We start from the raw sequence: 1,101,445 nt of genomic DNA on the forward strand, positions 1-1,101,445 counted from the left end.
CACACCCACACCCACACACCCACACACACCCACACACACCCACACCCCACCCACACACCCACTTAGTCACCAATTCGACTCCCCACCTTCACACAAATATTATAACCCGAATACTTCATCATCCGACCAATTTATTTATCCGAATATTACAACCCGAACACTTCATAATCCGACCAATTTATTTATCCGAATATTATAATCCGAATACTTCACAATCCGAGTCAAATATTTATCCGAATATTATAACCCGAATACTTTGTAATCCGACCGAATTATTTATCCGAATATTATACTCCGAATACTTCACAATCCGACCAATTTATTTATCCGAATATTATAATCCGAATACTTCATCATCCGACCAATTTATTTATCCGAATATTATACTCCGAATACTTCACAATCCGATCGATTTATTTATCCGAATATTATACTCCGAATACTTCACAATCCGATCGATTTATTTATCCGAATATTATAACCCGAATACTTCATCATCCGACCAATTTATTTATCCGAGTGTATATAACCCGACTATTGTGTAAGCCGACTCAATTATTTATCCGAATACATATAACCCGAGTAATGGCTAATCCGACTATATTTATATTCACCATATCGTAATTATCCCAATATATTTCTACCACAAATGCTTTCTAATCTCGTCAATATATATTTATACCCACACCCAATCTCTTTTAACCCTGTCCATATATTTCTAATCCAAACTCATTATACTCTCACCAATATATTTATCCCACATCCATTATAATCAAAATGTACAAATTATCCCCAATATCTTCTAATTCCATCTCAATTATTCATCCAAATATACTCCCACTTATACCACCTTGCTAATCCCAATCATTTTCCACTTCTAATCTCATTAATCATCTTTATATTAAATATGTACTACATATATGAACTAACATATTAATAACTACAATAATATTATTATACTACATATATGAATTAATATATTTATAATCTCAACATTATTATAATACCACATATATTCATAACTACAATAATATTATTATACTACATATATGAACTAATATATTAGTAACTACAATAATATTATTATACTACATATATTTATATTCTCAACATTATTATTATACTACATATATAACAATCATCTTACTCTCATATTCATAATAATCATATTAATACTAATCCATATATAATAATAATATCTTTATAATAATCATCTTGTTCTAGTATTCATAATACCAACACTATTATTATACTACATATATTTATAAGCTCAACAGTATTCTAATATTAAATATATAATAATTAGCTTACTCTCATATTCATACTAATCATCTTAATTCCATATTCATACTAATCATCTTACTCTCATATTCATAATAATCATCTTACTCTCATATGCATAATCTCAACATTATTATTATACTGCATATATAATAATCATTTTACCCTCATATTCATAATAATAATATCTTTATAATAATCATCTTGTTCTAGTATTCATAATACCAACACTATTATTATACTACATATATTTATAAGCTCAACAGTATTCTAATATTAAATATATAATAATCATCTTACTCTCATATTCATAATTATCATCTTAATTCCATATTCATAATCTCAATAATAATCTTATACTAAAGATATAATTATAATCTTAATTCCATATTCATAATAGTAATAATAATCATCTTATCCTCATATTTATACTAATTATATCTTTATAATAATATTATTCCAATATCCATAATCCCTCCAATATTCTTATAATATTAATAATACCATTATAATAATCATCTTACCCTCATATTCATAATAATAACAATATCTTTATAACTATAATCTTCTTTTAATATTCATACTACCAACAATATTCCAATAATGACAGTAATCCATATATCATTATCATCTTAATTCCATATTATCATTATAATTATAATAGCAATCCATATATAATAATAATCTTACCCTCATATTCATAATTACCCCAATAACATTATTATAATAATATCCTTCTTCTAGTTATAATACCAACAATATTATTATAATAATCTTACTCTCACATTCATAATAGCAATCCATATACAATAATAATCTTACCCTCATATTCATAATAATAATAATATCTTTGTAATAATATTCTTCTTCTATTTATAATACCAACAATATTATTATATTAATACTAATCCATATATAATAATCATCTTACTCTCTTGTTCATAATAATAGTAATATCTTTATAATAATAATCTTAATTTCATATCTATACTATTAATAATACCATTATACTAATAATCTTAATTCCATATTAATAATACCAACAATATTATTATAATCATCCTCCTCTTATATTTATACTCATAACTATATCCTTATAATAATTCACATACTAATTCTAATCCATATATAATACTCATCTTATTCTTATAGTTATAATCTCAATAATATTCTTGTACTCATTATATAATAATTATTCATAATATATTTATAATAATAATAATATCTTTATAATTATAATCTTCTTCCAATATCCATAATCACAATAATACTAATCCATATCTAACCATCTTATTCTAATATTTGTAATCCCAACAATATTCTTATACTATATATATTCTTCCAATATCATTATAGTAATAATATCCTATATATAATACTTATCAATCAACTGTTATTATCCATACATCATAATTATTAATTCATACTTATACTCTCAATAATATTTCCAATTTCAATATTATAAATATCTTATTATACTTATAATCTTAAAAAGTTATTTATATTATATCTATAATAGTTATCCCTACTATATTTATAATTTATATATAATAATTATTCAATTATACTACTTATATATTATGATTATAATATACTTATACTACTTATATATAATAATTATTCAATTATACCACTTATATATTTATAACTATAATATACTTATATTACTTATATATTTATAATTATAATATACTTATACTACTTATATATAATAATTATTCAATTATACTACTTATATATTTATAACTATAATTATAATATACTACTTATATATTTATATCTATAATATACTAATAATACATATATTATAATTATAATATACTTATACAACTCATATATTTATTATCTTACTATACTTTGATTATAATATTTCTATACTATATATATTTATAATTCATATGTACTTACATTACTTGGTTATTTATAATATAAATACATAATTATAATATACCTACTCTCATAATATAATAATTATTCCCACTATACTTATAATTCATATATACTTATACCACTCATCATATAATAATTATTCCTAATATATTCATATTCCACATATATTTATAATCTAAATCAACTAATAACTTATCAACATCCATCCATTCATAATAATTATCCCACTAATCTTATAATAATAATATGTTTGTTATATTCATATCCTTATACTATATATATATATAAATTGATAATCTCAATCAAATAATCCTCCATTTATATTTATAATAATCATCCATTCATATTCATATTCATATCCTCCATTAATATTTATAATAATGTCATAATAACTATCCATCCATCTTTATAATCAAAATAAATCCTCATAACTATAATACTCTGAATGTCTCAATATAGTTATCCTCCATATATATTTATTGTCTCACTCCAATAATTATTCTACTATATTTATAATACCAATATCATACTCCCAATAACATCTACAATCATATCATAATAACTATCCATCCATCTTTATAACCAAAATAAATCCTCATAACTATAATACTCTGAATGTCTCAGTATAATTATCCTCCATATATATTTATTGTCTCACTCTAATAATCATTCTCCTATATTTATCATGCCAATATCATAATTATTCTACTAATCGTATCCCCAATTCATATTTATAATTATCATCCATTCATATTCATATTCACATCCCCCATTAATATTCATAATAATGTCATAATAACTTTCCATCCATCTTTATAATCAAAATAAATTCTCATAACTATAATACTCTGAATGTCTCACTATAATTATCCTCCATATATATTTATTGTATCACTCCAATAATCATTCTACTAATCGTATCTCCAATTCATATTTATAATTATCATCCATTCATATTCATATTCATATCCTCCATTAATATTCATAATAATGTCATAATAACTATCCATTCATCTTTATAATCAAAATAAATTCTCATAACTATAATACTCTAGATATCTCAATATAATTATCCTCCATATATATTTATTGTCTCACTCCAATAATTATTCTACTATATTTATAATAACAATATCATACTCCCAATAGCATTTATAATCATATCATAATAACGATCCATCCATCCTTATAACCAAAATAAATCCTCATAACTATAATACTCTGAATGTCTCAGTATAGTTATCCTCCATATATATTATTGGGAAAAATCGGGGTCACCGATTAAACCCGCTTTATTATTCAAGTTACTAGACATCTTAATATCTAATAGTTACTCTTTTATAATAATTGTTCGCTCTCTCCTTTATATAATTCATAACTATATAATTATATAAAGGAATAATTTTAATTAATATATTCTTAATTCTTAGTTTTGTGTCCTTTATATACCTTGATTTCCCTGTTTCAATCAAGGTACACCAGTTCGGGTATATCGTCATAAATAGGGGCTTGAGTGTGTAATATGACGTCATCAATTTATTACCGATATAATTTCGGGAATATTACCCCTAATTATTCGATAGTCCATATTAAACATTTATAATATTCTTTGCCGATAATCCATCGGGAAATAAACGGTTCAATTATTGGACAGACAATGTCAAATGTCCAACATATATTTATTGTATCACTCCAATAATCATTCTACTAATCATATCCCCAATTTGTATTTATAATAATCATTCATATTCATATTCATATTCATAATTTCAATAACATTTATACTCATGCCTCACCACTCTTATACTCTATATCCTAGTCGTCTCATTCTACATTTATAATCATATCCAATACTTATCCTCCAAATATCTTTATTGTCTAACTCCACTTCTATTCCATCTATATCAATAGTTATACCAATCTACTTGTCACCTTAATATACTAATTATTCAAATATATTCATAATCCCAATCTAATAATTATCTCATTAGAATAACTATTCTAATATACTTATACTATCCGTATAATAATTATCCAAATTTATCAATAATCCTTGTATCATGGTCAATATGTTTTTATAATCTCAATATCCAATAACTCCACACTATCTATAATCCAATTCCAATTATACTAATAATATATCAATAACTCAAACATACTTCTAATCATACTCCATCTAGAATCCCTCATCATATTCAAGCCAAATATCTCCAATATATAATTTTTATTTCATTCATAATCCTAACATACCCACATCTCCCAATACACAATCCCAACTCACTTATCATCTAAATACATTTCTAATTCAAATGTATAAATCTTCACAACTCACTTGTAATCTAAGTACAGTAGTAATCATAATATAACTAATAATCTCACCCTATCTATAATTCAATAAATAAATAATCCCAATACTCTAGTAATTCCATCTCAATTCTGATCCTATTATACTAATCTCGTCTTCATATCTATAAATATACTAATACTCCCATCATAATTATAATCCTAACTCTAATCCCATCATACTTTTGATACTATTTCTAATCCCAGCATTCATAATAATTGCATCTATTAAATATATCATCTATCAAAATAACTCTTTCAAAATATCTCATCACCTAACAAAATAAAAAGAATAATAATAATAAATCCTACTTTCTCCACAACTCAACTCAATTATCCACCACTATAACTCCAACCTGTTTGTCAAACACTCCACTTATCCTCTCAATATAACTATCACTAATAATATTATCATATCCTTGTCTCTTTGTTTGTTTTTTTTACCCAATGTGTTCTTGTATCTTGTATATTATCCAATTCATTCCTCATATCATATGACTTTTAATTAAAGAATCAGCCATATCAATGATAATCACTAGCTCTAATATAAACCTGTAAATTTATATTGCAAGCATAATCCATACAACTCAACTCATCATTTCTTAACAACTCTACTAACTTATCAACCAAAGAAAAAAAAATTATTTTTTTTAACAAATCTTACACGTGCAAAAAAACATAACTTGTTATCCGACAAAAAAAAAAAAATTTTTTTTAACAAATCTGATCCGCGCAAAAAGCACAACGTGATCAAAGAATAACACACACGAACTAAGCTACAACAGTCACATGATTATTTTCATAAATTATCGACGAACAGAGAGAAAAAAAAAAAAAAGAAAAAAAGAAAAAAGAAAAAAAGAAAAAAAGAAAAAAAGAAAAAAATTTTTTTTTAAGAAATCACACCCGCACAGAAAACCATTAAACATAATCAACCAAATACAACCCAACTCAAAACTCAAATATCCTAATAATTCCTACAAATAAAATAAAATCTAAAACAAAATATCTACTACAATCACTCACTTACTCACTTATTCGAATAAATCCTGACTAAATTTAAAAAAAAAAATAAAAAAAAAATGTGATCTTTCCTTCTTCTTTCAAACACTATCCATAATGTAATCCACCTATCAATCCTGTCTTTTTTATTTTAAATTGTTGTAAACTCTAATAATCTTCTTGGTTCATGTTAATTTACTTGTTATTCTGTGTATTTTACTTGTTTCTTATTACATATACACTTTGTATAATGAATATAATCAATGTAATCAAGTTGTGTAATGTGCTAATTGAAATACAACTTTTTCTTTATTTGCCACCCGCTTCTTTTACATCGTGAAAATATTTGGTGCCCAATCCAATCTCGTATAAATAACTCGCTTTTTTTTTTATTTGGTAGTTGTACGCCTTCTCAATGCGTCGCTTTCTGTGAGATCAATTAATATTTTTTTTCGCGTTTATTACTGTGTCGTATATTTTCTTCTTGATTGTATTTGTTTGCTTGTTATACGTTCATTATGCAGCAGTAGCAATCTAATCCCATCGCGTGTATCTCCCAATAAATAATTTCAAAAAGTAAATATTAATTTTTAATGAAACAAAATTTCTTTTTTTGTATAATCCACGTGATCCTATTTTCCCAATCTATAAATTACTAAACGAGAAATAAAAACAAAAATATTATTTTTTTTTAACAAATCCGATCAGCGCGGTAAACACAACTAACTAAGAAGAAGGAACACTGCTACAGCTCTAACACACAAATAACCCCCATTAATAATTTAATAAATCCTACTCGCCCAAAAAAAAAAGTTACGTTCTTGAATAAAAATAATCATACACTGTGTCCAACAATAACTCACTCACATAAATTTTAATTAAATAATTTGTTTTTATTTTTTTACCAAATAGATTGTATTTAGTGCATATATGTGTAACAACTATCGTAATATAATTTTATTTGTCTTTTTTTTTTTTGTTCAATTTATTTATCCAATTTACAATCCAACCTCTCCTTGTACAACTAAAATATCAGTCACACTAATATGAAGCGCTCGCTTTTTTTTTTTTTTTTTTTTTTTGACATCAAATATATCACGTGGTTAAAAAAGACGATTTGCTTTCATTTCTAGTTTATATTTTTTTTTTTTCCTTTTTTTTTTTTTTTAAATCTTCGCCCGAGACAAAACACGCCTCGATTTCTTATCATGTGCGACTCGACGCGTTACATTCTGATATATTCGTCATCTCGTTTATTTCTATTTTCCTTTTTTTTATCCTAAATTCTATACGCGCAAAAAAATAAAATAAAAAAAAATATATCACAATTAAGTACAAATCTTATCTTTAGCAATAAACCATTTACATAATTGTTTTTTATTTTTTTTATTTTTTTTATTTTTTTTTTACTTAATTATTATGTATAAAATAGCAAATAAACACTATAAGACACAGAGTTATTCCCAATAATGCCTAAACCATCAATTGGGATGTAAGTAACACTAGTACATGTTTTTTCTTGTAATTAATTTAAAGCATGTTTTATAATAATGACTCCTACTGATAAAAAGTCCTACGTTTTCCAATGCAAAATTAACGAAAAACCTGCTCAATCTATAGCCGGTAAAGGCACTCGTATCACCATTGAAAAGGATGGTAAAATATATAGTGATATTATTGATGCCGTTACTGGTGCTGCTGTTGGTGCTTTGGGATGGGGTGATGAAGACATCGTCGATATTATCACTGAAGCAGCCAAGACCTCTACCTATTCTTTCCCATCTTTGATTGGTAACAAACAATCCGAAGAACTGGCTAAATTTTACATCGACAATTCCCCAAAGGATGCATTTGCTTCTGCTTTATGGTGTTGCTCTGGTTCGGAAGCTAATGAAAGTTGTATGAAAATCATGTACCAGTACTGGTTAGAACGTGGCAAGACAAAAAAAACAAAATTTATTTCTAGAAAGAGCTCTTATCATGGATTTACTATTGGTTCTCTATCTATTGCTGACAATGCTCGTGTGGTTGCCTTTAAGGATATCTTATTGCCAGAAACTCAATGTCTAAAGATGCCGGTTTGCTACCCATACAGATTCCAAAAAAAGGGCCAAACCGAAGCTGAATATGTCCAAGAATTACTAGGTAACTTGGAAAAGTTGATTGTTGATAATGATCCCGAAACTATTATTTCTGTTACTGTTGAGACTTTGCCGGGCTCATCCATAGGCACTGTTCCGCCACCAAACGGATACCTACCAGGTATTCGTGCCTTGTGCAACAAATACGATATCTTGATGCACTTGGATGAAGTCATGTGTGGCACTGGTAGATCGAATCCAAACGGTGGATTGAATTGCTGGGAAAACTTCATGCCATTGAACCAAGGTCCAGATTTGCAATCAGTTGGTAAGGCTTTGGGATCTGGCTATGTCACTATTGCTGGTGTTTTGATCAGTCCAAAGGTTAAAGATGCATATGTTAATGGCAGTAACAGCGTCGTTGGTTCACACACCTATGCCTCCCATGCATTTAACTGTAGTGTTGCGTTAGGTATCCAAAAAAAAATCATTGAAAAAGGTTTGACTAAGAACATCTTCAAAATGGGCAACTTGATGGGTGAAACTTTGAAGAAGAAGTTACTAGCTAACGATAACATTGTTGGTGATGTCAGAGGTATTGGTGGGTTTTGGTCGTTGGAATTTGTTAGGGACAGAAAGGGAAAGATTAGCTTTGCTCCCAAATTAGATGTTGGCCACAGATTTCAAGCTGTGTGTTTTGAAAATGGCATAAATGTCATGGGTATGACTGGCACCTATGATTATACTACAGGGGAAGGTGATGTTGCACTGTTGGCGCCATCATTTATCATTACTGAGAACGATGTCGAGGAAATTGTTGAGAGAGTTGTTAAATCAGTCGATGAGTTGACTGCTGTTTTGAAAAGGGAAGGTGAATTTTAAGAAATAAGATCTGAATGTTTGTTTTTTTTGTTATTTTTTTTTTTTGGAATTATTATTTTTAGCTTGTTCTAAGCTGATATTTATTGGCATCTTGGCTTATTTTTTGTTGGAACTAAATCTGTTGGAACCATATTCCAATGGAAAGTAAATCAAGCAATGAATTTTGAAACATGTTTCATATTTTAGGAGGCGCAGTCAAATTTTGGTGGCGCGATTCAGGATTTAAGGTGACAATAAAGATAGAGCGAACAACGAATTGGAAAATATAATTTATGATATATAAAGGACACAAAAAATGAAGATTGAAAATAGAACAAATAAAATACATCTTATATATTTTATATAATTATAAATAATAGAAGAGAACACTCAGTAATAATACTATAATCAATTATATACATTTACTACAACATAACAGTTTCACAATTAATCTACAAAGAATGTCCCATCCCTACAATTCCAACAATAATAATACTTCAGATCAGGTTTCATCTGAACATGGCACTCACACTGGGGGGAATTCAGTTATGCTTTCTAAGGACGATGTACTCGACAAGTTCAATAATTTGATACTCTCTTTTGATAATAAGGGTATGGACAAGAGTAACTTCGTTCCTGGTATGAAAATGTTTATATTTAGAATGAAACGTGATGGTTTAGGTTGTTTGCTTGAAAATGATGCTGTATCCGTCCTTGGTCCGGAGACGTTAAAAATGGCAGGTGAATTTTTTTTGTATTTTAAAAAATATTTTCCAGATGGATTTGATTCAAGCAATGGTTTGCAAATTCTGATTGATATCAATGCTGGTATTTATGATAAAACAAAAACATCAATTGTGAGAGAAATTTTGCAGGAATGGTCCAACTTGTATTATGATGGTAACGTTAGTGCAGCAAACTACATAACTAAGGTGAAAAATTTGATAGCTAAAACTAAGAATTACCATTGTGAAATGAGTGAATACGAGATGAAAAGGAGAATTATCGCATCTGTTAATGAGCATGTTGGAACCAAATTCCAATAGGGAATTAAATTAAGCAATTAAGTTTGAAACATGTTTCATATTTTAGGAGGCGCAGTCAAATTTTGGTGGCGCGTTTCAGGATTTAAGGTGACAATAAAAATAGAGCGAACAACGAATTGGAAAATATAATTTATGATATATAAAGGACACAAAAAATGAAGATTGAAAATAGAACAAATAAAATACATCTTATATATTTTGTATAATTATAAGTAATAGAAGAGAACACTCAGTAATAATACTATAATCAAGTATATACATTTACTAAACACACAGTTTCACAATTAATCTACAAAGAATGTCCCATCCCTACAATTCCAACAATAATAATACTTCAGATCAGGTTTCATCTGAACAGAGCATTATCCCGATTTTAAAAACATTATTTTGTACCAAAACAGTGGTAAGTTAAATGTTGACTTCGAAAAAATCTATGAAGTTATCATAAATTTATATGAAGAAAAAGAATGGAAACCAATCAAGGCAAAATTGGTACCGGGTATTAAACAGTACAAAGAATTTAAGTTTGAATATGGGGGTACCAAGTACATGCTCGTCAATAAACGAACAATCAGTGATGAAGAAATCCAAATGAACTCATTAACTGATTCGACTACGTTAAAACAACAAGTTTTGAAAAATGAAAATTTTAAAAATTTTGCTGTTGATGTTTTGAAGTTTGTCACAGTTTCTACCTCCTCTAGAGTCAAAAATGAATTTGTTGAGACTTTTTCAAAAACTCTTGACAATATCCATCAGGTATCAAGATTTATTTATGAACATAAAGACAAGAAAACTGTTGCTGTTTCTTTTGAAGAATCCAAATTACGTCACTATCTTTCTGAATGGAAATTAGATTTATTAAGAAGCCATAAAAATAAGGATGGTTATGTTCAAATCGGCTATGATCAACTGATTGCTCTTTTGCGTGCTACAGTTAAGTCTGTTAGTAAACAACGTCAACAGAAAGAAGAGGCCGCTCGTAAGTTAATGGAAGAAACAGTTTCAGCTGCTGTTACAGAACATGAACAATTGGTTTCAGATCTTGCTCCTTTTCATACTATTCTACAATTGAATGGATCTTACCTCAAACAATCTAGCGTCGTTCAAGCTAAAGCGAAAGACGAATGGCTCAAGCAACCTAGAGATGCGAGAAAAGGAAAATTTGATGCATGGGCTCAGGCATGGTGGTGTAAAAATAAAGCAGATGCTATTATGATCGAGTTCGACAAATTAGCTAAAGATTCGACATTAGGTGCGTTTCTTGCAAAACAAAATGCGTTTCAAGAGTAACCATCTATTGTGGTTTTTTAAATATAAACCAGCAATTGCTTGTTATGGTTGTAGTTTCAATAAAGAAAAGAAAAAAAATATAAAAAATTAAAAATAATACAAAAAAAAATAAAACATACTCCTGTTGGAACCATATTTCAATAGGGAATTTAATTAAGCAACTAAGTTTTTCAGGCACGCTTCATGTTTTGAGGCGCGTTTTTAGGAGGCACAGTCAAGTTTGGTGGAGCATTTCAGGATTTAAGATGGCAATAAAAAGAGAGCGAACAATAAATTGGAACATATAATTTGTGATATGTAAATGAAAATTAAGAAGAAAATGAAAAAAGAATAGTTCTTATATAATTATGTAGCTATAAATAAGAGAAGAGATTACTCAGTAAAAATACTATAATCAAGTATATAAATTTACTAAACACACAGTTTTATAGTTGATATACAAAGATTGTCCCATCCCTACAATTCCAATAATAATAATAATAACACTTCAGATCCGGTTTTACCTGAATACAAATATTTGTTATTTTTGACTTCAAGAGATGATTGGATTGTACGAGTATAGAAAGCAAGACGTATCTAAAAACCAACATATATAAAAACACTATTAAGTACCTATATAATAATAATAAAAAAATGAAAGGTTGACTTTTTATAAATTCTAGATTAAAATATGTTTATGTAAATATGGTAGTTATTAGTTTTGTGCTGGTTCGATTTATACAAGCACAATGTTAAAATCTTATAACTGAAAATAAATAAACAAATTTACTCATTTTATACGATTTGTTATTAAAAAAAGTGAAGCCCTAAAACGTAAAAGTCATAGAAAAACAGAGTCAAACAATTGGAGGTTAAGAAATGGGATCAAAAAAATAGTGTCCAGATGTTAGGGTCAAACATTTAAAGCCCTAAAAAAATAAAATCCAAAAAATAAAATCCAAAACATATAATCCAAAAAATATAATCCAAAACATATAATCCAAAACATATAATCCAAAACATATATAATCCAAAAAATAAAGCCCTAAAAAAAACATCAGAAAAAGTGATAATCATGCAGTCCGAAAATAACATATATCCCGATATGCCATCACTGCCATTCGAAGCTTAACCCGAGTTTCATTCTTATCTTATCTCAAAAAAAAATTAAAAAAAAAAAATCTAATCTTTCATTCAATCTTTTCCATCCCCACTTTCAACAACAACAACAACAACAACCAAGATAAACTACAATAACACTGCGAAACAACTTTTAACTTTTGTACAATCTTATATTCTGTATGTCTTGTCTATATAAATTACAGTTCCAATTTAATATTTAATCAGAATAACACAAATCTATATACACTTTGCCATGTCTATACAACCTTATCGATAAACAATTTACTCCTTTTTTTTTATTTTTATCTAGAGCACGTGATTGACAACGTAACTACTTTTTTTTTATTTTTTTTTTTTTGGTTGCATAAACGCATCTTCCATTTCGAGTTGCTACTACAACTACTACTACAAAAAAAGAAACAGTATCAATCATTTGAACAGAAAAAAAAAAAAAAAAAAAAAAACCCTTTACACAATTACTTTAATTCATACACACATACTTTTTATATCGAATAACCTATACAAAAAAAAAAATATACAAAGTGCCTGTGCAACAAATTCCAAATTCTTTGATGGAGATTTATGGCGGTCTGCCAATTTTGTGAACACATAGTTGATCTGAGTATTCTGTATTTTGTGAGCGTATGCATATTAAATCCATTCCAATTCTCAATATCACACACCAAATTTACTTCCAGCATCAGAATGTAGAAATATAAATTGATAATACAAGCAGTTAACCAATAGAAATTTTCACAAGTTTTTTAATGGAATTTACGTTTCTAGCTTGTGTTTAGATTAATACAAAGAAAATTATATTCCTCATGCTACAGGAGTAATACCATAGTTATATCTAGGTTTGTGTTATATATACAAGTCTCTTTAGGGGGAAAAAAGTTATTTGTTCATGGCTTTGGCATAACAGTAATTGTACTCAAAATAATAAAATTAGCTGCATTTGAACAGTCTGAAAAGTGTTCTACCGAAATATCAAATAAACTGGGCTATACACTTAAGTGCTGTGTATATTATCACAAAATATGTTGTTTTTTTTTACGGAATATGGAGCTTTTTTTTTTAATACATTGTCTCAAAGTCTTTTATTAGCCCACTGAACAATCATATAAATATTGCCATATTACTATACTGTTTTTGGATCACTAATATGCCCCAATCTCAATTATTTACTCTACAGGTTCGGATAGTTTTCAAGTTGGTAAAAATGTTACCAAGCAAGATTTACATTTCACCCAAGAATTTGTAATCCAAGAGCGTAAAATAGATTGTACATTACACATTATTGGCCTACACTTTGTAGGATCTTATTTCACCTAAAGTTTTATTTTTTACTTGTCTGTTCAAACCATCACAAAAGAGATTATTCTTATGGCATCAACAAATAAGTGGTAACTTATGCCTCCTCGTATCAAGGCAATTGTTCACAAACTATTCTATATAGCACATCTTTCTTTTGTTGTTTCCTTATTTCAGATGTTTTGATGTTATGATAAGTGATAAAATATCTTACAGTATGAAACACAGAAATGTGAATGTTGTAATTGGCCAAAAGCTATGGCAATTGAATGATCTATTATTTATGATTTATACTTGTAGTAATGATGATGTGTTTCGTAAAGAGATATGAAACAAAACTCTCTGTCTCTTTTCATGTGATAAGTTCTCAAAAACAATCTCTAAATCAGTATTGTTATCTCCAGTAACAATTTAAAAATTTTGACAATGACCCTGTCTAGCTTATAAAGCATGTGTGTGTAAAAATTACAGGAAATACTAAAAAGATACGTCAAGGTTCCTGTTTTACCAACAAATATAAAATGTTACTACACTTGATCTGTTTACAAAAATCATCTACCTTGATCTCAGTTCAAAATGTCATTAAAAACTAGAACCAAGTAGTAGTCAAGTGTCTTGCTGATTTGGATTGATTGCTGTTATTCCACGAAATTACATTTAGAATATTGATCAATAGCATTAATAATCGTGCTCCAAATACAATCTTCTTTTATTTTCCTGTAAATATTATTCACAAAATAATGTACGTGGTGCCAAAAAGAAAATGAAGGGAATTGGTATCACAAATACACATCCCAGTTTTGTATAAGTTTTTCAACAACTGCTATGTAACAAGATCACTACTGCGTTTCCACAATTGGATGATCTTATTAATTTCAAATGATTGAATTGGTAACATATAAAACAAAATAGACTGTAATTATTAATTAAGATTCAGTACTGTGAAGTGCCTAAAAGTGTAACAAAATATATGTTTCATTATATTATTTGCAATGTCCTTGCTTTTAATCAAAATAAATATCCTTCTCTTTCTAATAGCAAGCCATTTCTTACCAACTCATGTTAGTCACACAATAAATCACAAATAAACTTGTTATCTACTCACTTGTCCATGTAAACATATCTCCCAATATATTGATACAATATTCCATAGTAATACTTGTGTTACTCCTGTAATTAGGGGGAAAAAAAAAAAAAAGTCCATTTCAAACTAAATCAGAATTTCAAATTCCACACTAATCATATAATGTCATTTTGTAATAAACCTTTTTTTGATGAATATAATATCTAAATTGACATGCACATTTAGATTTTATGTATGCAATAGCTGGTCTTCATAAATATCATTGAATCTTTGAATAATCTTAAATATAGTAATGTTTGGTCTACACTTAGTAGATATAAACCGAGCATGTGTGTTGTCAGTTCTAGATCTAGTAGGATATTAGAATAAAAAGAAAAGCCTTATTACTAACCCACTTTTTTAAAATAATAATTAGAAACGAAGTTATAAGTGGTAATACCAATGGTTTACATGTCCACAGTATTAGAATGAAAAACTAAATATAACAAAAGTACTCGGGTATCAGATCGCAGAGTATAACCTTATTTGTTATTTGATTGATTTGTGAATTGATACTTTAATAAATAGGCACTTTTTGTGTTTTCAGTGTATCTTTTCTTTTTAAACTTTTATCATGCTTAATCAGTTATACACCACTTATATTTTGGATGACATGTGAATATTGATGTGTGCTTATTAGTAGCAATATGGTCCTTCACTCCAGTACAGTCATTATGATTCCAACAAACACGCAATGGTTATCCACTAGAATAACAAAATAATAATAAACAGCCCCTTTATAGTGTTGTTTTTCTTCACTCCAATCAGTATATATCCAGTTGAAACATTCTTTAAAAGTGTAAATCTGATTTCGTATTTTGATATGTTTTATAAATACTACCTGAATATCTGTTTTTTGATCAAAAACTTTTCTAATTTCTTGTAAGTTGTTGTACATTGTGTAAAATACTTGTTTTGTTTTGTTTTGTTATTTCTGATAATCAACAAACTGTTTTTTTTTAACTTTGTTGGTAATTCACAGCTTAAAAATATTTAGCATTTTTTACGAAAAAAATCTTTTTTTTTTTTTTTGCAGCCAAAGAAACAATTTTTTTTTTCGTTCGCTCAAAAATATCCTCTAAATTCACAATGTTATTTTATCAATAAAACTTTAATAAATGTTGTCTAATATGAAATATAGAAAGTGAAATTGCATTTGAACACCAGTTATTTCAAGAGTTATGGAGAGTTAGAAATGCACCAAGTTTTCACCCAATATATTTTATAAATTCACCAGAGAAACTATGCCATTGTAACTATCAAGACCATAAATAATTTCAAGCATTCAGATAACATATGAAGCAACAAGAATTAAAAACTAAGTGGTTTAATATTACATATTGCAACAAGAACAGTAGATCTGATAAAACCCAATGAATAAACTTAAGACTAGTTTTCAATAACAAGTTTGTTTTGTTTTATGGATTGTGTTACAATTCATTATATGTAAAGAATAAAGTTTATTTTTGTTAATTAACACCAAATAGCAGCAAACTTAAAATGAATGAATCACAACATCTCAATTGAACATACACAATGAATCAAATACCATTCAATATTGTTTCCAAATTTCTATCTATATTACAAGATCTCTACTTGTATGTTTTTTCTTTTAATATACGCTAAAGTTGATGAAATATGACAAGTACTCCGTTGACAAGGAATGCATATTGCTGCATATTCACACTCGTCTTTCGATATAAGCTTATGATTATACATTGTGATAAAGCAAGCACTTATATGAACTAATTATTAACAAACACTTGACTTATGGAATAATAAAAAAATAGAGCTTGTTAACTAAAGAATAATATATATGAAGGGAAACTTGATCACCAATCATGTTACAAATAAACATCGATTTTATAGAATCTGGGCAGACTTATAAGCTTGGAATTATTGGTTCAAAAAACACAACATAAATTATCTCATTGATCGAGTATTTACTTCCAAAAAAATAGATCTATCTTATTCTTTATAGTTTAAGACACTTTTCTTCACTATTATTATTACACTTTTGAACTCAGCGATAGAAGAAGAATTAAAATAAAAAATTCAGTATGAGAAACAAGAAAGAAAATAATATTCCAATGTTATCAATAAATAATCAGAAAAAAAAAATTTATTAGAAATAAAAACAACTTACAGTATGAAAACTAAATTGATTTAATGGTATTAAAATAACGAACTATAAAATAATACAAAAAAACAGACAATATCAAAGTTGAATGAAATAAAGACAAAAAAACATTATGAACTCAAAAAAATAACCGACGAACTTAAAAAAAAAATAAACTAAACATATCAGATACGATTGGAAACAAATATTTGTTTACAAAAGTGAGTTTAAAATAAATTGAAAAATAAAACAAATAAAGTAAAGGACATCTTGAAAGTCGATATTCTGTTTGAAACAGCACCAGCTTGGTAAATAGAAATTAATCCACTAGATCCTGGTTGAGATTGAATACTTTGAACTTCAATACCAGTTGTACTAGAAACAGTTTCTGATTGAATAGTAGTAGTAATAACTTTGCTACCAGATGTGGTCTTGGTAATAACATTGTCGGAATTACCAGAGTTACCATTGGCACTCTTGGTAACAGTGGTATAAACAGAACCAGAAGAAATAGTCTCGAAATATTCACTAGCATTGCCTGGAGAACCTGATCCGTTTTCATTATTATTGTTTGGAACAATAGTAGATGTAATAACAGATGTGATGGTACTACCTGATGTAGTGTACACGCTAGTCTTGGTAACAGTAACTGGTGTATTACCAGTTTCGGAACTACCAGATCCACCATTGTTGTTGTTGTTATTTGGAACAATAGTAGAGGTGATAGTAGCAGTAATGGTGCTACCAGATGTAGTGTACACACTAGTCTTAGTAACAGTAACTGGTGTATTAGCAGTTTCGGAACTACCAGATCCACCGTTGTTGTTGTTGTTGTTTGGAACAATAGTAGAGGTGATAGTGGCAGTAATGGTACTACCAGATGTGGTAAACACACTAGTCTTAGTAACAGTAACTGGTGTATTACCAGTTTCGGAACTACCAGATCCACCATTGTTGTTGTTGTTATTTGGAACAATAGTAGAGGTGATAGTAGCAGTAATGGTGCTACCAGATGTAGTGTACACGCTAGTCTTGGTAACAGTAACTGGTGTATTACCAGTTTCGGAACTACCAGATCCACCATTGTTGTTGTTGTTATTTGGAACAATAGTAGAGGTGATAGTAGCAGTAATGGTGCTACCAGATGTAGTGTACACACTAGTCTTAGTAACAGTAACTGGTGTATTAGCAGTTTCGGAACTACCAGATCCACCATTGTTGTTGTTGTTATTTGGAACAATAGTAGAGGTGATAGTAGCAGTAATGGTGCTACCAGATGTAGTGTACACGCTAGTCTTGGTAACAGTAACTGGTGTATTACCAGTTTCGGAACTACCAGATCCACCATTGTTGTTGTTGTTATTTGGAACAATAGTAGAGGTGATAGTAGCAGTAATGGTACTTCCAGATGTAGTGAATACACTAGTCTTAGTAACAGTAACTGGTGTATTGGAAGTCTCAGAACTAACGGAATAAACCTCGGAACCGGAATTGTTAGAACCACCATTATTGTTGTTGCTATTGTTTGGAACAGTGGTGGTAGTAGCATCGCATGTGACAATAGTCGAGGTTATGGTTCTGCCAGATGTAACAATCACAGTAGTTCTTGTAACACTAGAAGGCAATCCAGGTGTCTCAGTAGTTGGATTAACTGGAGAAACAGTTTCAGAAGTAAAGGTAGTACCTGGAATAGTAGTCAATGGAGATGATTTAGAGCTAGTAGTATTGAAATAACCAAATCCTGGTGTTTCAACGTAAATGATAGTGGAAGTGGTAGACAATCCATTAGAGCCAGTGGTAGTAAATATAGTAATTAAATAAGTTGAGGTAAATGAACCAGTCCAAAAAGTATAAGTGGTACTAACACCATTAAATTCTGGAGTCTCAACTGTGTAGGTGGTAGAGGTGGTTGGTTTGCCATCAGTACCAGTAGTTGTAACTACAGTAGTACCAATAGTGGAAGTGTATGTACCAGTCCATGGTGTGTACGTAGTTGTAACACCGTTGGTTTCTGGAGTCTCAACTGTGTAGGTGGTAGAGGTGGTTGGTTTGCCATCAGTACCAGTAGTTGTAACTACAGTAGTGCCAATAGTGGAAGTAATTGTACCAGTCCATGGAACATAAGTGGTGGTAACACCGTTGGTTTCTGGAGTCTCAACTGTGTAAGTGGTAGAGGTGGTTGGCTTACCATCAGTACCAGTAGTTGTAACTACAGTAGTGCCAATAGTGGAAGTAATTGTACCAGTCCATGGAACATAAGTGGTGGTAACACCGTTGGTTTCTGGAGTCTCAACTGTGTAGGTGGTAGAGGTGGTTGGTTTGCCATCAGTACCAGTAGTTGTAACTACAGTAGTGCCAATAGTAGATGTGTAGGTACCAGTCCATGGAGTATAGGTAGTTCTGACACCGTTGGTTTCTGGAGTCTCAACTGTGTAGGTGGTAGAGGTGGTTGGTTTGCCATCAGTACCAGTAGTAGTAACTACAGTAGTGCCAATAGTGGAAGTGTATGTACCAGTCCATGGTGTGTACGTAGTTGTAACACCGTTGGTTTCTGGAGTCTCAACTGTGTAGGTGGTAGAGGTGGTTGGTTTGCCATCAGTACCAGTAGTTGTAACTACAGTAGTGCCAATAGTGGAAGTAATTGTACCAGTCCATGGAGTATAGGTAGTTGTGACACCGTTGGTTTCTGGAGTCTCAACTGTGTAGGTGGTAGAGGTGGTTGGTTTGCCATCAGTACCAGTAGTAGTAACTACAGTAGTGCCAATAGTGGAAGTGTATGTACCAGTCCATGGTGTGTACGTAGTTGTAACACCGTTGGTTTCTGGAGTCTCAACTGTGTAGGTGGTAGATGTGGTTGGTTTGCCATCAGTACCAGTAGTTGTAACTACAGTAGTGCCAATAGTGGAAGTGTATGTACCGGTCCATGGTGTGTAGGTAGTAGTAGTACCTTCAACTTCTGGAGTCTCAACTGTGTAGATAGTAGAGGTGGTTGTAATACCATCTGCACCAACACTGGTGGTAACACTGGTACCAATAGTGGAAGTGTATGTACCGGTCCATGGTGTGTAAGTGGTAGTAGTACCTTCAACTTCTGGAGTCTCAACTGTGTAGATGGTGGAAGTAGTTGGAATACCATCTGATCCAACACTGGTGGTAACACTGGTACCAATAGTGGAAGTGTATGTACCAGTCCATGGTGTGTACGTAGTTGTAACACCGTTGGTTTCTGGAGTCTCAACTGTGTAGGTGGTAGAGGTGGTTGGTTTGCCATCAGTACCAGTAGTTGTAACTACAGTAGTGCCAATAGTGGAAGTAATTGTACCAGTCCATGGAGTATAGGTAGTTGTGACACCGTTGGTTTCTGGAGTCTCAACTGTGTAGGTGGTAGAGGTGGTTGGTTTGCCATCAGTACCAGTAGTAGTAACTACAGTAGTGCCAATAGTGGAAGTGTATGTACCAGTCCATGGTGTGTACGTAGTTGTAACACCGTTGGTTTCTGGAGTCTCAACTGTGTAGGTGGTAGATGTGGTTGGTTTGCCATCAGTACCAGTAGTTGTAACTACAGTAGTGCCAATAGTGGAAGTGTATGTACCGGTCCATGGTGTGTAGGTAGTAGTAGTACCTTCAACTTCTGGAGTCTCAACTGTGTAGATAGTAGAGGTGGTTGTAATACCATCTGCACCAACACTGGTGGTAACACTGGTACCAATAGTGGAAGTGTATGTACCGGTCCATGGTGTGTAAGTGGTAGTAGTACCTTCAACTTCTGGAGTCTCAACTGTGTAGATGGTGGAAGTAGTTGGAATACCATCTGATCCAACACTGGTGGTAACACTGGTACCAATAGTGGAAGTGTATGTACCAGTCCATGGTGTGTAAGTGGTAGTAGTACCTTCAACTTCTGGAGTCTCAACTGTGTAGATAGTAGAGGTGGTTGTAATACCATCTGCACCAACACTGGTGGTAACACTGGTACCAATAGTAGATGTGTATGTACCGGTCCATGGTGTGTAAGTGGTAGTAGTACCTTCAACTTCTGGAGTCTCAACTGTGTAGATGGTGGAAGTAGTTGGAATACCATCTGAACCAACACTGGTGGTAACACTGGTACCAATAGTGGAAGTGTATGTACCGGTCCATGGTGTGTAAGTGGTAGTAGTACCTTCAACTTCTGGAGTCTCAACTGTGTAGATAGTAGAGGTTGTTGGAATACCATCTGAACCAACACTGGTGGTAACACTGGTACCAATAGTGGAAGTGTATGTACCGGTCCATGGTGTGTAAGTGGTAGTAGTACCTTCAACTTCTGGAGTCTCAACTGTGTAGATGGTGGAAGTAGTTGGAATACCATCTGAACCAACACTGGTGGTAACACTGGTACCAATAGTGGAAGTGTATGTACCGGTCCATGGTGTGTAGGTAGTAGTAGTACCTTCAACTTCTGGAGTCTCAACTGTGTAGATAGTGGAGGTAGTTGGAATACCATCTGAACCAACACTGGTGGTAACACTGGTACCAATAGTGGATGTGTATGTACCGGTCCATGGTGTGTAAGTGGTAGTAGTACCTTCAACTTCTGGAGTCTCAACTGTGTAGATAGTAGAGGTGGTTGTAATACCATCTGCACCAACACTGGTGGTAACATTAGTACCAATAGTAGATGTGTATGTACCGGTCCATGGTGTGTAAGTAGTAGTAGTACCTTCAACTTCTGGAGTCTCAACTGTGTAGATGGTGGAAGTGGTTGTAATACCATCTGCACCAACACTGGTGGTAACACTGGTACCAATAGTAGATGTGTATGTACCGGTCCATGGTGTGTAAGTAGTAGTAGTACCTTCAACTTCTGGAGTCTCAACTGTGTAGATAGTAGAGGTTGTTGGAATACCATCTGATCCAATACTGGTGGTTAAACTAGTACCAATAGTAGATGTATATGTGCCAGTCCATGGTGTGTATGTGGTGGTAACATCTTCAGCAGCTGGACAATATGACTCTTCTTCATCAAAGGTAAATATATAATTGGTCATATCATCAAGAAGAGTTCCATCGGGCAAACTTATTGTAAAAAACAAACTTGCTTTAGTAATTGCGTTTGAAAATACAATTCTTATTGGATAGTATGACCCAGCGTTCATTGTTATTTTAGCCACAGCATAATTTTGTATTCCCACATGCCAATTTTTAATTGCATCCACCAAAAAATTAGTTGTTGATGCAGTAATATCATTTTGCTGACAACATCCAAATGCATTTTCGCCGAACAACAAGCCAGCAGAATCATCAACATATCCTAATGTAAAGGTGTAAGAACCAGTTTGTGGTGCTAAAAAGTAACCAGTAAGTTCCATTGTAAAATTAGTGAATGTTGTATTGTAATCAAAAATTACTGGTAAAGTGTAAGGAAGTTGGTTATCATTATAACAAAGTGTAGCATCATGTCCATATTGATATGGACAATGCCAATTTGTTCCTTGTTGATCAGGTTCACCGTTACAGAGGTAGTACTGAGATGGATCATTTTCATTATATTGACAAGGAAATCCTGACTGAATTATGACGGAGGTAATACCATTTTGCTCGTGATAAGGTTTTGAATTTTGATAATAGCCATATGCCATATATTCTCTACTTGTATAAGTTGTTGTATCGTAAATATTATAGGGAAACCATCTCACCTTAAACCCATTACTAGGTTTTGAAATCGGATTACAACCACCATTGGAATCAACCGCTGCTTGGACATAAATGTTTTTTGACCATTGTAATAAAAAAAGGACTAATATTAAAACCCCTTGTTTATAATTACTAGTTAACATTCCCGTTAATTACCAAAAGTTGTTTTTCTTTTTGAATTTTTTTGATTTAATTTATACTTGGAAAATTTGAATTATTAAATGTTGAAAATAGAAATTAAAAAAACTAAATACTCAAAAATGTTTCTATTTATATAATAATTTTCTTTTTTATATCTATTAAAAATTTAAAATCAATTTGTATCTTAATTTTAGTTTTATTTTTTTAAACGCAAAAAAAATAATTTCCATTGTGTTTTAAGATAAAAAAAAAATTCAGATACAATTGATTTTATTTCAATTGTCTGTTTTCACTTACAAAAATCATACAGTAAAATAAATATCATAATGTAATATTTATATTTTCAATTTTGTATACATTTTTCGATTTTTTAACCAGAACGAATGTAGAATACTTTAATTGTTTTCACTTAAAAAAAATTTTTTTTTATTAGGGTTAAATTATTTAGTGTTAATTAAAAAAGGCTTTCAACATGAATAAAAGAATTAAATTGTGTGAGTAAATTTCAATAAAAATCACATATTTACTATATATATAATCACTTTGCGGCTTTAATTGTTATTTTACAGTTTATTTTCTTTTTGTTTCTGAAATACCCCAACTTTCTTTTGTGAAAATAGTGTGGTTTTGACCAATTCGAGAAACATGAAAAGAAAAGTGTTCCATTATATTTATATTGTTAATAATTTTTCAACAAACTTTTTTGTTTTTTTTCTTTTTTGATGATGTGCCGTTCGTCATTTTCCAAAAATGAAAAAAAAAAATTTTTTTTGTTTTTAAGCGTGAACATTTTATATACGACATAATTTTTTTTTCCTTTTCCATTTTTCTGTTCTGCATGAAGGAAAAAAAAAAATATTAGACAGACTAAGAAATTAACACACACGGAGATATTTATTTGCGCGCGTAAATTAAATGAAAAAGAAAAAAAAATCGGATATTATATAGATGAGTATTATGCAAAGAATCGGAATAACTACTAAATTCCCCATCAAACAGTTTAGTGGATTATATCAGAATATAACCAAACACTGCTGACAAATAAAAGTTAGACAAGTTCCTATTAAATTATCCCTCTTTAAAAAATTCAGATTTTACAATTATATTATAATTTGTGATAGTAACATAGCATCTAATAAGTGGCCATGTTGATATTTATTTATAAGTTATTAACGTTCTAAAAACTTGGCAAAAAGAAAATATTGGGGAAAATTGAACTCATATAACTAAACATATCTTTTCTATTTAGTTTATCATGCATTATATGTGTTTTTAGTACTCTATACTAATTCTTCTTTCCCCTTCTATAATATTTAAATACTTAATATTATATATAGAACATTTTGATTGATATATTTTTAATCTCAATGATTCGTCTTTTAGGTAACAATCATACACTTCTTTCTGTTAAACTAAGTTTAATAACCTCTATTTTTATTAAAAATAAAAAAGTTTTAAAAAAAAACTTGCTATTAAAACAATACTGAGCAAAAATATAAATGCTCATTTAATATATATTTATATTTACCTATGACTAAGATAATATATATATCATTCCTCGTCGAGATTTTTTTATGATTGTTATTTTTTTATTTAAAAAGACCTAATATATTTCGTTATTATCAGAGCTTTGAATATTTATAATGATAAATATTTGTTTATAACAATAATAATAATAGCGATTGTATCTATATAAAGCTTATAATTAAAAATAATACTACAAGTCTTTTTTTTTAAAGCACTGATTTAAAAATAGCAATATAAAATTTGATGTAATGTAACAAAAAACGTTAACTCTTCAACTATTTCCACGGAATTTAAAAATGGGTCATCTTGAAAATACATAAAAATTTTACAATAAAAAAAAAAAGAAAAAAAAAAAAAAAAAAAAGGAATTTTTGGATAAAAATTTATATTTCCTAACTCTTTTTTTACCATATTCAAAGACTTCTTGGTGCTCAAAGTTTTTTTGTTTTGTGATAAAAACCCTAATAAAAATACTTGCAGCTAATTAGCCTTATTCAAAAAATGTGCATTAAATGCTACGTAATGGTCATCAGTCCTTAAAGTCCAATAATCATGGATTGTTTGAATAGAATTGTCTTCCATAACCTTCGTGGTAAATCATTGAATAAACTGATCAACATTAAAGTCAATATTTCAATAATTGAGAACAATATTAAATTCCTTATTCATAGGTGTGAATAATTTTAAAACCGTCCTTTTTTCATACTTTTCATTCATTTGTGCTACTAGAGTATGAAATTATGTATATTTACGCGAATACAAAATGGACAAATCGTTACAGCTTTTAGCAAGTTCCTCAAGTGTTAATTTGCCTGTTCGTCCACTATTTTCAAAAATAGCAACTGGTGAATTTGTATTAACTAGTAATGTTGTTAATTTTTGCGATATAGATTTATCCCTTATTTCTTATTTTTTGGCCAGATAAGATGCTGGGTATTTTTTATTATTAACTAAATGCACAAATTTAAGATGGTTTGTTAAGGCGGAATTTGATGGTCCTTTTCTTTTTAATGAACGTTTAGTATTAAACCCAGGATGTTTACAAGTGAAATAAAATAGATCCTTATTACCAATTAACAATTCAGTTGCCAATTCTTTTTTTAATGTTGGCTTGAAATCCTGATATGTCCATGTTTCCCATTTACTGTTTAGTGCCGAATGTTTTGGATAACATCTCAAAGCTAGTACTTGTGATTCAGTTAACCCAGTATATTCAAATTCAGTGGTATTTTTTTTTCCCTCTTGTTACTGCTAACCAAGGCAGTACTAGTGATGGCAGTGGTGTGAATAGTATCAGTGTTGTTAACAGAATTATCAACAATGGTTTCTTCCAAATCATTCAAAGGAGCGGTACTAGCATTTGTAATAGCGATTGTTGTCTCAGATACACCTTCGTTGGTGGCATCAATGTCTTGAAGTGTTTCATAATCTTTCTTAGACTGTGTAACGTTATTTTGTGACATTTCTATCATATACTTTTTCTCTGGACATGATACGTGTTGTATTAATGAAGCTTTCATTCCAATTTATTTAAAAATTAGTATAGGGAAAAGATTTGGCGTTAAAACAAAAAAAAGGTATTGATAAACCTTGATATTAATTTTTTTTTTTTTTTAGTGATAAAGCTTTTAACCTATTAATAATGTGAACGAATTTATATAGAGAAAATGAGAAAATGCAAGGTTTTATGACAAAAAATGAGGAAATACAAAGTTTTTTCATATATTTTGGCAAGGTTATCGTATTTTGTCCGACAAGGGATTAGAAAGGATTACGGAATAAAGAATTGATCATGTTTTGCCTACACTTTTTATCCGCCCTAAATATTGTTTTATATATTCGCGTGGACGCACTCTTGGTCCACCGGTTTACAAAATTACGTACAATCGGACTATCGCTTCCACTTGAGAATTTAAAATGAGAAATTGTCTTCCCATTCTTTTTTGAAAACCCTAAGAATGCCTAAATGTAGATGAAGATAAGGATTATATATATATAATCAAAAAATTGAATAAACCTTTTAATAAGACGGTTGAAGACATCACGATCGATGTCATATCAAGACATTTAGAAACATTAGATACTACATTTAGTATCGATCATGGTCCCCATAAAATGCATGCTAAAAAGACTAAAAATCTACCCACCAGCTTCCTATATGGTAGTGGGAAAGTGGATAACATAAAGTATGGTGGTGAACAGTAACAAGACATTTCAATGATGTCCCAATACAATGACCCACCATCTGCAAGGACAAGAAGCCAATTATCACAAAAAAAAAGAGCAGCAGGGCCAAAGTGATAGTGGTTCAAATAAAAATTGTAGTCATCACCATAGTACTCGAAGTGACAGGACCAAGTGTTAGTGTCAGTTTTCAGATATGTCTAGTGGATTAGAAATATGGAATAAATACAGATACCTTGTGTTGCGTGGCGCCGTCAGGTTACCTAAAAGGAAATATCTCATCAGTGGTTCAACCAAATCAAATTAGAGCAATCATAAATTTAAGAAAACCTTTTCCTATTATTAATTTTCTTTCTTTTTTTCTTTCTTCCCCCTCAGATAAAATTTAGTCCTTCACGTGGTGTTTATAATCTTAGGAAATTAAATAAATTATTTATTTTATTATCATTATTATTGTTATTATTATTCTTGGTTCTATTTGTTTCTTTTGATTTTATTTTTCGACAAAAAAGGAAAAAAAGGGTAGTTGTTTTGTGGTAGGGGTAAAAAAAAAAAAAACACTTTATAAAAATAGTCGAGCCCTAATTGCTGTTGCTGTTTTAATCATATGCAATTTTTGTTTGTCAGATTAAAGCGTAGTGATTATTACTAATGCAGGATATTGAGCCTAAATCATTAAAGCGTAAAAAAATTATTCTAGACTTTTTTTTTTTTGTTATCTCTTCAAAAGCAAGTTCCGTATGATATTCAATATGGAAAGAAACCACATAGTAATAAATGCTTGAGGCATATTAGCTGTATTTTATATTTCTTCTCTTAAGATCATATCCTTGTTTATAATCCTATTACTAATACTATTTCTTTTCTTCTTTCAATTTCTAAAAAAAAAGCGGTTTTCTTAAGATCACAGCTTTGTTTATAATCCTATTTCTTTTTATCATTTTTTTTTCGTTATATAAATAGTACAATACAAAAAATTAATTTAATAGTAGCTCCTTCTGGATTTGCCTTTTTCAATACTTAGCAATGCATACTAGAATTAAAAGCTGGTAATAAATAAAACAAAATCAAATAACCATACAAATATATAGTAATAATGTGCGCTAGTAAATGTTGTAATACTGAAAAAAATATAAAGACATGTGAATGTTCAAACAAGATAAGCAAAGGTCCTGGATGCGTCTCTGAAGGTAACAAATTCGCTGACTGTGTCTGCGAAAGTGGTAAATTCGGTTGTGAAGATGGTAAATGTGTCTGCAAATGTGTTTGTAAGAATGGCAAATGTGTTTGTGAAGGTGGTGAATGTGTCTGCAAATGTGTCTGTAAGGATGGCAAATGTGTTTGTGAAGGTGGTGAATGTGTTTGTGAAGATGGAAAATGTGTCTGCAAATGTGTTTGTGAAGGTGGTGAATGTGTTTGTGAAGATGGAAAATGTGTCTGCAAATGTGTTTGTAAGGATGGTAAATGTGTTTGTAAGGATGGTAAATGTGTTTGTGAAGATAAAAAATGTGTCTGCAAATGTGTTTGTGAAGATAAAAAATGTGTCTGCAAATGTGTTTGTGAAGATGGCAAATGTGTTTGTAAGGATGGAAAATGCGTCTGTAAATGTGTTTGTGAAGGTGGTGAATGTGTCTGCAAATGTGTCTGTAAGGATGGCAAATGTGTTTGTGAAGATGGAAAATGTGTCTGCAAATGTGTTTGTGAAGGTGGTGAATGTGTTTGCAAATGTGTTTGTGAAGGTGGTGAATGTGTCTGCAAATGTGTTTGCTAATTTGCAAAAAAAGGTTCAAGGTGGATTTTTTCCCTCCATATCCAGCTTTATTTCAATATTTTCTTTGTACCCATTTTCTTTGATTTTGCCATTTTGCTTTAAATATAAATCAGTTTTATTTATTAATATAATTTGATCGTTAATGTCACATGTTGCTCTTATTTTATGGTTCTGCCGTTAGTCAATGAGTCAGCAACGTTTAATATTATTATTTTCTGCTAATAATTATTAATGGTGGTATTACCTTTTTTTTTTTTTTTTTTCTCGTCTCTAAAAAATATAAAATAATAATAAGTTTATACCTATGTCTTTATATATCATGGAAAGTGATTTACTCAAATTATTATTTGCTCAAATAATCAGTTCTTTATATAAGAGCAGTTTGAAAATATTTTAATATATTTTATTACACCTCAAAGGTATAACCCTAAATAATATATTTGATTTACACCCCATTTTGCCTTTGTCTTTTTAAAAAAGCTTTTATTTGTTTCCATGAAATATTGAGTCTATAAAGGAAGTCCGTGATAAAGACGGAAATAATATCAAATGGAGTTAGGGTGTAGACCGTGCTGTGTTGACCGCAGTTGTGCGCGAGCTAGCAGGCATTCTTAAGAATACGTGGGAAACTCATGACGCGAAAAAAAAATACCTTTAAAAAATATTAGTAACGAGCAAAAAAATATTAGTAACGAGCAAAACAATACTATAACAACAACAAATCTTGTGTACAATATATATCAAAGTTATTACTATACAGATAAAGTTGAAATAATAATTTTTCTTAATCTATCAAAAAAAAAATGACTTTATTTGAAATACTAATATTATTATAGCTAATGGCAGCTTTGTTTTTACTATTAGTGGAAATGGGCAGATTAGTGTTACTAGGAGAAGAGTAAGTCAAATCAGAATTGGAGGTAGAATTAGAAGTTGAATTAGAAGTAGAATTAGAAGTGGATTCAGAAGTGGAATTGGAAGTATAAGTACATCCAGATATAGAATTTGAAGTCATAAAACTATAATTATTGCCTGTTCCATAAAAAAATTCTTTATAAATCGTTTCAAAATTTGAATTTATCGCAGGCAAATTTTCACAGGTATTATTATTCATATCAACAATGTTATTATTAACAAGTGCCGTACTATTAAAATTGGTATTATTATTACCATCATCATCGTTACTATTAAATATTGCGACATGGTCCTCCAAATTTGAATTTATTTCACCCATTTCAGCAATCTTAAAAAAATCATTTAGTAATTTTACAATTATTTCCGATTCATTATCAGAATTACCAAATTCCAGATCAATAAATTTATAACTCGTCGATCCAAGTAAGGAAGTGGCAACTCTTAGCAAGTCATTGTTATTATACTTACTAGAATATTTCCCAAACTGCGCTTTGAAATCTTTTTCTCAATTACTATGTAAAACTTGAATCTTTATTAATCTATCAGTGATAGGTTGTAAAAACTTTAGCGAATTCATGAGCGAAACCATAACCAGAGGATAATGAGGTTCATTTTGAGAATAAAATAAAACTAAGTTTTGCAATATACTGGTTATTTTAAGCAATTCTTTCATAATTTGAAAATCTTTTTCTGTAAAAGCATCAGCCTTAATATCAATCGCTTTATATTCTGGGAGTACCAAAAACTCCTTTAATCCAAGGGCTCCATTTAAGGCATCATGCAATGAATTCCATCAAACATGGATATCCACTCTTTAGGTAATATCTCCCTCTTTAATTTTTGTAGAACAATATTTCTAAACATGTGGGTATGTTTAGGTGATCTTTTAAAACAAGTGTGGTGTATATTTATTTGGTTTAAAACATCTAAAATATCATCTTTATCATATTCTTCATCATCAAAAGTACATTCCACTTCACCATTTGCTAATATTTCAGGATCAATGCTCTCATATTCTTCCCTTTCGTCACCTCCAATATTATCTTGATAATATTTGTTTTCTGGCCTTTTTTTCTCTCTCTTTAAAGTTAAACCAAAAAATGATTTTGCAAAATAAAGAAGTACAATATAAAAAACATCCATTATAGTTAGTTTTGATATCTACAAAGGCATCATCTAAATGAGTGCAAATAAATTTACTTGATTTTATCGCAACCGCAGCATTATCAGATGTAAAATAAAGAGAATTCTTGGATAAAAAGCTATATTTCTTGACTATCTGTTTCCAACATTCAAAAGCCTCTTGATGATCAAATTTTTTCTGTGGTCAAAACCCTACTAAAAATACCTTCATTTCATTAGCCTTGTTTAAAAAATGTGCATTAAATGCAATATAATGATTACCAGCCTTTGAGATCCAAAAATCATGACATATTCCAATAAAATTATCTTCCACGGTGTTCCTAATAAAGTGTTGAATAAATCGTTACAGCTTTTAGCAAGTTCCTCAAGTGTTAATTTGCCTGTTCATCCACTATTTTCAAAAATAGCAACTGGTGAATTTGTATTAACTAGTAATGTTGTTAATTTTTGCGATATAGATTTATCTCTTATTTCTTATTTTTTGGCCAGATAAGATGCTGGGTATTTTTTATTATTAACTAAATGCCCAAATTTAAGATGGTTTGTTAAGGCGGAATTTGATGGTCCTTTTCTTTTTAATGAACGTTTAGTATTAAACCCAGGATGTTTACAAGTGAAATAAAACAGATCCTCATTACCAATTAACAATTCAGTTGCCAATTCTTTTTTTAATGTTGGCTTGAAATCCTGATATGTCCATGTTTCCCATTTACTGTTTAGTGCCGAATGTTTTGGATAACATCTCAAAGCTAGTACTTGTGATTCAGTTAACCCAGTATATTCAAATTCAGTGGTATTTTTTTTTCCCTCTTGTTACTGCTAACCAAGGCAGTACTAGTGATGGCAGTGGTGTGAATAGTATCAGTGTTGTTAACAGAATTATCAACAATGGTTTCTTTTAAATGAGTCAAAAAAATAGTATTAACACTTACAACAATGTTTGTTGCTTTAAACAAAATATCATTTGTGGTATTAGTGTTCTAAATTATTTCATAGTTTCTCTTGGTCTGTAAAATGTTGTTTTACGACATTTTTATTTACTTTTTTGTTTTTTTTTTGTTTTTTTTTTGTTTTTTTTTTTGTTTTTTTTTTTTTTTTTCCAAATATGGTTTGTTTTGTGTTAAGGAAATTACTAAAAGAAGAGAGAAAAAATTTAACGCTGAGATGCTAATTTAATAAAAGCAAAACCAAAAAAAAAAAAAAAAAAAAAAAAAAAAATGTTATTAATAATACAGATGGATTCGTATGGAGAACATGAGGAAATACGAGATTATCGTAGTTTGTCCGACAAGCAACCATAAAAAACACGGAACAAATAATTAATGTCCATATTTCCGTACACACCTTGGATCCACGTGATCATATTATTAATTTACCAGCTTGCAAAGACACACGTAATTGAACCACTTTTTACACATTTCATTCTTTTCATCTGAAAATTTAAACTGGGAATTTTTGTTTTTTTCTTCTGTTTTCCAAAAAAATATTAAAATCAATTCATTACACACAAAAAAAAAAAAAAAAAAAAAAAGGATATAAATATAAACGTAAATCTGAAACACAGATCACAAACCACTTTTACTTTCTAGCCAAAATATAAAAAGTTCCCCATTCAACTCTTAACTTAGTATCATCAGTCCAACCAAATTCTTCTTTCAACTCGCCAACAAACATATCAGCAATATTTTTCCCTTCTCCTCCATATTTTTGTTGCCAATTGTGGTAGGCACTCCAACTATACAAATATTTTCTAAAATCAGCCATGGTATAGTCATCTCTAGCAATTTGGAAAGCAGTCTTTTTGTTACTTTTCATTGGAACATAGTCAATTTTAATCACGTCTGAGAAAAGATCAGTTGGTAACTTAATATCCCTGCAAAAATTCCTCAAATATGATTTACCAGGCTGTTGCCAGCATGGGCCCATGTACCTATCATCGTCAAAAACAAATTTCTCATAAATTTCGTTTGCCTTTGGATAATCAAGAAATCTTGGTTCGACATAAGCCCAAATAGCCAACGTACCATTAGTTTTCAAAACTTTATAAGCTTCCTTGAAGAACTTGTCTGTATCAAACCAATGAATGGCTTCTGCACAAGTGATTAAATCAACTGAATCTGGTGGAAGAACAGAGCTCAGGTTTTCAGCTTTACAACACAAAAATTTTATAGTTTTGTCAGTGTTTTTTTGTTCAAATTCTTTTTTTAGTTCGTTAGCTGGTTCTAACATCTTACTTGAAGGATCGGTACCGACAACATGATGGAAGTATTTCAATAAAGGGAAAGTTCCAATACCAGTACCACAACCAACGTCAACTGCAGTTTCTCTTTCACCCTTATGATATGAAAGAATGGCGTTATATAAAGATTCAGGGTATGTTGGTCTGTTATCCTTGTAATGTTTTGAATCAAACTTTTGGTCTGCAAATGTAGACATTTTCTTTTTTTATTTTTTTTTTGAGGTTTTGTTAATATAGTGACAACTATGTAGTTTTTTTTCCTTAACAAAAGTGTAGGGTTTCAAAGTAGGGGATACATTTCATCAACAATAATCCACAGTAGATATCTTTTGGCCTTACTCCTTTTATATAATTAAATTACGAGGAATGGTCTTAAGATACAAAACAAATCTTAAAGTTTAGGAGCGATTATTTTTTTATTTTTAAGGGGTAAGATCAGATTTTCCTTGGCAGTTTTCGCCGGTACCGGCAGAACAAAAAGGTTCCGTTTGTTTACATAGATATATACCGTTTTATTATCTCAGTAATTCACAATTGTTTGTATAGTTTATATGATTTGTTGCCGCGCCACCATGTGATTTGTAGTAGATTTACACTCTAAACAAATAAGCTTGTACCTCTCTCCCCTTTTTAATGTTCATGTACGTCGTTTATTTTAGAATAAACACACAAGACGAGTACCCCTATATCGGTTGCTATCCGAACAACGCATATCCGTACATTTCGTACTTTTGCTTTTAAAAAGTATATTAAAAAAAAATATGATTCTTTCACGTTACTCACATTTTAATACTATTATTTTTTTCATAACAAACGAGGTTATATAAAAAAAGAGGTAATAAATCTAATTTAATCATAAAAAACAAAAGACTAACAAATTTCTTTTTTTTTTAATATTTTTTTTAGATAAGTGATTTGAAGTGCAAAAAAGAATACACTAGAAATCATTTCACCGCATTAAAAATCTTGCACAATACTTATTAAGAATGGCAGTTCATTAACACACACGTACATAATATTATATATACCAGTATATAAATCTATATTTCAATGTTTCAATGGAACAACTAATCTCTTGAAAGACCCCTCTTCTCTGCATTTTTCTTGGTGAATACCCATCAATCTTTGGGCTTCTAATGGGTCTTCCACTTCGTTGGGTTCTGGCCATGACAAATATTCATTGGTGTAATTGGACTTGTAATCCAATGGCAAAATCTCCAATCTCTTACCGTACCCAGTAACTTTTTTCCAATCACGATGCACATTGTACAAAGAACTGGAAAAGTAAGCAAAACATCTTTGGTATTGTTTGTAAGCCAAATCAGTATTCAATTGTGGCTTCAAATCTGTATATGTAGCCCAAGATTGTTCTGGGTGGTTCAAAACATCATCAGTGGCCTTTTTAATGGCAATCAAAAACTTTCTAACTTTGTCTCCATTCTTGGCCAAAAATTCATCATTACAAATGTACAAAATAGTACAGAAACAGCAACAACCCAAACAAGCCAACTTGTCAATTCTCAACATTTGAACATCAGTAACTGGTCTGCCCTGCTTTTTGCAGTATTCTTCCAATTCCACTTGTTGAATACATTCAATACCAATACCAGCATGAATCTTGCCCTCGATGATATATTTGGCAACATTCATACCACATCTAACAGCAGTGTAGTCGTTTGGTGTCATACCATAATGCTTGGTCAATTCGTCCAATTGGATCTTACCAAATTCACCAACATAACCAATCTTTTTACCCTTCAAAGATTGGAAATCTTCAGTGATACCGCTGCCTTTCAAGTACAATAACCCAGTGAATGGTTCGTCTAACAAAGAGGCAACAGAAGTAACAGGGAACCCTCTAGCTTTAGCGGCCAAAGTGTGAATCATAGCTTTCAAACCCATGTCGACTTTACCAGACCCAATTAATTCAGTTACATCGGATGGATTGCTTGGTTCCAAAATAGCAATATCTAAGCCTTGCTCTTTGAAGTATCCCTTGGTTTGAGCCAAATAAATTGGAATGTGGTATGCAGCAGCTTGCCAGTTAAGTAAAAAGGTGATTTTATCAGTGGACATTTTGTTCTTGTTTGTTCTTGTTTGTTGATCTTTGTGTTTTTAGAAAGGAAAGGAAAGGAAAGCAAATATCTTGATGATAATTATCCATGGCCTTTATATACGTTTCATTTTACATTTTTATTTGTTCATTTCCTCCCCTGTTGAGTAGAAGTATTCAAAAAAAAATAAAAGAACGTGGATTATAAATCTTTGTATTTTGAATTTATAAGCTATGCCTTAGAGGTATGTGTGCCTTATTACTGGATTTTATTTTTTGTTAGCATGTTTGTAAAGATGTCTAGTTTATTATTCAAATGTTTAAGGCAATTTTTTTTCTTATATTTTTTTTTTTTATTAGGCGCAGAAAAAAAAAATATAAAATTGTGTTGCATAATATTTTGATGTTGTAGGAAAAACCTAAATATACAAAGGAGAATGAATATTTTTTCTTCAAAGTATTTGAAAAAGGTTAATAACAGAGCATAAGAGAATATACATGATATACTTTAATATATTGACAAAGTTAGTTGTTTTTTAGTCACTTTTTATATGTAAAGATACACTTGTTTGAATATTATTATAAGGCTATAAGAATAAAATAAACTATTAGCAGATTCAAACCTTTTTCATCAATCTCTTAACAAAAAAAAAGGGGTTTGATACATTGCGGTTCGTTAGAATCATAATGCTGTACCAAAATCTTATTCTTAATATTTAAAATAAGATTTATTGGATTAAATTGGATATAGATTTTTATTCACTTGTTTATTTATAAAAATAATAACAAACACCCTAAAAAAGGGCAAAGTAAATGTCATCTTTTACAAGCGATAACCCCGTTAAGCACATGCTTAAAATATATTAAATTCTTATTTTTTTTTATTCATTATTACTAAATTTCCAAAAGAATTTTAGTGATAAACCGATTAAGATACCATGTCACATCTTTTGAGACATTTCTTTATGGAAAATAATAGATATATTAAAAAAAAAATCATTTACTTTTATTATCAACTCATATCATACATATAAGCACTTATACACCCATTGTTATGCAAATATATACATAATGCCTGCCTTACGTTCACTTGCTTATTCATGAAACCAAGTTTGCAAATCTTGTTGTCAATGGGTTATTTGATATGATAGTCAACATTTTGAAAGTTGGATCATCATTCAACATTAAAGTTAAGTCATCCCTAAAACACACTTGTTTGTTTTTTTGTTTTGCCTCTCTCTCTTCCTCCGCAAGTGTTCTATTATTATTAGTATTTATACAAATATCTCTAATTCTAGGCGAAAGCATTTTTATCTTGTGGAAATTTTCTTTTAATTTATATTTCAGATTTAATAATAAAAAATGGTTTAACCTTGTGTCATAATTTTCTTTATCTTGATATATTTCATCTTTGTAAGCCACGTTTTGTACCAAGTTATTTGCGGATTTTGATTTCAAGGCCTTCATTGTTTCATCTATTACCTCGCTATTCCAAAAATTAGCTTCATATATCGATGTATCTTCCTTATCATAAGGTGTTATACTTTGATTATTTTCTAAGGACAAAGTATCGCTATAATGTTGGTAGTAATAATAATTTAAATCAGAACATTCTTCTTCCTCGTCCTCTATTTTCAGGACTCTTAGAGTAATAATATTTTTTGGATGACAATCTTTTGTGAAATCTATCAAATTGGGATCAAAATCATTGTTACATATAAAATGATGCATTCTTATATTCCATCTTTTAAGCTTATAAAATAATCTGTTAAAATACAACTGTAACTCTGTGTACGTATATTGGTCTAATAATACTTTTTTAATTATTTTTTCCCTTCTTTTCCACATAATAGACCAAAATAGTTCTATTTTACCTTCAGTTAATCAGTAGTTGATCCTTTTTTTATTATATATAATTTAATTATCAAGTATAGGCTATTTTATTGACTTTTTTTTTTTTTTTTTTTTTTTTTTTGATATAATTCCTGATATGATCGTTATTATGTGTCGTTTCATATTAAACAGTCTTTATTATTTTTTATTTTATAATATGATTGGCATGAAGAAATATTTTTTGATTTGTACTGACACAGGAAAATGATAACGCATTGGCACAAAAACAAGAAAAACGCTAAAATAAATCAAGACTTTTTTTTTTTAAAAAAGGAAAAAAAGCATGAAAACTTATAAACTATGAATTGAACCTTTTTTTAATATTATGTGCTTACTTTTGTTCTTGACATACCACAAAATTGATAGTAGTATTGATATTTTTTTTTTTTTTTTTTTTTTTTTTTTAATTAGAAATATAAATAATTAAATTAGACTTCTAAAAGTAGTATCTATTAGGTGCTTCAATTCTTTATAAGTGATAACAATACAATTCATTTCATCAGGGGTTACCAATAAAACTTTCTCTTCACTACCTGCATCTAATTTATTCAAACAACGCAACACATGTGTCAAGTCCATAATTTTCTTACCTCGTTCATCAGTTTGATGGAAAACAAAATGATAAAACAATTTGATGGGGAACTTCGAGCCATTATCAGACCATGTTAAATCATTCGCAAATTCAGGTCGGTGTAATATAAAATTTAATTTACAGATCAACCTAAATAAACGATCATTTTCTAATTCCTTTGATAGCAATGATTCTAAATATTCAGTATTTGTCTGTAGAAAATCAACAACATCTAGCATTTTGTACCCTAATAACTTACTTAAATCTTTAACATTTTTACTGGTAATATCTTTAGAAAATAGATACTGGAAAATAGATTGAAATTCTGGATCATCTTCCTTAATATCAAATTTTTGCAAAAAATGTCCCAATTTTATAAAATCTTCTTGCTGGTGTTTAAAAATTCTTTCCTTTATGTTTTCGTTTCCATTCTTAACATTGTCAGTTATGCTTTCATTCATTAAATATGTAACACCGCATCCAAATAACTTTATTTTTCCTGGCACGCTAGTCATCAATATCGAGGACAAGTTAAAAGTACCCACATACAAGTCTTGAGCATGTATATCTTTAATTGCATTCACTATTTGAATCAAATAAGCCCACACGTAATCTTTAGTGACACTGGATTTTTTTAAAACTAAGTCATCGTCATTTCCCTCTTCTGTTTTATTGTTCTTTGTAATTTTATGCATAAAATAGTAATCTTTCAAAGTTATACTCAGGGGATAGTAGTCATAAACAAAGCACAAAGAAGTATCATTAAATGCTGTGGTAGTAAATAAATTTTTCAACGTTAATATGTTGCTATTTTTTTTCAAACCCAACGACCATTTGGAAAATGTTGATGCAATAAGTTTAGGATTTGCTATTTCAATGGGGGCATTTGGTATTCTATACAATAAACAAACAGTTCCATCCTCGTTCGAAAACACTTTATAACATTTACAACTGGGTGAAGTCACATAGTTTAATGGAACCAAACCAAAATATTCGTTTACAATAGAAGGAATAAATTCTTGTGGGTTAGGAATCGTGTAATTCAATAGATCTTTATTTTTTTCAACCAATTCAATACGAACATTATTTGGAATGAACAACATCTGAGGTGTCCTTTGGTGTGGCTCAATGGGAACCTGTAAATGTGGTGGAGGGTCTGGCGCATACAAATGATGTTGTAAATAGGATGATGTTAGGGGAAGACCAGATGCAGTGGATGGCACGGATGGGAATCCATTTTGAAATGTAGTAACTGCACCGATACCATTCGATGTTAGATGTAATGATGAAGCTGAGGTAGATAAAGGTAAAGATCCTTCTTCTTTGCTCATAATTATTGAGTTATTTGCATTCAGCATTGCCGTCGCCGTTGCCGAAGAATTAATATCTTGGGTTTTAGGCGATAGTAATCTAGTGAATACGCCTCCATTTCCAGCTATTCCAGTAGTATTAATGGTGGCAACAGGGGATGTTGGTGAGGGTAAGTTATTAGTATTTTTATCTTTGGCAATAATAGAGGGCTTAATATTACTTACCAATTTATTGTTACTGGAAACTTTTTTTTTCATAAAAGTTGAAGATGGAACATCATTGAGGTTTTTAGCGTTGTTATTATTTAATGTAATATTATTTCCTGCACTATGAGGTGTAAATGTTTGGGCATACGGATTAAATTTGGAAGAGGAAGAAGAAGAAGCAGAAGCAGGAATAACAGCGATATTCTCTGTTGTTAATTTTGTATTGTTCAATGATAATGATGACTCCATATCATCAGCCTTTGGAGCTATTATTTTCGAAAAAGGCGTAAAGGGCAACGTCCTATTAGGGTTAAATTTTGAGGGTGTTCTTTTTTCTTTTGGAACCATTTCTTCATTTTTGTCTTCTTGGTCTGCATTATCCTCCCCATTATTATTTTCTTGCTGTTGCTGTTGCTTGTGTTTTTGACTTTTTTGGTCCTTTATTTGCTCACTATCATTATCATTCGCTTCTCCTTCTTCTTCTTCTTCTTCTCCTTCTTCTTCTTCTCTTTTAGATTCATCATGCACTTTTACCGCTTGGATGTCTTTTTTTTTTATATCATGATTGTAACAACATCCATTGTTTTCATTTTTACAAAACCCATATAAGGAAATATATCTACAGGGAATGTCTTTTGCCCATTCCATGTTATTGTTAAGAGCAGAATCTATTTGAATAGTGTTAGTGTTTTTATTACAATTGATAATAATATAAATGTTAATAGTATTATCAATATAACTATTATTAATTGTTATCACCTTTAATTCAACTTCCGACTAATTTTAAAAAAAAAAAAAATAAAAAAAAGCTTTAGGGTTGACAAGTGAGAGAAAGATACCGCATAGGAATTTATTGTAGGTTTCAAATAAAAGTTGAAAAATAAAAAACAAGAAAAAGTTATTTATATTTACCCGGATAAATACAAGATTGATGACTTTTTTTGATACAAAAAAAAAAAAAAAAGAGATAGAAAAGAAATATATATATATATATATTTTAATTGTATTGGAATTATCAAAAGGACAGTTATCCGTACATTATTTTGTGCTAACATATAATTAAGAATAAACCAAAGTTATTATTTTACATAAGAAAAACACACAAACACTGTTTCATCATCTATGTCTAACGTTATTATTGTTACTGGCTGCTCCAAAGGTTTAGGTAAGGCAATTGTTGAAAAATTATTATCGTTATCTTCCTCAAGACATAACGATGTTTTGGTGATAGGTTTGGCAAGATCTAAAGAAAAATTAATTTGTTTGCAAGAAAAATTTGGTTCAGCTCGCTTTCAATACATTTGTGGTGATATAACTAGTGTTGAAACCATCACTAAATTATTGAAATTTTTACAGGAGAATAAAATTCATCATATTCAAGGTTTAATTTGTAATGCTGGAGTATTACAACCAGTTGGAAACGTTAATACTATAAATGTTGCGGAATGGAAAAACTTATTTGATGTCAATTTTTTCAGTATTGTTGATCTTGTAAGTAAATTATTGCCATTTTTGAAGCAAGCGCCAGGTCCTATTAACACTGCGGGCAACATTATATTTGTTAGTAGTGGTGCCAGCGTAAAGAACTATGATGGCTGGGGCGCTTACGGATCTTCCAAGGCTGCACTAAATCACTTTTGTGGTACTTTAGCCAGGGAAGAGCCATTGATTAGAGCGGTTTCTGTAGCACCAGGTGTTGTTGACACGGACATGCAAGTTGAAATCAGGAAAAATGAAAATAAAGGTATGAGTCAAGAAGCTTTGCAAAGATTTATAGACCTAAAAAAAAAAGGACAATTATTGTCACCAGAAGTACCAGGTGTTATATATGCTAATTTGGCTTTGAAGGGGATTGAAAATGAAATCAATGGTAAATACATAAGATATAATGATCCTTTGTTACAGGAATACTCTGTCAATGTATAGTCTGATTTTTTATTTTTTTTATATTCTTTTGTTTGTCACATGTTATGTCATTGTGAACGAAATGTCCTGTGATTATTATGTTATTTTTTTTTTTAATTATTTTTTTTCGTATTTTTTTTTTTTTCCTATGAAAGAATTGAAAATATCTTGACGAAATTATAACTTGGTAGATATTTTGTAGTAGAAGCACTCAATTGCTTGGTTCAAAAACAAAGCAAAACAAACCCCACTTTCTTTTTACTTTTTTTTCTTTCCACATTGGCTATCAACAACCGTGATCATTAAAACCATGTTTAAATCAGTTGCAAAGTATAGTAACATTCGTCCTTTATTATTGTTCAAAAGATCATCACTTCCATCAAAATCATTTCACTTCGTCTATTTCGCAGGAAGCACTAATAATACTAAATCACTTCATACGACACGTTTTCTGGGATCTGACATTAAAAACAGTAACAATGATAAAAAAATAAGAAAAACTTTTCATAATAAAAACAGCAACGCGATTCCGAATCTTTCAACAAATTCCAATCCTAACAAAAACACGTCTAATAAAAGAAAATCCAGAATTCTTTTAGTTTTAGGTTTATTGGCTGTTGGTTCCAGTTTATTTTCAATTAGTTACCAAAAATCTCCACCACAAGCATTTTTAGAAGAAGTCGACATTATGAGCAAAGAAGAATCTCTTCCAAAAAATTTAAATATTATTTTTGTTTTAGGTGGTCCCGGTGTAGGTAAAGGTACTCAATGTGACAAAATCGTAAAAGACTATGGGTTTGTTCACCTGAGTGCCGGTGATTTGTTAAGAGCCGAACAAAGCAGACCAAACTCTGAATATGGCGAATTAATTAAAGATTATATCAAAGAAGGGTTAATTGTGCCACAAGAAGTTACTATTCAATTATTGAAAAATGCCATTTTAGAAAACTATAATAAAAGCCATCAACTCAATTTTCTGATCGATGGTTTCCCAAGAAAAATGGATCAAGCCATAACTTTTGAAAAGACTGTACATCCATGCAAATTTGTTTTATTTTTCGATTGTTCCGAAAAAGTTATGCTGGAAAGACTGTTGAAAAGATCAAAAACCAGCGGTAGAGATGATGATAATATGGAGAGTATTAAGAAAAGATTTAAAACTTTTGTGGAAACTAGTATGCCAGTTATTCAATATTTTGAACAACAGCATAAAGTTGTTAAAATAAACTGTGAAAAATCTGTCGAAGAGGTGTACAAAGATGTTCAAAATGCTATTAAAGACCATGAATGAATTGTGTATAGTTTTTGTCTACATATTTACTTAATTGTACTTTAATTAACTTGACAATATTTTTTTTTTTTTTTTTTTTTTTTTTGAAAGTACCTCATTTCTTTTTTAATATTTTTCCACATTAAATGTTAAGACGCTCTTAGTTATATTGCATTTACTAAGCTTGAATTAGAAAAGAGAGAGAGATAAAAAAAAAAAAAAAACTGTATCATTAAACTGTACATAGAAAAGTTTTTTTTTTTTTCTCGCCTCCTTTTTTGTTAAATTTTTTTTTTTTTTTTTGAGTCTACCAAATGAGAACTCCTTACTTATATATTTATGTTGCTTTTTACCTTCTCTATTAGATTTATCGAGCAAATATATTGGGGGGGTTTAGATCCTCAAGAGATTAATTACAATGGAAACATCAGTAATAAATGAAAGATTGCTACTTGATTTTTTATTGAGTGATGATGAAAATAATAACCAGGAACCTGAGCCATCATATTCGTATGATTTATCTTTAAAAGCTTCATCCCTGATAGTAACCGAAGTAACATCAACGCAGAAATCACAATCTTGTAGTGAAACTGAGGAACCTAATGTTGTTACTTTCATCCCCGATCATGAAGATAATTTGCATGATAAAAGTAATACAATAGAAGAAGAAGATTTTTTGGATGGGTTAGAAGACATGATTGGCGGCAGTTTTACTTTGACAAACAAACCCAACAAGGTTAACGACAATCCGAAGAAAAAAAATAAAAAGATTAATAATGGTTCTAAAACAGATGATACTGATTCAGGGACTATAACTGAAAACGATCATATTACTGTAAAAGTAGAACCGTTCGACTCTGATGAATCCATAAAAAACAACAACGAGAAGAAGAAGAAGAAGGAGGAGAAGAAGAAGAAGAAGAGGAAGGAGGAGAGAAAGAAGAGGAAGGAAGAGAGAAAGAAGGAGGAGGAGGAGGAGAAGGAGAAGAAGAAGAAGGAGGAGAAGGAGGAGAAGGAGAGGAGGAAGAAGGAGAAGGAGAAGAAGGAGAAGAAGGAGAAGGAGAAGGAGGAGAGGGAGAAGGAGAAAGAGAAGAGGAAGAAGAAAAAGAAGAAGGAAAAACACACAAAAAATAAACCTCAAAAAGAAAATAAGGATACAAGCACTAAAGACATAGAGACTGAAGTCAGCACAGATGTGATTACAATTAGTGCACAAAACTTAGGGGCTATAGAGGATACAATTTGTGATTTAGATGAAAAAGTTGGGAATTTTAATAATGGTAAGGAAATTAATGCTAACATACCTGACGGCAAGAATGCGGATGGTAAAGGGTCTTGTTCTCCTAGACAAGGAAAAAGTGATAAAGATCATTATAATGTTTTAAATGAAACAATAAGACAAAGGAAGAGGAGGGAAAAAAAAACAAAGAATAAAGTTAGTACCAAATCTACCATTGAAAAAGGTTTGCAAGCTCCTGATGGAATAAGGGAAAAAGACAAAGATAATGCCGAAAACAAAACGTTCAAATTTAAAAAGTATCAATCCAAACCATCAAAAACTGCTGATAAAGTTACTAGACTTTCTGAAGATTACAATAGCGATGTTGATAACAAGGAAGAGGTCTCTGAGAGGCCAAACAACAAAAGATTTAAAAAAAATAAAAACTTAAAAAGTAAAAGAAATAAGAGACTTTTAAGGAAAGACAAAGAAATTAATGATGGTGATATTAATCACAAAATCCTCAAATCTATAATAGAAAAAGAAGGCAACCAATCTACTACAGAACAGAACATAATTTTAGATAAAGAGCTTAAAAAAGTTAATCTTTCTGAAAACGACTCTGACAAAAGCAAACCTGATAAAAATAAGACTGTCAAAAATAAGACTGTCAAAAATAAGACTATCAAAAATAGGACTACCAAAAAAAAAGGACTGTCAAAAATAAGTAAAATTGGAAGAGAAAAAGAGCACAGTATTGTATAAAGACGAGCAAAGAATAAAAGAAAATAAAAGTGCTGAGAAAATGTTAAAAATAAAAAGTGATTACAAGTGTATTGATTCGGTCAATTACGAGTGGTAGAAATTCCTTTTTTCCTATTTTTTTCCTATTTTTTTTTTTTTTTTTTTTTTACTACTACATGAGTTTATGCATGAAATACATTATGAATATTTTGATATAGCACACATATTTAAAATTAACATGAAGAACAATAGTTTTAATAACAAGCTATATCCATTTGCTATCTTTATTCAACCTCCATGTCGCTGTCCGAATCGGAATCATAATTCATTTTAATTTTGTTTGCAATTTCAGTGGCAGACATTTTATTAAATGAATTTCGTTTCTCATTGATCCCCTCCTCACTACTATCACTACTTGGATATTTTGTAAATTTAGATGATACAACTAATGGATGTGACTTATCTATATCGGTAAACAAATTGACCTCCATGGCCTTATCGAGTAGTTCTTGCGCAATTTGGCTAGATGGTTGCAAAGCTAAAGATTTATGTAAAACATCAATAGATTTTTCTAACTTGTTCATTTTCAAATATATTAATCCCAATGATGAGTAAACGTTTTCGTCCTTTTTAGATACTTCAAATACCAACTTGAAACATTCCACCGCTTTCTCCAATTCATTCAATTTTCTGTAGGTATGTCCCAAGTTAACATGAATACTGAGCCAAGATTTAGAATTCGATCCCACTTTATTTATCAAATCCCATGCTTTCTTGAAATACTTTTTCGCTTTAATAAAATTTGATTTTTGATAAAACACAACACCTATTTCGTTTAATAACAAGGGGTCATAAGGACATATGTCATACGCTAACATCAAATATTCTTCTGCCAAAACAAAAGAATCCATTAAAATATATTGAATGCCTAGGAAAAGATTAGGCAAGTGGGAACCAGGAAAAAATCTTGCTGCGGTTGAATATGCGGCTATAGCTTGCTCATGTTCTCCCTCTGCTGCATAGGTGTGGCCAAAACCAATCCATGAACAACACAAGTTAGGATCCAATATGGAACTTTTGGAAAAATATTTGCGAGCCTCTGTTATTTTATTTGTACTTAAGTAATAAACACCAACGCTATACCATGAAACCCCATTTTTAGAACAGTCTTCAGCTAACTTATGGGATATTTGAAATAGTTTATTCTTCCCGCCCAATTCGTATAGACATGAAATGTATATCGGTAAAATCTTAAAATTGTACGGATCTTTAGCAATGACTTTCTCGCAAGTCTTTAAACATTCCTGGTAGTTGCAAGCCAGTATTAATTCCTCTGCTTCGCTAGTTAGATAATCGCCATTTTCTAATTCATCAAAATTATAATTACGGTCTAAAACATTTCTAGCCGCATTTATTGTATCCATGTTTAAATATTTTGATAATTTTATAGTATATAAAGATTTTATTAGCTCTATATCCTCTGCTGAACATAATTGCGACTCAAAATCTAAGGATTGGAAAAAGGACCATTGTTCAGCTGGACTTAAAAAATAATTGGAGATTAAAGTGTCAAACGCCTCAAAATTCTTAACGTCAACAAACACAGCCTCCTTAAAACATTCTTTAGCAAACTCCAAATTATTCAACGCCGTATAGATTTTGCCCCTCAAAAAACATAAAGATGATTCAAGTTTAATCCCCCCATCTTCAGATTGTTGGGCGTTTTGAAAAAACTGAGTACTATCCAAATCTTGTTGCTGGCGGAAAGGATTTGTTTCGCCAATTAATTCTAAAGCTTCATCGTATTTTTCTAAATTAACTAGGCATAACGCACATAAATATTGGCAAATAATGCTTGTGGAGTATAAATTATCACGCGACAAAAAGTTAATTGCTTTGATATACATCCTATCATTATAATAAACTTGTGCCAACCAGAACGCATCGTTTGGATCTTTGGTAATTGAATAAACTTTGTCTCCTACAAACTCTGCGGTTTTATAATGGTGTTGCATAAGGGCATCGTGTCTCCAAAGCCTTAGTCTTTCGGCTGAGGATAATTTTTCCATACTTTTGTTGTTTTCGTTGATTATCTCATCTGACAGTTTTTTTTCCATATTTAAGTTGTAGTTTTGTGCTGTAGTAGTGTTTGCATTCAGCAAATTAGAAAATTCTTCTGGATTAACATGGGGTGTTCCAAATGGCGATTTATTTACAAGCAATGGGTTGGCAGTATTTGTTGTGGGCTCGTTGTTAGTGTTATTCTGCAAAATGGGTTTAAACGGTGTCTGTAAGTTAGCTGACAGGTTATTGGATGTAAGGTGGTTATTATTTGCAAACACTCGATTTCTACGATTATATCCACCAATATCGGTTCTTGTTACTAAAGGTGATATTGCCAAGGTGGACGTATTATGGGATGGCGTTTGCCCTGTATTGTTGTTGTTATGCATTTCTTTTTCTCTTTTTTCTTTGCTGTAGTTAAATTTATCTCAAAAAAAAAAAAGACCTGAAAAATAATATAAAATATTTTATTTTCAAATATCTTTATATTGCTTTGCTCCGTTCCAAATAATGGTTTAATTTTATTTTATTTTATTTTTTTTTTGTAATATTTTAGTAAAAAAAACTAACCGCTGAGGATGTTTGTGGTTTATAATCTTTATAAACATTTTACAATATACATACTTTTTTTTTTTTTTTTTTTTTTATTTTATTTTTTTGTTAATGAAAAGCATTGGCATTTGTATATTATTTTTTTTTCCTTAATAGATAATAACAATTGAACCGGGATTGTCCGAAAACATAAAATAAAGCTATTACCGAGGGCTTAATTTTGGATAATATTTCAGTGTTCTACTGATGGAATTATAATTTTGAGCCCCAAAATATTTATAACCATAATTTAGTCCAAGCTGTAATTACAACTCTCAACAAAACCTTTTTTTTTTTTTTTATACTGAGTAATATGGTTTTTTTTTCCTGCGGAATTTTATTTTTGGTGCTCCAAAAAAAATAAAAAAAAAAAGGTTACCATAAAAACCATTTTTGATCCTAAAAAACCTTTAAATTTTTTGGGGCAAAAGGAAATTCCAGTGGAATTTAGATTGTAATCTTTAGTCATCTTTTTATTTAATTTTTTTTTTTTTTTTTTTTTTTTTATGGTTATATTTCCACCAATTTGTTTTTCCCTTTATCTTACTAAACAATTTTAAAGTTATGTAAAAAAAAATTTAGTATATAAAAGAGCATCAATTATTATTTTAAGTTCCGACTTGTATTCTCATTCTTTCTCTTCTCTTTTTTTCCTTTTTTTCTTTGCTTTTTTTGTTTTTCTTTTTTGGCACTAAAAATGTAAAAATAAAACAAAAAAATAAAAAGAAAACGATACTGTTAACTAACACAAATAGTTAAACACACACACACACACACAAATGAAACCTGTTACTTTACATTTGAGAGCTGAAACTAAACCATTGGAAGCACGTGCTGCTTTAACACCTTCTACTGTCAAGAGTTTGATTTCTGCAGGCTTTAAGATTTACGTTGAACAAAGCCCACAATCCACTTTTAACATCGATGAATATAAAAAGGCTGGTGCTATCATTGTTCCTGCTGGTTCATGGAAAACTGCACCAAAAGATAGAATTATTATTGGTTTGAAAGAAATGCCAGAAACAGACACTTTCCCATTGCACCATGAACATATTCAATTTGCCCATTGTTACAAGAACCAAGCAGGCTGGCAAGACGTTTTGGGTCGTTTCAAAAGAGGTAACGGTTTATTATACGACCTAGAATTTTTAGAAAATGACAAGGGTAGAAGAGTTGCTGCTTTCGGATTTTATGCCGGTTTTGCAGGTGCTGCTTTAGGTTTGAAGGACTGGTGTTTTAAGCAAACCCACTCTGATAGTAAAGATTTACCAGGGGTTAAACCATATCCAAACGAAAACTGTCTAATTACTGACGTTTCCAAAGATTATCAACTTGCCTTGAAAACCGGTGCCAAGCCACCAAAGGTTTTAATTATTGGTGCCTTGGGTAGATGTGGTAGTGGTGCTATTGAATTGTTACACAAAGTTGGGATCCCAGACAAAAATATTATAAAATGGGATATTAAAGAGACATCTAGGGGTGGTCCATTTACTGAAATTGCCAACTCTGATATTTTTATTAACTGCATTTACTTATCCAAGCCAATTCCACCATTTATCAATTATGAATTGTTAAACAAGCCAACAAGAAGATTAAGAACTGTTGTTGATGTTTCTGCCGATACCACAAATCCTCATAACCCAATACCTATTTACAATGTAGCCACAGTTTTTGATAAGCCAACTGTTCCTGTCCCAACCACTCAAGGTCCAAAATTATCTGTTATATCTATAGATCATTTGCCATCTCTACTTCCAAGAGAGTCTTCTGAATTTTTTGCAAGAGATTTATTACCTTCTTTAAAGGAATTGCCAAACAGAGACACTGCTCCTGTTTGGGTCAGAGCTAAGAACTTGTATGAAAAACATTGCGGCCGTTTGGATAGACAATCTAAATTATGAAATGGGTTTTTTTTTTTTTTTTTTTTTTGTAATTATTATTTTGTGTTAATTTACATATATATGAGGGTTCTATTCATTTGTATATTTATTTAAAATTATTTCTTTATATATATATATTTACAACCAACCTTTACTTATTCTAGTTCAACAGTAACTTTCTTGGCTTTTTTACCCATGGAACCCTTCTTCTTTCTTTTGTTTTTCCCACCCAACATTATTTTCTTCAATTCTTCTGGATCTGCTTCAACTTCACTTTGTTCACCCTCCAAATCCGCCTCAGTTAAAGTACGTTTCTTCATGCTATCAAATTTTTCGACATCCTCACTTATTAAACTTAAACAATTTAACCTTTCGCCACAATCATAGACAGCTATTTGATCTCTCGAATGTAGATTCCAAACAACAATTCTACCATCAGACCCGATGGTCACCAAGTACAGACCAAATGGGTTTTCATAAATTTTAAAATCTTTGACACGATTGCTATGGCCTAGTAGGGAAAAGTCGGCTTTCGTGCCCTGGAAATCATTTATATCATCCAATTCCTCTTCATCCAACTGTTTTTGGGCTGTTTCTTCCTTCAAAAAATTGGTATTGAAAAACGAGACATTCCCATCATTCAAAGCAACAACTACATATTCTACCCCTTCAATTTTGACAACTTCTAAATGCATAATTGTTTTTCCAGCACTTAATTCAATTTCATGGAAAACTTTGGCATCTGAGGTTTTATAGAACAGAATTAGATTAGTTAGAGCAACTACAAAAAATTCGGAGTTTTCGCCACACCATCTAACAAATTGGCCATTTTGATTATACTTTCTCAATTTTAAAATACCTGCTTTTTTAATGGTCATTAGATTCCATAGCCTTATAGTATGATCATCACTCACACTAATTGCAATTCTATTACTTGGATGAATGTCTATATCGTTGATTCTGGCTGTATGGCCTTTTAAAACACCAAACTTTTCCCAGTCTTTTACTCTCCATATAGATATGGTTTTATCCTCACTCGCGGATAGCAACCATTTCCCCTTGCTTCTTGGATCAGACTCTTTTGTTTCAAAATTGACTGTCTCACCAGAAAATTTTAGCGCCGTAATTGAACCTTGATGGCTTAACAAAGTACCCAACTCTTTTCTTTTTTGTAAATCATAAATTCTAATATGCTCATCATTGCTACCTGAAACCAAATATCTTTTGCAACTAGCTAAACATTTAACACTAAGAGCATGTGCCTGAAAATGAAATATTGCTGAAAATAACGGTTCGGATAATGATAAATCTAGGGACACACATAAAATGTTGTGCTCATAAGATCCAACGATTATTCTAAATTGATTCTTTCCAGTATTTGCGGCAGAACTTGAATTTTTCTCCTGTGATAAAGACATACTCAGGTTAATGATAAATTTATGTGACTTTTTATCAATGATATTTATCTTCTAAATTTTCAATGTTAGGTTTCAAATTCATTCTTTCAAGAATTGAGCAAATATTTTAGATTAATAGGAAGAGTTCTACTGAAAGGTGAAAATATAATGAGAAGAACTTCTGTTATGTGACTTACTCGTGCTAAACCAAAAAAAAAAAAAAAAAAAGAAAAAGAAAAGAGAGTTTTTTTTTTTTATGTAAAACATTTTGTTAATTGAGTTTGTTACCCGGAGTGTATCTGTTAGTTTTTTTTTTTTCCTAGAATTTCTGTATTTATATTTTTCATTCATTATGACGAGGATTTATCTTTCAGTTTGTCACTGACGTATTCGATCATGTATATGGATATAATCGTATATTTATTATTATTATTTGACCTTTAATATATATATATATTAGTTCATTCGTTGTTAACTTTTCTCGCTATCCATATCTTTTTTATATAAACTAAGCTAATAATTATATAGGGATAATGAATTACCTAAAAAACTAATGCCTTGTGAAAGGTTAAAAATTAATCCTTTATGTGCATATTTTGATTTTCTCAATAATCGAACTTGATCTTTTATTAGCATTGATATATTGATTCCTCTGTTATCGATGACTCATATTCGGTCCTATGCGATTACGTCTTTAGTACTTTGCAAACTGTATCAATGTTCTAAGCTTATCACTAATTTAATGGTTGACAATCTCTATAATACTCTTATTGTGATTATATTTCTCATATTATTAAAGTTTATTTTATGATGTCGCTTGCAAAATGTTGGAATAATTCGTCGTTCGGGTTGTTACCCGAAGTTAGATTATTTCTCTGTTCCGCAGGAACTTCCATATTAGATTCTTCACTCATTATTATAAGATGTTTACTTTCTAGTTTTGTATTATTGGGCCCTTGATCATATGTATATATGATCGTATATTTATTATATCTATATTTCTCTGTCTATGTCTATTTCTATATTATTATATCTATATGGTTCTTCTTCCCCTTTCTATATAAGCTAAACTAATAGTTATATAGGGATAACGAATTACCTGACAAACTAATGTCTTGTTGTGAAAGGTTGGAAACTAATCCTTTATATACCTTTCTGGTTTTATCAATGATCGAACTTAATCTATTATTATCATTGATATAATTTATTTGTTGTTTCATGTTATTTATCTTGAGGTTATTACCCCTCTTGGTCGAGTAGTTAATCTCTACCTTTCTATTACTATAACTTGTTTATTGTTGTTTCATCTTAGTAGTGTTATCATGATCTGCTTTGTATGAGCGTAGCACTTTTTGTGGTTGACTCATTTATTACTTTACTTCTTGAGGTAGACATTCTTTATATGTCCTTTCTATGGGTTGTGCTTGGTGTTTCATATATATTTATATAGATGTTATTTATATTTCATTCTTATCTTCGATATTATTAATATGCGCATCGCTAGCAATTGTCTTGCAGCGAGTTCGCATTTTATACGGTGGGCGTATGCCCCAACACAAAATGACTTTGCAGCGAGTTTGCATTTCATACGGTGGGTCGTATGCCCCAACACAAATCAACTATATGACAAAAAAGATATCATTTTAAACGGTAAAATAAAGGTGAAAAGAAAAGACGGAAAAAAAAAAAAAAAAAAAAAAAAAATCAAAATCAAAAAAATATCAAAAAAATATCAAAAAAATAAACGTACAAAAAAATTATGATGCCGTCTGTATTCCACTAACAGCATCTCTTATCCCTTGTTGAAAAGCTTCCTTAAAGTTACTCCCCTGTTGAAAAGCATCCTTGAAAACGCTTTGCATTCTTTTATTACCTAACATCAACTTAGCCAACCAAACCCTAACTATCTCACTGCCTTTATTGGAAGCATAGTGAATCATACTATCATCAGAACTTAACTTAAAAGCAATGAATCCCGATAGCAATACCAACATCAAAGGAAGCCAGAAGAAAATTAACATCTTATCGTTTTTAAATTTTTGGCGTTGTTTATCCAAACCATATTTCATCACCTCATAATCTTCATCAGATGATTCCGAAACTTCTGAACTCATCGGTCTTACACAATTAGTAGTGTTTTGATTGATTATATCCAAAGTAGAAGACACATTAGATGCTTCAGCAGATCTTATTGCCAGCATTGATGTTGTTGAGGATAATAACTGTTGTCCCTGTTGCTTTCCAGCACCTTCTTGCTTCTGGTGTGGATATAGATCATCGTACTGAGGCGGCAACAAATCATCGTGTAATGAGCCAGATCCCGCTTCTTCAGCTACCTGAGTTGAAATTGGAAATTCAGTGTTGCTTTCGTCATCACCAGCAAGCAAACTTTCATCACCATTTTCCTCAAAATCAGACTCGACACCATCATCATCATCAGTAAAAGAATCATTAACAATTCTTGAAATATGGATTTTGAAGTCGCTATTATTTAAATCCTCGTTATCCAACACAGAAGAATCAAAACTAGACACAGAAGACGTCCTACTCAGATTATTGTCTAGTATTAGTAAACCTTCTTCATAAAACTCGCTTTCCATGCTATTGTTAGATATACTACCGCCATGATTAATTATGTAAAGGTCTCTCGGAGTATATCCGTTGACGGTTTCTAATTTTACATCTGCTCTGCAAATCTTAAAAATCTTTAATAATCTAGAGTCGCCATTAATGCAGGCAAAATGGAAAGGAGTAAACCCAAACCTGTCCTTGGTATCTGTACGTGCACCTTTCTTAATTAACAAAGAAACTAATTCCACGTATCCTTTCAAACACGATAAATGCAATAAGGTTTGTCCGTTGGAGTTACACAACGAGATGTTCGAGCTGGAATTCAACAATTTTATTACTTTTAAAATCAAACTTTCATCTGAATACAATAACTGCGAAGTGCATTTGAAATTTGAAACTGAACCACCAAAATAACCTGGGTTATTTTCCGGAGTGGACCCATTTGAGCTGTGATCACTTTCATTACCAACAATCCTTTTTGCAATATTACGTGCATCCTCCAATTTACCATTCATTTTTAAACCAACAATCTGTAGAGCCAATTCAATCAATTGTCTATCAGTATCATCAACATAGGTGAATATCGCATTAGAATTCGACATGTTTCCTAGGATGTTATACTGTTGATTCTGCCCTTCTTCAAATGGCTCAAAAACAGTGACCAAAACCTGTCCTGCTTGAGTAGATGGCGGTAGGTATGTAACTATCGTAGAGCTACTCCAACAATTTGTGGATATAGCCTTATTTGGACCAAACTTGACTGTCATTCCCGGTTTGAAATTGGAACCCAATATTGTAACCTCTATACCACCATTAATGGGACCCTGGGCAGGAATAACACGCTGGATTAAAGGTCTCTTAGGATCGTTCAGATAGGTATTCATGTCATTTTTATTTGCACTATTATTCGTGGTATTATTGAGAAAAACGTTACCCGCTAGGGAGTTTGAGATTAATGTAATCGCGTCATGATCCAAATTCATAAGGTTAATATTGTTAGTGTTTGCAGGCTGTTCCATTTGGTGTGGATTTGTGGCAGACAAAAAATCATAGGACAATAGTGGATTATTGCTGCTAATGTCTTTGTTATACATGCTTATGTTGTTATTGCTCTTACTGCGGTTGACATCTTGTGTTTGTTGGTGGGTTTGTTGAGTGGCACTGTAACGATGGTTGTGAATATTACCATGTCCGTCAGATAGATATTGGCTGTTGTAGAGCGTATTCGTGTTGGTTGTAAATTGCGGATTGTGTAATTGTTGTGAACTAGCATTACTTGAGAGACTATGACAACGAGAGTCAGCGAAATCATCGGGTTTTCTCCTTTTTAATTGACTAGAAGTTCTTCTACTATTAGGAACTGAACTTAGCATCGAGTTATTTTCAAAGTTTGTATGAGGTTCAGAGCTGTCATCTCCCATAGATGTGGGACTTAACATGGGTACCTTAGGAACTGAGAGTTTAAAGTTGTTGTTGATATGTGCGGCAGTATCGGCAACACAAGTGTTATCAATAGTATTATTAATTAGTGGCATAGATGAAACAAAATTTGATACATCCGCAGTATTTAATTCCTCTGTAACACCAACGTTGTCCCTAACATTGACAGTATCAACAACATTATTTTTGTCTGAATACGCCCTTCTCGATAAAACATCCAAATCATTCAATTCTATAATATTCTCTATATCTTTAGTTTTATTCTCGGTAGCAATCTTATCTTTGTTATCAATTTTCGGGTCAAGTTGGATGGGAGCATTCTTGTCGTACACAACAGTTTTTCTCTCAGAAGCATCTTCTAATTCATTGTTTAACATTACAATATCATTATCTTTATTATGTTCCTTTCTCCTTTTTATTGTTTCTCCTTTTTCTTTTTCTTTTTCTTCTTCCTCTTCTTTCTCCTCTTCCTCTTCCTCTTCCTCTTCCTCTTCCTCCTCCTCCTCCTTTTCTTGTTGTGAGTTTCCAATAGATATCAAATCTTCACTATTACTATTAACACTGCTATTACTCTTCTGTTCACTATTCTTCTTTTTAACGCTGGGTTTTTTATCAATAAGCTTAATATTAGAGGTGACAGTTTGTGCCAAAACAGTACCTTGGTAATCCTTGACGACAACAATAATTTTAAACCCTTCTGGCTCTTTATGGTGCCTGCAGTAACAGACCATTCGGGTTTGTAATTCAAAGACTTTGCAATTATCTTCGTCGTCTTCGTAAGCTGAATTAAACATAACTAGTTGTTTGTTGTTAAATACAACAACCTGTCTGTTTTCATTATTGCACCAAAATATAATATCGCTTGCTCCAGACTTCCTTCTACAAGCCCTTCTCTGTTCTCTTTTAATACACCTATTACAAACAAAGGCTGGCTTATTGGTAGAAGAACAAGTAACAAAAGCTTCCATGTAAAGCAAATTTTTTTGTAATTCCATGGGGTATGCAGTAATATCGGCAGATAGGTAGTTTTTTTGTTTAATAACACATTCATTGGATAAATGCATGATATTGTGTTTTGGTGGCGGTGAAATCTTGAAGCTCAATTTCATTTGGTTTTCTACACGAGATTGTTCAGGTAGATTTAGAATTTCTAGCTTATAAGGGTATTGGGAACAATCAGTACTTAATAGTTTTAATGGATCTACGTACACAGAAGGAATTGCGATAGGGGTAGTGGCTGTAGCAGTGTTGGCATCTGCATTGCCATCCAGAGTTCTACCAAATGGGAGAGTTGATAAAATATCGACACATTGTTCGCGGTATAACTCTGGCGAATCACTAAAACCTTTTTCCATTATATACTGGTAAGTGCTACTATAATCTGTGCCCTTTGTCGTGGTAGATTCATTTGGTGCAGTTTGTTTTTTCCTTGGTTTTTTACTTGGCTTAGTCACGATGTGGCTACTAGTTGCGTAATCATAATTATTTGTTAAAAATTGATCAAATAACAATTCATCTTCAGTCTTTACAATGTTATTGTTGGAGGTACTATTAGCGAAATCTTCAGTAAATAAAGTACTTGAAGCACCAGTCGCATCTGTATTAGTAGTGTTATTACTATCAGTACTACTGTTACTGTTAGCATTTGCAAATATATTTGCGAATGATGTCGTGCTATTGTTGATGTTATTATCGTTAATTTCACCACCATCTTCTTCTTCCATGGCGGCAGAATGGTCAGTGGAAAGCTCCAAAACCTGTTTTCCAAAACTAATCATTTGCTGAAATTTATTTTGTTGTTGTTGGCTTTTTTTTCTTTTTTTTTTTTTTTTTTTTTTTGTTTCTCTTTTCTCTTTTTTCTATATCATGGAATGATAAAGATAGCAATTAGTAATAGATAGATAAAAATATATAAAATTTTTTTTTCTTCTTTCTTTTTTCTTCTTTCTTTTTTCTTTTCAAAATTTTACCTTGTACAATTTTATAAATCTATAATTTTTTGTCTCAGTATTTAATTTTTTAAAAAGGATAAAATAAGGAAATTACTAAGTAGAAATTCCACTAAAAAACTAAAAAAAAAAAAAAAAACGAGCAAATTTAATTTACTTTTTCTTTCTCTCTTCTAAAAGCTTCTTTTGTTTATTTATTTTACAGTTCTGTGCGTTGTTTTCTAAGCTATCTCAAATAGTTTTTGTATTTTTTTTTTTTTTTTTTTTTTTTGTCTCTTTTCCTGTTTGTGGTTCACTCGCTGCGTTTCTTTAAAAGGGGAAGAATCTTCGTATAAAATAAAAAACTAAAATAAGGAACGGTAACAGTTCTTGACCGATTTTTAACGGACAAAACAGAACAAAAATAAAAATAAAATATAAACTTGCTTTGCTGTTCTTCATGCGGGGTTTGTCGTATACTGATTTTTGTTTTACCCGGATGTATTATACACACAGTAATAATCATAAATAACTTTTCTCTTTTATATTTTACCGCAGATAACAAATCAGTTTGACTGGTTTGAAAAACATCGTCATATTTTATATTCAATGCCATATCTGTGGTGCACGGATTTACTATTATACTTTTTTTTTTACCTCTTTTCTCCCCCTTGAGCCCTTATTGCAATTGATTAAAAGGGAAATAAATAATAAAAAAAAATCACCATCATCAGAAATACTAGTAATAATAATAATTGTCTTTGCTCCATTTATCACATCAACAACTTTTAATTCCCTTATAAATATAAAACAGCAAAAGTTTTAAAGAGGGGAAACAAAAAAAAAAATATATATATAAAAGGAACCTTCAACTATACCATATATGTCAATTCAACAAGAACAATACACATTTGATGATTTAGATTTATCCAATGTACCACCAATACAAGATAATAGTAATCACAAACTTGATCATCATCATCCCAGAGAACTATGTAAAATTTTATACTCCAAAGACTATCTCCATACCCTAAAAATATTTAATGCTTTACTAAATTCAAATGAATACTCTAAAAGGTCTTTGTACATCACTAAACAGGTTATTCAGTTAGTTCCAGCCTATTATACTGCTTGGAATTTCCGTTTCCATATTTTACAAAAGTTAATGGCATTATCGGATACAGAAAATGAAATCACTTTGGATAAAGAGTTGGATTGGTTGGATGAATTTACCTTAAACAATCCTAAAAACTACCAAATATGGTCCTATAGAGAATCTTTAATTAAGGATACTGTATCTTTTCCCAATCAACATAGCTTAAAAAGAGAATTGCCCATTATTGAATTAATGATTGATGATGATACCAAGAATTATCATGTATGGTCTTATAGAAAATGGTGTGTTAAATATTACCAGGACTATACTAACGAATGGAAATTCTGTGACAAATATATAGATAGAGATGTTTACAATAACAGTAGTTGGTGTCACAGAATGTTTATCCTAGAAAATATGATCTTGGTTTCCACGCCCATTGATCGTTTGTCATTAATTGAAAAAGAAACCAAGTATACTATGGAAAAGATAGACTTGGCCCCACAAAATATTAGTTCATGGAACTACTACCGTAGATTACAACTATTACTATTAAATAACGGTACCGACAACCATAAAAAAAATATTAATTTACAAAACTCTATTGAATTTGCAAACAGATTTAACACTACGAGCTCTTATGCACTAGAATATTTGGCCTTTGCTTATTCAGCTTTAGATTCACAAAAATATAGAACACAAATATTAGAAATATATCAGTGTTTAGTTACAAAATATGATCCTATTAGAGCAAATTATTGGAAGTATAAGATAAGTGAATTAGAGTAGAAAATATGGTCAATGACTTGTATATTTATATATTTACATTTGTAATATTAATCTACACCAAGCATATGTGGTATTTTATTTAAAAAATCGTTTTTTACCGGTCATTGGTCATTCTTTGTATTACAAAAAAATGTTTTGCTTCTAAACGTTTCTTTTTTTTTTTTTTTTTTTCGCTTTTTTTTTTTTTTTTTTGGCTTTTTTTTTTTCAACTTCATTGAAGAAATGCTCTTCATTCAAACAATAAATACTCATTTTTTTTTTTTTTTTTTTTTTTTTTTTAATAATTCAGCTGTTCATCTTTTTTAGTCACCTCTATTGTATTAAGACACTAACATATATACATATATATAGCATTAATAATGGACAGAATTTTAGGTGGTATATACGTAGGTTCAGTTCAACCAATTATTGATCATACACCACTAAAGTCTCAATACAACATCACACATGTATTATCGATAATAAAATTTAAAGTTTTACCAGAATACCTGGTACGGAAAAGTTACGCTTTGAAAAACGTTCCAATAGATGATTCTGATACTGTAGATATTTTACAATACATAAACGAATGCAATAGATTTATAGATCAATGTTTGTATCCAAACGAGCCTGAATATGATCCGAGAAAAGTCAATTTCAAGAAGATCCCACAAAGTGGTAATGCTGTTTTCATTCATTGCCATGCCGGTATGTCAAGATCCGTAACTTTTGCTGTATCTTATTTGATGTATAGATTTGGATTGAGCTTAACCACCGCTTTACATGCCGTTAAACGGAAGAGACCTCAAGCCCAACCAAATGATAATTTTATGGACCAATTAGGAATATTTGAAAAAATGGGTGGCCAATACGTAGATGATAATCACATACTCTATAAACAATGGAAATTAAAGAATGCTGTTAAAATTAATCCAGATTCAACTGAGATATTAACAACTAATGATGAATTGTTTACCAATAATGAGAATTGTATTGTTACGCCTAATAATATGCAAGAAGATATGAGCTTGATAAGGTGTAAAAAATGTAGGCAAAGATTAGCATTGTCATCTTCATTTATAAAACATGAGCCTCCAAGCGAAGAGTCTTCTGAAAGTCACTTTATCAGAAGAGCAGCTGGTTCCCGAAGAGTTGTTGACATCGAAAAGTCACAAGATCAATGTTCACACTATTTTGTTGAGCCATTGAATTGGATGAAAGAGGAATTACAAGGTAAACAACAATTAGAAGGAAAATTTAATTGTCCTAATTGTGAAAGTAAAATTGGTGGGTATAATTGGAAAGGTTCAAGATGCAGTTGCGGAAAATGGATGGTTCCTGCTATTCATTTATTAGCTGCAAAAGTTGATAAAGTACCTGCAAAGGGTAAAATTTTAACCAATGCTGTTAATTTTACTGGAGAAACTAAGAATGCCAATGTTTAAAATGTTTTATCTTTTTTTTTTTTTTTTTTTTTTTGTATTAGTTTGATTATTTTTGCACATCTTTTGCCATCATTTGTATATATAAGTTAATGTATTATACATTTATATCTTCAAGTTTCACTAACATCTTTTAAAATATTCAAAGAAATGAAATAATTTTTTTTTTCGCAAACAGATGATACAACGTTATTTTCTTAATGTTGCTATTTTCATATTACCAACCCTCATTGTGACCTTGTTCCCCCAATTCCTCATTGTATAAGTAAGAATTATGTTCATACTGGCCATGTTCTTCATATTCATACTCATCTTCCTCTACCATAGCATAATCTTGACCCATATCATAAGAATCCGTTATATCCCCATCTAAATTAATGTCCATATTTACACTATGCACCGAAGTATCATGGTTATTATTAGTGTTATTATTATTTTCGTACAGGGATCTACGAAGAACTCTATTAGAATAATCTAATTCTTTTATTTGTAGTGTATTTCTCTCTTCTTCTTTTAAATAATGTTCTAATTCAGCCATAGTTTTATCACACCCAATTGGAACAAAAGTGTTCCAACCTAAATATTTAATATCTTTTCTCAGGCTATTCATATATCTGTAGTTTTCCTCAAACATCATGTTACAAGCTACATCATTCTCATTAAAAGTGAAAAACGGAATGTCAGTGCTAGGGGTATATGCATTCAAAGGTATGAACCTGTCCATAAACCTTCTTCTCCTCTTATGAAATCCATTTTTAGAATTTTGCTTTCGATATACTTGAGTTCTTTCTTCGATGTTGCTGTTATTTCCTGAAATTCTATTCAGATTAGCAGCACCCCTTGCATTGTAAGTGGCATTGTTATTGCCATTCCCATTTAATTCTTCTTGAATATGTCTAAAAAAAGTTGTATCAAATAAAGTTTTCTTGGTATAAGTTAAACATTCGATATTATTATTATTATTATTTTTTTCATTGTTTTGATTATCGTTATAATTAATGTCAGCCAGATTTGAATCTGATATATTTTCTAAAATAGAGCTAGAAAACATTGATCTGGGTATATTTCTGGGAATCTTGCTTTACTTCTTACTTTTATAACTTGATAATGATCTATAATGAGAATGTAAACAAGATTACACTTGAGTGACTATGTCGTATAAGTAAATTATGAGTGTGTTTAGAGTTGAAAATTTATAAAACTACTAAAAAAAAAAAAAAAAAAAAATATAAAAAAATAAAAAAAAAAAAAAAACTTAACAATCTGCACACAAAAAAAAAAAATATATATATATATATCTAGTTTTAATCCTAAAGTCATTTCTAGAATACACCTAAACAACATCACAAGACTTTTCACTTCCTCAGAATTTCACAGGTACCAAATTTTTAAAAAAAAAATAAAAATATGAAAAATATGTTTCAGATATTATCAACTCTACTTCAATAAATAAGATATCTTATTATATATTATGAGTTTGATAAGAAATAAAAATAAACAATCTGAGTATCTACAATAATTGGTTAGTTTTTATTGATTTAGTCATTAGGTTTATAATAAACTATAAACAAATGATACCAATATTATTTAATCCAAATTTTGTTGACTTAATGTTGGTCCTGCACTAGCCCTTGAATTTTTTTGTATGTCTTTAGCGGTTCTGGTAACTTGGGTAGAAACATCATTACCTAAATTATTCAAAGTTTGGCTCACACCATCAACAAACGTATTTAATGGGTTGATAGACTTGAAATATGAACTGTTCTTTGCGTATGAAATTAACTTGTGGTATAAATATTGACCAAAAGAAGTATAAGCTTTGGCAATACCAGATAAATTACTATCTTGAAAATTTAAAATAAAGCCAGCATTTTCACGGACAGCTGCTAATACGATAGCAACTAACGCCAAGTCAACAGAAATATGTATCAACTTTATTTTAATTTTATTTTAATTTTTTTTTTTTTTTTTTACAGTACAAAAATTAAATCAATTAATTATAAAAGCACTAGTTAGTAATATAATTCTTATTTTCGTTTCGTTTTATCTTTTTTTTTTCTTTTTGTTACGATCTAATGAAAATAGAACTATCAAAACACAAAATAGCACCTAAAGAATTGAATTTTGAAAAAGTATTGGGTTTTATAATACATACTGATCCCATTTTAATCAACAATAAGCAATATTTTTTTTTTTATATTTGGTAAAAACTTGTTATGAACCTGATCCAAGTTTTTCTTCTTATTCTTCCTATAAACCTTTTTTTATTTTTATTTCCCTGAGAAATAACCTGAATAATTCTAAAATAGTTATTAAGAAAATAAAAAAAATATTAGTTAAAGTAAAAATGAATACAAGAAAAATGTAAACTGGCGTTTATTTATGTAATTATTTTTTTTTTTTTTTTTTTTTTTTTCTTTCTTTCTGTTCGCTTATTTTTTGTATGATGAATTTTACATTTTGCTCAACAAGAAAATTCCCTTCCTGGTCGCATTCAGCATGTACTTATCTTATTTCCTCTTTTTGTTGACTTTGTTTCTTATAACAGAACCTCGTGTTTAAATCACAAAGAATTATCATCAAACAAGGAGTTATAATGAACCTGGATATCAACAAAAATTCATTAAAAAACTTTCAAGTCATCAAATCGTTTAAGTTGCCTGAAAAGGATACAAGTCCAGTAACTTCTTTAAGTTTTGATGACCATGGTCAATACTTATTGGCTGCTTATGCCAACAATAACATGCAATTGTTTGACTCAGTAAGTTGCAGATTTCTAAATACAATAGCGTCTAAAAAATATGGTTGTCATGCTGCTCAATTCACACATTCACAGGCAGAGTGTATCTATTCGAGTACAATGAAAAGTTTTGATATAAGACTTTTAAATATGGAAACAAATCAATACCTAAGATATTTTATTGGACATGGTGCATTAGTTAGTGATTTAGAGATGAGCCCGCTGCACGATGTTTTTTTATCTGCTTCATATGATGAATCAGTAAGATTATGGGATCTTCGCGCTTCTAAAGCACAAGCTATCATTCCAAGTTTAGTACCCACCTGTATTGCTTATGATCCAAGCGGCCTGGTCTTTGCAGTGGGAAATCCAGAGAACTCGGAAATCGGTTTATATAATGTTAAAATGTTACAAGGGGGTCCATTCTTGGTTATTAAAGTAAATACACAGTTTGCAGGGAAATGGAATAAATTGGAGTTTTCTAATGATGGGAGGTACCTTTTAGTTTCTTCTTCAGCTGGGAAACAGCTCATCTTGGATGCATTTACAGGTCAACAATTGTTTGAATTAGTCGGTACCAAGCCCTTCCCCCTGAGAGAATTCATGGATACAGGCTCTGCATGTTTTACTCCAGACGGCTCATTTTGTTTGGGTTCAAGTTACGATGGAAGGGTAGCTGTTTGGGATGTAGGCAATTCTATAAGTGGTAGGCCCTTAAACCCATTCACATACATAGAAGGTGCACCGAATTCTTCAACGAGAACAATAAAATTTAATCCGAAATACGGTATGTTTGTCACATCGGATGAAAATATAGATTTTTATGTATATACAAATGATGATTAATAATATATAAAGATTTCTAATATGTAACAATAGCAAAATAGAATTGGAATTTAGAAACGTCATTTTTTTTTTTATTGTTACCTTCAGTTATCTTGCAAAAGCTCACTAATATCTGGATATCTAATTTCCATGTTTTCTTCAGCCCAAGAAACCCAATCTTTTAAAAATTTAATATTTGATCTCTCTAGTGTTTCCATATTACCAATTACACATAATTGTCTTCTTGGACGAGTCATTGCAACGTTTAATCTTCTGTCGTCTCTTAAAAACCCAACATCATACGTATCATTACTTCTTACTAAAGATAAGATAATAACTTCTTTTTCTCTCCCTTGGAACCCATCAACAGTGGATATTTCCACTTGGCTATACTTAGAATGAACCAAGCTTTTCAACAAGGATACTTGAGCACTATAAGGAGAAATTATACCAATGTGATCTTGCAAAACATTGCTATTGAGTAAATCCTTCACATGTTTTAATACTAAATAGGCCTCATTTTCATTATACTTGGAAGAAATCAATATGCCATCACTATCGTCTCGTTCTTGTCCTTCCAAAAAATCATCTCCTTGTGTATCATACCAAATCAGTGGGATTTCTGTGTTTTCGTCTACATCAACACCAGGCAAATCACTTAATAGTCTGTTAGCAACAGAATCTGCCGCCAAAAGCTTGTTTTCATACATCTCTTTGGACGAAAATTCCATAATTTTTTTATTCATACGGTATTGTACATTTAATAAAAGCTTGAATGAATCACCATAATGATCTTCCAACCTGTCAAAAATAGTTTTGCTCAATGTATTCTTGATAGCATCGTTGTCTTCCGTCTTCACTGTAGGTGGCAATTGTTTGTTGTCGCCTGCCAAGACTAACCTTTTCATGTTTGATCTGTAATGGCTAATTAGTGGAATCCAGCATTGTGGTTCTAAGCTTTGAGAGACTTCATCAATAATTAATGTACTAAATAATTTGGGGTCTATATCATAAGCTTGCAATAAAACTTTTGAACTTGATCCATGGAGAGTACAAACCACAACTTTACTTTGAATAATTAAATCATTAGTTACTTTTATTTCTCTTCTTTTCAAATCTTTTCTTAATTCTTTAACCATTTTCCAACCTTCTCTCAAATCTTTGTATGATTTATACTTTTTAATTTTTAAAATTGTATCATCGATTTCTTTACGTAAATCCTTTAAAATTGACCCATTCTCTCCAGTTTTAGCCAAAACATCTAATGAATGGGATAAATTGGCTTCCAATAATCTAGCTGGATGACCGATCCTCAATAATTCGTTTCCCGGAATAACTTTGCCTAATCTTTCCAAAATGGTATCTACTGATATATTAGAAGGGCCACAAACCAAGATTCTTTCCCCCCTGTCATACAGTTGTGCAATCAATTCGACCAATGTATAAGTTTTGCCAGTTCCAGGTGGGCCATGAATAATGCTGATCGTGTTATTTAGGGCAAAATCAATAGCTTTTTTTTGAGAAGTGTTCAATTGGTCGTTATGAAACTGACTGCTACAATCACTAGAACCATCATTGGCATTTTTTCGAGCAACAAATTCCCTCTCGCATAATAAATATTGCATGATTTCATTATTAGGCAAATTTTCATACTCATTCAACCTTCTCATCGTAGAACACATCCGTGTATAAGTAATTTGATTCGTAGTTTTAATTATATGCAATTTTTTAGAGGAATATAAGTCAGAAATAGTAGTGGGCTCAGCTTTGGCTTCATCAATTGAGATGGTGATTAAACTGTCTTTAATTTTAAAAATTACGCCCTCTTCAATTATATCACCATTTTTGTTCTTACTGGTACCATTATTGTTGTGATTATTGGATGAAGTTTTCTGTGCAGTCTTTTTAAGTTTATTGCTACGTGAAGAAGAAGAGGAAGAAGTTATAATGACTATATCACCAACCTTAAAGTCACCTGTATTGGTAATTTCTTGAGATATAGCAGAGTCTGGGGCTAATTCCACATATAGTTTTCCACCCAACCCTGTTCTTATATTTTCTACAACTAAATTATTAAGTGCATAACCATTGGAAACCAATTTCTTCAAGGGTAGGTTGTTTAAAAGTTTAGTGGTTAATTCAACGTCCTGTGCTTGTTCATGAACGATTGCGTTTAGAAACCTTTCTGAAATAAGTTTATTGGAAGCAGAGTCAGTAGCAACCGACATTTTTTTTTTTTTTCTGTTTTGTTATTTATATTGATTATTTAACCTAAACAAACTGCAAAATAGTAAAAGCTTCAATATATGTGTATATATTTTTTCCGCCAATACAAGATGAATTTTTTTACCATCTTTACAAAAGCAAAAGCAAAAACAAAAACAAAAAAAAAAATAACCAAAATATTAATTATCATTGATATATATATATATATATGTATGTATATATCAAAAAAAAAAAAAAAAAAAAAAAAAAAACCATATTCTCCTTAAGTTATAACTCATTAAATTGATAATAATAAAATCATTACTACTATTATTGTTGTTCTTGTTATTATATATATATTAATATATAATTAAATGGATGAAAAATATTGAATATAAAATATAAACAAAAAAAAAAAAGAAAAAAAAATTCTTATTCTGTGGATCAATTACTTATTATTCCTTTTTTCTCACATAGCATTCAAATCACCAAATTTGGAAGCATAACCTGGAACCTCCCATTTACCCTTTTTGACCATTTCTTCAACCTTGGCCTCAATTTCTGGTTTAGATTTGGCTAATTCGTCAACAGTTAATTCATCAAATGGTCTTGCACTTTCGATGTTCCTCAAGGTTTCTTGCAAATCCTTTAATTCCTTAGCAACAACCTTTTCAGTTTCTTGGGCATTTTCAATGGCCTTGCTCTGGAAAGCCTCAATAACAGAGATTTGGCCGGCGGTTTCGATAGTAACTGGCTTATAAGAGTTAAAGTAGGATTCAATCTTGGAAACAACATCACCATTCTTCAAGACTGAACGGTAATGACTGAAATCAACATCAGTTGGTTGTTGTTTTAATTCAAATAACTTTCTACGGGCTTCTTCATTTCTCTTTCTAAAAGAAGCCAATTCTGTGGCTGTCTTACCGGTCAATTTCAAAGAGGATATAACCTTGGCCCATTCAATTTTATTGGCAGCAGATTTAGCTAATGAAGACATGTTTAATGCGATATATGTAATAGTTGGTAGGTTTTCTTTATTTTTTTTTTTTTTTTTTTAGAAAAAAATAGGATAAAAAGAGGGGAGTGGGAGTGGACAGGGGAAATAAATCTTAAAGAATAAAAATTGAAATGAAAGAAAAAAAAACACTTTTGTTAGGTTTCTTACCCAAATATAAACTTTACAGTGGAAATGTGTTTAAAATAACGTACGTAGAAAGTTCAACAAGTATTAAAAACTAAAGAAGTTACTTTGAATGTTACAAATCGTTCACAAACGCTCACTTTTAAAAATAAATACAAAAGAAAAAAAAAAAAAAAAAAAAAAAAAAATAATGCTAATATTTCCTGAGTACTGCCGGTTTTCTGACCTCAAGAACTGTAGTGTCTCAGAAATGCACGTATTCATCTGACACAGCCAATGAAATTCCATGAAATTCAAAATAAAATAAAATAAAATAAAATAAAATAAAGTATTACCCTATCTTAGGGCATAGTCATTTAATTCACTTGCCCTGTTATAGGGCAAGTTTATGGTTATAGGATTTTTGTTATAAGATTTTGAAAGGTATCGGGAATAGAATCCCTTCAATGCATAATTATATTTCTTTTCATCGTTTGATAATAAGAGATAATGATTCATATTTTAGAAATAATTTATTTTTTTACTACATAACAACATTCTAGAAGAGTTCCACAACGTCAGGTTATATTAAAATCACAAAAGAAAGAGTGAAATACCTTATTGTTTGGCATTTATTATACTCTTAGATATTTATCACAATATATGACTCTATACATGATTTTCTCTTAAAGATAAAAAGGTTATCTTTATCTGTTTTCTTGTTTTTTTTTTTTTTTTTTTGTTTTTTTTTTTCTCTTTGGTGTCTCTATTTCTTTTTTTTTTTTTTACTTTTTTACTTGTTCCTCTTTTCTCTTAAAAGCTTCTAAACGAGCACTCTAATTACTAGAAGAATCTTAAACATGGATGTTCCTGGACTGTTATCTGAAGATGCTACTTACGATCGCCATAGTACTTGTGAAAAAATTCAGCAGGATAGTACTTCTATCAAGAAAAATATTGTTAAGTATACTAAAATGAAAAAAACAGAAACGGGACCCGTAGAAACCATTTCCACAAATAAAAAACAAAAAAGATCCTCTTTAGCCTGTATCAGATGTAGAAAAAGACACATGAAATGTCCCACAGGGAACCCATGTGCTAACTGTGCTAAAGTGGGAATTGCATGTGAATATATGGTTCCAGATAAAAAGTTAAACGTTTCAATGACTTATTTGCAAAAATTACAAAAAGACTTAATTGATTTGAAAAAACAAAATATTCAATTGAAATCTGATTTGGACTCACATTCAAAAAATACATCTACAGTTCTTAATAACACAGTTCTTAACTCTTCCGCTACCGATACTGTCACTAAAAAAGGCTCTTCCATAACAAATCCATCTGTATCAGATCACACTATCAATGAAGAATGTGTTCCCAATTTTGCTGATAGAAGAGGCAGATTAGTAGGTTCAAGAACAGGTCAAAAATATTTTGTAGGTTCCTCTTCTATGACCTTGTTTGGAATGGAAATCCAGTCTTTGGTTCAATCAGCTAAAAATAATAGACAAAAGCATTTAAATGAAAGATCAAACAGTAATGACAATATTGGTACAACTGATAATAATAGTAATAATAATAATGATAATACATTAAATCAAATTTTTGCTTCAAAAAACACAAATACGTTGCCCGAGGTTGTGGATACCAGTGCTAAACTACCGGAACCAATAGATAGAGTCTTGGAAGAGGAAGGTAATGCTTATAAAATCGTGTTGTCTGATACAGCAATCGGTAATAATAATACACTCAGCGTTAATTTTACATTACCATCGTATTCCTACGCCGTATTACTAGTCGATACGTTTGTAACATATAACGACGGTTGCTTTTATTTTTTCAACGAAGGGTTTGTAAAAGAAGGTTTGAGATTAACATACAACGGTGAAAATGTCTATCAAGATCAAACACTACAAACAATCTGGTTTTGTAAAGTGTTATTAATATTTAGTATTGGCGAAATGTATTTGGGTAGATCTAATGATCAAGACGGTCTCAAACTAACGAGCAGCAAAGGTGGTCCTAGATTACCTGGATCAGGTTTTTTTGAACAAGCTTCTGAAATTTTCGACTGTTTATTTAGTAGTGGAAGAATTGAAAACTTGACCAAGAAAGGCGGAATTGAGGTTATGCTACTTTATGCCTTTTATTTACAAGTTGCCGATTGTACTATTGCATCTTATTTCTATTTTGGTCAGGCCTTGAGGGCATGTCTAATCCTTGGGTGGCACGTAGATGCTGAAAGAGATACATTGACTAGATTTGAATTGGAACATAGAAGGAGGATATGGTGGACTGTTTATATGTTTGAAAGGATGTTAAGTTCCAAGGCTGGGCTACCACTAAGCTTTATGGATAATACCATTTCCACTGAATTCCCCAGTGATTTCGATATGAGTAACCCACCTTCTCATTGTGAACACTATGTTTTCCCTGAGTCTGATTACATTGTAAATTGTATCAAAATAACACAGATAAATGCAAAGATTTTAAGCAAGTTGTATCAAAGACAACCAACTTCCAATATCTTGCCCATTTTGAAAGGAATTATTTTTGATTTACTACAATGGAGATCAAACTTGCCGGATTTTCTACAAGTTAATTTTGATGCCGAATCTTTCCATATTTCCAGGCTTTGTACTAATATGTTTAGCGAGTATTTCCAAGGTCTAAATTTAGCCATAAGACCATTACTATACCATTTCACATCTATACTACTCCGGGAAATTGGAGAATTGGCTAAAGATCAGCCTGTACCCTACATAAATTTACAAAAATATTCTAGAAATATATCGATGTTTTTAAACTGTTCATTGCAAGCATCGATAAATCTTATTAAATCTATGAGAGATGTAAGCCAGCAAAACATGGTTGCATTATTCGGTTATATGGATAGAGAATATTTGTTCACCTCTGCCTCTACCCTAATACTCTTTATTTCAACATTTGGCGTATATGAGCAAACTAAAGTTTATTTAGATAGTGCACTACAAATATTTACAAAGATGCGGAACTTGGGTAATAATCCAGCCGGGTTAAGAAGAAAACAGTTATTGAAATTAATGTCAGATTTGGATTTTCATCACGTTATGACAGACTTAATTGAAAAGCACAATGACAATTTGGAAGCCAACTTCAAGTACGATGAACACTATGGTTCAGAAGTCAAAATAGTTTCTATTCCATCCTCGGTTTCTACTACATCGAATATATCACCAAGTATGATGCCTTCCTCTTCTTTGTTTTCTAATAATAATGATTCTCTTCCTGACACACATATTATGCAAAAGAATTTTTTTATCTTAACCGAAAATGTGTTGGGGCATGACGCAAATATCAGCTTTGAAAACCTTTTGGAAGATTCTAATGATTGTGTTCATGATACACAGCTATGGAAAGATATTTCAGATCAAGCAATGTGGCTAGGGCACACAAAATTATAACATATATACATAAATATAAATATACTGAAAAGTTAAAAAAAAAAAAAAAAAAAAAAAAAAAAGGAAAGAAATAAATTATAAACATATTCTTTTAATCAAATTTTCTGCATCATCATTAGACCATTCTCTTAGTCTTTTGGTAGAACTCAATAATACACTGTAACCATAAGCAAGCTCCTTATTGGTAATAGCATCTTGTTTTAAATTTAAATAATTTGTATAATTCTTTACACTTTTCCGACCATTGTGTAACTCTTGCCATTTTCCCCTTTTTTCAAGCAAAGTGATGTATTGACTAGATTCTAGTTGTGAAATAGCAGCATTTCTAGTGACCATAATACTATTATCATCTGTTTGTTGAATTCTACATATAATAGAATTTATAATAAAGTTCATTCTATTGTTCAAATATGGATTATTTTGTAAATTTAACAACCATTCAAACAAATTGTTTCTTTTAATAAAATCGATATCCTCTGTAGTCTTGATACCATTGTATAAAGTATCTAAAAACCATGACAAAAATTTAAAATAATTTTCATAATTACGAGTATTTCCAACCTTATAGTTTTTCAGCTCTAATAATAATGGGAAATCGTGACTCCTAATCAATGGAGCATTTAATACCCAACGGAAAGCAATTTCATACATAAAAGACTTGGGTTCCAATAGGGACCTAGCTATCCGACAAATAGCAAACCAGAATAATGGACATATAATTTCAGCACTACTTTTATTTTTATTTTTGAAAAAAGTATAGTTAATTTTGGTCAAAAGAAGCTTAAAGATATGTTCTTCTTTAATATTACTGCTGTGCTTTTCCATACTAAAGAGCATCTGCTGAACCATAATAGAAGCAATTTTACAAGTCTCGGCACAATGGCTGCAAAGAGATAGCAAAATGAAAAAAAATAAGCCCGAGTTTAAAAGCCTTTTGATCTCAAACTTGTAAAAAACATCACCATCATCCGCCTCGATTTTTTTAACCAATTCTCTATTGTTCAAAATGAGCAACATAATAAATTTGGGATCATATATTTCAGAGAGCATATTTGAAGAACCATTCAAAATATTAATTTCATCATAGTATGATTCCAATTTGTCCCACGAATTCAAGTCATTTAAAGTAGGAACTTGGGGTAATGTTGGAATATAATTCTTAATGCTTTTTTCAACAACGCTTTTACTTAACGAAATAATGTAGCCCTCCGCTTGTGAGGTAATCAATCTAACAGACCCGATTAATTCTAGTTCTTCATCTGATAAAGAGTCCAAGAATTCCCAGGAATAAATATTTTTTGTCCATATAATCGAACTTTTAGATTCAATTTCTTCTAATATCTCATAAAGTATTCTATCCTCCAAAGAGCAAGTACCTTGATAAAAACTTAAAATCGATTTTTGCACTGTTAAACTTGAATTTTTGGCAACATCTTTAAAAAATAAGCCTTTAAGGATCAGCGCGTTGTAAAAACGTATTTTTGGCAAATAATTAAATGGCTTCAATAACGGATTTGACACATTATTAACAAAAATTTGCAATAATTTGCTTCCGTCAAACAAATTGGATGGGGCAGTTGTAATCAACTTTAATATATATCTAACAACTGATTCCCTTTCTCCAAAATTTTTCGTTAAAAATATTTCCAATTGGGAATTTAGCACTGCAGCAGGAACTAGTTCCCAAACGTTTTGTACACACAAAAGATCTTCCAAAGAGACCAACAAATCATTTAATTCAATGGTAATTAATCTAATATCGGACAAAAAGGAAATGTGTTTGTTTACAAATAACATTGTTTTATGAATCCAAATAATAATATCTTTATTATGGAAATCGTTAATTAATAGAACAAATTTAACGGTTTGGCTTGAATATTTGTCTTTACAGTCATTTAATATGTATTTCAAAATATCACCCTTGGCTGTATCAGTTAAAACTTCAAAATTGTTGGTGAATAGCATCAATAAACTGTTGAAATCGACAAATTGATTGTTCCGGAATGATTCCAATGATTCCAAAACAGTATCACTTAAAAACTCTTTCACTCCTGGTCTGGCGGAATATTTTTTGGGAATATTGCTAGCAAAAAATATACGAATAGACTCATTCTTAATTTGAGCTTGCAACGTATTCAATAATCCAGCATAATCTATATTTTTTAAACATTCTTTGACGATAGGTTCATTATCAAAATTCAAAGCTAAACTTAGTGCATCTGCAACAACAATATTTTTTACCAAATTCCACCTAATAAAATCACACAAAACCACAGACAAACTGGATATTGGTATGACTTTAATAAACAAAGCATGAGAAATGGGCACGTTATCCTTACTCAATTTACTTAACGCAATAAATAAGTCATCGGGATTTAAAACTTCCATATATTTTGGCAAAATCTCCGTTGATATTAGCTCAGATGGTAAATATCCCAAACTCAATTGAAAGATTTTACCAGCATATTTATTTTGAGATAATGTAACGTAATTTTCGAATAACCCACATAAAATAGTGTTAAACTCTGTAGAATACGTATCTAATTGTTGGAAAACTTCAACTAAATCGCAAGTAATATATGCCTTCTTATCCAAGCTATTTCCATTTTCAACACTATCTTTTGTCAAACAAAACTTGTTGTAAAATTTTGGGGCTACTATTTCTTTTTTACAACATTCATCTGTTAACGCGTAGCCACCAATTTTTTCAAATAGCATGTCAATTGCCGAAGCAATTCCTTTCTCGTTAATAAACAGCTTTTCATTTGTTGCAATATTTTCAATTCTGACAAATATGGCAGCAACATCCAACATGTTAACTGGGAATCTGGTCGGTAGAGAAGAAATTCTTTTCAAAGGTAAAATACTAACGTAATTATAAAAGGATGTCCCCAAATTCACAAAGTATTCATCTAATTCGTATAATTTGTTAATACTTTCCTCAGATGAAGATAGATACAAGTTAACCAAATTTTCGTCAATATCTGTACGGTTTCTGACGAGTTCTAAAATGCCCTCTTTTGATTCGCCAATAAAAGTTAAATTTCTGAAAAAAATGCAAAGCCATTTACAAATAATGTCATAGTTAGTGGACTTGTCAACAAACTCCCATTGTTCCATAAGAGCGAGTATAAAGGGGGAAATACGTTTATAATCATTTGATAAATCGATATATTTAAACGGTGTTTTAACACATCTGGATACAGATTCATCAATTAATTTCCACAACTTGGGCCATTGCTCTGTATCCTTTGCATTAAAAACTAATTTCAAACTATTTGTTAAAGCTGCTATTGGAGAAGCCAACAATCTCTCGTAATCAAACAATTGCGTATCTTGAATTAAATTGTCAAGCAAATTTGAGATTTTAAAAGATATCTTATCGCTTGTATTAGTGTACGAGCTTAATTTTAGAAAAATAGAAAACGGAGTTCTCCCACTTTTAGCAATAGTGTTCCACCATCTTGTAGAATCGTTCAATCTCTGGAATTCTAAATAATTATCCAAAATAGCAACTTCGATTCCTTTCAAATTTCCGTCTTCGTTCATTAAATCATTGAATGGATTTTTATCGTTTGGCAAAGTGATATTAAAGAATGTTGGGAATAACTTACTATAATATTTTAGAGTGACGGTATATGAAAGTAACAATATCTTGTTTTTTTTATATTTTGAATACGAGTCAGCAAGACTGGATACAATGACTGATAATTCAGGTAACCTTGTATATATCGAATTTAAAATCTGTGATTTATGCATGCTCCAATTTTTCTTGTCAAATAATTCCACCACTTTTGTTAATTTCTGTAAAACAAACACGATTAATTGTGTACCCAACTGTTTAATTAAGGGAATCTCATTTTGTAAACATCTGGTTAAGGAACCCTTTGTTAAGGATAAAGGCATGATATTATCCAGCACTATATCTGCATTGGGTAGCAATTCAGTCTCCACATTTTTAACTTTATCTGGTATGGGCAAAGATATGATTTTCCCCAAAAGTAGAGTCATACCAAACCAAAAGGACGTCATTTTTGGAGCATGAACACCACATTGAGAGATTAAATGATTCGTGTATGGAGCCACCAATTCTGGAACATAAAGCAAAATATTGATGACTAAGTTACATTGATTGTCATCTTCCCACGGTTTAAAACTGCACAACATAGAATACAAAATCTTGTTATAAAGTTTAAAAGTTTTCCCATTGATTTCTAATGAGGCCCCTAATTGGGCCCTTGAACCTGTTGAGGATAAAGTATTTGAAAACCAAACTTTGTTGTCATTGAATGCAACACCAAACCTTTCATTGGTTGCATAAATGTCATAAAAGCTAGTAATTTTTTTAACAATCTCATTATTTGTAGAATAAAAAAATGGTTGTAACTTGGATACTGTATATTCGTTTAAAATTTTGCACTTTGTGGATTTTTTAAACAGCTTTTCCTTTAAAATTTTTTCAATAAGTAAATCTATTGTAGATATAATCAATTGATCATTATCAACTTTAGCCATGTATTTAAACCAAACACTCATTATTTTTGAATTATCTATCAAGATATCTTTTCTTAGCAAAGGTGGAGAATTATCTAACAAAGAAATCCAAAATAAAATAAAATTATATCTTAAAGTGAATTTATATTGTTTCTCTTTAATTACTGAAGAATCAGAAAGTTCATTTTTTGAGGGTGTCAAAATTTTTGGTAAAGTGGGCAATGAAAAATCAAAATGAGATAAAAAATCATCAACAAATTTACCATCTTGGAAAGTAACAATATTTTTCAACAAGTTTAAGCATGGGTTTGTTAATGACGCTCTCATATTGTTAATACCTCTGTATAAATTCTTCATATACTCTGTTAATATTAATTGAATGAGTTGTTCACCATATATGAATAAAGCAGGATGAAGGTTTAAAATTTCTAGTAATTTATTTAATTTATTTAAATGGTCAATAACTTTCTTGTGATCGTTAATAGTTGCATAATAAGACCATGATTGTACAAGTTGTGTATGTAACTTTTTAGAACAAAACTCAATTAATGGAGTAAAATCATTTCCAATTGATGAATCACTTTTATTGGTAACACGGATACTTTTCAAAATACTTTCTAACGACTTTAATTGTTCATCACCCAAAGATAGGAAAGATGTAGACGAAGAATTGGATATTTTCTGTTTCCATTTCCTTTTATTAGGATTAGAAAATGGAATATCATCTTCTATACTTTTGGTTTCACTCATGGTATCCCTTCAGTATGTATATATATATATATGTGTGTGTGTGTGTGTTTGTATGTGTAAAGGATATTCAATTTCCTATTTTTTTTTAAAATAAATAATATTTTATTTTGGTGGGAAATTACTAACAAGAAAACATAATATCTAAATTATACACACTAAGCAACAACATTTATATGTATGTAAATATTATGTATTTTTCTGTCAATTGAATAAATTTTTTTTTCAAGCGTGAAAAAAAAAAGAAAAAAAAGAAAAAAAGAAAAAAAGAAAAAAAAAAAAGAAATGTGCGTTTTCACGTGATCACAAAAAGCATGTTCTGCACCCGTACATCTTTGTATGTTTAATAAGGGGATATCTCCGTTAGTTGAAAAAGTGAAAGGTTTAAGAAAAAATAAATTGTTCAATTGTAATAATAAGCGAAAGTAAAATCACATTTATATATTTTATATTGGTCAAGACTAATTCCTGAAAACAGAAACCAAAACAAGTAAGACACAAATAGCGCATAAACGTGTTTTAAACCTACATCTATGTTTCGTTTATCTTTCTTTAAAAGACCAGTCACAAACGGTTCAAAATTGTTAATTAATACCAATACTTTAAAATGTGCTTTCTCCTATTCAACAGCGGCAAGTGAAGCAAAAAAATCATCTAGAAAGATTGATAGCTCTATGTTAAAGCCATTGTTTTATGTAATTTTAGTAGTATCTGCTTTAAATAAGGTTAGTGAACAACAAAAACAAAATGCAGAGTTAGAACGTAGGTATAGAATGAAACTACAAATATTACAAGATCTAATTACCAGATTAGAAAAGAACAGAAAAGTTGATTTTGATATCAACCAAGAGCTAAAGTTGGTTCACAAATTATTTGATAAATATGATAACAAGTATGATGACACTTCAATTATAAAGCACAATTATACTGAAAAAGAAATCGTTGATAGTTTAAATGGTATCAATAATAGAGATTATAACAATAAAACTGATGATGACGAAGATTTAAATAAACTATTCAACGATATCTTAAAAGATATGGACAAGGACCCTGAGCAAATTAAGAGGGAAAATATCGAAAAAGAAATTGAGTTTAAGGAGAATGATGTTAATCAAGATGGTATCATTGTTAATAAAGCCTTGCTAGAAGCTGAAAAGCAAAAGGAAAAATCAACTTGGACCGACTACAAAGCTGATATTGACCAGCATATTGTGGTGGAAAAAGCTGGTGATTTTGCTACTGCTGCAGAAGACACTAAGGTTTCTAAATTTTTATAAACTGTTTTATGCATGTATTATTATTATTACTATTATTGTTAATATTTTATTTATGTTTTTTATGTTAAAATAAAAGATATCCCTGTAAAATAAATCTAAATTAAATGGTGCAACCCGTGTGAGGCTTTGCTGATATTATTTTAGGTCCATGTATTTCGCATTAAAAAAAAAAAAAAAAAAAAAAAAAAAAAAAAATATGATAAAAAATAAATATTAACCATCACACATAACTTTATTCATATATGTATATATGTAGTATGAAATAGTATAAATATTTAGAAAATAAAATTCAGTCATCAATAGGATTAGTTACGTCCTTCGATTTGCCTTCAGGGGTTGAATTAGAATTAGAAATAGTTGGTGTGGGTATCGATGCTTGGTTAGAATCACCGGATTTTTGGAATTCATTGCTAGAACTAGCATTGCTATTTTTAGAGATGCCACTATCGCTATGTCTATCAGTATCCTTTTTATCACAACTAATGTTATCATTATTATTATTATCTTCATTAACCTTATCGTTTATGTTAGTAGAATCACTTGTCGAAGTAGGTGTTTTTGAAACTTCATTCATCAGAATGTTAGTATTTTTATCGCTATTTTTATTAGTAACATCATTGGTTTTATTTAGATGATTATCAGTAGTACTGGTAATAGAGGCAGCAGTGTTTTTGTTGTCACTATCATTAATGTTATTGTTGTCATTTTTAGTGCTACTGTTATTATTATTGTTGTTGTTGTTGTTGTTGTCATTGTTGTTGTCATTGTTGTTAATATCATTGCTATCATTGTTGTCCGTATCATTGCTATTATTACTATTGGTGATATTAGTATTAATATTATTATGGTTACTATTTTTTTTTGGACTTAAAGCAGAAAAATTAGAAATATTCGACCCTGAACGAATATTATCCTGTGTCTTACAATTATTAACCATAGCACTATCGTTATTTGTAATGTTGCTAGTGGTAGTGGCAGTGGTAGTGGCAGCAGTAGTGGCAGCAGCAATAAAATCACTTAAACCGGGAACGTTATCTTGTAAACTTCTCAAAGTCTCCAAAACTTCAGGAGACAAATTTTTTAATTTATCCATAGATATTTTATCAGGTGCAGATTTTGCTGTATGAGTACTGTTATCGTAATTGTTTGGGTCATATGTAATATTATCATTGTCAGTAAAATTAATTTTAGTTTTATTGTTATTATTAATGGCCGTGTTGGTATTCGTATTATTGGCAACAGTTGCAAAAGCATTTTTCGTTTTATACTGCGATTGTTGTTGTTCAACCAACATTGGAGAATTAAGTTGCTGTTGTGGCAAAACAGAAGGTGCTGATATTGGCATATTCATATTAGATGATGAGGATAATAACACATTATTCAATTGGTTATCATTATTAATAGTAGAAGAAACACGATTAGGAATATTGCTATGTGCACGCGTACTTGGAGTTTGAACACGAGAAGGTGGCAGCGGCACAAAATTGTTTTGATTTGTGGATTGCGGAGAACCAGCAACCGATGAGGCAGGAACTGCTCCACCCACTGTCAAAGGCTCATCCGTCAATAAACCTGGAATTTGTATCAACAACATTAATATTCTATCCAATGCAAATTTAGCTTTTTCAAAACTTTTCGAAGTGATTCTTAAAACCCAAACGTATTTTCTCAAATAATCTCTAAATTCCAAAGCTTCCTCTTTGGTGGTGGATGTAACATATAGTAATGCGGCAAAAGTGCCCATCAAAGCCAAATTACCCGTGGAACTTGAATACCAAAATGCATTGGTATGTTCGCTTTTTAATTCACAAATAAACTCAATTGCTGCAGCTAGTCTTGTCTTAGCAGCTTGTCTACAAACATGCGTTAATTCCTTGGGTGTGTTAGAATCTAAAGTACTAATGATTTTCCTGTGTAGAGTTATTTCAGCAGCAAAATAGGCTAACGTTAAAGACGCATTGCTGTTGAATTTTTTGGCTTGAAAATTGTTGATAGACAGTTGAGGGGGTAATGAATGGTACCATTCTCTTAACTTTAATTGTAAGGGTTTGGCCAATTTCAATACATATTCCACCCTATTCGTTGTGGCTAAGGCACCTAAAGTGTAAAAAGTGTCTAGAATCTCACCCAAAATGATACTTAATGAAACATATTGCTGAAATAAAAGCTTACCATTATTGATATCATCGGCTGTGGGTGTCAAGTCCATCAATGATGCAAAACTGGGGGATTGTGCGCTGAATATAGATTTTTGATTATTGCTACTATTTCCCTGGTTTACAGAATCCATGGTGGGTGAATCTTCTGGGAAATCTTCCTCTCCCAACATTTTAACTAGCCAGTTTCTCCCCAATATCAAATGTGAGTAACGTCCCTCTAGTAAAGAAATCCACTTATCCATAGCCCATACAGCCCATGCCAATCTACGTCTTAATCCTCTTTCCCATCTGGGTAGTCTCCAATCTTGACAATCTACACCCAACCCCAATTCCTCCGCAAGGGCAACAACTTCTGATACAATAACCCAATTATTGGTGGAGTCTGCCCTGCACATTAAAATCAATAGCCCAGTTTGAACAATACTCAATTTAGGTCTCTCTATAACATCAAAAAACATCCTCAGTGAAATCGAATTTAGCTCATCTTGCACATTTGGCCTGGGAAAGCCTACTAGCTGCGGATGGAAGTCCCACCACTGTAATGCCAAAGAATATATCGATGCTAGTAGAGGAGCTGTTAGTTCCCTATATGACCTGGAATATTTTTCCATAAAAACTCTTTCGTGTAGTATTGGAAAATATGGATGTATTATTTTGAAAAAAATGTCAACCAAGACTTTACCGTGAGGATGTACTAATTTTTCCACGTAGTCAATTTCCTGTGCTTGTTTCAAATACAGAGATTCGTTAAAATCATCTCTCAATACAAATTGAACAGTTGATGCAACTTTACGTAAAGTTAAAGTTTTTGATATCTGAATTTGATCAATTTTGTCTAGTTTAACATGGTTCACAAGGTTAATGTCGAACAACGAAGTTGGGCCAACATAAAAAGAAGATCTAGGGTATTGGATAGGAACAGCAGGGGTCATAATTTGTTGTTGGTTCATCTGGCCGTTGTAATAGTTTTGTTTAACTAAGTTGCTTCCTGATAAGGTAAATTTTCCAATACTACTGTTGCCACTATTACGATGGTTTCGTGTGGTAGGAGTCGTGTTGCTTTGGTTGCTGTTATTAATCATAAACTGTAAATTTGAAGGACTCGAAGAAGATGACGTAGTCATATTTGTGTTGTTGGTGATACTACCACTGTTTAAACTTAAATTATTTAAATATTGTCGTTGTTGCGAGGGAGGTGCTATACTTTGTAACATTTCTGAATAATATTGTAACGAAGATGAATTATTGTTACCATTATTGTTGTTGTTGTTGTTATTATTATTATTATTATTATTATTATTATTATTATTATTATTATTATTATCGAGTTTGGTTCTTTTTAATAATTCATGAACATTAACATTTTCATCAACCCTTGAACGTTTCAGTTGATCTAATTCTGTGGCAGTCTTAGTAGCTGGAATCTCAGAATAAGTACATTTGATACCTTTTGTTTCGCATTGAACACAACTTTGTAAATTAGGCACTACAACACATTTGGTTTGCCTTCTTCTACAGTGATCACAAATTTTAGTTTCTTGAATAATGGACTTATAAGCTTTAAATCCGTTACCATTAGCGGTAGCGGTGGTGGTTGTAGGAGGACTGTTAACATTGGTTGTTGGTTGTTTAATCAAACCTTGATAATGTTGAATTAACATATCCAGATTCTCTCTATCGCTGTTGTTACCAGTTGCCCTTGTAATTAAATCATTGTTAGTTTTATTGTTATTATTGTCAGGAGAAGCAGCATTTGAATTGTTTAATAATTTACTCTGAGTTGAATTTGCCAAATTATTTAAGATACTGGCATAATCGTCATTAAAGCCTAGCATGGAGCTGTTGTTGAAATTTGTATTATTATTAGTTTTCATATTGCCATTATTTCTAGGAGAATTCATTGAAGTTAATTTATTATTGTTGTTATTGTTTGGCATAAATTGATCGAAATTCCATGGAGAAGTTGGTTGCGACATGGTTTTTTTTTTTTTTTATTGCTCCTAGAATAACAAACTGTTTTGATAAAGATTGTTTTATTATTAAGAAAGAACGAAGAAGAAGAAAAAAAAAAAAAAAAAAAAAAAGGATTCTTCTATTATTGAAAAAAAGAAAAAAAGAAAATTGAATAAGAAAAAAAGAAAAGAAAAGAAAAGAAAAGAAAAAAGAATTCAGTATAAAACAAAACAAAAAAAACCCCCCTTAAACTTTTTAAAGCTGAGATGATAGAAACAGATGATATTATTTAAAATGTTTTCTTTCTTTCTTTCTTTCTTTGTTATATCATATTTTTTTATTATTGTAATATATTAAAAAGTATTGCTAACTGTTGTTATGCTATATATTTAAGAAAGCAAGAGGGGAAAAGACGGCAAGAAAAAGTTAGCGTGTAAGAGGGGAAATAAAACAGAAAAAAAAAGAAAGTAGGCAACACGTACATGCAAATCTTATTCAATATCTTTTTTGCTCTACTAATATAAACTCATCGCCATCTTTCCCTACAAATTTACCCAACAATTTCAACTAAGCTTTTTATTCTTTTTATAAAGAAAGCAAAATGTAACATAATAAATAATTCCATTTTTTTTTTGTATCTGCCGGCTTCTTCCACCAACGCACGTGATGAACTCGCCCCCCCCCCAAAAATAAGATAAGAAGCACAATCACTTCATACGAAAAATACTTTAAGAAAAAGGAAAAAAAAAAAAAAAAAAAAAAAAAAAGGATCAGTGCGTTAATGGTAATGAATCAAAACCGTACTAGTAGGTCTATTACTATAATAAATATACGTTATATAGCTACGTCTAATAAACAAACTCACTTAAATAAGCTTCAGCCACAAATCTTGCTCTTGCATTTAAAAATAATTTCATCTCACTAATCTCCTTATCTACATCTTCCATAAACTCAATAATAAAGTCAACCAACTTGTTGGTTTTCATAGATTCAGTATGTTTATTAGTAATTAAAAATGAAATGCTGTAATCATTATTTATTGGCACTCTTCTTAATATGTAAAAGTTTTCTGCACGTTGTTCCAAAAATCTCGTAAACTTATGAACCAAGATTGTTTCAATTTCATCAGCCTGCTTAACTTTAATACTAACACGAACACTATTAACACTTGGTTCAATTAACACTTGCTCATGTTCATTACGTGATATGTACATGGGCTGCAATAGCAATTCCGCACTTGGATGTGGGACTTCTATTTCTGGTCTATTATGTCTTTCAACTTCTTGCGAAGAAAAATTGGACAAGTTTAAGGCAGCTTGTAGAGAATAACGAACAGCAGTCAAATATGGGCGCAGAGATTGAGACATTGAAAAGTTTTTGGGTGATTTGAATGCTTTTAGCGATATTGCTGTTAATATACCTGACTGGACAATAAATTTTTAAAAAAAATTAAAATTCCCATGTGCACAATAAGGTAAGGAAATCTGGAAAATAGAGGTAAAAAATAAAAATTGAAGTAAAATTAAAAAAAAAAAAAAAAAAAAAAAAAAAAAAAAGGAGAGGGTATGAAATTCAATAATAGTAAAAGGGAGGGTAAGTGAAGCAAAAAAAAAGAGTGAGGGTAAGCAGAAACTATTAAAAATAATAACCAAATAAATTCATCAAAATTACTACCCAAAAAAAGTTGTCATTATGAACTAAGCAATCAGTTCATTTTTAAGGTTAAAATATCTGTCTACACAAATATATATATATATAACTAAGGCGACACTAACTAAATAATAACGTAAACTTTTTTTTTCTTCCCCCCCCCCGTTAGAGGTACTCAAAATCTCAAAGTTTTCTAGTTTTTGACTTGATATGTTGTATTCATATGCTAAGAAAATATCAGATTGCAGAAGAACTATCACTAATAATAAAGGTATTATAAACAATGTTAGGAACAAAATCTTTGGCTCTTAAATAAAACTCAGCTAGAGTTGGATCAGTAGATGTATTTGACCATATGGAATAAAGAGTGAAATTCCCGTTGGCAATTTTGTAAAGATCTAACAAAAAGTCTGGAAAATCTGTATAGTTATAATTCTGGCCATTGTAGTAAATGAAATTTTGGAAAAAAAGTGCGTCACCCCATTTTTCATCATCCACGGCATATTGATACAATTTTGTAGCATCCTCAACCACATCATGATTATCCAAGGAAAGCATTGAGATATTAAGGGTCGCTCCGTATGGAGCCTCTGTATAATATTCTATATTACCAGAACTACCATCGTTAACAGTTATATTGCCAACTAACATATTGTGCAAGACATCTCTATATTCTATTTCTTCAGCTTTCACAAAAAATTTTATTAAAACAAATAAACATAAGCTAATGTAATAAGGCAGTAACATGGTCGTGTAGTTAATATTATTTATTTATCTTCTGATGTATCTATGTATAAAGAGGATAACACAGGTTATGCTGAAATAATACAAGCTATAGGAATATATGTTATAACGAAAAACTCTTCATAGGTTCCTACTTTATCATTTGAACGTCTTATTTATATACTTTCATTTCATCGTAAAAAAATGATTCTTAGGTATTCTTTTTTCATGTAAATAAGGCGTTTAATTCATTCTCTAAGATTAATGCAGACGTTTGTTTATTCCCTTTTTTTTTTTTTTTTTTTTTTCTTTCTTTTCCAGTATCAGGAAAAAGTAGAAAAATAACAGAAGAGGATGTTGCTCTGCGAGAGGGGGACTAAGGCTCGTATGAAGTAAAAATACAAAAAAAAAATAACTTAACTTTTAATAAGTCATTGAGATTATCCTGTTGAGGATGTTCAATACGATACGTTTTTGTTTTACATACTCAACATTCATAGTAAGCGTAATTTAGGATCACTTCTAGTAATTAGCCATTCGATTTGGCAATTAATTTACTATTCTATTTCAGTCTTTTTTTTTTTTAATAATAATATAATTATAAAGATTATTTAAAACAATAGCTCAATCAATAAGAATATCCTGAAAAGTGTTCATTCTTTCATATTCTAACTTGTTCTATCCCTCATTCATATTTTTACTAATTTGGTTAATGTGTTTGGTTTATGCGGCTCCATTTTTATCTACCTGTCCTTTTACAACAAAAATTATCGTAAGCGTAACTCAACATTAGTTGTAGTAATTACGGGTTCGGATTATGGTAATTAATTTCTTGTTCTATTTAGGTCTTTACATATAATAAAGATTATTTAAAACTATAACTTAAATACTTTTGATGAGTAACTTGATAATAAATCATCTCTTTATATATGATTTATTTTCACATTTATATTTGATATTAATCTTTTCCAACATTTCGTTGTTATTCTATAAACGGCATCTTTGTTACAAAGATTTCCTATTAAGGTAATTTCCATTACGGAGACTTCCTGTATGTTGGTTGTAATATATGTTTACTTGGTTTCATATTACGACATCCTCCTCCTCCGAAACTGAGTGCTTCCAGAGTTGTTTAAAGTTTGCCAATAAGGCTGTCTTCCTGTAGTCAGGTAATTTGTTAAAAATCCTAAGTGGTATTTCTACAGATAGAGTTGGATCAACATCGCTGAACTTTGCATACAGCTTAGTCTTATCCTCTGTGATTCCAATTACACTAACTATTTCGGTTAATCTAAATTCCATCTCTTTTTCAGTTCTTGGCGGATGTTTTGGGTACCTGTCTGGGTCATGTTTGAATTCTTTCAACCATTCAATGTTAATTACTCTATGTGTCTTTTTAGTACTTGGTAAATCTATTTCATAGGCGTTATCATTAATTTTCTTTACTACCTTGAAAGGTCCTAAATATATCGGTTGTATCTTCCAGTATTTGCCTTTAACGAAGTATGCGTCTCTGTGTACTAATACATGTTGTCCTGGTTCTAATATAATTTGTATTCTCTTATTGTTCTTGGCTGCTTCATTGTTTTCAGCGTTTGCAGCTAAAAAATCTTTTGTTCGCAATTCTATTGCTTTCAATTTCTTGGCTAATTCGACTGCGGAGTCATTTTGTGCTGAACTCTCCCTCTCCGTAAATATTTGTGGTTTATTAGGAATATAACCCAAATCAACTTCAAACGGAGCAGCTCGAATACTAGATAAATAAGTCGGATTGTAACAAAATTCTAAAATGGGCAAAAAATTATCCCATTGTTGGTGATGTACGGAGCAATAGCTTTTTAACATACGACCTAAGATTTGAATAACTCTTTCAGTTTGTCCATCTGTTTGAGGATGGTTACTACTTGACATTTTTAATTGAATTCCTAATCGTTTCACTAATTCTTTGTATGCAGTGCTCATCATTCTAATATCCTTGTCTGAGGTAATAAATCGGGGAAATCCGTGGTAAGCAAAAACGTGTTTAAATAGTAAATTAATAAGTTCAATGGAACCTGTAGTGGACTTGCATGGTATAAAGTTGCATCGTTTCGAGAATCTGTCTACGACAATTAAAATAAAGTCGTTCTGACGAAATGTAAGTGGTAGTCCTGAAGCAAAGTCAATAGTAATATGTGACCATCGTCCTTTTGGAACATCTAAAGATTGTAGTAAACCTTGTGAGGCTCGTCGGTGTTGCTTCATAACTTGACAGTTGTAACAATGTGCTACGTAATCTTGTATATTCGAATATAAACTAGGCCAATAATAGTCTTTTGCAATTTTATGAAAAGTGATATCGGCACCAAAGTGTCCTCCTAATATAGCATTGTCATGATAGTACTCTAACACTGAATTTCTTGCTTTTTGTGGTACACATAGTCTGTCTTTGTAATATAAGAAATTGTCTTTGTCTATTGTATATGCTTCTTGAAATTGTCTTGATGAAGTCCATTTTTTCTGATATTTCTTGAATAAATGTAAATCCATTCCTTCTGTGTTCACATTATCTATATGTTTCATTCCGTGCAAAACTGCAGCACACCAGGGGTCATTCTCATAAAGTTCAAGCCATGATTTTGCATCAATGGTATCTACTTCTAAGCTTTTACTGTCTCGCGATAGTGTGTCAGCAATATGATTCATTGTACCTTTTAGGTATGTCAAAGTGAAGTCGTATTCACTTAGCGGGTCTAACCAGCGGGAAATTCTTCTTGACGGTTCTTTCTTATTTTGTAATGATAAAAGTGAAATATGGTCTGTTCTTAATTCAAAATGGTTTCCATGTAGTAAATATCGGAAATGATTTAGTGCTTCAATTATTGCTAATAATTCTAATTCTCCAGGTGGGTAATTCTTTTGTGCACCTTGTAAGCTTTTACTGAAGTATCCAATAACTCCAATTAGCTTGTTGTTTTCTAATTTTTCTAATACAGCTCCAAGTCCATCATACGAGGCATCGGTAGTTAGTCTCATGTAACATTTGGGTGTATACGGGACTAATATTGGTGGTGAGCCTAGTGCTTTCTTTAAAGTTTCAACGCTTTGTGTTTGTTCGTCTGACCATTCAGTCTTCTTTGCTGTAAATTCAACTAGTGGCTTAGCTATATGACTACATCGTGGTATAAACCTTCTGTAAAAATTAATCATTCCTAAGAATCTCTGAACACTCTTAATATCTTGGGTAACTATTAAGTTCTTAATAGCATCGGTTTTTCCTTGTAATGGTCTGATACCATCACTACTAATTTCGTGTCCTAAAAATACTACTTTTCTTTGTGCAAAATAACATTTTGATCTTTTTGCAACTAAACCATGATCTTTTAGTCTTTGTAATACTGTTTCTAAGTGTTTCCAATGTTCTTCTGTATTATCACTGTGTATTAGAATATCATCTAAATAAATACAAACAAATTTTAAATCTCTGAATATGTCACTCATTAATCTTGCAAATGTTGAAGGTGCATTTCGTAAACCAAAAGGCATAACAGTAAATTGATACTTTCCAAATGGGGTGACAAAACTAGTCAAGGGTTTGTGTTCCTTTTTCATTGGAATTTGGTAATATCCATTTAATAGATCTAAGGTTGTGAATATTTTTGAAGATCCTAGTTTGGCAAATATAGTGTCTAATAATGGTAGGGGAAACAAGTCTGGTTCTGTATTTTTATTCAACATTCTGTAGTCAACACATAATCTGTAATCTCCAGATTTCTTCTTTACCATGATTATGGGTGAAGCTATTGGGGCTTTGGATTCTTCTATGTATCCATCTGACAATAAGCTATCAACCATTTTCCTTGCTTCTTCTTCAAGCTTGGGTGTACTTCTGTAAGGTTGCATTTTTGGAAGTCTCTCGGGATCCTTTAGTATTATTTCATGGTGTACATTTACCAATTTATGTGTTTCAGGTAATAATTTAGTACCTACAATATCTCTAAACTTGTTCCTGAGCCATTCTGGAATAAAGTTCCATGTTTTATTTTCCTTTGTTTCAATCGTTACCTCTAATAACTCGTTCAACTGTTCTTTGTCCTCGGTTTCTATGTTCAACAGTTCAGGGTTTGTTTCAAGTATGGGGTTTCCGACAATAACCTTGTTGTTAATTGTGTCTAAAATATACGCATCTATTTTATATTCTTTGTCGTTAATTGTAAAACGTACTGTTGTAGCTTTGTTCGTACCTTCTTTGGTTCCTTTAATCGCTCCACTTATACTCTGAAAGGGCGCTTTGGAAACTTCTAATCCAATTATCTCTACTAGATTTCGGCTAATTACACTTGTTGGGGCTCCTGTATCCATCAGGACCGTTGCTAGTGTTGCATCGTTCAATAACAATTCTACTTCCCTCCTCCTTCCAATTTTAGGAGTTTTCATAATTAAGGGGTATATACGAGAGTTTTTTCTTTCTTTGAGTCTTTCTCTCATTCTGTCCATAACTTCATCCCTATCGTCTATTTCTACGATTGGATTCGTGTCTTTTTCTATTCCTGCCGTACTGAGTTGTTCATCTGTACCGGTTTCTATTCCTTCAGCTTTTGTGTCGTTTGTAGCTGGTAATTGCGAGTTAGCATCGTAAAACACTTCTTCCTCGTCTTCGTTATAATATTGTTCAAATTTTCCTAATTCTTCAGGATCAGCGTAGGCAAATTCTACGTGACCTTGGTATAAACTTTTTATACTATTTGGTTCTGGTCTTTGCAACGGTTGGTTGTAATTATTATTATTTTTTTTCTTTTTTTGTAGTAATTTTTTATTGTTTTTGTAGTTTTCTTGTTGTTTTTTCTCTTTTTTTGTAAATCTAGCGATGGTTTTTCTATTTTTCTGTGTGTTTAAACAGTTTTAGTTCAATATCTCTGAGGCGTGGGAGAACTCGCGTTTCTCTTTTGACTCTTCGGACATTTAGAAGCGTAGTGTCCTGAATCACCACATTCATAACATAATCCTTTATCTCTACATAAGCTTTCGAGGCGATTTTTCCAATAATCGTTATTTGAGTTGGACTTGTTGAAATTACGACGTTTGCTGTTATTGTAATCCCAACGTTCTGAGTTGTTGTAATTACGACGTCCTGAACTACTATTACGGTTCATATATTTGGATTGCATGGCATCGATTTCCATGGCATCCGAATCATTGCTTGTTGACGTTGGTGTATCATACCAATTTACATTATTCGTTTTAGATCCTAAGTTGTCAGCTCTCCAGGCCATCTCTTCGGCTTCTCTCAAGGTTTGCGGGTCACGAATTCTCAATTCTCTGCAAATGTCCTTTTTTAACCCAGCGATGAAAGTTACAATTAGGGCTTTTTCTGAGACAAAGTCGGTAGGCAACAACAATCTAGTTTTCTCGAACTTGTCAGTGTATTCCATAACACTCTTGGTTTGTCTCATTTTATTTAAATCAAGGTACATTTGGTAAGGGTCGATAGCGGCGCTACCAGATATCGTAAGCATAACTCAGGATTAGGCGTAGTAATTACGGGTTCAGATTTTGGTAATTAATTTCTTGTTTCGTTTAGGTCTTTACATATAATAATAATATATATAATAAAGATTATTTAAAACTATAAATCAATCATAAAGAATATCATGAAGATATTCCTCTCTTTTATACTTTTATTATTCATTCTCGTTCTTATTCTTATTTCCCGATTACGCGGTCGGATCTTATTATTCGGGGCTACATTGTATTACTAATCATGCTTACTAATTGTGTTTACTAATTGCTAGTTATCATATGCGTTTGATTGATCTCATATTACACAAAAAATGTTGTAAGGTGAAGTGGGCTAAAGATGTTACTTGGTTAGACTCGTTCTAAATCGATCTTTTCTCGTTATTATATTTCTTCTATATATAATATCTAATTACATAAGTCTAAACTAACTTATACAAACAAGGACAATATATCTACGAAACCCAAAACTCTTTAGTGAGATGTTGGCTTTATATACTCCTGTTTTCGGTTGTCGACACGACAACTTTTACAACAATTATGACAGCGCATAGCCTTAGCTTTTCGATGCGTTGTTCTCAACTTCGGTACTGCGGTGTTATAGTAGTATTTGCTTTGCTGGCATAATCACTACTAAGCGTAACATCCACGTACAAGTCTCTTTACGGATAAATCATAATAACATAGTATCTCACTATTTACGGTTATTAACACGTGATTTATCTTGTTATAAGGTTTACCTTATAACATCTTCCCCCCTCTCGTCAGATACGGACTGCTTATACAACTGTTCAAAATTATTTATCAGAGAGCGGCGTCTCAGCAGTGGAAGCGACTTAAACATTTTTAACGGAACAGCGGCAGTCAGACGAGGGTCTACGTGGGCAAATTTACAATAGACTATACCTTCAGACGGTGCAAAACCTATTACACTAGAGATATTTTCGAGCCTATTCCTTAACTCAGTTTCAGAACGAGGTAGTTCCTTTACATACCTTTCTGAGTCGAACTGATATTTCTTTATCCATCTTACGTTGATCACTCTATGCTTTTTGGAAGTCTTCGGTAAGTCGACCTCATATGCATTTTCATTTATTACCTTAACAATCTTAAACGGGCCTAAGAATATCGGTTGTAATTTAATGTAACGGCCTCCAGTGAAATAAGCGTCTCTATGTACCAGAACATAGTCACCTACAGCGAACTTCTCTTCCCTTCTCCCAGGATTAACGGCAACTTCCATGTTGACCTGGTTTTCTTTGAGGAAATCTTTTGTACGGAGCGTGATAGCTCTAAGCGACTGGATCAAATCTACAGCCGAGAAGTTCCTTGCGGCTGTTAACGAGGTACTATCTAATAACGGTTCATTTGGTACATAGCCCAAATCCACTAAAAACGGGGCGGCTTTGACGGCAGAGTGATATGTAGAATTATATACAAATTCTACTTGGGGTAACAATACATCCCAACGGCCCTGCTCTAGCCCGGCATATGATCGTAACAGTTGTGTCAATGTTTTAATAGTTCTTTCACTCTGTCCATCGGACTCAGGGTGATTCGAAGAACTCATACACAGTTTAATACCTAGTCGTTCTGTAAGTTCTCTGTATGCGTTACCAGTAAATCTAACATCTCTATCACTAACGATCCTCTTCGGGAAACCGTGATAACAAAATACAAATTGAAATAACAAATTAATAGTGTATTCTTGAGATAACTCTTTATTACATGCAACAAAGTGAGCACGTTTACTGAAACGGTCCACTACAACCAGTATCATGTCTTTACCACTTACTGTCGGTGGTAAACCGGACACAAAATCAATGGATATATCTGTCCATCTTCCTTCAGGGACCTCTAACGGTTTCAGTAAACCATATTGTCTATTACGGTGAAACTTAAACACTTGACAATTCGGGCAACTTGCGACATACTTTTGAACTTCATGATCTTGACGTGGCCAATAATACGATTCGGTGACTTTCTGCAACGTGACATTATAACCAAAATGTCCACCAAATAGACCATGATCATGGTAGGTATTCAACACCAACTGTACCTTACTACGAGGGACTATGTATCTATCTTTCCAATACAACAAATCCTCCTCTAGACGGATCATTTTTCGAAACGCATTTGACAATCTATAGCGTTTAATGATCTTATTAAAATAACTTGTATCCGCTTTGCTAACTCGTATCTTCCCAAGATACTCATCTGGATTCAGAGATACTAACAGAGCAGCACAATACGGATCTTCCTCATAATCATTCTTCCATTCACACGGATCAATGGATACGAGCTCATCAATAACATTGATTTCATACGGAGCTCTTGATATTGCATCAGCAACGACATTGTCATGACCTTTAACATACTGTAATTCGAAATCATATTCGGACAATGTATCTAACCAACGGGCAATTCTTGTGCCTGGTTCTTTTGTTGTTTTCAACGACAGTAAACTTATATGATCGGTTCTCAACACGAATCGTTTACCATGCAACAAGTACTTAAAATGTTCTAGTGCCGAAATAATTCCTAATAATTCTAGTTCTCCGGCGGGGTATCTCTGTTGAGCACCTTGTAGAGATTTAGAGAAATAGGATACGGTACCAACTGGGTTCTTATTTTCGTCCAGTTCTTCTAACACAGCACCAACACCATATTTACAAGCATCTGTAGTTAATCTGTAACTAGCTGTAACGTCAAATGGTATCAACACGGGCTGTTCCTGTAACGCTCTTTTTAATGACTTCAGTGCTTTATCTTGTGTTACTCCCCACGTTGCTTCTCCGGAAATAAACGTATTAATCGGGCGTGCAATAATGGAGCAACCTTTTATAAATCTTCTGTAATAATTTACCATGCCTAAAAAACGTTGTGCTTCCTTAACGGACCTTGGGGTCGGAAACGCACAAATGGCATCAGTTTTACCTTGTAATGGTTCAATCTTACCAGCACTAATTTGGTACCCTAGAAACTCAACGGACGATTGAAGGAAATGACACTTCTTCAATTTAGCTATTAAGCCTTCAGACTTCAGGCGATCTAGAACAACGTCTAGATGATTTAGATGTTCTTCTTTTGACTTTGAGAACACTAGAATGTCATCTAAATAGACACCAACAAATACTAGATCACGGAACAACTCAGCCATATAACGTGCAAATGTGCTCGGAGCGTTCACCAGACCGAATGGCATCACTTTATATTCATATTTTGCAGTGGGTGTCACAAACGCGGTCTTATATTGGTCTTCGGATCTAACCGGTATTTGATGATAACCTGAGTGCAAGTCTAACGTCGAGAATATGGTAGCTTTACCAATTCTACTCAACAAGCTATCTATACGGGGTAACGGGAATGGATCTTTGACGGTGATCGCATTCAACTTTCTGTAATCAACACACATCCTGTAGCTATTATCTTTCTTCTTAACCAATACAATTGGCGAGCTACACGGGGATTTTGACGGTGTGATGAAGTTCTTTTCTAACAAGTCATTAATCAAGTCGTTAACAATACTTTCATTTTTCGGTGTCAACCTATACGGACTTATTCGAGGAAGTCTACCATCAGGCGCCAGAACAATCTCATGTTCAACCTTCCTATCCTGTATTTTCGAGGGACACAATTCATTGGATACAGTACTCTTGTACTTCAATCTCAAGGATTTCGGCAACAGTTCAAACGTGTTACAATCCTTTTTCGGAGATTCACTAACGGAAATAACAAATATTTCATCTTCTTCTTTAAAATACCTAGACGGATTATCTACGTAATCAATAGGTAATATACTGTCATACGGAACCAATACATTTTCGGGTTCGACAGTTTCTCCCAGGTGTAGTAACTTCGGGTAAGACCTTAAAACAGGGTCACCAATAATAATCTTCTGCGAGACGGCAGCAGTAACGTAAGCATCAAACTTATACTTTATATTTTCAATCGACATAACAATACTAGTCGCAACACTTGATGTGGCTGTTTCAGCGGAGACAGCGCCATAAAAAGTGAACGGCGGAGCTGAATACGTTTCTAATTTCAACTCTGAGACCACTGAACGATTCACAAATGTAGTCGGTGAACCAGTGTCTAACAATACTAGCATTTCTTTATTATTTACTACACCCTTAACTTCTCTTTTACAACCAACCAATGGTTTCTTTTCAATTAACGGATAAATTTCGAATTTCGGTAACTTTACAAATTCGCGTTTATCATCACTCACAGATACTTCTGGACACTTTTTTTTCTTTTTTTCTGTTTTTTCCTCTTTTTTCTCTTTTTTCTCATTTTTCTCTTTTTTTCTATTTTTATGTTTTTTATACTTATATTCACTATAACTATTCATACTCTCAGTAGTTCTTCTGGGAACATTCCTTGGAGCTATGTCCGCCTTTCTTGCATCTAAAGCACAAACCCAACCTAAGACAATCTGATCTAGACATGGTTTTACGTGCCATCGGCCTAAATCTATTATTGTTAGCGTTATTCGGGGTATAGTTATATTGACGAGATCTCCGGCTATCACTTATAGCGTCGAGTTCCATGGCGTCTGGGTCCATTATCCGGGAACTATTGAGATCAGGAAACGGTTCCTTATACGACTTCATGTTGATCATCACATGCTTCCAAGCCGTCTCCATCGCTTCCTGCAACGAGTCGGGTTTGACCACTCGTACATATTGTACGACATTCGGTGGTAAACCATATAAGTACTGATCGATTTTGGCATTTTCGGACCAATACGCATCAGGTAGCAAATCCACCAATCGAAAGTAACGGTCGCTATACTCTTCAATTGGTACCTGGCGGGTCATGCGTAACTCTCGAATCTTCTGTACGAGGTAGAACGAGTCAGCTGCGCCTTGAAAATGGTTCTTGAAATCCACTACAAAGTTGTCATAGGTAAGGCCTTCAAAGCCATTATTCGTACCATACGAGACAAACCAACGTGCAGCAGGTCCTGTCAAGGAACGTCCAAGCGTTGCGATCTTCGTAGCTTCATTTTCAATGTTCCTAGTGGCAATCTGGATGTGAACTGTAGCTAGAAAATCTGATATTTCATAGATATCTTTCCTTCCATCGAAAGAACGTGGTGTATTCAACTTGATATCGTTATCTAAATTATCTAAATACATAGCGGCGCTACCAGATGTTGTAAGGTGAAGTGGGCTAAAGATGTTACTTGGTTAGACTCGTTCTAAATCGATCTTTTCTCGTTATTATATTTCTTCTATATATAATATCTAATTACATAAGTCTAAACTAACTTATACAAACAAGGACAATATATCTACGAAACCCAAAACTCTTTAGTGAGATGTTGGCTTTATATACTCCTGTTTTCGGTTGTCGACACGACAACTTTTACAACAATTATGACAGCGCATAGCCTTAGCTTTTCGATGCGTTGTTCTCAACTTCGGTACTGCGGTGTTATAGTAGTATTTGCTTTGCTGGCATAATCACTACTAAGCGTAACATCCACGTACAAGTCTCTTTACGGATAAATCATAATAACATAGTATCTCACTATTTACGGTTATTAACACGTGATTTATCTTGTTATAAGGTTTACCTTATAACAAAAAATGTGTAATCGGTTCTATAGTGTAGTGGTTATCACTTTCGGTTTTGATCCGAACAACCCCAGTTCGAGTCCGGGTAGGACCTTTCTTTTTTTTTGTTTTTTTTTTTTCCTTTCGTTTCTTTTCAGAATAAAATAACTTAAATTCCATATAATTTATAAATTTTTTTAGAAATTTCACTGCATAAACTTTCACTAAACAACTTAAATAAATACACCCTAAACTTTTAAAGGTATGAGTGTATGGAAGACTGCCACAGATGGTAAAAGGCCATACTATTATCGTACGGATACTGGTGAAACAACTTGGATTAAACCAGTTGACCTTTATCTTACGGAAGAAGAAAAATTATTGTTAAAACATGGGTGGAGGATTTTTACTACAAAAGAGGGGAAAGTCTATTATTCTAATTCGAAAACAAATAAGTCAAGCTGGACCATACCGAATTTAGACATTGCTACTGGTCATACTAGAATTGAAAAGAAATCACAACCTATTAAAGCAACCCTTGATACAAATCTTCAATTGAAAACAAATATCCAAGAGTTTAAAAATAACTCGAAATTGCTTAATTTAGAGAAAAATAAATCAATAGATGAGGCAGAAAGGTTATTTATGGAAATGTTAAAGGAAAATGACGTAGATTCAACATGGTCTTTTAAAAAAATCATTACGGATCTGAGTTGTTCAGATCCAAGATATTGGGTCGTTGATGATGATCCATTATGGAAGAAAGCTATTTTTGAAAAGTATCTAAACACTAGAACAGAAGACCAACTACTAGAGGAGCACAATGCCATATCAAAATTCAAACCAGCCTTTATTGCAATGTTAGAATCCTACGGAGATAACGATAAGAAAAAAATCAAATACTATTCCAGTTGGAGAACTGTGAAAAGATTAATTGCAAATGAGCCAATATATAAACATTCTGTAGTCAGTGAAAAGATTAAAAGGGAAACTTTTAATGAATACATAGCAACTTTAAAATCTAACCATGATACAGAAATGGAAAATAAAAGGGAAAGAGCCATTAAAGAATTGACCAATTATTTGAGCAAAATCATCAAAGATAAAGGAATATTAGATTGGAAAATATTAGAGTCCCAATATTTGTTTGAAAATAATCAGAGATATTTACAAAACAAAAATTTTTCAAACTTGACTAAACTTGATGTTTTAACTCTATACCTAAATTTGATTGAAGACGAGAACCATAGCAAATTACAAAAATTAAATGAATTAAAAAAAAAAAACTTTACGCAGGATAGAGTGGCTAGGGATAATTTTAAAAAGGCACTATCTGAATTAGAAATATACTCAAACACAAGATGGCAAGATATTTATCCATTGATACAAAATGATTACAGATTTAAGGATTTGATAGGCAGAGCTGGTTCTTCTCCGCTAGATTTGTTTTTAGATTTGGTGCAGGAAAAGAAAATTGTAATGCAAGGTCTGGCAAACACTGCAAAACAAATACTTATAACCAGCGATTATAATTGGGATGACACAAACGCTAACGTTAAAGAAGAAATTTTGAGTCTTTTAACTAAAAATAAATCTAAATTAAAAAACGAGATTCATAATAAGGAACTTAATATAATAACTGATATGATTGTACAAGATCACGAAAGTGAAATGGAACGTGAACTAAGAGAGAAAGAACAATTTTACAATAGGGAGTTGAACATTTTTGAAAATTTATTAAAAAGGCTTATGTTACGTTCTCCATCAGAACTTATCGGTAATTGGAATAGAGATAGACAAGATATTTTAAGTAAATATCCAGAATACCAAAAGTTGCTAGAATATAAAAAGGGTAACGATGACATGCAAAACATTTATGAAAGGGTAATAAATTTAAAGCTCGTTGGACAAACTATACCTCCCAAAATTATTGGTGGTAATACTAATAACAGCAAAAAAAGGACATTGTCCCTTGATTATTGAAATCACAGCATTTTTTTTTTTTTTTTTTTTTTTTTTTTTTTTTTTTTCCTTTCCCTTCGTTTTAATATTAAGTAAAAAAATAAAAATAAAAATAAAAATAAAAATAAAAATAAAAATAAAAATAAAAATAAAAATAAAAATAAAAGCTAAAATTAAAATCAGTTTGCAAATACGTACAGTCATATATGAATAACCTCAATTATTAAAAAATAATGCTGCAATTGCCATAAGTCCGTAGAATAAATAGGCATTGTTTTTGTTTTCACTTACCCAAATAGTTACATATCCAACTTGCGGTAAAAATCCTTTAACAGTACCTAAAATGTCAGTTGACTTTTGTAAATATTTCTTGCCTGGTGCATATAAGGGTATATCGTTGCCGTTATTGTTATCACCTTTCGTTAACAAAAATTGTTCGCCCTTTCGATTTTTATGTTCTCTTAAAACTCTATGTACAATTGGGATTTGTCTATGTTCTACTTCATAAACAACTATATCGCCTATATTATTATATTTATTTTTGTTCCATAGAAATAAAACATCGCCTCTATGGAAAGCAGGCTCCATAGATCCTGACAAAACAACAACTATAGGAGATTCAGAGTTTGTGATGATACTCAACCCTTTCCAAAACATAAAGGCACCGGAAAAGATGAAACATAGGTTTAAAAAATTGGTTAATTCTTTTCTCAAATTCATTGTGATTTACTTATGCTACAGTGATGAACAGTGTATATGAGCTATGTGAATTTTTTTTTTTTTTTTTTTTTTTTTTTGCTTTTTATTATTTACGATCTGAACCAAAAAAAAAAAATTTAATAATAAAGTTTTATGAAAAGCCTGGTAAAAATACCAACTTGGATGGAAAAAGAACCCAAAAAAAAAAAAAAAATTCAATATATAAAAACATTCAATGGCTGAAATATTTTTGTTTGTTTTTCGGATCCTTAATTTCGGATTTTTAAGCGATCGGATTTAACTGATAAATTAGAAAACAACAGTTAACAAAAGTAGACTTTAACAATTAATTTATACACTTGTTCATTCTTCATGTTCCCTTAACTTTTTAAATTAATCAATTCTATCTTTTTTTTAACCCTTTTTCATTCAATGTCATTGTTTTTTCTTTTTTTTTTTTTTTTTTAAAAGTAAAATCAGTAAAGAACAAAATAAACAAACAAACTGGAAACAATGTTAAAAGTCGTAATTGTAGGTGCCAATGGCAAAGTTGGTCGTTTACTATTAAACAAAATAATTTCTGCCTCTCCAACTCATTTTGATAAACCATTAGCCATAGTTAGAACAAAAGACCAAGTTGATTATTTTACTGAACAATTTCAAGATAAAATCAATGTTTCCTTAACATCAATTGAAGATTCCACGGTTGATGATATCGCTAAAAAAATATCTGGATATGATGCAGTAGTTTTCACTGCTGGTGCAGGTGGTAAAGGGGTGGAAAGAATTTTCACTGTTGATTTAGACGGTTGCTGTAAAACAATCGAGGCCTGTGGAAAAGCAGGGGTGCAGAGATTTATTCTAGTAAGTGCAATTCATGCAGAAGATCGTGAAAAATGGTATCATACTGCGTTGAGGAACTATTATATTGCTAAAAGAGCCGCAGAACATGAATTGAAATGGTCAAACTTGGATTATACAATATTACAACCTGGATCTTTAGGTTTAGAAAAGGGAACTGGCAAATTATGCCCTGCTATTGATATTGAATCGAAAAAAGACTCATATTATCAAATCCAAAGGGAAGATTTAGCCACATTTATCGTAGCTAGTTTGTTAAACCCATCAAAAACCATTAGAAAAACCATTCCTTTGGCCAATGGCGACGAACCAATTTCTGAATTCATTGATAAGTTATAATAGTAGTATATACCTATATATTTATATGGATCTAGTAGATATATTTACATGGGTTCTGTTTATGTGAGTGATATAGATAGTTTTGTTGAAAAGCAATTCTTTTTTAATATTAGTTTTTAGCCTTTCCAAGCTTTTTTTTTTTTTTTTTTTTTTAACTTGAATTTTCCTTTTTTATTTTTTTGCTTAAAGGAACCATATCTTTGGAATATTCCAAAAAGCAATTGAAATTATCAATTAACAATTTTTCTAAATCATCGATTTCCTTTTGTACTAAGAAAGATTTCCCTACAATGGTAATAGCTAGCAAACGGTAAGTCCTGAACCATTGGGACCATGCCAAGCAATGCAATAAAGAGTCTGCTAAATCATCATCTTTGCGTGTGCCGGCAGTTGGTATATCCAATTTCAATAAATCAAAGAGACTTTTTCTTGCTTTAACAGCCACGTTTCCAAAGCTTTCCACATCATTATCAAACATTTGGTCTCTTAATTGCTCAGATATATTTAGAAATGGCAAAATTACATCATCAGGTACACTAAAAGAGACTTTATTTTCTTCTAGTACAGATTTTTTCAAAATATTCCAAACAAAAGTTTTCCTCTTTAATTTAGATGATATTTCCTCCGATTTAAGATCTTCTTCAGTGGTAAAATGTTTTTGTGCTGGGGATTGATCAACAGATAAGGTGTTACCAGTGCAAATTTTAAGCCAATAATTAACCATTTTTTGAGCATTAGAACCATGTACTATACTATTTTTATTTGTATATTCCCAATGGTTAGGAACTGAGATTGTTGGCTTAAATCTATTTTCCAAAGTACTGGTTAAAACATATTCGAAAACACTATTTCTATAGACGGGCTGTAAAACTTGACTTGAACCTCCTGTTCTTATTCTTTGAGATTCAACAACAATACCTGTATGTGCATATTCACTTTCGTTTGGAACCAAAAAATCAGCCAAATCATTACAAACGGAAGTTATGATGGATGGATTAAATTTGGGCGCTAATTTTGAATTTCTATATTTTCGAAGTGTTTTTTCTTTTAATTTTGATTTTCTTTTAGGATTTTTTTTGTCAAGATTATCGAGCAAATTTGCCCCTTCTCCTTCTTCTGTTTTTCCCGAGTGTTGTTCATTTTCACATAACTCATTATCCTTCACTCCATTTTCAGTGTTTTTTATTTTCTCTAAAACATCTTCAGAATAATACATTGATTCAAACATTTCTCTGCTTAGTTTTGGATAAAAGTGTTTTCTATACTTGGCAAATAGATCTAGCTTCCCCCACATTGTTAACGTTGGCGGGATTTTTGGATTATTTAAATCGATTTGAATTTTGGCATATGAGAAGTTGGATAAGCCAATGTCGATGGCAATTATATTAAAAGGATTAGGTGGTAGAATGGGAATTCCGTGTATGGATTTGTCATTACACTTTGATTTCGCGTTCAATACAATGTTTCTAAAGTGGTTTATTTCATTTTTATCATTAAAGTTGTTGTTTGTCCACTTTTCATACAAAAAACATTGGTTTAGTGTGTAATCTCTTAATAAAGTTTTGGTAGGTCCTAGATTAGAACCTAATAAAAACGATAGTTTTTTTATAGGCTTTACATTACATTTCTTGCAAAACCTTTCAATTAAATCAACACTGTTTGTTAATTTTTTTGGAACACCCATCTGACAAAGTGATTTTTGTCTTTTTTTTTTTTTTTTTTTTTTTTTTTTTTTTTTTTGTTTAAGTGTACTACTTGATCATTTTTGGAGTGGATGGTAGGAATAATAAAGGATAAAAAATCATAGATAAAAAATCATAGAAAAAAAAAGAAAAAAAAAAAAAGAAAAAAAAAAAAAAGCTTTAAAATTTAGAGCCATTAAGTATATACATGTTTGGACATTTTAAAATATTATATAATAATAAAAGGACAAATAAAAAATAAATGTTTTTTTTTTAAATAGTAATTACACCCAAGAATATATGACGCAATTCCTTGTTATAAAATCATTATAATTCATTATACATCGACCATTTTTGTCTTTCGTTTCCATTCCATATGCAGTTACCTACTTTACTGGCGGGAAAAACATATTACTGAAACGATTGATATATAGCTAAAAGGAATGGCTTTTTTTCAATGAAAACGATTCTAAAATCTAAGGAAATGGATTATATAGACAAAACCGAATAAAAAGAAAACACTTGCACCAATTAAAGAAACAGTTTTCATGCTAACCTTGGAAGCCAATAGGCTGCCACCAATGACAGCTATACTGGAACATAATATGTTTCCAATACAAGCAGCTAATATACAAAGCCAATATTTGTCAGTAAATCCCATAATAATAATACTAATTTGAGAACGATCGCCGATTTCACCCAAAAATACCATAACGAAAACTTGTAAAAAAATTGGAGAGAACATGTATGATAAAAACTTTGTAAATCTTCTGATAACATTATTAAACGAATAAGAACGGGAGCTATTAATACCAGATTTACGTGCATCACCACCCTTCTCTGCGTTATTTAAAGCTTTGTTTAAATTTTTAACGGACATTTCTTCCTTAACTTCAGCCATGGTTTCTTCAACACCAGTACTACTTGACATTTGTAAAGCTTCCTTTAAGGTTGCATAACCAAACAAAAAGAAACATAACGCACCAAGTAAAGTAACTGGTTTTTCTGAAATCAGTGTTGTTATAGAATGACCTAAGATGCCAGACAAAATAGTCATGATAACCAAAGAAGATGCAGATCCAAAAAAAACAGTCCATTTCGAGTTACGCATAGCCATTAAAACTGCAATTATAAATGTTTTGTCACCAATTTCAGAGACAATAATCATGGAAATGGCCAAAAAAAAAGACTTTACCGGGTTATCTACATATAGATCATCATCGTTGTTTTCAGCAGCAATTGTAATATTAGGCTGACTGATGTCTACTATACCATTTGCCAAACACGCTTGTAAGAAGAATGCTAATAATAAGGATGTAACAAACAAAATGTTCTTTTGATGCATTTTTGTTTAGTGATTTTTTTTTTTTCTTTTTTTTTTCTTTTTTTTTTTCTTTTTTTTTTTCTTTTTTTTTTTTCTCTTGAAAATATAGAAAATGATACACTTAAGTTATATATAGTTAAAAATGGACAAACATAACTAATAACTCGGTTCAACTACATGACACTGACGACAAAGAAAAAGAAGCAGGAAAGTTTAAAAACTGGTAATAATAATAAATGACATTGATGATTTTAAATTATACATTTTGGTGCAATTTTTATAAGGGAAAATCTTTTTTAATTTTATGCTCTGAAAAGGAAGTAGTAGATATTTAAAGAGTAAGAGATTTCTGCACTTTGTTTCCTATTCATGAAATTCCAAAGATGATTATGAGTAAATACATAAATATTAATTTCTCATTTGGTTTAGTTGATTGGTGAAGTGGTTAAGCGCAGGAAGGGATTGTTTTTAATAATAAAATGAACTGTCACAATTAGACAGTTAAAATAGGTTGATATAAAACGGAAAAAGAGAACGGTAAAACACTCTGTAAATCTAGCAAAAAAGTAAAAAAAAAACACTGAGCAAATTTGCTTAGAGTGAAATGCAAAAGGAAAAGGGAGTATTTTTCTGTACGCTGTGTAAAATATAAGAAAAACAAGGGGACAGTTTTGGTATTTATCAGTACATTCAACCAACGCTTGAAATTAAAACAAATACCAAAAAAAAAAAAAAAAAAAATCTAGTAAAAATAAAATCTAAAAATAGAAATACAAAAATTATTAACTTTTTTCTTTTAAAAACAAACGCTTCGTTTTATAATCCAACTAAAAAAAGAAAAATAGTTCATTCTTTTTTATATAAATACATTTTGCTTATAATCCAAACACATTTTATTCCAATTTGTTTAAAGCTCTTTCGTTTTTGTCATCGTCTTCAATTCTTATATCTCTTTACGAATTTTATTTTTTTTTTTTTCTAGAGAAAGAGGAAAAAAGAAAAAAAAAGTCTTGCAAACACTATTAATACATGATATTCCAATCTTCGGCATCAAATCCCCAGCCACCAAAGTTAGATACTTTATGGGGAAAACTTAAGAATAATGTTTCTACTAAGACAACAGAGGTATCTGCTGATGGAAACCTTGGAAGCAGCAACGGTAATAACAGCGGTGTCCAGCCTAGTAACGACAATCATTTCAATGGTCGCCCTGGTTTTTTTACAAGAGCAAAATTAATTGTAATGAAGTATGCCAAATTCATTGGCCCAGGGTTAATGGTTAGTGTTGCATATATGGATCCAGGTAATTACTCCACTGCTATTTCAGCTGGTGCTACCAATCAATTCTCATTGTTATTTGTTATTCTATTATCGTTAGCCTTTGCTTGTCTTTTGCAGTCGCTATGTATTAAATTAGGTTCTGTAACGGGACTAGACTTGAGTAGAGCCTGCAAACAATTTCTACCAAACTGGTTAAATATCTTACTGTATTTTTTTGCTGAATGTGCAATTATTGCGACTGATGTGGCAGAAGTTATTGGTACAGCCATATCTTTAAATATTTTAATGCATATTCCATTACCTGCTGGTGTTATAATTACAATCATTGATGTACTATTTGTCTTAATGGCCTATAAACCAGGGAGTGGTATGAGATTTGTTAGACTATTTGAGTACGTGGTTGCTGTTTTGGTATTTGGTGTTTGTATTTGTTTGTGTATTGAATTAGCTTTTCTTCCAAAAAATAATAATGCTTACACTGTGGCAAAAATATTACGTGGTTATGTTCCATCTCATCAAATGATAGAAAATAATGGTATTGTTCAAGCAGTTGGTATTTTAGGTGCTACAGTTATGCCACACTCCTTATTTTTGGGTTCTGCATTGGTTCAACCTAGGCTACTAGAATACGATGTGCAAAAAGGAAATTATTCAATGCCAAATGAAGGGAACGATGGCGAAAAAAAGGTTGATAAAGATGTTGTTGAATCAGAAGCTTATTTTAATTATAGGCCAACAAAAAAGGCAATACAGTATGCTTTGAAATATTCCATTGTAGAATTAGTGGTAACACTTTGTACCTTTGCTCTTTTTATCAACAGTGCTATATTGGTTATATCCGGTGCTATACTATATGGCAGTCCCTCTGCTGCAGATGCAGACTTGTACACTATTTATGATTTATTAACTACTTCGTTAGCACCTGCTGCAGGTAAGATTTTAATGGTGGCCCTTTTATTCAGTGGGCAATCTGCGGGGATTGTTTGCACCATGGCTGGTCAAATTGTTAGTGAAGGACATTTGAATTGGAAAATCAAGCCTTGGAAAAGAAGAATAGTAACACGTTCAATTGCTATTATTCCATGCTTAGTAGTTTCTTTGTGTATTGGTAAGGATGCCTTAAACAAAGCCTTGAATGCATCGCAAGTGGTTTTATCTATTTTGCTACCCTTTTTAAGTGCACCTCTAATTTTTTTTACTTGCAAAAAATCTATAATGAGAGTTAAAGTACCATCCGAAAACACATCAACAAATATGTCACTAGAAGGTGGTGATGAACTAGACGAAGGTGAATATTGGGATATGTCTAATAATTGGCTAACTACTATCTGTTCTTTTGTGGTGTGGATATTTATTTCGTTTTTAAATATTTATATGATTGTTCAGCTAGGTATTAGTCATGGTGATATTTCCTGAAAAAAAAATATATATATATATATTAAAAATGCGACGCGTCAGATAAGTTTGTGTCAGTGCGATTTTTTTTTTTTTTTTTTTTTTTTTTAATTTATTTTACATTATAGCCAGTACTAAATTAAAATAATTATACATAAGATGCATCAATGAATTAATTTGTACATCTTAAAATATCTATCTATACATATATATATATTTAAAAAAAAAGACAAGTTCAATAAGGTAATATATCTATTAATAAAAACATAAAAAAATTGCTAATATCAGATATAATGAAAAATTATAACAAAATAGAACGAATATGCTCCTGGCATCAAAATCAAATATATTCTGAGACTACTTTCAAAGATTCGTCTCAAAATAGTGGGATTAGTTGCGTAGAAAAAGAAAAGAACCATGTCAAACCTTCTCACTACAAAACTTTTAAAAAAGCTTTAACGAGTAGAAGAAGACAATACAAAAGAGATGAGCATACTACTTATTATTGTTTGAAGAGCAAAAAACTTACCAACAAGAACAACAACGACAACAACAACAACAACAACAATACTTCCGACATATTGCTGGACGTAAAATTAATAGCAGGGAATGAAAATACTAGTTTTAAAGAGAGTTTAAAGATATTATCCGCAAATAAGTTATTCACTAAATTTTTTTCAAATAGAAACCATATTACAAAGGCGAATGATGATAATATCAATAGTAACGACAACAATGAAGATAGAAATGAAGAAGCTTCAGATTATAATAATTATGATAATGATAATTTTTCAATCTGCCCCAGTATATATGAATATAGAACCAACAATAGTCTTATTAAAACCTCCAATAGTAATAAAAACGATAAAAATAGTGCCAATGATAGCGGTAATTTGACATTAACACAACTCTACATGGGAAACTCTGCTAATGTGAATAGATGTTTAAAAGATATGGATTCTAATAGATATTCACAAAGAGTACTAAGCATTGAAAAGAAAAGACAAGAACAAGAACAAGAACAATATACAGGTATAGATAATCTAAATAAAAATAAGTTATCATTAAGAAAAATTTTTACCACATTATCTACTAGACGCCATAATTTTACAGGCACTAGTAATAGATATAAAAATGGTAGCGATCTAGAAAATAATGGTGCAAACTTTTTGTCAGATTATGCTAAAGAACAAAATGAAAATTTAGTAAGGTTTTTATATGGACAACGAGAAAGTTATAATAATGACAATGGAAACAATAGTAATTTATTAGTAGATGAGTGGTTTTTAGGTAGGATGGATTTAGGACCTAACTACAATATTGCAAATTCTTATGCGGGAACCCAACAAGCTAATACTAGAATTGATACTAATAAAGGGATTGTTATTACTGACACAACTCTGTATTTGCAAGAAACCGATTATTATGCGGATGATGAAAGAGAGGAATTGGAAGAGGAAGAAAAGAGAGACGCAATGTCGACAAATGAGTTTGTTGTGTGTGATATTTCACTTACTAAAAGTGATGACTCAGGTATGAATACGGATATATCTATTAAATTACAGGAGTGTGGTTTACTAAGTAATTTGGAAACAACCACTAAAATTGAAGAATGTATTGACTTGGAAAATATTAGTAAGTGTAATGCGGACAGTAATTCTAAATCATTTTTAGAATCAAAAGGAGCAAAACGAGTTACTTGACAGTACTAATGCCAAGATGGTATTTTAATAAATGAATTAATACAAAAAAAGAAAAAGAATAAAAGATACTTTGTAATTAGGATGTAATATTTAATTTTAAATAGAAAGGAATGTCTTTTATTAAGTCAAAATGATCTATTTTTTTTTTTTCTCTTTTTTTTTTTTTACTAGTATTATATGGTGATCTTGAAATCACTTAGTACGAAGAGTCTGATGTGATGCATTTATATTTTTTTGTAACCCGGACCGAGTTTAATTTATTTCATCCAATAAAAATAACAGCAACAACAATAATTTGTGACCTTTCCCCCGTGCGGTGTTGTCTATGACAAGTAAACGGTCACTTTTAAAAGTGCAATCAAATTGAAAAATAAAATTAAAAAAAAAAATGCGTACCTTTTTCTTCTTCTTCTTTTTTCTTTTTTATTTTATTTTATTACCAAGAAAGAAAAAAAGAAAAAAAAAAGAAAAGATAATTTTTTATTTTGGAAAAAAGGAAAAAAAAAAAAAAATTAAAAGGCTTAAAAAAAATAATAAACAACAAACATTAAACAACTTCGTCATCATCACCATCAGAACCATCACCATCATCACCACCACCACCACTACCGCCATTTTTTTATTTTTTTTATTTCTTTTTCTTTTTCTTTTTCCCTTCTCTTTTCCTTTTTTTTTTTTTTGGATTCTATCTTAACAACGTTCTTTACCAACTTAAAAATATATTCTTCTATATTTATAAATACAAATAGAACTATAAAGTAATAATATATATAGTAAATCATAGAAGGGGAAAATAAAATATTAATAAACAAGTAACAAGAAGCTATATATCTAATAATAATAAAAAAAAAAAGTAGAAACGTAACAAACGAACAAATAACTGATACCGTTTTTATTGTATTATTGGTAACACTTTGAACAAAATTATACAAAACACCCTACAGCGCAAAAATATCAGATGATTAAAAAGCAAACTGATACTACTACCACCAAAATACCGGCCAAAAAAAAAGAAACTACTCCTAACTCATACAATGATACTATCAAGCAAAACAATTTAAGTGAAATTAAACCAGTCTCTATTTTAACAAACGGAAATGCAATGAGAAAAAAGAGTGGTGTCAATATAGTTGATCTGAGTGGCGGCATTTCAAAAGATAACAACAATAACTTAAACACTAACGTTAGGTCCGTTTCTTCAAACAGTGTGACAAGTAATTCAAGTACTTCTTCCACCTCCAGCATATATCATTTTAATAATAACAATATTAAAAATAGTGGAAATAATAAGAACATAGTCAATAATATATCACATCCATGTTTAAAAGTTAGAACAGCATCCAATGATAACAACACGAAGGCTTCTCTCCCCAATGGCATCACGCCCACCAACATACTCACAGTGACCCCTGCGGAATTTATTTCAGCCACTAGCACATCGTCTTCTGAACTAAAGACTCCCTTAACTGCCGTTCAATTTAGTTTAGACGAAAATAGTGTAAAAAAATTAACTCATCATAGAGGCTCTATTTCCACCATACCTATGGCAGGATCAAGTGCAAATAGTTCCTTTTCTATTACCAGTAATACACCTAATTCTGTCACTTCATTATCATCCGCTAATCGTAGTCCATCCTCTCACAATTTGTCTAAGCTGTTTTCGACGAAGCAACAAGATATTGCAATGAGTGATAGCACTGCCGCTGGAAATACCTCAACGTACAGCGATATTGGTTATAATAACACAAGGAAGAGCACCAATGGAGCTTTATTTGTATTATCTAAAACACCTTCCCCTAAAGGAACCAAAAACAACAATGCCAGCTTGTCGAAAACTCTTTTACCTGCAAGCCCACAAATTTCTATAGATGATTCTAAAGATAACAATGATACTAATAGAAAGAATTCTATGTTTCAGATGCCAGGCGATTTTACCGTACCTAGCAAGGACAACACTAATAAAAAAGAAGGGGGGAAAATAGTTTCACATTCACAAGAACTGAAGCAGAAACCCAGCGGCAATAATACCAATAGTAGTGCCTCAAAAACAATCATTGGTGATCCAAACACGCCTCATTTACCGTTTACTGATTTCTTTCAGAAAAAAGTGGATGATGCGAAGATACATATTTTAATAGGTGCAACAGGCTCGGTAGCCACCATTAAAATTCCACTGATTATTAACAAATTTTTTAAGAAATATACCCCGGAAAAAGTATCGATTCAATTAATTTTGACAAAATCTGCAGAAAGGTTTTTAAAGGGGGCTAAGATTAGTAGCAACGTGAAAATATGGACAGATGAAGATGAATGGTTTGGTTTTAAAAAAATTGGAGACCCTATTTTTCATACAGAACTAAGAAAATGGGCGGATATTTTTCTTATTGTTCCATTAAGTGCAAACACTTTGGCCAAGATTTCTAATGGTATTTGCGACAATTTATTAACTTGTATAGTCAGAGAATGGAATAGCAATGTTCCAATATATGTGGCGCCGGCCATGAATACCTTTATGTATATTAATCCAATGACTAAAAAACATCTAAAATTATTACAGGAAGATTTCCCACATGTGGAGGTGTTGAAGCCGGTAGAGAAGGTGCTAGTTTGTGGTGACATAGGTATGGGTGGGATGAGAGAATGGACTGATATTGTTGAAATTGTAGTTCGAAGATTAAAACTCATAAGAGGCACTGAGATAGGTACACCTAACAATAATTTTATTACAGAAAATAATAATAATGGTGACCATGGCCTAACTAAACGTACTGATAGTATATCCAGTCTGAACTTAATTAATAATATGAATAGAAATACCGAATTAGTGGCGGAAGGGGAAAGAAAAGATAGTGTTACCAGCAATAGTAGTTATAATGATAAAAATAATATTAATGGAAAAAGTACGGAATGTCAGAAACTGAATGCTGGAAATAAAATACAAACTGGCCAAATGCAAGATGATAAGAATATTAGAATTGGAAAAGAGGAAGAAGATGGAAATGAATTAAGAAAGAAAGTACTGCTTCAAAACAAAAGTAGTTTAGAAGAAAGCAGGGATGAAGAGGCAGAAAATAATGACGATTCAGAAGAAGAAGAAGAAGGAGATGATGATTCAGAAGAGGATGATGATTCAGAGGATGATGATTCAGAAGATGACGATTCAGAAGATGATGATTCGGAAGATGAAAATGATGACGATTCCGATGATGACCCAGTTGTTATTATAGATAATTAAGTACTTATAAGGATGATAATTGTTTTATTATATAAATGTAACACCTAAATGATGAAAGTAAATGTGCTTGCATATCTGCATTTTTATAACCTTACAACCGGTTACGAGACTGCTATGTATTAAATATTTACATTGGTGAGAATTTTGTTTCATTGGCCAATTTTTTCTTTTCTTGATATTAATTTCAAAATAAGCCGGGTAATAGTAGTTTTTTTTTTTTTTTTTTTTTTTTTTTTTTTCGAGTAAAAATAAGTTAGGAAATTTCAAAGCGTGTATGTTAATATAGGAAAACGAAAGAAAAAAAATTTGAAAATTCATGTCTTTTCTTTCTTTTCTTTTCTTTTCTTTTTTTTTTTCTTTTTACTTTATTAGAAACTAGTCAACATTTACTTATAGAGGCAAACTAAATACACACATACACAAACAACAACAAATAAAATGTCATTTTTAGGTTTCGGTGGCGGTGCTCCACAACTTTCCTCTACTCAAAAAATCCAAGCTGCTGAAGCTGAATTAGATTTGGTTACCGATATGTTTAACAAATTGATTGGTAATTGTCACAAGAAATGTATTGATACTAATTACTCAGATGGTGATTTGACTAAAACTGAAGGTAACTGCATAGATAGATGTGTTGCCAAATATTTCGAAACTAATGTTAAAGTTGGTGAAAATATGCAAAAAGCAGGCCAAAACTTTACTCCAGGTGGTAGATTATAATTGAAATGACCTGGAAAATGTAAGGAATAAGATAATGTAACAAATATTTCAAAAAAAAACAAAGAAAGAAGAAGATAAATTTATTTTACTGGACCAAGTTACTCAGATTAGAAAGGTCTATATTTTTATGGCATAAGAAAGAGCAATTTCCAAAAAAAAAAAAAAAAAATTCTTTTCCTTTAAAACATATATTTCTTTGATCTGTACGATTAATTGTCTATCTATTTTTTTTTTCTCTCTCCCTCTTTTTTTTTTTTTTTTTGTTTTCCCTAAATATTGCCAACTGTATATATTTTGTTATAAGATTAGCTTAATGTAAATAGGTTTTTTCTTTTTTTTCCTTTTCCTTTTCGTAAATGTTAAAACTTCAAAAGTGTTGACCCATATATTTACACAATAAGGTTAATTGAAAACTGAATACTAGTTTATATATATATATTTACATGTAAAAGAAAGGTGTCTGGAATAAGTAATTTGACACTATGGAATGGAAGAGAGTTATTTAATCCAGACCAAAAGCCTTGTATAATCTCATTTTAATACCCTCAAAACTATTTAATTTAGGTCTAACATCCAAAAAAATTTCTGGGTTACCAAGCCTATCTTCTTCATTATAAAAATCAATAACATAATCAATTTCTTTACCACATCTATTAACAGTCCAATCGTGTCTATCAAAAGGTTTTGAATATCCCAAAATAGAGCTCCTAATCCAGGCTCTAGGGGTTAATTTTTTAGCATCACCTTTAAAACTGGTTAACTCAATACCACCACATTTATCACCGCCTTGGTTTTTTTCCCACATTTGAATAAAATTCCAGACACGTTCATTAATATTATTGTGAATTGGGATGACTGTCTTCATATCGTCAGTATTTGGCTTCCAATTTTTTCTCAGCATTGCCTCATAAAATTGTTTTTGAGATGGATAAATCCAGTTATCATGTTTCCCAGTTCTTGGTATAGAACTGATTTCACGTTCTTCTGATAAGTTAACATTGGTTTTATACTCAAGCACTTCAGGTAGGTCTGTACTAGAGCATTCGATATCTTGTGTGGTAGTGTTTGGAACGGTAGCATCCTTTGGAGATTGTGAATTTTTTAGCCAAACTTGGCGAGCTTCATGGTTAACTGGGCATTTAGATTCTTCTTCACCTTTAGAATTTTCGACATTTGGGTGGTTAGGGGGTAAAGCTCTTATGGAATCGTTGACGTTATTTACCGCTGAAGAAGTTGGTTTTGGTGTAGGACCCCACAATGCATCCATCCATTTGTTTCTAGCTTCAGGGGCAACTGGACAAGAGGCAGCAGAATCAGCTTCTGGACTGGTATTTTTAGAAGGTGTACTCATTATAATATTTTCGTTATGTTCGATGATTTTATTTAGGTGTTATATGAGGGGGGAATAGATTAATTATATTAAATTTTTTTTTTTTTTTTTTTTTTTTGGTTCCTTTAATACACCGAAACATCCTAAACTTGTCTCTTCCCTCGCTCTCCTAAAACTTTTCACTTTTTCTACTTCAAGATAAATATAAAGTCCGTAAATGCGCAAAATACGAAGTTCCGAGTGGCAAAAGTTTAGTATATGAAAACTATTTCTAAAGAATCACGAAATTGCAAGCTATCAACAAACCAAAAGAAATTAAACAACATTAATAAAAGTTTATTATATTTATTTTTACATTGCATAAGAACATTATTTGTTAAAATCTTGTCATTATAAATATATTTATCAATATTGTTTTTATATTTTTTTTATTCCAAAGTAAGTAAAAGACCATGTTAAAAATTACATCAACCTTTTCTTTTTTAAATGTCACATATATATATATCTTGGTATAATACGTTCTTCGATGTAGCAAGATAATAACAATACATTTACGACTAAGAAAAATATTATACCTCAAAAAGTTTTCTTTTTTTATTTTCTTTTTTTTTTTTTTTTTTTTTTTTAAAAGAAAATAAAAATTAAAGTTTAAATTTAAAAACAATCCTGTATTAACCTCAAAAACTTGTATACTTAGAATTGAGAACAAACTCCAACAAAATATAACTGTACAGGCTTTTGGGAATGTTTTGCTGGAAAATTTTTTTAATTATATAGAACAAACGATGTTTATTCATTCCAACTTGATTTTATGAATGGAAATAGCATTTTTCTTTTACACACATATATATATATATATATATATATATAACATAAAATAGGTCTTAGAATAAGTATTTCGGTAAAAAAACTATTAACATTTTATTTTGTTTTATACTTTGCCATAATAATAATAATAATAATAATAATACTAATAATACTAATAATAATAAAGTTAGAATGGGTTGTATACTTAGTACCTCAGCAAATACTACAGAAAATCACGATAAATATTATCAAAATAATGAGCCAACCGATCCTTTTTTGGAAAATAAAAAGGCCAACGATTTAATTGAACAAACATTAAAAAATAATCAAAAAAAGGATAGAAAAGAAGTCAAATTGTTATTATTAGGAGCAGGAGAAAGCGGTAAAAGTACCGTTTTAAAACAACTAAAATTATTGCATTTAGGTGGGTTTAATCACCAAGAAAGATTGCAATACGTAAATGTGATAAGAGCTGATGCCATACAAAGCATGAAGATGTTGATAATAGAAGCTAGAAAATTGGGAATTCCATTGGATTGTGATGATCCTCATGGGTATCGCGAATTGTTCCAATGCAAACGGCTACTATTAAAAGTAAAGCCATTAGATTTGATTGACACCAATGCAGCTGGTGGATCCAATTTTTTAAATGACTATGTTTTAAAATATAGTGAGCGTAGTATTAAAAAGAGACGCGCTGAAAGTACGGGACAAAAGGAATCATTGAGCTTGGACACCGGCAATGGGATTTATGATAAAGAAAATGAGGAAAACAGCGATAAAAAGTATCAGGTAATATTAGAAGGAATGCATAGCAATAACAATAATAACAACGAGGATGATGATTTGTTTGTTAAAAGTTCAAAAAACCAAACTTTATTTAACAACTTGGACAATCATCAACAACAAATACAAATAGATCAAATTGCGTATTCTATCAAACAATTATGGAAGAAAGATAAGGGCATACAACAATGCTTTATGCGTTCCAACGAATTTCAATTAGAAGGCTCAGCCAATTATTATTTTGATAATATTGAAAGATTTTCTCAACCAGATTACATTTGCACAGACGAAGATATTTTAAAAGGTCGTATTAAAACAACAGGTATAACGGAAACCAATTTTAACATCAATTCCACAAATTTTAAAGTACTAGATGCTGGTGGCCAGCGTTCCGAAAGAAGAAAATGGATTCACTGTTTTGATAAGATTACATGTGTACTATTTGTTGTTGCGGTTAGTGAATATGATCAAATGTTATTTGAAGACGAAAGAGTTAATAGAATGCATGAAGCTTTGATGTTATTTGACACGTTATGTAACAGTAAATGGTTTATCAATACTCCATTTGTACTATTTATGAATAAAGTAGATTTATTCCAGGAAAAGATTAAAAGATCACCAATAAGAAAACATTTTCCTAACTATCAAGGACGTGTGAATGACGTGGATGCTGGATTGAAGTATTTTGAAAAGTTATTTTTAAGCTTGAATAGGACTAACAAACCTATATACATTCATAGAACATGTGCTACGGACAAGCAAAGCATGAAATTTATATTAAGTGCAGTCACAGATTTAATAATTCAACAAAATTTAAAAAAAAGTGGATTGTTATGAAATGGCTTTTGTATTAGTAATTATAATTTATGAAGGGATTATCGTCAAAAGAATGAAAGTATACGGCTATTCTTCAAAGAATATCATTTTCTTTATCGGGATTGGCATCAAGGTGTGTGTGTATTTGTAATAAAAAAAAAAAAAAAAAAAAAAAAAAAAAAAAAAATTCCAGAACAAATATTTGATTATTAAGCCGCCCCCTCGCAAAAAAAAAAAAAAAAAAAAAAAAAAATTGATAATTAAAAATAAAAAATTGTTTAGAAAGATGAAATTTTATTTTTGAATTTATCAATATATATATATATATATATATGTGTGTGTGTAAGATATTATTATGATTGACAACTAAATAGAAATCAAAAAAATAAAATAAAAAGAAACAAAAAAGACAATATTTACCCATAAATTTACTGGCAACAATGTCAATTCAATCGAGAAATATTCACAATATTCAATATATTCCTTTATCTGATATAAAAAGACCAATACCACCTGTTCTAGATTACGATAAAATAGATGCTATGGTGTCTACATTGAAGGGTACTCCGAAAGAGAGTAAGACATGCAGTTTAGAAGAAGCACAGAACTTGAATGGAGAATTACCGCCAATAGATGTTTTGTGTTTGAGAGAAAATAACAAGAATAATTATTTTGCTTTCGGTGGATGTCATAGATTCCAAGCATATGATAAATTACAAAAAGAGGAAGATGGAAAACAGGTTAAAGTGCGTTGTAAAGTGTTGCCAATAACTAGGTCACAATTAGGGTTATATTTAGGGTCATCTTCAACAATGACAATATAAAAAAAAAAAAAAAGAGGAAAAAGATAAATAAGTTTTGTTAGTAAAGCATTGTTTAATTTAATTTGTTTATAAATTAGTGAGTATAACCGAAATCGGATCCGAAACAATTAATTTGTATTAGATGGTCGTAAATAATGACATGAGCGTGAGAAGGGAATATCACAAAAGGTTTTTTTTAATGTGTGGGTGTTAAAAGAAGGATGATTTTAATATGCGTGATTTTTAAAAAAAAAAAATTAAATTATTTTAGAAATTTGTCACACTTTTTCGTGTTCAGCCTATTAAAATCTTATTTTCCTTTTGCCCCATGCTTTGTTATTGGCCGCGTGTCTCTTTGTATTCTTTCTCTTTTTGTCTTCTCTTCTTGTTCTTTCTCTTTCTTTCTCTTTCTTGCCCCTTTTTTTTTTTTTTTTTTTTTTTTTTTCATTTTTAATTAGCTAAATATTACAAGAAAAGCAAGCTAACTCGAATATTTTCAATCATTTGTCGCTTCCGGATAAAGCAAATCAAAACAATACATTGATAAACTATTATACCTTTTATTTTATTTTTCGACCATTTCATATTAAAATTTAGTTTTTTTTTTCCCTTTTTCCTTTTTCCTTTTTCCTTTTTCCTTTTTTTTGAACAAATCATTCAAAACTAAAATGTATATATATACAATCATAAAAGAACGATCTAATCAATTAAATCTATTCCATGTACTTACTTTTCTCTTTTAATTTTCTTAATTTTCAAAATACATCTCTGCTTTGATCTTATAATTTACCTACACAATTAATCTTTTTTTTCTTTCTTTTTTTTCTATTTCCAAAAAGATGGAAAAAAACCAAGGATAATTCTCTTTTTCTAAAGTTCCAAATATCCCATTTCTCAACCAACTGATAATTTAAAAAAAAAAAAAAAACATAAAAACAATGTTTTCCAGATCTATTGCTAGACGTGCTTTTTCCTCTACTGCTGCTAACCCATACAAAGTTACTGTTATCGGTGCTGGTGGTGGTATTGGTCAACCATTATCTCTATTATTGAAATTGAATCACAAAGTTACTGATTTGAGATTATACGATATCAAAGGTGCACATGGTGTTGCTACTGATTTGAGCCACATTCCAACCAATTCTACCGTCAAAGGTTTTGGTCCAGATCAAGCCGATGGTTTGAAAAATGCATTGACCGGTACTGACGTTATTTTAATCCCAGCCGGTGTTCCAAGAAAACCAGGTATGACCAGAGATGACTTGTTTTCTATCAATGCCGGTATTGTTCGTGACTTGGCCAAATCTATTGCTGATGCTGCTCCAAAGGCTAAGATTTGTGTCATTTCTAACCCAGTGAATTCTACTGTTCCAATTGTTGCTGAAGTTTTAAAGGAAAAGGGTGTTTTCGATCCAAAAAAACTTTTCGGTGTTACCACTCTAGATACAATCAGAGCTTCCAGATTTATTTCTGAAGTTGCCGGTACTAATCCAACCCAAGAAAAGGTTCCAGTCGTTGGTGGTCATTCAGGTATTACCATTATTCCATTGATCTCTCAAACTACTCATAAATTATTGCCAAAGGAAAAGAGAGATGCTTTGATTCACAGAATCCAATTTGGTGGTGACGAAGTCGTTAAAGCTAAGAACGGTGCTGGTTCTGCCACTTTGTCAATGGCCCAAGCTGGTGCCACTTTTGCCAACTTTGTTTTATCTGGTTTGGATGGCGAGAAGGATGTCATTTCTCCAAGTTATGTCTATTCTCCATTGTACAAGAGTGAAGGTATTGACTTTTTCTCTTCTCCAATTACTTTCGGACCAGAAGGTGCTGCAAAGGTTAACCCAATTGGTGAAATTTCTGCTGAAGAAGAAGAATTATTGGCCAAGGCTAAGGAAACTTTGAAGAAGAACATTGAAAAGGGTATTAACTTTGTCAAACAATCTAAATTGTAAGTTAATAATATTACGGGTTGATATGTAAAAAGAAAAAAAAAAAAGAAAAAAATTTTATTTAACCTTTTATTATTGATTTTTTTCCCTCTCTCCATTATATTTAATTCAATTGATTTCATGACCATCTTTATTATTTATTTATAATTATTATATTCTATTTATTTATTATATAATATTTGCTTACATAATCGATATGTATATAGCTTATTTTTTTCTCTTTCTTTTTTCTCTTTCTTTTTTTCTCTTGTTATTCCGAGGCTATCGGTATACAGGTTGTGGAAGAGCTCCGCATAACTTACAATTATATTGCTTTTACTATTTAAAAAAAAAAAAAAAAAAAAAAAAAAAAAATAAAAGCTTGTTTGTCGTGAATTGATGTAATATATTCCCTTCTATCGAACTCAGCAATGTCCAAATTAATATCAGGTAAATTAGTAGATGAAAAAAGTAGATGTATCCATTGGCATGGTGATTTAGATATCATAGCTTTAAAATTCAAATGCTGTCCCAACACATATTATAGTTGTTATACGTGTCATCAAGAATTATGTAATCACAAAGTGGAAAAATATAACAGACTTGACAACAAAGTGAATCTAATAATATGTGGAAATTGCCGTAAAGAATTTACCTTCCAGGAATATGTAACTTCGGATTATAAATGCTTAAATTGTAAACAAAAATTTAATCCCGGGTGTAAACTTCATTATGACATGTATTTTAAATAAATAATACAGAGACGCAATCATTATCAACCACGTGTTTTAATATCATGTTCTTCTAAAAGTTTATTCGGATGAAGATGTTGTTGTTCTTCTAATTCTATTGATGGGTATATTTAGTAAAGATGGTTTCTTAAATTTATAAGCATCTTCAGAAACAGAAATATCAGGTGTATAGGTACCATGGGTGGTATTATAAGTATTAATTTCATGTGTATAGTTTTGTTGTTGATCATTTACAGCTAGATGTATTTGACTGACATTATTGTTATCAATACTAGTGTTGTGTTGTTCGTTATTTGACGGAAGAGTCGTCATATTCTGGAAATCCATACTTTTGGAGGAAGTCGTTGATGAAGAAAATTTTCGACGCGAGTTATTAATACGAGTATTAAGATGAGACTCGTCAGCGTCATTCGGTGGTACTGAAGAAATAGATAATCGTGTATTGGAATCGGATTTAGTTTGATTAGTTCTTAATAAAGGCAATGTTGCCACGGATAAATCATATTTTTTAAAATTGCCACTATTAATACTACCGTTCGATATAACAGCCCCGGATATTCCATTTGGAGTACCGTTGTTTATAATCGCTTGAGGGGAACTCAATAAATTGGATCCTTCAGCTCCCGAAACAGGAACAATATTAAAGGTTGTATTTATAGGAGTAACAGCAAAATTCAAATTTGTATCAAATGTAGGTTTCTGCAGCGCTAATGGGGTAGTTAGTCTAAAATTGTTGCTCTTGCTGATGTTATTATTGGCACGATTAGAAACTAAACTAATTGGAGAATATAATAGACTCCCGTTGCTTGCAGGTGAATTAATTTCCCCTTTCATAGAAAATGTACTAGATGGTGGTGGCAACAGTATATTATTATTATTGTTGTTGTTGTTGTTGTTGTTGATGGTATTATCAGTGCTGTTGGCCATATTAATTGTAATACCAGTGTTGTTATCTTCATCAATATTATTCTGTAATTGCTGCTTGTTATGCACATTTAAAGTCATCATATTTTTGTATTCTTTTAATAGCTTTTGATAACTTTTCAAAAACTCAAAACTATAAACCACATCACTTGGCTTCCAACTTAAATCATTGTATAGTTTATCATTTGCACCTTGTTCAATTAGTAACTTAGTACATTCCAAACTTCCATATTTAACAGCTACATGTAATGGAAAATCACCATTAACATCATCTCTAATGTCAAGACTTGCACCAACATTAATTAACAATTCCAAACATTTATGATAATTATATCTACATGCTAAATGAACTGGTGTCCAACCGTGATCGCCCTTCATATCAATGCATGAAGGAAATCTTTGTAATAATAAATGTGTATTTTGTTCATCTCCATTAACAATAGATAAATGAACCGCTGTGTTCCCCTTAAAAGTCTTTAAAATCTCTTGACTATCGTGTCCTAACTGTATTAAATGAACACAAACTAAATATCTCCCATGAAACGCTGCGTAATGGAGAGAAGACCATCCGTTTTCACTATCTATGTTTTCTAGCAAATCAGGAAATCTTCTTAACAATCTTTTAACTATAAGTAGATTACCATCAATGATGTTTTTTCTCAAGCGAATCGCTGGATCTAACATTTATTACTGCCAATTCTATTTTTAGTTATTTATTTATCTATTTTTATTTTCAAATATTATGTTTATTCCTCATTCCTTTTTTTTGCAGCATAAGCTGAGTTTCAATATTTCAGGAAATCAAAAGTTCCGAAAAATGGGGGTTTCCTTTTTTTTTTTTTTTTTTCTATTTATTTATTTATTTTTTTTTCTTGCAAGAGAAAAACAAACATTGTTAGATGTACCATATATGTATTAAAATAAAACAAAGCATAATCAAAAGAGGAGTAATAAAAGTAGATTTACGTACATTATAACACTACAAGCTTATATATATATATTCTCAATACCCTAAAAATGTAGATAATAAACTATCAAAATCTGTTGGATTATCCAAATAAACGTGATGACCTGCGTTTTTAACAATTTTAAACTCAGCTCTAGTATTATCACTATCACTATTTTGAGGACTTGCATTGATTTTATTTACTATAATTTCACCAGCTTCTTTACTCATCCAATCATGATCACCATATATCCACAATGATGGACATTGTATTTTTCCTGGCACCCTGCTTAATAGAGGGTGATAAGCTAATGCACCGGGCCCCAATAATCTAGTTAAAGCATATTCACCACTCCCATTTAACCTAAAAGTGCCATATGTATACTCATGCATAGCCATAACTTTATCTGGGTCACCTAAATGGTCAAATCTACGAAATGACCATCTGCCCGAAACTAGGGGACCTATTGGACCCATACATCTTAATAGTGTGAATGGCGATATTTCCTGTTTCCAAATAAAATCCAAGACTTTGGGAACATTGGGTATTTTTTCCACATGGCCATTAGAATCGGGAACATGGAATGAAGATGACGCCCTGGTGTTCTCACCTCCTTGAGCTATTTTGTCAGTATTAGCTGGCTTATCAGTATCAATATCAATCTCTTGCTTAACATCAGGACCTAATATCTTAACAGTCTTACTATTACTATTATTATTATTGTCATTTCTGGTTAAATCAAACATAGAGGTTTCTACGCCAACAGGACTTATTAAAACTAATTTTGAAACATGTTGCGGATATTTTAGAGCATAACAACAACTTAAATAACCACCAAGTGAATGACCAACCAAAATAAATTTATTGACATTTCTTTCCCTTCTCCATGCTTCTAGACTATCAATAAAAAAGGATTCTGCATTATCCACATCCTTCATAGTAGGTAAGATAGAGCCTTGTTGTAAAGAATCCTCTTTGCCTTTGCCTTTGCCCGAATTCCAAAATGTGTACCAACTTCTAGAATTCTCCTTTTTAGGAAAGGGTGGTCTTGAAGATAAACCAAAACCCAGTAAGTCCAAAGCGTGCAGTTTGATACCGGGCAAATTACTTAGTTGTTCAAAATTAAAAAGAAACAAACCTAAAGCAGCACCATACCCATGAACCATTACAACGTCTTCTCCGTTCATTTCTGCTTTGTCGGACTGTATCCGAGGCAAAGTGTTCTCAATATAAAATTCATGAATATAATTGTTTTTGCCTTGCTTACCAGTCAATTGGTTGAAATTTTCATCTATTGGCACATCTAAAATCTGTGCCTTTTTAAACGAATTTTTGGATTTATTGGGTGGATAGAAAGAAAGAAAAGATAGTATACGCTCTTCTAGTTTAACAGGTGGTTTCAGATTCCTCCAAGTTTTAAATGCTGATTTGTAACCATAATTTTCTAAGTCTTCGACCTGAAGCTTGCTGTTGCTGGTAGGCTGTTGCTGTGGTGGATTATTAACTGTAGTGGCGGATCCTGCTGACATTTTTTTTTTTTAATTTTACTTTACCTCTAGAACTTTGCCCATTTATTCTGTTTTAAATGTTTAAATGTCTATTCTTCTTTTTAATCTTGCGTAACAAATTAGAGACAAAAAAAAAAAAAAAAAAAAAAGAAGGGAAGGGAAGGAATAACTTTTTACAAAAAGTGGCAAAATATGCAAAATATGACAGCAGATGGCTGTAAAGTAAGCTTTTATTTATCAATTAGTAATACAAAGATACACATATTATAGACAAAGTCCGAAGACTAAATTTACGGATTATGGATTGTACACGTACATTTGTTATCGGAGATTTCCCCCCACTCATTAGCAACCGCCACCACGGTGTTATTTTCTTTTAATTAATAAATCTTTACTTTGGTCGTTTCTTAGATCAAACTTTTATATATTTAAAGGCTGAGATGTAAATAGAACCCCCCATATTAAATATGTTATAAAATTTTTTTTTTAATACAATTACTTGATGAAAAAACCTTACTATATAACCAATTAAACAACAACTTAAAAGACAAACGGAAATGTCAATTAGCGTTGAATACCAATTTAGGACATTTAAACCTACTATTACTCCAGGATCCACATTAAATGATGTCTTAAGACAAACTTTGAACCATTTCAAATTGTCATCCTCGATCAAAGGAGACCAAGAGGAATGGGCTTTATCAACACAACAACAGAAAGATAACGTTAAACCTTTGGATTTGAATATTCCCTTGAGATATTTAAATTTGCCACAAGGTTGTAAACTACTTTTACATAAGGTTGAAAAACCATCAACAAAGAATGGTGATTATAACACTTTTTTCAAGTTGAAATTTCAAATCATAACAACTAGCATTGGTGGTGGTGCCAATAATTCTACTAAAACCAAAATTTTAAAGACAAATAAAAATGAAAAAGTTTTAGATGTTTTAATAAAACATATAGATAATGATCTATTGCACAAGGAAAATTTTAAATTGCAAGTTTTCAACAAAGTATTTGAAAAGAATGATATAACTAATATGACTACTTTTGAAGATATCAATGTTATGGAAGATATGATGATTCGTTTGTCTATTATTGGGAAAGATAATAAAACTGAGGACACGACAATCAACGCCACCACTAATAATATCAGGGACCCAACACCCAATGCTACTACTAATACTATAGACAATAAGCATAATAAAATAGAAAAAAAACATGTTGTACAGGAAAAGGGCAAGGAAGAAAAAAATATGGTACAATTGCATCAACCTGTTTTGTATGAACCTTCTGAACATCCGCAAGTTGAAATTTCAAAAATTATTGAGGAAAATGATAATGCAATGGACTATACTTTGGATGTGGACGATGTTAAAAAATACCAAAAAATGCTAAACAAGATGGCTAACAGTAATAGAACTTCCCATGATTTAAAGAACTCAGTAAAAAAAATCACCACTTGCGAAGTTAGAGTTAGATTTCCTGATAGATCATTCTTAAGTTCTTTTTTTAAACCGGATGAAAGTGCACATGAATTATATGAATTTGTACGTAAAACTTTATTATCTTTTGAATTAGAATTTGAATTGTATTTATCGCATCCATATACAAAGATCCCTGATGATTTTAACTTGAAATTAGTTGACGATTTGAAATTTGAATCCAAAACCATGGTTGTTTTATTATCTAAGTCATCAGGGCCCTATTTTAAATCTGATATTGAAGTTAAATCCTTGAATATTCAAGATAATAATAATGGTTACTCAAAGCATGAAGATACAAAAACCTCTAATGTGCCTTTACTTGGAAAAAATGCGCAACATGCCGAACCAATTATTGGCGATACTAAGGAGCCTAACAACAACAACAACAACAACAATAATAATAAGAAGGATATTGCTAAGAATAAACATGATATACAAAAAAAAATGTCAAAATTTTTAAGATTAAGCAAAAAATAATCTATCTATTTATATAAAATGCCTAATGTATATACAAGATAATGAATTATAACATGCAATATTTTATCAAAAATCAACAGTACATCAAAATCCACTTTTTTTTTTTTTTTTTTTGTTTGAGGGGGTGAAAAAAGGTACATCATCTAGCAATTAGTATACTGATCAATAACTGCTAAAATTTTAGTCGAATCAAAGCCAAATCTGTGGAAAATTTCCCTTAAGTTCTGTTTGTTATTGATATTAAATGAAGAATTGTTTCCCCTGCCTTTATAATATAAATACTCAACAACTATTTCATTTAACATCTGGATAGTGATGCCGCCCGATGACGATGCATCTGCCAATTTGGACATTATATCACCTCTCTTAATTTTATCCTTGACTATTTTCAATGCTTTCAAATAGCTATCTTTATGTATAAATATCAAATCTGTTGAATTATCTTTATTCTTTTCCTTTTCTAATATCTTACCTCTTTCATCGTAAACATAGGATTGCTTTAACGCATCCAATATAACGCTAATGTTTTTTTGGTTCAATACTGTGACTCCCAATTTTTGATCTAGGAGGTTCAAAAACAACAAAAGCATATTATAGTCATCTTTTACCACTAGAGTCTGAATAATTTTACCTATAACCGCATCATTGGGCAGAATATTTCTTTTTATTAAAAATTTGTGTAAAATGTCTTCTAATGGTATTTTAATAATGCAATTAACAAGGCTATTTTTATTAGGAAATTTTTTGATTGAGTATTTATAATAAGTGTCATATTTTAGAGAATAATAATATCTGTAATAGACACATAATATTGAGTAATATAAAGCAGGATTACTTTCTAATTCGCTGCTTGTCCTTTCAAATTCATCTTCAGCATACAAATTTAAGCCTTGAATGGCTATGTCATTAACTAAATCAATGCTTTTACCTAACTGATCTGAAATAATATAGTATTTCAATGATGCACTCAAAAATTCAGCAGATACAGGAATATCTTGGTCTTCAATATGTTTCATAAGCACCAACTCAACTTCGTTTTTGTATTTTTCAAAAAGATCTTTGTCGCAGATTTTATTTTTGTTGCTGATAGTAACTGTTCTTTTACGAGTAACATGTTTTGATTTCAAAAGATTACCAATCTCACTGGCATAATACATAACAAATTCCGAGTAATAAATTGTAATTGTAGGATCATCGTTTTTTGATAATTTTTCAGTTGCCTCTAAAATTTGCTTGGCCAAAGTAATCTTTTTATCATTTAGTAAAACTCTTATTATTGCTCTGATTTTATACGGTTGATCCATAATATTATCCTTGAGTAAATTGTCCATGATAAATTTAACAATTAAATCATTATATTTTGAGTTTTTGGATAATTTGATCAAGTTTTTTAAAAAAATAGAATTAAATGAATTTAGATGCACCTCTTGGAGATATTTAATGTTGTGAAGATAATGCTTGGTAAAGTGTTGGTCAAATCTGTTAGAATTAGGTTCCGTATGTTTTAAAAGCTCATTAACATTAGTAGCCAAATAAAGCGCGGTAGATGTGATTAGAAAGTTGTTTTTCTCTTTAATAGTGTTATTCATTTTTTTAGTCAAAAGGGTTAGAAGTTGTTTAGCTCTTTGGTATTGGCCATTGCTTAAAAATGAGCTTATCACACTATAAAAGTCTTTGTCAGTTGGTTTAATGGGTCTATTTAAAAAAAGATTGCCCTCTTCTTGAGATCGAAAGAAAATGGATGTAGTATTTTGCATAATTTGTTGTTCTGGGTTATATTCTTCACAGCCATACCGTTCCACAATTTTAATAAAGAGATCGCAATAATAATTAGCTTCTTGGATATTGTTGCAAAATGACAAATTTTTCCAAATGGCTTTTTTCAAAATTCTAATATCTATATAATCATCACCGAATTTATTTATTGTTTCTTTAAACATTTTTTTAAATTTCTTTAATTGATTAGTGGATAAATAACACATTAATCCAACTTCATTCCACCAACGCTGGTGTATTCTTTCCGTACTGTTTCTTACTAATAGAATTGCCTTTTTGGCAGAACCATAATTCATTAAACTTTCAATATAAAACGATTCATTAATAGGATCCATTCTTAATTTTGGGTTATTTCTATATATTAAATTACCGGATATGCATAGCCCTTTCAATTTTAAACTTTTGACAGGTATTTTTTTACAAAACTCAAAAATTGATACAAACTCTTCGAGTTTAAAAGATTCATATAGTGCTACATTTTTTTGATCTCTATCTATCAATTCCAAAACGTTAAAAAGATTTTTAGTCATTTTCCAATAATTTTCTGTGGTGGATTGGAGCTTACCTGGGTTCCCGGTATCTTTGAAAAGATCGTATTTTAGTCGGTCAAATAATAGTTGTTCATCCATTTCATTATTCTGCAAAGCAGCAAACTTGGCAGTTTTAACAAAATCATCTGATTCAACAATTTGAGATATTTTCTCAGGACCCAAAGTATTGAATCTGGTGATTTCTAAATATGACTCGTTAACAAGATAATGGAAAATAGAGTTAATAATGCTTATATATTTTTGCTGGTCATTTTCATTTTCATTTTCATTTTCAGGACGTGGAGTTTTAGTAGGTCCAGAAAGCTGCTTCATCTTTTCTTTCAAGACATTTAGGTTTTTGGATGATTTTTTAAATGCAGTGTTATTAACCTGTAAATAATCCAGATAAGTTTTACTCAATGATTCTGGTACATTAACTTTGGAGAACCCTCTTTCTAATAAATCTTTTTCTACAAAATGCTCGGTATCGATACTAGTATTTTGGGAAATAGGATCACTTTCCAGTTTGTTGGAAGATTTTTGTTGATTTAATTTTCTTAAATGGGACTGGGCATGATGTCTTAGCAACAGTTGATTATTATTACATGTAAAATTTCTAGCATTGGCTTTTATTATTTTAACAATCAAATGTTTATTTCTTGATCTTATAGAATTAGAGATCATCAGAAGTTCTTTGAATATAACTTTGTTTTATTTCTCTATTTTTTTTTTTTTTTTAAAAAATTTATACAATGATATAAGATATAGTTATTTGTCTCTGTTGTAAGTTCATTGAAAAATAAAAGCTTTTTTTCCGCAAAAAAAAAAAAATAATAATAATAATAATAATAATGATAATAACACGCATATAAATAAATACATATACATTTTTCTTTTTCTTTTTTTTTTTAGCCTATATAATAATAAAAAATATTATTCATTTTAATATAATTAAAGATACCGTTTTATCATCAATAATAATGATATAAACTCATAAACATATTAATAATACAGTTTTAAAACAGATATGTGCCTAAAAAAAAAAAAAGAAAAAACAGGTACGATACCTACCTTTTCAAACGACCTTCAAAACCAGCCCTTTTGCTATGTCCATTAGCATTGTTACTACCGTTACGATACCCAGTTTCTTTGCCCCTATTACCATTGGTATTATTATTCTTTTTCTTTTTAATAATTAAGTTTTTGTTCGATTTTAAACCATTTAGAGACTTTTTCATTTTAACCCTTTTATTTTGTTTTCTGTTCTTGTTTTCTTTCCTTATTTGCAAATTTTCTTCTCTTCTTTTTTGCTTTTCTGCAATATTAGAAACGATTTGTTGTTTCCGATCGTTCCATTGAAAAGCAGATTTTCTTTTTTGCTGTTCCTTTCTCTTTAAGGCCTTACGCAATAGGCTCTCGTTATCTTTTAATTTAATACCCTGAGTTTTCAATTGAGCTCTTTGCCACTTTTCTTTTTCTTTAATCTGAATCAATTCTAACTCATTTTTATTTTGTAATTTTTCCTTCTTTTTCTCTAATATTTTTAAATGTGCCTTTAAATCTTTGTTATTGGGTCCATGTTTCTTTGTTCCTGTATTGGTACCTCTTAGCTTTTGGAGATCTGAAGTAATTTTCGTGCCGTCATTAAACTGAATATTTTGAAATATAACCTCATTTGGTTGAAGTTCAGAATCATCATCACTGTCGCTTTCTTCGCTTGGATCATCATCCTCATCATCGTCGTCGCTTTCAACAGCATCTATAGTTCTTTTTCTTTCAAGTGTTTTCAGTTTTCTTTGTTGCAATAAAGATTCTCTAGATAGTGGGGCACCAGTAACTTTAGTACCAGGGGCTTTTCTTTTTTCCTTCATGCTCTGAATCTTTTGTTGTAATTTGAGCCTTAAAGTTTCTAAATTTTCGGTTTTCTTTTTTTCATTTTTTTCATTTTTTTCATTTTTTTATTTTTCTCATTTTTCTCATTTTTCTCATTTTTCTCATTTTTTTCAATTTTTTCATTTTTTTCAGAACCATTTGATGCATTTGGTGTAGTCTCTTTTTGAATGTTGATTTCTTCTATGTTGGAAATATCTTTTTTAATTTCATTACCTTCGTCATCAAAAATAACTTGTATTTCCTCATCATCTTCATCCTGAAAATCATGGTCTTTATTTTTTTTACTCCCCGGTATAGTAACAGGGTCGGCATCTTGGTTATCTTTAATTAACATAATATCCAATACTGAGCCATTTTTCAATAAACTTTTATTAGGTTGATCTTCTTCATCCTTGTTGTTTTTATCGACAGATTCTTTATCTTCTATAGTATTATGAGAAGGATTGCCGTACAATTTTCTTTTTTTTAGTTGTTTATGTTCTTGATTAGACTTTTTCTTAGCTTTCCATTGGTTATCGTTATCTTCATCATCATAGTAGTACTTGGCTGGTATCAAGGAAAGTAAGCCTTCAAATGCACTAGAACTAGATTTCAATCTTTCTTCTAAAGAATTGGACATTTCTTGAGGAGGGAAGTATCAAATAAAATCACTTTATTAGTTTACACCAAGTTTCTTATTTATTATTTTTTATTTAATAATTTAATAAGAGCTTATTATGATTACAGAATGATTTAACATGTCTCTTTTTTTTGTAGGAATAAAAGAAAGAAAGAAAAGACAAAAAAAAGGAAAAAAAAAAAAAAGACAAAAAAAAAAGAAAAAGAAACGTTAAGCAGTTATTGTTAGTATTTTTCATTATGCAAAATATTTTCTTGTCGTTGGTAATAAAAAAAAAAAAACAAGCTGTGTCAGTTACAGCAAATAGTCATTACAAACGAAGGTGTGGGTGTGTGGGTGTGTGTGTGTGGGTGTGTGTGGGTGTGGGTGTGGGTGTTGATGAATTTTTTCAATTTTTTATATTTTTTATATTTTTTATATTTTCAGAATTCATCAAAAAACAAAAACAAAAAAAAAAAAAAGCCCTAAATAATAAGAACGTTGACTTTGCCTGTATTACTAATATAAAAAAAAAAACGCTTGTTAAATTATTGGAAATCGGCTTCGAGTAAATCTAACAGCGCATTTCCAATTTTATTCTTTTACAATCTCAAACTGTGCTTATTTAAACCTTGTTTTCTTTTTTAATATTTTTAACCGCTTATGTTCTCATTTAAGTAAAAAATTTAGAATGAAATTAATAAAAAATTTTTTTTTCTTTCTTTCTTTTTTGTGTATCTTATATAATGTATAAAACTTTTATTATCTTTTGCTGTTTGCTTTGATTCAAATCTTACCTCTCGCCTTTAACTTTCTCTTTACATTCTAATTGTTTGTTAGTTCCCTTCTTTAATTCAAATTAATTAAAAATGTTTATAATCTTCATATTTATTTCTCCCAAAGACAAAAGATCAAAGTAACATTCAACCAGAGCGATGTCCCAAGGTACTTTGTATATCTTTCCACAATCCCCAAGAGGTAGTTTCCCAGCTGCTTTAGCTAAATATTTTAACTTGGATGTTCAAGTCAAATATATTTCTGAATGTGGTGAAGAATTTGCTGCCAAATTCCCTTTGAAGAAAATTCCAGCTTTTGCTGGTAAGAATGGTTTTAAATTAACTGAAGTTATTGCCATTTCCTATTACTGTATGTTTTTGCCTTCATTTTTTTAAAACAGTTTTTTTTTTTTTTTTTTTTTTTGTTTATTTTCTCAATTCTAATTGCCTTTCAACCCCTTTTGTCTCTTCAGATATTATCTCTCCCAAATGTTTATATGTATTATGATGAGAAAAAATTTTATAGTTATCCCTGTCTGAATGGGTTAAATAGATTTAATTATCATGGTAACCAATCCGCATGTCGATAATCTTTATGGTACTTTCTGAAATACATATATACAACAGGTGTTAGATGGAAGAAGAAGAAGAAGCTATTGGGTTGTAAAAGAGCCTAACAACACGCTTTTATTAGAATATTTCAACAGAGTTGTAACAAAAAAAGAAAAGTGAATTATATGTATCGATTTACTAACATTTATTATTATGAAAACAAAATTATGTGCAATATAATTTTACACATGGGTTCATTTTTACGTACAGTTATTAACTCAATCAAAGATGAAAAGGTTAAGAGATCTTTATTGGGAAGTACCAATGAAGAACAAGCTTCTGTTTTGAAATGGTTGTCTTTTACCAATTCTGACTTTATAAGTTCTGTTGCTAACATTTTTCGTATAGTCACCGGTAAGGTTTCATTTAACAAAAAGGCTTTGGATGCTGCCTATGTTGCTTTGGATACCCAAGCCAGTATTTTTGAAACCAGATTAACCGACTACACATACTTGGTTAATGAACACATCACTTTGGCTGATATTTTTACTGCTGCTGCTTTCACATTCCCATTTTCCACTGTTATTGGTGCTGAATGGAGAAAATCACATCCAGCCATTGTTAGATGGTTCAATACTGTTATTGAATCACCTATTTTGAAGGGTGCTTATGGTTCTTTTGAACCAATTGTTAAGCCATTGGAATGGGTTCCACCAAAGAAGGAAAAGAAGGAACAAAAACCAAAGCAAGAAAAGAAGAAGGCTGAAGCTAAACCAAAAGCAACTGAAGAACCAGCTGCTGAACCAAAAAAACCAAAGCATCCTTTGTCATTATTACCTAAGGCCACTTCCTTGGACTTGGAAGAATGGAAGAGAAAATATTCCAACGAAGATACTAGACCAGTTGCTTTACCATGGTTCTGGGAACATTATAACCCAGAAGAATACTCTATCTGGAAAGTTGCTTACAAGTATAACGATGAATTGACCATGACATTTATGTCTAACAACTTGGTTGGTGGTTTTTTCAACAGATTGAGTGGTTCTGTTAAATACATGTTTGGTTGTTTAGTTGTTTACGGTGAAAACAACAACAATGGTATTATTGGTGCTATTTTAATCAGAGGCCAAGATTTCAAACCAGCTTTTGATGTTGCTCCAGATTGGGAATCCTACTCTTATGAAAATTTGGACCCAGTGAACAAACCAGAAGACAAGGAATTTGTCAATGACATGTGGGCTTGGGACAAACCAGTTGTTATTAATGGTGAAACCAGAGAAATTGCTGATGGTAAAGTTTTGAAATGATTTAATTTTTCTTTTTTTTTTTTTTTTTTTTTTTTCCCTTGTAACAATTTTAGTTTAACTTATATAATTTTTTTTTATGATATTTTAAGATGGCTTTTTCTCTCTTTATAACTTAATTGAACAAGAACTGCTATATTGTAGATTTAGGTGATTTTTTTTTTTAAGAATAAATTGTTGATATGTATTCATCGTACAAAGTGTTGCTTTACTTCAGGTCGCACACAGAGACAATAACATGACGACTACCATGGGAAATAGATAAGAATTGTTACGATAATAAATAGATAATTATGGAACACACATATATGTATATCAATTAGTAGTTGACTTATTAAGATGAATCTTGACTACAAAAGATAACAATGACATACTATTATCTGACGAACTGTAATACAACAATCAAACTAAATATAAACAATAAGATAACATTTAACCCCCAGACTTCACCATGATAGTAATATTAAATAATAAAACACCTCAATAAAAATAAAAAGGGATAAATAATGGATCGGTTTACAATTTTTTCTATATAATTTTTGAACACTAATCTAAAACTTAGAGGGCATAGTGGACTCTATATATAATATTTACGATAAAAAATATTAGCTAAAGTTGAGAGTGCCAAAAAAAAATTAATAAAGAAAAAGATATCAGAATGGAACTTATTTCCATTGCTGTATGTCATCCTTAACATATAAATAATCACTAAACACTAGTTCTACTTCATCAGTTTTGGAGTCGTACCCACCTATGGAAACACTTTCTAGATTTTTAACAACAATATCACATCCCTTTTCTTTCAAAAATTCTAAATCAAAAGTGGAAGCAATACCAATAATCTTACAGTTAGCAGCTTTGCCGGCAATAATACCAGCTGGAGCATCCTCAAAAACAACAACCTTAGATAATTCTGGGTGTTCCTTGTTCGGAGGATATCCCAATCCTGTTCTACCTTTTAAGTATGGTTCTGGATGAGGTTTACCTTGAGTGACATCATTGGCAGTAATGAAATGAGTAGGTTTCTTGATATGTAAGTATTTAAACCATTTTGTGGCCAAGTCTCTGGTACCAGAAGTTGCAACGGCCCATTTTTCCTTTGGCAGCTCGTTGAAGGAATTACATAATTTAACGGCACCTGGAACTTCAACGGAATATTCCCCATACTTTTCTGGAATAGTACTTTCTAATTTATTGACATATTCTTCAGTGGCGTAATCTGGAGCGTATTTTGCCATTATATCATAAGTTCTACAACCATGTGAAATATTTACGACATGTTCCGTGTCAAAATATGGCTTGTCTTTACCAAAATCTCTCCAGAAAGCAGCAATAGCTGGCTGGGAAATAATGATTGTGCCGTCAACATCAAATAAACAGGCATTAACCTTTAAGGAAAGTTTTTTCGTAGCCATTTTTATTTTAGCAGTTTGTTTTCTCGTTTGTTTTAATTAGCTGTTGATCCAATAAATCGATCTTTGATGTTTTATTCTATATTTTCACTGAGATTATGAAGCAATATTAAGAAAAAGTAATTAAACGAATTGAACAAAGGGAAAAAAAAAGAAAAAGAAAAACAACGCTAGATTATAAAAGTAATATGTGTTAAATAAGTTATTTTTATATATCTATTGAATATAGCTTCTTGTTTGTTATTTTTGTTTTATTTTATTTAATGACACGAATTCCATCAGCATTACGATAATTTGCTAATATATATATAAAAAAAAAGGCACCAATTTATTTTGTTATAGAATCTTTGCGTTTTATATGGTTGTTTTTTTATCTTCTTTTAATTGGTTTATATCACCACCACCAGACATTTTTTAAGGTTTGCAAGGGGGAAAAAATATATATATAAAAAAAAAAAAAAAGGGAAAGACAAAAAAAGAGCGTGGGTGTGTCTATTATAATTATTATAAGTCACTAATCTAATAATAGCCTTGTATCCATATCAAGTAGATCGTTTATATATTTATTAACCCAAGGCTGAATTCTAAGTAAATATTTTGTGACATATTCCCTATCATACAACAAGCCAAATCTATTACTCCATCACAAACAATCATTGCAATGTGGCATATGCTTAGCTAAACACATATAATTATTAAAATTATAGATCATCAACTATATAACATTATATACAAGTAAAAAGGAAAAAAAAAACTATCATTGTGATTCTGAATAAATACTATATTCATTTAAAATTCATATTTCACAAAAGAAACTTTGGACATCGTTGTCTAAAAAGCGTGTTAGGAATAGTCATCTCAACTTTATTTTTTGCTTTGTGTTTATACGCCTATTAATAATATATAATAATAAATTATTTATGGTAACAAAAACATAGCAGGTCGATCTTTTTCAGTTTATTACACATGCCTACCTTTTGAAAAAAATATCTCCCAAAAAAAAAAAAGTCAACAATGAGTCACTCAAGGGATTAAAGTTATTACTCATGTTGCCAATCAAAAATATAGCTTTGTATAAATACCAAAAAAGCTATGAAAAAAAGAAAAAAAGGAAAAAGATAAAAAAAAATTTTCTTTATACACTCTTTTTACCTCTGTATTTACGTGTCTTCACTTCAGAGAAATCCATTATTCAACCAACACAATGTCCCAAGGTACTTTGTATATCATTCCAGAATACCCAAGAGGCAGTTTTCCAGCTGCTTTAGCCAAATATCTTAACTTGGATGTTCAAGTTGATTATATTTCTGAATGTCGTGAAGAATTTGAAGCCAAATTCCCATTGAAGAAAATTCCAGCTTTTGCTGGTAAGAATGGTTTTAAATTAACTGAAGTTATTGCCATTTCCTATTACTGTATGTTTTTGCCTTCATTTTTTTAAAACAGTTTTTTTTTTTTTTTTTTTTTGTTTATTTTCTCAATTCTAATTGCCTTTCAACCCCTTTTGTCTCTTCAGATATTATCTCTCCCAAATGTTTATATGTATTATGATGAGAAAAAATTTTATAGTTATCCCTGTCTGAATGGGTTAAATAGATTTAATTATCATGGTAACCAATCCGCATGTCGATAATCTTTATGGTACTTTCTGAAATACATATATACAACAGGTGTTAGATAGAGGAAGAAGGAGAAGCTATTGGGTTGTAAAAGAGCCTAACAACACGCTTTTATTAGAATATTTCAACAGAGTTGTAACAAAAAAAGAAAAGTGAATTATATGTATCGATTTACTAACATTTATTATTATGAAAACAAAATTATGTGCAATATAATTTTACACATGGGTTCATTTTTACGTACAGTTATTAACTCAATCAAAGATGAAAAGGTTAAGAGATCTTTATTGGGAAGTACCAATGAAGAACAAGCTTCTGTTTTGAAATGGTTGTCTTTTACCAATTCCGACTTTTTGGACTCTGTTACAAAAGTTTTTTGTATAGTTACCTGTCAGGTTCCATTTAACAAAAAGGCTTTGGATGCTGCCTATGCTGCTTTGGATACCCAAGCCAGTATTTTTGAAACCAGATTAACCGACTACACATACTTGGTTAATGAACACATCACTTTGGCTGATATTTTTACTGCTGCTGCTTTCACATTCCCATTTTCCACTGTTATTGGTGCTGAATGGAGAAAATCACATCCAGCCATTGTTAAATGGTTTAATACTGTTATTCAAGAACCAATTTTTAAAGATAGTTTTTATTATGATTATCCAATTGTTAAACCATTTGAATCGAAGCTAGGACGTTCTTTGTCATTATTACTTAAAGCCACTTTTTTGTATTTGAAAAAATGGAAGAGAAAATATTCCAATGAAGATACTAGACCAGTTGCTTTACCATGGTTCTGGGAACATTATAACCCAGAAGAATACTCTATCTGGAAAGTTGCTTACAAGTATAACGATGAATTGACCATGACATTTATGTCTAACAACTTGGTTGGTGGTTTTTTCAACAGATTGAGTGGTTCTGTTAAATACATGTTTGGTTGTTTAGTTGTTTACGGTGAAAACAACAACAATGGTATTATTGGTGCTATTTTAATCAAGGGTCAAAATTTCAAACCAGCTTTTGATGTTGCTCCAGATTGGGAATCCTACTCTTATGAAAAGTTGGACCCAGTGAACAAACCAGAAGACAAGGAATTTGTCAATGACATGTGGGCTTGGGACAAACCAGTTGTTATTAATGGTGAAACCAGAGAAATTGCTGATGGTAAAGTTTTGAAATGATTTAATTTTTTTGCATTTGCATTTGTAAATATATAACTGTAGTATATCATTTTACACGACATATTTAATTAACAGCCTTTTTTTTTTAATATTATTTTTTTTCTACGAGCGTTTTTTACCATTTACGAAAATTTGATTCATTTTTTAAAAATGGCACTTCCGAAAAATTAAAACTAAATTAAAAGATTCAAAAATCCATTTTTATTTATTTATTTATTTAATTTTTTTTTTTTTTTTTTTCTTTCTGGCTGCAAAAAAATAAAATAAAAAATATAAACTTATAAAACCTTAAATAAGGAAACAAAAAAAAAAAAAAAAAAAAGAAAAAATTAAAAAAATAAAAAAATAATCAAGAAAAAGACAGAAAAGTATACAACCAACCATATGTCTAACACAGCATTATACACATCAAATGATTTTATATTGATTTCTTTACCTCAATCGGCACAGCCATCTACCTCGAACATCAAGGCTGACGATTGGTTAAATAGAGAACTATTGGAAGGCAAAGTTTATGTTTCTGATTTTGATATCCCTGAATTTCAAATTGGTTCCTTAGACTCATTGGTTGTTGAGAGTGAGGAATTATCTAAAATTGATAATCAGTTAGAACAATCAATCACTAAAATTGTTGATATTTTAGGTGGATTAAGTGAAGCCAACTCTAATAATTACAAAACTTTACCCATTAACAGTGTTCCATTACCTGAATATTTAGAACATTTCCACTGGAACACAAGAAAATTTAAATTAGATAAATCTATTAAAACTCTAATTAACGACATTACGAACGAATCTTTGCAATTAGACTCAGATGTTAAAGCCACCTCCAGTAACTATAACAATGCTAGACAACAGTTAGTTGCTGCCGACAGAAAAAAAACAGGTGATTTATCAGTCAGATCTTTACATGATATAGTTAAGCCAAGTGACTTTATTCTTAATTCTGAATATCTAACAACTATTTTGGTCGCTGTTCCCAAATCTTTGGAAAAAAATTTTGTTAATAGCTATGAAACTTTAGCTGATAATGTGGTTCCCCGTTCCGCAAGTTGTTTGGCTACTGATTCAGAATATTGTTTATACAATGTCCATTTATTTAAAAAATCAGTCAATAAGTTTTGTCAAGCATGTCGAGAAAATAAGTTTATTCCACGTGATTTCCAATACTCTGAGGAGTTGATCGAAAGTTTAAAGAAGGAACACGATGAGGCTGCAAGTTTGGAAAATTCATTGCGTATAGAGTTGGTTAGATTGGCTAAAACCGCTTATTCAGACATTTTTATGAATTGGTTTCATATCAAAGCCTTGAGGGTCTATGTGGAGAGTGTGTTACGTTATGGGTTACCACCTCAGTTTATAACTAAGATTATTGCAGTTCCACCTAAGTTATTGAGCAAATGTAAACAAGAGTTGACCAAAAATTTTGGTTATTTGGGTGGAAACGCTTTTGTTAAAGATAAAAAGGGTAACATTAAACATAACGATTCATCCTTACATGAATATGCTTCTTTGGTTGATACAGATTACCAACCATTTGTTATGTACACAATCAATCTATAGTATCTTTTTTGTTAAATTGTATTTGCAATTTTAATAAATTATTTTTATTTTAATAAATCTTTTTTAAATTTTTTTTTTTTTTTATGGTTTAACAGTGACAAAAAAAAAAAAATTAAAAAGAAATTTTTTTTTTAAATTCCCGCTGTATCAAAGCAATAGCCTTGCCATTTTGTGTCACGCTGACACCCACTGCTGAAAATAGTAACAAATAATATACATAATCTTACTAAAACTATAAATCTCAATGTTAATATATATATATATATATATATATTTATAATTCTGCCAACTTTCTATACCAAGTCGTCTTTTCTTTTCTTTTCTTTTTGAGTTTTATTTCCCATCTCTCCTTTTTGGAACAAATGTAATCCAAAAATACTTGTTAAGCCACAATGCCAGAACATGCTAAAGCAATTAATAAGCTAAAACCCTTAATCACAATTGTAAAGCCCAAGAACAACAGTAATTTATACACAGAATCTGAAAACTTCGAAGACACTGAAAACAACAAAGAACAAACGAACAAAAGAAAAGATCAAAGCCAGATTTCTCTTAGAATTAATTACCAAATAGTAAATAATGGACAAACGTTAAAAATTTATAACTATTTGAAAAATATTTGGGAGACTTTTCAATTTGATTTAATTTTGGATTTTGACGTAGATCAACAGCAATTATACAAAAAACTTTTTCAAAAAAATAAGGTATTAGAAAATTTTATTACCCGAGGTAAAAATTTGACAATTCTAACTTATGGTCAAACAGGATCTGGAAAAACTTGCACAATGTTTGGAAATGAAAAATCAGGAGGTATTATTTCGAACGTCACTGATGAATTATTTTCCAAAATTAAAGCATATTCACCAAATAAAAAATTTAAAGTAACTGTTTCAATGTTTGAATTATACAATGACCAGATCAAGGATCTATTAAACATAGAAAACAAAAGAGAAATTTTAGTTTCCCAAGTAAATAAAAAACATATAATTTTGAAAAATTTAAGTGAGCACAAAGTTGAAACTTCTCAAAAGGCCATAGCCTTCATTAGATGTGGTCAGAAAAATAAAACAATAAAAAATGAAACCGGTTCAAAATTACACACTTTGGTCAAGCTAAATTGTTATGTTTCAAGTAAAAATAGTAGGTCCAATAATAAATTCATATTAGCTAACTATATATATTTAGTGGACTTGGCTGGATCAGAAGAATTGTTACTGAAGTCGGACAATAGCGAAAAACAAGACAAGGAAACAAATAATATTAACAAATCCTTATCCTCTTTAGGTTTAATGATAAAATCTTTGACGGGATCACTAAATAGTGAAACAACCAATAAAAAAAGCCTTCCCGCATGTAAGAACGCAAAATTAACTAGAATATTACAGCACTCCTTGGAACTGAAAAACGAAACAATTTTAATTTTAACCTGTTCCACAGTGTCTAAAAATTATTGGGACACTTTATCAACTTTAAAATTTGGAGAACGAGCAAAATTGCTTAACAAAATTGACAAAGACGATCATATTTCCAATAATTCATCAATTGGTCCAGATTCGCAATATAATACTGACATGTTAGAAAAAGTATCATTTTTAGAAAAAGAAGTAGATAAATATAGGCTAAAAGAATTGGAATTTCTGAAAAGGCAAAAACAACTACAAACAGTTTGTAAAAATAAAAACCAAGCTCAACTAGTTAAATACCTTGCTGAAACTCACCATTTATTTATTTCATGTTTTTTCAACTGTGCACAGGGGAAAATGGCATTCGGAAACATAGGAAGAGGTCTAATTTCTTTTAATAACGTTTCCCCCATTACACAAGCTGTAAATCGTAATCCAAACATGAAAATAGCGACTTTAATGACCAAATGTGAAGAAAATGAAAAAAAAAAAAAAAAAGAAAAAAAAACTAAATTAAATAACATTGTACAATAAACAGAAGCATCAAAAATTTTTTAATTTAAAAATTTCTTAATATAAAATTTTGTATACAACAAAATTTCTTGAAAAATAATAAAAAATTCCAATTTAGTTATTAGAATTCCTACAAGTGCCCCTAAACTCATGGCCATTATAACTAAAACGAAAATTAAACTTTCACTGCTTAGTTGGATTTTGGAAGTAGTTATAAGGCCTCGTTTAATAAATTTTTGGAGTAATAAATAAAGCAAATAATAATAAGCAATTTTAAACAATAATATGTGGAAAAATTTAAAATTAAATATGCTTGTAAAAAAAGATATAAATTTCCAATCAATTTTTGACAGTTGTTGATTGATTTTATCAATTTCAAAAATAGTCTTCTCCAAAGTAATGTTTATTTTCTGCCCACCTTTTTCCAGACTGGTATCAATATGTTTCATAGTTTCTGAAAAAGTTTGATTTAATTCTAAAATATTAGATAAAGATACGTTGGCCAATGTTTCTACAATTAGTACTAGTTGGTTACCTAAATCATTTTCCATTATTGAGTTCAAATAATTTTGAAATTCACTAAATAATTGGTTATTATATATTTTTATCTTGTATAAATCATCTTCAAAATTCCCTAAAATATCTGAACTTTGTATAGTTAATGCGTTTTGTACTTTTTCTAAATTTTCCACATTGACGATTTGAGTTACTAGTATATTATTAATATTTTCTACAAAATTTTGAAAATTTGTATCCAAATTAGATTGCATAATTGAAAGGTTGTTTATTATTTTGTGGTCTGTTTCCCATAACACGCTTAAATCCTTGTGCACTTTGCCATTTTCTTTAAAGATATCGCTAAAATATTCTTTTTGTTTGAGCAAAAGATCATCAAAGGTGCTACTGAATTCGTCAGTAGCAGAACTCTTGATATCATCAAAGACTTCATTGAACTCAGCAGCTTGTTTGCGAAAATTTTCGGACAAATTTATCATATGTTCCTCATAAAAATCATGCAAGTTTTGAAAGTCCTTGGCATTTGCTTTAAAAAAGGCGTCTCTTAAATCCTTAAAATTAACGGTAATATCTTTATTGAACTTGGAATAAAAATCTGTAATTTTTAAAAATAAATTCAATATTTGTTGTTTTTCATACGGCAAAGAATTTTCAAAACAGATTGAAGATAGTTTTTGATAATAACCATTGTATGTGGTCCATAAAGATGGGTCCAGTTTTAAATAATTCATACATTGAGATAATGGGTTGTGAGCTGAACATATTTCTCTTAAATCTAGTGTCAACTTAGAGGATTCAAACTGGCAAATAGACAACGATAGTGCTGTATTAACACGTATATCTGTGTCAACAGCTTCCATTCCCTTTTCTAAGCAGATAGGAAGAAAGGTTTCCAACGCCTGGGAAACACAATCTCTGGATAACAAAGAATTTGAAAATTCTGGAAAGTTTTCTGCAATGATCGATTTAGTAAGATCATCATAACTATTGACAGATATTTCATTTAAATGCTTTTCTAAGTGGTCCAATCCTGAAAAGCTTAATATTTGATGTGGTAGGCTCGTTAAAAGTATGATAATGTAAGGATAAAACATTTTTTTATTTATGTATATATATATATATATATATATTTTAACTACTTTTTTATCGAGAAAGACGTTTCTAGAGTTAATAGTAAAATAAAAAAAAGGAATATATTTTTACATTTGCGATACGTAAATATACACATATATGTATATATATATCTAACTTTTTAATAAGATATAACAAGTTTCCCTTAAGGTCAAAAAGTGTTTTAGATTGGTTTCAGAAAAAAAAAAAAAAAAAAAAAAAAAAAAAAAATTGTAAATTGGCGCAATATATATATATTTTTTTAAGCTGTCACTTGAATTGAAAGATGTTGATAAAGACGCGATCAAAGCACAGTATAAAATTGTAAAATGCCAACATCAACCGTTGTGGTAATTTTTGACATTTTATATATTTATATGTATATATACAGAATTAGTTAAATATTTTGGTTATATAAGCTATTTTAACAACCCCATATTAATGGCAAAGATAAAAGGATATAAAATCTAACTTTTTTGTTTTTTTATTTTTTTTATTTTGATATATTTATTCTCTCTTTCTCATTCTCGTTAGTATAAGAATGCAACCACCAATAATTATTTTCGGTTACTTTTATAAAATTCAATTAATTTGGAATATTTAACATAAGTTTCTTTTAATAATCCTGGTAATATATTTTCATGTCCCTTAGCAATGATATATTTAAACAACATGTTTTTTTCATTTTTTGTTTTCAAATTATGCCATATAGCGTCTTGTATTTTTGAACTCATTTTAAAAAATTTAGGAAGAACACTATCTTTAAAAAATGCTTCTCTCCATAATTTAAAAAAATCAGTTAAGGAGGAGGGGGTATGAGTTGAGGGTGTTAAAAACAATTCCCCTACGAAATTAGGATCCACTTGTAATTTGGGCAATATTTGGGAAACTACAAGATAGTTTTGATTCTTTGCGCAAGTAAATGCATAATTTTTCAAAAACGATTGAGAAAGCGTAAGCTCATTAGAATGTTTTAATAAAAAATGATACAATGTTTTTAAATTTTTACAATTTTCCAAAGCATTAGGGGTTAATATACCAACTAAATTGAACAGGGACTGACCTACAGCATTACTTTTTAATATTGCCACTGCAGAGTTAGAGTTTAATATCATAAGTAACAAATATTTCAATTGGTTAAAATGTACAATGTATCCACTATTCAACAATATATTTGTAATATTTGGCGTTAATATTTTAACAAAAGCAGGCTTCAAGTCATTAATATAAAAATTTTTCAAAGCAAAGGATAACTTTAGTTCATTAAGTAATAGCAAATATTGCTCTACAATTTCGGAAGAAGGCAGTTTCCCCATTTGAAAATATCTAGGCAACAAAGACTTTACGTCATTAACTCTCTTAGCCATAATTTGTAATTTGCAAACTTCTTGTAACAAAGATGCTTCAAAAGGTTGTTTTTTTTTAGATGCATAGTTAAGTGAAACATAATCTATAGATTTCAATAGACAATCCAACAATTCGTTGTCAATTTTAACTTTATTTATATGAATGGAATGAAAAATTTGTGCCAATAGTGTATTAATTTCATTAATATCATCAATTGTGTTTTCAATATGATAGCAACAGCATTTAATAACATTTTCACAATTTTTGGAAAAAAATACTTGGTCTTGTAGTAAAAACAACAAAATATCTTCAACAAAAGAACATGAATCATTCTTCAAAATATCATCTATAATAATATTTAAACTATTAACGTTTTCATATTTTACATTGAAATTAAAAACATTGCCATTTAAATTATCAAATTTATTTTGTCTCAATAAATCCAACAACTCACTATTTTTTATCGGATCCAACTCTTTATTTGTTAAATTTTCTTGTAAATCTTGCAATTCTAAGATCCACTCATCTTGCTTTTCGATCCCATTAGCTTTAATCCAAATCTTGGATCTTTCCAGTGAAAGATTATCCGTGACGGGATTTCTCTTGAAAACGGTGAATCCATTTTCTCCATCTAATAGTGTTCTGACTGTAACACTATTTAAAAACCTTAATCCATCAATATTAGTCGGCGTGTAGAAAGGGGATATAATGGTGGTAGGTGCTGTCAATGTCCCTCGAAAATGTTTGTTGGTTGTGCGTGAATAATTTGGAACAGATTCAGGTAACACAATTTTGTTTAACTTTGGGTTAGTTGTACATAATTGTCTTTTTAAAATCATTTTTGTTTAATTAACTAGGTTATTCTGGACAGGTTTGTTTTATTTACTCCTAATTTAATTTTGGTGTAGGTACTTAAAAAGTTGACTTTTTACTGAACGAAATTTTTTTTTAATTTAGTACATAATTTTTTAATTTCGGAGCTACATAAAAAAAAAAAAAAAAAAAAAAAAAAAAAATTAGTCCGAAAAGCATAACCAAGGATAACCGGAAATTAAAGACTAAGCACTTGCGGTAAATAGTCGCAACAAAAAATTTTCTTCCCGAAGTGACTGATAATCCGAACCATTTTATTAAAAAAGATAACAAACTTTGGATATGTTTCATCACAATCTATCATATCTTTAAAGAGTGATAGCTATAAATAAATGGTTCATTTAGCAAACTATCTTCCTTTGCTTCCATCTTTTACATATATATATATATATATACTTCAAGTTATATATGTAAAAATACATATGCTGAGGAAAAAAAATATAGATGAAGTTTACAAATCTCATTGTAAATGTCCTAATTTTATTCAACAACCGGATATATCAAATCATATAGTATATTCATTAACAATTATTTCTATTTATAAATATGATTATTTCTTTCTTTTTATTTTAATTTGTATATTATTTTCTTTTCTTTTCTATAATTACCGTCCATTTAATCTATATGCCTGGTATGTTCATCGATATGATACAACATAAATTCATTTGGGTGATTATTATCAGACTCAACTATATCGTCGTTTTCAATATAAATGTTATTATCACTGTATAAAGATTGATATTCTTTTAAAAAAGCTGTTCGTCTTAAAACACATAAAAAAGACGAAGTGAAAACTATAAGTATTGTGGAAACCAAATTTAACCAACCCAATAAACATAAATTAGGTATAAATAACATTAGATTAACCAAAAATCCCAATAAACATAAGATAAAACAAATCCAAGATAACAATAACAGGCCCATGATATAGTTTTTAGAATATAAAAAACGTTCGTTATAAAGCAAAATCCCAAGACAGATTACCAATATCGAATTGAAAACAAATCCAATCGGATGCACTACTAATATGGTAGTTATTGAATGTTTGGCCAATGAGGGTAACGTGAAAGCGTAATCATTGGAATCAGATGTTATTGTTTGATATCCAATTTTAATGTTAGTACAAAAATTAGTTGTTTTATTACAATATCCAAACACTCCGAAGGAATAATTATCATTTTGAGCTAATTTCAAAGTGTGTGTAACTGGTACAGTTAAAATGGATAATAATTGTATAATTGAGGAAATAGTCATTGCCAGCATTAAAAGTTTGAGTAACATCCTGTGTTTGAGATATTTTCAAGGTTAAACTTGCAATTTTTTTTTTTTTTCCTTTTTAATCGAATGTTATTTTTATAAATAATTTAAGGGGAATGGGGGAGAAAAAAGTTATTTATTTATTTATTTTTTTTGTTCTTGAACTTTATAAAACATCATATTAATGAACTCTTGATCACAGAACAAATTTTTGCTATGATGTTATCATAAAATAAGTTGGATTTGCTTTTCTTTTTTTTTTTTTTTTTTGAATCAGGTTTATAATTTAGTAGATGGTATGAAAACAAAAAAAGAAAGAACGGTCTTATATTTATTTGTAATTACGTGACAAAGAATGCGCGTTTCTTTTTTTTTTTTTTTTGTTTTTTTTTAATTATATTTTTTTGTCAGCTTTAATTCAAATTTTCAAAAGTTTTTAAAAATTAAAAAAATTAATGAATCTCATAAAAATAACATCTGAAAAATTCCAAAAAAAAAAAAAAAAAAAAAAAAAAAAAAAAAAAAGAAATATATAAATACATACAGGTATTAACAATAAGCAGATAGTAGCCATAGCATGAAAAGTAAATCCATAATTGATCACTCAAAAAAAAAGAAAAAGAAATTTAATCCTTTAGCACCAATACAATCCAAGAAATTGGAACCTAAAGTAATTAATTTTCATGGTAACGGGATTAATACAGAATATGACGACGATGATTATGAAAATTACACTTATAATTTATCCAAAAAACAATTAAAAGAAGAAGCAAAAAAATTATTAATTCAAAGAAAGAGTTTACCCGTTTACCAAAATAAAGACGAGATTTTGAAATATATCAGTGAAAATACTGTAGTTGTGTTAATTGGTGAAACTGGTTCAGGGAAATCTACACAAATTCCACAATTTTTAATGGATTTACCTTTTTCTGAAAATAATAACCGCAATGCCGTCAGCAAGCCTAAAATAGCAGTTACACAACCTAGAAGAGTCGCTGCCATAAATTTAGCCACTCGTGTTAGCAAAGAATATGGTTGCCGAGTGGGGGAAGAAGTTGGTTACAGTGTTCGATTTGACAATAAATCATCTAATAACAAAACTAGATTAAAATATCTAACGGATGGTATGTTATTGAGAGAACTTATGCTGGATTCCAAATTGTCACATTACAATTATATAATTATCGATGAAGCGCACGAAAGGACCATTTTAACGGATTTGCTGTTAGGATTCTTGAAACAATTAATCACTTGCGAAAGAAAAAATAATTTAAAAATTATTGTGATGAGTGCCACCTTACAAGCTGAAAAGTTTAGTGATTTTTTTAATAAAGCACCCATATTATTTGTTCAGGGTAGAACTTATCCCGTAGAAAAATATTATATTGCTAATAGCAATAATAACAGCAGGGATAATCATAGTGACGTTGTAGAAAGTATGATTCGAAGTATTGTACAAATAAATAATGGTGAGCCATTGGGGGGTGATATTTTGTGTTTTTTGCCTGGCCAAGAAGAAATTGATAAAGCTTGTAATTTGTTGAATAAAATTTCTCCATTGATACATAAATATAGCAAAACACCACAAATTGTGGCATTGCCTTTGTATGCAGCATTACCACCCAACAAACAAACGCAAGTTTTTCTTCCATTGAGTGAAAAAAAACAATTCAAACGGAAAGTTATATTAGCAACAAATATTGCGGAAACATCTGTTACGATACCAGGAATCAAGTACGTTATAGACTCCGGATTAAGAAAAGTTAAAGTTTGGAGACACCAATTGGGATTATCTACCTTGTTAACAGTACCAATTTCAAAAGCAAGTTGTTCTCAAAGGGCAGGTCGTGCAGGTAGAGAAAGTGCTGGTAAATGTTTCAGATTATTTAATGAGCAGGATTATGGTAAGTTGCCAATACAAAACGAACCTGAAATTATTAGGTGCGATATTACTAATCCCATACTAATGCTAAAAAAAATAGGTGTTAAAGATGTTGTTAATTGGACATGGTTAGAAAACCCTGGTAAATCGTCTATTATATATGGCTTACAAGAATTGTATGAGTTGGGCGGGTTAAATGAAAATGGAGAAATAACGAAAAAAGGTAGTGAAATGGCGTTGTTACCTTTGTCCCCACATTTAAGCAATGTTATATTAGAAGCTTGTGTGTCCCATTGCTTGGATAGTGTATTAGACATTGTTGCCTGTTTAAGTGTGGAAAATTTAATGCTAAACCCTGCAGTTGAACGAAGAGATGAAATTAACGAAAAAAGATTGTCTTTATGTCATAGAGGTTCTCAATATGGTGATTTAATAATGATGAAAGAGTTATACGATATGTACAATTCTTTAAAAACGTCCGCAGAAAAAGACCAGTGGTGTCAAGAATTGTGCATCAGTTCAAGAGGGTTTAAAAATGTTTTAAAAATTAGAGAGCAGTTAAAGGGCTATATGCGTAAAATAGGTTATAAGTTAGATGGAGAAGAGGAAAAGCAACAACAAAATTTATCAGATACAAAGAGAATATTGAAATGTTTCTTACATGGATATATTAAAAACACAGCTATTGGAATGCCTGACAGATCATACAGAACAACAGCTACTGGTGAAACAATCTCCATTCATCCATCATCTTTATTGTTTTTAAATAAAAACTGTCCGGCTATATTATATACTGAGTATGTTTTTACTACAAAAGGATACGCTAGAAACGTGAGTAGGATAGAATTATCCTGGCTACAAGATGTAGCACTTGTAGCTAGAAAGTCTAAATAACATTTTTACTTGTGCGATATGCACAAGCATATCGTATTTTATTTGATATGCAGCTACTTCCAGTTATTAGTCTTAAATTATGTCATCGGTCTAAGTATTGATAATACAATATCATTTTATACGAGTTAATAAATATAATTAATAAAGAACATTTTGTAATGGTAGTAATATTTGTAACGCAAATGTAATTAAGGGGGGGGGGGGAAGGGAGTAGAAATTGCTGTAAGGCATCAGTTTTTTATGTACAGTCAACGTGCGGTTGTAACAATTTATATATATATTTTTTTTATTTTTTTTTTTTCCATATAGATTACATAAGAAGCCAAGATTTTATATGTATTATTTTGTACCGAATTTTGGGACAACGTATAAATAAATGAATTATCATATAGGTAAAAAATAAATTTGTTAATTTAATAATAATTACCCCGATTTCGTCATAATAATTTTCATTTGCTTCGCCGCTTCTCCGCTTCTCCGCTTCTCAAGGACAAATTTATTACCTCGTTTTGTAGTGTATGTCCCTGCCCCCCTCCCCGCGTCTATGTTTTTTTTCCTTTTTTTTTTTTTTTTTTCTTTTTTCTTTTTTTAAAAAAAAAAAAAATGTATCGCCGGGCTACATGTAATAAATGGATAAATCAGTGGTATATTTCTCAATTTACAAGTGGTACAAAAAAACGGACAAAATAAAAATAGTCCCCTCTTACTTTTTTCCTTCAAATGTAAAACATAAAACAATAGACGATAATGACCCATTTCTAACATTTTTCCGGAGAAATTATTGCTATTTGTTGTATTATTACACACAGGTTCCCAATAATGCCATCAGTAATAATAAAATTGCTGTTTTCTAAGCTTAACCAAAAATATGTACATATTCTGCATTATTATTGGTAGACTATGTATTAATCATTTACAAATCATAGAAAAACTAAAAAAAAAAAAACAAAGCTCCAAAAACATCATATCTAATGATAATATTAAAAAAAAAATTACCTAATGACCTAATGCATTACGTTTATTCTTATTGTTGTTAATATACTATTTCTTTTTATTGAATATACTATCAAAATCTTTAATAAAATAAGTTGATTTTTCCTTTTTTTTTTCTTTTTTTTTTTCTTTTTGGATAAAGTATATAAACACAACAAGATTCTAATGTCAATAAAAGTTTTATATTTTTATTAATTTATTTTCTTTATATTAATGTATAAATATATAAAGATATATACCAAAAAAAAAAAAAAAAACAGCAAGAAAAAATAAATATCATACGCACAAATATGAATAAAATGTTAGGTATATTTTCAAGAACAAATACTCTGGGTTTTAAAGGAAGGAAATTACGTTTTGCTGTTACAATTACAGCATGTCTGGCTTTTTCGCTTTTCGGATACGACCAAGGTTTAATGGGGTCTCTTATTACTGGTACTCAATTTAATGATGAATTTCCAGCCACTAGAAAAAACGGAGATGATGACCAACATGCAACTGTAATTCAAGGTGCTGTTACCAGTTGTTTTGAGTTAGGTTGTTTTGCTGGTTCTTTGTGGGTCATGTTTTTCGGAGAACGTGTGGGTAGAAAACCATTAATTACTTTTGGTACATTTGTTGTCATTATTGGTGTTTTGATATCAGTAACTTCTTATAGAGAACATTGGGGATTGGGTCAGTTTGTTATCGGTAGGGTGACTACTGGTTTTGGAGTTGGGTTTTGCACAAGTCAAGTTCCTATTTGGCAAAGTGAAATGTCAAAGCCAGAAAATAGAGGCTTGTTAGTTAATTTAGAAGGCAGTACCATTGCTGTAGGAACCATGATTGCTTATTGGGTAACTTTTGGCCTATCCTATGTTGACAGTTCAGCACAATGGCGTTTCCCTGTTTCTTTACAAATTTTATTTGCTTTGTTTGTCTTGTTTGGTATTTTAAATTTACCGGAATCGCCTCGTTGGTTAATGGCACACAATCGTGAAAATGCCGCTTTGGAGATATTAGGTAAATTGGATGATTTACCAATCGACGATGATCAGATTATTGCTGAAGCCTCTGTTATCCAAGATGCGGTTAATAGATTCAAACATCAAAAGACAAGTGTTAAAGATTTATTTTCAAAAGGTAAGTCGCAAAATCTGCATAGAGCCCTAGTTGCATCATCTACACAATTTTTCCAACAATTTACTGGTTGTAATGCTGCCATCTATTATGCTACAGTTTTGTTTAATGAGTCAATTGGGTTAGAAAAAAGATTAAGTATGATCTTGGGTGGTGTTTTTGCCACGATTTATGCGCTATCTACAATTCCATCATTTTTTTTAATTGAAAGTTTAGGGAGAAGAAAACTATTTTTAATTGGGGCTTCAGGCCAAGCTATTTCATTTACTATTACGTTTGCCTGTTTAATCGACAATAATACAAACAACTCAAAGGGTGCTGCTGTTGGACTATTTCTATTCATTGTCTTTTTTGGTATGAGTATGCTATCTCTTCCATGGATTTATCCACCTGAAATTGCATCCATGAGAGTTAGGTCTATGACTAATGCCATGTCTACCTGCACCAATTGGTTATGTAATTTTGCTGTGGTTATGTTTACCCCAATTTTTATTCAAAATTCTGACTCTTGGGGTTGTTACCTATTTTTCGCTATTATTAATTATCTTTACATTCCTGTTATTTTCTTTTTCTATCCAGAAACCGCCGGCAGATCGTTGGAAGAAATCGATATTATTTATGCCAAAGCTTTTACCGATGGTACTCAACCATGGAGGGTTGCTGCTACATTACCAAAATTGTCATTAACTGAAGTGGAAGATTACGGTAACAGTCTAGGTTTGTATGATGATGATAATGATAAGGAGGAGGAAGAGGAAAAAGAAGAAGATGGTGTTTCCAATAATGAACCTACTGGCGTTAACGGTTACAACTTATTTGTACCGAACGAAGAAGCTGACGAATCAAGTTATAGCTCTACTTCTCGTGTAGATTCTATTAATCAGGGAAAACAAGATGAGAAAATAAGTAACTCCAACAATGCCACCTTTGATGTCGATGCTAGCAAAAAATAAATTCATTTATAAATAAAGATTCACGTTCAACAAGCTCAGTCATATTAATAATAATATTTCAGTTCATAATTTATATATACATATATTTCACTTTTTACAACTTTTTTAATAATAATTTAACTGTATTCGTTTTATACTAACGATTAATTTTGTTTAGTTTGTAGCATTGATGAGAACTTGAATCTCTAACAATTTTTTTAAAATGATAATATAAAACAAACGTATGATTATGTTTTTCGGTAAATTGAGAGTTTGCATAGTTTTTTTTTATGCGGAAATTGTTAAGAAAAGTGTGTAAAGGTTTCGCTTTCAAAATAAAACGCAATGCAACGACTGGACGCGGAAAGTCGGTTCATAAATTGAAAAGAAGACGCGGAAACTGTGAATTTTCTTAAAAAATAAGACGCGTTTTCAATTGTATAGGATTACAGTAATGTATGCATAACAAAACAAAAAAACTCATATTTTGAATTAGAACTGTTCTAAAACCTTAAGTATAACATTTCTTGAAGCAAAACAAATGACTTTATAGTTCACAATGTTTTTAAATAAACTTCACCTCCATTGAATAAATAATAATGAAGACCAAGAAGATCGAGAGAAACAGAAATGAGATAAATACTTTTATTGAAAAAGTTTTAGCCAAACGTATCATTAAACGTGCTGCAAATATAGGAAAAAATGAATTTTTAGATAGGTTTAGTGAGAGAGAATTCTATAATTTATTCAGATTTACTAAGAGACAAATTATAAAATTAACCAAATTATTGAATATTCCAGAAAATATCACCCAACCTAATTATAAATATAAAGTTTCCCCAATAGAAGCACTGTCTATTTTCCTGTGTAGATTTTCGGTGCCAAAAAGGTTATTTGATATAAAAAAATCTGGGATCGGGTTGTCTGAAAGTAGAATTTGCAGAATTGCTCTGTTTACTGCCCAGTATATTGTGGATAATTTTGGTAATTTATTAATAATTGGTAAGAATAGCATACCATCAACCTTTTATGATGATTTACAAACGAATTGCGAACTCGTAGGTATGCCTATTGATAATGTGGTAGCCTATATAGATTGTTCTCATATTGTGTGCTGTAAACCAACAAAAATAAAGGATGATATTTGTTATACTGGATATAAAGATGCAAGGACTTTAAAAATTCAAGTGGTCTTATCATGCAGTGGATTAGTGTTAGATTTGCATGGACCTATAGCAGGTAGTATTAACGATGCAACGCAATTTAGCATGAGTGCGGTTGAAAAAAGATTTAGTAAAACATTTTATTCTAGCAAGGGTGAAGAATTATTTTGTTATGGTGATGGTGCATATTCTTTTGCCAACCATATGGTAACTCCTTTTCCAAAATTTTTAGAGCTTAATAACAATGACCAACAAGACTTAGTTTTAATCAACAAGGTCATGTCTAAACATAGAGTTGCGATCGAAAATTTTTTCAACTTTTATAAAACAACATTTGCATATTTTGATTCTAAAAAGAAGGTTAAACCAATTTTAACTTATATTGGGACGATTATTAGAGCTACAATATTTATGATGAATTTAAAGACGATATTACAGGGCTCACAGGTTTCAAAAAAATTTAAGTGTAAAATGCCCACTTTAGAGGAATATATTAGTTGGAATAATGTAAATTCCATTGAATAGCTAATATTTTAGCAACAACGACTTATAAATTAATTAAATATGGAATTTGTATTCAATTTACAAATATTTCTAAATAAAGTTTTTCTTTTTTTGATCTAGTTTTTTCCTGCTTTGTCATTTGAATTTTGTAATAAATCGATAATTTGTTTCTGGAAGATATCAGAGCTGTTCTTAATTGTTTGTACATTATCTTTCAATTCTTTTATATCATTCTTTACTACTTTCAATTCTTCTATATCATTCTTTACTACTTTCAATTCTTCTATATCATTCTTTACTACTTTTAAATCTTCTATATCATTCTTTAATACTTTTAAATCTTCTATATCATTCTTTACTACTTTTAAATCTTCTATATCATTCTTTAATACTTTTAAATTCTTTTCTAATTTATGTCTACGTTTTCTTTGTTTAATTCTATCTTTCTTACTAGTTTTATTATCAGTATAAGATACCAATAACCTAAAGACTCTATCGTCCTGTGTTTTATCATTAATTTTCAATTCATCAGGCGTTGATTCAGAAAAAGTAATACTTTCAGAACTAGCTGGACTATTGAGAATGTTAGGTTGCATTTTGACTTTCCTAAGAGCTCTTTCCATTAATTTATTTTTATTTTTTTCCCTTTCTTCTTGTTCATTTCTTTCTCTTTCCTCTATTTTATCTAGTTCATCAAGCATATTTTCAATTTGGTGAATGATATATGCTTCAGCTGTGGGACCGTCTTCGGTGCCTTTGCCCGTTTTAGTTTTATTTTCAGAATCTTTACGATCACATTCCTCTTTAAACTGATAAAATTTTGTTTTTAAAGTACGAACCTGTTTGTAATTCAAGCCCGTTTCCTTATTGAATTGTTTCAATAAGTTTTTCCAGGTGGTATCTCTCACCTTTTTTCTAGAACAAAAAGCAGGCTTTGCAACATCCATTAAACTTGTTAAAAAAAATAACCAATCTGAGTGTGTTGCTCTTTTTTTTCCGGGTTTCAAATCCTTAACATTGTTCTTGCTTGAATCTATTTCAATATCTGATGCATTTTCCTCTACTGAATACTCGTTTTGACTTAAATTCTGTGGTTCTTCAAGTATTTCACCACTCTGATGCAAATCACTCATTTGTATGATGAATTATATCACCTGTTAGGTTACGTAAAAAGTTGTATGTTGATACATAACAATGTTAATATAATTAAAGGTAACGTTATTTATGTAAAGTAAGAATTACTCACAAATTCGATTTCGACTGAATTTCTTTGTTGGACGCGATTTAATCGCGTCCAACAGAGAAATTATATCGTTTTTTACGAATGCGGCGATTTTGAAAATGCGTCCATTTAAAAAATCGCTTCTAAATTTCCGCAATGCAAACTCTCAAATCTACCGAAAAAAAAAAAAGTTTCGCAGTAGGGATGATTTATTTTCTGGTGTTTAGCAAGCTTTTTATTTTTTTTTTTTTTTTTTTTTTTTTTTTTTTTATTTTTTTTTCTTTTCTGTATAATTCTTTTAATGATAAAAATAGTCATATAATAACAGAGGAATGATTCAGTTCTTCATTTTTTTTTTTTTCCTTTCTTGCAAGCTCGATTTAATTGATCATCTATTCAATTTTAGTTGCTTGTCCAGTTGAAAAAAAAAAAAAATCAAAATAAAATAAAAAACGAAATATGAAACAATCATTAAGATTATTGAAAGAAAAAATCCCTATAAATAAATACTCCTTATACGTTCCCAAATGTGGAGTTTTCCCCAAGGGATTTAAGGTGGGATCTATTGCGTCTGGTGTTAAAAAAAATGGTAATTTGGATCTTGGCATAATTGTTAATACAAATACCAAAACACCATCTAGTGCAAGTGCAGTTTTCACTACCAACAGATTTAAAGCAGCACCTGTTTTACAATCACAACGAGTCTTGCAAGAAACTAAGGGCTCGAACATTAACTCCATTGTAGTTAATTCTGGATGTGCTAATTCTATTACTGGTGAAATTGGCTTAAAAGACGCAAAAAGTATGTGCGATATCGTCAACAAACAGTTAAAGTCTGATAAACCTTCTACTTTGGTTATGTCCACGGGTGTTATTGGACAAAAGTTACAAATGGATAAAATAGAAAAGGGGCTTGTTGAAATTTTTGAAAATAAAAAAATTCTAGGTGACGATTTTGAACATTGGTTAAATGTTGCTAAATCCATTTGTACCACAGACACTTTTCCTAAATTGGTTACTAATAAATTTAGATTATCTTCTACTGGTCAAGAATATACATTAACTGGAATTGCTAAGGGAGCAGGAATGATTTGTCCCAATATGGCAACTTTATTGGGGTTTATCTTGACCGACTTGCAAATAACACCAAGGGCTTTGAAGAAAATGCTATCCAATGCCACCATGAGATCCTTTAATTGTATTTCTGTGGATGGTGATATGAGTACTAATGATACTATTACCATGATCGCTAATGGGGCTGTAGAAACCAATAAACCTGTTGATATTGAGAATGCTCAAGTATTTAATGAAGTTCAGGAAAACGTTACCTCATTTGCACAACAATTGGCTCAATTAGTGGTTAGAGATGGCGAAGGATCTACAAAATTTGTCACTGTCAAAGTTTTAAATAGTTTAAATTTTAATGACGCAAAAACTATTGCAGAAACCATTTCCAATTCCAACTTAGTTAAAACTGCTCTATATGGAGAGGATGCTAATTGGGGTAGAATTTTGTGTGCCATTGGATATTCTAAACTAAATGACATCAAATCATTAAAACCAGAAAAATTAAATGTTAGTTTTGTTGCTACCGATGGTTCAGAACCAAAGGAATTGAAATTGTTAATTAACGGTGTTCCAAATTTGGATCTTGATGAGAAAAGAGCTTCTCAAATTTTGGCATTACCAGATTTGGAAATTTTGGTTGATTTAGGTACTGGTTCTGAAAAATGTCAATTCTGGACTTGCGATTTGTCACACGAATATGTTACCATAAATGGTGATTACCGTTCGTAGAAGGTGTACCTGGATGTATATCGATATTAAAAGAATACTTTTATAATATGTAACAGTGTATACTAGTAATAACTCGGTATTTTTTTTTTTTTTTGCATTGATTGTATTAACAAGTTCTTTTTTTCCTTAATTACGAAAAAAAAAAAAAAATTTAGAGTCCGAAAATAAGTTTTCCGAGATAATTGGAAGCAGGTGTTAAGTAAAATAAAACAGCGTGGAAAAATATTTTTTTTTTTGCATATGAAAAAAATAAACATAAAAAAAGCAAAAAAGGTCCAAACAAAACTACCCGGATAAAATACATATATAATTTTTTTTTTTTTTTAGATTTAAAAAAAAAAAAAAAAAAATATGGAAGAAAAAAAAAAAAAAAAAAAAAACACCTAAACTCTGAATAACAACATATAACACGTAAATGCACTTCTCATCAAAAACAATAACTTGAATGCTTGATAAATAAACAAACAAATAAAAAAAAAAAAAAAAAAAAAAAAAAGAGATTAACCTTTAACAAATATATTGAAATTAAAAATAAAAGTATAAAGAAAACAAGTAGCTAACTAAAGACTTATGAATAATAATAATAATAATAATAATAACGGTATACCACCACCAAGTAACAATGGATCGCAAAGTAATTTGACTCCCTCACAACAATCCGTTTTTAGTGTACTAGGTAACATTGGTACACCAGGATTTAGTATGTCTCAATTACCCCTCCAAATTCTTCAGAATTTAACACCGGTTCAATATCAGATGATACAGCAAAAACATCAACAATTATTAATGCAGCGTCAAAACATGTTTCAACAACAACAATCAAATGTTTCTGCTCCAGCTTCGGTTGCCACACCTATTAATGATATTAAAACGAATGCTCAACAATCTCCAAGGGCATCTACAGGAGGCGCACAACAATCAACATCATGGATTGGTAACAGAACAACACCTGTTTCTACTATGAGCAATGACGTTCCGCAACAACAGCAACAACCGTTTTCTATCACCACACCCAGTGTTAATGATAATAACAACAACATATTAATTAGCAATCTTCCACCAAACCTACAAGCTCAATTGGGACAATTGCCACCTCATTTACAACAACAAGTCATAGAAACTTTAAGACAAAAACAATTGCAGCAACAAAAGCAACAACAAGAACAACTGAATGTGGGGAATGCAACATTGAAAAACAATCAATACATTGAACCGCATAGTAGTAATCTTGCTACATCTGGCAATTTTGTCTCTGATAATAACTCTGCTCTTAGCACGAAAAACAATAAAAGTAGCAACAAGAATAATAAGAATAAGAATAAGAACAATAAGAATGCTAAAAATAATTACCAGAATACCTTACCACAAAAGCATAACATTGTTACCAATGCTGCGGCTATTAAAAAAACCAAGATTAAAAACCCAGCCTCCAATAATGTTATTCCCAATGCTTTTGTTCCTACCAACAATGTCGAATCAGTTCTATCACAACCACCAAAAAAAAGTAAGGCAAAACAACAATCACAAGCAGGAAATTATATGGATATTGATATGAAGGCTCTAAGGGCAAAATTACCTAAGTTGGCGCCTTTGCCGAAATATCAAGTTGTTACTCAAGATCCGCCAGAAATTCACTTACCTGATTCATCTTCCTTTTGGTCCTCTAAACTTAAAAGTGGATTAGATGAAGAACCTAACACGGACTTGTTACTTTATGAGCAAATAGTTAGGAGAGATAAAGATAATATGCTGCAGATGATTAAAGAAAGAGATGGAATTCAACCTATGAGTAAATATGGTTCTTCTAATAAGGAATATATTAATAGATTAGCCAATGATTTGAATTATTACAAAAATTTAAAAGACAGCAGAATAAAATGCATTACCAATTCGAATGCAAATATACCAACAAAAAGCATATGGGGCGATGGGTTTCAAGGCTATGGGAACGGTATAAGTAATACAATAACGAATATTATTCCGGGAGACTCTTTTAAAATTAGAAATAGGAAAATACTTTATGATGATATTAATAAAGTACACCAGCAGGCAATGTCTGAATTTCGAGAACAGCTAGTACCAATTAGGTTAGAATTTGATGCTGAAAGAGATAAATTACAATTAAGAGATACCTTTTTAATAAATAAATATGATGGGATAACTTCTTTAAAAGAGTTAATCGATGAAACTTTAGACGACTATAGATTTCGTCCTAATGAATATTATTCCACCATGTTATTAAATAGTATCAAAGAACAAATCCAAGAATTCCAAGAGGACCCATTTTTAATTGATCCAAGAGTGGGAGGTGATGATCTTAGAATTCGCATTAAATTGGATATTATAGTTGGGCAAGCTGAATTGATTGACGCCTTTGAGTGGGACATATCGAACCCGGATAATAACCCGGAGGAATTTGCCATAGAGATGTGCAAAGAACTAAAGTTACCTAATGAATTTGTGACAGAAATTTCCCATTCGATTAGAGAGCAAGTTCAGATGTATCATAAAGCATTATTTTTAACTGGTTATAAATTCAATGGAAATGTAGTGGAAGATGATGAAATAAGAAGCCGTTTGCAACCATTTGTAACTTTAGATTCTGTTTTGAGACCTGTGAATGATATTAAAATTTTTACACCAAATCTTTTACAGATTACAGCGGCAGAATTAGATAGATTGGATAAAGACAAGGACAGGGATACTAGAAGGAAAAGAAGACAAGGTGGTAGATCTAAAAGAAGTGGTATGGAAATATTGAGTAATAATATAGACAACGCTACTGCTGCTAATAGCATGGGCAATAATACACATGATGCACAACTATTAGTTGGGAATAAGATTAAAGTTAACGATAACGATGATGTGTATCAAATAACTGCAGCCTCTATTCCTAGCTTTATGCCAATTAATATTTTTTTCAATCCTACAGATACCAATATGACTAGAAATGGAAATTTATCGAACGAGCACGAAGATAGTATTTCTACACCCACCAGTAATAACATCAATTTAAACAATGAAATATTAGATAATATTGAGAATATAGATGGTTTAATGCCTGACTTGGGTGAGATACCAAAGACTTTTCGTACGCCATTTCCAAGTACCATATTGCCAGGTGGTTATGATTTAGGACCGAATGTTTTATCGTACAAATCATTTTTTGAGGAAGTTGTTAAACAAAGGCCTGATTCTAAATGTAAAATTATATCGAGTACAGATGACGAATTAATTATAAGGATCAAGCTGAGCAGTGAAATATTATGCAAGATGAATACTGTGGTTAAGTATCCTATGCTTGACACACCTCTCGTTGGTAACTGTATGAAAAGCAGTGAAGAAAATAGTAGAAGTAACAGCACTATTAATAATTCAAGTAAAATTGAAAATAAACCGATGGAAGAAGACGGCGATGCGAATTCTGTTTTAGTTTCAACATCATGTGATACCACGACACATGAATTGGTTTCTAATCCTGGTAATATTACAATAAAAAAACCAGATTCTAGCAACACATCAGTAGTTGGACAAGATGTGAGTCAAATGGATAATATGGGTACTCAAAATACTGATACTAACGGTATAGTTGAAGATATGAGCTCAACAGTGAGTTTCTCTGCATCTCATTAACAGTTGGCTGTTTGGTAATATTATAGTAGTGTATAATAATAATATTTTTTTTTTTTTGGTACGAAAGAGCGCGCGGGCGAGAAAGAGCGCGCGGGAGAGAAAGAGCGCGCGGGAGAGAAAGAAAAGGCGCTTGGATAAACTTGTGGGTGGAAAAAGATAAAAAAAAAAAAATACCGCAAAGAAAAAAAAAACGTTTTCTCTCACAACGTATTTTTAAATTAGTTTATTAGTAATAAAAATGATATTTACCATTTGGTGCAAAAAGTACTTCTAATAACTTATTTCATGATTAATAACTTATAATTTAATCTCGGTTTCAAACTTTTATTTTATTTTTGTTTTTCTTGAACCCTTTTTGTAAAACTTTTTCCATTTGTTACTTAATAACTCAACAAACATCCAACAAAAAATATTCACATAACAATATCTACTACAATAATCTGAAAACTTTGTTGTTGTCAGGATTATAAAAAAAAGAAAAGCAACAACACTTTTTTATTTTGAACTTTAGCCTCCATTTTTTTTTTATTTTTATTTTTGTTGATTCTTTTTCATTTCTTTCCAACTTTTCATTTTTGTTTTCAATTTATCTATCTAAAAAAAAAAAAAAAAAAAAAAAAAAACATACCTTTCGAAATAATAAGTTAAACCAAAAGCAAAAGAAGAGAAAAAATAACCAGAGAAAATGATAGTTGAAAATTGTGATCATAATATTAGATCAGTAGAACCGCTTGTACAATCATCGGTAGACCCACAACTTCCAACCGCAAATACTTTACATACTATACAAGAAGAACAAACAGATATAGGAGGAGAAGAAGAAGAAGAAGGAGAAAACAGTGATGCTAATGAAAATACTAATTTTCTGTTATCAAACCATCCCAGAGTAACAGACGGATTTAGGAGGATGAGCGGTTATTTTAATATTTTAGATAGGGTATTCCATCCAAAGAGGTTGCAAAACGTTACTACCGTTAATGGTGGTGTAAATAATGATGCTAGCATAGCTGGAAGTAGTAGTAGCGACGGTAACGGTCAACGTATAGATACAGAAGCAAGGAACGAGACACCAGCCAATAATATCATAGCTCAACGCAATACTCAAAACTTAGAAATGCAAACATTACCAAGAACAGGCCATCAACCGCCGCTAGTTTTAGGTCGGGGAAATGATGGTGTTTTTAGTAATCTATCAGCTAAACCAGATGTAAGCAATAATGATGGAGGCCGGATCTACGATGGCGAAATTACAAGTCAAGATAAGCCACCTACCTATGAGGAGGCGGCAGCTGATGCAGTACCACCATACTGGGATTTATCACCTGAAGGTGCAATGTATTATGATGAGATTTGTGTTGATGGATTACCAGCTGGAAATTTGGTAAATTTTATTTGGAATGCCATAGTAAGTGCTAGTTTCCAATTTTTCGGGTTTTTGATTACATATATTTTGCATACGTCACATGCAGCTAAAGAAGGTTCTCGCTGTGGTTTAGGTATTACTTTTATTGGATATGGATGGACCATGTTGCCTAATAATGTCAGCGGAAAAGTAGGGAAAGATCATATTTTGAACAGGTTGGAGTTAAACGATCCTAACGAACATAATGGTGATATAAATTTATATTCTTCAGATTTGGTTACAGAGGATTCCTTTCATAGTGGGTTAAATCATGGGTATGAAGAGGATAATAGTGTTAATGGAAATAAAAAATTAACAATAATTTCGGTTTTATTATTCATTTTAGGTGGCATTATTATCGTTAAATGCATTTATGGGTATTTTAGAATTAAAAGAATAGAAAAATCAATCATTAGACAACAAGAAGAACATAGTAATGGAGACTGATGATATATATAAATTTTTGAGTTGTTTTTTATTATTATTATTATTATTATCATACATAATTATACACTAGTATGTAAATAAATCACACATTTTTCTTTTTCTATAATACATCCATGATTTTTTCATAAATTGTGAAAACTATACCACCACTTAGTACTAATCTACCCAATCTTGGTGTGGCACCCTTCCAAAATGCTAAAATACCCTCATCCTTAAAAACTTTAACAAAACAATTTAATGTTCCGCTATATTTCAAATTAGCGTTTAAACTTTGCATTCTAGTTTTAACAGTATCGATTGGCATTGTAGCATAAACAGTTATCATACCACTTAAGGAACCAACCAAAAAAGTTAAACCACTATTCAATGGTTTGTCTTTTGGTGTGTTTGTGTAATCTTGCACTAAAGTTTTGATTTTGTTATAACACCCCATTCTAACGGCTTGATTAGAAGCCTGTCTTAACGCAACAGGAATCAAGCCCCTATATATACCAGACACTCCCTCGTCTTTACATAATTGGATAACATTGACTAAACCAGATTTCCCATTATAATGATATTTGCTTTTACCAGGACCACGATTTTTATCATCGATTAACCCGATCTTAATAGCTTCTGATGGGGTAACTGCAACAATACTTTCTAACAAACCAGCACCCAACCCTGCAATAACACCTCTTGGACCACTTAGCTCGCCTGTTTTAGGATCTTTTAATAAGTTTTTAATGGTATCGTACCCCAAAAATCTTACACCAGCTTTAACTGTATTTCCGACAATAAAAGCTGGACAACCTGTATAAACTGATGAGAGACCTTGAACTTTAGCGGTTCTATAAATTAATACAAGTGGATTACGTGATACAGTCGAGCTAGTGGTACTGTCCATTAATTGTAATCTTGTTTTAGCAAATTCAAATGGATAGGTTATCATTGCTTCCATTGCACCTGCAGCGGAGCCAGCCACAAATGATTTCCATGGTTCAGTCTTTTTCTTTTGTTCTTGGGACATAATAAAATTTTTATTTTATGTTTGGTTTTAGTTTTATTCTATTATTTTTTTTTTGTTTTAAAAATGTTTTAAAAATGTTTTGAAAATGTTTGAAAATGTTTGAAAATGTTTGAAAATGTTCGGGGGAAAAAAAAAAAAAAAAAATATTTTTTAGTAATTTATATTCAATTTTTTATATTTTCTTATTATATATATATATATATATATATATAATTTTTCAAGAAATAATTAATCTTTTATTCTTTTCTTTTTTTGCAGTATATATTATTGATGATGCTAGGATGTAACTGGAATATAGAACATGTATGAAATTTATAAGAAGTTACTCCATAATAAAATAATATTGCTTGGATTTCATTAAATTGAATCAAAGTTAATGAACTTAATTTAGTAATAGTTTTAATTTTTTTTTTTTTGATATTTAACATTTGAAATATTCCGATGGAATTATTTTTTTTTTTTTTTGTTTAAATAATAAAACTTTTGCATTAAAATCACATGTTTTTTTTTTTTTTTATTGTAAACTTTATTGCAATCATTTTGTACGACACACCGGCCAAAATGAAGTATTGATTCCATTTTATTTTCGCATTTTCGGACATTTCAACTGCATCGGAAATGCAATATTTTCTTTTTTTTTTTCCAAAAAATTAAAAAAAATAAAAAAATAAATAAATCACAATGCGCTTGTTTGTTTGGTTCCGCACACGCAGAAAAAATGGTTTATTTTCTCTGAATTTTGATGGAAATTGAACTACTTTTCTTTCTATGCTTTTCCTTTCATCTCTTCCCCCTTTTTCGCTTTCTTTTCCTTTTCCTAACTAAAAAACCTACTCTGTTCTATCCATCAATACATCTTTATGTTATTTCCCATTACCCAATCAAATAATAAAAGTAAAATAGAAAAAATATATTAAATCATACGGTGATCCCACTGTCCTCTTTATCACCTACACCCATAATAAGTATGAAAGATAAAAAATATATACCAGATGATGTAAGTGCAATACTAGAGGCACCTATTCCGGAAGGTACCTTGCTTAAAGCAAATACAACCAATGATATTACTTCCTCTAGTGGGAAAGTACCAATTACAACCTTTTATAACGATAAACAATCTATGGATTACATTATACGATCAGGTATAGCTGGTGGTATTGCAGGAAGTTGCGCAAAAACTTTAATCGCCCCATTGGATAGGATTAAAATTTTGTTTCAAACGGGAAATCCACATTATAAGCAATTTGCAGGGTCAATGAAAGGATTAATTAAGGCAATTCGTCATATCTATAAAATAGATGGTTTACTTGGTTTTTATCAAGGGCATTCTGCAACGTTGTTAAGAATCTTCCCCTATGCTGCAGTCAAATTTATCACTTACGAACAATTCAGAAATATTTTTATTCCAAGTGTGGAATACGAGACACACCTTCGAAGACTGATGAGTGGGTCTTGTGCTGGTCTATGTTCTGTATTTTTAACATATCCGCTCGACCTGATTCGTGTTAGAATGGCTTATATAACACACAGACATGAAGCTAAATTAACCACTGTTTTGAAAAATCTGTATAACCAAAATAATCGTGCAGGATTTAAAAATTTTTATCGTGGTTTCATGCCTACCATGTATGGTATGGTCCCATATGCCGGTGTAGCTTTTTTTGCACACGATTTGTTCCATGATCTTTTTAAATCAAAATATTTAAAACAATATTCTATAAATCATACCACCGGAGATAGTCATAATATTAAGCATAAAGAATACTTACGGACATGGGCAGAACTAATAAGTGGTGGGTTAGCTGGTGTGTTATCTCAGACAGCCGCTTATCCCTTTGAAATTATTAGAAGAAGGTTACAGGTTACTAAAAATTTTAATTTGAATTCGTGGGGGATGGCAAAATTGGTTTTTAAAGAAAAAGGTTGGAAAGGCTTTTATGTTGGGTTAAGTATTGGTTACATTAAAGTAACACCAATGGTTGCATGCAGTTTTTATGTTTACGAATCAATGAAGTTATATTTGCATATTGAATAAAGAACTTCATTTTATCATCATTATTTATTTATTTATTGAACATCATTTCCTTTACGTAAATAACAAAAAAACATTGACAATATTCTTTATATTATTTATTTATTTATATATTTATTTTTTATTTTTTTACCTGAATTTAGAATAATAGGCTTCTTCACTAAACCTTTTAGCCACCAAGTCTAAAACTTCTTTAGAATAAACATCTTCAAATTTCTCATTACCATTTAATATTCTATTTTCATGCTCCTTCTGTTCCTCTTTTGTTAAAATAACCACATTTTGTAGACTAATAGGTTTGGATGGATCCCATTTACTCAAAGTTAATCTAGTGCTAAATCCACTGACTGGTGATCTCCCCCTCCAAACTTCTTCCACTAGATATCCAATGTCACTTAATGCAATTGGAATCCTTTGATCCTGTTTTCCAATACGGGTCGTTTGACCAGCCAAAGATTGATAAATTCCGTCATAAACTTTGATTCTGTTTTTACCCACTATTGGATCTAGTGGATATCCAGCTATCTTTGTTAATAGCCAAGTAACTATACTTAAACCAAAAACACCCGGCATTGTTCCTAGAACAGGTAAAATACGAACTCTAAAATCTTGTAAACTGCTTAATTGATCAACATTCCCCTTTTGAAATTCTTCTTCCGGTAATGGCAACAATTTAGCCTTTCTTGGATCTGGTTTTTCAGCACTAAAAACAACTGGTATCCCAGTAGTAATACCCCTTTTCTTCAATCTCCTTCTGACAATTCTAGCCAAAGAATCCTCTTCAGTATTACTGATATCACCCACATTGATTCTAGACGGATCACTTTTAGTTGCAGCACCCATTGATGCAATAACATTTGTCCCATTTTTATAAACATATTCCAATAAATCAATCTTAGTATCAATATTATCTATACAATCAATGACCCATGTTGGTTTAGTACCATCTTCAAATTGTAACAATTTTTCTGCAGAGTTTAGAGCCCATAATTCATTAGCAGCCTCTATTTTACACCAAGGGGCAATTTCCAACATGTGTGCCTTTAAAACTTCAACTTTTGGTAATCCAACATCTTTCAATGTTGCACATGAGTGTCTGTTTAGTGAGGATAATGAAACTTGGTCAAAATCGATAACTTTAATATGGGTACATCCAGATCTAATTAACATGGTAACTACCCATGATCCAACCCCACCTGCACCAACAACTATAAAATATTGTTTCTTTAAAGCCTCCATCCCTTCTTCCCCTAAAAATGCATAGTTTCTTGCTAATTGCTCTCTAAATAATTCATCATCATATTTCATCCCACCTTTCATAGCCGACTTGTTATCATTACTGTTATCATTGTTTCTTTTATATAATGAAATCCCCTTTTCAATACACTTTATTGCCAATATTGTCGTCAATATTGTACTAGAAATAAGCTTCCAATTATTATTAGAAAAGTCGCCCATGTTGTTTATTACTTTTGATAAGTTTCACTTTTAGCTGACATGTTTCTTTATAAGAAAAATAGAGTTGTTAAATGAATACTACATTGCCAATTAATTGATATTAAAAATAAAAATAAAAATAAAAATGTTATATATATAACTTTATTCAAATTCTTTTTATTGAAAAAAAGAAAAAAAAAAAAAAAAAAAAAAAAAAAAATTAAAAAAAGAAACGTTTAAAAATAACATTTTATTTATTTATTTTATTATTTTCCTTTTTTTTTTTTTTTTGTTAGCCCGTTCGTTAGGGATAGTTTTTATAAATTGAAAAAAAAATTAAAATTAAAATTAAAATAAAAGCTAAAAGACATGACTTAGTTTGGAATATGATGGTGACAAATTAAAATATCATACCTTGTCCTAAAGGAATAACTAATAGCCTGGGTAACTTCCCTACCAAATGGCTCCATTTTGGAAAATAATCTTTCAGAAATAATAAATAAGCTCTCATCAATATTGTTAATCTCATCATGAGATAATCCTTGTTCCATTACTAGTGCAATAAATGGCTTATTTGTTTTATCATAATCACGGCTTGTAACCGCATCCTTCGCATCTATCTGCACAACAGTAATGTCAGTGGATTGAAACCAAGCTTCTTGGCCATAGGCTTGATACAAATCTTCCTCAAATCCTGCGTTATCTTTATTAATGAAAATACTAAATTTTAAACTATCTGCATTCTTGTTACTGGAATTATAACATAATAAAATGAAAACATATATAGACAAATAATCTGTTGATGAAAAATTCGCATTTGGCAATAACAAATAAAAATATCTTTTATTTAATGTTGGCCTTTCAAATTTGTTTCTGGAGTTGTGAATTAATATCCCCAAGTTGGATGTCATACCTTTCGCTAAAACCTGAAAATAATTAACAGGTAATTCGTTAATGTTGGTCAAATGAGAAAAAACAGCTTCGTTGTCGGATACTTCATCAGTAAACATTTCGGAAACCCGATAAGAATTGTCCCTTATGCCTTGTAGCGGTATTAGTACAAAGTCTGTGTGTAATGCTTTTATGGAAATAATATTGCTTGCCTTTTCAGACACGGTGGAAAAAATTACATCAGACCTAAATGGAACTTGATTTAATTCCGAAAAAATGTTAAATATTTGAAACAATGAGTCATTGCTAGAATCAAAATTAAATGTCTTGCTATTATGCATCGAGGAACTATAAAGCAAATCAGCCGTACGCTCTGTCAATCTCCTTAGGTGTACTAATCTTAAAGAAACTTTCTCATCCAAAACAATACAGTCGCCATTCACACCTGTTGGTGCTCTATCAATTGTATTCATGTTAACTTCAAAATTATCGCCATCACAGTTGGAAGCATCATCAATTCTAGACCTCTTGTCACCCTTCTTCATAGCCTGCAATGTTGAAGAAGTTGTATGACCAATGTATTTTTTCAGTCTATTCCTCAGATTTCTGTGTGGTCTATGTTCATTTGCAATTGTATTTGTTTTTTTCATACCTCCATTGAATAACATGTAATTTAATAACGATAAAACACAAGATATAGAGTCTGTATTTTCTATTACACATATAATGTTTGTAAAATGGAATTGAGATAAGTCATCTAGGCTCATAAATCTGCTACTATTCAAATTTTCAGTAAGTACAGGGGCTAAAAGTGACTCTTTAGCACTCATTGTATCTAAGTCATAAGTTTCTATATTGGTAGTAACGGTACCCTCATTTTCAACTTCAGATATTCCCTCTTCCTTGTTTTCAGCATCTTTTTGTTCTTTAATTAATTTCTCTCTGTAAGAGTTTGGATATTGCCATATGGTCATGGGCGTGGTGATAAAAGTGGACACCAAAGCCATTAGTATAAACATGGCATAAATTTTTTTGGAAATAATACCTGCATTTAACCCAGTAGTTAAAACAACTATTTCCACAATACCCTTACAAGACATTAAGATGCCAACTGCAAAAGATTCTCTCCAACGTAAGCCATTTAATTTCGCCATGATGGAGCTTGATATGATTTTTGATGCTAGTGCAACACCAATTGAAGCAAATATAAATCCCCAATCTCTTTTTTCGTTCAACAATGTCAAATTAACATTTAACCCTGCGACTGCAAAATAAATGGGGATCAAAATAATGTTTGGAATATCTTCCATCCTTTCAATAAGTTTAATTGAATAATCATTTTCACGTGGGATGACTAAGCCAGCAATAAAACCTCCAAAAATAGGATGCACTCCTATAATATCAGTAAAATATGCTGAAATAAAAAGGATAAGTAAAATAATAACTGTTGCAATAGTTGAAGGTTGTTTTTTTTGCAATTCATCCATTCTGTTTAGTATTTTTTTTAAAATGTATTTTAATGGGTAAACACAAAGAAAAAACCATCCGATTGTACAGAGTAGAATATAAACTGTGTTGACTGGATTGGACTGGGAATTTGATAAAATAACACTCAATGCCAATAAGATCCAGCCTAAAACATCGTTTGTTATACCAGCAGCCAATGTCACGATACCAACACGCTCCTTAATCAAGCGTAAAGCAGTTAAAATACGACAAAGAACTGGGAAAGCAGTAACACTAATAGATACAGCGATAAAAACCATGAAAACGGAAAATTTAACTTGAGTTTCACCTTCTAATTTACCGTAATTATTGAAAAGTGGCACTGCTAATGCGCACCCGCATCCAAATGGAACAGCCAAACTGGTTAGTCCAATGGTAATAGCTGGCCTGACATTTTTCTTTATAAATTCAATGTCAACTTCCAAGCCCAAGAAAAACATAAATAGGATAATACCGAGATTTGCAGTTAAATTTAATCCAGAAATGGAAGCTGTGGGAAAAACCGTTGATGTGAAATGTGGTATCTGTCCCAAAACCGTGGGTCCCAAAATCACGCCTGCTATGACTTCTGATATAACCCTTGGTTGTCTTATTTTCGCAAAAGGGATGTTGACTAAATTGCAGATGGCTATTATTAAAACTGTCTGAAAAAGAAAAAGGGTTATAGGCGTTGAGGAATCATAAATGAATGGGTTACCACCTGAAATAACGCCACCTACACCCATACTATTGTTATTATTTAGTTAATATGCGTGTCTATGTGATCTAAGTGTTTAATTATTTACAATTTTTGGATAGAATTTCTGAATGAACGGTGTAATTTGCTGAAAAGTATAGTAATATTAACGCTAATAAATTTTAAAGGTTGTTATTAGATTTGTTTTTTTTTTTTTATTTATTTTTCTTAGAAAACTGAAAAAAAGGAAAAAAAAAAAAAAAAGTCAATTAACTAAATAGCTAAACCTCCGTGTAATATACAGACACAATTAAAAAATTAATAATTACCTTTTATATAAGCTATAAAAAGCAGTATTAAAATGTCTATATAAGGTGATCCTTGAATTAGATACTTATATATATATATATATGTATATGTATATGTATGTTATAATTACATTCCAAAAAAAGAAGAAAAAAAAAAGAAAGAAAAAACCTAAACATCTTCAAATTCACCATCCATCTCTTCGTCTTCTTCACTCTCTTGTTCTTCTTTTTTTAAGGAATTTTCCTTAGTCAAATTCTGATCTTTCGTACCATCTGTATTGTCATCAGTACTTTCTTTATTTTTGAGCTTCTTGGTCTCATCCCCCTCATTGTTATTATTTTCCACATCTTCAAACCCATCAGCATCCTCAACTTCATCAGAATCAACCTCTTCATCCATATCTTCATCGTTGATATCATCATCCTCGTCTTCATCTTCTTGTTGTCTTTTTTTAGCCAAGTTAGCATAATACTCAGCTAATGCCTTTTCTGCTTCCCTTTGTTCAATTTCTTCTCTTGAATATGACGCATCATTATTATTACCACCATTATTGTAACCATCATAATTACCATAAGTAGCGGCATTACCATTTAATCTTTTCAGACGATCAACGTCATCTTCATCTTCTGCACCAAATAACCCTAATGTCTCACCAATAGTACTTTGTTCATGCCAAGTGGGCAATGCATTTTGTATTCTTTTTTCTTCGGCTTTACGTTCTTGCAACTCTCTTTGAGCTTGTTCATCGCTAGCTGTGGTAATATTAACATGTAATGTAGCTTGCGATTTAATACCAGCACGTCTACTGCTAGCATTACTTAAAACACCGTTAACACTAGTTGATATAACATTTGAACCCTGAGAAGCAGCAAGCATAGCAGCAGCAGAACCCGGGACCGGTTGGATAGGAGTGCCGCCGGCAAGCGCAATAGCCATTTCTTGCCTTCTTCTGTGCTTAGGGTTAACGGTATAAGCAGCTACGCTGTTATTCTGAGGTGGAATTAGCTTGGTTAGGGACAAATCAAAGGAGTTCTCCTCAATTCTAACATCATCAATTTTTTTCAAATAATTAATAATTGGCTCCACTTGAGCCATTAATCTGGTTAATTTGATCTGTTTTTCTTTGGTTTTTTTCCCAGAATCATCTTCAATTAATGGCTCTTCACACAAGCTACATAAAAACTGAGTTCTATCGTAATTCAACAATGCAACAGCTTCAATTTGGGAATATTTAGTTAAACAAACTGGGCAAACATAACCTTGAGGATGTGAATTTTTCTCCAAATCTTCTTTAAGCGCACTAACAATTCTATGAACTTTCCATTTGATGGCATCGACTGCTTCAGGGAATTTAATAAAATAGTAGTATCTTCTAACACTTCTACTTCCCTGTTGGTATTCTGGTTGAGAATAGGAAGATAACATTCTATCTTCAATTAATTTGGTACATAAAGCTCTGACCTCTGGCCTCTTGATCCCTAATAAATGAGCTAAATCTTCTTCGCATAAAACACTATGAAATAAAATTGCATCTATTAGCAAAACAAACTGAATTGAATAAAATCCACGCAAAACAAACTGAAGTAAATGTTTAACAATATCATCGATGTCTCTATTGTCGATATTCATTGCTTTTGTTTGTCTAAGATGACCAAAAAAAAAAAATATTATGGTTTTTTGTCTTTTTTATTTCTTTTTATTATTATTGATATGCTTATTAATTGTGAAAAGTAACAAAGTTTTTTTTTTTCTCTCTTTTTATTTTTCAGTTAAAGGAAAAAAAAAAAAAAAAAAAAAAAAAAAAAAAAGTAAAAAATGGCCAAAATTTTATAACTAGTCAATAGAAAGAGTAAATTTTGACACTAATCGCTTCATATAATTCCATCCATATTGAACCCTTCTTTTATCCCTCATCGTAAAAAGAAAGAGTAAGAAGGGAAAGGGAAGAAACTTGTTATAAATAAAAATTAACAAAATACCAAGTTTAATTTATAGACAAACAGACATATATAGATCACTAAGAACAAAAAATTAAAAAATAGCATACATTCATTGCTTATAATCAAAATAAATCAACTCTTGTTTGCGCCTTCTCTTGCTAATTTATCAGCAATTTCATTTCCTATGGTACCATTATGACCTCTAACCCAGTTGACATTAATATCACCTGCTTCTTTCACTTGTTTGTATTTGTTAACTAATGGAATAACGAGATCAGGATTGGCCATAGATTTCATTTTGGAGTCAGAATAGTTTTGATGTCTTTCATTTAATAATTTAGAAACGTATTCTGAATCCGTATGGATATTATATTCTTTATTGTTATTGTTATTTTTACGGATATCATCATGGATAACATCTAGAGCAGCATGAACAGCCTTTAATTCTGCACGATTGTTGGTTTGTGCACCTTGTTTTAATGGATTAGATATATCCTTGTGTAGACCAGATTCGAAATGGACACCATAGCCAGCAAGAGCACCACCCATACCATTTCCTAAAGACGATCCATCACAATAAATGTTTTCTTTAACCTTTCCACCATAGCCGTTAGAATTTGTAGAATTGTCAAAAGGATGATGATAGCTGCTACTATAATTATTATTAGTAGAACGGTTATTACTGTGACCACTGTTACCGTAGCTGTGATTATTATTAGTACTACTATTGTGGCTGGCATTGCTGTAACCACCACTGCTGTAACCACCACTGCTGTAACCACCACTGCTGTAACCACCACTGCTGTAACCACCGCTGCTGTAACCACCGCTGCTGTAACCACCACTTCTGCAACCACCACTACTGTTGGCATCACCTCCTGAAATGAAATTATTAGCTTCATCTAAAGTTTTAAAACTTTTAAACTTTGCACCGGAATACCCATCCACTTGCTTTCTGCAACTATCCCAGTCCCCATAGACACCATTATTTCTACCAGACCTAACAGCATAATATTTACCCATTTTAGTTATAATTAGTTTATTTAGCTTAATTGTGAATGTTTATTTTATTATATTTTTATTTTCTTTCCCTCGCCCTATGCTAAGAATCTAGTTGAGACATATGGATTTATATATATATATATATATATATTGATACAATTAGAAAGAGATTAACAAAAAAGAATGTGTATTTTATAATTTTTTGTTTATCTGAAACGAATTCACGTGACTTCTGACATTTTCCTGTTTAGGGAATTCTTCTTGCAGCAAACTTTGTCCAGTCATTTTATACGAGCATTTACTAAATAATAATAATGATTTTCTTTCATTTTCTTTCAAATAACATACAAAATTTGCAAATTTGAATAAATGGAAAAATAATAATAATAATTTTGTTTTTTCTTTTTCCTTTTTCTTGTTTTTCTTCCCCCGTTTACATTTTTTCTTGTATATTAAATATTCTTCAATTAGCTAATTACTAAAACATTCAATTCAGTAACTTACCTCTTCTTGCAATTCCGTATACAGATTCGTATCACACTTTTAAAGTTAACTTTAAGAAACATAATAAATAATAATCACAAATACAATATAAGGGTACAAACAATCATGACCTTTTTAAAATCATTCCTTACAAAGTTACCTTACTCTACAAATACAAAACTGGGTAAATTTATTACTACTGATCCCAGAAAAAAATCAATCAAAATATTAAAAGGTGCTCCAACAATTTATAATCCAACTTCTTCTGCTAGTAATCCAAAGGGTTACTTAAAGGCTAAAATACCAAGTGGTATATATTTTACACCAGCTCAATCATCCCCCACAGGTTCTATTAACAGTGAAACTATCCCAGTTTCCTTTATGAGTAAAGATGATCCTAGAAAATCACTATACCATGTTTACTATAATAAAGGGAAAAAAAACCCCAAATTTGTTCAAAAATTTGCTCCACCAATTTTACAAAAAAAAAATATTGCGCAAGAAAAGAAATATCATTTAACGCCTAAAGATGTTGAAGAAATCCAAAGATTAAGGAATTCAAATCCAGATAAATACACCAGAAAGGCTTTAGCTGAAGCATTCAATGTTTCCCCACTAGTTATCTCTTTGGTAAGTTCTGCTAAACCCGAAAGATTACAAGAAATGGAAGAAAGATTGAAGTATATTACCTCCAGGTGGAATGAAAAGAGAAGATTAGCAAGGCAAGATAGAGCCAAGAGAAATAAATTATGGTATAAAGCATGATATGTATATATTTGACAACCAAAATACCAATGAAAATAGTTTTTTTTTGCCTTTTCCTTTTTCTTCATGTATATATATGTATATATTTAATAAAAATAAAAATAAATGTTATATCAAAATAAAAAAAAAAAAAAAAAAAAAAAAAAAAAAAAAAAATATTGTTTACACTAATAATGTTACAAATCTACTAGGAATTAATACATACATATGGGAAATAAAAAAAAAAAAAAAAATGGAATATAAATACAGCACTTGATATACCACGTTTCTACGTATAATACATTTCTTCTATTAATTCAAACTCATCACGTATCCTCGAAAACAAATCGGCCAATTTAGTTTGTTGTGTTTGATCACCAACTCTTAGTTCCAACGGTATTCTCATGTACATTTGTGTATTATTATTAGTTTTATTTGAAAAGATCAACTTATTTTCACTCTTTGATTTTATTGTGGTCATAATAATCTTATACTTTCTTTTATCATTAACAAAAGGCACAATAGTTTCATCAAATTTTGCTAGATTGTCTATTTTACTTGTTCGACAAAAAATATGTGGAATAGTGTCAATATTGTTAAATGTGTGTATAAATTCCAATATAAGCGAACATTTCGGTACACTATTACTACTAGATAGTTCGAAATCTTCAAAAATTAAAAGATCACCCTGAAATAATACTACTTGTTTGTTTTTTTTTAGTGAAATAATGCTAGGAGGTTGTATATTGTAGAGTGTTACAGAATGTATTATATGTTTTATCTTGGGCATCTTAATATAGGTTGAATATCTAATATTGTTCCAAACTTGAGTATTTTTTTTTTTTTTTTTTTTTTTTTTAATTAGAATATACAAATACATATATTTATCTAATACTTGGATATTAATAAAAAAAAATTTTTTAATTTAAAAAGTATAAGATTTTTAATGTATTTTAATTACTAGGTATTTTTTTTTTTTTTGTAAGTTACTTCTAACCATTTGTGTTAAGTCGAATATTTATATATATATATCTGTATTTTCCCTCTGTAAAAAGTAAATATAAGCTAAAATACATTATGATTGTTACATCTTGTTAAATTATAAGATAAAAAAATCTTCACGAAATTACTTCGATTATGAAATTAAAAAAAGAAAAAAAAAAAAAAAAAGAAAAAAAAAAACTGATATCGGGGTTTCTTACCGAACATTTCGGGTTTGGCAATATTTTAAGCAGATCACGTGTAATCACGTGCAATCACGTGCCGTTTTAAACTTTTTTCTTTCCATTTTTCATATATTTTATCCCTTAATAACATCCTTTTACATTTTTCAGTTTTTTTTTTTTCTTTTTTTGTTTCTTTCTTTTATCTTGCCACTAAGAAAGAAAAAAAAAAAATAATAATAATAATAATAATAATATACTCATAAAGACCACAAAGTATGCCTTCATATGTAGATGACGATGATTATTATTGCTACTCCGACGATAATAATCAGAATGATAATGGAATTCCAGATTTTGTTGACGAACAAGATTTCGACGATTATTTGACTGATGAGGAGTACAATTTAATGGGTGATTTGTTTCCTAAAATTGTTAAAGAATTAAAAGACTATAAGGGTTGGGATAACCTAATGGTCAAACTAATTATATTTAAAAACAATTTTGATTTTAATAAATCTATTCTGGAATTGAAAAAAAAGTGTAAAAAAAAAAAGTTAATAAGTACATATAACGATACTGTTAAACCACAATACGTAGAGAAATCAAATAAAGAGATTGCCAGTAATTTAAAAAAAGGTATGTTACTTTTATTATGAGTTTTTTTTTTGTTTTTTTTTTTGTTTAATTTTTTTTTTTTTTAATTTGTTGTTCAGGAATTTGATGATCTATTCTCTATTATTTTCGCCAAAGCATAATTTATTTTATAAATAACTACGTGAGTGATCCTTTACATTTTAGTGATTTTTTTGCAATATCATTAGAATATTTTGTATTAAAGAAGAAAAAAAATTGCGATTTATTAACTTTTTTGACTAACTATTTACACATTTCCTTTTTTTTTTAAAAAAAAAAAAAAAAAAAAAATGAAAAAGAAAAATAATAATAAATTTATTATTTTATTGTATTATGTAACGTGCAGAAAAAAATACTCCCAATATTAAAAAAACTAATACATCCAGCATTGAATTATTGGCAAGAAAAAAAGCTGCTCAAAGTAAATCTATTTTAACGGGGAAATTAAATTCTGGCATGAATAACCATGAAAATGCTACATCTGAAACCAATGAAGGATCTACATTTGCTGAGAAACTTAGAAAATTAAGACTTACCAAAATAGAACCCCCTTTTGAATTGAATCCTACTATAACTCAAGAACGCTTTATTCAACAAGAAGATCATACTAAGAATATCAATAAATTGATAAATACAACCAATGTTAAACCTTCTACATTAGCAGATAGATGGAAAAGTTTAAAATCTCCTAAAAACGTTACGCCTGAATCAGACACACATATTAATAGGAATCATCTTGAAAATGGTGCTACATCAACAAAATCCTTGGCTGAAAGATTAGCAGCAAAAAGAAAACAGGAAAACATTTTTAAATTGCAAAAAAAGGACGCAAAAGCTATCCAAAATATTGACGGGAAAATTACAAATCTACGAAACTCTTCCAATGTTATGAATGCTAAAGAATTACAATGGTTTAAACAATTGCAAAAAGCAATCATTAGCAGCAAACCAATCATGAGGAAAATACCCAATCATTCTTTATCTAAAGTGGCTAGTATTCTTGTTTATAAAGAGCATCTCAATATTCCTGAGAAACTAAACAATGAATCGAAAAAAAGAAAATTTGAACAAATATTTACGATACATTATCCTAATACTAACATTAAAAAACGAGCTTTGGAAAGCTTCAACAAATTATCTCCTGATGATATAGTTTTGAGGGCTCAACAAAATGCCTTTGCTTCAGTAACCGACAAAGTTCAAAACTTGAAGATTTCGGAGTCAACATCAAACCCAACCGAGCAATCTAAAAAAAAAAATGTGTTTGAGGAGGAAGATGAACCCAGAAAAGATAATGCGCCGTTTGTTCACAAATACAAGCAGATTACTGTCCCAACCAAGCCTCGTAAACCTGTAGACTTAAAAGAAAAAATAGCTGAATACATTGTAAATCCACACATCAGTTTTGTTGTCTTGGGTCACGTTGATGCGGGGAAATCTACTCTAATGGGCCGTTTGTTATACGATGTGGGTGCAGTTGACTCAAAATTAATTCGTAAATTGAAAAAGGAAAGTAATTTATTGGGTAAGGGCTCCTTCCATTTGGCTTGGGTCATGGATCAAACTTCCGAGGAAAGAGAACGTGGTGTTACAGTTGATATCTGCACCAGCGATTTCCAAACGGAAAATGCAAAGTTTACAATTGTTGATGCACCAGGTCATCGAGACTTTATCAATAATGCAATCAGTGGTATTGTTCAATCAGATGTAGCTGTTTTGTGCGTAGATTGTTCAGCCGATGCGTTTGAAAGTGGGTTTAATCTGGATGGACAAACGAAAGAGCATTCTATATTAGCAAGAAGCCTCGGGATCCGTCATATGGTTGTAGCAATGAACAAGCTAGATTGCGTAGACTGGGATAAAACTAGATTTGATGAGATTAAGGATCAATTATCTGCATTTTTTGAGTTGATTGGATTTGATGTTACAAAACAAATAAGTTGGGTTCCGGTCAGTGGGCTTTTAGGTGATGGAGTAGTCAAGCCTATATGGTCCTCTTCGACAAAGCAAAATTGGTATAAGGGCCCTTCTTTAGTCGGTACATTGGAAAAGGTGGCACACGAGTTTGTAGAAACAGATGAAAACTTAAATTTTTTGACAAACTCTCCATTTTTATTTGATATATTGGAAGTTTCTGCGTCCAATAAGGCTAACGAATGTGTTGTGAGTGGTAAAATTGAACAAGGGTCTATTCAACCTGGTGAAACCATAACCATATACCCAAGCGAACAAAGTTGTCTGGTGGACCAAATTTTCTATCAAGGTTCACCAATGGAACATTTAACCGTAGCATTGCCGGGGGAATTTGTTTCTATGAAATTGCTCAATTCTAATTCTGAAGATATTAACTCAGGTGATCTTTGTGCCATTGTCGGGATTGATTTACACAATTCTAAATCCTTTGAAACGCAATTGTTAACCTTGGACATTGCTAGACCTTTATTACCAGGTACACCGTTTATTTTATATAGGGGCAGTTGTGAACAACCAGCAGTAATTAAAAGGTTAATCAAAGTCCTAGATAAGCGTGACCCAACTAAAGTTTTGAAGAATAAAGTCAGACATTTGGGTGCCAACCAATTGGCAATCGTGGAGATCGAGTTTACCGCCTCCAAAAAAACCGTCGATTTGCCAATGTTGACAGCGTCAGAAAATAAACAATTAAGTAGAATTGTTTTAAGAAAAGAAGGCAGAACAATTGGTGCTGGTGTAATTACCAAGTTAACGGACTGAATTATGTAAATATGTTTAAATATATATATATATATATATATATATATATATATAGTAATTATTAATTTATACGATCTAATAACAATATTATCACTCCAAAAACAATGGCTAACAATGAAATCATGTTAGCTGTGTTTCCACCACGTTTACTTGCACCTTTTAATTGTTTGTTTGCCTGTTGAATATCAAGATTTATGGTTTCATGATTATCCAAAATTCTGTTTATGGTATCATTTTGAGATTGCAAATGCATTGCGAGCTCGTTCTGTAGGGCAGCAATCTCCACAACCGTTTGATTTATATTTTCTGAATCGTGTAGTTGCTGATTTTTATAATTAATTAAATCTTCGTGTTCACTCTCCAATATTTGTAACTGCTTTTGATTTAGGCTTTTAACAACAGTTTCGTATTCCTGGACCTCATCTTTAGTTGTTTCCACAATTGGGGAAACATGTATTTCGATAGAATGATCAGATTCTAAACTTTCCCCCGACTTAACTATATCCATATTAGTATTACTATTTGTAGACAATATACGTTTTCTAGCCTCCTGAAAATCAACAGATTTCAATTCACGCTGTCTAACAATCCTTGCTTCTTGTAGATTACTAAAACGTTTGCTCAAGTCGCTTAGTTGTATATTTAGAAATTGCAACATTCCAGACCTATGTTGAATAATTGTAATTTGAGCTTCCGGTGGCAAACGTACACTTGATTCTTTTGCTTGGGTACTATTAGTTAGATTAGAGATAATGTTCAACAAGGGATTGTGCGTACTATTTATTGAGGATAAAACCTGCGCAGATCTATTATTTTCGTATTTTTCCAAAAATTTGAGTTTTTCCAAATATTGTTGCAATTGAAATCTAAAGTCATTGTCAAATTGATCTTTTTCTTCTAAAGACATTTCTATATTAGACTCATCGAAATATAATGGTTTGATTTCTTTAACCAATATTCGCATTTCAGCAATATGTTTCCAAAGTTCCAAGCATTCTTTTTTAAAAGTATCCGTAACTTGATATTTTTCCAAATTTGAGATAGTTGATGTGCGAAAGCCAGCATCTATATTCGATTTAATTTCTATATCATTGACAATAGTTTTAAATTGCACAGTTATATCGGACATGTTTATAGTGAAGCCTGCTCCCCTCTTTATTACTATTATTATTTGCCACCAACGTAGGATAATCAAGGAAATAGGATGAATTATCCAGAAAAAGTTGACTTTTTGAAAAGTATATTTTTTTATAATAGTTTGAATTAAAAATTTAAAAAAAAAAAAAAAAAAAATTTAGTCCATTGATCGACATTGTCCGAATGGTTCAATGAGAGTTAATATTTTTCAATAAAAACACGTAAAAAAAAAACACGTAAAAAATACGTAAAAAATACGTAAAAAACACGTAAAAAACACGTAAAAAACATGTAAAAAATTATACGTATACCTTTTTTTTTCATTCTAAGTAGATAACCTTTTAATTACAAATATTTCAATTATAACAGAAAAATAAAAAAAATAGCTAATTAATATACTATAGTGAACAATAACATTTGAACCATTGAACATGACCACCACTACAGATTTTGTTAATAAAGAAGAACAACAGTATTTAGATCTATGTAAACGTATCATAGAAGAAGGAGAATTTAGACCTGATCGTACAGGTACAGGCACTTATAGTATATTTGCACCACCCCAACTTCGTTTCAATCTAAAGGATAATACTTTCCCCCTTTTAACAACCAAAAAAGTGTTTAGTAGAAGTGTCATATTAGAATTACTTTGGTTTGTCAAAGGGTGTACTGATGCCAAGGAATTAACAAGACAAGGCGTCAGGATTTGGGAAGGTAATGGGTCAAGAGAATATCTAGATAGTTTGGGACTAACTGATAGAAATGAAGGTGACCTAGGTCCGATTTATGGATTTCAATGGAGACACTTTGGTGCTGAATATAAAACCTGCTATGATGATTATACAGGTCAAGGTGTTGATCAACTAGCCTCGGTTATTGACAAATTAAAGAATAGTCCATATGATCGTAGAATCATCATGAGTGCTTGGAATCCATCAGATTTTCCTAAAATGGCTTTACCACCATGCCATGTTTTTTCTCAATTTTATGTGAGTTTTCCTAAAGATGGAGGGAAACCAAAACTCTCTTGTTTATTATATCAAAGATCATGTGATATGGGTTTAGGTGTCCCATTTAATATTGCTTCTTATGCACTTCTAACTAAAATGATCGCTCAAGTTTGTAATATGGAACCTGGTGAATTTATTCATACCATGGGGGATGCACATGTTTATACAGACCATATTGATGCTTTAAAACAGCAACTCGAAAGAAACCCGCGAAAGTTCCCTAAATTAACAATTAAAAGAGATGTTAAAGATATCGATGATTTTAAATATGAAGATTTTGAAATAACTGAATATGACCCACATCCAAAGATTACTATGAAAATGAGCGTTTAGAAAAATTATATAAGCTCAATATATCCTGTTTATTACTTTATTTTTTTTTTTTTTTTGTTATTATGTTCTTAACCATTATATTTTTAATCATTATATGCATATACAAAATTACAATTTATATAAATACAAATAGATTTTAGTATGTAAGTGAAAGAAGAAAAAATGTTACCTATGCTTAAAATATTTTCTATTGCGATTTTTAGAGACTGAATTTAAATGCAAATCATCTAGTATATCAAAAACAGATAAATCGTTCTCGCTCATCCGCAGTTTGTCGATTTCTAAAGAGGAAATAGAATAATTTTTTTTATACACCTTACCATTTCCATCATTTTTAGCTTGAGCTACCGTTTCATCCTCCAGGAAATTAACAACAGGCCTATTTAGTAGTTTCTTGGTTTTATTAACACTCGTAATACCACTATTTTTTGTGCCTTTTTTTGCTTTTGAGGTTGTGTTTAATAATGATTTTATCAAATTCGTATTTTCAAGGGGAGAAGCATGCATATTTTTTTTTAAACTTTTCTTGTCATTCACAATTGATTTTTTGTTTGGGGAAACCTCCTTCAGAGGAATTCTCGTCTTATTTTGATGGACCTCGCTTAATGCGATTCTCTCCATTGCATTTGTCTGAACATCTAAACCTACGTAACTTGAGTCAATGTTAGTGCCTTCAGACTGTGGGGGTATCTTGTCAGGCAAAGAAAGCTTCGCCAATATATCACTCAACTTTAAGTTTGTAAATTTTATATCAACTAATTCTCTATTTTTCGCTGTTATCCTTAAAGTAAATGAAGGATTTGGGTTTTCATAGGAGACAGAAGCAAAAAAATCATTGGTTTGTTCTGTTTTTTTTTTCCCCGTCTTTTTAAAGTTTTTTTTGACTTCAAGTTCATGTATGTCTATAACTGTCGTAGCATCAACTAATTTTTCCGTAGGCCTTCTCATTTTCGCTCTTAATGAAGGCAACTTATAATCGACAGTCTTTCCTCTAGTCCTCCTTGGTCCTATATGGTCACCATTTGTTAACACATTGGAATTTGCCAAACTTGGCATCGCATCATCAGATTTGGCATTTTTCTTGCTTGGACGAGATTTCATTGAGTGCAATATTTTGGATTCAAGTGACCTATGGTTTTTATTAGTGTTGATATCTGTGTCGTTAGAAATGTCATTTTTCATATTTTTTCCAAAAAGTTCTTCTGTTCCATGTGTTTTTGAATTTTTAGAAGTCGTATTCTGACTGCCATGATCACTAGATACCATACTATCTTCTGGAATAGACGAATCCATAAAAGAAAAATTACAAGTAATTGATTCTCCATCCTTATTACCGTTACCATCGTTGCCGTTAATGGTATTTTCGTAATTTTTATCAATTGGCAAAGCATTTGATTTTACAAGATTGTATTCCTCTGAACTAGTCACTTTTCCAAAATATTCCTTTTCGTTACTTAATACTTCAGTATCGTTATATGCTCTGTCAACATGGTTATCTTTTTTTTCTTCGTTGATATTCTTTTCATCACCTTTGTTAAAATCTTTAATATCTTTTTGTTCAACATGTTTATTTTTATCTACGCTGTTGTCATCATCAAACTCAAAATCTGACGGTATAAATAAAGAATCTCTTCTGGAACTTTTCCTTCTTTTTCTACGAATATTATCATCTGGTGGTTCCTTCTCCGGTACCTCGTGTATTTGAGCATGTTGAATATTGCTGGATGTTGTTAAAGTATTAGTATCATTAATTGTTTCATTAGAGGTATCTTTATCATCAAACAAAAGTTCATCTTCAAATGTTATGCTATGCTTTTTGCTAGTACGACGATTTGGTGACATAAATGAATCCGGTGATAAAGAAGCTGGGGATTCGCTGGATTTTAAAATACCCCTTAAAGTTCCCTTATTACTTGTAGAGGTAGATTGATGTAGATCAACACATTTAAACATTGGTGGATTGGTTAGTCCTTCTCTTTGTTTGACCCTATTAAACATAAGAAATATTTCGTCTATCCTTTGTATTATCCCTGACTCTATAATATTTAAATTCGTTTCTAATTTTTTTTTATATTCTATAGTACCCAAAGTTAATTTAGAACACAATTGCATATTTTGATTAATCAAAGTACTTATTTTTTTTTCCATATCTGTACATTTCATCATTAATAAAGAAACATGTTTAGCCAATTGTTTGTTTTTGTTTATATAATTTTGTTTTTCTCTTTGAAATTCAATTTTTGCTTGATCCATTATATTTTGGAAATGTTGAATTTCAAAGATGTCATTTTCCTTGGGATATTGTACGGGGTCAGAGGCTATAGAGTTGTTAGTTTTCTTAGTTCTCTTTAAGGGTTTTTTCTTGGTTGAGAAATTGGTGTTCATGATTTATAACTAAATCTTATTTTTCTACTCTGCTAAGTCGTTCAATAAAGTAAGTGGAGACAAGGGGTATTTATCTTTTTTTCAAAAAAAAAAAAAAAAAAAAAAAGAAAAAAAAAGAGAAAAAAGCTATTATAATGGCTTTCGATATTTCTACTAATGTACAAATTAAGAACAGATATCAATGACAGTAAATATGGGGGAATCCATTAATAGAGTTCTTAATCTTTAATTGAGGGTATAATTGGACTGTTTAGCCTGTTCTTTAACAAAGCTTATAAAGAATAAACATAATTTTTATTGAAGTAAAAAGTTAATTAAAAATAAAGTAAAATAAAATATTAAATAAAAAATAAACAAATAAAAAAAAAGTAGAAATGAAGTAAAGATAAACAGTAAATAAACATCAAGATGCCACAAAAGCAAACGCATCAAAAATTAAAAACTATTTTTTTTTTTTTTCGCTTTTGAAAAATAAAAAATAAAAACCCTGGCCGAAAATCAATATCCGAAAAATATTTCGGTCATATTTTTTTATATTTTCTTTTATATCTTTTTTATATCTTTTTTCTATAATGATTCAATAACATTATATCAAACTCATTGTAAGAGAAAATAAAAAAATATGAACAACCAAATGCAACCATATGTCTGATATTGACCAATTATTACAAAATAAATTAAAAGAACTAAACTACATTAAACAAATTAGAATACAATCAGATGAACTATTAAAAGCACTTAACGGAATTACTAATAATCTAGATAGTGTAAGTCATAATGTTGAAGATGTTGTTAAAATAATGAATAATTGGGATGCCATAATTAAATCTGTTTCAGCCAGTAGTATTAGCTTATTACAATACCAAGAAAAAGATTACGAGGTTAATCATTGGAAACCAAAAGATACAAAAAATATAAATAACAATCAAAATGGTGAGGATAAAAATGAACAAGCAGAGGATCCAAATAATGATGATATTCCATTACCTGAAACTATGGTTAGAATAAGAGTTTTAAAAGATGAAGACGCTACTGAGGGGGGGTCAAGATAATGAGAATTAAAAATAACAGTTTCATCAGAATGGAATTTATTAAATATAGCAACAACAAAAATAATAATAATAATAATAATAGGTATTGGTATTGGTATTGGTATACACAATGCACAACATGTCTAATATACAAAATATAATAGAAATAGAAAAATAAAATATATTTATCAAAAATTTGATTTTCAGTGTAAAACCGTTCTTTTACATTAACATTAAAGGATCTATGGTATATAATCCAATTTACCAGATTTGTAATCAATAATGACTCGATTGCCATTTTGACTGTTAGCTTTACCAACTAAGGTTGGTAATTCTGTTTGAATAAATATTTCCAGCTGATTATCATTCGCACGTTTATAGAATTCTTGCAATAACTTTGAACCATCAATGTTCAATTTTTCAGCTGACGTGTTTTGTAAACATGCTACAACACAATCTGTGCTGTATCCCTTAAAGGTGTTGGTTGATAAAGGTAAAGGAATGTGATGATATAATTCATCTTCAAAATATTTATTTAAAGTTTCATTTATGATCCTTAAATTTTCATCATTGTGGTCAGTAGTATGTTTTAGGTACTTTGAAAAGCATTCGATCCAAACAAAGTCGACCATAAACTTGAAACTTTCGTGGGTAAACTGGTTATGACTTTCCGACAACAACTTTAAAGCAATATATGTATTATTGGTAATATATTTATCGCCAACCATACTGATAATAAATACCAATTGGCCTGGAGTCAATATTTTACAATTATCGGTGCCTTGTTTGTTCTTTTTGAAATTTGCATTGTCTACAAATGTTTTATTATCAAAGCTTTCAATTAATTCTTTGTAAATTTCATTAAAAGCCTTTTCAAATTCATTAGAAGTATTGATATTCTTTAAATTATCTTGGAAACTTTCAGATAATAATAATTTGTTTACAACATCTTGTGTCTCAATGATTTTTAACTGGGTCTCAATATCGTTTAAAAATATGCATTTCTTTTCCTGGGTCTGAGTAGCTTCAGTATCTTCATTTAAAGAAATATCCAAAAGTAATGATAATTTGGCCACACTCAAATCAAAATTTTTAACTCTTAAAGTTTGACCACTAGCGATATTTCTAACATCGCCGTTACCATTGGATTTATTCTCGTTGGTTGTATTGGCCACGGTAAACAAAATCTCACTAGCATCTTTGTATTTAGCAGATAAGATTTTTTCGATCCAAGTAACATCTCCATACTCTTCCTTGTTATCCTCTAAAAATAGTGCTAGTAAATCTGTATAATTAGGCTTTAAGTTAAAAATGTGAAATAATTTTTCCAAATTGCCCTTATTTATCAGAAACTTACAAATTTCAATAGTTAAATGGTAACCATATTTGTCCAAATAGTATTCATAATAAGATGTTGGTATTTCATCTTCTAAATAATCAAAAACAAAAATTAAACCTTGTAAGTCATGGTAGAAATCTAACATTGAAATGCATTCATCTTTAAAACCAAGTTCAATTAGCTTTAAAACCCATTTCAAATGGTTATCTGAAAAAACCTGACACACTTTATTTTTTCCGTTGTTATCTTTATTAAATAATTCATATTGAGCACACTGGTAATATAAAATTTTGATTAAAACTAGTATGTCCCTTTTTTCATCTTGCAATTTAGCTATGGATAGAACGTTTAGTAAATCATTGATGTTGGATATTAGTTTAACATCAGTGAACCATGGAGCCTCTCCAAACTGTGAGGTTGGTACATAGGAGGAATCTAACCCAAAAATTTGATATCTGTACTTTAGTTCAGAATTTTCAAAAACGGCGTCATTGATGGATTCAATTATTTGATGTAAAATTTCCTTTTGTAAAATCAAATTGGATGGGCTGCAAGCAATTTTAACGTTAAATTCGTGAATTGTGCCAGAAAATCTGTCCAAAAATTCGTCCAAGGGGTTATTTACGCCTTCAATTATCTGATACAAAATTTCATCTTGATCATAATAGTTGGTTGAATTGGTAACTACTAGAGATGATAGTGACGATGATAAAAATTTGTAGCAGCAAGCCATAATTTCGTATTTGTTTAATAAGGCTAGTTTCAAAGCATCCTCGACGACAGCACCAAAGTTTGTTTGCATATAGTTTAATAATTTCTCAAAGTATTCTAATCTTATTTTCAAGTGTTGAGTGTAAACAGCAATATTGGATCTTTTATCAAATTCTGAATCTGTACGACTTACTGGATGTATTGGTGGAATGTAAGGTGACTTGCTTGTCCATATTTCCTCAGCAACAACTTTTAAATCGTTTTCAATATCAGTTTTATTGATTTCTATGTTTGAAGGTATATTGAATTCGACTGGGTTACCATCATCTTTACAAGTTGTCATACGATGGAAATAAATATCTTGGTCAATGTGTGATTTAATGAATGTTTCTACGTTGCAAGGGGGCTCTCGAGGAAATGGTTGTAAGTCAAGTTTTAAAACTTGATCAATCCCAGAGTTTATAAACAAAACTGAAGAATCGTGATTTCCAACATAACTTAAATTCATAGTTCCATTTTTGAAACTGATAATATCTTCCCATTTTCTTTTAAATGGATAATTAAAATCTAATTGAGAGTCAACTTGGAGTAAAACTATAGCATCATCTAATAAAACATATATGGATATGTACGGGTCAGGATTTCCACCTCTTTCCATGTTAAAACTTACTTTAGCAACATGCAATTTAGTAGTGAATGAATTAGTGAAGTAAGTATTCAACCTATAGGTTGAAAAAATATCAAAGGAATTGGATTCTTCGCCAATAATAATTGTACTCAAAATATAATTGAACTTAGATTTATCGTAAACATCTGCTTGTATACGTGAAAGAATAACATATGCACATTTGTTGTCATTGTTAGCTAATTTGTGGCAATCCAAAAATTCCAAAGTATTTAGTGTGTAGGGATAAATTTCCTTTAGATATTCGATTAAAGGAGAATAAATGTTCAAACTAAAATTTTTAATACTTTTCATATTGGATTGAATTTTCCAATTAATTAATTCACCATTTGAAGATAAACTTGTTACCAATTTCTGGCCTTTTAAAATGGATTCTTCAACAAAAATAGAAGAAATCTGAGTCACCAGAGCCTGTGATGGTAAAATTTTGTTCAACCAAGAAGTATTAATTAAGTATTCTTTTAAAGATAATAAGGGTTTCCCATAAAAATCTTTTAATCCAACCAAAATCAACTTACCCAAAGATGTGGATACCAATACACCACAAGGTTCTATGTTAACTATATTTGTAACGTATTCGGAGTTGCTATTGTTACCATGATATTTTTTTTTCAATTTCAAATCTAATTTTTGAACAAAATTTATTTTAGCGTTATTATTATCTAAATCAACTGCAGAAGATGATAGCAACTCATCAAAGTAGTATAGTATCCCGGTATGTTTATTAACAACACACAATCCAGGCTGTTCTTTGTCTTCCATTGAAGTGGGCCATGTGAAAATGACCATCAAGGAATTCAAAGTGGTGGTGATTCCATTACCGTACTTTTCTTCTTCTTTTTCTTCTTCTTCTTCTTCTTCCTGTAAGAAAGGTACGGAAGTAATTGATGTATTTTTATGTAAACTCCTGTAATTCCAAAAGTGTAGCATAAATTTATTGTTAGCAGTTTGTGTAATTGCAATACCATAATCTGTATTGTCATCTAATAAAACAATTTTATCTTGTTTATAATGACCATCAGCTAAAAATTTCAAAATGGGTGGCAAAGTGACAAGCTTATATCTATTATTTTCAGTTAAAATACGATCATTATCGGAATGATTATTTTTAAAGTTTGAAATTTCTTGCGGTAAATCTTGTAAGCTATCATCCAATGAAGTATTAATATCTTGCTGTTGGGATGGTGCTAGCAATGTTTGACTGGTGGAATTATAAGAGGGTATAGAAATTTTGTTATTATTTTCATTTTCCAATAGCTCCTTTCTTGGTTTAAACATAATTGGCATTTTGTTATTTGTTCTTGTTTTCGTTATTTTAGTGTTTTATATTTCTTGTGTTTTTTTTTTTTTTCCTTTTTTTTTTTTTTTTAGTGTTTGTTGATTTTTTTTTTTTTTCTTTTTTTTTTTCTTTTTCATTTCTTTTTCATTTCTTTTTCTAATTTAATGTCCTTCGGTATTTAGGATACTTCAGGTAACCGGACAGCACCAATTTTTGAACTATGCACAACTTTTAATATTTTAATCGTTTCTTTTTCATTTTTGTTTATTTTTGAAATAGAAAAAAAGAACAGCAAATGACATCAAATTAATATCTGTTTTTTTTGTTTTCTTCCTTTCTTTTCTTTCCATTTTTGTTATTATTACTATTTTTACTTTTTATTTTTTTTTTTTTCAGATTTATTATTTATTGATGTGATATGTTATAATATAACTAGTAGTAGCTCAATCTAAAGACATAAACCCAAGAAAAAAAGGAAAAAAATAAAATAAAAATCGGGATAATAATGATTAGAACAATTAACCCTAAGAATGCTAGAGCTAAAAGAGCTTTGGACAAAAAAGACTCCAAATTGGTCGAAAATGTTAAAAGAGCTCTATTTATCCCAGGTCAAACTAGCAACAAATTATTACATGATGTTCTAGTTGATTTAAGTAATTTGAAAAAACCTGATATTAAGAGGTTCACCAAAAAGAATCAAATTCTACCATTTGAAGATTCCTCAACTTTGGAATTTTTCAGTGAGAAAAATGATTGTTCCTTACTGGTTTTGAGCACTAACTCTAAGAAAAGACCAAATAACTTAACATTTGTTAGGACTTTTGGTTATAAGATATATGATATGATTGAATTGCAATTAGTCAATAATTATAAATTATTAGAAGATTTTAAAAAAGCTACATTTAATATTGGTTTAAAACCAATGTTCTCCTTCCAAGGTGCTTGTTTCGATGTTCATCCGGTTTATAAACATATTAAATCTTTGTTTTTGGATTTTTACAGAGGTGAAGTCACTGACTTACAGGATGTTGCTGGTTTGCAACACGTTATTTCCATATCTGTCGAACATGATTTTGATGAAACTGTTAATTCTGAATTGCCAAACATTCTATTCCGTGTTTACAAACTCAAAACCTATAAGAGTGAGGTTGGAGGCCGCAAATTACCACGTGTGGAATTAGAAGAAGTCGGGCCAAGGTTTGACTTTAAAATTGGTAGAATACACACTCCATCCCAAGATTTGGTTAAAGAAGCTCATAAAAAACCAAAACAACCTGCTGGTCATAATGCCACTTTAGATTTAGGAAAGAATATTGAATTGGATGTCATGGGCGATAAAGTTGGTAGAATCCATATGGGTAAGCAAGACTTGAACAAATTACAAACAAGAAAAATGAAAGGTCTTAAGTCTAGATTTGACCAAAATGAGAGCGAAGAAGATATGGAAGATTATTTGAATGAAGATGAACGTGATTTGATTGAGGAGGAAAATTTCGTAACCGCTGAGGATATACAAGATGAGGGTCCAATGCTAAAGAAAATAAAAAAATAAGGATAATTAACTTATACTTTTATATAAATAAAAAAAAAAAAAAAGTAAATAAATTAAAATGTATATTATTACTATTATTAAATTTTTTTTTTTCCCCCTAAAGTCGAGGCCTTGATTAAACATAGTTAACTTGCCTAATATGTGTATTGTATTACTTAAATAGTAGTTTAAGATAGAACTTAAGAATAAATCAATAAATAATAATAATAATAACATAATGCCTAGAAACAATGAGATTGCCTTTTATAATATTTGTTGCTTTAATTTTTCTCTGTTTTCCACTAATCTTAACATATTTCTTAACAGCATACAAATTGTAACTTTCCCCGTACTTGGAACGTACAAGGAAGCTTTTTCTTTAACATCGTCATTCAAATTTTTATGGAAAGAAAAATTTATGACAACAGCACCTTCCTTGATATATTCGGTAGGAAACTTGTAATTAGGACTTGGAACACCAGTAATTATGACATCAGCATCTTTGCACACTTTTTCTAGTAAAACAGGTTCATTATCACCCAAATCTTGCACTTGATGCTTACTAAATTTTAAACCTTCACCTCTAGTAAATTTTTGAATATTATCAATATCAACACTATATACAGTAGCACCATCATTAGCTAGTAATGCAGCTAAAGGTCTCCCCACAATTTCAGATCTATTTATAACAGCAACTTTTTTGCCATATAATCTGTTGCCCTCTGGTAATAAAACGTTGTAGACCTTTAAAAATTCCAAGATTTTAACTAAAGCCAAAGGGGTACAAGGCAAAATACTTTTCAAAGTTTTGTTTTCATCTAAATATCTAATATTATGGTACATGTTTTGATAATAAACATGATTTAAGCCTTCGACGTCCTTTTCCATACTAACAACTTGCTGTAAGTATTGATCTTGGGCATTACCAAAAACTGGGAAATAGACCATTATACCATCAACGGCATCATCTCTATTAGCTTCGATGATAGATTCTTCCAAAAAATCTTTATTTGCGATTCTTCTTAATTCATAGTTGAAACCCATTGATTTGCAAGTTTTTTCAGTCCATTTAGCATAAGATTCTGCAGCTGGATCGTCGTTAGCCAAAAATCCGACTAATAAAGGTGCAGCATGATTTTCTCTTCTTTGAATAATCTCTTTAACTTTTTCTTCGATTTCTTGATTATAACATTTAGCAATAGTGGATGCTAAAATGGTACGACCTGCAACTGTAGATGACATTTTACTATTTTGTTTTGTTTGGTTTGGTTTTGTTTTGTTCGATTTGGTTTTCTCAGTTAAGTGGAACGTGTAAAGAAATATATTATGGTTTGTGACCTTATATATATATATTTGTATATTTGTTTAGTTAATTATTACAACACGATTGTCTTTATTTTTAATTAAAATTATTTAAAATTAAATTAATTAAAATTGAATTAAATTAAATTAAATTAAATTAAATTAAATTAAATTAAATTAAATTAAACTTTTTATTTTTATTTTAAACAAGGTTGACTTATTTTCTTAGGATTAGAAATGGTCCATAAGCTTTAAGAAAAAGTGCGGTTTGATTTCAAAATAAGTACAATCAGCTTGCTGACTAGCAAAAATAGTATTTTGTATGTGTTTTTCTGTCTCATCACTAAAAAAAAAAAAATGTATATGTACAATATATAAATATATTAGCAATCAGAGTCAAAACAGGAAAAGAAAAGAAAAAAAAAAAAAAAGAAAAATAGAAGTCAATAAATTCTAGTTTGTATTCGGACTTTCGGACTATCCCCTTTTTTGTTGCCATTCGTTTATAAGAAATGTTTATGTAAATCATTATCTTGCTTTGTTGTTATTTTTAGTTTGTTTCCTTTTCCTACTTTTCTTGCCTTTGTTTATACAAATAATAATATCTTTGTTGCAAAGTTAATCAATCAAATAATCAACAGCCACTCACAACATCAAGTATCTGTTTTATATATTTCCACATTTCTTCTTTTTTTTTTTTTTTTTTTTTTCTGAAAAAAATGGGACTAAAGAAATCATCCTCTAGTAGAGATATAAACCAAAAAACAAGTTCTCCATCCTTGTTTTCCTCCCTAATGAAATCATGGAGTCACTCGGGTCATAGCCCGACCAGATCTAATAGTAAAGCCTATTCAAGTAGTACCACTGATAATAATAATCTAGGTTATGCAAGTGACACAAGCAGTAATGATGGTACTGCAAATCAATTAACAAGAAAGAACTCTAGTCGTAGTGGTAGTAACTCCTTTACTAATGTTAATGATATCTATAGAATGACAAAACCTATAATGCCAACAAATCACCATCATAGCAATAATCATAGTAGTAGTAGTAGTATTTTATTAAACAATAATAACACCAATACTGGTAATATCAATAGCTCTACCATTAAAAAGTCGCATCATAAATTTAGCGATTCCAATGAGGATTGGAGTGCAGTTGTTGATGACTATAATATGCCACCTTCAATGGATTTTTTTACAGACTATTTATCGAAAAATTCTAATACTAATATGATGTTAGGGCCTTCTCCCGTCTTATCAAAAAAAAACAGTGGACATAATAATAATAATAATAATTACACCAGTGGCAGCAGTAGCAGTAGTAATAATAGTAACAATAAAAATTCTGGTACAATTACATATCCAAAATTGACTGAGCATAACTACCACCTAGAACTAGAAAATGAAAGGGAGCTGCAAGAACTAAATTCTAAATTAACAAGAATTAATAAATTTGACCAAATTTTATCGTCCTCCTCTATCATAAACTTAGCTGAATTGAAAAAATTGAGTTGGAACGGAATTCCAATGGGTCACAGACCTTTAGTTTGGAAACTATTAATTGGTTACCTACCAGCCAATAAAAAAAGACATGAGATTTTAATACAGCGAAAACGTAAGGAATATAAAACAGGAATATATCATATATTTTCACCCCAGCATACAAGAGATCAACCCACATGGCATCAAATAGAAATTGATATACCAAGAACCAATCCGCATATAAAATTGTATCAGTTTCCAAGTGTTCAAAAAAGTTTACAAAAAATTTTATATTTCTGGGCGATAAGACATCCAGCAAGTGGGTATGTTCAAGGTATTAATGATTTGGTTACTCCGTTTTTCCAAATTTTCCTAACTTCCTATTTGCCAGAACACCAAAAGGCCAAAGTCTGCGATATCGATCCCGAAACATATTTGACCGAAGAAAATTTTGCTGAAGTTGAAGCAGATTCATTTTGGTGCTTGTCTAAGTTCTTAGACACCATTATTGATAATTACATTCATGGACAACCAGGTATTATGAAACAAGTCAGTAATTTGGAATCTTTGTGCAAGAGGATAGATGGCCAACTATATAAACATTTGAAAAAGGAAAACGTAGAATTTGTGCAATTTGCCTTTAGGTGGATGAATTGTTTATTAATGAGGGAAGTTCCCATAGATATTGTTATCAGAATGTGGGACACTTATTTGTCAGAAACTTCATCTGATGATAACGATGGTGGTGTAGATAGTGCTGGTGCACGCAAGGGAAGCGGGTCTTCAAATATGAAAATGATGATGAATAACAATAATACATTAAGCGACGGCACTGTTACTCCCAATGGTGTCGCTCAGAATGCCAATGATCTTATTAATATTCCAACACATGCAAATGAAAGTGTTAACAATAATAATAATACTAATAATAACAGTGGTAGTAATAAAAGAAAGACATCATTAAGTGAATTTCACGTATTTGTTTGTGCTGCATTTTTGGAAACGTGGAGTAATTCACTATTAGATATGGATTTTCAAGGTATAATAACATTTTTACAAAACGTACCCACTGCTAACTGGGGGGAAAAAGATATTGAAATATTATTAAGTGAAGCATACATGTGGCAGACCTTATATAAAGATGCCACTTCACATTGGTTATAGTTGTTATGAATGCAGTACTTTATCGTGTTTCTTTTTAATGCTCCCTTATTTTACTTTCAATAATCAACTATACAAAGAATAGACGTGTAAACTCACAATAACATATGCCATTTCGATTGAATTTTAAATGTTAAAATCAAAAATGACAATGAATGTGAATAACAAAATAGAAATGGATATGCAATGGCTTTTTCCTAGAAAAAAAATAAATAAATAAATAAAACTTTCCTTTTTTTTTTTTTTTTTTTTTTCTTTTCTTTTTTTTTTTTCTTTTTTTTCTTTTTTTTCTTTTTCTTTTTTTTCTTTTTTTCTTCAAATAACTTCAAAATATTCAAGCTCTTCGTAAGTTAAATCATAATTCATACAAATCTTGCTAAATGATTTTTAAACCATTTTTAATTCGGCGATAAAGGACATATGTTACGTTATTATTAAACACTTTTATAAAATATATATATATATATATATAGTATCCACCACTCTCTAGGGTTATTATTCCAATTTAGCTGTTCTATTCCGTTTTGTTAGACCTCATTCACAAGGAAACAAAAGGGAAAGAGAAAATAAAAAAAAGAAAGAAAAAATTGATTAACATTGATTTTAAAATCATTAAAAACTAGGTTCGTTAATACCTGGCAATTGAAGCAATATTGGCCCCATAAAATTATTTATATTAACAATACCAGGCCAATTCATTTGATTACTTTAAAGAAAAGGTTAAAAGATTTAAAAAGGAAAAAGATAGTTCGGCAACAACAGCATCAATCACAACAACAATCTGTTAAAAAAAATCAAAAGCCTTCCTATTGTAACTCACACGAAAATATTATTATGAATAACAAGATTGGAAATCAAAGACAAAATAGTATGTTTGAAATAAGCACAATTACACACCCAACTTTAGACACCAAACATCCATTGTTATTATTACGTTCAGAACATGGTGATCGCTATTTATTTGGTAAAGTTCCAGAGGGTTCACAAAGGGTTTTTTTAGAGCATAAGTTTAAAATGCAAAATGTTAAAACAATTTATTTGACGGGTGAATTAGATTGGGCTAGTATTGGTGGATTGCCCGGTATGATTTTAACAGCCGCTGACCAAGGGAAAACAGATTTAAATATAGTATATCCCAATAAGATTATGAATTATATTATAAGTACTTGGAGGTATTTTGTGTTTAGATTCGGTATAAAATTAAATGTATTTACACGTGAAGAAGAGGTTGTTACAGAGTCATGCATAAAAGTTAAACCGAATATTATAAAATTAAGCCAAAGCCCTACTGATCAAATAAACAACGTATGTAATGATACTTTATCCAGAATAATCGGTAAAATGTTCCCAATAAAATCACCAACTGCAAAATATGATCCATCAGCAGATCCAAATATAAATGTTGAACTACCCTTAAATTATAGAATTCCTAAAGAATCTGTTTCTTATGAAATTGAATTTGCTCCAGTTAGAGGTAAGTTCGATATTAATGAAGCTAGACGTTTAAATATTCCACCAGGACCATTATACAGTGCACTAACAAAGGGACAAAGTGTTACTTTGACAGATGGTACTATTATCAAGCCGGAACAAGTTGTGGGCAAATCTAGATCCTATCCGAAAATTTTAATCTTGGACATTCCCAATAATGAATATCTTATTAAATTTAAAGAGTATTATGAAAGTTATAAGGGAGCCGATGAACTGGCCTGTGTTTACTATTTTCTAGGTGAAGACTTGGAAATTAACCAAGAACTATGCTCATTTATGGAATTTTTTAACTCACCCAACACTAAACACATTGTTTCACATCCCAAAGTGTGTTCTAATAGTCTAGTCTTTGTAGGTTCTGCTCTATCTATTTTAAAATTGAAAATGGTGAACAACGAAAACTATAACTTGCCCATTGAGGACCGTATTTATTCTAAAGATTTCTATGACACTTTTAACCATCGATTACCATTAAAAAACAGTACTTTAAGCCAAACTAATGAGATTTTACCTCTAAGCACAAGTTTAATTAAGGAAAACGTGCTTGTTTTAAATAAGCAAGACTCTATTTTATTGGAGCCTTTTATTGAAGGTGAAGAACAGATTAAGTTAGCTGTTACTAAACAACATAATTTAAAATTAAAAGGTATATTTAAAAACATGGTGGATTGCATCCTCCCAGAGGAACTAAAGGCTGATTTTGCTCCAAACTTTGAAAAAAATATTGAAAATGAAATACTAAAACCGCATTTCAACACCAAAGAAACTGAAGGTCAGGTCGAAGTTGTTACATTTGGCACAGGTAGCTCATTACCTTCGAAATATAGAAATGTTATTTCTACCTTGGTTAAAATACCGTATAGCTTGAATGGTAAGTATCATAATAGAAATATTATTCTAGATGCTGGTGAAAACACTTTGGGTTTCATACATAGACATTTTAGTAGTGCAAAAGTTGGTGAATTGTTTAAAGATTTGAAAATGATTTATTTAAGTCATTTGCATGCAGATCATCATTTAGGTATCATCAGTATATTGCAAGAATGGTATAAGCATAACAAAGACGACAAAAATGCTATATTATATTTAATTTCACCATGGCAATACAACAAATTTGTTTCAGAGTGGTTAAGTTTACAGAATGCAGATTTGTTAACTAGAATACATTATATCAGCTGTGAACATTTGATTGATGGTAATTTTGTTAGAAAGGAAACAAAGCCGATACCATTTGTTCAGCTAGAATCATTTTTGGAAACTTTTAGGAAAGATTCAGCAGGTAATGATGAAAATAATAAATATAAAAAAAGAAAATTTGACCTCCTGGAAGGTTCTTCTTTTAGGGATATTGCAATGATTAAAAAAATGTGTAAAGATTTGTCGATCAAAGAATTCAAAACTTGTAAAGCGAAACATTGTGAGTGGGCTTATTCAAATAGTATAACATTTTATACTAGCTCTGAAAACAATGCTACCTTTAAAGTTTCTTATTCTGGCGACACTAGACCTAATATTGAACATTTTAGCTCAAAAATTGGTTATAATTCAGATTTATTGATTCATGAAGCGACATTTGATGACACTATGCAAGAAGATGCTTATAAAAAAAGGCATTCTACCTTTAGTGAAGTTGTCAGTGTTGCAAAAGCCATGAAGGCAAAGAAGTTGTTGTTTACACATTTTTCCCAAAGATATCCGCATTTCCCTGATATTAAAAATATGAATGATATGCCAGTGGCAGAATACTGTTTTGCTTTTGATGGCACCATTTTATCCTGGAACAATTTTGGAAAACAAATGGCTTCAATTCCAACCTTGAAAAAGCTATTTCCAATTAATGCTACAGAAGAAGACGAAGAAAATGAAGAAAAGAAAGCTGAACAAATTGTTCAAGATGATGAATGATACCTTTTTTTCCCCCTATTTTGTTTTTACTATGTATGTACAATATAGAAAAGTACTTGTAAAAAAAAAAAAAAAAAAAAAAAAATGAATCATATTAAATTTGGTATATGTGTATTACAAAGAGTTTTGGTAGAATGTTTCCCATATTTCTATAACTTCTTTTTGTGTTTCAATGGCGGATTCCAAATAAATTTCAATGCTGTTTCTAAATTCTTCAATCCTTGACTTGTCAAAATTTGACATTTCCTTTCTAATTAATTTTCCAACAGATTTCCAATGGGCCTGGGTTAGAGAATATCTTTTTTGCAAAAGAGATAATTCCTCTTGCTGTTTGGCAATTTTGTCTGGTTTAGATCTAGATAATGAATTTTTGGACTCGTTGATCAAATGTTCGAAAAAAACCAAAATGCTACCCAATTTATGTCTTTGGTTTAAAATTGCCCTGCAACTATAAACCACCCTTAAGTATTCTTCTAAGGTTGATGCAAGAATCAACTCCTCCATCTGTGAACTTCTACATAAGGAAGACTTAATTTGTAGTTGCACATCAGAAAAATTTTTAAAAACATTTGTTAATTTGCTTGTTACATTTAATTCAATCAACTGTTGCATCGATTTAGAAAATTCTTCTGTCACGTTAGCCAAGTCCTTCCTTTGTTCATTAACCAATTCCAAACTTTTGTAAATATTTTTCAATTGATCTTCTAAATTTTTTAAAGACTCGGTTTCTTGGGCAAAAAATTCATCCGTTTCAACATATTTTGGCACAGGTGCAGAGGAGAACCCTAAAAAGCTACCACCTTTACACTTTTTTTTCAAATAACTTTCAATTTCAGAACCGCCACTTTCTTTATAAAATTTGGCGCCGTCCTCCGGCCCTAGCAAAACCAACTCACTTAAGCTAATTTCAGCTAAATCATTAGAATCATTGCTTGCATGCGAAAATGATATATGGTCTCTTTTTTTGGCATAATTAGAAAATTTATCCCCAACAAAAGTTAAAAACTGGAAAAAATCTTCGTCTTTTTGTAGCTGTGAATTATTAGCAATCTTGTCCAACATTTTGTTCATTTGTAATCTCCTTCCTTCAATAAAATCATTGTTGAAACGAACAATCATTTGTTTATCAGGTGGTGGCGGGATAATATGACCCCAATGGTTATTCTGTAATTGTCTATACAACCACCTAAAATCATTATATCTTCTTTTAACAGAAACAATTGTATTTGGAGAAGAGGGTAACTTGGTTTCAACTGTGTATTCAATATGTGAATTGGTTATATCTCCAACTTTGGTTGGATTTTTTACAGAAATTTCAAAATGTTTAATAGGCTGTTCTGATTCAACGACAGATTGTTCTTGTCCTTGGCTTGTTGCATCTTCCCCTTTTTGCTTTTCTTCTTCCTCTTCCTCTTCTTCTTCTTCTTGTTCCTCATTATTATCAGCATCGCCTTTTTCCCTCTCCCTTTGCTGTTGCTGCGGGGAAGTAATTGAAGATATGGACGTCCTAGTTTTAGAAAACAATGGCTCGTGCATTTGGTCAAATATAGAAGAAGCATCGTTACTTTTTTTTTGCTTCAAGCTTTTGCCGATATACACGTCATCTAGTGGTTCGTCAACAAATTCACTTTCTGATGCTAATTTAGCTAAGGGATCTGTAAATACATTTTGACTTGGTACTTTAAACATTTTTTCATTCCCATTTTTAGCCGATGAATGACGACGACGAAGTTGTTTCCCACTAAATAGCTTTTTGGGTTTATTATTAGAGACAGGTGGTAAAGATGAGTTTCTTTCTGCAGATTTCAAATCGTGCGATGTGGTTATTGGATCTACTGGTAATATATTATCATTATTTTCAAATAAATTGTCTTTATCCGTAGGAACAACGGTTCTTTTTGATAAATAATTCAACGGATCTTCTTCTGGAGCCAATGAATTCAATAAAGATTCCTTATTGTTTTCAGTGGTTAATTTAGAAGTTTGTAAAATGTTTTGGTCTCGTTCATCAGACCCATTTTCTAATAAAACCCCTTTTTGGTTTAAAGCACTTTCTGTGTTAAAAATGGAATCATACTTAGCGTTCCAAGTATTTTTATCAGTTGCAAAATCCTTATCATAAAAATTATCGTCATTTTCTTGCTGTTCATCGTGTATTTGTTCCTCTGCATTTATTTCTGACCTTTCTTCCTGATCCAATTTTGCAAATGTGTTGCTTAGTTCATTTATTACACTAGGGCTTGGCGCATTTTCATCCCATACAGGTGCATCTAATGCTTCTTCTTGTTGAGTGGAACTCATTTTCCTTTTTTTTTTTTTTTTTTTTTTTTTTTGTTTTGTTTTAATTATTTATTTATTTATATATATAGGTATTGATAATGGAAGTTAGTCAGCCAAAAAAATTAAAAAATATGGAAAAATGTTTATATGTATAAAAAACAAAACCATGATAATAATATTTTCTTATATTTTTTTTTTTTTCTATCAATAATTTTTATACAATTTAACAACCATTTGAATTAACCTTTGAAAGAAAAGAGAAAAAAATTTTTTTTCTATTTATTTTTTTTTTTGAGGGAGGCCAACGCTGCTATTTTCGGTCAATGAGGTTTTTCTGCAAAGACAAATGTAAATTATCCGCAGTCCGCAGTCCGCAGTCCGCAGTCCGCAGTCCGCAGCCATGCCTAATCCGAAATATTATCCTTAATGACCATTTAAACAAAATAGCAGCAAATTTTAATTGTACGTTTTTTTTTTACATACAACCGATTGTTAAATACTTGTTTTCTTTTCTCTTTTTTTCTTCTGTTTGGTTTAGCTTGAATTCCACCCTCTTTGCAATTGTTCAACTCAAAAAAGGATAATCTCTTATCTTGATACTCGGAAATATCAATTCAAGTGTTAGGAACATTAAAATCCTTTAGATCAAGCCCCATATGACCACAGCTGGAAAAAAAGAAAATCTAAAACAATTGCAAGAAAGGGGAAAAGCTACTATTCCAACAAATAATGTTGAATCTAGAAATTATTCATTATGGAATTTTTGGGTCGCGTTAACTGTTCTTAAAATATTATTGTTTCCCGGGTATTATAGTACGGATTTCGATGTCCATCGTAACTGGATGGCTATTACGAATAAATTACCACTTACAGAATGGTATTTTGAAGCAACTAATCAATGGACTTTAGATTATCCCCCATTTTTCGCATATTTCGAATATATTTTATCAAAATTCGTTCCCAAATATGTAATTGATGATGGATGTTTGGATATTGTGGAGGTTGGTCATTTTTCCTTTCCAACAATTTTTTTCCAAAGGTCTACTGTTATTATTAGCGAAATTTTATTATTTGTTGTTTTGCAAATATTTATTAATAAAAGCAAAATAAATGAAAGGGCTGCAAATTTTATTGTTGCTAGTAGCATCGTTTTGTCACCAGGGTTTTTAATTATTGATCATATACATTTCCAATATAATGGGTTTCTATTTAGTATACTAATAGCCTCTATCATAAGTGCCAAATTTGAACATTACTTAACGTGTGCATTTTTCTTTACCGTGGCACTATGCTTTAAACATATTTATTTGTATTTGGCTCCAAGTTTTTTCGTATTTTTACTAAGGGTTTACGTTTTAAACATTCACAAAAATTTTGAATTTAAATCATACAAAAGTTTATTTGGTCTGATCAGGTGGTATAATCTGGTCAAGTTAAGCTTTGTGGTCCTCTCTGTTTTACTGGTATGTTTTGCACCATTTATCGGATCCTACAAACAACTATTGGTAAGGTTATTCCCATTTAGTAGGGGATTGACTCACTCCTATTGGGCCCCTAATTTCTGGGCTGTATATTCCTTTTTAGATAAAGTTTTAGCCATGATTTTAAAAACTTCCCCTAAAAAGGATATTGGTGTTCCAAATATAAATACTGGCACCAGGGGTTTGGTCCAAGATGTTGAATTCCTCGTGTTGCCTCAAATTGAGCCCAAGATAACGTTTATTTTAACACTCTTTTATCAAATGATAGCCACTTTCCCAGTTCTATTTTGTCCTAATTTCAAAAGGTTTCTGGGTTCTCTAACATTATGTGGATATGCTTCATTTTTATTTGGTTGGCATGTCCATGAAAAGGCGATTCTATTGGTAATTATACCGTTTAGTTTCTTGGTGATTAGCGATAGAAGACTATTAACACCATTTAGATTAGTTACCAGTGCTAGTTACGTATCTCTCTTCCCATTATTGTTTACTTCTCAAGATTTCTTGTTAAAAATTTTGTATGTAAGCGTTTGGTGTTTGATTTTCTTTTTCTCATTAAGAGATGTTACTAAAATAAGTAGTAGTGTAGAAAGAAGGGTTTGGTTTTTCGATAGAATTGCATTGGTCTATATTATCGGTTTGTTATTTATGGTTTTAGCATGTGGATTTTTGGATGCTTTTGTAGCTAACCATCAAGAAAATTATAAATTTCTGGCAAAATATGAATTTTTAAGTCTAATGATTTATAGTGTTTATTGTTCAATGGGTATTATCGGAAGTTGGTTGGGATTGTCATGGCTATACAATTTTGATGAACCTTTATGGGAATAAGTCAAGTCGTCTGAACATATGAGATGTATATAATATATGTAATATACTATGTGGATTATTATTACCTAAATTAATTATTACATAAAAATAAAAAAAATAAAATAAAAAAAAAAAGAGTTCCTAGTGTTATTAAATAGCTATGAAAAGTACAATATATTATTATATTGACAAAAAAGATAAGGGAAAAATTAAAATAATTAATTTGAAAATAATCCCTAGAAAAAAAGAAAAAAACCCCCCAATTTCAAACAGAAAATAAATAAAAACAAATCTGTGATAAAAAAAAAAAATTTTTACCAAGACTTTTTTGGACTGGATAATAGCTCCAGATCGTAAATTGAAGAAGGATTATTATTGTTATTGTTAGTATTATCATTGTTGTCGTCGTTAGAACTATCATTATTGTTGTTATTATGAATAATATTAATAGTGTTGGGATTTTCATCATAGTTTCTGATATGCTGGTTTGTAGAAGATGGTGGTAACATTGTAGAAAAATTGTTTGAATATAGATTATTACTATTACTATTCATGGTAGTATTTAGAGCATTTGGTGAATTCAAAACGCAATTATTTATAAACACGCTGCTAGCGCTACTATTTCTCTTATGAGATCCGGTGTTATGCTGTCTACCAAAGTATATCGGTGACCCTGTGATATTATTACCAGCTGTATTAATAGAACTATTCGTCATTGCATTGTTTATGTTCCTCATTATAATATTCGTTATCGGCGAAGATAATAAATCTTTGGCAGAATCCATATTCAATGGTTGGTGCTGTTCATAAACAACTGGGCTTGTGTTTATAAACTTTTTGTATTCGTCATCGCTATCGACTCCACTGTTGTTGTTGGTAGTGGTAGCAGTACTATTTATCCCTGACGAAAAAGTGTTTGATAAATTACTAGTAGTTGCAGTCGTATCCACCAAAATATTGGTTGTTTTAGCACTAGCAGTCCAGGATTGTTGCTGTCGTAATAAATCCAGCTTAATACTCCTTGGACTATATCTTGCAGCTGTAGGGGGTGGAGTTAAAATTAATTTTGTAAACATAGGAGATTTTTCTGAATCAATTGTATTATATGTATTATTATTATTATTATTATGACCATCCCTCGTATTCTCTGTGCTAGTATCTTGGTCATCGGAAGATGTAACATTATTGTTTTTCCTTTTCATTTTACTCAATAGGGAAAGAATTCTCTTCTTGTTGATGGTAGGAGATGAGGTTTCTGGATTGGAAGGTATAGTCTCTATCAATGGTTCTATTGTAGTAGAAGCTGCATTGTCCTTTGCACCTGTTTTCCTTTCTGTATCAATAACATTTTTGCTATTGTCAACTGTATTCAAATATGATCCCTTTAAAGAGATTGTGGAGTTTTTGGTATCATTTGGTGAATCAATAAACGCTTTTCCAGAAGAAGGATCAATTTTCAAAGAAAATGCAAATTTGTTTACATTAGGTGTAGAAATAATGGCAGAACTATCATCCGATATAACACTTGGTACATTTGATGATGTAATGAGAGAGGTATTACATGTGGCATCTGTGCTAATATCAGATGATACTGTGTTTGAAATGGATCTCTTGTTTTCGGTAATGCTATTTTTCCTAATTTTTTTTGTTTTTTTCCCCGATAACCGATTAGCTGTGAAATTGGGACTATTTTTATTGTTATTTAATATAACCCCACCAAACTTTCCTCTTTTCTTTCCAAGAGGCGAATTCATTTCTATTTGACTGATGGAATTTTGGTATTTGTTTCTTTTCTTTTCACTAGATATATTAACGTGATTATTACTACTACTATTGTCATTATTATTATTATTATTATCAGGACTTTCTAAGTTATTCGGGCTCCTGTCGTTAATGAGGCTATTAAATGGAGACGAGGTCGCTATACTAGCCCTATTACTATTGTTATTACTATGAGTAGTACCGGGCGTGAATGATGGGGTAGTATTATTGGAAGAAGAAGAATTTGAATTGTTATTATTGGCACTAGAAATAGTACTAGAATTAGAAGGTGAGCTATGTGCTACTTTCATTACTGGTTTCATTTCATTATATCCCAATTTTTGTACTTTTAACGAAGTGTTTGCCATTGGAGATTTCATTGGATTCATATAGTCTTTTAATATTCTTGGTCTTCCTCTTCTTTTATGTTTGGGTGTAACTTCACCAGCATTTTTTGATGATGTCAGTAAATTCTCATAGTTAAGTCTACTAGGCGTTTTAATATTCCTAGTATTGGTATTGGTATTATTTTTATCCATGTTTTATTTGTAAAACCGGTAAAGTGGTATCCATATATTCCTACGTTCTTCCCTTCTTATACAGTTCACAATTATTTCATTGGATTGCTCTAAAGAGGGAATTAAAAGAAAAAGAAAAATAAAATAAAAAAAGAAAAAGAGAGAGAGAGAGAGAGAGATGTATAAAAAGAAAAGGAGAAAAAAAGAAAAAAGAAAAAATCAGAAAAAGAAGAAGGAATGGGTCGTCTTCTCTAAGAGCATTTTAGTAAACAAGAATTTATTTTTTTTTTTTTTCTTGTGAAGATACCTAAAAAAAAAAAAAAAATTTAGTAGATTAGCCGAGAAAAAAAAAAAAAAAATAATTTAAATTAGACAAATCTGTTTCAAAGTCAATCAAAGTGTCGATTGTTTGATTTATCAATAATTTATATATATATATATATATATATATATATATATAGCATTTCGTGTAAAATGATACCATAAAGGATGAGGGACCATCTATCAATTAATAATAACATTTCTAGTCACCTTCTTGATAAGATTCAATATTTGGAATGGGACCTAATGGGGTGATTCCAAATTTATTAATACTCTTATGAGATTTAGTGTAATGCCATTTAATATGTTTAAAACCTGTTGTTTCATTAAACGCCGCATTGTTCCAATACAAATTCTTTAACCATAAATTAATCATTGGATAACCATCCCTAATGGTACGGAAGTTACATTTAAAATGTTGGACATAGACAGGGTCAAATCTAACAATCGTAACATATAATCTAATGTCAGCTTCAGTCAAGTGTTCGCCAACTAAATAAAAATTGGTTAGATCGCCGTTAACTTTCTCATATTGTTCACTCAAAATATCTTCGACTTTATCTAGATGTTCAAAAACATTTCTCACTTCCTCCTCATAAATCTTTGAATTTTCAGCGAAGCCCGTCTTATACACTCCATTGTTGATGTTATCATAAACCCAGGAGTTAACTTCGTCGATTGCAGATCTATATTTTTCGGGGTACAAGTCAGGAACATTGTTCAGTTCAAATATGTTGGAACTTAGCATTCTTAAAATCTCGCTGCTTTCATTGTTAACAATGGTTTGAGTCTTGGTATCATATAAAACTGGAACAGTAAACCTAGCTTTATATTCAGGCTGGCTCTTAAAATAAACTTCACTTAACCTTTCAAAACCGTTGATGTGATCTACAGTAGAATCGGTACCATGTACAAACCTTTCGGGCTTTGCAGCAAAATTAGAAAAATTGTACCAATCTTTTTCACCAATAGTAATTTCGCCGGTTGGCAAGTAACACTTCTCATTGATACTAGTGGTGCTAGAAGTATCATTTGAAGGTGTAAATTTCCAGCCCTTTTCATCCAAGTGCCAGTGTACTACACTGACACCTATAATAGATGTCAATTTCATCAAATGGCGAGCAATTAATGTACGATGTGTCCATGGACACGCTAATGAAACATATAGCCAATATCTATTTGGTTCTGGTTTATAAATTGGATGGGAATTGCTTATAATTTCTCTAAAAGATGAAACCTGCCTTTTGAAAGATCCATCCTTACTATTTTCTGTGAATGAAGTAGTAGAAGGCATAATTGTTGGAAGAAAAAGAGGGCACGCAAAAGGTAATTGCACAAAAATTGAAAAAATTAAAAGAAAAAAAAAAACGCAGAAAAAGGATAGACTTATAGAACAGAAAAATATGTATAGTTTTTTTTTTTTTTTTTTTTTGTAAAATGTTTTCTTGAAGTAATTTGTAAATGGAATAGTAACCTTACACAGTATATATATATATATATGTATGTATATATATGGAATTGATTAAAATAAAATTTAAAATTAGTAGTCAGTTAAATATTTTAAGGGTATTAAGGCTAAAGGTAATACAACTAAGAATATTAAGGGGAAGGGGTGAGAAACTAAGAGTAATTATTTCTTGTTCTATCGTCGTCTTCTTCTTCTTTTTCTTCTACTTTTTCCTTAACTAAATTCTTTTGCTGAGGGGAGAAGGTCACAAATACTACAAAAAAAAAAAAAAAAAAAAAAAAAATTGATATAAATCCAATAAATATATTATAGAACAAAAAGTTACTACAAGCTAAGCTCTTAATAACAATATAGTCCTGTGCCAACAACCATTAGTAATGATTTGTAATGGAACTACGCTTTATGCGCATATAATACAATACGAGGATATTATCGTTAGTAATGTATATGTTATTATAGGTAACCTTTCAGACCTTCGGGCTACATGCTTGTCGGAATCGTTTTCCATGCGTTATTCTTCCCCTCGAAAATGAAAGATATATCATAAAAAAAAAAAAAAAGGGTCAGCATAAAGTAAGTTTGTGTGGGCCTACAATTTTGCAGGTTCCTTTTAAAAAAACAGGAATTGTTATTGACGCGAAAAGGAAATATGTTAGGAAAAGGCTAACATTCTAACTTGATACTTTGTTGCTTGTCTTTTTATACACTTTTAACTGTAAACGTATAACTTATACCTTGCCAATTAAATTCACAATAAATCATCATTTTAAATATCATGTATTCTCACACATTTTTTTTTTTAGTGTAACATTATTCTTTTTCAACGTTCAGTTATTGTCTGTTAAGGAGGTATCCGTACTTTCAAATGTTACTACAAAATACGTGAATATTCTTCTCCTAATAATAAAAATTATATCTTGGTTCCTTGGCCCAGTTGGTTAAGGCACCGTGCTAATAACGCGGGGATCAGCAGTTCGATCCTGCTAGGAACCATTTTTTTTGTATATTTGAAATATATTTTCAACACATATAATATAATCAAATGGGCAACAAAAGTTATTAACCTTAGAAATTTCCACTTTACCTTTTGGTAATAATATGTTTAACCATAAAATAAACAGCCCAAGACTGCCGTTAGAAATCATCACTTTTTTTTTTTTTTTTTTTTAATAATTAAAGAAAAAGGAAAAGGGTTTTATTTATATATATATATATATATATATATATATATTAGTAGTGCAACAATTGAATAGATTTTCCTTTTTTTTTTTTTGTTATTATTATTAAAATAAATAAATACAAAATAAATAAATATAAAATAAATATAAAATGAATTGATAAATATAAATAAATAGCATGTAACACAAACTAACAAGTTAGCATGAATATTAGTTTTTTTCCCACTTTTCCATTTTCTTCGTCATTCTTAACCAAAATTTCAATTATTTCTTTGGTGGATTGAAAACAAATTTTCTAGTCTTGATATTAGCCCACTTAATTCTCTTTTGAGCCACACTCAAACCGTACAAAACGGACAAAATAATCAAAGTCTTTAATCCCAATCTCTTTCTTTCATCGTGTTCTGGTTCAGAAGCCCAGTTCAAAAATGTAACAACATCCTTGGCCATTTGGGAAGTGGTAGCTGGGGTACCATCTTCATATTCAACTAAGTCATCAAACAAAATTCTGCCCATTGCAATGGAACCACCTGGGAAGTATGGATTGTAGTTGGCACCTTCTGGCAAAACGACACCAGCTGGAGGTTCTTCTGGATAACCAGTCAATAAAGCAAAAATATAATCGGCACCACCATGTCTAGCTTTAACGATCAAAGACAAATCGGGTGGTAAGGCACCTTGATTACCAGCTCTAGCAGCTTGCTCATTTGGATATGGGCTTGGCATCAAATCACTCAACTTACCCTTTCTCTTTCTTGGGTTACCTTGATCATCCGGTTCATCATCATATTCGAATTCTTCAGCAAATTCTCTAACCTCAGAATTGGTATGAGAAACACCGACCATTGTTCTCCAATGGACTCTGCTCAAGGAGTGACAAGAGGCACAAACTTCACGATAAACCTGGTAACCTCTTCTAATAGAAGCATGATCAAAAGTATCGAACATACCATTATGACTCCAGCCGAAATGTGGAGGATGTAAACCGTGTTCGGCAGCAGTTAAAGCTTCAGCAGACAAACTATCGGCGTATAGCATAGCGGAAGCACTTAAACCAGTAGCGGCAACAATAGAACCAACCACTTTGGTATTCTTGGCGATGGAAGCTGTTTGCTTCAAAACAGATCTAAAAGACATTATACGTGTATATATTATTTATTTTTCTTGTTCTTTTTTTATATGCGTTGAATGTATGTTTTTCTTTGCAAATATGTGGATGATAATTACAAATGCCTATTAAAAATTTTCCAAAGTCTTTATGGGGGGGGAAAAAAAAAAAATTTAAAAAATAATCTAAAACAAAACTATCCTAGCTTTTGAAGGGTGTGTGGGGGAGGGGTAGGATTATTTGAAAGTAAGAAAAAAAAAGAGAAGAATGATAAGTGAGAATGAAGAGTAATAAAAATTGAAAGAAAGAAAAGGAGAATTTTACAGTCTAAAAAAAAATCAGTTAATGCAAGTACAGTAATTAAAAACAATTCACTTAACAACCAAAACACCGAGTGATCCACTGTGAATTAAATAAATAAATAAATAAATAGAAAGTCAGGAAAAAGAAAAAAAAAGGAAAACAAAATCTTGTTTATACAATTCAGAATGAAAATTAATGCATGCTTTATATTTAATGTTATGTATGATATTTTATTTTATTTTATTTTTTGGGTTTTAATTTTCGGTAATATCGCTAAATCATGTTGTACGAGAAAATAAACAACGATAAAAATTGCTAGGGAAGTATCCGTAGCTAAGGCCTAAAAATACTTGAATTTAATTGGTTGAGTTTAAAAATGTTTCTTTTATTTTTCTTATTTCTATTTCTATTTTTTTTTCTATTTTTTTTTTTCTATTTTTTTTTCTGTTGATGATGTATCTTGGTGTTACCCCGCCTTATCGTGTACGTAAACAAAATAGCACAAGCTTTACTAATGATAATTAATTAATATCCGCTGCAGTTCATTTCGCCTCTATACAATCCCAAACACAAAGTCCGAGAGCCGATAGTCGTATAAAATGGTACTAAAAAATGTTTTTCCACTTTTTACCCCCTTCTTTTCGTTTGAATTTGAATTTTTTTTTTTTTTAATTTGTTTCCCTCCCCCCCAATAACTGCAGTAACTTTCAGCAGTGATGCACAATCCTATCACAAGACCTATATCACAAGGGTAAAGCCACTTTTTACTGAATGTGATAATGCAAACCGTATTTGAATGTGATAGCGATAATATTAATCATACCGATAATCAGGAAACTATAGAGACTACAATAGTTCAATCCTCATCGTCAAATGATATTAGAAATCAGTTTATCTCTACGTTGGATCATTTTGTATGCAAATTAATTAGGTCTTTATGGATAATTCAGCGTTTGAATATTGAAAGCAGAAATGACATTAATAACAAAAATAATACCGCTTGTCTAAAAGAACAACAAGCTTAAAACGAAAGTTTGCAATTGCAACAAATTGTTCAAAGGGAATATCAAGCTGTTCAAAACCGATTAACGGAGATTAAACAATATGAAAAGGTATTGAAAAAGTATAACAAAATTAAAGATGATGAATCAGAAAATGATACTGGTCATAAAACCAATCGGAAAAGAAGGAGGGATAGTAAGCCGGTCGATATCACGGTGGAACTAAAATCTACGATGGGTGGGAACAATCATTCAAATAAGAAGAAATATAAACCAAATAGCGTTAATTCGCTAGTTACCCATAAAAAATATATTACTGTCTCCCATATCGCAGATAAGAATAACTTTAATAAGAAACAAATAAACAAGATTATTAAAAACACAATAAATTCCAGTACCTCAAGGGAAGACGATGATAACAGGTTGTATTGTATTTGTAAGAAACCTTCGGAGGGTAGAATGATTGCCTGTGATAATCAAAATTGTAAAATAGAATGGTTTCATTATAAATGTGTAAAAATAAGTAGGGCACCTCGAACACAGTGGTTCTGTTCTAAAAAATGTAAGGATGAATATAAATCCAAAAAAAAGTGAATGTTACTACTAAGTATATATATATATATATATATATGGAACATAAACCCCTAGAGTATTATAACCCTGATTGTCACCTATATAATATAAAAGTAGGTCAGGGTTAAATTCGTGGATAAAAAATGAACACAACTCTTCTAAAAAAATAAAATTTATTGCGCAATAGAGAAGCATACAAGAAAAAAAAATTTTTTTTTTTTTTTTTAAAATAAAAGTCTTAACATAAATTAATGGCACATATACACATATAGATATATATATATATATATAACATACAAATTATAAAGCTACATTTATTCCAAGTCTTTTTTCAAAGTACCCAAAAAGGCATGCTTTTCAGCTGGTGTTTGGAATCTACCCTTACCAAATTTAGAAGCAGTATCAATCCATTTCAAGGTAACTTCTTCCAAAGCCTTTCTAGAAGTATGAGTGTACAAAGACTTTCTCAAAGTGACAACTCTCTTCTTGGAACCTGGAATACAACCCTTAAGCATGACATAATCGTTGTTAACGTTACCGTAATGAACGAAACCACCTAATGGAGTAATAGCCTTCTTGGTTCTGTCAAAGTTGGTAGAAGCGTTGGCTTCGTCATCACCCTTACCGATTCTGTAAACTTTGTGGTTAACAGAAGTTCTGTGGTGGTAACCTCTTTGACCAGCTCTAGCAACAGACCACATAACGTGGGCTGGATGCCAAGCACCAATACAAGCAACCTTTCTCAAACCTCTATGGGTCTTTCTTGGTAATCTCTTGGTACCCCATCTGTGGGTAACACCTTCGAAACCGTGACCCTTGGTGACAGCAATAACATCAATCATTTCGTTTTGTTCAAAAACGGAGTCAATGGAAACAGTCTTTTCAAAGTGTTCCTTAGCCCAGTTTACCTTGTCTTCAATAGAACCACCGTTAATTTGAATTTCAGCCAAATGAGCTTTCTTTTGAGCCAAAGGAGTCTTTCTAACTTGTGTGTGGACCAAAACTCTAACAACAGAACAGTACTTCTTGATTCTAGCTAATTCTCTGTCAATAGCAGCACCATCTTGTTGGGCGTATTTGGCAGCATACTTGGTGAAAGCCTTCTTCTTAGACTTGTACCAGTTCTTGTAGAATCTTCTCTTGACTTCGTCAGACAAATGTTCAGCCCAAACAGTGGTCAAAGATCTCAAACCTCTTGGGGTTTCAACGTAACCAACAACACCGACAACAACAATTGGTGGAGTATCAACAATAGAGACAGCTTCAACAACTTCTCTCTTGTGGAACTTGGAACCTGGTCTGTCCAAATCTCTGACAATAGTAGACATACCAGCCTTGTAACCCAAGAAAGAGGTTAAGGCAACAGCCTTGCTTTTGTCATCCTTTGGGAAAGATTTAACTCTACCTCTAACAGAGGCAGCTCTCTTTCTTGGCAAGAAACCTAAATGACCGTGACGTGGAGCTTCGTACTTTCTGTGAGACATATTTGGAATATAGTTTATATGTTTTGATGGGGGGTGTTTTTCCTTTTTTTTTTTAATGCTAAATTTTAAATAACAATATAATAATAATTTATAATATAGTAGTGGGTTTAAATGAAACGAGTATGAAAGAGATGAGCTGTAAAAGGTAAAGAAGAAAAAAAAAGAAGAAAAAAAAGAAAAACTTTATAGAATTTTATATGTTAATTAAAAAATATCATAAAGTTACGAAAAAAAATTTTTTTTTTTTTTTTCAACAAAAATATTTTTCAAAGTTGAATGAGCATATGTCATCCGAATTAGGCATTTTATCAAAAACATAACTGTATTCGTTTAGTACGTCTGTTTCTATTGACTTAAAAAAAATACTTTGTTTACTTTTAATTTTTATTATGTTTGTCTCCAACATTTTCTTATAGCGGATCGAGAGACCACATACAAAAATAACGTTTTTCTTTTCTTTTTTTTTTTCCACAACGCTTGATATTGAAAATAAAAATAAAAATTATAATGAGCTATATAAAGAGGTACGGTTGTTGTAAATGATTCTGTCACAACTAATTATTTTTTTTGAACATCTATTATTATGGTGTATATATATATATATATAATATGGGGTTACGTATTAGGGCATACTAAAAAGAAACAAGCACACACAGTAACACAGATTAGAAAACTTATCTGCCACTGGAAGGTAAAAAGATCATCACTACTATTTGACCTTGTTTACTGTTATGCCTAGTCTAACAAAAGAAATCTTTAAAATTAAAAAGAAAAGAGGTTATTTTCAACGCTATCGAAAGATGTTAAATACCGATTGAAAAATATCACATATCGGCTATGAGGAAAAAAAAAAAAAAAAATTTAAATGAGATTTGGGCTACACAAATTGTAATAGCTCTCTATAAGTTAGCCGATTGGGGGGAAAAGAAAAGAAAAGAAAAGAAAAAGAAAACAACTTTATAACACATTAATATAATTATGGGGGTTTGGGGGTTCGTTTGATCCTTCAATTTTGGTTTTTTTTTTTTAATTCAATTGGCACGGAATAACTTGTTTTTTTATATAATTGGAGATTTCAGTTTTTCCGGAATAATGTGATAGTAATGCCCTACGCCTTTCTCTGGCATCAGCTTAACACGTCATATTCGGTTTTTCCTTTGGGCAATCACTCCACCTTTATTTATTTTATTTTTTTTTTTGTTTTTTAAGAACCATGTTGTTACTGCAACTTTATACTGGGAGAATTAAGGTGGTGTTGTTTGTTTCCCCTCCCTATTCTTGGGGGGGTCTTTCCCTTCCTCCCCTTCCCCCTCCAAATTAACAATTGATATTAACAAAATATAACAATCAAATTAAACAAAATGTTTATTATCAATATTTAATAAGTTTTTCCGGCCACTTTACTATGACTTTTTATTTATCAAAAAAGAAAGTTATCGTGTCCCAAAAAAATAATTAGATTATTATGATACAGTGAAAAGCACGTTATTTATATTAGATTTAAACGCACACAAAATAATTTGACTTCATTTCCAAAGAATGAGAAGCAGAAGGTAAAAGTTATCAATTATTAACTATCCAACGTAATTTGCTACCATTAAAACGTAAGTCCAGTTTAAACTTTGTCGGTGGCAAATTTTGCATAATGTAAATTCAACGAATGTGTGGGCGGATTGAATGGTGTTAAAAAAAAGAAAAGAAAAAAAAGAAAAAAAAAAAAAGCTTGATATAATTTCTTTTTTTCTGGTTTTTCCATAACAATACAAATAAAAATATAATGCAAATACACCAAAAAAAAAAAAAAAAAAAAGTGGGGTTCGTAGATTGTTTTTTTTTTTGTTGAAAGGGTGAAAAAGAAAAAATTATTATGATAAAATGTTGTCGAGGTAGAAAGTTTATCAGTATACAAATTTGAGATGGAATAATAAATATATTAGTGTGATTTTTTTTTTTTTTTTTTTTCATGAATCACACGGATTATAATTTTTGAAAATTACTATTAACGTCATTATTGTTATTTTCACTGTTATATAAATAAAACAAGTTTTATAAAATATCAGATTTTATTTTTTTCTTAATTTATCTTTTTTAACCCTTTTCCTATACCACTAAATAGAAATAACCAAGTAACCCAGTTTTTATAATACTAACACTATTTATAAACACTAATAAATTTATCAAAGAGAGTATTATCCTAAATATAACATATTCTTTTCACTCTACCACTATAATAGTTATTACAAAGAAACAAAATCAATGATATTTCCATATTCTCTAGACGACTCTATTATAACAAAACAAAATATCTTGTTGCTGGACAATGTGACAAACTATAACCAAACAGCAGTAGATTATTTCCATTATGATTTTTCAAAATTGTCTTTGCTAACGACATCATGGCATATTTTAACACATATGGGTAAATATAATATAATGAGATTACCCAGTTGTTCCAACGAAATACCTGATGATTATTATGTTTATTTGAAAAGATTGCATCATTGTCTATGGAGAAGGTGGTCTATTTTACAGTTAAATTTACCTAAAGTAGATCCACTAAGTTTAAATTGGAATAAAGAATGTGATGTTACCGTTTTGTATGGTCCTTATTTAAATACCGATGTAGATGACACTTGCACCACTGACGTTAAAGCTGAGCATAATGTGTACAAAGATGGTGATAATTTGAAATATGCTTCTTATTCCAAAGCTTTGAGCATGAATAAAGAATTGAATGTCAGTACTGGTAGTATTAATACTACCAATAGTACGACATTGTCCACTTCTCCTTCTTCCCTTAACGACTCTATATTTAGTAATAATGCCACTGCTTCTTCTGCAGATGGCATGTATAATGACGCTGATATAAGTATGGATGACTACGACGAGGAAGAATATATAAAACCCATTTTGAAAAAAGTTGCATCAAGCAATAGTAATAATAATGTTCATTTTGATGATATAGTTTTACAAAGGGATGTAGATAGACATGGTATATACCACGAACATTTTATTAATATAAACGATAAAGAGAATGAGTATTACTACAGTTGAACAACATATGTGTATAGATTATTTTTATTAAGAATTTAAGTCCCGGATATTTCTTTTCATTTCAAGTTATTGATTAGCCTATATAATTTTTTTTTTTTATATTATTATTATTATTATTATTTATTATTGTTTTACTTTAGATATCATATATATATATATATATATATATATACGGTACAGGTGCTAATAGACACTTTTACTTTCAAAATTTAATGACCGTTTATGATTTAAAAGCTTTTTTCTTTTAGTTTTTCGTTCCTTCTTTTTTTTTTTTTTTTTTTTTTCTAAAATTTTTTTTGAAAAAAAGGATGATTCATGGCTTCTTGTGCTGTTAACCTTTGTTGGTGATCATACCTCAACAAATTGTCAATTAAATCTATAACTTCAACACAACACATATTTTTATTTCTATCATTAATAAAAGATTCCCAAGGTTTGCGTACATAATTACCCAAAATTTCATCATACTCCGTAGGTAATGGTAAATTGTAATGATTTAAATATTGCAATAACTCACTTGTGCCTAGAACATTTGCGATTTTAACAAGCTGGTCTGCATTGCTACTTCCTTTAAAAAACGGTTCCTTTTGGAAAATTATTGCGGCTATCATACAGCCCACACTCCACAAATCTAAACTGTAATCATACTGTTTTAGATTAACTAGTAATTCAGGGCCTTTATGGTATCTGCTTGCTACTCTAACATTATAATCAACACCCGGGTGATAAAATTCAGCTAAGCCCCAATCGATTAATCTCAATTTACGCTCTTTAGGTGAAATCATTACATTTTGTGGTTTAACATCTCTATGCATAATTCCCATAGAATGGCAATAATCTAAAGCAGTCAATAACTGAGAAAAATAAAATTGTATATCCGATAGGGTGAAAGTAGGATATAGTTTTCTAAAGTCTACATTATCAACATTTTCGAAGATTAAAGCTGGTATCTTAGAATCAGGATCTTGTACTATATCATATAGAGTAATAATATTAGCACCGCCAGTTAAATGAGTCAAAATTTTCAATTCTCTGTAAATTTTCTTCATTTTAACAGGTTTTAAAACTTTTATAACACAGGATGCATTTTCTTTGACAGTCAACCCTCTGAAAACTTCACTATATTTACCTCTCCCAATTTTACTAACAACTTCATAGTTGCTGATTCTACCCCAGTTGAAATCAGTGCATTGCTCATAATCCCAATAATCACGGGGCATCGAACTGCAACTATTTCTATAGACTTTAGCTACTGAGTATACTCTCTCACTTGGTTTATTTAATATTGTAGGTTGCAATGTGCTCATATTGTTTCTTTGTTTGTTTTTTTTTTGGGTGGGGGTATTTTTACCTTCTTTTTATTTCTTCTTTCTATTTTCTTTTCTTTTTTTTATTTTTTTTTTAATATATATACATATATATATAGACTTTGTATGGCTAAATCTTATCTTAGAGTTATTCTCTTAATCTAAGTTAAAATAAACAAATGAAGATAAAAAATCTTGAAGAGGGTGTAATGGAGGGGGAGAATGGAAGGGAAAAAAAAATAAAATAAAATAAAGTGTAAAAAAAAAAAGTTTTATTTTTTTTTCTCACAAGGAAAAAATAATTGGACTATAAAAAAAAAAAAAAAAAAAAAAAAATGTTACGAAAAAGGTAAAAAGAAAAAGAAAAAAGAAAAAAAAAAAGCTAGAATTTTAAACATAAAATTAAGATAGATGCTAAAAGAAACGTCTTTTTTTTGATAATAAATTATTGGGAATTTTGTTTGTAAAATGATACCCAATTGACAAAATAAGTTCTCATTCTTATATCTTAAACTCTATTATGAATATTACACATCATTTTTAGTTTTCCCTTTTCCACTTTAACTCATACAAAATTTTTATAATACACAAAGAAAAAAAAAACCCTTTTTCTTGTTTAATAATCCGAATGGAACCTCGGATAACACAGAATACAAAACACTTTTTTATTGGCTGTACAAACGAGCAAACTTTAATTTTAACAAATTTTTTAAATTTCTCTTCTTTATTGTTTGATGTGTTTTTATTATCGGAAATAAAATCACTGGTTAACAAGAACTACCTTATATTATCTCACTATCCTTTACCTAACTCTATAAAACTACAAATAATACTTGAGCGTTGCATTCCTTATCACATCATCAAACATACTTTGCTTCTTTTTTTGAAAAAAATTTTTTTTTTTTTTTTTCTCCCATTGTTATATGTCTTCTAAAAAATTATTCAAAACGTTGACATTAAAGTATGGCTCAAGTATCGAATTAAAGGATATACAGTTGTGGTCAGACAAAAGGGCAACTTCCATTAATAGCAATAGTGTCACAAATAATACCAGATTTCTTGAGTATATAGATATTAAAAAACTACCTCTGCATTCAATAAATTCAGTATTTGAGATTAGTACAACAAGCAAACAAACAGCATATTTTTTTATTGAAAAGTTATGCAAGTATTCAAATAGATGCATGTTGGTTCGTACAAGCGGTACGTCTACAACTACAAACAGTTCATCATTTAATGGAACTGAATATTACCTGTTCGTCCCAACAGTATCATATGGAGATCAACCTATTTTCCAGCTCACATGTGTTCAATTAGATTTATTAGAGTTGTACAACATTATGAAAACACCCAGTGCGTCAACTGTTAATGGTTCTCTGGCTCAAAAAATTAGCATTGCAAATCCTTCAATAATGATAGATTCGATGATAAATGATTGCATAAACAGCGGCCTAAGATTACGCGGAATTGTTTTTCAGACAAAAACAACGCAAGATAAACAATTACACGATATAACTTTTAAAGCAACCAAATTTGCACTACAACAAAAAAAACTCTACACCAACACCAAAAACGTTGCGACACACAATTTATTTGAGGAGTGCCAACACATTGTAGAAACTCTACTAGAGCTTTTCTCCAAATCATAATGAAACAAAATAACAACAATACCAAACATTTATATATATTGTTTCATGGGCTATGGGGTAATCATAAGCATATGCACGCCATAAGAGATTATTTGCTGGAGTATAATGAAACAACACAAAGGGACAGTAGTGCACATGAAATCGTAGTCTTTATACCTTGCAAAAGTGGTTATTTTAAAACATTTGATGGAATTGATATCGTCGGTGATAGAACTTTTATTGAAATTATGGAATTTTTAAAAGAAAACGATTATGCTTTCCAATATATAAGCTGTATTGGCTATTCTATGGGTGGACTGGTTGCTCGTTATTGTATGGGCAAATTATATGCGGCAAACGTTTTCTCGAGGATGAAGCCTAAATCATTTATTACATTTGCCACTCCGCATATAGGTGTTGAATTTTTCAATAAACAAAATTATTTTTATAACTTGTTGAGACTGTTGGGTTGTACATTTTTGGGTAGAAGTGGTAGACAATTATTTATTAAAGATAGTTACAGAAAATTGTTAGTCGAATTAGTTACCAAGGATATCTTTGTTAAAGGCTTGGAAGTTTTTGAAAATAAATTAGTTTTTTGTAACGTTGAGAATGATAGGGTTGTTTCATTCTATACTTCTTTCATTACAAATAAATGTGAGAAATGCGACTATAGTGTTAGAGAAAATGATTTTGAGCATATTATACCAAGAGAAACGTTTATTGTGGATGTAACTGTACCACCCAAGACAAATTTAATTGCAAGTGCTAATTCAGATTATAATGTGCTAAATATTGTTAAGCTTGTCTCCAAATTTAGTATTCTAACGCTTCTTGGTGTTTTGTTGTCTCCGTTTATTTTATTATTGAATTTGGGGGGGACTTTGTACAGTTATTACAGTGTATCTGTATTTAAATTAGCGGCAAAAAATTTTGAAAACTACCAGTTAATATCTGATGATGATATTTCATCTGATTGGGAGGAGGTCCGTTCAGTTGCCTACCCAAAAGATACTACAACCGGTGAATCTAAAGAATGGAGCTCTTTTATCCTTAAGTACTCACAAAATGATGATAATTTCAACCAACCAAATTCTAAACCCCTGGATCTGGATCAAGATAGATCTATAATTTACAAAAACTTAAGCAACATCAAGTGGATAAGGATACCATATTATTTAAAAACTTTCAACTCACATAGAACGATTGTAGCAAGGGATGGAATTGAGCATGTAAACGATCAAGGTAGAAAAACGTTGAAATTTTCTATAAAGTTGATTATCTTTCTACAAAACAATACTAATATTGATAATAAGATTCAATAAGTAATTCTTTTATCTACATATTATTACCATTTTTCTTCTGGATTTTCTTTATACGCTAAGTAATCATTCAATACATACAATGATATTTCTGTTTCGTTTTGAATATCATAATCAACCAACTTCTTGTTATCTTCGTTAACATCCAGGACCCACTTAGGATCATTATCATGATCAAAATTGATGACCAAATTGACTGTTTTAGAACCATGGGCATGGGTGTAAACTTTCATTGTATCATATTTCACAGTTCTAAATGGTCTAAATCCTGCAGTAGTTTGAATATATTTGAGTGCATCTTCGTATAACTGCTTGGGTGTTTTAGTGTCTAGATTGTATTCTTTTAAAATAATGTTTTTCACATTTCTATATGGGAAAGATTTGATGACTCTAATGGTCAAAGTACAGCTGGATAAAGGAGTGGTTGTAGTAAGCAATGGTTCATTATTATCATAATCTATTGAAGTTGAAACCGACATTTCGTGCTAAAGAGTTATTACTATTATTATATATGTACGTGTATTTTATTTTTTTTTTTTTTTTTTTTTTTTCTTGTTTAACCAGAAGAACGACGAGTCAATTCAAATAAAATTTTGTTAAAAGAAGAGATTCTACATAGTTAATAAAAAAAGCCTGTAATTTCATATAAAGTTTTACTTGAATTTTTTTTTTTTTCTTTTTTCAAAATTTTTTTTCCCCCGTTGTTTCTGAAGGGTTAAAATAATAAAATAATAAAATGTGTCTAACAATTAATCGTATGTATTTTTATTTTGTAAAATGCATTGTTACTCAGTAAACAATACAAAGCAGGAAAAGAAAAAAAAAAAATTATATAATACCACAAATTATAAAATTATTTAGCAAAATGTTTCAAAATTTCTTCACCAGCTTTGATACCAGAAACAAACATGGCACCGAAAGTAGGACCCATACGACTTAAGCCATAAATTTCTGCCTCTTCCATACCACAGAAAAAGATGCTGTCAACACCACCCTTGTGGCTACCAGCATGTTTAACAACTTCATCTTCAGATTTATTCATATCTAAACCTTTCATTGACTTAAATTCGGTTGTTTCAGGTTCTAAAGCTGCAATTCTCTTGGCGCAGAATGCACCAAATGGGCCATCGTGACCAGTAGCAGATAAAATAACACCATGTTTCTTGCTATAATCTCTTGTACCATCTTCATTATAACCAGATAACTCAATAACATTAGGATCCATACAAGATTGGGTGTCATGGGCCATAGTAACTAAAGTCCAATTAATAACAACACCTGAAACAGTTAATTTACTGTTTTTGTCATTTTCTTCACAAGGTTTAGTGACTAAATCTTCCACGGTAACAGCATTGAAAAATTTGACATTTGGCAAACTTAAAACCTTACTGGTAATGGTAGAAGTAAACAAAGCAGCATGTTTAACAACAACATAATCACCTTCATCTTCATAAGGAACTTCTAACTCATCCAAAAATAAATGAGCTGGTTTTCTAACGACTTGGGCACTATACAACATGCCGCTAACCCAACACCCACCACCTGGTGCTAATGAACTTTCAATAATAACAACTTTTAAGTCAGGTCTAGCTTTAGCAATGACATAAGCAGCAGATAACCCACTACTTCCTGCACCTACAATAATAACATCAGCAATGGCGTAGTCATAAACGTCTTTGAAATATCTACTAGTCATTGCACGCGAAACAGTAGATTCTGTGATTTTGGTAAAGTGGAAATCACTCCAATCTTCGGTCTTAACGACATCAGTTAAACAATGGCGAGTGTTGGCAGTGTTGACTTTTAATACGGATGAGTTGTTTAAAACAGTTTTAGTTAAAGACATTTTTTATTTTGGTTTTGTTTGTTTGTTTGTTTTTTTTAATATTATTCCTGTTGGATGATTCTTGTTTGATACTTTTATTGTATTTTTACTAATCTAAAAGAATTATAAAAGAGAAGGAAATGGGAAGGAAAAAAAGAAAATTGAATGGTTATTTATCTACCTTTCCAAAAATATTATAATCTCTTTTTATATCTTTTTTTTTTTTTTTTTTTTTTTAGATGATGATGATGATTATTATTAAAGGTTGCTCGATAGCAATTTTTACAGTTACTTCTTTAAGGCTTTGTTATGGAAGTTCACAAGGGTAAATAGATAAAAAGTATACGGTAAAGGTATGAATAATTTATTTTTAGTTAACATTAATAGAAATAATTGAAAAGGTTAGTATTTATTATTCATATTTTTTTTTAATATTTTATCTTTAAATTGTATTAGTATTATAAGCGAGTATTAACAGTATATTCTTGCCTATATTCCAGAATATAATTCTTTTTAATTTGAGTGGCACTGGCATTCTCATTTTTTTTTTTTTTTTTTTTTGTCGTTAAATTTAATCTTTCATAGTAGTACAGTAGTGTTAGGCTATCGGCCGATATGCAAAGGTTAAAAGGGCCAAACTTTTAAATTTTTATTCTTTTTATTTTTTGATTTTTTACAATTAAAAGAATGAAAACATTATTCAATCCTTACACTCTACGCTTTTTTATTTTATTTTATTTTATTTTTTATTTTTTAGATAATAAATAAATAATTGGGTAATTAATTACAAATATAATAATAGTAATAAATAGAAACTAAACTTATACGATGTTAAAAGGGAAAAGAAAAGGATAAAAATCAGTACCATTTATTAATCTTATACGGTAAACATTTTTTATGAATGCATTTTAGTTGAATTAAGCTTCATAAAATCGCAATCTCAATGAACTATCAAGAATAAAATTCAAGTGACATTTGTTAAAAACTTAAATTTTTAATTCATCCACTTTTTCTTTTATTTATTTATGTTTTGTATTTTTTTTTTAAGACAAATTATTCACTTGATGTCTTATGTTTAAAATTATATATTTTTTTCAAGTATTTAACAATTGACATTATAACCATTTGTGACTAATCAATCTAATTTTCAAATTCTGTTTATTAAAAATAAACATAAATAATAAAAAGACATGTATTTTACCCGGACCGACAATCCTCCCCTCCTCATCGCTCATTGTTTTTGTAAACGCTTGCAAATTTTACTTTTTTCCATTAAAAGAAAAAAAAAAAACAAAAAGCATGTTTTTTTTTTTTTTTTTTTTTTTTTTTTCTTATTGTGGTTTGTTTATTGTTTATATTTTTTTATTTTTTATTTTTTTTTTATAAAAATATATCATATACAAATTGTACATTCCAGGAAAACATATTAACATATTTTAAATATTAAAGCAAATATTATGAAAATGCAAAATACATTGATATAGGAAAAAAGAAAGGTAAATAAATGAAAACGCCTAATAAACTAGAAGCAACTAGCAGCAGTAGCAGTAGAAGTAGCACAGGTAATTTCTTTAATGATAACCGAAGTAAAATTATTAGTAACAATTACGATCAAATAACAACAAACATGACTGGTTTTTTTACAACTACAACTTCCGCGCTCAGTAGTTACTCTTCACAGGATATAATGGATGAAAATTTTTTTAAATTAACTCCCGTGAAAATAAAAAAACCTATTATTTTTTCTGACACCACTAGTAACACTAATGATACAACTAGCAGCTCAATAAAAAGAACACCTTCATCCATACATAGGATTGGTAATACAGGTGTCAGTATTTATAAGTTAAACAACAACAACCATTACAATGAAAATTTTCTAAAGATATCTAAAGAATTGGAAACCTTATTAAACAATATAAATGTTATATATAACGAAATTGGGTACCCTTTACATGAAATTAATGAAAGAGAAACTTCAATTTTTAACGAATTGTCCCAAAAAATACATCAATTTTTTACCAAAGCAAATACGGAGAAATTAAATATATCCATTGAAAATGAAAATATTTTGCAAATATTGAGATTAATTTTGAAAAGTATGGGTGATCAAAGAGGTATTAACACAATACCGGACTTATATATCAGAAATATGATTGTGTTATCGCAACAGGATTTGTCTCCAAGTAAAAGGGAGATATCTTTACTAAATAAAAGAAAAATATTGAGTGATGGTTTAAATTTTGTTTTTCAGAAATTTTTAGTTGCATTAAAACATTATTTACAATTATGCCTAGACTATAATCAAATTATGAAACTATTAGGTGAAACACAGGATTCCAATTGTAATAACTTAAACGATAATAGCATATTTATCTTGGATGAAAGTAAATGTCAAGATATTAATCAATTATTGTTAGCATCACAAGTCTCTATGGACTCGATATCGCAATTTTTTATACAGGACTTTCAGAATCACAAAACGACTTCAATACTTAACCAAGCAAACTTTTCAACTGAAGGATTGGATAAAATAAGAAATAAAATAGTTTTATTGAGACAGAAATATGACGACAGAATGTTTAAATTGAAAAATTCTATTCAAGATATTTTAGACTTAGCCTTATATTTAGAGATAGATTTGCAAGCCTTTATGCTGAAGAACGATATAAATGATGAGAGGGTTATAAAATTGATATTATTCAACACCAAATCAGATTATAAAGCAATGGACTCTAAATTGATAATACCGACAAGTTTATTAGACACTTTACAGACGATAATTAAAACTTTTCTGAAAATAAAGGAGAACAGAGAATCTGAGAGAGATTCTTTGCATGAAAAATGTGTCGAACTTTGGAGTAAATTGAAAATATCCAAAGAAGAAATTACCAACTTTATGAACGATAAAATAGAAATATACAAGGGAATGTTACCCCCTGTTGTAATAATGAATTATCAACAACAACATGAAGCTTTATTGAAACTGAAACGGGAATCTATAAAGCAACTGATAGAGACTACTATGGTTAAAATCATGGATTTATGGGATTCTATGGGGTTTTCAGCTATAGAAAGGGAACCATTTCTAACATTTTACAACGAAAACTTTGCTCAAAGCAATAAAAATACTAACGCCGACGACGAAAATGGAAATGATTTAGTTCTAAATAGATGTGAACGGGAGCTATCTATATTGGAAGAAAAATACAAGCTTTATGAACCTATTTTGAAAAACATTGCACTTTTTGAAACTTATCAAGAGGATAAAAAAAAGCTAGAAAAAAGTAGCAAAGATCCTTCGAGATTGTTATGCAAAAATTCCAACAAGATTTTGTTATATGAAGAAAGAACTAGAAAAAAAATTTCTAGACATTTCCCTCTGATTATTCAGAGCTTAAAGGAGAAATTAATTAACTTTGAATCTCAATTTAATAGACCATTTATAAATTATAGGAAGGGTGATATGCCCTATTTGGATATAGTTTTGGAACAAGAAAAAGAAATTTTAACTAAATATCCCAAAAGCAGAATGTCTATTGTACCAAAAGTGACTTCTAACAGGGATGTGTCCGTTTTTGGTACCACCAACAATGGTACTATTAACACTACTAGGATGAATGCTTATAACCAACATCAACACTTTCCGTCAACGAAGAGACAGAAAATAGGAGAACATATTAACAACAATTATAACAAGCTTACTCCATCTCCTTATACTAAAAACAAAATCGGTAAAAGTCCGCAGAAGGTAAGTCTATCAGGTAAAAATATTTCTGGTACAGTATATAATCATAATACCAGTAGCAGCAGTAGAACAGTTAGATTCCGAAATCCATTGACTACTGATATTTACAAACATAACGAAAACACACCTATTAATACTCCAAAAACTAATAGAAGATTATTAATACAATTATCTCCCAGCTTATTAAATCGAACTACTGCACGAAGACCGAACCTGGGGAAAACACACATACCTTTGCCTAAATCCTTTTCTAATTTAGAATCTGGCAAAGATAAGGAAAATTACACTATAAAAAAAAATACTGACATTATAAACAAGGACAATAACAATTTAGCTATAAGTACTCGCCATATTAATAATACTACTTCAGAAATAGTAACAAAACAAGATACTACGAACAAAACTGACAGTAATGATGTTATTAACAGCAATTCCTTTACTATGGGGGTGGAAGTAAGTCTATTAGATGATGAAGATGATGATTTGAATTTTAATATATGGCAAAAAGAACAGATGGTTAAAATAAGCAACAATAAATAAGAGAAATATGTAGATACTGAAGAGTAAAATTATATACTTATTTATTCAATTTTTTACCCGCATGAGTTTATATATTATCAATATTCTGCAATATTATCATTTTTTTAAAGTTAAAAAAAAAAAAAAAAAAAAAAAAAAAGAAAAAGATGAAGCCGTATATATTTTTTTTTTTATATGAGTTAGTCCCATTTTTTTGCTTCCAATCCATCTGGTGGTACAGTTTCTACTGTTTCAGATTTAACTTCGTTCCAATTAGTATTTAAAGCAGTACCGTTACTTTCAATAAATGATTTCATCATAGCACGCTGAGTATCGGCATCAGAATTCTTATACAATTCTTGAAAAAATTTGTTTGCATCACCTGCATTTTCATCATTTTCATATTCATCCGAATCCAAATCGAATTTGGACCAGTCTATATGTTTTTTAGAAGAGGATGGATACTCCAATACAGAATTGGTTTTAGAGGTACTATTAGTAGTTGATATTGGTTGAATAGACGATTTTTGTTGTTCCTGGTCTTTTTGTAATTCCAAAGTTTTCCAGGTAACACCAGCTTTATTTTTGGTTAAAGTAATTTCTAACTTTTTGGAGCCGATAAAAATATCTTTAGCAGGATCAAATGATCCTACATCAATTGGATTACTCAAATTTGCAGTATATTGAAATTCTGATGATGTATTGGATGGATTTTTGTAGCTCAAAGTTAGGTGGGCGCTGTTATTCTTATTTTTCAAATCTATCGTAATTTCGTCTTTAGTTTTTGGCGGGTTAGCGGTAAATAATGAAATAGTAACTGTTTTGGGAGACTGGTACCAATCAGTCCTAAATTTTGAAGTTTGTTGTTGCTGTTCAGTTCCTTGTGGTACTTCCTCTTTGATGATATCCTTTGATATTTGTCCCTCTTTCACAATACCCGTCCGTTTCTCTTTTAAGTTAGCCTCCCATAGTGGCAAAGTTTGATCATTGTATCCATATTTCTTGGCGTTTTCTAGATATCTATTAGCACTGTCGTAATCTTTCAAATGATAGTATAGTAAAAACCATCTGTAATAAACTAATCCAATTTTTTCTCTGATACATCTTTTTTTTGCAATTTCCAGCGCTTTGGTTAAATTCTCTTTCAAAGCAGTCAAAACCTCTTCAGTGTGCCAATTTTTAGAACCGTAATATAATTTGTGCAATGCTATACATTTGTAGTAATGTGCATTAAAATTTTCAGGTTCTTTGAGCAAAACTGAATCATATATTTCAAGAGCTTCCTTTGGTTTATTTTGTTCAAATATCAACTTACAGCCGTTTGCTATATCAGTTTCTACAGGCATTTTGTTTTTCTGTTTTTCTGTTTTTTTTTTTTTTTTTTTTTTTTTTTCTATTTAGTATTTTTTTATTTAAAGGGTTTATAAAATATTTGAGCGTTTAGTTTATTATTTTGTAAAATTTATTTTTATCAGTGAGATTCTACCCGGCTTCAAAAAAAAAAAACAAAAAAAAAAACAATTTCTTTCAAACAGCTTCTGTGTTACCCGAACATTGTAAATAGTCGTTTCTTTTTTTATTTTTATTTTTATTTTTTATTTTTATTTTTGTTTAGCTTTGTATCTATTATTATTATTATTATTATTATTATTATTATCACTACTACCACTACTACTGTTATTATTATTAGAATCAATAAATGTAAAAGACTTTTAGTCACATTTTCTTTTACTCTCTTAAAAATACCATTTATAACGTACAATAATCTTTTGGAAAATTAAAATTAAGAATAAAAACTAATTTAAAAATTAACATCTGTATAAATTCTAACCTGCTGGCATAATGTTCAACGCTAACCACACTACTTCCATCCCTGACGAGGACAAAAAAATTGACTCGTTGGTATTGGATGCTACTCCATTAATTACTCAATCGTACCAACATCTAAAACAGTATGCTTCAAAATTCTATACGACTCCAACTGTTTATAATGAAATTAGAGATGCTAATGCACGTAAAAATTTAGAAGTTTGGGACACCTTGGGCGTATTGCATAAAAGGCATCCTAAAGAAAGCAGCATTAAATATGTATCTAATTTTTCTAAGTTGACTGGTGATTATCAAGTACTAAGTGCAAATGATATACATATTATTGCATTAACTTACGAATTAGAAGTTGAATTAAATGGAACTGATAAGAATGTTAGGAAAAGACCAGGTGAGATTTTGCCCATTGATTTGAAAAGACAAGAACTTGAAGAGAAAAGGGGGAAGGAATTGAAAAAAGAAGAACAAATGAAAAAAAAAACACAGCAACAGGAAGAAAGAGAAAAAAAGCAAAAAAATGGTGATACTACTAGAGAAGAAAAAGAAGAAGAAAAGAATGGAGAGGGGAAAAAGAAGAGAACAAGAAGAGGTGGTAAAAAGCAAAGGATTAAAAAAGAACTAGCTGCAGCCATTGCTTCCAATGAGGCTGATAATAACAATACAGCTCAAGAAACAGGGATTAAAGATAAAAGCTTGCCCAATGAATCTAATGCTATCACAAACTCTTCATTAGATTTTGAAAATGGGGAATATTTTGCAGATGAAGATGAAGATGGCGACTGGATTACACCTTTAAATATAGCTACGCAATTGATGAAAGATAACGGTGAAGATACAGTTGGTGGCACAGCATTAAACAATGAAATGTACGACGATGACGAGGAAAAGGTAGTTGCTTTGTGTAGTGGTGATTTTGCTGTACAAAATGTTGTATTACAAATGAACCTAAAACTAATGAATTTTATGAATGGTCTAAGGATCAAAAAATTGCGTAACTATATGTTAAGATGCCATGCATGCTTTAAAATGGTTCCACTGCCTAAATCTGAAAAGCAGGTACATTTTTGTCCGTCTTGCGGTGGATACAATACTGTTTTAAGATGTGCTGTATCCATTGACACTTCTGGTAAGATTATTCCTCATTTAAAAAAAAACTTTCAATGGAGTAATAGAGGTAATAGATATTCGTTAGCCAGCCCATTGTCTAAAAACAGTGTTAAAAAATATGGTAAAAAAGGGTACGATCATGGTAACCCAGTAGATGTGGTTATATTAAGAGAAGATCAAAAGGAATATGAACAATCTATTAAACAAGAAGAATGGACCAGAAAACATAATGAGAAAGTATTAAATGATTATTTGGGAGGTAGTTCAAGTGGTTCTGCTGATAATATTATATCTCCTTTTGTAGATATCGATGGATTGAAGCATCACAAGACCAGGATCGGCAAAGGAAGATATGTAAACAGAGGACGCAATAGTAAGAAATGAATCTGTAGTTTATATTTGTATATTTGTATGTATGTATGTAATTTTTTTGTTTGTTTGTTTGTTTGTTTTTCTTTTATAATAATCATTGTACAGTATTGAGACTATCCGATGGAATAGTTAGAATAGATGTAATAAATAAAATAAAAAAAAACCCCCCGCACGTACTAAAACTTTTCCCATGAAAAATACACGTGACTGGAAATGGTGGGAGAAAGAGAGAGAAAAGAATAGATTATCGTTTTGCACGGAAGAGTGCGACACTTTTGCTAATTTAGTAAGAAATAACACCACAGAACCCTTTTTTACACACCCACACACCACAATACACTGGAAGTTATAAGGATATATTTTTTTTTATTTTTATTTTTATTTTTTTAATTTTTTTTTTTCTTTTTCTTTTTCTTTCCTCTTTTCTTCCTTTCTTCCTTTTTTTTTTTTTTTTTTTTCTTGTTCTTTTATTGCTATGTTGCTATGGCACATCATTATCATCGCTTATTCCTCTTCTTCTTTTTACTTCATAAAGCATAAGTAGATAAGCTACTTTTTCATGTTCTTACGGAAAGCATCACTTTATTTATACAACACACCGCAAAATATAGAAGGATAAAATAATAAAGCTAAGTTTATAGACAAAATAATTAGTCAAATAAGCAAAGCAAAACTAATTAAAAAAATAAGAAAAAAAAAAAAATACGAAAAGAAATGGAACAACCTAAACCCATTATCGTTCAAAAAGATTTGCAAAGTTCTATAATGAAAAAGGACACCAATACAAATTCTGCTTCTAATAATAATGTCATTTCCTCCTCTACCCAGACAGATCAGGCTACTAAAAGTATTATGAATGTTAGCGGCACTTCCGGCGCTGTTGTTAATAATACACCCGAACCTGGCTTGAAAAGAATACCCACTGTCACCTTTAGTGATACTCCGTTAACATCAACTAGTAATCCCACTGCTGCCAACACCGATAATTTAAAAGCTATTTTTACTTCTGCTTCCCCAATTACAAGTAATACTGAAAATGAGAACGGCAGTAATGGTAATATACTTAGAAGACAAACACCAATACAACAGCAAGGTAACCATGAGTTTGGACATAATTTATCTCCCAAATCAGATTCTTCTGTTACTACTAACTCTTCTGCAACCAGTGAGTCCCATAATAACAATATAATCAATATGATTGCTTCCAAATTACATAATTTAACCACAGTGACATCACCTATACATGTTCTGAACAATTCTAATTCTGGTATCAATACGCCTACCAATGCCACCATAAATTCTACGGAAAGCTATGGCAATGACAATGATAATGGCAATAGTTTTAAAACCCAAAGCATAAATAATAAGATATCAAAGGATGTTACTAGCAGTACCCCAACTAATAGCACGAAGGATATTAACGGAAACATTAACAATGAGCATGCCCATTTTTTTGTGGGTGACTCTTTACATTCACCACCAATACGATCCGAGACAGGTAGCCCCATTTATACGAATGTCAAAAAGAAGCTTGGTGCATTAAATGAGAATAACGAGGTTGATAGCACTAATATAGATAATGAGCTTAATAAGTCGGTTAAAAACAGTACAGAAATAAGTGTAAAACTTCGTGACCCGGTTACTTCTTCTAATATTACAAAAGTTCCAGAAACAAATGATAAAAATATAGAAAACGGGGCTACGACACCTACTTCTGGTATTAACAGTAATATAATTCCTAAAAGGGAGAACGCCAAAAACCTAGAGCCTAGGCTACCTCAAAATGACGGTAAATTACATATTTTATTTGGAGCTTGCGGTTCATTGAGTGTTATGAAAATTAAAGGTATGATCAAGAAATTGGAAGATATATATGGGGGTAAGGATAAGATATCTATCCAAATCATATTAACTGAGGCTGCTGAGAAATTTCTATTGAAAAAAAAGTCGTATGCGATGCAAAGTGCCACGATCCCGGCACATACGCCTACAAGAAACGCTGCCGCTAGCACACCAATTTCTGCTTCTGTTCTTTCTAATACTGTTTGTAATACTTTAAATTTTGATTTCCCCCCGCACATCCAAGTTTGGAGAGATAATGATGAATGGGAAGTTTGGAAACAAAGAACGGATCCGGTGTTGCATATTGAATTAAGAAGATGGGCGGATATTTTAGTTGTTGCACCATTGACGGCTAACACGTTATCTAAAATTGCCATTGGTTTGTGTGACAATCTATTGACCAATGTAATTAGAGCTTGGAATCCGATTTATCCTATTTTTTTGGCCCCATCTATGGTGAGCAATAGTTTTAATTCACCGATCACTAGAAGACATTTAAAAACTATTAAGGAGGAAATGGATTGGATTACTGTGTTTAAACCAAGTGAAAAGATTTTTGGGATTAATGGCGACATTGGGTTGGGTGGTATGATGGATGGAAACGAAATTGTGGATAAGATTGTAATGCAGCTTGGTGGTTATCCTAAAACAGATGAGGACGAAGAAGAAGATGAGGATGAGGACGAAGAAGAAGATGAGGATGAAGATGAGGATGATACTAGCAATGGTGATTCCAAAAAGGCCAATAATGGGGGTGAAGATGAAGACGACGAAGATGATGATGAAGATGATGATGATGATGAAGACGATGATGATGAAGAAGATGATGATGAAGATGATGATGAAGGAAACCAAATAGAGATAACAGAGGATAAGAATAATATTACTGCTGGCTGATATATATAACTTGTTTATAATATCATAGATACTAATTTTTTTAAAGTATTGTAATAGAAATGGGTTTATATCATTATATTTTTTTTTTTTTTTTTTGTGAACGCTGCGCGTGGAAGAATAGATTATTTTAATTGTGTAAAAGATTACTCTTTTTTTTGCTTATTAATATGATTTTTTTTGCTTATTAATACAAAATTTTTTGTTTCTTTTTTTTTTTTCATTCTTATTTCCGAACAATAATGATAATAATAATAATAATAGATGAGTAATCTCAAAAAAGAAAATTATTATTATAAACTTTAAACACGGACAATACTTTATAAAAACAAATAATTTACAATACCTTACTATTCATAATATTCCCTAACCCTCAAAGAAATACAACCATGCCTGATAATAATAATAATAATAATAATAATAATAACACCATCGAAAATATTTTAATATTGATTCATCCAGGTGTGTCAAACCAGCCCGAATTACTAACAAACTATTTAGAAACAAAAGTCAAAAATAACAGTGATTGTCGTGGTATAAACAAAGACCAATATTTAATCAATTTGATAAATGATGGAACTGTTGTATTAAATGATGATTATTATAAGGAAATCCATTATATTACTATGGAGACCGAAGAAGATATGCTTTTTCCATGCGAAAAATTAATCCCAGTATTATATAATAGTCTAACTAGTAAAGATGATGGCAAACTATATGGTTTACCTGATAAGTTTAAATTATATGCTTTAATTAATGACTTTGAAATTATCGATGACATTCCTAACGGAAAATATTATTGGCTAAAAAGATCAAAAAAAAATAACAATAATACCAGAGTCTTAAGCCTTAAATCTGGTACAGTTTTGTTAAACAAACATAAGAAGGGGAATAGTAGTAATAGTGCTACCACCTTGCCTGTTTTTAAAAGAAAAAACGATGCTAAAATTGTTCCTAATGTATATTCAGAGAATTCGAGCGATGAAAGCGAGAGTGAGAGCGAAGCTCTAAGCGAAGATAAATTAAAATACTTCGACCAAGGAATTAGTAATGAGGAAAGAAGCAATGATAGTAGCAGCAATGACACAAGTATTATCGATGAAGACGAATTAATTGATGAAGATGATGAGTCAAATATAACTACAGTTACTTGCAAGAAAACTTCGCAAAGAAGACGTAAGGCATGTAAGGATTGTACCTGTGGGTTAAAGGAAGCGGAAGATGAGGAAATAAAAGGAATAGAATTGAAAAGGAATGAGGTAATTAAGAGTCCTAGTATTAATAAGCCGGATACCGTTTTTAAACTAAATAATGATGAATTGACTGAAATTGATTTCACTATAAAGGGCAAGAAGGTTGGAGGATGCGGTTCATGTGCCTTAGGTGATGCATTCAGGTGTTCTGGTTGCCCATATTTAGGTTTACCTGCTTTTAAGCCTGGTCAGCCAATAAATCTAGATAGTATATCAGATGATTTGTGAACATATAGATATAAAGTCCAATTATAGTTATATATGGAATGGGTTACAACATATTGGAGATGTTTTCTTGGTTATTTTTTTTTTTCAAGATATGTGTATAATTGAACAGTATATAACTTAAAAAATGAGTAATAATTGATAGTTTTTAGCATCAAGATTTTATTTATAGCGGGGGGGAGGGGGGAAAGAGAGGGTGGCGAAAGCAAGGCGGGATATTCAAGTGGCAAAAAAAAGTATTAAAAAAGTATTAAAAAAGTATTAAAAAAAAAGGAGGCGAGGAAATGAAAATTTCTGGTAAAAAAGCAAAAGATAAGACTAAAAAATTATAGTAATTATCGTTCTTATATAAAAAGATAACAAATTATAATCTTTTCCTTTTCTTTTCTATTCTTTTTCTTTCTTTTCCTTTCTTTAATTTCCAATTCATAACACTTTCTTATTTTACTTCAAATAAAAAAAAAAAAAAAAAAAAAAAAAAAAATATTCCCCAACGAATAGAAAAGAAAAGAAACTCTCTTTTTCACTCTACTATATATATCTGCATATATATATAAACTCAACTAAATATTTTAGCAACAAAAGAAAATATATATATATATATACATACGTATAAATAAACAACTAAACTAACATCTTCCCCCCCATCCATTTCTATAAAAATTTTAAAAACTATGAGCGACATTCAAAATATTAGAACTAATGCCAACGAAGGTAACAACAAAAACAGTAAAGACAACACAGACACTGCTACCACTACCACCGAAGGCATTTTGGCTGAGCAACAAGAATTACAAGAAGAACAAGATGATGAGGCTTCATCCAACTTTAAGCCCACCAAATTAAATAAAGTTGCTAAAAAAACTAAAGTGAAGCCAACGTCAGCTAACGCTTCAAACAATATACCCTCAAACCCTGCTGATAATAGTGGTGATGATATTTCTGGTACAAATACAAGCACCTATTCAAAGGGTAAAAAAATCAAGAAGAAGACAAATAAGAAACAGCGCTGTAATTTATCTGGCTGCAATTCTCCAGTGGTTAAGATTGTTGGTGACTGCCAGTTTTGTGATGGCCATTTCTGTTCCTCCCATAGACTATTAGAAAAACATAATTGCAAAGGCTTGAGCACTTGTAAGCAGGAAATGCATAAGAAAAACGCTGATAGGTTGGCTAAGGAACAAACGATAGTGGATAAGATACAATTTTGATATCCGGAAATGAAAATATCCGTCTTTTCTCATCTTTTTTCTGCTTATGTATATATATATGTATGTATGTATGTATTTCAGTATAGTAGGTTATTATAAACTTTTTATTAATATCTTTTTTTTTTTTATTAGTGTAGTAATTTCATAGTATCATTTCTGCACAATCTTTTTTTAAGAAAGGAAGGAAAAAGTGAGCTCAAAGTTTTTCAGATCAATATCATCTCTACACTTATTTCCCCTCCTTTCTTAGAGCCTGTTGAACAGCTTGCCAAACATCATCTACAATCATTGTAGGTTGACAAGGTAACGGATCGCCATCTTTATAAACACCTGTTCTAACTAAACAGCTGGACCATCCGTAATTATAAGCACCGATAATATCACTTGCAGGATTGTCCCCCACCATATATACCTTTGAAAAAACATTATTTTTTGCCATAGTATTATTTGATACGGTTTGTGGGTTAATTTCAAAATTGTCACAGTCTTCTGGATGGGATTTTCCATTATGCTTCACTCGATGTAACCTATTTAACACATGCATTGCGTATTCGTAACTAATTGAAGTGGGTTTCCCCATAACAGTGTCTTTTAAAACTGCATTATTATTCATTAATGTATAAAGTCTATGAATAATTTCCCTATAGGCACCCAAACCAAATCTGTTTAAAGTATAATTATTGGCCCATAAAAAATCTTTTTGAGAAAAAAAAATTGGTATTGATGGTTTGTCACTTTTATAGTTTCTTTTAGTGTTTAATATCCCTTTCTCGCTGTTTAACAAATCCAATACAATCTGTACATCTGCACCCCAATCTCTTGGATCGGAAAAAACAAATATACCGTCAAACGGTTTAGTTGTTAAGTCTAGCAAAGTATCGGCATTATTATCTGTATAATATCTCTTTAGTGTTGGATTGAAAACCTTGTTACTCAATGCAGAAAAAGGGGCAATGTTACGATTATATTCAACAATGTCGCCAACTTCATAAACTTCTTTAAACCCGTATTCACGAGCAACTTGTTTAGTAGATACTGGTGGTCCAACCGCCAAAATTTTTTCATAATCGGACGATATACTCTTGAATGGAGTATGGCTTAAAACTATCTGATTGGGATGTAACTTGGTATTTAAAATAGAATTAATCTGTTCTACCCTTTGCGTTTCTGTATATCCACCACCGTTGGTTAACAATATAAACGGAACATTCTCTTTTGTCAAATAATTTAAAGTTTTCGAAGCATTGGGAATTGGATTGCGACTACGCACCAATACACCATCAATATCAAATGCAAATGCAATTGGTGAAGAAGAGGTATGAATATTACGGTATGATAACCGTTTTACTTTGATGGTAATTGTACTAATATAATTGAATGTAGATCTTAATCTCAGCATAAGTCGTGGTGTATGGTATTTATCTTTTTTATTTTGTTCATATGAAGTAGCACGTAAGTGATAAAAGTAAAAAAAAATTTTTTTACAAGATAAAAGGCCGAAGGAGGGTGAAAAAAAAAAATATATATATATATACATATATATTAATTAATTAATGTAACAAGTTGAATATTATGTATATTTCAAAATATTTAAAGTGACAACAGATCCAATTACAAGGATAGTTTAGCTATTATTGTATCTAAGGCAGGATACAATTCGTTATATCCTTCATTGATAGTATACAACTGATCTTCATTCACTTTTTCTCTCCCTTCCAAGTTATCATTATTGTTGATTAAGGCGTTTACGGAATCACCTATAACAATCAACCCGGGTGGTCTAGAGCCTATTTCCTTAACTACATCTGCCAAATCACCTAGTTTAGTCCTTGTAACACGTTGATCAGGACAAGATGCTCTTTCTATTATAGCGGTTGGCGCATTAAAGTCCCAATTTCGTTTATTAACCAATTCATCAACTAAGAGTTCCGCCCTATGCAATGCCATTAAAAATATGGTAGTCCTTGTTGGTAAATATTCTGGAAAGTTTTCAGGTAACGACCCTCTCCTACCAGTACCGGTACAAATTAACACTTGGTCTGCAATATCTCTCTGAGTTGCAGGTATACCAGCAACAACAGTACTACTTAGGGCGGAACTTATACCGGGCAAAACAAGAGGATTGTAACCCTTTGCTTGAAAGTATAAATATTCTTCGCCACCACGTCCAAAAATATAAGGATCACCTTGTTTTAATCTGACAACTTTCAAATTTTTCTTTAATCCATCAATGGCTAATTCCAATAATTCTTGCTGTGCCCTTTCCGCATTCCCTGGGAACTTTCTGGCAATGAATAATTGTGTTTTTTCAGGAATTAATTTTAACACCTGTTCTGGTACTAACTTATCAGCCAAGACTAGATCAGCAGTTTTAATTTCATGTAAGGCTCCTAAAGTTAACATAGATATTGATCCGGGTCCACTACCAACTAAGGAAATAGAACCCCTTCCAGTTTTCTGTTTGGTTGCATTGCTTAAGTTGGAAAGATCTAATATCTTTGAAAGTTGTTGATTAGAGTCATCCTTGGTGCTCTTATTTTTAGTAGTATCAGTGGTATTAAGTTCCGTATTGTTCTTTTCCGTTCCAAAATTTGCACTTAGTTGATCCAAAGTTATATCTGCCAAAGCCTCCAATGGGTAATAGGCTAAAACTTGTGATAGCCACCTACTTCTTTGTAATTTTAAAAACTTTTCGTCCTTATTAAATTCAGAAACAAAATCGTTCAATTTGTGACTATCCCACGAATCCTCATCAATGCCAAACCCTAAACTATTGATATAATTTGTTTCACTCAATTTGTTCAAGTCTTTTATCAGTAATTGCGATCTAATATTCCCCATATTACTAACAACTTCAGAAATTCTGTAAGGTTTCAAAAATTTTAGCTCAAGTTCTCGTTTTAATCTATTGCTTAACAAGCACCCATTTCTATTGGTAGTTATTGCAATTTGCAATCCGCTTTTGTCATCATGATAGGTTGACACTAGATTAAAAGTTGAAAAATCCGGTTGTTGATAAGTATTCAATGGAATACGTAATTTAACACATTGTTTGAAAATTTCCTTTTGTACCAAGGCATCGCAACTTTCTAAATTAACAAAGACTCTATCAACAACAAAACTGGTCATGCTTCTTCCTAAAGTAGTTAAATCACTTAATTTGAAGTCTCTAATAAATATTTGTATTGAATTGTTGGCAATATTTTCCGAAAAAATATCGTGTATTCTTTTAATTTGATTGTTGTTGTTGAGAAAGGTGGTATTATTAGTAAAAATTGGGGGAATGATAATCTTAACTTTTGCCCCACTTTTTAGACAAGCATCGATTCTAGAAAGAGCTGTCTTGATTGAAGAAACACCGACTAAAAGATGCACTTCATCTACAGTATTTAGTGAGGTAATAAGCGGTATAGGATCATGAATCATTTCTCTGGTTAATTATTTTTATCTTGATTTTTCTCAGTCGTCAAGCTTTTGTGTTCTGAGAAGAAGGTAGATATAAAATTTACAAAATTATTAGCTGTATCACTTTGTATGTATATATATATATATATATATATGTACATGGAAAATTGTAATTGCTGTTCTCAAGAGATGGAAACACAGTTTATTATTATTGTCATTAATGATTGGAAAAGGATTGGTTAAATGAATGAATAAAATGAGAATTTTTTTTTCTCTTCACATAGTAAAACATAGTAAAAAGAAAAGGGAAAAAGAAAAACTGTGGTGGGTGTGTCTTATCGGATTTCGGTGTGTGTGTGTGTGTGGTGTGTGGGTTTTTTGAGAACAAGTTTTCCAGGTAAATAAAATAAATAAAATAAAATAAAAAAATAAAAAATCATTAATAGCACGTGACATAAGACGGAATAATAAATAATTTGTGGATAATTTCACTTTTATTTTTTATTTGGAATTACCATACAATCAAACCTGTTACAACCCGGACTAAGAAGGATTGGCACGTGACAAGAAAGCTAACACTATGTTTTATCTTTCTGGTCTTTCTGAATCAAATTGATCAATGGGCAAATCGACTCTCGGACAAATTAATAAAATATTAACATGAAATAAGGAAAGAAAGCCCACGTTTTGTTTTACTCTCGTTTACTTTTTCTTTTTTTCTTGACAAATTCATAAACGAAGGATTGCTGTATCATCAGATTTCCAAAAATAAATTGGTTATTATTTGCCATTGTTAAACGACAAATATTTCTTTCTTTTTATTCTTGTTTTACATTCCAAAAAAAAAAAAAAAAAAAAAGAAGAAGCTCAAATATATTTATATATATAACTTTTTTCCTTTTTTCTTTTTTTTTTTTTTTTTTTTTTTTTTCTACTCTAATTATCCATTTGCCTTTTTAAATAAGTATAACATACAGTTCTAAGATGTTTGTTGGAAATAGTTCGTTTTGACCATCAAAGAAAATAGGTCCAGAGACAAGTAAAAACAAATTACAAGGCATTATGGCTAAAAGACCATTGGGTTTAGGTAAATCAGCACAACAAAAAATAAAAAAACAAAAAGCGCAAGCTACCAATGACAATACTTCAACAGCAGATGAACCTACTCAGATTCAAATCCAATTAGATTCAAATGCAGATTTAGATGATGAATTAACACAACTAAATGGGTTGTGGAATTCTTATGTTGATTCCGAAAGAGACGACGAATTAATTTTAAATGGTATTATCCATGAATGTGATAGATTATTACGTTCTGAACAACAAAAGGAAAAAAAGAGCGATACTAAGCCTATAGTATTAACCGATATCTTTCATTCTATATACGCATTGGCCTTGAGTGAATTGACTATCTTCAAGTCCGAAGAAGACGACGAAAAGAAAAGATTCAAATTAATTGCTGATTTCTTTGATTCAGCTCTAGAAAGAGTTCAATTAGGTTTAGAAAAATATCCCGATTCATCATTGTTGAGATTGACGGAAAGTAAAATTATTTTCCAAAGAATACCATTAGAATACATTGCTCAGCTGAACACCGGTTCCAAAAATAAAAAAACTATTCCAGACATAAAAAAGCTTTTAAAACGTGGGGAACAGGTATTCGATATTGATAATATTGAACCAAAATACTTTGATCTTGCCTTTCAAATCTTGCAAAGTTTTAATGATTGTTTGGACATTATTGAGAATTTCGGTCACGAATCTGAAATAGAGGAAGGTTTGGATAGTGATGTGGATGAAGATTTAGAAGAGATTGAATTGGATGAATCACATCCTTTGTATGAGGTTAAGAAACAACTGGATGAACACTATCAATGGTTGCGTGAAAAACTGGAACAATTATTTTTGAAAATAGAAAAAGAACTTGAAAAGGAAACAGAAGAAAAGGATGATAGAGAAAAAATTACATCTTTATACGCCTCTGTTGCCAAGACCATCGGTGAATTATATTTGAAAGCTGCAGAAATTTACTCTCACATCTTTACTGCATTGGCATATGAAGATGATGCACCAAAGGATATTGATGGTTTTGACTTGAAAACTTCTCAAAAAAAGGCTTTGGAACTTACCAGTAAAGCAGTGAATTACTTTGAAAAGGCTGTTAAAAAGGATGATCCGCAAACTTGGGTTGATCACGCTGAAGCTATAATTGACTTGGGTAATTTATATGATTACAAATCTGAAGACCAAGAAAGTTCATACGCTAAGGCTGAAAGTTTGTTGGAAAAAGCTAACAAAGCTACGAACGGCAAATATAAAGACGTTTTAGATAAGTTGTTGAGTAACGATGATGATGAGTGAATAAGTGAGACATGGATATTTAGATTAATCATTATTTACGTAACTAATCATCAGTTTATACGTGTATGAATTTTTTTATTTATTTATTTTTTTATTTATTTTTTTTTTTTTTTTGTTTTTTTTTAGTTTAAACTTGGAATTGTAAATAAAATTCATACTTGATTTTAATCAAAGTCTTTCAATCTTTAAAGTCTATGAATTATATGTAATATTTTATCATATTGTTGGGGAAATAATTCCAAATAACACTTTGAATATAAAGAAAAAGTGCTAAGCTCAAAGGAAAATTATATATATATATTTTTTTTTTCAAACGTGCGCAATTTCTTTATAAAAACAAATTGAATTTTTTTTTTTTTTTTTTTTTTTTCTTTCTTCCCCTCCTTCTCATAACAAGCATTTTAATCTTTTATTTAACAAGGAATGTAAAATGAAGAGCCATAAAAAAAGGCAAAGAAATTGACCAAATAGGTACTAATTAAAAAGGTATAATTACAAAAATGTCAAATCCAACAGCAGCGGCAGCAGTTTCTTCTGCATCAGCATCTTCCGCTTCTTTTAATATTCCACAAATTAATAAACCATTAAAAGCACTAGGTGATGACATATGGACTAATAAAACGGCAAAAATTAATGCAGAATTATTTACTTTAACTTATGGCTCAATTGTAGCACAATTATGTCATGATTACAAACGTGATTTTAAAAGAGTAAATGAAAAATTATTTCAAATGGGATACAATATTGGGAACAGAATAATTGAAGATTTCTTGGCTAGAACTGCATTACCAAGGTGTTATACTTTAGAGACTATGGGTGAAGTTCTAAGTAAAGTGGCATTTAAAATTTTTTTAAACATTACACCCAAATATAAAATATCCAATAATAATAATGACTTAATTCTAACATTGGGGGAAAATCCCTTAAGTGATTTTGTAGAATTACCTTCAGATGCAATGAAAGATTTATGGTATTCTAACATTTTATGTGGTGTTCTAAAAGGTGCTTTGGAAATGGTTCAGTTAGATTGTCAAGTTGAATTCCTAAGTGATATGCTGAGAGGAGATTCAAGCACAGAAATTAGAATATTTTCATTGAAATTGTTAAAGGATGAAATACCTGCTGGTGAAGATTAAAAATTGTGAAGGATAAAAATAAGAATAAATAAAGATATTATATTATATAATGCATGTTTTTTTTTTTTTTTTTGTACTTTAAAAAGAAAACGTGGAGGGAAGGGATACCTTTTAATTATTTACAGAATACATGACATGTTTTTATTTTTTATAAAAAATAAAAAAGAAAAAAAAAAAAAAAATTCTATTTAATAGACACAACAAATTAACGCAACCTTATATATTTATTTCTTGTCTCTTTTACGTGATTCTCTAACAATGTCTGAGATTTTTGAAACACCAGATGACTTACCTTCATTGACATCATCGACGGACATATTTTCTACTTCAAATTTTTCATTATGAGCAACATCAAGAACATCATCCAAGCTATCATCTTTGTATGATTTTTCGCTATGAATAGAACTGACACAGGAATTGCTTCTACTGTGCGGATTAGATAAAATACTTGAGTTGATACTAGAAGAACGACTTCTACCTCTTAAACGATGATGCTCTTCCAAGTGCTTTTCCAATTCGGTAGTCATTTTTTCATAATTAGGAAACACTGTAGGGCCTAAAGTGTCACAAACTGTACGCATTTCTTTACTTAAATTATCACGGAAAGATTTCAAATGTTGCAATTTCCAATTAGGATAAACTAAACAAACCAATAGAGGTGGCAATGATTTAAAGACATCCATACCTCTTTCCCCAGTTCGGAAACTAACCCATGTAGTGAAAACTAATACAATATAAGCAAAAATAAAATTCAAAACAGAGCAGCTACCAAAAGGTTTCATCGATTCAGGTCCAAATTTAATAAATAAAACTGAATAAGTTATGTATAAAATGGGAGCCATAGCTAAAGCAACAACCAATTTCCAAGTGGCTAATAAATCAGTACCTTTGATTTTAACGACACTCTTTTTTAGACCCTCTAGTGCCTTTTTTTTGGAATAAATACTAGCGGTGAGGAAAATTGGAGAAAATAAGATACTTCCCGGTAGAGCTAATGCGACCATAATAAACAAAATGGCTAGTCTAGTCACCAACTTAAAAAGAGATTGAACAGCACTTAATTCAGTAATGATATCGATTTGGTAGTCCTTCAAGCCTGCCTGTGATAATTCCTTATTATATTCCTTGACTTGTTCTTTTAATCGAATAATCCTTTCATCATCTTTGTATTTGGTATATCCCTTCATCAATCTTCTATTAATCTCAACATTTAAACTAATATCATCGGTGGTGTTCCTAAAAAGTAACCTTCTAGCAGTTTGGATGACCATTAAAGTATCAAAATCTGGCGCATTAACCGTAACTGAATATAATGCAGTTTCTAGTATTTTCAATAGTTCTGAAACAGTATCATAGGGGTTCGCAACGTATTTTGTACCCCAATTATCATGGTCTACAACAATTGGTTTACCAAATTCTAAAACGGCTCTTGATCTAAATTTGTCTCTGTGAAAATAGTTTAGCCCACATGGAACAACATGCACTTTCATGGTAGGATCCGCAGCGCTAGCACCTAATGCCATAATAGACACACCAGCCTTAACTGGCAACAAAGAGGGACGGTCATGAGAGCCCCCCTCCGGGAAAATACCTATGCAACCTTTAGAATCTAAATGGTTAAACACGTTTTGGAAAACCTTGCTATTATTAATTTTTGGGGCATATTTGAAACTTGTTGGTTCCATTATTGGAGATTTAAATTGCTTGGCCAAAATTAAAGTAGATTTGTCTACAATTTCCTTAATTTGACAATTACCCTTCATACTGATACCAAGTAGCCCTTTAACCATAAAATGTTTAAAACAATCGAAATCTTCATTGCTGTCGTCGCTAATTATTTTAAATTTTGCTACTGGATCATCTTCATTCAATACCTGGACAATCTTGACATTTGGTACAACCTTTAAATAGTCTTGGGCTCTTGGAACTGGAATTCCACCAGTCATTTTGCTAAATAAAGAAATAAATCTTCTTTTAAAGCTACTAGCAGCAATGACAAAGCAAGTTTGTCTACCACTAACATTGCGGACTCTAGACATAACTATACCACCATCAATAAATTGGTTAGCGTGTGGAGCACACATAATAATGGTGGGAACACCCTTGGGTGGTATGTATTGTTCGCCTCTGATGAAAATTTCCCTGAAAAATATGGCAAATAAAATATTAAAGCAAAAAATGGCTACATCATAAAGCCAAGTCTTTATGGTGAATGTGTACCCGTTATAATCATTAAGATAACTTTTATCTATCTTTGGAATATGTTCTGATTTTTTCAAAGGCGGAGTAGGTCTTGAATCTGGTAGTGATTCTTTTTGTTTTTTTTCAGAAGATACAGACGACATTTTTGATATGTTTTAAGTGATTAGTAAATTTTTTTTTTTTTTTTAAGTTGAAAGATAATGTTTTATCGGGCTGAGCAAGAAGTGTAAGAAAAATAAGAACCAAATATGTGGTTTATTTGCGCTTCAAATTTAAAAGATGAAGTTTTCTCCTGTTTTTTTTTTTTTTTTGTTTTTAGTACAAAAAGGAATTGAAAACTAAGGGGCGAAAAAAAGAAAAAAAGAGGGATGGGTTTCGGAGTCCGGGGGTTTAAAATCTCAGTGGCTAAAAAAAATAAAGAATAATCGGGGCTTTGCGCATAGTACTGGCCAGCAGAGAGTTTACTGGGTCATGTTGCAATAGTATGAAATTTGCACCTAACTTAAAAACTTTTGTCTTATAAATTGCGCAAAGTGGACAAATAGATGAGTTTATTTGTTTTCCATTACGCAATTTTTAATATTTCTTTAGATCCAGTTTGTAAAGTTACCGTCAAATAACCCAAACACCGTAACAAACAATTTTTGTATAAAATATTGGAAAAATTACAGCACCGCTTTGAACGGCTTTTATTCCAATTTAGATCCTGATAATTAATTAATATTATTAATTAATAACGAAAATCATTATATACGCCTTATTCAACTTTTTTAAATAATCTTTTTTTTTCCTTTCATATAAATAAAAAGAAAAAATTCAATAAAAATAGGAAAAAAAAAAAAAAAAAAAAAAAAAAATTCTACATCATAGAATTTAAAACCCTTTGTTTCTCTCCTTCTTTTTCCTTCTTTTTCCTATTTTTTTTTTAATTAAAAAGAATATAATCGAGTTGAAAATGTAAATTACTAACAAAAAAAAAAAAAAAAAAAAAAAAATTCAGTAAAAAAAAAGAAAAAAAAAAACCAATAATAAAAATACCTCTTGATGATATTACCCCCAACTATTACATCCTTGCATGTACCAACCATCCAAGATGTGCAGCTAAAATTAAACCAGCATTTAATTCCTGCAGAAGACTCTCTATATGGTGGTATGGTTCCGAATTTGCCATACAATATCACGATGGCAGTTGTGTTTGGTATACTATTTTTTTATCATACGGGTGTAGGTATTTACACAAAACAGTGGTGGTTCTTAGTTGCCTTTTTCTGCACCTGTATACTAGAATTATTAGGGTATTGTGGTAGAGCTAAGGGCTATTCTGATGTCATTGATATAGATATGTTTTTACTTCAGTTTATTTGTTTAACTATTGGTCCAGTTTTCACTATGGGTGGTATATACTACCAATTAGCCAAAATTATCAAAATTTATGGTAGGAGGTTTTCTAAAAAAATCAGTCCAATGATGTACTCTTATATTTTCATTTTCTCTGATATCGTCTCTCTAGTCATTCAAGCTGTTGGTGGTGGTATGGACGGTGAGGCTGTTACTAATAATACTTCTACGGTTGAAGGTACTCATGTATTTGTTGGAGGGTTGGCTGTTCAAGTTGCCTCAATGACCATTTTCCAGTTTTTTTGGTACAGATTATTATATTTCATCTTCATCAAGACTAGAATCAGATATGCTAAGGAGAAATTTGGTGCTGAAAGTGAAAAATTAGTTAAACCATGGAATTGGTTTAAATTAATTAGACGGATTCCTTTACGGGAACTGGAGCCATACTTTGATTCTGAATATGCTGCATTGAGAACCAGATCTGACCATAGAAGATGGGCTTTAGACTATTTCCCACTTGCTGTGTCTTTTGCTGTTATCTTTGTATACGTTCGTTGTATTTATAGAGTTGTTGAATTAGCTGAAGGTTGGAGCGGATACTTAATTACTCATGAATTTTACTTTATATTTTTAGATGGGTTAATGATGTCTTTGGCCACTGTTTTATTATGTGTCTTCCATCCTGGATTTGCCTTTGATGGTAAAAATGTCTCTGTTCCTATCAAGCAAATTAAATGGAAGAAAATGAGTTTCAGAAGGAAATCTAAAAAAAATGATACTGTCACTGACACAGATTCGGTTATTATAGAAAGAGAAACTACTAGTACTAGTAATGAGAGTAACAATTTTACCAACTCTAAAGCTGAAATGCAACCAACCGATGAGACAAAAGACATGCTTGAGGAAAGTGTGCAATACCATAATGTTAGTATTGTTGGTAATAAAGATATGGACAGTGATAAAGATAATATCAATAGTAAGGAATTTACTAGTGGTTTATAAAACAGTCCAAAGAAATGATGGTGTCCATTAAGGTCTAGCTTTTCTCCCTTTCTTTTTTTTCCCTCTTTTAAGTTTAAATGTACGCAAACTTATACATACATGACATTCGAAAATATATACACATGCAACTTTTAAGTACTGTGTTAATTGAAAACAAAAAAGGTACTTTTTTCTTACTTACTGTTATATTTGTTTTTATTTTATTTTATTTTTTTTTTTATTTTTTAAATAGATTATTGATAAAGATAAGGCTTAACTAAAATAAGTATTTACATTTTAAAAAGTTGTCAGAAGAAAAAAAAAAAGAAAAAAAGTTTTTTTCTTGTTAGTTTTTTGTGGTATTCATAGTAATAAGCTTAAACACATTTGTTAATTTAGGTTACTTGTTAATTAGTGCTTAAATATGAACAAAAACTTAATACAGAGTGCTTATTAAATGAGTATTGCTTATACCGTATATTAAAAGTTGGCTGTTAAAATTTAAGTTTAGTTAGAATATTTTAAAAGCCTATCTATTTTATGTACGGCATGTAACATGCGGCCTTCTGCTCTGCCTTGTTTTTCCTTTTTTACTCTCTGAAAAACTTTTATTGTTGTTTTAATTTTAATTCTAAGACAAATTATGCGAGACGCTTTTAAATTATCACATGCTTCTCAGAAAACCTTGTACCAATTAGATTACTATACGGCTAAAAATAAACGACAACGAAAAGTTACGATAAACACATTTTTTTCCCCCTTTCTTTTTTATTTCCTCTTATAAATCAGGCCTAGCTAAGATTATCGTATGGGTATATATGTATAATGGACATCTAAATATAACATTTATCCTTCATAAATAAATATATATATATATATATATACATACATATTTATGTGCATAAGAAAAAGGTAAAAAAAAAAAAAATTAACTAATAAATGGGAGATATTTGAGTATAAGAGAATTTTACAAAACCAAAATAAAAATACATCAACATTAAACCTAAAAAGATGATGAGTAATCAATATTTGCCATAACTTTGTGATCTGGATAATAAATAACAAGAGAAAAAAAAAAGATTAACTTCATTTAGAAATTATTTAATGACCCCCCCATCCATCATGTTTGTATAAAAGTGAGATTCGAGTATTGGTACATTTATGTGTAGCAGAAAGGTGATTGTTTTTACCCATTACACTATCATCAATTTTTTTTTTTTTTCTTTTTTTTTACTCTTCAATTTTAAAGTTCTTCCCTCTCCTTTCTAAAGAATCAGCATTCGGTCAGCACGGTACACATACACGATATGTGTTCGGACTATAATACTTTTATTTACGCCTTTTTTTTTTTCCGCTCCACTAAGAGGCTTCGGCTTCGGCATTTTTATTTTACTCTTTATTTGCTCTCATTCCTAGCGCGCACTACCAAAATTTAAAAAATTAAAATAACCAGATATATATATATATATATATTGGTTATTTCTGTGTGCACTGATACACAATGACAAGCAAACAAGTCAGAATAAAAAAAAAAAAAAAGGGGGATCTGATTAGTTTTACGCGGAAGAGTTTTTTTTTTTAATATTTGTTTATTTTTTTTGACAGGAAAATACACGCTCGGTAGGAAAAGTCGACAAAAATATGCCATTAAGAAAATTATGCAGAACAGTTAACCATAATATTTTCATAATGCGTGATTTTTTTTTTTTTTTTCTCAGGTATAATTTTTCATAAAATATGGCACACACTAAACAACGTAATTTATGTCTAAAATAGGGATCTCGATAACACTAAAAATTACATTACTAGTTTCATTATTCATTTATTTATCTGGATAAAAAAAAATGAACCTCTGTCATTTCATCAACTGTTTATATTTTAAAAAATGGGTACCAAACACGCTTATAAAGGAGTTATTGGTATTATATTGAAAGAAATTATCTAGTTTCATAAAGAAAAAAAACCCCCCAAAAACAAAATGAAAATTTCCGATAACTAAAGTATTATCATTTTTTCTCCTCAATATTTTACAAAAAACTATTCTGGTTATAGTAATTCAATATGTGATTATATATATACACACATATATTATCGATACTTTATTATTTTTAGAATTACTTCGGATATTACAACAATTTTCATAAAAAGACATAAAAGAGCTACAACATAAATATAATTAGTTGCTGTTTTTTTTTATTCCTTTTTTTTTTTTTTGAATTTACTCCTTTGCATTCTTCAAAAGTTTTTTTCTTTTCTTTTTTCTCTATTTTTTTCAAAATTTTAATTCCAGTAGAAGTAGAATTTTTTTTGGTTTCCAGGGGAGAGAATAAACTGTTCAAAAATAACAAGAAATAACAGTTAGAAGTCTAAAGTATTTTCGATAATAGCAATATAGTTAGTTGATAACTACAATAATAATAAAAAATAATAAAATGTTACTGGATCTGGATTCGATACAGGCTAGGAGCCATATACCACAATACTTAATTCCAGCCGCGGATTCATATTACAATGGTATGGTCCCTAGTTTAAGATTTAACACCACTATGGTTGTTATTTTTGGTATATTTATTATATATCACACAGCAGTGGGGATCTATACCAAGCAATGGTGGTTTATGGTTGCATTCTTTTGTGCAGCTGCATTAGAATTTATGGGTTATATAGGTAGAATCCTTAGTCACTCAGATGTTCAAAATGAAAATGATTTTTTGATGCAAATTATTTGTTTGACCATTGCACCTGTTTTCACTATGGGTGGTATATATTACCAGCTGGCAAAAATCATCAAGATTTATGGTAGAAGGTTTTCTAAAAAAATCGGTCCAATGATGTACTCTTATATTTTCATTTTCTCTGATATTGCTTCATTAGTCATACAGGCCGTCGGTGGTGGTATCGCTGGTGAGGCTGTTGATTTGAATGAATCTACTGCACAAGGTGATCATATCTTTGTTGCAGGGTTGGCCGTTCAAGTTGCTTCAATGTCTGTTTTCCAATTTTTTTGGTACAGATTGGTATATTTTATGTTCATCAAGACTAGAATCAGATATGCTAAGGAGAAATTTGGTGCAGAAGGTGAAAAATTAGCTAAGCCATTGAATTGGTTTAAATTAATTAAACGGATTCCTCTACGGGAGTTGGAGCCATACTTTGATTCTGAATATGCTGCATTAAGAACCAGATCTGGCGACAGGAGATGGGCTTTAGACTATTTCCCATTTGCTTTGTCTTTTGCTGTTATCTTTGTATACGTTCGTTGTATTTATAGAGTTGTTGAGTTGGCCGAAGGTTGGGAAGGGTATTTAATTACCCACGAAATGTATTTTGTGTTTTTAGATGGGTTGATGATGACGTTGTGTAATTTGGTTTTGGCTGTTGCCCACCCAGGATTTGCATTTGATGGTGTTCATACCTCTATTAAGATTAAGAGCTTTTCGTTTAAGAAAAACAAGAAAAACAATAACGATGTTGATGAACAAGATTATGAAGATGGGCTTCCAAATGAATACGACGAGAACACGGATTACGTTAATGACAGTAATAACAACAATATTCCTAACAATATGAATAGCAGTAGTGGGGGTGAGGAAGATGAAAAAAATTACTTAAACACGGAGCCAGTTACCTCTTTGGAGAATTCAAAAAATAAACAGAGTTTGAAAGATAAAATGAAGTTCTGGTGATACTCATCGAAATAATAATGATGTTATATGAATATTTTGGAGATTTTCCCACCATAGTACTTGTAATTTTTTTTTCTCACCCCCCACTTTCCTTCTTTTTATTTGGGTGATAATTGCTCTACATTTTCCTTCCTTGAGCAAATTTAATGTTTAATTTATCTATTCAGCAACATTTTTTTTTTGTGCTTTATTAGGTTTGATTTCATTTTTTTTTTCATTTTTTTTTCAATTTTTCTTCTTCCTCTTTATCCATTTTACAAAGTGAATGGACAATATTGTATTGTTATTCAAGAAGTAGAAGAAATTTAGTCTTTTGCTGCTGCCAAATTCAATATAAGCTATTATTTTTCTTTTATTTCCGCTGCGGTTAGGAGCAAATCATGTGACACAGAATAAACCAAAGCATTGTATATCACACTATATTATACTATCGATTTTGTCATTAACGATTTTAACGCACACTTTTAATTTTTTTTTTTATTTATTTATTTTTCAATTGAAATATATACATGGTATATATATATATATATATATATATATGCATATATATGTTTTCTAATGAGTGTTATATATATCTAGTTAATTGCTTGGTTGTGAGCAACTATTAATTTTTTTTTTTTTTTTTGTCAAAGAGGGTATTTTGAGTTAATGATGATGTAAATTCTTTTCTTTTTTAAAATTTGTTTTGATTACAAAATTCATACATAAACGAAAGTAAACCACGTTTCTTTTTTTTTTTTTTTTTTTTATCTTTTTTTCTCTCTTTTTTCTTTCTCTTTTTTTATTTTATTTTATTATGCCTAATTACATATATATATATATTATTTTTTTTCTCCCTATTCTTTCTTTAGGTTTCCACTATTTCTTCTTGCAACTTCTCTTCGAACTTAATAGTTGTTTAATCTTGCCCCCCTCAACCACTTGCTTTATTTCGCAGTCTTTTTGTTATCCACATAAAAAGTTGGAAAACGAGTATATTAATTAAAATATATATACACACATACCTATATATATATATATATATATATATTTATTTATCTGTGTAAGGAAATAAAACAGGTCTTATTCTATTAGTGTTATCCGCATGAAGCGTGGAGCATAAATCAGACAAATAATAACAAAACTTTATCAACTAAAAATCACGCAACTATGGGTGTTCCTTCATTTTTCAGATGGCTATCTAGAAAATATCCTAAAATCATTTCACCGGTGATTGAACAAGATAGTACAACTGTTGATGATGGAAATGTTTATTCTTCAGAAAATCCTAATGGAGAACTAGATAACTTATACTTGGATATGAATGGTATTGTGCATCCATGTTCCCATCCAGAAAATAAACCACCACCAGAAAATGAAGACGAAATGTTGGTGGCTGTTTTTGAATATACAAACAGAGTATTGAACATGGCCAGACCAAGACGAATCTTAATGATTGCAGTTGATGGTGTTGCTCCTCGTGCTAAAATGAATCAACAACGTGCAAGAAGGTTTAGAAGTGCTAAAGATGCTGCATTAGAAAGAGAAAAATTAGAAATGGATTATATCAAAGAGGGCAAGAATTTAGATGATGCACTTCTGAAAAAAAAAAGTTGGGATAGCAATGCAATTACTCCTGGTACACCATTTATGGATAAGTTGGCACAAGGCTTGAGATATTGGATTAGTTTTAAATTAAGTACTGATCCTGGTTGGGAGAATTTACAGGTTATTATTAGCGATGCTACAGTTCCAGGGGAAGGGGAGCATAAAATCATGAATTTTATTAGGTCGCAGAGACAAGATCCAGAATATAATCCTAATACTACACATTGTATTTATGGCTTAGATGCAGATTTAATTTTTTTGGGATTGGCCACCCATGAACCACATTTTAAAATTTTAAGGGAAGATGTATTTGAACAGACCATTAATAGAAAACACGGTAGCAATAATAGCAGGTACGATAAGCGTAGAGAACTGACTGAGGAAGAAAAGAAGGAGTTACAAGAAAAGGACAAAAAAAAACCTTTTTTATGGTTACATATATCTGTATTAAGAGAATATTTGAAAGAAGAGCTATTTGTACCTGGTTTAAGTATAGAATTTGATTTAGAAAGGTCTATTGATGATTGGGTTTTCATGTGTTTTTTCTGTGGTAACGATTTTTTACCCCATTTACCAAGTTTAGATGTTAGGGAAAGTTCAATTGATTTATTGGTAGAAATTTGGAAAACGGTATTACCCCAAACTAAGGGTTATATGTCTCTAGACGGAAGATTAAATTTATCCGGGGTAGAATTGTTGTTAAAAGGCTTGGGGACTAGAGAACCTGGTATATTTGTAGAAAAACGCCAACAGGAGTTAAGAAAATTGGAAAATGAACAGAGGAGGAAATTGTTGAACTTAAGGAGACAAGAGCAAAACAACTTAGGCTCCTTTGCCGACAACGGTGCTGTTAATCATGTGCGTAGCGAAACACCAATTAGTTCTGCGGGCAGTATTCACCTTACTGAGGAAAAAGAAGAAGAAAAGAAAAAAGAAGAAGAAGAAGAAGAAGAAGAACAAGAAGAAGAAGAACAAGAAGAAGAAGAACAAGAAGAAGAAGAACAAGAAGAAGAACAACAAGAAGAACAACAACAAGAAGAACAACAACAACAAGAAGAAGAAGATTCATATGATCCTACTCCGTCATCTAACATCAATGATATTAATAAGACCAATTTAACTGTAGCATCTAAATTCAAGGAGAAATTATTATTGAAACGTAAAAGATTAGTTATAGAAAAAGAATCTATCGCTACTACCACCGCTGGGAATTCGCACAAGATTATTAAGTTGGATAAATCACAAGAAGTATCATTAAATACATCTTCATCGGGACCTACAAGCGGTACTTATGATAGCAATTTAGCCGTCAAACTATACGAACCTGGGTATCATGATCGGTATTATATTACTAAATTTGGTTGCCCAAATAATAAAGAAGAAATTGCTGCATTAAGTAAAAAGGTAGTCAAAGCCTATGTTGAAGGGATTTCTTGGGTTCTCTTGTACTATTATCAAGGATGTGCATCATGGAACTGGTATTATCCATACCACTATGCACCATTTGCTAGTGATTTTATGAACATTGCTGGACTAGACATCAAATTTGAAAAGGGTGAACCATTTGCGCCCTTTGAACAGTTGATGAGTGTTTTGCCAGCTTCTTCGGGACACACGTTACCAAAAATTTTTAGACCCTTAATGAGTGAGTTAACTAGTCCTATAATTGATTTTTATCCCACCGAATTTCCAATTGATATGAATGGGAAAAAAATGTCATGGCAAGGAATTGCTTTATTACCATTCATTGAGGAGAAAAGATTACTGGAAACAGTCAGAAAAAAATATGCAGAATTGAGTAAGGAGGACTTGGCTAGAAATTCAAGAAAAAATGATATTTTGTTAATTAGTCACAAAAACATCAATTATAAAAAATTTGTTAAAACTTTATACCAAACTGAGTCTTCAGACAACGTCCGATTAAAAGTCACTGCATTTAAAAATAGAATCAGTGGAGAAGTTTCTGTTGTTGCGAATGATGGCGACGATGTAGGTAGATTCGACTTAAAGGGAGAGTTGACATGTCCAGTGAGTGGGGGATACCCCAATTTGAACAATTCAAAGTATTTAAAATTGACATACAAGATGCTAAATATTTATGATGATAAAAATAAGGCAGTAATATTGAATGGTTATATTCCACACAAACAGGTGTTGAATATACAGGATAAAAATAATATCAGATATGGGCAAGGCCATTCGCAGGGGAATAATAACAAGAGGAATAATGGATATTACAATTTCCAACGTAATTTCCACTTTACTATGCAGAACAATTTTGTTGAAACTGGACCATTTGGGAGCACTCAATACAAACCCCGTTTTGGAGGTTATAAATCCTTTGTAAGTAGTGAATTGGAGAAAAAATCTAACCAAGCCAATTTTCAAAACTATTATTACAATGATAACTACGATAACTATGGGAACAATAATGATACTTATTATGGGCGCAATTACAATAATAATTATAACAGCCATGGTGCGCGTAATTACGGTTACAATAATTACGGCAGTAATAATTACAATAATGGTTATAATAATAGTAAGGGCAGTAACCGAGGCATTAGACCTAACAGACAAGGTACGTTATGAATTAGCTGAGAGAGAATGTGTATATGGATGTTCTTTTCATATTAATATATATATATATTTTTCTTTTAATTTTTTTTATTTATTGATTCTTTTAATTTTTTTTTTTTCCTTTTGTAAAACATGAATTGAAGGAGTTTAAGAGAAGAAAAAAAAAAAAAAAAATTAACAATAGTAGTGATATTTTTTTTTTTGTTGTACAATGTTTTTCCTGACCTCACGCCACATATTTTCTCACCCCCACACTTTTTTTTTTTTTTTTTTTTTCTTTTTTTTTTTTTCGTTTTACGATTAAAATCACATTACACGGAGAAAACCTCCATAGAACAAAACATTCTATATAGAACCGAATTAGTCCGGGTTTTCTGCGTTTTTTTTATTATTAAAGAATTTAAAAAAAAAAAAAAAATATTTATCCGTAGGGAAAAAAATAAAAGATTTTCCTTTTTTTTTTTTTTTTTTTTTTTTTCTCTCGTTACTTTGAGTTTTTAATCTATTTTTGCTAACTATAAATTATTATAATCTCCTAGATGCGTGTATTTTATTTATTTAATCTTTTTTTTTTTTTTTTGATTATCTTTTAATTTTTAACAGTTTGTTTATTGTATTAGAGAAAAGAGAGGGGTGAGAATAAGACGTATAATTGGTATCTTATTTTATTTTTTCTCATCTAGTACGTAGGTCTCTTTACCATGCCTATGTTAATTATAATATACATATATTTTGTTCAAATTACATGATTTCATTGGACAGAATGAAAAAAGGTTAAGTGAGGATCAGTAATATACGTATACAATACTTTTATAAAGGCTAACAAGGATATCTAACTCAAACCATAATTTTTGGAATAGATAAACGGACACAATAATTTTAATTGGGTATTTAAAGAGCTGTGAGCAATAACGATCTACTAGATATATATCTTTTTTAAAACAGAATTAATTGTTAATGAACGGAATTAAATTATATTAAAAAAAAAAAAAAAAAAAGAAAAAAAAAAAAAAGTTTTTTCTCATAAAGAAGATAAATTAATTACTACAGTTGTTTATTTTTGATGAATATATTTATGCCGTAGTGTGACGCCTTTCTTAGTTATTCTTATTCTTTTTTATCACTGGCTTAACACAATTTAAGTAGTGAATAACTTATAATTTATCCGGGGGGTGGGTGTGCTGGTGGGGAGGAAAGAACAGGTGGTATTATAATTTAGTTATCGATACAAAAAAAAAAATGAATTTAAATTGCGTGACCTGAATAAACTAACAGTAATTCTACCAATAAAATATGAATATATGAATATATAAATATTTCATTATATAAAATTAGTATGTGGTGTACAGGTGCCTTGTATATGTATTATATGTAACTGTTACTAAAATAATAATAAAAAAAAAATATTTGGCAGAAATTTTGAAATTTGAACGATTAATTTTTTTTTTTTGTGTGGGTCAAAAATATAAAAAAAATAAAAAGTTTCTCCAGGTTTTTTTTTATTCCTTTGTTTTATTAATTAATTGAGTTGTTTTTGTTTTTATTATTTTTTTTTTTTCCTTCTTTTTCTTTCCCTAAGTTATTTTTTGTTTAATTTTTCCATTTTTTCAGTATTCCTTCTTGAATTTTTTTTTTTTTTTTTTTTTTTTTTTTTTTTCTTTCTTTTTCTTCTTGAAAGTTTTTTAAAGAAAAATTTTCTTAATACCTTCATAAATACTATTTACTACATTTTTTTCTCTCTCCTTTCTTTCTTAATTTGGTTGCTTTCGTTTTTTCCTTTAAAACAAGAGATATTAAAAAGGACTAAAGGATAAACCACAAGCAAGGAAAAACAAAACCAAAGATAGACCAATTAATACAAACACACACACACATATATATATATATGAATATATTTATCTAGAAAGCAACAAAAAGACAAATAATAAAAACATTAGTGTGTTGCTAGATTAAAAGCACATCATTCAATATATAAAATCAACAATGTTTGTTTCACCACCACCAGCAACTTCTTCTTCAAGACTATTTAGTAGTAGTGAAGGTTTAATAGCTAAAAAGAAATCGAATAATAACAATAACATAGTCAATAATATTGGACAACAAAGACAACAACGTTTAGATTCTATTTCTGAGAATAGTGTATTGGATAAATGGGATCAGAACAGTGGATGTGCCAGTAGTATCAATGGTTCTATTGGCTCCACTAATAGCAATGGAAGTGCCAAAGAAAAAGATTTCATCAATGCTCCACCAGAATATGCTAGTAGGGCTAGGGATGAAATTAGGAAAAGATTGTCTTCTCCTAATTTAAGTAATAATGGTGGTACTGATAATAATAGCAATCTACGGCGCATGAATAGCCATAGGAGTAGCAGAAGCACGAATAGCAGCAATCATAGCATGTTAAGTGATCAATCTAATATAGTGGCACCCAGTATTAAAAGTAATGCTTCTTCTAGTTTATTTTCTGTGGCACAATCAAGTATTTTATCGAGTGTGGATTCCTCGTCTTCAATTATTGGGTATAATAAACCACCCTTACTTATTTCATTACAGGAAGCATTACCTCAATCTTTTGTTGATATGTATTTTCCTGAGGTATTAATGGATCCATCCAACTTATTAAGCAATGGTAGACCCAAATTTACCAAAAGGGAATTATTGGATTGGGACTTAAATGATATAAGGAGCTTGTTAATAGTTGATAAATTACGTCCTGAATGGGGGAACCAAAAACCAATAATAGATTTCCCTGTGGGAAGTAACGGTGTCGCAGCAAACAAGCAATTCCCTAATTTTAGTATAACGGTGTTGCCTTTAGACAGTCCTGATGAGGTTATTATATCTACATTGGTTCAATCTGATTTATATATTGAACATAATTTAGATATAGAGTTTAAATTAATGAGTGCAAAGTACACTGTGCAAGCGGCAAGAAAAAGACACGAAAGTTTGCGCAATGGTGTAAAGGAGCCTATAATGTATTTGAGTAAGCCTGAATGGAGGAATATCATTGAGAACTATTTATTGAACATAGCTGTTGAAGCCCAATGCAGATTTGATTTTAAGAAGACATGCAATGAATATAAAAAATGGAAGATTGAGAGGAATAATAGTGTATTACACCGACCAGATATGCCGCCTCCATCGTTTATACCGCAAGCTGGTAATAAAAAGTCTGCTGGTAGTAATAACGGGACTTGTAGTTTGTTGAAAAGGGCATTGTTAAAAAACTCATTAAAATGTGGTAGCATGGACCTACCGCAAACTAATACCAATAATAATATGAATATGAATGTTAACAAGGTTTCACTAACCAAAGAGGAGAAGGGTATGATATGGCATCAAGTGCAAACTGATGTCTACCAAAGGTTAGGTTTGGATTGGAAACCAGATAATATGATCTAATGACTTTTAAAAAAAAAAATTTTTTTTTATTTTATTTTGCAGACACTTTTATTTCTTTTAATTTAATTTAATTTTTATTTCTTTTTCCCTTTTTCCCTTTTCCCTTTTTACTTTTTACTTTTTTTTTTTTTTTGATAGATATTATGTAATATAAATGATGTTTTTAATTTGACCTTATCTAATTTATTAATGATTTTTAACTAATGTATTTTTTTTTTTTTTGTAAATAACTTTTAGATGTCACTTGCTGTAATATGTCTCGAATGGTGCTTGTAAGAAAGAAATAAAACATAGCTCAAATTAAATGGCTAAATTTGTCTGTTGAAGAAAATTACCCGGTTATAACTTTATACTCAACAACAAAAAAAAAATATATATATATAAATGGCAAAACAATACAAAAGAAAAATTATGATGGAAAATCTTACTTTTTTTTCTTCATTTCTTTTGTTTTTAATTTGAAAAAAAAAAAAAAGAAAAAAAAAAAAATTACCATATTTTCATATATATATATATATATATATACACATATTCTTGGTATTATTGATAATATCAGTAGTAAATATAATAAAGAAAATACATAAACCAAAATGGCCACTATAGAAAAGGATACTCCAACTAAAAGTAACATTGATAAAAAAGATGCTGCGGATTTGTTAGCAGGACTAAATATTAACAAGGCCAAAACAGAAGAATCTAGCAGTACTAAACCTCCTGAAGAACAGCAGGATAAACAAGATACTCCAGTTGTAGATTCGAGCTTGGTTAAATCTGAGTACGAGGTTAAAGTCAAATTGGCCGATTTACAAGCAGACCCAAATTCTCCATTATACAGTGTTAAGAGTTTTGAAGAATTGGGGTTAAAGGCAGAATTACTAAAGGGGTTGTATGCTATGAAGTTTTCCAAGCCAAGTAAAATCCAAGAGAAAGCATTGCCATTGTTATTATCTACACCAAGTAAAAATATGATTGCTCAATCCCAAAGTGGTACTGGTAAAACAGCAGCTTTTTCATTGACCATGTTGAGTAAAGTTGATGAGTCTATTAAGCAACCACAATGTATATGTTTGGCACCATCCAGAGAGTTGGCTAGACAGACTTTGGAAGTGATTGTAGAAATGGGGAAATTTACCAAGATTAGTACGCAATTGATTGTTCCTGATTCTTACACTAAGAACAAGCATATTACTGAGCAAATAATAGTTGGTACCCCTGGGACTATTTTGGATTTGATTAGAAGAAAAATGATTTCTTTGAAAAACATAAAAGTTTTTGTTTTGGATGAGGCTGACAATATGTTGGAATTATCGAATTTAGGGGACCAATGTGTTAGGATTAAGAAATTGTTGCCTTCCAGTACTCAGTTGATTTTGTTTTCTGCAACATTTGATGACAAGGTTAGAGCATATGCGCATAAGGTAGTACCCAACGCTAACTCTTTAGAATTACAAAAAAATGAGGTTAACGTTAGTGCAATTAAACAATTGTACATTAAGTGTGGGAACGCTGAGGAAAAATTTGAAAAATTGAGTGAGTTGTACGGCTTATTGACTATTGGTTCATCGATTATTTTTGTAGCACAGAAGAAGACAGCAAATGAGCTATATTACAAGTTGAAAAACGAGGGCCACCAAGTTTCGATATTGCACGGTGACTTAGTTAGTACTGATAGAGACCAGTTGATCGATGACTTTAGAAATGGACGGAGTAAAGTGTTAATAACCACCAATGTGTTATCAAGAGGGATTGACATTCCAACGGTTTCTATGGTGGTTAATTACGATTTACCAACAATAACCACAACGACTAGGAATGGTGGTAAACAACAAAAGTGTGATCCGTCTACCTATATTCATAGGATTGGTAGAACTGGTAGATTTGGCAGAAAGGGGGTTGCTATATCGTTTGTTGTTGAGAACACAAAGGACATGGAAATATTGGGAAATATTCAGAAATATTTTGGCAACATTGAGATGACCGAATTGCCCACCGATGATTGGGATGAAGTTGAAAAGATAGTTAAAAAAGTGTTAAAGGAGTGAAAAGGCTATTTGTTTGTAGATGCTGGTTAGAATGGACCGCAGTGCTGTAGTTATTGTATATTTTATTTAATTAGTAAATAAAAATTGAGTAAATTTCGCCTGCGTGCGCGTTCAAAAAGGTTAACGTTTTTATTTTATTATTTTTTTAAATGAAATCCGAAAAAAAAAAAAAAAAAAAATATAAGTTATTTATTTGTTTATTGTTGGGTGTGCGATGTTTTCTGTGGGCGAGGAAGAGGGGAAGGGGTTGCAATAATAAAAAGAAACGCTGTGCTGACAATAAAAAAAAAAAGAATAAAAAAAAAAAAACACTCACAGTAAAAATAAAGAGGCGAAAACCCTATTTATTATTATTAGATAAACTTTGATTTGCTTTTAGTTTTGTTTTTACATTCTTATATAATCTCGTTGCTTCTTTCATCATTACACCTGTCTTATAATTTATTAATCTTTCCTATCCAGTATATATATACATCCGTTGTTGATTATATTCCAAGTTACTGATCTGTCAAACCAAAAACAAAAAAAAAAAAGGGCCAACTAAACTAAATAACAATCAACAATATGGATAGCACTAAAATATTTCAATTGATCATTGCCTTTTTTATTCCTCCTTTAGCTGTTTACATGGCTCGTGGTTGGGGTCAAGAATGTAAACTAAACCTTATTTTGACTATTTTGATTTTTATTCCAGGTATGTTACACGCTTTCTGGATCGTTATGAAAGATTAGGTTGTATAAATACTAAAGTAAGGCTTTGATTATAATAATAAATAATAATAATAATAATAACAACAACAATAATAACCATATTTACAAGAGAACAAAATAAATGTCAGAGATAATATGTATGATTTTTTATCTTTTTAATCGAATTGAAGTCACTTTAACCTAAATTTACATAATAGGTTTAAGATTTATATTCTAATACTGTACGCTTTATAATATCTGCTTTTGCTTTATTTTTATTTATTTATTTACTTTTATTTTTATTTTTATTTTTATCCATTTGTTTATTTTTATTTTTTTGTTTTTGATTTGTGTGTGCTTTTTTTGGAGTTTAGTTACAACAGTAATGATTGATACTTCCGGTTATAATATATAAGTTTAACCTTCGTATCTATCTTTTTTTTTATATTTATATATTTTAAAAATTAATTAACTGTTTATTTGTTTTATTTTATAATTTTACATGAGCACTGTTGTCATTTTTTTTTTTTTTTTTTTTTTTTTTTTTTTTTTTTTTTTTTAAGACACATTTGGCTGTTGTATAATAAAAATCAAAGTCATAATGCCCTCTACATGTCCATTCAAAATGATGAATTTTTTCTTTCTTTCTTTATTTAAAAAAGAGGAAATAAAATAATATAATTTACTTGTTAAATACTATTTAGATACACAACATTTTATATAAACAAGAGGATGAATCAATAACTAATAGTAGTAGGAGAATAGTTGATTCTAATTTCCATGATATATTCTATGACTAAAAAAAAACCTCCCCTGCTATTATAATAATTAAATCGAGCAGGTTCTACAACTGTGGAGCCATCATATCCATTAATGGACTTTGAATAAAAGCAACACCAGCACCGAAAAGGGCAACATTTACTAACACCGTCCAAGCTGGAGATTCTCTAAATAATTGAAATCTTGATTTGTTAGAATCGTTTTGTTTCTCTGAAGCAGAAGCATCTAAACCTGGGATCATAAATTGGGCAGCTGACATTGTGATTAATATATATTTATTTCTTTTTACTTCGATTTTTTCTTTACAAAAGGGAGAATTCTAAGATATTACAAGCATTGGTATAAATGGGATGTGTAATAACGTTGATAATAATAAAAAAAAAAGACAAGAAAAAAGACAAGAAAAGAAAAGAAAAAAAAAAAAGAAAAAAAAAAAAAAAAAAAAAAAAAGTTGGGAAAAAGTAGCCCGTTTCATTACCCGGTTACGAACAACTGGATACAAAGGCTACCACGTGATAAAAGTATCAGGAAAGGGGAAATAAAAAAGCAGATTAAAAAAGTTCTTTTGAATGCTGTGATTTGTAGCATCCGGATGTCCGAGTCCATGTAGCAAGAATAGCGACAATATATAGAAAGAAAGATAGATAGATACCGAAAAAGGGAAAGAGAAATAAAGGGGTAAATAAATAGATAACAATTATCGGTATATATAAATTCTATTTATACTATTTGATTTTTAATTTTGTTGTAGCGGCCTTTTTCCTTCTTTTTTTAGAAATGCTATTGAAGATCACTCTTTTAAAATATACCAATAAATCAAAAATATACAGTCCAACAAGCACATGTAAACTTATCTTCAAAATCGTATGAATTATTTTATGATAATAGCAATAGATTTGGTTCAACTGTAGGTATGTACAATATATCAGGTTTGATATTACATTAAATATTGCGTTTATCATTGTTGCACATATCCTTTATTTTATTTTTTATTTTTTCTTTTTCTTTTTTTTTATATTTATTATTTATTAATTCTACCGTTTTATATATATCCTTGTAATCTTCCCCTTTTATCGTTTTTTTTATTTTCCTTTTTCCTTTCCCTCAAGCCTATTCCATGTTATTTTATAAACGAGCAGGAAGGAAAGAAGGAAAAAAGAAAAGAAGAAAATAAAATAAAATAAAAATTAGTTAGACCCTATTATTCTTTAAGATTTAGATTAAAATTATATTAAAATTATAAAATTGTATTAAAACTATAGTAATATTATAGAAAAAAAAAAGAAAAAAAAGAAAAAAAAAAAGAAAAAAGTCATACGATATTATACTGGTATCAATTCATACACCAACAATACTAACTTCCAAAGTCCACACCCTACGAATATGTATTCTAACGGGTACTTTAACCTTAACGATGTTAATGCCATCCCCTCCATCAACTACTAATACGCCCCCTCCATCTTTCTTATAATATGAGCCAATGGGCAATTCAATTTCCAAATCATCTATTTCTATATTACCCCACCAGCACTTTCTAGCCGGCTTCTTCCAAAATAACAACAACTTGGGATTGATATCTGGCTTAGGCACTAAATCATATAAACTACGAATCTTGTAATGTGACCCACTATTGTTCCCCAATCTGGATTTAGATTTATTCCTAGATTGAGAACGTGATCTTACATTACTCAACTTATCAGCCCATCTACTCCTTCTCTTATTATTATTATTAGTACTGACACTAACATTACTTGTCGAGGGTGATAGATCTAACGACGAATTAGAAGTGGCCTGCGGACTCAGTAAAAACATACCACTTGTGTTTTGGATACTCGAAATCCTTTCTCGATAAGCCTTTTCTAATAAATCCCTATAATATTGAGTAGTCTCGTTTTTCAACCTAATCAAGGATAATGAAGAGATCACTGTTTTGCCCAGCTCTTGGGTTCTATTACCCCAATCGCAATGACGTTCCAACCCGCTACTACATAACATATCCATCAAATGCTGTTCAGCTACACCCAATTTACCACTTTTAACTCTATTACTACAATACAATCCGTCAAAAATAGATTGCTGTTTACTTAAATAACTGCCTGCAGCTATCTTCACTTGTTGCATAACTATATCCAACCCGCCCTTGATCTCTTTAATCAATGGAATACAGTAATAATCCAAATCTTCTCTTAAAAGTATAATACTGGGATTAAGGTGTAAAACATCCGTATTATCATTACTACTGTGCGGATGTTGATTATGTATGAGGCTACTGCCACTAATAGTCGAAGCCAAATGATGAAAAAAGCCCGTACTACCATTGCTGGTATTTGACGCACTAGGGTTACTTATGATATCAGGGTTATTAACAGCAGCTATTGCATTATTAATCCCATTAGAATATTTGTCGTAAATGCCAGGAACTGGATGTAGAACTAAATCTTCGGTAGCTTGGGTGTAGATGTCCATGATATATTCAAAACAAACATGGCTAAAATTGTACACATATACTTCATCGTTGGAAGTCAAGGAAGTAATAACCTGCCCATCCCTAGTCATAAATACACCGTTTGGAAATAAACATAATAGCAAAGACTCTGGTAACGCTAACAATTGTTCTCTAGTTATGTAATAGTGATGCTCTTCAATATTTAAATGTACAATAAGCTCGTCAACTGTGCTTGTGCTGTTACTGTGAGCAGCACGATTCATATGTATATCACCATCTTGATCGGCCATCTGTTGCAAATTATTTACTAGTGAAGTTGCGTTGTTGCCATCAGTACTAGCGTTTGCATTTGCATTTGCATTTGCATTTGAAGGTACTTGGGTTAAAATACTTTGTGCTTGTTGACTATTAACAGTATTAGTGCCGCCGCTACTGCTAGTCATATTGATATTTTTTTTTTTTTTTTTAATTCTTATTTCTGTTCTCTTTTTTTATGTTTTTTTATGTTTTCTTAATTTTTTGAATAAATAAAAGTATCAGATATGTGCTTTTTATTTTTAACTTTATTTTTATTTCTTTAATTATACATTGTATTAGTTAAGCTATTAAAAGTGCTTAGGACAATTTGCAACAGCAATTATCAAATTTATAATAAGTTTTTATTACGTTATATTTTTTTTTTTTTTTGAGTAAATTTCAAAACAAAAAAGGAAAAAAAAAAAAAAAAAAAAAGAAAAATTTTTTTTATCTATTTTTAAAAGGCTCAAAGGGGGTAGGTGGGTTGTGTACTGCAGCGGTTACTGACACAGGTTGCCTAGCACCACTTTGTAATTTTTTTGTTTTAAAAGGAAGGCAATCCCGTGCCATGAGCTATTTTCCATACCAGTTACAACTCCGTCTTGCACAAATCCGAAAAAGGAATCAACACCAACAAATCCGAACAAAAAAAACAAAAAAAATGCCCTAAAAACTTTGGTCAATAACAATTAAAAAAAAAAAAATAAGAATTTCCGTTTATATCAATCTCACTCTTTCAATCCCAAAAAAGAAAAAAAAATACTAATTACTTTCTTTATGGAAACCTTTTTTTTCTTCTCTTATTCACTCTTGGCTAAAGAGAAAGGTAAAAAGGGGCAAAATAACAGAGAAGCTTAAGACCTTACACAAAAATGTACAGCAATCAGTATTTCTTTACTGAAAGTCTCCTTTTGTCAAAGCCATGTAATTAATAACAATCAGACAATCAAAAAAAAATAAAAAAAATATCTTTGAGTCTCTGCTGACCGATACCATTCCCATTTTTTAAGTTTAATGATTCTAGGTGGAATTTTATACTTATTGATCTTGAAAAAAAAAATTCAAAAATTATTATTATATGATGAGATTTATAAAAAATTTACACTTATCTACATTATCTGATTCTATTTATATATTCTCTCTCATATAGAGAATATTGAAAAGAAGATACAAAAGTGATCTGAACTAATAATAATAATAATAATAGTAAATAACGACAGTAATAATAACAACAATCCGTTAGATGAAGGTCGTACACATGTGTACAAACATAAAAATCAATCACTTAATTCTAAATCATCTTCAATCTCGGAAACGGTCTCTTTCCCACTATTATCGTCTTTTGAAACAGGTTTGATATTCTTGGTTGGAGTTTTTGGCAAGCCGGCTGCAATATCTTCATTGCTACTTGGCTCAGGTTCTATGATTCTTAAACTGTGTTGGGCCAGTCTATTGTTGGCTTTTTTAGTTTTGTCTTCAGTGGATGGCGAGTCAATTAAGACGGTCTCAACTTTTAAAGATTTATTATTGTTATCATTAACACTGGTGCCAGTAGCTATAGCACCATCCTTTTCTTGGATTGGCGTCCTTGGTGGTAATTTAGGTGTTTTTTCATCTTCATCTCCCTCCTTAATACCAATATCTGCAATGGTTGATGCAGTATTTTTAATCACACTTTGTTCATTCTCGTGATCTTTTATTGTTGGCGATTCCATTAAAATCTTAGTTCTGGCTGTAGCATTAGATCCATCCGTAGAAATACCAAACGAATTAAATCTTGTTCTGCCGCTAGCAGGTCTTTCAGCCAAATACGGTTTATTATTAATTACATCAGTGCTAGTGGGCTTAACTTTTTTAACATAGTCATTAATATAAATCTCATCATCTAAATCATTGTTGTTATAATTATTGCTATCATTTTCAAAATTTTGTTCAAATTTATCCTCCAAGGAAGAGTTGTTATAGTTCGAACTACCATTGGTAGCAGCGCCATTGTTTCCATCTTCATACCACGATTGTTTAACAGAATTAAACCACTGGCCAATTTTATTGGATGTTTCCTTAATATTCTTGTTTACATTATCTTTAATCACGGGCAAATCTTTTTCAACAAAATTAGTAATAAAATCTTCGTCTTCGTCATCTCCATCCCCTTCATCCCCTTCATCATAGTTTCTTAATTGTCTACGTGGATGTTGACGTGGACGTGAGCGTGCACTAGTATCGGTGGTTCTCCTTCTATTAGTACCAACTTTCCCAGAGGTATTATTATATCTTTCATTTAATTGACGTGCCAACAACTCATCCTGTTCAATCTGCGACAATGGTGTGGCAGAAGTGATGCTACTGGTGTTTGCAAGTTTATTCTCTAGTTCATGAGGAATAGTAGTGTCTGCACTAGCACCATTTATACCTGTCACGACAGGCTTTGTAGGAATAACAACTTCTTTGGCAAATTCTGGATCAACAATATATAACAATGCATTATAAGCATTAGATAAATTCCCTTGTGAAGCCAAAATAATTGCATTTATATATTTTTCTTGCACATTTGGAAATGCTTCTCTAAGTTGAACCAATAAGGGGTTCATTTTAGGAATTTCAATTTCTTCTTCTTTTTTCACATGTTTCGATTCCTCTTGAGAACGTCTAGGTGGTAGCTGTGGTGTATCATCGTCATCGTCATCTTGTTTTTCGTTGTTTTCCTCTTCATTTAAAGAAATTTCATCTAATTTCTTGACGTCTTGCTCTTTTTGTTCTTCCTTTTGTTCTTCTTTTTGTTCTTCTTTTTGTTCTTCTTTTTGTTCTTCTTTTTGTTCTTCTTTTTGTTCTTCTTTTTGTTCTTCTTTTTGTTCTTCTTCCTTTTGTTCTTCTTTTTGTTCTTCCTTTTGCTCTTCCTTTTGCTCTTCCTTTTGCTCTTCTTCCTTTTGCTCTTCTTCCTTTTGTTCTGATTTCTCGGATTCCACTTCCCTTTGTTCCGTCTCCTTAGGTTCTACTTTATCTTTCACGATTGCATCAATACTTGGTTCAATAATTGTCATATTTTGCTTTTCAGGAATCGTAGGCTCAGTTGGATCAGTGCCAACAATTTCTTTACTCATCACGATCTATTCTATCTTTCCTATAATTTTTTTTTTTTTTTTTTTTTTTGTAACTATGTATTAACAGCAATGACCGCTATTAACATTCATTAAAGTTTCAAATTTTTTGCCACAAGAAATATTTTTTTTTGGTTTTAAAAAAAAGACAAAAGAAAAATCATAAAATAACAGATACAAGTAGATTTAATATCATTGACTAGAAATATACGGCTATTTCTTAGCACAGAAATTTGAACGAATAAATTTACTTTTCTCCCTTTTTTTTCTCATTTTTACTGGCTGTATCACACCTTTCTTACCAATCATCCGCTATTTCTTCATCACGTGATAATAACAAAAAAAATAAACTGTTGTCCTAAAACAAAATCAAACATACATATTATCATTAACGACTATAAAAGTTTCTCCCCACATCCCCCTCTAAATATATTACATAAGTAAATATACATCAAGCTTGTAATGCTGCTTTAATGGCCTTATTAAAAACAGTTTTTAATTCCTCTCTATTTTCCATGCCAATACTTATCCTTATTAACGTTTTATCCAAACCATGTTCAGCAGCTTCTTCCAAATCAAAATAATGGGCTAAAAGAGTATATGGACAAGACAGGGTAAAATTTGTACCCAAAGAAGGCCCCTTGCAAACTTTCAAATTATCATAAAAGGCTTTGGCCTTTTCCAGATCGTAAAATGTTACTGAGCATAGAGTACCATATCCTCCATCAACTGGATTTTTGATGGCAGTATAATTTTTTAAAGTTTCATTATCATCATCGTCTTTCGTGGTTATATAATTAACACCCTTAAAAAGTTTCCCCTTATATGGCATTAATACCTCATTAACACACCATTCGGCATTTGCATTGGTTTGATGCACTCTGTCGACATAATCCTCAGAATTTTTAGCCAATACAATTGCATCTTCCTCCCACAACAAATCTTCATAATATTTAGGGAAATACTCATTAACCGCAAAATCATACAAAGCTTTCTTCTGGGTTGTAGTATTATCACCAACCCCTGGATTTAAAATTAATGAACCAGCCAATAAATTTGAGGCACCACTAAATAATTTGGTCAAGGAAGAAACTACAATATCGGCGTAGGGTAAAACATTTAAATTCACGAAACCGGAAACGGTATTATCTACAACAAGATAAAATCCATATTTGATTGACAACTCGTGCAATTTAATCAAATCCGCCATTTTTACCAATGGATTCGATGGTGTTTCCAAAAAAACAGCCAAGACGGGATCATTCTCTTGTTTAGATTTAATTAAAATTTCATTTTCTAGATAGGTTAAAGCAGTAGAACTTTTATCATATGGCAAAAAATAATTATTACTAAATCTTTCTAATAGAGTTATAGTATCACTAAAACCAACACCAAACATAACAGTTTTTTTTTTGCCAATAAAGCTTGTACTACCTTCATTATCAAAACTTAAAATCAATTTTAGTGCTGAAAAAATGGAGGCCATACCGCTAGAATATAAGGAAATATCTTTATTTGCATCTAATTTTGCATTGCTACAATCGGTGCCACATTTATTCATAGTATCAGTGATTTCATCGGAAATCCTCCTTTTAACTACCGATTTGGCATTGGAACCAGCTAAAGCAAGTTCATCAGGGTCACAACCATCATCACCATTAAGTAGGTAATTACCTAGTCTGCTACTTATACCTTCACCAGCAATTTGGTAGTACTCTTTCAAGTGAGGATAATTTTCTGCATCGACTATAACAGCATAAACCTGTGGTGTGCTTTTTTTGCCAATACCTGAAACTTTTACAATTCTAACTTTGGCCAAATTATTTGAAAGTTTTGTAACAAAATCAACGCAAATTTTAGCCACTTGCAATGAGGGGAAAATTAAACATTTTTCTTCAATTGCTTCACCGTTTTCTGATGACGATGGTTTAGAATATTTATCAAGTACTTTATTGCAAAAATCTTGATTTACCAGTGGAACGAAGACTCTTGGGTATCCACAAACAAACTTTTCCATTACAACAGGATTCAGTTCCCTATATCCAATATTACTTTCCCAAGTAGGTAAAGAAACTGAAACTGCATGCTGGGTGTCTGGTGGGACACTTTCACCGACTCTTGTTGCTACTTTAAACATTTATTTATAACTTAATCTTGCTTTTTGCCCGATGGGTGCTTTATCTAATATTATTTCAAAACTGTCAGCAATGTATTTTATTGTTACTAGTAAAGAAAGAAATTGGGCAAGAAAATTTGATTTCATTTTATTAATGAAGAGTAGTTTTTTTTATCGTTTATATACAATTTTTTTTTTTTAATTTTTTAATTTTTTAATTTTTTAAATTTTTAGTTTCTTATTTTTTTTTTTCCAGCTAGAATCCAACCGTACATCTAAATTAGATTCTTAAATCCATTTATATTCCATAAAAATATAATTTACTCGGTACTATTATTACAGGAATCTAATAATCTTGCTAAGAAAAAAAAATAAAAATTTTTTTTTTTAAAAGGAACTTTAAAAAAGTGAAAAAGAGTAATAATAAAACCTTCACCATTTTATTGTATTAAAACTGATAACGTTATTTGTAAATCGGTTTTTTACAAAAGATAATAATGTCGTTAGTTATTAGTACCGATTGCCACACCTAGTTCTTATTTTTAAAAAGTCAAACTTAGGATATATTTTTTTTTTGTTATACGGCAAAATTTTAATAAGATGAGTCAAAATATACAAAACGAAAAAACAAAATTTGGGTTAACTGTGTCAGCAGCTCGTTTATAAAAACAAGTACATTTATACGCACGGTACATAAAAAAAAATCAGACGTTTTCTGAAATTGTCACATAGTAGAACTTTTTGATCGGGCTTATAAAAAAAAAGAAAAAAAAAGCTATATTACTTGGAATTCTTAAATTGTTTACCTCCGACATTTTTTTACACATCGAAAGAGCAAAGTTTAATGTGTATGAGCTTCAATGTAATATTGAAAATTTTTGATTTTCATATCCTTATCAATCATCGAACTAAAATACTACCAAGAAAACAAACAAACTTTTACTCATTATTAAGTTTTTTTTAGATCGTTACTAGTTAACTAACAATCATACTTTTTAAAAAAAAAAAAAAATTTTTTTTACTTGGATAATAGAAAATTAAGACTCTATTTTCAAAAAATACAGTTTTGAGAAAACAAAATAAAATAAAATATATATAAAATATTTTTTATCCATTAATCGTAAACCCGAGATTAAGAAAATTTAATAAATATTTACCATTTTGTTTTATTCAAAACACAATATATGTAAAATAATTGGAAAAAAAGGCACTTTTGATTAAGTAAATCCCCTTTGTAGCAATGATAACTCAATAATTGAAAGTCCAAAATTACAAAGTCAACAGAAAAAAAAAAAAAAAAAAAAAAAAAAAAAATTAATATCTCTTTTTCCTCCATTTCATTCATTCATTCATTATTTTATTTTATTCTATTTTTCTTTTTCAAAACCAAGTCCTTAAAAAACATCCTTTAATTTTCTCAAATTTTCCATAACTTTGCCTGTTGGCCATTCATTTTTCAAGTCACCAACTGCTTTTCTAACCAATGGATCATTTAACCTCATAAATGGATTAAAATTCAACTCATCTTGCAAGGTATAAACCCCTGTTGTCATCTCATGTGTATTACTATAGTTTTCCAATTCATCAAACGCTTTATTTTTTTCGTTTAATTGATTATAAACTTTAGCTCTAACAAATTTTACATTTGATCTTGTATATTCATGTCCAGGAAAGACAAAAGTTTTGTTCAAGTTGTTTTTAACATCAACGTCCTTGCATAATTTGACGTTTAAACTATTGTCCATTTGAAATCCATCACCTTCAAAAAATCTACCACAACCACAAGTAAATAATGTATCACCAGTGAAAATGGCATGTTGGTCTTCCACCTTATCCCAAAAATAATAACAAACCGAATCTTGTGTATGACATGGTGTTCTGATTGCTTTAATCATTATATTTTCACCCAAGGTAAACCACTCCTTATCTTTGGGTACAATAACTTTAACTTTTGAGGGAACAGGATTAATGGGAACATTATGCTTACTACCAACTATAACATTGATAGGTGTATTAACATTGCCATGAGTACTTAAGTATTCCAATAATGGAATATTCCCGTCTGAATGGTCATAATGGTGGTGAGTATTTACTATACTAGTTATACTGGCGATCTCCTCTTTGTTTAAATTAGGTAAAACATCAGCCATTTCAGCAGGATCGATAATCCAGGATTTCATAGCGCTGACATTATTGCCAATGGTAGGTGTTGTTGTGGATATTAAATAACTATAGTTTACACCACCAGTTAACCATCTCATCTTAATCGGCTTAATCTTCATTTTTACTATTTTCAAAATTAACCTGTGTCTATTATGTTGTATTTTTCTTTTGTTGACTATTTTTATACTCTAAACGATTGATTAAAGCTAGTTATTGTGGAAAACAAAATTGTTAAACAAGCTTAATTGAAAATTAGATAGAAAAACATTGCTAATAATTGACCTTAAAAAAAAAAAAAAAACAATTACCCGCCACCACCACCTTTTTTTTTACGCATTTAAATTATACAAAAAAAAAAGATTTTAAGCGGAAATAACAAATTGTGATAAATTTCAAATATTAACTTTTTGATTTTTTTTTTCCCTTTTCCCCCCCCTTTCTTTTATATATATATATATAGAAAAAATAAAACATCCATATAAATGAGCTGATTATATATGCCCCCCATAAATAGCATCTAAAGAGGTCAAATCAGGTCATTTATTCAACAAAGAATCACGTGTAATATCACTGTCATTATCATGACGAGCCATCTCAATATCCTGATTATTTGCAATCCTAAAAATGCTTAAAAACCTTTTCCACAAACGTAACCAAAATCTATGTGACCCATCGCCGTAATTTCTGTTATTTCTTAAACTATCTACATAATCTTCATGTAAATCAGGAGGTGTCCATCTGTTTAACATTAAAGAATTGGTAACAACACTTATAGAACTGAAAGCCATGGCTAGACCGGCAATCATAGGGTGTAAAGTTATACCCCAGGGGATTAAAACACCAATAGCAATAGGTAACATAAGCATATTGTATAACATTGCCCAGAAAAAATTGAGTTTAATTCTTTGGAAAGTTTTAGTAGAGATGTCCAACCCATAGATCAATCCCTTTATGGAATCATTTTTAGCATCGTCCAAAATAACTATATTACTTGCTTCGATGGCAATATCGGTACCTGAAGAGATCGACACACCCAAATCGCTTGTAACTAAAGCTAAGGAATCGTTAACACCATCACCTATAAAGCAAACCACTTCTTTATTATGTTCTTGCGAATACCTAACAATTTCATTTTTTTTTGAGGGAGAAACCTCACTATAAACATTTTCTAGTGGAATACCCAAATGATTGGCTACCTCATTTGCAACTTTATGGTTATCACCAGTAACCATACCGACTTTATAGTTTTTAGAAAGTAAATATTGAACCACTGCAATTGAATCAGACTTGTAATTATCTGATATAACAAATTTACCAATCAATTTACCATCAATGCTCAAATATGCAACTGTTTTATTTTCAATGTTTTCGAATGTATCTCTATATTTTTTACCTAAAAGTTTAGTATTGCCAGCTGAATCTTGGGGGTCAAACATCGATTTATTACCAATAGCAACTCTGTGAGTTTGTTGATTTTGATTAACACTTATTTCGGCTTCTACACCCTTGCCTAATATGATATTACTTGATAAAATTTCAAGTTTATTTGACGCATTAATATTTTTACATATATTAGCAGTTGTAGCTGCCTGTAACCTAGCATATGACACAATAGCCTTAGCAACGGGATGCTCACTTATGGATTCAACAACATCAACAATGTTCCATAATGTAGAATCATCCAAGTTGCACGCCTTTTCTCGTTCAGTATCATCAGTATCATTATCATTATCAAACCTTTCAAAGAATTCAATAGTCATTTTACCCGTTGTTAGGGTTCCTGTCTTATCAAATAAAAACGTGGTGATTTTTCCGACTTTTTGCAAAACATCACCCCCTTTAATCAATACACCATTTTTGGCGCCCAAACCAGTCCCAACCATAATTGCAGTAGGTGCAGCTAACCCTAAAGCACATGGGCATGCTACCACAATAACACTAATGCAGACTTGGAAACACATATATACCGCACCATACTCACTTTCTTTAAAAATTTTCGGTGGATTATTACATATACAACTAACAACAAACCAGGTTATAAAAGTGAATAATGCTAAAAGTAAAACAAAGGGAACAAATTTGGAGGCGATATAATCTGCATACTTTTGCATAGGAGCCTTGGCTAATTGAGCTTGTCTCATAATTTTGATAATATTGGATAACTTGGTTGTATCTCCGACTTGAGTGGCTTTAAAATAAAAATGACCTGAGCCGTTAATAGACCCACCAATTACCAGGTCATTCAAAGACTTATAAACTAGTAATGATTCACCATTAATTAAACTTTCATCAATCTCTGATTCGCCTCTAACAATAATTCCATCACATGGAATTTTCATACCTGGTTTAATCTCCACAATATCGCCAACTTCCAATAGATCAACACTGATTTCTTTACTGTTGTTGGTCGATGCTTCATATAACAAACACGTTGAAGGTGTCAATGTCATAAACTTACTTAGGGCAGTTGATGTTTGGGACTTGGCCTTATTTTCTAAATATTTACCCAAGGAAATAAATGTTATTAACATCGTGGATGTATCAAAACACACTTTAGGCATCTCAGAATAGTTATTACTATTATTATTATTATTGCCATTGTATTGCATCATTGGATAAGACATCATCGGCATGTTGTTGTTGCGACCTGAATCAAGCCTATTGGCCACATAGATATTTCTTAAAATAGAACCAACACTAAACAAATAAGCTGAGGTGGTGGAAATGCAGACCAATGTGTCCATAGTTCCAGTTAAATGCTTTAAAGAATTGTAAGTTGCTTTGTAGAAAAATCCACCCAAATAAAACTGAACATATGAGGCTAAAAGTAAACCAATTAAATCCCTACTGTAAAATCCATTGACTAAAAATTCGGTATAGGGGAAAATACCCTTACACGATTTATTGGGGAAAAACATTGGTATAAAAGTGTAAATGGCCATAATTAAAAAGGAACAAATACCTGCATGTATTAATTTATGACGCCAAAATTGGATCTCCTTTACCCTTGATAAAATCTTTAGCTGCGAAGAATTGTCTAAGGAAGACGAAACACAACTGTCAAACCCTAGATCCGAAAGTTCAGCAATGATTTGTCTGATATTAATAATTGTTGGGTTATAAGTTACAGCACAATTTTCCGTAGCTAGTTTGACCGTACAGTCACTTATTCCTTGAATGTTTTTTAAACCACTTTCTATTGTGGTAACACAGACATCGCCAGACATACCAAATACCTTTAAGTTTATACATTTCTCAGAAACCAAAGAAGCAGAAGTATCTGAATTTTCGTCTAAACCTATTAAACTAGCATCAAACCCGCAATCTTCTATTATAGTTTGTAGCTCCTGATAGTTTTTAATTATGGCAGGGTCATAATTTATAGTACATTCTTCTGTAACCAAGGATACGTTAACCGATTCTACACCGTTTAAATCTTCTAATTGTTTGGTGATTGTAGCCACACATGCACTACAAGTCATACCTTGAACGTTGAAATGGATTCTGTTAGTCTCAGAATCATTATTGAGTGTACTTATATTACCATTTATGTTACTGCCATTGCTAGCTTTAATCGTTTGTTTCACTTCTTCTTGCTTATTCCCCCCGTCCTTTTCCTCTAAAGATATTAAATTTGCATCAAACCCACAATCTTCTATTACTTCTATTAAATCTTCATGGCTTTTAATAAGAGTTGAATCATAATCTACGTTACATTCTTCAGTAACTAAAGATACATTAACCGATTCTACACCCTTTAGGTTTTCTAGTTGCTTGGTGATTGTAGCCACACAGGCGCTACAAGTCATACCTTGTACACTTATTAACGCTCTAGTCATAATATATATATAAATTTAAAAGTTTTATTCTTTTTCCTATTCTTTTTCTTTTTTTTACGATAATTTAATCTCGTTTTATATTATATATAACAACTTGAAATGAAAAAAAAAAATAATGACAAGCAAATTGAGCTTGGTTCAGTAAATATAATCTCTTTTATATTCAAATGTATATATATATATATATATATATATATATATGTATGCTTTTAGAAGATGTTTTTTTTTTGTTTTTTTTTTTTTTTTTGGCTACTTTTGCTACTTTTGCTACTTTTGATTTTTTATAAGAAGTTTAAGTTAGCAAGATGCGTAAAAACTTCAAGGATGCATATGTATATATATATATATATTAAAAAAAAAAAAATAAAAAAAAAAGAAAGAAAAACAGAAAAATATAGATATTTTATCATTCCTTATAATAGTTTATATATTACCAAATACAGTTCTATACCTGTATTATTGACCCCCCATTGAAAAGAGTGAAAAATTGCATTGTTAATATTATTTTGAATGTTAAATGACAATTGCAAGAAATGTCTATGATTAAACCAAAAGTTAATGACTGTTTTGTGGGTGCAACACTCTTAAAAAATAATTGGTATAATACAAAAATGCTCATTTTTTTTGTGAAAAGCTGCACAAGTTTTTAGCTGCATTTTATTTCATTTTTCATTAAAAGGTGTAAAAAAAAAAAGATTAAAAGGGTGTAAAAAGTAACCATTATACGATAATTCATATTCGGTACTCTACGGAATACTTCGGTATACATGCTTATACAATTATATAAATAAAAAAAAAAAAAAAAAAAAAAAAAGAGAATAAAAAAGAATTAAAAAATAACTAAAGGATAAATTGAAGAAAAATAATATATATATATATTAAAAACAAAAGGGAAAAAAAAAAAAAAAAAAAAAGACACGTCTGTACAATTAAAGCTTTATCTCCTCTTATTGCCATCATTATTATTGCTGTTCCCATTTTCATAATATTTGACCGGCTTGTATTTCTGCAGCTTGTAACCACCGTAACAACGATCATCAGTAACATTTATATTCAAATCATTTTCCAAGTGGCTTATATGCTTTAACCTTTGAAGTTCCTGCCAACGCGCCAACTGAGCGTGTTTATGCAATTCAAATCCAAAAATCTTGGGCACATAATTGTCAATTGGATGTTTAGGAACCAATTGTGGATATTGTTGTAAAAACATCCCAGGAAAACTAGTACCAAAAAAGGCACCGTCTATAGTACTGTGTCTTGAGGATTTGGGGGTGTACAAATCCTCGCAGCTGGGACAATATAACTTAACATAATCCATATCCGGCTGGTCATGTAATCCTATAGGTAGCAAAGGTTGATAGTTACAAAACACACGTGGACATCTGCCGAAATCTGCATCCTTGTATTTAGTATACATTTTCTCTAAACCTTTTATAGTAATCACGTAACGGGCATGTATCAAACCATACAGCTTGTTTGCATCTGCTTCTAATAGTTCCAATTCTTTGGTGCTCATGCGCTCTAAAGTAGACTCACCTAACTCATCAATAATATATTGTATTACCGTAGAGAACCTACAAGATACGAATTTATGTAGATTGATTAAATTGAAACGATCTGTTATATAATCTGTATCGATATCACAAAAATATTCATGGCTTTTCTTACCTAAAAATGTATCAATCCATTGTTCAACATAATCACTTTCATCATCGTCATCATTATCATCATCGTCATCATCATCATCATCATCATCTTCTTCGTCATTCATACGAATATCTTCTTGAGTAACATTTTTTTTGGATGATATGGAAGAGGCTTTGTTCTTGGCGATAACTTTAGTATTGTTAGATTCCTTAACTAATGAATTATCTTGGTTTTTTGTCTGACTTGCCATGATTTCTTTTTTAGGATGACCGTTTCCTTATTTACAACTTAAAAGTTTTATTTAACTTTGAGCGAAATACAGGAACGAATATATGTTTCTTTTTCTTTTTCTTTTTATTTTCCCCTTTCCTTTTTGTTCTATAATAAAATGAATACTGACAGAAAACTTTTGAAGAAGAAGGGTTGTGTGAGTGCGGCGGCGGCGGAGAAAAGGAATTAAAAGTTTGCTTTCTCTGTTTTTCTTTATTATATTTTACTCTGTCTAAGCTATTTAATCCTTTTAGTTTAGTTGTAATGCTGAATTAAAAGTCTATATCTTTTTTTTTGGAAATTAAGAAAAAAGAAAAAAAAAAAAAAACAAAAAAAAAATTTCAACTAAAAGCTTCCAACTAACAAATAGTAACAACAACAAAAAGAGATTGCTAAAGCTTGCTGAGAGCTTATTACAAAGCGTATGTTACATGTAAATATAACAAGGAAAAAAAAAAAAAAAAAAAAAAAAAAAAAATATTGAATGAATTCTTGATTATGTCCGAATAGCATATCCAATAATATTCGGTAATCTGCAACAAAAATATTATTTTTTATTATAATAATTGACCCACGCAATAGATATAAAGTGATAAATAATGAACAATTGCTTGAATCAAAACTGCTTCCACATAATTATTTAATGTATCAATATGTACAATTTTATCAATAAACTTCCTAGAGGAGACAGAAAAGAGAAAAAGGGAGAATTATCATGAAATTATTAAGATTCCCATATCCTTACCATAATGGAACAATTACAGCCATTGCATGTTTATATTACTATGATGACAATTCTGACGAAAATAACCATAATAACAAAGATTTCTTATTTACCTGCGGCGGTGATAACAAAATTCTAATATGGGATGTACAAGAACTAATAGATACAACCATTGGTAAAAATCAATCAATACCTCAACCTATAGAGGAAGTGTTATATCCTGAAATCAAAGATAGCGATGGTATCAGTCCTACTGCACCATTTAAGCTACAATTCACCAGCATGCAAAACAAAAGTTTATTTATGGCCTTTGATAGCCAAACTTATGTTTTGGTAAACTATTCTCCTAATAATGCTACTACCAATACTAGTAACACTAATAACAAAATCATTTCTTTATTTGAACCAAAAACCGTGACTGTTATAGATATAGGCTGTATCGGTGGTTATGGATTTGTATTGTTACAACAATTATATAAAAATGAAAATGATACCAAGGTTGGTATCGACACAACTGCTGGCATGTATTTAGTTAGAGTCTTCAATAGTGATGGGAAGTATATATTTGATATACCCTTAATGGAAAACACTGATAGAAAAATAGCTCCAGTAACTTTAATACCGGACCCAACAGAACAATTTTTAGTCATTTATAACAATAATAAATCTGTATTTGTAATCCAATACGATATAAAATTGAAAACTTTTAAAAAGCTATATAGGCTACCTCAATACACTAATGTTGAACCGATTCATTATAAAATAGATATGCCACCGCAGGGTAATTTTATTCCATTAGCTAATGTGGTCAACTCGACGAAGCAACCAACAATTTCCTTGGTGGATATGCCAGGCGCTCCACTAGCTCATAATACCACTAATGGTATCATACCCGCTATTCAGACAAAGCAAAGCCAATTTAAGACTATTGTTTCATTAGTTGGCCAATCGGAACCAGATTGTAATATAATCAAATTTTCACCAAGAGTGTACTGTAAACATAGTAAAAAAACAAAAGAAGTTTTCCATTACAATTTGTTGGCAACTGCAACCACCAACTCTGACAATATTGTTGTTTGGAATACTAAAAGAAAAAAGCCTTTATTTAATGCGGCTCAAATATCAAATTCTCCAGATGGGGGTAACAATAACACTACTAGCAAAGATTTTACAAATAAAAAAAATATTTCTGATATATGCTGGTCTTCAGATGGGAAAACTTTGATTGTTACTTCATTTAATGGGTTTATTTCAATTTTTTCATTCAAAATAGAGGAATTAGGCGACATAATGACTTTTCAAGATATGGAAAAATTAAAGCTATTAAAGTTACCACCGCTATCTCCTCCGGTAATTGATAAAAACATGGAATCCACCACTGTGCAAGGTACTGTTAAAAATAAAAAAACCAGCACAGTAATTAAGGGCAAGGACTCCCAAGATGTTGCCATTAACCTACCAACAAAGGAACCCCAAAAGATTATTTCATCAAACATTATGAAATTTACTCTGCCCTCATCCGCGGTACCAAAAGATTTAAAAAGGGTTAAATCATCTGCAAATCATACTACCCATTCTGCCGCTAAGAAAGTTAAAAAAGAATTGAAAGAATTGGATTTTATAGACACTTCATTGCTATTACCCTTGGTAGCTTTTTCAAAAATAAGGTTGGCTATTCCAAAAGTCAGATTGAAGTTTAGTTATTCCACTAAAAACTATAAAATAAGTGTGATTAATGGTAACAGTACAGAGGCAATTCCGACTAAATTAATACTAGACTCTTTGAAGACAAACAACGGCATAACTACCGATGATAATGTGCTGGAAAAACCCATTTTCACTTCAACTCATTATTTGCCTAAATTGATCAATTTGTGTACCGGAACAGAATATTTTTGGGCGATTGCTACTGAACAGGGTCAAATTCATATACATTCAGTGGCTGGAGGTTCACATTTGGTGCCTCCAATTATATTAGGTGTGCCCGTTAGTTTTTTAGAGAGTTGTGGTGTATATTTAATGTGTATTACTTCAATTGGTCAGCTATACTGCTGGGATATAGCCAAGTTAAAATTAAAGTTTCCTATGTGTGATATTTATCCTCTTTTGTCACCAACTCTAAGATACTCTGATGAGATTTTGAGCAGAGCAGAAAACTTGACCTCGTGCAGTATAAGTAGTAATGGTGTACCCATAATCACTACTAGTAATGGTGATGGGTACATGTATGACTGTGATATGCAAAATTGGCTATTGGTAAGTGATTCATGGTGGGCCTACGGTTCTCAGTATTGGGATCTAACCAACACTATCAATGGTGATTCATCCGTGGTTTCAACTGTACAAAGGGAGCAAAATAATGATAATAAGGGCTCTTATAGAGACGAGCTTGGAACAAATACACCTACGTCTAGCATAGTCAGTTATTTAGAGAGCAGAACAAATGATGAACTATACAGACGTGGCAGTGTGAAATTAATTCAGAAATTTGCTAAAACTATGCTAATGAAAGAGGGTTTTGAAAACTTAGAAGAAATTGTGTCTTTAGCACATCTAGAAAATAGAATTTTGTGTTGTTTAAAATTAAAAATGTATTCTGAATTTGAACATTTATTGATCACCTATTGTGTGAGATTAGCTGAGATGGATTATGCTGATAGGTTAAATGAAGTTTTCCAATTTTTATACGGTGATGATGGACAAGATTCTAACTTGTGCGAAGATATAGGTGCTGACAGTGCAAACGTCAAATTAAAAACCAAGCACCAACTTTTACATTCCGTATTAGTGGCATGCACGTCAATCAGGCAAGTCCAAAGGTTAACCTTATCATATTTTACAGCATTGGAAAACTCAAACTTGTAATTAAAAAAAAAAAAAAAAAAAAAAAAGCTCCATTCTATTTATCTATTTACAGGTTCTACATTATTAAATATCATATGAATTAAGCACTGTATATTGTTACTGACAAAGTTATTTAATACTGATACGTACTTCTTCGTCTTGTCTACAAAAATCCCATTGTTTTTTTAATTTCTTGAATATTCTTTTCTGCAATTTCAGATGCAGCTTCCACACCATTTTTGATAACAGATTCTAAAAAATCTGGGTTTCCAACTAACTTATTAAAGTTTTCTCTTGGTTCACGCAAATGTTCAATTAAAATATCAGCAATATAAGATTTGAGGTCCCTATAATTGTTGAATCGGGAAAAATCCTTTTCTACATCCTGTATGGATTTACGTTGCACACCACTAATCATATTAGTTAGATTACTCAAACCTGGTCTTTCTATTGGATCGTAATTAAAATGGTCCGTTATAGAATCAGTTACAGCTTTCTTGATTTTACGTTGAATACTTTCTGGAGGATCGTTTAAATATATTAAACTATTTTGATTGGGATCAGATTTCGACATCTTCTTTTCGACATTTGACAAACTTAAGATTTTTTTGGTTGGAGCCAACATAGTTTTGGGTAATGGGAACAAATTTGTTTTATAACAATTATTAAAAAGCCCTGCTAGTGTTCTTGTGCACTCTAAATGCTGAGCTTGATCGTCTCCCACAGGGACATGCGTGGCTTTATAAATTAAGATATCTGCTGCCTGTAAGACAGGGTATGAAAACAAACCCAATTTAACATTATTCAGATCATTTGTGGCTGCTTTAGACTTCCATTGTGTCATTCTATTTAGAGTTCCCATCGAGGCAAATGTCGATAGTATCCAATGCAATTCTGCATGCTGCTTGATACCTGATTGAGTAAAAATAATGGCCTTTTTGGGGTCAATACCAATAGACAATAAACTTGCAATAGCCTCTAATCGGGTTTTTTTAAAAGATTTAGCATCAGGCTTAGGTATAGTGATCGCATGCAGATCAGCAGCACCAAATAATAATTTCACATCATTCTTATTATTAGATGATTTCAAATCACATAAATCCTTCCAAACCCTCACTGCACCTAGATAATTACCCAGGTGAAATTGACCCGTGGGTTGGATCATACTAAATATTGTAGCATTTGAGGGAATATCATCTGTATGTAATTTGTAATCTGTTGTTTTGATAGTTCCCTTTGAATTTGCTATAGTATGTGAAGTTAAAAAACGTTGCGCTTTTGAAAACAAGGGTGATCTTAATTCAGGTACAATACTGTTTAATTGTCGACAAGTGAACATATTACCCTTTTTTTTTAATTCTAAAATATTTATTATTTCTGATATTTTTATATTTGCTAAACAAAGCCTTATATGTTGTTGGTTGTGAAAAATAAATTAAAAATGTGTCCATATCCAAAAATCTAAACGTAATTACAGTAAAAAAAAAAAAAACCAAAAAAAAAAAAAAAAAAAAGCTTTTCTTGTATTTTATTGTATTTTATTTTTTTTTCTTAATAATGCAGTCGCGTTTAGAAATCTTTTGTCATACAAAAAGTTGAGGAAAAAGGATCTAAAATTATAAATATATACAAAATTCTTTTAAGCTTATACACGTTTTCAAGATAACTTATAAACATTATCATTACTCCAACCTTTAGCGCCTAATAAACCGGATATGGGACCTTGATATGGGGTCAACTTAGTGCCAGCAACAGAAGTAATAAATCCCTCTGGACCAACAACTAAGCTTAAAACAGGCCTAATGATTTGTTTGGGATCATTATTACCATCTACTTGGAAAACCCTTTGGCCTTCATATCCGTAAGGCTTTGGGATTAGCTTAAAAATTGATTTTAAATTTGAACTAAAATTTTCGTACAAGTTTAAATCTATTCTGTCATGTTTGTCTAGCTTTTTCATTAGAGGATACAGCGGTCCTAATTCTTTCCTATCATGACATCCATGAAATAATTTAATACGGCCTCTGAAAGGATTTTCTGTCAAAACCAATTGTAAACAAGCCACTATCCCAGTCCCACCAGTAAACATACAGATATCAAATGGCTGATACTTAAATCGTTCTTTTTCTGACTTTTCTGGCGCTCCATTCCATAAAAACGACCTGTCTCTGATTATCTCATCTTTCGGATATTCTGGAAACTCATATTCAAGAAATGGACCTCGCAATTCAATAACATGGCCCTGTGGCAAATTATGTAACCACCTAGCAACTTCACCATTAGAATACTGCTTTATATAAAACATCAAGATCCCATCTGCATTGCATCCATCCTTTAAAACATCAACTATGTTCGTATCTTCATCTTTAACGACGGCATTTTTGCTATGCACCAACGGCAATGGCGTGTAGTTTCTAACCACTGATATTTCAGGTTGCTTAACTTCCACGCTCCATAATTTATTATACCCCATGTCCTTCCAAATATTTTTCTTTTGTGGGATTAGTGGTTTTAGTTCCAGTAAGTAATGATCTTTATCTATATCATGTCTCCAATTGATTTTATATTTCACGAAAAAGTCTGGATTCAGTTCTATTGATGGTTTATTTAAAACAAAACTTTTTTTATAGAAATAATATCCACCTGTTGAAAGTGCAATTATTGAGGACCCAATATATAGTGACCTTTTAAATAAAGGTTTCATATACATTTATAGAATGATAATCTTTGTAAAAATGCTTTTTTTTTTTTTTTTTTCTATATGCTATGTTACTACTATTTTTTTAAATTTTACGTATTGCTCATAACAGAAATTAAAAACAAGCAAACAAATTTTATTTTTTATTTTTTATTTTTTTATTCTCGGTCCAAAGCAAGTATTGCGGACATTCGGGATATATTAGCTTGCAATTAGCGAGTTTTATATATTAACATTCTTAAGGGAAAGGCAATGTTTTTTCTTCTATTATCAAAGAGGTGCATTTATAATCTTTTTCTCTTTTAATTATAATGAAAGAAATGAAAAAAAAAAGAAAAGAAAAAAAAGAAAAGAAAAGATATCCACAACCATGGAGTTACTAAAATCTCTACCTATACATACAGATAAAATCTGGTCTTTAGCAATCAATAAACCACATCAATTATTAGCAACTGCTTCAAGCGATCGCAAGATAAAATTCATAAAAGTTGGGGAGGCCCACGATAAAAACAGTTATAACGTTGTGGATGAGTTAGATGACTCAATACACAAGAAATCAATACGTACTGTTGCTTGGAGACCCTCTGAATATACACATATGCCCGTTTTAGCGGCTGGTTCTTTTGACACCACCGTTTCTATTTGGGGGAAGGAAAACGATGAGTCCATATTATCCGAAAATAATAATGGCACAATAGAATTATTGGCATTAATCGAAGGACATGAAAATGAAGTCAAATGTTGTAACTGGAGTCATAATAGTCAATATTTAGCTTCTTGTTCCAGAGACAAGACTGTTTGGATTTGGGAAGCAGATGATTATAGCGAAGATTTTGAATGTGTTGCTGTTTTACAAGAACATTCACAAGATGTTAAACACTGTGTTTGGCATCCACATAAATTGTTATTGGCATCCAGCTCTTATGATGATTCTATAAGAATATGGAGAGAGTTTGATGATGGCGACGATTGGGAATGCGCTGCAGTTTTGGAAGGACACGAGGGCACGGTTTGGTGCTCCAGTTTTGAGCCAAACAGTGCCACTGAAAATATTAGATTATGCAGTAGCAGTGACGATGGTACTGTAAGAATTTGGAAATTAATAGAAGATCACGATGATGATGATGAACAAAAGTGGAATCAAGAATCAGTTTTACCCCAGGCACATTCTAGACAAGTATATCACTGTGATTGGAACACAAATGGCTACATTGCTTCCTGTGGTGCAGACGGTAAAATAGTTGTATACAAGGAAGAAGAAAAATTTTCTGGGAAATGGTCAATTTTATTTGAAAAAAACGATGCCCATGGTTGTTACGAGATAAATACAGTCAAATGGATAGATGATAATAGACTTGCCACTGCGGACGACAATGGTACTGTAAATATATGGAAAATCTAATGTTATATATAATATTATTAATTATTTATAAAGCCAAAATCACTACAAGTAGAAACAGTAATAAAAACGTGAACAAGTATATACATACTCTTCCTCTTCTTTTTTGAGATATCATGGCTCTATGTAACTGTTGCGAAGCCTGTTGTGTATTATTGGCAGTTGAATATATATTAGCTTCTATATTATCAACCATCTGCCCTTGCTCCTGAATTATAGCGCTCAAATCTTGAAAAATGGTATTTAGTTCAACAATACCATGTTGGATGTTGTTGATTTCTTGGTCTCGTTCCCTAATTAAATTTTGATGATATGCCAACTCCTCATTGTTTAGATCTTCTCTTTGAATGATATATTGTTTATTCTGTAGGAGTGTCTGAGACGCTTTAACGTGTTCTTGTTGTTGATGACCTTCATCTGCTTCTGCTTCTGCCTCTTCCTGGTTCAACGCTGCCTTCACTTCATCATTTAATCTTTGACTTATACGACTAAATTGTGTTTGAATGTTTTGAAACTCTTGAATAGAAGACTTAACATCTCTCAATAGCTTTTCTCTAGAAATTAGTTGCTGTTTGTCTAAAGTTATATTTTCAAATGTATTTATTTTGTGAACCAATTCATCAATATTTTTTATACTTTTTGTGACTTTTTCTATGTTAGAATAGGCCTTTTTAGAAATCTTGTCAAAAGAAATGCTATTATAATTTTCAGTATTCTGTAAAGCATTAATAAATTGTTGCAACGTACTTATTTGACCATTAACTTCAAATAAACAGTTACTTATTTGAGCGGATACTTGATCATACTCAGGCGAATCTGAATATGGAACTATAGAGGTCATTTGTCTGTTTGGTGACTAGATAGAGAGTTTTTTTTGTTTTTGAATTTACCTAGTTGAACATTCATATCATTGTAATTGAGGTTTATTTCGGATTTAGTTGATTGCACATTTTTTGTACAGAAATGGCGACAAAGGGGCAAAGGCAATCCATTTTGAGTATTTTAATAGATATCAAACGTTACCCGAATATAAAGATTCTCTAAAAGGAATAAAAAGAAAAATGCGGGTAAAAATGCGAGTAAAAACGCGTTTTTAACATTGTGGAAAGCAAAGAGGATTTTGGGCAAGAATCCAATCCTTTCTCATCTTGTAATCGTCACACAGATAATAAAGAATTGAACGAATAGAATAGTAATTTTTTTTTTTTTTTTTTTTTTACCTTTTTAACTATCGATTTATATGCTACAAGTATACAACTGATCTTTTTCTTTTTAAAGAACTTTGTATATAATTTTTGTTTTAGGTTTATCATAGCTTTTCTTTATTTCGACAAGTATAATGAAAAAAAAAAATTAATTCATACCTTCCGTAGTTAATATAAAATCATCACATTCAATATCTTTCCTGTTCCTTATTATTCAGTTTATACGCATCCCTTCAGTTTAAATTATTCACTCCTCTTGGTTGCTTCAGCTTGAGTTTTTATATTTTTTTTTTTTTGTATCCAATTTCTTTATTTTATTAGTAACAATACCCTTTTTCTTATTTCTTAAAGAGAAAAAATAATAGTAAAATGCAATAAAACAGGCCAAAGTAGAAATAATCAATTGAAGCAATTCCTTATTTTCCGTTATGTAAGTTTTGTCAAATATGGTTGTAGGATACATGGAATAATCGTATTTTTCTTTAAATTTAGGCTCATACTTTCTAAACCCTGAATTAACGCCCTCTAAAATCTTATTATTTCTTTCGTATTCAATTTTTCTTGATGGATCATCAAATATACTGGAAAAGATCTCTATAGGAACTATTTCATAATTTGGTGGATTTTTCCTATTATCATCCATACTACTGGTATAAATAATTGTTCTGTATGGTGTGGGCAATTGAGCAATAACATACTTGATAAACTTATCAAAATCCTCAATATATTTCATCCTTAAAATACTGTCGTTATAAGGTAAATCTGGAAAATCTATTCTAAAAATACGTGTACCAATATCGTAGACTGGTTGATATGAGTCTGTATCATTTCCTTTAATACAAAATACTTGATCTATCGAACATGTTTCAATGGCAAATTGAATTAATTCTTCAAAAATATCTTGATTTTCAATTGTTTCCTGTATTTTTTCAAATTTGGCAATGCTTGAACTTCCTTCAAAATACCCCATTAAGTTTTCCATTTTATCTCCATATTTAAAAAAATCATCTTTCCTTATATTAGGTTGATTGATAAAAACATATGCATCAGAATTACAAAAAGAAATGGATTTTTTAACAATATCCAAAAATTCAGATTGCGGTAATTCTTTTATAGGGTCGTGTGCCTTAGAATGCAATTGCAAACCAGGTGACAACTGAAAGGTGGCAATTAACCCTGGCTTTGACGCCTGTGATGAAAGTGAATATGCTAAAAAAAATAGAAGAATATTAAAAATGTTATTAGACATTAGATATCTAAAATGAAGACCTACAGTTAAATTCGACAAGTGTTTTTAATTGATTTTTTTTTTTTATTTTTTTTTGTGAAATGTAACGCCTACATACACACGTTAACACAACTATATATTTTAAAAATAATAAAGTTGAGTATAAGATTATTTACGATTTTTACCTAATTTTTTTTATTTTTTTTTTTTTTTTTTTTTTATTTTTTTTTTAATTCTTTGTCACGGACGATCTCCTTTCTAATAAAAAAGAAATATATATATATATATATATATATTTAAGTTGGGTGGAATATATGTAGTAACTATATACAAATTCATTAAAACTTATAAAGTTTACGAATTATAAAGATTCTTGAATAGCTTTAAACAAGATAATGCGTTTTTCATATCGTATTCCGTTAAATCTTGTATTTCTTCCTCTTCTTCTTGTTGCTCCACAACTTGTTCGCATTCCTCTTCAAGTAAATTTTCCACATTTTCTTGCTGTTCTTTTATCTCTTTTTCTGATGCACTTTCGCCTAGTGTTATGATAATTTCCTTGTCTTCTCTTACTATCTGTATCATATTTCTATAGTCAGCAAAATTTTCAATTTTACGATCTGGTATAGCTATAGTAACATTTGTAGGCAATTTCCATTGATTTTTATAAGCAATTACAATCACTCTTTTATCACATATCAGGAACCCACCTTTCAATAAAATATTATACCACTTTTCAGCTTCTTGTAAATCTTTCATTTGTTCATATCTTATAATCATACCACTAATTACTTTAAATGTCAATGAACAATTTAATTTTTGCATTAAAACCAATAATTGGTTGATTTGCGAACTTGATAAAGTTTTATTCTTATAAAAAACAATATCAAAGGGGGTAGTGTGTGAGGTGTTGATCTTGAATTTTTCCAAATTAGGTATCCTCGAAATAAAATTATTTAAAATTTCAAACGCCAAGGTTTCTTGAAACAATAGATTTTTGATACAAAATAAAAAACAATTAATAACACCCTGATTGAACTCTATGTTTTTCAGATATTGGTTCACATAACAAACATATTTCTCGTACATGTTATAGTATTCAGATTTATTTTCCAAAATGTATGGATTAACAAATTTTTGATATATAATCGTTAAAAAAGAATCATGCATCAAAGATGAAGACATCACTTTTCCACTAGAAATATTTTGTGCGCAGTAACTGTTCTCATCAGCATTTGTGTAACTGTACTTGAATAAGTCCAATACACCCAATTTTTTTAATTGTATCATATATGATGGGAAATATTTAGCAAAAAATTTAAATAAAATTGTGATATCATTGAAACTACTAATAACATTAGTTAAAAAAAGATTCATCAAAATCTCTTTTGATTTTCTACTAAGTTTGTTGTTTTTATTTGTAATTAAGTCTGCCTGAAAATTTAATAACTCCTCAATATTTAACGATGGTGTTTTGGAACAAATATGTATTAATTTAACAAAAATAGCTTCTAACAATCGAAGTGTTTCTTGCCTTTTTTTTTTAGACATCTTTGTTTTATTTGAAGTCAAATTTAAATCATTAAATTGCTCTAAAAACGAACTCAAAGTCTTTAAAAAAGTTTTATATTGTTTATTTTTCAATAAATAATCTAGCAGAATTTTGTGGAAAAGTAAGAAAACACCTGGATCATTATGTTTTTTAACAATATTGTCAGTCTCAATTTTTTTCACTAAAATATCAAAATACAGTTTATAATCCTCAATTACAAATTTGTGGTTTTCTGATAACATAAATTCTGTTATTAATGCCAAATCTGTAGAGCTATACAAATTAATCAATTTATATCTATACTCATCAAACTTTGGTATAATACATGTGTCATTGTTATATTTTTTAAGGAATAATTGAAAGGTAACTAATTGCCTTTCTAATTCTGATCCGTATTTTAACATTTGATTCCTTATTTTATTCATACCATAACCAGATAAATAGACGTTATTTTCTATTAGGGTAGAATAAAATTGATAATATTTTTGTCTAGGCACATTTTCAAACAACCACTTATGCATTGTAAAGGGCAAATGAATGATTGATTTATCCAAGTTTTTTTTCCCGACAGTATATTTCAATATTTCATGCTGATATTTTATTAATTTTAAAGTCAGGTTTATTTTTTTTTCCAATGTGAAAATTTCCAATTTATTGTCTATGATCCTTTGGAATAAAGTTAAAATGTTTTCGCCCTTAAAATTTAGATTAAAAATGATTGCAATCTCAGGGAAATCTTGTTCAAGGATGGGGAAGTTTACTAAAATTTTTTTATCCCCCCATTTTTTGAAAAATAAATGTGTATTTAATTCTCCGCCGTATTTAGTTAGGAATCTCCTTTTGATTTTAACCAATTGAAAAATATCCTTCTGCTGAAGACATTCTATTATTTTGGTTTGATTTTCCTCCAGATATATTTTTGCTGGTTTTCTTTGTATGTTATGTATTGAAGTGGTATTATTAGTAACTGGTTTTAAAGTAACTGTTGGCATGGTACCAACGGAAGCAATGTCAGTATTAATCGGATAATTGGGGTTTATATCACAAAGCGTTGATGTTCTTGTTGTTATTTTTGGTATGGATGATAAATGTCGTATTAATCGAGAATATGATGTTTTTTTCTTAAATGAAATGCTAATTAAAAGACTACACATTTTACAATTATTGTATATGAGTAATTTTTTTTTTTTTTTTTTTTTTTGTTCTGTCTCTTTTTTAGTGTAAACTGTTGTATAAGCTGAAACAACTGGCAAATTCTTAAGACCACTAAAAAGACAATGTGTTTTTACAGGTATTATATAGAGTTATTGACTAAAGGTTTCAAATATTTTGAATATATTTTTCATGAACAATTAGCAAAAAAAAATATATAGCGAATTGTAAATACCGAAAATATATTATATCCGTTAAATCGGTGATACAACAAATAATTTTTACCCTTTTTATAAGTAATCCGAAATAAATAGGATTAAGTAACAGGAATCATTTGATTAGACTTTTTATCATTAAATACGATTTATTTGCTATTTTGCCACTAGAATTTTTTTTTTTTTTTTTTTTCGTATTATTGAAATATTATTTTTAAAACTGTTCAATTTCACTTCATTAATGAATGATATAGGTTTTATAAATCAGTTAGTTTTGTTTATTTACCCAGTCATTTATTTAGTTTTTTTTTTTTTTTTTAACCTAGAACAATCATATTATAACTCTAAAAAATATTGTAAAAAAAAAGGAAAAGAAGGAACAATATATAGATATATATATATATATATATCTACCTAATGAGCCCAGAAAAAATCAATAACATTTCCACCTTTCTCAAGAGAACCGAAGTTATCGGAAGGGGTAAGTTTGGAATTGTTTACAAAGGTTATCATGTTAAAACTAAACAAATATACGCTATCAAGGTTTTAAATTTGGATACTCATGAGGAAGAGGTTAAAGATGTTCAAATGGAAATTCAGTTTTTAAGTAGTTTGAAAACTGTGCCTAATATTACACATTATTATGGTTCATTTTTAAAGGAAACCAAGTTATGGGTCATTATGGAGTATTGTGCTGGTGGCTCACTTCGAACCTTGCTGAGACCTGGAAAAATTGATGAAAAATACATTGGTGTTATTTTACGAGAACTGTTAGTCGCATTATGCCATATACATGCAGATAATGTTATTCATAGGGATATTAAAGCTGCAAATGTCTTGATTACCAACGAGGGAAATATAAAACTATGCGATTTTGGTGTTGCTGCTCGATTGACACAAACTCGATCCAGAAGACAGACTATAGCCGGTACTCCCTATTGGATGGCCCCCGAAGTTATTATGGAAGGTGTTTTCTATGATACTAAGGCGGATATATGGTCATTAGGTATAACTGCTTATGAAGTGTCCACTGGTAACCCACCATATTGTGAGATTGAAGCTTTAAGAGCAATGCAGCTAATTGCTAAATCTAAACCACCCAGATTGGAAGGAAGACAATATTCACCATTGTTAAAGGAGTTCATAGCATTATGTTTAGATGAAGATCCTCAAGAAAGGTTGTCAGCAGAAGATTTGTTGAAGAGCAAATTTATCAAACAACATAAAAGTTCACCAACTTCTATTTTAAAAGAATTGATTTCCAGGTATTTGTTTTATAGAGATAAACATCGAAACACAAGCCATAGAGAAAGTATTATGCTAGATGATAATGATAGTGTTGTATCGATAATTACTAAAAATGAAAATTTAAACAACAACAAGAACAACAACAGTGATGCTACTAACATCACTACCAACAATGATAAAAGAAAAAAGAAGCATAATAATAGTAATCAAAATATCGATGATAGGGATCAGAAGGGTAATAATGAGTTGCGACAAAAAAATCATTCAGCTTCCTCCTCTTACAAAAACAATGATGAGCAAGCCACAGAAAACAATAACAAGAACGACACAGAGATAGATATTAAATGGGATTTTGATTCATTGAGTTCTAGGGAATATGTCATTGAAAATGCTATTCCAATGGATAGCATACCAAAAGAGACTGGGTGGGATAATGACCTTGAGAAATTAAATTTTGCGTATCCAGATGAAGAGTTTAATTATGCAAACAATGTTTATCATCCTAGCACGATGAAAAAAACATTTCCTAATGGCGTGACCACATTTACTACCATTACCAACAGCAACAACACTGGTAATATCAATAATAGTAATATGCATACACAGAAACCAGGCACTTTATATTCCAAGCAAATCACCATGCCATACTCCTCAAGCACCATTAACAATACCAATCAACCCATTTCAAGCACGGCGGGTGCAACCCCCAGTGTTGATAAGATGAATTTATATGAATCGCATAAAAATAATATGAACAATAATACTAGTACACACACAGGAACTTTTAATGTCAATACAACTACTACCAAGGCACCTAGGCAATTGATGATGTTATTTGATAATGATGATGTTGAAGAGGTGAACAATGGTATTAATGATGGAATTATTCAGGATAGACATACGGAAAACCTTAACACTAACATCATGAACAACAATACTAATACTCCCGTTACTTCAACTAACGGCCAATCCATTTCTCATGCTAACGATAATATATATAACAGTAATCTTTCAAGCATTTATGATAATTCCCATCTAGTTTCGCCGCCTAATAAACTTGGCAATGAGGTGACAAATAAACCATTTAATGCGTTACTGGCATCTCATAGTAAGAGTACGCCTATATTACCTACTTTAATTACTAAGGATTTAGATAACAATAATCATCAACACAATCCTAATGTCGCGACTAATACAGAAACTGGAATTGTTGAAATTGAAATACCAGAGGAACTACCATTGTGTACTACTCCCGCTTTATTACGAGCATCCACACCAGTGACCACCAGCAGTGTTATAAGTTCTAGCAACAAGATAGCAGAAATATCGAATGTATCTAATTCTAGTAAACGACAACAACCGTCAATATCATTGCCACAGTCTACTACCTCTTTATCTAGTACTGATCATGCTATTATGACTAAGCCAAGGTCCTCAACTATCTCCGGAATAAATCCTATCAATCAACACAATAATTCCAATTTTGGCAGTTTCCCCAGTATATCCACTGCTAAAGCAGCAGCTCTTCATAGAAGGCCTACGTTTTCTGGATTATCCAGTAATAATGGTAACAGTGGGTTTAATACTCCAACTATAACGTCTCCACCCAACATGAACATCAACTTAAAACCTTTAACTAGCATAACATCTGCCACCACGGGAACATCAACCAGCTTTACCAGTAATTCTACCCACAAAATATCTCCTAATAGACTACAGCCTACTACGCCTGTCGATAGGTCGTTGTCAGTCAATCAGTTACATCGTATTTCTCCATCACATGATACCACTGTCAACACTAATGGTACCTCCTTGACTGGCTCACCATCTGCACCTCAACATATGAAAGCAGTTAAATCATTAAAAACCAATTTGGAAAATTCACACATAAATTACGGAGCTGGTAGCCCAATGATTGCTACAGGTTTAGCTGGCAATACTGTTGTTGGTAGAGATGATAAAAACTCGAGTGCATCCGTTGTTGTTGAAGATAACAACAACAACAACAACAACAACAACAACAACAATAACAACAACAACAATAACAATAATAACCATGCAAATACTAGTAATTCTGTTAACGATATATTAAATTCATTATTGCAGCCGATGAACGATATAAAGAATAAATGTGAACAAGCACAACAACAGCCCGAATATGATGCTAACAACCCTGCAGTTGCGCTTGAAGATGATAATAAAAAGACCGGTGTTAATTTGAAGATTAACAACAGTCACACTGGTAGCAACCTTGACCAAGGCACTAGTAGGATGAACAATGATTTTCGCAAAAATTTTCCCGATTTGAAATTGCAAATGCCATCGCCCACAATTCCGTTAACCTCCAATAAACTATTATTACAGCAGCATCAAGGAGATAATAATATTAGTACTGGGATGAATACAAATGTTAATCAATTTGGATTTAATGTTAGTGATACAAATAATTTACCCATTGCAATGACACCATTGGGTGATAAGGCTAATATTCCATTAAATGTATGGTACGACGGTAATTGTGCTAATAGCAATACAGATACTAATAATATAACTGGTGCCCCTGCAGTTCTATCAGATAATAAAGAAGTTTTGGTAAATGCCAATGCTGCGAGTAACAATAACTCAACAATTGATGCAAACACTATGCCTGTTACAAACGGCCATGCAGCTGATGTTGGTGACAATACCGTCATTACTAATAACTATGGCAACACAAAAAATAAGATGAAAGATATCGGTAATAATGGCCATAATCATTTCTTTAATATGATGGTAAATAATGAGAACGTTAGTAGTAGCACTGGCCATGGTGGCATGAATACAAATAATATTCCTTCCAATATACTAGACATACAGAAATTAAGGATAAATATGAGTGGGAATAATAGTGTTTCAAGTAATGCTGTTACCAACTGTAGTAGTATAAACTTGGATAGCAATAGCGTTAATAATGCTAATGTTAATGGTTCAACTAATTCTAATTTATTGCACGGCTTCAATATATCTGTTGATTCGATATTACAAAATAATAATATTGGTACACCAACAGCCATAGCTACTGGCAAAAATATTGGAGATGAACATATTACCAATACTAGCAACAACAATAACATAAATAATACTGCAGATTTGCAACAGAAATCGTTGAATGATAAATCTTCAATAGAATATAATCCTAGTTCAACTACTATAAATACTATGAATACAGATAATAACACTAATGATGCTAGTAATATCACACCACTGGACCAAATGGGATACTGCAGCGAAGAGATTTTTTATGCCCCAAATGGTATATTAAATATGGACGAATTGTATGTTGAACATCCCAACGGGTATTTTCATAATGAATATAACATGGCTGATGCATTTATTGATCCTGATAGTAATATTGACACGGAAGATTATAGAGATTACAATGATACCACGCTGAAATTTTTGGGTGAAAAAAGAAGGAGAAGAAGAAGGAGAAGAAGCAGAAGTAGTAGCAACAGTAGTAGCAGTGGTGGTAATAACAATGGTACTAATATTAAAAGTAATGAAGATATGTTTTATTACTATTATTATTATCACGACGAGCAAAGACAAAAGGGGTTAGTGTTAAATGAGTTGAATATACTGTTGCAAAACTTTGAAAATTCATTGAATGTTTTAGATAATGAATTGAAAGATTTTACTGAACATTATGACAAAGTTGATAACGATGAAAATGAAGGTACACCAACTGAAAAAGAAAAAGGTGGGTGTGCTGATGAAGTAAATAATAATATCGAGTCTGGGCAGAATTCTATTACAGGCTATAATAACAATGGCGATGATCATGATTATAGTACTGGAATGGGAAAAGAGGATCATGAACATAAAGTTAAAGACTCTGCCAATAATGGTATTGGGACGTCGGTAACAAATATGACTGATAGACATAATAATAATTACGGTATTAAGAATATTGAAGGACAGGAAATTAGTTACAATATTAAAAGTGGCAATAAAAACAACAGTACTAGTATTCACAATAATAGCACTACTATTACTGGTAATAATCATGTTATTAACAGTAACAAAAGTACTATATCTTCTGCCATTCCACATTTAATTTTAGAAGAAGACATAAATAAGAAATGAACTGTTTTTATATTGATTATGAACCAATATTATGAAGATATTAATGGACATCTTGCATTATGGGACTGATAATTGGTTACATATTATCAATTTAACATATTGAATTTACTAGGTTTACATACTTTTGTATATTTGATATATAATTATACATGTGCATATTATAATATCGTGCATCATTTTTTACGGATAATTTTTTTTTTTTTTTTTTTTTTTTTTGGCAAACTAAAAATATGCTTACCAACAGCAAAAAAAGAAAAAAAGAAAATAAAATAAAACTGGAAATAATAAAACAGCAATAATGTAACTTACGCGGAAAAAAAAAAACACAGCATTTTTTATAGAATTTTTAAAATTATTATTTTGTTAGCGAGACGGACAGACAGACAGACGGACAGACAGACAGACAAACGGACAGACAGACAAACGGACAGACGGACAGATAAACAAAGAAAACAGGCAGGGTGATATTTACTAAGAAAACTACACAGGAATAAAAGTAAAATCTGATACATTCGCGTAATATAATTAACAATGCAAATGAAAAGCTTACGAGAGGAACAAATAAGTAACAAATAATAAAAAATAAAAATAACTCAGCCCAGCAAATAAGTAAAAAAAAAAAAAAAAAAAAGAAAACCCAGCTTAAAACTATAAGAAACCATCATTAAAAAAAACTAAACACTTTTCCATTTATTTCTCTTTTTTTTTTTTTTTTTTTTTTTTGATTAACAAATCAAGTCTTTAAACCATATTTTATCGTACTTAAAACAATAAAGAAAGAGATCTACCCACTAAATTTGTCGCTGTAATAATTTTGCTACAAACTTTTTATTAGATCTGTTTTTATTCTTATTTCATTTTTTTTTTTTTTTTTTTTTTTTGTTTTTATTTTATTTTATTTTATTTTATATTATTTTATTTTATATTTTCATCCTCGTTTGACTTTCCATCATTGCTAGAATAGAAAAGGAAAAAGAATCATTGAAGGAAAAAAAAATAAGCCAAATAACTATTACAGATACTACTAGAAGAGAGTAAAGCACCTTTAAAGCCTAAAAAAAATAAAAAAACTACGTGAAAATGACTACTCTTAGTGGCAAAAACAATACAATTATGAATGGTTTATTAGTTAAAAAAAGAAGTGACAAGACACATACATTTCCGAAACCACCTCCAGGGTTGAATATTGTTTCAGGGACTAGGACTGCTTCTAGTGGTTCTTTAAATTCAGTGTCTAGCAAAATAAAGATTACTACAGCCATCACTAATAATAATAACAAAACCATAAGCTCTATAAGAAGACCTTCTGATAATTTACTGCAACAAATGTTAAATGAAGCGGATGTAGAAGATGAAGTGGAAGTAGAAGAAGAAAAAGAAGAAGAGGGAAAAAGAATAAACGAAACACCCTCTGATTCAAGCACTATCCGTACTATTACTATTAACAATACGGCAGGAAAAGGACAATCTGGAACTATTACTAGCGACAATACTAAGAGGAACACGCAATCAAGCAACGGCACAACAAATACTACTACCAGTGAAGAAGATACTGATGTTATTGATGATGACGATGATGTGGATGTTGATGTATTAAAAGCTCGTGCTAATGAAAATGGGTCTCCTTTATCTAGTAACATATCAGATACAGATTTTGATAGTAACACTAAAGATATAACAAGTGTTGTGTCCTCACATCAATTGACATTTGGTTCTACTATCAAAGCTGCTACTATTAACACTACTGAAAAATATACAAAAGATCGGGAAAATGAAGAAGAAACAGAAGAAGAAGAAGAAGAAGAAGTACAAGAAATGGACGAGATTATTAATAGTTTGGAGGATGTTAGTAGTGGTATTGAAAGACAAAGATCCTTTATTTCCTCGTCTGGCTCATCTTCCAGAAGTAACAGTATTTCAAGCGCCAATAATGCATTTATCACCAGGGGTATCATTAAAGGAAGTATACAAGAAGAAGAAGAAGAAGAAATGCTATACAATGGCGGCAGCAATCCGATATCACAGAAGTATATTTTTAAAAATGCTACCACTATTGGACTAAATAAAGTGTTTAATAATGGCAATGTTAATAATATCAGTAACGTTTTAACTAGTCCACTTAAATCACACGGTGCTAGCAAAAATACTGACAATAGTAATAGCACTTTGACATTTCTTAACGGCGGTGGCACTGGTAAGTATAAGAATGGTAATGCATCCTACTATTATGCAAATGGCACAGTTAGCGGTGGCACGCCGATTCACACTACCGATATAGGTAATGCTGTTGCTGGTATTACCAATACTTCGAATGCCAACATTACATTAACGAGAAATATGATGATTAGTTCGTCGCCTGGAATTTCCAATACTTCTGTAGGACATCGTAACAAATTAGCGTATGCTAATAAATTTGCCTCAAAAAGTACTCCAGCGATTTTAAATTTAAATGCTGAAGAGCCTAATAACAGTGTCTCATATACAAACAATGACATGCCATTTTCGAACCATACTCAATTTTTAACCCCATCACAAAGATTGAGGATGAGAAGACAGAAATCGGTTAAAAGTACTATAAGGTATAGAGAAAGATATTACGAGCATCAAGAAAAACTGGACATTATGAACAACTATGAAAATTCAAGTGAATATATGCATTTTACTCCTAACCCAAGAGCCAATAAAATCAAGAGCACGGCTACTACTACTACTACTACTACTAACAATAATGGTAATACCAATACGACTAGCACCAAAAATTCAAAAACACATAATATAATGAAATTAAGTAATAATTCTACGACTACTGATTTTGAAATTTGGAATGTTCCAATAGCTGCATCTAGTACAAGCACTTTTTTAACTACCATGAATACAAGTATCAATGGTAAGAATAACAGTGCAAGCAATAATAGGAAAACAAAAAGTTTATCTTCTTCCTCAAATGCTACAACTTCTATTAGCGGTTTTCCCGCAACTACTGCTACTACTACTAGTAGTAGTAGTAAGAATTTATCATCTACTCACATTCAAACGTCACCATTGGCAACACCGCAGTTACCGGTATCACAAAATTTGGATTATAATTGCATGCAACCATCCCCTATACCTGGTGTAACTAAGAAGGGAAGAGAACTAAATGATTTTTTCCAAAAAACCACAAATAATTTAACGCAAATATATGAAGCATCAAGTAAAAATTATGGTGCTTCGCAATTACAAAAAAGGAAAATTTTTGCTGAATCATTACCATTGTCGTTAAAAAATGCCAGCGATGAGGGATTTGAGGACTTGACCTTAGTTAGTGAAGATAAATTGCAATATATAAGTAATTCTAGGCCTATGTGGCTACCACCCAAGGATGTAAGTGAAAAAACCAAGCATGATAGATTCATTGGTGATGCTATAAATACAGCAAGTGTTGAGCAAATGAATCGCTCTAATAACTTACAGAAACAGTTAATTATGTTGGGTAAAAATCAGAAAAGGCTAGATGATATATTGTCCAAGGGTATCTTAACCAAGCAACACTATTTGGTTGAGTTAAGAAGTATGTGTTGGGAGAGCCGCGGCTTATTTTTTTCAAATAAGGGCAAAAAAAACAATATGTTGAAGACATATAATACTTTGTTATTGAATGATGTTATCCAACTTTTGGAGAGATATCAACCTTTTGAAAAATTTACTAATAATGATGATCCACAAATGTTGAAAGATTATCCACCGACTAAAACTAGTGAAATTATAAGATTAATTCAAAACAACATACCCAAGTATAATAACAGCAATGGTAACACTTCGATTCCACGAAATCTATTGAAATTGTTGCAATATAAAAGTTTTACTATAGAAGGGATTTTACCTGGTGATATTGTATTGTTTAATCATTTTCTTTATTTATTTGATGATGGTGATAGTGGTACTGCTGATAATACTGCTCAAGAAAAGAACAACTTGGCTACGATTTGGAATATAACATGTTTATTGCAATCCACTGTGTTTAACAATAGTAATGTTAAATTAAAATTTGAAGAGAAGATAGTTGCACCTTCAACTAGTGGGAATGTGATTTATAGGTATTTATCGAAGGAAGCAAGTTTTTCCAAAGAGTTCAATTCGAATGTCTTAAACTGGGACAATTTGTGGGTTATATTTGGTAGGATTTCGCATGATTTGTTACAATGGTGTCTAGATATAATTGTTGTTAATAATACGGCTGTTTTCTATAAGGCTGATCATTCGTATTATGTTGATAAATTGCGTAAGAAATTAGAAAGTAGCACGCATGGATATAATAAGTACGAAAAATTGTGGGAATATTGGAATACTAAATATATGGTTAATAATTATAAAATTTTGTTGAGTTTGGTTTTAAATGTTTTATTGAATTATCATTTTGGATTCAATGATTTTAATGATTTGAGGGAAAACATGGATAGTAAATTTATGATTATTGGTGGTAGTAATGGTAATCTTGGCTTTGACGATGATGAACTTTTATTAGAAGCTGGGTTTATTAAGAAATGGTTGTATTATTATAAAAAATTTTAAAAGCGTGTAGTAATTGGATGTGTATCATTTTTTTATTTTTATTTTTATTTTTATTTTTATTTATGTATTTATTTGCTTTTTATGGTTGTATTTAATTATCCTCTAGTCTAACTTATATATTTGTTTATATGTAGATATGTTTATTTTTTTTTTTTTTTTTTTTTTTCACATTATTTCCGGTATTTATTGTTATGTATATTTACATCTTGTTATATAATGGGATATTATCTTTCTAGAATACTTTTATTTAATTGTTTCCTTTTCTGGAACAATATCATTTCCTTGTTTTTATTTTCCCGCAAAGGGCATAATATACATTTTTATAGGGCTCGTGTGACTAATACGAAGTTTTTAATGTTTTTTTTTTTTTTTCGTTTCTTTTTTTTTTTTTTTTTTTTTTTTTTATTTTGTGTTTTTTTTTTTTTTAATTTTGTTGGTCGATAAAAATACCGAAAAGAAAAACAAAAAAAAAATGTTACTACGTCCAAAAAGCTTTTATGAAAATCATTTGGATTATTTCAAAATTTATATTAAGATTAGATAACGCATAATAAACCAAACTTATTTTCTTGTTTTTCTTTTTTTTTTTATCTTTCTTGTTTCTCTTTCTCTCTCTCTCTCTCTCTCTTTCCTTTTCTTCTTCTCTTGTAATCTTATATCTTATTTAATACTTGCTATTTTTTTTTTTTCTTTCCTTTTTAGTTTTCACAAATTTATAAATACAACAAAACAAGGAAGAATTAATTAAAAGTTAATATCAAGGCAGAACAAAAAACAAAAGAAAGAAAGAGAATGTCGTCGCTCATACCAAATACAATAAGCATGATGTCTAATTCTACCACAACACCAGATAAATGCTTACATCCAATTTTTTCAAGTTTTAGTAACTTTTCCGGGTCTGTATCTTTTCTATGTTCTTTAATTTCGCAAATTCCACAACTAATTGAAACTTACAATGATAAAACAGTTGAGGGTATTTCTCCAATATTATTATTAGGTTGGTTGATGGGTGATATAACTTCATTAACAGGTGCTATAATTACTGGACAGTTGGCTTTTCAAATTATGCTAGCTATATATTTTTTAATAAATGATCTTTTCATTTGTTCACAATATTATTATTATGGTATTCTATACGATAATAAATTAGCAACAGTTGGTCATGAGCATAAAGATATTAGTGCGATTAATAGTCATAATACGCTAGGTAGTGGTCATAGTACTAGTAATAACATTATCACCACCAGTGCCTCTGCGAAAAAAAAGGGCAAAGGAAAATTATTTTTGGGCATATTTTCCAGTTTTTTCACTAAATCGAACGGTATGCCTATATTAATAGGTGCCTCTAATATTACCAAGAATAATAGTAATAATACTGTCAAGACTATAGGTCTTATATGTTCTTGGTTAGGCGGACTTTTTTATTTATCAGCAAGAATACCACAACTAATCAAAAATTATAGACGTAAAAGTACTGATGGCTTATCTCCATTTTTATTTATGAGTACAATAGTTCATAACCTTACTTATACGTTGAGCATTTTCACTAGTTGTGAGTTTATTCAATCTGTAAGTAAATGTGCGTTTGTAATGAATGAATTACCGTTTATTTTAGGTAGTGCCGGAACGTTGCTTTTTGATTTTATTTATATTTACCAACATTTTGTATTATACGCTGAAGATAATAGAATTAGACACGAGGAAGAGGAAGAAGAGGAGGAAAGATTATTAAGGCAGGAATATGATAGTAGTGAAAATACTCCTTTATTAAATTGATATATTTATTTATATTTTTATTCCAGAGTTGTTATTATTATTATAGTTGATATATTTATTTAACATTCACTGTGTATTATAAGATGAAATAAATAATTTGTTTATTGTAACTTTATTACTTTTAGTGTTATTGAGGGAGTAAATGACTAAAATGCCAGGTACAAATAGTAATTTTTTTTTTTTTTTTATTTGTGAAAGTGAAAGATAACTTGGAAAATTTGCTCGTATATAAAAAAACAAATAAAAAAAGAAGGAAAAAGTTCATTGTTGCGTGTTATTACCCGGACCGTGTTATATTAAATATTAAAAAGTTTGATTTATTTATTTATTTATATTTTATATATAAATATATTTATTTTTTTTTCCCCCTTAATACTTATTATTTATATTTACCACTGTTGTAAGAATTACCACTGTTGTAAGAATTACCAAGGTTGGTGAATTCGTAAAGATTATTCATTTTAACTCTGAAATAATTCAGATCATAAGCGGCAAAAAAAAAAAAAAAAAAGGGAAAGAAAACTCATAACTGTATATAATGTCCAATACAACCAAAGATAACCCGACAGCAGCTACATTATTACCAAATACTAATAGCACACAACCCCTTAATCAAAATAAACACCATAGCGATGATAATGATAGCTTATCACATCACCATTCCAATATGGATAATACCAGGTTAAGTTTTATAGAACCGATAAGTATAAATGAAGAGATCCAACAACAACAACAACAAGATAAGGGTACGAATAATAAAAACAAATCAAACAATGATAATAACAATGATCCATTTGTAAATGTTGAGATATTGGAAGGCAATATAATAAACGGAACCTTATTACAAACAAATACAAATAACATGAGTATGAGAAGTGTTAATAACCTAATACCAACTAAAAGTAAGACTAGCATTGGTGGTAATAACAATATTCTGCCAGTAAGTACGTATGACGGGAAGAAATTTATGGTGTGGACAATGAGGATAACTTTGACATATGGGAATCAACAATTGTATTGTTACAAACGGTACAGTGAATTTGTAGTTTTTAGAAATAAAATATTACACAAATTAAATATGTATTACAAAGAAAAACAAAGACAAGGCAACAATAGCATTAACAGATATACAAAAATCGTAATACCTGAATTACCCCCGCCTGTGAGTTGGTGGAAATGTTGGGAATATGATAGGGTTAATTTTGATAGACATTGGTTACAACATAGACAAGCAGGGTTAGAGTTTTTTATGTGTAGTGTGTTATTGGATAAAGATATTGTTAATCTGTGTTTTGATATTATACAAAAGTTCATATTAAATAAACCAATATATGCTTAAAATATGATATGTAGTTGTTGGTAGCATTGAAGCACAAGTAAGCTTTGTTTATATATGTAATAAATATATATAGAAAAAAAAAACAACGATTTATTGTTATAGAGTTCACGTGACGTGATTTTAATTATATTTTTATTTAGTGCGAGAGGAGAGAATAATATTCCCCCCCTTTAAATTTAGTGGGTGTGAGGTAGCTAAGAAAATACCGTGGCAGTTTACCGATTTATTTTATTTTATATTTTATATTTTATATTTTATATTTTTAAATTCACGTTCCGAAAGAATAAAAAAAAGAATAAAAAAGTTCTCGAAGATTTATTCAGATTATTAATCAAAAAGATTTGAATTAGAAAAATTATGATTCTTTTCTTGTTTTTGTTAATCACTTACTAATAACAATCCTTATAATAATCAAAAATCTACTATCTTGTTTTAATCTAAAAAGAAAGAATTTCGTATAAATACAAACATTAATTTATTGTTTTATATCTTTCACCTTTTTTTTTTTTTTTTTTTTTTTTTTTCTCTCTCCTTCTTCTTCTTAAAATACTCGACTACAATCATATGCTATCAAGTTTATTCTCTTCAACAATAACTCTAAAAACAAAAAGTAAATTATTTTCAAACACATCATTAACTTTAAAATTAGCAAGAATGGTTCATCACAGAGTAACTATCATTGGTTCCGGTCCAGCAGCTCATACTGCTGCAATTTATTTAGCAAGAGCAGAAATTAAACCCACTTTATATGAAGGTATGTTTGCCAACGGCGTCGCTGCCGGTGGCCAATTGACTACTACTACCGAGATTGAGAACTTTCCAGGATTCCCAGAAGCATTAACCGGTAGTGAATTGATGGACAGAATGAAGCAACAAAGTGTCAAGTTTGGTACTGAAATTATTACGGAAACAGTATCTAAAGTTGATTTAAGTAGTAAACCATTCAAATTCTGGACTGAATTCAATGAAGATGCAGAACCTCAAACTACAGATGCCATTGTTTTGTCTACCGGTGCCTCCGCCAAGAGATTACATTTACCAGGTGAGGAAACTTACTGGCAAAAGGGTATTTCTGCCTGTGCTGTTTGTGATGGTGCTGTTCCAATTTTCAGAAATAAGCCATTAGCTGTTGTTGGTGGAGGTGACAGTGCCTGTGAAGAGGCCACCTTCTTAACAAAATACGCATCAAAAGTTTATTTGTTAGTTAGAAAAGATCACTTAAGAGCTTCGCAAATCATGGCCAGAAGAGCTGAAAAAAATCCAAAGATTGAGATCAAGTACAACACAGTTACTTTGGAGGCTAAAGGTGATGGTAAATTGTTAAACGCTTTAAAAATTAAAAATGTTAAAACTAATGAAGAAAGTGATTTGCCGGTAAATGGTTTATTCTATGCCATTGGTCACACTCCAGCAACTAAAATTGTGGAAGGTCAATTAGATTTATATGAAAACGGATATGTTAAAACTGTTCCAGGTACCTCCTTGACGAGTGTTCCAGGTGTTTTTGCTGCTGGTGACGTTCAAGATTCGAAATATAGACAGGCTATTACTTCTGCTGGTTCCGGTTGCATGGCTGGTTTAGATGCTGAAAAATATCTATCCGAATTGGACTGAAAACATTATATAGAATCAAAGACTGTTTATATATATATATGCATTTGTATGAATGTCAGTCAATATTTGTATAAATTTTAATAATAAAAGAGACTTGAACTGGTTTGATTTTAAATGTGTGCCTTATATTAAAAGGTATAAAAGAAAGGATAATTAGTAACAATATTAATAATAATAGATATGTAAACGAAATTATAAAAATTATAATCTAAAGGATTAAGAGTTTTTTTTTATTTTTTACTAATATATATATATATATATATATTTAACAAATAATTAACAAAATATAGTAATAATAACATTTTTTTTTTTTTTTTTTTTTTTTTTGGTGCTTTTAACATCAATATATATTAGATCTTTTTCATTTGCATAGTTTTAATTTGTTCTTCCAACTTTTTAACTTTATTCTGGACTTCCTCCAAATCATTATTCAATCTAATTCTTTCATTAACGATGTTCTGTTCCCATTGCCTGAATCTTTGCTCCTCAGCTTTAACTTGATCAGTAAAATATTTCTTTAATGCTATTTCTTCTTCCTTAAATTTAGGATTATGTGATAACTTTCTGGCTGGTATAGGAGGCGGAATAGACCCATCCACTATATCTTTATCTGATGACGTAGAAGAAGAATTTACATCAGCATTTTCTAGACGTAATTTTCTATAAGTTTCATAATGTACTTCTTCTGTAGTTAGAATCAAATCTAATAGATTGGTTCTTAATAATAAACTTCTCAATTTTCTGAAATCGCAATGATCATCATTTTCTACTTCAACTACCCCCCATGGGTATTGCCTACCTAAAACAGCAGTATTTCCATTACCCAAATCGTACCTAGTTTCAGAACCAATAACTGCAAATGGCATCGCTTCAATTAATTGTTTTGAATGCTCCATAGCGGCTTGGCTATCTTCTATATCATCATTGTTGGAACTAGTCGAACCTAGATCATCAGAGGTGTTGGAATTATATAAGGGTGGTGTGAATATACGTATATTTTGTGCTTCAATAACCTGTCTGATTCTTAATTTAAAAACGTTCAATTCTTCTTTGGTCAAAGTATCACTCTTAGAAATAACAGGAATTAAATTAGCTCTTGTTGATATACTCTTCATAGTAGCTACATCTAAAGGTTTTAAACCATGTCCAGTAGGTTTGATAAAATATAATACCGCGTGAACTCTCAAATCAAATTTAGTTTTTCGAAAGGGTTGTTGTTCTTGACGCATAAAAGAATCGTGTTGATCATCAATAAAATCAATAATAGTATTCCAGCATTTGTTATTATTAACATTATCACCAAATCCAGGGGTATCAATAACATTAACTTTTAATTCAAAATTTTTCTCTTCTAAAATACAACGAGTTATGTTTATCTCTGTGGTTTTTTTAATGCTACCACGGTGCTGCATACGCGATGTTTCGGTAGTATTTGCAGGCAATGAAACTGGTTTTAAAGTGGTTTGGAATAAAGTGTTCACAAAAGTAGTTTTACCTAAACCGGACTCACCACAAACCATTAAGTTGAATTGTCCACCCCTTTTACTAACAATTTTGTAACATTGGTTTGGTAAATTGGATATTCCAATATCAATAGGCTGTTGTTGATGTACTGCAGTGGTGCTCATAGCTGATCAATATTTTGAAATAATTTTTTTATTTACTTTGTTTATTTTTTAGAATAAGTTGGGGAAGGGGAAGTGGAAGGGGGAGAGAGGGAGTTATGATAATAATAATATGGTATAAATATTTTTAATTTATTACTAATTTTTTTTTTTTTTAAGTACATTATTTTGAAAAAGTTTTGATAATAAACAACAACAACAACAAATGAAAATTTAGTTAAAATTAGCAATTTATGATACATTTTTTTTTTTTTTTATTTTTTTTTTTCTGTTCACGTGAACAAAAACTCTGTGGGAAAAGAGTTTGTTATAGAAAACGTTGCAGACCAGAAAAGAGAGGGAAAGAAAAGGTCGATAGTTTTCCATTTCCAATAACAAATAAAAATAAAAATAAAAATTCTGTTCGGACAAAACAATTTGTTATTTATATCCGATATTTTTATTAAGGGAATGTCGGACACGAGCATTTACTGGTTTTGAAAGATTTGGATCATTAAAAATATATAATAATAATAATACGTATGTAACAACTGCTTAAATATATAATTATATCACACATCTTTTTTCTTTCTCTTTTTTTTTTTTTCTATTTTCCTCTCACCTAACACAATTCAACAGCATTTTAACATAAACATACAACAAAGATCCAATAATGTCACATTCTATCAAAAATGTCGGTGATTATACCAAAAAAATACTGTGTGATACTTTTAAACCACAAGATCTATTTGACTCGTTAACTTTAATTATTCAAACTTTAGAAACAATCGATAAAAACCAGGGTAGTAAATTGTCTTTATATGTAAATATATCCAGCTTTTTAACTGCACTAAGAACAAAAGGATTAGATCACAAAGCTGATTATATCGCAGCCGCTGCAAAGGCAATTTTACAATTCTCTGACGTGATTAAATATCCAGTAGATACCACACATAATAAAAATGAACAAGCGCTCGTTGTAGCCGATATTGTTGGGACAGGAGGTGATGGACAAAACACTTTTAACGTTTCCACTTCATCTGCAATTGTTGTATCTGGAATTAAAGGAATTAAAATTGTTAAGCATGGTGGTAAAGCCTCTACCTCAAATAGCGGTGCCGGTGATTTAATCAATGTGTTGGGCGTGGATTCTACAAAAGTTAATGCTGGTTCTGTGGAAAAATTATATGCTTCCAACGATTTCATGTTTTTATTAGCTTCCCAGTTTCATAAGGGGATGTTTCACGTGGCTGAAATTCGTAAAATGATGAAAATACCAACTATTTTTAATGTTTTAGGTCCTTTATTACACCCTATGTCCATTGTTAACAAAAGAATATTGGGTGTTTATTCCAAAGATCTAGGATTAGAATATTTAAAAGCTGCCAGATTAGTATATCCTAACAATGATATCTTTGTTGTTTGGGGACACGTTGGATTGGACGAAATTAGTCCTATTGGTAAAACAACAGTTTGGTGTTCACAAGCTAATAATGATTTGAATACTGAAATTAAAGTTTTGGAGATATCACCTTTGGATTTTGGTTTGATGGAACATCCTTTAGCAGATTGTCAAAGCTTAGGTCCTGCTAAAAATGCAGATATTTTAGCTAATCATATTTTACAAGGTGAATACAGGAGAGGAGAAAATGCTATTTATGATTATATCCTATTGAATAGTGCTATGTTATATTGTTTGTGTTTCAATTCCAAAGATTATAAAAAAGCAGTTGATATTGTAGAAGAATCTATACATAACGGGTCTGCTTTGAAAAGTTTACAGAAATTTGTTAAAGATGTTGAACAATTGTAAAAGAAAAAAAAAAAAAAAAAAAAAGAAAATAGCTTATTTATATTTTTTTTTTACATATTACACTGTTTATTGAATTTTTTTTTTTCTTTTTTTTTTTTTTAATTTTAATTTTAATTTTGAAAGAAAAATGATTTAGTTTGATTCTTGTATGGAACAACGACATTATCATTTGATAGTGGTTTAATTTATTATTATTATTATTATTTCTTTCTTTTTTTCTTGTTTTGTGTTCTTGGAAAATCAAAATTTGGCTTTTCTAATCTTTTTCGTGTCATTTTCATTTTTCTTTTTTTTCGTGTAAATTTTTTTATTTTTTTTTTTTTGTTTTTATTTTTTTTTCTTTCTTGCTTCGTTTTTCTTTTTTTCTTTTTTTTTTTTTAATATCAAAAAGATAATCATATATATATTATTTTACCAATATATGGTAGAGTTTTTATAATGGTACGTTTATAAGATTAAAGAAAAAAAAATAATTAGGTATTTTGTACCGCTTACAAACATTACAGAAGTAAATACCAATATTACAGTACTAAAAACAAAAATCATGTCTCCCTCTGGCACAACTTTTGTTACTCAGACTCCTGGTGACTCAAAAAGGAAATCTTTAAACAATTTTGAATTTACTCCAATTGGTTTTAAGAAGAACACACCAACTTCTCAAGGTAAAGAACAAAACAATAACGATGACCATTCGGATAAAAATAAGACTAATATTGACGATATCACAAAATCCCCCCCAAGATTTAGAATCACGGAACAAAATAAAAGATTTAAATTAGGTAAAGCAAGGAGAACAACCAGATCGGATATTGATAGTGAATTTGATGAAATAGAAGAAGAAAAAGAAGATGAAGACAATTATGCTAGGAATGGTATTAACAATGATGAAAGCAAAAATAATACCGAACAATTATTTCAGGACTCATCTTTTGAACAAGAAAAGACTAACCTTAATATATCCATGAATAACCTGAAAATACCCAGTAATACAAAAAATAGTACGAATACCCACTCAAACATATTTTTATCAAATAACAAGGAAAACGAAAATGATGAAGAAACCAGCCCCCATTTACACAAGGATAATACTAAACTATCTAACCCTTTAAGAGAACAAGAAAATAAATTGCGCTCATTGGAGTTGGAAAACTATACATTAAGAGTTAAAGTTAATTCTTTATTGAAATTTTTAAACAATGTTGATGATAAGGGGAATATATCTAAGCAGTTATCGATTTTAGATGAATTAAATGATTGGAAATCGAAATATTTTTTAGTTCATAGAGATTTGAAAGATTTAAGATTAGAACACGATAGTTTTACCAAAAAATTTGAAAACAATACTGCCAAGGAGAAACAAGAACAAAAAGAAGACGAACTCAAGTTGCAAAAAGAATTGGATAAACTAAAACAAAGCCATACTGAACAACTTAGTACTCTAGAAAAAACAATAAAAGAGTTAAATGATAAAATAAAGCTTTTATCAAGTGAATTACAAAATAAGAATGGCACAATTAAAGAACTAAACACTCAATTGGAGACGGTTTCAAAAGAAGATTTTAATAAATTAACCAAGTCACAAGATTTAAATGTCAAGAAACTAAAACTAAAACAAAATGAAATAGATTCTTTGTTAAATGAATTAGAAATTATGAAAAATAAATCTGAAAGGGAACAGAACGATCAGTTGACGGCTTTGGAAAATGATAAAAAAAAGTTGCAGCGCAAAATTGAACAATTGATTGAAAAGATAGCTATGTTAGAAAATACCAACACAGATTTGGAAAAATCAGGTAAAAGTACAGCATCTGAATTACAGCAAAAAATGTTAGAAAATGAAAAGTTATTAAAAATTCAGTTTGAAAAAAAAATAGATGTATTGAAAGAATCTAAAAATAAAGAAATGGCAAGTTTGCAAGGGAAAGTAGACGAACTGCAGACTCAGTTACAAGATCAAGTTTCAAAAAATTTAGAGCTAAACACCAAACTACGATCATTAAAAGAAACAATAGAAAGGGGGAAAAATGATTTGGAGAAATTAGGCCGATTGGAGAATGATTTGATAAATGCAAATTCAAATGTTTCAAAACTAAAAACTGAATTGAAGGATACTAAATCGAAATTCCAACAGTTATTAGATAATAAAATAGAAGAACTAACTGATTTGAAGTTTGAAAATAAACAAAATTTGTCGGACAAAGTATTTTATCAAAATGAATTAGAAGATAAAAGCAAAGAAGTGAAAATTTTGCAAGAAAAATTGGCAAATGTATCCAAGTTTCAGGATAATAATAAAGAGTTGGAAAGTTATAAAAAAAAAATACATTCGCTAACGTTGGAAGCCGATGCTATAAAAGATGACTTGAACCTGGAAAGGGAATCTACAAATAGATTACAAAGATACTGGGAAAACAAATATAATATTTTAAAGGAAGAAAATGATGCCTTGACTAGGGACAATACCGAGTCGAATAAACAAAGGTTGAACGATTTGAATGATTTACAGAATGACTTGGAAAAATTGCGTCAAAGATGTAATGACATGGCTATGGAAAAATTAACTTTGTCACAAACTTTAAGAGATACCACTAAGGAAAATACTCGTTTGAGACAAGATATTAAGGATGTCAATCAAAAATTGAACTATGTAACATCTGAATTTGTGAAATTGCAAGATTCTTTTGCTGCAGCCAGTAATAATGTTGATAGTCAGGCTAGTTTGGATAATTTAAAACTAATAGAAAAGTATAAGAAAATGAAAACCAACTTTTTACAAGAAATCAAAAGTTTACAAGATGAAAATTTAGCCCTAGAAAAGGAACTTATCATGTTACAACAGAACCAACAGAATATGCCGTCTATGGATAATACCTATGGGTATGGTAATGATAATAACATTTTAAAAGATACATTAGATTATTATAAACTAAAATACCATAAAGAGGTGAATTCAAATAATGATCTACGAGTTATGAACGATTACTTAAATAATGTTTTAAAAGCAAGCACTACCAAAGTGAGGATGGATTTGCTAAAGGCAGAAAACCAAATGGATACCGATGATGATATAAATCAACGCGAGGCATATTCTGAAAATTATTATGAGCGTAATTACGGTGATAACACTTTATACAATCAACCAGAAACTTATCTAAAACGAACAACACCCATTAATTACAATAATTCTTATCCATATGGTGCGAATAATCTTTTTAATACAAAAATTAACAACAAAAGGCAATATTTAAGAAGAAAATTAAAGATACCATTTTTAGTTGCATTGGCCTGTATTAGGTTTAAGAATGTAGCCATGAAGAAAAAATACGATGATCAAAGAATTTTCAACCTAAAAGCAAAAATTGAGAATAGTAGAATGACTTGGTAAAAAATATATATATATATATATATATATTATAGCATTTTTATATTTAACATATCTGTGTATGTATTATATGTATATATGTGTGTAATCAAAGGGAAGGGAAGTATAGAATTATATCACTTTGGTAGTTTCTGTATTATATTTCTAAGTCTAATAAAAAATTCATCTATTATGGAGTCAATATTTTCCAACATGTCACATGCATCCTCTAGATCATGGCATTTGCTTAAGACCCCTTTGCAATTTTCTATAGTTTGATCGATTTGAGTATTTATAATGCCTTTGGTTATCAAGTCAGATTGTTGTCTAACAATATCTGTTGTTTGTTGGTGTATTGCAGAAATATAATCAGATATTTTATACATTAAATAATCATAATCAAGAGATAGTTTATTGATATCTAAAGGATCTAGACTATCGCCATTTTGATCTTGATCATCTATATTTTCATTTATTACTGTCTGTTCTTGGTCTTGGGGTAATCTGTTTGTATCATCAGACATGTTATGAGCATATGTACACAGTAATTAAATTGAAAGGAAAAGAGTGAAATTTTTGAGGTAGGACACGTTATCAGATATGGTTAATCTAACAAAGTTTATTAAAAACGCATTTAATCGATTAAAAGTCGGGAAAAAAGAAAAAAAAAAAAAAGAGGGGATAAATTTCTAAGTTTGCGGGTTTTAAAATGGAAACTTTTTAATTATCAAATATAGCACGTGACCGGGTAAATACAGATTTGTAAACAACGCAACTGCAATAAAAATCAAATTGGTAAATAAAAATCGACAATTTGTTGCTGGACGGGGGGTGTTTTTCATTTTCTTGTTTATTTTTTTTCCTTTTTTTTTTTTTTTGTTTTTGGTCAGAATAAAATCTTTTAATTACATAAAAAAACAAAATTTAAAAGAAAAAGGAAAAAAAAAAAAAAAAAAAAAAAAAAAAAACAACAAACGAACAATGTCAGGAATTATGCTAACGGATGAGCCCGTTAGAAGACCACGTCCTTTAGGAAGCCCATTATTAAGAAAGATCCAAAGGGCTTGTAGATTATCCTTGCCAGAACCAGATTTAGGTTTGAATCTAGATGTTGCCGACTATATAAATGATAAACAGGGGGCCGCTCCAAGAGAAGCAGCTTTAACCATTGTAAGATTAATTAACAGTAAAGATATTCATACTGCTATTTTTGCATTGTCTTTGTTAGATGTTTTAGTGAAAAACTGTGGGTATCCTATACACTTGCAAATTTCAAGAAAAGAATTTTTAAATGAATTAGTGAGAAGTTTTCCTGAAAGACCACTTCCAAGGCCTACTAAAGTTCAAAAACTAATTTTGACTGCTATTGAAGAGTGGTATCAGACGATTTGTAAGCATTCAGCTTATAAAGAGGATATGGGTTATATTAGAGATATGCATAGGTTATTAAAGTATAAAGGTTATTCTTTCCCTCACATCAAAGAAGAAGATTTGGCAGTGTTGAGACCAAGTGAACATTTGAAAACATCTAGCGAAATTCAAAAAGAACAAGAAATTGCCCAAGCTGCCAAATTAGAAGAACTAATTAGGCGTGGTAGACCAGAGGATTTAAAGGAAGCAAACAAGCTAATGAAAGTTATGGCAGGTTTTAAAGAAGACAATGCTATCCAGGCCAAACAATCTATATCTGATGAGTTGAGTAAGTTAAAAAGAAAAGCAGACTTGTTCAATGAAATGTTAACTTCTAATCCAGACTTGAATGATGATGCATTGGTGGAATTATATAGTGCATTGAAGGTATCACAACCAAAGTTTCAAAAAATTATTGAAGAGGAACAGGATGATGATCAATTGGTTCAGGATTTATTGGGTTTTAATGATACTGTCAATCAATTGTTGGAAAAGTATAATTTGTTAAAAACTGGCCATAGTAGTGAAGCTAATCAAATTACAGTTTCTCATATTTCTTCATCAATTAAAACTAATGAAGGCACTGGTGGTGCTTTGGCTAATGAGTTGAATTTAATTGATTTTGATGATGAAACGCCACATTCAGAAGCCACCGATAATGCCCCCACTCATAATATTAATGGTGGCAATGATATTGATGACTTATTAGGTGATTTGGGCAACTTAAATTTTAATCAACCTGCACAAGATTTTGGATTGGGTGGCAGTATTTCTTTAACTGGTCCTTCTCCTGTCTCACCAATTGTTAGCACACCATCTGTTACTGCTCCTACCAATACTTCAAGTGCATTTGATTTATTGAGTGATATTTCTTCTACAGTACCACAGTCTAACAATAAACCTGCTACAACTACCAATAATAGCAATAGTTTAGATTTATTGGGTGGTTTTGATTCACCTTCTTCCAACAATAACCTAAGCAGACCAGCTACAACCACACCAAGATTGTTAGTCCATGAATCCACACATTTGAAGATTGAGTTTGCCTTGACACGCCAATCACCAAACAGTATTGAAATTCATAGTTATTTTTCAAACATCGGTCCATCTCCAATTGCTGAATTCACCTTTTTAATAGCCGTTCCAAAAACTGTTCAATTAAGATTGAACCCACAAAGTGGGAGCTTTTTACCTGCTGAAACTGCGGATGCTGTAAGCCAGTTAGGATTCATTGACAATGTTACTACTAACATGGCCAAACCATTAAAAGTCAAATGGAAATGTGATTATACTGTAAATGGTACTAATGTTGAAGAAACTGCTGTTACCGTTTTACCAAGTATATAGAGAAAAAGATAATGCGACAATTAATTAAAATTTTATGTTTATTTGTATCAGCAATAGTTATCTTTTTTTTGTAAGTAATTTTTTCTGTTTTCTTTTTTTTTTTCTTCCAGGAAATTTGTTAAATTTTTATTCTGTTTTTTTTTGTTAATATATTTGTTATTTATCGAATCATTAAAATTTTTTTTTTTTATTTTTTTTTTTTTTTTTTTTTTTTCCTTTTCTTTTTTTTTTTTTTTTTTTTGTTTGTGAAATTCTCTATATATATTTATATATATATTATATTTTTAAAGAAGGTATTTTAACTATGACCGACCTTGTTGTGATTTCTGAATAATTTCTTGCGATGTAGGCTTTCTATCAGCGATTATTTGTTGTTGTTGTTGAGATCTTTGGATAATTTCCTGTGACGTAGGTGTTGTTACAGGGCCGATAAATTGTTGTTGATGTGATTGACTTTGTTGTAAAATTTCTTGTGGTGTAGGTGTTCTATATTTGGAAACATTGAAACCATCCTTAAAAGTGTCAGTATTTTTATTATTATTAGTAGAAATATTATTATTAGTAGAAATATTATTATTAGTAGAAATATTATTATTAGCAGAAATATTATTATCATAATTAGTTATAGATTTTGCATTGACAATATTAGGTAATATATGGCCATTGTTATCGTTATTAACAGAGCCGAGGTGATTTTCACCATTAGCAATTTGCTGTTGTCTGAATATTTGGATGTAATAATTCTCTGCGGCTTTTAGCGCAATTTCTGGAGATAAATCCAGCTTTTGTTGCATGAGCTTTTTTGCATAAGTTTCAATGATAATACGAGGAGATAAATGTTGTTTAAAACTAGCCTCTGCTTCAATAGGTGTTTGCCTTGGTGACTGTGACAGTGATAGACGTGCAGACGAAACCCTTTTCTGATGAGAACTACTAGAGGGTGACTGGGTATCTCCAGTATGAGAAACTGTCGGTGGTGTTTGTTGAGATTGATACTGCTGCTGTTTCTGCTGCTGTTTCTGCTGCTGTTGTTGTTGTTGTTTTTGCTTTTGTTGTTGCTGTTGTTGTTGTTGTTGCTGTAATATTTGACGTTGCAATACTTTTTGCTTATTATATTTCCTCATCAACAAATCCTTCTTCAATGCCTCATCTCTTTGTGCCTTCAATTCGGACATTTCTCGTGGTGTTGGAATTTTTGTATTAGATAAGTCCATGGGTTTCCTTGATTGCTGTGGATTTGGTTTAGGAACATTTTCCCTTTTCTTAATAACTTTTCTCATTGCCTCAAACATACTTGCCCATCTTAATCGTCTGTGGCCTCTTTGAATACTATCTTCCGTGACACCTAATGGTGATATTCTTCTTTTCAATTTTAGTTGCAGCTTATGGGCCTGCACCAACCAATAATAGGTCATATGTGCACGTGTTCCTCTTAAATCATTGATATCAAACTTAACATTTAACTGAACATATCTTTCAAAACATTGCCAAGGAGTTCTTCTTTCTGTATTAGATAAGTATCCATTTGTAGTATTAACAGACATATGAGAGCTAACAATGTCCCAGTTAAATTTAAACTGATTTATTAAAGAAACCAATAATTGATCATCTTGAGGTAACCATAAAGTTGGGGTCCTAAATGGTAACAATTCTAAGGGTGGCGGTACTGGGGGTCTTAAATAATGGCCTCTTCTATTACTGTTACTTCCAAATAACCCTCTTCTTTTGCTTAACGCTTCCAAGGAAGTATCCAAATCTATAACTTCTTTTTCTACTAGCTTCATAAACTTATCATCATCTAAAGTTATAGTTGTTTTGGATATTGGAACAAACTCTATATTTTGCTCTTTAATGTTTTCATCAAAAGGTTCATATAGTGGTAGGTTATCAACAACTGCTTTTTCTAACTCACTTAGATCATCATCAAAAATTTGGTATTTGAAGATATTAATTTGACTGGAATCAGCTTTAGATTTATCATTAATTTGTTCTTCATTTCTTTTAAGTCTTTTAACACAGCATTTTTCCTTGCCCATTAGCCAGTACTCCTTTATAGAATCGGCAATAAAAACACATTTAGCCATTTTTAATTTGTGTAATTCTTTAAAGTCCATTTGACACCATTTACCCTCCTGTAACAATCTCTGTCTATGTGTAACAATATTTCTTACACCGAAAAAGGGCAAATTATCTATAAATTTTTTAGGTTGTCTTAAGGACCACATATTATTTCTTCTCAATTCTTCAATACGAGAACTTACCACCGAAATTCTACTTTCATTTAAAGTTGTATTCCAAATGTCCGTAGTTAAGGTTTTATGCGACTTTGGTAATAGTTTTGATAGCGGTAATGTTGAAGTTAAATATCTTAACTCTGCTAGTGGAATAGACCTTGGTACTTTTGAAGGTATTTCGTTTTTCATTAATAAAATAATAGACTCTTTTGTGTTTAGCTCATCTCGTGTAAATCTCTTGTAAGTTAATCTAGTAGTATTATTTGTTTTATTTTTTTTAAAGTTATTCTTGGAAAGTTGAATTATACTTTTCTCTAATAGACGTTTCTTATACAAATCATCATCTGAAAATATGTTGGTTTTTCTTTTCTTAGTTGTAATTTCTAAAGGTTTCTGGTTTTCATCTTCGATAGGTAATTTTCTTTTCAAAAAGTTTATATCAAAACTGTTAAAGTCGGAAATATTTTTAATATTATAATGGGAAATGTATTGATCTAAAGTGATAATTTTACCTATATCAATGCTCGGATGTTGATCTTGTTGTTCTTTATAATATTGAATTAATAATTCTTTTCTTTTTTCTATCAAATCATTTAGTTTTAACTCTTGAATATGTAACTCTTTAAAAGAAGACATAATAATCTTTGGTTATTTACTTTTTTTTTTTTTTTTTTTTTTTTTTTTTTTTCTTGTTGTTGATTAAGAGCATTAATTATATTGACTTGAACGCATGAATTATGTGAACGAAATGTTATGTGGATTAACCTTTTAAAAAAAAAAAAAACTTTGAATTATATTTTTATTACTGTTTTATACATCCGTACATCACATTCTCTCTTTTCTCATTTTCGTATTGATGATTAAATTAATAAAGTTACAATTCTTGAAAAGAAATATTAATAAATAAAGCCGTTATTTATTCCACTTTGATCAAACAATTTTATATAAAATAAATAATCAAAAAAAAAAAAAAAAAAATACTTAGTTGTAAATCACCTTGTTGTGAATTACTCTCATTAGCTCCTTCTCTTTTTTTTTTTTTTTTTTTGTTTTCCCCTTACAAATAGTTCTTACCACTTGGAAACTTCATTTTCAAATTCTTCAATTGCTTTAACTAAATTGCTATGGTCAATAATATTATAACTATTTATTATACCCTTCCTAGGAACCGAATCATATTTTACAGAAGCATACTTTTCAATAAATTGATCTTCTGGATGAAAATAATCAATTTCATATGCCGGTTTGGTTCTTTTGTTACTACTTAATTTTTTAATATTATTACCAGCATCCTCATCGTTATCAAAATTTACTTCATATTTTCTACTGACAATAAAATACAAATCATAATGCTTGTCATTTCCTAAGTTGTTGTAGGCATCTTCCAAAGTTATCTTAAATAATGGAGAAACAACTTCTGGTGGCATGTTAATTAATCTTTCAGACAATAACAAGGCTAAAGTTTTGTTGGATTTATCTAAAGTGTTGAAAAATGTTGTTATTTTGGTATCGACTTTGTTTTTCAAATACGACACATAATCACTAGATTTATTCTCCTTGTAATCAAGTAAAGTTAAAAAGCAATATGGATCTGATTCATTACCATCACATTTGATTGTAGTGGTGGCTGGTGCATCTAGTATTAAATCAACCAAGCTACTTAAATGTATTTTATTGGATTCTGTTTGGCCGAATAATTGGCGTAATAAGTTTTTTAAGGCATGAAAATCAACATCTTTATTGACATTATAAAAATCAAAATCAATATTGACTATTTCTTGATCATCTCCAGATTCTGAATCAGTATCTTCAACTTCAGAGTCGGTACTACTGATATCAATATCTGATTCTTCTTCATCTAATTCCCGTTTTTTCTTTTTATTATTGGCATTCGAAATTTCACTTAGTTTAGAGAGAGTTGTAACTTCAACCATAGTAAATAGATATTTTGTTATATATTTGAGTTTTTGTTGTTGGAATGAAAAAAAAGTCGCTGAAAATAATCGATGCTATTAATTTTACTACTAAAATTTTAATAGAAATGAATTAATTAATTAAAGGATTAAAATATTTCAATATAAAAAGAAAAGCCCGAAGAAAGAAAGAAAAAAAAAAGAAAGAAAGAAAGAAAGAATGGAAAAAAGAAAAAGAAAAGCTACTTTTTACGTACGTTTTTTCTTTTTTTTTTTTTCTCTTTATGGAAATCTTTTTCTGTAATTATCAACCATAGCTGAATAAATATTTAAATACGTAAAAAAGAAAAAAAGTATATACTATTGCAATATAATGGATTTTGTTAATTGGATCAAATATACAAATAATAACATTATCTTAAATCCAAACTTAGTCATAAAAGATACAGGTTATGGGGGATTAGGTGTTTTTTATCAAAATAATAATTCTTGTACTACCACTTCCATAAATACACATACCAACAACAATGCTAATATCGAGTTGATGAGAATTCCTAAAAAGTTCACTTTTTCCTTGGACACTTTAAAACCCTATGTGAATGAGTTACCCTTTATTAAAGGTGCCTTGATGCAATTGAATATAGATGCAGAGTTTAATTTTGTTAATAAATATCTCTCGGAAACAACTTTATTGGTATATTATATGTGTTTATTTTTCAGTATGAGCAAATTGGGCCATCAAGATTTGCCACAGTTTCTAATAAGATATATAAAACAAGTTTTATTAAAAACTAATATTTGCAAACCAATAATGTACGAGGATGAAGAAGATTTAGAGGATTATTGGAATCTATCGTATTCTGCTCAAAAAAGACTCTCAAAAGAATATGGATTTGTTACGCAATTATACACTTTTTTAACTGAGAGCTTGAATCTATCCATTGAATTGGATGAATGTAAACAGATTTATGCCGCTGTTACAAGCAGAGTCCTGGAAATCCCAGAAGAAGTCAACCGAAATAACGATGATTTTACAATAAATACTACATTAGTCCCCATGCTAGACTTTGTTAATCATGACAATGATCAAAAAAATGCTTATTTTGATGTAGATAGAAACACAAATGATGTTTTATTGCTTTTAGAAAATAAAAATCAACAAGAATCTGTTTTTGAGATATTTATTAGTTACGATCCAGTGGAGGAATTGGCAAAATTTGATTTTACTTATGGTTTTATTCCAAAAAATTTACATCATGAGCAAATTTTTAAATTAGAATTATCACCTTCGTTAGTACCCAAAGAACATAGAATTTTATATAAATGGTTTAAGATCCCATTATATGTTAACTTAAAGGTATTGCCATATTCAACATCACCAATTCCTATCGTTGAAATTGAAGACAGTGATCAACTGGTTTTATTATCTTTGCCCTATGTTAATGATTTAATTTATGATACTGAATTAGAAGAAAAACTGATAAAGGACTTGAATACTTTGAAACATCCAAATCCTAGAGTATACGCACTAACAGTTATTGATATAATGGAAGCTGGTAATACCGATGAGAATGAAGAAGACGCATTGTTGAATTATATCGATTTCCCTCAGTTAAGATATTCGTATGAAGATAGTACTGGAAGGAATAATAAATTGGAAAAGCAAGACGTTTTGAATCTTGTTAACGTATGTGCAGAGATTAAAAAAAAATTTATTAATGATTTTTTACTAAAATATTGTAAAAAAAGACTAGAATACTTGGAAAATGAGGTTGATACTAAAAATATTGCAATTGCTAATTTGGAAATGGATATTTTAAAAAGTTTGACAATGAACAACAGTACTGCTAAGATGGATTATATTCAAGACTATTATTGTTCATCATCCTCGACAAACAGCGAGAATGAAGATTATACTGTGGAAACGTACGGTAAGAGCCAACATGATAAATTAGAGGATTGGGTAAAAGAACATAATGATAGTTGGATATGGAAGAACATTCCACCTGTGTAATTTATAAGCAATTTAAACATCTTGCAAAATAATTTTTAACATTACAATCACAAATTTTATTATTATTATTATTGTTTTTTTTTTTTTGGTTACATGCCGAAAAAAAAAGGACTTTCGGACTATGAGCATTTTATTAAAGAAGTTACAACTTGCTTAGTTCTTTAATTATTTTCAAATTATTGTGAAATTGTAACTTTAAACTGGTAATTCAAACAAATAACCAAAAAACTAAAAACAAAAAGTACTCAAAATATCAACCATATACAATGGTTAAATTATTCCCTGGTGCATTAGTGTTGTCAATAATAGTGATCTTACTATCTATTAACATCACCTCTGCTTTATATGTTTATATTCCTCGTGGCGAATCCAAATGTTTTTTTGAAGAATTGGCCAAAGACTCATTAATTTCAGGTGCATTGAAAGCACAAATTGGTGTGGAAGATACTGGCAATATACAAGGTAAGTTAAAATACATCGATACTCAAGATATAAGCATAGAAATTACTGTTGATGAAACTTTTGATAATAATCAAAGAGTTTTCAGCCAAAAAATCTCTAATATTGGTGAATTTACATTCACCGCTTTAGATACTGGTGAACATGAAATATGTATAAAACCTATAATCAATTCTAAAGAACCAATCATAAACAGTAACACAAATTCAAATATCAGATTATTTGTTGACTTTTCATTGGGTAACGTTCAAAGCTTGGACAGTAGGAAAAAAAAAACTTTAAGCAATTTAAAAGATCGTGTTGATCAATTGACGGCTAGATTACAAAATATTAAATCAGAACAAACCATTATAAGGGATAGAGAGACTAAATTTAGAGACGAAAGTGAAGCAGTTAATTCTAAGATTGTATTTTGGTCTATTATACAGATTTTTATTTTGATTTCCATGTGTATTTTTCAATTAAGATATTTAAGGAGTTTCTTTGTAAAACAAAAAATTGTTTAAAATATGTCCAAAACAATTGATATCATTGTAGTTATTTGATTGTGGTTTTTTATCAATTATTGGCTGGCGATTATCGTTTTTAAACGGACTTTTTTTTTTTTTTTTTTTTTTTTTTTTTTTTTCTTTTCTTTTTTTTTTTTTTAATATAATTTTGCTCAACTTTTTAAAGTAATATTTATGTGTTAGATGCTTTTAAATCCAACTGCCTTGTTTTATTATTCAAAAAATAAATATATATATATATATAAATTTTACACATCTGAATATTAGAAATATAACTGAAAAAAAAAAAAGAAAATATGGCAGTAAACAGCGACATTGATGAATTAAAAAAAGAAATAGAAAAACTAAAATTGGAAAATGCCAACTTGAGGAAAAACGCCACATTATCTGCTAATACTCATTTACCAATAAGCATAGCTGAATATAGTCGGTATGGAAGACAAATGATTTGTGAAGAATCTAATGGCATTGAGGGCCAATTAAAATTAAAAAACAGTAAAGTTTTGTTTATTGGTGCTGGTGGATTAGCATGTCCTGCTTTAGCCTACTTAGCAGGCGCTGGTATTGGTCATATTGGTATTGTTGATGATGATGTGGTGGAAAACTCCAACTTGCATCGTCAAATTTTGCATGACTCCACCAAAGTTGGAATGTTAAAATGTGAAAGTGCTAAAGAATATATAACCAAATTAAATCCACACATTAATGTTACCACCCATCCAGTTAGGTTGGACAATTACAACGCATTTAACATTTTCAAGCAATATGACATAATTTTGGATTGTACGGATACTCCAATAACAAGGTATTTGATATCTGATGTGTCTGTTAACTGTGGTAAAGTTGTAGTATCTGCATCAGGAGTAGGTACAGAAGGTCAATTGTGCATTTTAAATTTTGCCGACGTTGGACCTTGTTATAGGTGTTTCTATCCAACGCCACCGCCCCCAAATACAGTATCTTCTTGTTCGGATGGTGGCGTTATAGGCCCATGTATTGGTTTGGTTGGTGTAATGATGGCTGTGGAAACTATGAAATTAATATTGGGGGTTTATACTGTTGAAAATTTTAAACCGTTTTTATTACAATATTGCGGTTTCCCAAACCAAACTTTAAGAAGTTTTAAAATGAGGTACAGACAGGCAACTTGTGCATGTTGTGGAGATGCCGCACATCGCAAAATTTCTCAGGAAAATATAGAATCTGGTGAGATAAACTATGGTATTTTTTGCGGATCCAAGAATTATGATGTTTGTCAATCATCGGAAAGACTGAATATTCAAGATTTTTATAATGATTATTACAGAAAAGATCAAAAGGCAAATGGTCATTTGTTATTAGACGTCAGGCCCCGTCATCACTACCAAATTTCACATCTACCAAACAGTTATAATGTTACTGTTAAAGAGTTGAAACAAATGAATGGTGATCTAACTCTTTTGAAAAGGGAAATCCCAGAAGTGAATAAAGATTCTGAGATCATTGTTATATGTAGACGTGGAAATGACTCACGGTTAGCTACAAGGTTGTTAAAAGACCAATTTGAAATACCTAATGTGAAAGATGTAATCGGCGGGTTTTTTAGATACATTGATGAGATAGATCCTCAAATACCAAAATATTAAAACTTATATATATATAGATGTAGACTTTTTATCACTCTAATTTTTCTATCACAAGTAAACCTGCACTATTAGTAAATGCATACACCTTAGCACCACTTAAAGATTCATTCCATTTAATACACGATATATTTATTCCAGGTGGTTCCATTTTCAATTTTGTAATGTCAATTGCACTAAAATCTTTAATGTGGTAATTCCCATCCAATCTATAAGTATCTAGTTCCTTATTATACTTCCAATCCCATAACCTAATATATTTATAGCCCAGGTTTAACAATTTTGCACTGCTAAATATTCTTCTTTGTAAGTTGTGCATGTAGACTGCACCATCAGCTGAACCTGATAATATCATGGGATGTAACTTGGACGAAGCTAGAGAACTAACACTATTTTCATGAAGTGCTAAACAGTGAGAGGCAAAAATGGCGTGTGGTGCGACATATTTCACAGAATTGATTCCATCAGTGAAAATTACGCATAATAGTTGTGGGGAGTAGCACATGGGTGCAAAATTAGCACCCCTAAATTTACCAACTACCTCTTTAGATGTGAATAAACAGGTTGGATCAAGCATGACAATACATCCATCATAGGAATTAGTGCAAATAATTGGATTTTCAAAATCAGAATATGATACCACAATAGAAGTAATGTAGGACTCGTGTATTCTGTGATAATACGATGGCACCAACTCTGGATCTGTCAAATCAAATTCTGCAATATGCCCTGACTGAAATCCAGCTATAATCGTTGTTGAGTTTATAAAATCAAAACAAGTAATTGGTGACCTAGATAGTTTTATAGTAATGGGTATGTTTTTTAAGGATAATATAGTCACATCGTTGTTCCCAACACTATCCTCATCATGGGCTTGTTGTAGATGAAGATCGCATTTTATGTCAATACCATTTATTGAACCTTGTTGACAACAAAATAATAGGACTGTCTTGACTTTGGTAATGATACCATCTCCATTTTCTTCCGTTTCAGTTAATTTATTCACACATTTCATATTCCATATTTCGCCCAAATTGTGAACTATCGTTTGTATTTTTTTTATCTTGACGTGATCAGCAATTTCCACTTGAAAAACATCCAAAACACTAGTATGTGTTTCCGTACCGAATAATTTCAACTTTGGATCATCTTGTTTGGAAGCATGAGCTGACTTGGCAACAACCAACAGTTGTGTAGTAGCATTTATTCCAGAAATCGGTATCCATTCTAAGTCTGTAATTAAGTACGAGGTATTATAAATTAAACCATTGCGCGTACCAAACTTGAAAACCGGGAAATCCAAATAATTGTCTTTTGGAATGGAAAATTGGGTAGCAGACGGTAAAAGATCAATTTCCGATTCGTTATTTTCAAATATTATTTTTTGTGCTTTATTATTACCATTGAAGTCAAAATTATTTTGCAATTGTTCCATACTCTGTCTTTCATATTCGTTCGCATTTTTTTGTTCAAAAATTTCTCTAATTTTTTGTAAATCTTGGGAATTATCAAAACGGGCAAGATAATCTTTTTCAACAAGTATATCTTGTGGGAAAGTGAAAATATGGTTTTTAAATAAATCGCAAAACTTGCCTATTTCAGTTAATTTTTTTTTATTTTTGAAACCATACATTCTTTCAATTTTGACAACACCAGAAGATAAATCCCTGATTGAACGCAATTCTTTGTAATTGGAGGATAACTTTTTCATGCCTGAATTATAAAACTCAGATATTTGTTCTAATGAACTAATTTTTTTACCCAACGGTTTTTTTTTTGGTGTTTTATTGGTGGTGGAAGAAGGATTTGTACCTTTAGAAGAATTTTTAGGTGTTTTCCTTTGCTTCTTCGGTAACGGTTCTTCATTATAAATTTCAATATTTTCCTCACAAGTTATATTTGTTCTTTTCGGTGATTCTATAAGCTTATTATTTGTATTTTTATTAGATGCAGATTCCTTTTCATTATCTTTTCTGGAAGTAGTATTTTCATGTATTGTTGTTTGTGTAATATTATCAACGGAAAGTTCTGGCTCGATATTTATAAGTGAACCAGCATTATAAATATTGTTATTATTATGACTATCAATTGTCCTTTTCATTTTAGCCATTCTCAGATATTAAAGTTCATAGTCGACTTATGTATTTGATTAGTCAATTATTTTACTATTGTTATTTTTTTTTTTATTTTGTTCTGTTTTAGAGAAAATTGAAAAAACTTTTAGTTTAGTTTAGTTTAGTTTATTTTTTTTTTTTTTTTTATTATTTTGGCAGTCTTTATAGTCCGAACATCTCGGGGTAGAAGAGATACCGGATATCACAATGAATTATTTTTCGTGTTTCGTGTATTAATTTTTTTTTTTTTTTTTTTTAAATTGCTGCTTTGCCCATTTATTCGTACTAGCCGATATTTCTAGAATAGGCAAAACATTTCCCACACAAATTACGCAGAAAGAATATATTTTAAAATTTAACGCACAAAAAAAATAAATAAAAACTAACACATTAAAAATTTTCCTGTCTAATTAAAAAAAAAAAAAGAAAAATGATCAAAAGACAGAAAAGGCATACGTGGACTTTTGAACTACAAAGGAAAAAAAAAAAATAAAAATAAAAATTAAAACAAACAAATAGCAAATATTACTTTTCATTTCCAAGTTTTATTCTTCTTATTATTCTTTTTTTTTTTTTTTTTTTTTTTCATTTTTAATGGGTACACTACTTTATTTCTTACACATAATTTTTCGTTACATATTATCTTTCTTATTCATTCATCAGCATTGTGAAAAGACATCACCGTATTGTAAAGAAAAAAGAGACTTATTTTCGAGATATCCTCAACTTATAAGTGATAAAATCAAACGATCATGAAGTTTCGTGGCCAGCAACAAGAACGTATTTATAAATTTTTTGGTGTGATTACAGCTTTATTACTCACTTTATGGTTATTACTACCCTCTAATGTGTCCACTACCAAGCTATCAGCAAAAGCCGGTATATCACTACCTTTAGAAACTTATGTTTCTCAAAACAATTTAGGATTTAAATATAATCGTGTTAAACAAGCACCATACCCTGGTCCAAGGGTCAAGGCAGCCTTTGTTACTTTGGCTCGTAATCGTGATTTATGGGGATTAATTAAATCCATCAAAAGTGTTGAAGATCGTTTTAATTATAAATTCCAATATAATTGGATTTTCTTAAACGATGACGAATTTACTGATGAATTTAAAAGACTAACGACTGCCGTCGTTAGTGGCGAAACATTTTATGGTAAAGTTCCTAAGGAGCAATGGAGTGTTCCAGACTGGATCGATAAGGAAAAAGCTGCTAAAGGTAGAACCGAAATGAGAGAGAAGGGTGTTTTATACGGTGATAGTGTTCCATATAGATTTATGTGTAGATATGAGAGTGGGTTATTTTTCAAACATCCACTATTGGATGATTATGAATATTACTGGCGTGTTGAACCAGATGTGGAATTTTTCTGTGATATCGACTATGATGTTTTCAAATTCATGAAAGATAACAATAAAATGTATGGTTTTACTATTAGTTTGCATGAATATGAAGAAACTGTCAAAACCTTATGGAATACTACAAAATCATTTTTGGAGGAACATCCTCAATATTTGCATGAGAACAATATGATGGATTTCATTAGTGATGATGAAGGTTTCTCTTATAACATGTGCCATTTTTGGTCTAATTTTGAAGTTGCCTCCTTAGATTTTTGGAGAGGTCCTGCTTATACTGACTATTTCAACTATTTGGATAAAGCAGGTGGGTTCTTTTATGAAAGATGGGGTGATGCACCAGTTCATTCTATTGCTGCTGCTTTGTTTCTAGACAGAAATCAAATACATCACTTTGATGATATCTCTTATTATCATCCACCATTTGTTCAATGTTCTGTTGATGAAAATGTCAGATTGAATGGTCGTTGCACATGCGATCCAAAGGAAGATTTCACTTGGAATGATTATTCATGCACTTCCAAGTATTATTATATTAATAATTTGGAAAAACCAAAAAACTGGCAAATGAATATGTAATATAAAAAAAAAAGGAAAAGGTCGAAATAAAATAAAATAAAATAAAATTCAATTCACATGCTTATTTTCTTTAGTATTTATCTAATTATTTGATTCATTTTTTATTTATAAATATATAATTGTCACTTATATAAAATAAAGTATTTTTTTGGTCAATTTTTTGTCTTTCTTATTAATGTTTTATTTGATCAAGAGATTGCATTATCTCCTTAGAATTTTTACCATTAGAAAATCAAACGCCTATGAGGCCCCATCGTTTAATTGTTTTAAGGCACAACCCAAATCATTAATTAAATCTTCAACATTTTCGCAACCGACAGATATTCTGATCAATTTTTGATCAATTTCTGGATCTGTTAATGCTCTCCATTCAATTAAAGATTCAACACCACCCAACGAAGTGGCATGATGGAAGTATTTAACCAAAGTTGGTAATTTTTTACACTGTTCAGTATTTTGTAAAATAATGGAGAAAACTGGACCAAAGCCACCCTTTAGCTGTTTAGTAACAAATGGTTCTTTAGTTTGTAATGATGAATGATAAATATTTTTCAAAACATTAGGAAATTTAACATCTTTATTATCAGACAAATATTTTACCAACTTTTCAGCATTTTCACTTTGCTTCTTGATTCTTAGTTCATAAGTTCTTAAAGATCTCAACAGTAAAAAACTTTCCAAATTTCCAATATTGGTACCTAAATAAATACGATCTTCCTTTAATTTTTTACTTGTTTCTAAAGCTTTAACGACTAACACACCACTTAATAAATCAGAATGACCACCAAAATATTTTGTGGCCGAATGCATGACAATATCAGCACCAAAATCCCAAACATTTTGCAAAGGTGGTGGAGCAAAAGTAGAATCAACTAGCAACAAAGCTCCCTTAGCATGAGTTCTATCAGCCAACTTTTGAATATCATAACTGGTACCGAATGGATTAACTGGTGATTCTAAATGAACAATGTCACCTGGCTGAGCAAATTTTTCTATATCAGCAAAGGTGTATTGTTTTAATCCATAGTTTCTTGTAAAGATATTGGCAATTGAATGACACCCATGATAACTTTGTTCGATAAATAATCTTTTAGGGTTAAAGTAAGTCAAAGCAGCGTAATAGGCAGCCAACCCAGAAGAATAGATTACAGAATTGCCATCTAAAATTTCATTGAAAATAGATTCTAATCTGGTACTATTTGGATGGCCTAGACGAGAATAAATTGGAGTTGTTTCCAAAAACGTGAAATCTTCTCTCTGGTTCCATGGAATTAAGTTTTCATTATCGTATCTGAAAGTAGTAGAAACATTAATTGGTGGAGCAACATCCGTTACTCTATTATCTTTATCATCCGCATGAATTAAAGTGGTAGATAATCTAGTTGTTTTACCTACATGATGCAAAGCAACGGATCTCGTAGAAAAGTTTTTTATTATAGATCTCGATATTGATACACGTGAAGGTATCTTCAAAGTATTTTGAAAAGTAGTAAAAGATTTCATTCTTGGAGACGTAGGTTTATCAGAACAAAGCAGTGAAAATTATTTAAGGGAAAGGGGGAAAGAGGGAAAAGAAAAAAAAAAAAAAGAAGGAAATAAATAAGAAAATGAATAACTAAACAAAAATAATTTGATCAAATTTCAAAGTAATTTATATGAAATAAATTTACTAGGCTAGTTTGATTGTATATTATACAATTTTACTGATTTGAAAACATAATAGACGGAAAACTTACACAGTTTTTTTTTTTTTTTTTTTTTTTTTTTAATTTTTCTCGTAATTTTTTAATTAAAGTATACGAATGATAATTTTATAAACGAAAAAAAAAAAAAAAAACGTAATTAATCCGAAACAATGTGTCCGAAATAGCTCTGGACTTTGTACTATTTCGGAGGATGATTAAAAGTGAAGTTATCCGGACGAAATCCGAGCCATACGATTTTCTCCGCTAGCAGAAAGAAAACAAAAAAAAAGAGCCATTTTGTATTTTGTATGTTGTATAAAAATATCGATTTAGATAAAAATACTGCTTTCATTTCCTTTTTTTTTTTCCTTTGTAGAATTCAATATGCGAAATCTTTCCTAAATCCTTTTACTGTCTTCCTTAAAAAACACATATATACATAATAAAATTGCATATTAAGTAAACAAGTGAAAGAAAATAATACTACACTTCCAATCATTAAACTGACCTAACTATTTTTCAACCTCTAACATAAACATCCTCTATATGCTTAGACTGCACGTAAGAAAAATGAGTAGTACAGTAACAGCAACAAAAAGAAATTATCCTGAAGAATTTATTAAATTCCTAAATTCCTCTCCAACTCCATTCCATGCTGTTTACAACATTAAAAAAAAATTAGAAGCCAAAGGCTATAAAGAATTAAGTGAACGTGAAACTTGGAATGGCTCTGTTAAAAAATCAGGGAAATATTATGTCACTAGAAACAATTCCTCTATTATTGCATTTCAAATAGGTGAAAATTGGATCCCAGGTAATCCTATTGCTATAACTGGTGCTCACACAGATTCGCCCGTTTTGAAAATCAAACCCATCAGTAAACGTAAAAGTGAAGGTTATTTACAAGTTGGTGTAGAGTGCTACGGTGGCGGAATATGGCACTCTTGGTTTGATTCAGATTTATCGATTGCTGGTAGAGTTATGTGCAAAGAACAAGATGGGGTAACGGTTTCTAAATTAATTGATTTGAAAAGACCCCTCTTAAAGATTCCTACTTTAGCAATCCATTTGGATAGAACCGTTAACACTAAATTCGAGTTTAACAAAGAAACTAAGCTATTGCCTATTATAGGCTTAGAAAATGAAGAAGAGAAGTCTAGCGCCGATAGTTCCAATAATAATGGTTGTTGTAACAGTGATACAAAATTAGAATCCTCCCAATTTAGCTCATTACAAAACATTATTGAAAGACACCATAAGGGTTTATTAGATTTACTGGTACAAGAACTGCAATTGCCAAATGTTGATTCGATTGAAGATTTTGAATTGATTTTGTATGATCACAAACCATCTTGTTTAGGTGGTATCAATAATGAATTTGTTTTTTCCGCTCGATTAGATAACCTTACTTCTTGTTTCACCTCCTTGTGCGCATTGCTAGAGGCTTCGGATGTTGATATTGAGAATGAATCTGGAATCAGACTTATGGCTTGTTTTGATCACGAAGAAATTGGTTCTTCTTCAGCGCAAGGTGCCGACTCCAACTTTTTACCAAATATTTTAGAAAGATTAACTTTGTTAAAATGTGATGACACTGATGTAACTTGTCCATTGAATAGATCGTTGATATTAGAATCTTCTGCTAAATCTTTTTTTCTGTCATCTGATGTATCTCACGGTGTACATCCAAATTATTCAAGTAATTACGAATCTAAACATAAACCGGCATTAGGTGGTGGTCCAGTTATAAAGATAAATGCTAATCAGCGTTATATGACTAATTCTCCGGGATTAGCACTAGTTAAGAAATTAGCTGATGATGTTGAAGTTCCTTTACAATTATTTGTTGTAGCCAATGATTCTCCGTGCGGTTCGACTATTGGACCTATTTTAGCTTCCAAAACTGGTATTAGAACGTTGGATTTGGGTAATCCCATTTTAAGTATGCACAGTATTAGAGAAACTGGTTGTGCTTATGATTTAGAATATCAAGTTAAATTATTCAAATCATTTTTCGAAAAATATTCTACTTTAGAAAATAAAATTATTGTTTAAATATTTTTTTTTTTTTCTAGTGTATTTATCGGTATCATTGCTACTTTTAAATTGTTTATTTATTTATTTTATTTTTCTTTCTGCAAAAATTGTTTCGAGTATAAGATATAATTGATTTGAATGGCTTGTCTTTAAGGACAGAATTGCTAAAAAAAAAAATATGAAAGTGTTTGTCTTGTTTGAATCGATAAAAATTATAGTAATAGAAAGATCAATATCGCTTTTTTATTTTTTTTTTTTTTTTTTTTTTTTTTTAATAATTCAACATAGATAAACATACCACCTTTTTTTTTTTTTTGTTTTTCTTATTACATTTCCCTTTAATTATAATACTAAAAAATTAAATTTTGACTTTTTTTTTTTTTTTTTTTTTTTTTAAAAGAAAATTATTTTATTATAACTCTTAAAAACAAATTTTATCACTGAAAAGAAACCAAAAGAAATCACTTTATAGCCTACCCCATGACCTTTTCAACACCACCACAAAAGAATATAAAAGGTGCCAAAAACTTATCATCACCTTTCACTGAAAATAATAGTACTACCCATAAAATAGAAGAACCCCATCAAATTATTTCGCAGAATAATAGCTTAGGCCCAGATCTCAAATCTAATGAATATTCTGTATCTATATCTTCTTCCTCAGACGAAAGCGATTATGCAACCGCGAATAAAACTATTGGTGGCTATTTAGATGACAGTGAAAATGATGCTAGTGATTTAGATGTGATTGATAATAATGGTAATCCAATTATAACAAATAAAAAACTAACTTTGGAGAATGTCTCATTACCTAGGTTTTCTTCAAACTTGGATGTCTCTAAAACACCGTCTTCAATACCATCCGTGACAAGAAGTAATAATAATTTATTCAAAGAGATGATCCAAAAAAATCAACTAGAAAATCATCAAAACAATAAAATGACTGATTTTAATACAGCTAAAAATGATAGCGGTAATCTATCTTTTTCAGAATCCAACACAGATTTCAAAAAAAACAAAGAGAGCAAATATTGTGATAATCAGGACAAAGAAAAAAATAGTATTAATCAACTTGAAAATATTGAAATTTTAGAGGTCAGTGATGTAAGTTCACTTTCAAACGAACATGAGACAGATAAAAATTATCTGGAAAAAAAATATGGAACAACTCAATTGGCTATGAATCAATCTCAATTAAATGAAGATCATGATACAAAAATCAAATCTTTACAAACAGCAGATGATAGAAAAGGCTATTGCAATAATGCTAGAAACATAACCTCCAATGATGATAGACTCAAAGAAACTACTAGCAAAAGCAATAATATAATACTTGAACATTTAGATGATTCTGTATCAGCTGATGATGAAAAGAGAACAATCTTAACCCTTAAAAAAGAAGGTGAGAACAATAAAACTCATGTTGATGAAAAACATAAATATGAAAGCGAGTTTCATGGAGTAAAAAATAATAGCAACGTTGATCTTGAAAATGAAAATAATAAAATCATTTTTAAAGAACCTTTAAACAATAGTAATAATGAAATTGCAAACAAAATGGACCAAAACACAACTGATAGCGATGATGATGATGATGATGATGATTTTTTTTATGGTCATTATATTTCAGGCCCTAATTTGGAAGAAGAAAAAGATTCAAGAGAAAATAAAATTCTAAAGGGTAAAGATAAACAATCACTTTCGAAAATACTGACACCGGATGTTGCTGAAACAGTGAATAATAAAAATGAACCTAATAGTAACATAACTGTTAATAACAATTCATTGTCTTCAAAGAAACGTAGTTCGAGCAGGATAGCCTTGCGTAACTCAAAATCAGATGTTGCCACGACTGATATTACATTAAACAAATATAAAGATATAACAACAGATAGTGATTCTGATAACGAATTAATTTTAAGAAAAAAACCAAAGAAAAACATAGCAAAGCCCAAAAATCCTGAACTGGAGAATGATGAATTATTATACGCTTTGAATTCAATCAAGGAAAACATCAATATTTCAACTTCAAGGGCAGCTATCGATCAAAATATTAGTGAAAAAAACAGAGTATTTCTACTTACCGTGGAGTCTCTATTGCCAGAATTATCCAACGTCAAGTTGTCAGTTAAAGCGCTTGGCGTACAGCCGTTTAAGTTTATTATACCGATTATTTTAAAATCCATGTTTAAATTCTATAATAAGTCGCATTTACTAACGTTGTACAATGAACAGAACGTCTCCTTTTATAAGGACAATGTTAAACTATTGAATTTTATGAATTTAAATTCATTAAATATCCCAGAGGCGTATGAGGGTGAAGTTACGGAACTAAATTTGACACTAGTGTCTAAGGCACACGAAATTGATTTTGAAAATAGAATTATTAATGATATCACCAACTTAAAAAATGCTAGCACTTTATCGAAATCCGCTTCAATGCCTAATAGTGCAAATATAACTGATAAGACAATTGAAGAGTATGAAGAAGCTTTGAAAGATGCCCCTAGCTTAGAAAACAAATTGTTAGAAAATTATGGCATGATGTTAACGGAAAAATCACAAGATTCATTTCCGATCATATTACTGGGCTCTGATAATAAAAAGATAGAAGCACACGTTAAAGATTTCACCAAGTTAGAATCTATTGCAGCATATTTTAGAAGAATGAAAAATTTATCACCAAATCTCAAGGTGCAATTTATTTTCGACCATGAAAAAGTGAACATGAAAGGTACAGTAAAGGATATAGGCTTAGAGGAAAACGATTTAATAGAAGTTGTAGCAGATTTAACAAGGATCAATTTAAATCCCAAAAAGGATCAATCAAATATATATAAGGAAGATAGCGGAAATTTAATAAAGCTTGGTTTACTTGGTGACGATAATAAAAAAATATATATTAATGCTAGGCCTTCCACAACTATTAAAAAGATTGCTAATTATTTTATAGAACAAAAAGGATATGCAACTAACACGAAAGTTAAGCTTTTTTTTGATCATGATATTATGGCGCTAAACAAAAAAGTGGGTGATTTTGATTTAGAAAATGATGATTTGATAGAAATTAAAAAGGTCTGACCTCTTTTTTTTTTTTTTTTTTTTTTTAATTACATGTTTATATAGTTTCTGATAAATTCAAAAGATAACATTTTCATACAAATATAAATGACAATTACCGAATAGACAACACAATTGTTGTTTTAATGAGCTTTTAGAACACTTTCGTCACAAAATTTTTCAAATAAAGTGGTTCTAGGTTTTATCTGTTCTTTCGACAAATCAGTCTTCTTCACAATTTCAAATGATCCAGTACCAATAGACATTGTCTGACCCAAAATAATACATTCAGAAACACCCTCTATAGCATCCTTCTTCATATAAAAAGCTGCATCAAACAAATGATCAGTAGTTTTTTCAAAAGAAGCCAATTGCAAAACAGAGTCTCTCATCTTACTCAAACCAAATCTTGTAATACCCAATACCTCACCCTTATAAGTCATAACATCACCTAGCAATTGAATGTGACGAGGATCCACACTCATACCATGATTACTCATGGTGTAATCAATTTCATTTACAATACTATATCTGGCAGCTTCAATGCCTAAAACTTGAAACACTTCTAAAACATGATTAGTGGTTGTTTTAGAACCAATAACACCATCCGTAGCCATGACCTCCCTTAGACCATATCCTTCTACCAACAATTCCCTTTTTCCCCGATCGTTGATGTTGATAACAGCTCTAGAAATTTCCGGTAACCCTTTAACAACAATATCTGGCAAAGAGCGACGTAAATGTTGCATTCGATAAAAAGTAGAGTTTTCGCTGGGTTCTTTTAATGCGGAAGATGTTGTTTTAAATGCAAGCTTGCCTTCATTAACGCTAATGTTGATCTTATTATTACCAACGATTGAAATATCACATGCGTTGATTTTCAATTTGGGAGCATTGGAAATAGCGGTGGCAATATCTTCAATAGTTAATTCTAATTGTAATTTTTCTATTGTTTCCTGATCCACCTTCACTTGTATATATGACATGTGATCTCTGTACACGTCTTGTATATAGAAAACAACATCTTTTAATAAGGTTTTTTCCACCCTACCTTTAACCACTCTTGCAGCTCTTTCGTCCTCATTGTTAACCAATACCGCATTGATAATTGGCGTGGAAATGACTTTGGAGGCATTAATAATTTCTTTGATACGAGGGACACCTAATGTAACATTCATAGAAGCGACACCAGCAAAATGAAAAGTTTTCAAAGTCATTTGTGTACCAGGTTCACCGATCGATTGGGCACCAATAGCACCAACTGCTGTGCCCGGCTCAACTTTAGCCTTGTGGTATTTGAAAATAGCAATGGTTAAAAACTTTCTAACTAGTTGTTCACTAATTTTGCACAATTGATTAACAGCATTGAGCGAAACCTCAGGAGATAGTTCATCAATATCCATTTCTTGGAATTCATCACCCGGTTCATCTAGCATTTGTTTTAAACCTTTTGTCTTTCTAACGTGCGCTACAAATTCAGCCTTTTCAGTCATGTATTGTCTTAATGACTTATAAAAATTTCTTTCAGCATCGTGTTGATCAATAAATTCAATATTATTCTGCTCGTGTTCGGAAACAATTACACCTACATTATCGTATCTAATTAATTTTTTTTCCAAGGGGTTCAATATAGAATTTGTCAACTTTATAATTTCATAAGGCAAAAGTTGTCTGTCATCTTTGTTAAAAGAAATGTTATAGGAATGATCCCATGTTCTTTTAAAGTTAACTGGTTGCGCATTACCTTCCATATCTAATGGATCTAGACCATCACCACCATAAGTAAATTGAACAATACCATTGGATGAAGTTCTAATAGTATTATCATATCGGCATGATAAATCTTCTAGCGATTTCATCAACCTACGAGACATATAACCAGTTTCCGCAGTTTTAACAGCTGTATCAACCAACCCTTCACGTCCAGAAATAGCATGAAATAAAAATTCTGGTGGAGATAGCCCAGAAAAAAAAGAGTTTCTGACAAACCCTTTAGATTGAGGGGTTTTAGAATTCTTGGGGAAATGTGGTAAGGAACGATCCTGAAAACCATCAGGAACACGATTACCAGAAATAATTTGCTGACCAACAACAGCAACCATTTGAGAGACATTTAATGTAGAACCTTTAGAACCACAAGTGGCCATAATTAAAGGAGCATTCATGTTATCCAGTTCCCTAATACAAACTTCACCAACTTCTTCTCTAACTTTAGACAACAATCCACCAATTTTCGCTTCCAAAGTTTCTTCTTCATTGCACCCTGGTTGCGTTTCCAACTTGCCTTTATTAAATAAATCAATTAATTCATCACACTTGGCATACGCAATTTCAACCATATCTTCCTTTTTTTTCTTTAAATCATCAGCTGGTGTAACATCCTCAATACCAATAGAGAACCCACGATTACCCAAAAATCTGGCACACAATTTAGCCATCCTATTCATTGCATTTGCTGCTTCCTTTGGGCCATAATCTCTCAATATTGTATAAAATACAGAATGTTTTTTACCATCACCTAAAACAGACTTATCCATAACTCCACTTAAAATTTGGGAGCCTCTGATAATAACAAACCCATCGTTAGAGGACAACTCGTTAGGCCAATCTTTATTTTTTGGTGGAATGTATACTTTATTTTTGGCATCCAAATTAATAGTAACTGGAGAGTTATGATTAGGTCTAATTAATAAAGAAAAAACCTGTTTACCCGTCCACAAATAACATGGTTTTTGAATGGCTGGCGGAGGAATATCAAAGTGAAGTTTTGCGTCACACATCATGGCTAATAATTGAACCAATTGAGAACGATCAAAAAACGCATCTTTATGTGAAATTAAATAGGAGCCGGTAATAAAATCTTGTGTGGCTGCAATAATAGGTTCACCAGATTTCGGAGTTAGCAAATTGTTTTTAACACCCATCAAGTTGATGGCTTCAGCCCGAGCTTCTTCTGTTTGGGGAACATGTAAATTCATCTCATCACCATCAAAATCTGCATTATACGGAGTACAAACACATTCGTTTAATCTAAAAGTTCTCCAAGGTCTAATCTTAGCATAGTGAGACAAAATAGATAATCTATGCAAAGAAGGCTGTCTGTTAAATAAGACGATATCACCATCCTCAATATGTCTTTCAACAACATCACCAAATTGCAAGTTTTTGGCTAGCTTATAACGGTCACCAAAACGTAAATTACGTCTAGCTTCTTCATTTTTTTTTAAGACATAGTTTGCACCAGGGTGAAGGTCCGGACCATTAACAACCAATTGTTGTAATTTTCTTTTATTATATCTAGTAACCTTTTCAGGGTAAGTTAAAACTTTGGCAACACGGTCTGGAACCGCAACCTCATCGACAGATAAATTAGGATCCGGGGAAATAACAGTTCTACCAGAGAAATCTACACGCTTACCTGACAAGTTACCTCTGAATCTACCTTGTTTACCCTTTAATCTTTGGCACAACGCTCTAATTGGTTTTGGTTTGGGTCCACCTAGTGATCCATTACCTGGCATAGCTGCCGGATTGACTGAATCAGAATTAATATACATTGCAACAGACATTTGCAAATAATCCCATTGTTCCATCATATTATTAATTGAAATACCCTTTTCAATACCTGCCTTAATTAAAGAAGAAGTCCATACAATTTCTGTAAGTTTAACCGTTAAATCGTCTTCATTGGAAGAGGGGGAATCTTGCATTAAAACACTGGGACGTATGCAGACAGGAGGAGCTGGTAAATATCTCCATATATAGGTTTCCGGTCTACCACTTTTAACAGAAGTATCAATGCCCAGTAATTCACAATCTTCTGGAGTAACTTGTTTGAATAAATTTAAAGTTTTCAAAGGGTTTAAATCGTCCATACAACGTTTTAAATATTTTTGCAATTCTGGATTATTTCTGAAAATTTGATCCCAGTCACCGATCCATTGGTCTCTTTCTGGAGTAGACTTTTTACCAACCCAACGGAAAGTGTCATGAATAATCTTTAACGCTGCAGAAGTACCACCCGCTGCTGCCTTTTTAACCACACCATTCAAACAGCCACATTTTAAGCATCTTCTTTGCTTTTTACATTGATCCAAAAGTTTCTTTATAATATTCATTCTTCTTAAATTATCAATCCCAGGTCTACGTAATTCGCTTAGAAATTTTCGTTTGTCCTCCTCGCTTAGTAAAATTGCAGCACAATTTTTACAAATACATTGAAGGATTTGGATAGTTGCTTTAAAATATCCGATATGGAAAACAGGTAAGGCTAATTTAATGTGGCCAAAGTGGCCATGACAGGAAGCCAAATTACCATGGCAAGTAGAACATTCGGCGCTTGATTGAGATACACCCATTCTGGTATCTAAAGCACCGTTATTTTTAGGTTTACGTCCATTTTCTAGATCAAACAAATCTCTTGTAGTAATCTCTACTTCTGATTGAGCAACAATGTCGCTTGCACTTAAGGCTGAAAACTCTAGCCCTTTGATCTTTTTAGGGACAATATCTATAACCACTTCCTTAGCCATGCTACGTATAATTTTCTTTCTTTTCCAAAAAAAAAAAAAAAAAAAATAAAAAAATAAAAAAAAAAAATAAAAGATAAAAGATAAAACAATTTATTATTTAATTATTCATGTTTAAATTATCCTGTCTTGATATACAAGAATCTAAACAAAAAAAAAAAAAAAAAAAAAAAAGAAAAGAAAAAGAAACAGGAAAAGTAAAAAAGAAAAAAAAAAAAAAATGAAATTTTTATGATCTTTAAATAAATATTTAACGACAAGCAATATTTCGTATTATCGGAAAACTGAAATAGCGGACTTTTTTTTTTTTTTGATTTTCCTTCAAGCAAATTAAAAAAAATTTTGGAAAAGTGGAAATAATTTTCCGTGTGATAGGCATTTTTTTTTTTTTAACTGTTTATTCGTTTCATTTTCTTTTATTCAAATTTTTTTTTTTTTTTTTTTTTTTGCCACATAATTTAAATAGCCTGTGTTATTATTACACCGCTATTGATTATTCCATGTTGTTATTTAAATGGACTTGTGTAGTAGATTAAAACGACTAAGCTAATAGCTGATATTAATCCCATATACAATATAAATAATTATATCCAGAAATGAGTTCTTTGAACCAGAAAGAAGCTGAAAAAGTACTAGTTAAAAAAACATTGGAAGAAACAGATGAATTCGAAGACTTTCCAGTAGATTCATGGCCTGATAACGAAACTGTAAAGGAAGTCATCTTCAATGCTAGTAATAACACTAATTCTTTGTGGGAGGAAGACTGGGATGATGTAGAAGTGGATGATGATTTTACCCGTAAGTTAAAAGAAGAGTTGGTCCAATTTAAGGAATCTCGGAAATAAATTATTAGGAATATTTTTAATTTTACTGTTTTGCAATTAATCTGGGCTAATATTTATAGTTCAGCAATATAATGTATAATATATCCATCTATAGGTATATATATAAGTGGCTTCATTACTAACAATGGCCAATTTGTTCAATATAATTGAGTTTTTTTTTTATTATATCACATTTCAGATTTCCCCTTGATTTGTTAATATCATAAATGAACAGTCTTACATGCATGTTGACCGGGTAACAACTGGTAGTATTAATATGAAACGAAGGGGGAAAAAATAATATATATATTATTTTTTGTTCTTTAAAAAATCTTTACTATTGATTTTTGCCACCTTTTTTTTTTCAAAAAAATAAAATAGCTATTATAAACTAAAGGTCTTATTCACACAAACCTTAACTAAAAAGTAAAAAAAAAAAAAAAAAAAAAAAAATACTAAAAGGAAAAGTTCAAAATATAGATATATAAACCTTTAACATGACTAGTCTTTTGGAAAATCAACAGCCTATATCACCTGAAACAACCAGAGAAGAAGAATTAGATGAGGAAATTCTAAATTCATCTGCTCAAGACTTAAGTACAAGGACTAAGTTGTTAGAAAATGAAATTAGGATTTTTAGATCGGAACTTCAAAGATTGTACCATGAACAGAATACCATGATGGCCAAAATTAAAGATAACAAAGAAAAAATTAAAAACAATAAACAACTACCCTATCTAGTCTCCAATATCGTAGAAATCATGGATTTAAATGATACTGAATCCACTACACAAGGTGGAAATGTTAATTTAGATAACGCCGTTACAGGTAAAGCCGCTGTTGTCAAAACTAGTAGCAGACAAACTGTTTTTTTGCCAATGGTTGGCCTAGTTGATCCAAAATTGTTGAAGCCAAACGATCTAGTCGGTGTTAATAAAGACTCCTATTTAATACTAGACACTTTACCTTCAGAATATGATAGCAGAGTGAAAGCTATGGAGGTTGATGAAAAACCAACTGAAACTTATTCTGACGTTGGCGGCCTAGACAAACAAATTGAAGAATTAGTGGAAGCTGTAGTTTTACCATTGAAACAAGCTAATAAATTTAAAGAAATGGGAATCAAGCCACCAAAAGGTGCATTGATGTATGGGCCACCTGGTACTGGTAAAACTTTATTAGCCCGTGCTTGTGCCGCCCAAACTAATGCAACTTTCTTAAAATTGGCTGCTCCGCAGTTGGTTCAAATGTTTATTGGTGAAGGTGCAAAGTTGGTTCGTGACGCCTTTGCCCTTGCGAAGGAAAAGGCACCTACTATTATTTTTATCGATGAACTAGATGCTATTGGTACCAAACGTTTTGATTCCGAAAAATCTGGTGACAGAGAAGTCCAAAGAACTATGTTAGAATTGTTGAACCAGTTGGATGGTTTTGGTTCCGATGATAGAGTCAAAGTTTTAGCAGCTACAAATAGAGTCGATGTTTTAGACCCTGCTTTGTTGAGATCGGGTAGATTAGATAGGAAAATTGAATTTCCTCTTCCCTCAGAGGAAGCCAGAGCTCAAATTTTACAAATACATTCAAGAAAAATGACTACCGACGATTCCATAAATTGGCAAGAGCTAGCAAGATCTACCGATGAATTCAACGGTGCTCAATTAAAAGCTGTCGCTGTAGAAGCAGGCATGATTGCTCTAAGAAATGCTGCGTCTAAAATTACACATGAGGATTTTGTAGAAGCCATAGGCGAAGTTCAAGCAAGGAAATCAAAATCTGTTTCATTTTATGCATGATTTTCCCTTTTTCTTCTTTCTTAATCTATTATTAGAATATATATCTATTTATATATATGCGTGTGTGTGTGTAAATTTGTGTATTTTATTAAAGCTTTAGTGCTATGTTCGTTTATCACGATTATGTTTCTTTTCAATATATATATATATATATATATATATACGCGTTTTTGTTATCAATCTAACAAATAAATTGGTCCCTCGTTGCCTGCAAATATAACCTTACTTGTTTCTCTTGGCGACCAGTCAACTGTAGTAATTGGTTTTCGAACATTTGTTCGTATGTTTTTAAGTATTTTTGTACTATTCCAATCCCAGATGAAAACGCTACCTCTAGAGTCACCCGAAATTAGATATTGGCCATCTGGCGATATACTAAATTCAATATTAAACCCTGCACATCGATGTCCTTTAAATGTTTTCTTTTGTTTTTGATATTTGGGTTTCAGTTGATAGGTGTAGATTATATTGTCCATACTTTGTGTTACAAAATATTTTTTTTTTGGGTGAACCTTAACACATGGCATGGCATACTGTGTGGTGTCACTTATTTGTTTAATAGGTATATTAATTCCATTATTCCAAATCTTAATGGTTTTATCTTCGGAAGATGATATAAATTTATCTCCTTGAGGAAAATATGCCAAGTCTAATATAGATGATAAGTGACTATCATAGTTTTGAATTAGACCGTCTTGTCTTTTATCGTAATGTAAAATTGTAGAGTTAGATAAGCCAACTATAAATTCATTATTGTTTTGAGGATTGATTTTACAGCACGTTGGCAATGCTGGTAGTTTAATTCTTTTATCAACTTTGCCTGTTTCCGTATCCCATATTTTTAAAATATTTTCAAATGATATACTAATAAATTTTTCACCGCCGTTATCAAATTCTAAACTTTTAATAGGCATACTATGGCCCCTATAATCTTTTACAAGTTTCCCTTTATTTTTGCAATCCCAGAGTTTAATAATTTTATCATTTCCACCTGATATGAAAAAGTTTCCTGTATTGGGTATATACTTAACGGTATTTGTACCTCCTTCATGACCTTCATATTTATGAATAATTTTCTTTGGCATATAACACCTGTTAGGTATGGCACTGTTTTCATTTAAATGTTGAATAATGTTTTTTTTATATTTATAGTAAGTGTTTGATGTCTCATTTTCTTGTACAAAAAATTCATTATTAGAATCTATTACATTAAATAATGATTTAGAATTTTTTGATGTATCATTTATTTCATTTGAACTTTGTTTATTAGTGTTCTCCTGTAGCTCAGCTGAAACATTATTTGTTTCCCATTCAGACCATGGATCATTCCCTTTGCGTTTTTTTTTTAAAGCTTTCAATTCTGCTTTAGTAAAGCAACCTGTTCTTTTCTTTTTGTCTTCGTTGATTACAATATTATTTTGAGTATCATCAGAATCACTATCAGATGATGAATATCCCGGAGCTAGTAAGGCACCCATCACTTGTATTCTATTTAGTTTTTATTATTTTAAGTTTTTATCCATATAAGATATTTTTTTTTTTTTTTTTTAATCTCTCTTTCTTTTCCTCTTTTTTTCTTTTTTTTTTTTTTTTTTTTTTTTTTTTTTTTCTTATAAAAAATTAATACAAGCTTTATATGGCAAAAATATTTAAAATGTAAATCAATACAAAAATCAAAGTAAAAAATAATATACAATAAACTATTCCAATATAATATATAAAAATATTCGTTCATAGAATCAAAAATAAGACATAAAAAATTACATTAGTTACTTTTCTCTCAAATTACTATTTCTTTTGATATTTTTGTTTAACTTTATTAACCAAATCAGTCAAACCACTACTAGATTCATTAATTTTTCTTTTTTTATTCCTATTTTTATAATCCTTGGGTTTATCTTTATTATCACCATTGACTTTCATTTTATAATTTTTAGAACTATTTTTCATGGAATTTTTCTTATTTTTGCTCGTATTTTTATTAGTACGATTAGAGCGTTCTTCTAAAATAGTTTTCATGGCTTTAGTTCCTTTGAACTCAGGTTGTGTTGGATCAATGGCAAAATCATGATCTTCAAAAATTTCCTTAAATCTAGGATCATTCAAATCTGGTTTGAAATCGTCTTCAATTATTTTATCTTTCTTTTGGTATTTTGATTTTTTACCCTTTTCCTTTTCGCTCTTAATAATTTCATTCATATGGAAATGCGCCTTTTTATTGGGGTTTTTGTCGATCGTATCATTAGCCTCCAACATCAATAACTCTAATTCAGCAGCGTTCTTCTTTTGCTGATTATCATCTGAAACCTCATCTTTTGTTTTAAGAAGTGATTTCTTCTTTTCATGATCCTGTTTTTTCAATTCCTTAATTTTGTTTTTTCTAAGTTTACGACGCTCCTTTTCTCTACGTTTGAATTTCTCAATGGTACTTTCCTCTTCTTCTTCATGATCAACATCTTTTTCCTTTTTATCACCATTATTATTTGCTTCACCACCTAATGCGGGCTCAAAGGTGATTTCCATGTCAACGTCGTCATCTTTTTCAGAGTCTTTGTTGTTTTTATTTTCAAATATATTTTTGTCCCCAACTTTAGCAACGGACGAAACCAAACTTTTCAACTTGTTTTTGGCTTCTTCATCAATCTTAGTTGATTCTCCATCGCTGCTATCTGTATCAGAAGCCAAATAAGCTTTAAAATCCATATCTTCAATTTCCCTCTGAGTAAATGCTCTTTTAGCCAATTCAACCCTTGCTGCTGGTGTTTCATCCCATGTTAGCTTAACTTTCGAGTGTTGCAAAGCATCAGTTGTAAAGTCCAAAGGTTTATAGTTTTTTGTAATCTCACTACATTCATCTTTTGCAGTGTCATTGTCAAATACCATATCATCTGGAACATACCTTAGGTCAAACATATTGGAACTGGCCTCATATTCTGTATGATCGCAATTGTCACATATAGCTTTGGCGGTGGCAACATTGTTGCAATAAACAATTGCATAGTAATAACGCAGTCTTTCTAATTGATAACGACGTAAAGTTTTAATATCATAATCTTCATCTGCATCCCCTTCATCATACAAGTCTTTAATGTCGATGTCTTCATTATCTTCCCGGTCTTTCTTTGAATGATTTTTTTTTTTTTTAAATAGTTCCCTTGGTGGACCCTCAACTTCTTCTCTTTGCATCCTTTCTCTACCAAACTCACTTGGATAAATAACTACTTTTATAATTTTACCACCTTTAGGAACAAATGAGTTGAAAGTGATCATTAAATCTGCTGCTCTAATATGATCCCAATCCATATTGACACATGCAATTGTTTTTGTTGGTTCACATTCATCTGGTTTGCTTTCCTCTAGTTCTATCTCGGATTCATCATCATCATCATCATCCATAAAACTATCAGCATCATCGTCACTTTCTGAAGATGATACTTCATCTGATGAAGACATGTAGTCAGAGGGCACCTCACCACGAGCTCTATCAACAGTATTAATTTGATCTCCAATTTTTTCACTATCGTCATCACGCTTGTCATCATCTTTTTCAAAGTATTTATCAAAATCTTTCTTTTCAACTAAATTATCGTCCTCGATTCTTCTACCGTATTTGTCAAATCTTTTTCCCTTTTTGTGGGATAGGTTCAAATCTTCTTTACTAAAACGATCATCAAGTTTAATTTTAAATTTAGAAAGCTTGGTTTTCCTAAATTTTGGATCGTTTTGGATATTTGCAAATCTAGGATCAGACGACACTTTATCCTTCTTATCAGATGATGGAGCCATTATATGTAAATTATGCTTTTGTTATTTTATTTTATAGATAATATTACAATTTATATATAAATTGATTAAAGGATACTCATTATATATATTACTCGGAAGGAAGAAACTTAAAGGCATTATTAAACTACTGAAACGCAATTATTCATAATAATAATAATAAAAAAAAAATTAAAAAAAAAAAAAAAAAAAAAAAAAAAAAGAAACGAAAAAATGAAAAAAAAAAAAGGAAAAAGAAAAGAAAAATAAAATATATATTCATTGAAATTATACGAAGGTTTTCGGACTTGAGTTTGTTTTTTTTTAAAAAAAAAAAAAATAAAATAAAGGAATTCATTTTCCATATAAAGCAAATTAACTTTCCAGTATCTAATAACTAATACACTTTCAATTTTCAACTCTCAATTTTTCTCATTAAAACATTTAAATAAAAAAAAAATATCGTAAAGTACTACAATAAAGGGGGAAGTCATTATTACGCTAGTCTTATATATTTGATTTAATAATGGGACAAACTCCTAGTGCTTCTTTACCAAGTTACCACTCTGGCACCACGGATAGTGATATTTCTGAGGTTGATGCCGGCTTTTATACGGTTATTCAAACTGAAAAGGATTTGATATTGTATTTTTCCAAAAGAATAAATAACCTACTTAAACCAGTGGAGCTATTTTCTTTTAATCAGAAATTTCTAAAGCTAAAAGAAACCAAAGATATAGATTGTAAACAAATTTTTACTGATATTTTTTGCTTTCCTGAGAATATCGATTCAAGATTAATAAATTTATTCAATAGAGGTTTGCGTAGACTTTCCATTTTTCCATTATTAAATGATAAACATGATGCTTTAAGCTCAAAACTAACACTTTTGGGATGTCTAATGTCATGTTTTATACTTTCTTCCCCTGAAAATGCTAAACGACTAGTAAATAATCCACATTACAACTATATAAAACTAATATTTATTTTTTTGTCAACACCTTCAAAAAAAAACAATACTAGTGACAAAGAAAAAGGGGAAGAAGAAAATACTGAAACTTCTAAAAATACTGTGAAAGATTTGCTTGCTACATTTGATGGTGTGACTTTGCAAGACCGTTACTTAGTTAGCGGAACAGACATGTTGTTGTTTTTGACGTTAGTAACTTCTATTTCGCATTATACTTTATTGAAACATAAGCTTAATCCACAGTACATAGCAAATAAATGGAACAGTTATCAAAGGAAACCTGCGTTAAACTTGTTAAGAACAATGAATAATGAAATTGATGTTACCAATATAAGAGATATGTATATAACTTATGAGCAATTTGAAACAGCAATATCGACAACAATGCCAAATTTATTGAAACCCTTGAATAATTTATTTTTAAGTCTATTTGAAGATTGGGAAGTAGATGACCCTAATCATACGTTTGCTGAGTCTAAGTTGATGACTTTGGAATTGAGATCGCAAATAGCTACATATGTTCCACCAGAAAGTATATATGCATCATTACAAAAATTATACGTAGGTAGGGAGGTTGGGTTTTCCATGAGGTCCTTTCAATCCAAGGTTTTTAATTGGAACGCACCCACAGTAATTTTAATTCATGGTTCTGTACTAAACAATTCCGAGAATGATGACGTAAAAAATGATAAACCAGCTAATGGTTTTACTGCTAATAAAGCAAGATATGTCAAATTTTTGGAATCATATCCCAAGTTAAAAGCTAATGTGGACTACAAAGGTAATGGATTATACGTCAAAGGCACACAAGTTACCTTAGCAGTTTATGTAAATGAACCTTGGAAAGTTACAAATAAAACCCTATTTGGTGATGGCCAAAGTAAAATCACAGAGTTGGCACCAATCCAATTAATACATAAATCTGTTACCGTAAAAAATAGTAGTACTGATTCAAAAAGTGTGAGTGGAAATATTTATTTTAATACTGTTGGTGGGGGTATTGGGATAGGTAACAAACTACAGCCACATTTAAAGGGCACCACTTATAAGAAATATCACCCAGGTAATGTTTCCTTAACTATAGATTCAGCACTAGAATTTGGGGCCTTTAGAAATGTGGGCTATGGTGGTCTATTTGCGCCAGGCGACAGTTATGACAACGATTATGAATATGTTTTTATCATTAAAGATTTAGAAGTGTGGGGATGTGGTGGTAAAGAACAATTACAAGAACAATTACAAGAATGGGAATGGGAAGAAAGGGAAGCAAAAAGAAGGCAGAGAATTAATTTAAAAAGTATGGGCGAAGATAGAGCCTTATTGGAAATGGCTGGTTTAATTGGTCAGCATAATCAAAGCGGTGGTTCCATTTAATTAAAGTAAAAAAAGAAATTGTATTTTGTAAAAAAAAATAATATAACATAGACACTTTAAATTTTATTAAATTAAAAAAGGAAAATATATATATATATATATATATATAAAAAGTTTATTTTTTCGATTTGGTTTTTTTGACCAATTTTTTTTTCACACTTTTCTTTATCTTGGTTTTTCTTTTTTCTCTTTTAGCTAACTTGGTAGCTTCTTTCCTTTCACGTTTGGAATCTTTATCTTCGTGTTTTTTCCCTTTTAAATCAACTACTTTTTCTATCCATTTTTTTTCATCATCAAGATCACCATCTTCATCTTCATCATAATCATATTCCTCTTCTTCTTCTTCTTCTTCTTCTTCTTCTTCTCCTTCTTCTTCATAATTACTATCATAGTCGTCATCTGAGTCATCATCTTCATTTTCAATAAATTCACATTGCTCGGAGGCGTTAACCAAATCAGTGGCATTTCTTTTATTATCAGAAGCAATTAAAGATTTTAATAAATCAAATTTACCATTGGTAAACCGATCAAAATCACGTTCTTCTAATCCATTTAAATTTCGTATTAAATATAAAGATCTGAAAACTTGATCTTCTTCATAATCTTCGTCTGTTAATTTTAACGGAATATTTTTTGAAGCGTATTTAATTAATTCTTCTATGCTTGAATCATCACAATTTTCAATATTTTCTTGAATAACAAATTGAAAAATCAATCTTTCACAACAAATTTGGATGCCTAATTTACTAAAAAAGGCATTAACGTTTTTAATATCCATTCTTAAAAAGTCTAAGCTCATTAGATGTTCTGGTTGGACACTTTGGGAAACATCGATGATGTATAATTTACCATTGTGAACTATAGAGTTGTATTCACTTAAATCTGCATGGACTAATCTACATTTTTGATATAAAAGTCGAATATAAACTAACATTGTGTAATAAAAGTGTTTAATATCTTGTTCGTCCTTAAATTCATAATCTCGTAATTTGGGAGATGGGCGATTATTCTCGTCACCACAGGCTCCATCGGTTAAAAATTCCATAACCAATACGTTGGATTTAACTTCAATAGGCTCTGGACAAGGTATGATCCCACTCGTATAAATTCTTTTCAAATTCCGAAACTCCTTTTCTGCCCAAACTTTAATCATTTTTCTGGGATTATGTTGAGATCTAGCATTTCTAAATCTAAATTCACCTTCTACGTATTTTTCACGATTTTTGAAAATCAAAATAGAAGTTTTGTAAATCTTTACAGCATATTCTTTTTTTGGACATTGGAGTTGTTGTTGTTCTTCTTGTTGTTGTTGCTGTTGTTTCGGTATGCCTTTGAATGCATGATATACGTTGGCTTCTTTACCTGTACTTAAACAGCCATTAATACCAGATATGATACCTCGATTGACCAAACTTTTCAAGAATCTCATAGTTCTTGGATCCAAAACATTTTCCACTGTTGCTCTATTAGATTTATCTTTTAGAGTTTTTTTTTGAGTAATAGTTAATTCATCAGATTTGATCTTGCCTGCAAATTTGTTCATAATTCTAGCATTTTCGTGTTCTCGATGATCCTCGGCATTATGGAAATTTAGAGTATTTGAAAACCGTTCCTCTAAAGACATTTTTTTTCTTTTAATTTTTTTTTATCTTGGTTTTGTACGTTTGTTAAAGAAATGTGATTAAATTGTTTATCATCTGATAATCTTAAGACTAGTTATATTGAAGAAAGAAACTTTTTAATAAGAAATTAGTTAAATTTCTCAAATTTCGTTTCTTTTTTTTTTTTTTTTCTTTTTTTTTTTTCTTTTCCTTTTTTAATGAAAAAAAATCTACAAAAATACCTTCGGACAAATTGCATGATAATGTCGGATACGATTTTCATTTTTATTTTTTTTTTTTTTCATTTTTGGAATTTAAATCGTACCACCATAAATTATTTGACTTGTTTATAATAGTCAAATTACATTTAAAATCAAATAAACTAAACATTGGAAACAAGAAACAAGAAAAAAAGAGAAAATCGAGCAGATCCCCTTCTATAAACATTTACTACTTAACGTATTAAAAACTGTTTGTATTTTTTATCTAATTTTGATTTATCAATTCAATATTTTTCTTTTTTCCTTTTTTTTTTTGTTTTGTTTTGTTTTGTTTTGCTTTTGTCATCCTTTTTAATTATTTTTAGTTATTGAACAAGATGTTTTATTTACAGTCATTTCTAGGGATCTATCCTTTGTATGTTGGTGTTGAATTAGGTTTAGGTGTAACAATAATCAATAAATTTAGTGGATTATATGGTATCCTAGCTTTATTCACCGGTCATTCGTTGAGCTTTGTACAATGGTCATTTTATTTATTTTCTTTTTTTGCTTTAATTGTTTATAGTCAAGGGCTTTATACCATACATACACCAAAACTGAAATATTTTTCTTTGTTATTATGTGTTTACACTTTAGACACATTAACAAATTTTTTCTATATACTATGGTTTGGTGTGGAATGGTATACTTCAAATATAGCTGCTGCAAATTCAAATCCAAGTCCAAATTCAAGTCCAGATCCAAATCTAAATGTTGCTGAAAAGATAACAAAAAGAGGGGCTAGTCTTCAATCACAAAGTGCTAGTCTTAGTTATGAATTTATTTTTACAGCCACTATGACTTTAATAGCTTTAGTAGCTAGGCTATATATCAATTTGATGATCATTGCATTTGTTCAAAAGATGATGCATCACTCAAAATATATTGTCGAAGATGAAAATGATGATGTAGATTTAAACTTGAAAAATCACAACATTTGTTTTAAAATGTGGTTCAAATTGGAAAAGTTTTGTTATAGATTATGTAAATTCTTTTTTGAGTAAATTAATTAAAATTAAAGTGTATACAATTTCAAATCTAGTTTAAGAAAAACTAATATGACTTCATAAAATAAAGTCCCCTTTTGCATTACAATAAATCATTTTACCTATTTTGTTTCTAGACAATCATTCATGAGTGTTTCTCTTTTATCCAATGGCTTGGTTCAATGATTGTTTGAAAAAGAAAAGAAAAGAAACGAAAAAAAAGAAAGAATTTTATTTTTATTTTTATTTATATATTAACCATATTAGAAATCATACGGAGTATTTGTGTGGTAGATAGGAAATGTTCTTAGTCTAGGATAGATAAAATATGTTTCTTATTTTCAATGTGTCTTTAACGATTAATTCTAAACAATAAGTTGTTTAATTTCACCTAAACAAGAACGTAAGTTTAAAACAAAGCACCTTTTTATTAAATGATTTATTTCCACTTGTTTTATTTATGTCTTTATTATTGTCTTGTGGTATATTACCACCATAAGAAAAAAATCTTAGTTAGTTGTTAGTACAACATTTCTTATATACATTGCATGTAAAATAGGTATTTTCAAAAGTTTTGTCGTAATATGAAACCAAGTAAACATATATTACAACCAACATACAGGAAATCTCCGTAATGGAAATTACCTTAATAGGAAGTCTCCGTAATGGAAATTACCTTAATAGGAAGTCTCCGCAATGGAAATTACCTTAATAGGAAGTCTCCGTAATGGAAATCACTTTTACAGGAAAACACCGTAACCAAGATGCCGCCTAAGGAACAACAACGAAATGTTGGAAAAGATTAATATGAACGTCAAATATAAATGTGAAAATAAATCATATATAAAGAGATGATTTATTATCAAGTTATTCATCAAAAGTATTTAAGTTATAGTTTTGAATAAATCTTTATTATATATTATTATTATATGTAAAGACCGAAATAGAACAAGAAATTAATTACCATAATCCGAACCCGTAATTATTACGACTAATCCTGAGTTACGCTTACGATAAGTTTTGTCGTAATATGAAACCAAGTAAACATATATTACAACCAACATACAGGAAATCTCCGTAATGGAAATTACCTTAATAGGAAGTCTCCGTAATGGAAATTACCTTAATAGGAAGTCTCCGCAATGGAAATTACCTTAATAGGAAGTCTCCGTAATGGAAATCACTTTTACAGGAAAACACCGTAACCAAGATGCCGCCTAAGGAACAACAACGAAATGTTGGAAAAGATTAATATGAACGTCAAATATAAATGTGAAAATAAATCATATATAAAGAGATGATTTATTATCAAGTTATTCATCAAAAGTATTTAAGTTATAGTTTTGAATAAATCTTTATTATATATTATTATTATATGTAAAGACCGAAATAGAACAAGAAATTAATTACCATAATCCGAACCCGTAATTATTACGACTAATCCTGAGTTACGCTTACGATAAGTTTTGTCGTAATATGAAACCAAGTAAACATATATTACAACCAACATACAGGAAATCTCCGTAATGGAAATTACCTTAATAGGAAGTCTCCGTAATGGAAATTACCTTAATAGGAAGTCTCCGCAATGGAAATTACCTTAATAGGAAGTCTCCGTAATGGAAATCACTTACAGGAAAACACCGTAACCAAGATGCCGCCTAAGGAACAACAACGAAATGTTGGAAAAGATTAATATGAACGTCAAATATAAATGTGAAAATAAATCATATATAAAGAGATGATTTATTATCAAGTTATTCATCAAAAGTATTTAAGTTATAGTTTTAAATAATCTTTATTATATATTATTATTATAATATGTAAAGACCTAAATAGAACAAGAAATTAATTACCATAATCCGAACCCGTAATTATTACGACTAATCCTGAGTTACGCTTACGATATCTGGTAGCGCCGCTAAAATAGAAAACGATCAAAAGAAATAAGATTAACGATGAGTAACAATACTGATGGTGTTAGGTTAAACCCTTTCGCAGGAAGCCGTGATGTTCACACATTACTCCAATTCTTAGATGCTGTTGAAATTCGTTTTGTAACTAGGCGTATTTCTTCAAATCAGGAGAAAATTTGTTTTTTAGCTGAAAACTTGGATGGTGATGCTGCCTCGTGGTTTAGAAACGCATACCGAAGAGCAGACTTAACAGACGTACCCTACGAAACTGTTGTTGCTAAGTTGAAAGAACATTTTTTTGTCGCTATTGACCCTTACCAAATGTACCTTGATTTAAATAAAATGAGACAGACCAAGAGTGTTATGGAATACACTGACAAGTTCGAGAAAACTAGATTGTTATTGCCTATCGACTTTGTCTCAGAAAAAGCCCTAATTGTAACTTTCATCGCTGGGTTAAAAAAGGACATTTGTAGAGAATTGAGAATTCGTGACCCGCAAACCTTGAGAGAAGCCGAAGAGATGGCCTGGAGAGCTGACAACTTAGGATCTAAAACGAATAATGTAAATTGGTATGATACACCAACATCAACAAGCAATGATCCGGATGCCATGGAAATCGATGCCATGCAATCCAAATATATGAACCGTAATAGTAGTTCAGGACGTCGTAATAACAACAACTCAGAACGTTGGGATTACAATAACAGAAACCGTCGTAATTTCAACAAGTCCAACTCGAATAACGATTATTGGAAAAATCGCCTCGAAAGCTTATGTAGAAATAAAGGATTATGTTATGAATGTGGTGATTCAGGACACTACGCTTCTAAATGTCCAAAGAGTCAAAAGAGAAACGCGAGTTCTCCCACGCCTCAGAGATATTGAACTAAACTGTTTAAACACACAGAAAAATAGAAAAACCATCGCTAGATTTACAAAAAAAGAGAAAAAACAACAAGAAAACTACAAAAACAATAAAAAATTACTACAAAAAAAGAAAAAAAATAATAATAATAATTACAACCAATCGTTGCAAAGACCAGAACCAAATAGTATAAAAAGTCTATACCAAGGTCACGTAGAATTTGCCTACGCTGATCCTGAAGAATTAGGAAAATTTGAACAATATTATAACGAAGACGAGGAAGAAGTGTTTTACGATGCTAACTCGCAATTACCAGCTACAAACGACACAAAAGCTGAAGGAATAGAAACCGGTACAGATGAACAACTCAGTACGGCAGGAATAGAAAAAGACACGAATCCGATCGTAGAAATAGACGATAGGGATGAAGTTATGGACAGAATGAGAGAAAGACTCAAAGAAAGAAAAAACTCTCGTATATACCCCTTAATTATGAAAACTCCTAAAATTGGAAGGAGGAGGGAAGTAGAATTGTTATTGAACGATGCAACACTAGCAACGGTCCTGATGGATACAGGAGCCCCAACAAGTGTAATTAGCCGAAATCTAGTAGAGATAATTGGATTAGAAGTTTCCAAAGCGCCCTTTCAGAGTATAAGTGGAGCGATTAAAGGAACCAAAGAAGGTACGAACAAAGCTACAACGGTACGTTTTACAATTAACGACAAAGAATATAAAATAGATGCGTATATTTTAGACACAATTAACAACAAGGTTATTGTCGGAAACCCCATACTTGAAACAAACCCTGAACTGTTGAACATAGAAACCGAGAACAAAGAACAGTTGAACGAGTTATTAGAGGTGACGATTGAAACAAAGGAAAATAAAACATGGAACTTTATTCCAGAATGGCTTAGGAAAAAGTTTAGAGATATTGTAGGTACTAAATTATTACCTGAAACACATAAATTGGTAAATGTACACCATGAAATAATACTAAAGGATCCCGAGAGACTTCCAAAAATGCAACCTTACAGAAGTACACCCAAGCTTGAAGAAGAAGCAAGGAAAATGGTTGATAGCTTATTGTCAGATGGATACATAGAAGAATCCAAAGCCCCAATAGCTTCACCCATAATCATGGTAAAGAAGAAATCTGGAGATTACAGATTATGTGTTGACTACAGAATGTTGAATAAAAATACAGAACCAGACTTGTTTCCCCTACCATTATTAGACACTATATTTGCCAAACTAGGATCTTCAAAAATATTCACAACCTTAGATCTATTAAATGGATATTACCAAATTCCAATGAAAAAGGAACACAAACCCTTGACTAGTTTTGTCACCCCATTTGGAAAGTATCAATTTACTGTTATGCCTTTTGGTTTACGAAATGCACCTTCAACATTTGCAAGACTAATGAGTGACATATTCAGAGATTTAAAATTCGTTTGTATTTATTTAGATGATATTCTAATACACAGTGATAATACAGAAGAACATTGGAAACACTTAGAAACAGTATTACAAAGACTAAAAGATCATGGTTTAGTTGCAAAAAGATCAAAATGTTATTTTGCACAAAGAAAAGTAGTATTTTTAGGACACGAAATTAGTAGTGATGGTATCAGACCATTACAAGGAAAAACCGATGCTATTAAGAACTTAATAGTCACCCAAGATATTAAGAGTGTTCAGAGATTCTTAGGAATGATTAATTTTTACAGAAGGTTTATACCACGATGTAGTCATATAGCTAAGCCACTAGTTGAATTTACAGCAAAGAAGACTGAATGGTCAGACGAACAAACACAAAGCGTTGAAACTTTAAAGAAAGCACTAGGCTCACCACCAATATTAGTCCCGTATACACCCAAATGTTACATGAGACTAACTACCGATGCCTCGTATGATGGACTTGGAGCTGTATTAGAAAAGTTAGAAAACAACAAGCTAATTGGAGTTATTGGATACTTCAGTAAAAGCTTACAAGGTGCACAAAAGAATTACCCACCTGGAGAATTAGAATTATTAGCAATAATTGAAGCACTAAATCATTTCCGATATTTACTACATGGAAACCATTTTGAATTAAGAACAGACCATATTTCACTTTTATCATTACAAAATAAGAAAGAACCGTCAAGAAGAATTTCCCGCTGGTTAGACATGCTAAGAGAATACGACTTCACTTTGACATACTTAAAAGGTACAATGAACCATATTGCTGACACACTATCACGAGACAGTAAAAGCTTAGAAGTAGATACCATTGATGCAAAATCATGGCTTGAACTTTATGAGAATGACCCCTGGTGTGCTGCAGTTTTGCACGGAATGAAACATATAGATAATGTGAGCACAGAAGGAATGGATTTACATTTATTTAAGAAATATCAGAAAAAATGGACTTCATCAAGACAATTTCAAGAAGCATATACAATAGACAAAGACAATTTCTTATATTACAAAGACAGACTATGTGTACCACAAAAAGCAAGAAATTCAGTGTTAGAGTACTATCATGACAATGCTATATTAGGAGGACACTTTGGAGCCGATATCACTTTTCATAAAATTGCAAAAGACTATTATTGGCCTAGTTTATATTCGAATATACAAGATTACGTAGCACATTGTTACAACTGTCAAGTTATGAAGCAACACCGACGAGCCTCACAAGGTTTACTACAATCTTTAGATGTTCCAAAAGGACGATGGTCACATATTACTATCGACTTTGCTTCAGGACTACCACTTACATTTCGTCAGAATGACTTTATTTTAATTGTCGTAGACAGATTCTCGAAACGATGCCACTTTATACCATGCAAGTCCACTACAGGTTCCATTGAACTTATTAATTTACTATTTAAACACGTTTTTGCTTACCACGGATTTCCCCGATTTATTACCTCAGACAAGGATATTAGAATGATGAGCACTGCATACAAAGAATTAGTGAAACGATTAGGAATTCAATTAAAAATGTCGAGTAGTAACCATCCTCAAACAGATGGACAAACTGAAAGAGTTATTCAAGTCTTAGGTCGTATGTTAAAAAGCTATTGCTCCGTACATCACCAACAATGGGATAACTTTTTGCCCATTTTAGAATTTTGTTACAATTCGACTTATTTATCTAGTATTCGAGCTGCTCCGTTTGAAGTTGATTTGGGTTATATTCCTAATAAACCACAAATATTTACGGAGGGGGAGAGTTCAGCACAAAATGACTCCGCAGTTGAATTAGCCAAGAAATTGAAAGCAATAGAATTGCGAACAAAAGATTTTTTAGCTGCAAACGCTGAAAACAATGAAGTAGCCAAGAACAACAAGAGAATACAAATTATATTAGAACCAGGACAACATGTATTAGTACACAGAGACGCATACTTCGTTAAAGGCAAATACTGGAAGATACAACCGATATATTTAGGACCTTTCAAGGTAGTAAAGAAAATTAATGATAACGCCTATGAAATAGATTTACCAAGTACTAAAAAGACACATAGAGTAATTAACATTGAATGGTTGAAAGAATTCAAACATGACCCAGACAGGTACCCAAAACATCCGCCAAGAACTGAAAAAGAGATGGAATTTAGATTAACCGAAATAGTTAGTGTAATTGGAATCACAGAGGATAAGACTAAGCTGTATGCAAAGTTCAGCGATGTTGATCCAACTCTATCTGTAGAAATACCACTTAGGATTTTTAACAAATTACCTGACTACAGGAAGACAGCCTTATTGGCAAACTTTAAACAACTCTGGAAGCACTCAGTTTCGGAGGAGGAGGATGTCGTAATATGAAACCAAGTAAACATATATTACAACCAACATACAGGAAATCTCCGTAATGGAAATTACCTTAATAGGAAGTCTCCGTAATGGAAATTACCTTAATAGGAAGTCTCCGCAATGGAAATTACCTTAATAGGAAGTCTCCGTAATGGAAATCACTTTTACAGGAAAACACCGTAACCAAGATGCCGCCTAAGGAACAACAACGAAATGTTGGAAAAGATTAATATGAACGTCAAATATAAATGTGAAAATAAATCATATATAAAGAGATGATTTATTATCAAGTTATTCATCAAAAGTATTTAAGTTATAGTTTTAAATAAATCTTTATTATATATTATTATTATATGTAAAGACCGAAATAGAACAAGAAATTAATTACCATAATCCGAACCCGTAATTATTACGACTAATCCTGAGTTACGCTTACGATAAGTTTATGTAATTGGAGGGTTGGCCGAGTGGTCTAAGGCGGCAGACTTAAGATCTGTTGGACGGTGTCCGCGCGAGTTCGAACCTCGCATCCTTCATTAATTTTTTTTTTCCCCTTCTTAGAAGTTTGTTTCCCCTTATTTTTTTTATTTCCGTTTAAGGTTTAAGCAGCACCTTGACAAGGGTTACAGGCATCCGGTGCGTGTTTTGAAAAAAAAAAAAAAAAAAAAAAAAAAAAGTTAAAAGATCAGAAGATGTATCGAGGGTAGTTATTTTAAATAATTACTAACCTCGAATAAATTTAGATTCTAGTTTAATTAAATTATTCGAAAACCAATTTATATTTAAGCATTGTTTGAATTTTAAAAATTAAAAAATTAAGAAAAAATAAGATAAAATAAAATAAAATAAAATAAAATAAAATAAAATAAAAAAAAAACAAATCTTTACAAAATTAATAATAGACAATGACTGATAAATTAATCAAACTAAACACTGGTGCCGAAATTCATGCTGTTGGTTTAGGTACCTGGAGATCAACCGAACAAGAGGCTTATAATGCTGTTTTAAGCGCATTGAAAGCTGGGTATAGACACATTGATTGTGCTGCTATTTATGGAAATGAAGCTCCAGTTGGTAAAGCTGTTAGAGACAGCGGAGTTCCAAGAAATGAAATTTTTTTTACCACCAAGTTATGGTGTACTCAACAAAGAACCCCAGAAAAGGCTTTAAGAGAAAGTTTAGAAAGATTGGGATTTGATTACGTTGATTTGTACTTGATGCACTGGCCAGTTGCCCTAAAAACTTCCAATATCCCAAAAGGTTCCAGTGTTTTGTGTATGCCTAAGAACCCAGACAATCCAGATGCTCGTGATGTTGACTTAAATGATTGGGACTTTAGAAAGACTTGGGAATTAATGCAAAAATTACCAGAAACTGGTTTAACAAAAGCTATTGGTGTTTCCAACTTTAGTATTAAAAATTTGGAGGCTTTGTTTGCATCACCTTCCTTTAAAATTGTTCCAGCTTGTAATCAAGTGGAATTACATCCTTTGTTGCCACAAAACGAATTAATTGAATTTTGTGAAAAAAAGGGTATTGTTATCGAAGCTTACTCTCCATTGGGCTCAATTGGTTCTCCAGTTTTGAAGGATAAAACTATCATCGATTTGGCGCATAAATATAATGTAGAACCAGCACAGATTTGTATTTCCTGGGGTTTTTCAAGGGGTTACGTTGTTTTACCCAAATCTATTCATGAAAAGAGGATTATTTCTAATACTAAAATCGTCAAGTTGGAAAAGGAAGATTTAGACAAAATTGCTCAATTGCCTAAAATTGTAGGCGAAAGAAGATATGTTCAACCAAATTTTGTACCATTCCCAACATTTGAATAGAGACTTCCCTGTTGATTTTTTTATTTTTTTTTTTTAATGTATTTGCTATGTTGTAAAGGATCAATCGTTTGTTTAGTAACATATTTGGTTTTCTATGTGTAAATATATACATATATATATATATGTATATACTATAAAATAATATACATTTATGACTTAGATTTGAATTTAAAACTCGGTTCGTCGTCGTCATCGTCATCATCCTCGTATTTGTGATATTCTCTTTTTTTAGCGATTCTTCTTACTTTATGATCTTTTATCCCATTCTCCCCATTAATGCTACCATCGACACAGTTTTTATTCTCTGATTCCAATATTAGTTCATTACTTGTTCTATTCCTGTAACAATGTGTATACGCTGGTAACACCGTAGGTGTTGGTGTGCGTGACAAAACATCAGGATTTCTAACGGTAGTAATGTTTCTTTGTAGGGTAAAGGAAAACTTATTTTCATCTTGTGAGTTAAAATATTCTAAATCTTGACTAGACTCTTGTGGTTCTGTAACAAAGAGACCGTTTTCTTTGTTGTTGTTGTTATTATCATCATCATGATTAATATGATTGTTGTAATTTGCAGATTCAATAAAATTTTCTTTCTCAATAACTATATTACCACTAAAATTGCTACTGGCGTTCCCATTTTCTAAAAATTCGTCATCAGAATCTGGTATGTGTGTTCTTGAGTTCCTATCGTAATTTTTTAGCGGTATAAAATTTCTGGTGATTAAATATGCCTTATTTTTAACAATTGATGCAGCTTGGTTGGATGGCGGTTCATCGTCACTTTTTTTTGGCCACACTTTGACAAACTTTTTAAAGTTCTTTCTTTTTTGTGGTGAAGCATGGTTCTGTTTTTTGAATGCTGGTGAATTATTGGTTTTCCTCATTATATTTTTAGCAGGTGCAACCACGATTGCCATTGCTGCAAAGTTAGTGATAGCTTCTTCTGTCAACTCAGCTTCATCTACTGTCGCATATGTTGTCGATCGGGTTATTTTATCGATTTCTTTACTTTTAACTTCATCGATTACACTCTTCATTCTTTTCGCTGATAGTTCATTACTTCTTTTACCTTTGTCGGTATTGTTGTTATTTAATATATACTCCTTTTTCCGTGAATTCAAGTCATTAGGAGGTATTACATTCTTAGATTGAGTAATATCATAATTATTTATTGGTTTTTGTTCCTTTTGTTCCTGTTGTTCTGAAATCGAAAAAGAGTTGTGTCTTTTCAATGGAATAACTTTGGATTTATTAGTACTGGTAATGCGCTTGGTAATTCTGTTATTTTTAACATTTATCATGTTGTTTTTATCATTATTCTTAATGCTGGATACACCATTTCGATTGCGATCAGTCACGCCATTATTATCACTGGAATCCAGGTTTCCATTAAATATTACCATATCATCAATGCCTTGCAAAACTTTTTTTTTCTTTCTTTTGTTTTCAACGCTACTATTTCCACGCGTATTAGTATTATTAGTTCCATTGATATGAATTGTCTCATTCATTGCTACCACAGGTTCCACTTCTTTTTCCTCCTTGTAATTTTCTCTTAACATCATATTCTCTAACTTTTCAATTGGTCTTCTTCTCTTCCTTTTGTTGTCGTTGTCAGTACGATTAATTGTAGTGTCTTGATCTTGCATCGTAATAATTGCGCTAAAATCATTTATTAATATACATTCAACTATTTCCTTAATATCTTGAAGTGTACTTATATTAACAAGTTTACCAGAATAATTAATACTCGTTGTATCTTGCTTCATTGCAGGTATATATTTTTCTACATATCTTTTTAAAGCATTGTTGCCAAAGTTAAAAGTCATTGTTTGTAACTTGTCAATTGCAGCATCCAATTTTGAATCATATGTAAGTATTTTGCATTGGTTTATTAAAGAGCTTAATTGTAGTGGATTGAACTGGGTTATATCCAAAAACTTTTTTACAAATGTTTCATCCACAATATTTATTCTGTTGGTTAATGCGTATAGGTAGTTCAAATAATAAGAATGTATATTAGTATTATTTTTAATATCAGGATCGTAGTCACTTGGTGTTTTGGTTATAATCATTAAATCAGGTTTAAATTTGATTGGAATATCTGAAACCGCAAATACGCCAACATTATTCAAAGCCTCAATATATTGATGAATCTTCCTAGAAGTGTCAGTATTTGTTATAAGCCAAACAGTTGGAGAAAATGTAAACTCGATAAAAGTATCATTACCCAATTCAAACCCATATTTTGTTGTCGAGTTTGGCGGATCTATTGTAATAATATCTTTACTGTCAATATCTTTAAACAGTTTGTTACCGTCCCTATGGATATCAGAACTATCTGTATTCGTGGTCATATTAACCCCAGTATCATGACCAGTTATAAGTCTTGTTTTTTTCCCCATGTTATGTACCACCAAAGCATATTCTTGTTTAATTAATGCATCATCTTTACAATTATTGGTCATATTGTGCATATCATTTTTTTCAATCATTTTAAAACTTAAGTGTTGTCTAGATAGGGATTTGTCATCTTTGAAACAGAAAGTACACTTACTTGACCTCCCAATACTGTGTTCTTTGTATAATTCTAATATTCGGGTACCAACTAAGTTAGATGGGTTTGTGCCTGAAGACAGACATGATTCATCTTTACGAGTATGAATGTACTCATAAATCCACATTCCTTTATGGTTATGATATTAAAAAAGTGGTGTTAAGTAGTATGATGCTTAATGAGTGGAAAGTACTTTTGCTTCAAACGAATGTATAGATGATATTTTTTAGTATTAGTATCACCATTATTATACAAATAGATCTGAAGATTTGTTTTTAACCGCTTTCAAGCTAGAATAATAGCAATACTAAGAAAAATAATATTTTTTTTTCCCTCGTTTTTTTTTTCTTTTTTCTTTTTTCTTTTTTCTTTTTGAACTAAAAAAACATAAATCGAGAAATATGTAATTGACTACTGGATAAAATGAAAGAATAAAAATAGAATATGGTTATTAAAAAAACTTATAGACAAAAAATTATTTCCAAATATTTATTTTGTGTGATAGTATTCACATTATCCAAAAAAAAAACAAAAAAAAACAAAAAAAGTCTAAATGTTATAATATTTAGAAGAATGATAATGCACATCCAAAAGAAAACCCAGGTTCGGCGATATCTTGGGGCCTATTAGATAATGGAATGGAATAAGATAAGTCTAAAGCAGCAATAGATGATTGATAAATTAAACTAAAACCGGCTGAAAAAGCAGGCAGTTGGGTTGCATCATGCCAGTTATTGAAAACATTACCTACATGACCAAATACTTGAAATCTTAAAGGAGAGGTTATTTTGGTGTATGGAAATTTATAAGAGAGCAACCCTTTTAAGGAATACAAGCCATATTTGCTCTGTAAATTTGGTTTGAAGCCTTTTAATCCGTTCAAGTATAGCATATCCATATTATGAATACAATCGATTGAAGGAATATCGGTACCATCGCTGTTTGGATCATGTAAGACGTGAATTAGATCAAATTGTCCTAGTAAAGACGCAGTAATTCGGTTTTGTGAAGTGATAATTGGAGAGTGAATTTCAGCTTGAAAATTCAATTTATTAAAATTGTTCAATTTTTTAAAAGTATTCTTATCTGATTGACTCAAAGTTAATTCGTTGTTAATTTCCAATTTAAAACCATTGGTTGGGAAGGAATTAAAGAATTTCCTATTATCAAGGATCAAAGATGATACAAAGGCAGTTTTCAAAAAAGCATTGGAACTTTTATCATCTCTTCTAACAAAACTTAAGCCGTTATACAAAACTGGACATACATTGTTGGCCCAATTTTTTTGGACACCAATCGAAGTACTAAATTGGTTGTGTGTTGCTGGTTGAAAATTTTTATTTTTTTTAATATCAGTAAAATTTGAAGCTAAAACGCTTTTAAAAGATGGATTGGAAGGCAATGGATATATAATAGATAATCCCGCTTGTTTTTCATCAAGTTTGTAATCATTGTTCAGATTAACACCAGCATTGAAACCAATATTTTCAGCTTGACCTAAAGAATTAAATATGTTGTATTGAGTTAATAAAGAATTATCAGAACTAGAGGTGGAACTGGTTGATTGAAATTTGTTATGAGGGAATGGAGTTAATGAAATCATAGCAGTTAAAGGCAATGGTTTGATCGAGGAACCAAAACTATTGTTTGGAACATTCTTGGTTTTTTCTGACAAGTCCAAATCAATGGTAATACTGGAAAATAGTCCCGTATAGAGTAATTTTTGTTTAATGCTAGCTAAAGTATCAACTAAATTAGAAACATTTTGTAAAGGGTTGGATAACACCGAGTCCAATAATTGTCTGTAAAAACTTTCACTCAAACCGAAATATGGGTTTATATTTGTTAATGACTTAATCTTACTGTTACTTTTGTCGATACCTAACTCATTAATCTTAATATCGGTTACGTACAATAAGATATTGGAATTATGATCTATGTTAGATAGCTGTATTTGTTTTGCTAGTTGCTCTGACATTTAAAAATGGTAGGATATATGACTATAAAGGTGATATTTTGTTATTATTGATATTATTAATATTATTAATAGTGGTAGTGTGTAATATTTTTTGTCTTTATTATAAAGTATTTATATTGAATAGAGGACAATTGCAGGTTAATCAGTTTGGATAAGAATAAATATGTACTTTTGAACAATTAATTATTATTATTTATTTATTTATTTTTTTGTTTTTTTTTTTTTTTGTTTGGCAGGCAATTTTTCTCCTTAAAAACATTTTTTTTATAAACCAATTAAAATTAACTTTTATTTTTTTTTATTTTTTGTGTGGAAAAAAAAAAAAAAATATTGTTCACGTCGATATCCGTAGTATCCATAGTATCCGAGGCTAGTCCGGTGTTAGTCCAAGGTCAGTCCGGAGTTGTTTAAAATAAATAAATAAATAAATAAAAAAGTATTAAATTCCTGTAAAATATTATTAACTTTAAACTTGACTTAAATTAAAAAATTAAAAAAAAAAAAAAATAAAAATAAAACCCAAACAAGTAACTTCTACTTTCTCACCTTTCTTATAATTACTACTGCAATATGGCTATTGAATGGATTGCTATTATCTATGACAAACCAGGTTCTGACAGAACACCTTATAGACCACAACATTTAAAAGATATTCCACCAAATGTGGAAAATGGCAAAATTGTTAGCGCTGGTGCTATCTATAAAGACGTTATCGATGGCAAACCAACCAATTTTGCCGGATCCATGCTAAATTTAGTTGCTGATACCAAAGAAGAAGCATTGGACATTATTAGAAATGACGTTTTTGCTAAAAACGGTGTTTGGGATGTTGAAAATGTTTTAATTTATCCATTTGGTTGTGCTGTTAGAAAAGAAAAGAAATAATGGTAATCTTTTATTTTGATACATATATATTAGTCAGGTAGGTATCTCTTTTTAACATTTTAAATAAATAATTATATATATATACATATGTGCCTATATATAATTAAAAGGAAATTGATCTACTTTATATATTTTGTGATTTTTCTTCGTATATATGCCTTCTTAATATTGAGCGTTGATCAAATAGTCAGCTAATTGTTCAACAACAGTAGTAGCAGTACCAGCTTGAACACCACTTGGGTAGTGGGCAACTAAGATAGTTTGTTTTGTTCTAACACAAATAACACCTTCAGCGTCATGTCTACCATAAATACTCCTGTCATCAGCTCTGATCAACATATACTTCTGACCATTTACATGCAAACCATTACTTTGTAAACCAGATGGATTATCAAAACCAGTTACAATATCTTTAATTTCATTTGGTTGTAAAGCCAATCCATTGGAAGAAGCCCAAACAGAATCACCTGCTCTAGAGTAAATAGCTGCTTTATCCAAGTTACCAGTAGCAACTAAGTTGTCAGTATAAGCTTGCCAGGACATTGTGTTTATATTTTTTTTTTTTTATTTTTAATTAATTATTTTTGTTTTATTTTAATAATATATTTTTTTTTCCCCCTTAATAGAAAAAAGACAGGTATATAAAAGAAAAAAGAATTAAACAAATAAAGGTGATATGATATGAATTACATGGCATAGCTTGCAATATGATAAAAAATTAATTAGTTAAAAAAAAAAAAGATTTGAAATAAAACAAGAAAAAAAGAAGAAGCTTTGTTGAATCTGCAAAAGGAATAAAATAACAAAAACAAAAATAAAAAAAAGGAGTGTTAAAATCATCAATAGAATATTCTTTCCTTTTCTTTCTTTCTTTTTTGTTTTGTTTTGTTTTGTTTTGTTTCTGCGGTGTTTTATTACTATTATTGTTATTCTGTGCCATTACAAATCAATATTTTCTCTGCTCAAAAGGTACAGATGTTTGTTATTTCAATGTTTTATATCATTCTTCGTCATCTTCAATTGTTATTTTCCTTCTTTTATTAATAACTCTGGTACCATCCGATTCTTCGTCTTCCTCTATTACTTTCTCCTCTCCTTCTTCATCTTCACCTAATTCTTCAACGCTAGCCTTCACACCTCTTTTAGCCTGTTTTAATCTCTCGTTTGCCAAATCATCTTCACTATCATCATCATCATCATACTCTTCTTCCTCTTCTTCTTCTTCTTCGTCTCCACTCTCATCATTATCTTCTTCTTCTTCTTCTTCCATGTCACTACCAGCATCATCAATAAATCCAGTGTCATCATCATATTCATCCTGTCTACCCCCACGGACGGCGTTTCCTCCTGTATGCTTGCTACTACTTCCATTTCTAAACTTAACACTCCCAGGTGGATTATTTGAATTTTCCTTCTGCTCCATTTCTTTAAATTGTTTTCTCCTTCTTTCTCTGATAATCTGTTCCTGTTTCTTTTCCAATTCTCTTTGCTCAAGTTCAGGGTCCTTACGAACAATAAATGCTCTTGGTCCACTGTTATCAATGTCATTAATTTTTCTTTTGGTTACAGCTTTAGTCAATCTTTTATGTAGCTTGGAATTCATACTGGTTGGAATAAACATCATATTCTTAGTAATTTCCCCCCCTTCAACACATTGCATTAATTCTTGTTCCTCGTAAGCAGTAACCAAAAAAGTGTTGTCTGTGTCATTTATCAAAATATCAGTATATTCATTTCCTAATTTTAAAGAATATGTTCCATCGTTCCATTGCACAATGCTTGCATTACTTTCTTTTAAAACTTTGTTTGTCTCACTGTCTCTCGAATATCGCCATCTAATGGTATTTTCATCAATTAATCCCGCATCTAAAACATCAGCTTTATCTAGGTTGTGGTTTTGAAACCTTTCGTTGACCTTTTCCTCATATTCTTGTGGGTCAAACGAAATCGGATCTATGGTCAAAAAATGTGGTACTTTGACATGATATATTATATTAGTATTATCCACGTTAAAAGTCTTGTAGGGAACAATGTGCTTGGATATTTCAACATCTGCTTCCTTGATTTCATCTACTTCGATACCAGTCTCTCCGTCAGAATCCTCTTCATCTTCTTGACCTAAAAATTTCCTATTGTACATTTCCTGTTCCTCATCACCATTATCATCAATAGCCTCTGTATTTGAAGACAGTCTTTTGGATTTGCCAGTTACAATTGCATCTTCTTCTTCTTCTTCTTCATCGCTACCGAATAGGTCGTCAATTTCTTCTTGTATTTCTTCATTATTTTGTTGAGCTTCGTCTTCATCTTCTTTTTCCTCTTTTTCTTCTTCTTGTTCTTCTTCTTGTTCTTCTTGTTGTTCTTCTTCTTGTTCTTCTTCTTGTTCTTGTTCTTGTTCTTGTTCTTGTTCTTGTTCTTGTTCTTGTTCTTCTTCTTGTTCTTCTTTTTGTTTTTCTTTTTGTTTTTCTTCTTCTTTCTCTTCTTCTTCTTTCTCTTCTTCTTCTTTCTCTTCTTCTTTTTGTTTGTCTTCCTCTTTGTTGATTGTTTGACCTTGTTCATCTGTTATCACTTTTTCTTTGTCTTGGTTATCCTCTCCATCATTCCTTGTCGCATCTTTATTTTCGTGTTTTTTATCAACCTCAGGATGTTCTTTATTTCCAAGACCAATTCCTAAATCCATTTTTTTTTCAGAAGTTTGTTCCTCTTCTTGTTGAGCATTAGGGCTAGAGACTACGGTAGTAGTGGTGACGGTTGGAGAAGCTTGGTCTTGCTTGTCTGGTTCTGACATTATATATGTATATATATATATATATTTCCCTTCTATGGTAGTTTAATTTTTCGTTCAAGTCAATTGTACTTAAACAAATATATATGTGGATATATAAGCAATGAACTCTGAAAACTATTACTTAAGGGTACTATAGAGCTATGATTGTACTTGTTATTTATTTATAATTTGTTGAAAACCAAAAAAAAAAAAAAAAAAAAAAAAAAAAAAAAATTCTCCGCGCAAAAAGCTTTTTTTTTTTTTTTTTTTTTTTTGGTTTTCGGCTTGGGTAAAATACGTATCATTAGGTATCAATGCCGAGGCTGTCCAGAATATTTTTTGGGACATATTTTTTACGATTAGGATGTATATTTCTATTTATAATTCAAGAAATAAATTAATAAATTATTCGTGATCTTTTTCTTTTTTTTTTAAAGAAAAATTTATGCAATATCTCTGATTATAGCCAATGTGTCACTGACACAACATAAAAATAGCTAAAAAAAGCAAAACAAACAAAACAAACAAAACAAAACAAAACAAAATAAATAATTAATTAAAAAGTTAGTTAATTTGAAGCATTATTTTATTTTATTTTTTTTTTTTTTCCTTCTTTATTTAAAAACTAAACCTCTTCCTCCTCTTTAAGATAAAATATTTCCTCAAAATGATAAAAAGTAAAAATATAAAATACCATTCTTACGTGAAAATTGCTGTACTACTAAATAAAAACTAATATTACAAATCATTTTTTGTGTTTTCCAATATCACTACAAATAAATATTTGTTTTACAACCACAAAAAATAATAATAATAATAAAATTGTGTTAATATTTTCTTTATATTTTAGTTTAAATCTATTACTTTGTCATTTTGTTTTTTATAATAACATTACTATTTGTCTTTAAAAAAAAAAAAAAAAAAAAAAAAAAAAAAATGTTTAGTCAAGTTTTTTGGAAATTTTCAAAAAGTAAACCACACAACTTTAAGGAAAAAACCATTGAAACGGCATACTATTTATTGATTTTAACTCTACTTATTTTGCTAGCGATCTTCATGTTTTTTTTACCGGATGCGATTAAACATTCCATTAAAAATGCCTTGTTAAGCAAGACTATTCCTGAAAATGGACAATATGGAAAAGATAATATAAATTTTAAACCACAACAAGAATTAACCATTCCGACCGATAAAAATACTACAAATGACTACATTTGTGGCGTTTATTACACCAATTGGTCACCATATCCACCAAGAAATCATTTCCCACAACAAATAGATTTCACAAGAATTACTAATGTTTACTACTCTTTTTTTATCATTAATCCTAAAACTGGGAAAATTCTGTCTAGTGATGATTGGGCCGATTTTGAAATGAATGTTTTCAAAAAAATGTACATCGATTTACCTACAAATCAAAGGAAAAAGTCTGATAAATTACTTTCTTATAAGAATGCTGATAAAATTTTGGGTAAGGGTTTGATAAGCGAATTTTATTATTTGAAAACATCTGCTTTTTTATCACAATATAGTGGTTTGTCAACTCACGGTAATTTTAAAACAGTAATGAGTATTGGTGGCTGGTCCAACAAGGATAGTTTCCATCTTATTGCACATGATAACACTAAATTCAATAACTTTATAAATAGCGCTGTTGACACCATGTTTAAATATGGGTTTGATGGTATCGATATCGATTGGGAATTTCCTGTTAATGATGGTGTTGAGCCTGTAAAATTTTTAAATATGGTGAGAATCATTGGAGAAAAATTAAATATGTTAGAAAAAAATATTTATGGAACAAAACCACAGAACATTATCGACAGTGACGCACATTTTTTACTAACTGTTGCCATTCCATGTGCAGAAGAAACTTTGTCAATTATGAAATTAAACCAAATGGATAGGTACGTTGATTATTGGAACCTAATGGCTTATGACTTTAAAGGCGAATGGTCAACCACTGCAGGATTCCACTCTAATTTATATAATAAAGATAACCAAAAATATAATAAAAAATATAAGAGAACACATTTCCGTAATGATGAATCGGAGTTAAGTGTTGATTTAGGTGTTAAATATTTATTGAATAATACCAATATCAACTCCAAAAAAATTATTTTAGGCATGCCTATGTACGGGAGAGGCTTTACCCATGTTAATTCTAATTCGATCGAAAAAATAACCAACGGCTCCGTTTCGTATAGTGGTGTGGGTGGGTTATCTGATGGAGAGCCCGGTATGTGGTTGTATAACCAATTGCCACTAAGAAATGGTAATAATGCAAAAGTTAGTGCTAGCAGTATGAACAATGAACACTTTGATTCTGAAGCTGTGTCTGCATATAGTTTTGACCCCAACAATAAAACATTTGTTGGTTATGATAATCAACAAAGTATGGTTGTTAAAGCAGAATACGTCCAGAAAATGAAACTAGGGGGTGGCTTTTGGTGGGAATCGTGCGGTGAAAATAGTGCAAAACCATTAATTAAAGCTTTCCATGATAGTATTCCAAATGCTTCATGGGACAGTAAAAAACAAAAAAGTTTATGGAATAATTCACAAGTAATTGAGTATTATTTGAAAGAATATGGCGAGGAGGGATTTTTATCCAAAATGATGCAATCGCAATTGTATAGAAAAAATAATAGTTGATATATATATATATGTTTACAAATCTATTTTCTATATGCCATCATAAGTTTATTGCTTTTAATGTCTCGGTCCTTGTTTACATTACTCTTAACAAAAATATCAATTATTGGTTTTTAATGGTATTCATAGCATATATTTCTCATCAATAAACTTCATTTGGTTATACGTGTGGGACAATGTAGGTTTTAAAAAATTATATGTTATTCACGGGTGATACAAGTAATAAAGGTTTTAATTTTGATATGTAGTCAGAACATTGGCATTTGTAGCTATTCGTAATCTTTTTTTTTTTTTTTTCCTAACATTTAGGAGGCTGTTTTAGTTGTAGTTATTTGTAGTCTTATATCACTATATTTAAATCTTACAGCCACTAAAAACCGGTATAACCTAACATTACAAAAAAAAAAAAATATAAAAATAAAAGAATATATATATATATATATATATATCTTAAATTTCTTGACCATTATAAACCTTTATTAGAAATAATTTATTGCCATATAAATATGTATATGTTAAAATGACGTAAAGTAAAAATAGTATCAAGCAAAAAAACAAAACAAAAAAAAAAAAAAAAAAAAAAAAAAAATCATATCAAAGAATCCATACGGGAAAATACCTCAAAAACACCAGCAACTAACTCTAAGTACAAATCTTTACCTGGGTTCTCCAGCATTTCTGCTTGAATCTCTTTATTTAAATTTACAGATACACCAGTTGTAGTAGGTTTGTTTAAATCAAATGGCCATTGGGAGAACTGTTCCAAAAGTTCAGTGGCACGCTGGAAACCTAAATCTCTTTTTTCATAATCTAAAGTAGTCAAAACATTTTCTAAAACATTGGCCCCGTAAGCCCCACATATTAATGCAATAGTTCTCAATAATTTAAAAGTTACTTTGTCGGTAAAATAGTCATTATAAGTTAGTGTTAAGTTTCTAGACACTAATAAACTTAAAACTCTACGTTTAATAGCTTCTTTGCAACTATTGTCGGTAACTGGATGTGTAGCCATATCGAATAAAAAAAAATTTTTCATTTCAGTCCTTAAAACACCTTTATCAACTAGTCCTTTGGCTAACCTTTCTCTTACTTGCTTCAATTGATAATTAATCTTTAATAAGTTCCAAGTTTCCCCACTTAACAAATCAATCCAGTTGGATATACTTAAAGGTTCATCATTCTTCATTAAATTTAAAGATTCATCTAGTAAAACTTCTCCGGTTTTAGATGCATCAACAACTTCTATTAATCTTTCACTTAAATCAAATCTTCTTCTAGCCGGGTCATCTAGTATTCTGATCTTACCTCTCAAAGCCAACTCAATTAAAATACAACCACGTAAAGCATACGAAATATTATCGTTCCAAAATGATAAGTATCCTTCTCTATCTTTTAGTCCCAATAACAAAACTTCTTCCATCAAGGTTAGCTTAGGTATGGTGACATCATTGTTCAATTTTAATTCCTCCGGATCATATGCAATCTTGGTTCCACTGCTGCTGGTGTTATTAATATTGGTATTATCAGAATTATCTATAACATTATTTATGTTGTTAGTGGTATTATCAGCTGATTCAATTTCTGCATCGGCTTCTGCTGATGTTATTTTATTAACTCTACGACGTTGCAAGCCCGACATTATTTCTCTCTAGCAAGGTATTATTATATGGCGTATTTTCAAAATGAAAACTTTCCTTTATTTATTTTTCCTTTTCTTTTTTCTTTTTTTTTGTTTCCCTCTTTACTATTTTTATTGCTCCCCCTTCACCTTTTCCTTTCTGTTATTTATAAATATATAAAGAGGTTATGATGTTCGATCGAAAAAAAAACAAGCCTACACGCATTAAAAAATAACTGAAAACAATCCAAAGCTTTATTTTGCAACACCACCAAAAAAAAAAAACAAAAAACAAAACTAAGCAAAGAAAAAGAAAAAAAACTAAGCAAAAAAAATAAAAAAACTAAGCAAAAAAAAATTAAAAAAAAACTACGCAGAAAAAAAAAAATTAGGAGGAAAAAAAAATGAAAAAAATAAGAAAAAAAATAAAATTAAAAAAAAAAATAACACAATTAAAAATGAAATCCGTAACTTTTTCTGTTTTCCGAAAAGTAATCCAAAAATCACGTGCTTATAGAATAACTGTTAAATGCATGTGATTAACTGGCAGTCTATCATTCAATTACACATTCCACCTTTTCTAAAACATATACCATTATATTCATTATATTCATCATATATATATATAGTACAACTTATATACATCGTCGAAAAAGGAAAAGAAAAAGGAAAGGAAAAAAAAAAGGAAAGGAAAAAAAAAATACACAAAATCACTCTTGTAAATTTATAATCCTTTTCAACGGTTCTATTTCTAATTCAAGATCTTCTTTGACATATACCAGAAAATAAGGTGTAGCAGTGTTGCCCTGAGTAAAATTAAAGACCTCAGATTCATCAACTTCAGTAACATTTTCATCGTTATATTTTCTCCATATGGCCCTAGTATCAGAACTCTTTTTTTCTTTAATATATACCCAATAATGACCATAACTAGCCTCTCCTCTATGAATAAACACAGCAAATAACGAATACCCATGTTTCCGGAAATTGTCCATCCCGTTAATATTAGAATCATCAAAAAAAGTATCCAATGTCATTTCCAATGCCTCAATTTCATTAACTATATTCTTACTTTGCAAATCCATAGTTTTAGCCATTTCATTTAATGTAGTTATTGTGTGCTCCAAGTTATCCTCGTTCATCTCTAGCTCCTCCACTAATAAATCACTTTTTAAAAATTTACTGGTTTCTAGCAACGCATCTTTAACGGTTAGCCCTACTTCATTTGTGTCACACAACTTTAACTTAGTTTCTTGCAATCTTTTCAATTTTTGTTTCAATTGGCCATATTGCAATTTCAAATTGTTAAACGTGTCTTTATCACCCTCGCCATCTTGCTTATGCTCCATATATCTGTCCATATAGATCTTGTCTTTGAACGGAACAGCAGTAATGTTCTTATAAGGCATAAAGCGTTCTCTGTCATAATACACTCTTTGAATTTGGATTTGTAAAATATCTGGCAATTCTGTAATTACTACAACCCTTTTAACTTGACCATATTCATCCATAGTTAAAAGTTCGTCATCTTGGAAATATGAATCCAAAGCGTCATATATATCTCTTGGTTTGTCACTTACATCTACCAAGAGAGATAAAAACCTTTCAAACTTCTCACTAACGGGTTTATTATCCATATTATTAGTATTCTCTTCAGAACCAAGTTCTGTAGAAACTGGTACCAATGTTTGTTTACTTTTACCATAAAATAGTTGCTTGATTAAATCATATTGCTCATCGTCTTGTTCCAATTTTAAAGGTTCACTGGCTGTTTCTAATTGAAAAAGAACATTTCCGATACACTCAGTAACATCCTGTTGTCTGCCCATCTCTAAAGCATTTTCCAATTGATCTGGACTAATTTTTGCAACAAGCGTGGTACAATCTTCTTCATCTTCAAATTCGACAGAGACATTGCTTGGGGCAAATGCTAGATATGCCAATTCCTTTTTGGGTGTACAACACTTGTACGGTGTGTGAATCATATCATCAAACAAATTACGCAACTGATACGTAAATTGTACAGATCTTTCCATTTCTTGTCTACTGACTTCTCTGCCACCAATTCTTCTTTTGGAAATGGTAACATTGGATAACAAATCTTCTGTCGTTTTTTGGTAGTTAACAGTATAGTTTCTCAATGGGGATATGCTAAAATAATACTGTAATAACGAATTTAAATAGCAGGTGTTACCGATATTGTTTAGTCCTGCTGGCCAATTCCCCGCGGGTAATAAACTTTCATCTATATTACCGGTTTCGATGAAATGTTCAAGCAATTTGGATTTTCTTTGAATAGCAATTTTCAATAAATCTCTTCTTAATTTTATAAAATTGGCAGGCAAAACCAAATTCTCATCTCCATTCCATTTCCGATAAAAATGGTCCAGTATCGCATTATCGGGATCCTCACTGTTGACACCAATTCTTTCTAATGCGTCATCATAGCTTATTTCATCAGTATTATAAAAAAGATTAAAATCGGGACATTGAGCAATTAAAAAATTGAAAAGGGGCAAACTTCTCAAATAAAAAGCTAATGAATATATCGCTCTATCACAATCCAATTGCAACCCTGGTGCATCTGACACTTTAATCAGATATGCTGTTTGAATAATATCAACATCCTTCATATTGGGTTCCAAATCTAGCGCGTAATACGCATCAATTATATTGTTATAAGGTTCATGGTTTACAATGAATTTCAAAAATGAACTTTTCTTGAATTTGGCCAAAATATGTAGGGCATTTTTTAAATCCATTAACGAAACTTGGTGCTCATTATCACCCTTATAGAAAATAGATTGCTTGATATTTTCATAAATACGTAATATAGCATCATCTGTAATTTCTTGTGGTTTAACAATCTCCTGGGGATCTATTCCAAATGTAATCAAAGCGCCATCTAAGGCCTCTTTTCCCACTAAATCTAATGAACTACAGTATACAAACAATTGTTGATTATGTTTACAATTGGCTACATAGGTCAATGCATCATAATATATCTCCATATTATCCGGGTCTAAGTTGCAACATGTCTGGTAATTTTTTATAATAGATTTGATATCGTAGTAATAATAGCATGACAAATCAATAAAATGATAATCAGTGTTATACTGCAATTGACTTTTCAATTGCTCGATAAATGAATATGTGTTGGAAATGTGTTGGTGCAGTAAATGATACCAGACCACCTGAGAGCTACTTAATTGAAAAATCTTGAAATAATGAGTATTTGAAGAAGCGGAATAAAATTGTTTCTGTGATAAATTGCCTATAACAATGATCTCAAGACATTTCCTAGTAAAGCTGTCTCTTAAGAACCTAGTATCCAAATCATCCATATAGTTGATTAACAAGGGAGGTAAAAAATATTCATCTTCATTTTCCCTTTCAATCGTGAAATTCAAATACTTAGTCAACAATTCAGGATCAATCTTAGTTATAACGGATTTGTTGTTACAGGGTATACACTTTCGTTCATTAATAATGGTACCATCATTAGTAACATTGGATACATTAGTCACAGTGGTTTCCACCAATGGGCCCTTAATAATCTTGAAAAATGTGCTTAGGCACTGAACTTGAGTAGGAACGGGCAGCAAATCAAAGGACTTAGAGGCACCATCTGGATCAGTGGTATCTTCTGTTTTGGTATATTTTTCCCCTTCTCCATGATGGTAATAATTTTTTATCCTGTTTTCAATTTTATCCAATTGAAATGTAGATAAAACATCCTCATTAAATTCGGGTCTTAAAATTTCAATCATGATGATTTTATTTGTCAATGGTGATATATATATGGCAGAATCTGCTGTCTTTTCTTTATTTTCCATGTGGATATCCTGTTTATCGAATGGATGTAACTCATCATAACTTACTAAGTGAAAAGTGTCTACTCCGACATTATACCTCAGTTCCATTTGTTTTTTGCTTTTAATGGTAATTTTAACATGGTAAATCTCAAGGTCAACTATATCGTCTGGAGTATTTAAATCCAACAAGTCCTCGTCTTCATATAAAACGGCCATGAAAACTGTTATTAGTGCGTCGTTTGGACAACTTTTAGAGGGATATTCATATTTGGTTTTCAAGGTCACCTGGTCCATTAAATGCAATAAGTTCGGCTCGTATTCCTTGAGTTGTAAATCGGTTCTTTCTCGAGAATATGCAATTGGTGGTTTCTGTAAAATACCGGTATCCTGGTTATTTATAAAGTATAAACTACAATAAATATCATCTAATAATCTATCTGATGTTTTGAATGGAAAATTTGTCTTGCATAAATTAGGGTATAGATTTGTTTTCCCATCATCCAGTTTAATCTCAGTAATAGATGTTGTATCTTTTAAATTTTCGTCATTCGAATTTTTTTCAATGTTTTTGATGTTATCTGTAGGGCCTTGCGCCTGAGAGAACTCCTTATTAGTGGAAATATTAGCGTTCAGCTTTTCCAGATTGTCATCAGCAATATTTGATGTTGATAAAGAAGGAGAGGAAATGGAATCAGAGGAAGAAAAAGTGTTCAACTGAGAACTGTGTTGAATAGACATTGGTGTTTTAAATACACTTTTTATTACAATATGTGTAAGTGTGTTGAGAGGGGGGGAGGGGAAATTGATTGTGGCGTTTAAGTCCCTTATTGTATGAGTTGTGAAATATTATATTTTAAAAACAATAGTAGTGTAGTGGAAATATTTTAGATAATTAGAAATTTTAATTGCAAAGTTGAAATTATCTGTTACTTATAAATAAATAAAAATAAAGGAAGCTTATTGTTGTTAGATCTAATCAGTTCAAGTAGTAAAATTTGCCTCCTTTTATATTTTTGTTTGTCCTTAATTTTTTTTTTTTTTTTTTGCTGTTGTATATTATTTTTGCAATAAATAAATGTCTTTTTTACATGTAAAATGAAAAAGAAAAGAAAAATAAAATAAAAATATCGCACGCGCAATAAGCTTCTTTTTTTTTTTTTTTTATTTTTTTTTTTTACATAAAAACATTTTATTAATTAAAGGAAAAGATGAATGGGACTCAGCATGAGTTAATAGTCAATAGTATCAAACTTTTGTTTATCTCAAATATTATATATATATTTATATCTCTTAATGGTGGCTGTGTAAAAATTACTTCATGTTACATTTAGCGTAAAAGTGTTTGTTGTCGGACCTTTTCAGTAGGACCTTTTCAGTAAGTCCTTTTCAGTAAGTCCTTTGGCATCGGAAAACAACAAATAATGAAAAACAAGGCTGAATAAAAAAGGGATCTTGAAAATAATACATCAAAAAAAGGAAAATGGAAAAAGGAAGAAAAAAAAAAATATCTCTTTAAAAGCGCACATTTTATCCAAAATTTACATCTTTTTTACTTGTTCTCTTATATAACAGGCTGCCTCTACTTAAACTTATTAAGCTAATAGCACAACCATTTGTATTCATTCAGTCCCAAATAAATTTATAGGTTAAACGTATATATATATATATATATATATATTATAAGTTAACGTGAATTAAAGAAATAAAGAAGGGAAGAGGCAAATAAAACAAAATCGATTTAATTTAATTTAATTTTACTAAAATCAAATAGAAAAAAAAAAATATGGGTAAAGCTGCTTCCAAACTAACAAACGATGACATTGAATCTTTGAGAAGTGAAACATATTTTGACCGTAGAGAGATTAAACAATGGCATAAGGGATTTTTAAGAGACTGTCCACAAGGGTTATTAACCAGAGAAGAATTTGTGAAAATCTATAAACAATTTTTTCCTTTTGGTAGTCCAGAGGAATTTGCAAACCATGTATTCGATGTTTTTGACAAAGATAAGAATGATAGCATTGATTTTAGAGAATTTGTTACTGCCTTGAGTATAACTTCCAGGGGCAGTCTTGAAGAAAAGCTAGCTTGGGCTTTTAAACTATATGACATAAACCATGATGGGAAAATTACATACGATGAAATGTTAACTATTGTGACGAGTATATATAAGATGATCGGAAGTATGGTCAAGTTAAATGAAGATGAAGCTACTCCTGAGTTAAGGGTTAGGAAAATATTTAAAATAATGGATAAAAATGAAGACGGATTTATAACATTGGATGAGTTTAAAGAAGGTAGTAAAGTTGATCCCTCTATACTAAGTGCATTGAACTTATACGATGGGTTGGTATGACTATTATAAGTTTTTATTTTATTTTATTTTAATTTTTTTTCTGTATTTGGTTTCATTTTTACATTTTAACTTTTTTTGGTAGATGTGTAGAGCATAATGTTAACCATCAGTGTGTTAAATTGTCTCCCTTCCTATATTATTTGTTATATATATATATATATATATTGTTATTATTATTTTTGTTGTTTTTTTTTTTTTTTTGTTTTGGTGTAAGACAATAATAGAAGAAATAGATTTACCAAACTGTATATTGTTAGCGTGTAAGAAAAGAAATAAAAGAAAAAAGTTTAGCCTAAATGTGGCACATCAAACATATAAGCGTTTATCTAACGTTAAGTATATATCATACCCTTTCTGCCGTCCAAATAGCCACTCGGCATATAGTCTTGATGCCTTCAGTTAACAACATATAGGGAACAGCCTTGTGGGAATCATACTTAATAGCGGTATCTAAATGTTCTAATTCATCATCTCTGAATTCTCTAATAGTTTCAATCAATTCTTTTACTTCAACACTTTTACCACTAACTTTAGATCCATCTAACTTTTCCACCTCAAATTCTGTGTTCAGGGCTCTTAACTGATCATTATAGTGACCACCAATCACAGTTTCAACAGCCTCCGTACAAGCCATGGCTGCTTGTGGACTTATTAAGGCAGTTCCAGCACCCATAGCAAAGGCGCCAATTTTCCATAGTGGAGTAAATAAAGATGGTCTAACATTATGTTTGACTTGTAAATTGTTGAAGGTGTTATGATGATGTATTTCCTGATCCCACATGTGTTGTATAACGGGTTTTAAATGGGGGGTTTTGTTGGCTAACACCCAATATTGGCCTGCATATATATAATCTGCACCCAATTCACCAGCCTGATCGACTCTTATAACTCTATCCAAATAAGCTCTTTGTGCACCACTCAATGGTTTGTATTGTGACGAAATAGGTACTTGATTGTCATTAGTTTCAGCAGCCGATTCGTTAAACGTAGCAGTAGTTGTTTTTAATGGGGAAAGAACAGAAAATGAACGCTTTTTCAATGCTGAAACTAGTGGTGATAGTATCGCTTGATTTTTTATCATGATTTGTGTATATTCTAAAATATTTTGTATTTAATAATTGAATTTTTCAGTTTGTAATATTTTGCAGCTTAAAATATATTTGTATGTGAGAAATAATCTCTATTATAACAACGAATAAAGCAAAAAGCAGAGAAAAATGAATATAAAAATAAAAATAAAATCACGAAACTGTATGTTTTCCTGTTTATATATTTTGTACTAAAAAAAAAAAAAAAAAGTAAAATAAAATGCAGAATGGGAAACTTATTTTACCTGCATCAATTTCTGAATGCTGAAAAAAGTAGACCCATTTTTTTTTGAAAAAAAAAAATAAATACGAAATTAAACAGAAATCTATTTGCACCTAAAATATCACTGATGACAATAGTTCCTAGTGATTGATAAAATAAAAATTATCCCTGATATTCCATTAAGAACGAGGTTAGTTGATTATTTGTATAATTCTCAAAAATCGTTATCATGCTTGTGGCTATATCAGGAGGAACCTCTTGTGTGTCTCTGCTATTGGTTACGGGTTTACCTTGATTTTCCTTTATAACTAAATGCCTAAACATTCTGTTAGGAATATCTTTAACGTATATCCATTCAATATCAAATTCCCCTGGCCACCTGTTTTTGTTACTCCACACATCATCTTTGCACATTCTTAGGTCACTCTTCATTTCAGCGACACCGCAAAATTTTCCTGATGCATTTACTGAATAAAATAGAAATACTCTATTCTTTCCATTTTGATATGCCTTGGACAATCTCTTATTACCTAATTGGGTAGAAGACCAAATATTATGTTTATATGAAGCGATTATATCAGCAAGGTCAAAAGATTTTATGACAAAGCATTTGGCACCAAAAATTTTTAGCTTTTGCTTTGGCGTCTTGAATAACGACCATTTATTATGCAAATAGTCAGTGGTGCCATTCTTTGAATAAGCTGAATGATATGAATCATTTATATCTGAGGAGACTGGAACTATCAAGCCCTCTATATGTGGGCTTTTTATAGTGGTATCACTAGTATTAGTTGTTGTTCTACTCAAATTGGCGCAATCAAATAAACTTTCCTCAATAGTAAGATTATTTGTCCTTGGAGAAATTTCAGGATAATAACAACGGTGTAAATGATTATTATAATAATCATAATGAATATTGTTATCATTAAAGTTTAAGTTCATATTCGTCTGTTGAGCATTACTAACATTTTCCTTGCAATCAGTAAGAGTATTTATGGTATATTTGGGATTATTACCACTGTTATGCCCAGAGAACATTTGAAAACTGGTTTCATTGTTGGTATCACAATTATTAATCAGCTGAATGGTGTTTTTATTCTTTTGATAGTTTGCATGGATTAAATAGTTATCCAATGATTTTAGAGTTTCAGAAATTGGATCTCTAGAAAATGTTTTTTGATTATCAAGGTGATACCAGTCACCGTTACAATTCAATGTTTCATTTGCTACGTACATTGATGTAATTTATTAAGGTTTTTCTTGGAAAATTTTCTTTTTCTTTTTTCTTTTTTCTGCAGCTATTTTCTTTTTATGATTCAAGTAGGAAAAAAAATAGCTGCAAAAAAAAAAAAAAAGATATAAAAAAAAAGGATTGAAGTTGAATATAAGTGCTTATTTTTCTTTTTTATGCATTGTTGTTTTATATTGTAAAAAAGATATGATAAAAATATACAAAAATTAGCCGCCTAATTAGTCAAAAAAAAAAAAAAAATAGTAAGTTCAAATTTTTGTGTCAATAACTTAACTTCTTTCCTTTTTGTTATATATATATATTTTTTTTCTCTCGGGGGGAGGTCACGGTAATAATCTGATAAATATTGTTATCTTTTAAATTTTAAGAATTCATTTCATAACTGTTAAACTTTTTTTAGAACCATATAGTTTGCGAATTCTTCAAGTTCCGAAACAATCATAATCCGAAAAAAAAAAAAATTCAAAGATACACCAAATCTATTTTTTTTCTTTTTTAAACTACATTTTTATTTACAAGTTAATATATTATCTTCCCAATAATATTTACTGGAAAACATGATTCGGAGACTTTAAAGTTTCCACCATATTTAATGAATTTTCTGGGCTATTTTTATTGAAAACAAATAAGCCTTGTAATTGGGCAGTACTTATTGGAACATCCAAATCCGTAGCCTTTTTAACAAATTTTTCACATAACTCATTTTCACCAGGGTAGAACTTCAAAAACATCTGTCCAATCTGATAACTAGTGGCATTGCCAATATAAACCTTATAATCTATTCTACCAGGTCTCATAATTGCAGGATCTAATCTTTCAACATGGTTTGTGGTCATAAACGTTATTGTTTCTTCAGAAGAAGTGACACCATCCAAAGCATTTAATAATCCACTAAAGGTAACTCCGGATTTAAACCCATTTTCTGCGGTTTGTTCTCTGTGGTTGAACGCAGCATCAACATCTTCCAATAAAAGAATACTTCTTTCTGGGATATTATTCATCAAGTGGTTTAGTCTGTCATCAGTTAAATTAGCCTCTGCTAAATTCATAATACAAATGTTGTAGTCCAAACTACCGGCCAATGCTTGTATGAAACTTGTCTTACCGCTGCCTGGAGGGCCATATAATAAATATCCTCTCCTATAAGGAATGCCTCTTTCAAAATACCATTCTCCATTTTTCATGAAATCTTTAACATCATAAACAATACCTTCAGCTACACCTTTATCTAAAATAACGGATGGTAATAGTCTTTTAGCCTTTGGTTGACCAAATGGTCGCCATTCGGGTCCCCAACTTGTATATATAACTGTTTTCCCCTCGTTACTTTTAAAAGCTAAATCCTTTGCTTCTTTTAATAATTCATCAAATAAACGTCTATCCCTGTACAAGGTAGTTAGAGTGACAGTTTCAAATGGTGCGCCATTAGTCATATCGATCATTTTACCGCTTCTTTCCCTTTTAATTAATATGTACGCTCCCTTGTACTTAATAAAATGGTTTCCTGGACCCGGAACCAATTGAAATTTTGTGCTAACAGACCCATTATCATGTTGTATAAAATTTGTTTCCACACTTAAATGTCTTGATGACCTGTTAGGATGCTGACCCATCCATTGCAAGAACCATAAATAGGATTTATCTTTACTTGGTATCTCTAAATCAACAATTAATTGCCTATACAATAAGCTACTTAGCCCCTTAAATCCGGATCTTGCAAGAGCTAATGCAGAGCCTAAAAGCATCAATCCACCACCAGCAGCAAAATATGGGTTATTATCCATTATTTGATGCACCAAACTGTTGAATTGGCCAGTTGTGGTTTTAATTTCCTCAACATTGTCGACTGTTTCTGGTGTATCAATAATTGTTTTTGGTTCAGACATTGTACATATGTTGAATGGTATTTTTTTTTTTTCTCACTCTCGAAAAAATTCTAATGATTTGAATTAATTTGATGTGTCTTGAAAAAGAAAGTCATGAAAGTTGTTAGAGAAAAAAAAATTTTTTTCCGCAAGTTATTCTTTATTTTTTGAAAACCGAGTCATAATAAAAAAAAAAAAAAAAAAAAAAAAATGAACAGAAATCTTTATTAATTTTTATTGAAGATCACAATTATATATAAAAATCCAAGTTCAACTACCACTTATAATATCAAGTTTAAGGTTATCTAAGATAAAGAAAGCCATTACTTTAAATATATTCCAATTAAAGATATAACCAAGTAGATCTTGACATAAAGTTTATTATCCATTTTTCTTCTTCTTTTTTCCTTTCTTTTTGTAAACAATGACAAGAGATAAGAAGGAAGAAAACTGGATTCATTAGCACTGACTAATATTAGAACTTTTTAATAGGTGTCACAAATTTTTTCATTTATGGCTTTATTTTTTTAGGTGATTACACTTTATCAAATGCTATTTAGTAATTTTCTATAATAATTAAAATATTCACATACTTACTCAAAGGCATATGAGCAACGTTATCTTATATTTGTCATTTTAAGATTTCCATGAAAAGTTTACAATTTTCGATTTAAGCGTAAATAGAAATGTTCAGCCCTTTATTATTATTGTTTTTTTTTAGAAACGAAAAAAAAAAAAAAAAAAAAAAAGAAAAAAAAAAAGCTTAGAATCGAGCTAGATCAAAATACTACTCTGAGAAGTAGCTTGATATTGATAAAGACTTTGTGTGAAAAAAATACATATAGGCTTAAATTATATAATGGTATAAGTTGTTTAGAAATAATATATTGCAAAAAAAAGAAAAAAAAAATATATGTATATATATATATATATATATATATATATTAAAATTCTAAATTACTTGCATCATCTTTAATACTCCTCCAATTAGGTAATTTATACTTTAAATTATCAGGATGATACTCGGAATAATTATTTTTAATACATTCTAACAAGACATCATAAAGACATTTATACCCATGTCCAGAAAAATGTAAACCATCACATAACATCGGAGTCCAATCGTCATTTAAATTTTCCTTGGCATATTTTATAAACTCTGTATTCAAATTAATAACAGGAACATCTAACTCCCTGCCCACTTCCTCACAGGCCTGAGCATACTTGGCGAAATTTTCATTAGTTCTAACATAACCAGAATCGACTTCTTCTTTTTTAGATGGATCCCACAATTCGGCGTTGAATAAAGCTGGCGAAATTAAAATAGTTTTAATTTTGGCATCTTGAAGCATTCTCACAAGCTTAATGGTATTTTCTTTATATTCTTTGATTTCAACTTTTTGATGGCCCCCTAAACAGGAATCGTTGGAACCAAAGAATACAGTAGCCATTTTGATTCTACCAGTGCCGTTTCCACTTTGTTGATTTTCGATTGATAAGATTTGAGGTAAAACTTTCAAGGCCCATCTTGAGTTAAAACCTGAAAAACCTCTTTGAACAATGTCTAGTTTGCGGGTGTATTTATTGGTTAGAGCAGCACCCAAAGAAAACTGCTGGTGGACTGGTGTGTTTGTTTCAAAGTTTTGAGCTTCTTGAAAGGCGGTGTTAAATGCAAATTCCGTGATGGAATCGCCAAATAACAAAAACTTGTCATATTGTAGAGTAGACATGGTTGGGTTATAATTTTTTCTTTCTTTTTGATTATTGTGTATAGTAGAAGATATGTATTAGCATTTTCCCTATCTCTAGATATCGAAAACAAAAAAGTAGTTCCATACACAAATTTTAGTAATACCTTTAATATATATATATATATTTAAGTAGGAAAAAAAAAAAAAAAAAAAAAAAAATAGATTTGAACATTATATTGAAAGCTCCGAGACAAACCGTATAGATAAAAAAAAAACTTTTAAATGCAATATAGTAAAAAGTATATGTTTATAGAGTTAAAATTTTATAATCCATTACGTTATATGATTGAGAATTATAGTATTGATTAATTTCTCTTTTTATGTCTTGAAAATGTGGACATACAGAGATTAAGTGATGTTTGGTTATTGGGTTGTCTTCTTGTTGTATAATAAATTAAAAAGGCTCTTAGAAACTCCACTTTGTTTTTCTTTTTTTTTTTTTTTTCCTTGTTTATCGCGCAATTTTACATTTTATTTTATATTTTTATTAAATAAGTACAAAATAGTCAATGATAATGATTTCTACTTGTTGGATCGAGACGGGAACACAAATATCCTCGGTTTAAAAAATGAATTCAAGTTTTCACAGCAATATTCCCCTAAATATTCCAAAGTAAATCGTTGGGTCAATCTACTACATAAATACGATTACAGTTTTTAATGTACTTATTTCTATTTAGCCATTAGATATTACATATTAAATATGTAATAAAGTCATTTTAAACGTATATATTTATCTCGCTCTTTTATTTATCCATTTACCAATTTTTTTTTTTTTTTTTTTTTTTTTTTTTTTTAAACGGTCAATCATTTATTTGAGGGGAAAAAAAAAATTAGTTTGGATCTTGTCAATTTATAATAGCAAATAGGGTAAACAAAAACAAAATATATACATATACATTCAATGAAATCTATATCGATTATTGGGTCGGGTCCAAGTGGATTTTATACAGCCTATCATTTGTTAAAAAAATCACCTATTCCATTAAACATCACATTATGGGAAAAATTTCCAGTGCCATTTGGATTATCTAGATACGGAGTAGCACCTGATCATCCAGAAGTAAAGAATTGTGAAGAAACTTTTACACAGTTTGCTAATGCGTACACAATACCCTCTGGTAGCAACAATTTAATGCATAAATTCCAATTTATTGGAAATGTTCAGATCGATTCAGAAAAATTGTTTAAACTAAGATCAATACAAGATTGTGTTATTTTAAGTTACGGGTGCAACAATGACAAGAAGTTGGGAATTCCTGGTGAAAATGATACTTTAGGAGTAGTTAGCAGTAGACAATTTGTAAATTGGTATAATTCATATCCGGAAAATGCCTGTGCTACACCTGAACAATGGAAAGGGTCTGATTTTTGGAAAAATGTGAAAAATGTTGCGATAATTGGGAACGGTAATGTAGCTTTGGACATATGTAGAGTCTTATTAACTTCAAATATCAAACAGTATTGGCAAAATACTGATATAAACCAAGCTAGTACGGAGGCGATTAAACATGTATCAAATGTTAAAATTATAGGTAGAAGAGGATACGAGCAAAGCAAATTTACTAACAAGGAATTTAGAGAGTTATGGGAGTTGGAAAAATATGGGATAAAAGGGAATATAGATTCTAAGTATTTATCGAATGTGGATGAATCCAAATTAGATCGTGCGGGCACAAGAAGATTAGAAATGGTTAAGGAGTACATGAAACCTTTTGACCAAAGAACCAAGAAAAACTACAAAAAATTTAAACCACCCAGTACTTTCACTAAATTTTGGGAATTTGATTACATGAAAACACCAGTAAAAATTAACAAAGATGCTCGAAACAACAGAATATCTTCTATAACTTTGGCCATTAATAAAGTAAACGAGATGAACAAATTCGTTATTGATAACTCTAAACCTTGTATCGACTACCCAATAGACTTTTTGATTACTTCGCTAGGCTATAAAGGTGTTAACATTGATGAACTAGGGTGTCAAAAGCATTTAAATAATATTAAGTTTGCAGGTGATCATTTAGCAACAAACAGAGAAGGTCAAGTTTTATCATCAGTGGACAATAAACCAATTCCAGGTCTATTCGCCAGCGGATGGATCAAAACAGGTAGTAAGGGTGTTATAGTTTCTACCATGATAGATTCCTTTACAGTGGGTGATGAAGTAATCAAGTATTTACAATGTAGCGCTACCTCAAACCAGCAAGCATCTATAATTGACTTACAAAATACGGTACTAGATTCCACTAACTATAAACCTACAACCTGGTTTGATTGGCTTAAGTTGGATGCATATGAGAAAAAATTGGGCAATCCTAGACGCAAAATTATCAACATTGCTGACATGTTAAAGATAATAGGAAAGTAGCCAATCATATTTGCGTATTTTTTTTAATTTTTACCTTTGCGGAGTTTGTTAGGAGATGACTGTAAATATATTTTTGTATCGTTATTTACGAAATACATTATTTATTTAATTTTTTCTTTTTTCTTTTTCCATTAATAAAAGTTGCAGAAAAACAGTACAGTATTTTATTGCGTATAAAATAGAATATATTAGTTTTGTTATTGTAGCGCTGCATGGTTTTATATGCAATGATTTAAACCCAATGGAAAGAACAGGGGGAAAAAATAAAGAAATAAAAAAATAAAAAAAAAGTTTGTTATTTTTCTTCTTCTTTGAAATTCGACTTTTTGCACCTATGATTCTTATTTTATTTCTGCACTTGCTTGCCTTTTAAACATAGCTAATTTTTGATCACAAGCTTTGTTTAGGTGTGATTGATTTATTAGGTTCTATATGTTCGGAATTGTACCATTAGAATATTTCTCTTTTCTCTTTTTTCCCTTTCTATTCTGCTTTTAATACTTGGTTTGTGATATCCAACTTGGGTTCACGTTAATTCCATTTTGAAATTCAATAATTTCGATCTCTGTTTCCTCTTTCTTTTTATTGTCAAATGTTTTGCACTTTTTTTTAACTTAATTAAAAATAGAGAAGAAAGATATACATAGCAAACACATACTCAAAAAAAAAAAAAAAACAAAAAAAAAAAATGATTGCTAAACGTGCCTTATCCACTTTAATTCCTCCAAAAATTGTATCTGTCAAGAATTTAGGGGCTGCTCCAAATTCCAAGAGAATTAGCAACGTTGTTTCATTTTATAAGACTTTGCCACAAGGATCTGCTCCAGTTGTTAAACCATCTGGTGTTATTGGTAGATACAAAGCTAAGTTCTTTGATGGTGACAATGCCAGTGGTAAGCCATTGTTACATTTGGCTGGCTTTATTTTAGTTATGGGTTACACTATTGAATATTTGACTCATTTGAGACATCATAAAGAGCATTAAGGAAAAAAAAAAAAAGAAAAAAAAAAAAATATCGAACACGATTGTGGATAAATCCATTTTTCGACTTTTCCTTTTTATTAATAGAAATGGAGAGAAACTGAATTTTTTTTTTTTTTTTTTTTTTTTTAAATTATTATTATTATTATTAATACTACTATTATTATTATTATCATTAATATATCACTATATATTCCAACAAACATATTTATATGGTTTTTAGTTTTATAATGCAAGACAAAATAACTGGATTAAATGATTTTTTTTTCTCTCTCTCTCCTATCGTTACGTTGCTATATAGCGGATGTTTTTATTTTTTTTAATTTAATTTTAAAATACAACCTATATTTTCGTAAAAATATTTATATATAAAAAATCATAACACTTTTTGTGGGCACTCTTGATATCTTGATAGGAACTGACCTTTGTATTTAACGTTTGCATTTGATTATCTATATTTGCTTAATTTTTTTTTTTTTTTTTTTTTTTTTTATGTTTAATACATTTTTAATTTTAATGTTAATATTATTTTCCTCCTCCTTTTCAGGCTTCACCAATGTATGTAACTTGGGTACCTCTTAGGAATATATCGTTGTTATATTGACCTAAGGCACCATTCTTGCTATGCTCGTAACACTCCGTTGCTTGCGCCAATGCGACATTCATAAAGCCATCTATTGAGACTAATAAACCGGTGTATAATAAACCCGAATTTAATTTAACATTGACAGTTTTCCCTATGATGTTTGCCAAAAAATGAGAAGCAGCAGATTCATTGTCGTTTATTGTCGTAATGGAAGTGGTGGAATTTTTAGAGGACATATTGGCTACTCTTCAATAATACTTATATAATATTTCCCCCAATATTCTTGATTCTTGATTTGTTTTATTTTGTTTTATTCCTTTTGTTAATTTGTTAAATCCAGATTGGCTAAAAACAACTTCTAGGCAGAAAAATTGTGTAAAATTTATAAACACTTTATAATAATTTTTTTTCCCTCTTTTAACATCGATGGTAAAATTTGATATTATTATTATTGTTATTGTTTTTTAACTTAAATAACCCCCACAATGGTGATGTCCGGATGTATCCGTTCGCACCCTCGCTCAAATATCCGCACTAATTCGTCGGACTAGTAAAAGTAACAAGCATTTAAGACTGGACTCATCAAGGACGAAGTAATACATTTTTGAATACCAAATAATATGTAAAAAATAAAATTATACATTTATATACATAGATTATTCAAAAAAAGAAAAAAAAAAAAAAGAAAAAAAAATTTAAACGAAAATGAAATGTAAAAATGGGCTAAATGAACCTATTTTTTTTTTTTCCTTAATCGAATAAACCGAAACCCATATCATCATCAGATTCTTCTTTAGCTTCTTCTTCTTCCTCAGCAGCAGCTTCTTCACCGGCAGCAGCACCACCAGCAGCAGCACCACCAGCAGCAGCAGCACCACCAGCTGGAACGGAAGCCAATTTGGTAGAACCTTCTGCAACCAATTCTTCAACAGTCTTACCGTCCAAAGCTTTTAATAAACTTTCAATTCTGGCAGAGTCGGCTTCAACACCAATGGTTTCAATGACGGCCTTAATATCAGCAGCAGTTGGGGCAGCGTTACCACCTTCAACCAATAACAAGTAAGCAGCTAAGTATTTCATTTTATCTTCTTTCGGGTATGTTCCTTTCCTTATCTGATGAATAGAATAATCAAAATTTAAGCTGTAATAATAATATATATCGCAGACTATTCCTTATTTGGTGTTCTGAGACTTGAAAGAACAATATACAAATGACTTGTTAAAAGAATACGACAAAACCTTGCGAAAAATAAAAGATTCAGATTTAATATGAAAATAATTGTTACAAGATGAATTAATGAAAAGAATGTGAAGGGAAAGAAATGAAGTTGAAAAATGAAGAAAAAAAAAGAAATTAAATTTTAATTATTATTTTGGACAGAACTGAAAAAAGAAAAAAAAAAATTAAAAAATCAAAAAAAAAAAAAAAAAAAAAATTCTTATTTTTTGTCCCCGCTCTGCGTAACAAGTATTTCCTTTAAAATTGTTTACTTTGTGTGTTTTTTGAACAGAGATTTGATATTTTTTTCTAAAAGAGATTATTGCCTAAATTTCTCACTGAAAACAAAATTTTCTTTCCAACAACGGGCAGGGGGTTTTTTTTTTTAGTTTTTCTTGTACAAAAATACATTGTATAGAAGTTACGGATGTTGCTTTATCATTTTTAAAAGGGCAAAAAAAAAAAAAAAAAAAAAAAGAAAAAGAGAAAAGCGATAGCTGACAAAACCGAAGTGTTTCGGAACGGTTATTATAGAAAATGTTTAAATAACAATTAGTAGAAATTAAAAAGTTAAGAAAGTTAAAAAAAGAAAATTTCCTCAATTGATAATCGTACCGTTTGATTATTATTATTTATTTATTTATTTTACATCTTTTTTTTTCCAATTTTTTTCTTTTTTTGTTCACCACTTTTTTTAATCCGATTTTCCCTTTCTTATCCAGCGTGTGACTCTTGCCATTGAGAAAACAGCTCTTTTCTTTTCTTTTTCCGTCAACTTCTCATTAATTTTTTTTAACTCGTATCTTGCCATGGCTTAATATATATATATACGTCAAACTACAGCTTATTTTTTTCTTTCTTTCTACATTCTGCACTCTGCATAACTGCAACTGTTTGGTGACTTCCAACGAATACATAAACCAAAAAAAAGAGAAGTAGCATATCACTGTTTGTTTTTTGAATTGCAAACACAATGACTGACGCTTTGATGGATATAATCTGCGGTTCAGCAGCTGGCGCATTGGGGAAACTAATCGAATACCCATTTGATACAGTTAAAGTAAGATTGCAGACTTCTCCATCTGAAATGTTCCCGAACACATGGTCATGTATTCAAAGTACTTTTCGAAATGAAGGGTTTTTTAAAGGTTTTTATCAAGGTGTTGGCTCACCATTGGTTGGTGCAATGATGGAAAATGCTGTTTTGTTTTTGTCTTACAACCAATGTTATAATTATATAAATAATAATTATGGTACTATGTCCAATAATGATAATAGCAACACTTTCAAAATATCCCCGATCTTAAACACAGTTATATCTGGTTCTTTTGCGGGAAGTTGTGCCAGTTACGTTTTAACTCCTGTAGAATTGGTTAAATGTAAATTACAAGTTTCTAACTTGCAAAAAGATAAGGGTAATCCAACAACTATATTGGCAACCATAAAACAAGTTATCCGCGAACGTGGTATAAAAGGGTTATGGAAGGGCCAAAGTAGTACATTTTTCAGAGAAGTTTTGGGTGGTGCTGTTTGGTTTACGACATATGAAGTTTCAAAACAATATTTTACCAAGAACAAAAATAAAAATGATATCAAAACATGGCAGTTGTTGTCCAGTGGTGCTGCAGCTGGTGCCGCATTCAATATAAGCACTTTCCCTATAGATACTATTAAGTCTATGGTACAAATAGATTTTAACTTAACTATAACAAAGGCAATAAAAACAATTTTGACTGAAAAGGGTGGAATTCCAGGATTTTACCGTGGTCTGGGAATCACCATAATAAGAGCTGTACCTGCCAATGCCGTTGTTTTTTACACTTACGAATTATTGAGTAGTAAAATGATACCCAAAAGTACGTTTGTGGAATCAGCAAAATAGTATATACGGGTAAGAATACGAATCTTCCCTTTTTATATATGTATTTATGTGTATTAATAGACTTAAATTTAAATCTAGATTTAGATTCAGGCGAAGTTACAAAAAAAAAAAAAAGAAAAACTAAATATATATTATATAATCATTCCACCAAAAAATGTCAAATTATTTAGGAGTTTCTCAACTTTTTTGTGGTTTTAACTAATTTTAAAATTACTCTAACGAAGCTTTCCTTAAAGAAAAATAAGAAAGCAGCAGTTAATATACTTTGAGTTAATTTTATACAGATACCACGGTACAATCCGTTAACTAAACCCTCACTTTTTATTATATCAATCAACATTCCAAACATACTATTATCGTTTCGCTTATCATTTGTGCTTTCATTTCTCCTTTTATCTTTTCCCTCTTGCTCCTTTACTTCTTGCTCCTTTCCTTCTTGCTCCTTTTCCTTAACTAAATGCATCCTCGTCTTTAATGTAATATACGGATAAGTAGCACCAGTAGCAGCCAATTTCCCCAAAGCACCCAATAGAAATGCCATGAAAGGCGAAATAACATTATCATCCTTAGCAACAATATTTTTTAATTGTTCAAACACAGTATACTGAATAACAGGGTTAATTACTAAAACAAGGGCGGGCTTTAAACCCTTAAAAATCGCACCTATACCCTCATGCTGGACAATGCCAACAATGGTTTGAAGAGTGTTACGTGAATTCCTACTATTCAAATTAGTTGTCATTCTTGTATTGGCTAACCAAAATGGATTAGCCACCACAGCAGTAATAGTACCAGCTATCAATCCAGCGACCATGGATTCCAAAGTATTCAATGTTTGTTTCTTACCTCTATCAGAAGTTAGTGCAGCTTTAGAAACTTTGGACTTCAGAATTGTTTGAATGCAGTATTCATAGAAGTAATAATATACAAAATTAGTCAAGGTAATACCACAAATGCAACTTTCCAAACCATTGTATGCGGTTTTGTTTTTAATCATTTGCTTTAATATTTCAAATGTTGTCTTTTTCTCATATTTTGGTTGTTCTTTTTCCTTGATTGTAATTGTGTTTTTGGATTTTTTTGTAGAAGAATTTTTATCAGAGGTGGTGTCTGGGGATTTATTTTTTCTCTGTTCACTTCTTTTTTGTAAATTTGTTGTTAAGGTGACTAATGGATAGGTTAAAGCAATTGAAGCAGCACCACCAGTGGCACCTGCCAAGGCATGAACCAATACCGAATCTGTCATTTCTGTTTAGTGTGTTAATGTATGAAGGTTGAATTGTATCTTTTCCTTTTTTATTCTTGGGTATATCTAGAAAAAGTTTAAAAGGTTTATATATCAGAAAAAAAAAAAAAAAAAGATAAAGATAAAAGAATGAAAATAAAGATCGATATATAATAAACCAAGATAAAACGGGATAAAAAGGGTATAGAAAAATTAATTATATTCTTTGTTGGCTTAGCAGGTTGCCTTTCTTTAAAATTATTATTATTATTATTATTTCTATTTTTCGGAAACAAAAAGCCTTGTACTTAAAAAAAGGAAGAGAAAATTCACCTTTTTTTTTATTTTAATTTTTTTTTTTTTTTTTTTTAAAAATGCCCAGAAATTAAAAGGACTGGAAAAAAAAATTTAACCTTAATTTCCATCTTTATTCCCATTGGTTAATTATATCGCCAAATTATATATATATAATAATAATAATAATAATAATAATAATAAAGTTCATATTTAAAACTTAAATATAAATGACAGGAACTAATAGTCAAATAGCTTCGTTGAAAACCGTTGCAAAAGGTGTAGGTTACTTAACAGCTGTTGGTATATTATCAGTATTCATAAGCAAGGCCATCATTAATAGAAGGAGAGATGAACAGTTTAAACCAGCAGTAAGATCAAAAGGAAAATTAGATAATAAAAAAGATACTGAAGACACCGATGAAGACATAAATGAAAAATATTACGCTAATTTGGCAAATGTAAAACCTGGCTTTCCACTACCAAATCAACAATCACAACAGCGAGAACAAAATGAATCTGTGAATTTACCATTGCAAAATAAAAAAGAAAATCAAAGGAAAAGTGAATTTGAAGGTGCTGGATTAAGTTATTTAACTAGAAAGAGAGGCGATAAACTAGGATTTTTCAGCCGTTGGAATGTTAATTCAGAGAATGATGGTGATAGGTGATTTGTATATTTTGTTACATCATAAAACAAAGACCTTTTTTTAACGAGCTATTTGCACACATGCCAAAATGAATTACAATTTTTATTTATTTATATCTTTTTTTCGGATCAGTTTGTAAGCATAATTTTTCTTGTAAATATTCAAATTGAAAAAAAAAAAAAAAAGAAAAAGAAAAAAGATAAAAAGGTCCTTACAAAATAGTGTCATTGTCCTCCCTCCCAGTTGCTTATTCATTTTTTTTAATATTTTAATCCATATAATAAACTGAAAAAGGTTTTTGATTAATAACAAAAGACTTTTAATTTTTTTTTTTTTAGTCAAATTCTACTTCAGAATTAAGTGAATATTTAAAAACTAAAGATTCTTGAATTTAACGTTGTCACCCCCCTCATTTGAATTAAGAAAGATATTAACAGCTGCTCGTAATGCTTACAGTCTTCAATAAAATGTATAAAAATAAAGTCAACAATAAAATAAAATAATTACATTAAATAATATAAAATAAAAGTATAGAAAGGAATAAAAAACAAAAAAAAAAAAAAAAAGAAAAAAAAATTCTTTTTCTAATTCTTATCGAAATAAGCAGCCATTTCTTTGTCCAATTCTTCTAAACTTTTCTTACCTTCATTTTTTGGACCACGGTTAACGTTACCCCTTTTTGGAGGACGGCTAGATCTTTTTGGACCATTATTGTTATTATTATTATTATTATTCATATTGTTATTTCTGGGACCATTACGATTCAATCTTGAAGATAACTTACCTCTATTACTAACGTTCCTAGAAACAGGGCCAATAGCACCAGCTCCACCAATTCTGCTGGCTAGTGGTTTTTTAGTTGGGTCAATAATCATTTGTACTTTTAATCTGGACTTACCTCCATCAATTGGAGAATTATTGTAAGTAGTAACCGCTTTTCTAGCTTTCTCATTGCTAGTAAAGGTAAGAGTAGCCATACCCATAGATTGTCCCTTTTCGTTATAACTCAACAAAACTCTTTGAACACCACCGACAGCAGTTTGAAAAAATTCCTGTAATAATAAAAAAATATAAAAAAAAAATTGTTAGTTAAATGCGAAAAAGAATTAAAAATAAAAAAAAAAAAATTTCTTACTAAAAAACCACAAATAATAATAATAAAAGTATTAGATCTCAAAAAATAAAAACATCGAGAAAAACCCCAATTCACTCAATATGATTTATAAAGCAAACAGAGGAAGAAAAAAGAAAAGAGGATCTTTACTTTTTTCATTCTTTTCTACCCTAATTTTTCTCTTCTCTTAAAGCCAGTCTATTTCTTTCCTATTATCTGTATTCTCATGCAATTCGCTCATACTACGGTAAATAAACGGTAAACATTGGGTTAGCCAATAACATAGCCAATTGTTAATTTTTATATCGTTAAGGTAAATAAAAAAAATAATTGAAAATAATCTCATCTTGACAATATTCACGGATGGTGTCTGTTACTCCATTTGATGATACAAATATTGAAAAAAAAAATTTTTTTCTTTTTGTTTTGTTTCGGTCTATTTTCCTCCTTTACTTTCCCCCCCTCACACAAATCATCTCAGTTATTCCCATATATTAGTTAGAATGAGCCTTGATTAAATGTTCCTTAAAACAACGCTTGAACCAACATCTTCTTGCATCAAAAGAAACAAATAGAACAAATAGTGAAAAAAAAAGATAAAGCAGAATATCAGTCTTCAACACGAAAAACTAGTATTTGATAGCATTTAGCACGTAAAATATCCCATAGATGGATTTGTGAAAAAATGGCAAAACACAAAATCGATAGGCCAAAATATGACAGGAAAAGGATATAAACATGATATTTAAAGGCAGGAAAAAAAAGAGGAAAAGGAACCTCGAAACAAAAATGCTAAAACCGGAAAAAAAAAGTAAAATAAAACCTAAAACCTAAAACCATAAAAAATTCAAAATTCCAAACCTAAAACCATAAAGTTAAAAATAAATTAATAAAAGGCAATATGTTATAATTCTAAAACTCCAAAGTACCTAAAAATTGAAAACAAAAGTAAAATGAATAAATTAATGACAAAATAAACTGAAAAAAAGAAAGATTCGAATTGAATAGCAAGTATTTAGGTACAATGGGAAGTAATCTTCAAAAAAAAAAAGTCTGAATGTACATCAACCATAAACCCGCCCCTTGGTAAAAAAGTAACAGAGTAAAAATAAAATATATATATATATATATTTTTTTCTTTCTCCTTTTTTTTCCGGTCATCACCCAAGCACGTGCAAAATAATATGATCATACCTGTTAGCTTTTACTAGGCATAGGATCGAATTTTCTCTTGTAATATTTTTCAATATTTTCCAAAAGAAATAATATAACACTCTTATTATCATTATTATTATTTGTGAATAGTAATTATTATGATAAATTTATTAACATACTTTAATAGAATCTTGAGAAATGTCTTTTGGCAAACCTTCAACAGAAACTCTGGTAGAATAAGCCATATCTAATAAGGAAGAAGGTGGTAAATTGACAGCAGCACCCGGAATTCTTGGTCTGCCACCCACACGACGTCTATCATTCACCTGTTTGGAAACTCTTCTTGGACCTGGAGCACCTCTTCTTGGACCTGGAGCACCCCTTCTTGGTACATTTCTTTTTGTACTAGCAGAGACTCTCCTTTTGGAATCAATAATCTCATCTAATGATTTATCTAAGTTAGCGGACATTTTTTTTTTTTTACCTTTTTATATGTGTATGCTGTTTCTTGTTGTGTATTAAAATTCTATAATATTATAGTATTGATAGTAGCCTATCTTGAATATGTATAACCTTTATAGAGGGTTTTGTTTGCTGTTTATATGTTGGATGTAATTTTACTTTTTTTTTTCTAAGCCTAAAAAGTCAAACAGTGAATAAGTAAAAAGGTGGCAAAAGATTGGAGAGAAAGAATAAAAAAGCAAAGAAGGGAAATAAAGGAAAAAAGGAAAAAGGAAAAAGGAAAAAAAGAAAAAATTTTTTCATTCTCTTCATTTTTATACTTTTTTTTTTTTTTTTTTTATTTTTTTAATTTTATTTTATTTTTTTCCCCCTTCTTCTTCTTTTTTTGTTGTTGTATTTTTATACGAACAGTTTGGTAATGGGATATATTTTATTGTTGTAGGCTGTGTTCTGAGACATGTGTCAGCAATAGAAAATCAAAACATGTTTACAATACACGTGATTTACTTTTTAATTGCCCTAGATTACCCGGACCCAAGAAAAGATAAGATGAAACTGTGATATTTTTTTTTTTTGTCATTTTTTTGTCATTTTTTTGTCTATAAAACAAAATATCAATATCAATATCCATTTTTAACACGTACTATAAAATAACAATAAAGTTATAAATATCTTCAAACTTTTCCATATCTAAACTCGTTCCACGTATTTATCTTCTAGTCCAAATCCTACTGTTCAAATAATTAGCCACATCTCATTGTCCAATTTATTCAACTTTTGTTTTATATAAGAATAAGATTAAAAAAATCATGCTTGTTCTCCTTTTATCTTTTCCTATATTTTCCCCCATTTGCCATATTAAAATCTTGTACTAGTTCTTAACAGCACCTCTCTTTTTTTATTTTTTTTTTTTTTTTTTATTTTTTATTCTTTTTTTTTTTATTCTTTTTTTCTTTTCAACGTTTTCCAACTTTTTTTCAAATTTCCCTCTCCATTTCATTTTCTATTCCTATTTACCTCATATATTTACAAATACCTTAGAACCTTTTCCCACCCGCTATCTTATTCACCTTTATCTTTTATTAATAGCAGGCTCCGAATCACAGTGTTACAACAAATAAGTGAACTTTAAACTTTAATCCATTGCACAGCCCATTGCCCTTATTATTGGTATCTCTTTTAACTTTTTAACCTTTATCCATCATACACATATAGATATCCCATTTAAAGAATATAGGACCTTAAAGTCAATATATTTTTTAATATTCAAATACAAATGTCATCCGAGCCCCTAATTCAATATGTATTAACCGCTAGGTTTGATAATAAATACGGACCAATGCTAGAACATGAATTTCCTCAAACTGTTACTGGACTATCTGAAAAAGATAAAGCAAGAATAGCAAGTATTATGATACCTAGTGGTTCTGAAAATAATATTGATAAGCCAGATTTCAGTGTTTTTTTATTATACAAGAATTCAAAAAATAGTACCTTGAAAATAATACCGTCTATATATTCCGTTTCTTCCAATACTCCTCCAACCAATAACGGCAATGGTATTTATGGTCAGAACGATGAACCCGTTTTCTTCCTAAATGCCGTTTGTTCTAAAAGAGATCCAAGCAATGAAAGAGGGTCCACAATCAAAGCCATTTCCATCGGTACCAAATCTAAATTTTTCTATGTTTTAAAACCACTGCTTTTTATTGCTTTAATATTTTATCTGGATCAGAAAGGAACAGAGGATCAATGGAATTTATTATCTGAATTTTCCGGCTTATTGAATACTTTGGATTTGAGCATATTGAAAAAATTCCATTCAAACATCATATTACAAAAGTTGTGTAAGAATAACATAATCTATTCAAAGAAAATATTTAATGATGATAATAAGTTAAGTTTAATAAGATATGTCTTGAATAAAAATCAGCAAGAACACAACGCAGTTAACGAAGTTTCCAATGCTAATTTTATGAACGATGAAATTTTTAGTCATCGTAATGATAAAGATTTTTCCATTCCAGCTTTTGATAAAAATGGTAACAGTATTGCATTTATTTCACATTTCATTCAATATAACATAAAACCAACTAACACTTATTATTTACCACCTGAATTTTTCAAAGTACCTATGCTATTTGATTTAATTAGGCTGGAAGAAAATTGGATTCAACCAGAGAAAAGTACAGTGTCCCCAATGGTTTGGTATTTTATGGATAAATTGTTAAATTGTTTACCAAAGTTGAGCTATAATATTGATAGAGACAATACTACTAATAGAGCTACAGATGCTTTAAGTGGAACTAACAATTACAATAACTATAACATAAAAATATTAATATATTCCAGTTTTAAAACCAAAAACTTTATCAGTCAATTTGTTATTTTAATATCAAATTTGGTTTCTAGCTTTAATGTAAATAATTTGCCTTATTTCCAAAAACACAAGTTTTTAATTATTCCATATCTAGACGTCTCCATGCTGGATTTGTTTGACACTAGTACCACTGATAAACTGAAATTCAGCATTATAGGGTGTTCCAATCCACTTATAAAAGAAATAAGACATGATTATTCTCATAAACTATGGAATGTGTTTTTTGATATGGACACCTGTGAACTAGAAATGATAGATACTAATGGTTCTGTGGTTAATAAGCTTTACAATAGCATGATCAATAATCATAGTTTTAAGCGGAATCACAACATTACTAACAAGAAAGATAAAAACAATATTAATAATAGTACTGTACGAAGCAATGTTAATAATAAGGAATATACTAAAAGACATAAACTGAAGAAAATGGTATCATTAAAAGCTTACAAGAACACTAGTGAAAATTCATCTTTATTAAATGAACCAACCTTTACCGACCACACTATTACAAATGCTAATACTAATGTCCACACTACTATCACTACCGATAATCATAATAGTAGCATAAAACCTAACATTATAACTAAAACTATCACAAATGTCACTAGTGATTCTGGCTCAATGTTTTCTAGAGATACTAGACATTCCCTTGAGACATCTGTTTCAACTGACAGTCAAATTTTACCAAGTCAAATGCTTCATTTAATGACAAAATGCTTAGAAACAAAAGAAGTGAATTGGCTAAGATTTGTTGATTTATTGAGAAGAATCCACCTAAAACAATTGTTGGAACTTATCGAAACGACTCCAATTTCTTTAAACAACAATTTACAAGATGAATACATCTCCCATTATAAAGACTTTATACTTTTTCCAAACTTTTTCCAGCATATTAGAATCAGATTATTAGAGAACATCAGATTTACCGAATTGAAATCTAATTTACTATTTAAAGTTTTGAAGAAGCCAAGCGATTTTGAAAACCTGGATACAACAGTTTTATTAGAGCAAATATTGGATTCAACTAGTACTATCTATAAGGAAATTTATCAGTCAGATACTAAAACAAGCAGACTAGTGGAACTGTTGTTGTGCTATCCTAAAAATAAACCATTAAGTATTTTAACCAGATTATTTTCCCTAAAAGTTGTTGAAAATGATATTGAAAAAAATCTTGATCGTCCTCTACCCCCATTACCTGTCAACTCTTCATCCCCACAGCATTTCCCCACAGAAAGTGTAGTTGGTATAGAAAATACCCCTTTTAGCAAAGATCCTGTCCTGATATCTACTCAACCGGTTGTTGATAAACATCTCAATGTTAGCAATAAAGGATATACATCTAAAAAATCCTTGTTAAAAAGAAATAGTGTTTCTTTATCTCGATTTTTTAACAAGCCTTTTGCTTTCCAAAAAGACCAAGAAGAACTCAACGCTCCACATAATTTAAATGATTTTTCGTCACCACCGACAATTATAGAAGAAAATATTTCAGTTTCTCCAATTGAACCAACATCGCCTTTACCTTCAATTTTCCATAAATGCAATACTGCCATGCACAATAAGAATATTAATGATTCAAACATAATTAGAAAAATTAAGAAGATTGTTTTGAAAATCATAATGAGTATTGATGCAATCCCATTTGGCAAACTTTATTTAGATTCAACAATGATACCAAAACACAAGTTATTATACAAAGAAGAAACAGAAGCGCTATTTAATAAAAGCATAATCAATTCTCCAAGTTCTATTCAGATTGGTGAAATTGTGAACAACTATACGTATGATAACAGAGACTTTTTGATATTTAACAATGAGCATACACAATTACTGGAAAAAAGTACTACGGCTAAAGAACATGAAAAGTTTAGAAACACTTTCCAGCATATGCTTATAACAGAAGTTCAGGAAAATGATGACAATGATGATGATGATGAGGAAGAGGAAGAAGAAGAGGAAAGAGAATACAATTACAATGAAGATGGAAAAGAACAAAATGATTTAAAGTTAGGGCAAATTACAATTGATTCTAATAGTATTTGTACTGTTAACACTGATACTTATTCTTCTGGTAAGACCAAGGATAACATCGAAGAAGTTTCCTCAGTTAATACACAAGAGTCTAAACGTTCAGTTTTATCTTCTGGTAAGGGTAAAATGAAGTTGCTACAAGCTTTCAATGAAATGTCTGATAAAACAAAAAAGAGCAACGAGGCAATTGAAAAAAGCTTTAGAAAATATACCAAAAGAAATAATTGATATATTGAAATTTATTTCTAATTTGCCTTCAATTTTACTGCTTATGCATATCTTATTTTTATACTTAGACTTACTCTATATTTTTATGTAATTGGATATTTATACAACTTTAATATTGGTGAGATTATTCCCTAAATCATTTTTTTTTTTTTTTTTTTTTTTTTTTTTTCTTACTTGTTTTTGCTTGGAGTGATAATGTCGAAGTCTGGGTTGAAATATTCTAATCTAATCATGAATAATGACAGCTTCAGAAAATACTCGTGATTAAAAAAAAAAAAAAAAAAAAGGGAAAAAAAAATATTAAAGTACGATTTGTGGTTAGTCCGTTGTGTTATGGACTTATTAAAACTTTTTTTTTTTTTTTTTAAAAAAAAGAAGTCAAAAATAATAATAAAAATAAAAATTAAATAATTTATACTATAAGTTAAACATATCGATGATTTTATTTTTATTTAATTTTAATATAATTTGATATAATTTAAAACCGTTCTTGAAAAAAAAAAAAAAAAAAGAAAAATTTCATTTATATATAAAAACAAGATTAGTTTTATTGAAATAATTACACACATACACACACACACATATATATATATATTCACAAAATTAGTTAGAAAATCCCAATCAGACAAAAGGAAAAATCACTACAGATAAAACACAAAAAAAAAAAAAAAAAAAATGGATTCAAGAACAATTGGTATTTTAGGAGGTGGCCAATTAGGTCGTATGATCGTCGAGGCAGCCAATAGATTAAATATTAAAACTGTTATTTTAGACGCACCAAACTCCCCAGCTAAACAAATCAATGCAACTGTTCAGCATATTGATGGTTCTTTTGCTGTACCTGCAGATATAGAAAAAATCGCCAAATTATGCGATGTTTTAACCGTTGAAATCGAACATGTAAACGTTCCAACATTAAAAAAATTGGCTAAGGAAAATCCAAATTTGAAAATTTATCCCTCACCAGAAACTATTGAATTAATACAAGATAAGTACACTCAAAAGCTACATCTAATTAAAAATGGAATCTCAGTCGCCCAAAGTGTAGACATTCCAGAAGCAAATGAACAAAGTTTGTGTGAAGTTGGGGAAAAATTGGGTTTCCCATATGTATTAAAATCTAGAACCCTAGCTTATGATGGCAGAGGTAACTTTGTTGTTGAAAAAAAGGAAAGTATCCCAGACGCTTTAGAAGCTCTAGCTAATAGACCATTATATGCCGAAAAGTTTGCTCCATTTGTTAAGGAGTTGGCTGTTATGATTGTTCGTTCAATTGATGGTACAGTGTATTCCTACCCTACTGTAGAAACCATTCACCAAGATAATATTTGCCACTTGTGTTACGCCCCAGCTAGGGTTCCTGATACTATCCAATTGAAAGCTCAAATACTAGCTGAATCAGCCATTAAAAGTTTCCCAGGTTGCGGTATTTTTGGTGTTGAAATGTTTTATTTGGAAGATGGTGAATTGCTAATCAATGAAATTGCACCAAGACCACACAATTCAGGACATTATACTATTGATGCTTGTGTTACTTCTCAATTTGAAGCTCATGTTCGTGCCGTCTTGGATTTGCCTATGCCAAATAACTTTACTTCATTTTCTACTTCAAATACTAACGCTATTATGTTAAATGTTTTGGGCGATCAAAATATCAAAAATAAGGAACTAGAAACCTGTAAACGTGCTTTGGAAACTCCTGGGGCTAGTGTATATTTATATGGGAAAGAATCAAGACCAAAGAGAAAGTTAGGTCATATAAACATTATTGGTAGTTCTATGGACGAATGTGAACGTCGTCTAGAATACATTTTGAATGAAAAACCTTTGCCTGTACCAAACACTAGTACAACGACAAAACCATTAGTTGGTGTCATTATGGGTTCCGATTCAGATTTACCAGTGATGAATGCAGCTTGTAATATTTTAAAAAATTTTGAGGTTCCATTTGAAGTTACCATTGTTTCAGCTCATAGAACACCTCATAGAATGAGCAAGTATGCCATCCAAGCTTCCCAACGTGGCATAAAAGTAATAATTGCCGGTGCTGGAGGTGCTGCTCACCTACCTGGTATGGTTGCTGCTATGACCCCTTTACCTGTTATTGGTGTTCCAGTTAAAGGTTCTTCGTTGGATGGTGTTGATTCTTTGCATTCTATAGTGCAAATGCCAAGAGGTATTCCAGTTGCCACAGTTGCTATAAATAATAGTACTAATGCTGCTTTATTGGCTATTAGAATTTTAGGCTGTTCTGATAATAAATTGTTCAACAAAATGAGCCAGTTTTTGTTAAAACAGGAGGAAGAAGTCTTAGAGAAAGCCGCCAAGTTAGAAACTATTGGTTATCAAGAATATCTAGATTCTATGAAATAAAAATTTAGTGAACTATTATTATTACTAATATTATTATTTATCTTTATAATTATGTACAGTAGTTTATACGAATTCCTATTAAGCTTTTTTGTGCATCTATTATTTTTAAAACCAAAAATATTTTATAAAAAAAAAAAAAAAAAAAAAAAAAAAAACAAAAAAAAAAAAAATTCATAATAAATATTGATCCCTTTCATTAATTAATTGAACTGCAGTGGCATCATATTCTTGAATCACATTCTCGTTAAAGTATTCTTCTAAATAATGCCATGAACTTTGTTCTCTACTATAATGTAAAAATTGATCAATTGTTACTTTATTCATGTCAACCACAACAGAGTCAATATTACTATGATTTTGACGTTCCTCACTTCTGACTACAAAAGTTATGGTATTCTCCTCTGAGTCATAAACTAACTTGTACTTTCTTGTTAATTCAATAAATGCAGTTCGTAATTCACGCATAATCAACGCTAATAGATCAAAAATAACACACGGGTATTGTTTCCAGCAAAATGGCTCATTTTCAATATTGTTATCCTCAATAATTGGACTTAATAAAAGTTTTTTACCGGAAAAAGTCTCGCCCAATTGAATAATCCAAATTGTTTCAACAATATTTAGGAATTCAAAAAGTCTCAAAGTTAATCCAGTATTTGATGGTAGCGTAGGGATATTCCTAGAAAAAGTAAGTGTATTACATATTAAAGACCAAATTTTAGCAGAAAAACTGGATGCATCAATCAAAATAAATTCTGAAGTTTCTTTGATTAAAGTAGCATTACACAAAAGCACAACATTGTACAATAAATTATCAATCTTTTTTTTTTTTATTTTCATTGAACCAATTTTAATAAAAAGTATAATATAGCATGCTGGGGTAAATTTATATGAATCCTTAAAAAATTTTGCAATTCTGGGATCATCATCATCTTCAATGGCAAATAATTCATTAAAGCTAACGGGTGAATAGAATGTTGTTGGATCTACAGTATCCAAAGAATTTAAAAAAAGTTGACTTTCAAACGCATCGTCACTAAATGGAGCTGGCATTCCAGCTGGAATATAATTATCAGAAAAATCTAATGTTTCCTTTAGAAGGTCTGGATCAAATATTTTGAATTTCACTGCTAGAACAGTACTAATAGATTTGGCTCTCCATAATAATCTCAAGTTTTCCTGATTGTTCTGAATCATTTCTTTCGTAGCAATTTTCAAAACGTCCCCAAACAAGTCAGATTGCAAAGTCTTGGCTAGAGAACTTACTTTGACTAATTTTTCTAATTTCCCAGATAGAGACAACAAAAGAGGTTTCTTTAACTGCAGATTTATTGGAAATTGATTGGCACCGACAGTCAAGGATAAATGAAAATCCAATGAATAATAAAACAATATTAGAGTTTGAATAGCAGTTTGTGTATCTAAATTTTCCCAAAATTCTTCGCAGTAACCAATAGAAATCTCAAAATGATCAGTTTTGAATACCATACCAGTATGTTGTGCGCTGGCCTCTTTGAATGCAAATGGATAAGTTATTAATATGAATGCATGTAATAATGAGGCATGTTTTTTCAAGTTTAAGTACTCAAAAAATAACTTTTTAGGTGGCAAAATCCTGATATATGAATGTATATATTTATAATACAAATCAATAGTTTTCACTAGGTGCTCCCACTTCGGCAAATGATAATATTCCAAAATTTCATCAGAAATTCTGTACAAACTTAAAACATCATTCATATTTAGTATTTTTTTATTACCAGTATAGAAATCCACAGTTGAAGTTACATCCTTATCATATTTTTTAGATATGTTTGTATCCAATCTTTTACCGCCATTTGAGTCTGAACAAGTGCCCAAATCCAACGGGAAAGTTGGTAGTTTAACCTTTGAACTAAATATTTTGTAACTATTTTCTTCAGTGACATTGATGTTGTCCCTTCGAGAACAGAGTTCTTTAACTGAAAAAACTCTCCTAGAAGATTGTTTAAAATTCGAATTGGTAGCTTTTTTGTGGTTCTCAATAGTGCCAGTAGTAGTGTTAGAGGAAATGGTCGTTGCTTCCCTAGTTTTATCAACGGTATTATTGGGTAATTTATTTTTCTCATCCAAATTAGTATTTATACTTGAAGTATTACTCCTATTAAGAGAAATGGTAGTATGGTTTTTATTTTCAACCTCTATATCTGTAGGAGTTTTCTGTAACTCTTTGTTTTCTTTTGTTTTTGAATTTTTATTTTCAACAGAATCACATGTTGATCTTTGCGCAGAAGTTAATGTTACAGTTTTGCTAGTATTATTTAGGTTAACTTCGTTTTCATTTGTAACATTGACAAAACTAACATCATAATTATTAACTTTGCCTTTATTTTTAGCATCTAGCACAACAACATCTTCAGAAGCACCATTAAACGTAGTGGTATTAACACTTGTCATATTAGAATTAGGATTGTTCAAATTATCAAGGTTATTAAACGAATCAAAGGATTCTTTGTTTCTAACTTTAATATTACTGTTTTCGATATCGGTTTTATGTTCATTATTATCCAAAATATCTATAAAACAAGGTCTATTATTGTTAACTTTGTTAAAACTTTTATTTTTATCATCAACTTTCATTGGATGTAAAAAAGGTTTGTCACTTTCATGAGAGATAGCTGGTTGTTTATAAGGTGTATTATGATCGTAAAAGTCTTTTGAGAGTAAATATGTGCCATTAGATAATGAATTTAATTGTTGCTGTGGTTGTCGCTGTGGTTGTTGCTGTGGTTGTTGCTGTGGTTGTTTTTCGGTCTGTTCACACGTAATTTTCGTCTCCTGTTCTTGTTGATTAGATTGGCTTCTATAATCGTAACTGTTATCCCTTAAATTGGCTGCATTACCATCAGAACCCTGAGTAACTATAGATCCTATTTCAAGTTGCTGTGATGTTGGTCTATTAAATCTGGCACCATACCATGAGTCGTTACCGAATTGTGGTGATGAAGAGTTGGGATGAGAATCAAAATTATTGGTATTAAAATCAGAAGATCCATGAAGAGTGTAGGGTGGCGGAGTTCCGAGATTAGGATCGTAATCATAATGTGATGGTGGACCAAAATGAGGGCCAGGAAGACCAGGGGGGCCAGGAAGACCATGAGGACCATGAGGACCATGAGGACCATAAGGACCATGAAAACCATGAAAACCATGAGGACCACGAGGACCATGAGGACCATGCGGACCATGAAAACCATGAGGACCATGCGGACCATGAAAACCATGAGGACCATGAAAACCACGAGGACCATGATGACCATGATGACCATGAGGACCATGAGGACCATGCGGACCATGAAAACCACGAGGACCATGAAAACCACGAGGACCATGCGGACCATGAGGACCATGCGGACCATGAGGACCATGAGGACCATGACGATGGTGATGTGGTGGGCCAAAATGACAATCATGATGAGGTCGACAATGATGAAAGTGATTATCTGATGGGCCAAACGACAAATGCGGAATAGTATTATCATAACGTGGTGACATGCCGTTATGAGGTTGTGAAGGCGATAATTGCGGTAAACTGTTATTATATACTGAGGGTATTGTACTATAAAGGCTAGTACTGTTATTATTAGTGTTAACAGAAGCGATATTATTATTATTATTATTATTATTATTATTATTATTATTATTGTTATTAATAGAAATATTACTGGAAGCATTCATAGCATATTCGTTTTTCCCCCCTAAATCAGCAGAATAAGTTGTTTTTGCTTCCGTTACAGGCATTTTTAGAATATTTAAATTCGCAGAGTTCTCACTACTAGCAGTAGCAAATGAAGAAGATAGAGAGAAAGGAGCAGCGGTATTATTATTACTGACAATATTACTGTATTTTTCTTTGACATAACTGCTATCGCTGTAAATATTACTAGAAATACTGTTATTATAGTTAGCATCATAGGAAGGACCACATTTTGAGATTGAAGTATAATTAGCATTCCCACTATTATTATTATATTCATAATTTAAACCAGTATTAACGTTATTGGAAAAACAATTACCTGTAGAAGCAGATATATTATTATTCGGAGCCTGATTAAATTCATGCTGATTATATGTTTTTATTGAATTTTGAGTATCAGTATCATATTTTCTCTTTTTTTTCGGTAAAGTGGTATTTTTCGCACTATCATCGTTATTCGTCTTATCAAGTTTCTTTGTCCTTGGCCTCCTACCACCTCTTTTACTGGGGACATATTCACACACCTCACCGGTCATCAAACAATTGGAACAAACTACGAGTGGTTGATTTTTATTGACATTGCTCCCATTTTGCATTAAAGTTTTTGCTTCGCCATCACATTTAATTTTTCTTTGTCTGCAATTCAAACACGCTCTTTTAGCTACTTTGCGCTTTTCATCTGTAGACATATGCTTAGGGTTATCAGGTATTTGTAGAGGCGGACTAACGGTAGCAGTTATGGATGCTATATCTGTTTTTGCTAACGCCCTATGGTTATTTTCATTATTACCATAAACATTCATCTTTATATATGTTGCTAATTTCCACTTTTACTGATTATTGTTTTTAGCATTTATTTTTCATTTCCCTTCCTTTTTCCTTTTGTTTGGTAAGTAAAGTCTTGGTATTAGTTTGTTTTTACTTTTTTTTTTTTTTCTTTTTTCTTTTTTCCATTTTCTTTTTTCCATTTTCTTCAAAAAAAATAAAAAGAAAATCTTTTTCTAGATTAACGCCATGAAATATTAGGAAAAGAGAGAAGAGGAGAAAAGGAGAATAACAAAAACAATAATAGCAATCTAGTGGGAATAAAAAAGAATAAAGTATTAAACCCCGAGGATGTTGAGTAGAAATAATACGTTTTAACTGTATGGTAATATTTACAAATAGAAATAGAAATATTCGTTGTAAAATTTAATGATTATTTTAAAATTATTATCTCAATTTCATACATACTAAATATTCAAATGCCGAGAAGGTTACGTATGCGTTGGAATTAATTACACCATACACGGAGATAAAGAATAAAAATAAGTTGAGCAATTAAAAATCATGGCTATGCAAATTTATTGCTACGGTTTATTAAGACAAGCAAGCAAAAGTACGCCGTTGTGTGCATGTGTAATCATTTGTCAAAAAAAGGTAAAAATAGAAAAAAAAAAAAAAGAAATAAATAAACTATAGTGGACATCCGAGTTGCTAAACCGGACCTACCTCGGAAATAGTATATTTATTAAATATAATTACAAAAATCAATACGGGAAAGTGTTAACCATCTGTGCATAAAAGTACCTTTTGACTTGTTCAAATACTACTTTTTTGTTTTTTTTTTTGGTCTCTTTGTTGTTTTTTGAGGGGGGGGGGGGGATCAAAAGCTGTTTTCATCTTGGGAAAAAAAAAAAATGAAAAAAAAAAAAAAAAAAAAAATTAAATCAAACTAAATTAAATTAAATCGTACATTGCGACCTAACAGTATCAAGAGCAATTAAAAAACAAAATACAACAAAGAATCAGTATCGCCTAATGACTGCCCCTAAAAAACTAAGTGGCTTGCAAAAACAAGTAGTTTCATTATATCGTAATTGTATTCGTACCGCATATACTAAGCCTACAGAAAACAGGCATCATTTTATTGATTTTACAAGAAAAGAGTTTGGAAAATATAAAAGTTTACCAAAAAAGGAATTTGGTGCCATTGAACATTTGTTAAGGTTGGGTAATAGAAGATTAGAAATGTTATCCCAATCCGAAATTAAAGACATACACTAATACTCAAAGTTAAAATGCTCTATTTGATGATATATATATTAATATATACATTGGGATCGTTTGTAAATAGTCAATAATAAATATCCTGTTAGGTTTTTAATTTTTTTTAATTTTTTTTTTTTTTTTTTTTTTAGATTTATTTTATTGAAATATTCTTTCTTCATGTTTAATAAAAAGTTCCATAATAACATTCTTATGTTGAATATCATTTATTTCATACATACCGGTATAATCTCGTAATATGCTGGGAGCGAAAACTAATGCCAAGTTATGAATTGTCATGAGGTTTTCTCTATTATATTTCGAAACCGTACTTATATGGTGTATAATTGCCTTTAAACAATCAAAATGCTCTTTAGGTAAACCACCAACTAATTTCATCAAAGATTTGACCAATTGGGTATTATTCTCACTATTGGCACTAGTAGTCATACTATTATTTGCAGGATCCATTTTGCTATTGGTGGCAGTTACATTGGTACTATCCCTGGACAATGAAATAAATGGTTCATATAAAGTAAATGGTATAACAGGAATAGGTAATTTTCTTAAATATCTTTTCAAAACTGATGCAAGTACATGAACATCGTTATAATCACGATTATTCTCACATATAAATTTCATTCTATTGTAATCAATAACATTGTCAATCTCCTTTTCAAATGATTCAATAACTATTTTGGATGCAGTTTTTCTATATAAGCCCTCTGTCCGGATAAAAGAATCATTTTTTTCAATTGTGTTTATGCAAAATTGAACAATTGTTGGTAATATTTTATTCTCATATTTACATCTAGAAATCAATGTCATATTGTTTAACAACAACAAGACAGGTTTATTATTATGGATATTATTAATATTACCCACATTGAAATTGTTTAATTGTCTTTCAATGGCGATTAAAGAAGGCATCTTGTTTTCATTGTCACTATGCGAAACACCATTAACGGATGTTAGCTGTGTTTGTTTCTTGTTATTCTGTAGTATTTGTTGTTGTTGTATTGGATCACTTATGGATACCAAATTAACATTATTTTTATTATTTGTACTATTGCTACTAAATATGGCCCTCCAAAACTTAACACCACTATTATTATTATTATTATTATTATTATTGGTATGCGAAGCACTATTTGTACTACTACTTGTAAAACTTTCAGTCTTATTTGTTATATTTGAGGGAGAATAATCTGTATTGTTACTACTGTTATCAATTGACTCATTGGATGAACCACGATTGGCCATTTTTTGTTTTTGAGAAGATAATCCCGAAACTTCTAAGAACAGCCTATCCTTTGTCTTTTTTAAATTATCGATTTCTACCTGCAAAGTTTCCTTAGTATTTTGCATAGTTAATATTTCCATTTTCAATTTTCTTAATTGTAGCATGTAATCTCTCATTTCTAATTCCATAGTATTATCAATATTAGTAACAATACCTTCATTATTAATTTTAAGACTAGTATTTGTGGAAGTAATAGTACTGTTATCAGTATTATTACCATTCTTATCAATTTGACCATTCATAGCATGACTATTGGTATTGGAACCAGTATTGCTATAATTAGGTAACAAACGAGGTGTTTGAGGTAATGATGGGATAGGTATTATAGATGAAGCAGAAGTAACTCTCCTATGTCCATTTATATTGTTCCTACCAATAGTAGCATGATTATAATCATCTAAATTGTTAATAGGTTCAGTATTATTAGCACTGTATAACAAGGGTGTTTTTTGTAATACATTATTGTCACCATTATTATTAGGTGATTTAATATACCCCAAACTACTACCCCCATTTGAACTATTTGATTTTTTGTGGTTTGTGGGTGTCCTATGATTCAAACTGTTCATGGTTAATGATTGCCTAATGCCCCATCCAGTATGCGTATCAGTTTCAGCCTCATTATTACCATGCACATCAAATATTCCTAAGCCTTTTCTTGTGTTACTTGTAGTTCCATTTGGTGTACTATTAATATGGCTAGAAGTAGAAGGGGTAGTGTGATTGCTACTATGGTTTGAAGAAGATGTTTTAAAATGCAATATTTTCCTAGGTGATTTTAAGGATAATGACCTGTTTATTTTTTTTGGAGTGCTATGAACAGAATTGGATGTTGATGCAGAATTATTAATTTTGTTTTTTACATTGTCATTGTTAATAGGAGTGGTTGTACTATTATTTCTTGAATTACCTTTATTACTAGTACGCGTAGCAGCAGTAACAGAACGTATGTTATTAATACCCATGGTAGCCATAGAATTATTATCTGTGGAGTTATTAGGAGGAAGTAATTTAATATCATTTGTAGACACTGATTTATGGATGGAGCTTTTAATAATGGGATTTTTATTTGTTATGAAAGGCATTTTAGTGCTTGCACTATTACTACGGTTCATATTCCCAGTAGTGATCATATCATTATTAGTACTCATAGTGAACAATAATTTTTTATCTGGTGATGGAAGATTTAAATCTGCAAAGCTACCCAAGGTTGCAGTATTGGAATTAGGTGTTCCGATGTTAATTTCATGATAGGCGATATTATTATTATTATTATTATTATTAGTAGTAGTAGTAGTAGTAGTAGTAGTAGTAGTAGTAGTTTTATTATTTCCATAAATATCTATCAGTTCACTACTATAATATTCCCTATCAGTGGTTTTGTTTTTAGTATTATTCTTGTCATCATTAGTATCATTATACATACTATTGTTGTTATCTCTACTATTAATAGGCATGCCAATTTTCACAATGTTATTATCTATATGTACCTCTCTATTTGCTGTGTCACTATACGTTTCATCATCATTATCCCTGTTTTTGTCATCGCTTTCATAAACAAATGCAGACCTATTTGGCGATTTATTTATCACGTTATTACGTAGTGGCGTTTTGTTTAATAATAGCTTTTCGTCTTCTATATTATTCTCCAATGTGCTTTCTAAAATATCATCAATGGAAGCTTTGTGCGAATGGCCAAATCTTCCACCAGTGTTGTTTACCAAATTAGAATTGCCATTGTTATAATTTATTTTCCTTTTAAAACTATTGTTTTCACCATTGTTGTTCTTATTCATGTTATCAGTATCAGTATTGCCATTTTTGTTATCATTATTTTTTTTATTATTTAAGTCTCTAAAGTCCCCTTCATTGTCCTTGTTCTCATTGTAATCATCATCATCATCATCTTCTTCTTCTTCTTCTTCTTCTTCTTCTTCATCATCATCATCATCTTCTTCTTCTTCGACGTTGTTGTCCTCTCCTGACTCATAACCATCACGTAATACCTGAGGTATTATAGGTGCCTTGTCACTTTTTATGCTAATTGGCGCAGCTAAACCAAGAACATTTATATTCTTAGTACTAATGCTTCTAGGAACATTCAGCTTCTCATTACTTTCTATATCTTTAGATTTATTAACATAACTATTCTTGGTAATCGAGATGCTATTATTTCTTCTCGGTGACCTAATAGGAGGCTGCATCATCATATCATCAGGAAGATCAGGTAAATCCTTTTTTGAAATTCTTTTCTTATGTTCATGATGTCGCTTCCTCTTCTCCAATAACTTTTCATGACAATTTATACAATAAAGGCCCTTTTTGGTCTTGGCATATTTCAAATTGGTTATTTTATCTCCACATTTACAACATTTAAAACAAGCGGGACAATAAGCTTCATTACTATTAGACAAAATGATAGCCAGTTCGTCGATTTTGGATCCACAAACTTTGCATGAATCTGAACATTGTAAACAAATCAAAGCACCCGTTCCCAACACTAAAAAGTCACTATCACAGCTCAATGGTTTGTCACATTTATAACAACTAAAACAGTGAGTATGCCATCTATCTCCTCCTAGTTCATAGGCATGACCACCAGTTATGGGTTCTTTGCATCTTTTACATTTGGGATAAGTGAAAACAGTAGTACTATCCATACCGCTAGTGACTGTAGTATTATCAACAGTATTAATTAGTATGTATATATGTATATATAATTGGGTATGCGAGTCTACTGGAGATTATTAAGATGTGGTTGTTTAATTCAACAATTTATTTATTTAATTTTGCTTTACGTGTCCTTTATTTGTCTTGATCTCTCGGTATCCCTCAGAGAATTTAAATGATAGTTTTTTTTTTTTTTCTTTTATATTTATATATATATTCTACTCCTATTAAAACAAGGTAAATTCCTTTCCTAATTTGCTTTCCCTATATTTATAGTACTTTGTGGTATTAAATTCTTAAAAATCAATCAATTATTTCCCTTCTTTTAGTAAGTATTTATTGGTTCATTTGCTTCTATAATTGGAGGCGGGATATAAAGAAAAAAAGAGAATAAAATTAAATAGAATAAAATAAGATAAATAAGTAAGTAAATAAATAAACAAGTATATAATTAAATAAGTAAGTAAATAAATAATGAAATAAATAAATATACACGGTTATAGTATGGTAGATAACCTGAAACACAATTAATGTTCTTTTGTTTAATTTAATTTAATTTAATTTAATTTAATTTAATTTAATTTTTTTTTTTTTTTTTTTTAGTAGTAAAATTCAAGTTACAAAAGCTACCACTTCCTCTTAATAAACCTATAAAAAATATATATATTAAACAGTGACTCAATGTGATACAAGTCTCTCTTATCCGAGGCAATTCGGTATCTGTAAATGCTACAATTAGACAACACCAAATACTATTTGCGCTCCCCTTTTTTTTTTTTTTTTTTTTTTTTTTTTTTTGTCTTTTTCAAAAATACGTCTTTCTATTTTATATAACTTTTTGACCTATATAATCAGTTCGTCCAATCTAGTAATAGTATAATCTACCAAATGCTTATGTTCACTATTATCTGCCACCAAATAACTGTTATTTTCGTTTAATAAAAGAATAGTTATAAAACCAGCATATCTACCACTTTTCATATCATCAATTGAGTCACCTACCATTACCATCTTACCAACATTATTGTTACTGCTACTATCCAATCTATTCTTAATATATAATAACGGTTCAGGCGATGGTTTAGTTGGTTGGAAATCTCTCGTTAAAATATAATCAAATTTGCTATATTTAGTATCAATAAATTTACCAATTAAAGCATTCACAGGTGTTATCTTATTTCTTGTACATATATTTTTAGAAATACTGTTTATGGTTAAATATTCCATTAACTCGTTTAATCCAGGCTGTGGTTGCATCAATTGCATTGCCTTTAGTTCAACTTGTTCGATTCCGTCATTTGCTGCTTTTTGTGATTCCAAAGTTGGTAAACTTTCGATATATTGTAAAATGTCTTTGCTTCTATCGGTCAGACCGACGGCTTGTCTCATTTCTTTAAACATCCAATTTTGTGGCAAACATAAAGTACCATCCATGTCAAAAACAATGCCTTTAATGTTTGTTAACTTCGGGATAGCTGTACTTTTATTATTTGTATGTTTGCTTATGGTCATTACACTTTTATATATTATTTTCCTTTTTATGTTTTTTAATAAGTTTGTGTTATATAAATGAAGTGGAAATCGTAATATTAGAACCATACAACTTTTTATTTTTTTTTTTTTTCGACCTTGTAACAATTGAGTAATCTTATCAAGTGAAGATCTACAAATTGTAAGTGGTAAACGAAAAAAAAAAAAAAAAAAAAAAAAAAAAAAATTACATATGGTATATATATATTTAGGTCTCCTTGTTTTCTCAAGAAGAAATAAAATAATTATTATTGACAAAAGTTAATAAAAAGCAAGGATTTGATTAAGAAAAAGATATAAGATCTGTACGTAAGAAAGGATATCGTGTGATTATTTTTTATGAAAGTAGCAGCTTTGATTTATTCATTTATTCATATTTTTTTTTTTTTCGCTTTGTATAAAATAAAATAAAGCAGCACCGTTTTGGAAATCAATATTGATAAGTAAAAAGGTTACGAATATAATGGAATGTACATTTCAAGTCAATAATTCCACTCCTCTTCTTTCTTTTTCCCCTCTGAAATAAAAAATATTACTAAGAAAGAAAGAAAGAAAGAAAGAAAAAACTAATTAAACCGAGACTCCGTAATATTGAAATCTCGGATAAATGACCTTGAATTAAATCTTAGTATTTCATTTCTAAAAAGCAAGAAAAAAAATAAATGATTAATAAATAAATAAACAAGAACAAACCGAAAAAAAATAAAAGAAGGAGAACATTATTTATATATATATTTTTTTATTTTTTTTTTTTTTTTTTGTTAGTCTTTTTATCACAAATACTGTTCTCTCCTCCTTTATCAATCAAATAAGAAAGAATACTCAGAAAACAAAACAAAATAAATCATATAAGAACAAATTCAGAAAAAAAGAATGCAGAACTCTTATAATAACAACAACAATAATAATAACAATGCTGATGACGATGATTATGATTACGATTATGATAACAACCCCTTTTCACAGTCTTTTCTAGAAACACAAAAGGTACAAAATGAAAGTGAAAATAATACTAACAATCCTAATCCTCCTGAAAATGAACAAAATAAAGATATTATCAGCTCAGATAATAATACAATAGAGAATTACAATACCAACGCTAACAATAATACAATAACAAGTGCCACATTGCAAGAAAATCACAAAAAATTCCTAGCCAAGTATAAACTATTAGTTAAAATCACTAAGTTATCCAGGACTTCAAATCATACTATTACATCAACAACAGGCTCTATTAGTGATAGTAATAAAGGGTTTATTGGTAATAACGGTTCTGCTAACGATATCAATAATGAGTTGATTGTTCACTTAGAGATTAACACTAATTTACCCACATTTAGGAAAAAAATAAACAAAAATATAATCAAGTCCTTTACTGAATTTGAATTATTTCAACAATATTTGATCCAGGATGAGAAATTATCTTGTGAGATATTTCCGCCAGCAATTCCAATGTTTAAGACTTCATACGGTGTCAATAATGAAGAGGATTTATTTCAATTACAAAAATATTACCATGATTGGTTTGAATATAGGATTTGCAAAAACCCAGTTATTTTGAAAAATGAAGAATTAGCTATATTCTTAGAAAGTGATTATAACACCTATTATCCAGTATCTTTAAATAGCGGAGGTGCTACGTTATCTGTATCAAGTTCTAATACACCACTTGCTAATAGTAACAATCCTGCTGAAATGTTAAAAAGAAAAACATTAAAGCAACTACAACCACCATTTGACGAATGTACAGAATTGGCTACACTTAGACCAATGGTTAAGTCTTGGAGAAAAAATTGTCAATTGATTCAAGAGAAACTAGTTAAAGTATGCAAACAGAAGCAAAATGTGTCTATCCAAGAAAATGATTTAGGTAAGAACCTAGGGAAATTAACTGCCAATAATACTGCTATTTCTACGACCACCAATGGTAGTTTGACTAACCTTATGTACAAGAGGTTGGGAAAAACAGTTATTTCCCTTGGAGATTTTGATAGTATTTTAACCACTTTCAATATGGCAACCTTATATGATGGGTTGTATTGGTGTATTAAGGACTTATATAATGTTAAAGAAACATTAACCAATAGACACATATTAATGAGAGATTTAATCAATGTGCAATCCAACTTGAAAAAACAACAGGATAACACAAGAAAATTAAGAGCCAAAAGAGATATAAGCCCTCTCAAAGTAGACGAAGCTATAAGATCTTTACAAAGGATCACGATTATAGAAAATGAATTAAGACACAAATTAGATAAAATGACCAATGAATTATTGGTGGAAAAAGATGAACAGGTTGTTGGTTTCTGGGAAGATCAAAACTTGAAATTTATATCGCAGTATGCTTTGAAGAATATTGAGTATGAAAGGAAGAAATTGAGCATTTTAGAGAAAATTAGAAAAGATGTTAGAAATTGTGATAAAAGAGGTGGACTAAGCAGATTAGGAAGAAAAAATGTTCTGAGTGATAGTACTGATAATAGTAGTAGTAGTGTTAACCCCAATAGGAACAATGATAACGATGGTGATATTAAAGATAACGGTGGAGATAGTTGGTCGGGTAATCGTAGAAGAGATACAATAACCGGCGACATACAAGAAAATCAACAGGTTGATAAAACCGTATCAGATAAAAATAATGACGATAATGATGGTATGGCCGCATTGCTGTCTGCTAAAACTGCAGCCAGTTTATTAGGTCAATCCACTTTCGTGTGACAGGATACATATATATTTGGCAAGTGGATGTTAAATAACGTGATATATAAAATAGTTTTATTTTTATTATTTTTCTTTAAAAGAACCTGCACACTGAACCATTTTTTTTTTTTTTTTACTTTTATCTTGCTTTTATTTAATGTTTCAATTTTGGATAATAAATTTAGAAAAAAACCTAAAGTTCTTTTGTTGGGTTCTTGTAGAAAAATGATGTACTTGAAATGATTTTACCCATACAACAAGATTAAATATCCTCTGAATTTCCTTTATTCATTTTTTTGGAATTAGCGTACGCCGTTTATCAGAGCGTTTCTTATTTATATATACATTAGGATTAGTTACGTGTGTTTCTACAGCAGACAGCCATGTGCACCACTTTAACTAGTCGTTTCTTTTTTTTAAATCGAAAAGCAGTACAACAAATATTTTACCTGTGAATTTATTATAGATCTGCAGTGGTTTCTAATGGTAAAATGGAGCAAACATCAAATTTCCCTTTAATTATCGAAAAAAAAATTAAAAAAAATATTTTTTTAAATTGATGATGAAAAAAATTGTCAAAAAAACAATAAAAAAAAATTTTTTTTTTTAAGACCATAGGGTAATTATGTACAGAAATCATCGTAGAAAAAAGAAATAAGAAATAAGAAAAAAATTTTTATTTTTTTTTTTTGTTTTTTTTTTTTTCCTCTGTTATATACACTTATTATAAAAATAACTACAATTCTAATTAAAGAACAAGCTTCTTTCCTAATTTTTAATTACTTTTCAATTAAAGAAAATTTTTGTTCAGGCTATCTTCCTTTATTTTGTTTTCGCCAATTTCTTCTTTAAAGACATCGCTGCTTTTAGTTTTTTTCCTTCTTCTTCTTCTTTTTCCTTTCTTTCTTCCCTCTTTTTGTTACTTTTTTAACAGTTTTAATATTGTCTCTTCATCTTTATAACATATTTATGCTATTTCTTGAAAAAGCTTCTATATAAATAACATAACCCCAACAACTAACAAACAAATATATAATAATAGATCACAAAGATGGTTGCTTTTACTGTTGATCAAATCCGTAGTTTAATGGACAAAGTTACTAATGTCCGTAACATGTCTGTTATTGCCCATGTCGATCATGGTAAATCTACTTTGACCGATTCCTTGGTCCAAAGAGCTGGTATTATTTCCGCTGCTAAGGCTGGTGAAGCCCGTTTCACGGATACCAGAAAGGATGAACAAGAAAGAGGTATTACTATTAAATCCACTGCCATTTCTTTGTTTGCTGAAATGAGTGACGATGATGTCAAAGAAATCAAACAAAAGACCGAAGGTAACTCCTTTTTGGTTAACTTGATTGACTCTCCAGGTCACGTCGATTTCTCCTCTGAAGTTACTGCTGCTTTGCGTGTTACTGATGGTGCTTTGGTTGTCGTTGATACCGTTGAAGGTGTTTGTGTCCAAACCGAAACCGTCTTGCGTCAAGCTTTGGGTGAACGTATTAAGCCAGTTATGATCATTAACAAGGTTGACAGAGCTTTGTTGGAATTGCAAGTCACCAAGGAAGATTTGTATCAAACTTTCTCTAGAACTGTCGAATCTGCTAATGTTATTATCTCTACCTATGCTGATGAAGTTTTGGGTGATGTCCAAGTTTACCCACAACAAGGTACTGTTGCCTTTGGTTCCGGTTTGCACGGTTGGGCTTTTACCATTCGTCAATTTGCTAACAGATATGCCAAGAAGTTTGGTGTTGACAGACAAAAGATGATGGAAAGATTATGGGGTGACCACTACTTCAACCCAAAGACTAAGAAGTGGACCAACAAAGATACCGATGCTGATGGTAAGAGTTTGGAAAGAGCTTTCAACATGTTCGTTTTAGACCCAATCTTCAGATTGTTTGCTGCTATTATGAACTTTAAGAAGGAAGAAATTCCAGTTTTGTTACAAAAATTGGAAATTGTTTTGAAGGGTGATGAAAAAGATTTGGAAGGTAAGGCTTTGTTGAAGGTTGTTATGAGAAAATTTTTGCCAGCTGCCGATGCCATGTTGGAAATGATTATTATACATTTGCCATCTCCAGTTACTGCTCAACACTACAGAGCTGAACAATTATATGAAGGTCCAGCTGATGATCCAGCTTGTATTGCTATCAAGAACTGTGACCCAACTTCTGAATTGATGTTGTATGTCTCCAAGATGGTTCCAACATCTGATAAAGGTAGATTTTATGCTTTCGGTAGAGTTTTTGCTGGTACTGTCAAATCTGGTCAAAAGGTTAGAATTCAAGGTCCAAACTATGTTCCAGGTAAGAAAGATGATTTGTTTATCAAGGCTATTCAAAGAGTTGTTTTGATGATGGGTAGATTTGTCGAACCAATTGATGACTGTCCAGCCGGTAACATTGTTGGTTTAGTCGGTATCGATCAATTTTTATTAAAGACTGGTACTTTGACCACCTTTGAAAATGCTCACAACATGAAGGTTATGAAATTTTCCGTCTCTCCAGTTGTCCAAGTTGCTGTTGAAGTCAAGAACGCTAACGATTTACCAAAATTGGTTGAAGGTTTGAAGAGATTGTCCAAGTCTGACCCATGTGTTTTGACCTGTATCTCTGAATCTGGTGAACATATTGTTGCTGGTACCGGTGAATTGCATTTGGAAATTTGTTTGCAAGATTTGGAAAACGACCATGCTGGTATTCCTTTGAAGATTTCTCCACCAGTCGTTGCTTACAGAGAAACTGTTGAAGGTGAATCCTCCCAAGTTGCTTTATCCAAATCTCCAAACAAGCATAACAGAATTTACTTGAAGGCTCAACCAATGGAGGAAGAATGTTCTTTGGCCATTGAAGAAGGTAAGATTAATGCCAGAGATGATATTAAAGCCAGAGCTAGAATTATGGCTGACGAATACGGCTGGGATGTTACTGATGCCAGAAAGATTTGGTGTTTTGGTCCAGATGGTAACGGTCCAAACGTTGTCGTTGACCAAACCAAGGCTGTTCAATACTTGCATGAAATTAAAGATTCTGTAGTTGCTGCTTTCCAATGGGCTTCTAAGGAAGGTCCAATTTTCGGTGAACCAATGAGATCTGTCAGAGTTAACATTTTGGATGTCACTTTACATGCTGATGCTATCCACAGAGGTGGTGGTCAAATTATCCCAACCATGAGAAGAGCTACCTACGCCGGTTTCTTGTTGGCTGAACCAAGAATCCAAGAACCAGTCTTTTTGGTTGAAATTCAATGTCCAGAACAAGCCGTTGGTGGTATTTACTCTGTTTTGAACAAGAAGAGAGGTCAAGTTGTTTCTGAAGAACAAAGACCAGGTACCCCATTGTTCACTGTTAAGGCTTACTTGCCAGTTAACGAATCTTTTGGTTTCACTGGTGAATTAAGACAAGCTACTGGTGGTCAAGCTTTCCCACAAATGGTTTTCGACCATTGGTCTACTTTAGGTTCTGATCCATTGGACCCAACCTCCAAGGCTGGTGAAATTGTTGTTGCTGCCCGTAAGAGACATGGTTTGAAGGAAGAAGTTCCAGGCTGGCAAGAATACTACGATAAATTGTGATTCATATTTATCGTGGTTTAATTCATTAAGTTTTTTTTTTCCTCCTCACTTATGTTAATTTATTTTTGTTCCATATCTTATAGTCCATTAGTTTTTTTTTTTTTTTATTGATGGTGTTTAACCTTTTATATATATATATATATATATATTGTACTGTGTAAACGTTTTTTGTTTTTAATTATTTTACTTTGAAATCAAAAATAAAAATATATTTATATATATATATATTATGTAATTTTTGTGTTTATTTAAGAAATTATTCTTGTTACGTGTTCTTGATTCTTGTATGATGGATGGTTTAAGTTGATTGTACAAAAGTTATTCGATTCCGGCGCTTTTTTTTTTTTTTTTTTTTTTTTTTGTTTAGTTATATTTATTTTAAAGTCGCGAAAATTGTTGTATTGGATACCACATTGCTCTATTGTTTTTGTTTTATTTACATGTTTATTTGGTTTTTTTTTTTTGCCTTGTTTTACAGATTATAAAAAGACTCGATCAATTTACAAAAAAATATTGGTTATCTATCAGATATATCACTACAAAATCTATAAAGTATTGTAAGATACTGAGCTAAACACCAGTATACAAACACATATTATCTTCATTGTCATCATCAAATGTTATTGAGAAAAGATATATAAAAGAAAATCAAAAATATCAAAGAAGCACACAAGCAAAGCTACAATATTGGCAACGACTATACAACAAAAAAAAAAAACACCAAAGTGAACGAATTAAAACCATATTAAGAGATGGATAAAAAAAATTTTTTTATAGAAGCACTAGGGAAATGCATAAACGATTTAACACCACAACAAGACAAAATGTTATTATGCTATAAAAAAGCAATGTCCAATCTTAAAAATTATAAAGAGCCATTACCCGATGTCGAGTCATTACAGAAAGTTAAAGGTATTGGGCCAAACACTCAAAGGAAAATTAAGGAAGTTTTAAGTTCCGAAGACTTTCACAATTCAGACCCAAAGAGCGTAGCCACCCTTACCGGTGTGGATTCGAGTCCTAGTACTATTATTGGACTTGATAAAGAGGTCGATATTCATGTTGCTAACAGGAAAGGTACTAGTAAAAATAAACGCAAAATATTGGAGTCTATTGAAGGAGGAATGGAGAAGGAAGTTGATAATTTTGCTGTTTCTTTGGATATTACAAAAAAAAAGAAAAGAAAAGTATCTAAAAAAAGAAGATATGTTCCTTCAAAAAACAGTGGTGGATATGCAGTATTATTGGCTCTATTATCATTATTTTTTGAGGCTAAAGATGGTGCAACGAAATCAGAGGTGATAGATATAGCTACTAATTTTTGTTCTTCCTCATTTAGTAGTAACCCATCGGCAAATGATTTTTATAATGCTTGGTCATGCACAAAAACTTTGGTTAAGCATGAGTTAGTCCTCGAATGTAATGGTAAACGTAAGCCACAAAGGTATAGATTAAGCGAAACTGGATTTGAATTGGCTTTGAGTATGAAAAAAATCGATAACATCGTTTTTGAAAACGAGAGTTATTTTAACAGAAAACTGAGGGCAGAACAAAACACATATAAACAAGGATCCAAATCTAGCACCAAACGAAAACCAACATCTAGTGGTTCTAGTACCTCTAGCTTTAGTGATATCTCTGAAAATGACCACGTAAATGATAAATCTGCCAATACTAGTGATGAAATGACAGCCAATCTAAGTGATTTATTGAGTGCCATACTAAAGAAAAATACTACTACTACTGCTACTACTTTAGGACAAGTAAATAATAAAAAAGCATGGGAAAATCCTATTTCTTTAAATAGAAACAATTCAACTGATTTGGCTAGTTATACCAATGGACACACTTACAATTATAAAAAGGAAAATAGACCCCTTTTAAGAATGAACACAATAGCTACAGAGACAGTAACTGAGCATATAGATAATATTAACGACGGTAGTATTCTTATGGATCACAATAATCCACAAAATATCCAACCATTAAAAGGCTTCAATGATCAGATACTGAGAGCAAGGTTCGAAGGCATTAATTACCAATTATGGGAGCCTGGCTCGTATGATATTGTCTTGTATATAGATCAAAGAGAAATAAAAGCGCAAAATCAGCGAGATTTTTTTTCAAAAGCACTAAGGACGAGAGGTGTGTATAATGAAATTAAAAGTTTGAATTTGAGTGATATGTTGTGGGTAGCAAGGCATAAAAAAACGGGGGTTGAGTGCTGTTTAAATTTCATGATTGAGCGTAAGAGATTAGATGATTTTGCATCCAGTGTAAAAGATAATAGATTTCTAGATCAAAAGCATAGACTCTTAGAAACTGGGTGTCAAAACATATTTTATTTGGTAGAGGAAACCACTAGCAGACCATTACAACACATGGCAGGTGCTTTGAAGACTTCCATTTGGCATACAATTATATATTCAGGGTTTCATGTGAAACGAACAAGCAATTCAGATGATACTGTAGCTTGGCTAGTTAGTTTGCATAAAACAATAGTAACATATTATCAAGACAAAAAAATTTTGATGTTATCCCCAAAAAGTTTTTCCAAAAAAAATGAATATAGGGAAACTTTAAATAAATTCAGGAATCAATTCGAACGAAAAAACAGTAATATTGAGTGCTGTCACAAGTTCGAGCATTTCCAAGAGGTTTTAGGTAAGTCTTCTCTATTAACTGTAAAAGAGCTGTATTTAAGGTGTCTATTGGCAGTCAAGGGGGTTTCGTTAGATAAAGCTTTAGCTATTCAATCAGAATTTCCCACATTAAAATCGTTATTAATGGCTTATAGATGTTGTAAAACTGAGTTGGAAGCCAGCAGGTTAATTATGGATGTTTTAAAGGATATGCCTGGTAATAAAAAAATTGGAAAATCTTTATCAAATATTATATATAAAACGTTTGGAGAACAATAATTATGTTTTTATTTTTTTTTTTTTTTCTTCTCCATTATCGTTACACATTAAAAGAAAAGAGAGAGAGAGAGAGAGAAAAAAAAAAACATTTCATAAACATATTTTTACACAGCTCACATGAAAAAATGCAATATTTATATCCATAATTATATATGATACTTCCTATAAACGTAATTGACATCTACTCCATTTTCTTTATTGAAAATTTGCCCAATCTCTTCCAAAGATAATCCTTTAATTTCAGGGTAATACATGTAAGTGAAAATCCAACTCAATATAGTCATGAATAAAAAAAAAAGCATTGTACATGATTTCCCCATGTAATTCATAAAAGATAAATATGTTATAGAAACAAAGAAATTGGTGCTCCAATTAACTACCGATATACATGAAGAACCAAAACTTCTTTTATTTAGGGGTAAAAAAGATACGCTATTCCAAGGGACATTACCCATTGCAGCTGCATATCCAAAAACATAAATGGTCAATGCTACTAATAATATTCTTAAAATTTCCTTATCGTCCGCACGAAATTCTTCGAAAGCATAGGAAGATAATAATAAACCCAATGCCATGACTGGTATAGTATATAGTAGCATTCTTCTAGATCCTATGTTATCGATATAATTTAGAGCAAACAACGTTCCAATGTAATTTGTGAAAGCTACAATAACTGCAGGAACTAATGGGTTTGAAGTAAGTGGTTGAAAAATTATGGCGCTGTAATACATAAAAGCGTTAAATCCAACAATTTGCTGGAAAAACATCAAGATACAACCAACAGTTAAAGCCTTTTTAGTTCTTGGATCACAAATATTACCATCATAATTATTGGGGTTATTTAATTGTTTTTGCAATAAGTTTTGAAGTAAAGATAAATCCAATCGAATGTCACTAGATCTTCGTAAAAAGTTTTGTCTGAAAACTATATTTCTTGATAATGGCGTGGTGGAATTCTCCTCGTCGTCGATATGTGATGTTGGTAGAATTGAGGGAGTTCCATCTGTAAATGGTAAATTGATAAGAGCACCGGGATTAGGATCACTGTAGCGGGGGTTACTGATGGTGCCGGTGTTATTGTTACTAGTGTTTTCGTTATTCTGAGAAACTATTGACGGTAGTAAATAGGAACGAGAATATTTTGATAATTTTAAAATATCCTTAACAATCCTATATAATTTATAATCAACTTGTTCTCTAGTAGCATATGGATATATTAAACTTAAAGAGTCATGTGCTTCTTTTAATAACCCTTTGGATACCAAATATCTGGGTGATTCAGGTGAAAATGGTAATAAAATTAAAACTAATATAGCAGGTATAGACGATAATAACAATAGGATTCTCCATTTATGATGTCCGCGGTTATTGATGTTTATGCTTTCGGTGTTTCCTTTGATGAGTAGTAGTGATAAAAGGTTGGCTAGTAGCTGGCCACCAGTGATAGCAATAGTGTTTAAAGTCATTAGAGCGCCTCTTATTTTATTGGGTGAAATTTCACATAGGTATAAGGGGCCTACCTGAGTAGCCACACCAATGGAAACACCCACTAAAAAACGGCCTATAATTAGTTGTAGCAAGTTGAAAGACAAAAACATTATAACAGAACTAGCAATGAAAATAAACATACAATATTTAAAGGTTGGTTTCCTGCCGTATGTGTCTGATAATTTATTACTTAGTATACTCCCTACAATAGAACCTAAACATGTCACACTGGTGATCAATTCTTTATGTAAATCTGAAATATAGGGCAAATGTAAATCATCTGGTTTAATATCTATCAAAACACCTGATATGACACCCGTATCATATCCAAACAAAAGACCGCCAAAAGTGGCACATATTAGAGTTGTTGTTGCTTCTTTTGTTATCCTAAAGGGTAAGTCATCTATATCTGAGCCTGTTTCCTGGGATATTTGAGAAAATACAGAATATAAATCAAAATTTGCTTGGGCATTGAAATTGGACTCGTCCTCTTCAGCTCTTTCTTCCAATAATTGAGGTATTATAACTTCTGGTGCTTCATCTTCAAAATCAACGTTACTGTCTTCTATAGAGTTTCTTGGATTTTGTTCAAAACATTCGATATTTCCTTGAACCATTTTTATTATTATTTCTATCGTTATTGTTATTATCACTAATGGTATCTAGTGCGCTATTGAGTCAAAATCAATGATTCAATTTTGATTTTGTAATAATTGGTTGGCCTTTTTCTTTTTATTTTTTTTTTTGTTTAAAAATTTGTGTATTTTCTGGTTTGGTATCAGCAATAGTCCGCAGCCAATCCGAACTCTTATAGAATGACCGCTTATTAGAAAGGAAAGAGAGTTATAAATTGAAAAAAACACGTGCTTAGATATGATATTCTGCGTGGAGAAAGAGAGAGAGGACACTTAGCTACTCGCCATTGACTTACTATTTAAACTTTGTCGGATTTAAGGTTAAAAAGGTTCTTTTATTAAAAAAAAATAAAAAAAGGGGGAAGGGGGGGTAAGAATTAAAAATTAAAAATTAAAAATAAAAAATAAAAAGTGAACATGGCCTTCAGACACCTGCGTACAATACAAATAAAAAAAAAAGAGAGATTACTAATGGCTTATTTTCTAAAGCTATTTCTGCCTGGTTTTTTCACACTAATCTTTTTATACGGTTGTCAAAAATATTGGTAAGAAAATATACATTTTTTGATAACATGTTTAGCTCATAACAAACAGACCAACTCTTTGAATTCTTTTTTTTTTTTTTTTTTTTTTTTTTTCTCTTTTTTAGATATATATTACCACTTTTCACCTTTTTTTACATTTGCCTTGCTTATACCTAACCATTAAAAAAAAAAAAAAAGCATCAGCCTATAAAAAAATTAAGATGAGTTTTAAAGGGTTTACAAAAGCTATTACAAGAGCCCCTCAGCAATTTCGTCAAAAAATGCATATGGGTCATGTAACAAGTGACCCAGTGTATGAAGACGCTGAACGTAGATTTAAAGAAATAGAACTGGAAACCAAAAAATTAAGTGAAGAAAGTAAAAGATATTCTAATGCAGTTAATGGAATGTTAAACCACCAAATTGGTTTTTCTAAAGCTATAGAAGAAATATATAAGCCAATCAGTGGGAAGATGAGTGACCCTAATTCTACGGTTCCTGAAGATAATCCTGAGGGTATTGATGCTTGTGTTCAATATAGAGAAATTGTTGCCGATTTACAAAAAACATTGAAGCCAGATTTAGATTTGATTGATGAAAAAATTGTCAAGCCAGCTCAAGAACTATTGCGTATTGTCAACGGGATTAGAAAAATGGCCACTAAAAGAGCACATAAACAACTAGATTTGGATAGACGTTTAAATACGGTCAAGAAATATGAGGAGAAAAAGGAGCCATCTGCCAAAGATGAGGAAAGACTATACAAAGCACAATGTGAAGTTGAAGCTGCACAACAAGAATTTGATTATTACAATGACATAATGAAGGTCCAATTACCCGAATTATTTTCATTGCAGAATGAATTTTTAAAGCCAATGTTTGTTTCATTTTACTACATGCAATTGAATATTTTTTATACTTTATACACAAAATTCCAGGATTTACAAATTCCATATTTTGACTTAGAAAGTGACATTTTAGAAGCTTTCCAGGCTAAAAGAGGTAATGTCGAGGAACAAGCAGACGCTCTATCTATAACTCACTTTAAATTGGGCTATTCAAAGGCCAAGTTGGAAATGACGAGAAGAAGATTTGGTAAAGATAGCGAAATGGCTTCTCCGAACTCACCACTTTCTCCCGGGTATACCGGTTTAAACGAAGAGGGTGGGTATCCTGCTGCTGGTACTGCTCCTACTTACGGTGGTGCTCCTGTTTATGCAGGTGCTGCTGGCACTGCGCCACAAGGTTATCCTGGCACTGCACCACAAGGTTATCCTGGTACTGCACCACAAGGTTATCCTGGCACCACACCACAAGGTTATCCCAATGAAAAGGCTTATTATCAACCTCAACAGCCGGCTGCTGGTGCTTTACCAGGATACGGTGGTATTCCTCCTGCTACTGCTGCTGCCGCTGTTACTGCTGCCAATCCTGCTACACCACAAGGGTATCCCAATGAAAAGGCATATTATCAACCTCAACAACCAGCAGCTGGTGCTGTCCCAGGATATACTGGTGCACCAGCCGGTGTAGCTGCTACTGCTGCTGTTGCACCACCTGCCTATAGCTCTCCAGCCTCACCATCTGCTCCAGCGGGTGAAACTTGTACTGCATTGTATGAATATCAGGCGCAAGCTCAAGGTGATTTAAGCTTTCCAGCAGGTGCCGTTATCCAAATTATACAAAAAACGGCAGATGCAAATGAATGGTGGACTGGTACTTATAACGGACAAACTGGTGTTTTTCCAGGTAATTATGTTCAATTGAATAATTAATTGAATGGTTTTAATATATATATATACGTGTCTTTTTTCTTTTTTTTTATTTTTTTTTTTTTATTTTAAAAAAAAAAACCCTTTAAATGTGTCATATAAACATATATGGATGTTCTTTATCAGTATTAATATCATTTTATTTTTATTATTATTATTATATTATTAGTTAATAACCAGTTAAGGATATATGAAATGTGATAAATTAGACCTTTTCCAACGGTTATGAAAATAGGCGCATGAGAGAGACGGTAAGGCTGGGCAAGAAAGGAAGCGCTAATCTTGTAATTTGTTTTTTTTTTTTTTTTTTTTTTCTTTGGTTTAATTTGAGGTGTGCTGCATATGTTTCTATTGATTTAGTTTATTGTTTTGGTTATTTTGGGAAATATGCCAAGTAGAAAGAGAGGCAGAGACGGTAAATGAAAAAAATAATAATAATAAAGAAGGCGTACCCTTTGTGGCTGGGTAAGCTTTTCCATCGAATAATTTTTTGTTTTTTGTTTTTTTTTTGTTTTTTTTTTTATATTTTTTTCATTTGTAACATCCGTAATAATTAACTTCTTCCTTTTCCTTTTCTTTCTTTTACGTTTAATATTTTCTGGAACATATCACAAAAAAAAAAAAAAAAAAAAAAAAAATAAATAAATATAAAGAAAAATAAAATTATAGTCTACAAGCAAAACAATTGAATTTATAAACCTTAAAACAAAGCTAAATAATTTAGTCAGAATAATAATAGCCTCAAAATTAACTAAAAATAAATTTCTTTTTTTTATTTTTGTTTTAATAATAGGTTAACACAAAATAGACTTATAATTGTAATTAATTAATATCCTCCCGTAACAATAATAACAACAACAATCTAATTGTATAGAATCAAAACAATGGAAACATCATCCCCTAACAAGAACTTGGGTTCATGGCTAAAATTTATGAATAATCCCAAATCTTTATCAACGGATTCGTTTGCAACACCTAATAGTAACCCCACTATTACCACTAATAATAGAATTGGTAATACTAGACCAAAATTGTCTAAAAGTTTTAGTAGCAATAATAAAATTGTATTACCTCAACAAAAATCACAGCAAACACAAGATACATTACAATATGATATCCCTAACAGTAATAATAATAATAATAATAATAATAACATGGCAAGTTATAAACAATACAGGGATGATTTTCTAAAGCAACGGCACAGTTTTCATGGGCGGGTGTTTGGTGTGACATTGCAAGAAAGCTTAAGTACCGCAAGTGCAGAAGTTATTGTACAATCTGAATCTGTAAGCTTTGGTAAAATACCCGTGGTTGTGGCCAAATGTGGTGCTTTTTTGAAGAGTAATGGTTTAAACACACAAGGGATTTTCCGTATAGCTGGTAATAGTAAAAGAGTCAAAAATTTACAATATATGTTCTCAACACCAGATTACGGTGTAAAGTTTAATAACTGGGAATCTTTTACTGTACATGATGCGGCTACCATCTTAAGAAGATATCTAAACAACCTAGAGGAACCACTAATACCTATTGCTTGTTACAATAAATTTCGAGAACCCTTGATTAGCAAACCCAGGATTTTGAAAAATATGCAAAGAGGTGGTTCGAACTTTATCAGTAGGGATCAAGAGAACTTATTGAAAAAGCAGGGGAAAGAATTGGAAGAAATGAAAAATTCAATAACAGAACAAGAATATAGAAGAAGAAGAAAGTCAAATCATCATAAAAGGAAATTGATCAGAGATATAAGGTATGCCTTAAAGAGTTATGAAAAATGTTTCCACAATTTAAACAAAGACTCTAAGCAGTTACTAATATATTTATTAGATTTATTAAGTTTGTTTTCTCAACATTCTGATAAAAATTTAATGACTTCCAAAAATTTAGCCGCCATTTTCCAACCTTCTATATTATCTCATCCAGACCACGATATGGATCCTAGAGAGTATGAAATTTCTAGGTATTGCGTTGAATTTTTAATTGATTTCTCGTATAAATTGTTACCACATTTACTAAAATTGGGCGAATATAAGGCGAATTCGAATCCGATTGTTGCCCCCACTCCCATTTCCACTGTTGGTACCACCAAAAACAATGTGCCGAAAACAGATCATTCTAGCAATGGTAAGCTACCCGCTATTATAACAACAACCAGCCCATCAGAAGGTGCAAATATTGTAAATACTAGATCTCTTGATAATAGATCAATAGAGAGAGTTGGTTCGCCAATGTTACCACAGCCAAGAAAGGCTATTTCTCCCCTGTTAAATACTCGTAAACTGCATGTTAAAACAACAAGACCACATAGTAAGTCTTTATCATCAAAACCAGCTATATTGCCCGATGTATTAATTATTAAAAATAGGAGTAGTATTTGGATGGATTCAGCACCTGATGATGAATTGGATGATGATGATTATGATGATGATGATGATGACGATGATGACGGCGACTATGATTATTATGACCATTACTATGGTGTCAAAGAAAAAGAACGTGTAAAACATACTATCAAACAGAAGCCCCACACTTTTCAACATAACAGCAATAATCAGCGAAAAATTGAAGCCTCTGCAGCTAGTAATATAGACAGCGAAGACAGCAGTTTCGATGATTTGACTAATTCATTTTCTGAGAATCAGTTGGAACTTGCAGCAGGAGACCTGAAAAAAAGCAACAACAACAGCCACAGCACGTTAGATGGTATTATTAGGAATGTACAAAGCGGATATGCCAATTCTGCAGACCATACAGCAGCAAAAAACATAAGGAATCAATTATTTTGTGCAAACGCCAATACTTCCAACAGTGTTAATTCTGTCATATCTGCTACTAACAATAATTTAAGCGTTCCGAATTTGTCTATACCAAGAGTCCGAACAAAAAGATCCACAAGTAGTCTAAATTTAAACTCTAGCATTAGCAATAGCTATAGCCCAGTGACACCAATATTTGCTCCCAGCCCATTAACTGGTAGTAACTCCGATCAAGATAATGTAGTGACTGTCATACCACGCAATTTTATAGATACTAATGAACAGCAGCAATGTGCTGTTGACACCAATGGTGCCTCTAATCACAGCAGTGCTTCAACTACACCAATTACGCCCACGGCTAACGCTACACATATAAATAATCACTCTGCTACAATTTCTAATGATAATAATGGCAGCTCAACTACCAAGTGTACTGCCACAGCAACCAATGTAAAAATAACCAGTTTCCCATCGGATGCTGACGAAAACTTCTTGAGGCCACTAAAGCCACACGGAAATGGTGTTAAAACTAAAAAAAGGGATTCTTGGTTTCAGCGGATAAGAAGTCATTCACCAATTTAGCATGAATTTTTCAATGCATAGTTAGTTTTGATGGAGGAGGGGGGAAGTGAGTTAATAGTATTTAGTGGGTTGTTTTATTTTAATTTTTTTTTTATTTTTCTTTTTTTTTCTTTTTCTTTTTTTTTTTTTTTTTTTTTTTTTTTTTTTTTTTTTTTTGAGATTTGTCTTATGTATATTTGTATGTATTTTAAGCCTGATTATTATGTTTACAATTATAACGATTACTTTTTATACGGATTATAATATATGCATATATTTATTAAATAATTAAAAGGAAAAAAAAAAGATGGAAAAATTACATTCATCTAATCCAAATCAATAATAACATCTTCATGGTCTTTTGATTGTCGAATTTCACCTCTAGTCTTCTTTGTGGGTGGTTCAATTCCAGTTTCAGCGGAAATATCAGTTTCGTCATCATATAAAATACTATGTTTAGTTGTATTTCCCTCCTCCTCCTCCTCCTCCTCCTCCTCATCAGCATCACCGTTAAAATCCATAATTAATTCATCATCACTGTCATCAATATCAATAACACCATTATCCTCATCGTATTCTTTAATTTGAGATTTGTTGTCGTTGATATCCGTTGTTTCGTCCATACTTATTGACTTTAGTGGCTTAACCAATGGAAGTTCTATATCTGGCAATATCAAGCTAGGTTTATGATCGGCATTAATATTGTCATTGCAGATTTGGAAATAAAGTTCCAAAGGCTTTCTAAATTTACCAGCATCGTTGCCATCTTCATCAGTGATCAGCAAAATATTACCGTTGGATATTTTTAAGTCTCTGATTAGGGTTTTATTCAGTAGATCATCGAAATCGGCATCGTATAATAATCTGCCACTATTAATGTCCATTATCGAGATACTTTCTGCATTGGTATATCCATATTTGGAAACAAGATTATCGATTAAATCACTCAAAACAATAGAATTACAACTATCGGCACCATTACCATTACCGTCTTCGGCAATTTTTAATAATCCGCGCATAACGGTTGAACAAACTACGCAATTTTGGTTGGGTTTAGTCACTTGTGTTGTCGTTATATATTTATTATTATTTCCCAATTTACCAGCTTTAGCAGTAAATGCAATAGAGAGGTTGGAAGTAATATCGTTGGTATCCTTATCAGAATACAAAGTTGATGAAGACGTTAGAAATTTTAATGAGGATAAGGAGGATAGTCCAGCAACAATAGCATTGGTGGTGGCAATTGCTGGTATAATATTCCCTGCAATCTGTTTAATATCAAAAATGGACAAAATGGGAATATTGAAAACAAATGATCTTAAGTTGGCTGCTGTGGCTACAAATTCTAAAGTGTCTTGATCATCTTTATCAAATTCGATGCACACTTCGTTATCCTTGTTGTTATTCTCGGAGGAAGAAGCCAATGATAACAATTTACGATATCTTTTAATCAACACATGAGCAACTTCAATAAATCTGATGAGATTATCGTTGATGTCCCAAACATTATTTAATTTTAAAATTTTATTGTTGCTGTTGATCTTCATTTTGTTGATGGTGTCGTTAATCAATTCTTGTGATAGGGGGGATGGTTTATTCTTGTTGTTGCTTCTACTATTGTTATTATATAAAGTGCCAATAGATAATAACTTTTTAATATCTTGTACAAATAATTTAGTTAATAAATGTTGAATAATCTGGTTTATATTGTTATTGGTACTAGTGTTTGTTATTTCCAGTTGCAAGCTTTTCAGTTCATTGGTTTCATTTTTAATTCTTTCAATTTCTTTAGGATCAGTACTACCAAAGTTGTGATTATTGTTATTTTCAATAGTAGTATCTGAAGTGAAGAGCTGCTGGAACAAAAAATCCTTAGCCCAGACAATGCAATGTATGGGCTGAGAAGGAGTGGATCTAATGGTACAAACGGGGAAAGTCTTGGGTAATTCTTTGGTGGTGCAATCAAAACATTCTGTTAAGTGCGGAACCATTGGTTGAATGTATCCATCAAACCCACTAGTGCCGCTTTCCAATAATTTTTTATTTAAAAATTGGGACATTTTATTAACATATCTTCTAGCTTGTAGATTGTCCAATGCATTCACAAAAAAATCGAATTGATTAAACCAATCAATGGTAAATATCTCTGGATCCATAATATTGCCCTGGTAAGCAACTAATTTGGTATTTGTATTAAAATATTCTACGGCCTTAACGGCTGTTGTTGATTTTGGTGTTTTAATATCACGGTGTCTAAACAAAAACTGTCTGTTTAAGTTTGATAAATCAATGGTATCTAGATCAACTACATGGATTTCGCCATACTGAAGTAACACTAAGTCCTTTAATAACTCACAACCAATACCACCAGCACCAACTAATAACAGTTTTGTATCCCTTAGTTTGGAGAAGTGTTGGGAAGTGTTATTATTTTTGAAAGCGTTAAGTATTTTTGGTACATTTGATCTTCTTTGAGTTACTGCTTCAATCATTTTTACTGAGTTGATTTATGTTTATATTTCTTTTTCTTATATTGATATAGTAATGTTAATAAGAATTTTCCTCTTAGTCATAATGTAGTTATTATCATATTACTTTTGCATTTTGTCACGTACAAGTTAATTTTTACAAAGAAAACAAAAAAGAAAACAAAAAAAAAAAAAAAAAAAAAAAGGCAAATATCCCGTATAAAATGATATAAAAGTAAATTACTGATATCCGAAGCATAAGGATATAAAGTATATCGCACAATTAAATATATATATTTTTTTTTGTTTCAGTCGATAATATTTATCCTGCCAAAGACAGCTTTTCAAACAATGGTTTAAAGAAAAGAAAAAAAGAAAAAGAAAAAAGATTGTAAATCTCGGATCCGAGGGGCCTATTACTTATATTACACGATGGATATATTCCGAAAATCGGGACTTTCCCCTTTTATTTGATTTTAATTTGCTTGCTAGCTCGGCCCCGTAAATAATTTTTATTTTTTTATTTTTTTTTTGACGCATGGCTAAAATTGTACTAAAAGAGTAAAAAGAAAGATTGTCCTTTATTTTTTTTCATAGTTAGATCTGTAAAATAGGAGTTATATTTAATAATAATAACAATAACCTGTCAAGTAATTAATTGGTTAACTTTTAAGAAAAGCAAAGAAAAGGATATATTTTATATTACAATTAATTCAATCTATCATTGGTTCTGTTATATACTTTGAACAGTTTTTATGATTGTTTACTTACCAAAATTGCAAGCTCTGTCTGGATACAAAACTTATATCTCGCCTCTGCTCTCCTAACCTTCCCCTTCCCCCCCCCCCCCCCTTTTTTTTTTTTTTATTTTGTTTTTCACATCTTGAAATAATAAAATATAAACTTCACCTTGTATGAAATATCTTGCAACAAGACTCTAATTCTACATTTTTATTAGTACTTTTCCCTCATTTCTATGTTTAAATCTATAGCTAATTTCTTCTATTTCCATTTTCTCTTTCTCTTTTTTTTTTCTTTTTCTTTTTGTATTTATTTCCCTTTAATAGCAAAAAGTTAAAAGTAATCTAATTTATTTTCATTTAACTTTGTCTTTCTCGATTGTCCATCAATTAAAAGTTCTATTCTCTCTCTCTCTTAACTCCTCTATATATTTCTCTTTCTTTTTCATTTCAATCATTTTTTTTCTTTTCTTCCTATTTTTATTTATTTATTTTTCTCTTTTTTTTCATCATATAAATCAGATGTATCTTCAATAGTTGTGAAATAGCTATAATATTAAAGTAAGTCAGAAATAAGACAACAGAAAGGAAACTTTATCCCTCTATATTCCTGATTCAAATCCTTCCACTACTCCTCTCAACAATAACTTATAAGTTGCGTATATAAACAAATTATTTTAAAAACAAAAGAAAAGAAAAAAAAAAAAAGATGTTAAGAAACAATTTTACTAGATTATTAAGTTCCACAAGAAGTATGGCCACTTCTTACAAACAACCAAATATTGGTAGATATACTGGTAAAGCTGATCCAGCTACCGGTAAATACACTGTTTCCTTTATTGAAGGTGATGGTGTCGGCCCAGAAATTTCTAATTCTGTCAAGCAAATCTTCAAAGCTGCTGATGTTCCAATCAAATGGGAGTTCTGTGACGTCAGCCCAATTTTTGTAAATGGGGTCACTACTATTCCTAAACCAGCCGTTGAATCTATTTCTAAGAATTTAGTTGCCTTGAAGGGCCCATTAGCTACTCCCATTGGCAAAGGTCACAGGTCTTTGAATCTAACTTTAAGAAAAACTTTCGGTTTGTTTGCTAACGTTCGTCCAGCAAAGAGTGTCGAAGGTTACAAAACAACCTACGAAAACGTCAATTTAGTTTTGATCAGAGAAAACACTGAGGGTGAATACTCTGGTATCGAGCACATTATTACTCCTGGTGTTGTTCAATCTATTAAATTGATTACTCGTGATGCTTCCGAAAGAGTTATCAGATATGCCTTTGAATATGCCCGTGCTATTGGTAGACCTAAGGTTGTTGTGGTACATAAATCTACCATTCAAAGGTTAGCCGATGGTTTATTTGTTGAGGTTGCCAAGGAATTATCCAAAGAGTACCCAGACATTGAATTGAAGGCTGAATTGTTAGATAAAGTGGTTTTGGACGTTGTTTCCAACCCAAGTTCATTTGATGACGTTGTTTCTGTCTGTCCAAACTTGTATGGTGATATTTTGAGTGATTTGAACAGTGGTTTGAGTGCTGGTTCTTTAGGTTTAACTCCAAGTGCCAATATTGGACACAAAGTTTCCATTTTTGAAGCTGTGCATGGTTCCGCTCCGGATATTGCAGGCCAGAATAAGGCTAATCCTACAGCTTTGTTGTTATCCTCCTGTATGATGTTGCATCATATGGGCTTGAATCAATATGCTGATAGAATTCAAAGTGCTGTCTTGAAAACTATTGCTTCTGGTCCAGAATCTAGAACTGCTGATTTAGGTGGTAAAGCTAGCACCTCTTCTTTTACTCAAGATGTCATCAAGAGATTATGATTGTTATGTATTTAGCCCATTATTAAATTATGCAATTAAAAGAGTAAATATATTTAAAAAGTAGTATATATACTTATTTTATTTTTATTTTATTTAAAGTTTTTTGTTTGTTATGTATTCCATTCGATATTAACGATTACAATTATATATGTTATGATTTTCATTCTCCTTATCTTAGTCTTCGTCATCGCTTTGATAGTAAAACAAAAAAAAAAACAAAAAAAAAAAAAAACAAAAAAAAAAGACAGATCCAATTAAAGGATGGATGATGAGGTTACAGGTTTTTCATTTTCTATTATGGATTGGTCATCTTCATCTTGCTCCCCGTGACTACTGTCAACAGCAATTGTATTAGTATTGACTTCCTCATTTAAATCGATTAAATCAGTTTCTTTCTCTTTAGCTGTACACGTTACATTTTGATCTTTCTTATCAATAAAGGTGGCATTTTTTTGTAGATTCTCCCTTAAGAGCTCTACTTCATCCGATTCGTTAAACTGTAAAATCGAACTAGTAGCAGACTTTTGTTTGAATTTTAAATTTTCAAGTAATTTCCCCCTTTGACAATATTGCAATACAATTGGATACTCTAAATATCCCTTCTTTGTGGATTCCTTAACCACATCTATGACTTCTTGTGGTTCCACACCAGTTTCTCTAATGATATATGGTTCTTTCAAGGTTATTGTAATGTGTATCCATTTATTGTTTTTATTAATATTGGCATTAGTGGCAAAAGTTTTATTGCTAGACGTGTCAATTACATAATAATTGAATGGATTAATAATCACACTTCTTAACAAATAAACATCATTCTCTAAATCTAAGCTATAATGAGAGTTAGTATTATTATTGGCAGTTCCACCCAATGCATCCAATATACTTGGATTCAATTGCGCTTTATTGATATCATATTTATTGTTCAAGTCTGTTTTTATTTCATTCATTCTCTCAACAATTAACTTTTTTTTCTCTGACAATCTCTGCTTCACATCAATTAATGTAGAAGCAACGACATCAAGTTCATTCCCGGCGTTGTCACTATCCTTATTAACAGTATTTGAAGCACAATAATAATCTAAAGTGGTGTTTAAAAAGGACATTATAGATTTCCCCTGGAATGACTTGTATTTTAACATTAATTCACGGCTCAATTCATTGTATTCCTTTAACAACTGTTTTCTGGTTGCAAGTAATTCCTTATATACAAAATTCTTCAATATATCTTCAGTATATATTTGCGGATAAAATTCCATTGGTATTTCAACACCAAGGCTAGTGTTGTTGTTTGCTGCAGAACTATTATAAGTATGATGTTCTTCTTCGTCTAATATAATCGTAAAATTGTAACTTATATTCTCCAACATATTGCAATTTTCTTGATCCTGTTCAAAATCTTCTTCATCTATAATAAACAAATTATTAAACATCTTATATAGATTCCAGTCAAATTCATCATATGGGAAATGTAGCAAGTAAGTTTTGCAACTTTGTCTTTCATATTTTTTAGTAATATTCGACCAGTCGAAATAACACGACGACGTGACTAGCAATTTATTGAGTGCTGTACTATTAGCGGTATTACAGGAACTAAAGTCAGTAATCACGTCTTTGATAAATACATTTAGAATATCACTTAGATGGTCATATTTTTGTAGAGCCTTTATAGTCCCCGGATAAAAAACTTTATCGTTAAAAATAGTTGTTGAAATATAATTTCTATGACTGGGCAGTATAATTGTGGACAACATTTTTTGAAATTGCCATATAATTTGAGGGTGGGAATCTAAAAAACTATTATTATTGGCATTAGTATCAAGTAGGTGTTTTGGCTTGAATGGATGACTATTATGTTTGAACCAATTGATATCATAATTTAGGTCAACATTGTTAGTAGCTATAGTAGAATCAGTAACAGGCGTTAAAAAACTTGGTGAATATGGAAAATTGTATGCCAAAGTGTATAAAAATAGGGATAAATAACTTTGCATGATATATGATTGTTTAAATGGCGGCAACATAACTGTCGGCAAATTAACATCCGATTTGAAAATTACATTGAAATCAGTATTTAATTTAGAATTTAATTGGGAAATTATAGTATCCAAAGATAAATCCTCACGAGTTTGATCCCCATCATTGGCACTAGCACCATCATTACTACTGTTAACACTTGCTGTTTCTTCTTCATTTGCAGCAATGGTGCTAAAACTAGCATTATTAGTTGTCTCAGCAGTGGGACAAGAATTTAATTCACCTGTGAAAATATAGTTAATAGCTTCTTCAATATTACCATTTGTTGATTCCAAAGCCTTAACAGCGGTTTCTTTGTCTATTCCCATTTCCACAATTGTATGAATAGAGTCATCTGTAATTCTGTCATCAACGGTGGTCATTTTTAATTATTATTCTTTCTTGGTATTGCCTTTAGTGAAGTTGGTATTTTTTTTTTTTTTTTTTTTTTTTTTTTTTTTTTTTGCAGATTTAAAGTTACTTTTGAAATAATGATATAAGAGTATTAAAGCTAATATGTATGAATTGCTTTTGGAATAAAATTAAAAAAAGTTGTAAATAAGGTTAGAGTAAGTGGCTAAAAGCCAAAGTAGGAAACGGAACTGGGATTGTGAGGGTAAAAATAAGAGAGGGGGGGAAGGGTTCCAGACGGACAATGATACGGAGTTCGGATTTATAACCAATGCGGTAATAAGTATATCTAACAAACGTTTATAATATTATCATTTTTATACATTTTAAAAAGAAAAAAGAAAAGAAAAAAGTATATGAACATACGCAAACAAACACCAATGAAGGGCAGGGTAACCACCACCTACATATATTGAAAGACAACGGATTGAATGTTTGAGACAGCCCGCAGCAAGCACGGGAGAGGAAAAACAAATGTTTTCAGAAACACCCGCAGTAAAATAAATTTACTATTTTTTTTTTTTTTTCTTTTTTTTTTTTTTTTTTTTTTTTTCTTTGTTGCTGTTTGCCTCTGAAAGACCGCTGTGCGTTTTTTTATTTGTAAAAAATTATAGAATCCTCAAGCAAGAAACGAAGAAAATACTTTTTGCAATCACGGATATTCCCTCTCTCTTTTTCTCTCAGATTACTGTGCAGACAGCGGTAAACTTGCGGGAGTAAATCAAAAAGAAAGAAAGAAAGAAAGAAGAAAAAGAAACAAAGAAAGGCAATTTTCTTTTTTTTTTTTTCTATTTTAATATATATAAACTATATATATAATATACATTTTGTATCTTTTTACTGCGGCAATAAATTGCAATCTATCATGACAATTTATCTTTTTTTATTACAAACTTAACACACTTACATATACCTTCTCCCCTATTGCTATTATTTCTATTTATTCCTTTTCTTCTTCTTCTGCTCTTCTCCTTTCTTTCTTTTCCTTTCCTTCACTTTCCTTTACTTTACTTTACTTTTCTTTTCTTTCCTTTCCCTTCCTTTTGTCTTTAGAAAAGGAAAACAAGGAGTGGGACAATAACAATAATACTATTAATAATAATGAACATGGACTCCAATATAACGGCTTCTACAACTCCCGTTAATAATACCTCCCGACAAAATGTACCGGCAAATAACACCTCCCAACAAAATATATCATTTACTCATAAACTATATAACATGTTAAATGATCCTTCAATAACTGATTTAATATGGTGGTCTCATTCAAATGAGAGTTTCATAATAAAACCCAATGAAAAATTTTCTCGAGCTTTAGCTGTTTATTTTAAACACACTAATGTGGCTAGTTTTGTCAGGCAATTGAACATGTATGGTTTCCATAAAATTAACAACAACAATAATGGCACCGCTACTAGTAATGGTGACCTATCGAATACTGGTACAAGTAATAGTACAAATGACGGTATAAATTTATGGGAATTTAAACATAGCAATAATTTTTTCCGTAGAGGTGATATAGAAAGTTTGAAAAAAATTACAAGAAGAGCTTCTAAAAACAATATTACAAGAAATAATAGTGCTTCTAGTCTAAATATGGGCACTCATACAAGTGTGCTTGGTAGTACTAGTACTAGTAGTATTAATACCAATAATACCACCACTATTCCATTCGACACGATACAACAAAAACAACAGCAAAATGAATTTCCATATCAGCAAAAAGATAAGGAAAATAACATTAATACGTCCACTATACAGGCAAATATAAATAGTCATACAACTCACAATAATTGTAACAACAATAATATCAGTTCACATGACACTTATAACAACAGCACTAATAGTAATAATAATATTCCATACTCCGTAATAGATGCTCGATTTAATGAGCTAACTTATAATTTCCAGATGTCTCAAAGAGATCATAATACCAGATTAGATCATGCTTTAGATGAATTAAGAAATACCAATGTAGATATTGTCAGATTGATAGATTTAATCCAAGTCTTCATTTCCATGAACAACAGTGATTTAAATCTTAAAAATAGTAAAGATAACAGTATAAATAATAATAATAATAATAATAACGATAATAGAGATTTTGATGTTTCACAACTAGATTTTTTTAATACTGAACTTTTCAAATTTAAAACCAAGATTATGACTAGGACTCAAAGGAATTTAGAATTTTTAAAATCCAGATATTCTTCAATATGTTCCAACACTTCATCATTTCAACAACAACAACAACAACAACAACAACAACAACAACAGCAGCAGCAGCAGCAGCAGCAGCAGCAGCAGCATCATAATAGTAGCAATAACCCTAATATCAATCCTGACTTTAATACCAATATTAAAGTCACTGCTAATCCTACTAGCAGTACTGGAAATAATAACAATAACTACAACTACTACAACAACAACACCAACAACAACGGAAACATCAGTACCATAAGTACTCCTGTCCCTATGGCTATTTATCAAAATAACAATAATGTGAGTAGTGTTTCAACACCTATACCAAGTAACCTCCAACAACAGGATATGGGCTACTTTCAACAAACGCCATCATTCAATTTAATACGTAATCCGTTTGCCAAAAACGGCAATGGCAACAATAACGGCAATAATAAACCTAATACTAAACCTAGACATATGAGTGTTTTAATGGATCCCCTGGCACCCGCGTCTCCATGTAGATCTCCTCCTGGTGCTGTTAAACAACAGCAACAATTGCAATATTACAATCCCCTACACTCTCAACAACAGCAAGTACAAATACAAGTACAGGTTCCTCCACCTCCACCACCTGCATCGCTAACTAATACTGCATATAGTAATAATAACTACAGTCAAGATCAACATCACCTTCGTCAAAGTTCACAACCGGAAATAAAAAGAAATATAAGTTCAACACCCAACCATAATATTAATAACACTACTGGTATGAAATTTGAGGAAAAATCTTACACTCCGCCGCCTACTTATAAGGCAGGTGAGCCTATGCCATATAAACCAGTTTATCCATATGGGGTTATACCTGCAGCGGCGCCAGCTGTTACTTCTACTCTTGTAGAACAGCAGCGTAGCAATAGTAATAACAACAATACTGGTAACATTGTTCTTAAAGAAAAACATTCCGATAATATAACTACTTCCGTTAACAATACGTATACGGAAAATATTCATGGTTCAAATAACAACAATATAGCCAAACCTACACCGATAAGCTTGAGTTCTCGGACACCACTTTTACAAACAATGCATAACGGAAGTCAACAACAACAGCAGCAGCAGCAACAGCAGCAGCAGCAACAGCAGCAGCAGCAGCAAATTAGACATTCTCCAGTTCCTTTAACACCACAACAAAATCAAATATTACAGGTCCAGCAGTTGCAACAACAACAACAACAACAACAACAACAACAACAACAACAACAACAACAACAACAACAACAACAACAACAACAACAACAACAACAACAACAACAACAACAACAACAACAACAACAACAACAACAACAACAACAACAACAACAACAACAACAACAACAACAACAACAACAACAACAACATCATCATCATCAACAACAACAACATTATCCTATGAATTCAAATAACGTTACTCCATATTTAGCCAATCCATTGTTGAACAGTTCCTTACTGCGAAAACAAGAAAACTCTAATGAGAATATAGTACCTTCTCCTACATTAACGTCTGCTCCACAAGACGGAACCACGAATAACAATGTTACTAATATAGTCTCCGTAAATGGTGAGGCTGAAGCATTTAAGACTCAAGACACATCCCCCAATATTAAAGGAACAGATGCTTCTACTACTACAAACACTAAGAATACCATCGACAATCATAATAAACCCGGGGTTAGTGCTGTTTACGCTTTATTAAACGACAACAGCAGTAACACTAAAAAGGATATTCAAAACAACCGTGAAAATGAAAATGAAAATGAAAATGAAAATGTTATTAAATCTAGTAACGATTTTGAAGAAAAACAGATAAAAAATAATACAGATACAAACACTATTATAAGTAATAGAAATTGTCAAGAAGTTAATGATAAGGTACTGACAAGGAAGTTGGACGAATATGCTGATGCTGATATTAGTAAAGATCATAAGAATATTAATGAGGAAGGTCATATGATCAAAAAACAAAAGAATATAATGTAATTAACTTTATAGGAGCCCTTTTTTAAAAAGAAAATGAAGAAAAATATTTAAGTGATATGGCAATCATTACAAGAGCCCAATTTTTTTTTTTTTTTTCCCTCTTCCTTTCTTTTTTTCTTTCTTTTTTTCCCCTCCCCGCTTTGTACGTTTAAACATATATAGTTTAGTACCATTGTACTCTACAATTTCCCCCAATATAATTATTAATGTAACAATATCACTCACATTATGCATTTTTTTTCTTTCTTTTTTTCTTTTTTTTTTCTTTCCAAAAAAAAAAAAAAGTCTATACGTATGTTCACATTTATTTTCTTCAAATCTCTGATCATTTAATTGTCTATTTAATACAAATTTTATTAAATCATGCACTAATATTCAAAAATACATTTATATTGTAAAACCCTACTTCCAAGGGCATCCCAATCTTTTTGAGTAATGTACAATTCTTCAACTAGTTTAATATTAGCTAAAACAGTCCCACCTTTCCAAGCGGCAATGATTGGATCTGTTGGCGAAGGTATGACATTGACACCTAACACAATTTCTTCTTCTTGGTCAGTACTATTACTATTTGCGTTACCACTATTATTGCTACCTGCTATAGTCTGATCGTTTGATAATTTTTTATACCACGCTTCCAATATATCGTTAATCATGTTTCTAATCAATTCATCCCCTTTATTTTCATTGTTGTTAGCAGGGTTGTCATTATTACTGTTTGTCATACTATGGTTATTACCATCCGATGATGTTTCTGTATTATTACGAACTATGCTGGTAGCATTGGTGCTGGAATCCCCAGTAGTGTTCCCCATGGTCAATTCATTTTGAATGTTTTTCAATCGTGAATGTAGTTTTTTCAACATATTGGGAAATAAATTTGAAGCCAAGATTCTTGGCCTATAAATATTAATTCTATCCGTTAATATGGAATTCAAACTAGGAAACAAGGATCCGCCACCGACAATTAAAATATTATTGTAATAAATTTTTAATTTGGAAAATTGATTAGATTCAATGCATGCGTTTAAAATACTTTCCACAATTGCCTTTTCCAAAGGAGTATAATTCCCCCGTGTGTTACAATTTTTGGCAGTGATCAAATTGTTTTCACTGTTATTATTTTGACCAACAACATTTTCGTTCTCTTCTTCAGTATCTCCACCGCCATTGCCACTAATCGCATTATTGTTATTACCAAATGTTGAAGTTACTGTATTCTTAAATGTTGGATCAGTACCAATTAACATATTTAAGGCCTTCTCAACAATATCATAGTCCGTATCCATATCGCAATACAATCCACTGCCATTACCGCAACAGTTAAGCTGAGAGGTGGAAGTTGGATTGTTTGGAAGATTTGTATAAACATCTTTGCTTGTAGTATAAATATCTTTCAAAGCCGGACCCGATTCATCATTTTTTTCATGCAAAAGCCTAATTAATCCAGGGTAAAAATAACACATTGGCGCAGTAATAACTTCATCAAATATCTTGAAATCGGCCTTCAAACTTTTCCCTGTTCCATCAGCGCCATTGTTTTTATCATCCTCGGTGAATTTAACTGCATTATTAAATAATTGCACAGTAACATTTGCATCTTCAAAAGTACAATACTCTTTTTTTAAAGTCTCAATCAACAAGTTACTATTTCTAGAAATAGCATTTAATTCCAACTCAATGGGAAATTTCATTTCTTTTAAAAAATTTCCAAAGATTTTAGTAATATCATCATCACCATAGTTTAAAACAATTTCGCTTTGAGGAACAATCGCGCCATCTAATAAGCAACTAATCTTGGTCTTTGTAGCACCGATATCAACAATACACGAACTTTGACTAATACCGCAACCATAGGTTGTGGCTACGCTTTCTTGAATAATGGCCACGGACTTTAACCGTAGTTCATTTAGTAATAGGGAAATTAAAGTTTCCACATATATTTTGTCATATAGATCAGGAACAATCAAGATACATTTATATTTATTGCTCCAGTTAGACTGATTACCCAACTTTAACAAGTTGGTAAAGCAATATTTAAATAATAGATAAATATCACCTAGTAACAGCTGGAAAGAATGTTTGTAGTAGGGGTCGGATAAATTAAAACTGGTACTTAGACTTTTTGTATTATCATTAAAGGGATACCTAATGTCATATTTCTTAGGATCGCACAACTTGGCTTCATCACCAAAAAATATTGCGCTACTATCAGTGTTAATCCACTTTGGTCTATGAATATCATTTTCAGGAGATATCTCTGCTACTTCAACGCTTTTGTTAAACGATAAAACCTGATTTTTAGCATCATTAGGAACTTTTCTTTTATAATATCTCATCCTCTCCAAGAAATTTTGTCTAATTTCCTTCTGTAATATCTTATATTCAGGATCGCCTCTTATATCAAAATCTAAGGTGTTATAAGAACTACAGCTGTTTTTTAAAGAAGCTATGCAGTTTTCTACAATATGAGGGGTTTCATCATTAGAGAACCCGATTTTCAAAAATCTGGAACCAGGATTAATAACAATAGCAGGCAAGTTGTCAGTATTATTATTGTCTCCATTGGTGGTATTGGAGTTAGTACTAGTATTTCTTAAGGCTTTTCTTTCCCTCAATGCAAATATTTGATCATCGTTTCTAATATAGTTGCTCGAATAATTTTTTTGGTTGATTAAACTGACAGTTTTAATAAAGCCATAAGAAGCCACGCTTTCATTGTCTATTTTTTCAATGCCGATTTTCTTGATTTTTTTGGAAAACTCCTCAGCAGCTTTAATACGTCCTAACCTTCTTTTTTCTAGCAAATGTGTGGGAACCTTTTTCGAATTATTGTTAGTAGAGTTGTTAGATCTTTTATTATTATTATTATTATTATTATTATTATTATTATTATTGGCATTTTCAATTTTATCATTTGTGAGTTTGTTACTACTATTAGAGGTAGCGTTGCGATTACTAGTATCTTTACCGTTACCAGTGGTACTAGTGGTTTGTCTATGTAATATTTGTTTTTTCAAAGGTGTTTTACCATTGGTAATACCATTACTGACATCGATACCAGTGGCAACAATTGAATTAGAACTAACTGGCGATAAGGAAAGGGGTGTATTATTTATAGAAGAATCATCAGCACCCATATCTATATCTATTTCATCATCATTATCGTTATTTTCTTCAGATTCGTTGATTACTTCATCATATTCCATATTAGTATCACCAATGGCATCTTTTGCAGCATTAGTATTATTGCCTTTTTTGGGAGTAGAATCGGAAGAAATGGCTGCCATTTTCGTGTGTAGATGTTTGTGTTTTTTTCCCCTTCTTTCTTTCTTTCTTTCTTTCTTTCCTTTCTATTTATTTTAGCCTTTTATATTTTCAATTGGACTAGGAGTATTATCGTTTATTTATTTATTTTTTTTAACTTGTTTTGACCAAGAAAGTAAATTTACTTGGAAATTAAGTTAACTAATAACTGCTCACATTTTTTTTTCTTTTAATTTATTTTTTTTTCTTTTTTTTAACTATGATAGTTTAACATTATAGAACAAAATATATATATATATTTATAACTGAATAGAGAAATGTGATATATAAATCATTCTATACGAAACCCTAATTCAGGGCAAAGTGTTAATATTCAGGGGGAGCGGTGGCAATAGAAATATATAAATAACAAAGCAAATCAAAATAAAGTTCAGCGGCTAAAGAACTGCTTATTATTACATTTTTTTAAATATTTATTCACTATTCATTATTCATAATTATATAACATTTAATTTTCAGTTAATTAAAAGGAAAAAAAAAAAAAAGAATATTAAATTGAATAGGGTATTCGGGCTGTCCGTACACGTTAATTATTGGAATAACTTAAAACACCTTCATTATTAAAAAAAAAAAAAATCTTAATTACTAAAATTTATGAGAAATAACATCTTTTGCCGCCATTCTCTTTCTCCGTCTTCCCCCTTAACAAAAAAAAAAAAAAAAAAAAAAAATATCTCAATATATTACAGCAACATATTACAATTAATTTTAAATATACTGAATGTTATTTGGTCCGAATGTCATGCATAAGTTGCAAGTGGAAAAAAAATGACCCTCTCTTTCTCCGCAATTAAACCAAAATTTAAAATTTGGGCTCCAAAGAAAAAAAAAAAAAAAAAAAAAAAAAATTACCTCGGATCAATACATCACATTATACGAAAAAGCATTAAGCCGAAGGCATATAAGGGAACGCAATGTAACAATTTGGTTAATAGTGGCAGTGATAATTCGCAGTCTTAATGATGGCAGAGTAGCTGGAAGTGTTTAATAACCTTTTACAAATAACTTGTCCTACAGAAAAATAAATTGAGCGGATAGAATACTTTGGATAATCACTTTTGTTTGCCGGATATTGACTTCAAGAACAACAACACAAAAAAAAAAAGGTAAAAATAAAAGCAAGGGAGATAAAAAAAAAAAAAAAAAAAGATTTTAGATCTGTATATGTGTATATATGCATAGACATAGATAATATGTTAGGTACCCGAACATCATTTCGTTTTGCTTACTTTCCAGACAGATAACCGTGTCCTTTTATTATTATTAATTTTTTTTTTTTTTATAGAATTCTTTTTGCCTAAGAAATATACCAGTAAAAGCATATGAAATAGGCTCAACTGTAACTCAAAAATCACTTAATGTTATACCTTAACGTTAAATGGGCGAGAGGAAGCGGAAGAAGGAAAAGATTAAAAAAAGTTGAATAAAATAAATAAACAAATATTTGTTTTTCTTTTTTTTAAAAAAAAAATAAAAAAAAAGGACAAGCGATTAAAAAACAAAAAAAAGCACATAAACAATGAAATTATACGTGATTAGATTATGATGATTTTGATTTAAACCTTATATCCAAATCATGGAAAACTAAATCAAAATAACAAACTGCCGAAGTTAAAAAAATAAAAAATGTAATTTAGAAAAATTGGAAAAAAAAATATCATAAATATATACATATATAAATGAATTAAATTCAAGTATTAATTCAGATTTGTTCTTAGTTTTACCTTTCAAATATATATTTTTCTTTTTTTTCTCTCTCCCTTTCTTTCTATTCTTATCCATTTTTTTGTATCTGTATTTTATATATATATATATATATATATTTTCTCTCTCCTACATTTAACTGAATTCATCTTTCTCCCCTCATTATTTTAAGTCTTGTGTAAAATTCCTTTAAACCATACTTTTTTAATTTAATTTTATTATTAATATATATATTTAACAGTTTATTTTTAATAATTACTAATATTTTCTAACATACTTGTTTGTTCTATAGAAAAGAAAAAATCAAACAAACAATAAATAAATAAATAAACAAAACACCCTATATTAACATAGCACCCAAAATGTTCAGACAATCCGCTAAACAATTAGTTAAAAGATACTATTCTCGTCCAACAGTTCCATATGACCAAACCATTAAGAATTTGAGTTTAAAAGAAGGGGACAAAGTTATTATTCAAGGTTTCACTGGTAAGCAGGCCACTTTCCATTCTAAGTTATCCTTAGAGTATGGTACTAATATTGTTGGTGGTACCAATCCAAAGAAGGCTGGCCAAACCCATTTGGGTAAGCCAGTTTATGCTACTGTTGATGAGGCAGTCAATGATACTGGTGCTACTGTCACTGGTATTTTTGTTCCACCTCCAATTGCTGCTAGTGCCGTCAAAGAAGCTATCGAGGCCGAAGTTCCATTAATTATCACTGTTACTGAAGGTATTCCTCAACAGGAGATGGTTTACATTTCCGAAATGTTGAAATCTCAAACTAAATCCAGATTAGTGGGTCCAAATTGTCCAGGTATTTTGAATCCAGGTGCTAAAGTCAGAGTTGGTATTCAACCTACTTCAATTTTTTCACCAGGTAAGATTGGTATCGTTTCTAAGAGTGGTACTTTAACTTATGAAGCTGTTCAACAAACTACTCAAGCTGGATTGGGTCAATCTTTAGTTATTGGTATGGGTGGTGATGCTTTCCCAGGTACCGATTTCATCGATGCCTTGAAATATTTCAGAGATGATCCACAAACTGAAGGTATTATTTTATTGGGTGAAATTGGTGGTGCCGCTGAAGTCGAAGCTGCCGAATTTTTAAAGGAATTTAACTCTGGTCCAAACAAGATGCCAGTTGCTTCCTTTATTGCTGGTGAAGTTGCTAGTACATTGAAAGGTGTGCGTTGTGGTCATGCCGGTGCCATTGTCAGTGGTTCTAGTTCTACTGCTGCTTACAAAAAGAAGGCTTTGAGAGATGCTGGTATTGATGTTGTTGAATCTCCAGGTTTCTTGGGTGAAGCTTTATTGAAACAATTCAGGGAAAAGAAATGAAAAAGGATGGTTTTTCTTTCTGATTATGATGATACGTAAATAGTTTTCCTTTTTTTTTTTTTTTTTTTTTTCCTTTTTTTTTTTTTTCAATTTTAAAATTCAGTTATTATTATATATTTGTTGTAAGTTCGACTAGATCTATAATATTAAGTATTATTCGTTTACTATATAAGCACAAAAATCAATGGAAATATCACGAGAAACGTAATTATTTTTTTTTTTTTTTTTTTTTTTTTTTCAGTGAATAGATTAGCGGATACCGTGGACCCCCTGGATAAAGTATACAACGGACAATCAAAATTATTGTAAATTTTTTTTTTTTTTTTTTTTTTTTTTTTTTTTTTTTTTTTTTTTGACCATTTCTTTTTTTTTTTTTTTTTTTTTTCTCTTTTCTTTTATTTATTTTTATAATATAATATAACAATAATTTCGACTTTCCATAAAGCCTTTGACTAATATTTTATTATTTCCACAGTTTCAAAAAAAAAAAATACAGTCAAACTGTCTAAAATACAACTTTAACATACACATATATATATATATCCGTGTCTTCAGCAATGGTTGCCCCTACAGCTATTAAAAAAACTTTTAGAGATGCTTTATTAAGTGAACCTACAGCAAATTCACAGCCACTTTCTAGGATTGTTGGTACAGACAATACAAAACCTGTTGAACAAAGTGATGATGAAGATGATGATTTATTAATAGATAATGATACCAGTAATGACAACCATAATGAGCAAATGGACATAGACCAACAAAAAGGTCAAAACAAGAATGTAGTATTCGACGAAGAGGGTAAACCCAGATTTACCTCTGCTGCTAATAAAACTGATAATAAAATTAAATTAGAATCCAGAAAAATACCCGTTCCGCCACATAGAATGACTCCATTGAAGAACAATTGGACCAAAATCTATCCACCACTCGTTGATCATTTGAAATTACAAGTTCGTATGAATTTGAAAAGCAAATCTGTAGAATTAAGAACAAACCCTAAATTCACTACTGATCCAGGTGCATTACAAAAAGGTGCAGATTTTATTAAAGCTTTTACTTTGGGGTTTGACTTGGACGATTCCATCGCTTTGTTAAGGTTAGACGATTTATATATTGAAACTTTTGAAATTAAAGACGTTAAGACATTAAACGGAGACCATTTAAGTAGAGCCATTGGTCGTATTGCTGGGAAAGACGGTAAAACTAAATTTGCTATTGAGAATGCTACAAGAACAAGAATTGTTTTGGCTGACTCTAAAATCCATATTTTGGGTGGCTTCACCCATATTAGAATGGCCAGAGAAGCTGTGGTAAGTTTGATTTTAGGTAGTCCACCAGGTAAGGTTTATGGTAATTTACGTACAGTGGCATCAAGATTAAAAGAACGTTATTGAATTCTTAAATGCGCGGATGCTGGATAAGTTTCTATTTGTATAATATTATTGATACTACTAAGAACCGGGCATGTTCATATATTAACATCTAGTATTAAAAAGGAAAAAAAAAAAAAAAAAAAAAAACTTTTATTTCAACATTTTCTTTCTTTCTTGTTATTTTATAGTAAAGTATGTAATCCATCTCTACATTCTTTTTTTTATTAAACGGTTGCAGTTTAAATCAATTTTTTTGGGCTTTGGTATTGGTTTATTTTTCTACAATTCCTAAAAAACTGACGCGATGAACAAATTCTTTACGCTTATTTTACATGATTTATCTTGGAGAAAAGAAAAAATTTAGACTTTTACTTTTTTTTTAATGCATTTCCTTTTTGTATGGGAAAAAAAAAGTTACCTGTTTATTTTTAACTTTAAATCCTAAAAATAATCTTCATGTAGAATGTTCTTTTTAATAAAATTCAATGTACAGATAAAGTAGATAAAAATAAAGGCAGTGGTAAATTCTAAGATAATGGTTGTCTCAAAAAAAAAGGTGAGAAATATAGATGATTTGTTTGAACCGAGAGTTAAAAGGACCAAGCCTGATAATTTTATTGAGCAAAATACACCATCCGATGAAATCTATGTTTCTAGCACTAGTACCCCATTGTTTATCGAAGTAAATAGTACAGTTGATGCAGCTAATACTGTTGTAAACACTACTGATCTTAACCCTAATACGCAGGACACATTGGACCTCGAATTGTCTTCTCCATTGATGATAGAGGAGAATGACTTAATGCCAAAAGAAAAAACAGAACAAAAATCCAGCCAAACGAAAACAATAAAAAATGACAAGACTGGTCCTATAACAGATCAGGAAGTCCTTAAAAGTAATTCCCATACTAATAATGATCACAATAATAAAATTTCTATCAAGGATATATTATCTTGTCAGAAAAAAAGAAAAACTGCATCCATTACGAATGAAAAAGATATAATCGAAATTTTAGACGATACTAGTCAATTTCAGGATACAAATGTTTCCAAGTTCAACAGTGAAAACGTCGGATCTCATAAGAAAAAATTAATTACTTCACTTCTAAATGGTAATAATAGCACAACACTAACCGCATCTGAAAAACAACAAAAAAAAATAAAAATTCAAAATGCAAAAAAAAAATTAACGAGTATATTATCGGGGAATAGTGCCATAGAGTTCAAGAGATATAGTACTGTTTCAAAAGATGAACGAATGAAATTACCGTTATTCCCCAAATTACAACATGTTGGATACACTTCCCAAATCTTCGATTATAATGGGATGAATAATGATTATTTAACATTTTTAGACAAAAAAAAAAGTGTAAAAGAATGTTTGCAAAAAGATGAAAATTTTGTTCACAATACATTGCCAGACCAGTATCTGGGAAACAAAGGGTCAACGTCAAGTACAAATCATGAAAAATATCCCATTAATATAAAACCTGAATGTTTTGAAAACATAACTTCGTTATGGTGTAATTATTTTAAACCGGAAAATGTTAGCGATTTATTGATCCCTAGAAAATTCGCTGATCACTTTTTGGATTATTTGGAGAAAAGTTTTGATAAATTGAAAACTACAAATACTAGAAATAAACTGAAAAACAATTATAACAACAACAAGACTAACACAACAACCGAATTTGACGACTTTATAGTTCCCGATGAGTTTTTATATGAGGAAATTAAGGAAAGTGGATGTGAGGGGAGTATAATTGATTATGTTCCGATAATCATAGTTTACGGTGAAAATGTAGGGAAAAACGCATTAATTAGCACATGTTTAAAGGACTGTGATATTTTTGAAATAAACAGTGGTATCAATCGAGGTAAAAAAGATATTACGTCTACAGTTGTAGAGGCATCAACTTCATATTTTCTTAATCAGGAACAGATTACCTCCAACACTAATACTAACTTTGGCAACGACCTCAATACTTTCACAACCAATACAGGAAAGCGTAGAGGAGTTATACTTTTCGATGATGTAGATGTACTAATAAAAGAGAATGATAAATTTTTTTGGAATTGTGTAGAAAAAGTTTTAGAAGTTAGCAGGAAACCGGTAATTTTAACATGTAGAGATATAAATTATATCCCAATGAACCTCCGGTACTGTTGTGAATTGGAAATGGGATTATTTGAAATACCTAAACCAGATGATGAACAATTAATTAAATATTGCCAATCTTCTTTGAATAAAAACAACATATCACTTCCAATAGAGGTTATAACATATTTGAACAAAAAATATCATTCTGATATCAGAAAAATTTTTATGGAATTACAATTCATATGCATGGGGAAGCAGTTTACAATACAGGAACAGCCCGAAAATTTAAGAGAGAGAAATGATGAAGGGTTAATCAGTTTACAAGACTATTCTGAGTTCCACAATAATCTCTCTTTAACTGATGTTTTGTCAAAAAATGTTGAAAATAAATCGAATTTGAGAAAAGCGACAGAGCTTATACAATTATCTAATGGGCAAGATCATTGTAAAATAAACCCAGACACTTTGATATGTTACATGAAAAGATACACAGATTATAATAATATGAACGCTTTGGAAGAGTATGAACTAAATATTGGAAAATATATTTATAAAGAATTGACTAGGCTCAATTATATTGAAGATTGGCGTGTTCCTGATAATTTTGTTCGCATGTTTGATAAATCAATGTTGTATTTAAGCAAAAAAGTAACTGATAGGCAAAAATTGTCGGAGCAGTACGGAAGGATTCAGAGAACTAGGTATTCTAAAAGGAAAAAATATGAACTTTTAAGGTATTTTGGAAGGCACAGCGAAAACTCGGACAGTGACAGGCTTTCTGAAAATTCAATGGATCAAGTTAAAACTGGAATTCTAATTGCTCATCCAGAAATTAGAGAATTGAAAACCTTTATTCTTCCTGCTATTTTAGAATTTGCCACAGTAGATGAAAACTCAAAAAATAAAAATATGCATCTATTTACCCATTTGAAAACTAAATTCCCCGAATGGAGTAAAAATGAAATTTTTGAGTACTTGTTGGAAAATAAGCTCCTAGAACCAGTGTGGTTCAATCATGACCCCAAAGATCTACTAAACGTTTATATAAATAGTAAAAAATAATCAGAGCTGTTCATTAGACGAAGATATAAGATCACTACATAATTATTGGACGTGTTTTTAACCTACCTCCTTTAAAATTAGTTAAAGCTCTGTGCTTCAAATCAACAATTTGTAATATCCTCCAGGACTCTTCTATGTGCTTGGGTTTTATAGGGTTAACTGCGTTATCCGGACCATCAAATAGTCTTTTTCTTCTTTTCTTATTATAAGCATTGCTATCTCTTTCTCCTTCCTCATTATCGTAATCATAGTATCCATCATCAACGTCACTGTCATCCTGATCTGCTGCTTGTTTTTCATCTTTGATAATCTTACTTGAGTTGCTTTCGTGTTTCTTCCTCTTTTTATTGTTAGTATTATTATGATTATTTCTCTCCTTTTGTTTATTCATTCTTTCTTCTTTAGCCTTAACTTTCAAAGCAGTCTCAGTCAATGAACAAACAATCTCGAAGGTTAGAAATCCTAAAATATCAATAACATCATCATGCGGTTTACCTTCGGTTAAATGGTTCAAACCACTCCAATCTCTAAACCTTTTAGCCTTTCTAAAGGTAAAACTTGCTTGCCTACAATCACTCCAATGAACATATTCTTCCTTGGTCATATTTTTAGTTCTATCATCTGCAATTTTCAACCTTTTCATGGTTTCTAAATGTGCTTCTCTTTCATCTTCGTCTTCATCATCAGCATCATTGTTATTATTCAAAGGCTGTTCGTTAAACATAAATTGCAGTTCCCAAGGTAATTTAATTGTTGATTTTTTCAATTTGGTGGGTGCATTTTTATCTTTACCATCTTCTAACAAAACATCATCGCCAGCACCATTATTCGGGTTATGCGTATCGTTACTACTGCCCCCAGGTCCACCACTGGTACCACCAAGGGATACATTGTTATCTTGGTCCTTGGCATTCTTCCGTAAATCTTTCCAACTTAAATACGTCCTTAATCTATTAACCTTAGCTTTATCATGTCTCATCAAGAAAATCACATCCTCAGGTAGGATATTCTTGGAGCCTCTACAATGGGCTGTCTGATTAGCCCTCATTAGAATTTCTATAACTTGACCCCTAACTATATCTTCAATCAATGATGTTGTTGAAATTGGAGGATCATTAGTTTCTCCACTAACAAACATCATTTGTTGAATTTCAACTCTGTATTTATATTTTGAGTCGTTTGGGCCACTAGAACTGGTAACAGTTGTAGAAATCGGGTTATTATTACTGGTCATTTGTGTTATTTTAGTAGCTGCAATTGTTTTTAAAGTAGTGGTACTATTATTATTAGCATATGTAGGAGTTACAATGACCGTAGAGCATGCGTTACTTTTAGCACTTGTGTTATTATTATTATTATTATTATTATTATTATTATTATTTACTGTTGTATGGTTAAGTTTCATCAGCTATTGCAGACATGAAAAAGAAAAAAGAAAAAATAAAAAATAAAAATTTATTATTCTTATAATTTTGCATACTTTTTTTTTGATATAATCATTCAGTAATAAAAAAAAAATTAAAATTAAAAGAATTGTATGTAGTTTTTTTTTTTCTTTTTTCCAGTTAATATAAAAAAAATAAAAAGATACAAAAAAATATTCATATAATTTGTAAAAAAAAAACAACAAAAAGGTATTTTAAAGCCCAACCACACACAGGTATATAAATTAGCAGATAGCAAATAAAAAGTATTAAAGTTTATATCATCAACATTTGAACTAACAAAGAATAAAGAGTTTACATTTACGGTTTAAAACACCACACAAAAAAAAAAAAAAAAAAAAAAAAAAAAACTATCTATCCATAATATAAACAGGTCAAAGACTCACCATATGTCATATACCAATAAAAGTGAGGAAACCAAAAATTTAACCATTGAAAATGACAAAGATGTGGTTCATATAGATGATATACCTCAAAATTACCCTACCGCAGAAATAATTAATTTATCAAATATTTTTAACCCACCTGAGACATCGGCGATAATCATCTTAAATCAAGAATTTGACATAACTTTTAAGCTGTTTACGAAAATATGGGAAAATTATAAATTAAAAATTTGCGCAGATGGTGGTGCCAATAGGTTGTTTGAATTTTTAACAAAAGAACAAAATATCACGACTTCCATAGATACTGTCTTGGTTGAAAAGTATTTACCTAATTTTATAATAGGAGATCTGGATTCTTTGAAACCTGAAATTGCTGATTTTTACAGTAGGCATAAAGTGAAAATAATCCAGCAGAAAACTCAATATTCATCAGATTTAACTAAAAGTTTGCATCTATGTTATACGTACTTCCTTTCATTATCTTCTAAAGATGATCCATTGGACCAGATATTTCAAGGCGACAGGTCAAACAACTATGGTGTTGAATTAGAAAAAGGTATACACACGTTGTTTAAAAAGCATATGAACCAAAACAATATTTTTAGTAGATGTCAAATTGTATGCATTAATGGTATTGGTGGACGATTTGATCAAACTATACAATCAATACACCATTTATACGATAATTATCATTGTAAAAATGGAGAGTTGTTATTTATCACTAAGGCTGATATAATATTTAGTATAGCTGGTCATGATGATGGTGGTTGCTTTTTACAATATGATTCGACCTTTTTTCAAAATTGTGGATCCTGTGGCATTTTGCCAATTGGTAAACCAACAACAATCAACTTGACAAAGGGATTGAAATGGGATGTTGTCAACTGGGATACAGATATTGGTACTGGTGGTTCTGTGAGTACTAGTAATTATTTTGTCAACGATTGTGGTATTTATATAAATTGTAAAGATGACTTAATTATGAGTATTGAGTACAATTGGTCCTAGATTTAAATACACAGCCCTAAACAGACTTGCACTTTTATTATTTAGGGCTTTGTATTTTTTTTTTTTTTCTTTTCTTTTTTCTTTTTTTTTCTTTTCTTTTTTTTCTTTTTTTAATTCCTTTAATTTCCCTTTATCTCCTTTTTACCTTTTTTTTATATTTTATTACAAATTACAAATTGCAAATTACAAATTTATAATAAAAATATTACTAAGTATTATTAATGAAAAAAAAACACGTAATTTACGAGTATTTAGATTCATGGTCGTATATACTTATGCGTAAACATGTAAGCATAATAATATATATATCACTATCAATTATAATATTACAACTTAGTATCGAATCTTGCATTCTTGCATTAAAATGTTAACCCATTGATATATATATACACCAGATAGTTCAAGTAAAAGTAAAAGTAAAAAAAAATATATTTCTCATCTTTTTAGTATTATACTATCTTAATTTTAAATAATAAAAGCTAAACAGGATTAAAAACAAAGAAACAAAAAAACCTTCCCACATGGAAAATCGTGACAATAATAACGTTGCTTCCATTGTTGATAGTGTTAGCAGCAGAAGTACATATAGTACAAGTAATAGCACTGAAGAATATAATGATGTCAATATCACCAAGGAGGATCAGCCGGCTCAAGACAGTAACTTTGAATATGCGGCTTCAACAATTACAAATCCCAGGGAACATTATTTCCAAGGGAGCGCACTAAAAGAATATCTATTTATCATGACAGCAATGTTAACACAGGTTTTGAATCAAAGTGGTACTACTCAGACATTAACTTTATTTAATGTCTTGAGTAAAAGTTTTAACAGTAGTACTCAACAATCAAGTTGGCTTATGGCTTCGTTTCCATTGGTGTCAGGGTCCTTTATTTTGATCAGTGGCCAATTAGGTGATATATATGGCCTAAAAAAAGTCCTAATGTTTGGATACGTCATGATTTGTATATGGGCCCTTATCGCCGGCCTTTCGATGTATGCTCATAATTCAGAGTTTTTCATTGTTTGTAGAGCTTTTCAAGGTTTTGGCATTGCATTTATTTTACCTAACGTTATGGGAATAGTTGGCAATATATATTTACCAGGTACTCAAAAGAAAAACATGGTTATTAGTTTAATTGGAGCATGTGCTCCTATAGGTGCTACTTGTGGTACGTTTTGGTCAGGCTTGATAGCCCATTATAGTTCCAATTGGGCCTGGACATTTTATGCATATTCTATATTAAGCTTTCTATGTTTAATTGCCGTTATATTTTGTGTTCCATCAAATATACCTAAAAACACTAGAAATATTAAGATGGACTGGATAGGTAGTTTTATTGGTGTTGTTGGATTAATTTTATTCAATTTTGTTTGGAATCAAGCTCCAATAGTTGGTTGGAATCAAGCATATTGTATTGCTTTACTTATTATAGGATTTGTATTCATAATATTGTTTTTTATTTATGAATTAAAATTTGCCCAATACCCCTTGATACCTAAAGCTATATTTCATAATCACAGGCTTCTGTTAATTTTGACGGCTGTATTTTTGGGTTGGGGTTCATTTAGTAATTGGATGTTCTACTATGTTAATATTTTGTTAAATTTAAGACACTATTCTACTTTATGGACGGGTGGTACATACTTTGTATTTTTCATATTTGGTTTTAGTGCTGCTTTAATTGTTGGATTTACCATCAAAAGAATAAATCCTTCAATATTATTATTTTTTTCCATGTGTGCTTTTACTACCGGTTCAGCAATGTTGTCGGTTGTTCCAGTTCATCAAAACTTTTTCAGAATGACTTTTGGAATGATGATAATTTTAAGTTTTGGTATGGATTTTTCTTTTCCATCCTCTTCCATTGTATTAAGTGATGAATTACCAAGAGCAAATCAAGGGATGGCCGGCTCCTTAGTTAATACAATGATCAATTATGGGATGTCATTGTTTCTTGGCTTTGGTACTACGGTTGAAGCAGAAGTTAGAAAAAAACACCCAGATGATGTATTACTTGGCTATAGAGCTGCTTTATATTTTAGCACTGGACTAGCTGGATTGGGTATTTGTGTTGCTGCGGTTTATATGATTGAACATTTATTGTTTGCAAGACTGAAAACAAATACAGATAAAGACAATGGCGAAAACAACAATTTTGGCATGTTGGAAGCAGACAAGAATGAAATATCAAATTAATAGAATAACCTAGACAAACTATGATTTGTGAGCGTATAAGATTCAGGCAAAGATAAAAAAAAAAAAAAAAAAAGAAAGAAAGAAAGAAAGAAAGAAAATAAGAAAATAGAAAAAAGAAAATCTTTATCTAACAAGTTGCTCAATTGCTTACATAGTTTCTGTTTTTGGTTAGTATAGACACATAAATATATATATATCATTTCTACTTTTATAAATTTACGATAAAAAAGAAAGGAAAAAGTCAAAATAGTTTCCTTATAGCAATTTTTTTTTTTTTTTTGCTCTCTTCAAATATTTTCATAGGAGCGAGCGGGTTGGTAAGGGTTTGATTTAATTGATGAAAGCTGCGGGTGTAAAATAAATTTTCTTTCCATGCATATAAAAAAAAAAAAAAATGATGCATTTCTAAAAGCAAAACAGGTCAAATTTAGAGCTTTCATTATACACTTAGTTTAATAATGACCATTTCTCAGTTACTTAAATATATGGTAAAAGAACAAACAATTTACAGTTTATAATATAGAGTACATTTGATACAATAATAAGATTAATATATAACTCACTGTATTAACGCATGAAAAAGGTTTTACCATCAATAACAAGATATAGTACCTCAAGGTACTTTTTATCAAATACAACAAAAGTGTCTAGAATACCTATAACTAAAATACCAATATTTTCCCCTATATTTTATCAATTGCATAATACGCATAATTTTTCCACTTTTCAAAGATTAAATTATGCTACGTACAAAAATCACAATGAAGATTTAAATGAGCATTATACCATGAAACCACCTTTTAAACCAACGAAAGAGCAGTTATTAAAAAATTCAAAGGGTTTTTTGGAAAGGTTTAGAATTAGATCAAAATGGTTGTTAATTAAAGATTATAGGCCCTTTAATGTAGACGAAATAAGTACATTATTTTCCTGGTTTTTTATTTTTCAAATATTATGGATTATTTTGGGGACAACAACTTTTGTTTCCTTGATATTGTTTTCCGTAGATAAAATTTTAGGTACAAACAAGGATTTTGTATCAATGATTTTGAATAAAAGTAAATGGGGCGCAGATAAAAATATACAATTTGTGGTTATGGGTGATGTTTCACCAAATTGGAGAAAGGGATTTCTAGCATTTAAGTGCTTGAGAATAAAGACTAAAAATGCAAATAGCAGTGAACCAATATTTTTTGATTTAACAATTAAAAAATTAGAATTAACTTTATCCTTAAGAAAATGGCTGAATGGCCAGGGCCTAATAAATGAAATAAATTTGAGGGGTATTGAGGGGAATATTAATCTATGGGAAGATCCAATGGCCAATAATTGGATTAAGAATCATAATTACCAAATAAACAAAATCGTCTGTCAAGATTGTCATTTTATTTACAACGAGGATTTAAACATAAACATTTTCAACATGACTTTGCCCAAGCTAAGATTTAAATATTGTATGGTTGATTTTTTCAATGCTACTGTGGTTTCCGGGTCAATAAATGACTCTTTGTTTACAATTCATAAGAGACAACACAGTTTGGCGTATACAAAGGATTTATCGCATGATCTAGCATCTTCCTGGGAAAGAATAAGTAGGTTAAGGATAGACCAAACATCTATTAGGGATTTAGGTCTACCTCGGTCAAAAAGTTTCAATTGGATTGATGATGGTAAACTGGAAATAACCGCTGATATAATGATACCTAAAATAGAATCGGTTGATACTGACAATAACGATCATACCCCTAACAATAACATGGAAGATCATGATTCAAAAGTCAACAAGTATATAGTTATGGATTTCAAATTTAAATTTAAGGATTTGTCAGCAAAGTTGCCGTCTGAAAACCCACATTTGTCTAATGATGCCACCATTTTAAAACTTGATGAATTAAAACCCTTAATCACATATGTAAACTCCAAAAAAACATGGTATCACTCTATGAGGCAAAAATATGGTGATCCATTTTTGTCATCACTGCGCTCATCTACTTATATAAGTAATGAATCACCGGCAAACAATAGTAGTCGTAATAGCGGTAATGCCTTGGGAGATATGGGATGGACGTTTACTGATGATCAAATACAACACAAAAGTTCATATCCGGAAATAACAGTATTTTCATGGCCAGAAGACGAAGATGGGAATAATTCCGAAGGTGGTAAAGAAATTATCAAGTATCATAATATAGATAGAGATACTAATAATAATGAAATAATATTGACGTGTAGAGTGGTAGAGAACGTTCAGGACTTGAGAAATAAACTATTATTTAAAGAAACCAAAATTTATGACATGGTAACGATGGAATTATATTATGATTTAATGAAAGTTGTAGAAGACTGGGAATATAAAAAAAATCATGATTGGACTAAGTTATGGACAGCCACTTTTATGTCTCAATTATTAATTTTAGGATTGGGGTCCATCGCATAATGGTCAATTTATTATTATTATTATTATTATTATTATTATTATTATTATTATTATTGATTATGACTTTTGTATTTCCGTATGAATAAAATAAATTATTATTTGCATATATATATATATATATATATATATATTTAATTGCTATCTGTATATAGTTGTATATAGTACTTGAAACAAACGAATTTTTAATGATTAGTGTGTTATTTTGTTTTGATTATCTTTAGCTCTTTCCTTTTGTTATTTCTCATCCAATTTCAAAGTTTTGGTATCTTTATTAAAGGAAAAAATCGTTCGTCACCTTTGTCTTTATTGTTGATATGATTATGTAGTTTATTAATAGTAGAGTCAGTTGCTTTAGCACCTATCCCTGTATATTCTTGTCCTTTTGCTATGGTATCACTAGTAGAAATGCTACCATTATTGCTGTTTGTAACCATGTTTTTGGATTGCTTTACGTTACCACCATCTTCCACCTCATTCCCATCATAACCCATTCCTCGTAGTATTCCTATACCAAACTGTTTAATTGGAACTTTCTCGTATTCTTGTAATGAAGTAATTTTCTGTTCGTTATTTAAAATTTCTGTGGGTGCTTTAATGGTTATTTTTTCTTTTTTATTAGAGGATTGCTCATCATCACTGAACTTAGATTTAGAAATTTCATTAATAGATATTTTGCTTATCAATTTTTGTCTTTTCCTTTTACGTTTATTTAAAAAAGCATCACTATCATTTTTGAGACTTTCATTATCAATATCAAATGATATTTTTTCATTTTTAACACATGGAAACGAATTGCCTTCCTCCTTATTATCGATGCTATTGAGGGTATTGTTTCTTTGAATAATATTTTTATTGCGTTTAGGATTATTTTTCTTGGCAGTTTTTAAATTGATTGAAATACGTTCCATGCTCAGTTTTCTAGAATTTTAATTACTTTTAATTATGCGATAACCGGAAGTTATAACAATCTCTACTACTTATTTAGCTTTTGTTCAATGTTTGACTAAATGTTTAATGGCATGTGGCACCTTTGACGAATGTTGGAATTTTGTTGCTCTGGATTAATCATTGCAACATTTTATTTCCAAACAGCGAATATCCGAATTTGTACCGGATAAAATTAAAGTTATACAATCGTTATTTATCTACAAAAGAAAGAAAGAGAGAGAAAAAACTTTAAAAAGCTACTGAAATTTCATTGGTTTTTTAATTTTCATCAAAAATCTCGGAAAAAAATATATATATATATCTCGAGTATGCATTTCTACGTAGATATCAGAAGGTTAATTTTGAACCTTTATTTACCGACAATTATAACTATCAGAACGAGTAGTATAAAGAGTAAATTAGTTTGGTACTTTATTATTTTATTTAAATATACATATACATGTATTATTAAACCTTTTTATAATGGCACATAATATTTCGAATCTTTTTCTTTTTATTTTCCATTTCCTATTTTTATTTTTCTTTATTTTTGAATTTCAAATCCTCTTTTTAATCTTACATTATACAAATAGTTAAAACTTATGCATATCCATTGCATTTATGACTTTGATTCAACATTGGAATTCCATGCTAGCTAGAATATCCCCTACTATTCCATTAACGAGGCACCGTAAATATAATTTACAATTGTTTAAATACTACGGTAAGCTGTATAAGAAATATGATAAAACTGAGCCCCCTAAAACTATTCAATTGTTATTACTTCACGATTTATTAAAGAGGAACTATTCTGGTAAAATTCCAAAGCCCGATAACGCTGACAACCTTAAGGGCACCTTAGAAAATAATCATATTAACCCAGAAAATAAAATAATTGCTGAAAATAATAAATCAACGGCAATAACTAAGATATCAGGCAGCATGGAAAGCAAAATACACGATATTTTAAAAAAAACCAAACTAAAATATTTTAAAACTAAAGATTTAATTTTAAAATATGCTTCTGCTATCAAAAAACAATATAACAAATCAGTAAAAGCTATTAAAGAGGCTAATGAGAAGTTCGATCAACAGGAAAAGGAAGCAACCAGGCTAAATTATAACACAGACTTGAAAACACATTCCAAGATCCAAAATTTGCCATCCGAATTAGAAAAAAAAAGAATGCAATGGGCCAGAAAATTAAGTTTTTATATGGATTCATTGCAAGAAACCATTTTTACAGCTACAAGAGCGTTAAACGATGTCACTGGTTACAGTTCTATTCAAAAATTAAGAAATTCTATTGAAGTCATGGAAAAAGAACTAGAAGATCAGAAACAATTGGGTAAGGAGGCTAAAAAGAAGTATGAACATGCCCTTTTGATTAGAACACAATCACAAAGTGAATTGAATGAGTTATTACAAAGGAAAAATTCGTGGAATGCAGAAGATTTGAATAGATTTACCACTTTGTTTAAAGAGGATTCAAAGAATCAGCAAAAGGAGGAGGATTGTGCAAAAACCCTTAAAGAGGCTGAATTAAAGGAGGAATCTTTAGGGAATGAATTGTACAAAGCTATTCTAACAAGATATCACGAAGAACAAATTTGGTCTGATAAAATTAGAAGAACATCCACATGGGGAACTTTTATGTTAATGAGTGTTAATATTTTGTTATTCGTCGTCGTCCAATTACTGTTGGAACCTTGGAAAAGGAGAAGGCTGGTGAGATCATTCGAAGATAAAGTTAAAGTAGCCCTTGAAGAAAACAAAACTGAACAAGATGTCAGATTTGACAAACTTCTGGGTTTATTAGACGATCGGCCAGAAGACAAGGCCTTAATAGAAAAAGCCTTGTTATCTAAATCTGAAACTGAATTTGATAATTTGAAGGGGAAACTAAACCAAGATTTAAACGCTAGCAGCGATAGTGCTGGAGGGGAAGATCTTTTGAATAAAAAGCCTGTAGAAGAAGATAAAGATGATACCAAAGAGGATAATGGTAATGAAGTAACTAATGATGATGTAATTATTTCGATGAATAACAGTAATTCTATTGGTTTAGAATCGCCAATTTTAAAATTCATGATCAAATTAATAATTAAATTAGATAACTTAATTATTAACAATTTTTATATTTCACAAGTTTCAAAAGAAGTAAAATCACACGTGCTTTATATGTGGAGGATAATTGAATCCAAATTTTACGATATATTCTCATTAATGGCAACAAAGAAAGATTCCTAGTGGTATTTATTTATTAGAAAAATAATAATTAAAAAGAAAAAGGAAAAGAAAAACATTTGTAGTTGAAGAATACATAAGGTTTATATTCTGTAATTAGCATTTTTTTTTTTTTTTTTGTTTTCTACTGCTTTATAGTATATTATTTACAAAGTGTCAGCGACAATTTTTAACTCGAGGAAAGTTTTTTGTTTTTTTTTTTTTCTGTTGATATTTTTATGTGTTTTTACCCGGTTACCTTTATTTTTTTTATTTTTTTTTAAGTTAAAGGAGTGGCAAAATGACAAAATTAACAAAAAAAAAAAAACAAATTTATTTGCTATTCATTTTCAACAGCTTTTTATTACTTCTTTTCACAACTACATAGAATTAGAACCTGTAAATTAAATAATCTATCTTTTTTTTTTTTTCAATTAAAATAAATAGCCCACAACAAAAAAGGAAAATAAACTAATAAGTAATATCATAATGGAAGAATTGGGAATAGTTAAAACAGAATCCAAAAACTTGAAAGTTACAAAAGAAAATAATAGCAATTCTTTATATGCCAAACTAGCTGCGTCCCGTAATCAAAATTCATCAAGTAATGACCTTTATTTGAAATTAAAGAAGCTAGAAAAGGAGTATGAGCTATTGACGTTGCAAGAGGAATACATTAAAGATGAACACCGTCATTTGAAAAGAGAATTGCTGAGGGCACAAGAAGAAGTCAAAAGGATACAATCAGTTCCATTGGTCATTGGTCAATTTTTGGAACCGATTGATGAGAGCACAGGTATTATTTCTTCTACCACCGGTATGAACTATGTTGTCAGGATTTTATCCACATTGGACAGAGAATTATTAAAGCCATCAACTTCTGTGGCCTTGCATCGTCATTCCAACGCTTTGGTTGATATATTACCACCCGATTCAGATTCTAGTATATCTATTATGGGATCTGATGAAAAGCCAGATGTTACTTATGCAGATGTTGGTGGATTAGACATGCAAAAACAAGAAATTAGAGAAGCCGTTGAATTACCCCTAACACAGCAAGATTTATATGAACAAATAGGTATAGACCCTCCAAGAGGTGTTTTGTTATATGGCCCGCCCGGTACTGGTAAAACAATGTTAGTGAAAGCAGTGGCAAATAGCACCAAAGCCAATTTTATTAGAGTAAATGGGTCTGAGTTTGTCCATAAATATTTAGGGGAAGGTCCAAGAATGGTTCGTGATGTTTTCAGATTAGCTAGGGAAAATGCACCTTCTATTATTTTTATTGATGAAGTTGATTCTATTGCTACGAAGCGTTTTGATGCACAAACAGGTTCAGATCGAGAGGTTCAGCGTATTCTAATTGAATTATTGACTCAAATGGATGGTTTCGATCAAAGCACTAATGTTAAAGTTATTATGGCCACCAATAGAGCAGATACTTTAGATCCAGCCTTATTAAGACCGGGTAGATTGGATAGAAAAATCGAATTTCCATCATTGAGGGATAGACGTGAACGTCGTTTAATTTTTAGTACCATTGCTTCTACCATGAGCTTAGCTCCAGAAGTTGATTTGGATTCCTTGATTATTAGAAATGACGCATTGAGTGGTGCTGTTATTGCAGCAATCATGCAAGAAGCGGGACTAAGAGCCGTGAGAAAGAATAGATATGTCATTTTGCAAAGTGATTTAGAAGAAGCCTATTCTGCTCAAGTTAAAACGGGTTCTGATGTTGATAAATTTGATTTCTATAAATGATATATGTGTAGATATATATATGTGTGTGTGTGTGTGTGTGTTTCTGCGTTTTAGAAAGGAGTGTGTTTTTTTTTTTTTTCATACCTTTCATATATGTTGTATAATCCATTATTTTTTTTCCTATAACTACCGATACAATAATCTCAAAGTATGAATACATTGTATGCGACCATTCCAGGCTTAAAGGATGATATATCTTGAAAATTAAAATGATCCATATCTAAACTATATATATCGTTCCATTTCTTCTCAAATGTGTACGTGTTGTTTTTATTATTTGCTAAAAGTACAGAATTAACAGAATAAGGTAGGATGATGGTAAAGTTTTGATTTGTTTTATTGTGAATTTCCGCAAATAACTCGTAAACATAGGTGATATCAGTTCCTTTCAAGTTTAATATCGCACTATGATGATCATCAAATATCAAATTTTGCTCAATCCTCTCTGTTTCAGGGTCTGTATCGTAAATCTCCAAATTAGAATTCAAATACATCCATGTTGGAGGTGAATAAGTTTTCCACCATATATGTATAAAATTGGTTTGTGGAATATTGCTTAAATTATTATTACTATGAACATATTGATCAAAAATTGTAATTATTCCCCTTTGATGTAAAATACCCATTAGTATGTACATTAATAAATTGAAAATTATTGATAGTTTCATTATCACCCCTTTATTGTCAATGATTTTACAATATTTCACAATGGATATTATAAATAAAGGTTGCAATGGTATTAAAAATCTTAGTTCTTGGTGAGGAAAACAGCTTAAAATTACCAAGCTTCCAATAATGGACAATATGTGAATATCATTGAGGACATACAGAAATTTGACGCTAAATAGGACTAGAATTAATGGGCCTAGTAGTTGCGGAATGTTAACAAATAAATGGGTCAGTCTCATATGAACACCATGTTTTTGCAAGTTTTTAATATCAATATTATACAAAAAGTTATTCAACGGTGCTATGATTGGCGAGGTGGTGCTATGCGGTTGTCTCCACTCTTTATAGTACATTTTGGTATCGAAAAGTATGATCAAATATGAAGTTATAGCAAAAGTAAATAATGAAATCAAAATTTGATTAAAATTGTGAGCTCTAGCAAGTTTAACAAGTAATGGCAAAATTACAAATCCTATAAATGTAATCCTATTAAAGACACCAATACTAATTAAAACCCCAAGACAGAGCCATGGTAATATATTTTTATTGCCAATATTCGTACAATTTGAGCCTGATAAAATGGGTGCCTTGTCGGCACATTTGTCGATGCACCATAATGACAAAAGCAATAGATTTGTTTCGATACCATTTGAAAAGGAATGTGATTGGTACGCAATTGTGACATAAGAAGTTATAATAAGAAACAAAACTTTGTTTCTTTTACGTTTTGCTGAGTTTGGAAATACCCTTGCTTTAATGTAAAAAAATAATATAGCAAAATATATGAAAAAGTTGTATAATCTTGTAATTTTTATTAGAAGGGTGGGAGATACAGTGTTGTCGTAATTATTGAACAATGAATAAAGTGGTAAGTACCATACAACAATTGGGACAAAACTTCTAGCGCCCTCTACAAATTCCCAAGGTAAATCAACTGCAAATCCATTTTTATTCCAAATCCACATTAAAATTTCCATGCACTGAAAATGTTCATCTGGATGTATATATGAGGGTTGAATAACAAAAAATGCACAGAACAATATTTTAAGTATGACGTTAAGAACGCACTTAAGATTTGCCATTTTACTTTTTTGCATCTTATGTCTTGTGGTTTGCATTGACGTTATTGTATATTTCAGTGATAAAGAGGGAAAAAAAAATTTCTTTTTTCTTTTTTCTTTTTTCTTTTTTTTTTTTCTTTTTTCTTTCTTTCTTTTTTTCTTTTTTTCTTTTTTTTTTTTGATGGTTTTTGAATTTTTTCCGAATAAGCAACTTTATCTTTTTTTTTTTTTTTTTTTTATTTATTATAACATTTTCTTTTTATTAAAGTTTATTTTATATTACAAAGTTCTTGTTCCCTCTTTTTATTTGCTGTATAAAAAGAAATTTTGTTAAATACACTTAGGATTCATATAACTTGTTCAAAACATGCGAGTTCAAATAATAAATAAAGTAACTTATAATTACAATCATTAATAATAATAGTATACATATATATAAACTAAAATACCTTTGATAGGTTCATTTAAAGCAGAAAAAAGACAAATAGTTAAGAAAAAGTACGAAACAAAAAGTAAAAAAAAAAAAAAAAAAAAAAAAAAGAAAAAATAAGAGAAAAAAAAAAAAAAAAAAAATAAGCACATATAGAAAACCCCTGTAGATTTTTTTTTAAATTCATTTATGCCCCAAACATGTCACAATTAGATCAACAGGCCATATTGAATGCTTTTCAACAAACAACTCAGTCGAATGCTGTTTTAATCAAACAGGCGGAAAAGCAATTACATGAACTAGAAAAAATCCCTGGTTTTTGCTTGTTCTTATTGCAAAGTATTAGTGACGATTCGCTTTCATTGAATATTAGAATGTCCAGTGCGATTTATTTGAAAAACAAAATTCTAAAAACTTGGAATGATAAATTGGTTTTCATAAAGAAAGATCACATAATCCAAGAGGATGAAAAATCACAAATTAAATCCAATCTAATTAGAGTTTTAATTACTCAGTGTAACAACAGTCACTTAAGACCTCATTTGACTGAATCCATTAGAAGCATTTTAATTGCCGAGCAAGGTAAATGGGATTTAACCGAGACAACCTTTGAACTATTGAGTGGCAACAATCAAGATTTAGTGTACACCGGACTATTAGTTATGTTTGAATTTTGTAAATTCAACAAATGGAATGTTGGCACAGAAAGAGTTTTGCTTGACAAATTTATCGACAAAAATTTCCCGCTTTTGGAAAGTTTTGCTCAACAGTTGGTTAATAACGCCGATTCTGACATGGACTATCATTCTGGTGAATTGTTGTATTTAATTTTAAAATGTTTCAAATATGGTTGTTTGGTGAATTATCCGACCTATTTTGCACAAGAAGAGGGCGCTTTTGACAGATGGATCCAGTTACATTTGGTTTTATGCAAAATACCATTGCCTCAACAAGTGCTAGCTTTAGATTCTATGGATAGGTCATTAGATAAAAGATGTAAAGTTAACAAATGGACATTTGGCAATTTGAATAGAATGCTACAAAGATACCATAGATCAACTAAAGTGATTACCGAAAATTTTGTTCAACATGTTTTAACTAACATTGTCCCCCATATTTTGAATGAGTATTTTCAAATTATCGAGATGTGGGGCTCAAATAAATTATGGTTAAGTGAAGGCTCTTTATACCATATGATTGAGTTTATTACCAAGACTGTTACCATTAATGAGCTATGGGCTTTGATTCAGCCTCATTTAGAAGCTATTTTGACACATGTAGTTGTTCCAAGTATGTCTAGCACAGATGAGAGTGTTGCCCTGTATGAGGAGGATCCTGAGGAGTATATTAGAAGATATTTTGATCAAAATAGGGAAGGTTCTACACCAGATGTTGCCGCATCTAATTTGGTCTTTGCCATTTGTATTAAAAGGTTTGACGAGATTGGCTTGGTATTAACTGTTTTACAAAACATTTTTACCAATTTTAATGTTACTGAAAAATACAGTGTTTATAAAGAGGAAGCTGGGCTAAAGATCTTAGGTATTGCTGCTGCTTTTCTATACAACTTTGAAAGATGTAAAATTCTAACACCACAAGATTTTGAGGGTATTTACGAAAACTGTGTTTTACCAATCTTAAAGCTCAATGGGCAATGTCCATTTTTATGTGCACGTGCTTTAGAGACATTGGCTGCAACTGAATATGAGTTTCAAAACATGGGTTTATTAAGTCAAATATTTCAAGAGGTTTATTTGAGATTTATGGGTGATGACGGCACCAATACCATTGATAATTATGATGATAGCAAGTTACCTATTGAGATTGAAGCGGCTGATGCATTAAGTACGTTAGTTATTTGTAATCCGTCTATTAAACAACATATTGGCTCGCAAGTTCCATCTATGGTTGAAAAGTTGCTTAAGTTATCCAAAATTTTTGAAATTGATTTATTAAGTGAAGTTATTGAGGTATTTGTTGAAAGATTTTCTGATGAGTTGTCACCATTTGCCCAGGATTTAGCTAGTAATTTGGCACAGCAATACATCAAAGTGGCAACGGATATGATCAATAACAGCAACAATGGTGCAACAGATATATCTGTGTTTGGTAGTGGCAAGGGTGGTGATGGCGACAATGACCAAGAATTGCAGGCTTCTGCTTTATTAACCACAATGACTACCATGGTTATGTCGATGGGTAAAGTGTCATTGATTAGTGTATTCAAACCAGTTGTGAAATTTGTTATATTGAATGCACAAATTGAATTTTTAAGTGAAACAATGGATCTATTTGATAGCTTGATGCTTAGCAGCAAAGCTTTATATGGTGGGTTTAATGACGATATTTGGGAGCTATATTGCGATATAATCGATTCTTTTCAAACTTACGGTTTGGATTACTTTGATAATTATGAAGATGTTTTGGAAACTGTTGCTACTTATGGATTTCAGCAACAAGATGGTTCTAACACTAGTGTTAAGCCCGAATATATTCAAGCTTTTTTGCAGGTTATTAACCAAGTGTATGATTTGTTAGATAGTGAATTTTTCATTGAGAGTTGTTTTGGAATCATGTGTTTTTATGCGTTGAGCAATAAGGATATTACATTGTTGGACAAAACTATACAAGTTTTCTTTACAATCAAAAACAAAGTTAGTGAAGATATGAAGAAATCAGAGGCTAATGATGAAAATGATGATGATCTATACAGTTCTTCTTTTGATTTAGATAATGAGCCATTTACCAAATATGTTTTAGCATGTTTGGTAGTGAAACCGATCGAAACAGTTCAAACCTTAGAACAAACAAATTCGTTACTACCATTTGTGCAGACCTGGTTGGATTGTGACTTTAAGGGCGTATTTGTTTTAAAATTACAAATTCTGGCAATTTTGAACATTTTTAAATTACCACAATTTTTGCCCCCTATTGTGCAACCATTTTTAAATAAATTGAGTGAAAATTTAGTCAGTAGTATAGAAAAAGTACCGGCCGCCATCAGAAACCATGAAGCTATTGTTAAGGGGGAAGGCTTGTCAAATGGTGGATTGAGTGAAGATACTGAGTTTTATGATCAATTTGACGATGATTTTAAAGAATCCTGTTTGGATCAAATAAATGTTTTCCAAGAAGTACATTCATTTTTCAGTGCTATTGCTATGAATGATCAAGACAGATATGCTGCCATTATTGGTTCATTAAACCAAGAAAAATTGGACTCATTGAAAGTTATATTGGATTTTGTTGCGGGAAAATAGATAAGGGATAGTTATTTATTGTATTTTTGGATCCATTGGTAGTAGCACATTGTTTTCAAGACATATATGTATATATACATGGAAATCTTATTTTATTTTGCTATGAAATTAATACATTTCATATTTTTGTAGTATTTAATTTAGTTTATTATCAAAAAGAAGAATTGCAAAATACATATGTTTAATTTAAATATTGTTATGACTAGCATTAGGTGGCACCAGCGGCTCCGCCGGTATCATTAGAACTTGCACCGCTGTTACTATTTAGACGAGACCTAGACTGCCTAAATAATTCTTCTTGTTGTCGTAGCAACTCTTCTTCACTTAGGCCACTTTTTTTAAACTTCATATCTCTAACTTGTCTAATTTTTTGGACTTCCTTATGTTGATCCAAAACATGATGTAGTGGGGCTATGAAATCAGGGAACTCCAGTTCTTCTAGAGCAGACATCACATGATCTGGAGATATGGTTTTTTTGGCCTCTTTGTCAGCCATTTCACTAGCCATCGAGGATAGGATCATGATGAATTCGATACCACCGTCTATAATAATTTCTCTTGCTTCTTTACTGAATGTCACATCTGTGTCTGCCAATACTTCTGATATTATTTTCTGAACGGTAGCTTTGGGTAGTGAGATTTCGTCATTTGATTCCCCAGACATTTTTTTTTTTTAATTCTGATTTAATTTTGATTTAATTCTGATTTAATTCTGATTTAATTTTGATTTAATTTTGATTTAATTCTGATTTAATTTTGATTTAGTTTTAGATTTTTTATTTTCTTTGCCTTAATTTTTTTTTTCAAATTACTTTGGGACGTTTCCTTTTTCCCTTTTTATATATTTCATACCAGCTTTTTATTTTCTTTTATTTTATTTTATTTTATTTTCTTTTCTTTTCTTTTTTTGATTTTGCGTGTTGTAAAAAAATTACATTGAATTTGTAAATCTATGTGGTGTGTGGGTTTTACCTTCTGTAACGCCCATTGCCAAAAACAACGTAGAAAAAAAATATATAATAGATTTTCAAGTCACGTGCTAAACTTTTTCTATTTTTTTTTTTTTTTTTCTGTCGTTTCTTTTTTTTTTTTTTTTCGTGGCTCGAACCGCACAAGTAAACAAAAATTGATGGAAAGGAAAATAATTAAAATTTTTCCTTTCTTTTTCTTTCCTTTCACATTTTATTATAACTGCCAATTAATCATCATTTGATAAAATAAAACAGAAATAAATAAATAAAAGCTTAGTTTTTACCCCTCCTTTAAGACACAACGCTTGTCAATAACCTTTCCTCCAAAGTTATAACAATGAATTCATTATCAAAAAGTGATAACAATACTTCATTTTCTCCCGTTATTTTAACAGAATACGAAAATCAAAGCGGATTATTAGCATACGTAACCATTGAATTAAACAAACAAAGATTAAGTATCAAAGAACTAAGCAGCGATCGTGTAATTAATACATTATTCATCAATGAAGCAAATACAAAGATAAATACTATTAAATTCAAACACATTAATAACAGTGACACTAGTTTAATTCTGTTGGGACTAAGTACTGGTGAGATATGGATCTATGCTTATAAAAACAACGAAATTGTAACTAAATTGAGTACTCAAAGCAACTTTCCTATTGTTGATTTGCAGGTTGATAGCACAAGCAACAAACTTTATTGCTGCGACAGTGGGAATATATTGCATATTTATGATTTGACCAATTTTAACAAGATAAATAAATTGGATTTAAATGAAGATATATTTTCGTCATCCTCTTCAAATGATGCTACGATTGGCAAGATATGCTGTATTAATTCGGCCAATGATAAGAATGAAAAAGTTTTACTTTGTTCACAAAGTGTTTTGTTATATAATCTAACAAGTAATGAAGTCGAATTAAAATTTCCTGGTCATATCACACCAATTACCTTTGTTGAGTATATTGAAAGTCACAAGTGCTTTGTTACTGCTGCTAAAAATGATAGATTTTTAAATGTCTATGATATTAAAACAGGAAATATTATAACTGTTTTAAGTAGCAGTGAACCAGTAGAAGCCAGTAAGGTCACCATAAGCATTGACCACAATTCTGACAAAGTTAATGTTTATGTCATTACTGAATCAGGTAATTTAGAAATCTTCCAAGACATTTTTGTAAAGCGAGAAGATAGCGATAATATCGAATCTTTATTAAAATCCAAAAAGAAAAAGAAGGACAGGACAGGTGTCAAAAATGGTGGTAATAAAAAGTCAAAGAAAATTGATGGGAAGATTACTTTTGAAATGAATTCTAAACATTTGCCCCTATTGAATTGTACTACTTCTAATAGTATTGATGAACTAATCATTACTTGGCTAGAACGTGTTTCAAGTCCCTTTTCTAAACAAATAACTGTGGCTGCTGCACCACAGGATGTTGTTAATTCCACAAGCAACTTATTTTATACTATAAAAATTAAACCACACTTCAGTAATCAAGGCCAAAAACACTATCAAGGCACAGATATTGCATCACATGAAAAGTACGTTGAAGGCAATGCAACTGTCAGCAATGGTGACAATTTCCAAGATTTATTAGAAAGTGAAATTGACAAAGTATTAGAAAATAATAATAATGTAATAACCAGTTTACAAGACCAATTATTTGATCAAATGTTAGAAAATACGAAAGACCATAAAAATAAAAAAGCATCAACTACTATTGGTTCTGATAATAATGTTGATATTGCAACGACAATCTCAACAACTAATACTAATAACAAATTGAGGAAAAAGAAGAATAAAGATGTTGTAGGAACTCTAACTGTAATTTTAACACAGGCATTAAAATCCAATGACCAATCATTATTAGACCAAGTGTTGAACACAAGAGATCCTAGAGTGATTAAAGCTACAATATATAAACTACCCCAACAACAATTATCTATTTTATTATTACAAAAATTGGCAGAAAGGATAGCTGTGGCCAAAAACAATGATGGCAGTGGAAATTCCAGCAACAATAGCCTAGATCAATGGTGTAAATGGTGTTTGATTATACACGGTGGGTACCTAAACACTATACCTGATCTACTAAGTTCTTTAAGCTCTTTGCATAGCGCCATGAAGAGGAAAGCGTCTGTGTTGAACAGATTGAATGAATTGGGGGAAGCCTTGGATTGTGTATTGAAAAGAAATGAGTTTAATGATGAAACAAGTAACAATGAGTATGAAAGTGAAGAAGAAGAAGAATTTGTAGAATATGTTGAAGAATTGGATGATGCTGGCTTATTAATTGAAAATGGCAAATTAGTAAACGATGATTCTAATGAAAATGAATATTCTGAAGACGATACACGTGACTCTGTAGTAATCTGAGGTGATGTTTATTTATATTTATATTTTTATTTTTAGTTAATAATAATAATAATAATGCGAATTGGTTACTGGGAGATAGTAAAATAATAAACTGTATAAGCATTTGTATATTAGCAAGAGATTGAACGTGTTAACAAAGAATAGATAATTGTAGATTTGAGTTAAAAAAAGAAAAGAATTACCGTTTAAGATAAGAAAAGAAAAACTTTGTTTGATTGTTTTTTTGTTATTTGATTTGACTTCTTTAAACGTGTCAATTACCGTACAAAAATCTACTGCACTGTTTTCATAGAGCGTTGTGTGGTGTACGGGTGAATAGATGGCCATTTCATCAAATTTTATATAATAAAAAAACCTTTTTTCGGAATTACCGAAATTGGTTTGTCCTTTTTTTAGCAAAATATTTAAAAAAAAAAAAATATGCTTTTATAAATTGTCATTTTTTGCAATAATAAACCTTTTTTTTTTTTTTTTTTCCCGTTTTAGATTGCTAGTTTGTTATTCATTATAGCCCAGTACTTGTTATCTTTGATATTATATATATATATATATATATATCAGACTATTAAAGATGTTATAATCTTTGATCTTTTTTTTTTTTTCTTCTTTTACAATCCTTCTGAAAAAATATATGTTTAAATAACACTTTAAAAAAAAAAAAAAAAAAAAAAAACCTACTGAAAGGTAATCAAACCAATCCAACAACCATCATGAGTACCGCTAACTCTTCTACAACTGATAATACTCAAGACGATAAACAATATATCTCGTACAATAACGTACATCAATTGTGTCAGGTTTCTGCCGAACGTATCAAGAAATTTAAACCAGATATTATAATCGCTATTGGAGGTGGTGGTTTCATTCCAGCCAGAATACTAAGAACTTTTTTAAAAGAACCGGGTATTCCAACAATTAGGATTTTTGCTATTATCTTATCTTTATATGAAGATCTGAACTCTGTAGGTTCTAACGCCGAACATCTGGGTGTACAAGTTAAAAGAATACAATGGATAGATTATGAGCAATGTAAATTAAGTTTATTGGGTAAAAAAATCTTAATAGTTGATGAGGTTGATGATACAAGAACAACTTTATGTTATGCTTTGCAAGAACTAGAAAAAGATGTTCGGGAACAAAGTTTAGAAAAGGGTATCAAATATGAGGAAAGCGGCACTAAATTTGGTATTTTCGTTTTACATGACAAGTTAAAACCTAAAAAGGCTGAATTACCTGACTATATATTGAAAGGTGAAAATAGGTATATTTGTGCTAAACAAGTTCCCAATAAATGGTATGCTTATCCATGGGAATCTACAGACATTGTTTATCATACTAGAATGGCTATGAAGCAAGGTAACGATGTTTTTTTACCAGAAGGAGAATATGAAAGAGTAAATTCTAAGACTAGCTCTCAATAATTTTTTTTCTCGGAATTTCGAATTTCGAATTTCGGATTTTTTATATTTTTGGTTTAACCGAGCAAAAAAAAAAAAAAAATATATGTATTTTGCAACTCTTCTTAAAAAGAGTGCAAATCTTTTTAAAAGGAGCTGCAAATTCTCCTATTAAAAACTTAACCTTTTATTATTATTATTATTATTATTATTATTATTATTATTATTATTATTATTATTATTCTCTTTTTTTTCTTTTCTTTTCTTTTATTTTAAATCCTAGTTTCTAAAATTTTTATGACTAAAAGAATTAGTTCGTATGTATATATAAATATATATAAATACTAAACAGATATGACCAATTCTTCATTACCTGCTATCCCTATTTGGCTGGACTGTGATCCAGGTCATGATGATGCAGTCGCTATATTAATGGCATGCAAATTACCCCAATTTAAATTGGTCGGTATATCTGCATCCTATGGTAACTCCACACCCTTAAACACTTTGAAAAATACAATTTCTATTCTACAAAGCTTGAATGAAAAGATGTGCACCTATCAAGATATTACCAGTAATGATAATAATACAACCAGTAATAGCGCAATCCCCATTTATAAAGGTGCACAAGAACCACTAGTGAAACAAGACACCGGTGATTATACTGATTTTGACTATGAAAAAGATTCATATACGGCTCCTGAAATACATGGTGATTCTGGGCTAGACGGCACCACATTATTACCCAAACCAGATGAAACTTTTTTAAACAAATTAGTTCCTAGTACTAATTCAACCGCTAACTATTTCGATTTTATAAAAGGTTTAGAAAATGCATTGCTGCAGTATCCTAACGAATTAGTTTACGTATCCACCGCTTCCTTGACTTCTCTGGCTACATTCTGTTTAACAAAACCACATTTAAAAAAAAATTTTAAATATATTTCAGCTATGGGCGGATCCTTTTATAACATTGGCAACAGAAACCCTAAAAATACGGCTGAATTCAATATATATATTGATCCCCACGCTGCTAATTGTATTTTTCAGGATCCTATATTGCAGGGCAAAATATTTTTAGCTCCATTGAATTTGACACATAAAGCAATTGCTACTGAAGAAGTAATGGAAAAAATTAAAGACTACCACGGTACTACAGTAATCACTAGCAGTAAATCAAATTCCATGGTCAGGAAAATGTTTTATGAATTATTTTTATTTTTCAAAACAACATATAGTAAAGCACAAGGTGCTCAATTTATAAAGGGACCACCAGTGCACGACCCATTAACATTAATGCCATTATTGCAATTCATAAATAATGATAAAAAAGTTGATTTTAAATACAAAGTTTTGGATATATTTGTTATTGAAGATGAAAAAAATAAAGATTATGGAAGAACATTGGCTGTTAAAGAACACAAGTCTACAGAAATTACTAGTCTTGGCTCCAATATTTCTAAAGGGATTATAGTTGGTTTTGATATGAATATAGATTATTTTTGGGATAAAGTTCATGAATCATTAGAATTAGCATGAATTTTTGTCTGGATATATAAGCAAAATAGGACACATATTTATTTTACTTTTAATAATTTATTTTAATCATACAGTATATAAATAACCTGTTTTAATTGTGATCAACGAAAACTTTGCTTATATTTTCATTTAATTGAAATTATTGTGATAATAAAATCCATAGCTGTTCTCGATGATTACAAACTGGTTATAAAATTATATTGTTTTTATTCACGTGAGTAATTTCAAACAACGAGAGACTTTACTAATATGAGCATCCGTACCTTTCTATGATAAAATATTTTTTTTTTTTATTGTAATATTTTTATAATTTATATATATATTTTTTTTGTTGTAATTGGCAACAATGACGGGGTGTGCCATGTTTGGTGTCTGTAAAAAAAGCAAAAAAAAAAAAAAAATACATATATATATATATATATATTATTAGTACTGTTTAATAAATTGTTTTTAATTTTTGATCTTTTTTTTTTTTTTTTTTGGCTAATAAAAAGTTAATGATTTTTAAATAAAATGGGATGATCCTTGGATAAGTACTTATAAGGCTGTATATCTTTTTGAAAGAATGTGTGACTGGATTTAATTTAACTATTTTACTATGTTTGAAAAAAAAAAGAAAAAAAATTCCTCAATATTAAAATAATACTAACTATTGCTACTTTCATTTAATTAATTAAAAAAAAAAAAAAATTCGAGCCAAATCCTTAATTTTTATGTTAATATGTTATTAAACTTATAATATGCTCTGTTGAAGTTGGTTTGTACATGAAATAAATAGTTTTTTTTTTTTTTTTTTTTTTTGTTAACTGTTTAATATCTTTTTTAATCGTTTTAGTATAAAAATTTTTTTTTAAATTTTCATCACATATATGCTTTGTATTTAATATGTTTCGTGTATATTTCAATATATGTACTATCTGTCATAAAAATGTGATTAAATATTATTAATACTACACCTTTCAAGCAAGTTTCTGTGTATTTCAACAGAAAAGTTTTCAAAAGTAGCCTTACACTCCCCCCTTTTTTTTATTTGTTTATTTATTTATTTATTATACTTGGCTTTTTTGTTTACCCTTAAAAGCAGTATAATTAACCTTTTTTTTTTTTACAGTGTTTTTTTTTTAATTATTTATTTATTTTTATGTAATTTTTATAAAATGTATTGTTTTATATTTTTATATTATACTATTGTCATTTTAGTTACAAAAAATATTTTAAAGTTAGTCAATAAATTGACCTTTAACTTTAAATCAACCTATTATCGAACGACTTATTAAAAAAATTAAATTAAAAACTCAAAATAATTATAAAAATTAGCTACATTGAGAACATTAATAAAAGTAATTTTTAATCCAATATAAATTTTAAAATGTTGCTCTTTTTAATATAATTAAGGTTATAACTCTAATAATACAGTATCAAGTTAATATGAATAAATGGCTAATTATCGTGCCATTTTTCAAAAAATGTTAAAATTAATAATAGCATTGTCTCTATATTTAAAACTCAAGCAAATAATTTCTTCAAGTAACATACACATATATATATGTATATATAAGTTTGTAAATTTACAAGTTTTTTTTTTTTTTTTTAAAAATTTTCCAATTTAGAGTAGCAATTGATAACTAATAATTTATAGTATAGTATTATATATTACTAAAGGCCTTTGATTAACATCTACTTACATACTAAAGAAAACCAAAACTTTACTATTCTTAGTTTAGAACAAAGAAAGAAACAAAAAAAAACAACGACAACAAAAAAGATGACCATTAACAATAAAATTGAAACTAGTAATGATTATGGTATCCTGCATGGTGGTGAAAATTCCAAGGATATGTCAACTTTTTCAAAATTTCTCTGCATATATTCGAGAAATCCAAACACTTTCGAATTATATGAAGCTCGTGATAAACAAAATTCAACTTTTGGACCCAATTGGGATGAATTTAAAATGATTTTGCAAAAAAATGTTTTAAAAGCCACAGAATATGAATATGGTGAGGTTTATGAATATATCATTCCAGTTTCTGCTTTTGCTGACACTTCTTTTTCTTTAAATGGTAACATTGCTAAATTTATCAGGTTTCCTACTAATAATATTGATTTTGAAATCAAAGTTAGTGAGTATTGGAAAGCTGGTGAAAGTCAAATTAGAGGTGTTATTACAACTACTGAAAATGAAAATGTCTTTAATGATTGGTTTGTTTTCCATATTTTAGATCAAGCTAGATTGCATACTAGCGAAACCCCAATGGATCCCACTATAAGTACCAACTATGCTGAGCTATTTACCAGGTTTTTTGAAGAGAATTTGAAAAACACAGTTGTTCAAGATGAATGGGATTTAGGTGGCAGACAGCATTTCCTTGAACGTGTTGAATATTTCACCAAGAGAATGGCTAAAATTGAATGTATTTTGCCCGCTTTCCCATGCAAATCTTCTAACACTCAAAAGGTGTATAGTCTATTTCCAGATATGGGTGAGGAATTAGCCTTCAAAAATTTGATTTCCTGTGTTGAAAAGGTTTCCAAAATATATCCACCAGGTATTAAAATTTGGATTGTTTCTGATGGACATGTTTTTAGTGATTGTATTGGTGTAGATGATGATGTTGTTGATGAATATACTAGAAAATTGCACAATCTATATAAGACATGTGCTGTACCCGGTATTGATGCCATTGGGTTTTGTGGTTTGAAAGAATTATTTTTTGAAGGAGATACCAGTTTAAAATTTAATGAGGAGTGGGTAGCTGAAATTACCTTACCACATTATACTGGCTCCAAAATTTGCCAAGGCAGTGAATTGTGTAGAAAAATCTTGATGAAAGGTTGTGATACTGATGATGGTAGATTAAGAGAACAAATATTAATTCCAGACCATCCAAGATTACATTTATATAGAGGCTTCTCCAAATTTATGATTGAGGATTTACGCTTATTATCGCATTTCAAAGGTGCTTCTAATAAAACCTATAAAAAAACGGCTTGCAAAGTTTCTTTTGAAATGATTAAAAGAAATGATGCTTATTCTAATTTGGTAGATTTGGTTTTCCCTCATCATTTAAGATTGTCTATTCATGCTCATAATAATAGAGGACCAAAATTTGGAATTAGAATAATATCTTTGGAACAATGTAGACCAATTAAGTCTTTGAATAGTGTTGAAGAGCCTGAATATGAAGATTTATTGCACATTCCCACACCTTGGCACAATTGTGTCGTCAAAGTTGATAACAATGATAAATATTATTTAACCAGATCAAGTGTTATTCATGAAGCCATTAGCAAGGGACTATATAAAGGTGAATGGTGCATTGAACATTCCACAGGCGGTCACTTTGTTATTAGAAAAGTTGATAATGAGCTTGAAAAGGATGCTGCCATTGTCAAAGTTTCTGACTTAAATATTTCAAATGATGATAACAGTATCAGTAGTTTTGAAGATGAACAAAATGAAAAGAAATTACAAGAAAAGGGAGAAGAAGAGGAAGAAGGGGATCTGGTCCTGAATTCTAGTATTACTGCTTGAATTTTTTTTTTTTTTTTTTTTTTTTTACCTTTTTTTCCTTTTGTTTTTTTTTTTAATTATGTTTGGTTTAACTTGACATTTATTAATCAATGGTTGCTTTGTTCTTTGATCCTTGAAGATATTGTCAAAATTTTTATTTTTTTTAATTGGTTAGTTGTTTTTTTTTTGTTGACAATTTTATTGGTATTTCTAATTTTAATAATTTCTAGTTCTTTTATATACATTTATCTAATTATTTGTTTTAGTATAATTTATGAAAATTAAAACTATTTGATGCTAGTTAGCAAAAATACCAAAGTTTTATGAATTATTAAAAGCAAACAATAACTTAGTATAAGAAATATTTACCGCTTTTTTTTTTTTTTTTTCCTTAATTGTTTGAGCTGATACCTTAATTGTTTGAGCTAATACCTTATAATTGTCATATTTAAACTCATTGAAGTTATGAAAATAAGGTTTTTTTTTTTATAATTTTACAATTGAAAAAAAAAAAAAAAAAAAAAATGGCATTAATAACATGTATACATATTTCTTTTTGATTCAGAGTTTTCTATGATTCTGATTACATATAAAACCTAAAGCTCTATTTTTAAGTGATTTTAGTCTTTTCAAGCCCTTCCTTTTAAACCATTAAAATGCAAGTAAGAATGGCAAATGAAATATTGAAACGAATACCATAATTTTGAAACAATATCATGAAGTTTGATTAAATAACACCCAAATAATCTTCTTTTATACTACCAATAGCGTAAATAGAATTAACACCACTTCTAGCACCAACAATCTTTAATCTTATCCGACTTCCTTTACTAATAATTTGTTCAGAACTTTGATATGACGGTGGATTAGAAGCACTGTTAAAAAATAAATCTTCGGGTATTAAATATTTGGAAATGAAAACATTTAATGGACCAACTTCAACTTCAAACCCCAAATCAGTGCAGCTTGATACAATACCATCAACCACTTCACCCTTAAACGGTTTCCAAACTACAGCTCTATATTTCACTGTGAATTCAGCACTTCCATCCCCTGGCAAAACACGCCCTCTTTCAATTTCAATATTATTACAATCCAATACACATAGAATATAACCAAATTTACCTGTGCATGTACCTTCGACATCCTGTAGCAGTTTTGTTCTTAAAAATTGTTTCATTTGTGGACCAAAATATGATGGATGTAGTGAAATGCTTAATGATAGATCCTTATAGAAAAACATATTTTTAAAACACACTGGATGACAATGGCGAGTTTCTTTTTTTTTTTTTAATTGTTTCTTTCTATTTCTTTAACAACAGGTTTTGCCGTTATTGTATTATATATTATTATGCTATTCCAAATTATTAATAGTAGCCAGATCTTGGAATATCAAATAATAAATATAAAAAGAGACACACATAAAAAAAAAAACAATTCGACAAAAAAAAATTTTTTTTTATTTTTTTTTTTTTATTTATTTATTTTTAGGATCTTTTAGAGTCCGACAACTGAGTTATACGTTATTGATTCGGAATAAAAGTTGTAGTATAACAAAATGGATAAAGCGCTTTAGACGAAATAAAACATTAAAAGAATTTTAGAAAAAAAAAAAAAAAAACTTTTTTTTTTATTTTGTTTCCAATAAAACTCATTTTTTCTTTTTTTTTAAGTAACAAACACCTCCAAGCAACTACTCTCTTTTTATAATCATCCATTCAATACATAGCAAATAGCAATTATGTCTCAAAAATTAGGTCACACAGGGTTAGCATTTGCCCGTATTTGGCACCATGTTGATATGTCTAAAGACAAACGTACTTTGGGTAGATTAGCATCTTCTATTGCAATCACCTTAATGGGCAAACATAAGCCTGTTTATCATCCTACTCAAGATTGTGGCGACTATGTGGTTGTTACTAATTGCCAAAATTTACGTATAACGGGTAAAAAGTTTGAACAAAACACTTATTGGTCACATAGCGGTAAGCCGGGCCATTTGAAATTAACTCCAATGAATGTCATGGCTGATAACAAAGGTTATGGAGAATTATTGATGAGAGCTGTTAGTGGGATGTTACCCAAGAATAAATTACGTAAAATTAGATTGGGAAGGTTAAAAGTCTTTGAAGGTAGTGAAAACCCTTATAAACAGAATATCTCTGCATACTTTGATGAGCAACCAAAAATTTTAAAAAAATTAAGTGATGTTCCAAATATTACGAATGAACAAAAATAAAAAAAAAGAAAAAAAAAAGACATATATATTTAATTTATCATGTACATATATATTTGACAATTGCTATTTATATAATGCGCAATAATCACTGTTTCTAACTACTAATTTACATGTCGATCAAAAATTTGATTATACAAGCTTTATTTTGTAAAGTAACTACTTATTTCTTTACAATTATTGGTATATATATATATTAATAAATCATTCAAAATGAAAATTGAGCTTATGAAATAGAATGTATTATACATTTGAATGTTGAACAATACCTGTTTTTACCAATAACATAAATAATGTAGACAATAATTTACAAATATTTTCAAATAATATAGATACATATATACAAATATCAATAAAATTACAATTAAATACTCTAAAATAGCACGCAATTATAATATATTTGATTTTTTAAAATCAGTAATGGCACTTAAATTGATTTACTTGGTGCGTAATATAAAGATATGAAAATAAATTAAATGAAAATACAAAAAAAGGAAAAAAAAAAAAAAAATAGAAAAAAACTAAAAATCTCTTGAACGTTCAGTATATAGACGAGGTGTAAGGTTCATGGCCATCAACTCTTGGAATAACAATTTGGCAGCGTATGGAATATGAATTTGATATATATCAATCTTATTCTTACAACCACGGCACTCATATTGTTGGTGCTTCAACTTAGCTACAACAGTCATCAACCCACAAATACCACATATATGTACCCTGAATGCATCTGATGCCTCCATCAACCTTTCTTTCAAAAATGCTGCTGCACCATGTGCAATCATACAATCACGTTCCATTTCTCCGAATCTCAAACCACCATCTCTACTTCTACCTTCCACCGGCTGTCTTGTTAAAACTTGCACAGGACCACGTGCTCTTGCATGAATCTTATCATCGACCATATGTCTCAAACGTTGATAATACGTTGGACCAAAAAATATTTGTGCCATTAACTTCTTACCGGTATGACCGTTATACATAACTTCAAAACCACGGGATTGATAACCATGTTCACGTAGTAATCTGGATATACCATCTACAGTAATATCGGTAAATGGAGAAGCATCACCCTCGTTACCACTTAATGCAGCAACTTTACTTAATAAACATTCAATTAAATGTGCAACCGTCATACGAGATGGAATGGCATGTGGATTGATAATTAAATCGGGAACTATACCTTCTGCCGTAAATGGCATATCTTCTCTGCGATATGTAATACCAATAGTACCCTTTTGACCATGACGAGAGGCAAATTTATCCCCAATCTGTGGAACTTTGGTTGTTCTGACACGCACTTTGACAAATTTCAACCCTTCTTGGTTAGTGGTAATTAAAACTTGGTCGATAATACCATTTTCAGTACTTCTTAGTGGAGTAGAAGCATCCCTTTTGGTGTGAAATGCGGTTCTTAAACCTAATTCTTCGGTATCTGGTGCTATCGGAGTAGTTTTACCGATAATAATATCGTCACCAGATACTCTAACACCTGGTGACATTAATCCATCATCGTCCAACTTGTCATATGTACCATGTTTCATTCTTAAAGTATTCGTACGATGTGGCTTTTCAAAAGATTCAGTAATCGACATACCAATTCTTTTTTCTTGGTCCATGTAAGATCTGAAAAATAAAGACCTAAATAAACCTCTATCAATGGATGATTGATTCATAATCATAGAATCTTCTTGGTTATAACCGGAATAACATGCAATAGCAACAATAGCATTTTGACCTGCGGGCAATTCTCTAAATTTCAAGTATTCCATGGCACGAGTGGTACCCAATGGTTTCTGTGGATAGTATAAAATATTAGCCATTGTGTCCATACGGAAATTATAATTTGTTAAAAACACACCCATGGCTTGCTTACCCATAGCCGATTGATAGGTGTTACGAGGAGATTGGTTATGATCTGGAAATGGGATAATAGAAGCAGCAACACCCAAAATCATGGATGGATGAATTTCGCAGTGTGTAAAAGTACTAGCATGATAAATATTTTTAATACGTCTGGCCGGATCCAGCTCTTCTTCAAGGTCTGGATTCGCGCTAATTCCTGGATCCAAATCCTCTCGTTGCATAGCAATTAATATAGTTTCCTCTTCTTCAGCGTCAATGTATTCCACTAATCCGTCGCTAAGTAGTGACGACCACGTATAGTTTGTTTTTTCGTTATCATCATCCTCATCTTCTTCGTCAAACCCACCTTCAATATCATGATATTCTGTAATCATTAATTTTCTTATATGGCCCTTTCTAACTTTTAATTCTTTTATGCCTGTGTCCTCATTATCTTCAACAAGGAATAGTGGTCTATAAACTCTGCCCGCGTCGGTGAAAATCTTCAATTCCTTTTCACGAATATCTCTGACAATGGAAACTTCGGGTGTAATATCCCCTCTTCTTCTTAATTTCTTGATAGTATCTACCAACTTGGCTGGATTTCTGTGGATACCATGCCATACACCATTAACAAAAACACGTGTAGCATCTGGTGACTGGTACGGAACATAATCTTCCAAAGGTTCCATACCCCACTCATTCAAAAAGGTAATAATAGGGGATGGGTCAGTACCGACAGATATACAGGACATTAAACTTAAATTCTTAACTAACCCACAAGCCTGACCTTCTGGTGTTTCGGCCGGACAAACTAACCCCCAATGTGTATTATGCAATTGACGAGGCTTGGCCAACTTACCATCTCTACCAATGGGTGTGTTGGTTCTTCTCAAATGAGATAATGTAGAGGAATATGTATACCTATTCAAAACTTGGGAAACACCGGCTCTGGAAGTCATTGCTTTCTTTTGCTCACCCCAATTACCTGTAGCTAAAGCATACTTTAGCCCAGTGGTCAATGTAGTTGCTTTAACGGCTAGCTTCAAATTAAAATCTTTGGCTTCCTCAACAGAACGCTGCATGAAACGGAAAATATCTCTTGTTAACTTTTTAAATAATGTTCTGAATAACTGGGCTAGTAACGGGCCAGCCAAATCTAATCTTTTTTTACCGAAATGATCACGATCGTCTTGATCCTTACGATCCAAGGCACACAACAACAAACGATTAACCATATAACCTAGGAAAAATGCCTTTCTACCTTCAAAACCTTCCAATTGGGTAATATGTGGCAAAAACTCTTTTTGCAAAATATCTTTGACGTATTGAATTCTTTTCTCTTTTTTGATACCAATAGCGGAACCACGACGCCCAATAAAATCTAAAGCGGTTTCACGATCCTGAATAACAAAACCTTCCTCAACACATGGTTTTAGCATTTCAAACATTTGCCAATCGTTAACGTCATAACAAATATGTTCCAAAATTTCACCATCAGGAACGATACCAAGCGCTCTAAATATAATGACAATGGGAATATCTTGTTTAATGTAAGGTAGTGTTGCTTTGATAGTTCTTGTAGCACTGTCTTCACGACCGTATAATTTAACCTGCAAAGTGGAAATAAACCTAGAACCCTTTTCCAATGCAGATCTGATTTCAGCAATATGGGAAATGGGAGATGGCGCCGATTTTTTGAAAACTTGAACAATATTACCAGCACTTCTCTCTTGGGCAATTAAAACCTTTTCGGAACCATTAATAATAAAATAACCACCCATGTCGAACGGACATTCCTTTAGTTTGTACAAATCGGACTCAGTCTGGTCATATAATAAACAGTATTTAGATCTTAACATAATTGGAACACGCCCAATAAAAATCTTGTTATTTTCAGAATCGTCCTCTTCACTCTCCTCCTGAATTAGTTGGTATTTTAAATCTCTACCGGGAATATCAACAGCCTCATAGGTTCTTTTTTTAATTTCGACAAATAAACCAGAGGCATATGTTAAATTACGTAGACGGGCCTCTTGAGGAAACATTGCGTGTGACACACCATCTGATTCCGTCATAGAAGGTTTTGCTAGATAAATCTTGCCAAAAATAATTTCATATTTTCTACTCATATTATCTTCTTCAGTAGTATGTTGAGCTGGTTGTTCTAGAATCAACGTGGAGTCTTCTAAAATTAAATCTTGAATGGTGAAATTGATAAATTGGTTGAAAGAATCTAATTGTTGGGATACCAACCCTTTTTCACGGAAAAAGGCAGAGATAACTGTCCATGAATCTTCGGCTGTAATTTGCCCTTCGTCATCCTCGTAGCCATATGGATCTTCTTCGTCGTAGTATTCTTCTGCTGACATGAGGTGTATATGTGTGATTGTATATTTTCTTTTTTCTTTTTTTTTATTTTCTATTTTTTTTTTCTTTTTCTATTTTCTTTTTTTTTTTTTTTTTCGTTTCTTTTTTCTTTTATAGCTTTAAAGTCTCTATTTTTTTTTTCTTTTTCTATTTCTAATAACCAAAACAAATGTATGTATATATATATATATATTTGTGTGTATGTATAGACTATCTTATGCTATATGGTATTAAAAGTTTTCTGTTTAATTTGTTTTGCCACATTGTGAAAGACAACAACATTATTAAAAAAATGTCAAGTGAAACATTAAAAAGATTTAAAAAATTTTTTATTTAAAAATTTAAAAATTTCAATCTTAATAATTACTGATATACAAAACTTGCTCGTATAAAATGCTAAATGTTTATTATGTTAGAATACACCGCAGGGTCTGTGTGCCATCTGAAAGCTTTTAGGCAGGGTAAAATAAATTTTTTTTTTTTTTTTTTTTTTTTTTTTTTTTTTTTTTCTGAAAAAGAAAAATGAAAAAATAACAATTTTAACTCATTCAAAAATATTATCTTTATATTTGTTATAACAATCTCATTATAAAAAATTTAAAAGAAAAAAAAAAAAACTTAAAATCAAATTTTTTTTTTCATAGAAAAATGCCTCGTTTCACCCCTTCTATTAACAAGATTCTTATAAATGACATTACGAAAAATTTAAGTCATGTTCAACTCAACAAAAGTAATAATATCAGAAGTTTGGCTACTCTGACTGAAGAACAAGTTGCACCAACTATTCCAAATACTGCACCCGACTTGGAAGATTTGGGTAAGCCAATTAAGTTGAATGCCAAAATTTTAAAATTTACTGAAAGCTCTATAGCTAAAGATGAGCCACATTTCAAAATTGGTGGTAAGAAATTGTATTTGCCGACTGCCCGCATAATTTTATTGAGATCAAACGCCAAACACACACCATACCAAGCCAAATTTATTGTTCCAAAATCATTCAATAAATTAGACTTAAGAGATTACTTATATCATGTATACGGCCTAAGAGCTTTCAATATTACTACACAATTATTAAATGCAAGATATGTTCGTTCCAATGTTGTTTCACCACGTTATAGAGGTCCACAAATCAAAAAGATGACCATTGAAATGGATAAGCCATTCATTTGGCCCGAAGAACCAGTAAAAAATGATCCATGGTTGGATTATGTTAGTAAAGAATTATCAAAGTATAGGGAAGAGGCATCTGTTAGAATCGGTAGCGATGAATATAAACCTGGAAAATCATTTGAAAGTGTTGTTGGCCCATACGAGCCTATTGCTCAACCTTTTGTTCCTAAATTTTTACAAAGAACCTTTTTAAATGAAAAGAAGAAAGCTGAAAAACTAGCTATTGAAAGTGAAAACTTGAATAAGATTGAGAAGCTTGTTTCCCAGCAGAAAATCTAATTTTGAGATGGAAATATATGCCCATATCTATGTATGTTTTGTGTTGGTTTTTTATTTTAGTTTGCTTTTTTTTTTTTTTTTTTTTTTTTTACAATCTTTTTAAAAATTGTAGTTCAAGAAAAAGGGAAAGAGGAGAATCAAGTTTATGTATGTTGATTTTATAAGAACCTGTATATATAAAAGCTTTGTATAATGTTTAAACAATGATAAGCTAAAGATTAACAATAAGACAATAAAATTTCACCCTCCCCTTTCCTTATAAAGATTACACATATATTTATGGATAAATGAACATCCTATGAAAGAAATAATAAATAACGAAAATTTCAATTGGAATTTAAATTGTTAATAACATATATATATATATATATATGTTATAATAATAATAATAATCCTAACCAATATATAACCCATAATAAAATTCCAAATAACCTATTATAACATACACGTTTAAGTATATGCATAATAATAATAAAAAAAAATCCTTTGATATATACATATATGTATATAAATAAAATAAAAGAATCAATAAATCTTTCCCCTCAAAATATATATCTAAACCTAATTGATTGCAAATCCTAAAACATAAGTTCCTCAACTTTTTTTCTTTTTTTTTTTTTTTTTTTTTTTTTCTCTCCTAAAACCAATTTCACTCATTTTTTTTTTTGTTATAATTACCAAAGGGCTCAGGTAAAATGTCCAGTAATAAATCATATTGCTCATAAGCTTGCTGTTCTCCATTACCAGTATCACCGTTAACATTGGAATTAGAATCAAGCTCATACTTAGTATTGTTATCATTGTCCGCATTGGAATAATAACCCCAAAATAAACTAGTCCATGATTTTTTCGTTTCTTTTAAATTGGGTTTGTTCTGTGGACTACTACTTTCCATACCATTATTGGAAACACCAGTAGAATCTCTAATAACATCGTCATTGCCAATAAAAGTAGCAGCACCAGGTCTTATAATATTAAATAGTTCATCTTTATGTTTAAAGATAAAGTGCTCAAAAGCATTAGTAAAAAACAATAAATACTGGAAAAAATAATTTAGCCATGAATTTTGAATTTTCTTACTATTTTCAACATTATTAATCAAAATATATTCTTTAACACAATTATTTAATAACACACATGTCAGGACAAACTCCAATTCATCTGCTAATATAAAAACAAATGGCTTTATAAAAAAATAATAACTTAAGTAGACACTCCAATATTTTAGTATAATATTTTTCTTTTTAGCAGAGTTATTATTATCTAGTTTGTCAGTTGATGTGGCAACAGTGCTAGTACTTGTTGTGTGATCAGTATACTGATTAGAATACCCTAAATAAGAATATATAACAGATGTCACATAATGATTAGTAGTGTTGGCCTTTGGCTCTTCCTGATTAGTATCATTGTGCAAAGCGCCAGTATCTGGTTTATCAGATGTGTTATTTCTCAAGGTGATGATTGTAAAATATAGAGGTAGAGCTTGTGATATTAAAATATTAGTTAATTTAACAAGAAGCATAGTGCGATGGTCTTTTCAATATGATAATTATTGTTGTTGTTCTTATGACATAGCACATCTTTTTCCCCCTCACTGCTAGCAAAAAAGTGTTTATATATATCAATAATGGCAAAAAAATAAAAACAAAAAAAAAAAAGAGAGATTAATTTATATTTGTACATTTTACCCCAATAAAAAGATAATGTATAAGGCCTTGCAGTGTTTTCTGAGCAAAAGCATTTTTTTTTTATTTTTTTGTTTGTCTATTTATATAATTTTTATTTCTCCCTATTTTAAAGGGGCTGAAAGACCATAAAAAGGAACATGATTAGATTTTATTATCTGTCTTTATCTTTTTTTTCAGTCTTTTATATATTGAAAAAAGTAATCAATAACAATTATAAAAATAACCCTTAACAATTATATAAAGTCACTTCTTTTTACTTTCTTTTCCCCCTTCAATTTGTGTCAAAAGTAAATCCAACACATCCACAGTCTCTTTGGGACTAGCAATCCATAAAGTACATCCAGATAATCTTGCTTTGAAATCATTAGCCGATCCCATTGGAGCAAATTGATCGCCAATGTGTAAAGTCTCCGAGGGTTGGATTGCTCCACTCTTATTTTTATTATCAACTTTTTCATGAAAGTATTTTTGTAAAATTTTTAGCCCCAAATCTTTCCCCCCAATATCGCACCAGCAATCATTTCCACCATCAAAACAGCTAAACTTAACTCGATTCGCCGGTGGAAAGCGTTCCAGATGTTTCTGTACAGTTAAAACCATCTCTTCTAATTGTTCTCTCTGGAAAGTCAATCTTATCATTTCCCCAGCATTTTCTTTGGATTGAATGTATCCAGGAACAATGCCAACTGCTCTTTCCTTTCTAATGATTTTTGATTCTTTAGGCAAATTCAATTTTTCCTTTAGTGTTTCAAATAAAATTTCTGCCAAGTCTAATGTAGCATTCATGTCACGAGCAGACCATTTTTGCATACTTTCTAGAAGCCAGTCCGACTGTGGAGTAATCTTAACAAAATGGCCCTCAACACTACCAGCATTATTAGTCTCCGAATATTGGAACAGATAGTTGGATTCACCACCCATAATTAACAAATTTTTTTTTAATACTGAATCCATACCAATATCATTTTGTAATAATTGAATCAACCCGTACAATCTTTCTTCATATTTCTCAGGCTCATCATACCCAGCGGCAGTTACTATACCAATTTTCACCCCCAATTTTAACAAAGAAATTATCCGTGGAACAACCCTGTTAGTTGTTGTAAGATTACCACCATCCTCATATAAAGTAACGTCTCCATCAAAAGTTATCAATCTTACGTCATTCTGAGCAGTACCGAATTGCAAAATCTGAGCAGTGTTTAAAATGTGTCTAATATCGTTAAAACTTGGTGAAACAAACCTCCTGCAACTAATTTTTTTTTTGGAATCTTCCAATATAAAAGCTTTAGTTAAAGGTAAGCCAGTAAACATAGGTCCGATGGAAGGTACTAATTGATCCAATCTACTTTGTACGTCGAAAACACCACTTTTTTGGAAATCTAGAGTAAGGGAATCTTCTTGTTGCTGTTGTTCTGTTTGAAATGGATCTCTAATAGTCAAGTTTCTGGAATTACTTAATTGAAGTTTTTCCCACACCAAATCTTCGATATCTTTAAATATTGATAAATACTTTTTGTGGGCTGCATTTGTATTAGAATCAAGTTTTTCATCTTCGTATTGGGAGTTGTTATTGTTTACCGGATCGACAGAGTGTAAAACAAATGGAACAGCTAATAAACCCTTTATCCACTCAATAAACTCGTCTTTTCTGTGTTGTTTAAGTTGGTATTCTATTCTGTATCTAGAAGACATAATAGTTGTGTTGTTTTTTTCTTTTTTTTGTTGTTTATATTGAAATAAACATTTAGCAGTGAAAACTAATTTGTTTTGACAGCCTGAATAAAAACAAAAACAACAACAACAAAAAGGGTTGACTACCACACCACTACAAAAATTATAAGTTCGCCAAAGTATTAAATAATTTTTATTATCCGCGTGCCAGCGAAACTTTCTATTCATGTTTTCTGACAATATCACATGACAATATCACATGACAATATCACGTGCCAACATCCGTACACCACAAGGGTTGCAATGACGTTGCAATAAAATAAAAAGAAAACCGTCTCTTGAGATCCGTCTCTCTTTCTCTTTTTATTCTTTTCCGCACTATCATTTATTTATTCAGTAAAAGCCGATAGCTAACTCTTTTCTTTTTTAATTCCGAATTGAAGCCAATTTTTTTTAGACAAATAAATGTGGCTGAAATAGTCTCCCTTTAATTAGTCTCTGTAAAAGTGTCACAAATTAAAAATATTGGTAAAATTCAATTAAATCAACAAAAATAGAAAAAAAAATGGAAAAAAAAAAAAAAAAAAAAAATCACATCAACTTTTTAAACTCTCATATATAAATCTGTCGTGGTTTTAATTTTAAAATATGTAAACCATTCAATTATATTCTTTTCTTTCTTTCTTTCTTGTCTAACACTATCCTGTTTTACTTACCCATTTATCTCAAGGAAAAAAAAAAAAAAAAAAAAAAAAAAAAAAAAAAAAACAACAAAAAATTAAATCTCCCTTAAATAGTACAGTGTGGAGTGAAAATAAAAAATAAAAAATAAAAAATGTCATCTGATCCTCCTCCAACATACCACAGGCCAGAAGAGCCCCCACAGCCTGCTCCAGCTGCAGCAACACAATCTATTTCTAATCAAGATTCTACTTTGAACACAGAAAAATACAATGAAAGTAATAACAATAATAACAATAATGAACAATACCATTTTCGTCAAGATCAATACTATAACTTGAATGCCAAAGGGGAAGGCGCACCAATAGGCAATTCCTTTGAAGAAATATTTCCCGATGATAAACCTAGATTCAATGATTGGCCTTTTACCATCTTCTTTGTGCTCAACTGTTTTGCATTTGTTGCTATCGCTGGTCTAACTTTACATGGCTGGAATTCAAGTTATTCTGCCACAGGTGGTAGTATCTATGATGGGCAAAATACAGGTACTTTAGATACAAACGCTGCCATCTTATTGGTTTTCTCCTGTACAATAGCTCTTACTTTTTCCATATTGGGATTTATACTATGTAGATGCTACCCTAAACAATTTATTTATATTGGCATGGCTATTAACATAGCTAGTTCTTTAGGTACTGCAATCTGCTACTTATGCTTGCACTATTGGTCTGCCGGAATAGTTTTCATTGTTTTCACTGCTCTCACACTATGGTGTTACATTGGAATGAGACATAGAATCCCATTGGCTGTTGCTATATTAAGAACTGTGATGGACGTAATTAAATGGTATCCGTTCACTATATTCACCGCTTTCCTTGGTTCCATCATATCTGCAGCCTTTGCATTTTTTTTCAGTTTGGTTGTTGTTGCCTGTTACATGAAATATGACCCTAAATCTAACAATCCCGGTTGCAATGCAGGTGGTGGCAGTTGTAGCAACAGTAAATTGATCGGTATGCTATTTATCACTTTTTTCTGTGGCTTCTACATATCTGAAGTTATTAAAAATGTCCTACATAGTACCATATCCGGTATCTACGGCTGTTGGTATTACATGGCCAAGAGCGACCAAGGCCCACCTAAATGGCCCGCTTGGGGTTCTTTTAAAAGAAGCATTACTTATTCCTTTGGTTCAATTTGTTTTGGGTCGCTAATAGTTTCCATAATTGAAACCTTTAGGGCAATTTTGCAGGTTATAAAAAATGTAGTTATTTCCGGTTCGCAATGGGCCCAGATCGGATTTATGATAATTGACTGGGTTATTGGTTTTTTTAATTGGTTAGCATCTTATTTTAACCACTATGCCTATTCATATATTGCCTTGTACGGCAAATCATACTTAAGGTCTGCTAAAGAAACTTGGAATATGATGAGGGAAAAAGGCTTTGATGCTTTGATCAACGATAATTTGGTCAATATTGCAATTGGGTTGTATTCTATGTTTGTTTCTTATATGTGTGCTTTATTTGCATTTTTATATTTGAGATTTACTAAACCTTCTTATAATTCGTCTGGTGGGTTTACTGCACCATTAATTGCTTTTAGCTTTGTTATTGCTTTGCAAATTTGTAACATTATCAATGAAACTATAAGATCTGGTGTGGCTACGTTTTTCATTGCCCTAGCCAATGACCCTGAAGTTTTCCAAAAATCTTATCCTGAAAGGTTTGATGAAATATTTAGAGCCTATCCCGATGTGTTGAAGAAATTATCTCATCAAAACGTTTAAAGATTAATTTATTTTTATTATTGGGGTTTTTTATATATATATGAACAAAATTAATTAAGTACATAATGTTCTTAGATTACAAACCTATATTTTAATCTTTATAAATATTGGAAGAAGAAAGAGAAAAAGAAAGAGAAAAAAAAAAAAAAAAAAAAAAAAAAAATGACTATGGGGAAGGGAAAAAATAACGGCTTTTAATTGTTGTATAATCTAGACGAAACCCATTTTCTTCTGTACCAATTAGTAAAATCATAAATACTGGATTTTAATTTCCTAAAATCAGCATATTTTATACTTTTAGATATATTATCTAAAAAGATAGCCTTCTGCTGAGGATCAACAGGATATTTCAATCGATCCATCAATTTACTAAACCATTCTAATAACAAACTATAATACTTTTCATTACCACTAGAATGTATTAATTTGATAAAATCACTTAAACAATTGGTAACTTCAATTGATTCATCTTTACTAAATTTAAAAATTAAACCATTAATTAAGATATTAACCAATTGCGGTCCCTTGTTAATAAATGTTGTCAATACTTTCTCCTTCCATTGTGGTGGTGTTGTCTTAATTGTTAAGGAAGAAATAGGTGGGGTATTAAACCCCCATAAAATAATATCATCTAAACAACGTATTACCAACCCACATGTTTCAGAATCATTCAACACAGTGCATGTCTTTAAAATAATCTCTACAATCTGGTCCATCAATCCATAACTATTAATGAACTCTTCTGGATAAAACATTAATGCGTCGCTAACCATCAGGAAAAAATCATATATCATATCAGAGTATTGCAAAATTATTTTGTCGCTATCAGCATTGCCATCGTTTTGTATGTCCAATGGAATTTTGTTAAAGTTATTCATAAATGTAATGCACTGCTGACAGGCAAATTCCCAGACAGCGCTTTTCACCTGAGGAGAAATCGTCGGGTATGAATCCGTATCACCAAAAATAGCAATAATAGACCCAGAACACCATAAATAACAGCTCAAGCCAGTAGTGGAAAACCCATGTGCTATGAACTCTACAATGCTTGGCAACAATGGCTCCATAAAGCAATTCAAGTTTGAAAACAACTGTCTAGTCAATTTCATTCCACGCTCCATAACTACGGAATTGTTGATGAATTTGGTAAAAATAGATTTTAAACTACCTTCCCACAGCTGTTGAACTATAACAACGACTGGGTCTGTGGTTTTGGTATCGGTTGCTTCTGATCTTGGATAAATCTCAGAAAAAATACCGTATAGCAAATCCATTTGATCGGCAATTTTGTTGGATAAATCAGAAGTAATTTCATTAGCGTTACACATCTCGTTAAATGGTGGCAAAAATTTAGATAAAAATATGGCCAAGTTCTCTGTCAATTGCTCCACAGGCAACTGGTTAATAACCGAGCTCAAACCTTGACAAATTTCAAAATTAGATTCTACATCAATTAGTGGAGAAACTTTGTAATATAAATCCATCAAGTCATTTATATGAGGACTTAGCAATTCTTTACAATCTTGACAAAAGAACATTAATGCATGGGAAGAAGCATTTAAAATATCAGGATCATTGGCGCATGAATCAAATGTCCTATATATATAGCTCAATTGCATTCCCAAAAATTTCGGATGATTATTAGTCCATTCAGTATATCGACCCAACACTAAAATTATAGAATATTTAACCTTTTGATGGTCAGGCAATAATTGGGTATTATTTTCGTCAGAACATAGAAATGGGATGATTTGTGGCAATACTTGGTTTTCGCTTCTAGGAACCTCGTGAGCCATGGTTCTTAAAGCAAATAAAGCAGCCTCAACACTCTGCCAATGCTTGAAATGCTTCAAAATTTCCAAAGGTTGAGTAAGAGCGACAAGCGGACCAACCACAGCCGTGCAATCTTTCAACACATCGCCCATATCGTACCTAAAATCTTTAAATTTATCCTCTTCCTCTTTGGAATCAAATTTATCTTCTGGATATTTCAAATGTTCTATGATACCAGTTAATAATTTTTGATAAATATCCATATATTCCTTTTTTTGAGAAGAATAACGTGGTAGCACCAAAAATTGCTTCAAATCAAACCAAAATGGGAACACATATTTAACAATATCCAAATCTTGATCAGAAGAACATGTTAGAAACAGTAAAACCTCAACCAAGGGTCTAAAAACATTTGGGGTTTTGGCAATAAAAACACACCACGCTTCCCCAGCCTCTACAAAAACTCTGGTCATTGCATCCAAAATGTCAGGATCAACCCTGTTGGCAGGAACTGATAACAATGCATTATTTAGTTGAATTAGATTGTTGTATAAAGACATGATCATATCCTGGTTTGGAATATCTCTAGTTTCTCTCAAAATAAAAATTAAACAAGTAATGGCGCCTTCAAAACTATCATTATCAGACTCATAATTATTGTACAAAGTTTGGAAAATCAAATTCATCAATGGCTCCACAGTGATTAATTGTTCAATAGGAAATTCGCCTGACCATGTACTCAAACAACTTAAAACCAATTTTGGCGAGACACCGTTGGAAGAGCAGTCAATTAAAAATTGTAAAACATTAATCGAAATGGCAGAAATCAACTCATGTATTCTCGAAGTGAATTCATCCTCGGTTAAAGTTATGCCTTTCATATCCAAAGTTTCCTCTGGCAAAATCTTTAAAAATTCTAATAATCTGTCGGGTTCATTTAGAAGATTTGTAATTATTTCTTGAACAGGTTTTTTCCATGTCACGTACTGGATAGCAAATTTGGCTAAAGAAACATATAATTGAATCATGACCACTTTGTTGAAAGTTGAGTGGGAAACCAGGTTTAACAAGGCGTATTTTATTTCCTCCATTTCGTTTGGTTCTAATTGGTTTAAGTCATATGTGATTTTATTTCTTAATGTTTGTGCTGCAAATATAAGCATACTAGAATCACTGGTGTTTTCTTTTTTGTCACCCTTGCTGGTATTTAGCATTTCTAACATTATCCTCCAGGACACATGTTCTTTTTGAACACCTTCTAGATAATTTAATGCAACTTTTTTATCATTTTCAGAGGATACAGATGAATTAATGCAGTTTAATGATTCAAAAATATTTTGTTTTATACCATCCATTTTATAAAGTTATTCGATCACTGTTATTATTTTTATTAGTGTCTTAGAAAACCTTTTGTTTTTTGTTTTTTGTTTTTTGTTTTTTTATTTTACTTTATTAAATTACTGTGTGTAGAAATTGTGTTTGAAAAAAATAGCATATGTTTATGTATGTATTAAAAGCAGGAGTAATATCAATAGCAAGTGTGTTTTATTTATTAATTTCTTTTTATGAACAAACTTGAAAAGAAAAAAAAAAAAAATTTTTTTTTCTTTCTTTTTTCTTTCCTATAAGAATATTTAATAGTTTATTTAACACGATACGTTCTTTCCTGAGGAACTGTTTTGCTAATACCCGGCTATTCAGTTTTCAAGTTAGGTTGAATTAAAAATTACGTCAAAATGCAACTTTTTCTATTTAAATGGCCGGGCTACCAACAAAAGGTCATTTCACACGGGTGCAATGTCTCATCCAATATACTACCGACGGACGCTCGGTATCAGGTATAACACGGATCAATTTTTTTCATCAAATTTAAAAAACAAATAAATAAATAAATAAATAACCTTCAATTCGTATTTTTTTTTTTCCTTCTTTGTCAATATAAGCATATTCGATAGAATCAACCTTAATCCAGAACAACTCTAAATCAAAATGTCAATGAGACCGCCCATTAATTGTTTGTTTGACAATTTGCAACAACAATCTATAGTAACTTTTTGGTTATTTGAACAATTGAATTTCAGAATAAGAGGTAAAATAGCCGGATTTGATGAGTTTATGAATGTGGTAATTGTTAATGCCGAAGAAATACCTATAGATAAAGAAACTGGCAAAGAAATAATTACAAAGGCCAAAAAATTGGGCAGGATATTGTTAAAAGGTGATAATATAACGTTAATAACAACTAATAATGATACTGTCAAAGAATCTCAACCAACGGATAAAATAATACAAAAACCAAAAGATACTACTAATAAAATGGTAGGCACATTGGAAGGGTAAAAAAGACTTACAAAAAAAAAAAGAAAGATATTTGCATTATCAATGTTAGAAACGCATAAAGACAAGGTAGTATACGTATGTTCATTTTTATTCTGTAATATATACAGACAGTCTTTATTTTATGATATATATATATATATATATTTTTTTTTTTTTTTTTTTTTTTTTTAATTAAATAGAAAATAACTATGTACATGTCAAAAAAAAAAGAAAAAAAAATTAATCGAAATCAACTGTCTGCTTCCATGTATGAATTTAGACACTTATTTTTCTTGTTGTTGATCAGGTTTCTTTTGATTATCCTTAATTGAGTCACCATTCATATAATTAATAACTTTTGGTAGACCTACATAATGGTTTGGACCCATGGTGCCTAGTAATTGATTAACGATTCTAGTCTTAGTCTTAGTAGCAGAGTCTGCAGTCAAATCAGTATTACCAAACAAATTAAATTTAATTGCACGATCAACGGCATTTTTCTGGCTGAAAACATTATCGATTTTAGCAAGTAACTGTTCTTCAGTAACAATAAAATTCGATGAAACATGATACAATTGTAATAACTTTTCTAATCTTCTCTTTTTGGCCTTGAAAATAATAATTTCTCTATTGTATTCCCTTTTCAGTTTTAAAATCTCTTCTTCTTCCTCAGTTCTAGGTCTCATGAATGGCAATGGCTTTCTTTTATTTGTATTATCATCTTCTGGAATAAAGGACAGCATGTCGTGTAATGTAGGTGTGGTAAGATTGTTTTCAATACTACTACTTTTTAATAATTTTGTTTGTTCATTCTTTTTTCTTTCTTGTACAATTTGTTTCTTTTCTTCCAAAAAGTTTTGCAATTTTATTAATCTTTCTTCCTCCTTACGTAAACTGCTGGCCAAATATTCACGACGTAAACTGGCCATAGAACTTTTAACTTGTGCCACTGTGCTCTTGTTAGAAGTCATATTGTCGCTATTACTTTTTGGTGGTGGAACGGTTTTTCTAATTTGTGATTCAATCTCAATGAATTTCATTGGTGGCTGGTTACGTTGAATGCCTTGTGGGTGTGGAATATTTTCAGCATATCCAGATTTACTATTTTTCTGCTTTAAATTCTCTTCCATTAAAATATGTTTCTTCTGTTTCATTGTTGGTGTCTTCAAGATTGGACGTATTTTTGGTAAAATACCACTTTTAAAACCAAATTTAGCTATGCCTTTGCCCATTTTGTTTTAGGTTATATTGTGTATATATTTCTAGTTTTATTTGTTCAAATTTTTCAGTAGAAATGCCTCTAAAAAAAAAAATTAAAATAATAAAAATAAAAGAATAAAAATAAAAATATAAAGAGAATAATAAAGTTTTCAAAATCTTTAAATGGAAATGTTATAAAATGAAAATTAAAAAAAAGTTTGTTTGATTTTGTTAATATATAAAAAATAATTAAAAAAAATTTTTTTTTTTTTCTTTCTTTTCATTTTTCAAATATCTCACTCGTATCATTTCTTTTTTACTCGCTCAAAAAACATTCTCAGTTATAAGAAAAAAAAAAAAAAAAAAAAAAAAAAACTTATGCAAAATAGACTTTTCATTTATATATTCATTTACTATACACGATGATATCAATATATTCAACAAAGTATTTATGTGTCTACTTTTAATATTAATGGTGATAAGCTAAAACTTTTCTTGCCTTCATTTGATTCAAACAAACAATTAAGTTCAAACATACCGGAATCTACAAACAGCATATCAATTTTAACACCATTCTTATCTATAGGCATAATTCTTTTGCCATTGAATAACACCCTATTACTCTTTAAAACAGATTTCCCAGTTAGAGAATCTAATAATAACAAAATTATGGTACCAGGCGCATCACTAGATATTTTTAGACATGTAAAATCACCGGCTTTTAACACATTATTTTGTTTAGAATTGTTATTCCTGTTTAAAAGCTCTAGAGTAATTTCATTTTCTGGAATGAGCGTTGGAAACCTTTGACAATCAGATAGACTAATATATCTCCTTAAATCAGTTCTGCCAGTGTAAGGATCTTCCTCGCTATTTTTCTCCATAACCCAGTTACAACTTATCATTTTTAAAACATTTTCTCTTATCCAAAATTGCGTCTTGGATGTTAAGGTAGTTGCTTTAAAATTTTGGCTGGGTATATCTAAATTGACATTCTCCGTAAATAAATGTCGGTCAATAGGAATCGCAAATCTCTTGGAATGTTTAGTGTACAAAATATATTTTGCTGATTTATAATCGCGGTATTTCAAAGTAAAAGATAGATTTTCGATCCACGAATTCCTTATGTCCAAATATAACACCCACTTATAGTCAGGTGATTTAATTAAAAAGTTATACCAGTCACAATCTGTTGATTCGAGTTTAGTTACAACGTCCTTAGAATTACAGTCATCACCACTATATGTTGGAACATTATCATGTAATAAAACCCACTGCTGGTTATGTTGAAAGGGTAATATTTCCACGTTAAAAATTTCCAAGTTTTTCAAAATGGAAATGTTAACGGGTATTCCAATAGTTTTATAATAATTATATTTCCTGCGTATACCATATTCGATAAAAATATCAAAATTATCAAAATCTACAGGTATCGAAATTCCCAAGGATAAATCCAATGTGCAACTGAATGTCAAACTTTTATTGCAAGCAATTATGTTGGAATGGTGTTTGATTTTTAGACATTTTTTCAAATTTTCAAATCTTAATTCAATTTCGTAATTTTCTTCAGCGGGTAATGTCCTTGCACCTTTTTGAACAACATTAAAGTCAACTTCAAGTGTATTAATTTCTGCCACTGTTAACAGAGACTTATTAAATAAATTAAATGTAACTTCAGATTTAGAACCCTCCTGGATAATTAATGTTTGCGGTGGACTTTCCAAATAGACCTCCGGATGTTGTTCAATAATCTCATATTCAAACACCCGGTTATCAAAATTATTGGCTACCTTGAAAACATGTGGTTTGAATTGAAACACTTTTAGTTTTAAGCTCTCTAATCTTAATTTGTCAGTACTTTTCAACACTTCTAATTGTAAGTATATTTTCCTGGTGCTTTCCGCTGGTAGTACAAATTTGCCGTCATAATTAGAGTTATTCAATAAAGTGAAATACTCTTGATCTTTTTCTAATAGTTCAATCGAGGTAATGTCAACGTTAAATTTAAAAATATTCTTCACGGTAATTTCCAATGAAACTATCTCACCGACTAATAAAGAGACACGTTCCACTATGGCTTTGTTATCCTTATGTTTATTATTATTTTCAGCAGTATTACTAGCGTTACTCAAATATCGATAAGGATTAAAAACTAATGCATCTTCATCTTCGTAATTTTCATCATCATCGTCATCACCAGTTTCTTCTTCTTCTTCATTTTCTAGAGCAATTTCATGTTGAGCACCACTTTTACTCTTGTCCCTTATTTTATCTTCTAAAATAATGCTTTCAGTTTTTCTTTTCAAGTGAAAATTCTTTTTCCTTTTAGTAGGTAGTTCAATATTACTGTTTGTTCGAAAAATAAAAATACCTTGCAAAAGTTCAAATTCAATAAACCATTCAAATTCTTGATCATCAATGGAAATTATGTTATCAGTTAATAAAACAATTTGTTCCGATACAGTTAGCAAATCATGGTATTTTTCTAACATTTTCATGGACCATAGAAAACTTTTTTTCCGTTCTCCATATTTTTTAGATAATAATATACAAGAATTTAAAATAGATTTTGCCAACAGTCCCCATGAATCTAGCGAAACATTCAGCTTGTCCCCAACATCACCACCATTTTCAAATATTAACTTAACCATGAACTCATGTAATGGAATATTTTCCCATGTGTAGTAAATTGGGCGTGGTTCCTTTAACAAAATCATTAATATGTAACGCAAAAAAAAAGAGCTTTTTCTTGTAAACCCGACTGTAAGATGTAATATTGCCAACGAAGTGTATATTTTCAACTGATGGAAAACATTCATTTGTGATAACTCAAATTCCAACACATTATTAGAATAATCGCTAATGTCCACTCTATCAAACCTAAAATAATTTGAATCCAATATGGACTCACTACTTTTCCTCTTCGTACCACTAGTAACTGAGATGGGCAGCACTAGTGTCTGTAAGGCTTCGTATAAATCATTAGAGCAATAGAACGAAGACATAAAATCTAGAAAACGTAGTATCGTATCTATATAGACAATTTGAGGTGTGAATTCAGTATTGTGTGTTAGTGTATAATCATAATAATGTAGTATTTTATCATTGATTTGTTTGATGAGTAATGGGATGCAGGTATCTGAAATTAATTTTTTGGCACTATTTGTATAGTTATTGTTTGTAAAGTTATGGTCATTATCTGTCGAAATTCTTTTATCTAAACTTTTATGTGCCAAATTGGAAATTACAACACTATTTGTCGACGTTCTTGGTGAATTTAAACGGGAAAGACTTGGCCTAGCGCTAGCATTAGGTGTATTGGTCTCAGATACGACTTTATCCACATCCATTAAAGTGTAAATGACAGAAGGTACTGCCACGGAACAATTAATATATGATAACAATATGATGCAGATAGAAATACCTTCTAGTGCACTTGATAACCACAGATAATCTCCCATTTTATGACTTAATAGCGCTGCTTCATTAAAATTTAATAAACTTTGATGATATTGACCGCCCATTAATTGTAAATTTGCCAGCACTTTTAGCTGTCTTGCCCTTGATTTTAATCTATTATCAGAATTCAATTTGTAGGAAGCTTTGCTTCTTTGCAAAATACTTGCATCCGAAATCTTTCTTTTCATTGCCAAGGGGGATAAAGTTGTTCTTAAAATAGAAGTCCCGCCAATTGCCCCAGGTGATCTTAAAGTGACATGTTTATATGATTTATAATAAATTTCCAAACATTCTAAAAAGTTTCTAGCAATATCACAAATAATGGTTTCCAAATTAGATTTTTCTACAAAAACATATTTACTTTCTTTGATTTCAATTCCATCGTTTACAGTACTATTTGTTATATTTATTATATTGTGGCATATTATGTTAGGGAATTTTGTTTTCAAATTATTCAAATACTCTTCTTTGTAATTATCTAATTCATGAATTAATCCAATAACAACAAAACTTTTCCTGAATGGTTCAAAGTCATTCAAGAAAATCATAGATTCATCATCGTCATCCTCGATTGTTGAAGCCAAAAAATTAAAAAAAATTCTTCCAGCTGGGAATCCTTGAGAATTAAATAGTGTGCACTCGGGCAATGGGGTTATATCAACTAATCTAATTTCAGATAAAGGTATTAGTTCCTTTTGTATGTACTTTATAAAAGATTCTCTTGACCAATGTATACCAATTGGTATTACTAGCGTCTTCACTTGGGATGGTGATATAAACGCCTGTTTATGAACGTTCATTTATAAATCAATGTTCGTCGTTATCCTTTTGACTAGTATTTTTTTTGTTTTTTTTTTTGTTATTATTATTGTTATTATTACTATTACCACTATTTTGAAAAACTCTTTGTTTTTAGAGATTTAGCATCGTGTTTCCATGATAGTTGAAACAAATAAAATGGAAAAAAGAGCCAAGATATTTTACTATAAAGTTACTAGCATAAATATTTACAATTATCATTTTTTTTTTTTCTATTTTTTTTTCTATTTTTTATTCTTTGTTTTTTATTATTTTATTATTTTTCGCACATATAAAACTATAAACTTATTATCCGAAGTTAAAATATTTACAATCTCGGTTTATAAATATACTATAATCCTACCAATTTTCATTATTTGTAATTCTCCATTTCGTTTTTCTTAAAGAAATATATATATATCTTTTTGCCACTTTTTTCAATATCTTAGTTTTAAAAATGGAACATTATCTAAAAGGGTAAAAACACATACACCTATATCTATATCTATATATATATATATAATACATACATAAAATGGTTGGTTTATCATTTGAAAATTATGAGAGAAATCAATTTGTGGCTGCAAATCTACATACACAGCCAAAAGCCACCTCCACAGGTACCACTATTGTAGGGGTAAAATTTAAAGATGGTGTAATTATTGCAGCAGATACTAGGTCTACACAGGGACCAATTGTAGCAAATAAAAATTGTGAGAAGTTACATCGTATAGCTCCCAAGATTTGGTGTGCCGGTGCTGGTACAGCTGCAGATACCGAGGCTGTTACTCAACTAATCTCCTCAAATCTAGAATTACAATCTCTATACACTAAAAGAGAGCCAAGAGTGGTCTCGACTTTACAAATGTTAAAACAACACCTATTTAAGTACCAAGGTCATGTTGGTGCTTACCTAATTGTTGCTGGGGTAGATCCCACAGGTGCCCATTTATTTTCTATCCATGCACATGGTAGTACCGATGTAGGTTACTATTTGAGTTTAGGTTCTGGTTCTTTGGCAGCAATGGCTGTTTTGGAAGCACAGTGGAAGATGGATATGAACAAAGAAGATGCTATTACTTTGGCTGCTGATGCCATCGAAGCTGGTATTTGGAATGATTTAGGTTCTGGTTCTAATGTCGATGTCTGTGTTATGGAAGTTGGTAAAGATGCACAAATGTTGAGAAACTACAGAACACCCAATATTAGAGAACCTAAAGAAAAGAGTTATAAATTCCCACGTGGTACCACTGGTGTTTTGAAAACAGAGATTATCGAAGAATGTATAATTGATACCAGCGCATAAATATCCAGAGGAAGGGAAGCTTCTACCGAAAAGGGCTTTATTTTTAATATTGTAGATTAAACAAAGGTGAAATATGATATTACAGAATAATAATAATAATAAAAAAAAAAAAAAAAAAAAAATTACCTTTATATAAGTCAAAAAACCTACATATGTTTTCACATTTAAAGAAAGAAAGAAAGAAAGAGAGATGGGAATTTGTAAATTTCCTGGTTCATAATCTTTTTGTTCTTGAAAATCATAAACCCAAAACTTGTGCAGTAGCCTCTACTATAGCTATATGTTCCGCACTATGAACTCTAGTTTCGTAGTCTTCTAAGGTTTCTTTTCCTGGTACAATAGTTAACTTTTTAACTAGGATTGGTTTGCCTTTATCGACATCTTCAATAACATAATGAACCATGCATCCCGCGATAAAAGGTTTTTTTAATTCTTGACATTTATTCCAAGCCATTTCAATCGCATGGACGGTGCCATCAAACGCTCCTGGTAAAGCTGGATGTAAATTGATAATTGGAACTTGTTGATCAATCTGTGACAAAAATGTGGGGCCCAAGATTAATAGCCAGCCGGCACAAACAATTAAATCTGGTTTATCTTGTAAAATTAAACTTGCTAGATCTTTTTCATATAACTTACGAGCATCAGCACGACTTTTCTTATCTTCTTTAGGAATATTCTTGGTATAATTGTACAAAGCATGGATTGAAGTTGGTATATTATTGTCGGCAGCACGTGTTAGGCCATAAGCTTTTTTAGAAGATGAAATGACTTTATTTATTACCACACGATTGTGATCTAAGGGACCGTTGTGGATTGCATCTATCAAGGCTTGTAAATTGGAACCTGAACCAGAAATCAAAACAGTTACTTTTTTAGTGGGAGTGCTAGTTTTCTTTAAATTTTGTTTCTTCTCCGATGTATTGTCCTCATTTTCATCGGAAGAATCACGGGTTGACGGTTGTTTGTGTAAATAAAAATATGAGCCGATTGCCAATAAAGATGTAACAGCCAAAACTGGAATAATGTGACGTTTACAGCAAGCCATTGGTCAGTATATGAATTTCTGTTTTAATTTGCTTTATGCTTGAGCAAAGTAGAATATCTTGAGCTAAAGTCTTATTTTCGGCGGCACAAAGAAGATTATATATGTTTTGAAAGTTAGACGGTATATAATTAAAACTTGCATCATTTATAAAGAGCAAATAAAGTAAAAGAAGAAAAAAAAAAAAGAAAAAAAAAGAAAAAAAAAAATACTGTCGTAATTTTATATGGTTTTGTTCCAATTTTTTTTTTTTCTTTTTTTTTTTTTTTTTATTTTTTCTTTGGTTTCATTTTGTACGTATATCACGTGGATATATGCAAAATAATCGGTACTGTAGGATTCAGTTAGTAACAGACGAACAAATAAAAAAAAAAAAAAAAAAAAGTAAAAAAGTCAATTCAATTTTTTAGTAATGCAATGTCATGTGAAGCAAACAATTTTTCAATCTCAACTCTATTTAAATTATCACCAATCAAAACCAATTTACTCCCATTTGCACCTTCAATTGGTGAACCATCCATTAGCTCAAAGGTATCTCTAACACCTTGTAAAACTTTAAACTCAATATTATTGATACTTTTTCTAGATTTACCGGCTTCATGTAATAGAATCAAGCCCTTGGTACGATATATATCTCCAAAATTATGGTCCTCTACACCAAAGCATTTCCAGTGTAAGATTCGTAATATTTCTATAAAATTGTTATATTCCTTCATGTTTGCCAAGATTGGAAATTTAAAAGTTAATGTAGAGGTTAATTGTTTCCTGTGACCACCGAAATGATTACAACTTTTGTGGTCACACGGGGAGGAAGCTTTTTGAGCTTCTCCATCCCTTTCTGAAGATAATAAGGGACCTATCCCATTTTTGTAAGAGTTTAAATGTAATATTTGATTTAAATTTTGAATTTCACCATATGTAATTGGATATATTGGCGATACACTGTTAATTTGTTTTATCACATGCATTATCTCCTCCAGACGGTCATTATTATCGCATTTGTCAATCTTGTTCAATAAAATAGTGTCAGCCATTGCTATTTGGGAATGTGCAATAGTTTTACCTTGTTCTGTTAAAGTTTTCAAAATATGTTCTGCATCCAAAACGGTTATAATGCCATCCAATTCTAACGAGCTCATTAGTCCATCCTCTAACCAAAACATTTTAGCTATAGGTGTCGGATCAGCCAAACCACTAGTTTCCAACAAAACATAATCAATTTCATTTCCTACTCTACTCACTAAATTTTCAATAGCTTTAACACCAACATCCCTAACGGAACAACATAAACATCCATTCCCCAAATCTAACCATTCAGTAACTGCAGATTCGTCAGCATTATTTTTACTGTCATAGATGGTCATGGATCTTTCTATATCACTAGAATCGCCAAATTCATTTAATATAACTGCTATTTTCATATCAGAAACGCCTTTCTGTGTAATTTTTTTTAATAGAGTGGATTTGCCTGAACCTAAATAGCCTGTTATTATAGTAACTGGGATTTTACTTTTATTAACGGATCTTATTACAGCAGTGTTTTGTTCTTTACTGACTTTATCTTTTGCAGATATAGCAATAGTGGCGTTGCTTGAAGGTAGTTGCTTATTAGCAGATTCTATTTTAGATTCGCTAACAATATTTTTACCTCCATCTGTTTGAATTTTTTGTAGAATTTCGTTGAGGTTTTTTTCATTGCCTGTCACTAGTGGCGGTAATTCTCCATCTTCTTCCTCATTATATTCATAATTCTTTAATTTGGTATTTCTAGGCATTGTACCTGGAGGTTTTATTGTAATATTTATTTTATTGTAAAACGAAGATAACCGTTATATCGTGGATAGTTACGATGGTGTAGAAAATATTATAAGTTACTTACAAGACGTTATGATCGTTACTTTTAACAAATCCAAGAATGGTGGGAGGGGGGGAGATATTATAAAAAAAAAAAAGAAAGAAAAAGCTTTATTAGTTTTTTTTTTTTTTTTTTTGGTTTAAATACTGTAGATGTAAGGATGTTCTAATGCAGCCAATAATTTTTTTTATTTGATTTTTTTGTTTAATTTTTTTTTTTAAATTTTTTAAATTGTTTAGAATTTCAAATTGGTTTTCTTATTAATTTAAAACTAACGAAATATTACCATTTCATTTCCTAAGATGATTATTTGAATGTATTTAAAAGTCACCAATTTTTTATCAAAATAAATATTAAAAAAAAAAATCAAAATTAAAAGAAAGGAAAAGATAAAAAAAAAAAAAAAAAGATATTGTAACATTATTTGTTAATTAATTTCAGAAGGATCAAAGAAGAAAAAAAAAAAAAAAAAAAAAAAGGAACATAAAATTAAATTTTATAAAATCACAACAAATGGCAGTAACAAACTTTAGTTATATGAATAATCTATTACATGATGCAGAATCAAGTATGGAGCAACTACGAGTTCCTGAGCTTAAAGTAGTAGCAAAAGCTATCGGATTAACAGTCAGTGGTCGTAAAGCTGATATCCAAGACAGGATAAGGGCTTTTTTAGGAAATTCACTAAAAACTAATCCAATGGATAGTTTAAGGCCCAAAGTTGTGAAACTTATGGTTTTAAAAGCAAGACAAGGTGTTGCAAGTTTACCTTCGTATGCCAGGTTATATACAGAAATACAATATGGAAGAGACCCAAATAGAATAATACAATTACCAGCAGCAGTATCTAGGCCGAGTTCGTCAAATGTACCGGTTGCAGCTTCTCCAACTACGTCTGATTCATATTTACCCGCTGGTGAACAAGTTTCAAGAGTATTTAATCCTTTACAAATGTCGTTCAAACAGAGCCCGTTTTTCAAGCTAAAAAGATTACTTAATGTTACCCCAAAATTGGCCCCCAAAAACTATCACAGCAGAAGTGTATGTTCTATAAACTTTACATTGAATCAAGAAGAATTGCAGTTGTTACGGCAACCAGACGGAAAAGCGAGTGAGAAATATAGACTTTATTTATTTAGTGGTGTACTTGGGTTAAATAAAACAGACTGCGATATTCAGTTTCCATTTCCTGTAGAAATTAGAGTTAACACCAATCTAATAAAGGACAATCTTAGGGGTATCAAAAACAATCCTGGAACTGTAAAGCCGGCTGATTTAAGCGCTTTTTTAAATTTATCGACATCTAATAATAATGTTTTGAATATAATATATGCATGTACTTCCGTTGATTATGTTTTTTATATGTACATTGTAGAATTGGCAAATTCTGAAGATATGGTGAAAGCGGTGGAAAAGCATCCAAAAATTGTTAAAAATGCAACCCTACAATTAATGAATAAAATGTTGAAAGAAGACGATGACGATTTGATAACAACAAGCATGATTTTATCGTTGCAGTGCCCCATTTCTTATTGTAAAATGAAATACCCGGCTAGATCGATTTATTGTAAACATTTACAATGTTTCGATGCACTGTGGTTTATTGAATCTCAAAGACAAGTACCTAGTTGGCAATGTCCAGTTTGTCAACTAAAAATTAGTATGAAAGACTTGGCTATCTGTGAATTTATGTCTGATATTATACAAAATACTAATGATAATGTTGAGCAAGTGGAAATAGAATTAGATGGCACTTGGAAAGTGATTAAAGAGGAGAAGGACAGAGATGAAGATTTAAGTGATGGAGAAACTAAAAAAGTGTTTGGTTCTACTGCAACTTCTAACAAGCTTTCAAGTCCCGAGCCTGTAGTTATCTCTTTGGATAGTGACGATGAGGATGTATCCATGGGCGCAACTAGATCTGGAATAACGACAGAAGCGGAGGCAGCACCGGAAGATCAGACCGATAGTAATGTTTATAATAACCGTGATAGTGCAAATAATAAAAACAATGCTGAAGAATATAATAATAATAATACTAGTAGTAGTAGTAGTAATAGTAATAGTAATAATAATAATAATAATAATAATAATAATAATAATAATAATAATCATAGTAGTAGTAGTAGTAGTAAGAATAATAATAATAATAGTAATAATAGTAATGTAAGTCCTAATAGTGGTAATATATTAACTGCTAATGAAAATGCTATAACTTCAACGCCTAGTAACAACGAAACTAGACTTAATACCGTTAATTCGCCGAGTAATAATATAACTGGAAGTGCAACATTTACAAAAAACAATATTCCAAATATTTTAGGAGAAACACCATTAAATACTGATTCTGGTTATGATGAATCTAATACAGTTGCTATTGGACATATGGATAGCTCTCCATCTCCAAAAAAAAAAAAAAACAGCAACAAAACCCTATGAGGGAGCCAATATTTCTATCGACTGATACCACCAATACCACAAACAACAATAATGATAATTTACGACATGAATCCTCTGGAACTTTGCAAAATTTAATAAATAAAGACATTAGTATAGAAACATCACAAAATGGACTGCATGGTGGTAATCCTGGTCAAACAATTGTTCGATCATCAAATGATACAATCCAACAGAGTAACGGCAATTTAAATGATAACAGCAGTGAAAAAAACAGTGACAAATTTCCAGCAACATCACAGAATGAAAAAGAAAATAATATAGAGCAGAGCTCGGTATTATCACTTCAAGCTGATTCTTTATCTCGAACAACGACAAGAACAACAACAACAATAAATAATGAAATTAATTTTTTTGATGTATCAAATAATAATAATAATAACAACAAGAGCCTAAAAAATAAGCCAGCATCGTATAAAGAAATCGATAGCGACAAAAAGGACAAAAATGAAAAACAGAATAACGAGAGTGGTGGCACTAATATTAATGGAAGTTCCACCAAATCAACTGCATTTTCTGGAGGAAGCATTCTGGGTGTAGGAGGAGGTAATGTTAATAACAATCATTATGTTACTAGTGTTCACACTTCTGAAAAAAATGGAAGTCCAGTATTTCCCACACCAATATACTCTGATAGAAACCAAACTGATAATAGTGATAATAAGGGTAATGATAGTGATAGAAACAATGAAACGGTCAAGAATAGTCATAATGTTGTTTTAGACGCAATTATGAAGACATATGGAAGGGAAAACGTCAATGTTTCAACTAATCCTAATAACAACAACAAAAATGTTCCCTCTCAATCCCAATCATTCACTATATCGGATAATAGGCTAAGAAACTTGGACACAAATGGAAGGAGGAGAAAAAAAGAAGTTTCTGTTTTTATACCAAGAAAGGATTATACCAGTATAATTCCCCAAAAGAGATTTTCGAGTGATGGTAATATAAACAGCAGAAATGATGGTAATAATAATAGTGAAATCAACGGTAATAATAAGAACATTAATGCCAATAGCAATATAGATGATGTTGTAATTGATTTAACTGATGATTAAAGAAATGTCTTATTGATTTTTACATTTGTTTGTAATAAAAACTGGGGGAAAGTATATAATAATATATCCTTAATGGCAACTATGATGATAGAAATAACATTAACAACCCTGCATGGCATATGAAACTATTTGATACACCCTATAAATGATATAAGACTTTTGTAGATATAAGTAACGACTGCGAAGTGTATGTACATTAGGTTACAATAATAATGGCAATTTGGAAATTAAAGGGTAAATATAAACCAATAAGTGTTCAAGCGTTTGTTTATAAAAATGTATTAACAATATTAGCTAATATATCTGAGAGTCAGTTAATGAATGGAATACCAACACCAACGTTTTGTTTGTATAATTTATAATCTTCACCGAAAAATTCTAGTAAATATTTTTCTTCATACGAAATCCTATGTGAAAAAAAATTCCATAATACTATGGCAAAGGCAACAGTAGAAATAGGGTTGAAGCAAATAACTTCCAAGCCTATAGCAAACCAGAAAAATCCACAGTAACTTGGATGACGACTATAACTGTATATTCCCTTGGTCACTAACTCATGGTCAGCTAATCTCTCACGTTTAACTAAATGACTAAAAGACTTTCCACAGGTAATCAATGCTAAGGATCTAACTATTTGACCGAAGATAACCAAGATTAAACCCAGACTAAAAACGATCTTGTTTACGGTGGAAAATGAAATTAATTTCCAGCTGGAAGGAGTAAGCCATACTTCTAATATGAATTCAGCAAGGGCCAAAGAATGAGCATAAAAGTATCCGGTCCCGTTATTTAATAAAAACGAATCGTTGTTAACCTTTCCTGGGTTAAATTTAGAGGTAAGGTAAAATTCTAGAAAATGAAATATAGCGAGAAAAATGATGTAGCAAATCAAGTTGGTATACTTAAATCTTGGTAGTAATCCTAATGAGTAACCTAATAAAATTCCCAAAAAAAATGAAGTTTTTGATATTATATCCAGAGCATTGAATTTTATATCTGGATACGGTTTTCCATCAATAATTACAGGTAAATCATTTTGATACTCCTTGTGTTGCTCTGCACTATTTGAATCTGATGCTGTTTTCGTCATTTTATCTTTTTTTTTTCCCCCTTTTGTGAATATAATGATTTTTCTAATGGTATCTTCTTTCAAGTTTGTAATAATGATAATAAGATTAGCTCTTATACATTTGATGATATTATAGTAGTTTTTTATTCTTTATATAGAATTATGATGCTGATTAAAAAAAAAAAAAAAGAAAAAAGAAAAAGAAAAAGAAAAAGAAAAGAAAAAAAAAAAAAAAAGGAAGAGCGAGTTAAAAAAATTCCTAAAGTGGATATAATAAAGATATTAGAAACTAATGAATACATAATATCAAAACAAACTATTTAAATAGCTGTACAATTTAGATTTCGAAGATTCTATGAATAGCAGAGCAAACCTGATATCTAAAATGGCTAAACCCTCAAAACTGTAACGGCATTCACTCTAATGCAAAAAGAAAGCAGTATGGGCATTGTCTTCTGTATCAAATCGCACATTATTTATCAGAAAGAGAAAAAAATAAAATAAAAATATCCTCTTGTCCGGATTATCCGAATTACCGACCACATCTGGTTTCCATATGTAACTCATAACATTTCAACTTGCTACAAATTTTGGTTTGACAGAGCTTACACTGACTTAAATTATTGTTATCTCCACATATTGAGCAAATATGCATTAAGCTTAGCACTTTAAAGTATTTTTTGTTATAAACATTTGAACAAATGATTTTAAAATTGAGCCGGTCTAATCCATCTAAGTACGAATATAAAGTTCTCTTTGAAATCAATATTCTCTTTAAAGAAGGACTGCTTTTACTATTATTAATGCCAGGGCCCCTTGTATTTTTCCTCTTTTTCCTATTATTGTCAACGTTCACGGAAAGTGTATCACTTTTGGTAGTGTTTGTTAAAAACAGTGTTGATGGTTTTGTACAATTATATAGAAGGTGTAAGTTCTTCGGTATATCATATTTTTTAGCTATTAATCTCTTGGATTCACTAATTCCACCTCTTTCATTACTATTACTGTTTAGGATTGTGAAGTTACTATTATGAATAGTAGTACCGTCTCTACCATTGCCTAATGTCAAACTCGTTTTATTATCTATTTGATCTCTACTCAACCCAGTTAACGCACTTAATAATTGTGGTACATATTTGATATCGCTATAGTTTTCGGTGTCCAACTCTAAAAATCTTCTATTTGAACTTAAAACATTCTGTAAATTATAAGAATTGTTTTTAGCCTCTGTAGCTTGATTTTCAACATCGTCGTAAGAATCGTTGTCAGTTTCATTATTACGTTTGTTGTATATTTGTGCTTCCATACCAGCCAAGGAATAATTAATTCTTTTAGCTTGTCTACTGTTCTTTTGTTCATTATTTTTATCGTTACTGTGTCTTTTGGAAACCCTTCCGTAGTTAGATGATTCTAAGCTTGAAAAATATAGATTAGGATCATAGGTCTTTTTATTGATTTCTTCTATCATTTCTTTTTCTTTTTTTTTTTTTTTTTTTTTTGTAACTTGCTGAATGGTTTTGATTTTGTTAAGTAAATCAACAAATACGATGATACTTAGTACGGTGGTATATATATATGTATATTTATAGTTATATTTTTTTTTTTTTTTTTTTTGTTAGAAAAAAAAATATATTAGGATAGTGCGAATAAATTTTGTATAATAAAAAGTTGACTAAATAATGAAAAATAGGAACAAAAAGGGAAAAAAAAAAAAAGGGAAAAAAAAAAATATATATATATATATATATAATAGTAAATAATAATGATCATATCTTATTTAAAATCTCAAATAATTCATTAGCAGACTCACTTAAATAATAATGTAACTTATTAACGTCAATCTTACTTTTTAAAGGTTTAGTAACAATATTAATATGTAACCAATCTTCATTAATCATATAAGCTAAGCCAACTCCATTATCATCAACTTCAGACCACCCATATCCCTCAAAGCATTCGCTACTCAATTGACTAGTGGATACATACCAGGTACTAGAATAGTTAAATAATGAGTCCTGAAACAATTTTGGAACTTGAGAACCATCATCAATCATATTTTTCAAACCGAAAAAATGCCTATCAATGCCTTGGCCATTACTACTCAATTTTGAATATTCAGAATGAGAATTGATTGATTTGTGCAAGCTATCTAATTTTTCTTGATGTGTTGAAGTACTTTGACACCACGTTTTAACAAATTCGTGCGACTCCGGGGTTACGGATCTAATAGTTTCAGTTCTACCTTTGAAAAATTTCCTTGTAGATGCAGCTTCGTAAGTGGGCAACTGTCTCCCTACCAATTTATAAATTGCAAGTTGAATAACTTGTTGAATAAAACTATCCGGTGAAATTTTCCAATTTTGCTTAATAATTTTTTTACCAAACCTATTGTAATGCCAAACTTTTAAATCATGTTCGCTGACATTTTTATCAAAAGTTTGTTTGCCCAAATCTATATATTTCTGAATGTTTGGCGTTATCATAAAAGGTAATTTCACTGGTTGAGTGTTTTCCTTATATATTGATAAATTATTATCGTTGTGATATTTAACCAAATCTTCGATGTAGTTCACTTCATTATCAATGTCTTTGGACATTTTCTTCCAAATATATTCATTTAACAATAATGTTGGCATTCCATCCATTTTAGAATGTTCAGCTAGACATCCAGATGTACCATTTTTACACACTATAAATTGTAAAGGTTTATCGTTGAATCTATTGATACCGTCACCGTGCCAGCTGTTACGTGATTTTTCCTCCAAAGTAACTGGCTCGTTAGATTCATCTAAGCAAACGACAAACATAGATTTTTGTATTTCTTCCAAAGAGTTTTTATTAATTGGATTGTTTTGTGTTAATTCTGCGTAAGCTTTGCGCCAAATATTTCTAGCCAAATAAGTCAACGAGCCAATTCCAGATGTCTGATTAGTGGCGTCACAAGTTCCAGTTGAAATTATATTCATTAATTGATAAAAAATTTCATGTCTTTTAACAAAAGTGTTATTTAAATGGTCATAAACATTAATTTTGTAAAAGTTGCCTTTGTAACAAACAATAATGAATCCATTCTCGAAAATAGAATGAAAAACATTGGAATCTTGGTTCATCTCCCCATTTTTATAAGGTACCCTGCAGTTATTAAACATCATATGGAAACTATTATTACATAACTTGCCAATAAATTTTGTTGGATTTGGTTGTATTTTTTCAAACTGGTTTTTGGATACAAATTCCAAAACATTTTCAATTAATAGAGTTGCCTTGAACAACATATTGTTTTCAATTAATTTGTGAGGTAATGGTTTGTGACAGTAAAAATAGGAAACATAAGGAACAATGGGGGCATCGTATTGCAAATAACCTTGGTTGTCCCAAAGCTCATTCAACCAATTATTATTATTGATACTGCTAACGCAATTATTTTTATATTTGAGTAATTTTTTTTGTAATATAGGGCCTTCATTCTTTTCAAAATCTTTAACTAAATCAATTTGCTGGAACCATTCTTCGTTACTAGAAACAAACGGTTTGATCGTTTCCAAGTATTTAGTTAAAGTTTTTTCTAAAGAGGGAATTGGTAAATCTGGTAAATCTGATTGGTGTTTGAATGTAATTTTATGTTCATCTTTGGTAGCAAATTTGTTTTGATAGTATTCATTGGGATATTTTGCATAGTATACTGCCCCGCTTAATCCAAGTGGATACTTTTTTTTTTTTAAATCTGTTTGTATCTTGGCAGTTGTATAATCGCTGGTAGATGATAAATACTTCTTTTGACTGATAACCAAGCAGGAACGTCCATGATAATGAGAAGTGATAAATCTTTTATCATTTCTCCAAAAATGATTGCTAAAATAACGTCTGGTGAATAGCATTGAACTAAGTAGATGTGACATTCTTTGCTTGTTAACAAATAAACGAGTAAAAACATTACTACTGATCGTATGGTTACTATTACCAGTAAATAAAAACTTTAATTGTGACATATGTATATATATATTTATTGCTCTTACTTGTTCTGGTGCTTAGGTATTTGTATGTAATGAAAAGTTCCCTGTATGGGAAAGGGAAAGAATAAAGTATTTATTAATAGTATATCAAAATTGAGCATATTAAATCTTTTTTATTTACTTATTTATATATATAAGAATGTTTGGATGATAATAAATTAATTTTTTTTTTTTTTTTTTCTGTGGAGACGAACGGCTGAACTTGACAATTTATAAACTGGATGAATCATTCAATTTTTTATTTTTTTTTTTTCTTTCCTAAAAAACAAATCAATTTTATAAACAATAATATTAAGATTTGTTGCAAGTAAAATGAAGTAATAAAATCTGGAGGAACGAAACCTATTTGTCTATTTTTCAGTTGTCATTCAAAATTCAATTAAAATCAGAAAAAGGAAAAAAAAAAAAAATAAAAATAAATAAAAATAAAATTGGAGATGATTGGAGAGATTAACACAGAAAATAACATATACCGTAGCAAATCATTTCAATCACGTTTTGTACCCAGTCTTTGACCTCTCCCTTTAAATGAATTTGATCCATAAAAGTGATTTTTACTACGAGTGCTATTGGTATTATTCCTACTATTATCAAACAGATTACTAAACCAAGTTGGTACAAACCCATTACCAAAATTATACCCATAATCCTCGTTAGAAATAGTATTTGGAACGAAAATATTAACTAGGTAAGCTTTCTTGTTGTTAGTGTTGTTACCGCTTCTCAATCTACCACCATTTCTTCTTTCACCATTGATGTTATTTCTACCATCTATTTTCAAAATATGTTTTAGTAAAAACCCATATAATGGTCCCATGGATTTAGTAGCTATACAGTTATAAATATACGCGCTAATTAACCCTAAAATACCGCTAGATTGAACAGATGTGCCTGGTCCAAAAATAAGGTTTATCCCTAATTCAATGATTGGAACGTATTTAGCGCTAACTGGTAGTAACCCCATATATCTAATTTCTTGGTATCTATTGATAATACTCCAGGTGTAACTCAAAGCCATTTGTAGGCTGGGTTCAAACACCCAAACTTTATCATTACAATAAAAAGTTAACAATATAATTAGACTAAAGTTGAAGAACAAATAATATACATACTTGTGCAAGTTTCCTAAGGTCAATTCAATTGATGATGAATGCACATATGTAGAATATATTTTCATTAAATAATTTAGAGGGGGTTGGCCTGGAGTTAGTAATATCATTGAAGTTATTGGTCTCCATAGATGTCTTGTTAAAAATGGCTGGAATTTATAAAAAAACAACATATGCATCGGAATAATGTTCCAAATGCTCAATAGAGATAGGGCAGTGGAACTTAATATTAAGGTTTTTGTAATAGGTGGAATACTACTGAAATCAGACATTATTTAGTTTTTTTTTTTTTTTTTTTTTTTTTTTTAATGGAATTCAAATAGATATGCTTTGAAATTGTAGATTTTTAATTTTTTTTTATTTGGTTTTAATTATTAATTTGTGTATACTGTTTTAAAATATTTTCTTATTGAAAAACATTAATTGTAACTAATAATTTTGGTTTAGCGACGTGTTCCTATTTTTAAGACACCATTTTGAGATATTTTTCAAATTAAAAAAATAAAAAAAAAAATAAAAAAAAAAAAAAAAGGTTTACCGAAGACGTACTATTTCCGAATGTCCAAGGAAATAGCTATAGGAAGTTGTTTTTAGTTTTCTTATTTTATTTCTTTTTTATTTTTTTTCTCTTTTTTAATTTACTTTCAGTCGTTTCTTTTTTTTTTTTTTTTTTTTTTTCATTTTTTCATTTTTTGTACTATGAGTTAAATAAATAAATGTGTCCCTGGCAGTGAATTATTAGCTACATTTTGCATGTAGAGTGGTGTTATATCAAACGATGCTAAGAATGAATCCTAAAAAATATTAAAACTATATAAACAAATCCAATATACATACATATTGAAATATAAGATAAAGGAAAAGAAAAAGAAAAAGAAAACAAACCAATGACGTCGGCACATCATCAAAAGTTACGTACCAATAGAGAAATCTTAACAAGTGGTAAAAGTTATGTTAGTAAAAAAAAGAAATCGCATTCAGTAGAAGAGGTTTTGTTTGATAAAGACTCAAGATTGGATTTTCTAACTGGGTTTCACAAGAGAAAAGTAGAAAGACAGAAAAAAGCCCAAGATTTCATTAAAGAACAGGAACGCCAGATGAGAATTGAAGAAAGAAAAAGAGTTAGAGATGAGAGAAAAAAAGATATGGAGGGACAACTAATAAAGTTAAAAGAGTCTATGAAAGAGGTTGGTGATTATGTAGGAAGTGACAATGAAAATGATATTGATAGTAAGGAAGAGGAGGAGGAGGAGGAGTGGAATGGTTTTGATGAGGAGGAAGAAAGCGTGGACAAAGAAAATAAAAACAGCACTGACGAAGAAGGTAATATTAAACCTATTTTAAGAAGAAAAACGGCCGAAGAAACACTAAATTTTGAAGACGAAACTCAAGTAGAGATTGAAAGTTTAGAACCTAATGAAAATTTTGAATTTTTAGCAAAATTAAATCATGTCAAACTGGAAAAATCGGAAAAGGTTTTAAATGATAGTATAAATAGGGCTAAGAAGTATGCTAAATTTTTAGGTATTGAAGACACTACCAACAAAACAAATAGCAACAAAGTATCTAAAAAGAAAAAGAAATTTAGATATTTAACCAAAAATGAAAGAAGAGAAAACCAAAGAAAAGCCAATAGGAATAAATATAGAAAATAAATTAATAGCATACATTTATATTTATTTGTAAAAACTATTTTTTTTTTATTATTAAAAAAAAAAAAAAAAAAAAATAATAATAATTAACTAATTAATTAATTATAATACATATATATATATATGATACAAGTTTTCTCATTCCTTAGACACATATAAATTATTCCATGATTCATATTCTAACCTTAAGAAAATCCATAGCCACCTCCTGAAAATTTCTAAAAATTGAAGTAAAAATGGATCCAGCGAAATAGAAAAAATTAATTGCCAAAACCATACAAATCTTAAAATAAAATCAACAACAATTATTACGCAATATGTTTTATTTGAGAATCTAGTTGAGTTCCTTAACCAGGTGCTACTGACATTATTATTACTGGTAAAGTTCCATAGTTCTAACCCCCAGTCCATAGTACAATCCCACCAAAAGGAATATATTGCATGTAAAAAAAATACCCAATCTAGCATCATTTCAATATTATAAGTTTTGTCGATATTGCCTTGATCAATCAAATATACGAGCTTCTTAATAGTTAAAAAAAGAATAGGATAATGAATCCCATATTTGATTGCATTGAAAGGTTGGTGTTCTCTAACGCATTGCACAAATCTAATAGTACTAGGAATAACTCCAACAATTAAAGATACAATCGAGATAAGCCATTTTTCCATATCATTGGAATATGGCTGGAAAAGGTTTAATAAATTAAACATGGTAAAGTCTACAATTGATTTGCTGTAGCTTGTTAAGGTATCACTTACTAAAATGTACAATAATCTTGAAGACCCACTTTCAATATGACAACCCATTATAATTTTTTTTAATACATGTTTCATAAAGTCTGAGGCGTTTATATAACAAGTTAAATATAAAATACAAATTATTTGCAGCAATGGAGTTAGATTGATTAAAAATGCGAATGATTCAATGGTGGAATTATAGACTATATCATCAGTTGTATCAAAATAATGTTTGCTTCTATCAATTAATAGGATAAAAATATAGATTACATGAGTTATTATTACAATTTTGGTGGCCTTCACTAGTGGTTTTCTATATCTGGAAATCATATGTGTTGCATCATCGTTAGTACCAGTACTACCCAGTGCAGAATAATCATAGCATAACAAATTATTTAAATTTAATAATTTCTTGTTTAAAATTTTTAATTGTAAATAAAACATCCATAACCCTATCAAGACCAATGCTGGTAATCTCGATCCTGAAGGGAGTAATAAAGCTAATACACTTTTTTTGTTATGGTCTACTATATGTGACATCTAGATATATATATATATACATATACGACCTTTTCCTTTTTTTTTTTTTTCTTTCTCTTTTTTTGAAACTAAATAGATATAATCAATAAAGTAAAGATTTTTCATTTACTAGATTTAAGAATATGGCTAAATATAAACTCGAAACAATCATATCTTATTGTATAATATTATTTATGGCTGGTCCAGGGCCTTTTTCGGTCTGCTTTCTTTTTTTTTTTTTTCTTTTTTTTTTTGTTGTTGTTGTTGTTATTGTCCGTAGGAAAGATAAACCAAAAGCCGACCACCCCCGCTCCCCCATTCGCCGCACAACCCGCATCGCTTATACAATAATGGCTTCAGCTGGTCAGGGTAACTACATAGAATTGATTCCTACAAACTACACTAATACTAAAATGTCAAAAAGAAAATATTACATCTTCAAGAGAGAGAGAAAAAAAACACATAAGCTCAGATAACTTAGAAAATTAGAATAAATGGTATAATCACTGGTATATCATGATTAGCATGAAAATTTATCTATTCATCATAGCTCATTATCTGTCAGTTCGTTCAAGCAATAAGTTAAAAGAAAAAAAAAATCCTTTTTTTTGATATAGTAGATAACAATAGCAATAATAGTAGTTGTAGCAATGACAATAACAATAATAAAGTATAAAACATTTAAAATAATACGTCAGAATTTTCAGTGTGTTTGGCATATTGAAGGTCGAATCGTTCATTTTGCGAATCCGTTTGGGGCGACAACGAGTCATCAGTGTATTATCCTCTTTATTGCTCTAATATCGTTTAATATCTACGTTGCATCTGTCCTTACACAACCCGACAAGCTGCATACTATTATCACTATTTTTCTTCTCTAAGAAATCTATCTCCTCCAGAATCTACTGATTCTGACAGTAAATACTTTTGAAACACAACAGTAACAATCATAGTTACTAGTTTTACTCATATAATATATCAAATAAAACCAATAACTTTGATTAAAGGTACTATTAGTGCCTATAACCCTTCCTCTTAACATTTGTTGGTGCTGTATACAGTCTTTGTCATTAGAACAGAGATATTAGAAATCACAACCCAAACAAATAAACTAAATTTGAGAACTATCGTATTGAACCAAAGTGTATTAAAAAAAAGGGAATGTTGAGAGTTATGTTCCTTTCTTAAATACTTGAGATAATTGTTTCACACTACTGAAACAAAAAAAAAAAAAAAAAAAATAAAAGCGAAAGAAAGAGAAAAGTTTATTTAAAATGAATCAGAAATAATAAAACAAAAAAACTATTCGACTTAGGGCTTTTTTTTATGTGATAAAAATAAAAGTTTCGTAGCTTTTGCAAATGTTTTCCGTAAGCCGTTACATTCAACTCTCGGACAATATTTTAAAAATTTTAATTGGATCTTTCAAATGTTTTTCTATAATAAAAATGTGTGAATTTTTTTTTTTTTTTTTTTTTTTTTTTTTTTTTCGAAAAGTAAAAATTTTAAAACGAAAAAATTTTTTGTAACTTCTAAATATCCTTAATCTATATTTTGTTAATGAAAAAAAAAAAAAAGGAAAAACGACAAAATCTACTCAGACCCATTTTTTTTTCTCCTCCTACTGAATAGACCAAAAAACTTAATATCAAACCAGGAGGGAAAATAATAATAACCATGTTGCCATCTATGTTATCGGTTGTGGCAAAACATGCACAACCATTCACTTTTTCGCAATCAAAACGTTTATTATCAATGTCTATACTCAGGTATCAACAGCAACAACAAAAACCAGAGCAGCAGCAATTAATTACACCTCAAATTTTAAAGATAGTACCCACTGAAACAGATGTTACTGTGTTAGAACAACAAGATGAATTAATTAAACGTCGCCGGAAATTATCTAAAGAAGTTACTAATATGAAAAAGTTAAAGCCAGTTTCTCCAGGTTTAAGATGGTATCGTGCACCATACTATCCATATTTATATACTGGCCGTCCAGTCAGATATTTGACTTTTGCTAAACGTGGTACAGGTGGTAGAAATCATAGCGGTAAGATCACAGTTCGTCATAGAGGTGGTGGTCATAAAAGAAGAATTCGTACTGTTGACTTTGGGAGAATGGAAAGTGGCCAACAAATAGTTCAAAGAATTGAATATGACCCAGGTAGATCAGGTCACATTGCCTTATTGAAACATAAGGAAACCGGCGAATTATCGTACATATTAGCTTGTGACGGTTTAAGAGAAGGGGATGTTGTAGAAAGTTTTAGAAAGGGTGTTCCAAATCATTTATTGAATCTGATGGGCGGTAAAGTGGATCCTGCTATCTTAAGTATTCATACTGCCCAAAGGGGTAATTGTTTACCGATAAGAATGATTCCCGTTGGTGCTATTGTTCACAATATCGGCACCACGCCTATTGGGCCTGCTAAATTTTGTCGTTCTGCTGGTACTTATGGTCGTATTTTGGCCAAAATTCCTGAGAAATCTAAAGCTGTTGTCAGATTACAATCTGGCGAGCATAGATACGTTCATCTCGATGCATGTGCCACTATGGGTGTTGTTTCCAACATTGATCATCAAAACAGATCTTTAGGTAAGGCTGGTAGATCTAGATGGAGAGGAATTAGACCAACTGTCAGAGGTGTCGCTATGAATAAATGTGACCATCCACATGGTGGTGGTAGAGGTAAATCTAAGTCAAAGAAATTAACTGTTTCTCCATGGGGTCAATTGGCTAAAGGTTACAAAACTAGAAGAGGTAAACATCAAAATAGAATGAAGGTTAGGGATAGGCCAAGAGGTAAGGTTAGATCTTAATAATTGAATGACCTGAAATTTTCTTTGTTTTTTTTTTCCCTTTTTCCTTCTTCCCTTTCCTCTCTCTACTTTAATTTAATTTAATTTACCTTTTTTTTTGGAAAAAAAAAAAAAAAAAAAAAAAATTAAGATAAAGCTTTTCTTTGTTTATAATGGAAGGTATAGCCAATTTAATATTATATAAAAAAAATCTTGTATATATATATATGTATATGTATATGTAAAAAAAAATGCACATATAATAAAGCAAAAATAAAATTAAACGTAAAATGTACTATTATTAAAAATTTTCAAAATTTCCCAATTCTAAAATATAACACAAAGATAATTTGGTAAATTCTGTTAAATGATTGAAATTAAGTCTGTCTATAGTATCCATATTAGTGTGGGTATATTTATTATCTTCATCCAATACAGACTCTGCAACAAATGCAGATGGAACACCATTTTTAAAAGCACTTGCATGATCACTACAAGCATACCCGCACTCGTTATCTAGATATGGAATAGCTAAATATGTAGTAATACATTTACGAATAAAAGCTGTTAATTTATCTGAAACATAATCTGTAACTATACCAATATGTTCATTCCTATTATTATTATTATTATTATTATTATTATTATTATTGTTATTGTTATTGTTATTGGTGTTCGTGTTGGAATAACCTATTTGATCTAATTGCAACATGGCTACAACATTTTCCGTTTCCTTATTTAATCGTTTGTTTGTAAACACATCTTGTGAACCCAATAATCCACCTTCCTCAGCACTATAAAAATGAAACTCAATGCTATTTTTCAAGGTAATATAAGTGTCATCAGTATCTTGTGTATATAGTGTTTGCAATAAAATCCTTAATGTTTCTAAACTAACGGCTGTACCTGACGCATTATCATCAGCACCTGGAGCAGGTAACATGCTTGGTAAAATCAAATTCATACTGTCATGATGAGAACCTAAAACAATGGTGGTATTTGTACTACCCTTAATCTTGACAATTATGGAGAATTGCGGCCAGCCTTCATGTTTAAATTTCTCCACAGAAATGTTACCATTAGAATCATCATTATATGGAGCAATTAAATTCTGTAAATACTGATATAACCAATCAGCGCTCTCTACTCCATAATGCGATTTATAATATCTTGTATAAAAACTTGATAATTTAGCAATATTATTATACATGTTGGTTTCGTTAATTTTTGCAAAAATAGGTAGATAATTTTCAACACTTTTTAAATTGGTTGGATAATTATACTCAGGAACTTCAATTATATCAGATGCGATCTTTTTAAAAAATAGGTTGTTATTTACATGAGTTAAGTCCATAAATTTCACCCCTCTCCTTTTCATAGAAAGCTTTTCAGCATCACTAACCAATTTTGTTTTACCTGGAGATAATTCTAGAAGATTTAAGTTATCATTATCATTTGATAATTGGGGACGGAAAGGTAATTTTGGTATTGGTATTCCTATTGATAGTGGTAAAAATGCATTTGTTGGTATAATAAATGTAGTAAGCAATAAGACCCATAAGACATTATACAGGGCTGTGATGTGTGTCATAAGCATTTTGTTTTGTTTCTTTTTTTTTTTTTAGTCCCTAACACTAATTATTGTCCTGATTAGTTTCTCTTTCTTATATATTTTAGTTAATAAAACGGAAAAGGGAAAAGAAAATAAAGAAAAAGAAAAAGAAAAAGGAAAAGAAAATAAAAATTAATAATAGCTAAATAAATAAACGAATTTATGCTTTGTACGAAAAATATTAAAAAAAAAAAAAAAAAATATGAATGGTAGAAATATTTGTTTCCATTTAGCGCCATTTTACTCTTCCCAAAAACAAATAGAACAACTTTCTTGAAGCAATTCTTAGATATCACAGCCAAAGATATTTTTTCAACTTTTTATTCACCATAATTTCAAAAATAAGACTTTAATTCCAAAATAATAGTAACTAACAATATTTATTATAAAATTTATTATTATTAAAAGTTATACAGATGTGATATTGTATTCTATATAATAATCATAACACTCATATTATTTTTGTCGCCAACACAAATAAAAAGAGTAAAGTATGTAAAACCAGTGGTAATTAACAAATATAAAAAGGAGGAAGTCTTCAGTGTCCTAAATTTTTGTTTTACTAAAAAATAACATCATCCTCTTGTTCAGAAATCAATGGCTTACCATCATTTTTGACCGCTCCTTTCTTATCTCCAGCAGATGCTTCAACAGATTTTCCTTCTTTTGCCTTTTCTTTATCTTCTTTTATTTCTTCTTCCAATGCTTCCTTTTCCTTTTCATGATCCAAGTGTGATCTTCTCATCTCTTCATCTAATTCTTTTGTTTTTTGTTGTTTTTTTTCTTGGACTTTTTTCAAACGATAAAATTCTTCTCTATCCAACTCATCTAACTCCGAATTGATATAAGCGATAGTATTCTCTGTCCTAGGAATAATAACATGTTCAATTGCGTTAACTCTTCTGTTGGTAACTTTAATGACCTCATCTAATATAATAAATGCGGTTTGTAAAGAAGCTAATTCAACCAATGTCTCCACAGCTTTAGTATAAATTTTAATACATTTGGTAACTTGCATACCACCTTTACCTAAACCAGTCAATTTAAAATCATTGATACTTTCATCTATAAAAGGTTCTAAATGTGGTAAAATGACACCACTAACATTTTCCTGACGGGCTTTAACTTGAAACCTTGCCTTATCACTAACATTTTCTTGAACTTGATAAGCAATATTGTCATTGCCTGTAGCATATTGAACTTCAGCCAAGGAAAAGGCAGCAGTTTGCATGACACGACCCATGGTAGTCTTGGCATCATGAATTCTTTTTGTTATATCACGAAATCTTTTGGTTAGTGCCTCTGATTTTCTTTTTAAAAGCGAATGTCCTTGATTTGCACCTTTCAACTTTGATTTCATTAACCCTAAGGTCATACGGGTTGGAAAAACTTGCTCACGATTAGAAGACATTGGTGTATAGTTTTTTGTTGTTGTTTTTTTTTTTTTTTTTTTTTTCCTTCTTCAATAGTATTAGTTTACTTTTATTTATTTTAATATTGCTTGAAAACTGTTTATATATTCTCATAAAACTTCAAAGTCTATGTTACAAAGTAAATTAAAAGGATGTTATTAAAGATAATTTTTTTTTTTCTTTTTGCAGCCAAAAAAAAGATTTAATCATTTTACATATATCATTTTTATTTCAGAAATGACCGCAGAGCATTGATTAATTTATTTTCCTTTACCACCACTTGATAAATGTTCGGGTTAGTTATCAAAAAAAAAATAAAAAGTGTAATTGAATAACAAAGTAACAAAACCAAAGCATATTTCAACTTTTACTAAGAGAGTAAAATCCTCCTCTGACAAATGTCTTTTAGATATATACTTGCAACAAACATCTAGTTGACTCGTTCATTTTAAAAAAGAGAAAAAAACAAAATTTGATCAACAACAAAATAATAATCGATTTAAAGAAATATTATTATGGATGAGTTAGCTAAATACATCACATCTGATGCAGATATCGCATTTGAATATGAGCTTTTTGAACATCCAAATGATGAGTTAATATGGAAAAGATATTTGAATCATATTAAGAAAGAATATGAAGGTCCTGAGCTTAATAACACCAACAGAGTAGCATTCATTTATGAAAGATTCCTAAACAATGTCTCAAATAAAATAGAATTATGGTTAGAATACATAGCTTTCTTGAAAAATATAGAACCTTTGGGCTCTCCCAAACTTTTGAACATTTTCCAATTGGCATTATCTAAACTAACTCGTGATAACGTAGAAAAAAAAATAACTTTATGGATAAATTATTTGAATTATCTTTTTGAAGCGGATAATCTACAGTTGTTTGATAAAGAATTCACCAAATGTATGAGGAGTTTACCTCTTGATAGACATGTAGAAATATGGGAATGTACTGTATTAACATATATCAAAAATAAATATCAAGACTCTATATTATATTTTGATCAAAATGATGAGGTAACCAACCATGAATTTAGTCTAGAACAAGAAGAGGAAAAAGAAAAAGAGGAAGAAACATACGGGGAAGACCCTAACGAACTATACTATATAGGAAAGATGCTAGGGATACCGGTTGAAATGGAAGAAGAAATAATTCCAGATAATTGGTCTGCACTTTATTTGTTTAGATATGCCATTTTAATTAAAAATAAAATCGATTCGCATACAGACCTAGAAAAAATCTACAAAGTTTTAAGGTTCACTAATGATTTTGAGATCATAAAAGATTTCTTGCAAGAATTTATATTTCCGTGGAAAAGACCAGATGTGTTGTACTACAAATATCTTGATTGTTTGATGAATTTGTTAGGCACAGATGCTTCACCAGATGTCATTGATTTTGAAAAAAAAATTAAGGAGGCTTTGGAACAATACCCTTCATCAGATTGGATTTTTGTGAAGTTATTGGCTAGGTTTTATATTAGAGCGGGTACTTATAATCATTTTGTCGGCTTCATTGATTCTATATTGTCAATTGTAGGCGGAAGCAATGGAAGTAGAACTTTGAAATGTTTTAATGTAATTTATGAATATTACATCCACGTAGAGGAGAAAATTATAGAAATTTTAATAAACATCAAAGAAGATGATTGGAAAGAAAGTATACGGGAAAAAATATCGACACATTTCCAGAAATTAGAAAAGCTAATAAACGAATATGCTTTGAAACTAAATTCATTTAAATTAAAAGATGATATTAATAATATATCTTTATGGACAAGTAGAGTTAAACTGGGCAATAATATTGCTGAAAAACAAAAGTTTTACGAAGAGGCTATGTTGGCAATAAACCCATGGAAAATTAAAATAAAGGGAGAATTAGGACATTTTTTGTGCGAATATTCAAGGATTTTTGAAAATTCTTTGGAATCATTCAGAGAGGCAATGAATACCTTGGTCAAAATACCTTTCAGATACATTGATGATCTGGAACTTCTTTACATAAAGTGGGCTAATCTGGAAATAAAATATGGTGAAATGAATAACGCCATTAAAGTGGTTAAGTATGCTTTAAAATACCCAGAAGATTTTGAGAAATACTCAAGTAATTCAGAGACTTTATTAAATAGATATTATAACGTACGAGATAATGGTGAAAATAGTGGCGATGAAAAGGTTCCTGCACAGGTTATCTTACCTATAAGATCTTTTAAATTATGGGATTTTTTGTTAAAATTAGAACTTGCGTTTCAATACACAGAGCAGCAAGAAATTATAGAAATTTTTGAAGCAATGATTAAAATGAAAGTGGCCAAGCCCATAACATTTGTAATGTATTCCGACTATTTATCCAATCTCAGCGATAACAATCAAGAGTTATTTGCGAATGTGGTTAGAAAAGTTTACGAAAGAGCCATTTCACATTTTAATGGGTCATCTGTAGTTTTGCAACAAATGTATGAAATCTATTTGGATTCTGCATTGAAAAATTATAAGTACATGCAGAACACTAACGATAGAGAACTTTTAAGAGAATTATTTGACGATATATTTACAAATTTGTCTTTAAAACATCATCTAGATTGCTCCAACTTTTATTTAAAAAATGGGGAAGTTGAAACTACGTTAGGGAATTTCCATTTTGCGTTTGAAAATGTATATCTGAAAGGGATTAAAGATAACCATGTCTCAATAGATAATAAAATCACATTGTGGAATCATTTATTGAAGTTGTCTAAATCACACCTAAGTCTTGATATTACAAGGAGCCTATATGAAGAATGTTTATTATCTATTCCGAATTCCAAATGTGCAGATTTTATTATCGATTTTGCAAAGTTAGAAATTGCTGTAAATGAATTTACTAGGGCAAGAGCCATTTTGAAGTATGGTGTTCAGTTGGCTTCTGTTTTGACCTTTGCAAAAGTGTGGGATTTTTGGAGGGAATTTGAGTTAGATCATGGTGATAGAAACACTTTTAAAGACATTTTAAAATTAAAAAGATCTACAGAAGAGAAATTTGTTATTGAAACAGAAAAAATTTCAAATATGGGTGATAACATTCAATTTGTGTCTTCAGGAACAGTTGGTGGTAATGCACCATCTTCAAATAAAAAGGATAAAACACACACTTCACCATCATCATTAACAAATAACGAAATTGAATTGGAGCTTTGAACATGAGCTAAATGTTTTTATCAACTATTTACAAAACAAAAGCTATATATTCTTTTAGCATACATATGAAATCCATAAACGACATACCACTTAATATGTAGACAAAAGGGGGTGGGGGAAAGAAAGAAAAAAAAAAAAAAAAAAAAAAAAAAAAAGTCCATAAGTAATACATAAAATTTACTTCTCAACCCATTCAGTGGTGCTCATTTGCGACAATCTACTTAATGCTCTTGCAAATGCAAATTTTTCTTCATCTAAAGCAAAAATACCAGCTTTTGAGGCAATTTCTTTAGAAAAGCCATGTTTCTTAACCAAAACATCATTTTCCAAATCTGTATCGTCAATAGTTTTAGCTTTGTAGTCTGGTTTTAATTCAAAATCATTTAAAATGGCTTCTGGTTCCACAAATAAATCTGTAAATTTAGCAGCAGAAGTGGTGGCTAATTTTCCATTACTATCATATAAAGCGTCTAAAAATGTGATAAATCTTCTAACTTCATCCCTAACATAAACACTTAAAAAAGGAATATCCGTGATAATAAAAGCTCTAAACTGGGATGCAAGCTTTAAATAATCACCAGCAGCTAGCATACCTTCGCATAGTTCTTTAAATGTAAACTGAGCAACATGAGGAGGTGTGCACTTGGGAACATGCAACTTGCGACCCCACACAGAGACATCTACTGAGGTGGCTATTACCGGATGTTCAGATTGAGAAAAATAGGTGTACCATAACTTAACATGGCTATCCCTGTTGGCTTTACATTCTATGCTTTCATATTTCATTCCAGGTGGTGGGACATAGTAGACTGAGGAGATTGGTTTCCGTATTTTTCTGTAATCAGTTGGTGAATTTAATAAAGTGACAACAGTTCTTTGTTCCAGTAATTTGATGCAGGGGATGAATAATTCACGCTGGATACCGTTAATATATAGGTCTTTTGGTTCTCTATTACTTGTAGCAAACAAAACGACACCATACTTGACGGACAACAACTCACTTATCAAACGACGTAGAATCATGGCATCGGCCACATCAGTGACTTGAAATTCGTCAAAACATAAAATTCTTGATTCACTAGCTAGTTCGTAGCACAAAAATGGAATTGGGTCAAAAGTATGGCTTTTGGCCTCACCCAATTCGTTTAAATTTTGTTCTACAATAATTTCATGTCTCCTTCTATGAACATATTGCATGAATTGATGAAAATGCATTCTTTTCTTGGATAGACGTTCAGGAATAGTTTCGTAAAATAAATCCATAAGCATGGTTTTGCCACATCCAACATCACCATATAGATAAATACCTTTAGGAATAGAATCATCATAAACAAGTGGCGGACCATCCTGATTAATGGATTTATATTTAAAGGGGTGCAATATTTTGGTCCAGAAACTTGGCAGTTGATCTACTGCATTGGGCATTTTTAATTTTGGTGGATTGTATTTTAACAAATCATCATACAAATGGCCCAGGGAACCAATAATAGCTCTTTGGTGTGGATCATTCTTCAATTTGCCTAACTTAACCAATCTATTATATCTTTTCAATGGCGGTTCTGGCGCTAGAGAAATGTGTTTTGAGGGCGTGACAGCAGAATTTATTTGCGATTGGTCTGACAATGTTGATTTTACTTCATTTTCCGTTGGCAGCGTTGAGACAAATCTGGTACTAAATCTTTTTGATAGTATGTTAAAGTTTGAATGAACCCGGAAAATAGTATTAGCTGTGAAAAGCGAATTGCCATTTATTAGCACCGTCATTTCCCTTCCTCTCCGTTATTTTTAAGCACTCTAATAAATTTTTATAGAATTCAATGAAATTCAAGATTCAAACTTGAATATATGATAAAAAGAAGAGTAAGCTTGGCTTTATAGATGAATTGATACTCTATTGGATACTGCCCCTATGGTGACTTTACTATTTTAAGATTTAAGCCTGACTCTATATATATATTTTTTCTTCTGTTTTTTTTTTTTTCCTTTTTCTTCTGTTTTTCTTTTTTTTTTTTTTTATTTTATTTTATTTTATTTTCGGGTGCGAGAATTTCCGAGTTTAATTTGTTTTTATATGTATATTTTAATCAAATAGTTTAAAAGTGAAAAAGGTTTCTGAAATTAGATATTATAAGCAATATACTCTTTTTTGATTGTTATATAAAGCTGTTAAATGTCAAAACATTTTCGATCGTTTGACTTTTATCTCTTTTTAGAAGCCAGCTGTGAAAATATTATAAATGTTTTTTTTTTTTTTTTTTTTTTTTTTTGATTTAAGATCGTTTAAAGTTTCCTGCTTTTTTTTTCTTTTTTTTTTTTTTTTTTTTTTTAAGTTTTTATTTGGAGAAAAAAAAAAATAAAATATTTTGCAATAAAAAATAATTGCATTTCCAAAACGTTTTTATCTTTTTATTCTTTTTTATATGACTTTAATTTCAATCTTTATTCCATGTATTTTTATTCTTTTTTTGTATGTATGAAACCAGTGACAGCCAACATTGATTAATTCTGCAGACTAATTCAGTAACCAAAGTAAAACAAAACAAAACAAAACAAAACAAAATAAAATGAATAATGAAAAAAGTGGAGAAAGTTTAAACTTGAATGATTCATTTCAAAAACTGACACTATCTTCTGATAACATTGAAGAATCTTATGCTGATATCACACAATTATTAAAAGACCTTTCATCAAAATTAGAGCCAAAGACTATTGTTAAATCACCATTGTTTGATTTATTTCAAGGGACCCATGCGCTGGAAATTAATAACGCCAAATTAGATACCGGTCTTATCGAAAACTCCGAAGAAGAATTATTATTTGATACAAGTAAGATACCAACAGGTGAAAACGAACTCCAAATAGTCACTAGTATTTTAGACAAGTTATTTAAATTATTGGTTGTTTGGTTGGATGAATCACAAAGTTTAAGTAGCACCATCCTAAGTTGTAGATATGTGGAAACAATCTTGATTTATTACAGCAAGCACCTAACCATATTACCTTCATTTAACACTGGATCCGAAAACTTTGACTTTATTTTGAAAAGTGGGGTCTGTGGAATTTTATATTTTGTAAAGTTTATTTGTTTTTTAACTTCACAAGGCGTTCTTTTAGAGGAAGAAGACATTAATACCCATTCTTTAGATATAAATATTTTCCAAAATATGGATAGCCCAGATGAAATTATACACTTATTAAATATTTCAATTGAAAAATTATCAATTACCAAAAATTATGAATTGATACTTTTATTGAAAATTATCCTTGGATTAACCAAAATTGAAAAAATTTTTTTCCCATCCTCACCGAAGGCACAAACTGAGGGGTTAGTTGTGCTAGATTCAATCGAAGAAGATTGTAGAAATATTATTAGGCTGAATCCACATCATGAAGTTCCAAAGGGTTCATTTTCTAACTTGATCCAGAAAAACTTAAATAATTTTGCTACACCCAGAGATGTTGCATCTACAGAAGGCGACTGCTATCAAAACATTGTGAGAATGGTTCAAGATGTTAAAGTAATTCTGAAATTAGACACTGCTAAAAATTCAATGGAAATTGAAAGATTTGCTGAATATTTTAATTTGCTAGAACAAAAGCACCCATTGGCGAGAGCTATATTCCCCCTCTATTTAATGCGGAGTGACCAATCGATACTAGGGAACAAAACATTTTTTGAATTCTTGTTTGAACAGATGAAAGAAATTATTCCTATAGTCCATGACGAAAAAATAGAACAATTATTACAAGATAGACATGCTGACTGCGAAAATTTGTGTTGCGTTTTGTTTGAATGGTATCAAAACAATTCTTTAAATAAATGCAGGATCAGACAAGGCTTTAGTAAACAAATGTTATTATGGGATTCAGCTCAGGCTAATTTGCAAGACTTAGATGCTTCAGACAATAATGCCGACTTTTATCCCAATATCAACAGTTGGATCTATTTAAAAAAATTAAAAACCATGATTGATTTCCAATTGAAAGGGTTTGAATTGGAGTTGTATAAAACTTGGGAGTCTTTTAGTATCTTTTGGAGTTGCTATTGTCTCTTGCGCCACAAAGAAATTTTATTAACTAGTATTTTAGATTATATTTCTAAAGAAACCAGTCATATTAAAAATATAAATAAAAAGGCTAAAAAACTACAAGGCGAGAGGAGGGAGAAAATGAAAAAACAGTACAAGTTAATGGTGAATACTGTCATGCCCGAATTAATTAAAACGGGGAAAAATATTCAATTCGAACTAATGAATAATAATATCTGTAAAAAATTATGCCTTGTAGAACTTATTCAATTTGGAATATTGAAGTCATATAATAAAGTAGACAATAAACTATCTAGTTCTATGGCTTGGAACGACCCAGAGTTATTGCATAATCTACGATTTAAAAGTTTCCAAAGCATTGGAATTCCTGAGTTGCCAAGTTTCAAAGAATATAACCAGGCACTAGAAGAATTGCTAATTCCAGAATCTCTGTTAGATGTTAAATTGGTCCAAACGGTTGATTTTATAGATAAAGAGTTACTAGAGGTTAAACATGGTATTGAACAGATCTTGAAAAGCATTGGAACTTCCAGAAAGGGTAAAAATAGTGATGATTTGTTTAAAACAAATTTAAATTTAGTGTTGGAAGAATCTTTTGTATGGTATACCAGCTTACTAAATTCAGTATCTGAATTAAAGATTAATGCACATGGTTTTATAAAAAATCTTTCTGCCAATAGTAAAAAGGATAAAAGCGAATGTAGAGTAGAATTGGTAATTCCTGATAAATGTAATCCAATGTTTCCAATTCTTAAACTTTATAGTGGTAACAATAGTAATAGTATGCGTGTGAATTAATATATATCTATATTATGTAAATACAAGTATTTCCCGTCAAAAGAAATTATTTTCTTTTTTACCATTTTTAGACAGAGTAACAGACAATTCTTGTGCTTGTGTGGTAATTTTTAAGTACTTGTGATATCTTTTGCGCAACATGAACAAGTTTGACATTTATCGTTTATACGCTGTAACTTTCTTACTGAGATTGGGATTGGGTCGTAGTTTAACTCATAACTGCTAACGATTTTTGAGGCGGTAAATGGGAAATATATATCTGTAATAAAGTAATAAATTGTGACATAAACATCTGTACATTCTAAAAGCTTTTAACCTAAAAAAACCTTTTTTAAAAAAAAAAAAATAGAAAGAAAAAAGAATACATCCAAAAAATAGAGCAGCTAAACTTGCCATGCAGTTATTATAGAAATGTATAAAATTTATCTAGATTATTTACCATTTTAATTTTTTTTTTTTAATTTTTTTTTCTTTTGGAGTATTAAAAAAAAAAAAAAAAAAAAAAAAAAAAAACTTTATTCAAAATATGTGGTAAAAATACGTGGTTATATTTTTATTTAATTTTTTTTTTTTTCCCCCAAGAATATATTCCCTTTAAAATCAAAAATGTTTTTAAGCTGTTCTGCCTAAATCTGTTTCCTACTTATTTTCCCTTTCCACACGATTGCTCTGGTAAATATTTTTCCCTTTAATTTTTCTCTTTTTTCTTTCGTTACCACTCCCCTCATTAGAATATTCACGAAAATTTTATTATTATATATTTTTTTTTTTTTTTTTTTTTTAATAAATTAAACAGTTTTATTTTCCATTATTTTACCAAAGATACATTTTCGTAAAATTTGCTTAATAATGATTATCCTTAAGTTTTAAACTCTTTCTGCTATGATGCTTCTTCTATATATTTTTTTGTACAACATACTTAACAGATTCCATTCTCTTTCTTTTATATCAATTTACCTTTGTTTAGTTCGTTCCCTTTCTACTTTTTAAGGAAATTAAAACTCCCAGAACAACTATAGATTCATTCAGAAGTCAAGATGCCTCCAAAATTTGATCCAAATGAAGTTAAATTTTTATACTTGAGAGCTGTTGGTGGTGAAGTCGGTGCTTCCGCTGCTTTGGCTCCAAAGATTGGTCCATTGGGTTTATCTCCAAAGAAGGTCGGTGAAGATATTGCTAAAGCCACCAAAGCTTTCAAGGGTATCAAAGTTACTGTCCAATTGAGAATCCAAAACAGACAAGCCGTTGCCTCTGTTGTTCCATCTGCTTCCTCTTTGGTTATTACTGCCTTGAAAGAACCACCAAGAGACAGAAAGAAGGAAAAGAATGTCAAACACAGTGGTAACTTACAATTGGAAGACATTATTGAAATTGCCAGACAAATGAGAGAAAAATCTTTTGGTAAGACATTGGCTTCTGTCACCAAAGAAATTTTGGGTACTGCTCAATCTATTGGTTGTCGTGTTAATTTCAAGAATCCACATGATATCATTGAAGCCATTAATGCCGGTGAAATTGAAATTCCAGAAAACTAAAAGCATATACTATAATGTAAAAAGATATTATTTTTTTTAAGTTTATAATTTGTATTTTTTAGTTTTTTTCATGGGTACTTCTAATAAAAATTTTTTTATTAATTTTGTTAAAGGAATTTTGTTTGATATGATTAATTATTGCCAAGATTTTTTCCGAAAAAAAAAAAAAGAAAAGAAAAGGAACACTTTTTGATATAATATAAACATATCTTTGGTGAGTCAATAAATTTATGTTAAATGTTGTTAAAAATAGTTGAAAGGGTCGACATGGGGTACATGTTATATTAACTTTGTAGGTGCTGTGTATGCGTTAGCCAGACAATACTAACAATTGTGCCCGACTTAAAACTATATTGATGACTGCTTTGTGTTTTTAAGATAAAACACTTAGTCACAAGTTTGTTACACTCTGAGGTTCAGTTTGAGAATGTTCGTTGAAAAGGGATAATGTTTCTAACGGGTTCATATATGGGTTGGGTTTCTTATTTACATGAGAAATGCTTCCCACATATATTTTTTAACTCCCGAAAGAGTATTGTTTCTGAATATTTTCACTAGATATTGATCTTCAATTTAAAAACAAACGAGATTAAGTCTCTTGTCAACTACTCACCAAGATATTTCTTGCTTTTTTATAATGCGCGTGGATATATTGGTCCATTTCAGTGACATACATTTTCTTGGATTATTTAAAAAAAGATTTTTTTTTTTTTTTTTTTTTTTTTACTAATTATGTACTCATTAATATATGAATTTTTTCGGTTCTTTTTTTCATTTTTTTTTTTCATTTTATTTCATTTTTTTCTTCCTCTCTTTTTAACAATCAGCAACTTGTGATGCTCAGTTTTTAATGGCAAACGTTTTCTGATTTCAATACCACCGTATTTGCCAAATAAATAGAGGCATAGAACTTAATCAAAGTCCAATCTTTATAAATGCCTAGCAAATTCACTTGGAGGGATTTACTAGCTTTAAACTCTAAAGAACAATCATTTAACACACCATTATCATGTATTTGTCACATCGATATCAATGCCTTTTTTTCGCAATTTGAACAGCTCAGGTGTAAATTTACAGAAAATGATCCTGTTGTTTGTATTCAATGGAACAGTTTAATTGCTGTCTCGTATGCAGCTAGGAAATATGGGATAAAACGAATGGATTCATTAGAAGAAGCCAAAAAAAAATGTCCAAAGTTAATTCCAATACATACAGCGGTTTTTAAAAAGGGCGAAAGTTTTTGGTCCTATAAACCATTTGGTTATAACATAGACCCCTCCAACCACAAAGTTTCTTTGGATCCGTATAGAAGAGAAAGTAGAAAGATTTTAAAGTGTTTCCAAAAGTACTGTGATCAAGTGGAAAAAGCTAGCGTCGATGAAGCCTTTTTAGATTTGGGTAGGATTATTTTCAAGGAAATTATGACCTGCAAATTTTTTGGAAAAATACAAAACACATTTATCCATGGAGATTATAAATTGGATGAGAAATTACCTGATTTATTTGATATAGTGAGCCATAATAGTATTGAGAAAGATTCTGAAGAATACTGGAAATTTCTGGGCGACGTATTTAACCCTAACAAGAGATCAATTTTTGTCGATTGGGATGATATTTCTATACTTATAGGGTCCAAACATTGTTTTAAAATACAGCAAATTATTAGAAATGAATTTGGGTATATGACATCATGTGGGGTTAGTAATTGTAAAAGTATATCTAAATTGGCATCTGATTTCAAGAAACCAAACGGCCACACAATTATAAAAACAAATTGTCTTGAAGATTTTTTAGACCAGGGGAAATTTGAAATAACTTCATTTTGGACTTTTGGCGGGATTAAGGGCAAAGAACTTGTGGAAATATTAGGGTTGCCTCAAGAAAATAGCATAAGTTATATAAGAGAAAGTTGGCCCAATTCGCATTTAGAACTCCTGGAATATTTGAAAACTAAATTGCTTGCTTTATCCGAATTTAAAACTTATAGTATCAAAGTAGAGTCTTCGCAAGAGTGCGAACTGGTCTGCTTGAAACTTTATCTATTAACAAGGGGGCAATGGAAGGAACTAGTGAACCCTAAACCAGTAGTAAAAAATATGTCAGCAGTCAAAAATATGCGCGGAGGCACGTGCGCTTGTCTACAAGATTGTTATTCCTGGCTAAAGGTGTTCTGTAGTGAGTTGAGCAGTAGGGTTAACGAATTAGAAAAGGAATATAATAAAGCCATTATCCCTAAAACTATCCATGTTGCGTTTAGAGGGTGCGAAAAGTACCAATTTGTCAAACGCTCTAAAAGCAGTGGCCTACTGTTAACAAGTTCCAAAACAACCTATGAAGCGCTATATAAGAATGCTATAGAATTAATGCAGGAATTAGACAAGGCTTATAAACAAGTTATGTATCCGTTAACCAATTTAAATATGTCGATTTCAAATATGGAAATACTAAGTGCCGGTTCGTCAGTAATAGATTTATTTCAAAAGAATATGAACACAAAAAATACCAATGATATCGTAAACACTAAAGATTGTGGAGCACCTTTGGAACAAGCAACAAAAAAAGACGCTATTGCTAGTGAAGGTGCTTCATTTTACCAATGTGACCAATGTGACATGTCATTTAGTGAAAAAAAAGAATACAACGAACATGTGGATTACCATTATGCTATGAAGCTTTCTGAAAATTTGAATGGAGCTGATGAATTTTCCACATCATTATCTTATGGTGAAAGGTTACTTTTATTTGGTAATAAATCAAATCATAACAATAGTATTAGTAATAGTAATAATAATAATAATAATAATGGTAAAGTGCTGAAGAAGAAAGTTGAGACTGCGACTACCAATAAAAAAGTTGGTATTCTTAAATATTTTGATACTTAATATAAAACAGAATTTTTAATAAGGAGATTTTTTTTAATGCACCAAAAAAGAAAAATAGAAAAAAGTGTTCTAAAAATAACCGAAATGTTGCAAAATTACCTCCGCGAAGAAAGACACGAAACATTGTTTTTGTTTTCATTTGTTTTATTTTTTATTTTTTTTTATTTTTTTTTATTTTTTTGAGAATTTCTGTGTGAAAGAAAACTGGGAAAAAAAAAAACAGTTTAATGTGGATCTTTCCCCCTCTCCATTCGGCTTTTTATTAACTGACGTAATTAACCGACGTTCAAGTTTTTCTTCTTTTCTTTTCCTTTTCTTTTCTTTTCTGTCGGAAAGGGTCCATAATACGCTTGAGGAAGGCCTTTTACGATCTTAGAAAAAGTTAACCTAAATTTAATCAACAAAAGGATCTCACAACTGAATTAAGAAAGAAACATAGAAATTATCAAGCATTTCTTAGAATTCTCATTCTTTTCAATTTATTAAGTATCGTTTGCTACATAAAATAAAAAAGAAGAAGCAATAATAGCATACAATTATATGAAAATATAACCATAGGTAAAATAAATATTTCATTTTTAATTACCATTTTGATAGATAAAGATTTTTATTTACTTAGTTCTCAGATATTCAAATACAAAACTTACGGAGGATAAATGTATATATATATATAGAGAGATAGAGGGAATATTATACACAAGAAGAAAACATAATTATGTCACATTCCATACCAAAAAAAAAAAACTACAGGAAAAGACTGAAAACAATCATAACACTTTTGTCAATATTAGTATTTTTTGCTTTTTTATTTATACCCTTATTCTCTATTTTTAACAATGAGAATAATTTTTTTTTTTTCATTAGAAATAATATTTTAAATTTTTGTAAATTCTTCACAATGAATAAATTGACCATAGAAAGTAAATTTATAAAACTTAAAGATTATAACAATACCCAAGTTACCAAATTTAGATTGTTAGAACGAGATGTGAACAATGAAAAGGAGATTATAATGTATTCTAATTCAAGCGATAAAACCAGCAGCGCTGACTATAGTACTAATAGCAATATTGATGTTAGCGATATCTCAGAAATGGCTTTTGTTAGTAGTTCGCAGACATCTGATGATATAATTCCCTCAAATGATATCTATTTTACTTCGCACATTTCATCTTCTTCAGTGTTTCAAGATACGTCCACCCCTAATGCTATTTCTACCTCTCTGGGGTATTTGTCACAAACTAACCCTATAGACTCAGATTTAACATCTACAACAATTGAACCAAGTTCTGTATTATATAGTTCAACTTCTATCACAACTCCTTTGACCACTATACCGACCACTTCAAACTCTATTGTACCTGATTACTCAGTATCTTTTCACGCTACTAGTATCGTTATTCCAAGCAGTTCCTCATATATGTCATATTCAACTTCTAATTTTGCCTTAACAAATTCTGTCAAAAGTTTTAGAAGTAACAGCAACTTACCAACAACGCAATTGGTCATTCCTAGTGAAAGTTCACACGTGGACACCAGTACTAGTCAGACCACTGCTGCTTCTCCTCAATCTGTTTCCGGTTCTTCTAGTTCATCTTTGAATTCAAAAATTCCGTTTGTCCAGCCCTTGGTAGTTATGAAAACAACAACAACGTCATCATCATCATCATCGTCTGGAGAAATCCCGAATACCCAATATCCAGATAGCGAAGACGGAAATGGAGCTACATTTGCAAGTGGGACTACATCACATTCCCTAGTTACATTTTTAGTTGATACCACTTTCAATGCTGATACTTTAGAAACAGGCTCAATCACTGATGTTATTGCTAGCACTGCACTAGCGGTAAGTACTTCATCATCCATTCCTAGTGAAAGTTCACACGTGGACACCAGTACTAGTCAGACCACTGATGGTTCCCTTCAATCTGTTTCCAGTTCTTCTGGTTCATCTTTGAATTCAAAAATTCCGTCTGAACAGACCTTTTTAACTATAAAAACAACAATAACAACCCCATCATCATCATCGTTTGGAGAAATCCCGAATACCCAATATCTAGATAGCGAAGACGGAAATGGAGCTACATTTGCAAGTGGGACTACATCACATTCCCTAGCTACATTTTTAGTTGATACCACTTTCAATGCTGATACTTTAGAAACAGGCTCAATCACTGATGTTATTGCTAGCACTGCACTAGCGGTAAGTACTTCATCATCCATTCCTAGTGAAAGTTCACACGTGGACACCAGTACTAGTCAGACCACTGATGGTTCCCTTCAATCTGTTTCCAGTTCTTCTGGTTCATCTTTGAATTCAAAAATTCCGTCTGAACAGACCTTTTTAACTATAAAAACAACAATAACAACCCCATCATCATCATCGTTTGGAGAAATCCCGAATACCCAATATCCAGATAGCGAAGACGGAAATGGAGCTACATTTGCAAGTGGGACTACATCACATTCCCTAGCTACATTTTTAGTTGATACCACTTTCAATGCTGATACTTTAGAAACAGGCTCAATCACTGATGTTATTGCTAGCACTGCACTAGCGGTAAGTACTTCATCATCCATTCCTAGTGAAAGTTCACACGTGGACATCAGTACTAGTCAGACCACTGATGCTTCTCCTCAATCTGTTTCCAGTTCTTTTAGCTCATCTTTGAATTCAAAAATTCCGTTTGTCCAGCCCTTGGTAGTTATGAAAACAACAACAACGTCATCATCATCATCATCGTCTGGAGAAATCCCGAATACCCAATATCCAGATAGCGAAGACGGAAATGGAGCTACATTTGCAAGTGGGACTACATCACATTCCCTAGTTACATTTTTAGTTGATACCACTTTCAATGCTGATACTTTAGAAACAGGCTCAATCACTGATGTTATTGCTAGCACTGCACTAGCGGTAAGTACTTCATCATCCATTCCTAGTGAAAGTTCACACGTGGACACCAGTACTAGTCAGACCACTGATGGTTCCCTTCAATCTGTTTCCAGTTCTTCTGGTTCATCTTTGAATTCAAAAATTCCGTCTGAACAGACCTTTTTAACTATAAAAACAACAATAACAACCCCATCATCATCATCGTTTGGAGAAATCCCGAATACCCAATATCCAGATAGCGAAGACGGAAATGGAGCTACATTTGCAAGTGGGACTACATCACATTCCCTAGCTACATTTTTAGTTGATACTACTTTCAGGGTTGACACTTCAAAGACAAAGTTGCCCACTGAGGTTATTGCTAGCGCGGCACTAACGACAAGTACATTTTCAGCTGCTGGTGCCTTTTCTGCTTTATTAACATCAACTACTAATTCTGTTACTTCCATGCAAACCTTAATTAGCGATATTATACAATCTGCTACTCCAACTAGTAATTTTATAATGGAGTCTTCAGCCATTAATATTAATACAGATAACATTAATACTAATACAAATATTATACCAACAAATGAAATAACAACTTCAATTAAACCATTAACCACTATTTTAACTAGCGCTCCAACTATTTATACTATTGCAGGAGGGACTTCCATTTTAAGTTTCGATATTAATAGTGTTAGCAATAGTCTTACTGGGGGTATCATCACAAATATTGAAAATTCCGGCAGTTTAACAGTTACTAATACCCAGAGTGATGATAATACAAAAAGTACTATGCATATCACCAATATTGCATCTTCTGTTGTGCCAGCTGAAACGTTGAGAACATCACTTGAAACGCTTGATAACGGAGAAACTTCTACTATTGTCACTGATAACATTTTTACCGATATTAGTACATACTCTACTAAGGATAATTCGCAAATTGTAATATCTAGTGCCGCGCAGAGTATTATCACCACATTTCCAACGAAAATATCCTCATCACTTTTTATAACTACTCCAACCACGGATTATCCAAATTCATCTATCCAGGGAGCAGTAAAATCAACCAAAACATTTTTATCAACCACCAGTTCTGAAGACTTTATTGTACTGACAACTCTATCGAAAACTAATATGCCATCAACTACCAGCATTATCACTACAGCCACAACTGGTGACACTAATAGTAAGTCAACATCACGGATGAGTAATTTGGGCTATATTAGTAAGTCAACTTTTCAAGATACAACAAAACCATTATTAACTTTTACCTCATCTATTAGTACCTCTAAGGAAAGCTATATAACTAATACCAATCCGTCAAACTCGCTTTCAGATACTACTGAAGATATTATTAATGCAAATACCAAAACGTCCAAACTTTCAAAATCTACTTACCATAGAGAAAGTTCTATTACTGCGAGTATGAAAGGTACCATTAATTCGATATTAATAAGTAATTCTGTTGTAACCAGCCTGACAACTACACGAAGTACAATAGAATCTGCAGGAAGTTTTTTAAATTCTTTAAGTTCCACTAAAACCCAAAAAAAGTCCACGCTTGTGACAACTACAAATGATTTGGTCACAAAATCTGAATCAAAACGATTCTCATATAGTAATACTGGCAATATTAAAGGATCAACTAATATTGCCAGCCATCCAAAACAGTCTTTTAGTGTAACTACAGACATTTCTTCGAGTAGCGGTGCCGGGAAAGTGTCAGCCACCACCAATTTAATATATCGAACTGAATCATCAACTATTGAAAGTTCTCATATAGCTATTTCTGAGATTACTTCAAGAGTATCTAGCAATATGGTCCGGTCTGATACTGTTGAGGATTCTGCGAGTTCAGTAGCATTGAGTACATTTCCATTGACATCAACAACAGGCAACTCTAATACTAATTGGGTTCCCACGGAAATTTGGACTAAAACTTCAAAAGCATTTTCTTCTACATTAACAAATAATATTACACCAACAAGTGTTAATTTACCACAGGAAATTTTACCGCATTCGGTCCCATCACAGTTACCATCTGATTATACTTTAATATCTATTGGGTTTAAAAAAACATGGGCGTATCCTTTTTTAGTAGCTAATCCTATTTCATCAGCCCAGCTTTTTGCATTTTTGCCGTCAATTTTAATATATCCGTTTCAAAACAAAACAATTGACCCCGATACCATGAAACAGCAAGAAGCCCGTGTGCATGATAATAATTGTACAAGCGCATTTGCCTCTGCTAATGTTACTTTCAGCAATTGTAACGCCAAGCATGCTGCTGTGGCACAAACTTTAGCGAACCCTTTTTATAATGTCTCTTTTTTAAATGTCACAGTTAAAGATATTGTACCATTGAATTGGGATAACACATCGTATACGATAGCAATTGCAGAAGTATACTTCCCAAAAGTACTGGTTAATGAGTTACAAGCTATGATTTTAAACAATGCTTCTTCTTTGTACCAAAACCCAAAAGAGTACTTACAAATTATAACTTCATTAATCAATCCACGAGTTCCGTTGTTGGGCATTATTTCGAGTCATGGTTTAATAATATCCTCTAATACTGACACAGTTTCGACATCTACTTCTAATGCCTTAGCGACCAAATCTAATTTAGCAACTGGTACCACTGGACCTACACAACAGACTGGCCTTGGTGGTGACACTGGATCTTTAGGAGGTGACATTAACGAGGCTTATAATATTGATATTTCTCCTAAAATTAGAGTTAGGTTTTTAATTTTTTTACTTTTATTGTCCTTCATTATGGTTATTTACATATGGAGCATTTTAGTGATTTTGCACCGATGCTATAAAATTGACTTTATCAAAAAAAGGCTGGGTTCACTTGGTATTTCATCTTCATTAACAAATAGAGAAGCACCTGATTTAGAAAATAATAGGTGGAATCATAGTGTTGGGAAGGTGGGAGATAAAGATAATCCGGCTATGTATTATAAGGGGAAGGATCAAGTTGATAGTACTGGATTTGGGTTGAACAAGGTCAATGAAAATAAAACTTTTAATCACTATCAAAATTTTGAGAATCCATTTTATTTTGAGGATCAATTTATTACAATCAATGATGAATTTACTTGTTCTGTTGACTATAATATTAAAAATAATCTGCCTGTAGAAAATATTACGTGTAGCATTGTTACTGAAGGTACTCTAAGATATTATGTTGATGCATATGGTGACTATTATTATGCAGGTGAGTCTCTTGATGAGAGTTTACAACTTAATGCCGAGTCGGATGATTACGTAGCAGATGAGTCTAGTATAGATGATTATAACAGTTCTTTGGAGGAAAACAAGGTTTTATCCAGTAAAGGAGATTTGAGTCGGGATAGTATGTGCGAAATTAATGGATATAATGAAACTGAAAATATACAAAAATCATGTGAGCCTGGAGACTGTAATAATATCATAGATGTGGACTTTGAACTTGACGAAAATGGCGATATTATATTGATAACAAATGGTCTAGAAGATGAACTTAATGAAAATTTGTATTCTGGTAATGCTGATACAATATATTCGCGGAATAATAATCATTTTCATGGTACAGAATTAACAACACAAGTTTCAGAAATTGTTTGTAGCAGCAATAACTCTACTGGTAATGGCAAAAACGAGAATGGCGCCAACATTAATGGGAAACATAAGACTACCTATTGTAAGGATAGTTTGTTGTTGAAAAATGGATCATTAGTTAACCAGAATATCGATGGATATCTGTACAGCCATGAAGAAGATAGTGTACAAGATGTTAATCTTGATTACGATGAAGAGATTGAAGATGACGAGTCTGATGTGAGTGATGTTATTATTGGTGAAATTGATGAATTAGATCAAGAAATTTACCGTAGAATTTTAAAAATGCACAATGGTTCATTATTTAATATTACTAATATTAGCACTGCTAGGCACAACAATACCAACGAAAATGGTGATCCTGGTGTTACAGGAGATAGAATTGATTATAATAGGTAATTATCGAGACCCATCGAATTTTTTTTTTTTTTCACCCCCCTTTATTCTTGTAATTTTTAAATTTTTTTAAATTTTTTTTCTATTTGTTTGATAGATCTCCGAAGATAGACAGTTTCCATTTTATTATTTATATGTAACTTTATGTAGTTTTTGACTTTTGATTTTTGATTTTTGATTTATTTTTAACACCATTCTTAGAATTTGGCTTGCATTGAGAATCTTTATATTGATAGATAATAAATAACCAATTCTCGAATATTGGCTGAATTTGTAGACGATTGACGCAGAATGAAATTAAAAGTACGGGAATTCAACTACATTTTTTTTTTTTTTTTTTCACGCAAAAATTTGTGAATGTTCGTTTTAACGACAGCAACATCTGGTTTTAAATTCGGTTCTAGACGGAAATATTTATATACTCATTATTATTATTATTAATATTTATCCAAAAATTTAGATTTTCATATTTTTTTAAAAATAAAAAAAAACTAATGCTGTTTACACAAAAGTTTATCCAGTTTGTTCAGAAATACTAACCTTTTTAATCGTCGACTTTTATAACACTTTAACCTTTTGACTTTTCATAAATCAAAAAAAAAAAAAAAAAAAAAAAAAAAAAAACAGCTGTATAAAAGGACAGACATTGTAATCTTAAAAACTCATGATGGAGGCCTATAACGCCTCAAATAATACCGATAACACTACGGTGCCACCTGTTACCATACCTACAGCAGAATCCACAATTCCTCAGAAACAAATTAAGCACAAGCGGCTATATAAAGCCTGTTTGAATTGTAGAACTAGAAAAGTCAAATGCGATTTAGGACCGGTAGATAATCCACATGATCCACCTTGTGGAAGGTGCAAACGGGAACGCAAAGAATGTATTTTTGTAGAAAGACATAAACGAGGACCTAAACCATCCAAATATAAGAATAGTAGAATGGATACAGCTGATAATTACGATAATAATAACAATGCATGTATTGATACGCAAGGTAGTGGTGATACAATAAGCACAAAAAGGAAAAAAAGGAAAATAAAACATAGGAACAACAATGAAGTCTTTACTAATGATACAGCCAACACAGGTAGTTGGAGATCTATTGTCATAGAACCTACTATTGAAAGATTCAATAGTATCAGTGGTTATCATCAACATAAATCAACAATACTGACAAATGGAGATGGAGAACAAATTGGAAAAGATGCTGGTAACGCGGAGGATAGCAGTGGAACTAGACATTACGATAAAAAAAGAACTGAGGATGATAATTTTAATGAACATGATGAGAACAATAATGACTCAGATAATGAAGATAAATCACATCAAATTCTGAATACTGAAGTTTCTACCACACACGGTGCTTTAGAATTTTTAGCCAAAGCCGCTGGTTCTGTGGCAAAAGAGGATTTTAGGGATTATGTTGACGCAGAGAACAAATATGAAGAATATGAATCAAGGGAAGGGATGGATAGTTCGCTAAAAAAAAAGGACTCGAAATTGAAAACCTCTGAGAGGAAAATGGAACCACACGCTGAAAAATTTACTAATAAAGATAGAAAGAAATTGCCAAGCGATAATTCTGTAGTTTCACACAATTTGCAACCAACAATTACGAGTAAAACTGTTGGATCTCTTTATGCTATTACACAGATTAATGGTATAAATCCTGTGACTAATCAATCCAATAATCAGGAAGAACAATACTGTTACTATGAAGATGCCAGTACAAAGAACAGCAGTGACCAAAACAATGCTGATAAACAATGTGGAGTTGATGCTAGCGACAATAATTGTAATAGAACTTCAATACCTCCGGTGGATAAATTGCGCTTTGTTAGACCTAAACCCTCATTGCAATTAAAAGATATTGAATATATAGACGTAATATTAACTGAATATGAAGCTAGATGCCTGATTAGGTTATTTTTCTTGACGTTACATCCTTATTTTCCTCACGTACCGATTCATTTACAAGATGAGGATGAGTTAGCCAAATATCCCTTATTGTTATGTTCCATTTTAACTATATCATCAAGATATCACCCATTTACGGAGATACATGAGCCGATGTTCCTGACTGCAGGAAAAGGAAGAGAAGGAGGAGTAGAAGAAGAAGAGGAGGAGGAGGAGGAGGCATATGAGCTGTTATTAAAAAAAAATATTGAGATTCATGAAAGGTTATGGATATATTGCCAACGGTTGATCTCGCAGACGGTTTGGGCGGAAGCAAGTACCAGATCGATTGGTACAGTTTTGGCTTTTTTATTATTTACCGAGTGGAACCCAAGGGCTATACATTGGAGATGGTCGGATTATGCCAATGTGGAAGAACCAGGAACGCAGTTACCGCATGGTGGTAACAAAAACGAAAACGAGAACGAAAAGAAAAACAAAAACAAAAACAAAAACAAAAACAGTGAAACTGGTGGTATTGGATTAACTGGCCTGAGTACGATGAGGCGAAGTGATAGAATGTCGTGGATGTTATCCGGTTCAGCAGTTAGATTGGCACAAGATATGGGATTTATCAACTCATCTACCAAAATATTTCTTGCTACTCACATTTCTGAGATTAATATTGCCATGAATATGAATCAAAGAAGTATTTTATCACAATCATTAAATGAGATAAGTTTTAATGGGGATAGCTTTGATGGGAATGCCCCTTATGGAGATGGGCTGGGAGCAGATACACGCAGCGGTATAAATTCTATGTTTACTAAAGAGACATGGGATAGATGGGATAAAATATTGGAGGAAATGAAGGGGAATGGGAAGTTGAAGAAAAATGTAATTAATGATTTGAAGTGTGAGTTTTTAAATGATGAAAAAGTTTTATATTATTCAAACACAGAGGATGCTTCTACCGCTACTAATATTGATGCAAGTTATTCTAAACACCACACAAACAATAGTTTTGGGAATAATACTGGTAATTTAAAATTTTCATTTACACAGAGAGCGAAGATTGAATTATTGAGAATCATGAACATAGGCTACGAGTCTATCTACAGTGGTGATGTAAGATTATATAGTAGTGATACAAAGCACAACTTAGCGATATTGGGGATATTATCTCCGTTAATTGAAAGTTGGTATAATAGATACAAAAGTTTGCTAAAGCCATGCAACGTAGTTTCTACTTTTAAAGCCTGTGATTTATCTAAATTTTGTGACAAAAAGTATATTTTCAAGATTAACAAGAAATTAGATGGTGAATCTTTGATTAGCGATTACTATTATTGTCAGTTATATATATATTCATTGGCTTTGCAGATTTCTAATTCTGCGCCTTCTGTTACAAACACTGTTTTAAGGTTGAGTGAAATTACTAAGCATGCAAGATATGTTGAGCTAGCTTACAATGCTGCCAAAGAGATATTAAATAGTGCGATTAGGATACACAAGCTAAATTTATTGAAATACATGCCAGTTAGATGGGTCACCAGGATAGTAAGATCGGTTGCATTTGTGGTAAAATGCTGTTTAACATTAGCTAGTGATGATGGTAATAATAATCTGGGTAAGGATAAAAATAATAGTCATGATATTTTGACATTAAGTGTAATACCAATTGAAGAAACTATTCAAATTATACAAAATACATCTATTATATTGAGAGAAGCATCACCTGATGAATTACATTTATGTACCAGATACAGCACGATATTAATGTATTTATGTACTGAAATGAAGTTAAAGAATAAGTATGAAAACACGAAGGAAAAGATAAAGCTACCAAAAGTTGTGAAAATATCTGAGATGTATAAAAACAATAACCTTGACACTGTAAACAGCAGTGAAGAAGAAGAAGAAGAAGAAGAAATATTTAAGCCGGATACAAACGTAGTTGAATGTACTAATAGTTATAACGATATACCAAGTAATATATACAACAAGAGTAACGATAATAATAATAATAATAATAATAATAATGATAATATAATAAGGGGAAACTTCGGCAAACAAAAAAATAATATTTTTAATAACGTAGAGGATAAACAGTGTGATGAAAACATGGAAAACTTTGAGAGACGGACATCAGTGTGTTGTAAAGTGGTACCCGAATTCAGATTTAATGTTGATAAGATGGTAGAAAATAGTAGCAGTAATACTATTAGTAATGGTGATAATAATATGAACGGTAATAACACAGATGTATTGAATTGGTTTAATGATAATGTAGATGATATAGGCTTAAACTTTGTCGAACCTTGGACTGAAATGATTGAGCAACATTTTTTTCAAAAAGATTTACCGCCGTCCTAAAAAGGAAGCAATGTATGTTTTGAGACCAGTCACCAATTAAAAAAAAAATTTTTTTTTTAGCCGCCGAAGTGGATTAGTGCAGATAGAAACAAAAGCGGTGACTTCCATAAGTAGAAAATGGTTGTACAATTGTTTGTTTATGTTTGCGCGTTTTTTTTATTTTTTATTTTTTATTTTTTTATTTTTATTTTTATTTTTATTTTTTTGTTTTTATTTTCACTTAACGATTGCTTAGTTTATAAAACAGGCGAGGGTTAAAAGCAAATAAAGTACAACAGAAAATAAAAAAAAATAAAATAAAATCGCGCAAACACAAACAATGAGAAAGGAAAACTTTATCAGTTGTCCGCCTGCCGCAGGTCTTCTTCCCTTTTGGCTCTCTTTTTTTATTTTTATTTTTAACGTCATCCAATCACCCATTTTCCAAACTAAAAAAAAAATACAACTTTGGACATGGCAAAAAGGGGAGAGCCTTTGATGGTCCATTCTGCAAAATAATAAAACCGGAGAATAATGCACAGACAACGACACAGACCGCTGTTGAACTATTTTCTCTGTTCATATTAAAAATGGAAAGAAAGAAAGAAAGAAAGAAAATAAAAACAGGGTGGCATTACAAGTGGTATATATCTGCATATAATACGTACTATAAAGTTTAAAATTATAGAAAGTAAATAAAAATAAATAAATAAATAAATAAATAAATAAATAAATAAAGAAAAAAAAAAAACCTTTGCTTTAACTTTTCATTCTCTTTTTCATTTATCTTTCTCTCTTTCTGACAATTCATTACCAAGGAAAGAAAGAAAAAAAAAACTTTTTCTGATATGACAACTTCACTCACTGGTGTATTCAAAGTTATAATATATATATAAAATTAAGAGATAATAAACTAAGAAGCACCCAACATATTTACCATCCTTTATTCTAAAAAAAAAAGTAAATAAATAAAAAAGTAATAATAACAAGAAAAAAAAGAAAAAAAAAGCAAAAGCAAAAGAAATGCCTGCTCATCATTCCCATGTTGTTAAAGTTAAAGATTATTTTGATAACGATTATAACGGTTTATGGAGTTGGTATTTGAGTAACCTACGAAAAGGAAATTTTGAAGAAATCACAGGTAATATTTTAAAATTCACATTACTAAAAAGATTTTTAAATGAATATTTAAACAGTGATGAATTCCAATTCAATAAAAAAATACTCATAGTAAGTATTCCCGATAAAATTCATTACCAACAAGATATTACTATTTTAGAGAACTTCTTAAAAGATTATTTCAAATTGAATAACTTAAAATATATACAAATCACAAAACTAACCACAAATGATAGAATCTATAACCATGAAAACCATTACATGATTATGGATCCGTTGAACAATTTCAACGACAAATTTTTCTTAGAATCTAAAAATTTATTAAATAACGACAGCAATAGTGGAGGGAGTGCCATAAAAGATCATAATAATAATATTGATCCCGATGATAGTAATAGCTACATATCTTTATCAAGCAGCGATAGTTTAAATACCAGTTCCAGTTCGAGTAGCACCGGTAGTTCAACCAGCAGCGCTTCGTGTTCGGCAGAGCGAAGCCCTTACCATAACAATGATACTAATGATCAACATCATTATGTTGGTACAAGCACATCAAACAACAACAATAATAATTCCGCTAATAGAAATTCTATTGCACAATCCTTCTCGTCACCAAGAAACAGCAAAATAGCAAATAGTGGTCAGGTAGATCAAATTTCTAATAGAAATAATATCACAGAAGATGACATCAATATGGGTGATAATGTTTTAATACAGCAACAATCTATTAACTCAGAAGAATATGACGATGATGATGACGATGATGATGATGAGGATGACAGTATAATATCCACTAACCATGACAATAATACTACAGATTTGCATAATAAAATAATGAAAATGGAATTCAATTTTCCCCATCATACTATCACTAATATTCATAAACAAGACCCATCCCAACAACCACAATTAGAGAAAAAATTCGAGAATTTATCTTTGAAAAAGAAGGATACTCTGCCACACGATTCCCAAGTATTTTCCAATGATGTGCAAGTCCTTAATCATACGAGAAATATCTCCTCCGTGATGAGCGACATCAATGTAGATGCAGAATCGGTCAATAGCTATGCATATTCTACCGATGAGGATTTTGGTTCAGAATTGAAGCATGTGAATACAAGAGAAGATGATGCTGACTTACACAATAAAAGTGACGTTGCTGATACTAAACAAGAATACGATGCCAGTCATGATATGGTTGACTACGATGATGAAGACATTGACGAGGCTGCTATAGATAAAGAATACAATTTTGATGACGATGATGGTTCCGATAATGAAGATGATTCGCTATGTTCAATTTTCCCCTCTATTTCCATATCTGCTGATTTTGGTAAGTTTAGATTGGTTTTACAAATTATATTAATACAGAACCCCGATACAAGAGAGATATCCACTGCAATTAGGCAAATGAATAATAATCCAACTGTAGCCAACCAGGATGATGACTGGCTATTATACGATCAATTTTTTAGAATGGACAATTTACAAATGCTAAGTTTAAAAGATATTTTAGGGATGAATAGATATTGCCCCAAAATATTATTTTATTCGATGGTTGATTTAACTACACCATCTAAAAGTCCTAAAAAGAAAGACATTGATGCCCCTAATGGTAATGATCATTTAGAAGCCGTAGACGAGATAAAAACTTTTTTTCCATCAAACACTACCGGGAATAATGAAGATTTTAACAATTATTTTATAGATGATGACCAAAATTGTTTGTCTAAACAGTCCACTTTTACTAAAGATACTCTACCAGTAGGATTGTATTCTGATGATAAATTAGGTGCCAATGCTTCTGCTAACGGGGGATACACAGACGATGACGAACTGGAAAATGGTGTTAAACTATATAACGCTAATACGAATCAAACAGGTTATAGGTCAATTAGAACAATTGAAAGTGTTGGTGTCGGGGATTGGGCGTTTCAGAACAGCCTTGGTAATAGTAATACTAATGTCTTTAATGGCAAGGACAATGATAACAACAATAACAAAATTAATAAAATACCGTTAAAAAACAACAAAAATATTATAACTGCCAATAATTTGAATAACAATATGGACCATAATGCCAGAGAAGAAAAGAAATTATCCAAAGTTGCCACTATAGGTTCATTGAATGTTGTAGAGCGGTCCAAAAGTACTCCATTACCTGATGTATTGAGGACTCTAAGCGGTATGGACGAAACCACTAGTAAAAATCTAAAACAAAAATTCAAGAAGAATAAATTTATTAGAAAGAAGAATAAGTTTACTCGTAGTAAAGAACGTCAACATGCTAAAAATCATATACGTGATAACACCAACTGTACCATAATGTGATACATATAAGATATAGAGAGAGGTAAAAATGTAAGGAATATCCTATTATCTAAAAATTTCTGTAACTAAAGATTCCAATTAGGTTAAAGTTTTGGCATTTTTTTTTTTTTTTTTTCATATTTTTTTATTTATTTACTTATTTTTTTTTTTTCCCATTTAACATATGGTTGTAAATTTTAGTTTTTTATTCTTTTATTACTACTACAATTAACTTTTCTCACTCTTTAATTTTAGTTTTATTTTTTTTTTTAATTCTTGCTTCGGTAATATGCTAATTGTCTGACTGGTTTTTTTTTTCGTATAATTGTTTGTGGAACGTTATGTCATATATTAATTTTACCTTTCTATTTAATTCATCCTTTTAGCTATATATATATATATATATATGGTAGTAATTTTCCATATTTGCACCATTATTATTTTGTTTTGTGATTTTCTAGTTGAGAAGTGGTTAGTACTTACAAGTGTGAACATTAATGTGCTATTTACCCCAATTTCACAATATTTGATATAAATCTTTCTTACTAAAATTGTTGATAAATAATCTTTTAAACTTTTAAAGTACAATCTTGCTGAATTTATTGCTTCTTTTTCTTGGCAATTTCCCCCTTTATGTCAAGCCTTACTGCATAAATGATGCCTTTAGGATTTGGTCATAATAGATACTTTATAGCAGCAAGAATCTACCATCCAAAGATTAGAAAATAAATAAATAAAAAAAAAAAAAGTTAAAAAACGTAATATTTGTTCATTAAATGTTTGATTATATATGCTAAATTTAGTTACTAAAATATATGCTATATAAACCACAAGACTTAAACCCATATACCAGCAAATAGCCAAGCTTTCACGTTTAGGTTGTAATATTCACATGTCTTTTAAATAATTACATGGTGAATAAATCACCTGCGTAATAAACTTACCTTGGTATCTAGTAGTACATCCAACACTGATGACTTCATCCCGTATACTATTGGTCAAAAGATGATTTAAATTAACATGTGGTATGATATGGTGAACAAAACTGGATTTCCGACTCCCATTCACACTGCCTTCCTGTTCAGCATTTTCCTCCTTTTGAAATAACTCATTCAAATAACTAGAGTTTAAATAAACGGGCAAATCAGGTATCTTCAATTTATTTAAAAAATAATCTTCAGCTGTTTCTTGATCTATGTTTCTCAATATTTGTAAATCCGTAAATAGTTCCTCCTGCGTGTATTCTAAAACATTCTGCCAATCAATTTTACCTAAAGTATGTCGACCCGTAGCCAGTCTTTCAGTCCGTTCGGATAAAACATCAGAGCCTGATGATAGGTTATTTTGCAATTCCACAATCAACGGTTCAAATAGCGCAGGTATAGTATTACTATATTCCTCTTCCTTCCTTTTTGTTAGGTTAATGCTGCTCATATGGTAACTTTCTGCCGATTGGTATGTATGCAAAGTTGGTCTTGTCAAATTTTCCATACTTGCTGGGCCATATTCTTCATGCCATTTCATTTTCCAATTGGGTACCACCTCATCAGGCTTACCGATTGTATTATTATTTGATAACGTGGAATTAGTGTGATTGTTAACAATATCAATTCCTCCTTCTTTCCCCTTCTCTTCTTTTTCCTTTTCTTCTTCCCAAAGCTCTTCAACATTGGTAGCATTAACGTTAACATTGTTATCCAATTCAAACCAGTTTACAAAATTACCATTAAAATCGGTGGCAATAGGAAAGTAATTAGAATATTTCCACTCGCCGTTGATTTCAAAATGGAAATTGTACACCCCATTGGGTACTTTTAAGCCAGGCACAACCCAAGTTTTATCTTTGGGATCAAAATTCATTAAAAAACGTGTTTTTCTTTTGTTATGCAAAACAGAAGCTAAATCTTCACTCACAACATAAAGAATTGGATTTGTTTTGGGATCAACAAAATTGTCTTTCCATTTAAGTTCGATTGGTACTATTTTAGTCTTATCAGTTGCGTTATCATTAGAATCTACTTCCTTGTGTTCTACACATGCTACATTATAGCTATCTATTTTATCTTGACTAACAGAACCCATTCTCACTCTTTTACCCTTCTCAGTGCTCTCACATAAGCTAGTGCCAGTAAAAACTTTTCTTTTCAATTCACTATTATTTTTAACATTCTGAATTTCATTATCGGTGTCGTAATCATGTGTTCCCTCATTATTATTGTACTTTTTAATTGCATCTTCAAAGACTATATTATTAACAATAATATCCTTATTTTCTAAAAATCCATCATCAAAATAGTCCAGGTATTTACTGACCCCATCATAATCGTCTTCGTAACACTCATAGTTGTACTCATTGTTAGAATGTATTTTATTTTTGTTTTCTTCATTTTTATTATTAAGACGTTCATCTTTAACAAGAGATGAGTATTTACTTAAGCTCGCACTATTAGTACTTTTAACAGTGTCATCGGTACTGATGTTTTTGCTTGTATTTCCCACATCATTTGATAATAACAAATCAGTTAAAACAGATTGCTTACTATTACCAAAAGCATTGTTCTTAGTACCATCATTTATATCGTCATTATTTTTGTTACTGTTGTTCGTGCTGCTTATAGAACTTCTTACAGCTGTATCCTGAGAAAAAGTACGACATATCCCAATGTCTTCACTAGTGTGTCTTGTGCCAGTTGATGGAACACCATCGCTTTTCCTTTTTTCATTCATGTCATTAATAGGTCCAATCACATGTTCATGGTGCTGCATTAGTGATAATCTCGCCAAATTTTGTTTCAAATCATCATCTATTTCATCCAACAGAATTTCTTTTGTTGGCATACCAGTATCAGCAATAGTATTACTCAACACCTCTAAAGGTGCCAGTATGTCTGATTTTTCATTTAAATATGGAGTTAATGATACGTTGTGATCGATACTACTAACATGTTCCTTGTTAATAACACAAGGAATTGGCTTGTTAGAATTTTTCCTTGGAGTGGGTGTAGTACTGGAACTGTTGCCGGAATAGTCATTAGCAAACAGTTTGCTGCTGTTAGTAACCTCGTGGTTGTTGGTAGTGTTAGTCGTTGTAGTAATGGGAGATAATGGAGGTAACAATTTTCTTAGAAAATGAGATTGCTGTTGTTGTTGATGTTCAACTTTTGTCATTTTGTTTTCAGGATTTTCTGCGGCTTCGGAGTCAGGGTCTTTTTGGTTGAGAGTATAATTAGCTTTAAATAATGTTAGTTGCTCTTGATTATTATTTTTATGGTTGAGCTGGTCACATATATGTAATAAATTACTATCTTTATTGGTATCTGAACTACTAGTAGTTGAAGTGGTAGCAGCACTATTGTCGCTATCTCTAGTTAATTTCCTGTGAATAATGTCTGAATCAAGTAACTTGGCACCAGTACTATTGTCATGTGTGTATGTGTGTCTAGTGTTTCTACTAGGAAATAGCTTGGAAGTAATACTACCTTTTCTGTACTTATTATTATTATTGGTGTTGTTATGTTTATCAGTACCGTAATAAGGTTCCGTAGTATATTCGGTAGCAGAGTATGAAGGTGAGATAGCCATGGAATCAGCATTATTATTATTATTATTATTATTATTATTATTATTATTATTATTATTATTATTAGATAATTGTTTGAAATGTTGAGGCTGAAGAGAAAAATGTTGTCGTTTTAATAAATTTTGTGCAGTTGTAACATTTTTTTTTTTGTCGACCCCATTTTTACCAGATGACCAACTTGAAGCCCCATTATCGTCCTTACAATTGTGAGGCTGAATAGGGTGGGCTAAATCAAAGTCAATTTTAGACTGCGCATTACCCATAATGATGTATGTCTGGTGCTACTATATATAAATTAGCTATGTTTCGCAGAAACACAGAAATAAGCGTTTATTGTTTTGGTGAGAATTTTCTTTTTTCAGAAAAAAAAAAAAATATAATGGTACAGGTGAGGAAATGAATGGAATTAAATACACATATATGAATATATTTGTATCGAATCTATATGATTTTTTATTGCTATTAATTTTTTTCTTTTTCCCTATTTTTTTTTTTTTTTTTGTATATTTGGTTTTTATTAAATTGTATCTTTTCTTTCAATTGTATTGGGTTCTATTTTTTCTGTTCGGAATTTGACTCAGTTTAGTAACCTATCTTAGATTTAATAACATAATTGCGGCAGCGAAAAGAAAAAAGGAAAAAAAAAATGATATTAATAACAATAAAATTAAAAAAAGGTGTCGAAAAACGAGATAGAAAAAAAAAAAAAAAAAAAAAAGAGAAAAAAGAGAGACAAAAGAGAAAAAAAATGAAATTACAATTGTGAAACTTCTTATTGTCTATTTATATATATTCTTTTTTAAAGATTTGTAAATGTCTTTTAGTGTTTTTTTTTAAGGGAGGGTCATATAGCAGGGCTATTTTATTATTTTTTTAATATAACAGCGGCTATTTTTTTTTTCTTTATGATTACCTAATTCCCACTTTTTTACAAGGCCTAATATTAATATTTATCCTTCTGCGACTGTTTCTCGGCATACATATGTGTTCAAATTCATAACCAAATACTAAATTTATAAAATTTTTAGTAAGAAAAAAAAAAAATAAAACACATAAAAAAACAAAATTACATTATAGTAATAATTGTGGGACATGTCACTCATGGTTTTCTCAAAGGGTGTTGTCACACGATTTTATTTCCACGGAGATTTAGCATCGGACTCATGGCTATCATAATAAATACCAAAAAAAAAAAAAAAACCGGAGAACAATAATAGCACAAAGCCCGGTAATCAATAAAAATTGTTTCCGGGTAATTATTTTAGGTAATGAGTCCTGTCGTGTACAGGTACAATAAATTATGTATTAATGAAATCAACCTTTCTTGAAATGTAGGTTAATCAATAAACTAAATTTGTGTTAAAGCCGCGTATAAAACATTTATTGTGGAATCTTTTCCTACCAATGTTTGTGTGGAACTTTAAAAAAAAAAGGTACATTTTCCCCCTCTTAATTTGTGTTTACTTCGGGAAATAACGAAAAAATAAGTTAATAGACAAACACGGCGCAGATTAAAGGAAATAGAAAGATGCTTTACAACGTAAAATGGTGATATCTTAAAACCAATTTTATTATGCCATACCTTTAAATGCCACAAACATAATGAATTTTTAAGAGGGTGTTGTTAAAATTAAAAAAAAAAAAAAAAAAAAAAAAAAAAAAAAAAATATTTACAGAAGAATTAGCACATACAGGTTATAGAATTGATTCGTAATATAATAAGAATGTAATTCTAAGGAAAACTATTATTGATGTTGAAATAAAATAATAATAATGATAATAATAAGATTAAAACAGAGGTCCGAAAAATTATAGGTTAACAAAAAAACTTAAACAAATATTATTGAAAAGAACTTTCTAAAGCAGCATTCAAATCTTGCTTGTTAATAACAACTCCTTTATCACTACACTTGGCCTTATTTCTTAATTCGATACATAATCCGTCAATATCAATATCCGTGTACCTAGGGTGTGTAGTTATACGGTCCCATACCTCAGAACATTTTAACAAATTACTGTCAGTATTTGGAACAACTTCGTTAGCTATTTCTTGCATACAGTTCTGCGCTTTACCGTCATACGTCTTTTGCTGCTTTTCTCCGGTCAGTTTTGTGGCGTACTCCGAAAGCACGGGGGACGCAACATTCGTAATAGCATCAACGGTATTGGTAGCAATGGGTGTAGGAACTTTGGGTTGTGGTTCAATGTTAATAAACTTATCAACTATATCATACTCATCGATTTCGTTATCTTCCTCCTCGTCCTCCTCCTCCTCAATGCTATTCACTTTAATCTTTTCAAAGTCAATAACATGCTGTGGTATAGTGGTTGAGATTGCACTATTAGCCTTATTGGAGTTGTTTGTAGCGTCGCCGGTAACGCTACCATTTAAAAATTCTGGGAAAGCCACTGAAAAATCAATCAAGGGAACATTGTTTGAAACGGTAAAAGAAGTATATTTCTCCGGAGAAATATATTTGCTGTCCTTATTTAGACCATCGATATTTTTTCCGTTCGCGTTAGTATTTGAAACATTGAGAAAATCATTATTATCGAAAAATAAAGATGGTGTACCAAATGATGGAGTCCCAAACGTGGAATAATTGCTACTGATATCATTGGTGTTATTAGTAGTAGCAGTTGTTGCTGTTGTTGCTACTGTTGTAGCGAGACTATTTAGCCCATTATTTTTATTTATTATCGTATTCGGTGAGTATGATTGTTGATCCCAAGAGTTTGTTAAAGATAAACCGTCAGTATTATGGCTTAGAAGTCCCAAAGAGTCAATTATATTATTATTATTAGTATTATTATTAGCATTATTAGTATTATTATTATTATTATTATTATTATCATTATTATCATTATTATCATTATTATTATTATTCATAGTAGTGATATCAGAATCACAAGGCATGTTTGTAAAGGAATCTGAAGACAGTGAAGGTGGTGAGTTAATGCTTCTAGAGCTACTTTCATTTGGTATATCTGATATTAGTCCCTTGGGTATCGGCTCAGTCTTAGTGCCACAAGCCTCATTCAGTTTCAGACAGAAAGTTGAGACCTTCTCATCAAAATTATCTTTAAAATTACAGCCATTTATACCCTCTGTGTTAATGCTGGAAAAAGTATCCATATTACCGACCTTAGTAACACCGCCACCCAATATGTTAAAGCCATTATCATTAATACCGTCAATATCAATGTCATTACTAATTAAGAGCGCGTTATTGTCGGGGGTTACAATGGCTGGATTTAAATAAGATAAACTGCTCTTGCTACTATCTGCGTTACTACGGCTGTTGGTTCCGGGTATAAACTTGGATAAATTATTACTACTGTCATTATTGTCTGAACCATCACCAAACACTAGGGACGAAGATTGGGAAGAAGATGAATGGGAAGTTGGAGTGTTATTACTCAAAGACTTTTTGGTGCTATCAGTTTTTGTACTGGCATGCAGAGGAGAGTTTGAAGATGTTGGAGAAGGCTGTTGTTGACCTTTAAATTTCCAAGGGAATTCAAAGGTAGAAAGCATTTTTTGCTGTAAACTTTCCCTAGCCTTAAAAGAGCTTGAAGATTTTGACATATTGTCTTCCATACCACTTTTTTTATTAAATGGTAAAGCACGATCATCCTTCACCTTCCTAAAATCAGCATCTGCCAAGAATTTCAAAAGTAAGTCCTCATTAGGTAATTTCTGTTCTGGATTAGCCCTTTTCAATGCATCAACTAAAGTAGAAACTTGCTTTCTTAAAAAGTCAGTTTCCATCTCACTTTGTTCCCGTATTTGTTCTAACTCTTCAACTCTCTTTTCTAACTCCTTCATTCTACGTTCCTTACGTTCACGGAAAGCTCTTTGTGCTGCCCTATTTTGGGCAATCCTTTTATCTATTACATTTGAATCGTCTAATGGTTTTCTGCCGGCCTTATTATGTTTCTTTTTTGTTATACCTAAACTATCTTTCGAAGTACTTGGAATGGTACTACCAATTTGAGATTCCGCCTCAGATGAAATATTTTCTTTTTCATCTGTATGCTTGTTGGAGTTTTTAGTGTGTGATATAGTTGAAGCCATTTTTTTTTTTCTTTTTTTTTTTCTTTTTTTTTTTTGTTGTTATTGTTTTTTGTTTTTTTGTTATTTAAGGTCTTTGAGACTTGTTCAACTTCCTTATCGAGTCTTTTAACTTTGCCTACTTTTCTAGTTCTTCTGTAATTTTTAATAGCAATCCCTTTGATCGAATAGGCTACGTCTTTCCTTTTCGTTTATCCTGTTTTTATGCTTGCTAAAAAACTTACCCTTTCCTTCTGGAAAACGTTCATACACTAGTGAAAATGGCAGTATTGCTTTCTTTTTTTCCTTCTTTTTTTCTTTTTTCTTTTTTCTTTTTTTTTTTGTTAATTATTAAAGGATATTGCGATAATTTCAAAAATTAATGCAGAGAGTTAGCTTGGTTATAAGTCGGAATAAAATTTAATCATGTAACAATTACGGGTGGCAAAAAAGAAAGGAAAAAAAAAAAAAGTAAAATAAAATGAATTCCAATATTATATTTTTCTTAGAAACGAGAGATGCTCATAACAAAAAGGTATAATTTGATGAGAGAAAGTGGCGAAAAAGAAAACGTTTTTTTTTTCTTTAGTAAAGAAAAGAAATGTATATTATAACAAAAAGGATACTGATTTAATTAATTAACAAACACAGAAAATGCGCACTGAGTATTTACTAGCATTGTAAAACGACATTTACGCTAGACTTTTTATAATAAAATATTACTGATATTTGGCATGACCACAATTGCTAGGAAAATAATCTAAAGTAAAACGGTTTGTAGTTGAATATCTTTCTTTTTTTTTTTTTTTTTTTTTAAAAATTTTTTTATATTTTTAAATAAAGCTTTTAAAGGTTCAATGTTTTTCTTGACAGTATCTTTTCAGATATTAAATATTTGAGTTTTTTTTTTCTTTCTTTTTACTCTTTCTTTTCTGTTTATATGCCCAATATTCAATGGAAAGAAAAATATATATATATGTATAAATCCTAAGCAGTTTTCATAGATTAGTATATTACTGAAAATATAAGTAAGATATAATTTGAGAAAGTCAAAAGTCGTAGCTTTTAGCATTATCAATGATGTAAATAACATTGTTTGATTTTCAAGTAGGCAATAATTTTTTAAAAAAAAAAAAAATTATTAATTGAAATTATATTGTGTGAATTACTGGATACAAGATTGTGAAAAGATAAAAAAAATTAATAACGAAACTGATCTAGTCTTAGGAAAATCTTCTTTTGTTTTTTTGACCTACTTATTGTTCAAGTTTACCACTATGGTAGTGAAATATTGTGAAAAATAATAATAATAATAATTGTATATGACATATGAATCAAAGTAAATGAGAAACAGACGTATACACTAACTTTATAAACAAACAATACTATAAATTTGATTAATATAAATGCTTTGTAGTAAATAATGTTTAAAGTTTTATTAAGTGTAGGCAGGAAGGAAGATGTTAGAGTAAAATGGTTAGCATACATAAAACATTAATATATTATTTTTTTCAAGTGATGTAGAGCTCATTATTACAGTTTTTCATAGATAGTTAGTAATATAAGGTACAAAAACAAAAACAAAAAAAAAAAATGTTATATAAATAAATATACAATAATATTAATAATAATTATTTCTAGCCTTTTTTCTAAGTGTGAGATTTATTTTTTTTTTTTTTTTTTTTTTCTTTTTCTTTTTCCTTTTCTTTTCAATTTGTTTGCTGTCGTTCATAAAGAATTTTTTTTTTTTTTTTTTTTTTTTTTTTTAGATGGTGCGAGATTATTTTATTTTGGTAGTTTTTCTAAACGGACATCGCATTTATGTATTTTATAAACGAGAGGCATGCATTATAAACGAAAAAGTGAAAAGGACCGAGACTTCTACGTAGAGAATTACTTACCACCCCCCTAACAGAATAACACAAAAGCATAGAAACAGTGCCAAAACCAATTTTTTTTTTTTTTCTCATAATAAAATTTTTTTTTTTTTGGTTTGCTGCTGATTCCGTTCTTAGTTTGAATTATCATTTATATATTTAAAAACAAATAAAACATTTTTTTCTGATAAGCTTTAAAAATTTCTAAAGAAAAAATATTTAAATAAATTAGTCTTTATATATTGTTGGTCATAGTTTACTCTAAGTTCTATTAGAAAAAAAATTTTTTCTTTCTCTTTTTCTTTGTGCTACAGCTGTGTTTTCAAAAGGTGTTGAGGATTAAGCTTTATATAATATTTCTATATATTACAATTAACTAAAACTACCGATCAAAACATCAAGATAAAAAGATCAATTAAAAATATAACAAAATGAACACAGACAGTTCTTCAACAGCAACGATCAGCACTTCTTCCGATAATTTAAGAAACAGACAAGCTCAATTTGCCAAAGAATTGTATGGTAAAGATATTGGTACTAAATCCGGTATGTCTGCTTTATTATCCAAAAACAATGATGCCCAAAAGGAGGCAGTTGCTAAATATTTGAAGCATTGGGATGGTAAAATGGACACGGAAGCTGAAAAACGTAGACTAGAAGATTATAATGAATCAACACATTCGTATTATAATGTTGTTACCGATTTTTATGAATATGGTTGGGGTTCCTCGTTTCATTTTTCAAGATTTTACAAAGGTGAAAATTTCCAAGCTTCTGTTGCTAGACATGAACATTATCTAGCTTACAAAGCTGACATTCAAAAGGATGATTTGGTGTTGGATGTGGGCTGTGGTATTGGTGGTCCAGCAAGAGAAATTTGCCGTTTTACCGGATGTAATATTATTGGTCTGAATAATAATGATTATCAGCTTGCTAAAGCTACTTATTACGCCAAGAAATTCAAACTAGATGATAAACTAAGTTTTGTTAAGGGTGATTTTATGCATATGGAATTTGATCCAAATACTTTTGACAAAGTTTATGCCATTGAAGCCACGGTCCATGCACCTACTTTAGAAGGTGTTTATGGCGAAATTTATAAAGTATTGAAGCCAGGTGGTATTTTTGCTGTTTACGAGTGGGTTATGACCGATAAATATGATCCTTCCAATCCTGAACACAGAAAGATTGCTTATGAAATTGAGTTGGGTGATGGTATTCCAAAGATGTATAAGAAGAGCGTTGCTGTTGATGCCTTGAACAAAGTTGGATTTCAGATTTTAGAAAGTGAAGATTTAGCCGACAATGACGATGAAGTTCCATGGTATTATCCATTAACTGGTGAATGGAAATATGTTCAAACTTTGAGTGATTTGGCTACCTTTTTCAGAACATCTTTTCTTGGTAGAAAAGTTACTACTGGTTTAGTTACTTTATTAGAAAAAGTTGGTGTTGCTCCAGCTGGTTCTGCTCAAGTCACATATGCTTTGGAAGAGGCTGCTATTGGTTTAGTTGATGGTGGTAGAGAAAAGTTGTTTACTCCAATGATGTTATTCGTTGCTAAAAAGCCTTTAGAAAAAACCAAATGAGAATAGTTATATTGAACAAATTTTACCTTGAATTTTTTTTTTTTTTTTTTCGCACCACGTTTTTTGTATTTTTTTTTTCCCCCCTCTTTTTGGTGACTTTGTTTTTAAAATAAATTAAATTGACCTAGAACCAAATGAATAAAAGAAACCAAAAAATCTGTATCTATTTAACTAGTTAATAAACTTATATAGAATACTTAAAGAAAGAATAAAAAAAAAAAAAAAGAAAAAATATCGATAGTTTATACATATATATTCATGTCTGTAAAAATTAATAAAAAAAAAATAATACATATGTAAAAAAAAAAAAAAAAAGAAACAAAAAACATGGAAATGATAATAGGTCTTGATCTTCATTTATAACGCTGAGAAATATGTTATTTATTCTGTTTTTTTTTTTAAAAAAAAACTTGTTGTTATTGTACTTGATAGCAATGTATATTTATAACTTTAAGAAAACTATTAAGTGGAAAATAATATACAAGTGTATTTGTATAAGAATGAATGATTCAACAGTAGAAATCTTGGTGTCATTAAGGATATACGGCGAGAAATCTTGGTAATCACTAAGTCTCTATTGAAAAAAGTTAGTCCATAAACTATCAAAGAGCATCAATGTATTAGGTAAGTTAGCAAAACATTGGAATTATTTAAGGTAAAAATATAAAATAATAGGGACATGTTATTTGCAATAGTTTCTTTTTTTCTTCACAACACAAATAACATTCGATGATGACAGCATTGTCAATAATAAAGTAAGACAAAAAGTAGACAAATAAATAAATAAAAAAAGACGTGATATTGATCACACAGGGCGTGAAACTCGGAGTCGGGAAGGGGGAGGGACAGTGCATTCTTTACTTGATTTCAGTAATGTTTAGGGAAATAATTATATATGTTAATAATCCATAAAACTTATTATAATTATTTGTAGAAATGATACCGACATTTTAAGTTAAAGCGAAGGTAACAATTATAAAATTTGTAAATGCCGAGCACAGCATAATGATAAAATGTGCATAAAGTACAAAGAAAAAAGTAGTTGGTAGGGAGCTTGAGTCGGATGCGATAAAGGAAATATATTAAAAGGTGCTAAATTTTCAGAGACCTCCAACTTTTATTCTAATAATGATAAGTCTATTACTAGTAATATTATTAACGAGAATAATTCCTTAACGCCATAATTCCCAAGTTTACAAGTAATATGGCATAAAGCTTTTTTTTTTTTTTTTTTTTTTTTTTGAATAGTATTATTCAGCATTTTTAGATGGCTCCTTTTTTTTTTTTTTGTTTTCAGCTTTATTACATATATTATTAGACTCGTGGTTAATATTATTTGTGACACACGTGGGTTTAAAGAAAGTATTAATTTATAATAACAAAAAAAAAAAAAAAATAATAATAATAATAATAATAACTGATATAGGCACAATACATGACATGTTTTGACATGTTTTAGACTATTTGTTTAGTAAAGTGGTTAATTAATTAGGATAAACGTGTCAAAAGAAAAGAATTGGATGGGGTAGTTTTCATTTCTTGGCGTAATATGTTTGGCTGGTTGTAAAATAAAATAAAAAAAAGAGCATAATATATGGCACGTTTAATGATTAAGCCGTTTATTGGGTTCTAAAAAAAAAGGAAAAAAAAAAAAAAAAAAAAAAATTAAAGGCCAATTCTTTGGGTCAACGTGCCAATATGAAATAACAATTTCATTTTAGTTTTAATGCTAATGTTTATTTGCTTTTCATATATTCATAATGCAAATCTTTTTTCTTAACATCTAATCACAATTTTTTTTTTGTTTTTTTTTTATTTTTTTTTAAATTTTTTAATTAAATTTTTCACATGCACAGTAATGAAATTTTATAATGATTGGCTATCCTTTTTTTTTTATTGTTTCCATGCTAATTATTCTCGATTCCTAACAAAAGAAAAATTACTGCTTTTGGGATAGATTCTTTTCTTCTTATTATTGTAATGTTCGATCGATAAAATATTAATAAAAAAATAGAGAATTAATACATATATAAAGTAGACAAATGAATTGATTACATTCAACTTTTTTTTTTCTATTTTTTTCTAATTTTTTCCATTTTTTTTTTTTCTTTTAAAAGATTCATTTCTCTCTCTATCTATCTCTTACTTCCCATCAAAGAACTATATTTTAATTTAAGAAATCTTATTTTTTTTTTTAAAATTCCATGTCTATTCAATTCTTGTTACAACATCTTTTTTTTTCCTTATTTTTATCTTCTTGTGTTGACACTTTTTATTCATAACGACAGAACAAGTAAACTATAAGGAAACGGAAACGTCAGCCAAAGAGAAAAAGTAACGCAAAAAAAAAATTTTTTAATTTTTAAAGGAAAAAAAAAGAAAATCATGTCTCCATTATTCAAAGAAGAAGATACTAACCTACATTTAACTAACCCCGTCACTAGAGATTTACCCCACTCTTTTAAAGATCTTACTACCGGCTGGATAGCTAAAAGTAGAAAAGAATTAAATTTACCATTTGTTGAAAAGTACACTTTGGAAGATGAAACTTTCGTCCCAGAATTACTTTCCAAAAAAAGCACTGTTAGTACTGAGCACATTTCTAAGGACAATAATGTAGTTGGGGTTGTTGAAGGTGATTCAAACCAAGATGAAGAATACGATAGTGTTACTACTGATCTATCTGAAACCCCTAAGAAGCATAGCAATGTTTCCAAATATTGGCCTATATTCACTACAGGTGCGAGGCCTATTTTCAGATGGATATGTTAATAACTCTATTGGTACTGCTTCTACTTGTTTGAGTCAAATTTATGGTAAACAATACACTAATTCAAGAGCTATACAAAACGTCAGCAGTATTGCTTTTGTTGGTACAGTTGTCGGACAATTAACATTTGGTTATATATCCGATAATTATTCCAGAAAAAATGCTATGATTGTTGGTACTTTAATCATTATCTTGTTTAGTATATTGTGTTCTGGTGCTTGGGGTGTGGGTACCACTGGTACTAATGCTGGTGGGTTGTTTGCGGCTGTTACCGCCTATAGATTTTTCTTAGGTATTGGTATCGGTTCAGAATATCCTGCTGGTTCAGTTGCTGCCCAGGAGGCCGCTAGTTTGTTACCGGCGGGCAAGAGAAATAGATGGTTTTGTTGGTTTACCAACTTTATGATTGATTTCGGTTTTGTTGCAAGCAGTGTTGTTCCATTAGTCATGCTAAGAATTTGTGGCACTAAGCATTTACAACCAGTTTGGCGTATAACGTTAGGTTTAGGTGCAATTCCACCCTTGTCATTATTTTTCATGAGATTGAAATATAAAGAAGGTGAAAAGTTTAAAAGAACCAAGTTTAATAAAACTCCCCCTTATTGGTTAAGTATTAAGTTTTATTGGTTTAGATTAGCAGTTGTCGCCATTATTTGGTTTATCTATGATTTTTCTGCTTATGCCTTTGGTACTTATTCATCTCTAATTTTAGATATTATTTTGGGTGAAGATACCTCGTTGGTTAAAACCTTTGGTTGGAACATTGTTTTCAATTTATTTTATTTGCCAGGTGCGTTTATTGGCGCATACTTGGCTGATTATATCGGTCCGAGATTGACTCTGGTTAGCGGTGTTTTGTTGCAAGCCATGGTGGGATACATTTTGGCTGGGTGTTTTAAAACGTTAAGAACAGAAATTGGTGCATTTGTTGTTGTTTATGGTATTTTTATGGCGTTAGGTGAATTTGTTGGTGATACCATCGGTTTATTGGCTTCTAATACTGTAGCAACTCCAATTAAAGGTCAATACTATTCTATTGCTGCTGCAGTGGGGAAAATTGGTGCTTTTGTTGGTACCTGGGTTTTCCCGGCTATTATTAAAAGTCATGGTGGATATGATTCAACTACTGGTTTGCAAGCACCATACTGGGTATCTTCATCATTATGTTGTTTTGCTGGTGTTTTAGCTTTGTTTTTTTTGCCTAGTGTTAATCAATATTCGAGTGGCCAGGAAGATAAAAGATATTTGGAATACTTAGCTGCTAATGGGTATGATATTAGTAGTATGGGTTTACAAAATAAAAAAAGTGGTTCAACTGATGTTGAAAGTCTTGGTATTAGCTCTAGTATGGAAAACCAAAATATCACTGATATGACCGTTACCGAAGTCGATAATGCTGAAGAAAAAGATAAAAACTTACACATCGATGTTGTACGTACTGAAACTTATTGATTGAGTTGTTTCTTTTTTTTTTTTTTTTTTTTTTTTTTTTTTATTATTTCTTTCATTCTTTCTCTTTAGATTGTTTTTTCAACATACAATAAGTGCATATATATAGATATTGAGCTTTATTTATTTTATTAATTAATTAATTATTTTTATTTTCATTTGTTTATTTATTATTATTATTATTTAAGCAGTTTTAAAAACTAAAAAGGCTAAATTGTTAATATAAAAATAAATAAAATATCCCTTTTCATGGGTAACGTAACTACCGAAGTTCTTACCAACAATAACGTGCCACAAAGCACCTTCTTCTTCATCCAACTTTTTTTTAATGTAGGCAGCAATTTCACGTTCCAATTGGTGTTTGTCCAGGGCTTCCTCTGCTATTTGTAATACTTTATCTTTTAAATCATCAGACTATTTTTTTATTTTTTTTTTTAGTCGTATAATACATAAAATAAAAATGTATTCATGGCGGTTGAGAGTATTATTATTATTATTGATATTACTGGTAATATGGCGTAATAATAACATCTAATGTCTCGTTATGTTGTTAGTAAATTATTGTATTAAACTAAGTAATAGGGGGAAGTGGTAAATAGATAAGGGGAAGGGAAACAACATACAATATCACAAGCTTTTAAAATGGCTGTTTATAAATATAAAAGAAAAAGGAAGAAACAAAGAAAAAAAATCTAATATTATTAAATATTAATATAATGTTAGATATTTGTTAGTAAAAAAAAAGGCAATAATAATAATAATAATAAAAACAATATTTTCCTATTGAATTAATAATTCGTTTAATTGATAGATCACTTTACATCATTTATAATCTTATAACAAAAAAATATCTGATGAAGTTAAGGGGCTAAATAGATGAAAACATACGTTTAGATTCCAATGACATATTGTTTGATGTAAATATATTTCTAGATGTAATTATATACCTTATGGATGCAGTACACTCAATTGTATATTTGTTCTTGCTCTATATATATATATATATTAGAAAAGGAAAGAAAAGGGAAATATTAAAAAGCAATTAAATTGTATTAAATGGTATTATATTTTATAATGATTTTGTTGTTTTGTATACTGTATTCTCTTATTGGATTTTGTCTGTTAGTTATATTTACTATTAAAAAAATAATTTTATTTTTCTTGTTTCTTTTCTACGGAGGGAGAATAAAGTTATAACCCGGATTGCGTGGAACTATATTACTTGTAGCCCAGGGATCTCCGGTCGTCCAGTCGCAGAGAAAACTCTTGTTTATTTTAGTCAAAAAAGAAATAGTAAAGTAATTATATATATATATATATTTTTATGACGAGACAAGACGAGATTGCGAAGGAGACACAAGATAAATAAGGAGGGAGATAATTGGAACAAATTCTTTGTTATTGTTATTGTTTTGTTTTTTTATTGGTTTTTTTTTTAATTTTGATGCATAATATCAATTATTAGCGCTATCTTTAGTAAATGTTTATCTTGGCTATTATTACACTGTTTAATGTTAAGCAATAAAATAAAATGTATAAAAATAAATAGGGCATTATTAATCTTTAAATACATACTAGAAACTAAAATAAAAGTGACTTTTATCACTACTACTTACATTTACAATAATAATAATACTAATATCAAAAATACTAATAGCATGGAACCATCCAGTGGTGTATCCTTTGTTGGATTACTACATGATAATAATGCTAGCGATGAAGATAATAATAATAATAATATGATGTCAGATTCTAGAAATAACAAGACTCATGAAGAAATAGATTTTGGCAATGAACACAATGATGACGATGGATATGATGACGAAGAAGAAGAGGAAGAAGAAGAGGAAGAAGAAGATAATAACCCATATTCAGGAACAAACCATATGTATGCATCTGGTATTGCTGCAGTCCTAGAAGAACGCAATGACTCTGTTCATCATCGTTACCATAATAATAATAATAATAATAATAATAATAATAATAATGAGGATTATTCGTCATCTACAACAACAGCTAATAATCCCTCTCACGAACAGTTAAAAGATAATTATTCACAACAATTATTTGGAAGCAACTATGCAACAATTAAAACCAATAGCGGCAATATTGAAAATTACTCCAATAGCATCGCTTCTACTAACAGTAATAATATGAATAACCATAATGATAAAGATGAAGGTTATATTGTTTCCTACGCCGATTTGAAAAACATTGTCTCTAATAGTAACGATAGTACGCACAATTTACCAGATGGCGCCACTGGAATTGGAGACAAGTATCGCTTCCCAATACAAATAATAGAAGCAGGTCAATACAGAAACAGCCTGGGGAAATATGCTATTGGCTATACCATTTCATTTAATTCACAACTAGTCACAAGAAGATATTCTGAATTTGATAGCTTGCGCCAATCGCTATGTAAATTGTTGCCTACCATCATTATCCCAGTTATACCATCCAAGCATCCCTTAATCAAATATTTTTTGAACCCCTTAAGTGCTGAAAACGATTTGAAAACTATTGAAAAACGGAAGCGCTTGTTGACTGTTTTTTTAAATAACTGTTATTCTCATAAAGAGATTAGGGATTGTGTTGTCTTTGCAAAGTTTTTAAATCCAGAGTACACTTGGTCTAAGGTGTTATCGTCCCCACCGATCTCTATTTTGCCAACCAATACATTATTGGCACCACCTTTGGCTCCAACTAAACCTAGCCCATTGCATTTATTATTGCCAGTGCCCTCGCATATAGTTTTGGACCCGCAATATTTGACTGCCGCGGATTCCACAATTGACTCTCCAAAGTTTAGGAAATATGAAAAGTTTCTACATTTTTATTATGAAAATTGTCGTACTATTTGGAAAATTTCTAAACAAGAAAAACACCATTATGAACAGCTAACCAAATCGTTAGCTGAATTAGGTGCATATTATAATGCATTTAGTTTAGAAAATCACATATTTTCAACATATAAAGTTACTGAACTATCTAAAGGCATTGAAAAAATAGGCCAAGCCATTGATATATCATATGTTTCTACTGAATTGTTGTTTGTTAATTTTCAAAAATATTTGGAGGAACCAGTTTGCGAAATGCTTCAATTGATTGAAGAATCTGAGAAAATTTTAAAATTTAGGAAACTAAAACTAACACAATTTTATATTATAGATAAGACCATTATTAAAAGAAATAAAACGTTGAAACAATTGGAAAACATGGATACTGATTTATCCAAGATTGAGGAAACTTTGGCCAAAAACGCTTCTGAATCTAGAACCGTTGCTAAAGTAGTGGAAAATTTAAAAAAACAAAAAATAATATCATCAAGCAAGACTACGGATGGTATTTGTTTACCAAAGAGTGACCCAACTATGAAATCACACCCCTTTTTGGCAAGCACAAACAGTAGGGATGATATGATAGATGCCAATGGTGCTTTGGGCCCCACCGGTAGCAATAATGCCATACTTACTTCAGAAACTGGGAATGGAAACGAGGATGATAACAGTAATACTACTCATAGTAGTAGAAGAAGTAGCGTAAAAACAGTACACAATGAAAATTCTAATGCTATTATAAATAACAATAATGTCAGCATTAGTAGTGCTGATGTTAATGACAAAACATTGTCACCAACTCTTGAAGCTCAACAAGTTTCGCCTACATGTGATACCGATAGTACTGATAGATTGAATCAAAGCACCAGCAGCAAAGATACTATTCTTTTGAAACAAGAGGAGGAAAGAAAAAGGGAAATAATTAAATTAAAAACAGAGTTGGAAAAGTTAAGGGATTGTTTTGAACTAATTAAGAAGGATATGAATGAAGTTAATTCCAGTATCGATTATGAATTAGTTACTTTATTTGCATATTTCGACGAAAAATGGGATTATATGATGAGAGTTTTAACCAAATGTATTTTATCGTGGATCAAAGATTCTTTAGATTCTTGGAAAAATGCAAGAGAATTGGTCAATCATATTTAGTGTTGTTTGTCCGACAATAATCTATTTTTTCTTTTTTCTTTTTTCTTTTTTTTTTTTTTTTTTTTTTTTTAGGTTTTATCAATTGTGTATAAATATATAAATCACATATTTAATTTATACCACCATCATCTTATATATTGATTATATGACTATTAATATGATTTTTTCGACTGTAGCCTTTTTTTTTTTTTGTTCTTATAATAAATCTAAAAGTTTCAAGATACCGTTGTTATGTGTGTTATAAGATAATATGGCACGGATATTCTATACTGATTCGGATTGGATACGGACTGCATTTAATCATGGAATTAAAACTTGATGGCAAATTATAATTCAGATTACCGTGTTAATTTTATTTTCCTTTTAGAAATATTCCAAGATTATTCCTCGTAACATCCATTGTTCTTTATTTCATATCTAGAATTCCTGATTTTTCTTTTGTACTTTATACTTTATAATATTTAAATACTTAGTTTTAAGATTAAAACATAACGTAAATAGAAACATATATATATATATATATAACTATCCGAAAATACCTAAGCCGAAAGTCCGTAAAACAATTATTTTTTATTTTGTTTATTTTGTTTATTTTAATTTTTTTTTACTTTTTTTTTTTTTTTTTTGCCACCGCCATTTTTCTTTTTTTTTAATTTTTAGTAAAATACCTTTTTTTTTTTTTTTTTTTTTTTTTTTTAAATGGTATAGATTATAAAGTGTACAAATTGCTTACTCTTAGATCTCCAGCTCTTTATTTAAAAGCAACAAAGAGAAATCAACCAGTTAGCTCCACCCCCCCTTCCTCTCCCCTTTACACACATATTCAAACAACAATGGATGCACAAATGTTAAATGTATTAACTGCAATCCGTTTGCAAATTGAAGACTCTGATATCAGCAGTATGTTTTTTGAGTTAGCTGATTTTTACGAACAGAAATTATGGAATCAATTAACTACGGGATTAAAAATTGTTTTTCATAGCGAGACTTGTTCTAGTGAAATTAAACTAAGCTTATTTACTCAATTTGTTTGGAATTGTGTCGATAAACTCAATCAATTACAAGTTGTTGATTTTTTGCTATGCTCTTTAGTTGGTAACGAGAATTATGAAGATAATTTGGGTTATTTAAATAACTTAATGGAGAAATTCAAAGAAATCGATTCTAAGAAAAAGAGAAATGATGGTTTTAAAACTCATGAAAATGGGGAATTATTGATACGTATAGAAATTTGCAGAATTTATTTAAAACAAAACAAAATAGCCGAGGCCAGGAATATATTGGATGAAGTTAGTCAAATTCTGGATGAAAATAATGACACATTGCCATTAAGAATTATAAGCGCTTACTATTCTGTCAGTGCTTATTACTATCAAACCAAATCTGACTTTAATTCGTACTACTATAATATCTTATTGTATTTATCTTCCAGCAAAGAAACAAAAATACCAGTTGTACAGGAAAAAGAGATTGCGTATAATTTAAGTATAGCAGCCTTATTGGGTGATAAGATCTATAATTTTGGTGAACTATTACAACATCCAATTATGGAAAATATTGATTCTGACAAAACTTGGTTATTGGAGTTTTTGAATGCTTTAACTTTGGGCGATTTCGACAAATTTGAACTTATTTCCAAACAATATGTTCCACAAATCGAAATTTTGGCCAACAACGAATCCTTTTTGAGACAAAAGATTTGTTTGATGACTTTGGTGGAAATGGTTTCTGCTAAAAATGTTCGTACCTTAAACTTTACTGAAATAGCGGAAGCTACACATTTACATAGGGATGAGGTTGAACATTTAGTTATGAAGAGTATCAGTTTAGGGCTATTAAAAGGTAGGATTGATCAAGTTAGTGAATTAGTTCTAGTGACTTGGGTTCAACCAAGAGTAATGAATGAGCAGCAAATTTTGAAAATGCACAAAAGATTAATTGGTTGGCACGAACAAGTCCATAAGCTAGGTAAATCTATTGAGGCTCGTGGCAAAGGGATCTGGGTTTAAAAATATTATCTATCTATTTATATACACACATATATATATCTATGTATATATATATATCGTTTGCCATATTATATTTTTTTCCTTTCTTTTTTAGCAACTACTATTTTTTTTTAAATTAAATTCATACATATGTATATATATATATATATATATATATATTTATGTAATTAAAAATAAAAATAAAGCTCTTAATATCAATATTATAAAAGCCAGGAAACTTATTGTACAAAATAATGGAAATACTTATCGGAGGACAGAACACAATTCAAAATACATCACGAATAAAAACAAATGGACATATAAAAAAAGGAAAAAAAAAAAAAAAAAAAAAAAAGCAAGTTATCATTTATTTCTTATCCTTAGGTTGAGACCAATCAGCATGAATAATCAAGTTCATGAAACCTCTACCATCCACATAATCCAAAGCCACTTCAGCTTGCTTCTCAGTAGAAAAGGTAACATAAGCAAACCCTCTAGATCTACCAGTGGTTCTATTTTCAACAACAACAGCCTTTTCAATAGAATTGCTAAATGGTGCCAACAAACCTTTAACTAGATCATCCTTATTGGCACTTTCATTCAAGTTAGTTAATCTTAAAGTTCTAGCTTCTTGTTCACGCTTCTTTGCTTCTAGAATATCGATACCTTGAGCATTTGCGTCAGCTTCTCTCCTTCTCAAACTTGGTGGGACATAAGTACTTGAAGTAATGTTGGAAGCAGCGGCAGCAGCAACGGAAGCAGCAGTTTTCCTAGTTGGTACGCTGCCGTCTTTAGGTTTATTTGGACATTTGGTACTGAAATGGGGACCACCACAGTATCTACATTTAATGCTTTGTACAGTACTTTTTCTTTCTAAATCGAGTTTTTTCTCAGCTTCTTCATTCAATTGTCTCCAGTTTGGACCCAATCTAAAAATATACTCTTCACCAATTTGAGTGGTGGATTGGTCTGGACCTGGCTTAGAATCTTTTTCAATACCATACTTATGCCATTTCTTTCTTTCAGCAATGGTTGCGCTAACTTTTTCAGTAACTTTAATCTCTGCCACTTTTTGTGTGATCTTGTATTTTGTTCCATTTTCTATTGTGTAAGAAATAATGGTTTTAGTACCATCATCGTTATTGATAATTTGTCTTTCTGGTATATCAGCCACAGCACTCATTTTATTTTTTTTTTTCTTTTTACTTTTTTTTTTTTTTTTCTTTTTTTTTCTTTTTTAAATTTGGCTACTAAATATAGTGATTGTTGTGAGAGTAGTTATTAAAAAAAGATTGATTAGGTATCGAAAAAGAGAGTTAATTTTTTTTAGATAGATTTTCTAACTTAGAGTGAAAAAAAATTTTTTTTCTTTTTTCTTTTCCTTTTTTTCCCTTTTCTTTTTTTTTTTTTTTTCAAAGTTTTTGGTGAAAAGCCAAAAAACAAAAAAAAATTGTAAAAGATGGAAAAAAAATGAAATAAAATGATAAAATTCCGTGTTATATTTTAGTTGTTAGAGCTCTGTGCAGATGTTTCTGAGAGATATCATATTATATTATATTTCTGATTCCACTTACCCGGGCTAGATTTGTATAATAAAGTACCGTCTCAGAGTGTCCCGCACACATTCTTTTTAACCATAACTTAAAGATTATTTCTACCACTTTTTCTTTCTTTCCCCAAAAAAACTGTTAAATATCTTCTTCTAATCGCATACTCACTTCAAATATTAACCATCTTAATGCTTTACCATTATTTACATCTATTACTACAAAACCAACACTAATATCTACAATACTCATACAGATAAATATTCACCATCATGGCTAAAGTCAAATCCAAAACTACCGTCATAAAGCTAATATCCACCGCTTTAACTGGCTTTTCTCGCCAGCTTGCTATTAAAAGAGGTGCTCCACTTGTTAAACAGATTAGATATGATCCAATAGCTAAACGTCATGTATTATTTAAAGAGGCCAAAAAGAGAAAAGTTGCTGAAAGAAAACCCTTGGTTTGGTCCAGAATTCAAAAATAGTGTTCGACAACTAACTAGAGGAGAATAATTGTAATAATTAAGGGGGAAACATCAACAATAAGCTTTAAACAAGATCTATTTCAGATCTTCATACTAAATAAACAGTTCTCACATATATTTTTTTATTTTTTTTTTTTTTTCCATGTATATAGATTTCTATAACTTTGTAAAGTTTAATAATAAAGGTGAAAAAAAAAAATATATATATATAAACTAAAAAAGTGTATTAAAAACATTATACAAAAAAGAAAACAAAATAAAGCTGAATTAAAAAAAAAAAAAAAAAAAAAAAAGTAAAAACCAAAAACATTTTTAACCACTTTCCCAAGTTGAAGACCCACCTCTATTGTTATTGCCATTATTAATACCATTATTGCTGCTACCCCATGCCGATTTATTACCCCATGCCGATGTGTTGCCATTACCGTTGGAATTTGTTTGGCCTCCCCATGTAGAATTATTTCCACCATAACTAGATCTTCCACCCCAAGTGGAAACAGATCCATCTCCATCATTAGACGCCCATGAAGAAGCACCACCATAAGCTGATTTATTCCCACCACCCCAAGTTGAAGCATTACCACCCCATGTAGATGTACCTCCGTTATTACCACCCCAAGCAGAGGAACCTCCACCAACGTTGCTATTTTTAGCACCACCCCACGTAGAAGCACCACCCCATGTAGAAGCACCACCCCATGCACTGGCACCACCGTTACCCATTGTTGATGTTGCACCACCAGCGTTAACTGCAGGTGTTTTACCACCACCCAAAGAACTACCACTCCAACCAGGTGTAGCAGCACCAATACTATTATTTGTCACCATTGAAGCAGGTCCAGTTGGCAAACCGTTGCTAACATAGCTTGGCCCAGATGAAATACCATTTCTTCCTCTACCACCAGAGCTTGCAGATAGTGGTAATCTACCGCGTCTATTAACTAATTCGTCATACAAAATACCTTCCCCACCTTCGTTATTATAATAAATTAACTTCCTTTTGTCTACTGTAATATGCTTGCTTTTACTATGTAATTCTATAGTAGCTTTGTCTCCATTGACATCTTTGACAATACCTAACTGGCCTTTATAACCTGGCAATCTAATTCTGACTGTTTTACCAAACGCAACATCACGTCCAAACCTAACCTGTTGTTGTTTTTCATGAGTTGCCGACTTTGGTGGCCCCATTTTCGCAATAACATCGGGATTCATCTTGGACAAATCTAGAGATGGCGCAGATTCTTTGGATACTAAAGATTCAAGATTCATAGTGTTAACCACAAACACACCCGAGTTTTCAGACAAGCTTCTGGACAATATGAAAACATTTTGTCCATGTATATACAAAACTTGGCCCTCTCTACGGGCACCGACTTTTTCTACAACTGTATCACCAATCTTAATTTCTCTACCATTATAATCAACAGATGCAACCTTAACACGCGAAGTGTTGATTTTGTTCAGAATAGAACTTTTGGTAATACTAGAAACCTTTCCTGAATCATCCATGACTTTAAAAATATCATGACCGGCTTGAATAACACAGGCAACGCCTTTCGAGCTCAATTCTACAATATCATGCAATGCATAATCCGCAGAGGTAGGTGTAGAATCCACAGACTTACTTAGGTTGTTGGATGTAATGGTTATATTCTCCCTTGTTTGATCAGACACAAAAGTAACTTGTCCGTTATCAATAGCCAACACTAAACCTGCATCGCCAGCATTATCACCGCTGACTACGGTTACATGGTCACCAGCTTCGAAAATTTTCCGTAAAGAGGAAATTGGGAATTCCAAAGTCTTGGGAAACTGTGGCAATTTAATACTAACAATAGATCTAGAAGACGCAGTGGAAACAATACCCCTAGAGCCACGTTGTTCACCATTCAAAATCTCCACCCGGTCACCAGGCTGAAAAATGGCCCTTGCAGCTTGTGCCTTTTTCAAACTCTGTGAAATTGCACTCAATTGGATATCACCATCTTTACTACCAAACCTGGATAATTCTTCAACAGACGGATGTATGTTGTTAATCTCCAAAAACTGAATCTTAAAACTTTTAAATAGGTAACCATCGATAAATTCATCATTTCTATAAGTAAAAGAGTTATCACCTCTCTTATATAAATTTTCAGGGTCCATTCTTAGAGCCATGGTCGGATTAAACAATTGTTGTGGAGGTCTGCGGGCTAATGTTGGTCTTTTCATTCTTCTCTTCCCGGTGGACTCATCAATTTCATCACTTTTACCATAATCCAAACGTGGAACAATTTTCAACATGACCTCTAAATTATTTTCACTAATTTGATCAACAACAGCTAAGTCACCCTTGTATATACTCCTCTTAATACGGACATAACTGCCCTCTTCTAATTTAACATCACTAGATTTCGTAGCTTTCAAAAGCATTGGTAACTCTTGGACTGGAACCAAGAGTTTTTGTTGAATGTAAACATCTGGAACACCATTAATAAATTTTTCAATGACCGATTGTTTAGGGGCTTCAATATATATTCTGCCCGGATAGTTATCTCTTTGGAAAATAGATAAAATTTTCAACCTTTTTTTACCCATGGTTTTATCTAGGTTGATTTTTTTCTGAAACAACTTCTTAACAAGTTCCTTTTCTTTACCAGGTCTACAACGCACACCCCAAACGGTTGCAGTATCAACACTGGGCAACATGAACCGCTGCGGAACATACCCATCTTGAGCAACTGCTCTATATTGAGCCGACGAGCTTCTCCCATACCTTTCTCTAAATTCTTTGGCCAATTTTTGAGCATCTTCTTCGGTATTTTTATCTCTATCCGCATCTAATTGTCTATGTAATCTGTCGTTAGTACCTGTGTCATCAACTTCTTCTTCACCACCCTCACCTGATGGTGCAATAAATCCTTCACGAACTAATTCATCTTCATCTTCATCTTCATCCTCATCATCATCGCTAACCTCGGCTTCAATATCCAAATACCTGTTCCGTTCTCTACGTTGTCTTTTGGAGTGAATAGTGTCCTCCTCTTCGTCTTCTTCTTCTTCGTCTTCGTCATCTTCATCTTCATCATCATCTTCGTCCTCGTTGTTGTTGTCATCAGCGCCATTTCCCTCATTTTTTGGGTCTAAAGTTTCAGATTCCCCTCCTACATTGTTTTTTTCTATTTCTTCATTCATAGCATCGTGTGTCCTTTTATGAGATTCGTCTTCATTATTTTTAATAGAATTATCATTTTCGTTATTAGATTCAATAACGGGTGCATGTGTGTTCTCATTTTCTTCTGGAGATGGAACAGAAGGACTTTCAGAATTCATCTTTTTTTTGTTTTATTAATACTTTTCTATGTCTTGTACCTTCTTTACGATTTATCGCTTTTTCTGTGGCTTGTATTCTTCTTATTTATTTATTTATATATTTATATCTTTTTTTTTTTTTTTTCTTTTTTGCATATATAATGCTGGTAACAATCAAATATATCAAGCTGTATAACTAAGAAAGTTTATATTAAAAATTGGGGAAAAAGAAGGAAAAAAAAAAAAAAGTTTTTGTTAATTAAAAAAAAAAAAAAGAAAATTACAAATAACGAATGAAGTATTCACTTTCGTACAGTGTGATATACCATAATGTAAAATACAAGTTTAAAAAAAAAAAAAATAAAAATAAAAATAAAAAACAATTGCATTTAACAACACTAAAAAATTTAGTATGTAATATCAAGTCGTAATTCCACATAAATGATTATTTCCCAACAACCTTCTAAAACATATAAAAACCAAGAAAATAGTTTAAAAGATACATTTAGTACCATGTCTTTTCCTAAAAAAAATAATACTTACAAACAGAGCAATAATAAAAGATCAAATGTAATAAAAGATTACTCCAGAGTCGAGAAATTTCTAAATCCAACAAATATACCGCCTCAGATAGAAGATGAGATATTAAACCTTTATTTAGAATTTAGTCTGGAGTCAGACATGTTATTAAAAGATCTTTCTTCATTTTTTGAATGCTTATCTTTACCAGCAGTACTTTATAACAAAATTAATTACCAAAATGAACTATGCATTGAAAACACACAAGTAGTTGATTTTAATAGATTATTGCAAGTAACTTATCATTTGTTAATATATGTAGATAATGAACCCTTGATAATGCAATATTGGAAATTATTAGTCGATTATTCTCAGAGGAAGGAGCAGCCTTCTAGATTTGCTGAAATTGAATATAAAAACCAAATTTTAGGCATTAAAGAATTACAAAAAATAAATGAATCAATAAACGCTCACAGCATTACTAACGATGAGGACACAAATAATCAAGAGCCTCAAATTTTGATTAAAATGCTACAATGTGCAACAAGAGGTAAAAGGTCATTCATAACGTATATCGACTTTGCAAATTTATTAGGTAGAATTGGGCTATTAAGAATGTTGGAATAAAGAAATGTAGCTTTGTAAGAAATCATGGAAAGTGATCCAGAACTAATATTCATCCGTCTGCAAATACAAAAAAATATAGTACCATTAATGACTATGTATATACTACTACTACTACTACTAAAAAGAATGTTTTCCTTATATGATTTTTTATTCTAAATAATGTGTTTTGCCCTGAAATAATAGCGTAAATAGTTGATTTGCCAAACTCCCAAAGCCAGTAATAAAAAGATGATAGCTACAGAAAAATTCTGGACCCTTCTATTGGTACTTTCGTTTGTATCTCTTAATCTTTCCTCTCTAGCTTTTAAATAATGTAGTTCATCAACTATTTCATCGGTTAATTCTTCAATTCTACGTAACTCAACCTCCACTGGCTTTAACTTTTCATTAGCTTGAATCTTATTCCAGTCACGAGCTTGAGAACCTATTTCGATATCTAATTCTATGTTTCTGGTCATAACTTTACCCTTAACTTTTAACAAGTTTTCAAAACAGACATCAAATGCCGCGTTTGATGGTGCATTGAATGCAATACGAAATTCTCCAACTAAATCTTTCTTTCTCCTGTATTCGTTTCCAACAGTATCACGAATAACCATATTCAACACTTGTCCATCGCCTAAACGACCATCAGATTCAACATCTACAACGACCAATTGGCCTTCAGAAACAAAGTCACGAATACAATATGGGTCTGGAGTTTCTTTGGCTTGTAATTCAAAACGTAAGCCTGTTATGACAGTAATGAAAATTGAAAACAGAAAATAGAAATACTGAAACAACATGGTGTTGATGTCTTATAAGTGAAATTCTAAACCAAGTATTTTTATAATTTTTTTCTCTCCTTGTTTAATGTTCTTGAATAAAAGTAAATAAACAAACCAAGGAAATCAAAAAGACTTTTTCTTTTTTAAAAAAGTGCTAGAAGAAGAGGAAGAGGAAGAAGAAGAAGAAGAAGAAGATGATGAAGAGGGAGAAAAGACAAAAAAAAAAAAAGAAAAATAAAAGTATACTTATAAATATTATTTATATAAATTTAGACATTTAATTGATTTGTTGTTCTTACTGTGCGCGAAATGCAAAACTTTTAATGGTTTTTAATGAATAATTTTTTTTTTTTGTCAGTTAGAAAACTTATAAATTCACTCTACGTAGATTCTCATGCAATTCTTTTATTGTTTAAATCTGTTAAAATATAGAAAAAAGTTGAAATCAAAAAAAAAAAAATAAAAAAAAAATTTACAGACGTTAATAACAAATATACACTTTTCTCAAAACGAAAAAGGAAAAAGCTCTCATCTTATAATAATCATACAATTAACCACTATATACAAAATATAATCATTATATATATATATCTATTAACACCTTAATATCGAACCAAATATTAATATGGTTCCACTATATCCCATTTTTTATCATCATTAAACTCTTTTTCTGTTCCTCTAGGCCCTACTACAGCTTCAGAAACCAAAGCAGCGTTACTCAAATAATTTCTCCCAACTTCAAATACATCAGCTAACTTAACATCTAACAAGCGATCTCTTCTTTGTTGCTTCATCTCATCAGTAACACCATAATTAAAAAATGTAGAACCCTCCGCTTTAGGAGCAGTTGGTGCATCAATACTCTGAAAAATGGTTAGTTTGGCTTCATTTAGATCTTGCTCAGTCCATTTGAAACTTTCAATGTTACAATTTTCAAAAATTTCTAAAGATCTTATTGGATGTGGATCCCTGTAAGAGTAAAAACTAAAAATACCATCCAATCCACTATATGTAGCACCACCACCATATGCACCACCTTTTTCTCTAATTTCTCTGTGTAAGTATTTAAAGGTTAATAATTTTGACAAAACTTGTAATTTTGGACCATCTTTGTGGATATATGGAACACCAGGCAATGCTCTTGCAACATAATGCACTTGGAAGGGGAAATTGATTAAAGTTTTTTTCTTTGAAGGTAACACAGGAAAGTTTTCAATAACATTGTATTTTCCAACATCTGGCACGGTGTGCTCATTTAGACGATCAACTGTATATTTTTCAAAATCTGTGGCAACACGAGATACTTGCTGTTCGTCATCAGTAACGACAAATAACTTAATGCCATTGGAGTTAATGAGATGTTTTTTCAAAAGCTTCAATTTGGAAACAACCTGAGCATCAAATTGAACACCATCATCTAAAAAGTGAGAAATCTTGTTGATAAATTGAGATTGATGAGTCCAAAATAATTTTTCTTCAAGAGATTTAACTCGGGATAACGAGGCACTAGCATAAGCACCGGCATACAAATGTCCACTTTCTGCAACACCTGAAGTGTTCGATTGTAGAGATTTAATCAAAGTTTTCAACTTCTCTTTATGTTTGTGAAAATCTGTTTCAATTAATAACTTGGACCAGAAGTCAAAAATATGATCAACTTTACTATTCAAACTCCAGCCCGAAAAATTCAATGTCAGTTCCGGCTTGCAGTCTATTGGATTACTATGAACATTAACACCAATGGAGACACCTCCCGTATGAAACTTAATCTTATCCTCGATATCAGTAAATTCTTCTTTAGATGTTCCCAAACTAGTCAAAGAAGCAGTAAACAATGGCAAGAATTCAAGCAAGTCTGGTGGAATATCAGTATTTAGTGATTTTTTAGCACTTAAATAGGAAATGCCATTAGTATGCGTAATACGATGATATACTTTAATATTGTCGCCATTCCTACCAGTTGATACATGAACGGGATAAACACTACCAGTTTTGGAGATATCAGATATCTGCAAAGATGGCAAACTGCTCAAATCCTCCTTTTCAGATTGTATCTTTTTCAATAATAGACCACGGTTATAAATCACCTCTTTGTCTTGTTCATCTAATTTCATGATTTTTTTGTTCAAACGACCAAGTTCTTCCTGCTCTAATTTTTCACTAAAATCTTCCACGCCTTTCATAACAAACTCAAATGAAGGTTTGTCAATAACATATTTCGTTAAAATATCTTGAAATAATTTAACACCATGTTCTTTGAAATCATTTCTTAGTTGCTCAATAATCTCATCAAATAGTAAGGCATCAAATGGATCTGTCTTATTGACCCATCCAGGTAATAAAGAATACAATAGTCCCAAACCAAAATTGGCTTTCTCATCCTTTTTAGATAATTCTAATTGATTTACAATTGCTTCAATTTTATGTGACTCTAAATATTTAGTATCGGGTTTCATACAAGTTTGGAAAGTTTCCAAAATAACTTTCCTGACTCTTTCAACATTATTACAACCTTGGACACCGATTGTAATAAAATTATTGGCTGTAGTGGACTCTACACCTGTGTTTACAGAATATTCATAGCCCAACCCACTTTCTACTAATTTTTGATAAAAGGGAGAACCTTGGCCATCAAACAATAAATTTCCTAGGATTTTTAGTAAGAAAGTTTCATATATGTTGGAAGGATCACCACATATCCATGTAATTGACATTTTCAATTGTTTATCGGGCGGTAACATTGGATCTAATTGACCTTCTTTTTTTACTTTTATACCAGTTTCAGGTAAATCAATAGGTTTTAACAATATTGGGTCCTTGGAAGAAGTTTTCTTGACACGTTTACCGTAAACAACAAATTTTTCGTCCAGTGCCCTTAATGTAGTCTGCACAGGGAAATTGCCGTATGTATAACTTTTGCAATTAGAAGGATGATAATTCTTATGGTGAAAATCAACTAGTTCATGATGATACAAGTCGGTAATTTTTCTTGGATCGCCACCAGAATTATTTAAAGATGGATAAATTGCTTCTTGAAATTTAATCCAAAAATAATAGCTGGCATTGGAGACTTGTCCCTTCATTTCATTATACACAACACCTTTGAACACCAAGGGTGTCTTACGATCTTCAGTCACCTCATGTTCTAGTCTCCAACCTTCTTGGTAAAAATCTGTTTCCTTTAATAATGGATTAAACGTAGCATCCAAATAAACGTCTCTAAGATTGGAAAAATCTTTGGGATTTGTAGTTGCAAATGGATAAAATGTATAATCATGGGCAGTCATGGCATTCATAAAATTAGATAATGACCTGTTTAACATTTTGAAAAATGGATCCCTAACAGGATACTTAGCGGATCCACATAGCGTTGTATGTTCCAAAATGTGAGGAACACCTGTTGAATTTGGTGGATTTGTCTTAAAGGCAACACTTAACACATTATTATTGTCATCTCTATCAATGTGTAAATGGTGTGCGCCTGTTTTTTGGTGTTCAAAGTCTATTGCCGTCAATTGCAATTCAGGAACTGGTAAAATACGTTTGATTTCAAATCCATGGTATATTGCGCCAACGGGATATTTCCTTAGTATATTTGCTTGGCTATTTTTATAACTGGAAAACAAGCTTTTTCCTCCATGAAACTTTAGCATATTAAAAAATTACTGACCAATTAGCTATTTCCCTTTTTTTTTTTTTTTTTTTTCTTTTCTTTTGCTCAACGTAAATGCTATAACTTAACAAAAAATGTGGCTATAACTTAACCAAACATATATATATATTTTTTTTTTACCCAAATAAATTTTACATTATAACAAATGTCAAGTATGTGATGTACAGATGTTTACTTTTGTAAAAAAAAAAAAAATAAAATATTTGTTGCTTTTTCGTTTCTTTTTTTTTTTTTTGTTTTTTTTGTTTTGTGAAAAGGGGGAGGCGGTGGCAAATTTTCTAATTGCAAAACAATCTAAGAGACACTGCAGAACCATTTTTTTGTTTTGTTGAGAAAAAGTTTTTTAATAGTATAATAATAATAATAATAATAATATAAAAATAAAAAAGATGGAAAGAATTTTTCTTTTTTTAAAATTTATAAATCTTTGCTTTAAAAGGTTTACATTTCTGTCATTAATTACATCTAATACCTTTAACATACTTTTTACTTTTCCATCTTTAAGATTTAGATCTCATTTAGAAAATAGTCTGTTTTTGTGCATATTTTTCCTTTTTTTTTTTTATAATTTGTTTAAAAAAAAAAATTAAATACCAATACGAATCTACTCATAAAAATAATAGCTAATATGGATGAACAACAGCAACCACAAGAACAGCAACCCCAAGAATTGCAACCACAGGAACTGCAGCTACAGGAGCAGCATCAAGACCAGCCAATGGAACCAGTAGTTAAATCTTACTATGTTCCACAAGGTGAGTTATCCAACAAAAGATTATTTGTTAGACCATTTCCATTAGACGTTCAAGAGAACGAGCTAAATGAAATTTTTGCTCCATTTGGTTCTTTAAAAGAAGTTAAAATATTAAATGGATTTGCCTTTGTTGAATTCGATGACCCAGACTCTGCTAGTCGTGCCATTGAAGAAGTTAATGGTAAAGATTTTGCTAACCGTCCATTAGAGGTTAACTATTCTAGATTGCCTATTCAAAGATTCAGAGCTATTTTGAGAAGCTTGCCAGAAGGTGTTGCTTGGCAAGAATTAAAGGACTTGGCTCGTGAAAACAACTTGGAAACTACCTTTTCCAGTGTTAATACCCATGAATGGGATGGTACTGGTGCTTTGGAATTTCCAACCGAAGAAATTTTGAGTGAAGCTTTAGAAAAATTAAACAATATTGAATGGAGAGGCTCTGTTATCACTATTGAAAGAGATGATAATCCACCACCGATCAGGAGATCCAGAGGCGGTTTCCGCGGAGGTCGTGGAGGCTTTGGCCGTGGCGGCTTTGGCGGTAGAGGAGGCTTTGGCCGTGGCGGCTTCGGCGGTAGAGGAGGCTTTGGAGGTCGTGGCGGCTTTGGCGGTAGAGGAGGCTTTGGTCGTGGCGGCTTCGGCGGTAGAGGAGGCTTTGGAGGTCGTGGTGGTTTTGGAGGCCGTGGCGGTTTTGGAGGTCGTGGTGGATTTAGTGATAGAGGTTCCAGAGGTGGTTTTGGAGGTAGTTATGGAGGCCGTGGCAGTTTTGGTGGAAGAGGTAGTTACGGTGGTCGTGGCAGCGGCTACAGTGGCAGAGATAATTTCAGATCCAGAGATCATGGTTCTTATCAACGTGAAAGATCTCCAGGTAGACAATGAAATATTAATTAAATGAATTTTGTGGTTTTTAGTATTTCCTATTAGTTATTGTGACAACTATTTTATTTCATTTTTTTTTTTTATTCTCGTTTGTTTTGTTGTATTAACTTTTTTTCTTTTTTTTTTTTTTTTAATGATTGTTTTATTACCATTATTATGTCAAACGATTATTTCTAAATTTTTTCAGCAGAATTGTACCTTTTTTTTATGTTTTAACTAAAAGTGAACAATATAAGAAGTAGAATTGTAATAAAATGTAAAGAAAACAACAACATTATGGTTCATTTTCAATTTTTAGAATGAGCTTTGTGGTTACGTGGGTTTTATTTTATTTATTTTCAGCACATCAGTTTTAAACGCTATTTCGAGGTTTTCCACCTTTGGAAAGTTTTTGGTTTTTTTTATTGCAATAAAATATATTGTGGTTTTTATAGTGGGGTCGATATATTTTATTTTATGTGTTTACAATTTTTTATTATTAGTTCTTTAGTTTTTATTATTTTCAATTTATATAACTGTGGGTATGAATTCCAAGTGGGATTTCCCAGAAAAATTAAAAGAAGTTAAAACAAATAGATTATATTTCTACTTATATTGTGACTATCAGCATTCTCATCATCATTGCCATTCACTATTATTCATTATTATCATTGTTATTATCATGAATATGAGTAACATTATTTCAAATTTTTTAAGATAAGGTCTCATTTTTCAGGAATAAAAATATCAAATTAACTATTACTAAAAAAAAAAAAATATTTTCCTAAATTAATTATCTTTAACTAGTAAATGGAGGGAGATGGGCAAAAAAAATTTTTTTTTTAATAGATTTGGAAAACACAAGGAAGTTTTTTTTTTTTTTTTTTGTTGTCTTTATTTGGGAAAAGGACATTGGAATTTTTTTTAGACATATTTTTTTATTAAAGAAGTATCGTAAAGAGGAGAGGGAGAGGGATAAGAATTATTATAAACCTTAGAAAATTCAAGTAAATGTTTCAAAATGAATAATTTAATTTTGTTTTTGACATTTGATTGACTAGTAGCATCAGTCGTCTGTGGTTGATGCGCTTTTTTGTTATTATTCTCAGTAGCTGTCTTTGACATCTGGAAACAACGACTTTAAAGTTTTAAAGTATTGTATTCAGGTATAAAGAACTCAAAACTCAGGAAAGGGGGAAAAGTTAGAAGTTTAAATTATATAATACGAACCCACAATATTGGGTTAAAATAATATATACCAAGTGAGAAAAAAATATATATATATATATAACGGTATAACTAGTTACGCGTTAACATTTATAATAACTCTGTAATCTATTCGCTTTCATCATCATCATCATCATAGTCTTCTTCTTCTTCTTCTTCTTCCTCAAATTCCACCAATATGTTTCCCTTGGGCCATATTGATGGTATATTGGAAATTAGCACATCTTCACTGATAGGTACTTCGTATCTGGGAAATGGCGATACTAGTTGGAAATTAAATTTCAATTCAGTGTTATCTAAATCGTACTTTTTAAACTCATCTTGTAAAACATTAACTACGTTTTTTTCATCGATTTCATTCCCTTTAGTAAAGCCTTTCAAACATGTTGTATTTTCACCTTGATTATCTATTAAATTCCTAACTTTCATTACTAACGCTTCTTCAGTTTTGTCTAAGTTACTAATTCCTAGATATAATAAAATTCCAATATGCTTGTAAAGGTCATAGGATGACATGGAGCCGGTAAATTTTTTAACAAACCTTGTCCCATCTGGTGTTCTGATTTGTAATGTACATAATTTATCTTTACCCAGGGCAACATCATTTCCACCTTTCACCTGGTATTCTAGAATGGCTTCTTTTAACCATTTCAAATTATACAAGGTGTTATTTAATTTTGCTTCTTGCTCTTTGGCTAGTTTTTCAATTTCCCTTTTCTTTTTTAGTTCTTCCTCTATCATTTTCTGTTCCTCCTTTTTCTTGTCCAGTAACAATGATTCCTGGTACGCTTGATCTTGTAACTTCCTAAGTTCTCTTTCCATTTCTAAATCATGTTTTTCAGTACGGCTAGAAATTAACTCTGGTGCAAACCTATTAATTAAGAATTTTAAGGATCTTAAAAACTTTTTAGATGAAGTAACCTTTGGATTACCCAGTAGACTCATCCTAGTTATAATACCAGCACCACCAACGTTATTCGAATTTAATACATTACCAAGTAGTAACACAGTGGGAGTGACTCCGACATTATAGTTTTTGGCAACACACCAACTTTCAACCTGATTGTCTACATCGCCTAAATAAACGTTTAAAGAATTATTAGACGAGACCTTCAAAGTATCGATGTATCGTTGCACCGATTCATCACTCCAAACATATTTCACAAAATTAACGGAGTTAACGTCCACTTCTTCCTTATTATTCGAAGAGGAAACGGAACTTAAAGTTTGGTCTTTTCTATCTTGACTTCCAAGTGCATCATCGTGTTCCAACAAATTGCCTAATAAAATAACTAGCATGAATTTAAACTCATTTTCACTGTTTGAATATAATTCATTGAAAACTTTGTTTGTGTTATCGACATTTTTCAATACAGTGTCTAAATTAAATGATGGGTTTTTTAAAATGACATCTTTAATTGTGTACTCTGGATGCTCTATGGAATTTAAACTATTAAGGCCACCACTATTGGCATTGCTATCATTTCTATAAATTCTGGGTTTTATAGGAATCTTCATAACTTTATTTTTGTTTGAAACATCTTTGTTGATATTAAATAAAAACGAAAAGCTTAGTAGTTTCCAGAGCAGTGTTAATAGTTTCAGACTTAGCGAACCAATTGTTTGTGGGATTAATAATAGAAATAACAATAATTTATGAGAGGGCAGAAATGAAACATTTTTTTTACTGTCATCGTTATCGTTTAAACCCAGACCAACCAACTTAAAATGTGTTTGATAATCTACTGGCAAAGGTTTTGAAACTGGTAATTTAGGAACAAATAGAGTGTGGTCCATCAAAATGGGTAAATTTTCACCGGTGTCATCAGAATCATTAAATAGTTGTTGTTGTTGTTGTGGCAATGTTTCTCTATGAATTGGTGGTGCAGGTTCGGTAACTAGGTTTTTCCAGTCTCCATCGTAATATGCAGCCAGTGCACGTTCTATATTCCAACCATATAATTCTAGTAACTTAATTATCAAGGGTAAATCATTCTCTGGATAAGATGAAATCATCTGAAATTGATCCAAAGCTTCGGATTGTTCGTGAGAAAGGTGATACTCTTCACCTTCATGCTCAATAATTGGCATTCTGAATCAATATGTATTTTGCAAATAGTATTATCAGTTTAAGGTTGATTTAGTGAAAGTAATGATTGAAACTGTTGAAAAGTTCCTTGCTGATTTTTTATTTTTCTTTTTTTTTATTTTTTTTTTTTTTTTCTTTAGTTAGGTAGCAGAGTGATGATATATATGTAGTTGTTTATTTAAATTAGATTCAAGCAGTAGTTACTTGGAATCATAACGAGCTATAAAAAAGCTAAAATTATAAGAATTAGGAAAGAAAGAGAAAAAAAATATATATATATGTATATTAAACAAACGGATTCTTCCAGTCCTTTATTTATTTTGGTATATTTTTTTTTCTTTTTTCTTTTTTCTTTTTTTTTTTTTTTGGTTGAAGTGAAATATACGAAGTGCATTTACCAACTTATTCTAAACACATTTTTCAAAGATTCAAGAATAAAATTGAAAACAAAAAAAATTCAAGAGTTTGGAAAAATTTGTTAAAACTACAATTCTGTTGATAATCAACAACAAATTATACACAAAACAATCGTCAGTAATTAACAATGCTATTATTATACAGCAGATATGGATATACAATTCATACTGCATAACAAGCTTATGGTTTACGAGCTATGCAATACCAATTATCTCTTTCATAACCAGTTGTCACTACAACCGAACCAGCCATAGTACAATCCTCCTCTAATTCTCCCTTTTTGTATAAATGATAATATCTGTATTTAGTAACTTCATTTTTCTTTTCTTCCTCATCTTTACTCAATAGTTCTTCCAATTGTTTCCTTTTCCCCTTTTGCTTTTCCTTCCACTCAGCAATATATTTAGCCCTATCTTTGGGGTCAATGTTTCCTATATCTAACTGTTCAACTTCTTCCTTGACTAAATCTTTAATTTTCTTTTTGGCCTTTGGTTTCTTTTTTTCTTGCAAAACCCATGGTACCAAAACATCTTGGTCCATTCCCTCATGATATCCTCTTTTGGAAGCTTCTTGTTCTAAAGCCCAACAATAAATTAGAATTTCACCACCTGGACGGACTTTACTTAGAATGTGTTTAATTGCAGCAATTCTCCTTTCTCTAGTACTCCAGTGATGAACCACAGCAATACTGATGGCAAAATCAAAAGAGCTGTCTCTATGTGGTAACTGTAAACCATCGGCTATTAAAATATTGTATTTTCCGTTTATTTGGTGAGCACATTCTATTAATCCTTGACTTCTATCACTACCCAAAAGATAAATATTTGGATTAACATTTAGATATTTACCGTTTCCGCAGCCAACATCAATACCAATGCTCCCTGTTTCTCTGGAAGTTAAAAATTCTTTGACTACAGGCCACGGCTTATATCTAGTTTCTGAAAAGTGATGGGCGATTTCATTATAAACTTTATGAACATATTCTTCTTCTTTAACTTCGGCCATTATGACAACTTAGCGAGTTGTATGCTTCGCTTAATGGTGATCCTTGGTAAAAACAATAAATGTTTCTAGCAACGATTCTTTTGTTGATGCTTTTAGTAATTTTTTTTTGTAGATTTTTTTATATTTTTTTTTTCTTTTTTTTTTTTTTTCTTCTTTTGTAATTTTTTCCATTTTATTTTATCTTATTTTATTTTATTTGTTTATTTTTTTTTTTTTTTTTTTTTTTTTTTTTTGATTTTCCAACAATAAAACTTGGCAATGAAATTGTAAAGATCTTCAATAATATATTTCAAGCAATTAATCTTCCTTCTTTTTTTCATACATCTACATCTTAACACATTTAATCCAAATAAAACACTGTCACAAAATAGTAATGTGCAACAGGTATCAGAAATTATCCAGAAGATTGGTGTGTATCACTCTAATATTATTATACTGTTTTATTGGCATACCCCTATGGTATAAACTAACAACAGTGTATAGAGCACAACTACCCACACAATATATCAAATCTTTGCATGAAAATAAGCATCAAGATATTCATATGGTTATTCCGGTGTATCTAAATTTTTCCACCTATAAATTTCCAGACTTGGATAAAGCTGTTCAAGCACAAACGGATAGTGTCATTTCGAACATAGAAAATGGATGGGATGTTAATTGGTCTTTACAACTACAAAATGTAAATCAAAACAACCTCAATTACACTACTGATTTTTATAAGGATAAGTATGTTGTACAATTAATTTTGGATGATTTTGTTGGTTGTAGCGTTCCCTATGATGGTAAAGATACCATTGTTTTTTACAACGAAGAAAGTATTTTGTCCAATGATCTTCCATTTTTTATAGCACAAAGTCTAATGGAACACACTTTTAAACTGGAATATAATTTACTAAGAAAAGGGGCTCAAAACGGCAATAAGAATGGTGACAGCAATATTGCCATTGAATATTCTCCTCAAGTCCATATTTCCTTGTCTGTGTTAACTGGCAAGGGATATCCAGTGTCGTGGGAAATCGAAGACATTTTGAACGAGTATTTTACCCCCTTTAGAAAATTTATATCACCTGTGGTTAATTTGACGGTAGACACAGAAATAATTTATTACAATGATTTGAATTTAAATAAATTACATAATTCTATTGGTAATTTTACTCATGATCCCATTATAGAAGATTTATCAGCAATTATTGATCTAAGTGAGCTAACAGGGAAAAATAATTACTATGCAAATGAAAAATCCGTTTTAAACTTAGCCATTGTTTTCCCGGAACATGATTTGCCACACTCTCTATTCAAAAATGGATCTCCAGTAACCCACGAAAATGACACATTTGCTGTTTCTAGTTTTTTAGTTCCACAATGGGGGTCTTTAATTATTAATGAACACGCATTGCCTTCGAATCCAGTAAAATTGAGCAAAGCTTACTTGAAACCGATAATATACAAATTTTCTAATGAGATATTCCAATTATTGGGACTAAGTGATTTCAAGGAGTCTTTATCTACTCCAATGTTAACAATTGATAGTTTTAAAAGAATTACTACTATTTATTCTAACCTAGATAAAAGTGTAGATACTTTAAGATCCCTAGTTGACATGACTGAAGAATTGCCTCAAATGGCTATTCCTAAGCAAGTGGCTGATGATGTTATGGAGGCTTTAGATTTAAGGTTGGAAATTGTGGGTTTTTTAAACAATCCAAATGATGAAACTGATGAACTGATTTGGGATATTGCATTGAGGAAAAGTAACGAATTAGTTGATATATGTGAACATGCTTTTTTCCACAAAGATATGATGCAGCAAAATTTTGTTCCACAAGAACATAAAATTGCAGTTTATTTACCTTTATTGGGACCAATTTCCGTTGTTTGTTTCGGAGGCTTGATTAAATCTTTAAAAGAAAAAAGCCTATGTGATGGAAATGAGGCTGACAGCGAAGAAACCAAAAAAGAGAAATAGATATATGTTTACAAAAGAAAAAAGGAAAAACAGCTATCATTTGTTCTGTTATATATATATATATATATATATATATATGGGGTGTTAATCTATGTAATTATTTAACATCCAAATCAAAATACAGAAATTCATTACAAATTATCACCTCTTCAATTAAAAACACGTTCATCGATGTTATATATATATAAAGTTGAATCGTTAAAAATGATATATATATATATATGTGCCGGGTAATACAAAATTAAATACTAAAAAAAAAGTGATGTACTGACTACCCGGCCCTGTATTTTTTTTTTCCATTCGATCTTCATGATAATCATTTCCCCATTAACTTTTTGATCGGGTGCAACAATATTTTCATAATAAAGTCAACTGGATTGCTTTTCTATTAATGTGGAAGAACGAGTAGTATATTATAGATAGCTCAATTAACTATTTTCTGTGATCAATAACAGGAACAACGAAACATAAAAAAAAATATACAATTAAAGCACAAGGAAAAAATGGCCAAAACTAAAAAGGGTCATGACACCGTCCCCAACAAAACTTCTTCAGTCAAAAAACCCACCAACCATAATAACAAAGCTACTGGCCCCATAGTTAAATTTCCTGAATCTAACTATCAATCTAAAATAACTGTGAACAAGTATCTAGAAACAAAAAAGATTATTGAAGATTCATTGATTAATGATTGGAAATATTGTAAATATAAACTCAAGCAATGCCGTATGGGTGGAGATGGGGTTATGGAAACTTACTTAAGGAAATATATTAATGATTTACAGAATGAACAGTCTCGATACACTGAGGATTGTGTTGAATATGATAAATATAGTGAAGAATATTCAGTTGATGATGAAAATGAAAGTTTTAGCAGCACTGATGATGTGCATAAAGAACAATTTATCAATAAAGATAATGACAATAAAAAGAGATTATATCCAATTGACAACGTGCCCCTACAGGATTCAGTAGTTGGAGAAAATACTAATAAAAATAAAAGGCAAAAAACGTTGATTAAAGATGTCAATAATATTCCGTCGGATTTAGTTTTCCCTAAGGATTTATATGAAAAGGAGATAGAAGAATTGCCCAAACCTAGAGAACTAGATGAGCCCACAAAATTAAAGTTATTGACGGACCATTTGGATTCTGAACAAATGGATAGATTTGAAGTTTTTAGAAGAACAAGATTACCCAAACAAATGGTCAGAAGGTTAGCCAATTTGGTCACTAACCAAAGCGTTCCCATGCAGATAGCTATTGTTTTGGGCACTGTCGGGAAATTATTCGTTGGCGAAATAGTAGAAAAGGCCTTACTTATTAAACAGAAACATATTTTACAACACATGTTAGATGAATACATTAGAAGAAAATTATATGGGAATAGAATTTTGAAAATTTTGAAAAAATTAACTAAATTATGTTTAACCAGTGGTAACTATGCTAGTAGCAATAACAGCAATAGTAAAACCGCTAATACTGCCACCACTACCAGTGATACCGATATTCATAGCAAAATAGAAGAGAAAGAAGAAGAACAAATGTCAATGGCAAAGGAGGGCTCAACAGAGAAAACTGCAGCTACTTTAAAGGGCAGAGAGCACAATAAAAAAACGAAAGATGATACTGTAGGTGCGCCAAATATCATCTATACTTTAGAAGATATAGCCAATGATGGAATATATGCGAATGACATATATCCTGATTTTGAATCTATGATAAATGACATAGATGAGGATGATTACGAACCACCAAAGGCTAATAGCACAAAATTAAAACAACATATCGTGACATTAACCGTATTATTAAACACAACGGATAACAGTGCCAAGATAAGGAATTCATTATTGAAACAATTTAATTATTGGGGAACGCTTTTCAATAAGATTGATATTAAAGTAGATAAATATACAGATACACCTTTATTACCAGAACATTTAAGAGAAGCGTGGAGATTGTATCGTTTAGAAAATAAAACTTTACCATCAGGCACATTTAGACAGCAAGGCGAGGGAAATGGATGGATGTTTGAATAATGGTAATGATGACTTATGCAAGTCCACTTATAGTATTGAATCACGTACACGTACATATGCATGTATATTTATATATGTAAATAAATGTATATACATATTCTAGAAGTATAAAATGACATAATGTGATAAAATAATTTTTAATTCTTCTAATTCATCTAAAAATTCACATTTTTGCACTCTAGTCTTCTCTTTCAAGGGGATTTTAGTTTGGAATATTTCCCACATATCTTCAATTTTAATAGAAATATCGCTATTAATAATTGAACTGAATCTTTTTGAATATTTCTCCTTGGTGTTATATGTCAATAATGTAGGTAGTTTTAAATTTCTTTGAAATAATAAATTGTCGGTCATTATTTGGCCGAATTTATCTGTTCCACCGATAGGATCATAACTAACCCAATGTAAATTGTTGGTTTTCGCATTGAATACTGAATTTAGTTTGGATATAAGTTCAATGGACTTTGCATCTTCAATATAACACAAACAACATTCAGTGATTATGATAGTTTTCAAACTGAAATCACAACCTACCAGTTCCAATTGTTTAATTAACTCATCAGTATTTCTATTTAAATTAAATGACATTAGCTGGTATTTACCATCTGTGCTGCCACCATTATCATTTAAATCAAATAGAGATGGATTTTTTTTATTCAGATTGCTTAAAACACGACCCTTTGTTTCTATTGCCATCGGAAAATCCACATCTATGTATCTTTCCAATCTTTCTTCGTAAATATGGTTATACTGAAAATATCTTAGATCTGTACCACATCCTAAATTAATGATCTGGAAATGGTTGTTTTTTTCTGTGTTATCTGAATTCGGTAGTAAATACAAAGATAAAACATGATCTATCGAAACAGTTCTCAAATATGTACCTATATTCATTATCGGGTAGTTATTTGAACTCATTAATTTTTTGATCTTATTATAAGATCTCCTTGTAACTTTAGGCAATTCGTTGAAATATGAGTTGTACAATAATTCATAATTAGGGTATACACTAAAGATCTGAGGATCAGGCAAGTACTTTTTATTAATACAAGCTATCTTTGAGCTTATAGCGTCGTAATCTGTTTCTTGAATGACTAGTTGTTCCATATAATGATACTGGGTGGCTATTATTTACTAATGGTGAAGTTTATTTTTCATTTTTCAATTTCTTAAACGTTTATGAGTGTGAAGTGGTAAAGGAACAACGTTTTAATTCATTTGAGGGCGAGTTTTCATTTTTTAATTTTGATGCAAAAATTTCGTATGTAGTTTCTTTTCCGTATATATGTGAATACCGATAATATTCGGATTATTTAAATAATATATATATATAATATATATCGCCGTGTTTGTCAGGGTCTTTCGTACAAGATGATGTAAGGCATATCAATTAACAAGATGGCTGATGTACGGATGTTTCTATATTTAGAAGATTACAATACGAAAAAAGAAAAGAAAGGAAGAAAAAAAAAAAAGGAATAGAATTTCTACAAACGGAAAGAAAAGGCTTTCCTTTTTCTTTTTTGTTACTTTTTTAATTCTTTATAACAAAAATATTTTCATATCTTGCCAGCAAATTTAATTCATAAAGTTAACTTTGTCTTGCATTCTTTTTTTTTTTTTTTTTTTTTTTATATGTACCACTGTTATAAATAACTTTTTTAAGGAAAAAAAAATAAAAAAAATAAAAGGAAAGCAGCTTTATTTATCCATTATTTAGTTTTGTTTTCATATCTAAATTATATTATACTTCCTTTATTTAAAACATTATTCATGGAAATATAAGGCAATACAAAGAGTACCTTAGAAGATAAACGAATAAAAGTTCAAAAATTGAGAGGAAAATATTAACGAAAAAAAATAGAGAGGCTTTGTTAGTTCCTTAGAATACAACAACGTCATACAAAGAGAAAAAAAAAAAAAAAAAAAAAAAAAAGAAAAAAAAATTAAATAAATAAATAATAAATATGGGAAATTCAGGCTCCAAAGGTGTCGAAGGTAGAGTACCATCAAATTCATCAGGTAACCATAATACTAATAAGACTTCTCGTTTAAGCGGTGATTACAGTGATACTATCAGCACACATAGCACACATAGCAATGCTTCAAAGAAGAAAAAACTAAGAAAACCTAGTAGAAAATCATCCATTAGAAGTGTAAGCTCTAATAATATTACTACAAAAACTAGTATAGATGATAATTTAACTACAAATAATCCAGAAACAGATCATATTAACAACGAAACTCGTCAACCTCATAGCACCCACCGCAACTTACCATCCAATCTTATTCATAGAAGATCTAAAAGTAGTTCTGCAATTCCAGCAATTAGCAACACAAATACAAACACCACTTCTACAACAGATAACGAGAATGGTAATAATACAAATGCCATTAAAAGTAGTACTACCGGCAACCATAAAAGATCCTTTACGCCTTCAAGACAAAGACGATCATCAGATACCAATACTGACAAATCTTTGCCTGCTTCCATGATACAGATGGAACCGAGTACTAGTATATTGAGAACCAAGCGGGGTAGTGGTAGCAGTAGCAGTAGTAACATCAATAATAATAATAACAGTAATAATAATAATAATAATAATAATAATCATAATAATAATGGAAGTACGTTTCATGAGAATGCCTTAACTGATGATGATAATGATGAGTATTATAACAGTAGCAATAATAATTTAAAATTGACAAAAAAGAAAAGCAATGATTCATCTTCATTTAAAAAAAGATTTCCTTTTAATTCTCCAAGTACATCTAGAAGAAATAGTTTTAATTCTACATCAAGTTTAAGACGTACTTTATCCAACAATAGTAGCAATGGGAATAATAGAAATAATGATCAGGATAGTAGGAGTTCTAGCGCTGGAAATAATCAATCAAATGCATATTTGGAGGTTCCATTTAGTAATGGTAGTAACAATAACAACAATAATAATCACAGCCATAATGAGAACAATAACACTAATAATTTGGCCTCTCTATCAAGAACGTCATCTATTGTGTCATCCTCTTCAAATGGCAATAGCGCGAATAACGGTAGTGGCACCCCTTCACATTCTAGATTTAATAATGGTAGTAGAAAGTCCTCTTTTAGTAGTTTACGTAGTGCTAGTAGATCTAATTATACTACTCCAATGGCTTCGCCTGGGATTTTGCAAAATGCACATTCAGGTGACGATTACTTTAGCATAAATAAGCGTGGATATAGTAATAGTGTTTCAAGCAACAATAGTGCTGGTGCCAATACTGACCATGTTTTAATAAATAGCAACAATTATACTGGTGACAATGATTACAACAATGGGTCTTATGTTGAAAACTCAGGGAGTTATGACACCAAAAGTTTTATTGGTGAACAAGATTTTGGTCACAACACGCTTAATGATTGCGGGCATGTAAAAGACACTTTTCCCAGAATTGATAATAATAACAACCTGTTAACGTCCGATGAATTATTAACGCAATCGGAAGACGGGACGGGAAACCCAGATGGTACTGGCGTTAAGACGAACCATCATATTGAAGGTGGTGATTACATAACAAACAATGACACGGATGCTAATAATAATAATAATAATACAAACAAAAACAATGGTGATACAAATCCTACAGCAACAAAGAAAAAGAAAGTTATAAGGCCTTTAGATATAGATTTAACAATTCAGAAACTATTGGATGCTGGGTATTCTGGTAAAAGAACCAAAAACGTTTGTTTAAAAAACAGTGAGATTCAACAAATTTGTCATTTATCAAGAGAAATATTTTTATTACAACCAGCCCTATTGGAATTGTCGCCGCCAGTTAAAATTGTTGGTGATGTTCATGGCCAATATGGCGATCTAATTAGAATGTTTGATAAGTGTGGCTTTCCACCAACCTCGAATTATTTATTTCTAGGTGATTACGTTGACCGTGGCAAACAAAGCTTAGAAACTATTCTATTGCTATTGTGCTATAAGATTAAATACCCAGAAAACTTTTTTTTATTAAGAGGAAACCACGAGTGTGCTAACGTTACAAGAGTCTATGGTTTCTATGATGAATGTAAAAGACGATGCACAATTAAAATATGGAAGTTGTTTATAGATACATTTAATACTTTGCCATTGGCGGCAATTGTTGCTGGGAAAATTTTTTGTGTTCATGGTGGATTATCTCCCGTTTTAAATTCCATGGATGAAATTAGACACGTTAGCAGACCAACGGATGTGCCGGATTTTGGATTAATTAATGACTTATTGTGGAGTGATCCTACCGATTCACCCAATGAATGGGAGGATAACGAAAGGGGTGTTAGTTATTGTTATAATAAAGTTGCTATCAATAAATTTTTAAATAAATTTGGGTTTGATTTAGTTTGTAGGGCGCATATGGTTGTTGAGGATGGATATGAGTTTTTTAACGATCGTAGTCTAGTTACTGTATTTTCTGCACCTAATTATTGTGGGGAGTTTGATAATTGGGGTGCTGTTATGAGTGTTAGTGATGGATTGTTATGTAGTTTTGAATTATTGGAACCATTAGACAGTGCAGCTTTGAAATTGGTTATGAAAAAGGGTAGGCAGGAGAGAAAATTGGCTGCATTACAGCAACAGCAGCAGCAACAGCAGCAGCAGCAGCAGCTACAACAGGAGGCTTATGGGCAGGAAGTGCAACAGTAGCATTACTGGCTATATATATATATATATATATATTTATATTTATATATATGTATTGATGTAAATTTTATAGTTAGATAAGATTTAGGAAATTACTATCATGTTTTTATTACAGCACATTTGCTGCTTGAACAAACAGTACGGTTCATGAGTATTTCTGGTCTATATTAAATTTGTTATACATATAGTTCTAAAAAAGAGGTATTTGATTAATATTTAGGTTTCACAACTACGCTAGTAGTTAGTGAACATGTATTTTTTTTTTTTTTTTTTTTTTTTTTTTTTTAATAATTTTTCGCTCATTATCATGTCTCAGGAAAGCACTTAACATTCAATATGGCTATTAATAATATTATTATTAGTATTATGGGATAGATATAATTTTTCACAAACCCTATGTATTGGTACGTCAACGACCCCGATTTTTTCTTTATCTAGGGATTCCTTATTGTTCAATAAACAACTATATTCATCTACAAAATTATGAACATTATCCAGTAACAAATCATCACATTTATCATCGGTTTCGGTATTCACATTATTACTCTTGTTAATTTTTGTGGGCCTAAATGTTTGGAAATTAAGTATTGGTAGCACTAAATAGATATAAAACATTGTCATAATTAAACAACTTGAGAGTATTAAAATCCAATATTTTTGTGGAATAAATACAAAATCATCCAAAATTTTAGTCAAATCTCCAGTATTATTTTGTTCATCGGCGTAAGATGTAATATTCCCCTCATTCAACACAGATTGAAACGTAAAGCAGCTCGCTAAGAACTTCGGTATGAGTATTTTAAGAGCATTTTTCCAGAATGTAAAAAACAAAACCAAAATAGGAGTGGAATTTGATTTTTTAGAAGTATCACATAACGAACAGAAAAATGAAAATATGCCTTCTTTGAAATTTGAGGTTGTATTCCCAAACAACGTTGTAAGTATTGGTACTATTAAATCATATAAAAGTATATTTAGTATTAGTACTGCAAAAAATAGGCTTGATATGAGGTATATTGTGAATCCAAAGGTGTCGATAATCATTATGCTATATATGTATATATATTGTTTTTTTTTTTTTTTTTTTGCTTTATTTACCTTTTTAAAAAAATTAAAATATAAAATAACATGCACTAAACGTATGTACTAGACGTCACAAAGGCAAAGAATAATGCATCAAGGAAGTGACCATTATTTATAATTAAAATAATGCAGTGAAAAAAAAAACAAATAAAATGTTATAAATATATTTAGATGTATATGTAAAAGATGAGTTTAAAGCAAATAATAATTATAAATAAATATGGGGAAAAAAAATAGATTTGCTTTCTTGCCCTACAAAAAAAAAAAAAAAAAAAAGAAAAAAGAAAAAAAAAAGAAACAATAATAACCCTTTCCAACAAGCATAAGCAAAGCATAAATATAGGATAATTATAACTTTATATTGTTAATAATATTTCTAAAATACAAAAATAAAAATACAGAATACAAATAAATCAACAATAAAATGGAAATGGAAATGAAGAATCAATTAATATGGGTTCAGTCGAAAATAGTGCCGAATAATTGTAAAACAAAAAAATGCCATACTTGATAATCATAATGATTAGTACAAATATTGTCAGTCAAACTAGCACTATTGCTATCATCATTATAACTATTAATGATCTTTTTTTTTTTTTTTTTTTTTTTTTTTTTCCCCCTTCTTTTCTTTTTCATCTTTTCTATTTATGTTTTCTGCCATTACTACCGGTAGAAGAACCTAGAAATGTATACGCTAACCCAAAAGACATATTATTATTGGCGTTGCCACTATTATTACTAACATTACCATTATCTGGACTATTCCTATTATAACCGTTGTTATTATTGAATCTATTTCTATTGTCACGATTTCCATTTCCACTATTCACACCACCATCATTTCTAAACCTGTTTGTATTTCTATTTGCCTGGGAACCAAAAGATTTTTGTTTTGTAGAATAGTAGTTATTACTATTGCCGCTAGTACTAATATAGGATGAATTGATATTCCTAGCACCACTGCTACTATTGAAAAATGGATTAATACTAGCTGTACTACTAGGGCTATTGTTGTTATTGATGGTACTAGAAGTTAAATTTGTGTTGGATGACAAACGTGGAGACAACATAAGAGGCGGTGAAGAAACTGATGTTGGAGACCCACTTGGACCAATTTGAGATGAAGAAATTCTTTTATTATTGGTGTCTGCGATATAATTATTAGGATTATTAGCTTCATCGGTGTTATTCAGCACACTTTTAGGTTCGGCACGTTTGGCTAAAACCTGAGAGTATGTTAGTTTAGGCTTATCACTTTTTTCCTTATGAATAGTGTTGTCATCGATACTTGTGTTATCGTTGTTTATATCTAATTTATTTATAGAGTCACTTAAAGTATCATTGACAGCATCATCCTTATTTTTCTTATGAGCTAATAATTTTTTCTTCAAAGCTTCTGGAACTTCAAATTTACCAACTGGAACATCTGGATTTTTATCGGGGCTCAAGTGAGGACCACTATTGGCCAATTCTTGGTGTTTCAGCATGTAGTTTTTAAAATCGGTGATAACAGCCTTTGACACCACAGCATTGAATTCGTTAGGAATAAACTTGGACAACGAATTGATCATATAAGCAAAGGTTTGTACTTCTACAAAGCAAACTTTACATTTGGTATTAAAGGTCTTATTAAAATAATCATTCGGATCAACATTTTCACTATTTTGGTAATCGTTTGAAGTTGTCACATTAGGAACGTTTTTATAGAAAAGATTATTTGTAAACAGTGAAGAAGTATTCAACTCCCAAAACAATTTCAATTTAACGTACTCAATATTTTTTGGCTTCATTAGATATTCATCCACGTATTGTGCACAGAAACTTGGGGACAAATTAGCCAATTTAATAACATATGGCGGTCCTTCATCTTCTTTTGGACGATGTGATTCATCTCTTGTTGTAACGATAATTTTCTTAAATGGAATTTTAACGGTACCATCATCTTCTAGTTCTTCCTTAGTGCGCCTTTTGTTTAGTTCATCTTCAGTTGGCGCAATGTTAATTTTATTAATATCAACTTCGTCTTCGTTCCATGAATGATCAAAAAAGTCGTCTCTTAGCAAATCATCCAAAGAGATTTTATTTGGAGCTAATGGTTTCTTAGCAGCAGTATTTTGTGGTTTGGTAGGTTTTTCTAAAGCTTCATTATTGTAATTATCATAATCATCATCATAAACAGCGGTGGTAGTATCAATACTAGTATTATTATTATTATTATTATTACTGTTACTATTGTTATTATAACTATTATTACTACTAATGTTATTATTAGTGCCGTGAGTATTATTATTACTGTTATTATTGTTATTATAACTATTATTACTACTAATGTTACTGTTAGTGTCGTGAGTATTATTATTATTATTATTATTATTATTGTTATTATTATTACCACTACCAATATTAGTATTATCATTATTGTCGCTATTGGTATTGATAATATTTTTATTTCCACTGTTAGTATTAGTATTAGTATTATCAATAGGCATATTTTCCTTATATTGCTCTTCCTTGTCTTCTTTCTTTTCCGTACTCTTTTGCTCTTTAGAAATATGAAATTCATGATCATGATTGGATGGATGATTATGTGTGTTATTATTACTACTGTTACTATTATATCTGTGCGAGTAACTACCATTATTTGTTTTACCAAAACGACGAGGACGACGAGAATGATGCTCTTCAATTAGATTACTTTCATTGGATTGGGATTGAAATGTTGGATTATGATTATGCGCATAAACAGTATTGGGAGAAGAACCAGGATAGATAGTATTATTATCTTTAGCATGATGATGCACTTTGCCGTACGTACTAGGATTATTACTAACCTTTATAATTTGAATCTTCTTCTGATCCAAATTCACGTGTTCTTTAGCCTTAATATTATCATCTTTACGGATATAAGGATGAGGATGGTCTACACTAGATTCATGTGCATTGGTATTAAAATTGTTAGAAAATCTACGTGGACGTCCTCCCTTAGATTCAAAACCAATGCCATTAATGTTCCCTCTACCTCTACCTCTGCCTCTGCCTCTGCCTCTACCTCTGCCTCTACCATTCATACCGCCCCTATCACTAAATGTGTGGTTGTTTTCATTAGTGCCGCTAATAAAATTGCCTCTTCCTCCCCCCCTGGCTACAAAATTACTGCTCTTTTTTCTATGTTCAGCAGTAACGCCGATATTAGTATTACGCCTGTGTCTTGTTTTATTATCATTTGTGAGAGTATGGTCAATGCTTGTGTTATCATTATTAGTGTTATTATTATTATTATTATTATTGTTGTTGTTGTTGTTATTAGTATTATTATTATTATTACTGTTACTATTTGAATCACTCATGTTCTAAAAGTACAATATATATGGCACTTAAATATAATATTTATTTTGCTTTCTAATTATTATTATTACTATTCTTTTTTTTTTTAATATAAAGTTGTATATATGTATTGAGTAGGAAAGATAATAGGTTTATTATTAACAAAACGAAGGTTTATAAAAATATTAAATGTAGTTGCAATGTTTAGTTTGTTTTTTTGTTTGTTTTTTTTTTTTTCTTTCTTTCTTTCTTTCCTTCTTTCTTTTTTTTTTTTTGTGAAAAATTTTCTTTTTTTAGTTTTTTTTTAATATTTTTAATTTTTCATATTTTAAATAATTTTATTTATTATTTATTATTTACTCTTCGTACAAAAAGACAAACCGGGTAATAAAAGACAAAAAAAAAAAGAAAAGTTGTTGAGTTTATATCACGTGATTAATTGTGGTAAAAAAAAAAGACAGCAAAAAAAGACAGGAAAAACCAGCCATAGAAAACATCTCACACAGCAATCAAAAAAAAAAAAAAAAAGGAAAAAAAAATAGAAACGAAAGAAAGAATAAAATAAAATAATACGAGCAAGATCTAACATGAAAACCACTATTGCCTTTAACATGTTTTTCAATATACAAGCAAGAATCCACAACAATTTGAAAGCCTATTGCTGAATACATAAATAACAGCTATTATAGTTCCAAATAGCAAAAAAAAAAAAAAGGGAAGAAAGAAAAAAAGAAAAAAAGACCCAAAGAGTAGATTTGCAAAACAATTATTCTGCCACTATAATATAAAATAACTTACCAACATTGGGTATCCATACTAAAATTAAAAACAACTTTGCGTTACTACACCATATATAGAAACTACACAAATGTCTAACGAACAAAACCAAGAATTAAATCCTGTAGTACGTGGCGGTTCACCCTCGCACAGAAATCATACTTCTATTAATATTAATAAAAAAAAAGACTGGACTATTGGATTAATAATGTTAAGCATCGTTGTATTTTCTTGGGTAACTTCTTCCTTCCTAATAAGTTTAATATTTGAAGATGATTCATATAGAAAGCCATTTTTCATTACATATTTAAACACCTCAAGTTTTACCTTATATTTGTTACCTACTTTGAAAAACATTGTTTTAAATTATTACAAGTTCGGTAGTTTTCAAATAATGGAAGAATTAAGACATGAAGAAGAAGAAGAAGAAGGAAATAATGACAACGATGATGAGGACAGATTTGGAGGTTATAGAAGGTCAAGATATACAGAAGATGAAGACAACGTATTATTAGATATTGAAAGTGAAATAACAATAGTTACTGATAACAACCATCAAAGCAACAGTATTCTTAGCGGAACAAAAAGCTCCAATTACAAACCCTTGAGTTTAAATGAAACGATTAAACTAGCGGCTCAATTTTGTATATTATGGTTTCTAGCCAATTTAGCCAATAATGCAAGTTTGAGCTATACATCAGTGACATCGCAAACCATATTGTCGTCTACCTCATCTTTTTTCACTTTATTAATAGGTTATTTGTATCATGTGGAAAAATTCAGTCACGTTAAAGTCTGGGCCTCAGTTGTTTCCTTTCTGGGCATTGTACTACTAACTAGATCGGATATAGTTGCAACCACCAATAGTATCAGCGATAAGAATGCTCTGATTATTATTTTGTATGGGAATATATTGGCCTTAGTGAGTGCTGTGCTCTACGGGTTGTACACCACTTTATTGAAGTTAAAGATTAAGCATGAAAATAGAATAAATATGAAGATTTTTTTGGGCTTTGTTGGTGTTTTCACTTTAATTTTCCTTTGGCCATCATTGATTATTTTTAATTATTTAAATATTGAAAAATTTGAGTTTCCAACTGGCCAAAAAGTATTACTTATTATTTTAGTCAACGGAATTATAACATTTATTGGTGATTATTGTTGGGCCAAAGCAATGTTATTAACTAGTCCATTAACAGTTACTGTGGGAATCTCTACAACAATACCTTTTGCTATGTTTGGTGATATTGTTATTTTCCATACCAAATCTTTATCTTTAGTCTATCTATTGGGTGCTATATTAATTGGTGGCAGTTTTTTTATACTTAATAAAGAAGAATCAGAAGAACATACTACTAGTAATGATATATAATAATTTTCTTCAGGTCTGTTATTGGATATTGCTAATTTATATGAATGAGTGTGACCATATATATACATATAATACACCAGTAATTAAAACAAAAAAGCATCAAAATTTCTTATTATACAATGTACAAAAAAAAAAATTTCTTTTTTTTTTTTTTTTTTTTTTTTTTTTTTTTTTTTTTTTTAAAAAGGATAGCTGGGATATTTGATTTTGAAGCATGAGTTGAAATATATCATAAGTAATGTCAATGCCATACAAACTATAATGGTACCTAATAATACTAATAATAATAATAATGTCGAGGGACCAGAAGAATTAGTTTTTTTGTTGCTGTTGGTGTAAAATTTAGGGAAGATAATTAGCGTTAGAACAAGTAGACCCATTAAAATATACATTCCACTAACTTCAAATATTTCAATACCAAATTGCCAAGAAAACCCACCGCTATACCACATTATTTCACCTGTATCTGAGTTTCTGGCAATAAATGGGATTTTATTGATAACAGTAAATTTATAGCCAGTAATACTACCATATATTATTAGAAAACTTGCTAGCATAGCTATAAACCTAAAGATAAAAGATTTAACGTGTGGGTATATTTTTTTTTTAAAAAAAACGAAAATGCTTAGGCAAGTTACGAAAATTACCATAAATGACGATACTTGTTCCCTTTCATCAAGCGGGATTTCAATAAATACCTGTAAAATTTTAGCAATGTAATCTGTCAAACTCATTTTTACACTTTTAGAGTCTAATATCGTATTTGGGATGGGGAATTCATAAAAATTATTTTTTTTATAATCAAATCCCGCCATAACAATTTCCGTATCGTTATTAGGTACTAAAAATGGTGGGAAAATAAACAATTTTGGAACTGTTTTAATTTTATTTTCGAGATCATAATGGAAAATTTGGTAGTTTTCTGAATTAGTAAATGAATCGGATGAAATTTTCATGAAAATAACCTGTGAATTGTATCCATATATATTAAGTATTTTATTGACAGGGTTATAAACTTCATTTTCAAAAATTTGACAATTCAAGCAAATATTTTCATTATTGTTTTCTTTAGTTATCAGCAATGCAGTATAATATTCTGGAGAAATATTTGTATTGTTCAATAATAAATTATATTTTTCAATTGAGTCTATATTAATAACACCTGTGATTGGATCTCTATATGATATTAAATCAGTTGCAGCTTTTGGTATTGGAGGAGTTATTGTTGCACAAAGCAATGATGGAATAAATAGAAATAAAAGTAAAAAGATATTGTACATTTGTTTTTCTTTTTTTTTTTTATTTTATTTATATTTGAGGGGGGTGAGGTCTCTTTCTTCAAAGAATTTGAAGTTTAAGTATAAAAATGTGATAAATAAACGAAAAGTGTATAAGACAAGAAAAGTAAAAGATGGTATAATTTGAATGGACCATCAAGTTAGACTTAGTTGAGAGTGGTAATGCACTTAATGATTACGGAAAACATTTATTATTAACTTGTTATATTTCAAATACACTTAGAAATGGCCGTAGAGATCTAAGAGAGACGGAGAAAGAAAGGAAAAAATGGAATTGTGCTCTGTAGCATCATATTATACGAAATAACAAAAAAAGAAAAAGAAATGTCCGTTATCCTTGATGTCCGTTATCCTTGATGTCCGTTATCTTATTAAAAAATAATAATAATAATAATAATAATATCATTCTTTTTGTCGCTGTTTTTATACCCTTAAAAGTCAACATTAGTAATAAAATCCACAGTAAATCAATCCATACAAAAAAAAAATAAAAAAAAAATAAAAAAAAGAATTAAAAAAGTCAAAAGCTCTTTTTTGTCCCCTTGCATTTAAGATACACAGTAAATAATTATTAACAATCATTAAAATAACTAAGAAATTTAAAATAAAAATAATTAACTTTCTTCATTAGTGTGCTCTTAAATGCTAAACTCAAGGATATCTAACCCAAAAATAACAAGTATATTAAAACGGGCCATGTCCAGTATTCCTAAAACTCAAAAAGCCTTTGTTTTAACGAAAACTGGTGATTCATTAGATGTATTAAAATATCAACAGGATTATCCAGTTCCAACAGATTTATCTCCACATGATATCTTAATCAAAAATAAATACAGCGGTGTTAATTATATTGAAAATTATTTTAGAACAGGTATATATCCAGTGGAAAAGCCAACTGTTCTAGGCAGAGAAGCTACTGGTGTGATTGTAGCAAAAGGTGAGCAAATCCAAGATTTTAATATTGGTGATAGCGTTGCTTATTTGTCCACAAGAACTTTTGCTCAGTACACAAAATACAATATTAATGAAAACAGTCAGATTCTTAAATTATCTGAAAATGGCTCCTCCAAAGTCAGTGATGATGATTTGAAGTTATATGCTGCTTCTCTAATACAAGGTTTGACCGCTTTAACTTTTAGTGAAAGAGCTTACAAAGTCAAAAGTGGAGACTATGTTTTAGTATATGCTGCTGCTGGCGGAGTGGGTTTACTATTAAATCAATTGATCAGAGCTAAAGGTGCTCACCCCATTGCAATTGCCTCGACTGATGAAAAATTGAAATTGGCTTCTGAAAATGGTGCTGAATTTTTAATCAAAAGTAAGATTGATGGTACTGATGATGATAAAGTTGTTGAACAAGTGCTTAAATTCACAAATGGTGAAGGTGTTGCTGCAGTTTTTGATTCTTTGGGGAAAAACAGTTTTGATATTTCAATGAAAGCTTTGAAAAGATTGGGGACATTTGTTAGTTTTGGTAATGCTACTGGGGTAGTTCCGCCAATTTCAATAAATGTTTTATCACCTAAAAATATTACACTTTTAAGACCTGTTGTTTTTCATTACATCTATACTAGAAAAGAATTTGAACAATATACAGCTAAACTATTTGATTTAATTAGGTCCGGGAAATTGAATATTTTGATTTATAAAACATATCCATTGAGTGAATATAAAGTTGCTGATCAAGAGTTATTGGATAGAAAGACTGTTGGAAAGTTGGTTTTAAAGATTCCTGAATGAGTTTTTTTTTTTTTTGATATTTTCCTATATATGGAATTTTGCTTTTTTATTATTTAATCTAGATAATATATAACTAAATTTCAGTTTTTTTTATTTTTTATTTTTTTTATTTTTCGCAAACAAGAATCTTATTAAAGCGTCGGTTTTTTTTTTTTTTTTTTTTTTTTTTTTTTTTTTTTATTCTGCTTTATTTTATTTCATGGACTTAAAACATGTTTTTAATATTTTATGTTATTACCACTTAAAAGGAGAGGGGAAAAGAAAATAGAAAATAGAAAAAAAACCAAGGTTAATGAGTTTACTTCAATTGTTAACCGATTATTACGATTCTGTAATAGAATCTGAAAATATTTATCATAAACATGTAATTCAAACCTTATTGGAATCTTCATCAAATAATAACAAAAATAATAATAAAAAATATACTAAGAATGGCCGTAATAAAATGTATAACAACTTTAATGAGATATTGACATTACAAAAGCAAATAAACCAATTGCATGCCAACATAACGCTTTTAAGTAAGGAAAATGAAAAATTGAAGAATATTAATTTAACACAAAGAGCCTTTTGGGAAAGTAAGTTGGATTCAGCGAAACATCAAATAGGTAAACTAACGGAAAATTTAGCCTCCATCAAGGATAGTTCTACTGATGTAGAAACTGATGAGAGACTTCGGAGTTACAATGTTGATAAAAACTATCATCTGAATCCAGTAGAACATTGCAACAAAAAAAGTGTACTCAATAATAATAATGGAAATGGCAACACTAAACTTCAACGAAAAGTACATTTGCTGACTCCAAGAAAAAATAATCAAATTCTAGGAGCAGATATGGTAGATATTACATCAAGAAATAATATACCTAGATTGAGAGATGTCTTGAATAAAAAAACAATATTTGATGTTAATGGCGGCTATTCTAGTAGTGCTAATAGCGATCATAATAAAGAATCTGGAGAAGAAGAAGAAGAAAAAAAAGAAGAAGAAGAAGAAGAAGAAGAAGATGATGATGATGATGATGATGATGATGATGATGATACAGATGATCTTGATTTCATAAAAATTCAAAAAATTACCAAGTATAATGTTAATTTCTTAGCTGACCGCAATAAAAACAATTCTATGATTAAAAGAAAGTTTAATGATGGTACGTTACCAACTTATCTACCGCCACCACCAACATCATCATCGCTTCCAGATAGGAGTGTAAGTATGAATGACAACATAAAGGATTCACAAGAAGATTTAACTTTGCATAAAAACAGCAACAGTACCAAAAGAAGGAAATTGTCAAAAGTTAAAATAATAAGTGATACGTGATTGTTTCATTTTTTTTTCATTTTTTTTTCTTTTTTCCTAATTTTTTTAAAATGTGTAAAATATATATACTGTATCAAAAACTATCAAGTATACGAAGTATCATTATATATTCTGTAACATGCCCTGCAAAGTATCTTTAATCCTAATCAACTCTTCATCCTTTGGATACCAGTTATGTAATTCTGTAAACATTTCATCTACAACTTGCTTTCCCAAATGATTTTTAGTTTCATTTAAAAAGCCTCTCATACACCAAGGTAACCTAGTTAAATGTGTTCCTATTTCGCTAACTTTATAAGGTTTGAAAATAACCGGTTGTTGTTCATTTAAATGAGATGTTTCCCAAGCAAATTGAAATCCCATTTGATATACTTGATGTTCAAAATAAATCTTAGAATGACCCCCCCCTGTTAATGGCCCAACTAACGTTTTACTTATTTCCTTGATGATCCCATGATCATTTAACCCCAAGTTAGTTAATATATTGGCAGTTTCAACAACCTTTATTAAAAACTTGGGTGTTTCTGAATCCTTATCGATAAATGTGGATCTAAAAATATTTGGATGAAATGCAAAGGAACATGAAGAACTGTACAACGGCACTAATTGGTCGGTTATGGAGCCAATGAAGCAGATCTTAACGTTACACGAAATAATGATTCTTAAATTTGTCATATATTTTCTACTTTGTATTGAATTGAAATCTTGAAATGAAAATAATTCTTTGGACATTTCATTTTCAAATTTAAAGTAGATTTTTGCAAACCACGTCTTGTCCATTGCATACAGCGGTCCATTATTAATCCCTGCCATTGCTAAGATCCCGATTTTTCTTTTAAAGCTAGGATCCGGTATTATAACTCCGTCTTCAATTAAACGACCCAACAAAATGATACTGACAGGACACCCTTGGGAATGGGAAACAAAGTAAATCAAGTCAGCACTATTTAATTCTTCTTTGTATTTTGTTAAAATATCATAAAAAAAATTTACTCTGTCAAAAACCATTCCTTCCCTTTCCAACGCAATTTTGTCAATGTGCAATTTTTGGCCCTTATAATATTTTCTTATCGAAAACTCAGCTTCTGTAATGAATTTCGTAGAGGTACCTGTCGGATTCCCCAAAAGTTTACGCACATTTTTATGTGGGAAAAACCCATGTACCCCAATTAACATGATCCTTTTAGGCGGTGGGTTCATAATATCTGTGTAGTGATGATTTCTGTATAAATGCTTTTCCGCCTTGGATTTGTCAGGGGTGTTCAAAACAGTGGAATTATAAGGTACAGGGGATTGATTCAGACTGATACCATTGTTTGCAGAAGTGTTATAAGTTAACGTTGGTGTAGATACCGGCATAGATAAGGATAATATATTACGAATTCCAGAGAATTGGGTAAAATTTCCAGGAAAAATAAAATCATAAATTAGGGATAGAATAGGTTTTGCTGGCAAGGTGTCAAACTGCGGTGCTACGATGTTCTTATCTTGAACATTAATGGATTCATCAGGGTCTATAACAACCTCGTCAGTATTAGCAGTTGTATTGTTCTTCGTTGGTGTATTCTTGTTTGAATCATCCAATAATTGTTGGTCTACACCATTCTTTATAGCAGTATTGACGGATGTATTTGTGGAAATGTCGGTATTTGAACGATGTTCATGTTTTGGATTCTGTGGTTGGATGTCTGTTGTAATAAAATCTTGTAGTATTAACTCATTAATTAAATTCAAAGAAGATTCATTGGGATTAATTTTGCTCAAGTTTACCGAGGAATCTGCTGTGGCTATTTTGGAAACAGAATCAGCAGTACTATTATCACTTTCATCAACATTATTTTCTTCTTTACCTTTAGACGATACATCAGATATCTCCGGATTCTTTTGTTTAAGTGACCACAAAGACCAGGTTCTTTTATTATTATTATTATTATTATTATTTTTCTGTTTTGATGATAAAATAGCAACTGACGATTCTTCACACACAACATTATCATCTAATATCATAGACCGAGTTGAAGATATAGAACTTGTAGATTCAATTGTTTTGTTGGTAGTGTTATCAATAACAGGGGGATTAATATTTATTTTATGATCCAGATCAGATACTGAGGAAGGTCTCCAAAAATTCCATATGGATGGAGAAGTTATTGAACTTTGTCTTGTCTTTTGAATATTAAGATTGTTGACGGCACTAGGATCCCGTTGTTGAGCTTGGATTTCGAGCAGAACAGTTGTACCAGGTAAGTTTTTGTTATCATCGGACATTTAAAGCTGGTGTGAGTCTTTGTAAAATTAGAAAGTGAGGGAGGGGGAAGGGAAAGGAAAGATGGTAAGAAATAAAACTAAACAAGTATATATATATATATATATACAGACATACACACATATATAAATGTTTTTTTTTTTCTTTAGTTAATTTGGATATATTATTTTACAATTGGAAATTGATGATATTGCATATTTTATTGATAATAATTTTTTTTTACAAGTTGATAAACCGCGTATTTAACATTTTTAATTAAATGCTGCTTTTTATTATTATTTTTTGTTGAGTTTCGTAGAAAATGCATAAAGCATTCGTAGAAAATGCGTAAAAGAATCGATGTTTTTTTTTTTAAGGGGAAAAAGAAAATATTTCTTTTTTTTTTTGAGTTTTCTTTCTTTGCTTTTCAACAATTTGACTTTTTATATATAAACAATTTAAAAAAAATAAATAAACATTACTAAAAAGGAAAAAAAAAGACAAATCATCCTGTATGAATACATCCAATCATCAAATAATGACTGCCCACAATAAAAGACCTAAGACCGTTTTAGATTTTTTTACCAAGAAAGAACCTCAACAACAATTTAAAAAACAAAAAACTAATTTGTCAAATTCGTATAAAAAAGAAAATCATTCAGTCTTATCTGATCCAAATGGAAAGGAAAACCTTAGCATACCTCATAATTCTTCAATAACAAATCCCACCATTGTCACCAGTAATGAATCATTAATTCCTTCCGATAAACAAGCATTATTAAAATTAGAAATAGATACCATCGACCCCTCTTGGTTCAAAATATTACGAAAAGAATTTATCAAGCCATACTTTTTAAGTTTGAAAACTTTCCTAAATAACGAAATAAACGTAAAACATAAAAAGGTGTTTCCACCGGAGCAAGATATTTATTCATGGACTAGGTTAACCAAGTTTGAAGATGTAAAAGTAGTCATAATAGGTCAAGATCCCTACCATAATTTTAATCAAGCACACGGTTTAGCTTTTAGTGTTCGCCATCCAACCCCAGCACCACCAAGTCTAATAAATATTTACAAAGAAATACAGAAATATAATTATCCTGATTTCAAAATAGACAATTCAAATGGCGACTTAACTAATTGGAGTAAACAAGGTGTCTTATTGTTAAATACTTGTTTAACTGTTGAAGCACATAAAGCGTTTTCGCATGCTAAAAAAGGTTGGGAGATTTTTACCAGCAAAGTTATTGAGCTTTTAATACTTGATAGATTAGAAAATAAGAAGCCTTTGTGTTTGATACTATGGGGAAATAATGCCAAAAAGGTGATTTCTAAAGATTTAGCAAAAAAAATTGAAAATAAAAAAAATATTTTGGTTTTAAAATCTACTCATCCATCTCCTCTGTCTGCTGGTAGAGGTGGATTTTTCAATGAAAGACACTTTAAGAAAGTTAATGATTGGTTATTTAATGATTTCCATCAAAAGATGATTGATTGGAGTATTGTTGAAGGTACTACTTTGAAAGAAGTGCAAGAAAAAAACCAAAAGCTAATCCAGTAGTACTTGTTGTCTTTAAACTGATTGATTTTTTTCTTTTTTCTTTTTCTTTTTCTCTTTCTTTTTTTCGGGTCTACTAATATATTGTTTATTTTGGAATGGGTTTTATTTTTTTTTAAAAAATTCAAAGTGTTATTATAGTTTTTTGTATTATTTTCTGATGCTAATATTTTACTGATCTAATTTTGTTATATATATATATATATATATACAAATACGTTGATTGACTTTTAATTATTTTCAATTTTGAATATTTTTATTTTTCATTTAATCTATTCCTATTTTTAATTCAATTTTGTATTTATTTTTCATTATTGATGAATATAAACCAAACGTTTGTCCATTGTTTATTTTCTTTCCAAAAAAGATAAATATTGATTTTTTTTTTTTTTTTCCTTTTTATTTTTAAGCTTTTATTAAATTATATTTTTAAAGTATTTTAAATTACTAGCAAAAAAAATATTTATTGGTTTTTCATTATTCAACAAAAACTTGAACAAAAATAAAAAAATATAAAAAAAAAAAAAATTAATCATCCTTAAAATAATGACGTCTAACATATTAGAAACAACAATTACATCAGATTGCAAAAGTGATATATCCATTGAGTCAAAAAGAAAATCCTCATTAGTTTCACCTTCTAGTTCTTTTACAGATGATATGGAAATTTTAAACAATAAGGATATTACTCCTTTATCCAGTAGCGGAAACAATCATCAATTATTACAGGAAAAAAATGAACCACCAAAGGTAAACAAGAAAAATAATATTCCTACAAAGGAAGTAGAAGTATCTCCAACTTCTCAGCTACAACCTAGACACGAAAAACAAATAAGTGCCACATTATTGAAACTAATCAAGGATGCCAATAGATATGACCCTAATTGTGAATACAGCTTACCCACAGGGTTTTTAAGGCCACGAAAACCTAAGAAACTTGGTATATACGACGAAGTATTAAAAGAAGAGCAGGAATTGAAAAATCAAAAAATATTCAAGAAAAAGCAAGAAAAAAAAGAATCCATACAAAGGTCTAAAGAAAAGAGGAAACAATCCATGGAAAAGACCAAAGAAAAGAAAAGAAAAGAACGGAAACAAAGAACCAGTAAAAATATGATTACTAAAAAAAGTTCACTATCACGAGATATAATCATTGAAGGTAATGGGGAAATTTTTGAACATAAAATGGTAGAATCCACCAATCAAGAGGTTGATGATAGAAAATTGTTAAAAGAAATTTTATACTATCCAGAAGATAAAAATAAGTCACAAAATAATGACATTCAACAAGAAACAAAGATTAATAAAAAGGAAAATGATACAGAAAAAGGGGAGGGGCGCACTTATTATTTTATATATATAGACAATAAAACTATAAAAAAATATTCCAACTTCTTCATCAAAGATTTGCCAAAAGACTCCCCATCAGACTTAATCCAATCCAATCAAATATCACAATTAAACGCTTCAACAACTGTGGAATTCCATCCATCTGTTATATATCCAAATTATAAAGAAACTTTTGAAATTGATTTTACCAATCCTAAAAAATTACTTGTTTACAATCCAATGCTGGAAATTGGCAGAACAATTGAATACAATAGTTTAATATATCTCCCTGCTTTATATACCGACTATGTTGACCAAGAAATTTTGCCCAATTTATTTGAAGCTTATAAAAATGAAAACGTGGAAAGTTTCCAAAATGCGGTTTTAAAATATAACAATTACATCTTAAAAATACCCAAAGATGCCATTACGAAACATTTGTCAAATTTGGAAGCCTTGCCAGTATCTTTTATCCATTTTATATTAACATCGGTATATGTTAGAACGGTTTTACCAGATGCGAAAAAATTAAAAAAATACGTTGCTTTTAGTAACTTCGTGTATGGTGAACTATTGCCAAGTTTCTTGACGACTTGTTATCAACAGTGCGATTTGAATGATGAGAAAATTTTTGTTGATTTAGGCAGTGGTGTCGGGAACTGTGTTATTCAGGCAGCTTTGGAATATGGTTGTAAATTAAGTTTTGGTTGTGAAATAATGGAAAATGCAAGCGATTTAACTGAATCACAAACTCGGGAATTAGAAAAAAGATGCAAATTACTAGGGATAAATTTGGGGAAAACGTTGTTTGAACTAAGAACTAGTTTTGTGGATAATGAAAAAGTTATTGAGATATTAAAAAAGTGTGATGTCTTGCTAATTAACAATTTTATATTTGATGCTAAAATGAATGGTTATATTGAGAATTTGATACAAAACGTTAAAGTTGGATGTAAAATTATCACTTTAAAAACTTTAAGGCCGTATGGATTTATAGCTGATTCGAATAATATAGATAATATTTTATGTCGCCTAAAAGTTGACAAGTTTTCATTGCCCGAAGATAGTGTATCGTGGACATATACTGGTGGTGGGGAGTACTACATATCCACTGTAACTGATTTTATTGATGAAAGTTTATTGACTGTACATGCCAGAGTTCGTAATATAAGGAAACCCAATTATTCATATGAATTGTTTCCATTGCAAGAAGATGAAAATGAGCATTCAATTGGTGGGAAAAAGAGTAGAGGTAAAAAAAATAAGGTGAGTAAGACCAAAAAGTTAAAAAATGACAAACCGAAAAAACAAAAATTGAACAAATAATAAGGAAATGGAAGATTTGCAAAGAAAAAAAAAAAAAAAAAATTTATAAAATAAATAAATATTAAAAATATCGAAAGTAAAATGTGTTGGAATAAAGCAATTCATGGTATAATGCATTAAACTCATTTTACGATATGTAATATAAACTGATATCCGGATTTGTTAAATACATGGTCATATATATTAAACATATTCATAAACTTTATAATAAAATAGAGCAATATTAATAAAAAAAAAAAAAAACTTGTAAAAATATTATACTTTATTATTTAAGGTGTATACAATACAAGTTGTTAATTAATTCTTAAGTTCTTAATTAATAAAAATGTGTGTGTATGTATAACAGCATATAATTATTTCAATGCTTCCTTTTGGGAACTTAATAACGTAAAAACAGGAGCTTGCAATTTTTCTCTACCTTTTAAGAAATCTAACTCCATAATAAATGCAAATTCTAAAATATTAGCATTTAATTTCTTGCACAACTCACCAGCAGCTAAAGCAGAACCACCAGTGGCAATAATATCGTCCATAATAATAATGTTGCAACCTGCAGGCATGGATTCCGCCTGCATTTCAAAAATATCACGACCATATTCCTTGATATACGTGGCTTGAACAACTTCACCAGGTAATTTACCTTGTTTCCTGATAGGTATAAATCCACAGTTCAATGCCAAAGAAACAGAAGGGCCAAATAAAAATCCACGAGCTTCTAAACCCACTATATAATCTATCTTAGTATTTGGGAATTTTTCTTTGAAATGTAAAATGAAGGCATCGATTAGCTTTTGAAATAATTGTGGAGATCTGAAAATTGGTAAAAAATCTTCAAATAAAATACCTTTAGAGGGAAAATTTGGGTATTGATGCAAGGCAGATCTCAATTCTATAGCCAAAACTTCTAAACAAGCACCTTTTTCTTCTGACTTAGATTGAGTACTTGCGGTCATTTTTTTTTTTTTTTTTTTCACTTTTTCCTTTTTCCTTTTTTTTTTTTTTTTTTTTTTTTTAATTATTTTAGTACAAATGATCTTAATTGATGGAAGATGTGTTTATATATATATATATATATATTATATTCTATTTATCATTTATATAATGTATATCTCTCTGCTTGGAAAAAAAGAAAGATATAAAAAAATAAAAAGAAACGATGTTAAGCCAGTAAAATTCCGCACAAAATTCAGTTTCTTTTTCTTTATTTCTGTATTTTTTTTTTTTTCCGTATATTAAAAAAATAATACAACGGAGATCAAACCGTTGAATTAAGTATTTATCCTACGGCCCTTTCAAGTCCGGTAACCATAAAATCATTTATCTCTTCGGCACATACAACAGTCGGACACAAATTATAATAACCCATCACATACAAAAGACCAAAGCCAAATTATTATGATAATAATAATAATAACATTATACCCCATCAGTAATTGCCCTTCTTCCCTCTTAAATTACTTTATATCATTATACTCGCAGGAAAAAAGTCCTGCTAGATATAAATTATCCAACGCACCAAAGGAGAGTAAATAATGCCCTTCTATTCAGATTCAGACTCATCTTCGGATTCAGACATCAACATCCATTTAACCAATAATAATACCGATAATGTTGCGAAAAGATCCTTAGATACCAGTATAACAACTCATAGCATGGAAAATAAAGACTCCACATTCACAAAAAATATTGCAAAACCATTATATTTCATTGATATAACATCAGAAACTGTTGCTGACTTCGAATTAATGAATTCCATGTATACTCTTCAAAGCTATGATACTTTACTATTCTATCTAGAAAATGATATAATCCCGAACCAAAGTGCTTTGAATCAAGCAAGCTGGAAATTTGTTGTTCCCTCTTTCGATATGATCAACGTTTTGTTCACTTTAGCGTTTATGTCTTCAAATTACAAAGGCAAATATTTAACCAAGAACAATCCATTTAACGTTTCTAATAGAGATTTGCAAACAAGAAGTTTAAACCTACTTTCTAAATATTTAAGCATTTTAGATGAATCAACAAATAAGAGCCATAGTACTTCAAATTATACTGAATACCAAGTGAGTGTTTTGAGGTGTCAGTTTTTTTTATTTATTGATAATTTATTCGATCTTAATTCTGCTTTTATGAAAAATAACAATGATAATGTTTCCTTTAAACTAACTAAATTCGATAACTCTTCATTTAGTATTTTAGACAGGTTGAAAATACCTAGCAATTTAAACTATACTCAACTCACAACCTCTTTAAATAAATTAAAAAAATTGAATTCTAAACTATATCCCTTTATTGTTAGTCCCTTTCAAAATAATAGTGCTAGTAGTCTCATGGTTTTTAACAGCTTAATTTTCCCCTTACAATTTCAAAAGGAAAATTTTTGGGATTATCTTGGTGAGACTTTATCTAATTTGACTTCTTTAAACAACGCTGAGTTTTGTGCAGGGTTAGAATCATCTTTTGTTTTTAGCTGTTTGTTGAGAGTAATAAAAATTAGACAAGATTATTATATTGAAAATGAATTATCAAAAGAAAAAAATGTTTCCAAAAACATTAAGTTACAACAATTAAAAGACAGCCCCTTGTGTAAGCTATTTTCGTTGTTCGATAAAAGATACCCCTTAGGCATACCACAGCTACTATTTCCATATGCCCTAGATTCAGATACTAAAAAGAAGAATCTCGAAAATTTTTCATCGAAAGGAAAAAATATAAATAGAGATTCACAAGGACCAGGGTTTGTTCCTCTTTATGATGACCAGGTTTTTAATGTTGATATAAATTTAAAATTAAATTCAAATTTAAAAAATATTGGATATCAAACAAAATTTAAACAACAAGAAAAATTGTATTTGGCTACAAACTTTTCTAAACAAATAATATTATTGTTATATGAATTATTTCAACAATTAAAAGTGTTTGTTAATGGAAATAGTTCATCTATTACTAACCTATCATTAACAGGCAGAGTAACTAGAAACAGTTCTAATTTCGCTTATACTAAAAAAGAGTTTCAACTTCAACTTGTAAAGTATTTAATTAGGGAGTTTAAAACAAATCATTTTGAAGCTTTTTTCCATTTGGATTTTGTTGATATTTTAGAAGAAAATAACCGGCTATTGGAATTTTTGTGGGATATAGGCTGGCTAACAATTAACCACATAAGAAATATAGACGATGATTTCGTTTTACCTCGATTAACAAATAAAGAGAACCATAAATTAAAATCTAAGTTTGAACTAAAGGAAATCAGTGGAGCTTTTTATGAAGTTATAAAAACCACTTATCAGGAATCATTTGAAATGGAATTTGAAATTTGTTTGCAATGTATTTTAAGAATTTATTTTATCTATTTAAACAAAACCTTTTTCAATAACAACGATGAATTAAGATCTTTTAAGAAAAAATTTAATATTTCAATGGAAAAATATTTAACTTATAGAGATCAATCATATAATACAGACATAAAAGGAAAAATAATGAAATTTATCAAAAATATATGAACTATATATATGTATATACATATATATTCATTTGTGAATCTGGCAAGTAATAACAATGGATGCGTACAAAAAAAAAAAAAAAAAAAAAACATCACTAAAATCATAATTTAATGCTTTGTTTCCTCAACTTTCAAATGAATAACGTTTTTAATCATTTTTTCTACGGCTAAAATATGCCATGGTACAAAGCTAAAATTATCATATACACAATACCAAGGTGTCAATGCACTTAAATCATGGAAATGTTTCAAAATAACTTTTAATAACTTCTTAGAATCGGAGTGTGGACAATTTAATAAATTGACTTCAAATTTATCAACTATGTTATTGTTATTATTAGTATCATCATCGCCACCATTGAATCTAATCAAAGCACCACTTTTTATCGCACATCTATGTTGTGAATTAGATAATGGTAAGGCTGACTTAAAAACAACAGAATAAATATAGTTTTTAGCATTAACAATTAGGTAATCGTCATCTTTCTCCTCATTATTTTCATTTCCAATATCACCACCATCTACAAACTTTGCACTCGCATCAATAGGTAATTTTTTTGTAACTATATTTCTGGATATTTCAAAATGTTTCAAAGGTCTCTTATATTCAGGGTGAAACTTATCGCCGTCACAAAAAGTTAGTTTAGTATTTGTCCCACAACAAACAACAGCCAAATGAATCTGCTTAGTTTTACTGGATAACCTTCGCCAATGCATCAATTCATCATCGGGTAATATTGAATCTAGTCTTGATAAAACAACACATGTCCGTAATGAGCTTGAGTGCATCATAATAAACTTTAAAGTTGTTGTCCATATTTCATTACAAGCACTCTCAAACTTGGGTTTAGAATTACCAATGTACCATGTTTTAACTTTCGAATCTGCACCTGAAACAGAACTCCATGCTGTACACAACCACTCCTTATCAATGCTTCTGCTATAAGCAACATGCACATATGTATCATAGTGATGGTTCAAGGGGGAATTAAGTGAATGTGCTGATGAACCTGAGGGTAAATCAAATTTAATTGTTTCTGGAATTTGTTTGGCTAAATGTGTATATTTTGACGAAGACGAAGGTAAAATGTTATAAATAGATAGACATAATCGACTAGAATCTCTAATATTTTTCAAAGGGTCTCCAATAAAATTATCAATAGAAATTAGCCTTAGAAGAATTTCACATGTGGGTAGTCTATTTAGAACCTCAGTTTTCAACAGGGTAAAATTGTGGCACATTTCGACCACAGAATTTAAAGCATCATACGTCCTTGATCTATTCCCCCCAACAGATGTAGAGACTGGCAAAAATATAACTAAAGGGCTGTTTTGCGACGCATCATGTTTCTTTTGAGTAAAACAATATGTAACTATTTGGGCAGCTAGCAATAGTAATGTGATACTGTTGAAATTTTTTAAATATATGACACCTGGATCATCTTCATTTGTTAGCTGAACCAAATCACAATGACCAAACTCCATGTCGTTGTATTGAGACATCAGCATTGTCATAAAGTCTAAACACTCTTGGTTATACATAGACGTCAGAAATAACCCGCTAAAATTTTTAGGCAAATTTAAAGGTTTCATTCTTAGATCGTCTACAAAATCAATGACATCGCTTTTAATTTTTAATATAGGAGTGGGGATTTTACTATCATTTTGACTCTTTTTTAATAAAATATCTGGTTGCTCAATAGAATATAAGTCATCGATTAATTCATTCCCTTGTAACCTGTACGAACTTCCAAACAATTCGCTGAAAACTTTCAGTACTTCTGAGGTTGGGCTAATAGAATCAAAAGTTTCATACAATATAGTATTTTCAAAACATACTTCGTTCAAAATGTTATTGAACACAATCTCAGTAGTTAATGTTTCTAGAAATAAATTGAAATTTTTTGAGTGTGGTACAGTTGGATTAGCAAATAAAAAATAATCAGGAATAGAAAATATTGGCATAGTTCTTAAAACATATTGTAAAACGTTGGAATTACGCAGTTGAACAACATTGGCATCCTCATTTTTATTTCGTTGTTGTGGCGACAGAACAGATACTCTTTCTCTGTTACCAATGTTAGTATGATTATTGTTGGAAGAGAGAGAAACACAATTCTTGTTGTCAATAATTTCCTTTGAGGAATTATTCTTTTCTGGTGAGATAGAATTCGTCTGCAGTTGATTATTTGCTAACAAAGAATCATTGTTCAGTTTCCATCCCATTTCAGGTGACCCAGATCCCTCGGTTAATAACGGAGTAGTCATTAAATGTTCATTAGCTGCATTTTGTAAATTATTGCCCATTGAGGAAGTTAAGTTACTGGTAACACCGATAGAATTGGAGCCTTTAGTCACCTCTAAAACATCAAAGGGTTCAGACGCACTTCCCTGTTCATTATTGTTTTCATTTACAAAAGCTGCTGGGATTGGAGGAACATTAATATAACTTGGGTCATTGATTACAGTATTTGAAATTACAGAAGATGTAGGTTGATTTGAATTATTAGTTAACACTGCGGCAGCATTCTTATTATTATTGTTATTAACATTGGAATCATTATTAATGTTATTGTCATCAGCAGTGTTAATATTATTAGTGGTAATGGTATTAAGATTGTTGTTGTTATTATTATTATTATTATTATTAGTAGTAGTAGTAGTAGTAGTAGTAGTAGTAATACCAGTGGCAGCATTAATACTATTAGCATTGGCGAGATTGACGGAATTACCAATCTTAAGATTATTTAAAGGGATATTAATGTTGTTCCCGCTATTATTTTTCATATTATTACCATTAATATCCTTGCCATCTGTATAGTAATAATCAGCATTAATCAATGGTATCTCATGATTATTCTTAATGTTAAACGGATAATTGTCTTCCGCCACCATCTCACCGTTAGTATGTTTATTAATAGTAGTATAATTATCATTTTTACTTCCTTCCTTTTCATCATAATCCTCGTCTGAACTGGACAAAAGATCATAATTATTTATGTCTATATCTAACAACTTATGCAACACGGGAGAGCTGGTAGATATATCATTCGAAACAAAAAATTTGCCACCATTCTTATATTTGTTATCTACTCCAGATTCAATTTTAGGATTAAACTTTAATGGAGCAAAAATGCTCTGTCTTCTTTCCTTGGGCGTTTCAATAGGCAAGGGCGCACCTGGATCACTGTATAGGTTGGGGGATGCCGCTGCTATCATTTCATCAACTGGTATATCTAAGTACCTTTTTTTAGGAATTATTGGAAGAAAATTAGAATTTGGAGGTAATGTTTCAGCATCTGAATTATGCTGCCATTTCTCCCCCAAAGGGGTGATATTTGGTTCATTTATAATATCCGTAGGAACCTCTATTATTTTTTCATTATAATTAACGATATTATCTCCAGTGCTTTCTTCTTCATCTTCATCGTCACCAAATAAATCTTTCATATCAGTATCATCATCGTTATCATCTTCTAGTTCCTGTCTTTTGTCTTCAACATGATCTTTTGTACCATCGATATAATTATTTTCCCCTTCTTGTTTGGCATCTTCTGCTTGCGATTTCACTCCTTCTTTTAGGTTTTGGATGCCTGAGCCACCTTTATGAACATATTCCACATTAGTAGTATCACTGCTCGTGTTATTAATGTCGTCTTCCGTTATAGCATCTTTCAGAAATTTGTCTTGTGCACCTAATATTGGAGTTCTTGGTTTAAAAGGACTGTTTTTAGTTGATACTCCGTAGTTTGATGCTGGTGATTTTTTTATTGTGTTTGATAATGATGTTACATGGGGGCTTCCCAATGACCTGGTATTATAACCACCACTTAAATAAGGATTAGTACCAGCGATATTGGTACTATTAATGGAACTTGCTGATGGGGGGAACAAAAATTGATCAGTATAGTAAGTACCACTACTCATCGCTGCTGCAGATCCTTTAGAACTGGTTATGCCGGGAATTCTATAAGTCGAAGTCAATTTTAATTGTGTCAGTTCATCCAATAAACAAAAAGCGTCTTGCACGGTGAAGAATTGAGAACCAAAAGCCATATCCTCTAAGTTATTGTCTTTACTTGCAGGTGAATCTGTTGGTGTTTGTACAAAAATCAAATCTAAAGGCCATATAATTATTTTCTTCAAGAGATTATTTTTTAACCCACTTCCCAATGTAACATTCTCATTTGTGGGAGATATATTATTATTGTTATTATTGGTCCCAAACTCTTCGTTAACATTATTAATATTAACGTTGCTCGAGGCAGCGATGTTGACGTCATATTTATTTCCCTTTTTAGCAGCAGTATCAACACCACTATTTGCGCTAATTCTGCCAATATTATTATGAGTATTTGTGCTTGACACATTTAGCAGAGTCTGATTAAAACCATTATTTGTAGATGGCGAAAGTGATGGTGAATGTGATTTGGTACTAGTACTAATGGTCCGCTTGATTTTCCTAAGGGTCGTTAAAGAATAAGAAGAGATGGAAGACGTCTGACCGGCTAAGTGTGTTAAACTAGGAATAACTTTTATCCATTTCAAGTTTTCTTTGCCAGTCAAGTCAATCCCATGCGTATAAAGCAATGTTTCCAAAATAACCTTTTCATTCATTGGTGGCTCGGTAGTTATACATTCTTTTATATCTGAAAAGGGTAACGTGACTTTTACCCCACTAGGCGCTATGTACAAAATGGATCTGTTATTCAAAAGATATTCGTTATCATTCAGGATTTCAGGGGACTGGATTAATTTATTAAAGTTTAGTTTTTTAAAAGATACTGAAATATTCAAATGACCATCATCAAAGATATGGGAATCAAAGGAGACCAACTGGTCAGCACCAGTTGTATGATTTTCGGTGGGTTGATATATACATGAATTTCCGAAAGGTATAAAGGAATTTTTGGAAATTTTACAAATGTTTAGGTGAATTGTCTTTCTTAGAGCTTTTAAAAATATTGCATATGGTGTTGGTAGATTAGGTTTTGAAAAATGTGAATTAAATTCACCAACCTTATCTGGATTTCTAAACTGTTCATTTGATAGTGATAAAGGTAATACAGTAGGACTAACACTAGTATGTTTAATATTAATCTGTTCTTGATTTGAGAGTGACATATCTTTATTTTCAAGATTTTTGTCTGTTGGATCAACGAGGGATTGGTTTTCATCTGTAGCATTGGTAGTGGTGTTATTATCATTAGTTTTCATATCAGAAGCATATGGTTTTGGGACTGGATCATCATTAATACTAAAACACCATAGTTCTTTTGAAAATAAAGCAACTAAACTTTTAGAATTTTTTTTTCTTATAGATAACTCGGCTTGAAAGCTCCATTGATCGTCTTGATTTTTTGATTTTGGTAAATATTGCTCATAATTTACTTTGATAATTTTTTTTACACAAAAATAGTTTGATAATAGTTCATCAAGCCTATAGTCGAGATCATCATTTTCATATTTTAACAGCGGAGTCATTTGTTATTATTAATTAGTTGTAAGGTCCTAAAACAGATTTGAATTTATCTTAATTTTTTATTATAATTTATGATTTTAGAGTTTAATAAGAAAATAGAGTAAAATATTTATTTATTTATTTATTTACAAAAAGTTTAAAGCACACAGGATTTATAAAGATATCCGTGAAATGAGTGGATTGATGAACGAGGAAGTGATCACCTGACCACAAAAGCAGGTATTTGGTCACGTTTTTTTATTTTTTTAGTTTTAAAAATAGAATTGAAATACATTAAGAAAAAGATTTCCGTTACGATTTTAAAATTGATATAAAAAATAAAATAAAATAATTGTAAATATCTTTTTTTTTTTGCTATTTTTTACATGGACGAAAAATAATTCCCAATTGATCCGTGTAAAATATTAGTAAAACGTTAAAAAAAAAAAATTAAAACTTATTAGATAAATGTGAAAGTATCAAATAATCTCACTTTTACTCTAGTCACTTTACTTACCTTAAACTAAAATATATCTAAATATATCATTTTATCTATATCCCCGTTTATCATAAGAAGTCAATTTTCAATTGTAAAATCATTATATATATATATTAACTCAGCAAATATAAAAATAAAAATAAAAAGGTAAAGTACAAATAAAAAATATGGCACAGGATAAAAATAATAATGAAGCCAATAATATCAACTCACTCACACCAAATTTATTTGATAATCATAGCAGTCCATTACAAGAATTAGTTCTAGATACCGACATAACTCCTGTTAATGGAAAAGTTTCTAAATCTACTCAAAAAAGAAATCGGATTTCCTATGTATGTCAGTCATGTAGAAAACTAAAAACTAAATGCGATATGTTAAAACCACAATGTACACATTGTAAAGAACAAAATTTGACCTGTATTTATGATTTCACCAAACAAGCTGCCCCTAAACGGCCCAATAAAGATGCAATTATTGCAAGATTATCTAAACAAGTAGATTATTGGCAGAATAGGGCTTTAAAACAGGAAATAGTATCTCGCTGTCCAAGTAATGACCTTCACGCAAACATCAATAGCAACAATTCTAATAATAGCAGAATTAATATCCCAATAACAAATTCAGACTTTATACCATCATATAATACACCACTTCGTAGCGAAGCCAATAGCAAGAGTGCATCTTTTGTTATTCCTAATTCTGCCCCTGATAATAATAATGATACCAAGAATAATAATACCAAGAATAATAATACCAAGAATAATAATACCAATAATAATAACACCAATAATAATAATAATAATACTGCTTTTTTAAACAACCAAAAAAATATCGAAAATAGCGATATTCAGAATAAAATTAATTATAAAAAAGAAGCGTTCAAACTAAATCCAGAACATATTTTTATTGATTTTTATCAGGGGTTCCCAAAATTGGTCATTAAAAATGGGGTCAAACAGGATTTAGATGTGTTTTCTGATTTGGCTTTGGTTAAAAATGATATTTTTTTATTAGTTTTCATGTCTTCTATATTCGGGTTTTCCCAAAAAAGTGCAATCTACAAAGCTGCTGCTCCAGAAAATATGCCATTTATACCCAGATCCCAAACTTTTTTAAACAACTTTAAAACCATCAGTCCACATATTTTTAACGGTGACAAATTTAAAACACCTAAAGCACAAGAATTTTTTGAAAGAATTATTACGGGTCCCTCAAATCTGTCACACATCCATAGGGTTCATTGGGGGCTACTATCTTTTTTGGGTAATTTCACATTTGCATATTTAGAGGATTTTTCGCTAACTGTTGACGATTATTCTGAAGTTTTAAAAACTACATTAAAATCTATTAATGCTTGTCTACCTCCAAAACATATCTTACACATTCATAAAAAACATTTTTATGAGAATATTTATCCGATATTGGCCGCTGTTGAGGTCTCTATGTTTGAAGAATGTTTAGCAGATGTATTATGTGATGATCCAAAGGATCCCCAAAGATACATTTTGGATATCGGCACCACCAATATTAGATATAAAATAGAAAATCTAGCTTTGCTTTTGATTTTGTTAAGAATATCCTATATGTCCATGTCTACTACTCAATACGTAGAAAATTCAGACCTTGATTACCAAGCAATTTTGGAAGAACACGTTATTTCTGCCAATTTCATTGAAGTTGCTTTCAAATGCTTGTTATCCTTAAATATATTTCTTTGGACAACCGAAAACATGATTTGTTGTTTAATCTACTTGTGGGCTTTATTGGCCTTGTCACCGGATGAGGGTGATATTTTTAACTCCAAGCCTACTGATTTGGTCATTAATATGGTTGCTACACAAGCTTTTGCAATGGGCTTGCATAGAGAACCAACTGAATATGAACAATTCCAAAAGTTAACACCCTCTATCGACCCTAGGTTGGTTAATTATAGAAGAAAATTATGGATATCATTGTCAACAATTTTACGCATAGAAAATTTGGTTAAGGGGAAAATTAAAATAAACGATGAAGATTATAGATACCCTTTCAATTTCCAGGACTTTATGAATTCTGTCTTAAAGAGCAATCTGCAATTATCCCCATTAGAAAAAAGGATGTACACCTTGATGTATAGAAGACTACAACTAATTAGATACATCTCAGACTTATTTAAACATTGCAGAAGCAAGCAAGCTTGTTCATTGTCCTCGGCGGAACAAATGATTTTGAAGATTGAAAATTTCTTAGAAAAGCATTTTAGTCTAATAGACTTGAAAAAGCCAACTTCCAACAGTCATGAGACTTTGTACCCAACCAATTTAAAACTAAGTACTACTCTAATTGAAAATCAAATTTCCATGGATGCCAACTTATTTTCAAAGGCACACACTTTGATTATAAATTTTAACATCTATGTTGTATTGCAAAAAGCTTGCAAGGATCCATCCATATGTCCACAATATATGCCATATTTCCAGAAATATTTTATTATTTTGATCCATGATGTTTGTGCCAGTTGCAAACTTTTAAAGGATATTTTTGAAGGTACTTATACTTACGCTCTGCCCAGATGCACTGGGTTATCATTGAACAGAGCTATTAATCTTTTATTGACAAGAGTTCTTTTTATCATTTTGAGCTTATTGATTAGATTTTCATTTTCCAAGTACATTTTAACAAGACGATTATCTTCAAGAGTAGACATAATTTTCAATAGAAACGAAATTGAAGAAAGAATTGCATTACTGGAAAAGATATCAGACAACACACTTAAATTGTTGGAAACTTTATGCAAATATTCTTCTAATAGATTTAGGTTTTTGTATTTTCAATCTTTCAAAACATTATTATTTTTTGATTTTATTATCAAAGCGATCAAAAATGGTGAAATGTGTCATATTATATTAAGAATATTGAATAAAAATACACAAAGCGAAAAATTAACCCCTTATATTATTGAAGCTTTAAGGGTAGGTTTGGGCTTTAATTGTGAAAATAGCGAAGATTATATGGAAGCTTTGGAACAATCAGATTTATTAAGCACTGCTCCATTATATTTGTTGGAAGAATACGACAACATTTTAAATATTATGGGTGTTATGGAGAACAACGCTAAAGAAGAGACCTGTAATGAGAATTACAATAAGACCCACTTTACATCTAACCCAGTTCATTCACCTGATGTTGCAAATAACGAGCCATTGTATCACATTCCAAGAAAAAATTTTGATGTACAAGAAAATCAATCACAGCCAATCAGAAACAGTGAAATACGTGTCCCAAATGTAAATAATCCCAAATTAAGCCAAGAACCACAATCTGACTCCCAAGCTTTTAACAATAGCAGAAGGAGAAATAATAGTGTTCCATCCAACTTACGATTTACCAATAACAACAAAAGTTTTAATGACCAGCAGAATTCTAAAAACAATTCCCAAAATCAATATGAGCATCCATCCCCACAAAATTTTCAAAGGGCAGATCCTAATTTTTTTGATATCGATCAATTGAACTTGTTTGATTACGATTTTCTATTCAAGGATATCTAATTTTTTTTTTTTTTTTTTTTTTTTTTTTTTTGGTCATAAATAATTGAAATTATAAATGTGATTTTCCTCACTGTAAATTTGTTATTAAATAATCAGATATATAGAATATTTTAGTTAATCAATCAAGATTTTTTGAGTAACTTATACAATATCAGTGAAAAAGCCGATGCAATACCCAAAATTGATCCAGCAACCATCAATTTTTCTCTTGATTCTTCATCTTTTACCTTTAGTTCGGGTTCAAATCCAGGAGTAGCTCTTAACGGTTCCAATGCACATTTGATTAGTCTATCAAATAATTTATTTACAGAATTTTGCCAAAAGGTTGATATGTGTAGTGGGTGATTTAAAAATAATGATTCAGTGAGTTCATCAGGTTGGATGTGACATCTCTGTTGTTGTTTATCTAAATCAGCTTTCAATGCAACGAAAACCATGGGCAATTTCATCAAATGTTTGTACTTTTCAACCGCTTCTACCAAATATGCAAACGAATCTGGATCACTGCTATCATAAGTTAAGCACACCACATCACATTCCTCCCATTTTGAAGGATTTTCCAAAACTGCCGGCTGAGACTCTCCAAATTCTTGTAATATCAAGTAATATTGTTTTCCACCTCTTAATTCTAGGCTATTTACAGCAATTCTGGATTTTATTGTTGGAGAGTACACTTCTGTAGTGGGCCTGCCCAGCAATGCATCTAAAAGTGCTGTTTTGCCACTTTTGGCATTTCCAATTACAAAACAATTGAAAACTTTCCGATCATTTACAGCTGCCCTATAATACTTCCCATATCTTTTCTTTAAGCGTCTTGGTTTTGTCAGTGTTAGTGCCAATCTTGTATCACTTTCAAACCCAAAATAAACTAAATACGCTGTGGTTGTTTTGTGGTCCAAAAATGCTGTCATGGACCATTGAGCTAGCCATCCTTGTAATGTAACATATCCCAAGTTATTAACCACCGTAGAGTTTGGGAATCCCGTGTTTATCCAGAGTTTTGGTAATCCCATTGGGCATGTTTTAAAAATTTGGGTTAACTCAATGTTATTTAGTCCACCATCGTTATCCTTATCGAATTTCCTAAAAACATCAACTAAAAACCTATATCCTATGGGACTCAACTCAATGGAAGATGTCGGTGGATAATCAATAGTCGGATATAACGTCCTTTCCTCAATTTCCAAAGTATCCGTATAATGAAATGCTCTTAAAATACCCCAAGTGGTCTCATGCCTTCCAGTTTCCACGTATAATTGATTTAAAAGAGAAAATCCATTTTTAGTTAATCCTTTCCCCCTTACAAAAGCACTTTCATCTGGTGCCATTTTGGAAAGATTTTTATAGATAGCATTTAATTCGTTACTATCTATACTTTTCCCAAAACATTTCCTTTGTAATAAAGAGATCTCTTCATTGTTTAAAAACCCATCCTGATCCTTGTCGCTTAGTATGAAAATTCTCTTCAACGCTGTAATGGCTAATGGTTTTAATTTCCCCGTTTTGGAATCAAATAGAGGCGCCAACGGCTGGGTAACAGCTCGTTGGCATCGATAAAATAATTGAGTGACATTAAACTTTTCTAGTGCACTACATTTAATACACGTTCCAACCTCTTTAAAATCTTTTAATAATGGTATAAACTCTTCAATTTCTATCAGTTCATTATCTTCTTTGTTTAACAGGTCACATTTATTCCTGCATATTATAACTGGAAGATTTAAGCCCAATGTTCTAAACATGGCCATCCAGAACATAGATATTCGCTCATAGGAGTCATGATTTGAGTATACCAAGCAAATTACATCGGCTATTTTCAATTCAGATTGTAAAAAGTCAATATCATTTAAAGTTGTGTCCACAAGAATAGTTTTCTCAGGAGAATAAGGACTGGCTGAGAAATCTCTTGGAATGGTTATTATGGGTAAAACCTCCTGTAGTTGAGAAACAAATCGATCTTTAACAAAGGAAAATATTAAACTTGATTTCCCGACGTATTCATCGCCGCAAACTACAACTCTTAGTGTACTTTTATTAAAACTGACCATATTCAGGGGATAATTGTGTCTTTATTTTGTGATTAAAGTTCTCAAGATATACGACTTTTTAGGTGAAATATTTATAGAATATCCTGGGGGGGTTTTTTTTATAATTTTTTTTCATAATTTTATGTTTTGTTTTAAACATTAAGCAACATATTTTTACATACAAATTTATACGTGCTCAGATATACCTGCAGAACTTTAAAAACAATATAAATGTGCATTTTTCGTAACCAGTTTTTTTTTTTTTTTTTTTGTTTGTTAAAAATAAAATAAAAAAATTAGTTTCAATGGTGGCAAATATCATAATCAAATCTAACAAAGTTTCACACATTAAATATTATTACAACAAAAAAGTAAAAAACAAAAAAAAACAGAAAAAAAAATCAAAATCAAAGGTAAAAAAAAAAACTTATAAGAAATAGAATAATATATAAACAAAATGACTTCAATTGGTACTGGTTATGATCTTTCAAATAGTGTGTTTTCGCCTGACGGGAGAAACTTTCAGGTTGAGTATGCTGTCAAGGCCGTAGAAAATGGTGCCACTTCAATTGGTCTAAAGTGCGAAGATGGTGTCGTATTTGGTGTTGAAAAGATTATTACTTCCAAACTATTAGTTCCAAAAAAAAACAAAAAGATACAAACCATAGATCGTCACATTGGTTGTGCTTATAGTGGGCTACTTCCTGATGGGAGACACTTAGTTGGTAGAGGACGTGAAGAGGCTCAAAACTTCAAAAAAATATACGGAAGGCCTATTCCAGTGGATGCGCTTGCTGACAGATTGGGACAATATGTTCAAGCACACACACTATATAATTCAGTCCGTCCTTTTGGCATCACCGCTATTTTTGGTGGTATTACTAAGGAAGATCCAACTCCCTTTTTGTACATGTTAGAACCAAGCGGTACTTATTGGGGTTACAAAGGTGCTGCTACGGGGAAAGGTAGACAGACCGCTAAAGCTGAGCTAGAAAAAATTATTGATAAATTGGAAGATAATGGAGAAAATTTATCAGCAAAAGATGCCGTAAAACAAGTTGCTAAAATTGTTTATATGGCACACGAAGATAACAAAGATAAAGATTTTGAATTAGAACTAAGTTGGGTTTCCTTATCTGAAACTGATGGGTTGCATAAATTTGTTCCCGATGATTTATTAGAAGAGGCAAAAAAATTTGCAATTAAGGAAACAGAAGGTGATTCCGATTCTGATGATAGTGATTCTGATGACAATGATTCTGATGACAATGATTCCGATTCAAATAATGAGGGGAAAAAAGATGATGACGGAGATGTTAAATTAGAATAATTTTGTATAAATTATTAAATTCTGCGTTGAATCATTTGTTATTATACAATACTCTTTAGCATTACTTGAAAATAATGTCAATAGTGTTTATTGATATAAATTATATATGTTACAAGGATAAGTTTGATAGCTTATCTATTAGGGACTCATTCAGTGAGTTCAATTCATTAATTTTCGTTTGAAAGCCTCTATAGTCTAATTTTCTACGTTCCCTTTCGATAAGCCATTTTTTATTTAACTCTCGTATTTGTAATCTATAAAAGTTTTCTGTAGATTGTGAACATACTGGGTATTCTTCTATTTCTTCAAAAGATTCTTCAGCAAGGAGATTTTTGGTCTTTTTTTCGTCAAGTGAGGTTGCTGTTGATAATCTTTTTTGTTCATGTTCCCTTTCTTTTACCAGGGATTCTACACCGGATTCAATAAATTTATATAACTTCAAAAGCTCTATATTAGTATCATTACTAGATATTTTAAAAAGCTTTTTTTCAGCCTGACTTATTGATTGTGGTTCAAATATCTTTGCAAACAATTTTAATATCTTTGAAATGAATTTTCGATTTATTTTACTTAATTCATCGTATTTAAGTTGCTGAATACTTAACAGCTTTTCTAAATAGTTGATTTTTTCGTTTTTTATCGGTATCTGTTCCTTAATCAGGTCTATAAATGTTTCATCGTGATTATTGATCATGTTCTTGTTATCAGTATTTACCTTATTATAATTATCTAATTCATTAAAACGATAAGCTTTTAAGGTGTGCAGTAGTTCGTCTTGTTGCTGAAATTTTTCAGTCAATTCTATTTCCAAAACTTGCGAAGCTTCTAATTTGTTTAATAAATATGAAAAAAAATCATGATATTGTGAATGTATAGATTCGACATCTTCTTCCATATTATTTTTAAACTCTAAATCATCATGCATGTTATATAAAAAATTTTGGATGAGATCAAAACATTGATTTATTTCTTTAATCGATTTAAAACTGGAGCTGTTAATATTATCTTCATGATTAGGATTATTCATAGTTCCCATTAAACCTCGAGTTATGTTTAATAAATCACTTAGGCGTTTTTCATAAATATTTATTATTTGTATTACTGGCTCTACTTCTTCTTGCAAAACCGTGTGATACTCGTTTTCCAATTCTTGATATTTATGTTCTTGATCATTTAAGCTTGTTTTCAAATGGTTGATTTTTGTTTCATATTCTGTTGATTTGTCCAATATTGCCAAAATCTCTTCTTTATCCGCTTTCAATGCATCTGTTAATATTTTTACTTTGATTTGATACTTTGTTATTTCTTTTTGTAGATGTTGAATTTCAATAACGTTTGATACAGAGAATTCCTTTTTGTTATTATCATCTGGTTTTATCGCTGCGATTTTAGCAATTCCATTATAATTATTATTACTAATACTATCAATATTATTTTTATTATTATTGTTGTTGCCAGAGGATCCTATGACAGTTTTACCACTACTGGAGCTATCTGGTGGAATAGGATGTTGAATATACATAGGATGCTCATTGTGTGATATTTTTTTATCCTGTTCTTTGTCTCTCCAAGGCATAAGATTTTGATCCAATTTAGGTAAAGTTGATTTTGTTGAAAGTTGATCATCTGTAATATTTTCATTTGTATAGTTGCTATTTTTTTTGTAAGTGTCAGTTGATATTGTAATTTTATTATTATTGTGTATATTGTTGAGATTATCGTTGTCATTTTCTTCATCGTCTGAAGATGAGTTGAAAACATCAGATATATTCATAACAGAAGTAAACTGATCAGTTTTATTAGTATTCATTGTCGATTGTTATTTGTTTTTTATTTTTTTATTTTTTATTAGAAAAAGTGAAATGATTTTTATGTCAATATATTATACATGTATTAAAAAAAAGGACAAAAAAAAAAAAACAAACAGTTTCACAAAAAAAAAAGGAACTCCTCATAGGGGGCTCGAACCCCTGACATTTCGGTTCCTTGCAATCACAGAGCTTAAAAGCCGAACACTCTACCAACTGAGTTAACAAGGACGAGTTCCGATTCTTCAGCTATTTTTGTATAAAATGATTGTTTTACCATTTCATTGCAATTGGCTGAAAAAAAAAAGTTATTTTTTCTTCAAGTTGTTTTGTTTCGTGTATAATGACAGTAATCAATACCAGCTTTTTACCTTAAACAAAAAATACACCCACACACCACACATATAAATATAAAATAAATATAAAACAAAATAGAAAAAAAAAAAAAAAAAAAAAAAAAAAAGAAATGTTTCTATTAATATTTTTCAATATTTATTGAACAAAATCATAGAGAAAAAAATTTTTTTTTTTTTTCTCACTTTCCCTCCTCCTCCTCTTTCCCTCCTCCTCCTCTTTCCCTCCTCTTCCAAATCCAACCCATTACTTTCGCTTTTTAAAATATTTTTATACCTAACAATAAAGATAAAAGAAAAGCAATTTAGATTTCAGCTATAATACATTAAAAAAAGTAAAAACATCATCTACAGAATGACTGATACCCTTGCACCTAACTTCCCGGAAATTAAATTAGAAGATATTCATGTTAATGAGGATGAAATTGATTTTTCAGATTTAAAAGAACAATATGAAATCATCTCTGATAACACATCTGAAACAAAAAACAATGTTAAACTGGATAGATTTGTTGTTGTTGATGGCACTCCGATTGCTCCAGAAAGTAAAGTTCCAATTTTAACAAAAGTTTTGACTAAATTATTTAGTCAGGCTGGTGAAATTAAAGATTTTAATTTACCAATGGACACAGAAGAAAAGAAAACCAAAGGTTATTTATTTATTGAATATGCCAACGAGCTCAGTGTCAGGAAGGCTGTTAAATTGTTAAATGGTAAAAAATTGGATGCTAAGCACCGTTTATTTGTCAATTCTTTCCGTGATTTAGAAAAATATGGTTCAACTGAAAATTTTAGTGCTGAATTCAAAGAACCAGTTGTTCCTAAACCAGTTTCCAAAACCCTTTTGGATTCCTGGTTATTAGATGAATACAGTAGAGATCAATTTTCTATTACCCGTGATGATGATACTTTGATTGCTTGGTACAGAGGTGCTCATAAGCCAGAGAATATTGTTGAACCAAGAAGAAATTGGTCGAATGCACCAATCAAGTTCTCACCATTTGGTACCTATGTTTTATCCTTACATGAACATGGTGTCCAATCCTGGGGTGGCCCTGAGCTACAATTGTTACATAAATTCTTTCATCCTCAAGTCAGAGCTGTTCACATTTCACCAACCGAAAAATACTTAGTTACCTTTTCACCCAAACCAATTATGTTAAGTGATAATGCTGAGCTCAATGGGCCATTCACTCCTGAAATGGAGGGGCACAATATTGTTGTCTGGGACTTGGCCACAGGTGTTTTATTAAAAACTTTTGGTATTCCAGGTAATCAAGAATTTCACTGGCCAATGATTAAATGGTCTTATGATGATAAATATTGTGGTCGTATAGGACCAAATGCCATTGCTATATATGAGCCAGAAAACAACTTTCAACTTTCTAGAGGCGAGTTATTAAAGGTTAATGACGTCCAAGATTTTGAATTTGCTCCTACAGGTGTTTTGTTACATAAGGCTAGAAAAAGCAATGCTTCCAAAATTACTCCAGAAGACTATTCTACTGTGTTGTGTTACTGGACTCCAGAAAATAATAATCAAAGTTGTAAAGCCACCGTTATGGAGCTTCCTAAAAGACGTATTTTAAGAACTGTAAATTTGGTCCAAGTTTCTGATGTCAGATTTCACTGGCAATCTAACTCAGAATATCTTTGTGTTCAAGTCGATCGTCACACCAAATCCAAAAAATCTATTTTCACCAATTTGGAAATATGTAAGATGGGAGAACGTGATATTCCGGTAGAAAAAATTGAATTGAAAGATCATGTTTTAAGTTTTGCATGGGAACCAAAGGGAGACAGATTTATTACTATTTCTATCGATGAGGCTGGCAGAGATGAAAATATTGCAGTTCCACAAAACGTTGTTACATTCTTTGCACCAGAGGTTGATAACGTTACCAAGACCGGTAAAGGTGCTGCTGCTGGTAGCGATGTTAAAAGCTGGAAAAGCGTTTATAGTTTGCCTAACAAATTTAGTAATAAGATTTCTTGGTCTCCAATGGGTAGATTTGTTTGCATCACCACATTGATTAGACCACCACAGGTTCGTAACCAAAGTGAATTTTTATTTTATGACATGGACTATCCAGGTGAACACATCTTAAATAAGGAAAATAAGACCGGTGCTAATAAGAATGGTGTCAACTGCAACTTAAGAGATATTAGTAATGGTAAATACGGTAGTGGGACAAATATGCAGTGGGACAAATCTGGTAGATATTTAGCATGTTGGTCATCCTATTTGAGGCATAGGGTCGATAACGGGTATAGAGTTTACACATGTACTGGTAAGTTAATTAGACAGGAAGGTATAGATGGTTTTGTGTCATTTTCTTGGAGACCAAGACCAGACCATTTATTGAGTAGTTCTGAAATTAAAAAGATTAAGAAGAACTTTAAGGAGTACAGTGCTAAATTTGAGGAAATGGACATGATGGAAGCTAATGAAGCTCTCAGAACTGCTATTTTGGATCGTCGTTCCAAATTACAAAATTGGAATAGTTTCAGAGCAGCAACTCAAAAATCAGTTGCACCATATAAGATTTTTGAGAACTTTTCTGAAGTTGAAGATCACACTAAGTCTTTAATTACCATTGAAGAAATTCAAGAAAAGATTTTGGAAGAAAAGAAAGAAGTAGTTTAATTTTGATAGTTGTAATTTTCTTTTTTTTTTATTTAAATTTTTTTTTTTTTTTTATTGTTAATTGTTTTATTGATTTTATAGTCATTAAAATTGCTTATTGTATATTAACATATTATAATATATTTATTATATATATATATATATATATATATATATTTATGTACATGTTTATTGTATCAAAGGATTAAAAAAATCAAATATATGCATCAAATACTTGAATGAATCCAGTGAAATAATAAAATAGGGGGATAATCATTAAGATAAGTCCTTTTTGGTTTTCAATTGTAATCCATGCCATTTAGGTATATCTTCCTTTAAAATCTGATTAATCAATTTATGTTGTTTAACGATATTCAAATCATTAAATTTTTTACTGGTAACTTCAATGGCAAACATACTACCACAGCCGCCGCTAATATCCATGACGTTTAGATAGGATGGGTTTAAACTATTTTTTAACTTTTCACTTATCAATTTTTCTTCAGGAGTAGATGAACTAATGCTGTTGTTGGTACTAAAAAGACGTATATTATTAAAACTGTTATGTTTAATAACAAAATTACGTACAATGGGCCTTGTTATAAAGTTTTGTATTGTGTTCTTGGACATTTTCACAAATGCTGAGTGATGTAGTGTATATGTTATGGCTTTTTTCAAAAAAAAAAAAAAAAAGTTGGATTTATTATTTATTAGTTAAGTGTTTGAAGTAGGAGAATATTGTATATATTTTTTATACTTAAAAGTCTTTTTTAGCAAGTAGAATAACAATAATCTGGTAAAAGAACATTAGAAAATGCCAATCTTGCATCCATTTAGTTTAAATATTTTGTTTTTTTTTCTTATTTTTTTTTTTTTGGGTTATATTTTCTTACGAATATAAAAAACCGGTGAAAAGTTCGGAAATAAACCTTTGTCTTAATTATTAAAAATATTATAAATAGTTAACAACATCCATTACACATTTATAAGAATATATCCAACATCACTGATACCCAATTCCCATATGCTTTTAAGGACAGGAATACAAAATAAACGCATTTCTGCTATTATTGTCACTGCAACTACAAAAAATATAAGAAATTTGACAACGGTAACAATACAAAAAAATTTGTTTACGTACAACACCTTAGTTAAAAGAAACATGTCAAGTGACAATACACAACTTAATAGCTCAACTACTGGTCCAATAGCAACTACAATTATTGAGAAATTGAATACTGAACTTCCAAATATCGAACATTTTGAAATATATAATGACTCTTATAAACACTCTGGGCATCATGGCATTAGTGAGTCCAGTAATAGAACTGAGTCACACTTTAGATTGGTTATAGTGAGCGATATTTTTGAAAAATTGTCGCAGCCAAAGAGACACAGACTTATATATAAAATATTACAAGATGAGTTGAATGGTTCGGTTCATGCATTACAATTGAAAACTAAAACACCAGAAGAATATAATAAATAGCATATAATCGATTTATTTATTTATTTATTTATTTTTTTATTATTATTATTTTTTTTATTTAATCGTTTATGAAACAATATTTAGTGATTTTCTTGATCAGATTTTAAAAATTCTTGATAAGCTTCTAAACTTAACAAATCTTGATTTTCAGCTAGACTTTCCAACGAATCAACTTGGACTTTAGTTAACCAACCTTTACCAAGTGGATCTTCATTAATAAATTGTGGAGAATCGTTTAAAGCTTCGTTAGGTTCTAAAACTTCACCGTTAACAGGAGAATAAACATCACTGGCACTTTTGACACTTTCTATGGAACCAAAAGATTCACCTAATTCCAAAGCAGAACCTTGTTCTGGTAATTCAATGTATGTGGCATCACCTAAAGCATCAGCAGCGTATTTTGTGATACCAATGAAGGCCACTCCATCTTTATGAGCGGCAATCCATTCATGTTGGTTGGTGTACTTAATAATGGAAGGACCTTCACTAGAATAGGTAAATGGTAATTCTGTTTTTGTCAAAGCGTTAGTAGAATTGAACCTAATAGTGCTTAATCTTAAAGTCCTAGTAAAAGTGCTTGAACTGAGAATGGTGGATTGTCTTAAAGTTCTAGATAAAAACATTTTTTTTTATTTTTTTTTTTTTTAGTGATAAATATATATAATGTATATATTTAGATACTTATATTCAGGGGAGGTTTGCCAGAGGGGAGGGAATGTTAGATGGGTGATTCTTTTCATTTCTTACAAGAAAAAAGAAAAAAAAAAAAAAAAAAAAGTTATTATAAGAATAATGTATATTGGAATCATTTATATATATATATATACAAATATATGTTTAATTATAACTAAGTTTATTAATTGATGCTAAACAGATAACATAGCTAATGATTTTAAAATAAGAGGAAAAAAAAAAAAAAAAAGGTTGGAAGACAAACAAATAAAAAGAAGTTAATTATTGATAATATTTTTGACCTCTTTTGCTATGATTTGACTTCTTTTGTCTTTTTTTCTTTTTTCTTTTTTTCTTTTTGAATTCGTTTTTGCACGTGGTTTGGATGTGTGGGTGTGGTCGTAAATGTGTGTGGGTGTGTGGGTGTGTGGGTGTATGTGTCAAAAAAATAAAATTGAAAAAGAAAAGAAAAGAAATTAAAAAAAAAAGAAATTAAAAAAAGAAAAAAAAAAAAAAACAATACAAAACAACGCAAATAAACCACAATTAATTTTTTTTTTTTTTTTTTTTTTTAATTATTCCCTCTTACTATCTAACTGTTTTTTTTTTTTTTCTTTCTCGAGAATTATTTACACTTTGATATCCCAATCCATTACATTTAAAAATCTTTACATAAAAAACTATTTAAAGAAAAGAAATCAATATATATATATATGTATATATGTATATGTATATGTATATATATAACAGAATATAAGAAACGGTTGCCTTCATTATAACCAAGATTATTACCCTACTCAGCTTTCATTCCAATAATAAATAAAACTCTATGCCGAACAATAACAACAACGCAATGCATTTATATCACGTTTCCGGTGCTTCCACTGCCAACAACTTTTTTCAAATTCAACGTATAATAGAAAAATACTTTGAAAACAACAAAAGTGAAAATAACATTTCCACCGAGACTCTTCCATTTCTCAAGCATTTCAATAATATTGTAGATTTGGTTACTTTTATATATAAAAAAAGATTGGAAAACGATTTGAGTTATGAAAAACACACAACTTTAATTATTTATGATGTTGACCAGCCCAAAGGCAACGATACAGAGACAAATGATCTAAACTCTTTAAATTTCCACGATTTTAAACTATTGTTTGATAATTTTTTTGGTGTTTTACAATTTAGTGTGGTCCAATACCATTCCATCCTTGATAATAATTACCAACTTTTAAATGACTTCATACACAGTGACTTAAGCATTTACAAGCCTATTTTATCCAATAGATTAAATAGAATAGATCATTGGTGCTATACTAAAGACACCAAAAATTCGTATGGATGTACTAATTGTATCTATTCAATGTACAATCATTTGCTTAAGTCCATGGAAATATCCAATGACACCACACCTGCTTCTTTGAAATTACAGAAAATCTACCAACTAATTTACACTAACATAAATTTCAAGGAAGTTTTATTAAACCTCTTTTTTAATAAGACCAGAAATTCTACCAATTTGCTAAACGATTTGACTTCGAAAGTAAATACGTGGGACTTTAATGCTTTGGCTTACACCTTAAAAGAATTAGTTGTAATAAGTTATATATTGTTGGCCGATGTAATGAGTTCAAATGGATTATTGAGTGATAATGGCAATAGCAGCAACAGATTGTTGGGTTTCATTTTCATTACCGAATCTTTGTATCATCAAGGCAACAAGTTCCATAACTTTAAACACGGTGTGGATGTTTTACAGGCAACCTATTGGTTATGCAAATGCTTGAACAATTTTATTACACCAATTGATAAGCTATTGGTTTGTATTTCTGCTATAGGACATGATGTTGGACATCCAGGCACTAATAATATGCTACTAAACGATAAAATTTGTCCCATCTCTAAAGAGTTTTACCACAATAACAGTGTTTTGGAAAATTTCCACTCAGAGATATATATCAAATTAATAAATATTTCACAAGTCTTAAACAACAAAAATCTGTTATCTCAACTGGAGAGCGATGATTTGATTCAAAAAATCATCTTGGCGACAGATATGGCCAAGCATGGAGACTTTGTTAAATACATTGATTGCTCACAAAAGGAAACCAATTCCTCTATTTTGAAAGAATTGATCATTAAGGCAGCTGATATTTCTAACGTTACTAGGCCTTTGTGTGTATCTGTCAAATGGGGTGTGTTAATTGTTTATGAATTTAACGAATGCAACAAATTGAAAGAAAACAATGATAATAAAGATATTAAAACAACACAACTTGATGAAAATAAACGCCAGAAACGTGAAGATTATGATACGGAATTCATTATGCCATCCAGTGTGGAAGAATGTGTGCAAAAATATCCTGGGTTGCCTGCAGGGCAATTGTTTTTCATTAACACTTTTGCATTGGAATTATTTGAGAAATTGAGTGACAAGTTTGAAAATGAATTACATTTCTTGTTAGAAAATATATTATCAAATAAAAGATATTGGGAATCACGTACATGATTAGCAGCACCTGAGATGCAAAATGAGAGACAAAAAAATAAAATAAAAAAAGCATAAAAAATAATACCGTTGAATCTATAATTTTTCTTTTTTTTTTTTTTTTTTTTCCATGGTGAAACATGGCATTTTAATTATCTATTGTATTAATTTCTAAATTTTTATTTTTTTAAAATGCTTTTTTCATCAATAATCTTAAAAATTTTGAAAAATATTTTTCAAACTTTGATATCTAGATATTATAAACAGATATAAAATTGAATAGCTTATACTATTATAAATTACTTATTTTTATTTCTATATGTTCGTGCTTTTACTATTTTATGTCGATACTATACATGTTGTAGTTTAAAGCGTGGTTTTTAATTCAAAATAAAAAAAAAAAACATTCATTTAATCTTTTATTTATTTGTTTGTTTTTTTGTTTATTTATTCAGGTTTATACAGTGTAGCATCTTAACGTTATGTTGTATACATTTTGATATTTCACCAATATTAATTGCTGAAAAACAAAAAAATGAAAAAAGAAAAAAGAAAAAAGAAAAAAGAAAAAAGAAAAAAAAAAACCCCCTTGTTATTTTGTCTGTTATTGTATTAACCCTTGTTCTTTATATTCTTTGACAATGTTAAATGCTTTTAATAACTTTCTACGTGCGCCTAAGGCAGTGACACCGATAGTCTCTAACTGAGGATCATCATAGTATATTAATTCTTGCCATGGGACGTCTTTTAAGACATCTGTATATTTATGTAATCTTAATGATTTTAACCATGCGGGGAAATTATTCAACAGTTTTAAATCAGTTAATAATACTGGGTCCATAGAGTTATTTGCAGGTATGGTAAAATTTTCAGTATTAGTATTAGTGTTAGTGGCATTATTACTTGTTGCGGTAGTTTGAACTGTAGCATTATTTGAAATCATATTATGATTTTTATGACTAATTTTGTTACCGCCACCATGATTCTTATAGTTGCCATTTACACTGGTATAATTATGATACTGGCCATTGTGATAATGTTGGTTGTTAGCGTTAGTGTTGTTACCTGTATAGTATGAAGTGTTACTATTATTATCATTCGCACTTAAATATTTAATTCCATTATACTTTTTGTAATTACTATTACTACCGTTGCTGCCCATGATACGCATAGAATATTTATTCATATTAGAATTGTTGTTAACTGTTGTGTTATTTAAAACATTATTAGTAACAGTAGTTTTTACATTTGTATCATTGTTTGTTTTATTACCTTCATTATTATCATGAGTTAAAGTATTCCCATCATTACCATTTGTATCACCAGAAGCAACCACATTTTTAAAAGTCTCCTTTCTATATGGATCAGCGCTCTTGGGTCTGGGGCTTAACATATATTCATATATCGAAGGTTGTGGGCTCGAAATTCTGTTTGGAATAGCTAGATTGTTGTTATTACTATAGTCCTGTCGATTCAATAAGTACGTTTTGTTCGCATCTTCTTCCAAATTATGCGATTCATGCACTTGATCGTCATTGACATTACTCCCGGTAACGATAACAGAATCTAAATAACCTCCAGCGTTATTGCAGTTCCCACCACCGGTTGCAGGGGCAGACAGCGTTGACTCTAGTGGTGAAAATCCATTTAAAACCTCATCCATAGTATTCATTACCATATTAGCTTGCTGTTGCTGAGGAATTGGTGAAGCAACTGGAGATGGCGAAATGTATCCGCTATTAATCAAGCTATCCAACTTCCATTTAGTGTATTGTAAAACCTCCTCTCTCAAGGATGATAATAAATTGTCCATCACAGTATTTTGCTGAGACACAGTTAATTCATTGAGCCAATATACTAATTGATTCACGTCTTGTGTGAAATTAACCATATTATTGCAGTCCAAGGTAAATCCAGTATTATTGTTGATATTCTCAACATTTTTATTACTCAATTTTTCTGGTACATTCATAGCAGTAAAGTTAATTGGAGTAGGGGAATCCAAACCATATGAATCTAAATAATTTGATGCAGCAGAACCAGAATTTATGACTGGAATCGGTGAATTTTCTCCTTTAATGGTATTGCTTAATTTAGGGGATAGTAGTACTGCGCCTGGGTATGCTCTAGGTGATAGTTGCCTTTTCGGTGAGGTAGGGGTCATATCACTTTGGTATGTACAATGTTTTCAAGCAATAAGATAGAGTTTACGTTTCGAGGATAAGATTCGAATGGAAAGGGGAGAAAAAAGGAAAAAAAAGAAAAGGGAAAAAAGAAAAAGGAAAAAGGAAAAAGGAAAAAGGAAAAAGGAAAATGCAAAATACAAAGTACAGAATACAAAATACAAAATACAAAATACAAAATTAAAAAAATACAAAGAAATGAAAAAAAGGACAACAAACTTGTAATTAGTTAATAAAAACTGGTTAAAATAACATCTTTATAATCGCTTACAACCAAGCTTGTTTTATATAACAAAAAATTCAACTAGAAAGTCAGCACGAGGTTGAAATTAAGGGATTGAAAATCAAAAAGAATATTTTTTTTTTTTTTCCTTTTGTTTGATTTTACTCGCATAAATATTTACCAAACGATTAATCCACAATGCCGAAAACACACCATCATAAAAATACGGACTACTCTAATCCAAGTCGTTTGTAATTTTCTACGTAAATTTAAAAGTATACTAAATCAAATCAAATTAAATTAACTTATATTATATTATATTATATTACACTAAACTAAAGCAAATTAAAAATCTCATTAATAAAACTTCTTGATAATACTTTCACATTGTTCTTTGAGGTCTGGGTGTTGCCCCATTAAATCTTTCAAAAATTCATGTATTAATGATTTTAAAGGTGGTCTAAACATTATCAAAAATTTTAAACTTTGAAACCCCAACTGACTTCTTGATGGATCTTTGCATAAACTCTTGATATGCTGTAAATGTGTATTGTCCAAAGAAGGTAGCTCACTGATCAATCTAATAAACTGTCTTCTGTGTGTATTATCTATAAATGGAATTAAACCATCAAAAATCTTATTACTCCATTTGCTATAATAATCAGGAACTTGAATTTTGTCTTTTGATTGCGAACGCAACTGTATACCAAACCATTCCTCATTCATCCATTCTACAACTACATCTATCCTGTTCGCAAAATCTTGGATAAAATACTCGTACAATTTGTTTCTAATAACGTTGGCAAAATCGTCTTCTTTCTCTGTTAAGCCTCTACTAGATAGCCTACTTAGTATAGTTATCCAAGATCCCTTATGATTCCATTGAGATAGTCTGGTGCTATTGTTACTAACCACGTTGTTATTCGCCGTATCGCTAGTATCATCTTTAGATAATTCTATGATATTATCCACTATATCGCCCACATGCTCTATCTTTTCCTTTTTAGTCAAATATTGGCTGTTTCTGTTAACATCATCTATCTTTTCCCTTTTCAAAGGTACATCCGGCGTATAATCGTCATCTTCGTCATCTTCATCAGCATCTTCTTTTTTCTCTACCTCTTGCTTAGGATGTGTTCCTTTGGCGACTAGGTGATTATTTTTCTTGGATTCCTTCTTTTTTGGTCCATCTTCTTGCTCCCACTTTCTTTTATTGTTGATATTGGTACTAGTAGTATTAATATTAACAGCAGAATTTAATGAAATGTATTCTGTAGTTTTCTGAGCATAAACTGTAGCCAAATCCGTTAAGCGTTGTACTATTTTAGAGCTATTGTTTTTATTTGATATAACATCAGTACTTAATTTAATTAACATTCCTTTAGATAAACATGATAGATCAAAGGCGTACCCATGTTTTTTCAATCCAATTGAATTATACAATCCGACTAAACTATCTTCAGATATTGGAATTATGTTACCAGTAACATCGCTATTAACGTTACTTTCAGATTTAAGAAAATCTCTCAATCTCAACAAATATATGTATTCTTTACTTTTGGCATATTTTGACACGATTTTTGTGGGCAATTTGTTTTTTTCAAATTGACTTGAATCAAAGTTTAAAATACCTTTACTTTTGGTTTCCTCACCAATAACATTTAAAGTTGCAGCAATTTTACTCAATTTTGAGTATAACGTACCATTAGCTAGGCTTTTGGTTAATATACCATTTCTAATGACAAAATTAACAAAATTCTTGTAGCTCCTTTCAATAAATCTCTTGCTCAGTCTGAACTGCAAGGCCGATTCATCCAATTGTTGGTATTTAAGATCAATATTAAACTTTAAAATGCTATTGAAAATTCTAATACAACTCTGCGGTCTTTGCTGCATAATGAAAACTAAACAATTTAATATAGCTTGGAAAACTGGAGTATTTAACATAATTTCATCGTCAACTAAATAATTTAATAGAATATCCAAAAATTTTCTACCTAACATTTCAATGGTTTGTTTGGGTTGAATAACTGGGTGGTTATTGGGAATTGCACCTATCGAACAACCTTTCCCGTTGGTGTGAACAACAATAATCTTGCTAAAATACCTAACTATATTACATTTGAGACGCACATCCCTACTATGAAACTTAAACGGGTTCAACAACTCATCATAATTTTTACTGATGTTTATAATATTGTTTACATGTATCCTAGTGTTTGTTAAATTATTCCAAGTTTCTAATAAGAGTTTTTGGAATCCAGTTAATAAGTCCCAAATTTGACTATTAGAAGTCTTAGCTACCAAATCAAATAACCCTTCATAGGTGTATGCAATGACAACAGTAACATCAGATAAACAATACAACAGTTTATCATTGTAATTGGTACTGTTGTTATAATTACGGCACACAGTTATTAATGTATTTAAATGTTTAGAAACTATAAATGGCTTTTCGGTATCTTTAATTGATGAATGATATAAAACATCAACAAACAATGAAGTACCAAATTTAAATAAGTCTATATTATCATCGGTATTGTTGGAATTTGATTCAAATCCTAAAGTACTATTAACAGTGTTGGTATTTGCAGAAGAAATTAGCTGAAAAGTGGTATCTAAAACCTGAACAAGAGCTAATTCTGGATTACTAGAGGTTAAAGCCAATTCTCTTGCTTTTTGTAATTGGTTGACAGGCATAACAATCGATAAAAAGTTTTTTTTTTTTTTGGAAAAGATTTTTTTTAATTATTGTTATTATTATTTTTTATTATTTTTTTAATTTCTATTGCGTGATTAATCGAATGATATATAATGACCTCCAAAAAAAGGTTCAACGAAATGGTTCTTGTCAATTCAAGGCATAAATGCTTTAAGAGATGCAATGGCGTAAAGTTGTGTACAGATTGAAAATTATATAAGAATCAAAACAACTATTAAATATTTTTGTCCATAAACAAGCAAAAAAAAATTAAAAAAAAAAAAAAAAAAAAAAAAAAAAAATAATTGTACTGACTGGATGTTTAACCGGGTAAACCAAGTATAGTATATCTTATACTGATTATCACCATTTCTTTTTTTTTTTTATCTGCGCAGATTTTACAACAATCTCATCTATTTAACTACAATGACAGTGTAAATGCAATCTATTTTCATTGTTAAACCCATTCAACCTTTTCCGTTGCTGTGATTTAAGTTGGTATTTAATAATGTCACAAGTTACTACACACACATATATATACTACTTTGGAAATGTCCTGGGTACTATATCAATCAAAAAGTCATACATATCACTTTTTTGTAAAGCTTCGGCCACATCTTGCTTCTGTAAAGTCCGTCTCTTATCACCATCTGCAACGCACCAAGCTCTCACAGTCAACTCTGTTATGAAAATTTCACAAGCTTGTGAAAAAAGTATAGGTGTTTCAGCACTTATCATCTTAACATTTTCATCTGTTTTCATAACTTTTTTAATCCTTGCCAGTGGTAACGAATGTGATTTAAAATCATTCTTAATATTTGTATATGGTTCATTAGTGCTTTCTATTTGATTGATCAGCTGCTGCCAAAAGTCAATTAGTAAATCTCTATATTTACCTTCTAGCCCTTGTGCTACATTCCTAAACACATCTTCTTCATCTTCAACAAGAATTTCTTCTTCTTCTTCTTCTTCTTCCTCTTCAGCTTTTCCTTTTTCTCCTTCCGTTTTCCTCTCTCCTTTGTCAAAAGTGTTTTGGTTATAATTCTCCATTCCCCCTTGTATTGGGTACGAGGCTTGTATATTGTTGTCTGTAGCTGATGATGAGATATTTTGTATTAGAGATTCATGTAAATTTAGAGTATTATTATCGTTGACATTATCTTGTATTGTGGTATCTATATTATTAGTGGTAGTACTATTTGCTGGTAAATTATTTATTTCAGTAGCTTCTACACCTGAGTTGACTCTTATAAGATGAGCATTGTTAATATTATCCATTATTGAGTATATTTTTCTTTTCTTTTATTGATAAAGAGTTATTCTTTCCTTTCCTTTTGGGTGGTGGGGGGATAGTGTTTTTTTCTTTTTGTTTTTTTTTTTAAAAAGTTGATTTGAAATAAAGTTGTTTATAATCTAAATTACTATCCTTTGTAGTTAATATTAATTTTGAAAATGAATGTGAACATTTGTTAAAAGATTGTTTGTTACTAAATGTTATCGTTAAAAGTGATGTTAAATTTATTATTATTTTTATTTTTTTTTTTTTTTTTTTTTAGTTATTTTTTAAAATTACATCTATTTATATAACTCTTACATTTCATTTTCCAAGCATTCTTGCCTTTTTATATATTATTATGTTCTTTTGTTCATTTCCTTGATAATAGCAACTGAACCATTTACTAAATATAACAACAATAGATCTATATATATATTGTGTTAATTCTTTTTTCCTACTCCACACTAATGAAACCATTTCAAAGTTTCAGTACAACTATAAATGAAGTACTTCCCCCTTTAAATCCAGAAACACATAAAAATAGCAATCATAATAATAATAATAATAATAATAATAATAGTACGAATAGTAAAACTAATGACACTCATAATACTAAGACACCTGTGAATACAGTATCAGCATCCACCACTTTACCTGGTACTCCAAACAATGACTCGTCAATCATAGATCATTATTATGAGGAGCCAGAAAACTACTTGGAAGTCGAGGTTATTGATCCCAAAACACACTACGATCCTAAGGATCCAAGAACACCATTATATACAGATTATGAAATTATATGTCGGACAAATTTACCTTCTTTCAAGAAAAAACTTGCTAAAGTACGTAGAAGATATAGTGATTTTGAATACTTTAGAAAAACGTTAATAAAAGAATTAGCTCTTAGCAGTGCTACATCTAAAGCTGCTTCTAAAATAGTCGTTCCACATTTACCTGGAAAAATATTATTTAGCAATAGGTTTAGTATGGATTGTATTGAGAATAGAAGACAAGATTTACAAGACTGGTTGGGTGTAGTTGCTGGACACCCATTGTTACAGAGCGGTAGTAAAGTATTGACTAGATTTATTGAAGAAGATACATTTGTAGGTTGAAAAGTAGACGAAACTTAAATAGAGCAAAGTTTTTTTTTTTTTTTTTTTTTTTTTTTTAATATCTCTAAAATTTTATATCCTTTTTAATGTTCAATAATTACTACTATTTATGCATCCTTGCTCTATATTAAATTAAGGTGTTGTTCTGAGCCATTGTTATAAAACCCAGTACCTAAACATTATTTTATGTTAATAAATAAGGTGAGATTGGTATTTAAACGGGAAGGGAACCCCATCATGTTAAGTTGAATGAATTTTATTCTTTCTTGTGTATATTTTTTACCTTTTTTTCTTTTTTTTATTCTAGCATGCGCTGTAAATCACAATATTATTTTGAATAAATTACTTTATAAGCCTTGCCAATTTTGCAAATTTATTCCAAAAAAAAAAAAAAAAAATAAAACAAAAAAAAATTTTTTTTTTTTTCTTGCTTAAAAAATTTCCTTTCTCTTTTTTTTTTTTTTATCTATCTTAACGTATATTTATTATCACATAAAACATTTTCAAAAATATTTATAATTGAGCATCAAAAATAAAAAATAAACCAATAAAACGTCAACAACAAATAAAAAAAAAAAAAGGAAATGAAAAGCAAATTAACTTTATTGGACGTATTTAATAAAACTGAAGAAGATGTTCGTTTGAGAACTAGGTCGGGAGGATTAATAACACTAGGTTGTTTATTTACTGTATTCCTATTATTGTATAGTGAATGGAAGCAATTTAATACAATTACTACCCATCCAAGCTTGGTGGTTGATAGAGATCGCAATTTAAAATTAGATATAAATTTGGATGTAACCTTTCCTCATATGCCATGTGAATTATTGAGTTTAGATATCATGGATGATTCTGGTGAAGTTCAGTTAGATTTATTGTCTTCAATTTTTGCTAAAACCCGATTAGATTCTGATGGTAATATTTTGGATAAAGAAGTTCCATTTGATACTACCGATGACACTAAAGAATTAGTACCGGAAGATTATTGTGGTCCTTGTTATGGTGCCCGGGACCAAAATAATAACGATAATTTACCCAAGGAACAAAAAGTTTGTTGTCAGACTTGTGATCAAGTTAAAGAAGCATATGTTAATGCAGGCTGGGCCTTTTATGATGGCCGTGATATCGAACAATGTGAAAAAGAAGGATATGTTAAAAGAGTTGAAGAGACTATCAATGAAGGCTGTCGAATCCAAGGTACCGCTAAATTGAACAGAATTCAAGGTAATCTCCATTTTGCTCCAGGGAAGCCATACAAAAATCCAATTAATGGTAACGGTCACTTTCATGATGTTTCCTTGTACAATAAGTTTCCTAATTTAAATTTCAACCATATCATTCATGAATTAAGTTTTGGACCAAAGAATACTAAAAATGACCAAGTTTTATCCAGACCTTTGAATGGACATGAAGAAATACATATGGACAACGCACACAATATTCATTATTCCTATTTCACTAAGATTGTGCCAACTAGATTTGAATATATTGATGGTACAAAATTGGAAACTACACAGTACAGTGCCACAATGCACGAAAGACCAGTTGAAGGGGGTAGAGACGAAGATCACCCTAATACTGTTCATAGCAGGGGCGGTATTCCAAGTTTATTTGTATTTTTTGAGATGGGACCATTAAAAGTTATTAACAAGGAAGAGTTTAAAATGACCTGGGCTTCTTTTATTTTGAACTGCATTACCTCGATTGGTGGTGTTTTAGCTGTTGGTACAGTTGTTGATAAAATGACATATAAAGCTGCACAATATATAAGACAAAAAAAAGATTTGTGAATAATAATAATAATAATACTAATAATAATTTTATATGTAAATTTGTTTTATATTTTTAAAAGAGAAACTATTCTATGTGTGTATATTTCCTAATATGGTAATAATATCCTAAACCGGTAATTGGGAGGATGTTTGTAGTAATGGGAGTAGAAATTAAGTTTGTTTTGTTTTGTTATATTTAAATTGATTATTTCTGCAGTTTTTCTGTGTAAATCACGAGAGGAAACGAAGCGAAATGAAATGAAACGAAACGAAACGAAACGAAACGAAACGAAACGAAAAGAATATGGAAATTACGTTATGTTTGAAACGGTAAAAAAACAAAATAAAAATGGAAAGTTGTTTATGCTAAAAATAATTTTTTGTCTTTTATTATCATTACTGCCATATATATCCAAATTATTTGTTTTCTCTTCTTTCTTGCCCATATTACTTCAACAACAAAGATATCCTTTATATTACCGCCACCTCAAAAATATCAATTATTAAATAGTCCATAAAAAAAATAAAAAAAAAAAAAAAAAAAAGAAAACAGTCCAATCTATACCAATTTTCTAATGAACCTTCTAAATAATACCCATAGTACAATATCGTTACCCTCTTTTGAGATGAATAATACTTCTCAACTATTAAATAAAAGGGTTACTGAAAAAGATTCATTATACTATATTTGTTTAATAGTTAAAAAAAGATTAGAGCAGCTACCTCTGCTAAAACCATATCTAAACTTAGCATATTCCACCGCAGAACTACTTTGCGAGCGTCAAGCATTGTTGTTGGCTCAAAGGAAACAACAACTCCATCAGAGTTATGATTCTATTACACTCATTTCATCATCCAATTCTAGTTTCCTACAATCTCCTGGTAATAGAATAAGCTCTGTCTCAAGTATATCTATGGATTCAATGGATAGTGAAAAAATAAGCACCACTTCTTCAAATGAAGGTGCTTTTGTTATGAGAAGTTCATCGCACAGTTCTAGCAGCAATCTTTCAAGTAACAAAAATGATCTATTGACCTTTTCAATAGGTATTTTGCCCATCACCACAGATTGTGATCCGGTCACCCAATTATCTAATTTGTTCCAACAAGGATCCCCGTTATGTATTATATTCAATGCAGTTAAACCACAACATAAATTAACTGTTGTTTCAAGCGATGATATAAAAGTTTGTAAAAAATCCATATATGATTTTATATGTGCTTGCAAAATGTATTTGACTTTGACTGATGAAGAATTGTTCACCATATCTGATATTTTTAGCAATTCCACAGAGAAATTGATCAAAATACTTGATGTTATAAAGACCTTGTTGGATTCAGCGCCATCTATCTTCCCCTCAAGTTCAGCAATAACGTACACCGCTAGTATAGCCAATTCTAACACAGATCATGGCAAAATTGTGCGCGAGTTTTTAGAAACTGAAAGGAAATACGTTTATGATTTAGAGATTCTTTATAATTTCAGCAAACAATTGGTGGACTATAACATAATAAATACGGAAGAGTTATATATGTTATTTCCCAACTTACATGAAGTTATCGAATTCCAAAGAAGATTTTTGATATCTTTAGAAGTCAATGCACAGGTAGAAAATGAAATGCAAAGAATTGGGTCTATATTTGTGCATTCTCAAAACTTTTTTAAATTATATGAGCCATGGTCTATTGGGCAAACTGCGGCAATTGATTATATTGCCTCCTTGCCGAGCTTCAACGCTAATGCATCACATTTAATCATAAAAAATAAATTGGAATTACAATCTTTTCTTTTAAAACCAGTCCAAAGACTATGCAAATATCCATTGTTATTAAAACAATTATTGCAAACCACACCTATAGAGTCTCCTAATTACAAAGAAATGGAACTGGCTGTGGATATTTCAAAAAGTGTGGCCAAAAATATTAATGAGAATCAAAGAAGAACGGAAAACCACGAAGTTGTCAAAGAACTATATGGTCGTGTTAACAATTGGAAAGGATATCATATTTCCAAATTCGGTGAATTATTATTTTACGATAAAGTTAAAATATCTTCTGGGGGAGATATTTCTGACTCAGATAGGGAATTCGAAGTTTTCTTGTTTGAAAAAATTATAGTTTTGTTTAGTGAATCAGGTCATTATGTTGGAAGTGATGGGCTTAGTGGCGGAAGCAGTGGGTTGGGATCTGCTGGTAATAGTTTAAAAAAAACTGCTAGCAGCTCTTTAATTTTAAAAAAGAAATTATCAAATACCGTACCAACATTGACCAATGGTAAAAAAACCAAACTAGATCTAAGAGGTAGAATTATGATTATCAATATAAATAAAGTTACTCCAATAGGAAATCACAATTTAAACATCACATGGGAATCACCAAAAGAGCAGGGTAACTTTGTTCTGAAATTTAGAAATGAAGAAACCAGAGATAATTGGAACCAATGTTTGCAGGATTTATGTAAACTTTATCGAGCTGAGTTTGGGACGGCTGACACTGGTTCTCGTCAGAATAGTTTTATTCAAAGTTTTTCTAATATCAATATTAATAATAATAGTAATAATAATAATAATAATAATAATAATAATCATAATCATAATAATCATACTAGTATTAGTAGTGGTGCTGCGAGCATTAGTAGTGCTACTGGTAATAATAGTAGTTCGGCTAATATTGTAAATAACAACAATATTAATGGGAGCTTATCTTCAAGATCAAGCGCATATTCTAACTTAAAGAATTCATCAGCATCAGGTCGTAATCAGCACTATAATAGTATGTCTTCCTTAAATGGGTTTCAGGTAGGTACAGGCACAAATAATTCCAATAGTAGTACTATTAATGTAAATAATTCTAATGGGCTACAAACACGACTATCTTCGTCTGGATCGTCAAATCGTCATATTTCTGATGTTTTACCTAAGAACAGCACCAATTCATCATCAGCTACATTAAGTAACTTTGAGCATGAGTTGAAATTAATAACCGAAAATAATAACAATAATAATGATATAGGATACAAAAATTCAATTCCTGATAATGCAATAATGTGCAGAATCTCGTTTAATGAAGATGCTAAAGTCACAATTATGATACCTAAGAATGTTCCATTCGATACACTATTCAAAACAATTCAAAGAAAGGTTTCACATATTGGTAATATGAAAAAAATTAAGTATCAAGATGAAGATGGTGACTTTGTAAATATGCAAAGTGAAGATGATTGGGAAGTTGCAAAGGAAATGTTGGATGATAATAATGAATATACGTTGAACGTTACAGCTTATACTTAGATAAACGATGTAAATTAATATTATAGATATGTATTGAAACTTAATATATATGTGTGTGTATGTATATGTATGTATATATATATTCCATTCATTATTTAGTTTTATATTCGATTGCATAATTATTGCTATTTTATTTTATATAAGGCATACTGCATATAATAGTGGTTGTTACGTTATCTTACAGGTTAAATTAATAAACCGATTGTGGGTACTATGCGTAAAAATTATACAAGTATGTCGAATATGTTTGTTTTCACTTTGGTAATCAATTCTTTTTTTTTTTTCTTTTTCCTTTTCTTTTTCTTTTTCACTAGTAGTTAATCAAATTACCAGAACAAGTGAGAGGAACAGTTAATTTGAGAAACAAACATACCGTAAGCGTAATTTAGGACTAGTCGTAGTAATTACAGGTTCGGATTATGGTAATTAATTTCCTATTCTTATTTGTATTATCCGTATTGTCAGTTCTGCTTTAACTTAATTAGTGGTGTGGTATTAGTCATCTTTTAACTATTCCCATATTATCCAAAAAAAACAGCAATATTGGTTCTATAGTGTAGTGGTTATCACTTTCGGTTTTGATCCGAACAACCCCGGTTCGAGTCCGGGTAGGACCTTTTTTAGCTTTTTGCTTTTTTTATTATTCTTGTATTTTTTTGCTGGAAATAAACGTCATATGACTTGAGAGAGAAAGGGAGAAAAAAAGAAGTCGAAAATTAGCTAAATTTAATTATTTTCAAGTAATTTTTTTTTTTTTTTTTTATTTTTTTATTTTTTGAAATAAAGTACCCATCATAGTGAGAAGTTTGACTTTTACACATCGAATATCAAAGTTATATATTGTTCTTAGAAATACAAAAAAATACAAAAAAACAATAATTACATATATGCCCTAAATCAAACTTCCCTTAATTTTTTCCATATCCTTAGGACTATATTGGTGGCATCATCATCAAATGTTTCATAAAGCTCTTTTTCTAAAAATTTTAAATTTCTATATTCCAATATATGATCAAGAACAAATTCCACTAATTCCTCCTCGTAACAACCTAAGTATTCATTAATTATTTCGTCGATAAATTTCTCGTTTTTAAAAATTTGTATCTTTAGTTTTAACTCCTCTTCAGTAAATGGTAGTAGGCCATTGGGTACAACATTAGTAGCGTTAGGACCAGATCCTTCTGTTGTTTTATCCGACTTCATATTCAACTTAATCTTTGGTATACTCTTGGAAGTGCTTGCATTGTTGATTTCTGGTTCTTTATTGCTAATAGTCGGACCATTAATGTGTGTTGCTTCGAGCTCGCTGTTTGACATGAAATCATGTTCCGTTCTATTGGCGTTAGGATACAAAGCTCTGTCCTTATCATCCATTAATATTTCATTTTCCCTGTAACTTCTATTATGGTCGTAATACAAATCTTGTGTAGAGTATAATAATGCCTTCAAATTTAAACTTCTTTCCTTTGCCAAATAAGAATCGTAATGTTCCAATTTATCTATTGAACGCGAATAATCTTGATATCTATAATAAACATCCTTATAAAATTTATTATTCAACAAATCCTCAAATTGTTTATCTTGCATTCCTTTAATGGAGTCTAATCTATTTTTTTCCAAGATATAATCTTTTTCATCCATATCCTCAAAAATGGTGTATTCATCATCGTACTTGTCCTCTTCATCCTGATCCTCATTACCACTCTCAATACCATGAAATTTTGTGGAATTTTTTTTTATCTTTTCAAATACCTCCTGTAAATGCTGTTTCTGCTCTTTATCTTCTAAAAGAGTTTGTTTCATTATTTTTTCTTTTTCAATTGTATAAACTCTTGTTCTGAATCGTACAATATCTTTACATAATGGTTCTAATAAACTTTGGGGCAAATCACTTAGTTTGTTTAAATCCACATGATACGTAATGTTTGAATCGTTTGTGACCTTATTTAAATTTGCATCTTTAACCAGCTGTTTCCGTTTAAATACTGATTTAAGGTCCTCAATGATTTTATTATCAATAGAGAGTTTTTGTTCCTCTTTGTTAATATCGATGCTATCTAAAAACCTCTGGACATTTTCATCATAATGGAAATGGCAACCATCTAGTTTAGATATTTTGGTCTTAATTAGATAGAATGTTTTTTTATAATCTTCATTAGATATTTTATCAGATATTCTAAAGTATAAAATAATTTTATCAACGACTTCTATATAAGTCCAACAACTTAGCACTGTGTCATTTCTACCGATTAACTTAGTCAAAAATCTTTGATAAGTCATTAAAAACCCATTATTTTTGGCTTGTTTGCTGAAAATATTTGGCAAGTTTGAAATGCATAAAGTATGAATTTGTTGTTCTAAAGAAGCAGGTTGGAAACTTTTCAAATCTAGGTATTTAAATTTTCTAGGATCTTCTGCTGCAAATTTTTCATTTTGTTGTTTTTCTTTATTAGCAGTTTGCGAAAGCGTATTTTTCTGACTTTCAGTTGAAGTTAAATCATTATTAGAGTTATTATTACCATTTTTGATTTTATTAGGAATATTATTGTGATGTCCATTCTTTTTATTTGAATTAAGTAGTTTATTATCAAGGATTTGTTTAAATTTATTTATATCATTTGATAAAATGGGTATATATCCTAGTTTGGGTGTTTTAGACTTCCAATTTTTTTCCCTTAGTGTATATAATGTTGGTGAAACGTATAAGAACGTTTGCATGTTTGAAATATTTATAAGTTGGACTATCTATTTTTTGCTTTCACTCTTTTTTTATGTTATATATATATATATATGTGTGTGTGTGTGTTACCAGTTGTTTTAATATCGAATACTAATTTTTATCAGTGCATAGTAAAAAAAAAAAAAAAAAAAAAAAAAAAAAAAAAACAAAACTTCGTTTTTATCAATCTGTAGGTTAAATTGTAGTCAAGTCCGATGAACTCGGATATAAAAGATATCAGGAGAACTTAAACAGACATTTCTCTGAATTATAAGGCTCAAAAAAGCGGATAAATAATTTTAAATAAATAACTTTAAATAAATAACTTTAATAAATAACTTTAATAAATAACTTTAAATAAATAATTTTAATAAATAATCAGGCAAAGAAAAATCCAAAAATATATATAATTAAGAAAAAAAAAAAATTAAAACTTCCGTCCTAAGTTATAGTATATTTTGGACCATCACCGCCCTCTGGGACTTCCCAGTTTATATCTTGTGTAGGTACTTTAATATCACAAGTTTTACAATGAATACAATTTTGCGAATTAATTTGAAACTTAACCCCTATTGGTGATTCCGGATCTTCTACATATTCATAAACACCAGCTGGGCAAAACTTTTGCTCAATACCTTTATACTTTGGATATGAAATTTCAGCGTGTTTTTGTAAATCTTGATCTGGGACCCTTAAGTGACATCTTTCATCTTCCGCATGGTAAGTACCTGTTCTAGACACAGAAGTTGCTATGTCAAAAGAAATTTTGCCATCTGGCTTTGGATAATTGATAGGGGAATATTCTTTAGCAAGCTTGGTAATTTTACCATCCCCTCCTTTATGAAAATGAAAAGTCCATGGAGTTCTACCCTTTAATATCAAAGCATCCAAACCTGAGTAACACATACCTAAGTAGCAACCTATACCTGTGTTGAATGAGGGCCTAATGTTCCGAACTTCATACAATTCCTTATAAATCCACGAATTTTTGAACGCGCTTTCATAGCTTGTCAATGTAATGGTTGGTTCATTATCTAAAGAATAAATAACTTCCTCGCTAGCTGCAGAATTATCTACCTCTTCTTCAACTTCCTCGCTAGCTGCAGAATTATCTACCTCTTCTTCAACTTCCTCGTCCTCTGTTTTCAATTGAGGCAATTTAGAGATTACCTTATAAATCTCTTCGGCAGCTAACATACCACTTTTTATAGCCGTATGAGTACCTTTAATTTTAGGAACATTCATGAAACCGGCTGAAGCCCCAACTAATAATCCACCTGGGAAATATAATTTTGGCACAGCTTGGAACCCACCTTCGTTCAAGGCACGGGCACCATATGCGATGCATTTCCCACCTTCCAAAACACTTTTATAATACGAGTGCTGTTTCATTTTTTGAAACTCTTTATATGGTGAAACATATGGGTTTTTATAATCCAAACCAACAACTAAACCAACAGCCACTAAATTTTCACCAAAATGGTACATGAAACCACCACCGTAAACATCATTAGTTAACGGATAGCCCATAGTGTGAGCAATAAACCCCTTTTTGAATTTTTCCGGCGAAACTTCCCATACTTCTTTGACACCTAAACCATAGGATTGTTGATCACACTTGGATCTTAAACCAAATTTCTTGATGGCTTGTTTTGTTAGAGAGCCATGACAACCCTCAGCCAAGACAACTTGTCTAGCATGAAATTCCATCCCCCTTTCAAATGAATCCTTTGGTTCCCCATTTTTTCCAATACCCATATCCCTAGTGGCTACACCAATAACCTTTTCACCGGATTTATCGTATATTAATTCACTGACAGAAATTCCAGGATAGGTCTCCACACCTAATTCTTCAGCTTTTTCACTTAAATATTTGGTAACTTGGCTCAATGATGCAATGAAATTTTTACCTTTATTGACCATTTGAGGTGGTTCAGGGACAGGTATACTTGCGCCAAAACTATCTAATAGGTATCTTAGTTGTTCGTGTTGGACTTTGGTTACCAAATGTTCAGGCAATGGGATCCCAGTAGCATTATTATTCGCTTCTTCAGGAAATAGCTCTTTTAAGGCCTTAGGTTCCAAAATAACACCACTTACAGAATGACCACCAAAGTCACTAGCTTTTTCTAAAACAACAACTCTTAACTTTTGAGTTTCAGCATCCAATTGTTTCAATTTTATAGCAGTAGCTAATCCAGCTGGACCACCACCAACAATACAAACATCCACTAGATCAACAGCTCTTTCCTCTATTAAAAGTTCCTGTTGTTCCGGTGTTAACTTGTTGAACGGTGTTTCGCTAGATTTGGATAAATATGATTTGGTACTAAAGGTTTTTACACCATTTTTGATACCAATTGAACTAATGGCATGGTGTGATTCTTTGTTTAAACAATTTAAAGTACAAGAGGTCAATGCTCTATAAAAAGGCGTACTTTTGTTTGTTTTTAACAAGGTTTTAATATATTTTATTTGAGTTCGTTGTTTATTTTTCAAAGTTCTGAGTATCATGATCTATGCAACGCACTTTTCTAAGTTGAAACCGTTTTTTTTTTTTTTTTTCTTTTTTTTTTTTTTTATTTATTGTGGATTCAGAAAGCGAAGTATATCTCAATTTTTAAAAAAAAAAAAAAAAAATAAAAAGTTGTAAAAACAGAAGAAAAAGAAAAAAAGTAGTTGTAAGATATCGGTATTTCTTATATAGAAAGGATTTAATTTAAATTTTTATTTTTTTTTTTTTTTTTTTGGAATCCCCTTTGAAAAAACAATTGTGTGAAAAATTAAAATAAAATAAGAAGGTAAAAATGAATGATTAGTCCAAAATAAACTACCCGCATTATAAGAAAATAACGTTTTTTCTTGAATGACTGAATGACTATTCCTCTATATGGAAAATAACATGATCATGATCATTTCTATATTGATTAAAAACAATAGTACATACAACGCTAAAATTTGTACAGAGTCGTTTATCTAACTGTAATTTTCGACTTCTTTTTTTCTCCCTTTCTCTCTCAAGTCATATGACGTTTATTTCCAGCAAAAAAATACAAGAATAATAAAAAAAGCAAAAAGCTAAAAAAGGTCCTACCCGGACTCGAACCGGGGTTGTTCGGATCAAAACCGAAAGTGATAACCACTACACTATAGAACCAATATTGATGTTTTCTCCTAAAATGTGCATACTTTCACTCACTTTTTTTTGATTTAACCAATTACTAGTGAAAATGAAAATAAAAAAAAAAAAAAAAAAAAAAAAAAAAGGAAAAAACTCTTTTCTAAAATGTATCTAGTTCATATACAATAAACTTAATTTGGTTGCTGAGTTGGTGACAAGAAAGATAAACAAAAGTAGTTTCAAAAAAATAAAAACAATAAAACACAAAACTTAAGTTATACAATAAAACATATCAGGGGAAAATATACATACATATATATTATAAAAAAAAAAAAAAAAAAAAAAAAAAAAAAGCCATTATATATATCCTAGTCAAATAAATCATCTAATTCATCCAGTGAAACGTTTTCAGGTTGAATAATATCTTCATTTAAAAACCCATCTCTTACAATCTGCAACCATTTGGAACAAACAGGATCTGGAGTAGTTGCTTTTGAAGAAAACGAGTTAAATCCCGTAAGGGAACCATTAGAAGTAGAAGTAGTGGAGGCCGAAGCAGAGTTAAAAACATCAGTATTATTGGAGGTAGAAGGAGAGCGGGGGAAAGTAGTAGGAACCTTATCTTTTTCGCTGTTCTTGTGAATGTTTAAACGTGAAATAGTGAAAGAATTCTCTGTTGTAACAACAGGACTTTGCGAGACAACTGCTTTCTGAATAGCTGCAATAGTAGCCGCAATTTTTGGTGAATTAATTGCACTGTTGCCGCTTATATTACCATTGTTATTATTCATATTAATATTATAATAAGTTAAGCCCCCTCTTGTCAATCTTGGAGCTGCCGCAGCAGCAGTAACGTATTTTCCTGGGCTACTATTATCAGATCTTGCACAAATTGCTGATGAAGTTTTGCCTAATAATTTAACAGATTTCAAACTTGATTTATCAGTTAATTGATTAATAGAGGATCTTTTATCACCTAAGACACCATCCATGTAATCAAATTCATCATTATTATCTCCTTCACCGTCCTCTAAAACACTGCTAGTATTTTTATCATTACTACCATCTACAGTTTTCTTATCACTCTTAATAACGTTATATCCATCAACATTATCAGCATTATCATCATCATCGTCAATCAGAGCGTGTGGGATATTAAACGAATCTAACGGCAAGTTGGAAAACTTGTTACCAATTCCGAGACTAAATCTACTAACGCCATTAGGCAAAGAAAAACTACTACTTTTAGCGCCGACCAGTGGATACAGATCTTTAGATTCAGTAACGCTCAAAGAACGCACAAACTTGCCAGAATTTTTAGAATCGACCAAGGTAGATTGAGCGGCCAACGATAAGCCATTTTCTAGGCTTGAGGCTGGTTGAGAAGCCATTTCCCTTTTGGCTTGCCTAATTATACTGTTACTGTTTTTAGTCTTTGTGGATTGTTTTTTAACAGAGGACATAGAAGTGGTATCATTTTCATCGTCACTATTTTTAGCAGGTTTTGAATCTACAATTCCTTCAGCATTAGTGATGTCTTTGGTATTAGCATTCTTAGTAGCTGATTTATTTTTCTTGTTTTCATTACCCTTTTTGCTGCCGGTATCACTAAAATTTTTACCAGTAAAACTGTTAGAGTTACCTTGCTCTGCGCTTTGTTGCTGCTGCTGTTGTTGTAATTGTAATTGGAGTTGTTCCTCTTGAAACTTCTTTGATAATGCACGTGCGTGTTTTTGGTAATCTGGAGCTAAAATACCACGATAAATGTAAACCATTCTTCTTGGAGAAGTATCTGCCCATTCTCTGGATAATGCATAAAACAATGTCTTTTCCCCCTTTTCTTCTTTTTTCACGTAGGCGTTTAATTTAGCTGATATTAGATTTGACAATTTGGTAGATAATTGAGACATTGCAGGGTGTCTTTCTGATAAATGATCGCACATTTGTTTAACGGTCATGCCCTTTTCTTCAAAGTCATAATCATGTAAAATAACAAACACTTGATACAACACGTCATCCTCCATTGGTGGAGAATCCTTTTTTGGTCTGGGTTTTTCACCAGTAACAGGGATATTTTTGGAAATATCAGAAATAGGTGCTGGTTGTTTTGTACTAGTTTTCTTTTTAGGTTTGACATCTGCCGATATTAATCCCTTTGGGGATGGAGTATTTGAAGTGAGTGTGTCAGAAGTTCTGGTAATAGTTGTGGTGGCCGCATTCTTTGTGATTGGAGTAACCAAACTCGTAGTCGCATCAAAAACAGGAGAATTAGAGTTGTGAATAACCACATTTTCCGTAGAACTTGTTGGAATTCCCAGAGGTAAAGAATTTGCTAAGGCCATGTTTTCAAAACGATAAAAAAAAAAAAAAAAAAGTTACCTATTGTTAATTTTCTATATATATATTTTTATTTTTTTTTTTTTTTTTTTTGTCCTTTTGGATTTGTTGGAATGATTAACTAAAACCTCCAACGGTAGAATAATATAATATTAAATTTACAGTACTCTTAAAAAAGAAAAATAGATATATTTTCCTTCTCTTTCTTCAATTTTGTATTGATAATATTATTTTGAACCTTAAATGGTTCTATTTGGTATGTATGCTTATCCAAAAGGATATTTGATTATTTTTTTTTTTTTTTTTTTAATCTAAAATCAAGTACAGAAGTAAAAGTACATTAAACAAGAATGATTATGGAGAGTACATTATAATGCACGACTTAAATACTAAAACAAATAGAATAACAAAGTGAGTCAGTAATTCACTGAAAAGGAACCCGAGTCAAAAAAAAAAAAAAAAAAAGAATGAAATAACCTGGCAGTTTAATCCGATAAAGATGGTAAAAGTATAATTAACATTAACCGGAAACATCAGATATAAATAGAAGTTAAACCCAGAAATAATAAATGTAAATTTTTCAAGAGGTAAGAATTATTATTTTTAAAACCTAAAAAAAAAAGAAAAAGAAAAAAATTGGTGATAAGGGTTATTAATATAAATAGGATGACTAAGAGCTCGTAACAAAAGGAAAAGGGAAAAAAAATAAAATAAAATAAATAAATAAATAAAAGCTGGCGCGTCACCAGGTTTATTTTTACATTTTCCGCTAAAAAAAAAATAATCGCGCAATCTTAGAAAATTAAAATCTATCAGGCAAAAAAAGCAGGGTAGTCTATATTATTATCATTTTTTTTGTTTAAAAGAAAATCTTACATTTTCGTGGAAATAAAAAATTTTTAAAAATACCTAAAGGAGATTTTTGTTTTACTTTCTGCCTAAAAATAATAAAAAAAAAAAAAAAAAAAAAAAATTAAGTAATAACTTTTTCTTTACAAAAAATGAATTTCTATAATTCAGTCTTAATAAATGCAAGTACAACTACAAACAATTTCATTTTTTCTTTCTTTAGTTGATGTGGGTATCAGTAAAAACACAGATTTTAATACAACCGCCATTCTTATTGAAGTCTTTCCTCTTATGTTGACTTTACACAATAAAGCACATCTTAGACCTTACAAAAATTTTCATATATTTGTAAAAAAAAAAAAAAAAAAAAAAAAAAAAAAAAATCGAAAAAAATTCAAAACAGCAACACCCATACATTGGTCACAACTAAATTTGCACTTGCCCTATAAAAGGGTAGTATATAAAAGATTATATTAAAGAGCAAAAAGCAACAATTATTTGTTGACATGTTTATTATACCATTCCAAGGAAGCTTTAGTTCTTTCAAAATCGTGCCTTAAATCATCACTATATAAAGTAGCCTGAGTAGCTGGTTCTGATGAAGATATGTTTGGGGGGAAAAACCAATAATTAACAGCTATGTGAATATCACCAAAAGAAGTAACTTCGTGAAACCACCCTGTTGGTAAATATAATAATTCTCCAGGTTTTAAAGTAACCTCTATTTTGTTACAACTAAAAAATTTGGGCCAATATACTAAGCCCGTCTTTAACAATTGTTGACGTGTTTTATTATTATGTATTTCATCCAGGTGTAGCATTACAGGTGGAATTTTAGAAAAGGATGGGGGATCTAAATTCTTGTTTTCGTTATTCCTATTATTATCCAAATAGCAGGCAGCATCTTCTCTAATAGATCCATCCGAATTCAAATTGTTCCAAGTTGGTGCATTTTTATTGTTTTCGTAATTAATAATACCACTTGAATAAATTTCCTTTATATCGCCAACGGTGTACATATTTGTAGCATCTTTGGGAGAGTATAAGGTAAATCTTTTTCGACCTTCAATAGCTATATATATATTATCAGCATGATCATGGTGCAAACCAGAACTAATACCTGTACCAGGGACATGTTTTCCTAACCCCGATCTGCTGTTAAACAACTCGGTATTTAGATATTTGTCAAAAAAGTCATCGCTCAATCCCGCTTCGTTATTATTTTTGGATTTAGACCTGGTGCTACCCATCCATAAATTAATTTGTTGTGGAATTAGCATTGGTGTAATAAATTCCAAATTCAAAGGAATATATTTATCCGTTTTATTATCATTGCATAACTTGGTTAGTGGGCGTTGGTACAGCTCTTCTACTCTGGTTAAACACTCGTCAGGAGTCAATGGGCCATCTTTCAAAAAGATGCCAATTTCTTCTTTTTCCTCTTTTTCTTCTTTTTCTTTTTCTTCTTCTTCTTCTTCTTCTTCTTCTTCAGCAGCAGCTTCTATTTCTTCAAAATCATCATGTAAATCATTTAGATTAAAAGATCCTGCATCTGAACCCTGTGGAAATAATACATCCTCTTCTTCAGTTTCCTCATAGTCACTATATTCTTCCTCCTTTTCTTCTTTCATTTCTTTCTTTAGAAGTAAATCTGGATCGTCCTCAAGATATTGGGTAGTTAAATATAATGATTCATCCGTATCACCGGTTACTTTATGATAAAAGTCGCTGAATGACATTTTTAATCTCCTTTCTCCACTACCAAATCCACCAGCAACAGCTTTTTCAACCTGTAGCAAAGGTTCATCGCAATTGTATTCATCAGTATTTCCAGTTAAGGTTTCCAAAATATTATTAATTTGTAGCATGTTAATGATTTTTTTAAGGTCTTCCTCCGCCTTGTATTTGGTAGTAGTGTCACTATCTAATATAATCTTGGCTGGTTTCCTTTTCTTAATAAAATTGTCATAAAACCATTCCGGTGATTTGATATCGTTCTTAAAACTTAACTCTTCAATCAAAGTTTTTGGATGAACTTCTGGTGTATATCCATTATAATAATTTTTTACATCATTTTTATTACTATTATTCGACTTGAATTTTTTATTTGAAATTACTGAGGTACCATCTCCCATGTTAGACATTTAAGTTCTTCAATTTATTATTTTTAACTCTCTTAAGGAATATGTTATTTTGTTTTAATTGTTTAATTTTTTAATTTTTTAATTTTTTTTTTTTTTTACTTAATAAATTATATAGATAGTAAACACAAAAAGTATCATTTTGTACGGTATGTGTAAGTTTTATAAAGTTTATACTTTTTGGTCTATATCCGTTGTTTCCTTTTTTCACCTAAAAAAAAATATATATATATATATATTTATAACGTGATAATGACGTAATACATGTAGTGGGCTAGGTATTGAATTATAAACAATAAAAAATAATATAAATATATATAAAAGACCGTATATCAAAGGTAAATTATTTGGCACAAAAAAAAAAAAAACGCGTCGCATTATGATTATATTAAAAAAAAAAAAATAAATAAACAATCGCGAACTTTTTTTTTTTTTTTTTTTTTTGGATCAAAGTAGCATAAAAAAAAAAAAAAAAAAAAAAAAAAATTACCCGCCTGGTAAATCTTTCCCATTAAAAACTACTAAACGAACTGATCTTTTAAATATAGTTGAGTATGAAAAATCAATATTAGCTAAAGTGGATGTTTATTTTCTTTTTATCTTGTTTTTTCTTTTTTTTTTTTTTTTTAAATTAGAGTAAAATATAATGCAGATACATCGGGATCATCAAATAAAAATAATTTTTATAAATAGAAAAGGTGATATTAATGGAAAAGAAAATAGAAATAACGACTAGTAATATAGTTATATCACATACCTAAATTGGTCTCTTATTATCTAAATATGAATGATATTAACACTAAGGTATTAAAGGAAAAAAAAATCAACGACTAAATTTCATACGTAAAAATATATATATACACTTTGTTTTTTTTTTTTTTTACTCATCTTCAAACACTAGTATCATTGCTACTAATATCTTCCTTATTATGTAAACCATTATGCAAAACATTAAATAGCTGTCTTCTAACCTTGTTACTATTATAAACAGCTTTAATAGTAGTCTCATTATTAATATCATTACTATGTTCTTCTTTATCAGCGTCATTACCAGCATTGTCCTCATATTGGTATCTACTTCTCTTTCTAATTCCAAGTTGGTCCTTACGTCTATTATCCATGCCTTTCTTACCATTGTTTTCTAAAATATCAATTGGAGTACAAGGAGTAGGGGGTGCGTGGGTAATAACACTCTTAGTGTTTTTAATTATGGTAGAACCAGAAACTGCGTCAGTAGTGATATTGCTATCACTACTATCTGTATTATGCGAAGGAGTGTTAGTACTAGTGGTACTTGGTGTATTAGTGGCAGCAACAGCAGCAGCCTTAACATTATAGCAACTCTTATACGATTGTATATATGAAAACAAAGCCAACAAGAAAATAGGAGTTTGGGATTTATCTTCAGGGAAATACTTTAATTTAAAACTATAGGGCAACCCACCTTCCCCATCATCTTGATCAGCTTCATCGCTGGTAAGAAAAATATCAATTAGTTTTAATGCAATATCATCTATTTTATAGTATTCAATATTTGGAATATTAAAACTATTATATGTGTAGTAATTAAGGGAAATACTGGTTAATGCAACAGCAGAATATGCAATAGATGAAATAGAATAATTAAAAATCAATTCGGGATGAAAACATGCTAATTCGCACAACATTTGTGAACCATACTTACAATTATTTAAAAATTGAAAATTAACTCCAGAAGAAGATCCCGTATCGGCATCGTTGCTAGTACCATTGTCCATATTGGTTCTTAGCAAAATATCAATAAAATAATCGTGTGTTGGAATGTTGCTTATATTCCATTTCAAACACTTTAATATTTCAATTTCCATGTCTATAAACATTTTGTTACTGAAAACCTTACCTGTTAAATGATGCATAGTTTTCATATTTAGGGACCTATATTTTTTATCTAAATACTTGCTAGCAATCCATAATGCAATTATACCAATCAATTGGAATCTCCGTTTATCTAATTTTTTTCCATTATTAGTACTACCAAGTGTTTTGGTGTTGTTGTTAAATGCAGTGAACCTATCTATGATATTAAAAGCTAAAATCAAAGTAGGTGTCGATAATATTAATCTTGTGTGGCAACACATGACAAAGTCCAAAACCAACTTCCTCAATTGAATGAATTCATGTGACAATTCTATTTTCTTCTTCTTCTTGATGGTGACACCAATATTATTACCATTATTATCCAGGGAAGGAGTAGAAAAAGAAGTAGTAGCAGCAAACATTGTGTCTTGTTTCATTAGATATGTTAATATATCCAACGAATATTCTTGGCATGTTTGTTCATGAGCATTAACTTCCATTTGTATCAATGGTGCATTATTTTTGTATTTCAACTTGTAAACATGTCTTCTCTGCATTTCCATCATACGATGAAATCTCTCAGCCTGTGTATAAAAATCAGCATCTTCTTTGTCGTTACTTTGGCTGATATTGGTTTTGCTTGACATTATCCAGAAGAAGACTGTGACACCTTTTCTTTATTACCTTTGGTCCTTTTTTTTTTTTTTTTTGTGATTAGCAAAAAACTAGACCAATTAGCTTTTATAATTACGGTTGTTGTTGAGAATATATGATGGTTATATATATATATATGTGTGTGTATGTATGTATTTATGTATAATAAGAAAAATCAAAAGCTAAAAAAAAAAAAAAGATATGTGAAAATGCAATTAAGTCTGTAAAAGATTTATTTAAAACCAACCGATTTACTTTAATTCAGTCCCACCAAAAAGGCAAAAAAAAAAAAAAAAAAAAAAAAATGTATGTATGTAAATCTAGAGATAATAGCAACAGTAATAAAAGCAACAAAAAAAGAAAAAGCAATATTATTATCATTAATAGTAGTAGTAGTACTACTGCTGTTATTACCACTGCTTTTACTACCAATAGTAATAATAATAATATCCACCAACAATTTTGTATGGCTTCTTTTTTTTTATTTTTTTTTATTTTTTTTTTATTTTTTTTTTTATTTTTTTCAATTTTTCCTTCTTTTTGAATAATATTAAATTGATCACCATTTTTTTTATTAGGTCATTTTTTTTTTTTTTTTGTTTTTACCTTTTTGGGTATAATTTGACCATGGAGGGCGTGGTGTGCAGACTTTTTGAAATTGCACATATTACACCCACACACCACCACACCTAAATTATTTCCCGCCTCTGTTTTTTTCTATCACTTTTCTCTTTCTCTCCCTTCTTCTCCATTCCCCCCCCCCCCTTTTGAAAAAGAAAAACTGTAGACAGAAATTATCAAATATTGTTGCTATTTGTATTTGATACAGTTGGCTGCTACTGAAAATTACAGCAAATTAGAATTATTGTTTTCGTTTCCACCATATTGCCCCTTACTCAACTCCTTTTAACTATTTATAGACTGTCTTCTTGTATTATATATCATATTAATAGTAATAATCGTAGTACTAACAGTGATTGCAACAGTAGTAACTAAAAATATATTCTTTCCCCTTCTAAAAAATCACTGGGTCTCTCAATACGCGGATATCATAACAAGCTTTTATTAGTTATCAAAATATTACCTTATCGGTTCTATTACTATACGCTGATCCTAAAGCCAAAAAAAATAAAATAAAATAAAATAAAATAAAATAAAATAAAATACTTGCAATCTTTTTCTCGGCTTTAATTATATACACATAACATCCGAACAGATGTTTATATCATTCTCGGATAAAACACACACACAATATATATAAATATTTTATTTTTATTTTTATTCTTATTCCTATTTTTTTTTTTAACGAAAACTGAAAAAAAATTTTTTTTTTTTTTTTTTTTTTTGGTCAAAAGTTAAAACAATTCTAATTCGTTTGTACTAGGTAACTTTGGTACAGAATGAAATCATATTAAAGCATATTAAGAATAGAAAAAAATCAAGATATCAGCAACCCAATCAGGATGAAACACTTTTTTGCCAGTAGCTCTATTGGATCTGCTGTTACAACTACAAAAACAACAACACTATTATTTAAGCGTCTTCAATCAACAACAACTTTACCCAACACTACCAACAATGCTACTAAACCCCCAGGTTTAAGCATCAGATTAGCCAACTTGATTGAAAATAATTTGAAGGAAAACAAATCAAGCTCTGAAATTTTTAATAATTTAAATACCGAAGTAGATGCTAACATGAGACCAGGCTATAAAATTTATAAATCTGCTCCATTAACTCAAGCTTTAAAAAACTTGTTAAAAAAATCAGAAAATGATTCTAAAATAGAAAACATACAAAATTCCTCAATTTTGCCCCCCTCGCCATATGAGATTTTAACTAAATTAATTAATTTAGATATTGCCTCTCCAGTTCATTTCGAATTAGTTATGGCCGATCTCCTAAAAAACCATCATTCCTATAAAGACGTTTTATCTTTATGGGTCTTATTTATCCAAAACTTTGATGCAACAAGTGGTTCCAGTAGAACACTTTCAGGTGGTAAGAGATCCTCTTTTACCTTGAATAATATTAGGAGCTATGTTGCCATTGCATATTTAGGTACCTGTATTGAAAATAATAGTAGCACTCCAAGTTATGAAATCTTGTCTAAGATTTTACAAGTTTCTGAAAACAATGGCAGTAGTGATATACCATTTGCTTTGATACATAGATTTATTGTCAATGATGCAGTTATCGTTAACGATCCAAATCTTGTTGAACAGTTCACATCGTTGTTCCAAGAATTGTACAACAGCTACATTGAATCACACATTGTAAATAAAAATACTGGCAAGTTTGATGCTTCTTTCTTATCTAATTCCAACAGGGTCTCCGATTTAAGGCAAATAATTGAACTTTACAATGATAAAACCAACAAATATCCACAAATTTATCAATCTTTGATGGTTGCATTAACCGATTTAAATTATGCACCAGAGGCCATTAAATTATATAACAACCACAAAGATTCTAAAGACTGTAAAAGAGCTTTATTATATGCTGTTAGTGAGTTAAATGCCCCAAATAAAGTCAAGTACGATAGGTTACAAGCTTTATGGAACACGCTATTTGTTTTACCCACTACTAAGGATAGTGGCAATGTTTTAGAAGCTGAAGATTATAAATGGATGTTGAAAAGTTTGTACAAATGCAAAAATTTCAAAAATTTTAACAACTTCTGGTTTAATGATGTGCCCAAAGATTTTAAGGATAAATATATTAGTTTACAAGCCGTTTATTATGAGTGCACTCCACTATACTCAGATCCAAAAGTTTTAACTAATGCTGTTTCATTTTTAAAAAAGAATTTTAACAAAAATACTGAACAAGATTTAACCTCGTTACTTGTTAAAGTTTTAAATGAGTTGCTAGTTGCTAAGGATTTTATAAATTATGATTCTTTAATAGCTATCTCTAATCCTATTTTGCTCAACAAAAATTATGATTTCTTAGCCAGCAAATTACACAGTTATTTGGTTAGGGATCAGAAATCTGGTTCTAAGATCGAAATTGAGGATCTGTTGCTTAAATTCCCGTTAGAAGAAAATTTCTATAAAGTTGTGGAAAGCTTAACCAAAGTTACCCAAGACCCTAAGGTTATTGAAAAATTAGTGAGCATTATCATGTCACATAAATTGGAATTAAAGTCGCAATATCAAGAAATTATAGCGACTATCATTAAATTTTATTTCCGCAACAATTCCTTTGAAAAAAGTGAGGATATTTTTAAGGAAAGTTTCCAACAAATTTTAGCGCATGATAAATCGACTAGAAGAGTTGTTGAAGATATCCGTCTTTTAGTTGATTCAATGATTAGTGGGTTTACTGAAAAACTAATTAGTACAAAGGACAACAGTTTTTTTAATAAACTAAATGTTTATTTTGAAGTTTTTAACGCATCTGCTATCAAATTGAATGAAATCAGCAGAGTACCATTAATGGAAACTATCTTATCCAACCGTGCCATGAACAGGTTGATCCATGCAATTGCTTTATCCAATGGCAAATTAACTGAAAGTGAATCACAAATCGTTGACAAATTTTTGCTCTATTATGAAAAGCACAAAAAATTTTACAGGATTAACGTTAAAGATTCAATTAAATTGAATTTGAACTGATCAATATATTAATTACAATTTTAAATGTGATATTCCGCTGAAGCATTAGGAGAAATTTCATAAAGTTAGAACCAAGTGTATAGTTATATATATATATATTTACATGTAGATAGTATCATTATATAATATTATATGATGATAATAATAATAGTAAAAAAAAAAAAAAAAAAAAGGTCCCTATTAATGTTCAAAAAGTAATTTTTTTTTTTTTTTTTTTTTTTCTTCTAAAGTCGATATAACTATTTTTTATCACTGCTATTGTTGTCAAAGAATTTGTTCAACACAGGTTGGGTGAACTCCAAAAACCTATCTTTACAACTTTCAAAATCATCCAAAGCTGGTCTACAGTTGACATAAAAAGTGGGATTCCCATCTTCTTCGTCAGGACCATCATAGAAATCAATAACGTATCTAACTTTTTTATACCCAGGTACGTCCGAACTAGCACTTTCCGCATTAATAGTTGGATCAGGTCTTAAAACAGTCCAATCGTGTCTATCAAATGGTGGAAATGGACTATAAGAATTAGGAAACAATTTACTTAAAAATAGTTGCCACCTAGCCATAGGGCTCAGGTCATTTGGTCTGCCAGTAAATTTCAATAATTTAATAGGTTTTCCATCACTTGGTTGTGGATGATACGTATTCTCCCAGTGTAAAACTTCTTTCCAGCATCCTTCATTAAGGAAGTTATGAATATCAACCATACTTTCTACGGCATCTTCTGGAATTTCTTCACCTGTAATTGGATCAATTTTGCCCTTTCTTACCATGGCATTATACATTTGTTGGGGTGATGGATATTCCCACAATGATCCATCATTTTTAGGGATAGAACTTAGTGTACGATCTTTGGGTAAATCTAATTTTTGGTTTGGTAATTTTTCATCTGGTAAATAAGCTGGTATGTTATTTAACGGATTTAGCGCAGAGGATGAATCCATCACCGAAGATCCATGAGCCAAAACGGGACAACCTTCTACTCTATTTACGTTATTAATTGTAGGAGTAGTGGTGGTATTGCTAGCGTGCATGACTGGACAGCTGGATATATTGTTATCGGCGATGCTAGCAGCAGTAGCATTATTATTTAATTTCTTATTAGTTGTCGAAGTAGCATCAGCCCAAAACCAACCCATAGTTCCTGATTTTGTTGATAAGTTTATTTATTTGTTTATTTGTTTGTCTATTAATATTTATAGCTTCGATAGACAAGTATATATATATATATATATATTATTTGAGAAGGTATAAAGTCTATTTATTTCTGTTAGTTGTATAATGGTCACATTTTATGGTTTAATGTTTTGTTTGTTTGTTTGTTTTTTTTTTTTTTTTTTCAAAATAAATTAAATGAAATTAAAAGAAATTGTATTTTTATCCGTTGATTATTCGGCATTGATGTTTATCGGTTATATAAGATGTATATATCAATATGCCACCTGTACATCCAATATATATTAATTCCTGGTATGATTTTTCATTTTTCTTTTTCGTTTTTTTTTTTTTTATTTTTGCCACCTAAATAAATCACACATCGCATATTATATTTAAAGTGGGGGCAGAGGCAATTGAAATTCTTTAATTCTTTTTTTTTATTTTTTTTCTTTTGTTTTTAGTATAGAATTAAACCTGCTACCATTAAAATGGTTCCTTTTTTTGTTTTATCCCTAACATAGTAAAAATAAATAAATGAACAAATAAATTAATAGAAGCAAAAAAAAAAAAAAAAAAAAAAAAAAAAAAAGAGTTGCTTGCATACAAAACGGGGGATCATAAATACTATAACTAAAATATATTACTAGTAGTGTAACAAAAAAGAGGTCGTATATTGATAAAAACAACTAGAATAAATAGAATATATATATATATATACAACTCATGGATTCTTTAAGAACGGGAATAGAGTCTAATTCAGCATCATCTAATCAGCAACAACAACATGTTATCCAGTATAACCAAAGCACTAACAACAATGTCCTGACCGGCAATATATCTGAATCTACTCTAGCAAAGCAAAAATTAATACAGTATGTTTCAAAAGAGTTAAATAACGATACAGTCATTAGACTATCCCATCTTGATCTAAATTTTCTACCTGAAGAAGCTGTCGACCTGATTATTAATAATCCAACACAGGTGGATAAATTGTACATGCAAAAAAACCTGCTATCCACTTTACCCTTAAATTTCAATAAATTAATGCATCTAAGATTGCTAGATTTAAAGGAAAATAAATTCACCACCATTCCAGCCAAAAGTCTGCCCCCAAGTTTAGAGATTTTGGATATTTCGTTTAATAGAATTGATGACCTACCCAAATATTTGCACAAATATTTACCCAATTTGAAATATTTAAACTTGAAAGAAAATAATATAAAAAATGTTAATATATTACAACCGTTGATTTCCTTGGAAAAATTAAGAATTTTAGAGTTAGATGATGATAAGGAACAAGATCTTGAACTTGTTAAAGAAATGGAGCTTTATCCCGAAGACACTGTAAAAGCATTAAAAAAATATTTTGAGAAGCAGCAGCAACAACAACAACAACAACAACAGTCCCAATTAACCAAGGCTTCTAGGAGAATGGGTATTGTTTACAATGATGATCCGAATAGTAGTGATAGTAGCACACCTATATCTAGTCGTTCCAAACAACTTCAGTCAACAGCAATAAATACGAATTCAAATGAAAATTTTTTGGATAACCATTCTAAATATAATGATTATTTTAAAAGACTTTCTGTATTACCTGAAGAAGTTAATGAAAATTACTTAAATAGTAGTAGTGAGGATATTTCTCTAGATGAATCGGACGGATTGATAAGTTATAACCAACAAGAAAGTACTAGTGTTACCACAAGTGCCAGTAGTATGAAATATTCAAAATTACATAAGTCACCTCATCATTTTCATAATAAACACCATAATCACCTTTCCAATCATGTTACTAACCCTTCACCTCTAAACCACCATGAGCATTATTACCAAAATACTCATCACAATGTAAGTGAAAAACATATTTCACGAAATAATTCGGGGACTGTTGTAGGTACTTCTTCATTTCCTCATGTGATTAATAAAAATTCTGAAAAAAAAGATACCAATAATAATAATACTGCCAATGTTGTCACAGGAGTCGCTGGAAATAGTTCTAACGTAAACACTACTAGTATTCAACATAAATCCATTTCATCATTGTTACCAACAAGTTCAACTTCCACACCAAATTTATTGTTGCATAATAACCTAGCGATGGTCAATAATAATAATGGTACTAGTACTAATAGTCCACACCATTCTCACCATAATAATAACGTCTATCAATCACAGTCCACACGCCCTGCTAATGATGCCTCTTTAATGCCACAGCTCCATAATACTATCTCAGCATCCGGTTCTTCCCTTAACACGTTAGCTTCGACAACAAATTATAATATTAAGCGTAAACCATACAAGAAATTAGATGTTTTCAACACTATGGTAAACGACGGTATTTCAGCAGCGGCAGCTACTACTATCGATACCACCACCACTAACAGTAGCAATTCAAGTGTTAATATACTCAGTAGTACGCTTCCACCTAATACTCCCAATCATTTATCCAAAGGCAATACTGCACCCAGTAACATTAATATTACAAGTAAAAAGCTTCCCAAGTTAACCACTGGAGAAATTAAGAACATCAAATATGAAAGATTGGTTTTAGGCTGTAGAAAGCTACTATTTACCTTTACCGAATGTCAGCAAACTATAAGAAGGATAACCTCATTTGCTAAGGATAAAACTGTCGCTATGAATGTGGTATCGTTATTATATGGTGTTCGTTCTCACATTGATAATTTAGTGGAAGTTTTAGAAATTGCAGAAACGCATTTTGATGCGGTTCATCCAAGCGTTTTAATTCAGAGTTGTACTGTTATTATTCCAATTTTTAAGCAGATATTTCATTTATTATCAAATAATTTCAACTCTTTTTTCCAAAGTAATGATATCTGTTTTATACGGATGTTCTATGCAATTATTTTGTGTGCTTATACTGAAATGTATAATGCTTATAATTTGGTGTGCACCACAAGTAAAGAACGTCAGCAAAGTTTTTCAAGGAGATCAGCTGCCAATAATGCCAGTGTCAATAATAATAATAATTATCATACTGGTATAGTTAATTCCAGTGCCAATGACAACAAACACTTGATGGAAAGACCACAGCGAAATGTTAGTCAAAGAAAAGCTTCTTTAACTCAAGGATCCATGCCCCAACAATCGCAATTGCAACAGCAGCAATTTATCAAAAGAGGTTTAAGGTCAAGTAGTATTTCCAGTGTTATAAATGCTAACCCCTCAAATAACATTGCTGCTACCAATACCAGTAATACTCCCTCCACAAATAATGTTAATAGCATTCCATTATCCGTTACACGCACTAATAATTCCACATCGTCTGTTAGTAGTACTGCATCAGTCGCGTCCCTAAATATAGCGACAGCAACCAATTTCAATAATTCTCTTCCATCTTTATCTACTGTAGGCAACAATAATGCCAATATCACTGTCACTAATCCTTCTAATGATAGTTCTACTATATCCATGCCAAATAATAGCAACACTAGTAGTACCACTAACGTAATTAATAATCCCACCGGTTTGTTTACTGTACCTCCATCGCTGTCTCATAAAGGTTCCTCGACTTCTCAGCTTGGTGTTAGAAGCAGAAGTAACACTCTGCAACAAAGATATACCCCACCTAAGCTGTCTACTACTCCGATCACTAATGTTATGATTAATAGCAACACTCACGGTTCCAATAATATTGGCAATAATAGTGCTAATACTTCAACCTCTATCATTGCTGATGCTTCTCCTTCGTCCTCAATGCAAAAAAACATGGCTGTCGAAAGTAATAGTAATAATAATAGTAGTGGTAGTAGTAGTAGTAGTAGTAGTAGCAGCAATAGTAATAATAATAATAATATTACAATTGATAGTGCTAATGACAATATTGTTAACGCTAAAAATACTGACACTGAAGATACAGAACAAGAGCAATATACTACGGGTGTTAACAATAATGAAGCTGAGATTGATTTACAATTGTATAAAATTTTGCAATCTGTTATATCAATGACTAATATTGTCCATTCACAATTGAACACGGCAATTTCTAAAGCAGCTATGGAACATGCAAAACAACAATCGGGTGGTAAAAATACAGATTTAGGAACTAATTCTAACACGTCATTTTCTGGTTTGGCCTCTAAGCTTAAGGTATTAACATCCACGTGTGTTGGATGTATGGAACTAAGTGCAAACTTAAAAAATAGACTAGCGGTCCTACTGGATGTTGGTAATGGTCTCGAACAGGATAAGGAGCTGTTGAGTGCTGGAGAGAAAAGAAAAACATGGGAAATTATCAATATGTTTTTGAAAAGCATTATTTCATTATTGGCTAATGCGAAAAGTATTATGAAAGATATTCCTGAACTGGACAATTTAAGACCTAATTTAGCTAATTTGGCCAAAATAACTAAGGAAGTCACCGTTATTTTAGACTGTAGCTCATATAAAACGGTAGGTAATAAAAGCAATACAAATGGTAGTGTAAATAATGACTCTTCTCAGTGTCAATGGACTATCGGAAACACGCCTATATCTACCCCCTCTTTGGCTAGTAGTAACACAGTGAATCCTTTTGATCAATTATACTGAAAAATTACTAAATTTAAGGTTCTATTCTATTTTAATTTTTTTTTTTCAATAAAAAATAAACATACACAATTATATAGATGTTCAAAGACTGTAGATGATAATCAATATTCTTTTTTTTTTTTTTTTTTTTTTTTTTTTTTTTTTAGGATTAAAAAAAAATAGCTTGTCAAGTAATCAACTCTTATCTAATGTCTCTTCATATATTTTACTCAATTCATAATGATAGCCATGTATTTTACAATCTTGAAAAAATTGAAATAGCTGGACTCTGCTTCTTTCACATATACTGGTACACCTTATCAGTTCAGTAGTGTTCATAAAAGCTCCACTGCAAATATTATTATCATGAGTAGTTCTTGATTCATTTATTATTGTGAAACTTAGAACCTTATCCATGATAAAAAATATCATGAAAATATATTTTATACTATCGATATCGTCATCAGTAATAGGAAATTTTCCCACATAATCAATTAAGTCATCGGCAATCTTTAATAATATATTACATTGTCCCATATTTTGTGCTTTCCCCACAATTAACTCATTATTGTAATTATCATCACCACTGCTGTTACTAGTACTGTCTAAAGACAATAAATCTTCTGTATTTTTACAGTTATTATCAATACTATACCATACAAAATCAATAATTCTTTTCAAATCCTTTAAAAGTGGAACAATACCAGTATATCCATTTTCTGGATTTAAACCCCTGCTTTGTACATATTTCCTTTGTATTTTCATCAATTGTTCCTCACAGTAAGCTAGAAATTTAGTTTCCTGGCTAGCACTCAACCTTCTACTAGTATCGTATGTGATGTCAGTATGGTATGATAATGATTTATCAAGATTATTAAACGATAAATTTGGTTTGAAAGTATCAACGTGATCATAGAATTTATCATTTTGTTGTTGAGCATCATCAGTCTCTTGGGGACTCGTATTCATGGCGTCATATTGAAGTTGGCTATTTTTTTCTTGTGTTGTAGGCTCATCATCAATATCCAAATCCATTAAATCTTTTGAATCTAGTTCGGGTAATTCAGGAGTAGCTACACCAGACTCTGCTCTTGGTGTAGCTGGTTTTTCGTTGTATATATTATCCATATTCGCTAGTCCAATTTCGAAGAGGTGATGTGTGTTTTTATTTGTTATTATTTTCCAATTTTTCTCATTTTCTTTTTTTTTTTTTTTTTTTTTTTGGGAAAGAAAAGGGGAAGTGGAAATAAGGGGAAATTCCATCACAAAAAAAAAAAAAAAGAAAAAATAAAATAAAAAAAAAAGAGTAACTAAGATTTTGATAAAAACAGCTAGTAGCAAAGGTACATTGTTCCAGGGAACTGTCTTAAAATATAACTAAATCTAATGAATTAATTGAATTTATTTAAAATTAAATATTTTATTGTCTTAGAAATTATTCTTAAAAGGTGAAGCCAAATGTTCTATTCTACAAAGCATGTTTTCTTCACTGTTCTAAAGTAAAATGGTTTTTTTTTTTTTACCATTCGTACAGAATACAGAAATAATGATAAATTAGAAATCTCTGAAAAGACAGAATTCCCATAATGAGGAAACTTCTAAAGTTGTGGAACTTGTCTAACAAGAAAATTGTCATAAGAAAAGATGTCTGGAGGGCAATTATCAAATGCTAGAAAAAAAATACTGCGAGTTACAGATAGAAAAAGAATGAAAATATATTATATACAATGAGATGATTAGAAAACAAATTGTAAATATAAAAAACAGAACTATTCCATCTGTCTTCATATATAAATAGTAAAGTATCAAACATGTCTACTAACCCTGCTTCACTGTATATACTCTCTGTGACAGAAAACACCACAACAGTTCCGCTTCTATGGCCAAGTTGGTAAGGCGCCACACTAGTAATGTGGAGATCATCAGTTCGACTCTGGTTGGAAGCATTAATTTTTTTTTTTTCCAATTTGAAAAATTGTTTGTGACAGAAGAAAATTTTAGCCGCCAGTGACTATTATTAATATATGTTTGTATGTTTTAAAGCTAATTTCTGTTTTTTTTTTTTTTTTTTTTTTTAAAAAATACAAATAGAAAGAAAGAAGAAATATACCGAAAAATAACAAACTCTGAAAAATGATATTAGGTTATCTTTCAATTTATCAAAAAGATTGCAATACTCAAAAATTCACTAAAAGTGTGTCCCCCATATTTAAAAACAAACAACTAAAGATTGGAAGAAATGCAGATATGTGTGATATAGTTATTAGTAATCCTGTTGTGTCTAATTTGCATTGTAAAGTATGGGGAGTTAAATTTGATGAACAAAGCGTTCCCAATGTTTATTTACAAGATGTTTCTTTGAATGGTACTATAATTTATGAAAAAGATAAAAAAACCGCATTCTTAATCAATAAATATCAATTTATTATGTTAAAAAACAACGATGAAAGTCAATATATTAGTTTTCCCAAGTTGAAAAACTCCACTTATTTAAAATTTCATAGCTTAAAGGAATACAGGAATGATAAATTAATTGGTGCTTCGCTGGATTTGTTTTTCGAAAACTTGCAGATTGAACAAAATATTGATGCCAATTGGAAAATTGTTCCCCAAATTGTAGGCAGTGGCACTTTTGGTTTAGTTATGATTTGTGAAAGGACTAATTCAAAAAGGGAAGAGAAACTTTTTTGTGCTGTTAAAATTGTCAAGCACAAACAAAATATCAAAATATCAAAGGAATCGCAAATTCTTTTGAATTTAAAACACCCAAATATCATTAATATTTTTTCTACAAAAACAGATGAATATGGTAATATTTACTTATTTCAAGATTTGATATGTGGGGGCGACCTTTTCTCTTATTTAGCCAAAGGCAATTGTTTAACTCCATTGCCTGAAGACGAAAGTCTAATTATAGTTTATCAAATATTAATGGCCCTAAAGTATTTACATTCTAAGGGAGTAGTACATAGGGATTTGAAATTGGACAATATTTTGTTAAGGACTCCTGAACCGTGTACTAAAATTGTGTTAGCCGATTTTGGAATCGCTAAAGATATAGAAAATATCAGAACAAACAGATTGCATACCGTAGTTGGGACACCTGAATATTGTGCGCCAGAGGTTGGGTTTAGAGCTAGCAGGTCTTTGTATAAGCAAGTTAGTAGGGCTACCACGAAAAGCATTGTGGATGAGATTGGTTACAATTACAAGTGTGATTTATGGTCATTAGGAGTTGTTACACACATTATTTTGACTGGGATTTCACCCTTTTATGGTGATGGAACAGAGATGTGTATTATTGAAAACGTGAAAAGCGGTAAATTAAACTTTTCCTTAGCACAATGGTCTGTTGTTAGTGTACATGCTAAAAATTTTGTTTCAAAATTATTGAATGTAAATATTGAAGAAAGATTGACCAGTCAGCAAGCTTTAACACATTTATGGATTAGTAAGCATAGAGTATATTTAGAAGAAATTTATAAATTTAAGATTCTAGCTGAAGAATAGATCATTACTATTATTGTTGTTGTTGTTAGAAAAATGCCAGGTTGTGACATTTACTATTCACTTTTTTTTTCTTTTTTTTTTTTTTTTTTTTTCAATATGCTTTGATATTAAAATCAAAATTGAGTCCTTTGCAGAAAAAATTTTATTAGTGTATCTTTTTTTTTTATTGATATATGTTATACCTGTGCTTTCTCTTTCTTTCTTTTTTTCTTTCCTCTTCTCACCTTGAAAGTAGGTCCTCTATATCAAAATAATTGTATAAAATGCACTTTTGTATAGCGGGTATTTAAATATGGTATCGTGCTTCAATCTTTGATAAAAAAAAAAAAAAAAAAAAAAAAAAAAAAAAGAGGTCCGTAGTTTATACATGTCCGGATAAAGTCTAAAACCTGATTGCATATATATTTTTTTTTTTTTTTTTTTTGATACAAACTTCAAAGATATTCAACAATTTTTCAGTGGTTCTGTCCTAATAACATTAACAATAATGATAATACATACCCATAATCCAAACTAAACGAAAAAGAAAAAAAAAAAAAAAAAAAAAAAAGAAAAAAAAAAAATGAAATCTTCTCAAGCAATCTTACAATATAAGACCGTAATTGGTGAAATTGTAAGCAAAGAATTATCAAATTTACCAGGTTCTGCTGCTTCCCTAGAGTCTCCTTTAGATGTATTCAAAACACCGTACTACAAATACTCCAAAAACAAAAACAAAACAACAATAGATGATGGTGATGTAATATTACGTCGATGTTTATCACCAGTTAATGAAAAGGTAATAGTTGTTCCTTATCTAGTTAACGAATTAAAGTTTTTAGGTAATAATCGCAATTATAAAACATGTTTTGCAATATTAGAAAGAATTCATAATATGAGTTATGTTTGGCAAATAGATTTATCTAAAAGACATAAATTTATCCAATCTACCAAAACTGTGTCTTACTTATCCAAAAATAGACAACAACTAATGGAAAGTATGCCTTATGAAATATTAAACGAATACATAAGTATAATATATTCTAAGGTATGTAATTACTCTGCTTCTAAAACCGAAATACATAGATTAAGCGAGTTAGTATTAGATATTTTGAATAAAGGTCGATTTTATCAAGATTCCAATAAAAAAATGATGATTCCTCTTAGAATATGGAAAAAATGTTGCAACATAATTACACGCACCGGCAGTATATATTTTGTAGACAGATTTTTACAAATAAGTTCAAGCAATGATCCCATTTTAAAGGATTTTGCAGCGATGGATTTACAATTAACTACTAAACAATATGAGCCTTTTATAAATATGTTTGTCGAAAAATATTCCGATTTGGAAAAACATGAACTTAAGCCATACAAAGAAATTTTTTCCAAAATGTATTTGAAAGCACTTTTGTTGATTTTAAATACGAGAGGATATGAGATGGAGTGTTGTAAGATGTATGGACTGGCAAGAAAGTATTGTGCCCATGATTTAAAATTGGATATACTAAATAAGACTGAAAAGGTTGGGTTCTTAAGCCTGGGGCTATTGGTTAAAGATGATATTTCACGAGACTTAATTGATTTAAAGGACTTTCAATTGACCTTTGATCAGTATCTAAAAGCTTTTGTTACTAATAATATAGATTTTACTAGTGCCATTACTAAAAACTACACACAAGATTTAGATTTTTTGACGATGACAATCACTTTACCTGATGGAATAGTAGAATTCAAGGAATATGTTGATTATTGTTTTAAAATAATTGACGGGAGGGACAAATTAAAACCATTAGTGATTCATCACCTTTTAAAATTTTCAGCGGAAAACTATAGGTTAAGTGGAGTTCTAGACATTTTGACACAAATTTTGAAAGTGTCCCATTACCAATTGAAAGATTTACTTGACGTTACAAATTTTTTACAAAACGATAGAGATGCAATTTTTTCAATTTTTCAAGCTTTGGCTAGAAGCACCTCGGGTAAAATCACTGGATATCTTATATACAAAACATTTGATGAATTGAACCTTGCTAGAAAATTTACTGTAGAAGATTATTATTGTTTGATTAAATCATGCTTATGTGGTGACGAGCATCTTTCCAGCTACTTTTATATATATGAACTAGTCAAGAACTGGGGGCATACGTTTTTACAGGTGGATAAGCTTGATAACGAAGTAAGTTGGAAGTTTCCCGCGGCAATTCAAAACAATTTAATAAACAAGATTATTGTGAAAAAGTACAATGATTTAGAGATACTCGGGATTTTGGGGTCGATTGGGAAGTGGTACATTAATAACTACGAAGAACAGGGGGGTAAAGTTTCACCAATACCGGAAACACTTTTAAAGGAACTACATGATTTCCCCCAAAAGATATCTGCAGGTAATATCACTAAATGGACCATGTTAAACAAAAGTATAATTACAGAGAAAGCAGTTCATTATAAAGTTAATCAGGATTATGTTAATGCTAAAAAGTTTAAAAATCTAATTCTTCTAGGAGGGAAGCAGAATAAGAAATAATTGTGTTGCTATTTAATTTGTGAACTATGTCGTGTCTTTCCAAGTCCAAAAATATCAAAATTAAATTTTGGATGATACATTGTTTTATTGAGCCACCATTAGCGTTGGCAACCTGCTGCAACATCTGTAGTAGTTTTTCAATAACCATTTTAGTAAGCTTTGGTTCACAGCCGCTGTTTATGGCCAGTAATGTGCATGCATGAATAATTTGTTTTTTAATTTGGGGATTATTTCTCAAAGTTAGTTGAATATTATAAAATCTAGCAAAAACACCTTGGTAATTAAACTTCTCTCCAGGTAGGTCAATATCAATTCCACTTTCTAAAATTCTTTCCCAAAATTTCAACAATGTTGAAACAACTTTGGAGATAGGTCTTTCACTGGGACTCCCCATAAGATTATAAGGTTGTGACCAATCTTTTATATACTGGCCTGTTGGAATAATTCTAATTAACTCATTACAGGTTTCCAGTTTTTGGTTTATATCTAGATCAGTGTAGTAAAATTCAAGAAAAGAGTCAATGGAGTCTTTAATTTGCATATCCGTAGAATGAAGTGCGCCGCCGCTAAAGCAGTAACCCTTCCAAAAACTTCTTTTTATTTCTCTGTCAGTAAAAGTGGCCTTTTGGAATTTTAACAAGTTGTAATTTGTAGTAATATTATTACCAACGTACTGCGCATCCATAGCTAATAATTTGAGTAACACATTTAAACTTTCCAATCTAAGTGATTCTAAGGGTTCCACAGATATCCTTAAAAGTTTGCTTACTACAGAAGTGTACATCTCTGTAGACTCTTCAATCAATTTCTGGAAAAGTGGTATATGAGCCGAAATTGATCTAACTGCGCTGGTTCTAACCAACCGGCCAACATCACCCTTGGTGGTTAAAGTGTAGTCGTCTAAAGAATCTATGATCGCTTCAATGGCGAATGAACTATTTTCTGTTGATAAGCAGTATGTGGATAGTGATTCAATAAATCTACTCTTGGATTCTGAATTTGAGTTTTTAATTATATCTAAAAATTTTGCAGCATTCAAGGAAATAGATGGTAATAAACTGAAGCATAGTTGATTATTAAATCTCAAATATTTCATGAAGGACTCCCAAAATTTAGTATAATCATTGCTGCTTATGAAATTATTTTCGTTTTCCATATGTTTGATAATTTGTGGGAGTATTTTTAGGAATTCCTTTCCACTACTTTCGTCATTGGCAATATCACTAAAATATTTTAAACTTTTGATAATAACAGTGGTCATCTCAGAATTTAGTCTCGCGATGAATGACGATAAATATTTTAGCCAAGCCGTATAATAGAATGTGGTCTTGGCTGTTTTCGAATTACTAAATTCCTTATGGGTTATTCCATCAAAGATAAAAGTACATTTTTCATCGGGTAATAAAGGTTTGATGGTGGATATAAAATATAAATGCTGAAACTTGTTACTGGAATTCGATTCAAAGTTTGTAATATTCTCCTGTATAATACTAGTAAGACGATGTTGAGCATTATTCGATGTTGACAATAAGATTGAAATCAGTGTTGACGATGATTTAACAATTTGGTAATCATAATTGATGCCGATGTTATAGTTAATAATCCAGTCAATAAGCTCTTCAAGATACATGTCAAGTCTGTAGCACTCTTTTTCCACCACCGATAGAATATTGCTGATGTTTGAATGTTCATCTTCATGTATAAAGTTTGATTTTAAGTTCAATACTGGCAACTGAATTATTTGGACTATATCATCTTGTTTTAAAATTGTGGTGGAGTGTCTACCCAATAATTCTTGCAGAGCTGCCATAGCACCTCTTCTAATGTTCAAATCCACATCGAACATTGCACAACATAGCAACTTGGAAAATATTAGTTTTTGTAACGATATAGGTAGTTTATTGCTCCTTGAAATGGACCAACATAAAAAATTGGTCGCGTCTCTAATTTTACGGCCTTCGATATTATAATTCATTCCCAAATTTTGAAATTTTATACATTTGTCAATAATTTTAGCTAGGCGAAGTTCGTTATCATCACTAGTCACGATTTGTGGGAATTTTTGGCTTCTTATGAACTCTGCGATAAGTAAGAGATTCAAGTGTAATTCATCATGGGTAATGTTTACTTCAGTTAATATTTTAGAAATTATTATTTGAATAAGCTCATTACATACATCAGCATAAGTCCCTTCAGTGTCAATATCCTGGATGGGTATTAAACATTTAACTATCATCCTAGCGTATTTAAACCTTAGTTCTGTATAAAGTAGAACACATTGTTGAAATGTTTCGTCTAAACATAAGTTCAATAAGGATTCGAATGATTCGAAATCTTGAAAAAATTCAACATAAAACTTACCTATCTTTGGTAGAGTTTTTAAAAGTGTGGCAATGTAGGTTTGTGAGGTATTTTGTGTAGTGGCTTGTAGTATCCACGATTTTATATTTTCTAAAGCTAAAAAATCATGGAAGGAAGCAGGTATTACAAAGGACGACAAAGTTAGTTTCTGGCGTAAGTAATAATTTATTGTTAACAAATCCAGGTTATTTTTTTCTCGAATGAATAAATTATCATTTGATGACAGTAGATGTGCTTTTATCAATGATATTATGGGCTGTACTAAAAGAATTCCACCTGTGCGAGAATAAGTTGATTCACAATTTTTTATGGTAGAATAAACATTGGAATCATTTGGTAGTTTAAATGGGGATTGAACTAGCAATAATAAGCATGACAAAAGATAATAAATAAGCATCCAATTGTGATTAGAGGGAGTATGACCTGAGTTGAATAGCTCATTTAATTGTGATAATATAGGAGTTAATAAATAAATGTTGTCACTTAGGTGAAAATAGGTTTTTTTAAAACCACATACTTTCGAAAACTGATAATATATTTGAGCTATTTGATTGTTAGTAGTAGTGTTATGATTGGATACTTCCCCATAATGAAATTTTTCGACTAGTGGAGGGATCAATTCATTCAAATATTTTTCAAGATAATACGGATCTTGTTGGAAAAGGTCTATGGACTTTAGTGTGTTTTGAAACTTTGAGTGATTCAGACCAATATTAGTATCAATGTTGCAGTTAACGTAGGTTCTGATATGCTTTAGATGTGATTCTAAATTCATTTTTTTTTTTTTTTGTTTCCTGGCGTTTGATTATTTGTTGTTTAACGATGTGATTGGGTTACAATTTAGTTAGAGTGAGCGGGGAATGGGGCAGTATTTATTTCTTATTGAATGAATGTAGTTAATTTAGGTGTATCGTTTAAAGTGATATATTTGTATATTTTTTTTTATTTTTTTTGAAACAGATGATTCGGAGTATGTTATTTCGGACATTTAAATGATCGGTATTTTTGTTTTTCATTAATGAAAGATTAAATAATAGCACAGCCTTGCACGATTAAACCTTGAGCTGCGTAACAAAGAAAAGATAAGAGATTAACACCCCCCCGCAAAGAGAAATATTTTATATTTTCACATGCTAAAAAAATAATAAATTATTTTCTATTACAAAATAGCAATAAGTTTGATAAAGCTGTTAAGTGGGTAATAATATATATATATATACCTTGTCTTATTCTTTTAGGTGCCATTTGTACCACCCCATAAATTTTACTAATCTACCTTTTTTTTTTTTTTTATTTCAAATAAACCAATATACACCAATTTTAAATTGCTCCCCATTCAAACATAAAAATTATAATAAAATAAGTTTATTACTATTTACCATACATCAGAACTCAAAAGGGATATTTACATAACTATCTTGCGTGTTTAATACCTTTATTACTATTACTATTTGATATAGACTAATAGAAATGACTCTCGATCATAATCCCAACAAAAATATACATTTGGTTGTTCTAGTTCACGGATTATGGGGTAATGTTAATCATATGAATTATTTGGCCACTGAACTTGAATCTTATTTCAAGCTTGTAGAGGGGGAAAAAGCATCCCACAGGAACGAAGAACTTTTAATTTATAAAGCATCTAACAACGAAGGTTATAAAACCTACGACGGTATTGATGTCTGTGGTTTAAGGGTTGCTAACGAAATTAAAAATATTGTAAACGGCACTGTTGGTAAAGTTACCAAGTTCTCTATAATTGGTTATTCGTTAGGCGGTCTAATTTGTAGATTTGCAATTGGTCTTTTATATAAAGACCACTTTTTCGAAGATAATGACATAGACTTGATTAATTTTACTACTTTTTGTTCCCCACATGTAGGTGTATTGGCACCTGGTACGAATGTAGCAGTGTCCTTTTTCAACACTTTGGTTCCTATAGTCTTGGGTAACAGTGGCAAACAAATCTTTTTGAAGGATAAAATGTCATTATCTGGTTCCATGCCATTGGTTTATGTTATGAGTATGAAGAATTCTGTTTTTTACAAAGCTTTACAGAAATTTAAATACAGGTCTCTGTATGCCAATGTTATTAACGATAAGAGGACGGCCTGGTGGACTTCTGGTATCTCTAAAAATGACCCATTCTTTGACTTAAATGAAAGAAGTGACATTGCAAAATTCCAATACATTAAAGGCTATAACCCTATTATTATAGATGCTGAAGCACCAATTAATGTATCAGATGCTGTCAATGATAGTGATATTAGTGCTACCAACGTGCAAGTGGATGATGAGATATTGACTGAATTTTATTTTATCGACTATTGGGCAAGTAAATTGACTAAATGGGTCACCGTTTTGTTAAATTTATTAATATTGGCACCATTGTGGCTGGTTTGGTTTTTCGTCTATGGAACGCTGGAGGCTTTTAAGTCAACTATAAGGGTAACTCTAGTGGTAAACAAATATTCCCAATATATCGTGGAGAACCTTTTGGAGGAAAATGATACTTTGGCAATTGTCACTAACCCTATTAACGATAAGATTGTAGGTGACGAATACAGCAGTGATGAAGATGAAGAAGAAAACACCTTGTGTGCCTGTACCTCTAGATCAACTATGGCAAGTGCACTAAGTTCAACGGACATCCAAACTAATATTGAAAATTCATTAACTGATAAAACTGATACCTTACTTGACAGTGTGTTTGAAGCTATTGAAAGGAAAAATACGGTCACTGGTTTGATTGTTCCAAATAAAACAGATTTTAAAATATCTATTAAAAGCTTAGAGTTACTGTCTATTGATGAGATCATAGAAAAAAGAAAATTAAACAAGTATGGGGCTTGTTTATTAGAGAATTTCCGTTTAAACATCTCTAAAATGCAACTGGAAATCATTGAAAACTTGAATGACTTGGAATGGAAGAAATTCCCCGTTTTTATTAGAAATACTAAAAGTTCGCATGCCTGTGCCATTGTTCGTCATGATGATCCTGATTTTGAAGAGGGTGAATGTGTGGTAAGACACTGGGTGAGTGAAGTGTTCAAACTGGACTGAAAAAAAAAAAAAAAAAAAAAAAAAAAGGAAGCATTTATATATATATATATATATATATATATATATATGTATATACTATTTATGTAAAGTCTCGTTTAATCCTATTACCTAATTTATCTATAAAATCATCATCATTCACAATAAATGGACTGGATTTTACTCTTGTATAAATATTGATTAATTTGTCAAAATATTCAATTACTTTCTCACTTGGAGTTTTAGTAGAAGTGCCGAGAACAAATTTTAATCCTATTTGTTTGATCAATCTGGCATATACTGTGCAATTTTCCAATTCGAAAAGTCTGATTATGTAACTTCCATTATGGTGTATTATCGATGTGTTGCTATCCATAATGTTGTTCCCAGATGGTGATGCTTGTAAAAGTGGGTCAAATAGCATTGAATCAAAATAGTCCAAAGCCATATTTGCAAAGGTGTTATACTTTAAATCATTATTTTGCGCAATTTCTGTAGGATCTTTATTATCGGTGGTTAAGCTGCTTATATTTTCAATGGCTAATGGTTTATTGTTTGGATTTATAATAGATACAAATTGTAAGGGCATTTTTTTACGATTAATGTTTTTTTGGAACGCTTTATATTTATATTTGTATGTATATGTTATTATGATATAGTAGAATGTTCTTTTCTTTGCTTTTCTTTTCTTTTAAAAATATACATGCACTACAATGATTTACGTGGGGGTGTGTGAAGCATATATTATATTTGGTTTCCAAAGCAAATAAATTGGCAAACCACTCAGATTTTTCATACCAAAAATAAATAAAAAAAAAATAAAAAAAAAATAAAATAAAAAATGAAAAATGGTAAAACATATGGTTTCACTATGCGCTCATATACACACAAAATAAGCATTCATTTATTTATCTATTTATATATAAACATTTAACCAAAACGAAAAGTACACACAAATATTATATGTTAACACCCTGTGTATTATAACGACCAAACTATTCTTGATAATCTCGACCATAAAAAAAAAAAAAAAAAAAATTTTACCCCAAACGCTCTTATTTCGTTCACCTATAAAAAGGTCTTAGGATACTCTAACGCAATCGAATTAGCAGCCTGTCTACCAAAAACAACACATTCCAACAAACTAGAACCACCCAATCTATTAGCACCGTGAACACCCCCAGACACTTCACCGGCTGCATATAGTCCTTGTAATAAAACATCGCCGGTTTTTGAAGATAAAACTTGCGATTTTTCATTAATTTCAGCGCCACCCATCGTAAAGTGAACTACTGGCGTAACTTCTCCAACATAAATTACAGTAGAACCATCAACTCTGTTATCAAAAGTATTGATTCTCACAGAACGACCAAATACATCAGGTTTGGTTAAATCAGAGTATTCGGATAAAGTTCTAATAATATTTTCTTTTAACTCTGGGTTCTGGTTTGAAACAAATTCATCAATAGTAGTTTTCTTAATTAATTTTTTGAAAAGATAAAAATTCATATTGTTTGTATAATTTTCATAAACCTTTTCGCTCATTACCAAATACGAAATACCGTCATCAAGCTGTTCTTGGATATCTTTTGTGACTTCATCCCTAGTTTTCAACTCATTAGTAAATCTCAAACCAGTTTTAGGATTTAATAAAATCCCACCTAATCCTCTCAAAGCCTCTGCAGCTAAAAACTTCCAATTGCTCTCTCTATCAGTTGGATCAATAAACCCAGTAGGATGAACCTGGACTTGATTCATATCAATCATCTTAGCGCCTAACTTCTCCAAGATGGTCTGGCCATCACCAGTAGTCCCATCAGAGTTGGTGGTTGGCAATTTAACCAATTCTGGTGTATATTTTTTCAACATTTCTTTACTATACCCAAACCCACCACTACAAAATACAACATGGTTTGTTTTAATAGTCTTGACAGAACCCTCTGAATCTGAGTATTTAACACCTGTAATTTTGTTAGTTGCATATTCAATGTCAATCACTTTACTCTTCATTTTTATTTCTACCATCTCATTGTTGTATTGTTCCAATTTTTTGGATAACGCATTCACAATTTCAAACCCTGGTGGTAATTTGCCAGAAGACCTGTGTGTTCTTGGCTTAGAATGCCCGCCCAACTGAGATAATAAATCCAACTTTAATTTGAATTCGTTTTGCAACCAGCTAATGGCATTGCTGCTATCTGCAGTCAATTTGTCCATTAAATTAGGACATCCCAACCCTTTAGCGGAATGCACAGTATCATTAAAAAATAAGTTTGGAGAATCGCCTTGGATCCCTAGCAGCTCTTGTGTTTTAGATGGTGTACCATTTATACCACTACTAGCTTTAATTGAATTCCCACCTATCTTTTCTGCTTTGTCAATTAAAATCACTGGAATGTTATACTTTGAAACTAATTGGTTGCAAGTGCTTAACCCTGCTAAGCCCGAGCCTATAACTACTACTGGATACTTTGGTACTGACATGTTCATATTCTTCCTGACTATTGTAAAGATGATTATAAAAAAAAAAGTTATCAAATATAGTTTTTTATTAACGAAGAACATTTAAATGGGGGGGAGAGAGAGAGAAAGAGAGAGAAAAAAAGAATTAGGGTAAAATGGGGATAAAATGAGAATTGAAAAGTCTCTGTTTTATATATATATATATTTAAAAATAAAAGTCTAAATTCTTAAATATATGGATATATATATACTATATAAACTCACCCAATTTTTTTTTTTTTTTTTTTTCTTTTTCGTAAATAAAAATTATCCCTCGTTTGTAAAAGGGATGTGGCTTCGTGTAAATATATATAATTTTTTTGATACTTTTTATTTTCTTTTATATAAAAAAAAAAAAAAAAAAAATAGTTTTATATTATGGGAAAATAAAATAAAAATGTTGATCGCCACACATTCCCTAGTAGGTTTTACTAAATTACAATCATAATTCAGTTACTTTACAACTCCAATTAGTGCCTTCTAATAAAGGTAACGAAGCACCTAAACACCATCCCAATTCGTTATTAGCAATTGTTTTGGCTGTTCTTAATTCCCTTTGAGATGGTATGTCATAGCCAGTGTGTAACAAGGATACTTGAAATGATAAATCTAAACACCAGTTAGGTTCCTTTTTTAATTCGGAGACACTTCCTTCAATACCACTGAAAACACTCTTCCAAACTTCTTCACCATTACAAACCATTCTAGCTAAATCGTTCAATTCTTGTAAAGTGAAACTTAATGGCATCCCCAATGGACTAGTACGATCATAGAAATATGAAAAAATATATAGGTCATTGGATTCTTTAAAAGTGCGGACCAATGATGGTTGATGTACACCATTAAATGAGCATGGTGGAACTTCACACTTAGCATCTTTGTTCAAAATTTTATCGGCTAAATATCTACATTGTGGGCCCGCAGGAGTGGATGGACCAGTAAATGTAACGGTATAGCTGCTTTCATCATCTAATGTGACCTTAACATCTTCTACAGTAACCCCTGGTGGCAAGCATGGTGAAGTAACCTTACTATTAGAACTGGTAATATCTCCATTTTTGAGAGCATTTTCCACCAACAAAGAGTTGATCTTCTTTCTGCCTTCTTTTAAACCATAACCCAAATGGCTAAATTGGTATAATGTATATTTTTCACCACCAAAATCTAGTTCGTACTTGTGTTCTCCGTCAACCATCTTTTCATTTGGGTTTTTGAAAGTTGGTTCAAAAACAATCTGTGTAGATCCACCACCCAAGTCGAAAACAGCGGCTGTAGGTAATCTTTCCCCAGCCCCGATATTTCCCAGCAAAAAGTTTGTAGTAATCCAGGCATAAATACCTTCTTCATCACCGCCCATCACAGCAACACCGTCTTCAGATTCAACGACCGGAAATGGATAATCATTTTCCAAATGGTTTCTAACTTCATCCAAGATTTTTCCGCTCATTTCTTCACCTAGTAATCTTAATCCAGCAGTGGCTTTAACTGCAACTGGAGAACACCCTCTTTGGTCGGCGGGAACAGTTTCCATAGCTAGATCTAATAACAAATCTAGGGATTTGGCTGCACCAATAGCATCTGATTCATAACTAGATAATCCCGGCTCCAGCATTTTAAAAGTTTCATGAATTAAAGTTGGTGGAGAAGTACAGACATCAAATTCGTAGATATGAACTCTGGAACCTGTTGAACCAGCATCTATCATTATAACATACTGGTGTTTTTTGTTACACGATGATTGTTCCTTTTCTGGTATTACACTTAACTTTAAGTCCTCGTTGTCGTATGAGGAAGGTGCTGGCGCAGTGGTATCTTGACTTACCACATCGGTTGGGAAATCTACTTTTTGAGTCGTTTGAACAATATGTGGATTTGACGTTCTGATCAACAAAATGACCATAATTAAAGCCACCGCACCAATAAGGAATCGGTAGGTTCTAACGAAAGACATAACTATTAGCTTTTTTTTTTCTTATTTTATTATTATATTATTTTTATTGTTATTCAGATATATATATATATGTAAGACCAAATAAATAAACAAAAATTAGTTATGAAGTGAAAGATTGGGGGGAAAATAGAGCAAAGAATTAAAAATAAACGAAAAAAGAATAAAGATGAAATAAAAACAAGATAAAAACTTGTTTTTTTTTTTTTTTTTTTTTTTTTTTTCTTTTTTTTTTTTGTCATAGCTTTCTTAGAAAATGCTGAATAAAAAAAAATATGTATTTTTCCTTTTCTTTTTTACAATATAAAAAAAAAAAAAAAAAAAAAAAAGGTAAAAACTCTTAGAGCAACAATGAGTAGGAACGTCGATAAAGCTAACTCTGTTTTGGCACGTATTCAGGAACTTCAGGCAGAGGAAAACTCTAATTATAAAAATTATTCTCGCTACAAAAGACCAAAATCCCCATACAAAATTCAGAGCTTACAAGAATGTTACAACTGGAGAAGAGAAATCAATAGAGATCTTGATCAAGTGTATACCAAATTATTCGATCTTTCCATTAACAGTACACAAATCAAAGAACTCGTCGCTAAGTATAATGTTTTATTACAAGAACTTAAACTTTGGGATAAGCACATAGTCAAGGACTTGCATGGACAACCAAGCAGGAGAAAATATAATAATAAAAAAGTGCTGAGGTTCGAGGGGCAAATATATGTCGGTAGAGGTCTAGAGTTGATTAAAGACAAGATGCTGCCAAAAAATGGGCCAGATAATAACACGAATCAAAAACTTTTTCGTAAAAAAATACGCGTTGACAACCGATATTATAATTTCAAAGATATGAAGCACGATATATTCAGCCAGCCTGTCCCGAAAACTCCCCAATTTAGTATTCCTACTAGGCAAGACATAGAATCATGGTTAGTTGAAAAACGTAAAGGTAAGCTAAAGGCAATTATATACGAAAATTCTACATAGGTGATTCCTCTTTAAAAGACCATATATTATTTTGAGGTGCCAATAATGGCGAATCTCTTGGTAATGGTGATCCAGGAGGAGAAGTTGGCTGCGGTAGGCTCTCTCTCGGTAACCAGTAATGGGGAGCTTCTTGCTGCGTCGGATTCAGGATAGACAATAAACTGTTCGAAGGAATGTTGCCGTTGCTGTTTTTTTCCGCAGAAAATGCTGAAGATAAACTAGTCATTGACGTCTTATTTGTCAGTTTTAGTCGGGCATTGGAATTCCAATAGTTATCCAACTGGTCCGTGGTAAACTTATCTGTGTCCAAATTGATAGTATTATCCGCAATAATATTGTTAACACCGCTAATTAAATGGCTAATTTCTTCTTCTTCTGGTGGTGCCTGGGATTGTGGATCTGGTGATCCCTCTTCCCAAAAATGATTGCTATACCCACTGTTGTACGGTTGAGCCATTAAACTCTCTCTTAATTTTCTGTTTGTTGCGTCAACTATCTGCCAATCGTTTTCTAGCTTTTGCAGCTCTACATTTAATTCCTTCAGTTGATTGTTCCATTGTTGTGCTGTTTGTAAATTACTATTATTCTCATAAACAATTTTGTCGTACACCGCAAATTTTTTGTTTTTCAAAATCTGCAATCCCGGTTCAATAATTTCACCGTTTCTATAGTACTCTTTGCAAAAACCTATAACATCAAAGTCTTCCTCATCATCATTTGTACTTTCTATATTTTTATTCTCATTATGTAACTCGGCAACGCTGGATTCCAAGTCCTGAATGTGGAGATCCAATTCAATAATCTCCTTTTCGATCGCATCCTTGTGAGACTTGTGATCAACTGCCAGTTGCTCTTCGATTTGGGGACATTCATCTAGTATTTTGTCCAACGATGCAATCTTCCCCTTGAGTGTTGTCGTGCTGTTGTCCAGTTTTTGGGTTTTACTCGTTAATTTTTCCATTTGTAAATCTAATTTCAACTTTTCGCTTTCCAAATTTTTGATTCGCAACTTTATTTGTTTTTTGTTTTCTTGCTCCTTGTTATATTCCACTTTTTGTTCGCTGATTTTTAATAGAAACTCCTGTTCTTCAAGTTTAAAGTTCTTCAATAAGTCTGTTTTATTTTGTAAAACCTTGTGCAAATCGTCCTGGCTGGCAGTTAAGATTTTTTTCAATTCGTCAATGGAAAAAGAGCTTAATTTTTCCAGAGATGTGAGTTCGCTATATCCCTTTGTGTTGGAGAAATCACCATTGGGTTGAAGTGTCCAGTGAAACATAGATGAGCTCTTAGGCTTATCTCCTAGGCTTATAATCAAAGATAAGGGCTGGTTCCTAAAGCCCTGTTTGTTAACACTTACCAAATCAATTTTATAATGCATGTTTTTGTTCAAATTTTTCAACGAACAACTAGTGTATAAACTTTGCGAAAGATTTAAAAATTCGCCAATCTTAACATTGTTTACGTACAGTATATAATGTGATATGATATCAAACGGTTCATTCTCCCATCTAATTAAAATACTATCTTTTGTTATAAGGTCCAATGCAATTTTAGTGGCATGGGGAATTTCTACATCGTTTAAATTAGAAAGTATTCTTGATATGGGTATTGTCCAAAATTTAAACAATCGGTATACTAGCCATAGCAAAGCAATAAAGGTGATGCAAAAGTTAAAATCTGTAGGCATACCTAAGGCAAAGAAATCTTGGGTATTTGTTCTAAGTTGAATAATTCGGCTGAATCATTAGAAAAGATAAACATTATATGTTACAAAAAGAGAAAAAAAAAGAATTAGAATTAGGAAAAATAATTTTCTACAGTAATTTTTTTTTTTGTTAATTTTTTTTTTTTTTGTTGAAATATAAACCATTCCACACGAAGTATTTCTTTTTAAAATAAAGCTTTTTTTTTTTTTTTTTTTTTTCTTTTTTCAACTTTCAAGAAGCATATAAAAAATCAGAAGTTTGTACAATATATGTGATATCAATAAAATAAATAATAACTTTATCGTTTGGTTAAAAAGTGTATATGTATTACAATGTACATAGAAGCACTAACGACAATATTATGAATAAACTTGAATTGAACCTTAGTGAAAACAATTTCGTCTACTTTTTCAGCACTAAAAAATATGGTTGTAAAGATTAAAAGATAGTGTTCACATGTAAGACCCACGGCTACTTACACTACCATCTAAGAAGATTTTATATGAAAGGTATGCGCAGCACTTTGTGTTTGGTGCAGTAAAAAATAGTAAGAAAATTACTTACTATAAGTTCTTGACAAAAGCGGGGCATAGTTACAGAAACAAATATGGCTACGGGGAGATTTAGTATTTCTACACCAAATACAGAAATTATTCCATTATCACTTTTCCCATTGGGACTGCAGCCCACACGAAAGCAATTGCTTCAAATGTGGGAGATATGCAAAGATAAAAACAAGATTAAAGCGTCTTTTCAAAGGCATGTGGGCCAAAAACATAAAGAATTGAAAAGACGTAAAATGTGCACAAATGACAAAAAAAAAAAATATATATATATACACTAAAAATCGAGTATTATACTCAAAAATAAAAAGAAAAAAAAAGACAACCTTTTATAGAATTGACCAGATTAAAAACATTTGTCCATAAGATTTTTAATTTAACCTCCATGACACGGGAGCTTTTTCATATACCGACAAAGAAAATGAATAAATCTTTCTTTTTAAAAAAAAATCATTACACATGAATAAATAAACGAATAAATACAATGATAAATAACTCAGGAAAAAACTACACTCAATGGGCTAGAACCATTTTCCATTTACAAAAATTACCCTTTCGGTTCTAGAATTACCCAATGTTCCTTCTCACCTCACCTCTACATGATCCTTATTTAGTAGCATCCTTCAAATAAGCTAATAAATCAGCTCTATCCTTTTCTTTCTTAAGACCTGCAAAGGACATTTTGTTACCTTTAATATATTTCTTTGGATTAGTTAACCAAGCATCTAAAGTTGTTTCATCCCAGGTGACAGCCTTCTTGGACACAACGTCAGAGTAGGAGAAACCAGGATGAGTACCGGAAACACGACCGAAAACACCATGCAAATTTGGACCGACCTTGTTAGCACCACCCTCTTCGACGGTGTGGCATTGTAGACATCTAGTTTTGAATAAAGTAGCACCTTTCTTAGCAGAAGCCATGATTGTTTATTGTTTGTTGTTTGTTATTTGTTGTTTGTTGTCTGTAGTTAATAATTTTTTTTTTTTGTTCAAGAAAGAATAAAGCATGAAGGAAAGAGAAAAGATGGGAGGTTTATATATGAAAAAGTATTAAATGAAAAAATCTCGATCGTTTTTTTTTTTGTTTTTTTTTTTTTTTTTTTTTTTTATTTTCATTTTTCATTTTTCATTTTCTTTTCGGTTGTGATTTTTTAAAAAAAAAAAAGTGGTTTGGTTGTGCGTGGATATAGTGAAGAGTAACCCCCATATCTTTCATAACTCGCATTTATCGGTTTACGGATAATGCGCCGTTAGGAGGAAAAGGGGATGGTAAAAATGATTGGTTGGAACTATCGAATCTTCCCTGCCCGGGCTTTTCTTTGTTTGTTTTTTTTTTTTTTTTTTTTTTCTATTGTGCGAGGGATAAATAGGATGATGTGGCGAAAACAATTGTATTTATACATGTATACATATATTATAACGCTTACGTAACACGCGGGAAAAAAAGGAAAACAAAAACAATATTAATTATACACATTATTGACGTTCAGAAAACAAAACATTGGCGGCAATTTCCTCATTCTTGTCACATGCGAAATAGACTTGAATAACCAAGGATCTTTCAAAACCTAACTCACATAGCCTACCGATGGCAATCTCATCTTCTGATGATAGTTCTACGCCCGGAAAATTACTTGGTGCTTCTTCTGAATGTAAATCTAAATCTTCACCGCCAGCAGCTTCTTCCTCTGTGTCTGGCAAGTTACCACCTAAGCCATCCAACAACATACCCAAAAATAATTCTGGGTTGGATTGGATTTGCTGAGTTAATTCAGGATATCTAGTGCTCATGTTTTCTAAAAATGGGGCTAGCGCCTCTGGATCACCGTTAACAATTTGCCTTAGTTGCATTATATCTTGTACGTTCAAACTAATAGTGCCCGGGGTACCACCTGGAGCGCGATCATGCGGAACACTGCCTTCAACTGCAGCGGCAGCTTGTGCAAACAAGTCATCTTGGTTAGCGGCCTCTGTATTAACCGCTCCTGTATTAGCTGTGGGGGCAGATGAGCTAGTAGAGTTTTGCATCTGCTGCCTCAAAGTGGCAAGGGGAACACCCATCATAAGAATTTCGACCGCGGCATCCGGATTATAATTGGATGCCTCTAGAGCAGTTTCAGCTTCTTCCCTAGTAAAACCTAGTTCTAAAACTCTTTGGATCAATTCTTCTAGATTTTCTGGAGCAGGCTGCTGAACTGGTTGAGAAGGCAATGGTGGTAATGAGGACTGTTGATGAGTTTCTTCCTGTTGTACTGAGCTACTGGTGTTTTCTTGGCTTTGTACAGGGCCATCGCCTTCTTTAGTAATGGGATCTATAACTTTTTTGGAAACCTTCTTTTTAGATATCATAAAGATTACCTGATCATTATTATTTAACTTACTGCCCTCTATAGTTTTGGAATCTTGTAGAACTTTGCCGCTAAAAATTAGCTTAATTTGATCAATATCACAGTCATGCGATTTAGACAATTTTTCCTTAACTTGGGAAATGGTTTCTTGTGGGGACACTTCTAAAGCGGTTTTATTTTTTTTGAAGTCCTTAAAATTGAGAGTAATAGATCCCATGGTGATTTATTCTATGGTTGTTGTTGTTGTTTTTTAATGGTTTTCTCTTTTGCTTTGACAATGGTTTTGTCTGAAGATACATAGATAGGTTTAAAAAGTATGTATCGAAATTTCTTTTTTTTTTTCTTTTTCTTTTTTTTTCTTTTTTTTTTTTTTTTTTGCCACCAAAACATAGTTTTGTCATTTTATACGATTATTTAAAAAATGATTGTTTACTTTTGAGTAATATATATTTAATTTTAGCTAAAAAAGGAATGGATGTATGAACTATAAATATTTAAAACAATAGATAAACATTTTTGTTTAAGATGGCAATGTTATATGTTTTTCTACTCGACATGGAAATAATATTAGGCATACTATAACGACCATCGATCAAATCTAAAAAAAAATATAAGAAAGAATACAGTTTGGATATAGTGGATTACATCTTTCTATCAATATAAAATCTCCTCCCCCCAGCTTATAATAGAAAATGATTACCTTCTGTTTGATATATTTAAAAAAGTAAAAGCATGGAAGAAGCTTAAGTTTAGTTAAGGCAATGAACAATAAGGTTCTGTAACTATATAGCAATGTACAACAAAGAAACACATCTTATTATAAATATTGTTATTTATTGGGATTCCGGAATTACTTGCTTGTTTATAAACTTTCCAAGGGAAAAAAATCACAAAAAAATTACTGGGCACTAATATCACATGTAACTTCAGTGGATTTCTTTTTTTATATCGTTAACGATATCCATTATTACTTTGAGAGCTATTTTTTTTTTTTTTTTTTAAAATCTTTTTGAGCAAACACGGCAGCAATATCTTTTTGTTTTTGCAAAAGTAAGAAGAATGAAGTCAACTTCTTTTTTTTTTCTCTTTTTTATAACAAATGATTTTTTTGAGCCCAGATAATCACATTGAGCAGATGCGCAGAAGGCAAGCACAGAAAATATACGAATATGGCCGATAATTGCGGGTGCAAAAAAATAGGAAGACCACACTCTTTGTACGTATTATCTATAGTACAAAATCACTGGTCAGTGTCATGCTAAGAAAAAAAAAAAAATACGTGGATGAAAGGAGTAAAAGAATACGGAGGATAAAAAGAGCCAACTCTTAACATTAAAAATATAAAAAGAGAAGTCAACTTCTTTACATATGTATATATATATTTTTTTTTTTTTTTTTTTTTTATTTTTATATCATAAAAAAAAAGGTATCACCAAATTTTTGAGCAGCTATATGATACATAGAAGAGCATATGATAACAATAACGATCATATATATATACATATATATATGAAATTATAAATCCTTAATTTTTATTTTTTAATTTTTTTTCTTTCATTCTACTATTTCCCCTTGAGTTTTAAAATAACGATTGATTTTATTAATCTTCCAGGAAAGATAACTACCCTCGTAATGATTATTAGGGGAGGAAAATGCAGCACCCTATAAGAGGCTTTTAATTTTTCTTTTTTTTCTTTTTTAAATGTTCCAAATTATATCAAGAAAGTTTATCATTAGATATGATATACATGTTTGTTAGAAAATCTCAATTAAATTCAAAGAAATTATGCAATGCTGGGTAATACAAATGAATCACTTCTATTTTTTTTTTTTTTTTTTTTTTTTTTTTTTTTTTTAAGTATCTTTCCCTCTCCCATCATCAATGGCATATGAACCCACTATGAAACAAAAAAAAATAGACAAGCATGATGTAAATCTATTTAGAACTTCACAGTTTTTTTTAGCTATTAAAGAAAAAAAAAAAAAACGAAAATATTTCGCTAAGGACAGTTATCATTAGTACTTATTAATTGTTTTTATTGGTGCGGAACTAATACTCATGTAGTTTTCAACCGACGAAAAAAAAAAAAAAAAAAAACACGCGGAATTAACCCAATATGGAAATTATTATTTTTTTTTTTACTTCCGGATTTCCCAATTGGGAGGTATCCGTTGCGGCAAATACAAAATGGAAAATGAATTAGAGAAAATATTTTTTTTTTTGAATGATGTTTAATTACGTTGAGAATTCCTTCACGATATTACCATATTCTGGGACATTTTAGGACATTTATAATACATTACTATTATGCCTTTTTCTTCGAAAGTAGAATACTAAAAATAGCTTAGAATCAAATACACATTTTTTAGGGCTTTTTTTTTCTTTTTTCTTCTTTTAAAGAAACAAATATCACACGATCACACGAGCCTGAGAGAAACTTCCATCAGCCATAATTCAAGAGCTAAAATTATTACAAAATCTAAAGAATTTATTCAAAGGAAAAGAAACAGGTTAAATTATTATTGATCGTATACAATTGTACGAGGAGATAATACATTAAAACAATGAATTCCTTGTCTATGTACCAATATCTCAACTCAAGTACTTCATATACATAAAAGAGTATACATGTTGGAGAAAAAAAAACTTCTCACTAACCCCTTCCCACTGGGTGTCTATACACACACAGCCGTTATTATTATCGTCATCCAAACATTTAGGTCGATATTCTGATCACCGTTGTCCCACTTTATGCTGGGTAGAAGAAACATCATCTATTGAATTCCGAGTTATTCATACAAAATATATAGAGGAAACGCCGAATTGGGCAGGTCAGAAATGCTTTCCTATCTAGCCGAATTCTGTTCCCTCTATAAAAAAAAATAAACCCACAAGTTGTCTAATTTATTCTACAATGCCACGATATTAAATTTGGTTTTGTAAATGGTGTAAACCACACACACATAAAAACAAGAGAAAATTGAAACCTTAATACTTAAAGGTTTTGATATTTTCCTTGTCATTGGTGGACTCACTTCTATAAATTTGAGTAGGACCTTGATGGTTGTAAGGGTGCTCCTTGGCATACTCAAAAGTTTCTTTGATAGCCTTTTTAACATTTTCCAAAGTTTCTCTTGAGATTTGATAATGGAAGGAAACTCTGCCACCCATAAGTTTGACATTGTACTTCAAACCCTTCTTAACCAAGACGTCTGGGTTGATGGAAGCCTTTTGTAAATCCAAAAAGACGAAATTGGAATCCACAGGACTTTCCACTGGAACACCCAATTGTTTACAGTATAAATCTAATTCGTGAGCCAATTCGTGGGAATACTTTAATTTCTTTTCCCAACCTGGTTGAATGGCAACCAATGCCATCTTGCAAATACCACCACTCTGTCTAATACCACCACCTTGTTGTTTTCTGAAATGAGTAGCCTTTTTGATGAACTTAGGCTCCCCAACTAAAATACTACCAATTGGAGCACCCATACTTTTACTCAAACAAATTGAGATAGAGTCGAAAATCTTACCGTAGACTTGGGGATCGACTTGAGAAACAACGGCGGCGTTCCAAATTCTAGCACCGTCACAATGCAACCTCAAATCGTGTTCGTCACAAAATTGTCTGATTTTCATTAGTTCATCTAATGGAGTGACAATACCATGCAATGTGTTTTCTAGAGAAATAACCCTAGTTGGAGCAGCATGGATATCGCCATCATCGGGAATATACCATTTTTCGATATCTTCAACGGTCAAATAATTACCGTTATTGGGAATGACCGGAGTAACCATAGTTTGACTTAAAATAGCTAAACCAGCGGCTTCATGCGTGTACACATGGGTTCTATAGTCACACAAAATACTATATGGTGGCTGCATCAAATGGGTCCTGATACCAATTTGGTTGGATAAGGTCCCACTGACACAGAATAAACCAGCTTCTTTACCAAACATAGCGGCAACTTTGGATTCTAATGCACAAGTGTCAACGTCTTCATTGTAAACTGCATCACCAACACTTGAAGTCATTGCGGCTTCAAACATTTCTTTGGTTGGTGTAGTAAAAGTGTCACTACGTAAATCGTTGGAGGCAGATGTATAAGGTTGAACAGTCATAGTTTGTTATTGTTGTTGTTATGTGTAATGTACTAAGTTAATTAGTTCTTGATGGAGTTGTATTTAATGTAAACGTTCTAAAGAAAAAGAGGGGGAAGAAAAAAAAAAAAAAGAAAAAAGAAAAAAGTTAGTAATTACAATTTTACAGGCAAAACATTTTTTTTTTCGAGAAAAATTGAAAAATTTGAAGATTTCTTATATACTTTTTTTTTTTTTGTTTTTCTTTTTGTCTCTTCCATTTTCATTATTAATATGAATTTATTTGTCATTGAAAATATCCATAAAAAGCAAAAAAGAAAAAAGAAAAAAAATTTAGAGACTTTTTTTTTTTTTAATTACTCACAATTTTTATTCTATTTGTTTCCGATTTTCTTTAGGACAATTTTTTTTTTCTTTGCCTTGGAAGTTGAAAAAGGAAAAAAAAACAAAAAAAAAAACAAAAAAAAAAAAGGTTTTTAGGTTAAATTCTTCAAGTATGGAAATAAAAGCGTGTTTTAATATATTTTAATATTAATGCCCAACGTAAATCAAATAATATTTCTTTCTTTTAATTTTATATTATTACATACAAGCAACAATTAAAGATACCGCAATGTGTATATAAAACATCGATGCTTAGTTTTCTGTTTGTATCGAAAAATAAAATAAAATAAAATAAAATAAAATAAAAAATTTGCCTTATGGATAATAATCAAAAATTCATTTCTTGGAATATAAAGATAGAAAAGTTTACACTAAAGAATGAAAGGCACTTTGACACTTCAGACACTTTTGTAAAGCTTATACATTGACTCGCGATTTTTTGATTATAAATAAATCCAAAACTTGTATCATAATTCGCTCTCCTAGTAATAATACTTGATTAGCTTCGCTTTATTTTTATTTATTTATCAGTTTTTCATCATAACTCTAAAAAATCTCGGACTGTATGAGTTGTATCTTATACAATAATAAGAATAACACTTTAATTTATTTCTGAACTAACCATCCCCCCCTTTTTCAAATCGACCTTCTTTTCAAAAAAAAAACAAAAAAAAAAACACCAAATATTATTTTCTCTCTCTCAAACGATGGACAAACAAGATATTTTAAGATCAGTGGCTAGCGAAAACCAACAACACCTATCACAACATCCTGTAAAGGCATCTACTTGGAAAAAACCAAGCTCCAGGAGACACAAAGCATGTAGGCAAATATTAAGTGACGAATGGAAAAGAATTAATAATACTAACAACGATGCTGGCTCAGAATCTACTAAACATGAGCTTACATATTTTAATTTAGAAGCCCCACCTAGCATATATCCTAATAAGAAATACTGCGATATAACTGGATTAAAGGGTCATTATAAGAGCCCAGGTACAAACTTAAGGTTTTATAATAGTGAAGTATATGCCGCAGTTATAAAACCAATGATTCCTGGCGTTGATCAACAATATTTAAAATTAAGAGGTGCAGATGTTGTATTAAAATAAATAAAAAAAAAAGTTAAATAATTGTACAAAATATGTAACCAACATACAAAAAAAAAGAAAAAAAAAAAAAAAAAAAAAATTTTTTTTTTCAAACTTCATCTGGGTTGAAATCTGCTTTTAATTTAGCATCTTCACCAAGAATTTCTGGAACAAAAACAGGAGCTTCTTCATTATTAGCATCCTTACTATTGCTTTCAGTGGCTAAATTTTCTTCATCTTGTTCATAATCTTCATCAGTGTCACTCCAATCGACAAACACGTTTCTACCCAATTTATTAGGATCAACGTTCTTTAAGACTTGCATTCTATCTTCAGACCACTTATCCCTAACATCTTCAAAACCGATTTCCCAAATTTTATCGTAAAATTCTCTGATTTTAGATTCTTCCAGTCTCTTTTGTTCTTCTTCAGCCAACCATTCCATATGCTTTAAATCATCACTACTTGGCTCATATATATGCCAAACAACATAGTTCGGCAAGCCAACGACATTATATTTCATTCTGCGGCTCAATTTGCCAAATGCTTCCGTTTCAGCATGTTTTTCGAACGAAAAAGCCGGGAAATGAGAGCCTGCCCTGAAAACTCTAGCTTTACTCAAGATACTGACACCTCCGATACCATCTAATTCCATCTCCACTTCTGGATCACCACTTGGATCCCTCATGTAGGCTAAATGAGGTCTCCATGTAGCATATTCAGGATAACCTTCCACAATCACCGCATCGTCACTCAAAGTATTGGCTAGTTGGATACCACCACCACTCTCCTTCCAACTGTTTAAGTCATATGGCTGTATATGACCTAGCCATTCCGGTAGGGGCCTCCACACATTAGGTACGATAATATCTTTGTCGTGATGCATTAAATCTTCCATAATTGTGTCGGGTATAACCTCAACGTCAACATCTCTCCAATATACCCATGAATGATATGGTTTTAAGGCAACAGAGCCTAACCAGTTTCTTGCTCTGGCCATTAGTTTTCTTCTTGGGCCTTGTGCAGCAAAACCATGCCTGTCGCTAAAACTTTGGCCAATGATTTGACCAAAATCTTTTTCGAATATTTCTATGTTACCGAATATTTTCGTTTTATCTTTATTGCTCTGTAAACTTTTTAAATTGTCCAACAAAACACCCATAGTATCATCTTTGGAATCACTGACTAAAAAAGTCAAGTCAATCCAATTGTGAGGATAGGTCATATTATTTAGCAGACGGAAAAACCTTGGTAAATGTTCAGCTGCATCTCTTAGTGGAACACAAAAGACAATACGGTCACCCATTTGCCAACCATTTTTATTCCCTTTATAATTTTGCAAGTCGTAGTATTCTACACCTGGAGTGTTTTTAAAATCGGGTGTATAAATCCTAGTCGAGGTATTAACTAGTATGATTCTTACTAATAACAGTAGGGAAAATATGCTTCCTAATATGCTGATTAAACTGATTGATGAGTTGGTGGTCCTTTTTTGTGTATTGGGATTCCCTGAAAGCAATTTGAAAATGGACTTGCACATAGCCTATGTATGTTGTTGTTTTTGTTGTTGCTGTTATGCTCTATTTTATTATTATTATTATTTTCTATCTTTTTTTTTTTATTATTATTATTGAAATAGATAAAAATATGAGAAATGAGTGTACTTATGTTGTTTTTGTTTTCTGCGGGAGGGGGTGGTTTTTTTTTTTTTTTTTTTTTTATTCGTTCGAAATTTAAAAACTGAAATTGAAGAAAAAAAAATTTTTATTTTTATTTTTACTTTTATTTTTATTTTTATTTTTATTTTAATTTTTATTTTTATTTATAATATGTATTATTACTGTGAGTTTTTATTAAAATACGCAAAACCAACTTCACAAAATAATACATAATACGTAATACATTATTATTATTATTATTATTATTATTTTGTTTTCTTTTTTAAGTTTGTTTAGAAAAAGGATATGCCTAGTTTCCGTATATAGTGATACAGAAATTTATCGCTCTGAAAAAGATATGTATATATTGTGGTGTGTGGGTGCAGTGTATATACATAAAACAAGTGCCTTATTTACTACCGCTATCCCCCCGCACATCTTTTTGATTTCACGTACAATATTTCTTTATTTTGTGTTATTTTGGTCAAGAGGTGTTTCAGAAAGCCTTGCAGGGCATAAATAATAATTTCCTACCGTTACTACTACTAGCACCATTACTTGGGTTTTTTTTTCCTTTTTCTTTTTCATTTTGTACACGAACATAAAAAACATTGCAGAGAAATTATCTTGTTTTAACGTTGACAAAAAGTAGTCCAGAAAAAAAAAAAGAAAGAAAGAAAATTTTTTTTTTTTTTTCTTCTTTTAATGGACGACAAAAATAAAAATAATGTTTTTATTAACATTTTTCCAAAGCTCAACATTATATAAATATAACAATGAAAATATTTTAATTTAAAAAGGAAAAATCTTTTCTTTCTATTTCGTCTTTAATGTTTTCCTTTCCCTTTTTTTGTTGTTTTTTTCCTCTTGAATATTCGATAATGCTAACAAATTTGCCATCTTTGATCTTTTTTCTTTTTTTTTTTTCTTTTCTTTTTCTTTCCCTCTTTTTCTTTCTAATTTCTTTTTCATTTTCACATTCAATTTTTCTTTCCCTTTCTAATTAGTATATAAGCAATTTCCTCTTTTTCTCTTTTTTTAATTCTTTTTTTTTTTTTCCCACTTCCAGGTTCTTTCTTTTTCTCTTTCATATTCTAATTTACTCTTTATAGCTTCTTTGATAACATAAAAAAAGAAAAACAACAACGAAATAATTAACAATTAAACAAATACACAAAGATGGCTGAAGAAGAACATAACTTTGAAGTTGCCGATGCCGGTTCCTCCTTAACTTACCCAATGCAATGTTCTGCTTTGAGAAAGAACGGTTTCGTTGTTATCAAGGGTAGACCATGTAAGATTGTTGATATGTCTACTTCCAAAACCGGTAAGCATGGTCACGCTAAAGTCCATTTGGTTGCCTTGGATATCTTTACTAATAAGAAATTAGAAGATTTATCTCCATCTACTCACAACATGGAAGTTCCATTTGTCAAAAGAACTGAATACCAATTGTTGGATATCGATGACGATTTCTTATCTTTGATGACCATGGAAGGTGAAACCAAAGATGATGTTCGTGCCCCAGAAGGTGAATTAGGTGAACAATTGCAAGCTGCTTTCGATGAAGGTAAGGACTTGAATGTCACTATCATTAGTGCTATGGACGAAGAAGCTTGTATTTCTTTCAAGGAAGCTCCAAAAACTGATTAAAGCAGGAAAAGAAAAAAACATAGCTTTTTTTTTCGTTTTTCCAAATTTTTTGTTTATTACTGTTATATATTATATAATATATCCTATTTAAAGATCTCTTTTTCAATTTGTATTTTTTTTAAAAGAAGATATTTCATTTAATAATATTATTATTATGCTTTTTGTAATGCAAGGTTCTTGTTATGTGTTGACATAATTTTAATGACCTATCTTTTTTTTTTCTTGCCTCCCCTTCCCCCTTCCCCCCTCCTTAGGACAAGATTATCTTTGTTTCTTTCCCGCAAACACATTTTATCCGTTCTTGTTTTATTTTCCGTTGGGTACGGATGTTGCTATATTAATATATTGATTATGTAAGGCAAAGGTGTGTACATTTCGGATAACTAGCTAATCTTTAGAAATTCGAGAAAAAAAAAAAAAAAAAAAAATTTTTTTTCTTTATTTGTTTTTATTTTACTTTTTGAATCTTATATTTTTGCTACATATATTTTTGAGCTTTTTTTAAAATCTCTACCTACCATACAAAATTATAGCTGTCACAAAAATTATATATTATGGAAACCCTGAAATCGTTATATTTATTAAATTTAAAAAGCCCTAATATTTTATAAACGTGGTGCTGCAAAGAGTAATATCATTTCCTAAAATAGAAATCCAATTGTATAAAACGCGTAAAATTTTTTTTTTTTTTTTTTTCTTTTTTCTTTTTTCTAAAAATAATTCCTTCATAGATCGTAATCTCAATAATTTCCCTCCTTTTTAAGATCCTTGAACTAATTTTACTTAAAAACCTCTTTGTGTTTTATAATTTACTCAAGGAAACTAGAATTCAGTATTTCTATAAGATAAACAAAAAAAAAAAAAAAAAAAAAAAAACACATCAAAATTCTAATTAAAATGAGTGCCATTACTGCTCCTCTTCCTTCTGTCCCACCTGCGTCCACTTTTGATCCAGCTCTAATTACAGGAGATGCTTTATTTAACGACAGAGTTCGTAGATTCCAAGAGTTTTTTGATATCTATTCTGAATACAAAGATAAAATTAAAAGTATCCAACTATACAACGAAAACAACAATGATAATCTTCTAGAAGATGACGACCATTATATGGTTGACGATGATATCGGGGGCGGCAAGAAAAAGTCTTACAATAATGATTTTGAACCTTTGCCCTTGAGGATCACGATTTCCACGGATGAGTTGTTACAATTTGATCCTGCCATATGGAATGGCGTGTTAAACGAACCTTGTGAATATATCCCGGCATTGGAACAAGCGGTTACTAATATAGCTTCGCTTGTATCAGAAGTTGGTTCTTCAAACTTTCAAGAAGCTTTAAGTTGGTCCGTTTCTTTCAGAGGTGCCTTTGGAGCAAACAGCATTACTCCGCGTACTTTAAATGCATACTATTTAAACAAATTGATCTCAATTCAAGGGATTATTACCAAAACTTCGCTAATTAGGCCAAAATTAACCAAATCAGTCCACTACGCCCCCGAAGCTTCACGTTTCTATTATAGAAATTACAAAGATTCTACCTCTTCTTTAACAACACAGATTTCATCAGCCGTTACAGGATATAGCACTGCCCCCATATATCCCACCGAGGATGACGAGGGCAATAAATTGATCACTGAATATGGATGGAGTGAGTATAATGATCACCAAAGGCTAACCATCCAAGAAATGCCTGAGCTATCACCTCCTGGACAGTTACCCCGCCATTGTGAAATTATTGTTGATAACGATTTGGTTGATACTTGTAAACCTGGTGACAGGGTCTGTATTATTGGTGTGTACAAGAGTACTGGTGGCGGTGGGTTACAGGACAAAAAGGGGCTTGTTGGTCTAACTGGTTTTCAAACTTTTATCTTGGCAAATACTGTCTATCAATTACATGCCAGATCTACGGGTGTTTCCTCTGTGGAAATTCTAAACGATATAGACATTCAAAATATCGTTAAAATGGGGAAAAGAAAAGATATTTTTGCATTACTATCACAATCGTTAGCACCTTCGATATATGGCCATGATATGATTAAAAAAGCAGTTTTATTAATGCTACTAGGTGGTGTGGAGAAAAATTTACCCAACGGCTCTCATTTAAGAGGTGATATTAATATCTTAATGGTTGGTGATCCAAGTACGGCAAAATCCCAGATCCTAAGATTTGTTTTAAACACAGCACCATTAGCAATCGCCACAACGGGTAGAGGCTCCTCGGGTGTTGGGTTGACTGCTGCTGTTACTACTGACAAGGAAACTGGTGAGAGAAAATTGGAAGCCGGTGCTATGGTTTTGGCTGACCGTGGAATTGTTTGTATTGATGAATTTGACAAAATGAACGAAGTTGACCGTGTTGCTATTCATGAAGTTATGGAACAACAAACTGTTACGATTGCCAAAGCTGGAATACACACAACTTTGAATGCTAGGTGTAGTGTTATTGCCGCAGCCAATCCCATCATGGGTCAATACAATATCAACAGAGATCCTCATCACAACATCGCTCTACCGGATTCCTTGCTATCTCGTTTTGACTTACTATTTGTTGTTACTGATGACATCAACGATATTAGGGATAGACATATTAGCGAACATGTTTTAAGAACGCATAGGTATATACCACCGGGCTATTTGGAGGGCGAACCTGTAAGAGAACATTTGAATTTAACGTTGGCTTTGGGTGATAGCCAAGTTGATGGTGGCGATGATAGCAATGAAGATGAGGATGTTGAAGACGGGAAAATTTTTGAAAAATTTAACCCCCTTTTGCATGCAGGTGCTAAATTGGCAATTAATAAAGGTGACCACAACGGTAGTGATATACCATTAATTGTGACGATTAAGTTTTTGAGAAAATACATTCAATATGCAAAGGAAAGAGTTGTGCCACAGTTGTCTCAAGAAGCAACAGACGTCATCGTTAAAACATATAGTGATTTGAGAAATGATATAAATGGTACCTCTAACACCAAAGGTTTACCTATCACAGCAAGAACATTAGAAACTTTGATTAGGTTATCGTCTGCACATGCAAAAGTTAGACTATCTAAGACTGTTGAAAAAAGAGATGCGTTAATTGCATGTCAATTGTTAAGATTTGCGCTATTGGGTGAAGAACAGGACGGAGAGGATATTGAAGACAGCACTTCTCCTTATAAAAAGAGCGCCGATGAAGGCTCACCAAAGAAAAAGCCAAAACCTTCAATCAAAAGTAATTCTAAAGATGTCGAGGAGAATGACTTGACTAGTTCCGTTGCTAAGCGTGATTTATTTGTGTCATCACCTTCGACTCGTCTGTACCCAGATGAGAACGATATTGAAACCAGGCTATCCAAAGGATTAACTTTATCTCCAAAAGCCAAGGAGCAATTAACAGAAAGAAACATTTTATCCCCGAGAAAGAACATCAATGTCCAAGAAGGTGCTTTTTCTGCCAATGCCTCCCCATTGAAAAGAAGAGGCCCGGAAGATAATGAATCAGAAAACGAAACGTCAACTGATCATATTTCCTCCGAAAGATTACACATTTTTAGTGAAATATTTGTCAAGTTAATTGCTACTGATATTTTGCAAGATGGTTGTCCCCGCGAAAAATTGTTTAGTATTGTTAACAAAGAAATTGAAGCAAGTCCATTCACCCCACAAGAATTTAATGCATGTATAAAATATTTCATTGAAAAAGGTAATATAATGGAAGCTGAAGATGATGTGATTTTTGTTGTTTAGGTTCGTTGTAACTTATATATATATATATATATATGTTTCTTAGATAGAAAGTGTAATTTTTCGATGAAAAAAAAAAACTTTGTTTTTAGCGACGCACGAAAGAGAAAAAGACAGTTGTACCTTACGTTAAATGGTAAAACCGCCGCCTTTTTCTTTTTTTCTTTTTTTTTATTTTCATTTTCAGTGAAGGAAAATTATATGTATATATATATTTTTTTTTTTTTATTTTTCTTTTTTTTTCTTTCTTTATACTTCTCTGATCTATTTTTTTTCCCTCTTTCTTTTTTAATATATATATATATATATATATATATATAATTTTTTTTTCGTAAATAAAAAAAGCGGCATACTTAATCACATTTATATATTAAAACTAACCAATACAATACAATACAATATAAATATACCTAAGACCACCAACCATGCCTGGTATAGTCGAGAGTCCTCTAGTTAAGGATTCCAAATTGTTAACTCCAAAACCAGTATTTTCACGACCATATGTCTTTCCCTTTTTACCATTATACGCCACCTTTTTCCAAATTTACACTAGCCAATATGATAAGTATATTGGTGGATCTGAATGGACCTTTGTTTATTTTGGTGCCTTGGTTTCATTGAATTTACTAGTGCGTTTGTTACCAGCTTGGAATAAATCTATTGAAGTTTTATTCAATTATGTCACTGCCAGAAGCATTCAAGATGCTTCTCATATATACATCAAACCCACACCAAATAATGGGAGTAGCGATATTGTTAAAATTGAAAAGCTGACCGAAGGTGGCGTCTTGCAAACCTTTTTCCAATTCCAAAAGAAAAGATTTTTATTAGACAATGGTGTTTTCAAATCACCACAGTTTTTGATCGATGAACCTGTCCAATTGAAAGTTTTCCAAAACAACAAGGGTAATACCGGCGATTTAGTCCATATCAAAAGAATATATGGTGAAAACAAGTTTGATATTCCAGTTCCGACTTTTGTTGAATTATTCAAAGAGCACGCAATTGCGCCATTTTTTGTTTTTCAAATTTTCTGTATTGCCTTGTGGTTATTTGATGACTTATGGTACTATTCATTGTTAAACTTATTTATGGTTGTCATGATGGAAGCTGCAAATGTTTTCCAAAGACTAACCACTTTAAAGGAATTTAGAACCATGGGTGTTAAACCATATGCAATCAACGTATTGAGAAATGGAAAATGGGTTCAGCTACAGACCGATCAATTGTTACCAAATGATTTGGTTTCCATTACAAGATCTGATGATGATGTTGCTATTCCTTGCGATTTGCTTTTAATTAGTGGTTCGTGCATTGTCAATGAGGCAATGTTAAGTGGCGAATCCACCCCATTAATCAAAGAATCTATTCAATTACGCCCAGGCGATGATTATTTGGACCTCAAAGGAGTCGATAAAAATAGCGTTTTGCATGGTGGTACCAAATGTTTGCAAGTTACCCCCCCAGAAAAATGCCATGTTGCTAAGCCTCCAGATGGCGGGTGTTTGGCTGTTGTTACTAAAACCGGGTTTGAAACATCACAAGGATCCTTAGTTCGTGTCATGTTGTTTTCTGCTGAAAGGGTTTCTGCGAATAATACCGAAGCTTTTATGTTTATTTTATTTTTGTTGAATTTTGCTATTGCTGCTTCCTGGTATGTTTGGGTAGAAGGTACTAAAATGGGCAGAATACAATCCAAATTGATTTTAGATTGTATTTTAATTGTGACCTCTGTTGTTCCACCGGAATTACCAATGGAATTGACTATGGCTGTTAACTCTTCGTTGGGCGCATTGTCCAAATTTTATGTTTATTGTACTGAACCTTTTAGAATTCCATTAGCTGGTAGAATTGATGTTTGTTGTTTTGATAAGACTGGTACTTTAACTGGAGAGGATTTGGTTTTTGAAGGTTTAGCTGGCTTGAATAAAGATGACGATCGTCATCTACATCCGGCTGAAGATGCTTCCTTGTCTACAGCTTTGACAATTGGCTCTTGTCATGCATTAGTTAAATTAGAAGACGGCGAAATTGTTGGTGATCCAATGGAGAAGGCCACGTTGCAAGCCTGTGGCTGGAAAGTTGACAGCAAAAACTTTGTTTCGCACTCCAAACATGGCAAAGTTGAGGTTTTACGCCGTTTCCAATTTTCTTCGAGCTTGAAAAGATCATCATCCATTGCTGTGCATAAGGGTAAGTTGTACGTTTCAGTAAAAGGTGCCCCGGAAACCATTCGTTCCAGATTAGTTGAGCTTCCATCGAACTACGATGCCGTTTACAAATCCTTTACTCGTTCTGGTTCAAGAGTTTTGGCTTTGGCTTCGAAGGAATTATCGTACAATTTATTGAAAAAGGTTAATGATTTGAAACGTGAAGATATGGAAACAGGTTTAAAATTTGAAGGGTTTTTGATTTTCCATTGTCCATTAAAGGATGATGCTATTGAAACTATTAAAATGTTGAATGAATCTTCGCATCGTTGTATTATGATTACCGGTGATAATCCCTTGACTGCAGTGCATGTTGCAAACGAAGTTAAGATTGTAGAGAGAGCTACTTTGATTTTGGATCAACCTGGCGATGGAACTTTGCATAAATTGGTGTTTCGTAGCGTTGATGAAAGTATTGTCAAACCATTTAATCCAGAAGAAGATGATATTGATTCAACTGAAATTTTTGGTAAATATGATTTGGCAGTTACGGGCCATGCGTTGAAATTAATGGAAACTCATAAGCAAATTAAGGATTTGATCAAGCATACCTGGGTTTACGCACGTGTATCGCCATCTCAAAAGGAGTATCTATTGAACACATACAAAGACATGGGATATAATACCTTGATGTGTGGTGATGGGACTAATGATGTTGGTGCTTTGAAACAGGCACACGTTGGTATTGCATTGTTGAACGGTACCGAGGAAGGATTGAAGAAATTACAAGAACAGCGCAAGATTGAAAAAATGCAAGATGTGTATGGGAAACAGTGCGATTTGTTTACCAGATGGGGCAAACCAGTTCCACCCGTTCCTCAACCAATTGCTCATTTGTATCCACCAGGCCCAAATAATCCTAACTATTTGAAAGCTTTAGAAAGTAGAGGCACGCCAATAACGGAAGAGATTAGACAGGCTGTGGCTAAAGCCATGACCGAAAAGCCTCAAGCTATAACTTCAGGGGCTGGTGCTAAAAAGAACGCTAGTGGATCTGAGGTTGCTGACATGTTATTGGGGACTATAAGCCAGGCTGGCGACGATGAAGATGCCCCAAGTTTGAAATTAGGGGATGCTTCTTGTGCTGCTCCGTTTACTTCCAAATTAGCCAATGTTTCTGCGGTTACCAATGTTGTGAGACAAGGAAGATGTGCATTGATCAACACTATCCAGATGTATAAGATTTTGGCATTGAATTGTTTGATTAGTGCTTATTCTTTGAGTGTGATTTATATGTCTGGTGTTAAATTTGGAGATGGTCAATCCACTGTCTCTGGGCTATTATTGAGTGTTTGTTTCCTAAGTATCTCTAGGGGGAAGCCAAATGAAAAGTTGTCTAAACAAAGACCACAAGCTGGTATTTTTAATGCTTATATCATGGGATCGATTTTATCACAATTTGCTGTTCATATTTTTACATTGATTTATCTAACTAAAGCAGTTTATGTTTTGGAACCTAGGGAGCCACAAATTGATTTGGAAAAGAAATTTGAACCAAGTTTATTGAATACTGCTATTTTTTTGATTCAATTGGTTCAACAAGTTTCCACCTTTGCGGTTAATTATCAAGGTGAGCCATTTAGAGAGAATATCAGAAACAATAAGGGGATGTACTATGGGTTGATTGGTGTCGCTGGTTTAGCCCTAGCTAGTGCTACTGAATTTATGCCTGAATTGAATGAAGCTATGAAATTTGTACCAATGGACAGTGCGTTTAAATTTAAGTTGACCTCAATTTTATTGATAGATTTCTTTGGTAGTTATCTAAGTGAATTATTTTTCAAATATTTATTTATGGATGATAAACCTGCGGATATTGCACATCAATGATTACTGCGTATGAAAATATATTGTAAGGTGTACTCTCCAATCCATATATATATATATATATATGTATGTATTTATATGTTTATATATATTTACATTTGTTTATAATACTAGTTTTTTATCAATTAATTGTTTATCTAGTTTGTGCCAACGATATACTTTTAAAATCTGCTTGTTATTAGAAGATGGATTCCCGTTTATTATAATTTCCTTAATTATGTTTTTGGAAACCAATTCATCTAATACAGCCCTTATTTCATCCTCATTGATTCTACTATAACCCAAAGAGTCAATTACTAAACTTATTAAATATGTTATTGTATAAGGCTGTTGCGGTTTCAAGCTAATTAATATATGCAAAATTTGTTTACATTTTGTTAATAATAATTTCTTTTCATTTTCTAATCTTCTATTCAATTCATAATCCAGTCTGGCAATTTTTTCCAATTCCTTCCTTTTAATATTGCTAACCAATGTATCACTAGTAAGACTATTATCAGAATCGAAAATACCTTTGTTATTGGCATTATGTTTCATCATTTTAAAATTCATTGAAGTAATGGAGTTGCAAAGATAAGCTGAGGCGCCAGTACTAAAACCATTTTTTTTCCTTTTCATTGGTCTATTGCTATCATCGTTACCACTGTTACTGTAATTGCGAAACCGTTTGTTTATAACAAATTCGGGTATGGTTACAATTTCCAAAGTGTGATGGGGCAAGCATTTATCTGATTGATGTTGTTGAGAAGACTGTTGGTGGTTAATAAAACATTCAAATTTTTCATTGAATATAGCTAGTCTAAATTTAGGGTTTGACAAATTTGCAACCCCATTGATATCAATCAAAATATCGCCAGTATCATCATTAATATAAACTTGGTTATTATAAACCTCATTCCAAAGATACAACAGTTGCTTTAAATAAATAACATATTTTGTTGCTTCTTTATCATTTTTGGTGAATTTAGGTAATATTGACACATTAAAATTGATTAGTAATGATGATTTTGAGGTGGAACTAAATTTCTCAAATAATAACATTGAATCTAATTTTTTCAAAAAAATTGATAACTGCTGTTTTTGATCTGCAAATTGTGTGGCGGTATAAAATAAAGGGTAGGCACTGGCCACGTAGTAGGGTGCTATTTTATACAAATAATTCAGATATTTGGAGTTATAATGATTGGTATCATTTTGCAAGATCAATTCGCTTGATAATGATAATTTTATTACATGTGATTTAACTCTATATTTAAACGGTGTAGTGTTATTATTGATGCTATCAATTTTAAAATATGAGGTGTTTATGTGAACAAAAATACAATCTGGCTTATTTATGCTAACCCATCTTCCATTCATTATATTTTCACATTGTATATCGACAGCTTGTGGGATTAGAGTAAAAAAACTCCAGAGATAATTATAATCAATTTGATACGCGTGATCTGACTTTTGAGACAAATTTTCAAAATATCTTTGTAATTGGATGCTTTGAATGGATGTATTGGTGATAAGGTTACTGGTTCTATTGTCTTTACCACATTGATATGCCGATGCCGATGCCAATACTTTATTTGAACATAACTTATAAAAATATTGTGCCAATTTATTCAATTTACAAAACAAATCATATAAATGAGGATGATCTTTTAAAAACAAACAAGGATCACTAGTATTATTGTTAAATACCCAGTTTTCAATAACATATGTATTATCTGGGTTTTGTGTTTGAAAAAATTGATGGTTCTTCGTATTACTCGTTAGAGCATCGCTGTTTCTAATACTGGGGGGGTTTTGCCGTGTCAATTTTAATACATCGTCTTCAATGGTTTCTTGATTAGCGTAATTTTGCAATAGGAAACAATTGGAATAGTTCAATACTTTGTCTATTATCGGTATTAATTGATCTTCGTGCTCTATCAAATTCAAGTCAATTATAGGAATAGTCATGGTTTCGTCTTTCTAGGTTATGGTTTTTTTTCTTCTTCCACCTCCTAAATGAGGTATGATATGGTATGGTAAAAATATTTTATTATATATGTCAGTGATTTAATTTAATTTTGGACATTAAAATACAGAGATAATCTTGTATATATTAACATTATGTAAGTTAATATGGAAAGAAATTCTGCATAGCGCATCATTTTTCTCTTTTTTGTCATGAAATCTATTTTACTACTCTTAGCCCTATATCATGATTTACGAAATATAATAATATAAGATTATCACACAGTTACACAGCTTAGGGCACGCAAGCAGACTGAGGAATGTATGTCGGGTAAGATAAAGGCCGAATTCGGCTTTACTTTTATGGACATTGAGTGTTTTTTGTAGTTAAGCCCCCGTCCCCCGTCCCCCGTCCCCCGTCCCCCGTCCCCGCACAGAAGCTTAGGTATTTATTAGAACTAAGCCGGGTAAACAAGGATTGGATTGTTATAGAACATAGTAGAATCTTATGGAATGGAAAGAAGAAAAAAGGGAAAGAAAGAAAGAAAATAAAAAATATGTGTAATAATTACTACTGTTTCAAATATTTTATTTACTATATAAAGCAGTTTCCGGATTGCAATATAAAATGCGAAAAGTTGAAAAAAATAAGAATGGAAAATTATTTAAATGCAATTTGATTTCCTTTTCACTTTGTTTTATTTTCTCCCCCTTTTCTTCTTTCTTAATCCTCGTGACAATATCGTCATATTTCTTTTCTTTCTTTTCTTTTTCATCCTATTCAGAATCCTTTTACTCAATTTTTTCTAACACTTTAATACTATTAAATTCTTTTAACGAGAAAAAAAATAAAACAAACAAAACACACAAAACAAGCACTAATATACATATACAATAATAATGTTGTCTGCTCGTAGTAACGTTTTACGTCAAATTTCTCGTCGTTTCAATTCTAACAAGGTCCAAGGTGCGGTCATTGGTATCGACTTGGGTACCACAAACTCTGCTGTTGCTATCATGGAGGGTAAGGTTCCAAAGATTATCGAAAATGCTGAAGGTTCCAGAACAACTCCATCTGTTGTTGCTTTTACCAAGGAGGGTGAAAGACTAGTTGGTATTCCAGCCAAGCGTCAAGCTGTTGTCAACCCAGAAAATACTTTGTTTGCCACCAAGCGTTTGATTGGTAGAAGATTCGATGACGCAGAAGTTCAAAGAGATATTAAACAAGTTCCATACAAGATTGTCAAGCACTCTAATGGTGATGCTTGGGTTGAAGCCAGAGGAAAAACTTATTCTCCAGCTCAAATTGGTGGGTTTGTCTTAAATAAAATGAAAGAGACTGCTGAAAGTTATTTGGGTAAGCCAGTTAAGAATGCTGTTGTTACAGTTCCTGCTTATTTCAACGATTCTCAAAGACAAGCTACCAAGGATGCTGGTCAAATTGTTGGTTTAAACGTTTTGAGAGTTGTTAACGAACCAACCGCTGCTGCTTTGGCCTACGGTTTAGAAAAGACTGAGGCCAAAATTATTGCTGTTTTTGATTTGGGTGGTGGTACTTTTGATATTTCCATTTTGGATATCGACAATGGTGTTTTTGAAGTCAAGTCTACCAACGGTGATACCCATTTGGGTGGTGAGGATTTCGATATTACCTTGTTGAGAGATATTGTTGCAAAATTCAAGGATGAATCAGGTATTGATTTGGAAAATGACAGAATGGCTATCCAAAGAATCAGAGAGGCTGCTGAAAAAGCCAAGATTGAATTATCTTCTACTGTTTCCACTGAAATCAATTTGCCATTTATTACCGCTGATGCTTCAGGTCCAAAGCATATCAACATGAAATTCTCCAGAGCTCAATTTGAAACCTTGACTGAACCATTAATTAAGAGAACTGTTGAGCCATGTAAGAAGGCTTTGAAGGATGCTGGTATCGCCACTTCAGATGTCGGTGAAGTTATTCTGGTTGGTGGTATGTCTAGAATGCCAAAGGTTGTTGAAACTGTTAAGCAAATTTTTGGTAAGGAACCATCCAAGAGTGTTAATCCAGACGAAGCTGTTGCCATGGGTGCTGCTATCCAAGGTGCTGTTTTGGCCGGTGAAGTCACAGATGTCTTGTTATTGGATGTCACTCCATTATCCTTGGGTATTGAAACTTTGGGTGGTGTTTTCACCAGATTGATTCCAAGAAACACTACCATTCCAAGTAAGAAATCTCAAATTTTCTCTACTGCAGCATCTGGCCAAACTTCTGTTGAAATTAGAGTTTTCCAAGGTGAACGTGAATTGGTTAGAGACAACAAATTGATTGGTAACTTTACATTATCAGGGATCCCACCTGCTCCAAAGGGTGTTCCACAAATTGAAGTCACTTTTGACATTGATGCTGATGGTATTATTAATGTTTCTGCTAGAGACAAAGCTAGTAATAAGGATGCTTCTATCACTGTTGCTGGTTCCTCTGGTTTGAGCGAATCTGAAATTGAACAGATGGTTAACGATGCCGAAAAATTCAAGAGCCAAGATGAGGCTAAAAAGAGTGCTATTGAAAATGCGAACAAAGCTGATCAATTATGTAACGATACCGAAGCTTCTTTGAAAGAATTTGAAGCTAAGGTTGATAAGGCTGAGGCCCAAAAGGTTAAGGATCAAATTACTGCCTTGAGGGAGTTTGTTGCCAGAGCTCAAGCTGGTGAAGAAGTTAAGGCTGAAGAATTGAAGACCAAGACTGAGGAATTACAAAACGCCTCTATGAAGTTATTTGAACAAATCTACAAGAACAATCAAGGCGGTGAGGCTAAACCAAACCCAGAAGAGAAGAAATGATGGATGGGGAGAAGTGACTAGTGGAGATGAAGAATAGTTTTTTTTATTTATTTTTTTTTTTTTTTTTCATCATACATATAATATAGTTTTATACTGTAAATAGTAATACATTTATAATAAAGTAATATAGTTAATACTAGTATAGTAGTATAATTTTTAGAAATGAAAAAATTTTTTCAAGTTTTTTTCATTTATTTATTTATTTATTTATTTAATTTTTTTTTTAAGGTTAAAAACATAGTTTCACGTATAAAGTGATTTCTAAACAATATTATTAACAAATGTGTTGGGGCATACGCCCACCGTATGAAATGCGAACTCGCTGCAAGACCATTTTGCAAGTGAGATAATAAAACAAATATTAATAATATCAGAAATACAATTACATACATAGCATCAAGCGTATGTCACGATAAGAGTATTACATAGATTTTCAACCACAACCATATGGGACAATCGGGAATACCAATGATAATAATATAGGTATATTGTAGATCACGAGACATGTAGTGATGAGGGAAACTGTAATTCGTCAACCACTAAATAGATAATAATATGGCTCAAAAAAAAAAAAAACAAACTGAAACGACCTCAAAGAAGAAAACAATATATCAATGATAATAATTGATTAAGTTCGATCATTGAGAAAAACCAGAAATGTATGTAAAGGATTGATTTCCAACTTTTCACAAGGTATTATTTTTTCAGGTAAATCATTATCCTTATATAACTGATAGTTTAGCTCATATAGAAAGGGAAAGAATAACGAAAACAATAAGGACAAACAGTCCAATTAAATGTATATCAAGAATATATCTACGTTTATATATATACGTATATGCTCGAACACCTCGAACACAAATTAGAACGTAAATCCTTGTAATAATGAATAAAGAATTTAATACACGGATTTCAGTATAACAAAGTAACGCTACGACTCCGGGTAACAACCCAGACAGCGAACTGTTTTAACAAAAAAAATAAAACCATCTTCGCAATGACAACAACAACAACAAAGGAGTTTATATAACCGTAAAGTACACCAACACAAGGATAGGGAAACAACTTTGTCTATGAACTAAACAGGAAAGAAAAAAAATAAAGAGAAAAAAATAAGTAAAAAAAGAATTAAAAAAGAAAAGGAGAGAAATATGAGCATAAGCATAAGTCCTTTAACTAAGATAATATCATTAAGTGCGATATTAGCATTAGGATTTCTACTGGTGATTTTAAGTTGCGCTTTGTATTCAAACTATTACCCCTTATTTGATATATCGTTATTTTTAATAGCACCACTACCTAAATTGATATTAAACAATGCAATTGGTGCCCATAACAACAACAGTGATTTCCTAAGTGGTACAAACGGCGGCGAAGGTGATGATAGCTTTTATTATAATACCAAATACTTCAATGGTGTTAGAGATACTGGTGATTTTTTGACTAGTTGGTTCTTGATTCTAGGTATTGGATTACCTGTCGTTTTTCACCATTGTAATATTATTAACAAATGGAGTATGTTTATGTGTATTAGTGGTGGGTTGATAATTTACACTTCCATTGTTACATTTAGTATTTTCTTTAATAGCAAGAGAAGTGGAGATGGATGGGATGACGACGATGAAGGTGGCTATGGATATGGTTATTGAGTATTGTCTTTTGAACTAATGGGCGATTTTTTTTAACAAACATTAACCCAACACTTACTATTATTATTCAGCTACTCATCCACCATACTATATACTATTTTTATTTTTATTTTTATTTTTGTTTTTATCTTTATTTTTATTTTTCAAAAAGAAAAATATCAATAAAAACACAAACACAAAGATCCATATCAAGAAAGAAAGGATATTTATTATATTATAGTATAAAGTGAATCACAAATATATATATATATATATATATATATCTTAACATGCTGTTATATAACATCTACGAAATAGTCTATTAGATTTTCTTTATTATCATAATGATCTTTTGATTCGATAATCTTCAGTTCCATTTCAGCCATTATTTTGGCGTCACCGCCAATCTTAGCAGCACCCTCACCTCCCTGTTGATCTAGTAACGTTTTAATGTACTGTGATCTGTTTTCTATTGTGGTTTGCAATACTTTTTGTATGACATTAAGCACGTAGTTAATACTCTTAATAAAATCTTTAACTAACATATCTGCAGTAGCATTTTGATACTTCAATTTCCACATTCGATCAAGCAGGATTGCTGAAAACAAATCTCCAACTCCCGTAAAATATGAATTTATCTTAGGAACCTGGAATTTGTATAATTTACCATTATTATTCCTAATGCTAGCAATGCATGTTATTTTATTTTTATCATCTTCTTTATGATTATTATTATAGGTAGTGGTACTGGTTATTACAATGATTGGTACCTTTTGGTGTAGAGTTACAATTAATGATCTTAAGTCGTCTGTAGTATTTAACACTTTACCCTCCGTATTGGTTAATAATTGTAATTCGAACTGATTTGGCGTGATAATATCAACATATCCTGATAACACATATTTCTGGTATGTTGGAATTACATTAGGATCAACGTATATATGCCCATCATCACCCATGACAGGATCTAACAGCCACAAGGGACGGATGGTGCTACTGTTAGACTTTGTATTTTTTTTATAATTCAAAATATTATCACATATTACTTCTACTGAATCCTTATTTGGTAAATACCCCGTTAAAAATGAATTGTATTTAAAGTTTTGTAGGAGATGGTTTGTGATTTTTAACAATTCATCTACCGGTGTGATATCTCCGACAACTTTGCCATAACCTGTATGGTTACTGAATTGAACTGTATTTAGGCAATCTACATCCCAGCCCAAACATTGTAAAGGGAATGCAGCAGCTTTGTTACCAACGTAACCATGAACAACATGGGATTGAGTAGATAACAGTGTGGGCATTATTATGGAGTTATTTTCTGAGTTTTTTTTTTTTTATTTTTATTTTTGTTTTTCTGTTTTTTATTTTAGTTTTTATTTTATATACAGTATATTTAAAGCGGCCAAGTAATGAACAAGAGTATATTAGGAACGATAAAATTTTCACATTTATTAATTTATATAAAAGTCTGAATAATTTTTCTATAAAATAAACAGTTACAGTAAAGCTTAAAAATATAATGAAAATCTATACAACAGTTGATACGCCTATTCGTCTTTTATTAGTCATTTAATTTTAATTTTTTTTTTTATTCTTTTCCTTTTTGATTCGTATCTATTTTCTTTCGAGGTTCTAAAAAAAAATTCAAAAGTTTTTCTAAATTTTTATTATTATTTTTTTTTTTTTTTTTTTTTTTTTTTTTTCAGATAAGAACTTTTTTTTTTTTTTTTCCACTGCTTAAACAGCAAGCTCACTAAAACGAAGAGGGAATTTTATTCAGAAAAGAACGAAGCAATCAATAACGATGTAAATACAAAATATTAAAATACTGACGAAAAAAAAAAATGGAATGAATAAATAAATAAATAAATAAATAAATAAATAAGCTTTTAAAAAAAAATCATGAATAAAAATTATCGATATTTTACAATTAATTACATTCAATTACTTAACAACTATATTAAAGCTCAAAATTTATTTTACTACCGTCCCCACCAACCGAATTGTCTTTTCTGGTCTTGATCGTTTTAATTTTACTTCTCTTCTCATGCGTTATCTTCTCAACCACATCTATATCATCGTAGCTATGTCTATACTCATTATCAATATCACTGTCCGTATCATTCTTATTGAGAGTAACACTTTCATCATTTGTTTCAACAATAGCACAGCCATCGTCTGCATCCGTTCCTTTGCCTATTATAAAATCTGGTGATGATGATAAAGATGACGATGTTGAATCGGAAGAAGTCGAATCTGACCTACTTAGTAAATGCTCATTCTTATTTCCGTCTTTACTTGTTATTTTTTTATTCTCAACGTGTAACAAATCACACGAAGAAGCCCTGTTTTCACTATCAGTACATAACTTTTTTGCCATCTCCAACTTCTTTTGCTTTTCATATCTATATTTATTCTTATCACTTAGCATGTTACTAAATGATTTTTGCTGTTCCCTAACATTCCAGTTCAAAGTTCTACTTATGGAATCAATGAAATCCGTATTTTTTGATTCGATAGTGGGGAAACTGTGAGGAGAAGCGCTGATTATCACATAGTCACCATTTTGTAACTCTACCCTATTTTTACCATCAAATGCAGCCCATGCAGTAGATCTAGAATCGTATGGAACTTTCACCTTTAAAACCATACTATCAGGTAGAATAATGGGTCTAAAACTTAGAGTGTGCGGACAGATTGGTGTAACAGCAATAGCATTGACACTGGGGTAAACTAATGAGCCACCAGCACTCAAAGAATATGCAGTAGATCCGGTCGGTGTTGCTATTATCAAACCATCAGCCTGTGCAACGGTTAATAATGATTTATCCCCATACAATTCCAAATTAGAAATGAATGGGCTTGGCCCCCTATCAATGGTTAGTTCATTCAAAACTTGCCGTTCAAAGTCCTTATAATGATGACCATCACCGTTCTTTCTGTAAACTGTACATGATAACCTCATTCTTAATTTTGTTTTAATTTTGCGTCCCCTATCTAGGACCCTATGTACAGTTTTTCTGTAATTTTCAAACTTAAAATTGGTTAAAAATCCTAAAGATCCTAAGGCAAACGACATTACTGGTGGAACATTCTTTTGAAACAAACTAGAAACATATAAAACAGTTCCATCACCACCCAAGGTGATCACCAGATCATATAAATCTTCGCCCTGATCCTCGGTCTCGTTACTGTTACTTCGACTCAACTCGTATCTGTTCCAATACTTTAGGTTATTTTTTGCACTACGACAGCTATTATTGGTATTACCACTACTGCCACTGCTCGAATTATTATTTATGTTATCAACGTTGGAAATACATTCCTTTTCAATCTCCTTTAAATCAAACTTAGGATTGTTTGCAAATAAGACATCTTCAACGTAAATTATAATGTGTGGATAATGTTTTAGTATGTATTCTACTAAATCCCTAGTTAAATAAATCAAAGAATCATCATAATGTTTGGTGACAATCAACAAATGTTCTACATTGATTATAAATTTCGTGTTGGAAATCCCTTTACTTAATAACCTTACACCGTGAGCTGTTTCTGCTAGTTGAGCATGTGACTTGGCTCTTTTATGACAACATTTTAACAAGTTATCGTTACAATCAGTTTCATTATTATTAGTAATAATATTATTATTCTTAGCACTGCTATTACCGTCATTACTACTAATAATATTGTTATTATTATTATTATTATTATTGTTTTTGTTGTTTTTGTTGCCAACCATCATAGAGTCAGCAAAAAATGATGCAGCAGCACCACCACCATTTATGGAATTACGGTTGTATAGCAAGTTACGATGTGATACAGTGTTAGATTTTTCTTTACACTCGGCAATATTAGATATTGAAGAAGAGGATAATCTTTTAATCATTTCTTGCGCACATATAATTGAATTACTAGTATTTAATATAATATCGTCATTATTTTCATCGCAGTCTTCTTCTTCCCTCCTATTACTGTTTTCAAGATAGACACCTCCATCCATCTTAGCTGTTCCTTTCATTCTTAATTACCCTTTAAGATATTTCTGCGATGGTTCTAGAACATGATAGTATACATACGTTGTAAAACAGAGAAAAAGAAAAAGAAAAAGAAAAAAAAAAAAAAAAAAAAGAAAAAGAAAAAGAAAAGGGATCTTGTGTGGTAAAATATATATATATATATATATATATATTATCAATCAGTAGTTTTCAATTCAATTTTTTATTTTATTTTCCAAAATAACCAACAAACAAAAAAAGGGGGGTGATTATAAATGAACGAGCCGAAGGGGCCGGAAGCGGACCAGGAAAGTTTTGTAATTTGGAATCAAACAAAAAAACAAAAAAAAAATTTGGGTCAATCCCGAAAAAAGTTGAGTCAATACCGAAAATCATCGGAAAATAGCTGAAAAAAAAAAAACTCGGTCAAGCACGTGAGAACAAAAAAATGACAATGGAAATACTGATCAAACTTGAAGTAAGTTTGGTCCCATCTTTCTTCTTTTGTATTACATAATTAAAAAAAAGAAAAGAAAAAAAAAAAAAAAAAAAAAACACGAAATGCTAACATTATGAGTAATACAAAGCCAAGCACCAACAGTGATATAATGATGACAATAGACAAATATATTTATGATACCTTAATATCAAGTACCAGTAGTACAAAAACTACAATTAATATACATGATATAAGCGAACAATTTATTATAACACCAAATAAGGCTAAATTAGAATTGTACAAATATTATCTCAATACCACCACCATTAATAACAATAATCATGGATTAACCTTTAATATTATGAAAGTTTTCACTACTAATACCAACAATGGGATTAATACTAATAACAACTATCATTTCCAATTGGTCGACGAGGGTAGTGTACTCGCTGATGAAGACCCATTAAATTGTAAAGATATAGTTGATGTATTTATATATTCTGTGGAGAAAAAAGGTGACGTTTCTGCCAAGAGTGTAAGAAACATGGGTTCTTTGGAAACAGTTAGTGATCTATATACAAATGTTTTACAAATCAAACATGATTTAATGCTATCCAAAGAGGAAAATGAAAGCAAAGAAAAAATAGACAAAGACACTAAAAACTCAACCTTTGTACCCAATCCGGATGTTAGTTCTGAGGCTATTGGTACGGGAAACTCTACAACTACTGATGTCGTTGATTCCACGCCTACCGTTGCTAAGACTACAGCCAAAAAATCTAGGTTTATGGGTTTAAGATCCATTGAGATATTAGAAAGAAGAAGAAAAGAACAAAAATTAAAAGAGGAAGAAAGATTAATTAAAGTGAATGAAAAAAGGAACAAAGAACGGAAGAATATAAGTGACAAAGGCAACCAAAATGATGATGATGATGATGATGATTCTTTTAAAAAAAAGGAGGAACTGGCAAAGTTACAGAATTTATTTGATGATGAGGAAGATAAGGACAATGAAATGAGAGAAAATGCCAAGGAGGAAGAAGAAGAATGTACAGGCGACAAAACGGGCAAGAAAAATAATGGTATAAATGGCAAAGAGTTGAAAAAAGAGGAAAATATACTCACCACTGATAACAATACTAACAAGATGCCATTGGATGAGCTGGAAATGTTATTAGATACAACAAATGACGACAATTCTTTAATAGAATTGAAACAAACAGAAGATTTGCCCGATAAAAATAATAATATTAATAACACTTATGTAGATGAAGAGGGTTATATAGTTACTAAAAGATCAAAAACCACACCTTTGTCTACTAGTGGTGGTAAAAATACTGAAAGTAATAGACCTATAAAACGAAGGTCAGTCACACAGCCCACTAGAAATACCAATGTTGATGAAGTGGATACTACAACTGTTCAGAAGAACAAGAAGAGGAAGAAGGAAAAGAATAGCAGTAACAATGGTAATAATATCATGAGTTTTTTTGGGAAAAGAAAACAAAATACTGTTAAGAAATAAGCTTTATTTGTGTGTGTGTGATTTTCTTAAAAAATATATGTATATACCGTATATAATGATGTACAATGTGAATACATTTACCCGGATATTATTTGAAGATTTGGATGTATGGGTGTAAAATCAGTTTCAAAAAAAAATAAAAAAAAAAAATAAAATAAAAAAAAAAATAAATAAATTTGTACAGTAATTATTTTTCTATTGGTGAGAAAACGACGTAGAACACGAAGTAGAACGCACTTTTTCACAGAAGGGAAATCGCTTTATTTTTATTTTCTTTTTTTTCCACTTTTTTCTTTCCCCTCCGAAAAAGGAGAGTGAAATAAAAATGACACAGAACAGCACGTACAACTAACTATTTTAAATTTAAATTTGGCTGCAAAAAAGAAAAAAATTTTTTTGCTGCCTTTTTTTTTTTTTTTTTTTTTTTTTTTTTTTGGATTATTTTTTTTAATTTTCTTTTTTCTTTAAACAGTTATAAACTCAAAGCAACTTTCTTTTTCTTTTTGTTTAATACACTACACAAAAATATAGGAAAAAAGAGAGAAAGAAAAAAAAAAAAAGAAAAAAAGAAAAGCTTACAAAGAAAGCAAAAATATAATAAAATATAACGATAATAATGAGTGATTTATGGTATGTTAATAATTCTTTAACGGTGTCTTATTCACCTTAAAAAGCCGATGATGATGATATATGCGAATAAGGAATGGTCCAGCATTAATATGTAGTCATTTCTCTGGTGCTAAATTTTAATGATTTTGTGCTTGAAAACAATATAAGGATACAATGCTAGAAAAAGATGAGCCATCTGAAGAAAATTATTTTTTGTGAGAGACGATCACCAGCAAGATGAATTAAGTCCCGAAGAAGTACACAATATATATATATATAAAAGTTATCAGTTGGCTTGAAAAAAAGGAAAAAGAATTCAAATTAAAGCCGCAACACCATGAAAAAAAGAGAGTAGGTCATTTTGGCTAATAAAGAACAAATTAACCCATCAGCTTTGTGTGCCAAGCTCCTACGGGATAATTTATACATTATATTGACAAAATGCCAGAAATGAGAAAAGTCGAGATAAAAAAAAAATGAAAGACCTTATAGTTCCTTTATTTTTGTTTGATAACAGTGATATTATATCATAAAACCATTTAGTTCTAATTGGCATATCAGCTAAATTGCATTATCACGTTGAGAGAGTTTTTTCCTTTTTTTTTCTTTTTTTTTTTGTTTACAGACAAAATTGAAATAACTAGAGAAGCATCTACTCTTATTTTACACAACCTATTTTACTAACTTTTTTTTTTTTTTTTTTCCCACTATTATCATTATTATTATTGTACTCAATCTAGTTACAATATTAATATCATATAAACAGAAAAAAGAAAATTTTTTTATTTTTGATAGTCCAGTTTATGCTCCATTTTTCGGTGCCATGGGTTGCGCCGCTGCCATCATCTTCACCTCTTTCGGTGCTGCTTATGGTACTGCTAAGAGTGGTGTTGGTATTTGTGTTACTTGTGTTTTAAGACCAGATTTATTATTTAAGAACATTGTTCCAGTTATTATGGCTGGTATTATCGCTATTTATGGTTTAGTTGTTTCTGTCTTGGTCTGTTATTCTTTGGGTCAAAAACAAGCTTTGTATACTGGTTTTATTCAATTGGGTGCTGGTTTAAGTGTTGGTTTAAGTGGATTAGCTGCTGGGTTTGCCATTGGTATTGTTGGTGATGCTGGTGTTAGAGGTAATTCTCAACAACCTAGATTATTCGTTGGTATGATTTTGATTTTAATTTTTGCCGAAGTTTTGGGTTTATATGGTTTAATTGTTGCCTTGTTGTTAAACTCTAGAGCCACACAAGATGTTGTTTGTTGAATAGATTTTGTGATTAAGGGGGCAAGAGACTTTTTTTTTTTTTTTAATCAAAGAAAAAAAAAGAAAACCAAAGAAAAAAAAAACAGAAAAAAAAAACAAAAAAAAAAAGAATTTTATTATATACTATTATTATCATTAAAATATATCATACTATTTGAAAATATATAGATCTCTTACACTAGTTATTATTTTTATACATAAAGTGATGACCTTCTGCAAAAAACTGTATTCAATAATTTTTTCAATTCGATTAGAAATCCGCGTCTGTCGGGAAACTCATTTTGAATTTCAATGAAAAAAGTGTGTCCATCATCTTTTGCGTTGCAGTCTTCTTTAATATCTTGAATAGTTTTTATCAATCGTAACAGTAGAGGAACGTCTACATTTTTCATACCACCACTCCTGTTACTTGTTAAATATGGCCAAATAAACTTGTATAATATCATTACTTTGCAATCTTGATTTAAGTATTTGAACTCCAACAATGTACAAACAGCGCTGACAAGCTTAGAAAATTTTCCAGTATCATTAAAAGCATAACATTTTAATAATACCGCATATGGTGATAAGCTTTGTTTTAAAATCTTAGGTAAAACAACATCAGTGTTGTTATCTTCCTGCTTCTTAATCACCTCATCAACCAGTAGTAAATTACTGCGAATACTAGCATTCCCACAGCCACTCAATTTATCTCTGACTAGTGCCAAACTATACGCCGTTATTTTCTTTTCGACATAACTAACACTTTTAAAATCCTTAGTGGTTTCTATAACTTTACTCAAATATAATAACCCTTCCAGTAAATTTTTCTCCTCGGTTATCATTTTCATAGCCAATCTCTCATAAAGTTTAGAAAGCGTATTAGGCAATTTCCATTTAGCAGCAACGGTTAAACAATATTCAAAATCATCATTGTTAATAATGGGGTAATGCAATAATAACTCACTAATTGTTTCCCTTATATATGGATGATACCCTGAAACATTTAATATACCAAAGGAAATGGAAAACAACCTCTTGTACAATACACAATCGTTGTTATCACCAGCTAATATAATACTTGTTGATGTAGGTGTTACGATTTTCAAGCTCAATTGATATAACATATAGGAAGCTAAACTTGGCTTAAAAACATCACTGGTGCCAACAACATCAACGGGTGTTGGTATCAAACCACGACTTTCAAGTAAACCGGCAATGAATGCTGCTGTTGGCTGATTTAAGGATTCCAATACAGGCAATATGTTCAATAACCTGTTGCACAATACATCAACACAACAATCCTCCCAGATACCAGTGGTGCTCTTATTCTGCAATGAAATCTGTAAATATTCTGGTAATAATTTCATAGTTGGTATATAAAAGAAAAATAACCCACTCAAACATTCATACCATTTATCGCTCAATGTAGCAATCTCATGTTTGGATCCATTTAGCACATACACTAATTTATTAAACCAGTATTGTTGCAATTCCTTGTCACCTGTATCTCTAGAATCAGAACCGGTACTATTCACCATCGTGGTTAGTTCAGCAGTATAGTTTTTCCATTCACGGAAATGTTGTTCATTATCAAATGGATAATTTTCTAATAGTTGGATGATAGCTTCATAATGCTGTTCATTATTAATATATTTACACGCGGTGGTATCTCTCCAAGTGATTAAAAGGTTAATTGCTTGCTTGAACAACCCTCTTAAAACAAATCGAATGACTAGTTTATAAAAAATTTCAACGTTATCAACAGAATTTGCCATAAAATTTTCCACGTCATTTATGTCGGGTTCTCCGTCGCATTTGTTGACCCATTCTTTTAAATTGCTAAAAAAATTGGAGTCCAAATATTCATCTGGACCGTTTTTGATGCAATAAAATTGAAATGTTTTCAAACAATTAACTATATTCAAAAGTTCTTGCAAAGATATAACAACGGCGCTATCATGTTGTTGTTGTTGTTTCTTATTTAGATATATATCTAACTCATTGGACAAATCTTCAAAGCATAAATCAACAAGTTCAAAATGTTCAACAACTTCTTGTTTATTAATTATACCATAGGTAGTTAGCTTACCTGAATCGTGTCTATGTTCCGGAGTTAGATCGTAATATAATTCGAATAATTTGGAAATGTAATCCACATCAACCACGTCTGAAATAATAACATTGTTGGTTGTCATCGTATTACTACCACTGGTATCATTTAAACCTTCTTCTAGTTGTGTATCCCAAAAATATAAAGGTGGACTAGTGTCTTTATTTTTGTTAAAATAACTCACGCCAGATTCACATATTGGATTGAATTTAAATTTTTTGTAAACACCGTTGAAACTCTGGGAAACTAAAGAATTGGTGGCATTAACAGTATTATCTATCATTCCGTCTTCATAATTGTTTTGATTTTTGTTTTCTATATCATTTAAGAAATCTAATGCAGTTGTACTCAGTAGCAGGTTCTTTGTTGATTTCATGGCATCATTCATATTAGTTGTATTTGTACCAGAATTCATTTCGTTATTGTATACCAATGTACTTTTGGCTTTTTTTTTTTGTAGACTTTTTAATTTGCAGTTCAATAATTAAAATAAACTATTTTACAAAAAAAAAAAAAAAAAAAAAAAAAGAAAAACAAAAAGGAAATCTAAAAATGAAGAAACATTTAAAAATATTTGTTTTTTCTTTTTCTTTTTTCTTTTTTCTTTTTTTTTCCATTAGGCCAATGTCTCGGATGTTACAGAAGTTCGGACAATATATATTTTCATCGTTTCTTTTTTTCTTTTTCTTTTCGCTTTTTTTTTTTCTTTTCCTTTTCATTCCAAACAAAAATGTTCTTTTTTAGACAATAAGAATTTTTTTTTTTTTGACTCAATGACATCTATAATAAAAAAAAAAAAAAAAAAAGAAATTAATAAAAATATAAAGGGCCCAAGTTTCAATCCATTATGAATGAAGATCTTCCTAAAACTAGTCAGGGGATTAGTAGACTATTGAGATCCAAAACCATTGAGATTGATGAGCTTGTGTCAATTATTAACAGTAATGTTTTCCAAAATGAAATATATTTCCCTAATAAATATTTATTTGTTTTAGAATTAATTATTGATAGGTGGAACGATGACAAAAATAGTGCCTTTAAAAAAACCCCAATGATCTGGGAATCCTTTAATAAATTCTGGCTTTATGCTTTTTACAGTAAAGGTAATATTAATACCAACAATAAAATGGTAAAGCTATTTAACAAGTTGAAAATCTTTAACATTTTCACAAATTTTTTCAGTCTTATCGAAAATAATAAAGATGATCATGATTACAATGATAATGATAATACACCATTATTAGCAGCTGTGGATGATTTTTTATCAACAATGTTAAAATCATCAATCACATTTGATATGACACCAGATCAATGTTTCAAGTTGTTAACGCAAGCCATTGTCAGTCTCAACACACCAAACAATACAAACTTGTCAATATTACCAAAGTTATTAAAATTAATGGATTTTAACTCAAAAGCTGAACAAAATAGATTTGCCATTTATTTATCCAAAAACTTTTATGTTTTTAACGAATATCTACTTTATATCGAGCGGCACACAAAGGGTGATAATATCACTGATAATTTGATTTACAATATGCTTTGTGATTTTGTCTTTAATAGTGAATTTAGTCACAAATTAATCGAAAATTTACTGAACGATAATAATAAAATAAATGGAATTGCCATTACCCAAAATACCACCTCAATTTTTTTCCGTTTAATCATTGAGCAACAACCTAAGTTTACCCAACCCGTTTTTTCTAAAATCACCTCAGTTTACCCTAATGTAGCTACTAAGTTTTTAAAAACCTTGATTGGTTTTACTCGTAAGAAATTATTATCACAAGATTTGTTAAACAATTTATTTCAGCAAAATATCAATAGGATCACTGAGTGTTGGGATTTAATTGATTTGCTGTTGCAGTTGGATATTGAAGTCGGAATTTCTAACACAATGAAAATTTTTGAAGTTTTAGAAAAAAATGGGAGTGGTGTCAATGAATCAAATGGTATCACAATTTGGAAACGTTTAATACAATGCCATGTCAATGCTAGAGAATTTAATCTTTTTATTTTAGATAAATGGATTGTATATTTAGAAAAAGAAAGGAACTTCGAATCTATATTTTTCACTTCAACACACTACACAAGTATAATTGAGTCGGAAGTAAAAACTTTATCAGCAAGCCAACTGTCAGATATACTAGAAAAGGTGAGCAATGCTGCATCTTTTGACGTCAGATATAGTAACAAGTTATTGACTTTTATTATCAGGGGGTTAAACAATCCCATTAGTGGTGATATTATTATGAAAACACCTCAATTATCCTCGAAGTTACATATGTTGATTGGTAGTCAATATACCGGCAGTAATAATGATATCGAACTCACTTATTATTTGTTAGAAGTGTATTATAGTAATTTTGATGCTGTCAATGATTTAAATTTTTTAAACAAATTGTTTGATAAAATTATTAGCAGCGGTAAGCACAACGAAATATATTTTTATACCTTGTTTAAATTACAAGAATTGTTCGAAATTGAAAATTTCAATAAATTAGTAATTGTCCCATTCACAAGTTATATCAAACATAGAAAAAACACCTTTCAAAGTTTTGAACAACTTTTCACACGTTGGAGTTCTTTAATTAACTCTATGTTTAATAAATCACAATTGAACGATTTAATTGCTATTCTTGTTAATGACTACCCCGATATTTTGTTAAATATTGCTTCAAACGCACAGATAAAAGATGATTTTTTTGAAGAAAATGAAATTATATATAATATCATTACTCAATCGACACAAAAAATTGTAACTGACAACAACATCAACAACATCACCAAATATATCGAGTTTATTAGCATGGTTCCATTGGAGTGTATCTATAAAAACACACGTGTGGAATTGATCAATTTTATGACTAGCAAATTTGTACAAAGCAATAATAATGATAATACTTTGTTGAAGAATACCATTTGTTATTTATTGCATAAAAATCCCACTTTTAAAACACATATTGAATCCGATTTTGGAAAATTGTTGGAAACGATTTCCATAAATAGTGACTCTAATTTTGGTATTGATTGTAGTATTTTTAGTATTGGGTGGAATAATTATTTAATTCAACATAAAGAACATATGTCCTTCATAAATAAAGCGTTAATTTATCTCATCGATGGTATCGACACAAACGATTTGTGTTTATACGGATCATTAGTTGTTTTACAAAAATCAAAGGAACTTGAAATCAAAAATAAGGAATATTGTGATAATATTAAGCTATTGAGAAATGAATTTTTGAGAAAAACCATTGCTTTAGTGAAAAAAGTTGAACAAAACCGTGTTTCCTGGTGCATAAACTCCATTTACGCTGTTATTAAGAACACCACTAGCAACTACGATTACAAATCATTATTATTAGAATTTTTTGATAAAGAAAGTGAGAATGGTTTTACCTCTACTATCAATGATTTGATTGCTGCTTACCAGCCCAGTGTCATTATTGATATATTTAAATTATATTCTTTAATTTGTCCCGCAGAAAATTATACTATTTTTTTTGCCCACTTCCTTGCTTTAACTAACTCGTCAGGTGTTGATATGCCAGAGGATTCTTTTGTCGAGCCACTGACTGATTTTATTGTTTCTAAACTTACTTCCAAGCCTGATATTTTTATTAAAGCATTTAAGGAAACTGCTATTGATAATTTGTATCCAAATAATGAATATTTAGGTAGCATATTACAAATTTACCAAATTTTTCTAGCACATTTAGTCAAAAATGCTGAAATAGTTGGAATATTTAAAAAGTCAATAAGCAATCTAATTTTAATTACACATAATGATGCTAGTTATTCTAATACCAGAAAAATTATAATGATCATATCTAATTTAAAAAAATTACTGAACTTATCCCCATGGCTATTTGATCAATACTGTATTGAAAAATTGTTTCCATTGTGCGTGAAAATTTTAACAGTTACCTATGATAATGCTTTAATACATACCTCTATTGAAGCTACCACATTACTTTTCTCGTCGGTTTTAAATTTCCATAGATATAAATTGAGCAATCGTCATAATCTCGTTAATCAGATTATGTGTTTTTATTTAGAAATCTTGAGCGGGAAAAATAATCTATGGGTTAACAAAACGGATGCGATGTGCGTTTCCAGATTAATTATGAATTATTGTGAACCAAATATATCCTTTAATTCTAATAATAATAATAATAATAATAATAATGGATTAAATTCTAAATTTACAATAATTAAAAACAATTTGAGACGTAATTTATATCCCATTTTATTAACTTATATTTACCTTTGCGTTAATAAACCATGGAAAGATGTTGTTAGGCAAGAATTGATTAAAGCTGTATACACAGTGTTTGATGTTTTATCTCATGATGAATTGACCATGATTAACGCTAATTTAGATTATTCTGGTAAAGCTTATTTTAAAAATCTTTATGAAGATTATAAAGTTTCAGGGAAATGGAAGGATGATTAAAAACGTCATTATATATATCTAAGTTAAATTATTTAAGGAAAAAAAAAAATTGAACAAATGAAAGTAGAGTGTAATATATAATTATACATTTAAAAAACTGTTATTTTATTTTGATGTAAATTTTGAAATAAAACTCCATAAACATTCATCCCATTTATGGTTAAATTGATACAATGGTCCATGTTTTTCTCTATATCTCCCTCTTTCAAATCTCAATAAATCTTTTTTTGAAATTAAACCTTGGAAATCACCCATTTCGTCCTCTATGATGACATTTTTGGGTCCAACTTTTTGAAAAATACTATGAATTAAATCCAGTGGTGAATTGTTTTTAGCAATCACCGGTAATTTATTCATCAATAATTCTTGGTTGGATGACTCTAAAACATCATGTTCATCAACTTCGTTATTGGTAAATGAATCGTAGTTCATTGTGGTAGTTTTAAAATTGATAATTTCAGCATCATTAGTATTATCCTCACCACGTTTAATAAAAATAAAAGTTTCCAATCTTTCCTTGGTAACTAAACCAATACATTTATTGTTGTTATCAACCACAGGAAATTCTTTTATTTTATCGTGAGAATGTTCCTGTACGATTGCACATATTTGCCCAAAAGCAACAGTTTCTGGGAAATAAATTAGATTTTTCTCAGGATTCAAAATATCCATGCATTTATAGTCGATAATGCTATTATCGATATCTTCTTCAAGTAATGGGAATCCGTTAAAAACAATCATTTGTTCAGCAATTCCCATATGCGTGCCATAAGAAACAAAAATCATCCTGGTAACAGCAACTACAATCATGGTTGGGATAATATAGAAAAATGCACCAGTCAATTCAAACATAATAACAACTACCGCTAACGTTAAGTGGGTGATTCCGCTTAAAGATGCAGCAGCTCCCAAGAAAGCATAAGTGCCTGGAGTAATCACACCCGGCCCGGTGATGAACTTTTCTACGAGTAAACTCACAAACCTGCCAAAAGTAGCACCAACCGCCATTGAGGGAACGAATATACCGCAAGGAACCTTACAGCCATAAGAAACAACGATCAACAATGCCCGAACAACGGTGGCAAACAGTAAACTTAATACCAGCTGAATGAATTTGCCATTGCTTGAAGATCCAACGTTACAAAGTTCATGGTTCCAACTCGGATCTTCGGTGGCACATTCATGGAATAAAATTTCCATTCCTTCAGCCATATCTAATTTTAAAAATTCGTTAAAGTAGGAAATCAATGCAGTTATGCTAGTCAATATTATAACTTCTTGGATAGCATAGTTCTTGTGGTTAAGCAAGGGGAATTTCCCCGATAAATACTTATTTCTAAAGGAAACAAAATGAACATTTAATTTTGTGACAACGTTGCCATATATTCCACCAAATACGCCCAATAAAATGAAAATGGGTACCTCGCCAAGATGCCAATCTCTGTCATAGGTAATTTCAAACTGTACAATCTTACCATTTTGGAAAGGGTTGATGATTTTTAAAGTGGTGGTACTAATTAAAGCTACATAATAGGATTTCCACAATGTCGAAATATTATAATCTGTATTGGTGGCAATGTCTTCCAAGGCAAAGATTACTCCACCAATTGGAGAACCAAATGCTACAGCAACACCACCAGCACTACCGGCAATCATATATTCTGTTAGTTCAGGGAAATTTAGCATGGAAAACTTTTCATTCACAAGGAAAAAGTTAGCAATGATAAACCCACAACAGGTTGCATAGTGGACAGAGGGACCTTCCTTTCCTATACTTAGACCGGATGCAATTGCCAAGGGCAAAGCAACGCTCTTTATGATCAAAGTAGTTAGATTGAAAAAATCAATATTATATAAAAATCCAGAAACACTGACTTTGATTTCAGAAATACCTGATCCGGCAGCCAATGGAGCCAGATACTTGACTAAAATAGCACTTAAAGTACCAAAAAGAATGCTTAATGTAACGAAAATAGGGAATTCTATTGGAAATTTGGAATAGTTTGTCCATGCACCATTTTCTATACATTTTGTGGTACTTTCAAACTCACTACAACAAAAGGACTGGTTTAATAACCAATTAGTGGTGCATCGTCCTGTCTTCCAGTTCACCAAACTCTCTGTGAAAATTTGTAAAAAACCTGCAATACAACCAATAGTTAGTGCAATGAAAGTTAAAGTAAGGAAAGTACTAGCCTTTTGATAAAAAATATATTTGAAAAATCTAACAACAAAATTTCTCCTAAAGGTGAAATTTGTGGAAGTAGCAGTGGTAGCTTGATGGTTACTTATGGTGTTGAAGCCATTATTTAAATACTGAGATTTCTTTAATTTGTTTCTTCTTTCATCTATCCAATCAATTGTAATAAAGTTATCGAATCCTGAAGTTTCTGGTATTGTTATATCAGTAGGGACAGCATGTTGACTGTTATTTGTCGTTGATTCAGATGGTATATCTTCATTAAAAAAATGATCACTGTTGTCAATATTTTCTTGAATAATATCATCGTTTTGATGATGAGTGATATTCATTATAAATGAGTAGTCAATGCCTCGAATATATATATATATATATATTTTAGTTCTGGATGTAAAGATACATACGTGTATATGCAATTGATATGATAATTACAAACTTGGAATAGAAAAGCATGATAAAAGTGGGGAAATGCGGTAAATATTTAAATATATATTATATATCGATAATTTTTTCTTTTTTTTTTTTTTTTTTTTTGAACAAAGTTTTCTCGGATAGTTTTTGAGATGGGGGTGTATTCCGATAGTGTATGATAGGCCTATTCGGCTTTTTGATTTATTTTATTTGATAACCGAAACGCGAAAAGTCAAAAAAAAAAAAGAAATAAAAATGGCTGTACTTTGCCATTCTGGCTGCGTGCTCCCCCTCTTTCAGAAAGATGGTAAGAATGTAACGTGGATAGAAAACACAGCCTTTCCTGACTTTAATTTTAAATCTGAATCTAAAAATAAACAATTATTAGTTTTACTTTGCTTTAACTTTTGAAATGAATTTGATTCAAAGATAAACAGCAGATTCCACCAAGCCACTTTCTTCTATCTTTTCCACTGATTAAGGCCATTGTTTTATATATATATATTTGTTTTTTTGCTGAACTTTTATTTCTTTTAATTATCTCAAACACTTTTCTATTGTTTTAATAAAGGCGTATTTTTATTACATTCGAATTCATTTGAAACACAAAAATAGATCATAACCTTCTATTTATATCCTTCTTTTTCTTATGACTCCCATATAATTTATTGCTAACAGATTAAAAATCATATTCAAATTTAAGGAAAAGAAATTAAGAAAAGAAATTAAAAAAAAAAAAAAATATACGGTCTAATATATAAAAACTTAAAACTACTATTTATCATTTATCCTCCTTTTTTTCCCTAAGGAATAAAAAATTGTAACGAAAAATAACTAGAAAAAGAGGTTAAATCAAAAGACCTCAAAAATAAATAGCTCTACAACATATATCAATGTCAAATAATAAAAAACTAATATCATTCTCAACTATACTTATAGGCTTCCAGTTTGCATCCTTAGCTGCACTAATCATAGCATGTGTCACTGCTCCTGTGTTCAAACAAATTGGTTTAAGTTCATATAACGGTATCCATTATGGTGTTTTTGGTTATTGTGATGATACTTCTACATGTACTAAAGCTTCTGCTAATTACCATCCGTCTGAAGTAACCTCCAGTAGTTCAAATTGGAAGCTAGATGATTATGCAAGAAGTACTTTGGGAGAATTATTAATTGTGGTTCCAATTAGCGCAGGTGTTCTTTTTATCGCCATGGTTTCTAACATTATATCTACTGTGTTCTCCTTCAAAGCTAACGGAACTTCAAGTCTAATCATTTTTATTATTAATTTGATTTTATCATTTTTGGGTTTTGCGGGTTCAGCCTTCAGCTGCATTGTTTGCTTCCTTTTATTTTATCCCAATGTTACTTGGTGTTCGTGGATTTTAATTCCTTCTGCAGTTTTAGCGTTATTGAGTTTACCTTTAACCTTTTTCATTTACTACAATAATAATGAAGACCAAGAGGAGGAAACTGCCAGCACAAAAGATGGAGATGATTATAGTAGTGCTAATCCTGTTGTTAATAATACCCACGCATTTTCCACCCTTAATAATAACAAAAGCGGTAATTTACTTAAACAAGCAACTAATTTTGTCGAAGAAACCAAGACCGTCACAGATGACGATGATGATAGTAGAGATGCTGGTACTGGATATGCTAGCCAATATTACAACAGGGCTGGTAAAAGTCACAGTACATTAGATATAGGATTAAGTTCTAGTGCCACTAGTAACTATAGATCCTATGAGAATCCATATCTACGGACTCCTCAAAATAGTAATAACAATAATCTAGCTCAAACTAATACTTTGGGCACTGAAAGTGAAGCAAGCAGTGGCTCCTACACGACAGAAAAAAAATTTATGAAGGATGTACACGCTACAGAAAAGGAAGACGAATATGATGATATTCATTCTCTAAATAATAACAATAAGCAAGAATATTTATCGATGATTAACCGTAATGGTTCTATAAGAACTAATAATGATCGTGTTAACAATGATAGATATGCCAAAGCTTCTCTTTCTTCACCGACAGAGGCTTATGAAGCATCAGAATCGTCATCCAAATACAGTACCATTCCATGCAACAGTAACAAGGCATATGATCCTAGAAATAATTATTTGGATCCATTAAGTAAAATACCTAGCAAACCAGAAACATTTTCCACCCAAATATTGAGACCAAATTCTATATTAGAACGTAATACTGCCGGTGTTGGTAATTATACTGGCAAAAGAAGTACTGGTGATCCAATTCCTAGTTTGCCGTTCGATATCAAGCCAGCTAATACTGCTTCCGCTGCTTTGGACAATAGTAAATTTGGCCACGATGGTTCTTATGGTATTAACTCTGCTAATTCATCTGCTAACAATCATGGTGGTCAAGTTCCATTAGGTTTAACTGCTGACCATAATAACAATAGTGTTATTGGTGGTGATAGCAGTAATAATAACTCTACAAACGATGGTCTAAGCGATCCGGGCTCATATTTCACTTCTGTATCTCAAAGAGGTGTGAATCCAGAATATTATCGCAGAAAAGTACAACATGGATTAACTGCCAATAATAATTATCAACAGAGTCAACCACCACAGCCTTATCCTTCTTCAGCAATAAACAACGGAAACCCATACGTTAATAGTTCATTTGGCTACACTGCTCCCCCTTCATCCCAACAGGGTTATTTTATGCCTCCAGGGCAACAGCAGCAGGGTCTACAGCAAATTGGTAGCGCACCCTTGCCACAACAACATATGATGATGGGATACCAACAAAGTGCGCCACCTTTCCAAGGTTATTATTATATGCCTCAGCAACAAAAGCAACAAGTTGATACTTCACAATTCTTGATTGCACATAATCCAGATTTCGCTATTGGTGGTATTAAGCCTAATAGAATGGGTATTAACACTACAGCTGCAGTTAGCGGGAAAAGATTTCAACAATCACATTATACACCTGGGTATAAGAGAAAATATGGCAATAAAAATGAACATACAACAAACATGATATTGAACGGTGGTGGTAAAGTTTCTGCAAATAAGGCTGGAGCCAATGGTAATTATCCAATAGTAGGGTTTAGGTGAAATAAAATGAGGATCACTTAAAATGTTAATCAGATTTTTGTGGAAATTCGGTAGAATAGTAGTGTACTAGAGGTCTATATATTTCTGCTTCCTTTTTCTTTTTTTTTTTTTTTTTTTGTTCTGGAGTTACTATATTTGGATGGTATTACTACTTGAATCACATAAAATGGGTAGTTTGTTTTACTTAGGTTTATTAAATAGGCAACTTTTTTCTTAAGAACTTTTTCATCGGGTTAGAATACTGTTTTATTGTTGGATTATCAACCACTAACTGTTACTATTGTATCTAGCGGCATTTTTCATGTATATCCAAATGGATATTTTTTTTTTTTTTTTTTTTTTTTTTTTTTTGTTTCTTTTTGCACTGAAACGATATTTAGTAGATAACAGGTATCATATTAACGCTTTATACAAATTTAGACCCAGAGGACGTATCCATGATTGAATATTACATCCATTAACGTTGTTTTAAAATAAAACAAAAAATATTAAAATATTGGTGACATTATGTACATTTATATTACCGTTTATTATAGGACTTTTTTCTTTAATTTTTTTTAAAAAAAAAAAAAATACATATTATATATATATAATATCTGTTACTTGTTTTCAGTATATATTTATTCTAGTACAACTCTTGTGGTGATAACTGTTCTTGTTCCTGTGTTTGTTCTTGCACTTGCTGTGGCTGTTCCACTATAAACTCCTTGTGTTTTTCTACAACAGTTTTTGATGATGAACCAGGTCTTAACATGATAAAGAAAAATAAACACAACACAAGTAAAATTAAAAGAAAAACAACTTTACATTTACCCTCTTTTTTTTGGTACACTGTAGCGGTATTTAATTCTTTTTGTGCATGTACTAAGTTAGAGGCCGTCATTTCCAAATTGTAATCGATTCTATCAATAACCGTTCCCTGGTCTATAATTAGCTGTTGCAATTCTTTAAATATACTACTTACTTCTAAAACCCCCTTAGCCAATTGTGTAATTTCTTCATCACGTTGTTGTAAATATTTGGTAGAAAAATTTGAAGTATGGTGCAATAATTGTCCTCGTTGTTGCTGCTCTTCTTGCTCAAGTAATAGTAAATCATCATCATTATCGTCAATGTCTAAAAGTGTATTGCTTTCTTCATTGTGGCTAGAACTCTTATCGCTGGCTGTAGGTAATGGTTTAAAATCATCATTATTTAAAAATTTTAAATAATTATTTTGCAATAATCTAAATTTTGTGCTTTTTATTTGAATTTTTCTAGCATATGCTTTCCCTAAATTAACTAAAATTATTGTAATACCATTATTATTATTATTATTATTATGAACACTCCCGGATTCGTTTTCTTGAGATAATAATTGCACACTCTGAGAACAAATTTGTAAATACTTTATAATCTGGAAGTTTAACTCCTCAATTTGATCAATATCAGAAGTTCTATCTTGAAACCCTGGTAGCATAACTTTCTTATAAAGTCTTAATAGCCTATTGTCGATCAAATCATCAATGGTATTTAGTTTTTCGTCAATTGGCTTTAGAATATTCTCAGTAATCATCGTAAGTTGTTCATTACTTGGCGAAGATAAAGTTGAGCTGTCTTGTTTTAACGAGTCAACTACATCTAGCATGGGAATACCTTCTTCTTTTGCTGTTGTATTAGTACTATCAGGTAAATTAGTGGGAATATTAAACCTAGGAAATGTTCTTCTATATGATAAGTATAAGTTAGTTCTGTCTCTAAACATTTGTTACTGCTCTTCTTTTTCCTTTTTTTTCTCCAGTAGTAAAAGTTGTTATCGTTGAATGAGTATAAAACAAAAACAGTTAAACATTGTAAGTTGCGTAGAGAATGAGATTACTGATTAAAACAACAGCCCGCTTTTTTAAATTAAATTTCTAAAATACAAAAAAAAAAAAAATGATTGTACAATATAAACACTGTTAAATTATAACTATATAACATATTAATTATAACTTAGTATAAAAACGTAACAGAAAATAAAAAACTAAGTTAAATTTTACAAAACAAAAGATATTAGTCAATTGAAAACATGATTATATTTGTATTTCAAACCAACACTACTAAGAGAATTCCCGCCTCAATTATTAATTGATAATGTGATTCCATTTTATTTCACTTTATAAAGTATACTACTTGCAATATCAAATATTCCTTTAAAAAAACAGACTATCAAATCCCTTCTTAAGAAATCATCTTAAATTTATGCATTTAGTTAATAATAAAGAATGCCTAGCATCTTATCAGGCTAGGAAAGGAAATGTGAAATGTGATAAACTCACTCGTTGTCATTTTTCTTTTTTAAAGATATGGTATTATTGAGCAAATTCACGTTGGAAGAAATCGCTAATAGTTGTAACGATTTATCCATTTTGCACTCATTTAGCTGATGATGTGACAGATATCAAAACCAAGTATAACGGATGTTTCTTTTTTACATTGTATTTCTTTATTTACAAGATCATTTTTTGGTTTAACTTTAAAGAGAGAGAAAAGAAGGCCAGAAAACAAAGATTATCAAGATAATATTGGAGGTGATGAAAGGGAAGAATATGAGAGCGTTGATCATGAAATATTAGCAAATGGTGAAGTGGAATGTACTTTTGATGATGAAGAATGTGATAAAGATGGTATTTTAGATGTTTTAAACAAAGTAAATATGCACCACACTTATTTTAAAAGATCATCTAAACATACTCGCATGTTTCGAAATATTGTTCTACAAAAATTAAAGAGGGAGGTATTACCTAAAGAGTGGATATCCATGTTTGATGGAATTCATTACATGATGCCTTAAGTGGAGCCCTTGGATTAGAGCAGATTTTAATACTCTCAGAATGTAAAGCGATCGGTATTAAGGCTGATGCTTTTACAGAAAAAGATTTTCAGATTATGAAGTAATTACTTAAAATAACCAGTATATTGCAAAACTTAGTTTTATTTTATTCTCAAAATGAACCTCATTATCCTCTGGTTGTGGTTTCGCTCATGAATTTGCTAAATTTTTTACATAGTAGTTGGGAGAAAGATTTCAAATTACACACTTGCCAAGAGTTATAAATTTATTGATTTAAAATTTGGTAATTTCGGCAATGAACCAGAAATAATTATAAAATTACTAAGCAAATGTTTTAAGATCGACGAAAGAGATAAAAATAAATTTAGACTTACAAAAACATGCCTCTATTTTTAATGGTACTACTGATAGTTATATTTCTGATATATATGGTGTGCAGAAGTAATACTTGCTAAGGTAAAAAATCAGAATTTCCTTCTAAAGACTTTTTTTTTAAAAGGTTTTTTCTTCATCTTATGAGTTTCTTATTTATTTTTAATAACTAAATATCAACTTAATTTATAAATCGTTAACTATTCTGACTTATATAAGTTTATCAACTACAATAATAATAATAATAATAATAAATTTTAATTGTTAAAAAAGACGAACTATAAAAAAAAAAAGGAAAAGAAAGAAAAAAGGCTCTTAATAAAACAAAAAATAATAATAACGAAAATATCCAAATAAAATGAAATCGAAGAAAACGTGCATGTTTTTAAACGCAAAAACTAAAATAAATTGAAAAATAAAACAAATAAAGTAAAGAACATCTTGAAAGTAGATATTCTGTTTGAAACAGCACCAGCTTGATAAATAGAAATTAATCCACTAGATGCTGGTTGAGATTGAATACTTTGAACCTCAATAGCAGCTGTGCTAGAAATAGTTTCTGATTGAATAGTGGTGGTAATAACTTTGCCACCAGATGTAGTCTTGGTAACAACATTGTTGGAATTACCAGAGTTGCCACTGCCACTCTTGGTAACAGTGGTGTAAACAGAACCAGAAGAAATAGTGTCAACATATTCACTAGCATTGCCTGGAGAACCTGATCCGTTTTCATTATTATTGTTTGGAACAATAGTAGATGTAATAACAGATGTGATAGTACTACCGGAAGTAGTGAATACACTAGTCTTGGTAACAGTAACTGGTGTATTAGCAGTCTCAGAATTACCAGATCCACCGTTGTTGTTGTTATTTGGAACAATAGTGGATGTGATAGTAGCAGTAATGATACTACCAGATGTGGTAAACACACTAGTCTTAGTAACAGTAACTGGTGTATTAGAAGTTTCGGAATTACCAGATCCACCGTTGTTGTTGTTGTTTGGAACAATAGTGGATGTAATAACAGATGTGATAGTACTACCGGAAGTAGTGAATACACTAGTCTTAGTAACAATAACTGGTGTATTACCAGTTTCAGAACTACTAGATCCACCGTTGTTGTTGTTGTTATTTGGAACAATAGTGGATGTGATAGTAGCAGTAATGGTACTACCAGATGTAGTGAATACACTAGTCTTAGTAACAGTAACTGGTGTATTGGAAGTCTCAGAACTAACAGAATAAACTTCGGAATCGGAATTGTTAGAACCACCATTATTGTTGTTGTTATTGTTTGGAACAGTGGTGGTAGTAGCATCGCATGTGACAATAGTCGAGGTTATAGTTCTGCCAGATGTAACAATCACAGTAGTTCTTGTAACACTAGAAGGCAATCCAGGTGTCTCAGTAGTTGGATTAACTGGAGAAACAGTTTCAGAAGTGGAGGTAGTACCTGGAGCTGAATTAGTAAAGGTTTCTGATGTGGATCTACCTTCACTTGGGTTTGTAGATGTCTGAGTGTTAATAGTACCTGGAAGAGTAGTAAATGGTAAATATTTAGAACTAGTAGTGTTGAAATAACCAAATCCTGGTGTTTCAACGTAAATGATAGTGGAAGTGGTAGACAATCCATTAGAGCCAGTAACAGTAAAAATGTCAGTGGAATACGTCGAAGTGTAAGCACCACCCCAAGATGTGAATGTAGTACTAATGTCATGGTTGGTTGGTGTTTCAACAGTGTAAATGGTAGATGTAGTTGGTTTACCATCAGTACCAGTAGTAGTGAAAATTGAAGTACCAATAGTAGAAATGTATGTACCAGTCCATGGTGTGTAGGTAGTAGTAACACCTTGATTTTCTGGAGTTTCAACAGTGTAGATGGTGGAAGTGGTTGGTTTGCCATCCGTACCAGTAGTGGTGAATACACTAGTACCAATAGTAGATGTATATGTACCGGTCCATGGTGTGTAGGTGGTACTATCTGGAACCATTGGTGTTTCAACTATGTAGATTGTAGAAGTAGTTGGTTTGCCATCCGTACCGGTAGTGGTGAATACACTAGTACCAATAGTAGATGTATATGTACCGGTCCATGGTGTGTAGGTGGTACTATCTGGAACCACTGGGGTCTCAACTGTGTAAATGGTAGAAGTGGTTGGTTTACCATCTGTACCGGTAGTAGTGAGTACACTAGTACCAATAGTAGATGTATATGTACCAGTCCATGGTGTGTAGGTGGTACTATCTGGAACCATTGGTGTTTCAACTGTGTAAATGGTAGAAGTGGTTGGTTTGCCATCCGTACCGGTAGTGGTGAGTACACTAGTACCAATAGTAGATGTATATGTACCAGTCCATGGTGTGTAGGTGGTACTATCTGGAACCATTGGTGTTTCAACTGTGTAAATGGTAGAAGTGGTTGGTTTACCATCTGTACCGGTAGTAGTGAGTACACTAGTACCAATAGTAGATGTATATGTACCAGTCCATGGTGTGTAGGTGGTACTATCTGGAACCATTGGTGTTTCAACTGTGTAAATGGTAGAAGTGGTTGGTTTGCCATCCGTACCGGTAGTGGTGAATACACTAGTACCAATAGTAGATGTATATGTACCGGTCCATGGCGTATATGTAGTACTAACATCGTTGCTAGTTGGTGTCTCAACTGTGTAGATCGTAGATGTGGTTGGAATACCGTCTGATCCAATACTAGTAGTTACACTAGTACCAATGGTAGAAGTAAATGCACCAGTCCATGGCGTATATGTAGTACTAACATCGTTGCTAGTTGGTGTCTCAACTGTGTAGATCGTAGATGTGGTTGGAATACCGTCTGATCCAATACTAGTAGTTACACTAGTACCAATAGTAGAAGTAAATGCACCAGTCCATGGCGTATATGTAGTACTAACATCGTTGCTAGTTGGTGTCTCAACTGTGTAGATCGTAGATGTGGTTGGAATACCGTCTGATCCAATACTAGTAGTTACACTAGTACCAATAGTAGAAGTAAATGCACCAGTCCATGGTGTGTATGTAGTGCTAGCAGCATCAACTTCTGGAGTTTCAACTGTGTAGATAGTAGATGTGGTTGGAATACCGTCTGATCCAATACTAGTGGTAACACTAGTACCAATAGTAGAAGTAAATGCACCAGTCCATGGCGTATATGTAGTACTAACATCGTTGCTAGTTGGTGTCTCAACTGTGTAGATCGTAGATGTGGTTGGAATACCGTCTGATCCAATACTAGTGGTAACACTAGTACCAATAGTAGAAGTAAATGCACCAGTCCATGGCGTATATGTAGTACTAACATCGTTGCTAGTTGGTGTCTCAACTGTGTAGATAGTAGATGTGGTTGGAATACCGTCTGATCCAATACTAGTGGTAACACTAGTACCAATAGTAGAAGTAAATGCACCGGTCCATGGCGTATAAGTAGTAGACTCATCATTTGGGGTTTCTACATATATAACGGTCGAAGTAATTGAAACACCATCTGATCTAGTGGTAGTAAATAAGCTGGTGGCATATGTAGAGGTAAAAGAACCAGTCCACTTTTTGGTTGTGGTAGAGACAACCTGAGGTGTTTCTACTATAACATTGATTATTTCTTTTGTTGTTGATGATATAGTAATTGGTTGAACAGTAGTTTTTGTAGTCGTATAAGATTGTCCCCAAGGAACTGTTGTGGTTACAGTAGTTGCGTTACAAACTTCCTCGGCATCTGGGAGAGTATAAACAGTATTGTTCCAATAATTGGTATAATTTCCATTTGGATCAGTGTATCCAAAGGTTAACCCACCAGCCCACTGTCTATTAGTATGAAATAGCCTAATCGGATAATATACACCTGCAACGAGGTCTATCACCAAGTTATTAACGCCTGTAGGACCAGATGAAGACCAGATAGAGTTTATTTGATATGATTTTAGATATTCTGATGAGTCACTTGCCATACAACAATCGTAGGCAGTTCCACCACCAATAGAGACAATTGCTAAATCATCAACATAACCTATTGTGAATTTATAGCTGCCAGATATTGTTGGAAGAAAATAGCCAGTAGCAACAAATGTCCAATTAGTTAAATAAACAGGTTGATCATAATTGTATCCAGATGGTAATTGTCCCTTTACAGCTTGAAGAGATTGAGAGCTTGGTAGATTAAATGTATAATCAAAAGAAATTGCACCATTAGTTTCTCCAAATTGACCCTGTTCTAAGTAACCACCATTGTAATATGCTGGAGTTGCATAAGTTGTCAAATCTGGAGATCCACGATTAGTAGCATCATTATATGATAACCAATGATAGTTGTAAAACTTGACATTGAAACCAACCGTTTTTTTTGATATAGCATCTAAACTTGGTAAACACCCACCAATTGTACCAAGATTCTCAGTGCCTTCTGCCGAAACATTGCCTATGAACGAGAAATTAAGGATAATCTGAAGTGTTAAATGGTAGGTAGTAAAATACCTTAAAAATCTACAAAAATAACCATTCATGAGTTTTTTTTTCCCCATGATTGTTTTATTTTTCTTTGCTTTTGTTTTTTTTCCTTTTTTTCTTGTTTGAACAATTCATTAAATTTTGAACATTTTATATCTTATATATATATGATTAATTTTTTTTTTACCATTTATCTCAACATTTTTTTTTTTTTTTCAATTGGAAGTGCAACAAAGATATTTGGTTATAAAATAAGGTTAAAATAGAGTATATTGAGTTCAATAGCATATGTATAGGAGTATTGCATTTGAATTTAAGATATCAGGAACAAAAACAATGGGATATTATAAGAATAAAAAAAATTGTGGAATGACGGTAAACATTAACCCAAAACGCATAGTAAAAAAAAAGGTATTACTTTATGATAGCAACATATTATGTTGGTCAAGGTTGATACCTTTAGTGTTAATATTGTTATTGGTGGGTAGTTTATATGAGATACAATTGATAAATGTTAAAAATGGTGCCAGAAAAAGTAAGTGAAAAACTCCAATGGGGAATATTTGCATAAAATATCACCAAAATATTAACTTGTTTTATAATTTTTAATTTTATTTACGAACTTTTCACAAATCTCAATATATAATAAAATGATAACTGTTTATAGTTTATCTCTTACATGATGCAAATAGGGATTTTCTTTTTTTTTTTTTTTCCTTGTAGTAAATGTTGTCAAAATATGCGTGTAGAATAGATATAAAATAACCTTTACCAAGAAAAAGTTAATGTTTGGTTATATTTTGTGTTTTCCTTTTGAAAACTTTCGGCTTCTTTGCAGCACTTTTCTTTCTTTGAATGGCTTTCCGAATTTGCTGTTAAAACGTAGCAGAGAGTATAATTTTATTTTTTTTATTGGGCAAACAATTGATCTGGATAATTAACATAAAGTTTTTCAACTATGTAATAGAATTACTGTGTTTTTTTCTTTTGATAAATGAATAAATAGATAAAAGTGAAGGTATGGTTATTTTCCTTTGGTTATTTTTCTTTGGTTATATGACCTTTTTTTTTATTTTATTGTGTAATTGTTTTCTTTGTTTATTTTCTGAATTAAAAAAATTCATTTAATTTTGTTTTATTTACTCGGTTAAACAACTTTTGTTAATCTTGGTATAATAAACAAAAATTTTTGGATTATAAATTTACAATTAATGGCAACCGTGCAACGTTACTATGTTATTCTTTTCTTCAAAGTAAAAAAAAAAAAAAAAGAAAAAGAAAAAGAAAAAACACATTTTGATTTTGCCCAGGATCGAACTGGGGACGTTCTGCGTGTTAAGCAGATGCCATAACCAACTAGACCACAAAACCAGAAATATTGCTCATATCGTAAGCGTAACTCAACCCTAGTCGCAATAATTACGAATTTGAACTTGGTAATTAATTTCTTATTTTATCTAAGATTTTATATTATGACATAGTCTGTCGTTATATGAAATACAAGCCGCAAGCTTATTAAAAAAGAAAAATGTTTTGGTTTAGATAAATTTAGTTTTTCCAATATACGCGAAGATAATTCGCAACTGTTAAAATACATCATTAAATACGACTGTTGTCAGCTGAGTTAGATTGTTCTTCTTATAAGAATTAAGCAATTGGACAACCTGATATTTTTAAGACATTAACTTAAATTATGTTAAAAATTTCATTCTACAAATTATTGGGAAGAAAAAAAAAAAAAAAAAAATAGCAAGAGTTTATAGTATTCTTATTTCAGTTTCACACATTTTTATTTTTACAATTAGTATTATTGAAATAATATTCTGACGAAAAAGAGGGAGAAATCAAATAATATATATACAACACCAAGAAACTACCAAATATATGACATCATGAATAATAAAATTGGTTCTATTCCTTCCCTTGATGGTAACCAAGTTAATGTTATTAATTCTAATGCTAGCAACGAAGATAACTCCCATATATTATCCCCTTCTAGTTCCTCAGCCGCAGTACCTAATATGAAATACTACAAGACCATAATAATAGGACCCAAGAAATCGGGGAAAAGCTCATATTTGTGTAAATTAACTACTACAATTTTCCAAGAGACTTATTATCCTACAAATATAGAAAGTTTCAACACTTTTAATGTAACAATTGATCCTAATGATATTATATTACAACAGAATGAATATAAAGAATTCAATAATTCTGTAACATATGTTAATGATCCAATATATTTTGATGTTTTGGATACATCAGGCATTTCATTGAAGCAGTTTGAAGAACAGGCTAGCGGAGGTAGTGGTAATAATAATAATAATAACGACAACAATAATAATATTAATGCCAATGGTAGAGCTAATCCAATAATGTCCAGTCAATTTCGATTATGTTTAGATTATGAGTTTTGGATAAAGAATCAACTTTTAGGGTGTTTTATCATGTTCGATGTTACCAATTTAAGCGATATAAAATTAACGTATGAGCACATCTTACCATTATTATTCAATAAGATCGGAAAATCTAATGCAGATCAAAATTACAGTAAGCTTTGTTGTATTATAATTGGTAACAAAACTGATTTAAAAATCGACTCGACATGTAAAAAATGGGTCGATAGAATTAAAAAAGACTTTGTTAATAAATACAAATATTGCAATTATGTAGAGTTTAGTTGTAAAGAAGACAATTTAAGTATTTTACAACTACCGCTGCTGGAATTAAGCAAAATAATCGAGATTAGGAAACAGGAAACTATAACTAGCAATCAAAAAGATAAAATTAAGAAATATAAAGATGCGCGATCTAAAGGGGAATGCATAATCCAATAACTTATTTATATAAAGTATATGTTTGATTATGTAAAAAAAAATACATATATGTAAAAATAAATAAGTAAACAAAAAAAAGAAAAAGAAAAAAAAAAAGCAAAAAAAAAGTTACCAGCATGTGTAACCACCATCAATAATCATATTTTCACCAGTGGTATAAGTACTTGCATTATCACTCAATAAATACAACATAGCACCAACAAATTCCTTGGGTTCTGCCATTCTACCGAGAGGAATTCTACTAGTCCATTCCTTTTGTAAAGCAGCACCTTCAGCAGACTGAGATATGACTTTTTTTGTTAAATCGGTTGCAATATATCCTGGAGAAATACAGTTAATTCTAATGCCGTACTTAGCCCACTCACAGGCTAAAGATTTGACCATATGAATGACACCGGCTTTACTCATATTATAAGCCACTTGTGGCTGAGGTGTATTTACAATCAATCCACTCATGCTGCCAATAAAAACGAAGGATACCTTGCCTTTAAAATTAGGCAACGCTAAAGCGTCAACAACAACTTTATCATCTATGTTATTCTTGGTTTCATCCACTTTTGTAGAAATGGACAATCTTCTTCTATTCTTGGGAATGTTTTGAGAAGTCAAGTGTAAATTGGTCAAAGCCTGTGCAAAATATAATGATCCCATTAAATTGACTTTAACCAGATACTCAGCTTTCACTGGGTCATATTGCTCAGCGGGAATGTTATTACAAAACCCAGCAGTATGAACCAATTTGAATGGTATTGTACCGTCATGTTCAGATGTGATTTTGCTAACAATTTCATTGACTTCGTTGCTATTGGAAACATCACATTCCCAGATAGAAATTTTAACGGGGTTGCTATTTTTTGGAGTGATATTATTTTGTTTAATGAACGAATTTAGTTTATCACGAACATCTTTTAATTTCAATAGATCCAAATCAACCAAGGCCAATGATGAGCCTTGCAACAACAAAGCTTGGCATAAAGTATGTGCCAACCCACCAGAACCACCAGTAACTACAGTTACATAGTCATCCAATCTAAAATTGGGGACAATATTGTCAACATTGGGTAGTATTTGCTCTGTCGGTGTGGCCGACTGGACAATGGGTTGGGGAGCATTTGTTTTAGTAGTGAAAGAATCTTTAGAGGAACTGTTGGAATTGATGGTCATTTTTTTTTTTTTTTTTTTTTTTTTTTTTTTTGTGGAATGAATAGGTTACGTTATATATATTAGTGTATATGATTGTTGTATTGGTACTATAATAATATTAGAAACAGAATTCAAGCAACAATAGACTAATTCAATATTAACTCGTTACAATTCAGTTAAAATTTATTGTACTTATATATTAAAATCTTTACTCTGGCCCCTTATTTAAAATGAACTTATAAGATTTAGTTATAATTATAAAAATGGTACACAAATAGAATGGAATAAAAGAAAAAGAAAAAGAAAAAGAAAAAAGAAAAAAAAGATATATAGTTAAGAATAACGTCATTGTGGTTGATAATGCTTTATTCATTCATTCATTCTTTCTTTCTTTCACCACTCCCCCCTCCCCTTTTTTTCTTTCTTTTATTCTTTACTTATTCTTACAATACGTAATACTTCAATACGATAAATGAATATATATATATATATAATAAACAAGTAATATACACTTAGCGATTGCTTTTATGTTTTAGCTGAAGTTTGGTATTTCTTATTACTTATTGCTATTGGTAATAATGTTTTTGTCACACGCCGCACAAAATTAAAATAAAATAAAATAAAAGTATGTGCATTACGTAATAAGTGAAATATTAAAACAATTATTATTTTATGTACCGAAAGATAGATCAAGGCTACTGGCATTTTCCGATATTTTTGTAATTATTAACATTAAAAAGAAAAAAGAAAAAAGAAAAATTGTTGTTATTTGTTTATTTATTTCCTGTTTAAATATAACAACTTTATTATATTTTATTATTTGGATTACACACTAATCTTGATAAATGTTGTTCTAATAGGATAATATCATATATATATAAATAATGAAAAAGAAAGAAAAATACATAAATACATATGTTAAATGTCAGGTGATAAAGGCATATAAGATTACTGTTTGTGGTGATAATGAATTATTAAAAGAAGATCCTAGCTATTTATTTTAGTTGGCACGAGGAAAGCAGCCTTTATAAATCTCGCGAAAAAAAAATTATTCTATTATTAAACTCTCCTTTTTATTTTCTTTTCTTTTCTTTTATTTTATCTTCTTTTATTCTTTTTTAAATTAAATCCTGAATATAATGATAAAAATTTAAAAAAAGAAAAATATTTTCATTATCATTTATAGTACCCAACAAATATATACATTAAAACCTTAATAATAATAATAGTAATAATATTAACAGAGACATATATAAAGGGGAAAAGTTATGTCAAACGCCAGCAATAATATAGATCGTGCGATAGGTGATGATTTAACTTTGGATATACAACAAGACTTCAATAATAATACCGGTATCATCGATGACGATATAGATGATGATTTAGCCTTGGAAAATGATGACTTCATGAATAGCAATAATGCTAATCACAGCGTTACTAATGAACATGTTCCACAAGTAAATCATCCCATCTTATCCAAAATAAATAACCTATTTTCCAATATAAATTCCATCGCATTTAATTCTAGCAGGGAAGGGGGTAGCCATGGCAATATTTTGGATAACAGGAGGAAAAATGTACGTAAAAGCACCAAAAGATTATTTGACAGAATTCATAACACCGACAGTACTCACGACCATGACGCCGAGGGTGGAATTGAATTGTACAATTTAAATGGTGACAAAAATGACAATTCTTTTGACATGGACTTTGGTGGTGATGATGAAGAAGATCCTGATTCATTTGCCGATGAAGCGCATTTCCGCAATGTATTGTATAGAAACAGAAGGAAGAAGAAGTTATTAAAAATAGGACTTTACTTAGGCACCACTATTTTATTATCAACGATTTTTCTATTATTAATTTTATCTATAACTAAAAATCCTAATGGATTGTACACCCATAAAAGTAACAATTTAAATGATGAACCTACTTCCACGGATGACTCTAAAGAAGGAGATGGGAAAGGTGGAGTGAATGACGATGAAAACGATGATGATATAGCCTTTTTCAATAAATACAACAAACTAGATCCGCATAAACTATATTCTAATGGTACTTTGGAAATGTATCCATTAACAATTTTTTTATCGATCAGTGGGATGAATCCAATTTACATTAATAAATGGGACACACCGATTTTGCATGGGCTGTACACTGGTAGAAATATAAATGATATTTTAACGGACTACTACTTTTCAGAAGATGAACAGATTGATGATAGTGGTAACACAGAACGTTCCTTTGTCGAGAAGAGAGATGACAATATCAATTGGTGTGGTGTTTCTACTCCATACATGATTCCATCCTTCCCATCTTTAACATATCCTAATCAATGGACGTTGCTTACTGGTTTATACCCTAATGAACATGGAATAGTTAATGATGAATTTTACTACAATCCGAAAATATTATTGCCAGCACACAGCAGCAACTTGAACAAAAATAAAAACAAAAAATCTGGTAAGAAATGGGTTAACTTTAATGGGTATGATACTAAGAACGAAAACAATTATTACCCTGAATTGTGGAAGGGCGAAAGTGTATGGAATACAGTTCAGAAACTATATTATGACGTTAACAATGGCTATGGGTTTAAAGTTGCCGTTGATAGTGGATGGCCGGGTGCTACAGTGGTTCATAATTTTAGCATTAACAACTTTATAGTTGATATTGATCAAAATGCTAAAAAAACTTTGAATTCTAATGTTACCGAGCCATATTACTTAGATACTTCTAAAGATACCGATGAAAAACTAAATAATATTTTCAAATATATTGATGGAAATCATGATCCATTACAAAGACCAGGACTAATTTTGAGTTATGTATCTGACTTAGAAAATTTACTCCACCAAATTGGTGTTCCCACTTTTAAAGAACGGGAACAAAATACAAAGATATATGATGCATTTGTGAATAAGTTGGGTGAAATTGATTATTTTGTTGGTGAAATTATTGAAAATATAATGTTGAGAAATCTATCTCATATTGTAAACTTGGTGATAGTGAGTGATCATGGCATGAGTTCTATACCTAAAATTGTACATAAGGTAGTTAACACTGGTGAAGATATTACTGGTATAACCACCGATAATGAATCCAGAGTTTTATACTGGAATGACTTATTTCGGACTAAGGAAGATAAGAAATATTTAAAGTTAATTGAAAACGTTTCTGGATACCCACATCTGGCTATTAGAGTGGTTGATGATGACGATGACGACGACGACGACGACGATGATGCTGATGCTGGTGCTGATTCAGAGGATACAAAAAATAACATAGAAGATAGCGACAATAGGCCTGAAGAACATCATGCTACGAAAAATGAAAAAAAACAGGCCAATTTGTATAAGGTGTATTCATTTTTAAAGAAAAAATTTGAGAGTGATACTACTGATCCATTCTTGTCTTCACATTTCCATGTTTACCAAAGGGAAAATATCCACGAATTTGAACTGAGTAAATATCTGGGTAATGGCGCTGATTCTGATGCAAGTAGCAGTACCACAAACAACAACAATGATGACAGAATTGCTCGACTATGGATTATAGCTGATCCAGGATATTACATTTCATCAGACAAAAACATTGGTAACAAATACTGGAATGATAAAAATAAAATTACAAAGAATTTGAAGAGTAATGAGTTTGGTTGTTCCGGGTACGACTATCATTCGATTGATATGAGATCATTATTTGTGGGATATGGTCCGTATTTTGAAAAATATAATCATCATCGTGATGTTACTGGTGCTGACGTACGAAGTAATATAAGATACTTGAAACCATTTAAAAATGTGGAAATTTATGAATTATTATGTCATATGATAGGAGTCTCTAAGCCTAGTCCTAATAATGCTACATTTAAATACCCATTAAGAAATTATATCAATAAAAACAATATTTGGATTAATAACGATAATATTACGAGTTCAGTTTATGATGTGGATGAATTTGAGTATATACTAGATATATTCCCTGATAGTTCGTATTTGGAGTTATGGTATGATTATCACAATGATTTAGGTGAGGATGATAATACCGAGGAGGAAATGGCTGAGCAACAACAAGAGGGAGAGGGAGACTGGGAAGAAGGATGGGAAAGTGACCAAGAGGAGGAAGGATGGGAAGGAGGCGAAGAAGAGGGAGAAGAGGGAGAAGAGGGAGAAGAGGGAGAAGAGGGAGAAGAGGGAGAAGAAGAAGGGAAACAAGAAGATCAGGAAGAAAACAATTCTGTAGAAGAACCACAACAAGATAGTGACGATGATGACACCGACAAATTATCGACATCTTTTAGTTTACCTAATATAAATAGCATACTCGGAGAATTAAGCGATTCAGTCAGTGATATATTTCAAGATGCATGGAACCATACCCAGAAAACATGGGATGAATTAGTTGAAGAAGCAGAAGGATTAATTGGTGAGTGAGTGAATATTTATATAATTTTAAAGTTGCTGTGTATTAATAATAAGTAAAGACAGTCATTATTACAATATATTTTTTGTTTAGTTTTAATTTTTTTTTTATGCAGAAGGTTGTAATATATTTTTAAGGGTGAGATAAATTTTTTTTTTTAAAAAAAAAATAAAAAAATAAAATAACACCAAAACACAATTTTTTTTAATTTTTTTTTAATTTTTTTTTTTAAATTTTTTTTTATTGTTTACTATTTGCAAGATAATTTATAATCTCTTTTAGCTATCTTTTTAAGTTTATCACTCCGATCTTAAGATTTATTGATAAAAGTAAATAAATATATACACCTTAAAAGAAAGAAAGAAAGAAAAAAAAAAAATTAGAAAGATCAAACTTAAAATACAAAATGCCCCATAAACTAAGTGTTATCAAAGCTAAAGAGTTAAGTGAGTTAACACATGATTTCTTCAATTCATGGAAGAAAAAAGAAATCAAAGTAGTAATGGAAAGAGTTGGATTGACTGTAACAAGCAAAATGACAAAATTTACAATGATTGAAGAGTTGGAGGGATTTTTTAATAAAAATGTAATAATCTCCTCATTTGATATGGAAAATTACTTGTCTAAGCATGGGGTTGAAAACCATAGAAATAAAAAAACTTTGAATAAGAGGAACCATCGGGAAGCATACGACAATGCAATTAAAAGCGAGGAGGAAGATGATGCTATTATTTTCAATTTATATGAGTATTTTCAGTTGAAACAAAGATTGATTTATGGCGAGGATAAAATAGGTATGAATGATATAATTAAGGTAGATGAAGAAGAAGAACAAAAAGAAGAAGAACAAGAAGAGGAGGAGGAAGAACAAGAAGAGGAGGAGGAAGAACAAGAAGAGGAGGAGGAAGAACAAGAAGAGGAGGAGGAAGAACAAGAAGAGGAGGAGGAAGAACAAGAAGAGGAGGAGGAAGAACTAGTGGAGGAAGATCAAGTTAAGGAAGAACAAGTAGAGGAAGAACTAGTAGAGGAAGAACTAGTAGAGGAAGAACTAGTAGAGGAAGAAAAAGTAGAGGAAGAACAAGTGAAGGAAGAACAAGTAGAGGAAGAACTAGTAGAGGAAGAAAAAGTAGAGGAAGAACAAGTGAAGGAAGAACAAGTAGAGGAAGAACAAAAACAAGATGGAAAACAAGAGGGATTTGTGGAAGAATTCAAAGAAAACGAACTTATTTCAAGTCAAAATCAAACGGACAACAGTAATGAAGAGGCTTGCGATTTACTGATCACATCATATGAGGATTATCAAGATTTAAAACAAAATCAAGAAAAAAGCCTCATACCAAATAAGAAAAAGAATTACATTGTGAAATTCTTTAATAACTTAAATTTCTGTAACACTAGTCAAGGAGAGTCAAAAGCAAATGATGATAATGTGGTTGATTTTGAGTTTAAATTTGAAGAATGGTGGAATGATATTCAATCGAAAGTAAAAGATAGTAATAATAGCATAAGAGATTACCTATCTACATTAAGTACGGTTGAATTAATATTCACAATTATAGAATATGTTGTTTTAATTTCAAAATTACCCAAGCTTGACAATGGTGACAATAATAATACTTCAAACAAGGAGATTATTTTGTTTGATTTGGCGAATTATACTGTAATCAGTGTACTGCTACCTATGCTAATCAGTTATTACGTTAATTTTATACGTTTTGACATTGAACTATTGAATTCAAGAGACCCATTGATCTACCATATTAGCAAAATACTAATTTTTTTGGTTTTGAATAAATATAGTAAACACATTGTTTGGAATTGTAATTCTTGTAGGTTCAATATTTTCAAATATGGAGATATGAGTATTTTTGATGAAGATGTTTTACAAGTTAGTGTTGTTGGTAGTTTGAGTTGTTGTTTATTATGTTTATATTTGTTTTAGTTGTTACTTGTATCAGTATGAATTATATTTTTGTATATGTATTTCTATTAACATTGTTATTATTATTGAAATAAAAAAGCCCTAATATGGAAAGAACAAGGCAAGAGTGTTTGCCCGGGTAAAAGTTGGGCACGTGCAGAAGACAAGATTAAAAACAACTGAAGCGGAGAGTTTTTTCTTTAAAAAGAAACAGAGCGCGGTATACGAGGATATCCACTGCGTATAATTTTTTGATTTTATTTTTGAGAAATAGAGGTTGTTTTCGCCCTTTGTATTTTGTTATCAAAAACATTGCAAATTAAAAATGCGCGTTGTTTGTTTGTTTGTTTGTTTGTTTGTTTGTTTTCGTTCTTTTTTATTCCGAGTTATTTTTGTTTTTATTAAGCATATTAAAAATAAAAAATAAAAAATAAAAAATAAAAAATAAATTCCCTCACTCCACGACAACAGAAAACAGCGTGGCAGAAAACCCATCTCCCGTGCTAACCGTCCATCCATCGCCCCTATTTTGTTTGTTTCCCTTGCAAATAGCCCGCACAAGCTTTTACTTATAAAGTGGTGGTAAATAACAAACTAAAAATAATATCACGAAAAGTTTGCTTGTTTTATTTTTATCTTTTTATTTGAATGCATTTTATAAATTTAAATTCTTTTTCATCATATATATAAAAATACCATCTTTTCACTTATTTATTTTTTTTTTCTCTCTTTTTTTTTTTTTCTTTCTTTTTCCTCCCAGTTCATTTTTACCTTTCCAATTTCTACCTCTTCTGTCTCAAGGCTTAAATCTTTCCTTTCTGTTTCTTAATTAGTCAGATCTTCTTTATCATTAATCACTCTGTCTGTAGATCATCAGAAAAAGAAAAAAAAATAAAAAACCAAAACATACATAAATCACATAGAAATGCAATTGTTACCAGGTGGTGTTATTTTAGTTTTCGTTTTAGTCGGGTTGGCTGGTATTACCATCGTTTTGACCATTGCTTACAACAAATATAAGGCTAGAAAAGCTGCTTTAGACAGATTTTAAAAAAAAAATAATAATATCTAAATGACTACGCTGCTATTTGTTTATTTATCCAGGGGCTAATATTTGAGAAGTTGAAACGAAAGATTAATTAAAAAAATATTTTGGGATAATTTTTTTTTTTTTTAATTTTTTGTTTTGCTTTTCGAATTTTAGTTTTTGCTTTGATTTTAATTTTAATTTTTGTTTTTTTGTTTTTATTTTTTGTCTTAACTTTAATCAATTAATTTTCAATTGTTTTTTTCCTAATATTTTCCTATTTGGATTTTTTTTTGTTTAATCGTTTAATACCAATCGTTAATAATAATAATAATAATAATAATTTAAGAAAACAGACATCAAATAGAAATATTTCTTTTTTTATGTTTGGAGGTATTTGTTTTGCTGTTATCTCTACCATGGGGGGTTATTTTGAAAAACAGGACTAATGCTATGCGTTTTGGCATGTTTTGTCATGTTTTTAATTTGCTATTGTGTGTGAAGCGAATTAAAACAAAATCATGTAAGATGTGTCCATTTTCGTACTGGCTATTTTTTTCACCTGCCTCCTGTACATTTTTTGGTAATAGTGCAATTGATACTTTTTTTAATTTTAATTTTAATTTTTAATAAAAAAAAGAAAGAAAGAAAAGAGAAAACGAAGCTGTGTGTGCTATTTTTTTTATTTCTGAATTTTAATATTTTTTTTCTAATTTTTTTAATTAATATATAATATAATGTATATATTTTTGTGTGTGTTAATGTGCTAATTCTTTTTTTCTGCTTTTTTAAAATTTTCTTTTTTTTTCTACAATGGAGGTCCATTTAGGATTAGCTTAAATCTAGTTGCTATTCTTGTATGTATGGGTTTGGAATCATTGACTGGAGGGGGAGGGTTAGATTTTATTCTTTGCTTTCCAGGTAATTGTCGATGTCATCCAACAATTGAAGAGTGTTTTCACCACTAGCTGCCCGCTTTAGCAAATCAGAAGTATATTCCAATTGTAACTCGATTAGGTCTTGGTATATTGTATTATTAGTGGGTGTATCTGCAGTAATATTGATACCAGCTGTTGCATTAATATGCTTACATATTTCTTTTAGTATTTTTAATTTGGTAGGTTTTATAATATCATTGTTTAATTCTAATATCTGTTTTTCTATGTCAGTTATTCTCACACTTGTGGGTGTGTGTGATGTAGCAATAGTCATTTCTATGAAAGGAGTTTGAGAGAGTGTGATTATAAAAGGTAACTAGTTAGAACGGTCGTCCAATTGTAAACGTTGTTTAGTTAGGAAGATTGTCTGGTTAGAAAGATTGTCTGGTTAGAAAGATTGTCTGGTTAGAAAGATTGCCTAATTATAAAAGTTCTCTGGTCATAAAAACTCATTATGTTTATTTACCCGGAATATTTTTATAAACAAACATCCCTTCCCATTGCAATAAAAAAAAAAAATAGCCAAGTTAATAGTTTAATCCAACATTAAAAGATTCTCTCGTCAATGATAAACCACCAACAATGACCTTCAACATAGATAAAGAGCTTATAACGTTGCCTATCCATCAAAATACTATCAAAGAATATAATGAACAGTTAAGGTATCCACCTTCTATGTTTAATAACAATTACAACATCGATTTTAAAACTCAAACTAAACAGCTTTTGGAGACATATATAGATTGTTACATTGCTGGGATTGTCGATTTAGCTAATTCTACATCCAAAATAAATAAACTGGGAGGAAATTATATAAAATATCTACATATTCAATACGCTAATAATACAGTCCTAAAGAATAAGCTAGAACAGTTTAAAACAGATTACAAAAACATATCAAAAGATATAAGTACTGATAATCTTACTCTAGATTATATAGTTAATGATGAAAACTACTACTTTAGCCAACTTTTAAATAATATTGTGAGCACAGAAGGCAGTTCCACTTCAACCGACACTGATTTCAATAATTATTGTAAAAATTTAAATGATCCATTATTAAAGGTGTTTAAATGTCTACCATTACTACTAAAAGACCCAATGTGTGTTTTACCAGATGACGAGGAAAACAATATCAACAACAATGATGACGATGATGTGAAGGTTGCTGGCGGTACTATTGAATTAACTTGTCCAATCACTTGTAGACCTTATGCTTATCCAATGATTAGCAGAAAGTGCAATCATGTCTTTGATAAAGATGGTTTAACCAATTACTTCCAAAGTAATGAGGATGGAAATCAAATCAAATGTCCTCAAGGAGCATGCAAAGCTTATTTAACCATGAGTGATTTTATTAAGGATGATATTATGGATCTAAGATGCAAAATCTATAAGAATATCTCGAAGAAGAACAAACTCAATAAGAACAATGACAATATAAACGATGTTATTTTGTAGAGAGTGTTATATATATTTATACTTGATAAACAACATAAATAACTTTTTTTCTTGAAAATTGTTATGTTACCAAAAATTATAGAACCAAAGAAAATTTTTTTTTTCTATATTTTTTTTTTTTTTTTTTTTTTTTTTTTTTTTTTTTTTTTTCCTATATTTTAATTTTTTTTGCAAGATAAATAATACCAAAAGAGAGACCTAGACATACAAAGATGCCAACGTTAACTACCATTAAAAACTTGTTTGTTCAAGCCAAAAATATATCAAAACCAACAATATTAAATAACACGCAGGTTAATGGGTGGGTTAAATCTGTTAGAAACTTGAAACATATAACTTTTGTAGATATTTCTGATGGTACAACTTCGTCCAATTTAAAAATAGTTATTCCTAAACTACAAAACATCAGTCCATTGAAAATGGGTGAAAGTGTAAAAATTATAAATCCAGAATTAATACCTACTGCAAATAAAAGAGAACAACTATTTGAAGTCAAGATCCATAATGGTGGTAGCGATAGCAATGACAATAATCTCAGCCAATTGATTAAATTAGGCTCCATTGATCCAGCTACGTATCCATTACAAAAAAAACAATTAGGTTTAAACTACTTGAGAAATACTGCACCTCAATACAAGTTTAAAACGGACTACCTAAGTAGTATGATGAGATTCAGATCTTTTATTGAACTCCAAATATTCAAAACCATGGATGAGATGGGCTATATTAAAGTATCCCCTCCCATAATAACCGGCTCTGACTGCGAGGGTGCTGGTGAATTATTTGAACTGCTGCCAAGAGGTTACTTTAAAAAGACCAGCGCCCCTATCAGTCAAGGAACGCCGGCTCTCAGCAATTCGTACTTGACTGTCTCTACGCAATTACATTTAGAAGTTCTCGCCCAATCTTTAAGCAGTGTTTATACCTTGACACCGTGCTTTAGGGCCGAAAAATCAGATACTAATAGACATTTGAGTGAGTTTTGGATGATGGAGTTAGAAACTTGTTTTATTGAAGACATTCACGAGCTATGCGGTATCACCCAATCGATTTTGAAAGAAGTTATTAAAAATTGCATTCCCCACTATGAAGAATTATTACCAAACATGAAGCCATTGGATATTGATGGAGGTAGTACAAAAATGGACAAAAAAAAAATTCTTGATTCATGGGAAAATTTAGTTAAGAATAAGTGGCCTATTGTAACATATACTGAAGTTATTAACATTTTGAATAGGAAAATTAAAGAGTCCAAAGTCCAATTTTTTAAATATAATAATGGCAAGGAGGTGCAATGGGGCGATGATATACATAGCGAATATGAAAAATGGTTGGCCGGCGAGTATTTTGCATCTCCAGTATTCGTAATTGACTACCCCAAAAATATCAAAGCATTTTACATGAAACAAAACACCCCTGATAATAAAACAGTTTCTTGTTTTGATTTATTGGTCCCTGAGATCGGAGAGATTGTTGGTGGCTCAATGAGAGAGGATAGATATGATGTACTATTGAAGGAGATGGAGGCAAGGGGTATGTCGTCTAATAGTGATCCTAGTTTAAAATGGTACTTAGATTTAAGAATGAACGGCACTGTTCCTCATGGTGGTTTTGGTTTAGGTATAGAAAGATTTGTAACTTATTTATTTGGTGGTCACAATAACATTAAGGATGCTATTCCATTCTACAGAGTAGCCAACGGTCCAATTGATATTTAATTTAATTTAATTCATTTTTTTTTCTTTTTACAGAATTATTATTAGTAAGAGCCGATTAGATATGTGCTTTGAAGTGGAGTAGGGAAAAAATCAATTAAATGAGTCACAATTCATTTTCACACATTTTTTTTCCACCTTTTTTTAAATTTTAATTTTAGTTTTAGTTTTAATTTTAATTTTAATTTTAATTTTAAGGAAAAGATGACGAGCCGGAAACAAGCTTTCCTCTTCCTTTCTCCTTCTCTCCCCCTCAAAAAGAAAAAAAAAAACAAAAAAACAAAAAAAAAAAAACCACACATATATAATGTACATACAAATGGAAACTTTTATTTTTTTTTATTTTTTTTATTTATTTTGAATTTTGGCAAGCTTGTAAATATAATCACTACACAATCAATCGATTTCTATACACTGTCATATATAACAGTAGGTAAGTAATAACAATAATAAATAATAATGAATGATAACAATATCTGTGAACAAATTACGCAAAATTTAATTAAATATGATGTTACTGTGGTTTTTGGTATTGTTGGTATCCCTATTGTGGAACTAGCCAATCATTTTATCAACTCCAAAAAAATCAAATTTATTCCTTTTAGAAATGAACAGGCCGCTTCGTATGCAGCTTCATGCTATTCTTATTTGATGAGTAATAGCAGCAAAAGTAAAATATGTGGCTTGCTAGTTGTTGGCGGACCAGGTATTATCCACGCATTAAGCGGTGTATTTAATTCTATTGAAAATAAATGGCCATTATTGGTTATGGCCGGTAGCTTAGAGGCTTCAAGTTTATATAAGGCTGGCGGCAGTGGATTTCAAGAGTTAGATCAGGTTAATTTATTAAGTAATTTCCATATCAATTTCACTGGTAGATTAGATACTAATATTCCTAATTGTCCTGATAGGGTATTTCATAAAGCCATAAATGGTTGTATTCAGTCCAATAATGTTTCTTACATAGATATTCCGGGGAATTTAATATCTAATAACAATGGTACTAATAATAATACCTCTATTAATACAACTTCTAGTAGCAAATACAACATAACTTCTTTAAAAATTAGACCGGATCCAAATGCTATCAAACTAATTGCTTCGACTATTATAAGAAAAAGCAAAATGAACTTGCTATTGGTGGTTGGTAAAGGCGCTGTTAATTCATCTGCAGCAATAAGAAAATTTGTTAATAAGTACCAGATACCGTTTTTGCCGACTCCAATGGCAAAGGGGATAATAGAGGACTCTAATCCGTTGAACGTTTCTTCTGCAAGATCGGCAAGTTTGCAAAAAGCAGAGTTGGTTATTGTTTTGGGTGCTAGATTAAATTGGATCTTACATTTTGGTGAATCACCCAAGTGGAATGATAATGTACAATTTATTCAGGCCGATAGGGATCCAAAAAGTTTAGAATTTTCCAATGACACCAATAAATACGTTGGCTGTTTGGGCGATATTGATTTATTTGTTAATGATTTAATGGCTAGTTTGGATCTTGAAATTGCCACCAACAATACTTTAAAATTAAATAACTTGATTCAACTAGTCAAAAAACAAATCGAATGGAATGTTGAAAAATTAAAATTAAAAGAGTCAAAACCAGGTTACCAAAATTTGCTGACCTATAACCAAGTTTATTCAAACATCAGAAGCCACTTAATTGATTCAGAAACCATTATTGTGGCCGAAGGGGCCAATACTATGGACATTGCAAGAATCTCATTTCCAACAGATTATCCTAAGAGAAGGTTAGACGCGGCAACTACCGCTACAATGGGCTGTGGATTACCGTATGCTATAACTGCTAAATTAACTAACCCAGACAAATTAATACTATGTATTCAAGGTGATTCTGCATTTGGTTTTTCTGGAATGGAGTTAGAAACTGCTCATAGATGTAACTTACCAATTATTGTTATCGTAATGAACAACAGCGGGATATATCATGGGTATATTAAAAATAAAAATGAGACCGGAAACCTTTGTCCTTCTACTGCTCTAAGCAAAAATTGTAGGTACGATTTAGTGGCACGTGGTTTAGGTTTTAAAGGGTACTTGGTACATGATTTAAGAGAACTAAATGAAGCTTTTATCAAAGCTGTTAAAGACTATAAAGAAAATGGAGTGGGTAGTTTATTAAATGTTATCATAGAGCCTGGAAAACAAGGGAAATTAGAGTTTGGTTGGCAAGGTAAAAACGGAACAAACACTGCCGCTAGAGCCAAATTATGATCTTTGTGATTTTATGTATTATATTATTTAGTGTATTTAATCAACAAAAAAAAAAAAAAAAAAAAGACCCCTCCTCCCGATATTGTATTGCTTTCCAAAGTTTTTTTTTTTTTTATTATTTAAAGATTACGCTTAAAATGACTTTTTATGTTCAAAATTAGTCAAAGGGAACAAGGAAAAAGGAAAAAGGAATAGGAATGAAGGATTTAAATGTGATTATGTGATTAATCCGAACTGTCCGTCAAGCGAAATAATTTAAATAATTTTTTGTTTTCGGTTTCTACACAGTAGTTTTCACTGCCCAAAGGAAATTTCCTATATTAAGTTCCCTCGCTTAATGTCTGGCACCAGCATGATAGTATTTCTCCCCTCAATCAATCAACTTTTCCCGATTTGGTCTAACATGAAAGCATATGTCAAGAATTTATATATTATTGACTTTACGGTCTCTTTTTTATATTTAGAGTTTTTTTCTTAAAAGTGAAAAAAAAAAAAAAAAAAAAAAAAAAAAAAAAAAAAAATTAATACTATTAATATTATACCCTACTCTATAAAAAAACCATTAATGAAGAAAAAGTCATAAATATAAAACCAATATTACCATTGCCATACATATAATTAAATGCATTATTTTTCGAGCTGGCTTTAATAGTACTAGAACTACCACTATTACTGCTAGTAGAATCTTGCTCATCATTAAACCCACCGTCTACGTTTCCCGTAACAACACTACTGGTACTAGTACTTACAGTAGAACTTTTGTTTATTGATGGTAACGAAGATATAGTGGATGTTGAAGTTGAATTTTTAATGGTGGTGGTGGTTTGTGTCACATAATAAACATTGTTAGTTTCTACTCTACTAGAAAAAGAAGATGATGTCGTATTTGTTGGGTTGTTACTTATTAACAAAGTACCCAAAAGTGAATCACTTGGAAGAATGGTATTCTGAATAACGCTCTTAACAGAAAACTCAGTACTAGCAGTGGTATTATATGCATTTTTTGTTCCTGTTGTTAAGGATATACCTGTGGACGTATGTGTGTCAATGCTTACATCTATAACCAATGAATCTGATGGGATAATCATGGTATTATCATCTAAAGCGGATGACTCCGAATATAATGCTGATGTAAATAAAGAATGTTTGCTAATGAAAGTTGCATTAGTAACCATTATAGCGAATAAAAATAAATATAAATTCTTGAAAAAAACCATGATTGTTAAGATTTCTTTGTATATATGTGTGTATGTTTATTTTTATTCTTTTATTCCTACCATTGTATTGATTCAACAGGATAAGATCAAAATTTGACGAAATAATTTCACAGAATATTTCATTCACCAACTAACAATTCTGCTTTTATATATAAGTTTAGTAGCATGTTGTATTTTTTCCTTTTATTTAAAAAAAAAAAAAAAAAAAAAATGAAGTTGGAGATGTTTTAAATAGATTCAGTCGAAAAATACAACGTAAAATGTGTTGATTTGAAAAAAAAAAAAAAAAAAAAATTAATTTGTTTGAGAATTAAATTGTAATATTCTTTTTTGACTTAAGTGTCTAGATCTTTGTTTTATTAGTTTAAATAATAATAAAAATAATAATAGAATAATACTAAAAGTGCTGTTAAAAAAAAGAAAAAAACTTAAAACATCCACTTTTAAAAGTAAAAACAAAACGAAAAAAAAATAGAAGAATGCAATTCATGGAATTAAGACACTTTGACAATAGTTTTAGATTAATTTAAAACTTAACTTTTTTTTTTTTTCATGTTTTGAAATGTGCTATTTTTGTATATTGGTCTGAAAAAGATATTGGTGCAGTAAAATACAAAATGTATACGTCATATTTTATTTTTTTTTCCTGATCTGAAATGTTTTCCTAATTTTTTCGGGTATTTTTTTTCGTGGTTTTTTATTTGAAACATTCAATAACAAAAAAAAAATAATACGGCAATACTATATCATGTTCGAAATATTTATTCCAAGACATTTCCGTGCCTCGAAGATATTTCATCTGTAACAATTATATTTAAAATATATAAACAGACATGGATTTTTTAAATTTATTTTCTTGATTTATGCTTTATGAGCTGAAATTATACATGTATATTGTGTTTTTAGCACCAAGCAATTCGATAACATAACCTTTGAAACATTAAGGACTTGATAATATTTTTTTTTTTCAACAACAGCCAAAAAAAAAAACATTGGTTTGAATTTTACTAAAATAATATTACAAAAGTTGCCAACTTTAAGATAAACCACTACAAGACATAAAGTTTGTGTATCATAAACCCTCTCCACTCCCCCCCTCTTACAAAACATCGATGAGCAACTATTACATAATTAAAAAAAATATTTGAGAAACCACAGATAAATATTCAAAATAAAACATTTTGTTTGTTTTTCCAAAAAAAAAGCATTTTATACGGAATGTCAGATTAAATCATTTTCGTTTTGGGTAAAAAAGGTGTAAAGTACCCGGATACATATGCGGCTATGGAATATAAAATAGATATATATATATATATATATATAACGCACAAAATTAAAAATTATCACTCATTCAAGAAGTTTTGTGTGTGTGTGTAAAGTAGTAAATCTTAAGGACTAGGGCTTATTCTCACCCGCTTTGTTGTTTTAGTGATAATCAGGAATATATTCTAGAATAAGTCCGATATTATTTAATACTGTTAAATGAAATAATGTAATATAAGAAATAGCTTGTTTTTGTTGTTGTTGTTGTTGTTGTTGTTGTTGTTGTTGTTGTTGTTGTTGTTGTTGTTGTATAGGATGAGGATAAAGGGAGTGAAAAGAACAGGAGGATAGAAAAGAAGTATGATGAGACATTAAGAATATTTTATATTAAATACTAGTATAACATTTTTCCTTTTCTTTTTCTTTTTAGGGGACACTTGATTTCCCAATATAGCATTGTAATTTATTTATTGCTAAGAAAACGTTGTAATAAAAAGGAAAAAGCAAGAAAAAAATAACGTTACGAGAATTCATTTTATAAGGGGCAAGAAAAGGAAAAAAAAAAGGGGGTGGCGCGCATGTAATCTATGCATATGAATATATATTTATATATTTAACCGCCCAGATACTACTACTATATAAATACTCCCCACAAACACACTCAAAAAAGAGAGAAAAAAAAAAAAGAAGATACATTTTCCATCTCATCTCATCTCATCTCATCTCATCTCATCATCTTTCATATTTGTTTCCTCATTTGCGATTTTTACTTTCTATCCAAAGCATGACAATACTTAAAAAAATAAAATAAATAAAAAAATAAATAAATAAATGAATAAATAGATAAATAAATAAATAAAAATAAAGTTTTATGCTTTAATTGTCAAGGATTAGACAGAAAGGATTAGATAGAAAGAAAAAAGATAGAAAAAAAAAATAGCAAAAGGTACAACTAAATAGGTAAAACATATATATATATACATTACTCAATATAGAAAACTTTCACATAAAAAGAAAATAATTAAAACTATAGGGGAAAACAGCAAAACCTCACATAAGGAAAAAACAAAAAAAAAAAAAAAAATTATAGAATATAGAAGGAAAATAGCAAATATATATACATATAAATAGAAGTAGGAATTACGAGTAAGCTTATTAGTTTTGTGGAAGGGTGTATAAAAGTAAGAAAGTTTTGGTGTCTTTTATTTTTTCTAAATATTTGCTATCTCCTTATTTTTTTTTATCTTTTAACTCCTCACACAGAAATAAACGTTATATTATTATACCGAGTAAAATAAAATAAAATAAAATAAAATAAAATAAAATAAAATAAAATAAAATAAAATAAAATAAAATAAAATAAAATAAAATAAAATAAAATAAAATAAAATAAAATAAAATAAAACATTAATACATATATCTGAAAACAAAGCACTATCTGTTCTACTGCTGCGATACTATTGAACTCTATTTTATTATACTACTTAATGTTCTCCACACCGAAGAGCGCAGTGTTTAAGACATTTATTTCTTCTTCTCCCACTTTCAATAGTAACAATAATGGTAAGGATAAAAACTCTAACGATGCTGTTACTACCAATACTACTTCTAATGAAACTAACGCTTTGACTACCGTCGATGCCCATGACCTGACCAACGGTAAAATAATGGCTTCCACCCAGTCAAATAAAGGCCAGACCAATAATGTTACAAGACTACCCAGCATTACTGAATTATTCTCGAGCAGTATTAGTAACAGACACACTGTGGACCCACAGATATCTCCCTTAAGTCCAACATCTGTTCGTTTTAGAACACCAAATTACTCTTTGGATAATACAAATCCACAACGATACGTAACTTTTAATACATACAGCAGTGTTTGCGACGATGATGATTATCAGAAAAATAACCATAATAATTCGAAATCTAGCAATTTTTTACATTTTAACAGATCTCCACAGCCTACTAGTAATATTTCCACCCACTACAACCCCACTAAACCAACAATAACAACAACTACTACTACTACTACTAGTAGTAGTAATAACAGCAATAACAGTAGCCCACAAAAAAGAAATTCTTTGGACAAGTTATGCACGGCTATTCAAGCTGTTGAACAGGGCGAACCTTGTTCTAAAGATAATATTACTATTACTAATACTAGGAACAACTCAGTAAATTATTCTCGATCTTACTCTATCGACAACCTTATGGATATTAGTGATAAAAGTTTTATGGAAGATAAAAGTGACTATAGCAAATGTAAAGAAACTTTGAGCAATTTGAATAATTTTGTAGTACAATTACAAAATTATAATAAGAAATGGGATACTATTTTGAGCAGTGATAGCAATAATAACAACAGTGACAATGACAATTTTAATAAATATTTGAACATTCAAGATATTCACCATGCTCTTGAACTAAATGCAGCTTATAGAGCCAATTTACAGGTACTAATGAACATCAAAAAGAAAAACTTAAAAGTTTATCCAGATTCAGATTTAAATATGGCTTCCTCTTTAACATCATCATCATTATCATCGTCATCGTCATCCTCCTCTTCTAACACTACTTCGGTCACTAATTCTTTTAGTGCTACTCAGCAACTGCAACCACCACAACAGTTGAATCTACCGCTAAACTTACAACCACTACCGTTACCACAATTGTCCAACAAAGATGAAAAACCTATTTTGAATGGTGCTGGAAGTTTTATATATCCATTGGCTAACCGGAACAGTATTGCTAATGTTGCTACCCTTACCGAAAATAAAAATAACAACAATACTAACACCAATAACGATGGTATTAGTGGCGGTGGTACTGCTAGATCAACTTTTATCAATGCTCCCACCCACAGAAAAACTATATCTGATCCCTCTAGTATGAATTATCATCACAACAACATTAATACTAAAAGAAGCTTAGTTAATAATCATTACGGGACACATATGGTCACTCTTTCTAATATTTTAGCCATCCCAGCTAATTCAGAAGAGTTACCACATTCTTTTGGTACTACAAATACCACAGCAACCAGCAATAACATTATACGGGGGAAAAAAAGAAGTCATATTAAAAGTAAGAGTATGACGATGCCCAAATCTACCTATAATAGTAGTATTCCAACCAAGAGAAATAATAGTATTATTCCCTCCTATTCGAATATAGGCATTAAAAAAACTAAGTCAGCAGATGGGAAAAAAGCAAACGATCCCAGTAAGACAAACAATAGTAGTGATATGAAATGTTTGCACTGTGGTCAAAATGATACACCAGAGTGGAGAAGAGGTCCATATGGTAATAGATCGTTGTGTAATGCATGTGGGTTATTCTATGGAAAATTGATTAGGAAATTTGGCTTTAATGATTCCAATTTATTAATGCATTATAGAAGATCTAAAAATGCTGATGATAGAAGGGTCCCTAAAGCTGTTGAGGTTCCAGAAAAATTTATTGCAGAGTATAATAGGAACTTGGAATAATCACATTTTACAACTCCAGAATACGAACACACACACACACACACATATATATATATATGTTTATGGTTATTTACATTTAGTTTCGAGATAAAATGCTCTTTATAGCCCTAAACATTAAGAGTCAAAATGTTTAGACAATTTCCCGTAGAATAATCTACAAGTATTACCCCAAGGTTTATTACCATTTGGTCCTTTTTTTGTTAATCTAGTGTATAATTTTACTGAGAGCATAAGAATTACATGCCAATATTGATATATCCTCATATTGGGTTTAATTTTCACACTTTTAAACCCGTCCCTATTTTCTGTATTGAAATGGGAAGGAACAATATTATTACTACGGTAGTTTTTAGTTTAACTCTGTTATTTTTGTGATTATAACATAGCACTACCTTTATTTATTCCCAAATTGTATTATTATTTGTATTATGATTTGATATTTTACCAGTTAGTTTATTTTATTTCATTTTTTCCTAAGCGATTAATTAATAACTAATTACCTTTTTCGTTTGTTTTATTGCCTGTAATAGACTCTATACTAATGACCTTATTATCACATTATAATTTATAGAAATATATATATATATATATATATGTTGTTATTATTTATTATTTAGCAAATTCAAATAGGTTTTGTTTTATGCTTTCTAAATTTTTTTAGCTTATCTTTATTATCTTGGAGACAAGTAAAACAACGATGCTAATTTGGATGGATTCATAATTATATTTGGTTTGTTATATTTGGTTTGGAATTCTTTTTTGATGCGACATTATATGGGGCTGGCTATGACCATGAGGACAAGAGATGAAAGTATAAGAGGTAACTTATAAAGTCAATATTTCTGGTTTTGTGGTCTAGTTGGTTATGGCATCTGCTTAACACGCAGAACGTCCCCAGTTCGATCCTGGGCAAAATCAGTGAATTATGGTTAATAGGGCTAATTAGCTTTGTTGGCCAGTTTAATTTTTTTTAGAAAATTATTTAATTTCAACGAAATTAATAAAAAAAAATTTTTTTCGTGGAAAAAAAAAAAAAATTAAAGAAAATGGACATATATTTACATATATTTGTTTTTTATTTTTTATTTTTTAATTTTTTTTTTTTTTTTCCTGCTTTTTCCTTTCTGTTAACAACAACAAGTGCAAAAGAAAATTTAATCGCTACTTTTTTTTCTTTTTTTTTTGCTTGTATTATGAGGATTGTTAAAAGAAAAAAAAAAAAAAAACTAATGTATGAACAAAAGAGAATTATTTAAGCATATAAAAGAAACTGAATAAAGTCTAAAATGTCACAATTTTCTGGGTTTGGTGTGAAAGTAGAATTACAAGACGGTAAGATAATAACTGGTAAAATTAACAAATGTACGAGTAAATCTTTAATATTGAATGATGTTAAATTCAGTGACGGTGGAACTAGTGCTATTTTTAAAGTCAAGTCATCTAGATTGAAGGATTTAAGCGTCATAAGTGTTCCACCAAAGAAAAAATACAATAACAATACTAATAATATAAACATTGACGATAATACTGGTAGTACGAACCTTAATGGTAACCAAAGAGTTTACTTTAATACGCTTGAGAATTCTTCTCAAAATAATAGGGAGTTATGGGGTGATGACGATGTTCAGAAAATTAAAGAATCCTCTGACTTTGATTTTGCTAGTAATTTAGCCATGTTTAATAAAAAAAGTGTTTTTGAACAATTGAAACAAAAGGATCAGATAGATCCGTCGAAAAGGTTAGTCAGCTTTAATAAAAAGGGAATCGATGATATAAATGGAAATGGTATGAAAGCTACTAATGTCAACAATAATAAAATTAATTATGAAAATCATGAAATGGTTTTAGCTGACACTAAAAATGATTATTGGGATAGTATAGATTCAATGAAAAATCATGAAAATGGAGATATTTCTGGTAAAACAAATAGCGATCCTCGTGATAATACCACAGGTGTTACTGCGACTCATGATAGCAGCGTTAACGATAAAAATTATGATAGTACTAATAGTACTGCCACTACTAATAGTAATAATGTTGATTATACTGGTAATTTTTCACCAATTACCAAATCTATTAATATTACTCATTTATTAAAAAGAGGCAATACGGCTACTACTACTATTACTACTCATGAAAATCACAATGATAGTAGTAATGAAAATGATGTTAATGCTACTACTACTACTACCACCACTGCCATCACCAATACTAACAATGATAATAATAATAATAATAATAATAATAACAATGACGATATTGGTACTGGTACTGGTAAGAATGATGCCAGTAATTATAATAAAACCACCAGTGCTACTACACAGGACGTTTTAGAGCAAATTCAAAAGGTTTTGAGTAATGTACCACCCAGTGACATCAATAGTATTAGCACTAAAAGCAGAAGGGGTTCTAGTTATAATAGCAACACCATAAACTGTACATCTCCTCTTTTATCAATATCTAAATGTTTCCAAGAAACAAGGAGTAAAGAGTATATCCCAACCTCGACACCTTTGCAATTATTAGAAATAGACAGATTAGCTAGTGATGAATACAACTTTTCGTATAGTCTACAAGTGGAACACGTTGCCATTCATTTATCAACTTTTATCAAAAAAAGAAAGTTGGGTGGAAATGTTAGATTAAATAAAAAAAATAACAATGCCCCGCCATTAGTAGTTATTCTGTGCAGCATGGATTCCAAGTGTAGTATCCAAGCCATTGCTATAGGTAGAACATTGTGCCAAACAAAACATGTAAGGGTGTTGACATGTATGTATAGTGGTACTAACAGTGATGTTACAACAAATGGTGGTAGCAGAAACTCGAATGGCAGTAACTTGTATGAATTAGAAATGAACAAGCAGTTGGAACTATACAAAAAATGTGGGGGTAAAATTGTTGGAAACACGACTACCCTAGAAAATGTATTATCTAAGTTGAATTCCCCTGTAGAATTAATTATTGACGGTATCCAAGGTTATGATTGCAATTTAGAGGATTTGGTACAAGGTACTGATTATAACGATCTAATAGAAATGATTGATTGGTGTAATAGTAAGACTGCTGCAAGTACGGTTAACCATGAACACCAATGTGAATGTTGGTCTTTGGAATTGCCTAGCGGTGTTGATCCCAACACTGGTGATTGTAATTTTATTACGACTGTTATTCCAAATACGGTAGTATCTTTAGGATTACCATTATCTGTATTATTAAATGATAATTTAAGTGACAAAGACAACAATAGTAGCAACAAGACTTATTATTTGGTTGATATGGGCATACCTTCTGGTGTTTTCAACCTAAAGAACACATTACGTAAATTTGTTGTTATGGAAGAAGTGTTTGCGGTAGACGGTGTTGTACAAATAATGGTACCACCTGCTTTGTATTCTTCTTTTGGTTAAGGTGGTAGTAGTATGTATGATTAGCATGGTTAATAGATGAATTATTTGGGATTATTATTTTTGATTACATTTTTATAGTTAATAATGATAATAGACTTAGTTCGTAGAGAGAGAGAGGGAGAGAGATAGGACATAAAAGGCCCTGTGCAGTTCTTGCTGAACAAACCTCGTAACGGAAAGTGAAAGTTTAGGATTACCCAGCCATTTTTCACCTTCTTACCCTGCTCGTGGTGAAGTAAGACTGCGGGCAGAAGGGCATATCGCTTTTTCTTTTTTCCTTTTTCTTTTTTCCTTTTTCTTTTTTCTCTTTAAAATTTGCTGGGTAGAAGCTGGCAATCCTTAAAAAAAAACAAAATAATAATAATAAAAATGAAAACAACAATAGTATAATTTTCTTTTACTGGGTTTCTTTCTTCCTTGTCGCTTAATCTTATATTAATTACTCTCCTTACCAAATAGAAATCCTTTTTTTTATTTTTTTTATTTTTTTTATTTTCTTCTTCTGAACTAACAAAAACGCAACCACTCCTCTTTAAAACTTATCAACAATTTTATCAGCAATTAAAATAAAAAGTAGTCACAACATACTTCAAAAGATAAATACTCTATTATCATAGGAAAATATATACACATAGGACAAAAAAAAAAAATTAAAAAAAAAAATTAAAAAAACATAATAAAGAAAAAAAGACTCACAGTTTAAATTAAAATAACAATATCAAAAACAAAAACAGAAAGAAAAAAAAAAACAACAACGACAAACAAACAAACAAACTAACTAACAAACAAACATACACATACTCACTATGGGCGCATGTTTAAGCTGTTGCGTTTCTTCGCATTCCTCTAATGAAGATTCTTCAACTAATGATAATAATGGTACTCCAAACAATAATAACGTTCTATCTATTGCTGATAACGAACGTGAAGCAGTTTCCTCATTATTGCAATACTTGGAGGATAAAGACAGATACGATTTTTATGAAGGTGGACCGCTAAAGGCACTAACCACCTTGGTCTATTCAGATAATATCAATTTGCAAAGAAGTGCAGCCTTAGCGTTTGCAGAAATTACTGAAAAATACATACGTGCTGTTTCCCGCGAGGTTTTGGAGCCTATTTTAATTCTATTACAAAACAATGACACACAAATCCAAATTGCTGCCTGTGCTGCGTTGGGCAACTTGGCTGTCAACAATGAAAACAAAGTGTTGATTGTAGAAATGGGTGGGTTAGAACCATTAATAAAACAAATGATGAGTCCTGACGTTGAAGTACAATGTAATGCCGTTGGTTGCATAACTAATTTAGCTACCCAGGATGATAACAAAGCTAAAATTGCAAAATCTGGTGCATTGGTCCCCTTAACCCACTTAGCAAAATCCAAAAATATCAGAGTACAAAGGAATGCCACCGGTGCATTATTAAATATGACTCATTCTGGTGAAAACAGAAAAGAATTAGTTGATGCTGGTGCTGTGCCTGTTTTAGTTTCATTGCTATCTTCAAAGGATCCCTTTTATGTTCAATACTATTGTACCACTGCGTTGTCTAACATAGCTGTCGATGAGGAAAATAGAAGGAAATTGGCTCAGACTGAACCCAAATTAGTCCCTAAATTGGTTGCCTTAATGGATTCCCCAGTTAATAGGGTTAAATGCCAAGCTACTTTAGCTCTAAGAAATTTGGCTTCCGATACAAATTACCAATTAGAAATTGTTAGAGCTGGAGGTTTACCTCATCTAGTCAAATTAATTCAAAGTGATAGTATGCCATTGGTGTTGGCTAGTGTTGCCTGTATAAGAAATATTTCTATTCATCCCATGAACGAGGGACTAATTGTGGATGCTGGTTTTATGAAGCCATTGGTGAAGTTATTGGATTACGACAATTCCGAAGAAATTCAGTGCCATGCCGTTTCTACTTTAAGGAACTTGGCGGCATCTTCAGAAAAGAATAGAATTGGCTTTTTCGAATGCGGTGCAGTTGACAAAATTAAGAAAATGGCTCTGAATTGTCCGCTAAGCGTTCAAAGTGAGATTTCCGCTTGCTTTGCCATATTAGCTTTGGACGAAAGTTCCAAGTTGAAATTGATCGATAGTGATATAATTGAGGTTTTAATCCCCATGACTTTTTCAAGCAATACAGAAGTTTCCGGCAATGCAGCGGCTGCCTTGGCTAATTTATGTTCCAGAATGGGTGATTATACAAAAGTTATTAATGCATGGAACGAGCCACAAGATGGTATTTCTGGGTTTTTCCTGAGGTTTTTACAAAGTGAATATCCAACCTTTGAACACATTGCTCTTTGGACCATTTTGCAACTACTAGAAAGCCATGATCCCACTTTAACTTCGTATATTAAGAGGAATAAGGATATAGTGGATAGTATAAAGAAATTGGCAGAAATTAACTATGAAAGCGCGCAAAGGGCTTCTATTTCACCTTCATCCGATAGCAACAAGAATAAAAGCAATAACAACACCACCATTAATAGTAATAGTGGCGGTGAACAATATGACGATGCTAGTTTAGAATTATACAATATTACACAACAAATAATGCAATTTTTGCAATAACAATAATATTATTGCTAATAATAAAATACAACTTAAACCCATTTGGGAGAATGAATAACCATAGATTCTAATTTATTATTATCATTATATTGTTATCACTTGTTACAATATATTTCACTTTATTTTGCATTGTTGGTATGTGTATGCGCATCATTATATTTCTTTGGAGTAAGAATGTTTCACTGTTATTGCTATACAGTTCAAGTGAGCAGCGGGGTATATTTATTTTTTTTTTTTTCAAAAAAAAAAGAAAGGTAAGAAAAAAGAGAAAAGGAACAGTAAACTCGAAGAAGAAAGAAAGAAAGTATATTGCCTACTTGATTTTATTTTTTATTTTTTATTTTTTATTTTTTATTTTTTTTTTATTTTTATTTTTTTTTGGCGAATAACAAAACATTAAAAGTAGAAATGTCAACTTACCTTTTTTTTTTGTTCTTGTTTTTGTTTTTTGTTTTTATTATCACTTTGTTTTTATTATCATTTTGTTTTATTATCATATCAAATATATACTGTATTTTTACTACTGTTTTTCTGTGAATTATTGTTATACCTAACTGATGTTATTATCCTTATTTTTTATTTAATTTTACACATTGTCTATTCAACTAAGAAAAAAGAGGGACAAAAAAAGAAAAAAGACTAGATTAGCTTAAAAGTATATAATATCAGGAAAGCAAAAAAAAAAAAAAAAAAAAAAAAGAAAAAAATAAATATTTTAAAAGTTATTAATAATTAATTAATAGATCAATAATTCAAAAGTATACCTTAAGTTATGCTCCTTTCCTTATTTCCCCCCTTCCTCTTTTCTTAACGTTTAGTTGGAAGATGAACATATACCAAGTCTTATTATCTTAACTCAACTACAAAAATATCAAATGATCAACATTATTATTCAGACCAACGGAATTGCACAACCATCCCCCCTCTTATCACTTCCAGCAGTATATATAATAGAGCCAGGTGCCAAAAAAGGGTGATCAACTTTGATTATTTGACCTCTACCAAATAAACTTCTATCCCAACCCGATTTAATTTCCACACAATGGCCTAAACTACGCAATGCTTCAATTACATCTAAAGACATCTCATCTTCTACACTAACCAATGTTACAGGTGTAGAAACAGGGCCTGTTGAACCATTGCCTCTGTCTTTATATTTGGGATGCGGTGATAAGCAGATACGTGGTGCATCCAGAGATTCTTGTGGTGTCATTTGGAAAATAGTTAAATTTAAAAAATGTTGTAAATGGCCAGTGGGTTGCATAAACCCACCCATATTACCCAGACTATATGCCAATCTTTCTCGTTTTTCACCATTAACTATTTCCGGAATTGTAATCATCGATGGTATGATCGTATGGTATGGTCTTTTGTTTGGTTCCAAACTGTTCTTGGTTCCTTTTTTCATATTAAAATTAGATCCCCTATTCTGTAGACAAAACCCCAACCCTTCACCGATTTCACCGTCATCCAAATTACCACTAGGAATTATACCTGATCCAAAATTTGTGTAAACAGAATTAATAAATGATGTGGCATTTCCCTCGTCATCTGAACACGTAAAATATACCGTGTCACCCTGGTTAAAATCGGCATCAGGAATACCATGGGTAATCTTAGAAGAATCTAAAATCTTGTTCTTACGGAAAAGCTCACTTCTTGAAAGTAAGTAGTCCCGAGATAATAACCGGGGCAAAATATCTGCATCTTGATAAAGCGGATCAGAAACATATTCGTCTGAATCATAAAATGCTAGTTTTAAGCTTTCAATTAAAATATGCAAATAATCTGCAGAATTATGCTTCATTTGAAAAATATCAATGACACCTTCATTCTGTAATTCTCTAATGATACCTAGCGCAATTAGAGCCACTAAACCTTGACTATTTGGTGGAGTTTCCCAAAATCTATACCCGTTGAAATCTAAATAAATAGGGTCAACAAAAGTACTTTCATGATTTGATAAATCTAACAATTTCATTGCACCACCTCTTGTTTGAACTTCGTCCACAATTATTTTTGCTACTTCCCCCTTATAAAATCCATCTTTCCCCTCATTCACAATTTTCTTGAAAATTTTACCCAACGGTTTATTAATTATTAAATCTCCAGAAGTCGGCCCGGTGCTGGCGGCAATACTACCACCGTGCTTTGTAAACACTTCAATTAAATCATATCTCATATTGTTCTGTTTTTCCAATTTTTTCCAACTCTTTCTGGTTAGAAAGGATGAAATTTCACTAATTGGAAACCCATTTTCACATAAATCGATTGCTGGCTGCAAAATTTGAGCCAAGGATACTTTACCAGAACCAAATTTGTCAATTGAATCTAACCAACCTGCCACTGTGCCTGGAACAGTGATACTGTGGACAGAATCAAATGGGATACGTGTCATTTCTTTATTTCCTTCAGAAGCTTGTAAAACCCTATCTATAGTCAACTCCTTGGGAGACCTACCACTCCCATTCATACCCAATACACTCCCAGAGCTCCTATCATAATGTAAACAAAAACAATCACCACCAATTCCGGTACTCGCTGGCTCTAAAACGCATAAACAGGCAGCTACCGCAACAGATGCATCCATAGAATTACCTCCCAACTCCAAAATCTTTACACCAGCTGCTGATGCCAAGGGTTGAGTTGATGCTATCATTCCCCTTGTAGAATAGACATTTGATCTTCTACTACACGTAAAATTAATATCTGTCATTTGTATAGATAGTTGTGATATCTTTATTTATTTATTTATTTTGTTTATCGTTTTTTCTCTTTTTTTGTTATTCCTTATGGATATATAATGTCAACTACCAGTAATTTTTTTTTCCCCCACACCCCCCTTGAAGCGGCAACCAATGCGCATGATTTTATGGATTAAAAACTTGGTAACTTGAAGATAGCCATTTTTGAAGTTGGTTTATTTTCATAGTTCGCATAAGACCAGCTTCGTTTTTGGAGTCATTTTTAATTTGCTGCTGAAACTTAAATTTTTTAATCAAAAGACATAAATATAGTAATTATATATCTCACAAAAAAAAAAAATGTGTACAAAAATTGCATAAACTGTCAAAAAAAATGTCTAAAACCAATATGAGTGTCACAAATCTAGAATATAGTTCTCAATTCAAGGAAATTCTACACAAAGCAGAATTAGGCTCTCCAGCTATGTTTCATGATTTGGATAATTGCAATAACTTGCCAGAAAAAAATGGGCCCAATAACCCCTTTGTTCAAGCTTTAGTCGTTTATACTTTGATTGAATTGTATGGTGATTTGCCTAATGGCTATTTTCAAGACAAAAAAGTCACTACCTCTATCGTTAATGCAATTCTAAGAGTTTTTACTTTTCTTAGTGGACATATTATTAGAAATATTGACAAGCATTGTATTCGAGAAGCCATTAAAAAATCACATGAATATAGAAGGCTTTTCAAGTATTTTATTGATAACTGTTCATGTCTTTCCTTTAATGGAAAAAGCTTTGATCTTTCGCAAGAGTTACTGAATATTGCTAATTATACTTCAACATCTTTCCGTTCTCTTTTGGTAAATCCTAAGTATAAGTTACCTCCTTTAATTGTTAGTAAAATCAATAAGGACTTACCTCGAAACATGCAACTTAAAACAACAAAAGTTAGAATTATAAGTAATATCTTTTTAAAAAATTGTGCTTATTTAAAAGATTTTAATAACATATTAACAGTGAATACCACACAATATAATATAAATACCAGAGCCGTACATCTTAACCTTCGCACGGATAACTATTTAAACAATGATGACACTAGCGGTGGTAAAAACGTTAATAACAACTATAGCAACAACAGTAACAACTATAATAATAATAATAATAATAATAATAATAATAATAATAATAATAATAATGACATTGAAAATAATGATAGTCGTAGTGTCAGTAACAATAGTATTTCTAATAGCAATAACGATAGCAGTAAAGGCAGCAACAACAATAATAGTATGTCTAGTTTCGATATTAATAATAATAATAATTCAAGGGTTCCTTATGGTAGCAATAACCACATGCATAGTGAGAATGATAATGCAGCTTCTTTTGCTAATAGTATTGCTCCAACTGGTGTTAACCCTTTTAATAGGAACAACATTGTTTCTGGAACAACGAACTACGATAATGGGTTTAATGTTATTAGAAAAAGAAGAAGAAGCAGAAGCAGAAGCAGAAGCAGAAGCAGAGTATGTGTTGTTGAAAAGCTTATTGCCCAAAAGGTCGAATCTTTTTTGAATAGAACAGAAGATACTGATACTTTTACTATGATTTGTACATTTTTGGAGTCTGGATTTATTAACAGATACGAATACAACTTACTGCATGATATTCTAAATGATATTGATAACCATTATAATATAATACTATGTACAATTAATAAGAAAAGAAGAAAGTTTTTTGCAACAGAGAATGATTACGCAAAAAGAGACAACGGGATCAATTTTTTACGTTCGATTGTAACTGAGTTAAAAGCTGTTTATCCAGATTTTAAGAATTTTTCAGTTTTAAATTCTCATATTAATAGGGCTAACCCAAATATAGATACCTTCAATGCATTAGAGAATACGAATGAGTATTCCCATAACACTGATGTCGATGAAAATAAAAACACAAATGAGCGGGGTTCTGAATAATTAATAAAGAATACTTCGGATATCATTCAATGCTCCTTAATAATAATCTAAATAATGGAGATAATAATGGATTCCAACAAGTAGGTAAGAAGTATGCTAGTAATATTGCTGGAAATATTATTCCCAAAAGGGATATTCCAGGAAATTCAAAGGTATCCTGTACTCATCCAAGGACTTCTGTCTCTGAAACATCTACCAAAGCTGCAAAAAAAAAATCCATTAATATGCGCTATCAATTCTAATGTAGCTACCGACTCAAACAGCTTTGAGGCTTTAAGTGATAAAAGAAGCACACTGGTTAAAACCAGATCTAAAATACAATATTCTAATAACCAGGAAATACAAATACCCTTTAATGCTAAAACAAGGGATACTAAAAAGAAAAAGGAATAATAAAATAAAATAGAATAAAGAACTGTAAAAACATAATATAGAATGGTTACATTTTGATCAAAGCATTTTTTTTTCTAAAAATTTATTTGACTAGTCGCCTAGAATTTGTCTAACATCATTTCTCAAATTTTCTATTTCAGAATCTAATCTTCAAGCAATCTCTTTTTTATTGAAATTAACCGAATTATAAATATTTTCCAAAAAATAGCCATTTTTTTTTTTTAGGCGAACTTTAAAACAAAGATTGTTAACTTCATTAGAGAGTCATAGCATCTTAATGTATTGTCTAAAAGTATATAAAATTATATATTTATAAAGTTTATCTTGTGAACTTTCCATTGCTATAATTTTTATTACATAATTTCTAGTTTAAGATAGCTTAAAAAAAATTTTTTTTTTTTTTAAGTTTTTACTTCCTTTTATAAAAAAAACCAATTTGAAGTTGTAGTAGTTTTTGACCTCAACTCCCATGAAAAAGTTTAATGCTTGAAAAAACTTAACATATACAAAATAAAAATAATATCATTATAATCATTTCGAAAAGCATTCTTTAGATAACTAATTTCCAGTATTGAAAATAATCGCTCATTGAAGTTACAACTGAAGTTATTGAAATTTGTAAACTAGGTTGAGATCCCAACTTTAACACGGTCAATCACAACTTAATCATTTTTTCTAAGATCCTTTCCAGCGGAGGTTTGGACCCAAGTTTCCAACTTTTTAATATGTAAAATAAGCACATTAGGTGGAGCTTGACAGTTTATCAATTCTATTGCTTAAAATTTATACTTCTCTCTAAATTGTGGTTGTTGCATTGTATGTCTTTTTCATAGAATGTTAATAGAGAAGCTTACAAACATGGAAGGGATTTAATTTGGTACGTTGACACAGGGTGTTTTCCTTGTTATTATTATTATTATTACAAGTCTTAACAATACATTGTGATTTATTTCCATTTGCATGCTGAGTTATCTTTGCTCGGTGACCTCCCTCCCTTTCCATTTCTCTTATCACTATCGCTGAAATAACAATTTTTCATATATTTTCAATGCCTCAAAAAACAAACTAATGTTTTGATTCTAAACCACAATATACGTATAACAATCGGTCTTTTTTAAAATAAATAAAATGTTAATATATATATATATATATATATATATATATATATATATACGTAATATTAACCAGTATTTAATATGTATATAATATATACATATATTTTAAAAGAGAAAAAAAAAAAAAAAAAAAAAAAAAAAAAAAAAAAAAAAAATTCTATTCCCAAATATCCATGTCATTAAAGTTAGCATTTCTTGCAACACCATTATCATTAACATTACCAGTGCTAGTTCTTCCATGAATTATCTCACTTAAGCCCTCGATCCCGGTGTTCTCCATGTCGATAAAATCTTCATTTACATTCCAGACACTGTTGACTTCTGACCCCTTGCGACTTTTAATACCACCTACATTGAACAGAGTTTCTTTATATTCATGATCAAAACCAACTGCCTCAACAATACTGGATGGGTTTATAATTAATCCAGTTAAATCCGCATTTTGCTTCAAAAATTCCTCAAAATCTGGCGTATAATTAATCGAGGAAGATGTTTCTTCTGATAGTATAGAAGGCGATAAAAACTGTGTATTATCCCCATTGGCAACGGCGTTAGTACTAGTTGCATTTGGCATTTCTGTAAGTGGTAAGTTGGCACTTGCCTGTAAACTATTTAAATTTGGAGTTGCTAACAAAGTAACGGGTGTTTCCTCTTTCATCTTGATATTAGGCGATAACACTGGAATCTGCGGTCTTACATTAACAGTATCCGTGAGAGGTGTTGCAGCGTTACTATTGTTGGTAATATAAGTAAGATCTGTATTTGGCAATGGCAAAGTATCATTGAACATTCTCGTTTTAGGCGTAATGACGGGCGGTTCTGAGGAGGGAATAAAAATATCAGAAGAAAGTTTACGTCTTTTTACAGGATCATTATTTCCATCAGCTACACCCTTGGATAGCGGATCTAACCCAATTTCCTCGCTTCCTCTTCTGATATCAGACGTTCTACTACTGACTGTCCTATAAGTTATTGGATTATATGCTGTTTTAATTTTTGACAACCTACCACCGGCTGAAGTATTTGCAGCTTGTATCCTAGATTTATCTTGAGGAGGTCTTCCAGCAACGTTGCCGCTGTTCAAGTTAGGTGACTTTATTGGTAAAAACCCGATAGCATCTTGATACACGGGACATCTTTTTAGTTGCTCGCCACCAGCAGATATTATTAGTGACGGAATGTTCTTAAAAAATCTAGCCATATTTGCAATACCAGGTGTCTTTATTGTGGGAAGAGTCTTATTATTGTTTCCAGCACTGCTTTCATTAGCGGTTGAGGCATTACGTGACCTTGTTTTGTTTTTCGAGGACTGCGTTTTTAACAAAGTTAAGAAAAACCCAGTCGATCTAGTCATTTTGGAAGCATACGTGTATTTTTCAGATATCTGTTTTGTCAATTTGTGAAATAACTCCATCCTACATAATAAAATATTAGCCAAATCATCACTCATCTGTAATACCTCGTTATTATCAAACAAACTGTCTCCGGCACCCGAGTTACCACTATATGGACAACCCTTTTTACCTGTATTATTTGAATTGGCAGTCTTTTCTGATGTTTCGTCTTCGCTGCCACTGGACGAATTTTCCGTTGTTGTTGTTGTTGTTATGATTGGACATTCACTTATACCAGCTAATGGACCGCATCTAGCCCTTAAAATTAAACATATCATAAATTGCAGTGCTCTATGACAAACATCTAGACAAGAAGGTGTCAATAAGACTTCCATATAGTTGAAAATGGAGCCATTCCCGCCACTTTGTGATTTGGTATTTATAAAAAAAACCAAAGAGTTTCTAAAACCATCCATAGCATAATTTAAAGAATCCTGAGCATATTTTCTGCTTAAGGGGATCGTATCGGCATCATCATTGCCCATTGGCTCATAATTAGTAAATAGTATATAACTTAACAAATAAAGCAACATTCTTATAGTTAAATGTTTCGAGAAAAAAACAGCTTTAGTCGTAGTCTCATGGGGCAAATCCAGTTTTTTACTATTACTGGTACTACTATCATCTTTTAAGCCGTCACTTGTTGAGTACAAAATTTTTTTCAACGTAGGTAGTGTATATACACTGTCATAATCATCAGGTTTGTTTACCGAGGATATGGAGGTGTTTAAAGCGGTTGCTTCCGATGTGAACAATAATCCCTTATTAATCAACGTGTTGACAATATCGTTTATGTTAGAATTGTTATCATCCTCGCCATAGGACAGTTTTTTCAAAATAGAAATTAATTCATCCAACTCAAATTTGCGAACAGAGCGGGATAATGATACATTCAATATGTGGTTCAGTACGGCAATTATGCACAAATCTATTTGGAAAAATAACGTGTAATTTTTCACAACAATTAGCTCTTTAATATCACTAACATAGTCAATTTTGGAGGCGCACGGCAATTTTGTGTCACTAAAGTCACCCAAGTTTCTCAATAACCTTGGTGCACCTAAAGATAATGACTGTTGGACATCTAACGAAACAATGAAAAACCATGTTTTTCTCCAAGTATGTTTCAACCTTTCCGTATTAGCCACAACCTCCTTGTTGAAAACAGGAGCATTGCCTGTTGAAGGTTGTTTATTTTTCTTTTTAGTGTTGCCATTAGAGTTAGAATTTTCATTTTTGTTTTTAGAGGCCGCAGGAAAGACGTCTGTGTTTAATTGAGGGAAATTATCTGGATCTCTGTGTAAACCGCAACTAAATGCCATCTGAACAATACTACTTAACAAAACTTGATGTGTTTCATTGTCGTGTCCTGTGGTCATAAAAGAACCTGAATTTTGGAAGGACTCGGAGCTTTCTGGACAGCTTATCAAATATATTTTGTAAAAAATAGCAAATTGCACAGTAGTAATATTGACGTTCTTGTTGGAAAAGCTACTAATTTCATCAAATCTAACTAAATATTTTCTGATCAAGTTGACAGCTAAGGTCGGTATTTCAAATTTCAAGATCAAGTTTTCGTCCTTGGCCTGTGAGGCTGTGAATGCAGAGTGGTTAGTTGCTAGTTTACCTAAAGCTAAATTGCTGCCGTGGAAAATCCCTAAATCTATATTACAACCGTTAGATGGTAGTGATAGCCACGTCAACCTTAAAATAATGACTAGAATCCCTAAAATACAGCAATCTAGGGGCTTATTTATCTTTATGGAAATATTATCTCCCGGTAAAGTTGGTGGTTGGATGATTTGTGCTATTTGTGATTTGAAACTTTGTTCATCCAATATTGGAATTACAGGATATAAAAATTTGAAAAATTTATTGATCAGTAGCGCAATGATTCTCTGTGGTGGTAGCAGCTTATTTAACTCTTTTATAACTTTTTCTATAATTTCTTGTTCATTATTTGCAGAATTTAAATCCAAATTCTTGTATAACGACGACGATGCAGAATTCTTACGCGAAGTGACACTGTTATTGTTAGCTGACCCAACAGAATATGAGGAATGGGAGGTTGGAGGAGGAGTGGGTGTTTTATCATGCATTATTGGACATTTTCTACTTAGGACATCAAATGACGGTAGTTCTTGGGGCTTTTTTAGTTTGGTATGATCAATAGGGCATTTATTTACTGAAGTTTTAGCAGTTTTTGCATTGTGTATAATGGGACATCTATTAGCACCAGCGTCCCCAGTGTCACTGGAAATATTCTTGTTTTTATCATGGGCTACCGGACACGTGGGTATTCCCGATGTATTAGTATTATTATCATTATTATCTTCAAATTTCTGACTAACTGGACAAGCATTGGAACCAGGTAAAAATGCATTTTTAGTAGGATGACCGACGGGACAATTACCAATGCTATTCCTTTTAATTTTGCCATTGGCGTTGTTTGTGGTCGACATTTGAATATACCATTCGTTTATCCTTTCCCTGATTGTAAATATATGCGACCATAATAGTTTCAAATAGGGATCACCTTTCATAATAGCTAACCAATGGGTGGCACCTAGATGTACAGTACCAGTGTTTTTCAAGTGCAACATATCAAACCTTTTGGTTAAATCTAATTCATCATTATCGTATTTAGAAAACAATTGTTCTTCTTGACTTAGTTTTGAATCGTCTTCCTTTTTACTGTCAGGAGTTTCTCCTTTAAGGCATTTCTTATTCTTGTCACTTAACTTTATAACGTTTTGAGAATTTGATATTGAGTTACTTGTTAAGCTTAAATCGTTGGTTATCGATTCCGGCGGTGAATTATTGTTACTATGAACTTTGTTCAACATTTCTTCCAAAGATTTTACCCTATCACGTAATTCTTTTAACTCAACGTCTTTGGATAGCTCTTTTTCTGCTTCTTCAGCCCAGCTTTGTTCCATATAATGACACAAATGGGACATGCCAGTTTTCTCACATTGTTTACAATGTGGCCTTGTTTTATCACACTTTACTTTACGTTTTCTACATATTGTACAACTTAATGGAACTCTATTTCTTTTTCTTTTAGGTGGCATTGATTATATATGTTATTGTTGATTTAATAAAGATTTTGGTAATTCTTTGTTTTTTATTTGAGTGTACTTTTTCGTAAGTGAGTTTTGAAAAAGTTTAATAGAATTATTTTCATATATTGTTGTTAAACGGGAAATTAGTGATTTCGAGCCTAAAAATATTTAAAATCTTTGCAGAGGTTAAAAGATAAAAGTTTTTTTTTTTTTTTTTTTTTTTCTTTTTCTTCTTATTTTTATTTTTCTATTCATAAATGCGATGAATCCTTCACATTTATATATAAACAACTTTTGGTTGATAAAATAATCGAAAAGTAACAAACAAAAATAAAAAAATTATTGGTGATTTTGTCGTAGTAAAACTCACAATTTCTTGTTCTCTTCCTTCTCTCTCCTCATTTTATTTTGTATGTATAATAATGGTAATAAATTGTTCATCATTTCGGGTGTTGGGGTGTGTCGTTTAGAAAATTTTATTTTCCTTCTTTTGTTGAGAATTATTATTAGCAAGCTTAACCGCAAATATCATCATGTTTTTTCTTCCTTTTCTTTTTCTTTTTCTATTGCTGAATTTATAAAATCTAATAACCATACAGTTAATCTTTTATTTAATTAATAATATCTTTCGAACCTATACGAAATACACAAAAGCAAATATATCTATTTTTTTTTTTTTTTTGTTGCGTTTTTTGTTGTGTTTTTTTTTTTTCTTCCTTTTGTTGTTGATCTTTCCGCAATTAGTAAGACACTCTGGTAATAACAATAAACACAATGAATGTCCCTCAAACAATAAATACATCTCTATTAGAAACCCATTTATTAAATTTAACCAAGGAAAAATTAATAGAATATCTAATATGTTTAGAGGATGCATTACTTAAATATAGCGAGTCTCCTTCAATTATACCCCCAAGAATTGTGGAAACAACGAAAAAAAACAAAAATACGTTGTTTTTCATGCCTGTTGTAGATGATACTTTTAGCGGCATTAAAATCTTACATAATAATTCTGCAAAAAATAGCGGATTTAACGGTTCTATACTATTAATTGATCCAAACCAGGGTTCAGTAAAATATATTTTGGAGGCTGGTGTGATCACTGGGTTTAGAACCGCTTTGGCTAGTTGTATTGGATTGTATAGGGAATACATCACTAGTTTAACAGAGAAGAAAGATACTTTTGTTATTTCAGTCTTTGGTACTGGTTCTCAAGCCTTTTGGCATATTTTACTAAGCTGCAAATTACTTCAGGATTTATGTGATAAAATAATCATCCAGGTTTTTTATAGAAATAGTAAGCTTAATTGTGAAGAGAAAATTAAGGAGATACTAAATAGTAGTGGAACTGGCAATGCTAAGATTCAGTTCGTTCACCATAAATTGGAGGATTCTTTTAAAATCCACTGCAGTGACGTTATTTTTGGATGCCTACCATCCACTGAACCAAACATATTGTACAAATATTTGGAGTCAGAAAATGATAGTATGCTATACATCTCATTAATTGGTTCTTACAAACATTTTATGAAAGAATGCGATGATCATTTGATTAATTATGTTTTAGTGGAAAGTGCCGGAAAAATTATTGTGGATTCAAAAGAGCATACGTTACTCGAAGCCGGTGAGTTAATCAATGTTAGAAAAGATCAATTGGTTGAAATAGGTCAATTGAAAACGTGTGATAAAAAAGAAATTTTGGGAAATCCTAAAAAAAGAAAAATTATTCTATGTAAAATTGTGGGATTAGCTATTATGGATGTTGCAGTATCGAAGAAAATTGTTACAGATATATAATCATTGACTTACTTTACAGTAGGCGTATCTTACAACAAGAAAACTTACGTATACACAAGCAAACAAAAAAAAAAAAAAAAAAAAAAAAAAAATATATATATATATATAAGTATACGTATATCATTATAACAAAGTTTTCAACCAAAGTGAAAAATCATACAAATTTAATTGTTTTATTCTTCTTTCGTATTGAAACCATGCTTTAAATTCTTGCCACATCCAAGTCAGAGACCATTTTTTATAGTGCTTACTTATAATTTCTTTGGCCTCCCCATAAACTGTCTTAGCACAATATTGTGTCATAATCAAGAATGTTCTTTCTGGCCCCAACGGATTCTGTAGACATTCGTCTAAATGTCTAGTTAGATCGTTGGTTTTCAAGATCAACAAAACAATTCTTGGAATGCTAGATAGTATGCTCATCAAATCAACTAAAAAACTTCCCTCAACAATTTTACTTTTCATTACATCAATTTCTTGTTGAGACCTGGGTTTGGTAATATCATAATGTAAGGCAGTGTCAATACTGCGACCCGTTATAGCGGCGGCAAAAAGCGGGAATTGCTCGTCATTAACATTGGCAAATTTTTTGGCATAGAGCTTCATTTTTTGTTGATCTTGATCCAACAAAGCTAACCAGAATTTGGCATAGTCCCTTCTTAATTGAGTTGTCGGGTATCTATACAAACCGTGGTCATACAAAATAATTTCAAAATTGTGGTATGATTGGATATCATTGATTGCTCTAATACCCAAATTACCGCCATGGGGGTCACAATGAATACCGACGTTTGGCGTGAAAATCATATTGTTAAAAATGTGAGACAAACAAGATGAAACCTCTGCCCTTGAAATATTGTGTTCGTCTAAATACTTTAGATCATCCAACCTATGGGTCCCTATATACTCCATAACCAATATTCTTTTATGCGCTTTAAAAACACTAGGAATTCTTAAAGCTGTTTGTTTAACAAAATTTTTAAAGTATTCTTGGGTTTTTATAGCATTTTGAGCTTCTTTAGTAAAATCTAATTCAACGAATATAGAATCTTGCAATTCATCACCTAGCCAGGTCAATGGGTACTCTGGAAAGACAAAATCTAACAGTTGAAAGACACTTTGCGTCAACATAACATCTAGCGGAACAAACTCTTTTAGAGATGGGTGTTGGCATTTAACAGCAACTTTTTCGTTGTTTTCTCTTAATACACCAATATGAACCTGTGCTAAAGAAGCCACGCCAATTGGTTCGGGATTGAATTCCGAAAAAACATCCTTTAAGCCTAATTTCAAATCTTGCTCAAACATATCATTGATCTGATCAATATTACTCTTAGGGCATTTATCCTGCAATGGAATCATCGTGTTTGTCCATTCAAATGGTAATAGATAAGTCATAGCACCAATGTGCTGTCCCAATTTAATATAAATACCACCGTTGGATTCTAAAGCTTGCAATGTGATTTCTGCGCATTTTTGGTGACATTTACTCAACTCTTTGTATTTTGTTTCTTCATTAGGATATGTTTTATCTAACGTTTTCTTGTAGTTGTAAAGACAACGCGCTGTAGCTTGTGTTACCACACCTATCCTTCTCAAAGTGAGAAATATATGTCTTAATAAATCATGGAATGTATCATTGATATTGTACATGGCAAAACTTAAAACACAAATAAAAATAAACAAATTTTTGAATGAGAGAAACTTTAACTTTCTATCATCTTTAAGGGAGGTCAGTGATAAAAACGGTTCGTTTGAAAATGTGTTTTTTTGCAACTTTGAATAATTTTTGGACAATAGTCTTTTATTGTTATGGATTTCTCTCTTTACCAAACCTGCGTTATTATTGTGGGATTTGATGGTCTTGACATTGTATAATCTTATTGGTATTTGTAGCGATGATAAACAGCGGTAATTATAACATGTTTTGTTCATTAACAATAGGCAATATTTTTTATGGATGGGAATTGTTGGTTTGAATATATTCATTATTGAAGAGGGAAAAGGGAAAAGAGGAAAGGAAAGAAAGCAAAGGGGGAGAGAAATGAAATTGTTATTATTGTTATTGTTTTATTTATTGAAAAGTATATGAAAAAAAGAATAGGCAGTCAATTGATAAAATATATGATTGAAGAGAGAGAGAAAGGAATAAAAAGGATGAATAAAAGAGAAAGAAAAAGGTAAAATTAAATTAAATTAGAAAAAAAAAAAAAAAAAAAAAAAAAACTTAATTTTATGTATTTCTTTTTAAAATTATATATGTGTTGTGTATAATATAGTCTAAAGTTGCATGTGAATAGTATAAATCCTTCTCATTTCCCGCCGATATTTCAAACTCAATACATTTCATTTGTTGTTAACTATGAGAAATTTCAACCAATGAAAAAAAAAAGAAAAAAAGAAAAAAAAAGCCATACATAACATCACAAACATTCTCCCGTGGGCAATCTGACTGGCCACAAATAAATAAAGAGTAGCCAAGCCCTAAAACTAATACCTTTTTTTTTTTTTTTTTTTTTTAATAACTAATTCAAAACTCAACTAAAGGTGCAGTTTCAACAAGACTATCCGCACTTTTTAATGAGTTTCTATAAGATAGATAAGAGTTCCAAAATATAGAAATTAGATTAACACTTAGCAATCTATGTTGTACGGGAACCGAATAAAAATTAATTAGTTGAAAGGCAGGCCAAACAACCCAGTTAGATTTTAAAGTTGGCCAAGTATTGTCCTTAACTTTTGATTTTATTTCTTCCCAACTTTTCAATTCCATCAATGAAAGAGTAAAAAAATAAAACGGAATTGCAATAGGAGCAAATACTAATTGATCAAATGCCACCCTAACAACAGTGTTTTGGAATTTATTTAAGTTAGGATAATTCAATTTATTCTGTAATATCTTATACCATCTATCCCCGATTGGACTAAAAATTATTGATCCATAAAACACTGCCCGTAGAGTTCTATATTTATCATATTTGTCCTTCTTTGTGAGATTTGGTGCATTTCTATCTTTAAATCCTATTTGGGCAATACAATCACCCAGCCCAAACAATATACCTGTAGTTATTGCATTTGTTATTTTGGGGTTTTCTCTTATTGAATTTGAATAAAAACTAAAAAATTTGCTCATTATTAGTTTCTTTTTTTTCTTTTTTACTATTATATATTACTACTTATTTATTTATTTATTTATTTATTCATTCCTTACGTATATATTTTATGTTCGTGGAATTTATTAAATTAGGAACGTAATTGGATTATTTAATTTTCTGATATACACATAGTTTAAATTAATAAGGAAAAAAAGCAAAAAGAAAAAAAGCTAAAAGATAAAAAAAAAAAAAAAAAAAAAAAAGTTGGCATTTATATATATATATATAAATTGTTGATTATTCGATTTAAAGCCCCTCGATTATCTTTTAAGGGTATTTGATTTATTTATAATAAATGCTGGATAAGTTGTGATCTTTTAAACATTATTGTAAAATATGCTGAAAGAATACTTAGGTTCGTAGGTTATGATATCTCACAATAGAACACAATAGAATCCAATAGAATCCTAAAAAGAGTAGCAAATTGAAATTATAACAAAAAGTTTAAAAGTAGAATTGAATTAAATTAAATCAAATCAAATCAAATCAAATCAAATTTACTTGATAACATTCCAGTATAAAGAGTAAAGTTGACAATAATACAGGCATCTGACTATAGAGAACACCTCTTAAATAATTGACTCTTAAATAATACGCCTTTTAAAAATATGCTTTCATAATCATTCCGTTTTGGCTTTTGCAGCTACTTTAGCCTTTGTTTCATACTGTATAATCTATATCAAAGTTCAACTAGTACTTGTGAAATTCAAGGTTCCATAATTGGTTCCTTGGCCCAGTTGGTTAAGGCACCGTGCTAATAACGCGGGGATCAGCAGTTCGATCCTGCTAGGAACCATACACTTTTTTTTATTTTTTTTTATTTTATTTTTGCAAACCAAGGGCATTGTACTGCCAATAATGATGTCTTTGTGAATAATGTTTGTGAATTATTTTCTTTTTCATATGAACAACTTTGAGTTAATTTAAAAAAAAAAATACATCTAGATTTAATGAAAGGACAAATTAATTTTTATACTTGTGATTTAGATAAGAAATCATTCTATAAAACTATTCGTCCTGAGTATATAAAAAGTTTAAGTGGCATTATCAAAAAGATTATCGTTGGTGAACTTATAAAAGAATTTTTTATTTGTTATTAAAAAAGATTTTAAAAGAAAATACAATCCATGTTTTACAAAATATTGTATGGAATAAATAACAAAATTTGAAAAAAAAGTAAGAAAAAAAAGTAAAAAAAAAAAAAAAAAAAAAATGGTGAATTTTAGAATGGTTAGCTGACTGTAACAAGTGACTATGCAAGTTAATCCATTGCAGAACATTATTTTACTATATAAAAAGAGCTCATGTAAAACCCTGATAACACTTTTACATAAAATACGATCCATATAACTAGTTATCCAAATCATAAAAAATAAGTAGAAAGGAATTTTCGACTTGTTCTTCTAATTTTGTTACCTATATTATCAAACAAATTATAAACTTGTAAAATAAATTTGCATCCAAAAATTTTTGAAATATACGCACCCTTACCACAATACCAAACACTGTTGACCCCATTGCGAAAAATATAATAATATGATCTGCACATAATTAAATTGGCAATTGGATTCAACAAATTCTCCTGGATGTTAGATCCACTTATGTTAAAGTATTCATCAAACCAAAAGCTATCCGCGGCATTGTCATGAGGAACGTTTAAATATTTATAATTGGCCAAATTTGATCCTCTAGAGAATGATAGTAACCCTAGGTTAATTAAGTATACTTTATGTTTGTTCGTATTTCCAATCAACAAAGACTTATACAAGCCTTTAATGATATTGGATGTTAGTATTTCTAAATTGGTATTAGAATCAATGTCATTTAATCTCAAATTGTTAGATAAGCTTGGTGTTATAAAGAAAATCTTTAATTTATGGAAATATGGAGTTATTTTCCATAATACTTTAGCTAATTCCATTAAATTTTCGTTAATCTCACTTTGAAACAATTTAGACCCATCTATATCTGATGGGTAGTAAAAAACGCTTGGGGAAAAAATTATAGATACCAAACACAAATTTTCCTTGCCAAGGGTTCTAACAAAAAGAGCCAAGTTTTCTGGTGATGAAGTTATATATTTTAACCTTTCATCTTTAATCGATGTGCTAGAATTTTCTGATTCATCCTCAGTAGCAGTAGCAGTAGTGGTAGAACAAACATAAATTATAAATCCTCTTTTATATAAGTCATAGACCTGATTCCTAGTGATTGGATCTATCATACTACCCAATACCAAAATAACTTTATTGGAGTCCTTATAATCTAAATAATAAACTTTTTTTTTGAAAACTTGCTTATTAATGGTGTGTAATAAAAGTGACGAAGTACCTAAAATACACGCTATTTTAAACAGTTTGATGCTGAAGTCACCTGGAGTGTCATCCAATATCATAGCCAACCTGTAGACATTTCTGGATATAAAATTAGAGTTTGGAATAACACCAGAAATTGAAACATCGCACATGTTACTACCATTATTGTTATGTTGTAAAGTATTTGGACTAATCGAATCTTTTACAACACTGAGACTAGGTACAAGTTTATCATGGTATACATTCTTTAATTTATCCCCTGTTTTGCAACTAATATCCTGTAATTTTTCAGTTGTCTTGTAACCAATATCTTGTAATTTTTCACTGGTTCGTATGCTTGTATCAACTATAAGTTGCGAGCCTGTATTTATTTTGTCATGTACATAATTCCAAGTATCTGAATTTGGCCACATAATTTAGTGTTCCCTCACTATTTCGACAAATGACTATTCAATTTTTATGTAATTGCTGGTTCGTGAGTGTGTATTACAGATATGAAAAGTAGAAATGAATTGGCAAACCAAGAAATATTTCTGTTATGTAAAACTTCAATGTATTTCCTCCCCTCTTTGGCTTCAAGGCAAGGTAAAATATATATATACTATTGGATGTCGTATAATATGATTATTCATAAAGGTGTATACGGCTTTCCTTATCTTTTCAATTTATTTTTTTTTTTTGGCTATGAAAAAATTTTTTTTCTTTTTTTTTTTTCTTTTTTTTTTTTCCAGTATTAAAAAGAGAGAAAGAGATGTCTTTTGCATATCTTTCTTCTTGATATTAAGAACAGATCCAATTTTTATTAAATAAAAACAAAAACTGAAAATTAAAAATAATAATACAATAAGCTAAAAAAAATTAAAATGTCTATTGAAGACTCATTTGCTGCATTATGTGTTTCTGGAAGCAATGATGCTTTATCAGTTAAATCCTTGGTTTTTAAGCCAAAAACGCCAAAAACTGCTACCCCAATTCCAATTGTTGTTGTCGCTTTACAGACCACCAATACCCCATCTCCAATTATTGCATCTGCTTCAAACACAAAAGAACCAAGGTTGGCACGTGACGAATTGTTTCAATCTATTTTCAAAGTTGAAAAAGCTCAAGATTTCCATTTGGGTAATTTACAAAATATCGAAAATGAATTTGTTGTTTTATTAGACTCTAATTTGAATGCAGTTGACGAAAAAGCTGTTTTGCAATTAACCAGCGATAAATTTATTTCAAAGGGTAAATTGTTAGAATACTTAAACCAATTTAAACCAGTTGAAGTTGATTTTTCTAAAGCCCCAGAGCCAACTACTGCTAAGAAATCTGGCAAAAAACCATCTGCTTCCTCCAATAAAACATCGAATACTTCTACTTTAGATGATGCCAAGTTGATCGGTATTACTGTTGACAAAGCCAAGGACTTTCCAGGGTGGTATCAACAAATTTTAACCAAGGGTGAAATGCTAGACTATTATGATGTTTCCGGTTGTTACATTTTAAGACCAGGTTCTTATTTTATCTGGGAACAAATTCAGCACTGGTTTGATGCTAAAATTAAATCGCTTGGTGTTCAGAACGCTTATTTCCCAATGTTTGTTTCCTCTAGGGTTTTGGAAAGAGAAAAAGATCATATTGAAGGATTTGCTCCCGAGGTTGCTTGGGTTACCAAAGCAGGTTCTTCTGAGTTGGAAGAGCCAATTGCTATTAGACCAACCAGTGAAACTGTCATGTACCCATACTATGCGAAATGGATTCAGTCCTACAGAGATTTGCCATTGAAGTTGAATCAATGGAATAGTGTTGTCAGATGGGAATTCAAGCATCCTCAACCTTTTTTAAGAACTAGAGAATTTTTGTGGCAAGAAGGTCATACTGCTCATTTAACTTCTGAAGAAGCACAAGAGGAAGTCTTACAAATTTTAGATTTTTACGAGGGCATTTACAATGAGTTATTAGCTGTTCCTGTTGTCAAAGGGAAAAAGACCGAACACGAAAAGTTTGCCGGTGGTGTTTTCACTACTACTTGTGAGGGTTATATCCCACAAACCGGTAGAGGTATCCAAGGTGCTACTTCTCACTTTTTAGGTCAAAATTTCTCCAAGATGTTTAATTTCAGTGTGGAAAACCCATTGGGTTCAGAACATCCAAAGATATTTGCTTATCAAAATTCTTGGGGTTTGAGTACCCGTGTTATTGGTGTTATGGTTATGATTCACTCTGATAACAAAGGGTTGGTTGTTCCACCAAGAGTTTCTCAGTACCAAGCTGTTATTGTTCCAGTTGGTATTACTTCTAAAACCTCTGATGAAAACCGCGCTAAAATCAACAAAACTGCCCAACATATTGAATCCAGATTGATTAAGGCAGGCATTAGAGCTACTGGTGATTATAGAGACAATTACAATCCAGGTTGGAAATTTGCCAACTGGGAATTGAAGGGTGTTCCATTAAGATTAGAATTCGGTCCAAAAGATTTGTCTGAAGGCCAAGTTACTGTAGTTAAGAGAAATGATTCCAAGAGAATGACTGTCAAATTAGATGAATTAGAAGCTAGGATCCCAGAAATCTTGGAAGACATTCATGAAGAGTTATTTGTGGCTGCTAAACAAAAATTTGATTCTCACAGAGTTATTGTCGATGAATGGAAAGATTTTGTTCATGCCTTGAACCAAAAGAATGTTATTTTATCACCATGGTGTGGTGTTGAAGAATGTGAAGAAGATATTAAGAATTCTTCTGCGCAGAAAGACGATGGCGAAGAATTTGAACAGGATGAAAAGTCTCCAAGTATGGGTGCCAAATCCTTATGTATTCCATTTGATCAGCCAGAATTGAAACCAAACCAAAAGTGTGTTAAATGTCACCGTAAGGCTGTTAATTATTGTATGTTTGGTCGTTCCTATTAGAGCAATTGTTGGTTTTTTTTTTTATTATTTGTTTGATTTAGTTAATATTGCCAAAATATATGTATGTATGTGTCTATGTATGTATGTGTGTAATGCTTAATAGGTGAAAATGATTTTGTTATGTGTTGAAATATCTTTTTCTTTGTTAAATTTTTTTTTTAAAAAAAAAATTATATTTTGTCTTTGTTTCTATTAATGGAAAAAAGAGATTGCTCTATATATATACATATGTATATATAAATACATATTATATGTTTGATTATACATCATTTGACCAGAAGGGATCTTTAACCAGGTCTTTTATAGATATCTTTTCAACAGTAATTCTATGATCAATAGCATTTTTATCAGACAAATAATATAGATAGTCTAGTTTTAGATCGTTGGTAATATACTTTAAGGCTTTTGAATAATTTGTACCTACCTGAGAAACACTATGAGCATCGTCGCTTAGTACAAATCTGCCACTACAATACTGCTTGACTAAATTGGCAACTTCAATATGTGGATATGGTTGAATTAAATTTTTACGTAACCCACTAGTATTTATTTCGACACAACCACCATACGAATCTATAAACTTCAAATTACGCACAATTAATTCTTTGACATCTTCCCAATATGTCATTATGTTTTGAATTTCAGATACCGGTGTACCACCACTGTACTGGTCTGTAACAACTTTGCCTGTATTAGTGTTTACTCTTAAAGTTGAAGGTAAGTATAATCTAATCAAATCAAAATGACCAACTACTAATGGTTTTATTTCAGTTAACATTTTATATTGTAAGTTATAATAATCTTTAAATAATTGTCTTAAATTATTGTTGGAGGTTTCTTTGAGAGCTTTCATCCATGATGTTGCATCAAAGTCTATAAGTACAGAATTAACATGATGACACGAACCGACCACAAATTGAATCACGTTGGAGTTCTGTTGCAAGATTCTATTGGCTAATTTGAGATGTTCCTCATCACAGCCTTCGACTTCCATGCCTATTAAAATTGAGGTTCTTATATAAGGATCAACACAAGCATTGTTTTTAATTTTTGAGGCATGTTTTAAATATTTTTCAAAATTTTCCGATAATAAAGCCAAGTCCTTATTAACATCATTGCATATGTATTCTTCCGGATACAGGTACTGTTGTGATATCCTTGGCATGTGTTCGGTTAAACAGTAGGTGTGGAAATTTAATTCATAAACGCGAGCAATAATTTCATCCAGTGGATCGCTACCATGGGCTATATAATCACCTGAGTGAGAATGATGGGAATACATATTTGATTATTGATGGGTATGTTTTGTGGCAAATGGATATCACTTTTTTTTTTTTTTTTTTTTTTTTTTTTTTTTTTTTTACCTCTTTTAGTCTATTTTCAGAACGAGGTCAAGATAGAGACTGAACGAAAAGAAAGCCTTGTTTATATTGTGCTTGTGAAAAGTTTTTATCGGAAATAAAAAAAGAACAAAATAAGTAGAATAAAATAATGGTATAATTTTATTCTTAGAACAAAGGATGATGTTTTTGTTTAAGTTTCATTTTTATCTTTCAGGGAATTGGAAATGCTTATCTAAATCTAAATACAAAGATTTACGGAATTATAACCCGTGCTGTGAATAAAGAGATAACGTTATTTAGATAGCCGAATTAATTTAAACCAAAAAAAATGAAAAGAAACTATGCAATCTTTCTTAAAAGCGCGCAATTTACTCAGAATTAAGTAGTTTTTTTTTTGTTTTTTCTTTTTTTCAATATTTCTACTTCTATTTCCCAACAAGGAAAGAAAAAAAGGATCGCGATGCGTTACTCTTTTTGAAGATCTGGTAAAGATCCTCTATTGAAAAATAAGAAATCTATAGATAAAAATAAATAAACATTAAATCTGTCTACTTGTCATATATAAAATAACCATTTCAAGTTATCCTTCCTTTTTTTCTTTTTTTCTTTTTTTTTTTTTTTTTTTTTTTCTCCCTCTCTCTGGACAGGCAACCCAAAAAGGAAACAACTATATATAAATTCTTTAGCAAAAAAGTGGTCTCAACCTTCTGCTACTTTATCTATTTTATATTACAACATCTAGATTAAAAAAAAAAAAAAAAAAAAAAAAGCTATATTATCAAATACAATGCCAAAAAACGTTGTGGTTATCGGTGCGGGTGTTAGTGGGTTAACTTCTGCTTTTTTATTGTTACAAACGTACAAACTTGATTCTTTAACTATTGTTGCCTCTGAATTACCAGGTGATACTTTTGCTCATGATTACACTTCTCCCTGGGCTGGTGCCAATTGGATGAGTTTTGCAAAATCTAGTGATCCTACCCAAATCAGAAGAGACTCTATCACCTACAAACTATTGAATGATTTGGCTGATAATGCTCCAGAAACTGGAATTAAAAAGTATACTGCCAAGTTATTTTGGAATAAAAACGTTGAGGAGACACCATGGTACATTCAGACTAGATTTGCCAATGGAATTAGATCAATTAGCGACGAAGAATTAAGATATAGAAATATGGATCCAAATGAATATGTCGGTTATGAATATCAATCTATCACTGTGACACCTGTTATCTACTGCCACTACTTAAGAAGCAGAATCGAAAAATTAGGTGGTGTTATTAAGAGAATTCCCAAGATTGAAGATTTAAAGAAGAGTTTTATTGACAACGAATTAGATTTGCCATTTGGTAAGCCGGATTTACTAGTTAATTGTAGCGGTTTGGGGTCTAAAGTGTTCTTGCAAAGCATAGAACCCGAAGAGGCCGCTAAGGTTATCCCGGTCAAAGGCCAAATAGTTGTTGTTCAAAACGATTTGCCCTTCCAATTGGTTGTAGAAAATTTGCCAGATAACGGGCCAAATGGCAAACCATATTATGGAAAGGACCAGTTTCTAAACATTTTCCCACGTGGTGATGGGTATTGTATTATTGGTGGTATCATGAAAAAGGGCGACTGGAGTAAAAAAGTTGATCCTTCATTGACTGAAAGCATTTTGAAAATGTGTGGTCAGCATGTTCCTGAGTTGGATGGTAAGTTCAAAAAATTGTATGACTACTGTGCTTTAAGACCAGGTAGAGAAGGTGGTGTTAGAGTGGAAAAGAAAAAGTATTATGATAATGATCTAACTGTTATACACAATTATGGTATTGGTGGTGCTGGCTACCAAGCTTCTTATGGTTTATCTTTAGATGTGTGTGAATTGGCATCAGATATTTTAGGCCCAAAAAGGCAAGTCTGTCCATTCAAGTTGTGAAAAAAGGAAAAAAAAAAAAAAAAAAAAAAAAAAAAAAGCCGGCAAAATTCACATTGGTCAGTTTTTTACTGTTTCTCCATATATATATTTATATATAGCAAAAGTAAGCGGCTAAATTCTATAATGTATACATTAAAAAGATTTTAATATGCATAGTTATATATATATATGTAATAAGCAGATTAAAAAAAGAAAAAAAAAAAAAAAAAAAAAAAAAAAAGGGAAAAAAAATGCATTAGACAAGCACCCTATTTCTTTAACAGTCCTATTAAACCAACAAATGAACCAGATCTGGACTTACTCAAAGGAGCAGATGATTTAGGCTTAACAAAAGGTTCTTGTTGAGTGAAGTATGCCAGCCCATGAACATCGTTACCAGGGACGTTGTCAATATTGTTAGAGAGGTGGCTATTATTGTTTTGCTGATTGCTACCACTACTATTATTACTGTTGCTGTGATTTATCGGTGTCATACCAAAGCCAAACTGTTTCGTAACTGTGTTATTTGGTTTATTTCTTAGTTTCCCAATAACAATGCCCGCTTCCGTATCCGAAAAATCGTTCTTACTCGGACTTTTACTCAAAAGCATATTGTTACGTGCTCCCGCTATTCCTCCTACAGATCCGTGCCGGCTACCATTGGCGGTTGCATTATTGTTTGTACCATTATTATCAGATGAATTCAGAATGGATAAATCCAAGAGGTCTGACCTACTACTCCTACTATACAATAATTTAGGTAGTTCCAAAGATCCAATAGTCGCAGTTGAAAATATGTGGTTGTCCTCGTGACTAGGATAGGCTGGTGGTAGATCATCTGAAAATAGAGTGGGGGTTTTCAAAGCATTATCATAGGTTGGAACTTTTGATAAATTTTTGACTTCCCATTCAAAAGAGTTTGACCTCCGCACATCAGGATCCTCGATATTTGGAATACTTGGGTTGATGCTACTAGAATTTGGCGCAGCAAATGAATTAGCCCTCGATAAGTGTCTCACGGACGGAATGTCTGTGGTACTTAGAGCAGATAAGTTCCTTAGATGTTGTAAAGCAGGATTCTGTAATGGCTCACTTGCCGTAATGCTGATGACTGGAGGAGCAGGAAATAAATTGGATGCGTTTGCAGAATCATTAATATTATCATTTTGTCCTTCCCTTTCTAGTTGCAATTGTTCTAGGCCCATTTGTAATAAATCCACATTGTCTGCATCATTCAACGGGTTGTCATTGCTATTGTTTACGGTACCATCAGAGGCAGCGCCATTATGATCCTGTGATATAGGAGTTTGTGTGCCTGATTGAACTGGTGACTCTTCGTAATTAATATCGCTCCACAGTCTGTCATAAATCCTATTTTCATAATTAGGTGGTGCCATCAAACTGTTTAATAAAACACTTGACAAGACTTGTGAACCTGAGCTTTCTAATCTACCCACGGTATCTGTATTGTTGTTCATTGAGACATTTAACGAGCTACTGTTATTATTCGTATCGCCATTGCTGGAAACATTGTTATGAACATTATTTATATCTGGTGTAATTCCTGGCGGAGGTAACAGGGTCGATAAATTTGACACACTATTTAGATTATTAGCATATTGGGTGTTTAAAAAGGAGGGTGCCGAGAAAGTACTGCCAAATATAAAATCATCATCAATATCCTCACTAGCACTCGGTCCTTTGGGGTTAATAAAGCTACTATTCTTATTGTTTCTGCTAAAATCAGACCCACCAACAGCACTTTTGAGATTAGTACTACTGGATCTATTGCTGATTGTATTAGCAATACTTCCTTCGCCACTGCTGTTGCCGCCATCCAATGCAGATGCAGACTTAACACCCAACTGTACGAATGGAGAGATGAATAACTGAATGGGTAGAGAAGCTCTTAATTCAGACATGTGGCCATCAGGATTAATTAGAGATATGGTAAACTTCAGTTTATGACGGACTTTAATGTTATTTAAAATGGTACAGTCCTGAGTACCTTTAGATAAACTTGGAGGAATATTTAGCAAAAGATCTACATCCCACCTATCCTGAAAATCATTAAAAATCAAGCCATCGTCATCATAATTCAGCCGATGCCCCAATGGATCTGACACTTTTAACTTGGTAACTATCCTTTCCTCAGTATACGGAGGACCATACGGACCACACAACGCACAATATTCAACCAATTGAATTTTGATTGGACCTAATTTTAAGCCCTTCAACAATGGAACCATAATTAAAGAAATAGGTATGGATGAACCAATAATCACGGACTTGGCTGGTGTAGAAATCGTGTATTCCACCTTATTTGGCCAAGTGTTATCAACCGCAACAGTTTCAGACAAATCTACGGAATCTGGCGATAGTGTGCGGATTATTCTTATATGTTTCTTTACTGTTATATCATTTAAAAATTTGCTTCTTTGAATAGACGCTTGTAATTTATAAACAATGGATCCATGCGGCAATCCTTCTACACTTTCAATTGTTGTACCTGGTAATATTGTAGAAAATGGGAACTCGTAGTTACCCTTTTCTAATAATTGCGGGGGAATCGATGCGACATTGTTATTATTAAAGTCAATTGGTTGAGTATTGTTGTTGCTATTATTCCGTGCCATTGATGATGCTGCGCCTGCAGATGAAGTTAAATTCTTTAAATTTGTAGATGATTTCGGTTTTATATGTTTTTTGAATAAGCCACTTGCTGAACGAATCAGCAGCGGCTCGCTACCACTACTGTTGCTGCTGTTGGTGTTGTTGTTGTTGTTGTTATCGTTTATATTGATTTGATTATTATTGTTAGAGTTGAGATTTACGGAAGAACTAGAGCTACTACGACTTAATCTATTTGTATTATTGGTGGTTGCGGTATCATATAAAGAAGTGACATCTTTCCATGAATGCTCATAAAACCGTTTATCATATTTATTTATCCTAGTAATAGAGCCACCATTAGCAGTGTTATAAGTAACGGGAATTCTTACTCTTAGCATACCATATAGCCTTAGAGACATTGATTTAACATACATTGGTTCGGTAATAGATAATACTATGGTACCAGACAATAAAACAGAAGGAGACTCTTGTGGTGATCCTGTGAATACTAATACATCGTGGTCTGCATTGTTTAATCTTATATCAAACAAAACAGGTGGTTTAGAAGACCCCTTTGGTGTAGTAAAACTTAACATACTATTTGTGTGTGTGTGTGTGTGTGTGTTATTTTATATATCGTTTTATTTATTTAGGTCACTTTGTAATTCTTGTATCTGATAGGGGGTGTGAAAATATAAAAAGAAAATATGGCTATCTTTAATTATTTTTTTTTTATCCTTTTTTGGTTTTTTTTTTTTTTTTTTCTTTTTTTTTAAAAATATATATGCATATATATAATCTAATACAAAATGGTTTATTTGAGGATTTGTTCAATTCAGTCTACTTTTCTCATATGAATAAAAGGTGAAAGTAGAATTGGATCTTTTATTTTTTATGTTGCTCAAAAGTTTAAACGATAACTCAAAAACAAAAATAAATAAAGAAATAAAGAAATAGTAAATAGTAAATAAATAAAAAAAAAAAAAAGACGCAAGGGCCAGTACTCAGTATCAGATTTTGTAATATAGGGAGTAAGGAAAAGAATTAAATAAAATACAAGATGTAAAGTAAATAAAAACACTTGAATCGCAATCTTAAAATTTGTATTTGCGGAGAATAAAAAAGAAGAGGAAAAAAAAAAGCTAAACTTTAAGTGAAATTGCTGAATGATTTATTCTTGTCAGCATTTTAATAGATAATAATTAATACAATAGTATCTGAAGAATATGTTATTATTGTTGGTTTTATAATTGCCACAAAAGCTACCGTGGAAAGCGAAAAAAAAAAAGGAGACGGAGACGGGCTAAAGAAAGCAAGTGAAAAAGAAAAAAAGGGAGTATTATAACGCACGCAGATATCAATGTACACTGTATTTGTATTTGTATTTGTATTTGTATTTGTTTTTGTTTTTGTTTTTGTTTTTGTTTTAAAATAACAAACCGATGCAAAATAACCAAATGAATAAATGAATAAATAGAGCAAACTAAATAATATCCGGGTTGTCAAAGGTAATCGTAAAGGACTTAGGATATATCTGTGTGTAATCTTACTTCCTCTATTTCAGCCCGGGTAATCATTCCATATATTTATATATATATATACATTTAATAAAGATAAGAATTACGATAATTAAGCACGTGCTTACATACTAATTAAATTAAGAAAAAAAAAAAACATCTGTACATTTTATTTTATCAATAAAAGAATCATAGTTGTTTTAAAACAAAAATCTGGGTTCTCGTTAAAGATGTTATATAAATGAAAAATTTAGCTAAAAGATTTGGTTAGAATAGTCCAAGGGGGAAAAAAAAATATATATATATATATTAATTTGTTTGTGTATACTTTTCAAATTATTTTCTGAATAAATTCTCCTGCGCATCATTCTGCAAACTCAGGTCTTAAATCAGAACGACGAGGCATTACCAATGGATGTAATTGTGCCAAGTACGTAATAGCCCACATTAAAAACATCATAGATAACGTTAGGATAAATGTACTCCTCCAAACTGTTTGGTTATTTTTAGGAGCTATAAACCAAAATATTACAGAAACAATAGATACCACTAATAATGCTATAACAACCGTGTAACTTTACATAATACATTGAAACCAGAGAAAAAAGGATAAAATATGATTTATAAATGTTAGTAAGTTGAGGGGGGAAATCACACAGATTAAGGGAATAAAAATTACAGCCAGAGACTTTTGTAACTTAATGCTAAATTAAATTCCTTGTAATTATTGTTATTGTATACATACAAACTAGCCATATTGCCTCGTTCGATATGTCTATTTATGTTTTTGTCTCTTACGGGGTGTAGAAGTAAGTATATATAATGAAACTTGTTGATGAACTAGCTAGTGCATTTGGAAAATGATTGTAAACGCTTAAAATTCTGGGAATAAACTGGTAAAAGAAAAGGGAAAAAAAAAATAAAAATATTCCTGTTGTTTTTTTTTTTAAATAAAAAAAAAAATAAAAAAAAAAAATAAAAAAAAAAATAAAAAAAAAAATGCAACCAAAAATTAAATTTGCTATGTTTGTAGCAAAAGGAATCTTTTTGATTATTTGACTAGTCTATTTTTTTTTTAGAAAAAAAAAAAAAAAAAAAAAAAGAAAAAAAGAAAAAAAAAAGGAATATTTGTGACCAAATACATTTGCAGATGATTAAACGCTAAACTTATTTTGATAAAATTAAATCTTATTCATAATTTAATTCATCAGTAAGTAGTTTTGTATAAACTTTCCAAGTATTTATCATTAAATCCAATAAATATAAATATATATATACATATATACATATATTTATAATACGATACCACACAGTAATGACAGATCAATTACAGGTGCCATACCAAGTTTTAGATTGGTTAGTTAGAGTCATACATCCAATTTATGAATCACCCAAATCGGTGTTTAATGACGTAGTGTATGCCTTAAATCAATATCAATACATTTTAAGACCCAAAACAAAAGTTTATACTGATGTCAACGGTGTATCGCAATTGCTATTATGCTTGTATGGCAAAATCGGAGTTGACAATAGTATTCCCATTATATTATGGATACCCGTGAATTATTTGAGCAATAATGGTCGTGATAACGATCCCTGGATTGTTTTGGATTTTGATATATTACCTGAAAACTATGAGATTGTTAACGAGCATCATGGCGCTGAAGCTATTTCAAACAAATATGTTAAAGGGGAAAGTGGTATAATTAACATCCCTAGCTTATCACACAATAGTAGCGTGGATATTGCCACCACCTCTCCTCTTCCAGGCACAAGGCTTTGTAATATAATAAGTGAATTATTGTACATATTTAAGGACTCCAGGGCAATAACTAATGATATGTTATCGTCAATTTCAAAAAAAACGCCCCCATTGCCAATCAAAGGCACAGCAACTTCCAATGACACTAGTACTAGAAACATCATGCCTTCTTTAAACAAGCCCACATTACCACCAAAGCAATCTTTAGATCACGACAAAAGTTATGGTCCCACAACACACACCGATGACTTTAATGAGTATTCACCACCAGCCGCAGTAAAAGTGGCACCAGTGCCTGCGATTCCGCAAAGACCTGATAAATTGACCAACTTCCAATCAGTAAAACCGAATAAAGAGGAGACACAACAGCCCATTCAAGAAATAGATTATGTGGGTATAAATACTACTGATAATGATAGCAGCGAAAAGGAACACTTGCTCAATACTTTACAAAGAATTATAAATAATTTGGGGTCAAACGATAAAATTCGACAAGAAACAGCTTTAAACGATAAAATAGCGCAAGTGAATTCAGTTATTAAAGGATTTGAAAAAGTTTACGACTTCCAAAATAGCACGTTGAAAAAATTTAATGAGAATATCCAATCTTCAAATATAGAATTGAAACAGAAAATGAATTTATTCCATGAGAGACAAAAGATTTTACAGCAAACATGTGCTAGAGTGTCACAAACACCTGTTAAAGATTTAATAGAAGAAAATGATGAACATGACTCTAAAATGATTCATTTAGTAGCAAAAGATAGAGCATTGGAAGATGCTATTTATATGTTATTTAAATTATTTAATGCGCTATGTGAAGATGGGCAACATCAATCGGAAGATATTAATGATAATATATCCTTAGAGAGTTATTTAAAAAAAACTCGTAAATTGGCTAGGGAACAATTTATGGTACGATACGAAATATATTCACAGAATATCAATAATACGGATAAGTCATAGTATAAAAGGGAAAAGGGAGAGGGGAGTGTAAAAACGCAGATGGTTTAGGCTTTTGTAATTGTAGTGGAAAAGTTTTATTATTATTATTATTATTATTATTTTTTTTTTTTTTTTGCTTTTTTATTTTTAATTGATGGTAAAATTTAATTAAAACATTTCTTCAATGTGGTGGTACAAGTTCTGTATTCCCGAGAGATCACGGGCCTTTGAGTCTTTCGGATGTTCATGAAATATCGATATTTGGAAACGAGAAAGAAAATGGGGAAAAAAAAAAACGTTTCTTTTTTTTTTCTTCTTCCAAGATTTCTAATTTTATTTACTTTCTTATTTTCATTAAAAATAAAAAAAAAAATAGAAAAAAATTTTTTTTCTTGATTATTTTTCCTTTTTTTTTTTTTCCATTTGATTTATGTTTTATATTCTTTCCTGACACATTATCCACCACTTGTTTTAATAATTCTTTTTTCTTTATTCAGGTTCTTGCACACATTATATATATCCCATTTTTAAAGAATCCATTAAGTCTCCTCCACTTTGATTAAAATAAAAAAGGATAATTAAATATTTCAATTTTTTTTGTTATTTTTTTTTTTTTTTTTTCTTCTTCTTCTTCTTTCTTTTTTTTTCTTTTAATTTACCTTTTTGACTCTGATTTTGAACAAGCACGAAGAACAATATAAGCAAAAAAATGAGTGAAGAATACGTTATTAAACCAGAAAACGTTACTCCATCTGCTGATAGCAGTAGCTGGCCGTTATTATTAAAAAATTACGATAAGTTACTAGTTAGAAGCGGACATTACACTCCTATTCCAACAGGTTCTTCTCCATTAAAAAGGGACATCAAGTCCTACATTAGCTCCGGTGTTATTAATTTAGATAAACCATCCAACCCATCTTCTCATGAAGTTGTTGCTTGGATTAAAAGAATCTTGCGTTGTGATAAAACTGGTCATTCAGGTACTTTGGATCCAAAAGTTACTGGTTGTTTGATCGTTTGTATTGATAGGGCTACTAGATTGGTTAAATCCCAACAAGGAGCCGGTAAGGAGTATGTTTGTATTGCCAGATTGCATGATGCCTTAAAAGACGAAAAGGATTTGGGTAGGGCTTTAGAAAACTTAACTGGTGCTTTGTTTCAAAGACCACCTTTAATCTCTGCTGTTAAGCGTCAGTTACGTGTTCGTACGATTTATGATTCTAACTTGATCGAATTTGACAATAAAAGAAACTTGGGTGTCTTTTGGGCCTCTTGTGAGGCTGGTACCTATATGAGAACATTGTGTGTTCACTTGGGTATGTTGCTGGGTGTTGGTGGCCATATGCAAGAATTACGTCGTGTTAGATCTGGGGCTTTGTCCGAGAATGATAATATGGTTACTTTGCATGATGTTTTGGATGCGCAATGGGTTTACGATAACACAAGAGATGAAACTTATTTGAGAAATATTATTCAGCCATTGGAAACTCTATTGCTTGGTTACAAGAGAATTGTTGTTAAGGATTCTGCTGTCAATGCTGTTTGTTACGGTGCTAAATTGATGATCCCCGGTTTATTGCGTTATGAGGACGGCATTGAATTATATGATGAAGTCGTGTTAATGACTACAAAGGGTGAAGCCATTGCTGTTGGTATTGCACAAATGTCTACTGTTGATTTGGCTACCTGTGATCATGGTGTTGTTGCTAAAGTTAAGAGGTGTATTATGGAAAGAGATTTGTACCCAAGAAGATGGGGTTTGGGTCCTGTTGCCCAAAAGAAGAAGCAGATGAAGTCTGATGGTAAGCTTGATAAATTTGGTAGAGTCAATGAAAAAACACCAGAAGATTGGAAGAAGTCCTATGTGTCCTTGGATAATGTTGACTCGCCTGTTTTAGAAACAAAGAAGGAGGAAAAGAAGGAAGAAAAGAAGACAGAAGAGAAGGAAGAAAAGAAAACAGAAGAAAAGGAAGAAAAGAAGGCAGAAAAGAAGACAGAAAAGAAGGAGGAAGAGAAGGAAGAAGGAAAGAAAGATAAAAAGGAAAAGAAGGACAAAAAAGATAAAAAGGAAAAGAAGGACAAAAAAGACAAAAAGGAAAAGAAAAGAAAAGCTGAAGATGAAAAGACCAGCGAAAAGAAGAAGAAGAAATCCAAGAAATAATTAAACTAATATATCATGTTAGCCATAATAAAACATTCTTAATGTCGGTCTGTATTTGTATATTTAATAGTTTTTGTTTTATATAAAATGTAAAAAAATGTCTAAAGTTTTTTTTTTATAGTTTTTCTTCCTCCACCTCCATATTATGCTTATGTATTAAAAAAATGCATTTTCCACTGAATCGAAATAACGTATTTTCTATCAACCAACAATATTAATACACACATACTGCTGCAACAGAAAAACTCTCAAATGAAGGCAAGAAATGAAATATAATCTACAATCCATATTTCACCGACTAGATATTAAAAAAATATATATATATTTAACATAAATAATATATTATACACAGAAAATTATATAAGACGGGGCGGGGGAGATAAATGCAGATAAGGAGCAAACTTTATAACAGTCATTAGAACTTATATCATCCATCAAATAATAAAATAATATAAAGATTTATATTTTAAATTCCTTCTTTTCCCCATTTTTTATGTCGTTATTGTCATTGTTGTTGTCGTTTCGTTTTTCAAAAAAATAAAATAAAATAAAACAAAATAAAATAAAATAAAATAAAATAAAATAAAATAAAAAAAATAAAAAAAAATCAATATACACTATGTGCTTTCATTTCTTTTTGTATGTAACAATGAGCTCTAGAAATTTTCAGAAATTGCAGTTTTTTGCTGTGGAGTTAAAGATATTGGGTAATCGATCTTATACTTCACCACCAAATCACCTCTTTGTGTTGGTGTCTTTTGCAATGGCATACCTTGGCCTGGATACCTACTAACTTCAGTTGGCTGGACAGGTTGAACTTTAGTCACTGGAAGCGTTCTACCGTCAATAGTCGGAACACTCTTAGTGAATCCTAATAAAGACTCCTTAAATGATAAAGGCATGGTGTAAATTAGATCATCACCTTCCCTTTTAAAATATTGGTGTGGTTTTTCTTGAATAACAAATTGCATTGTTTGTCTTCCTCCTGTCTGTGGGTTATAGTCACCTTCATTCTTATAAGTGATCTTGGTACCAGCCTTCCAACCACGTGCCATTTGGATATCAATTTGTTTTTTTTCTGAAGTGCCGTTAGGGCCCTTTCTGGTGATCTTGAATGATTTCTTATTACCTTGATATAAATCTTCTAAACTAACCGGTAAATTGACTTGAACAACCTTTTCTTCCGGCTTTGGAGAAGCACTTCTACCAGAATTGGCGCTAAACCCGCCAGGCATACCACCGGCAGAATGGAAATCACCACCAGGAAACCCGCCGCTAAAGCCACTCTGTTGATGTCCGCCAAATCTACTTTGTTTTTGTCCTCCAAATCCACTGGAACTAAACCCACTTGCACCACCAAATCCACCATCATCACCACCAGCGAAACCGAAGGGAGACCCACCTCCAAAGAATTGCGAGAAAATATTAAAGGCATCTTGATCAGAAAAGGCATGGGCACCACCACTACTAAAACCACCGCGACCTCCGGCACCTCCAGCACCGCCGGCACCGCCCATACCACCAAAGGCTGGACCACCATTCCTTGCAGCCTCCAAACCATAAGTATCATATATTTCTCTCTTTTGTTTATCATTTAAAATTTCATAAGCTTCTGAAATTTCTTTAAACTTTTCGGTATCACCAGTTGGTTTATCGGGATGGTATTTTAAGGCAGCTTTTCTATATCCTTTCTTCAATTCAGCATCTGACGCACTAGGAGAGACGCCTAATAAATCGTATAATTTCGTTTCTTTAACCATCTTTTCTTTTTTTTCTTTTTTTTTTTTTAACTTGTGTTTTTAACTGTTAATATTATAGGACAGATTATTTGTCGTTTTTTGTTCTATCTTTCTTTTTTTTTCTTTTTTTTTTTTTTTCCACTTGCAATTGCAAAGTTTTTACTAATTAGCACCTAAGGATTAGAAGCTTGAAATATTGTTTCATAAATAGCTTCCTTCTTTATATAGGAAACCTTGAGTTAAGAACAAGGATAAATAAAATTAATTAATTCTCTCCCTGTTAATTTGTTTTCCACCTGAATAAAAAAGAAAAAATAAATAAATAACCTCCTCCTTTTCCTGTCTTTCTCCCTTTTTTTTTTTTTTTTTTTGTTTTTTTAACTGAGTTAAAATGGAATAGAAATTTCTAGAATATTCTACAAGCTTACCAGTTTTTAATATTGTGACACCATATATTAAATGGCTTGTCCGAACTATGGAAGTAAGTGCAAGTTGTCCGTTCAATCTTTAGATCCGTCTTTTTTTTTTTTTTTTTTTTTTTTTTTTTTTTTTTTTTTTTTATTTGCCATTTATGTTTTACGAATCTTTGCAACGCATTTAAATAAATGATTTATGAAAATAAAAAATTAAGAATAGAACCTGAATAAAGTGGGTATATATGGCCATTTAAAAAAGAAAAAAAAAAAAAAGAGAGAATAATATAAAGTCATAATAACGAGAATGTCTGTTTTACTTGTATCCGCAGGATATGACCACACAATTAGATTTTGGGAAGCCTTAACAGGGGTTTGTTCGAGAACCATTCAGCACACAGATTCACAGGTTAATAGGTTGGAAATGACTTCTGATAAAAGATTTCTTGCTGCTGCTGGTAACTTACATGTCAGGTTGTATGATATTAGATCAGCAAACCCTAACCCGGTTACTTCCTTTGAAGGTCATAAAAATAACATCACTTCAATATCGTTTCACCAAGATAATAAATGGATGGTCAGTAGCAGTGAGGATGGAACTATTAAAGTTTGGGATGTTAGATCGCCATCTGTCCAAAGAAATTTTAAGCACAATTCGCCTGTTAATGAAGTGGTTATACATCCGAATCAAGGTGAATTATTATCATGCGATAGAGATGGAAACATTAAAGTCTGGGATTTGGGCGAAAATAAGTGCTCACAAGAAGTAACACCTGAAGATGATACACCTTTACAAACTCTATCGATTGCAGGTGATGGATCTCTATTGGTTGCTGGTAATAATAAGGGGAGTTGTTATGTTTGGAAAATGCCCAATTGCACGGATGCCTCGGTATTAACACCACTAACAAAATTTAGGTCGCATACAAAATATATAACAAGAGTTTTAATATCGGCAGACTCAAAGCATTTAGCCACGTGTTCTGCGGATCACACTGCCAGAATCTGGAGTATAGAGAACAATTTTGGATTAGAAACTACCTTGGACGGACATAAAAGATGGGTTTGGGATTGCGCGTTTAGTGCGGATAGCGCTTATTTACTAACGGGCAGTTCAGATCATTATGTAAGGTTATGGGACCTTTCGACAAATGAAATCGTTAGGCAATATAGTGGACACGATAAGGGTGTGGTTTGTGTTGCATTGAATGACGTATAGTGGAATTTATACTAGTATTTTTATTTTTTTTATCGCTGGCTTATTCTTACTATTGTTTATTTTTTTTTATTTATCCGAGAGTCCGGAATATACCTCTTTCTTGAAAATCACGTTTCTTTTTTTTTTTTTTTTTTTTTTTTTTTTTTTTAGTTCTGATCAGAGTTATTTTCTTTTTGCTGTTCTTATCCATCATTTTCTTCATAGATATTATCTTAAATTAAGCTTGGCTATGTCTCTTTTCCTCTTATATTTGACAATTTCTTTCTTTACTTTTTTTTTTTTCTTTCATTTATAACAAGGCTCTAATAAAAGAACATTAAGTCCTACAATACACACACACACACACACACACACACACATATATATATATATATATATATATTAAACCATGTCTGAAGAACATAAACAATTAAACAGTAATCCAGAAATTTTATTACGTAAAAGAAGAAATGCTGATAGAACTAGGTTAGAAAAGCAAGCTTTGGCTAACAAAAAACAACAATTGGCCAGGAGTAAGAAATCAGCTGGGAAAAATAAATTTATAAGAGCTGAAACCATTGTGGCAACCACTTTAGCCACCACAAGAGAAAAGGAGAGGGTTAAACGTATTTCTAAATTGGAACACAAGAAGTCTAGAAAAGAAACAGAACATATACCATCTGACAGAGATTTTATCTTGAAAATTACTGAAGTTGAACCAACTGAAGAAAATAAAGATGGCTTAATCAAGGAAAAAATTGAATATGATGGTAAGGAATGTTTATTGTTTGTTATTAGGATCAGAGGGCCTGTCGCCGTCAAAATGCCTCGTAAAGTTTTCACTATTTTAAAATTGATGCGTTTGTTGGAGTTAAATACTGGTGTTTTTGTTAAATTAACTACACAAGTTTATTCATTATTGAAATTAATATCGCCATATATTATTATTGGCAAACCTTCTTTAGCATCTATTCGTTCTTTAATTCAGAAGAGAAGTAGAATCATGTATGCAAGGGAAGGTGAAGAGCCAAAGGAAACCATCTTAAACGATAATTCTATGGTTGAAGAAAAATTAGGTGACCAAGGTATTATTTGTATCGAGGATATCATTCATGAACTATCTACATTGGGTGAATCATTTTCCAAGTGCGCCTTTTTTCTGTTACCTTTTTCCTTAAATAGAGAAGTTTCTGGGTTCGGTGCTTTGAGCAGTCTAAAAAAACTGAAATTAAGAGAAAAAAATAACAAATTATTAGAAAATTCAAACAGTTCTACCGCTCCAATAGTTGAAGTAGATATTGATGCTTTTATTTCCAGGTTGAATTAGGAAAGGCTTATGTATTTATTATCGTAGTTTGTTTGTTTGTTTGTTTGTTTGTTTGTTTGTTTGTTTGTTTGTTTGTTTTTATTTATTTTATTTTTTCCGCTTCTATATTATTATGTATATTAAGTACTTAAAATGTTAAATATAAATAAAACAAAAGTAGTTCATTGTTTGTTAAATTTTTACCTTAGTATAATCTGTTTTGGTTTTACAAAAATTTTTTTTTTTTTTCTTGATATGCTTTTTTTGTCTTGGTTTCCATATTTCTTTTTTTTTTTTTTTTAGCGAATAAAAAGGTATAAAAATAAACTATATATATATATATATATATATCTCAATAATTTTTAACCGCTATTGATATTTAAATAGTAATAAAGTAAATATAACTTGGAAGTTAAAAGGAAAATGGCTTTAAAAAATCTAGCCATTACCAAACATATAGAAAAAAAAAGAATGTACTCGTCTATGGTAGATATTGTCAAACACACTTTCCAAAATACTTTGCAAACAAAATTTTATTTCAAAAGTGGGCAAATTGAAGTTATAGACCATCCTGTGGAATTCTATAAAACTTTAAAAAACAAGATTGCACAATCGAAGGATAAAATATTCATGGCCTCTTTATACTTGGGAAAGTCCGAAGAAGAAATAATACACTGTATATCAAAGGCCCTACAGAAAAATGATGAGCTAAAAGTCTATTTCATGGTTGATGGGTTGAGAGGAACACGAGAATCACCTTCGAAATGTTCTGCCTCCTTGTTAGCTCAATTGGTTAGAGACTATGGAGACAGAGTTGATGTTAGAACCTACAAAACACCAGCGATCTTTGGATTAAAAGAATCGTTGGTTCCCAAAAGATTCAATGAGGGATTTGGATTACAACACATGAAAATTTATGGATTTGATGATGAAGTTATCTTATCGGGTGCTAACCTATCAAGAGATTATTTTACAAATAGGCAGGACAGATATTACCTTTTCAAGTTAAAACCGTTTGCTGATTACTATTTCAACCTCCACCAAATGATCAGCAAGTTGTCCTTCAAAGTACTGTATTCTACAAATGCTCAAAAATACGTTTTGGTATGGCCTGATAATAATTTGGCCAGCGACCCAAGACGAAACAAAACTAAATTTTTGGAACAGACATCTAAACTTCTACAAACTTTTTTCAAGACACCATTTGGGAATAATACTACAACTAATACTTTAAAAGTAGGAGAACAGCAAGGAACTTTATATCCCACAGTAGTTTATCCCGTTTCCCAATTTACCCCCTTATTTTCTGCGTCTATTGGAGATCAATCCACAGAAAAACCAAGTATACTAAAACTGTTAACCAGCACATTGCAAAATAGAGATGAACAGCAACTCAAACAGAAAAGCTGGGTTTTCACAGCAGGCTATTTTAATATGTTGCCTGAAATAAAACACAAATTGTTAAGTTCTAAGAGTGCTAAAGGTACAGTAATTACTGCCTCGCCACATGCAAATGGGTTCTTTGAGTCTAAAGGTGTTTCAAAATACTTGCCTGATGCATATACTTATTTATCATATAAATTCTTAAAAGAGGTTAGCAAGAAGGGATATGAAAATTCAATCTGTTTACGAGAATGGAAAAGGGGGGTGGTAAACCAGCCGTCTGGGTGGTCTTACCATGCAAAGGGCATTTGGATTACTGAGCCCGGTGAAAAAGAACCTTGCATTACTGTTGTTGGTTCGTCTAACTACACTAAGCGGGCATACAAATTTGATTTAGAGTCCAACTGTATCATAGCCACGACAGACAAAGATTTAAAAAAGCAAATGCAAGCAGAAATAGATAATATAATGCAATACACAAGTCCAGTCACTCTAAATACCTTTAAAACTGTACCTGAAAGAAAAGTAAGCAATGGTGTTAAAATTGCTACAGCCTTACTAAGTGATAAGTTATAGTTATTATTGTTATTCTTGTTATTCTTATTATTTTAATAGTTATTAAAACGAAACGTATATTACCCATTTTTGTGTTCTTCATTGAATGCAAATGATTTGAAATCACACCAAAGCAAGTTCTTTATAAATAAATAAATAAATAAAATAAAAGCTAATAGTATATTTCCCCGCCCTACCTCTCTTGTTATGGATAAAACATCCATTATTTGTAAGCATACCGTTAGCGTGTTGTATCAAATGTATCAAATTCATCAACATTTGTGGGTATTTCATGAACGATTATCCTATTGCTGGTAAAGTTACGTCTTCTCTTTAAATAAGGTGATTTGTTCAAATATAAATATTGTGCTTGGTAGAGTAGCCCCACAACGCAGAATAGATTTACAAATGAAGTTATCATAGGTTTTTGATTAAATGGAAGGGCATAAAATGGTAAACTTTTGTTTAGAGAAAAGGCAGAAAATAATGAAAATAAATTTGAAAAGAATTGCAAAACAACATATTTTGATGATAGGCCTTGAGTACACATACCTTCCCAATTTATTACTAGTTGTGGTAAAAATTTAAAAGTTGACAAAATATTTGCAAATACCCATAAATAATTTACATGTTCAATATAAAAAATACCAAACTTCCCCATATTATTATTGTTTGACAAATTTTTAATAGAACAGCAATATGTAAATATAGAAAATATTAGAATAAACAATATTGATGAAAAACAAATTTTAGACACACCTTGATGGACATGTTTGGTGAATCTATAATTGTACAATTGAATTAGAACTTTCAAAGACAGTATAAACTTAGCTATTTCAAATAAAACTAAACCATAATACAATGGCAAAACACCATTGGTACTGAAAAACTTATTTGGAATAAGAGTCTGGTTACCATTACCATCCAGTTGGCTTAATGGATAAAAAAGAGGAAACCTCTTACAGAATTGCTCTGAAACTAATTTTGAAAAACTATAATTTAAAAAGCAATAAATCAAAAGTAGTGAAATTATCATTTCTAGCATATATAAATCATCCGAAAGGCCATACACAGATCTGTGTAGACGGTTATATTTTTGTTGGTAGTTGATTGATGACAACTCAAAGCCCAGTCCCAGCAATTGGCATAAATATGGTATGGTATAGGAAGGAGCAAACATTTATATTGATAGAAATTGTTTTACGTTCTTTATTTGGTTAATAATTTTGTATCAAATATATAACGTGTATGTCATATACACACAGATATATAAAAAACAAAAATGTAGTGTATCAAAACTTTTTTTTTTTTTTTTCCTTTATTAAAACAAACACTATAAACTTTTTTTTTATTATTATTAAGTATATATTTGATTGAATTTACCCGAATTTAATATAATTGAAAAGCTAATATTTTTATTTTGTTGGCGTTTTATACTAATTTTTTTTTTTTTTTTTTTTTTTTTTTTGAAAAATTGTTTATTATTTTCAGCTTCAATTCAATTCGAAACTAAATCGCTCCCTTTCTCATTTTTGAAAATATTGTCAATGGTTCGTTACTGTAGGAAACAATTAAAAACATTCAACAAATAAATAAAAAATATCCCAAAAAAAATAATGGACACGTTGGACCCCTCTCAAGATACTCCTACTAGCAATAATCCTATTACCAAAGCACTTTACAGCTGTAAAAGGTTTTATCAAGTCAACTTGGATAACTTTACACCGTATAAACTATACAGATGGTTAACTTTAGGGGTATTGACTGTATTATTTTTTATTCGTGTTATATATTGCCAAGGTTGGTATGTTGTGTGCTACTCTTATGGTATCTTCATGTTAAATCAATTTTTATTGTTTTTAACTCCAAAGTTTGATGTATCTTTGAGAAACGATGAACAAAATGATGAATTGGAAGCTGGCGGCAATTTGGCATCTAATGATGAAGAATTTAGACCATTTATTAGAAGATTGCCTGAATTCAAGTTTTGGTATAATGGTTTCAGGGGTATTTTACTATCACTATTCTTGTCAATATTTCCAATTTTTGATATTCCGGTGTTTTGGCCAATTCTATTGATGTACTTTATTTTATTATTTATTTTCACAATGAGAAGACAGATACATCATATGATTAAGTATAAGTATGTTCCCTTGGATATTGGTAAAAAGAAATATAACTTAAAGGCTAACTCTGCTAAATAGTAAGATGGTATAGAGCAGACATCTCTATAAATATCAGTATTTGTATTACCCTGGCTAATTTTACTCTATACTAGTCTGTGCTTTATTATATATATATATATATATATATATTATTTTTCTCGGCCATTTTTATGTGTGTTAAATTTTAATTTATTCGTCAAATGGCCAATTATTTTACAAATGTAATCCTTGCCAATGGATTTAACTAATTTTTATTCTTTTATTTTCATTTTTATTTTTTACTTTTTTTTTTTTTTTTTTGCTTAAAGAAAAATGATATTAAAATTATGTTATTTGTTCCCCGTAGCTTTTATACGTATATTCAAATGTCTTGTTATTTATTTGTTTATTTATTTTGATTTTTTTTTATTTTTTTTTATTTTTTTGATTTTTTTTTTTTTTGGTTTTTCAATAATAATAATAATAAAAAAAAAAAAAACTGTTTATTTGTATATATAGTCTCTTTTCCTCTTTTTTCTTCCAGTTCTTATTTCTTTTTTTTGTTTTCCTTTTTTTTTTTCTTTCTTTATTTCCTCAGTAGTAATATCATGGTTTAATGTATGGAAGGGGGAAGAAAGAAAGTAATATAGATAATAATATCGCAAATGAAGCTTCTCAAAGAGGAAATACAGCCAGGCAAATCTTCTTGTGCAATTTTAACATTATTGCCGCAGGATAAAGAGGATTTATTCACTATCTACAATATTATTAACACTGATGACGAAGTGATCTTCAAAAAAATGGTAACTACTAAACTTGATGAGGCTAGTAAAAAAAAAAACACGGATTTGGTCAAGTTACACTTAAGAATTGTTTCATCAGAATTTGAACCCGAAAACGAATTTTTAAGATACAAGGGTATAACCGTTGAAAACGAAAATGCAGTCACTGCCAATGTGGATATACCTATCGGTAAATACTTTAGTTTTACTATTGACTTCAAGTATCCTTTTACTTTAATTAAAGAAGACTATAACGACTATGTGTCTAAATTAATTAAAAATGCCTGTAATGTTGATCATCGTACTGAGATGGGGGCAGTTGTTCTTCAGGAAGGTATAGCTCATGTGTGTTTAATATCGCCTTTCTCGACCATGCTAAAAAATAAAATTGAATATAGTATGCCAAAGAAAAAAAGAACCACTGATTTGAAAAAATACGATGAAAAAACGAACAAGTTTTATAGAGCTATTTATGATTCAATGGTTAGACATTTTGATTTTGACAAATTAAAGGTAGTACTTTTATGTTCTCCTGGTTTTTGGGCCAAAACATTGTATGGAAATATTATCAAATATGCAGAGGCAGATAAAAATAAAGCTATTTTGACTAATAAAACTAAATTTTTGGTAGCACACTGCTCTACTGGCTATCTACAAGGCATAGACGAGGTTTTAAAGAATCCAGCTTATTCCTCCAAATTGCAGGAAGCCAAAAATTCTAAAGAAACAATAATTATGGATGAGTTCTTAGACCATCTAAATAAAGATGATTACAAAGCCTGGTATGGTCGTGATGAAATAACCAAAGCTGCTGAACTAAGTGCCATACAAACTTTATTGATTACTGACACTATTCTAAGGTCAGACGATTTACAAATAAGAAAATCTTCTTTAAAATTAATTAAAGATGTTGAAAATACTGGAGGTAGTGTTTATGTTTTTAGTTCTCTTCATAGCACAGGTGAAGAATTGGATAAATTGACAGGTTTTGCGTGTATTTTGAAATATCCAATGCCAGATTTGGATGAAGACATTGATTAATTATAAAATAGTATACATAAATAGTCTATTCTTTAATATACATGTGTAAAATTGCCTGTAAATTCAATAATACTAAGAATGTTTAATTCTAGAGTTTTACGCGAGCTAGTTTTTTGATTATTTCCGTCTATATAAAAAATACTAGTTTTTTTTAACTGGGAATCAAAGAAAAAATGAACCTAGTAAAATGAGCCTCGGACAAAATAGACAAAAAAATTTTCCTTTCTTTTTGTTTGTTTGTGTGTCAAAGAATTACAGAAATTGTCTTTTTGGAAAAACTAATCATAAGTGTTTTAGATGCCAATAATTGTTATCAAAATGCAAACAAAAAAAAAAAAAAGAATTATAATACAGCATCAGATATTTCTTTAGATTTTTTAATATCAGTATCTTCCTTGTTAATTGTTATATTTTTGTAGATTGTATTAAATATAACATCTAAAGTATGTGGAAAACAACGAACTTGTTTTATACATATTATTAACCTCATTCAATGTTTACCAAATAAGCTTATAATTGGACAAGCCAGCTGTATTTTTAAAATCTGCTTGTTCCTGAAGCTCATGCTCTACATTTTGGAAATATTTGTTTATATTACCATTATTCACGATATTAGATGACCCAAGTTTCGACCTTTTAGTACCTTTTTCTTCGTTAAATATATCAGTTAGTCGTTTATAATATGGTATAATTATCGAACCCTGTTGTTTGTTTGTTAATCCTTAGTTAATCCGATTCTATATAAAATTACACGACTTAAAAATTAAATCCATTACAATTCATCGTGATGTACAAAAGTATATTGATAGGCGTTGCAATTCCAATTTTGAGAAAGAAAAAAACCCCCCCCCACAGCAAGCCTTCTTCTATTATCAAATTTAGATACTAACGACCAAGCATCGAATAGGATAATTTAAATTTAATGTTGATAAAGTAACAATAAATATGGTTGGAGACATATAAATCGAATACTAAGTATTGTTTTAATATATAAAATGTAATGTTGACTGAAAAGCTTACATATAGTTACTCAATATTATCATAATGCTTTTGAAAACACTTTTTATTATGTACTTGAATTAAGAAAAATTTAATTAGATATTAGCCAGAACATAACTCCATTATAGTGGATTTTGTTGAGAAACTGAGTGTAGGAACACGTACTTATTGTTTATTTATCAATGCGTCATATACTAGTTTTCTTGAATATATATATATACACATGTTATTTAAGTTATACATAAGTTAAAGAGACTTTTTATATAAATTACATATAATTTAATTAATGTTGTATTATATAAGGAAAGATAATATCTAGAAGCAACCACGTATATGATGTATGGGCAGATAAAAAAGTAAATACACATCCGTACATTTATTTTTTTCAACAATATAACAGTCATAGAAGAAATATAATTAGTATTAAACCATTATTTAAGTTCGCAAAAACAACATGTTTAAATTTTCAATAAAATCGTAAATAATTTACAGGATTTATAATGTTATAAAATATATAAATTTTTAACTTTATTTTGTAAAATATTATTAATAATTATAAATTATTTTATATGATATAAATAAAAATAAATTGTTGGTAATTTTATTATTTTAAACATTTATTATACTGCGAAATTAAATTATGTGTTAATAGTAAAGATTCAACAATGTTGCATATGTTAAATTTATTGAGATATATGTTGAGAAAATAAATGTACGGGTGTGTATATTTATTTTCTATCTGCCTGTTCGTCATATGCATGGCTTGTTGAGAAAATAAATGTACGGGTGTGTATATTTATTTTCTATCTGCCTGTTCGTCATATGCATGGCTGCTTCTAAATACTATCTTTCCTTTTATAATATTATATTAATTAAGTTATACGTAATTTATATAAGAAGTCCCTTTTACATAAGCTAAAAGAGACTAAGGTGTATATTCATATTAACAGGTATATTACATAATATGAATCATTCTATTGATCGGTTAGATCAGCTATTCGCTCAACAGGTTATGAGCCCTGAGGCAATACCCGAAGTACTCTACAAATTAAAAGGAAATTCCAACTATAAAAAATGGTGTGACGAATTTACTTATATGTTAACAGCCTTTAACCCATATATTGTGAGTTTCTTGCAAACTGGTCTATTAAACATACCAGACATTAATAATGCTGATACATTTGTTACCACTAGAATGCTTACCACGGCTAGTCGAATTGCAGACATGGCCATCAGAAAATCTCTCGATGAAAATACATTAGATACATATACAGCTGCCACAAATGCTTTTCGGGGCACAAATTATTATCTAAGAACCAAGGCCGGCTGGGATAGCTTGAATGAGATGTATTCCTCCGGTACTTTGAGATCCTACTATGATGCCATGAGCAAGAAGCCTACACCTTATACCTTAACTTCTTCCATTTCGACATGTACTGAAGTTATAAATCATCTAGTCGAATTAGATGACTTGAGAATGACAAACTCAGTTTTATACCAAAGTGCCTTATTTTTAGATTATTGTCCAGCAATTGCTGATATGGTGATTGATAAGTATGGTGATTCCACAGATGTCACTGTTAATCAGATTAAATTGTATTTGACTAATAAGTCAGCAACAAGAAAGAATAAAGACAATGCCATAAATCCATTATCTTCTGCTTTTCTTTCTCAATCTTCGACCCTCAATACATCACAGAAAATCCAAAATGGTGATGCTTTTACTAAGGTCTCAGCCAAAAATCAAAGATATAACAGAGAAACAAAGTATAGGTGCAAGTTATGCGACAAAGATCATAAAACTATCAATTGTCCTGATATTGAGAAATGTAGAGAAATATTACAGAAAAATAAAAGTACCACATTTTTCTCAAATGGGAATATTGAATTGGGAAAATGTGATAATTTTGTCAAATCTGAACCTACGCGGTGTTTCGATAGCGAATGTTCTGCACATATGACTGATAATATAAGCTGGTTTACCGAACTACCATCATGTAACACAACAGTAAATGGCATTGGTGGAAAGAGATTAGTGTCAAAGGGAAAAGGATCTGTTAATATCAATGGAACCGTATTCAGGGATGTTTTATATGTACCTGATCTCCAGAACAATCTAATTTCTGCTTTATCTGCTATGGCCTATTTTGGCACCAATGATAATAAAATACCACAAAACTTTAACGCTGTAATAAAAAGTCCAAATAGTAAAGAATGGAGCACTGCGTGTCAACAGGAATTAAATTCTCTTGTCGGAAATCACACGTTTGACTGGGTTTTTCCTCCACCTGGTACTAAAATTATAGGTTCTCGTTGGGTATTTACTATTAAGGATTCTGGGTTGTACAAAGCCCGATTAGTTGCCCAAGATTTTACACAGCGTGCTGGTATTAATTACAATGAAACATTTGTTCCTGTTATTTGTTATAGCAGCGTTCGTTTGTTTCTTGCTGTTGCTGCATCTCGTGGTTTCCTAATCCACCAGATGGATGTAACCACGGCATTTCTAAATGCACCAATTGATACACCCATATATGTTCGTCCTCCTGTTGATTATCCACATGCTCCTGGCATGGTGTGGAAATTGAATAAAAGCTTATATGGTTTAAAACAAGCGCCTCTTCTTTGGAACCAAACTATAGCTGGAAAATTAGCCCATATAGGCTTTACAAAACATCCATCTGAACATGGGTTGTTTGTTTGTTGCAATAACTCCGATGAAACTTTTGTTGCACTCTATGTTGATGATTTGTTGATTGCCGGTAGTTCTTCTGCTAAGGTTTCTAAGGTCAAGCATTACTTATCCAAGTGTTTCCAGATGAAAGATCTTGGACCTGCTTCAAAATTTCTTGGTATGAACATAACGCAATCTCCACAAGGAATTTCGATCTCTCTATCTGATTATATTTCAAAATTGCTGGTTGAATTTGGACCTCCATTTAAACCCATTCATACTCCACTAGATAAACATGCCGATTTATTTTCTTCAATTGAACCTCCAACTGCTGATATCACTAGATTTCAAAGCATGGTGGGAAAACTGCTATTTGCCTCGAATACTGTGAGATATGATATTGATTTTGCTGCTTACTTTTTGTCTCGTTTTCTCAACTCGCCTACAAATGTGCATCTGAAAGCCGCAAGAAGAGTTGTCGACTATCTAATTACTACTAAAGATTTTAGCCTCACTTATAAAAAAGGTATTCCATCTCATCTAAATGTCTACGGTGATGCATCCTATGCTGATAATAAGACAGATATGCATTCTACCTGTGGATACATCACAGTTTACAGTGGTGCACCTATTACGTGGAGTTCCAAGAAAATCAAAGCAATGTGCTTATCTTCTGCTGATGCAGAATATATATCGATGAATGAGGCGTGTAAAGAAGCATATTGGTTAACTGACATATTTAATGGCTTGAACATTGAAATACCATCTATTGATTTGATGGCTGATAACAGTTCTGCAATTGCACTTGCTAAACATCCAACACAACACAACCGTACAAAACACATTAACGTAAAATATCACCACATAAGAGAAGCCGTTGAAACCAAAAAGGTAAACATTCAATTTTTAAAAACAACAGAACAACCAGCTGATATGATGACCAAACCTCTCTCAAGAGCTTTACACGAAAGATGCCGTGACACTTTTATTAATACTTAATACCATACAAAGACTATGATAACATTAAGTAAGGGAGAGTGTTGAGAAAATAAATGTACGGGCGTGTATTTATTTTCTATATACCCGTGCATCATATGCATGGTTGCTTACAGATATTATCTTTTTTTATATAACACAATATTATTTAACTACTACGTGGAGTTATAAAGGAGCTCTCTTTATATAAGCTAATGTGACCAATGTGTATATTTATATCAAGAGGTATATTACATAATATGATTTTTTTTTTTACTGTTATGTTAGATCAACTTTTTGCTCAGTGCACTTAGCATATTAAAACATATACATATAAATACCACACCACATACTTATGCTATGTATACGGTTTATAAGACCACTCCGCTCCCTATCCGGCAAGCTTAACACTACTAAGTGATGGTGATTTTCAATGTTTCAGAATGTCTTTTATAATAAAAAGGCTTTGACCTCGCCTATACCCTTTTTTTTTTTTTTTTTTTTTTTTTTTCTCCATCGTTTAAGAATTGTTTTTTATTGTTTTTGCCGCTAGTATTATTTATAAGCCAATAATATCATCTGTTGGACATATTTTTATACTCAAATTATATATTCTATATATTAGAAATATTCATTCATAGGAGGCAAAAGTAAAGTTGAGTAACCTATTTATTACGAACACTAGCATTCTCTTTCAAAGCAATCAATTGCTTGGCTCTGAAGGTTTCATAATGGATAGAAGCAGTGGTGTCAATCAAATCCTGTAAATGTGTTCTTATTAAGAATTCTCTCAAATAGATAAATTCACATTGGTTCATATCTTCAACATTAATTACCCCCCATCTTGTTTTTCTGCCTCTAACTAACTTGCCATTAATATCGACCTCCTTTTCAGAGCCAACAACAGCAAACGGGATGACACTTCTTATATTTTCGTTCAGCTCTAGTTCTTCTTGTGTCAAGTCATCATAATAATCATCAAATGGATAAATTTTAAACCTGTAGCTTTTAAATTCATGTTGGATGATCTTTCTAAAGTTATGCCTTTCCTCGATCGTTAAAGTGTCGCTCTTGGCGATTACTGGTATAACGTTGACAATTTCAGTTAATATTCTCAAAGCTGCAATATCCAACTCAGTTAAGCCTTTGCAATTTGGTTGGATAAAATACAATACTGCGTGCACTCTTGTGTCTTTTATTCTCTTTTCACGTTGAGCAGTTAATTCTTTACGTAGATATTGTGAATATTGTTCTTTAATATATTTTACTATAGGTTCCCAAGCTTTACTATTGTTGATTTGATCTCCGAACCCGGGTGTATCAATAACATTGATATTTAAACGAACTCTATCTTCAACTAAAGTATGATTGGAAACAACTATGTCTGTAGTTTTCTTGATAGGTTCTCTAGTGATATCCAACCCTGTCGAGGAATCTATTAAATGTGATGCAAATAGCGTATTGATCAAAGTACTTTTACCCAAACCAGAATGACCAACAACCATGATATTAAATTGAAATCCCTTTTTCAATAAGCGATGTTCGATTTGAGTAGTGATAGAATCAAAACCAACATATGAACTCGGTTGGATGGGTGCCATCAAAGAAGCAGGTATTGGATTATTATTGTTGTTGCTGTTATTATTGGTGGTAGTGGTGTTACTAGTTAATGAAGCTGAAGCTGACATTATTTCAACGTATCCTTTTTTGTTTTTTGTTTTTTTGTTTTTTCTTTTTTCCTTTGAACAGAAAAAGTAAAACATAGTAAACAAATCAGAGAGTTATTTTTTGACTTGCCGATTGCGTTACATATTTTTTAGTTTGTGGCTTTCCTTTCAAAAGTATATAATATTTTTTATGTATGGTTTAGTCCGAAGGCCGATAATGTTAGTTTATGGACTATTTGTTTTTTAAAGTTCGTTACAAGTGATGTTTGTGTATATATTTTCAAAACCAAAAATTACAGCTAAAAGAAGGGAAAAAAAAAAAAAATTTCTCTTTTTCTATTATCCCTATCATTGTCAATTATAACTTTCCATAAGAACTATAAACAAACTTAACATCACTATCAGCATCTCTTTTTGTTACCTGTGAGAGAGGAAAAAAGAAAGAAAGGAAAAAGAAAAGGAAGAAAAAGAGAAAATGTGTATATCTCATACTACTACTATGTGTTGTAATAATGCCATTGCTGTTTTGAAAAAACAACAACAACAACCAAGGAATTTTTTTCTTTTAGCTTTAAGATCTATATTATCACTTGGTGGTGGGGGCACTATTTCCAACAATACCATTCCCTTGGGAAAATGGGCTGAATTGGTTGGTTTTCCCGCTGTTAATAATGATACTAATTCTGAATCCGTAACAGATTTTCTAACTGATAATGGTATTTTATTGGCTGCTCCAAAAAAGAAGGTCTCCCATCAAAAGAAAAGGCAAAAGGCCATAGCACCAGCCAGAAAGCAATTGAAATTTATTCACCATCTAAATAATTGTCCAAGTTGTGGACATTACAAGAGGGCAAATACTATATGCATGTATTGCTTTGGTTCTGTCCGTCATTTGTGGAAATCATTCACAAGAAAAGAATTAAAAGAACCTATTCAAGAACAAGAATTGAGTGATTTGGATAAAAAAATTATATATCCTGGTAGGAAAGAGACCGACTATACAAAGAAATTGAAAGATAAAGATAGTTATTTAGAACGTCGTATGAGGACTTTACCTGTTGAAGGAAAGGAGTAAAGAAAACATAACTGGCAACAAATAACTTCATGTATATATAAACCTAGATAATTTTATTTTTTCCTTAAAAAAAAAAAAAAAAAAGAATGAAAAAAAAGAAAGGAAAAACCAGATCCTAAACATACTATTTACATGTAATATGATTGATTTTACTGTATTTTCTTTTGTTTTACTTTTAGTGGATTTTTAATTATCTGTATCTAACGATTAATCTATTAAATTCATTCCTATAATTAGTATCGTTAATATTTCAGGATACTTTACCAAATTATGTTAAAAAAAATTTCCTTTTTTTTTCTTTTTTTTTTCATTTTTTTTTCTTTTTTTTCATTTATTTTCCTAAAAAACTGCTAATAAATTTTTTTTTTTTTTTTCACTCCATAAAAGGTTAAAATTAAATGAATTCATTTCTCTTCTATCTTTTGCATGCGGTCTTTATCATCGTGAAGAATGGACTTCGTAAACACATAAACATAGATAAAAAATAAAATAAAATAAAATAAAAAAGGGGGATAAATATATTATTCGTTGTTTCCATTTTTTGTTTTTTATCACGTTCGTTATTAGATTTAACTTGTATTTCTAATAACCGTTATATCTATTATATTTGTAACAATATGACGGTTGTGAGAGAAGAGCAACAACGCTTTCAGAATGCGACTAGGCCCCATAATAACAACACTACCAAAAAGCCAAAGACTATCCCGTCATATCGTGTAAATGTATTTTCCACAACTTCATTTCCTCATCCATTAGGTATCAAACCATCAGGGAACTTATTGTTTAGTACTGGAGCAACAGACGGTGTTGACCAATTAAAAAATAGACAGGAACTGTTAAAGAAAAATCTGGGTAAATTATATAATTTTCCCGAAGAATTACTGATTTATTTTATTTCCAATTACATAAATGACCCCAAGACTTTGTTAAGCTTAAGCCACACCTCAAGAATATTATACGCATATACCTACGATGATGAATTGTGGAGAAGGTTATACGTTAGTGAGTATATTAAACTAGAAGCTACTGCCCCCGAGAAGGAAAGTATTAATCCATATGGCATCACCGAATGGAAAGGTTCATGGAGAAAGACTTTGTTGAAAGCCCCAGGTGGTGAAGAAGACGAGGCCTTAATTCAATGTAATGGGCTAGTATTTTCTGATTTATTGTATAGGCCTTTCCAATGTTCTCAGGTGGATTTTGCCAAAATTTTTGGTAAAATAATTAAATTTGAAATGAAACAATCTGAATTAATGACTAATTTAAATCCGGATTTTGGTATTAGTAGATTTGACGAGGAAACTTTTACGAGCTCACTTTTTTTTTCAAAATATATTAACAAACCCTTTATTTTGAAATCCAAAACACCTGGCAGATGGCCACTGAATACAACGATAGATAGCTTAAGTGCGAAATACCCCAATGTTAGATTTCGTCAAGAAGCAGTGAATTGGGATTTATCCTTTTATTCAAAGTATTTCCATAACAACAAGGACGAATCACCACTATATTTATTTGACTGCAATAGTGTCGCAATGGATACCATTAGGAAAACTTATACGCCCCCCAAGATTTTTCAATCTGATTTTTTGAAATTGTTCAACCAACAATCACACAATTGCAGACCTGATCACAGATGGTTAATTGTAGGACCTGCAGGTAGTGGATCTACATTCCATAAAGACCCCAACAACACAGCTGCCTGGAACACTGTGCTAACCGGACAAAAATTATGGGTTATGTTACCACCACATATTAAGCCTCCGGGAGTTTCTACTGATATTGATGAAAATGAAGTGACTTCACCAATTGGCATATGTGAATGGGTATTGGCAGGTTATTATAATGATTCGGTCACATTAGCTATGAGTAACACCAACCCTGGTGGTACATCAAATAACCCTACAATCAACTGTTTGATCGGAGTAACTTTTCCTGGTGAATGCATTTATGTGCCCGCTGGGTGGTGGCATACAGTTATAAATTTGACAGATTCGGTAGCATTGACTGAGAATTTTTTACCAGAACCAATCGTACCTCAAACCTTGAATTTTTTCAAAAACAAGCAAAAGCAAATATCTGGATTCCATGCTAAGGATTTCATAAAATCATTGCAAGGCTTTTTAGATGTGCACGGTTGTGATTCTGAAGCCAAGGATACCCAGAATATTATAAAACTAAAAAACTTTTTAAAGGAAAATAAGGATAGACTGGATACCAATGAAGATTGTGGGGTAGTTTCAGAATTGCAAGAGCTGGGTATTCCTCTATACGAATTTTTTGTTGAATTAATTAGAAATGATCCTACATATTGTAAATTTCTACCCCAAGCCTTAAAGGAGTTGAACAACATTGAAATACAAGAATATAATCTGAAACATGGCGGTGTAAGAAATTGTAGAGAGTCTAAACTATGGAGCGAATTAACTTCTAATGGTACTGACCGCAGTGCTAAAGAGAATAGTACTGATGATAAAAGGGCATTTTCGAGTGGATTTTCATTTAATTTTAAAGAGGAGTATGAGGACTAATTAAAGTTTTTTGATAGTGTACTATATATAATTATTTAGCAATGTTTTTTTTTTTCCCCTCTTTCTTTTCTTTCTCTCCCTTATATCAGTGCTTAAAATATTAATTTATATAATTTCTTTGTTTAATATTACATAATGGTGCAGCATTTTGTCAAACCAGTCTTTGATTTTTCTGGAGCAACGTTAACCGGAGAGTTAGGCTTCCCTTTGTCAGCCGTGGCAGAGGCATGTTTCGTTTTTGAATCTTTTTTGCTCGTTGATGTTGTTGTTGTCACTTTTGTTTCCTTCCCCTTCTCTTTTGGCTCCTGTTTAACATCAGAACTATTTGTTGTTGAATTCAACTTCAAAACTATGGCATAAAAATCACTACCTTGAGTTTTAGCCATTCTCAATTCCAAATCGCTTGGCAATCTACTACCATCATTACAAGAAATAGTACCACTTCCCCATGGAGACCCACCATGTACCTCGTTAACATTTGCCAAATCGCCAAAAGTGGTTTTATATCCCATTGGAACATAGATCAAGCCATGATGGACTAAATAACTTAAGGAATTTCTAACAGTAGTTTCTTGGCCACCGCCTGGAGAGGCAGTGCTAACAAACATACCAGCCGGTTTACCGTATAAGGCACCTTCACTCCACAAAGAGCCGGTCGCATCCCAAAATGCACTCCATTGCGATGGTACAGTACCGAACCTGGTTGGAATACCAAATAAGAACCCATCATATTTAGTTAATATGTTCACAGTGGCCACTGGTAGATCTTCGGGTGGAGCTGGTGCATGTAATTGTTGCAGAATTTCTAAAGGTAGGGTTTCTTCAATTCTGTAAATATCGGCAATACCGCCCTTATCCTGGATTCCCTTTTGAATACTCTCGGCCAATATATTGATGTGACCGTACATAGAATATGTGATAATAGCAATTTTTGGAGAGGATGTCATTGTTTGAGGGGGGGGGGGGGTGGTTTTTTTGTTATTTTATTTTTTTTTTTTTTTTCTTTGTTTCAATATATATTTTTCAAGATAATTCTCATTGTAATTATTAGACTTATAATACATATATATATATATATATTTATTTATTTATTTATTTATTCTTTTATTATTAATTTTTTAGTAATATTGTTTTCAAGTAATTAATTCGTGGTCTGGAGTAGTAAAAATTAGTAATGGCTTACATAATTAAAATAATAAACATTATAATTATTACTATGGTCCGCCCCCTCCCCCACCCATTAGACTTTAGCAGCCGCAGAACTTTCTCGCTCTTTTTTTTTTTTTTTTTTTTTTTTTTTTTCTCAAGTTTAATTATGCAAAAAGCAAAAAAAAAGTAATAATAACAAAAAAACAAAAACAGGGGCCTCTTATCTATACTTAGATACACAAAATATATTCCTCTAGCTTTCTAACGTATTTTCAAAGTTATATTTGTCCAGAAGCACCAATCGCTTCTACTATATACAGGCCAAACACAAAGTCTGAATTAAGAATCAAAGTTAACATTAGGTGATAAATAATAACAAAAGTAACATTAAAATAAATAAATCAGAATATATTTTTTTTGTTTCTTTTACGTACACGTGCATAATATAGAATGTTCAACGGATAGCAGCTGTTGAAATGAATAAGATAAATAAATAAAAAAAAAAATAGTTTTGGCCAAAAAAAAAAAGAAAAAGAAAAAATAATTAAAATAAAATCATCAACATTAATAAGTCATCTATTTACCGCCGTTAATCTTTGCAACTAATTCCTTGTATTTTTCAGTAGAGAAAGATTTTGGACGTTCAATTGGACTACCAACAGCTCTGTCAGTAATCAATTGTGGCAAAACACCAAAAGCTCTAGCAACACCAAACAACACAGTGTAGAAAGAGGCTTCAGTTAAACCGTAGTATTGTAACAAAACACCAGAGTGAGAATCAACATTTGGCCATGGATTCTTGGTCTTACCTTGCTTGGTCAAAACACCTGGAGCAACTTCGTAAATGGCAGAAACCAACTTGAATAACTCATAATTTGGGAAATGTTCCAAAGCAAATTCACGTTGGGCAGTATAACGTGGATCCGTCTTTCTCAAGACGGCATGACCATAACCTGGGATAACTCTACCGCTGTTCAAAGTTTCCCACAAGTACTTTTCAATGGCTGGCTTAGAGTAATCGCCCTTCAATTCGTCTCTCATTTTAAACAACCATTCCAAGACTTCTTGGTTGGCACGACCGTGCAATGGACCAGCCAAACCGTTCATACCAGCAGCAAAAGATAAGTATGGAGAAGACAAAGCAGAACCAACTAAATGGGTTGTGTGAGCAGAGACATTACCACCTTCGTGATCGGAGTGGATAGTCAAATACAATCTCATCAATTCAACAAAGTCCTTGTTGGTGTAACCCAACAAATGAGCCAAGTTCTTACCATAATCAAAGTTTGGATTAACTTCAGCAATTTTACCATCCTTGAAAACGTTTCTGTAAATTTTAGCAGCAATGACTGGTAATTTACCCAATAAATCCAAACAATCTTCGTAGGTAAAGTTCCAGTAATCCTTCTTGTTCACACCTTGGGAATAAGCCTTGGCAAACTTGGACTCACTTTCTAAAGCGTTGATAGCAATGGAAAATTGCGCCATTGGATGCAAATCCTTTGGTAAACTGTCTAACAACTCAGAAACATGTTTTGGTAATTGGGATCTGGCAGCCAAATCAGCACTTAAGGCTTTAACTTGGGCTTCAGATGGGACCTCACCAGTTAACAATAACCAAAACAAAGCTTCTGGTAATGGTTCTTTACCCTCTTCGGCGTGTGGTAGTACCTTTTGGATTTCTGGAATAGTCTTGCCTCTGAATCTAATACCTTCGTTTGGATCCAAAACAGAACCTTCCCAGACTAAACCTTTAATACCACGCATACCACCGTAAGCTTGTTCTAATAAGACATCACCAATAACGGTTTTACCGTATTGCTTCTTGAATTCCTTAATTTCAGATGCTTTACCTGGGAAAATTTCAGCAAATCTTTCCTTCAAAGTTTTTTCGCCATTGCTATAATAACGAATAGAGTTGGTGTGTGGGGTATCGCAACTACATTCACCACAGCCATTGGCAGCAGTATTCAATAAAGAGGCATAAGATTTGTTAGATCTTAATAAACAACGAGCTAAAGAGTTTCTAGCAGTAACAGGTAACATTTTTAAATATATATATCTTTTTTTTTTTTTTTTTTTTTTTGAGTGTGTATAGTTCTTTGTAGTTTTTCTTTTCTTAAATAAATATTAGCAAATTAATAAAGTATTCTAACAGAAAAGGAGCGTAAACACTAATAAAGTGATAGTTTTAAATTGAATTGCAAAGGTTTAAAAATATATTTTTTTTTTTTTTTTTCCTAGAAAGTTGTAAGAAAGGACGGGTTATATATAATAAAGTTAAAACATGTTAATTAATTCAAGTTGATTTGGTTTGGCTTGTTATAAATTTGATGACACTCCTTTTTTTTTTTTTTTAAAGGGTAAATTAAAAAAAAAAAACACACTTTTACACTATAAATTCAATTCAGCCCAACAATCCTCATTCAATTCAATTCACTTGTTTGTTTGTTTGTTTGTTTATTTATTTGTTTATGTTTCATTTCTTTTCTGCTCGCTACTTTTCGGGTTTTTATTTTATGTAGATATGTAATTGGTCATTCAAAAAAAAAAGCATGCAAATATATGTGTGATTTACCGCCAAAGTAGCTCATAAAATCATTTTATACGACAAATGCTCGTATCATTATGTTTAATCTGCCCCATATCTCCAATCTCGGCTCCTATAAAAAAAAAAGTGATAAAAAGATCATCCAAAAACCAAAATTGACCAAAATCAAAATTTATCCGGAAAAAAAAAATAAATTAAAAAATATGTTATTGTAGGTTTATTAGAGGTGAAAAAACAGTATTTATCTGTGCACTATTTTCTATCTCTCAATAAAACAAAGCAGACTTTTGAACTCTGTTTGGCATCGAATAAGCAAAGGAGAGTTAAAAAAAAAAACCATTAATACTGGGAATTTAAACTCCGTTCAAAAGCAGGCATTATTGCATTTATCCATAACATTCGCCTTATTATTATTATTGACTTCTTAGAAATAATTATAATTCACACATAACAAAAAATAAAAAAGAATGACAGATATCCACATTGGTTAGCAACGGAGGCAATTTTATGCCATCAATCGAGAGTGGCGCTTAGTTGTCTTCATTTTAACGACTTTGGTATAAGGCCAGTATATCTTGTAAAAAAAAAAAAGAAAAAAAAAAAACGCTCCAAAAATATATATATTTTTTTTTTTTTTTGGTTGATTTAAAACAGTAGTTGCAGTAATGATAACCTGTTGAGTAAATAATTACCTAATCGTTTCTCCATTTCCCGGTGATTTCTTCGGTCGTTCCAATTCTAAGCACTGGTACTCCAAAAATTTACTTGTCGTTTTTAATTTTTTTCTTTTTTCTAATTCTTGTTTGCAATCGTTTCAATAATAATGTATATTATACAATAAAAAAGCAAAAAAAATTGTATTTATCAAAAAAATAGTGAATCACTAAAAGGTTAATGATACAGTAATTTCAGGGGCGAGCCGGGAATCGAACCCGGGACCTCCCGCACCCTAAGCGGAAATCATACCTCTAGACCACACGCCCTAAAATCTGATGTTCGTTAACTTGCTTTCTTGTTAATATATTTTTATTCTTCTACTAATATATTCTTGTTTGTTTCTGTTTGTTTGTTTCTTTTTTTTTTTTTTTTTTTTTTTTTTTTGTTTTTCAAAACGAAGCGCTAAATTTTTTTGTTTTTTCTTTTTTCTTTTTTCTTTTTTCTTTTTTCTTTTTTCTTTTCTTTTTTTTTTTCTTTTCTTTTTCCTTCCCATCTACCAAATTGTAGAATAAAAAGCCGCTTAATTACTTCACACTATAAAGTTGCGTAACCATCATAATAACAGAACTAATAGAAATAAGCGAATTACTATCTACTACGTCATTATTCATACACTAACAAGAAAAGCTGCAGCAGCGAAGGGGATGGGCGAGCGGGCAGTGGCGGTTAGTAAAACAAAAACAACTGGAAAAATAAGATAAATTTTCAAAGTAAAATTCATTCATATAAGACCAAAGACTATAAGAAAAATTGTGCTTGTAACACGACCATGCTCATTAACTAAATATTTGTTTGGTATTGAAAGAAAAAAGAAAGAGGGAAAAAAAAAAAACACATCAATCAAAGTATAACCTTATTAATAAACAACATTAATTTATAATAGTCAAGGTATATTCTTCATAATATATTCAGACAAGAAAATAAAATTTGTTCGATTTAATATCAAAATAAAGAGCCAAAACAAAACACAAAAAAAAATTTTTTTTTTTTTTTCTTTCATTAATATCATATCCTACGCAGAAAAGTGTTTGGATAATATATTATTATAAATGAGTGATAAAGATAATTCTATTAACTACATTAATAATAATAATAATAATAATAATAGCACTGGTGATTTATCAAGGAAAAATTCATTAGCATCTAAATTAGGCAAATTATTTACTTCAAATAACAACAACACCAATAACCATGATAATATAACATCGGGAGTATTACCAAAAACAGGGTTAGAAAAAGGTTCCTCTGTTTCAACTCAGGCCAATTCCCAAGGTTTGTCCACATCATCGCCAACCATATCAACATACAGGTCTCAATCTCCACTTTCATCAACTAATTCATCGTCAAGTTCTACATCTTCTAATGTTTCCAATATTCACAATAACAACAACACAAATGCCAATATATTACAGCAAAATTATTCAAATGCACGGTTTATCTACAATACAGAAGATGGCACCCACATTCACATCTTGAAAAATAATAAGCGACAAGAAAAATTAACTTCAATGATTAAAAATTTTCTAGGTGCTCAAAAATTAAGGGATGAGGCTAGATCTGCAGTACCAGACATTCTACTAAGTAATACGCCCAATAACGGCAATGGCAGTACTGCGCCACCTACTTTATTTTCTGGTCTAATGACAGATTATCATGGAAATAAAAACTTTATCAGTGGTGCTACTAAACAAGGTGTCAAGAATCTATTTAAGGAAAATCATAGAACTCCTGAACAGCAACCTCCGCCATTACCAAATACCCAATGTTTTGGAGAAAAGTATGGGAAATGCCAAGAAGTCATAGGTAAAGGTGCATTTGGTACCGTTAGAATATGTCATGCACCAAATACACCACAGAAAAATAATAATAGTAATAATAGCAATGGTAACACTAGTAGCACAATTTCTAATACAAAGAAAAACAACGCATCAGGCGAAAAATTGTACGCTGTCAAAGAATTTATCAAAAGAAATAACGAAAGTTTTGAAAAGTACTCCAAAAGATTAACGTCAGAATTTTGTATTTCATCCTCATTAAAACACAAAAATATTATAGCCACGTTGGATTTATTTCAAGATGCCAAGGGTGATTTCTGTCAAGTTATGGAATATTGTGCCGGTGGTGATTTATTCACTTTGATTATTGCATCTGGTAAATTAGATTTTATTGAAGCGGATTGTTTCCTTAAACAACTATTAAGAGGTGTTTGTTATATGCATAAAATGGGAGTTTGCCATAGGGATTTGAAACCCGAGAATTTATTATTGACGACCAACGGTCTTTTAAAGATTACTGATTTTGGTAATAGTGAATGTTTTAGAATGGCTTGGGAAGACGAGGTCCATTTAAGTGGCGGCGTTTGTGGATCAACCCCATATATTGCACCTGAAGAATATGTGTTAAAGGAATTTGATCCAAGACCTGTGGATATTTGGGCTTGTGGTGTTATATATATGGCGATGCGAACAGGTAGACAATTGTGGAGAACTGCCACTAAGAACGATGAGTTTTACGTTAAATATCTAAAGAGAAGAAAGGATAAAGATGGCTATGAACCTATTGAGAAATTGAAGAGACTAAGATGTAGAAATGTTATTTATTCTATTTTGGATCCTGTGCCAAGTAGAAGATTGACTGGGAAACAAGTTTTAAATAGTGAATGGGTTAGGGAGATTAAATGTTGCACTGATAATCCTGGAATTACTAATATAAATCGTACCGCATCTACTACCACCAAAGGTTCAAGGGGGAAAGAAAACAAATGATTATTTTCGAACAAGTTAAAGCTAAAAGAACATTTGTCTTCGCGCTGACCTGCCAATGGTCATGTTATATGTTATCGATTTGTTAGTCAATCATCCGGTTTATTAAATATATATATATATATATATACGTATATGTGTGTGTGTGTGTGTGTGTGTGTGTGTGTGTGTGTGTGTACTTAAGGATTGCTTTTTTTTAAAAAAATGCAATTATAAATGGAATATACATAAAAAAGAAAGAAGTAATTGTTTTATTAACTATGAGTGAGGTGTGACGTTTTGACTAAAACATCATATTATTATGATTGTCGTTGTTGTTGGCGGCGGTGTTGTTGTTGTTACTGTCGTGTTGCATTTTGCTGGATCTGGCTCTTCTCCTTTTATTAACAAACTTTAAGCCCATATTAACCTCGTTATGATCAACACCATCTTCATTTTTCAAAATAAATTCACCGTTACCTAGATATAACATTTTCATTATATTGCCAAATGCCAAGATGACAGATTTAGCACCAAAAGAGTTCATAGGCCCAATATTATTAATGGCTAAACCGTTATAACCCTTGGGAATATCATAATAAGTAATTGCACCGCCATTATTAGGAGAAAGCAGGAAACCCTCCCACATATCATGTATATTAAAGGACTTTGAATTAAAGTTGGTATTAGTGCTACCACCACTTGTAAGTTTATTGTTGTGTGTTCCCTTTTTTCTTTCCCTTAAACCGAAAAATGTAGAAGGGGAGGACGAAATACCGCTACTGTAAACATAGTCATCTTGTCTGTAGCTATTACTGTTGACGTTACTGTTACCACTTAATTTACTGTGGTGATCTGCCTTTCGTTTAAAGCCAATAATAGTGTTGTTTTTTTCAACATCCCAAATTTCTACATTAGAAACTTTACAGATTTTTTCAACAACCGAGTCTAAGCCTAAGCATCTGATTTCTCTTGGATCTCTTTCGACTCTTAAACAAATGCTTGTTTTGGTTCTGCTCTCTAGCTTAAAAGTATGCATGACCAAAGTATTATCTTTCAATGCAGTATATGCAATAGACAACGTAGTAACAGCCGCGCTCCCGCAGAATTTACAGTGAATAGGCTGATCATGGAAGATTTTTAAAGTCCCTTGTTTATAAGGCCTCAATTGGAATATTTTGATAGATGTACCGGTTTGTGCATCTATTAGTTCAGTTTTATTTCCCTCTTTGGTTTTCAAAACCATACCAACAAAAGGAATAGTGTATAATTGATAGTTTGTACAGGTAACATTTGTGATATCACTAACAAATGTCGTCTTTGGCTCAATATTTGGTGTTGTGGAAACCATTTTATCACTTGAAGTAGAAATAGTAGTAGCGCTAGATGTATTGATTTCCAAATTGCCACGGCGCATTTTCCTGATTGAAGCCGGTGTCATTAACCCTTGGCCTTTATTAAACATGTCTTTCACAACGATTAATTTTCTGCTTTTCCATTTATTATTGACTGCAGTAGAAACATAAATATCACCACGTTCGTCACAACTCAAAATCCTGTCGTTCATTCTAGGTGTAATCATTTTCTTGACCGATATTAATTTAGCCGCATTTAACGTATCAGGACATAACTTGTATCTTTCCAGCTTACCAAGCTCTGATACAATGTTAACAAAGCCATCCTGACCAATAAAAATGAAATCTTCTGGAATATTGTCATAAGAGTTATTACTCGTTGCTGTGTTATTAGTAGAAGCCAGGTCATCGCCGGTATTAGGTATTGTTATGGCTGGAATTTCGTATCTTCCATCAAATACAGAATATTGAGAACACATGCTATCACTTCTATTTAGCATTGTCGTAGACCCAATACTATCCGTCCCATTTACTTGTTGCTGTTTTCTCTTCATAAATGCTGGGATAGTTCTTTTCCTGAAAAAACACTCTAATGGTGTTGGAACGTCGCTATTATTGTAAACATTATCACTAAAAGGTAATTTTAATTCCCAAATAAATTTCATGGCTGTTCTTGACCAACATGTAACTTTTCCACTAGATCCAAATATCACGATATAAAATCCATTGTTACTTAGTTCAATGTGTTGGATGGGCCAATATTCCTTTATATCTAAGGGCAATTGTAAAGGTGATGGTAGTGGGTTTGTTAGCGGTGACCAAACTAAAACTTTACGGTCCAATCCAACTGACACAACAAAGGGACAACTAGAAGTTATAATATCAGTTACATCCAAACTGTGTCCATTTCTTACCAATTCAACAACATGAAATTCAGTTTCTTGGTGTAATAATGCTTTATTTTGTAGATATTTATTCATAAGCAGCTTTTGATGATAATGGTTGTGCTGATAATCTGGGCTACTATAGTTGTTATTGTTATGTCTACTATTGTTACGACTGGATAAGGAAATTGATGTGTTAGATGTTGAGCTTCTCGAAGTGTTAGCAGTGGATGATGAGGCTGAAGAGTCATGCATAATAATATCTTCGCTGGTTAAAAAAGGTTCATCTATTTGGAAAATAAATAGTTGTAAAATTAAAATTATAACACAGCCCATTAAAATAACAAACAGTGAAAATTCGAAAAAATAATAAAAGTCAAACTTGTGAGTTGTAATCATTGAATTTAAATAAAAATTTTCACTCAATAATAAGTTGTCACGAGATAATGGTACGATACTTTTAATAATAAAAAGCGGGGACTTGATATTTATTATCCAATTAATTGCAGTATTACCATTATAACCATTTCCAGATTCGGAATACAATTTAATTAGTTGTAGAGAAACTTTTTTTTCGTCAAAAAATAGCAACAAAGGATAAGGTTTAGAAAATAGCATAATTTTTTCCCCACTGAAAAGTTTATAAAAAATTGATGTCGATGATCTAACTGAGTGGAATCTATTATTAATAAAGCACATATACAAACACATAAAGAAAAAAGTTATTCTAAGCTGATAAACTTCCTCCATGTACCCAGAAAAGTTGTATATGGATGTATACAAACCTTTTGCAAGTCGTAAGATAGTGTTTTTTCCATTCTTGTTACCGGTAATACCACTTCTATGTTTATTGCTATTTTTTTTGGCATGAAAATGTCTTGAATTTCTATTACTATTACTTCTTGAGGTATGGCCACTGTCCTCTTCGCCCTCCATCAGTAAATCATTCAATAATGAAGTCATTAATAAATTATTTTGTGCATATCTTGCATGATCCAAAACTAAAATGGCGGGGAAAAATGTGAGTTGCAACACAAAATTAAAGCTTAATCCACTAAATAATAGCAAAGACACTTTCCTATTAAAAGGCAAAATTAGGAACAAAATGATAAAAGATAATGTCAAATTAATAGTGGAGACAGCCATGTTTTGAGCCATTAAATGTAAAAAATCCTTTGAAGTCAAGTCATCTAATTCTGTCTCAACCAAAAACGTTGATTCACTAGATATTTTGATTGACTTGTATAGACCTAGCACCATATATACCAGCAATGGAGCTGAAAATAATATAACGGGGGTATTCTCGTAAGACGTTTTATAAACAAAAGATAAGATGGATAATGACGCCATAGAAGATAATGTGATATGGACAATTGAACCTATAAATAGCCAAATTTTAGACTTTACGTGATTTATTTTTTGGGCTAATGAGTAAACAAAAATGGCAGCTGCACTTGAAAAGATTATGATCAAATATAAATAGTCAACAAAACCTAACGGAACAACGGAAATTTTCATGACAGGGTTATAATTTTTTTCTTTGTTGGCAACAGTATTGTTATTGAGTTCAAAAATATGAAAGTGGGAAATATTGGCAATTTCTCTTAAAGCCTGTATATTTTGTTGTAAAATCTGGTAGCATGGTTTGTTATCAGCAGTTATATTATTTTTATCGCAGAGAAAGGCTAAAGTTAAGGCCTTAGAAGATGAAATCATCCCATTGATTTTGGTGGTCCCTTGTAAAGAATATTTGGAAATATCTGATAAATGGTTATTTATAGTTAATATTGGCAATTGGTCAAGTTGCAATAGTTTAATCGAATTATTCCAAAGTTGGAAAGGCGAATATAATTGAACAAAACCTTTGTTATCTAATAAGTTTTCAGTTAGTTTATTTTGAAAAGCCAAGGATTCGATCAATAACTTTTTACTCAACATATTTTCACCCTCTTCATTTGATTGAATCCATATTTGGTATAAATTTAGCTCTTGCGAAACAGGGTTGAAACAAGGAGACTCTTTGATGGTGCTATTGATAGTGGATGGTGCTGAGCTTGATAAGTCTATCTTACTGACATATCGATTAGAGCTTTTGTATGAACCAGACGAGTTGCCTAGTATTATATGATAACATAATACCGATATTAGAAGTAATGGATAAAATATGAATTTTTTTGGGGAATTAATAATTTTCCGGACTAGTTTCAAATATTTGTGTAACAACCAGTAGTTCAGCAACTCGAATATTAACATGGAATATGTGTGAAGAGGGAGGGGGGAGAGAGAGAGAGGGATGAGATGAATATTAATATAATGAAATAAGAAAATATAAAAATGGATAAATAGCAGGATATACACGGATTCTTTTCGTTAGTTTAAAGTATAGGTATAAATATGTTATAGCGGAGTAGATAAAAAAAAAAAATAAAGGTTCCATTTAAATGGTAGATGGCAGATAATTGATCAACACCACCAATCAAAAAACAAGCAATAAACAAAAAAAAAAAAAAAAAAAAAAAAAGGTAAGCTTTTCATTGAAATATTTTTTTTTTATTTTCAATTTTTTAGGTTTTTTTTCGGCCGTTTTTTTTGTTTTAAATATCCGAAAAAAAAAAAAAAAAAAAAAAAAACCTAAAAACTTGAAAATAAAAATAATAATAAAAGTATCACAATAATTTATAAATTTCGGATTGGAAGAACTTTCATATTAAAAAAAGGTATTTACTTTATATACGTTTTTTTTATTTTTTTTTTTAAAAAAAGAAACAATTTTATAATAACAAAAGAAAGGAAAAACAACAATTACATTATAGTTAGCATCACCAATTAGTACTAATTATTACTTATACCCCATGGCACATATATCCAGGCTACCCATCTGTTGTAAAATTTGTTCCATTCTTATATCTAATTTACCTTGTGCATAATCGTCTCTAGACTGTTCATCTAAATATTGTTGAATTTGAGCCAATCTGGTATACCCTTCAGTACAAAACCTCAATTGGATTTTAACTAAAGCTTCAAAACTGGGGTCATAGTAAGGCACTCTCAAGGCCACTAGTTGAGGTAATTCCGTTTTCAATTGATTATTTAAATTTTCATATATATCTTTCGCAAAAGCTAGTTCCTTCTCAGATCTTGGTAATTTAGAAGCATCTTTAGCAGGCTTGTCGATTAATCTACGAACTTTGGCCTTTGCTGCATCATAATCTTGTTTTTTGTGAGCTCTTTTTTTTATAGCTTCCTCAATCTCAATGAAGTAATTTGAAAATTTAGAAATTGGATCTAAAACAGTTTCTCTAAAGGGTCCATCAAGTTGTTTGACAGTTTCAGTATCAAAATCTTGGACACATTGCAAATAGTAATCACCCACGTTGTAAGATCCACTGATGCTCTTTGCGTCATCATATAGGTTAGAGATAGCCTCTGCAATAGTAACTTGAGACGCGGTAACAGCTCTTAAACTGTCCAAATACCCTTTGGATTCTTTTTGTAATTCGCTACCTGCTCTTTCTAAAACTTTATAACGACGTTCTTCAACATCGTATTGTCTGTCAATAGTTTTATCGACATCTTTAATTAAGACACTATTACCTGCTCTATTTAAGGCTTTTTTAAAACCGGTCCAACTCATTGAGGATACTTTTTATTTTTTGTTATTTCTGTTATTGTCTATGCTGATTTAAATGGTGCTAATTGGTAGTAAAGAAATGGAAAGTAGAAAATAGAAAATAGAGAAGAGAAAAGAGAAAAGAGAAAAGAGAAAAGAGAAAAGAGAAAAGAGAAAAGAAAAAATAAAAAATAAATAAAAAAAAAGTTTAAATTGTAATTCACCCTTGCACTTTCTCCCCCTCGTTGTTCCTCCTTCCATGATCGCCACGAACTGATTCTCCTTTTTTTTTTATTTTTTATATTTTTTGTATATGAAAGATACAACTGTACAAGTTTTATGTTTCCCTTTCACCGCCATCTCCGTTACAGTTCGGTCTTGTATTTTCTTTTCTTTGAAACATAAATTCACTAATTATCCGGGTATCCTTCTGTACATACCAACAAAAACGTTTCCACACTTTTATTATTATTCCAACTGCCATTTGACTTTTTTTTTTTTTTTTTATTTTCCCGGGCAAAATATAACAATTGTGTGGTGGTGTAAAAAAAAAAAGAAATTTTAATTCTCTTCTAGTTATAAGCTAAGCTGTAATTTCATACAACTACATTTCAACTTGTTTAAAGATTGTTTCATATAAAATACCCTAGTTTTTTTCTTTCCTTTTCTTTTCTTTCCTTTTCTTCTTTCACTGTTATTTAGTAACAAAATAAAAATATACATGTACAAATGATAATCGCAGTAGATTCTGATAAGCCGTTCCCAATCAACCAATATCTAAATAACCCTGAGAATGTACTAGTATTAGATGGTGGTCAAGGTACCGAATTAGAAAGGAGAGGATTAAATATAAACCATTCGTTGTGGTCTACATTACCTTTTTTGGAAAATTCAGCATGTTCTAAAGATAATAAATACTTGCAAGTCATTAAGGATATGTATGTTGATTTCATTAATAACGGGTCTAACGGTTTAATGACATTAACTTACCAATCAAGCTATGCTAGCTTGATAAAGTATAGTGATGGTAGAATCAATAATTTATCGGAGTATACTGCATTTTTGAATTCAATCGTGGACTTTGTATATAGCATATTGAAGGAACAAGGCACAGTCAATGGCAAACCTCTATATTTGCTTGGGAGCATTGGGCCATATGCTTCATACTTATCCAATGGATCGGAATATACAGGTAATTATAACATTAACGACGATCATATAGATTTTATCAACTATTATAGCCCACAGTTAAGTAATTTCATTGAAAATGACAAAATCGACTTGATTGCATTCGAAACTATTCCCAATTTTCAAGAATTCTCCAGTATTTTATCGTTAAAATTCCTGAACCATTTCATACCATTACACGAAAAGGGTCTAAAACCATTTTTTATTTCTATTACTGTTGATGATGAAACTGGCAACCTTAGAGCTGGAACCACTTATAGCGAACTCTGCAATTATATCATCAAATTTGTCACAGAAAATGCCAAGGAAAATCATGAGCATATCATTCTATCCTCTTTGGTTGGATTTGGTATGAACTGTTTCGCCAAAAAGAACTCTGTTGAATTTTTAAACAAGTACAATAGTTATCTAAAGGAACATTATCCCCCTGAGTTTAGAAACAATTCTAATGTAAAGTATTTTAACGTCATATACCCTAATAGTGGAGAAGTTTATGATGGTCAAACACGTACCTGGAGTCACTCTGATAATGATGATATCCACAACTATAGCTGGTCCAATTTGGTTGAGAATTTTGTCAATGTTCAGCACTGTAAAATCATTGGTGGGTGCTGTAGAACTACTCCTGGTGATATAAAAGAAATCTCAACAGCTATAAATGTTGTTGTTGCTGCTGCTGCTGATGTTGAATAATTAAATAAAGAAAATTAAAAAGGAACGGTGGCTAGTTAATTAGTTAATTAATTAAGTTAAACTATTTTAGATAAATTATATGAAGAAGAAGAAAAAATATATAACATAACATTTCAGTGATACATAAATCAAGAACTGCGTTCAAATAATAACCTTTCATTAGTTGGTAACTGGACAGCGTTGGCAATTAAATAAGAATTTTCTTTATTTGCAACACCCGCATAAGCATTGTACCATCCAAACATGGAAGCTATGACACCAATGACACCACCTGCCCTAATACATCCAACACTATTGGCAAAGTTACCAATGCTCAATAATAAAAATGTTAAAGCTAAAAAGAAAAATAACCCAAAAAACGCAACTGTTGACTTCAAAGTGCATATAGTTAATCCATATGTGAAAATAGCCCAACCTAATAGGAAAAACCCAACACCATTTCTAAATTCCTCATCATGTCCCTCATAGGCATCTATAACTCCAAACCATGGAATATACAATGCAGAATAGCTCATCCAAAATGCGCCGTATGACGTCAAAGCAGTGGCACCAAACGTGTTTTCAATAGCCATTAACCAAATACCAGAGATAACTTCAGCAACGCCGCCATAAAAAATAGCTACACCAACGACAACATTTGGTACAGTGATACCCATAGCTCTTGCATTATACATACTTAATACAAATGTAGTTAATGCAAATGCGCTCAAGCCTAAGGGTACCGGATTCGCAAATTTGTGCGTAGATTCCGGAGCTAACCCTGGGTTCAAAGTACCACCAAAAGCTTGATACAATTCATCCTTTAAAAACTTTTGTCTACCAATCATAATATATTCATTGTTGTCACCACTAGTAGTTATTTTTTGGATTAAGTTTTCGTTGTTAGTATCATTATCATTTGCACTTTGTTTTTCGTGTCTGTTTTGAGACCTACTACTCGTATTAGAAGTGGTACTTAAAGAAGGGCTAACAACAGTATTGTCTTTTTGTTTTGCTGCAATTGTTGTTGTGGAAGTTTGTGGTTGTGAAGACATTTTTCTTTTTTTTTTTTTTTATGTATATTTCTTAATTTCCTTGTAGTTTATTTTTTTTCTTGTGGTAATTGTATTTTATTTTTGATCTTGTTTGATTCTTTTTTTTTAAAAAAATAAGGAAAACTCGCTCTAATGATTTCCTATATATAAATATCAAATATTTTAGTTTATAGAAATGACTTTAGTTTTTGTGTAATCCATTGTTTTAAGAAAGAAAGAAGGAAAAGAAAAAAAGGGAGGGAAAGAAAACAAAAAAAGAAAAAAAAGAAAAAAAGAGAGAGAGAAAGAAAGAAAGAAAGAAAGAAAAAAAAAAAAAGTTTAGAGAATTGAAATATATATATTTTTATATAAAGATGTTTATATTGTTATTAATTATTGTTTTTATTGTAGTTGAATATAATATGGAACTTCAGTGACAAATAATAATATATATTATTTTAGTGTAGAATTTAGCCGTGTTTACTTCAGCCTTTCATATTTTGTCCTTTGTTTACTTATTAATTGATATAATTACTTAAATATGTAAATACTCCAAAGACAATATAATAATAAAGGTGGGGAATTCATATTTCTTGTCTTCTTTTTACAGGGTCTTTTAAGAAAAGAAAGAAAAAAAAAAAAAAAAAAAATGGAGGAATGTAGAGAAGAGAATAAGGGAGGCAAATAATTATTAAATATCTTATTATATCGCCTTTTTTTTTTCTATTCTCAGCAAAACAAATATATTCGTTTTTTTTTTTTATAAAGTATGAAACACTCCATTGTTTTGTTATTATTATAATCAAAAACTGTTTTTTTTTTTCTTTTTTTTTTAATTCAATTAAACGCATTTAGCCGCACGCCATCTGGTTTTTCCTTTTGACCTTTATACATATTTTTGTTAATACTCCCAACTCCTTTAGAATATTGAAGAATAAGCTGCACAAAGCAACGATTTAATTAGAACAATAAATATTTATTAACTCCACAATACTAAGATTTTAAACTTGTTTTCTCTATGTTAGTATCGCTTATGTGTCACTCATTTACTTATATTTTGATTTCCTTAAAAAGCGAAAAAAAGCGGGAAAAAAAGCGAAAGAAAAAGCGAAAGAAAATAGTAGAAGGATTGAGGGTGAAGGCGGATGATAAGCGGGGAAAATAGACATCATTTAAAATTAATAGGACAAATGATCATTTTGGAGATGCGCATGCTTGTGGAGAATCTATTTTACGTACCGATCTGAAACATGTAATAAAGGGAAGTTTTTGTACTTAAATTTTGAAAGAAAGAAAAAAAAATTTGTTTTGTTCGTTTTTAGTAAATATTTGGTCAGTTTCCCTTTTTAACACACAAGTGTCTCCTCATCGCCACCTGTTATTCGTAACTTGGTTATAATTAGTTTTTTATTTCTCCTTTTCAATTTACCCAAAAAAGAAAAAGAAAAAGAAAAAGAAAAAAAACACAAAACCCCCACAACATTTCACACGGAAAAAATACACACACACACACAAAACCTTCCTTAATTAAATAAAACTAAGTCACCCTTTCTTTTTATCTATATTATCATTCATCTCTGTCATTTATCTCCTTCATGTTGATAGAAGTAATAAATCCATCTTTCCCCTCCATCAACTTAATATATTTATACACATATATAAAGACCACAAAAATGAAAGTGAAAAAAGTAATCTTATAATTAAAAAAAAATGTTTTTATCTTCCAGTTATAATAATATTTATGCCAGTATTTGTAATACATGTATAAGAGTAATTAAATAAAGACAAAACTAAACAGAATAAAAAATAAAAAATAAAAACAAAAACAAAAACAAAAAACCAAATTTTATATAATAACTCACTACAAAACAACATGGCCTCTAGTGACTCCGATAGATCAATCAATCAAAACACCGATTACGAAAAAATATACAACAACAACAACAACAACCAACGTGCAAATAATACTGAAGATGTTGCTGGTTTAAATGATGAAGTTATTGATCATCCAATTAGTTATAATAACCCACAGAGTTATTATAGCAAAACCAATGATGAGGAAGATTTAAGGAGCTCTGTTTCAAATGATATTCAAAAAATAACCACTGGTGGTAAAAATAATGAATATATATACATAGGAAGACAAAAATTTTTAAGAGATGATCTATATCAGGCCTTTGGTGGTACTTTAAATCCAGGGTTAGCTCCGGAATCTACACACAAGTTTGCTAATCCAGCTCCACTAGGTTTGAGTGCATTTGCATTAACTACATTTGTATTGAGTATGTGTAATGCAAGGGCTATGGGTATTACCATATCTAATGTGGTCGTTGGGTTAGCCATCTTTTATGGTGGTTTGGTGCAAATTATAGCCGGTATTTGGGAGATTGCAGTGGAAAACACTTTTGGTGGTACTGCTTTAGCTTCATTTGGTGGGTTCTGGATGAGTTTTGGTGCTATTAACATCCCGTGGTTTGGCATTATAGATGCCTACAGTGGTCATGAAGAACAATTGACTGATGCATTAGGTTTTTATCTATTGGGCTGGGCCATTTTCACTTATGGCTTATCTTTGTGTACTATGAAGGCCACTGTCATGTTTTTCGCTTTATTTTTCTTATTGGCCACCACGTTTTTATTGCTAAGTATTGGTAATTTTGCCGACAGTGTTGGTTGTATAAGAGCCGGTGGTGTGGTTGGTGTTATTGTAGCATTTATCGCTTGGTATAATGCATTTGCAGGTGTTGCCAACAGAGAAAACTCCTATGTCATTGTCCGTACAATTCAACTACCAAGTAACGAACGTACATTATTATGAGTGCTTGGTTATTACGTATTTATTATTTTTATTATTATTGATATATATATATATATATATATACATTATTTTTTATTTTACAGTTAATAACGCTAGGTGCTAAACAATGAATGATACTGTTACTTATAAAATTATAATAAAAATTATGCCATATAAAAACAATTTTTTTTTTTTTTTTATTTTTTTTTTTTTTACAAAATCCATTCATCAAAATAGACACCCTCTTTATCAGATCTTGAGGGTGAGATATAGCTGGTAAATTTAAATATATTGAAAGTTTCATTTCTTCTCCTATTGTTACTATTCTTTGTTTGCACTGTCTGTAATAAATCGCTTCCTGAATTCATTTGCACTATACTATTTAATGTAACTTTATAGCTATCAAATCCGATTTTCTCTAGTTTGTCATCATAACGCAATGATTCGCACAGGGAGATAATATCGTGGGTTGACAAGTCCACTTTAGATATATTCGAAGAATTAATAAAATTCAATATTTCTTGTGCAGATGCATAATTTTTTACATTGTAACTAAATAACTTGCCGTTATTTTCGTTGTTACTCTCATCACGTTCGCTTTGTTCAAAATTATTGAAGCCGTTAGGATAGGTTTTCTCTGCAATAAATCTCCAAATGATGGTTAACAAACTATTAATAAACTCGACGTCTAATTCGCCATCAGTGAACCAAGGGCCACCAGTAACTTCAATCGAGGGTTGTAAGTTGTATAACATATATATTTTTCTAGTTGGGTACTTAACATTTTTAATACTTTTAACATATTTTGCAGCCTCCAAATTTTTCAAACATTTCATGACAACATGCTGGTGCAAGTTTGTTCTAGCTTTGATGGTTTTAATCCAAATACCCTCTCTACCACTACTTTCAATATATGAATAAACTAAGCTTTCATCTGCGCTCATTTTAGACTTCTTAAATGCCTCATTTATACTAACAGCTTGGAATTTTAACTGATTGTTTTGTTTCATTAATTTGACTAAATTATTATTTAGTAGTTCTTGAACAATCAGCATAAGGTCTTGTAAATTGTTTAATCCCATTAAATCCTGAATTTCTTGCTGAGTGTATACTTTATTGGCGGTTAACAGCATTTTGTCGTGTAAATCTTTAGCCCTATCTGACAATTGTAGGAGCTGTTGTTGTTCAATGGTAGCTGCATTATTGTTAGTGTTAGAGTTCATTAATATTTGTGACAATACGGGGTTAGTAGGTATTTGTTTACTTTTTGTGGTCTATTCGGTCTTCGATATTGCATAAGTTTTGTATTAAAGTGTAAAAGAAGATATGCAAGTTTTAGTAAAAAAAAAAATCTGTTATCAATTATTTTTTTTTTTTTTTTTCTTTTTTGTTTTATGGAAAAAAAAAATGGAATTAAAAAAAGAAAAAAAAGAAAAAAGAAAAAGAAAAAAGAAAAAAGAAAAAAGAAAAAAGAAAAAAGAAAAAAGAAAAAAAAAGGCGAGGTTTTTTTTTTGTTTCTTTATACTTTTTAAAAAATACATTATTTAATACCCATTTTAATTTATCCAATTCTTAATTTTACTTATTTGAAAATAAACAACTATCAAAAAAAAGAAAATAATAATTCCATATAATTTACTTACAAATAGACTATCAAACAGTTTTTATCTAGGTAAATTTAAAACAAAAAAAAAAACAAAAAAAAAACTAGTCACATAAACTATAGCTTTTAATACGATAAAAAATTACTGAAATAAACACACACACACATATATATATAATGAGACCACCATCATCTATTTTCTACGACGAAAAATCTTAATATCAAATAGGCAGTGATCAGGAACCCAAATATAGCTACACATAACATTAAAATATCAAATTTCAAATTAGCAACCTGGAACCCAAATGTGCTTAAAATTGTGGCACCTGGGACTTCAATACTTAAACCAAATTTCTTTTCCTTCAAAGTTAATGATTTAACTTCATTAATAATCAAAGACTCATAAGCATAATAAAATAATGAGAAATTCTTCATATATTTAAAAATAAAATTAGTTATATCTTGTGTATTAATAAACAATCCACTGAATAAAATCGACCACAACAATATTAGCACGCTGCTAATAATAGAATTGTTCAAATCCTCAAAAATTATCCCAATAGTTAAAATTTCAAAAGATACACTCAAATTAAAAAGCACCAATATTCCTATAAATTTGATAAAAGCATTATCTTTAATATTTAAGCCAACTAATGGATAAAGCACAATTGCTAAAATAAAAGGTGGAATAATCCTTAATGGTAATACGTCGCTCAGAATTTTACTTATAAAATAAGCCAGTGGGTGATAATAGTTATTAGATCTTTCCTTTATGAAAATAATTCTCTCCAAATAAAAGGCACTCAACTCGGTAAATGATAAAAATCCAAAAAATGTTATGATGAAAAAAAATAGGCCCAATCGATTCTGAAATCCACTAATATCATCTTCTACTTTATAATATAATGCACCTAAAAATGCACCTAATATAACAGTTAATAAGTAATTTCCTATTAACAGTTTAGGATTTCTATAAACATTTTTGAAGGATCTAGAACATAGAATACTTAATTGTTCACTAAACGAAGCTTTACCGCAGCCAGTCGGTAATTTAATATTATGGGTATTACTATTAACAGTCTCCATATTGACGTCGTATAATAATTGCTGATAAATGCTGCTGCTTTGAAACTCTTTACATAACAAGCCAGTGCCAACACTACCTTTGGAGCTAGAGATAGTATTACCACCACCATTACCATTATCGTTATCCTTAAACAATAACGATCTAATTTCATCTCGATGCTCAGCGTAATGTTCCCATTCGTTTCTATTAGTACTATTGCTACTATTATTACTCTCTCTTAATTCGTCGTCTATATTATGAACTTGTGGCGGCTGTACTTCTTCATTGTCAATAGCAAGTGTGGTAGCAATGTCCGCTTTACCAGTACTATCCTTTTCATCAAATGTAACGTCTATTAAATAATCCGCAATATTATAATCTCTGGGACATTCGTATCCACAATTCTTCAAAAATCCACCAACGTCACTTGTCACGCCAGAATAACACATTTCCCCACTGCTCAACAAAATTAACCTATCAAACATTTTAAAAATGTTAGAACGTGGTTGATGAATTGAAACAACTAATGTTCTATTTTGATGGTTAGCTAGCTTCAACAAACATTCAACGACATTCCTTGCATTGTTTGAATCTAATCCTGAGGTTGGTTCATCTAAAAACAAAATCAATGGTGATGTAACTAGTTCACAGGCAATTGAAACTCTTCTCTTTTCACCTCCACTGATACCTCTTTCAAAATCATTCCCAATTAATTTATCCTTAATATTAAATATTCTTAATTCTTTCAAAACTTTTTCTACTCTTTTATGCTTGGATTTTAAACTCATTTTGGACGGTAACCTCAACAATGCACTATTTAAAACCGTTTCGTAGACAGTTAGTGTGGGAAATAAATGATCATCTTGGTCAACAAAACCAGTAATTTTGCGAAATTCCGTGGGACCCATTTTCTGTCCATTAATTCTGATGGTTCCTTCGACTGTACCTGATTTATTTTTCATGGCCAAAATATCCAACAAAGTAGTTTTTCCTGCACCAGAACCCCCCATGATGGCCATTATCTGTCCTGGTTGAACAATCCCAGATACCTTGTTCAAAACCTTGCTACCGGGGGTTTTTTTATTTTTCCCAACATAATATTCAATGTTCTCAAAAGTTAACGTGGCATTAACGGTATTATACAAAAATTCTTCAGATAAATCATTGTACAACAACGAAGAAAACGAGGAGCTATCATCATCATAATCATCAGCCAATTTTATTTTGCCGGATGCAGATGAAAGAAAAAGCGGAGAATTAGTTATACAATTAATTGTGGTGCTCAGTATTAATCCCAATATAAAAACAGTTATACAAATAGTGATAACCTGTGCTCTCTTATTACTTGGATTTTTTGGTATGGTATAACCAGGGATTTCGCTATAATGGATACACTCACCAGATTCACAATGCAAAGTAATGCAAGAATCACCAAACACGTTAGATATCAATCCATCCATACTTGGCTCACTAAACTTACAATTTTGATCCCGTAAATCACAACTAAAATCTGCGGGTCCTTTGATAGTTTCAGTCAAAAAATCAGATATATCAATAGATCCACTTTTCCCACACAAAAATTCGTCAGGCAAACATTTGCATTCGACATTTTCACATTTGTAATGTGTGGTGTTTCCAGCAATATCGTATTCAAAAGTACAATTATCTAGTCCACAATAAAAACTTTCTACTTGATCAACCCAAAATTGAAACCCACATTCTTCAGAGGTGTTATTGCAAGAAAAGGTCGCTTGTGGTTGTTTCCCATTTAGAATGCTCAAGATCTTTGGATTTGTAACATTACAACCTTGGAAAACCTGATGAACTAAAATGCCTTGTTTGTAACAAACACCACCATCCTCCACACCATCAGGCAAAAATGCATTACAAATGGAATCTTGTTGACAAATATTACAATTAATACCGCCCCATCCATCGTAACAATCACAAGAGGGTTCACTTTCATTTCTTATTGGTCTTTGATCGTTTTGAACAGATAATCCACCACAAACCGGACTTTTACAATCTTGTCCACCAAACCCAGTTACACATTCACATTGCCCTGTATATTCGTTACACGTAGAGTATTGCTTACATTCAAATATTGGCAACATACAATTAAAACAGGGAGGACAACCGTCTTCATCATTGTTGAAAATAAACTCTGGTTTTAATGCACTTGTTAACGTGATTAACGTTGACGAAAAAAAAAATGGTATTAATATCAGAGGTGATTTGATTCCTAGCATGTTTATATTCTTTGCACCTCTTGAAATAATTTTTTTTTTTTTTTTTTTTTCTTTTTAGTGAATTCAGTTTATATAATAAAAGAAAACATTTTTATTTAAAGGTTTTAGTAGAGCAATGGTATAAATTTAACGTATATATAAACAGTAGTTAATATTATAATGATGAAAATATCAATATTTTTTTTTTTCTCCCCTTCGCATTTTCAAAAAATGAAATGAATAAATAAATAAATAAATAAATGAAAAGAAGGGGCTGCAGGAGAAGATAAACCCACACACCATGCATAAAGCGACATCCACACATCCAGAAGTCTCCAGCTTTCCTAATACGAGCAACCACTTAAACGAGCAATAATTAAATATATAAAAATATGCAAAATGGAATTATTCAAACAATCTGTCATGTAAATATTCCACAGTAAACGTAGACAACATTTTACACCATTTTTTAACACTTGTCATATTCACGTGATTAAAATCATCGTCTATGGTATGCCAGGTCTTAGGAAATGGAAGTGGTATTAGATGTAAAATAGGTATTCCTCTTGTATAAAATGGAATATGATCATCCTCCACCACAAATACAGGTCTTTTGGTATTCTTCTTTGAAGACCAGATAAATGATTTATTATCGCTAATCAATTTTGTTTTTCCAAATGGAAACAATTTCTTTTCCACTGTAGATAACCGCTCATAAAAAATATGTGAGTTGGCAAAATAACTATATATAGACAAATCTTCATCATCGCTACTTCCCAATAAATCCAACAAAATCATCAATTCTATATTCTTTCCATTGTATTTTCCAGGATATTTAGATACCAAATGCTTGGATCCATATATGGAATCATCATCATTCCATTTTTTTAGAGCTTCCTCTCCGTCAAAAAATATAATTTCTAGATTTTTAACAAAGCCATTTTCATAAATGTGTGTATAATCATTTTGGGTATCAAGGTTGGTTATAAAATATGCGATATAGAGTAGAATAGAACATGAAAGAGCACTATCAACTGCGCCTATAAACCCTGGAGGGTCTATTTTACTATCATAGTGGGCAGCTAATATTAATGACTTTTCTTTTTTATAATCTTGCATATGTAAGAATTCCTTTTTATTGTTATTTTTATTTTTATCAACGTAATTCAAGCTGAACACTAGATTGGTGAAGTTGTATCCATTTTCTTTAAAGTTGTCTCTTGTTACCACCCAAAGAATACCATTGGAATTGTTATTTAATTGTTCAAAAAAAAAAGTTATATATTCTTGAATTTTGATGGATTCTTTTGATCCAGGTATTCTAGTAGTATTGAATGGTAAAATTATAGATTCTTGCTCAGATTCTAAAGAAATTAATTTATCAATATTGGCATGATTAAAATGAGAATATTCATGTTCATGTGAAAAACCATTTATTCCTGATGCTATTATGGAGAAAGAAATGAGAAAAATTATAAAATAGTTGTGATACCATTCTTTATTGTTACCAAATTGCATTGTATATTATCGGGTTTATAATTTAATGGGGGAGAGGAAGAAGAGAATAGTTTCTTTTAAACAAATATATTAAAATAGTTTATGGTGAAATTCCACCTACTAAACTGTTATAGCAAAGTATAGAATGTTTTGTGCTTTCTGCCAGTATATTATGAAAAAGTTGAATTTTAAAAAGAGCACAGAATTAACAAAAAAAAAATTATACATAAAAAAAAAATAAAACAAAATAGCATTTATATTATCTAAATTTCATATTTTTTTTTTTTTTTTTTTTTTTTTTTTTTTTTTTTTAAAGTACCAACAACAAAATATTACCTAATTATCGCAAGATACTTTATTTATAAAACGTTAAAAAAAAAAAAAAAATTAATAATATAAGACCAATTAATAGTTAAGTACACTTTGTATACGTATAACCGTATACACTCATAATGAATAGGGACATTCCAATTAACAAGACCCTAACTAGCAACAACACAAAGGGTAAGTCACCCTCTTTGGTTAATAAAAACTTACCTTTGATATCAAGTACAACAATTGGGCTTGATAAGAAACCCGTATTAAGTTCTTTAAAATTGCCTCTGGATCCAGATAACAGTGATAACGAAACTAGACATGATACAGTCACAACAAAAAACATGGGAAATAATAAAAATAATACAGAAGAAGAAAAAAATGATGTTATAAGGTCTCCTGTAACCACTAGTAATGATAATACACAGTCAATAAGTATAAATACTGCTGCTAGGGGGAAAGAGCAAAAAGAATTTACACAACCCAGACACATAAAAGGTACGCTTCATACGAAAACTACTGATTTGACGTGTGCACCAGAAATTGACAAATCTTTGGATCTGCCTATATCCAAAATTCCAGCTTTAGAACCATTGGGAACGACAGGGTCAGTGGATTTTCGATCAGTTAAACCAATAGACTCCAAAAGAGTTAATGATAATAATATAAAAGGGAAAACATTCAATCAAATAATTGATTATCCACATAGTATTTCTCATATTACAAACCCAGTGGATTCTACCAGCACTTCGCCACTTTTGAAAAAACGTTCTAGTCTAACGGATGATGATTTTAATCTACCGGATCTTGAAAATACAAATTATAAAAACCCGGCTCAAATCACATGGTTAAATGGACCAAATGCCGTCCAGAGATCGAGTATTTATGAATCTAAATCATCGGTAACAGCGATACCCATTAGGACATCAAGTCACAAAAAAAATAGCGCTTATACTAATTACAGCGAAAATAACACAGCTAATAACCTAAGCAACAACAACTACAACAACAACTACAACAACAACTACAACAACAACTACAACAACAACTACAACAGCAACAACAATAATAATAATAATAATAACAACAACAGCAATTTTAACTATTACAACAAACATAGGAAAAGTGTTGACTATGATGATTTAACTTCTACTAATAGTATGTCATCTTCATTAACAGCCTCCTTTTCTAAAAATTTTTTGCATAGATTTTATAAAAACAAAAAAAATAAAAAAAGAAAGGGTCATATTGGGTTACTAGCAAAAGAGTACTGGATGAAAGATGAAAATTGTAAAGAATGCTTCCATTGCGGCAAAAGTTTTAACACGTTTAGGAGAAAACACCACTGTAGGATTTGTGGTCAAATTTTTTGTAGTAACTGCACTTTTTTAATACGGGCGGATAAATTTGGCTACGAGGGCAAAATTAGATTATGCAAAACCTGTTGGGAGCATTGTGAAAATGACTATTTTGATGATTCTAGTGATGAAGACATTTCATATCATGATAGTGGAAGCACAGATGATCAAATAGATGTATCCCCTGAACAACATGTAGTGCTGCAACCGACGATCTCACAGCAGCGCTTGGACGACAAAATATCGGGTCTGGACAATTATAATGCTAACAATTTAGATTTCCATGATGGTAGCATAAACATAAATAACGGGAATTCCACTGACGTTGTGAGTTTATTCGGTGCGGATGATTCTAGACTGTTAATAGGTTCAATAAGTCCGCCTCCTAAGATGACTATTCCTGCAACAAGACAAGGAGAAGCTCTAGAAATTCCTTTTCTTGATGTGAACCCTTTGCAAATGGACAATGGTAACACTAACAATAACGACAACAGTGATATCGGAATTTTTAATAATAACAACAATATTGGTAATAGCAACACTTCCGACAACGTAAATTATAACAACAACGACAAAGAATTTTACAACATCGATCATTCTGAGTTCAGTAGTTCCAATAACAGAAACAGAACCAAAATGAACACTAAAGACACATGTAGTTTAAAAGATGTAGATTTAATGCCTTCAATTGATAATCATCGTCGTAGTAGTACATTCAGTTCGCCTTCTCAAAATAAACCTATGCTTTCATTACTAAACAAACAACTCAACTTTATTGGCGGAATTCATAACGTAACAAAAAATATCATAGGAGAAAACAATACCAATACACCTAAAAACGAAAATAATAACGTATATCACCCTCATCATCCTCATCATCCCTATCCGTATTCCAATGTTCACTTTAATCATCATAACACTATTGAGTCAGTATTATATCAGCCACAAGACCATAGTTCAGTTAAAGCCAAATTGACGAATGGAAATTTTAAATTTGAATTTAATTACAGATTAAACAATCTGCACAATTACTTAACACAGGGTGAACGTAATAATTCTAGAAATAGTGATATCCATAATTACAATAACCATAAAGATATGTCCCCAGATATCAAAAATGGGTATCCAAAAACGCCAGATCTCCATAGAGTTTCCTCAGAATTATCCTTATCGAAGGCAAACAAAAGTAAATCTTATGACACAACAAATATTTTGCACACTGAAAAAAATGACTCAAAGGGTTCAAGTTCAGAAGATGAAGGTTCAATGTCTATATATACAACTTTGAATGATACACATCACATTGATCCAATACAATACAATGGGTTACCTAGAAATCTTATTAAATCATCTCAGAGAGCTCAAGCGTCTTTACAAAGAATGAGAACAAGAAGGAAAAGCAAAAGCAAATCTAATTCCTTTGTTAATCGAAAAGATATGTCGATATTTAGTTATAGTGCTCCAAACTTGTTTTCAATCCTATCAACTACTGATAACAATAATAACAATTCCCTTGGCAATTCTACCCATGGTGTTGTTAGCAATAGGAATATAAAACCAAATGCTATTACCACTGCTAACAAAATATCAACATCAGAAGCTAATTTACGTAGTAAAAACGAGAATCTGACAAGAGATTTGAGAAGGGCCATAAGTAGTTCTTTAAATTCAAAAAATAGAGGGACGGACCTGAAATCTACTCTAAATCAGGTCTCTATCCAGCATGTCAAGGCTTTAATGATCCAAGTTTTAAATGATCAGAGGGATATCGATGTTGATGAATGGATCAAAGTTATAAGCCCCATTTTACTCACACTAGAACAGATTCATGTTGATGCCAAAAATTCTGGTAACCTCGACTTTCGCCAGTATATTAAAATCAAAAGAATCCCCGGAGGCGAAATATCCGATTCCAAATTAGTTAATGGAATTGTTTTTTCCAAAAACAACACATTAAAAAGCATGCCCCGACTAGTAAAGCGACCTAGGATTTTGATCTTAATGTTTCCATTAGATTATCAAAAAAGTGAAAGTAAATTATTGAGTCTGGATACCGTAATGGCACAGGAAAAAGAATATTTGAATAAACTAGTTTTAAGAATCAAGAATCTAAATCCTGATGTGATATTTGTTGGAGCTAATGTTTCGGGTTATGCTTTAAATTTATTACACAGATCGGGCATAGTGGTACAGTTCAATCTAAAACCACAGGTACTTGAAAGAATAGCGCGACTATCCGAGGCCGATGTAGCCATTTCTGTGGACAAACTATCATCTAACATCAAATTAGGGATTTGCGAGTATTTCGAATTGAAATCTTTTATTTATGGGAACATTTGTAAAACATACACGTTTCTAAGTGGGTGCAACCCATCTTTGGGAGGGACAATCGTTTTACGTGGCTTAGATAATAGCATTTTAAGGAACATTAAAGATACTGTTGAATTTTTGGTTTATGTAGTTTTCACCTTAAAACTAGAGTCATCTTTATTGAAGGATGATTTTATTGAAGTATTCGCAGCAATTTACGACAAATATATGTTACAAAAACAACAATCCAAGGCCACTGGTTATTTTTCAGGGTTTATCGATAAGTTTAATCAAAGAATTTTGTCTGTTTCCCCGTCAATCGAATTTCCAATGCCATTTTTATTGCACAGGGCCAGAGAGTTGGAAAATGAACTTATTTCTAAAATTCAAATTAGAAATAATATCCAGCATATGGTTTCAGATGAAGAATTAATAGAGTTTGTGGAAAACAATGAATATTTGAAGACTATTAGCTCTTTTTCTCGTATTCAGAAAAAGGATCTCAAGCATATAATAGAATTCATCCAAGACAAGGAAATAGCCCATTTGGACGAAAAGTTCGAAGTAAGGAAAAGGCAATGGGAATTTTTTTTTTCATTGTCTTATAATATGTTAGGCACAGGATCTCATCAGTCCATGACTGTTTTATATTCTATGGTTTCTAACAAAACAGGGACGCCATGTATAGGCCCTCAGCTGGTTACAATTGACTACTTTTGGGATAACGATATTACAATAGGTCAGTTTATAGAAAATGTTGTTGCAACAGCTAATTTCCCGTGTACTGGCGGTTGTGGTGGTGTAGTGCTTGATCACTACAGGAGCTATGTTCATGGTACTGGGAAAGTAGATGTTATGATTGAGAAATTTCAAAGTAGGCTACCAGCTTTGAAAAACATAATTCTGATATGGAGTTATTGTAAGAAATGTAAAATATCATCACCAATTTTGCAAATGAGTGAAAAATCGTGGAATTACTCGTTTGGGAAATATTTGGAACTAATATTTTGGAGTATTCCCGAAGTGATGGGTGGCTTGGGTAATTGTATGCATGATGTCACCAAGGAACATGTCAAATATTTTGGGCTAAATGATATTGTTGTACGTATGGATTATTCTCCCATTGATATACATGAGTTAATAACACCGGGGAACAAGATTACTTGGAAACCAAATTCTGATATCAAGATTAAATTTGAGCTACAAGAAAAGGTACTTTGTAAGATTAATGATTTTTATCAAAGCGTGATGAGTAGACTAAATAGAGTCAAGTTGGATGGTAACACGCAAGAAGATATCATGGAACAAGGTACGAAGAGGGTCGAAAAGTTAAAAGCAGTGGCAAGGGAGGAAAAACAGCAATTGCTAGAAATGTATGACGAAATTATGAAAACTACTTCGAGTGACAACCATTTGGGCTTAAATGCAGTTATTCGTAGTTTACATGATTATTCTGTGGAATGGATCAACGAATTTGCTGATTTTGAAAAAAAGTATTTGCCCTCCGAAAAGGATATTGCAAGAATCACGGCTTTCCAATTGAAAAAATTATTTGGCGACAATTTTAAAACCGAGGATAAGGCTCTTGAAAAGAAGAGCATTGCACTCGCTGAAAAAACCAGAGAAAAACAATCAAAACAGCACGAAAATGGTAGCATAGAAAGTGACCCATCCGCTGCTTTAATGGAAAAATCTGAGACAACAAGGGAACAGAAATGCAATGAATTAACTTCTAAAAAAAATGAATATAAGGATGAAAATGATAAAAAGGATGAACGTGGTTTTAAACAGGACGAGGATGCTAAGCTTTCTGAATTGAATAAGTCCTCTAGTTCCATCCCAGATAATGGATTAGACTCCGCTGCGGGTGAAAATGGCTTGTTTGTTCACCCAGAAAAATTTGCAGACAAACAGTCTGCATTGCCAGAAAACAGGTTAATACTAAACAAAAATAACACTAGTAATACTATTACTGCTACTACCAACAACAGTAAAAACGATGTTATTAATAAAAGTAGAGATAACAATACTAACAATGTGGGGAAATTGGCGTCATTTTTTGATCAAATGTATTTTGATGCCTTATCCAAAGAATTTGAACATCAAAGAGAATTGGAAAGATTACAAATTAACAAGAGAAATTATAAAGCTTTACGTACTGAAACATCTAAACCCATTGTTGAAATTTATCAGGACGTCAAAGATGCAGTTGACGAACCCTTACACGTATCAGCATCATCGACTATATCCTCAAATGAAAACTTTAAAATTGCAAATAAAAATGGCGGTGATAAGGGAAGACCCAATATTAGCAACAATATTTCCACCAATAATGTCAATAGCCCTATCCAGGAAAACGGAACTGTAGAAAAATCTAGTGAATCCACTGCATTACAAAGGTCGATTCATAAATGGGAAGAGACTTTAGTACATCAACGCGGTGAGGGTGAATGCCCAACTTTTGATGTAAGAGATCGCGTAACTGCACCTGATTCATACAGCAAAGAACAGATGATGCAGGAAAATGATACTGAGGGCTCAATATCAGAAACAAAAAGCAAAACGACTGCTACTGAGAATTCGCATAACACTGAAATTGATAGCAAGAATAATACAGCAGAATCTAGCAATGAGGAGGACGATACCAGTGATGATAAAGAGTCTCCACAACAGCATGAGAAGACATCTTTGTTAAATATTTTATCAAATTTTTGGGCTGATAGGTCTGCTACGTTGTGGAAACCCTTAGCTTATCCATTAGAAACTAATGAACACATTTTTATTGATAGCAATGTTATCATAAGAGATGACGAACCAACATCTTTAATTGCATTTTGTTTGAGCACTGCAGATTATCTACAAAAACTAAAGAAAACTTACACCAATAGTGGCGTCAATGCTGATGGCGAATCCAGCGGTAAGGAAAAACAAACTAAGAAAGAAGAACCAAAGAATGCCTCTGGAATGGAAACAGACACTACAACGGTAGATCATCATGAAAAGGATGTGAAATCAGACCAGATAAATGACGAAAACAGTGTTATACTTGACCAAATGGAGAAATCGAATGAAACACTAAGTCGGAAAAATCCTGGTAACAATGGTGGCACTATTAATAACGATACGAACCTCCAAAATGCATTGAATTTAGAACAAGAAAACAACATCAATAATAATGATAATACTAATACTACCACTGCTGATATTAATAATAACAACAACAACAACAACAACACAGCACCTCCCCAAAATGATCCTTTGCTACTGGAGAGTATATTAACGAAACAGACTGCCATGCATTTAAGATACCAGTTTCAAGATGGTACTGTCGTTATGTCGTGCAAAATATTTTTTGCAGAGCAGTTTGATGCCTTCAGGAAAGCTTGTGGGTGTGCTGATAATTTTATACAAAGTTTATCTAGATGCGTCAAATGGGATAGTAGTGGCGGAAAAAGCGGAAGTGCATTTTTGAAAACATTAGATGATAGATTAATTATTAAGGAATTGTCGCATTCCGAATTGGATGCATTTACTAGATTTGCACCAAACTATTTTCAATACATGAGCCAAGCGATGTTTCATGATTTGCCTACCGCCTTGGCTAAAATTCTAGGGTTTTATCAAATACAAATTAAAAATACAAATACAGGGAAAACATTTAAAAAAGATGTTTTGCTTATGGAAAATTTATTTTATGAAAAGAAAACTTCACGAATTTTTGACTTAAAAGGTTCTATGCGTAATAGACATGTGGAACAAACTGGGAAAGAAAATGAAGTCTTATTAGATGAAAATATGGTTGAATATATTTATGAGTCACCAATATTTGTTCGAGAATATGATAAAAAATTGTTAAGGGCTTCATTATGGAATGACACTTTATTTTTGGCGAAAATGAACGTCATGGACTATTCCTTAGTTATAGGTATCGATGACGAAAACCACAAGTTGACTGTAGGTATCATTGACTGTATTAGAACATTTACTTGGGACAAGAAGTTAGAAAGCTGGGTAAAAGAAAAGGGTTTTGTGGGGAATAGTACCAAAGAACCTACGATTGTAACACCTAGACAATATAAAAATAGATTCAGAGAAGCTATGGAAAGGTATATTTTGGTTGTTCCAGATCCATGGTATAGAGAAAATTCTAATCAACAGCAAGCTAAATAGAATGTAAGTAGTAGAGAAAAAAAAAAAAACTATACATATATAAACAACTTTTACAAATTGTCAAGTAATGGCAAAAAAAGCAACGTCACAGACAGGATTCGAACCTGCGCAGGTAAAACCCAATGCCTAGCTGTCAATTAATAGCAGGGCATCGCCTTAACCACTCGGCCACTGGGACTCAAAATTTTTCTTCTGAGAATTTACGGAGTATCTTGTGTTCAGCATATTAGTATTATTTGTATATCTTTTGTTTATCTTTTTGTTTTTTGTTTTTTTTTTTATTTAAAATTTATAATTTCGTAATGTACACATCATGCTTTAGAAGATGGCATTTTTTTATTTTATTTTATTTTATTTTTCTTTTTTTTTTTTTTGATTTTTTGAGCCGTCACATTATTTTACATAGATTGGTTAATAGGGGAGACAGCAAAGAAATAAGACAAGAATAACCCTTTCCATTTACTAATTAAAAAGAATTATCTCCTTTACAAACTCAAAACTTGGATCTAATTGGAAAACCAAGCCTGCACGCCAAAAACAAACATACAAAAAGAAAAAAAAAAAAAAAAGAAAAAAAAATAAAACATTAAAAACTTATTACTACACTTTTTTTTATACACTCATAATATGCTGAGCGGCCGTACAATAGTAAACTATGTTAATTTTAATCAAACTGGTTCATGTATCTCTGTAGGAACGTCCTCTGGTGTAAAAGTATTTAGTTGCGATCCATTTGGTAAATTTTACAGCGATGAATCAGAAACCCTGGGTAAAAATGGATATGGTATTGTAGAAATGTTATTTTCTACTTCTTTATTAGCAGTTGTAGGGTTAGGGGAAGACATTTCCTTATCTCCACGAAGATTAAGGTTGCTAAATACCAAAAGGGACACTGTCATATGTGAAATTACTTTTCCAACAAGTATATTATCCATTAAAATGAATAAATCTAGGCTGGTTATCTTATTAACCAGCCAAATATATATTTATGACATCACAAATATGAGGTTATTGCACACCATAGAAACATCTTCTCCAAATCTAGCCGGATTAATAGCTGTTTCCCCAAATTTAGAAAACAATTATTTGCTTTATTCATCCCCTCCAAAAGTTATCAATTCTGAAATAAAAGACAATGCCACTACAAACAATATAACTTTATCTAGCGAGGAAAATGTTGTAAGTAACAGTACTAGTCAAGTTTCTAAGAAAACCATAACATCTACCAACATTAACGTTACGGAAGACTCTGCAGGTAAGAAAAACGGAAATGATGCGAGCGTAAAAGATTTATCTAACAATCCATCAATCAAAAAAAATGGGGACATCATAATATTTGACTTAAAAAATTTACAACCAATAATGGTGATTGAAGCGCATAAAGGCGAAATAGCAGCATTGACAATTAGCCAAGATGGGAAATATTTTGCAACTGCGTCCGAAAAGGGGACAATTATTAGGGTGTTTTCAGTTGAAAATGGTAATAAGATATATCAATTCAGAAGGGGTACCTATCCAACAAGAATACATTCCTTAAATTTTAGTGTAGATAACACTTTTTTAAACGCAACATCATCGAGCAGAACGGTGCATATATTCAAATTGGTATCTTCAACACCATCAATCGATACAAATAAAAATACTTCTGTATTGTCTTCATCTTCAAGTGGCAACACTGCTATATCATCTTCGAGCGAGGGAGAGGCAATTGATGACGAAATATCAGGGAATGCTAGTGTCTACAGGACTTTGAACCTGCCAGCACATGAGGAAGAAGAAGAAGAAGAAGAAGATGATGATGATGATGAAGAGGAAGAGGAAGAGGAAGAAGAAGAAAATGCCGATGATGACGATGGGCAGAGGGGAACTCATGTTGGTAACCATCATTTTAATACTGAGGAGAATACCAACCAAACGAATACCGAGCCAATAGTGGATTCGTCTAGGAGCACAGTTGCCAGAATGATCAGAAAATCTTCGCAGAAACTATCGAGGAAAGCTGTGAAAACTCTTGGAGCATATTTTCCAACAATAAAGGTGTCATCTTTTATAGAACCAAGCAGACATTTTGCTAGTTTTAAAATACCTATAGTGGCTGTAAACGCAAAAGAAGATGATAATGAAAATGGTAATAACAATAATGGCAATAATCACAATGTTACTCGTGGATCCACAAGTAGCACTGCTAATCAAACTAATTCTATGACCGTACCAAGTAATGTCAACACCTTGAGATTTGTGGCCGCATTTGGAACAGAGTATCTTGATATAAATATATCGGAATACCCGGAATTATTACAGGAGTATATGAAGAACGATTTGGACACTGCTACTGCTACGGGTCTAGAAACCAATGAAAATAGTCAAATCATTAAAATGTTGCCTATTCACGTGATTTCTACAGAAGGATTCTTGTACACCTACTTTCTAGATCCTGCCCGTGGCGGAGATTGTTTATTAATCAACCAATACTCTTTATTGCAATATTAGTTTTTTTTTTTTCTTTTTTTTTTTTTTCATATGTATTTAAGTAAAAATTTTATTAGGCAATTTATAACTTCGATTTAAGTTATTTAATCAATTTGTATATATTATTACAGAAATGACTGTAAATAACCAGCCGACATTAAATAGCAGTAATGTAGTGAAGAATTCTTTGAGTCAAATAATTTTACTGAAACTAAAAAAAAAATTATTGTCTCAAAAAACGTTGGATTTTCCCAGTTTAAAGAAAATGACAAACATTATTCACGCAAGAAAAAGGATCTTATTAATCTTCTCCACTATTAGAACCCATTATCCTATTGAACAGCAAAAGACGATACGGGGCAGAAACGGGAGATTGAATGATTGAATGGATCTTTTTTTCCTTTTCTTACATAGAAAATAAAAGGAGTAGTAAAATGTTAAATTAAAACTTTTGAGCAAAGCTAGAGTAAGAAGTGATATTAAAAAAAAAGATGATTTTTTTTCAGGTTTATATATTACAGTCTACACGATAATATACAAACCAGAAAAATATTTTCCCTCTTTTTTTTTTTTCCCCTCGCATGGTTTTTTTTAGTGTTATAGGGCTTTTTTTTTTTTCCCTTTTTTTTTAAAAACAATCTCTTAATCCTTAATAACAATTACATTTGAAGGTCTATACTACAAACTATCCAAAGGAATAGTCAATATCTTCCAACTAAATTGAAGAAGTTGCACCACATTTTTTGTATAACAATAGCACAAAAACAATTGTCATATATATAAACACCGTAACTATGAATGTCACTACAGACATTATTCAAACGAATTCACAACCATATATCAAAAAAACTTTGTTGTATTTTTACAATAAAAAAACACATTATCTTCCAATCTCATTATTTACCAAAATTGCCAGCAACTTAATAACTTTTAATAAAAATTTAATAGCCTGGAATCTTGGGACATTATTCTATTTAATATCAATAATTATACTAAACCCCATTTCCATAATATGTAAAATTGCCTTTCAGATTTTTACTCTTCCAATTAACACACTACTTTATCCTTTGTTTGGAAGCATAATTACTCCAGAAAATTTTAAAAAAACAATCAGTATTACTAATTTGGGTACCCACACTAATACCATTACCAAAAATATTTACATGTTACAAATATTAATTGAAAATTTAATTGCAATGATTATTGTTGGTCTACTAGTGGGTATAACGACCAGTTTAATATGCTATAAAATTGGTGAATTTTGGAAATTCCCTATGCTTATTATAGAATTTAATATAACTAGGACTATTAAAAGAATAAAATACAAAATTGATTTTTGGTTAAACCTTTTATCCAAGGAAATGAACTTATTCAAAACGCAGTTATCTAAAAACGACCTTGTGATACCAGATAATGTAATCGACGATTTTGATTACAATAAAATCGGACAAAAATACCGCTCACGCAGTACTTCACAATCTACTACAGAAGAACCAGCATTAGAAGATGAACTGGCCTATACAGATGGTTATATAACTGTGGAGGAAATCGATGACGATTATACAACCGAAACACAAAATGAGCTAGAATTGGCTTCTAAATTGCCTAAAGACTATTTCCAAGAATTGACACCTCCACCTACTCCTACAACGACTTCTGCTTCTTCTGGTATAACAACGGCCACAAACCATTATGATAATACCTTATTTTCAATTAACAATGATAATACCAAGAACAACAATAGCATGACAACTGCAACATCCACAATAAACAACTACCATAATGTTGACACGAGTAAGATTGGTGCCGACAACTATAAAAATATTAAATCAAATTTACATCATAGAGGTACCAAACAGTCACATTGAAAGCTTTATGAGAATGTGTACATATGTACATGTATTTCTGTGTTAATTTTATACATAGAGCGATAATGGTTTCAAAAGTTTTTATTATTTGATATAACAGTGATGAAAATGGAAAGCAAGTTAAAGTAAAGTAAAGTAAAGTAAAAATAAATAAATAAATAAATAAATAAATATGGAACTGGCCCAAAGCAATGCAGTTTTCTCATAATCAAGAATTCCATTATTATTATTTTGTAGTTGCGACGCTGTTTTTCGTCCGATGCCGAAAGAGGAGTTTTAAACCGCTTTTTATTATTTTAAAAACGAAAAGGAAAAAAAAAAAAAAAATTTATGACTCAAAATGAAAAATATTCCACATTTTACGAAACTTTTCCTTTAATCAGAAAATTTGGAATCTTATTTAGTTTTTGACTACCAGAAAATTTTTATTTTCCATTTTTCACTTTCCACTTTTTTTTTTTTTTTTTTTTTTTTTTCTCTCTCTTTTATTTTTACTACTTTGAAATCGAAAGCTAAAATATATTTTGTAACTTATTAACCATACTTCTTAAAAACCTAATAAACCTATATCTTTCACCATGATCAGATCTAGTGGAAACACCATTACTAACAAGTTGTTATCATCATCAATTCAATTGTTTGTTGCCAAAAGATTGAAGTCATCTTCATCCTCCACATCAGCTTTGGCTTATAAGCAACTACACAAGAACAAAAACATTCCACCATTACCAACGCTGGAAACACCTTCATGGAACGCTTCTTCAGCAGTATCTTCTATCTTATATGAAACACCTGCTCCCTCCAAAACAGTAAGAAAGCAACATGTTCTAAATTGTTTGGTACAAAATGAACCAGGTGTTTTGTCTCGTATTAGTGGTACATTAGCTGCACGTGGTTTCAACATTGATTCATTAATTGTTTGCAACACCGAAGTATCTGATTTAAGTAGGATGACACTTACTCTAAAAGGACAAGATGGCGTGATTGAACAAGCTAGGCGTCAAATTGAAGATTTGGTTCCAGTCTATGCCGTCTTGGATTATACTCAAAGCGATATAATTAAGAGAGAATTATTACTAGCCAGAGTTTCCTTGTTGGGTGCTGAATATTTTGAAGATTTGATTCATCACCACAATGAAAGAGCCGCAAATTCCAATGATAATACTGTTACTGATAATATTAGAAACCAGCTATATCATCCAAGTAACTTACCATTAAGTGAAGTTTTAAGATTGAAACATGAACATTTGAATGGTATCACTAACTTGGTTAAAAACTTTGGCGGTAAAGTTGTTGATATCAGCGAGACAAACTGTATTGTTGAATTAAGTGCCAAACCCAGTCGTATTTCTGCCTTTTTGAAATTAGTTGAACCATTTGGTGTCTTGGAAGTTGCAAGAAGTGGTATGATGGCTGTGCCAAGAACTCCAGTTAATGCTGATGGTAATGAAGAAGAACTAGAGAAGGAAATCAGCGAAATTGTTGATACTACTCAATTACCACCTGGTTAGTTATTGTACTCATATTTATTGTGTTTTTTTTTTTTTTTTTTTTTTTTTTTTTCCGTCAAAATTCGTAGCGGTATATATTTAGTGTACGTATATACACACTATATCTATCTTGAATCAAATTGTACAACGCTGTTGGTAGTGTTAAAACTTAATTTCGTAATTTTTTAAGAAAAAAGGGTGGAGTTATATTTAACAAAAATCAGTTATCTTATAAATTTAATTTAATTTAATTTAAAAATCAAAGGGATAAAGGAAAGATATAAAAATTAGATAAACCTTAAAAAGATCCTTGGTTATTTACATGTAAAAATAAAATATAAAGTAATTATTAGTGGGGGAGGGGGGAAACTCTCCTTCAGATCTTACTTAGAAATGCTTCTTTGCTCCTGATGATGGTGTCTACTTTTCTTTTCTCATAATTATAACGTCTAATGGTGACAGTTTTTTTAGAGGCCTCAGAAACAACACCAACAGTCTCTGGTTGAACTGGTTTTAAGAACTTTCTGCGTAAATGAACTTCTTCACTCAAACTCATTAGATCACACGCTTTTTCAAATAATTTAATACATTTCTTCTTATTTTCTTTACTAGTGATAGGTTGCAGCTTATTTAATTCATCAATCAATTCATTTTTCGCCTTTAACCTTTCTTCTCCACTAATGGCTCTAATTAATTCCAACTTGTTATTAAATGTGTAGTTCTTGTTTAAATTGTTGCTCACTGTTAATAAATCATCTTCTACAATCCTAAGCTCACCATTCAACTTAGATTTAAATTGGAAATGATAAAACGTATTGTATTGTGCTTTTTTTAAATCGAACCCATTTTTTAGACTGGTTCTTAAAAACAATAAATATTCGGTGGCCAGTGGTAATAACTTTGGCTCCGTTAATATTTTATCATTAGTTATTCTCTTAGCAAAAGTTTTCCTTAGATTATCTCTTTTCAATTCACGTTCTTTTAATTCTTTCAAAATAATATCTTTGGCTAAAAACTCTTTTCTGCTTAAACTTTGTTCTTCTTTTAAAGCTTGTGCCTCATCTGTAATAACTGCATGGCCGAATCTCCTAACTCTTGGAGCAAAATGTGGGGTTGGTAGACTTAATTCTTTTTTTAACGCTACACCGATGAATTTTCTTTCTGGATGAAATGGATCCATATAAAACTTGACATAGCCTGGCTCAGTAGCAAAAATAGTATGATCTTTACCAATGCCAACATTTTCACCCGGATAGAATTTGGTACCTCTTTGTCTCATAATAATCTCACCTGGCTTCACCAATTGACCATCAACTTTCTTTGGACCTAGTCTACGACCAGCTGAATCTTTCATAGAAGTCTTCGAACCTGAAGCTCTTTTGGTAGCAGTACGTATTTGCTGGAAAATATTGTTGTTGTTATTACTAACACTGGTTCTAGATTTTAATAAAAACGAGATCAACATATTTTTATAGCTTGAATTTGTTTTGGTGGTTTCTTACTTTTTCTTGTTGGTCTAAACTTAGTGAATACACAGAAAAACAAAGACCATTAAATTTGCTTTGTCTGATACTTTGTAGAAAAATGGAAAAAACAAAAAAAATTTTTATTCTTTTTCTTAATGATTTTTTTTTTTTATTTTTTTTATTTTATTTTTTTTTTTTGACCAACAAATGTTATTTTACACGAAAGATAGTTTGCTATCTCATCCTTTGGTGTATTTTACAGGGCAAAAACAATAAACCCATACCTTACATAATATTTTGTAATGAGTTTATAATTAACTCTTTTTCTTTTTTTTTTTATTCTTCAACTGTTAAAAAAAAAGGCTCTTTGATAACCAAAAAAAAAAAAAAAAAAAAAAAAAAACAAAAAAAACACATATCTAAAGTTTCTTTTCTATTATAAATAACCGCCGCAACAATAATATTCCATGGACTGTCATAAGTAAGTAGAAAAGAAACATAAAAGGGAAAAATAAGTAAGCAATAATGGTAAAAAAAACAAAAGAAAATACATCCATTACTTCTACCACTACTACTCGTAAAAAAAGAGATCATGGTAAATCATGTTTAGTATGCCGGAAAAGAAAAATTAAATGTGATAAGACAAAGCCGGTATGTCTAGCTTGTGTCAAACATAAATCTGCCATGGATTGTACTTATAACAATACTAAATTTAAAACGGAAAATAAGTCAATAGGCATTAACACTGCTACTACTTCTACCATTCCTGTCAAGCATAACGTTGAGAATGATGATGGAACCACAACACATATTAAAATATCTACAAACAATAAAAATCTTGCAGTACCCGCACCCATATTTGATAACAATAATAATGTCGATAGTATTAATAACACCAACAAAAAAATATTTTCAAAAAGTTGTGCAAAGGGTACCACTTCAAAAAGTGGCATGAAAAATAACAGTACGGACAAAATAGGGTCTGCTATTTCATCGTCAGGATTCCTCAAAAGTTATGTTCCCAGTTCAAATGTGTTATTTACTACAGATTCAAACGGCAATGTCATGGAATACAACGAAAATAACGGCTCCACTGACAAAAATATACACGATAACGGATTGCCTGCTAATTCCCGGACTGTCGAAGACACCAGAAAAGTACTTGTAAGTTTTAATACGGACCAGAACCACAGAACTATTTCCAAAAAAGTTTTTAGAAGCGTTAGAAAACAAAGAATGTTGAAGGAATTCGTCGAGTTGAAAAATAGGTTTGACCTGTTAGAAAATCTACTATTAGCCTCCCTTCAAGAACAACAGGAAGAGGATGAAGAAGAAGAAGAAAAACAACAACAACAACAACGTCAACCCCATCCGGAATCAATAATTTATAATCAACCACAAATTCAACAGTCGATAGTGAGAAGTCAGTATAGCAGTTCTGCTAATACCCCCACCAACTGGAACGGTTTAACTGACAGTTGCGAAGATGATCCAGAATTATTTTTGGCTGACCCTCAATATGGATTAGCAGACCTTCCCAAAATGAACTTTTACGATGGGTATGAACAGGTTAGCGAGCTATGTAATAGATTAACGTTTTCGGGACCATTAGCCTTTATATCTGTTTGTAAAAGGGACCCATTTGCATTTGTATTAGTCACCATGATCACCAAAACAAGACACGAAATCGCAAGACGCTTTGAGACAAAAACACAAGAGAAATATGCTAGGCTAAGGGTGACTACTAGGTATATCACCCAACAATTCAATATTGATCCGAAAGTTAGTGTCCAATCGCCAATTAGCGTGACTCATAATAATAGTTTTAATAGTAGTACTGCAAATGAAAATGACAATGAGCATATTACCAATGATCCGCCATTAACTACCAGCGAATTATCTATCATTCCACCACATTCCACCACTAATAGTAACACCAATAGAAACAACAATTGTACAAAGAAAAAACAATATTCCATAAATACTGGCAAAGATATGCAAAATTCATTAAGTGTTGAAGACAACATACTGAATAAAAGAGATAATTTTACAACGAAGCAACGGAATGATTCTAATAGGGGGAATGTTACGACCTATAACACTAGATCAAAAAGAACAAATGATGATATTGATGATAAACTCATCGTTTCTAATAGAAAAAAAAATAAAACAACTGCAGAAGAGACTGTTATTACTGTGGACAAGGACAATACCAATAATTGCAAACAAAATAATGTTTCTGAAGAAGAAGAGGAAGAAGGAGAAGAAGAAGAAGAAGAAGAAGAAGGAGGGGCTTATAGAAATTATGGCAAGACAGATAATGTGAAGAGTCTTAACAACGAAGTAGATAGTACTCCTCAGCACAAGGAAGAAATTATGCTAAATAAAACAAACAGAACCGAATACAACAACGAAACAAATTCGATAATGTCTAGCGTAAACCAGACAGAGAGCCCCTATAGTGGGAAAAAAAATATTAACAACAGTAGTAATAATACTAATAAGGATAGTAACAACAACAATGTGCCTGATAACACATCGGATCTCCAAATTAAAGGCGAGGGTGGTAAAGTTGTGGAGACGGTTTTTGAACAAAAACTATTAGAAAATGAAGGCTTGGATGAAATGGATTCTATTTTCCAAGAGGGTAAGATTGCTAATAACCCATTGTCTGTGGAGAACCTAATAAATAAACACAACCATCTAGGGAATAGAAACAGATTAAACTCTGAACCACATTCACAAAATAGCAACAAAAATGATTTTTTTTCTACAAATATTTCTGGCAGATCAAATACTATTGCCACGTTAACCGCAAAAGACAACACTTTAAGAGATTCCTCAAACTCTTCCCAAAAAACATTAGCTGAGTTTAAAAGTAACTCCGCTCCAGATATAAAAATACTGAATACGAAATCTCAAAACTCGACAAACCCAATTACAAATATTCTTGCTTCCTCTAATACTAAAGGAATGCGGAAAAGTTTATCTGAGCACGGTGTTTTGACGGATAACGCCGATAATAGCATTTCAGGTTCTAGCAACAAACTTGCAGCTTACAATAACAGTGATAACTATGATGATAAAACGGCTAAAGGGAATACTTCGACTGGAAAAACACCCGATGAAGATCTATATTTGTGGAGAACATTAGATTCAGTCTTAACCGCGATACAAGAACAGAGCAATAATATCAGTACTAATGGAAATAGCCAAGCAGCGAGTTCATCTAAAACTGTTACTGAAAGGGTTCCGGAAATGATATTTGGTCAAAATAGTATCTCCAAGGGTAAACAAGAATTAGAGGTTTTAATGAGAATTAGATCTATTTTGCCCTCTTCAAAAATCATATGGATGCACATTGATAATTATTTTAGGTCCCCAATTCATGGGCTTTTCCCAATATTAAACGAAGATTGGTTTAGAGAGGTTATGCAGACAATTATTGGCCTAGATACATCGTCGGACCAACAACCCAAAGTCAATGCAGACAAAAGATTTGATATATCCAAGTTAGGATCACTGTTAATCGTATTAAGATTATCTTATATGTCATATCCCGAATCCATTGATCTGTGCAAGACTGAAGAAGAAAGGTTTATTATATCCCATCCAATTGACAAAGAATTTATTGACGTTGCTCAGATGTGTTTGAACCTTTTCAAGATGATGCGAAAGGGCGTTTTGCCAGTGTTGCACTGCGCCCTTTTATTGAGAGTTTATCGTCGGTTTGCTGAGGATGATGGCGACATCGTGGATGGTACAGATTCTGAAACATTTACTGGGCTATTGGTTAAAATTGCCACCTCCATTGGTTTAAACACAGATGTTGCTAAATCAAATTGGGTTAAAGATTATGCGATGTATGTTGACCAATGGAGAAAGTGCTGGTATATCATATATTTTTTTGATTTTTATGAGGCCTTAAATACAGGCAACACATTTTCTATTGATATCACCACGTTTGATACTAAATTGCCAGAGTATCAAATGGACCCAGCAACCGGAGAGTATCCAAATTTTGTGTTGAATCCACACCTGGATGACGTAGTTGTTTGTAACTTTCAGAAAAACTTCCAAATGACTTTAATTTGTAGAAATGTTTTAAATTCAATCACCAACAAAAGAAGCAAAGTTTCCTTAATTGAATTGCAATCTAACGTAAACAAATTGGATAATTTTATCAGAAGGGAATATGGCTCCAATTTGAAAATTATTGTTGACATGCCGATTACTGACTTGCCCAGCAGCGTTAAGAAGATTAATTGCTTTAAAACGTTTGTGGATTGTAATTCCTTAATTTTTATGGTTTACGTACATATGTTTATTCACATTGATAAACATATTGGAACATTGATTAAGAATAAGAATAACAATAATATTAATGTCAAGGAGTGCAATTACAATGATCCAAAAAATGATATTTCACAACATCTCATCAGATTGTTGCATCATTATCTAAAAAAATTTGTTGGCTTGTATGTGGAGATCGAACCAGTCTTGATACTATGTTATGATTCTACCAAAAAGGGTGAATCCAAAATTGAGGAGATTTTTGGGAAAAACTCAAAAAATTTGATTATCCAAAGCTGTGAATATATGGTAATTAGATTCATTCAAGGGTTGCACGTTTTACTTTCGAGATTACTACATTTGCATTACAATTACATAAATGTTCCAGACCAAAGAGTCAACTTTAAAGATCAGAAAAATTTTGATGAGATAATTCCGACCGTTGCTAAAATTATTGGTTGTGCTATTAGTAAGTTGGCCTATGTGAACAGTATTACACGTCTATTGAGCCAAAAATACTTCCAAGTTTGGAGAATGTCTAAGGGCAATCGTTTTATGTTTTCGTTATTGAGTGATGAAAAAAATAATATATTTGATAGGTCTTCAGAGATTAATAACGAACACAGACAGGATTTCTCCAATATACCCACTGCGCACGATTTGAATCCATTTAAAGCATTACCTTATTACAATACATTTCTTTATTACAGCCTGAAAGATTTTCAAGAAATTTTATCGATTTTGTCATCCGTCAAATGGAATATTTTTTCTAATGTCATGGAGCCCGCAGAAATCGAAGAAGCTTACAATTTTAGAGATGTAGATGTGAAATCGTTCATGAATATCGCCACAAAGAGAGCTAAGAATACTGATAGAAATAAGAAAACTAAAAAAAAAAGGGAAAAGAAAAATTCGAGCGGAAGTTCCGAACCTATTATTTCAACAAATATGGATAAAAATAATATTGATGGTCAAAGTATCGGGGGCGGAAAAAAACCTGATAAGGCTAATGGCGCTACTTCTTTTACAGGTATATCTTGCGATAATAAACCAGAAAGCCCCAGCCGTTCAACTTTTAACAATCTTACCAGCTCTTTCAGTGACCCTCATAGTAATTGTCCTCCTAAGATTGATGATGCTATCGAATCAGAAGATTTTGAGGGTAAGCAACAGGCAAAACAGAATGACTCTTCCTCTTCTATCACACCCACTACGGTTGAAACACAAATGAACTTGCCCATTGATGAAATTGACCAATTTTGGTTTAACACCGTACTAAATCAAACCAACAACAATTTATTTTGGTCAAAGGAGTCTGGTTTTACAGATAATTTACATCCTATTTTACAACAACAACAACAACAAGAACCGCGGGAAACTGAATCGATTTTCGATGAATGTATACCAGCTTCTGTCTCTAACGACGGGCAAAAATTTGAGCAAAGCATTGCTGAACTTCAAGAGGGAGATGTATCTTTGAAGCAATCGCCATCACAGCAACAACAAAAAACATTAAAAATTGGGAGTGAATTCCAATTTTCCGAGGATGGTATTAGAAAACCATTGCAATCAGTTAAATATTATCCATCAGAATCTGAACATGTTTCTGGTGGGGACAACCCTATTTATAAATACGATGCTACGGCTGGTGTTGGCTTAGACGAATTGTTTAATAATAAATACTTGCTAAGGGCCCATGTTTTACAAAAGATCCAGGACTTGAAAAATATTGCTATTGTGAATCCGCCGACTTACCATAGAGGACAAGCAACTAATATTGATGCTAAGGCGGATAATCCAAAAAAACGCAAGGCAGTTGTAAATGATAATAGTGTGTTAGATGATGATAACAAGATTAGTAAAAGCGCGACAAACGTCGACAGAGTTAATAATATTGATAGTAATGGTGATCAACGAACAAGCAATGGGCTTGTTACGGAACCAAACCCTACTACCTCTAACAATCATAGCATCGAAACACCAAGTAACGCTAATTATGGGAGATTTGATCCGACAATGCTACAAGATCTTTTTAACACTGACTTATTTTTCCCTAATCCAAACCCATATTTTGGTGATGATATATAGTTCTGTAACTTATTTATTTATTTATTTATTATTATGACTATTTATATATATCAATTAATTAATCAATTAATTAATTACTTAATTAAACTTAATTTAATTTAATTTAATTATTTTTTAAATAGTTTCCTTCCCCCTTTTGGACAAGTGTATATATACTCTATTGCAACTTATTTTCCAAATTACCCAATTGCTTCAAAACTGCAGATCTAGCAGTACCACCAATAGCGTCTCTTCTTTCAACACTTTGTTCAAAATTAAAAACATTAAATACATCTTCATTAAATCTGGCATCAATACCTTTAAATTGGTCCAAACTCAACTTGTCAATCCCACTTAAACCTAATTTTTCTGCGGAAGCTACACACTCACCACTAATATGATGGGTTTCTCTGAATGGAACACCTTTTCTGACCAAATAATCTGCTAAATCGGTAGCCAACATATCCATTGTCAAACTAGCTTCCATCTTCTCCTTGTTAACTTTCAAAGTGGAAATAACACCTGTGGCAATCAAGATAGAGTGCTCCACAGTAGTCATACAGTCAAATAACGGTTCTTTATCTTCTTGCATATCTTTATTATAGGTGGATGGAATTGATTTCATGCTCATCATAAATCCACACATTTCACCGAAAACTCTACCTGATTTCCCCCTCAATAATTCCAATGAATCAGGATTCTTTTTTTGGGGCATTAATGATGATCCAGTAGAATATGCATCACTTAAGGAAATGAAACCAAATTCGGCAGTAGAATAAATTATTAAATCTTCGGAAAAACGGGAAATATGATTCATAAACAGGGAAGACCAAAACATAATTTCTATAACAAAATCTCTGTCAGAAACTGCTGTCAAACTATTGCCAATTGGTTCAGCAAAACCTAAATTTTTACTTAAAAATTCACGATCAATCCCGTATGGATGACCAGCAAGAGCACCTGCACCTATAGGAGATTTATTCAATCTTTCAAGAACTTGAGTTAATCTAAGGTAGTCCTCAGTAAAGTAAGTGGCATAAGAACTCAACCAATGACTCCACCTAATGGGTTGGGCCCTTTGTAAATGTGTGTAACCAGGCATTAAAATATTGATTTCTTCTCTAGCTCTAGAAATAATAACGTTTATAAAATTTCTCAAAAATGGAATTAATTTTTTAGTCAAGATGTCTCTGCAATATAATCTCATATCTGTGGCAACTTGGTCATTACGGGATCTACCGGTATGAACTTTACCAGCAATGTTACGGCCGATAATTTCACCCAGTCTTCTTTCATTGGCAGTGTGTATATCTTCATCAGTGGCCTGATTGATTACAAAGGTACCATTGGCCCATTCAGCATCAATTTGTTCTAAACCTTGATGGATTTTGGCCAATTCTTGTTTAGTTAATAACCCAATCTTTTCTAAACCCGCTGTGTAAACTTTAGTACCCTCTAAATCGACGTGATACATAATTTTATCGTATGGCAATGAGGCATTGTATAAATTCATTAGTGGGTCTGTTTCACCTGTAAATCTACCACCCCATAATTTTTGTTTATTGGATTCCTGGTCGTTATTGGACATTTTCTTTAGCTGGACTAATACTGAGTTTTATTGTATTTATTTGATTTGGGTTTGGAGATAATATTTGAGACACCAAGAAGGAAATAGAAAAGTTAAAAAAGTTTTTTTTTTTTTTTTTTTTTTTTTTTTTTTTTTTTTGAAATAAATAAATTTGTTGATCTATTTATATATTCCTTGAGGTAGAGTGAGGAAAGGACAAAAATGAAAAAAGAAAAAAGAAAAATTCAAAAATAAAACAAAAAACAAGACAGAATATATAACCGTATACTTCAACTTATATAAATCTGAGTCATTAATCCATTGGGACTTCCCTTCAAATTTATAAAAGATAGCGTAAATTATGAATTGTTTGTAAGAGGAAAAATATAAATGGTTTCAAGCCCTTGGCGAAATTACCTGATAATTTTCTCTTTTCGGTCCAACTTGCCGATTTCTCGGTATATATTTTATAAAACCACAGTAATAAAAAGGAAAAACAAAAACAAAAAAAAAAAAATTGTTTTGCTAAAATTTCAACGATTAGAAAAATGTCAATAGTTCTAAACACATTTGGTTTGAAATCAAAACACTTTGTTTTTACCTTTACTTCACACATTAACCTTCAGAAACGGTAAATAAATAGAATTTACAAATATTATCAATCCCAAAATGAAGCCAATAACTGACTTTATCCAATGTCGTTTTTATAATTTGATAAAAGTCGAGAGTTCCACTTCACCTCCTTTTTTCTAATAACAAAATAAAAAAAAAAAAAAAAACACCTCTCTTCACGATGATGATAGTGATGCTGCTGTATTTATCTTTTTTACCTAGGTTAAGCTTAACATAAATAAACATATATACACATATTACTATTAAACTTTGTTTTTGGTTTTAATGGTAAACAAATGTTTCATCCATAGTGCAAATGGTACTTTGTACTTCAATAAATCCTCATTAACATCAACAGCTATATCATCCGACTCCTCATCTAGCATTATCAATATATCTCTAGCAATTATATATCCACGTACGAAAACCAAACAAGTGGCACAACAAATAAAACCTAATCCAGCAAAGACACCTGCATAGATATATTCAGATTTTCTGTGATTTTTTGAGGACAGAGGCTCATGGGTATTGTTTTGTTTTACAGCCAAACCAATGATTGGTGAAACGATTGCAGATGATGCAAGAAACATCCAGGACATACCAAAAGTAACACTTGCTTTTCGTAACCCTATCATTCTTGGTATGACAGCACCCATAAAACCCCAAATATATCCCATCAATCCACCACATAATATAGCATATGCATAGATTGTGGCTAAATTTCTGGCAGGAATCCACATTGCCAAAGTCAAAATACCACAGAGGTAATATACTATAATTCCTACACTTAAACAACCGAATTTATCACTAAAGAACCCCATTGCTGGCCTCAAGAAGAAGGCTCCAGTCGCAATCAACGCACTAGCTATAGATCCTTGATATGCTGAATACCCTAGTGACATTGTTGCATCTGCCAACTCGTACTGCACTACAACATAACCAAACATAGAGAAGATTAAAAATCCAACAAAAACCCAAAACACTCGAAACTCTAGAATTTGTTTATCAAATAACTTGAAAACAGGCTTAATATGTGCATTTCTAGTTCTAATCAAGACGGAACTGAGAACTAATAATACAAAACATATAATGGCTTGGGCTCTTAATGCCCACCTGACTGATTTTACTTGAAGAATTTTTTGCATTGCTAGATTAAACATTACTCCACCAGCACCAGAGCCACCAACACCTAAACCCATTGCTAAACTTCTTTTTTTGTCGAACCATTGTGGTATCACAGGGGGGACGGGTGTGAAGGCAACCGCTAAACCAAACCCCATCAAAACGCCTTGTGTCAAATATATTTGCCATAATTTTGTAGAAAAGCTAGCCAACAACATGGCTGCTAGTTGTATACATGCCCCAATAAACATAACAACATTATTTCCTAGTAAACCAATTAGGTATGTGATAGCTGGTGCAAATAGCAAACCTGTTCCAAAAGCCAACCCACCTATTGCAGCGTAATCCAGATTGGTACCACTAAAAGTATTTTCTGTGACATAATTTGCTAAATATACTGCAAATCCTGCGTTCCCACCCCAACAACAAAAACTTGTTAGGAAACATACAACAACAATTACCCAACCATAACCACCGTCAGGAATAGCTGCACTCTTTTGACCTATTGCTTGTTCTTCACTAGAGTTATTAATTATTATTTCAAAATTTTTTTTTTCTGTGCTATCTGATTTTTGGTGGACATTATCTTGTCGGGTTTTATTTTCTTTTTGGCCCTTAGTTGCCCAACTTGGTTTTGTCTTTATAATATGTAACATTGCGCTTTTAACTATTAGATAACAAGAAACTTGTACCGTTTCCTGATTGATTATTTAATCAAAATCAACAACAACAACCAGAACAATAATGGTAATAATGAATAAAGAAAAACTGTCTTTGCCACTCTATTTTTTTTTTTTTTTTTTAAATGTTTCATTAGCCACTTATATATATTACAAACTAATTGCTTTAAACATCAAAATATCAAGAAATTGACTACTAAACCTTTTTCAATAATCAAGTGTCAAAATGATCATTTGAAACCTATTATTTTTGTAAGTTAATTCCGAGAATTTGTATATTAATTGTGAATAGTGAGGGGAAAAGAACATCTCTTATTACTGTAAATACGGAGGTAAATTAACCAAATGTCATAATTATTAGTTCATCGCTCTATCTTTTTTCCTGCCATTCCATTTTTATTTTACAAATTTCTCTTTTTCCGTTTAAATTGTTTTTTTTTTTTTTATATAACTGTGACTCTTATTATCTCCGCTAATATCCGATATGCTCATCGATTTTACAACGCAGCCTTAAACCAAATCCAACATGTAAATGTCTTGAATGAAAGTAATCATAACAAGATCAACTTAATTCCAACCAAGAGATATTGAATAATTGCACCCCTCCATTATAACTAACCATTTGAGATACCAACAACTTATACATTCGTACGGAGATAAAAAAAAAAAAAAAAGAAAAAAAAAATATGTTAATTAATTCATATTATATGTCTAAAATACAAGTGTAGCTAAAGGAGTATATTATTATTACATTTAGCGTTTAACAAGAATATTCTTTATTTTTCTTTTTCTTTTTTTTTTGAAGAAAAACGAAAGAAAAACGAAAGAAAAACAAAAGAAAAACAAAAGAAAAACGAAAGAAAAAAAGACAATGAGTAAATCATTAAGTAATAATATGTATATAGCTTAATTAAAACATCAACGATAATCATGGTTTACATCTACCACTGAAACGAGGATACAATGAACAATCCCTAACAGTATATCTTTGACATAACCACGCCAAAATACGTTCAGTACCAATACCATAACCACCGTGTGGAGCAGTACCATATTTTCTTTGATCCGTAAACCAGTAGTATGGTTCTGGGTTAATACCTTCTCTCTTGAAACCAGCCATCAACTCCTCCTCATCATCAATTCTCATAGAGCCACCAGTGATTTCACCAACGGTTGGCATCAAAACATCAACGGATTCAGTAACACGTGGATCATCAATGCATTTCTTCATATAGAAGGACTTGATTTCAACTGGAAATTTAATCAACAAAATTGGAACACCAATAGTATCCGTCATCTTACGTTCAGCAGCTTCAGCAATATCATCACCAAACTTGAATTCCTCATTTTCTTCATTCTTAATACCATGTTCCTGTAACCACTTAATGGCGTCTTTATACTCCAATCTCATAAATGGAGACTTTGGAGCCTTAAAGTCTGGGTTCAACTGTTTAATTAATGGCCCAGCAACTGGATCTTCCAAAACATAATGAATAGCAGTAACAATTAATTTTTCAATGTGTGATAGCAACTCGTCAAATGTTAGGAAACATAATTCAGCCTCAATGTGAGTATACTCACTCAAATGTCTTCTTGTATGTGATTTTTCAGCTCTAAAAGACTCTTGAATAGCATAAACATCACCCAAACTTGGTAAACAAGTTTCCAAATATAATTGGGAAGATTGTGTTAAAAATGATTCTTCACCATAGTAGTCTAACTTGAACAAAGTGGAACCACCTTCAACTTGAGTTTGGACCATGCATGGTGGGGTAACTTCGGTTATACCCTCTTCGTCATAAAACCTACGAACAGACCTTAACAACGAGGCACGGACCTTCATAACTGCGCTTAATGTTTCACCTCTCAACATTAAATGACGCTGGTCCAATAAAAGAGAAGGGTCAGCGTTTTCTTGAACTTTGTTTGTAAAACTTTCGTCTCCGCTTGGAGCCAATCCAATTAAAGTAAAGTAATCAACAGATAATTCAACACCCCCTGGTGCAGATTTACCTTCTGGTAACTTTTTAATGGTACCGTAGAGGGAAACGGTACTCTCCAACGTTAGGTTGGCAGAAGCTTTAGCACAGTCACCCGTTAAGACACATTGTAAGTAACCAGTACCATCTCTTAAAACAAGAAAACACAAGGATTTCTTGTTACGTAATCTATGAACCCAACCTGAAATTTTGACTCTTTCGTCAATAGCATTATAACTTTTAATGATCTTAAAAGGTTTTGCCTTTGGTAAAGATTTATCTTCTTTTAATTGGTTAAAATCTAAAGCTTCTAATTTCTTGGTAACTTGCTCAGTTGCAGAGGCAGCTTTAATAGCCTTTTTTTTTAGACCTTCACAGCCTTTACGGGCTTTCTTTAAAGCACTAGCAGTAATTGGGAAGTAATCTGGTCCAGCTTCTGGGGTTTCTTCATTTTTCTTAAAAACTAGTAACTCTGGTTCTTTGTTAGTAGTAGCTTCTAAAGACTTTTCAACAACACTGAATAAAGCATAAGCTGGTGTTTTGAATGGTAACTCTTTGGAGCCATTATTTTTCTTGGTGTCATCAATACCAACTTGTTCATTGATATATAATTTGGAAGTCATTTCTGCGGATATCCCTGTAGATATTTCTTATGAGTAGTGAGTGTATAGGTTAATAGATATCAATAAAATGTGTATGTTGTAAAAAAAAAAAAAAAAAATAAAAAGTTAGAAAGATACAAACAGAAGTAAAAAAAAATTTTTTTTTTTTTTTTTTTTTTTAAATCTAAATTTAAAAAGTCATTGTAAAAAGCTTTTAAAACTTGGAAAGAAAAATATTGAAAAATTTTTTTGGACCAAAAAAAAAAAAAAAAAAAAAAAAAAATATTTTCAAATATATCAAACAAGATTATTAAAAATACTACGAGGATTATATCGTACTTAAGAACGGTATTAATAACAATAATACCTCAGTACTTATTGGTACATAAATATATAATATGAAGTACAATAGGCAAAAATGCACTCCACTTCTTCCTTTCTTTTTTTATCAGTATTATTATTATTATCAATATTAGCAGTAGTAATAGTATTGCTTTATTTTTACTTTATTAATCATACTTAACGTAACTAATACTCAACTCTAAACCACCATAAACATATTTATTTAATCTAGTTATACATATTTCAGCACTATCAACATCTTCGTATTGAATGACAGCATCCCCGGTTGGTTCATTTCTTTCATTGTATTTCAATTCAGCTCTGTTAACTTTCCCAATGGTTTCAAATAAATCATACAAGTCAGTGGTAGCAGTGGATGACGGTAAATTTTGAATGTACAGAGTATCGCTCTTCTCACCGTTTGGACCAGCTTTAGCAGTAAATTCAGTGTTTTCATTTTTAAAAGGTCTATTGTTATTGTTTGATTCATCACCCATATCATCAGCACCAACAGCACCCTTAACAGTACCAATATCATTGTTGATATTGCCAGCATCTTGCATTAACAGGTCACCATCGCTGTTAGAATTCTGGTAATTCCTTGATCTATTTCTATCATATCCTCCATTATTGTTAAATGCATAATCATCATCATTGCCGTCACTATTATTCCAACCATATTTCCCTTTATGTACATCTAGCCTTCTGCCTTCCATCTCGTAACCATTATATCTATGTATGGCATCTTCTGCTTCCTCTCTAGTATAGTAGTACACTGTTCCAAACCCCCTAGACCTTCCTTGATTGTCCAAATTAACATCTGCTCTGGTAACATTCCCACATTCCTTGAACATGTCTTTTAAGGCCTGCCAATTTATACTGTAGGGCAAATTGGCAACAAATAATTCAAAGCCATTGCTATTAGGATTACGACTAATATTACTTTTAGTATTGTTATTATTTCTATAATCAGGATAAACATTATAATCGTTGTTGTAATTAGAATTGTCATCATAATGTTCTCTTGAGTTCGATAGGGATGGTGGTGGCGGATTATCTTCTCTCACAAATATTTCACGATCCATAAAAACTGAACGGTCAAAATTTTTAATTGCGTCCGAAACTAAATCTCTGCTATCAAATTCAACAGTTCCCATACCCCTATGACGACCACGGTTTGTAATAATATCTGCACGAATAACTTTCCCAAGCTTAGAAAAATGCTCTTCCAAGTCACGCCCCGTACAGTCATAAGGAAGATTTCCAACAAAAACACTGTTTTCATAGTTTCTATTCATTTTATCTTCATAAGACGCACCTTCCACTAGCGGTGGTGCATCTCTATCGTTGAATCTGGATCTGGTTCCACGATTAAATCTACCTCTTCCTCTATCTCTGTTTCCATCATCTCTTCTTCTTCTTCCCCCCATTCTTCTTCTGTCTTCAAATTGATTGTCATCACCACTTCCCCTTCCTCTAGAATCGTATCTATCGTTATGATACCTGTCTCCTCTGCCTCTGGATCTATTACCAAATCCATTGTTTGATCCTCTTCTAACGTCTCTTCTATTGTTGCGATAATTGTTGCTGTTACCGGTATTGTTGTCATCATCATCATAATAGTTACGACGAGCTGGTGAACGAGACCTAGAACGTTCGTAATCCCTACTATATCTTCTTTCACCTTCCATTATGTTTATTTGTATGTGTACAGTTGATGGAGATACGTTACACTAGTGATGTTAGGTTGAAGTGGAAGAGTAATAGACGAAAAAAAAAAAAGAAAAAAAAAAGTGTTATGTTTTGTTAATTAAATAAGTGAATAGGTGAATAAATAAATAAATAAAATAAATAAATAAATAAATAAAAAAAGAAGGAAAAGAAGGAAAAAAAAAAAAAAAAAAAAAAAAAAAAATATAAACAATTAAAAAAAAATTTTTTTTATAAAGAAAATTTTAATTCGTTGGTAAGAAAAAAAGAAAAAGAAAGAAAAAAAAGAAAAAATTGGAAAAAAAAAAAAAAAGTAAAGCGAATTTTACAATTTTCGTAGTCATCCAACTCCTTACAAACAAACGCAGAGCGCGCCATTTTCTCGTCCAGGGAGAAAAACAAAAATAAAACTAAGACGCGACGAGGAAAAACATACACAGTTAAAATCTATAATAAACTATCTTTTTTTTTTATACTTTTTATTCACTTCTAAAATGGTTACAAGTTCCATTTATCTTACAGATGATGTCTATCAGGATATGGTAATACCAACCTTCTTTCTACTAAGGTTTCTTTATTGACTTCTTCTTCCCCTTCAAACCTTAACCTACACATCACACCATTATAACCATCATTTATTACACCCAAAACCTCTGCTGGATAAAACGTTGTTGTTTCAGGATATCTAGCCAAAACTTTTTTATTTTTGGGATAATTGCGTAGTGAACCGTTTTTACTTTTACTAATATCTGGTATCAATATAATTTCTTTCCAAGTACAACGGTACACTCTTCCCTTATTGCCAAACTCATCTGGCTCAGGGTCTCTAACCTCAAACTTTGTACCATCAGCACTAATTTTAACAACTTCACATTGAAACCAGTCTGTAATCGGTGAATTTTTCTTACTTGGTTTATAACCCACTTGCGATCCTAATACTATTGGTTCTTTGGGATTATATTCACTAATCCAGTATCTCCTACCCGTTCTAGTATTTGTGTTTGCAAAATCTAACGCATTATGAACATTAGTAACACCATTAATAGTTTTACTGCCATTATTATTATTAGTATTATTTTTCATATCTGCATTTTCGTGACTGATTTTAGTGTCATCTTTGTTTTTTACCGTACTGCTGCCTGTGTTATTACTTAATGGTGGTAACTTTTCAATTTTACCTGACTTAGTTCTTGTAATGCCTCTTCTACTGCCATACCTAGATGGTATTGGGTTGAAATTATTGCTAGTATTTGTGTTACTTATATTATTACTGGAAGTGTTAACGAGCACAGCATCAGTTTTTGCACCGTTACCCTCGATTATTTCGTCATTATTCTTGGTACTGATATCCCTTGGATGATTATTACTACAAGAAATTATATCATTTAAGTTTTCCAATACTTCGTTTAATATTCTCTTACTTCTTACTATATTCTCTTTATGTTCTAAATAATAACCTTTGTTTTGATTCTTTTGATAGTCAAAAGGTATAACTTCATTAGCATTATATATATCTTGTAAAGAGGATATTACTATATCCCATTTGTCACTGTTAGTGTCAATGGTATTATTCTTGATGGTACTCATATTTTTTTTTAATATATATTTATTTTTTTTTTTTTTTTTTTTTTTTTTTTGATAATTATTAATAAATGAATATGTTTATTTCGGAATTATTGTTAAACATTGATCAAAAAAAAAAAAAAAAAAATAAATAAATAAATAAATATAACCAAGACGTTTTTTTTTATTCTTTATTTTAATATAAATCGCACCACACCCTAAAAAAAAAAAAAAAAAAAAAGTGCATCAATTCGGATATCGGATGAGACACACTTCGGCAAAAATAAAACCAATGATCTATCAACGTAGCAACAGCAAAAATAAAAAAAAAAACAAAAATATATAAATATATATATATAATTTTGCAATCCATAAAATAATCACCCAACATAAACAATAACACCTTATGTCATATAATAGACAAAACAAATCTTTTGAACAAGTCAATTTTTAATCTTGGTCTTACCTTCGCCAGGAATACCAGTTAAAATCAATTGACCGTCAGTCAATTGCTCACATTCTATCATTAAATCTAAAATGCCTTCGATTAAAACAGGAAATTCTCCATGTATAAACAACTCTTGTAAACATTTACCAAATATTTTATTATTAACTATTTGAATTTCACTATTATCCAATGGGAATTCAACTTTCAAACCTAATCCATCATGCTTGTCAGCCAATTGTCTTGTGGTACAATCTTCCCAAACATTCAAATTCAAATTCATAAAGTGCTGGTGTTGTGTATCAAAAATACGTGTTGTGCCTTTTAGTTTCCTAATGTTCACTTCAAAATCTTTACTTATATAGCCAATTGCAACATTAGCAAAAGCATTCCCGGTTATAGAATATTGACCTCTATTTTTGTCATTTCCCGGTGGGGGATTTCTGATTATACGTAAATTATTGGAGACTCCAACGTTTTCAATAATATCCGAAGAATTCAAGGAAAAATTTAAATTCAATGGGAAAACATTGTGCGGGGAAAGTGAAGGATATACACCTAGTTGCAAGGGCTCGGTGGCATTGAAGATATTCGCTAATAACTTCGACATTGGTGTTATAACGTCTTCTTCATTGGAATCACATACTTTTAAAAGTAAACTTGGTGGCAAGTTTCCCTTAACTTGCCCAGTAATAAATCCTTTGGCGTCGCGTGGACCCGTAGCGTCATAATCTGTAGGTTCTGTTTCAAAGCTGATTTTAAAAAATGATTCACTGCTATTTTCATCTTCATTTTCTAGATTAATTGTTAAGTTGCCATCACAATCGGGGAAAACTGGTGCCCAGCACATCCCATCTAACACAGAATTGGCTATCCCCCATATATCATTATCACCGCTAGTTATATTATCCGAGATAATATCCGATGGTATATTAAATCCAAGTTTCATTAAAAACCCAGGCACATCTTTATCAGGTAGACGACTAAGTTCCAAGTTATCAAACTGTATACTACTTTCTAAAAATTCATGATGTCTGAGTAGATCTATCAACTTCCCCCCTAGTCTAGTATCATCGTTTGTATGATTATTTGGAATAAATTTTGACCAATCAAAATAATCTATCCGTAAATTTTTCAATAATGGAAGTTTAAAAAGTGCATTGCTGTTCCTGTTTCTATTATCTTTGTTATTGTTAATAAATGGTATGAGGAAAAGATTTTTCCAAATATTCAAATTCAAAGTACTCCATATCTCCAAATCGTTCTGTTCACCATTACTTATTTTCTTCAGTACTTTAAAAAGATTTTTCCAGTCAGGTTTCAAAACCATTGGAATAGTTAATGTTGTAATATCGTTGTTTTTAACGCTAAAACAAAGAGTTTTATTGATTCTTACTTCACCGAGATGTACGTCCAGGCTTTTTTCAAATAAAATAATATCATCAACATCAAGACAAACATTCTTCACCAAGTAGTTGGCCCCAAATAATAGCAACTTATCCGTTCTGTTTTTATTACTAATTTCCTCAGGTAACTGTTGATAATTGAATGATAGGTTTGCATTCACTTCTAATTCAAAAGTTTTGATTTTATCGACTAAGTGCCATTGCATGTTGTTTATCTTTATATCAGTACTGTTAGAAATGTATTCATCTATGTGAAAACCATCATCAGTTGAGGTACTGTTATCGCTATTTTTACCATTTTTGATACCGTCGTTTATACTCTTGTATGCAGGATATATGAATACAATTGCTATAAAGAGTAAGGATACAAATAAAAGTACCAAGATCATCAAGGTGAGTATTTTAACAATGCGTTTTAAGGAAAATGGATGAGTTTTATTTTTGTTGATAATTCTTGTGAATGCGGCAGTACTATCTTGGTTGTGGTTATTGTTAGCGTTGAATACCAGACCATCACTTTCTTCATCTGTTACTGTTGGTATTGTTAATTCACCATAATTTGTATTATTATTAACATTATTATTTTTTGAAAAGCTTTCATAAAAAGTAGTATTGTTATTTGGTTTAGAAGTAGCAATATTAGTTTTTAATAACAGACTCTGATCGTTTTCTGTCATGAATGCTTTTTATTTTTATTTTTATTTTTATTTTTATTTTTGTTTTTGTTTTTCTTTTCCTTAATTAAAAAAAAGATATTTTAATTGCTTACTCTTAGTTATTAAGTTGTAGCTAACAAGATATGATATGACCGTTAATAGAATAGGAATGATAAATATAAGGGGGATAAGAATTCATTATTAAAGATAGAGGCAAATATACAGCTAAAAATAATGATTTTTGATCGTGATGCTCATCAAGAACAACAGAACGATGCATTACAAATTTGACGTAGAGTACGCTCTAATAATTATTTGACATAAATGTACCTTTTTTTTCTTTTCTTTTCTTTTCTTTTCTTTTTTCTATCCAAATAATCGCCTTTTTTTTCCTTTCTAGCCAAATAGTCGCTCTTTTTTTTTTTCCCTTTTTTTTTCTTTTCTTTTCTTTTCTCTTTTCTTTTTCTATTTTATTTTATCAACTCAAACAAAATAAAAAAAAAACAAAAAAGCTGTTAGACCTTCAAGTTAATTACTTCTTCTTTCTGTTATTGAATATTTACTTTTCTTTTTTTTTTAATTTTTTTCATTTTTTTTTTTCATTTTTTTTTTTCTTTTTTTTCCAAACTTTGTTTAAACCTGTATCCATGTATATCACTACGACAATTAGCATTTCTTGGAAAATAGTTTAAATAAATAATCAAACTAATAATGCTATATTTAATTGGATTGGGACTAGCTTACCCAGAAGATATTACAGTTCGTGGTTTAAATGCAGTGAAGAAATGTTCCAGAGTTTATCTTGAACATTATACCTCAATATTAATGAATTCTACCCAGGAAGAATTGGAAACATTTTATGAGAAAAAGGTTACTTTGGCAGATAGAGAAATGGTTGAAAGTGGTTGTGAAGAAATCATGGCAGATGCAGACAAGTTAGATGTAGCATTTTTGGTAGTAGGTGATGTTTTCGGTGCTACTACTCATACTGATTTGGTTTTAAGATGTAAACAACGCAACATTCCAGTCGAAGTAATTCATAATGCCAGCATTATGAATGCGGCTGGTGCATGTGGACTACAATTGTATAATTTTGGACAAACCATATCTATGGTTTTCTTTACTGATTCCTGGAAACCGGATTCATGGTATGATAAAGTCCTTGAAAATAGAAAAATTGGTTTGCATACATTGGTTTTATTAGACATCAAAGTCAAAGAGCCTAATTTGGAAAGCATGGCTAGAGGTAGGATTGTATACGAACCACCACGCTATATGAGTATCGCCCAATGTTGCAAGCAATTATTGGAAGTCGAAGAAACGAGAAGTCTAGAGGCTTACACACCAAACACACCATGTGTTGCTATTAGTAGACTAGGATCTAACAAGCAGAAATTTAAAAGTGGTACGATTAAGGAATTGAGTGAATATGATTCTGGTGAACCCTTACACTCGTTAGTTATTCTTGGTAGACAAGTGCACGAGCTAGAATTGGAATATTTATTGGAGTTTACTGATAACAAGGAGAGTTTTATAAAAAATGTTAAGGCTGATCAAGAATATTTTAAACCGGCCCCATGGGTTCCACCTAATCAAGATGATGACTGTTGATTTACTTAAAAAAAAAAAGGGAAAAAAAATAAGGATATGAGAGGTGGTTTGTTAATAGTACTATTGATTCTGCAGAAATAACTTCGCAAAGCTTATTCATCGAGCCAATATACTCATATGTACTAACAAATGAATAAATAAAAGACATGTCACCGCTATATACATATGTATTTTTTTTTTTTTTTTTTTGACACCTGTGTTATTCATAACAAGTATAATATTAATAATAAGAAATATTGAAATGATTCAAAATAGATGTAAATAGCCACTTCTTTGCCCTTAGTACCTTTGAAGCTAATGCTAATATTAAAAATGGTATGCATGCTTTCTTTCTTTCTTTTTGTTTCTTTCGAGGATGATGGCATTTGATGATTAAACCAAGAAAAAAAATTAAAAATTAAAAAATAAAAATTAATGCACGGGCTATTTTATAATTCCCGGATTGTTTGGAAGTTCGGTTTTTTATGGAAAAAAAGAAAAAAAGAAAAAAAGAAAAAAAGAAAAAAAGAAAAAAATTTTTTTTTTTTACATCCAGCGCATTTTTTTAAAAAAAAAGATTCATCCTTTTAAAATCTAACCAAATAAAGAAAAGGGGGAAAAAAAAAAGAAAAAAAAATTACATAGTATAATATTCACCTTGCAAAACACAAAGATAAAGATCGATAACCTTATTTTACAAAATGATTGACGTCAAATATATGTTTTTATTAAGTAGACAAGGTAAAGTAAGATTAATTAAATGGTATGACGTATTCACACATAAAGAAAAACAAAGGATTTTAAAGGATATTAGTACTCTTGTGCTATCACGTAAAGCTAAAATGTGTAATATAATAGAATATAATAATACAACCGAAGCTACAACAACAACAACTAGCACTGTTGCTACATCAACAAACACAGCTATAGCAGCCACAACTGGCACCAATAATTCTGGGTCTAGCGGCCATAAAGTTATATATAAACGATATGCCAGTTTATTTTTCATTTGTGGAATTGATGAAAATTCCAATGAATTATTGACTTTAGAAATGATCCATAGATATGTTGAGACATTGGATAAATATTTTGGGAACGTTTGTGAATTAGATATTATCTTTAACTTCTCTAAGGCTTATTATGTACTGAATGAAATGTTTGGCTGCACTGGTGCGTTAATGGAAAGTAGTAAAAAAGATATTCTACATAACATTTCTTTGATGGATTCGATAGAAAGCAGTGACAATCTAAGTTCTGTATTAAGTTAGAATATGTATATATAGTTATTTATAGTTATTGGGGTACTAATGTTTCACTAGCGTATATATTTTATTTTTTATCTGATAAACAGCTAGCATCACTTTCATTCTTCCTCTTAGTTAATTATTTATATAATAGTTTGAAAAAATCAGCATCCCCCATTGGACCAACGCCTTTGACGTTATGCTTGGATTTATTCAAAGCTACATCTATCAACTCATTATACATAATACCAAAAACAAATGGAGTATCATCATGTTCTTCCATATCACTAGCCAAACCTTTGTACATCACATTACTTTTGCTACATGGGTGCTTTTCTTTATACAATACAACGTAACGCCTAATAAAATTCTGTCTATCCCTTTTAGTCAATTCATTCCATCTCCTATAACCAACTAACTGAGGAATGGTGTTATGAAACTGTCTTACCATGAAAACATTAGTGGGAAAGACCAATATTCTTGAGATATTTATGTTAGCTTGAGATAATAATGGAGACAAAGTTCGTAATTTCATTTTTTTTTTTTTTTTTTTTTTTTTTTTTTTAAGGAATGTTATCTTTTTCCTAATTTTATTCCAAGCGTGTATATCGCTTTATTTGTAAATTTGTATATTGGTAATTATATTAAAATTACTAAAATGTTATGTAATAGAAGTGAAGATAGGAAATAATTTCTAAACCCAAAAAGTATCAAAATTTGACGTATTGAAGTCTTTGGTAGTTTAAGATTAAAAATTAGAATTAAATCATAATATCAATAACTTTATAAAATCTTAAGTACTTTTATTTTTGTCTTTTCCGGAAAATCATCTGTATTATACCCTTTAATTAAAGTTTATATTCCGTCGCTCTGTAAAACTCGCCCTCGTACTCCCCTCGCCCTCGCACTCCCCTTTCCAAGTTAAACAGAAATAAAAAAAGTCATTTAAATATTAAATCCAAATATATATATATAAACTCATTTCTGAAAGAAACAATGCCAGATATGTGTTTTATCAACCATATACAATGGCGAATCCGCTTTACTTTTACCATTGCTATAAAGTCCTTTATTTTTTTTATTGTTGCTATTATCTAATACCGCAGGTAACTTAGTGTTTTTATCATTCAGTGACGTTTCTACATTATAATACTGCTGTTCTAAGTTGTATTTGTATTTTATAATGCTTTCTTCAACAGACTCCTTGATCATGAATTGCCAGACAAATGTATTATATTTTTGACCAAAACGAGAAACCCTATTGATAGCCTGCAATTCATCGCTTCTATTTAAAATCGGTTCAACCAGAAAAATATTTGTTGCATTCACTAAAGTTAGCCCACTCACTTGTCTTTTAGAATCTAACAACAAACAAGATATGGTGCTATCCTTTCTGAACAATTCTACCAACTTGTTGAATACCTTGCTGCTGACCGCAGAAACATTACGATGATTAATTGAATTGAAACTTAAAATGTGGGATAAGCAATCTAAAAATGTAACATTATGCGAATAAATTAAAATTTGCGGTGGTGGTATATTTCCATCAGCGGTACAAGTGTTATTTTCATAATTTAATAATAGGTATGTAACCATTTTAACAATAGCATCTAATTTTGTTCCAAATCTTTGTTTTATGTTGAGATTCAATATTTCAGGTAAATTTTTAAATTTCATATATCCACCAAAATAAAAATCCTGAGATTTCGCATTGCTATTGTCTAGGGTATTTTCTGCATTTGGCCTATCATGTAACTCACGGGACTGTCCATTTAAGTTATCTGCAATGCTATTGTTACACTTTTCCTCAACTTGAAATTTAAATTTATAGATTTCCTCTAAAACTGTCGTTTGTTTGCACATAGGACAAGTAGAATGGTGTCTTAGCCAACTCTCTGCACATTCTTGACAGAAAAAATGACCACATTTTAAAATAGCACCAAGTTTAATAGAGCCAAAGCATATACTACACTTAAACTTTTTGCCATTGTCAGTGATTTCAGTTTTTATTTTTTGCAATGTGTTTAAATATTTACACCTGGCTCTCAAATTATTAATCTTAGTTGTATTTTTTTTAACTATTTCATCACTTTTTTTGACGTTCATTTTGATTTTTGCTTGCATCCTCTCATCCAATTCAACAATGCTCACCAAACTATCTGAAATTTTTTGTAAATGCTTATAATATTCAACCTTGGCATTGTACACGGTATTTAAGGATTTGATATAATTTTTCAACTTTTGTACATCTTGCATTAGTGCAGGTAGTTCCTTAGAATACGAAAACAAGTAAGTCTCAAAATCGCTTTCTGTAGCAATATTACTATCATCGATATTATTATCAGTAGTGGTGGTATTTAATGTCACTTTTTTTATCATTTTAACGTTTTGTAGTTTTAAATAGGTTTGTTTCAATGATTCACCTTCCAATAAAGGCAATGTTTTTAGCATTTCTCTATGCAATTTGGATCTTTGTTGGATAATGTCTGCACGTAGCATATTTTTACTATTCGCTAGTGAAGTGACACCATTATTTTCAGTAGATAGTATATTTATTCTATTGGCTAGTATCTTTTCCACACAATCAAACAATGCAAATACCTTGTCTTGCATATCCAACGAATTTTCATATTCTTTGGCCTTTTCATCGTCAGTGTTTGCACTTTCATTTGCACTTTCATTTTCATTTTCATTTGCACTTTCATTTTCATTTTCAATGAATATGATTGGATGTGCTAAGAGATCTTTAACCTCTTTTAGATACTTATTCACCATAATAGCTTGTTTATCCAAAACATCGTAGATAAGACACAATGTTTTGAAAATATTAAAAGTGGTTACATTTGATGAAAAATCTTTTTTATGCTGCGAAGGGAATAGAGTCAATGGTAACTCATAGATAATATTATTATTTTTAGTAATAAAGGCGGGGTCATCGATATTTTTCTGTTCTTCAACAACTTTATCTATTTTTTCCTTCAAAATTTCTCTTCTTATTAGCTCTGCCTTTTCGTAATACATTTTTTCAAAATTTTGGTACTTATAAATAATTGACATCAAATCTTTATCATTAAAAATAGAATCACCGCTAGTGTTTTTATTGTTTACATCATTAAATTCTTCAAGTTTTTTACTCCCCAGATAGTAATAGGCTGTAGCTATGAAAAAGTAGCATTGGTGTAACTGTTCTTTAAAATCCCCCAAAAGCTCTTGATCCGTATTGTTATTATTATTGTCATTGTTAGTAGTAGTAGTAGTAGTAGTAGTAGTAGTAGTAGTAGTAGTAGTAGTAGTAGTAGTAGTAGTAGCAGTACTGCTACTACCACCAGCAATATTAAGTTTCAAAATTTGTTCAAGTATTTTTTTAAAAATCTGTATTGCCATAACGGGCTTATTTTCAAGCTCCAACATAATTTTACCCTTTTGTATTTGCACTAAAAAATTAGCTCTCAACAAGGATTGTATTTTTTTACTAACAGCTGCCTTCATTATATCCAAAATATCATCCATATAATTCATATCTAGTAACTCATCATGATCTTCTTTGATATTGATGCCACTCTTGGTTTTAAGTAACGTTTTTTTCTTGGTTAGATTAATCAATCCCATCTGACACTCATTAAGTAATAAAGACAACCACTTATTCATAGTCATTAAATCAACCATCTGATCGTTACTATTACTACGAGTGCTATTACCATTATTGTCATAACCAGCCTCGTTTAAAAACTTTGTCCAACAACTTGTATAATGGTCTTGTTCAATTGGTCCTAAAGCTAATGGTATCAAATACTGATATTGTTTCGGAATATTTATTTGATCAGATACATTTAGTTTAGTATGCCTGATACATAAGTCGTTATCAATGAAAAATTGGGTCAATTCGGCGCATATAGGATACTGCAATTTAAGCATTTTATTAATTAAGTTGGGCGAATCCATAAAGGGGTTAAATTGCAAATAAGATAAAATCATTGCCAAATCCTTGGCAATGGTGCCAGCCCCAGCGTTAGCCCTATCGTTGTTGCCGATATGCGTAACTTTTGTTATAGTGGATACTGGAGTGCCCGAACTGCCCCAAGTGTGAACTCTTGATATTTCATTGCAACATCTAATAATATTTCCAGTTAAAGATCTGCCCAACATTTGGACTTCGTCTAATACAATTCTCCAAAAGTTAATTAGGGCTAAGGGTGATGAATAGTCATATTTTATATCATGCCTTTTCTTATCATTTGTTTTAACAGTGTCGCTATAATTATGCACGTTTCTGTTTCTATGTGTGGCAAAGTTTGTATAATGAACCTCTGAAGATAGAACAGAATATGAAGTAATAATTATATCATATTCCAGTAACTTTAATGAAATATCGTTTGCACTTAGTTTATCCTTATCAAAAGTTCTAGAAAGTTGTTTAAACCCTGGATAGTGATAAATGGAAAGTGTGTTGTTATAACTATGGTCCTCAATTTCATCAATCCATTGATTCAAAATACTATCAGGGCACACAATTAATGTAGTTTTAGCTTTATGTAAATTACTTTTACTAGGGCCGGTAACCCGAGAATTCCTCTTATTCAATAAAATTAAGGATAATATTTCAATTGTTTTACCCAACCCCATTTCTTCAGATAACAAACCTTGTGCACCATGTGGTACTTCAGCATCGACTTTGTTTGAATTGTGAATAGTTGAACATGATTCATTGTATTCTTTAAAAAAAGCCAATCCTTGATCGTAAGATAAAAGATAATTTGTATATTTATTCCAATATCCAATATTAGGGATGTCCACATAACCAAAACACAAGTTCCTATTTAAGTAACTCAAAATTGCATTCTTGTCTATCTTGTCGTCGTTAACTGATGTGCTATATAGTTCCTTGTTTAACATCCACAAAACCGTCTCCTTTTGGAAAGGATATAGTTCTAACGGCTTGATTTTATTAAAATCGATATTAGACTCGTTAATTTTTTTTATTTTTTTAGTAATATTTTTTGTATACTCAATAACTTTCATCTCAAACGACTCTCTTGAACCAGCAAACGTGATATCGGTTACAGGATGAACAGTATCAAATATATAAGTGTTGAAAATTTTTTGAGTATCTTTTGTAAAAGCGTTAAAATCATTTTCTCTATAACTTAAATATATATCTATTATCAGCGTCCAATTATTGCGTTGCTTTACGTTAATTTTAATCAAAGAATTCACAGATAAATCTTTATATTTTGCTGCACGTATGATGTTATTAGGATCCATATTACCAACAAAAGTTGTGATTTTTCTTTTTTTCCTTCCTCTCCTTGTAGCAGTGTTGCTAATTCTAGAGATAGCAGATCCGGGATGTTGTTGCTTTTGTTTTCTTAGTCCTGTTTTATTTCTAAGTAAATCTATCATAGAAGTAACAGAAGAACTTAATTGATCCAAGGAGAAAGTCAAAATTGGAGATATATGACCATCATCTTCATTATAGAAGACTTTTAAATTCGATTCGGAGACATCTACATGTGCATTATTGTAGGTGGCATTACACTCAATATCATTTTTATTCCCATGTGTATTTAATTCATGCTTAAATATTAGTTGATAAACTAATTTTTTATCAGATTTAGTTTTGCCACAATTACTAGAGGTATAGTGCTCAGTAAGATTTTTATTTTTATTTTGAAGATTTTGGTTTGTAATTGGACCAAGGGGTGGTATATTTAAAGAAAGATCATAATCCGATATATTTATAATTAATTTTTTATTATTGGTATTATAATCCATATTATAGTTTGTTACTTTTAACTGTGATAATTATAGTTTCCGATTTGTATTTCAAAAAGAAATATATATACATATATGGGGGTATTGATGAGGGGGAAGTTTTCCTTTTTTGTTGTTCACTTTTCCATACAAATTTGAAAATAGTTATTTTTTTTTTTTTTTTTTTTCTTTTTTTTAACATAGTAAGGATAATAAAAGAATAGGAAGATAGTTTAATACAAGGTAATAAATTCATAAATTCAATGCTCAGTTTGATTACAGTGATTAGATGAATTATTAGTCCAGTAACCGCTAAGTGCGATAATTTTATTTTTCAAAGATACGGACATATATCTATCATAGATATCCGGAATAAGGGAAAGTTGTTTTTTCGGTATGTTGGTTTTCTCGGTATGTCAGTTTTCTCGGTATGTCAGCTTTCTTTTTTTTTTTTTTTTCTTTTCTTCTTACTTTTTTAAATGTGGTTGGTAGTATCCCCATGGATATTACTAACATAAAAGAAGTAGGTAGCGGAGTGGGGTTAATTGTATTTTTTATTGTATTTAACATTAAATACAAAAAAATAACCAATTTATGTTTCCATATTAGTCAGCTTTTCGTCATCTTTGCATTCTTTACCATCAATAAAATATTTGGATATTATTTATAACTTACAAACTTCCCTTTCTCTCGTCTTGTAGTCCCCTTGTTTAACAATTTTTAACTTTTCTATAAACTTGAGTAAAAAACAAAACAACCAGCAATTGAATTAAAACACAAAAAAATATTAAAGGGGGAAGAGAGAGAGAAAGAAAGAAAGAAAGAAAGAAAGAAAAAAAAAAAAAAAAAAAAAAAAAAAGAGCGTATCGGTTCTGTAAAGTATTAAAATTATATTAGCTTCGATTTAAATCAGTAAAACCATATTAAACAACCACTGAAATAATTTAGTCTTAAAATCCAGTTGTACTTGGTTCATAATATCAATAGGAAATATATATTGAGCACTAAAAATAATTAACATTTTCACCAAAATAAAAAATAAAAAATAAAAAAAAATATTACAATGCTCAAGATCAAAAATATTTTTAAAAAAAAGACTCAACAACCTGAACAACAACAAGAAAATCATGATACCAATACTCCCAATTCTACTGGGGAACACGGGAAACAGAAAAAATCGAAGCCTTTAGCCTTTCCTTCTAGCAATACTACTAATAATGCCACCACTGCAACTGATGATAAAGGAGGGCCTCGTAACAGTATTTTTTTAGAAAAATGCTTGTCTCCTTCATCTTTGCAACAATCACCCATTAATACTGCTAATAAAACTATCGAAGAGCAAGAGGCAATACAAAAATCCTATGATACAAAGATTGTCTCCCATATATCAAATGTTTCATATAGTACTAGTTCAAGCACTTCTTCAACTTCATCGATTCAAAATATAACTGTACCACAACATACCCATCTACACACAGATGTATACCACAATTTAAACCAAGATTATAACGAAAACAGTGCTGATGATAACACTACCGATAATCGTACGCATAATGACAACTTATCTTCCTCATTATCACTGAATGACGGTTCGTTAACTACAGTCGATAGTGTGTCTAGTAGCGTTGAAGAAACCTCTCTGTCAGACGATATTAGCAGCGATGAAATGTTGGAGGCTGCTCCACAAGTAAAATTTGCTGAGCAATTAGAAATTACCAATTACAGACTACTAAATAAGATTGGAGAGGGTGCATTTTCTAAAGTATTTGATGCCAAAAAGGTTGTTTTTCCCACTAATAACGGTACCCCTAACAACAACACAAGCTTAAAAAAATGTGTGGCTATTAAAATTTTAAATAAGACGCAATTATCAGATACTCATAAGAACAGTAACATTCAAAATGCTGCCAAAACAAGCACAAGACAACAGGTTTTAAAAGAAGTAGCTATACACAAGTTAGTGTCCTCCTCCCCCTATGTGGTACAATTTATAGAATTCCAAGAAAGTCCCAAGTATTATTATATTGTGCAGGAGCTATTGCCCGGTGGAGAAATATTTGGAGAAATTGTTAGGTTGACATATTTTAGTGAGGATTTATCAAGACATGTGGTCCGCCAGTTGGCCTATGCCATCAAACACCTGCATTCACTGGGTGTAGTCCATAGAGACATCAAACCTGAAAATTTGTTATTTATTCCAATAGATTATATACCAACAGTTCCACCCAATAAACGGAAATTAAGGAAAAGTGATGATCCAACGACCAAAGAAGATGAAGGTATTTTTATTAAGAACGTAGGCGGGGGTGGAATTGGTAGAGTCAAGCTAGCTGATTTTGGGTTATCTAAACAAATCAATTATACAAATACCAAAACACCGTGTGGTACTGTTGGGTATACTGCACCAGAAGTGGTCAAGGACCAGAAATATAGTATGGAGGTTGACATGTGGGGGATAGGGTGTGTATTGTACACTGTATTGTGTGGATTTCCGCCATTTTATGACGAAAAAGTTGATATCTTGACTGAAAAGATAAGCAAGGGACATTATACGTTCTTAGAACCTTGGTGGGACGAAATTAGCGAGGGTGCTAAACATTGTGTTTCCAGATTATTAGAAGTTGATCCATACAAGAGATATACGATTGAGGATTTATTGAATGATCAATGGTTCATGTCGTGCGATGCAGATCGAGAGAAAAATATTAATGCTGGTAACACCGCGGGTAATAGTAAAACTAGTAAGAGAAGAAGTAACAGGAACAAAAAATACATGGATTTATTATATTCGCCAGCAGCTGTTGCCATGAGGGATGCGTTTGATATAAGTAATGCTGTTCAGAGAAAAGTGGAAGATGAAGATATCAACCAAAATGGGAATAGCAGATCAACATTTGCTGCTGCGATCTCCTTGGGTGCTTTACAAGAAGGTGAGGTAATGGATAATGCAACCCATGCTAATAGTACTAATAAGAATGGCAACAGTATAGAAAATCAGTTTTTTCAATTAAAATTGAACTCTTCAACTATATTGAAGAGAAGAAAGGAAAAAAATGCAGGTGATGAGATTGCTGCTGCAGTTTCTATGCCACCTACTATAAAGGAATAGGGACGGGTGACAACAGGTATTGATGTAATTAATAATTTGTTTGAGATTTCCTTTTTTTTTTTTATTTTCTATTTACTTGTCTATTGATATATGGAGTATTTAAGATTTTAGCATTAGTATATTATACAAAAAAAAAAAAAAAAAGAAAAAGAATTAATTGAAATTATATTTTTGTAGTAACAATAATGTAGAATCAGCACAGTAAATAAAGCTTTATATCTTAGCATTTTGTTGTAGTTGGTGAAACCAAAGATCTTTCTTGTGCCATTATTAATTAGTCCGGATCTATTTTTCCCTTTCGCATTTCTGCTACGGATTAAAAAATAAAAAAAAAAGTTTCTATTTGCTGTGAAATTAAAGAAAAAAAAAAAAAAGGAAAAAATGCAAAAAAAGAAAAGAAAAAAAAAGAAACGAAAAAGAAAAAAAAAAAAAAAAAAAAAAGAAACGTTTTAGAAAATACGCAGAAAAAAGGATTAAAAAGAAACGTGTCATCGTTGTCCCAATTACCATTTTTAATTTTTGATAGTGACGAAAAAGTAAAATGCCTAAGAAAATCCCACATACGACAAATTTACAAAATAAAAAAAACTTTTTTTTTCTTCTTTTTTTTGTTCGTTTTTAATTTATTTAAAAAGAAAAGAAAAATTTTTTTTGGTTATAAATAAAATTCTTTTAAAAAAAAATTTTTTTTAATTTTTCCCAACATTAACTTTTACCAAACTTTTTTTTTTTTTTTTTTTTTTTTATTTATTATATCTTTTTTTTTTTTTTTTACATATTTATTTAATCTTTTTCATAACACCTTTTATTGTAATAGAATAAATATATATTCTTTTTTAACTTTCTCTTGTTATTTTATATAAGAAAAAAGGAGAAAAACCATACAACTCTAACAATAATTTTATATTATCTGCAATATGAGTGACTCTGCGGAATCCATTAAGGTTTTAGAAGAATTATTCAGCAAGTTATCTGTTGCTACTGCTGAAAACAGAAGCGAGGTTGCTACTGAAATCTCTACCTTTTTAAACGGTAACATTATTGAACATGATGTTCCAGAACATTTCTTCAAAGAATTAGCCAAAGCTGTCAAGAACAAAAAGACTGCTGCTAATGCTTTAGAGGCTATTGCTCAAATTGCTAGTGAATCTAACTTGTCTCCAAGTGTTGAGCCATACGTTGTTGAATTCACTCCAGAAATTTGTACTGCTGCTGGTAACAAGGACAAGGAAACTCAAGAAACTGCCGCTAAGGCCTTGCTTGCTTTGGCCAAGGCTATTGATCCAAACTCTGTCAAGATCTTCTTACCACACTTGACAAAGTCTTTGTCCGAAACTAACAAATGGCAAGAAAAGGTTGCTGTTTTGGCCGCCATCTCCGCTTTGGTTGACTCTGCTAAAACCCAAATTGCTTTGAGAATGCCAGAATTGATTCCAGTTTTATCTGAAGCCATGTGGGATACCAAGAAGGAAGTTAAGCAAGCTGCTACTGCCACCATGACCAAATCTACCGAGACAGTTGATAACAAGGATATCGACAAGTTTATCCCACAATTGATTCAATGTATTGCCAAGCCAACTGAAGTTCCAGAAACTGTTCATTTGTTGGGTGCCACCACTTTTGTCGCCGAAGTCACTCCAGCAACTTTGTCTATCATGGTTCCATTGTTGTCTAGAGGTTTGACCGAAAGAGACACTCCAATCAAACGTAAGGCTGCTGTTATTATTGACAACATGTGTAAGTTGGTTGATGATCCACAAGTTGTTGCTCCATTTTTGGGTAAGTTGTTACCAGGTTTGAAGGGGAACTTTGCTACCATTGCTGACCCAGAAGCCCGTGAAGTTACCTTGAGAGCTTTGAAGACCTTGAAAAGAGTTGGTAACGTTAGTGAAGATGACAAATTGCCTGAAGTTTCCCATGCTGGTGATATCGAAACAACCAGAGGTGTCTTGGACAACTTGTTGAAGGGTAAGAATGTCCACAAGAGATTTGAACCAGTCTTGAACTATGTTGCTGCTATTGGTGGTGATTTGATTGATGAAAGAATTATTGATCAACAAGCTTGGTTCACTCACATTTTGCCATACATGACCATCTTTTTGCACGAAAAGGATGCCAAGGAAATCTTGGATGATTTCAGAAAGTTGGCTGTTGACAACATTCCAGTTGGTCCAAGTTTCGACGATGAAGAAGATGAAGGTGAAGATTTATGTAACTGTGAATTTTCTTTGGCTTACGGTGCTAAGATCTTGTTGAACAAGACCCAATTGAGATTGAAGAGAAACAGAAGATATGGTTTGTGTGGTCCAAACGGTGCTGGTAAATCTACTTTGATGAGAGCCATCGCCAACGGTCAAGTTGACGGATTCCCAACCCAAGAAGAATGTAAAACTGTCTACGTTGAGCACGATATTGATGGTACTCATGCTGACACCCCAGTTGTTGACTTTGTGTTTGCTGGTAACGTTGGTACCAAGGAAGATATTACTGCCAAGTTGAAGGAGTTTGGTTTCAGTGACGAAATGTGTCAAATGCCAATCTCTGCTTTGTCTGGTGGTTGGAAGATGAAGTTGGCCTTGGCTAGAGCTGTTTTGAGAAACGCTGATATTTTGTTGTTGGATGAACCAACTAACCATTTGGATACTGTTAATGTTGCTTGGTTGGTTAACTACTTGAACACCTGTGGTATCACCTCCATTGTTGTTTCCCACGACTCTGGCTTCTTGGACAAGATTTGTCAATACATTATTCACTACGAAGGTTTGAAGTTGAGAAAATACAAGGGTAACTTGTCTGAATTTGTTAAGAAGTGTCCAACTGCTCAATCTTATTACGAATTAGGTGCCTCTGACTTGGAATTTAAATTCCCAGAACCAGGTTACTTGGAAGGTGTTAAGACCAAGCAAAAGGCCATTGTCAAAGTCTCCAACATGACTTTCCAATATCCAAACACCACTAAACCACAAATATCTGATGTTTCTTTCCAATGTTCCTTATCTTCTAGAATTGCTGTCATTGGTCCAAACGGTGCCGGTAAGTCTACTTTGATTAATGTTTTGACTGGTGAATTGTTACCAACCACTGGTGAAGTTTACATTCATGAAAACTGTAGAATTGCTTACATTAAGCAACATGCCTTTGCCCATATCGAAAACCACTTGGACAAGACCCCATCTGAATATATCCAATGGAGATTCCAAACTGGTGAAGATAGAGAAACTATGGACAGAGCCAACAGACAAATCACTGACGATGATAAGCAAGGTATGCTGAAGATTTTCAAGATTGAAGGTACTCCAAGAAGAATTGCTGAAATTCACGCCAGAAGAAAGTTCAAGAACACTTATGAATATGAATGTTCCTTCTTGTTGGGTGAAAACATCGGTATGAAATCTGAAAGATGGACACCAATGTCTTCTGTTGACAATGCTTGGATTCCAAGAGGTGAATTGGTTGAAACACATGCCAAGATGGTTGCTGAAGTTGATATGAAGGAAGCTTTGGCTTCTGGTCAATTCAGAGCTTTGACCAGAAAGGAAATTGAAACTCACTGTTCTATGCTGGGTTTGGATACCGAATTAGTTTCCCATTCTAGAATTAGAGGTTTGTCTGGTGGTCAAAAGGTTAAATTAGTTTTGGCTGCTGGTACTTGGTTGAGACCACATTTGATTGTTTTGGATGAACCAACCAATTATTTGGATAGAGATTCTTTAGGTGCTTTGTCTAAGGCTTTGAAGGCTTTTGAAGGTGGTGTTATTATCATTACTCACTCTGCTGAATTTACCAAGAATTTGACTGAAGAAGTCTGGGCTGTTAAGGATGGTAAAATGACTCCATCTGGTCATAACTGGGTTGCTGGTCAAGGTTCTGGTCCAAGAATCGAAAAGAAAGAAGCTGAAGGTGATCAATTTGATGCTATGGGTAACAAGATTGCTACTAAGTCTAAGAAGAAGAAGTTGTCTTCTGCTGAGTTGAGAAAGAAGAAGAAGGAAAGAATGAAGAAGAAGAAGGAATTGGGTGATGCTTATGTTTCTTCTGATGAAGATTTCTAGGCTGCTGTAATGCTGTAGTAGTAGAGAAGGATATAATTATAATTATAGTTTTGTTTTTTTTTTTTTGTATTTATTTTATGAAATTACCTTATTTTTATCAAATTAATATATATTGTTTTATATAAGGATTTGTTTGTTTTTTTTTTTTTTTTTTTTTGTAAAGAAAATAATATTTTTTTATTTAAATTGTATTTTTTTACTGATTGTGATAGCTTATATTGTGGGATGGTCTGTATTTGAGGAGTCTTAATTTAATTGGGGAAAAAAAAAAAAAATATTTGTACTGGTTGTTGCAATTTTGGTTTTTTTTTTTTTTTTTGGTGCATATTTTAATTAGGGCGTCAATAAATCAAGGTGTCAGTAACAATAACACAAAAACTATACACAGTAGAAAAAAGGATATTAGGAGGGGGAGGGAAAGTATTTTAAGACATTTATATTTATGCAGTTTTTTATCTTTATTTTATTTCAAATTTCAAATTTCAAATTATGAAAGCATCTTTTTAGCTACTTTTTAATACTTATGAGATAAAAGGTTGGATAAGAAAAGAAAAACAAAATTAAAAAAAAAAAGCCAAAAGAAAAGCCAAAAAAAAGCAAACTCAAAATGAATAAAAAAAATAAACCAATTATATTTTTCAGAAATATTATACTGTTGTCAATTATTTTTTCCTTTTATACTAGCATTAAGTACCCGTTTGCCATTGCTTCACTTATTCCTATTAAATATCCCAGAACCATTAGTAATGCTCAATCGGACACAGTTTCTAGTATCTACAATGAAGGTAACAGTAATAATAAAAGTTGCTTTAATTTTATAAACATCAACGATGCTGAAAACAATAAAAAGCAACTACATAGTGTTAAAGATTTTCTTGTAGAAAAAAATAAGCTGAATGTATTTACCTCGCAGAATTCTTTATATGCTCCAAGAAGGGTTGAATGTCCAAATTACCCATTGCTAAGAAATGCAAGTATAAGTACTACTAGTTATAATATGTACCATAATAATGATTTTTTTTATCCTCATGAAGAAATTAACGCTGAAGAAAAAGATTATATCAACTCGAGAAATTCTATTCACACGCAAGCAAATATTTTAAAATTTTTAAAAAGTCTAGAAATACCTGATTTTAGTTTCTACCATTTCTATTTCTATCCTTTGTTTACTGATTTGTATGAAAATACAAAGATTGGATCAGACAGAGAAAACCAATGGAAACATGCCCTTTTCGATGAAAAAAACTATAGTAAGGAAAATAGTCTTTACAATCTGCTTGGTAACCAAAGTAATAATTATAATGCTGAAAGCAATAATATCAATATCGGAGTTGCTATATCTGGGGGTGGGTACCGATCAATGTTAACGGGAGCAGGGGTGCTTCTGGGAATGGATCGATATGGGTTGTTAAGCTGTACAAATTATATAACTGCTGTTAGTGGAGGAAGTTGGCTATTAACGAGCTTACTTCTTAATGATTTTAATTCAATAGGTAACTGGAATTTTAAAGATAGTTTATTAGAGGGAATACCAAATATAGAAATTAGTAGCAGTGATGATGATACTTCTTTATTAAAATTGTTGGAAACTGGCGGGGAGAAAAGGGAGAAAGACAGTAATGGGATTTTCCATAAAAGAGGGTTTAACGATTATATCATGTTTTTAAAATTGAAAATAGATAAATTGTTCGGTAATAAGAATAAAAAAAAAGATAATAAACTGAACGAAGAAACGCCATTATTTACCTACTCTAATACCACTGACATAAATACACTTATGAAAATGATGGATAAGATGAACAGATTTCGTAAGAGTGTCAAATTTTATAACAAAATACATGATTTGGTGAAACCAAAAAAAATGGCTGGTTTCCCCCTCAGTTTTACAGATTACTGGTCAAAAGCTTTGATGAATCGAATGACAGCACAATGGGATGATTCAAGCGTAGATAAGCAGCAAAACATTGAGCTAACTACAGTTTTGTCCAAAAGCAGTAGGTTTCTTAGATATGAAATCCCACTTCCCATAATAGTAGCCAATTGTAAAAACGGTTTATTGAGAAATGCCGTTTTTGAATTTACTCCTTTTGAATTTGGCTCATGGTTAAAGACTTTCAATATGTTTGCAAATATAAAATATTTGGGATCGAAAGTTAACCCAGAAACTTGGTACGGAACTGAGTGTTACAATGGTTTCGATAATATTGGATTCATAACAGCCACATCCTCGAGTTTATTCAATATTTTGTTTTCTTATATTTGGAAGTTAACCATGAATGTGTCATCCGATACTCATCGAGCCATCAAAGCAATATTTGCGGTGTTTGGGATAAATTTACTAGATAACCATGTGTTTAGTGATGATGTAGAAAGCAGTGCTGTTTCCAGACCAGATTATGCGATTTTCAAAACAAACCCTTTTTATAAATTAAACATTTCTTCGAGTTTTATGGCAGATTCATTGACTAAAGATGAATCTTTATACTTGGTGGATGGAGGGGAAGATACAGAAAATCTACCAATAAGACCATTGCTACAGCCGGATAGAAATTTAGATATTATTTTTATTGTGGATTCAAGTTCAGATAGGAACAATTTTCCCAACGGTAGAAATCTATACAATATTTACAAAAACTTTTTGATGGAGGAAAATTATAGAATTATTCGGCCAATGAGCGAGTATTACAAGCAAAGTGGTGACGACGAAGTACAATTTGTTAAAATATTGAATATTCCAAAAATACCCAAAACAATTAGTTTAGATGGACATAATAATACAAAGCTGTTTGCTTATAATAAAACTTCAATTGTCTTTGGTTGTTTCATAGAAAGTTATGTGACGTTACCTTTAAATATTACCAGGACAAATGGTACTGAGTTCAATTATATTGATATCAAGCCACAAAAATACCCTCCGATGCTATTATACATGCCGAATAATAATATATCCTATGCTTCCAACAAATCAACATTCAAGATGAGCTATAGTGCAACTGAAGTTAAAAAAATGATTGAAAACGGTGAAAATATATTTACGCAATCTTTTGATGCTAATTATAAGAAATGCTTAGGTTGTTTTATGATCAAAAGAACATATGATAATAGAGCTCATATTGACAAACAAAAAATACCAGATTTTTGCAATGAATGTTATAAAGAATATTGTTACAATTAGATTGATTATATTTTGTGTATATTTTTGTAGGCATATTTGTGTTTGAATGAGGAACTTATTTTACTATTATTTGAATTTAAAAAAAAAAAAAATTTTTTTTTTAATTTTTTCTTTCCTTTTTCCGTCTTTGGTTAAATATGCAATGCTAAAATTGTATGATATTAACTATTAGCGCATGTCTGAAACATATGTGTTATTTTTAGTATGTAACTACCCATTTTTTTTTTTTCTTTTGATTTGTTTTTATTAAAGTTTTTCTCTTTCTTTTGCTAAAGTATCCATACAGTATCGTATTAAAATCAATTTGAAAATAATATATATATATATATACATAAAAGACATAACAACAATAACAAGCAATGAAATATATTACATTAATAACAACATTGCTGCTATTATTCTCTACGCTAAATGCTTCTGTATTAGACAACACAGAAAGAGAAATAATTGAACCCAATGTGAATATTGATGAGGAAAAACCACCAAAAGGTATGAGTTGGGAAGCTTGGCATATGCAACATGAACACCAAATGGAAACATATACTCCAGAAATTTTCTTTTCTTTACATGACATTGGAAACAAGGGTTATTTAGATGCTAATGACATAATTTCCATGTATGGTTTAAATAGAGATGAAGTGGTCGGTACTGGTGATGGTATGGGTAAACATGATGATTCTGAAGAAATCGATAGTGGTTTAACCGCTAGAGTAGTTAACTTTATTATGAAATTATTGGATGTTGACGATGATACCAAAATTACAAAGGCCGAATATCTAAACTTTGCTAAAAAGGGAGATAAATTTCCTGATTTGGGTGTTGGAGTTGGTCATCATGCCGATTTTGAGTTGGAATATGAAATTCACCACTGGAACAAATATCATAAAGACCAAGATCCTGAGGTTAGGAACGTTCACAAAGAAGATATTGAACATGAGCTTTTACATCATGAACACGAGATTGAGCATGAGGAAACTGTTCAAAGAGGTGCTTCAAGACAAACAGTCATTACTGATGACCAATTGGAATCAAGAATAAAACTGCAAAACATTCCTGAAAAGTATAGAGCTGTTCATTGAGCGAAAAAAAAAAAAAAAAATGTATTTGCTATCTACTTTATTCTAATATAGTTCGCAATGTTTTATATAAAACGGCACCGTCGTAAATGCCGGGATTGACTCCATTTATTTTATGGCACTTTATTTTTCTATTTTTAGTCAGATCTAGGTCATCTATTAATATCTCGCCATTTTCTAGATATATAACATCTGTAATAACTTTATTCCATATTTCATTTTTCACCCCGTCTCCCTGGGTTCTATTTTTTGGATGCTTATAGTAATAGGCGTCATACACGGAGGTGACAATCATCTCGATGTATTCATTAACATTCTTGGTTGTAGGGATTGTGCTGCTGTTGTTGTTATTAAACTGTACGGTTTCTCTATCATACGAACCATTGACTAATAATATTTTTTTTCTCTTGTTACCATCATCGTTAAGGATACTTTCGGCGATGTTACTTAGTATTAGTATGGGTAACAAACTAGTCATTACTGAGCCAATAGAATATATTATACAATCGCTATTATTTATACTTGAAATACAACTTGGATTACTTATGGGATGGATAATTTCGCCATATGGGTTAATGTAAAATATTTTTTTGATAGGACAAGGTAATAATTCATTTTTGTGCACACTAGTGTTAGTACCACTACTATTGCTGTGCCAGATGTCTTTAGTGAAGTTTAATTGAGACATTTTTAGAGCTGGATGAATATAAGTGGGATTAGCATAATCTTCTTCCTCTTCTTCTTCTTCGTCGTCGTCGTCGTCATTGTTTATTTGTTGCGCCGATGTGCTTAAGGTACTGTTGTTTAATATGCCACTATTTGAAACGGGATGTGAGATTTGTGATTGGCCAATTATAAGTTGACCATTTTCCAATAAAGCGGCAATATGATGTGTGTGATTAGTATTGATACATGGTAAAATTTCAACAAACTCTTGATCTATTTTGCACAATCTAACCATTAATTCGATAGCTGCGTTCAAAGAGCCTAACATTAACCTACATCCAGTTAAGAATAAATTGCCCACACATCCATTGCTGAAATTGAAATTTCGTGTACTACTGTTGCCCCTTTTAAACGATGATCTTTTTAATAATTCCATATGGACATAACATAAAAAACTTCTACAAACTTCCTTTAATGATATGTTGGTAGTTTTCGTATTCCATAATTCATGCGTACCATCTACTATAGAATTCCATTCCAACTTGGCTGTAGTGGAGTCAGTAGGCAATCTGTAGCTTAGAAAATTGACTAAAAATGGCTCTTTAGTCTCGTCAATCAACCTTATTATTCTGCTCCTTATATCACCTATTGCTGGACCACCAATAACCCTTAATATTTCGCTCGTGGAGCCGCCGTTATCTGAAACGGGTAATATATAGGTTATTTTTGCACTATTGGGACAATTAGGATTAGCGTATTGATTAAAACATGTATCTATTAATGAATTGGTTGCGGTCCCACCACTTAATACTAGTATCTTACGTTTTTTCGGTGAAGTGAGTTGTTTTTGCATAGGAATCTAGATATTTAGCTTTTACTTTGTGTTATGTTTAGAGTATGGATTGAATAGCTTGTAATTGACGAGGCAAAGTTAATTAATACATATTTTCTAGTTGAGATAAGAAGTTATGTGCGGGTAAGAATTGTATATGGGAAAGAGGAGGGTAATTTTTAATAAATAAATAAGATTTTCAGGCAAAAAAAAACTCGCTGTTACGCACACGTGACAAAGCAAAAAAAAAAAAAATATATATACATAATATATAGTTTGTGATAAATGTATGGGTGTTTTGTAAATATATTTTCTATTTCAGTCCTGTAAACGACCGGGTTAATGCTGCCTTTTTTTTTTTTTCTCCGTAAATAAATAAATAAATAATTGATTATTAATTTGCTTCCTATAAAAAAAAAAAAAGATAATTAAAACAACTTTTAATATGTTGCTGATATTTTCGTTTTACTTGGTTTCCTTTTCTTCCCTTACCACTATTTTTTTTTTTTTTTTTTTTTTTTAAAGTTCCCTTTAAAGAGGACAAACAAAACAAAGATAATGTCCTCCTCCGCAAAGCAATACAAAGCCGTTATATTTAGTGACTTTGATGGTACTATCACATTACAAGATTCCAACGATTATTTAACAGATAAATATGGTTTCGGTAAAGAGGAAAGACTGGAGATATTCAAAGGTGTTCTCGATGGTAGCAAATCCTTTAAAGAAGGTTTTACTCAAATGTTAGATAGCATTAAATTGCCATTGAATGAATGTATTGATATCTTAATCAATCATATTCAGTTAGACCCAGGTTTTATTGAATTGTATAAATATTGTCAAAAGGAAGACATTCCGCTAGTGATTATTTCTAGTGGTATGAAACCATTAATTAGAGCTGTGTTAAACAATTTATTTACCAAAAGCAATGTAACACCAAACATCGAGATTGTCAGTAATGATGTTGTTGAAGATGCTAGCCACAGTAAGAATGGATATTGGCATATTATTTTCAAGGATGTTGACAGTCCACATGGCCATGATAAAAGCAGAAGTATTGATGAATTGAAATTGAAGTATCCAGTGACACCAAATGGTAAGGGCAAATATTTCTATTGTGGTGACGGAGTGAGTGATTTGAGTGCTGCTAAAGAGTGTGATGTATTATTTGCTCGTAGTGGTAAAGATTTAATTACTTATTGTGATAAACTGAATATCCCATACGTCAAATTTAATTCTTTTGAAGATATTATGAATGAGGTTAAGAAGGAGTTGAGTTAGTGTTTTGTATTGTCGTTTTGTACGGTATATATATATATGTGAGTATGTATATAATTTCTTCAAGAAACTGATATTTTTTTATTTCAGAGGAGTGTTCGGGGGGGAAATGGCCGTAGTGAAAAAGCAATTCCGATCTCGCTGCCGGATTTGTTTTAGCGGGGAGGGGGGGGTTATGGATTATATTTATACGGATATTTTTTTAGTTTAGGAAAGTTGATAATTTGCGTGCTTTTGGAGAATTGCGATGGATTTTATTTCTTTATCTATTTTGCTTATCGTATAAAACAGAATAAAATTATGGTTTAAAAAGCGAAAACCCGGCAACTTTTCCATTTTAGGATAGTAATCAAATCGTGGGTTTTTAATTCATTAACTAAAAAAATAAAATAAAATAAATTATGACTTCCATCCGGGCAAATACCAATTTTACTAAACATTAAAACAAAATAAAATTCTTTTTTTCTCTCTTTTTTTCTCTCTTTTTTCTCTCTTTTTTTTCTCTCTTTTTTCTCTTCAATTCTTTCCCCCTTTGCAATATATAAAAAGTAAAGGTTTTTCTTTCTATACAACTTTTTTTTTTTTTTTTGTTTTTTTCAATGTTGTGTTGCCTTAAGTTTCAATGCTATTTAATTTAATCTAATTTATTGTTCCCTTTACTTCCCCTTTTCGTAAAAAGTGCAACACCATTAACAACAACAAATTATAAAAAATCATCCAAAACATGTCCGCCCATACTGTCACTAAAAAAGTCAAAGTTACCAATCCAATTGTTGAAATGGATGGTGATGAACAAACTAGAATTATTTGGCATTTAATTAGATCCAAATTGATCTTACCATTCTTGGATATCGATTTAAAATACTACGATTTAGGTATTGAATATAGAGATCAAACTGATGATAAAGTTACTTTGGATTCCGCCGAAGCTACTTTGAAATATGGTGTTGCAGTTAAATGTGCTACAATCACCCCTGATGAAGCCCGTGTCAAGGAATTTAACTTGAAAAAAATGTGGAAATCACCAAACGGAACCATTAGAAACGTCTTGGGTGGTACTGTTTTCAGAGAACCAATTGTCATTCCAAGAATCCCAAGATTAATTCCACAATGGGAAAAACCAATCATCATTGGTAGACACGCTTTTGGCGATCAATACAAGGCTACAGACGTTGTTATCCCAGGTGAAGGTGAATTGAGATTGGTATACACTCCAAAAAACAAGAAAGATGGTGAACCAATCGATCTACATGTTTATGAATACCCTAAGAATGGTGGTGTTGCATTAGCTATGTACAATACTATTGATTCCATCACTGGTTTCGCCAAATCCTCTTTTGAGGTTGCTTTGAAAAGAAACTTGCCATTGTACTCTACCACCAAAAACACTATTTTGAAGAAATACGATGGTAAATTCAAGGATATTTTTGAAGAAATGTATGCCAAGGAGTATAAAGATAAGTTTGAAGCTGCTGGTATCTGGTACGAACACAGATTGATTGATGATATGGTTGCTCAAATGTTGAAGAGTAAAGGTGGGTTCATCATTGCTATGAAAAACTATGATGGTGATGTTGAGTCAGACATTGTTGCTCAAGGTTTTGGTTCTTTGGGTTTGATGACCTCTGTTTTGTTGACCGCTGATGGGAAGGCCTTTGAAAGTGAAGCTGCTCATGGTACTGTTACCAGACATTACAGATTGCATCAACAAGGTAAAGAGACCAGTACCAATTCCATTGCTTCGATATTTGCATGGACCAGAGGTATTATTCAAAGAGGTAAGTTGGATGATACTCCAGATGTTGTTAAATTTGGTGAATTATTGGAAAAAGCTACTATTGATACTGTTCAAGTTGACGGAATTATGACAAAGGATTTGGCTTTGATTTTGGGAAAAACTGATAGAAGTGCCTGGGTCACTACCGAAGAGTTTATTGATGGTGTTGAGAAGAACATTAAGAAGTTGTATGCTGAATCTTATTAAAATGAGTGTCGAAAGCTGGGAATCTTGTGACAAAGTCAACCAAGGTTTGAAAAAAAAAAAAAAAAAAAAAAAAAAAGAAAAACAAGCAAATATTTATTAATTTGTAATTAATTATTTATTCCTTAAATTGATTTTATTTTAAATCATTTTTCACAAAGTTTTTATTACGCCTCTTGGAAGCCTGTACTTAAAAGTGTGACTAAGTTTTAAGATTGTAAAAAAAGACAAAAAGAAAAAAAAAAAAAAAAATCTCGTGTAAAATATTTAAAAATTTGAAATTAAAAAAAAAGGTTGTAAAAAAGATGTGGTGGGCCTGAGCCGGAAAGTTTTTTATTACGTGGTTAAATACGCACATAGCCAAAAGAAAAAGGTTATATTGCCCACTTTTGTTCTTTGAAAATGGCACCGTTTCAGGCTAAAAGATAAAGAGGGAAAAAATTAAAAAAATTTAAAAAAAAATTTAAAAAAAAAAATTTAAAAAAAAATTTCATATATAATAACCTATTCGTAACTTCTTTTCTGCTTTCTCTGTCCTTCTTCACTTCTTTAACTCCCCTATCTTCCCATCTCATTTCCCTTTTATTTCTTTCCTTAATTCATACATAAACTTCTGTACACCAAACAAACACAATGTCTTCCCCAAATACAAAAAAAATTGTTGCCTTACCTGGAGATCACGTAGGTACAGAGATTGTTGATGAAGCAATCAAGGTTTTAAGATCCATTGAAAAAGTAACTTCCACAAAATTTGACATCCAATATCATTTAATTGGTGGTGCAGCCATTGATGCCACCGGTGTTGCATTGCCAGATGAAGCCTTAGAAGCTTCTAAAGCTGCAGATGCTGTCCTTTTGGGTGCAGTTGGTGGTCCTAAATGGGGTACTGGTAAAGTCAGACCAGAACAAGGGTTGCTAAAAATTAGAAAAGAATTAGGTTTATATGCCAATTTGAGACCATGCAATTTTGCCTCAGACTCATTATTGAATTTATCACCCTTAAAACCTGAAATTGTCAAAGGTACCAATTTTATAGTAGTTAGAGAATTGGTTGGTGGTATCTATTTTGGTGAAAGGAAGGAAGAGACCGAAACAGACGGTTTTGCCTGGGATAGCGAAAGGTATTCTGTGGAAGAAGTCCAAAGAATTACCAGAATGGGTGCATTTTTGGCTTTGCAACACAACCCACCATTACCTATTTGGTCTTTAGATAAGGCCAACGTCTTGGCATCTTCAAGATTATGGAGAAGAGTTGTACAAGAAACTATTAAGAATGAATTTCCTCAATTGACTGTTCAAAACCAATTGATTGATTCAGCAGCCATGATCTTGGTTAAATCACCAACTAAATTAAACGGTATTATCTTATGTAACAACATGTTTGGTGATATCATTTCTGATGAAGCTTCTGTTATTCCCGGTTCCTTAGGCTTATTGCCAAGTGCATCATTAGCTTCATTGCCAGATACAAACAAAGCCTTTGGTTTATATGAACCTTGTCACGGTTCTGCTCCAGATTTGCCACCAAATAAAGTTAATCCAATTGCTACCATCTTGAGTGCTGCCATGATGTTGAAATTATCTTTAGATATGACTAAAGAAGGTGAAGCTATTGAAAAAGCTGTCAAAATCGTTCTAGACAAAGGTATTAGAACCGGTGATTTGGGTGGTAAGAACACCACTAAGGAAGTGGGTGACGCTGTGGCAGAAGAGGTTGTACGTATTTTACAAGGTTCTGCGTAAATACTAAGTATTTCTATTTTAAAACATATGAATAAATTAATGATGTAAAGTTTTTAGTTGAAAGTAATACTAATAATGAATATGTATTTGCAAAATATAATAATAAACTTGGATGAGTAAATAATATTGGGAAAATAAAAATAAAAATAAAAATAAAAATAAAAATAAAAATAAAAATAAAAATAAAATAACCTTCGATATAGACTTAAAAATTTTTTTATGTATATATTTCCCCTTTTTTTAAAAAAAAAAAAAAAAAAAAAAAAAAAAAAATAATAATACTCCTTAAATCAAAAATATATATATTAACATTCTCTTGATATTTTCTAATGGCCTGACCATTCAATTGAATTCAAGTCAATACCCTCCTTGACCATTTCCCACAATGGACTCAACTCTCTTAAAAACTCAACTCTTTCTTTAATGGCCTTAATAACATAATCAATTTCCTCCTCAGTAGTAAATCTACCAATACCAAATCTAATACTAGAATGAGCCAAAGCATCGTCTTTACCTAAAGCATGCAAAACATATGAGGGCTCCAAAGAGGCAGACGTACATGCACTGCCACTACTTAGTGCAATATCTCTTAAAGCCATCAATAGAGACTCACCTTCAACGTAAGCAAATGATATGTTAACGCAACCGGGAAAGTGATGTATTGGTGATCCGTTTAGTGTAGTTTGTTCAATACTTAATAAACCATCGGTTAGTTTCTTGCTCAGCTTCTTTATATGCTCACTATCGGCTTCATATTCTTCTCTAACCAACCTGGCAGCTTCACCAAACCCACAAACCAATGGTGGCGATAATGTACCTGATCTAAGCCCTCTTTCTTGACCTCCCCCACTTATAATTGGTTCTAATCTAACTCTTGGTCTTCTTCTAACGTAGATAGCACCGACACCCTTTGGACCATATATTTTATGTGAAGATACAGACATCAAATCAATGTTCATTTCATTAACATCTAGTGGTATTTTACCATAAGCTTGAGCAGCGTCAGTATGGAAAAAAACTTTGTGTTTTCTGCAAATAGATCCGATTTCCTTGATTGGCTGCATTACACCGATTTCGTTGTTAACAGCCATTACACTGACTAAACAAGTTTCTGGTCTGATTGCCTTCTCCAATTCTTTCAAGTCAATTAACCCTTGCTCGTTGACATTTAAAAAGGTAATGTCGTATCCTTCATTTTTCATTGCTCTGGCTGCTTCTAAGACACATTTGTGCTCAGTCCTAGTTGTGATAATATGGTTTTTGGTTTTTTTGTAAAAGCGAGCAACACCCTTCAAAGCCATGTTGTTGGATTCAGTAGCTCCACTAGTAAAAATAATTTCCTTTGGGTTCGCACCAATGACTTTGGCTACGTTTTCTCTTGCCTTTTCAATCTCGTTATTTGTTTCCCAACCATAAGAATGTGTGTTTGAATGTGGATTACCATATAGCCCAGTAAAAAATTTCAACATTTGATCCAAAACACGTGGGTCCGTTGGTGTTGTTGCTTGAACATCTAAGTAAATTGGTCTTGTACCAAAACCAGATCTTTCTTGATAGGCATATTTTAAAGCGTTGGATCCTGGAGAAGATGCATCAGCTGCAGTTTTTTTACTAGCCGCTGGTTTTGAATCAGCACTAGTGTGGACCACTAATTTGAAATCATCTATATCTTCATCATGCTTGGCTTTGCTTTTAGTGGCTGAAGTGGCTAGTGATTTTCTAGTTGGTATCACCCTTAAGGCGGCTGCTATTGTGGTACGATTAATAGCATTACGGGTTGATATGTTATTCAATAATCTGGTAGTAGTATGTCTCAACATTTTGTTGATATTCTAATTATAAGATGAGATTTTTGATTTAATATTATTAATACGATGATTGTTATATATGGATGTGGTTATAATAGTCTATAATAGTGTTTAAATATAAATATTTCTTTAAATTGTTTGTCTTTTTTTTTTTTTTTAAATTTTTTTTTCTTTTTCCTTTTGCCTTTCTTTTTCCTTTTGCCTTTCTTTTTCTCCCTAAAAGATATATTTATATATAAAGATTTTTTTTTTTTTTTATTTTTTTTTTTCTTTTTTTAAATTTCTGAGTGGGTTTTTAAACAGTGGAAATGGAAAAAAGGACAAAGATTATTTTAACTTTCACAGCCAAAAGAAATTTTTTTTTTTTTTTTTTTGTTTTTTAATTCGGCGTTGCCAAACAATCTCCTCAAGTATTGCACCTCTTATTTCCGACTATATATTTTTTACTTATTTATTTATTTATTTATTCATTCCCTTTCTTTTCCCCTTTTCTTTTCCACTGTCATTCTGTTTTGTTTCATCACTTTCTTACAACTTTCTTATAACTTAACCACCTCAAGTATCATCCTTAACTCTCAAGTCCTGTGTAGTCTAATACCATGTCTGTGCCCAATGAAAACTCCGTTCGTTCTAAAAAAAATCCGTTTTTGATCTCATTGATTAGCGGTGCGTGTGCAGGTACAGCAACTGATCTAGTCTTTTTCCCAATCGATACTTTGAAAACAAGATTGCAAGCAAAGGGCGGGTTTTTCCATAATGGTGGCTATAGAGGTGTTTATAAAGGTTTGGGATCTGCGGTAATTGCAAGTGCTCCAAGTGCATCTTTGTTTTTTGTAACTTATGATTCAATGAAAAAATTTTTACATCCTTTTTTTATCAAATATATTGGTGGTTGTAACAATAAAAGTGAATTAGCCAATGTTCTAACCCACATGTCTGCCTCCTCATTGGGTGAAATTACCGCTTGTCTAGTTAGAGTCCCTGCTGAAGTCATTAAACAAAGAACTCAAACTAGCCAATTACTAAATTCGTCTTCTTGGAAAACTTTACGATCAATTCTACAAAACAATCGTGGAAATGTAATAAGTACTTTATACAGAGGCTGGAACACTACAATCATGAGAGAAATCCCATTCACTTGTATTCAATTCCCTATATACGAATATTTAAAGAAAAATTGTAAAGATCCACAAACAGAGTCTATAGCTCCCTGGAAGGGCTCTTTGTGTGGGTGTGTGGCAGGTGGTATAGCAGCCTCCATTACTACCCCATTAGATGTTTTGAAAACTAGATTGATGTTAAGTGATAAAGATATACCCGTCCTTAAATTAATTGCAACATTATACAAAGAGGAAGGTTTTACAGTATTTTTCAGTGGCATTGGTCCAAGAACAATGTGGATTTCTATGGGTGGCGCTATATTCTTAGGTGTCTATGAAACTGTACACTCTGCGTTATAACCATTCACCTACTCGTAATTACATATTTGTTTTTCTTTATTCTTTTCCTACGTGCATATTTCATAATAAAGGATTCAGGTTTCAAATTTAATGTATTTAATTGTTCTATAAATGGCCAAATTTCAGATTCATTCCATGTATTTTGTAGTTTAAAAAGCTCTTTAAATCTTTGCTTGATGTTACCAGATAACCCATTTTTATCCAAATATGATATTCTATCTCTATTTATATCCTTAACATAAAATCCAACAAGCATTGTCAAGTCTATGTCACAAGGAAAGTATGGTGGAAATTGTGACTTCCATTTAATTAGAAAATCCTCAATTGACAAGTATTGTTTGGAACAGAACTTTCTTAAACTTTTAATGCCATACCATTTGGCTATTTCAAAAGTGTTTAGTGCATAACTTTTTGTGCCAGCATCATCGCTGTTACTTGTAATGAGACCAGTGGAGTCCCCAAATTTCTCTAAAATAGTGTGAATAACCTCTTTGTCTATACTCATTCCTTCATTATTCACTTCTTTAGAAATAAACTCTTGGCACTGCTCAAGTGTTAGGTCCCTGAATACTGCATCATTCCCAATAATAATACAATTAAGCAGAATATGTAAGACTTCTGAAATATATTCGTTAGATAATAAACAGGCAATGCCACCATCCGTAGTTATGCACCCTCCAAATTTATACCATTGGCGATAAAATTCAGTAACTGAACAAGGCGAAATAGATATAAATTCGTCCAAGGTCAAATGAAGTTTACTCTTGTTATCCACGATGAGCTTTTTATTTCTATGTAATATTGGTAATAACGAAATATCTATTTTCCCCTCACTTTTTAATAATTCTAGTTCAAAATTTTGTTTCGAAAACACGTTATAATCCGAACCATTATTTTTGTTATTTTCCATCAGCAAAACTGTGTTTGAATGCATTTTCTGTCTGAGTACAAAAGTATTTCTATCTGTAACCAGTACTACATCACTATTAGATCTATCCATTGATTTTAAATAAATTCGCTGGTCGTTGTTTGTTGGTTTGTTGTCTTCCCTTTTATTAATATATTCTAATAATTCTGGTGTCAATTGCAGTAGCTTATAAGTAGATGCTTTATCAACACTATGTTTTAAGTCTTTAGAGTATAAATTCAATTGCATTTGGATGAATATTGTTGTCAATGAAATAGAGAGTGGATCTTATCCTTTTTTTATTTTTTTTTTTTTTAAGTGATTTTCTTGTTTGTCGAAGCAATTTGTCATAAGCAGTTGAAATTGCTAAAGGTAACAAAAAGATGAAGAGGAAAATAAAAAAAAAAAAAAAAAAAAAAAAAAAAAAAAAGAATTTCTTAAATGCACAGCCAGCCAGTATTTTTTTTTTTTTTCCTAGTTTCTTGTAGCATTATAATCTATATAAAAGTAGTATCCACAGAAAACAACGTACAGAAAAATATATATATATTTTATTTTATTTTCTTTTTTTTTTTTTTTGTCTGATTTGTTTGTTATAATTTTGAGTGAGGGGAATATTCAAGATGTTTTCTCTTTTTTTGCAGGTTTAAAAATAAAAAAAAATAAAAATAGATCTCATTTCTCTCTGTATTTTGCTTTGAATTTGTCCCTTTACTAATTTATCTGAAACCATAAACTAAAGTGACTATCTATACTCATACATCTTTAATTAACATCCAAAAATATAAGGGATAACTAGAGAAAAGATAAGATAATAATGCCTACCCAAATGCAGAACAATCTCCAATATGATAAAAATATTAATTTTAAATCCAGTACAACTGATTATGGTAATATGGACGCATCTTCCATTTATTCTGGTTTAGAAGAAGCCAGTGCTCCAATGCTAATAAGTGCGTCCAACAACGAATCTCATAACCCAAAAACTTTCCCACCAATTGTTTTAAAAAGCAACCTGCTTGGTCTTTTAGCACCTTCCACTTTACTCTTTCCCTTGGAACAAAAAATTTCGGATGAATATCAACTTGACTCACTAGTACCAGCTTCAATGCTTCACAACAAGGAAAAATTTATGAATAATTTGGAATATTACATCTTTAAGGATTGTTGTTTTCTAAAAGGATATGAATCAAGAGTTTTCGAAAATTTCATCGCTATTATTTTCAACACTACACATAAGCCTGACGGTTTTTGCTGTATATTATTCGACAAATTTGGCTCTACATATCATAGCAACATAGATCTCTCTAGCAAATCACAGTATTATGAAGCTATTCAAAACCTTTCTCCAGATGCCAGAGATAATATTAAAAAATCCGCTGTTGTTTCCCTTTTACAAAAATATGCATTTTTCAGCAAAAAATACCCCTCATTTTTTAATGACAACAAGATAAATTTTGATCCAACTGATGCCGGTATAGCAATCAATAAGAGTACACTAATTAATACAAATACTTTTTTATCTCCACTAAAATTGGGCCAGTTGATGTGCGACAATGGTTGCTTCCATCCAAGACAATTGAAAAGTTTACTACTGGATGTTGTGTATGAAAACAATACTAAAGCAATTGACGATAATAATAAATTAGTTTTTCATTTAGGCGAACAATTAGAGCAATTATTTAACCCATTAACCGAATACTCCCCCGAACAAACTGAAAATGTTTATAAACCACCACTGGTCCAAGAATTAATAATTGATGTTCATGATACTGACCTGATTAATTCAATTATTAATGAGTTTGTCACTCTGCAAACTAATTTTACCGTTGATTTGATAACTTTTTTGCAAAAATTTTTGATCCCCACCAGAGTCTTGGTTGCCAAGAATGAAATTAAGGGTTTGAGCCTTAGCAAATTAAACAGAGTATTTCCACCAACGATAGATGAAGTTACAAGAATAAATTGCATATTTTTAGATGCACTAAAACTAGCTTCGACTTTTGGTTCTTTGGAAGTTTTAAAGGCTTGCAGTATTACCATCCCATATTTTTATAAAGCTTATACAAGACACGAAGCAGCAACCAAAAAATTTCATAAAGATGTGAAAGTATTTTTACAAAGATATAATACCAAGATACCCAATAAAGACATATACACTGAAATGAAATTAGAAACGATTATCAAGGGACCACAGGAAAAGCTACTGAAGTTCAAATTGATCATAGATAGGTTATGGAAAGAGAAAAAGTGGGATACCGAGTTCTTGAAAAGGGAAGCTTCGTTATATTATGAAAATGTTGTACGTGTTATCGATACCTTTGGTAGAATTAGCCGACCAGCTAGTTACAAAAACAGAGTATTCACACCATCGGGCAAAATTTTGGCCGAATTAGCAGATCTCTGGCCTGTCGAGTTGCAATATAAGTGGTTGAAGAGAAGAGTTGTTGGGATATTTGATGTGTTGGATGTTAATTCCATGGACAGAAGAAGCGTCATTATTGTTTTTAGTGATTACGTTGTTTTTCTGGATGTAATAGATGGCGATTCATACTATAACGATAACATTGATACTAACACAAACACAAATTTGTTGATTGGTTCAAAACCTCTGCTTAGTGACATTCTAATGAACTCTTTGTTAAATGAAATGGAGTTACCAAATAATATTCCCAGATTAAAAGTAGCCAACTACTGTAATATTAAAGACGTCATCGTCACATCTCTCAACTACAATGTGCTAAGATTTGATATCATCAAACAAAACACGCATCTAAGCTATAAATTGGTTTCTCCCAACGATACTACCCAAAAAATATGCGACATCATTACTAAAGCTTCCATACTATGCAAGAACACTGCATTCCATCTGTTCAAAAAGGATTTCCCCACAAATATTAAATCGGGTAGATACGATGATGAAGTTGTACACGACAGTGCAGACGCCTCGGGTGTCAGAATACAAACTTATGTAACTGCGCATGAAGCAGAGGCATACGCCAAAGAGAAAGTTAAATCTAGGTTTGCTATTTTTTTGAATATTCCTTGCCATAAAAAAATACTGCAAAAATATAATGTTTACTTGGGGTTTTTTGCCACTTTAACTGATGACGATTATGTAAATTTGGAAGTCTTGAGTGAAAATGATATTTACACAACTTTTAAATGCCCTGTCACAGAATATTCCGAAGTTGTTATGAAATATTTAATCACAGATATTTTACCCAACTATTATTATTCCTTACAATCGCCGTTTTTGGAATCTATATTAACTATTAACGGGAACTTTATAGAAAAAGTCAGGAATCCTTTGAAGACTTTTTGGTTGAGCAGAAGGGATGAGGGTAAGGATGAAAGAATTGTAAGTACTGGCGATACATTTCTACACGAATCTTCTACCGATTCTGCATCGTACTTTGGCCCTGAATTAATAAATAGATCTAACTCTAGTACTACTACACCTGAAACACCAACCTTTGATGAAAATAAGTCTGCTAAACAAAACCCATCCCAAAAGATTATTCCAGAAAAAATAAAAAAGACAAAATCACCGGTAGGATCACCTATTAATCTTCCAAAAATAAATAAAGTGCCTCTTGTTAAAAAAGTTGAAACAGAGAAATTTAACTTAAAACCATCTTCTAAAAACACAAACAATGGACTCAGAAATCTGACGTCCAATAGCGGGTCTAGTATAGCAACGAAAAAGTCAACAAAAAGATTCAGTGGGCTTTTAAGTCTGTTAAGTGGGAAATCAAACGAACTTTCAAGCAAAAATAATTTAACATCAAAAAAACAAAGAAGGAAATCTCTTGGAAATTCACTTTTTTTCCATAATGCTTCTGAAAATTTATCCTTTAGGCGTAATAGCAATGGGTCAAGGAAATCAACGGCAAGTTTTAGTACCAATAGCTCAATGATATCTGGTACACGCCATATTTCAAGAAAAGAAAATGATGGTGGAGAAAAATCGAGGTCTAAAAGGTCTTTTTCTGGGTTGTCTTTTGGTAAAAATAAGGATAAATCATCAATTATTGGAGTCGATGATTCTAACAATGCACGTATAAGTTCTGTTGTTCGTAATGATGATTATAAAAAGATGCAAAATACTAGTGAAGTTAGCACATCTCAGCCCAGTCCGCTGCCCGATATTGTTGTTCAAACTGCTAACACTGAAAACAAATCTGACAATATTCCAAAGAGTTTTGTTAGTGATGATGATTTAACGAATAAGATTGTAGTCCCAACAGATATCGATAATGTGTTAGATAAAACTGAAGTGGGTAATATTACAGATAGAGCATTAAATAGAGATTCGAGAATCAGCCCGGAAGAAGTCGATGTAGATAAACAGCTGGATTTTAAAAACACCAGTGTTAAAAGACATCCAGAACAACAAAAACAATCGCATGTCTCAACTTTACCATCTACTACAGATAAGCCTACAACAAATAAACAATTACCTAAAGTTAGTGCTCAAATTTCTTCTATTATAACTGAACCTATTAAGCCATTATCATTTGAGACACCTATGGTCAAGAAAGGAGAGGGGGAGGTTGCAAATACCACAATTGAAAGTAATAACTATGCAAATGGAACATTATTGCCCGCCAATTTTGGTTCAAATACGGTGGAAAACAAGAACCAAAAGAATATTGTTAATGAACTGAACACTAAAATTAAACATTTGAATGCCGAAAATAAACCCATATTGGCAAACACTTTTTCTTCTTCTTCTTCTTCTTCATTATCTTCTTCACCAGTAAATAGAAATTCAAAAACAGGAAAAAATATTGTTTTGCCAAAACTACCGCCAATACTTAAAGAAGGTGATAAAAAAGATGCTGTGCAATTACCTGAAAAACACAAAAGTAATGCTGATGGTTTTCAAGTTGCAGAGGGAACACATGTTCATAAAAATCAACCTAACGGTGCTAGTTTTGCTCCGGTTTTAATTGGTGCTGATAAACCAATTAATGAACAAGCAAAGTTGAATGTTGTTGAAAATAAAGATTTTTCATCTGTGGCTGAACCGGAAAATATCAATAATGTTAGCAAGTTACCTAATAGTACTTCGACTAATACCATTTCTAACTTTAAACTTTCAAAATCAACTTCATATAGAGATTTGTTTGAAGGTATGAATATGGTTTTAGATAATAAAGACAAGAAAAATAATTGGACTGTACTCAGTGACGAAAATGATGATAGTTTTAGGGAGTACAAGACTAATAATTCAGCCAAACTAACTTTATCTAATGATAAAATTATTATGAAAAATGATGAAAAGAAACATGAATTCACCAAATTTGCACCGAAGCAACGTGGAACTCCAAATATTTTTGCAAGATATTATGAGGAGGTTGAAGAGGAGGTTACGCAGCCAGAACTCGCAGAAGAAGAACAAGAAGAAGAAGCAATTGAAAAAAATAATATTTTACATGCTGATAGTGAGAACGCCGGTATTATTGTTAACAATAAGCAAACATTCCCTGTAATAAAGACACATGAAAAAGAAAACTCACAAAGAGATTTAGATTCTCTACCAGGGTATTCCAGTGAATCAAATTACTTGGATAATATTGCTGAAATTGCTTTGAAAAAAAAATTAATTACTAGTAATAATCACAAAAGTAACACCATTGATATTAGTGCTACTGGATCTCCAAGCAGAAAACTGGCTGGTAGCGAAGAAATACCTAGATTTCCATCATCATTTTTAAATCTAAAGGATGAGATAACCAAAAATATGGATCAACTTTCCTCCTTTAATCAAACTTTTGAAAATAGTCCTTTGAAAAATAAGACTTCTAAATCACGGAGCATTAATAAGTCCTCTCGAATTGCTGATAATCTTCATGTTCCGAAATTGGTTACAACAACAAATAAGAAATTCAAAGTTGTCAATAAGGATTTGTCATCTGCGAGACCGAGCCAATCACATTCATTATCAGCAGTTAAAAATGAACAAGAACAAATGTCCAAACAAAAACATATTCCTTTAATTAAGATTGAACCAACTGAAACAAAAACATTTACAGTTAAAACTGAGCAAGACGTTGCTTTTGAACCAACACTACAAAAAAATGAGATATCGTTATCAAGTGCTACACAGCAATCTGCGATAGATATGGACGTACGGGCGCCCAAATTGGAATCTGGCGATGAACGTCTACCAAATTTAAAACAAGATAATGTAAACGATTCAGCTGTTGGAGTTAATAACAGAGAAGAACAAGAAGGAAATGAATACACAGATAAAAGTACCCTTTCAAAAATTAGCCATGCTAATATTACCACCGTTATTGCTGATTCCAAAATTGAGCAGACAGAATCTGGTCATAACGTTAAAATAGAAGAGACTGATAAGGGGTGTTATCCAAAAGAAGAAGCTTATTATGATAAAAATGATGATGATGATGATGATGATGCTGATGCTAATGATCTGTACGATGATTCAAAGAATTTTAGTAATACCAGTAATATAAAAAGAGATGTTTCTAGCCCAAACCTAAGGAAGCAGTTGATGATGGGGTTTGGAGAAAATAATATTGATGCATTAATTAAAGCTGATGAAGCAGACACTAATGCCATTGGTGCGTTATCACATTCGGAGGTATCAAGTTTTTATTATTCGCCAAGCAAACCAATGAAAAATGATCGTTTAATGGAATTTCCACATGATATTTCATCATCCTTCAACATTACTCAGCATAAGTCACCTAATATTGATAATAAGGATGTAAGTTTGCAAACTCCGTCTTCTTTATCTGCTAGTATCACTGTTCAAGACTTAGGCAGCGGTACTAACACTGTTAAGGGTGAGGAAGAGGAGAAAAACATCAAGGAAGAGGAACAAAGGATATTGGAGGAAGAAAAGCATATGGAGGAAGTAGAGAAAAAGATATTGGAGGAAGAGAAGCGCATTGAGGAAGCAGAGAAAAAGATAAAAGAGGAAGAGAAAGAGATAGAAGGAGAGGAGAAAAATATAAATAAAGGAAATAAAGGACAATCAGAACAAGAACAAGGTATTAACGGTACTAAAAGAATTTCATTAACTGAAGATATTAAAAATGGCTTTAATCAATACGAAAATGGGAAAATTAAACCAGAGCAGTCTGCGTTATTGGACGATGATGATGATTTTGATTTCAGTTCATTTGAAGTATCGTTTACCAAAAAAAAGAGCAATGAGCATTCTTCTATGAATAATAGTAATAGTAATATTACAACTGGTGATCATAACAATAAAAGCTTTGAAAATCCATTAGTATCGCAGTATCAATTAAAAGAATATAGTACAAATAAAAAATACAAAACAGATTGGGTTTCCCCTAGTGAACTTGATTTATATGACATAAGTCAAAGATCAGATTCTGTAAATAATATTGAAAACACCAATAATAATGTTAATATTAATGAAGTCAGACATAAAAACGGTAAACTTAATATGCCTAGGGATTCATCTAATAATTTTTTTAGTAGAGATGACTCATTTAGTTACTTAGGTGATTATTTATAATTCTCAAAAAAAAAAAAAAAAAAAAAAAAAAAAAAAGAAAAAAGAAAAGAAAAGAATTATAAGGATTCATTTTTTTTTTTTTTTCCAACTTAGGTGTGCATATACAAATGAAACATTAAATAAACAATTATATTGCAAAAATATGACACATCATGAAGATTATATTTTATTATAATGAATGAGTTCTAAACATACCGAATTAAATAGTCGCCCCTTGTTTTTTATATATCGGTTTTAGTATCTACGCCCTCCTTTTTTTCTTTTTCTTTCTAGCTTATGTATCCAAATTCCCTTTTTGAATAAACAGTTTTAAAGCATCTCATCAATTCTTCAATGCAGATTTAAAGGTAACAACTTTTGGATCAATAGGTATTCCATTATCAGAAATACTATTTTCGCTCATCCTATTATTCATATATAACAATCTAGCTTCATCGAACGAGATATTTTTTTCTTCCATTAATCTTTTGATTTCCAGTTTATTGACCTCATCTAAGCCTCTTCTATTGTCACTTGAGTTATGTGAAATGATATCGAAATTAGCACTGCTCAATCCATTTTCTAAATCGTCAACAAAAGCGTCATTCAATCTAATCGATCCGTTATTAATTCTTAATTTTAATTTGGTGTATAATTCTTTCATATCATATAATATCTTTTTTAAAATAGTGTCGTTGTTATGCACGTCAGAATCATCTGTACTACTAATTGTTCTGTTTTTAATTCTTTTAATTACAAAATGTAGCACTATAATTATCGGGATTATAATAATTAGCGTCAAATTTATACCCAGTCTGTAATTCTGATGATACATCTCGTATATATATTGTATGTCCTAATTTCTTTTTTTTTTTTTTTTTTTTTTTTCCTTTTTTCTGCTATCCGTCAGGTTGAGTTTTAATATTCCTTCGAATGTGATAAAACATAATAAGGAAAAAATAAAATTGGATAAAGAAATGAAAGTTTTATAGCAAACGTGAGCTTTATTTTATAATGCACCCTCCCATCCCTCCTATCTCGGTCTCTTTAACCACGCCTGTTATCCGTTAGAGTTTCGGAATAGTTCTTTAATATATCCGGGTTAAACAATCGGATTTACTTTTTTTAATTTTCACGAAAAGAAATGAAAAAAAAAAACCTCCTTTTTTTTTTTATTATTTGATTTTCAGCGTATTTGAAGTTAATTACTTTATTTCCAGTTTTTCTCCCTTTTCTACTTACAAATACATTTGTGCAAACCTACATACAAAAATAAGATCACAAAGAATATTATTAATTCCATAAAGTTAACTTTCCCCTTTCTCAAAAAAAAAAAAAAAAAAAAAGAAAAAAACTATTAATAATAGTAACAACAATGGGTATCAATAATCCAATTCCTCAATCATTAAAAGCAGAAACGAAAAAGGCAACAAAAGTATTACAAAGTTTTGTTAAGCCAAACCAAGTGTTCGGTGCAGATGAAGTCATTCCACCTCATATTTTAAGAAGAGCTAAAGGTTTAGCAATTATTACAGTTTTTAAGGCAGGCTTTTTGTTTAGTGGTCGTGCAGGTAGTGGTATCATTATTAGTAGATTACCCGATGGTGAATGGAGTGCACCAAGCGCAATTGCTTTGGCTGGTGCAGGTGCTGGTGGTATGGTTGGGATGGAACTAACCGATTTTGTTTTTATTTTAAACACTCTTGAAGCCGTTAAAACTTTTTCCCAATTTGGAAGTGTTACTTTAGGTGGTAATATGAGTCTTGCTGCTGGTCCCTTAGGTAGAAGTGCTGAAGCTGCTGCTACCGCTTCTACAGGCTCTGTAGCTTCAATTTTTTCATATTCTAAAACTAAAGGGTTGTTTGCAGGCGTCAGTCTAGAGGGTTCCGTTTTGGTTGAGAGAAGAGAGGCCAATAGGAAAGTTTATGGTGGAAATTGTACAGCCAAATTAATTTTAAGTGGTCGTGTTGATCCCCCTATGTTTGCCGATTCTTTATATAGAATTTTGGACTCCAAAGTGTTTTCTTACACAGATTCAGATGATAACGATGATTGGGAGGCCAGGTCTAGTCTGTATGATGATATCCCATCTTCGTTCGGTTCAGAGGATGACAATCAATCTTATTATTCAAGAAGAGCGGGTGGGGGTAGAAGAAGAGGTGGGAATAACAATAGTAGATATGCAGACGACTTTGATGATGTTGGGTTTGATAATGATTTTGATGATGATGGATTAAGGTCACCGCCAAATAGAAGAAGAGGCAGTGGTAGACGTGGTGGTAGAAGTACTTATAATGATGATTTTGGATATGACGATGGTGACAATGATTATGATAGACGTGGTGGTGGTAGTGGTAGGTATAACAACGATGACGGTTATGACGAGAGATTTTCAAGAGCAAGAAAATACAGAAGCCCACCACAAAACGATCTCAACAGTAGAAGAAGAGTAGGATCGCCAAGAGGAACCGGAAGATATAATGATAGGGATGATGATTTTTTTGATGATAATGATAATCCTTCTGGGAGTGGAGTGAATGATTATTATAGAAGGGCCAGAGCTAATTCGCATTCTACTAGGACACGTTGGGAAGATGATGTATATGACACACCTGCAGGTGGTAGCAGCAGCAGCGATAACAATAGGATACAAAGTAATAATGATAGTGCACAGCCATTAGCATCCAATCCGGCCAAATACGAAAAAGAGATTGGTGATTCTGGCTTAACTTTACCTAAGGCTGTTGCTTTGTACACTTTTAAAGGTGAACAAAATGGAGATTTGCCATTTAAAAAAGGTGATGTTATTACCATTATTAAAAAATCAGATTCTCAAAATGATTGGTGGACGGGTAGAGTCAATGGCCAAGAAGGTATTTTCCCAGCAAATTATGTTGAATTGGTTTAATAACTTTATTTTGCCATTCCTTTCACCTTTTGAATTAGAGTATCACTATACTTTTGTACGTTTATGTTTTTTTTTTTTTTTTTTCCATATATTTTTTTTTGTACTTATGATGCTGTTTAATAATAATGCCTACCAACTTCATTTGCCAGATACTATATTCATATATAGGAACAACCAGTGTGTATTTATTAATATACCTTAAAATCATTTTTACGTATAGACATTTAATAAATACCAAGAATAATTAATTATTTTGATATTTTATCTCTATAAGTGTATTTATTATCCAGAATAATGTTTAGACCTGTATTTTATTTAATTTTTTTTTTTTTTCCTTTTTCTTTTTTTTTTTTAGCAAATTAAAATACACATATATATATATATATATGTAAACTTGATTTTCATTTCTAATGCAAAACTATTGAATCTAAGTCATATAAGAGAATCCTAAAAAATTAATACTTTCTTCAATTTGCCTGTATAATATTATTTCATTTCTTGGTTCATTGTTTAGCAACAAAATAAAAGCTGTCAATTTTTCAATATTGCCCCTCCAGTAAATTTCAAAAATGTATTCAGTAATGCATCTTAAATTCTGTTTTTGAGTGGCTGCTGGGTATTTCAAGAAATCAATTCCCTTTTTTATTTCTGTTTCTAGAATTTTTAATATTTCTTTGCGAGCTAATGTGTTTGCTTCTTTAGGCAATTGATAAAAAGTATGCGCCAATCTAAAGTTACTGTCATCGTTCCTATGGTAGCACATATCTTTATTATTAACAATATCATTATTTTTGTTAATATTGCCAGTATTTTTACTAGTATTTGGAAATTTCTTATAATTATGATAATAACTGTGTTTTCTTTCTGTTTTGTTATTATATTTAGCAACAGTTTCCGAAATATCGGCTAATGGAGTTGTAAGTGCAGTAGTATCATTTGCAATTCTTTTATAAGACATTGGACCACTCAACAATGATAAAGGTGATGAACATGTCGAAGAAACTGAAGATTGAGATGTTACCAAATCTGGAATTTGTTCAACCAATGACTCGGTTTTTTTTTCTGGTTGCCATGATACTTTAACAACGCTATCACCAATCAATTTTTTGTTCATGAAACTGAAAAATCTAATGGCGTCATTTTTAGTATTAAATGAGATATGTCCAGAATAGGTACAAGACTCTTTATTGTACCAACGGATAGCCACATTTTTAATTCTAATTCTCTCTTGGTTGCATAAAAATGTTAAAAAATCATTATTGCAGGTACTACTCAAATTGGTTAAATAAATAACGGTTTTATAAGTGTTGGGTTTAAAATTACTGGGTTCATAGTTATCAACTTCTGTGTTTTCCTTCATCTCTTTCTTATTAATTTTTTCAGCTTTTTGGACTTGAACTTTTTTATTTTTAAACATTCTGTTATTCAATAATTTGATGGCATTTTTGGTATCCGAACCTCTTTTGTATGTGATAAAGGCCCATGAGGAACTGAATTTGTATACTTTGCATGAATAAATAGATTTAACTGGGCCAGCCTCACTGAAAAAATCTAAAATATCTTCCTTTTTAACATGCAACGGTAAATTTTTAACAAAAATTGCATTCGGATGTGGAACTTTTATACCATCTTCTTCATTACAATTATCCTCTAACTCTTTGTCGTTTTCTGAAATCAAAGTTTCCTTTGTAATAGTTTCTATATCCAAGTTTGACTTCCTTGTTTCAAATTCAGGTGAAGTCCTAACTTCTTTGTCAAAATGGATACCACATTTAATATTGGTTCCAAAAAATAGTTTGTTATTATAATCAGCAATCAGATTTTTGGCGCTTTCATGATCGGTATAATAAACAAACCCAATATTTTTTCGTCTATCCAATTTACAACTTAAAATTGAGCCATATTTCTTGAATGTATCATAAAATATCCTGCTTGTTAAATTTTGGTTTTCCAATGGTAAATTGGAAAAAAAAACATTGGTTCCAATATTTTTTCTATAAAATGAGTTCCTTAAAGAGGGCATAATTCTAACCTCTTTCCCGCAAAGTGGTAAATAATTAAACTCATCCATAGCCAATTCAGCATCATTTTCATTTGAAAAATTAATATATCCGTAACCTAGAGATTTCTTTGTGATAGAATCAACACATAATTTCGCAGATGTTAAAGATTTATATTTAGAAAATGTTTCTGTTAACATTTTTTCAGTTACTCGAGGGTCCAAGTCTCCAATATATAAGGCAACAATGTTCTTTGGAGCCTGGGCTGTTGAGTTGAAAGCAGTTTCTTGGGTATTAGCTTTGATATCATTGACGGAACTTTGATCAGCTTGTTGCTGTTGTGTTGCTTGTTCTTTTTTTTTTGGTTTTAAAACATCAATTCCTTCATCGCTTTTTTGTATGTTTTGATTAATTACAGTGTTTTCATTATTAATTTCAGTAAACGGAAACTCGGTTGAGGATGAAGCGGCAGAATAAACTGTTGAAGTTGTTGGAATTTGTTTTGGATGTTCATGTGAAAGATCTTTAATTTTCTTTGTATTTTCAAGTTGCGTGTGTGTTTTGAGGGTTAATACTTCGGTATTAGCTGGATTAGAATTTGCCAAATTAATCGGAATATTATTTAGAATAAATTCATTTTTTTGCACGAGCTTTTTTAATTTGGCGGCGACTGTCTCATCTTTATTAATTGAGGTAGTAGTGGTGGAAGTTGCATTTTCACTTTTAGTATCTATGGTTTTATTGTTACCAGATTCTGATCCAAAATTTTCATTTGTTTTGACAGTTGTAGTGTTTTCTGCTTTATGCTCCAAAGCTAAGTTTGGAACAATGCCGGCATTTTCTTCAAGTGAAGAAATCATTTTTTTTTTATTTTATTTGTTGCTCTTTTTTTTTTTTTTTTTTTTTAATTGATTTATATATCTTATTTCTATTTCTATTTTTGAAAAAAAAAAAAAATTGTAATTGTGATTATTGAAAGGAGATGAGTTTAAATAATAAATAAAGGGAAAAAAAAGAAAAGAAAAATAAGAATAAATTTAACTTAAATAAAAATAAAATAAAATAAAATAAAATAAAATAAAATAAAATAAAATAAAACGAATTTTTGTGGTTGGCGACACAAAAAATCTGGCGCCGGTTTTTAACACAATGAAATTCTTTTTTGTTTGTTACGCGATATCCATATTAAAAATAACTTTTAATAGATTTACTAATAATGGACTCTAAATTACAACCTTTAACAGAAAAACAATCTAAAAAAATAAAGAATAATATATATTTTTTTCTTCCCTTTTTTAATACAGAATATAATACATATAAAGTCTTATACAGCTTATTAGTAGACTATTTAAAAAAAAAAAAAAAAAAAAAAATATACATATATATATTTTTTTCATTTGCAAATCATTCACTCAATATGTCCCTACCAAAAAACCCTCTTTTCAACCAATCCATAAACAACAACACCCTTGTTCTAATAGAAACTGTTTGAGCAAAGTAAATACTTCTCCACAAATACATAGCAACTAATCCACCAACAAACGAATAGCCCGGTAAATCAAAAACCGCAGAATTACCAATATAAGCCAAGGAACCTAGATGAACATATCTAAATGGCTTATAAACTTCTTCATCCGTAAATATTAAAGTAGTGGTACCAACAGTAGCTAGATCTAAGTCAGTTTTGAGAGGATTTTCAGATCTAAATGAGGTAACGTTTGGATTCTCCACTAAGCTTAATTTTTTAGCCAACTTGTTAAATTTCTTGCCCAAGTATTTACCTTGTTGATGGGCTCTTTGAGCTGTAGCCGGTAATGAAGTAACTTGTTTTTCCACGTTTTTTAACAAGGAGGTAATTTGATCAAAATTTAATTTCCCGCAACTGGCAGAATCGTACTGTGGCAAAGAATCCTTCAAAGTGATTAAATGCTCTCTAGTCTGTGGCTGTTTTTTCATTAATTCTTTGCCCATTTCACAGATTTCGTCATAAGTCAAGGACAAGTGTTTAATATCGTTTTCACTAATTTGATCGCTGGAAATGCCATGTAAATGTTTCTTGATAATAAAGTTACGGACAAAATCAACAGCATGATCGGCTAAATCTGTTTTAACAGTAGAACAGTCGCCAATGGCATAAACATCTGGAGCGCCCAAAACCCTCAAATAAGAATCTGTTTCAATGGCTCTCCTGTTTTTTTGATGATCTGGCAAACTGTCAGTAACATTTTTAGCGAGTGGGTTCTGTGCTACACCTGTAGACCATAAACACAAACCAAAGGGAATTTCTTCAAGGGTAACAGATCCATCTTTATCGTTTTTTTTCTTGAAAATAACTCTATCTTCCAAAATTTTTTCAACACGTGAGTTAATTTGAACATCAATATTTTCATTAATAAATCTTTTAGTAGCGTATTCTGCAATTCTTTCGTCATAAGTGTTTAAAATGTTGGATCTGGACTGAATAATGTGAACAGATACTTCCTGGCGCAATAATTTGGGATACGATTTGGGCAAATCTTCATTTAGCAAGTCAAAAACTTCTGCAGCAAACTCAACACCGGTTGGACCACCACCACAAACGACAAAACTTAGTAATCTTCTACGTTCTTCATCGGTGGTAGTTGGTAAACAAGACTTTTCCAAGTTGGCTTTAATTTTTTTTCTAATGTCAATTGCATCGTTAGCTGTTTTCAAACGAGAACAGTACTCCAAACCTTGAACACCATGTGTATTTGAAGTGCAACCAACTGCAACAACCAACTTATCATATGGAACATAAAATTGGGCGCTTTCATCATATGCAGAAGTGACTTTAACCAATTTATCTTCAAACTCAATTTTTTCAGCTTTAGCTTCCAAATAATGGCCGCTTAAGTCATTAACGATTTTACGAATAGAAGCCATCAAAGACTTAACTTCTAAGGTACCAGTGGCTGCGCAGGGCAGCAAGGGGGTGAAGAGGAAATAATTTGTTGGCGAAATAACAGTGACGTCATAATCGCCTGGTTTCAATGTTTTCAATAGACCAACACTTGCCCAGCCCGATCCTAAAATGACTAACTTTGGCTTATTCAAGCTTAATTCGCCCTTTAGCTCAGAATCTAAAGCATCCAAGGTAGAATCTAAAACCGGCAAATTCTCCGGACCACCACGGTTTGGGTTTAGGGCTAGCGTTGGAACACTAATTGATGCGGAAGACGAATCCTCCTTATAGGTCGTGGCATCATACAAAAAAAATGCAACTAGCGAAATACCCAGCACAGAAACCATTACCCCACTGGAAAGAACAAAAAACTTTGTTATTGTGCCAATGGTTTTAAGAGAGGACGTGGGTTTTTCTTTTGGAATGGATGGCTTTGGTTCATTGAAAGTAATTTTGGAGGTATGGAAATGTCTTAAATGGCTAGTATTAAATCTGTGAAATTGATTGATTTGTAAAGGTTTTGATAACGAAAGTGAAGCAGATGAATTTCTTAATAGAATTGAAGATGATGACAATATTGAGACAGTTTTTGAGGCGTCAACTACGCTCGATAATAGGTTCCTTTTTAAAATCATTTTGGTAAAAAGGATAGGAGGGAGAAGGGAAAGGAAAATATGTATATATTTATACAGAAATAAAATAAAAACAAAAAAAAAAAAACTGAATGGGGTTTTTATTTATTTGGAGTGTTTAGCGGAAATGGCTTGGAAAGTTTTTCAAATAGCAAAAGGATTGTGATCTTAGACTTGGTTATTTAGTTTATAAATTACCAAAGGCCAATACCAAGGATATCAGATGAAATTGAGAAAAAGCATGGAAGGAAAGTAAAAAACAAAGAGAGATAAAAAAAAAAAAAAAGAAAAAAAGGATCGAGTGTAGGAAAAACAAGATTGTAATAAGTTGGTAGAATTAATTTGTTTATATATAAGACAGAGTTTAAGAAGTTGAATGGAAACGTAAATATAAAGTGGAATAAAAGGGGGGGTGTTAATGGGTTGGTGTCTGTGCAAATCTACAGCCGAAAAAATATTAAAAAATATTAAAAAATATTAAAAAATAAAAAAATGATCTTTTTCTGTCCAGTAAAATTCAAGTATTTCTACTTGCAAATCAAATCAAAAATAAATAAATAAAAAAAAAAAAATTTAATTTCAAATTTAAACAGAAAATATGGACGAGACCGAAGTCGAACCGATGACCTCTCCCATGCTAAGGGAGCGCGCTACCAACTACGCCACACGCCCATTAATTGTTTTTTTAACTTTAAACATGAGACTATCCAAAGAATGGACGTATTCCGAGTCATAGTAGTTACGTGTTTTGGATTTTGGTACTTAATATCTTATTTTATTTTTACGCGTCTTTCCTTTTTTTTTTTTTTTTTAAAACTTTAATCATTTATTGCTTGTATCTTTTCCATTTCTTTTGTCTCTAATTTTTTTATTTTGTAAAAATGAAAACTACAACACACAAAAGAATAAAAACTCGAAAATATCAATTTTTTCTTTTTTTTTTTTTTTAAATCTCTCCTAGTCATTTAACTTATGATTAAAAAAGGCATTCAAACTAAAAGTACCACCAGTATAAACAACAAACATATTACTAAGTATAAACAAGCTATATTTACTAATTCATTACAGATAAAGCTTAAATCTAAAGGATTGGCTGTCAAAGAAGACACACATGATCTAGTGCACTGGCAACATTGTAAAACTTGTGGGTTAGTTTACAATGTGGATGATCCATTAGACTATTTGAAACACAGAGAATACCACGATATACAAGTAAATGGTTTAAAGTGGCCTAATAAATGTATATCCAAAAAAATAACAATGACCATAAATGATCTTCATAAACACACACCTAAGTTTAATAGAGAAAATGATATTTTAAATCTTTTGTTATCCAAAAAAAAACAAACCGAAATATCTACTAACAAAGAATCTAAAGCTTGGAGTAGTACTCATGAATTACCCATTCATAAAAGATTAGGAGCTGGGGTATTGTGCAATGAAAAAGAATTTATAATTGAAATAAACCCAAAACGTCAGAATGAAGTTAACTTGGCGCTACAAGTTATGAAAATAGTTAACGAAGAATTGAATGCTCCACAAGATGAAAACAACTTTTGGGCAACGCTAAATTCGAGGAACGAGTCTACAGGGAAATGTTTTATATATATAAGAGATAACCATGCCATTGGTGTAATTACAATTGAAGACCTGACTCGAGTTGAGCATAAAATGAAATGGATGATTTACTCAAATAAACAGATTATAGAACATGTTAATCCGACATTTAAGTGTGGGGTATCGAGAATCTGGGTTTGTCAAAAGTATCGACGGTTCGGTATAGCATCCAGTTTATTAAACACAGCATTGACTAATACTTTGTCCGATGGTAAAGCCCCAGTAAATAAGTATCAATTAGCATGGAGCCAGCCAAGTGAAAGTGGTGCTAAACTGGCAAAGTCTTTCAATTCTTTGGTTCATAAAAAAAGCGGTGAATTATTAATTCCGATATACATTTGACATATATTGATATATAGGTAATGAATTTTTAAATATATTTAGTTTATATATATATATGGGTATTAGGTTATATTTTTTTTTAACTTTGTATTTCCTTGACTTTTTAAATTTTTGAATTTTTTTTTTTTTTTTTTTTTTTTTGTTTTTTTGTTTTTTTTGTCCTTTTTTTGTCCTTTTTTTGTCTCTTTTATATATATATATATTTTCCCTTTAAAATTTCTTGCTGCCTGATGTTTTCCTTACACTTCCTCCACTGACATTTCGTGTTGTATTATTAATTAACATTGATTTCCGTTGTTGTTGTTTAGCAACATATATACGTCTCATATCATTCTCATCTATTGGTGTGACATTTCTTCTGCTATTACCCATGCTTATGTCATTATCAGTATTACCCTCTATTGTTCTATCATTGCTAATATTATGACTATTATTGTTTTTGTTCATATGATGATGATGACTGTTGTTCATATGATGGCGATGAGATGATGGCGATTCATTGATATCTTCAATAGTATTTGAGCCATGTCCCTTTCTCGGCTGGCCAGGCGAGCGTAATGGAACCCCGTGTTTCAAACTTCTTGTTGGTGATGCAGTTTCTGGTGGAACTAAAATACCACTTAGGTCATATGCACTGGTATTTTCTTTATTTTCATTTATTATTAGACTATTACTTGTGTTGCTTTGGATTTGGCTTTGATGTTGTAGTCTTTTTCTTTGAATCCTGTATTCATCTAAAGTTATTAGTGGATACAACCCACCAATTAAATCACTTGGCTCCAAACCTAATCTCATTGTATATTTCCATTCTCTAAATGTTTGTTGGTTTAAATACAACCAATGCTGTTGTGGACCAACAACCATCCCTGGTCTAATAAATCTTAAAAAGCCTATACATTCCTCAGCGGTGAAACCATGTTTATAAATCAAATATGCCCCAATTAAACAACCAGTTCTACCTAACCCTGCTTTACAATGAATGGCTATTTTCGGTTGTAGTTCATCTTCATCACCGTTTTTATTATTAGTACTGTTACTATTTTCAAAATTATTAATAATCGTCTCCACACATCCGATAAAATTAGTAACGATAGATAAATCTGGACATGTGCCATCCTCAAATATCATATCTAAATGCTTGATGCCAATATTCTCAAAATGCTGCTTATTGTACAAGTGCGAATTCAATCTAACCACCAACTTGACATTGGTTTTATGAAACGCATCTAAAACTTTGCGGAAGCCTCTATTAATCCTAGTAGACATTATGTTAGAATCATCCTCTCTAGGAGATGCAAATGCTATGAAATTCGGTGTTAAAATATTCAAGTCACCATTTTCTACCCTTTCGTAGTACTCATAACTATCCAAATCGAATTTTTGCAAATCAACCAACCCACATTCTTTAGCACGCCAGCACCCATAGCATATGTTTTGAATAGAAACTTCGAAATCTGCATTGGAATACCCGGCATCTCTAAATGGCATAAACGGTGGATCAACTTGGGCCAAAGGTTGCAAAACTTGATGTGGTGCCCAGCTTTGAATTAAAATCATATAGCAACATAGCAAGCAAGCTGCATTAGCTCTTTGCCTGGTGGAGGTGGATGAATAAAAAACAACAGCCTTGCCCTGGTTTTCCTTTCTCGTTAGTAAGTCATGCAATCTGACTGCAAATCTGTATAAATGTCCAATATGGAAGGGACCAAAATCTAAATGGAAACTATTGTAAAACAATTCATCCTCCATTGTGAAAAATGTGATATCATCGGTGTTTTCCGGTATGTAGTCGTATGCACCAAGATAAACCCTTCCTTTTAGAAATTCTATGGTGTTATCTAAAAATATTTTCTTGGTCATCCTTATATTGATTTTATACTATTTATTGCTTGCTATTTATTTTATTTGTGTGTGTGCAAAATATGAATCAAAGTGAATGAATATGTTTTGAGTTGTTTAGCAGCTTTTTCTATAATATAGAGACAATATATAGAGTTTTACGAAGGTGAGTTTTTAGCAGTAGATTACTTTTAAAAATATTATCCAAAGAGATCAAAAAATATATCGAATAGACTCAAAAAAAAAAAATAAAAAAAAAATGTATAATAATAAAATAAGAATAACTTTTTGAATCTTCATCATTTAAAAATTATTCTTCAGTTTTTTTTTAATTTTTTTTCTATTTTTTTGGCTTGCTTATTTACATATTTCCAGATTTAGAAAATTTATTGTTTACAAAACAAACAATTGTCATTTTATATTAAAACAAAAAAAAAAGAATAAAAATAAAAAAAAAGATATTGCCTGAGTTCTAAAGGCTGAACAATGCTGTTATAGATTCACAAAAACAAGAAATAATAGAGACTAGAAGATATATCAGTGGAGAATGTTCTCAATTAATTTCCCCTACTATATCAATTGTGTTGTTAAATTACGAATATATCAAAAAAAAAAAAAAAAAAAAAAAAAAAAAAAAAAAATCCTACGGTAATAAAATACACAGTATCATTACTGAATAATACATTCATTTCGATGGATTTGTATCGTATCATTGCTACTACTTATTTTTCTAGTAAAACCTTTTCTTCTTTCTATTATTTCACCTAAGCGAATTAGAGGCATCTGCAATTTGGTTACATCATCATCTTTGACATTTAATTCAACATAATCACAATAAGCAAATTTAGTAAGAAATCCCTTGATTCTAATAAGCAATTCCTTACATAATTCTAGCTGTTCTTGATCAAAATACTCACATCTATGGTTGTTATTATTACTTATGACAACACAGCATAGCTTGCTTGAACTGTCAAGCTTATTACTATCAACGCCAGAATCAAGCAATGTAGGTAAAATGTATTCGTAGGTTAATTTAAGTTCATCCACGTTATTAACATTAAACATAACAAAGCAACCTAAAAATTGTTGCTGCCGCCAGAATTCGTAATCTAGTATTATATTGTAACGTCCAGGCAAAATGGAATTGGTAATATTACTTGCATTACTTCTAAGACATAAATGTTCTTTATATTCACCCATTGAAATACCGTGTGTATCTAATATTTCGAAATAAATCAAACTGTTATCATTATGCAATGTAACTTTATCCGTTGCTTCTCCAAGAGAATTATTGTTGGAGTTATAACAATCGTAGCCATTTATTGGCAAATCTATGTTAAATGTACTAAATCTCTCAGAATTTGTAGGATAATGAACCTCTTCGAAAAAGCCGTTCGATAGTTTAGATAAAAAGACACTTTTCCCCGATTTCTGTGGACCCAATATAATAGTTTTATAACATTTTATCTTTGGTTTTGCTGTTGAAGGATTGGACTGTGCCAAGTTGGGGGTGCTTTGAAGTTTAAGAGTTGGTGTGCTAGTCTTATATTTTTCCTTATGAAACATTGTATACATAAATTTAGTTAGTTATATAGAACAAGCCAAAAGTCGTTACTTATTACTTATTAATACTATTATTCTCAAAAGACAAATAAAATAATCTTGTAAAGCTTTTTTGAACTAAAAAATAAGTGATAAAATCAAGAAGTTAAAATACAAATAAGAATAATAACTAGTTCATTACTCAGTATTTTGAAATTGATTACCTTTATATACATGAATGTTTTTTTATATCTTTTTGTATTAAAGTTCGCTATTATACTTTACGGTGTTTAATGTTACTATAATATAAGCTTCCCTTTGCCAGAAAAAAGATGAGTCAGTAAGTCGAGAGAAAAGTACAATCAGTATTTGTAATTAGTCAGAAAAAAAAAATAAAAATAAAATAAAATGAAATGAAAAAAAAACCCAACCCATTCATAGAAAAGAATTAGTAAGCTTGGTAATAACAATGCTTGATGTTAACACCGTATTGACTCCTGAAGTTATATCATAATATTCTCTGAATCACTTATCCACCTTCCTAAAATACAAATATTTGCGCATCAAACTAACCATAGATTAAATTGGCATCACTATTATAATTTCTGTACACTTTATTTAGTTTTTTATACAAAAAGAAAGGAAAAAAAAAAAAAAAAAAAATACTATATACATAGAAACTAAAGGGTAAAAAAGAGTGTGAACAAACTCGAGGTAAAGGAATAGTATATATGACTTTCTTTTCAACGGTTACCCAAGTTTTGAGCCATGGCAGCATTTTGTTCTTGAAAACGTTGGCCAACTCTTTCACTGTGCTTCAAAAACTTTTCTGAACATTTTTGAATACAAGTTTGTTCTTTGCTGGTCAATTTGGAAGAGGTGAAATCGTTAACACAATCAGTAAAACATCTTTGAACTAAACTAGAGTATAAATTCATGAAATCCTGCATTTGTTTTTTCTCAACAACTTTTTGAAACTCTTGTTGTTCTTTACTGTTTAAGGTATCCATTTTGTCTTTATTGCTTTTGAAGTTTGAGGCTGTTTTAATTTTTAGCTTTTTCTGATTTCTTTAGAATTAAGAAGTAAAAGAAAATCCAAAGTGAATTTTTTTTTTTTTTTCATTCTTTTGAGGATTGGAAACCGGCAAGCCAATCAATAAAATTAATGGAAAAAAAGAAAAAAAAAAAAAAGGAAAAAAAAAGAAAAAGAAAAAAAAAGAAAAAGAAAAAAAATAAAATAACATCATCGTTTTACACGAAGAACTCTTCTAACTAAACACATTTCAAATACATATATTGTTGGAATAATTCGTTGTTCGGGTTATTACCCGAAGTTGGATTATTTCTCTGTTCCGCAGGAACTTCTATATTGGATTCTTCACTCATTATTATAAGATGTTTACTTTCTAGTTTTGTATTATTAGGCCCTTGATCATATGTATATATGATCGTATCTTTTATTATATCTATATCTCTCTGTCTATGTATATGGTTCTTCTTCCCCTTTCTATATAAGCTAAACTAATAGTTATATAGGGATAACGAATTACCTGACAAACTAATGTCTTGTTGTGAAAGGTTGGAAACTAATCCTTTATATACCTTTCTGGTTATATCAATGATCGAACTTAATCTATTATTATCATTGATATATTATTTTATAAATTACCTTCGAGGTTATTAACCCTTCTGGTTGTGAAGTCAATTTCTGCATTTCTATTACTATAACTTGTTCGTTATTGTTTCGTATTAGCAGCGTTCTCATGATCCGCTTTGTATACGTGTAGCACTTCTTGTAGTTGACTCATTTACTACTTTACTTCTTGCGATAGACATTCTTTATATGTCCTTTCTATGGGTTGTGCTTGATGTTTCATATATATTTATATAGATGTTATTTATATTTCATTCTTATCTTCGATATTATTAATATGCGCATCGCTAGCAATTGTCTTGCAGCGAGTTCGCATTTTATACGGTGGGCGTATGCCCCAACATTTCCCCTACTTTTTTTTTTTTTTTTTTTTTTTTTTTTTTTTTTTTTATGAAATTTGCATATTCCTTATGTGATGTGAGAACTTCTGTGAATCTATAGGTTTGGTCAATGCATCTGCCATTAGGTCTTCTGTTGGGTGATATTTTAATATAATTTCTCCCATTTTCACCATTTCATTGATGTATCGATATATAATATCCCATTGTTTGTATCGAAAGAATTCTGCTGACATTGCGTTTATTGTGCTAGTATTATCTTGATGAATGGTTCTCGTAGGAAATGTTTTTGTGTTGGTGATTGTTGCTATTTCGTTTGCTGTATTCTGTATCCATTTTGTACTATCTATTGCTTGTTTTAAAGAGTATAATTCGCTTGCTGTTGATGAAGTTATGATTCGTGATGATTTTTGTGTTCGCCAATATATTGGACAGTTTCCGATAAATGCGATGAATCCGCTTGTGCTTTTTCGCGTTATAGGATCTGAGCCATGATCAGAGTCTGCGTATATGGTAAATTTCCATTCGCTTGGTGTTGTTGGGCGGTAATATAATCGTTGATCTTTAGTTGTATGATAATATGATAATGCTTTTTGAGCCCATTTCCATATATGGCTAGTTTTTAATGTTATTGTTTTGGATAGATAATGTGTCGCATATGTTAAATCAGGTCTGGTTGATAGTGCTACGTAATTAAGTTGTCCAACGATAGATCTAAGGGTGCTTTCGTCATTTTGGTATTGATCAATATCTTTGTTTGTTATATAAGTTGATGGACTTGGATTGTTAGTATATTTTGGCGTTGTTAGCCATTGATGTTTATTATATGTGGACCATAGGAAAAGTTTTTCTTTTTGTTTTTCAAAGTTTAATCCTAAAAATTTTTGTAAATGTGATACGGAGCCTATTGTAATGTCTGTTCTGGATATTTCTTTTATTGCTGTGTCACTTGCCATTGAATTAGGTGTTATTATTAATAGGTCGTCTACATATAGTAATATTATGATGAATATTTTGCCAATGGTTTTATAGAAAATAGTGTCGCAACTTTTAAATGGATGGTAATTTAAGTTAGTTAAGGTGTTATAAATATATTTGAACCAATTTCTTCCGCTGTCGGATAGTCCATAAAGTGATCTGTTGAGTTTTAAACATTGGTGTTGTTGTGATTTAGGTATATTGTAGTGGAGTTCTAAATATTTAGGTATTCTTAGGTATGTATCACGGTTGATATTTGCATGGAGGTATGCTGATTTTACATCGGCTGGTAAGGTGTGCCAGTTGTACTGTACGCAGAATGCTAGCAATAGTTTTAGTAATGTGATGTCCGTTGTGGGTGATGTTGTATCCACCGGGTCTAATGGTATATCTCTATTGCCGCATGCAGTAAGTCTTGCTTTGTATTTGCTGATATTTCCTTCACGATCTCGTTTTACGGTAAATACCCATTTTGTAGGTAATAATTTTGCTTTAGAGGGTGTGGAAACTATTTCAAATGTGTTAAACGATTTGTGATTTTGTAATTCATTAATTATGGCATTTTTCCATTCATTGTATTTACCAGCTTCACTCAAAGATGGTGAGGTAGGTATGGATGTCGTTGGTTTACTGATAGTTGCAATAGTCTTTATTGTAGTTGGTTCTTTTAGGAGTTGTAATATTTCTCGGTGTTTTTCCGCAGTTGCTGCAAGTTCTTGGAATCCAATGATGTGGTCTAAAAAGTATACAGTATTAGTTTCTGCTACAGTCTGTGAATGAAGGTCTAATACGTAGTAAGCGAAAGTTTGGTTTTGATTAAAGCCTAGATAGATGCCTATGGCAGAGTTAGTTTCTAGTTTGTGCTTTAGTGATTGTCTATGAGAGTAATATATAACTTTGCAACCGAATGGGTGGAATAGTGCTTTCGTTATTCTGACGATTCCATATAATGATTCAGTTGGTGTTTTTTTCGTGTGGCTGTGGGGTACTAAGTTATACCATTGCACACAATATTGAATTAGGTAAGGAAATACTTCTATAGGGCATTTGGTTTCTAGATATATTGCTCGTGCCGCGTTTAATATAGTTCTATGACTTCTTTCACAGATGCCATTTATTGCTGGTTGATAGCTTGGCGAGAATTTTTGTTTTATTCCGTAGGAGGATAATAAGTTTACGACTGAAGTTGATTTGAATTCCAATGCGTTATCGGAAAATATTGTTTGTATTTGAAATGGTACATTGTTGATTTCTTTTTGAATAAAATTTTGTAGGTGCACTGCTGTTTGTTGTTTGTCTTTCGTGTACAACATCCATAGGTATCGCGTGTAGTGATCGATTAAGCATAAATATTGCTGTTTACCTAGTTCCATGTAATCTATTGATATTATTTCTAATGGTTGGGATGCGTTAGCCAGAAATTCCTTTTTATTGTTTATTTTATGAATTTTAGCTTGTAAACATAACGAACATTGTTGTTTATCTGATAAAGTTTTCAGTATTTTTTCGTTGTACGTGCGAGGTAATAGATTTTGTACGGATGGTCGTGTTGTCTGAAGAAGTTCTTTGATTTTTTTGGAGCTAAAGTGAGCGCATATAGAGTGTGCAGATAGTGGTTTCTCATTTGGGGGGAGTTGCTCACTATACGTGTTATGTTCGATATGTGATTTATCTAGTACATGCACTCGTGCGTGTGGGGTCAATTTGATTTCTTTGAAGTTATGTGTATAAGACGCTAGATATGTGTCGGATGGGGTGTTATGTTTGTATATGTTTTGTTGTCTCAGATCGTATTCAGATATTATATATGGATATGGTAGATCATCTTCTGCAACGTATACTGGTATTGCTATATGGTAATTGTTTAGGTTTAATTCTATGGTACCTGTACCTATTATGTTAAATGGGGTATTGTTTGCGGAGGTTATTAATGGTTCGCTAGTTGGGATAAAATTGGTTACTGCTTGTTTGTCATTTGTGATGCTGCTGTGTGCACCTCCATCGATTAGGATGTGTGGGCATTTTGTAGTAGCTAATTGTGGTATACAGTTGATATTCGAGTTGTTTGGGAAGAATGGCTGAAAATCAGCTAGGCGACTTTGTGGTGGATTAGAATTCGTGTTATTCTGATTTATATTGTTGATGTTCGATTGGTTTGTTGTATTATTGCCAGTTGTCGTGCGGTGAGATTGATGATTCGTATAATTGCGCGATTTGGGATGATTATTACGAGAGTAGTTTCTGTTTCTGTTTGGGTATCCGTTATTATATCTGCGCTTTGGATAACGTGTGTTATCGTATCGATTAATGTTGTTAATTTGAAACTTTCTTGGTAGAAATGAATCTGTTCTGGGGTTCGTTGATACTTTATATCTTTTACTTATTTTCATATATTCGTGTAGGTCTGCTAGTAACTCCTGCATAGTTAGATTTGGAGTCTTCATCCATTTTCTGATTAAATGTGCCGTTGATTCCCCATAGCAGTCGGAGATTTTTCTTTCGAAATATGGGATTATTTCTTTATCTGGTATTGCGTCCATTTTTGCGCAATATCTGAAGGATTGGGCTGTGTTTATCTGAGTTTGCATATCAGAGGTTGTAGTATTATTGGTTATTACATATTTGTCCAATAATTTTACAGCTATGGTGCTTGGGTGTGCTGGAAATACTTCTTCTATGTAATCTCTGAATATTGTGGATGAACACGTGTTGTCTGATATGTCTTTCATTTTGTGTGGGAATATTTTGGGTAGTATATTATTCAATATTTCTCTATTTTCAGCTTCATCAATTGGCGACGAGTTCTTTATTTTAGAGAAGACAGTGTAAAATAATAGTTGATGGATGCCATTTTCGTGAGTTCGGTAAGTGAAGTTATTGTACCATTTTATGAATTGTACGATTTCAGATAGGGATGATACTGGGTAGGGCATTGGTGTCAACTGAGATATGAATCTCTTCCATGTATTGGAGTTGAATCTAGCGGACTCGTAGTATGTAGTAGGAAAGTTGTTCCAAGGAATTTTGTAATTTTTTGCATTATGGGAATTTAGGGATGCCCAGCTAGCACATGCTAATTTGTTTGAGCGTGTAAAGTCTGTATTGTCTGCTAGTGTAATAAAGTCTGTGTTAGGTGGTCCTCGTGGTAATTTTAACTTATTTTTGGGAACTCCCATAGGTACTATAGTGTTTGATTCTATGATTTGGTTTGTCGTGTCATTATTTGATCTATTGGGCGCCGCATCATTTTTAATTAATGTTTTGACAGCTTCTAGTAAATGATCTGGCACATAAATAAGGGATCTGTTAGTCGTGTTGGCGCTAAATGGTGATTCAACTACAACTCTTGTATTATTAGTGCTAGGTTCGGGAGTTTGTTGGTTGAAGGTCTCCTCTGTGTTGGCAGGTGTGTTCGCTGAACTTGAATTCGCACCATGTTGGAATAATTCGTTGTTCGGGTTATTACCCGAAGTTGGATTATTTCTCTGTTCCGCAGGAACTTCTATATTGGATTCTTCACTCATTATTATAAGATGTTTACTTTCTAGTTTTGTATTATTAGGCCCTTGATCATATGTATATATGATCGTATCTTTTATTATATCTATATCTCTCTGTCTATGTATATGGTTCTTCTTCCCCTTTCTATATAAGCTAAACTAATAGTTATATAGGGATAACGAATTACCTGACAAACTAATGTCTTGTTGTGAAAGGTTGGAAACTAATCCTTTATATACCTTTCTGGTTATATCAATGATCGAACTTAATCTATTATTATCATTGATATATTATTTTATAAATTACCTTCGAGGTTATTAACCCTTCTGGTTGTGAAGTCAATTTCTGCATTTCTATTACTATAACTTGTTCGTTATTGTTTCGTATTAGCAGCGTTCTCATGATCCGCTTTGTATACGTGTAGCACTTCTTGTAGTTGACTCATTTACTACTTTACTTCTTGCGATAGACATTCTTTATATGTCCTTTCTATGGGTTGTGCTTGATGTTTCATATATATTTATATAGATGTTATTTATATTTCATTCTTATCTTCGATATTATTAATATGCGCATCGCTAGCAATTGTCTTGCAGCGAGTTCGCATTTTATACGGTGGGCGTATGCCCCAACATATATCAATACAAATTCATATGAAAATGTTCTGAATCTTTGATTCAAAAAGAAACTTATACTTTACTTTCCAACTCTCTTCATATAAGCATCCCAACCGGCCTTTCTATAACGCAACCCTTCCACTTTGGGGTCTCTACCCTTAGCAAACAACCCTCTGCCAACAATAATGATATCACTACCACTTTCTACAATAACCTCTTCTACGGTTCTGTATTGTTGCCCTAAACTATCGCCTTTATCATCTAAACCAACACCAGGTGTCATAATTAACCAATCAAATCCATCCGATCTGCCTCCCATCTCATGTTGTGCTATAAACCCAATAACAAAATTTTTATCAGTTTTAGCTATTTCAACACATCCCTTGGTATATTCCCCATGGGCCAATGAACCTTTTGAACTCAACTCAGCCAACATCAATAGACCACGTGGTTCTTCGATTTTTTCTTCAATAACTGCCTGTTTTAAACCAGCAACTATACCGGGTCCAGTAACACCATGGGCATTTGTGATATCAGCCCATTTAACAATTTGGTAAACACCCGAAGAATATTGCAATTTAACGGTATTGCCAATGTCGGCAAATTTACGATCTTCAAAAATCATGAAATTATGTTTTTTAGCTATCTTCTTTAATGGGATAATTGTGTTTTCCATACTGAAATCCCTTAAAATATCAACGTGTGTTTTCAATAGACAAATATTTGGACCTAAGATCTCTGCTAAGTCTAATAATTCTTTGGTAGTCAAAACATCTAAGGAGGCGCATAAATTGGTCTTTTTTTCGTCCATTAATCTTAGTAACTTGGATGCAACTGGACTAGGATGTTTAGCAGCTCTTTCTTCATAAGTTGGGAAGGTGGTCATTATAGAAATTGGGATTTGCTTTATTTGTATTGTTTTATCGAGTTTCTCGTTCAAATTTTGTTCTAATAATGGAACATTGAAGCAATAAAAAAAGAACAGAAAAAAAAGAACAGGAAAAAAACCAGATTCATATTTTCCCCTGATACCGAGGCGTCGGCAGTTAAGGACATCACAAGTTCTCGGACAACTTTATTTTTATTATTTTAAAACAAGATTTAAAATAACATTCGATGTCTCCGGCAGTTCTTCTCCATCAACTAACAATTTAATCACTAATTTCACAAAAAAAAAAAAAAACGAAGAAAAGATCTATATCTTAATGAGTCCAGTCACAACCATCGAGCACAACCCAAAAAAAAATAAAAAAAAATCTAAAGATGCCTCCCTTATAGGTGTTTTAAGTGCAAGTTTCAGATCAATTGTTCATAGATTAACATCCTTCTACTTGCGTAACCCATTAAAACTATTTAGACCCCCAAAATTTGATTACTTATATTACGTAAGATTGATGGAAAATAACGCGGCTAACAAAATAGCACCTGCTCTTTCGTTCAAAGCATCTCCTTTCCAGTATACTTCTCATATCCTACAAAAATCGTCAATTGCCGTTTTGTACAGAGCCTTGAACCGGCACGGCTGGAAAATCATTCCTCAAAGAATATTGCCTCCGTTGTTAGCAAATTCCTTATCAAGCGTTATCCTATACACCACTTATTTAGAAGCATTACCATCAAAGGATTACTATGCCAACCAAATTTCCCAACCAGGCAAATCAATACAACCTAATACATTGGCAAATGTAAAATACAGCATGTCAGAAGTTTGGCAGGCTGGGTTTATAGCGGGCGCAGTACAATCAATACTCTCTGCTCCATTGGATTCTATATATACTAGATCCTCTACTTCGGAAATAATGCGTTTACATAAAAATCCAAGTCATTTGTCCCTATGGAAATTTGGCTTTTTGAAATTAAAGGAAATCGGGTTCCCCGGCATATTTTATGGTGGCTTTACACTCTCTTTATTAAAAGATTCTATCGGATTTGCTTCCTATTTCGGTGTTTTTGAATATTTGAAAAATTCAAGCAATGTTCATGCTTTAAGTACTAGGCTTTCTAATAATCATAAAATACATAAAGTATCTCAAACTTTTGTCGCAGGTATTGTTGCCGCATTTGTTTTGCAATTGAGTCAATATCCGATAGATAAAATCCAAAAAATTCATTTATCACAATTGGAAATACAAGATTACGTTCATATTGGTAATGGGAAAACCGTCACCAAAGACGTTTCACCATTTAAAATGTATGCACACACGTACAAATACACATGGGATGCTATTAAGAAAAATAACCAAAATAATTATAGGCATATACTAAAATGGTTATATAAAGGGTTTTGGAAACATACTCTAGCTATTATCCCAAGTACAACCTCAGGCTTATTATTCCTAGAATATTTAAGAACCAAAACAGAAATAACTGTAAATAATAATGACGAAAATCAGATATTTGAGTCTTGATCCTTGTCAGAAAATATCAAAAAAAAAAAAAAAAAAAAAAAAATTCGTCTCAGAACTGAACAATAAAATTATAAATTCATATTCCTAAAATATTATACAAAAACACACACACACACACACACACATATATATATATATATATAATATAATAACTATGCATTTAATTCCTTTTCAATTTCTTTCTTTTTAGTAATAACGGCTTGCAATTCTTGTTCAACTTTAGGATCTTCTACATACTTGTTGAAAACTTCCAAAACCCTCAAATAGGTGCCGTTATCAGTTTTATTATTCGATAAATAATGCAAATAAGCTGAGCCTAAAACATGTAGGATATCGCTCTTGGCATTTTGTTCATCATGATCCAACAAAGGAATCAATCCATTATCCATTAATTCTGCAATGCCAATGTTTTCCAAAACAAAACTTTTTTCGTTAATCGTTTTATCTAACGAGTCTAAAGCATATGTACGCAATTGGAAACATGGATTTAAACATTGATGAGCTAAAGCTTGAATTAATGCAAACGTTTCGGTTTTATTCAATTTTGAATCGTCCTCAGCACTGTTTGCGAAAATATCAAACAAGCAGGAAGTCATATTAATGGATCTTAATGATAACTCCACAATCTCCTGATATGGATTCTCTTTGGTTACCTTATGACCAGTCTTTATCAATTTTTCGTATTCCTTTTCCCATTGATTGCCCACCGCCCCAATGGAAGATATTTCATCCAACAATCCCAACAACCACATAAAATTCGTATCATCAATTAAAAACTTGATTGAAGGACGCTCAGCACTAACATTATTTTTAAATAATTGAGTGTCTATAAAATTGTAAACAACCAAAACATGTTTTTGGTAAGAGGCAAATTTTCTCAAAATCTTCCAAAAACTTTCCAAATGAAACAATTTTGACTTATAAGCATTGGTCGTGGCCAAATGCAAAATTTTCCTTAAAAATTCTCCGCCAATATTTTTATTCTCAAAAAACTCATCGTCATATATCTCATTATGCGATAATACTTCTTCGTTCAACAATTTATCTAATATATCAGGTTGTTGCACAAAGGAAAGCATCCAAATCTTGTAAACCAAAATCCTCAAAACAAATGGTCTTGAAACTTTTCCTTTCTCAGTAATTTCAAAAAACTTATTTTGAATCAATTTGCCTAGCAATGCATCGTCGACCCCCCCCTAGAGCTGGCAACATGGGTTGTTTCCAAATGGTTGAAAAATAGTCCAACCATAAACTCAATTAAAAACAGTTTGGTCCCCTCTGCAAGAACTCTATTACCGTCTAATAACTTAAGTACAGCCATTATAAATTTACCATCCGTAAAATTATATTTATTGCCCAACAACGTCTCCTGTAAGTTACAAGTAGCTATACATTGATAAGTAGACAAACTTGCATTGAGTTCTTGCAAAGTAGGTTCTTCATCCCCTTTCAAATACGATGCAAAGGTCGATAACAACCCGTTTCTATTATTACTTTCTTTTTGACTTTTATTTATTGTGTAGTCGGGGGTCGGTCTAGGTAGTGGGGGTAATCTAAATTTCTTTTGAATGGAGGGGAAACAATCAGGAAGCATAATTTTATTCTCGTACAAGTTTAATACAATCTGAGCAAGTGAAAACCAACTATCTTCACTGATTAACCCTAATCTATTGTTATTCTGAAAAATATTAAACAACAAAATTGTTACGAGTTGTGCTTTAAAATCTCTACCAAATTTGACACCAAGGTTACTGACTGAATAACTAACTTTTTTGTTTCTTTCATCTTCTAAAATCTCAACCAAAGGAATATTATCAGATTCCGATTCTTCGTTAAACTCACCATCTAACAACGAGATAGAGATTAGCTTTTTAATAACTGTATTCAAAGCATTTGCTGAGCCAAAGGTAAATGCTATATAACAACATTTGTCAAGGGTCGACAACATTTTAATACTTATATGATCATCGGTGGCAATTTCAAAAATCTTAAATAAAGTGCTGATGATATTCTCGCCAGCTTGTTCAAAAATGGCTCTATCAAATTGAATCAAAGAGTTGACATCAGTTAGCTCTTGCGAGTTACTATGTGTATCCTTATATTCAATATAAACATTGAATGAAGAAATTAAATTATTCCAAGCATCGTCAAACCATTCTTCATTTCCATGATGTTCCTCCGGCATAACAATCTCTTTATCTCTAATAGAACAATAGATTCTATCCAAATACCATAGGGGGAAATTTTTGTTATTATTACAACCTTTCAAATTGTATGTATAATCATCAAATGTCATGTGTTTTTTTACTTGTGGATTATGCAAATCGGTATTTAGCATGATAATCGAATAACTTAAAATAAAGACAGAGTCTGCATCTGGTTGAACCGTCGCATAATCATCCTCAACTTCATTAATGGTCTCCCTGTCAGAATCATATTTTTGATCTTCAACATATTTGGCAGCAAAAGATTCCACAATCCTCTCGATTTGTTGCGATTCACCTGGTAAACGAAATTTAGTTAACAAAACACGAATAGCTTCATCTACACGTAATCCTTGGAAATTGAAATTGGAAATAAAATGTTTTAATAAAGAAATGTTTTTAGGGTCTGCAACATATTCGCCAATGGTTTTCTTATTTAATCTCCCCTTGTTTTCGTATAAAAATTTTGCAATAGTCTCCTCGTTATCATTTTCAATAAAGCCATTAGATAGTAATAAGGGCAATCCTTTTTTGGGCTTTTCATTAAATAATTGAGTCGATTCAATAAATTTAGCCTTTCTTTCTCTTTGTTCTAGGTAGGTATTTGCAATGTCCAAGTTGCATCCCATATTGCCGGTCAGCAACACATAAGTATCTTCAATGAATGAAATTAAACCATTTAGACAAATAGGTGGAACAATGTCAGCAGTGGTGCTAGCAGACTCCGGTAACGATAATTTGGATAAATATTTAATGAAATCAACACATAAATCTGATCTATTCAAATTACAATCATATGTGACAAATAATTTTGTGAAAAAGGAAGGTTTGGATCTCGTCCATAGTATAGCAATTTGCTCAATTAAAAGCTCTTTAGCAACACTAGCTACCTGGTCATCATCTGAATCGCTAACAATATCAAAAATCGTTTTCAACGTTAGTTCAATCTGCATTTCCAAATATTCTCCCATAACCAACGACAAAGTGACAAAAGCTTGCAAAGCGGCTTGTAATAAGGAGGGCTTGGTGTTTTTAGCGTTTTTAATTATATACAAAATGTTTTTAAAGATTGGATCAGATACTAAAGTAAATAAAACGGGATGATGAGGGAAATGATCGCCAGATATTTCAAATGCAATATTTAATAATTGCAAACTCAAAATTCGAGTACTGTAATTATGTTTGTGTTGATTTTCAGGCATGATTAATGATATTAATATCCCTAAATAATCTTTAATTACAGGCAACCCGTAGATTTCTTCCTTCCCAGTATCCTCTTTAGTACTTCCAGTGGGATTATTCTCTTCGGTGTCTTCTTTTTCTATTATTTCTTTAGTGTCACTAGAGGTGCCAATTGTGTCATCCTTCAATCCATTCTTGGTATAGTCTTCGTCATTAATGTACGCATTTTGAGAACTGGAATTTATAGTCTTCAACTTCATAAATAAGGTACTAGTAATTTCCATCATCGTCATTTCAGCGGCCCTTCTTAGCACCTCTGATCTTCGTTTATTACAAGCTAGAGACATAACAGTTTGCAATACTTCATACATAATAGAATCCGACATAATCGTATTATATTGTTCAGAAGTAACTAGATTGCGCATTAATTCTAACACTTTTAATAAAACGGAATCATCGGATAGTTGTTCAGATCCTTCAAATCGACAATGCGTCAAGGATACAACACTTTGTTTGAAGGCAGCCTGATAATTTTTCGAATAAGTATTAATAATCTTGTATTGAAAGAAAAACTTTTGCAATGAAGTTAAGGCCAAATTGGTAATATATCCAGAAGTTGTGCTTGTACTGATAACTAATAGAAATGGCTGTAACAAAGTTAGTGCATCGATATTTTGCAAAGAAACTTTGGAATTTAGCATTGTTCTTAATTGTAAAAATCCAGCCAAAAGTGGATCATTATTCACAAAGGTGTTACTATTTAATAAACCGCTATTATTAGCAGGACTATTTTTTTTAATAGTTGTTGAAGTTTCGGTAGATATGCTTGTTTGCTCAGCTTCTTCCTCAGTTGCTGTTGTGGTATCCTGTTCCTTCTTATCATTAAATCTAGAAATTTCAGAATCTAGAATGCCCGTAAAATTTTTATAGTTACTAAACAATTCAGCATGTTTATCTTCGTTATTAGAATTGGTTCCCGTTAATAAGGCAGCTACGTTGGTACTTTGAGAATAATATTTAGTAAATTTTCTCATAGCCGTGGCTAAAGTGATACATTCCCTAATAACAATGGTGACTGGATCTATAGCTAGCTGCTGATTGCAATGTTGATATTGATCATTCATGGTTATTTTATTGTTATACAGACAAAGTTATTATTTGAACAATTAATGGTATATATAATGATGACCGTGGAAGGATTTCTTTTTAAAAGTCTTTTTTTTGTTTTTTTTTTCTTTTTTTTTTTTTTTTTTTTTTTCTTGGTTTAATTATGATTCCTCTTTTTATATGATTGCAATTTCGTAATTTTTCTCCCAAGACTTAATTATTATTATTATTATTATTATTATTGATATAATTTAAAAAGGAATATTCTTTTTCTTCAATCGTTGTTGAATAGTACTTGTTACAATTCAAGTTTTAAAAAGAGTTTATAGTAAAACATGGTAAACAATAAGTTAAAACTGAAACTGGTTATTCGTTAACTTTACTGAACTTTTTTTTTTTTTTTCGTTGCCGCCACCAATTTTTAAGTCGTTTTAATACGTAAAGAATTTCAAGGAAAATTTTTACTTCGGTCATTCCATTATTCCTTTTTTTTTTTTTTATTTTTTTTTGTTTTGTTTCCGAAGTGCATGTTTGTCCGTTACATTCCTGAAGGGACAAATTTATATATTTATATGTAAATTAATTGTCAACCGGTGGACAAAAAAGTCCGTGTGAAATACGGAAATCACAATAAATTGACTACATTAAATTATAGGTTGGGAATTAATTACAAATTTAAAGTAATACATTACATTTCATTACACTTCTTCAATAATATGAAGAGACAAATTCAGCAATACCTATTATCACTATATATCAATTTTTTTTTGAAACTTATTCCTTTATCCTTAAAGTTTGAACAATAGAACATATTATCAAAAATCCAAAAAAAAAAAACCAATAATGGATGCATCAAAATATATATATTTAGATATCAAAATTGAAAATCATCGATTGGGTAGAATAGTCATAGAGCTATTCAAGGATAAAGCTCCTAAAGCTACTTATAACTTCTATCACTTATGCAAAGGTGATAAACAAATAGACGGGAAACAATTAACTTTAAAAAATAATATTTTCCATCGTGTTTTCAAGAATTTTATGATACAGGCGGGCGATATAGTTTATGGATCTATTCCAACGGATAGTAATGTTACCACAGAGCTAAACAAAGAGACTTTAGGAAAAGGTGGTTGTTCAATATACTCCAAAAAATGGCCATTGAGTTGTGAAAATACTGGTATCGATAATGAAACTTCCTCGGCTGTTTCTGGAAATTTTGAAGACGAAAATACAGGCGAATTCACCTCGAGTATGCTTGTAGCAATGGCAAACGCAGGTACTAAAGATACAAACTCATCACAATTTTTTATTACCACCTATCCATCTCCTCATTTGAATGGTAAACATTCTGTTTTTGGTAAAGTTATTCATGGCAAATGTGTTGTTCGAAACATAGAATCAGTTGATGTTGACAAGTCTGATGGCGTTCCTTTGAAAAATGTTATTATTGAAGATTGTGGAGAATGGAATGAATCTATGGATATACCATTCTATAATGGATGCAATGATACAATTGGCGGCGATATTTATGAGGAATATCCGATTGATGAAACAAGAATAAAAGAAGATGATTTTAATGAAGCCTACAGGATTTCTGATATCATCAAGAATTCAGGATCATTGCTTTTCAAAAAAAGGGATTATGAAAATTCAATTTTCAAATATTTAAAGGCTGTAAGATATGTTAATGAATATATTCCTGATCTAGACATGGATAAAGAAAACCATATCAAATTTTTCAATTTAAAAGTTAAAATATATTTAAATATTTGTTTCTGTTTTTTCAATTTAAAAGACTTTAATAATGCAATCAAATATTCGGCCTATATACTCGAATTGGATGAAACAGTAAATGATATGGATTTAGCTAAGGCATATTATAGACGTGGAAATTCTTATTATGCTCAAAAAAAGTATGAACTGGCTTTAAAAGATTATAAAAATTGTAAAATTAAAAATCCAGATGACAAAGTTGTGGATCAAAAAATTGAAACTGCAGAAAAGTTGTTAATCAAGGAGAAGGAAAAATCAAAAAGAAACCTGGCAAAATTTTTTGATTGATGTATAGAAAGAATATATATATGTAATCTTTAAATAAATAGTTTAAAATGTTATAACGCCTACATAAAATCGTCTAATAAATTTCTTGGTTTATTATTTGCAACTGGAGCCTTTTCCGGTTCTAATTTGACCTTGTTTGTAGTAAAGCCATTTAATGGAGGTTTGGGTTTCACATCATTAAAGTCATCCAACAGACTCTTCGGTGCGGGTATAGTAGAAATATTCAACGAATTGTTGTGGGTTGGCTCACTAAAATCATCCAGTACATTTCTTGGCTTAGAAGTGTTGCAACTGTCTGATATTTCATTCGAAGTAGACATATTATTATCATCGTATTGGCTCAAGATGCTTGGTGAATCATAGGATACGGCATGCAAATGTGAGGCAGTATCATTTTGCATATTAAATTTATCAAATATACTCGGCTTTAAAATATTGGTTCTACTATTAAAAATAAAATTGGATTTCCCATTAATATCCCCCCTTGCACCATTTTTGGCTACAAGGAATTCGCTCTTATTAATAAACTTCCAATTCTCAACCAAATCCAGGGCCAAAAAGTCACATCCCATACGCTGATAAATCTCACATACTTTCTGAACAAGTGAATATTCCAAGTTCTCCTCAATGTCCAAGATTCCAGCCAAATATTTCACGTTAGTTTCTTTTAGCTTCCGGTACAAAATCAATAATGCAGGGTCTTCTACCAAAAACGATTTATTAACAAGCAAACACTTGTCCTTTATTAAAGCTGCATTTTCTTTGAATTTAGATGGAAACTGAATCAAACTTCTAATAGATAGGTCCTTTTGCATTAATTTCCAATATACAAAACTTGAGTTCCAACGATCGTTGGATATAATGGCGTCAGCCAAAACATACGTTTTTAAAATAAAAGACAAGACAGGGCCGTTATCACCCTCATAGACACGGCAGGTTGCAATAGCCAAATCCAAATTATTGCATTGCCTGATTAAGACCGTGGCGCAGTCCTTTAGAGCATCAGCTAGTAGGAAAAAGCATGCCGCCAAAAGGAATCTGTGTTTACTTAATAAAACGTAGGCATTTTTCAATGCAGCTTTCCTCCAACGTTCCTCTCTAAAGTCATTATTCAAGAAGTTCAACATTTTCCTTTGTTCGGGGTGTCCCGCACAAATTTTCCATAGTCCAATAATTATGTGTTTCTTTTTTAAAGCCAAATAATAAATCATACAGCTATTTGGATCTCTTTTATCATCTTTAGAAAATTCAATTCTCGCAATCTCTTCAAATTTCTGTAGCAAATCCTCCTGACGAATCCAATATGCTAATTTGTATTCTTTTGCCCTTTCCAAAGTTAGCCGAGGCCCGTTCATTAGACTTAACAAAATGTCTTTTTGATTGCAATGCAATGCCCAAGAGACATCCCTCATGGTTAATGTTTTTTGCACTTGCTTATGTCCTTGAAACAATTTCATACTTACTATGAAGTTGATACCAAATTCATCAATTGAGCTCCCTAGCTTATCAATTTCCATTAAAGAATCCAAAACTGTGATTAAAGTCATTTGTTGATGTCTCGTCACATAAGGTAGCGGCACTTTGGATAATTTTTCACTAAGCAAGTCAACCAAATCTTGATTAAATTTGTTGTATGGTTCTTCGTACTCGTCCGAATTAAATTTATACTGAGAATCATCAGAGATAGTAAACTTATCAAATTGCATGCCCAGTAAGGAATCCAAGTTTATAATATCTTTTGATTTCCATTCCAATTCACGGATTTGAACAAACAACCGTAAATAAATCTCCTTCACCAAATTAATTTTCCCATTGAATATAGCTTGGACAACAAATTGCGGATGATATACTGGCAATGTGCCGTTCAATACAGAGCACAAGTGGAAAAGATCATTACTTTTAAGTTTCCTGGAACCAATGGATTGTCTAGCAATAGAATCATTTTCTATATCCAAAATTTTATCTTTAATAAAAATCTGATTACCAGTAGCCAATATAAAGGTCCCATCACATAACCATGTAGAGTCCCCAATTGGGTGTGTAGTATATGCTGTAAGATCAATTTTCTGTAGTGTGGCATAGCTGGGATGATCGTTGGTGTAGTCGTATCTTAGTTGTGTATACATCAAAGAATAGTTTTCAAATCCAATCGAAACAATGCTTTGTTCCTGAGGGGTACTTGTCCAGTCTATATCTTTTATTTTGTCGCTAAAAGTTTCCTTGTATTCCAAAACCCCCCTTTTCAGATCCCATATAGAAAATTCTTTTTGGGATTTATCAACACATGCCATCTTATCAATGGAAGAACCTCTTATCTGTGAAACATTTTCTAAACCGGTATTTAAAGTAGAAGTTTGTAGCCACTTTAAATGCCATGCCGGGTCTTGACTCTCATTGATTTCAAAATAGGATTTAAAACATTTTACCAACCCCTCCTTGGTTACCATCGAAAAAATGCTTCTCTCCGAGTTATGTTGATGGGAGACGGGATCGATGGAACTAATTAAATAAATTTCTTCATCTTTCTCGTTGCTGATTAAGTTATCACTCTTTATAGGCGCTAACTGGAAATTTTGCACCTTAAAAGCAACAGTAGTCCCGTTTTTATAAACTAAAACAACGAAATGTCTATTTTTGTTGTGTACCTTTTCGGGAGCATTTGCCATTACTAAGGGAACCTCTTCCTTTAATTCTAGTTCGTACTCACATGTCAATAAAGCCTTCTTACTGGACAAATTTTCGCCACAATTCCAAATCTGTAGTTTAAAATTGGCTAGCAATAGTACTATAATACTGCCCTTCTCTAAGACAACCGCATTTAATATAGGTGATTCTGTACTCAAAATTTTTGATTTCCTTAAACTAACGCAACCATTCAAGGTTTGTGGAATCCACAAACAATTTTCCTCCTTATATCTTGTAATTGACAAAACACTATCACCGCCGGAGGATCTTACTAATTTTTGTATTGATTTATAATGACCGGTAAATTTATGTTTCAATAGCCCAACCTCAAGTAATCCTTTATCTGTTCCGGATTCCAACACAATTTCCTCACTGGTATTGCTGTTGATTAATTCTTTCGGATGAAGCAAGGAATGTCTTATGACACCATGTACATCATGCACAACTATCGAAAGCAAATTTGTGTTTTCATACAATTGTGGTTCTGGATAATATATAAATTCGGGATTTTCCACAAATGATGGCTTGGAAATCTTTTTGGTTCCAATTCTGTTAATTGTCATTAATTTTGGTGGATTTAAAGATAAGTTTTTCAATTCGTAGATATTAAGTTCTGCATTTGGGCTGGCGGTTAGGACGAAATCGCTGGTATTAGTATTATGTATAGCTTTTTTCAGTACTCTGTTGTCTAGTACAATGACAAACTCATGAGTAGGCTCTAAGATGAAACTGCCCCATCGTTCTATAATCTTGTTATTGTCTACATTGTTATATATAGCCCATACCAAAAAATTACCCCCTGTAGTTAGTGTGTAAAGGACATAAGAACTTTCTAATTTAAAATCTTCTAACCGTTTCCATCTGAAACTGGTGACGTATACGGGTGTTTCGCCCTCAGAGCTATTAGTTTGTTTTTGATGTGGTAATATTGTCAAATCAAAAAGAGAGACGTCACTTCCAATTGAAATTCTTTTCCATATTTTGACGGTCGAATCATACTTCCCCATACTTGAAATCAATTGTGAGTCTTGGGTAATATCAACTCTATAGACAGGACAAGGTTGGTTCTTGGTCCATAATAATACAGGTTTATAGGCACCAAATACATCATCTATCCTCCATAAAGATAAATATGTTGAGCCAATTACTAGCTCATTTTGCCCTTCAACTTCACTCCATTTTAAGCAATTAACTTTAGAATCGTCATGGAATATTTTACAACAAAAAACCCACTTTTGTTGTTTTTCCCTTGGGAAAATGCTTGTCAATGGTTTATAAATTAAAACTTGATTATCTGCACCAATTGCAATGAAACCATTGTTCCTATTAATGTCTACACAATTGCAGTCTTTTTCTAAATAAATGGTTTGTAAATTTTCAAAATTCTTTGTTAATATGATTAGGTTGTTGCCGGAACAGTAGGTTAAAATTGTATGGCCCTGCCAGTTTTCCTGACATACGGTTTCTTGTGTATTATTCGGCTGACCAGGTAGAAAAGTCAATACCATAGTTTTTCTTTTTCGTTTCTTTTTGTTTTTTTTTTTTTTTTTTTTTTTTAATATGCCTGGGAATTTATTTGGTACTTTATCGTCCTTCCTTGTACTATCGTTTTTGTTTCTAATTAGATTGTTATTGAAAGAAGGGAGAGGAGGCACAGTAAAGAGATGAATTTTTGTTTTCTGTGGCAATAATTTTTAAAAAATGTAGCAGTTTGATACTTTTTATTTTTATTTTTGTTTTTGTTTTTAGTTTAAAATGAAGAATGCGATAATTTTGATCACGGGGGAAAGGAAAGAAGGGGGGATTATTTAAATAGAACGGAACAAAATAAATTATTATGTAATTTACAATATTCCGATATATTCGGACTTTGTGATACATTGGATGTTTCTTTTGTTGGTGAAATTGTAATTGAATCAATTTGAGTGAGTTAATTACATATATAAAAATTGATAAAGTTTTAATATCTTCTTACATCTTACATTTATTTACTTATTTATTCACGTTAATATTTTATCTTACAATTGAATTTTTCTTTTTTTTTTTTTATTATTCATTACCGACTAAACCAATATTAGTATTCCATTTTGAAACCTAGGAGTGAAAAAAAAAAAAAAAAAAAAAAACAAAATAAATTATTATACCAACAAAAATGGGTGCAAGTTGTAATGATCAAAGAAAAGCAGTGGCTATATGCTTACAAAGATCTCCATGTGTTATGATTAAAAGAAACACTCCTAAAAAATGTTTGGAAGATCCAGATTTGAAAAAAGACTTACCAGAACTATGTATTGCTCAAATGAAAGCTTTTTTGGAATGCAAACGTGGTATGGTCGATATGACTAAAAGATTTAGAGGTAACGGTGCTTTGTCTACTGGAAAGTACGACCAACAATATGAGAAGTTGTGTAGCGGTGATTTTAATCCACACGCTGAAATGAAAAAATTAGAATTGCTAGACAGTGCCAATAAAACATAAATAACCAGATAAAGAAAAAGAAAAAAAAATGCATAATAAGTAACTTGATATTGAAAAACAAGTAAAAATAGAGAAAAAGTGAGAGAGAATAGAAAATACCACAGTACATTATATGTGATTATCCTATGATGTAAAAAGAAAAGGAAAGAAAAGAAAAGAAAAGAAAAAACAATGCAGCTTGTGTAAGGTAAAGGTATAGCTTATATATATTATAGAATAGTTGCATTAACTTGTAAATAGACAAACAATGGGTAGAATGTACAAAAATAACACATTACTGTAATTTAAATTATTCTAAGTACAACTTAAAAACAAATAGATATTGTAATTCTATTTCATTTTCCGTCTATATTGACCATATATTTTATTTTATTTTATTTTTCTGGCTTTTGTTAAAAAGTCGTCATATTATACACAGCCTATTTTCCCTCTTCACCTTGTCCTTTTTTCCTTTTTTTCTTTTTATTTTTCCTTTTTTTTCCTTTTTTTTTTTTTTTTTTTTTTTTTTTTTTTTTTTTATAAATTGAATTTTTTATCTTAAATATTCTTTTAACAATCTGAAAAAACTAAAAAAAAAAATATATGTATATATATCATCTATTATGTCAGAAAAAGATATATTGGATGGAATAGTAGAAAATATCATTTCTCAAACAAGCTTAGAAAATCAAATCGAATCAGATGCCCAAAATATACTAGATCAAAAGAGTAATGAACAAGAAACGAAAAGATTAGAAAGAAGTTTAAATAAGCTAACACAATTGAAAAAGAAAAGAGAATTATTTCAACGAAGATTAAACAATGCAAATAGGATAAGCGTTAAAAATAAACTAAGAGAAACTATTGACACATTAAATAAAGATGAAATCAGCCCACTTCTACAAGACATAAAAGATATTAAAAGCAGAATTAAAGTTATAAAACCTCTGAAAGAAAATGATCATTATAAAAATAATAAAATTCCTAATGTCCAGTCAGACAGACAACAAGGTGAATCTGAAACAGATTATTTGATAAGAGTAGGTAAAGTTACCGCATTTGGTAACAAATCAAATTTTGTACTCACTAATGACGAAGAAGGTGATACTACCGATAATTATTGCGAGCAACGAGAGTTAGGAGGGGAAAAACAGGCAAATTCCACCGAAGTAAGTAGAAAAAGGAAAGCTAGTCACAATATCTATGATTCTAATCTGGAACTACAAGAAATGCTTCCAGAAAATGTCTTGATAAAGGGAAAGAAATCGAAGAGACAAAGTAGGGAAAATCAAACTACTGATATATCTATAAATGAAGAGGTATCAGATAATAAACCTATCGATAAAGGGCGTCCAGAAGAGTTGTCGGGCTCTGAATTTGACGAGGAAGAATTTGAATCTGAACTCGAAGAGGAAGAAGTAATATATGAAGGGAGTGAAGCTGAGGAAGAGGCTGCCTCAATAAAAGTAAAAGCTTCAAATTTTGTGGATGATGGCGATGAATATAGTTATCAAAAAAGATTAAAGTCATGGATAAAAAATAGGTCCAAAGATAGGAAGATAGACAAACACCCAGAGTTACCAGAATGGCTTAAAACTCACCCAGATTTCAAGGATGCTAAACTATCCAATGATCTCAAAATACCCGGAGAAATTTTCTCCAACTTGTTTAACTACCAAAAAACTTGCGTTCAATGGCTCTGGGAGCTACGGCAGCAAAAATGCGGGGGGATTTTAAGTGATGAAATGGGATTAGGTAAAACTATTCAAATTATTGCATTTCTGGCTTCTCTACATCATTCAAATAAATTGGATAAACCAGTATTGATCGTATGTCCAGCAACTGTGATGAAACAATGGGTCAGTGAAATACATAAATGGTGGCCACCATTCAGAGCAATTATTTTGCATTCTATTGGCGCTGGATTTGATGCCAAATCAGGTAAAGAGGCCATGAACGATGAAAAATTGGAAGAGATGCTAGTAAATTCGGAAAATTTTACTTATGAAGATTATATCGATCAAAACAAAGTGAAGAACGCAATTTCCAACAAGACAGAAGCATGTAAATTGATTGATAAAGTGGTTGAGTGTGGCCACATATTGGTCACCACTTATGTCGGTTTGAAAATAAATTCTGACAGGTTGTTGAAAGTAAATTGGTCGTATGTTATATTGGATGAAGGCCACAAAATCAGAAATCCAAATTCAGATATATCTTTAACATGTAAACGTGTTAAATGTAGAAATAGAATAATTTTGTCTGGGACACCGATTCAAAACAACTTGATTGAATTATGGAGTTTATTTGATTTTATTTACCCTGGAAAATTAGGTACACTTCCCATATTTCAACAACAATTTGCACATCCGATAAATATGGGTGGCTATGCCAATGCCACAAACTTGCAAGTTCAAACTGGCTACAAATGTGCAGTATTGCTTAAAGACCTAATAACTCCATATCTACTAAGAAGGGTGAAATCGGATGTAGCTAAGGATCTACCCAAGAAAAATGAAATGGTTTTGTTTTGCAAATTAACTAAATACCAGCGGAACAAATATATGGATTTTTTGAACTCTGATGAACTGACAAAAATTAAGGGTGGCAAAATCAAAGTTTTATATGGAATTGATGTATTGAGGAAAATATGCAATCATCCAGATTTGTTAATAAGTAAAGATTTCAGCTATAAAAGACCCGCAGATTATGGAAGTGCCTCAAGATCTGGGAAAATGCAAGTGGTCAAACAATTGTTGAAAGTGTGGCATGAAAATGGGCATAAAACTTTGCTATTCACACAATCAAGACAGATGCTTAACATTTTCCAGGACTTTATTGAAAAAAGAGATCCTGATTTGTCAGGCAATTTAAAGGTGTTGCGTATGGACGGTACGACAAATATTGGGGCAAGACAAGCGCTTGTTGATAAGTTCAATAATGAAAACTATGACGTCTTTCTTCTAACGACCAAAGTGGGTGGATTAGGCATCAATTTGACTGGTGCAGATAGAATTATTATCTATGATCCTGACTGGAATCCATCCACTGATTTACAAGCTCGTGAACGTGCCTGGAGGATTGGCCAGAAAAGAGATGTTACAATATACAGATTGATGATAGCTGGTTCTATAGAAGAGAAAATTTACCATAGGCAAATTTTCAAACAATTTTTATCCAATAAAATCCTAAAAGATCCGAACCAGAAAAGATTTTTCAAAACGAATGAATTACAAGATTTGTTCACCTTGGGAGGCAGTCGCGGGTACAATGAAGATTTAAACGAACAGATCAGTACTCTGACAGAAAAAAATAATAACAAATCAGGTGGCAATAATGATGATGATTTGAATGCAGTTTCGTCAATGAGTGGTGTTTCTAAATTGGAGGGATTTTATGATTCTAAAGAACATGATGAAATTGATAAAACCGAAGATGACCGTTTAATGAAAGGATTATTTGGCATTGAAAGTGCAGTCAGCCACAATAATTTGGTGGATTCTCATTACAAACCTTCTGATGATATTATAACTCGGGAAGCGGTTAGATCAGCGGCAAGGGCTGCTGAAGAATTAAAAAAATCTAGAAATATAACCAAACAGTACAAGATAGGAACACCCACATGGACAGGTAAGTTTGGAGTTGCTGGAAAAGCTAAAAAGAATAAAAAATTGAGTATTACTAACATAAGTAAAAGTAAAAATATATCAACTAAAATGCTTAATGGAGGTGGAAATGGTTCTTCTGCAATTTTGGATACAATTAAAAAATTAAATAATACTGACAACCCATCACCAACCATACCAAGCAATGCTCAAATTGACGCAAAACTAACTAAAGACGTTGAAGATTTATCCAAGTTTAGAGATTTTCTTAGAAATAAACCAAATAAGTTTGCTACTTCTTCAGAAATTATAAATGGTACTGGATTTAAACTTATTACTGAGGAAGATACACTTCGATTAAGGGCATTCTTGAAACAAATTGCCACATTTGATAAACTGTATAAAGGTTGGAAATTAAAAGAGGAAAAATAACAACACAGAAACGTTATGGGATGTAGAAAGAGGATAATATTTTCTCTTTTTTTTTTTCTCTTTTTTTTTTTTTTTTTTTTTTTTTTAACTTAAAAAAAAGGACACAAAATCAAAAATTAAAATTATAAAGACATAACAAAAAAAAGTCATCAAAATACACCCTTTGGCATTTAAATTTTGGAAGCTTTAAAAATGTTCATATCAAGTCTATAAGGAACAACATTGATGGATTTAATAACAATTATTACGAATGGGGAAAATAAAAAAATAAAAATTAACCTTTGCTAAACCAGAAAGGAAAAAGAGAAGGGTGGAAAAAAAACATCCATAAAAATCACGTAACCAATAATTGTTGTTTTTGATGATAATGTCACTGCTTTCAATTATAAATGGTTATAAAACTACATCCGATACTACCACCACCAAAACAGCATCCGCAATTGGCATCGACAGTGCCATCAATAACATGATTAGAATTAATAAAGCTTCTAAAAACTTAGTATTATGTTTTGATGGGACAAGTAGTAGTTTTGGACCGTCTCCGTTCACCAATATTTTGAAAATATTTAGACTCCTAGATAACAGTGACGATACTGTCCAGTTATGTTACTATCAACCAGGCGTAGGTAATTGTATGGGATTTGATCCAGCACTTAACGTAACATTGTCTGCTAATTTCTTTTCTAATTTAACGGATTCCCTGTTTGCCTTTAGCTTAGATTATCATATCATGTCTGCATATTTATTTTTGATGAAATATTATGAAAGGGGGGACAGAATATACATGTTTGGTTTCAGTAGAGGTGCATTCACTGCACGTATTTTGGCGGGAATGATCGAAAGGGTTGGCTTATTGAATAAAGGGTCCGAAGATGTAATTTACGTGGCTTGGAAAATGTATAAAGCATGGGAATACGCAGCGCAACCTAGCCAACCAAATTATAACACCACATTAGTGGAAGAATTTAGAGCAACCTTTGCTAGACCATATGAAGTGCGAATACATTTTCAAGGGCTATTTGATTCAGTTAATTCTGTAGGATTGTTAAGAGATAGATTATTCCCCTTTAGTGCTAGGAGTGGAATTGTGGATCATGTTAGACATGCAGTTAGCATTGACGAACGGAGAGGTAAATTTAAACAACAAAACTTTGCGCCCAATCCATGCACTCCTTTATTATTCTCACTTGAATATAAAAGCCATTTAGTTGATTACATTCCAATAACACAAGATGCCCCTTCTATTAGCAATGACGGTCTACAAAACAATACCGAACTGTATAGTGATAACAACTTATACTGTAATACTTTTATAGATGCTACAATAAGGAGCCTGGATTATGCCTTTAAACCTCGCTTTGACTATGACTTTGCAACTACCAGCGGGTATCAACAAGGTGACACTAATAAGCGTTACTTTAATACCTATCCTCGAGCTAAGATGAAATTCAAACAAAATGAGGGATTCACTTACTTCAGTGATCACAATATAACCACCGGCAATAGTGGTGGCAGTAGTCGGGGAAAAAATATAGACTCTGAACATTTATTGGTGAGGAAAAAAGTGGAAGGGTTATTTAAGCTCAGAATTTGTGATGCCGGGAACAGCCATGAGAAAGATATTTCCATGTCGCCTGATTTAATTGAAATGTTTTTCCCCGGTGATCATTCTGATGTTGGTGGTGGATGGGTCCCAGATACACCATCTTATCTGTATGTGTCAACTGTTCCGTTAAGATGGATGCTTTCTGAAGCCATCAAGTCTGGTGTCAAATTTAAACTAGATGAAGTCAAAGGTTTTATGACTTCTTACCCCTTGAAGGAAAATTTTTGCGCAAGTACTCATGATTGGTTGTCCTTTTTTAAAATTAATGTTTGTTGGAGGAAAATGTTTAACAGAAATAAGGATACCAGTGGTGGAAGTTTTGAAAACACGTTTAAAGACAGGTTTTTTTATTTTTTGGAAAAACGGGGGAAACGACAATCCCCCAAGAAATATCGTATGAAAAGAAACAATGCCGGTGGTAACAGAATATCTACAAACGAGGAGGCTGATGAAGAACGCAATATTGTAGATAGCAAGGGATTCCCTAATATTCTACATACGTTGTTTTGGTGGTTTATGGAATTAATACCAATAGGCATAAGATTAGAAGATTGTACGCTAAAATGGAGAAATGTTTATATACCCAATTTTGGAAGATCAAGACATATACCGGAGTATTCAAAGTTACATTGGTCAGTTTTGTGGAGAATTAAATATTCACCAACATATAGACCCAAGAATATACCCAGATATGCAAAAGAAATGATGTATCAAGTCTGTGGAATTGACATAGACGGGAAACGAAAGGTGAATAAGGAGGGAAGTAGCAGTAATAATCAAAAGAAACGCGGCTATGTTACTGTTTCATCAACGATCGTATCACCTCATAAGTCATATCCTTCAATGACAAACGGGAATGTAGAGTATTCTTGTAATTTATTGCCAAGTAACGAAGATCCAGGGGTCGTTGATGAAAATTGTCCATTACTATCGAGGCAATCCCCTCAGTCAAAATTTTCAAGTGATTCCTGTGATTTTCAAATATATTCACAATCACAAATTGTTCAGAGGCGTATGGAATTAGAACAATTGTTGAATCAATGGGAGGCAGAAGGTTGGGAAAACATACCTGATGAACTAGCTGAATGTTTGTATTAAAAAGTTTTTTTTTCTTTTTTTTTTTTTTCTTTCTATAAATTGCATATTAAAGCGGTTAATAACAAACAGTATAAAAACGAAAAGGCATAAATAAACAAGCTTTATCTACTTATTTGACTTCATTGCCAAGAGTTGCAAATGAACAATAAACACCTTTTTGAAATCTTTGAGTCATTAAAATGTCAAAATCAGTAATAATATATAATAAATAAATTAGTAAAACAAAATAAAAAAATTATAAGAATAAATAGAATAATATTAATAAATAAATAAATAAATGATAATACTAAAATTATTATTTTGTTGTTGTTGCTGCCGTTGTTCCAGTCCTCTTTTTTCTTTGCTTATCCTATTTTCTTAATCACATAAATAAAAAGATAAAAAGATAAAAAAAACTGTTTTTTTTCTTTTTTTTTTTTTGTTTTTTCATATTCAACTCCATGTACAGAATCTCTAGCTCACTCACCTTGCTTCATTCAAAAGTATTTAAAAAAAAATGCTTTAACCAACAATTAAGTTTGTACCATCGAATTCATAGTTTGGAATTTCCAAGTTCAATGGGGCTGGACCTTTTCTAATTCTACCCGAGATATCGTAGTGGGAACCGTGACATGGACAAAACCAACCACCGAAATCACCAGATTCACCAATAGGAACACACCCCAAGTGAGTACAAATACCCAACATAACTAACCATTCTGGTTTTTTAACTCTCTCAGCATCAGTTTGTGGATCTCTCAAAGTGGAAATATCGACATCGTTGGCTTCTTCGATTTCGTGGGGAGTTCTGTGTCTAATAAAAACTGGTTTACCTTGCCATTTAACAACAACATTTTTACCTTCTGGGATAACAGCTAAGTTAACCTCGACCTTAGCCATAGCCAAAACGTCAGAAGTGGCTGTCATGGAAGTGACAAAAGTTTCGACAGTAGATTTAGCACCTGCGGAAGATAATAAACCTAAAGAGCCGACAACAAAGTAGGCATAACTTCTGGATTTGTCAGCATCACCATCTTTCTTAAGATAATCACCGAAATCAGGAGTTCTATAGGTAGATTTGGCAGCAATAGCAGAAGAGGAAATCAATCTGCTGCTGTTTTTTAATAAACTAGTTCTCAAAGAAGATCTTAAACCCAACATTATTGTCACTATTGTAGTATATAATCTAGTTGTCCTTTTTTTTTTTTTTTTTTTTTTAGTTTTCTTTTTTAATTATTTTGAACACCTCTTTTTTTTTTTTTTTCTTTTAATATAAGTGACTTGTAAAAGTGAAAAGTAAAATGTATATGAGCTTCAATTAAAACATACCAAACCAAAAGGAATCAGCACCTGTCATTAACAACAATTAATAAATGGTTTAAAAAAAAAAAAAAAAAAAAATACTTAAGTATAAATTTGATCGAAGGGAGAAAGTGGAAATAGAATTCTCTATCGCAGTTAAATCTTTAAAAATAAAAGAAAAAAAAAAACAAAAATAATTTACTTTTTTTTTTTTATATGTTTTCCCCCCATTGCCATGTACAATGACACTGTAATTTGGCGCAGAAAGAAAGAACCGAAAAATGCGCTTGCATTGAAATTAAAATTTAAAATTTAAAAAAAAGTAAAAGTAAAAAGTAAAAAAAAAAACTGTTACAAAGTCACTCTGTACGACCATACAAAACTGGCTTTCTTTCCTTGGCTTCTCCCTTGTTTTTGTGTGGGGGGTTTCTACCAAAATATTTAAAAAAAAAAATAAAAAAAAATAAAAAAAAAATAAAAAAAAAATAAAAAAAAAAAATAAAAAAAAGAGTAGCAAACTTTCTTGCAGCTTAATTTTATACCTCGTAACACCAACTTATCTAAAATATAATTGGCTGGTCGTATATACGTCAATCTCATGCTAAAAAAACGAAAAAAAAAAAAAATACAACAAAATAAAATAAATTTGTATCTAAGTATCTACATCAGTATAAATATAACCATAAACCCAGAAAGTCATTACATTACAAAAAAAAAAATTAAAGTTTAAAAAATAGAAAAAAAAATAAAAATAAAAATAAAAAGTATTTAGCAAATACTATCAGTATCACACATACATAAACACTACCGGAATCCATACCCCTCGGTCTCTTGTATTGCAAATAATATTTTTTTTTTTAATTTCTCTTTAGTCTTATATTCATACAAGCATAATTCGTTAAAGCATGTGTGTGCCAAGGGCAAATGTTCACTATCGGGTCCCAACCTGGTTATCCGAAATATCATCGAAGATGCACCAGTGGCTGGTAATCTATGGCTACCCGTAACAAATTGTAATAATTTCTTTTGTTCATCATAGGTCATATCTTTGAAAATTTCCCAAAACCACTGTATTACAAGTGTATTGCCATCCCATTTATGATTCCTACCTGTTATAGACGAAAAAGAGCCGGCATATTTTGTTATTGTTTTCAATGATTCAATATCTATTTTCCCAGAATTCATACCATTAGAAGTGCTGCCACAGCATAACTGTTCCAATTCTTCACTACTGAATAATTTGAAAGAATCTCCGTTAACCACTTTTATGAAACCAGTTGTAAAACTGTTGAATTTATCCAAAATACTTTTGTTTAGATAAAAATCCATCCATAGATAGACAAAGTCCGCTTTATTTTCGTTAGTTACCGGTATCTTACTCCCGTTTGGTCGTAATTCAACAGTATGCTTCGTACCAAAACAATCTTGATAGCATGTTTCAAAATATAAATCGAAAACACTTGTAAAATCAACTTTATTGTAATTAAATAACTTCATCAAGTTTTTACCCGATTCTGGATACAATTCTATGTAATCCTGCATAGTTAATTTTTCACCACACAATTTTTTGTATAGTGCCAGGGGGAAATTTAAATCCAATATTGTACTATTAAATATTGCCAATCCTAAAACAACCCCAAACAAATAGTACAATTCGTTGTTGTTTCTGTTTGTGCGAGTTGCGCCAGCGCCATTAGGATTTCCAATCGAAAACCAAAACAAATTGCTTTCATCAATATTTACAAACAACCCATTTGTCGGGTTAAATAATTTGCTTGTTAATAATAAAAACCATTCCTTTTTCAAGCCGCCAGCGTCTAAACCAGGTTCGTCAATGAATTCAACCTTCAATGATTTATGCAAATTGTGATTATTGTTATTTGATGAAATGCATCTCAAGGAATCCTGCGTGATATGATCTCTGCGGATTTTGATTCTAAAATATACATCAACAATCTTGTTACTTCCTATTGCGTTTAAAAACGCTTCCTCAGCTTTTTGCTCCATTACCTTTTTGGCTTCATATTCCATCATTAATACTTTAATGCCCAATGACAATAAAAATGGGTATTGGCATAACGTCAATCTTGGCCTATATTCGCTATCAAATACAGTTAAATTGCTGCTGGCGTTACTGTTATTATGTCTGTGATGTTTTATTTCAATTTTTTTTAACTTTTTCCATGTTTCGAAATCCTTTTTATAATCAATAAAGTCCAATAATGTATTATAAAAGTGAGAAACAAAGCATTTTTTAGTTCTTTGATTAGCTCCAAAAAAATATATCAACAATTGAGCTGCCGTCTGAAGATGCCAGTCAAACCCATACTTAGCCAACGAGAGTTTGAAATGTTTGGGAATGTTAGCATTACTTTTACCATTAGTATTAATGTTATTATTAGAATTACCAAGCCCACACCAAAAACTGTTAAACGCTTGTGTTAAGACATTTTCATTTGCCGCTTCTCCGCTTGCACTTGAAGCATCTTTGTTACTAGTCTCACCATTTCCTTCTTCAAACTCTTGTAAAGTAGGACTGTGTAGTTTGTCACTAGCATTCAAAGTTGCTTTGTTAGGGGTAGTCGTGAAATTGTGTGGCAAAGCATGATATATTATTCTATTGGCATGGAAAGTGATATACAAATTGATCAAGTCTATTCTATTATTAAACTTTTGATCATCCCAACATTGCAAATTATAAATTAGTTCTTTAGCTACGTATGGTGGTACACAGGATAAATATCCGATGCATCTTTTTAGTATCTCATAAGAGAGCGCTCTAATCTGTGGAGTATTGTACTTTCCATACTTATTGATAGCGTGGTTGGATGTAGTTTTGTTATGATTTTGTTGAATCACGCTATATTTCAATATTGGAATTTCCAACAAAATTAGTACCCACTTAAAATTTCGCAAAGTTAACCCTCCATTGTTTTCCCCGTTGCTATTGTTCCTTGATGGATGAGCGCTTGTAACCATAACCCCATTGTCAATCAACTTAGTATTTGGCCTTCTTAGCAATTCGTTGCAACATAATAGTAGTCTATAGAACGGCCTTTTGGTGGGCAAATTTAGAATCAAATCATAAAATTCAACTAATTGTATATAGTCTATAATTGCAGTATTCTTGCTATTTTTAAAGGCATTGTTTAATAATATTACCTTTGAAAAACTCTTTTCAATATATATCTCGATGGGATTGTAAATATCATGAGTGACTCTGGCCAAATAATTGGTATCTTTGCTATCTGGGGTTTTTATAAAATTGTTGTTGTTGCTGATGCAGAAACTGTGATATTTTTTATCGCATTGATAAATTAGATCTTGTAAAGAATCTAATTTTGGCGTGTGAAAAGTTAATTCACTGGCATTGTGTTCGGTAATGAAATCGCTATTATTATCTAGTGTTATGGTTATGTGACATGCTGAACATTTAAATTTTGTTATTTTTTTAGGGTGTTTTAAGACGGTATTACAACAGCAACATAGATCAATAACAGATACATCTTCCTGTTCTTCTTGTGTAATATTAGTGTTTAATAAATCCTTTTTCAAGTCTTTTTGTTTTTTTGTTGGTTTTTCTGAAATACTTTTAAAAATAACTTCCACGTTTTTGGTATTATCACTGTATTTTTTTTTGTTTGTAGTTGTAGTAGTTGTTGTTGTTGTTGTTGTTGTTGTTTGGTCTTATCTCGATTATTTTTAATTTTTTCAAATAAATTTTGTGACTTCAAAATCATTTCTCTGGTAAGTATAACTTATTGCTTCTATTATAATGCTATTGATGGTTCTGGTACGTATAAGAGAAATAAAGATATTACTGGATTACCAAGTAAACCTGATAATCTCTTTTTCGTTGATCTTATTCGTTGATGACTATCAAATATTTTTTTTTTTGTTAGCCAGTGCTTGATTAATCGATTAGATGAAGAAGGAACATCTAATTTAAATTAAATCAAACTAAAAGAGTTTGTCCCCCTTAAAAAAAAGAAAAAAAGAAAAAAAAAAATTAAATAATAAAAATAAAAATAGAAAAAACCACAAAAATTACAGATTTTAAACAGGAGTGTAAGTTGAGATAATTGAAGGGAAAACGCTCGTTTAAATATCTAAAGTATGCTAATTCAAGTTTAGATCTGAAAAGAGAAATACATGGCCCTGGACTCTCGAGGTCATTAGATAAATGAAAACTTAAGACAATAATTGCAATTAAATCGAAACTAATCGATGGGGGAAAAAGAGAAAGGGAAAGAGAACGACAAATTTCTATTTATACAAGTTTTTTTAGTAACAATGATAAGTATATTATTATCAGTTTGTTTTGCTTAACTTGTTTTTTTTTTTTTTCTTACAATGTTTGATATTCTTGTCATCAAACAAACAAATTAATTAAAATAACTGACTAGATTTTTCTATCTTTATTTATATATAAATATGTGTGGGTGTTTTCAAAGTATAGATTTATATCATCCCCCTTAATAAATAATAAAAATACCACCCAAATAACATTTTTTTATTATGAACCCCCAAGTACTATTTAAAAAAACATAAAAAATTAACAGATGACCTCGCTATCCGTTTCATCTCTACTTAATCATTCCAAGATTAAGGGTTGCTTTACAATCCCTTCCCTATTATCATCATCACATCCAATTACTAAGGATGTAACTCAAAATCAAAATGATAAAATAGTAGATCGAATTCAGCACAGTCGTCTCGTGCTTCTAACAGATAACTCAATCCATTTATATTCAATAAAATGGGATAATACTCATAATAGGGAAAGCACAACTACTTTTGAAATAATAAAAGAAATTTGGAATTTTTGTTTAACAAACATTATATGTGGCGACAATAACGCGAAAGCTACCTCTGATTTAATTACAAACTTTATTTTAATCGATAAGCAATTCCTGGTGATTATAAACTCATATAACGACTTGCTAATATTTGATCTATTATCGCCAAATAGTACAATAGAACCTGTAATAGCACCCAACCAACTAGAGGAACATGACTATTACTATGATTTAATAAGTATAACTGAAATTAGCCCCTATAGTGTTGCCCTTGTATATGGCAAATCTGAGAAATCTGTATTGTATGATATATCTTGTTCACCAAACATCTTTATTCAAAAAATTTATAAATCTGACTTTAAAAAAATAGTTTTAGATGTATTACAAGAAGCTCCTAAGGGCAATATGAAGAAAAAGACACCCGGTATAAAGTTACTGAACCGTTTCTTAATGGGAAAACTGCCAAGTAAAAAGAGTACAAATCCAATATTTAAAACAATTTTTGTTTCAAATAAATATTTAGATTGTAAATTTATTAAACTTTATAAATTTCCTTTGCAAATATATAAAGGGCTGGTACTCATAACAACATCAAAATTTTCAGGTTCGTATATTAAGGATCAATATCATCAATCAGATAGCACTGCAAGAAACAACGATAGCAAGGACTATTCTTTCCATATTCTATCGTTAGATGATACAGTCCCGTCAGATAATTATAGAATATTCTGCTCTAATGATGATAATATTACAGAAAAAAACTTTTTCTCATACAACAATGATGTCATTGCTGATCAATCTGTTGATAAACTTGGATATTGTGGGTTGTTTACTAAGGAAACAATTTTTTTTTTCATAAATTATAATCCTGATAGTGACATAAGTCGGCCACCCCTTCAATTTTTTTATGAGGTCCCATTAACTGCAACAATCTCGGATGGGGTTGATAATTGCATTTTTGCACCAACCAGTAAGGAAGTTGTATTTGTCAAAATAATTACTGCTGAATTATTTGAAAACAAGCATCAACGGGAAAGAGGGTTAGGTCTAAATGAAGAAGACGAAAGTAGTAATTTGAGCGCAGCAGATCCTGAAGAATCACTGATTCGGGCTTGTGAAATGCTTGTATTGTTCAACGATGGAAACGTTTATAAATTCAAGTTCAAAATTGGGACTTCCAACACCACTAGGGGGAATGGAAATAAAGTTGATTTGCTCAGTTATGCAGTTTTTAAACGGCATGAATTCGATGGGGTTGTGGATAATTGGCAACTAGTTACCTGCTTCATTGAAAAGTGTTCGTATCCATCTACGAATAAACTTAGTTTCGATATTATGGGGGAATATGCCTCTCTGCCATCTCACACACTGCTTTTGAATGAATCCAAAGGGTTATATTTTATGGATAACTCTTCGCTGTGCATTTGTTCCAAGCCATTGATGAAGTTCAATGATTATGAAAATTGTAATGTTGATTTTGCCGCTACTCGTTTTCAAAATACCATGTATCTAGACGCATTGTTGGATACCCAAACAGTGTTTTCAAACCTGGTTACTTGTGGTGTTATTTCATATAATGCACTAGAAAATATTAAAAAAGGTGTTATTAAATCTTACTCAGATGTGTTACCCATCTCTTCTGTTAATGTAATGGAAAAAGAGGGTAACCGTTTTACTCAAAGTCGTATTAATAACAGTAACATTAACACTGTGGATGATTTTTGGATAAATGAGGAGGGTGACATTTGTTTTTATGACAGAACAAACAAAAAATTGTTCACAAATAATCTGGAAAATTTTATCAGAATACCAGAAAATGCGCTCGTCACAAAATTTAGGTTCCCACCTTTTATAGAGATTAAAGATCCAAGTGTTGATGTATTACTTTGTGATAGCAAAAAACTTTGTCATAGTGATGCTGCTTTCGTGGTTGCTTACTTGACTAAAAATGGAGAACTATGCCAATTTTTTACTACTGATTTCAAGGACAGAAATAAAGGTGATTTTTCACGTTTAAAATTCTGTTCTAAAAGTGAATTGGTGTCTGCAAAACTAATTCAAAATACCATGTTCATGGAAATATTAATTTTAAATGAACTAGTATCGACATTGAGAAGTATTTACATATTCGTTGTCTTTAACAAAAAAGTGTACGTTATTAAAAATATGAAAGAGCTGAAAACTTTTAGTCTTCCCGAACACACTGAGTCAAACGTATCAGCTATTACAGTAGCAGCAGCAACGGGTGTTTCAAATCACATATTGTTGATTGGTATGACTGATGGGCAAATGTTAAAAATGGATTTCTGTAGTGGTGAAATAATAGACGCAGAAAGTGGAAAATACTATGCCTTAAACTCACCAATTCGGTTCTCTAAAAGAATAGTAAATAACACACAGGACAATTCAGACATTATAATTATTTCGAGAAACATTGTTTACCATTATAAATATAAAAAAGTTATACCGTTGCCGAACTTGGATTTTATATCAATTGTCAAAGTTACCGCTGGTAATGACAATAGACAGGATAAATGGATTGGAATTTATAGAGATATTATAGACAAAGCCAATTCAATAAATATTATTGAATTTGAGCTTGAACAATCATTACAGGATATGAAATCAAATACCTGGAGCAGAAATTATGAATTGAATAACATTCCCATTAAGATGTTGAAGTTGAATTCCATTTCATCAAGGTATGTCATACTCATTACGAATAGTATTACTAGTTTGAATCATTCCGGTAGATCTGATTTGCGGTTATTTGATATTATTTTGAACCAAGTAGTTTTCACTTTCAACGATTTTCCTCCAGGCTCAATCATAACAGGCATCTCAGAAATACTAGTAGAACGTGAATCGCATACAATTAAAGTAACCTCAATAAACCAAGTTTTAAGAAAATGTTTTATAGTATCTCTAAACTATGAATCCCTGGAGCAACAATATCAATCGCAGAAAAGGCCGGATGGGCTACCAAATTTGTGGTTATTTTCGTTAGATGAAGTAACTGGTACGTTACATTTACAATTAAAGTATAATACCGGTTATAATATTTCAAATATCAGTTGCTATTTTACTAATGGTATTACAGAAGTAGGTATGGGCAGCCATAATAGTACAAATAGGGGCAATTGTTTAATAACCATTGGTGACTACCTCTGCATATGGAAAATTAATTATCTAGCATCAGAGCATAAATTTGAAATTGTCAAAATTTCCAAAATGCTGCCATTGAATATTACCGGAACAAGCTATTTTAAAAAAATTATAACTGATCTGCCAAGTTCTTCATTAATTCCTCCTAAAGCCATTAAAGGGACAAAAAAAGGGAAAAAATTAAGACTTGATAACATTATAAATTTTCAATACTTTGGAATGATTGATCCATTCAAGGAGCATATTCAGTTGTTACAAATTAATGAAAACGTTGGTAATAACACTGACCAATGTTTACTTGATTTTACATATTGCACTTCCACTGAACAGGAAGAATTGTTCAATAAGATTAATCCATTGATAAATTCAGTAAACACCTTTAGTGGTGTTGGCAATACTATAGTATTGGGTGACGCTTGGGGTATGGCAATAGTCAAAAATCGTAATGAGTTACATGTTTTTAAGAAAATTGACGAACGTGCAGAAAGGATATATGAAGAAGCACATACAGTCAGCGAGGAACAGAAAGTATTAAGTGGGATGGAACATACTAAAATTGAACATTTCGATAACTATGTCCAATTGAATTTTTCTTCAAGAATAATTGCTGTAACTCCTGCAAAAGTTGATATATTGCAGCATTTTTTAGCCTATTACGATCCTGGGAAATTAACTAGCGATGATCGTGATTTACTACAAGGTTTTTTTTTAGTGCATACTCTGAATGGCAATTTGTATCTTATTTATCAGGAGTAGAATTGTGTGTTATATTTTCACCAAGATTTCTATTTTTTTTTTTTTTTTTTTTTTTTTTTGAGTGGTAAGAATTGGAATTGACATTACAGATCCACAAACAAACAAAAACCGGTATAATGGGAGGTCAGTTGATTATCTTATTTTTTTTATAAATATACATATAACCTTTTAAAGTAAATAAAATATATACCACTTAGAGCTAAATCAACAAAGTTTCAATCTTATCCTTAACGGAGTAAACTTGGCTCTTAATAGTAGAGGCATCATTAGTGGTGATGGAAGCAGCAATTACTGGTCTAGAAACACCACAGGCTCTACCTAAAGCTTGCTTGTTTGGAACAAAAACGTATGGAACGTTTTTATCTTCACATAGCAATGGCAAATGCAATAAAATTTCAATTGGTTCACAATCAGCAGCCATAATGATGAACTCAGAAATACCACGGTTCAAGGTTTTGGTGGTTTCATTGGCACCTTTCTTTAATTGTCTCAAATTTGCAGCTTGTTGAACAACACTCAAAATTTGTTCAGTCAAAGCAGAATCGGCTAATGGGAAAGCCTTTGGATTTGGGGTAGAATCGGAAGCCATTTTTTTTTTTTTTTTGAAACTGTTGGTTTTATTCTTGCTTATTTTTGTTACTTTCAAGTTCCTTGCTTTAGATAATAAAAAAAATTAAAACTTTTTTTTAATAATGGGTCCAGTGCTCGCTTGAATTGATAGATTTTTAGAGAGTTTTTGCTAAAAAGGTAAATATTTGGGAAAGTTGAAAGGAAGCAAACGTCTATTTTTTAAAAGAGGAAAAAATATTACAAACAGTTGGTAGAAAAAATGAAAAAATGAAAAAAAAAAATGAAAATATTAAAACAAATTTTCTTTTTATTATATTTTTGCAAAATTTTTAATTAAAAAAAAAAAAAGAAAAAAAAAAAAAAAAGAAATGTTATTTATTCGTATCCGACAGTTGATGTTATCCGCTGTCCATCCGGAATAACTAATTGGACAAAAAAAAAGCTGCCCAATTAAAACCCACCATTTATTTTTCACCAATTAACAAAAAAAAAAAAATAAAAAAAAATATAAAATATAAAATCAAATAAAGTTGTGTTTGTCCGGAGCAGAAAAGGATTCACTTCTTACAGGCTTTTTTCTCCGCATTAAAATCTAAAAAAAAAAATCAAAAAAAAAAAAAACTTACAAGCTTTCCCTCATTTTCTACATTATCTCCCCCCTCGTAACTGCAACAAAAAAGCAACACTATCAAAACATCAACTACCACATTTGCATATCTAGTCACAATGGGCGCCCAAGCTTCTAAACAACAACAGCAAAACGATAATAAAACTTTACTATTTGAATCAACAGTTCCAGTGAATTTCAGTGATGCAGTCTTAGCCCAACTGGAATCAAGTACAGATAGTTCCTATACAAAAAAACAAACTGCTGAAAAATATATTCAAGAACGTATTTCTAAAGAACTAAACGTCTTAGAAACAGAAACCTTGGAAAAATTTGAAAATAAATTGAATACTTCCTTATTACAAAGTACGCCTGAAGAAGAAGAATTGGATAAAAATGGAAAATTGTTGACTTCTCAACATCTAAACAAAAAAGTAACGGAGTTAAATGAGCATCTAAATAACTTAATTCAGCAACGCAGTTCTAAGTTTGAAAAGAATGAGGATTTGAAAAAAATCAAGGCCAACTTAAGTCAATGTTTGAAAGATAATCAAGGTAAGCCATTAAATTGCTATGATGAAATTCAAAATTTCAAGAAAATTGTTAACGACGTCACTGCTATGTAAACAGGCAAGAAATAGGAATTAATAAGAATTAATAAGATGCTGACCAAGGAAAAAAAAAAAAAAAAAAAAAAAAAGAAAATAAAAATATATTCCATGTTTGTTTGAATAAAATAAAATTAAAAAAAGTGGAATCAAAATATATAAACTGTTCCCCATAAAGGTATATATATATATTACCGTAATAACTTATAGTTACTTATATTATTAATAATATCGATATTATCCAAGTAACAGTTCTTTCTACCCCAAAAACAAAAGGGGGAAAAGCAAACAGTATACACACATATATATATATATTACAAGGCAAACCCTTTGTAAATCAAAATCAATGCACTATCGCTTTCACCTCCACCAGCTAGAGACTCTATCTTTTCTTTACTAACCACACTAACCTTGTCATCATTGAATTTGTACCATTTTTCTGTATCATTTACATCTCTTATAAAAGATTGATAATGTCCACTTTCAGAATTGGCACCTTGGTGAGTGATAACGCCAATTAGATCGTATAAACAGGAAGGATTTTCACCTTTACGCAAATTGTCTGGGAATGCCGAATGGAATTTATTTATCCATTTATCTTTTCTCGACCTTTCAATAGCTTTTTTCAACTCCTCCTTTTCCGATGGTGTTAAATCAGCGTCTTCATCTTCTTTGTTGGTGTCTGGAAGATCTTGGTTTTTTTGCGCTTTTCTCTTCAATTCACGTTCTTCGTCCAATCTCTCAGAGTCGATTTTGCGTAGATTATCACGTATCTTGATTTTTGCCTGGGAATAACTGCTTTCTAATAAATCTGAGACGTCCAATTGGAATGGGAACGAAACTTTACGTAAGATCTTTGATTTTTTCCCTGTAGATTTCTTCCAAAAAAACCTAACATATTGAATAGTCAAATATTTGGGCAATTTGGTAATTTTTTTCTCTACTTGGAAAGTAGAATCTAAACCAGTGATGCTAGACTTTTTTTCTAAAGTTTCATGTAGGGAATTCGCCAAGCCGCTTTTCAAAAAATTAGTTTGACTATTAATATGGCATTGCAACTTCAAGTCCTGTTCATCATTCTTAATCATCACATCTTGACTATTGTTTTTGTCTGTTATAGTTGTTTGAAACTCAATTTCAAAATCCCGCAAAATTTCATCACCTAAAACTAATTTAAGGGTGTGAAATAACTGAGTAAACAATTCTTCAGCATCTTGTTGTTTATAAGTTCCTGATTGCTGATCCATTTCGGAGAATTGGGGGTAGCATTTTCTCAAAGCAATCAACAGAGTGGCTGGCCAAACATTTTCTAGTTTTTTTTCCTTCATGTTTTGGAAAGTCCTTTTCAATTCTCTGACTAGAATTATTTGCTGTTGTAATTCAGAATTGTTTGTTGATGATGGTTGTTGTTGTTGTTGTTGTTGTTGTTGTTGTTGTTGTTGTTGTTGTTGTTGTTGTTGCTGCTGCTGCGAAAGTGGAGACGGATCGTAATTTAGAACAGCGTCTCTTAATGGTTCGATTTGATACAAAGCTTGCAAAGTAGAATTGACATAACAAGTATTTCCTAAATTTTTGATACCAATTGGTTGTTTATTTTCAATATCTGAAAAGGTGATATTGCTAGAACCGTCTTCTATAAATTTAGCTCTTTTAATTGGTTTATGAATCAAATTTTCATCAGGAGTACCTAATAACATGATTGTTTGGTTTGGTTTAATGATATCTAGAATTGGAGTATCTTTAGTCAATTTGCCACCATTTTTAACCATATATTTTTGTCTTGACGATGGAACTTTAGTTAGAGTTTCCACTTCAGCGGTTAGATCCTGAAAACAAGATCCATTTGACAATTTTAAATCATAAAATTTACCAGCATGTTTGATTTTGAATTGTAACGTTGTTGATTCAGACATTTTTTTGTTTGTCTATTTTTTTTCTTTTTTTTTTTTTTTTATTTTATTTTATTCTATTTTAATTTATGATTAATTGTTTTTTTTTTTTTTTAATGGAAAGCTGATATTGTATGAGATCTTGTAACACTCTTTGGACGGATCTATCTATTGTGCTTGTTACTAATTTAGTTATATGTCCTTATTTAGAATGATTATTTTTGCCATATTTAATTCAAAAAAAAAAAAAAAAAAAAAAAAAAGAAATAAGGAATATTAAGGTGGCAAAAAAAAAAAAAAAAAAATTAAAATAAAATATATATAGAATATATATAGAAGCTTGCGTCGATTTGACAGATTCCTTTACCGTGAAATATTAAACCTATAGTTTATTTTATTTTTTCGTAATGATCTTTCTTGTTGCACGTGGCAAATGTTATGTCGCAGAGAGGATATACTGAGAGGGGCAGGGTTAGTAAACAGATTTGATACTTTGCTATTTATATCAAGGCAGATGTAATAGTTTGTTGCTTGATCTTTTATATATTTTTAACTAATAAAACTATATAACTCATCTATTTCATAATCAATTTTCTAAATAAATCATCTCTTTATATATGATTTATTTTCACCTTTTTCCTTATGTTTGTATTAACTTTTTCTAATGTTTCTTCGTTGTCCGCTGGGCATATTTTCCTTCTTGCGGCGATCTCCGTATGTTCGGTCTTCTCCGTATTCTCGGAAGTACTTGCATCTCGTATAAAACGTGACACACACAATTCTACTTCATAACATCTTCCTCCTCTTAATTTGAAGTCTCGGTTAGCAATTGTTTATAGTTTGCTAATAAAGAGTTCAAGCGGGAACTGGGTAATAAGTTGATTTCCTCTTTTTCGTAAGTGGCAGTTAGTTCGGGATTGACATCTAACATCTTACAATAATAATTTCCTGTTGTTGTTTCATAACCTATGATGGCTGTAATTTCTGTGATTCTGTGTATTCTTTCTTCTTTCGTTCTTGGTAATTGTTTTGGGTATTTTTCTGGGTCATTGTAAAAATGTTTAATCCATTTTATATTGATAGTACGGTGTTTTTTAAAACTTGATGGTAAGTCTAATTCTACAACATTTGTACCTACTTTGACGATCTTAAATGGACCTAAATAAATTGATTGTACTTTCAAATATCTTCCCCCTGTAAAATAAGCATCTCTATGCAATAAAGCATATTCTCCAATGTGAAAATCAATTTCTTTTCTTTTAGCATTTGTAGTTTCTTCCATTTGTTCCTGTCTTAACTGTAATGAATCATTAATACGTAATGATAAAGCTTTCAAATGTTTAGTCATTTTCGTAGCATTAAAGTTTCTTGTATCTAGTTCATTAGTTGTATCTAACAACGGTGTATTTGGTGTATAACCAATATCAGCTTGAAATGGTGAAATACCAGTACTCGTAACCGGAGTTGAATTATAACAAAATTCCATATGGGGTAAATATACATCCCAGTAATCCTGATCTTGACTACAAAATGTTCTTAATAGACGGTTTACTATCTTATTCACAGCTTCAGTTTGTCCATCTGTTTGTGGGTGATTACTTGAACTGAACAATAATTTAATTCCTAATCGTTTCGTTAACTCTTCATATACGGAAGCAGTAAAACGGATATCTCTATCAGATACAATCGTTCGTGGGAAACCGTGCATTGCAAAGATATATCGGTATAAATATTCAAGTATATCTTTAGAGTTTGCTGTTTTCCTCATCGCAATCCAATGTGATCTTTTCGAAAATCGATCGACAACTACCATAATCATATCATTATGTCGTCGTGACGGTGGGAGTCCCGTAATAAAATCAATAGACAAATCTTGCCAACGACCTGAGGCAACGGGTAGTGGTTTTAACCTGCCTTGAGTAGTATTGGCAGTCTTCTTGTTCAATTGGCAATTCAAACAGTGTCTAATATATCGTTCCACATACTTATGTAATTTCGGGAAATAAAATTTATCTGCAATTTTTTCCGTGGTGGCAGCGACACCAAAGTGTCCTCCTTGTAACATTGAATCATGGAAAGCATGTAATAATTCTCTTCTTCTGTTATTTGGCACACAAATACGTTTTTCATATAAAAGAGTTTTATCTTCATAAGAGTAGCGTTCTTTAATCAACTTTGATCTACCAAATTTCAGTAACAACGTTTCATATTGTCTTTTGTCTTTACACTTTACCTTTTCTCTAAACTTTGAATCTAGGGTAACTAAGATTGCAGCAGACCATGGGTCTTTTAATAAATCTTCAAACCAATCTTTAGGATTTATATTGTCTAGTTCTACAATTGGTAATATTTCTTCTGGGCGAGATAGGCAATCAGCAACTACGTTTTTTGTTCCTTTGATATATCGTAATTCAAACGTATATTCTCCTAAATAATCTAACCATCGTGCTAATCTTAGATGGGGCTCTGTCTTATTTCTAAACGATAGCAACGAAGAGTGATCAGTATTAATCGTAAACTTTCTACCATGCAAATAGTATCTGAAATGTTTAAGATTCAATATGATACCTAATAGTTCTATTTCTCCAACTGGATATCTAGATTGTGTTTCACTTAAATGTTTTGAGAAGTATCCAATTACACCTTTTAACTTTCCATTCTCATATCTTTCTAACACACCTCCAACATGATGTAAACTAGCATCAGATGTTAATTCATAATGGTCTCCTTCCACAAATGGCACTAATACTTGAGTTGACGTTAATGCTTCTTTTAGTTTCTCAAACGCAATTCTTTGCTTTTCTCCTAATTTTGCTTTCTTGGATGCAAAATCATATAACGGTTGTGATAATTCACTAAATTTGCTTATGAATTTCCTATAATAGTTCGCTAATCCTAAGAACGTTTGCATACCTTTTATAGTGCTTGGCATAGTTAGCTTTTTAATAGCACTAATCTTATTTTCATCAACACTTAAACCTTCAGCAGTTAAAACATGACCTAAATAATTTACTTTGTCTTTTACAAAATGACATTTTGACCTTTTACAGTACAAATTATTACTCTTAAGTTTCTCTAATACTTTCTCTAGTATTTTGTAGTGTTCAGTTTTGTCTCTTGTGGCAATCAATATATCATCTAAATAGACGTATACATTCTCGATTCCATCTAATAATTTACTCATAAATCTACTAAAATTCTTTGGGGCCGTTTTAATACCAAACGGTAATACTTCATATCTAAAATGACCAAAGGGTGTCGTGAACGACGTTAAGTCCTTTGACTTCTCGTTCAACCTTAATTGATGGTATCCTGAGTGTAAATCTAGAGTTGTAAATACCTTTGCATCACCAACTTTCGCGAATAGTTCAGTGATCGAAGGAATTGGGAAACTTTCATTTACAATACCTTTATTCAATTCTCTATAGTCAACAACTAATCTCCATGTTTGATCCTTTTTACGTACTAATATAATAGGCGCTCCGCAGGCAGCATTAGATTCTGACACAAATCCTTTCTTGATGAGGTCCTCTAGAATCTTTCTACATTCTTGCTCCATCTTGGGCGTTAACCTGTACGGGTATAATTCTGGTGGATTAAAACCTTCTTTCAATACAATATTATACTCAAAATTTTCTGGGCCTGGATTTCCTGGAAGTTCATTAGTAACATGGGTCTGAAATCTTTTCCTTAGACCTTCTGGTAACTTCTCAAATCCATCCAATTCATTTTCTTTTTCATTCCTTATGTCAATAGGGCATATTCTACACAAGAACTCGGCGTCTTGTTCTATTTGTTTCTCTTTGTCATCAGTTATCATATCTACCAAATACATATCTTCGTTTTTGACATCAATCAGTTCTTTAAACACGTCACTGTGTAACTTTATAACTGGGTTACCGATCAATAACTCATATCGGAATTTCTTAACCACATAAGCAGAAATCATTATTCTCTTATCGTTAATTTTCATTGGTACTTTGACAAACGATACACAGGTTTCTGTTGTTTCACTTACCGCACCTTTAAACGTAAATGTATTACAAGGTTTCTCTTTTAACCCTAACTTTTCAACTAGCTTCGCATCTACAAACGAAGTAGGACTACCTGTATCGCACAAAGCTTGTACCTTTTTTCTTTTAATCTCACAATTGATAACCAATTTTTTACCAACTAATGGTTCTTCTTGAACTAAGAACACTAGAGGAAGATCTTCCAAATCTCTCCTCTCCTCAATATCACCCGTCTTGTGATTTTCTGTCACGCAAGGTATATTGGAATACATAAAATCATCATTCTTTACAACATCATCAATAGGAGAAGCAACGTTACCCAAATAGGTATCCTTTTGAAGTGAAGTCTCGACAGAATGTTTAGCTGCAGTAGTCATATTAGTAAGTGCAGCGGAAGTAGGAACATCTTTTTGATGTATAGTAGTATCATGGTGTGGGGCTGCGGTAGTAACTCTCTTAGTTATACCACATCGTTTACCTGTCTTGTGTCTCTTAATAGGAAGGCCTCGCATCACCAGGGCAATTAGCTCTTGCATGCTCTGGGGAGCCACAGTTGAAACACAACTTGTTTCTTCTACAAACATTGTAAAACTTCTCTTGGAAGTTATCCTTTCTATAGGAATTCTTCCCTCCTTTGTCTCTTCCGGTATATCTTCTCCCGGCATTCGAATAACCACGTCTTGTGTTATCGATCGCATTCATTATGTAATCTAAGTCCTTATCTAATTTATTCGTATTTCCAACAAGGTTACTGTCAAAATTCAATGAAACATCCAAGTCTTCACGGCAATGTTCGGTTCTTACAGCAGCATTGACAGCATCAATTAACTTGTCAAAACGGTGCATTCTCATCAATTGGCGAGTTTGAATCTTCAGTCCTTGTATGAACAAATCAATGGCAAAATCATCTGACATATAATTACGAGGTAACATGTCATAGTACGTCATAAACTGTTTAACATACGTATCGACATCCTCCTTTTGTGAAACTCGCTTCAACTTTTCCACGATCTGGTACGAGTCTATCTTGGAACTATAGTAATCCTTAAAGTCAGCGGCAAATGCAGAGTATGTCATAGCTCTACAGTCGTTATGGTTAAAGTAGTTAGTGAACCATTGTAAAGCATTATCAGTAAGATTTTGACCTACAAAACAAATTTTCACGTAATCGTCTTTAATACCACACATAGCAAATTGGGTTTCGAAACTCAACAAAAATGCTGGAATTCTGGAAACATCCTTTTTGGCTCCAGAGAACTTAAATGGGGCGATAACAGTTAGATGCTGATTCATTCTTGGAATTTAATTTTAGCGGCGCTACCAGGTGTTATGTCGCAGAGAGGATATACTGAGAGGGGCAGGGTTAGTAAACAGATTTGATACTTTGCTATTTATATCAAGGCAGATGTAATAGTTTGTTGCTTGATCTTTTATATATTTTTAACTAATAAAACTATATAACTCATCTATTTCATAATCAATTTTCTAAATAAATCATCTCTTTATATATGATTTATTTTCACCTTTTTCCTTATGTTTGTATTAACTTTTTCTAATGTTTCTTCGTTGTCCGCTGGGCATATTTTCCTTCTTGCGGCGATCTCCGTATGTTCGGTCTTCTCCGTATTCTCGGAAGTACTTGCATCTCGTATAAAACGTGACACACACAATTCTACTTCATAACAGCAAACAGTTAGAGCTTCTATGGCCAAGTTGGTAAGGCGCCACACTAGTAATGTGGAGATCATCAGTTCGACTCTGGTTGGAAGCAGTGCTAATATTATTAGGACGTGTGTTTTCTGTTTATAAACGCAAGGAGTCCTTTTTTTTTTCGTATATATTTACTTTATAGAAACGGCTGCACAACGTTTATTAACGAAACGTGAAAGGCATGAAAATTTTTATCAAGTGACAGAACAAGCGTGTGAATTTGTATTAGGTATATATTTATTATTATACGTTAATTATAGAGCTTGTTATATATATATATATATGTGGGTTGATATTAGATAAATAAATTAAATTAAATTAAAAAAACCTTAATAATAATATGCAAAAAGTACAAACAAAGCAACAGCCAGCAAAAACATAACCAAATGCATAATCAATATGTTCATGAATAATAGGAGTACATAGAGTAATAAACAAAGTCATTATCCATTCTACATACTGGCATATTCTTTGAGTATTGACATTGTTGTATGGTGATACATCAGCCACTGTATACGGAATGGACATACATAAGTTGAATCCTGTGTTATACATCAACAAAGTGCTAAACGCCAACATTACATTTCCACCAACTTTATAAGATGGCGAATGTTTGTTTGATGGATGCGTAATCATTTTATAGCCTACACTTGAATATACTAGCATACAAATGCAATTAACAAACATACCGCATGTAGAGTCATCGTAAAACCATTTTTTATTTTTAAATGGGAACACGGTGGATAGATAATTGCCCACTACATAGACTACACCGAAAATTATTGCCGTTCTATATGAATTAGTGATGGCAATATTTTCAAATAGCCAAGTGCTATAATACAATAGATATTGAGAGCCACATAGTGTATAGAAAATTGTTAAAATTACTGGATGGATAACATTGAATCTGCCCTTACGTTTTTGATAATTCTCCTCTAGATCTTTTCGAAAATCTGTAACCATATCGCTTGATACCACGTCTTCGTGATCATATGAATTTGGTGGTGGTAATTCTATTGGTTTTTCATTTAAAAGGTCGGTATTGAACGTACTGCTTGTAGTATTACTATGAGAGCTATTACTGTCATGTACCACAACTCCAGTGAAATCGTCAGCGAGATCCGACTGCTGTGCTCTTTCATTTTCTAGTTCCTTTTGTAGAGATTCCGTGTTTATTTTCTCCCCATATTTTTCTTCTACACGAAAATGAACTTTTTCAGCAACTGGAGTCAGGGCCAAAGCAGCTAAAACAACAACACCATATATATATCCACCAATTGGGGGCAACACCCATGTCCTATGGTCCTGATAAAACTTATGGCAGCAGTACATGACAATATTACCTGTTAGTACGCCATTGATATTGTTTAAATGGTACATATTAAGGAAAAATGAATTTAGGCCCTTTGTAGGCGACAATTTTTTTAAATACAATGGAATTATAACATTATTTATACCAACTGTAATACCACAAAAAATTCTACCAATGAAAAACCTCCACCAATGAGTGCTACTCATACAAACTGCAGCACCAATAAAAGTCATCCAAACACCAATAAACATTAGTACAGCATACCCATTTCTACTACCATTGGTAGAATACTTTGATTTACAATATGGTATGATATATTTAAAACCAACAGTATCAGTGAATGTACTTCCGATTAAATTACCGATCTGGAAACCACATACAACAAGACCAATCAATATGTGAGAGGAAGTTATTTGGTTGTCTGTTCGCCAGTTAGGCAATGCTATAATACCGTTTGTTATGCCCTTATCGTATCCATGGAACATTCCGCCAAAAGCAGCACCAAAACAAACTACAATATTAAATAAATATTTTTTAAGAAATAATTTTTTCCCCTTTAGGAAATCTAGATACAGCTGCTTATCACCGTGAAGTTGAAGCGTCACATCGTGATATGTTGTTAATGGTAAAAATATGTCATATATATAATGATCCGGTTCCAGAAAAATAGAGTTGTTATTGACAACCATGCTAGCAGGAGGTGTATTTTGTCTTTTTTTTTGTTTTTTGTTTTTTGTTACAGGTGTTTGGATATTATTGGTAGTAGTAACGTGCTTCTTTTTCTTTTTCTTTTTCTTTTTTTTTTTTTTACCTGTAAGTTTGCTTCTTAGGGAAAACAAACTGTGGCCTTTCTCTGCTTCCACTTCTTCGTCTTCTTCTTCTTCTTCTTCTTCGTCTTCTGGGTCTGGTATATCTACTGGTACTTGCTTGACATAGGAGTCTGGTGTATCATTACTACTGCTGGTATATTGATTAAAATCAGAACGAGGAGTGTGAAAAACACTTAGGCTATTTTCAATTGAAGGATTACTTGACTTGTTGTGGTTCTCACCTTGTTGTAAAATAGAATTGTTATCATGGATAGAAGACGGCATTATTATCCGCTAGTAGCATCAATGATTTGACAGATTGAGTTAGTTATTTATTGTGACAAAGATGGTAATAGTAGTAATGATGGATATTTTTAGATTAAGTGACTTTTTACCAAGGGGTAAATAAAAATAATATATATACATGTTTATATATACATTTAAATATGCTATACCAATAAATTTAATTATCCTTTTTTTTTCGGAGTATTTCGTTTTTTTTTTTTTTGTTTATGTTTATTTATTGGATTAATTAGGAGAGTTTTTTTATTTGGGGGGGAATTGATTGCTCATCTACGGTAATTTTATTTTCTTTTTCTTTTTCCCCTTCAAAATGCCATTTGCAAAATAGGAGAAAAAAACAATTTACTTTAAAAGCCAAATTGAATTAATGCCAATTTTTTTTTTTGTTTGCTGTTGCTGTCTTTCTGCCCGATTTGTCCGTGTCTTAATTCCCCTTCTCTCCATTCTCCTTTCCATTATTACCGAATGTTGAAATGAGGACAATCTCGGACTTTCTTTTCTATCGGTCCATAAATTGAATAAAAATAAATAAAAAAAAAATGTAGATGTGCGGGTAACATTTTTGTCTGTCTTTAATTCTTTTAAACGTGGACGGGAAAAAGAAAAGAAAAGAAAAGAAAAGAAAAAATAAAATTCAGCTCGGCTATAAAGATATTTTCTAACATCTTAGAGATAATACTAATACAACAAACAAATAAGACCAATACAATAACAACCATGAGTGACAATAACACCACTTCTACCGCCACAGCACTGGTAGATAGACACTCTAATAATAGAAGAAAACGTCTAAGTGCTGGTTTGACCGTTACTTCTAAAGTATTTATCAGATCCCGTAATGGGGAACCAATGAAAATAGTTAGAGAACATTATTTAAGAAATGATCTCCCATGCAATTCCCAAAAATGCGACAAGAATTGTAAAGATTTATATGCCATTAATAATAGTTCTCCAATTTTAAGCAGTGAACCAGATAAATTATTAAATGGCGCTCCTCACTATGTTATTTTAGATGCTAATATAATATTACACGCTATTGATTTGCTTGAAAATCCTATATGCTTTCATGATGTCATTATTCCACAGACTGCCTTGGAAGAAGTTAGAAATAGATCATATCCAGTATACACAAGATTAAGATCACTAGTTGGTAACGATGGTAGTAGTACAACAGAAGATGAATCCAAGAGATTGATTGTTTATCATAACGAGTTTAGTGAAATTACCTATGTAGAAAGATTAGATACTGATAGAGAAAGTATTAACGATAGAAATGATAGGGCCATAAGGAAGCTTTGCTCTTATTATGCAAAGCATTTGGAAACTACAGGCATTAAAATCGTATTTGTTACTAATGATAAAGACAACAAATTAAAAGCCATAAAAAATGATGGTATCCAAGCCGTTACTTTGGCTGAGTATATTGAATTGTTGCCCAATGCTGATGAAATCAGAGACTTGGTTCCACAATTGGAATCACCTGCAGCTAACACATCCAAAGATGATATTATCCAAGAAGAATTTACTTATCCTGAATATTATTCCACTTCGCGTATCTTGGGTGGTTTGCAAAATGGGACTTTGTACAGGGGGAATATTCAAATATCAGAATTTAATTTTTTGGAAGGCTCCATATCTTTGCCAAATTTTAAAAAGCCCGTTTTAATAGTTGGTGCCAAAAATTTAAACAGAAGTTTTAACAGTGACCAAGTTGTGGTAGAACTATTGCCCAAATCTCAATGGAAAGCACCATCTTCGATGGCCTTGGATTCAGAACACTTTGACGTTGGCGACAATCCAGATTTAGATGACGTTGGTGGGAATGAAAATGATGAAGAAATGATTATCACTGATAAGGAAAGGAGATTGCTGGTTCAAGACGCTATTCAACAGCAAAATAGCAATAAGTTGTTTCCTACGGCAAGAGTTGTTTCGATAACAAGACGTTCTTGGAGGCAATATGTTGGTCAACTTGTTCCTAGCTCTGTTGATAAGCAAAATCCAAATGGTGTCCAAAATTGTTTTGTTCTCTTGATGGATACTTCTTTGCCTAAAATTAGAATCAAAACAAGGCGTGCTCTGCAGCTATTAAACAAAAGAATTGTTGTTGGTGTTGATTCATGGCCTTCTAATTACAAGTATCCATTGGGTCATTTTATCAGAGAGTTAGGGGAAGTGGAAAGTGCACAAGCTGAAACTGAAGCCTTGTTGTTGGAGCATGATGTTGAATATAGACCATTTTCCAAAAAAGTTTTGGACTGTTTGCCCCCAGAAGGACACGATTGGAAAGCGCCAGTAAATCTCCAGGATCCAGAAGCTTTAAGAAAAGATCCACTATTAAGCAAAAGGGTGGATTTAAGGGACAAATTGATCTGCAGTATAGATCCACCTGGTTGTGTTGATATCGATGATGCTTTGCATGCCAAACAATTGAATAATGGTAACTGGGAAGTTGGTGTCCACATTGCAGATGTTACTCATTTTGTAAAACCAAACACTGCTTTAGATATGGAGGGTGCTAGTAGGGGTACATCTGTATATTTGGTGGATAAGCGTATTGATATGTTACCAATGCTATTAGGTACCGATTTATGTTCCCTAAAACCATATGTCGATAGATTTGCATTTTCTGTTATTTGGGAACTAGACCAAGAAACCGCTGACATTGTCGATGTTAAATTTATGAAGAGTGTTATAAAATCTAGAGAAGCATTTTCTTACGAAAACGCCCAGTTAAGAATTGACGATCCTCAGCAACAGGATGATTTGACCTTGGGGATGAGGGCATTGCTAAAATTATCTAAAAAATTGAAAAAGAAAAGATTAGATGCAGGTGCTTTGAACTTGGCTTCCCCTGAGGTTAAAGTTCATATGGATAGCGAAACTTCTGACCCCAATGAGGTGGAAATTAAAAAAATGTTAGACACAAATTCATTGGTGGAAGAATTTATGTTGTTAGCAAACATATCTGTGGCAAGAAAGATTTATGAAGCGTTCCCACAAACTGCAATGTTAAGAAGACATGCTGCGCCACCATCTACTAATTTTGAGCTTCTAAATGAAATGTTACAAATTAGGAAAAAAATGTCTATTTCCTTGGAATCTTCTAAAGCATTAGCCGATTCCTTAGATCGTTGTGTTGATCAAAATGACCCATATTTCAACACTTTGGTCCGTATTATGTCCACCAGATGTATGATGGCTGCTCAGTACTTTCCATCCGGTCAATATTCTTACGATGACTTTCGTCATTATGGTTTGGCCGTGGATATCTATACACATTTCACTTCGCCTATTAGACGTTATTGTGATGTCGTGGCTCACAGACAGTTGGCTGGTGCCATTGGATATGAACCTTTAGACTTGACACACAGAGATAAACGTAAAATGGAGATAATTTGTAAAAATATTAATAAGAAGCATAGAAATGCACAATTTGCCGGAAGAGCAAGTATTGAATATTATGTTGGTCAAATTATGCGTGATAATCACAGCATTGAAACGGGATATGTTATAAAAGTATTGAATAATGGTATTGTTGTTATTGTTCCTAAATTTGGTGTTGAAGGTTTAATAAGATTAGAAAATTTAACAGATGACCTATCCACCTCTGAGTTTGTTGAGGATCAATACAAATTAAGCTTTAAAAATAAAAATAGTGGTGAAATGAGAGACGTTTATGTTTTTGATAAACTTGAAGTTGAAGTTAAATCCATTTTAGATCCAATTACTAATAAACGTAAAGCACAATTATTATTAAGGTAAAAAAAAAAAAAAAAAAAAAAAAATTCAGTTTATTTATTTCATATATATTGAGATATCATCATATAATTTTCGTTTTTTTTTTTTATTTGTATATTAAAAGTGTTTCTCAATAGTATCATATATATATATATATAGATAAATAAAAAATATTTTTTTTTTTCAATGTCTTTTAACAATCCCCTTGGAATCAGCTTCATTTAGAATATACTTTCTATAATCATAAATATCACCATCAAATCTTTTAACGGTACCATTTTCAGAAACCCAGATCTCATTACAAACATTATTAATAATGGAAATATCATGAGAAACCATCAATATACCACCAGTAAAGCTCTTAAAGGCATCAGTTAATGCATCAATACCAGAAGTATCCAAATGATTCGAAGGTTCATCCAAAATCAAAATATGTGGGTTATTCAAACATAAAGCTGCAAAGGCTACCCTAGACTTTTGACCACCAGATAATAATTGCATTCTTTGTAAACCTAAAGAACCAGTAATACCAAATGCACCCAAATGGCGTCTGTATTCTTCATCAGTTTTACCAGGAAATTTTTTGGACATCCAGTCAACGGCATTGGTGTTCAAGTCCATAGAATCAACATGATGTTGTGTGAAATACGCTATCCGTAATCTTGGATTACGTGACACAAACCCTGAAAGTGGTCTTAACTGTTCCATTAAAACCTTCAATAAAGTGGTTTTACCACAACCATTAGCACCAACTAAAGCAATTCTTGAATCCATTTGAACATCCAAATTAACATCTTTCAACAATAGTTGATCCTCGGTATAACCAAAGGAAACATCTTGCAATTGAATAATTGGTGGTGACAACTTATCACAATCAGGAAATTTAAAAGTAACACTCCTTTCCTCTTCTGGTGGTTCCAATACTGGTAACTTTTCCAATTTTTTGATTCTTGACTGTGCTTCTTGTGACTTGGCTGCATTATATCTGTATTTATCGATAAACTCCTGTAAATGTTTTCTATAGGCCATCTGGTTTTCATATTCCCTTTGAGCAGTTTTGCGACGCTCTTCCTTTGTTGAATAGAAAGAATCAAAATTCTGTCCTCTATAATAATCTAACCTTTCATTATGTTGATATATAATATCGGTGGCTATTTCATTTAAAAACGCTCTGTCGTGCGAGACAACCAATAGGGTAGAGGGATAAGTCTTTAAATATTCTGACAAGTACGCGATAGATGGCACATCCAACATATTAGTGGGTTCATCCAACAACAATAAATCAGGTTGACAAAATAATGCTCTTGCCAATGATAGTCTCATTCTCCAACCACCAGAAAATGTCTTTGTAGCCATTTGTTGCGATTCGGTAGAGAAACCTAACCCATACAAGATCGAAGCAGCTTTTGCTTCAGCCTTATCAGACTCCATCTCTACTAACTTTTCAGAGATCTGTTGTAAATGGTTTTCCAAATCGTCACGTTCATTATCTAACTTTTTAACCTCCAAACTTTCTTCCTCAAATTCTTTTCTTAATTTTTCAATTTCCTTTAATCTTTCATTGATTTTGCTTTCTTCAGTGACCAATTGCTTCCTCCAAACATCTGCATCCAAGATACTTTGTAACGCGGTGATATCATCACCTTTCAATTCTTGTTCAACATGCAAAATCGAAATATGTTTTGGAATATTTAGTTCTCTTCTCGATAAAGCTCTTAGCAAGGTAGATTTACCAATACCATTTTGACCCACCAAACCATATCTGTGACCAAAACTTAATTGCAATTGAGAATCGCTTAAAATTCTTTGACCGTCACCAACATATAAATCAAATGTGTCAACATGAATATCTTTGGACTTACCAGCACCAGACCCAAATTCCAAAGGATTGATTTTCAAGAAAAAACTATCGTAATCTTCTTCTTCCTGTTCGTTAATTAGCTTAGAAGCTTCATATTTAACAAACTTGTTATTTCTTTTAGCAACTTTTTTGGCAATTTTTTGCTCCGCCTTGGCCAACTTTTTCAAATCAACTCTGGTTTGCATATTACGTCCTGCATGCTCAATATCACCAGTAACACCCAACATAGCCAATGAAGTGTTAATGTTTTTCTTATTATTGTGACTTTGTAAGACATTAACGTCCAATAACCTCTTGCTAGTGTCACCAGTTAAATCCAGTCTGGCTTTGTTTTCTTTTAATTGTAAATGTAGTTTTTCAAACAATGCTTTGCTCAAATGTTCAACTTCCTCAGTTTTTCCACCTGCATTGATTAATAAATTCTTAATGAAATCGACTTCGTTGTTTAAATCAAGTTGCTTGCTTTGTACGGCATCGTTAGTTGCCTGGGATAAATGGTTGAAATAACCAACGCAATAGTCTGCTACAATAGGATCGATACCTGGTGCAGATTTCCGAATTTGTAATCCAATGTTAGACATGGCAAAAACAGTTTTCTTTTTTCTTGTGGTTTGTTAAAATTTTTATTAGTAAATTGGTTGGAACAGTTAAGTTTTCCTCTTGGTGTAAGTGAAAGAAAAAAAAGAAAAAAAACTTTTTTTTTTTTTTTTCCATAATATTTTAACATCTTTGAAATTATTCAAAAAATTAACTCAATCAAAGATTGTTATTGTTGTCCGCGTTATCCGTAATTCGGACTCTCGAAGGCTTGTTTTTTTTTTTTTTTTTTTTTTTTTTTTTTTTTCTTTTTTTTCCAGTGTATTCATTATTCTAAATAATTTGAACAAATGTAAAAATGAATTATTTGGGTAATTTTATACTCGAAAAGTCATCTTAGAGTACTAAAATATAGTATAACAATAAAATTAGTTGAAAAATAAGCTCAGTATTAATAAATAAACAAATATGGCCGGTTTGGATGCAAATATGAGCAAATTAAATCTTAAAAATGATATAACAGAGACTAGTAATCTATACAATCATCCTGAAGAAGATGATACTGAAAATATTTATGAAAAAGGTCAGTCTGAGGTGTATTTGGGTTTTGTTGACACCTCAATCAAAGAAACTGATGAAGTTACGATAGAAGACACATTTATAGGGGGAGAAGAAATTTGGTTACATCCAGAATCTAAGCCAGATGAATCATTATTGAAATGTGGTAATTGTTCCAAAAAAATGAAATTGTTATTACAGGCATTTACTCCATTAGATACAGAACAAGTTGATGAAGCTAGTAGAAAAAACAAGATTCAAGTAACCACTAAAAAATTTATTAATGGTGACGATGACAGAGTTTTGTATGTTTTTATCTGTACTGATTGTCCCAGACATCCAAAATCCGTACGTTGCATCAGAGGTGTCAAAAAAAGAGGCAAAACATTTCATGCCACATTAAATGAAAAATTAAAGACATCGAATGAAGAGGAGGGTACCAAAATTGATATAAATCCATTTGACTTCAATAAACTCAACATTGCAAACAATACTAATAATGGTAACAGCTTTAACAGTAATAATCCTTTCGAATCTAATCCATTTTCCTCTTCTATTATAGGCCAACAAAAACCAGATAGTAAGAAAGAGCCTAATGCCCCCTCCGCCAAAACCTTGCGTAAATTGCATGATGCTGAAAAGGATAAAAACTTCTCTGAGGGATTGTTCCCGGGATATTTTCTGTATGTCGAACGAGAATCATTCAAAAACAAAATACCAGATCATTTGAGGATTCCAGACAATGTTAGAATAAGTAAAGATGCGATTGGTGAAATTGAAACCGATGATGAGACAAGTTTGTTGAAAGATATTAAAGCTTTAAAGTCTGATCCAAGAACCGAAAAATTAAGCAAATTTTTAGATGACGATGTATTCCAAAAATTCCAAGAAATTGTTGGCTATAACTCGCTACAAGTTTTGCGCTACGATTTTGGTGGTAAACCTTTGTATTATACAGACACCAAAAAGGTTGATTTATTAAAAATTGTTCCGAAACCAGCCTTCAATCCATCAAGTCAACGAGTTTTTGAAATGCAACTTATGCCTAAAATGATTATTGATTTAGAAAATGAAGCATCCTTTAAAGATGGCATGGAATGGGGCACCATACTAATTTTTACGGATATTGAAAATTACATTCCCACATTTGATAAAAATGCCGTAGGTTACGTTGAAGAGTATGTTAAAGTCCAATGGGAGCCTAGGGAATAAATTGGTTGATATAATATATAAAATAATATTTAAGTTATTTACAGAATTATATATATATATATATATATATAATTTACTTGGGGTATTAACGGGGTTTTTAACTCATTAACAAAAATACATACATGCACACAAAGAATATAGTTATTACAAAAACCTTGGTACTTTGACTCTTTCATAAACAATGATCTTATCATTGGCCTCGTAACCTTCAAATCCATTATCGAATGTTATGCCACATTCTTGGCCCTTTGTAATTTCCGAAGCATCTTCCTTCCCCTGCTTCAAAGAAGATAGCTTACCCTCAAAAACAACATTATTTTCGTCATCGTTTCTTATGATTTTAACTAAGGAATTTCTTTGTATCTTACCATTAATAACTCTACAGCCAGCAATTTTAATTATTTTCTTCTTTAAAGTGAAATTAAAAATGTCTCTAATTTCTACCGTGGCTAACTTTTTATCTTCGTAAATGGGTTTCAAATTATCCGTTAGAATTTGGATAACATCTTCAATTAACTTATAGATAACCGTGTACTGTCTAACCTCGATATTATACTTGTTATTTATGATTTCAGTTGGAATATGGCCCAAATTAAAACATAAGATTTTTGCATTAGTAATACGAGCCATTTTCAAATCACTTTCAGTGGGTAATCCAACCGAAGATGATATTATATCTGTTTTAACCTCATCATTACCAATGTGACTAATAGATTCGATAATAGCTTCCACAGAACCAGAGACATCTGCTTTAATAATGAAGCTAAGTTTTCTTGGGCTGGTATTTTTTTGCTTAACACTGTCGTTGTCCTTGACATCTTCATCATCATTTTCAGCATCATATTCTTCTTCGGTTTTCCTTTGATCTTTTTTGTGTCTTTTTTCGATTTCTTGCTCTGCAATTTCTTCATTTAGTTTGTCAACTTGCGAATTTTCAGCTTCAATTTCTAATAGATTTTGACGCTTACTAATATATTTTTTGGCAACACTTTCATTTTTCACTTGCAATACGTCACTGCCGGCTACAGGTAATTCTTTCCAACCAATAACTTCGACAGCTTCAGAAGGTAAGGCTTTCAACACTGGTAGGCCATTGGAGTCTAGTAAATTACGAACTTTGCAATATGTACTGCCACATAACAAGATATTGCCCTTTCGTAACTGGCCTCTCTTAATTAAAATTGTGGCAACATTTCCCAGTGATTTTTTCATTTGAGATTCTAAAATCCAACCTTCCATATAATTTGATTCTTGTTCAGCTTTTAAATCCATCATTTCGCTTAATAAAACAATACCTTCCTCTAAAGTGTCCATATTTTCTCCAGTATTGGCACTTACGGGAATAACTTGGACGTCGCCACCAATTTTCTCAATAGGTATTCCTTGAACTATTAAATCGTTACTAATTTTATTAATCTTAGCCTCCCTTTCTCTTGTATTTGATATTCTGTCAATTTTAGTGATAGCTACAATTAATGGCGTCAACGTATCGTCTGTATCCTGTTCAGCTGATAAAGATGGCATTGGAGAATATTTTTTAATGTGTTTAATAGCTTCCATAGTTTGTGGCATAATTGAATCTTCTATACTAATCACCAAAACAACTATATCTGTTATCGAACAGCCTCTTTCACGCATCTTTAAAAAAGCTGCATGTCCTGGTGTGTCCAAAAAGGTAATTTTCTGTTTAGATTTAGGCGTAATAACTTGGAATGCACCAATGTGCTGAGTAATGCCACCATGTTCTTTGCTTACAATGGAGGTTTTCTGTAAAAAATCTAAAATTGTGGTTTTACCATGGTCAACATGACCCATAATTGTGACTATAGGTGGTCTACTTGCTAACTTTGTAGGATTTATTGGTTCGCGTATTTCATCGTAGCAATTTTCAGAAGTTATCGCTGTATTGCTATTGTTTGGTAATTCGTAATTATATTCTTGCAAAATTAATTCTATGTACTCTTTATTTAAAATATATTTGTGAGATACACTTTTAAATCCCAATTTTGTTAAATCTTTGATCAAGTTGTCAATTTTAACATTTAATAGATTTGCTAGGTTACTAACAGAGGTATAATTAGGAATCACAAATGATATTGGCTTAGGTTTATTATCCCTGTTTTTTTTCTTAGCTTTAAATCTTCTATTGGCATTGTACAATGTAAATGGTATTTGATGAAAATCTCTTTTTTTTACTGCGTTTGTTGTTGCTATATTGTTTATGAACTTATATGTTTGAAAATATCTGACCACAAACGCTGCTCTATTCTTAGTAGTATTGCACAGCTTCAATGGAATTTTAGATAGCATGAAATGTTTTATGAGAAATGATGATGATGTTTTTTTTTTTTTTTCCCTTTTTTTTTCCTCCTTTTTTTTTTTCTCTTTTTTTTCTCTTTTTTTTTCTCTCTTTCTTTTTCCTTCTTTTTTTTTTTTTCGAGAAAAAAAAAATATCAAATTAAGTAAAAAGTGATCAAGAGTTATTAGAGAAGCATTGAAATGGTTGAATTAAAAATGATTGATTCTAAATTTCAATGTTCATTTAAGGAGAAAAGAAACTAATAAAATCCAAGGCAAAAAAAAAAAAAAAAAAAAAAGTTTGTCCGAAAACAATTACAAGTACAGAAATCTTTCGGTGTATAAATTTAAGGTCTCAGTAATGTTTCTTTTTTTTTTTTTTGTGACAATTCAAAGTGTCAGTGATATATGCATATAAGTACATAGATATATACTTTTGATTCAACTCTAACTTTTCAAAATCTTAAATATATAACCTAATAATAACCCAATAGAAGTGTCTTTTATACTTCTAATCGAAAATATAACAGACTAAAAAAAAAAAAAAAATGATAAAACAAAATCTAACCGGTATAAAGCAACAAAATGTAAATATACAAAAAAAAAGTACAAGTCCCGCAAGTAGTACCAATGACCATATTGAAAATCTAGCTCTTGTAAAAAGTATAAATAACAGTCCGTATAGAGTCAAGGCACAGGGTTTGATGACCTGGGATAGCCCATTATTAAAAGTTAAAAGGATCAAGCATAAGAAATTCTGGATTAATTTTCCACAAGACAAACGTTTTGACATTTTCAGTAAATTTTTTATTCCAAGATGTAATTATGACGCAGCATGTTTTTTATTTGAAAGTTTAAGAAATAAAGTGGAGATGGAGAAAAAATTTTCTAAAGATTATAATATAATTTTATTAGGGTTTGAGTGCTACGAGTCATTCGATAATTTGCCAAGTAAAAAGCCATTGTACGACCTAGAAACAAGTACCGAAGATATTGGCGTTTATTATATAACACAAACAAGCCCATTTACAATAACTGAAATTAATATTGATGGTTCAATTAGCAAGCGTGGGTATGGTAGTACAGGTTCTAAACATAAAATAAAATATGCTAAAAAATTAGTCATAAATTGGATTGAGTTTGACAAAAGTTATTATGTGTTTAGAAAATCATTGTTCAATAAAAAAGTAAAAAAAAGTGGCAATTGTATAGAGACTTTAGATGATTATTTTCGCTGGTTTTCTTTTCCAAATAGTGAAAATTTCTGGAAACTCCGGTATGAATATGATATTAATAATAATGCTGGTGACAATACAGCTAATTCAATCAAAGTATTTAAACTTAAAACAAAATATAGTATGACCAAATTCGCACAGTGGTGGAAAAGTGGTAATAAGATTAATAATATGTTGAGACCAGATTTACTACCTTATAAATATGTGGTTTTAGAAGCCAATAAAGAAAATCCCAATAAATATTCTTCTTTGGGAAGTATATTGTCTTCCAATCCTAATAGACTGGCCAGTTATAATCGCTTTAATAGAACAGGTAATGACTTTTTAAAATTAAGGGAAAATTCTGATAATGTTGCTGACAACGAGTATAAAAATATTACTAAAAAAATTATTTCCAACGAAAATATTAATACAAACTTTTTATTGTCGCATAAAATCTCAACAGCCATAAATACTATCAACAGTAGCCATAATTGGAATACTGAAGAATATTTCTCGGGAGAAACAAAGAAAAAAGATGAACGAGAAAAGAATGAACACCCAAGCCCTATCAAGGTTAAAAAAGATTTTTATAAACAGAACAGCAACAATAATGAAGATGATAACTGCAGTAAGAAGTTCTCAACAATTGAGGGTTTATCTATAAGAAGCTATTTATTGAAGGCATTTAATTTACTTGACGAGGATTATATCGGACTCCCTAGGCATTCCTAAAACAGAAGCAAACTAAAATATCCCATTAATTCATAAACACATATACCTAAAAAGTTACAAAAAAGAAAAAAAAAAAAAAAAAAAAAAAAAAGGAAAAAAAAGAGAAAAAAAATTTTGCTCTCATATAATAAAATATATATATATATGTACACAAATATATATATAAAGAGGATAAAGGCATACACGGAGAAAGCAAATGTCGTGAGTCATTCATTTTTCAAACAAATGAAGCTTGGAATACACCTCTTTTTTATAATCTTCAAACTGGCTACATGAAGACCTTCTTCTATCTAGGGAAAGTCTTCTAGGCAATTGAGAACTAGCGGGTGTACCATTGTTACCGTCATTATTATGATGGTTGGTATTGCTTCCATTTTCCTTTGTAGTCCCCTCTTTTTGTTCAACATTTTTATCATCTTGATACTGTTGTTTAAATTCTATCTTATCAGATGGCACATGATTGCGGTTACTTTCATCAGCACCCTCACTGTTAAGATGATTTTTGTCGTTACTGCTATTTTCATTATGACTATTATTATTGTAACTGGCTTCGCCGCTGTTATAATCATTATCGGTAGGGCTCGAGACTCGATGTTGGTGATGAACCCACTCTTTCACATCATTCAAATAATCGTTAAATTTTGTACTTTTAAAAAGATGTGTAGTGGGAGAGGCAGTATCATTGTTATTAGCGCCACGGCCACTTAGATTATAAGAAGATGCAGATGGAGATTCTAAAGCTTTTGGGGGCTCACTTAAATTTATAAAATCGGAAGATTCTTCATATTTCTTCTTTTCAAATGGTGATGGAGATGGCGCTTTTAATAAGTTGTTAGAATCTATGTTTGGGTTGGAGCCCGAGTCATTGATATTAGCAGGGGATTTGACCACTGTTGGAGCAGCAACAAAAGGTGTTTGTGACTTGCTCATCTTACTGAAGAAAAATAGTTAGTATGTGTGCTTATATTGATTTTCTTTTTTCTTTTTATTAGAAGCAAGAAATGAGAAGATTGTTAAAGTAATACAATTAGTTATCAAGTAGTGAATTGTTTGGAAAGTATGAAAACACAGAGAGAGTGTGTGTGTGAAAGAGAGTGAAAACAGACTCTTTTATAAGTGATACTCAAACACTATAAAGTGGCAAAAAACGTTAGTAGGAGAAAAAGAAATAGAAGGGAAGAGGAATAAATAACGAATAAAATGGGATAAAAGGGGAAAGAAAAGGAAAGTATAAAATAGATAAGAGAGTAGAAAGAAGAAAAAAAGGGAAAGTCAGCTTAAATACTCTTTTTCTTTTTTTTTTTTTTTTTTTTTTATTTATTTATTTAAATTTCTGTATTGCAGCTGACAAATGAGAAATCACACCAATAAAAGCTTTAAAGTATTAACAAAGTAAATAGGCTCACTTAAACTAAATGGTAATAAATTATAACAAAGGGTTTTATTTTTTTCTTTTTCTCTCCCCTTGTTTCTTTTGTGTCTTACAACAAAAAATTAAATAAATAAGCGTCTTATTGCGCCAGTTACTTGTAGTATTTTCTTGCATGACACCCTTCCCTTTCTTACACCCACTCCCCGCTCCCCCGACACACACACACACACACCCGGGGATTTTCCAGTACAGGTATTTCTCCAATATTAACATTTAATCATTTATTGTGTGGGGTAAGCATAAATTCCATTCTGTGTAATATTTTTTTTTTTTTTTTTTTTTTGTTTTTTTTTCTCACATGTGTGACCAATTATCGTAATTCATTGAGAAAATAAATACTTTGAAATGTTTTGTTGTTTAGTAATTCTTTTCTTAATGTTTTTATAACTACGTTGATTTTAGAATTCCTATCATTTGTTCTAGCCAATTTAAATTCACAATATTGATATAATATTGAAAACATCTCATAATTAAACATATGCGGGAATGAATAACGAGATGTAAAAATACTATTACTATCACAATGAGAATGTTCTCTATTAACCTCTTTTATAAACATTAAAATAATTTGTAAACCGATTATTCTAATATTTCCATAATGCTCCACCTTCTTTTTGAAAGATCCCATTTTTAAATAATCTAAAAAATGTTTGGGTGTTTGCTTAATGAATTTTATCATTAAAAAATTAATTAATTTCCAAACATCATTAGTAGAAAGCATCTTATTAGAACTATCTTTGTAGGAAACGTTCTTGCCAATTAGGTTTGGCCATCTATATAATCTCACCAATTTCGAGATAATATTTCTAATTATAGTCAACATCATTTCATAAAATAAAATAGGTGATTCTGAATCTAAAATCTCGAGTTGGAAAAATTTTAAGATATGTTCAATGCTTCTGCAGCTAAGAAAATTAAATTTTAAAGGAATCATTTCCCTCCAAAAACTGTTCAATTTTAACAAACAGCTGTATTTCAATAATGTTTTAAATTTATCAACTCTGTCAGCACCATTGCGATCAGAATTAACAGTAGTGTTACTGAAACATAATAATTTAAAATTCAACTCAGATTTCGATCCACAATATCTTTCTATTATTTTCGCGATCAGAACATTAGGAATTACTAATTTATTGTTTCCATGTAAATCCAATTGAAGCATTGTACTATTTTTTTCATCATTATAGCCGCTTCTTTTATCCAAATATACATTAAACATTTCCTCGATCTCTTCAAAATCATCAAATATACAACCTTGTTGATCCATTTCTACTTCTAGAAAATAAAGAGGAAATTTGATACATGCCTTTTCTTTTTCTTCAGAACTATTGTTATTGACATTAGCATCTAATTCAAAGGGCGCTATGTTATCCGATGGAATAATTTTAAAACAATACAATTGGAGCAACTCTTGAACGTTATCGACGTTTTTCTGACACAAATACAACAATGTTTTATAAACAGTATTATTCCATTGTGTTCCATAAGTTTGATTAAATAATACTATTTCTTCTATCAATGAAGGAGTGAAAAAAAGTAACAACGAAGATGATTCCAGTAGTTTCATTTGAGTCTCAAAAAAAGTGTTAATAATTCCAATATCCTTTGTTAATAGGACTAATTTCCATCTAGTAATATAATCAAAAGTGTTATCCAAATGTTTATCCTTGGCTAAGCTTGATATAAATGATAAAAAAATCTCGTGGTTAAATAGTTGTTCTGCCAATGGGTTTCTACTACTAAAATTGTCAGTATTTTCCTTAATCATTGAAACATTGATCATAAAATACAATAATTCATTTAAAAGTTGGTCCAAAAAACGTTTTTTTTCTTCTTGTTCTTTGTAGTTGTTCACAGTCATGTTCGCATTGATATAAGAATCACAATCATCATCATCATCATCATCATCATCATCGTATTCTTCACTATATAACATATTGATATTATCACTTAATTCATTTAATTGACTAATGTAATCGTCTGTACTATCTATTGATTGATCTCTTTCAATTTTTGCATCTCTCGTAAATGCCTCAGTGCTCTTTTTTTCCTCATATTGTTCGCTATTGAGATTATTATTATTATTCTCACAACTGACAGTCCTCAATTCACATATTGTTTTTATAAATTGTTCTAAACATTTAAAAATCAAAGTATTATCCTCGTTTGTATCGCTGGATTCCTTTTTTAATAGATAATAACAATGTAAACACACACTTAGTATATGGAAAGATTTAGCTAAAACATTTATGGTATTTGCAGATGTGTTATTTGCCTTTGTCATAGTAATGGCCCAAGAACACAACTGTATTATTTTATGATAAATTTCAAGGTTAAAAACGAAAAAGTTATCGCTATGCACGTCTCCAAGCATGATTTCTATAATATTACAACTAGTATTGTAATTTGTACCATTGAAACAAGTATTTTTATCGACATTAGCGGTAATATTGACAAAATATCCGGTTAGTAGCTTCGTGATAGTTAACGCACAATAATCTACAAAAATGAACCCATTTCTTTTCATAGTAGCAAGATTTTTATCCCCTTGTATTAAATTGCAACCAAAGTTTTCATCAGAATAGCTCGAAATAACACCTATCCACACTCTTTTAAATAAAGTTAATCTCTCATCATCAGTAATATCAAAAGTGGAAGAGAATGGCGATGGTAATAGTAAAAATTTCATCAAGCTAGTTATAAATTGTTGTTTCTTATCCTCATCGAGTACGCTATTTAACTTGATAAATATATCTTTAAACTGTATACATTCTTCGTCAATAAATTTTGCAAAAATTAGGTATAATCGGCGTGATAAATAGTGATGTTCCGATGATAAAAATTGATTAAACTTAAAAATACATTCTAGTAATAGGATTTGGTCATCTATTATTAAAATACCATCGACATCCTGATTAATAATGATCATATTGTCACGTATTGCGGTAATAATAAAATTCATGGTATTGGATATCAAAACGAATAATTCGGTTATATCTAGTTCAATCTGTTCCTCTCTTGTCTTTTTGTTCTCCTTTGTATTACTAGTGTTATTTAATTTCAATACATTTTCTAACAAATGCAGTAAATTTTTAGCAATTAATTTCTCCACAATTCCCTGATCTTTATTGCAGCTGCCACCAGAAGTGGTGCTATTATTACCCCTAGTAACAATAAAGCCTTTAAAGATATTCATTTCCACATTACTGACATCATTAGTATTTCTATTATAAATAGATAAGATATCTTTGTTTACTATGTGAATAAAACTTCTTCTGTTGGGAATATCATTAAAGTAATAGAAGTCGATTAATGCTGTGCTACTACGATAATTAGTTGTATTGATGAATTGTGATTTTAGTGCATCCTGAGCAACAGTATCAGATTTAGTATTATCTTTAACATTGTCCTTATCGTTAGTAATAAGATTCATAACATTTATATTTTTTTTTTCTTTTCTTTTCTTTTCTTTTCGTTGGATGATATTTTATTAATGTTTATTGTTAAGTAGTCAGAATTGCATATATATAACAACTTACTTAAAAAAAAAGAGTTGGAAAGCTTATTATACAAATGATAATAAATAGTTGATAATAACAATTATAATTATAAAAGCTTCCAGTAATTTTAACAATATTATACATTATTTAAAAACCAGGCTTCCAAAAACATACAATTATTATTATATAACCAACAAAAAAACCCCCGGAGTAAAAAAGCAAGAGAGGAACACAGCGCGGGGATGCAATTGATAAACTGTTATATTTTATTCTGGAAAGTTCTTTACAAAACAACTTTTATTAATGGAAAAAAAAAAGGATTTTTTACGAAGCAACACAATTAAAAACTGTAACCTCTCAGCAGTAAAGTTGGTGACACGCCTTTTTTTTTTTTTTTTTTTTTTTTTTTTTTGCGGGTATTTTATAAGATGCTAAACGAAATACTAATAAATAAACATTCGCATTTAAGTAATTAAGAGGTATCAAAGGTCAAAGACAATACCACCACCTTATTTCATATGGCAAATTCATCATAAAAAAAAAAACCATCCTTTTTTTTTCTCTTTTAATACGTTTTCGAGATTTTTACTTATTAATTCTCATAAATCATTTGCTGTCAGCATCATCATCATCTCTAACCATTAGCAGCACCTTTAATTGAAGATGAAAATAATCCTACGTGAAATTCTTAAATATACTTTTCTTCAGAGTTTCAAATAGTTGTTGCAATAAGGAGAATTATTATAATCTTCTTGTTCTCCTTTTTTTTTTTATTTTTATTTTTATTTTTATTTTTATTTTTATTTTTATTTTTCTCTCTCTCAAGTCAAAAATATAAATCTAAAAAAAAAAAAATATATATAAACACAATTCACCTTTCAATTTACCAAACTTTAATTTTTTTTTTCATTTATTAATTATTAGTAATTTTCACTACTTTGTCTCCCTTTTACATTATATATTGGAAAAATTACAAAATCTCCATCGAGGTATAATTTCAAACATACTTAGAATAACCAAAAACAAATTATCTTCATTTATTCCCAAAATGTCTATTTCCAACAAAGTTTCTATCAGAGATGTTAACTTCAAAGACAAGAGAGTCTTCATCCGTGTTGATTTCAACGTTCCATTAGATGAAAACAAAAACATTACTTCTAACCAAAGAATTGTTGCTTCATTGCCAACCATCAACTACATCTCAGAACAACACCCAAGATACATTGTTTTGGCTTCTCATTTAGGTAGACCAAACGGTGAAAGAAACGAAAAATATTCTTTGAAACCAGTTGTCCCAGAATTGTCCAAGTTGTTGGGTAAGCCAGTTGAATTTTTGAATGACTGTGTCGGTCCAGAAGTTGAAAAAGCTTTGGCCGCTACCAAGCCAGGTTCTATCGTTTTGTTAGAAAACGTCAGATTCCACATCGAAGAAGAAGGTTCCAGAAAGGTCGATGGTAAGAAGGTTAAGGCTAGCCCAGAAGCCATTGAAAAATTCAGAAAGGGTTTGACTGCTTTGGCTGACATCTACGTTAATGACGGTTTCTCTGCTTCTCACAGAGCTCACAGTTCTGTTGTTGGTGTTGAATTGCCAGTCAGAGCTGCCGGTTTCTTGATGCAAAAGGAATTGGACTACTTTGGTAAGGCTTTGGAAAACCCAGCTAGACCATTTTTGGCCATTTTGGGTGGTGCCAAGGTTGCTGACAAGATTCAATTGATTGAAAACTTGTTGGACAAGGTTAACATTATTATTGTCGGTGGTGGTATGGCTTTCACCTTCAAGAAGGTTTTGGAAAACACTCAAATCGGTGACTCCATTTTTGACAAAGCCGGTGCCGAAATTGTTCCATCTTTGATTGCTAAGGCCAAGAAGAACAATGTCAAGATTGTTTTGCCAGTTGATTTCGTTATTGCTGATTCTTTCTCCAATGACGCCAACACCAAGGTTGTCACTGACAAAGAAGGTATCCCAGCTGGCTGGCAAGGGTTGGACTCCGGTCCAGCTACCAGAAAATTGTTCGGTAGCACTATTGCTGAAGCTAAGACTATTGTCTGGAACGGTCCACCAGGTGTTTTCGAATTCCCTAAATTTGCTGAAGGTTCTAAGGCTATGTTGCTTGATGTTGAAAAGGCTGGTGCCAACGGTGCTACCACCATTGTTGGTGGTGGTGACACTGCTACTGTCGTCAAGAAGTTCGGTGATGCTTCCAAGATTTCTCATGTTTCCACCGGTGGTGGTGCTTCCATTGAATTGTTGGAAGGTCACGTCTTGCCAGGTTTAGCTTATTTGTCTGACAAATAAGTTATGTAATGTTTTTTAGAGATAACGTATGATGAGTAATTTTTATAATTTATATATATAGTTTATAATAAAGAATTTTAAAGTTTTATGATTAGTATGTTTTTGAGGGGGGTTTTCTTTTTTTTTTTTCTTTTCCGGGCAGTTCAGTGTGCCAGTAGAGTTTGTGGGCGATGGTATGTTGCTAGAGATGCAAAATGTTTGTTAAGGGTTAAGAGATATTAGGTAAAAGGGGTGGGAATGTAAACACAACTTCTATATCGATCTATAGTGTATGTAAAATAAATACATTTTTATAAACCAACTCAAACCGGTGTTCCATATTGTTATTCTATGCTCTCTTTCACCTTGCGTTTCGGTACCCATAAAATTGGAGTATTAAAACAAGTAAAGGTGAGGTATGAACAATAATTTTTTTGAATGTGATTTTTTTTTTTTCTTTTTTTTTTTTTTTTTTCAAAAATTACAAGAATAGTTGATAAAAGAGAGATTCAATCAGACAAGAAGGATTTTTCATTCTTATTCTTTATTTTTTTACGTTTTATTTTGCATTGATTTGAAACTTTTTTATGTGGAATTGGAAACAAAACAGAAATATACGCATGATATCTTTTTAGGGCTTTTTCCTGTTCTTTTTTTCTCTCTCTTTTCTTTTTTTTTCTTTCTTTCTTTCTTTTTTTCCCGTTTCCTTCCCCCAATTGGTAAAATTATAACCTTTATAATTTTCAACTACATGTTTATATCCATTTCCTTCCCATCCCCCTTCTCTTCCCCTCCCAATTTATGTTTTCCAAAGATCAAATTTAATTATCATCATTAATTCAAATGAAAAGAAAAAAAAATTAACTTATAACATTAACACTAAACAAACAATGTCGCAACACGTCCCCGCTTGGAAGAAGATAGCTATTAAACAAAAACGAGATCAGCCTGTTAATACCCCATTTGATGCAAAGCATAAAAGAAAATCCCAAGAATCAGATGATCCTTTAAATATTACAACTCATTTAGCCACAGGTTCATTAACCAAAAGAGAAAAAAGAAGAATTTTAAAAGGCGATGATTTATATTCTACTCAAACATCTGCAAACCTTAAAAAGCAAAAAAAATCCGCTGACCAGTACCAAAAGAAAAGGGAAAAGTTACCGAAAGATGAAAGAATGTTGCAAAGAAAATCCGTTTTGAAGGATCAATTGCGTTATTTAATTGAGTTTTACCAAAGTAAATTGAGAGAGACCACCAATAATGACCTACCGAATAACAGCTATTTGCTTCCTGAACAACTATGTCAGTTGGAAATGGTAAAGAAAAATATCAAACCAATAACAAGTGACACACCAGATCAGAAAATCCAAGTAATTAATATCTGGAAGTTCAATAAGAACAAACAAAACTGGATAATCAAGAATTTATTTAAAATAGATGACGATTTTATACCAACGGAGTTTAACCCTTTATTATTAAAATATTTTGAAAATTTAAAAAGTGAACATTTAAAAAATGACTTAATTAATAGATGCGTAAAAAACTTAGAAAATTGGAATGAATATATTGATCACCAAGAATTGGAAATGCAAAAGTTGCTTCTAGAAAACAATAGCGATGATAACAGCAAAGAAGGGAATGAGGAACATACAAAAGAAGACGAAACAGAACAGGAAAAGAAACTGAAGAATGATGCAGACAAAGTTGTACAGCCAAATAAAGATGTTATTCATAGAAGTAAAATTATATTGGAGGTGTTAAAGCCTAATAATGCTTTTACTTTGAAGGACTGGGACTAGAAACCCATCCATATCTATATATATATAAATATATAAGTAAAAATAATAGTACTATATATTATTAATCTACTCTTCGTTTCCTTTAGATGAGTATCGTTATTACCAATATGGTCAGTGACAATATTAGCAGTAAACAAGGAAAACACCAAAAAAGAACTTGACTTGTAACATAAACAGGAACTTTTCATAGAGTTCCGAATACTATACAAATCTTATAGAACTTCTTTATAATAGCATCTTGTTGAATCATGTTATTTTTGCACGTGATTCGTCAATCTATTTTTTCAAGTTTTTTCTTTTTTTTTTTTTTTTTTTTTTTTTATTTTATTTTTTTGTTTCTTTTGTTGTCAACTTAAATTAAAAACCCTTAAGCAACTGCCCGAAGATGAAAGCAACATTTATCGATTCTATTTTTGCAGAATTAAAATGATCTCCTTTTTGTAGTCGATTGGTGTTAGATCTGGCGATGTATTTATTATAAACCAGAGTGAACATCATAAAAAGTAAAAAAAAATAAGGATAAACAAATAAAACAAAAATGAATGTTGGAGTTGCCATTGATGCACAGAATGCTTCAAGTAAATGGTGCATAGATAATTTTCTTAATTTAGAAATAATACCCGAAACTGAAAATGATAAACTTTTACAATGTTTCAAGTTATTTAATAAAGATAACTTAATACTAGTCATAGGTAAATGTGGCAAATTGTTACAAGATTGGGATAATTATATTTTCAATGATATTAATGTAATAAAAAGATGCTTATTGCTATATAATGAATTCATTGATGAAGTAACACTATATAAGTCTTTTGTTGATGACAATAAAACTCTCAAAAGTGGTAATAGATATGTCCTGAAAAGATCTTTACAAAGGAATAATTTAATTGTTGAAGAAATGGATGTAAGTGAATACTATGACAAGAATGGAATTAACCTAGACTATGAAGCTGCTGCTGATGATGATGATACCATACGTTATTCCGAAGAGACATTAGAACAGTGCAATATTGCCAACAAAGTGTTTAAATATGATTTAACAAATTATTTGAACTCAAGTAATCTTATAAATAATCATTCAAAATATGACAATGATGAAATGGAAATAGTCAATAATTATAATTCATTAAAAGTTGTTAATATATTTGACCCGTCTAAGAAGCCTAGTCCTTCAGCAGTGCCTCCTCCAGAAAATTCATCATCACCGTGGTCATCTGTTAGATCCAAAAATAGAAGACGTAGGAACAGAAGGAAACATTGAAAAAAAAAAAAAAAGGTATTATTAGTATTATTAATTTGTATTTTATGTACTTAGGTATTAATCTATATGAAGTCTTTTATTTTTATTTTTTTATTTTTTATTTTTTTTTTTCATTCTCCTCCTCCTCTCTCTTGTTAAACTATACAAATCACTTTCAATCGTTTTTTTCTTCTTCATCGAAAATTTGATCATCTAAATCAAAATCATAATAATATGGATCACCAAAAACATGATAACAATGCCCATCTACACCCTCACCTAAATATTTAGAAGGAAATCTCAATCCCCATGGAACTTCATCTACGTTCTTGACTTTGTGATTCTGGTACAATAAATCCTCACCAACCTCTTGAATTTCATTATCGTCCAAAACTTGAAATTTGCCAACTTGCAATTCAGTATCAGTAATCGTGCCACGACTAACTCTTGCATACCCTACTCTTTTCAAATTTTTATATAAAATATATTCACACCACCTTTCCATGTCTTCGGGTTCAATATCATGCATGCCACTAACATCACTTACATAATTGTTATAAAATCCTTCGTGTGGTTTAGTAACCAAATAACTCAACAAAATACTTGGCCTTCCTATAGGCACAGAACCCATATATTGTGCCAGCTTCTCACTCTGCAACCTTCTATCTTCTTCATCTTCTTCTTGGCCACTGTGGAATACAAAAACATCAACCAACTTCCCGCCATACATTTGCAAAGTCGCATGAATGGCAGGCGCCAATTCCCCCTTGGGAGAAGGCAATAAATAATGTTTCGATTCAATGATTGGAAATTTAGATAATAAGGCACACCCCCAGGTATGTTTATTTGGACCTGGACCATAATCCGCATACATATTTAGTTTATGGCCTAGTTCGTTGGTTAAATCACGATTACCCATCGTAATCCTTTGAGTGTCTGTTTCCAATAATCCAACAACATCTAACTCCATGCTTTCAATTAAGTTGATTATTCTTTTTTCGCTAGCCCACATATCATTATCCAAACCAAAGTGAATCGTCCAGATACCAGCCGTAAATAGTTTTTCTGGGGCATGATGTGGCTGAGGCAACCCAGTTTTAAAAGGCTGTAACTGCTTATGAAAAATCCCAAGTAAAGTAAAAAGTGTTACTGCCATACCAACCAAAAACCGGTAGAATTTGGAACATTTAACAGAGTGACATCTGATACTATAACCAGCAGGTTTTCCACCGACTATTAACCCAAGTATAATATTCAGAGTAGAAAACAATAAAACATGTGGCAACCTTTCCCTTAAAAGCCAACCATATGGAACGAAAGCATAAGCGACAGTCCAAACATGAGCTAAAATAAGCAAAACATAAATAAAAAAAGAACAACAAAATACAGATATCGAATGCAGTTCATATAAAGACTGGAAATAATATGGAATACACCAAATTATACTAATTAAATATGGTACTCCGCCATATAGATAATTGTCCCACTCAGTAATATGCGACGAAGAAAGTACGAGGGTCGATATTGTCAATAATAGAATTACTACACATTTCTTTGACAAGGTTGGTGCCAATATGAAATTGGTTAATGATGAAAATAACATAATTAAACAAGTTAATGAGCTCCATGGCCAGTGTAACAACGGAGTTCCTCCATTCTTCATATTCCAACCTTCCCAAGACCAATATATTAAAGTAGACGAATCTGACAACAACTGATGGATGGCAAACAATAATGAACCAAACCCAAATATAATTAGACTTTTTGACACTAATGTATAACTTACAGTGCTCCTGCTTATGGTACCATTAGGTGTTTTAAATTTATTTAGATTAGGGGCAATGAATGACAAAACTAAACCAATAATGATTCCGGTTTTATTCCAACCACCATTTCCCTCATACATTATAGGCCATAAAGGGTTATTTGTAAACCAGCCCATTTTCACAATAACACTTAAAGTCAAACCTAAACACCAGCAAACGCTGTATTCCAAAATTTTCCAGTCAGTATCCAACATAGAATAAATATAATAAACAAAATTTAAAACACACAAGCTGCAACCAATACCAACAACTATTAATCTTTTTTCTGGAATGGAAACCAAATAGGAACCCAGCGCAATCAAGGAAGATAATAATGTTCCATAATGATTTACCCATAATGAACAATATGGTATATAATATAACACCGGTGCTACTAAAAAAAAAATAGACAATTCGTAACCCGAAATTCCCATATACCATAGCGGGAAATGCCATATAATGCATAACAAGGCGGTGGCACTCGTCCAAAATAGAAAAGATTGATATGTTGCAATGATAAAATCTATAATGTTGATAAAAATTTCAAAATTTGCGCTGTCTCTCATGGTGTTAAAATGTGATTTTTTGTTCTCCTGAGGAATAATGATATCTTTTTCGATGAGGAGTTGGGTGATTTCTTCTTTGTCTATACTTAACACTTCATCATCTGACAAAAATGATATATCCTCCTGTTCGCTTAATATATAATCAGGATCATCTTCCTGGTCATTGACATCTTGTTTTCCCACGTTCATAAAACTCAAACCAAAAGTTGGCTTTATTCTGAATAGAATATCTAGGCATTGGAAATCGTTTAAACACAAAAAATCAAATAAAATATCCAAAATAATTAAAGTCCATTCAAAATATGCGTAAATAGAATATGCTCCCGGTCTAATCTTCACTTTATGTTGAATAAACCAATAAATTAGTGGAATTAACGTTCCAAAAAATGAGATACTACACAAAATTTTCCCTTTTTTCCACTTTTCCCCACCTTTTTTTATCGTTATAATATTCCAAGGTATCGTTAAAATAATGTAAGCAATCATGAAAACATCATGTGTATCATGATCATCGGTACTAGTGATATACACCCAGCCACCACAAGTAACGGTTCTTAAGACACCAACAATTAGTTGACTCCAGCAATAATTATTTATGATGAAATGGCAACCTAGTAACAAAAATCGAGGTAGTGCGGTAAGTGCAATTAATATTTGAAAAACTGATCTCTCTGGATATCTATCACCAATTGCTGCCGATACGCTTGGAAACCATTCGTCAGGATAGGAAAAGTGTGCGTTTGTGATGATTTTAATGTAGTGTAACTTATAGGCAATTATCAAAGCTACCAGGAATGCCAATAAACTACAAAAAGAATGTGCTATAGCTATTAGCGAGGCATTAAATTTTATATTTTTGGTCAATTTTTGTGTGTGCGTAGTACTGGTAACTGTAGTCCTTAGGTGTGACTTACTCATTAGATATATATATATATATATATATATAAATATAAATTTAGAATAAAATAAAATATAATAAAAACAATAATAATTGGAGTCCTTATGTTATGTTACTCTAGGTTTTTCTTTTATCTTTGTATTTATAATTTTACACTAGGAGTGTTAATGAGTTTAGAATGTAAGCGAAATGCAAAAAAAAAAAAAAAAAGATAGTTTTACTCAAAAAGAACTAACACATCAACTTGTAATAAAAGGTATCAGGACACTTGGGATAATTTCACTGCCATTCTCTTAGAGGAAACAAAAAAAAAAAAAAAATTAAAAAAAAAAAAGAAAAAGAATGGCAGAATGCAAATGTATTTAAACAAAGCAAAAAGAGAAATGCCTGTATATATTTTTTTTTTTTTTTTTTTTTGTGTGTGTGATCGTTTTACTGTCTCTTCATTAAAATATTTACATATAAAACAAATAACAAAGCGTGCGCATCACGTGCCTCAGTTACCACGTAGAACCTTCAAATTAGAATTAAAGATTTAAGCTGTTTCACACGTTCAACCTAAAGAAAAGAAAAGAAAAGAAAAGAAAGGAAAATAAAGAAAGGGATATAAACAATTAATCAGATAAATCTATGTATACATATAATATAAGTGAAATGTATGATGTCAAAAAAAAAATACAAATAGCAAATAGTTCAAATAAAAATAAGCAAACGAGTTCAATAAGCGATTGGTCAAACAAAACAACAAAAAAAAAACCACATATATGTAAAAAAAAAAAAAAAAAAAAAAAAAAAGAACAAATAAAACTCTGCACCTAACCTTGCATCATACCCTATTTTCCAAGGCTAGGACAATTGCAACTCTACTCGGAATATAAACTTGAATATAATTCTTACGCCCGTTCCAAGGCAAATCAACAGTAAAGAATCTTGACTTTGCTTCGTCAATACGATTGTGTCCACCAAACTCAGACCTATCACTGTTCAAAATAATCTTATAAGCGCCAGGAACTTCAACGCCAATTCTATAATCTACAAAACTCTGGGTAGGATGGAAATTAAAAATAAAGATCAACCCATTCCTCTCATATGCTATAACTTTATCAACTTCATGCTTTAAAGAAACATAGGCCTGTGGAGTATTCAACCATGTATAATGTGACTCACAGTGTTGTAAATATTTATCAAATTGATATAAATCTTTATAACGTAATAAACGGTCGTCAACCAAGTTAAATTGACGTCTGGCATAATGATAACTCTGTCCATTCAGCTGAGTAGGAAAATCTAACCACTCCGGATGTCCAAACTCATTACCCTCAAAATTCAAGTACGCTTCGCCACCCAAAGAATGCGTAATCAATCTGATCAACTTGTGTAGTGAAATACCCCTGTCGACTACTGGTGTCAAACTTGTCAAAACAGTCATATCTGTGTACATAGCAGCATCCATCAACCAGAATGCCAAAGTCTTGTCTCCAACTAAAGCTTGATCGTGAGATTCCGCATATGCAACCACCTTTTCGCCATGTCTCCTATTGGTCAAATTGTAAACAATCTTGCCCATCTCCCAATCTTCATCCTTGCACTCCTTCAATAACTTGATCCACATATCAGGAATTGCCATTGCTAATCTATAGTTAAAACCACCACCACCAATTGACCTAGGCAAACATAGAGTGGGGTAGCCAGAAACATCCTCAGCAATAGTATTACTATCAGGTAGCATTTCATGAATTAAATCATTGGCTAACATCAAATAGGCCAATGCCTCATGATCAACAAAGCTTCGGTCACGGGATAGATATTCATTATAATCGCCGCTAAAACCAAAACCACATCCATGGTGCGAATAAAGCATTGAGGTCACACCATCAAATCGGAACCCATCAAACTTGTACACATCAATGAAAAATGCCAAATTAGCCAATAAAAATCGTTGCACTTCGTATTTACCATAGTTGAACAATCTAGAATCCCATAAGGGGTGCTCACCCCTGCCACCAGAAGACTGAAGAGAATGGAAGTATTGGTGATCCGAACCATCGAAGAAATTTAAGCCATCCCCTGAATTTTTGCTTGCATGGGAATGGACTACATCAAGGAAAACGCTAATACCTAACTTATGCGCAGCATCTATTAATTTTTTCAAATCATCAGGTGTACCATATCTACTACTGACCGCAAAAAAATTAGTTACTTGATACCCAAACGAACCATAATATGCGTGCTCCATGATGGCCATCAATTGGACTACATTATAACCCAGATCATGAATACGTGGCAACACATTTGCAGTAAACTCATTATAAGTACCTATTTTAGGCTCTGGAGTGGATATCCCTATATGAGCCTCATAAATTTTCAAACCAGAGGTACCTACAGTGGGAGCGACATTAGCAGAAGTAGGCTTGTATATTTCCATATTTGGATTCCAAAAACGGCCTTCGTAGCCTGGACCATATTGCTTCACGGTCTCCTCATCAGGCTGGGTACATCTAGTGATCCAAGCAGGGATCCTATATATTTTTGAACCATCTGGTAAAATAAATAAAAGCTTAACTTTGCTATCATGAGGAATGGCATATTGAAGTTCGCCACTCTCGGCATTTTTAACAGGTGGTAAAAGAATTTCAAAGTTACCATACTCATCTTTTTTCAATTCATGAGAGGACTCATTCCAGTTATTGAAATCACCAATTAAAAAAGCTCTAGATGCATTAGGTGCCCATTCCTTGAATGTAATATCTTTGTTGTTGGCATTTACATGGAAACCAAACTCTTTATAGGCATTTCTCGCAAAATCAGTTAAGCTAGTGCTATTACCATTGGTTAATTTGTAGTTCCATTCATCTGCCAAATATCTTCTTTCACTTAAAACATCAGCAAACGGTCTTAAATATGGATCTAATTGGATACAACCCTTAACATTATCAGGTACGTTGCTATTGGCAGTGGCATTATCATTGTTATTATTTGTAGTCATCTGATATAAACGATGGTAGTAAAGTTAGAATAGATTAGTAACAATTATGTTTCTTTATTGATTTTTGATTTTTGATTTTTGATTTTAAGTTTTTAATTTTTAAATTATTTTTTTTTTAAATTATTCTTATTTTCTCTTTAAAAATACAAACAGGTTGTCTATTTATAAATGGATGATATATATACTATTTAAGAAGAGGGGAAAGAAAAAAAAGAAAAAAAAAGAAAGAAAGAGAGAGATTCACAATGTATGAGAATGATTGGCGGTAAACATTGATTATTATTATTATTATTATTATACAAATAACGTTATATAATATAATTTCTAGACTCTGAGAATAAACAAAGGTTATTTTTAGTTAACTTTTTCTTTTACAAAAATGAAAGGGGAAAATAACAGGGAGAATGAGCCCATTTAATATCTACATAATCACCCCCCCTAAAAAAAGATTACAATATTATTATTATACGGAACTTTCTCAACACAAAAAAAATTGTTGGCCTAACTGATGCGGATCACAATAACAACCACCACCCCACATTTTTCATTTAATATATTTTCAATTCAATTATAATCCAATTTCAATCCCACTTCCCATAATCAACAAATAGCAGTAATAAATCATCCTCTACCAACCAGTTTATAATTTTGCAAAAGAATGCTGAAGAGGTATGAAAAAAAAAAAAAAAAAAAAAAAAAAATATCATACCATCACGTGCTTACCATCGCTATTCAAGTTCCATTCCTTCTTTTCTGCAAATGTTAATTATATTCAACCAGCTTATTATTAGATCATAAAGGCGACAATACAATGCCAAAATTCTAACTTTTAAAAATCCAAATGTTATTTGGCTCGACATTAATAAATTGTGGTATATATATATATTTATGTATGCAGTAAATATATACGATGATATTCTCTTCCTAAAGAATCTCCTAGAGAGGTAAATGAAACAAAAACAAAAAAAAAAAAAAAAAAAAATAAACTAGTAAGCTAAAACAACAATAACTATGATAACGCTAATAAAAATAATAAAAGGAAAAAACAAGCAAAATTCTTTTCAAGCATAATAAATGGTATCAAAAAAAATAACAATAATAAAAGTATATAGACCACATTCTTGCCGTAAACAACATTATTTACTCATCATCACTTAGATCACTTAAATTTTCATCCATCAACTCATCATCGTCATCTTCTATTATATCTATATCACTCAACTCATCATCATCATCATCATCATCATCAGCGATACCATTAGCCTGTGTGTTATTTTTATTATGCAAAGTGGAGGAAGTGTTACTTGTATGATCAGTATGATTATCATCTAAATCATAACTATCCATTATATCCAAACCACTACTATTATTGTTGTTATAAACATTATTATTAATATTCTCGCCATTGCCTCCCTGTTTCATTAGTTTGAAATTGCAAAACTTATCATCAACATGCCTCCTACTGCTTAAATTATCGGTAACAAAACCATCATGATCGTCATCATCATCATATTCCTCATCATTCGAAATGTCACCATCTTCATCATAATCGTCCTCTTTACCAAATTTCTCAATATAAGCCTTTTTATTAGCGTACTGCTCCACATAGCTTCGAATTCTTTCTTCATATGATTTAGGATCTGACAGCTGCAAGTTGGCAGCTTCCTTGTTCATTGGATCACTACCATTAGGTTCCTTTAATAAACCTGGAATCATCCACTCCACAACATTAACCAAATCATAAATAGGACTCCATTTCGTATTCATAACATCTAAACATATTGTACCACTTTCAAAGTCTATATTTGGATGATATATTCTATTTTCAAAACCAATACTTGGTGATTTAAATGGATATTCTTTGGGCAACTCTACGTGTAACCTCCAAATACCATTTTCATAAGGTGTCTCTCGTGGCCCGTTAAATTTAATACCGAACGAAGTTATATCTGAGTCATCTTGTAAAATCACTTCGTGGTTTGACATAAATAGTTTTTTTACGTCGGTTTCTATCCTTTTGTTATGGCTACTCATGGGTATGTTTGTTTGTTTGTTTGTTTGTTTCCTTCTTTGGTTGTATCTATAGGTTATAGGCTATAATATTATTTCTCTCCTGTTTCTTTTTCTTTTTCTTTTTCCTTTTCTTTTTTTTTTTTTTAATTGATATAAAGCTATAGTGTTGTAAAAACAGTAAATCGAAATAAAATAAAAGATAAGCACAATAAAAAAAAGAAAAAAGAAAATAAATAAGTAAAGTACTATGTTTCCTTATATATATATATATCTTTTCTTGAGTTTATAATTATCATACATTAAAAATATAATTACATAATCAAGGCTATCTTTACCTAAATGATTTTCTATTAATAAAGATTACTATAATTTGATAAAGGGGGTGGGGAGTAAATGTGTGGGTTTACAAAGAAATAATAATTGATAATGTCCTAATATTTTTTATATCTCTAAGTATTATTTACACGGATTATTGCAGGTTCTATTATAAAAAAAAATTTTTTTAAGGGGGATGAAAGGACGAGAGGAAAACGGTATAGGTGGCGAGGGGAATAGCAGGGGGGGGGGGGGAAGGGGCCAAAAAAGAGAGAAAAAAAAATTAGACAGACAGAGAGAAAGAGAAAGAGAAAGAGAAAGAGAAAGAGAAAGAGAGAAATAAAAAAACAAAAAACCCTGTTTCTGGATTTTAACACTGTTAGTTGCTTTATTTAAGCACCGTCTTCTATACAGAGATATTTACTATTCACTTTAGTCGCTTTGGTCAGTCCAAAGCTACGTTATTTAATATACAATGTATATGTTTCAGTCACAAACTTAACAAACATGGTTATTTAATATTTATTCAAATAAAATAGATAAACAAGCTATATTTAGTATATCTTTGTAATATTCCTTTCTCATTTTTATTAGTCATTTGTCTTTCAATGTTTTAAGCAGTTCGTTAATTTTTTTACTTCTTACTACTAGTGGTTCTTCTTCTTCTTCTTTGTTCTTTTGTTGTTGTTTATCTGTATTTATTAGATTGAACAATTCATACAATTGCAATTTGTTTTCTATTAGTTCATAATATGTAGTGTTTTTTAATGTCAAGGAGTTATTATTAATATTATTAATATTAGCACTGGGATTATTATTATTATGGTTATTATTATTATTATTATTATTGGCAGCGATGGTTGCGGCAGTAGCAGTATTAGCTGCGGTGGCTATTGTCATTAGTTGGTGCTATGGTTATTTTTATATCAGTTGATAGCAAGTCTTGAATGTTTAAAATAGTGCGTTAAACGTTTGCACAAATAAGTTTTTGTTAATAATTAAGAGTTCAAAATTTGCAATTACTCTCGTATAATTCCGATTGCTTTTCTCCCCCAGCTTAATTATAAACATTAAAAATAAAAGGAAAAAGAAACAAATAGATATTATTTTTAAGCACATAAAAAAGTTAGTTCAGCCGGGTAGCATTTGATGGGCTTCTATTGACTAATAAACTGTTTGTTTTTATCATTTTTTTTTTTTTTTTTTTTTTTTTTATTCTTTTCCTTTCTTTTATACCTATAATTATATTTGTCCTTTTCTTTCCCCTTCTTCTTCTTCTTGAATAAATTGAATGCCTCTATGATTGTCCCATCGCTGGATTTAACTTAAAAAAAAAAAAAAAAAAAAAAGAAAAAAAAAATACAAATTAATATAAATATCCAAGCATGACTAATGGTTTAGACAAACTGGATTATTTCATTGGATCAGCGTTATATATAAAAGTAAAAAAACCACACGAAAGTAGCAATGTTACCACCGACAACATAACTAATTTAAAAAATAATAGATCAATAAAGGGTATATTGGTAGCATCAGATTGTGATTTAAATCTATTATTAGATCAAGTAGTTGAATATAATGAAAGCAATAGTATAGAGAGAGAACTAGGCCTAGTGAGTGTTCCAAGGGAAACCATAAAATCAATACATATTTTGAAAAGTGATATGAATACTTTGATGTCGTCAAACTATAAAAAATAAAAATAATATCATAAATGTCTGAATATAGGTATATATATATATATATATATATATACATAAACATACAAGCATACAAATATACATACATATATATTAAGTAGCATATCAATTGTAACAAATACCGCCGTCAACTGAAATGTTTTGACCGGTAATATAGTCACTCTCATCACCAGCCAAGAATGCCACTAGACCAGAAATATCCTCAGGTGTTTCGCCTCTTTTAAGGGCAATAGACTCGATACTTTTCTTCAAATTTTCACCAATTGGTAATCCGTTAACTTTGTGCATTTCTTCATCAATATGATCCCACATTTTAGTCAAAACAATACCAGGTGCATACGCATTACAAGTTATTCCCAATGGTGCCAATTCTTTTGCGGCAGACTGTGTTAATGATTTAACTGCAAATTTAGAAGCTGAATATAATGGCAAAATTGGAAAGGCTTCATTTCCTGCAATCGAACAGCAGTTGATAATCTTGCCAACAATTTTGTTTCCATTTTCATAAGGTTCGTAGCTACCGTTTCTGTTATACTTAACAAAAACTTCTGAGGCAGCTTGAATACCATTCAAAACACCACCTACGTTTATTTTCATAACTTTATCCAATTGTTCAGGTGTACAATCTAAAAGTTTAGAAATCGATGCAATTCCAGCATTGTTAATCATGACATCTAAATGATTATCAAATTTTGAAGCAATCGCATCGACCATTTCAACAACTGAACTTTTGTCACTAACGTCGACGGGGTAAAAAACGGGTGGTAACAATGGTCCTTTGGCACTCAACGAATCGGTGGCGTATATTTTTTTGATTTCATTTATTACTTCGCCGGCTTTTCCTCTTTGTTGTTCCAAATCAGCTATACCAATCTGGAACCCCTTTGTAGCTAAACGCAAAGCAATACTTCTACCAATACCTTGGGCTGCACCTGTAATAATAGCGGTTTTAGGGGTCATTTCTTTTTTTCTTTTTCGTATTTAATATATATATATATATATATAATTTATTCTATATTGTTGTTGGTTGATAACAATGGGGATAGATCTCTGTATCTTATATAGATTTAAGATTTGTTAGAAATAACTATTCTGGCAAAATAAATCAGTCGAAATATGTTTAGTTATTTATTTGACTATCTATAGGCTATATATATAAGTGTAGATGAGCTATGAAATGAATAAAGAGTGTGACTTATAAAATGAAATAGAAAGATTGTTTTCTTGATTTTTTTTTTTTTTTTTTTTGTTTGTTTGTTTGCATTGTAAATGTTCTTTTCCACCCTTTAAATGATCACCCCACCCCATTTATCCCTTGCAGGTCATTTATTTATTATGTATTAAATGTATTATCTATTGTTTATTTCCTTTTTTCCTTTTCATGATAACTGAAAAGGAAATGTATACTGTGTAGCGAGCTAAGAAGGTGGGGAAGGAAGACGGACGAATGGAATACTAGTAACGTGGAACGTACCAAAGCTTTTTTTTTCTTTTGAAAAACAAGTCAAATCCGGTTTATTTTTTTTTTTTTAAAATGTAAAATATGTTGTATAAAAAAAAAAAAAAAAAAAAAAAAAAAATCATGCGGTTTATTTCAGGCTTACAAACACCCGTAAAAATAAATAAGTTGCTAAATGAATAAATACATAAATAAAAAAAAAAAAATTTACTCTCCGTATTCTGACTAAAAACTGCTGGTACTTCCACTAATTTCATACTTTTCAAAATAACATTGTATTCTTTCTTGAAATGAACACCCGTTCCAAACAAATAAACTTTTATTATTACCATCAGTACCATCATTATTTTCAATAACCTTTAAATCGGGCAATGCCCCCACTTGTTCAATTGCTATTCCAGCAGCGATATTACCGCAAATAGCCGCTTTGTACCAATCATTACAATAAATCACTAATCCCATAGCAAACCCACCCAGAAATGCATTACCTCCACCTGTAGGATCGATGACTTTAGTACTGGTAATACTATGATATGCGGGCAAATGGTAAATATTTAAATTATGTGGTAATAAAAGTAGGCAACCAAGAACACCACATCTTAATACAATTCCGTTTCTCCTATTAATCTCGTTAGCACTGTAACCTATAAAGTCGTTGAAATCTTTAACCATTAGTTTTAAACATTCCTCAATTGTCACGGGCTCGTGCTCATAACCAAATAATCTTGATCCCTCCTCCGCATTAGGTGATAATATAATCTCGTAAGATGGAGATGGTAATCCCGATGAATCTAATATATTATGCATGATATCATAAATATCTTGATAGTTCTCTTGATTACATAGGTCAGGCACAGGTTCCCAAACAAATCTATTACATACATCACTACCCACCAAATCTTTAATAATTTTCTTACATCGTTTAGGCGAACATACCAGATGCATTATTTCAATCTTTTTCAATCTGGAATTGTTGTTCTCTAGGCAATAATTTTGCAAAATATCTTCACTTGTAATTTGCAATTTTGGTGTTAAATATTTAAAAGTTCTAAAATCATTTGCTCCATACTCATTATACCCTTTTGTAGTTAATCTATCCGCATTATATCTGAAAATAAGTCCAGGTAATTCATTACCATCACAAGTATTATTTGTATTATCACTAGAAGTGAAATTCCATTGTCGCATTTTTTCTTCAATATCAGTACCATTAACCTTATTGTCGTTATTGTTACTTTGAACATCGTAAAAATCCCGTCCACAATCAACAATAAATTGTAAAATAGCTGGGTTCCTGTTGCTATTATGTCTGGCCACCACTGAAGCACCTAATGTTGCATATGTACCTGCACCACCAACTATATTCATATATTTTTTCGCTGTTACAGAATTATCTATATCGTCTAAAATAAACATACCATTTGTGCTAAATGACACATGCAAGTCATCTCTGTTGTTGCAATTCATATTTCACACTTTTTTTTTTTTTATTTTTAGATCTTTCTCAGTCAATTTTTTTTTTTTTTTTTTTTTTGTCAATGTTAAAGCTTGAAAAATGGACTTTTAAGTGAATACTGTAATCAAAAAAAAAAAAAAAAAAAAAAAAAAAAAAAAAAAAAACTTTCAGTGCCGACAGGTTTTGATCAATGAACGATAATATTAAAAGCTTCGCGCAATCACGATTTACACTATTACTTATCCAAATATTGCTCAATAACGCCAAAATAATCATACAAATCAAGCAGTAAACATATAATTCCATTTTAACCACAAATTAATATTATTTACAATCTACACATATTCTACTAATAAACCAGAGTTTAGTATATTATAAAGTTACAGAAAATATTCAAATTAAGGAAAAAAAAAAAAAAAAAGAATATGGAGGGAAAGAAGGAAATATGGAAGACTTGCTAAGCCACAAATATCATTAATTCTACCATGTAATTTCCGGTAATACTATAAAATATTACTGTTTTATCCCAATTATATACATACGCCAATGCCTCTTTTTTTTTTCTCTATTATTGTTTAACCATCCTTTCAAAATTGATACTTCTCATACGCATAATTAACACCGTAGATACTTGCAAATTCAAACCCATCATCTATTAAACTTTGAGGGCCACAACAACATAACCAAGTGTTCATTGTAGCGGTATTATCATTGACTTCACCACTTGAAGTTGTGCTTCCATCCTCGACATCATTTGTACCATCGGTACCATTATTTTGTAATAATTCAGATGGTGGTACAAATAATCCATCTTCCTTGATATCCGTCAAAATATCGGGTTTTTTGCCATAATGGTATCTAACATTTTCCAATGTTAATCCCAAAGGATTATATGATCTATTGATTTCCTGATCCATCTCCTCTTCTAAAGAACCCAAATCATCATCAACATCAAGCCCACTATCAACTTCGTTAGCGCCCATTGTCCTCAATTCAAAAGCAGCAGAATCATCTGACAATGAACTGTCACTACTGGCAGTGCCACTGTCGTTGTTTATTGTACTATTCGTAATGTAAATATCTACTGAATTATTATTTCCTGGTAAAATCTTGTCTGAGTGAAATTTAACATGCTTTAAAATGTGCAAGTCATAAATGTCTCTTACAATCCAAATCAGCTTTAAATATTTTACATCTCCAGTAGATATTTTATTTAACACCAAATAATTAAAAATAGATAAAATAAAAGAGATCCCACTACCTCCAGCAACCAAACATATCTTGTCACCATTTGTAATCAATTCTTTGATGTCAGTACATGGAGGGTACAAATTGCACAAAGTGAATTTGTCACCCAAATTAAATTTAAACCTACGTGGATTTTCCCTAATTATCAAGCTAAATTCATCCATGTCGCAATCGGCTATACTATACGGGTGGGAAGGTGTTAACCAATATAATGGGTTCAGTTTTCTATATAAATTAAGCCTAATATGAGAACCAGGTAATATATCAGTAAACTCAAATTTTTTAGTAGCAATATTGGTATCAACATTGGAAGTTCTTCCCGTCTCAGTGTTGGAAGCAACACTAGGAATAGAATTACCAGTAGAAGTGACATTAACTTCACCTCCAGTTAATTTATGTGTTGGTAGTTTAACGACAATCATATTTGTATGGGCATAGTCATCACGCTTAGAAAGCAATTCAACAGAAGTAGCGTGAATGGTGTAGTTAAGCAAGTGGACAATCAAAAATAAAACATTGATTATAAAAAAGGGCGTAAGCACACTAGGTCTAGCATGATACACAGTAAGTATGGTGAAAACCCACATGGTTATATGGTGGTACGTGTAAAATATACCATAGAATTTAGTTCTAAATGGTTTCAATGAGAAGATAAACAGTTTTATTAACATAATAAATAATATTAATCCGGCAAAATTTTTTTTGTTTCCTAGTAACTTATTTGCTAAAACTTTGTCAGAGGACCACTTAATCAAGAATAAAATTGAATGGATAAAAGATAACACAATCATAAATCTGGAAATCCACTTGTGTAAACTAATTGACTCTAGATATGAATAAAACACAGTGCCATACCCACGAGGAATTACCAAATAGAAATTCAAAAAAGTTAGGGCATAACTAAATCTTCCATACCTTTTAAAACTTACCGTGTAATGGTTAATAAAATATTCTTTAAAGTGGCTTTGAAATGCAAATAATGTAAGCAACAAAATAATTGGGAAATGAACCTTGGGGTTTAAGTGATATAAATTGTAGTACAAGTTGGATCCTAATCTTTTAGATGGGGTGAAATTGGATTTATTGGATCTGGTAAAAAAAGTTCTTAATAATAACAGAAATGCAATGTACACTATAGTAATGCCTAGTATATGGTTACCAAAAGATATATTAGCGAAATGTGTAGCACCATGCCTTGGTTTTAACACTGTTATTTCATGAGCAGCATTGTTGTCATTAGCTCGATGGAGTAAAGTAGTTTGTGCCATTAATGGATGAATAAATAGAAGAAGTACCTTAATGAGTTGCAACTATGATGATCTACCTGTCTTGGTATGACGAAGATGGAAATTTTAAATAAGGTGCCCTCAGGGATGGAGATGAGTTTTGAAAGGTCGAGAATTAATCCTTTTCTTTTTTCCTTATTTTTTTTTTTTTTTTTTTTTTTTTGTTAGGTGGCTTAGGGAAAAAAAAAAAAAAAAAAAAAAAAAACAAGAAGCTAATTATAGAATTAGTATTTCACATAAAATGTAGTTACTAAATATGGATTTTCCAACCGATATATAACAATTGTGTTGAAATTTAAATATATTTACTGTCATTATAAATGGTCCGAAGATAAGGTTATCCGTTAAAATCGGTTAAAGGTATTTTACAGTATTATTATGAAATACAATCTGAGGGTTTTTAAAAATAATTTGTTTGTTTACATAAATAGTGATAATGATCATACTAAAACGGAGGTTAATTACCGACCTTCTTTTTTTTTTTGAGAAATTATAAGATAATAAAAATACAAAGATTGGCAAGGATAATCGATTGAAAAGTAAATAAAAGTGTAAAAAAGATAATTGTAAGTTCCAACATGATAAGTTAATAAAGATAGAGTTAGAAGTTGATGATAGTTAAAGATATCTAGAAAGAGGGCACAAAAAAACAAAATAAAAAAAAAATCTAATCTGTTTTAAATTTGATATTAATGAAGTTGAAAAATTAGGTGGACAAACTATGCAGAAGGAGAAACGAATTTAATTTATCCAGACTTTAATAAAAATAAGCTAAAAATAAACCAAAAACATATAAATATATAAAAAAAAAAAAGGGAGAAAAGAAAGAGAAGAACAATATACTTTTCCATATATATATATATATATATAATATTTTCTCCCTTTCTACATCATTCCTATCGTACAATAAAGAGCTCAGTTTCAATTTTGGTTTTCCTTTTCCTTTTTTTTTTCTTTTATTTTTTCCCCTTTTCTTCTTTCTTTCTTTCCTTTTACTAAAAAAATAAAAAAAATGATTTTTCCCTTCTTCATTATCCTTTGTATTCTTATTATGGGTAGAGTGTAAACAGACGAACCTTCAAAAAAAAAAAAAAAAGAAAAACTTTACTAGGAAATCATTTTTTATCCATATATAACCCATCTATCAATTAAAAAAATAATCATACAAAACATATAAAAGCAACAAAAATGAACAGAGAAAACAATAGTAGCGACATCGATAACGACATCACCTGTAATATTAGTAGTCCATCCTTGGTTGGTTTATCTATCAGAAGTGTTAATGACAAAGAAAATCCAGATTTTCAGGATGGTAAGCCACAATTGACAGCGTCTCAAACAAGTTTATCAGTCTTTAACAATAACAATAATAATAGTGCAATTTCTGAATCGATTATCAAAGAAAAAGAAGAGGATGCTGATTACACCACCGTTGCTGATTTAAATAAAGAGGGTGCTCTACTAACTGATGATAACGAAGTTGATGTAAACCAATTGATCAGAAACTCTTCTGCCACCAATGATATTGATAATTTACAAAGAGTTTTAAAATTAAAGCAAAAAAGGATGAAGAATAATAGGGGCGTTAATCACCATAATGATATTTATGGCGAAACTCATAGCAATGATATCAGCCCAATTGTTTCTAACCAATCTTTACTGATTACTTCTACTGATCCAATAAATGATACCATTATGCCAAGTAACAAGTCTGCTACTTCCGGTGATAATGGGGAAACTAATGAAAAAGTTAGAAACTCCTATGGTGAGGATATTGTTATCAAGTCTGATAGACCACATTTGGCTAGAGGTGATTCTTATCAAAACACAGTTAAAGGCAGTAGCAAAGAGAGAATTAGCAATAGCAATAATGGTTCTTCAACTGGTGTCGGTACTGCTACTACAACCACCAATACCGCTGCTATTACTTCAGACCAAGGCAGAAGTGGTAGATCTAAATACATTGGCAAAGAATACCTTAGATCATTGAGTAGGTCTATGAGTAGAGGTCCATCAGAATCTAGAGCTGATAGTAGCAACAACCAGAGCAGCAGTGCTGAGGATGATATCATTATTAACAATAACAATGATGATAACAGGAGTGACCCAATGATGCATTCCACTAATAATTATTCTATTTCCAGAAACGATTTGGAAACTGCAACTTCCAATATTATTCATGAGGAAAAAGAGGAAGAGGAAGAGGGTGCTTTGATGAATGATCAAGAAGACCTGGATCATCCTCATTCACTTAGTTGTCTTTAGCAAGATGAAGGATTATGCTTCCAATAACTATGACAATGAAGCTATAAAGAAGGTAGATGACGACTATGTTGGTGATGATGAGCATGAAGAGGGAGAAAAAGAAGAAAAACAAGTTAATTTAAACAGTAAATTACAATTACCATTGTTAAATTCTGACAGGAATATTGGTGACGCAAAAAGAACCGCTAAGTTGGACCACAGTTTTAATAATGTTTTAGAAGAGTTATATGATTTTATGAACTTGTCTAGTGACGATGAAAAAAAAGAAGGGGGACAAAACCTAAAAGAGGATGGCCAAACGAAAGAGGATGGAGAAAAAGATTCAGAAAAAATTGATATCATCTCAGAAAATAATAAAGAATTTAGTGAAAAAGAAATATTGCTTGATCAAAATTTACCAACTTCAAGTAAATCTAACAAGGATGAGATGGGTAAAATTGGAGAGGTAACTATAGCCGTTGGAATAAATGATGTTCCTGACAAATGTGAAAAAGAAGTTTTTGTTTACAATAAAGCATATACACCAGAAAAAGAAAAAGAACTTACTGATGAAAAGAACAAAAAAATGGAGGAACAGCTTGAACAACAACTATTTGGGTCTCAAGAAAAAGAACGAGACTATTTGGAACCTAAGGAAGTCGAATCCGAGGGGGAAGATACCGAGAAAAAAGAAATTGAGGAAACACAATCTAAAGAGGTGGAGCATGATAGGATGGGAATTGGAAAGGTACATTTTGGAGAGGCAGAGTCTGAAGAAAAGGGTTTTGGAAATGTGGAAGTTACAAAGACAGACGTAACAACAAAAGAGCAATTTGAAAAGAAAGAACCTGAGGAGGTAGAAATTGTAGAAGAAACCCCTAAAGAAGTTGAAATTGAAGAAGAGGAACCTAAAAAGGTAGAAATTGAAGGAGAAGAAGTTAAATCGGTGAAAGTTGAAAAGGGGAAGCCTATGGAAGTAGAAGTTGAAAAAGAGGAACTTAGGGAGGCAAATATTGAAGATGAGGAACCTAAAGAGGTAGAGATTGAAGAAGAGGAACCTAAAGAGGTAGAACTTGAAGAAGAGAATCCCAAGAAGGTAGAACTTGAAGAAGAGAATCCCAAGAAGGTTGAAGAAGAGGAACCTAAGGAGGTAGAACTTGAAGAAGAGAATCCCAAGAAGGTAGAGATTGAAGAAGAGGAACCTAAAGAGGTAGAACTTGAAGAAGAGGAACCTAAAGAGGTAGAACTTGAAGAAGAGGATCCCAAGAAGGTGGAACTTGAAGAAGAGGAACCTAAAGAGGTAGAGATTGAAGATGAGAAGCTCAAAAAGGTAATAATTGAAAACGAGCAATTTGAAAAGGAAAAACCTCAAGAATTAGAAATTAAAAGGGATGAACTTGAAACTGAAAAACCTAAAACTATAACATGCAAAGAAACAGAGGTAGAGAATGAGGCTATTGGAGCAAATGAAGCTACAAAGGAAGAAGTGCAGGAGATTATGAAAGTCTTGACAGATAACGAAGACGAAATGGTAATAAAACACGAAAATGAGAAAGATGCTATTGAAGGAATACATGACCAAGAGTTAAAAGAGGTTTCCAACGCTGTCAAAGACCAAGAGTTAAAAGAGGTTTCCAACGCTGTCAAAGACCAAGAAGAAAAACGGCCATATGCTAATAGTGTTACTCCTACTGTTGGTGCAGATAAGGATTTTGGAATATGTAATGACAAAAAAATAGAACTTCAAGCTGATGGTAGCACCAGAAAGAACGAAACTAAAGAAGAAAATATTAAAACTTTCAAGGATGCAGGAGATCTAGAAGGTGACAAAGAGGAACCAAAGACTGAAAGTGATCAATCACTTGAAATTTTAGATGCGCTAGAAGAGAGTGAAGATAAATTGCAGAAGGATGCTAACGAATCACTTCAAATTTTGGAAGGAAATGAAGGAGAATTAAACAGTCAAACTAATGACTCAATTGAAATTTTAGAAGATATAGATAGCGAAAATGAGGAAAAACATGAGAATGTTGAAATTAATGATGCTAATGAGCAAGAAGAACGAAATTCACTTGAGAGTGACGCATACTCAGCCAATCAAACTAGCTATCATATATTAATTCCTTGTAATGAAAATGATAAAGGGTTGAGTTATTCTTCGGATGAGGAAGTTATGGTGAATGTTACTGATAAAGAAGAGACTGGCACGAAATTAGGAGAACAAGAAAACGAAAATGAAAGGGAGTTGGGCATTGAAGGAGAAAGTGGCAACTATTTTAATAATGAGAAGCCACAGAAACACATTGAACATGATGAACTGGGTGATATTGTTGTTGCAACTGACCAGAATGATGATTCGGTTCCCATTGCGGACAAATTAAACGATGACATAGATGATTTGTTAAACGAATTGGAATTTATTGATGATTCTGAGGCTTCCAAATTATTAAACGATTTTGATACAATGAGATATAATGATGAAAAGTCTTTATCATTTGTGAAAGACAAAAACTTGAGGAACACTAAAAATATCGAACCTGATACTAAAGCTAGTGCTGTTACTAGTTCAAAAGTGTCTCATTCAGAGATCTCTGATTATCTAAGTAAACAACCTGTGTACATTTATACTTCATTGGCTGGCGGTGGTTTCCATATGCCAAGCAGGACAAATAGACTAGCTCAGATATTGACTGCAAACAGAATACCGTTTACCTATAGAGATTTAGGAACAGATGAAGAAGCTAAGAAGGTTTGGAAAAGATATTCAAGAGGTAGGATGCTTCCTGGTGTTGTTAGAGGTAAAGATGATATTATTGGCAATTGGGAAGAAATTGAAGATGCCAATGAGGAATATAGATTACGTGAGTTAATTTATGAGACTTTGTGATGCTTGTAGAGGGATGGAGAGTTCTTTTCATTTATTTATTTATTTATTTCTATTTATTCTTTATTATTTTTTTGTTGGAAAAAAAAAATAAATAATTTAGCCGCTGATATATTTTTTACTGGGTATTAGATATATTTAAAATAGTGGATGTTGTACAGCTTTTAACTGATACTGTTTATATAGTAATATTATTTATTATTAGTTAACCTTAATGGCTTATCCCCTTTTTTTTTTTTTTTTTTTTTTTTTTATTTTTATTTTTTTGTTCTTTGTTTTGTTTTGTTTATTATTTTTGTTCTTTTGTTTTGTTTTTTGTTTTTTGTTTTTTTGTTTCTAAAAATGAAATTACCCCACAAAACAAAAAAGGGAAAAATGCAATATTTCTTGCAGTTAGTGGGTCCATCTGCCCACCCGCACCCAAACCCACACCCAAACCCAATTTTTTGTCTCTCCATTCTTTCGCCATCCCCCTTACCTTGCGCCTGCTCCCTTGCCCCTTTCTCACTATCTTTAAATTTACCACATGATTAAAAATGAATTCATAACAGCATTTAAAGCAAATGTTTATTCTTCTCTACAGCAAAATATGCAGAATTATGATTGTAAGAAGCAGATCCAACTTACTTGTGCAATGAAATTTCTCCTATTTTTATATATATATATATTTTTTTATCCTTTGTCACGCTATACTGATATAAATAAATAAACAGATAAATAAATAAATAAATAAATAAATAAATAAACAAATAAATATATAAACAAAGTAAACAAATTAATCCTTTTCCATCTTATTTTATTCCGTGCTAATTTTATCCTTTCCCTCCCCCACCAATCTCTTCTTCCTTCGCTAAGTCTTATTTATTTCTATTTGCCCCTTCTTCACTTCTCAGTTAACTTCTTCTTTGTTTCCAACAATTTTCAAATAATCATTCACACACACACACACACACACACATATATATATATATATACACCGTTTCTCCTCTTTTTATTCTTTCTTTCATCATTGTCATCGTTGTTATTTGTTTTTTGCCTATATCAACACAAAGCCCTGAAAGCAAGTATCATCATTCATTACAACTTTGAGTATAATATTGCTCACTATACTATAGTATAATATATCAAATTTGTTCTTTATTGAAAAATAATTTTTATTTCTTTATATTGTGAAATATTAAAACCATTCACTTAATTTTTTACATTAGTATTGTATTTTATAGAGATATACAATATTATAGTGATTACATTGGAAACAACTTTTTTTTTTTTAAAAATAATAATAGTTAAAAAAACAAACAAACAATAATAAAACAAAGTGTAATGACAAGAGATATCAGAAACCACTTATTGTTTGAAGTAGCTACAGAGGTAGCTAACAGAGTTGGTGGTATTTACTCTGTTTTAAAGAGTAAGGCACCTGTCACCACTGCCCAATACAAAAACAATTACCATTTAATAGGCCCATTAAATAAACAAACCTACGAATTGGAGGTTGAAAAATTAGATTGGACTGATGATTCTATTTTTGATAAATACAATATTGGCGAGATCAAAACTGTGTTAACTAATATGCATGAAAGAGGTGTTAATTTTGTTTATGCCAGATGGTTGATTGAAGGTGCACCACGTGTTATTTTGTTTGACTTGGACAGTGTGCGTCACTACTTAAATGATTGGAAGGGTGATATATGGGAATTGTCTGGCATTCCTAGTCCTGAAAATGACACAGAGACAAACGATGCCATATTGTTAGGGTACACTGTTGCGTGGTTTTTGGGCGAGCTGGCACACGTTGACACAAAACAAGCCATCATTGCTCATTTCCATGAATGGCTAGCTGGTGTTGCTATACCTATTTGCCGTAAGAAAAGGATCGATGTTGTTACTATTTTTACTACCCATGCCACTTTGTTGGGTAGGTATTTGTGTGCTGGTAACGTAGATTTTTACAATAACCTAGATAAGTTTGATTGTGATGCAGAGGCTGGGAAAAGAGGTATTTATCACCGTTATTGTATTGAGCGTGCAGCTGCTCATTCTGCAGATGTGTTTACCACTGTTTCTCAGATTACCGCTTTAGAGGCTGAGCATTTGTTAAAACGGAAGCCAGATGGTATTTTACCTAATGGGTTAAACGTTGTCAAGTTTCAAGCTGTTCATGAGTTTCAGAATTTGCATGCTCAGAAGAAGGAGAAAATCAATGAGTTTATCAGAGGCCATTTTTGTGGTCATTTTGATTTTGATTTGGAAAATACGTTGTACTTTTTCATTGCCGGTAGATATGAGTACAGGAATAAGGGTGCGGACTTTTTCATCGAAAGTTTAGCTCGTTTGAACTATAGATTGAAGGTTTCCGGGTCTAAAATGACTGTTGTTGCGTTCATTATCATGCCAGCTAAGAACCATTCTTATACTGTTGAAGCTTTGAGGAACCAGGCTGTTGTCAAGTCGTTGGAAAACACAGTCAAAGATGTCAGCAAATCGATTGAAAAGAGAATCTTTAATCATGCCATGAAATATCCAAAAATTTCTGATAGTGGTGTTCCAACTGAATTGGACGAAATTTTAAAGATGGGCGATAAAGTTTTGTTGAAAAAGAGAATTTTTGCCTTAAAGAGACCCGACGGTTCTCTGCCTCCAGTGGTGACCCACAATATGGTGGATGATGCCAACGATCCAATTTTGAAGCAGATTAGAAGCGTGCAGCTATTCAATGCACCAGAGGATCGTGTTAAAATCATTTTCCACCCAGAATTCCTAAGTGCTAATAATCCGATTTTGTCAATGGATTATGATGAGTTTGTTCGTGGGTGCCATTTAGGTGTTTTCCCATCTTATTATGAGCCATGGGGGTACACGCCTGCGGAATGTACTGTCATGGGTATTCCATCCATCACTACCAATTTATCTGGGTTTGGTGCATACATGGAGGATTTGATTGAACAAGACCAAGCCAAGGATTACGGTATTTATATCATTGATCGTCGTTTTAAAAGTGCCGAAGAGAGTATTGAACAGTTGGTTGACGATATGGAAAGCTTTGTAAGCAAAACTAGGAGACAAAGAATCAATCAAAGAAACAGAACCGAGAGGTTGAGTGATTTATTAGATTGGAAAAGAATGGGGTTGGAATATGTTAAGGCTAGGCAGTTGGCCCTAAGAAGAGCTTATCCTGAACAATTTAAGAGTTTGATTGGGGAGGATATTGGTGATTCGGATATTAGATTCATGGATGGCAGTAAGAAGATTAAGGTTGCCAAGCCAATGAGTGTTCCTGGATCTCCAAGAGATGGCAATAGTAGAGCGGGTAGTACAGCTGCTATATTAATGACTCCAGGTGACTTGGGTACTTTGCAGGATGCTAATAGTGTGGATGATTATTTTAATTTGTCTTTGGGTGATGACGATGATAATGAGGGGGGTTATGAAGATAATCTTGGTTAATTATTTTGTTTTGTCGAGGGGTAAGGAGAAGGTGGTAGTATTTATCCATTCACTTTTACTGTTCTTGTATTTGATTTCAAAAATTTTTCTTTTGTCAGTAGTGCGTGTAATTTTTTTTTTTTTCTTCTTTTCTTTTCTTTTCTTTCGCTATGTACTACATTAATAATATTATTATTACTATTCTTGCTACCAGATTTTTAAAAGCTATTTGATTTATTTTTATTTTCCTTTGCCAGTTTTGTAATTTGGCAAAGTTCTTAAATGCGTGGAGATAGAAGCCTACTTTTTTTTAAGATTTATTGAAAAAAGAGGGGAAGAGGCGTGTATTTTTTTCCCCCTTTTTATAATGGGAAAAAAAAAGAAAAAAAAAAAAAAAATCAAATTTAAGAAGCAACATTATCTTTTTTTTTTTTTTTTTTTGACATCAAATAAAAGATTAATATATAACTATCGCTTTATAAGCCCAACTATTTAAAATCTTAAATTCTTTTTTTTAATTTCTTCTTTCTTTTTCCACTTAATCCATCCATTCATTTGTGTTAAAATATTATAGACAAAACCCGATAATCAAAAAAAAAAAAAAAAAAAAAAAAAAAAATACTAAAGCAAGATGTTTGAAAACCATACTTCCAAACACACATTACTAAATAAAGAGGAAGATCCTCAACATCAACAAACCGATTACAAACCGGAAGAAGATTCAGATAATAACAAAGTTGATAGAAAAGTTCATAAACACACAATATCCAAGTTTTTAAACAAACTACATGGACAACCAGAATCATATTTGAAGAAACAAGATTATATTTTTGGAAAAACCTTAGGTGCAGGAACGTTTGGTGTTGTTAGACAAGCCAAGAAATTATCGACAAATGAAAATGTTGCAGTCAAAATCTTGGTTAAAAATGCATTAAATGGCAACAAGGTTCAATTACAGATGTTATATGATGAATTGGAAATCTTGCAAAAAGTTAACCATCCTAATATAGTTCATTTTAAAGACTGGTTTGAGAGTAAAGATAAGTTTTATATAGTGACGCAATTGGCGATTGGTGGCGAGCTATTTGACAGAATATTAAAACGAGGAAAATTCACAGAGATCGATGCTGTTGAGATTGTTAAACAAATATTAAGCGCCATTCAGTATTTGCATTCAATTAATATTGTTCATAGAGATTTGAAACCTGAAAATTTATTATATGTTGATAAAACACCACATTCTCAACTAGTCCTTGCTGATTTTGGTATTGCCAAGGAATTGAAAAATGATGATGATCTAATTTTCAAGGCAGCTGGCTCCATGGGGTATGTTGCTCCCGAAGTTTTATGTAAATCGGGACACGGCAAACCATGCGACATTTGGTCGATTGGTGTAATTACATATACATTATTGTGCGGGTATTCTCCGTTTGTAGCCGATGATGCGAATGGATTTATGGAGGAGATTACTGCTGGTCCAATACCAGTTGTGTTTCATTCTCCATATTGGGATGATATAAGTGCTGAGGCCAAGAATTTTATTTTAGAATGTTGCATTATTGATCTACACAGAAGACCTACTGCTTCTCAATTGTTGAAAGATAAATGGCTTACTTGTTGTGGTTGTTGCACAGATTTGTTGCCTTGTATTAAGAAAGAGTTTAATGCTCGTAAGAAATTGTTAAAGGCCATTCAAGTTGTTATGTTAAATAATAGAATTAAAAAATTGAAGGAGCAGTATGGTATGTTAGATGAAGATGAGCAAGAAGGAGATACGACACATAGTGTTACAAGTGGAAACAGTAATACCAGCATTGACAGTACAACTACCAGCCCCAATAGCTGTTCCTCTGGGACAACTGAACGCGATAATAATGAAAATACGATTTCATCTTTGAATGCACTTAGGAAAACTTTGGAAGACTTGAGATTGAAAAATGATGAGAGTTCGCAGAAATTAAGGTCTGAAATTAACCGTACTGCTTTTGCACAGTTAGTAGAAGCGGCTACGAGACAAAAGGAAGATGTTCTTAACTATAAGGAAGAAGAGAAGTAACTTTGGTGCGACTCCAAAAAAAAAAAAAATACTATAATTATAATAACTTTTTGTGATTATTGTTGATTATGCTTCTATTGATGGGTGTTGTAATTCAGCCCATTTTTTTTTTTTTTTTTTTTGATCTTTTAAAGAAGTCATTGAAATAAAAGAAGAAGAAAAAAATTTAGTAATTCAAACAAAAACCCGAAAATTAGTAATTAAATAACTGCTTATATATACATATATATATGCTTATAAAGGTGTTGATAATAATCAAATAAAATAAAGTAAAGAAAAAGAAAAAGAAAAAAAAAAAAAAAAAAAAAAAAAAGTAATGTAAATAGATTGACACATTATATATGAGTTCTAAAGTTTAAACTCTAGGATTGTGTAAACTGCATTTTAATCTAATGGAACAGGAGTAAGATCATCCATAGCAATGTCCTCGTGTTGCTGTGGTGAAGTAGACTCGTTATTTTCCAGCTCTTCATAAAAATTATTAGTAACTGGTTGATAATTACTTCTATTACGAGCATAAATAAAGATGATACTATAAACAAAATAGGGAAATAAGAAAAATGAAGAAAAACCTAAAAATGCACTAGACAGTCCGTAATCTATGAAGGACAACCCCCAAATTACAGGAACAGGAACAAAGCAGACGTTATAAGGTGCAGGCATACCATTTAAAACTAAATCAAGGGTACGTCTATAATCAACACTGATTTCCTGATTATTTTCGGTACCATTTTCTTCAATATCTTCATTTATTTGGGTAGTACTATCAAGATCTTGATCTTCATCACTTTCCTCTTCGTCATCCTCGTCGTCATCACTTTCTACAGTATCGTCCTCATCATCGGTGGCATACCTGTCAAAATCATATTCACTATTATCGACGTTATTATTATTTGCCTTTAAGATACTAGTATCCATTATTTCAGGTAGTACAGCGGATGAATCAACAGATATTATGGATTCTGGGAACTCTCCAATATTCAAATTTTTGGGAATATTGGAAACAGAACTAGCTTTATTTATTGAAGATGATGGACCCAGGATTAAATCAAAAGCGCTTGCATTTGGACTATTTATATTAGCGGGGATAATAATATTAGACAGTAATGGATTGGTATCTTCGGATTCTGAGGTTGATTGTGGTTCTTGTTGTTGTCCACTTAATAATGGTTCTCTGGCTTCGCCTTTCTTTGATGTAGATTTGGCCATTCTTTTTTTTTCCTCTTTGATGTATTTTCCAGTCTTATTAAAAACAAACAAACAAACAAACAAACAAACAGATAAGATAGAGGCTGATTAATTTTTTTTAGATTGTAACTATATAATTTCTATTTCTATTTTTCTGTGTTTTTAAAATACTGGCGTACCAGCTCATTGTGTTATAAAGTTAGATGAAAATAAAACACAAGGAAAAAGATATTCGAACAATTGCCTGTTTTTTTTTTTTTCTTATTATGTTCGGTTTTCTTTTTAATATAATAAAAATATTCCAAAAAAAAAAAAAAGCCCCTATTTCCCTAAATTATTTTTCATATATCCCATATGCCGAAGACCGAAGACCGAGACCGTTTATTATTTATACACGTGACTGATTGTTTCTTTTTGTCTGTTGTACTCAAACACGAAATAAAAAAAAAAAAAAAGTACATCGCGCGGTAGAGATCCAACTTTACGCATCGGAGAGACATTCCAAAAAATGGTTTGAATTATGTTAAGCCTGGAATTCTTTGTCTATTAATTAAGTTAATATATATGGTTTACGATTGTCAGCTTCATTACCAATGATATAACTTGATTTGTACAATGTTAATGTATTTTTCCGAAGTTGCTATGGTTGGTCATAATAACACTATAAGTGACAAAAAAAGAGGAAAATATGATAAGTAAATCGATATTTTTATTATAAACAATTTTTGAAGAAGGTTTTAGTATTAAAACCAGAAGTTTTCATATCATTATCACATCAACTATTATTCCTGTCACTATTATTTTTACCTTTAAAAAGTCCTGTTAGCGTAAACATAAATTGTTTGAACATAACCTGCCTGTTTCATTCCAACATTTAATTAAACTTTGATACCAATTGGATAAATCTTCCGAGATAAGAGTATAATATATTGTAAAAACGACGCTCGAGTTAGATAATAATGGTGCTATACATAATAGTAATCTAAATCTTTTTAAGAAATAAGAAAGGTGTATAACGTTAGAGGGGAAAAAAGTAAATACAATATCTATACCACCGGTATTGCTTAAACTTTTTGAAAACTCTTTAAAAATCCTATTATATCAAATCTTTTGCTACTATCTCAATCGAAAATGATAAACACCTTTTTTTTAAGATAAAAAAAAAAAAAAAAAAAAATTTCTTCTGGTAATAATGCTAATGCACATTATCGTTTTTATAAGTCGAGCATCTTGTACTTTGTTTTCATAAAAAGTGTGTAAAAAATGAATTTTATCTATTGTGGACCCAGATATATAACTTTAATTTATTTACAAATGTGGTTATGAAATGATTTTTCAATTTCTGTTCCATGTGTCAAAAATAATAATAAATAATATGGAATAAACACTTGCTTAAACGAATAAAAATAACAAATGGTCTATATTTTTAATTAGGTCCAAATGATCAAAATGTAAGAATGTCTTCTTGGGATGGACAAAAAAAAAAAAAAAAAAAAAAAAAAAAAGAGAGACAAGAAACAAGACCAAGAACGTCATTTAGCTATAGGTAATATACCTTTTGAAGCTCTGACCCAATGGATATCTTTTTTGATTGACAGTATCGTTTAAAAACGCTGAGTTATACCAGTCATAGTGGAAACAACTCAAACCAAAAAATGTTTCCAAGTTCCATATACAAGTTCTATCTAAAATTAAGTTGTTTCCAATTGGGACTATCGAGACCAACCAAAGAAAATTGAAATATGCGGGGAGGTATTTTAGAAAAGGTACGTAATAGTAGAAATCACCCCACCCAACAAGCAAGTGGGGTGATTGGTAATATTGGCAGTGATTACCCCGTTTAAAGTTTTTTTTTGTATTTTTGGTTGGTGCAGCAGAAAACAAAAGAAGTGAAAACGAAATGAATAATATTCACCTGTTTTTTTGTTTTTGTTCTTTTATTGGCACTTCCTTTATAACCGTTTGTTAAAAGGTGGGGTGGGGGGGACAAAAGGAAAAGATTGGACCGAGCATGGGAAAATAGGTGGGGACTGCCAATGTTACTAAGATTTTAAGCGGGTGCAGTACAATTATTTTTCTTTGGATGGGTTTAAGAATGCGGATTTTAATCGGGCAATCCTTTTAAATTTTTCATTTTCTCTCTTTTCATCTTTTTGCGTGTTTTTACCAATATATAATTTTTGTATATCGTTTTAATCCACATTAATCTCGATTTTTTCACCAGCATACAAAACAAAATTGAAAATATATTAAAATGTGCCCTATAACTTGACTCTTTTAAGAATTATCCAACATATTGTCCATATATTTAAGACAAAATAAATACACAAGTTTCTTGTTATTTGATTCCAAGATTTGTGTATTCATTCGTTTTTAGTTTTCAACCTATTTTTTTTTCTACAAATCTTATTATGCAAAATAAAATATTCAACAGGCCATCATTCAGAAAAGCATTACCAATTCTTCCTCTTTTTGTATTTTTAGTTTATTAACCTTTTCCTAACATATATTATTATTTTGTATAAAGACCGAAATAGAATAAAAAATTAGTTACCAAAATCCGAACTCGTAATTACTAAGACTAGTCGTATGTTATTCTAACCAAAATCTCATCAATATTAGCTTCAGTAGCTCAGTAGGAAGAGCGTCAGTCTCATAATCTGAAGGTCGAGAGTTCGAACCTCCCTTGGAGCATTCTTTTTTTAAATTTTTTAATTTGTCTGTTTAAAAGGCAGACAAACAACAAATTACAAGATACCAAAACAAAACAAAACAAAACAAAACAAAACAAAACAAAACAAAACAAAACAAATCTATGTATGATCCTAAATCTAAAAGATCCTAAGAGTGAAAACCATGTGTGAAAAGGAAAAAATATATATGGTGCACAACACATAATTTATAATTTTATCAACCATATCTACATTCAAAACAAAGAGAATAGACTGTTTATAACTATAGTGCTACAAAAATAGCATAAAAAAAGAAAAAAATATTGATTAGCAGTAATATCTAGAAATTAGACCCAACAATTTTTTTGACAATTTCCCAATCGTTCAACCCAGCATAATCAATGATGACTGTGCCAGATCCAGCTCCCACCATGTCTTGAATATTATGTTCAGCCATTCTTTTGGCAATCTTTTTTGGCCAGCATTCAATGTTAAAAAAATTTGCACCAGAACAAAAGTTTATGAATAATTTTGAATTATCCGTATTTGTAGTATTGCATTGAAGGGCTTTACCAATTAAATCTTTAACATACATTGCTTTCTCATCAATGTCCTTGGGCTCATTAAGTTCACAATAATCTTGGACCTCAAAAAACCCACGGTCATCGTCCTTTGTATTGTAAGTCCACCACTCAGCATCAATGCCAAAATCAGACCTGTTATCAAAATATTGGAATCCCTGTTTCACCCCAAACCTTCTAAAAAGTATCAGTTTACTCTTACATTCATCCAATTTAGGGATTTGATTACTCAGAAACCATTTATCTTTGTCTTTTTTTAAATAATTATCCCATACAAAGCGTGGGAATTCATCTGTATCTTTACCCCAAGAATCTTCCCCCTCTTGTTTTAAAGAAACAATGACAGTTTCATTGGGATGTTTGTCAAGAAAATCATAAAATTCGTTTAAGACCAAAGAAAATTTAACAGGAGCTGGAATTCTAACTGGAAATTTACCATGTATAACTTGTAATTCATATTGGTCGTCATCCTTCACTTCCAAAAATAACTTGCCCAATCTAATATCAAAAAATCTAACGCCATGTTTCAATTGCTCAGTAATACTTTCATCCTGACAACGAACACTTGGTAGAGAAGTGTGGCATGCAGCAGAATTGTGGGTGCCTGGAATAGAGAGTTGGGCTAAATTTATGTTTCCATCAAGTTCGGAAATCCAATTTTCGAAATCCACCATTCTTTTTTGTTGTTGTTGTGTTGTCAGTATTTCATTCTTATTTTAGAAATTAATTTTAGAAATGGACGAAATGATTACACAGAGATAAAGTAAAAAGGAAAAAGTAAAAAAAAAAAAACAACCAAAAATTGATGTTATTAAAAGGCTTTTATATATGGTGCTGTTTACATTGTAATTGAAATTGCTAACGAACGTGGCTGATTGTCGTTAAAAAAGAAAAAAAAAAAAAAAAAAATATATATCTCTGATTTTGCTTATTTGATTTTCTTTTTTTCTTTTTCTGTTCATCGTTTTTATTTTGCGCAAAGAAACATAATTCCATTTTTTCTTTGTAATAGAAACTTTTTTTATTGCAAAAGGAAAAATGAAAAAAGAAAAAAAGATGGTTCAAACTTTTGATTTCCACTACAATTTTATCATACAAATTATTCCCTTTACAGTAAAAAGTGTTTCTCCTAATAAAAACAGGTTCTAATCAAGATACTATCTGTGTTTTTACTCTTTAACGCTTTCAGATCTAGACAGTACCAATAAACAAATTCAAACCAACATTTATAACATAAATATATTAAAAATAAAAAAAAAAATGTACGATGATAAAATAGTCAATAATGATATCCAACCAGAAGATTTTAAAAAAATCATACATGATTTGGAACAAAATTTCTATTTACCAAAAAAAATTATATTAACAGAAGATGAAGTACCAGCGGGCAGAAAAGACATACCAGAGCAGAACTCCCTCACAGATGATAATTCTAAAGTGGAAAGCTTAGATGCAACAAAAAATAGAAAATATAAAGTAGAATATGGTATTGTTAATGACCCTATAATACTGCCTTGCGGATGCATAGTTTCTAAACACATAAAATCACAACTACTACAAGATTATGATATCCAAGATTTTTATAGTAGAACTGATTCAGTAGGTTTAAAAAAGGACAAATATAATATAAAGTATAATAACCTATCGACCCCAAATACAACTGACATTTCTAATAATATCCAAATATGTCCTGTATGTTATAATGATTCCGATGTACTCAAAGGTTTTTTGGTCAAACCGTTGATCATGATATATAATCAATTAGATTTTCTCAAGAAAAAATATCTAGTCGACGCATGCACAGACTCTGTCAATAGAGAACTTGAATCCAGAAAAGGCAGTCTTACTAGAGCCGGTAATAACCACGATAACGAAACTACCAGGAGAAAATCATCTTTTTCCAAAAAAGATGGCGATTTTTATTTGAGCGACGATTATCAAGATTATTACAATAACAACATGAATAATTTTGCCATTGATGACATTTATGAAGATGAAAACTACGAAGATATGGAACTTAGAAAAGATAATCGAAGAAGGAAAAGTAACAAAACACAATCTTTAATATCATTATTTCACACCGTAGCAATCAAAGTTGCCAACTCGGAGCTAGGCTCGGCTGATGGTAACAATAACAACCATAACAATAGCAAGGTGGATGATAAACCTTCAGGTTTTTATACAAATAATACAGAAAAGGTTGCCGGCGAAATATTTGATGATTCTGTTTCAAAAACTAAAACAGTCTCTTTGAAGGAGGATAAATCATCAACTTTCTTATTTGGTGATACAAAAACTTCAACTTCAGTCCCAAACAACAATAGCATAATTACAGGTACTTTCCCTAATCAACAAAAAAATAAGCTGCTAATGCAACAACAGTTTCAGTCGTGTCTGTTGAAAAATAATGGGAAATTCGATAATACCGCCAAAAGTAAAAAATCACTAATTACACAACAACAAAACGCTACTTATAACAAATTAGATGAAGAAAAGGAATATTTTTTCGCCAAGTGTTTTCCTATGTATAGGAAAAGAACACAATATAGCACACATCCTAAATTTTTGAGAGCTAAATCGAAGCTGTTTATTAATACAGATATATCGCCGGATTGCTCTAAATTTGCACTAATAACAGAAAAAAAATGGGAAATTTATTCTATCGATGGAAATTCAAACGAGACCAAATTATTTTGCTGCGGGAAAATTACTGGCGAATATGGTCCAGACTTTGACCATTTAACTTTGCCTCATCCAGATGCAATTAAACCAAAAACACATAATGGTGGTAGCGAAACCAACAGTAGTTCATCTAAAATTGAATGGGACCATTTGTTTTGTAAATTATCTTTAAACTTTTTAGTTATTACGGGTACAAAGGGCTATCTAAGAATCTTTGATTTAGAAAAGGGAGGAGAGCCAATCTACACCTTTCATTCAATTTTCCCCATTAGATGTATGGACATTGATTATAATACGAATATTATAGCATGTGGGATAACTGGTAAAGATAGAACCAACGGTGCGGAACAAGCACTAATTTCATTTTATAGAATTGGCCCACAAAGTGATGACAGTGAAATCAATGGAAGTGCACGGCCTGACCATAAAATTGAACGCAAAGTCTCTTACACCGTTTTAGCACCGATCACCATTACATTACCTTATAGAGATCCAATAAATACTTTACAGTTTTCACAAGATGGTAACTATTTATCGTGCTCCACCTGTTTTGAATCTAGATTTCTGGTAATATCAACTAGAAAAATTAGTGAACCGAGATTGGTAATGAAATCGATAAGAAGTATAGATACGTCTTTGGAAAGCGAGGGTATTACAGACACTAAAATATTCCCTGGTAATAGTAACCTAATGTGTGTTACTGCGGTGTCATTTAATGCACCACCCATTGTGATTAACACAAAAATCCAAAATATCACGATGACCTCTAACCAGCATGTAGCTCAGCCTACGATGCTACTAAGGTTGGATGAATTGGGTTCTAAAATATACAAATGCGAGATTTCGCCTAGGAATGATAGTATTGCATTTTTAGATAAAAATGGTACAGTTTATATTATGTCTTCTCCAACCATGGGCGATAGCGAAAAAAGGAGGATTGTTATAGTCGAAGTATGTGCCAATGCTTTTAGATTACGTGAAGCTGCAAGTTTAAGATTTAGTAGTGATGGCCATAAGTTATACATTTTAGATAGAAAGGGAAATTTATACATAGAAGATTTTGCGGCTGGATTGCCTCAGAGCACCTTTGTTACCAAGTGTAAACATATTAGCTAACAGGTTTACATGCGTAATTTCTGTAAGTCCTATTTTATATATAATTCATTGAAATGTAACCCTATTTTTGATGCATCATCGCTATTTTCAATAATTCCATTTTTAACCTCAACCCAATTTTTTTCACCAGTTTTCTTCTTGTTTATGGAAAATTTAAATTTAGGGGTTTTATCAAATTTCCACTCTTCATTTTGTAATTCCTTCATTGTCTTTGAAATTTCATCGTTCATGGTAGATTCTTTGCCGCAGTAATAAACAGGTACGTTGACCTTCCCATAAAGTAATTGGAAACTCTTGGTTACCATATCAATGAATTCAGAAGTAGATTTTAAAACATTGTAATCTCGTAAATTGGCAATTTGAGACCTGACACTTTCTACTGCATTACAATCCCACTTATAACCTTCAACATGGGCCGGTTTTAATAAATTTTTAAAGCGAGGCAAGTCAGAGTTTATTAACATTGTACCATGATGGTACGATTTATTTTTAGCAATTTTAAATGCGCTCCCACTGACTTTAAATGGACTATCCTTTTCACCAATTATAATATCGCCCCTTTCATTCAATCGCAAAAAGAAAGGTTCTTGTTTCTTTTGGTGAGGATCCAATATAGTGTTTGATAGAATGTGTTTATTCAGAGTATCTGTAATTAGTTTGTTAAAGAAAAGTTTGTCAAATTGTTCTCTCGAGTTTAAAAATGAATAATTCACATTTCCCAAATCATGAACAACAGCACCGCCACCACTCTTTCTTCTTAAAAACGGCAAACCACGATGCTTTAAATTCCCCAGATATAATTCTTTCCAAGGATTTTGGTTTTTGCCAATAACACAACATTCATCATTAATATAAAACATCAATCGTTGATTTTCATACGCAACCCCAGGATTTTTTGTTTTTATTAAGGGTTGTGGCGACGGTGTATTGTTGAAAACGTAATCTTCTAATGATAAATTATAGTACGGGTCATGAGACTTGCTTATTAAAACAAACTTACCATTAGATCTAACAATAGTAGACAGTTCAGCGCCCGTTAGAGTAGTATTATTGAGGGGTACTCCATTATTTTGATTGAGGTTATTATCATCAGGGCATTCAAATACATCTAGTAGTTCTTTATTCAGCAAATTTATTGAGGATGTGTTGTTTACCTTGGTAGAATTCGTCGTTGAGATGTGTTCGTTTTGATGGGAGGTAGCTGTGAATAAATTCACATACATATTGTTAAAATCTTCATATTTATCACGCCCATCATTTTTAGTAGTATCTTCATCTTTCTCTACAAAACTTAAAAAATCTTGATTTGGGCTTCCATTATAAATGTTTCTAGTTTTAATGCTTGATAAATTTAGATGAGGTAACTTTACAAATTGATTAACAAGTATTTTATTTGTAACAGTAGTAATACTGTTACAGAACATTGTTATAGCTTGTAAGTTTTTTTTTTTTGTTTAGATTTAGATTTTATACAATCAATTATACAGATGAAATAGACAAAAAAAAAAAAAAAAAAAAATTGGTATAAATTTAAATAAATTTTTTAATATTTTTTTTAATATTTTTTTTTTTATTAAAAATAATAAGACAATGTCGTAAATTTTATTTATCTTTATCAGAATGTATTGCAATCATCACAGTAAATGTATAAAATAAATTTGAATTTAGAGAAGAGAGCTATATAAAAATAAAAAAAAAAAAAAAAAAAAAGGAAATAGCTGTTTTTATATTTAATATATAATAGGAAAATAGAGAGAAGTATTTCAATGCCAAGTGCTAAAAAGAAGAGAAAATGTCACACAGATAATAATGTCAATAGTAATATAAATGCTTTATCATTAAAAGAGACAATCTGTCAAATCAAATCATCCCTATTTATTTACAATTCCAAAAAAAATACCAATGATTCAAACATAGTTTTACCTAAATCTCGCAATCTATTGAACAGTTTATTTTCAAAATTGGCCTTGCATTTAGTTTCTTCATATAAAACCAAAAAAAGTATACAAGACGGTAATATAATGCTCCCGGAAGTTGAATATTTGAATATAATTAACGAAATCATAAAAGATCATATATTAAATGAAAAAATGAAAATCATGGAAGGTGAACGCATAAAATTGGACACTATAATAAGCCATTGGACTAGCTTTACAGAACTGGGAATTTTTAATGGATCTGTAAAATTAAATGAGATTTATTTACAACAAGTTTTCGAAGAACTTTATAAGTATTTTTTATTTGAAGAAATTTGTAAAAAATTTATCATTTTTGATAAAAATCCTTTTCCAGAATTTACTATTGAATGTGTAAAAGTCTTCAGATCAAATGATTTTGAGTCACAACTTCAGAATATTTTTATAGAAATTATTAAAACTAACTGCCAGTATTTGCTTAAAAAAAACAATTTTAACTATAGTTATGTTTATAATAGTCATTTTCAAATGGATATTTTCGACGAATTTCAACGGGCATCACTTTACTTTGATAACGACATTAGCTTGCCCACTTTTGTAGAATTATATCTTAAGTCTATTTTGCCACCCACAATAAATCTTTATGACTTTTTATTAAATTGCATGGGTTGTTATTTGACGGGTAAATGTTTTATTATAATAGATAGTGGGTTTACTTCAACGCTAACATATAACGATCAAAATAAAACAAAATGCAATGATATATTATTTTTTTTATTGGATACATTAAATATTGATGCAAAAGTGTTTTATTCAGAGATATGTCATGACACTTTATGCTATTCAATAAAGGACTGGGTATGCCAATATATATTTGTGACATTTTTTCAAAATTTGGTTCGTCACGAAAATAAAAAGCTCAAAACTGCAGCTTTATGTGCCAGTAAAAAAAATTATGAAGCAAAATATTCGGTTTCAAAAGTTGCCAAGTTACTATGTGAAAATAAAACTACGTCTGGGTCAGCATATTTTGATTGGATAGTTCAATTACTAGGTGAAAGGGAAATTTTAGAAATTATACAAGAAAGTTTAAAATACCCTAAGACGCAAAAATATATAATTAAGCATGGAAATATTTGTGATACTCTTTTATTGTACATAAAATTTTTTAGAAATGGGTTGATAGAAAGGAAATCGTCATTCATTACTTCTCCGCAGTTATTTTATAATGATAGCAATTTTGCGGCCTGCAAGGTTCTAACAACATTATCTCTAAAGGATTCGATTGTATTTACTACACCCAATGAGATTAATACTGTGATCATAATGGAGGAATTTCCTCGCTTTCTTCATATAAATAAATGCAGCCAGCGGAAGGTTAATTGCCCAGAGGATTTACAATCAATTTTGGATTCTTTAAAGCAACAAGTTTTGTCAAAAGTTAAAAAAGAGGGAAGGCTTGTAGAATTCATACACGAGTTGGGATCGGGGATAATTGAAACGCCGATTCATTTACCTAATAAAGGGGGAGTTTTAAAATTACATGTAAATTTTGTGCAGTACTCTATTTTAAATTTATTTAATGAAAAGGACATTTGGAGTGTTGAGGAAGTAATTGAGAAGGTTAACATTGATAATCAAACAAGTTTAACAAAAGCACTCTACAGTTTAATGAAGTTATCACTAGTTAAATGTACGCAAAATAAAGATGCTCAGATATTTGAGTTAACAATGGATCAAGTAGATCTGCATAAAGTCGCTATGCTTGTTGATAAGGATAATGTATTGAGGGTCCCATATAACATTCAGTTGTGATGGGATTATAAAGGTTTTAAAATTTTTTTTCTTGACTTTTGATATTCCGAAACGAAAAAAAAAAAAAAAAAAAAAAAAAAAAAATACCTTTTACTTCTCATTATTTTCCTCGTACACTTGAGAGATTAAGTGTTCTTCTAAAGGTTTAACTTATAACAAATACAAATAAACCTCACTTTGAAATGCAACCAAAAGAGAACAACGGTAATAATAATAATAATAATAGTAATATGGATGCCATAGGGTTGCTACCTTCGGAAAAGTTATTTTTTTTTGAAAAAAGATTTAATTACTATTTAAAGACATATATGAATGGAAATTTGGCTATGAAAGGGCCACTTGAACAACTTGCAATACAAATAAATTCATTTAGAAATATATTAATAACAAAAAATAATAATAATAATACAACTGATAATGTATTGGATGATTCATGGAATGACAAATCTTATAATTTAATAGTTAGTTGCTTAAAAGAATGGTTGGTCGAAAAATATAACAAAGATGTCAAAGATGCAGATAAATTTCAATCATTTTATTATGAAAACTTTGTGTCGGATACAAGCCCATTAATGTTAATTAGCAAGGGACCAATATCTGGAATTATTAAAGAAAGATTAAAGGTTATAAATTATTCAATGGAATCCTTTGGTAAATTACTTTTTTTCAAGACTATACTAAACATGGACAATTTAAAAATAAGAAAATATATAGTTGAACTTTTCCAAAAAACAACACAAATATCGACAACTAATAACTCTATTGATTTCAAAAAAACCGATACACTTCTCCAAGATTTTTTAACTTATGGAATACAATTCATGATCCAAGAGAATAGTACTGATTTATTTTTGTTTATGCACGAACTTCTTAGAGATTTATTGTCAACTGAATTTGAATTTACTGACAAACTATGGGAAAAACCGTGTATTAAAAATGAAGTTGATATTGCAAATCAAGACAAAGTAAACGTTTTATATCTACTTATCAAGGCATATAATACACTAAAAAAACGTTCCTTTGGATTTTCTCAACTTTTCCGGGCTCAAGTTTTAAAACGGCTCCAATTAGATAATACGTCAAGTGATATGTTGCGCTCTATTCTATTGATTAATGGACCCATGACTAACTCTGCGGAAAAGAGCATTGAGTCATATGTTACTTTTTTGGTTTCGACAAATGAGGATGGAATTTTACATTTACATTTTAGGAATTTATTTATTGATGAAATTCAATCTATTAAGCGTTGTAACGAAAGTTTTGTGGTTAGTTTTGTTAGAGTATCTAACTTAAAACAAAGCTATGCTACTATTTTAAAAATTTTGCGCCGTGTTCAGCATAAATTACATTCTGAGAACAACGAACAACTAACTGCTCGTTTAAGTTTTTCAGCGGATAAAGATTGTGTTGAGTGCTTGGAACTAAGTCCAGGGACTTTACATGATCTAGTTTTAAAGAATTTGAGTCAAATTTTCAAATATCAATACCAACATAACAACCCGAAATATGGAGAAGAATTTATTCATGCTGTAATGCACTGTTCCTTTGAAAATTTTAACGACCATAACGAACAGTTTATTATTTCGTATTTTGAAAAATATTTATTCAAAAGGCTCATGAAAGACGAGAATATGAAACTATATGATTACTTAAACAAAGAAATTGATTCTTTGGATAAAACTTCTGAAAATTTTTTTATTCATAAATATATTAACGATTCCAGGTATGCAGACCATGAATCGTTTACTAGAAGGTGGAAATCTATTAAAAAAATTGTTTTGGATGGAAATATTGGGGGTGCTTATTTATTAGCACAACTTTCCTTTCCTAAATCATTGATGAATGAAATTGGACAAGAAATCCAGCCCAAAATACCGACTGATTTGGATGCATATTTGGAAATTTTGAAAAGGAAAATGACTACCGAAGATATGAAGGATAAAAAAATAAAATATGCTTATAGCCTACAAAGCGGGGTGATTTCAACACCGTTTTTTAATCCCAAAAAACCAGGTACATATTTAGATTTTAATGTCAATTTATTGCAATACAGTGTCTTGGATTGTTTTAATGACAAGGACGAGATTTCCTTGGAAGATATTTGTAGACAAGTTAAATTGCCATTAGGAAAAATAAATTCTGCTATAGTTTCACTAGTTTTGTCTGGCGTTTTGCTAAATTATGTCAATCAAGAAAATGTCGTGCTTTTAAGATTAAACATAGAAGGTTTCAACCCTGACTTAGCAAAAATATCAGAAACTGGTGTCTTTAGGATACCTTATCTATCCGAATCTAAGGTAGCCAAGCATAATAAGAAACGTGTTAAGATTTAGGTTAATATGCTGGACTTGTAATTTTTTAATTATATAATACGTGAATATAGGGTTAATACAAAAGAAGAAGAAAAAGAAGAAAAATACTGTGGAACGAGATAGATAGTGTTATTTTGTCATATATACTTTTTTTTTTTTTTTTTTTTTTCCCAATTTCCATTCTTCTGTAAGTAATCAACAGAAAATTAAAAGAAAAGAATTGACATAAAATAGCTTAACATTATAAAAACCGTAAAGAAAAAGACTTGGAGTAAGGTGGAAGAAAAAAAGAAAAAAGGGAAAAAAATGAAAGAAAGAAAGAGAAAAAAAAAAAAAAAAAAAAAAAAAAAAAGAAAAAAGGAAAAGAGAAAGAGGGAATCATTCAGGTTCAAAAGCTTGATCAGCTACATCAAATAATGTTTCCATAGCTTTGATTTGATAGCTAGCAGCACCAGAAGCGTCTTCGCTGGTATTTGAAAAATAAGTTGGGGGTGATATTAATGTTGGGCCCCATATTATGCACAAATTTTTCAAATTCATTTTATTTTCATCTTCATGTTCAATAACCCTTTTCAAATGAAAAATTAGACTCCTCAATGTCCAATACTGTCCATCTGGTAATTTATATACAATGCCATGCATATAATTTCTTCTCGTAGTGTGGTCCTGGATAGATAAGCATGTTTCAATTTCACTTGTCAGCGAACTAGGAAAAAAAGGATCTGGTAGGCTGCTAAAAAAAGTTTTTAACAAACAAGCTACCAAATGGATGTGCTGTTCTGTATAATTTTTTGGTGGCAAAATCATTGATAAGTTCGCTGGGTCCTTGTCTATTTCATCTTTTAATCTACTGACTTCTAAAACACTTGGTGATTTACGATATATACCCTCGATTGATAGCCCATATTTGTCTACTACGTAAATACACTGTCTAACAAGAGCCGGAACCATATCCTGTTCAAATTCTAATAGGTCTTCCAACGGAACGCCAAACATCTTAAAATTTTTTTTTAACCCAGGTGGTAGTGTAACATTGGTATCCACATGGCTTAGAGGAACTTCACTATTGGGAATGTCACTGCCTGTTCTAGCGATCGTATTATTATTATTATTATTATTATTATTATTATTATTATTCGGGAAAGTAGACTCCATAGAGGTGGTTGGCGATTTAATACTATTATTATTAGTGGTGGCAGGATCTAACGTGGTGTATGAAACGGTGGACTCCACACCCGAATCAACACTATCAACACGTGCTAAAGGTCTTTCGCTATAACCATGGTTAATAGTAGAGGGCGAACTAATGGAAGGTAATTTTGAAACAGAATTATATGAAGAGGGAGTTATTGGAGTAGAGGAAGAAAAAGGAGATTCGTTGGAAGTGGATAGAATTCTCTTAGGCAGTGAATTATTTAATTTACCAGGCACAGATGAAGAAAAATTGTTGTCATTGTTACCTGTAGTATTATTACCACCACCAACACTATTGCTTGTTACTACAAAAGTGCCCTTGCCTGATTTATAAGCAGTGCCTCCCATTATTGGATTCTTTTTGTACTGTACTGGAATCAAGTTCTTATTAATTAAATTGGCCGGGTTTTTGTCTTTAGAGTACTTTTTCAAGTAATTATATAAATCATATTCGCTGCTAACAGAGCTGGCAATTCCTTTCATAGACTTGCTAGCTGAGGAACTATTCCCCACTGGAGAGATAGTAACACCGCTATTCAAAATCATGTTTTCGGTCCATATAGCATATTTTTGTAGCTGAATGGACATAGCAATGTCCATTTCTAAGATCAAATCTTTTAGATCTTGTACAATCTTGGGTCTTTCCCTGTTAATAAAACTATTTCTTAAACTAGTTGAGTGGTCAACTCTTTGTTTATAATCTAGATCCGCAACATCAATTTTTCTACGTAATTCTTCTTCTTGTTCTTTGGTAGTTTTAGAACCCCTTAAAGTTAATTTAGTTTTTGTTGGATCGCTCATTTTCAACTTTTGCCAATCTTGACATAGGGAATCATATTTTGATTTGGCTTTTTCAGCCATATGAATTGCATCAGCAACCTCCTTTTCCAATCTTCTAGATTTATCTTTGATATTTTTACGTAATTTGGACATGGTTAACAATAATGCATTTAACTCATCATACATTTTTTGCAATGCACTGACATAGCTAAATCTGACATTGGCTAATTTGCCATCAAAATTCAATAGTTCCACAATACTTGATTGTAAAGAATTGGAAGATGATTGAAAAAAGCTTTTATATCCTTTACTCAATTCTTCTGCATGATCTTGTTCAAGAATGTATTTTTTCCTTAAATACTTGGTAAAATCTTCACAGGTTAATAATGACTGTTTTAATTTGGACAATAAAGTGTTAATTGCAATATCTGAATCCAAAACTGTATGAATTTCTGGTCTTAAAAAAATATTTGACGGATTATTAGCGCTGTTGTTATTGTTACTATCATTAACTACCATTGTGGTGATTGTAAAAATGTATATGTTTTAGCTTTTTTTTTAATGATGTGTGCATATACATATGCATATTCATTTGTAGTTATTTAAAAAAAAAAAAAAAAAAAAGAAATAAATGGATAATTAAATAAATGTACAAGTATATAAAAAGATTAAAAAAATAAAAAAAGGAATTAGCCAACACAGTTCAAAAAGAAAAAAAAAAAAAAAAAAAAAAAAAAATTTAAAAAAAGTAAAAAAAAAAAATATAAAGCGGCTTAGCGTTTTGCCGAACAATCCGAAGTGGCTTTTTACATTTATCACGTGCAAACTGAAATATATACACATATATCATAAAAAATTACGTCTAACATCCGTAGTTCTGGTTTATCTTGGCTATATTATCAATTTCTTTTCCCACCGTAACTTCAAATAAGATACAGCAAAGGTATAAATCAATACAATCATGTGATTAAATGCTGAATCATCACTGCTACAGGCTAATTTTGAATTATCTATTGTTATTATCCCCACCACAGATAAACCATTTTCATCATCGGTCTCTGTATTATTCATAAGATCATTAATTCCAAGACCAACATTGTTATTTTTAGTGTTAGTACTAGAACCACCAATAGTTCTATCGGATTCATCCTCATTTTCACTATCATACGAAGATCCTATCACAGATGAGGTTATTCTATTCAATAACACAGTTTCCTCTTTATTATTGTTATTATTGGTAACACTATTATTATTACTATTATTATTGTTTGTTATACCAAAGTTTGTTAAGGTACTTGATACAGAAGATTTCCACCTCTTTTTATTTGGTTTAAATACGCAAAGTATCTTATCATCTGAAGGTTTGTCCGTTTCATTTCCTTGTCTAAAATATACATTATGTTTATTGATTACATGATATTTTTTAGAATCTTCTGAATTCTCACCTCTATGTAAAATGTAATTTCTCTTAGCTAATTTCAATTCAGGCATGGGACCAATAGTATACATTTGGCCTCTGGCGGCAGTTACATCCTTGATATCCATTTTCAATTCAAGACCGAAATTTATCAGTAGGTTTTTTTCGTATAGGGATTTGATGTCCAAGATATTATTTTCGAACCCATCAAAGTTAATTTTTTGTACACGGGATAATTTCAATTTTATAGGTGAGGCAGAATCGGTATTTTGTAAGAAATATATTAAATTTATCTCAGTGCCGCTATTCCTACATTGTAATATACAAAATGGTTCTTTATCACTGACATTTTTCTTTACTATTAAATCGAAATTTATAGATTTGGAGTTGTTATCAATAATTTCTATTTTGAAGTATAAACTATCGTCAGTTAGTGAACTTAAATAATAATTTGTCGAACCAAATTCAATAATACTATATGTACTTAACTTCTTAGGGGTAGAACGTGTACTAGTAGTAATATTATTGTTTAGATGTTTAAATTTCCTGATAGATCCTAAAACACCACCTCTCTTTGTAGTAGCTGACATGTTTTCTGTATTGTTTTTTCTTATATTTTTGTAGGGTTTGTTTTGGTTGCTTATGCTTTTAAAAGCAAGAGATTAAATAAAATTGAAAATTATTTCTTTATACAAAAAATGAATTGGTAAGTGAGAAGCCCTAACATTAGATGAAAAAATAAATAAAAAGCCCTATTACTAACTTATATTTGGAAGAAAAAATGCAAAAAAAAAAAGCCCTAAATTCAAAGATAGTTAAAATCCTGCTTTTTCTTTTTTTTTTTTTTTTCTGTGTGCGATATCACTGCTATGATTCTTTTTCCATTAAACAATCAAATAAATAAATAAATAAATCATCAAAACTTTTACGATTTTTATTTGTTAGTTTAAAACTAAATAATTCTATTCCATACTTAAACAGCTTTTTTTTTTTTCTTTCCCTTACTTTCTTTACATTTTCATCTTCTTTCGAAGAAAATAATCTTTGAAATGGGAAGAAGAAGAAAATAATTAATCAATACGGCTAACTAAAACCTATGTATTATCCTTGTCTCTAACTGTCACAATCAATGAAGCCATTTGCTTTAACTTTTCTTTTTTTTATTTTTTATTTTTTTGGAACTAAGTATAGTTCTAAAAATAAAATTATTATGTTATGATTGGTTTTTACCGTCGTTATTATTATTATTATTATTATTTATGATGATTTGAATTCCTGTGCATAGTTCAACTGACACAATGTTTATTCATTATAATGAAGATATTAATTCATCCATCGAATTTAGTCTTTCGCTCCTATCTGAAAATGTAATAATAATAAAATGAACTCTTAAAATATACATACATATACATATTAATAACAAACTTGATTTTTGGTTTGATGTGTTTATTTAGCCTTCAACGCGTACATTCTTACTGGATATAGTTCTTTGGGCAATCCCTTCTGTCTCTCAGTAGCTATTAATTTTAGCCCACTCTTTTCAAAAATCTCTCTAAACTTCTTGTCACTCCTAGTAACGCTACTGTCCTGTGGATCAAAGTCATCATCCGTGTCATTCAAAGTGTTATTTTCCTTGACTATTATTGTACCATTAGGTATTAATCTTTCTTTACATCTTATGAAAAAGTCAATCAATTCGTTATCAGGTAAATGGCCAACACACCACTGACACCAAATCAACCAATACTTAAGCTCAGCATTTTCTGTAACATCATTTGGTGGCCAGTCCTGCATACCAATAGAATATATAGAACCGATTTTATTTTGTTCTTTCAAGTCTTGTAATTCAACCTCCATTTGCTTAACAAAATTACTGGCCGGCTCAACCAAATCAACAACATCACTGATTTTACATAATACGTTTTTTGTAACACGACCTATTCCTGCACCAAAATCAAGACTCCTTTTTACGGAATAATCTTCTGGCAATAACATTCTGGATTTTAACTTGCGTACAAATTTAAGTGAACCTAATTGATCATTAACTGGAACGGGTGTTTGTTGACCGTAACCACCTAAAACACCATCCACAGTTGCATCTACGGATTCCCAATAGTTGATGGCATCGGTATAATTAATATGGGTATCAGCTTTATTCATGGGGGGGGGGGGGGAAGAAAGTCTAACTTTTGTTGGTTGTTTTTTTGCTGTTTTTTTTTTTTTTTCTATCGTAAACGTCATCTTACATAGAAAGTTTCACAAACAAATAATTTACCAATATAAATGATAATAATTTTGGAAATTAGGCAGCTTTGTAGAAAAGCAAAAAAAATAAAAAAGGTCCGACGTTATACATTTGTATTGTGGTATAGAGTCCGCAAATTCTTCGGATTAGTATTTATTTAAGTACTTACTTATGTATTTACTTATGTATTTATTTGACATGATAACATTATATATAATAATTAAAAAATGGTATATAACCAATGAACCCCTTGTCTTACAGACTTATTCCAAATATCTTTTACAGTTTCAGTAGGATATCTAACTTGATACTCTTCATTATATGGTAACATAGTAGTATTACCCATAGATTTTGTTGGTAATTCATTAGTTTTTCTATCTATTATATTGGAAATACTTTGACTCATACTCTTATATTCACTTTTATTAAAGTAATATCCATTATCCTTGTAGAAGTAAGCTAGACCAGCACTAGCAATAGTAGTGATTGATACTAATTTGACAATCTTACTCATTATGTGATTATTTATTGATATTGTTTTGTTGTAATAAATTATAATAAAAGGAGATAGTATAAAATTAATTAGCACAAATATAATTGTATTTAATTTTTTTTTTTTTGTAATTTCTTTGTAATTATTTTTTATTTTTTTTGTAATATTTTTTTTTTTTTACAATTGTTCGGTATTCTTACTTACTCGGATGTTCTCGGTTTACTAACCCCATCATTAAAAACGGGAAAATTAAAAAAAAAAATAAATAAATAAATAAAATAAAATAAAATAAAAAAATTTTTTTTACATTTTTTACATTTTTTTATTTTTCATTTTTCATTTTCCCGTTTTTCATTTTTCACTTTTTTTTTTTTTTTTTTTTTTTCTTCAATTTTATATCAACGATCGAGCAATTTAAAAGAAAATTTTATTTTCCCTTCCTTATTATTTATTTATTTAATTTTTTTTTTTTTATTTTTTTCTTCCTTACTTCTATTCTCATTTTTTCGATTTTCGATTTTCGATTTATTTTGTTTCTCCTTTGGGTCCTAATTAACAATCCGTAAAAGAGACTTATTCATCTATATATTAAAAAAAAAGATACAATCAAGTTAGAAAACTCAACCGTTTAGCATAATCTAACATAATAAATAACCGAATAGTAAATAATGGCTGGTTTCCGTATAATTGAGTTGGCAGCCCCATTTTTGCCAATAATGCCCGAGATTGAATTACCTTATGATAAATTGCCATTTGATGATAAGGTCGTTTATACAATATTAATTGGATTATTTTATATATTTTCACAGTTACCGATTGCTGGTATAAACACCAATGGCATTACCTCCAATGCTATTGAAGGTGATCCATTATATTACTTACGAGGCATTTTCGCAATGGGTCCATCCAAAACAATATTAGAATTTGGTCTGTTTCCTATTGTATCCTCTACTTTAATCTTACAACTGTTGGCTGGTATGAAATTGATCAAAGTTAACTTCAAGAATTCCCAAGATAGACAACTTTTCCAGAGTTTAACCAAGATTGTAAGTGTGTTTTTATACATTATCTTGACCAATATCTTTATTGCTACTGGTTACTTCGGTGCTAACTTGTCTCTCCTCAGCATTTTATTAATTAATTTCCAAATTGTTTCCATGGGTATTTTTACTATCCTATTAGTTGAAATTATCGATAAAAGTTACGGTTTCGGTAGTGGTATCATGTGCATTACTGTCATGAATACCGCTACTAATTTTGTTGATAATGTGTTTGGTGTAGCCTCTATTAATGTTGATACAGTTGTTGGTGGTAATTACACCGAATCTAGAGGTGCCTTCATTAACTTGACCCAAAATTTGAGATCTTCTAGATTTAGTTTGATTGGTGGTATTGTCTCCGCATTTACTAGAGATTATTTACCAAATTTAACTCATGTTTCTATTGTTGCCTTGATTTTCTTTATTGTTTGTTATTGGCAAAATTATAACATGGAAGTTACCATTAGATCAACAAGAACAAGAAATATCAATAACGTTTATCCAATCCGTATGTTGTACACAGGTGGTTTATCCATATATTTTTCTTTTATTTTAATTGCCCTTATCAACATATCCATTTATGTGTTCTTGAATATTACTCATTTGTCCAATAAGTACTATGTTTTGGAAAATAATACGCTATTGATTCCTAAATTCCCCTTCAATTTGTTGACTCCTCCAAAGGCTTTTTATCCGGATTTATTCACCAAACAAATTTTGACTTTGTTAATATTACCAATCTTCATTATTATCAGTAGTTGTTGGTTTAGTTTGCAATGGATGAATATTAGCGGCGCATCTCCAAAAGACATTGCTTTGCAATTCAAGGAGCAATCTATTACTATTGCTGGCAAGAGAGAGCAAGCTATCAAACAAGAATTGAATAATAAAATCAGACCAGCTGCTATTGCCGGTGGATTAGTATTGGGTGGTATTGTTAGTTTAGGGGAATTGTTGGGCTTAAAGGGTGATGCTGCTGGTATCGTTGTTGCTGTTACTAGTGGATTTGCCTTGTTAGAGTTGGTTACTATTGAATACCAACAAAGCGGAGGCAAAAGTGCATTAACCCAAATATTAGGTGCACCAGGTGGTAAATATTAGTGATACTCATCATTTTTATTTAAGAGAAAAAGGGTAAAAATAAAATAAATAAATAACTAAAATAAGATAAAAATGAATCAATAATTGAAAAATGATAAAGAGCAAAGTAAAGAGAAAAATTAAAGGTATTTTCCCTTTTTTTTTTGCTCGAGATTTATTTTTGCAATTGTAATTTCAATTGTTATTAACATTAAATTTTTTTTTTTTTATTTTTTTTTATGTTTTTTATTTATATTTTATATATTTCTTATCATTAAAAGAGAAAAGAAAAATCTAATCAAAAGTTACTTACTAAATTAAAATAACCAAAAAGAAAAAAAAAAAAAAAAAGTTATACATATATATATTTACATGGAGCTTTTAATGGAAGTAAAGCTGATTTCTTCTGGTTATATCTTTAAAGCCCTATTTATACTTTTTTTTTTCCTTTTTTTTTTTTTTGCATGATCATAGCATAACGTTCTATTGCCAGGAAATATGACCTATAATTGGTTTACCACATAATTTAATTAAAATTTTTCTATATAACAATCAACTTCTGAACTCTTAGATTGAACCTTGCCGTACTTAATATATTCTAACAATCTATCGTAATAAAACTTTGTATCCATAGGACCTTGTTTATAACTTGGAAAAGTTTGTTTTAGTGGGGGGCATTTATGACTTACCAATGGTTTCAATTGTAAATTAGGTACTTGTGGAACAACAAAGGTACGAACTTTATTCCAATTAATAATATAGAGACCTTTTTTAGTATGTCTACCGATACCACTGGACCTAGTACCTTTATACATTGTTTTATTACCGTCTTTAGTAGTTAGTGCAACACGTTTATTACCAGTTTTGGTTAGGCCATAGAACAATGAACCATCACGAAATTTTTTCCATGGTCTCAATAACTGTGCGATTGGGGTTGGCTTCATGTTTGTGTGTAATGTGAGTGCAGTTTATGTCAATATGTAGTTAGTTCAAGAAAAGGTACTTGAGCCAGTAATACCAAGGAAAAGAAGAAGAAAAAAAGAATAGGTGAATATAGAATTTTTAATTTTTTTTTTTTTTTTTTTTTCTTTTCTTTTCTCCTTTTGTCGAGAAAAAAAAATAAGAGAAAAAAATAAGAGAAAAAAAAAAAGATTTACTTTCACATTGTGTAAGGATCCAAAAAAACAACGTCACAGACAGGATTCGAACCTGCGCAGGTAAAACCCAATGCCTAGCTGTCAATTAATAGCAGGGCATCGCCTTAACCACTCGGCCACTGGGACTAATATATAGTTTTTGTTATGAAGTAGAATTGTGTGTGTCACGTTTTATACGAGATGCAAGTACTTCCGAGAATACGGAGAAGACCGAACATACGGAGATCGCCGCAAGAAGGAAAATATGCCCAGCGGACAACGAAGAAACATTAGAAAAAGTTAATACAAACATAAGGAAAAAGGTGAAAATAAATCATATATAAAGAGATGATTTATTTAGAAAGTTGATTATGAAATAGATGAGTTATATAGTTTTATTAGTTAAAAATATATAAAAGATCAAGCAACAAACTATTACATCTGCCTTGATATAAATAGTAAAGTATCAAATCTGTTTACTAACCCTGTCCCTCTCAGTATATCCTCTCTGCGACATAACAAGTTTTAAGTAGACAGTATGATTTGAAGATAATAATATATTGGGCAATTTCTTAAATATGGAATGTTGCTAATGAATAATAACAAATTGTTAGAAAGGAATAATACAAACGACAGAAAAATAGAAACAAATTATAAGTTTATATTTAAATATTTTCATCAATTTTTTGTTTGTTTTCCCCTTTTCCGATAATAAAATAAATAAACAGCTGTTTTTTTACAAAGCTTTTTACTCCGCGCCCTTCTCCCTTTTTACATTTAACACGATAATTTACATTCTTACATATCTTTATTAACTTTCCCAAATATTATCAACCTTTACTCTACCACCTATTTTAAAAAGAAAAAAGATAACAAATAAATAAATAAATAAATAGAAAATTAAAAACAATGTCCTTCACTGAACATTCAAACACTATTTTCAAATCACTTAACGTTGTAGTGGCTGGTTTAACCGTGTTGTCTACATTATTACTTCAATTGTTTTTTGGCGGATTTATTGGTTTCATTTTATCCCTATATGTGATTATTATCTCAACAACAATTATATTTTTGGAATTCAAGCCTATTCCAGCGCTGTATAAATACGCAAGTTTTTATTATAGTTTCATTGGAAGAGGTTTTTTACATATATTGTTAGGCTTTATTAAATTGAATAACAGGCTTAAAAGTGGAACCATTATAAATATTCTTATTTCAATTTTAAATATTATCGTTGGTTTAGCCTATATTCTATTACAATTCAATACTAAGATAGATCCTCCTAATAGCTTTAATACGAACACTGTTACCTCTATTGAAGATGGAATTGAGGAAGCAACTTCCGATGATATTATCTAGTGAATGAGTAGTTAATGTATATATGTATATTTTTAAAAGGAGTAATTACCTTTTTTTTTTTCTTTTTTTTTTGTTTTTATCCGAGTATTTCAAATCTTTGTGTTCGGATAAATAATAAACGTTTCTTTTTATTTTTGTTAATAATAATAATAATAATATAATTTTAAAAATATTGAAAAAAAATAAAAAAAAGAAAGGTCTTTCTACCTACAAAATATATATAAAATAATTTCAAATATTTTAAAGTGAAAAGTTTTTTTTTTTTTTTATTTCTTCGATGTTATATCTGATTTAAATACAATTCAAATAACTATCGAATATTACCAAAAAGAAGAACGGTAAAAAAAAAAAAAAAAAAATGGAAGGTCAAGAAAATATATCCAATATGGATAATATTAACACTATTAAAGAGTATCATAACAATAATGTCAATAATGACCTTGCTGTAAATGTAGAAGAATCAGATAAAAATACAGAAACATCATTGTTACAAAAACAATCACCATCAGAGAAAAATATTCCTCCACCAGACAAAGAAGAATTGTTATTAAATAAATTAGTCTTTGGTGAAACAGCAGACGATTTTAGGGCTGGATTAAAAGATACTGTAGATTCATTTCAGGATTATGCGTATAATTCCAACAGTGACGACGATAATGATAGTATCAGTGATGCAGAAGATAAAAATGAAGATGAAATGGATTTACTTAATGACGATCAATTGTTTTATGCGGATGAAGATGGTGAAGAAGACGATGAACATAGAATGGATGTAGATTACGAGTCATCCAGCACCGATGATGAAAGTGATGCTTGGGTGGACTCGGATGATGAAAATGTGAACATTAATCTTTGGGATTCTAATAGATCCAAAAAATTAAAGACATCATATGTTGAAAAGAGTCTCAATGGTAAAGAGTATATTAAAAGATTAAGGGCCCAATTTGAAAAAATTTATCCCATTCCTAGGTGGGTTTATGACATTGAACAAAACAGTGATACTGAATACAATTCCGAAGAAGATAATGAAGAATCACTAGTTGGTGATGTCAACGCTTTGATTAAAATATTAAACTCCTCGACAAAATATACAGATAAAAAAAGTGGTAAACATTCTTCTAAATTATTACCACCTAATAAGATTGAATTACTAAGGGTCAAGGATGCAAATGCACAGCATCCATCACGCGCGGCCATTCAGACATTATCGTTTCATCCATCCAATCAACCTATTTTATTAACTGGTGGCTATGATAGATCTTTAAGATTATACCATATCGATGGGAGAAACAATCCACTAGTTACTTCAGTTTATCTCCACGGTACACCAATTCAAACAGCCTGTATATATGTGAACAACTCAGACCCTGACACTACTAAAGTTTTCACTGGTGGTAGAAGAAGGTATATGCATTCATGGACCATATCTAATGGTGACAATCAAAATGAGAATGGGCAATTGAATATTGAAAAGATAAGTAGAATGTATGGTCACGAAAGCACTCAAAGATCGTTTGAAAACTTTAAAATGGGACATTATTTGAATAGCAATGGTTATAATACGAAGAACTCTACATCCTCTCATGGCATTATATGTCTACAAGGTAATAATGGATGGATCAATATTTTACATGCTACTACTGGTCAATATATGACTGGATGCAAGATTGAGGGTGTTTTAATTGATTTTTGTATTGATTATCTAAATGTGATTAATAATGGTGGGAAAGAAGAAATACATACAATAATAATAGCCATAAATACATTTGGCCAAGTTTGGGAATTTGACTTAAACGATGATAATAAGGTAATAAACAAATGGAAGGATGAAAGTGGGGTTGGTATCACTAAAATTCAAGTTGGTGGTGCTACGAACTCTTCATATTTATTATCATCTCAAAGCAATAATGAAAGTGGCAGCGGCATCAGATGTAATAATAGATGGTTGGCCATAGGGAGTGAAAGCGGTATTGTGACAGTTTATGATAGATACAATAAAGGAAGTTCAAAACCAAGTTTCATTCTAGATCAATTAACTACCACCATTTCAAATCTAGAATTTTCACATGATGGCCAATTGCTATGTATGGCTTCAAGATCTTCAAAAGATGCTTTAAAGTTGGTTCATTTATCCACTGGGTCAGTTTTTTCTAATTGGCCCAATAGTAGGACACCATTGGGTAAGGTCACATGCGTGAAATTTTCACCTCGCTCAGAATATTTAGCAGTTGGCAATGAACAAGGCAGAGTTAGATTATGGAAACTTGGACACTATTGTTAGTTATATTCCATGATAGTTTTTTTGTTTGTAAATTATATTTTTTGTGTTAATATTGTATATACTTTAAACATTTTGGAAGTATGTAAAATTAGACAATGATGGATTTATTATTACAGCTTAGAAAGTAATCCTATTTTATTTTTTTTTTTTTTGTTTTTTTTTTACTCTGTTTAAATTTATAAAAGTAGAATTGATATCGGACTGCTTTTAAAGTGAATAGTTTTACTATCAAGTTTAACAAAGGGAAAACAAACAAAAATAAATATTCCCAAGAATTTTATTCCGATGCTCTTTCGGATTGTTTCTGGATATTGTAAAAAGGAAAAGAATTGGAAAAAAAAAAAAAAAAAAAAAAAAAAACTTTTCACATGTTAAATTCCACATGAATAATATTTTTTTTTCTTTTAGCTTTAACCGAGTCAAAGTAAAACTTACACCATATTCCTTTTCCCAATTGCAAACATATAAAATTATTTACACACACACACATTTATATGATGACCCAAAATTAAATAAAAATAAGGGCAAAAAAAAAAAAAAAAAATAGCAACAACAACAACAACCACAACTGTATACATATATATATTAAAAAGAAAAGTAAAAGAAAAAGTAAAAAAAAAAGAAAAGAAAGGAGAGGAAAGAGAAATATTTTTTTCAGCTTGACTTAAATATTCATACTTAAAAGAGATTCACCATATATATACAAATTAGTATAGAATGTCAACAATTTCTATTAACCCCCCTCCTTCATTACATAGATGGAAACACAACTATTCTATTTTATGTTCTATACCATTTCCTTCTAAGAAAATATTGTTTGCCGGTACCCAAGACTCCAAGATTTTATGTTTTGACTCAACAACCTATACTTTAATTAAAACAATTAAATTGGGCTACCAGCAACAACAACAACAACAACAACAACAACAAGAGGGAGAATCCAACCTTAACGATGCATATACAGATAAATTAGAAAATACAAAATCTAGTGTTTTATGTTTAGCTAAATCTCAAGATGAACATTATTTATTTGCAGGCGGTGCCGATTCCTTGGTTAGAATATGGAATATTGATGTAGAACCTCTGAAAACAACTTCCGCCAATAACTTTAACCCAGGAAATATTATTATTCAAGAAATAGCTGCAATCTATTCTACCATAGATATCGGTGATATTTTCAGTTTAACATATTTAGATTCTACTCAAACCGTAATTTTCGGTTCACAAAGAGCTTCTTTGTTGTATGTCAGTGATATTTTTAACTCTAAAATATGCAGCCATTCTTATGACAAATTGCCTCATGTTAGATATGATAAATTTTTCGATTCCACAGGCCCTGATGGTAAAAAACCTGTTTCCGTTAGCAGTCCTATATCGCGTGGTATATCTCCGTGTCTAGCCAATTCAAATGATACACTGTATGATGGTATAAACAACCAATCGAGTGTTATTATAGAGGTTCCCTCTGAGAATATTATTCTGTATGCTCATAACGGCTTTATTTATTCATTATGCCAGTACGAAAACAATTTGGAACACAATAAAAAGTATATTTGTTCAGGTGCAGGTGATGGCATATCAAAAATATGGACTTTTAATAAGAAAACTTTAAAACTAGAATATATATTTCAATTGCCGTATCATGCGAACACAAATGCAGTAAAACAAGATGCTTTTGAAATTGATGGTGATACTGGAGAAGACGATGAGGATGAGGATGAGGATGAGGATGACGATGATATCGTTTATTGCCAAGCTGTTCAATTTCCATTTTTATATTGCGGACTCAATTCAGGCATTGTCAAAATTTACGATTTGAATACAAGACAGTTGGTTTCTGTATTAACATGCGGTACTACTGACGATGTAACTGGGATAGTTGTTTATAAGGACTGCGTGTTTGTAGCCACAAAAAATTCAATTTTCAAGTTTACCGGGAATAGCGACAGATATAAATGGGATATTAATGGACAATTGGGAAATATTTTATCGATGTCATTATTTTCTTGTGAACAAATTTGTAAAAATTGTTCAAGATTACGGTTGGTCACAGGTAGTAATGATGGTAGCCTAGTTTTATGGAATATTACTGACTTGGTGGACAAAAAATTGAATGAATACCAAGAATATCCACATACTTTGAAATGCATCGACTTTAATAATGATCATTTACTACAAACTTTAAAAGAATTAGTTGGTTTCCAATCTGTTTCTTCGTCTTCTAACATTAACAAATACCTGATCGACTCACACCGTTGTGCCACGTATTTAGTCGATTTATTAAATCAATTTGGTGCATCTAGCAAATTGATACCGGTTTTAAAGGGCAACAAAAACCCAATTGTATACGGTAAATTTAAAGCAAATACAACTAACAGTGGTAAAAAAAAATCTATATTGTGGTATGGCCATTACGATGTCATACCAGCCGAAGATACAACTTCTTGGGTTACCGATCCATTTAAATTAACGAGCGAAAATGGATTCTTAAAAGCTCGCGGTGTTTCAGATAACAAAGGTCCGTTATTGGCCGCAATATATGCAATTGCAGATGTGTATAACAACAATCAACTTCAAAACGACATAACTTTTTTAATTGAAGGCCAAGAAGAATCTGGCAGCCGTGGGTTTTTTGAAGCACTAAACAATAATTTGGGGAAAGAAGAAAGCTTTGATTGGATTTTATTTAGTAACTCATACTGGTTAGACCAACATATTCCATGTTTAAATTATGGTTTACGAGGCGTTATCAATTCTAAAATCACCATCACGAGTAAAGAATCTGATAGGCATTCTGGGGTAGATGGTGGGGTGCACAAAGAACCCACAACTGAAATTTTCCAAATCATCTCTAAACTAATTGAAAGCAACGACAAGGTATTAATACCTGAATTTTACTCTACTTTGAAACCAATTTCTGAGTCTGAATTGAAAAATTTCAAAAAAATTTTAGAAAGAACAAACATAGATCATACAATTGATGATTTAATTGTTAAATGGACAAGGCCATCGTTGTCCATCACCTCTATGAGTGTATCTGGTCCTGGAAACGTTACCGTAATTCCTAAATCTGCCACCGTTAGTGTTTCAATTAGAATTGTACCTGAACAAAACTTGAATGATGTTAAAACAAAGTTTATCACCTATTTGGAAAACAATTTCAAAAAACTAATGTCAAAGAATCAGTTATTTATCGAGATTTTAAACGAGGCAGAACCTTGGCTGGGTAATCCTGACAACCGAGCTTATCAAATAATTAGAAAAGAGGTGGAGGATGTGTGGGGTACAGAACCGTTGTTAGTTAGAGAAGGTGGATCTATTCCAATGGTTAGAGTTTTAGAGCAACATTTTAATGCGCCTGCAATACAAATACCTTGTGGTCAGTCTACTGATAACGCCCATTTGGACAATGAACAATTAAGAATCGTTAACTTTTTTAATTTAAGAGTAATTATCCACAATGTAATTAATAGGTTATAGTGATAGTAAAATACTTTTATATACGTATCTTGATGTATTTATTTATTTAAAAAAAAAAAAAAAAAAATTATTTTGCATTATTTAAATTTGATTTGATATATTACTTCTTCCTATGCTTATAATTTTATTATAATTTCTTTATTTATTAAAGGGAATAAAAATAGAGGAATGAGGCTAAATGAATAAGCGACAAAAAAAAAAAAAAAAAAAAAAAAAAAAAAAGGGACAAGCCTCCCATCTTTAATATTCTTAAGAAACTATTACTTTTATTTTATTTTTGTTTGTTAAAAAAGTTATCCTTGTCATTCACCCAATCTAATATCCGACTTCTAAACAAGTATTTAAAAAAACTACTTACAATATAAACCGAATTCACATTAAAAAATCAAACCAAATAAAAATGACTCTATTTTTTGAGATTCTAGAATGTTTACTCCCATACATTGTTAATACGAATGATCTATTAAGTCTATCACTGACAAACAAAAATATACACCAGTATATCGAAATAAACTGTCAAGATAAGGTATACCAAACGTCTTTTAAAGATAATGATATGGAGTTAGATATATTGAGAACTGAGAGATTTCCTGAATTACAAAACGATTGGAAAAAACTATACAAGAAACGTAAAGAGGGACAATTATTTACATGGGGTCAAATAACATCTGGAAGATTAGGTTACACAAGAAGGCATTTAAACCCTGCTAATGATAATACCAATATTATGATTAGGAACTTTATTTTAGGCTCAAACAAACCGCACCCCGTTCCGTTTGGTGCAGGCACTACCAATAAACCAATAATAACAGATATTTCCGCAGGCGGATTTTCGTTCCAATTCATCACATCAGACGGTAATTTGTATACTACGGGGGAAACTTATCATGGGGGAAACAAGTCTTGTGGTCCGCAATTGGGGACCTCACTGGATTATGGGTCGGTGGAATCGTTAGTTAGTTTGTCAAATATTAACATTTGGTCTCTCTACAATCTATATAATACCGGTAGTAGAACTAACATATCTCCTCCCAACAACCTTTATAATAATGATATCACAAATATTAACTCCGTGTTGAATGAGACACTAGATGGAAATAAATTTGTAAAAAGAATGGTTACCAGAGAGGCATTGCCTGAGATTTATGACAACCAGAATACCACACTAGAACCTAGGTTTATAAAGTTTGTTAAAGTTAGTAGTGGACGTGCACATTTTCTTGCCCTTGGGGAGGATGCTGAATTATACTCATGGGATGATCCTGATGTTGTCCAAGGTATTAGAATGAAATTCCCACATAACAATTTTAAGAACCCAATATTATCGTTTGAATGTGGTTGGAATTTTAATTGTTGTTATAAGTTTGGGATAGGACTCTGTATTTGGAAGCACAGAAGATCTGTGACACCTTATGATAAATTTTTTGCCTATTGCGATTATAAGATTATCCCAGACACAGTTGATAATATACAAAACTACACATGTCTACAAGATGGAATTGTGTGCTTTGTTAAAGGCAATGAATTATATATGTATAATGACAACGAAGAACACGTTTTTAAATTGAAAACCAGCATTTTAGGGTATAAACAAATAAATAAAGTTAAAAGCGGTAGAATGAATATAGCCATTTTCACCAACAATGACGAGGAACTTTATATAGGAAAGATTAATACATCTAGAAATGAGTTACAAGATTTGAAACCCGTTTCAATACCAAATGCTCATAACAGCGATGAAAAATTTGTAGAAGTATCTTTTGGCGACTATCACATTTTAGGTTTAAGTAACAAAGGAAAGATATACTCGTGGGGGTTAGAGAGTCAGTTTTGTGGATGCTTGGGCTTGGGAATGCTCGATTTTGACGTGCCCTCGGCGATAGTTACCTTGGGTTCAAGAGATATAAGAGTACCAGAGCCTACTCAAGTGAGCATCACAGATAATATGGATTATACATGTATTAAGATAGCTGCTGGTGGGTGGCAATCTTCTGCTATAATAATATAGTACTTTATGTATACCATATGATTCACTCTTCTTTTTGATAATTATATAAAAAGTTCTTTTTTTTTTTTTTTTTTTTTTTTTTTTTTTTTAATTTAGTACATATATTTTAAAGCAAACCTAAATGTTTGGCGTGAAATTCTGCATGTTCGGGGACAAAGGTGCTTATAAAGTAATACGAATGATCGAAATTATCTACTAAGTTAATGTCGAATTTTCCTTCCCATGTGGTGCCTTTACTAGCGTTAAGCAATAATTCTGGTCTCAAATGCTCATTAAGAAATGGATCTTTAGTACCAACATGTATTAAAACTTTATCACTAGCATTAGTGCTTTTAACAACTTTGACCAAATCACATGGATCGTATTGTTTCCAAGCAGCTTTATTATCAGAACCCAAATAATTACTAAAACATTTAATTCCCCAACCAACAACACTTGGATTACAAATTGGAGCAAACGCAGAGCACGATTTATAGGCACCGTAATTCTTCAAAAACCCACTAATTGCACCGTAACCGCCCATAGAATGACCAGTAATGCTTTTATTTTTGATGAAATCCAATTTTCCATCAGAACCAAATTCTTGTTGTAATAAAGATGGCAACTCTTTATGGACATAATCATACATACGATAATTAGCAGCATACTTGGGTTCTGTGGCATTAAGATAAAAGCCAGCACCTTTACCAAAACTCCAGTCGTTTTTATCATCGGGGACTTCATCGCCACCACGTGGAGAAGTATCGGGGAAAACCACAGTAAAGCCATATTTGTCTGCTTGCAATTGCCAAAATGCTTTTTCAGAAGCGTTATTTGGTGTGCATGTTAGTCCAGATAAATAATATAGAGTAGGGATCTTTGATTCATGACATTCCTTTTTGCTTTTATCATAATATTGTTTTGGTAAATAAATGTTTACATCCATTTGAGTTCCAGTTTCCTTTGAGTCATGGGTCAACTTTAATAACTTACCACCACAAGTGGCAATTTCAGCATTAGTTTTGAATATTTTGGGCATAGAAGCTTTAATTAAGGTATAAATATGTTGTTTTATAATTATAGTATTGGTTTATAGATCACAGAAACTGAACTGAAGTGAGACCAAAAAGTAGGATTAATCGTTAGTTGTTTTTGATAAATTGTCTTTTTTTTTTTTTTTTTTTTGCTGCTTAATATCATACAAAAAAAATAAAAAAAAAAAAAATACCACCTTTTATGTTAAGCTAGAATAAATAATGCTTATAAACACTAAAAAAAAAAAAAAAAAAAATGAGTTATCAAAATGAAAAGAAGTACTAAGTCATTCTTGTAATTATATATCATTCAATATATAAGCAAGTATTAAATAAAAATATAGAAATAAAGAGCTGTGAACACTTATTAATAATAACAATACAAATCGTATTGAAAAAATATATATGTATATGCCCATAGACTCAAACTTCTGGAAAATCTATTGGATCGTAATCGGATCTTATCTTATCCTTGGTTTGCTGTTCTTCAGCAGTTGGGTTTTTCAAAGTCACATTTAATTGATCAATGTCGTGCTCTTTAACTAAAGGCTTAATGAAATCATTAACCCTTCTTCTTTTCAATTCAATCTTGCTTTGTAACGGTTTGTAATAAGCAACGCCTCTCTCGTCATTAAAAGTTAAAGACAATTCATTTAATGATGATGCCAATTGAATATTATTCATATTGTAATCTCTTATCCTTTTAAATTTGAAACTATTGTTAGTAGGATCACTGTTTTGTTCAGTAATTTCATCTAGTTGTTGCTCTAATCCTTTAGCTAATTCTTTACTACTATTCTTGTCTGTACTATAAAAGGAAATCCAGTCATCCTCTTCCAACTCTACAGGCCGGAAAATGGCAGTTTCTAAACACAATGAATCTCTTTCTTTTTTATCTAAAACTGCACTACCCGCTAATTTAACTAAAAAAAATTTTTGATCCATAGCAACGGTATCTGGCAATAAACTCCATGTTTTAACAGCTTTTAAATTTTTTTTTGTAGGATGTTTAAAAAGCTCAATGCGATTTTTGTTATTACCGCTAGTACCCAAATCATCAAATGTAGATTCAATTCTACGTACTAACTTTTTACTATCCAAGCGAGCTGCATCATTCGCAACTTCTTCCTCTTCTTCTTTTTGTGATATTCTTTTCCTTTTTAAAAAGACGTTACTATTGCCATTACTAACAATACCATTTCCTGCAGAAGATATAGAAGATGTTGCGCTAGACATGTATTCTGTTCTTCTTAGAAAGGAGACTTTAGATATATCGGTTTTCGTTAATCTATCTACCCTGGGATCCCTTAGTAGAACTCTATCTTTAGGTTCTAATTTGATGTTATCGAACCCATACAAATATTTGTCATCCATTTGGTCCAAAACACCTGGTATTTTCATCAAATCCAATTCCATACCCAAGTCATCATTGATTCTCACCAATGGATTAACGTTGGTTTTAGTGTATAAAGATGTTATTAATTTGGAAGATTGTGCTAATTCATCTGGTTTTTGGTCATATTTTAACAGTTTTGGTGGAATTTGGGGCGGTGGTAAATCATTCAAATATTTTATTCTAGCTATAAAGTTGTTCTTTTCTTTCATATTGTGTAAAAAGTTGGGTACTGAAGAAAGCAATGAAGCAGATAAAAGATGTTAATGAGTAATATTTTGTAGTCTTTTTTTTTTTTTTTTTTTTTTCCCACTCACTCTTCCTTTTTCGGTTACTTAGATTGATTGTGAAAGCAATAATAAATTGTTGATTTGAATGAAATGGGCATAATGTTTTCAACAAGTAAAAAATATATAAAATAAGATTACCCGAGAAAGATTTTGGAAAGATGAAACTCGAGAAAATAATTTTTCTTTAGGGAAAAAAACAAAAAAATAAAAAAAAAAATTATAATGGTTTGATATTTAAAGCAAGAGATCATTATACACTATATCCTTCCTATTATAACATTGAATATGTGCCAACTGTATTAAACTTAGTTTACTAATATATATATCATTGTCTTGAATCAATTATAAGTCGTTAATATAAAATTCAATAATCTAAAACCAAAAAATATGAAAAAAAAAAAAAAAAAAAAATAAATATCATAATAGTTTTAACTACTAATTCACAGATTTAATATCACTTTTTACAAATACTTATTTTGTTATTGAGTGAGAAATTTAAACAAAGCAAGTGATTGTTTCCCAAGTATATTTATCATTATCCAAGGTAACCGGACCATCCTGCTTATTACCAACTTCTGTTATCTCGCAGAATGAGTATATAGTGGAATAGGGTTAGTAAACTGATTTGATACTTTACTACTTATAGCAAGACAGATGTAATAGTCTCCTACTTGGTTCTTTTATTTACTTTTAACTAATACAACTATAACTTATATATTTCCAATTAATTTCATAATCAATTTAAATAAAATAATTTTCTTAGATATGATTCATTTTAACTTATCTGATAATACTTCCCTTTATACAAACGTTTATGACTACTACGATTTACCTCAAATTAATTTCTATCGGAATACGAAATGCACATGCAAACGAACATTATACCTAACATATAAGAAAAGTCCAGAATAGCAAATATTCGTAACAAAGCTATCGTTCTAAAGAACAACAATGAAACACCGGAAAAGGTTAGCATAAACATTAGATTTAAATAAAACAAGAAATTAATTACCATAATCGGAACCCATAATTACTACAAGTACTGATGAGTATCGCCTGAATTGATTTCTGTTGTAAGGTGAAGTGGGCTAAAGATGTTACTTGGTTAGACTCGTTCTAAATCGATCTTTTCTCGTTATTATATTTCTTCTATATATAATATCTAATTACATAAGTCTAAACTAACTTATACAAACAAGGACAATATATCTACGAAACCCAAAACTCTTTAGTGAGATGTTGGCTTTATATACTCCTGTTTTCGGTTGTCGACACGACAACTTTTACAACAATTATGACAGCGCATAGCCTTAGCTTTTCGATGCGTTGTTCTCAACTTCGGTACTGCGGTGTTATAGTAGTATTTGCTTTGCTGGCATAATCACTACTAAGCGTAACATCCACGTACAAGTCTCTTTACGGATAAATCATAATAACATAGTATCTCACTATTTACGGTTATTAACACGTGATTTATCTTGTTATAAGGTTTACCTTATAACATCTTCCCCCCTCTCGTCAGATACGGACTGCTTATACAACTGTTCAAAATTATTTATCAGAGAGCGACGTCTCAGCAGTGGAAGCGACTTAAACATTTTTAACGGAACAGCGGCAGTCAGACGAGGGTCTACGTGGGCAAATTTACAATAGACTATACCTTCAGACGGTGCAAAACCTATTACACTAGAGATATTTTCGAGCCTATTCCTTAACTCAGTTTCAGAACGAGGTAGTTCCTTTACATACCTTTCTGAGTCGAACTGATATTTCTTTATCCATCTTACGTTGATCACTCTATGCTTTTTGGAAGTCTTCGGTAAGTCGACCTCATATGCATTTTCATTTATTACCTTAACAATCTTAAACGGGCCTAAGAATATCGGTTGTAATTTAATGTAACGGCCTCCAGTGAAATAAGCGTCTCTATGTACCAGAACATAGTCACCTACAGCGAACTTCTCTTCCCTTCTCCCAGGATTAACGGCAACTTCCATGTTGACCTGGTTTTCTTTGAGGAAATCTTTTGTACGGAGCGTGATAGCTCTAAGCGACTGGATCAAATCTACAGCCGAGAAGTTCCTTGCGGCTGTTAACGAGGTACTATCTAATAACGGTTCATTTGGTACATAGCCCAAATCCACTAAAAACGGGGCGGCTTTGACGGCAGAGTGATATGTAGAATTATATACAAATTCTACTTGGGGTAACAATACATCCCAACGGCCCTGCTCTAGCCCGGCATATGATCGTAACAGTTGTGTCAATGTTTTAATAGTTCTTTCACTCTGTCCATCGGACTCAGGGTGATTCGAAGAACTCATACACAGTTTAATACCTAGTCGTTCTGTAAGTTCTCTGTATGCGTTACCAGTAAATCTAACATCTCTATCACTAACAATCCTCTTCGGGAAACCGTGATAACAAAATACAAATTGAAATAACAAATTAATAGTGTATTCTTGAGATAACTCTTTATTACATGCAACAAAATGAGCACGTTTACTGAAACGGTCCACTACAACCAGTATCATGTCTTTACCACTTACTGTCGGTGGTAAACCGGACACAAAATCAATGGATATATCTGTCCATCTTCCTTCAGGGACCTCTAACGGTTTCAGTAAACCATATTGTCTATTACGGTGAAACTTAAACACTTGACAATTCGGGCAACTTGCGACATACTTTTGAACTTCATGATCTTGACGTGGCCAATAATACGATTCGGTGACTTTCTGCAACGTGACATTATAACCAAAATGTCCACCAAATAGACCATGATCATGGTAGGTATTCAACACCAACTGTACCTTACTACGAGGGACTATGTATCTATCTTTCCAATACAACAAATCCTCCTCTAGACGGATCATTTTTCGAAACGCATTTGACAATCTATAGCGTTTAATGATCTTATTAAAATAACTTGTATCCGCTTTGCTAACTCGTATCTTCCCAAGATACTCATCTGGATTCAGAGATACTAACAGAGCAGCACAATACGGATCTTCCTCATAATCATTCTTCCATTCACACGGATCAATGGATACGAGCTCATCAATAACATTGATTTCATACGGAGCTCTTGATATTGCATCAGCAACGACATTGTCATGACCTTTAACATACTGTAATTCGAAGTCATATTCGGACAATGTATCTAACCAACGGGCAATTCTTGTGCCTGGTTCTTTTGTTGTTTTCAACGACAGTAAACTTATATGATCGGTTCTCAACACGAATCGTTTACCATGCAACAAGTACTTAAAATGTTCTAGTGCCGAAATAATTCCTAATAATTCTAGTTCTCCGGCGGGGTATCTCTGTTGAGCACCTTGTAGAGATTTAGAGAAATAGGATACGGTACCAACTGGGTTCTTATTTTCGTCCAGTTCTTCTAACACAGCACCAACACCATATTTACAAGCATCTGTAGTTAATCTGTAACTAGCTGTAACGTCAAATGGTATCAACACGGGCTGTTCCTGTAACGCTCTTTTTAATGACTTCAGTGCTTTATCTTGTGTTACTCCCCACGTTGCTTCTCCGGAAATAAACGTATTAATCGGGCGTGCAATAATGGAGCAACCTTTTATAAATCTTCTGTAATAATTTACCATGCCTAAAAAACGTTGTGCTTCCTTAACGGACCTTGGGGTCGGAAACGCACAAATGGCATCAGTTTTACCTTGTAATGGTTCAATCTTACCAGCACTAATTTGGTACCCTAGAAACTCAACGGACGATTGAAGGAAATGACACTTCTTCAATTTAGCTATTAAGCCTTCAGACTTCAGGCGATCTAGAACAACGTCTAGATGATTTAGATGTTCTTCTTTTGACTTTGAGAATACTAGAATGTCATCTAAATAGACACCAACAAATACTAGATCACGGAACAACTCAGCCATATAACGTGCAAATGTGCTCGGAGCGTTCACCAGACCGAATGGCATCACTTTATATTCATATTTTGCAGTGGGTGTCACAAACGCGGTCTTATATTGGTCTTCGGATCTAACCGGTATTTGATGATAACCTGAGTGCAAGTCTAACGTCGAGAATATGGTAGCTTTACCAATTCTACTCAACAAGCTATCTATACGGGGTAACGGGAATGGATCTTTGACGGTGATCGCATTCAACTTTCTGTAATCAACACACATCCTGTAGCTATTATCTTTCTTCTTAACCAATACAATTGGCGAGCTACACGGGGATTTTGACGGTGTGATGAAGTTCTTTTCTAACAAGTCATTAATCAAGTCGTTAACAATACTTTCATTTTTCGGTGTCAACCTATACGGACTTATTCGAGGAAGTCTACCATCAGGCGCCAGAACAATCTCATGTTCAACCTTCCTATCCTGTATTTTCGAGGGACACAATTCATTGGATACAGTACTCTTGTACTTCAATCTCAAGGATTTCGGCAACAGTTCAAACGTGTTACAATCCTTTTTCGGAGATTCACTAACGGAAATAACAAATATTTCATCTTCTTCTTTAAAATACCTAGACGGATTATCTACGTAATCAATAGGTAATATACTGTCATACGGAACCAATACATTTTCGGGTTCGACAGTTTCTCTCAGATGTAGTAACTTCGGGTAAGACCTTAAAACAGGGTCACCAATAATAATCTTCTGCGAGACGGCAGCAGTAACGTAAGCATCAAACTTATACTTTATATTTTCAATCGACATAACAATACTAGTCGCAACACTTGATGTGGCTGTTTCAGCGGAGACAGCGCCATAAAAAGTGAACGGCGGAGCTGAATACGTTTCTAATTTCAACTCTGAGACCACTGAACGATTCACAAATGTAGTCGGTGAACCAGTGTCTAACAATACTAGCATTTCTTTATTATTTACTACACCCTTAACTTCTCTTTTACAACCAACCAATGGTTTCTTTTCAATTAACGGATAAATTTCGAATTTCGGTAACTTTACAAATTCGCGTTTATCATCACTCACAGATACTTCTGGACACTTTTTTTTCTTTTTTTCTGTTTTTTCCTCTTTTTTCTCTTTTTTCTCATTTTTCTCTTTTTTTCTATTTTTATGTTTTTTATACTTATATTCACTATAACTATTCATACTCTCAGTAGTTCGTCTGGGAACATTCCTTGGAGCTATGTCCGCCCTTCTTGCATCTAAAGCACAAACCCAACCTAAGACAATCTGATCTAGACATGGTTTTACGTGCCATCGGCCTAAATCTATTATTGTTAGCGTTATTCGGGGTATAGTTATATTGACGAGATCTCCGGCTATCACTTATAGCGTCGAGTTCCATGGCGTCTGGGTCCATTATCCGGGAACTATTGAGATCAGGAAACGGTTCCTTATACGACTTCATGTTGATCATCACATGCTTCCAAGCCGTCTCCATCGCTTCCTGCAACGAGTCGGGTTTGACCACTCGTACATATTGTACGACATTCGGTGGTAAACCATATAAGTACTGATCGATTTTGGCATTTTCGGACCAATACGCATCAGGTAGCAAATCCACCAATCGAAAGTAACGGTCGCTATACTCTTCAATTGGTACCTGGCGGGTCATGCGTAACTCTCGAATCTTCTGTACGAGGTAGAACGAGTCAGCTGCGCCTTGAAAATGATTCTTGAAATCCACTACAAAGTTGTCATAGGTAAGGCCTTCAAAGCCATTATTCGTACCATACGAGACAAACCAACGTGCAGCAGGTCCTGTCAAGGAACGTCCAAGCGTTGCGATCTTCGTAGCTTCATTTTCAATGTTCCTAGTGGCAATCTGGATGTGAACTGTAGCTAGAAAATCTGATATTTCATAGATATCTTTCCTTCCATCGAAAGAACGTGGTGTATTCAACTTGATATCGTTATCTAAATTATCTAAATACATAGCGGCGCTACCAGATGTTGTAAGGTGAAGTGGGCTAAAGATGTTACTTGGTTAGACTCGTTCTAAATCGATCTTTTCTCGTTATTATATTTCTTCTATATATAATATCTAATTACATAAGTCTAAACTAACTTATACAAACAAGGACAATATATCTACGAAACCCAAAACTCTTTAGTGAGATGTTGGCTTTATATACTCCTGTTTTCGGTTGTCGACACGACAACTTTTACAACAATTATGACAGCGCATAGCCTTAGCTTTTCGATGCGTTGTTCTCAACTTCGGTACTGCGGTGTTATAGTAGTATTTGCTTTGCTGGCATAATCACTACTAAGCGTAACATCCACGTACAAGTCTCTTTACGGATAAATCATAATAACATAGTATCTCACTATTTACGGTTATTAACACGTGATTTATCTTGTTATAAGGTTTACCTTATAACAATTTCAATTAATTTGCGGATTTAGCTCAGTTGGGAGAGCGTCAGACTGAAGATCTGAAGGTCCTGTGTTCGATCCACAGAATTCGCAATTTTTTATGTATCACAGTTATTCTAATTTTCTTTTTTGTTAAAGCTTAACCGATCTTAATTTTGAAATCATCAGAATATCCGTCTGTTCCCATATCGAACTTTTAAATACTCTCGTGAGGTTTAGGTCATCTATTTACTTGATTCCATTAAAACAAATATATGTATAAATACTTTTTTCTTTTATTTTTTTCAAACATTATTTACAAAAGAAAAAAAAAAAAAAAAAAATAAAACTGAACAACAACAACAACAAAAAAAAAAAAAAAATTCCTATTCATAAACATGTGTATGTCCCCTCAATATATCATATTTTTAACAGTTTGTTTGTTAACTGTTTTTATCCCATAAATCGTTCACTCGTTGATATCAATATCATTATTATCTAAGATTTTCTCGCTAGTCTCTACTTTAACATCACCACTACCGTCTTTAGGATATAACTTTCTTTCACGAACAACTTTGACTTTACCATCATTGTAATAAGTCTTGGTTTCCTTGACTTGCTCTTTTCCTTCATCTGTATAGTTGTAATTTAACATTTTAGAGGTACCAATAACATTACCACCATTACCTGCAATATCATCATTTTGACCACCATCGTAGTTATCGGTGAAAAACAAAGACTTTTGTTGTATTTGCTTCTTCTTTTCATTAGCTAATTTTAACATATGGTTTCTCCAAGACAAAAAGCCTGTGTAGTCTTTGAAAAACAATCCCATCTTGTGATCAATATCCTTTTCTACATCGTCTTTGCTTAATTCGTTTACCTTTTTATCATTTAGAAAAGTCTGGGGAAACAAGCATCTCCAAAACCCATTGACATCCCAAACACCAAGCCCAGCATTGGTTACACATTGAGAATATTGACGATCGCTTGGTGTTTTGTAGGCATACAAAGTGGGTCTAATTTTCAACTTATTTTTTTCATCTACATTGGCATCAACAAATTGCTCATCATTATTAAAAAGAGAACTCATTTTGTAAGGAGTACCGAAGTTACCAGGCATGCCTAAATTCTCCAACATAGTACCGATAGCGTCGCCGGATCTTAGTAACAAATCGTCATAGGCAGATTTCCAGAATTGATCTGGTTGGTTAAAAACATTGGAATATAAGTCTTGTGTTTGAGACCACCAATCACTTAAAAGGTTAGTAGAAATCGGTTTGGCACTTGAATTATTGGAAATAGAAGAAGTGTCCCCTAACAAGGTTTCGTTATATTTAGTAACATTCTTCTCTTGATTATCACCATTAAATAAACCCATTTTTATTTTTTTTTTTCTTATGATTTTTTCTTATGGTTTTTTCTTATGGGTTTTTCTTTTTTTCCTACAATGTCTTATTTCATATAATGGAAAGTTAATTGATTAAAAACCAATAATTGAAAATGGAAAGATAAACTTATTGTGTTATATATATGCCAGAGAAAGTTCCATCACAAATTAAAAAAAAAAAAAAAAAAAAAAAACAAAAAAAAAGGGATTATTTCTTGTTACTTTTTTACGTACAAAAACTGATTCTTTTTTCCCGCACTGCCCGCACTGCCCCACGGCCCCACGGCCCCCTGTTACACCACAGTATTTTCTGAGCAAAAAAAAAAAAAGAAAATTAATGATGCTAGAAGTTACTAGAAAATATTGTAAAGTTACTTAGTAATTATATACACTCATACCAAAACAAAAATAGAAGATATTGCAAACCAACATCCACCACTAATACGTGTTTAACTCAATATCACTATCATCAGTACTGCTTTTTTCTTCAGCACTATTTGTATCTCGACTATCTTCTCCACTCTGGCCATTCTCTCCATCTTCACTATCTTCCTCTTCAGTTACCATTTCAAAATCTTCATTGTCCACGCCATTAATATTATGTTGTTCCTCTTTTTCACCGTCAGTAGGATTGTTATTGTCATTGGCATTGTTGAATGGTAGCATTTGCTGGCCTTCTTCTAATATACTGTATCTAACTTTGTTTTCACGAACTAAATTGATTAGAGGTTTTGTCTCTGGAATAATATCACCCAAAAATTGATACTTGTCAACTTTGGCAACAACATTGGATATATCTTCATAGGTTAATCTTATATTATTATTGCTAGCACCATTAATACTCTTTATCTTAGATTTAGCTTTGGATTTAGACTTATTACCTGCGTAACTTAATTGGGATTGTAATGTGATATCTTCAACAAACTTTTCTATGAATAGTTGTGTTGCTAAACCTGTTAGAATATATGCTTGCTGAGATGTTAATATATACTCTGGATCTGTTTTAGCAATACGTTTTATTTTGGACAACGGCAATTGCAAAATGTTTGTGTTGGAATTTGTAGAAATGGGGGTAGATGTAGTAGTATTATCGGTATTAAGTGGAGTTGACATTTTGTATTTAATAGTATAGTTATTATTATTATTATTATTATCGTTGTTGTTGTTGTCGTTATTAGGTGTAGCAAATAATTAAAGGAAAGAAGAAGGATGACAAGAATGAGATTTGTTATTGTGAAAGTTTATTATTTAATTTGTATACCGAGATCTAAGATTAATTTTGAAAGGGATTTGATGTACACGGACATGCGGACATGCGGACATAATATATATATTTTTACGACGGGTTACACACCAAGTGAGGATGAATATCCGGGTAATTGAATATGTTAATATGGGGTGCGTCTTTCTGTCTTGCATTGCACAATAATTTAAAAAATAATCTTAAAAAAAAAAAAAAGTGCCTGATACCAAAAAACCATCCCTTAAAAACACAAACAGAAAAACAAAATTAAATTAAATTAAATTAAATTAAATTAAATTAAATTAAATTAAATTCAATAAAATAAAATAAAAATCCATGAAAACCGTACAGAACTTAAAATATATATCTCTCCTTATCAGTTTTTACAACTTTCCCGTTATCACATTAAAAATAATATATATTAAAAAATAAATCAAAAAAAAAATAAAAAAAAAAAATAAAAAAGATCTCAACTTAGGATGGTTACTATACAAATAACAAACAATAACAACTCTAACAATAAAGGGAATGATGAAATAGGCATAAGGAAAGCGTCAAAGAGAAATAACGAAGAAATGAATACTACTACAACACATACCAATAATAGCACTCACAAGGAAAACGAAGATTTTACAATGCATGCCTTTTCTACTATTGCCAATATCAAAGATGGTATTTCCAATATCACAACTGTTAATACTGAAGCTTATAGCCTCAACAACAAAAATGGCAGAAACGATAATAGGAGCGACAGCAATATATCCTCCTCTTCCTCTTCCTCAACCCCAGTCCATTTTAATAAAAAGAAACTGGACCCTTCTATTAAATTTGATATATCATTCTCTCCAACAACAGTATCCAGCAGCAACAATGACACTATACTGTCCGAAGGCAATACCATAGTAAATACAAGTTTGCTGAAATTTGCCAAAGTGACACCCAAAGAATTGAGCCAGAAATTGATCGATCACTATAAAATACAGTTGCCAGACTGTTCTTTAATGTTCCCCTGGCTTCATTCACCCTCGTTTTGGTCGTCACAATCACTTCTATGTAATGCTACGAGCCCCAACACAATACCACAAAAAATACCAAAAGAGTTTGTTGATAATAATATAATGATCGTTAGGTCTAGTCCTGTCTTTGATCGAAACTTCATTGAAAACAGTGGCATTTTTAAAAATTCTGTAGACCCAAGAGAAATATTCTTTGCTTACGATCCTATTGTTCATGACATAACTCAAATAACCACCTGTGAATTCAGAAAATTATATCCCAACGTTGGTGTAAAAGAAGAGCTTTTATTAAATAAATTGATCCAATTATGCCAAGAATATAGTATATTGCCTATACTCTCTATTGATGACAAAGCGCAATATTTGTATGGATGCAGAAGGCAATCTTTATTACTCAGTAGGAATATTGACCTTGCAGCTATCGGTACCGAAAATACACACAGCCCAACGGTGTACAACGAGCCAAAGATGTTGAGGAGGTTTGATTTGCAGATGGGTAAAATGCTTCAACTTACATCCAAATGCGTTGTTTATTGTTTGAATAAAGACGATCATATTAATAACAGTTGTAATTGCTTGCTTATAGCTCAATTGATAGACATGTGCTGCAAATTAACAAATGATAGGCTATGTGAAACCAGTGCCAGTGCTCCCACTATACCAATGGAAGTTATGATATTGGATTATGACGGTGACGACGAGTTGTTTAATAGCAGGGTCACTATTAGTAAGAATACCTTGATGGGCACACCGTTAATGAATGTAGCCTCTCTAGAAAAAGCACCTCAACAATTAGTTTCGGAATTTGATGCCACAAGTTTTAATAATTGGGAAAAAGATTTATTTTACAGAGAAAAATTAGAAGTATCTAAAATGTCACACGCTTCCAAAATATCAGAACATGTTTGGGCAGGAAATTCTATCGATTTTGAGTTATACAAAATGAAGAAATTTAACAAGGAAGATACAAAACAGGGGTACTATTTTGATGCTGAGTACAGCACTGTCGTCAATGTGGGTGATTTAGACCCATCGAAGTATGAGGAAAATGATTTTAAATTATTTTATATTCCAGCAGAGGAAATAGCTAGTGACTGGCGCTTATTTATCCACTGCCATGAAAATTGTTCTTTGCCAATAAAAGAGCTAGAATCAGAGAGTAATTTGCATAAAATCAAACATCTTTCGTTTCCAAGCTCCGGGCTAATTGGATTAGGCAACTTGAATTTATCCTCTATTAAAAGTATTTTAAAGATTTGCTATTTAATTTTTTCCAGCGGAGAAAAATGTTTGATTTATTCTAGTGATGGATACACAGAAACATCCCTTTTGATAGTTGCATATTTAATATATCTGCATGATATTTCGCTTGATGATGCCCTATTGAAGTTGCATTTGGTTTTAGATAGGCCAATTTTTTTATTTCCAAGTGATTTACAGGTTCTACTATATTTACAAAATCTATTAAGGGAAAAGTCGCCGCAAAAAGCTCCTCAAACATACTTTGCTTTGGATATTAGTCAGGAGGTTTTCAGTAAAATGTTTTTTTACAATACATCGACTACAGATTTTATCAAATTGAAGGGGCCCTTCCCTTCAAGGATATTGCCGCATTTATACTTGGGTTCTTTGCAACACGCTGAATCACCTGAGTTGTTGAAAAAACTAAATATATCGAATATTGTGTCTGTGGGTGAGAGGTTAGAGTGGGTGAAGGACTATCCATTCAGTGCTGCTCATTCTAGAAAATATTGTGGTGGTGGTGGTAAGAAGAATGTAAGGGAAACTCCGCAAACAGTTGTTATTGAACAAGATGGGTTTAGGATTTTTTATATAGATAACTTGGCGGATAATGGGAAAGATCCATTGTTAAATCCATTATCATCGATATTAGGGTTTATTGAAGAAGTTTATGAGGCGGGTGGAAAAGTTTTGGTGCATTGCATGGTTGGTGTGTCCAGATCAGCCACAGTTTGTATTGCTGAAACAATGAAAAGATTGAATGTAGGATTACTACAAGCATATCTATATGTGAGGGTACGGAGGCTAAATATAATCATTCAACCCAACTTGATGTTTATGTACGAGTTATTGAAATGGTATGAGATGGTGCATGGAGAAAGAAATATTGATTGGCACATTTTGTGCAGGGCTATTGCTGAATTAAATGAAAATTATATATCTAATACGTGATATTTGTGTGTATGCATTGGTTATCCATTTAATTTTTTTTTTTTTTTTTTTTTTTTTTTTTTTTTTTCTCTATAATAGCATATGATACATAACACATTTATATTATCTTTATGTTTTTACTTGTTAAAGATTATTTAGGTAGTGTTATCTTTTATTGCCTGTGTGTTGTGTTTTTATTGTCATTAGCACCAAAAGAAACGATAATTTATAAAAATAGTTGTTGTGTCTGGGTGTGTTATTGGCAACTTGGCCGAGTGGTTAAGGCGAAAGATTAGAAATTTTAGCTGAAGGGGGTGCAACTCTTGGGCTCCCGTTGGTTATAGATTATTCTGAGTATCTTTTGGGCTTTGCCCGCGCAGGTTCGAGTCCTGCAGTTGTCGTTCTTTTTTTGTTTTAATTTTTTTTTTTTATATTCCATCCTCTCAAAATGTTATAATTAGCATTTAGTTCTTACGATTGTATCCAATAACAATCACAATAACTACAAAAATAGGAGACACTGTTATTAAAAAGTGAAAAAGAAAATTTTTTTTTTAATTTTTTTTTTTTTATTTGTACTCTATATACAACAACTTTATATACAACAATAAGCACACAGGTAATAATAATATTCAAATCAACACATTATACTTTAAACTATATGTATATATAAATAAAATGCTTTTTAAACAGACTGTACGTTGTATGAATAAACCATTTGTAGGAAATGTATCGGTAGCATATAATGGTTTTGTTGATGCTATTGGTAACACTCCATTGATTCGATTACCTAGATTAAGTGAAAAGTTGAAAAGAAACATTTATGCCAAAGCAGAATTTGCCAATCCTGGGGGCAGTGTTAAAGATAGAGCGGCATTGTATTTGATTAAGAATGCGGAGGACTTAAACTTGATTAACCCGAAAGATCCACATCATAAACCAACGATTGTAGAGGGCAGTGCTGGTAATACGGCGATTGGGCTAGCTCATATAGCTAATGCCAAAAATTACAATGCTGTTTTTTTCATGCCTAATACACAATCTGAATCGAAGATTAACTTGTTGAAATTTTTGGGATCCAAGGTGTATCCTGTTCCAGTTTGTCCAATCAGTAATCCTTTAAATTTCAACAATAGAGCTAAGAAGTTGGCAGAAGATACACCAAATGCTGTTTGGACCAACCAGTTTGACAATTTGGCTAACTTACAAGCACACTTTGAAACCACCGGACCGGAGATTTATAAACAGTTGGGAGGTAGAGTTCACGGATTTACTTGTTCGACAGGTACTGGTGGTACTTTGAGTGGCATTGCCAAATACTTGAAAAAAACGGATCCTAGTATTAAAGTTTATGTTGCTGATCCACCGGGTAGTGTTATTTATGAATATATCAAAAGTGGGGAGGTTAAGAGAACTGGTGATGGTTCATTCACTGAAGGTATTGGTCAAGGTAGAATCACTGAAAATATGAGAGCATGTTTAAAAGACATAGACGATTCTCTTTATATTCCAGACGAGGAGACTATTGTTATGTTATTTGACTTGTTGGATCAGGAAGGTTTGTTTGTTGGTGGTACCAGTGCTTTGAATGTAGTTGCTGCTTGTAAATTAGCAGAGAAATTACCTGAAGGTAGCAATGTTGCTACTATTTTATGTGATTCTGGTCACAAATATTCTGATCGTTTGTTTAGTAAGAAATGGTTACAAGACAAGAAGATTTATGATTGTCTGTCAACTGAGATTCAAAATAAATATATTATTTTAGATTAAGAATCCAGCAGTTTCTCGATTTTTGTTCTGATTTTTGTTCTGATTTTTTTTTTTTTTTTTTTTTGTTTGTTTGTTTGTTATACTTGTTAATATTGATAATAACCAGAGTAATAAGAAAGTTGTTTATTTACATGGTTGAATATACATTAAGGAGAAAAAAAAAAAACAAAAAGATTATATAGTTTTTGGTCTTGATTCAACATAAACATAACCTCTAGTGGCATTATTTTTGTTATTGGCAACAGTTTTTAATTGGGTCTGATAATTTAATAGATTGTTCCTTAATTCTTGGATTTTAGTCTTGTCTATTTGCTCATCAACGGGGTCTAGTTTATTGTCACTCCTTAATAATTGTTTCATTTTTAGAATATCGACATTGAAAAAATAATCTATTTGATCTGGTGATTTATTTTTCAAGTACTTATTTAAATTGTTCAAAGTCAACTCTTTGATATTTCCTTCTTCTTCCTGTTGGATAATAGTTTTAACCAATATCCACAATTTCATATTACCTCTAACAACTTCTTCTTTACCATTTTTTAATTTGTTGAAAATAGGCAAATCCACCAATTCACACAAGCTTTGTGGAGATCTATCACCTAATCTAGGCTCCAATCTAATGATTCTAGTATAACCACCTGGTCTATCCATATAGACAGTATTGGCCAAACAATCCAGTTTCTTTAATAGATGGGCATTATCTCCGCTTAGAAATAGTCTTTTTTGTAATTGAGCAGTATAATATTTGTAACCCAAATCATTTTTTTTTTCCAAGGCAAGGTTTCTCTTTTTGGCAAAAGTTAGAATGCGTTCAGCAAATGATGATAATTCTTTAGATTTAGCTTCCGTTGTGACTATGGAGCCATGCTGAAATAATTGGGTGGATAAATTTTTCAACAAGGCCTCTCTATGAGGTTTTGTTCTCGATAATTTTCTAGCTAAACCTTGGGTCATTTTGTTTTTATTCTTTTGAATGGAGGGGGGGAAGGGGATGGTTACTTTTAGTTATTGACTCAGAAAGAAAAAGAAGATGCTTTAATAGACTTAGTGAATGGAGCAAGAGAGAAAGAAGGTAAAGGGGGAGAGAGAAAAAAAAAAAAAAGAATAAAAGGAATATTAAACTATTATACGGAAGTTGAAATTGGCTGGGGAGACCTGGTTGAATAAAAAATGAAAGCTGTGAGGTAACTGCAATTTTGGTGGGAAAAAAAAGAGAGAAAAAAAAGAGAGAAAAAAAAAAGAGAGAAAAAAAAAAAGAGAAAATTGAAAAAAGAGAAAATTGAAAAAAAAATATGGCGATTTATATCATTTAATACGAAGGATATAATTTTTTATTTTGTTTGACTTTATAACAAAATAAATATATATATAAAGATTTTATTATCACATTTTATTACATTTAAAAACATTTTGAAAAAAAAAAAAAAAATATATCTTTTCCATTTGGTTACAATACGGTTTTTTCAGAATCAAAAACAAAGCAAAACAAAACAAAACAAAAATTATAACACTGGACTATATCACTAATACAAAATGGGTATTTTCAAACAATCTCCATACCAAGACCCTCGTACGTTTAAAATGACACCAGCCATGATTAGAGCAAGACAACCGTACTTTGTTAAAAATATGATTGGGTTAGGTATATTAGTGGGTGTGACTGCTGGTATTTATGCTTACACTTATAGGATATTACATAAAGACGATGATTTCAGTGATATACCAATTCCACCTATTGATGAGAAAGAATTGGAAAAATTAAAGAAGGAATATGAAGATCATAAAAGAGAGGAACAAAAGAAATAATAATTTTTTTTTGGTGCACATGGAGTAGTTGCTTTCCTGTATATATATATATAGAATATAGTTGATATTTTTTTGATTTGATTTGATTTGATTTGATTTAATTTAATTTAATTTAATTTAATTTAATTTAATTTAATTTAATTTATTTTAATACTTGTATGGGTATATATTTCAGTTGGATAGCAAACAGAGAAACTTTTGAATAGATGATATATAAGAGTGGGGGGGTGTTATTCCCGTGGAAAAGGTGATGTACCGTACCTTAAATCCGGTGAGTCGGAAAAAGAGGTGTATCGGTGTATCTGGACAGATTATTATTTATAAAAAGAGAATTTGATGATTGGGGGGGATAAAACTTCTCTATTAACAGGTGTAGAAGTTTTAGTTATTTACTATGGCAAGAACAAAGAGAGAGTATATTAGTATTATTTTTTAATAGCTAGCTGATTAACACATGTGAAAAATTGGGGGAAAAAGTAAAAGGGAAAAAGAAAAAAATAAAGGGAAAAAGGCAGCCAAAACAAGCAGAACAAGCAGAACAAGCAGAACAAACAGAACAAACAAATCAAACAAATCAAGCAGAACAAACAAATCAAGCAAATCAAACAAAGCGTTGGCTATTTTTCGTTGCTTTTTTTTTTTTTTTTTTAATTTCAAACAGAAAAAAAAAAAGAAAATTAAAACGGAATATAATTATATTATTAGTATTATTTTTCCCTTGATTGAATTCTCATTCTAGTTCCAATTATTTCTTTTCTTGTTATTTATCATTTTATTATCACCTCCAATTTTAAAACCACACGCATTTCCCGCTAAATCTTTTTTTCCTTTTTCTTTTTTTTTCCATTTTTCTTCATTTTTCGCTGTAAATAACAAACACCCGAAAAAAATAATATATATATATATATATATCACTTTGTATTTAAAAATTTATAGAACATCGCAATAACCTCCGCTTTTGCTACTTTTAATCCTGTTCTACTTAGACAAACTCCAAATCCTTTCTAATCACAACCTGTAGAAACAAAAGGAAAAAATAAAAACTAAAAACTAAAAACTAAAAACTAAAATCAATAACACACACACAAATGTTTGGCAGGACCAGATCTAGAAGCACCGGTAGTAATACCAGCAACACAAGCTTTGATAGAAATATGTATCAATATTATTATAATCATTATACTAAAACTAATGGTGATGAATATAGAATACAAGATATGAATGACAATCCTAAAAACTTTAGCATGGAAAACCAAACCGTTCTAATTAGCGGTGGATCACAAGGCTTAGGTTTTCAATTTGCCCGCAAGTATTATAAGGAAACTTGCAATACAAGAATTATACTAGTTAGTAGATCTTCTGACAAATTAATTAACGCATGCGAAAAAATAACTGGTGATGAGCATCAATCACCCTCCTTTCTAAACATTCAAGACTATGATGAGAAATTACATACGCACATTCCTGGCGTTAGTAACGTTGATCAAAACAGTTATAGAAAAAACAAGAAGCATGACTCTTCTTTTACCATCACCAATAATAAAAATAATTCTATCAGCGATAGAAATATTAGGTTGTTCTACTATCCTTGCGACTTATCCAAAGCTGAGGATGTTCAGGGCAATTTGATTAGCCTATTGGTTTCTAAAAGACTATTGCCCACACAAGTTTTTTTTTGTGCTGGTGGTGCCCACCCTGCTCTTTTTAAAGATATGGAGCTACAACAATTAGAAAATGGTGTAACCATGAACTATTTAAGCGCGTTATATTTATCCCATTCCATTTTAAAATTGATTAATACCTACGACAATTATAATCCTCATTTAATCTTCTTTAATAGTGAAGCTATTTTTTTCCCCTTTATAGGATATTCCCAATATGCTCCATTAAAACAAGCTTTAAAATGTTTGGTTAGCATTTTAAGACACGAATACCCTAACCAAAGAATAAGTAATGTTTATCCAGGTAACTTTGATAGTGAAGGGTTTAAAGTTGAAAATGAAACAAAACCTGAAATCACAGTTGAGCTAGAGGGTAAATCAACAACCATAAGTTGTGAAGCCTGTTGTGACAAGATTATTTGGTGGTTGGGCAAGGGATATGATGATATAACTACAGAACTTTTGGGTTGGTTTTTGATGAGTTTAGATTTAGGCTTAAATAAAAATTGGAATTATAGCATCTTTTGGTTTCTTCAATTACTAATAGGTTGCATTTTCAACTTGCTAGTGGCTCCGTTTTATATGTTTTTCACTGATCGTTTGATTAAGAACTGGTCAAGAAAACAATCTGGATATAATAGTTCTTCTAGTGCATCCATTATTGGTCCTGACAACAGCTTATATGAATTAAGAACTTCTGAAGGGGGCGTTAGCAGTAGTAGCAGCAGTACCTATCCGTTATTACAAAAAACTAGCAGTTTGACTATTGCCGATGACAATGATGAAACGAGTAGTATTACAAGTAGTAGGTACGGTGGAAGGAGATTAAAAACTACCAGCAATGGTGTCACTGCTGCTACTACCACTACTCTCAATCCTGCCATTATTAATAGTAACGAAGATAGGTTTCTTGGTTTTACTAAGGGTAGTAATGGATCAAGACAAAGATTACTGTAGTATTACTATGTGATTTGCGTTTTGGCTTTGATTTTTGTTATATATTATATGTTTATTCCTTTTTTTTTTTTCTTTTTTTTATTATTTAGAACTTGTTCCTCCAATTATTTTTCTATAAATTATTATAGTTTGTTTAACTTTTAGATAGAATTTGCTTTATCATTTATACAATATTTTTACATTATAGTTGTTTTTCCTTTTTCTCTTTTCTTTTGTTTACAGCCAGTAAAATACTCATTATTATTGCTGAGTATTGGTAATTTTTTTTTCCTTTTTTTTTTTTTTTTTTTTTTTTTTTTTATTTCTTAGAAATCAATGCTGTTTCATATCGTAACATAGTGATTTAAATGATCCAAAAATACACACTTAAAGCCTAAACAGTAGTAGTAATACTACGAGAGAAAACGGCTAAATTGCAGGTAAAAATTACTAGGACAGTAAAATAAAAGTAATGCTTTACTAAGATATAAAAGGAGTAAATATGGAGTTTAAAACATTAGTAGTATGCTATTGTTATTTATTGTTGAATAGTTATATTATTGCCTTGGCGAAATTATAACACGGTATTTTTTTTGAATTGTTAACACATAACCACGAATTATTATTAACTCGGTTATAAAGTGACAGTGTCATTTACCCTATTTTTGCATTTTAATTTAATTCAGCTTGTTTTGTTTTATACATGCATTTCACGTAATTTAATTAAAAAAAGGTACAGATATTTCTACGTTATACGAAAAGCAGAGGTAAAAAAAAAAAAAAAAATTAGAGGAATTCCATAATGGAAATTGTAACTTTTTGTTTTTCCACCCTCCCACCCCTTTTAAACATCCATTGCTTAAAGACAAGCAATTTAAAAAATTAAAAGATTTATTATTACAGAAAGAAAGGGAAAAAAAAATAATTTTTAAAGTTAAAGTGATGAGCATCTTTATAATTTTGTGGACTCAGAGATTAATATATCATTAATACTTTTATATAATTACAAGTTACCATTTGTTTTGAACAATATTAATTATATACGAATAACAAGTAGCAAAAATTACTGGTTAATACTTCTATAATCTAATTCCTTCACTTTGTAATAATTGTAAGGAAAAAAAAGAAGAGGAATAATTTGTACTTTTCCATCCATCTCTGTTAATCACTTCCATTGTCCGAAATACCGTATATCCGAGGCATAGGATTAATATACTGTTTAAGACTTTTTTAGTCGTTTCTTTTTTTTTTTTTTTTTTTTTTTTTTTCTTTTCTTTTTCTTTCCTTTTCTTTTTTTATCTTTATTAACCCACTTTTTCAGAATCTCTCCCTCAACATCTTATTCCCCCCCATTCCATTGCCACCATTTAAATTACTAACTTATTCATCCCTAGTATTAACATCTTTCACAATTTTTGGCTCAGTTGTTGTTTGATCTCCTAAAAAAACGAACACCACCCCCTCCTGTTTAAGACAATAAAAAAACAATATGTCTTCCTATACTTGTAATTCATGTTTATTACAATTTTCAACTTCTTTGGATCAAAGAGAACATATGAAAGGCGACTGGCACAGATATAATTTAAAAAGAAGAGTTGCCAGTCTACCACCAATAACTGAACATGTCTTCAATGAAAAAGTTCAAAAGTTAACTACTAAAAATGAGGATGAAACTGTTAATAGTACCAAAAAATTAACCAAAAAAGAGTTAAGAAGATTAGAAAAGGAAAAATTATTAGAAAAAAAGAAAAAATTATTGGAAATAGCAAAAGAAAATATGCTAAAACAAAGTGGAAAACCAACTGAGATTTCTGATAATATTAATGAAAAATTAGAAACATTAGATATTAATACACCAAAGATACAACAAGAAGAGGAAGAAGAAGAAGAAGAAGAAAAGGAAAAAGAAAAAAATGTTACCGAGGAGGAGTTAATGAACGAAAAAATATCTAACAAAGTTGATATCTTACTAGAACAATGCTTGTTTTGCCATAATAAAACTTTTAAAACTTTTGAAAATAACTTGGAACACATGTTTAAAAGTCATGGATTTTATATTCCTGAACAAAAGTATTTAATTGACAAAGAAGGATTAGTCAAATATTTAGGTGAAAAAATTGGATTGGGTAATTTGTGCTTGTGCTGCTCTTACCAAGGTAGATCTATACATGCAGTCAGAGCTCATATGCTCAGTAAATATCATTGTAAGATTCCTTATGAAAATGAAGATGAAAAGTTGGAAATTTCAGAATTCTATGATTTCAGCAGTACTTACAATGATTTTAACAATGCTACCACCGAAGAAAATGACGATGAGGAAGAATGGGAAGATGTTGATTCTGGAGAAGAAGAAGAAGAAGGAGAAGATAATACAGAGGATATATCTCAAGAATATTTATACAATGATGGCTATAACTTACACCTACCAACAGGAATAAAAGTGGGACATAGATCATTACAACGTTATTATAAACAAGTTGAAAAGCCAGAGCAAGTTTTAACTGAGGGACAAGGCACTGTTATTGCTGCAGAAACAAGACATTTTGCCAATATCTTTGATAGGCAACAAATAGCAACAAATAAAAGAGTGTGGCAATCACAAGTTAAAGATATGAAAAGAAATGATAAAAGAAGTGCTAAATTCATTAATAACCAAACCCACTACAGGGACCAACTATTACAATAGTTTAAGTATTGTAGATAAATTATTTTCCTTTCAAATGTATAGTATTAATTAAAGTATATGATTAGGTGCGTAGAATTTATGTATATGTTAGTGATTTTTAAACTATGATTTTTTAATTTTTTTTTTTTTTTTTTTTTTTTTTTTTTTCTTTTTTCTCACGTAGAAACTGCCAAAAATATATATAATATACACAAGAAAAAAAAAAAGAGAGAGAAAATAATTCTATTTTTAGTTTTCTTTTACAAATGCTCGTTGAGCAAGGCGTGAGAAAAAAAAAAAAATTTTTTTAAAATAAAATAAAATAAAAACTCGTTATTCTCTGCGTACAATTCTTAATAAAAGTTGTATTAGCCGAAAACCCGAGGACCCGCAAAGAAAAAAACAACAACAAAAAAAAAAAACCATACAATTCAAATACTGCCAATTAAAGGAGTTTTAATTACAATATTCAAACTTTGATCGATCAAAACTTAATCATCATTCTTTGCAAAACATATATCAATTTTCATATCTTTAGAGCATTTCAACCTATATCCCTCTCAATCCACTAAAAAAAGAGAAGAGAAGAAGAAGAAGAAGAAAAAGAAGAAGAAGAAGAAGAAAAGAAACTAAAAGTGTTCCCGAAACACATGCATACATCATTTTAACACACTCAGCTTACATATATTGATATATATATATATATTTATATTTTTTTCTTTTTTTTTTTTTTTTTTTTTTTTCAATTAAAAACTCCTTTCAACTACATCCTTTAAAATGCTACAGAAGATTTACTATAACTTATTATTCAATAAAAGAAGCAGCGATGATGAATGTGTTGGTAGTAAGCAACAATGTGAAAAGCCGGCTGCTAGTTCATACAATAAGGCTATCATCATTGGTGTGGTTGTACCTGTTGTTGTAGTGGCCTTATTATTTAGTGGTATAATCATTCATGTTTATAGGAAAAATAAAAGGGAAAAGGAAATTTACGAAGATCCAGAATTTAATGGTAGTCTAGAAATAAATGATCCTCCTGTTAATTACAATAAACCTGTCATATACAACTTCGATAACAATATCAGAAATAATAACATCGGCACCCCCAAGTTTAATCAACAATATTCAAGAATACCTAATAATGACCCATTTGGGAATGACAAGGCCATCATTAGTAAACAGAATTCCTTCAATACAGACCAATATACTGTTGATACCGAGTTGACTGATTTTAATAACAAAAAAGTCAATAATGAGGTTACAACTGCGAAGGATCCTACCAACCCATTTATTTAACGAGATAATCAATAAAAGACTCAGAATTATATATAAATTATTATCATTTTTTTTTTTTTTTCTATTTTTCCTTAACCTTGTTTTATCTTCCCCCTCTCCCATCTATTTAGAATTCATACACACATTTTTAATATTATTTAATCAAGCAATTATATACAAAAATATATATGTATGTTTATGTACGCTCAATTTAACCGTTTAATTAAAAAAAAAAAAAAAGATTTCTTTAAAGTTTTATCTAGGAGCTTCAAATTGTTTGATATTATTTGTTAAATGCTGCTTTAAAACCAGAAAGAATTGTATAACTTGGTTTCTTTTTCTTTTTCTTTTTCTTTTTTTTATATCACGTGACGTGCTTCAACTTTACCACCTTAATGGCTATTTGACCCAACTTACCGAAAAAGTGTTTTTTTTTTTTTTTTGCTCTTCACACCAAACTTTTTACATACAATAAACTCATTTTCTTAAGCCAGGGATTGAACCGCAAGATATGAAGGGAAGAATTCAAAAGAGTATGAGAAGACAATCATTTTCATCACATTCACTTCCAATAATTATTTTATTATGTATTCAACTAGCATCGATTTTTCTGTTCAGCATTGGTTATTTCCCCTCCAAAAATATCTTACAAGGTTATAATGGGTATTCAGACCAGGAAAGAGCCTTGGGCCCACATACAAAAAAATTTGATAAATTGGTATTTATTATAATAGATGCGTTAAGAAGTGACTTTTTATATTATAAACCAATGTCTAATTTCACAAATTTACATAAGCTATACAATGAAGGCCATGTTTGGGGATTCACCGCATATAGTAACCCACCAACAGTTACTTTACCCAGATTGAAGGGAATAACCACTGGTTCCACGCCTATTTTTTTGGATGCGATTTTAAATGTTGCAGAAGATGACTCTAGTTCCAACCTAAAGGATCAAGATTCTATAATCTGGCAGTTTTATAATAATTTTAATCACAACACTACTAATGATACTGCAATCTCACCAGCAAGAATAAAGTTTTTTGGGGATGATACATGGTTGAAATTGTTTGGTACCGACAGATTTTTTACAGAGTTTGATGGAACTAACTCATTTTTCGTAAGCGATTTCATTGAAGTTGATAATAACGTGACCAGGCATATAGACGACAATTTTGATACAACACGGGATTCCACATGGGATTTCATCATACTGCATTACTTGGGATTAGATCATATTGGCCATAAAGGGGGCGCTAATTCGGTTCATATGCTACCTAAGCAGGGCGAAATGGACGAAATAATTCAAAAAATATATGATAAAACGGATGAAGATACTTTAATTGTAATCATGGGTGATCATGGAATGAATGACTTGGGTAATCATGGAGGTTCTTCAAATGGTGAAACTTCGGCAGGGTTATGCTTTGTATCTAAAAGACCCAATTTTGTTCCAGACAGCCAAAGAGGCTCTAAACACAACATTCATTTACCAATCGAAAAATACAATGAAAATTATGCATATTTAGATAAAGTTAGCCAAATTGATTTGGTTCCTACCATTATGTCACTATTTGATTTACCTATCCCGAAAAATAATGTTGGTGTCATAATACCTCAGCTTTTGTCATCTTTTAGTGATTCGGAGAAAAATTTTTACTTGATGGAAAATTACAAACAGCTATGGAAATTATTTAACGGTGACAAACGTATGAGCTTGTTGTATAATATGAGTGATACCAAGCTTTTATCTGAAATGTACATTATCCAAAAAAATTTAATGGAGCAGGCCACAGAATATAACTATACGTTGTTATATCTCGGTTTAGTGTCAATATTTGTTTCCACAATGTTTGTTATTATTTACAATTATCACAATTTCCCCTCTAATAGATCAAACTTGATTATAACCTCAAGTATAGGCTTGCTTTTAGGTATTAGCACTTTTGGCAGTAGTTTTGTTGAAGAGGAGCATCAAATATGGTGGTGGATCACTGTACTATATTTTTCTACAAATGTTTTCCTTTCTAATAATACTTATTCTACCAGTGGTAAAATTTTCCAATTTTTAATTACATTTACATGCCTAAGATTAATTAGAGGTTGGAATAATAGCGGTACTAAGTTTAGTTACGAAAATGTTTTGTCGAATATTATACCGTTTAACTTGTTATGGTGTTTCAATTTAGTCACCCTCGTATCGCTTATGCTACCACACAAACATGATTATGTTGCATTTACTGAGATTTCTTTATTATCAATAATTTGTTTTAACTACAAAATTTTTTGGAGTTTAAAGCATGGTGATTACAACACTATTCCCGATTATTTTTCCAATTTAGTAAAATGTACTTTATCCTTTATAGACATGGATATTGATTCGGCACAAGACTTAATTACTTTTGCTCGATTGTTTTATAAAATTTGTGGTGCTTTGCTTGCATTTAATAGAATATATTACCGTAATGTGCCTGCAAAAAGACATTTTATCCAAAAATATATTATTACGATATTTTTAATTTTACAATCTGCACCACAGAATATACCATTGTTTCTAATATTTGAAATATTGAAATTTTGTTGCAGTAGTGGGTCTATTGTAACTTTGCTATTACAATACTTGAGTTTTTTCCAATTTGGCGGAACCAATACTATAGCCACAATAAACTTAACCAATGCATATAATGGTATTTCTAACGATTATAACATCTACGTTGTTGGCTTTTTAATGTTTGTATCAAATTTTGCACCTTCAATTTATTGGAATGTAGCTATTCCATTGGATAAAAAGGAAAAGAATATTTATACAGATTTGTTAAATTCTTTAGGTTTTACTGGAATATATGGTATATTCCTATGCTTGTCATGCTATATGAATAGATACCACTTGTTTGTTTGGAGTGTATTTAGTCCCAAGTTATGTTACTATGTAGCATATTCTCTATTTATGAATTTTATCGTCAAGTTTTTAACGGTAGGTTGCATTTTATAAAGTAGAATTGATACAGTTTTTGTATAAATGTATATTATTATCAGGATTAAACCAGTAAGATGAACGTCTCTTTTTTTTTTTTTTTTTTTTTTTTTTTTTTTTTCCGAGAAAAACTTTCTTGATATTTGAATGAATATTTCAAAAAAAAAATTTTATGTTTTCCTTTTTCCTTTTTATTTTTTCACCAATTTGTAATTCGTGTTAGTTCACTGCTTCTTTTTTTTTTATTTTTTTTTTTTTTCATTATTTTTTTCTTGAATGAAGATTAGCTTGCAACATCTTGAATGAGATACAAAGTTAGAAGTATCTTTTTCTTTTTACAAATCTAATCAACAAAAAAGTAATAAGATTAAAACAATAAAGAATCGGTACCATTGATTAATTTCCCCTCTCTATCCCCTCCATTTTCTCTCCATAACATTACTATTATTGAAAGCTATGTTTAAAAATATAATAAGAATTAAATCAAGCGTTTTATTTTTCAGTACCAAGTCAGTTAGGTTAAATGGTGCCAATACTGCTGCAACTAAGATAGTATCGTCGTGCAAAGCAGGCACTCCATTAAATTTAAAAATTAAGAAAACAGGAAACGATCCGGTTGCTTTGGAAGATAGTGAGTATCCAGATTGGTTATGGACTGTTTTAGATCCAGTTGTCGAGGAACAAGCATTAGCCAAAGATCCAATAGCACTAAGAAAAAAAGCTATGAGGAAAGCTAACAGAGAAAAGATCAAGCAAAATAACTTTTTAAGTAAATTATGATGAGAGAGAGAGAGAGTACAACCCTGGTCGTAACCACACATATAGGGAAATTGCTGATCGATTGTATATAGATATATATATATATACGTATAGATAACAAAAACGTGTAAATATAAGAAAATCTGCAAATGGAAAAAGCTCAAAAAATATTTCATACAAGCGAATTGTCCGGGTTATTTTATGCTTGATACGATATTTGGTGGCAAACTACATTTAATTATTTCCTTTTTCAATCAAATTGCAAGCACCGCAAAACAGAAAAAAAATAAAAGAAAATAAAATAAAATAAAATAAAATAATAAAATAAAAACACACATTAGCACTATACCTGACTGGAAAATAAAAGTACATTCAAGGATTACTACCTGATCAGAGTTAACCTTATTACACACTAAAACTCTGTTTCTTTTATTTTTTTTAATATACACACACTTTTTATAAATATCATGCAAAG

At 30.9% G+C, this 1,101,445-nt stretch overlaps 479 protein-coding genes and 24 non-coding genes across 503 annotated transcripts in view; 257 read left to right on the plus strand and 246 right to left on the minus strand.

The window, feature by feature from the left end:
- Window positions 1–8,066: 8,066 nt before the first annotated feature.
- SCDLUD_003057 (uncharacterized protein) lies at window positions 8,067–9,479 on the plus strand (the record flags this gene model as incomplete). The annotated part of the gene is made up of 1 exon (XM_046081586.1): window positions 8,067–9,479. One exon carries the CDS (start codon window positions 8,067–8,069, stop codon window positions 9,477–9,479), a length of 1,413 nt encoding a protein of 470 aa, XP_045934023.1.
- Window positions 9,480–17,681: 8,202 nt separating this feature from the next.
- SCDLUD_003058 (uncharacterized protein) lies at window positions 17,682–23,273 on the minus strand (the record flags this gene model as incomplete). The annotated part of the gene is made up of 1 exon (XM_046081365.1): window positions 17,682–23,273. One exon carries the CDS (start codon window positions 23,271–23,273, stop codon window positions 17,682–17,684), a length of 5,592 nt encoding a protein of 1,863 aa, XP_045934024.1.
- A 2,724-nt stretch (window positions 23,274–25,997) lies between these two features.
- On the minus strand, window positions 25,998–26,318 carry SCDLUD_003059 (uncharacterized protein; the record flags this gene model as incomplete). Its single annotated transcript, XM_046081366.1, has 1 exon — window positions 25,998–26,318. The coding sequence occupies one exon, from the start codon at window positions 26,316–26,318 to the stop codon at window positions 25,998–26,000; it is 321 nt and encodes a 106-aa protein (XP_045934025.1).
- A 1,760-nt stretch (window positions 26,319–28,078) lies between these two features.
- SCDLUD_003060 (uncharacterized protein) lies at window positions 28,079–28,753 on the plus strand (the record flags this gene model as incomplete). Its single annotated transcript, XM_046081587.1, has 1 exon — window positions 28,079–28,753. One exon carries the CDS (start codon window positions 28,079–28,081, stop codon window positions 28,751–28,753), a length of 675 nt encoding a protein of 224 aa, XP_045934026.1.
- Window positions 28,754–30,436: 1,683 nt separating this feature from the next.
- Window positions 30,437–30,811, minus strand: SCDLUD_003061 (uncharacterized protein; the record flags this gene model as incomplete). The annotated part of the gene is made up of 1 exon (XM_046076925.1): window positions 30,437–30,811. The coding sequence occupies one exon, from the start codon at window positions 30,809–30,811 to the stop codon at window positions 30,437–30,439; it is 375 nt and encodes a 124-aa protein (XP_045934027.1).
- Window positions 30,812–32,389: 1,578 nt separating this feature from the next.
- Window positions 32,390–33,247, minus strand: SCDLUD_003062 (class I SAM-dependent methyltransferase; the record flags this gene model as incomplete). The annotated part of the gene is made up of 1 exon (XM_046081588.1): window positions 32,390–33,247. One exon carries the CDS (start codon window positions 33,245–33,247, stop codon window positions 32,390–32,392), a length of 858 nt encoding a protein of 285 aa, XP_045934028.1.
- Window positions 33,248–34,097: 850 nt separating this feature from the next.
- SCDLUD_003063 (NMT1/THI5 family protein) lies at window positions 34,098–35,126 on the minus strand (the record flags this gene model as incomplete). Its single annotated transcript, XM_046081487.1, has 1 exon — window positions 34,098–35,126. The coding sequence occupies one exon, from the start codon at window positions 35,124–35,126 to the stop codon at window positions 34,098–34,100; it is 1,029 nt and encodes a 342-aa protein (XP_045934029.1).
- A 1,075-nt stretch (window positions 35,127–36,201) lies between these two features.
- On the minus strand, window positions 36,202–36,951 carry SCDLUD_003064 (uncharacterized protein; the record flags this gene model as incomplete). Its single annotated transcript, XM_046081589.1, has 1 exon — window positions 36,202–36,951. The coding sequence occupies one exon, from the start codon at window positions 36,949–36,951 to the stop codon at window positions 36,202–36,204; it is 750 nt and encodes a 249-aa protein (XP_045934030.1).
- Window positions 36,952–37,419: 468 nt separating this feature from the next.
- Window positions 37,420–39,732, minus strand: PAN3 (PAN-complex poly(A)-binding subunit PAN3; the record flags this gene model as incomplete). The annotated part of the gene is made up of 1 exon (XM_046080044.1): window positions 37,420–39,732. The coding sequence occupies one exon, from the start codon at window positions 39,730–39,732 to the stop codon at window positions 37,420–37,422; it is 2,313 nt and encodes a 770-aa protein (XP_045934031.1).
- Window positions 39,733–40,206: 474 nt separating this feature from the next.
- On the plus strand, window positions 40,207–41,010 carry NRE1 (sepiapterin reductase family protein; the record flags this gene model as incomplete). Its single annotated transcript, XM_046080043.1, has 1 exon — window positions 40,207–41,010. One exon carries the CDS (start codon window positions 40,207–40,209, stop codon window positions 41,008–41,010), a length of 804 nt encoding a protein of 267 aa, XP_045934032.1.
- A 289-nt stretch (window positions 41,011–41,299) lies between these two features.
- On the plus strand, window positions 41,300–42,280 carry SCDLUD_003067 (bifunctional uridylate/adenylate kinase; the record flags this gene model as incomplete). The annotated part of the gene is made up of 1 exon (XM_046080042.1): window positions 41,300–42,280. One exon carries the CDS (start codon window positions 41,300–41,302, stop codon window positions 42,278–42,280), a length of 981 nt encoding a protein of 326 aa, XP_045934033.1.
- Window positions 42,281–42,677: 397 nt separating this feature from the next.
- Window positions 42,678–44,243, plus strand: SCDLUD_003068 (uncharacterized protein; the record flags this gene model as incomplete). The annotated part of the gene is made up of 1 exon (XM_046076819.1): window positions 42,678–44,243. The coding sequence occupies one exon, from the start codon at window positions 42,678–42,680 to the stop codon at window positions 44,241–44,243; it is 1,566 nt and encodes a 521-aa protein (XP_045934034.1).
- Window positions 44,244–44,506: 263 nt separating this feature from the next.
- CDC16 (anaphase promoting complex subunit CDC16) lies at window positions 44,507–46,675 on the minus strand (the record flags this gene model as incomplete). The annotated part of the gene is made up of 1 exon (XM_046080041.1): window positions 44,507–46,675. The coding sequence occupies one exon, from the start codon at window positions 46,673–46,675 to the stop codon at window positions 44,507–44,509; it is 2,169 nt and encodes a 722-aa protein (XP_045934035.1).
- Window positions 46,676–47,656: 981 nt separating this feature from the next.
- LYS1 (saccharopine dehydrogenase (NAD+, L-lysine-forming)) lies at window positions 47,657–48,778 on the plus strand (the record flags this gene model as incomplete). Its single annotated transcript, XM_046080040.1, has 1 exon — window positions 47,657–48,778. One exon carries the CDS (start codon window positions 47,657–47,659, stop codon window positions 48,776–48,778), a length of 1,122 nt encoding a protein of 373 aa, XP_045934036.1.
- A 134-nt stretch (window positions 48,779–48,912) lies between these two features.
- Window positions 48,913–50,175, minus strand: MAK11 (Mak11p; the record flags this gene model as incomplete). Its single annotated transcript, XM_046080039.1, has 1 exon — window positions 48,913–50,175. The coding sequence occupies one exon, from the start codon at window positions 50,173–50,175 to the stop codon at window positions 48,913–48,915; it is 1,263 nt and encodes a 420-aa protein (XP_045934037.1).
- Window positions 50,176–51,911: 1,736 nt separating this feature from the next.
- SPT23 (Spt23p) lies at window positions 51,912–55,943 on the minus strand (the record flags this gene model as incomplete). Its single annotated transcript, XM_046080038.1, has 1 exon — window positions 51,912–55,943. One exon carries the CDS (start codon window positions 55,941–55,943, stop codon window positions 51,912–51,914), a length of 4,032 nt encoding a protein of 1,343 aa, XP_045934038.1.
- Window positions 55,944–56,976: 1,033 nt separating this feature from the next.
- On the plus strand, window positions 56,977–57,978 carry RAM2 (bifunctional protein farnesyltransferase/protein geranylgeranyltransferase; the record flags this gene model as incomplete). The annotated part of the gene is made up of 1 exon (XM_046080037.1): window positions 56,977–57,978. One exon carries the CDS (start codon window positions 56,977–56,979, stop codon window positions 57,976–57,978), a length of 1,002 nt encoding a protein of 333 aa, XP_045934039.1.
- Window positions 57,979–58,337: 359 nt separating this feature from the next.
- On the plus strand, window positions 58,338–59,402 carry YVH1 (tyrosine protein phosphatase YVH1; the record flags this gene model as incomplete). The annotated part of the gene is made up of 1 exon (XM_046080036.1): window positions 58,338–59,402. One exon carries the CDS (start codon window positions 58,338–58,340, stop codon window positions 59,400–59,402), a length of 1,065 nt encoding a protein of 354 aa, XP_045934040.1.
- Window positions 59,403–59,616: 214 nt separating this feature from the next.
- MND2 (Mnd2p) lies at window positions 59,617–60,450 on the minus strand (the record flags this gene model as incomplete). The annotated part of the gene is made up of 1 exon (XM_046080035.1): window positions 59,617–60,450. The coding sequence occupies one exon, from the start codon at window positions 60,448–60,450 to the stop codon at window positions 59,617–59,619; it is 834 nt and encodes a 277-aa protein (XP_045934041.1).
- Window positions 60,451–61,995: 1,545 nt separating this feature from the next.
- On the plus strand, window positions 61,996–62,985 carry SWD2 (WD-repeat containing protein SWD2; the record flags this gene model as incomplete). The annotated part of the gene is made up of 1 exon (XM_046080034.1): window positions 61,996–62,985. The coding sequence occupies one exon, from the start codon at window positions 61,996–61,998 to the stop codon at window positions 62,983–62,985; it is 990 nt and encodes a 329-aa protein (XP_045934042.1).
- Window positions 62,986–63,068: 83 nt separating this feature from the next.
- On the minus strand, window positions 63,069–65,192 carry HCS1 (ATP-dependent 5'-3' DNA helicase HCS1; the record flags this gene model as incomplete). Its single annotated transcript, XM_046080033.1, has 1 exon — window positions 63,069–65,192. The coding sequence occupies one exon, from the start codon at window positions 65,190–65,192 to the stop codon at window positions 63,069–63,071; it is 2,124 nt and encodes a 707-aa protein (XP_045934043.1).
- A 446-nt stretch (window positions 65,193–65,638) lies between these two features.
- On the minus strand, window positions 65,639–66,166 carry ATP7 (F1F0 ATP synthase subunit d; the record flags this gene model as incomplete). Its single annotated transcript, XM_046080032.1, has 1 exon — window positions 65,639–66,166. The coding sequence occupies one exon, from the start codon at window positions 66,164–66,166 to the stop codon at window positions 65,639–65,641; it is 528 nt and encodes a 175-aa protein (XP_045934044.1).
- Window positions 66,167–67,149: 983 nt separating this feature from the next.
- Window positions 67,150–69,732, plus strand: PUT3 (Put3p; the record flags this gene model as incomplete). Its single annotated transcript, XM_046080031.1, has 1 exon — window positions 67,150–69,732. One exon carries the CDS (start codon window positions 67,150–67,152, stop codon window positions 69,730–69,732), a length of 2,583 nt encoding a protein of 860 aa, XP_045934045.1.
- A 75-nt stretch (window positions 69,733–69,807) lies between these two features.
- URB1 (Urb1p) lies at window positions 69,808–74,976 on the minus strand (the record flags this gene model as incomplete). The annotated part of the gene is made up of 1 exon (XM_046080030.1): window positions 69,808–74,976. The coding sequence occupies one exon, from the start codon at window positions 74,974–74,976 to the stop codon at window positions 69,808–69,810; it is 5,169 nt and encodes a 1,722-aa protein (XP_045934046.1).
- A 530-nt stretch (window positions 74,977–75,506) lies between these two features.
- Window positions 75,507–76,250, plus strand: INA22 (Ina22p; the record flags this gene model as incomplete). Its single annotated transcript, XM_046080029.1, has 1 exon — window positions 75,507–76,250. One exon carries the CDS (start codon window positions 75,507–75,509, stop codon window positions 76,248–76,250), a length of 744 nt encoding a protein of 247 aa, XP_045934047.1.
- Window positions 76,251–76,539: 289 nt separating this feature from the next.
- Window positions 76,540–80,385, minus strand: DAL81 (Dal81p; the record flags this gene model as incomplete). The annotated part of the gene is made up of 1 exon (XM_046080028.1): window positions 76,540–80,385. The coding sequence occupies one exon, from the start codon at window positions 80,383–80,385 to the stop codon at window positions 76,540–76,542; it is 3,846 nt and encodes a 1,281-aa protein (XP_045934048.1).
- Window positions 80,386–81,210: 825 nt separating this feature from the next.
- On the minus strand, window positions 81,211–81,729 carry ARC19 (Arc19p; the record flags this gene model as incomplete). Its single annotated transcript, XM_046080027.1, has 1 exon — window positions 81,211–81,729. The coding sequence occupies one exon, from the start codon at window positions 81,727–81,729 to the stop codon at window positions 81,211–81,213; it is 519 nt and encodes a 172-aa protein (XP_045934049.1).
- A 520-nt stretch (window positions 81,730–82,249) lies between these two features.
- Window positions 82,250–87,897, minus strand: SCDLUD_003084 (uncharacterized protein; the record flags this gene model as incomplete). Its single annotated transcript, XM_046080026.1, has 3 exons — window positions 82,250–82,698; window positions 85,318–87,435; window positions 87,648–87,897. 3 exons carry the CDS (start codon window positions 87,895–87,897, stop codon window positions 82,250–82,252), a joined length of 2,817 nt encoding a protein of 938 aa, XP_045934050.1.
- Window positions 87,898–88,967: 1,070 nt separating this feature from the next.
- On the minus strand, window positions 88,968–93,378 carry SCDLUD_003085 (uncharacterized protein; the record flags this gene model as incomplete). The annotated part of the gene is made up of 2 exons (XM_046081492.1): window positions 88,968–92,704; window positions 92,814–93,378. 2 exons carry the CDS (start codon window positions 93,376–93,378, stop codon window positions 88,968–88,970), a joined length of 4,302 nt encoding a protein of 1,433 aa, XP_045934051.1.
- A 463-nt stretch (window positions 93,379–93,841) lies between these two features.
- On the plus strand, window positions 93,842–93,913 carry SCDLUD_003086. The gene has a single exon. It is a non-coding gene; the product is annotated as a tRNA-Gln (tRNA).
- Window positions 93,914–94,062: 149 nt separating this feature from the next.
- PRP40 (snoRNA-splicing protein PRP40) lies at window positions 94,063–95,781 on the plus strand (the record flags this gene model as incomplete). The annotated part of the gene is made up of 1 exon (XM_046077685.1): window positions 94,063–95,781. One exon carries the CDS (start codon window positions 94,063–94,065, stop codon window positions 95,779–95,781), a length of 1,719 nt encoding a protein of 572 aa, XP_045934052.1.
- Window positions 95,782–95,976: 195 nt separating this feature from the next.
- On the minus strand, window positions 95,977–96,480 carry SEC11 (signal peptidase complex catalytic subunit SEC11; the record flags this gene model as incomplete). Its single annotated transcript, XM_046077686.1, has 1 exon — window positions 95,977–96,480. One exon carries the CDS (start codon window positions 96,478–96,480, stop codon window positions 95,977–95,979), a length of 504 nt encoding a protein of 167 aa, XP_045934053.1.
- A 492-nt stretch (window positions 96,481–96,972) lies between these two features.
- Window positions 96,973–97,659, plus strand: SCDLUD_003089 (uncharacterized protein; the record flags this gene model as incomplete). Its single annotated transcript, XM_046077687.1, has 1 exon — window positions 96,973–97,659. The coding sequence occupies one exon, from the start codon at window positions 96,973–96,975 to the stop codon at window positions 97,657–97,659; it is 687 nt and encodes a 228-aa protein (XP_045934054.1).
- Window positions 97,660–97,810: 151 nt separating this feature from the next.
- Window positions 97,811–99,343, minus strand: SCDLUD_003090 (cruciform cutting endonuclease; the record flags this gene model as incomplete). Its single annotated transcript, XM_046077688.1, has 1 exon — window positions 97,811–99,343. One exon carries the CDS (start codon window positions 99,341–99,343, stop codon window positions 97,811–97,813), a length of 1,533 nt encoding a protein of 510 aa, XP_045934055.1.
- Window positions 99,344–99,810: 467 nt separating this feature from the next.
- SCDLUD_003091 (TMEM165/GDT1 family protein) lies at window positions 99,811–100,686 on the minus strand (the record flags this gene model as incomplete). The annotated part of the gene is made up of 1 exon (XM_046077689.1): window positions 99,811–100,686. One exon carries the CDS (start codon window positions 100,684–100,686, stop codon window positions 99,811–99,813), a length of 876 nt encoding a protein of 291 aa, XP_045934056.1.
- A 1,008-nt stretch (window positions 100,687–101,694) lies between these two features.
- SCDLUD_003092 (NRAMP family metal ion transporter) lies at window positions 101,695–103,362 on the plus strand (the record flags this gene model as incomplete). The annotated part of the gene is made up of 1 exon (XM_046077690.1): window positions 101,695–103,362. The coding sequence occupies one exon, from the start codon at window positions 101,695–101,697 to the stop codon at window positions 103,360–103,362; it is 1,668 nt and encodes a 555-aa protein (XP_045934057.1).
- A 272-nt stretch (window positions 103,363–103,634) lies between these two features.
- Window positions 103,635–105,044, plus strand: SCDLUD_003093 (uncharacterized protein; the record flags this gene model as incomplete). Its single annotated transcript, XM_046076658.1, has 1 exon — window positions 103,635–105,044. One exon carries the CDS (start codon window positions 103,635–103,637, stop codon window positions 105,042–105,044), a length of 1,410 nt encoding a protein of 469 aa, XP_045934058.1.
- Window positions 105,045–106,002: 958 nt separating this feature from the next.
- On the plus strand, window positions 106,003–108,279 carry CAB3 (phosphopantothenoylcysteine decarboxylase complex subunit CAB3; the record flags this gene model as incomplete). Its single annotated transcript, XM_046077691.1, has 1 exon — window positions 106,003–108,279. The coding sequence occupies one exon, from the start codon at window positions 106,003–106,005 to the stop codon at window positions 108,277–108,279; it is 2,277 nt and encodes a 758-aa protein (XP_045934059.1).
- A 438-nt stretch (window positions 108,280–108,717) lies between these two features.
- On the plus strand, window positions 108,718–108,999 carry TIM10 (protein transporter TIM10; the record flags this gene model as incomplete). Its single annotated transcript, XM_046077692.1, has 1 exon — window positions 108,718–108,999. The coding sequence occupies one exon, from the start codon at window positions 108,718–108,720 to the stop codon at window positions 108,997–108,999; it is 282 nt and encodes a 93-aa protein (XP_045934060.1).
- A 502-nt stretch (window positions 109,000–109,501) lies between these two features.
- CYT2 (cytochrome c1 heme lyase CYT2) lies at window positions 109,502–110,350 on the minus strand (the record flags this gene model as incomplete). Its single annotated transcript, XM_046077693.1, has 1 exon — window positions 109,502–110,350. One exon carries the CDS (start codon window positions 110,348–110,350, stop codon window positions 109,502–109,504), a length of 849 nt encoding a protein of 282 aa, XP_045934061.1.
- A 978-nt stretch (window positions 110,351–111,328) lies between these two features.
- GPA1 (guanine nucleotide-binding protein subunit alpha) lies at window positions 111,329–112,759 on the plus strand (the record flags this gene model as incomplete). The annotated part of the gene is made up of 1 exon (XM_046077694.1): window positions 111,329–112,759. One exon carries the CDS (start codon window positions 111,329–111,331, stop codon window positions 112,757–112,759), a length of 1,431 nt encoding a protein of 476 aa, XP_045934062.1.
- Window positions 112,760–113,178: 419 nt separating this feature from the next.
- Window positions 113,179–113,562, plus strand: SRX1 (sulfiredoxin; the record flags this gene model as incomplete). Its single annotated transcript, XM_046077695.1, has 1 exon — window positions 113,179–113,562. The coding sequence occupies one exon, from the start codon at window positions 113,179–113,181 to the stop codon at window positions 113,560–113,562; it is 384 nt and encodes a 127-aa protein (XP_045934063.1).
- A 917-nt stretch (window positions 113,563–114,479) lies between these two features.
- Window positions 114,480–115,493, plus strand: MDH1 (malate dehydrogenase MDH1; the record flags this gene model as incomplete). Its single annotated transcript, XM_046077696.1, has 1 exon — window positions 114,480–115,493. The coding sequence occupies one exon, from the start codon at window positions 114,480–114,482 to the stop codon at window positions 115,491–115,493; it is 1,014 nt and encodes a 337-aa protein (XP_045934064.1).
- A 407-nt stretch (window positions 115,494–115,900) lies between these two features.
- On the plus strand, window positions 115,901–116,221 carry HOT13 (Hot13p; the record flags this gene model as incomplete). The annotated part of the gene is made up of 1 exon (XM_046081433.1): window positions 115,901–116,221. One exon carries the CDS (start codon window positions 115,901–115,903, stop codon window positions 116,219–116,221), a length of 321 nt encoding a protein of 106 aa, XP_045934065.1.
- Window positions 116,222–116,281: 60 nt separating this feature from the next.
- On the minus strand, window positions 116,282–117,829 carry AVO2 (Avo2p; the record flags this gene model as incomplete). Its single annotated transcript, XM_046077697.1, has 1 exon — window positions 116,282–117,829. One exon carries the CDS (start codon window positions 117,827–117,829, stop codon window positions 116,282–116,284), a length of 1,548 nt encoding a protein of 515 aa, XP_045934066.1.
- Window positions 117,830–118,148: 319 nt separating this feature from the next.
- SCDLUD_003102 (uncharacterized protein) lies at window positions 118,149–119,621 on the minus strand (the record flags this gene model as incomplete). Its single annotated transcript, XM_046077698.1, has 1 exon — window positions 118,149–119,621. The coding sequence occupies one exon, from the start codon at window positions 119,619–119,621 to the stop codon at window positions 118,149–118,151; it is 1,473 nt and encodes a 490-aa protein (XP_045934067.1).
- A 536-nt stretch (window positions 119,622–120,157) lies between these two features.
- UBX4 (Ubx4p) lies at window positions 120,158–121,567 on the plus strand (the record flags this gene model as incomplete). Its single annotated transcript, XM_046077699.1, has 1 exon — window positions 120,158–121,567. The coding sequence occupies one exon, from the start codon at window positions 120,158–120,160 to the stop codon at window positions 121,565–121,567; it is 1,410 nt and encodes a 469-aa protein (XP_045934068.1).
- Window positions 121,568–121,710: 143 nt separating this feature from the next.
- On the minus strand, window positions 121,711–124,557 carry SOV1 (Sov1p; the record flags this gene model as incomplete). Its single annotated transcript, XM_046077700.1, has 1 exon — window positions 121,711–124,557. The coding sequence occupies one exon, from the start codon at window positions 124,555–124,557 to the stop codon at window positions 121,711–121,713; it is 2,847 nt and encodes a 948-aa protein (XP_045934069.1).
- A 383-nt stretch (window positions 124,558–124,940) lies between these two features.
- RRP14 (ribosome biosynthesis protein RRP14) lies at window positions 124,941–125,744 on the minus strand (the record flags this gene model as incomplete). Its single annotated transcript, XM_046077701.1, has 1 exon — window positions 124,941–125,744. One exon carries the CDS (start codon window positions 125,742–125,744, stop codon window positions 124,941–124,943), a length of 804 nt encoding a protein of 267 aa, XP_045934070.1.
- Window positions 125,745–127,637: 1,893 nt separating this feature from the next.
- On the plus strand, window positions 127,638–127,756 carry SCDLUD_003106. The gene has a single exon (XR_006829219.1). It is a non-coding gene; the product is annotated as a snoR38 (small nucleolar RNA).
- Window positions 127,757–127,877: 121 nt separating this feature from the next.
- On the plus strand, window positions 127,878–128,999 carry SCDLUD_003107 (elongation factor 1-gamma family protein; the record flags this gene model as incomplete). Its single annotated transcript, XM_046081590.1, has 1 exon — window positions 127,878–128,999. One exon carries the CDS (start codon window positions 127,878–127,880, stop codon window positions 128,997–128,999), a length of 1,122 nt encoding a protein of 373 aa, XP_045934071.1.
- Window positions 129,000–129,661: 662 nt separating this feature from the next.
- SCDLUD_003108 (HAD family hydrolase) lies at window positions 129,662–130,411 on the minus strand (the record flags this gene model as incomplete). The annotated part of the gene is made up of 1 exon (XM_046077702.1): window positions 129,662–130,411. The coding sequence occupies one exon, from the start codon at window positions 130,409–130,411 to the stop codon at window positions 129,662–129,664; it is 750 nt and encodes a 249-aa protein (XP_045934072.1).
- Window positions 130,412–131,948: 1,537 nt separating this feature from the next.
- On the plus strand, window positions 131,949–132,067 carry SCDLUD_003109. The gene has a single exon (XR_006829220.1). It is a non-coding gene; the product is annotated as a snoR38 (small nucleolar RNA).
- Window positions 132,068–132,188: 121 nt separating this feature from the next.
- SCDLUD_003110 (elongation factor 1-gamma family protein) lies at window positions 132,189–133,208 on the plus strand (the record flags this gene model as incomplete). The annotated part of the gene is made up of 1 exon (XM_046081591.1): window positions 132,189–133,208. One exon carries the CDS (start codon window positions 132,189–132,191, stop codon window positions 133,206–133,208), a length of 1,020 nt encoding a protein of 339 aa, XP_045934073.1.
- A 384-nt stretch (window positions 133,209–133,592) lies between these two features.
- On the plus strand, window positions 133,593–134,771 carry VMA5 (H(+)-transporting V1 sector ATPase subunit C; the record flags this gene model as incomplete). The annotated part of the gene is made up of 1 exon (XM_046077703.1): window positions 133,593–134,771. The coding sequence occupies one exon, from the start codon at window positions 133,593–133,595 to the stop codon at window positions 134,769–134,771; it is 1,179 nt and encodes a 392-aa protein (XP_045934074.1).
- Window positions 134,772–135,163: 392 nt separating this feature from the next.
- On the plus strand, window positions 135,164–136,708 carry SMY1 (Smy1p; the record flags this gene model as incomplete). The annotated part of the gene is made up of 1 exon (XM_046077704.1): window positions 135,164–136,708. One exon carries the CDS (start codon window positions 135,164–135,166, stop codon window positions 136,706–136,708), a length of 1,545 nt encoding a protein of 514 aa, XP_045934075.1.
- A 20-nt stretch (window positions 136,709–136,728) lies between these two features.
- On the minus strand, window positions 136,729–138,297 carry KAR5 (Kar5p; the record flags this gene model as incomplete). The annotated part of the gene is made up of 1 exon (XM_046077705.1): window positions 136,729–138,297. The coding sequence occupies one exon, from the start codon at window positions 138,295–138,297 to the stop codon at window positions 136,729–136,731; it is 1,569 nt and encodes a 522-aa protein (XP_045934076.1).
- Window positions 138,298–138,870: 573 nt separating this feature from the next.
- Window positions 138,871–140,499, minus strand: SCDLUD_003114 (uncharacterized protein; the record flags this gene model as incomplete). Its single annotated transcript, XM_046077706.1, has 1 exon — window positions 138,871–140,499. The coding sequence occupies one exon, from the start codon at window positions 140,497–140,499 to the stop codon at window positions 138,871–138,873; it is 1,629 nt and encodes a 542-aa protein (XP_045934077.1).
- A 649-nt stretch (window positions 140,500–141,148) lies between these two features.
- On the minus strand, window positions 141,149–141,814 carry RIM9 (Rim9p; the record flags this gene model as incomplete). Its single annotated transcript, XM_046077707.1, has 1 exon — window positions 141,149–141,814. One exon carries the CDS (start codon window positions 141,812–141,814, stop codon window positions 141,149–141,151), a length of 666 nt encoding a protein of 221 aa, XP_045934078.1.
- A 553-nt stretch (window positions 141,815–142,367) lies between these two features.
- On the plus strand, window positions 142,368–144,566 carry DHR2 (RNA helicase; the record flags this gene model as incomplete). Its single annotated transcript, XM_046077708.1, has 1 exon — window positions 142,368–144,566. One exon carries the CDS (start codon window positions 142,368–142,370, stop codon window positions 144,564–144,566), a length of 2,199 nt encoding a protein of 732 aa, XP_045934079.1.
- Window positions 144,567–145,849: 1,283 nt separating this feature from the next.
- Window positions 145,850–147,631, plus strand: STL1 (glucose-inactivated glycerol proton symporter STL1; the record flags this gene model as incomplete). The annotated part of the gene is made up of 1 exon (XM_046077709.1): window positions 145,850–147,631. One exon carries the CDS (start codon window positions 145,850–145,852, stop codon window positions 147,629–147,631), a length of 1,782 nt encoding a protein of 593 aa, XP_045934080.1.
- A 578-nt stretch (window positions 147,632–148,209) lies between these two features.
- Window positions 148,210–149,298, plus strand: SCDLUD_003118 (uncharacterized protein; the record flags this gene model as incomplete). Its single annotated transcript, XM_046081592.1, has 1 exon — window positions 148,210–149,298. One exon carries the CDS (start codon window positions 148,210–148,212, stop codon window positions 149,296–149,298), a length of 1,089 nt encoding a protein of 362 aa, XP_045934081.1.
- A 95-nt stretch (window positions 149,299–149,393) lies between these two features.
- Window positions 149,394–150,410, minus strand: SCDLUD_003119 (uncharacterized protein; the record flags this gene model as incomplete). Its single annotated transcript, XM_046081593.1, has 1 exon — window positions 149,394–150,410. One exon carries the CDS (start codon window positions 150,408–150,410, stop codon window positions 149,394–149,396), a length of 1,017 nt encoding a protein of 338 aa, XP_045934082.1.
- Window positions 150,411–150,958: 548 nt separating this feature from the next.
- On the plus strand, window positions 150,959–152,296 carry ARG7 (glutamate N-acetyltransferase; the record flags this gene model as incomplete). Its single annotated transcript, XM_046077710.1, has 1 exon — window positions 150,959–152,296. The coding sequence occupies one exon, from the start codon at window positions 150,959–150,961 to the stop codon at window positions 152,294–152,296; it is 1,338 nt and encodes a 445-aa protein (XP_045934083.1).
- Window positions 152,297–152,866: 570 nt separating this feature from the next.
- SNF5 (Snf5p) lies at window positions 152,867–155,929 on the plus strand (the record flags this gene model as incomplete). Its single annotated transcript, XM_046077711.1, has 1 exon — window positions 152,867–155,929. One exon carries the CDS (start codon window positions 152,867–152,869, stop codon window positions 155,927–155,929), a length of 3,063 nt encoding a protein of 1,020 aa, XP_045934084.1.
- A 685-nt stretch (window positions 155,930–156,614) lies between these two features.
- Window positions 156,615–157,778, plus strand: BSD2 (Bsd2p; the record flags this gene model as incomplete). Its single annotated transcript, XM_046077712.1, has 1 exon — window positions 156,615–157,778. The coding sequence occupies one exon, from the start codon at window positions 156,615–156,617 to the stop codon at window positions 157,776–157,778; it is 1,164 nt and encodes a 387-aa protein (XP_045934085.1).
- A 100-nt stretch (window positions 157,779–157,878) lies between these two features.
- On the minus strand, window positions 157,879–158,787 carry CTP1 (Ctp1p; the record flags this gene model as incomplete). Its single annotated transcript, XM_046077713.1, has 1 exon — window positions 157,879–158,787. The coding sequence occupies one exon, from the start codon at window positions 158,785–158,787 to the stop codon at window positions 157,879–157,881; it is 909 nt and encodes a 302-aa protein (XP_045934086.1).
- A 967-nt stretch (window positions 158,788–159,754) lies between these two features.
- On the plus strand, window positions 159,755–160,822 carry LEU5 (coenzyme A transporter; the record flags this gene model as incomplete). The annotated part of the gene is made up of 1 exon (XM_046077714.1): window positions 159,755–160,822. One exon carries the CDS (start codon window positions 159,755–159,757, stop codon window positions 160,820–160,822), a length of 1,068 nt encoding a protein of 355 aa, XP_045934087.1.
- A 126-nt stretch (window positions 160,823–160,948) lies between these two features.
- On the minus strand, window positions 160,949–162,277 carry SCDLUD_003125 (tRNA threonylcarbamoyladenosine dehydratase; the record flags this gene model as incomplete). Its single annotated transcript, XM_046077715.1, has 1 exon — window positions 160,949–162,277. One exon carries the CDS (start codon window positions 162,275–162,277, stop codon window positions 160,949–160,951), a length of 1,329 nt encoding a protein of 442 aa, XP_045934088.1.
- A 353-nt stretch (window positions 162,278–162,630) lies between these two features.
- On the minus strand, window positions 162,631–164,457 carry SCDLUD_003126 (cation:proton antiporter; the record flags this gene model as incomplete). The annotated part of the gene is made up of 1 exon (XM_046081205.1): window positions 162,631–164,457. The coding sequence occupies one exon, from the start codon at window positions 164,455–164,457 to the stop codon at window positions 162,631–162,633; it is 1,827 nt and encodes a 608-aa protein (XP_045934089.1).
- Window positions 164,458–165,806: 1,349 nt separating this feature from the next.
- Window positions 165,807–167,267, minus strand: TFA1 (transcription factor TFIIE subunit TFA1; the record flags this gene model as incomplete). The annotated part of the gene is made up of 1 exon (XM_046077716.1): window positions 165,807–167,267. The coding sequence occupies one exon, from the start codon at window positions 167,265–167,267 to the stop codon at window positions 165,807–165,809; it is 1,461 nt and encodes a 486-aa protein (XP_045934090.1).
- Window positions 167,268–167,710: 443 nt separating this feature from the next.
- RNH1 (RNA-DNA hybrid ribonuclease) lies at window positions 167,711–168,601 on the minus strand (the record flags this gene model as incomplete). The annotated part of the gene is made up of 1 exon (XM_046077717.1): window positions 167,711–168,601. The coding sequence occupies one exon, from the start codon at window positions 168,599–168,601 to the stop codon at window positions 167,711–167,713; it is 891 nt and encodes a 296-aa protein (XP_045934091.1).
- A 588-nt stretch (window positions 168,602–169,189) lies between these two features.
- On the plus strand, window positions 169,190–169,828 carry MRPL20 (mitochondrial 54S ribosomal protein mL58; the record flags this gene model as incomplete). Its single annotated transcript, XM_046077718.1, has 1 exon — window positions 169,190–169,828. The coding sequence occupies one exon, from the start codon at window positions 169,190–169,192 to the stop codon at window positions 169,826–169,828; it is 639 nt and encodes a 212-aa protein (XP_045934092.1).
- Window positions 169,829–170,096: 268 nt separating this feature from the next.
- Window positions 170,097–170,687, minus strand: SCDLUD_003130 (uncharacterized protein; the record flags this gene model as incomplete). Its single annotated transcript, XM_046081594.1, has 1 exon — window positions 170,097–170,687. The coding sequence occupies one exon, from the start codon at window positions 170,685–170,687 to the stop codon at window positions 170,097–170,099; it is 591 nt and encodes a 196-aa protein (XP_045934093.1).
- A 561-nt stretch (window positions 170,688–171,248) lies between these two features.
- Window positions 171,249–171,629, plus strand: SCDLUD_003131 (uncharacterized protein; the record flags this gene model as incomplete). The annotated part of the gene is made up of 1 exon (XM_046081595.1): window positions 171,249–171,629. One exon carries the CDS (start codon window positions 171,249–171,251, stop codon window positions 171,627–171,629), a length of 381 nt encoding a protein of 126 aa, XP_045934094.1.
- Window positions 171,630–172,062: 433 nt separating this feature from the next.
- On the plus strand, window positions 172,063–174,339 carry SCDLUD_003132 (uncharacterized protein; the record flags this gene model as incomplete). Its single annotated transcript, XM_046077719.1, has 1 exon — window positions 172,063–174,339. The coding sequence occupies one exon, from the start codon at window positions 172,063–172,065 to the stop codon at window positions 174,337–174,339; it is 2,277 nt and encodes a 758-aa protein (XP_045934095.1).
- A 61-nt stretch (window positions 174,340–174,400) lies between these two features.
- Window positions 174,401–175,468, minus strand: UFE1 (Ufe1p; the record flags this gene model as incomplete). The annotated part of the gene is made up of 1 exon (XM_046077720.1): window positions 174,401–175,468. The coding sequence occupies one exon, from the start codon at window positions 175,466–175,468 to the stop codon at window positions 174,401–174,403; it is 1,068 nt and encodes a 355-aa protein (XP_045934096.1).
- A 439-nt stretch (window positions 175,469–175,907) lies between these two features.
- Window positions 175,908–176,819, plus strand: CDC21 (thymidylate synthase; the record flags this gene model as incomplete). The annotated part of the gene is made up of 1 exon (XM_046077721.1): window positions 175,908–176,819. One exon carries the CDS (start codon window positions 175,908–175,910, stop codon window positions 176,817–176,819), a length of 912 nt encoding a protein of 303 aa, XP_045934097.1.
- Window positions 176,820–176,984: 165 nt separating this feature from the next.
- Window positions 176,985–179,204, minus strand: SGO1 (Sgo1p; the record flags this gene model as incomplete). Its single annotated transcript, XM_046077722.1, has 1 exon — window positions 176,985–179,204. The coding sequence occupies one exon, from the start codon at window positions 179,202–179,204 to the stop codon at window positions 176,985–176,987; it is 2,220 nt and encodes a 739-aa protein (XP_045934098.1).
- A 644-nt stretch (window positions 179,205–179,848) lies between these two features.
- On the plus strand, window positions 179,849–180,256 carry DAD2 (Dad2p; the record flags this gene model as incomplete). The annotated part of the gene is made up of 1 exon (XM_046077723.1): window positions 179,849–180,256. One exon carries the CDS (start codon window positions 179,849–179,851, stop codon window positions 180,254–180,256), a length of 408 nt encoding a protein of 135 aa, XP_045934099.1.
- A 221-nt stretch (window positions 180,257–180,477) lies between these two features.
- NUP133 (Nup133p) lies at window positions 180,478–184,257 on the minus strand (the record flags this gene model as incomplete). Its single annotated transcript, XM_046077724.1, has 1 exon — window positions 180,478–184,257. One exon carries the CDS (start codon window positions 184,255–184,257, stop codon window positions 180,478–180,480), a length of 3,780 nt encoding a protein of 1,259 aa, XP_045934100.1.
- A 497-nt stretch (window positions 184,258–184,754) lies between these two features.
- Window positions 184,755–185,801, plus strand: RPF2 (rRNA-binding ribosome biosynthesis protein RPF2; the record flags this gene model as incomplete). Its single annotated transcript, XM_046077725.1, has 1 exon — window positions 184,755–185,801. One exon carries the CDS (start codon window positions 184,755–184,757, stop codon window positions 185,799–185,801), a length of 1,047 nt encoding a protein of 348 aa, XP_045934101.1.
- A 243-nt stretch (window positions 185,802–186,044) lies between these two features.
- On the minus strand, window positions 186,045–187,022 carry MTD1 (methylenetetrahydrofolate dehydrogenase (NAD(+)); the record flags this gene model as incomplete). Its single annotated transcript, XM_046077726.1, has 1 exon — window positions 186,045–187,022. One exon carries the CDS (start codon window positions 187,020–187,022, stop codon window positions 186,045–186,047), a length of 978 nt encoding a protein of 325 aa, XP_045934102.1.
- Window positions 187,023–187,876: 854 nt separating this feature from the next.
- On the plus strand, window positions 187,877–189,730 carry GYP1 (GTPase-activating protein GYP1; the record flags this gene model as incomplete). The annotated part of the gene is made up of 1 exon (XM_046077727.1): window positions 187,877–189,730. One exon carries the CDS (start codon window positions 187,877–187,879, stop codon window positions 189,728–189,730), a length of 1,854 nt encoding a protein of 617 aa, XP_045934103.1.
- Window positions 189,731–190,561: 831 nt separating this feature from the next.
- On the plus strand, window positions 190,562–193,123 carry TRZ1 (tRNase Z; the record flags this gene model as incomplete). The annotated part of the gene is made up of 1 exon (XM_046077728.1): window positions 190,562–193,123. One exon carries the CDS (start codon window positions 190,562–190,564, stop codon window positions 193,121–193,123), a length of 2,562 nt encoding a protein of 853 aa, XP_045934104.1.
- Window positions 193,124–193,237: 114 nt separating this feature from the next.
- On the minus strand, window positions 193,238–195,424 carry VPS5 (sorting nexin 1; the record flags this gene model as incomplete). Its single annotated transcript, XM_046077729.1, has 1 exon — window positions 193,238–195,424. The coding sequence occupies one exon, from the start codon at window positions 195,422–195,424 to the stop codon at window positions 193,238–193,240; it is 2,187 nt and encodes a 728-aa protein (XP_045934105.1).
- Window positions 195,425–196,059: 635 nt separating this feature from the next.
- On the plus strand, window positions 196,060–197,715 carry ALG8 (dolichyl-P-Glc:Glc1Man(9)GlcNAc(2)-PP-dolichol alpha-1,3-glucosyltransferase; the record flags this gene model as incomplete). The annotated part of the gene is made up of 1 exon (XM_046077730.1): window positions 196,060–197,715. One exon carries the CDS (start codon window positions 196,060–196,062, stop codon window positions 197,713–197,715), a length of 1,656 nt encoding a protein of 551 aa, XP_045934106.1.
- A 293-nt stretch (window positions 197,716–198,008) lies between these two features.
- MSA1 (Msa1p) lies at window positions 198,009–199,994 on the minus strand (the record flags this gene model as incomplete). Its single annotated transcript, XM_046077731.1, has 1 exon — window positions 198,009–199,994. One exon carries the CDS (start codon window positions 199,992–199,994, stop codon window positions 198,009–198,011), a length of 1,986 nt encoding a protein of 661 aa, XP_045934107.1.
- A 502-nt stretch (window positions 199,995–200,496) lies between these two features.
- Window positions 200,497–201,588, minus strand: ECM4 (S-glutathionyl-(chloro)hydroquinone reductase; the record flags this gene model as incomplete). Its single annotated transcript, XM_046077732.1, has 1 exon — window positions 200,497–201,588. The coding sequence occupies one exon, from the start codon at window positions 201,586–201,588 to the stop codon at window positions 200,497–200,499; it is 1,092 nt and encodes a 363-aa protein (XP_045934108.1).
- Window positions 201,589–202,681: 1,093 nt separating this feature from the next.
- Window positions 202,682–202,755, plus strand: SCDLUD_003146. Its single transcript has one exon. It is a non-coding gene; the product is annotated as a tRNA-Ile (tRNA).
- Window positions 202,756–203,204: 449 nt separating this feature from the next.
- Window positions 203,205–204,077, minus strand: CYT1 (ubiquinol--cytochrome-c reductase catalytic subunit CYT1; the record flags this gene model as incomplete). The annotated part of the gene is made up of 1 exon (XM_046077733.1): window positions 203,205–204,077. One exon carries the CDS (start codon window positions 204,075–204,077, stop codon window positions 203,205–203,207), a length of 873 nt encoding a protein of 290 aa, XP_045934109.1.
- A 1,053-nt stretch (window positions 204,078–205,130) lies between these two features.
- SCDLUD_003148 (uncharacterized protein) lies at window positions 205,131–205,376 on the plus strand (the record flags this gene model as incomplete). Its single annotated transcript, XM_046077734.1, has 1 exon — window positions 205,131–205,376. One exon carries the CDS (start codon window positions 205,131–205,133, stop codon window positions 205,374–205,376), a length of 246 nt encoding a protein of 81 aa, XP_045934110.1.
- A 210-nt stretch (window positions 205,377–205,586) lies between these two features.
- Window positions 205,587–205,946, plus strand: SCDLUD_003149 (uncharacterized protein; the record flags this gene model as incomplete). The annotated part of the gene is made up of 1 exon (XM_046081442.1): window positions 205,587–205,946. One exon carries the CDS (start codon window positions 205,587–205,589, stop codon window positions 205,944–205,946), a length of 360 nt encoding a protein of 119 aa, XP_045934111.1.
- A 293-nt stretch (window positions 205,947–206,239) lies between these two features.
- Window positions 206,240–207,409, minus strand: RPL3 (60S ribosomal protein uL3; the record flags this gene model as incomplete). Its single annotated transcript, XM_046077735.1, has 1 exon — window positions 206,240–207,409. One exon carries the CDS (start codon window positions 207,407–207,409, stop codon window positions 206,240–206,242), a length of 1,170 nt encoding a protein of 389 aa, XP_045934112.1.
- A 2,256-nt stretch (window positions 207,410–209,665) lies between these two features.
- On the plus strand, window positions 209,666–210,463 carry SCDLUD_003151 (uncharacterized protein; the record flags this gene model as incomplete). The annotated part of the gene is made up of 1 exon (XM_046077736.1): window positions 209,666–210,463. The coding sequence occupies one exon, from the start codon at window positions 209,666–209,668 to the stop codon at window positions 210,461–210,463; it is 798 nt and encodes a 265-aa protein (XP_045934113.1).
- Window positions 210,464–210,747: 284 nt separating this feature from the next.
- On the minus strand, window positions 210,748–211,770 carry CKA2 (casein kinase 2 catalytic subunit CKA2; the record flags this gene model as incomplete). The annotated part of the gene is made up of 1 exon (XM_046077737.1): window positions 210,748–211,770. The coding sequence occupies one exon, from the start codon at window positions 211,768–211,770 to the stop codon at window positions 210,748–210,750; it is 1,023 nt and encodes a 340-aa protein (XP_045934114.1).
- A 1,648-nt stretch (window positions 211,771–213,418) lies between these two features.
- Window positions 213,419–214,723, plus strand: LPL1 (putative hydrolase; the record flags this gene model as incomplete). The annotated part of the gene is made up of 1 exon (XM_046077738.1): window positions 213,419–214,723. One exon carries the CDS (start codon window positions 213,419–213,421, stop codon window positions 214,721–214,723), a length of 1,305 nt encoding a protein of 434 aa, XP_045934115.1.
- Window positions 214,724–214,746: 23 nt separating this feature from the next.
- On the minus strand, window positions 214,747–215,199 carry AIM29 (Aim29p; the record flags this gene model as incomplete). The annotated part of the gene is made up of 1 exon (XM_046077739.1): window positions 214,747–215,199. One exon carries the CDS (start codon window positions 215,197–215,199, stop codon window positions 214,747–214,749), a length of 453 nt encoding a protein of 150 aa, XP_045934116.1.
- A 374-nt stretch (window positions 215,200–215,573) lies between these two features.
- On the minus strand, window positions 215,574–216,566 carry THI4 (thiamine thiazole synthase; the record flags this gene model as incomplete). The annotated part of the gene is made up of 1 exon (XM_046077740.1): window positions 215,574–216,566. The coding sequence occupies one exon, from the start codon at window positions 216,564–216,566 to the stop codon at window positions 215,574–215,576; it is 993 nt and encodes a 330-aa protein (XP_045934117.1).
- A 1,483-nt stretch (window positions 216,567–218,049) lies between these two features.
- ASE1 (Ase1p) lies at window positions 218,050–220,833 on the plus strand (the record flags this gene model as incomplete). The annotated part of the gene is made up of 1 exon (XM_046077741.1): window positions 218,050–220,833. The coding sequence occupies one exon, from the start codon at window positions 218,050–218,052 to the stop codon at window positions 220,831–220,833; it is 2,784 nt and encodes a 927-aa protein (XP_045934118.1).
- Window positions 220,834–221,012: 179 nt separating this feature from the next.
- SGT1 (co-chaperone SGT1) lies at window positions 221,013–222,158 on the minus strand (the record flags this gene model as incomplete). The annotated part of the gene is made up of 1 exon (XM_046077742.1): window positions 221,013–222,158. The coding sequence occupies one exon, from the start codon at window positions 222,156–222,158 to the stop codon at window positions 221,013–221,015; it is 1,146 nt and encodes a 381-aa protein (XP_045934119.1).
- A 496-nt stretch (window positions 222,159–222,654) lies between these two features.
- Window positions 222,655–224,130, plus strand: NOB1 (rRNA-binding endoribonuclease; the record flags this gene model as incomplete). Its single annotated transcript, XM_046077743.1, has 1 exon — window positions 222,655–224,130. One exon carries the CDS (start codon window positions 222,655–222,657, stop codon window positions 224,128–224,130), a length of 1,476 nt encoding a protein of 491 aa, XP_045934120.1.
- A 702-nt stretch (window positions 224,131–224,832) lies between these two features.
- Window positions 224,833–226,857, plus strand: VHS3 (phosphopantothenoylcysteine decarboxylase complex subunit VHS3; the record flags this gene model as incomplete). The annotated part of the gene is made up of 1 exon (XM_046077744.1): window positions 224,833–226,857. One exon carries the CDS (start codon window positions 224,833–224,835, stop codon window positions 226,855–226,857), a length of 2,025 nt encoding a protein of 674 aa, XP_045934121.1.
- Window positions 226,858–227,243: 386 nt separating this feature from the next.
- On the plus strand, window positions 227,244–228,335 carry DRE2 (electron carrier DRE2; the record flags this gene model as incomplete). The annotated part of the gene is made up of 1 exon (XM_046077745.1): window positions 227,244–228,335. One exon carries the CDS (start codon window positions 227,244–227,246, stop codon window positions 228,333–228,335), a length of 1,092 nt encoding a protein of 363 aa, XP_045934122.1.
- A 671-nt stretch (window positions 228,336–229,006) lies between these two features.
- TMC1 (Tmc1p) lies at window positions 229,007–229,543 on the plus strand (the record flags this gene model as incomplete). Its single annotated transcript, XM_046077746.1, has 1 exon — window positions 229,007–229,543. One exon carries the CDS (start codon window positions 229,007–229,009, stop codon window positions 229,541–229,543), a length of 537 nt encoding a protein of 178 aa, XP_045934123.1.
- A 229-nt stretch (window positions 229,544–229,772) lies between these two features.
- SCDLUD_003162 (uncharacterized protein) lies at window positions 229,773–230,942 on the minus strand (the record flags this gene model as incomplete). The annotated part of the gene is made up of 1 exon (XM_046077747.1): window positions 229,773–230,942. One exon carries the CDS (start codon window positions 230,940–230,942, stop codon window positions 229,773–229,775), a length of 1,170 nt encoding a protein of 389 aa, XP_045934124.1.
- Window positions 230,943–231,154: 212 nt separating this feature from the next.
- Window positions 231,155–232,969, minus strand: MET1 (uroporphyrinogen-III C-methyltransferase; the record flags this gene model as incomplete). The annotated part of the gene is made up of 1 exon (XM_046077748.1): window positions 231,155–232,969. One exon carries the CDS (start codon window positions 232,967–232,969, stop codon window positions 231,155–231,157), a length of 1,815 nt encoding a protein of 604 aa, XP_045934125.1.
- Window positions 232,970–234,010: 1,041 nt separating this feature from the next.
- On the plus strand, window positions 234,011–235,309 carry ETT1 (Ett1p; the record flags this gene model as incomplete). The annotated part of the gene is made up of 1 exon (XM_046077749.1): window positions 234,011–235,309. The coding sequence occupies one exon, from the start codon at window positions 234,011–234,013 to the stop codon at window positions 235,307–235,309; it is 1,299 nt and encodes a 432-aa protein (XP_045934126.1).
- Window positions 235,310–235,809: 500 nt separating this feature from the next.
- On the plus strand, window positions 235,810–236,445 carry BET3 (TRAPP complex core subunit BET3; the record flags this gene model as incomplete). Its single annotated transcript, XM_046077750.1, has 1 exon — window positions 235,810–236,445. One exon carries the CDS (start codon window positions 235,810–235,812, stop codon window positions 236,443–236,445), a length of 636 nt encoding a protein of 211 aa, XP_045934127.1.
- Window positions 236,446–236,669: 224 nt separating this feature from the next.
- On the minus strand, window positions 236,670–238,790 carry GPT2 (bifunctional glycerol-3-phosphate/glycerone-phosphate O-acyltransferase GPT2; the record flags this gene model as incomplete). Its single annotated transcript, XM_046077751.1, has 1 exon — window positions 236,670–238,790. The coding sequence occupies one exon, from the start codon at window positions 238,788–238,790 to the stop codon at window positions 236,670–236,672; it is 2,121 nt and encodes a 706-aa protein (XP_045934128.1).
- Window positions 238,791–239,691: 901 nt separating this feature from the next.
- Window positions 239,692–240,990, plus strand: SCDLUD_003167 (RTA1 domain-containing protein; the record flags this gene model as incomplete). The annotated part of the gene is made up of 1 exon (XM_046077752.1): window positions 239,692–240,990. The coding sequence occupies one exon, from the start codon at window positions 239,692–239,694 to the stop codon at window positions 240,988–240,990; it is 1,299 nt and encodes a 432-aa protein (XP_045934129.1).
- Window positions 240,991–243,401: 2,411 nt separating this feature from the next.
- Window positions 243,402–244,655, plus strand: SCDLUD_003168 (RTA1 domain-containing protein; the record flags this gene model as incomplete). Its single annotated transcript, XM_046077753.1, has 1 exon — window positions 243,402–244,655. One exon carries the CDS (start codon window positions 243,402–243,404, stop codon window positions 244,653–244,655), a length of 1,254 nt encoding a protein of 417 aa, XP_045934130.1.
- Window positions 244,656–245,804: 1,149 nt separating this feature from the next.
- RAT1 (ssRNA exonuclease RAT1) lies at window positions 245,805–248,834 on the plus strand (the record flags this gene model as incomplete). The annotated part of the gene is made up of 1 exon (XM_046077754.1): window positions 245,805–248,834. The coding sequence occupies one exon, from the start codon at window positions 245,805–245,807 to the stop codon at window positions 248,832–248,834; it is 3,030 nt and encodes a 1,009-aa protein (XP_045934131.1).
- A 1,971-nt stretch (window positions 248,835–250,805) lies between these two features.
- Window positions 250,806–252,230, plus strand: STD1 (Std1p; the record flags this gene model as incomplete). The annotated part of the gene is made up of 1 exon (XM_046081596.1): window positions 250,806–252,230. One exon carries the CDS (start codon window positions 250,806–250,808, stop codon window positions 252,228–252,230), a length of 1,425 nt encoding a protein of 474 aa, XP_045934132.1.
- A 590-nt stretch (window positions 252,231–252,820) lies between these two features.
- DBP5 (ATP-dependent RNA helicase DBP5) lies at window positions 252,821–254,272 on the plus strand (the record flags this gene model as incomplete). Its single annotated transcript, XM_046077755.1, has 1 exon — window positions 252,821–254,272. The coding sequence occupies one exon, from the start codon at window positions 252,821–252,823 to the stop codon at window positions 254,270–254,272; it is 1,452 nt and encodes a 483-aa protein (XP_045934133.1).
- Window positions 254,273–254,836: 564 nt separating this feature from the next.
- Window positions 254,837–255,004, plus strand: PMP3 (Pmp3p; the record flags this gene model as incomplete). Its single annotated transcript, XM_046081423.1, has 1 exon — window positions 254,837–255,004. The coding sequence occupies one exon, from the start codon at window positions 254,837–254,839 to the stop codon at window positions 255,002–255,004; it is 168 nt and encodes a 55-aa protein (XP_045934134.1).
- Window positions 255,005–255,806: 802 nt separating this feature from the next.
- Window positions 255,807–256,001, minus strand: TOM6 (Tom6p; the record flags this gene model as incomplete). Its single annotated transcript, XM_046081424.1, has 1 exon — window positions 255,807–256,001. One exon carries the CDS (start codon window positions 255,999–256,001, stop codon window positions 255,807–255,809), a length of 195 nt encoding a protein of 64 aa, XP_045934135.1.
- A 1,079-nt stretch (window positions 256,002–257,080) lies between these two features.
- WHI2 (Whi2p) lies at window positions 257,081–258,631 on the minus strand (the record flags this gene model as incomplete). Its single annotated transcript, XM_046077756.1, has 1 exon — window positions 257,081–258,631. The coding sequence occupies one exon, from the start codon at window positions 258,629–258,631 to the stop codon at window positions 257,081–257,083; it is 1,551 nt and encodes a 516-aa protein (XP_045934136.1).
- Window positions 258,632–259,762: 1,131 nt separating this feature from the next.
- SCDLUD_003175 (uncharacterized protein) lies at window positions 259,763–261,586 on the minus strand (the record flags this gene model as incomplete). The annotated part of the gene is made up of 1 exon (XM_046077757.1): window positions 259,763–261,586. One exon carries the CDS (start codon window positions 261,584–261,586, stop codon window positions 259,763–259,765), a length of 1,824 nt encoding a protein of 607 aa, XP_045934137.1.
- Window positions 261,587–262,034: 448 nt separating this feature from the next.
- Window positions 262,035–263,720, minus strand: SCDLUD_003176 (uncharacterized protein; the record flags this gene model as incomplete). The annotated part of the gene is made up of 1 exon (XM_046077758.1): window positions 262,035–263,720. The coding sequence occupies one exon, from the start codon at window positions 263,718–263,720 to the stop codon at window positions 262,035–262,037; it is 1,686 nt and encodes a 561-aa protein (XP_045934138.1).
- A 1,373-nt stretch (window positions 263,721–265,093) lies between these two features.
- Window positions 265,094–265,981, minus strand: SCDLUD_003177 (hydroxyacylglutathione hydrolase; the record flags this gene model as incomplete). The annotated part of the gene is made up of 1 exon (XM_046077759.1): window positions 265,094–265,981. One exon carries the CDS (start codon window positions 265,979–265,981, stop codon window positions 265,094–265,096), a length of 888 nt encoding a protein of 295 aa, XP_045934139.1.
- Window positions 265,982–266,398: 417 nt separating this feature from the next.
- On the minus strand, window positions 266,399–269,701 carry CCC2 (Cu(2+)-transporting P-type ATPase CCC2; the record flags this gene model as incomplete). The annotated part of the gene is made up of 1 exon (XM_046077760.1): window positions 266,399–269,701. The coding sequence occupies one exon, from the start codon at window positions 269,699–269,701 to the stop codon at window positions 266,399–266,401; it is 3,303 nt and encodes a 1,100-aa protein (XP_045934140.1).
- Window positions 269,702–270,638: 937 nt separating this feature from the next.
- Window positions 270,639–271,598, minus strand: CKB2 (casein kinase 2 regulatory subunit CKB2; the record flags this gene model as incomplete). The annotated part of the gene is made up of 1 exon (XM_046081597.1): window positions 270,639–271,598. One exon carries the CDS (start codon window positions 271,596–271,598, stop codon window positions 270,639–270,641), a length of 960 nt encoding a protein of 319 aa, XP_045934141.1.
- Window positions 271,599–272,333: 735 nt separating this feature from the next.
- Window positions 272,334–275,207, plus strand: HIR2 (Hir2p; the record flags this gene model as incomplete). The annotated part of the gene is made up of 1 exon (XM_046077761.1): window positions 272,334–275,207. The coding sequence occupies one exon, from the start codon at window positions 272,334–272,336 to the stop codon at window positions 275,205–275,207; it is 2,874 nt and encodes a 957-aa protein (XP_045934142.1).
- A 142-nt stretch (window positions 275,208–275,349) lies between these two features.
- MSW1 (tryptophan--tRNA ligase MSW1) lies at window positions 275,350–276,525 on the minus strand (the record flags this gene model as incomplete). Its single annotated transcript, XM_046077762.1, has 1 exon — window positions 275,350–276,525. One exon carries the CDS (start codon window positions 276,523–276,525, stop codon window positions 275,350–275,352), a length of 1,176 nt encoding a protein of 391 aa, XP_045934143.1.
- Window positions 276,526–276,843: 318 nt separating this feature from the next.
- On the minus strand, window positions 276,844–277,896 carry CYC2 (oxidoreductase; the record flags this gene model as incomplete). Its single annotated transcript, XM_046077763.1, has 1 exon — window positions 276,844–277,896. One exon carries the CDS (start codon window positions 277,894–277,896, stop codon window positions 276,844–276,846), a length of 1,053 nt encoding a protein of 350 aa, XP_045934144.1.
- A 358-nt stretch (window positions 277,897–278,254) lies between these two features.
- CIA1 (iron-sulfur cluster assembly protein CIA1) lies at window positions 278,255–279,286 on the plus strand (the record flags this gene model as incomplete). Its single annotated transcript, XM_046077764.1, has 1 exon — window positions 278,255–279,286. One exon carries the CDS (start codon window positions 278,255–278,257, stop codon window positions 279,284–279,286), a length of 1,032 nt encoding a protein of 343 aa, XP_045934145.1.
- A 25-nt stretch (window positions 279,287–279,311) lies between these two features.
- On the minus strand, window positions 279,312–280,124 carry PEP12 (SNAP receptor PEP12; the record flags this gene model as incomplete). Its single annotated transcript, XM_046077765.1, has 1 exon — window positions 279,312–280,124. One exon carries the CDS (start codon window positions 280,122–280,124, stop codon window positions 279,312–279,314), a length of 813 nt encoding a protein of 270 aa, XP_045934146.1.
- A 629-nt stretch (window positions 280,125–280,753) lies between these two features.
- On the minus strand, window positions 280,754–281,737 carry BIG1 (Big1p; the record flags this gene model as incomplete). The annotated part of the gene is made up of 1 exon (XM_046077766.1): window positions 280,754–281,737. The coding sequence occupies one exon, from the start codon at window positions 281,735–281,737 to the stop codon at window positions 280,754–280,756; it is 984 nt and encodes a 327-aa protein (XP_045934147.1).
- A 333-nt stretch (window positions 281,738–282,070) lies between these two features.
- ATP22 (Atp22p) lies at window positions 282,071–284,422 on the minus strand (the record flags this gene model as incomplete). The annotated part of the gene is made up of 1 exon (XM_046076964.1): window positions 282,071–284,422. The coding sequence occupies one exon, from the start codon at window positions 284,420–284,422 to the stop codon at window positions 282,071–282,073; it is 2,352 nt and encodes a 783-aa protein (XP_045934148.1).
- Window positions 284,423–285,052: 630 nt separating this feature from the next.
- On the plus strand, window positions 285,053–290,008 carry KIC1 (putative serine/threonine protein kinase KIC1; the record flags this gene model as incomplete). Its single annotated transcript, XM_046077767.1, has 1 exon — window positions 285,053–290,008. One exon carries the CDS (start codon window positions 285,053–285,055, stop codon window positions 290,006–290,008), a length of 4,956 nt encoding a protein of 1,651 aa, XP_045934149.1.
- A 1,113-nt stretch (window positions 290,009–291,121) lies between these two features.
- SCDLUD_003188 (uncharacterized protein) lies at window positions 291,122–294,559 on the plus strand (the record flags this gene model as incomplete). The annotated part of the gene is made up of 1 exon (XM_046077768.1): window positions 291,122–294,559. The coding sequence occupies one exon, from the start codon at window positions 291,122–291,124 to the stop codon at window positions 294,557–294,559; it is 3,438 nt and encodes a 1,145-aa protein (XP_045934150.1).
- An 822-nt stretch (window positions 294,560–295,381) lies between these two features.
- YPQ2 (Ypq2p) lies at window positions 295,382–296,335 on the plus strand (the record flags this gene model as incomplete). The annotated part of the gene is made up of 1 exon (XM_046077769.1): window positions 295,382–296,335. The coding sequence occupies one exon, from the start codon at window positions 295,382–295,384 to the stop codon at window positions 296,333–296,335; it is 954 nt and encodes a 317-aa protein (XP_045934151.1).
- Window positions 296,336–296,873: 538 nt separating this feature from the next.
- Window positions 296,874–297,674, plus strand: YPT35 (Ypt35p; the record flags this gene model as incomplete). The annotated part of the gene is made up of 1 exon (XM_046077770.1): window positions 296,874–297,674. The coding sequence occupies one exon, from the start codon at window positions 296,874–296,876 to the stop codon at window positions 297,672–297,674; it is 801 nt and encodes a 266-aa protein (XP_045934152.1).
- A 564-nt stretch (window positions 297,675–298,238) lies between these two features.
- On the plus strand, window positions 298,239–299,288 carry SCDLUD_003191 (thioredoxin-disulfide reductase; the record flags this gene model as incomplete). The annotated part of the gene is made up of 1 exon (XM_046077771.1): window positions 298,239–299,288. One exon carries the CDS (start codon window positions 298,239–298,241, stop codon window positions 299,286–299,288), a length of 1,050 nt encoding a protein of 349 aa, XP_045934153.1.
- Window positions 299,289–299,638: 350 nt separating this feature from the next.
- CDC12 (septin CDC12) lies at window positions 299,639–300,916 on the minus strand (the record flags this gene model as incomplete). Its single annotated transcript, XM_046077772.1, has 1 exon — window positions 299,639–300,916. The coding sequence occupies one exon, from the start codon at window positions 300,914–300,916 to the stop codon at window positions 299,639–299,641; it is 1,278 nt and encodes a 425-aa protein (XP_045934154.1).
- Window positions 300,917–301,565: 649 nt separating this feature from the next.
- On the plus strand, window positions 301,566–302,705 carry TRP4 (anthranilate phosphoribosyltransferase; the record flags this gene model as incomplete). Its single annotated transcript, XM_046077773.1, has 1 exon — window positions 301,566–302,705. One exon carries the CDS (start codon window positions 301,566–301,568, stop codon window positions 302,703–302,705), a length of 1,140 nt encoding a protein of 379 aa, XP_045934155.1.
- A 544-nt stretch (window positions 302,706–303,249) lies between these two features.
- SPC110 (Spc110p) lies at window positions 303,250–306,090 on the plus strand (the record flags this gene model as incomplete). Its single annotated transcript, XM_046076965.1, has 1 exon — window positions 303,250–306,090. One exon carries the CDS (start codon window positions 303,250–303,252, stop codon window positions 306,088–306,090), a length of 2,841 nt encoding a protein of 946 aa, XP_045934156.1.
- Window positions 306,091–306,203: 113 nt separating this feature from the next.
- Window positions 306,204–306,590, minus strand: CNL1 (Cnl1p; the record flags this gene model as incomplete). The annotated part of the gene is made up of 1 exon (XM_046077774.1): window positions 306,204–306,590. One exon carries the CDS (start codon window positions 306,588–306,590, stop codon window positions 306,204–306,206), a length of 387 nt encoding a protein of 128 aa, XP_045934157.1.
- A 457-nt stretch (window positions 306,591–307,047) lies between these two features.
- SCDLUD_003196 (uncharacterized protein) lies at window positions 307,048–308,823 on the plus strand (the record flags this gene model as incomplete). The annotated part of the gene is made up of 1 exon (XM_046077775.1): window positions 307,048–308,823. The coding sequence occupies one exon, from the start codon at window positions 307,048–307,050 to the stop codon at window positions 308,821–308,823; it is 1,776 nt and encodes a 591-aa protein (XP_045934158.1).
- A 302-nt stretch (window positions 308,824–309,125) lies between these two features.
- EAF1 (Eaf1p) lies at window positions 309,126–311,693 on the minus strand (the record flags this gene model as incomplete). The annotated part of the gene is made up of 1 exon (XM_046076966.1): window positions 309,126–311,693. One exon carries the CDS (start codon window positions 311,691–311,693, stop codon window positions 309,126–309,128), a length of 2,568 nt encoding a protein of 855 aa, XP_045934159.1.
- A 434-nt stretch (window positions 311,694–312,127) lies between these two features.
- On the minus strand, window positions 312,128–312,991 carry BCP1 (protein-transporting protein BCP1; the record flags this gene model as incomplete). Its single annotated transcript, XM_046077776.1, has 1 exon — window positions 312,128–312,991. One exon carries the CDS (start codon window positions 312,989–312,991, stop codon window positions 312,128–312,130), a length of 864 nt encoding a protein of 287 aa, XP_045934160.1.
- A 352-nt stretch (window positions 312,992–313,343) lies between these two features.
- Window positions 313,344–314,984, plus strand: CTM1 (cytochrome c lysine N-methyltransferase; the record flags this gene model as incomplete). Its single annotated transcript, XM_046077777.1, has 1 exon — window positions 313,344–314,984. The coding sequence occupies one exon, from the start codon at window positions 313,344–313,346 to the stop codon at window positions 314,982–314,984; it is 1,641 nt and encodes a 546-aa protein (XP_045934161.1).
- A 266-nt stretch (window positions 314,985–315,250) lies between these two features.
- On the plus strand, window positions 315,251–315,949 carry ERP5 (Erp5p; the record flags this gene model as incomplete). The annotated part of the gene is made up of 1 exon (XM_046077778.1): window positions 315,251–315,949. One exon carries the CDS (start codon window positions 315,251–315,253, stop codon window positions 315,947–315,949), a length of 699 nt encoding a protein of 232 aa, XP_045934162.1.
- Window positions 315,950–316,248: 299 nt separating this feature from the next.
- Window positions 316,249–317,577, plus strand: UBA4 (Uba4p; the record flags this gene model as incomplete). The annotated part of the gene is made up of 1 exon (XM_046077779.1): window positions 316,249–317,577. The coding sequence occupies one exon, from the start codon at window positions 316,249–316,251 to the stop codon at window positions 317,575–317,577; it is 1,329 nt and encodes a 442-aa protein (XP_045934163.1).
- Window positions 317,578–317,608: 31 nt separating this feature from the next.
- On the minus strand, window positions 317,609–319,684 carry TFC6 (transcription factor TFIIIC subunit TFC6; the record flags this gene model as incomplete). Its single annotated transcript, XM_046077780.1, has 1 exon — window positions 317,609–319,684. The coding sequence occupies one exon, from the start codon at window positions 319,682–319,684 to the stop codon at window positions 317,609–317,611; it is 2,076 nt and encodes a 691-aa protein (XP_045934164.1).
- A 756-nt stretch (window positions 319,685–320,440) lies between these two features.
- KTR1 (alpha-1,2-mannosyltransferase KTR1) lies at window positions 320,441–321,628 on the plus strand (the record flags this gene model as incomplete). Its single annotated transcript, XM_046077781.1, has 1 exon — window positions 320,441–321,628. One exon carries the CDS (start codon window positions 320,441–320,443, stop codon window positions 321,626–321,628), a length of 1,188 nt encoding a protein of 395 aa, XP_045934165.1.
- Window positions 321,629–321,868: 240 nt separating this feature from the next.
- SCDLUD_003204 (putative cystathionine beta-lyase) lies at window positions 321,869–323,131 on the minus strand (the record flags this gene model as incomplete). Its single annotated transcript, XM_046077782.1, has 1 exon — window positions 321,869–323,131. The coding sequence occupies one exon, from the start codon at window positions 323,129–323,131 to the stop codon at window positions 321,869–321,871; it is 1,263 nt and encodes a 420-aa protein (XP_045934166.1).
- A 752-nt stretch (window positions 323,132–323,883) lies between these two features.
- On the plus strand, window positions 323,884–325,368 carry APE4 (aspartyl aminopeptidase; the record flags this gene model as incomplete). Its single annotated transcript, XM_046077783.1, has 1 exon — window positions 323,884–325,368. The coding sequence occupies one exon, from the start codon at window positions 323,884–323,886 to the stop codon at window positions 325,366–325,368; it is 1,485 nt and encodes a 494-aa protein (XP_045934167.1).
- Window positions 325,369–325,830: 462 nt separating this feature from the next.
- On the plus strand, window positions 325,831–328,431 carry ESC2 (Esc2p; the record flags this gene model as incomplete). The annotated part of the gene is made up of 1 exon (XM_046077784.1): window positions 325,831–328,431. The coding sequence occupies one exon, from the start codon at window positions 325,831–325,833 to the stop codon at window positions 328,429–328,431; it is 2,601 nt and encodes an 866-aa protein (XP_045934168.1).
- Window positions 328,432–328,553: 122 nt separating this feature from the next.
- Window positions 328,554–332,942, minus strand: RPO31 (DNA-directed RNA polymerase III core subunit RPO31; the record flags this gene model as incomplete). The annotated part of the gene is made up of 1 exon (XM_046077785.1): window positions 328,554–332,942. One exon carries the CDS (start codon window positions 332,940–332,942, stop codon window positions 328,554–328,556), a length of 4,389 nt encoding a protein of 1,462 aa, XP_045934169.1.
- Window positions 332,943–333,535: 593 nt separating this feature from the next.
- Window positions 333,536–333,784, plus strand: SEM1 (proteasome regulatory particle lid subunit SEM1; the record flags this gene model as incomplete). Its single annotated transcript, XM_046077786.1, has 1 exon — window positions 333,536–333,784. One exon carries the CDS (start codon window positions 333,536–333,538, stop codon window positions 333,782–333,784), a length of 249 nt encoding a protein of 82 aa, XP_045934170.1.
- Window positions 333,785–334,260: 476 nt separating this feature from the next.
- On the plus strand, window positions 334,261–335,556 carry RPT5 (proteasome regulatory particle base subunit RPT5; the record flags this gene model as incomplete). Its single annotated transcript, XM_046077787.1, has 1 exon — window positions 334,261–335,556. One exon carries the CDS (start codon window positions 334,261–334,263, stop codon window positions 335,554–335,556), a length of 1,296 nt encoding a protein of 431 aa, XP_045934171.1.
- A 176-nt stretch (window positions 335,557–335,732) lies between these two features.
- Window positions 335,733–337,034, minus strand: CDC40 (Cdc40p; the record flags this gene model as incomplete). Its single annotated transcript, XM_046077788.1, has 1 exon — window positions 335,733–337,034. The coding sequence occupies one exon, from the start codon at window positions 337,032–337,034 to the stop codon at window positions 335,733–335,735; it is 1,302 nt and encodes a 433-aa protein (XP_045934172.1).
- Window positions 337,035–337,344: 310 nt separating this feature from the next.
- Window positions 337,345–339,342, minus strand: ESF1 (pre-rRNA-processing protein ESF1; the record flags this gene model as incomplete). The annotated part of the gene is made up of 1 exon (XM_046077789.1): window positions 337,345–339,342. The coding sequence occupies one exon, from the start codon at window positions 339,340–339,342 to the stop codon at window positions 337,345–337,347; it is 1,998 nt and encodes a 665-aa protein (XP_045934173.1).
- A 502-nt stretch (window positions 339,343–339,844) lies between these two features.
- On the plus strand, window positions 339,845–341,662 carry RTC5 (Rtc5p; the record flags this gene model as incomplete). Its single annotated transcript, XM_046077790.1, has 1 exon — window positions 339,845–341,662. The coding sequence occupies one exon, from the start codon at window positions 339,845–339,847 to the stop codon at window positions 341,660–341,662; it is 1,818 nt and encodes a 605-aa protein (XP_045934174.1).
- Window positions 341,663–341,777: 115 nt separating this feature from the next.
- Window positions 341,778–343,286, minus strand: RIO1 (protein kinase RIO1; the record flags this gene model as incomplete). Its single annotated transcript, XM_046077791.1, has 1 exon — window positions 341,778–343,286. One exon carries the CDS (start codon window positions 343,284–343,286, stop codon window positions 341,778–341,780), a length of 1,509 nt encoding a protein of 502 aa, XP_045934175.1.
- A 575-nt stretch (window positions 343,287–343,861) lies between these two features.
- KEI1 (Kei1p) lies at window positions 343,862–344,527 on the plus strand (the record flags this gene model as incomplete). Its single annotated transcript, XM_046077792.1, has 1 exon — window positions 343,862–344,527. The coding sequence occupies one exon, from the start codon at window positions 343,862–343,864 to the stop codon at window positions 344,525–344,527; it is 666 nt and encodes a 221-aa protein (XP_045934176.1).
- A 1,940-nt stretch (window positions 344,528–346,467) lies between these two features.
- Window positions 346,468–351,118, plus strand: SCDLUD_003215 (uncharacterized protein; the record flags this gene model as incomplete). Its single annotated transcript, XM_046081496.1, has 2 exons — window positions 346,468–347,287; window positions 347,502–351,118. The coding sequence occupies 2 exons, from the start codon at window positions 346,468–346,470 to the stop codon at window positions 351,116–351,118; spliced, it is 4,437 nt and encodes a 1,478-aa protein (XP_045934177.1).
- A 441-nt stretch (window positions 351,119–351,559) lies between these two features.
- SCDLUD_003216 lies at window positions 351,560–351,642 on the plus strand. The gene has a single exon. It is a non-coding gene; the product is annotated as a tRNA-Leu (tRNA).
- Window positions 351,643–352,011: 369 nt separating this feature from the next.
- SCDLUD_003217 (uncharacterized protein) lies at window positions 352,012–352,941 on the plus strand (the record flags this gene model as incomplete). Its single annotated transcript, XM_046077793.1, has 1 exon — window positions 352,012–352,941. One exon carries the CDS (start codon window positions 352,012–352,014, stop codon window positions 352,939–352,941), a length of 930 nt encoding a protein of 309 aa, XP_045934178.1.
- A 149-nt stretch (window positions 352,942–353,090) lies between these two features.
- Window positions 353,091–355,628, minus strand: XRS2 (Xrs2p; the record flags this gene model as incomplete). Its single annotated transcript, XM_046077794.1, has 1 exon — window positions 353,091–355,628. The coding sequence occupies one exon, from the start codon at window positions 355,626–355,628 to the stop codon at window positions 353,091–353,093; it is 2,538 nt and encodes an 845-aa protein (XP_045934179.1).
- A 438-nt stretch (window positions 355,629–356,066) lies between these two features.
- SCDLUD_003219 (uncharacterized protein) lies at window positions 356,067–357,479 on the minus strand (the record flags this gene model as incomplete). The annotated part of the gene is made up of 1 exon (XM_046077795.1): window positions 356,067–357,479. One exon carries the CDS (start codon window positions 357,477–357,479, stop codon window positions 356,067–356,069), a length of 1,413 nt encoding a protein of 470 aa, XP_045934180.1.
- Window positions 357,480–358,049: 570 nt separating this feature from the next.
- SCDLUD_003220 (YciI family protein) lies at window positions 358,050–358,364 on the plus strand (the record flags this gene model as incomplete). The annotated part of the gene is made up of 1 exon (XM_046076659.1): window positions 358,050–358,364. One exon carries the CDS (start codon window positions 358,050–358,052, stop codon window positions 358,362–358,364), a length of 315 nt encoding a protein of 104 aa, XP_045934181.1.
- Window positions 358,365–358,526: 162 nt separating this feature from the next.
- On the minus strand, window positions 358,527–358,907 carry PFY1 (profilin; the record flags this gene model as incomplete). The annotated part of the gene is made up of 1 exon (XM_046077796.1): window positions 358,527–358,907. The coding sequence occupies one exon, from the start codon at window positions 358,905–358,907 to the stop codon at window positions 358,527–358,529; it is 381 nt and encodes a 126-aa protein (XP_045934182.1).
- Window positions 358,908–359,364: 457 nt separating this feature from the next.
- On the minus strand, window positions 359,365–361,152 carry LEO1 (Paf1-complex subunit LEO1; the record flags this gene model as incomplete). Its single annotated transcript, XM_046077797.1, has 1 exon — window positions 359,365–361,152. The coding sequence occupies one exon, from the start codon at window positions 361,150–361,152 to the stop codon at window positions 359,365–359,367; it is 1,788 nt and encodes a 595-aa protein (XP_045934183.1).
- Window positions 361,153–362,187: 1,035 nt separating this feature from the next.
- On the plus strand, window positions 362,188–363,786 carry CTS2 (putative chitinase; the record flags this gene model as incomplete). Its single annotated transcript, XM_046077798.1, has 1 exon — window positions 362,188–363,786. The coding sequence occupies one exon, from the start codon at window positions 362,188–362,190 to the stop codon at window positions 363,784–363,786; it is 1,599 nt and encodes a 532-aa protein (XP_045934184.1).
- A 589-nt stretch (window positions 363,787–364,375) lies between these two features.
- Window positions 364,376–365,425, minus strand: VPS74 (Vps74p; the record flags this gene model as incomplete). Its single annotated transcript, XM_046081598.1, has 1 exon — window positions 364,376–365,425. One exon carries the CDS (start codon window positions 365,423–365,425, stop codon window positions 364,376–364,378), a length of 1,050 nt encoding a protein of 349 aa, XP_045934185.1.
- Window positions 365,426–366,114: 689 nt separating this feature from the next.
- UBP2 (ubiquitin-specific protease UBP2) lies at window positions 366,115–369,957 on the minus strand (the record flags this gene model as incomplete). Its single annotated transcript, XM_046077799.1, has 1 exon — window positions 366,115–369,957. The coding sequence occupies one exon, from the start codon at window positions 369,955–369,957 to the stop codon at window positions 366,115–366,117; it is 3,843 nt and encodes a 1,280-aa protein (XP_045934186.1).
- Window positions 369,958–371,002: 1,045 nt separating this feature from the next.
- On the plus strand, window positions 371,003–371,575 carry FRQ1 (frequenin; the record flags this gene model as incomplete). Its single annotated transcript, XM_046077800.1, has 1 exon — window positions 371,003–371,575. One exon carries the CDS (start codon window positions 371,003–371,005, stop codon window positions 371,573–371,575), a length of 573 nt encoding a protein of 190 aa, XP_045934187.1.
- Window positions 371,576–371,918: 343 nt separating this feature from the next.
- Window positions 371,919–372,656, minus strand: CAT5 (putative monooxygenase CAT5; the record flags this gene model as incomplete). Its single annotated transcript, XM_046077801.1, has 1 exon — window positions 371,919–372,656. The coding sequence occupies one exon, from the start codon at window positions 372,654–372,656 to the stop codon at window positions 371,919–371,921; it is 738 nt and encodes a 245-aa protein (XP_045934188.1).
- A 392-nt stretch (window positions 372,657–373,048) lies between these two features.
- On the minus strand, window positions 373,049–374,122 carry PHO92 (mRNA-binding phosphate metabolism regulator; the record flags this gene model as incomplete). Its single annotated transcript, XM_046077802.1, has 1 exon — window positions 373,049–374,122. The coding sequence occupies one exon, from the start codon at window positions 374,120–374,122 to the stop codon at window positions 373,049–373,051; it is 1,074 nt and encodes a 357-aa protein (XP_045934189.1).
- A 561-nt stretch (window positions 374,123–374,683) lies between these two features.
- On the minus strand, window positions 374,684–376,024 carry BCS1 (bifunctional AAA family ATPase chaperone/translocase BCS1; the record flags this gene model as incomplete). The annotated part of the gene is made up of 1 exon (XM_046077803.1): window positions 374,684–376,024. The coding sequence occupies one exon, from the start codon at window positions 376,022–376,024 to the stop codon at window positions 374,684–374,686; it is 1,341 nt and encodes a 446-aa protein (XP_045934190.1).
- A 923-nt stretch (window positions 376,025–376,947) lies between these two features.
- On the minus strand, window positions 376,948–377,733 carry IAH1 (isoamyl acetate-hydrolyzing esterase; the record flags this gene model as incomplete). Its single annotated transcript, XM_046077804.1, has 1 exon — window positions 376,948–377,733. One exon carries the CDS (start codon window positions 377,731–377,733, stop codon window positions 376,948–376,950), a length of 786 nt encoding a protein of 261 aa, XP_045934191.1.
- A 925-nt stretch (window positions 377,734–378,658) lies between these two features.
- On the plus strand, window positions 378,659–380,125 carry ARH1 (NADPH-adrenodoxin reductase; the record flags this gene model as incomplete). The annotated part of the gene is made up of 1 exon (XM_046077805.1): window positions 378,659–380,125. One exon carries the CDS (start codon window positions 378,659–378,661, stop codon window positions 380,123–380,125), a length of 1,467 nt encoding a protein of 488 aa, XP_045934192.1.
- A 688-nt stretch (window positions 380,126–380,813) lies between these two features.
- Window positions 380,814–381,110, plus strand: ATP17 (F1F0 ATP synthase subunit f; the record flags this gene model as incomplete). The annotated part of the gene is made up of 1 exon (XM_046077806.1): window positions 380,814–381,110. The coding sequence occupies one exon, from the start codon at window positions 380,814–380,816 to the stop codon at window positions 381,108–381,110; it is 297 nt and encodes a 98-aa protein (XP_045934193.1).
- A 540-nt stretch (window positions 381,111–381,650) lies between these two features.
- Window positions 381,651–381,929, minus strand: LSM6 (U4/U6-U5 snRNP complex subunit LSM6; the record flags this gene model as incomplete). Its single annotated transcript, XM_046077807.1, has 1 exon — window positions 381,651–381,929. The coding sequence occupies one exon, from the start codon at window positions 381,927–381,929 to the stop codon at window positions 381,651–381,653; it is 279 nt and encodes a 92-aa protein (XP_045934194.1).
- A 514-nt stretch (window positions 381,930–382,443) lies between these two features.
- On the minus strand, window positions 382,444–382,773 carry RPP2B (ribosomal protein P2; the record flags this gene model as incomplete). The annotated part of the gene is made up of 1 exon (XM_046077808.1): window positions 382,444–382,773. One exon carries the CDS (start codon window positions 382,771–382,773, stop codon window positions 382,444–382,446), a length of 330 nt encoding a protein of 109 aa, XP_045934195.1.
- Window positions 382,774–383,885: 1,112 nt separating this feature from the next.
- On the plus strand, window positions 383,886–384,794 carry ORT1 (Ort1p; the record flags this gene model as incomplete). Its single annotated transcript, XM_046077809.1, has 1 exon — window positions 383,886–384,794. The coding sequence occupies one exon, from the start codon at window positions 383,886–383,888 to the stop codon at window positions 384,792–384,794; it is 909 nt and encodes a 302-aa protein (XP_045934196.1).
- Window positions 384,795–384,960: 166 nt separating this feature from the next.
- On the minus strand, window positions 384,961–386,040 carry SCDLUD_003236 (uncharacterized protein; the record flags this gene model as incomplete). The annotated part of the gene is made up of 1 exon (XM_046077810.1): window positions 384,961–386,040. One exon carries the CDS (start codon window positions 386,038–386,040, stop codon window positions 384,961–384,963), a length of 1,080 nt encoding a protein of 359 aa, XP_045934197.1.
- A 503-nt stretch (window positions 386,041–386,543) lies between these two features.
- COI1 (Coi1p) lies at window positions 386,544–386,984 on the plus strand (the record flags this gene model as incomplete). Its single annotated transcript, XM_046076660.1, has 1 exon — window positions 386,544–386,984. The coding sequence occupies one exon, from the start codon at window positions 386,544–386,546 to the stop codon at window positions 386,982–386,984; it is 441 nt and encodes a 146-aa protein (XP_045934198.1).
- A 563-nt stretch (window positions 386,985–387,547) lies between these two features.
- YRA1 (RNA-binding protein YRA1) lies at window positions 387,548–389,702 on the minus strand (the record flags this gene model as incomplete). The annotated part of the gene is made up of 2 exons (XM_046077811.1): window positions 387,548–388,015; window positions 389,412–389,702. 2 exons carry the CDS (start codon window positions 389,700–389,702, stop codon window positions 387,548–387,550), a joined length of 759 nt encoding a protein of 252 aa, XP_045934199.1.
- A 1,268-nt stretch (window positions 389,703–390,970) lies between these two features.
- AFI1 (Afi1p) lies at window positions 390,971–394,336 on the plus strand (the record flags this gene model as incomplete). The annotated part of the gene is made up of 1 exon (XM_046077812.1): window positions 390,971–394,336. The coding sequence occupies one exon, from the start codon at window positions 390,971–390,973 to the stop codon at window positions 394,334–394,336; it is 3,366 nt and encodes a 1,121-aa protein (XP_045934200.1).
- A 675-nt stretch (window positions 394,337–395,011) lies between these two features.
- Window positions 395,012–396,709, plus strand: ADE2 (phosphoribosylaminoimidazole carboxylase ADE2; the record flags this gene model as incomplete). The annotated part of the gene is made up of 1 exon (XM_046077813.1): window positions 395,012–396,709. One exon carries the CDS (start codon window positions 395,012–395,014, stop codon window positions 396,707–396,709), a length of 1,698 nt encoding a protein of 565 aa, XP_045934201.1.
- Window positions 396,710–396,880: 171 nt separating this feature from the next.
- On the minus strand, window positions 396,881–401,248 carry SCDLUD_003241 (Zn(II)2Cys6 transcription factor domain-containing protein; the record flags this gene model as incomplete). The annotated part of the gene is made up of 1 exon (XM_046077814.1): window positions 396,881–401,248. One exon carries the CDS (start codon window positions 401,246–401,248, stop codon window positions 396,881–396,883), a length of 4,368 nt encoding a protein of 1,455 aa, XP_045934202.1.
- Window positions 401,249–402,245: 997 nt separating this feature from the next.
- SDH6 (Sdh6p) lies at window positions 402,246–402,491 on the plus strand (the record flags this gene model as incomplete). The annotated part of the gene is made up of 1 exon (XM_046077020.1): window positions 402,246–402,491. The coding sequence occupies one exon, from the start codon at window positions 402,246–402,248 to the stop codon at window positions 402,489–402,491; it is 246 nt and encodes an 81-aa protein (XP_045934203.1).
- A 141-nt stretch (window positions 402,492–402,632) lies between these two features.
- SCDLUD_003243 (GTPase-activating protein RGA1) lies at window positions 402,633–406,436 on the minus strand (the record flags this gene model as incomplete). Its single annotated transcript, XM_046077815.1, has 1 exon — window positions 402,633–406,436. The coding sequence occupies one exon, from the start codon at window positions 406,434–406,436 to the stop codon at window positions 402,633–402,635; it is 3,804 nt and encodes a 1,267-aa protein (XP_045934204.1).
- An 853-nt stretch (window positions 406,437–407,289) lies between these two features.
- SCDLUD_003244 (putative haloacid dehalogenase-like hydrolase) lies at window positions 407,290–407,958 on the minus strand (the record flags this gene model as incomplete). The annotated part of the gene is made up of 1 exon (XM_046077816.1): window positions 407,290–407,958. One exon carries the CDS (start codon window positions 407,956–407,958, stop codon window positions 407,290–407,292), a length of 669 nt encoding a protein of 222 aa, XP_045934205.1.
- Window positions 407,959–408,849: 891 nt separating this feature from the next.
- Window positions 408,850–410,697, plus strand: VPS17 (retromer subunit VPS17; the record flags this gene model as incomplete). The annotated part of the gene is made up of 1 exon (XM_046077817.1): window positions 408,850–410,697. One exon carries the CDS (start codon window positions 408,850–408,852, stop codon window positions 410,695–410,697), a length of 1,848 nt encoding a protein of 615 aa, XP_045934206.1.
- Window positions 410,698–411,730: 1,033 nt separating this feature from the next.
- On the plus strand, window positions 411,731–414,259 carry SCDLUD_003246 (elongation factor 2; the record flags this gene model as incomplete). Its single annotated transcript, XM_046077818.1, has 1 exon — window positions 411,731–414,259. One exon carries the CDS (start codon window positions 411,731–411,733, stop codon window positions 414,257–414,259), a length of 2,529 nt encoding a protein of 842 aa, XP_045934207.1.
- A 752-nt stretch (window positions 414,260–415,011) lies between these two features.
- MUS81 (Mus81p) lies at window positions 415,012–417,180 on the plus strand (the record flags this gene model as incomplete). The annotated part of the gene is made up of 1 exon (XM_046077819.1): window positions 415,012–417,180. The coding sequence occupies one exon, from the start codon at window positions 415,012–415,014 to the stop codon at window positions 417,178–417,180; it is 2,169 nt and encodes a 722-aa protein (XP_045934208.1).
- Window positions 417,181–417,326: 146 nt separating this feature from the next.
- CIN10 (Cin10p) lies at window positions 417,327–419,285 on the minus strand (the record flags this gene model as incomplete). Its single annotated transcript, XM_046077820.1, has 1 exon — window positions 417,327–419,285. The coding sequence occupies one exon, from the start codon at window positions 419,283–419,285 to the stop codon at window positions 417,327–417,329; it is 1,959 nt and encodes a 652-aa protein (XP_045934209.1).
- Window positions 419,286–420,048: 763 nt separating this feature from the next.
- Window positions 420,049–421,602, plus strand: RVS167 (amphiphysin; the record flags this gene model as incomplete). The annotated part of the gene is made up of 1 exon (XM_046077821.1): window positions 420,049–421,602. One exon carries the CDS (start codon window positions 420,049–420,051, stop codon window positions 421,600–421,602), a length of 1,554 nt encoding a protein of 517 aa, XP_045934210.1.
- An 881-nt stretch (window positions 421,603–422,483) lies between these two features.
- SCDLUD_003250 (uncharacterized protein) lies at window positions 422,484–424,937 on the plus strand (the record flags this gene model as incomplete). Its single annotated transcript, XM_046077822.1, has 1 exon — window positions 422,484–424,937. One exon carries the CDS (start codon window positions 422,484–422,486, stop codon window positions 424,935–424,937), a length of 2,454 nt encoding a protein of 817 aa, XP_045934211.1.
- Window positions 424,938–425,242: 305 nt separating this feature from the next.
- UBA2 (E1 ubiquitin-activating protein UBA2) lies at window positions 425,243–427,408 on the minus strand (the record flags this gene model as incomplete). Its single annotated transcript, XM_046077823.1, has 1 exon — window positions 425,243–427,408. One exon carries the CDS (start codon window positions 427,406–427,408, stop codon window positions 425,243–425,245), a length of 2,166 nt encoding a protein of 721 aa, XP_045934212.1.
- Window positions 427,409–428,833: 1,425 nt separating this feature from the next.
- On the plus strand, window positions 428,834–429,949 carry IDH2 (isocitrate dehydrogenase (NAD(+)) IDH2; the record flags this gene model as incomplete). Its single annotated transcript, XM_046077824.1, has 1 exon — window positions 428,834–429,949. One exon carries the CDS (start codon window positions 428,834–428,836, stop codon window positions 429,947–429,949), a length of 1,116 nt encoding a protein of 371 aa, XP_045934213.1.
- Window positions 429,950–430,203: 254 nt separating this feature from the next.
- On the minus strand, window positions 430,204–432,345 carry RUP1 (Rup1p; the record flags this gene model as incomplete). Its single annotated transcript, XM_046077825.1, has 1 exon — window positions 430,204–432,345. The coding sequence occupies one exon, from the start codon at window positions 432,343–432,345 to the stop codon at window positions 430,204–430,206; it is 2,142 nt and encodes a 713-aa protein (XP_045934214.1).
- A 1,129-nt stretch (window positions 432,346–433,474) lies between these two features.
- On the plus strand, window positions 433,475–436,573 carry SFL1 (Sfl1p; the record flags this gene model as incomplete). The annotated part of the gene is made up of 1 exon (XM_046077826.1): window positions 433,475–436,573. One exon carries the CDS (start codon window positions 433,475–433,477, stop codon window positions 436,571–436,573), a length of 3,099 nt encoding a protein of 1,032 aa, XP_045934215.1.
- A 368-nt stretch (window positions 436,574–436,941) lies between these two features.
- Window positions 436,942–439,863, minus strand: ARP8 (Arp8p; the record flags this gene model as incomplete). Its single annotated transcript, XM_046077827.1, has 1 exon — window positions 436,942–439,863. The coding sequence occupies one exon, from the start codon at window positions 439,861–439,863 to the stop codon at window positions 436,942–436,944; it is 2,922 nt and encodes a 973-aa protein (XP_045934216.1).
- Window positions 439,864–441,966: 2,103 nt separating this feature from the next.
- Window positions 441,967–442,944, plus strand: LSC1 (succinate--CoA ligase (GDP-forming) subunit alpha; the record flags this gene model as incomplete). The annotated part of the gene is made up of 1 exon (XM_046077828.1): window positions 441,967–442,944. One exon carries the CDS (start codon window positions 441,967–441,969, stop codon window positions 442,942–442,944), a length of 978 nt encoding a protein of 325 aa, XP_045934217.1.
- A 557-nt stretch (window positions 442,945–443,501) lies between these two features.
- On the plus strand, window positions 443,502–444,338 carry PNO1 (Pno1p; the record flags this gene model as incomplete). Its single annotated transcript, XM_046077829.1, has 1 exon — window positions 443,502–444,338. One exon carries the CDS (start codon window positions 443,502–443,504, stop codon window positions 444,336–444,338), a length of 837 nt encoding a protein of 278 aa, XP_045934218.1.
- Window positions 444,339–444,852: 514 nt separating this feature from the next.
- Window positions 444,853–447,480, plus strand: ELG1 (Elg1p; the record flags this gene model as incomplete). Its single annotated transcript, XM_046077830.1, has 1 exon — window positions 444,853–447,480. The coding sequence occupies one exon, from the start codon at window positions 444,853–444,855 to the stop codon at window positions 447,478–447,480; it is 2,628 nt and encodes an 875-aa protein (XP_045934219.1).
- A 34-nt stretch (window positions 447,481–447,514) lies between these two features.
- Window positions 447,515–448,885, minus strand: SPT3 (transcriptional regulator SPT3; the record flags this gene model as incomplete). The annotated part of the gene is made up of 1 exon (XM_046077831.1): window positions 447,515–448,885. The coding sequence occupies one exon, from the start codon at window positions 448,883–448,885 to the stop codon at window positions 447,515–447,517; it is 1,371 nt and encodes a 456-aa protein (XP_045934220.1).
- Window positions 448,886–449,314: 429 nt separating this feature from the next.
- Window positions 449,315–450,319, plus strand: THI80 (thiamine diphosphokinase; the record flags this gene model as incomplete). Its single annotated transcript, XM_046077832.1, has 1 exon — window positions 449,315–450,319. One exon carries the CDS (start codon window positions 449,315–449,317, stop codon window positions 450,317–450,319), a length of 1,005 nt encoding a protein of 334 aa, XP_045934221.1.
- Window positions 450,320–450,840: 521 nt separating this feature from the next.
- Window positions 450,841–452,517, plus strand: SCDLUD_003261 (MFS transporter; the record flags this gene model as incomplete). Its single annotated transcript, XM_046077833.1, has 1 exon — window positions 450,841–452,517. The coding sequence occupies one exon, from the start codon at window positions 450,841–450,843 to the stop codon at window positions 452,515–452,517; it is 1,677 nt and encodes a 558-aa protein (XP_045934222.1).
- Window positions 452,518–453,091: 574 nt separating this feature from the next.
- MDM32 (Mdm32p) lies at window positions 453,092–454,954 on the plus strand (the record flags this gene model as incomplete). The annotated part of the gene is made up of 1 exon (XM_046077834.1): window positions 453,092–454,954. One exon carries the CDS (start codon window positions 453,092–453,094, stop codon window positions 454,952–454,954), a length of 1,863 nt encoding a protein of 620 aa, XP_045934223.1.
- A 251-nt stretch (window positions 454,955–455,205) lies between these two features.
- SPP2 (spliceosome ATPase-activating subunit SPP2) lies at window positions 455,206–455,862 on the minus strand (the record flags this gene model as incomplete). Its single annotated transcript, XM_046077835.1, has 1 exon — window positions 455,206–455,862. One exon carries the CDS (start codon window positions 455,860–455,862, stop codon window positions 455,206–455,208), a length of 657 nt encoding a protein of 218 aa, XP_045934224.1.
- A 640-nt stretch (window positions 455,863–456,502) lies between these two features.
- Window positions 456,503–458,131, plus strand: SHE9 (She9p; the record flags this gene model as incomplete). The annotated part of the gene is made up of 1 exon (XM_046077836.1): window positions 456,503–458,131. The coding sequence occupies one exon, from the start codon at window positions 456,503–456,505 to the stop codon at window positions 458,129–458,131; it is 1,629 nt and encodes a 542-aa protein (XP_045934225.1).
- Window positions 458,132–458,596: 465 nt separating this feature from the next.
- On the plus strand, window positions 458,597–459,868 carry RPT3 (proteasome regulatory particle base subunit RPT3; the record flags this gene model as incomplete). Its single annotated transcript, XM_046077837.1, has 1 exon — window positions 458,597–459,868. One exon carries the CDS (start codon window positions 458,597–458,599, stop codon window positions 459,866–459,868), a length of 1,272 nt encoding a protein of 423 aa, XP_045934226.1.
- Window positions 459,869–460,011: 143 nt separating this feature from the next.
- Window positions 460,012–461,655, minus strand: SMP3 (glycosylphosphatidylinositol-alpha 1,2 mannosyltransferase; the record flags this gene model as incomplete). The annotated part of the gene is made up of 2 exons (XM_046081455.1): window positions 460,012–460,474; window positions 460,697–461,655. The coding sequence occupies 2 exons, from the start codon at window positions 461,653–461,655 to the stop codon at window positions 460,012–460,014; spliced, it is 1,422 nt and encodes a 473-aa protein (XP_045934227.1).
- Window positions 461,656–462,228: 573 nt separating this feature from the next.
- SXM1 (Sxm1p) lies at window positions 462,229–465,288 on the plus strand (the record flags this gene model as incomplete). Its single annotated transcript, XM_046077838.1, has 1 exon — window positions 462,229–465,288. One exon carries the CDS (start codon window positions 462,229–462,231, stop codon window positions 465,286–465,288), a length of 3,060 nt encoding a protein of 1,019 aa, XP_045934228.1.
- A 208-nt stretch (window positions 465,289–465,496) lies between these two features.
- NCB2 (negative cofactor 2 transcription regulator complex subunit NCB2) lies at window positions 465,497–465,952 on the minus strand (the record flags this gene model as incomplete). Its single annotated transcript, XM_046077839.1, has 1 exon — window positions 465,497–465,952. One exon carries the CDS (start codon window positions 465,950–465,952, stop codon window positions 465,497–465,499), a length of 456 nt encoding a protein of 151 aa, XP_045934229.1.
- A 644-nt stretch (window positions 465,953–466,596) lies between these two features.
- UTP5 (Utp5p) lies at window positions 466,597–468,645 on the plus strand (the record flags this gene model as incomplete). The annotated part of the gene is made up of 1 exon (XM_046077840.1): window positions 466,597–468,645. One exon carries the CDS (start codon window positions 466,597–466,599, stop codon window positions 468,643–468,645), a length of 2,049 nt encoding a protein of 682 aa, XP_045934230.1.
- A 710-nt stretch (window positions 468,646–469,355) lies between these two features.
- Window positions 469,356–470,066, plus strand: HPT1 (hypoxanthine phosphoribosyltransferase; the record flags this gene model as incomplete). Its single annotated transcript, XM_046077841.1, has 1 exon — window positions 469,356–470,066. One exon carries the CDS (start codon window positions 469,356–469,358, stop codon window positions 470,064–470,066), a length of 711 nt encoding a protein of 236 aa, XP_045934231.1.
- Window positions 470,067–470,396: 330 nt separating this feature from the next.
- On the plus strand, window positions 470,397–471,581 carry URH1 (trifunctional uridine nucleosidase/nicotinamide riboside hydrolase/nicotinic acid riboside hydrolase; the record flags this gene model as incomplete). The annotated part of the gene is made up of 1 exon (XM_046077842.1): window positions 470,397–471,581. One exon carries the CDS (start codon window positions 470,397–470,399, stop codon window positions 471,579–471,581), a length of 1,185 nt encoding a protein of 394 aa, XP_045934232.1.
- A 1,765-nt stretch (window positions 471,582–473,346) lies between these two features.
- DIT1 (Dit1p) lies at window positions 473,347–475,116 on the plus strand (the record flags this gene model as incomplete). The annotated part of the gene is made up of 1 exon (XM_046077843.1): window positions 473,347–475,116. One exon carries the CDS (start codon window positions 473,347–473,349, stop codon window positions 475,114–475,116), a length of 1,770 nt encoding a protein of 589 aa, XP_045934233.1.
- A 706-nt stretch (window positions 475,117–475,822) lies between these two features.
- RPB7 (DNA-directed RNA polymerase II subunit RPB7) lies at window positions 475,823–476,275 on the minus strand (the record flags this gene model as incomplete). The annotated part of the gene is made up of 1 exon (XM_046077844.1): window positions 475,823–476,275. The coding sequence occupies one exon, from the start codon at window positions 476,273–476,275 to the stop codon at window positions 475,823–475,825; it is 453 nt and encodes a 150-aa protein (XP_045934234.1).
- A 561-nt stretch (window positions 476,276–476,836) lies between these two features.
- MRPL23 (mitochondrial 54S ribosomal protein uL13m) lies at window positions 476,837–477,334 on the plus strand (the record flags this gene model as incomplete). Its single annotated transcript, XM_046077845.1, has 1 exon — window positions 476,837–477,334. The coding sequence occupies one exon, from the start codon at window positions 476,837–476,839 to the stop codon at window positions 477,332–477,334; it is 498 nt and encodes a 165-aa protein (XP_045934235.1).
- Window positions 477,335–477,852: 518 nt separating this feature from the next.
- RPB2 (DNA-directed RNA polymerase II subunit RPB2) lies at window positions 477,853–481,548 on the minus strand (the record flags this gene model as incomplete). Its single annotated transcript, XM_046077846.1, has 1 exon — window positions 477,853–481,548. The coding sequence occupies one exon, from the start codon at window positions 481,546–481,548 to the stop codon at window positions 477,853–477,855; it is 3,696 nt and encodes a 1,231-aa protein (XP_045934236.1).
- Window positions 481,549–482,194: 646 nt separating this feature from the next.
- MRP20 (mitochondrial 54S ribosomal protein uL23m) lies at window positions 482,195–482,995 on the plus strand (the record flags this gene model as incomplete). The annotated part of the gene is made up of 1 exon (XM_046077847.1): window positions 482,195–482,995. The coding sequence occupies one exon, from the start codon at window positions 482,195–482,197 to the stop codon at window positions 482,993–482,995; it is 801 nt and encodes a 266-aa protein (XP_045934237.1).
- A 649-nt stretch (window positions 482,996–483,644) lies between these two features.
- Window positions 483,645–484,517, minus strand: SCDLUD_003277 (uncharacterized protein; the record flags this gene model as incomplete). Its single annotated transcript, XM_046076661.1, has 1 exon — window positions 483,645–484,517. The coding sequence occupies one exon, from the start codon at window positions 484,515–484,517 to the stop codon at window positions 483,645–483,647; it is 873 nt and encodes a 290-aa protein (XP_045934238.1).
- Window positions 484,518–484,926: 409 nt separating this feature from the next.
- ISN1 (IMP 5'-nucleotidase) lies at window positions 484,927–486,378 on the minus strand (the record flags this gene model as incomplete). The annotated part of the gene is made up of 1 exon (XM_046077848.1): window positions 484,927–486,378. One exon carries the CDS (start codon window positions 486,376–486,378, stop codon window positions 484,927–484,929), a length of 1,452 nt encoding a protein of 483 aa, XP_045934239.1.
- Window positions 486,379–487,192: 814 nt separating this feature from the next.
- On the plus strand, window positions 487,193–488,827 carry PNS1 (Pns1p; the record flags this gene model as incomplete). The annotated part of the gene is made up of 1 exon (XM_046077849.1): window positions 487,193–488,827. The coding sequence occupies one exon, from the start codon at window positions 487,193–487,195 to the stop codon at window positions 488,825–488,827; it is 1,635 nt and encodes a 544-aa protein (XP_045934240.1).
- Window positions 488,828–489,021: 194 nt separating this feature from the next.
- Window positions 489,022–491,955, minus strand: MTR10 (mRNA transport regulator MTR10; the record flags this gene model as incomplete). Its single annotated transcript, XM_046077850.1, has 1 exon — window positions 489,022–491,955. The coding sequence occupies one exon, from the start codon at window positions 491,953–491,955 to the stop codon at window positions 489,022–489,024; it is 2,934 nt and encodes a 977-aa protein (XP_045934241.1).
- A 634-nt stretch (window positions 491,956–492,589) lies between these two features.
- On the plus strand, window positions 492,590–492,940 carry SME1 (mRNA splicing protein SME1; the record flags this gene model as incomplete). Its single annotated transcript, XM_046077851.1, has 1 exon — window positions 492,590–492,940. One exon carries the CDS (start codon window positions 492,590–492,592, stop codon window positions 492,938–492,940), a length of 351 nt encoding a protein of 116 aa, XP_045934242.1.
- Window positions 492,941–493,203: 263 nt separating this feature from the next.
- PET123 (mitochondrial 37S ribosomal protein mS26 PET123) lies at window positions 493,204–494,151 on the minus strand (the record flags this gene model as incomplete). Its single annotated transcript, XM_046077852.1, has 1 exon — window positions 493,204–494,151. One exon carries the CDS (start codon window positions 494,149–494,151, stop codon window positions 493,204–493,206), a length of 948 nt encoding a protein of 315 aa, XP_045934243.1.
- Window positions 494,152–494,568: 417 nt separating this feature from the next.
- Window positions 494,569–498,378, minus strand: TRS120 (TRAPPII-specific subunit TRS120; the record flags this gene model as incomplete). Its single annotated transcript, XM_046077853.1, has 1 exon — window positions 494,569–498,378. The coding sequence occupies one exon, from the start codon at window positions 498,376–498,378 to the stop codon at window positions 494,569–494,571; it is 3,810 nt and encodes a 1,269-aa protein (XP_045934244.1).
- Window positions 498,379–498,911: 533 nt separating this feature from the next.
- Window positions 498,912–499,682, plus strand: PUP1 (proteasome core particle subunit beta 2; the record flags this gene model as incomplete). The annotated part of the gene is made up of 1 exon (XM_046077854.1): window positions 498,912–499,682. One exon carries the CDS (start codon window positions 498,912–498,914, stop codon window positions 499,680–499,682), a length of 771 nt encoding a protein of 256 aa, XP_045934245.1.
- A 238-nt stretch (window positions 499,683–499,920) lies between these two features.
- ADE8 (phosphoribosylglycinamide formyltransferase) lies at window positions 499,921–500,730 on the minus strand (the record flags this gene model as incomplete). The annotated part of the gene is made up of 1 exon (XM_046077855.1): window positions 499,921–500,730. The coding sequence occupies one exon, from the start codon at window positions 500,728–500,730 to the stop codon at window positions 499,921–499,923; it is 810 nt and encodes a 269-aa protein (XP_045934246.1).
- A 395-nt stretch (window positions 500,731–501,125) lies between these two features.
- Window positions 501,126–502,502, minus strand: ZNG1 (GTP-dependent zinc transferase; the record flags this gene model as incomplete). The annotated part of the gene is made up of 1 exon (XM_046077856.1): window positions 501,126–502,502. One exon carries the CDS (start codon window positions 502,500–502,502, stop codon window positions 501,126–501,128), a length of 1,377 nt encoding a protein of 458 aa, XP_045934247.1.
- Window positions 502,503–503,095: 593 nt separating this feature from the next.
- Window positions 503,096–505,021, plus strand: SIZ1 (SUMO ligase SIZ1; the record flags this gene model as incomplete). Its single annotated transcript, XM_046077857.1, has 1 exon — window positions 503,096–505,021. One exon carries the CDS (start codon window positions 503,096–503,098, stop codon window positions 505,019–505,021), a length of 1,926 nt encoding a protein of 641 aa, XP_045934248.1.
- Window positions 505,022–506,410: 1,389 nt separating this feature from the next.
- On the minus strand, window positions 506,411–507,190 carry STE14 (protein-S-isoprenylcysteine carboxyl O-methyltransferase; the record flags this gene model as incomplete). Its single annotated transcript, XM_046077858.1, has 1 exon — window positions 506,411–507,190. One exon carries the CDS (start codon window positions 507,188–507,190, stop codon window positions 506,411–506,413), a length of 780 nt encoding a protein of 259 aa, XP_045934249.1.
- A 511-nt stretch (window positions 507,191–507,701) lies between these two features.
- On the minus strand, window positions 507,702–508,637 carry VPS71 (Vps71p; the record flags this gene model as incomplete). The annotated part of the gene is made up of 1 exon (XM_046081599.1): window positions 507,702–508,637. The coding sequence occupies one exon, from the start codon at window positions 508,635–508,637 to the stop codon at window positions 507,702–507,704; it is 936 nt and encodes a 311-aa protein (XP_045934250.1).
- Window positions 508,638–508,935: 298 nt separating this feature from the next.
- CAT2 (carnitine O-acetyltransferase CAT2) lies at window positions 508,936–511,158 on the minus strand (the record flags this gene model as incomplete). Its single annotated transcript, XM_046077859.1, has 1 exon — window positions 508,936–511,158. One exon carries the CDS (start codon window positions 511,156–511,158, stop codon window positions 508,936–508,938), a length of 2,223 nt encoding a protein of 740 aa, XP_045934251.1.
- A 511-nt stretch (window positions 511,159–511,669) lies between these two features.
- Window positions 511,670–512,563, minus strand: DFM1 (Dfm1p; the record flags this gene model as incomplete). Its single annotated transcript, XM_046077860.1, has 2 exons — window positions 511,670–512,207; window positions 512,295–512,563. 2 exons carry the CDS (start codon window positions 512,561–512,563, stop codon window positions 511,670–511,672), a joined length of 807 nt encoding a protein of 268 aa, XP_045934252.1.
- A 615-nt stretch (window positions 512,564–513,178) lies between these two features.
- RRP17 (rRNA-processing protein RRP17) lies at window positions 513,179–513,946 on the plus strand (the record flags this gene model as incomplete). The annotated part of the gene is made up of 1 exon (XM_046077861.1): window positions 513,179–513,946. The coding sequence occupies one exon, from the start codon at window positions 513,179–513,181 to the stop codon at window positions 513,944–513,946; it is 768 nt and encodes a 255-aa protein (XP_045934253.1).
- Window positions 513,947–514,081: 135 nt separating this feature from the next.
- On the minus strand, window positions 514,082–515,224 carry ERD1 (Erd1p; the record flags this gene model as incomplete). Its single annotated transcript, XM_046077862.1, has 1 exon — window positions 514,082–515,224. One exon carries the CDS (start codon window positions 515,222–515,224, stop codon window positions 514,082–514,084), a length of 1,143 nt encoding a protein of 380 aa, XP_045934254.1.
- Window positions 515,225–515,895: 671 nt separating this feature from the next.
- On the minus strand, window positions 515,896–515,983 carry SCDLUD_003294. Its single transcript, XR_006829221.1, has one exon. It is a non-coding gene; the product is annotated as a snR67 (small nucleolar RNA).
- An 897-nt stretch (window positions 515,984–516,880) lies between these two features.
- Window positions 516,881–518,026, plus strand: RML2 (mitochondrial 54S ribosomal protein uL2m; the record flags this gene model as incomplete). The annotated part of the gene is made up of 1 exon (XM_046077863.1): window positions 516,881–518,026. The coding sequence occupies one exon, from the start codon at window positions 516,881–516,883 to the stop codon at window positions 518,024–518,026; it is 1,146 nt and encodes a 381-aa protein (XP_045934255.1).
- A 280-nt stretch (window positions 518,027–518,306) lies between these two features.
- On the minus strand, window positions 518,307–519,602 carry SCDLUD_003296 (putative aminopeptidase; the record flags this gene model as incomplete). The annotated part of the gene is made up of 1 exon (XM_046077864.1): window positions 518,307–519,602. One exon carries the CDS (start codon window positions 519,600–519,602, stop codon window positions 518,307–518,309), a length of 1,296 nt encoding a protein of 431 aa, XP_045934256.1.
- Window positions 519,603–520,179: 577 nt separating this feature from the next.
- On the minus strand, window positions 520,180–521,028 carry VMA8 (H(+)-transporting V1 sector ATPase subunit D; the record flags this gene model as incomplete). Its single annotated transcript, XM_046077865.1, has 1 exon — window positions 520,180–521,028. The coding sequence occupies one exon, from the start codon at window positions 521,026–521,028 to the stop codon at window positions 520,180–520,182; it is 849 nt and encodes a 282-aa protein (XP_045934257.1).
- A 516-nt stretch (window positions 521,029–521,544) lies between these two features.
- On the plus strand, window positions 521,545–524,217 carry SYF1 (mRNA splicing protein SYF1; the record flags this gene model as incomplete). The annotated part of the gene is made up of 1 exon (XM_046077866.1): window positions 521,545–524,217. The coding sequence occupies one exon, from the start codon at window positions 521,545–521,547 to the stop codon at window positions 524,215–524,217; it is 2,673 nt and encodes an 890-aa protein (XP_045934258.1).
- Window positions 524,218–524,394: 177 nt separating this feature from the next.
- Window positions 524,395–525,981, minus strand: AFG1 (Afg1p; the record flags this gene model as incomplete). Its single annotated transcript, XM_046077867.1, has 1 exon — window positions 524,395–525,981. The coding sequence occupies one exon, from the start codon at window positions 525,979–525,981 to the stop codon at window positions 524,395–524,397; it is 1,587 nt and encodes a 528-aa protein (XP_045934259.1).
- An 800-nt stretch (window positions 525,982–526,781) lies between these two features.
- On the plus strand, window positions 526,782–529,064 carry MAK10 (Mak10p; the record flags this gene model as incomplete). The annotated part of the gene is made up of 1 exon (XM_046077868.1): window positions 526,782–529,064. The coding sequence occupies one exon, from the start codon at window positions 526,782–526,784 to the stop codon at window positions 529,062–529,064; it is 2,283 nt and encodes a 760-aa protein (XP_045934260.1).
- A 1,021-nt stretch (window positions 529,065–530,085) lies between these two features.
- Window positions 530,086–530,427, minus strand: SCDLUD_003301 (uncharacterized protein; the record flags this gene model as incomplete). The annotated part of the gene is made up of 1 exon (XM_046081600.1): window positions 530,086–530,427. One exon carries the CDS (start codon window positions 530,425–530,427, stop codon window positions 530,086–530,088), a length of 342 nt encoding a protein of 113 aa, XP_045934261.1.
- Window positions 530,428–531,142: 715 nt separating this feature from the next.
- SCDLUD_003302 lies at window positions 531,143–531,275 on the plus strand. The gene has a single exon (XR_006829222.1). It is a non-coding gene; the product is annotated as a snR80 (small nucleolar RNA).
- Window positions 531,276–531,534: 259 nt separating this feature from the next.
- On the plus strand, window positions 531,535–533,481 carry RAD30 (DNA-directed DNA polymerase eta; the record flags this gene model as incomplete). The annotated part of the gene is made up of 1 exon (XM_046077869.1): window positions 531,535–533,481. One exon carries the CDS (start codon window positions 531,535–531,537, stop codon window positions 533,479–533,481), a length of 1,947 nt encoding a protein of 648 aa, XP_045934262.1.
- An 898-nt stretch (window positions 533,482–534,379) lies between these two features.
- Window positions 534,380–540,373, plus strand: HKR1 (Hkr1p; the record flags this gene model as incomplete). The annotated part of the gene is made up of 2 exons (XM_046077870.1): window positions 534,380–535,232; window positions 536,661–540,373. 2 exons carry the CDS (start codon window positions 534,380–534,382, stop codon window positions 540,371–540,373), a joined length of 4,566 nt encoding a protein of 1,521 aa, XP_045934263.1.
- Window positions 540,374–541,034: 661 nt separating this feature from the next.
- ARO80 (Aro80p) lies at window positions 541,035–544,649 on the plus strand (the record flags this gene model as incomplete). Its single annotated transcript, XM_046077871.1, has 1 exon — window positions 541,035–544,649. One exon carries the CDS (start codon window positions 541,035–541,037, stop codon window positions 544,647–544,649), a length of 3,615 nt encoding a protein of 1,204 aa, XP_045934264.1.
- A 1,002-nt stretch (window positions 544,650–545,651) lies between these two features.
- GIS4 (Gis4p) lies at window positions 545,652–548,078 on the plus strand (the record flags this gene model as incomplete). The annotated part of the gene is made up of 1 exon (XM_046077872.1): window positions 545,652–548,078. The coding sequence occupies one exon, from the start codon at window positions 545,652–545,654 to the stop codon at window positions 548,076–548,078; it is 2,427 nt and encodes an 808-aa protein (XP_045934265.1).
- An 867-nt stretch (window positions 548,079–548,945) lies between these two features.
- On the minus strand, window positions 548,946–551,900 carry SIP1 (Sip1p; the record flags this gene model as incomplete). Its single annotated transcript, XM_046077873.1, has 1 exon — window positions 548,946–551,900. The coding sequence occupies one exon, from the start codon at window positions 551,898–551,900 to the stop codon at window positions 548,946–548,948; it is 2,955 nt and encodes a 984-aa protein (XP_045934266.1).
- A 1,577-nt stretch (window positions 551,901–553,477) lies between these two features.
- On the minus strand, window positions 553,478–555,715 carry SCDLUD_003308 (uncharacterized protein; the record flags this gene model as incomplete). Its single annotated transcript, XM_046077874.1, has 1 exon — window positions 553,478–555,715. One exon carries the CDS (start codon window positions 555,713–555,715, stop codon window positions 553,478–553,480), a length of 2,238 nt encoding a protein of 745 aa, XP_045934267.1.
- Window positions 555,716–557,999: 2,284 nt separating this feature from the next.
- ERG6 (sterol 24-C-methyltransferase) lies at window positions 558,000–559,157 on the plus strand (the record flags this gene model as incomplete). The annotated part of the gene is made up of 1 exon (XM_046077875.1): window positions 558,000–559,157. One exon carries the CDS (start codon window positions 558,000–558,002, stop codon window positions 559,155–559,157), a length of 1,158 nt encoding a protein of 385 aa, XP_045934268.1.
- A 2,385-nt stretch (window positions 559,158–561,542) lies between these two features.
- Window positions 561,543–563,379, plus strand: SCDLUD_003310 (uncharacterized protein; the record flags this gene model as incomplete). The annotated part of the gene is made up of 2 exons (XM_046077876.1): window positions 561,543–561,822; window positions 561,905–563,379. The coding sequence occupies 2 exons, from the start codon at window positions 561,543–561,545 to the stop codon at window positions 563,377–563,379; spliced, it is 1,755 nt and encodes a 584-aa protein (XP_045934269.1).
- Window positions 563,380–563,559: 180 nt separating this feature from the next.
- Window positions 563,560–563,790, minus strand: DYN2 (dynein light chain; the record flags this gene model as incomplete). Its single annotated transcript, XM_046081425.1, has 1 exon — window positions 563,560–563,790. A coding segment is annotated over one exon (231 nt), but the record flags the coding sequence as incomplete, so codon positions are not given.
- Window positions 563,791–565,034: 1,244 nt separating this feature from the next.
- SNX41 (Snx41p) lies at window positions 565,035–567,365 on the plus strand (the record flags this gene model as incomplete). Its single annotated transcript, XM_046077877.1, has 1 exon — window positions 565,035–567,365. The coding sequence occupies one exon, from the start codon at window positions 565,035–565,037 to the stop codon at window positions 567,363–567,365; it is 2,331 nt and encodes a 776-aa protein (XP_045934271.1).
- Window positions 567,366–568,198: 833 nt separating this feature from the next.
- RPN9 (proteasome regulatory particle lid subunit RPN9) lies at window positions 568,199–569,374 on the plus strand (the record flags this gene model as incomplete). Its single annotated transcript, XM_046077878.1, has 1 exon — window positions 568,199–569,374. One exon carries the CDS (start codon window positions 568,199–568,201, stop codon window positions 569,372–569,374), a length of 1,176 nt encoding a protein of 391 aa, XP_045934272.1.
- A 346-nt stretch (window positions 569,375–569,720) lies between these two features.
- Window positions 569,721–570,536, minus strand: TIF35 (translation initiation factor eIF3 core subunit g; the record flags this gene model as incomplete). Its single annotated transcript, XM_046077879.1, has 1 exon — window positions 569,721–570,536. One exon carries the CDS (start codon window positions 570,534–570,536, stop codon window positions 569,721–569,723), a length of 816 nt encoding a protein of 271 aa, XP_045934273.1.
- A 636-nt stretch (window positions 570,537–571,172) lies between these two features.
- On the plus strand, window positions 571,173–571,385 carry MRPL39 (mitochondrial 54S ribosomal protein bL33m; the record flags this gene model as incomplete). The annotated part of the gene is made up of 1 exon (XM_046077880.1): window positions 571,173–571,385. The coding sequence occupies one exon, from the start codon at window positions 571,173–571,175 to the stop codon at window positions 571,383–571,385; it is 213 nt and encodes a 70-aa protein (XP_045934274.1).
- A 312-nt stretch (window positions 571,386–571,697) lies between these two features.
- On the minus strand, window positions 571,698–574,700 carry SPT5 (transcription elongation factor SPT5; the record flags this gene model as incomplete). Its single annotated transcript, XM_046077881.1, has 1 exon — window positions 571,698–574,700. One exon carries the CDS (start codon window positions 574,698–574,700, stop codon window positions 571,698–571,700), a length of 3,003 nt encoding a protein of 1,000 aa, XP_045934275.1.
- A 420-nt stretch (window positions 574,701–575,120) lies between these two features.
- Window positions 575,121–575,825, plus strand: RAD33 (Rad33p; the record flags this gene model as incomplete). The annotated part of the gene is made up of 1 exon (XM_046077882.1): window positions 575,121–575,825. The coding sequence occupies one exon, from the start codon at window positions 575,121–575,123 to the stop codon at window positions 575,823–575,825; it is 705 nt and encodes a 234-aa protein (XP_045934276.1).
- Window positions 575,826–575,977: 152 nt separating this feature from the next.
- ERV25 (Erv25p) lies at window positions 575,978–576,610 on the minus strand (the record flags this gene model as incomplete). The annotated part of the gene is made up of 1 exon (XM_046077883.1): window positions 575,978–576,610. One exon carries the CDS (start codon window positions 576,608–576,610, stop codon window positions 575,978–575,980), a length of 633 nt encoding a protein of 210 aa, XP_045934277.1.
- Window positions 576,611–577,212: 602 nt separating this feature from the next.
- Window positions 577,213–580,245, minus strand: CYM1 (pitrilysin family metalloprotease; the record flags this gene model as incomplete). Its single annotated transcript, XM_046077884.1, has 1 exon — window positions 577,213–580,245. One exon carries the CDS (start codon window positions 580,243–580,245, stop codon window positions 577,213–577,215), a length of 3,033 nt encoding a protein of 1,010 aa, XP_045934278.1.
- A 648-nt stretch (window positions 580,246–580,893) lies between these two features.
- Window positions 580,894–581,898, plus strand: NPL3 (mRNA-binding protein NPL3; the record flags this gene model as incomplete). Its single annotated transcript, XM_046077885.1, has 1 exon — window positions 580,894–581,898. One exon carries the CDS (start codon window positions 580,894–580,896, stop codon window positions 581,896–581,898), a length of 1,005 nt encoding a protein of 334 aa, XP_045934279.1.
- A 1,314-nt stretch (window positions 581,899–583,212) lies between these two features.
- UBX2 (Ubx2p) lies at window positions 583,213–585,195 on the minus strand (the record flags this gene model as incomplete). The annotated part of the gene is made up of 1 exon (XM_046077886.1): window positions 583,213–585,195. One exon carries the CDS (start codon window positions 585,193–585,195, stop codon window positions 583,213–583,215), a length of 1,983 nt encoding a protein of 660 aa, XP_045934280.1.
- A 595-nt stretch (window positions 585,196–585,790) lies between these two features.
- On the minus strand, window positions 585,791–586,615 carry TRM9 (tRNA (carboxymethyluridine(34)-5-O)-methyltransferase; the record flags this gene model as incomplete). Its single annotated transcript, XM_046077887.1, has 1 exon — window positions 585,791–586,615. One exon carries the CDS (start codon window positions 586,613–586,615, stop codon window positions 585,791–585,793), a length of 825 nt encoding a protein of 274 aa, XP_045934281.1.
- A 373-nt stretch (window positions 586,616–586,988) lies between these two features.
- On the plus strand, window positions 586,989–588,584 carry GPI17 (GPI-anchor transamidase GPI17; the record flags this gene model as incomplete). Its single annotated transcript, XM_046077888.1, has 1 exon — window positions 586,989–588,584. One exon carries the CDS (start codon window positions 586,989–586,991, stop codon window positions 588,582–588,584), a length of 1,596 nt encoding a protein of 531 aa, XP_045934282.1.
- Window positions 588,585–589,087: 503 nt separating this feature from the next.
- Window positions 589,088–590,623, plus strand: TAF11 (TATA-binding protein-associated factor TAF11; the record flags this gene model as incomplete). The annotated part of the gene is made up of 1 exon (XM_046077889.1): window positions 589,088–590,623. The coding sequence occupies one exon, from the start codon at window positions 589,088–589,090 to the stop codon at window positions 590,621–590,623; it is 1,536 nt and encodes a 511-aa protein (XP_045934283.1).
- Window positions 590,624–590,722: 99 nt separating this feature from the next.
- PPM1 (leucine carboxy methyltransferase) lies at window positions 590,723–591,730 on the minus strand (the record flags this gene model as incomplete). The annotated part of the gene is made up of 1 exon (XM_046077890.1): window positions 590,723–591,730. The coding sequence occupies one exon, from the start codon at window positions 591,728–591,730 to the stop codon at window positions 590,723–590,725; it is 1,008 nt and encodes a 335-aa protein (XP_045934284.1).
- An 860-nt stretch (window positions 591,731–592,590) lies between these two features.
- PPZ1 (salt homeostasis regulator) lies at window positions 592,591–595,302 on the plus strand (the record flags this gene model as incomplete). The annotated part of the gene is made up of 1 exon (XM_046077891.1): window positions 592,591–595,302. One exon carries the CDS (start codon window positions 592,591–592,593, stop codon window positions 595,300–595,302), a length of 2,712 nt encoding a protein of 903 aa, XP_045934285.1.
- Window positions 595,303–595,623: 321 nt separating this feature from the next.
- On the minus strand, window positions 595,624–596,343 carry GPI19 (phosphatidylinositol N-acetylglucosaminyltransferase GPI19; the record flags this gene model as incomplete). The annotated part of the gene is made up of 1 exon (XM_046077892.1): window positions 595,624–596,343. The coding sequence occupies one exon, from the start codon at window positions 596,341–596,343 to the stop codon at window positions 595,624–595,626; it is 720 nt and encodes a 239-aa protein (XP_045934286.1).
- Window positions 596,344–597,023: 680 nt separating this feature from the next.
- PSP2 (Psp2p) lies at window positions 597,024–599,729 on the minus strand (the record flags this gene model as incomplete). The annotated part of the gene is made up of 1 exon (XM_046077893.1): window positions 597,024–599,729. The coding sequence occupies one exon, from the start codon at window positions 599,727–599,729 to the stop codon at window positions 597,024–597,026; it is 2,706 nt and encodes a 901-aa protein (XP_045934287.1).
- Window positions 599,730–600,574: 845 nt separating this feature from the next.
- Window positions 600,575–601,855, plus strand: SCDLUD_003329 (uncharacterized protein; the record flags this gene model as incomplete). Its single annotated transcript, XM_046077894.1, has 1 exon — window positions 600,575–601,855. One exon carries the CDS (start codon window positions 600,575–600,577, stop codon window positions 601,853–601,855), a length of 1,281 nt encoding a protein of 426 aa, XP_045934288.1.
- A 179-nt stretch (window positions 601,856–602,034) lies between these two features.
- Window positions 602,035–603,135, minus strand: OST6 (dolichyl-diphosphooligosaccharide--protein glycotransferase; the record flags this gene model as incomplete). Its single annotated transcript, XM_046077895.1, has 1 exon — window positions 602,035–603,135. One exon carries the CDS (start codon window positions 603,133–603,135, stop codon window positions 602,035–602,037), a length of 1,101 nt encoding a protein of 366 aa, XP_045934289.1.
- Window positions 603,136–603,849: 714 nt separating this feature from the next.
- On the plus strand, window positions 603,850–604,893 carry ZTA1 (NADPH:quinone reductase; the record flags this gene model as incomplete). The annotated part of the gene is made up of 1 exon (XM_046077896.1): window positions 603,850–604,893. The coding sequence occupies one exon, from the start codon at window positions 603,850–603,852 to the stop codon at window positions 604,891–604,893; it is 1,044 nt and encodes a 347-aa protein (XP_045934290.1).
- A 292-nt stretch (window positions 604,894–605,185) lies between these two features.
- Window positions 605,186–606,217, plus strand: LRS4 (Lrs4p; the record flags this gene model as incomplete). Its single annotated transcript, XM_046077897.1, has 1 exon — window positions 605,186–606,217. The coding sequence occupies one exon, from the start codon at window positions 605,186–605,188 to the stop codon at window positions 606,215–606,217; it is 1,032 nt and encodes a 343-aa protein (XP_045934291.1).
- A 102-nt stretch (window positions 606,218–606,319) lies between these two features.
- SCDLUD_003333 (uncharacterized protein) lies at window positions 606,320–608,485 on the minus strand (the record flags this gene model as incomplete). Its single annotated transcript, XM_046077898.1, has 1 exon — window positions 606,320–608,485. The coding sequence occupies one exon, from the start codon at window positions 608,483–608,485 to the stop codon at window positions 606,320–606,322; it is 2,166 nt and encodes a 721-aa protein (XP_045934292.1).
- A 515-nt stretch (window positions 608,486–609,000) lies between these two features.
- UNG1 (uracil-DNA glycosylase) lies at window positions 609,001–610,023 on the plus strand (the record flags this gene model as incomplete). Its single annotated transcript, XM_046077899.1, has 1 exon — window positions 609,001–610,023. The coding sequence occupies one exon, from the start codon at window positions 609,001–609,003 to the stop codon at window positions 610,021–610,023; it is 1,023 nt and encodes a 340-aa protein (XP_045934293.1).
- A 543-nt stretch (window positions 610,024–610,566) lies between these two features.
- On the plus strand, window positions 610,567–612,675 carry DOT1 (histone methyltransferase DOT1; the record flags this gene model as incomplete). The annotated part of the gene is made up of 1 exon (XM_046077900.1): window positions 610,567–612,675. The coding sequence occupies one exon, from the start codon at window positions 610,567–610,569 to the stop codon at window positions 612,673–612,675; it is 2,109 nt and encodes a 702-aa protein (XP_045934294.1).
- Window positions 612,676–613,028: 353 nt separating this feature from the next.
- Window positions 613,029–613,628, minus strand: SCDLUD_003336 (adenine phosphoribosyltransferase APT1; the record flags this gene model as incomplete). The annotated part of the gene is made up of 1 exon (XM_046077901.1): window positions 613,029–613,628. One exon carries the CDS (start codon window positions 613,626–613,628, stop codon window positions 613,029–613,031), a length of 600 nt encoding a protein of 199 aa, XP_045934295.1.
- Window positions 613,629–614,207: 579 nt separating this feature from the next.
- Window positions 614,208–616,178, plus strand: NSE5 (Smc5-Smc6 complex subunit NSE5; the record flags this gene model as incomplete). Its single annotated transcript, XM_046077902.1, has 1 exon — window positions 614,208–616,178. One exon carries the CDS (start codon window positions 614,208–614,210, stop codon window positions 616,176–616,178), a length of 1,971 nt encoding a protein of 656 aa, XP_045934296.1.
- A 107-nt stretch (window positions 616,179–616,285) lies between these two features.
- Window positions 616,286–621,661, minus strand: SSN2 (Ssn2p; the record flags this gene model as incomplete). The annotated part of the gene is made up of 1 exon (XM_046077903.1): window positions 616,286–621,661. One exon carries the CDS (start codon window positions 621,659–621,661, stop codon window positions 616,286–616,288), a length of 5,376 nt encoding a protein of 1,791 aa, XP_045934297.1.
- Window positions 621,662–622,304: 643 nt separating this feature from the next.
- On the plus strand, window positions 622,305–625,670 carry OAF1 (oleate-activated transcription factor OAF1; the record flags this gene model as incomplete). Its single annotated transcript, XM_046077904.1, has 1 exon — window positions 622,305–625,670. The coding sequence occupies one exon, from the start codon at window positions 622,305–622,307 to the stop codon at window positions 625,668–625,670; it is 3,366 nt and encodes a 1,121-aa protein (XP_045934298.1).
- A 122-nt stretch (window positions 625,671–625,792) lies between these two features.
- GEM1 (ERMES complex Ca(2+)-binding regulatory GTPase GEM1) lies at window positions 625,793–627,718 on the minus strand (the record flags this gene model as incomplete). Its single annotated transcript, XM_046077905.1, has 1 exon — window positions 625,793–627,718. One exon carries the CDS (start codon window positions 627,716–627,718, stop codon window positions 625,793–625,795), a length of 1,926 nt encoding a protein of 641 aa, XP_045934299.1.
- A 436-nt stretch (window positions 627,719–628,154) lies between these two features.
- Window positions 628,155–629,027, plus strand: PRE10 (proteasome core particle subunit alpha 7; the record flags this gene model as incomplete). The annotated part of the gene is made up of 1 exon (XM_046077906.1): window positions 628,155–629,027. One exon carries the CDS (start codon window positions 628,155–628,157, stop codon window positions 629,025–629,027), a length of 873 nt encoding a protein of 290 aa, XP_045934300.1.
- A 109-nt stretch (window positions 629,028–629,136) lies between these two features.
- On the minus strand, window positions 629,137–630,837 carry SPC72 (gamma-tubulin complex subunit SPC72; the record flags this gene model as incomplete). The annotated part of the gene is made up of 1 exon (XM_046077907.1): window positions 629,137–630,837. The coding sequence occupies one exon, from the start codon at window positions 630,835–630,837 to the stop codon at window positions 629,137–629,139; it is 1,701 nt and encodes a 566-aa protein (XP_045934301.1).
- A 137-nt stretch (window positions 630,838–630,974) lies between these two features.
- Window positions 630,975–631,066, minus strand: SCDLUD_003343. Its single transcript is given in 2 exon segments — window positions 630,975–631,011; window positions 631,029–631,066. It is a non-coding gene; the product is annotated as a tRNA-Lys (tRNA).
- Window positions 631,067–631,543: 477 nt separating this feature from the next.
- PRT1 (translation initiation factor eIF3 core subunit b) lies at window positions 631,544–633,835 on the plus strand (the record flags this gene model as incomplete). The annotated part of the gene is made up of 1 exon (XM_046077908.1): window positions 631,544–633,835. The coding sequence occupies one exon, from the start codon at window positions 631,544–631,546 to the stop codon at window positions 633,833–633,835; it is 2,292 nt and encodes a 763-aa protein (XP_045934302.1).
- A 255-nt stretch (window positions 633,836–634,090) lies between these two features.
- BOL3 (Bol3p) lies at window positions 634,091–634,444 on the minus strand (the record flags this gene model as incomplete). Its single annotated transcript, XM_046077909.1, has 1 exon — window positions 634,091–634,444. The coding sequence occupies one exon, from the start codon at window positions 634,442–634,444 to the stop codon at window positions 634,091–634,093; it is 354 nt and encodes a 117-aa protein (XP_045934303.1).
- A 532-nt stretch (window positions 634,445–634,976) lies between these two features.
- Window positions 634,977–635,303, plus strand: BOL1 (Bol1p; the record flags this gene model as incomplete). Its single annotated transcript, XM_046077910.1, has 1 exon — window positions 634,977–635,303. The coding sequence occupies one exon, from the start codon at window positions 634,977–634,979 to the stop codon at window positions 635,301–635,303; it is 327 nt and encodes a 108-aa protein (XP_045934304.1).
- An 80-nt stretch (window positions 635,304–635,383) lies between these two features.
- GCV3 (glycine decarboxylase subunit H) lies at window positions 635,384–635,926 on the minus strand (the record flags this gene model as incomplete). Its single annotated transcript, XM_046077911.1, has 1 exon — window positions 635,384–635,926. One exon carries the CDS (start codon window positions 635,924–635,926, stop codon window positions 635,384–635,386), a length of 543 nt encoding a protein of 180 aa, XP_045934305.1.
- An 878-nt stretch (window positions 635,927–636,804) lies between these two features.
- On the plus strand, window positions 636,805–638,487 carry PDE2 (3',5'-cyclic-nucleotide phosphodiesterase PDE2; the record flags this gene model as incomplete). The annotated part of the gene is made up of 1 exon (XM_046077912.1): window positions 636,805–638,487. One exon carries the CDS (start codon window positions 636,805–636,807, stop codon window positions 638,485–638,487), a length of 1,683 nt encoding a protein of 560 aa, XP_045934306.1.
- Window positions 638,488–639,070: 583 nt separating this feature from the next.
- Window positions 639,071–640,630, minus strand: VTS1 (Vts1p; the record flags this gene model as incomplete). Its single annotated transcript, XM_046077913.1, has 1 exon — window positions 639,071–640,630. The coding sequence occupies one exon, from the start codon at window positions 640,628–640,630 to the stop codon at window positions 639,071–639,073; it is 1,560 nt and encodes a 519-aa protein (XP_045934307.1).
- Window positions 640,631–641,229: 599 nt separating this feature from the next.
- PTA1 (RNA-processing protein PTA1) lies at window positions 641,230–643,572 on the minus strand (the record flags this gene model as incomplete). The annotated part of the gene is made up of 1 exon (XM_046077914.1): window positions 641,230–643,572. The coding sequence occupies one exon, from the start codon at window positions 643,570–643,572 to the stop codon at window positions 641,230–641,232; it is 2,343 nt and encodes a 780-aa protein (XP_045934308.1).
- Window positions 643,573–644,113: 541 nt separating this feature from the next.
- HAP5 (Hap5p) lies at window positions 644,114–644,851 on the minus strand (the record flags this gene model as incomplete). The annotated part of the gene is made up of 1 exon (XM_046077915.1): window positions 644,114–644,851. One exon carries the CDS (start codon window positions 644,849–644,851, stop codon window positions 644,114–644,116), a length of 738 nt encoding a protein of 245 aa, XP_045934309.1.
- Window positions 644,852–645,316: 465 nt separating this feature from the next.
- SNX3 (Snx3p) lies at window positions 645,317–645,964 on the plus strand (the record flags this gene model as incomplete). The annotated part of the gene is made up of 1 exon (XM_046077916.1): window positions 645,317–645,964. One exon carries the CDS (start codon window positions 645,317–645,319, stop codon window positions 645,962–645,964), a length of 648 nt encoding a protein of 215 aa, XP_045934310.1.
- Window positions 645,965–646,548: 584 nt separating this feature from the next.
- Window positions 646,549–647,754, plus strand: ERV46 (retrograde cargo receptor ERV46; the record flags this gene model as incomplete). The annotated part of the gene is made up of 1 exon (XM_046077917.1): window positions 646,549–647,754. The coding sequence occupies one exon, from the start codon at window positions 646,549–646,551 to the stop codon at window positions 647,752–647,754; it is 1,206 nt and encodes a 401-aa protein (XP_045934311.1).
- Window positions 647,755–648,311: 557 nt separating this feature from the next.
- CDC24 (Rho family guanine nucleotide exchange factor CDC24) lies at window positions 648,312–651,026 on the plus strand (the record flags this gene model as incomplete). Its single annotated transcript, XM_046077918.1, has 1 exon — window positions 648,312–651,026. The coding sequence occupies one exon, from the start codon at window positions 648,312–648,314 to the stop codon at window positions 651,024–651,026; it is 2,715 nt and encodes a 904-aa protein (XP_045934312.1).
- A 545-nt stretch (window positions 651,027–651,571) lies between these two features.
- On the plus strand, window positions 651,572–651,643 carry SCDLUD_003355. The gene has a single exon. It is a non-coding gene; the product is annotated as a tRNA-Gln (tRNA).
- A 280-nt stretch (window positions 651,644–651,923) lies between these two features.
- On the minus strand, window positions 651,924–653,744 carry SNU71 (Snu71p; the record flags this gene model as incomplete). The annotated part of the gene is made up of 1 exon (XM_046077919.1): window positions 651,924–653,744. The coding sequence occupies one exon, from the start codon at window positions 653,742–653,744 to the stop codon at window positions 651,924–651,926; it is 1,821 nt and encodes a 606-aa protein (XP_045934313.1).
- Window positions 653,745–654,186: 442 nt separating this feature from the next.
- On the minus strand, window positions 654,187–656,259 carry CIR2 (electron-transferring-flavoprotein dehydrogenase; the record flags this gene model as incomplete). Its single annotated transcript, XM_046077920.1, has 1 exon — window positions 654,187–656,259. The coding sequence occupies one exon, from the start codon at window positions 656,257–656,259 to the stop codon at window positions 654,187–654,189; it is 2,073 nt and encodes a 690-aa protein (XP_045934314.1).
- Window positions 656,260–656,830: 571 nt separating this feature from the next.
- SCDLUD_003358 lies at window positions 656,831–656,902 on the minus strand. Its single transcript has one exon. It is a non-coding gene; the product is annotated as a tRNA-Gln (tRNA).
- A 332-nt stretch (window positions 656,903–657,234) lies between these two features.
- On the minus strand, window positions 657,235–659,208 carry GDS1 (Gds1p; the record flags this gene model as incomplete). Its single annotated transcript, XM_046077921.1, has 1 exon — window positions 657,235–659,208. One exon carries the CDS (start codon window positions 659,206–659,208, stop codon window positions 657,235–657,237), a length of 1,974 nt encoding a protein of 657 aa, XP_045934315.1.
- A 1,338-nt stretch (window positions 659,209–660,546) lies between these two features.
- Window positions 660,547–662,196, minus strand: SCDLUD_003360 (uncharacterized protein; the record flags this gene model as incomplete). Its single annotated transcript, XM_046076662.1, has 1 exon — window positions 660,547–662,196. The coding sequence occupies one exon, from the start codon at window positions 662,194–662,196 to the stop codon at window positions 660,547–660,549; it is 1,650 nt and encodes a 549-aa protein (XP_045934316.1).
- Window positions 662,197–663,083: 887 nt separating this feature from the next.
- Window positions 663,084–664,676, minus strand: CLN3 (cyclin CLN3; the record flags this gene model as incomplete). Its single annotated transcript, XM_046077922.1, has 1 exon — window positions 663,084–664,676. One exon carries the CDS (start codon window positions 664,674–664,676, stop codon window positions 663,084–663,086), a length of 1,593 nt encoding a protein of 530 aa, XP_045934317.1.
- A 1,470-nt stretch (window positions 664,677–666,146) lies between these two features.
- On the plus strand, window positions 666,147–668,303 carry MSC6 (Msc6p; the record flags this gene model as incomplete). Its single annotated transcript, XM_046077923.1, has 1 exon — window positions 666,147–668,303. One exon carries the CDS (start codon window positions 666,147–666,149, stop codon window positions 668,301–668,303), a length of 2,157 nt encoding a protein of 718 aa, XP_045934318.1.
- Window positions 668,304–668,542: 239 nt separating this feature from the next.
- CYC3 (holocytochrome c synthase CYC3) lies at window positions 668,543–669,442 on the minus strand (the record flags this gene model as incomplete). Its single annotated transcript, XM_046077924.1, has 1 exon — window positions 668,543–669,442. One exon carries the CDS (start codon window positions 669,440–669,442, stop codon window positions 668,543–668,545), a length of 900 nt encoding a protein of 299 aa, XP_045934319.1.
- A 742-nt stretch (window positions 669,443–670,184) lies between these two features.
- SOG2 (Sog2p) lies at window positions 670,185–674,015 on the plus strand (the record flags this gene model as incomplete). The annotated part of the gene is made up of 1 exon (XM_046077925.1): window positions 670,185–674,015. One exon carries the CDS (start codon window positions 670,185–670,187, stop codon window positions 674,013–674,015), a length of 3,831 nt encoding a protein of 1,276 aa, XP_045934320.1.
- A 174-nt stretch (window positions 674,016–674,189) lies between these two features.
- Window positions 674,190–675,122, minus strand: TFB6 (TFIIH complex subunit TFB6; the record flags this gene model as incomplete). Its single annotated transcript, XM_046077926.1, has 1 exon — window positions 674,190–675,122. The coding sequence occupies one exon, from the start codon at window positions 675,120–675,122 to the stop codon at window positions 674,190–674,192; it is 933 nt and encodes a 310-aa protein (XP_045934321.1).
- Window positions 675,123–675,867: 745 nt separating this feature from the next.
- SCDLUD_003366 lies at window positions 675,868–675,940 on the plus strand. Its single transcript has one exon. It is a non-coding gene; the product is annotated as a tRNA-Thr (tRNA).
- Window positions 675,941–676,127: 187 nt separating this feature from the next.
- On the plus strand, window positions 676,128–677,504 carry MEK1 (serine/threonine protein kinase MEK1; the record flags this gene model as incomplete). Its single annotated transcript, XM_046077927.1, has 1 exon — window positions 676,128–677,504. The coding sequence occupies one exon, from the start codon at window positions 676,128–676,130 to the stop codon at window positions 677,502–677,504; it is 1,377 nt and encodes a 458-aa protein (XP_045934322.1).
- Window positions 677,505–678,066: 562 nt separating this feature from the next.
- On the plus strand, window positions 678,067–679,897 carry SCDLUD_003368 (uncharacterized protein; the record flags this gene model as incomplete). The annotated part of the gene is made up of 2 exons (XM_046077928.1): window positions 678,067–679,662; window positions 679,871–679,897. The coding sequence occupies 2 exons, from the start codon at window positions 678,067–678,069 to the stop codon at window positions 679,895–679,897; spliced, it is 1,623 nt and encodes a 540-aa protein (XP_045934323.1).
- Window positions 679,898–679,966: 69 nt separating this feature from the next.
- On the minus strand, window positions 679,967–683,146 carry CIN1 (Cin1p; the record flags this gene model as incomplete). Its single annotated transcript, XM_046077929.1, has 1 exon — window positions 679,967–683,146. One exon carries the CDS (start codon window positions 683,144–683,146, stop codon window positions 679,967–679,969), a length of 3,180 nt encoding a protein of 1,059 aa, XP_045934324.1.
- Window positions 682,863–682,907, plus strand: SCDLUD_003370. Its single transcript, XR_006829223.1, has one exon. It is a non-coding gene; the product is annotated as a Histone3 (non-coding RNA).
- Window positions 683,147–683,841: 695 nt separating the features above from the next.
- SCDLUD_003371 (lipase ROG1 family protein) lies at window positions 683,842–685,437 on the plus strand (the record flags this gene model as incomplete). Its single annotated transcript, XM_046077930.1, has 1 exon — window positions 683,842–685,437. The coding sequence occupies one exon, from the start codon at window positions 683,842–683,844 to the stop codon at window positions 685,435–685,437; it is 1,596 nt and encodes a 531-aa protein (XP_045934325.1).
- A 79-nt stretch (window positions 685,438–685,516) lies between these two features.
- Window positions 685,517–686,002, minus strand: TCA17 (Tca17p; the record flags this gene model as incomplete). The annotated part of the gene is made up of 1 exon (XM_046077931.1): window positions 685,517–686,002. The coding sequence occupies one exon, from the start codon at window positions 686,000–686,002 to the stop codon at window positions 685,517–685,519; it is 486 nt and encodes a 161-aa protein (XP_045934326.1).
- A 479-nt stretch (window positions 686,003–686,481) lies between these two features.
- SCDLUD_003373 (uncharacterized protein) lies at window positions 686,482–687,903 on the minus strand (the record flags this gene model as incomplete). The annotated part of the gene is made up of 1 exon (XM_046077932.1): window positions 686,482–687,903. The coding sequence occupies one exon, from the start codon at window positions 687,901–687,903 to the stop codon at window positions 686,482–686,484; it is 1,422 nt and encodes a 473-aa protein (XP_045934327.1).
- Window positions 687,904–688,357: 454 nt separating this feature from the next.
- On the minus strand, window positions 688,358–689,866 carry GDA1 (guanosine diphosphatase; the record flags this gene model as incomplete). The annotated part of the gene is made up of 1 exon (XM_046077933.1): window positions 688,358–689,866. The coding sequence occupies one exon, from the start codon at window positions 689,864–689,866 to the stop codon at window positions 688,358–688,360; it is 1,509 nt and encodes a 502-aa protein (XP_045934328.1).
- A 348-nt stretch (window positions 689,867–690,214) lies between these two features.
- On the plus strand, window positions 690,215–690,844 carry ISY1 (Isy1p; the record flags this gene model as incomplete). Its single annotated transcript, XM_046081426.1, has 1 exon — window positions 690,215–690,844. One exon carries the CDS (start codon window positions 690,215–690,217, stop codon window positions 690,842–690,844), a length of 630 nt encoding a protein of 209 aa, XP_045934329.1.
- GTA1 (Gta1p) lies at window positions 690,837–692,531 on the minus strand (the record flags this gene model as incomplete). Its single annotated transcript, XM_046077934.1, has 1 exon — window positions 690,837–692,531. One exon carries the CDS (start codon window positions 692,529–692,531, stop codon window positions 690,837–690,839), a length of 1,695 nt encoding a protein of 564 aa, XP_045934330.1.
- A 1,188-nt stretch (window positions 692,532–693,719) lies between these two features.
- Window positions 693,720–694,034, minus strand: CYC7 (cytochrome c; the record flags this gene model as incomplete). Its single annotated transcript, XM_046077935.1, has 1 exon — window positions 693,720–694,034. The coding sequence occupies one exon, from the start codon at window positions 694,032–694,034 to the stop codon at window positions 693,720–693,722; it is 315 nt and encodes a 104-aa protein (XP_045934331.1).
- Window positions 694,035–694,589: 555 nt separating this feature from the next.
- On the minus strand, window positions 694,590–695,678 carry RAD23 (Rad23p; the record flags this gene model as incomplete). The annotated part of the gene is made up of 1 exon (XM_046077936.1): window positions 694,590–695,678. The coding sequence occupies one exon, from the start codon at window positions 695,676–695,678 to the stop codon at window positions 694,590–694,592; it is 1,089 nt and encodes a 362-aa protein (XP_045934332.1).
- A 2,772-nt stretch (window positions 695,679–698,450) lies between these two features.
- GLY1 (threonine aldolase GLY1) lies at window positions 698,451–699,584 on the minus strand (the record flags this gene model as incomplete). Its single annotated transcript, XM_046077937.1, has 1 exon — window positions 698,451–699,584. One exon carries the CDS (start codon window positions 699,582–699,584, stop codon window positions 698,451–698,453), a length of 1,134 nt encoding a protein of 377 aa, XP_045934333.1.
- A 1,070-nt stretch (window positions 699,585–700,654) lies between these two features.
- On the plus strand, window positions 700,655–701,059 carry IES6 (Ies6p; the record flags this gene model as incomplete). Its single annotated transcript, XM_046077938.1, has 1 exon — window positions 700,655–701,059. One exon carries the CDS (start codon window positions 700,655–700,657, stop codon window positions 701,057–701,059), a length of 405 nt encoding a protein of 134 aa, XP_045934334.1.
- An 88-nt stretch (window positions 701,060–701,147) lies between these two features.
- On the minus strand, window positions 701,148–702,578 carry ANP1 (Anp1p; the record flags this gene model as incomplete). Its single annotated transcript, XM_046077939.1, has 1 exon — window positions 701,148–702,578. One exon carries the CDS (start codon window positions 702,576–702,578, stop codon window positions 701,148–701,150), a length of 1,431 nt encoding a protein of 476 aa, XP_045934335.1.
- A 1,297-nt stretch (window positions 702,579–703,875) lies between these two features.
- HYP2 (translation elongation factor eIF-5A) lies at window positions 703,876–704,349 on the plus strand (the record flags this gene model as incomplete). The annotated part of the gene is made up of 1 exon (XM_046077940.1): window positions 703,876–704,349. The coding sequence occupies one exon, from the start codon at window positions 703,876–703,878 to the stop codon at window positions 704,347–704,349; it is 474 nt and encodes a 157-aa protein (XP_045934336.1).
- An 897-nt stretch (window positions 704,350–705,246) lies between these two features.
- MCM3 (MCM DNA helicase complex subunit MCM3) lies at window positions 705,247–708,081 on the plus strand (the record flags this gene model as incomplete). Its single annotated transcript, XM_046077941.1, has 1 exon — window positions 705,247–708,081. One exon carries the CDS (start codon window positions 705,247–705,249, stop codon window positions 708,079–708,081), a length of 2,835 nt encoding a protein of 944 aa, XP_045934337.1.
- A 422-nt stretch (window positions 708,082–708,503) lies between these two features.
- SPF1 (ion-transporting P-type ATPase SPF1) lies at window positions 708,504–712,118 on the plus strand (the record flags this gene model as incomplete). Its single annotated transcript, XM_046077942.1, has 1 exon — window positions 708,504–712,118. One exon carries the CDS (start codon window positions 708,504–708,506, stop codon window positions 712,116–712,118), a length of 3,615 nt encoding a protein of 1,204 aa, XP_045934338.1.
- Window positions 712,119–712,217: 99 nt separating this feature from the next.
- TAH11 (Tah11p) lies at window positions 712,218–714,065 on the minus strand (the record flags this gene model as incomplete). Its single annotated transcript, XM_046077943.1, has 1 exon — window positions 712,218–714,065. One exon carries the CDS (start codon window positions 714,063–714,065, stop codon window positions 712,218–712,220), a length of 1,848 nt encoding a protein of 615 aa, XP_045934339.1.
- Window positions 714,066–714,962: 897 nt separating this feature from the next.
- Window positions 714,963–716,888, plus strand: ECM10 (Hsp70 family ATPase ECM10; the record flags this gene model as incomplete). Its single annotated transcript, XM_046077944.1, has 1 exon — window positions 714,963–716,888. The coding sequence occupies one exon, from the start codon at window positions 714,963–714,965 to the stop codon at window positions 716,886–716,888; it is 1,926 nt and encodes a 641-aa protein (XP_045934340.1).
- A 1,151-nt stretch (window positions 716,889–718,039) lies between these two features.
- VPS55 (Vps55p) lies at window positions 718,040–718,537 on the plus strand (the record flags this gene model as incomplete). Its single annotated transcript, XM_046077945.1, has 1 exon — window positions 718,040–718,537. The coding sequence occupies one exon, from the start codon at window positions 718,040–718,042 to the stop codon at window positions 718,535–718,537; it is 498 nt and encodes a 165-aa protein (XP_045934341.1).
- Window positions 718,538–718,812: 275 nt separating this feature from the next.
- On the minus strand, window positions 718,813–719,823 carry BUD16 (putative pyridoxal kinase BUD16; the record flags this gene model as incomplete). The annotated part of the gene is made up of 1 exon (XM_046077946.1): window positions 718,813–719,823. The coding sequence occupies one exon, from the start codon at window positions 719,821–719,823 to the stop codon at window positions 718,813–718,815; it is 1,011 nt and encodes a 336-aa protein (XP_045934342.1).
- Window positions 719,824–720,482: 659 nt separating this feature from the next.
- On the minus strand, window positions 720,483–722,540 carry UTR1 (NADH/NAD(+) kinase; the record flags this gene model as incomplete). The annotated part of the gene is made up of 1 exon (XM_046077947.1): window positions 720,483–722,540. The coding sequence occupies one exon, from the start codon at window positions 722,538–722,540 to the stop codon at window positions 720,483–720,485; it is 2,058 nt and encodes a 685-aa protein (XP_045934343.1).
- A 549-nt stretch (window positions 722,541–723,089) lies between these two features.
- Window positions 723,090–724,481, plus strand: POL32 (DNA polymerase delta subunit POL32; the record flags this gene model as incomplete). The annotated part of the gene is made up of 1 exon (XM_046076663.1): window positions 723,090–724,481. One exon carries the CDS (start codon window positions 723,090–723,092, stop codon window positions 724,479–724,481), a length of 1,392 nt encoding a protein of 463 aa, XP_045934344.1.
- Window positions 724,482–725,097: 616 nt separating this feature from the next.
- VMA3 (H(+)-transporting V0 sector ATPase subunit c) lies at window positions 725,098–726,354 on the plus strand (the record flags this gene model as incomplete). The annotated part of the gene is made up of 2 exons (XM_046077948.1): window positions 725,098–725,111; window positions 725,886–726,354. The coding sequence occupies 2 exons, from the start codon at window positions 725,098–725,100 to the stop codon at window positions 726,352–726,354; spliced, it is 483 nt and encodes a 160-aa protein (XP_045934345.1).
- Window positions 726,355–726,545: 191 nt separating this feature from the next.
- Window positions 726,546–728,861, minus strand: NUP85 (Nup85p; the record flags this gene model as incomplete). The annotated part of the gene is made up of 1 exon (XM_046077949.1): window positions 726,546–728,861. The coding sequence occupies one exon, from the start codon at window positions 728,859–728,861 to the stop codon at window positions 726,546–726,548; it is 2,316 nt and encodes a 771-aa protein (XP_045934346.1).
- Window positions 728,862–729,293: 432 nt separating this feature from the next.
- URB2 (ribosome biogenesis protein URB2) lies at window positions 729,294–732,905 on the plus strand (the record flags this gene model as incomplete). The annotated part of the gene is made up of 1 exon (XM_046077950.1): window positions 729,294–732,905. The coding sequence occupies one exon, from the start codon at window positions 729,294–729,296 to the stop codon at window positions 732,903–732,905; it is 3,612 nt and encodes a 1,203-aa protein (XP_045934347.1).
- A 105-nt stretch (window positions 732,906–733,010) lies between these two features.
- On the minus strand, window positions 733,011–735,437 carry GEF1 (Gef1p; the record flags this gene model as incomplete). Its single annotated transcript, XM_046077951.1, has 1 exon — window positions 733,011–735,437. The coding sequence occupies one exon, from the start codon at window positions 735,435–735,437 to the stop codon at window positions 733,011–733,013; it is 2,427 nt and encodes an 808-aa protein (XP_045934348.1).
- Window positions 735,438–736,409: 972 nt separating this feature from the next.
- Window positions 736,410–738,608, plus strand: SCDLUD_003395 (SUR7/PalI family protein; the record flags this gene model as incomplete). Its single annotated transcript, XM_046077952.1, has 1 exon — window positions 736,410–738,608. The coding sequence occupies one exon, from the start codon at window positions 736,410–736,412 to the stop codon at window positions 738,606–738,608; it is 2,199 nt and encodes a 732-aa protein (XP_045934349.1).
- Window positions 738,609–739,233: 625 nt separating this feature from the next.
- On the minus strand, window positions 739,234–740,352 carry TLG2 (t-SNARE syntaxin TLG2; the record flags this gene model as incomplete). The annotated part of the gene is made up of 1 exon (XM_046077953.1): window positions 739,234–740,352. One exon carries the CDS (start codon window positions 740,350–740,352, stop codon window positions 739,234–739,236), a length of 1,119 nt encoding a protein of 372 aa, XP_045934350.1.
- Window positions 740,353–742,193: 1,841 nt separating this feature from the next.
- SCDLUD_003397 (uncharacterized protein) lies at window positions 742,194–746,327 on the minus strand (the record flags this gene model as incomplete). The annotated part of the gene is made up of 1 exon (XM_046077954.1): window positions 742,194–746,327. One exon carries the CDS (start codon window positions 746,325–746,327, stop codon window positions 742,194–742,196), a length of 4,134 nt encoding a protein of 1,377 aa, XP_045934351.1.
- A 1,223-nt stretch (window positions 746,328–747,550) lies between these two features.
- SCDLUD_003398 lies at window positions 747,551–747,624 on the minus strand. The gene has a single exon. It is a non-coding gene; the product is annotated as a tRNA-Val (tRNA).
- Window positions 747,625–748,145: 521 nt separating this feature from the next.
- On the plus strand, window positions 748,146–749,090 carry SCDLUD_003399 (uncharacterized protein; the record flags this gene model as incomplete). The annotated part of the gene is made up of 1 exon (XM_046077955.1): window positions 748,146–749,090. The coding sequence occupies one exon, from the start codon at window positions 748,146–748,148 to the stop codon at window positions 749,088–749,090; it is 945 nt and encodes a 314-aa protein (XP_045934352.1).
- Window positions 749,091–749,198: 108 nt separating this feature from the next.
- SCDLUD_003400 (2,4-dienoyl-CoA reductase (NADPH)) lies at window positions 749,199–750,254 on the minus strand (the record flags this gene model as incomplete). Its single annotated transcript, XM_046077956.1, has 1 exon — window positions 749,199–750,254. The coding sequence occupies one exon, from the start codon at window positions 750,252–750,254 to the stop codon at window positions 749,199–749,201; it is 1,056 nt and encodes a 351-aa protein (XP_045934353.1).
- A 1,247-nt stretch (window positions 750,255–751,501) lies between these two features.
- Window positions 751,502–754,669, plus strand: NPP2 (nucleotide diphosphatase/phosphodiesterase NPP2; the record flags this gene model as incomplete). Its single annotated transcript, XM_046077957.1, has 1 exon — window positions 751,502–754,669. One exon carries the CDS (start codon window positions 751,502–751,504, stop codon window positions 754,667–754,669), a length of 3,168 nt encoding a protein of 1,055 aa, XP_045934354.1.
- A 395-nt stretch (window positions 754,670–755,064) lies between these two features.
- GTT3 (Gtt3p) lies at window positions 755,065–756,600 on the plus strand (the record flags this gene model as incomplete). Its single annotated transcript, XM_046077958.1, has 1 exon — window positions 755,065–756,600. The coding sequence occupies one exon, from the start codon at window positions 755,065–755,067 to the stop codon at window positions 756,598–756,600; it is 1,536 nt and encodes a 511-aa protein (XP_045934355.1).
- A 904-nt stretch (window positions 756,601–757,504) lies between these two features.
- On the plus strand, window positions 757,505–757,630 carry PMP2 (proteolipid ATPase; the record flags this gene model as incomplete). The annotated part of the gene is made up of 1 exon (XM_046081443.1): window positions 757,505–757,630. One exon carries the CDS (start codon window positions 757,505–757,507, stop codon window positions 757,628–757,630), a length of 126 nt encoding a protein of 41 aa, XP_045934356.1.
- An 879-nt stretch (window positions 757,631–758,509) lies between these two features.
- Window positions 758,510–758,818, minus strand: SCDLUD_003404 (uncharacterized protein; the record flags this gene model as incomplete). Its single annotated transcript, XM_046076665.1, has 1 exon — window positions 758,510–758,818. One exon carries the CDS (start codon window positions 758,816–758,818, stop codon window positions 758,510–758,512), a length of 309 nt encoding a protein of 102 aa, XP_045934357.1.
- A 308-nt stretch (window positions 758,819–759,126) lies between these two features.
- On the plus strand, window positions 759,127–760,005 carry MMS21 (SUMO ligase MMS21; the record flags this gene model as incomplete). Its single annotated transcript, XM_046077959.1, has 1 exon — window positions 759,127–760,005. One exon carries the CDS (start codon window positions 759,127–759,129, stop codon window positions 760,003–760,005), a length of 879 nt encoding a protein of 292 aa, XP_045934358.1.
- A 212-nt stretch (window positions 760,006–760,217) lies between these two features.
- SLM5 (asparagine--tRNA ligase SLM5) lies at window positions 760,218–761,723 on the plus strand (the record flags this gene model as incomplete). The annotated part of the gene is made up of 1 exon (XM_046077960.1): window positions 760,218–761,723. The coding sequence occupies one exon, from the start codon at window positions 760,218–760,220 to the stop codon at window positions 761,721–761,723; it is 1,506 nt and encodes a 501-aa protein (XP_045934359.1).
- A 456-nt stretch (window positions 761,724–762,179) lies between these two features.
- Window positions 762,180–763,955, plus strand: PXP1 (putative indolepyruvate decarboxylase family protein; the record flags this gene model as incomplete). Its single annotated transcript, XM_046077961.1, has 1 exon — window positions 762,180–763,955. The coding sequence occupies one exon, from the start codon at window positions 762,180–762,182 to the stop codon at window positions 763,953–763,955; it is 1,776 nt and encodes a 591-aa protein (XP_045934360.1).
- A 548-nt stretch (window positions 763,956–764,503) lies between these two features.
- Window positions 764,504–765,130, minus strand: SCDLUD_003408 (uncharacterized protein; the record flags this gene model as incomplete). Its single annotated transcript, XM_046076666.1, has 1 exon — window positions 764,504–765,130. One exon carries the CDS (start codon window positions 765,128–765,130, stop codon window positions 764,504–764,506), a length of 627 nt encoding a protein of 208 aa, XP_045934361.1.
- A 2,792-nt stretch (window positions 765,131–767,922) lies between these two features.
- On the plus strand, window positions 767,923–769,926 carry SCDLUD_003409 (GATA-type transcription factor; the record flags this gene model as incomplete). The annotated part of the gene is made up of 1 exon (XM_046077962.1): window positions 767,923–769,926. One exon carries the CDS (start codon window positions 767,923–767,925, stop codon window positions 769,924–769,926), a length of 2,004 nt encoding a protein of 667 aa, XP_045934362.1.
- An 844-nt stretch (window positions 769,927–770,770) lies between these two features.
- On the plus strand, window positions 770,771–770,844 carry SCDLUD_003410. Its single transcript has one exon. It is a non-coding gene; the product is annotated as a tRNA-Val (tRNA).
- A 368-nt stretch (window positions 770,845–771,212) lies between these two features.
- EDC3 (Edc3p) lies at window positions 771,213–773,336 on the plus strand (the record flags this gene model as incomplete). Its single annotated transcript, XM_046077963.1, has 1 exon — window positions 771,213–773,336. The coding sequence occupies one exon, from the start codon at window positions 771,213–771,215 to the stop codon at window positions 773,334–773,336; it is 2,124 nt and encodes a 707-aa protein (XP_045934363.1).
- An 806-nt stretch (window positions 773,337–774,142) lies between these two features.
- Window positions 774,143–775,915, plus strand: VAC8 (protein anchor VAC8; the record flags this gene model as incomplete). The annotated part of the gene is made up of 1 exon (XM_046077964.1): window positions 774,143–775,915. The coding sequence occupies one exon, from the start codon at window positions 774,143–774,145 to the stop codon at window positions 775,913–775,915; it is 1,773 nt and encodes a 590-aa protein (XP_045934364.1).
- Window positions 775,916–776,807: 892 nt separating this feature from the next.
- SCDLUD_003413 (gamma-glutamyltransferase family protein) lies at window positions 776,808–778,631 on the minus strand (the record flags this gene model as incomplete). Its single annotated transcript, XM_046077965.1, has 1 exon — window positions 776,808–778,631. The coding sequence occupies one exon, from the start codon at window positions 778,629–778,631 to the stop codon at window positions 776,808–776,810; it is 1,824 nt and encodes a 607-aa protein (XP_045934365.1).
- Window positions 778,632–778,993: 362 nt separating this feature from the next.
- Window positions 778,994–780,577, plus strand: SCDLUD_003414 (uncharacterized protein; the record flags this gene model as incomplete). The annotated part of the gene is made up of 1 exon (XM_046081601.1): window positions 778,994–780,577. The coding sequence occupies one exon, from the start codon at window positions 778,994–778,996 to the stop codon at window positions 780,575–780,577; it is 1,584 nt and encodes a 527-aa protein (XP_045934366.1).
- A 1,665-nt stretch (window positions 780,578–782,242) lies between these two features.
- HAP1 (Hap1p) lies at window positions 782,243–786,553 on the minus strand (the record flags this gene model as incomplete). Its single annotated transcript, XM_046077966.1, has 1 exon — window positions 782,243–786,553. The coding sequence occupies one exon, from the start codon at window positions 786,551–786,553 to the stop codon at window positions 782,243–782,245; it is 4,311 nt and encodes a 1,436-aa protein (XP_045934367.1).
- A 765-nt stretch (window positions 786,554–787,318) lies between these two features.
- SCDLUD_003416 (uncharacterized protein) lies at window positions 787,319–788,341 on the plus strand (the record flags this gene model as incomplete). The annotated part of the gene is made up of 1 exon (XM_046077967.1): window positions 787,319–788,341. The coding sequence occupies one exon, from the start codon at window positions 787,319–787,321 to the stop codon at window positions 788,339–788,341; it is 1,023 nt and encodes a 340-aa protein (XP_045934368.1).
- A 123-nt stretch (window positions 788,342–788,464) lies between these two features.
- Window positions 788,465–790,276, minus strand: CQD2 (Cqd2p; the record flags this gene model as incomplete). The annotated part of the gene is made up of 1 exon (XM_046077968.1): window positions 788,465–790,276. The coding sequence occupies one exon, from the start codon at window positions 790,274–790,276 to the stop codon at window positions 788,465–788,467; it is 1,812 nt and encodes a 603-aa protein (XP_045934369.1).
- Window positions 790,277–790,871: 595 nt separating this feature from the next.
- On the minus strand, window positions 790,872–791,474 carry SYM1 (ethanol metabolism protein; the record flags this gene model as incomplete). Its single annotated transcript, XM_046077969.1, has 1 exon — window positions 790,872–791,474. One exon carries the CDS (start codon window positions 791,472–791,474, stop codon window positions 790,872–790,874), a length of 603 nt encoding a protein of 200 aa, XP_045934370.1.
- Window positions 791,475–792,218: 744 nt separating this feature from the next.
- SCDLUD_003419 lies at window positions 792,219–792,292 on the plus strand. The gene has a single exon. It is a non-coding gene; the product is annotated as a tRNA-Ile (tRNA).
- A 567-nt stretch (window positions 792,293–792,859) lies between these two features.
- On the minus strand, window positions 792,860–794,224 carry YSC83 (Ysc83p; the record flags this gene model as incomplete). The annotated part of the gene is made up of 1 exon (XM_046077970.1): window positions 792,860–794,224. One exon carries the CDS (start codon window positions 794,222–794,224, stop codon window positions 792,860–792,862), a length of 1,365 nt encoding a protein of 454 aa, XP_045934371.1.
- Window positions 794,225–794,674: 450 nt separating this feature from the next.
- SCDLUD_003421 (proline--tRNA ligase) lies at window positions 794,675–796,708 on the plus strand (the record flags this gene model as incomplete). The annotated part of the gene is made up of 1 exon (XM_046077971.1): window positions 794,675–796,708. The coding sequence occupies one exon, from the start codon at window positions 794,675–794,677 to the stop codon at window positions 796,706–796,708; it is 2,034 nt and encodes a 677-aa protein (XP_045934372.1).
- Window positions 796,709–796,967: 259 nt separating this feature from the next.
- Window positions 796,968–797,990, minus strand: HIS2 (histidinol-phosphatase; the record flags this gene model as incomplete). The annotated part of the gene is made up of 1 exon (XM_046077972.1): window positions 796,968–797,990. The coding sequence occupies one exon, from the start codon at window positions 797,988–797,990 to the stop codon at window positions 796,968–796,970; it is 1,023 nt and encodes a 340-aa protein (XP_045934373.1).
- An 848-nt stretch (window positions 797,991–798,838) lies between these two features.
- Window positions 798,839–799,966, plus strand: SCDLUD_003423 (FAD-dependent oxidoreductase; the record flags this gene model as incomplete). The annotated part of the gene is made up of 1 exon (XM_046076667.1): window positions 798,839–799,966. One exon carries the CDS (start codon window positions 798,839–798,841, stop codon window positions 799,964–799,966), a length of 1,128 nt encoding a protein of 375 aa, XP_045934374.1.
- Window positions 799,967–800,214: 248 nt separating this feature from the next.
- SCDLUD_003424 (arrestin C-terminal domain-containing protein) lies at window positions 800,215–803,154 on the minus strand (the record flags this gene model as incomplete). Its single annotated transcript, XM_046077973.1, has 1 exon — window positions 800,215–803,154. One exon carries the CDS (start codon window positions 803,152–803,154, stop codon window positions 800,215–800,217), a length of 2,940 nt encoding a protein of 979 aa, XP_045934375.1.
- Window positions 803,155–805,390: 2,236 nt separating this feature from the next.
- STP22 (ubiquitin-binding ESCRT-I subunit protein STP22) lies at window positions 805,391–806,803 on the plus strand (the record flags this gene model as incomplete). Its single annotated transcript, XM_046077974.1, has 1 exon — window positions 805,391–806,803. One exon carries the CDS (start codon window positions 805,391–805,393, stop codon window positions 806,801–806,803), a length of 1,413 nt encoding a protein of 470 aa, XP_045934376.1.
- A 688-nt stretch (window positions 806,804–807,491) lies between these two features.
- Window positions 807,492–808,943, plus strand: SCDLUD_003426 (uncharacterized protein; the record flags this gene model as incomplete). The annotated part of the gene is made up of 1 exon (XM_046077975.1): window positions 807,492–808,943. The coding sequence occupies one exon, from the start codon at window positions 807,492–807,494 to the stop codon at window positions 808,941–808,943; it is 1,452 nt and encodes a 483-aa protein (XP_045934377.1).
- A 656-nt stretch (window positions 808,944–809,599) lies between these two features.
- SIS1 (type II HSP40 co-chaperone SIS1) lies at window positions 809,600–810,703 on the minus strand (the record flags this gene model as incomplete). Its single annotated transcript, XM_046077976.1, has 1 exon — window positions 809,600–810,703. The coding sequence occupies one exon, from the start codon at window positions 810,701–810,703 to the stop codon at window positions 809,600–809,602; it is 1,104 nt and encodes a 367-aa protein (XP_045934378.1).
- A 699-nt stretch (window positions 810,704–811,402) lies between these two features.
- LST8 (TOR complex subunit LST8) lies at window positions 811,403–812,314 on the plus strand (the record flags this gene model as incomplete). Its single annotated transcript, XM_046077977.1, has 1 exon — window positions 811,403–812,314. The coding sequence occupies one exon, from the start codon at window positions 811,403–811,405 to the stop codon at window positions 812,312–812,314; it is 912 nt and encodes a 303-aa protein (XP_045934379.1).
- Window positions 812,315–812,702: 388 nt separating this feature from the next.
- RLP7 (Rlp7p) lies at window positions 812,703–813,620 on the plus strand (the record flags this gene model as incomplete). The annotated part of the gene is made up of 1 exon (XM_046077978.1): window positions 812,703–813,620. The coding sequence occupies one exon, from the start codon at window positions 812,703–812,705 to the stop codon at window positions 813,618–813,620; it is 918 nt and encodes a 305-aa protein (XP_045934380.1).
- A 450-nt stretch (window positions 813,621–814,070) lies between these two features.
- Window positions 814,071–815,558, plus strand: PGS1 (CDP-diacylglycerol--glycerol-3-phosphate 3-phosphatidyltransferase; the record flags this gene model as incomplete). The annotated part of the gene is made up of 1 exon (XM_046077979.1): window positions 814,071–815,558. One exon carries the CDS (start codon window positions 814,071–814,073, stop codon window positions 815,556–815,558), a length of 1,488 nt encoding a protein of 495 aa, XP_045934381.1.
- Window positions 815,559–815,778: 220 nt separating this feature from the next.
- On the minus strand, window positions 815,779–816,717 carry SCDLUD_003431 (uncharacterized protein; the record flags this gene model as incomplete). Its single annotated transcript, XM_046081456.1, has 1 exon — window positions 815,779–816,717. The coding sequence occupies one exon, from the start codon at window positions 816,715–816,717 to the stop codon at window positions 815,779–815,781; it is 939 nt and encodes a 312-aa protein (XP_045934382.1).
- A 436-nt stretch (window positions 816,718–817,153) lies between these two features.
- Window positions 817,154–817,741, plus strand: RER1 (protein retrieval receptor; the record flags this gene model as incomplete). Its single annotated transcript, XM_046077980.1, has 1 exon — window positions 817,154–817,741. The coding sequence occupies one exon, from the start codon at window positions 817,154–817,156 to the stop codon at window positions 817,739–817,741; it is 588 nt and encodes a 195-aa protein (XP_045934383.1).
- Window positions 817,742–818,346: 605 nt separating this feature from the next.
- Window positions 818,347–819,504, plus strand: SCDLUD_003433 (uncharacterized protein; the record flags this gene model as incomplete). The annotated part of the gene is made up of 1 exon (XM_046077981.1): window positions 818,347–819,504. The coding sequence occupies one exon, from the start codon at window positions 818,347–818,349 to the stop codon at window positions 819,502–819,504; it is 1,158 nt and encodes a 385-aa protein (XP_045934384.1).
- A 5,313-nt stretch (window positions 819,505–824,817) lies between these two features.
- On the minus strand, window positions 824,818–825,840 carry CDC10 (septin CDC10; the record flags this gene model as incomplete). The annotated part of the gene is made up of 1 exon (XM_046078015.1): window positions 824,818–825,840. One exon carries the CDS (start codon window positions 825,838–825,840, stop codon window positions 824,818–824,820), a length of 1,023 nt encoding a protein of 340 aa, XP_045934385.1.
- Window positions 825,841–826,294: 454 nt separating this feature from the next.
- On the plus strand, window positions 826,295–826,894 carry MRPL32 (mitochondrial 54S ribosomal protein bL32m; the record flags this gene model as incomplete). The annotated part of the gene is made up of 1 exon (XM_046078016.1): window positions 826,295–826,894. The coding sequence occupies one exon, from the start codon at window positions 826,295–826,297 to the stop codon at window positions 826,892–826,894; it is 600 nt and encodes a 199-aa protein (XP_045934386.1).
- Window positions 826,895–827,511: 617 nt separating this feature from the next.
- On the plus strand, window positions 827,512–829,425 carry SCDLUD_003436 (uncharacterized protein; the record flags this gene model as incomplete). Its single annotated transcript, XM_046078017.1, has 1 exon — window positions 827,512–829,425. One exon carries the CDS (start codon window positions 827,512–827,514, stop codon window positions 829,423–829,425), a length of 1,914 nt encoding a protein of 637 aa, XP_045934387.1.
- A 128-nt stretch (window positions 829,426–829,553) lies between these two features.
- Window positions 829,554–830,372, minus strand: YCP4 (flavodoxin-like fold family protein; the record flags this gene model as incomplete). Its single annotated transcript, XM_046078018.1, has 1 exon — window positions 829,554–830,372. One exon carries the CDS (start codon window positions 830,370–830,372, stop codon window positions 829,554–829,556), a length of 819 nt encoding a protein of 272 aa, XP_045934388.1.
- Window positions 830,373–831,150: 778 nt separating this feature from the next.
- Window positions 831,151–832,620, minus strand: CIT2 (citrate (Si)-synthase CIT2; the record flags this gene model as incomplete). Its single annotated transcript, XM_046078019.1, has 1 exon — window positions 831,151–832,620. One exon carries the CDS (start codon window positions 832,618–832,620, stop codon window positions 831,151–831,153), a length of 1,470 nt encoding a protein of 489 aa, XP_045934389.1.
- Window positions 832,621–834,036: 1,416 nt separating this feature from the next.
- SCDLUD_003439 lies at window positions 834,037–834,108 on the minus strand. The gene has a single exon. It is a non-coding gene; the product is annotated as a tRNA-Pro (tRNA).
- Window positions 834,109–834,891: 783 nt separating this feature from the next.
- Window positions 834,892–836,607, plus strand: SAT4 (serine/threonine protein kinase SAT4; the record flags this gene model as incomplete). Its single annotated transcript, XM_046078020.1, has 1 exon — window positions 834,892–836,607. The coding sequence occupies one exon, from the start codon at window positions 834,892–834,894 to the stop codon at window positions 836,605–836,607; it is 1,716 nt and encodes a 571-aa protein (XP_045934390.1).
- A 280-nt stretch (window positions 836,608–836,887) lies between these two features.
- On the minus strand, window positions 836,888–841,075 carry SCDLUD_003441 (conserved putative sterol-sensing superfamily protein; the record flags this gene model as incomplete). The annotated part of the gene is made up of 1 exon (XM_046076668.1): window positions 836,888–841,075. One exon carries the CDS (start codon window positions 841,073–841,075, stop codon window positions 836,888–836,890), a length of 4,188 nt encoding a protein of 1,395 aa, XP_045934391.1.
- Window positions 841,076–841,661: 586 nt separating this feature from the next.
- Window positions 841,662–842,456, minus strand: RVS161 (amphiphysin-like protein RVS161; the record flags this gene model as incomplete). Its single annotated transcript, XM_046078021.1, has 1 exon — window positions 841,662–842,456. The coding sequence occupies one exon, from the start codon at window positions 842,454–842,456 to the stop codon at window positions 841,662–841,664; it is 795 nt and encodes a 264-aa protein (XP_045934392.1).
- Window positions 842,457–843,161: 705 nt separating this feature from the next.
- Window positions 843,162–844,313, plus strand: SCDLUD_003443 (uncharacterized protein; the record flags this gene model as incomplete). The annotated part of the gene is made up of 1 exon (XM_046078022.1): window positions 843,162–844,313. One exon carries the CDS (start codon window positions 843,162–843,164, stop codon window positions 844,311–844,313), a length of 1,152 nt encoding a protein of 383 aa, XP_045934393.1.
- Window positions 844,314–844,441: 128 nt separating this feature from the next.
- Window positions 844,442–845,347, minus strand: SCDLUD_003444 (acetate uptake transporter family protein; the record flags this gene model as incomplete). The annotated part of the gene is made up of 1 exon (XM_046078023.1): window positions 844,442–845,347. One exon carries the CDS (start codon window positions 845,345–845,347, stop codon window positions 844,442–844,444), a length of 906 nt encoding a protein of 301 aa, XP_045934394.1.
- Window positions 845,348–847,199: 1,852 nt separating this feature from the next.
- SCDLUD_003445 (acetate uptake transporter family protein) lies at window positions 847,200–848,144 on the plus strand (the record flags this gene model as incomplete). Its single annotated transcript, XM_046078024.1, has 1 exon — window positions 847,200–848,144. One exon carries the CDS (start codon window positions 847,200–847,202, stop codon window positions 848,142–848,144), a length of 945 nt encoding a protein of 314 aa, XP_045934395.1.
- Window positions 848,145–848,335: 191 nt separating this feature from the next.
- On the minus strand, window positions 848,336–849,346 carry RPC34 (DNA-directed RNA polymerase III subunit C34; the record flags this gene model as incomplete). Its single annotated transcript, XM_046078025.1, has 1 exon — window positions 848,336–849,346. One exon carries the CDS (start codon window positions 849,344–849,346, stop codon window positions 848,336–848,338), a length of 1,011 nt encoding a protein of 336 aa, XP_045934396.1.
- Window positions 849,347–849,915: 569 nt separating this feature from the next.
- Window positions 849,916–853,041, minus strand: ADP1 (putative ATP-dependent permease ADP1; the record flags this gene model as incomplete). Its single annotated transcript, XM_046078026.1, has 1 exon — window positions 849,916–853,041. The coding sequence occupies one exon, from the start codon at window positions 853,039–853,041 to the stop codon at window positions 849,916–849,918; it is 3,126 nt and encodes a 1,041-aa protein (XP_045934397.1).
- A 384-nt stretch (window positions 853,042–853,425) lies between these two features.
- On the minus strand, window positions 853,426–854,538 carry SCDLUD_003448 (uncharacterized protein; the record flags this gene model as incomplete). The annotated part of the gene is made up of 1 exon (XM_046078027.1): window positions 853,426–854,538. One exon carries the CDS (start codon window positions 854,536–854,538, stop codon window positions 853,426–853,428), a length of 1,113 nt encoding a protein of 370 aa, XP_045934398.1.
- A 431-nt stretch (window positions 854,539–854,969) lies between these two features.
- On the plus strand, window positions 854,970–862,670 carry FAB1 (1-phosphatidylinositol-3-phosphate 5-kinase; the record flags this gene model as incomplete). The annotated part of the gene is made up of 1 exon (XM_046078028.1): window positions 854,970–862,670. The coding sequence occupies one exon, from the start codon at window positions 854,970–854,972 to the stop codon at window positions 862,668–862,670; it is 7,701 nt and encodes a 2,566-aa protein (XP_045934399.1).
- Window positions 862,671–862,753: 83 nt separating this feature from the next.
- On the minus strand, window positions 862,754–862,848 carry SCDLUD_003450. Its single transcript is given in 2 exon segments — window positions 862,754–862,799; window positions 862,811–862,848. It is a non-coding gene; the product is annotated as a tRNA-Ser (tRNA).
- Window positions 862,849–863,297: 449 nt separating this feature from the next.
- ATG18 (phosphoinositide binding protein ATG18) lies at window positions 863,298–865,160 on the plus strand (the record flags this gene model as incomplete). Its single annotated transcript, XM_046078029.1, has 1 exon — window positions 863,298–865,160. One exon carries the CDS (start codon window positions 863,298–863,300, stop codon window positions 865,158–865,160), a length of 1,863 nt encoding a protein of 620 aa, XP_045934400.1.
- A 198-nt stretch (window positions 865,161–865,358) lies between these two features.
- Window positions 865,359–865,513, minus strand: SCDLUD_003452. Its single transcript, XR_006829224.1, has one exon. It is a non-coding gene; the product is annotated as a snR43 (small nucleolar RNA).
- A 789-nt stretch (window positions 865,514–866,302) lies between these two features.
- Window positions 866,303–867,007, plus strand: SCDLUD_003453 (uncharacterized protein; the record flags this gene model as incomplete). Its single annotated transcript, XM_046076669.1, has 1 exon — window positions 866,303–867,007. One exon carries the CDS (start codon window positions 866,303–866,305, stop codon window positions 867,005–867,007), a length of 705 nt encoding a protein of 234 aa, XP_045934401.1.
- Window positions 867,008–867,585: 578 nt separating this feature from the next.
- Window positions 867,586–868,518, plus strand: ILV6 (acetolactate synthase regulatory subunit; the record flags this gene model as incomplete). The annotated part of the gene is made up of 1 exon (XM_046078030.1): window positions 867,586–868,518. One exon carries the CDS (start codon window positions 867,586–867,588, stop codon window positions 868,516–868,518), a length of 933 nt encoding a protein of 310 aa, XP_045934402.1.
- Window positions 868,519–868,873: 355 nt separating this feature from the next.
- Window positions 868,874–869,962, minus strand: MRP7 (mitochondrial 54S ribosomal protein bL27m; the record flags this gene model as incomplete). The annotated part of the gene is made up of 1 exon (XM_046078031.1): window positions 868,874–869,962. The coding sequence occupies one exon, from the start codon at window positions 869,960–869,962 to the stop codon at window positions 868,874–868,876; it is 1,089 nt and encodes a 362-aa protein (XP_045934403.1).
- A 526-nt stretch (window positions 869,963–870,488) lies between these two features.
- SCDLUD_003456 (uncharacterized protein) lies at window positions 870,489–876,344 on the plus strand (the record flags this gene model as incomplete). The annotated part of the gene is made up of 1 exon (XM_046078032.1): window positions 870,489–876,344. One exon carries the CDS (start codon window positions 870,489–870,491, stop codon window positions 876,342–876,344), a length of 5,856 nt encoding a protein of 1,951 aa, XP_045934404.1.
- Window positions 876,345–876,501: 157 nt separating this feature from the next.
- ARG4 (argininosuccinate lyase ARG4) lies at window positions 876,502–877,911 on the minus strand (the record flags this gene model as incomplete). Its single annotated transcript, XM_046078033.1, has 1 exon — window positions 876,502–877,911. One exon carries the CDS (start codon window positions 877,909–877,911, stop codon window positions 876,502–876,504), a length of 1,410 nt encoding a protein of 469 aa, XP_045934405.1.
- An 854-nt stretch (window positions 877,912–878,765) lies between these two features.
- Window positions 878,766–880,280, minus strand: MCH2 (Mch2p; the record flags this gene model as incomplete). The annotated part of the gene is made up of 1 exon (XM_046078034.1): window positions 878,766–880,280. The coding sequence occupies one exon, from the start codon at window positions 880,278–880,280 to the stop codon at window positions 878,766–878,768; it is 1,515 nt and encodes a 504-aa protein (XP_045934406.1).
- Window positions 880,281–881,232: 952 nt separating this feature from the next.
- Window positions 881,233–882,906, minus strand: DED81 (asparagine--tRNA ligase DED81; the record flags this gene model as incomplete). Its single annotated transcript, XM_046078035.1, has 1 exon — window positions 881,233–882,906. The coding sequence occupies one exon, from the start codon at window positions 882,904–882,906 to the stop codon at window positions 881,233–881,235; it is 1,674 nt and encodes a 557-aa protein (XP_045934407.1).
- Window positions 882,907–883,394: 488 nt separating this feature from the next.
- HRB1 (mRNA-binding protein) lies at window positions 883,395–884,918 on the minus strand (the record flags this gene model as incomplete). Its single annotated transcript, XM_046081602.1, has 1 exon — window positions 883,395–884,918. One exon carries the CDS (start codon window positions 884,916–884,918, stop codon window positions 883,395–883,397), a length of 1,524 nt encoding a protein of 507 aa, XP_045934408.1.
- Window positions 884,919–885,453: 535 nt separating this feature from the next.
- On the minus strand, window positions 885,454–886,524 carry SGF29 (Sgf29p; the record flags this gene model as incomplete). Its single annotated transcript, XM_046078036.1, has 1 exon — window positions 885,454–886,524. One exon carries the CDS (start codon window positions 886,522–886,524, stop codon window positions 885,454–885,456), a length of 1,071 nt encoding a protein of 356 aa, XP_045934409.1.
- A 419-nt stretch (window positions 886,525–886,943) lies between these two features.
- On the minus strand, window positions 886,944–889,028 carry TAG1 (Tag1p; the record flags this gene model as incomplete). Its single annotated transcript, XM_046078037.1, has 1 exon — window positions 886,944–889,028. One exon carries the CDS (start codon window positions 889,026–889,028, stop codon window positions 886,944–886,946), a length of 2,085 nt encoding a protein of 694 aa, XP_045934410.1.
- Window positions 889,029–889,718: 690 nt separating this feature from the next.
- Window positions 889,719–890,618, plus strand: DPH5 (diphthine synthase; the record flags this gene model as incomplete). Its single annotated transcript, XM_046078038.1, has 1 exon — window positions 889,719–890,618. One exon carries the CDS (start codon window positions 889,719–889,721, stop codon window positions 890,616–890,618), a length of 900 nt encoding a protein of 299 aa, XP_045934411.1.
- Window positions 890,619–891,298: 680 nt separating this feature from the next.
- Window positions 891,299–891,865, plus strand: APS1 (Aps1p; the record flags this gene model as incomplete). The annotated part of the gene is made up of 1 exon (XM_046078039.1): window positions 891,299–891,865. The coding sequence occupies one exon, from the start codon at window positions 891,299–891,301 to the stop codon at window positions 891,863–891,865; it is 567 nt and encodes a 188-aa protein (XP_045934412.1).
- A 115-nt stretch (window positions 891,866–891,980) lies between these two features.
- Window positions 891,981–892,376, minus strand: MLO1 (Mlo1p; the record flags this gene model as incomplete). Its single annotated transcript, XM_046078040.1, has 1 exon — window positions 891,981–892,376. One exon carries the CDS (start codon window positions 892,374–892,376, stop codon window positions 891,981–891,983), a length of 396 nt encoding a protein of 131 aa, XP_045934413.1.
- Window positions 892,377–892,819: 443 nt separating this feature from the next.
- IRC20 (E3 ubiquitin-protein ligase IRC20) lies at window positions 892,820–897,613 on the minus strand (the record flags this gene model as incomplete). Its single annotated transcript, XM_046078041.1, has 1 exon — window positions 892,820–897,613. One exon carries the CDS (start codon window positions 897,611–897,613, stop codon window positions 892,820–892,822), a length of 4,794 nt encoding a protein of 1,597 aa, XP_045934414.1.
- A 1,042-nt stretch (window positions 897,614–898,655) lies between these two features.
- On the plus strand, window positions 898,656–900,701 carry RCK2 (serine/threonine protein kinase RCK2; the record flags this gene model as incomplete). Its single annotated transcript, XM_046078042.1, has 1 exon — window positions 898,656–900,701. One exon carries the CDS (start codon window positions 898,656–898,658, stop codon window positions 900,699–900,701), a length of 2,046 nt encoding a protein of 681 aa, XP_045934415.1.
- Window positions 900,702–901,618: 917 nt separating this feature from the next.
- SCDLUD_003468 (uncharacterized protein) lies at window positions 901,619–904,753 on the plus strand (the record flags this gene model as incomplete). Its single annotated transcript, XM_046078043.1, has 1 exon — window positions 901,619–904,753. One exon carries the CDS (start codon window positions 901,619–901,621, stop codon window positions 904,751–904,753), a length of 3,135 nt encoding a protein of 1,044 aa, XP_045934416.1.
- A 607-nt stretch (window positions 904,754–905,360) lies between these two features.
- Window positions 905,361–907,928, plus strand: SPO1 (putative carboxylic ester hydrolase; the record flags this gene model as incomplete). The annotated part of the gene is made up of 1 exon (XM_046078044.1): window positions 905,361–907,928. One exon carries the CDS (start codon window positions 905,361–905,363, stop codon window positions 907,926–907,928), a length of 2,568 nt encoding a protein of 855 aa, XP_045934417.1.
- A 359-nt stretch (window positions 907,929–908,287) lies between these two features.
- SSP120 (nucleobindin SSP120) lies at window positions 908,288–909,007 on the plus strand (the record flags this gene model as incomplete). Its single annotated transcript, XM_046078045.1, has 1 exon — window positions 908,288–909,007. One exon carries the CDS (start codon window positions 908,288–908,290, stop codon window positions 909,005–909,007), a length of 720 nt encoding a protein of 239 aa, XP_045934418.1.
- A 37-nt stretch (window positions 909,008–909,044) lies between these two features.
- SCDLUD_003471 (uncharacterized protein) lies at window positions 909,045–910,523 on the minus strand (the record flags this gene model as incomplete). The annotated part of the gene is made up of 1 exon (XM_046078046.1): window positions 909,045–910,523. The coding sequence occupies one exon, from the start codon at window positions 910,521–910,523 to the stop codon at window positions 909,045–909,047; it is 1,479 nt and encodes a 492-aa protein (XP_045934419.1).
- Window positions 910,524–911,060: 537 nt separating this feature from the next.
- On the plus strand, window positions 911,061–911,780 carry PYP1 (putative phosphoric monoester hydrolase; the record flags this gene model as incomplete). The annotated part of the gene is made up of 1 exon (XM_046078047.1): window positions 911,061–911,780. One exon carries the CDS (start codon window positions 911,061–911,063, stop codon window positions 911,778–911,780), a length of 720 nt encoding a protein of 239 aa, XP_045934420.1.
- A 721-nt stretch (window positions 911,781–912,501) lies between these two features.
- Window positions 912,502–913,761, plus strand: IDP3 (isocitrate dehydrogenase (NADP(+)) IDP3; the record flags this gene model as incomplete). Its single annotated transcript, XM_046078048.1, has 1 exon — window positions 912,502–913,761. One exon carries the CDS (start codon window positions 912,502–912,504, stop codon window positions 913,759–913,761), a length of 1,260 nt encoding a protein of 419 aa, XP_045934421.1.
- Window positions 913,762–914,391: 630 nt separating this feature from the next.
- On the plus strand, window positions 914,392–915,501 carry LEU2 (3-isopropylmalate dehydrogenase; the record flags this gene model as incomplete). The annotated part of the gene is made up of 1 exon (XM_046078049.1): window positions 914,392–915,501. The coding sequence occupies one exon, from the start codon at window positions 914,392–914,394 to the stop codon at window positions 915,499–915,501; it is 1,110 nt and encodes a 369-aa protein (XP_045934422.1).
- A 326-nt stretch (window positions 915,502–915,827) lies between these two features.
- On the minus strand, window positions 915,828–917,321 carry NFS1 (cysteine desulfurase; the record flags this gene model as incomplete). Its single annotated transcript, XM_046078050.1, has 1 exon — window positions 915,828–917,321. One exon carries the CDS (start codon window positions 917,319–917,321, stop codon window positions 915,828–915,830), a length of 1,494 nt encoding a protein of 497 aa, XP_045934423.1.
- Window positions 917,322–917,908: 587 nt separating this feature from the next.
- Window positions 917,909–918,769, plus strand: PET8 (Pet8p; the record flags this gene model as incomplete). The annotated part of the gene is made up of 1 exon (XM_046078051.1): window positions 917,909–918,769. The coding sequence occupies one exon, from the start codon at window positions 917,909–917,911 to the stop codon at window positions 918,767–918,769; it is 861 nt and encodes a 286-aa protein (XP_045934424.1).
- Window positions 918,770–918,773: 4 nt separating this feature from the next.
- On the minus strand, window positions 918,774–919,925 carry DCC1 (Dcc1p; the record flags this gene model as incomplete). Its single annotated transcript, XM_046078052.1, has 1 exon — window positions 918,774–919,925. One exon carries the CDS (start codon window positions 919,923–919,925, stop codon window positions 918,774–918,776), a length of 1,152 nt encoding a protein of 383 aa, XP_045934425.1.
- A 568-nt stretch (window positions 919,926–920,493) lies between these two features.
- On the plus strand, window positions 920,494–927,198 carry BUD3 (Bud3p; the record flags this gene model as incomplete). The annotated part of the gene is made up of 1 exon (XM_046078053.1): window positions 920,494–927,198. The coding sequence occupies one exon, from the start codon at window positions 920,494–920,496 to the stop codon at window positions 927,196–927,198; it is 6,705 nt and encodes a 2,234-aa protein (XP_045934426.1).
- Window positions 927,199–927,520: 322 nt separating this feature from the next.
- On the minus strand, window positions 927,521–928,012 carry SCDLUD_003479 (uncharacterized protein; the record flags this gene model as incomplete). Its single annotated transcript, XM_046077000.1, has 1 exon — window positions 927,521–928,012. One exon carries the CDS (start codon window positions 928,010–928,012, stop codon window positions 927,521–927,523), a length of 492 nt encoding a protein of 163 aa, XP_045934427.1.
- A 540-nt stretch (window positions 928,013–928,552) lies between these two features.
- LSB3 (Lsb3p) lies at window positions 928,553–930,085 on the plus strand (the record flags this gene model as incomplete). The annotated part of the gene is made up of 1 exon (XM_046078054.1): window positions 928,553–930,085. The coding sequence occupies one exon, from the start codon at window positions 928,553–928,555 to the stop codon at window positions 930,083–930,085; it is 1,533 nt and encodes a 510-aa protein (XP_045934428.1).
- A 427-nt stretch (window positions 930,086–930,512) lies between these two features.
- Window positions 930,513–932,945, minus strand: PES4 (Pes4p; the record flags this gene model as incomplete). Its single annotated transcript, XM_046078055.1, has 1 exon — window positions 930,513–932,945. The coding sequence occupies one exon, from the start codon at window positions 932,943–932,945 to the stop codon at window positions 930,513–930,515; it is 2,433 nt and encodes an 810-aa protein (XP_045934429.1).
- Window positions 932,946–933,489: 544 nt separating this feature from the next.
- On the minus strand, window positions 933,490–935,643 carry SCDLUD_003482 (uncharacterized protein; the record flags this gene model as incomplete). Its single annotated transcript, XM_046078056.1, has 1 exon — window positions 933,490–935,643. The coding sequence occupies one exon, from the start codon at window positions 935,641–935,643 to the stop codon at window positions 933,490–933,492; it is 2,154 nt and encodes a 717-aa protein (XP_045934430.1).
- Window positions 935,644–936,239: 596 nt separating this feature from the next.
- On the minus strand, window positions 936,240–936,312 carry SCDLUD_003483. Its single transcript has one exon. It is a non-coding gene; the product is annotated as a tRNA-Ala (tRNA).
- Window positions 936,313–936,612: 300 nt separating this feature from the next.
- On the plus strand, window positions 936,613–937,599 carry ECO1 (Eco1p; the record flags this gene model as incomplete). The annotated part of the gene is made up of 1 exon (XM_046078057.1): window positions 936,613–937,599. The coding sequence occupies one exon, from the start codon at window positions 936,613–936,615 to the stop codon at window positions 937,597–937,599; it is 987 nt and encodes a 328-aa protein (XP_045934431.1).
- Window positions 937,600–937,809: 210 nt separating this feature from the next.
- Window positions 937,810–939,459, minus strand: CDC14 (phosphoprotein phosphatase CDC14; the record flags this gene model as incomplete). The annotated part of the gene is made up of 1 exon (XM_046078058.1): window positions 937,810–939,459. The coding sequence occupies one exon, from the start codon at window positions 939,457–939,459 to the stop codon at window positions 937,810–937,812; it is 1,650 nt and encodes a 549-aa protein (XP_045934432.1).
- Window positions 939,460–940,107: 648 nt separating this feature from the next.
- SCDLUD_003486 (uncharacterized protein) lies at window positions 940,108–941,004 on the minus strand (the record flags this gene model as incomplete). The annotated part of the gene is made up of 1 exon (XM_046078059.1): window positions 940,108–941,004. The coding sequence occupies one exon, from the start codon at window positions 941,002–941,004 to the stop codon at window positions 940,108–940,110; it is 897 nt and encodes a 298-aa protein (XP_045934433.1).
- A 2,018-nt stretch (window positions 941,005–943,022) lies between these two features.
- Window positions 943,023–947,474, minus strand: SCDLUD_003487 (uncharacterized protein; the record flags this gene model as incomplete). Its single annotated transcript, XM_046078060.1, has 1 exon — window positions 943,023–947,474. The coding sequence occupies one exon, from the start codon at window positions 947,472–947,474 to the stop codon at window positions 943,023–943,025; it is 4,452 nt and encodes a 1,483-aa protein (XP_045934434.1).
- Window positions 947,475–948,147: 673 nt separating this feature from the next.
- URA3 (orotidine-5'-phosphate decarboxylase) lies at window positions 948,148–948,954 on the minus strand (the record flags this gene model as incomplete). The annotated part of the gene is made up of 1 exon (XM_046078061.1): window positions 948,148–948,954. One exon carries the CDS (start codon window positions 948,952–948,954, stop codon window positions 948,148–948,150), a length of 807 nt encoding a protein of 268 aa, XP_045934435.1.
- A 319-nt stretch (window positions 948,955–949,273) lies between these two features.
- On the plus strand, window positions 949,274–950,476 carry SCDLUD_003489 (uncharacterized protein; the record flags this gene model as incomplete). The annotated part of the gene is made up of 1 exon (XM_046078062.1): window positions 949,274–950,476. The coding sequence occupies one exon, from the start codon at window positions 949,274–949,276 to the stop codon at window positions 950,474–950,476; it is 1,203 nt and encodes a 400-aa protein (XP_045934436.1).
- A 1,171-nt stretch (window positions 950,477–951,647) lies between these two features.
- SCDLUD_003490 (uncharacterized protein) lies at window positions 951,648–954,986 on the minus strand (the record flags this gene model as incomplete). The annotated part of the gene is made up of 1 exon (XM_046078063.1): window positions 951,648–954,986. One exon carries the CDS (start codon window positions 954,984–954,986, stop codon window positions 951,648–951,650), a length of 3,339 nt encoding a protein of 1,112 aa, XP_045934437.1.
- Window positions 954,987–955,812: 826 nt separating this feature from the next.
- Window positions 955,813–957,033, plus strand: CPR7 (peptidylprolyl isomerase CPR7; the record flags this gene model as incomplete). Its single annotated transcript, XM_046078064.1, has 1 exon — window positions 955,813–957,033. The coding sequence occupies one exon, from the start codon at window positions 955,813–955,815 to the stop codon at window positions 957,031–957,033; it is 1,221 nt and encodes a 406-aa protein (XP_045934438.1).
- Window positions 957,034–957,092: 59 nt separating this feature from the next.
- Window positions 957,093–961,226, minus strand: RAV1 (Rav1p; the record flags this gene model as incomplete). Its single annotated transcript, XM_046078065.1, has 1 exon — window positions 957,093–961,226. The coding sequence occupies one exon, from the start codon at window positions 961,224–961,226 to the stop codon at window positions 957,093–957,095; it is 4,134 nt and encodes a 1,377-aa protein (XP_045934439.1).
- A 644-nt stretch (window positions 961,227–961,870) lies between these two features.
- Window positions 961,871–962,197, plus strand: PET191 (Pet191p; the record flags this gene model as incomplete). Its single annotated transcript, XM_046078066.1, has 1 exon — window positions 961,871–962,197. The coding sequence occupies one exon, from the start codon at window positions 961,871–961,873 to the stop codon at window positions 962,195–962,197; it is 327 nt and encodes a 108-aa protein (XP_045934440.1).
- Window positions 962,198–962,799: 602 nt separating this feature from the next.
- RAD26 (DNA-dependent ATPase RAD26) lies at window positions 962,800–966,213 on the plus strand (the record flags this gene model as incomplete). The annotated part of the gene is made up of 1 exon (XM_046078067.1): window positions 962,800–966,213. One exon carries the CDS (start codon window positions 962,800–962,802, stop codon window positions 966,211–966,213), a length of 3,414 nt encoding a protein of 1,137 aa, XP_045934441.1.
- Window positions 966,214–966,580: 367 nt separating this feature from the next.
- SCDLUD_003495 (uncharacterized protein) lies at window positions 966,581–968,917 on the plus strand (the record flags this gene model as incomplete). The annotated part of the gene is made up of 1 exon (XM_046078068.1): window positions 966,581–968,917. The coding sequence occupies one exon, from the start codon at window positions 966,581–966,583 to the stop codon at window positions 968,915–968,917; it is 2,337 nt and encodes a 778-aa protein (XP_045934442.1).
- A 501-nt stretch (window positions 968,918–969,418) lies between these two features.
- RIP1 (ubiquinol--cytochrome-c reductase catalytic subunit RIP1) lies at window positions 969,419–970,057 on the minus strand (the record flags this gene model as incomplete). Its single annotated transcript, XM_046078069.1, has 1 exon — window positions 969,419–970,057. The coding sequence occupies one exon, from the start codon at window positions 970,055–970,057 to the stop codon at window positions 969,419–969,421; it is 639 nt and encodes a 212-aa protein (XP_045934443.1).
- A 945-nt stretch (window positions 970,058–971,002) lies between these two features.
- On the minus strand, window positions 971,003–973,177 carry HUL4 (putative E3 ubiquitin-protein ligase HUL4; the record flags this gene model as incomplete). Its single annotated transcript, XM_046078070.1, has 1 exon — window positions 971,003–973,177. The coding sequence occupies one exon, from the start codon at window positions 973,175–973,177 to the stop codon at window positions 971,003–971,005; it is 2,175 nt and encodes a 724-aa protein (XP_045934444.1).
- A 1,583-nt stretch (window positions 973,178–974,760) lies between these two features.
- On the plus strand, window positions 974,761–978,918 carry MLO127 (Mlo127p; the record flags this gene model as incomplete). The annotated part of the gene is made up of 1 exon (XM_046078071.1): window positions 974,761–978,918. The coding sequence occupies one exon, from the start codon at window positions 974,761–974,763 to the stop codon at window positions 978,916–978,918; it is 4,158 nt and encodes a 1,385-aa protein (XP_045934445.1).
- Window positions 978,919–979,117: 199 nt separating this feature from the next.
- SNU13 (RNA binding protein SNU13) lies at window positions 979,118–979,507 on the minus strand (the record flags this gene model as incomplete). Its single annotated transcript, XM_046078072.1, has 1 exon — window positions 979,118–979,507. The coding sequence occupies one exon, from the start codon at window positions 979,505–979,507 to the stop codon at window positions 979,118–979,120; it is 390 nt and encodes a 129-aa protein (XP_045934446.1).
- Window positions 979,508–980,214: 707 nt separating this feature from the next.
- On the plus strand, window positions 980,215–980,721 carry MIC19 (Mic19p; the record flags this gene model as incomplete). The annotated part of the gene is made up of 1 exon (XM_046078073.1): window positions 980,215–980,721. One exon carries the CDS (start codon window positions 980,215–980,217, stop codon window positions 980,719–980,721), a length of 507 nt encoding a protein of 168 aa, XP_045934447.1.
- Window positions 980,722–981,017: 296 nt separating this feature from the next.
- Window positions 981,018–982,616, minus strand: UBP6 (ubiquitin-specific protease UBP6; the record flags this gene model as incomplete). Its single annotated transcript, XM_046078074.1, has 1 exon — window positions 981,018–982,616. One exon carries the CDS (start codon window positions 982,614–982,616, stop codon window positions 981,018–981,020), a length of 1,599 nt encoding a protein of 532 aa, XP_045934448.1.
- Window positions 982,617–983,397: 781 nt separating this feature from the next.
- Window positions 983,398–986,982, minus strand: SCDLUD_003502 (uncharacterized protein; the record flags this gene model as incomplete). The annotated part of the gene is made up of 1 exon (XM_046081483.1): window positions 983,398–986,982. One exon carries the CDS (start codon window positions 986,980–986,982, stop codon window positions 983,398–983,400), a length of 3,585 nt encoding a protein of 1,194 aa, XP_045934449.1.
- Window positions 986,983–987,097: 115 nt separating this feature from the next.
- SCDLUD_003503 (uncharacterized protein) lies at window positions 987,098–987,898 on the minus strand (the record flags this gene model as incomplete). Its single annotated transcript, XM_046079192.1, has 1 exon — window positions 987,098–987,898. The coding sequence occupies one exon, from the start codon at window positions 987,896–987,898 to the stop codon at window positions 987,098–987,100; it is 801 nt and encodes a 266-aa protein (XP_045934450.1).
- Window positions 987,899–988,303: 405 nt separating this feature from the next.
- On the plus strand, window positions 988,304–988,376 carry SCDLUD_003504. Its single transcript has one exon. It is a non-coding gene; the product is annotated as a tRNA-Thr (tRNA).
- Window positions 988,377–988,633: 257 nt separating this feature from the next.
- SCDLUD_003505 (uncharacterized protein) lies at window positions 988,634–990,721 on the minus strand (the record flags this gene model as incomplete). The annotated part of the gene is made up of 1 exon (XM_046078075.1): window positions 988,634–990,721. One exon carries the CDS (start codon window positions 990,719–990,721, stop codon window positions 988,634–988,636), a length of 2,088 nt encoding a protein of 695 aa, XP_045934451.1.
- A 735-nt stretch (window positions 990,722–991,456) lies between these two features.
- DIS3 (exosome catalytic subunit DIS3) lies at window positions 991,457–994,504 on the plus strand (the record flags this gene model as incomplete). The annotated part of the gene is made up of 1 exon (XM_046078076.1): window positions 991,457–994,504. One exon carries the CDS (start codon window positions 991,457–991,459, stop codon window positions 994,502–994,504), a length of 3,048 nt encoding a protein of 1,015 aa, XP_045934452.1.
- Window positions 994,505–994,663: 159 nt separating this feature from the next.
- On the minus strand, window positions 994,664–996,922 carry GCN20 (putative AAA family ATPase GCN20; the record flags this gene model as incomplete). The annotated part of the gene is made up of 1 exon (XM_046078077.1): window positions 994,664–996,922. The coding sequence occupies one exon, from the start codon at window positions 996,920–996,922 to the stop codon at window positions 994,664–994,666; it is 2,259 nt and encodes a 752-aa protein (XP_045934453.1).
- Window positions 996,923–997,346: 424 nt separating this feature from the next.
- TSR4 (small subunit rRNA maturation protein TSR4) lies at window positions 997,347–998,648 on the plus strand (the record flags this gene model as incomplete). The annotated part of the gene is made up of 1 exon (XM_046078078.1): window positions 997,347–998,648. The coding sequence occupies one exon, from the start codon at window positions 997,347–997,349 to the stop codon at window positions 998,646–998,648; it is 1,302 nt and encodes a 433-aa protein (XP_045934454.1).
- Window positions 998,649–998,792: 144 nt separating this feature from the next.
- Window positions 998,793–1,000,958, minus strand: IFM1 (translation initiation factor 2; the record flags this gene model as incomplete). The annotated part of the gene is made up of 1 exon (XM_046078079.1): window positions 998,793–1,000,958. The coding sequence occupies one exon, from the start codon at window positions 1,000,956–1,000,958 to the stop codon at window positions 998,793–998,795; it is 2,166 nt and encodes a 721-aa protein (XP_045934455.1).
- A 536-nt stretch (window positions 1,000,959–1,001,494) lies between these two features.
- SCDLUD_003510 (uncharacterized protein) lies at window positions 1,001,495–1,002,895 on the plus strand (the record flags this gene model as incomplete). The annotated part of the gene is made up of 1 exon (XM_046078080.1): window positions 1,001,495–1,002,895. One exon carries the CDS (start codon window positions 1,001,495–1,001,497, stop codon window positions 1,002,893–1,002,895), a length of 1,401 nt encoding a protein of 466 aa, XP_045934456.1.
- A 210-nt stretch (window positions 1,002,896–1,003,105) lies between these two features.
- Window positions 1,003,106–1,003,825, minus strand: IGD1 (Igd1p; the record flags this gene model as incomplete). The annotated part of the gene is made up of 1 exon (XM_046078081.1): window positions 1,003,106–1,003,825. The coding sequence occupies one exon, from the start codon at window positions 1,003,823–1,003,825 to the stop codon at window positions 1,003,106–1,003,108; it is 720 nt and encodes a 239-aa protein (XP_045934457.1).
- Window positions 1,003,826–1,004,637: 812 nt separating this feature from the next.
- Window positions 1,004,638–1,007,760, minus strand: SCDLUD_003512 (uncharacterized protein; the record flags this gene model as incomplete). Its single annotated transcript, XM_046076670.1, has 1 exon — window positions 1,004,638–1,007,760. The coding sequence occupies one exon, from the start codon at window positions 1,007,758–1,007,760 to the stop codon at window positions 1,004,638–1,004,640; it is 3,123 nt and encodes a 1,040-aa protein (XP_045934458.1).
- Window positions 1,007,761–1,008,875: 1,115 nt separating this feature from the next.
- PGK1 (phosphoglycerate kinase) lies at window positions 1,008,876–1,010,126 on the plus strand (the record flags this gene model as incomplete). The annotated part of the gene is made up of 1 exon (XM_046078082.1): window positions 1,008,876–1,010,126. The coding sequence occupies one exon, from the start codon at window positions 1,008,876–1,008,878 to the stop codon at window positions 1,010,124–1,010,126; it is 1,251 nt and encodes a 416-aa protein (XP_045934459.1).
- An 869-nt stretch (window positions 1,010,127–1,010,995) lies between these two features.
- On the plus strand, window positions 1,010,996–1,011,907 carry SCDLUD_003514 (RNA-binding ribosome assembly factor RBP95; the record flags this gene model as incomplete). The annotated part of the gene is made up of 1 exon (XM_046078083.1): window positions 1,010,996–1,011,907. One exon carries the CDS (start codon window positions 1,010,996–1,010,998, stop codon window positions 1,011,905–1,011,907), a length of 912 nt encoding a protein of 303 aa, XP_045934460.1.
- A 538-nt stretch (window positions 1,011,908–1,012,445) lies between these two features.
- SCDLUD_003515 (uncharacterized protein) lies at window positions 1,012,446–1,013,168 on the plus strand (the record flags this gene model as incomplete). Its single annotated transcript, XM_046078084.1, has 1 exon — window positions 1,012,446–1,013,168. The coding sequence occupies one exon, from the start codon at window positions 1,012,446–1,012,448 to the stop codon at window positions 1,013,166–1,013,168; it is 723 nt and encodes a 240-aa protein (XP_045934461.1).
- Window positions 1,013,169–1,013,322: 154 nt separating this feature from the next.
- Window positions 1,013,323–1,016,436, minus strand: CWH43 (Cwh43p; the record flags this gene model as incomplete). The annotated part of the gene is made up of 1 exon (XM_046078085.1): window positions 1,013,323–1,016,436. The coding sequence occupies one exon, from the start codon at window positions 1,016,434–1,016,436 to the stop codon at window positions 1,013,323–1,013,325; it is 3,114 nt and encodes a 1,037-aa protein (XP_045934462.1).
- An 806-nt stretch (window positions 1,016,437–1,017,242) lies between these two features.
- GLC3 (1,4-alpha-glucan branching enzyme) lies at window positions 1,017,243–1,019,402 on the minus strand (the record flags this gene model as incomplete). The annotated part of the gene is made up of 1 exon (XM_046078086.1): window positions 1,017,243–1,019,402. One exon carries the CDS (start codon window positions 1,019,400–1,019,402, stop codon window positions 1,017,243–1,017,245), a length of 2,160 nt encoding a protein of 719 aa, XP_045934463.1.
- A 1,140-nt stretch (window positions 1,019,403–1,020,542) lies between these two features.
- Window positions 1,020,543–1,021,436, minus strand: UBC8 (E2 ubiquitin-conjugating protein UBC8; the record flags this gene model as incomplete). Its single annotated transcript, XM_046078087.1, has 1 exon — window positions 1,020,543–1,021,436. The coding sequence occupies one exon, from the start codon at window positions 1,021,434–1,021,436 to the stop codon at window positions 1,020,543–1,020,545; it is 894 nt and encodes a 297-aa protein (XP_045934464.1).
- Window positions 1,021,437–1,022,324: 888 nt separating this feature from the next.
- On the minus strand, window positions 1,022,325–1,022,630 carry HTL1 (Htl1p; the record flags this gene model as incomplete). Its single annotated transcript, XM_046076671.1, has 1 exon — window positions 1,022,325–1,022,630. The coding sequence occupies one exon, from the start codon at window positions 1,022,628–1,022,630 to the stop codon at window positions 1,022,325–1,022,327; it is 306 nt and encodes a 101-aa protein (XP_045934465.1).
- A 485-nt stretch (window positions 1,022,631–1,023,115) lies between these two features.
- Window positions 1,023,116–1,023,430, plus strand: MAK31 (Mak31p; the record flags this gene model as incomplete). Its single annotated transcript, XM_046078088.1, has 1 exon — window positions 1,023,116–1,023,430. One exon carries the CDS (start codon window positions 1,023,116–1,023,118, stop codon window positions 1,023,428–1,023,430), a length of 315 nt encoding a protein of 104 aa, XP_045934466.1.
- A 105-nt stretch (window positions 1,023,431–1,023,535) lies between these two features.
- On the minus strand, window positions 1,023,536–1,024,390 carry SCDLUD_003521 (uncharacterized protein; the record flags this gene model as incomplete). The annotated part of the gene is made up of 1 exon (XM_046078089.1): window positions 1,023,536–1,024,390. One exon carries the CDS (start codon window positions 1,024,388–1,024,390, stop codon window positions 1,023,536–1,023,538), a length of 855 nt encoding a protein of 284 aa, XP_045934467.1.
- A 724-nt stretch (window positions 1,024,391–1,025,114) lies between these two features.
- MAK32 (Mak32p) lies at window positions 1,025,115–1,026,356 on the minus strand (the record flags this gene model as incomplete). The annotated part of the gene is made up of 1 exon (XM_046078090.1): window positions 1,025,115–1,026,356. The coding sequence occupies one exon, from the start codon at window positions 1,026,354–1,026,356 to the stop codon at window positions 1,025,115–1,025,117; it is 1,242 nt and encodes a 413-aa protein (XP_045934468.1).
- A 576-nt stretch (window positions 1,026,357–1,026,932) lies between these two features.
- Window positions 1,026,933–1,028,861, minus strand: AIM14 (putative metalloreductase; the record flags this gene model as incomplete). The annotated part of the gene is made up of 1 exon (XM_046081454.1): window positions 1,026,933–1,028,861. One exon carries the CDS (start codon window positions 1,028,859–1,028,861, stop codon window positions 1,026,933–1,026,935), a length of 1,929 nt encoding a protein of 642 aa, XP_045934469.1.
- Window positions 1,028,862–1,030,067: 1,206 nt separating this feature from the next.
- On the plus strand, window positions 1,030,068–1,034,010 carry SCDLUD_003524 (uncharacterized protein; the record flags this gene model as incomplete). Its single annotated transcript, XM_046078091.1, has 2 exons — window positions 1,030,068–1,031,133; window positions 1,031,201–1,034,010. 2 exons carry the CDS (start codon window positions 1,030,068–1,030,070, stop codon window positions 1,034,008–1,034,010), a joined length of 3,876 nt encoding a protein of 1,291 aa, XP_045934470.1.
- A 1,320-nt stretch (window positions 1,034,011–1,035,330) lies between these two features.
- Window positions 1,035,331–1,037,454, plus strand: SCDLUD_003525 (uncharacterized protein; the record flags this gene model as incomplete). The annotated part of the gene is made up of 1 exon (XM_046078092.1): window positions 1,035,331–1,037,454. One exon carries the CDS (start codon window positions 1,035,331–1,035,333, stop codon window positions 1,037,452–1,037,454), a length of 2,124 nt encoding a protein of 707 aa, XP_045934471.1.
- A 610-nt stretch (window positions 1,037,455–1,038,064) lies between these two features.
- SCDLUD_003526 (serine/threonine-protein kinase) lies at window positions 1,038,065–1,039,489 on the plus strand (the record flags this gene model as incomplete). The annotated part of the gene is made up of 1 exon (XM_046078093.1): window positions 1,038,065–1,039,489. The coding sequence occupies one exon, from the start codon at window positions 1,038,065–1,038,067 to the stop codon at window positions 1,039,487–1,039,489; it is 1,425 nt and encodes a 474-aa protein (XP_045934472.1).
- A 384-nt stretch (window positions 1,039,490–1,039,873) lies between these two features.
- Window positions 1,039,874–1,040,698, minus strand: SCDLUD_003527 (uncharacterized protein; the record flags this gene model as incomplete). Its single annotated transcript, XM_046076672.1, has 1 exon — window positions 1,039,874–1,040,698. One exon carries the CDS (start codon window positions 1,040,696–1,040,698, stop codon window positions 1,039,874–1,039,876), a length of 825 nt encoding a protein of 274 aa, XP_045934473.1.
- Window positions 1,040,699–1,043,298: 2,600 nt separating this feature from the next.
- SCDLUD_003528 lies at window positions 1,043,299–1,043,371 on the plus strand. Its single transcript has one exon. It is a non-coding gene; the product is annotated as a tRNA-Met (tRNA).
- A 318-nt stretch (window positions 1,043,372–1,043,689) lies between these two features.
- Window positions 1,043,690–1,044,604, minus strand: SCDLUD_003529 (phosphatidylinositol-specific phospholipase C; the record flags this gene model as incomplete). The annotated part of the gene is made up of 1 exon (XM_046076673.1): window positions 1,043,690–1,044,604. The coding sequence occupies one exon, from the start codon at window positions 1,044,602–1,044,604 to the stop codon at window positions 1,043,690–1,043,692; it is 915 nt and encodes a 304-aa protein (XP_045934474.1).
- A 586-nt stretch (window positions 1,044,605–1,045,190) lies between these two features.
- Window positions 1,045,191–1,047,728, plus strand: PTR3 (Ptr3p; the record flags this gene model as incomplete). Its single annotated transcript, XM_046078094.1, has 1 exon — window positions 1,045,191–1,047,728. One exon carries the CDS (start codon window positions 1,045,191–1,045,193, stop codon window positions 1,047,726–1,047,728), a length of 2,538 nt encoding a protein of 845 aa, XP_045934475.1.
- Window positions 1,047,729–1,047,757: 29 nt separating this feature from the next.
- Window positions 1,047,758–1,049,152, minus strand: AIM22 (putative lipoate--protein ligase; the record flags this gene model as incomplete). The annotated part of the gene is made up of 1 exon (XM_046078095.1): window positions 1,047,758–1,049,152. One exon carries the CDS (start codon window positions 1,049,150–1,049,152, stop codon window positions 1,047,758–1,047,760), a length of 1,395 nt encoding a protein of 464 aa, XP_045934476.1.
- A 342-nt stretch (window positions 1,049,153–1,049,494) lies between these two features.
- On the plus strand, window positions 1,049,495–1,051,459 carry SCDLUD_003532 (uncharacterized protein; the record flags this gene model as incomplete). Its single annotated transcript, XM_046078096.1, has 1 exon — window positions 1,049,495–1,051,459. One exon carries the CDS (start codon window positions 1,049,495–1,049,497, stop codon window positions 1,051,457–1,051,459), a length of 1,965 nt encoding a protein of 654 aa, XP_045934477.1.
- A 182-nt stretch (window positions 1,051,460–1,051,641) lies between these two features.
- SCDLUD_003533 (uncharacterized protein) lies at window positions 1,051,642–1,053,792 on the plus strand (the record flags this gene model as incomplete). The annotated part of the gene is made up of 1 exon (XM_046076674.1): window positions 1,051,642–1,053,792. The coding sequence occupies one exon, from the start codon at window positions 1,051,642–1,051,644 to the stop codon at window positions 1,053,790–1,053,792; it is 2,151 nt and encodes a 716-aa protein (XP_045934478.1).
- A 357-nt stretch (window positions 1,053,793–1,054,149) lies between these two features.
- RGD1 (GTPase-activating protein RGD1) lies at window positions 1,054,150–1,056,264 on the minus strand (the record flags this gene model as incomplete). The annotated part of the gene is made up of 1 exon (XM_046078097.1): window positions 1,054,150–1,056,264. One exon carries the CDS (start codon window positions 1,056,262–1,056,264, stop codon window positions 1,054,150–1,054,152), a length of 2,115 nt encoding a protein of 704 aa, XP_045934479.1.
- A 372-nt stretch (window positions 1,056,265–1,056,636) lies between these two features.
- SCDLUD_003535 (uncharacterized protein) lies at window positions 1,056,637–1,057,752 on the minus strand (the record flags this gene model as incomplete). Its single annotated transcript, XM_046076675.1, has 1 exon — window positions 1,056,637–1,057,752. The coding sequence occupies one exon, from the start codon at window positions 1,057,750–1,057,752 to the stop codon at window positions 1,056,637–1,056,639; it is 1,116 nt and encodes a 371-aa protein (XP_045934480.1).
- A 661-nt stretch (window positions 1,057,753–1,058,413) lies between these two features.
- SCDLUD_003536 lies at window positions 1,058,414–1,058,533 on the plus strand. The gene has a single exon (XR_006829225.1). It is a non-coding gene; the product is annotated as a snosnR60_Z15 (small nucleolar RNA).
- A 75-nt stretch (window positions 1,058,534–1,058,608) lies between these two features.
- Window positions 1,058,609–1,059,322, minus strand: TAE1 (N-terminal protein methyltransferase; the record flags this gene model as incomplete). The annotated part of the gene is made up of 1 exon (XM_046078098.1): window positions 1,058,609–1,059,322. One exon carries the CDS (start codon window positions 1,059,320–1,059,322, stop codon window positions 1,058,609–1,058,611), a length of 714 nt encoding a protein of 237 aa, XP_045934481.1.
- A 305-nt stretch (window positions 1,059,323–1,059,627) lies between these two features.
- On the minus strand, window positions 1,059,628–1,059,921 carry MIC12 (Mic12p; the record flags this gene model as incomplete). Its single annotated transcript, XM_046078099.1, has 1 exon — window positions 1,059,628–1,059,921. The coding sequence occupies one exon, from the start codon at window positions 1,059,919–1,059,921 to the stop codon at window positions 1,059,628–1,059,630; it is 294 nt and encodes a 97-aa protein (XP_045934482.1).
- Window positions 1,059,922–1,060,568: 647 nt separating this feature from the next.
- On the plus strand, window positions 1,060,569–1,062,041 carry SSH1 (Ssh1p; the record flags this gene model as incomplete). The annotated part of the gene is made up of 1 exon (XM_046078100.1): window positions 1,060,569–1,062,041. The coding sequence occupies one exon, from the start codon at window positions 1,060,569–1,060,571 to the stop codon at window positions 1,062,039–1,062,041; it is 1,473 nt and encodes a 490-aa protein (XP_045934483.1).
- Window positions 1,062,042–1,062,550: 509 nt separating this feature from the next.
- Window positions 1,062,551–1,062,964, minus strand: MRPL27 (mitochondrial 54S ribosomal protein mL41; the record flags this gene model as incomplete). Its single annotated transcript, XM_046078101.1, has 1 exon — window positions 1,062,551–1,062,964. The coding sequence occupies one exon, from the start codon at window positions 1,062,962–1,062,964 to the stop codon at window positions 1,062,551–1,062,553; it is 414 nt and encodes a 137-aa protein (XP_045934484.1).
- Window positions 1,062,965–1,063,208: 244 nt separating this feature from the next.
- On the minus strand, window positions 1,063,209–1,063,303 carry SCDLUD_003541. Its single transcript is given in 2 exon segments — window positions 1,063,209–1,063,254; window positions 1,063,266–1,063,303. It is a non-coding gene; the product is annotated as a tRNA-Ser (tRNA).
- A 762-nt stretch (window positions 1,063,304–1,064,065) lies between these two features.
- Window positions 1,064,066–1,064,515, plus strand: TVP15 (Tvp15p; the record flags this gene model as incomplete). The annotated part of the gene is made up of 1 exon (XM_046081427.1): window positions 1,064,066–1,064,515. The coding sequence occupies one exon, from the start codon at window positions 1,064,066–1,064,068 to the stop codon at window positions 1,064,513–1,064,515; it is 450 nt and encodes a 149-aa protein (XP_045934485.1).
- A 358-nt stretch (window positions 1,064,516–1,064,873) lies between these two features.
- Window positions 1,064,874–1,066,796, plus strand: UTP18 (Utp18p; the record flags this gene model as incomplete). The annotated part of the gene is made up of 1 exon (XM_046078102.1): window positions 1,064,874–1,066,796. One exon carries the CDS (start codon window positions 1,064,874–1,064,876, stop codon window positions 1,066,794–1,066,796), a length of 1,923 nt encoding a protein of 640 aa, XP_045934486.1.
- Window positions 1,066,797–1,067,513: 717 nt separating this feature from the next.
- DUG2 (glutamine amidotransferase subunit DUG2) lies at window positions 1,067,514–1,070,276 on the plus strand (the record flags this gene model as incomplete). Its single annotated transcript, XM_046078103.1, has 1 exon — window positions 1,067,514–1,070,276. The coding sequence occupies one exon, from the start codon at window positions 1,067,514–1,067,516 to the stop codon at window positions 1,070,274–1,070,276; it is 2,763 nt and encodes a 920-aa protein (XP_045934487.1).
- Window positions 1,070,277–1,070,676: 400 nt separating this feature from the next.
- SAF1 (SCF ubiquitin ligase complex subunit SAF1) lies at window positions 1,070,677–1,072,284 on the plus strand (the record flags this gene model as incomplete). Its single annotated transcript, XM_046078104.1, has 1 exon — window positions 1,070,677–1,072,284. The coding sequence occupies one exon, from the start codon at window positions 1,070,677–1,070,679 to the stop codon at window positions 1,072,282–1,072,284; it is 1,608 nt and encodes a 535-aa protein (XP_045934488.1).
- Window positions 1,072,285–1,072,390: 106 nt separating this feature from the next.
- On the minus strand, window positions 1,072,391–1,073,302 carry SCDLUD_003546 (S-formylglutathione hydrolase; the record flags this gene model as incomplete). Its single annotated transcript, XM_046078105.1, has 1 exon — window positions 1,072,391–1,073,302. One exon carries the CDS (start codon window positions 1,073,300–1,073,302, stop codon window positions 1,072,391–1,072,393), a length of 912 nt encoding a protein of 303 aa, XP_045934489.1.
- A 418-nt stretch (window positions 1,073,303–1,073,720) lies between these two features.
- Window positions 1,073,721–1,074,902, minus strand: PAF1 (Paf1p; the record flags this gene model as incomplete). The annotated part of the gene is made up of 1 exon (XM_046078106.1): window positions 1,073,721–1,074,902. The coding sequence occupies one exon, from the start codon at window positions 1,074,900–1,074,902 to the stop codon at window positions 1,073,721–1,073,723; it is 1,182 nt and encodes a 393-aa protein (XP_045934490.1).
- Window positions 1,074,903–1,081,344: 6,442 nt separating this feature from the next.
- Window positions 1,081,345–1,081,417, plus strand: SCDLUD_003548. The gene has a single exon. It is a non-coding gene; the product is annotated as a tRNA-Phe (tRNA).
- A 355-nt stretch (window positions 1,081,418–1,081,772) lies between these two features.
- On the minus strand, window positions 1,081,773–1,082,684 carry MPM1 (Mpm1p; the record flags this gene model as incomplete). Its single annotated transcript, XM_046078107.1, has 1 exon — window positions 1,081,773–1,082,684. The coding sequence occupies one exon, from the start codon at window positions 1,082,682–1,082,684 to the stop codon at window positions 1,081,773–1,081,775; it is 912 nt and encodes a 303-aa protein (XP_045934491.1).
- Window positions 1,082,685–1,083,131: 447 nt separating this feature from the next.
- Window positions 1,083,132–1,083,806, minus strand: SCDLUD_003550 (DNA polymerase epsilon noncatalytic subunit; the record flags this gene model as incomplete). Its single annotated transcript, XM_046078108.1, has 1 exon — window positions 1,083,132–1,083,806. One exon carries the CDS (start codon window positions 1,083,804–1,083,806, stop codon window positions 1,083,132–1,083,134), a length of 675 nt encoding a protein of 224 aa, XP_045934492.1.
- A 609-nt stretch (window positions 1,083,807–1,084,415) lies between these two features.
- On the plus strand, window positions 1,084,416–1,088,894 carry PPS1 (tyrosine/serine/threonine protein phosphatase PPS1; the record flags this gene model as incomplete). The annotated part of the gene is made up of 2 exons (XM_046078109.1): window positions 1,084,416–1,086,989; window positions 1,087,818–1,088,894. 2 exons carry the CDS (start codon window positions 1,084,416–1,084,418, stop codon window positions 1,088,892–1,088,894), a joined length of 3,651 nt encoding a protein of 1,216 aa, XP_045934493.1.
- A 174-nt stretch (window positions 1,088,895–1,089,068) lies between these two features.
- On the minus strand, window positions 1,089,069–1,089,848 carry MRPL8 (mitochondrial 54S ribosomal protein bL17m; the record flags this gene model as incomplete). The annotated part of the gene is made up of 1 exon (XM_046078110.1): window positions 1,089,069–1,089,848. The coding sequence occupies one exon, from the start codon at window positions 1,089,846–1,089,848 to the stop codon at window positions 1,089,069–1,089,071; it is 780 nt and encodes a 259-aa protein (XP_045934494.1).
- A 579-nt stretch (window positions 1,089,849–1,090,427) lies between these two features.
- COA3 (Coa3p) lies at window positions 1,090,428–1,090,700 on the plus strand (the record flags this gene model as incomplete). Its single annotated transcript, XM_046077001.1, has 1 exon — window positions 1,090,428–1,090,700. One exon carries the CDS (start codon window positions 1,090,428–1,090,430, stop codon window positions 1,090,698–1,090,700), a length of 273 nt encoding a protein of 90 aa, XP_045934495.1.
- Window positions 1,090,701–1,091,788: 1,088 nt separating this feature from the next.
- On the plus strand, window positions 1,091,789–1,093,318 carry TSC10 (3-dehydrosphinganine reductase; the record flags this gene model as incomplete). The annotated part of the gene is made up of 1 exon (XM_046078111.1): window positions 1,091,789–1,093,318. The coding sequence occupies one exon, from the start codon at window positions 1,091,789–1,091,791 to the stop codon at window positions 1,093,316–1,093,318; it is 1,530 nt and encodes a 509-aa protein (XP_045934496.1).
- A 1,468-nt stretch (window positions 1,093,319–1,094,786) lies between these two features.
- REI1 (Rei1p) lies at window positions 1,094,787–1,095,983 on the plus strand (the record flags this gene model as incomplete). The annotated part of the gene is made up of 1 exon (XM_046078112.1): window positions 1,094,787–1,095,983. One exon carries the CDS (start codon window positions 1,094,787–1,094,789, stop codon window positions 1,095,981–1,095,983), a length of 1,197 nt encoding a protein of 398 aa, XP_045934497.1.
- Window positions 1,095,984–1,096,739: 756 nt separating this feature from the next.
- Window positions 1,096,740–1,097,258, plus strand: SCDLUD_003556 (uncharacterized protein; the record flags this gene model as incomplete). Its single annotated transcript, XM_046078113.1, has 1 exon — window positions 1,096,740–1,097,258. One exon carries the CDS (start codon window positions 1,096,740–1,096,742, stop codon window positions 1,097,256–1,097,258), a length of 519 nt encoding a protein of 172 aa, XP_045934498.1.
- A 490-nt stretch (window positions 1,097,259–1,097,748) lies between these two features.
- On the plus strand, window positions 1,097,749–1,100,229 carry LAS21 (mannose-ethanolamine phosphotransferase LAS21; the record flags this gene model as incomplete). Its single annotated transcript, XM_046078114.1, has 1 exon — window positions 1,097,749–1,100,229. The coding sequence occupies one exon, from the start codon at window positions 1,097,749–1,097,751 to the stop codon at window positions 1,100,227–1,100,229; it is 2,481 nt and encodes an 826-aa protein (XP_045934499.1).
- A 438-nt stretch (window positions 1,100,230–1,100,667) lies between these two features.
- On the plus strand, window positions 1,100,668–1,100,991 carry MRPL37 (mitochondrial 54S ribosomal protein mL54; the record flags this gene model as incomplete). Its single annotated transcript, XM_046078115.1, has 1 exon — window positions 1,100,668–1,100,991. One exon carries the CDS (start codon window positions 1,100,668–1,100,670, stop codon window positions 1,100,989–1,100,991), a length of 324 nt encoding a protein of 107 aa, XP_045934500.1.
- A 446-nt stretch (window positions 1,100,992–1,101,437) lies between these two features.
- Window positions 1,101,438–1,101,445, plus strand: part of NUP82 (linker nucleoporin NUP82) — a gene marked incomplete at both ends in the record, with an annotated part of 2,385 nt that continues 2,377 nt past the window's right edge. The window contains one exon of the mRNA XM_046078116.1: window positions 1,101,438–1,101,445. This exon is cut by the window's right edge and continues 2,377 nt beyond it. Coding sequence (XP_045934501.1) covers window positions 1,101,438–1,101,445 — 8 coding nt within the window.

Source organism: Saccharomycodes ludwigii, chromosome IV, assembly GCF_020623625.1.
Source record: "Saccharomycodes ludwigii strain NBRC 1722 chromosome IV, whole genome shotgun sequence".
NCBI classification, from domain to species: Eukaryota; Fungi; Ascomycota; class Saccharomycetes; order Saccharomycodales; family Saccharomycodaceae; genus Saccharomycodes; species Saccharomycodes ludwigii.